At 35.9% G+C, this 1,153,433-nt stretch overlaps 1 protein-coding gene, 3 long non-coding RNA genes, 1 other non-coding gene and 1 pseudogene across 9 annotated transcripts; 2 read left to right on the forward strand and 4 right to left on the reverse strand.

Moving 5' to 3' along the window:
- Positions 1-32,395: 32,395 nt before the first annotated feature.
- On the reverse strand, positions 32,396-929,437 carry ZNF385D (zinc finger protein 385D). Of its 5 annotated transcripts, none has more exons than XM_072792941.1 (9): positions 929,292-929,437; positions 702,810-703,028; positions 249,381-249,523; positions 147,322-147,432; positions 110,801-110,963; positions 45,482-45,712; positions 38,435-38,613; positions 37,282-37,383; positions 32,396-35,450 (listed from the first exon to the last, which is right to left on the reverse strand). In XM_072792941.1, exons 1-9 carry the CDS (start codon positions 929,395-929,397, stop codon positions 35,217-35,219), a joined length of 1,488 nt encoding a protein of 495 aa, XP_072649042.1. In that variant the 5' UTR covers positions 929,398-929,437; the 3' UTR covers positions 32,396-35,216. The 5 variants fall into 5 exon arrangements, with proteins under 5 accessions (XP_072649042.1, XP_072649043.1, XP_072649046.1 ...); XM_072792942.1 differs by lacking the exon at positions 929,292-929,437 and adding an exon at positions 769,898-769,942; XM_072792945.1 differs by lacking the exons at positions 702,810-703,028; positions 929,292-929,437 and adding an exon at positions 324,481-324,796.
- On the forward strand, positions 196,561-196,843 carry LOC140613728 (large ribosomal subunit protein eL38 pseudogene; annotated as a pseudogene).
- LOC140614110 (uncharacterized) lies at positions 367,492-423,417 on the reverse strand. Its single transcript, XR_012015005.1, has 3 exons — positions 423,347-423,417; positions 373,850-374,215; positions 367,492-369,107 (listed from the first exon to the last, which is right to left on the reverse strand). It is a non-coding gene; the product is annotated as an uncharacterized lncRNA (long non-coding RNA).
- Positions 369,696-375,039, forward strand: LOC140614111 (uncharacterized). The gene is made up of 3 exons (XR_012015006.1): positions 369,696-369,876; positions 370,396-370,460; positions 374,728-375,039. It is a non-coding gene; the product is annotated as an uncharacterized lncRNA (long non-coding RNA).
- LOC140614555 (U6 spliceosomal RNA) lies at positions 682,120-682,228 on the reverse strand. Its single transcript, XR_012015392.1, has one exon. It is a non-coding gene; the product is annotated as a U6 spliceosomal RNA (small nuclear RNA).
- Positions 929,438-1,015,154: 85,717 nt separating the features above from the next.
- Positions 1,015,155-1,031,430, reverse strand: LOC140614471 (uncharacterized). The gene is made up of 3 exons (XR_012015322.1): positions 1,031,287-1,031,430; positions 1,018,063-1,018,121; positions 1,015,155-1,015,292 (listed from the first exon to the last, which is right to left on the reverse strand). It is a non-coding gene; the product is annotated as an uncharacterized lncRNA (long non-coding RNA).
- Positions 1,031,431-1,153,433: the final 122,003 nt, after the last annotated feature.

Here is a 1,153,433-nt window from a genome sequence, read left to right on the forward strand (position 1 = left end):
TGGATAGCCTCAAGACAGAGGTTCTTCCCACTTCTGCAAGGTGCATTTTCAAAAGTCAGTTAACCTTTCTATTGAGTACCAAACCTAATGGAAAACAATTTTAAACACAGGATCAGGGATGCCTGTGTGGCCCAGTGGCTGAGCATCTGCCTTTGGCTCAGGGCGTGATCCTGGGGTTTTGGGATCAAGTCCGCATAAGGCTCCCCACAGACAGCCTGCTTCTTCCTCCACCTATTCTCCACTTCTCTATGTCTCTCATGAATAAATAAATAAAATCTTAAAAAGCAACAAAAACAGCCACAACGCAGGACCACTCAGAGAATGCTGTGCTCTTATGCTCTCCTTGAGCAGTCTACCAGAGGAGAGCTTTATCCAACCAAGTGACGGCTGAGAAAATTTTGACAAACAGACCACTAGTGTTTCATGTATTTAATTATAGAACTGAGTCTAAAACAAAAGGTGGAAGAGTAATATATATATGTGTGTTCTGATAAAATAAAAAGGATGCAATTAAAAAATGGGAGGATATGTAGGATGAAACAGTACACTCACCATGATGAACAGAGTAATATCTGGAATAGTTGAATCACTGTATTGTACACCTGAAACTAATATAACACTATATGTTAACAACACAGGAATTAAAATTTAAAAACTTAAAAAAATGGGAAGATACAAGAGAGAGAGAAAAATGTAGAATAAGTTTTAAGCTATTGTGTAGGAATACTAATGAACACTAGCCAACAAGATAGCAAAAAATGAGAGAAAGGAAGATCAAGGCACTTGAAAGCAAACAAAAGCAAAAACCCAAATCTTCAAAATATCGAAATTTTTTTGCTAAAGATTTTATTTATTTATTTGAGAGAGAGAGAACAAGCAGGGGGAGAGGTAGAGCAGAGGGAGAGGAAGAAGCAGGCTCCCCACTGACCAAGGAGCCTGATACAGGGTTTGATCCCAGGATGCTGGCACCATGACGTGAGCTGAAGGTAGATGCTTAAGTGACTGAGCCACCCAGGCACCCCTAACAAAAGAAATTTTTTTTTTTTTATTTATGATAGAGGGAGAGAGAGAGAGAGAGAGAGAGAGAGAGAGAGAGAGAGACAAGAAATTTTTAAAGCAAGGAAGACACATCAAATGTAGAAAGAAACGTAGGGATCCCTGGGTGGCTCAGCGGTTTAGCGCCTGCCTTTGGCCCGGGGCGCGATTCTGGAGTCTCGGGATCGAGTCCCGCATCGGGCTCCCTGCATGGAGCCTGCTTCTCTCTCTGTCTAAAATAAATAAGTAAACCTTTTTAAAAAAAGAAACAGTAAATATAACATAATCTAGTGATTATTAAATGATAATATATATAGTTGTGACCAAACAAATCAGTCACAGTTAAAGTTTCTTTTAAAGGAAAGACATTTTCAAACTGGCTCATACAGTAAAATTTACCTCTATGCTAAAAATAAAGGACAAAGGCATAAGCAAAAAAAATGAGAAAGCAATGATTGCAATCCTAATAGCCAGATAAAGTTAAATTCAGGTCAAGAAACAAAAACAAAATAAGGAACATTAAATGAGACAAAAAAACAAACAAACAAAAAACAGTATAATGCTAAGAGTAGAGGTTTGAGAAGAAAAAAACAGCAACATTGAGTTCTACTTCAAGTTCTTCCTATAGCTTTGAGATCTTAGGCAAGTTCATTACCTTGAGTAGAAATTTCCTTCATATGAAAGAGTAATAATAAATTTACCACATAGAGTCAGTCCCTTCCTTCAATAGAAAATATAACCCACATTCAAACAATGAGGAAACAATTCCTGTCACCCACCAAGTGCTTTAATGCTGAGTGGAATACACATGCTCTATTAGCTTATATCCAGAATATTTTTATGAGCTCCTCCAGATGTTTTTTTTTTTTAAGTATATTATTTAAAACTAAGAACCTCCTGTCCTTTTTGGATTTCTAAAATGACTGAACCATATTTTGGGCTGTGGATTTCCAAATGCAGTATCCCATAGTCCTATGTGGTAAACACAAAAAGAAAAAACTCACAAAAGCTCATCTAGCTTTTTAGCAAATCCATTGCTTTTCCCTCCTTTGGAATTAACACATGTTTATTGAATTCTACTATACACTGGGCACAAATGGCCCTCTTTCTTGCATTGGAATTTATCTCAATTCCACAAGTCTTCATCGAGGGACTGCAGAGGCAGGCACTAAGCGGTGCCAGGGTTGCAGATAGAAACAGTAGAGAGAGACAATGCTCTGTGACCTCACAAGCTGGCCTGAGTTCCCACCTCCTTATTCTAAGGAGATCTCATACTCCTGCCTGTTAGATTATTTGTCTCCAAATAGGTCTGGAAGACCTTTGACCATTGATATGTGGAGGTAGTTAAAGTAGGCACCCATCAGCCTATAGGATTTTCTAATGTGAATCACTAACCAGACCCCCAGCTTGGCTTTGACAGGTTGGACTGGGTTTCCATTGATGTTGAGTAGACAAAAATCAGAGAGCTTTCCCCTGCAGTCACAAAAGCAAGAAATTTTTCATCAGAGAACTAAAAGAAGGAAACAAGGAGGAAGGAATACAGAAAGGAAGAGTATAAGAGATAAAAGCAACAAAAAAAAAAAAGGAAGAAAGAGTACAAAGAGAGAGAGAGAGAAATGCCTTGTATATATTTATAGATTCAAATGCCACATAATTTGGCCTTTGAATATCACTAAATGTACCTGTCTCTGACTTCAGCTTTTGCATTATGTATTTATGTAAAATACATTTAGCCAGGAGGAGCCTTTGAAATTCTTATTACTATTCCTGGGGGGAAAATTATAAACTTGTTCCTGCTCATACAAACTCAGAGAGAGTTGTCTGAAATCCTCTGCAATATAATTATTTAATCTGAACCTAACTGTTATATACTCCCTTCTCTTTCCTGCCATTTGACTGACTGACATGCAATTATCCAATGGTTATTATATTTCATTAACATCTCTGGATCCTGTGTTCCCATTTTGTTGCACCATCATATGATATTGAATGCTTTAAATATAATCAGTTTAATCCCAGTTATATTGTATCAAGTAGTTTGCAACCTACAGAATTTCCAGATACATTTTCAGTTTGCACAGTAAATAGAGAATTGAGGCCTCACCCTGACTAAAAAATGGAAACTATTCATTGGAAGAGTCGAAACTGAAAGAACTGACAAGACCTGAAGATTTGAAGACAATTTTGGGCATCCAGTTTATCAGGTATTACAAAACCACCTGAATGAACCATTTCTTTATGGGAACATAGAGCAATGTCCATAATATAAATTCAAATATTAGGGCATTTGTGGCAGTAAGGCCTAAACAATGTGATAATACAAAAAATACCTTTATTATTAATAAAGTGTATCATAATCATGAGTTTTAACAGCCCATCTTTGACTTTGCTTGTGGATTCCTGCTGTGCTTTGTATCAAGATAAAGCAAATTTAATTTTTAACATTGTAAATATTATGATCATCTTTTCTAAGAGTTTAGATAGTAAAAATAAGAACAATTTCAATTCCAATGTTAGCATGACCCAGACATCATCAAAAAAGAAGGCTAAATGTCTGTGTTTTTTTAATAACAGATGGAAGTACAATTGGGCTCTGTTATCACAACAGAGCATATTAAATAATATGCTGGAAGGAATTTGAAAATGGGCAAAATGGAAAAGGCAATATGAAAGCACATACTGAGACTGAATCTCACCAGTTTGGGAAGAGATAGAGAAGTACTTCTAAATCAATTAAAAGTTTTTTTTTTTTTTTTCAATCTCCCAAAAAGATATGAATGCTCAAAAACAAAACAAAACAAAACAAAACAAAAAACAAAACAAAACAAAACAAAAAACCAGCCACTGAATTAGCTTTGACATTCTTCACAAATGAACACATATTTGTTGTGACTTTGTTAAATTAACATTTGGTAAGTGAAACCCTGGAATATCTGATAGTGAACCTTCATTCAACAAAAGACAAAGGAATTGTAATGGAGAAATGTAATACACACAGGTCCTGGAGGAAGTTAGGGGGACTATGGGTTTACTATGTAGTAAACCATCAAGGCAAGGTACAGGCAGAGAGACCTACACTACTAGGGCACATGCCTTTGTTAGGGTTAGTAGGTGGAGTGCTTGGAGCCTCCAGGCTAGGGACGCATTGGTCAATTTAAACCAAAAAGAGTGAAGTTTCAGTAAGCCGCATGGAGGCTGTATCTAAGCAGCACACAACACAAGGGCCCTGGGAAGCAGGGGAAACTTTATCACAAAGACAATTGAGAAAATCACATCAGAATATTATATTTAGAGGGACGCCTGGGTGGCTCAGCGGCTTAGCGCCACCTTCAGCCCAGGGCGTGATCCTGGGGTCCGGGGATCGAGTCCCACGTCGGGCTCCCTGCACGGAGCCTGCTTCTCCCTCGGCCTGTGTCTCTGCCTCTCTCCCTGTGTGTCTCTCATGAATAAATAAATAAAATCTTAAAAAAACAAAACAAAAAAACTTATATTTACCTGTGGACTCTGCAGGCCATTACGTAAAAAGTGTAAAATCTAAAATGGAAGCAGAGGACCTGAAATGGAGAATCTCACACATGTGCCCTCAAAAAAAACAAAGATGTAAGAACAGTCGGAAGAGAACGATTTCTTGTAAATGCCTACTTAGAGAAAATACAACTTACGTCCTGACTAATAATGAACATCCTCCATGACCATCTATCTATCTTTAAGCCAATGAACTTCCTGTTTGGACTTTAGCCAAGCTTTTGTTCCCCCTTTGTTTGTATTCCTTGAGCAAAATACAGGCTGCCCCGACTTTCAATGGATTCACCTGTAGCTTGCTACAGATTACATTTCCCAAATTGCAATTCCTCAGCTATTTCCAAATAAACTCAATTTCTGGTAATTTGGGTTTGCCCCAGTATATTGCTTTAATCACGTTGACAAGGGCATGAGCTACCCTGAGGGGCTAATGTTAGTTTAAGGCGCCCTCGGCCAAATGAAATGAATGCCAAGACAATACCACCATTCATTCACTTAGCTAAACTCTTGACAATATCATATTGTTCCCTTTTTTGTTTTGTGAAAATTAGTAAAGTTAAGTTTCCTGGTTCAGAGACTACAACTAAAAAGTGTTAAAAAAAAAAAAAAAGAAATTTAAAAAATAGTTATGTTGGCTCCTTTACAGTGTTCAGCTTTTTCTGTCAGAACTTACAAGTGGTCATACTTTCTACCGTATATCAAGTGAAACACTGAATCATGGAAAAAGAAAATTATCTCTAGCTATTATTATTAATTATTAATAGCTTGATTATTAATTATTATTTGTTATTATTATAGGATTATTAATATCTTGACTAAATTACACACTATACTCTGCCTACCATCTGCATAATTCAGCAATGAGGCAAATGTAAATTTTGGAAAATTCCATTCAGTTTATAAACCTCTTACAAAAGAAAAAAAAGAGATTTTGCCTGTTAAATCTGCGAACCTATACACAACAGTGCCAGAAAAGGATGTGATTTGTTTATCTGTGATATTAAGGATTCCATAACGAAAAATTTTTATCAGCTTTCAGTTTCCTTGAAATGTGCATAAACACTTAATGGCACTTTAGACTGTTTAAATAAAATAAGATAACCTTTCATATGTCTACAGGATGGCTTTGATCGTGGTCAGTCATACGAAAGATATTAAAATGTTGGCCTACTGTAAAATTACATTTTCAAATTTTGGGACAAGAAAAATATTCTCTAATATAGACATACATTTAAGACAAGAGATGGAAAAAGGATTACAGTAAGACAGAAACAAATATGCTGTTTCTCCAAAACTATTTGATAATCTTTGAAGGGCCATAATGAGTCAAGAAAAGGATGAACTGATTGTATCCGAATTACTTAATGTTATGTGTAGGTTGCAACAAAACTCATACAGTGAAAAATATGACTCATTTTTTGGAAATAAGACTGTTTAAGAATCCAAAAGTATGTCTGCAGAAAAAGAAGGCCAAATTTAATAGGACTTTCTCAATATCTTTACTAAAAACATAACTTATTTGGAATCCAATTTCGATTTCACAAATTCATATTATCTCTATATATTAAAACCACTTTCCTGGAGAGATTTAAATTCTGCTGAAATCTAATGTACTTCCGAATGCTCAAAAATGATAGGACATTTTAGATACGGATAATTTATATGATGAATTTATACACGCAGAAGATCTTATTGACGAACATCTAATCTACCAAAACAAGTATATAGATACAAAATAGATAACATTATTGTTAGTATTTTTTATTTAAGCCATAACTTTAGTTATAATAGGTGTAGAGTTGTATTTCATTATTGTTTTTTTTTTTTAATTTTTTTTATTTATTTATGATAGTCACAGAGAGAGAGAGAGGCAGAGACATAGGCAGAGGGAGAAGCAGGCTCCACGCACCGGGAGCCTGATGTGGGATTCGATCCCAGGTCTCCAGGATCGCGCCCTGGGCCAAAGGCAGGCGCCAAACCGCTGCGCCACCCAGGGATCCCAGTATTTCATTATTGTTTTAATTTGGAGTTCACTAATGACATATAATACCGAGCATCTTTTCATATGCTCCTTTGTCATCCGTATATCTTTTCTGATGTTCAGATCTTTTGTTTATTTTATTATAGGGCTCTTCATTTCTTTATTGTTGAGTTTTAAGAATTCTTTATATATTTTGGATACAAGTCGTTTATCAGGTATGTTTTCAGCAAATATTTACCTTTTGATTCTCTTAACAGTGTCTTCACAGGAATCCTTGCCTCTTTGTTAAAAATAAATTGATTATATTTATGTGGGTCTATTTTTGGATTCCCTAGTCTGTTGTATTGATCTATTTTTCTATTCTTTCAATAATACCAAACTTTCTTGATTATTGTGGATTTGTAATAAGTGAAGCTTGGGAGCATCGCTCCTCTATTCTTGTTCCATTTACAAAAGGCTATGTTGGCTATTCTGAGTCTTTTGCCTTTCCACATATACTTTTGTGTAAGTTTGTTGATATCTACAAAATAACTTGTTGGTATTTGGACTAAGATTGTGTTGAATCTATAAATGAAATTGTGAAGAACTGAAATCTTAATAGTACTGAGTTTTCCCCACCATAAACATGAAATATCTCTCCATTTATTTAGTTTTTCCTTGATTCCTTTGATCAGCTTTTTATCTTTTTAACATAAATCTTTTGTTTTCAAAGATTTTATCCATTTATTCATGAGAGACAGAGAGAGAGAAAGAGAGAGAGAGAGAGAGAGAGAGAGGCAGAGACACAGGCAGAGGGAGAAGCAGGCTCCATGCAGAGATCCCGATGTGGGACTAGATCCCGGGACTCCAGGATCACACCCCGGGTTGAAGGCAGGCGCTAAACCACTGAGCCACCCAGGGATCCCCTCTTTTTCACATAGATCTGGTACATGTTTTGTCAGATTTACACCTGCATATTTAATTTGGAGCATGCTAATATAAGTGTTATTATATTTTTTATTTCAGTTTCCAAAAGTACACTACTGGTAAGTAGGAAAGAATTGGCTTTTGTATTTAACCTTGTATCCTGCAGCTTTGCTATAATCACTTATTAGTTCCAGAAATTTTTGTTTTTGTTGTTAAATATATGGGATAGTCATGACATTTGTAAACAAAAGCAATTATATACTTTTCTTCCCAATTTGTATTCCTTTTATTTCCTTTTCTTGTCTTATTGCGTTAGTTAGGACTTTCTGTACAGTGTTGAAAAGGAATGGTGAAAGAAGCCATCCTTCTTTACTTCTGATTTTAAGGAGAAAATATGTAATTTCTTACTCTAGCTGAAGGTGTCAGAGGCTAAATTTTCTCCATTCTGGTCTCTCCTGTGGTCTTTGGATTTTCCTAGAGAAACCTTAAATAGGGCCTGAGGCTTGATGTTCTTTCAGCCATAATCTTTTGTTACTATACAAGAGCCCTATCTATGTGGTGGGGGAATCCCTATCTAAATTGTGGGGGAAGAGGAAGCATTCCATAGTCTTCTATTAGGTCCTAATCTTTTAGTGAGCTTAGGCCCCTGAGATGTAACTTTTACAAGTACTTCTCTGCCTTTAGTTTTACTTTCTTAGGAAACATAAGGAGCTAGAGGAGACCTGAGTTTAGTATTTCACTTTTCCCAGCTGTGTGTGTTAGGCTCTCATAAAACCCAGGTCCTTTAGGCTCTGGCAAAATAGTTGACCTTTAAGATAGACTTTTGTTAAGGAGAACAGAATGTTCTGAACTGACTTAAAAATTGTTGCTTTCTCTCTCCCTGTTCCAGAAGCATAATGGATGTTTCTTGAATCTTTACCCGGAAAACCTGGTGGGGATCATGGAGCTTTTTAACTTTTAAGCTAGTTAATGCTGGATTTCCAGATGTTCATCAAACATGGCTTACATGTTCCCATAGGTGCTGGTTCTAGTTTGTGCTTCTGCTCCAGATAAACTTTGGATCTCTTTATCTGACTGTTTCTCCAGCTTTAAAGTAGTGGTTTGAACTATGACCTCAAGTCTTCGATGGGTTTTGGAAGAGTTGGTGATTTTTAGTTTGGCCCTCTTCGAATTTTAAGGCTAGGATTCACAACTACTAATATTTTTACATAGGACATCAGAAACCCGAAGTCTCTGGATGGCATTATTGAAAACTGAAAAATGAATCCCTACAAGTTGAAAAGGATTGCTGGTTCTGGTAAGTAAAATCCTAAGTACTCTATGGCTACATGCTTTTGTTAAGAGTATATTTAGTTTGATGTTATCATATTGGACTGGCACCAAGAATCAATGTATTGTGGCTTTAATAAGAGCAAAGCTGCAAGTCAAAATGTATTTTACACTTAACCAAATTCAATTCTGCTGCCACATAAAAGAAAAAAAAAGTTTATCCTAAAGGCTACAAGAAGTTCAGAGAAGTATTACTGGGCAAAGAAACAGAAAGAATAAGTATCCTATCATCAAACAGAAAAGCAAAACTTTTTTTATAAAAATTGAATATAGGTAATATCTGTTTAATTAGTCCTAATATATTTATGTTCTCTTTTAAAAAGGTCTTAAATTTATGGATCTCTAGAATATACAATAGTACAGCCTATAAAATATAAAGATTCGATAAAGAATTTTAAGAGTTAAGCTGTTATATTAAAGAACAACAAAGGAGAATAAAATTATTGTTATATTTTTCATACACATTATTTCATGAGTCCCACTATTAATTACTACTAATTGCCACTGTTACTTACTTCCATTGCTGTGTTTAGATAATAGCATTTGTGTGACAGAAAAATGACACAGAATAATATATAATTTCAAACAAACACCTATTTTTCATACTTGTATATTAAAGTAATAATTCATGGTAGATAATCATTTAATATACTATTATGATATCTTTGTTCTGATATGTCTGAGTCCTGGGCTGGCTCTCTAAAATGTGGTCATCTTATATGACTTCATTCTAAGTGTAGATTTTCTGAAGGCAACTAGTAGGCAGGAGGTAACTGGCTAATGGCCAGTCAAGGAAGCATGTTATAAATCCTATTAGTAAATGACAAGAGCCCATTGAAGCCCATGAAGTATACACCATAAATCACTGTTTTTTAATGTAATTTTCAAATATGTAATAAAATCCATTAAATATTATTAGCCTTCTGCAGTACTGCTGAAAACAGAGGGGAAGGACTATATGCATAGTGGGAAAATGGTAGAAAAGAGAATATATACTCTATACACAGTGCCCCAGGATGAAAATCAGGAGGAGGCATTTGTCAGCTCTGAGGCTCAAAGGAAATGATAAGAACAGGTTGCTGAAGACAGGTTGGTATAGACCAGGAGGCTAATCATAGGTGAGGCAACAAGTCAAGAGTATTACCCAACTAGGATGACAAAGGAGGGCTTTTACACAGCTAGGGTGGCAGTAACAGTGATAGCTTAAAAGTTACCTGTCAGAACATGTGAGACCTCTACAGACTCCTAGAACTATTAGCAGGAATAAGGAAGCTTAAAGAACTTACGCGTGAAGGGACAGGACCTGAGGATAGAGAATAGATTGCTATAAAAGTGGGAGCTGCTGCAAGCTAGCAAAAACATGATATACATATTAATATGACCTTATGCAGATGAAAAGAGTGAAGCCTGGTGCCATGCAAGTGTCTGTATCTGTAAGGTTGACCTTAATGTTACATTATTCAAATCCTTGTAGTGGACATACATTTTTTTGTTCCTACTCAGCTTCCTTTTCCTCTTTGGAAACTAATAGCTTAATTTCCCCTACATGAATCACTCTCCATGCGATTTGAGGGAGACTGACCCTAAGCCAGCCCCAGAGTTAAGTATGTAACTTGTACTAGCCAAACAGAACATTCTATCTGGTTACCAGGACTGAACCACAAAAGTTCACTTGACTTTTAACCAGCAAATATAGCCATATCTATTCACTAGAATTGTTAGGAAAGATAAGGTATTTTTATATTTGTATTGCCAGTCGTACCAATGATGTAAACCTAAAGCTACTTGTAGAGAGCCAAAGCCAAAATACAGGAATGTAGAGCCTAGAGACAGAAAAAGTGAGAAAATTTTTTCCCTGAGAGAGATAGGTGCTCAATAATAATATTGAAAAAAAAAGATGTCTGAATCCTATGTCTTGAATTTCATCAGTAGATTCCTTACTGGAAGTACTAAGTTTTAACTAATTTCTGTCACTTTATATACAAAAGAATTATAACACAATCCTCTGTATCTAAACAATTAAGGACAAATAGAGATGTTAAAGTTTTGCAACATTAATATATTTTTTCAATTTATTGCTATGATTTAAAAAATTTTTAACTGTGTATATCTGATTGCAAGTTGGCCATAATATTTTCCATGTAAACTTTCTGCTAGGTGTCCTTTCATTTTTTTCAACCGGGAACTCTGTATTATATTAATAAGAATCCCATTACTTTTGTTTATACTTAAATGTTATAGTTTTGCCCATCCTTTTTGTATGTCAACCTTGTTAAATCAATTTTCCAGTAATCTCTCATAGACAGCTCAGATTGAATTTTGTTTTATAATGTAAACTGGTAATTGTGTGTTTGTTGTTTATTGATTATATTCTTCCATTTTCAATTATTTCATGACCTACTTGTGGTAGGTTTGTCATTTGTTCTAATTTATGGTTCTCACTTGGTTATGATTCAAAATTCTGGTTTTGGTGGGTTTTTTTGCTTTCAGTGTTTTTTTTAACAAATCTACTTACTACCATTTGGTTAAGAATTTTTAAACCTATATTCAAAAGATACTTTTGTCTATAGTTTTCTTTTTTTGTACTATCTGTCTGATTTTGTTTCCAGAGTAATATTAACTTCATGAAATAAATCGATAAGGAATAAACTTCAATAAATAAACTTCAATAAATAACTAAAGGAAGTATTCCTTTCTTTGCAATCTTCTCGAAGAGTGTGAATAATTGTTAATTCTTATTTAACCAACCATTTGGTAGAATTCTCCTATGCAACCATTTGGACTTAGAGATTTTCTTTGGGAGAATTTATTAATTACAAATTTGGTTTAACATTTATAGAGTATTTCAAATTATCTATTTCTTATTGCGTGATTTATACTATTTTACATTTTCTGAGAAATTGGTCCTTTTTGTTTAAGTTGTTGAATTTATGAGTGTAGAGTTGTTTGTAGTTATTTGTAGAATTCCTTTATCATCTTTTTGTGCCCATACATTTTGTAGTGATAGTCCCTATTTCATTGGTAATTGTATATTGATAATTTGTTTTTCTTTTTTTCTTTTTCAGTTTTGCTAGGGGTTTGACAACTTTATTGATATTTTAAAAAGCCAGATCTTTGTTTCATTAATTTTATCTATTGTTTTCCATTTTGGATTTTTTTTTTCTATTATCTTTATTATTTCCTTCCTTCTAATCACTTTGGAATCATTTTGCTCTTTTTTTCCTAAGCCCTTGAGGTGTGAGCTTAGATTACTGACTTGAGGCTTTCCTCTTTTGAAATATACATATTTGTTGCTGTAAATTTCCCTTTCAACTCTGCTACAGTTATGTCCACAAATTTTATTTTGTATTTTTTTAAATTGAAGCTCATTGTATTTTTAATTTTCCTTGAGACTTCCTTTTGACTCAAGAGTTACTTAGAAGTGTTTTGTTTAGTTTCCAAATATTTGGAGATTTTCCACTTATGTTTCCATTATTACTTTCTACTCTGATTCCAATGTATTCAAATAATGCAATTTTTATAATCATGCCTTTTTAATTTGTTGAGGTTTATTTTTTGGTGTAGGATGTAGCCTATCTTGGTATTTATTCCATGGGCACTTTAAAAGTGTTCTGAACCCAATTTCCAAATGTGGATGTGACATCAGTTGGGGAATTCTAGAATTTTTTTTTTAAGATTTTATTTATTTATTCATAGACAGAGAGAGAGAGAGGCAGAGACACAGACAGAGGGAGAAGCAGGCTCCATGTAGGGAGCCCCATGTGGGACTCGATCCCGGGTCTCCAGGATCACACCCCAGGCTGCAGGCAGCGCCAAACCGCTGGGCCACCGGGGCTGCCTGGGAATTCTAGAATTTAACTCAATTCTGATACCATCTACTTAGAGATAGATCCCACAGGTTCAGCAGTTAGTTTACAAGACTGTTACCCTTTTCTCCACTTCAAACGTGAATCATAAGTTCGGGTTGTTTTCTGTACTTCTAAACTGATGGCTATAAATCAGAAGTTCCTACAATCTTCTCCTTGGGTTCTATTAATTTGCTAGAGTGGCTCACAGAACTCAGAGAAACATTTGACTTAGTCGATTTCCTGTTCATAATAAAAGGATATAACGCAGAAACAGCATGGAAGAAGTGTATAAGGTAAGATACAGAGCTTGGAGCTTCCATGATCTCTCTGAGCATACCACTTTACCCAAAGTTCCATGTGTTCACCAATCCAGAAGCTCTCCAAACCCCATCCTTTTCAGATTTTATGGCAGTTCCATTACAATGACATGATTGGTTAAATCATTGGCCTTTGGTGATTGAACTCAATCTTCAGCCCTGTTCCTGTCTCTAAAGGTGGTGGGGGTGGGAGGGTTAGAGGGACAGAAATTTCTAACCCTCTAACCACATGGTTGGCTCCACTGGCAACCAGCTCCCGCCCTTAGATGGTAGAGTCCAAAATCACATTAATATAACAAAGACACTTTTATTGGCCCCATCACTTAGGAAATTCCAAGAGTTTTAGGAGCTCTGTGCCAGAAACAGGGACAATGACCAAATATATATTCCTTATAATCACAGTATCATACACTTGTAAAGAATCTATGTTCTGCTATTGCTGAGTAGAATGTTTTATAAATATGATTTCAATCCTTTTAGGAGATGGTACTGAATTGATTTATACCCTGCTGATGATTATTGGTTTAAGTTGTTTTATCAGTAGTGAGAAGGGTATTAAAGCCTCCATTCAAAAATTTGGATTTTTCTGTTTCTCTTTTCAGTTCTATCAATTCTTGCATCATGTATTTGACAATTCAGTTATTTGGGGCATACACATTAAGGATAGCTATGGCTTCATGTTGATTTAACCTTTTATCACTGTATAATGTGCTTCATTTTCTCTAGTAATTTTCTTTGTTTTAAAGACTATTTAATATTAATATAGCCATCCTTGCTTTCCTTTGATAAAAGTTTGCATGACATAATTTCTTCCATCCTTTTGTTTTTAATCTACTTAAATTGGGAATTGATATGTTATTATTAAAAAATGTAAATTATAGAAAAATTACATAGAATTATACTTTATTTTCTACTCTGCAAATATAAACTTGAAGTACTATTATTGCTTTCCATAACTATATTAATCATATACCACCTTTAGTACTTATTGTTCCTACTTCTTTGAATTTTCTTTCTTTTAATATTTACATGGCTTGCTTCCTCATTTTATTCACAGCCATGTTGAAATGTCACTTTCTGGGGATCCCTAGGTGGCTCAGCAGTTTAGTGCCTTCCTTCGGTCCAGGGTGTGATCCTGGAGTCCCAGAATCAAGTCCCACATCGGGGTCCCTGCATGGAGCCTGCTTCTCCCTCTGCCTGTGTCTCTGCCTCTCTCTCAGTCTGTGTCTCTCATGAATAAATAAATAAAATATTTTAAAAAAAAGGAATGTCACTTTCTCAGAGACTTCTTCCTAAGTATCTCCTTCTGTAAGATTTTTCTCTTCCTTTCTAACTTCTTAGACTATGTCATTTTTATTCATTGCACTAATCACTCACTACCTGGCATCCTAGCTATAAATCAGTTTATTTTTCTTTTTTTCTGTCTCTTGTTTAGAATGTAACATCTGTTAGAGCCCAGGCTTTGTCTGCTTTGATGACTGATGTCACCAGCACCTTCAAACAGTATCTGACTCAGAACAAAATATTTGTCAGAATGTGTCCAGAAAGGGGACTCAGAATAATTGCCTCCTTACTTCTCTAGAATCTTTCAGCACATGTGTTTGAATCATGGGATTTTATTATGTTTGGTTCAAACTATGCAATCACAGCAATGACTTATTATTCTTTTGGAGGAAAAACACATGTTTTGGCCCTTGATGTCTATTTTCAAAATAGTCTAATCAGTTCTATATATACAGAAATTCCTCTAGATAAGAAGTTTGTTTTGACCATTCTATCGGTAGAATGACAATTAAATAAATTTTTCCCAATTTTTATTTTTTATTCTTTTGGCCAGTTGCTATAAGGTGGTAGTAGATGAAAAGATTGGCAACCTGCACTTATCCCACTAATTTTCCCAGGAGTCACAAACAGTATTTTTTTTTTTCAGAAACAGGATGTGATATGAAGAATATAGGGCAGTGAACACCTACCACTTAGGGATATTAATGGTATTATGAGATTTCCTCAAACCATACATATGTCACATGTCATAACAAACTAAGTGATCCACATCGACTAGTCAAATGTGTATGTGGATGGTGTTAGGACAAACAAAAACAAAATCAATTAACTTTTTAAAATTACTAGATCCATTATGATTTTTTACTTTTCATTATAAATATGCATATAGTTCATTCTGTGTATAACATATGAACGTATTCCATTATATGTGTATATTTTGCTATTAAAAAAAGCAAATTCAGCTTCTACTGTGAGAGGACCCTAAATCTTTTCTAAACAGTTTTAGTAAACTGTATACATTATCTATAAAGATATATATATATATATTTATATATATATATCAGAGTATTATATTATATATTTAAATGTATGATAATTTTGCTGGCCTCATTGAAGAATTATGGCTTTGCCAAATCATAGGCTTCATTTAGTTTTGAGACTTTGATCATATTAAAAAACTTTAGAGTTTCAGGTATGTTTTTCATACAAGTTTTAGATAAAAATCTCTACTATTTCTATTAGAATTAGAAATAATATTATAAACCTGTATAAAATTCCCCAGTATACAATAAATGAATATAAATATTATGATTATTAAAGACAATTTAATTATACAATTAAATATTTATTTCTATGCATTTCTAAGTTTTTCATGTAAATAATTCATAATTAGAAAAACTAATTATCTGTCAGACTAAGCATATTGAGTTTTCATTTGTTGTTTTGGGTAGAATGTTCCCTTGGATATTCTATTTGCTTTGGAATATTCAAAATACTTGACAGTCAGCTATTGGAATGTAATTTCCTTCCTCATAACATTAGTGAGTTGTACAACACAGAAGTTGAACCAAGAATGAAAGAGGGATTTGGTGGGAAAAGACCAAAAAAAAAAAAAAAAAGTGGGAAAGAATTAAAATATTAAGAGGAATTTATATGTAGTGATGCAGGGATCTCCAGGACTGAATGCCTTACAGTATATCTAACACATGTCCTTAACTATTTATTAAGGTTGTGCCCTTAAGAAAGAGGCTGATAATTTTCTAACTTCTACCAATGAGTGGATTCGGGTAAGAATGACAAATTTTCAGATAAGACTGAGACTGTTTGATGTTCATAGACCACTTTCGTCTTTCCAGGCTCATAACTCAGTAGCATTCCCGTGTCCTTTGCAGTTAAGTGTGGCTATATAATGGATTTCTAGCCAATGGAGTTCAAGCAGAGGTGACCTGTGACTCTTCTAATTCTGGCCTTGGAGAACCTCTCTGTCAATCCTCTATCTCTCTGTCCATCATACTGAAAGTTAAACAAATGTTTTCAGAAGATGATGAAATGAAAGGATCCTGAGTACTGAGTGAACCTGGGAAGCCCATCAACCTAACCATTTGAAACACATATGTTGAGATCATTAATGCAAAGTGTTAGACTGCTGAGATTTAGGGATTTATCAGTCATAGCAGTTAGCATTATGGTAGTAAATACAGTCTGCAATAACACTAAAAACATTGTATTGAAATTATATTTTTATATATCTGAATCACTTATTAGACTGCTGTAACAACTCTGAGTTTGGAGACAGTGCCGTGTCTTATTCATATTTTTATTCCTAAGTTAACGCAGGTATTCAATGAATGCCTGAATTTAGTGAATGATGACCTGAAGTTCCATATTCATGGAAATAACATATTTTAGGTAATTTATAAAAGTTACTTCATTTAATTATCACAACATTGCTTGTGATATGAATCATTTTCTCTATTTTATAAGCAAGAAAATGAATATTAGAAGGCAAGTAATTTGGGCAAAGTTGACAACCAACATGAGAAATGACAATCAGATCTAACTCTAAAGCCTACATTACTTGCTTGACACATGTCATGAAAACTGCAGAAATATGCAATATATCTGTAACCTTGTGTCTTCTCATTTTCAGAAACACTTTGGTATATTTCAGTTCCATAGTTCTCTGGTGGAGGTGAAAAGTCTCAAAAATCCTAGAAAAGTAATTTTCCTTTCTAGGGAAGATTATTATAAATTATTATACAAAATATTTTATGTGCATTTATTTTGCTTTTTAAAAAGTCTGTAGGCTTATCCTCTGAAAAAGTACTCTAGTTTGTTTTTATTTTTTAAATGGGAGGGAGAAGGTGATTTCTCTTCAAACAATGAGGTAGTTTATGATTTAATCGAAAATAAAATACCAGTGACTTGTTATCTTCCAACAAGAACTCTGCAGTCCTTTGCTTGCACACTCCTTATTAGTCTCCTTGGCAACGGGTAATCACTTGTTTCCCTTAAATAGATGAGATGCCAACAACTATGTAATAGTGGCTTGATACATCAGCAAAGAAAAGTGCCGTAATGACAGCATAATAAATCTGAACATGAAAAGTTAATAGCCACATTAGTGACAGCCTAACTATAGTGTGAGAAGCACATGGAATTTTCTACATCTATTTCATTCTTTTTGTGATACTCCGTTTGCCCTACAATGCCCTTCCCCCTCCCTATCTATGAATGGCCTGAAACCTATAAAGGGATAAAAACCCTTCAGAGTTAAAATAGACCTATTAATAGTCCCCCCCCCCACCCATAAGAAAGGGTGTTAAATTTGTCTGGATCAGGTAAATGTTTTTATTAAAAATATGACTTTGGGGTCAATCTTAAAGAGTTAAATGTATAATTTGAACATAATATACTTACCTAAATATTTTGCATTTGGGGGTATTCACCTTGATTTATTTCAATCAGGGTCATTAATCTCTATTAGAATATTCTCTCTGCACTCTGAGTAAGTATCATAACTCTGTCATATTGGCCAATACAAAACTCAGCATGGTTCTTTCACAGTGGAGCCAGGGATAACTGGGGTGGGCCATACTTCTGAAGGTGTAACTAGGTACAGTGACTCTGCTTGATTCGTGGTGGAAGGGCATTTCCTCTTCTCATTATTGCTGAATATATATGGGCATTTTGCATGGGCCAGTGGATAGCCACTGCTTTACTTCATCCTTAGAATTAACTGTGCTCAGCAGTAGGATGAGATTTAGGCCAAAACGACGAGAAGCCAGTAATACAGGTCTCCTACCTCTCCTCCCTTCTTTGTTTTTAGCTCTGCTTCTTTCACTTCCAGTGGTTCCTTCTAGTTTTTTTCCATCTTCTCTTAATCTGGGGTTTCCAATTCTGTCTTTTCCCTTGAAAGAATAACAGAGCCATCTGAAAAATGCATCTCCTATAAGATATTATTAAGTAGTCCAACATAAAAAGAAGGTGAGACTAGAGAATAAAACAGATCAGAGAACTATAAACCTAAGTAAATATAAATATAATAATATTAGAAATTATTGCTGTCATCTGTGAAATAGTTACTATATGTCAACTATGGACTAAACTGTATATACATTATTTTCATTTAATCTTTACAATACTGATACTACTGTCTTGATTTTACAGATAACTAGAAAGTGGAAGAGTATTTTAATGTGTATCGGCTTGTTTAAGCCAACACAGAATTCAAAGGATCATTCAAGGAAAATAGATCATTTTTTACAAAATGTAGTCATCATTCATTCAGAATTCTTGGAGGGTAATTAACCAAACTCTGAATAGTTCCAAGTCCCTGCCTTCCAAGGCATCTATTCCATTATTAATACTAAGAGGAAGAATAGCTACTATTTATGTAACACTTGCAATGTACCAGACACATTCTTAACATGGTCAGTGATTCTAACTGTGGGTTCCAAAGTCAGACTGCCAGGGTTTGAATTCTTACTCTGCCATTGTGAGATCTTGGGCCTAACTTCCTAACATCTCAGTTTTCTCATTTATAAAGTGGGAAATAATATTCCCATTAATATAGGGTTGTAGTGAAAATTAGATGAGGTGATATACATGTAACTCTCGGGAATGTGACTGCAACTAAGAAGCATTCAGTAAACTCAGTAAAATTTATATTGTTAGGTTGTTTTTAATTGCTGCATGCAAGGCGATGTGCTGAGCAACTCATCTGCATTATTGCACTGGATCTTCTTAGTAATTCTGAGTTATGCACTATGGTTATCTTTTTTTTACAATTAAGGAAGATGAAGCCTGGAGGGGTTATATAATTTTCTTAAAGATACAGAGGAATGGTGGCCGAGCCAGGATCCTGTCCTAGGCATTAGTTTCTGAAGCCTGTTATGTCAGCAGCTGATACTCTGGCTATTGTTGGGCAACACTGTTGGTTAGCAAGCATGTTTCTATTTGAAGCCAAACTGTATGAATGAAATTTAACCCCTTGATCTTAGTTTCTGTTATTAATAGTTTATGCACATCACCAAACCACAAGAATATTCTTTTTCCTTCCTCCCATCTAATGCTCCACCTCTCTTCTCATCCACCCCACCTCAATAATCCTGCTTCACTAAACTCACAACACAAGTAATTTGTTAAAGATATCCTAGGGAAAATGCTCAAAATAAATAAACACAACCCAAAACGAGAAAGCAACTTTCATAATGTGTTTGACCAAAAGCATGTCTTAAATTTAACAAATAAGATCTATTTAAGGATCAATGCTTTTCTTACAATGGAAGATAATGATAGGGGCAATCCATTGTATCTGGGAGTTTCTCAGCTTATTCTTTGAGAGGAGGCAGTTCTGTGTCCTTTTTTGCCAACAAGAGAGGGGCATGCATGTCCAAATTTACTCTGCTCCAGTGGGGATGGGGGTTCTGGCTTGGCAGCTCACATTATCATACACCCACAATGCACGGGGACTGCCTTTCAGGAATCAGCAACTTTAGAGCAGTTATATGCCTGTTGCAAATTTGTATCATAGCAACATGCACATTTTTAATAAATAAATGATTCTCCAAATAACTTTATTCACTGAGGAGAGATTTCAGGTTCTTGTCTCTCAGTCTGAATAGCACTTGATGTTCTGTTCTTCCTGTGCTCAATCTAAAAACCACACAAACTTTCTTCCCCCTCGGTAAATTATTATCACAAGTGGAAAATACTTTGGTTTTTCAGGGGATGGTAAAACATTGTTTTTCAAAATTCTCCAGAGTTAGTGGAGAAACAATGTCAAGGATGAGAGTTTTATTTAAAAGGATGAATCTCTATCAGATATCATTTCTGTATCTACTGCTAGAACACTGACTTGGCAAAGGAGACATTCTGATTTCATTTCCAGTCAGCTCATGCCTACAGTGCTCCTCTGAAGAATCTCGAAGTTTAGGGGGAAGGGTAAAGGGTAAAGTGGAGTGGAATAACGGAAAAAAATACACTACAAGATAGAACATTATATAATTTTTATATACATAATTATTTGAGGAATTATGCAACTGAACCAAAGAAGTCTTGCTAAGTTCCAAGCAATTGCTCTTGAAATGCCAAATATCTCTATTATTGGCATGTAATATCCAACCCCACTCATCCTACTCCACTTCTGTCCTGTATGGTTTATGGTGAGTGGTCTATGTAGGCCAAAGACCCCTCCTATACAAATGTCTCTACCTGTGGGACCAGCCCAGGCTTCATAAACAAGAACTTCATCATTTAAAAAATCATGACATCCCTTCCTCCATGGCTCTAGAGATTGGCTCATCTTTCACCATTCTGAAATTCTCTCTCATCTATAAGCCTTCTTAGGTACCCTCTCTTTTGGTTTGCATAACATTTTATGTGTCCCACTGGCATAATTTACATTTATTTGTCAGCACATTCATTTACTTTCTATAGTGTGAACTTCTTTTTTTTTTTTTTTTTAGATTTTATTTTTATTTATTCATGAGAACACACAGAGAGAGAGAGAGAGAGAGAGAGAGAGAGAGAGACGGAGGGAGAGAGAGGCAGAGACACAGGCAGAGGGAGAAGCAGGCTCAATGCAGGGCTGCCCTATAGTGTGAACTTCTTAAGACAGATGCTATGTTTAGGTTTTTGTTGTTGTTGTTTTTAATCCAAATTGTTTAGCAAATTGTTTCAAGAAACATTTGTTGGATGGTTGGATGACTGGATGGATGAATTAAATGATAAGACTTAGTAGAAATCTGGCATCACTACCTTGAAGACTTACTAATCATTCATTGATTTAGATGATCAATTTGAGTGAAAAGATCAATTGTATTAAAAATAAAAATGCTTGGGTTTAAATACCTATGACAGTACCTACATGCTGTTTGGACTTGTTCTTATTGCTTAATTTCTTAGATCAAAGACTACCTCTTGCACAAATTGAGCCTAGTGGTGTTTATCCCAAAGAATTTTTACAAAACTTAAATAAGATTATGTAAATCAAGGGTCTGGTCAATTATAAGTACTCAACAAATGGTAACTATTATTATTTCTAAGCCTAAGAACCTCTGTGTACTTTAAAACCTATTTTTGTTTTTAAATAAAAATTCTTGAAGACCTCTTAGGGCATGCAAATGCATGCATAGACATTTCCTCTGTAACACTAATGTTCAAATCAAGAGATAATTTATCACACACACAGATACACATGATCATGAGTACAAAATATCTGTTGTTCTCAGAAAATACTTTAGGAACTCTTGCTTGGGTATACAAGGCATGCAGAATAATAATAGTAACAATAATAGTAATATATATATATTGTGGTTATTATGTGCCAAGTGCTGTTTAAGCACTTCACTTATATTAGGTTCATTTATGGACATAAGCACAGAGTAATTAAATAACTGGCCCAAGCTCCTACAGTTTGTAAACAGCACGAGTTGGGCAAATTGATTAAGGTAGCAATGACATGAAGTTACCTCATTATGAAACAAGTGGCTAAACAGGAGCTATTCAGTATCTATAGAACAGAATATACCCAACCTTATTAAGCTAAATATAATGGAAAGGAAGAATGACTTGCAGAAACATGTTATGCTAGTCTAAGTTGGAAGAGAGGTTCAGGTTCCCACCAAGTGAAGAGAGTCCTTTTATTGTTAGCTGTCTACTGACACCCAGAATTGCAAGACTTTTAGGCATGGTGGGTGGTAGGCAGGAGCACTCAGTGTAGGCGCCCAGAGTGCCATTTGAATTTGGAACTTGACATACGTTGTGTTTGGCTTATCCCTGAAGTGGTATCAGTGATACTTGGGGCATATAAACTCTCTAGAAGGTGCCTCAGCTATGTAATCACATAAACAGGTATCTATCGAAGATTAATACCAAAATAGAAAAATTCCTATTGGGAAAAGGCCTAGTTACTGTGGTGACACTATTCCGATGTCATTTATTATACCAAGGATCATAAGGGAGGGCTTTATATAAATATAAATATATAATTATGCGTATAAAGTACCTCTTTTAGACAGCAGTTTAGTGTACAAAAGAATCACCATGAAAGTTGGAAACACATAGAGCTTCAAAGGTCCCAATTCTCTCTTAACTAAAGCTCAAGAATTTGCATAATGAGCTAGCTTTCCTGTGATTCTGATAGAGGTGGTCTATGTACTACACTTGAGCAAACACTGTTTGAGGACATCTTTAGTTGTTTAATAGCTGATACCGTTTGTTTTAAATGCTTCAAAAACTGTTAAAAATTATAGAAAATTATCTCTTGACCCTTTGTGTCATTACCCTAGATCCTAAGATATGCAGGCACTCTTATACAAAAATTTGGAAGGCGATTAGTCTCAGACACACTGTAGATTATAAAATGATCCTTCATTAAGTGATAAAGATATTTTAGTCCTCGGAGCTTTCAGGGTGTCATCAAGAAGGCAGTTTTGCCCTTGTGATTTCTTCTACTGTATTTAAAATGCCTATTTCCTGTCACACATTTCACATGTAGTGGTTGGACCTTTGCTTATAGACAGTGGAGATGGGTTAAATGCCTTATGGAGAATTCCTGGCTTTCCATAATTTCTGACTGCTGCTAAGGAATTCATTAGGTTTAGAAGGGCCTCTTCTGTTGCTGTGTAATTGACGATCCTTCTAACATCAATCTTATTGCTGTATTAAAGTGACTACAACACACTGAAGACTAAATAAAAGGAACTTGAGATTTGAATATAGCAGGTGTTGCCAAGAGCAGTGAAAGGGTTGATGACTGGTCACAGATTTTGCACTTTGGTCTGAACATCTTAGATCACTTTACTGAAAAAGGAAAGACAGCGAAGAGTGAACAGTGAAGTGCTCTGAATCTGAAATGAGCTCAGAGTCATCAACACCATCATCATCATTATCATTGTGATCATAGTCAACATTATTATTCCTCAACAAATTTAATTAAAAGCTGTGACCTTCAGCCTGTAGTACAAGTGATTTCTGGTTATCTATTCTTTAGATTCTATGAAGTTTTGTTATTTTCTCTACAAAGGACACTAATGAAACATTTTGCAGTGTTAAGTAGAAAAAAAGTTAGGCATTGGAATTCTTGATTCAAATATTGTCTCTAGTTTACTTACTGTTTATCTTGGGGCAGGTGCTTGACTTCTCTGATCTTACTTATTTTGCATTTATAATATGGGGATAGTAATATTTTTGCTTGTGATCATTGTAAAGATAAAATTTAAAAATTAGAAGCATGGGATTTACCATAGAACCTGGTGCTGAGTATATTTTAGTTACCTCCACTTATCAAAAAGCAATGCATTTTATTAAACACAAGGTACTATGCAGGAATTTTTATTATTGGAAGGGTACTTATATCACCTATTTGAACCCACTGATTTTATAAATTGAGAAAAGCAGGGTCAAAAACAAACTGTCCATATAATTATTGACCAAACCAGGACATTTTGGAGCTTGCAATGAAACACTAATAGTGATCACACCAGTGCAGCTAGTATAAATTGCAGATGTTCAAGCAAACTGGGATTTCTAATCGCACACTCAAAGATGGCTAATGACTTGTCAGTGGTCCTAAGAACTCTTTTGTACTCAGTTCAGCATTTTTTGTGACCAACTTGCCTCTTTTAATACCTTATCCTTGAATTATATTAATGATCAAATACTATCTTAAAGAATCGTTGAAAATATTCACAACTTTGCGGAGACCAGATTAAAGCCCGTCCTGAGCTTTCCCTTCAGGCCCTTCCCTGCTTCCCTTATTCCTCTGCTCCTGAGAGCAACCCTTAGTAAAAAAAAAAAAAAAAAAAAAAAAAAAAACCTTTCGTGAGAATCCCGTTTGAGGCTCTGATTCTAGAAGACCCAAACTAAAGACAGTAGGATGGATTATGGATAGCGAGAGGTACAGTATTCCAGAAATAGAAAAGATGGTGGCAAAGAAAGTTTTCAGGGTCCTGTTCTGCTTCTGTACCACTTCAAACTTTGATGACAAAAGTGGAGGCCTTGGTGGTACTTGTTTGGCTCAAGAGCTAGGCAAACCCTAAGATTATACATGACCCCTTAAAGGGAAAGGTACAAATTGTGGCTACTAGCTTTCTGGGAAATGTAAGGTAAGCTTAAAGAGGACTGATTGATCTCTCTCCTCAAAAACATATGTTTAAGTCCTACCTCTGGAACCTGAGAATGTGACCTTATTTGGAAATAGGATCTTTGCGGATGTAATTAATTAAGATGAGGCCATACAGGAGGAAGGTGCATCCTAAGTCCAACTTGACTGGTCTCCTAATAATAAAAAGAAAAGAGACACAATCTTGTAAGGAGGGTTATGTGAAGACACACAGAGAGAACCCCGATATGAAAATGAAGGCAGAGATGGGGATATACATTCATCGATTGAGGACTGCTGGTCACCACAGGAAATTAGGAGATGGCACAAAATAGTGTGATTCTCTCAGCCCCTACGAGGAAACCAATCCTGCTCACACCTTGATTTTGGATTTCTAGCCCTTAGAACTATGAGAGAATGAATTTCTGTTGTTTTAAGCCATCAAAGTGTATGGTAATTTATTTCAGTAGCCCTAGGAAACTCATATAACTAAGTATACAATGGCAGTGAGTTGCCATAAACTGGGCTTTTCATCACAAATCTGATGGAACCATTTCTGTACCAGCTGTTGCTAGCAATTGTGCCCCCCTTCCTGTCCCACTTCTCACCTAGAAGAAATCCAGAGAAAAGGAAACAGTGGCCAAAATAAGCTACATTTTCTCCTACACTGTAAGAATTTTGCTCCCATTAAGCGTTGCATCTAAATAAATCGCAAACTTGCAGAAGGTCTGTTTATGTAGTTCTTCCTATTATAACCCAACCTAGCCCACCTGAAATGCTCTGACACTCTTGAAAATAATTCTGATTAATGAATAAAACATGATAAACTGATAATTAGCTTTTGAAGGTGAACTCTTTAACAGGAGGTAATTCAGTAAGGTTCTAATTGTTTTCCCCAGCATTAGACCTTAGCTGACATTTGGTTTTAGCTTCAGCATAACAATTCCCTGTCTATGTTTAGAAAGACAGTGAGCAATTTCCTAGGACTTGGCCAGAAATTATTCACAATGCCTGGATTACACACTCTGAAAAATGTGAAGTTGTATGTTAGTCAAGATTCCAAATCTAGTTTTGGCTTAGGCTCCTTGCTTGGAATATCCAACAGAAACTTATGATCAGCCAGGTTTGTTGTAATTATTGTTGTTGATTTTATTTCTAAGCAAAACAACATGAAGAGACATTTGCTGTTAGATAATTAACAACTTAAAAATCATAAATGTTAATATTCATGTCAATGGGTCAGAAAGAATTTAAAGATAGATCTTTTGTATGCCATGGCTGCTTCCACGTTTTGAATGTTGACCCTAAATGCAGGAAAGAATGGGGGTTATTTTAAAAGTTAATAAAAATACTTTGGCATGAGTTTTGTTTTTTTTTTTTTTCAAACTATCCGGCAGTTCATATCAAGAAAGTTGTCTATGATCACCACCATCCCCCCAAAAAAGAACCAACTTGTATTCGGCAAAGATATGTTCAGGAACGTTATTTCTGAATTTTTCTTCATACTTTGCTTGGAGAAAGAACAGAAGAGATAAGGACTTGTTTTCATGTGAAATATGCTTGGTGTTTCTTCCTAAAATCCGACTTCTGCTATTAGTTGAAGCCAAACCTTCCTTTACAGAAATGTGAAGCAAATCCTTTTCTTGACTGCAGTCACCCACTCACTGCCTGATTCAGATCTTTCTTGGGTGTCAACTCTAGAAAATCCCACATGCTCCCATCATCATATTCTAGTGAAGGAAGCCTTTATTGAAATGGATGCTTGCAAAACCTTCATCCTTATGAAACTACCTCTCTAAAATGAAAATCAAAAGCATCGCAAGATGAACTCAGAAATGACAAATTGAGGGACCAGGTAACAGGTTGAAGAGAAACCTGAAAACTACCTGGCAAAAGAGTAGTTGGTGATTGAGAATCAGTAAGCCATGCTGGAGTTTGCAAACCAAATGATTACAGTGGCCTGGCGGGAAACAATTACTATTGGTTCCCAGTGTACATCATAATAAATTGCAAAACTCTGCTTTGTCCAAAGGGGGCAGCCACGGTTCAATTGCAACTAATAGTATAGTGGGGATACAGTACTACAGCTCTTAGATTTTTCTGATTTGTTAAGATAAATCAGAATTTCCAATTAGAAGAAAAAAGTTTTTGGGGAGATGTTTGGGAACTAATTAAAATTTATTTAAAAAACACTGTTCAGGCAAAACCTTTTTTCAGCCCTATGGAGACATGCACCCTTTTGCTTGACTGCACCGAACTTTTATTTCATCAAGGCCAACCACAGGTTTCAACATCACACACACACACACACACACACACACACACACACACAAATGGTTGTTCTGTCTTATACTTAGCTAAAATATACTAAGTGGTCAGTTTAAATATAATAATTCTTATCTTTCTAACAAGGGAGAAAGGAGCCAACGGGGCAACGTTCAGAGATGGACAAAAACAAAATATTTTATCCACCTCCCTCCAAACAACATGTCTTTTGAGAAGCAATCATGAGACACATGTTCTGTGAGTTGCTGAAAGTTTTAGTTGATGCTTGAAACGATCATGTTTTGCAGTTTTTTGTTCTTTGGGTTTTTCTGTTCCTTGTTTTTGCATTTCTCTGAATGGTAAGATGTTACAAACAAATAGAGAAAAACATACAGAATACACATTGACTTTATTCTAATATTCCTCTTCCAAAGAACCTTAAATCTTAAACTAAGAAAGATGTCTCCTAAATTGGATACATTGCCTATGGATTATTTGTGAATGAGAGGAAAATAAGCAACCATCTTTATTTCATGAAGTAAGTGAAGACTAAAGACTTAAATGTCCCGATTTCCTGAAACTGTCTGAAATGTTTTGTACCTGAACAATTTTGATATTGTCAAGGAGGGGAGAGATAATGGCTGAGGACATTTCTAGGGCTGTTGAAGGAACCAGGGAGCTTTCGTCACAGAAAAATATTTCTAGTGTCTTTCCTTTATTGAAACTGAAAAGTTCATATAGAATTTCTGATAAAAATAAAGGTTAATTTGTTCACAGCTGAAAGTTTGACTTCGTACAAGACCAGAGACTGGGTAAAATGTTCTACATTTACGTTTCTAAGTCAATAAAATTGATAGCAGGTTCATTTCACGTTGGGGAAATTTTTAGCATATGGGGAGATTTTATTACATGACTTAAAACAGAAGAATGGCATGATACAAACTCTGTGAATTGTCCTGATTAGCATTATTTTAAATTTAAGACTTCACTGTCACACAAGAGGCAGTTATTTGAGTCTTCAATTAAAATAAATAACAATAACACAGTAATCATAATTCAAGTATCAAAATGTAAAACACAAAAAAAATTATCTCAACGGTCCAAATCCCCCTGGGGACATCTAGAATCTCTTAACGGTTATTCAGCATGCTTTGGCAAGATAAAAAGAACAAAGTGATTTACCGAACATATGGGCTATAAGGTGGCACAAATTTGCATCCTAAGCATTTTGGCTTCTGCTGCTCAAGTTAAGATCCTAAATGTGCAGATGAAGAATGTGCTTGTTGTATACAACCACAGCATCATTTTAGCAATGTCTGTGTGATTATAGGCAAGGCAATTTCTTGGATCCCTGATTTCTTTCTTTTTCTTTTTCTTTTTTGTAAAATCAAGAAAACTATGTTTACTGTACCTCATTAGTGCTTGTGGCAATGCTCTTTCAAATATGAGGTATTACTGTCATTGGGTAAAACTTTATCAAACCTTTTGCCAAGTGGTTGATATTGGACAAAGCCCTGCCTATATTTTCTAAACTATGAGACTGTAAGGTGTAAAAAAAATCACCTAGCTTTTTCCCTTGAATAGTTTTTTTGCAGGGTTACAAAAATGTAGGGCAAGCCATAACCTATTTTTAAAATTTCAAAATTTTATTCAATTTTTTTGAATGTTAATACCAAGGTTTCCAATCAGAAGTCTGGTTGTCAAAAACAAATACTGCCTTCAATTTGTGGTCACTAAATGCATGTGTATTTGCTATTTTTAGAACTTGAGACTAAGGCTCAAATTGGCTGTCAGTAAATAGGCAGAGTCATCACTCAATTTGACAGAATCTGTTTAAAATTCTCTTATTAAGAATAACTACTTAAAAATCACCAAACCTCCAGTTTCCAAGAGAGTTGAATATCTCATCATATATTAGCTAAGTAAATTTTTTCTTTGACCATTTTTAGGAGGCAATTTCAAAGTCATCATAAAATTCCAGTAAAAGAAATATTACTAGCAGGAATAATGGACTACAAGTAAGTAAGGAAACCTTAGGTGAACTGACATAAGATTTCACTGATAAAAGGAAAAAAAAACTAAGACCAATAAATTTCCCAGGAAAAACAATGTTCTTAGCATAGAATTCCATGTGTATTTAAGACTAGATGTCTCAAATAAAATCTATCAAGTTTTTTTTCGGGACAAAAATTGAGGATCTAACATAGCTGTAAATGACATTGGTTTGGCATCAGATCAATTTCACTTAAAATATGTAGGAATATGGACATCGTAAGTATAAGATGTATTTTAAAACAACTTTATTGAGATTTCTAGGAAGTAAGCTTAGTTTTTGGGACCAGTTTTGAGAGGCAAATGACTTATGTTTACTAAATTCAGGTGCTTTTTGTTTGTTTTGTTGTTGTGTGGGTTGTTTTGTTTTGTACTTACTTTGTTGCTCCTTTTTTTTTTTTTTTTTTTCCAGAAGAGGGGTAATCAAAATACCAAGTAAACTGGCCCAGTTTCCTCACAGAAAATTTGTGTTGAAGCCAGAAAACATGCCCATTGTTCTGTGATGATCCATCTTATGCCTAGATCCTTCCACATAAAGATTTCCTCAATATCTAACACTTCCACACATTTTTTTCCATAATCACTTTAAAAACCAGATGTTATCCCAGGAAATTCTTGACTATTTCATGAAAGTTAAACTTTTCAGAATCTCAAGACATTTATTTCTTTTGTGTATCTAATAATATCAACTCACAGTCATAATAGACACAAAGCATTTAGTAGAGGGTCTTTATCCAATATTAGCCTTGCCTCATCCTTGTGTCCTATGTTGAGATTATTCAATATTTTAAATTGAGTTGACAAGTATCCAATAAAACCCACATTGTTATTTTCAGTTAATAAAAAAAATTCTGGACTCTATTACCATGGCTTAAAGATGCCATAACAACATTTCACAATGGATTTATATCTTGCTAGATTTAGATAATCAAATAGCCAAATGCCTTTACAAATTTTGTTTCCTGAAGAAAAATGTAATGTAGGCCCTCAATAAAGGATTCTCTCCTTGATAATATTCTTTAGTCCTGTTTTACCATGCCTTATACACCCGGATTTAAAGAAGATTTGATAAAGGTTCTACTTCTATATGGAAAGTCAGTAGCTTGTATGAAATGTTACATTATTCAACTCAAACTGCTAGCATAATAATGTTAGTAGAGAGCATAACACCTCTATGTCAACCTCTCTAATGCCCTAAATTTATTGATTCCCAAATGTGAAATTATAGTCTCTCTTAAAATAAAATCAACTTGATCACTGGGGAAAAATATATTGCGATGGCTTTGAAAAAGGATGTATTCTCTATCACTTCATATATATATATATTATATATATATATATTAACCTTAGATTTGGTCACTGTTTAAGTACTTATTTTTAGTTAGACTCTTTTGTTTACAAACTATTTTAGCCCTACTCTTTGGAAGAGTTGACTTCTCAGTCATCAAAAGAACATGACCCCATTCTCTATAGTCTTAGTAAACTTGACCGAACTCTAAGATACTCCACTTAGATCGTACATATTATTCATCAGGTTTGACCTGAAATGCATTTTGGCCATTTGTAAAATCAACCTGACCATTTATGAAGGATGGCTTTCTGTCATTGAAAACAGGAAAAAGATGATCATATTGAATAGTTCTTAGTCCTTTCACACCTGTGCAAGCCAGGGAATTCTTCAAACTCTGATGTTTTGTAACCTGCGTGGACTACTAAAAAGAGCAGTACACAGGAGGTTTATACAGTGCAGAGCTGGCCTTCCATCACCATTCATAATTCTGGTAAGCTATAAACCATTCCAGAGAGTAACAACTTTGTAGGCCACCTCAGGATGATATATCAACATAGCCATCTTTCATTGGAAGCCCTGATACCACTCTCAGAACTCATAAGTAGACAAGGAAGACTTGCCAGATAAATGATCCCTTTCACTTTCTGGTAGTAGCTTCTGTCATTATTAAAGCATGGCATAGAAAGACCAGAAGAGATGCTCTAGAAATAAATCTATCTGTTTTAGTGAAAACCAATAAAAATATGTAAAATATTCGCTGTCAGGATACAGTTCAAATATTTTATTTTATTTATTTATTTTTTTTGCTGTAACAATGAGAGCATCACGAATATCCTTTGACTGTGGAGGAAGCAGTCTTAATAAGGTGTCCATTAGCTAAAACACATGTAAACCCAGATTAGTGATGGAGACCCTTTCTGCTGAAGGGAGAAGGCACAAAAAAAGAATAAGGATGAGGAATTTAAATAGCTATTGCTCCCTCCACATTCACACTGCCAACTTTCTATTGCTTTTATTGCAGTTTATTCTGTTCAAAATATATCCTAGATTGAGAAAAGAGATGCAGTCCATCCTTTATGACTTTATTGAAAGTCCTGTGTGAATTAGCAACTCCTTTGATGATTGTTGAAGTCTACATTCTGATTGATTAGATGAGTGACCTGCAGCGTGGTATATTCAGGATAGAGAGGAATATAGAACACATTTCTGGATACATACAAATATTTGAGTAGCTATATGGTTCACTATAAGAAAGCAATTTTATTTTTGACAGGATGGGAGAAGTGGTCTTTTAATGCAGAAATGGTAAACCAGCTCAGCCATATTACCGAGGAAGAAATTGAGGACAAAGTATTAGTTGACCATTTAATTATTATCCTGCTGGTCCGGTCTGAGACAAAGTCTACAATAGACTTTGTTTTCCTTCAGTTCATTGTTTTCCCCACCACTTTATGTTGCTTTCCTGTATACAAATAGTTATTAATATAGTCATCCATGCTAATGTACAGAAAGGTAGTTCTCTACATTAATTAATATTTGAAGGAAGGAGACATCTAGACCACTTGAATCATTTAGCTTTATGATCTGATTTCAAGAAAGTTGAACATTACATGGGTATGGGGGTAGAGTATTAATTTAAAATTTAATTTTAAGTGAAATTTAATGCCATGTCTGCTATGCATTGGTCCTATGCCTTAGAAACTTACATAGGCACATCCACAATAAATTTGAATAATCCTATTTTTAAAAACTTATTTCTTTGAATTGTTTTATGATTTCCTGCTCTTTTAATTTGTGAGTATAAACACTCTCTTGGTTAAATAGTTCTTTGGCAGTAAAATATGTAGCACCTTCAAAAAAACCCAAATTATAGCTCTGATGATAATGGCAGTGAATTATTGTACTAGATGAAGGGAAGCCTAATAGTACCTAAAGATTGCAATCATTATGGATGAGGCAGTGATGATATAAAATGCCAAAAGCCAATTGTGTTTGCTTATGTGAATAGAACACCACTCTTCAAAGATTGGGACCAGTGAGAGGAGCAATTTGTCATATGTAATCTTTTCTCAAAAGAGAAATACAGTACCTTCCCAAGACTGTTTCCCATTTGTCTGGACGATCTGGATGAGGTGCAGCAATGCTTTTTCCAGAGACATTTGGCTCTTGCAATGCATTTATATTTGTTTCAAATGAAATCAGAGATGCTTTCTCTATGACTTCCTTGCCATGGGTGTGATGCATGGGAAGGGATACATAACCATAAAGTCAGACCACCCTTGGGGATTTTCAGAGCACCAATGGTGACCAATCTGAATTATTGATCTTTATTCATGAAAAAAGTTTCCTAAGGGAAAGGATATAGTTTTATAGCAGTCTAAACTGTAATAGATGTTGATCTGGTGTTGATAAATATGTGGAGTGAAGGGAAGCAATTCACAGAAAACCCACTGTAAGTTCTAGAGTTAGGCTTCATCCTTTATTAGGTAGTGAGTAAAAGACAACTGATGATTACAACTCCAATTTAAGAGACCATTTAAACAAAAATGGTTCCATAGCGAAGTGAGGCAGAAGGGATTTAGGTATTTCTGAGTTTTCTCATATGGCTGATGGAGAAAATATGGCTGATTTGTTTGTTCCCAGCAAATCATTAAAGTTAGTAACACCTTGTGATCCAGGACTCTTTGCATCCCACAGGCCCTGACTTCTAGTGGACTGGCTAATTCACTTTGGTGAAAATGGGGAAGAACAGCAAAGCACATAGTAGTGAGATTGCATCAATTAACATTAAGTTCTCCAACAGAAAGAGGTTTTATCAGGTGTAAAGGTTGTTGGATAAGGATTCAGGTTAATTTATAGTGAAAGATCAACATATTGACAAAGCAGAAAAAAGCAACTAAAGTTCAAATCCGTTAGAAGCTGGTCACACAGGATACAGACAGAGCCCCAAACAACACACTCATGAGCATCTTTCCATCTGGTTAAACCAGCACAGTCTGTGTGTGAAAAAAGGAAACACTTACTAAGACCAGAGAGTAGAGGTATTGGTAAGTGTAAAATCACCAGATACTCTCAAAAAACAAATTTTAATACTAACCAACATGTTTAACCAGAGATGTATGGTTTAAAATTCTTTTTTCCAAAGACTAATGAAATACGTTTTTTTTCTATCTGCCTACCCTCTTCCCTTTTCCATGATTTGTTTTTTCATTCGTTCATTTCTTCCTCCTTAATTTGTTGTTTAACAAAAGATATATAAAGCCAATTGCTTTACAGATATGTTTATATGACAAATGTCTATAGCTAGATGGTGGAGATGAACTCCAAAGACCATGTTCAATGTTGAGCACCAAGCACGCTATGGGTGTTTCTTAAATATAAAATGACAAATGCTAAATACCTATCTCTCAAATGGTTTCATCTTGAATCTTTATACCTCTCAAAGGTTACTACAATTTAGATAAGAGCAGTTTCAGGAAGGCCATACCAAGCCCTTCCCTATAGATTTAAATAATCTTTACAAAACCTTTTCAAAAATATTTGTTTTTCTCTAAACTTAAATCATGTAGGGTTGATTTGTACATGTTTTATCATTGTTCTAAGTTTGAGTGTCCTTGTTCTTATTAATGCAACAGATTGGCTGCATTGAATCCCATCATAGTGACAGGTATAGGATAGCTTTCTATGGGAAAAAGCAAGTAGCCTTTATCACAAATTAAAGGCACAGCTATTTTTTATGCCATTTGTTACCAACTTAATGATAACATGTAACATGGGATGATTATATAATTATTTTATATAGATTTTCTTTTTATAAGTTATTCTCTTAATCTTTCTAACATATATACAATATACATGTATTTATATATACCCCTGATAAATCTTGTTTTAAAGGTAAAACATCAACTCCTTTCAGCCTTATGGTGACTATCAAAGGCTGCCAGTATTTCATAACTCCACTAGAGAAATGATGGTCAAGTGCATCTTACCAGAATTTTTTTCAACACTATATCCTTGGTCTGCAATCACCTCGGATTCATTTTTTCTTGTTTTACTAACATTTAAATATATATATTAATTGTTTATATCATGTCAGTAGGAGATCTAAAACACAAGAAAAAGCCCACAACAATAGCTAACATCTATCATCATGTTCAAAGCAGAAACCTTTGCCTAAGAGACAATCTTACTGGTATGATATAAAAGGGATATTGCAGAGATGCAATATTCTCTGTTTTTATTTCTTGGATATGTACTAACATGAAAAACTTTACTTTGCATTCTCATATTAGGTTATGATCATTCCTCATCCATGAAATAGAACAATTGTACTAATTTCTTTCTGAACACCCATGATGCATGGGTTTACTTATTTTCAGATATAGTTTCATTACAAAGACTTCCCTTTTTCCAGAAATACTGCTTCAGGGTGGGGAAACAGTACTTTGTAGGAAATTACCTTTAATGATATCTTCCCCTACCTCTATGCTCAGCCCTGCTCTCTTGTCCTCAACTTAAAGTCATATACTGTATAGGAGGGGAAGAACGTGGACCAGAAAGACCTCCACTAAACCCTCCGGTGTTTGCGTATTCTTTGACTGCTTACTGGCATGAAATAGTTGTTCATTCTACCTTTTGCAATTCTTTAAAACCTAGTGGCATAGATTGAGACACAGCACTATTGTTTTACAAGACATCTACTGTATCTACTTTTGTTGGGATAAATACCCAGTGATTGCTGTCATAGCAAGAGGACCAGCACGGGTACTACTATTCACAGTGTTGCTTTTGTTTTTTTGTTTTTGTTTTTTCATTTTTGTTTTGTTTTTTGTTTTTCTTTTTTTTTTTCATATTATCTTAATCTACAGAGTAAATTCTTATATATATACATTGGAACCAGTTAATGCCCTTACAATGTATAGTTGTTTCATAAAGCAGGAAAGACAATGCAGAGGGAAATAGGTGCCCAAAAGCACAGTCACAAAGGCTTCAGAAGTTCTAGATACCACTACAAGTCAATGCTGGAGATCACTTCTAAAACAATCAATGTTCAAGAGGAATGCTTTAATTTGGAGAAAATACCACCCCTCCCTTCCCGCCCCCAAAACCTCCCTCCATTTTTTTTTTTTTAAATAATCTTTTCAATTCACTATCAAAAGTCCTGGCTCTTCAGATAGACTTTAAACTATAAATAAACACTGCATAGTTCTCTTTTGTTTTGTTTTTTGTTTTTTGTTTTTTGAAAAATTATTGCAGTACAAGTACTCCCATTTGGAATTCAGTAAGGAGCAAACAGCACAGGAGTGTGGGCGGTCCGGATAGGTCCAGGAGCTGGCCTCAGGAGTGCTGGAGGGAGCGCGGAGGTTTGGAACAGTGTGGCCGCTGGAGCAGTTCGGAGACTGAAGGGGGAGTTCACGGCCACTGCAGCAGCGGCGGCTGCAGCTGCCAGTGGATTTGGTAGAATTCGCGGAGCCAATGGCTTTGAAGGTTCTTTTGAAAATACTAATTTTACCTGCAAGGGAGAGAAAAAAGAAAAGAGCAGTAGGACAGGAGTTTGGGCATCACACTTAGATTCCAAAATGATGGGCAGCTTTCAAAATGCAGCAGGAAACAACCACAAAGATAAAATCACATTTGTGAAGGGTCAGTAAGAATAATGGAAAGTGTAGAACAACTTTCCTTTGGAAGAGCTAGAACATCCCTTGAAGACGACCAACCTAGGATATTGAAAAGTCCTCTAGAAAAGTACTCGGCAACCTTATTTTATTTTTCTTCATAAATATACCTCCTGAGGAAAGTATTCATGTTGAGAAAAAAAAAAAAAGTATGGAATTTTTACTCTACACACACATGTTAGCTGTCATGGAATAGATACTTTAAAAGAGAGATTTATTAATGCTGTCAGCTACTATTAGACTATCCAAGTGTGTAAACTGGGGAGCACAGCAAGGTGTAAGGTATTGATGAAGAGAAATAAAAATAACAAATTCCACTTCAGGGAAGAAACTTATCTCTCCCCAAATCTGACATGGTCTACTTCCTCTTTATGCAAATGGTAACAACATTCTCTCAACTCAAACCAGTTCATTCCTTGGCTAGTAGCATTAGTAAGATGGCTGGTCTCACAGAAAGAATGTTCCCATTTATGGAAACAGTAACATAGTGAGACCTGAGGAGGATTTGGATGGTAAAACTAACACAATTTGACTTCCCTGTTTATTTAAGAACCATTCACTTGATTGTTGAAAGCTGCATCTATGCTGGTCAGAAATAGCACTCAAAGTTATGACTAGTGGTGCTGAAACATCAGCTCTGTGCAGAATTCACAGTCTTTCAATGCAGCTAAAATTGCTTCTGTTCAAGAGTAGAGTGACTTCATTTGCATAAAAATGGGTGATGCTACTAAATTAATTGGGTCAACTCCTACTGAAGTCTCATAATAGATGATTGCAGTTTTCCTTTAACTATATTTTCATGTGCCAGCAGCACACAATAGCACCAATTATTAATAAGATCTATTTTGAAGAAAACAGAATTCAAAATGCACAACTCAGCATATACTGTAGATCAGTTGTTCTTAACTTTTCATTGAGCCCTGGGTCTCCCTGATGAAAGTGATGGTCAATACAATCAGGAAACAAATAAACAAACAATAAAAAACACCACAGGATCATAAATATTAGTTTGAGATTATCAGGAGGTTTCACAGGTTTCTGCTAAATTCCTAAAAAAAAAAAAAATCCAGGTCAGGACATTAGTACTAATATGTTCACTAATCTAAAAGGTATATTTGGGGTAATGGGAAGAACGCATCTCCCAGGAAGAATTTCACCAGGCCTTCGACATGATTCTTGGCTGAATAATTAAATAAAATAAGCCATGCCTTTGAGGGTGTGCTATTCAAAACCCAAAACTGTTGGGGGTATCAACAAAACCAATGCTTGGTCCCTTGAAGATATTAAAAAGGACATGTGAGAGCTTATTTTTCACTGACCTTTCCTAAAATTATCCACTAACATCAAGACCAGATTTCATGACTACTTACCTGACTCAAGAGTTTGGCTTTCCTCTCTTCACCATGCTCTGTCATTAACCAGAGGCCAACTCCAAAGGATAAAGGTACTGGACTGTGGCTAAAAGTGGTAAACCACCCAAAAAACTCATGAAACTAAAATTCTATTGGTGGAGTAGGGGTTGGACTTTCCGATCAATTGTTTGTCATGACTTAGGTACTTTCCATTGATTTCATTTAGTAATTGACAAAAAAATAAAAAAAATAAAAGGTCAGTGGACTGTGGGACATTCAAGATCATTATGGTTTGGGAATCAACGATGACACTCACCCCCAGTGGATGTGCTGCCTTCTGTAGTTTGTTGTAAGGACTGTATTTAGGTTTCGGGGGCTTCCCAGCAGCTCTGTCTTTGTGCCTTCTACTGCTAATGTGCTATTAAAAGCAATTAAAAATGACATCTTTTAAAAAAAATCATCCCCAAACCCTCCCTCGTAAATACTGTTTTAACCTGAGGAAGAATATTAATTATTTCATACAAGTTGCAGAAAGATAAAAACAAAAGAGCATGCACTTTTGTCCTTGGATTCTGATGGCTTGAGGATATATATTTTTATGCTACCCATTTTAGTATATTTTTAACAAATAGAAGGCTCTTCTTTTTCTGAGCCTTTCTCTTTATCGCTGCACAGATCTCCTTTTTAAAAGTGTACAAAGGAAAAGAATGTCTAAAGGAATTTCATGTGCAAATAAACAAAGATGCCCAGGCAGGTATGAATATATTTCCATACTAATATTTATCCTCACATTTGTACAGCCAAATGTCAACCCCTTAAAGTCTAAAGATAAATAACTAAGGTGCATAAAATGAGTACAATATTGCACATATGCACATAAAATACAACACAATATGAGGGCTGGGCCTTCAATTGGCAACATATAACTGATCTCTTTGGAAGGCTATTCACAGTAAAAGTGAATGCAACAGGATTAGTCATCCCTTTAGCAGGTGGCTGCAGGATTTAGAAATACAGTACAACACCATGTAATAAAGTACATAAAATAAAAGAATAGAACAGTATAAAATTAGTTGTAATGTGTAAATAGTCTAAATAAGTAAAAATGGAACATTGCAATTTGACCTTTAACAAAAATCAACACTTTTGAGTGGGAGATCTGGTAGAGAAAAGATCTAATACCCCTTTTCCTCCCACTCTTCAGATATAAGAATAGTACAAATTCACTTTAGGCATTTTTTGAAAGGACTTAGAAAATCTTACATTTTAGTATTTCCTTGGAAACTAAAATATGCATAAATAAGGGCAGTGGAGAGAAGGTAAGTGGATAGATGGATGGGTGGATGGGTGGATAGATGGATGGATGGGAGAGGAAAACAGGAAAGAAAGGGAACAAAGAAAGGACACATATGTGCTCATAAGGATGTCCCCTATCTGTTGTTTTTATTTCTAGAATATGTGCTGTCTACCTGTTTAAGCTGTGTTTCCGAGTTGACGTGCACATCACAGATTTCACAGTGAAACGTTTTGTTTTGCAGACCTGTGTTTCCCTTATTAACTGGTCCTTTGCCTTTCACACCTGCCCTAGGAAAGGCTTTGATGGTCCCGCTTCCATTCCGGGCTTCTAGCATGGTTTTGTGCTTAGTACCTGCCAGGAATATTTAGAAAAAAAGAAAGAAAAAAAATATTAGCTGGTTTATGCCTTTAGGAAATGGTACAATTAATAAAATGTGATGTCTAGTTGTAGAGCATTTCTTCCGGGGATTATTACTGAAATATGCTTCACTCAGAAGACAATGTGCTCTGACCACCTTCCATTACACTACTCATGTTTTTACAACGTCCCGTATAACAAACCGACACCATTAATATAGCACCTACACCCCAGAGTCCTAAGGTGAAATTAAATGGGTGTGACTTAGTTTTATTTCCTCTTGATGCTAATAAGACAGAAATGATAGAAGATGAGGAAGAGTGATTTAGTTGCTAAAGGTATAGTTGGAGGTGATGTGTAACAAATGTCTTCAGTTTAAACATGGTGTGTTTATAGAAGTGGCACTAATTAAATACTCACTTTCTAAATAGAATACAAACAAGCTTTCCTGGCTATGTGTTTTAGGTCCCAAAAGGAAGAGCAAGAGTATAAAGATCTTACTGGAAAAAAAAAAAAAAAAAAAAAAAAAAAAAAAAAAAAAAAAGCCCTATTAGGGTAGTAAAGCCCACACTGATTGGTTATGTCCTTTCAAATGTAAAAACAAATGACCAAAAAGATGAGGGGTGAAAGGTTAAGCAAATACACTATAAATAAAAGCTTCTTTTTGAATAAACCAATAACATCTTCTGACTATTCTTACACATAACCAGTGTAACTTAAGCTATTAACATTGTTTTCTATTTTTTAATTTTTTTCTAATTATTAGAGTTCATGAATGGGGGTTTCCTCTCAAAAAATGGCTCACAACTTTCTTTTTGTTGGTGTTGATAACTATTCTTTATTTTTCTCACTTAGCTACATGGTTTTGCTATGAAATTTTCTCTTGTTACCATTTATGCCCTTTTTGCCATTCTAGTTGTTTAAATCCTTTTTTAGTGGTTTCCCTTTCCTAATTGACTTTATTAAATTGTTATCAGTTCTGGAAGCATTAAAAATAAGGTTCTCAACTTCAGATTCCTGGACTGGCCTCCTAAGACTATTGACTATTAATGAGGAAAACAGGTTGAGGGGCGCACTAGGTCAGCGCCAATCACCATCTCCTTAAATAAGAGGTGATGAGTACACAAAACAGGTTTACAGTCACGGTTCTCTCTTTCAGAATGATTGCAACTTTACTGAATCCAATGTTAAAAAAAAGGAAATTCTTACAATGTAGATTCTCTTACTCCAAGAATATGAAGGTCATATTCTTATGTACAGCTCTGAAAATGTTCATATCCCAACATATTAAGGAAAGAGAAAAAGGTCAACATCTTGTCAGTAGACTGGAGGACTTGAAATACGGAACCATAGCACTGCTCGGAGGTGCTGGTGGGGTACTGAGGTACCTCCCTGCAGTAGGTTTTTTTTCTCTCGCAGCTTGCAAGCCCATCCCCCTTGTAAAACAGACATCCTTCGTACTCTGCAGGTGGTGTAAGTCAATGTAAGGCAAGACAATGTTCTAGGGAGTAAGATATATACATTTATACATACATATACATACACACACACACACACTTTGTGTCACTGTGTGTGTGTGTGTGTGTGTGTGTCTGGATGGTTATCCAACCTTCTTTATCTAAACAGGTGATTTTATCAAAATATTTCTTTTCCAAGCAGATTCTTCAATCAAACTGAAAAGCATTCCTGGGCCAGTTTGGCTTATCAATGCCTAGGAAGTAGTCAGTAGGAGAATGACTCTTACTCTGACTTTCTGTAGGGACGCTTGATCCACTCTGGTTAATACCTTTTGTAACTGGGAGTCTTACCATTATCCTAGAAGATGCTGAATAGGAGTGGCAGATAATCTTTGGGCCTTAATAATAATAAGGCCATGAACACTGACCCCAGGGGATTGACTTCTATGCAGTTTTACTTGAAATGTGAAACAGATGTCTTAAGCAAGTCTTTACCCAGTTCTCTTCCTGAGCAGAGAAGCACAGATTAGACATGGGCTTCCTGAAGGCAACTCCTGGGTTTTGCTTATACTGTATTCTCAGTGCCTGACACAGTGTAGATACAGCTCAAGCATTAGATATTAATAAAAAGCAATGAACAAATTTGTGAAGAGCACCGTGAGCTCAGACTCTGGAATGGTGTGAATCAAAGTTTGCCTCCATGAGCTGTGTAGTTTACATTTCTTTGCGCCTCAGTGTTTTCAGCTGTGAAAAAGGAAATTACCTGCTCTACTGAAGTGTTGCATTAAATGCATTTATTGTTTTAAGGATTACTTTTGGCACTTCCATGTGCTCAATAAAATTTAGTCAATCCTCTTCTCCTTCTTAACAGTGTTGGTTTTGTTTAAGCAAAAATTTAGAAACCTCTAAGCACTTTAAAAGTTAGTAAAGTCTATCCTTTGAGAACTGCCTTTTCTGTATATTAAAACTTAGTGAAGAATAGAATAAATTCTGTCTAGAGATAGCTCAAATGAGCTTAGTGAAAATTATCAAATGTTGCCACTTCAAGTTATTGCCAGAAAAATTTGCCCAAATTAGTAATAAGCATTGACTATAAAACATTTCAAAGTTTTTTTTTAATAATATAGAGAAAATCATCAAAATCAGCTAAGCAAAGCATTACCTAGTAGAATGTTTGGGGGGGATTTCTTTGAAGAAAAAGATGAAACTTTTTTTTGTGTTGTGTCTGTAACATACGACTAAAAGGGGATTTCCAGATATTTTGAAAAGAGTGTGTCCTCATAATTTGTTTAAAACATTCTTAGACTGTTTTGTGAATCATTCTAGTAAGCTTAGGAGAATTCCTTCTCTTTTCAAATTCTAAAAATAAATGCAAAGCAGGAATGCCCATATTTAAATCCTGCATTCTAATGTTATGGAATATAAATCTATTAACTGCATCTTTAGTGAAAAAATAGAAAGAGAAAACAAATGAAATAACACAATTTAACCCCAAATAATGCCAGCAGCAACTGTGATCATACTAAGCATCATGCCATAGTAATTCATCTTTACAAAGTGCCATATGGCCATTTATCTCCATTAGAGAGAGAGAGAAAGAGACAGCGTGAGAAGTCCAAAGAGGACAATTGACTTGCCCAGGTTCACACAGAATTGTTATGTGTGGATCCGAGGTAAAAATGGTCTGATCACTTCTAGCTCATTCTATTGTAACATACAAGAGGCAGTAGTTGATGGAAGCTATAATAGTCTCAAAATCTGTTTCTGATCAAATTGGCCTTCAAACCTGGTTCCCTGACAAACAGCCCAATCTTAACAGTGGTTTCCTAATACCTAGCTCTGAAAGAAAGCAGAGAACTCTTTTAAAGTGATACTAGAGAGGTGGGTGGGGGTGTGTGTGTGAAGGCAGTGGAGCACTAAGGCAGTGATTGTGGTCTGCTGTGGGTGCAGGTAATACGGAGGTACATTAAAGAGAATTAGAAAATAATCACATGGACTCAAGAAGACAGTCTGCTTTCCACCAGCTCCATGAACTGGCAAGTCTTGATGATGTCCATGATAACGGACTGCTTCGTAGAAAACAATTTGTCTATATTCTAAACCATTAGTGTTTTTACTGTTGAGATTTAGAATATATTCAATTAGCCCATTGTCTTACTTATCCTCTACTAAACATCATATGCTCCATGGAAATTAATTTGTAGACCTCTGTGTTATACAGTGGGCCACAGACACACAGGAATTCAGCTACATGCTCCCGTTCCCTTAACAAGTCCATTTGGAATTATTCAAGCTCACAAAGGCTGCAGTTTGTGCATTCAACCCCCATGAAAGTCCGTATTTTTGATGCAAACAGTAGATCATAAGTGAACAATGAGATGACAGCACTGTGATTGTAAAGATTAAAGGGCAGAATTTGAGTTAATTCATTTCTGTTATTCTATGTGACCACTGGAAGTGTCTGTTTAAAACTGTAAAACCATGTAGTGTCACAGTTTGGTTTGGTGAGCTCCAGCTGCCTACCTTGGTAACTGCCTCATGATGGCTCACTGCACTGGCTGCTTCCCTTCCCTGTTCCCTCTTCCCACTTCCTAACTTGTGCCCTTGGCCTCCCCTAAAAATTATTTGCTCTTAAATCCTTGTACAGAGTCTGCTTCTAATGGAACCCAAACTAAAACACACCACACTGATCCTACGATGAATTCTACAAGGACTACTTTTTTTGTGACAAGAGGGTGATCCTCTCTCCTTTACCCTCCCCTTCCCTGGGTTTCCCCATATGGGATCCTAAGGGAAAGATGAAGAAACCAGTGGACAAGGACCAGTTGTTTGAATATGGGAATGAACTGCATTCACCATCCACATTTAGAGAATGTCCCAGATACAACGAGCCTCCCACCACCACTTCAGTTACAAATCAGAGAGCTGAATCTGGAGATTGGAAATGGTGTGCAAAGGGTGTTAAAGATAATATATTCATGCATCCTCTCTTCTTCCTTTGTCACTTCCAGTTCTGGCTCAACTGGCTGGTACATATCTAGTGTGAGGCCTAAAACAAGCACCATAACTGGACCATGGAAAATGATCTCTGATCTAAGAAGGGAAATGAAGGGATCAAGAAATCTAAGCTGAGGGGGTAGGTATATAGTCCTCTGATGAGGCTGAAGGTTTGGAGGGGACATTCCTATAAAGTGATTCATGTAAGGCTACACCACATTTACAGCCAGATAACTCCCAGATAACAGCAGTTCTCAGCGCTGCCTGCACAATGCTTGTGAGGTCTATTGTTTTGCTTCATTTCTTTTCCCAAACACTATAGCTTCGAGGCCTGAATATATAATAAATTAGAATCCTTGGATATAGGAAATATATATATACATATATATATATATTTATATGAACATCTATATATTAAAGTGACACAGGTAAATAGTCTTTTAAAGCTTCGTGGGCATTTCCAACACACAAAGCAGAGATGAGGATTGTAGAATTAGAATATGAAAAATGTTGACCTGATGTGATATGATGAAATAACTGATTATTCTTTGCTTCTTAATCAGATGTTTCTGTTAGGAATTCAGGAAGGACATCCACATCCTTGATAAATTAACTCCAGCATCAAAGGGTATGGTTTGTTTATTTGTCAGAGTTGATCCCCCACCAAAATGAATGTATTTCTCTGTTATGATGCAGAATGCTCAAGAATTCTTGAGAAATAAATGGACTTTCAATGATGATTTTGCTCTCTCAATTATCTGGCATCCTTGAATAATGTATTTACATGAGTAAAACATGAGGCACATCTGCATGGTATAGATTCTGACTTGGGGCCAGGTCTTTTTCTGTATTCCTCAGCCTCTGAACTCATGAACTCCCAGATGACAACTAATGTTGCATGCAGGGGGGAGGATATGTGCTGAAGGAACTGCTTTCCATCTGTAATTATTCCCTTAGAAAATCGAAGTCGATATTTGAACATGACTGTGCAGCATAGTGACTGGCCAATGACAGCCAACATAAAGCTGCGATATTAACCCAGGGTATGATTTACAAATGATTTTGTTTCTGTTGTGATTGCTGACAGGGTCCTGGCAATGAATCCAGCCTTTTAGAGAAAATCTAATCTAGGGCCAAAGGGCCGGCTAACATCTCAAGTAGGCTATGTATAATTATCTATGTCAATATATCTTTATATCGATATACAAATATAATCTAGATTTTATTGATAGATATGTAGATACAGACTCTTTGTATATGCTTGTCTAGATAGATAGGCATAGGTATGGATATATAATATCTATATAATGCCTTCCTATAGGTAGAGAGCAGATGGATGAAATTGAAATATATTAGGGAAGCATTTCATCCTGGTTTATCAGTATTTTCTGTTTTGATTATGTTCAAATTTAGTGTTTAAGTTAGAGAGACCTACGGACACCTGGGTGGCTCAGTGGCTGAGCATCTGCCTTTGGCTCAGGGTGTGATCCTGGGTCTGGAGATCGAGTCCCACATCAGGCTCCCTGCAGAGCCTGCTTCTCCCTCTGCCTATGTCTCTGCCTTTCTCTCTGTGTCTTTCATGAATATATAAATAAAATCCTAAAAAAAAAAAAAGTTAGACCTAAGTTTAAATCTTAGACTAATCTTAGTGGCTGAGTGAGGCTCAGCCACTTAGTTGGTCATATGCCTTGTCTGAGCCTCAAATAACAAGAATAGTATCTTTAGGTTGTCACAAAGAGTAAATAAAATATTACCTGTAGAGAACATACCTCAGTTGTTGCCCATAATAAGCACTTAAGTTCAATTGTCAGTGTGATAAAGATTTAGCTCAAAGTCATTTGCCATAAAAACCAAAATGGAGAGGTTTTAGCTAAAAGCACATGGAGTTATGAAGCAAATTTTGTAACTGCATTATTGACAAACTTTTTTTTTTTCCTTTGGTCCAAAAAGACCATTTTATTAAAACATGGGGAAGGGACCTAAGGGCAGAAAGAGCTGCTGTTATTGACCAAACTTTAGAAGTTTGAAGTTCTAAACTTCATTTAGAAGCAAATGCATGGGAGTTCATAGCAGTGTGAAAATCAAATAAATGCAAAGCTTATACTTTAGAATTATATTTCACTTTATCTCCTAATATCTAATAACACACGTGCACACACACATACACAGACACACATCCATAGACAAAAACACATACACATCGAGGCACAGGAGCCCTGGAAGTCCTCTCTTGAGCCCATGTAAATGACACTTTGCATGTCATTTATGTTTTTTAATTGTTAATGAATTCCATGTAATAATTGCCAGTTTTCCACCACCCCTTTGTCCCCTGCTGCAAAAGATCTAATCCATTTAGAGGAAGATAATTGCAGAGCTGTTGAGACAAAAGAGAAATCACTGCATCTCACCACTGTTGTGCGCTTCCAGCTGCGAGGCGGAGTTGACAGCAACCTTGCATAACGAACAGTAAAGAAGCCGTTTTGCTTTTTCTTCCTCAGTCTCCGTGGAAGGACATGAGCTATTGCCAGTGGCTGTCGTGGGGCTTTTTTCCACTTTGGAGGTGATCTCAGTTGTCATAACACTGCTTTTGCGAATTTCCACAGTTGTCGTTGATATTGCTGGTGTCCCTGTGGTACTGTCTGCATTCAAAATAGCATAGGAAAAAAGGGAAAAACAGTGGTATTATCTTCCCCTATTTGGAATTGTATCACCAATATTACATTCTGCTAATAATGATAAGAGCAGCCAGCAATTGCTGTTTGTCGACTATGAGTCATTCATCTCATGAAGAAATTCACATAGATGGCCACTTGTAGTTGCCTATATTGATATAAAACATGTGGACAATTCTTAAAAATACACCCAAATATACTTACTTTTTTTTTCCTTCTGTGGGACAAATAAACATACCCACAGATTTCTCTTGTTAACATATGGCTTTAGTAGAATAGTCTTTACAATGTATTGTACTTTGTATACATATATTTCTACACAGACAACTTTTTAAAAATAAACACTGTTTTTTTATTTTTCTTTATTACTTATCAATTTTCCTTCTATATTTTTTCTTTAATTAAAATATAAGTACTGATCCTTTTGTATTTGCTTGTGCAAAAAAGGGGGAAAAAATGGAGCCCTGATGACATATTGGTTTGTTCAGATCAACAATTTAGAAAATTGTTGTTCTATTTACAAAGAGTAGTATATTCAATGCCAGGTACAAAAATTCTGGTCTGGCATATTTGTTAAGTGCATGTTTTGTGCCAGGCTGTGTTCAGAGAGTTTGTTACACAGTATTCAGACATCAATGGCCACTCCACAAGAAACTCACAGACTGGTCACACCATGTTAATGTCACATCATCATTTTAAAAGTCTGATGACCAAGTGTTGATATACTGGAACCCTACAACCCTTCTGGCTTCAAAGTCTGATTCTAAATCTGGAGAGGTCAACCTATAAAGCAAAAGTACTTTATCCTGACTTCACTTGGGTACACAGAGCTCCCATTCCGAATATGATAATTACGAATTACAATTAGGATGTTTGCCATATCCAATAACAAATTGCAAAGGGAGCTCTATGCTCCTATCCTTTCTACTTTTATATTACTGACTTCTGCCTCCCAGCTGGATGGTTCTTAACCTCCTATTCAAAAATATTCTCAGGCTGTCTTTCTAGCCACAGCTGCTCTTGCAACTTTTTCTCATTCCAGATGTTGCTGTGGTCACTAATGCCACACTAAGTTCATAATAAATGAATTAGGCAGTTGTTATAAGGAAGAGTGTTCTGCCTGCAATGCAGTGTTGTCTTCATAAGTGCTTACTTCTTGTTAGATCACACTCTCAAGAGTTGATTGCAGTTACAGGATGCCTTTTAACTTGGATAACTCCTTTGATCCAGATATAGAGGTGGGAGTTTAGGTGAGATTGGTTATGGCTTCTTTCCCAAATATGGCATCAGAAGCACTAGTCAATAAGAAGAGAAATGGACTCTTATTGAGGGCTGCTATATAAAACAATTCATCTGGATCTTATTTCCTTTGCTCAACACTTCATACATGTTTAATCACTTATTTAGCTGCTAACATCATCAAGCAAGCCTCCTCTAGTGTTTTGAAGAATTTCCTCCAACCATGTAAAAAAAGTCATACTGCTCATCAGGTTTTCATGGCTAAAGAAAAAGCAATAAAATTATTCTAACACCAAGTTTTGCCACCAGAATATATTTATTGCCTTGAACATTGACAAGTCCATGTGCTGAATAGTTTTTACTTATCTGCTGAGGTACCAATGTTAAAATATCAGGTAATAAATAGAAAATATTTCTGAGAATCTAGATACAGCATGAAATGCAATGACTACTTTAAAACGGTCTAGTGGCTATTCATTGCTTCCAACAAACCAGAAATGATTGAAAGCATATGAATATGTGCCTATGAATAAATAACAAATGTCCAGTTAATTTGCTAAGTCTTTTGTATACATAATGTCATTTAACCTTTACACAAACTTCTACAAATGAGGAAATTCCAGAAGTTAAGGAAATCTCCCAAGGTCACACAAACAGAATATGGTGAGTCAGGGCAAAGTGTTTTATAGATTAAAAAAATCAGGGATTTAATTAATTAATTAAAAAATCTTAAAGATTTTATTCATTTATTTGAGAGAGAGAGGAGAGCAAGCAAGCATGCACACACGAGCAGGGTAGAGATGCAGAGGGAGAGGGAGAAGCAGATTTCTTGCTGAGCAGGGAGCCAGATGATGCAAAACTCCATCTCAGGACCCTGGGATCATGACCTGAGCTGAAGACAGAGGATTAACTGACTGAGCCACCCAGGTACCCAAATTCAGGGATTTCAAAAATATACGTTGCAGATAATACTCTTGGTCATGATTGTTGACACATGGTAAGTTCAAAAAGGTGACAGACAGCAGTAGGATAATAAATACTCAGGCCAAAACTACTAAGTTGTTTTTGTGATCAGCATTATGAGGAGTGACAACCGTAAATATAGATATAGCTAAACTTAGTGTGGCTACCTGCTGGAGCCAGTGTGTGATATTCTTGGCTATTTATTTCATTTAAATCCAAGTAAGGATATCCCTAGTAATATCCTACTTCTAACGACTTTTCCTCTGGATTGACAATGTTTATTCTATGTCTTGATCTGAAAACTGTGCCTAGCATAGATCATATTAATCCTAAACCAACTTCCATATTTATAGTGAAATTCATAAGAAGAGTATAGAACAAACAAAACCATGGATCTTCTAATCCCTGTGACAGCTACATTAGTATTTTTTCTAACCTCAGAGGATAACGTACATTTAGACCAAGGATGCCACAAGATTAGAAACGCCAGATTCTCTATGCCTATGGCTTAGTGAAGTATTAACTTCTCTTAAGGCAAGTCCTTTGCATGAGACAGGTTTAGTGGAATTAGTATCAAAATGCTTGACTTCTGGCACTTCTACTTTAATGCTTTAGACCTCATAGCTGAGCACAAATCTGTTATTTTCTCAATTTTGCAGTTAATTTGAAGGAAATACAAGCAGTCATATTTTTCATGTTAAATTCAGTATGTAAATCTTGTGTCCATAAGTAGAATTACTATTAATTTATAACAAGACATGGATTATTCATTTACTTTTCATTTGTCACTGGTGAAGGAACTTTTTCATGAAAAGTAAGGTAAATATATTTTATGATTATGTCATATTTAAAGAGAATCAACTTGTTATATATTTGCCTAGAAAATTACATTGAGAAAGGAGATTTTCCTTAATATGGTACATTAAATGACCAATTATACATAATTCTTATCCAGCCATAAAGATAGAATCTTAAATGCGTATTCATGATAATAGCATATACTTTTGATAAGACGTGAGATGAATTACCTCTGTATTTCCTCCCCCAAAACTCACAACCCCTGTCTGACCATGGGAAAAGCATTCAACAAACCTGAATTTAAGGGAATTTTATGAAATTCCTGACCAATAGTCCTCAAAACTGTGAAAGTCATCAAAACAAAGAAAGTCTGAGAAACTGTCAAATATAGACAAATCTAAGGAGACATGATATGATGATCATATATAATATGGTAGTTGGGATTCTGGAGCAAAAAATAAGGGGGGGGGACATTAAGTAAAAACTTAGGAAATCTGAATGAAACATGGACTTTGGTTAATAGTAATATATCACTATTGGTTCATTGGTTTTGACAATTGTGCTATAATAATGTGAGATGTTAACAGTAAGGGAAACTGGATGCAGGGTATATAGGAACTTCTATAATATTCTTGCACCTTTTCTGTAAATCTAATATTATTCTAAAATGAAAAGTTCATTAAATTTAAGAAAAACAGAATTATAATCAGTCAACAAAGAGTGCATCGTTTCAGTTACTTTATAGAATCATAATCAAAAGAGATCTTAGTGGTTTCATAGTATAGCTTTCTTAGTTTTCAGATTAAAATTTTTTGGTAAATTTCTCAAGGTCACATATAGTGCTCTAGGGTAGAAACTGGGACTTGACATTGCATCTCCCAATTTTAAATTAAGTGCTATTATCCTGTGTTGCAATGACTCACATATTCACACTTCATTCCATCAACATTTATTAAGCAGCTATTTTGTGCTAAGTTCTATATATACTAAAGCACTGAGGATGAAAAGGCTAATAGTGGGACGCCTGGTGGCTCAGAGGTTAAGCATCTGCCTTCAGCTCAGGGTGTGATCCTGGAGTCCCGAGATCAAGTCCCACATCAGGCTCCCAGCATGGAGCCAGCTTCTCCCTCTACCTATGTCTCTGCCTTTCTCTGTATGTCTCTCATGAATAAATAAACAAAATCTTTAAACAAAAAGAAAGGCTAATAAATATCCTTCATATCTCATGATGACTTGAAATGATAAAAGTCACATTTTTAATCAGTTTTGTGCACTGCTATATTCTTACACTTACACTTGGCATGAAAAAGATACTCAAATATTTATTAAAAGAAAACAATGAATGAATGAAAAACAATTACAGCTAATGATTATTGAATCACTTTTAAAGAATTTACAGGTATGAATTCATTCAATTCTTATAAATGCCAAAGAGGGGCATACCATTTTTATCTGTATCTTGAGAAGAAATTGAAGTATGGAAAGATTTGGGAACTTGCCCAAAGCCAGAGCCGCCAGGTGGAGCACAAAGATTTGAACTCAATCCAGCTCAGAAGCACATGCTCTTCATTTATTTTTTACTGCTAAAATTTTGATTTTTTTTTCATAAAAGAGCTGACTACATTCTCTTCAGCTAATTCATTATTTTTCCTCTTCAGCTAATTCAAGTTGGTTGTGATTTATTATGCACATTTGAGGATAGCATCTTCAAAATTTGACTTTAAAAGAAACTAAACATAGCCTGAGTTAGAGTCAGCCATGTATGTCCAATCAGCCATTTTATGCTGAAGAATTAAGTTACTTTTGGGAGGAGGGGAGGAAAAAAAAGCAACAGCTCTCAAATAATTTTCTGTGCAAAATAGTAAAGCTAAACTACAGGTCTTATCTTTCTTTCATTTCTTTTTTATTTTCTCCTTCCTTTCTTTCTTCTTTTTCTTTCTCTCCATCTTCCTCCCTCCTTTCCTCCTTTCTCCCTCCTTCCCCCACACCCTCCCTTTCTCCTTTTCTTTCTTCTTTCTTTCCTTTATTTTCTTTCCCTCTTTCTTTCTTCCTTCCTTCCTTCCTTCCTTCCTTCCTTCCTTCCTTCCTTCCTTCCTTCCTCCCTCCCTCCTTCCCTATCTCTCTGTAGTAAACTACAGGTCTTATATTTCTTTCATCTCTCTTTTTCTTTCTTCCTTTCTACCTTTCCCTTCCCTTCCCTTCCCTTCCCTTCCCTTCCCTTCCCTTCCCTTCCCTTCCCTCCCCTCCCCTCCCCTCCCCTTCCCTTCCATTCCCTTTCCTTCCCTGTCCTTCCTTCTCTCTCCTTTTTCAAAATATGGGAAACTGGAATGGTGATTCACTTTTCCTATGTTCCCCAAAGGTGAACTCAGATTTCTTTTTACTCTTCAACCAATGACCCTCTAAGAACAATATTTATATATATATAAATATATAAAATAATGGGTGCTATTCAGTGGGAAGAAAAAGGTTTGAGATGGTTTGGGTTTGTATTTCTGTGCAGTTTTTCTGCCATCATCCTGTAGCAAATATTCTTTATTGCAACTGTCACTATTTGGCTTTGGCATCAAAACAGATTGCTAATACTTAGTGGAATGGGGCTTTAATTGAGAACAAAAAAAAACTTGTCAGTATTCAGAGTGGCCCACTTGTGGCCCTCATCCTTGTAAAAAAACGCTCCAAATACTTTTTAAAAATCCATAAAGCATACAAGATTCCAAAAAATATCAATGACTTGAATTCCAGATAACACAATAAAGCAGCTAAGTTACATGGTTTGGGTAAGAAATTTATTCACCTAGACACAGACCTCATAATCCAAGTAGTACAACCAGAGCTGAGTTACTTAAGTTTCTTTCAGGTGATAGGAATTAATATGATGACCTAAAGATGCTCATCATGTTTTCCAGTAGATTAGAGATTCAGAATTATATACAATTTATGTCCTTCCTCCATGTGTGAATTTAAGTCTCACCCAGGCTTGCTAGCAAGTGAGCAGAACAGCTGCTTCCTCTTAAATATGCTGACATTCTGAAGTATAAAAAGGTGCCTCGTGACAAAAAAAAATCATCACAAGTTTTTAAAAATTATTACTAGTGGTTTCTTTCCTATGGATTTAATTTAATTTAATGAACATTCATTGAGCACAGTACCACCCCATTAGACCCAGGTGGGAATGGCCTCTGCACTGGGGACTGTATTTTTGAAGGCTCCACATATCACAAGCTACTGAAACAAAAGTCTATTTTTTAAATCTGTTGATCTTGTAAAAAAGTTTTTAGAGAGTTTAATAACCAGTTGAGCAAGTGGGAATTATAGGAAAGGGAAGTGAGAGCTAGAATGGGTGCCTTAAGGGCCAGCATACAAAGTCAGTGCTCACAAGCTTATGTGTGTATGTATGTGTCTGTATCTGTGTGTGCATGTGTCTATGTGTGGTGGGTAGGTGGCTCAGTCAGTTAAGTATCAACCTCTTGATTTCAGCTCAGGTCATGATCTTAGGATTGTAAGATCAAGCCCCACACTGGGCTCCAGGGTGGGTGTGGAGCCTGCTTAAGATTATCTTTCTCTCTTTCCTTCTATTCTCTCTCGCACGCGCACGCGCACACTCTCTGTCTCTGTTTCTGTGTGTGTGTGTCTCTCTCTCTCTCTTAAACAAATAAATAAGCAGGGGGTGGGTAGGAAAAAGGGGTGAGAGGAGACCACAGCCTGTATCTGGAAACCAGAGGAAGAGGTTTGTTCATACCTGGCTACATCAAGTCACCTAAACACACAAAGTCCCTGCCCCCACAAAATCTCTCCCTCCCGTCTGCTGGAATAGAGTAGGAAGGGCTTCAAAGTGCCTACAATCCCGAGTTTACAAAATTAAGGTGAGGAGAAAGGGTACCCCCCAAGATTGGCTACCTGATTTGGGTGGGTCCAATCACCATCCAAAAGTCCTGGCTTAGGGAGTAGCTTCTGCCCTGCCCCTGTAGATCTGTGTTACCACTCAGTAGGGCTCAGGTCTGACTCAGGGGAATAGATCCCTCATCCTTCAGGTCACAAGGGCCATCCCTGCGATGCAGGCTGTGGGGCTGGTAGGTAAAGCTGGAGGTAGGTCTTGTCTGTATTTACCTCTATGACAGATGGTCTTCCTGGTCCTGGAACTTTTGGGGTGGGCCTGAATGAACTCTCATATGTCAGATCTTGTGCTACTCACTGGAGGTGAAGAAATAAGCATGATATAACTTTTACACTAAAGAGTGATTTGGCACTAATACGATGAAGGAAGACAACGATGGAGTTTCTCTCTTTGAGGAGGATGAACATAAGGAAGTGTCACTAGAAAGTATTAGAAAAATAAGTTGTACTTCTTTTAATTTTTTAATTTAATTTTTTTAAGTTGTACTTCAAACTTTGATTTCATCATGCCTCCAATGGTACAAGTGCCATGTAAAAAGTGGTTCCTTGCACTTTCTAAGTCATGTGACATATTCTGTTGTAAGGTAGTGACCTCAGTGAAACTCTTAATATCCAATGAAGCTCTTACTGATTGGGTGAATGATTCATTCTGCCTTACAATATTTGAACTAGATTTCCCATGTCTTGCACGTATTAGAAATTATAGAAAGGCAAGGGGTTTCAAAAACTTACAAAACAAAAATATCAAACTGCAACTTTTGAAATGCTTCTCAAAGCTGCCCAATCTATGATCTCTTAGAGGCAATTACATTAGGAGTAGATTCATACACTAATAGTATTATCTGTTGAACTCACTTAAGCTCACTTTGTGCCATATATATCATATGCAGATTAGAATATAAATTATTTTGATGAAACGTATTTGAGACAGAGCCTATTTTATTTTAAGCAGGTGATTCAACTTTTGGATTTGCCTCTTGGAGCCGGAATCAATAAGTTTCATTGGGAATGGCCAGTTTTTAGGAACATCTATGATTTGAGAAAGTAATGTTAGATTAACTTTCCTGCGATAGTTTTTTCAGAAATTTAAATTATTCCTATCACTGATTAGAATTTTGGAGTAAGAAGCTAGGTAATCAGGCTGCCAGGTTAGCATATAGTTGCAGAAGCCCTCAGAAGGAAGCCCTAATTAGGACCAGAGCAAAGAAGGATTGATTTAGGTGGGGCACCTATAAGTGCAGCTAATGAGGAGGAGGAAGGGCTGGGGGATGAAGCCAAGAGGAGGGATACCAGAGTCCCCTGAAGCTCAGGAGAAATTGTCCAGCAATTTTCTGGGGAAGGAGGCAGGATGGAACAGTTGGCCAACCAAAGCTGAAATCTACCTATATCTCCAAACCACATGTCTCCAAAATGTCCTTGACCTCTCTAGTTTGACCTGGGGTCTCACCAAGTAGAAAGAGGCATAAAGCTAGGTGATAGTCACACACACACACACACACACACACACCAAGGAAGGCAGAAGATGTAAATGAGTGAAGCAGGGCAATAGACAATGATAGTATTAGCAGCTGTAAACTGGAGAGCCCGGAACTCCATAGAAAAGGCATAGTCCATGATACCACTTCAGTCAGTTCCTGTCATTTGAGAAACACGTGTCCAGTTTTACCAGATGCTCTGATTATTATTTTGATAAAAGCCAAAAAGTTTAATGTAAAATTTCCAAAATTTAAGCATTACTGTGGGGGGGGGGGCGGTTGGGGGGGGTGGATGTGTATAAAAATCCTGTGTGGGCCCAAAACTTCTGTGTTCTATCTGAGCTGTGGGCTGCCAGTGTTACAAGTTCTCTTGGGACACACTGCCTGTACTTCCAGCTGCTGCTCATTTCTACAGTGGTTCAGATATGCTGATCATATGGTTTGACTTAGGTTCTCCCTCAGAAGACAAGGTCTCTACTTGAAGTAAAGATAAGCTGATTAGAGTTGGTCCTTTTTTTTTTCCTCTTTACCAGACAATCTGCCTCCATTCCTTTCCCTCGAGTTCACAAGAAGCGGTTCATTCCAGAGCAGAAACCCTGACATGTCTTTCAGCTATGTGTAAGGGCTCATAACTTAATATCTTAGTGATATTTTTGGTTGGTAATAGTCACCTTGGCAATCTCTATCAATGTCTTATCATGTTGGAGCCTTAGATTCTAAAAGTCAGGGAGATATATTATACTCCTATAGTATATATCCGTACCCCGTAACACAACTCTTTCTACAGCTTGCTGGATATTTTATAATTGACAAAGAGGATGCCATCAAGAAATTTGTCATTAGGCACTTGCCTTTCTTTCAGAAGTTGAGGTCATATCCCTATAAGGCACCAGATTAAAAACTGGCATAAAATAAAATAGCAAATCTCTGACCTGCTAACCTAAGTTTGCATCCTTAATCATTTTCATCTTATAATTCTTAAAACACTGCTTCTTTCACTCTATTTTCTCTATAGTCTTATGGCTCCCACAGTATCCAACAATGATGAAGCCAAGATGCTAGAAACCTTTGTGAATCAAAAATAATCCTCTTCCTGGAAGCTTAGTGGTTGCAAAAATGTGTATCAGAATCACCCGGAAGTTTTGATAAAAGCAGATTGTGGATTCCTGCCCTCATAGTTTATGCTTTACTTAGGTCTGGGTTGGGGCCTGAATATTTGCATTTCTAACAAGTACCCAGGTGTTGTTGCCGCCGCTGGTCTGAGGCCAGCAAGCCAAGAACCACAATTGGCAGATCTGTCAATTAGGTTAGCTCAGCTTTAGAGCTATATTATCACTTAAATAGAAAGTCACTGATGTGAAAAAGGGAAATGAGGGATCAAGTGACCATTGTCCTGTTTTGTCTGTGATGAAGGGAGTTCCTGAAATGGGACTTCCAGTACCAGAACAAGGAAAAATCCTGGCAAGTCAGGACAAGTTGATCATCCCATAAGGGAATTCAGGATAAATTAGAAAACAACTCAAAATATATATTTTAGACACTACCTAAAGCAAGCAATGAGCACTTCTATTGAAAGATACATATTTTTAGATATTTGTGACAATAAATGAGGGAGGATGGAGACATATTCAAATCATTGAAACAGAGAAAAATAACTACAGGGCTTAATTATCCTTCCATTTAGCAGTTAAACCAGGGGTTCTTTTGTAAGAATATAGTCTTCTCTCCCTAACTCACAGTCTGTACATTTCCAAGGGGATTCATTTCCTATATAGCTCATAGGATGTGTGTTTCATCCCTTCCAAACACAGATTAATCTAAAGTAAATCAATTGAAAACTAAATTAATAAGGTGGTAGGACTGCTAGGACTTGGCAGAGTCAATGGAGTGGGTCTGGCCACTGTACTTACAATTGTAAGCACCAAAAGAAGGGTGAATTTTGTCAAAATTTGTGAAGTCAAAAAGAAAATCAGTTTATTCAAAGCCATTTTAAGTGACTTGGATGTCACTCAATTAGGAAGCTGCCTTTTTAAGCTTCTAAAGGAATAGGAAAGAAAAAAAAAATCTTTCCAAATCTATGAAATCTAGTATCCCTGTTCCAAGACTTCCAAAGGGAAAAGTGTTGCATGCCACCGTAGCAGTGCCCATTTCATCAATGAGAAGGTCTGTATATTCAAAAACTCGATCTGAAATCTGGCAAAAAGTCAAGGCATAATTTTTCAAGCAACTGCCTTTGGTAGTCTGTTTAATGTATATGGCAATAGTCTTCCTTCTGGCCATGTGCTTTAGGTAAAAAGTAAGGATTTGCCTTGTGTCCTTCCATAATAGCTAACTATTAAATGTTATGACATGATAAATCATGAATCCTGAAAGCTTTTACTAATTGAAAGTGAACACAAAGTGAGAGAGATCATGCCTTCTGATTAGTGAATTTAGAATGTGTAGAGAATTGGGGACATGGAGACATTTCCACAAAGCCACTTAGCATACAAATCTTTGCTGTAGAATTCTGTTAGGTAGCTCATATAATAAAAAGGAAGTAATAATTGTCAGCTTTTCAGTTTGCAGGGTTTGTTGTTGTTATTGTTGTTGTTTGTTTTTTGTACCATAGACCTGTCCTAAAGATAGGAAAACAAGCTCTTGGGGATCCTTGGGTGGCTTAGTGGTTTAGTGCCTGCCTTTGGCCCAGGGCGCGATCCTGGGGTCCCGGGATCGAGTCCCACGTCGGGCTCCTGGCATGGAGCCTGCTTCTCCCTCCTCCTGTGTCTCTGCCTCTTTCTCTCTCTCATAAATAAATAAATAAATAAATAAATAAATAAATAAATAAATCTTAAAAAAAAAGAAAAGAAAACAAGCTCTTACAATGTTTGGCATACTGATAAAATATTTAGCATGGATATAATTTAGGACTTTATCCCATCTGGGCTTGGGTGGTTTACTGTATGTGTGAGAGTTGCTTAGCAGTTTTCATTACAATGTTAGTGCTTCATGGATTAACTATGCAGACAATGTTTTAATCATCAGAAAGATAACATGATGTAACATGCCACACTCAAACATCTGGATTAAAGGATTTTTTTTTTCAAATTTCAAGAGACCAGGAAACATATTTTTAGGAAGTAAGTTCTATTGGACAAATTATGGAATAAGCTTGGCAAAGATAAGAGACACAGAAAAAGAAGACTTAAAAATGTCAAGAAAATCTATAACATATATTTTAAATAACTTTTCAACAACTGCTGAGCATTCCATTTAAACTATGTTGTCTCAAGATGCAAAAACTCCAGTCATTTCACTCAAGATAGCAATTTATTATTATTTTCCCCTGTGCTGGAAGTGGAAGAAGAGAGAGGTCTTCATATAATATAATCACTTTTTGATAGAATTTCTCTCCTCAAGTAATTGTTTCCTTGTAATGTTAATATACAAGTTTTTAAGAGTGGGGAGGCACATAAAAATTAGGGGAAGTGTGCACATCAAAATAGAACTAAAGAAATGAGAATTTACTCCTTTACTGAAAGGTTGGCTGCTGAAAAATTAATAGAACTGCTTGGAAAAATAATAAAATTCTGGAGCTAATGCTTCTCTTCTCCAGCAAAGCCAACAGACTTTTTTCAGACATGGTAAGAATCCTATTTATCTACAGAAGCTACATAAACCAGATTTTCATGAAATTCCAGTTATAAAATTAACTCTCCTATTATTCTCATAAACTATCATACTGTTTCAGAAATTCTAAGCTAGAGCAGATTGTATCTTACACAAAAATTTACCATATCATATATTCTTCTTTTTTGTTTTTCAGAATACCTTCATTGTAACTGCATTGCCATTTCACCAAAACATTAACTGAAACATTAAAAAAAAAAAAAAGCCAGTCTCTTTTTTGTCTAAATGATGCACAATAACTATTTTGATTTTCCTTAGGGCTTACTTAAGAGACCAGTTATTTTGGCATTACTTAAATAGCTTCAAATTCAATTATTTATTTTGAGTACATACTTGGGGAAAAAAGACTTTTAGGTTAGCTCTATCTACAAAGATTTCATTCAATACTTTAAGATAAATATATCTTTAAAGAACTGTGTTAATAAAGGATATGCTGTCTGAGAATTAATTTCAAAGTAAATTCGTATTATCTCTGACAGTCAGTACTGTCATTCTGATCCTGTAGAATGCTAAATATTTTTATAGCTACAAAAGGATAGAAATCTATCCCCTGTGACCTGACCTCTGAAAGGATGATGGCATTTCTATTCCATTTCACTTTGTGAGATCTCATTTCATGAGTCAAATTAGAACAACAGATTAGAAACCATTCGATATAAATAAAAGTTCTGAAATTTCATCAATTTAGATAAAATAATTTTTAAACATTTTATTTGTGTATTTATATATTTATGTATTTATTTAGAGAGTGAGGAGGAAGAGAGACAATCCTAAGCAGACTCTGCTGAGTTCAGAGCCCAATGCCGGGCTTAATCCCATGACTCTGAGATCATCACTCGAGCCAAAATCAAGAGTCAGACTCTTAACTGACAGCCACCCAGGCGTCCCTAGATAAAGTAATTTTAAAATATAATTTTTAATCAAGGCTTAGAAAAGACTCATGATTTTATTTAGGATACATATGTGTATAGCTGATTTTAACAAGCGCTATTTCTATTGCTTTCACCAAACCCAACTGTGACAATTAAAATTTAAAGCCAGCACTTAGAGTCAACCACTTCGCTTTATAGATCACTTTTTGAAAATTAATTTTCTTGTGACAGAAGATTTTTTCTATGTATCCTGTTTTCTATAAATATGTTTTAAATCAACATTAGTTTCTTTTATGGTTGTTTCTCTAGAAATGGGGAAAAAAGCCTTACTGTGGCATGTGACTAGTTTTGTCCATGTCCTTACTGGCATGTTCATGTCTTTTTGCTCAGAGAGGAAGCCAGGCGATGATGCCAGCAATCCAGGGCTGGATGTGTGAAGTCAAAAGTCTGAGTGCACGGGGAGTGTGCAAGGCAGAGAGACCTCATCCAAGCCTGGCACTTGGAAGGCTGTTGCCAACCAGTCAAGATCACAGCCAGGTCCACTTCATAAGGCTGGAGAGAGAAGTCAGAGCCAGAAGGCAAGCTGGGTGAGAAGAAACAGCTCTCGGGGATCTAAGGACATGGCTTAAGACTATGGCAGGCAGACAAGGTGGTGACCTTGTGAGGTTATTTTTAGCATGGAGGCTTTTACCTCTTGGACAGCACTGTAGTGGTTTATTGAGGAAAGAGTATTCATGGCCACAATTGGCACCTCCTAGAAATGGGGAGAAGAGGCAAAGGCAGAGATGGTAGCTGTGTGTCTAAAGACCTCTGGCTTTGTGCCCCTGGATGACACTGTAGGATACTGGGATGAATAGACAGGCAAGCACCAGGCTAGGGCTCAAGCTCCTCTCTTGCCTCCTATTTTGCTCAATTTACCTATTTCCTACATTCTCCAAAATAAAATAACTAAATAAAATAACACATGTACGTACATACATATTTCTCCCTTTGAGATTTCAATTTGCTCCCTTGAGCTGCTTCTCTGGAATTGAGGACATAGCTAGAAAAGAAAGTAAAAAACTTTCCAGGTTGGCTGGGAAAAAGAAAAGAAAAAGTGACCAAGGATTGGGCAGGTTAGCTAAGAGTTGAGTTGTATGATTTAAGAGTTCAGTGAAATCATTTTTTTCTCATCAGCTCATCTAGAGAACATTGAAGCTTAGGCCTAGCTTTGTAAAAATACAATGCTTTTTACCAAAATCAAAGCACAAAATGAATTTCCCTAGATAATTTAAATGTAACAATAATTGTAAGTATCTGGAAATTCTTGAAAAATGCTTAGAGATTTTTTTTAAATCACGTATTTTATTTTCACACAACTTTATTTTCATTCCATATGTGATATATTCATTTTTAGCATTGCTAAGCCACGATTTCAGTAATCATTTGCTTTTACTTAACACTTCAGAAAAATTCCACTCTACCTAACCTTCAAAGTACAATTCCAAAGCCAATAAAAATTTCTTCTTTGCCTGACTTATCAATCTGGGTTAATAAATGTTTCCTCAAACTAGAAGTTTAATTAACTTAAGTTGAATAGATGTGAATGAGATAGAAATTGTTTGCCTATTAGCTCTTCTTTTTTTCTTTTCTTTTTCTTTTTTTTTTTGCAAGGTAAGAGGGAAAGGGAGAGAAAAGAAGTAAGAGAGGAGGGCAAGAGAGACCTGTGTCCTATTTGCCCTTCTAAGATACAGATATAGGGAGAATACTTTTGTGAGTTTCTTCTCTTAAAGGATATTTTTATCAGTCAGTCCAGATGGATCAATATGATGGACCATCCATAGGATTTGGATAAAACTATTCTCTTTCAATCTTTGAGGCTCACATCACCACAAAAGCACCATTTCTATTTAAGGCTATATTCTGTTACAATTTCTGAGATGCTAATGGAAAAGGTGCCACCAAATATGATGATTTATGACTTCTGATGTGAATATCACTGAAACGCAAATGAATGGTAAATGCCAAAGAAGTCTACAGCTGATTTTTGCAAGATATATGTTACACAATATACCCAAGATGATAGATAATGCATCATTCAAAATGAGGTAGACTGCTTCTTCAACTACTTTAAGGCCTCATTATTTTTTTGCTATTTTAAACTTTGCATGATATAGAGTGGTTCTCTCTAGTAAGTCCAACAACCTAGGTGTCTAGTTTTATAGGTTCATATTCTAAATGCCATTATTGTCACATAAATAAGCCATCAGGTATAACAATGCACTCACTCAAAGGTAAACTAAATAATTATGAAATTAAACAAATGTGTGATAAAGAACATTTAAAAGATGCAAGATAATAGTGATGCTCAGCACTTGTTTTAGTGCTTTTTAGTTTTCAAATAACTTTTCTAGACACTTCTTTTTATCCTTTTTATCCTATCTTGTGTGAGATAGACACGAGAGTTCTTATTTTATTAAAGAGAAAACTGCCTTATTGATATAAAGGCACTTGTTAGAACCATGTAGATATTAATTAGGAAAGCCATTATCAGTGCCAAGAGTTTTTTTTAGGGCTTGTTGCCAACTGGTAGAAAATACTATCTTTGATTATCAAGAGTGAAGTATAAAAAATTGCATATTATCAATAGGACATTACAGAATCACAATAATATAGATGGCTAGAGAGATATATAGTTAAGACCATGTGTATGACTTGAACACATTATATATTTAATTTTCAACTAATTTCATTGCACTTAGAAGAGATATATGTATATATTAAACGTTTTCATATAGTAGTATTACTATGTTATTTAAATTTAATGAACCATGTCAGATTTTTAATACCTACTTATTATATTTACTAAGGTTTCTAGCTTTAGTTTTAGGAATTATAATCACTTAAAACATCAAAAAAACCCCAAAGATATGCTTTTAAAATAGGGGTTAGATCACATCACTCTTCTCCTCAAACTACCAGAATGTTCCCTATTTCATCTCAAGTAAAGACCAATGTGTCACTGAAAGCTTTCTCCTTATCTCAGATCAGGAACAAGACAAAGATACCCATTTTGCCATTGCTATTCAACATTGTCCTGAAAGCTTTAGACAGGACTAGTAAGCAAGAAAAATAAATAAAAGAGATCTAGGCTGGAAAGGCAAAAGTAAAACTATCTCAGTTCATGAATAACATGATCTTATATATAGAACACCCTAGGGATCCAAAAAAAAAAAAAATAGAGCTAATAAATGAGTTCAGCAAATCTACAGAATACAAGATCAATGTGCGAAGAACAATTGTATTTCTATACACTAGCAATAAATTATCTGAAAATCAAATTAAGAAAACAATTTCATTTACCATAGAATGAAAAAGAATAAAATACTTAGAAATAAATGTAAACTGAAGAGTAAGGCTTGTATGCTGAAAACTACAAAGTATTGCTAAAGTAAAACTTAAAATATCTAAATAAATGAAAAGACATTCCTTATTCATGAATTGGAAAGCTTAATATTCTAAGATGGTAATACTCCTTAAAGTGATCTACAGTGTAAATTCAAAAGCTATCAAATTCCCAATGACCTTTTTTGCAGAAATGGATGAGCTAAACTTAAGTTCATATAGAAATGGAGGGATCCCAATATTCAACAATATTGGAAAAGAAAAATAAGTTGGAGTTCTCATACTTCTTGATTTCAAAACTTACTAAAAAGCTACATTAATGAATAAAGAATAAGGATACCAGACATATAGATAAATGGGATTAAATTGAGAGTCCAAAAATAAAACTATACATTCCATGGTCAACTGATTTTTGATAAGGGTGACAAGACTGTTCAATGGGGAGAGAATAGTCTCTTCAAGGGACATATGGATACATGCAAAAGAATGACTATGAACCCCTGGCTCATATCCTATACACTCAAAATGGGTCAACAACTTAAATGTGACAGGCAATAGTGTAAAACTCTAATATGGAAACACAGTTGTACATATGTGTGACTTTGGATTAGGCAGTGGTTTCTTAAAAATGATACTAGGAGCATGAAGACAGAAAGAAAAAATAAATTGGACTTTATCAAAATTTAAAACTCTTGCATGTCAAAGACACTATAAAAAAGTAATAAAGACAAACCACAGACTCAACAAGAAAAAGACAAACAAATTAAGAAGTGGACAGATGATTTAAGTAGACATTGCACCAGATACAATATAAAATTGGCCAAAAACACATGAAAAGATGTTTGTCATCATCAGCCACTAGAGAAATGCAGATCAAAATAAAATGAGATGCCATCTCCCACCTACTAGGATGGCTATCATAATGATGAGAAATTAAATTAAAAAAAAAAACAGAAAATAGCAAGTTTTATCAAGGATGAGGGAAAATTAGAATCCTCATACATTGCTGGTAAGAATTAAAAATGGTGCAGTGGCTGTGGAAAAGTTTGGTAGTTTCTCAAAAAGTTAAATATAGAGTTAACCTATGACTCAGAAGTTCTACTTCTAAATATACACCCAAGATAAAGGAAAATATATTTTTACACACCAACTTCTAAATGAATGCTCATAGTAGCATTTCACAATTGCCAATTAATGAAAATAACCCAAAGTTCATCAACTAATGAGTGGACATATATATGGTATGTCTGTACAATGTAACACTAGTTACCCAACTGAAGGAATGAAGTGTTAATACAGGTCACAATGTGGATGACTCTTGAAAACATTATGCTAATTAAAATAAGTCAGTCACACAACACCCCATATTTACCAGAATAGCCAAATCCATACAGACAAAAGTATTAGTGGTTGCCAGAGAATGGGGAAAAGGGGGAAATTTAGGAGGTATAGGGCTTCTTTTTGTAGGGATGGAAATTTTGAAATGAGTGTGATAGTTGCAAAACACTGTGAATATACTAAAACCCTCTAGAGTGTACACTTTAAAATGGTTAAAACAGTGAATTCTGTTATGTGAATCTTATAATTGTTTGTTTTTTTAAAGCCAATGTTCTTGTGATGGCCAGAGGCCTCTGTGCCTGGTTCTCCATCAGCTATCTGACTTTATCTTTTTCTACACTTCCCTCTTGTTCCCTCTTTAACAACCGTACTGTACTGGTCTTCTTGCAGCCTCTCACCTCAGAAACTTTGAGCTTGCTATTCTGTATATCCAGGATATCAGAAAATCACATTACCCCTTCCCTCCCCAACTTGAGGTCTATATCACCTTCTTAGTGAGGCTTTATCATACTACTCTGGGTAAAAATGTATCCCTGCATCCAGGCTTGTGATTCCTCTTTCTCTTCCCTGCTTTTTCTCCACAAAGCTTATCACATTCATATATGCTAGGAAATACATAAAAGCCCGAGGGCTGTTCATTATTATTTTCTACCAGTGGAATATAAACTCTCCAAGAGCAGTGGTTTTTTAGTTTTTGTTCTATGCTGATCCTTAGCATCTAGAATTGTACCTGAAACATAATAGATTCCCAACAACTATTTCTTGAACGAATGAATGAACAACAAAAAAAACGCACCCCAAGAAATAAAATGTTTCTTGAAAGAGAAAGAATGAATTGTAGGAGGAGGCAGAGGAAGATCCAACACCAGTATGTGACTGCATTTCTGTGGAAGTCATTGTTTATCTCTTTAAAATGTCTGCTTTTGGGACACCTAGATGGCTCAGCAGTTGAGTGTCTGCCTTCGGCTCAGAGCGTGATCTTGGGTTCCTGGGATCAAGTTCTGCATCAGGCTCCCTGTGAAGAACCTGTTTCTCCCTCTGCCTGTGTCTCTGCCTCTGTGTGTCTCTCATGAATAAATAAATAAAATATAAATAAATAAATAAATAAATAAATAAATAAATAAATGTGTACTTTCTTTTGTTCACAGGCATCTTAATTAGGTGATTTTTAAAAAAGTGTTATTTTTTTAAACAAGGAATTTTGCTACATGATTTCTGAAATCTCTTCCAGCTCTAAAATAATGATACCTTGAAAAACAGGGTGTTTATTAAAACTTAGCTATATGATCCACAGATTTTCTAAAGAAGTGATTAATAAGTTAATTTGAGAATTACACACAACTAATTCTTCACTATTCCTTCTGTTACCAAAGGCCAACAGCTAAATTAAATGGAGTTTAGGTACGAAATTATTTTCTGTATTTGGGAAGTTATGCCAGGAATTATATCAAGGCAATACTGTTATGCCTCCCCCTATCGACCCTCCAATCTGCTAGATCAGGAAGAAGGGGATGATATAGTCGAGAAAAGTGAGTTTCTGAGACTCTGGGGGAAAAAACGAGCAAACACCAACTTTTTTTTTTTTTTTTTTTTTAAACACCAACTTTTTAAGAGGCTGAAAAAGGGATGTCTGGGTGGCTCAGCGGTCTAGCGCCACCTTCAGCGGGGGCGTGATCCTGCAGTCCCAGGGTTGAGTCCCACATGGGGCTCCCTGCATGGAGCCTGCTTCTTCCTCTGCCTGTGTCTCTGCCTCTCTCTCTCTCTCTCTCAATCTCTCTCTCTCTCTCTCTCTGTGTGTGTCTTTCATTAATAAATAAATAAAATCTTAAAAAAATTAAGAGGCTGAAAAAGAGATCTAGATAAAAGCCAGGCATTTAGGGAAAAAAAGACTAGGAAAATTTGAACTCTCAAGCCTCAAATAGCATAAAACCTAGGAAATGTGATACTGTTAAGGAACAGATTGAGGATCTCTCTTTAAAACTATAGATAAAAATATGAAAAAGTTCACTCCTACTAAATATTATGGTTCTTTGAATCTTACTCTAAACCTAAATGAATTTTACGTGTATTATTAGGACTAGTTAGTATACTTTGTTCATTTTATGTGCTTTTTGTTTTTACAGAAACACTATCATTAAATAAAAACACAAACTGATTTTTTTTTCCAGGTAGTTAGTCCCATGAAGAGCCTACTTCCTAAGAGTATGAATCCAGGGAAATTTTATAAGTAACTTTCGACCTTGTAGCTAAGAATAAGTGATCTCAAACCTAGTAAGTTGGTGCAACCCTGCTGGAAAACATTTTAACACAGTTCCTCGAAACATTAAAAACAGAGTTACTATATGACCCAGCAACACCCATCATACCCAATTCTACACATATCCATGAGAAAAGAAAACTTATGTCTATACAGAAACCCGTACACAAATGTTCACTGCAACATTATTCATAATACCCCAAAATAGAAAAATCCACACATGTATCACTTGATAAAAGGGAAAATAAAATGTATATCCATACAATGGATAATTGCTCTAAAGAGGAATGAAGGGAGGCTTGGGTGGCTCAGCAGTTGAGCATCTGCCTTTGGCTCAGGTGCTCAGGTCATGATCCCAGGGTCCTAGGATCAAGTCCCACACTGGGCTCCCTGAGAGGAGCCTACTTCTCCCTCTGCCTATGTCGCTGCCTATGTCTCTGTGTCTCTCACGAATAAATAAAATCTTTAAAAAATAAAGAGGAATGAAGTCTTGATGCATATGACATCATGAATGGACTTTGAAAATATTACATTAAGTAAAAACACCAAGTGTTCTGTAATTTTATTTTTATGAAATATCCAGCATATCTACAGAGACAGAAAACATATTCTGGAGGGTGGGAGGAAATGAAGGGTGACTACTAATGGGTATGGGCTTTCTCTGAGGAGCTCTAAAATTGATTGTGGTGGTGAGTGCACAACTCTGTGAATACACTAAAGACCACTGAACTGTACACTTTAAATGAGTGAATTGTATGGTATGTGAATGATATGTCAATAAGGCAGTTATTAAGAAAACACAATAAGCTGTGAAAATGCCTTTTAAATTCTAGCACCTTCATTTTCGGTTTTCCTATGAGGAAGCATGACCAAATACTGACTCCTACTACCTGGAGGATGAGAGGGGAGAGTGGGTTATGTCAACACTCATGTGGGTGCAGTGGTGAACTTCAGAAGTATCAAGAGGCAGTAGGGCTCCCCTGCTATCGAAGCCCCAAGGATGCTATATTGGGAGGCTGAGATTTATAAATGAATACATGCACATGGGATGGTAGTTATAAATAAAATTATCATGTGATTCAGTAATTACACTACTGGATATTTACCCAAAGAATACAAAAACAATAATTTGAAAAGATACACACACCCGTGTTTATTGCAGCATTATTTACAATAGCTAATATATGGAAGCAACCCAAATATCCATCGATAGAGGAACTGATAAAGAAGATGTGTACACACACACACACACACACACACACACAGGGAATATTACTCAACCATAAAAAAGAATGAAATCTTGTTATTTGCAACAACATGGATGGATCTGGTGGGGAAATGTTAAGCGAGATATGTCAGGCAGAGAAAGACAAACAACATATAGTTTCACTCATATGTTTAAAAGTTTAAGAAATGAAACAAATGGATACAGGAAAAAAGAGACAAACCAAGAAACAGACCTTTAAATACAGAGAACAAACTGAAGGTTACTAGAGGAGTGGTAGGTGAGGAGATGGGTGAAATAGGAGAAGGGGATTAAGAGTACACCTATCATGATGAGGCACTGAGCAATGTAGAGAATTGCTGAATCACTATATTATACATCTGAAACTAATATAATGCTCTATGTTAAAAACTAAAATTGAAAAAGAGAAAGAGAACATTCCACCATGCTAAAGGTATTTTATTTTTAAACAAAACAACCCATAAATACAAGTCAACTACCTCAACTTGCCCAGTGTACCATAATCTATTTTATTGCTTGATAAAATGGAATAAGTTGGGCATTCAGGAAAGATGGAATCTTTATGCCAAATTGCCACCTTCCTAAGATATTTTCAAGGATAACTACGATAATATTCTATTTTCCCCTTTGATGGTGACTGTAGAACTCAGCTCCCACATAAGATGGGACTCCATTCTCTAAGTCTGGGTAGACACGATTCTGTTCCATGTCCTGGGCTAACCCCTTACGACCTCCCATAGTGTTGCTTCATGCCCTAGGCTTCAATAAGCCTTTGCATACATCACTAATATTATTGGTTGTTGCTAAATCACCTGTCAAATTTTCTGAATTCTCAATTTACTCTGAATGTTAAGCTTGCTTCTTTGTGTTCATGTTTTTGTTGATGCTGTTTATGTAAGGATTCCCAAGAGACTCAGGCCTGATCTCGGTTTCATGCTCAGATGCTCTTTCTACAATACCTGTTTTTCTTTCCAGTGCTAGACAAAATAAAATTCAAATATAGTTTATTTTGCCCTAACTTGCATGAACAACTAATGTAGATTTGGAGTGGAGTGCTTTTGGTTTCTGTATTTGCCTGAAATCCGTATGTCACAGCCTAATGCTCTGTGTATCTATTTCATAGATATCAGATCATGTGAGTTGGTGTCTACTATTTATCATTTAACTTTGTTTATACCAGATTATATTCAGTATAAAGCTTTAACAGCATGCTTTGAAAATGAGTACTTCAATGGGGATAAAAGGGACAAACCAATCGATTCTTCTTTAAAATATTATATTTCATTCAGCTTAGAAATTACATCTTTGGATATAATTTTGTGATGAAACTATAACAAACAGGTCCTTTAATAAACACACAAGTGGTTATGTGTGTGGTCTTTGTGCTGTAAGAAATAGTATTTTATATTATTTTCTATTCACCACAATAAAGGAAAAATATAACAAAGTTACTTATCAGAGCAGTTGTAATCTCTAAATTTGATGATTTTCTAATTTGATGTAGAGTCGTGACGTAGAACTTTTTTTTAAAGATTTTATTTATTGATTCATGAGAGACACAGAGAGAGAGGCAGAGACATAAGCAGAGAGAGAAGCAGGCTCCATGCTGGGAGCCCAATGTGAGAGTCGATCCGGGGACTCCAGGTTCACACCCTGGGCGGGAGGCAGGTGCTCAACTGCTGAGCCACCCAGGCGTCCCAATGATGTAGAACTTTTTAAAGAAAAGAGCAATTAATTAGGACAACTGGATTTGTAATCTAGTTCCAGAAAAACGCAAGACTTATCTTTCTGTTATGAAAAAAATATTAAGTTGATTGCCTTAATAACATCTAAGCTTTGTTTAGCACTGTGCAATTTGCTAAATGCTTTTATATCCATCCATTCTTACAAAATTCTTTAAAATCAGAACAAAAGCTATTTTTGCTTCCTTTAAAATGTGACTATCGTTGATAAGACTGTACTGTATAATTCAAATTTGCTAAAGGAATAGAACTTTGAATATTCTCACCAGAGAGAGAAAGAGAGAGAGATACGTGAGGTTATGGATGTGTTATGTTAATGAACTAGATGGGGGGAATCATCTCACAATGAATACATGTATTAATTCATCACAATGTATACTTTAAATATCTTAAAATTTCTTATGTCAATTATACCTTAATAAAACTCAAATTTTAAAAAACCCACAAAAATAAAAGTTGGGAGACTTGAATTTACTCATCTAAAGACCCAAGCTCTGCCCGGCTGGACCATGACTATGGTGTACCTTTCCCATCACCTATGATATTGTAGGGAACTGAGTTAAGGAAAGGATACAAAGTGAAAACCGACTCTCTTTGTCTGTCACCTTTTAAAATCATTCTCAAGGTTTCATTTTCCCTTTTTTTGTCTTTGCATTCTAAATGCTATGTAAATTTTTTAAATTTAAAACTACTCTTTGGAATTAACTTCTAATTTTGAAGAGGACAGGGTAAGAGCAATTCTGGTACAGATGTTATAGATTCACATTTATATCATTATTCATGTTGGGCCAAATGTTAAATAATACCTTAATTGTTTTCAAATTTGCACAGCACTAATTAGACTTCCAGCCAGTTGAAATCACACATTATCGAGTTATAGCTGTACATTTCAATTGTTTGCTGTAAAGAGGTGTGTTGAATGCTCTTCTGAGAGCATGCTCTCCACATAACTACAGATGTCCAGGAACGCTGCTTGATGGTATAAACTGGGACAAAAACACATCTGCAGCCATAGTCAAGTATTTTCAACCTCTGAGCACTTCATATCTGGCTTAGATCTCCCTGTGACTTTCTAGGTTTTAGTATAATAGGTAAGAATAGGGTACTTGCTATATAGTAGTTGCTAAATAAATAATTTCTGAATAAGCTAATGTTTTTGGTTCCTCCATTTTCATAACTGAAATTTGATGGTCCGACACATCATCTGCATGACCAATGGCAGCAGTAACAACAACAATCAACAACAAATCTCTTAATCTCGAAACTCCAAGAGTACCCCATAATGGCTTGGCAGTCGGCATTGTTACGTTCAAATCCAAACAAACTTTGTGGCTGTTAATTTAATCTCTACCTCTTCCCCAACCCCAACATAGGATGCAAGAATTCTCTAGTATTTAAGATTTCTCAGACTATGAGATACTAAGAATTTAGTTTTCTTTAGAAAAGTTGTGTAACGAGTATCTAGAGCACTTGTCATAGAACCAAATAGTAAACAGAGAGACGTTTACATCAGAGTTGATCCTGACACCTAGAATGCTTGCTTGCAAATAAGTAAGTCAAGGGAAGACATAGGTAAAGAGAGATAAGTATATAGGTAAGTAGATAAGTAGCTAAATATTATTTTAAGGGTAAAAGGGGTTAAAACACGTACATGTAATATTATGCTAGAAGTAAACAGTAATTTTTAGGAGTCTAAGGGTACAAATGATAATGAAGGCAAAGACAAAATAAATTAGGTAAAGAGGGTCAGATAGGTATATAGGTAGATAGATAAGTAGTTAAATATTATTTTAAGACATTAAAATATGTACATTAAATAAAATTAAAGACCTTAAAATATGTACATGTAACATTATGCTAGAAGTAAATAGCAATTTTTAGGAGTCTAAGAATACAAATGATAATGAAGGCAAAGACAAAATAAATTAAAATGGATTTTAAATGCTATAAAGTTTGAATTATATATGGCAACATTATAATTATACATTATAAATAATTACATAACGTATATATAACTACACATAATCATATATAATAATAATAATTATATAATGCTTTACATGCAAAACTCAAAAGCTAAGCAGGCAGCACCAAGTGAAACAATTTTTAAAATACTGTTTTATGGAAAAAAAACATACAGATGTGAAAGATTAAATAAGTACACTAAGCTACAATGATATGAAAGGTAATATGTATAATTGTATCAGTCTAGCTAACTAAAATTGTAAACATAGAAAAATCAAAGAGGAAAAATTACGAGAACAGAAAATATTCAATCACATATTATAAAACATTATATGTAATATGTTCCCATTTTTATAAAAAAATGTATCCCGCATATATTTTTTTAATTTTTAAAGATTTTATTTATTCATTCATGAGACACACAGAGATAGAGGCAGAGACAGGCAGAGGGAGAAGCAGGCTCTCCACAGGGAGCCCAATGTGGGAACCTGTTATGAGATCTGATCCCAGAGCCCCAGGATTATGACCTGAGCCAAAGGCAGATGCTTAAACCACTGAGCCACCAAGGTACCCCTGTATCCTGTATATTTTTAAAGGAAGTCTAGAAGGATATATAAGTGATCGACACAATCCTTTTTTTTCTGTATTAAAACAAATATATGATTTATTGCTTTCACAATTAAAAAAATACTAATTACTTAAAACAATGAAGAGAGAGCATTGCGCAGTGGGCCAGCATGTGAGTCCCACAAAGCTGAGAAGCACACAGAGGAATCTGAGAGTCTTGAGGGCATGCTCAGAGCTGAATGCCATGGTGGAGTGAAGAACAGCTAAGCCCCTTCAGATCTGGCCTTGAAGATACAGTTCTCCGTAACAGCTGCCTAGCTTTTTCTCACTCGTAACTCCAGACTCGCTAGTTTTCTCCACAGATGCCTGCAGGTACGCTAAGATGCCCATTTCCGAGTGGTTACACTAGAGACCAAATATCTGGGAATCAGGAAAAACCTCTTCAGATCTGAGGTCTTTTTCATTTTTCAGGGACAGACCTTACTGGAAAAAAATTCAAAATTAGAGAGTTAAATGTTTACGTTTTAGAGATAACATTTTTCTTTCAAAATTGGTACTCTTATATAGTGTACTCTTGGGAGAGACACTTAGCATCAGTGTCTTCATATGCAACAGGAATGAGTGTATGTCTCATCTGTCTTATTTATAGGAAGTACTGCACACATCCAAATGAAACAATTGGAAGAAAGCAATGAACTGAAGTGAGCTCAGCTGAAGTAAATGTTACATACAATTCTGGCTTAGCAAGGAACAAAGGTTAAATAATCCTTAATCTCATCTAAATCTGTACCTTAATCAAATATTTCAGATGCCTGGGTGCTCAGGGTATGATCCTATAGTCCCAGGTTCGAGTCCCACATTGGGCTCCCCACAGGGAGCCTGCTTCTCCCCCCTGCCTATGTCTCTGCCTCTCTCTCTGTTTCTCTCATGAATAAATAAATAAAATCTTTAAAAAATAAAGCAAATATTTATAATATTTGCAGAGTATTTGCTTCAAACACATAAAGAAGACTTTGATAAAGTGATTGTAGAGATTTCAAAATAACTTCATAATTACTGACTGGAAGATTAATGTAGAATAATACATTAGTCACATGTACTTTTTTGTTAACTATGTAATCTTAAATTTTCAAATGGAAAACTAAAAAACTTTTTTTTAAATGAGTCTACTGATTTGAAGCAGATAAGTCTTAATGCTAATAAAATGCAATCTTATATTAAAAGCACACAAAAATATATTCCCATGCTGTCTCTCTTTCTGTGTCTCTCCTTATAGGCATACATATGCGTGCACACACACACACACACACACACACACACACACCTACCCAGAGAACCTCAAACTCAAATGCTGATTGCTTTTTTTCCTCTCTGGAGAAACTGTATTAGCTTCAGAAACAACAGCAGTCAACTCTTCTCCAAATAGAATAGGCTCTAGAATTGCACTTTTAAAATCACAGCTGTTAGAAGCTGCAGTCCAAAGTTAATATATTTATGCCATGTTTTCAACTCATAATTTCCAAAAAAAAAATCCCCCTTTGAAAAAAAAAAAAACACAGACACACATGCTCAATTATTTACAGCCACCAGAAAATAAAATACACACCCATGTGTGTGTAACCACTTAAACACTCACATACACAACTCATGAACACCATTTCTGCAGTAATTTCCAGATTAAGAAAAACAAATAACAGCAAATGTGTAGCATCTTAAAATGTTCATAGAAATATCACCCATGTGAAAATGAGCTGGTACCCCTGCTTACCAAACATTACTCGGCTACTCTCTGCTTTTTCAGTGGGGTACAGGCAGAGAGATCCAAGCAAATTTATGAGGCTGTCATGTGATCCCAGTGTCAGCCAAAGACTCTGCTACAAAGTAAGAAGCTATAAATTTCTTTCTCATTAAATACTCAGTCATCTTCACAGGAAGATTTTACATCCAAGTACTCTCTGCCCTGTGTTTTAACAGATTTCCATCCATCTCTCTTTATATGGGATATGTTCTGTTAAATATTTCTTTGCACACATATGTTTTTACTGTCTTCTTGACCACCTGGAAAACCTAAATTTTATTTCCATGTAAGCAACTACATTTATATCTAGAGTCTTTCCAATTTTTTTGTGGCTTTAGATTATATTTTTATGCAACCCATTAAGTGTTTAATGAAAAACCCATTAATTTTTAAACATTGTTCTCTTCACTGGATATTTTTTATTTGGAACCATGATTATGATTATGGAAGTACTAGAAATTTGTCTACAAATATCGTATATATAATCTCTGTTAGTTTGAAGTACTTTCTCTTTTCTCAGTGGGGAAAATCATGTATTGAAATATTTCATGCAGAGCTTAGATCTAATGGGCCTCTCTTTTCTTATTCATGTTTTTGCAAAGCACCCCTGGCCCCAAGAGGGCCACAGCCTCTCATCACCTGGCAAGGATAGATAACACAAGACAAAATATCTTAAAGTCCAGGAAAAGCCATACAAGAATGAATGAATCAGAAGCCAAAACTGTCAATTATCACCAGAGCTTAAGCTCGCATTCTTAAATAATTCCTCCAAGAATGTATTACAGTTATTTAGTTTTCTTGGCACTCTTGTCTCACATCTGTGAGAGTCTCCATGTGTCTTGTTTCTCTCCTGACTCTGCTTCTTCCTTGACTGAAAATAAGCCTTTCAGAGTCCACCTGTGAGAATTTCATAACATCCCTGTAATATGTTTCTTTATTACCCATTTAATATTTGTGATTAATCGCACAGTAGACCTACACTAGGCACTGGAGATAGGATCTAGCACATAACCAGACTCATGGCCTGCAGGCTGACCTACTCTCTCAGGCTATAGAATATTCATTCTCCATCATACTTGAGGCTACAGAGACTACTGTGAACACTACTATTCTTCTTTGCATCCATGTATGCCAGGCAACTCTACTAGGATTTGCAAGGGTCTTGGAAAATTCTTGTCTCCATCTACTTCCACAGTAAAGTTCAGAATATTCTGCTAATATTGTTCACCTACATCAATGAAATAGCTCTGTAAATGATGCCTGTATACCTTCTACTACACCACCTCAATCCATTCTAATATGCAAATCTGTTGCCAGTATTTACCTTATAACATGTTCCTTTGCTCAGCAATCCAATGACCTTCATATGACTTATAAGTCCCTAGGGATTTGGTTTGACTTTTTAGACTCTTCTTTCACCTTGCCCACTCCTCCATATATCCACTTTGCTCTAGTCACATTGAATTTCTTTCATTTCCTTGGATATCATTCTTACTTATCTCAAGGCTTCAAACAGTATGTCATCTTTGGCTTCAATATTACAGTTCATCATCTAGTAAAGCCTATTTGTACTCAGCTAAGAAAGTTCTTTTTTCCAGGAAGTCTTTCAGGATCTTCTAAAATGGGTTGTCAATCTCTCTTGCATGCTGTTGTTAACAATTCAATCATGGCTCTCAATATCTGTATCTCAATTTCTTGTCCTACTAGTTGCATGCCTCACTAATCTGAAAGCTCCATAAGAAATGGTAACATCCATCTTGTTCTCCTTTAGGTCTTGTGAGTCCTGCTCAAGCATTTATTAGGTACAAAAATCTGTTATATTAATGCTAATGTTCCATCTTCTTTAATTCCATCTTTTCTCCCAATTACACATGCCCTCTTTCTCTCCACCTTAGGTCCTCATGAATTATTGGCCTTGATAAGCAAATATAGAAAAGCTCAGAGGACTGGAAACTTAGGATAATTTCTAGTACTGTCCTATAAAACAACTTGCCCAGGACATTGAACTGGAAAGGAACAGGTTCTATTTTTTTTTAATTTTTTTTTTTATTTATGATAGTCACACAGAGAGAAAGAGAGAGGCAGAGACACAGGCAGAGGGAGAAGCAGGCTCCATGCACCGGGAGCCCGACGTGGGATTCGATCCCGGGTCTCCAGGATCGCGCCCCAGGCCAAAGGCAGGCGCCAAACCGCTGCACCATCCAGGGATCCCAGGAGCAGGTTCTAGATCAGAAAGCAAATCTTCTAAATCCCTGGTCTATACTCTCTTGACTATGCAAAGCTGCTTACAGATTATCAAGGCTTTCTCATCAACTCCTTCCCACAGGGTTCTTTGCCACTGGCCCTACCACTTACACTCTTATCCATACCAAATGTTGCTGGGGGTTGGGGTAGGCAGCTTATTTAATTAATGGATCTTCATCAATGTACTCATCAATGACATATGAAAGCAGAATTAAGAAGGAAACAATGATATTCTGTGTCAAAACTTGAACACATTACACTTACTTTTCTATTGAATGCACTTGACAGCTTTTATAAAATACAAAAACCAAGAACAATTTTGTTTTTGTTGGTGCTGTAGTTATTTTTAGAGGCTTAGAGCCAAAACAGCATTCTAAGTATGTATAAGTTGAAAGACCTAGTTAAATAGTTTCTTCAAGACATTATTACTGATGCATAAAGACTTCATAGTATTTGGGGGTACAAAAGTTTTCCAAAATTGTTTGCGAGGTTGTGTTATTGTTGCTGTTGTTGCCAATCTTACTTATTTCTCATTGAAGCTGGCCTAGGGAATAGGGAGAAAGTGAGGATGCTAGCAACAAACAAGTGCACCAATCTCAGTTCAGTTCATTTCCACTGTGGCTGCTTAGTCCAGTTGTAGATGTCTGGTGTCAGTAACATCTTTTTCTGGGATCTCCCTGGTCATTCACAATATTCTGGTCCTAAACTCATATTCCTCCTCAATGGCCATTTGAGGAATAATTTATATGAGTGCCATATTCTTCAGAATCCAGAAATTCTACTTGTGAGAATATGCATAGTAGTTATATATGGGCATATTGGAAATGTTGTTCTGCCTCTCATGGCTGGTGTGAATTTGAACAAGTTAACATTTCTAAACTGCAGCTTCTACATCCACAGAATGGGGATATTAACTACAACAAGATATGTTATCACACCTACTTAGAAAGGCTAAAATGTAAAGGGCTGACAATTCCACATTAGCAAGGATATGGAGTAAACGAGACTTAGGTATTGCCTGTGAGATGTAAAATAGTATGATCTCTTTGAAAAAAAGTTTAACAATTTCTTATAAAGTCAAGCATTCCTATTCTAGAACACAGCAATCTACTAGGTATTTACCAAGAAAAATAAAAATATATCCACAGGGATATAAGTATACACAAATGTTCAGAGCAGCTCTGTACAAAAAAGCACCACTGAGAAGCAACCCAAATAGCCATGACAAGGTAAATGGAGAATTTGTGGTATATTCATAAAACGGGATACTATTCAGCAATAAAAAGAAAAAAATTAACTGGTACAAAACAATACATATGTACCTGAGAAACCCTATGTTGTGCAAAAAACACTAGGCACTAAAGAGTATACAGTATGATTTCATTTCATTTATATCATACTTTAGAAAAGGCAAAAGTAGTCTACCACAACAGAAAGCCGATCAGTGGTTGCGTCTGCGTAGGGAAGGCATTGACCAGATTGCAGTATATGAGTGAAATTTCTGGGGTGATGGTAAGGTCCTGTATCTTTCCCAGGGTGATGTTTTCACTGGTGAACAGATTCATCTGTAAAGTATGCCTCAATAAAATAGTAAAGGGACTGAAATCTGTTCACTCATACTGATTCCTATATTGTAAATGGAATATGGGAGGAGGCCACAGACATTTCTGCCATGAACTTGGAAAATAATCATAGTTGCACTGTGATTTAACAGAGGCAAATGCCACCCTGAGCTCCCCCTGCAACCTGCCAAAATTTGAGTTCACCTCCAGCTGACCCCGTGCTTCATGGAACACATCTTAGTACATATTGTTTTTGCTTTGAGGAGAAAATATAAGCACATTATAGTAGCCCTTTTTAAACAGCTTTTTTTTTCCCAAAAGGAATTTAAGAAATGTAGGGAAAAATAAGTGGAATTTTTTGAACTATAACAATTAGTATACGTTGGGTATATACCAGATAAAAGATAGATTTTGGTTCACATTGAGGGAAAAGTGTTCTAGTTTTTTTTTTTTTTTCTAGTTGTTTTTATTATAAATTATTCCACTGATGTTCAGGTTCTATTCTCTCTTTTTAAAAATAACTATATAGACTGATGGAAGTGCAATTACTTGAGAAAGATTTTTAAGTTTTACTTATTTCAGTGTAACAAATAATTTGACATAGGCAATGCCACTTAAAGCTCAAGAAAAAATTATTAAAGTGGAACTCAAGGTATTAAATAACTGTACAAAGAAGACTTAAAGAGGGAGGGGGGAAGTCAGTAATTGTTTTGTGGTCTAGACATTTAATACTGGAGATCCAAAGCAATCTCTCATTTCTTGCAAAGTACTCCATAAAGCAGGTGCATTAAGACAAAAACGATGGGTAAGGACTAAGAATATAGCTCCTAATGGAATGTGTTGATTTTAAAGTTGGATAAAATGGAAGTCAGATCAACCAAGGATAACTGCTTTTCTCTCAGCACTTTGCTTGCTGTGGGTCTTGTTAGGCACTCAGAGCACTCCACCCCACCCCCCTACCCCCGCCTTGAAAATATAGGCTCATCACATTATCATAAGGGAACATACCATGTACTTCTCTGTTTTCTTGTTTTGCCTCATGCAGTGCTACATGAACGAACTCTTTAACAAATGTGTGCTGATACAACTAAAGAATTAAGAGCACATTATAAAAGGGTTTATATTAAAATGTGCTTGATACAGAGTAATTGTCTAGGTAACTTGAGGAAAGTAGGCAGCTGTTGAGCTCTAAAATTCTTGACCCAGTCACTAGTGTTATTGCAAACTGTGATGGAGCTGGATGTATTCTTCCTATATTATTCTCAAATTTCTATAAAGCTGTCAGAGTATAAAATGACTAAGGAAGGACATTGGAAATTTCTATATAAACCTTTTTAACATTTAAAGATATTGTTTCAACCTAACTGTGGGAAACGAACAAGGGGGTAGTGGAAAGAGAGGTGGGCGGGGAATTGGGGTGACTGGGTGATGGGCACTGAGGGGCGGCACTTGGGATGAGCACTGGGTGTTTGCTAAATGTTGGCAAATTGAACTCCAATAAAAAATTAAAAAAATAAAAATAAAAATATTGTTTCATATCAGAAATTTTAAAAAACATTTTATTTATTTATTTGACACAGAGAGAGAGAGAGAAAGAGGGGGGGAGCACAAGCACAGGGGGAGCGGCAGGCGGAGGGAGAGGGAGAAGCAATCACTCCACTGAGCAGGGAGCCCAATTTGGGGTTTGATATCAAGACCCTAGCTTCATGACCTGAGGTGAAGGCAGATGCTTAACTGACTGAGCCACCCAGGTGTCCCTCTTATCAGAAATTTCTACATAAACCTTTTTAACATTTAAAAAAATTGTTTCATAGAATTAGTATCAAAGGCATTATTCAGGGCAGCGCAGGTGGCCCAGTGGTTTAGCGCCGCCTTCAGCCCAGGGTGTGATCCTGGAGACCCAGAATCGAGTCCCCTGTCCGGTTCCCTGCATGGAGCCTGCTTCTCCCTCTGCCTGTGTCTCTGCCTCTCTCTCTGTGTCTCTCATGAATAAATAAATAAAACCTTAAAAAAAAAAAAAAACAACGAAGGCATTATTCAAAAATAAATTAGTGACATGAAAATATATAAAGGGAGAGCAAAACTAGTGTGATATGTGCTTAATATGATTTCTATCTTTAATTTTTCTGAGAAAGCAAAAACAAATGGTTTTCTGAACATCTGATTAGAGAATGTTGGTTATCATATCACAGACCCTGACTGAGCGAGACCTACAGTTTGATAACCACTCCCACAGAGAGAAGACATGTCTTCTGGGACTGACGATGAAGATGAATAATATAGGACACAGCTAAGTTCTAAGGAAAGGGCCTGGAGTTGACTACCTTTTCGTGGTGAAATTGTCTTTGCATTGCTGTTACCAACCATCAGCCACCAATGGCCTGAGTGTCCCTTTATGTTTGTGGTAGACACTTTGGGAAGGTTTGCAATTACATGCAACACACCACAGTCACCAGAATCTGCCAGTAGATTAAAGCAAGTAATGGGACTCCTAATTAAAATTCTATAGCTAACTTTTCATTAAAGACCATATAGATTAGTGATTCACAGAGAAAATTATTGAATTTCAGAGTTAGATGGTGGGCCTCATGTTATATTTCTGTAAATTTAATATGAAAAATAGGTGTCCAGAAAGTATGAATGCCTTGCCCAAGATAACACACAACTCTAATGTTGTAGCCAGGGTCAATTCCAAATTCTCTCTAGTCCTGAGTTAGGGCTTCTTCCATGGCACCATTTTCTCTCTGCCACCCTCATTCCCTCGTTCACTTAAACTCTGGTTTGTTTTCTTAGCATTACTTGGCAGGATCTATTTATACAAGGCCATTATTTTTATGAACCAAGCTCAAAGCCATAGTCTGCTGATATTGCAGAGGTTCTGCTAATACATAGCCCCTAAAGCAGCTCTGATACTGTCTCTAAAGAACCCAGAGCAAGTATGCAAACTCATTTCGCTGCAATAAAATGTCAGCCCCTCATATTTATGGTGGAAATATTTCTCTGTTAATTAATCTATTATATGAAATCTTCTAATAATCAAAAATTCCCAGAGGATGGAGTACAGAGAACACTTCTCATCCCTCAAGTTAAAACATCAAAATATTTTTATTATAATCAGTTTTGTCTTATTTGAAATCGCCTGCAGTATGTAGGGTAACATTTCCCTTAAGGCTCTTTAGTTTTGACACAATTGGAAAAATGATTTCTTTCTGAATATATTTATAAGGTCTTTCTGAAAGTCTTTGTGCATGAAAATCTCAGAGAGACAAAAGAAGTCAATTACTGTTGGTTATGTTTTCTCCCTCCCTGTTGGAGGGAAACATATTAATTATTTCTTCCCATTTCATTACATACATAGGTTCAGAGAACAAAATGCCAAGTTTGCTAAATTACTTTGCTTAATTTAGAGAGAAATTTTGTGTTTATGTGAGAACTGGCTTGTACTATTGTCATCTTGAAATATGTTCAAGACAGCATCACCTAAGTATTTAAACTTTAGCTCGTGTTACACGCTGATGAAGCCTCAAGGTTAAACTTTTTCCATAAGCTTTTAAAGTAATAATTCCTCATGTTTATAATAAAGCCATGTTGTTAAGGGTTGGAGTGTGACCAAAGGATTATTTAATTCTATTTTTAACATTTGTTGACATAAGGAACTGTGCTAGGCACTTTAGGGGGATACAAAGTTTAATTTAAAAGTATGACAAGAAGTCTCTACTCCTGGAGAACTTAAAAACTAAGAAAAGGAAGCAGATAAGAACTTCACCCAATGGCACTACAAGAGGATGTAAGAAGTCTACAACATAGGAGCAAACAGTATATTATGGAACACTAAAGGGCAAATGATGACTCCCATTTAGAAAAGGTGATCCTCAGCCACAAATGGCAATACCATGCAGCCAAGTGCTTAAATCTGACCCTATGTTTTCCTTCTTCTCTTACCTCTCACCTCTGATCCATCAACAAGCCTGCTTGTTTCAAAACAAAATGTACTTTTTAAATCCCTCCACCACTTCTCTCCCCAAGTCAACACCACTTTTGCCTAGACTGGTGGAGCCACCTTTATTCATTCTCCCTGCATCTATTCCTAATTTCTGACCCACTCTCAGTACTAAAAAATTGTAAACATTTTTGAAACGTGAATAAGATGACTCCTACCTAAAACTCTGAAATGGCTTCTCATTGCTCCTCACCTGCTACTGGGGCACCTGGCTGTCTCAGTTGGTACAGCACATGACTCTTGATCTTGGCAGGTTGTGAATTCAAGCCCCATGTTGGGTGTAGGGTTTACTTAAAAAAAAAAAAAAAGTCCAATTGCTGCCATAGCTTACAAAACTAGCATGATTTGGATCCTATCTTCCTTTCTTCTTTGGTAGAGGACAGGGTAGCTCAGCTCAACATCCATGCCATAGGCCAGAGAGCTATAAACTCTAGGTCCTGGATTCACCCAATATGTTCTGACTAAGGTTTGGTTTCAACCATTTAGATTGCATAAAACTGGAAGATGGGATTAAGAAAACATTACTGTCTCTTCTTCCCTCCTTTTTTTTGGCAAGTAGTATGATGGAAGGGTCTGTTTGTCCTGGGAAGTTTCCCCGTGTGGGTGGTTTCCTGATTGCAGTGTCTCCCTGATACTGGACCAATTATACAGGTTGTTTCTTTCCTAATGAATCTGTAATCCATTTTATGTTTCCTACTAAAACTAGCTAAGATGAATTCTAAATTCAGCTGTTCAATTTTGAATGATGTATTTATTTTCAGTTCTTCTAATATGCCAAACTTTTTCTTTCTTAAAAAGTCTTTGCACATACTTTCTTCCATGACTGCATTGGCCTTCTTTGGGGGTCTTTCTCATATCTCACTTCTTGATGTAAATGTAAACTCCTCAGAGATACTTTTCTTGGTTAATCAACCCAACTTAGATACTCCCCAGTTTTCTCCCATTAAACACTCTGTTTTTTTTTAAATATAACAGTAGTTAACATAGGCTATAATATATAAACACATATAAAATATCAGATATTTTGTAGCATATAATGTATCTATATAACCTTGTTTATCATGTTTAGCCACAAAGTTGTAAGTTCGGACACTTGCTCAACAATATATACCTGGTATATACCTCGTACCTTGGAGAGTGCATGGCACAAATATACTTAAAATAAATCTATGTTGCTTCTAGGAGTTCTCCAACTTTTCAACCAGCCCATTCTTCTTCCATTGCTTTTCGTTGACCATGGTGTAGCTAGGGAAACCAAGAGGGAGTATCTATTCAGAGTAGCAAAGGAAGTTCCCCAGACCACTGCATCAAGGCGAATCATAGCAAAACTGTCAGAGATGGTGAGGATCACAAGTGTGGGATTGTGTCACAGTGCTGTACTATCTCCCAGGTATCTGCAAGGTTTCTGGAATTTGAATAGGTACTAGAAAAAGAAATATTTGGCAAATGAACTGATCTCATTGCATCCTTACTTTTGAGAGTCATATGAGGTATGAGAGGTTAAATCACTCTCTCAAGGTCAACAGAAATTATCCTTTTCCTTCCTTACAACATTCTCTTACAGTTTAAGCTGTCATGTCTTGAAGATTTCTCACATTTTACTTTTGACATTTGAAATATATTTATTTTAAATTCTGAGAAAGAAAATTAAAGAACAATTTTGGGCACTGAACTTTAAAACATACAGAATATTTTCTAATCAAAGCCCTCTCATGTCTTGCTGATCTCAAAAGCCAAAATGATTTTGTACTGCTTGAAGCCCATATGTAAGTCTTTGCTAACAAAATCATGCATAAATGATATATTCCTCATATTCATTATATTCCTAATTACATATTTCCTTGAATAGTTTTATATTTTAATTATGACTGAGATATATTTGGTGTAATAGATAAGAACACTTCTTTCTAGCTGTTGATACAGAAAATATAAAATAAATCAAGAAAAAAACTTTTGTTTTAGAATTAAATCCTTGATGTGCTATTTCTTTTCATAAGGTATATGGGGTGATAAAATGCTACTGAGATAGAAATTTAAAAGAAAAAAATACCTAAAAAATTGGTTGGGGGAGGTTTTATTTCATTTATCATTATTAGTAGCTGAATTGATATTTATATTAGGTAATATAATTAGACTAAATATTTTATATTAATATATATGTTCTTTAACATGTCTGAAGGCATCTATGTCAAATCTGGAGCAGTTAACTTCAGTTTTGATGTTTAGTGAATACTGTCATTTATAAAATAAGATTATATGTTCATTTAAAATATCTAATGGTTCTTTTGTTCAACTTTGTCTTCAGAAAATTAGGGCTTTGATACTCATTTTTAAATCTTTCATAGCTACTAAAACAAAGGATTTTTTTTTCTTAAAATCCAGAGACTTTATGTAGACCGATTTCACTACAATTGAAAAGATCCAAGAGGAAAGACCCTCCTGGATCTAACATTCTAAAATTGTATAAAATTTCAAAACATCTTTGTTTTTCTTATGCACCAAAGAAATGCCTCCATTATGCTCAAAGCTACAGACATACACATTTCAAATGTCAGGCCCATTATTAACTCTTTCAGTACCCCTAGGAAACAATCAATGTGGACTTCCACTAGTGCAAATAAAATTTAAGACCAGAAAAAAAAAAGATTACTTATTATAGGCACTTAAATTTTTAGTTTAAAAGTAGACTCTACTGGGACACTTGGGAAAATCTATTTCTTTTCTCTTGGTTTTTATGGCTTGATACAAAATCATTTCCAGTGTATTATGTATGGAAAAAACCTCATCTTTTAGATACAGCTCATGTGTATATGCATTTTGCGTGTGCAATAAATTATCAACACATAAGCATGTTGCTTTCTTAGCAATTGTTGGTCATATGGATTAAAAGATAAGAGTATAGTTAAATATTCCTGATTATTAGAACATAGCTCTGTAAATATTCCTCAACTCCAACTGCAGTGTTAGACATTTAAATAATTGATATATTTTTGGGCAGAGAAGCTGCAAACTATGAGAGTGTGTGAGGCAGCTTTACTCTATTGAAACACAGCATTGAAACACAGAACTAAACCACTTCAGTCATGGTCTCAGGCTGTATTTAAACACTGCCTCCATAAAGGAAGGCCACCCTGTTTACAAAGCCTCTAAAACAGACCCGATACAGTAGTCAGAAAAGGGGACTGCTCAAAGTAATAATTGCCAATTTTACTATTTATCTAATAATTCTAAAATTAGACCATCCACTTTTCTCACACACAAATTGAAACTTTTAAAATGTCACTGAGCTCAATCTTCTTTTTACAGTAGATCAGATCACATATATTTGTTTGAATTATGTCTGTAAGATGCTCAGGGTACATTGTGTGTGCATCTGCACATGTGGGTTGAAAGAAGACTTATACCCTTCTACTTTGTATTTGCAGCATATAAAATATACCTGGTTTTAGGTGAGGATGGCTATCTTTCTCAGATTACAAAACTCGAATTTAGGTCAGAATTAAAATAGAACACTTCTCTTCTAGCAAAGAAAAAATTCCTTATCCAAAATCTATTTCTTATCTCCTTTCATCTTTTACTTTGGCTAGAACCTAATTCTCCCCCCCAAAAAAAACAGTTTTAGGGGGTGCTCATTCTTTCCCTTGTATGGAAGAGATTCTGGGATGACTGTCTTCCTAGATACAGTCTCATCCATATTCACAGCCTTCTCTCCGTTCCTATCCCTTGAAGAGCCCCCAATCATCCCTGTAACTAACTGCCCCACAATTCTAAGACCTTCTAGACCACAGTCTTTAAGGCACTGTTACCTCTTCCTTTACTCTGATAGACGGAATCCACCACACTTTAAAGGCCTCTTCAGCCCACTCCTTCCATTCCTGCCCTTTTAATGGCACTGTTCTGGGAAGTGATTGCATTATATTTGCAATTTAGCAAAAATCTCCCTACGTACTTTCTTCTTCAAGTCACTGCCGGCACCCAGATAAGCTACCAACTGTCAGATTAATCTCCCTAATGTCAAACCCTGAGTCCCTAATGTACTGTGTTTGTCTTTTCTTGCTGGAGGTCCCATCCTCACTACCCAGCCCTGGCATTTTAACTCCCCATCAACCAGCATCATGTTCCTTCTTGCAACCCCATTTTTATTCATGCTCACTTCCATCAATCTCGCTTTTTTTCTAACATCCCAAAAATCTGTATCCAAGCTAATTTTTCTTTTAAATTTTATATCACTCTTGGAGCCCCCAGAATCTAAAACCAGAAACATGTATGGCAACCAATTTTCTGCCCTATAAATTACCAACCCTGTTCCTAAAAGACACAAATGGGTGACAGTGACTTTCTCTATTATCACAATGAAGTCAGAGGGGGCATCTTCCAGAACTGATAATTCTCCAGGGATGTGTATGAAAATGTTTTTTGTCCATTTCTTGCTCCATAATCCCTAACGGAATTACTTTCAGAAAGTAGTATTTGCAGCCTCTATGAAAGTAATATAAAATTTCATTTGATACCGTATCAATGAAAGAAGAAAATACATCTATGTTATTTATTTTTCTAGCCTAAACCGTAGCACAAACCTTAGCAGAGATTAGATATCCCAGAATATGTATTATATAGACAAATATTTACTGTGGGTGATAGCATCATTGCTCAAAATACCCAAAACATTTCTCCACAGTGCTCTTCCCCTAGAGAACTGTATATGCCTCACAATGCAAGGACTACCATGTGACTGACTTTGTTCCCCCACCAAAAACAAAAAAAACAAAAAAACAAAACAAAACAAAACAAAAAACGCCAACAAAAAACAAACCATGAGTAAAAGTGACCCATGCTATCTCTTAGCAGATAATTTAACAGATAATGTATGACTTACCATTTCTTTCTTTTTCCCTGTAGCATAAGACAAGCAATATCCAGAAATACCTACTCTATCAGACCATGTCCAGAAACAAAGGCTTATTCAGTAAAGTCATAGCAAAGAAAATCTTAGCTTTTATAAGTCATTGAGATTTGGGGGTAATCTCTTACTATAATATAACTTGGCCTAAGATGTCTCAATAAGAGAGAAATCAAATATTTGAAGTAGGACTATTCTCTCCTAGAACTGGCTATTGTCTTGGAATGAAAGAATGGACAATTCTTTTATTCAAGTTTGTGAATATATTTAATACAAAAACACTATCCCCAGCAATTCAGTAAACAGATGACTGAAGGGACAGAAAAAGAGATGAGACCTTATTTTTTTCTCTTTACTTTTGTTCAAATTTGATAGCAGGAGAAATTTGAGGAAGAGGGGATTATGGGAGGTTTTTTGTTTTTGATTTTTTAACCTTTTAAACTATATACATCTTATAAAATGTGTAAAATGAGCTTGTGTTATGTGTAATTAATATATTAGTAATAAGTATATGAGAGGATAAGGTGACAACAATAAATTTCATGTAAACTTTGGATAGAAATATATATATATATGTATATATATATATTCTTTAAAGATTTTATTTATTTATTCAAGAGAGACAGAGACAGAGAGAGAGAGAGAGAGAGGCAGAGACACAGGCAGAGGGAGAAGCAGGCTCCATGCAGGGAGCCGGACGTGGGACTCTATCCAGGGTCTCAAGGATCACGCCCTAGGCTGAAGGCCGCGCTTAACTGCTGAGCCACCTGGGCTGCCCAGATAGAAATATTTTTGTGAACATATTAACTACTTAAGATCAAAACATGTCAAGTTAATGTTTTTATACCTAAATGGGTAGCCTATAAGTATCAGTATTATTCCCTCTATAGGAAACTTTAGAAGATTCTAGAGCTGTAAATTCATTTAGTTCAATATTCATGCAGGAAATGCCTATTTCTCTGTATAATTTCATCTATACCACTTGAGAAATTTATCTTTGCTTTATGTAACTTTTGTGGAAATTTTCCTTCTCAGACATGATCCATAATTTAGCATGTGTAATTAACACATGTAATGATGTGTTAATGATCTCTTATTTATACAGCATCTAGCTTCAATGAACACAAAGTACTCTATTTACTTAATTTATTCTCTAAACATATGCATCTGGAACTAACTTTGGACTTAAAATAAATTAACTTTACCAAAGAATAGATTTCTATAAAATAAGATTTATATTTAAGGGCAAGAATAAAAAATTAACACATGCAAATATTCTTCTGCATTACAAATTTATTTAAGGCTTTTGATTTAGACTTAAGAGTACTAGAAAAGCATTTCCAAACTATCAGCATTAAGCAGGCTCCAGATGACTCTAGAACCTTGTGTTTTTATTAACATCATAAGAACTTAATTTGCAATGAAAGGCTACTTTGCAGTTGCAGCTAATTCTACATTTACCTGCCTCTATAATTTGCTTTACTTACAGCTGTCTCTTACATTAATATTCATTACAAAAGCTCCTTTCTAATATTACTTGATTTGACAGAAATGCATTAGCTATGACAAATGCTTCATAATGTACTCAGACAGTATTAATGCAAGTAGAATCTATGCTAATTATTGCTATTTAAACATACAGATTACTCCTTCTGGTCTTCTTTTTTAAAATGGAAATAAAATTTACAGTCCCCAGAAATTAGAAATATCTACTTTTTAGATATGCTTTGGATTAATATCATTTCCTCATATTAAAAGAGCCATATGCAGAGATAATGGCATATAATAAACATAGTGGGGACTCATTTATTTAAAAAAAGAGAGAGGAAAAAGGGATAAAGTCCTCACTTGTATAGAAAAAAGGGGGATCCAAGGAGGATGGGCCACTTGATATCATAGTTAAGATTAAGGCCATTTGTCACTTGATAACAATTCATCCTCCAGAAGTCCCTTTCTTTAACTGCTCCCTTGTCCTCACCACATTCATGCAGATCAGCAGCAACTTTCAATAAGGAAAGACCCAGGAGGTGAAGAAGGATTTCCTGTTCACTTTGATGATCATTAAAAAGCATAGCACATATGGCTTGATTCCCTAGTAAGTTATTTGACTGATGATATTTGCTATTTGGCTTGTTCAAATTTGTAAGCTTAGTCCATGAATTGGATCCTTTATGGCACTCAGTGAGAGCCTTGGAGTCCATATGGCAGATTATGAACCACTGCCCCAATCACACCTCCAAATGAAATGCCTCAGGCCAAGCTTATTCTATCTGTGGGATTGTTTTTGCACAACTATAGAGACTGAGAATTCATCACCTCCCAAGGTCACCCAGTCCACTTGCAGATAGCTTTACATTTTGGAGGCTTTCTCATCAAATTGGAACCCATCTTTCTGAAACTTTCATTGTCTGGTTAGCTCTGGACCAGTTAGCTCTGTCTCTGAGGCTTAGAACAGCACATGAATGTAGTAAGTGTTTGATATTCAGTTGTAGGATGAATGGATGCATTAACAACCCTCATTTTTTTTAAGAAGTCATAAACTTCATATTTTTTTCCAAATAAAGTATTTGGATGCTGTTCTCAACATTTTCATCAGGTTCAGAGTTCTAGTTACTTCAGGTACTTCTCTCCTGGTGTAGTTTGTAGAACTTTTACCTTCTGAGGGGATCTGTTCTAGCCTCAAGCAATTCCACAGACTTTCTTTGAAGTGAGAAGATAAGAACTAAGTGCAATGCACTAAGCACAGTTTAAGTAGAACCACTGGTTCTTTAAGTCTGGGACGCATTTGTTCTGAGGAGGATTGCAAAAACTCATGGTCTAGGACCATGAGTAGGTTCACTTCTACTAAGTGTGTGGTTCACTCAATCCTCTAAATCAGTGGCCACTGAATTGTTGGCCAACTCTGGTCTACATCTGTTTTATATATAAAGTTCTATGGGAATACAGGGACAGTCATTCTTTTATGTATTACGTATAGCTGCTTTCACTTTACAAGGCAAAAGTGAGTAGCTGTGACCAGGACTGTATGGCGTGCAAAGGTGAAAATGTTTCCATCTGGTCCTTTTCAGAAAAGTTTGCTGATCCTTGTCCAGCGTCAATTAAAGTTCATATCATCATAGGAGCATTTGGGTGGCTCAGTTGGTTGGGCATCCAATTCTTGATTTTGGCTCAGGTTATGATCTCAGGGTCATGAGATTGAGCCCCACATCAGGCTCCCCAAGGAGCATAGAGCCTGCTTAAGACTCTCTCTCTCTCTCTCTCTGCCTCTCTCCCTCGCCACCCCCTTCATGTGTACATTCTCTCTTTTTAAAAGATTTTATTTATTATTTATTTGAGAGAGAGAGAGATAACAAGCCGAGTGGAGGGGCAGAGGGAGAGGGAGAAGCAGACTCCTCACTGAGCAGGGAGCCCAATGCAGGGCTTGATCTCAGGACCCTGAGATCATGACCTGAGCCAAAGGCAGATGCTTAACCCACTGAACCATCCAGGCACCCCACTCCTTCTTTAAAATTAAAAAAAAATAAGTTCTGGCCAACATAAGCAGTGCCACTAAAGACCATAAACACCAGGGAACCAAGGAAACTACTCCCTCCTATGCAAAACTAACTCTTCGTCTTATAATTCTTTCAAGTGTTTCCCTAACCTCTGTAATATTTAGAATTATCTGTGAATTTTTTTTAAATGCTAATTCTTGGGTTTCAAACTAGGTCAAGTAACTCAGAAACTCAAGGGTGTGGCTTTGAGTCATTCCTGACATCGGCACCCCTGCCTTAGCCCTATTCTAACATCCTTCATTTATTTCTGGTTTTATTATTGATGTGGTTGTTTGAATTTGTTTAATTTTTACTTTAACATAACTTTAGACTGAAAGAGAAATTGCAAAAATAGTATTGAGATAATTCTCATGTAGTCTTCATTTAGATTCCCCCGATGAGAATATTTTATATAACATTAACAAAATTATCAAAACCAGAAAAAAAGACTGCGGACAATACTATTAACTAAATTATAGATCTTATTCAGATTTTGCAGTTTTAACACACAATTTGTTTTAGTGTATTATTTCTTTGAAATTTATCACAGGTGTATATTTTTGTAATCACTACCACAATCAGGAAACAGACTGTTATATTACTCCAAAGAAACTTCCTCATGCTACCCCTTTGTGTTTACAGCCTCCCTGCAACTCCAAGTCCTAAAAACTGTGACTGAGTATGATTTGGAGAATGCTACATAAATGGAACAATAAAGTAGGGAATTTTTGAGATTGGTTTTGTTCATTCACCATGATGCTCTGAGGTCCACATAAGTTGTTGCATGCATCAATAGTTTATTCTTTTTTATTGTTGAGTAGCACTCCATAGTATCAGTGTACCATTGTTTGTTAATCTGTCTGCCCAGTAAAAGACATTTGGGTTGTTTCCAATATCTGGTAAGCATTAATAGATCTGCTATAGAGATTTGTACCCAGATTTCTATGTGAACACAAGTTTTCAGATCTGCTGGGTAAATACCCAGGAGTAAGACTGCTGGGTCATATGGTAAGTACAGTTTACTTTTACAGAAACTGCCAACTGGTTTGCTCAGTGGCTATACCAGTTTGCTTTCCCACCATCAATGTGTTCCAGTTGCTTTGCATCCTCATCAGTATCAGTATTGCCAGTATTTGTTACTTATTTTATTATAGTCATTTAGTAGGTGTGTAGTGCTGTCTTATGGCTTTAATTTGCATTTCCCTACTAACTAAAAAAAGTTGAATATATTTTTGTGTGCTTATTTATTATTTGTGCATTCTTTGGTGAAATATCTATTTAAGCTTTTTATCCATTTTCTAATTGGAAAGTCTGTCTTTTTTTTAAGATGTTATTTTTTTTGTTTGAGAGAGAGAGGGAGGGAGGGGGAGAGAGAGGGAGAGAGAGAGAGAGAGAGAGATTGCACATGAGCAGGAGGGAGGGGCTGAGGGAGAGGGAGAAGCAGACTCCCCACTGAGCCTATTGTGGGACTCAGTCCCAGGACCCTGATATCATGGCCTGAGAGGATGGCTTAACTGACTGGGCCACCCAGGTGCCCCTGGAATGTCTATCTCCTTACTGCTGAATTTAACATTTTCTTTATATGTTCTGGATACAGAATCTGCCAGATTTGTGAACTGAAAATATTTTCTCCTAGACTAACATTTTTCTGTCATAGAACAAAAATTTTAAATTTCATGAAGCTCAGTTTATCAATTTTTTCTTGTATGGATCATGCATTTGCTGTCATTATCAGTCAAGGTCCAATCTAGAAAGATAAAGTACACAGTAATGTGCACATAGAAAGTTCACTATTAACTCTTAACAGGAGATAGCTTTATGACAATTGGCTAGTTAAAAGTAAAGAGATCTCTAAATAATGTAAGACTAACAGATATACAAAGCAGCTAACACCCCTGAGGCTGAGGTCATGTGCCTAAGGAAGAGCCCATCCCTCACGGAGCTGAGCTCCAAGACCTTGTTGGATAGGGTGTGGCCATGGTTCACTGAATAGGTTGCTATATGGCCTCCCTGTACTTGCTGGAAATCTGGCTTCTAAAATGCCAGGAAAAGCTATTCATGGTTAAGTATCAAACTGGAGATACAAAGCTACAAACCTGCCATTTGGGGAGTTGGGAGAAGTTGCTGGCCTATGTATTATGCTTCTGGTCACCATGCATGGCAGGAGCTGGGTATCTTTGGCAGAAACTGACCATACTGCCAGAGTCTGGCCAGTGAGTACCCGACCAGGAAGAAAAACTCCTTCCTCCTTCAGTGTCTCTCCAGTGCTCTTTACTGACAAAGCTTAACATAATGCCAGCTGGTAAAAAGAAGGATAGTTTAGAAGGGCCCACCCAGATCCATTTTCACAGTGAGGCTGGTAATAGGGCTCTGCCCCACAGTTTCACACTGCCTGCTGGAGAAGGGTACTGCCTCTGCTTGCATCAGTGTTGAACATGGATGGTAAGCAGGACTCTACCCTATAGTCTCTGAAGGGTCCAGTGAGGAGAAGAAGCTTCTTTGTTCTGTTCACCTATAGGAGATTGTGTATAGCCAGAAAGGGCCCATCCTATAGGGCTACCATCTTGCAATTTACAAGGGGACTGGAAAGAGAAGGAATTTCCCACTGAGTCATCTCTCAAGTCTGACCCCCAGGCTATCCTACTTCTGATAGTGGTTCCATGAATTCTGCCCAGAGTTTAGAGCTGTAATTAGCAACAAGATAGGATGTTATGTGCTTACTCCATCTTCTCTGGAACCAGAAACTCTCCAAAGTCTTTGTTTAAATTGATGTATTTCCTTAGATAGTATGTCAAAGCTTGTTCCATATGTAGGTATTTCTGAGCCATGGCGTTGTCGTGATCAGCTGGCTCAGGAAAATTCTTTCAAAAAAATTCTTATCCTGATCTGCAAGGTTTTCTTATTCACTAAAGCTGGAGATGGACTATAACGTGGGCATTAAAGAGACACCCGGGTCATTATAAAGGGCAAGCTTTACTAAATGTTGAAACTGATGAAGAAAGAATTTGAATTGTTCTAAACTATCAGCTGGTAGAGACAAATGTACATTTGGCATCATCAATTCTCACCTTTGCAGCACATCAAAGGTCCAGGAATGCCTTGGTATTCTTTTGGCTATACCATCATTTCCGATTTTGCTGGCTATCAGCTTCCTCCATGGCATTTCCTTTTTTTAAAATTATTTTATAATTAAAAAAAAGATTTATTTATTTATTTGAGAGATAGTGTGTGTGACTGGGGGAAGGGGCAGAGGGAGAAGGAAAGAAACAAAATCTCAAGCCGACTCCATGTTGGGCATGGAACCTTATGCAGGGCTCAATCTCACAATCCTGAGATCATGACCTGAGACAAAAATCAAGAGTTGGGACATTTAACCCAAGGTGCCCTGGGGTTTCCTTTTGATAGATGCTGTCTTTCTAATCCTCTCCTCCTCCATTTTTTCTATTTGTGAGGATCACAGAGGAGTGAGACACACAGAGGAGTGAGAAAATTCCACTCCTGTCTCAAAATTACAGTACATGATAACAATAATGATTACAATAATAAAGGGTAATAGTAACCTTTCTACCATTTCAGAATATCTACTCTGTGCCAGGCATTATGATACCTGTCTTAACTGCATTTTTGATCATCTTCACTACAATTTATTATTTGACAGATGAAGAAAATAAATGGTAGAGATGAGAAAACTAGTCTGATTCCAAATTTCTGCTACTTTTCTCAAACCAACCCCTCACTTCTAACCCCCTACTGCCACATCTATATCATTTTTTTTTTTTTACCTGTGTCTGCAGGTAATACATTGTAATTTCCATTTTGGTTTTATCAACTAAACAAGACTGAATGTTCCTTGATGGAAGTGAATTAGGTCTTAAAACAATGAACTGACACAGAATCCTGTTAGATGTTGAGTGGCTGCTGATTTTCATAGCTGCCAATTTAGAAGCTGTCTCTCTCTAGCAACTGACTTAGCAGAGAGATTAAAAGAATTTATCTAGAGAGTCACAAATCCAGCCAATGACTAGCTGAGTGGAAGGGATGCTCAGTGAATAATGAGGCTAATCTGATTGATAATCAAAATTTGACCATGCATGCATATGTGCACCCAACTTGAAAAGAGGTGTCACCGTATGCATTAATTTATAGCTACATATGAAGAAATTGAGCCAAGTGTCATAAATGCAAGTACAGACCTTTCAAATACACACATTTCACAGACTCATATATGACGATGATACTTGATAAAGGCTCACATCAGTCATGCCATAGCCTCCTATCTTGATTACAAAGTACACACTGTCCATTTCTCTGAACATGATGACATGTTATCAAAGGATGATAAATGTCTTCACAAACAGGTAGGGCTAAGAGTAGTGCCTGCAATATTTCTCAGTGGTTTTGCCACAACAAACATCTTGTCTGCATTTTCTGTTTCCTGCAGAATGAAAAGCAAAAAGCTTTAATTATCAGGAAAGTTCAAATGTAAAGAAATAAAAATCAGAGGATCTGGGCACTGGAATAGACATTACATCACATCTAGTATAGCCATAATCCAGAGCTGGAACTTGCTCCAAAATGTTCCTAACAACTAGTTATATGGCCTCTATCAGAATCCCTCCAGAGTCAGGAAAATATCTGAAATGCTTTGTTTGATAGAAAGTTCTTCTGTTGATTTGTTCATGTTCATGCATTCATTCATTCATTTGATAATCATCATGTTTTGTTTTGCTTGCGCCAAGACTATGCAGGGAACTAGAAAAATAGATATGAGCAAAACAGACATATTCTTGTTCTTAAGGAATGTCTATTCTACTGGAGGTGGCAGACAATAAGCAAAACTGCACAAGAATAAACTCTTTTTTATTTTGTTTTTTGAATAAACTCTTTGTAATAGCATAAACCTATATTTTCAAATGTAATCACACACACACCATACAATATACAACATATAACAATATTAATATAGCATTAAAATGGAGAAGACTTTATTTAACAAAGGGAATTAAATAATATGCTTACTGAAAATATAACATATAGCTGGATCACAACCTTGCATTGCAGAGGTAACATGCTTAGTGTTCAGGATCAGGCCTCTGGGGCTAGATTTCCTGGATTCCAATTCTGGTTCTATCATTACCAGCTGTGTGACTTGGGACAAATACTTAACCTCTCTGAACCTTAGTATCTTCATCACAAAATGAGAATAAGATCAGAATTAGTGTCCATCCATAACATGCAGACTGCATGACTCATAGTAAGTGCTAGAGATATATGTTATTGTTGTTGTCATAATAAATTATGCAATGAAAACATAATTTCCTTATTTTCTAAGGCCAAGTCAGTCTTCCTAAATAGACTCCCCCATGTTAAACTGTAAGGGGGTAGAATAATCTACTAGAACACTGAACTTACGTATTTATGTTATCATATAATATAAATTATTTTTTTTACAGGTTGAATAACCTCTGTTGGACTTCTTTTAAGTCTATCTTCCAGAATTAATATTTTATGTCTCTTTCTCTTCCTGTGCTTGATCTACCTCTACCTCTTCTCTTCCATTAATTTCAGGAGGATTATAATTGTTCATAAAATTTGTTCTAATTTTCCTGACAGTCAGGGCAAGAAGGGAAACACAAGTCATTATGGAAAAGCAAGAAGTATGCCAGTTCCAAAGAGAGCTAATAATAATTCAGCTTCTTTGGCACCTGCATATATCTGCATATCTAGAACAGAATCTTCCAGCATACTACCAAAGCCAAACTCCTAATCTTATTCTAGTACATCTGACTGTCTGTAGAGGAATTCAGATGTATCCTTCTGATTATCCTGATTCCCAACCTTCTGTTAATCCAATGTCACAAGTGCTGTAGAAACAGGACAGAAATGACATTAAGGAGATAGCAAGTAGAATAGGCCTGGACCCAATGGGCAGTTTGCTATTTAAGCAAAGACTTGGCCATTTTGTTAGACCAGGGTTTTTAGAACATGAATAAATCCAGTCAGCTTCAGTTCTCTGGAAGGAAAGTTTCAGCATTTATTTGTTTAATCTCTCCAAAGCAGTCCAAAAGCATTACCTGAAGGCAGAACTTAGAATTGGATTTCTGGTCCCAGGGGACACCACTGTTGCTGCTACCGTCGGCCTAAAGCCCTAGCATGTAATAAGCACATTTGCAGTTAGAGTCTATTAATAAATTGATGAAAGCTTACCAGTTAAAAGCTGAAGAATGCTATTTAATGCTCTCTTTTGCTTTTAATGGACTGAAACCTGTTAAAATGCTGCTAAATAATAAGACAAATTTTTCTTGCAGTTGATAGAGGGACAAGAACACACACATACACACACACACACACACACTTGAGAAATTCATTTCCAAAGACTTGACACCAAAAGTACCCAGAATGGAGCAAAACCTAGAGTCTAGAGGGTCTGAGAAGCCCTACAGGCAGTCGGGAGATGAAACTCGAGATGTTTCACTCAGACCAAACTATGATTACATTATTAACTTTTCCTGGGGCTATTAAATCAGTGGAGCAAAAAACAGGCACATTTGGTCCACAGACAGAAAGAGCTGAGTATAGCAGAGAGAGGATTAAAATGGCACAACAGATGTCTCGGGGCTCTCATATCAAGGTGCATGCTCAGAAGGGCTCTTCCGGGGGCTCTAATAGGGGAAATGGCTTATTGAGCGCAAAAATGAGAGAAGTTAGGGGATGAGCATTTAAAGACTTTGCTCATTCTTTCACTTCCCAGATGGGCTGTTTCATCTATTTTGGATTTGTGATGTCAAACCAACCCAGTGATGCACTCATTTTGGTGAGATTTTCTGCTTTTGTGATGGCTGTCACAATGAAACTTCAGTCAACACTTGGTTTTCCCTTGTCTCCTAAGAACATTCACTTGCCTGTCTCCCCCCATATCCTTGACCTGCAAGAGGTTCCAGACCTCCAGAAGATGATGAAGTTCTTGGTTGGTCAGAATGTAGCCATGATGTTAAGAACATCTCACTCTTATGGTTATGGAGACCACTTTCTGATTTCCTTCCCTGTTTGTATTTAGATTCACCACCTTCCTTGGAAAACTTGAGGCTATCCACTCATTTTTTTATATGTATATCCTAAAATTCTTTTCCTTCAATACATGGCTCCAGTGTTTTGAATCTCATTTTAAGTTTGATTTAGCTCCTCCTTGCGCCAGTCACCATGATCAATATGTCCTTCCTTTTATTGCCCCAATTTCTCTCTTGCTTTCCAAATTTTGTCCTGCCTTTTCTACTGCAGCTGTTTTAATAGAGAATAGAATGGAATGGAATGGAATGGAATGGAATGGAATGGAATGGAATACCACTGTGAAAGATTTTATTCACAAAATTGGTTCTCATCTCACAGGACCATCTCACACTGTGACTTTGCCATTCTGCCATCATGGAGTGGAATCTAGGCTCTCTTCCTTGTGTCTGTCTCAACCAACAGACTACGGTGGAAGGATATTGTCTCTGTAGATGGTAGGTCATAAAAGGAAATTAAGCTTAAGTCTGGCTGTCATTTTGTTTTTTTTTTTGTTTTTTTTTTCTGGCTGTCATTTTGGTACCTCAGTGCCACGCTGTGAATAGCCCAGGACATATGGAAAGGCCATCAGTAGGTGCTCTGGCAGATAGCCTCAGCTGAGGTTCCAGCCAATAGGCAGCATCACGAGCACCTGGGTAGCTCAGTCAGTTAAGCATTTGATTCTTGATTTTGGCTCAAGTCATGATATCAGGGTCATGAGATCAAGCCCTGCATTGCTCAGCATGGAGCCTGCTTAAGATTCTCTCTCCCTACCCCTCTCACCACCCACCACTATGCTCTCTCTCTCTCTCTCTCAAATAAATAAATAAATCTTCAAAAGCATCAATAGCCTGACAGGTGAGTCAGGAAAATCTTGAAGTCACTTCAGCACAAGGTCCCATTTGACTGAATCATACAGAAGAAAGCATCCCCTCCTGAGCAAAGATCATGCACTTAATCTCAGAATCACGAGAGATATTAATAATATAATACTACTACTAAGATGCTAATAATCATGAAAGATACTAAATAAATGATAATAAATGACTGTTTTTTTTTCCACTACCAAGTTTGGAGTGGTTGGTTTTGTATACACAGATAACTGGGAAAAAACCACCAAAAACAACATTAAATAGCTGAATATGTGGAGGCATCTACACCAGGGATTTGCAAAGTATGGTCAGTAGGCCAAATCCAGCCTGCTGCATGTTTTAAAATAAAGTTTTACTGGGACATAGCTTATTTATTTATATATGGTCAATGGCTGCACTCATGTGACAGTGTCATTGTTGAGCAGCTGTGACAGAGAGTGCATGGCCCACAAAGGCTAAAATATTAATATATGGCTCCATTATAGGAAAAGTTTGCTGAACCCTGGATCTAGACACATGAGTTTTCTTTCCTATTTTTTTAAGGTTTTATTTATTTATTCATGAGAGACACAGAGAGAGAGGTGGAAACATAGGCAGAGGGAGAAGCAGGCTCCCTGAAGGGAGCCAGACATGGGACTCGATCCCAGGACCCCAGGATCATGACCTGAGCCAAAGACAGATGCTTAACCGCTGAGCCACCCAGGTGCCCCTTTTTCCTATTTTTTAGAAAACTTCTGACATTAGATTTTTACCATTTTGCTGCTTAATATACTTACTTCCTATCTGGCTATGTAAAAATTTTATATTAATTTGCACACTAAAAGTAGAGCTACACATACACACTCATGTATTTAGGTAAAACCTTCATTAAACTCAAATGTAACACAGATATTCTAAATAGTCATAGGTGTAGTTTTCATAATGGTAATGTTGAATTGGTTATGAATTGAGGAACCCAAAAGTAAATATGCTCATTGACCAAATCAGGGAGTGTGACACATTATGCTAAAATGTCTCATTTTTCTTTCTGGAATAAGAAAACAGCTAATAATACTGGCAATCCCTGACTGCAGAAGTTTATATTGGGTGGATTTTGATGAAAATAGAACAAGGCTTTCTCAGGTTTTTTACTAAAGGTAAATATTCTTAAAAACCAACATCTAAACTTAAATTACCTGATGACAAAATATCCACAAGCTAAATGAGACTGTTTTATGGATTTTAAATGTGTTCTATGTGAAAAAATTATTTTGTCAATCAAGGCCAACTTGGCATGCTTCCTTCTTTACTCTTGCATTATAAAAATTAAATTTTGCAGCATACAACTAAAAATAAACCTATCTTACCCTCCTCTGTTAATTGCAAGTTTAATGGAAGATGTTACCTTTACCCTTTTGTTTTTGTTTTTGTTTTTTTTTTCCTTTACCCTTTTGAATAAAAGAAATAATAGTGGACAGAAATACTCAGTGAATTTGACAATAGTGGCAAGTAAATTATTCTATCAATGTTCCAACCACAGCTATTAGATTAATGGTTTTTAACACAAAGGCACATAATCCGGTTGGAATCTTGAATTACTCTAACACAGAAAACTATTTTTCACTTATTGTTCGAAAAACCTTTCCAAAATCCATTCATCTTTTAGGGTAATGAGTACTCCCCTACCTCACCTTCCTAGGAAATAAAGGTTAACACATACTAGTATCTGGAAAAAACAAAGACAGATACTATATCACTAACATATTTTTCCATAATATTTGGCAAAGAGAGATTTATGAAATGTTTCTACTAATAGGGAGATAAGTGTAATTCTGTCCCATTTCTGATGCATATAGTTTTCTTCAAAGCAAATTATTTAATTTTTTTAAATTTTTATTTATTTATGATAGTCACACAGAGAGAGAGAGAGAGAGAGAGAGGCAGAGACACAGGCAGAGGGAGAAGCAGGCTCCATGCACCGGGAGCCCAACGTGGGATTGGATCCGGGGTCTCCAGGATCACGCCCTGGGCCAAAGGCGGGTGCCAAACCGCTGCACCACCCAGGGATCCCCAAAGCAAATTATTTAAATAGGGGTACCAATACCTTAGAAATAGCTCTTTCCATTTTTAATTTTTCTGTATGAGCATAAAATGTTATAATTTATATGATGGCATATTAAAAACTTAAAAGCTATTTAATAAAAACTACCCTGTTTTTCCTTTTAGAAAGTTGCCAACTTTATAGGGGAAAGTATTTATGACTTTGAATTCTAGATTACATTACTTTATTTTTAAACATCCCTATATGCTTATCTAAAATGTCTTCATAACATAGTAGGAACTTTGTATTTATAGGCCCTAAACTAATCCTTTCTGGGCTACTGGATTTTCAATACCAAAATTACTGCCTTAAATATCACCTTAGTTGCCTGAAAGAAATAAGGCACCTTTTCAAGTACAAATTCCTAGGAGATGATAAATGTCCTATAAGACTCAAATTTCTCACAATGTGAGTAATCTCATATCTTTATTTGATTAATTCTGTTATATTCATTTGAAAAAAATTAACATTTGACTGCAAAATTCCCCATTTTTGTTTCTTTTGTAGTTTTTTCTTACAGAGAATCCTGTCATTGTATAGACAGCACCGAAAAATCACACAGAAAAACTAAGGTTGCAATGGTTTCACACACAATTCCTAAATTATCTACTATATATTTTACATAGAGAGATAAAAGATGTTACTTTCTAATGCACATGAAACTTTTCTGTCTGGAAAAATAATAAAAATAACAGTATGGTTTTCATTAACAAAATGTAGACCAACAAAAGCTTTGGCCTTTAATCTTATTTTATCTTACCAGCTTCCATACAGGTGAAAATCACACACACACACACACACACACACACACACAAAAAGATGTGAAGAGATTAAATGTAGGCAGACACACATATTAGAATCCTTTAACAGGTCCAAGGACTGATATGCATTGGCAAAGATTTATAGCAGCACTCTTAGGGGTATTAAGAGTGTTTTGCAAAATAAGTGGAACTACCCTGGATGATCTACAGCCACAGTGATATCAATTAGCAACCAAATTTGGGGTTAGTGCTAACAAGGATTATGGGAGGATTTCGTATTTTGCTGCCTAAGAGAAGACAGGCAAAAAGAGTCAGAACTTGGGTTCGAGCCCTAGCTCTACTTCTTACAAATTTGTTGACCTCAGTGAAGTTGTTCAATTTAGAACACGGTTTCTTTATCTGCAAATTAAGAATGTTTAATTCTGAGTTAGGTACTCCCCATAACCTTCATAAACCTCTCTAGCACAGATGCTCTAAACCACTTGGGAGAACCTTTTGTTCTGTCTCCTTCACTAACATGAGTCACTAGAGTATGGGAGTTATATCTAAAGACAGCAAATACTGAGTACTTGCTAAATGTTGGCTAAATAAAACATTTCATCAAAGGAGTCATTTTAGAGATTACATACTCTTGACATTAAGTTTAGCATAATGCCAATTAATAGTTATCCTCTTCTACCTCCCTCAGATGAAAGGGTCATTCCAACTGCTCTTGATTTTCATGCTACCTGCCATTATCTGCTATTTCCTCCTGAAAAATCATATATTACCCTGGATTATATTTTGGGCTTATTTCTTGCTTTTCCAACTGATTTGAAGACACCTTAAGGTAGAACTCTGATTCTGCAACTTAGCTTTCATTCCTGCCTTATTTTGCCTACTGCAAAAATACTTGTAGATGAATGCGTAAGTATGACTGAATGGATGGAAAAAGAACAAATAAACAACCTAGTCAGACTCTTAAATATCTGACCATTTCAGAGAGGGGTGGGGGAGTTTTCCTTTTAAACAAGCTTTTCTACTTTGGCAGCATGAAAGAAATGCATTTTTTTTTCTTGTTTTACTTAATTCCATTAGAGAGTTGGCAGGAAAACAGAAGGCAGGACAATAAATAAAATAAGGTCCAAATGGGTCAGTATCATTACTGCTACACATTCTGCATCTTGACTTTCACCTTGTAGTTTGGCCAGGCACCAACTATTAGTTCGAGAGTGATTGATCTGAACAATCACCTAAGTGTAAAATGTAAGGCTACCCCTAAACTGAGTCATAATAAAAGCAAAAGAAACTAAAGCACTGGCTATGTGCTGGCCAAGTGGCACAGATTCTATCCCATGTAGTTAAATATGCTCTCTGCCCTCAAATTTAACCTGATACCAATGTCAGAACTTGAAGTTAGTACATAGTCAATCTGATTCTCCAGAGCTTTTTAAAATGTTCTCAACTCTCATTAGAAACTGGAGTAGCACAGTAATTTCAGGATGAATCTGACTACAATTATGATCATTAAAATAGTAACTTAATTTTTTTTTAAATCTACGATAGTCACACAGAAAGAGAGAGAGAGAGAGAGAGAGAGGCAGAGACACAGGCAGAGGGAGAAGCAGGCTCCATGCACCGGAAGCCCGACGTGGGATTTGATCCCGGGTCTCCAGGATAGCGCCCTGGGCTAAAGGCAGGCGCCCAACTGCTGCGCCACCCAGGGATCTCAGTAACTTAATTTTATACTGTCTTTAGGAAACGTTCAACCCGAGGGTTGCACATTCAAAATCTGAGTTACACTAGTTAATATATTTGATTTGTACTATAAAGTAGTTAAATGTGATAGATTTCAATTAGTAAAACTTATTGACTACATGCATTCAAGATGTTGCTAAATATTTTGAAGTGTTAGTTTTTACTGTTATAAGAATTCTTAGGATGATCTTCCCGAAAATAAAATTAATACAGCACTATTTATTTATATACTTATACTATTTATATACTTCTTCTTTTCTTTTCTTTTTAAGTAGGCTCTACCTTGGGTGTGGAATAGGAATCAATCAGGCAAAGTGTGAATGCATTGGTATGCATCTGTATGCATCCATGCACGTATGCGTTGGTAAAATAACATGTATATCCTCTGTGCATCTGTATGTGATGCACTGGATAGGGTGAGGTAGAAGAAAGGGTTTTTCTAAGCAAAAGAACATATACATCTTGCTTGCAACACACAAATGATTTTGTTGGGCTGGAATTAAGGACAGATATGGAGGACTGATAGAATGGAAAGCAAGAGCAAAATCAAAAACAAGTTCTGATGCTATGTTTAAGAGTTTGGATTTCATAGAACATAACAGTGTAATTCTTAATTTAAGTATCTGTTTCAGTTTGGGTTTTACTAAGAATTCAGTAGAAGCTTTATGTGTCCTGACTGGAAAAAAAAAAAAAAAATGTGCTGTTGACATGCTTTGTTTCATAGTTCCTGTCTATCACTATTAGATAGCAAACTCTTCACTTTTCCAATTTGGAGACAAAGTTCTCTAATGGTCCACATGTTCTTACCGGTCCTCATTTCACATTCTGTCATATTTGATCACTGTTCAACTTTTTTTGTTACAGTAGATATTCTAATTTTAAGAATTATTATCTTGCCATTGAAATAGTTTATCATTGTATAAGCATGTGTCTACTCAATTATTAAGAAGGACATAAAAATAGGGGAAAAAATCCCTCCATGAATTTAAAAAAAAGAAGAATACATACAAACACACACAGAGACACAGATGGTTCTAGAAGTGTGGCATCTGTAGGCAAAGCCACCGGGAGTTTTAATTTAATTTTTAAAATTCTTCCAGATGTCTGCTATTTCACAGACACCAGTTAGGTATTTAGTTTATCATTTATTTTAAGATTTGATATTTCTGGTAAAAAAAGACAATCACATATACAGCATGTGTACATATACACACCACATGCATGCATACACACATGTATGCATGCAAGTTAGCAACTCAGTTGCTTTAGGCTTTAACATAAAATTACCCACTAGCTTTTCAAGTTTCTTAATTCACTTCTTATCTTGCACACCATACACCTGCATCCAAACAAAGCTGTTATGACAGGTCCTTTAGAAAGTTTAGGTCTCTAACTGCTTCACTCATTCATTATGTTGAGGAAGACAACATGTTTTTGTCCAGAAGAGTAATTCATTGTGAAATTCTTCTGTGATACAAGAAGCAGTTTTATGTAATGGATCTAAGACAAAACCTTTACCAGCCGAATAGGACCAGCAAAATACCATTCATCTGGATTTTCCCATGCAGAAGAACAAGATAGAATATTTTGTGTTATTTCCATGTCCTCTCTAATATACAATTTGCCATCACTGATCCACATGCAAAGATCCTAGAACCACAATATTCAAATAAGTGTTAGATTTTTTTTTCTTCTGAATTTCCTTTCTCTTTTTCAACCTCTCTAGAGATCTGCTACCATCATACTCTGCTGGCACTTATCACACATCTTGAGAAGGGAACACTTGATAAAAGTCTCTATCCTTGACCAATCTGAAGCATGTCATGAGCCAGCGCTAAGAAAAGAAAAAGCAATTTAGGTATAAATGTTCTCACAATGGTACTTCAACTCCTGCCCCAAGAGGCATGCAATGGGGTCCTTTATCATAGTACTGATTGTCCCAGGGAGGTTTTGTTTGGAAGGATGGGTCAGAAAAGAAAGACCTCAGGAGCTAGCACGATTTCCACTAAGCCAAGAGGGGCATTTGTACATCACTGCATCATATCTTTAAGTGCTGATAGAAATGTGTCCCTTTTCAAACAACTTTATATTTCTTCTTAAACTTCAACAGAGCTATAGATTTCTAAGCCACAAAAATGTTTGTTTCTCTTCTTAAAGAAAATGTGCAATGCTGATTATGAAGACCTGGCATAGTGGGATATTTCAGGGTATGAAAGATAGAATCTTGCATATAAATAAATGTATGCTTAATAGATATATTTATATATAATATATACTATACTATATCATATATACAAATATATAACACAGTATCAAAGATACATAGCTTTCTGATATCAACCCCAACTTGTATTTCGTTATTATTTTCAACATTTGGGACGTTTGTTTGAAGACTGTGTCAAGAAAAACAAACCTTCCCCATCTTCCTTATGAAAAAAGTACAAAGCTAATTCCCACTTGTCCTTCATTAAAAACTGTGTATCTATTTTCTAAATGACATTAGAATTAGTGTTTCCTTACAAACTATTCATCTACCACTTCTATTTCCAGTTTACCATTCTCATAATTTGGCTTCTACCTAAATAGAAGGGGAGAAAATGTTTTTGCTTAGCTTTGCCTGGCACCGGGCCTATTGTAAACAGCTGGCTCTAGAGAGTGATTCTCAGGAAAGAACCCAGAAAGTAAAGAATCCACATTCTTTGACCTTACAACTGATTGATTTTCCCAAAGAGGTTTTGTTTCCTGATGTATTTGCTTTCAGTCATTGGCTATTGTTTTACATTGAATATCTTTTTTATCATTAGAAAAGTTTCTTTATAAGTGCCTGACTAAATACTGTGAATTCCAATAAAGACTTAGAGTCAATTAATAACCCAGAGCAAGTAAATACTCCTTTGTGTTCCTAGAACTTCTCAACAGTAGATTCAAAAACATTTCACTCTCAGCACCTCTGAGTCAGATGAATACAATATCCCTGGATTATAATTTTAAATTTAAAAAAAGAGAGGAAAAATGGATACAAAGAATAAATCATAAGGATGAAGAGTGCAAATTTAAATAACATAGTGCCTTTATCTAATGAATATATTTGCAATTCACTGAGACTTGATAAAGAGAATTATGTACTAGAATCCAAAGAAATGTTTTGAGATCTTACCAATTAGATGACTAAGGTATATCTATATATTCACTATATAGGCTAATTAACTCCTGATTGATAGTCATTGAGAGCCTATTAGAAATGTCAAGTGTTCCTTACTTGTGCAACTAGAGACTCTCTAAACAAATAAACAAACAAACTTTAGGGGTTAGATTTGAAAACCTTTATGAAAATTCTAAAATTTGGTGAGCAATATCTCAGAATTCCTTAGATTAACGAGAATCATTGTTCTTCTATGGAACCATCTATACACAAATATAAAAGTCTAAAGCTTTGCTATGCTCCCTCATTCAAGAACAAAAACAAAACTGATTGCTTCAAGTTTTAAAACTTCTTATTATCTTCATATAAATAGTACTCTGCAAAAAAAAATAAACAGACTAATCAAGTATATACTCTCAATAGGAGGTAAAGAAATAAAAATTGTATTTTAAGAGTAATATGAAAGAGTGGTTAGGAATGGATTCCTATGGGATTTGAGATGCAGAGATAAGAGATAGGTAATATATTTTTAAGAGAGAAATTTAGAAAAATAGTAAGAAAGAGAGAAAAACAAGGAGAGAAATTTAGAAAAATAGTAAGAAATAAAGAGAGAAAAACAAGGTGTGCTTCTAGTGGAGAATGTTGCAGATGAGCAACAGAAGAGACGTATGGAAAGGTAGGTTGTAGTCAAACTACAGAGGGCCATAAGGCTCAGTATGAAGGTACATTAAAGGTTTCTGAATGGGTAGGTGCTATGATCTGCCCTGTATAGTATAAATGGTCAGGAGAATGAAGTATCCTTCATTCTCAAACAAGAATGGAGACAGTTGGACCTACACAGAGGCTAGGGCAAGGCACAGACATATGAGGCCAGGATGAGCATAGTAACCAAGAAGGAATGAGTAAAGGATGTTTTCTGGGGATGGGAGGGGAGTGGATTCCAACAACTAAATAGACATGTGGACTGAGATAGAAGAGGCAGAGACACCTAGAAAGTTTCAACTCTGTGAACTGTAGGACCAAAAACAAAACTAGGAAAGGCAGGATGGGGACAAAGTTGGGGATGGTGGTCAAGGTTAGGCCTATTTTTTGTGTGTGAACCTGTAAAACAGAGGTGCTGACTAGCTACCCGAGTGAGTGACCAATAAATCATGGAAAGTCAGATCAGATATTAGGCTATAAGTGTGGAATGCTGAGACATGTAGGCACAAGTCATAGTTGAAGCCATGGAGGAATGCTGTGTTACTGCTCACCAATTTCTGCTTCCCTTCCCTAGAGGAGATTATTCTTCCCTGTCCATGATAATCAAGCTTGACCATGGGACTAGACAAAGTAAAGTGAGAAGAATATTATATGTCACTTCCATTAAGAAGCTTTGAGTGCCTATTGATTCACTATCTTCCCCCTACCCGTCACAATGCTATAGACTTGGTAATGCCCAGCTAGTGACTCCTCCATTACCTAGCCTGCAGTATGGAAAAAAAAAATCACAGCTAGTACATAGTGTGCCTGAGAAATAGTTAGTTGTAAAAGCTACTAGGATTTGGAGGTTGTTTATGACTGCATTATAAACTAGCCTAACTTAACTGATAGACCATGGGAGTGAATAATATTACCCAAAAAGGAAAACTAAAGAAACATCAGAGGATGACCAACCCTGGGACATAATTCTACTATTGTGAATTTATCATTTCACAGGAAAAAGAATGAGCTCCATCTGCTAAGTTACTTTGGGAATTCTTAATTTTTCTCATTACTTTTTCTGTATAAAAACTCACATTTAAAAAAGCTTACTAGATCAGATAAAATGATTCTGTCCATATTTGGAAATGTTTGCTCTTTGAATTAGTCTCTAATGATTAGCAACCATTCTTACATACCATCAATTTTGAGTGCTCAATATATTTTCAAAAATATTATTTTTGTCTGGAAATTTTTCTTTGAGTAAATTCACTAACCTCACACTCTTCATTAGATTGTAAGAAATAAAATTATGCTTTAATGTTAGGGAGTCTCATCCTACCTAGAGATAGGGGAACTAGGCTTTCTGTGAGCAGTTGGTGGTTGATCACAGAATATTATCTTTTGCTCATCATGTCAGCAGGCAGACTGACATAAACAATGACAAAAAAAAAATCCCAAAATTATAGTTGGTGAATAAGAGCTTACCCTGCAGGTCATGTAGACATATTTGTTATCCCAAGGCAACAATTAAAATCCATAATATATGATTTAGGAATTTAAGAGAAATTGTCTGTCAAAATTATTTTCATCTGCAGTGAAACTTTGATTATGACTATTCTATTACTTGTATTTTAGAGAATCCCAGGAAAACCTCCAAATCAATGTTCTAATTCAAGTCCACACTGCTTCTTGTCCTTTTCACTATTGTCTACCCTTAAGGTTCTCATCTACCAAACCATTGTATACTTAGCTTTTTGAAAAGCAATTAGTTTTTTTATATAGCTAGATTATTAAGAATGACTTTGTAAAATTAGTAAAATGTGATTTAATGCATCTATATCTTTTATGTATGGGTAAGTCCACAAATCACAAAACAACCTTGCATACGAGGCAGTAGCGTTAAAATGTTTATTGTTAAAAACTACATGATCTTTGATTCTAGAGTCTTATTTCTCTCTCCTTTTGTTTCCAAATATTTAACAATTCTAGGGAACTAGCTCAGAGACCCATCTTGTTTTCAGGGTTGTATTTCTTCCTAATCAATATGAAGAAAAAGACAGTAATAAAAAGGACAAGTAATAGTTTCTTAAAAACTCCAATTTGTCAGCATAAGTGCATATGATTATATCTCAGTACAAATGGGTAAGGAGGCTATGAAATGATAGGAGCTCTCTTGGGCTGCTTCTCATGGATAGTCTTGTGGAAATCCCAATTTAAGGATAGAATTCTGCTTAAAATACCTGGTGAGTATGCTGAAATTGTTAGTCTTTCAACCTATATGACTTTTTTTTCTGGGCATATGTCCCCATGGATTAGGAAGACAACATACTTCTGATGCTCATAACTTTGTTCCTTTGGCTTCAGGATATTTTTGCTAACTTTACAGATTTTCCTATCCTTTCTATCCTTCTGGAATATTCTTAGCTTCAGCTTGAAAGGTATACTTCAACACCATTCCAACCATTAGGTAAGTGCCGGCATCTCCACTGGGAATCTGTTTATTTTATGTAGGTTCTCTCCTACTACTTAATCCAAAACTTGTTTCCATTTACTTCTGAAAAGATAAAGCCTTGATGACTTCCACCCTTTCCATTTCAGTCTCTTAGGTTGAGGGATGGAGGTATGTATTCATAACTCATTTAGTATTCTAGTTTCCTAGAACTGTTAAATACTTGGAGGCATGAGATCCCTGGGTGGCTCAGTGGTTTGGCACCTGCCTTCAGCCCACGGTGTGGTCCTGGAGTCCTGGGATCGAGTCCCACATCAGGCTCCATGCATGGAGCCTGCTTCTCCCTCTGCCTGTGTCTCTGCTTCTCTCTCTCTCTTCCTCTGTGTCTCTCACAAATAAATAAATAAAATCTTTAAAATAAATAAATAAATACTTGGAGGCAGAAAGAGAGAGGGATAAGATTCTAGAATCAAAGATCATGTGGTTTTTTTTTTTTTTTTTTTATGATAGTCACAGAGAGAGAGAGAGAGGCAGAGACACAGGCAGAGGGAGAAGCAGGCCCCATGCACCGGGAGCCGGATGTGGGATTCGATCCTGGGTCTCCAGGATCACGCCCTGGGCCAAAGGCAGGCGCCAAACCGCTGCGCCACCCAGGGATCCAGATCATGTGTTTTTTAACAATAAAAAATTTAAACCCTCCTGCTTCATATGCAAGATTGTTTTGTTATTCATGGACTTATTCATACATAAAAGATATAGATCCACTAAATCACATTTTACTAACTTTACAAAATCATTCTTAGTAGAAATAATCCAGAGACTACACACATGGGAGCCTTTCCTAACTGAAGTTAGCAGTTTTACTCACCATGTACAAATATGTTTTTAAATGATGAGAATCCTCAATTTCACATGGATTTTTTGCATTTTAAAGAGGAATCATGGTAATCCAAATATTCATTATTAATAAAAATAGCTAATAATAGAAAAGACTCGGGACAAGCAAAAAACTTTACATCAATCTCCATCTTTTTATATCAAACTAATTTCTTTGTTTTTCCTACCTACCTTTTTGCAAAATATATATATTTCTTTATGCCAAGTATGGCTTTAGGAATCCCAATCTGTTCCCTGATATCTAGGAGTAGAAATTACACTCACCTGCTTCATTACTGCTCATTCCCCTACAGCCTCCAATATAAGGCAGTGAATTTTCAGTTAATAGAGAACAGATTAATGCTTTCTTGATAAGATTTTACATCTGAATTAATAAGATGGCACAATCCAGCTCTTGCTCTGGAAACCAAAGAATTGAACATGACAAGCACTTTTTTTCAGTATGTTGTGACAAAAACTTGGATCAATCAGAGAACCAAGAGTGAGAGAAGATACTGCCATTCTACAGTCATTTTACTAAATACCTACACCATGCTAGACCAGATTCCAAGGTACACAGATGACAGGTGCACTCACCCTCAGAGAGTAGTACACAGAGTTCTCAGGGAGTGGGAAGCATAATGCATCGACCAATAATACTTAGGTAAAGGACAGGACGTGTGTCATGGGAGCTCGGAGTGAACATCATTATCCCTTACCAATTCATATGGGAGCAAGCATTTCCCCAGATCCTTTGAAGAGCATATATGTGTCTAATCGATGCCAGCATATGTAATAAAGTTGCTTTAATCTGTTCTTTTTGTTTACTCTAGCATTTTATATTTTCATCAGAAAATATAATTATGGCTAGAATTTCTCTTCTAGTTAAGATATTACTACTGGGGCAGCCCGGGTGGCTCAGTGTTTAGCGCCAACTTCAGCCCAGGGCCTGATCCTGGAGACCCGGGATCGAGTCCCACGACAGGCTCCGTGCATGGAGCCTGCTTCTACCTCTGCCTGTGTCTCTGCCTCTCTCTCTCTCTCTCTCTCTCTCTGTGTGTGTGTGTCTCTCATGAATAAATAAATAAAATTAAAAAAAAAAAAGATACTACTATTGATGATGATGATATAAGTACTTCCTGACTACTGTCATTTGCAGGGATTAGAGAACAACTGACATGTACTACCCATTGTGTCCCAGAAAGTGATTTATTAACGATACACCTGTGAATCACACAGGACCTCTTTTTATGTAAACACTGAGGACCAGTGGTCTTATATTTAAAACCGCCAGCTTGGGAACCCCACTGGCTTCCTCTGCTTCCTCTGCCATGAATGAACTGGTTGTTTGCAGGAGCTACCCCAAGAGGCCATTCAGAGGCCATTATTTCACTGTGAAGACTCTGTTAAAAAGAATAATTGGTATCAATAACACTTACCTGTGTATGCAGAGGGAAGGTTACCCAGCCATAACAATCCCAGAATCACACAGCCACTACTTAGAACAATGCGGTGTTTGGGATTTATGAGAATAAGTCCTGTCAGTAATAGTGCCCTTATCAGGGCCTTCTCGATTCATTTGGCATACGTTGCAGTGTACTCACAGTTAAATCAAATCTGCCATGTGGTTACAGGTTAAGGTGGTGCATATAAGATGTAAATGTTACACACTGAAAAGGTTTACTTCTCAAAAACATGGCTTCAAGTGCCTTTATGCTTTCGTGTTCCTCTAAAACAGCCACAGGACCATTTCAAACATAAAATCTGCAATATAACTAGTGATTATCTTAATTAATTGCTGAAGGGTATTGGTAAAATGAGGAGAAACAATTACCATTACACAAAAAGATGGATCAAGCATGAATCAATGCGGCAGGCACGTAAAGAAACAGACACGGGGCTAGACAAGGGAAGGGACCCCCAAACAACGATGATGACAACAACAACAAAGATCATCGCTTAACCTGTTTTGTCAGAGCTGGTATTGATGGTATTGGTAGTGATGGAGGTGAAGGTAGTCTTTGCGCTGTCCTTGGCAGTTACAGATTTCTGCTTATTTTTCATGGCTTCCAGTGCTTTGAGCTTCTTGGCATGTTTCGTGCCTTTGTAGTGGGCCGCAGCCTGGCTCTACAAAGGAGAACAAAATGAACCATGCAATCAGGCTCATTTCTAAACTGGCATTCTCTGTATTACTGCAAATACAGACTCCCTTTCAATAATAGGTACCATTCAAGTTAATTCTGGCAGTGGCCAAACAGTAGGGTTCTATTTAGAATGATGCTAGAAAGCAATGGAAATCAAGTTCTAAAACCTCTGGATGGAAGGAAGAAATACTCTATCATTTCCCTAAAGAGAAATGTAGCTGGACACTAACATGTCAACATTTTTCTTGGTGGAGTGGGAAAAATTAAGAATCTATACCCATATTGCTTTTATTCTTCCACAGAAGATGCTGGGCTCCCAAAGAGTAACGAGGGTCCCAGAAAACAGTAGCTCTCACCTTGGCTCAGGAAATATGTTTTCTTTCTTACAATGGGTCTTATTAACGTGATCCCCAACAGGTGTCTGTCTACAAGGAAAAGTTCACATATAACATGGGAAGTGGGCACCCTGGGGACTAAGATTGAAGTTTGGGAGTTCAAAAGCAAAGGCACTGCCTAAGTCCAGACAAAGTATGCAGAAGCTGGGCAATTTCCTGATTCTTCCTTTCTCCTTGCTTCCTAAACAGGTAGTCTGAGAAATTCAAGGGAGTGGCATTCCATAAACACGCAGGTCTCTCATGCCCTGGTCCCTTGCCAGGGGACTCCAGTGTGTTTTAACTACTTAATGGGGCCCATACACAATTCTTTTACTCATGACTGATGAGAATTCTTTAATAGTAATATACATTTTCCCAAGTTTATGTTTTCTTAACATGATTTTCTTGTTGTTGTAGTTGTTGTTACTGGAAAGACACATTAATTGAGATAGAAAATCATTTCAAAGAATTCTATGTTTATTAATGTTTATTAGGGGGAGAAAAAGAAGGCTGTGTGGCTTTGGGTAGGATGGGAGTGGGCAGGGAGATTCTTAGATCTGAAGGTTTCCCAGCTCAACACCCTTAAAAAGTCACCTCACAAAGAAGAAATCTCAGTGGAGGACTCTATTGGTTAGACTACCCATTACTTCCCATGACTTATTTAAACTCTGTGTTCCACTCCATGTTCTGGCTCCATTTTGCCAGAAAAAAATAATAACCACACTGTTCTCTTTGTCACAGTAACTGTGGTAGGTAGGGCTGCAGTATAATATATTTTTATAAATAGATAAGTAAATAATCCACACCTTCATTTGCATCATTCTGACAAGTATTCTCAAAGGTCTAGGTACCCTTATTGAAAGAACACTGGACAAGGAAATTATATTAGAAACAGTTTGAACAGGGAGGACACTCATGCATCAGTTACAAGTTTTCCAACAACACATAACATCAAAAGACATAGTGTGAGCCAAAATGTGAAACTAAGACTTGTTATAGTTAATTGAAGAACCAGTGATAGATTGGATTGGGTTGATTCTACATAAAGAATGCCACTTTGATGGACCGAGTTGCATTCCTTCTTTTTTTCCCTGCCTAGTTCTCCTTTTTTAATAAATCAAGTCCTTTGGCCATATTTTTGAGGGCAATATGCTATATTCAATTAAATCTACAATATAAACAGTCATCTTCTCTAGCCAGTCACCTTCTCTAGACAGCTGGCTACATACTTTCCCTTAAAGTGAATTTCCTCTCTTCTGTCACATTCCTATCCTTGACATAGAAGTGAATGTTTTATATATAATACATATTAAAAGACAAAGTTTAGATTAACAGTGTTATCTCCACTTACATCTCCAAAATATACATTTTAAGGTTCCCAGCAAATCTGCATTCTCAGTAGTATTTCAAATCAGACAAGACTTTGTTTTAAGACACCAAAGGTCCAGGTGAATGTAACTATTTTGGATAGTAAGAAACTTACTAAAAAAAACCCCACAAAAAGTCCTGCAAATGAAGACAGTACTTACACCTCCCAAAAACATTCTCTGCACACGTACAACTAAGCCAATGCTTCCAACCAGTGAAATGGCTCAAGGAGTCATGAGAAGGGGGTGAAAGAATGAGCAATAGTTGGTGGGCTCCAACCCAAGGGAGACATCTGATCCATTAAAACAGGATAAAACATGCATACTCACTTGTTAATTGAATAGTAGTTCCAAAGCATCTTGATAATAATTATTTTAATTAAAAATTATCTGACTTTTACAAAAAGCTAACTAAGCCTTCTCCAAATTTGAAAAAAAAATGATGATCCAAAGTGCTATGGAGAGATTAGGACATGTAAAATTTAGGGGAAATGATAAAGTATAGAGGAGTTGACAGTACTGGAGGTGACACCAACGTGATTATGATGGTGCAGGACATAATGTGTTGAGGAGAAGGTGGGCATACAAGTTGGAAACTGAATTGAAACAGATAACTCTTTCTGGGTATTTCACATTTTCTTTGTCATAGACCTTTATTTAATGCTTGTAGAATTTACTGGACTGCCCTTGGGTTATACTGGTATAAATTTTTCTAGTCTATGCATATTGACCCCATAATTTTTGATCCATCTTGACACAGGTGTGTTATATAAAAGTGTGTTCTTTGTGTAAAGGAAGTATATCCAGTGAGCTCTCTTTAGCCCTTTTGGCCATTTCTTGGACTGAATAAATTATTCAGACCCATCTAATATTTCTATAACTGTAGACAAAGCTACAGTCCTACTGGGAGATGTTTTAAAAGCAGCAGTGGCCAGAGATGTTTCTTTGGACCTCAGCTGCTTTTCCTTTGGACAGAGAGCTGCTGGATGCATCATTCCACCCCATATTCCTTCTGGGATGGTTTCTTATTATTAGCCAGTCTCTGGCTAATAATCAGAATCAAGCCACTCCCAGAAATCTGGGAACCATAAGACAGAAGCAAACCATTATTTTTCACAGGAACGATTTTAAGGTTCAATAAGTGTACTGCTTCGTGATGGCACATTTCAGCATTCTGTATTTTATTTTATTTTATTTTATTTTATTTTAGCATTCTGTATTTTAAAAACTGAAACAGAATCAGAGGATCATAGCATACACGGAAGTGAGCAGAACAATAGAAACTGGACTTTGACAACTTCCTTTTAGATAATGAGTGTAATATGAAGGTACTGTATAATAAACATCACTACTACTGACCTTGAAATAGCACATGACAGCATGAAATCTAACAAGTGTCATCCCAGAGGCAAGTGCTGACATTAAAGATATGCACACACATTTCTGTAGAATAGAATGATGCCACTTTAAATGTCATCACCACATCTAGTCATCAGTAGCCAGTCAGATTTTCTCATCTTCAAATTTTATCTTTAGTATTTCAAAATGGCTTCAAGTTTAAATGCAACTGAAGTTCCAAAGTAGACAAAAATAATTGTTAAATGGCCAAAATTGGGAGAGGAATCTTATTCTTTGGAAACACACGCATTTATTTTACTTTTCTAAGAGGCTAATTGATAAATCACTTTTATCTTATGAAACTCCCTGAATAATTTTGTTAATATTAATATTTACCTATCATTTTATCTTGTTAGCACCAATACATTGTACATTTTTACTCTCTCTTTAATATAAGGTGTCATAATATGATTTTTAAAAACTAAGTTTATTGTTAGCACACACATCTAGTTCCTTTAACCAATTAATTTTCAAGAAGACATGGGACTTCAAAAAGAACACGGTAGTCTTTGTTAGGGTGCAATATCATGTAATTTTGCCACATATGAAATTGTATTAAATTAAGTGAACATTATCATATTAAAAGGCAACACTAGAAAGAGAAAGAATAGTTATTAGAGAAGTTGTAATTCTTTTCGGGGAGTAGAGAGATAATACTTGAGCCAGGGGAATTATTTCTTCCTTCCTTCCTTCCTTCCTTCCTTCCTTCCTTCCTTCCTTCCTTCCTTCCTTCCTTATTTCTTTCTTAGAAATTATCTGATATTTTTAATTTTAGCTTAGATTGTAGTTTTGGAAATAAAAAAGAAAACAAAATGGTAAAGCATGATATAGTATCCTAAATTCTACATTTATATAGTATATATATATATAGGATACTATATATAGTATATATATATATACTATATATAGTATCCTAAATTCTACATTTAGATTTACATTTAAGGATTATTAAAAAATTACTTCAGGAAAAAGTTTAACATTTTGATTTATCTATGTATAGTTGTTTTTATGTTGTATATATTCACTTAAGTTTAATACTGAAGCACAATGCACAGGTTCAGCCCTATCGGTTAGGGCCAGTGTGAATTTTAAATTGGTCAGCAGTTTATTAAATATTTCAAATATCACTTTTGTATATGCAAATAGAAGATTTCTATTCTATCTTATTCTATCTTTATTATTGTTATTCTATCCTTATTGTATTTATTATCAACTCTCAGCTTCATTTAATATTGATATAAATAATTCGTTCTCAAAATATGGTTCCCAGACTAGTAGCAGCAGCAGCAGCTGGGATTTTGATAGAAATGCAAATTCTCAACCTCCATCCCAGATTACTGAACTAGAAATAATGGAGCTGGGGGATTTACCAATCCGGGTTTTATAACCTCTCCAGGTGCTTATAAAGCATACTAAAGTTTCAGAACCACTCATCTTAAATGTATTAGAGCATTTTCTTCCAAGCCCTTCTTTAATAAATAGCCAAAAATCTGGATTTTTCAAAAAAATATTTATTTATTTATTTATTTATTTATTTATTTATTTATTTATTTATTTTTACAGAGGGGAGGGGCAGAGGGAAAGAGTCTCAGGTAGACTCCCGAGCATGTAGGCCACACTGACAATCCTGACATCAGACCTGAGCTGAAGTCAAAAGTCAGTCACTTAACCAACTGAGCCACCCAGGCACCCCTCAAAGTCTAGATATTTTATGATTAACATTTAATCATTTGAAGATTTAACATTTACTAAATGTGAACAATGAGTATCCCTTGAGAAAAAACAAAAGTTTTTTCCTTAAGAACAAGTCATAACAAGAAATAAAAAATAGCTGATACATAGGTAGTTGAGGAACTTCCATCAAAGAGGGATGATACAGAAGAGCAAATCAATCTTAGTAATCTCCAAACAATTCTAAAACCCCACAGAAGTGCTTACCCAGTCCTTGTAATTTTTTCTTTCCAGTTTTTTCCTTTCCTTTCAAGCTAATTATTGTTGCAGCATGACCCTCTGACCCCATTATTTTACCTTTATATTGAATTCTTTGCTATGACTTTTTTTAAGGGGCATGGGGACATCCCCAGCCTTATGAAAAAATAAATAAAAGTCAAGCCCTGTGCACAACACTAAAATGTTACTATAACAAGAATCTAAGCCACTATTTTATATGCATCAAACTGACTTAGTGTTAGTTAGGTCTAGCTTCTTTTATTATGTAGTTAGGGCTCTTTCACTAAGTGAAACTTCTAGCCAGCAGATAAATAAAGACCACTCTGGTAAGCTTGAAGAGTGCCTTCTCTGCTAGTCCATTTAACAAAATATTTGAAGAAGAAACTTAAAGATAGAATATTCATTGTTTTACACTTGCCTTACTGCTGTGGATACACGTACCGTTCAAATTCTCTTACATAATGAGGAAAATTACATGCTACAGATATTTTCATCCCTTAATTACATGTCCCATAAAGAATATTTAATAATTTATTTTAACATGTGATTGTGTAGTTAACACGTAAGTAGATGACTGCATTATGATAAAAATGAAAATTCACTTGCACTGAGTCCCAAAGTGAAAAACGCGATTCAATTAAGCGTGTTCTCTGAGCTCAAGTGATTGATGCCTTACTTTAAATGTGTTCCTGTCTTCTGTACTTTTCAATTCAGAAATGAACAGTATGACACAGAAATAGAAAAAAAAATAGACGAAAAGAGATAATGCCATAAGAGTGGAATGATTTTTATACGCCACCAATACCCACTGGAAGAAAGAAATTCTAAATAAACATAAAGAAAAAGAGGCATGTCCCAGTGTCTCAGATACATTAGGCAATTCTTTGATTTTATATGCAAAGAAAATATCTTGTCACTAAGTACTTAGGTAGTAGTGAAAAAAGTAATCTAGATGGACTCACTTATCTTTCCAAAACATCTCAGTGCATCTACAAACTTCATGATTTTTAGGCATTAAGTATTTGACGTTTTCAAGTATTTAATGTGAGTGATAAAGTGCAGTACTTATTAGAGGGAGAGAAGCTAATTGAGAGGTTCTTCTTGGTTTGTACCGTGAAATGGGCATCTGTTTGTGTTGTATTTGGAATCCCAACAGCCACCTCATTGACCTCCTGTGTGGGGTCCCAACTGGGGGACACTGGCTAACAGTGGGCTCTGGTATGTACGTGTTATGTATGTATGTATGCAACATATATGATGTGATGAAGCCAAAAGGAACATCTGGCTTTGCCTAAGTTTGGTCAATACTGATGGCAGCTTTGTAAGCCCGATACTTCAAATGAGTTTTAACTAGTGATATAATTGCAAAATTTTTTTGTATGGAACTAAGAAAAATCAGAAAAAACACTAACTATTCAACCAGTGCTGAATATCCTTTCACAATGCCTATAGCTTACCACAACACTTTGCTCAGTTTGCGACTGTCGCACACCACTTAAAATGGGTATGTGTGTGTGGGGGGGGGGCATAGAAATGCTGAATCTAATTATATATGAGGGTCAAGCTGTCATAGGTATTGGTATCAGTAACAGAGAAAAATGGCTTTCTTTCTTGCCTGACATGCACGCATCCTCTAAATAACCCCCAGCTTCCTCCTCCAAGCAACCTACCTGCCCCCTGGCACAACTCTACAGTCATGACCCTCACAGTTACCATGTCTGCTCTCTATAGAGAACAACTGCTTGGAGTGTAGATCACTGAGGCATAGCCCTCCCTTTTATTCTCTTAAGGAAAATAAGAAGAAATGATTTTCAAACCTTTGTACGACTTAAGGGAGAATAAGAAGAAATGATTTTCAAACCTCTGTCTGGAGAACCATTACTTGTTTGGCAGACATCCACTCATCACATGTCACCTCCTCCATGGGGTCCTGGGTATGCCTACATTTTAACACCTATGTCACTGTCATAAGAAGGGTTAAATGTCTGTTTCTTCTCATAGAGAATGAATCTCTCAACAGAGAGAGAAAGACCTGGTGTTACTCATCATTCTGTCCCTAGAACCTAGTATGGAGCTCTAAATAGGTGCCTATTAAATGCACGCTGAATTAATTTCACATTTTGATTTTAAAATGGAAATATGCATATGGTGTCTCAATGGATTTTGTATGTGAACAGGGTTCAACTTAATTCTCTGCCGTTCTTTGGCACTTTACCTTATCTGTTGAACACACTTTAGGGAATTTTTATGGCACTTAATGCTGGAAAAGCATCTGGCACAAACACAAACTATTATTTTTTCTCAGGAAGAAGCTTATCATCAACTGCAAATTGTGCTATTTACAGAAGCTTGCTTTGCATGGAATGTAGCAAAGGTGTAATATGGAGGTTGTTTCATTTTTTAAAAATTTTGATGAATAACAAACACTTTTTTTTTTAAATCTGGGAAATGTAATGAATTATTCCAGTGATGACTATGCAATTTAAGATTCATCTGAAAGACTAAATTCTTTTTTTTTTTTAAAGACTAAATTCTTATATAAGAATTTTCAATACTTGGAGAATGCTGTTTCTCTGTTAACACGGCTTTTAAAGTTTCAAAATGGAATATTTTATGCTCTAAAACAATACAGAGAAATTAATTATGACATTGTTAACCCACTTTGCTCCCTGAAAACACACATAATAATATATACCTTGTATTTGCTGAAAAAGAACACCTTCCATTGAGGAAAAACTATTAAATCTCCCGTTTTTCCATAAACCAAGGAAGGGCTTCCCTCTATAATTTTGTAGCATTTCTAATCTCTAACTCATAAATTTAAGAATTGTTCTGATTGCAACTCTAATGAACTTTTCTCAAAGATGACCTCTAAGATATGCAGCTGTTATAAAATTCATTGGGTTCACAAAATAATTGTTTATATTTGAGATAGATACTTTGTCAGTGTTAAGCACTATTACAGCTTTCTGAAGTAGTTTGGGTATAGTGGGAAAAGGTGAAGAGTGAGATCACAAATAACCTCAAGAACCTAGACCTTTATAGGCATAATCAACCTGTAATCCAGCTGCTGTCCATTCATTCACAAAGGACTCACAGAGCTGTAGCCAGACATTATTGTAGTAATGGGAATAGAGCAGAGACAAGTCAGACTGATAAATTATATTTATACATCTTTATAAAAAATTCCAAAGGCAAAGTAAAAGAGATTTGAAAAAAAAAATACTTGTAAATCCTATTGCAAAGAGGTTAGATTCCACATTACATAAAGAGTATCTAGAAAATCAGGAGAAAAAAACACACCAATGATTAAAAAAAATGGCAAAGTCTTCATGCCATTCAATGAGTTAAATTATCTAAAAGTACCTAAAGGTTTCTTGAGATGGAATGAGGGCTCAATAATGAGAATAAATGGCCATTTGTTTGGTCAAAATAAAAGAAAACTAGTGTTCAGATGTATAAATCAATTTGGTGCCTATGTCAGAACTCTGGAAATTAAAAAAAATTATAAATAAACTGTTATTTTGTGGAAACTGTGGGTTTAGGAAAAAGATGAAAATACTTTTACATAAGACAAGTTATGCCAACGGGACCCCACCTCAAGGTACTCCTTTGACCAAAGAAGTCTGAGGTAAGACAGTTTGCGGGCAAAACTCCGCAAAATCACCCAACTTCTCAAATAATGGTCTCTTAGACTGAGGAAAATATTTTGTGGGCTGAAATAAAGTGTTTGTTGCTGTTGTTTATGATTTCATATAGCAAAAGTTGAAGAAAGAAATGGGTTTGGCCCTGGATTAAGTTTTGGAGGAAGGGTAATGACTTTAAAAGACAGTTATCTGGGCATGCATAAATGCCTGATTTCTTGTTATGCCAAAATTTCTTCTCCTTGCATTAAAAAGTATTTATTTTTGCTGATTGACCAGGGGGTACATGAGTTGTATTAGCAACTGGAATCCCATGAGTTTAGTGCTTAGAGAAAGCTTCCACAAATGATGAGGTGTTAATAGCATAGCATCCCCCTTGAGCAATCAGTAATCCTTAGTGGAATTCTGGCCAGAGGGTTGTTTTTGGTTTTGTTTTTGTTTTGTCTTGAATGACGCACTTGGAAGAAAAGCTCACTGTGTCATGAATGTACTAAGGAGATCCTGCTGTCCCTTTGCACAGTGGATGTTTCTATGAGTGGATGTTCCATAGATTTATGGAATCTATGCCAGGTAGTGTGTTAAAGGCTTTATATGAACATTCTCACCCATTCCCTGCAAAGATCTGAGGGAATTACATACTTACCATGAACATTTTATAAATGAGGAGACTGAGATTCTGAAAGCTAGAGCCATTCAACCACATAGCAAGGCCAGTGCAAGGTGTATACCTATCTGTCTAACACCAAGACCACACATGTAGCTCCCATTGCCAGTCCAAAAGAGAGTGAAACATGGAAAAAAACCCTATTTCAAAACTTCATAGTGGTTCACCTTGCAAAGACATAAGTAAGGCTAAATAGTGCATAGATACAAAGCTTATGAATAAGAAATTACTCTTGAGTTTTGTGGCCATTAAGTCATATAATTTTACTAATAATCTGTCTTAGGCTCATGCTTTAAATACTACTATTAGCATCATTTGAAGGTCTACCTTGTTCAATTCTTTCCATTCTGGCTCCAATAAAGCAATGCTAATGTTCTAAACAAAGTATGGAAAACTATGTGATGTTTATCTATATCCCAAAATGTGAAGCCTTCAGGCATCAAAAAGTATCATTGGGCATAAGTCAGCTCTTGCATAGAAAGTCTTGTAGGCCTGGTTAAGATTATATTTTTTACTTTTTGTTCAAAAGAAAGGCTGCTTGACATTTTACCTTTTTGTGAGATCACTCCTGCAGGAGGCAAAGAACACTGGATGGGAGGAGGAGGGCCAGAGTGGGAAAGGAGCAGGGGGGTAGACTCTTATTCTTATCGCAGTGGCCCAAGGAAGAGATGGCCACAGTGAAGATTTCAATGATGAAAGCAAACACAGACTTGCTTAATATATGAGTTAAAAATGTCAGAACTTGATGGATGAACTTTGAGAGGTGGTCTCATGGATTTCTGCTTCTTCAAACACATGGTTGGAGGTAACCTAGAATTGTTGATAGCGAAAGAAGTCCAAATGTTTGGGGAAGAGCATGAGTCAGGTTGGGATACATTGAGTTCAGGAGTCTTTAAAACATCTAAGTAAAGTTTGGGCTCTGCAATTAGCTATGTGGTCTGGAGCCGAGAGATGAAGTCTAGGCTGGAGCTAAACTGGGGAGTTATCAGAAACAGATGGTAAACGAAGCCACTGGGAAATGCCATTTGAAAGGCAAATAAAAGATTTTTTTCTGTTTAACCACTGAAACACAATCCTTAATCAGCTGCAACATTTGAATGGGTGAATGAAGACTGCAACTGGTACTGTACGGGAGAACATATTTCCAAATCCTTCATTGAGCTAAAGTACACTTCATCACTTAGCTTCAAAAAAAAAGTCTTTCCTTAAAGTGTTTAAAATCTTCAAGTTTCAGCCACAGAGTGAATCATTTCTTTTTTTAATCTTCACACCAACATGAGTTAACTAGAAATAAATGACACGCTTCTCTCTGCTATAGAGCATATCTTATCTCAGCATTTGGTCTTTAGAGGCTTGATTCATAAAGATAAAAATTGTATCACTAGAGCAGCAAAATGAGGATTGGTAAAATCCAACTACTGAAGGCTACAATGAGATGGATTCCAGATATGGCAGTAAGTTGTTCTCGCCGTTAAAATTGTAGTGGATGGAATTAGCCATTTACAGAAACCTTAATAAAGGGGAGGTCAAAAGCAACAAGGCAGGAGAGAATTACTAATCAAAGGCTGACTAAATGTAAAAGAGAACTGTGCTTAATGAATATTATTAACATGTCTGAAGTAAGACCATCGTAGTTGAATAGGTCTCATCCTGGCATCTGGAAAAAGGAAATTTAAAGATTAACTTCATCTAGATTTCTTTCTTTCCTCTTGATAAATGTGGGTGAAAAACAAAACCAAAGCAAAAACCTAACATTATCTGCCTCTATCATGACCAAAGGAGAAAGGGTTTGTTCTGTAAATCATGTTTTAAATTTGTATATGCATAACATTTAAAAGTCAGTTATTATAAAATTTAAGTACTTTCCGGCTTGTATACGTGAAGAAGTAAAAAGCCACAACTTCGTGAGATTACTAAATCTAAGATCCTTGTCTACAGTTTTTTAAAATATATTAAAATGTTAATTTTCAATTTTTGAACGGATCTTTAATTTTAATGCTTTGGGGGATGCAGAGGACTGCTTTTGACATTGTTTTTCAATAGCATTTGTGATTAGTACTAAGAAAAGTCAAAAAGAGTGTCCTCTAAATAAGATGTTAAAACTTTGACTTTGTAAATATTAAGAAATTTTTAACCATTGGGTTTTCCATAATATTATCTGAATCCCCATATTATTTGAATTTACCAGGGTCAAAGCAAAATTAATAAGCATCTATATTTTCATGACAAGTTAGAATATTTGGATTCAATCTTAAATACAGGAGTTGTTTTAAGTGATGCTTGTTAATATCACTGCTTCCAATGCTTAAACCAGCAAGTGATTCCCCTCTTGGGCATACGTTAACAATTTACTTTTTGCAGACAAGTGCACAAATATGATTAGCTTTTGCAAATTGCTCTTTATTCTGTTACTAGTAAGTAATTTTTATATTATTACAGTGTAAACAGATGCTATTTTCCACTACATATTCAGCTGTAATGAGCTAATTTAATGTATTAAAACAACAAAAGAACTTCAAGAATGAGTCAGTGATTCAAGCTGCATGGAAACCAAGAGAAAAATCAAGCATGAAGTTTGCAAAATTGTTCCAAAATTCAGCTTTTGATAAGGAATTGTGAAGCCCCTGTTCTTTGAGGTTATTTGGCCAAGGATGTGTTTTCACCTTTGTATAGTGTGTCCTGCAGTCTTCCAAGTGGAAGGGTTCCACAGGCTCCTCTGCTCGCAGGGCTCTTATTTCCTGAAATGCTCTCAGTGTCATTCCTTAAGGTTGAAGATTACATTTACTTATGTGTGTGTCTGTTCATTTAAATATTTATGTATTCAACAAGTGTTTATGCTGTGGGGCATTCCAAATATAGACAGATATTGTAGGAAGTGGACCAAGAAAAGGTTTTAACCCTGAAGAATCTGGTAGATGGAAACCAAGAGCGATAACAGCTTCTGGAAGGGAATGGTTATCAGTACTGAATTTGTCATGCCAGATTAAAGGAAAGCATGGAGGGGTAACTGGGTGGTTCAGCCACTTAAACACGTGATTCTTGATTTTGGCTCAGATTGTGATCTCAGAGTCCTGAGATCGAGCCTGGCAGCAGACAGGGAGTCTGCTAGAGATTCTCTCCCTCTGCCTCTCTCCCTCCCTCTCCCCTCCTCCTGCTTATTTTCTCTCTTTCCCTCTCAAATAAATATTTTTTTTAAAGGAGAGCATGTAAGTGTCCACTGGATTTTATATATATTATTGGTAACTGTAACCAGGAAAGGGTAATTCAATGCTTAATCAATTGATTGGAATAATGGATTTTGGAAAGATCTGGATTACATGAAGGATCTGAATGCTTGGTCATGGGGTTGCCAATGTAGGTTGTCTCCAGATGCAAACTTTATCATCTGATGCTATCATTCTGAACTAAGCACTATTATCTTATTGAATTCTACTAATGCATGTTTCCAAATTATAAGTAGATATCTGGAAACAAACCTGCATTTTAATTCTACCATTCATAAAAGCACAAAGAGGAGTTAATATTTTCAATAACATCAATGAATTATTTTAAAATACTTTCACTTTTTTTAAAACAAAGCCCTTGGAGTAGATTATCTTGAAAGTTTAAATAAAAAGAAAGAATAATGTAAAATAACATATAAACAAACCACCTAGTATAAACCCTTTCAGATTTTCAAGAATTATTTTTTCTATCAGTAGATATATAGTAGATGTTCAATATCTATTTGTTGCATTATAATTACATATCATTATATAAAAAGTGAGATCACATTCTTCACTGTTATATAAAATATTTAGTTATTATCATATCTTCAACATTTCTGTATTTGATCAAGACTGTTTCATTCACACCCTCATGATGATTGCCACTCTTAGGGAGAGGTGATGTAGCTTGTTGTTGTAAGCAGCAAGTTAGAACAGTGAAAGCAGACCTCCCCACCAGTCCCCTAAGTTTATTCATATATCCAACTTGAACCATTTCACCTGAAGTTTTCCCTATCTCTATAGAGCAATGGTACAAAATGCTATAATCAAGTTACTGAGTAAAATGATTTATTTGTTGCTTTGAAAGCAAATTTTTAGATAAAGTCTAAATAAGGAACTAATCTTAATTATTCATAGAGATATTAAATTTAGGCTTTCTTCTATAGATTAATATTTTAAATTGGCTACTCTCTGGTGTTCAATATCCTTCAATGTTTGCAGTGGCCATGACTTGTTACATCACCAAAATCATATGGAACAGAGATGCCTAACAACCAGAAATGCTCAATACAAAAATATTGGTAAAAGAGAAATAAACATCTATGTTCTCAAGTCTTTCCTATTTAAGTTCTATTAATTACAGCTGCTTGGTATGAACAGAATCAAATTCTTTCCACAGATTTTCAGGTGAGAAAGAACATAAAAGTGCCCTGATAATGATAGTAATAGCTACCAAATATTTGCCAATGAATATATTCTATGTACTACTGAATATTTTACATAAGGTTCACAGTTTCTCTCAAAATTAGATTATATTCATTTCACAGATGAGGAAACTGAACTTCATAATGTCTAAGTGACCTGCCCAAGCAAGCCAGAGAGGAAACATCTGAAGACAGGTTTTCCTATCTCTAAAACTCATGATCCTTCTATGACAACAAGAAGAATTCAAATAGTTCTATCTTTAATGCAGATATTTAGGAAAGTGAAAAAATATCTAACCAGAGGGGAGAAAAGATTACAATTTTTAAAAAGTCTTTTCTGATAGAAAAGATTTCCTACTTTCTCCTATGGCCCTTTACCTTTGCCATAAAAACAAAACAATGTTTCTTGTAATATATTGTCTACTTTCTAGGGCATAATGTCAGGGACTCATAGAAGAAATTTATTTCTTCTTTCTTGGCAAACAGACAGACTACACTTCTCTTATACCTAAGTGGTTATGTGGCTGAGTGATAGACAATGAGTGTGAAGGTAAGTGACCTGCAATATGTCCTGCCTCAGTTTACTAAAACTTCCCAAGCATAGTTTTCCAGATTCTTTCCTCTTCTGCCTGTTGAATGCAAACAAGCATAGCCTTGGAAGCCACACACTAAAGATGTTGAAATCACAAGATGAAAGGGCCTGGATTTCTGAATCACCACTTGGAAGAGATGTGCCAGTGGATGGAGTACACATATTTTGGATATTACACAGGAAAAATTAAAATGTCTATTATTAGAGCTATTGTACATCTTTAAGATTTTATCTATCTATCTATCTATCTGTCTATCTATCATCTATCTATCTATCTATCTATCTATCTATCTATCTATCTATTTGAGAGAGAGCAAGAAAGCACATAGGGGTAGGAGATGACTATGAGGGAGAGAATCTCAAGTTGACTGTGCACTGAGCTCAAATGCAGGGCTCTATCTCACAACCCTGAGATCATGACCTGAGCTGAAATCAAGAGTTGGATGCTTAACTGAGACACTCAGGCACTCCTGGAGCTATTACATATCTTTTGATTGATTTACACAACAACCAGACTTACATTAAACTAACCAATGAATCTACTTTCTCATTTTGACTTAAATCTGGATAAACATAGGGGTCCCAGTCAAGGAAAAGAAGGGCCAATGTGTGAGCAGATGGACACATTTAAGTTTGCAAATTTATTTTTTTAGCTAATCTTTGACTAAATGAAGACCAAAGGACTCTGAAAATCTGCATGTTACATGATTTTTAAAAGAAGCAAGAATATGATGTATCTTTCTTTGGGCCTCTTTGGGTATTTCTTTGGGTAGCCCAAGTAAGTAAAGACCTAGAGGTGGTGTTAAACCACAGATGTGGACAGACCCAAATCACCCTTTCCATATATTTCCTAATCAATTCTTACTAAGTCAATATTTTTCTGGTAGGATCAGCATACCCAGGTTCCCCAAATGCTGCTCTACCTGAAACCATAGGTGGAACCATGATTGAGGGTTTTCTCAGTCTTTTCAGTGAAGCCAGGTGCTATGCTCTAACCACAGCGCAATGGAATTTCAGTTTTTGCCATCCTATTTGGCTTTGACAGAATAAATCAAAAGATCCTGCTCCTTCTTAAAGACTCCTACAAGTGATTGATGAAACTCCCCCAAATTTTAACATCATGCACTTCAAAAATAAGTATTACTTTTATTTCAGGAATCCTCCAAATCCACAGCTTTTCATGTATCTTCATTTTTCCTGGCTGTCCTTTCTCATCACACTCTTAGAAAGCTTAAAAAAGTAAAATAATTTACTCATGCCTTTTAAAAAAAAAATCTTTTCAGCAGACACCAAGATAGTCTTGTGATTTTTTTTTTCAATCCTAACATGAATTTCATCTATAGACCGACCTCAAGTTCCTTCCGGAAACATCCATTCATTTTCACCATCTTCAAGTGATAAACATAAGAAACATTGCTTTGCAATAGGTGTGTAAATGCAAAAAAAACAAACAAACAAACAAAAAAAAAGTACATAAATCTTTGTATAAATGTTACTATAAAACCCAAAAGATCACAGTCCCAGGTCTATATGCTAAGCAGTCAGCATAAGCCTTACTTTAAGTAAAATGGAATGAAACTAAGTTTGGATTTCATGGTTCTGAATTTAAAATTTGGCTTTCCACTCATGGCCTATGTGACTTTAAGCAAGTTACTATTCTCCAAACTTCAGTGTCTTCATTTGCAAAATTATTATAGGAAAGGCTATTCTTTACTTTGTGAGGGTCAGATTGGAAAAGCAAACCTTCAGTGCCTTGAATAAAAACTAAATTTGAATGAAAAATTCTGGAATCTTTATCCTGGTTTTGATTAACTTACTTTTCATCACACTAGAACCCTTTTGTGGAAGGCAGAGCTTTTTCCAACTCTCAGATTTAACCGCTTTCGGAAATCTCAACTAACTGCTCCCATCAGCTCCAAGCTTATTCAAATGGAAGGAGAGAATATGAGTAGTTTTAGTAAGATAGAAAAAGAAAGACGTTAAGAACGTTTTTATAATAACTTAGAAAAGTTATACAAAAATACACCCTCAGCATGAGCAAAAAAAATGTTAGTTTGCTGGGTATTTCATCCGAAGGAACTTGAGAAATCTAAGTACCCCCTCCAGAGCCGAGAGAATGCAAGATCTAAAAAGGTGCCCTTCCCCTAAAGGAAAGCTGATGATGGAGAGTCAGCTGGTGGAAATGCAGAGAACTGGTCAGTGTGTTAGACCAGGAGAAGGGTAAAATAGGAAACAAAGATGAGGAGATGAGGGGGGAAGGAATCCTCAATTTCTATCCAAGGGGACTAATGGATCGTTTTAGGGACTGATAGATGACTAGACAGGAGAGGTAAATTAATTTGTGAACATGCTTAGTCACCTAATATAGGATTTCCTTACTGGTAAGGGGCTAGCTCTTCCCAACCTCATATTGTGGCTATATTATGGCTATAGCACAGTTATGTTCTTTTTAAAAATTATTTATTTATTTATTCATTAGAGACACAGTGAGAGAAGCAGAAACATAGGCAGAGGGAGAAGCAGGCTCCCTCTGGGGAGCCTGATGTGGGACTCGATCCCAGGACCCAGGATCATGACCTGAGCCAAAGGCAGATGCTCAACCACTGAACCACCCAGGTGCCCCCAGAGCTATGTGCTTAAAACTTGTTGTAAAGAAGTCATTCTTACTTGCATGTAACATAGAATACAGAGGATCTGCTTGTTCCTGGAAGGAAGTAGAAAACGATCCCTAACTTTTTGGTCTTCCTCCTTACAGATGCCAGTTCATTCCCTTTCTTATACTTACTGGGAACTTTCTTTGGGACCCTTAAGGCTCAAGAGGAAGGGGTGAGATGTTCTTAGAGGTACCTTTTAGTTAAGATAGTATATGTTGCCTTCATGGTACATTTTAAAGAAATAGGGAGCAAGCTATATAGTGTTTTGGGAACATTCCTTTTTCTTTCTCATATTAATTCTTGTTAAAATTACTTGAAAAGACACATTCTAGGTTTATTTTTTTCTTTTACCTTCTGGTGGGACAATAAACAGTATTTTTTGTTGTTCGTATTTATTTTTTATTTATTTTATTCTTATATTTTATTTTTTAATGTTTCTTCTCATAACTGTATTTTTTATTTTAAGCTTTTATTTTAATTCCAGTTAGTTATCATATCATGTCATGTTAGTTTCAGGTACACAAAATAGTGATTCAACACTCCCACACATCACCTGGTGCTCATCACAAATCTACTCTTTAGTCCCCATTGTCTATTTCACCCACTCCCCTTAAACTGCCTCCACTTTGGTAATGGTCAGTTGTTTGTTTTTAATTAGATGTCCTTTTGATGACCATCATACTTAGTTTCAACTCCTCTCTCTCATCATTTGCTCTATAATTCAGATCCATGTCAAATTTTCCCCAAGACCTTTGAAGAGAACAGGGTAGCTTTTTGTGGTAGCTCCAGGAAAGCACAGTATTTAATGAAATGTGTAGACTCTGTGTTCAGACAACCTGGTTCCAACCCTAGCCCCACTGCATGCTGGTACAGGGAATTTAAGCATCCTCCTTAAAGCTTAAGTTTCTCATTGGCAAAGTAAGAGTAACAATCCATGATTATCTGTTCATCATGAATCTACTAAATGTTGCTATAATCCACACTATGTACTAAACTCTGTGATTAATACTAAGGCTGTGTTGGTGGAGAAAAAAAGAGAGACAGAGACAGAGACAGAGAGGTAGAGAAGAGGGAAAGAGGGAGACTCAGTCCCTGTCCTTGATGAGCTTGACATTATCATAAGGATTAAAGGAGTCAGTGAATTTAAAAACATTAAATGCTCAATACATGATAGTTATATCTATTATTACTCAGGACACTGTTATTATTATGACACATAGACCAATCGTGGTGCAGGTTATGAGGCTTTTAGGGGATTTCCAGATTTCTATTAAAAAAAAAAACAGCAAAAAGAGCAATTTGCTTTCAGATGAAGTGTGCTTCTCCCACACTAGACTGCTGTTAGAACAACCAAAATGTATTTGCATGTGCTATGTAGGAATCACATTAAAATGCCAACATGTGACTATTTTTGACCTATAATATCAGCAATCTCACATGCCCGTTCTAATGTCAGCAGGGGGGAAAGGAGTTGTGTGAAAAGATGTATGTGGGAAGGAGAACACGGTGATGAATAGTACATGCTGCAAAAGTTTCACACTCTTCAACATCATATTTAACTAAATATAGATTTCTGATAATTAGATTTTAAAATATTCTCAAAAATGGAACATTTTGGCTTCCTTCTGGCTATAGCTCCAATATGAATTACCAAGCCTAATGGAAAATACTTTTAAAATGAAATCATCTGTTCCCCGTATCTGAAACAAGTGCAGGCAGTATTTGTACAGAAGTCTGTATCTGTCAATTGTACACAGTATAATATTCTGAGTATTCCAAATTGAAACATATGCAGCAACTTCCAGGGTCACGTTCTTCTTCACATTTCTGTTTATCCTTCACCAATTCATTCCAGCACATATTGAGTTTATTCAACAGTTACTGAATGCTTATGACAGCCAGAAATTATTTAAGTGCTGTTATTCAAGAACACATGTAAGGTGGTAAATCAAAGCATTTTACAAAGGAAAACAGCCTGTAAAATTCATTGTGTGGCACTCCAAAATATCACTAACTTCTGATTTTGGAGTTTGTGCAACTGCCTCACACAGGGTCCCGCAATTCAAGGGTTACAGATGTTGTGATTCAAACCCTAAGTCTGTATTCCGTGAAGATGGATATAATCACTGCCATCAACTGACGAGTTATGCATGAAACGATGGTGACAAACAAGGCCACAAGCCATCACAGGTCCCTGAAATTACTGATGTAGTACCAAACCTTCAGTGAGTGAAAGAACAGGTGGCCCTCGCCCTGTAGGCTGCAGCTCTAAATCTTTACAATGGACTGGGAAATAAGCACTTCACCATTTAACAGGAGCAGAGGAAGTCACTTCATCATTGGTCTGTCGCATGAATTGCTGACATAAGAAACTTTTCCCTACTTAGAAAACCACAAGTACCAAGCGATTACTTATCAGTTAGAAAATGCTTGGTCCCCCCACCCCCACCCCGCCCCTACTCCCACTAACAGTCTCATATCTGGAAATAAAGGCCAGTTCTCTTTGAGAAACATTTTGGTGCACTAAGTATTTGAACTCCAGTCATCTTCCCCTAATCCTGCAGCAGCAAACCTTTCACGCATCTGTCAATGGCATATAAATTTATTTATAACTATAGCTGTACATCTATTATCCATCCATCTGACGCAAAATGCCAACTGTCTGATACCTGAACAGCAGTTCACTGGATATCATTTTTGAAAAATGTTAGGACCAACCTGCATTTATTATACAAGATCTTGTGGTTTAGGATTAGAAAGTGAGAAAGAGAAAACCCAGAATCAACCTGTCAGTTACTGAGTCAAGCTATAAATTGCTCCTAGAATTAATTTCTACCATCTACCCATACTTTAAAAGAATAACTTAGTGACTATGCATGCTCAAAGCTTTATTGGAAGGAAGAATTAGACAAAGGAGAGAAAATACTGGCAGAGCCCAATTAACATTAAATTATTTAATTGATGAAGAAAGATAAAGGAGGAATTGGACATCAATTGATCCTTGTCACAGATATGTAGTTTATGATTTTTGGAAAGACACCGAGTATGAAAAACATGACCATTTCTTATGCCAATACTGAATATAAGAAGGAAAGAAAATTAACTCTAAATACCTACTGTGAATCTGCTGCTTTGCTTACAATACTGCCTTTAACGTCTCGCATGATGGTGTTACCCCCCTTCATTGCACAAGTGAGAATCTGAGATTTGTAGAAGTTAAACAAACTTGCTCAAAATCACACAGGGAATATGTGCTGAGACAGGATTAGCCTGATCCCAGTCCCTAAGTCTTTCCATTTCATGAATCTGGAGCAAACAGTAACCTGGAAAATAACTCCTTTCTCACCTGAACTTGCATTGTGTGGACTAGGTGCAAAGCTGAAATGATGGTCGTGGTGATTTATCAAGGGATCATCCAAAGATTTGAACAGATTGCCGCATCAACACTCTAGAATGTTTACTATAGCAGGCTTAATATAATCCTCCCTCCTCCGCCCCTCTCCAAACTCCAACAAAAGGTAGTTCAGCAATCTGACACAAAGAAACTGGAACTAAACTCAACCTTCCTCAACAGCAAATCACTCACATGCTGACCAGAGAAGGAGAGAGCGGGAGCAGTGCTTTTACCCCCACCACTCACTGGGATAAGCACAGCTGGGCTGAGGAGACCTCTTTTCCTAAATTCTGTTGCCAAGCTGAATTTTATGATCTTCACTGGCAGATGATCAAATACAAACTCTTAACATACAGCCAAGTTATCTTACAGCAGCTGTTGGAAGAACTAATTTAGAATGCAAATCTAGTCCTTAATCTATGGGAAAACTGTTGCAGTGATGGATGGTTTTTGAAGCAATAGTTCATGAAAGATACCCCTGTGCCTTCTAGTATTATGGAAGGAGAAATATTTAGCTGCCATTTGTGTTTATTTGTTTTCTTTTGAGCAATTGCCTCTATAGGGGGAATTAGAGCCCCATGGAGGAGGGTCCAGGTGTTTAAATCTGCCTCAACTCTCTTTTCCACAAAAATAAAATTGAGATCAGAAGACACATGTGTACACTAAGTTTCAGATAATGTCTTCTTAGTATCTAGGACTCCTGGATTTTAGGCTAAGTCATCTAAAGAACAAGGCAATGGGGATGTTATAATTTGCCTGGAATTTTGTATCATATCAAGAGAGGAGGAAGGTCAGCACTAATCACTGCCTCTGCCTCTGAACAATTCTGTTAATCTAGGTACGAATTATTAAATAAAGTTGATAGTCTTTTTTTTTCTTTTTGTTCATTTAACTGCCAGTGAACAGTGCCCCTCTAGAATACCTAAACACCTAAGAACTCACTGAATAATTCCACAGCTTTGATCCCCATCTTTTCAGTTGAACAAAATCTTAGAAAATATTGACTCCTGGTTATTAGGTAGTTTCTTAGAATTCTATTGAGTTACTGAAGGAACCTGGGCTTGTGCCGTATCTGTGAAGATCTCATCTGTGGCAACTGTCAGAGTTAATGCAACAGAAAAATGTATGTCTATCTGTTCCTGTTTTGTTAGGTGTGGAGAACGATTATTGTGGAACTGTGAATCAATTCAAAGAATTATTAGAATAAGAATAAAGGGAAATTGTTCTAATAGGTAAAAAATTAGAAAAGGAAAGATACATCCACTTTGGGTTTTTTAATGTTATTCTTTGAGCTTAGCTTTGTATACTGTGGAGAAAAGTTGGTAGTCTAAGTTATTTGACTTTGAATATTAAACTAGAAACTCTCTAACCCATGATGTACCTCTTTTTTAAAGATTTCTATTTATTTATTCATGAGAGACACAGCAAGAGAGGCAAAAGACATAGGCAGAGGGAGAGGCAGGCCCCCTGCGGGGAGCCTGATATAAGACTGGATTCCCAGGATCTTGTGATTACAACCTGAGCCAAAGGCAGATGCTCAACCACTGAGCCACCCAGGTGCCCCCCATGATGTACCTCTAACTAGTCACTTTGACTTATGCTCACTGTTCCACATGAGCTAATATCCACAGAGGAAACAAAATGAAATTGTGCCACTCATATCTATTTGTAATCTTGCTTTTCCCTGACCACAGGTCATTGCTTGTCAACCCTTAGTTTTCTTAGATACATAGCTATCTATATTATTGATAAACATGAGTCTGTGGTAGAGAAGATAGGGTTTCAGTTGGGATTAGGAAAATACCACGAATTCTCTGCAATCACAACAGGGAGCTGGAGCTATTAAAGCTCAATATTCACTTATATTCTCTAAGATTAGGTGCTGCCAGAGCCCTTGATCATCCTAAATCTTTCTGGGGATAAAACACTGACAACTCATCTGGAAATACAGTGCCCTTCTTTTTCATTTACTATTGCCCTCAATGGACATATGGATATTTTACATTATTGGGCATTCATCTTAATTGTTGATGTGGTACATGATAGAAGAGCCTAACGATGTGTTTGGTATTAAGATACCAAGAAAAGTCGGGATCCACTGTGAAGCCATCTAATGTACATGGACAGACCAAATATTTTGATATCAGGAAATGAATCAAGCTCACAGGAGGAAGACCATATTCATTCACTAAGGGTGAATTAGGGCAGAGGGAGTTTCTTCCATCTCTCCTAAGAATGTCTCCATTCCTTGTCATGGGGTGTGGGCTTTTCTGGTTTGAGTATGAAAGAAGAGGAAGACAAACTGGGGGAGGACTGGCATATTATAAACCTTGGGTGAAATGAAGCTTCAAGACATATTTACATCTGAGGTAAGCATCATGATATTCACTTAGCCATCAACTTACGCACTCAATAAATATTTATTAAGCACTATATGTCAGGCACTGCTCTAACTACTTGATAAAACACTGAACCAACACAAAAACGATCTTTGCCCCAACAGGGCTTATTTTTTTTAAAAGATTTTATTTCTTTATTCATGAGAGATAGAGAGAGAGGCAGAGACCCGGGCAGAGGGAGAAGCAGGCTCCATGCAGGAAACCCCATGTGGGACTCAATCCTGGGACTCCAGGATCATACCCTAGCCCGAAGGCAGACACTCAGCCACTGAGCTACCCAGGTGTCCCAAGAGCTTCTATTCTAATTAGTAGTGGACAATAAATATAATAAATAGGTAAACTGTGAAGTATATTAGGATATGATTAATTATTAGGGGAAAAACCATTGGTAAGGAGTAGGAATGACAGGGGTTGAAATCCTAAACATAGTGGCTGCATCATAAGGTGGTAACATTTGAATAAAGTTGAAAAAATAAATGTGGAAATCTGAGAAAATAGAATTCCAGGCAGAGAGAGAGAGAGAGAGTCCATACAAGAATCTAGAAGTAGGAACAAGCCTGGTGTATTCAGGATATAGTAAGGACAGGTTTGGAACTAGTTTGAGGTAAACGAAGTACTTGCTTCAGGAGAAAAATTTAAGGGGATACTAAAAACTCCATGATCAAAATGAACAATATTTTCATGCAATATATTTTTTAAATTAAAATCAATAGCAAAAACTCCATGGTGGACAACATAGCAAAATTTTACAGAAGATAGAATCTGACCCTGTACTTAACCCTGCCTCATTCACCTGGTTCCAGTAAAATTTACCTACAAAAGCAGGTGGCCAGCCTGTGGGCCACAGTTTGCCAATTTTGTCTTTTTACTATTGTATTTAATATTTGTTCTGATTGCTCAGTTTTTCAGCAACCCTTAAATTTTGCACCTAAGTGCCTCACTTGCCTTACCTAGTCCCAGCTCTGCAAAAGAGGCCAGTGAAGCTGTAAAGGAGGAAGTGAGGGGGTCTCTATGGGAGGGAATGAGGTCACAAAGACCTCTGAAGGCCACATTATATAGGGCTGTATAACCATTCTAAGGATTTTTCCTTTTAACCTAAGTGAAACATACCACATTGGAGGTTTTTAAATGAGAAGAACATCTGGTCTGAACTTACATTTTTAAAATGTTGAGTAAAAGGAGTAGAAGCAGTGAGAATAATTAAGAGGATGTTTATAGTAATCTAAATGAGAGATAATGGATGGTGGTTTGGACCAGTGTGGTAGTGTGAAAGTGGTGGAGAGCAATCAGATTCTAGATATATTTTGGAGGTAGAACTTACATAATCTGCGTAGTATTGAATATAGGGTGTGAGAGAAGAAGAAAAGATAATTCCAATATTTTTACCAGATGAACCAGAAACATGGAGCTGCTATGATCTGAGAAATGCTATCTATGAAACAGGTTTAGGGAACGAGCCACAGCCTATAGTTTTGAACATTTTAGATCTGAGGTATCTACTAGCTGACCAACTGAAGATACTATATAAACCATTGATATTCAAATATGAAGTTGAAGAAAAGATTTTAGCTGAAGAAATAAATATGGATTCCATCTTGAAATCTATATAGTTAACTTATTCGCCTCCTCCACTCCCAGATACTGAAGTCATCTTCTGTAAACTAGAATTGAGGAACTTTATAGAGAATACATGTCTTCATGAGATAGAACTATGTTAGTGTCTACTCTTCAAGACTCTTCAGTAGTCTAGGAGTTTGTTTAAAAACAACAACAACAAAAATCCCCTTGGTTTCTATACCTTTGGTGGAATCTCTGTTTTCCACTGAGGTTTTAATTCTCAGCATTTTTTTTAAATGTAAAGATTGAAAATGTGTTTTAAATTAGAGGGGATTACATGGTAAAATTTTAGTAATTAGATCCCATCACAAATGTCTCACTTTCCAGAATCTGCATTAAATTTTCTGCCAACATGAGATGTGCTAAAGAACTACAATGTAACTAAATATCTCCACAGGGGAAACAATGGAAAAAAAAGAAAGAAACCTCTCCTCGAATTATTCAAAATAAAGATCTGTCATTTCATATCAGTCTCCAATAAACTGTAATAAATTTTCAGCCAATCTGCATGTTTTATGAATATACAAACATGGCCACTTACATGGGGCTGATTTTCAAAGTTCGGCATTAGGTTATACACTGTGGCTACTGTTTAAAAGTATAAAAATCATATGGCAGCCTAAGATGACAAGTTCCTTGTGGTAAACTATTTGACTAGCAGCATCTCTGGGCTAAGAAGAGATGAACCATCTTGACCTATTCTTCATTACAAGATCCAGTCTGCTGACTTCTAATGAGGATCCACCAAAGTGGGTGCAAATATTCTCGTTACTTGTCAAACCTACATAATAACAAAGCATCTCTTGCCTGAAGTGATCAGCTCCTATCCTGGTAAGAAAGTCAAGACCACACATCTATCAGTGAACCAGTTTGAGCTGTTAGCCCAGCTTCTCAAAACCAAATCCCATTTAGTGTTGTGAGGTTTACTTTCCTACATGGATCACTTCCTTATTAATTGATGCCATTTTCCCTTGTTTTGTTTCATGGATTAAAGTAAGAACTAATAACATTTAAATGTTGGTATCAAATGAAAAATGCAGTCTCTCTTTGTCCTCTTTCATTCAAAAATAGAAATATATTGCCATCATAGGAAATCCAGCCATAGAAGAAATTTCAGGCTTTTCTGATTTTTTTTAATATTTTTAATTTTTATTTATTTATGATAGTCACAGAGAGAGAGAGAGAGAGAGGCACAGACACAGGCAGAGGGAGGAGCAGGCTCCATGCACCGGGAGCCCGATGTGGGATTCGATCCCAGGTCTCCAGGATCTCGCCCTGGGCCAAAGGCAGGCGCCAAACCGCTGCGCCACCCAGGGATCCCCCAGGCTTTTCTGATTAATCCTTTCTAAGGGAAAGGCAGGAATTCCAAGCAAATACACACTATTTTATAATTTCATATTCCATTCAGTTTTCTTTATGCATTGCACTCTAAATGTTAAAATATCTTTTATGCTTTCCTGAATTGTTCTGGATTTTATAAAGTAATAAAATATGACAAAATGCAACAAAGAGAGAAAGTATCAAAGGACATATTAAATGTTTATTTAATCATATATTTATTCTAAATACTTTATGAAGTCAATAAATATTTTATTACAATAATGTTCTATCATTGCTCTAGTACTGCTCTGAAAATGCTCCTGTTTTAAGAAATATGAGTTGGCTTAGAGAGATAAGAAATAGTTTTACTATTTATAATACATATTACAGACACAGCTAAGAGTAAATGCTGGGATCCCTGGATAGCTCGGTGGTTTAGCATCTGCCTTCGGCTTGGGGCGTGATCCTGAAGTCCCAATATCAAGTCCCACATCAGGCTCCCTGCATGGAGCCTGCTTCTCCCTCTGCCTGTGTCTCTGCCTGTGTCTCTGCCTGTCTCTCTCTCTCTCTCTTTCTCTCTCTCTGTGTCTCTCATGAATAAATAACATCTTTTAAAAAAATAAATAAGAATAATGCTGACTTTGGGTAATTGATTTTAAAACATTTACTTCTCAATGTCTTTTAAACCATGAAGATAGCTACTTAGTGTTACTTAAAATAAGATGAAAATTAAAGATAAATGTTCCCTAGCCCAAGCCGAAACATAAAACAAACAAAAAAAAACGAACTTAGGAAACCATTAAAAATCAACAAAATTAGACTTGCAAACATTCTACTAAAACATATGCTAAACTGTTTTTTTACAGAAATACTGAATATTCATTGAATTATAATTCACATGATTTTAATTTCTACAATAACTGCATTAAGAATGGGAAAAAGTTGATAGGAAAATAGATCATAAGCCACCTTTTTGAATTAAGAAGGCAAAAGCACAATAATAATAACAATACAGTGCAAATTACCAGCCAAACCTTGAGGGCTATTTCAGGAGAATATTTCATATGAGAGAGAAGAGTTAAAGATAGACATGACAACTCAATGAGACCCAAATGTAAATGATAAAACCATCGACAAAAGCCTTGAAGGGAAACGCTTTCCCCATCGAGGGATGATTTCTACTGGCCTCCAGGTGTAATATCATGTGCACTGATGAGCTGATCAACAGAACAGAACTTCTACCCAGCTGTAATCAAGAGTGATTGATGGTTGGGACAAAAAAGTTGATTATCATGACAAGTTCGCTGATGCAGAGAAAATAAGCTCTGCTTGGGAAATGGATAAAAAACCTGTTAAGAGACTACCTTCTGAAACCTTATTTATAAAGGCGTCTATGAGAAGGTGTAAGTTGTACAGAGGGATCGGATATTCCGATACACCTGATAAGAATAAATTTGCCATACCTGGACCTCAACAGATTTCCTAGGTAAGGAATTTAAAGGCTCATTTAGGCCCAGTAAAAAGTAAACCACATACACTCAGTGTTACCTGTGCAATTCTTAAAAGTTATCTCTCTGCTTCTCAAAGTATTACTGAAAATCACACATGGACACAGAAAATTAAACTTTCATAGCACACCATGCCTCCATTTGCCCTCCTCAGCTCCCTCCTCACAAGGAATAAACTCTCCAAATGACTGCAACCTTTACCACTATCACATTCAATTAACATCAAAACATAGATTTGGACTGAGACAACAGATCCCAGAGGCAGTATTTTGCATTTAAAATGAGGTTTGGCAGGCTTGAAAAAGGTGAATCTGGGCCAGAATGTTTGGTGTACTACGGTGTTCTAAAACAGACCATACAGAGATCTAGAGAGTATGAAGGAATACATCCATTTTCTCAACTTCTGGTTCTAATGTCTTCGAAGAAATTCTAGCACCACAATCCAACGCAGTGTGCAATTTATAGCATGCCTGGTACAACTTCAATCTCCTTAAACTTGCAATAAAACCAAATAGCCACTCTTAAACTAGTCATCACAAGAAACTTTTAGTGTGAAGGAGGTAAATTGAATGGGTATGTTCATTTCATCTATAATCTTTGGCCATGTGAATCCTTGGAAAAGGTAAAATGACTCTAGTTAATTATACAGATATTAGGACTCAACAAAAGAGACAACACATAGCAAGAGCTAGGAAAGCCAGGATACAAAGGGACACAAAATCCAAAATGACAAAAGAATAGATACTAACATGAATTATCTTTTTCTTAAATTCCTTTGTTCCTCTGCCCAGGAACGAATTCTTCTACTGTCCTAGTTTTCAGGGCCATGGCAAAACTTATGGTTTATTAAATGCTGAATAAACTATATGACATATAACAAAAAGGGCAAGTGAAGGGCACCTGGGTAGCACTGTCAGTTAAGCATCCAACTCTTGGTTTAGGCTCAAATTGTGATCTCAGGTGTCCTGAGATCCAGACCTACCTCAGACTCTATGCTCAGGTGGAGAGTCTACTTCTCTCTCTGGCCCTCCCCACCCTCCCCCACCCCATTCTCACCACTGCATGTGCTTTTTTCTCTCTCTCTCCAATAAATAAATCGTATTTATTTTTTTAAAAGATTTTACTTATTTATTCATGAGAGACACAGAGAGAGAAGCAGAGACACAAGCAGAGGGAGAAGCAAGCTCCCTGCAGGGAGCCCGATGCGGGACTCAATCCCAAGACCCCGGGATCATAACCTGAGCTGAAGGCAGATGCTCAACCCCTGAGCCACCCAGGCATCCCCAAATAAATAAATCTTAAACACACACACACACACACACACACACACAGACTTCTTGCTTCACCACATTCTACCTTCCTTTCATTGTGTCCTTCCATGCTTTGCCTACTCTTCTGGAAACTCTGTTTTCAATAGGTGTTGGATAAAACACACTCTCAGCACAGATTCTCTCCTCCCCTCTTCAACACTTAGTATGATCATATTGTCCTTTAAGTGGCTCTCAATTTTGAAAAGTATTTCTACACTCCGGCAGTTTGTACTTCTAGAAGTTTAGTAATGAGCATATCCACCTTGATTAACCTCTGTATTGTGTGTAGAACTCAAGTGACCAATTGTCTTAGCTGAAAACTGTCAGCTGATGCCAATGCAAACCTCAAAATAAATTTCTCTTAGGGCATGTCACCTGATATGACAAATAAAAGCCTATGCTGGGACTTAAGAGCTCTGTTTCAGCTGTTTCAACAGCTTAGTGACCTTGAATAAGTCAGCTGAGATGCTCACCTTTGGTTTTTCCATCTCTACAATCTCTAAAATGGAGAGAATGACTTCTTAGATATAACTAAGTCCTAAAACACAACAGTTCTCTGAGGTAGTCCATAGAAATAACAAATATCATTCTGATTTCCAGAAGTTATATAACACATCTGCTCATGATATCTTACATCAACTTCTCTTTCTAGAGAAGATGGTAAATTTTTCTATGTCTAAGAGAATCTGATAGAAAAGTGAATTTTATTATTATGTTTCTCTTTGTTTATAGAGGAAAAAAAGCACAGAGAAAGATAGACTCTTTTACAAAGAGTTCTCTTTTCTCAGTCCCTTACCCTTCATTCCATCCACAGATGAAACTCTGGACTATCAAAGCCTGATTCAGAGAGTCCCAAAATATCCCAATGTTGAAGTTTTATTTTTAAAAGCCTGCCAAAGAAGCACGATGCTTAAATAGGTTCCTGTGCTCTTGACTGGCTCATTTTCTCCTGAAATCTCGAACAGCCAGACTCAATATTTCTTGCCTAGTCCTTCTGTTCCAAGTTTTGTTTCTGAGAATTCCTGACAGAGCTGTAGGCTCCATTAAGGAAGTAGATGGGTGTGAGGCTGAGCGATGAAATGGGGCCCAAATGCACACTCAGAGCATGAGCCCTCCAAAAGGGATGTGCCAGGCACTTGCTTCAAATACATCCAAACCTATAGTCCCATCACCACATGCCTCAAAGCTCGCTCCTCACACAAGGGTGACGTGACTGCAACTAAACCCCATCAGGCCCCAGACATGCCTCTTTGTACCCAAGCTGAATGGCCCTGTCATAGAAATACTTTTGAAGAAGAAAAAGCACTAAGTGGGAAGGCCAGAGTGCGCAGGCCAAAGCTCTAAATAGCTCTGTGAATCTTGAAGACGAACAGGAGACACTCTCTTATGAAAGAGATGTTTCAAAGCTGCCTAAAATTTAATTTCTAACTGGGTCCCTCAGAAAATCCTTTGGGACTTAGCAGCAGTGGCAACAGGCTTAGAGAGGTGGAGAGTTTCTAAGAAATCCAGCTCTGCCAGGGACAAGTTGACCCTGCAGTTTTTAAAAGGTAAAAGGTAAAGATTTATGAGGATTGAGAACCTCAAATCAACACAGAAATACACTAAACACAGGCACTTTCAGCAGTGTAGATTCCTTTAAGCACTTTTCTGAAAGATAGATATTTTCCAGCTTCAATATTTCTGAAGAAGTAATTTAGCATTCAGAGAATAAAACAATGATAACCCCATTATTTGTTCCATAACATAAAAATGACCTTTCCATTTCATTTGCTATACGGTTTACAATCCAATTGCCTATGTGTTCTATTTTATAATCCTTAGAACATGGCTATAAGGAATGGCTATTCATTTTATTTTTAAAAATTTTTAAAAAATATTTTATTTATTTATTCCTTTGAGGGAGAAAAAGAGAGAGAGCAAGAGAGAGCACGCATGAGCTGGGGGGAGAGGCAGAAGGAGAGGGATAGGGAGAAGTAGGCTTCCTGCTGAGCAGGGAGCTGGACTAAGACTAGATTCAGGATTGATCTCAGGACTCCGGGTTCACGACCTGAGCTTAAGGCAGATTCTCAACCATCTGAGCCGCCCAGGTATCCTTGGCTTTTCATTTTAAATAAGGTGATTATGGAAACTGTAAATTCAACAAAGAGCCCCAAGACATATGGCCAATCAAAAAAATTGGCAGATCTAGACAAGAGGTTGTCTAAATCCTGATCCAGTGATTTTCCTACCATTACACTCAGCTTCCTTGGATGCTGTTTTCAGATTTGGGGTTAGGTGCACATCCCCATGAACAGATTTTTATTAACCCTTACTGTAGGATATGCAATAAAATATTGAAATCTGAATAAGGCAACTGTATCTATGAACTCTCCTGGGCATGTTTTGAGGCTGCAGATACTGTCAGAAAGAGGCAGGAAATGTTTAGAAAACTGCAACTGAGGCCTTCAAAAAGCAATTTATAATTCAGGATAAAATATGTGTGGGTTTTTTTTTTTTTTAAAGCCTCAGTAGGGTAGTAGATGCAACAATTCCTTTTTATTTTATAAAATTTAAGCATTATTAAACAGGAAATTTGGAAAATAAAATTGGGAAGAAATAAGAATAGTTCTTAACTTCAGTACAACCACGATTAGTTTTTTTCTCTCCCTCTGAGTAGTATTTCCTTTTAATATCAACACACACAAATAATGCAGATTTAGTATTTAAAAGAAATGTCTTAGGTTGTGATGATACAAAAGTATAATTATCTAATTTGGTTATTTGGTAGGAAAAAATGTTCCTTTTAGCAACTTCAACACTATCTTGCTTCATTTGGTTACAGAGGTTAACCCAGAGATATAAATTAAATTCAAACATATTGCTTAATTTTACTACATTCATGGGTTCTAAATTGTAGAAAAACAATAATGATTTCTATTTTATAATACCATTGGGAAATATATCAGTTATATTGATGATAGTCCCAAGATCCCCTTTGGAGGGGCCTAAGGGCTTCAAGCAATGGACCTTCTAATGAGGTGGTTTTCCCTTCTGTTTTACAAAAGAGCACCTTGAGGTAATTGATGCTTGATAGTTCTGAGTCATAAAGGACATGTTGCTTCTATATTATCACTTGGTAATTTGCATTTTTACTTAAATGTTCACCATGTTTATGATAAGTTGTGTGACTGAATATGGATGATGCCATTTGAAAGTACTCACAAGCACTGGTGGGCAAGGCCTCACCCAAGTTGTAGATGACTTTCCACAGCAGCTGACACATTCAGGCCCCCTCTCTGGGAACTCACAGATCTCTAGCCACACCATTACTGTAGGATTGGCTGGAGCCTTTGATGGACTTTCCACTTTGCCTGGGCCAAACAGAGCAGTAATACTGGATAAGAGTAGACACTGAACCTGCATGACCAGTGACTGGCCAGGTAGCCTTGTATGTCTCCCACATTCTCTGTATCACAGTTTCCACATGAGAAATTAGCAAAAATTTTCTTCTGTCTCTAACATGAAATACTATTGTATGTTAATCATAGTGAAGAAATGTGTGGGAAATATCAGAAAGGGAGACAGAACGTAAAGACTGCTAACTCTGGGAAACGAACTAGGGGTGGTAGAAGGGGAGGAGGGCGGGGGGTGGGAGTGAATGGGTGACGGGCACTGGGTGTTATTCTGTATGTTAGTAAATTGAACACCAATAAAAAATAAATTAAAAAAAAATCATAGTGATTCTTTGATGCAACAACTTAATAATTTTTAGTTTGGGGCCTAAGATCTTACTTTCCACTCTATAAACAGTCATCAAGAAATCATTTGATATCTCAATAATCTTATATCCATGCTGATCTAGAAATAAGCTGTCTTTCAAAGGCACGCTTAACTTGCCCAAGCCAATGGTAATTTATACTTATTTCAAGATGCTGATAAAATAACTGGACAAATTATAAACTTTTGGTAATTAATTGGGAACTTTTTACATAACCCCTATCTGTGTTTCATGTAAATGTCAAGAAAAGTTTTTTAAGTTTTTTTTTTTTTCAAAGAAAAAGACTGTATCAGGAGAAAGCAATCTCATTTAAATAAAAATATAGTATAATATGCATTTAAAAAGATTTCTGTGGGGCCCAAAATAGAAAATGTACTATAAATGAAACAGGTATCACATAACACCAAACTACACAGATTATAATATGAAGGGTTAAAAAATAAATAAAAGCATAGAGGGAAAGAAAATTGAATTTTCGTGATGCAAAGATGAAAAGAACTACAAGCTATTATTTTCATTGGAAGGGGAAGAAGCTTTGAAATGTAAAAAGGTTCATAAGGCAAAAATACTTTCCTATGTGATTGAGGATGCAACTAAGGATACACATGAATTACAGTGTTACTTTTCCAGAATAATTTTAGGTTTAAGAATGGAAATAGGCAGATAAATTCCAGATTTACCTGGAGGGAGTAGATGCAGTTGTATTGGGATTGTAAAACTTTTTCTTGGCATTAAAATGGTCAAATATGAGATATATCTATATGTATCTATCTAGAAAATATTTGTATTTTCTCTTAGTGTGAATATTATTTTATTATATGTGGATGAAGGGGTGATAAATCCAATTGATCTTGGCACTTACTATTAAATATTTTATAAAAATAGTATTCATGGACATGACCAGTCAATAGTAAACAAATCTCATATTTCCAGCACATTAGTTCCCCTTATTGACATGATAATACTACAGAGACTTTTAAGTCTCTAAAGGAGTTTCTGCTCCTGTACTCCAACTTCACGATAATTATATTTTATTTGTAACTCATGGTAAAATGTTGCTATGTGATTTATAAACTCAATAACATTGGGTTTTCCTATTTTCTTTAAACCGCAATTTAAAAAATTAGGACTGCATAGTGAATTTACATTCAAGTTTCAAGATAAAAATGTAAAAGCAATGAATTCACATATGTCCAATTTATATAGAAAGGAATGAAGCTATACTGGGTAATTATCTGATAAATTCAATTCATCATAGAATTCAGTTCAAATCTAAGCCAAACATCCAAATGACTACCTGTGGTAGGGAGAAAAAATGATATTTAAGAATTAATCCCTGGAAACTATGAATATGTTACATTATATGACAAAGGGGGATTAAATTAGCAGATGGAGTTAGGTTGCTAATCACCTGATTTAAAAGTAGAGAAATTTTCCTGGATCATCCAGATGAATTCACTGTGATCATAAGGGTTGTGAAAAGTGGAAGAGGGAGGCAGACCAGTGAGGGTCAGAATCATTCAATGTGAGAAGGATTCAACTAGCCATTGCTTGCTCTAAATATGGAAGGGAGTCATGAACAAAAGGGAAGCCTCAAGAAGCTGGACAAGAAAGGCAAGGAACTGAATTCCCCCCCTGGAGCTGCCAGAAGGAACCTTACCCCGCCAACACTGTGATTTTAGTCAGTGATACCCATTTTTGACTTCTCACCTCCAGAACTATAAGATAATACATTTATGTTGTTTTAAACCATTAAGTTTACATGATTTATTACAGCAGCAATAGAAGATTAAGGCAGTAAGCATCTAGTGAATGGTCAAGTGTGCAGTTGCATACTTATGATCCAGACCAATTAGTCTAAATTCTCCAAATACCTCAGCTATTTTCCATGTGCCACATGCCAGACACACCTGAAAGTGAAATTGTAAGAATGAGAAGCAACGGTCCTTGATGAATACATATTGATTTCTATATCAACTTGAAACTTCATCAGCAATATAAATTGCTATTCTCTTCTGTCAAGGAAATAAAACAAGAATACATTTTATAAAATATGTAAATGCTCTTTATGTTAATGTATACCGGGTAATAATTCTAAATACTTTAAACATGACTTTGATACCAATCTACAGAATTAGAAACATTAAAAAAAAAAGGAACAACTGTCTTGAAGTGGTGACCCATAGCAGGAGATAACCAACCAAGGATTTAGCCTGGATGTGGCAGATGGTTTTCTTAAATTTAGTGGGAGATTGGGTTCAATGAGCTTGAAGTCTCTTTTTGATTCCCAGTTTACAGGAAGTGAACTTAACACAGAGGAAAATATTGACAGTGAAATTGCTGGCAGGAGGAAATATTGAAATAGCCCCCATTATTTGTAAGAAGCTCTCAACATGGCTCCTGGGAGACTTTTGCATCATTATCTGATCAGTTCCAAAGTGAAATATCAATACCATTTAAGAAGGAATGAAATCAAGAAAAAATCACTTTAAATAACAATTACAGAACTATATGATTATTCACTAAATGTTTAGAAATGACCAAATTGCAACTATTGAGTTCAGAACTCAAATTTACATGTTGAGAGGACCGCCCCTTTTTTACAACAGCTGGAAGAGATTATTATATGATATTTTTCAGTTGAAAAGATTTTTTGTTAATAAATTAAACTATGACAAATTTCTTAAAATTCAAATCAATTCAAAGCACTCAGTATTTAAAAACAAACAACAAAATAAAACAAAAAACCAAAAACCTCTCTTTCAATAAAATGCCACATGTTTAGTGTATTCTTTTTTTATATCAACAAATACCATTTAGAGTCTATGCAGGCAATCTATTCTTTTTTTAAGCCAACAAAAGAAATGGTATACAACTATCTGATGACAATACTAGTAGGTAGGAGTTCATAAGACAGTAGCAATCCTTATGCAAAATAAGATGTTCTGATAGAAGAAAAAAAGATACTTTATTTCTGTCACATCTGCTTTCTCTGCATGATTATCTCACATGCTCTTCTCATTATCAGAGAACCTAAAGGACTTACTTGCCTAGAAAGATTAAATACTGAAAGGCCTAACATTCTCCAAAATCCAGATCATTTTGGTCATCTCCACATTACACATCACCTTGTAAAATAATGGCACCGTGCAGGAGCCACTTTGACAGGCTGGGGTCCTCTGTTTTCCTAAAGTATCAACAGGTATTCTATTCCTAGTCCTTCCAACATCCCTTCTCTTTTCTGTATCTCCCAGGACCAACTCCACACCAAGGAGGTTGGGGAAGGCAGGCAGTAATTTTCAAATTGGCCATGAGCAAATTAGCTTCATTGTGATGAAACCAGAGATTTTCTGATCCCTAGAAAAGGTATGGAAGATATGAATAGCTCTCTATGAATACTTTGCAAAGCACTGGTCAGGTCCATAAATGTCTCATTTCTGTCATGTTCTCCACTTAAGTTTTATTCATCAAGGGCTCCAGTGCTTTGAGGCCTTTAGGACTCCCTATTAAAATGCTAATACTTCTAGGATAATAACTTGAGAGCTCTAACACAAATATCATTAAGAACACAAAGGGCTGATCTGGAATTGGGGACCACCAAGGCAGATAAAAAAATTTACAAAGCAAGATGTTGGCCTTGAAATATAATTTGGGAATTATCTTATATCAAAGGTATAATTTATTAAAAGGCTATTTGACTATTCCCCAAAGGGAAAGTGTATTAGCTAAATTTAGTATTCCTAAAGACTAAAAACATACCTTTAAACTGCAAGGATAAAATATTGTTAATGTATGATGTTTCCAGAGTAAACCCCCCAAAATAATATAATAAACTCTGAATTTAAAGGACATAAGGAGTTAAAATGTTATCTTTGAATTTTGACATGCTCAGTTATTGGAGAAAAATGTTGAAGAAATCTCTTCTGCAAGATTAGAACAGCATAATACATTTTTTTCAGTGAATACTAAATGGTAAACTTACATCGGAATTAAATCTCAACTGGCAAATGTTGCATGATATGATTTGCTTTCTTCGATGAGGAAGAGGAACCCCGAATGTATGATTTATTACAGCTTTCTGAATCGGGTCCATCTGTAATGAGAAAGAAAATACAACAAATAGAAATAAAGCTTGTCAGTTCCATTGGAATGTTGCCTATTTCATTAAAGAGCCAATCTGTACAGCTTGAATCTACTGCTCACATTATAAAAAAACATTTTTATTCTAAGAAACAGCATTTCTACTTTCTTGGAAAATAGACAATAAGCTCAAAGCTCAGTATGATAAGAAAATGATAAATGTACCCATTAGAGTTTGCATGCTAACTGTTTTTCTCATTTACGATCAACAATTGTCTCGGTTTGATAATCCTAAAATATAATTAAAGGTTTATCAAAACTCAAATTATTCCAAATGCCAGCAATCTCAAACAGAAGTATGTATGCCATTGCCCCCAAATGGACTTGTAAATAGACTTGGTCAGATGAGCAGTTCTGAAAATAAATTATGCACCATAATCCAACATTAACCTTATGCTATGTTTGGTATCTCTTCTATGTTAAAATATAGTGTACAAATCCTACTTTCTAAGAATTCGAATGTATGGAGTTATCTATTCATTCAAAAACCATCTCTTGACCATTTAATGTAGACTGCTATCCTATGGACTTAGTATTTGAGGTTCAGAGAGTCTGGATCAGAGCAGTTATCTCTCTCCATCCCATATTCCCAGGATAGGTCAAGCGACACCAAAGACATAATGTCAGCAATCTGGCTCTGATAAGCTTTGTCCTACCATCCACATCAGTGGTTTTCAACTGTTGGAGTCAGATAAAAATTTTGATCTGCTTCTTAATATTAGTGCAACCCCTTTGCTTATCTGTGTCTCCTAAGGTGGTGATAGGGTTCAAAAGTGATAATTTGTGTAATTAGCACAGTCAGTGCTAAGCACATTAAACAATCAATAAATGTTGGCTATTATATTTTCTCTATCACAGCACATATGAGGATCAGAGTTAACTTGAGTCTCATACTCCCATAATCATTGTTGTCACACTACTAATTTCTTACATGGCCAAGAAACATTTAAAAATAAATCAAATGTTACACATATGGCTATGACTTCCACTGAATACCTGCAAACTAGAACTCTCAACTCTCATCAGATAGAAAGTTATTCTGAAAGTCCTCACAATGGGTTCAGATAGCTCAGAAATGATTTGACACATACAAAAAAGCTAAGAATGTATCTGTGAAATGATGTTCTAATAGTCAGTTTCTCTGATACACTGTAGTTCTTAATTATCCTAAGCAAGTCGTTGATAAATTCCACCTCATTTTGTGTATTTCAAATTATCAGAATGAGTTAACTCATAGGTTGTCTTCATAGGTAGGTAGGAGGAAGCTTTTGTCTAGATAGCCACACTTCTATTAGGCTGTCTAGGCACTCCTATGTACAATAAAAATAATAGCACTCAGCATTTATTGTCTTCTATGTGCTAAGCACCAGGCTAGGTGGTTTAAATATTAAATAGTTATGATGATCAAGAAGAACTCACAGGTGTAATCATTTTTATCTTCCATCATTACTTTACATTTTTTTATTTGATGTTAATCCTTTTCCAGATTCTGGAGGAAACTCAGCTATCCCATGATTTTTCCGGTCATTTCCAGGTATTAATAAATTCTAGGATCCCCTTTCTCCTTACTAGTGAATTCTATCATCCTTTTTTTTTTTTTAGCCATATCATACTTTCTTTTTAACCAGTTTTATTTAGGTATAATTTACATATAATAAAATTTAGTAATGTTAGGTGTAGAATTTGATGGGATCTGGCAAGTACATACAGTAGTATTATTACACAGAACATTTCCATTACCTGGGAAAGTTTCCTCTTACCCCTCTCAACACCTGACTCCCACTCCTAAGTCTGAAATCACTAGTCTGCTTTCTGTCCCTTTCTTGAAGTTCATATAAAAGGAATCATATAGCATGTAGGGTTTTTTGTGTGCTGACAGCCTTCAGTCAGAATAATTCTTTTAAGATTCATCCATGCTGTTGCATGTTATCAATAGCTTATTCCTTTTTATTGCTGAGTAGTATTTCTTTGTATGGATATAACAATGTGTTTATCTACTTGTGAGCTGATGAACATGTGAATTGCTTCCAGTAAACTTTATCTTTTCAAGTCTGAACACACAATCTAAAGCTCATTCCTAAATTCAGTTCAGCATCTTAATCCAAACATTAAAAACTAATTTAAAATTCCACTCTCTTTCTTAGCTTAGAACTACTGTCAATGTATGAATAACAGTATGAAAAGTCACAGAGCATAGAATAGGGCTCTTTTCTCTCTCTACATATTTTTCTTTCATGTCCCTTACCCTTACCCCAGCTAATCTTCCAAACCTTCTTCAAAGCCATCTCACCCCACTTACTTAGAGCCCAAAATGGAAAATGTATTTTTCCATTTGCATCTTCCAAATGGAGGCTCTTGAGAAAGCCAACAGCCACACAAATGTGTGAATCTGGGCTACTTCAATAGCCTTCATTCTGCTTCCTAAGATCACTTTTATACTAGTTTAAACGTGCTATCACAATGCTTCTCCAACAATAATCACAGAGAACACTCGGTGATAATTTAATTTGCCTTTTAGCCAACAGCTAAAGAAAAATTAAAAGCAGAAAGAGGTCTCTGACTTAGAGGTAGTTGCTTCATCATATGCTACTGCATCTGTTCAGTGCATAAATGGGGCCCATTTCTATTTGGGGATAAGGTGAATTATGCCTCTAACCTATTTAGAAATACTGAAGACTTCTTATAATGATATTATAAAATAAAAATAAATTGCACAATTATATTAAAGATGCTCTCTGAAAGTGAACAGTACTGAATTTTTATCATATATTAGTGAGCAGCATATTATTTTGGTTTTTCAGTAATACTGGGAAAGCAGTGACCACATTCAATCCAAATTTGTGTAGGAGGTGTTTTGGAACTAGACACTTAATGCAAATGTGGCATATTCTCCAGATTTAATTCTTTTGTTTGAATTGAATGATGTTCTGATCACTGTGACTATAAAATCAAATTTCAAAATGCAAAGTAGTGTATTCTTCTTCAGAGACAATTTTATTTCCCAGTATACTTAAAAAAAACCCACTTAAGTATATTTCGAAGATGGATTTCACAAATTATAGTTACACCAACAGAATTATCTTTATCATTTTAGAAATCTAATACAACAAATGAGTTATTTTGAGTATGAGTTTGAGTAAATGAGTTATTAATGAGTATAAATCATATTCACCTCTCTCATATATACATCTATAAGTAAAGCCATTTACAGCAAAGAATCATGAAAGGTTAAAATCTAAATAATAACCAGTTCTATTGTTAAATAGTTGATTAAATGATACCACATGGTATGTAACTAAAAGTAGCATGCATCTGTTATCAACCATAGGGATACACACACAGCCACTTAGATCATTTTGTCTAAATACACTATTATTTACCATTATAATCAAATATTTTGTTTAAAAAGAAAGTCGCATGTGTTGACTTTTCCTACAATAGGTGTGATCTGTCAAAACAATGACATCTTATTGTGTGTATACACAGTATCATTAGGAGTTTTTCCATAAAATCAGTCTCAAGAGATGCCAATGTGTCGAGGCAAGAAAAGGGGTTTTTAGGTCAAATAAACTGTAGGAAACCCTGATACTACAGCCTAGACATTCATAGTGCACAATAAAATATTAAATTTTCTGGGGTGACCTGCAGCAAAAACAAGTTTTTAATAGGTAATTTCTAAAATAATATAACCAAACATTTGTTTTCTTTGTTTTTAAATTTAACATCCTTGTTCAATGCATAGAGGTTTTTTTATTTTTTTAAGATTTTATTTATTTATTTGACAGAGAGAAAGAGAGCACAAGTAGGTAGAGTGGCAGGCAGAGGCAGAGAAAGAAGCAGGCCTTCTGCTAAGTAGAGAGCCCGATGCCGGGCTTGATCCCAGGACTCTGAGATCATGACCTGAGCTGAAGGCAGATATTAACTAACTGAGCCACCCGGGTACCCCCAATGCATACAGTTTAGAAAATAATGATCCGGGAATATAATCAACATAAAGATATGAATGAAATGTAAAGCTTTCAGTAGTAAATAAAGACACTAAAAATGTAACACAAAGAAATCAGATCCATAAGAGCTTTGACACGTTTCACTTAACTCATGCAGCATGAAATTAAAAACTAAATTAAATGGTAAAATCTACATGATATTTTAATACATATTTATCTAATTTCTAAAGCGGGATATTCTAAATACATTATCCAGCCCCCAAACAAACAAAAAGTGAAGGATGATACACGAACCTATTGATATGCTTACCCGAACTCTAGTCTAAAATTCAATTTCAAACTCAGCCTATGGCCTTATTTAAAGCCAAATGAATATGTTTTTCTTCATTTCAGGCTTAAGGATCTTTGCATTTCTATCTCAGGTCTTGCTTTTTCCCTCACCTCCCCTCTGGGCATTCTGTTAAATTGATTTGTAAATGAGTATACGAGGGACAGCCAGAGCTGAGATTCCCTTCTCTAGGATGAACTGTTTTTTTTTTTTTTTTTTTTTTTTTGAGGATGCGGGGTTAGTCCTGAGTTTACATTTCCTGCTCTAAGAGACTTCCTCTCTTTCTGTTCCTATTATTATTGTGGCTTTCAGTTTTAAAATCAAAGAACAAAACTGAAATGCCAGGAAGCTTAGAAGTTCAGAAATATAAAGGTTGTCTCCTCCAGCTGGTATTTCCATGTAACAATGGCCAGTAACAATAATTCTAAAGGTTACTCAGAGGAATTTGCTGTGTGTTTTTTTTTTTGTTTTGTTTTGTTGATAAGCATCATTTCCATCCTGACAACTTACTGAGAAACTCTCCTTGCCCCTTGCCTACTATCACACTACTACGAAGCAGCAGAGCCAGTTAAGAGGCACAACCACCGCTCTGCTCCCATCTCTCTCAGGTACCACCATCAAGCTTTGTGATGTCCATTGTCCTGGATATTTGTGACTCTGTAGTATTAGGTGACACTGGGTGGATTTACTACATCAACTATGAATTAGCAAAGTTTGAGTTTATATGACTTATATTCACACATTAGAAAACATTAATAAAAAAACCTAATTCTCCCAATCCTGCAACAAATTTATTCACTTGAAACATATGCAATGTTGACCTTTTTCTTTAACTTTCTAAAAGGCTGCATAAATTACATTTAAAGAGTGTATACATCTTAAGTATATCATTAGTTGACTTTTTTAACCTGTGATACTTTAGGGCACCTGGGTGGCTCAGTGCTCAGTGGTTGAGTGTCTGCCTTTGGCTCAGGCTGTCACGCCAGGACCCCCCACATTGGGCTCCCTGCAGGTAGCCTGCTTCTCCCTCTGCCTTGGCTTCTGCCTCTCCCTCTGTCTCTCTGTCTCTCATGAATATATAAATAAAATCTTAAAAAAAAAAAAAAAAAAAAAAACTTGTGGGATGCCTGGGTGGCTCAGCGGTTGAGCGTCTGCTTTTGGCTCAGGGCATGATCCTGGAATCCTGGGATCAAGTGCCACATTAGGCTCTCTGCATGGAGCCTGCTTCTCCCTCTGCCTGTGTCTCTGCCTTGTGCATACTTCCATGTTATCACCATCCCGATAAACATATAGAACATTTTCAGCAATTTAGATGGCTCCCGGAACAGAGCCACAAATTTGGGAGTCCCCAAGCCACCTGCACTTCTGACAAACTGGCTACAAATTTGGGGCTTACCATGACTCCTGCAGGTTTGATATCTTGCTAGAATGATTAACAGGATTCAAAAAAACACTGAATCTGTGGTTACAGTTTTATCATAAAGGCTACAAATCAGGACCAACCAAATGGAGAGTTCCAGAGGGTGAGATCTGTTAGAATCGTGAACATGGAGCTTCCATGTCCCTTCCCCAAGAAATTAGGATGCATGGCCCCTGCAACACCCTCACATCTAAGAAACTTGCCCAAATCTTGCTCTCTGGAATTTTTATTGGGGTCATTACATATGCATGACTGACTGAATCATTGGCAAAGTGAACGAATTCAAACTCTAGCCCCTTTCCCCTTCCTGAAGGTCCCAACTGATATCACCTGCCCAAAGCCTAATCCTCTAATCACATGGTCAGTCCTTCTGGTGACTGGCCTCCATCCTGAGTCATTGCACTTGCATAAACTCAGGTGTGATCCAACATGGGAATGATTCACAAAGCTACTCATCACTCAGGAAATTACAAGATTCTAGAGACTACCTAAAATCTAACATCTGAGGACAAAGATAGCCAAATTCTTTATGCACATCTTTGTATTTTTCATTGCATATTTTTACATAGTTGCAAGCATAATATAGAATATTTTCTCTTTTTTCATTTAAAATACATCTTAAGAATATTTTCATTTAACATCAGCTTTCATCTTTACCAATTAAATGGTGGCATACTAATATTAAATAATTATACCACAATTTACTTAGTTCTCTGTTTTTGGATATTTAGGCTGTCCCAGTTTTAAATACCACTGCAAAGATCATCTGTATGGGTGCAACTTTTATTAAGAACTACAGCCTCTTAGAGCTGGAAAGAATCTGAGTGATCATATCTTGCTTTCTCATTCTATTGACAAGCCCACTGAAGACCAGAAATGTTTCAATCAGTAGTAGAAAATGGACAACAAACCAATTATCCATATCCCAGTTCCAGGTTCTTGCAGCTATAACATATGACAGCAAGTATAATCCTTCCTTTTTCTCCCCACATAGGAAATAACAAATGGTTAAGATGTATGTAGTCTACACTGTTGCTGCTCCTAGTTGCTGGCTGTTTTATTTTACTCTTTCTAAATTCTATCTTTACCTTTACATGGAGTGATAATCATGTTGGGTTATTATGACTAATAAACTATGTAAAGTGTATACAGAGCCCAGCACTGTGTCTGTCACATAGAAAGCACTCAATAAAAGTAAATGCTTCCTCTATTATTATTTTATAGCAATGATAGTAAATATCACAATTCCTTTCCAGAAGCAGAAAACCAAAAAAAGAGTAGAAAGATGCCTTAAAAGGTCCTTGTGATCCACGATCATCCAAGAAAAAATAAATTTAACTATAATAAACTTTATATTTGAAAAAATATGAATTTAATTATTTATTTTTAAATTCTTTTTAAAGAGAGAAAGAGAGAGCAGGTGGGGAGGAACAGGAGATGGAGAGAATCTTAAGCAGGCTCCATGTTGAGCGCAGAGCCAATGTGTGGCTCATTATCACAACCCTGAAGTCATGAGCTGAGCTGAAATCAAGAGACAGATGCTTAACCAATTGAGCCACTCAGGTGTCCCCAAAATAGCTAATTTTAAATAAGCACTTTGACACATGAGGCACTGTTAATAACGCCTACATGTCTCATTAGGTCTTCATAGTATCCCTACAAGGGAGACACTTTTGTTTTTTTCCTTTTAATAAACTTTATTTTTAAAAAATTTTATTTAAATTCAATTGATTAATATGTATTATTGGTTTCAGAGGCAGACGTTAGTGATTCATTAGTCTTCTATAATACCTAGTACTCATTACATCATGTGCCATCCTTAATGTCCATCCCCTGGATATCCCATCTCCTCTCCCCTCCAGGAACCCTCAATTTGTCTAGTTTCCTATGATTAAGAATCTCTTATGGTTTGTCTCCTTCTCTGATTTGTCTTGTATTTTTTCCTCTCTTCCTCTATGATCCTGTTTTGCAGCCTAAAGCAACAGAATACACATTCTTTTCAAGTGTACATAGAACATTCTCCAGAATAGATGACATACTGGGTCACAAATCAAGTTTCAGTGGGTATCAAAAGATTGGGATCATTTCCTGCCTATTTTCAGACCACAAAGCCTTGAAACTCAGGAACATGAGTTCAGTCACATGAGGAAATTTGGAACGAACTCAAATACATGGAGGGTAAAGAGCATCCTACTAAAGAATGAATGGGTCAATGAGGAAACTAAAGAAGAATTTTAAAAATTCAAGGAAACAAATGAAAATGAAAACACAACTGTTCAAAACCTTTGGGATGCAGCAAAGGTGGCCCTAAGAGGCAAGTATATAGCAATACAAGCCTTTCATAAAAACATGAAAGGTCTCAAATATACAACCTAACTTTACACCTAAAGGAGCTAGAGCCTAAAGAAATAAAATGTAAAACCAGCAGAAGAAGATAAATAATAAAGATCAGAGCAGAAATCAATGAAATAGAAACCAAAAGAACAATAGAATTGATCAACTAAACTGATAGTTGGTTCTTTGAAAGAATTAGTAAGATAAACTCCTGGCCAGACTTACCAAAAAGAAAAAAGACGCAAATAAATAAAATCATGAATGAAAGAGGAGAGATCACAACCACACCGAAGAAATACAAACGATTATAAGAACATAGCATGAGCAACTAATTTGACAATCTGAAAGAAATGATTGCATTCCTAGAGATGTATAAACTAATAAAACTGAAATAGGAAGAAACAGAAAATCTGAACAGACCCATAACCAGCAAGGAAATTGAAGCAGTCATCAAAAATCTCCCAACAAACCAGAGTCCAGGGCCGGATGCCTTCCCAGGGTAATTCTACCAGCGATTTAAAAAAGAATTAGTATCTATTCTTCTGAAGCTGTTTCAAAAAACAGAAATGGGAGGAAAACTTCCATACTCTTTCTATGAGACCACCATTATGTTGATCCCAAAACCAGACAAAGATCCCACCAAAAAGGAGAATTACAGACCAAAATCCCTGATGAACATGGGTGCAAAATTCTCACCAAGATACTAGACAATAGGATCCAACAGTACATTAAAAGGATTAGTCACCATGACCAGGTGGGATGTATTCCTGGGCTACAAGGTGGTTCAACTTCAGGAAATCAATCAATGTGATATACCACATTAATAAAAGAAAGGACAAGAACCATCTGATCCTCTCAGTAGATAAAATAGAAAAAGCATTTGACAAAGTACAGCATCCTTTCTTGATTAAAACTCTTCAGAGTAGAAATCTGGGGAACATACCAATCATATCATATCATATCATATCATATCATATCATATTAATAAGCCATATACGAAAATCCCACAGCAAGTAACATTCTCAATGGGGAAAAACTGAGAGCTTTTCCCCTAAGGTCAGGAACATGATAGAGATGTCCACTATCACTACTGCTGTTCAACATAGTACTACTGGAAGTCCTAGCCTCACCAATAAGATAACAAAAAGAAATAAAAGGCATCTGAATTGGCAAAGAAGTCAAACTCTCACTCTTTGCAAATGACATGATACTCTATGTGGAAAAACCAAATGACTCCACCCTCAAATTGTTAGAACTCATACAGGAATTCAGCAAAGTGGCAGGATATAAAATCAATGCACAGAAATCAGATGCATTTCTATACACTAATAATGAGACACAAGAAAGAGGATTTAAGGGGTCAGTCCCACTAACAGTTGCACCCAAAACTATAAGCTACCTAGGAATTAACCTAACTAAACTTTATTTTTTAAAATATTTTATTTATTTGACAGAGAGAGAGAGAAAGAGAGAGAGTGAGAGAGAGAGCATAAGCAGGAGGAGCAGGAGAGAGAGAAGCAGGCTCCCCGCTGGGCATGGAGCTTGATGCAGGGATACATCCCAGGACCCTGGCATCATGACCTGAGCCAAAGGCAGATGCGTAATGGGTTGAACCACCCAGACACCTCTAAATTTAACATTTTTATAGCAGTTAGAAGTTTGCAGCAAAACTGAGTCTAAGATACAACAGTAGATTTTTTTTTATTCCCATTTTACATATGAAATGTTTAGGTACAAAGACATGAAGCTAATTGGGTTAGGTTTTCACATTAGGCAGTTCTAGAGCTCTAGTTTGAATTCAGGTAGTCTAACACTGTCATTTTCACAGCTTAAAAACACTGCCATTTTTTTCTTTCATCAGCAAAAGAAAAAAATAAATATCTTCATACACATACATACACAAAAGGGGGCAGGGAGAAGACAATGTCTGCAACATCTAATCAAAGATTATGTACTCTGGCAACATAGAGGAGCTCTAGAAATCACTATGATTTCTACAAGATAACGTATCAAAGCCAAAATGTTCAAGGCATAGTAAAAGGCAATTTGTAGAAGAAAATATCTTAATGGTCAATAAAAAATAAAATGTATTGGCTATTCTGAAAGTAAAGCTTAAAATAACAAGGAGACAGTTGGCAAAAATTGACATTTTGTATTGACAAGGATTTGGGAAAAGTGCAGAAAAAATTTGGCATCACCTAGGAAAACTGAAAATGAACTGAACATAAGATCTATACACTTGGGATGCCTGGGTGGCTCGGCAGTTGAGAGTCTGCTTTCGGCTCAGGGCATGATCCCAGGGTCCAGGATCAAGTCCTGCATCAGGCTCCTTGCAGGGAACCTGCTTCTCCCTCTGCCTGTGTCTCTGCCATTCTCTCTCTCTGTGTGTCTCTCATGAATAAATAAATAAAATCTTAGGAAAAAAAAAAGATCTAAACATTCACCCTCTAGAGAAGCTTATTGCCAAGATAAACTCACAATGAAGTTCCCTGAAGTTTTGTTTTTATCAGTAAAAACTAAAACAACCTAAAGAGCCAATGGTAAATAGTCAAAGAGCTATAAAATGGAATACTACACAGAGGTTAAAAGGAATTAATAAAATATTTCTTTATTGGCAATAGATAAAATGCATCAGAATATCTATAATATGATATCAGATACTAAGAAAAAAATCACACATTCATAGTCAATAGATAAAGTAAGAAGGAATGATTAGGAAATCACCATGTTATACCTTCTAAAAAAGTAATGTGTCTGCAAAATGGCCATCAATTACAGCTATTGAACAAAAAGAGACAACCAGACAGCAGGTGTCTCTTGAAGAAGTACCAAACCACCTGTGAGGAAGTCATACTCGAAATAACAAACTTGCATCTGGTCAAGCCTCTAGATGTAATTACCCATTCTTAGGAAATACAGGACAAAACAAAGTGGTAAAAGTCTTTACATGGATAGAGAAAGGGGAATCCTTGTGCACTGTTGGTGAGGATGTAAATTAGTGCAGCTACTATGGAAAACAGTATGGAGGTTCCTCAAAAAAATAAAAAAATAGAAATACCATAGATTCAATAATCCCACTATTGGCTATTTATCTAAAGAAAATGAAAACAATAATTTGAAAAGATATATGCACCCCTATGTTTATTGTAGCATTATTTATAATAGCCAATGTATGGAAGCAACTTAAGTGTTTATCAATAGACAAATGGATAAGGAGGATGTGGTATGTATATGCATTCAGACATACACACACACACACACACACACACACATATATGCATATACACACATAATGGAATATTACTTGGCCATTAAAAAAGCAATGAAATTTTGCCATTTGCAACAATACTAATGGACTTAGAGGGTGTTATGTTAAGAAAAGTAATCCAGACAGAAAAGACAAATACCATATGGTTTCACTTATATATGAAATCTAAAAAACAAAACAAATGCACAAACAAACAGAAACAGATTAATAAATACAGAGAACAAAGTGGTGGTTGCCAGAGGGAGGGAAGTGGGGCCAGGCAATTAATAAGTGAAGGGTATTAAGAGGTACACACTTCCAGTTATAAAATAAATAAGTCATGAGGATGAAAAGTACAGCATAGGGAAGACTGTAATAATGCTATACGATGACAGATGGTGACCACACCTCTGGTGCTCAGTGTGGTATAATGCACATAATTGTTGAATCACTGTATTGTGCACCTGAAACTGATGTAATAATATGTGTCAACTATACTTCAATTAAAAACAAGTCTCCAGGGGATCCCTGGGTGGCTCAGTGGCATAGCCTGCCTTTGGCCCAGGGCACGATCCTGGAGCCCCCAGATCGAGTCCCACGTCGGGCTCCCTGCATGGAGCCTACCTCTCCCTCTGCCTGTGTCTCTGCCTCTCTCTCTCTATGTCTATCATAAATAAATAAAATATTAAAAACAAAACAAAACAAAACAAAAACAAGTCTCCACATTAATAAAATCAATAAATTCCAATAGGAATTTATGTCAGGCTTTTTAAAACAAATCAGTAGCTAGAATATAATAGGAATAAGATCTATAACTTTAAAGATAATTAAGAGACATAGCAGTCAATTCCAAACAATGGGTCTTACATGGATCTTGATTCTAACAAACTGTATAATAAATATTAGAAGATAGTCAGGGGGAAGTAAAATCGGGTACTTATAATAAGGAATTATTTTTTATTTTCAGTTGTGATAATTGTAGTGTAGCTATGTGTTTAAAAAGTCATTATCATTTAGAAATATTCAGTAAAATATATACTGAGGAAATGATATTATGGGTCTGATTTACTTCAAAATAATTGAGAATATTTGAGGGATGGGTGGGGATATTAATGAAACTTGGTCCTTAGTTGAAAACTACTGAAGGTAAATGCTGACTATGTGAATTTTCATTATATTATTCTATTTTTATACATGCTTGAAATACTCCATAAGACAAAATTAACAATAATCATAGCACACGCATGTATACAATCTGTAACTGATTTATGGATGCATACATACGTATTTAAGTGTGAACCACAGATGAAGGAAGGGAGCATACCAAACTCACAACAGTTGTCTTTTGGGGATCTCAGAATGTGACTGGGACAGTGGCTACAGAGCACTAGAGCTACATTCAGAACATTTCTTCTTAGTATGGAACTAGCAGCAAAAGCAACAAAATATTAACAGATGTAAAATTATAGGTGACTATAGGTTTTCTTATAATATTTATCATAATTTTTATTTCTTGTAAAAGATCAAAAAGTAAAATATCACATGTGAATCCCTCAGTAGACCATACCCAAGTGAAAATAAGTTGAGGGATAATGTCTTTACCCTTCTTTCTTTGAAATTTGGGCCAGTAGGGAATTTAACAGGAATACCAATCACCCAAGATCAAGACACAGTTCTGAGTGGGGTATATGAGGGTGCTGAATGCAGATACACATTAAGTCTCATAGTTTCTTTCTTTTTCAAATAGCAAAGGACAAACATGAGTTCATTTAACAAACTCATTCAACTAGAAGTACACTTATTCCCATCAATCTCATTAATCAGGTCATGCCCAAATCTGTTTATTTAAATCAAGTAGGAAATATAACACATAGGGGCAGCATGGGTAGCTCAGTGGTTTAGTGCTGCCTTTGGCCCAGGGCGTGATCCTAAAGACCTGGGATCAAGTCCCACGTTGGGCTCCCTGTATGGAGCCTGCTTCTCCCTCTGCCTGTGTCTCTGCCTCTCTCTCTCTCTCTATCTCTCTCTATCTCTCTGTGTCTCTCATGAATAAATAAATAAAATCTTTAAAAAAAGAAATATAACACATATAAAGTCACATAGGCACATTAAAGGCATAGCCATTTTTCAAAGCATCAACCTTTAATTCTTTCGTACATTCTACTTTTTCTGCCTTGAAAACTCTTTCCCCACTTGTTCTAGTTTATTTTCTCTTGGCTAACACCTACTCAATTTTCAGAACTCTAATTTTCAGGATACTTAGCTGGTACCTCCTTCAAATGGGCTAAGTTCTGGGGGATCCCTGGGTGGCACAGCGGTTTGGCGCCTGCCTTTGGCCCAGGGCGCGATCCTGGAGACCCGAGATCGAGTCCCACGTCGGGCTCCCGGTGCATGGAGCCTGCTTCTCCCTCTGCCTGTGTCTCTGCCTCTCTCTCTCTCTCTGTGTGTGACTATCATAAATAAATAAAAAATTTAAAAAAAAAAACAAAAAAAAACAAATGGGCTAAGTTCTCCCACTTATCCAGCATAACACTCTATGGCACCATCAACGATATCCCTTGACTTGTTTGTCTCTCCCAACAGATAACAAGTCAAGGTAGGGCTGGGTCCCCTTGTTCTTTGTCTCAGCAATTAGTAGAATGGCTCCCATTATCATAGGCTTAACACATGCCTTTTGAGTTGGTAAACTGAATGATATTGAACCCAATATAAAAACACAATACCGGTCTTGGAATGGTACTAACAAAAGGAGTGAGAAAACATGGATTCACAAAGAAACTTTAGGCATAGGAGGTGAAGTGAGCTTATTAGAGACAAAGTTACATGAGAAATGACTCCGTGATACAATATAGGATGTAGGATATAGACTCTGGGAGTAAAATCTAGAACTCTAAGCTACCAAGCAGAATTCACATATAACCTATCACCATTTAAGCAATAGGGTCATTGTTGATAGTTTCTTTCAACTACCCGTTAGGTGTTAACTTGAGATCATTTTTCCACCAGGCATTCTCCTAGACAAAGGCTAACAGCCATACTGGCCCCTTGATCAGTTAAGGAGAAGATTATTTTGTTCAGAAAACCAGTCCTTGACCGTAAGTGAGCGAAGACATGTCCAAATGTCCGAGATTTCATTGTCAGTAGTTCTCTGCCATGGTTACTTTTCATAATGTTCTGTAAGTAGGCTAATACAATGAAATGTAGAAAGCTAAAAGTAAAGAATGGATTAGCTTGAGGGGATCTTAAGACATTATTTTTCTTAGAATCATTGATATGAACATGCAAATTGCATTTAACCAATGTATCATGGCCCTGTCATGGAATGCCCACAGATGGACATGCATTTTGAGATTTGGAAGGGCAAATATGAAGTTGTTACCAACACAATTAATTAGTCATGGAAGTCAGTTCTGGTTACAATGTTTGAAATTATCTCTTTGGTATTTTCACTGGGTAGGGCCTAAGTTTCACACATGTTTATATGCCCTGTGGTTCTCATTCCTTTCTCTGGAACTCCGAATATATTTAAAACCTATCGAAACTTCTCAGTTTATAAATGAGAAAAGCTATACCCTGAAGTGGAGGAAGGAGTCTGAGAAAAAAAGGAAGGGAAGGTGATTTCATTCCATTCATAGGCTTCCTTTTTTTGCAACATGATTTTTTTTTTTTTCTAACCAAAAGAGTATTAAATTTCTTTGAAAAGAATGAATGTTGGGCAGCCCGGGTGGCTCAGTGGTTTAGCGCCGCCTTCAGCCCAGGGCTTGATCCTGGAGACCCAGCATCGAGTCCCATGTCTGGCTCCCTGCATGGAGCCTGCTTTTTCCTCTGCCTGTATCTCTGCCTCTCTCTCTCTCTCTCTCTCTCTGTCTCTCATGAATAAATAAGTAGAATCTTAAAAAAAAAAAAAAAAAAGAATGATTGTTGCCTGCTCATACTAATAATTCCCCATTGAGAAGATTCCAGTGTTTAATTTGGACGCTTTAGAAATTTTGTTATCAGCATTACAAGGACTTAATTTAACTCAAATGTTTTGATCAGACTTCCTGCTTCTGCAAAATCTCCTCCAAAGACAATGAATGCCTAGGGTGCTTGCTGGTGCAAGAAGTCAGGTTTCTCAATACTCTTCAGGATTGGGTCTGAATAAGATCTAAAATAATTAAACCCAGGGACTCCAGAGTTGGTATTCCATTTACATGGAATGCCCCAGAGAGCCTAGCACTATTGATTGAACAAGAAAATAAATTCTAGAAATCCATTCTATTACCAGCTGTACCAGAAGTCCACAAACACAACTGGTTCCTGCAGTCATTCAAATATGGGCCAGGTGTTGAAATCTGCTGTACTCTGAGATGAAAAGGCAGGGACAAACACATTGTTGTACATAAATTACAAATGGCTAAATTGAAGGATTTCTCTTATTCTGAAAGTATGTCCTTCCTACTTTTCTGTTGAACTCCTTGCTTTTACAAAATCATGAATTTAGTTAGTTCATTAGGTAGTTCTGGCTTGAAAAAATCAAAATGAGGAAGTCCTATGTTAACTGGTCTTTTAATATTTTCTTTTTAATATTTTAACAGTGTATTAGTTTCCTAGGGTTTCTATAACAAAATACTACAAACTTGGTGGATTAAAACAACAGAAATTCATGATATCATGCTTCTGGGAGCTAGAATCGCAAATTGAGGTCTTGGCAAAGCCATTCTTCCTCTGAAGTCCGTAAGGAGACTTTCCTGCCTATTCCTGGTTTCTGTTTTTTTCCTAGCCATGTCTGGCAACCTTTGGCTTATAGATGCCAAGGATTGCTATAATCCTCCTCCTTCATGTTGCATTCTTCCTTTGTGAGCCTGTGTCCAAATTTCTCTTTTATAAAGATACCAATTATATTGGATTTTGGACCACTCTACTGAATTCGCTGTCACCTGATTATCTCTGCAAAGAGCCTATTTTCAAAGAAGGTCACATTGTGATGTACTGGGGGTGCAGGCTTCAACATATTTTTCTGAGAGGACGCAATTCAACCCATAACAAATGTATTGGGCAACGTGAAAATCTGGAAATCACTGTAAAATTTTACTAAAGCACGAATTCTAGGATTTCTCGGTTAAAGGAAAAATAAACAATTATAATCAGTTTCTTTGTCTCAGTGGCTAAAAGGGAAAATCTGAACAAACTGTGGATCACTGAGACCATTACTGCCTAACAGCTTATTAACTTGATCACTTTAATCCTCAAAGAGTTTTGCAATCCACAATGATCTGGGAAGAAGAAATAAACTTAAAGTTTTGAAAGATACATAGAGATGAGGAGAACGGAATTGAAAGAGGTAGTGTTGATCTTTACTAGCCAGCCGGCAAATAATTTAGATGAGGCATTTTTAAAATGTTCAAGATTAAAGTAATGAAGTATACAGAAAGATTAAACAGTGGTACATTGGTAATGATCTAGGTAAGTAAATATCCTGATTTTAATTATTTGGTTAAATTACAAATGATATATATTTGTGGCTACATGTTTTGCATTGTATTTTTTTCTTGCTCCTTTGTTTACTTCTTTGCTTAAATAACATTGAATGCTTTGAGAAAGTACAATAATGTTTGGGCTCTTTTTATATAAATTCCATCTCTGTAGGTAATCTATGTGGTCTGTCCTAGTATGAAAGTACCAAGATATTACCCACGTTAAAATTGAACATGTGAGAATATCCTTGCTTGGTTTTGTTTTGTTAAAACATAAATATACATATATGTCTGTGCACATGTATGCTTGTAGGTGTGTATACACATGCATGCATATTATTTATGTATTAATTTATGTACCAGTATTTATCTACCAACTCCCTATGCGAAGTCTCTCACTGCTTGGAATTTCTCATGACTCCATTTCCTTTGTTCTGTTTTTGGCTGGACTTGATCATTTCTTGAAATATTCTACTTCTCCCTGCACTGAAGTATTCATCCACTAATTTACATACACTTCCTTCCCTCTTCTCCATGGGTTGCCTATGTACCTGTTTATCTTAGCCAGTAATATGGAATTCAAGCCACAAAGGGCATTTTGTATTGTCAAACACTGCTTTCCACAAACTAGCACAGACCTGTCTCTGGATTCATTTCTATTTCTCCTTGCCTCTGATATTTTGTTCCACTAATGCAGATCTATTGGCAATATCTTGCATAATCCAACTGTGGTTTATTATCTCCTCATCTTTTGTAAGGCACTTTTCCTTTATTACTTATTTCTTACATGTATAATTCCTGTCTGTTGCTCTAAATGTCATCTTTCTGAAGAGGATCTCTTTTGGTCTCTTACAATGAAGGGCTCCTCCCAGTACTCACAATACCCTATACACTCTAACATCATATCACCGACTACCACTCAAATATTCTGCTTTTAGTTTTCCCCTCCTCAAATTGCAAAAGATGTAGTGTTATTAATCCTTGAAAAAAGGTGTCTAAGCATAAAAATGCTCAAAAAAGGTTTACTGTCAAAGTAATTAGATATGTAAAAGTAGCCATTCTAGTCAACTGTCAATCACTTTAAATAGAAAAAAGTGTCCCAAGGTATTATTCTTGACTAAAGTCACACTATTCAATTTTACAGAAAAGTTGCATTGTTCTCTGAGGCTAATTGTGTTTGGAGCTTTGATGTAAATATTCAAAAATAAGCTGCATGTTTAGAATGTAAAAATAACAATATGCCTCTTAAAATGCTTGCCATATATTTAAGGTATCCAACACAGGGTCCTAATACAAGCCAAGTTCATTCTGTGTTTAAAAGGATCCATATGGTGGGTGGCTAAGTACTAGTCAAAACCTCAGTAATAGAATCAACTTCCGGTGATTAAAATGTTATCTTCCCATGTATCCCAGGAAACCAATGTCCTTTGTCCACTAACAAATAATTTTTAGTGAAATAATGTGGTATTATCCTCATTTTACAGAAATGGAAACTGAGGAATAGTCAGAATAAATGATCTACCACAGTAACCTTTATATTATCAGGCAGCTCCAAGATTGAAATCCAGTTTTATTGAAATTTAGTGTTCTTCCTATAAATTGCATGGACTCTCAAACGTGTAATAGTGCAACAAACTTCTGGACTCAATTTAAAAACTGGATCTGAATTTGGGGTTCTTGGGCATTGGCAAAGGACAGGAACAAATACACATTAAAGAAAAAGGAACTGAGGAAGAAAATGACACCAGAACAAAGGCTATCATAAAGCATTTCTAACAACTGATTTACTTTTATTATAAGCTGCTTTTAATCCCCAAAGTGTTGCTAAAGCACTGATTCACTTCTTTTTAGATCTTGCTCTATGTCTGTTTTTCACTTACAATCTTTTTAAGGATTTAAATTAAAGAAACTAAGGTAAAGGTGAACTAGTTAGAAGTTTGAATCAGATATTATGAAGGCCAAGTGGTGAGCAGAATGTTCTCAATTGTAAAGATTAAGGAAGGATGAAAATGAGGCTATCTTGTACCCCCAGAAATCCTCAAGATCAAACCCACCTGAACCTAGAGTAAAGGTAATCAATCCTAAGGATTTCTCTTAACCATGAAGGTACTGCTACATTTTGTTTGTTTTAAATAATTTTGGGGTCTACCATTTGGAAACGTGTATAAACTTTTGAAAAACCCCAAATACAGTGCTGTCGGACTATTGGTAGCTTTCTGGATAAACCACAGCAAAAATGTATAAACTAAAATACAAATTGTAACCACTTAAACCACGGGTTTGCAAATCTCAGATGGATTCCCAGGAGCAAGCAAGTGGAGAACCATGGATTTAAGAGGTTATTTGTTAGTTGGAACACTACCTAGTGTATTTTGTATTTCCCATGCACTTCCAGGTTTCTTCATAGGGACTCACAATATTTTTGCTATATGATTCTTTTCTATTTTTGTTTATTTTGACCAAATACTACATACATGGCAACAAACCAAATAGTGCAAAAGAGCTTCAGAGGAAAAGTAAGTTGACATCATAGCTTTAATAACACACTAACATATTCATATCTCTAGATATTCATAAAGATGAGAATTTGACATTTATACACTATCATACTTTTTTTTAAAAGATTGATTGATTTTAGAGAGGGAGAGGGAAAGAGCAGGAGGGGCAGAGGGAAAAGGAGATAAGACTCCCCACTAAACAGGGAGCCCCAAAATGTGGGGTTTGATTCCAGGACCCTGAGAACATGACCTGAGCCAAAATCAAGAATCAAATACTTAACCAACTGAGCCACCCAGGAGCTCCTCATACTTTTAAATTTTTCTTTCCATATTCCTTTACAGAAACTTTCAAAGTCCTATTAATTTGAATATTCTATTATTTTATAATTATACATAATATGTCTCCATATTTACATTTGGTTTTGTTAACTTGAGTCAGGATCTCAAATTCCCTGCTTGAAGTTACTTGTTTTCTTACATCTTTTCTACAATTGCCAATTTCCAAATTCTCTCAACTATAGTTACCCTTTAAAATGCTCAAAATTATTTCTATCTGAAATATTTTGTTCTCTAACTATAGCTCATTCTTCTAGGCTTTGTCCAAAGGTAACTCTAAAATTTAAAAGCTAATAAACAAACATTATCATTTTTTTTGCTTTATCAATATTTTTTTTTTCCTGCTGATGAGGTAATGTCATAGGACTAGATTTCTTTTCTAAGTTCCAAAGCTATAAATCTTGGCCTGTTCAAAAGAGTGGATTTTAAGAAACAAAACAAACTGGCAAAGGGGGGTGGAATGAGAGAAGCAAACCAAGAAACACATTCTTAACCATAGAGAAGAAACTAATAAATTCCAGAGGAAGGTGGGGGGGGGGGGCATGGGGAAATGGGGGATGGGGATGACAGAGGGCACCTGGGATGAGTTCTAGGCATTAAATCCAAGGGTTGAATCACTATCTTGTACACCTGAAACTAATATTATGCTGTGTTAACAGGAATTCAAGTAAAACTTTAAAATAACAATTGTTAGTATTGATGACACTGGTGCACACAAGAGATAAAAAGAGTAAATTGAAAATCCAAATAAAGTGTATTTAGAACCACAAAAAAAAAAAAGAGAGAGTATCTTAGCTTAGAGCAAAGCAGCCATCAATTGTTTGAAATTTTGTCCTATTTTCAACTAATACATATATAAGCCATACTTTTTCATTGTTTCTTCTATGCCTTTTTCTATAAATGTGTTTTTATCATAATTTAAAATGAATTTTCTTCTTTTCAGTCAGAACCCATGTTTTTAGCCCTACCGTCTCATGCTGATTTGTTCACTTATCATTATACCTTATACAAACCCTAATTCCAGACCTTCTTCAAGGTCTGACTTTATACATTTCTCCACTTTATTTTTCTGTGTGCATCCATCTGCTTCCAGAAATATTTAAACCTTCATCTTTTGAGGTTTGGGGGAGGCCCAAACACTTTAGTTCTTTTGCAGCTATGTCTCCTTTTTGTATTTCTTCAGATTTACTTCAAAAATCTTAGGAGAAAAGGAAATCTATTTTATGATCTTTATCCCATTTTTTAAAATTTTTTTTCCATTTTAAAATAAAGGTAGAAGTTATTTCTAAATGTGTTTTATTTTTATTTTTTAAAAATATTTTTATTTATTTACTCATGAGAGACACAGAGAGAGAGGCAGAGACATAGAGAGACAAGCAGGCTCCCTTTGGGGAGCCTGATGTGGGACTCAATCCCAGCCCCCCGGGATCATGATCTGAGCCAAAGGTAGATGCTTAACCATTGAGCGACCCAGGCACCCTAAATGTATTTTAAATAAAAAATCTGTAGAGAGGTAACCTTGACTCCTAAAAATGTACATTAGTCCAATATACCTGATATCTGCTATTAATAAATTATAGTTGTAGGTAAGGGATTACCATTGCTCATATTTGATTAGAAAAAACTACTCCATCTAAATAATTCTTCTAAACAACATTTTAACATCAAGAACATGATTTAAGATCATGTCACTTCCTCTGAAATCTTCTGGGAACTCTTTGTGAAAGTTGCTTTCCTCCACTTCTTAGAATAAATAATTCCTTCAATCATGAAAATAATACATGACAGCTAAAAACTACATTTTCCTCCTTCCTTGGTTACTGAATATACTTTGTATTTTAAGTGAATTTCTAAACCAAGTCTCCAGATCTTTCTTGATAACGATTTACATTAAAAAAAAAATCTTGGCTAAAGAAAAGCAAACATAAAAAAAATCACAATGAAGAAAATGTTCTAGTACTAAAGACTTCTGCTAATTACAATCTGGCTGCCTGAGTACCTCTGGGATGGCGATGTTAAGTCTTAAGAAAAGCACATCACAGATCAAGTGTCAGGCTGCTAAGCTGAATTTCAAGCAATTCCAAAGCATTAAACAGGAAAAGCTCATGCACTGTAAGACACAGTTTGGCAAGAGTTTCTGTAACCATTTGCACTTTTTGATATAAATCTACACATGAATAAAATAAAGATGACATAGGGCTCAAAAATGTGGTGAAGGTTAACAGCTGAACGTTGGAACATGGCGAGATGAAATTGGTTTAACAAGGTATCCTAGAATACAACTTCTGTGACAGGTAGACTTGGGTTTACATTCAGAAATGAGTTCCTCTGAATTTTTTTGACAAGAAAGGAATACTGGAAGGATTAAATGAGATAATATATGGGAAGTACTCAAAACATAGCCAGGCAGGTCATAGATCCATAGTGGTACTGTGGTTTTCAGACATCATCCTCTTCCAGATATTGAGGGCCAAATGAGTGGAAGAAATAGTAATTTCTATGCTGTTTTTTAAGGGCTTAAATATAGAATCATTAAAAAATATTCTGTACTGATGGTTGATTGAGAAACTGGTTAGTACAATAATAAAGGGAAAGCAACAAATTGAAGACCAACTGGGAGAGTTGATCAGTTTGATTAGGTTTTAGGAAGAAACTAAACACATTGAGCAAACATAGAGGCTTTACAAGAGGGATGGTAGCTGACCAGTGCTGGTGAGACAGAGGGATGTCTGCAAATAGATCAAGGTGTTTTCTAGATATCTGCAGACTTTTTATGCAAGAAAGGATATGTAATTTCACCATTGGGGCAGGTACAATAATGTAAAACAAATGGTTTTGGTCTCCAGAAAGAAATCTTAGAATAATAAAAGTGAGAAAAACATATAAATGCACTGTAGTTCAAATTAGCAAGTACTGAAATAAAGATATGAGGAAAATGCCATGGGAACAGAAGAGAGGAGGCAGTTACTCAGTTTGGGGGTGTCCTGGAAGATGCCAAATGAATGACCATATTTGGGCTGAATGATTAAGTATTATTTAGATAGCAAAGGAGAAATGGCAATTAGAAACCACCCATGTGAAGGCATAGAAGACTGTGATATTGTCAATAAACATTTAAAATGTAGGTATAAATGGAGCACAGTGTGAGTAGGAGAGATGAAACTACAAGGTCAGTTGGGGCCTGTACATAATTGGGTGCTACACTGATGAATTTGGTCTTCAAATCATTTGATCAATGTTAAGCTGTAAGAAAACATGCAGCTCAAAAGTTTACGTAATGTTATTTGTATTTTTAGAAAAATAATTTAGACAAGAACTTGAAGGGAGAAAATCAATCTGAAGTCAGGAAGACAAATCAGGAGGCTGTTGCACTAATCCAGCAGAAAACACAGGTCATAAATCAGCCAGTAGCAATTGGAAGATTGAGGAAGAGATTGGGTAGATTTTTAAGAGATGGGCTTTAAGTCAGCATTATCTATTTGAAGTAAGTCCTAAGAATGACTGATTCTTCTCATTTGAGTAGGAGAATAGATAGTGACATTAACCATCACATGAATAAAGGAAGAAGGGCAAATTTCAGAAAGGTGTATCCGTAGGTGTACGTGTGGGTACAAAACTTAGAGTTCATTATTGGGAACATATTAAATTTTATGCGTTAACAGCAGGTTTTATTGAGATATGTCATAAATATATAGGAAATTAGAAATAAGTCTCAGGAGTTTAAGTGTACTTAGTGTTGAAGTTACAAATTTAATAATTCTTGGTATAACTGAAGAGTAGGAGTGGATGATATACTATAGACTTTGGAGTGAGACTACATGAGATGGGACTACAAAGAGACTTCTGGGGGAGTGCTGGAAGAGAAATAGGGAAGAATGGAACAATAGTGTCTAAGGGGCAGGGGTCTAGAAGGAAGGAATTACCATACAGGCCCATTTCTGTGTCATTTTCGAAGACTTCACTAAGAGTAGATTCTGTTATCTCCTTTGGATGCCCACATTTCATGTCCAAAAGTTTACAGATCCTGTAATCTACACAGCAGGCACTGGGACTGAACTCTGTGATACAAACACAAGATTAAGTTCCTGGTCTTGATAAATGTGTCATCCAGGGTGGGGGTGTAAGGGCAGGCAGGGGAAACTAACATATATGGAGATAATTGCAACACAAGATAATATTATGATAATTGCTGTAAAACAGGGTCATAGAAACACAGGGGGGACACTAATGAATTTTGTCAGGGATGGGTCACAGAAGGCTTCATAGTGGAAGAAAAGTTGCAAGTTAAGAGCAAAGTATTTTTTCCTTTAAGCTTTCTCAGTTTTAATTAGGTTTTTCTTTTTAGATTCTCATCTCTTAGCTAAATGGAAACTTTCTGATGAATTAGAATTACTAGCTTCTTTCAAAATTTTACTTCATTCAAAAATCCATGTTACTTTATGATTTAATTATTAGAATGTATAGTGTCAATGTTTAGTTAAAGATAAGGACATCATAATTGAAGAATATATGGATAAGTTAACTGTGTCTGCAAGAATAAAAAGAATTTATCAAACTATGTATAACCTTATAGAGATAATTTTTAAAATATATTGAAAGACATTAAAGAAGAACCTAATAAATGAGAGATACATCATATTTATGGACAGAAAAATAATTAAAATATCTCTTTGTTCTCTCCAAATCAAACTATAGTCAATGCACTGTGAATCAAATAGCTGTGAGGTTTTTCATGGGACTTGACAGAATAATTCTAAAACTGACCTTGGTGAAGAAATTATCCAGAATAAACAAACTGTCCTTAAAGAATGAGCGCATGGAGAGGCATGTCCTATCATACAAAAACTTTATTATAAAGGCATAGATTAAGACAATGACATTCAGCCATGAAAAAGAAATAATAGGCCAATGAATAGGCTTGAAGTCCATGAAGAGATAAATTTTTAAAATATAATATGTTGATTTATCCACTCATTTAATATGTATTACTGAATGCTGATTATGTGCGAGGCATTTCTAGGTGCTGTAAACAAAACAGTAAACAAAATGGACAAAAATCTTTCTCTTCATTGTATTTATGTTATGGTGGGGAGATACACAATAAAATAACAATAGCATAAATTCAAACAGTCATAAGAGTGATGGAGAAAAAGCAGACAGGAGAGACAGAATAAGTTTGGGGGAAGTGTTGAACGTTCAATATAAATGAATGTGATCTCATTGAAAAGTGACTTTAGAGGAAAAGCCTAAAGAAGGTGAGGGAGGAAATCTTTCAATGAGAGGGCAAAGTCAGTGCAAAGATCCTGAAATGAGATGCTACCTGAACCAGATATGTCATTGTCATGTGCTGGAAAAACAATCAACAAATCAGTGAGTTGGGACATTTGTTTATCCTTATGGAAAAAATAAAAATTGAATTCATATCGCTTATAATACATAAAAACTAATTCCCAGTAGATTATAGACTTAAGTGTGAAAGACAAATCTTTACCTTTTTAGAAGACAAGGGAAAAAGAAAAAATAAAGAAGATGAGAATATTTCAATGGTAGAATTTTTTTTTTACTTAAGATAAAAAATGTTGAAACAATTTTGAAACTAAGAACATTTGTTCATTAAAAGTCACTTGTAAATACAGCAAAATGACAAGTCATAAATCTTATAAAGGATTAATATCCTTGACATATAAAGAACTTAAGCAATTCAATAAAAAAATTCCTAATCTAATAGAACATGGACATTTCACAGAAAGGAAAACTAAGTAGCCAATAAACATGTGAAGAATTGGTCAACCCTGTTAGTAGACAGGGTAATTTTTGAATACACAAAAGTACTTTTGGATTGTATTTTTCATCCAACAAATTGACATAATTTTTTTAATATGTACAACAGCACCAATCTTTAATACAGACATGGAATGAAAAGAGCTCCTACGCACTCTTATGGAAGTAAAAACTTTTTGGTAACTTCTACTAAAGTTAAGATCCTAGTATTATAAGACCCAGCAATTCCATTCCTAGACAATAGGCTCTAGAGAAACTATGCAGCTGTGCATGGAGGCATGTACAAGAGTGTTTATAGGAACATTCCTTATAACACCAAAAACAGAGCCAGCTATCCATCTGTAGTAGACTAGGCTTATATCTTATGGTCTACTCATACGATGGACAGACCATGCAATATGGTAAGAAATGAAGTACAGCTAAATGTGTCCACCTGGATGAATCTCAGATGCATGATACTGAGTAGAAAATAAATGACAGAGGACATATACCTCCCTATATATTATTTAAGAATATATTTTTAAAGACTAAAACAATAAAAATGGGAATAATGAATAAAACATTTTATATATTGGTTACCTCTGATAGGGAAGTAAGCAGATATGATCAGTGGGAGAAAGAACAAATTACCTTAAAAGCTAATGTTCAATTTCTTAAGCTGCATAGGAGGTACATGGTGTTCATACTGTATTATGCTTCATAATTTACATATATGGCCACATATACTTGTAGACAGAAATATTTCATCTAAAAAAGTTGAGAGTTCATAAAAAGAGAGTTGATGAAAGTTTATGAAACATTATCAAATAATGCTTATAATGAGTATTCAAAAATGCATGATGAGAAAATGAATTACATTGTTTTATCGAGTGAATTTTTGGGACATCTGAGTGGTACAGTCAGTTAAGAGTCTCACTCTTGGTTTCAGCTCAGGTCGTAATCTCAGGGTACTGAAATCTAGTCCCACATCAGACTCTGGCTCAGCACAGAGTCTGCTTAAGATTCTCTCTCCCTCTACCTCTGTCTCCCTGTCTCTAAAGTAAAAATAACAAATCTTTATCAATTGAATTTTTATCCTGAGCATCCTGAAAAATGCCTCATACTACCAGGAATTTAAGATAATTAAAATTAACTAAATGGAGGTAGTGAGTATTTCTTCTGTTTCTCCTACTTTTTTCTCCATTTGGTGGTAAGTGGTGGGAGAGGAGCAGGAAATTGAAGAATTATAGTAGCAATGTTGCACTGGAGCACCCCTCACACACCCCCAAAAAAACACTATAATGGCTAGCTATATATCTCTACCTAATTAAGAAAAAAAAAAACAAGCAAAAATATTCGAAAGCATCTGAGTTCTATTGTATTTTATAAAAAGTAAATTAAAAATTTAAAAATGTATACAGATCTTTAAAAAAAAATTTTTTTAATTTATTTGTTTGTTTAGAGAGTGCACTTGAGGGCAGGAGGGGCAGAGGGAGAGGGAAAGAGAGAATCCCAAGCAAGCCCCATGCCCAACATGGAGCCCCATTGAGGGCTGGATCTCACAATCCTGAAATCATGACCTCAGCCACAATCAAGAGTGACTCACCCAACCAACTGAGCCATCTAGGCACCCCTAAATATGTATACAGAATCTTAAAATCACAGGTTAGATGTGGCAACTCAAAAAAATACATATGGATAAATATTTCTTAAGTTTCTTCCTGTTCTTTTTAAATTCAATTGTAATAAACTAATAAATTCCACATTATAATTTCTTTCTTCATAAGCAACTCTTGCCTCTTCAATAAACAAAACTACCTTATGATGTTCTCTTTTAACTAACCAAAAGGAAATGAAGAGTCTATTTGTTCTTATATAGTTTAAAACCTCTTAGGGAGAGGGATAAATCACTGAATAGATATGGAAACAGAACAAGGTGAAAGAAATTTAATAATTTCCAAAATCATTGTTCACCCAGATTTACCTTTAATGAGTTGATTATATGATTAAACATTGTAGTAACCAATGTCTACTTTTAAAAGCCAACAATATTAAGTCCAATATGAACATAGATTAACTTACTAGGTATTCATAAATATTTATTATGCTGTCCTTACATAGAGAAGACACACATATGCAATTAATTTAGCATGTATTTGCCTTGTGTTAGGGTCATACCCTGAACCTTGATTTACTAGGAACTTCCTTGCCTCTGAAATCTCAAATGCATCATTCACTCTGTCCACAGGCTTTCCTCCCCACCCCCCCTTATTTCCTGTCTTTAATTTCCTTCAGAACACTAGCTCTTTTTAGTTGTAATTCTGACTCCAGTATCAAGCCTTCCATATCAATGATATTCATGCCTGTTTTTCCACTATGCTTCCATAACATTTTTTTTCTTAAAAACTCCCATCACAAATTAATCAAACATCTGAATTCCTAGCCCTTTTGGTTTTACCAGTTGTCGAGTCTGATATCTTTTCAAGTAACAACTCCTAACTCTTACTGGTGGTGAGATGTTAAGACAAGTTAATTAACTTCTTTAAGCCCTAGTATTTATAATTAAAATAATAACATGTGACATACAATTATGTTGTATGAGATCAGGTGAGATTATATTTGCAAAGGACTTTAGTATATTTTCTGGCACATAAGATATTCTCATAATTATCACTTGTGATTATTAGTAGTTTTCCCGACTTATCTGTGATAAATGAAACCCTCGTGTAGATTTCCTACTTGGTTTCCACACTCTTGCAACTTCTCTGTAAATTCTATTACAAGATATTTCTCTGCCTACCCCTTAAATGATACCATTCCCCAGTATTCTGTTTGTATTCTAACCTGATGAATTATTTATCTATTACGATTTAGTGTCCTTATACAAGGATACTATCTTAAAAATTGTAAACAAACATCAAGAGAAACAAGTCAATGATCGCCACAGATGGCAATATTATTGATGTGCCCTGTAGTTCTCTTGTCTCACTGTGTCCTCTATAATACGATTTATGTTTCCTTATAAAGCCTTCCTCTTTCATAACTTTGTCTTCATGGCAAAACACAATTAATTATTGAATTATGTGCAATTTTCTGCTCTTTGAAAAAGAAGCAAAAACTTAAAAAAAGATGCATGTGCAGTAAAGCTTTGGTTTGCTCACATTCTTGTTCTCAAATCAGATCTTTTTAGATGTGAAAGGAATGGCAACTTCTATTTTAAGATTTCGAATCCCATCAACAGGTACCTTTCAAGAATAAAACCTATTCCTTTTTCTTCTAAGTAGAAAGCAGTTAGAATCTGTCAATCAAAGTGCAAAACTTCCACAAGGGAAAAGCATTCTAGAACATAAAGCCATTCATTGATCTAAATCAAATGAAAAGGTAGATCTCTTAGGCAGGCGCTTTTCTTAATGTGCTCTGTTCCCTACACTGGCTAAGGGAAAACAAAGGCTAGAATGTGGCCTGCACAGGAAGCTGCTGACAGGGAAATGTACATCCTCACATGATCTTTGAGTCTCTTGGCACATAGCCCCCCACCAGGACAGTCAACAACCCCAGTCACAGAACACCTTCTCTCCTGCTGCTGCGAAGCATGTGTCTGGTCACTCCCAACTAGTCCCATTTGGATCTCTCAACCCAATGTTACTTTGCATCTTGCAACGGGGACTCTGGTTATATATCTTTAAAAAAGGGCTGAGGGAGCAATAGTGGGGATATAGTGACCAAGGGTCAGCTGACTTTTCTCCCCTGACTCCAATGCCCATGATACTAGCTATATTTCTGGCTTCCCCTCTCTTTGTCTCATTTCCCAGATAAATCTTTTGTCTTCCTCTCTTCATCCTTACACTAGACCCAGCCCTGGACCAAAATATCCAAACAATTTCTGATCTGTAAAGGACTCTTAGGCCATCTTTTATGGACAAAGTTCCGTATTTTCTCCATGAGTTTAACTGAAAAAGAGAAGGGTGGGGAAGGGGCACCTAAGTAAGGCAGAGCTTTTTCTCCCCTACCATTTCTTGCTTTTGGCGTTTAGTAGCAAATCTTTCTTTCTAAACATAATCTGCACCCCACTCCAAAAATACGTGCACGTGCACACAACGTACACACAATGTATTTTTAAAAATGTAAACAGAGCTTATTTTTGCTTCTGGATTCCTAGTTGTATATTACAAACTTTGTCTCAAATTACAGTGGGCAATAGGAAAGAAAATGTGATCTGAAACTACTTACAGTGAAAACAGAGAAGCCAAAAGATAAGCTAGTCCCAGAAAACTGCAGGACAAAAAAGGAAAAGAGAGGTTTTAAGAGGAGAAAACAAAAGTGCCAGGGCACTGACCAGAGAACCAAGAGGATCTCTGATGGGTTTATCATACCACTGAAGATCTAATCCCACTGCAGCTCACTGTCCAAATCTGGCTTCCCAATTTGGAGCTTAACCTTAGGAGAGTTGACAGGAAATAGCTAAAGTAGTATAACTCCAACCAGGCAGAAAATGGATAATTTTTCACTAGAGTTGCTGTCCCAGAAGAACATTGGTAATGGAAGAAAAGATGCAACTCTAGCAGCTAGGGCTTTTGCATGATGCCCTGAGTGCATTCAGGCAATGCTCAAAAGCTGTTCTTTATCAATGAAGACCAAGGGGGTTTCTATGTAATACGTCATGCCAGAACTGCCAAGATCATTTAGTTATTTTGAAGTGTGCATTTGTCTTCTGTATTTCCTGTGACTGTAACACATCTTCATGAAGGTGTGGGATGACAAACAGGAATGGAGCTAGCTAACAGATGAAGTCTGTGCATCTTTGTTTTTGAACAGACCTGTCTTAGGTCTGGATTCCCAGAAGCAGACTCTGAGATAAAGATCACACTGTACAGTGATTTTTAATGACATGATTCTAGGAGAGACCAGGAAACTTATGGGGAAGCAGGACAGAGAGAGGCAGAAGAATATGGATGCTGTGATTTTAGGCCCTGCCTGTGGAGAATGGCTTTAGCCTGATTTTGTAGGGGTGTCTGGAGTAGGTTATGCCATTGTTTGTTCTGAGGAAGTTAGGCTTACATATTCCCATATCTGTCAATCATTGTTAAGGACTTTTCTCGGGCATCTTAAATTTCAGAGACTTCTGGTTCTCTGCCCAGGTTGGCAATGTGGTCTAGTAGCCCAACAGCAAAGTGTTGGAAGCAAAAGCATATCAAAGCTGGGAAGGGCACACAGATACAGCCAGGAGGATCAAGGTGATCTGGGTGGATAATGGATAATAGCCATTACAGGCACTTTAAGCCACCATGACATAGTGACTAGAAATTTTAAGTTTAGCGATCAGTCTGACATGAATAAAAATTGGAGAAAATTTAAACCAATCCTAAACTGAGGGATTCCCCCATCTTGCCTTATGCTCAACAAAGTATTTTTAAGCTACTCAACCTGTTTAATCCTACATTCATTTATAATGAAATTTTGATCCTCTAGCCATGACCCCTAGAAAGAAAACACAAAATAAACTCATGACCTAGGATACAGCCGCTTTGACAATTAGCTGTTGAGCCATAATGCTAATTACTTACATATTTTTAAAATATGTATAAATCAATACAGTACAAAATAAAACTGCTCATTTGCTACCACAGGTAAAACAGACAGTTAATTAAATGTTCTGACATTTCATAACCAATATTAAATAATAAGTAGTTGTGACCCTCTCTAGTTCAGGCTTAAAAATATACATTTGTCTTAACAGAACTTAGACTAGAAGGAATCCTGAAAAGCATGCATATCACACAGCTCACCTACACCAGGGCTACTGTGAGTTCCAACAGATAGTCATATACTTGCACCACACCCAATATTTCTCCCCCGGACAAGAATCAGCACATTGTAAGCTTGGTTCTTCATTGTTCCAGGCTCTATAAATGCCTGTAGTGGTCGATCTTTGCAGACCTCTTAAGAATGAGACTTCTCACCTTTGTTCAGTGCTTTGTTTCATCTTCCAAGCCCTATTATTTGTGTACAGGTCTTCACTTTAGCACTCTTCAAGACAGGAACCCATGTACATATAAAAGAGGAAAATAGGGCACCTATTACATGACCAATATTGAATACCAGACCAACTCTAGAAATTGGAATGAACTAAGCCTCAGCTTCTAATATCTATAGTTTTCTCTTCTATCCCAGAACTCATTGATCAGTGTGGGCCACCTAATGATATTCACTCACTATAGAGAAACATATTATTCTCAGTTGAATCTCATTTTATCAACCAAGATGATTTTTGAGTAGCAGAAATAATGACAAAGTTCCCTAAGTGAAGTAAACTAAAGTTGTCTGCAGACACAAAGCTTCCAGGCCAAGAAAGACAAAGTAAGGAAGATAAGCATGAAAATCTTATAGTGATCTTTTATAAATACCAATGAACATGGAACATCAGCCCCTAATCCTTCATTCTATGGTGGTTTTCTACCAAAAACATGCACAAGACCTAACTGAAGATCAAGTCTCTTCTAAAACATTAATCTAGAGGCATTGACATCAATGCGATTTCACAATGCAAAGGCTTTTTTATTTTTCAAAGAACCAGCAATTTGACAGCCTTGACTGAAACATAATGGCCATTTAACTGCAAAAGTTCCCAGAAACTCTTTCAAAATCATCTTCTAATTAAAAGAAAAGATGATATAGGAAAGAAAATTATCCAAAATGGTTCTGAATTTCAGTTTTAGCAGCTGCAAGAAGAGGGTAACTTGAGTTTGAGAGTGATTTACTCCCAAATGCTTCAATAATTTTGTAGCAAAATTAAGAGGATAAATAAAATAAAGCAAACACCAGATAGTTACAAACCACACGATTCAGTATACAGAGCCACAAAGCCTTAGAAGGGTGGGAATTTAGTATTCTTTGGAGACTTCTGGTCTCATCTTCAAATAATCTATAAGCAGTTTGACGCAGTCAGAAGACAAATTTTTCATCAGTCAGGCATCTTCTGATTTTTTGAGGTGATACTCTGAGGGAATGGGAGCTAACATAATCAGAGGTGCATCTGTGAATAGTTTTTATTACTCTCTGTGCTTGTGAGGAACTGAGTATTTGCTGCCCTCATCTTTGCTTTTCCTTCATAGCTAAAAAATACAGAGGAAGTTAATGATATAGGGGAAAAGGGAGTATCACTTTATGATATAACCCCCACTTCCAGACCTGAAACAATGAATTTAGCCCTAAGAATGCATCCCTCTGCTAATGTAGTCTAAGAAATTGAAAGTTTTACTTTCATGATAGCTATGCTGTTTTCCCCCATGTTTTTGTGAGTGTCAAATACTGCTAGGTATCTTGATGCTGGCTAATATACCTAACAATTGGCATATTTGTAGATTTGAAAAAAAAAAGTATTGACTACTGACCTAAAAACAAGGCATTTTAATTAAACAGGGTTTGCTTTAAAAATAAAGCTATGTTTCAGTTCAAGGTTTAATCAACTAGTTATAATAGATAACCTAATTAATTAGTGGTTTCATTTTCTTTTCTAGTGGGAGCACTCATAGAGATTATTTTTAAGTACTGTTATCAAGTGACTCACAAAGTCCTGCAATTCACACACACTGATATTTATTAAATGAAACAAGCAAGATTCCTGAAGCTGTATTTAGCTTATGTAAGCTAGAAACTATGTTATTAAAGAAGAGGAGGGAAGGATCTAAAGAAAAATGAGATATTAACTGTAGTTCCATAAAACTTAAAATATAGGGGCACTTGGGTGGTTAAATGTAGGACTCTTGATTTCCGCTAAGGTCATGACCTTAGGGTCATGAGATTGAGCCCCACGTCAGGCTCTGTGCTGGGCAGGGAGCCTGCTTAAAATTTTCCCTCTCCCTCTGCCCCTCCCCACCCTTTGCTCTCACACACACACACACACACACACACACACACACACACACTGCCTCTCAAAAAAAAAAAAACCTTAGAATATACACAGAGTAACAAACAATATACAAATAAAATGCTAAAGAAGTTCAGGGGGTAGAAAGGGAGAATGAGAGCAATTTCTAACAGGAGTAAATTAGGAAGATTTGGTGGAAAATAGCTTTAAAGCTTAAGTTTCATAGTTGAGTAGGACCATAAAAATGGATGGGAGTTGTGAGAGGCACATCAAGACAAGCCAACTACATATCAGAATGGAAGGAATAGAAAAGGCCCATATGGAGATAACAAAGCAATGGGTACTTGGTAACGTATGGGGTAGGGATAGGTGATAAAGCATTGGGTAGAGATGGGTGATAAACTTAAGAAGGCTGTTGCAAGATGAGCTCACCAAAGACCTGGAATGTGTTTTTGCATAGATGGGAAATGGTATCACAAACAGTCCTTGAAAATTTTAATCCAACATATGGAGAGCTAGTTGAACAGGAAAGAGAGGAGAAGACACAGAAACCTGAGATGTCTGAACGATGATCCAGGCAACATTTAATGAGAGGCGAAAGACAAAGGGTGAACTGTACAGATGCCTGAAACTGCCAAAGAGAAGAATGAAATGTATTTAGTGAGATATCTACTGATTCGCATACCACCTTAAGGAAAACCCACTTTATGGAACACCTATTACCAAATACATCTGTAATAATTCATAAGGGGCTGAAATATTCATAAAAGAAGATAACCATGAGGTCTTAGAGCAGTCTTGGAAATAAGTGATTTTTTTCACCCTTTTCAAACAATATCTATTGGATATATTTAGCTTAATATTTATATGGGTAAATTTATAAATATATATCTCATTAAGTTATTTTTCAAAGAATTCTAGATTTAAAAGAATTTTTTAAAGAAGTAAGAATAGGCAGCAGTAGAGAACCATGTACACACAGCTTTTAGCTTAATGGGAAAAAAAATCCATAATAAAAATTTTAGAAAACATTGAAACATTTTAAGCTTGATCATTAGGAGGGGGAAATTTAGGAGAAAGAATTGGCAAGCACTATATAACATATTCCCAACTGGATCATTTATGTGTGAATAAACAATATAACTGGACCAAATACTATAATTGGATTTAATGACACTGAAGCAATGTCATTGCTCAAAACTGAAGAAAGTGAGATTTCTGTCCAATAGGCAAGAGACGAGAGTCTCAAATAATTCCTGTTGACTTGGATCCTGAACGAAAAAAAAATCTCAAGCACCAATTTATGCCTTTTATTAATTTATGAATAGATGAATTTATGTGTGTTAGTTTAAAGCACAAATTAGGTACTATGACTTAGGTAAACTACATAAATATTTTCGGACTTGAAAAAGGAATGCAAATTTCTACTATAAAAAACCCAGTGTCACCAGAGTTTATCCTGGCCTCTCAGTCAAATATAGATCTATTTCATTTCAAAACTATATATTATTTATTCAACTTCTTTAATAATTCCAGACAAGTTCACTATGTTCTCTAACATTCAGAAAAATCTTAAATAGGGATTATCTACATGGCTGACCTGAATGGAACAAGGCGTCCTTGAGTCTACCAGTCATGCCTAAAACTATTTCTAATGTCATATTTATAAAAATGGCTAAAGAGAACTCCACTAAAAAAGGTAGTGATTTCCAAATGAACTTCAACTATTTTTTAATGTCAATCTGGGGTCACATATAAACTTTTCTACAAAGGTCACTGAAAAGTTAGTGCTGGTTCTCATTGTAGGCTAGCTCCATTTTTTTACAGACAAATATCTCGACAGTTCACAACAAACAGAGGGCAAGCCATTTTATGGATTTGGTTGAAATACTGTTATTCCATTTGTAAGAAAGAGAAAGTTGAGAAAAGATTCTGGAAAGGATTTTTTAAGGGTTAATTATAGTGCTTGCAAATACAAAATACTGAATACACATTTATCGAGTGGGTGAGTTTGTGTGGTATCAAAAGACAAAAACATTAAACATGAGGAATCTGCATTTTATAGTTTTAAAATCAAAATTGTTCCTAATTTGCCTAAGTATGTCCTCCAGGGTTTGCATAGGAGACAATTTCTACCGGTGAACTAGAATGGTTACTACTTATTGAGAATCTCCCATGTGCTAAGCCTTTTGATGACTCTAATGCTGATCCACTATACAAATCTGAAGTTTTGTGTTATTATTCTGGTTTTAGAGATGAGGAAAATAATGCTCAGAGAAGTTATTTACTTAAAATCATAGGGTATGTAGAACAAATGTTTAAGGCTGACCAAAAAGTAGTTGAAAGAAAATAATAGTCTGAGGGATTTTTAAAATTTCTAACAGTAGAACATTTTTATTTTATTTTATTTTTTTAACATTTTTATTTTAATATGTACTCATGCCTTTTGCCATTTTTAAATTTTTCCAAATAAGATCTCCTAACCTGATTTTGATTTTTTTTTCTTCTAGATAGTAACAACTGTATTGATTAGTATCAGCTGCACAAAATCAACTGATACAAGTCATGCCATTATGATATGCCATTTTTAAAAAGAGCAAATTATTGGTTCTAATATGCCTTATTTTAATTTTTAATGCAAAATTTTAAAATATTAATGTCATAATAACCTAGATTATATTTACTCATAAAACACATAAAGACATCAATCATTTATTTTAGTGCTTCTGTAAAGAAAAAAATAAAGACATGGTAATCAATCAAAATTTTCTAATGAAACATTTGAATTTTTGTTATGTACAGGTCTGGACTAACATCATGACTTCCTATGTAGCATATTGCTAAATGATCAAGTTTTTAAGATATTAAAAGATAATAGGGATATTAAATTCTTAAGAAACTTGAATTTCTAAGGTGGTTGGCACAATTTCTACATTGAATATTTGAAGAAAGTCAAATAACAATGCATTATTTTATGGAATCACAAATATTCAAATGGAAGGTAAAACAACTCTATAATAAGATGGAAAGTAAACAAGTTTCTGCCCCTTTCTCCTTCAATGTGGGACCTGAAAAAAGGTCAATGAACACAAGAACCAGAATCAAAATCCCTACATGGAATGACAACATAAATATGGATGGAACAAAGTGAAAAAGGTGAAGTCTAGAGACTTCAAGTGAGAGGACAACAACAAAATCTCACTTCCATCTCAGAGTAATAGTGAGCTACAGGGACTTGGGCCACGAGGCACCTTGGGGGTGACACCTAGGGCTATAAAAGCAGGGGATGCTTTAGAAGGAGTGGTTAGACTCCCAGGTCCTGCCATTTTATATTTCATGCTCACTTTTGATCCATCATTGATTGTAGCAAGAGGTATATTCTTGGAAATGTTCGAACCCAGTAGCTATTTGGGGGGAGTGACTGACTAAATGGGAATTTAGTAAAGGTCAATAAAATAACTGGTAAAATTTCCCAGTCCCCTTCTTCCCTCCAAAATCTAGAACTGTGCTGACAATATGTTAGCCAGTAGCAAGATGTGGCTATTGAAATGAAGCAAAATAAAGACCTAGTTCCTCAACTGTACCTTCCAAGTGCACAATGCTACATGTGGCTAATCGTAACTATATTAGATAGGTTGGTGAAGGATATGTCCATCATCATAGAACAGAGAGACTGGACAGCATTAAAGAAATGAGCAATCTCAGGTTGCCTGGGTGGCTCAGGGGTTGAGCATCTGCCTTCAGCTCAGGACGTGATCCCAAGTCCCAGGATTGAGTCCTGCATCAGGCTCCCTGCATGGAGCCTGCTTCTCCCTCTGCCTGTGTCTCTGCCTCTGTGTGTGTGTGCCTTTCATGAATACATAAATAAAATCTTAAAAAAAGAAAAGAAATGAGCAACTTTTACAGGCCACCAGAGATTAAATGGTGCCTCTCAAAACACTGAAAGCCCCAGAATAAGACCTAGATTCAGTAATGTTTAGAGTCTTCTAATGAAAAATAGCTCTATCTTTTCACCCTACATTGCTGATCCTACCACCATTCATGCAGGACATCAAATATGCCTTTTCTAAAACTGATGATCAATCATAAAACATTCAAGAAAACCTTTCATATTGGAAGACAAAGACCTAAACAAAACGCATACGCAGGTACACGGACACGTACAATATGCAGAGGAAACAGGAATGGTGCAAGTAATAGAAAAAAAAATTTCCATGACAGATAACAGAATATATTCATGCATGAAATTAGAAGATGATGCTGTTAAAAACAAATATTCATATGCAAAAAAGCTCTGAGAGTTATAAATATGAAAGTACATATGCAAAATGTAATTGAAAAGTTTAAAGAAAAACTTCAGAAAATATCTTCACAATTAAATACAAAAACTAAACCAAAAGTATGAACAATAGATGAAAAGATATGAAAATTAAATATTCAACCTAGAGAACCCGTATCTAACTAGTGGAATCCAAGAAAAAAAGAAAATCCTCAGAAAATCTGCATAGAAAGTTATAGAAGTCTCGGGAACACTTACTATTTTTACTGCTGTTATTTTTTTAAGATTATTTATTTATTCATGACAGACACAGAGAGAGAGAGAGGCAGAGACACAGGCAGAGGGAGAAGCAGCCTCACTGCAGGGAACCCCACGTGGGACTCGCTGGGATCTCCAGGATCATACCCTGGGCTAAAGGTGGCACCAAACTGCTGGGCCATCGGGGCTGCCCTTACTGTTGTTATTCTTTAGGAGCATTTTATCATTATTACTTTTACCATGTAGGCAAATAATCTAGATAAAAATTAAAATAATTAGGGCAGCCCAGGTGGCTCAGTGGTTTAGTGCCGTCTTCAGCCCAGGATGTGGTCCTGGAGTCCTAGGATCAAGTCCCACATCAGGCTACCTGCATGGAGCCTCTGCCTGTGTCTCTGCCTCTCTCTCTGTCTCTCATGAATAAATAAAAAATCTTTTTAAAAAATTAAAATAATCATTACTATATGAAAACCCCAAAACAATTTTCCAAAACAGAGTAGAATCCATATACATCACTGGATGGGTGATCAAATTATTTACAAAGTACATATCTGAGATTAATTCTTGAGGGTGAACCCAAAAGATTTTTCACTTTAGAAAGCACAAGATAGACTACAGGCCAAGACAGATCTGAATTCTTCCTGCTGACTCATTTGCATGAATGAAGTGAAACATTCGAAACCTCAAGAAAGATAAATAAAATAAAAATGAAATAAAATTAAAAACCCTCCAGCTAATGAGGCCATTTGTGCAATTTCATTAGCATGAATACTTCCAATTGATTAGCACAAAGTGTTACAAAGAAACCTCAAGAGTAAAAAATAACCCATAAGATTAGAGTCTGCTCTCCCAAGATGGGGAAAACCCCTGGGGAGGAGGCACTGGGGAGTTCAGAAAAGCATCTGGCCTCCTTTGGAAATGAACGTCTCTTAAAAAGCAGTGTCTTCTAGTACTTCCAAGCCTAGATTAGAGCAAATGCTTTACTTTTATAAGGTTGCTAAGTGTGAAATCAGTTAAGGTAAACAAAATTTGATGCTAATTATTTCTAGAACGTTACCATTATTTTATAAACAAAAGATCACGTCACTTTTGCTCACAAGCATCCACAGATGCCCTGTGCCCTATCAGGCCAGATAACTGCATTTCATTAGTGATCTGGAAGGCACATTTCACCCCTCAGATGGTTGTAGCTGCCCCGAAGCTTCAGGAAGCTTTAGAAAATCAGCTCATGCTGTGGTGGTGAAGTGATCCAACTAATGGTACCCAGGCACCCGACACATCTCCATTTGGATCACTTAGCACAATATTGTAATGATGCCTTCATCTGGCCTCTGTTCTCCATGATACTTTATTTTCAGAGAGAATTGGGAACCAGGCAGTCTTATTCATTGTTATTTATACACAGAGCTACTAATCAACTGCCTTGCATACCTTGGCAGGTGCACAAATATTGAAGGAAAGAGGGAAACCTGGGTGGCTCAGTGGCTAAGCATCTGCCTTTGGCTCAAGGCATGATCCCGGGGTCCTGGAATCGAGTCCCGTATTGGGCTCCTTTCAGGGAGCCTACTTCTCTCACTGCCTATGTTTCTGCCTCTCTCTCTGTATCTCTCATGAATAAATAAGTAAAAATAGTAAAAATCTTAAAAATATATATATTGAAGGCGAGTGTGAAGAAATAAACAGAACTCTTCATTTTAGAAATGAGAAAATGCACTTGAGACCCAAATACTAGCCCAAAACAGGTTAGTAGCAAAGACAAGAGCAAAATTTAGATCTCCTGCTTCCCACTTATTACTTTTGCTAAACTATTAAAACCACTCATTAGCCCACATTCAAGAGCCACCAAAAATGATTATAACCATCTCCTCCATTACTTCTCCTTCACTACCCTTACACCTCTGCACAAAAAGGTCTAGGTTTAGATAATGCCTGTTTACCTCCTCCTGCTTCTGTTGTTGATGCCTCTGTTGATACCAGGAATTCTCTGCCTCTATCCCAAAACTACTATCATTCAAGGTCCAGCTTAAATACTCTCACTTTCAATTACAAAACTAAGAAAGAAATTAGATAAAACAATGAATACTTTCTATATGTCAACCAATACAGTAGAAAAAAAGATCTATAAAAAATGGCCTCTCTTAAAGAAGCATACCATTTAATTTGGTGAGGAAAAGACTGATAATATCTAGAGTTGGTAATAGGTTGAGGAAAACCATTGTTATACACTTTTGGTAGGAATATAAATCAGTGCCACAGTTTTGTTTTATTTTGAGGGGAGAGGATTTGGCAATGTTTCGCCAAGCTAAAAGTACCTGTCCCCTCAAATCCAACAATCTTGCTTCTAGTAATTTCTCCTAAAGATACTCTCCTATGTGCATTCAAATTCTTATATACATTAATGACTATAGCACTTTTTGTAAGATTCCAAAACCAGTAAAACTAGTGTTCACTTATAGGATGTGGTAACAGAAATTATATTGTTATCTATACAGAAAATATGTGTGAACAAGAATGTGCTAGTTCGCTACAAGCTAATACAGAAAAAACTCAAACATAAGACATGAAAATAGCCAAGTACAGGACAATGTCTAATACAATTCCATTTGTCTAAAAATACCTACACAAATATGCCTTTATACACATTAAAATTATCAAAGTACAGTTGAAAAAGTACAAGTAATGATCAAATGTCTTAAGGAAGCAAGATTGGAGGTGTGGGTGGGGATCAGTCTTTCATTTTTTATTCTTTGGTATTTGAATTTTTAACAACACAGTTATCCTATTCATAATTACATATTTTTTAAACATCTGTGGATATTTATGTAGTTGATAGGTTAGTGGTATGAATATTGGGGAAAGACTAAATAAGAAACTGATATTTTATACAGGCCTTGAAAGGTAGGTAGTATTTCAGGAGGCAGAGGTGGTGGAAGGATTCTTTCTATACAGAGTGGACAGCATGTGGCAGGTATGCATGGCCATATGATTTGTTCTAGCCAGTGACACGTTAGTGGAAGTGGCAGATCTTATATCTAGGCTGAGGAAGAGAAAGCCCTTGCGTACTCTGACTCAATCATAGAAAGGAATTTATGTTGAGATGGTGACAAGAACAGATGCTCAGTTGTCATGTGAATCCTCAAGAATGAAAAAGAAACTTTCACTGCAAACCCATTGAGAGTCAGAGATGTTTGTTACTAGAGCCAAACTCAGCCTGACTAATGTAGGTGACCTTAGATGTGGAAATAACAATATCTATATCTATATCCGTATCTATATCTATATCCACACATATATATACATACACACTCAGAAAGTGACCTGGATTAGAAAAGGAAATGAAATTGCCTGCCAAAATGAAGAGTTAACATTTGATTTGTTTGGACTTACTAAATTGCCAAAAGTTTTTTGGTTGCTTGGCTTTTTGGTTTTAAGCTGCATAGTGCCATGCTCAAAGTCTAGGAATATCAATAATTATTTGGGATAATTAGCCTGACAGTGTTATGCTAAGAAGGATATCTAGTTTTGGAAATGGAAGAGAGGTATTCAGCAACCAAGAGAGAAAAAAGACTAAGAGAAAAGTGGGAATATTTTGTGCTCTAGAATCCAAGGACAAAGGAAGGAGAACTGGGTGGATCACAATGTAAAATCCAAGGAGGTAATATAAGGTAAGGCCTGAGAATTAAGTGATTCTGGTGATTAACAGATAAACTTAGAGAAAGTAATTTAGTAGAGTAAGGTAGAAAGAAACTGGGTTGTAAAAGTTTGAACAGTGAGTAGGTGGTAAGAAAATGGGGTCACTTAGTATAGGAAACTCTCTAAAGAAATATGCAAAGAGGAGAGAAATGAGAACAGCTTGCAGGAATGTTTTTAAGTGAAAAAAAAAAGTTATTTTTTCCTCCCTAAAATGTAGCTTTTTTTTTTTTTTTTTTTGATAGAGAAAGTAATGAGATATTTGTGGCCATAGAGGAGTCAGGTTAGGAAGGTAGAAAGGGAATTAGAGGGTTGTAACCAATGGTCCACATGTGGTAGCAAAGGGTGAAGTCACTTGTACAGGTACAGAGAACAACCCTGAGCATCCTTCTGACTCCAGCAGGAAGCATGAGAAAGTGGGCGAAACCCATACAAGCTTCTGAAATGAAGACGGAGCTCACAGGAAATTAACCTTAGTCCTAACACTTCTCGGTAGAGGAAGCAAAAGGTATGCCCTTTCCATAAGAGTGTGGAGGCTGCAAGCAGTTTAGAAGTGAGATCACTGGACCAGACTGTGGGGGTTGAGGACATTTCATTTCCAGGAATAGACAGGGAGTTGGGAAGGAAGAAGTGCAAGGACATGTGAGCCCCACTGGGGGTTCAGATACAAAGAGAAAGAATTTGTATTGGACACAATAGAGACATCTGGTAAATGTCTCCAGTTAGGCACAGCAGCCTGGGCACAGCAGCCTGGGCACAGAGAAAACAGAATTGGGGTCTCCTTGGGCTTAAACTGAAGAGAAGAATAAGTCAAAGGAGTGAATGTCTATCACTGAAAATTCTAAATGATGGCAAACCTATGAATCCTAGCATCTACCAATGAATTTACAAAATGCCCAGCAACGGATGTGAGCCAGGGTAGGAAATTACAAGTGTGTCAATCACAGGTGTGACACAGATGAGGTGTCAACCCCTCACCTTTACCAGATCACATAAAGAAAACAGATTATTCTCTCTTCAGATGTCTTTCAACACTTGCCTGACTCACTCCCGTGGCACTGATAACGTCCCCATGCCTCAGTTTCTTCATCTCTAAAATGGAAATAATAGCAGTATCCATAGGGTTAATTTGAAGACTGTCATTTTTTTTCTAATTGTTTTTTTTTTTTAAGATTTTATTTATTTATTCATGAGAGACACACACAGAGAGAGGGAGAGAGGCAGAGACACAGGCAGCAGGAGAAGCAGGCTCCATGCTGGGAGCCTGACACAGGACTTGATCCCGGGACTCCAGGATCATGCCCTGGGCTGAAGGCAGGCACTAAACCGCTGAGCCACCAGGGGATCCCCACTAATTGTTATTTTTAATCTCATTTAATCATTACTACTATCTGGTGAGTTAGGGACTAATTGCAAGGTTACAGATGAAGAAATTAAAAGATTCCTACCTCGATCTTTAATGATTTTATTAAAATATTTGAACATAAACACTTCAAAGTAAAGGCTCACCCTACTCAACATTATCCAACATTTGATAAGTCCAATGCAAAATGATTCATGTATACTACTATAGGAAAGCCTCATAATGCACACCACACCAGTTACTGTCTGTGGACCACCTCCATCCACTCTCTTTCTCTAACCTCCTCTGTTCCCTAGGGGTCTCACTCCATCACCTGGATTTCTTCCATCCTGGTCTCACTCCATCACCTTGATTCCTTCCTCCTGAATTCTGGTTGTGTTTGGTCCCTAGAGGCACCAACAGGAGAACTGAGGGATGGAGATGAGAGACCCTAGTGTACCTTTCCCAGCTCTCGCCAAAGGTCCACACTACTCTGACAGAAACTGCTTCTTTTTACTGTCAGCCTCGGGGGGTCAGTCCCGAGTCCCTCTGCCCAGCCCAGGTCTCCCAGGGCTCCAGCATTGTTATTCCCTTTCCCTTCCCTTTTGGGCCCAGGAGTGGCCATGATTCCACCTCTGGGGGCCACCACACAACTTAGTTCCTCTAGCATTGCCTTCACCTCCAAGCACAGTCCTTTTATGAATTCCATTAAACCCTTTAGAGTAGGTATTTTTCCTACCAGTATCCTGACTGACTCACGGAGGGTATAGGAAATACCATATATTTTATGTACAAAATGGAACATCAATAATAACTTTTAGTTTCAGGTGACTTTAGAATGCATTTGAAATAGATGAAAAAAGTGAGGGCTGGAGAAATAAATTGGATCCCGGCTGCAAAGCAAGTAAGAGTGAAAATGGAGAAGGGCTGGTCTCCTGACTCCCAGAACAGACAATTTGTGCTCCATCCTATGGTCTCCCTCACAGGGGGACCTGAACTGGAAAACAAAAGGTTTTGATTAAAGGAAGCAGCTGCAAGACAGTGACTGTGGCTTCTATTAAATAAATTCCACCGTCAAACCTTTCCACCCCATTGAAAGAAGAGTCCTACCATCTCTCTCCATGGAGATAATTAGGATTTAACCTCCGTGTCAGAGGCAGAAAGCTGCTAGCTTTCAAAAAGAGATGTTACTTAAGGGTCAAAACTATTTTCTTCTGATCAATTCTGCTGCAAATGGATGAAGTTCTTTTACCTGCTTCTTGTTCTGGGATGTGTGAGGGGTTATCTTCTTCTCTCTCCCTCTCCTGTATACTTATAGCATATTGTGTATTATCAGGCAACATTGAGGAATGCAGTCTTTAATTAAAACAGTTCCTTATTTCAAATGCATTTACAAAACAGAGAATTTATTCACATTAATCAAAATTAACTTCCTAGCTTTTTGTTCTCCCAAAAATTATTCTTAAAATTGATTGTGTACCATTGATAGTAACTAACTTACACACACACACACAAACACACAGAGATATATAACAAGTACATACAAACATACATGCATGAAGTCTTTAAAAACGAATACAAAATTAAGTTTATAATAAAGAATGAATAGCATTTATTTATTGTTTAGTAGGGGAAACTTTTGCATTAATGACTTTATGGAATTATCCAGTAATTTAAGGTAGCATTTTTATTGTTGTTTAATAGGTGACAAAATCGAAGCATATTTAAATTAATAAAAATCAGCCTAAACTGGCCACAGGTCAGTAAGTAGAAAACTGCAAATTTGAACCGAGGCTCTCCTATATAAGCAGTGTACACTCTTTCCATTTTCTGGTGGTTTATAATCAATACCATCATCACACTGATCCACAGAGAACAACTGTATTGATGAGCCCAAATGATGTCCTCTGCCAATCATTTCTTTCCAGTACCCACATCTTCTCAGAATACCTTTCTGCCCTCTAGTTCATAAAGGGATAGCACCCCTCTGGTCACATCTCATTCTTTCTTCTGGAAGTTTAGCTTTGGGTCCTGCAGATACTGGTTTAGGTTCCGTTAATGGTTAAATGGAAACATCCTGTGGGAGCATGAGCTGGAAGCCACGTGCATGTGGGACCAGAGCGAGCTAGTTACATATGCAAGTTTGAATAGTGTTGCATTACTTGCAACCAAGTGACCCATAATGCAAAACTATAATCTTTTCTAATAATTATGTATGTCTTTTAGGAATGTGGCTATGAACATGAATTCTGAGTGTGGCTGGTTATCAAACCACAAGCATTAGTGGAATGTCAGATAACTAAGAATGTAGAATTATCAGCTAGTGTAAAAGTATGGGCTCTGGATTCAGAATGCCTAGGTTCAAATCTCTGCATAAGTATAACACAAAACAAGTTATTTTTACCTACTCTGCTTCTGCTTCCTCTGCTATAGAATATGGCAAATAAAAGAATTTACCTGAAAAGGTTGTTATGAAATTTAGTAGTATATGGAGAGAAATAACCACAGTAGCTGACCCAAAGAGGAGCTAAAAAAAAAAAAGTCAGTTGTTGTTTTTGGTGTTATTTTTACTCTGATCATCTCCACAGCTATTTTCCCCTGTCCTACTTCTAGATAAAGCTTCATTTTGGGGTTTCATGGAGAAGCATCAAAATTCTATACAAATAAAAGTAGTGCCAAATCCAGTTGTGCAATAAAACCAAGATCTGTCATAGCCATTAGTATTAACATTTATGGTTCTTCCTTTATCTTTAAATTTCCTGGAAGTTTCATTCATTATCATAAGCAGGTGTTGGGGTGATGAGACCTCACTGAAAAAGGCAGGAAAAATCTTTTTAAACATCTTGGCAATGGTTAAGTCAGACAACTATGGCATATAATCAGGTACCTAATATGAAAATAATTGTGCCATCTTTTACAAATGTAAATGATTGCCAACCATGTTCTTCAGAAGCTGTTTTCCCAGCTAAATAGAATTGTGCTGAATAATTTCATTTGATCTGTCCCACATCCCAAAGCTGGTGTTTTCAGAAGAAGGTTAGGGGAAGAGGAGAGCCCATACTCCACAATGAGTAAAACCGACTGGTCCACACAGGGATTTACCCACCACATTAGCCTCATTAACACACAGCTCTAGCCAATTGAGCTAAATAATTAGGGTCAGCTATAGATAGAATTACCATTAATTGTTTTCAGATTTCAATCTCTGGGCCTTTCATTCCAGAATCACTAATTAAAACAGGGAAGAAAAAAAAGTGCTCAGAAGTATGGAGTGAACTTATGCTTCATAATCATCTATTAGCAAGCCAAATGGCTCATTTATGGAGAATGCTATCCAAATCAGGTTTTCCAGTAGTAAATATTTAAATTCCAGGCACTTGAGAAAAATGTTGCTAAATCAATTCTAGACACCACTGTTTTGTCTAGTTAACATGTCTTCCCACCCTTCTTATGGGAATAGTTCGACCCAGCCTCTAGAAATAGAGAGTAGACTCACAAACTACTTTGAGCCCCTTGGAGTAGCTTGCCCCATGGTGGTCATACTCATTGGTCTGAAGTGTCAGAAAAGAAGCTATGAGAGGATGTGTTCTTCACACTCTGGTCTTAGAACTGTTAATATATAAGCTTGATTAGCTTGTAGCCATTTCTGAAGCCACACAAAGACAATGAAACCCTCATGTGGAAGAAACAGATGTGATTTATGGAAAGATGAGTAGAGAGGCCTATCTTGTTTGAATCCCTTCTTCCATCTGTCCCTACCTTTACTCTTACCATTCCCAATTATACAGGCTTATAAATTTCCTATATTTCTTAAACTAATCTAACTTGGGTTTCTGTCGTTTGCAATCAAAATGTCTTAATTAGCAAGCCACTACTTTTTTTTTATTTTTTAAAAAGATTTTATGTATTTACTTGAGAGAAAGTGCACAAGATAGCAAGACAGAGCACGAGCTGGGGGAGAAGCAGAGGCAGAAGAGGAAGAAGAGGCAGAGGCAGACTGGGGGGAGAAGCAGAGGCAGAAGAGGAAGAGGGAGAAGCAGAGGCAGACTCCCCACTGAGCAGTGAGCCTGATGGGAGACTTAATCCCCAGACCCCAGGATCATGACCCAAGCTGAAGGCAGATGCTTAACTGAATGAGCCACACAGGTACCCCATGGTTACTTTCTTTAAATATTGTTGAGTCTTGCTTTATTTCAAAGACCCTAGAAATATAGGGGCAATTCAGAAGTAGTCATATCTACAAAAAAATATAAGAATAAATAAGTAAATAAATAAAATAATAAATAATAAATAAATTAAAATGCAAAAATTATGCATCTTTAAAATGCATAAATAATACATAAAATGCAAAAAAATGGGCAGCCCCGGTGGTGCAGCAGTTTAGCGCCGCCTGCAGCCCGGGGCGTGATCCTGGAGACCCGGGATCGAGTCCCGCGTCAGGCTCCCTGCATGGAGCCTGCTTCTCCCTCTGCCTGTGTCTCTGCCTCTCTCTCTCTGTCTCTATGAATAAATAAAATAAAATCTTAAAAAAAATGCAAAAAAAAATGCATAAACATAGAAATATGTCTTTAGAAAGGCCTCATAGGAAGCTTTTTGGAGATTGTATTGTAACAAAGGACAGGAATATATATATAAGAACACAAATGTCCCTACGCTACTGGATTAAAAAAATAAGGCATGACAATGCTGCTTTTGAGTTAATATGTCTGCCATAGATACAAGCATTTCACATTATTACCAGATTTAATTCCACAATAGTTCTATTAGGGTGAATTAGTTATCTACCAATATACAACAACTTTATTGCAAATTTAGGGGCTTAAACCAACATTCCCTCATCTGAAAATTTCTGTGGGCTAGGAGTTCAGACACAGTTTTGATACATCCTTTGCAAAACTGAGAGCAAGGGCTCAGCCTGGGATGCAGTCTCATCTGAGGCTTAGATTGGGAAGTACTGCTTCTTTACTTAACTTGGCTATTGCCTGCATTCAGTTCTTTGTGGGCTGTTGAACTGAACCTCATTTTCTTGCTAGCTGTTGGCCTGAGGCTGCCCCAAGTTCTTTGTTATGGGGACCTCTGTATAAGCAACTCACTAATATGACAACCTGCTTTTTCAAAGCTTACAGTAAGAGAGAAAATCTCCTTGTAAGACTTGTGTTTCAATCATACACAATTATATACATATAATTGTGTTTGTCCACCATGTTTGTCATATTCCATGGTTAAAAGTACATCATAAGTCCCCCCACACTTAAGTAGCGGAATTACATAAGAGTGTGAAGGTGCAGCTCATGGGAACTACCCTAGGGTCTATCTGCCACAGATGTATATTTTATTATTATTTCCCATATTACAGATGAGGATATTGAAGCATTCTTCACAGAGAAGATAAGATACACAGCTATGCTTCAAATCCAGGCAGCCTGTTTCTACTATGTTACTCTATGGAAAAAGAAAAGCAAACTACATATGGCAAGATCAGTATCAGTCTCAGATCCAATGTTCACTAGCTGTGTGAGCTGGGACAATGTCTTAACCTCTCTGTTCTTCACATTTTGCCTTCTGTAAAGCAGAAATGATAAAGGCATTTCTATTGTGTTAAAAATATTACCCTATATTCCTATGATATAGAATGAAGACATTATCAACTAAATTGCTCTAAATTTTTTTCCCCAAATAAATCGTTCTGTATACTCTAAGTTGGCTGCAATTCTATGCACCTACATACATGGTCAAAGGCCAATAAATCATCCATTGCTTTCTGCAGTGTTATACCAAGTTCAGTTGTATTAGGCAGAGGGACATAAAGAGAGAAGTATCTGAGGATGACATGGTGCTTCACCATCACCAAGACATCATACTTGAGAACATTAACAGACAGCAAGATAGATGATTTCCCACAAATTCACTCATATTCTTTTGCTTGTTACGCTTTATAATACTTCCATAAAGGCTGGACTTAAATGTCTTAGGTAATGATGGATGGAAAAATGAAGGAAATGCACATCTTGTGAGCAGCTACTAAAAGTTACCATTGTCCTAGGCAGTTCATTGATGTTATTTCATTTAACCTTCAGGAAGTTCTGTGAAACAGTCACTTTTAACTCTTTTTTCAGATTAAAAAACTAAGGATCAGGGAGGTCATATAACTTATACAGTGTAGGATTTAAACCTAAGACTTATTCAAGTTGGACACATAGGAGAAATACATATATATATATAAAACATCATGGTGGTGAGTGTCTCTGCCGGTAAAGGGGAGCCTGGGGGGCAATCCGGGGTAATCCGCCAGGGGGTGCTGGCCGCGCACTGACCCCTGCGCCCCCCGTTGCCATGCCTCGCAAAATCTGAGGAAATCAAGGACTTCTTGCTGACCGCCCAGCGAAAGGACGCCAAATCCTTCAAGATCAAGAAGAATAAGGATAATGTGAAGTTTAAAGTTCGATGCAGCCGATATCTTTATACTTTGGTCATTACAGACAAAGAGAAGGCAGAGAAACTCAAGCAGTCTCTGCCCCCAGGTTTGGCAGTGAAGGAGCTAAAATGAACCTGGCCCACTGATTTGAACTGTATTAAAATTTTAAAAATTCTTAAAAAAAATAAAACATCATGGTGGAATTATATATATATATATATATATATTATAATTATATATATATATATATATATAAAACATCATCATGGGAATTCACTCATTTATTCAGTTATCAAATTACCAAGGAGTAATGAGCTCTTATATCAGTCACAGATACATAAAGGCAATGGAAAGTCAGATTAAATGTCACAGTATTTTGAAAGAGAAATGACTCAGTTGAGACCCAAAAACATCTCTCCTTATCTAACAGTACTGCTAACTCACCATGTGTCCAAGTCAACTGATTTAGATTCTATAGTCCAACCCTCAGTACCTAACAGTACTCTGTATTCATAAGAACAACTTTGAAGTGTCTTGAATTTAATAGTAAACGTAAAATATGTACAAGAAAGAACTGAATTAAAAAACTGGCTTCTAATCATTATATACCCACAAGTAAACTAATTTCAGAAATGATGATACAATTTTACAAACTTAGTAAAGATAAAGGCATCCTATTTTAAGAGACGTATTTTTCCCTAAATCTTTCTATTTTTTTAAAGATTTTATTTATTTATGAAAGACACAGAGAGAGAGGCAGAGATACAGGCAGAAGGAGAAGCAGGCCCCCCCACAGGATGCCCAATGTGGGATTCGATCCCCAGACTCCAGTATCACGCCGGGAGCCAAAGGCAGACACCCAACCACTGAGCCATCCAGGCATCCCTTCCCTAAATCTTTCATGTTTCATTTAAAAACATTATAGTTTTTAATAGAAACAATCTAGAAAAAATGCTGAGCTTCACACCTACTTCCTTATAACACCACTGTGTATCTGTGAATACATGGAACTGAAATGGAACATTGTCTCCATGTCCCAGGCAGAGCCAGGTCGCAACTGATTTCAGGAGTTAAGCCAAAACAAACAAACAGATAATAACAGCATTAACAGCATAATAAACACTGTCATGGGTAGGCTTCCCTGCACTGAAAGGAGGGCCCTAGGGTGGGGTGGGAGGCTCTTGTCACCAGAGAGTTCATGTCAAGGCTTATTAGTGGCACAAATTCAAGGTTTTGTGGGGCCTACAGATGAAATTTATACAATTTTAGTATCTTAAGAAAAAGAATACATACTATCAAGTACAAAAAGTAGATTAGAAAAATAATATTTTTATAATAAGGAGATTTATAACAAACTTCAAACCTAAAAAGAGAAAATCTGACAGACAACACAAATATAAAATTCAGGAAAAAAAATTTATATATGTTTAATTCACCCACTTGATAACAGCCCTCTACATCTCACATACTCTTTGATGACTTCTTCAATGGCAGTGATTTTATACTATAGTTTTCAATGAAGACAATGAAAGAAGCAAAATCAGTCTTCTGGTTTGGTTGACTAAGTTTATAAGATAATAGTTTATAAGGTAAACTTTTGGGATTCTTGTCAAATTTGGGACACTTCTATTAAGTTTCTTTTATACTTGAGCTATAAGATTTAGAGGTATATTCCATAGACCAGTTTCTGTCTCCATAGATTTCAAATCTCATCCCTCCTCTCTTAGACACATACCTTTAGTGCTAGTCTTTTTAGAATTGGTTCATATTGAGATCTAAACCCAGACCTTACATTTCTGTTGTTACTCTGTGCATTACTGATAATAGAAAAGAAAACCTCACATCACATGAAGTTTTGTCAAGACCCTTAGTGAACTTTCCAATGTAATTACATAGACTCTGTTCTTTATTCATTAAATGGTCCTTTAAACTCTTGAAACAATAAATAGGCAGATTTGCATTATCAGATAGGGACAGAGTGATAATATTGAGGTTGGAAGTTGTAGCCAAGCATATGAATGAATCCTAGAAAAGCTGCTGTGGGAGGGAATGAACACACAATTCATTTCCATGCATGCCACATCCATGTTTATTTGAGCAATCAATCTCTGCCCTTATAATTTGTTGGACATGGAAACCACCTCTGCTAGTTTGGAGAGGCAAACTGCTCTAACAATTAGACTCCAAATATAACAATAATTTAAGTACACAGAAGTTTAGGGGTTTTGTTTTATTGTTTTTGTTTTTGTTTTTTTTTAAGACATCTCTATACCTAATGTGGGGCTGGAACTCACGACTCCCAAGATCAAAAGTCACATGTCCTTCCAAATGAGCCAGCTAGGTGACCCTAGGGAAGGTTTATTTATAGTGCACAAGATAATGTAGAGAGCAGGTCTGAAGTGAGACTCTCACCACTCTGTTCACTCAGGAATCCTAGATGACAAAGGTTATACCAGCTTTAACAGGTGGTTTCCAAGGTCCCTGTATGAGTTTGTGCTAGGGCTGCCAAAAAAAAAAAAAAAAAAAAATCACAGAATAAGTGGCTTAAACAACAGAAATTTGATTTCTCACAGTTCTGGAGGCTACAAGTCCAAGATCAAAGTGTTGACAGGTTTGGGTTCTCCTGAGTCCTCTCTCCATGACTTTCAGGCAGCCACCTTCCTGCTGTGTCTTCACATGGCCTCTCCTCTGTATGTGTGCAGTGCCTGTGTGTCCTACTGTTCTCTTCTTGTAAAGACACTAGTCAAATTGGATTAGGGCCCACCCTAATGGCCTCCTGTTAACTTAATTATCCCTTTAAAGGTCTCTCTCCTAATACAGAGGTAGTGGGGGTCAGGGCTTCAACATACATTTTGAGGTGTGAGGGGCACAGTTCAATCCAAAACTGTCATCCTGGAGGTTTTTTTGATTCCAGTCACACAGAAGTGGAAAGGATTATGGAGAAAAATAACATTGGGTGTGTTCCTTCAGCTATGCCTGAAGTATAAAATTATCATTTGTAGTCCCCCCTTTAGGTAAACTTGGACATACGGCTGTGCTCACAAGGAGAACTGGGAAATTTAGTATCCCGGAGTATCCCCCTCCCAGCAAAAGCTCACACAATGGAAGTTTGGAACACCTTTTTGGTGGACAGGTAGGCATCCTTGCCACAGCTCCGTATTTAAACTTGTAGGCTCCTTATTCAAATGAAACACAGAGTTTCACATAACAAGAACTCAACAAATAGAATTTTATTTCACTTTGTTTCTTGCTCTCATCTCCTAATATTATTAATCTTGCCCCCTAGCCAAGTCCTTGACCTTTTTTTTTCAACTTTAAAACACTACATTTTTTTTTTTTTTGCAGTCCTATGTGAGTACGTATGTGTTGGAGAGAGATTTAAAGAAACCAATCAATTTGAAAAGACCTCATTATTCAGTGAAAGAGAGGAAAAGGCATAACAAGCTAACTCAAATGAGTCTTCAGGAATCTGAGTAGTTTTATTTACGTAGGACAGGAAAAGATAACTTTCTGAAAGGCTAATCAGAATTAATGAATAGAAGAATTAAGGAATAGAATTAATGCATAGAAAACAGGAAAAGAAAAACTGTAATCAAGCATCAAGTTTGTTCTCTTTAAACAAGCTGAAATCTCTTAGAATTTTAAAAATGAAATCACCTTAAGACTACCCTTCTCCATAATAATAAAAAAAACCAAATGAATATAATAAAAGACTTAAAAAAGAAAAGGATATCTAATTGTAATCATATAATATGCACAATGTGATAAAAATAATGGCAAAATGAAGAAGTGAGAGCATATATTATCAGGTTATTTGAGAATTCATGGTGGCCACAATTCATGCTTTTTCCTTGCAAAGGAATCTGGGTAATAGAAACAGGGTAAGGAATGGCTTAATTCTTGTTTACTGTTGGGAACATACAGACATCTGACTCACTGATAGTGCTAAATTAGTTGCTTCTCCACTGATGCTAAAGATACCCTTCAGTACCTTCCATCAGAAAATCAATTTCCTTGCAGGAGAGTTTTTGAAGGAGGCTGGGGAACTTCTATTATGCTAAATAAGTAGTCACAGCAAAACACACTTTCATTCCTAAAATGACCTCTACCAAATAGGGCATATTTACTCTTGCAAGTCACAAATATTTCTCTAGCCTTTAAATCCAACTAGTTTTACCATTTAAAAAAAAATTAAAAACAACTCACATTCTCCTGCTTATTTCTTATTGCTTGTTACACTCAGTAAGTGGTTTGTTCAAATGTCTACAAACAATGGTGACCTGCTTTGGAACAACTTGTGTGTGTGTGTGTGTGTGTGCGCGCGCGTGCAAGGCTTGCTCATTGCAGTCTCTGGTGTCGAAATGTGTAGGACAAAATGCTTTTTGTGCTATTTGTATGCTTTTGACAAATAAGACAGAAATTACTAATACAGGTCACTTGGAAGCTGGAACTTCAATGTGTCATGAAAAGAATATACACATTTTCATCACCTCTGAATCTGCAATACAGTTCTTTATTGCAGCAAATAGCCAAATTATTAATTCGTGTTCACTGATTGTTTTTTGAAGGCCTCAACAAAGTCAGAAGGAACCATTTGACTAAATTACTAGAACACATTGATTTTTGCCCCTACCGCATATTTTAAAAATAAAACCTGATATTTTCCTTCTTTGCAAAAGCATGAACTTCAGCAATCTCCTCTCTGTCCTTGAGACCTGTTCCATCAATAACAATTTCTACATTTATAAACCTTAATGAGTTGAGTAATAGAGAACTCTGGCTTCCCTAGCCACCAAGGATACCAAACTTTCATCTCCATTTAATAAGAGCAAAGTGTCTCAACTCTCATGTGCTCAGAACAATAAGCTAAGTTCTTCATGAGAGCATTCTGGTAAGCACTTGGGGCATAGTAATGCTGGGTACAGAGAACCGGACGAGGGTCCTGAGAGCTGGGTTTGAATCTAGCTCCGTTATTCAATAGCTGTGTGTCCCTGAACAAGTCACAACTCTTAAGACCTCCTGTGTGCAGCTATTTGGACAAGATTTTTTTTCTTTTTCTATTATTTTTTCAGAATTTTAAATATTTTTTTATTTTTCATTGAAACACATTATAGATCAAGGTATGTGCGTAATCTATTATGTCTCTGTATCTATTATCTGAATGGACAAGATACTTGCTAAATAGTTCATGTTACACTGTTTTTGTGACCCAGATACCTCCCTGTGCTTTATATGTATTAGTTCACTTCTTCTTCAGAGCAACCCCAAGGGAGGGTACCCTGAGAATCTTTGCTGAACGGATGTAGAAAGCTAAGGTTTGGTGAGGTTAAGAATCTTGCCCACGGTCAAAACAGCAAGTGAGTATGAAGCAAATTCAAACCAGGAATAAATGCTCTTAGCCACCCTGTTATCCTGCTAAGGTCCTTCCAAGCACTAATGTGCTCTGATTTACATCAAACTCTCCTTCAAGGAACTTAGATCTAGTATTCTTGACAAATTTTTTGAAACAAGTAACATGCCATAAGGAAAGAACCTGGACCAGGAACCAGCCAACTGGCTTTCTCTCCCTCCTGCACTCTTAAGAAGTTGTGTGCAGCCAGGAAAGTCCCTTCCGGTTCTCCATTTGTGGATTTAAATTCTGAACTAACAAATGGCATGTCTCTTATTGTGAATAGAAGCTCAGATTCCCAGGACAATGATTTCTTGCCACCTCTATAGTGGCAAGAATTTCTTGAATGGTGGTCTCCCAAATGATACAGCCATATCTAATCCCTGGAATCCGATAACTTGTGAATATTATTTTATATAACAAGAGAATAAATGTTGCCTTTTTCCTGGGGGCTGGGGAAGGGTGTTTTGTAATGTAAGGAAGTTAAGGATTCTGAGATAAGATTTCCCAGGTGGGCCCTAAATGCTATGTAACTAGTCACAGCAAAACACATCTTCACTCCTAAAAAGACCTCTGTAAAACGGCACAGTTAAGCTTGCAAACTACAGTATTTCTCTGTACATCTAACCAATTCTACCAAAAAACAGACTAGAAACAGCTTATGTAAGTGTACCCATAAAGCAGAGTCAAAGGGAGCTTTCACACATGATACATAGAAGAGATTGCAATGATGCATCTCTAAACCAGGAAGGTCAAGGATTGCCAGGAGCCTGCAGAAACCAGGAAGGGTCCTTCTCTAGAGCCTTCAGATGGAAAACAACCCTGCTAATATCTGATTTTATAAGTCCAGCCTCTAGAAACATGAGAAAATAACTTTCTGCTGTTTTAAGACACCATTAAGTGGTAATTTGTTGTAGTAGCCCCCAGACCCCCATTCAGGGTGAAGTAGGTAAGCCAAAGAATGGTGTCTGAGTCATCTTTATATCCCAGTGACTGCATAGTAAGTGAGCAATAAATATAAAATCCCATCATACAAATCAATATACCTTAGGGGTTTTTGTTTGTTTTTTAAGTCTAAATTGAGAATCACTACCAAGGACAATAATCTTAAACAAGGAAAGCATCCATCAATAAAGGAACATAGGTCTACCCACTACACAATAATGCGGTTGAGGAAACTTGAAACTCAAAGCTGTCTTCTTCTGGACTTAACCTTTACGTGTGTGTGATTAAAGATGCAAATACATACAAGAACACACATATTCAGATCCATCCTGGCATGCCTGTAGGTTTCCTCTCGAAATTCATACTTTACTATCTAGGCAAAACAACAGTGATAAAACAAACCTGGGGATCCCTGGGTGGCTCAGCAGTTTGGCGCCTGCCTTTGGCCCAGGGCGGGATCCCGGAGACCCGGGATCGAGTCCCACATCGGGCTCCCTGCATGGAGCCTGCATCTCCCTCTGCCTGTGTCTCTGCCTCTCTCTTACTCTGTGTGTGTGTGTGTGTGTGTGTGTGTGTGTCTCATGAATAAATAAATAAATAAAATCTTTAAAAAACAAAAACAAAAAAACAAACTTGATGATCACATTGTTCTCCTGCTTAATACCAGCAATGCTGTAAAAGCCAGACTCTACTCCATTAAGAATTCCCCGAAGCCTCTATTTCTCTAGGGAATGGCAGTAAGGTTGCAAAACCTGTGGCTGCTTTAATGTTCTCAGCCTAGATTTACTGAGGAAGTCATGATGAGGAGGAGCCCACAATATTCTGAATCTGATAGGGAGATTCTGGGAACCCATTAATAAGGAGAAGATAGGAACTCTAGCAATTACAACCCTAAATTGTTCCTATAACTCCCACCCAAGTCCCTCACCAGCCTTTGCACCACTGTGTTGTTGTACTTGAGAAAGAAGGGGGTGGGGGGCGATCACTTCACGTGGATGGACACCACAGCCTGCTCTGGGTACCAACCAGGCTTTGCTCTTCAATGCTTTTTAACAAAGATAAAGCAAAGGTATGTATCACCTGACTGACAGCCCATCAGAATCATCATTGTAAGTATTCTAGAGCCTACTAACCAAACATTGGAACGTATTTCAGGGTAAGGGAAAGTTATTTCAGAAAGCAATGATCAGTGCACCAGAAATCCAGTAATGAGGAAGTTTACATTTGTCAGAGATGTCTGGCTACTTTACATTTAAAACTGAGGCCACAAAGGAGCAAAGCCCTGAGTCCCTTACCTCTTATGTTCAAAACAGAGGAAAAACAGCAAAACTGGGGCTGATCATTATTCAAATAAACATTAAGAACGCATTAGAGAAGATTCTTCTTTTTGCCAATTTAAAAAAATCTTCTCTCCTCCCGTCCCTCCCTCCTCAGCTCTTCATTCCTTTTTTTTTTTTTTTTTAAGATTTTATTTATTTATTCATGAGAGACACGGAGAGAGAGTCTTCATTCCCTTCTTAGTGGCTCTTTTTGGTGGTGAATAAACACATGATTGGGGTGAGATGTTTTCTATCTTCCTTAGCAGCAAACTTTATGTTAATAAAGTGCCACTTTATACTAACAAGCCGATAATTAGTCTCCTCCAAAGCAGCCCTTGCCTACAGCCTTGATTCAGGCTACCTCTCTGCCAGGGCCTCTTTCCTTTAGCACCTAGGCCTGTCCTTTCAGCTTCAGGAGGCACAGAACGACAAAGTGTTTCAGTCTCAGGCCACTGGTTTCCTCATCTGAATGCCCTCAGCCTATCGGTGTCTGTGTTTTGGTTTAGCCCAATATGCTGAATCAGAGTCACATGTGCAACAGCAAACTAGGGTGGCTATGACACGAAGCCTGCCTCTTTACATGTCATCCCTGAAATGTCACAGTAGGAGGCAGTTTTCCGTAAAGGGCTCAAGAGGCATAGCTGACTCCTTTAAGTCCAAAACTGGAAAGCTACATATGCAAACTATTAATGGTGTGAGACTAGTTTGCAAATCCTTGTAAGGGAACTCATCACAAACCAGACACAGTAGGTAAGCAAGGCAGTGTGACAGTGTGCATGGGTCCTGTGCACATGCCTGCACGCGCGCGCACACACACACAGTACCACAAATACATTATTTATTTTTTGAAGTACTAAGTACCCGGCATAGGTTAATGTTAAGCAATGGAAAGCAATTGTTCCCTTATAAAAACCTGGGCTACCTACCATGATGTTAATAAGGAGGCTGCAAAAGCACAACTTTGAGAGCTGGACTCTTTGCTGCAAACACTGGGTGGCTTTTTCCCTTGATAATTATGCATTTGCTGTCTAAGATTAATCAGGGAAGTTAATGATGCAAAAAATTACATTTATAATCCAGTCTGAATACAGCTGTACTGCAAGCTAAGTTCTAAGTCCTATTAAACTAAATGGAATTAATGGGCTGTCGCTGGCAATCTTTATATCTATCAGTTACTAATTAACATTCTTCTGTAAAAAATAGTTTGTGGTGGGGGAAAAAATAAAACATACCTTAGTAGCAGCTGGGGTAAAGCTTAAGTAGAGCCATTAAAGGCAGACCAAAGCAGTGGCTGCTGGGGATGACAATGCAGACAGCGTTCACGATACAGTGAGCACGAAACTACCAATTCACTGTGCCATCCGTTTCAAACAATCTGTGTGCCTGTGTGTGCATGCTCGAGCGTGCGGGCGACCACGTGTGTGCCTGTGTAAAGTTGTTTGTTTTATGCAGCGGCAAATGATCACCACAAAGGACAACCTTTCAGCAGGAAACGTGGACTTCAGCTAATAATGCAGGAACAGAGGCATACCAGCTGTAAAACGGGCGAGTCAAATTAGCTACCGAGGACAAATGAATGTAGTGTGTTATCTTAAGAGATACTGGAGCACATTTGCTGCTCTCATCACAAAAAGCTCCCAGTTTGATTACTAATTTTATGTCTTCTGTTCTTGAATTAACTTGAAGTATCCTTTCCAATCCTTTACCACTACGGGGGTGTGTGTGTGTGTGTTTTGTTTGGTCCTTAGCACACAAGGGGAAATTGATTGCTCCTCTGGATTTTAATCCTTTAGCATTTTTGTGTTGCTTTTATTTTCTTAGCAGGGACATGTGCTTTGTTACTTTACAGTCAAGAAGAAACTCAATTTGCATTTAAATAAAGGCTTCAGTTTCCGGGTGCCTGGGTGGCTCAGTCCATCAAGAGTCTGCCTTCAGGGATGCCTGGGTGCTCAGCAGTTGGGCGCCTGCCTTTGGCTCAGGTCGTGATCCGGGGATCTGGGATCAAGTCCCACATCGGGCTCCCTGCAAGGCGCCTGCTTCTCTCTCTGCCTATGTCTCTGCCTCTCTCTCAGTCTGTGCCTCTCATGAATAAATAAATAAATCTTAAAAAAAAAAAAAAAAAGAGTCTGCCTTCATCTCAGGTCATGATCCCAGAATCCTGGGATTGATCCCCCACATCGAGCTCCCTGCTCAGCTGGGAGCCTGCTTCTCCCTCTCTGGGTCTCCCTGCTTATGCTCATGCACACTCTCTCTGTGCCAAATAAATAAATACAATCTTTTTTTTTTTTTTTTTAAGATTGTATTTATTTATTCATGAGAGACACACACAGAGAGAGGGACTTGATCCCTGGTCTCCAGAATCACACCCTGGGCTGAAGGCAGCACTAAACTGGTGAGCCACCTGGGCTGCCCAATCCTTTTTTTTTTTTTAAAGGGTAGTTTCTTTTACAAAGGCACCAAGAGTTTCCACTTTTTTTTTTTTTTTTTTTTACAAATTCACAATAATAAACTCTCCCTTAGGTCTTGTCACAGATAAAAGATAAATCTGTTTCAATAGGAAAAATGTGATTGAGGAGGAAGAAATTTAAAAAAAAGAACAAAACAATGCTTTAGAAAATAACGTTAAGAGAATTTGCCCTCAAATTTTCATATCACAAATCTGCCTTGACACAACAATTAACACTTAGTCTGAGGAGATCATTTGTTTGTAAACTTTCTAGACGTGCAAAACTTGTTTTTTTTTCAATCAGATTCATATTGAACCTCACAAATCAGAGGGAAGGCAAATTTTTAAAAAGTCAAGAGATAGAATAAACTGAGTCCTAAATATTCAGGGAAAAGATCAAAGGTGACATTGTAGCTTTGTCACTTACTAGGAAAAAAATTCTAGAATTTAGATTTCTCATCCATCAAGAGAGTAATAGGACATGATCTTCCTTCCTACTAAGGGGGTATTAAGATGTTAAAGGCTTCACGTGATTTTACAGATAGGAAAATGTTCATAAATATAAATCAATTATCTGTGTTGAATTTAGCTCATCTTTGTAGCTCTCAATAAAGAAGAATCTTCAGGCCATGTAGATCAGATTCTCCTAGTCGGGGCCAGGAGTCAAAACATCCCTCAGACCTGGGAAACGTCCTTAGACCAGCCCTGGGCTGGTCTGTCACCTCAGGCAGGGCCTGATGAGGGTGGACACTTTTTGCCAGGATGGAACTGCTCTTGTCACTCTTCCCGCAGGCCATCACTTCCCAGGCTGGTGGCCTTGTGTGGCTGGCAAGGGGGTGGCCCCTATGACAGAGATCACATTCTAGAAAGCCAGTGATTACCTCCTGAATTGTCTGAAACATACTGTAAGATATTCTACATTTAGGCTAGAAAATTTCAAACAGTAAACTTGAAGTGACCAAAAAGAATTATCCTTCGCACTTTCTGGCATACCCATGAAGATTTGCATTTTCTGTTCATCATTAAGGGAAAACATAGTAACAAGCTTTGAGAGGGTCACTGGGAGCCAATCTTCCCCTGGAGCACAAGGGATAAGGCAGCTCACCAGATGTAATAATATAACAACCCTTAAATTAATGGTGTTAGGGAAAATCAGAAGCAACAAGATCTAGTCTGCTTCAATATAAACCCACTTTCAAGAACTCTGGCACTGTAATAATGCTGCTCCCTCCTCCTTACACAGTGTGGAGAGACTAAGTCCACAAGGAATGGTGCATTGGACAATAACAGGAAGAGATGGTGTCTGGGCCCTGCAGAGAATCTTAAAGTGCACTGACTAGACAATAAATAAATACATCGGTAGCTCTTCTCTACCCATTATTTTAATTTTTCTTCAATAAGTCACTGTGCCTCATATAGGCCCATGGATATTATAATACATTTTGTAACCAAATTGTTTTATAGACAGGAGCCCCACACCAAACAGTATTTGGTCAGGCTCTACACATGCTAGAGATAATTCTGTTGCACATCCTGTTTTGTTTTTTTCTTTATTTTATAGGAAGAAAAAGGAGATAGATATACATATAGTCTATATATCTATACAGTGAAATTAATTGTCTTCAATTCAGTCCCATCTATATAGCTCAAGAGGGCTTATTTTTAATTTCTCTTGGCCATAATTATTATTTTGCTTTTTAGTGTAAAGTAAATGGTGCATTTTGCTTAATATTCACTTTATTTGATGACAGCCATAATACTTGTATAGCCGAGGCTCATTTTAACTAAGACTTGCATCTTTAAACTAATTCCTATGTTCTTTCAAAATGATTTATATAGATGTTCCAAGCAAAATGTAATGGTAAAGGGAAAAACAATTTAAAAATTTTGCCCCCAAATGAAAAAGAAAATGTTTATTAGCCTTTTTTTTTTAAGATTTTATTTATTTATTCATGAGAGACAGAGAGAGAGAGAGAGAGAGAGAGATAGGCAGAGACACAGGCAGAGGGAAAAGCAGGCTCCATGCAGAGAGTCCGAGGTGGGACTCAATCCAGAGTCTCCAGGGTCAGGCCCTGGGCTGAAGGCAGCACTAAACTGCTGAACCACCTGGGCTGCCCAGCCTTTTCTAATTTGTCACTGAAACAAAGTGATGATAAAATAATATTCTCAACCAGAGGAGCTATCATTTTTTTTTTTTAGAATAGAGGCAGTAAACCTCATGTTTGAAAACAGGTTCAGGGGATACCTGGATGGCTCAGCGGTTTAGCGCCACCTTTGGCCCAGGGCATAGTCCTGGAGTCCGGGGATGGAGTCCCACATCAGGCTCCCTGCATGGAGCCTGCTTCTCCCTCTGCCTGTATCTCTGGTTCTCTCTCTCTGTGTGTCTCTCGTAAATAAATAAATAAAATCTTAAAAAAAAAAAAAAAAGAAAACAGAGGTACAGATTTTATACTGCCCTCATTCACATTAGAGCTCTGGTCTGTCCTGCCTGTGTGATCTGGCTCTCAGTTTCTTCAACTGTATATGAAGACAACACAGTTCCCACTCTACTAGGTTGCTGTAAGGATCCCAATAAATGATGTTGGTCAAGAAATTATGTAATAGTACCTAGAACCTAGAATGTGTTTAATAAAAACAACTTCCTATTATTTTATCATAGACCATAAAATAATGTTTGCTTCAGTTAGCACTTTTATTGCACAATAACAAATTTCAGGAAAAATGTAACTTCCACATGATCCTTAAATCATTACCGTATATTGTATAATTGCAAGTACCATAGCAGTTTTACCTCTTTAATAAGGCATGGCCTGATAAGGCTGATTTTAAACTACTTTTCCCCATCATGTATGTCCTATTTGAGCTTCAGGTTCTTTTTCTTGCAAAAGTAAAGCAATAAAATGTTGACAAAAATTAATCTTGAATTATGCATGTCACTGAGTTTGAATATATTAAAATCATTAGGATATATTGAGAAAGGAAGGAATGGCCCTAAGGTATTTTATGGTGGCCTGTTTGTTTCAGAGATGTAAATGCACTAAATCTTCTACCTGAGATGGAATGAGAGTGAGAAAAAATGTTAAAAGTATTCAGTTCCACTTCTTATTCCTACTTCACATACAACCAATCAACATTATTTATTTTATGAAAACCAAAAGCACTATTTCAGAAGGTACCTCTATTCATAAGAGTTCTTTTTATAGACATTATAATCCAGTTTAAAACTTAGTTTCTCCTTTGGAGCTCCTTAGATTGCCCTCAAACCTTAGAATGGAGCCCAGTCTTCCCCTACACAGAGGATGACCCTGTGATATATCAGCTTTCCTGGGTGACCTGCAAAATTAGCACGATGTTAAAAACTGGCATTAACGGAAGTAATTCTTTTTTTTTTCCTTTTCAAAAAGTGCTGCAATAAAAATAACAACCCTATTTCCAGTTAGACAGATACATATAAAAAATGAAAAAGATACATTACCTGAATTGGAACGGATTTATTTTAAAATAACAGAAATCTGGGAAATAATCATACTTTGAGACCTTATAATGACTACTAGCAAGAATTAGATTGGTAGAAATCCAGGCAGCTGGGAAAATGCTGGCTTGAGAAATGCACAGAGAAACCTTTAGTCCCTACTCAGAACTCAGGAAGGAAATCATCACTCCCCAGCCTCAGAAGACCCAACTCAGGCATCATGCAGTTTTAATGCTGAGTATTCCAGGAAAACCTTGGGCCAACTGCAATTTGAATCCTGTAAGGTGGGGAAGAACATTTTATTTCAACTCAAGTCACACCGTAGTGTCCAGACTGTTTTCCTATTTCCTAGTGCAAGCCAAATTTGACTCTTTGAAAGAGCAAAGGTAAAAATTTCCTTCTCCTTAGAGTGACCTGCCAAGCCTACTCAATGCCACCCTCAAACAGGCTGTGAAAGAAAGATTACAGTTCTGTAACAATTAGACTTTGTAAGCATCTGTTCACTCATGAATATTTTCTTAATCTATTCTTAATTAATAATTAATTAATACTTCTTAATTAATCTACCTCTTGCCTATCACTATGTACTTTCTTTGAACTAGTTTTAAGGATAAATGTGTTAAAGTTATAATGTAACAAGATAGAACAGAATTGATTTTCAGAACATACTTAAAATCTTTTGATGCTGGACCTCAACTGTCAAATGAAATAGTAAAGATAAAATCTAATTAGCTTTATAAATAAGAAGCAAATAAAACATTTCCTAATGATTCCAAATTCAGGGCAAAGGACCTTCTAAGTCCTTCTAAGGTTCATATTCTCATGGATGCAGGCATTTTACATGTTTTTGCTCTTCCTATTGACAGTTAGAATATGAAATGATCCAAATTAGGAATAACCAGGAAGGGCAGCCTACCTGAGAATTCTCTAGGACACATTCAAATGAAAAGTTTCTAAGCCATGGTGAAGCCTTTGGGACTTCACTTCAAAATTGTTCACTGAATCTTTTTCTGAATCTAGTCCTCTTATTAATATTTAGCAACATTTTTCTCTTACCTTTGCTGGTAGCTCTAGAAACACACATATCCACTAAATTCGAACAACTCAAGAGAACAATGTTCCTTGACTACATAAGAGAGTCTTAACTTTGGCCTCAAATTTAGCTCTTGGAAAACAGGAAGTGTTAAGTACTCAGTCTTGTCCATTTTTAAAATTGAGTGATTGAGACACAAAAAAGTCATATGGTTTCTCTTCCTGTGCTGTCCAATACCATGGACACTGGTTAAATGTGGTTAAATGTGACTACTTAAAACTAATATTTCAGTTCCTCAATTTCACTAGCCCCATTTTCTATGTTCAACAGTCACACATGGTAAGTGGCTACCACACTGAATGGAAACAGAACACATCCATCATCACGGGAAGTTCTAATGGACACTAAGCACTTCCATGGTAGTCAAAGAAATCTGAGGTTGTCACTCAAGCCCTCTCTCCTTTCAGATTTCTTAGTTAGCATTTCATTTAAATCATACTATTGATTGGGTACTTTCTACATTTCATCTCCATTGAATTTTCAGGGCTGCCCTGTGAGACAGATGATACATTCTCATTTTATAGATGAGGTAACTGGAGTTGAGGAAAGTTAAACAAATTGCCCAAGGTCAAATCCCTAGCACTCAGTCCAGATCTGCCTACATCAGGGCTCCTGCTTTATGCACAATGCTTTATGGGTTCTGGAGTTCGTACTTACTGGTCAAGATAATTCAGAGACACAAGACAAGGAGGCAAACCCACCCAAATGCCCTTCACATTGTGACAGGGTGAGAAAGTAGAAAAGAAATTGACATGGTCTAAGAGTCACCTCTGTGCCAGGAACTATGCCAGGTATGTTGTCTCAATCTTCACAAAAAGCTCATACAATGTATATAAATAACAGACAGGGAAAGTGATGGTCATTGAACCAAAGTAATAAATTGGCTTATTTATTGAAGAGGATGAAACGTCCTCTCCTGAGGTCGTATCTGCTTCTGATCTGTGGCATTTCCTTTCTCTCCTGTGGGATGTTCCTATCTGATTTGAGGTAGAGATCCCGCGTGGCTACAGCAGGATAAAGCAGAGAGAAGCTTTATGGCTATCACCACCTTGTGGCAACGTTGGCCACTGCACATACTCCCTTCCCCTGAAAAGAAGTGTAGGTAGGTAATGAGAATACCTCTCACCTCTGGTTGAGATGCCTGAAAGTGATGGGAAGTATCAAGATGGAACCTGAAAAGTGAGTCCAGATAGTAACCAATATAAGAAAACCTAAGTCAAATAGTATTTGAAGGCAGAACAGGAGAGACAACCAGGGAGAAAGAGAGATAAACAAGTACATTAGAATTTGTAAATAGGCAGTGATCTAAATGGATCTCAGAATCAGGGGTCAAGGGTTGGTGGGCTCTTTATATGCTTCAGCGCACATAGATGTGGCCATGATTGGCCTGTTTAAAAGATCTGGTATTGAGGGGCTCAAGAAGAAAGAAGCACATGTCAATTAGAGATTTGGTGCCTAGCAAATGGGTTGGGTTTTTTTGTTGTTCAATGAAATTAAAAAATGAAATGAAATAAAATAAAATAAAATAAAATAAAATAAAATAAAATAAAATAAAATAATTAGGACATTTTAGGGAATTTTTTTCTTTATCTTTTTCCATAAATAACTACAATTACAGAATTATCTTTCTTCCCCTCAAGATTATCTTTTGATTTTAAAATACTTATTTTAAATGAAATACCATCAATAGTATGTGCTAGGTTGTTCATTTTAATGCCCTTACTAACTTATCAAAATTAAATACTGGCAACCTTGTGTTGGTTCAAAAAGATGTGTGTGTGTGTGTGTGTGTGTGTGTGTGTGTGTATGAGAACTATTCCTGGTTTGTGAAGGCCAAGTCTAGGAACCACTCTGCTATGGGACAATTAATGAGAAAGCAAAACTCAGACTCCATCTGTTTAGGTCCTCCACATGTTGCAGTTTATACTGAATCCTGAACCTTTTAAAGAATTATCTTTTAATCAGTGTGTCACATTTTATGAGGGAAGCTGAAAGTTTTAAGACAAAAGATGCTATGAGAGTCAGGTGATAGTTCAAGTGTGTTTTTCTCACCATCCAACCCAATTCCAATTACTGAAATTATACTCACCTCCTTTGTTTGTTGGGGCTTCTAAGCTGTGCACATCACAAACAACAGAATAGATACAGAAGAAAATAAACATACAAAACAGTTAAATGCAGCTGCCTTAGGTGATACACAGTACTAAGGGGCAGACATGGTTTTCCCATGAAACAACTCATCAAAATGTGTGGTGCTGGAGTAAGCATATCTCTGAAGTATTTACTGTTCTGGAGCAGAAGGAAATTTTCTATAAAAGTATCATTATGTGGAAAGAGGTCTGCTGGTCATCTAACTGCTTTTGAATCATACAACAATACTGGTAGATTTTGATTTATACCACAAATAGAATCTGATCTAAAGAGCTTATTTTAAATTTTGCTGTGCAGACAACAAGCAGAGCAAACCAAACTGTCAAGTGTTTTCTTTGCAAATATATTCTAAAACAAGGAAGGGGTATATTAATAATTTGCTTGCAATTTGCAAAACAATTTGCATGACAGATTGTAATTTGCACAAAAAAATTTAAGCAATGACCTGAAAGACTTTACTCTTCCCATCAACTCTTTTGTTCCCCACTCACCCCTGACACTGTGGACAAAGGCTTGTTGCATAGATGCTTACTACTTTCTGGAAGTCTGAAAAGCACATAAGGGGGCAATACATTTAGAAAAACTGAGGCTGGGGCTGAGTAAAGGCTGTTGCAAAAAGTCTTCATTCTGACATCATGGGCTTTAAGAAACACGCCGTTGTCAGATAGGATCCAGCTGAACAACTGATCCACAATCAACAACTCTGCTGTTAGAAGGGACATTAACTGAGGAAGGCTGTAGTTTCAACAGAGGAAACATTAACTGGCAGTGGAGAAAAAGGAAGATTTATTCCCGAATCTGCCAGCAACTGGTCACTTTAGGCAAGTCATTTTTATTCATTTCTTAAAGGGTACTCTTGGAGAAAAAGGATCTGAGGTAGATTATGTGGACAACCTAGCTGAGACATAAAGGTCAATTAAGTAAGAAGACACAGGGACATTGCTTAACTTCTCCAAGCTTCCATTTACTGTCTTCTAAAAAAGGCAGATGAGTTTATCAGTGGTTGTGGAATTCTATTCTGTGGCTTCGTGGCTGGCTGTAGCATCAGAATAACCTGGGATCTTCTTCATTATACCGATTCTTGGGGATCTAAACTTTTTAGATTTAGAAGAAGTTCTAAATTTCTTCTAAAATTCTGTCTTAGTAAGTCTGAGGAGGAGCTGTAGAACTCGAATTGTTACAAGCAATGATTCAGACACACAATCAAAAGTGGGAGTAGTTTTAGTAATAATAATAATGATAATAATAAAAATAATAACAATAACAATAGTTAGCTTTCTAGGGCATTGACCATGTGCCAGAGGCCCTAATAAAATAACATACATATATATCTCTTCAAATATGACCTTTCTAATTCCTTGTTTTTATGTCTCCATATACCTTCCCACTCATATTTTGCCTGGCAAATATTTATTAAGGGCAAGATTATATTTTTTTGAGAAAGTCTCCCAGCCAGCCCATACATTACAATTAACAAACACTTAATAAGTGTTGGTTAAAATTCAGAGAATCAGCCTAACATCTCTTTTTCTTGTGATCCAGTCCAAGTCAACTCTGGGGAGAATGAGTCTGTTATACTGGGAAGTTGCCCTTTATCTGTAGACTTGCTAAAAGTTGTGGTCTGTCAAAGCTATTTGTTACAAGAAGGAGAACAAAAAAGGTACAGAGTTCTTTATCAGGTCTCTGCTTAAGACTATCTTAAGCTAGGAGTGGACATTGGGGGCCCCTCAGAAGAGCATCCAGCTAGTAGCTCCTCCCCACACAACACCCTATGAAAATCTACTTCTGATTTCCATCTGTTTTTCTCCAGGGCTATTCCTCTCGTATCAGGCAAAAAGGCTCATTCTTAAAAGGGAATAAAAACTCAGAACAATGCATATAGTCCAGGTTCTACTGTTCACTTTGAAAATAAAAAGATTATATACATGAAAAATGACCACCTGCCTGGGTAATGGGAACTGCTGCTAATGACTACTTAATCAAGCACCCACTTCTTTCTACACATGTGGAGTCGTTTCTTCCTCTTCCTTTTCCTCTTCTTCCCCTTTTTCTTCTTCTTCATCTTCCTCCCTCTCTCTCCTTCTTCTTTTCCCCACCATCAGCATTTTCTCAAAGGAAAGGTGGCCTCCTCCCACATGGGCTACTATTTTAAGCTTTATAAGCAATTGGTTTCCAGTATTTATCAGAAAGGAGAACCTAAGATGCAATATATTATATAAGCTTTTGAAACTCTAGTCAAGGATTAAACAGAAAGATGTAAAACTAGAACGCATTCATACTGGAACCCACACTGTACCCTAGAATTGCTTTGATGGAATGTATTCTGACATCATTTCATTGCTCTCTGCCAAAGACGGTTGAGGAAACCCATCACAATATCTGCTGCAAGGATGTGATTAAATATTCATCACAATGATGGTGTTTTCTTAGGGAGGATTCTTGGAGAAAGTGTCCCTCTGTGTATTTTTCCTCAATGCTGCTGTTTATGAGCTGATAGGCAATCGAGATCTTCCTAATAAAGCAGAAAATTCTCTTTGTGAAAAAAAATCATTCTGTAAAACAGGTTTTATTATCATCATTACCAGTTGACAGATGAGGAAGTGAAGATTATAAAAAAAAACTTCCTCATAATTATTAAGCTAGTAAATAGTGGAAATAGGGGCATCTAGATGGCTCAGTTGGTTAAGCGTCCAACTCTTGGTTTCTGCTCAGGTCATGATCTAATCTCATGGGTCATATGATCTAGCTCCCCAACCAGATCTATGCTCAGTCTGCTTGAAGATTCTCTCACTCTGCCCCTCACCTCCACTGGAGCACAAACATGCACACATGCACATGCTCTCTCTCAAATAAATAAATAAATAAATAAACAAACAAATAAATAAATAAATATTTTAGACAGATAGGTAGAGGGACTAGCATTCAAAGTCAACATCTTCCAAATTCACAACCATTATTCTCAAAAGTTACACTGCACTTCTAAAATACAACCCGTATCTCAGTATCACTAATACTTCATCTTTGTAAACCTCACTTTGCTTATCTATAAAATAGGGAGACATGACTAAACGAACTCCAAAGTACACTCCTGTTTGGATATTATGATAAATTTTTAATAATTGTTCTCATCAGGAATGTGAACTTCAAGTTTCTCTGCATCATCATCACGATCTTCCTCATAACCTCCATCACTATTACTTACTGAGCACATAGTATGTGTTCATCATTGTGTAGAGTTTTACTTCTCTCACATACCTTGTGAGCTAGGTACTACTCATTTCACTATTGTAAAGATGAGGTAAGAGATTAAAGAGGTAAAACAATTGACCAAGTCCACATAATTAGTAAGTGATGAAGATAATGTAAAACACCAAAGAGTCCATTGAGTTTCTTAGCTAGATACCAGGGAAGTCCTAAGACTTACACAAATAAATATTCTCAAGATATTTTAGATAGGGAGGGGAGGCTTCTTAATGCCCAAACTTGAGCATCAGATAAGCAAATGTTCTGGTAAGTATCTAGGTAAAGTTTTAAAGGATATATTCCCATCATGTTACTGGAAATTAAAGCATTTCCTTTAAGGCTTCAGAGGTGGATCCTTATTAATTTGGAACTTACATAAAATCCAAATTTATATAACTCTTATTGGTACTATGTATATGTCTATTTATGGATGTCCAATAGAGGTTTCTTTCATTTAACCAATATTTATTGAATTCCTAATATATGCCAGGCACTATTCTAGGTATCAGTGACAAATTATAAACAAAAAACAAAAATCCCCATTGTCACAGAGATTACAATCTAGTGGTAGGAGAGATAGTCCATTAAAAATGGGCAGAAATTTGGGATGCCTGGGTGGCTCAGCAGTTGAGCATCTGCCTTTGCCTCAGAACGTGATTTCAGAGTCCCGGGATGGAGTCCCATATTGGGCTTCCTGCATGGAGCCTGCTTCTACCTCTGCCTATGTCTCTGCCTCTCTCTCTCTCTCTCTCTCTCTGTCTCTCATGAATAAATAAAGTCTTTTAAAAAATGGGCAGAAACTATAATATTCCTACCCTTAGAGAACTTACTTCTAGTGGTGAAGAAAAAGATACTAAAAAAATATATAAAATAATGTCAGATTTCAGTAAGTATTATATAGAAAGCCAATACTGGAAAGGAGGCAGGGCATACTGGTGAGGAAATGGTAGCTGATAAATTTTAATTAAAAGCGACCAATCTGAGACTGGCTTTCTTAATTTGTTCATTTGCTGAGTTTATAACATTAGTTTAAACCCTTGGGAAATATATTAAATTTTACTCACTTCTCATGCTGATTTTTGTCAATTCAAAACAATTCTGCATGAAATGCATTAAGTTAATTTCCAAAAGAATGTAGTTAAGGGAAAAAAGGCAATATAATAGCATTTTGCTCTGGGAGATTGAACAATAATGTGCGATATGAATTGGACCACAGAGTGTATTCTTTAATGAAAGACACCAGAGAAAGGAGACATAACAAATCTATTTTCAGATTCAGTTGACATGGACTGTTGCTTCTCCCTAATTTGTAGTAGAACACACATCATCTCTGTTGGATTGGCTATGACAAAATTTGGGGAAACAAAATAGAAATCATCATTTTGTGTGAAAATTGGAATCAAGGGATCCCTGGGTGGCGCAGAGGTTTGGCGCCTGCCTTTGGCCTAGGGCGTGATCCTGGAGACCCTGGATCGAATCCCACATCGGGCTCCCGGTGCATGGAGCCTGCTTCTCCCTCTGCCTGTGTCTCTGCGCCTCTCTCTCTCTCTGTGACTATCATAAATAAATAAAAATTAAAAAAAAAAAAAAAAAAAAAGAAAATTGGAATCAAGTTACATTGTAATCAGGCAATATGAAGTCCTGAGAAATTATTTTTCATGTATCTTAGTCAAATATCATAATGTGAATAAGTGAGACATTTGCATTATAACTATTTTATTTCTTTATTTGATGAATTAATTCATAGGCAAGTTATTCTTACATGTTTACTTCAATACACTTATTTTGAAGAATATGATGCTCTTAGAATGAATTATGTTTACTTACCTGAAATTAAAATACACTGAAAAAATCTAAAATTCAGTATATTCTTGAGATTTAAGAGAAAAATCAATTTTCTAGCTGTCATAAGCTGATATTTAAAGGCAGAGAAAGAAAAGGAGTATAAAATCACTCATTTTGATTCCTTATCTTTTGAGAGTGAAATTAAAATGAAATCATTAGAGGTGCAACAATTTTTATTTTACTGTATGATTTTATCTTTACTTTACTCTACTATTCATGATTATTCAATTTCCTTGAATAAGAGTTTGCTGTAGCACTTGAATTATACAAAGTCACATGAGTTGTATGTCAAAATGACATATCTTTAAATTGGAGTACACATGCAAATGCAGAAAAATGAAACAAACTAGCAACAAAACAAGAAATGGAAGGCAACGGGGTGTGGTGGGACAGGAAAAAAATCAACTTTAATATATTTACCTGTATGCAGCTATTGTGCTGTATGACTATTTTCAGACTGTTCTTTTTTTTTTTTTTTTTTCAGACTGTTCTAAATATTAGTCTGGATGTCCTGACCTCACTGAGGAAACTTTGAATCATATCTTAAGCTATTTTGATAATCAATAAATTCATTAAGATTCTGAGAGATGGAGCTTTTAGCATTGTGTTCTTTTAATGATTCCAGTAAACAGAAAATTTGTAATCAAGTATAAACATTATATAAAATTGCATATTTCTTCCAACTGTAGCCTTTCATTAATGTACACATTGCATTATTCATAACATATGGATAAACCTAATAAATATATGATCTTACACTTGCATACTTAGTGTTTTAACCAGTGATACTGGTGGCTGCACAAAGCAAATAAAAGGAAAAGATGGCTTTCTTTTTCATAATAAAAATAAACCATAAAATCAGCCATAAAGGAAATTCATGATCTTCTAGCTCTAAACAGCATTGTATTCTACATATCTCTGTCATTTTTAAATATTTAATATTTTTGTAATATTAAATTTGAGAGGTACTTACCAAAATTTAATTCTCATTTGCCAGTCAATAAAAAGCTGAATATATGATATACTTAGCTTAGGAGGACATCAAGGCTAAGTAACATCCTTCTAGTTTTTCCAACTACAAAATAACATTTTAAATCAACTGCATGTATATTATGTTATTGTGATGGCTTCCTAAGTATACAAATATCTATCTAATCAAATTACACGTAAATAAATCAACATTCTCAAACCTGTTATTTTCCTTCAGTATATTCTAGGACTTAAGGCTTACAAATTTTTGGATTGCAGTTTTTTTTTTTTTTTATCTCATTTCACACAGAGAAGAAAACTGTCACTTAGGAGAAATGTGATTAAAATATGAGTCAAGAAAATCTATTCATACACACCAGGGAAACTTGTGTCATTAGCTTACAATTTCAATGGGAACAAATCATGGTTTTGTTATCTAGCTCTAACTGTGCTATCAAAGAGGCACTTCCCTAAAAGTCAAAGCAGATCTTTATGCCCATAGAAACTCACAGACACATACTCATACATACAAAATAAATCACATTCGTTATATCCCTATAGATTGTTTTCAATTTTGATAAAAAGTATTTATTTTATTCTCCTATTTGATTAATTTTGATCAAGCACAAATGAGGCATGATAGTTGCCTAAAAATAAAACAGAGAGCAAGCTAGGCTTGGTTCCTACTCTTGTAGAATCAAATGGATGCAGAAAATGTCCTTGTTTCCTACGGGGAAAAAATCATAAACAATTAGATGATATCTAAAATACTAAAATGTATCTAGTGTCCAACACATGCCTATATATTAACTATTTTAACCATCACAGCAATTTTACAAGTTATGTTTCATTAGTATCTCCTGTATGTAGATGAGGAAATTAAGGCACAAGGAATTTTGATGACTTCTCCCAAACTAGTGACTAGAGTAGCTGGGATGGGAATCTACCTTAGGTGGTCTTGCTCCAGGCTCCATGCTCTCAAACACTGCATGAACTTTGGTAACAGACCATGTGAGCACAGTGCCACCAATCCACATTTGACAAGTAACCTTGGATGCAGAGTTCAAAAATGTAATGTCTGCAAGTGGTCCAATTTTCTCTTCCCGTTTGCATGCTTTCCCTCTCCAACCTCTCTCTCCCAAAAATCTAGATTCTTGATGTTAGACGACTTTAATGGGTCACTCTCAGAGGAAATTGCTTTTATTGTTTTGTTGTTGTTGAAGGAGAAAATAGAATTTTAAGATACTCCTGGTTATCTCCACAATTTCAAAACCTCAACTACTGACTCTGGATCTAAGCTGGATCTAAAATTAAGTCCTACTGTATACATCCCTCTACTTTCCTATTCTTCTCTGTTATTGAACACACATCATCCACAGAAATTCCAAAGAATAACCACAGGAAATTAAAAGAAATATAACTGTAAAAAATAAAGTAATACTAGTCATTACGTTACAGTGTGCACGCATTAACAGAAAAGTTTTAGCTTGCACTTTTCCTAAACATATTAAATATAAACAAACTCAAACACACAGATAAAATCTAGGAAATTGCAAATAACTCACCAGAAAATTTAATATTTAAAATAAAATTGGAAGGAAAATTTCAGGAGTTTTTCGTTTCTACACTTCTGATCAAAGGGACTTCACAGCTTTGTTCCAGACTACCTTTTCTAGGATGTTTGTTTAGCAAACAGCCTTGTAAGTTAGATATAGTCTCTCCCTCTGGGCAAAGGACAAATTTGTTTCCTGACCAGTGAAATAAAGATAATGTTTTTCTCTGCAGCAAAGGTTATGCAGGTTTGCTAGGAGTCCCCGTTAAAAGCCTGTGGTTTTGCCAAGCTCAAGGTTCCTCAGCTGTGATACAAAGCCACTATATGTGCAGTGTCCATCTGCGCCTGGAATGGCATCATCACCCTGTGGACTTGGGAGGCAAAGCAAACCAATGTGAACATGAAGCTCAATGATTCTAGTAATGAAGTCATTTATCTCTGACCTAGGAGTCTTATGTCTTTTGCTAACACGTATAAATTTGTGGTAGACTTACTTAGCTTGCAAGTAGTGTATATATCTCAGATATTCTACTGTTCTTAACACAATTCAATTATGTGTTAATTGTTATGTGTTAACATTCCAATTGAATAGGAGGTACATTGGTTTTGCATATAGAAAGCTATTTTAGTTATCCTTTATTTAAATCTTCATCTACCTGTTGTAATCTTCAGATTACAGACATGTGAAATCTGAAATGTGAAATAAGCTTGTACTTGAACTTGACAAGAAATGACCCGATGGCAATCATATATGAAATTTTTATCTAGAGAAACTTCCTCAATAGCTGAAGCATACATACATACTCCTTGGTATGAAACCACGAAGACATGGCAGGTCTGATAGACACTACAAAAGACAGTTTCTCAAATTCACCAGAAAAAGATAAAGGCACACACACTCCAATTTCAGAAAAAGTTAACCTCATATTCCCATCTAATCTAACTACCATTCTGAGGCTAGAATCTCAGAATTTCAATTGGCTGGAGAGCAATTTTTCAAATTATTTAAGAATAAGTAAAATAATTATTACATACAATATTTTTATAGTTAAGTCCTACAACAACAGAGAAATACACACACCACTGTGTATTACCTATATCTCTCCTCCACTTTGTTTTCCAAAGTACTTAGTACTGCCTACCATCCTTTATATAGTATTTATTTATTTATTTACTTATTTATTTATTTACTATCTGTCTTTCTCCACTAAAGTCAAGCAGTGTGATCACTAGAGCAATAACAGAATATGATACATAGTAGCTACCTAATAAATATTGAATGAATTAATAAATACATTAAATAAATATGCTAATTGATTTTTTACAAAATTAGGAAACTACTGAAAAGTGTTTTATATTCTGCTTTATAAATTAAAATATTATGAGCCTTTCCCTATGTCATTAAAATATTCTTTCAAGCCATTATTTTTAATGACTATATAAAATTCCATTTTACTCATCTACCATAACTTAAATATTTCCTAATCGGTAGACACTTGGCTTTTGTCCAGTGTTTTGATATTATAAATGATCCTCCTTATACTTCCATGAATATTAATCTTTGGCTATCCTACTGCTAAGTGTGTACTCTCATTTCAGTGAATGCCTATACATACAATTTTGATGAAAACCAATTGTGCTTTAGACCTGCCTTACTTTAAAAACTTTGGATAAAGTGTAATTATTTCCCTTTTGCAACAGCTAAGTAATTAAACATTTAAATTTAAATTGTTAACTCAAAATTATCTTGGATTTTAAAATTGGAGTTATTTTTCCCCTTGTTTAAAGTTTTAACTTACTTTCTTTTTGCAAACCTTTGAGAAAGAAAAGAAACTTGAAATCCACTCTGTACTGTGAGTTTTGCACGTTATACACTGATCCTCCCAATACATCTGATTCACACATTATGCTGGAATTAACATGGTCGAAAGTGGGTCTTCCAGTTGAAATACACAAACACACACACACACACACACACATAAGACAAGCCCAGTAATTTATCATTGTAGTTTTGTCTCTTTTTTTCCACTTTCTGACTAAGCCATGGTAGTGATGGAGTGGGGAGTATGAAAGATTGTGCCACTTCACAGGAACCCACGTTCCTGAAATCCATCTCCACATAACAGGCCATCTTGGATTCACCACTTTTGAAATTCAGATCCTGTTTTCCAAACCTATTATATATTTTTGAGGCATAGTTTAATGGCTATTGAAAGTGCCTCTTATGATTGGGAGCTACCAAGTATATACTTGTAACAATGATCCAGAATTTTTTGTGAATGTATTCTTTGGTATGTATGATGGCACATGTGAGAACATACAGTTTGGCCTTCTAGGAAACATAGAGAAAGAGTGGAATGGTGTGATAACTCTAACAGTTATATAAGATTTCAATGCTTGCTTACAAGCTTTGAGAAAAGCCCTTACAAGAAGTTAGGGCTTCTTCATGACAAAGGCCATCATTGGTTGGTCCCTTCTGTTTCCTTGGCCATAGGGTCAAAGTCACTCCAACACACTAAATTTAAGTGTTTCATACTAGTGCTAACTAAATTAATTGGTCTATAAACTGGCTGTATGAAGAGCTGAGAACCATGGAAGTGACACTTGATATGTCCTATTTTAATGCAAGAGAACTGGAATAGGACTCAGTCTAGACCAGGGATTGACAACATTTTCTCTAAAGAGCCAGATAGTAAATATTTCAGGATTTGAGGGCCATGGGGTCTCTGTCTCAACTATTCAACTGTGTAGCAGCATGTAAACACCCATAAACAATATGTAAACTAATGAGTATGTCTGTGTTTCAATAAAACTTTATTTACAAAAATAGGTGACCCCCTGGATTTGGCCTACAGGCTGTAGCCTGATGACTCTCAGCTTGTATTGGCTTCTATTCTGACGTGGTCACTAAGCACAGGTAAATCACCTAATTACTCTAACCCTTAAATTCACCATCTATAGAAACATTTATAGAATTCTAGATCTTAGGGCAGCCCGGGTGGCTCACGGGTTTAGTGCTGCCGTCAGCCCAGGGCCTGATCCTGGAGGCCCGGGATCGAGTCCCATGTCAGGCTCCCTTGCATGGAGCCTGCTACTCCCTCTGCCTGTATCTTTGCCTCTCTCTCTCTCTCTCTCTCTCTCTCTCTCTCTCTCATATGAATAAATAAATAAAATCCTAAAAAAAAAGAATTCTAGATCTTAACGGGCTAAAGGATATTGGCATCTATGTCCACACAAAAAAGACAACCATACATTGACTTCTAAATGGTTCTGCTATAAATACACATACACATGTGGATTTGATAAGATGCCTTATTTGATATCTCTGCTTCAGTTGCTCCAGAGGTACTTCTTGAGTATCCAATCAGAAAAATGTGGTCTGAAACATGTATCTATTAATTTCTAGCTTTATGAACACAGGCAAATTAATTTCTGCCTTTATGTCTAATATTCTTTTCTAAAATTAGGATAATTAAACCACACAAAATTGTTCTAACTGCATATGTAACTGAGAAGTTCAAGTTGAGGTAGCCCCAAGTCACTTAATCTTTCAGTCCACTCATTCATAAGCAAGCATCTCGATGCCCATCTCAAGGTGGTGGAATGTTCCAGATTATCAGCAATATCTCCAAAAGTTGTAAGTAGAATTAGAGTCTTCATGTATGTGCCCTCACTATAACTAAGTCCTTGCTAGCTCCTACAATGAATATCCTTTTTCATTGGTCCAGTTTTTGCTCACACTGTAGATTATCCCTTATCTTCAATTTCCCTACACCTCTTGTGTTTAGTAGAGTGTCATAAATGATCAAGAGGTACCTAGAGTACAATTTAGCATGAGGAATGATGTAAAGGACCAGAGAAGTTGGAGTAGAAGAAGGAGGAGGAGGGGGAAGAGAAGGAAAAGAAGGAGAAAATGGAAGGTGGGAAGAGAGAAATCAAGAGGGAGCAAAAGGAAATTATTATTATTATTATTATTATTATTATTACTATTATTATTTCCTGTTACAAGAATTTCATGGGTTACATCCCTCTATTGTCTAGTCCTCCTGCCATATTCTCAGACTCCTCTTTCTTGTTAAACCATTATTTCATCTCTCTATTTTCTCTATTCTCACATATTTTCCACTTTCTCCAACCAAAAATTCTCTCACTTTACTATGCAGAACAAATAAGCTCTTCTTTGAAGCAGTCTTCTTAAAATCTCCTTATAAGTCAAGATGCATTTTGTGGTATTTTCATTCTACCCTCACTTAGTCAGCAGCACTCACTAGTTGAGAAAAAAGAGACCTCTGGGTATATGCTTAAAAGATTTTAGAGCAGAGACTTGAATAGATATTTGTACATCTATATTCATAGCAGCATTACTCACAATAATCAAAAGGTGGAAATCACCCAAATACCCATCAATAAGTGAATGGATACATAAAATGTGGTATGCACATACAATGGAATATTATTCAACCTTTAAAAATAAGGGATACATGCTACAACATGAATGAACCTTGAAGACATCCTAAATGAAATAAACCAGATATAAAAGGACAAACACTGTACACAGAGTATTCAAACCCTTAGAGACAGAATGAAGAAAAGTGGTTGCCAAGGGCTGGGAGAGGATAGAGGGAATGGCAAATTGTTATTTACGGAGTACAGAGTTTCAGATTTGCAAGATAAAAAAGTTCTGGAGGTGGATGGGGGTGATGGTTGCATCACAATGTGAATATATTTAATGCCACTGAACTATACACTTAGAAATGGCTAAAATGTTAAATTTTATATTATGCATATTTGACACAAAAAAAGACAAAGGAGAGAAAATCCATTTGATTTTTAAAGCCAATGTTTTTGAATTCTAAGATTTGGGCTTTTGAGTATAAGTTCTAAAGACCACAGCATATAAAGGTCCCCACTAGACAGATTGAGAAAAATGCAAGCTCATGTAAGAGTCATTTTTCTCATGCCAAAGGATAATAGCACTCTCTGGGCAACACAGTCAGAGACGTGAAGGAACCTGCAGAGACCCTATGGTTTAGAACTGGTTGTCCAATGCAGTAACCATAAGCCATGTATCACTCTTTAAGTATATATTTTTTAAAGATTTTATTTATTTATTCATGAGAGACACACAGAGAGAGAGAGAGAGAGAGAGAGAGAGAGAGAAAGGCAGAGACCCAGGCAGAGGGAGAGAAGCAGGCTCCATGCAGGCAGCCTGATGTGGGACTCGATCCCAGGACTCCAGGATCATGCCCTGGGCCAAAGGCAGGCACTAAATCACTGAACCACCCAGGGACCCCCACTCTTTAGGTATAAATAAATTAAAATTAAATACAATTAGGGACTCCTGGCCTGGGTGGCTTAGCAGTTGGGTGTCTGCCTTTGGCTCAGGGCGTGCTCCTAGAGTCTGGAGATCGAGTCTCACATGGGGCTCCCTGCATAGAGCCTGCTTCCTCTCTGCCTATGTCTCTGCCTCTCTCTCTGTGTGTGTCTCTCATGAATAAATAAATAAAAATCTTTTTAAAAAAATTAAATACAATCAAATACTCAGGTACTCAGTTGCATTAGCCACATTTCAGGTGCTCAACAGCCACACATGGCTAGTGGCTATTCAATTAGAGCAGATACATTTCCAACATCACCAAAAGTTTAGTTGGATGATACTGGTTTAGAATGAAAGGCTATAAAAGCAATCTGTATGGCTGAACAGTCAAGAATCACATGGAATAGACCACAGTACATCTCACCTCTTGCCAGCATGAACAGGAAGGATAAAGAACCAGATGTCTCCTGACCCCTGGGATTTTTAAAGCACCCAGAATATAAATATAATCCAGGAAAGTAAAAAGACTCTGGATTAACTAAAATGGTATTTTTACCACACACAGAATTAAAGATCAAAATAGATACTAAATTCAGATTAAAAAAAAAAAAAGTAAAGTTTCCTACACACATAGTCTTATGAATCAAGATTTGTACCACATCACACATAAATCACACTTTCCTGAGAAAAGATAGGCTACACTCTTGTGTGAAAGTAACTGCAGAACCTTTTCAGGATAAGGTTGTGTTCTTATCACCACCTCTATCAAATGTGCAACGTGGTGCCTAGTTTGGTTTACAGGCCTGGTTTATAGATAGCACTCAAAAATGGTAAGTTTTCTAATTACTACTCCCTAAACACATCGTATTGTGGACACATAAAATTATGTATCTGAGAAGCAAAACTTCCATATCTAAAAGAAAAAAAAAAACTATCTTTGAGAAAAAGCAGCCAATAAGAGCTGAGAGAACGTGAAGTCCTCTAAGTCAGAAAATTTGGCATGTTTTGATGCAATGGCCCTGAGAAAGTTTTGTGCATTCCAAATGGTGGAATATACCAGGTTCTTGCACCCACTGGCAGTACCGGAACTGGCAACAGCTGTGCTGTCAAACTCACACTAATCAGTTAACAGTTGTCCAAATCAAATTGCAGCCAAGGTTGTTAGAGTCGTTGATAAAATAAACAGTTGTTGAGAGGGAGATGGTGCAAGCTGGTGAGATCTCGCTAACAGCTGGGGCTTGGGGTGTGAATGAAAAGGGACAGGAAGCAGGGGTCAGTTGAGAGCCTTGCAACCTACACAGTTGCAGACTCAGTAGAACTAACTTCTTAACCCTTTTGTCTCTGACCCTTCTAATACAGGGGGATCTTAACTACAGTTGAAATTGACAGGATGAAGGAATAACTGGACCTCAGGGGTAATACTCCTGATGTATAGCTTCTGTTTTGAAGGTAGGAGAAGGGCTTAGAAAGAAGTAATAAACCTCTAAATCTACTGGCAGGCCAAAATTGGGGGATTTGAGAAAAATAAATAAATTAGTTGGTACAAATTCTACAGAAGTGTGTATGACTTAAGAATTTCTGGAAAAGCACAAGTTCCCTGCAATCCCCACCTACTTCCAAGGCAGCCAGCCACCAGCCCTCCCTGTCAGCCAAGTTTCACACCATCAGCCCCTGCATGGAGGAAGGAAAGTCAGAAAGAAAGGCAACTGGACAAAGATAAAGCGACTTCATTCCAACTATCCCATTTTTTTTTCTCCCTCATCACTAAGTCACAGTGGCTGGGTTTTGTTTTAAATTTAGTTTTCTTAGGTCTATGCTCAGCATCAGGCACAGAGAAAAACTACATTAATAAAACTTTTAAAATGTCTCTTTCAGGGATGCCTGGGTGGCTCAGTGGTTGAGCATCTGTCTTTGACTCAGGGCATGATCCTGGGGTCCTGGGATTAAATCTCACATCAGGCTCCCTATGAAGACCCTGCTTCTCCCTCTGCCTATGTCTCTGCCTCTCTCTCTGTGTCTCTCACGAATAAATAAATAAAATCTTTTTTTAAAAAAAATTTCTCTTTCACTGGTAAGGTTTTTTTAGTTTTTGCATTTGATTAGTTCATAATTTAAGGGTGAATCGCAAATTTGTCTTCTATCTGGAAGGGTAGTGGACTCCAGCAACTCAGTTTAAACGAGCATCTTATAAAGCTCAGAGAAATGCAGTCCCAGTTTACAGGGACTGAGAAAAGATCTAAAAGATCTAACAGGGCCAAAGAATTTTTTAAGAAGGAAAAAAAAAATCAAGAAAAGTTTTAAAAATTATTTTTCTTTTCAAACATGAAGAAGGATATATATATATATAATTATAAATTATATTTATTATATTTATTATATATAACTATATTATATATATTTTTATAATTATATAATTATAAATTATATATACATATATAATTTTGGGGTGTAGAAGTAAGCCACAGAAGTAAATGCAGACATGGATTTGGTTAGGAAAATGAGGAAGGAAGGTACATGCCATTCACTGAATGCCTACTTATCTGGGACTGTGCTTAACGGCATAAAGTTTTACTTTGGAAGTGTTGCTTACTCCTGTGTTACACATTATCAACCTTATTTTCTAGATGAGGAATTAGTTGCCCAGGAAGGTGAAGTAAATGGACCCAGAGCCACACTTACTGAGTGGCAATGCTTAGGTTTGAACCCAGATCTCTATCTTCAAAGGTAAGCTACAAATTTAAAAGAGGACTTATCAGCCACAGACTATTTTCAGTGGTAACTGAGATTAACCCATTCAGCCAATATTTTTTAAAGACTTTATTTATTTATTCATGAGAGACCCAGAGACATAGGCAGAGGGAGAAGCAGGCTCCCTGCAGGGAGCCGGATGCGGGACTTGATCCCAGGACCCCGGGATCACACCTCGAGCCAAAGGCAGATGCTCAACCACTGAGCCATCCAGGTGCTCTTGTCTTTGTCTGAATCTATGGCTTGTTGAAATTAAGGCTAGACAGTATGGAGAGCCAGTCCAAAGTGATCTTGTAATATGTCATTTATATCATGCTACCAATGATATTTTTAATTGGCAATCAATTTCTTAGTGACATTTGCAGTTTTTCATTTCTAAGCAAGACAGAAATACTCAAAGAAAACAGCAGGTATAGACAGAGCTGAGATTTTCAATATTAAATTTACAGATACTCCAAATATCCAGAATAATTCTTATTACCCAAATTCTGATATGACTGTTAAGTAAATTATAGTCATTTTCTAAGTACTGATCTTTTAAAGGGATTCCCTAAATAACATGTAATAAAAACAACACAAAATCTCAATATGAGAGTCTCCTTATTGTCCTACTATAAATCATTTCAGCCCTACATTTCTTTGGCAAAATATCCTGAAATGACAGTGATGAATCAATTCTTCTTTTCTTTCTTCCCCTGTCCCTTCCCCTTTTGCTCTTTCTTTTTGTTTCCCTTTCTTACTTCCTTTCTTTTCTCTTTTTCTCCTTCCTTCCGTTTACTTACTACACAGATACAGTAAACCCATGCTTATTTTTCAAGGGTGCTTTCAGTTCTGAAGAACATCCATTAATACAGCTAATTATATAATGCCCATTAACACAGCTGAATTCCTAAAATAATGATTTTGTTCCATTTTCATTATCTATAAGTCTGTTTATTTTACCCACAGAATTAATTGTAGTTGGTAAAATATACTTCTCCCTCTATATTCCTGAACAGCTTAATCAAATAATTTCTTAAAGTACATCACTTTTCATTTTAAATGCCGCTTTAAAAAACAGGTTAACAACTGCCTACATTTAACTGTAGATTTTATGTGCTATATAATATTATATGTCATCCACTACCAATTTTATAGGCTTAGCAGAATAAAATAATCATTGATCTTTTTCATATGAATGCTATTAAGAAAAACGATGTAAACTTTAACTGATTAAAATGTTACTTAAGATGCTTTATTAAAACTTATTTTAAAGCAATTTTTCTCATTAAGACTTGACAAAATTGGAGAGTACTTTATTTAATCTCCATTATGAGGATGTTTTGCATGCAAAGAAGAGCCTGTGGGACTGTGAGACCCAGAAAGACGCAGGCGGTCTAGAGTTGCTGGTACCTGTGGGCGATTATTTCTTACAGATATGCTGAGCAAATTGCTTCTTACACAAGTCAAGGTGGGAAGAAGAGCAGGGAATCACATCTTGTTCATCGTTTTAGTTTTCTATCAATATCAAAAACAAATTGAAATGGGAGTAACTCCCAATGAAAACCTGCGTGATTCTTACACATCTCTTATGATTGCTTAATTAAAATATCCCACAACAGGAATTCAACAAATTTAGAGGATGCTAGTAGGTGACAAAAGAACTGTCAAAGATCTGTCAGGAAATAGCAAAGGAGCAATCATCCTTGCTACTTTCCCAACTGCTCAAAGTCAGTACCATATTCTTAAGGTTAGGTGTATTTCAGAAAATAAGAAACAGGTGATATTTCATTTAACCCACAAATTATCCATGAGGCAGTGAGTAGTATTACTTCCATTTTACAGATGAGGTAACTTAACAGAGGTAAAGGAGGGAAACCAAGTAACTTCTTCCACTCTATATATATTTAGTAAGTAGTGAATCCAGAATATAAATCTTAGACTCTGGATTCCAAAACTCATTGTCTGCAGCTCCATCGTCTTGCTCCTCAATATGTGATCCATGCCAGGCAGGATCAGCTTTCCCTATAAATATGTTAGAAGTGCATTTTCTGATCTAGTTGTATACAGATATTCAGGAACTGCTCTACACTATAACAATAATATGAATAATAACATAAATTACATTATATAATTCTTTATATATTTAAGGTATGTGCACATACACTACTCAAACATGGGCAAGACAAGGTGAGAGGGCAAGTAAGAATTTCTATTTTCAAAGTAGGCCCAACATGGGGCTTGAACTCATGATTCTGTGGTGAAGACCTCAGCTGAAATCAAGAGTCTGATGCTTAACCGACTTAGCCTCACTGGCACCCCAAGAAGAAAGAGAGAGAGGCTATTTAGATGTCACCAGAGGACGTTCTTCTCGCAGTTTTTAAGAAAACACAAACACACTGGATCCTTGGAAGATTATGAGGGGATTATGGATTCATGGATTATGGATTCATGTCCCCAGAAACCACTTAGTACTATGACGTCATGGAAATCTGCTGAACTCACCTAGGAAGGGTTGTTCAACCACATCAGAAATGACACTAAATGTCATTTCTGAGAATATATGAAAGAAACCCATTTCCATTTATATAAGAAGCAATCTTGGCAAAACAACTGTTCAGAACCAGAAAATATTTAGAATTCCAGTCTCTTTCATTGAATGCTTTAAATAACTCAAAGACCAAATTTAATTAATTTGTATTGAATGCAAAACTGGATATAGCTCTTTTATAATAAATGTGAGTTAGCTAAAAAACAATGATAGGACAGAATTTATTTTTTTTTCAATTCTTTGATTTTGTTCAAACAAGAGCCAGCTCATTAAAGGGAATCAATCTGTCAAATTAGTAGTATTGAATTTACTACTTAAATTATTTAAAATATGTTGATTTCTTATGCCTGCCTCTTCAGTTAAATTATGAGCTTTATTATTCATTTATTCAAAAACATTCTACAAACATTTATGAATTGTCTGTTTCTTGCACATCTGAGAGTACCTGGTATGGTACAGATCTGTATTAGTCACATAATAAATGTTTATTGATTCAAGAATTAAAATAAAATTTATTCAGGTTCTCTGAATTAAGACTAAGTTCCGGGATGCCTGGGTGACTCAGAGGTTGAGCATCTGCCTTCAGCTCAGGGCGTAGTCCTGGGGTACCAGGATCGAGTCACACATCAGGCTCCCTGCATAGAGCCTGCTTCTCCCTCTGCCTGTGACTCTGCCTCTCTTAATGTGTGTCTTTCATGAATAAATAAATAAAATATTTTTTTTATAAAGGTAAAAAAAAAAAAGACTAAGTTCCTTGAAGGAAAGACCTGAGTCTTGGTCACTGTTGTATCTACCATACTAGAAACCTGACAGTAATATTTACTGAATTAATGAATGAGAAGTTGCAGAGAAGTAGGAAGTTTTCATGCTCTTGAAGGGTACCGTGAAACATGTTAATTCCAACAAGTAAATAATGCCCATTTTTATGGCAATAATGTGAATATTTAATATCTTAAAATATAAACTAATAGAACCCCTATGTCCCAAATACCTATCAGTTCAATTAAATAAAACTAGCTATTGTCAGTTTTCAATTTCTATTCATTTCCTACTAGCTCATATATGTTGTGGTTCAGTATTGCCTGCTAGCAATCAAGTTAATAAATACATTTATGTATTTTATTTCCCAAAGTTAGCTCCTATTTAATATTCACATTATCAAGAGCCAAAGTTTATGAGAACAAAGTTCACAATTATAAAACATGCATTAATGATTTTAGTAGCAGAATTCCTTAAGGCAGGTCTTTAAACATCAATGCGCCATAGAAAGACAATTTTAAAAAAGGGTACAGATAAAATACAGGTTTTTAGTATAACAAGTATTTTTTAGAGCATCTCACATCTGTAAGATTTTTGTTTGTGTCATTCTCAAAAAATAATAAAAAGAAGAAACTAATATCCTCAGGACATGGGGAGAAATCTAGAGCCATTTATTCCTCCACTTTAGTTACTCAAAAACAGAAGTTGCCCATGTCAGTTAAAAATAATGGCCACCAAAAAAAATAATAATAATAATGGCCACTGACCAGCAATGTAAAGAAAGAAAGCAGCTTCTATTGAAGAAGGCCAATGTACTAAATATGGAATTAGATAGTAATTGCAGAACTAATTACCATATTTACAGTCAAACATTAAAGTTGGCAAGAAGATCCAAAGATGTGATGAGAAGTCAAGCATCCTGGAGTCCTAGTATTTCAAAAACTGAGAATGTGGGAAAAGTGGCCAAAATAAATGTGGAATATGAGGAACTACATATGTAATCAACATTCTCAAAAACCTGTGGAACTGTTTATTAAATATAAACAAATTTCATCTTTTGTCAATGTTAAATCTTTGGAATGATTTCAGGAGCCAATATTCAACTTGGAACATTTTTTCTTCACTCCTGTGGTGATTTTTTTTTTTCTGGATGTACTTTTAGGCAGATGTGGCTCCATCGAGAGGAATGCTAACACCCTTCTCTTTGCCAACTATTGTAAGGGTCTTCTTAACCAGTTAAAAACAGAACAGGCACCACAAAGCACAGATAGTAAAGTGGCTATGGGTGCCTCAGTGGCTCAGATGGTTGAGTAACCAACTTTTGATTTTGGTTCAGGAAATGATCTCCAGGTCTTGGGATGGATGGAGCCATGCATCAGGCTCAGGAAGTCTGGTTGCAATACTTTCTCTTTCTCTGCCCCACCCCCCAACTTGAACACTTGCTCACATTCTTTCTCTAAAATAAATAAATCTTTAAGAAAAAAAGAAAAAAGAGAAAAAAAAGAAGTGGCTACATTTATTTCTTTTAGTTTATTAGGTATGAAAATCTTCAAAACATAATTTTTAAAAATCCTTCAAACAGCTTATAGATATCTGCAAATGATACACTATTTAACATAACACATACCATGTATTATGCTTTCAAAAGAATTCTGAGAGCAACATAGGCTCTGCAGTTCTTCATGTTCACCTCTCACAGATTCTCAAAACTTTTCAATGAAGTTAGAAATTAACTAGTGTAACACAAGGCAGGGAGTCTGTCCTTCTCATTGTGGCCTCACTGATTGTTTCTGAGAAGAGTGCATTGCCTTTGAATATAATAAAAGACATCATGCAAACTTAAAATTAAGTAGTCGACTGGTTCAAAGTTTGTTGATGTTGATGTGGCTTGTTTTCCTTTTTAAGGAGTATGCTAATATTTATATTTTTATTTTTGACAAAAATATATTTTTCAGGCTTTTATTATTACCTTGACAAATTAAATATTTTTATAAAGTAAAAAATCTAAGGGCCTATAAAATATTATCTCATTTACATTTTAGCTCATGTTCTTTTCTTTTTCTTTTTTTAAAAGATTTTATTTGTTTATTCATGAGAGACACAGAGAGAGAGAGGCAGAGGGAGAAGCAGAGGGAGAAGCAGGCTCCATGCAGGGAGCCTGATATGGGACTCGATCCCAGGACTCCAGGATCACGCCCTGGGCTGAAGGCGGTGCTAAACCGCTGAGCCATCCAGACTGCCCGAGCTCATGTTATTTTCATTCATCTAAAATTGAGTATATTCATCTAGTATACCACACAGTATATCTGTGATCACTTAATTCTACTGTGTGGAAGAAATGGTTCTATGGTTCTACTTGAGTTAGTAAGTATAGCAGTCTGGATTTTTTTGGAGGTAGTGATAGGGAGTGGTGCATGTAAGTTATTACTAAAACTATTTAGAATAATGGGTGTTTATATAGTAAATTGAATGTAATGACAAGTCCAGTTAACCAACTTTAAATTTAAATTGGCCTTTTTAACCTCATTCAGGGGTTTTATGATAGATACGTTATAGTGGGTTCAATGATCCTTACCTCTAAAATGAAAATCTTTCTAATACTCAGAACCCACTGGTTATCAAAAAACTACAGCCATTCCTTGAAAAATACAGACCTTTCAACAGGAAATTAAGTATCAACTTGACATTTAAATTTGCTAGGTGGACCAGATGTAAGGAATTGTGAATAAAGTTGACCACTTCTGAGAAATAATCAAAAGGCAGTGTTTGAATGGTGATATTAATTTGCCCAAGACTCTAACTTCCCTCCCATACTATGAAACCCAATATAAGCTAGAGCATGACCTCAATCAAATTCCATTACAATTGATATTATTAACAAGAGTCCAAAATTTTCCTAATCTTTTCAACCTCCAACGAATATGGAAGTGTTTACATGGTAACATCTTTTTTTTTTTAAGTTTTTTTTAATTTTTTATTTATTTATGATAGTCACAGAGAGAGAGAGAGAGAGAGGCAGAGACACAGGCAGAGGGAGAAGCAGGCTCCATGCACCGGGAGCCCGACGTGGGATTCGATCCCGCGTCTCCAGGATCGCGCCCTGGGCCAAAGGCAGGCACTAAACCGCTGCGCCACCCAGGGATCCCTACATGGTAACATCTTTAACAAGTACATTTGAATTGGATTTTAGGAGTAAGTTGTCAAGCTTGGTCAACAAACTTTCTGATTATGCAATCTCATTAAATAATAGAAGGTTACAAGAAGCAATGTGCTAACCTTTCTACTTGGGTATTACTCTAAATAGTTCTAGTAGAAGACTTTAAGCAAGCCTAAGCATAAGCATGATATAGAGATCTCAGAGTTGGGAACATGTTGATCAGAAAACAGAGACTTGTGTCTGGAGCTGGCACATCTAAGTATTAATATCAGCTGAGCCATGAACTAATCATATATTATAGGTAGTATAAGTTGCAAGTAAGTATTTTGCCAAAGACATTTGCAACTTACAAAATTTGAAAGGTTTTTTAATACATAAAGTGTACAGAATATGATAACCATGTACTGATCACCTAGAATGAATAAATATTAACAACTCTTTGTTACAGATATATATTTTTTCAACCACAAAACTTGAACATTATAGACACGTTGAAGGCTCCTTTGTTCCCCTCACCAGTCCTACTGTCTCTTTCTCACTCCTTAGAACTCTCTGCAAATAACAATTTGATGTGCATTCTTCCGATCCACATTGTTATCCACATTGTTATATACCATAAATCAACCTTTCTTTCTCTCTCTCTTTGCCATGTGATTTAAAAATATGCACAGGCACATATATTCTATAGTTCTGTATACACCGTACAAGTTGTGTTTCCTCCCCATCCCACCTTTTACTTTTATGGTATTTCCATGTAAAAACAATTCTTTTATTTCAAACATCTCTTAAGATACATTTATTAAATAGATCTCAATGTTCATTTATTTTCATACTGATAATCATATTGCTTGTCATGCAGTTGTTTTGTTTGTTTCATTTGGCTAATAGAAACATTGCTGCAATCAACATCATTGAATTAAGCCTCTTGACACACATATGCAAGAGTTTTTCTATATACTTAGATTCAATGTTTTAAACCATTATCCCCAGTAAGAAGCATGTATACATGCAGAACTATAGATATCCATATACATATATGTATATATATTTTTTCCTTATTCAAAATTCTAAATGTTTTACTATGATTTTAGATAAGTAGAATTAAAAACAAACTAATTCTAAGCTCAAAACCATTCTAGTTTATCTCTCTGCCCTCATTACAAACTAGATCTCAAAATCAGAGTATGCCAACAGGACCTGATAAATAGCCTAAGACCTAATTAAGTTGAGTCTCAAAACTAAATGAATATTTTCTTTCCTTTTTTTTTTTTAAATTAAAAAAATAAGTAAGGTTATCGGGGCAGGGGAGGGTAGTCTCCCACAGACACCATCATACACAGGCACTATTTGATTATATACATTCTGTATTATAAAAAAAAAAAGTGCTGATTACCTCTCTTTTATATACTTCCTATCACAAGTTCCTAGGAAAGCAGGGACTGTTGCTTTTCAATGTAGCAGGTGACAAAAGTCACAGAAGTACTAAAACAGTAGGTATGCACAGATGTTCTAAAGAGCTCAAGGATGTTTTGGTAAATCTGGTTGTTTTTTGGGTGTGATTTCCTTTGAAAAATTACTTGGGAACAATTTTTTCTTAATGTCCCCAACCTAATATACTACCAGACAATCAATTATACTAGTTTCTAGTTAAAAAAAAAAAATTCTAAATCCAAGCAATAAAGTTAGCTTCTTATCCTCATCTCTATTCACTTAAAATTATTTTTATTTTTTTAAAGATTTTATGTATTTATTCATGAGATACAGAGAGAGAGAGAGAGAGAAGCAGGTTCCACACAGGGAGCATGATGTGGGATTCGATCCCGGGACTCCAGGATCAAGCCCTGGGCTGAAGGCAGGTGCAAAACCACTGAGACATCCAGGGATCCCCTAAAATTCTTTTTTCTTTCTTTTTTTTTTAATTTTAGTTCTTTAAAATCTCTCAGGAAGTTCCTTGAAGTAAATTTTCCATTTTAGAGTATTCAAGAAAGTAAGCTCAAGAATTAACTACTAACTTTACCCCTTTCATATTCACCTAAACTCCAGATAAAATGTGCCATAAGGGGTTAAGCTTCAGAGAAAGGCAAAATGCATATTATCTTACTTTTGACTCTAGTATAGTCCTGATTTATGAGTTTCAGAGAGAGCCATTTACCATTGCCATACCTCACCAGGATAAGGGAAATTGGATAGCACTAAAGGAATTTGGGTGAAATTGTATTTGTGGCTTTCTCAACTATACATCATTCAAATTATCTAAATAATGACTTCAAAGTCCCCACCACTTTCTATGTATAGATGAAACTCAAATCTTTACAAGAAGAGTAGAGCAGGCTTCTCAATTCTCTTGGCTTAAAGACCAGCTATCCCCCACATCAATCACAGTGCAAAGTGCTTATAAAATATAATAAATGATATTACTAGAAAAAACAAAGTGAAAAAAATTATACCAAATTTTAAGTCACAATTCTTCATTGGCTTCAACAAATGTAAAATTGCTCTAAGGTGCTAAAAAAGCTTCCAAATGCTGTTCACTCTCAATCTCTGTACATATCATGAACCTGTCAACAGTTTTTGGACCAGGATAGGTCTAAGAACCACACTTTGAGAAGTACTGAGTCATGAAACAGACTGTCTTGCTGGCAAAAAATTCTCATTCCTTTGACTAAGAGTAATGAGAAATAGCATTTGCATTGTTCTTTATATTTGTGTTGAAGGGGACATATGAAGAGACAACCTTCCTCAAAAGATTGAGAAGGTTATTTTCACACATGTACTGAGCTGTAAAAACGGATTTTTCCAACCAATTTTGACCACAGTATAGAATACACTGACTTTCAATGCTTAAGTGCAAAGGAAACACTTTGGGGAGATTATAAATAATGCTTATTACAATCCCAACACCAGAACCTCTGATTCAATAGACTTCCTTAATATCTACTATTTCTATATTACTATCAATTTTTAACACCTTTAGGCACTTGTATGAGGTCAACATGATTATTCTAGTTCCACAAATGAGAAAATCTGGATTTGAGAGTTTCACAATAGGGCAAGTACTAAACGCAGAAATCAAACCGTTTAGATTCTAATTTTAGTATTTTTTCCTCTATGCATGCACATGGGTCTTGAGTCTTAAGAAGCCTAAATTGTTGCTGGAGTAGGAGTGGATTTTCTTTTTAAATTTATTGCCATTTAGAGTAAGTTATCCCTCTAACAATGACTGCCCATCTACAACATAAATGCTTGTGAGGGTGACATAATATACAGCCCCTAGTTATGATCTAGTATTCTTTTCCATACTTGTCCAGTCATGGCCAGAATATTATTCAAGAAATAGCTTACTATCTTGGAGTTAAGTCTTCTAAGGAATCACAGATTACCTAATTAATTAATTAATACAGAACCAAGGCTCCGATAGCTAATTAAAGAAACTACAACTGTTTTCAGACAAGAGATCAGTTAGCTTATTATAGACGAAATTGCAATGAACCTGGGTAACAACCTAAATCTACCCATGATTTGGTGATCAGTATTTGTGTGATTTGGGGCAAATTATTTTCTCTCTTACCTACAGGTTTCCTTACCTATGTTATTCAGGTAAAAGCTTAACACACAAGACTCTTATGAAATTAGATTTCTTAAAAGGTGAGTGTAAAATTGCCTTTCTTAAGAGCCCTTGTCACTCAGTTTGTGATCAATATACATGTATTTATTAAAAAGCAATATATTGTATGATATATTTTTCCTTTGTTTATAGGAGTTCCAGGTTGCCTGAACTAGCTCCAAAAGGAAAACTTCCCTATAGTGTAGGTGACCTATGATGTTGGGTCTCTCTCCCCCAGGGGTAGACTTATCTGCAATCATTGTGGATGGTGAATTAAAAAACTGGATTACAAGTTGTCAGAAACGCTAATATGGAGTCTGGTGGGTGGTATATCACATGGCTCTAAACAGCTTTTCTTGCTAGGGCTGCCATAACAAAGTAGTGCAAACTAGGTGGTTTAAACAACAGAAATCTATTGCCTCACAGTTCTGGAGGCTATAAGTCCAAAATCAAAGTGTCAACAAGGTTAGTTACTTCTTTAAGCAATAAGGGAAGGATCTATTCTACACCTGTCTTCTTGGCTTGTCAATGGTGTTTTCCATGTGTCTCTTCACATTATCTTCCCTCCATGTGTGTCTCTGTGCCCAAATTTCCCCTTATAAGAATACCAGTCATAATGGGTTAGGGCTCACTCTAATTATCTTGTCTTAACTAATTGCATCTAACTTCAAGACCTTATTTCCAAATAAGATCACATTCAAAGGCACTATGGGTTATGAATTTGGGGGGGACACAATTCAATCCATATTATGATTTAATGATTAGCATCCTCAAGAAACAGAAGACATAAATTTTAGTTTTTTCTCATGTCTGCCACTCACTAGCCAAAAAACTGAAAGTGTCTCAAATTTCCTAGGCTTATCCGTAAAAAAAAAAAAAAGGGGGGGGGGAGTTGGAGTAGAAACAAATTAACTCTAAAAAGTTTATTTCATTTCTAAAACGTCTATACCTAAGTGTGAAGTAAGGATCTCCAAAAGAATTACTGGATCCCATAAACCCTGAGCTTAGACAAGCTCTCATGGGAACCCCCTCTTTTCCCTATATCAGTTAGTAAGAAATTCAGACTAGAAAACAGATCAAGGGATCCCTGGGTGGCGCAGCGGTTTGGCGCCTGCCTTTGGCCCAGGGCGTGATCCTGGAGACCCGGAATCGAGTCCCACATCGGGCTCCCGGTGCATGGAGCCTGCTTATCCCTCTGCCTATGTCTCTGCCTCTCTCTCTCTGTGACTATCATAAATAATAAATAAAAATAAAAATGTATATAAAAAAAGAAAACAGATCAAATGTTTTCTTTGCAAGACCAAAATTTCAGCTCATTATGATTAGATTAACTGATGAGGGGAAATAAGCGCATGATGTGTTTTATGCCACAATCTTCAACAAAAAACATATTCATACATACATCTATGGAAAGACAGCTAGAAGAGTCATTGACCACCTTGATTGTCACTGAGGAGAACTGAGTGGCAAGGGAAGAACAGTAAGAGAAACTTTTTTGCTGTTCTTTTTACATTTTGAATCACAGGAAAATGTGTACCTGTTCAAAGAGTAAGCATGTATTAAAACAGAAAAGTATTTGTGTGCTGTGCATTTGTTTATTAGCCTTTTACTTTCTTCCTTTTTTTTCCCCTAAGATTTTATTTATTTATTCATGAGAGACATACAGAGAGAGAGAGAGAAAGGCAGAGACACAGGCAGAGGGAGAAGCAGGCTCCATGCAGGGAGCCCGACGTGGGACTCGATCCCGAGTCTCCAGGATCACGCCCTGGGCTGAAGGCGGCGCTAAACCGCTGCGCCACTGGGGCTGCCCAAGCCCTTTACTTTCAAAGGTAGATATTATATATTTAAGTCATTTTGTGTCTTGGAGTCTTTACAAGTAGGCTTGACTTTTACAGCTTTTGGCTTCACAGGAAGCTACAGGGTTCGGCAAACAAGCTTACGCATTTGTTTCAGTGTGAAAACATATAATGAAAGAAGACTTTATAAGCAGATGTTTCTTAAGAGGCTTTTGCTATACAAATATGACATACTTAATGCACAGAACTAGCTAGCAATCTGCTACCTCTGTCTTCAAAGGACAAGGAACTTAGCAATCAATATTATATTTACTGTGGCATTTTTAACCTGAAAAATTTCCACCCTCTCTACCAGTTGTGACTAAGAAAGACAGTCTTACTTTTTTCTACTCATAATTTCCAGCTGGCTGCCTACCTATTTTAGTGACAGCAGCAATCGTAAACATTTAGTAAGAGCAGTTACTAAGGTATAAACTGGATTTTTAAAAAAATAAATAAATAAATAAACTGGATTTAATTAATATCTCTTAAAAAAATGCAAGTGTGTTTAACTATTGTTTCTCTAACTCCTACACTAGCTGAGGGATGGGAAGCATCTCTAAAGCTGGAGCAGTTAACGAAATACAGAACCTCAGAGGAAAGCAAGAGTTAAGAATAATTTTTGAAAGGAAAGGAGACACAGTGTGCTGATAAACACGGTAGTATTGTTATTTTTTAAAGATGGAGAAAATGAAGATCTTGAAGGGCATATATCTGAAGATAACAAGAAGTTGAATCTGACATTTCCTAATCAGGGTTCTGTATTTCTGTCATTCATCTATTATGATATTATAAATGCATATTTAGACCAAAGCTGTAGGATATCTTAATGTTGTCCTTTTCGGGTCATGAAGTGCTTCACCAATATCTTAAGGTAAAAGTCCTTTTGGATTCACATGAAATAATTGATGCATATTATAAAATACTGATTTTGGAGGACATTCTATAAATAACCACTGTGATTTTAACATCACTGTTCTTTTATATAACCAATGTAAATAAATGCATAAGCCAACATAAAATTATGAATGTAAATGAAGGGGATGGTTTGATACTATGCTTGCTTAGGTTTCCTAATAATTGCTTAAATTAATAACTTTGCTGAGATGAAAATAACCTAATGTATGAAAACAGTGGGTACTTAGATTAAGTTATTGAGGCATTTCCATCAATTATGTTTCTTATGGCACAACTATAATGGCTATTTCTCCTCTATTATCTATCATTTTCCCCCTGTTTATCTATCTATCTATCTATCCATCCATCCCTGCACCCATCTGTCCTCTACTCATTCATTCTAGAATTGTGTGTTAAGTCTTTGCAATGTTCCAGGCTCTGTGCTATGGTTACTTTACCAAACAAGATAAATATGGAACTGATCTCAGTTCCTAAATTAAACCTTAACTTTTACCATATAGCTTTCCTTGGCCATCTCCAAGTAACCTCACCTTCCCTTGAATTTAGGAAGCATTTACTTTCAAAGGTCTTCATTTAAGCATTACAGAGTCCTTTATAGAATGAGTTAACTACTCCACCCCATTTTTTCAACAAATGAACCAAACTATATAGATAGGGTTCCTGTCTACCTGAAACTTACTGTCTAATGCAGTATTTTAACATCTAGATGTTTACTAGTAGCTGATAGAAGAGTGTTTTAAGAAGCGACTAATCTACTTATTTCAATATTACAGATTCAAGGACAATTCCTCCTCTTCCATCTGCCCCTCACTTCCTTTGCTTCCTCTTATTCCTTTTTCTCCACTTCTCTTCTTTTTCCTCTTCCTCATTCTTCTTTTGTATTTCTATTGTCTGCCAAAGTGTCAGACATATAGTCAGTGCTTAGGAAATGTCTAATAAGCAAATCAATGCATGAGACATTAATTACTTCTTTCTCGGAGTCTCCATTAATTTGGGTTATTTTTATATAAGATGCCTTTGATAAAGCTATTATTTTTAAGAGGCCCATGTTTGAATATATAGTATTATTTAGTGGGACTCAAAATTTTTTAGAATGTATACATTATTGAATGAATGCATGAATAAAAAACTCAGTCATCTGTTTTTCTCACCAACAATTTTGAGACAGTGGCTCACATAAAAGCTTTAAAGTTCCATAGAAAATTTCTGCTTTTAACCAGTTTGGTAGTAGATGATAGTGTCAGATGCCTGGCACATAATAAGCATTTAATAAGTGGCAGCTGTAGCCAAAGTCCCGCACAGTGTCACCCTACAAGCAAGGCTCATAGTATGCCTGGGATATAAAACACAACCACAGAAGAATCATGCTTGACATGCAGCTGTAGCTTCCAATACTTCAAACTTCTCTAACAGTTCACCACACAAACACCAGAAAGTTTCCGAATGAGAGAAATTTAGCCTAATAGTTTTACTGCTGATTCTGAAGGGACTGGCCTATGGTCAGTTCTCAATAAACTTCTGTTGAATGAATGAAGAAATATGCTCTAGTAGTATAAGAATTGTCCAGTATATTTACTCATTCTCCTGGCTTCCTCTCCCAGTACCCATATATGTTCAAAATTTGAGGTCCAGAACCTGAACTACTAAATTAGAACCATTTTAACATGATTCCCCCAGTGATTCACAGGCACCATAATTAGAAATCATTTTAACATGATTCCCCTAGTGATTCACATGCACCATAAAGTATGAGAGGCACTGCTATAAATCACCTAAATTTCACCTTCCTGTCCCACTCCTCGGAACTGATAACACTTCTGAACTCAAACTAACACCACTCTTAAGTGTCTAGGGTAGCTGTTTTTTTGTTTTGTTTTGTTTTTTGTTTTTTAGAAATAGGAAGAATTAGAGTAGAGTTGGATGCTAAGGTATGATCTCTCTTTCTCAGTATCTCTTTCCCCCTCCATCCCCCTTGGCTCCCTCTCCCCAAATGAAGTCATATTATACAAAGGAGTAACACAGAGTCAACATTTCTGTATTAGTTTACTTTTTTTGAATGTAAAAGAATATAGGGCGCCTGGCTGCCTCAGTCGGAAGAATATACGACTCTTGATCTCACAGTCATAAGTTCAAGCCCCATGTTGGTGTAGAGATTATGAAAAATAAATAAACTTAAAAAAAGAATATTAGCCCAAGCTAGCTGAAAACAAAATAGTTATTCTCCTTTATATGCCCATTTTTCTGCCTTTGGCCCTCTATGTGACCTTTTTCTTTTTTATGCATCTTCTGGAAGAAAGAAGACCTCAATATTTACTGAGAATCTGGCACATGCAAGTACATTAGGTCAGTTTATTCATTTAATCTTTTTTTTAAGATTTTACTTACTTATTCATAGGAGACACACAAAGAGAAGCAGAGATATATAGGCAGAGGGAGAAGCAGGCTCCCTGCAAGGAGTCTGATATGGGACTTGATCCCAGGACCCAGGCCGGGATCATTCCCTGAGCCAAAGGTAGATGCTCAACTATTGAGCCACCCAGGCATCCCTACTCATTTAATCTTTATGCCAACAGGAAACACAGCCACGGAAGCTAGGCATAAGATCAGGCTTACTGTTAGTCCCCATGAACACATTCCCCCAAAGTTGCATATTTTTAACAAAATTCTGAAGGTTCATTATTGTCATAACTACTGATCAGTATCTAATCTGAAGAAAATATGTTAAAGAAATGAAAACAAAGAGAAAGCGTGACCCAAGAAGAAAGTTGTCAAGAAGTATATAGGCATTTTTTAATGATCAGCTCCCATTCTAAACAACATCCTAAGTGACCAAGCCACTTCTCAGCTGCGATCTTCAGCATTTAAAAGCTATCCCTAGTGGATGTCTGGGCGGCTAAGTGGTTGAGCATCTGTCTTCAGCTCAGGGCATGGTCCCAGGTTGCTGGGATCGAGTCTGGCATTGGACTCCCTGCACTGAGCCTGCTTCTCCCTCTTCCTGTGTCACTATCTCTTTCTCTGTGTCTCTCATGAATAAATAAATAAAATAAAATCTTTGAAACAAATACATACATACATACATACATACAATCTCTTGGATCACAAACCTAAGAGAAATTTATTCATTCTCACTTTGTAGAACAGGACACTGAGGCTCCAAAGGATTTAGCCTCTTGTCCATGGTTGCAGATATGCTCAGGTTTTCTGATTATTCATAAACCTTTCCATTCTGCCATCATGTCAAGTCTGCTGGCAACTCAATACCGCCTTCCCTCTTCTGTGCTCTCCCTTACATCACAAGGACTGGAAGCCCTAGGGTTACATTCCCACAGGTCTCTGCCAGCAGTATTCAGGCATGGATCTCATAAAGAAAAGCATTTCATGGGATTTGGATGAAAGTAACTGGGATTACCGGGCATCTTGTATTTCTGCAACTTCCTGATTCCATGAAAGCAAGCAGAAAAATTGAGAGCCAACAATAGCCTTCTCTGACCTTTGTTGCCTGCCCAGCACCTCCAAAGGCTTTGTAAGCACCTAAATCCTTATATTAAGTCCCTTCCTGTTTGCATGCCTAGAATAGTTTCTATTTTTCTCACCAAAACCTCCCTAAGAAAACCATACAGCCTTCTCCTCTTGTCCCCAACCTGCCATTCTACCTTATGCATCTTTCTCTATCAAAACACCCATATTTACGTATATTTATTTGTTCAGTTTCTTTTTAAATTGAATTATTTCATGGCAGAAGTCACAATATAATTTTTATTATCACTATTCTTGCCACATAGTAGATGCTTAATAAACAGCAGTTGATTGAATGGACCAAGCTCATACTACTTTGTAATATTTCTTTCCTAATCATCTTCTAGGATTGGTTCCTTTCAAGAAATACTGATGCAGAATGGGATCACTGGGATCAGAATGAAACTGATCAATGAAACAATGAAGCACTGAAACTCCAAGGTCTTAAGAGACTGAGAGGCAGGGTAGGGTGTTCATGAGGAAATCAAGGAAAGCTTTCTCTTGTCTGAAAGCTACTGAAACATACAAGATACAACATCCCTAAGTCAAGAGAACAGTTTCTGTTGCTATTCTTTAAAAAATGACTTTGAGTACAGCAAGGGATCCTAATGGTTTTATTGATTGTTCTCTTTTATATCCATATCCAAGCTCAGATTCTACACCCGTTTTCCTTTTCCTTCTAACTATGCATATTTTTACAGATGTTTCATTATTCTACTTAACTTACACCCAAACCCAGTGGCTTATACTCTTGTAGAAGGATAATAATCAGGGATATCCATTTATGTCTTCATGATTTTATTTCATGTATTTTTTTCCTTCACCATTCTGCCTTACCCCACCCCCAATAGACAGATGATTCCATACAGATATCCTCAGTGGAGGAATGTAACAGGCAAGTCAGTCTGTGATTGTCATGAACTTGCTTCAAAAAGGTCAGGTGCAGGACGGTTATTTGGTGGCAGATGGTTCAACATTTTCTTGGCAAAGAGATAATAGTGGTTTGGCACATCTAGGCAGAAGGGACCACCAATAGCCTTGCAAAGTTTGTGTGTCTAAAGTCGGGAGCTAGGGACTTCAATAACCATGGTAACCAGGTGCTATCTACAAATACCTTTGTAGATAAATAACCTAGTGAACAGAGGGAGTTTCCCCCCAAGAGCTGGATAGATAGGCCTGTTAGATGCCACAACTTTAGCACACCCTGAAACAGAATTAGATTGCATTTCCCTTCATCATAAAATGGACCTTTGAATCAGAAATAAAATAAATTTACAGCAATAAAAAACTATGCTTCAGACACTCTGAATTTGTAGATTGAGATTCACACCTGCTACAAAATCAAGAAGTCAGACCATTATTTAGAGAAATGCTAACTCTCTCTGAGTCCAAACCCACCTGATCACGGGCTCTGCAACCATCCCCCCGCACCCCCCCATCCCCCACAGTATGAAACAAGGAACAGCTTAATCCTTGGTTGCTGTAGCTTGACTAGCACTGAAAGGGAATAACTTAATATGTATAGCAATGAGGGTCTCCTAATTTAAATAGAACAATAGAACTTATGTGCAAACATAAGTCAGAATTCATCACAGAGGAAAAAGAATCAAGTCAAGCTCTTGCTATCAGTCAATGAATGGATGGCCACATTCAGAAAAAGAATTTACAGGCTATGCATGAACATAATAGCTACCACTTAAATAGTGTTTGTTATTTCTTAAGTGCTGTTTTTATATTTATATTATTTAACACACATAAGTATTACCACATGCCTAAGAAGTAGGTTAATATTGGACCCATTTTACAGATGAAGATATTGAGATACATAAGGGTCATGTCACTTACCCCAACTTTGAGATTTGAACATGGTCAGTCTAGTAATAGGGTCCAGCTTGACCATCACACAATGCTGCCTTTTTTCCACAAAAATTCAAATATTTGAATTAAATAATCTCCACAGGAAGAGATTATTAGGTCCACTCCTGTGATTTTAAAGAGGGGTAAATAGTAGCAAGGAGGGTGAAGAGACTTTCTGAGTGTCAGACAGCTTCGCATATCACTCATCTTTGTTTTTTATGACAATAATACTTGTTGTCAATCAAATTAATCTTTTTACCTTTAATGTTTCTCAAATGATAAATTGAAAGTATAAAACCCAGCTTTTTACAGCCTTCCAGGAATTTCACCTCAACTGCTCTAAAACTAACATGAGATCTAACCGACAGGATGCCAAGTGGTCTTGAAGGCCAGGTAACACACCTTGATGGATCATCCCTGGATATCTGGGAAGTAAGACCGTGCCAGGAAGCCACTTAACAGAGAAGCAGATAAAGGGAACCCACTGGACTTTAGTGTGGTCATTTTAAAATCAGAGAATTTTATACTGAGCAATTTTTTCTCTACTCTTACTGAAACGCCTAGGATTAGAAACCTTTACTTTGGAAATATGATCTTTATGCTCTTCCACTTATGCTCCATAAATTTCAAAACAAGATTCCCATGGAAAATCCCTCACCCCTAAAAGAGCAAAGTGATCATTCTGATTCTCCCTTGCTCTTAAGCGAGGACTAGCATATAACTGTATCATCTCATTGGCATTACCAATGTAGCCATGATGAAATATTATTAAAGAAAATAAGACCCACTTCTGTCTCCTGAAAGAGAATGATCTAACTGTGGGAAGATTTTTAAAAATCCAACATGGGAGCAAGATGTTGCAATAAGAAATGTGTATTATGTAGATCACTAGGCATTCAGTGACCTCCCATATTAATCCTCTTTGCTTTGGTTGTGTTGACACATCCTGTCATTGATAAGCTCAGACTTCCATTATGGCAAACTGCTGAAATCTGAATCAGATGATATTAGGAAAAAAAGTCACTGGTTTCTAACCTTTTCAACCCTTATTTCTGTTTTCATCATAAGAATACCTTCACTGCTTGTACAAGAAGAGATGATGATGAATATGAGGAATCTGTCTACTTACAAAGACATGCTAAAAGTGAAAATAGAAGCAAAGAAGTAATGAACCTATGTTGAGAAGGCCATTAACAAAGCCCAAAAAACAAAGTAATTTAAGAAAGACAATCTGAGCAACTGTGACAGGGTAAGAAGGGAAAATGAAACAAAACAAAACAAAGTAAAATGAACAAAAAAAGCCTCCTACTACCAGAATGCTGAGTTGCTTTAAGTTAAGGAGGAAATACGTGCTTTCCCAAAGGAATTAATCACTATTGTGATTATCCGGGTTCTCTTTATTAAATTAGAAAAGAAGCAACAAATTTGAAAATTAAAGTATTAGACCCAGACAGAAGAAACATGGTTAAGTTTTTCAACATCTACTTGAATTCTAATGTTCTCTTTAAAAAAAAAAAAAAATCATTAAGTTTTAATTCAGATATATTCCAACAAAATACAGGAATCATTAGCATTACCCAGAAAGACACTAAATGAGAGACATGAACCCAAGACCAACCCAGTTGGATTAAATCTCTTTTCATTTTCTCTTGAAGGAGCCTGGCTCTAGGGACCTCACATTTCCAGACAACCAGCTACCTTGTAGCTTTCTGACAATACAAGGGTAGTGACCAACTCACCCCTGGCACACCAGGACTACTCTTATTTCTTTTGGGTCAACTTCCCTTTCTATTCTGCACCAGGGTTACAATCTTGTGGGCAAATGAATTTATTGTTCATAACAAGTCCCAAAGGCTCAGCTATACAAAAGGAACCCTATGACCTCAAATACTGTATTGAAACAACCCTGCAGCAGACTCTCCTCTGAGAACCAACAAAACATTTTACATGAGCATTAAATTTGAAAAGCTAAAATAATCCTTTCAAAAAAGAAAAACAATAACAACAAAGTACTCCTGGCACTTACCACTCTGGCATATGCAAATATGACCTTGGGACTTACCGCATTAAAGTTGGGGAAGAGGTTGACTGCTGCTGCAGTGTCCAGAGGAAAGGGAAGAAAGGGTTTGATATCCAGCGAAGGTTGCAGAGGAGGGGCTGGTGGACGGACCAGGGCTGGGAGAGCAGGGCTCTGGCATGTACCACCTAAACAGAGGAGAGCAAAGGGAACAATCAGGGACATTGTGCATGTTAAAAACCAAAACAAAAAACCATCAAGGTGTCCCTTGAGCCCAAAAGGCCAGTTTTATGGGTCACTGGAAAAAACAAGACATGGAGTATAGTGGCTTCAGCTAGGAGCTGGCCAATGAGCAGATCTGCCATTAGGCAGAGGGAGCTAGTTAAACTGCTCCCTTTCCCTCCTCAGATTATAACTGTATGGTTGTTTAAGTAACAGTTACCATTTCATACACTGCATAGTCCCCAATCTATCCTTCCTTTCTGGCCTAAAGCTCTGGATTACATCAGCAACAAATCTTTCACTAAGGTCCATTGATTCAAAAAGAAAACCCCTCCGTTGCACTCCCATCCCTCTTTGAAAACGAACTTCTACTCAGACTATGCATCAAGTCTAAGCGATTATTTTACAGAATTGCTCTTTTTTACCACATCCAAAACTCTGGCAGCAAGATGACACAAACTTGGCATGGAAAAGAAACTTAACCACAAAGACAGGCAGCCATACCTTACCGCCTTGGCAACTGAAAGATTAAAACAAGTGAACCCAGCTACAAGCCAAGCAATCCCTGAACTGTTCAGCACCCCAGTAGCTTTGAGCATTCGATGACTACCTGCCTCTTTCCCAGTCATGAGTAGGTGGAATTTAGAAGGCCACCAATGAGCAAGCAGTGGGAATATTATGCCAACAAAAACACCCTTTGCATACTAGAAGGCAACCAGCTGTTTGCAACAGAGCACCCCCATCCCTCTCCCCCACTCCCCATTATAGGACTCCATTGCACTCAGAAGCTGGAAGGAAAGAAGCCCATCTCAGTGTTCAGTCTCCCATATTTTGGTAACATTCCAAAACATCAATTTGCTGTTAATTAAAGGCTGTTTGAATCCTAGGAAACCGTTAAAATATGCCAGCATTCTTCTAATCTGAGAGGCAAGCAACAGACTGTAAAAACCTGCTGGTGAAAATCCAAGAAGCATTAGGAAAACAAAATACAGTGGGATTTTTCCTTTCTCACGGAGAAGAACTCTAAGAGACAGAAGAGAGAAGAGAGGCTTATGTCTGTGCCACTCACTGGCCTGCCATTTTGTTTTCAAAACAAAGTAGAGTGAGACTCATAAAAATAACTTAAAAATCTCACAACTGGTTCTCTGGAAACTGGACACAACCATCATCCTGCCCTCAATCAGTTACCTGAAAACAAGGTAAACATTCTAAAAGTGATTTCCCAAAGGCAAATCTAACACTACTAGACCAATAGATCTGCTAACAAGGTGACTTAATGCCTACAACAGAAGCCATCAGCACAAGATGTAATTAACCATACAAAAAAACCATTAACTCTCCTGTTTCTAGGTATAAAATCAGCTGGAGCCAAATTAACAAAACCAGTATTTTTCCCACTCTTTTCACTTCCCTTTTAAAATATTCCTTAACAACAGCAAAGGCCAGTGGCAGCAAGTTTGAATCAGCAAACCATTATTTGGTTTAAATAATTAGACCAAATTTAATTATTACCAATTAAAATAAAAAGTAGTATAAGTCAGAAAATGAGGGCAGATATTAAAATAAACATAGATAAAAACAAAACACAAATAACAAAAAAACACAAGTCTACATTCACCAGAGCACATAGTAAACTTATTTTATTGCCCACCTGTTAGTATATTGAGTGTGGGTGTCTAAATTTTCTTAGCGAGAGCATTCATAAAACTTTGATGATATGTCTTGAGTTTAGTATTACTAAAAATTTCTTTTGATAAAAAGTTAAAGAACCAAAATAAATTGTGGTCAGTATGTCTTTAGAAAACTCAAAGTAAAATATATCTGGGTGAAAATTAATGACAAGGTTTAAACATGTCCACAAATAATAGTGAGCTTTAATAAATAGTTTTATATTATTTTTATCTGTCACACATCATGCTTTCCAAAAGGTGTACCTATATAGCCTTTACCTTGGTTGAGCCTAAAATATCAGAAATTAGGTAAGGGTTAACATAATATGATGGGAGAAAAAAATAAGTTGGAAAACTCTTGAGTTGTTAATGTAGTTTCCATTGAAACATTCCATTCTTATAATTAAAAGAATACAATTTAATAGGAACATATTCTGTAATTATTTTAGTTATAAGTCCCCCTTAGGTTCAGGATGACCAAAAAGGTTAAAGAGATAGCTCAAACTTATTTATTTTATCCAGTACAATGAGAAGCACAAAGTTGATTGCTTGATAAAGTTAATTCCCACCTCTCTTCTTCCGAGATAAGTATTTCATTTACACTTATACGCACAGCTCAAGACCTTCTCTCCATGTTGCCACTGGGTTTTCCTTACTAGGGGATACAAAATATGAAAGAAGAGTCATAAAATTTGGGGAACCTAAGCAAAACTATTTGAGTCCATCTCTTCTTACCTGTTTGAAGAAATAAACCAAAAAAGATGGTTGAAAAGCAAAGCACATGTGACTACATACTTTTTCACTACTGGCTATGCAAATACAGGGGTAGTGGATGCTGTAGTGTGCTTCCAGAGCCCCCTTCCCCAGCTCCCAAGAGTGCTGATATCCCTGGTAGCTAATGACTCACACCTGAGATTCTTCACATAAATTGCCTTGGGCCAAAGGGTGCTGCCTCACCTAAGGTCAAATTCCTCCTGAATGCAAAGACTAATTAATACCAGAGTGTCACAGCTCCTCACTTTTGCTTCAAGGCAGGACAACTCTGAAGCTCTATTTTTGCTCTGGACCTCCCCTTAAGATCTAGGATAGACTGAGCCCTCTGTTGTAACTGCATCACAGTTCAATATTTCTCTTTGCCCAATCCCACATGGTCTCACTCATAGAAGATGTTCTCCAATAAAGTCTAAGTCTGCTTCCAGTACTTGAAAGCAGGGTGTAACTAACTCTTCATGACTCTATGTGAAATGTTGAGTTGCTTTATTCTAAAATAGATATTTGCCACTATATCCGTAGCGCTGATATTGAGGTACAAAATTGAAGCTACCTCTTACAAATTATCTGTAACTAACATTTCTATTTTTAAAATTTGGTTAAGTCCTGAAATATTTCCTTGCACTAGTCTGTACATGCTCAGCAGCAAGAATAATCTTTGCAAAATCAAAATCAGGAAATAAAACATATTTCATTTGTAAAGCAGATTAAAGTATTCTCCTTGAGAAAACAGCTATTTCATTTATTCATTTTTTAATAGAAACTATGGCATTTAGGATATAAATATATGTTTATTATTTTCTTTATTATAAAATTACCTTACCAATAATAAACATCAAAACACATAATTAATTTGTAGGCATTTCTATATGTTAAAAAGAGTAGCCATGTTGCTATTGTTTTCCAACAGTGTCACTTCACTCATTGGAATGTTACACTTCTGTAAGTATTGGTATTCTTAATTTGAAGAAAGCATTTTGAAGCCTCCATGACAGGAGACTGGAAAAAAAAAAATGTAAGTTTATACTTTTTATGTTTGAAACCCTACCTACATATGCCTAGTACCACCCCTTCATAGACTATGTGATTTTAACAGGCACAGGTTTAACAAATTAAATTTAACAAATTATTCTGATTTCAGAGCAGTTACAAATTTCTAATATACCATGAAAGTCAACAAATAAAAAAAATCATTTAGTACAGAATGTTAGACACTAAGATATTAAATAATTTAATAGAGTAAATAAGATACTCATTAAAGCTTACAAAATTTCTCTGTCCCTTTTTATGTTTATTTCTGCTAGTCTATATTTAGAATTTAGAATGGAACTATAGAGCAAATATTAAATATTACTTTGGTCTACTCACAAGACAGCTGTACATTCACAAAAGTACAGGAGTAACTTATTTGTTAATAGAGTATTTGCTAATAAAGATTATGTAACAGAATAAGATACATTCACTCTAAAAGTTTGCATTTTGAAAATCAAATTAAAATATAAATTTGGAAATATTTGTTTTAATAATTCATACAGAAAAATAGGAATTCTAAGCCAGTGGTTGCCACTTGAGACTTACCTTATTAGAGATACTGTATCTACAGTGCCTCACAAAATGCCTGGCCAATTCACGCTTAATAAGTGAGGCATGTATTTTTTAATGAACTTAATAAATTGCAAAGGAGCTGTTAAAGTTCCTGAAGACACAAATTGGGGTTCTCTGAAAGTAGTCAATCAAGGCAATTTTAAAAGCATGTTCATATTGTTCACTTTATTTTAACTCCTGCAGAAAGAGAGTCTTCACAAAGAAGACGCTTTGTAAATCAATATGTTGAAATATTCCTCGAGGGTAGAACAGTGTTCTTTCTGTAATATGACACTTTTAACCTTGAACTTCTGCACTGGATCCATTCAGGGTTTATCAAACAGTCACAGATGTCCTGTCTGACAGCCTGCCGGCTTAACCTACTACTTAATCCTTCATTTCTCCGAATAACAAAACCAAAGTTGGAAATAATCAAGGGTTGCAGCTGTTTAATATTCAAAAGAGTGTATGCTTTAGAACTGAGAATCATATGTATATGTATATATATCAAATATATCATAGTTATATATACATGTATAAATATGTACATATAAATATAACATATATAATAATAATACAGTATATATATTAAAAATATTTGTTAAGTCTACATTTATAAAAAGCAGCAGAAATTCCCAATTTCCTGATTGGATAAATAATTTCTATGGTATCTCTTTCCTTAACTATTAGGTTTTTTTAAAATATTTTATTTATTTATTCATGATAGACATAGAGAGGCAGAAAGGAGGGAGAAACAGGCTCCATTCAGGAAGCCCGACGTGGGGCTAGATCCCGGGACTCCAGGATTGCGCCCTGGGCCAAAGGCAGGCGCCAAACCGCTGAGCCACCCAGGGAACCCCAACCGTTAGTTTTTTGTTTTGTTTTGTTTTGTTTTTTTGTTTTTTGTTTTTGTTTTTTTTTTTTTTATGATAGTCACAGAGAGAGAGAGAGAGAGGCAGAGACATAGGCAGAGGGAGAAGCAGGCTCCATGCACCGGGCGCCAAACCGCTGCGCCACCCAGGGATCCCAACCGTTAGTTTTATACACACACACACACACACACACACACACACACAAACATATACACACATAAATTCAACTATATATTTTTATTAAATATATACATATTTATTTATGTCTTAAATATTATTATGTATTAAATATGTATATAATTATATACCTGCTTATCTATATGTATAATATATATGTTTCAATAGTGAGCTATAATTAAACTAGTAAACCACTAGAATATTCATACCTAAGAGGAAAATATCCAGAGCATTTTAAGTAGTATCAAGTCCTAAGTAGTTATTTGTGAAGCAGCTACTTTGATACACATGAAACATTATTCACATCCATTTCTAACTATTTCAGTTAGAATTTGGTCTATGCGATAGCAGACATAAAAAATTTAGATCTGATACCACTCACACGTAGTAGAGAACAAATGATAAATTGGGGGCAGAAAGGTCAAACTTGATTTGACACAAAATACTGGTCATAGAGTGCTGTAGTCAGTGAGATCAACCAGCCAGGGTGGGTGGGAGTGAGTGTAGAGAATATAGCTAAATTTTATAAATCTACTGAGTAACTGCACGGATTAAGTCGGCTATCCCTAAATTCCTTTTTTATTTTATTTTATTTTATTTTATTTTATTTTATTTTATTTTATTTTATTTTATTTTTTAAAAAGATTTATTTATTTTTTAAAGATTTTATTTATTTATTAGTGACAGAGAGAGAGAGAGAGAGGCAGAGACACAGGCAGAGGGAGAAGCAGGCTCCATGCAGGGAGCCCTATGTAGGACTGGATCCCAGGTCTCCAGGATCAGGCCCTGGGCTGAAGGTGGCGCTAAACCACTGAGGAGCCACCTGGGCTGCCCCCTAAAATCCTTTAGGATGCACAACAAACTGATGGTTACCAGGGGGAAGTTGGGTGGGGGATGGGTGAAATAGGTGAAGGGGATTAAGGAGGGAACTTGTGATGAGCACTGGATTTAAGTACTGAATCAATAAATTGCACACTTGAAACGAAAAGTACACTGTATGTTAACAAACTGGACTTTAAAGAAAGACTTGAAAAATATACATAAAATTAAAAAATACTAAAATGTACAATTCTGCCATATATCTACAATAATACTCAATTTACAAACTCAAAAGCCAAAGCTCTAGGAAGCAAAATATCTTACCTAAAATCACACAGGTAAGAAATGGCATTTGTTGTGAATCCAAGTGACCTTAAGAATTTTCAAAGCACTGATGCAAATAGCTTTTAAATTTAAACAACCACAAAAACCAACCAAACACCAATAAAAGGAACACTCGACAAAGTCAGTTTTGCCATATATAGCAAGCAGCTCCTTTGCAGTCAGACATAATGTACTAAAATGAGAAATCTAGAAATTTTTATTACTGCTCAAAAAGAAAAAAAAAACAATAAACACACATTCCTTGTAAAGGCTATGATAAAGGAATATTCAGTATTTATCACAGATATTTATCTACCGTGGGAACATCCTGGCACTGCCCTATATTTAAGCAAGAATCCAGAAAGACATGCATATTGTATCAAACATGTTTCAAAAGCCCTCAAGTTTGCATTCGTTGACATCTACTTGCCAAATCAGAAAAACAAATATGTGTTTGTTGTATTCCCTTGCATGACTGCCTCTCACATGCTCAAGGTTGATGGCTGGGTACTTCAACGTTGTGATGATTTTTCAACTTTCTGGCTAGAAACTTTATTTACCATATTTCCTTAAGCCCAAGGATCCAAACTCCAATTCAGTTCTGATCTTTGTTTAAATATTGTTCCCAACTGAATGATAAAACTAGAAACTTATTTTGAAATAAAAATCTGAATTTACTGTGACTTGGTCACCATTTTTCTTTTATTACTTTCATGTCCTCCCTGTTTCAGATTGTTGGCTTACCTACTAGGTTTTGGAAAGGTGACCCAGGGCTTTCTCCCTCTGGATGAGGGTCCTTATTGGCCTAAAGTGACTTGCCCTTGGTAGGTCAATTCTAACATGAAAGCAAGATCTAATCCACAAGGCAAGGGGCAGCACTAAGCCACACAGGAGGGTGGCTGCTGTCTCACATTCTGTTCCTGACCACAGAGAGGGATGAGGTGAGAATAGGAGTATGAGTCAGGGCAACTGGAGCATCACTGTAGAAACACTGATTCAGAAACATTAGCCTAAGTCAATGGTCAGGCCTCCATCTTGAACCATGAAAGAAAACACATGTGAGCAAGCCATGTTTTCCCCTATCCAAATTCTGTATTTTTTCATCTTAAGTCATGGTATTTTAGCATTTCAGTAAATCACCTCAAAACTCATTTTGGAAGGAACCTAAGAAGAGCTAGCTAACATTGTTTTCTCTGTCACTGTCAGTGAATGCCATAACCAAAACTAAAAAAAAAAAAAAAAAAAAAAAAAGCTATTATTTATTATCTAGAACTTGCCAATATTCTGAGTCAAGTCTTCACTAGAAGAGAAATAGAATCTCTCATTTATTTAACTGTCATGACAATTTCTGGTGCTGGGAAACACTGGAGAACATTCTGTTAGCACTGCCAGAGTAAGGTTTTACACTTTTACCTCTGTACTTCAGCATTCTCTGTCAAAGGGTACAAAACTCAGGATAAGTACCCCCTCACAAGAAGTCAAAAGATTTTGCCTGAAAAATTTCTCTCAACTCAGTACCAGTGATATAAAACATAAAAATGTACAATTTTCCTCCAGATGAATTTCCCAAGATTTAATTTCACAAAATAAATTACAAGTAGTAATAAAAATGCTCTAATACCAAGCTGTCCAACATGATAGTCATTAGCCATGTGTGGCTCCTTTAAATTAAAAATTAGTAAAATTAAAAATTCCATTTCCTCAGTCACACTAGCCACATATAAATGCTCAATAGCTACATGTGGCTAGAGGCTATCATGTTGTATGCAGCAGTTAAAAAACATTTCTATTATCACAGAAGATTCTATTGGCCATTACAACTCCAGTGCAAAGCCACCATTTTTGAGTGTTAAGTAATTTACAGATAAGGTGCCTGATATAGTCTGTTTCAGAATGCATTGTTAATAAGAGAGAAAGTCTTACTTTCTCCTGGTTTCTTCTCCTCCTGAGATTAAGGAAGAGAGTCTTCCAAGAGCCAAATGAGGCCAATGTCAGAAGGCAGACACTATTGGAATCATATGAGAAAGGATTACTTGTCCACTGCTGGAGAAGACAATGGCCAATATGAATCTTCATCTGTGTCATCAATGATGATAATACTCAATGCGAAACCTAATTTAAAAAATGTGTAATGCTGAAATCAATATTAATGAATAATGAGTGCTTTGAATAAAAATGATACCACATTTCAAACCAAGGATGCAAGAAGGGCCAGTCCTAGGGCAAATGAATGTTTATTAATATCAGATACTCTCTGAGAGTGCTATCACCAAGCTTTTATTTCATGAAACAAAGTGTGTCACAATGCAGTCTCACTAATAGTCAAGTGTTTAAATCGAGCTAATGTAGGCAGTTAAACCTGCCTAACTACATCTGTCTCTTAGGGTAATTTTACTCATAATATCTAGGCTTTAGTCACCTTGCTCTAAAGAGAAAAAAAACAAAAAACAAAATACCACACTGAAGTCTTGTTACTTGGCATTGTTTTTCCATGACCTGTGCCTTTGAACTGGGACTTACCTGCATGAACTTTGCTATGCCAACAGAGCATGCAGTTCCTCCATAGCCTGATAAATATCTTATCCCATTTTTTTCCCCACATGATATCACTGTGGTGCATTCTTTGCTTCATCTCCAAGCCCTTGCCAATCTGTGTAGGTACTAAATGTGATCCAAGGTATTAATGAAACACCTCCTGAGTTTAAATGGTTTAGTGTAATTCTCCCAGTATCCTTCAAATGAGCTAAATCAAATCAGAATTACACAACACCTTCATTATCTTAAGTAGTATTTTTATTATGTAAATGGAAGCTATTAGTTGACAAGAAGAGCAAGTCTAAGAGAAGAAGACAAGTTTTAGACCTGATGAGTCAGAGGTATAAATGGAAAAGTAGCCATTGGATAAGAGAGTCCACTGCTTAGAAGCCAGTTCTGGGCAGATTCCACTCTGAGCAAACATTGGAGAGTCATCAGAGAAGAAATCTAGACATGAGAAAGATTTCCTTGGAAAAATGTAGAAAAGGCCTGGGCCTCCGCCTGAGCATTGATGATCCTTAGCCCAGTGAGAAAGACCCAGAAGGACTGGAAAGAGCAAGATGACCCAGAAGGACTGGAAAGAGCAAGATGGGAGGAAGGAGAATGTGCCTGCCCTGAGGCAAACTAACCAGCAACTTCCTAGAGGAAGAGAACAGAAACAGGGGCTAACCTATCAGAGTATATTAGTGTGTATTGCTAAAAGGTGAGGAACACTTTATCACATATTTTTAGTCCAATAATGAGTCCAATTAAGATTCCATTGTTGATTTTTTTTTCTTTAAAAAGAGCTAACTACATGGTCCAAATATAAAATGCTCTAATCTGTTTATAACATAATTTTATTAGCATTTTTTTTTTCTCAACGTAAGTTTCTTAACCATGGATTTCATTTTGAGGTGTGAATTTACTCTATCTTTTAAACAACTCCCCTTTCTTCTCCATCAGCCTAAAAGCAATTACATTTCAACTTCTGCACAAAGGGAAGTGTGCTGAGAACTCTACGTAGTGTATCTCCTTTGTACTTTCATAGCCTTTTGAATTTAAAAAATAAAATTAAAAAAGGAATGATGAGGTTAAAGACAATTGCTCAAGGTCACACCATTAGTAAAGTGTAGAGCCAAAATTCGACACCAAACATTCTGCTTCCGGAGTCTAAGCCATTATAGCTACATTTTATTCAGATATTGCCATTTTGTTGACGACGTGTAATAAAGAACAACAAATTCTATAAACAAAAGGCTGATTTCAAGTAAACTTTGCCAAAGCAAATCAAATGAATATATACTGAGCGGGACTCATTTTTTAAGGCAATGGAATATTCAGGAAGCAATTTCAGTTTCTTGCTCCACTGGTGCTTATAATCCAGTGTATTGCATATTATGCATATATTGAATCTACCAGATACCATTACACAATAGACTGAATGTTCATGCCCTCCTCCCCAAATTAGTATGTTGAAATCCAGCCCCCACTGTGATGGCATTTGGAAGTGGGGCCTTTGGAAGCTGTTTAGGTCATGAGGGTTGGAGCCCTCAAGAACGGGATTAGTGCCTTTATAGAAGTGGCCCCAGAAAGATTCCCCGACTTCCACAAGTGTGGCTAAAGTCTAGGAACCAGAAGCTAGGACTTACCAGATACCAAATCTTCCTGTGCCTTGATCTTGGATTTACCAACCTCCTGAACTGTGAGAAATGAATGTCTGTTAATTATAAGCCACCCAGTCTATGGTATTCTATTAGAGTAGCCCAAATTAACTAAGCAGATGCATTCATCCAAAGAGACAATTTTTTCTTTTTTTTTTTTTTGAGACAATTTTTTCTGTTTGAATTCAGTTCTGTTTATTTCTGTTATTGATTTAGTTTTCTCTTTCAATGAATCTATGCAGTCCAGAAGAGCAAAGTAGAAGTTAAACTTACATCCATCAATATTAATTCTCTTGAACTTAAAACTCATATGTGCTACAGCATTCACTTGATTGTGAATGTTTTCATTCAATGTTTCACTGTGATTTTTTTCCCCACATTTCAATTGAATCTTCTTTCATAATAGTCATGACACAAAATTCCTAGGAAATGCACCTGGAGTTAGCAGTGGGTAACATTTAGAAATAACCATGGAAGAGACTATGTCACTATCACCATCGCCAAATTAAAATAAAATATATCAAAAAGAGTGGCAATCACATTTTTGCCATCTTCAGGGGCCTACACTTAGCACATTCCATTTGTAGCGTCTATTAGCTTCTGAGGTGTAGGAAATGTAAGTTCTGTTTTCCAGTACTTTGGTGAACATTCTTACAAATCCTATAATAGCAAAAAAAAAAAAAAAAATTCAGATTTCAGTTTCCTCAAGAACATTCCCTGTGGAGCTGACATGTGCTCTGTTTAGTCTCGGCCTCAATGTGATTGTTTCTTCTGGCAGGTTTTGCTTAAAACAAACCTAACTTTATATTTTCTTTTAATTCTGAAACATTTGGTCCTTGGAAGTGTTGTAAAATCAGTTACTAATGGAATTGTAGTAATTACGGTGTTCTGAAAATGACTGGCTTTAAAATGGAAGAGAAATAAAATGTCTATAAGTGATTGCAAGTGAGAAGATACACAAGCCATATTTTATTTTTCTAAGAAGTCCTGTCATTGTGAGCACTTATTATATTTTAAGTTCTGTGCTAGATGGCTTTTTATATACATTATTTATGTAAACAACGAAGATATCCTTGTTCTTATCATACAGGTGAAGAAACAGAGGCTTAGTGAGATCCATTTACTGAAGATAAACTGCCTTGTTAAGTGGTAGAGCCAAGAAGAATTAGAAATCAGAGATATCTGATTCAAAGCCCATATTCTTTGATCATATTACACCCTTCTTCCTCTCAAATACCTAATAAATTGTGGGGATCACATGAAAGAGGTTTTTGTTTTTAAAAGCACACAAAGAGAGGCAGAAGAGACATAGGCAGAGGAGAAGCTCCCTGTGGGGAGCCCAATGCAGGACTTGATCCCAGAACCACAGGATCACCACCTGAGTCAAAGGTAGACACTCAACCACTGAGCCACCCCGGTGCCCACAAAGAGGTATTGATGGAAACAGAAACTGCCTTGGAGTAAAGGATCTAAGTTTTCATATTCACATAGCTAGGAGAGAGCAGAGACAGGATTTACAAATCCAGGAGAGAAAAAAAACAGAATTTGCTTATAGCCTCAGGGAAGAGAAAGTCATCATATCAAGGTTATGGAGCCATTACCAAACATAACATATAAATGAAAAGGGACATCTATATTATGATAAAATAAAAGACCTCATAAAATAATACAGTTAAATATGAGGATTAAAGTGAAACTAAAATAAAAGGGGAGCAAATAATCAGTGGGAGCTGTCACTGCTGGGAGCCACATTGGTAGAGAGTGCTGGCAGTACAGGGTCAGTCTGAGAGAGGCAGTCTGCAGTGGCCCTGAGCTCAGAGAATACCAGGCACTGACCGAAAGTCCAAGACCAGAGACTAAGGTAAATAAGAGAACAGAAGTTTTTTGGTTTTTTTTTTTCTTTGCTTGCCATAATCACTTTCTTGCCCTCCTGTGAATTGCAACCTCAATTATATAGTTCTTTGCTTGCTGTGAGGTACATACACATCCTGATTTGTGCTACTAAAACCCATTGATCTGACTCAACTCAGACCAAACCAGACCTAACTGACTAATGTAGGGCATCACAGAAATGGTCTCTGATTTTTCTTTGACTACAAATTTCCTAAAAGCTCATTTTCTTATTAGGAGTATTAGAATTTGAGTATCCAGATATCACTGGCCTAAATAAATTTTGAAGAGAAATATTTAATTTAGCAATGAGGATAAAATGTCCCAGTAACTAAATTGCACTCTGCTGGTGTGTGTGGTGGACTATCTGCACCGAATTATTCAATTTCAAATAATAATAATAAACATTAAAATAATAATAATAACCACTCACAATTTTTGAGCTCTTTATATATACATAGGATTTTAATTTTCACAGCCTGAATAATTTAATTTTTGTAGTAGTGAAACGGAGGCTGTATGAAATTAAGTACTTTGTAGCAGCCAATTCAAAGTAGGAAGGCAACCACTAATTCGCTGGGCTCAGTATTCCTGCTCTTGGTAAAAATCCTATTCTATCCATTGTCCCCATAAGCCAAGGATACAAATCCCTATCACTACTTCCCTTTCTAGTACTCAGGACATAGTTACCAATCAATCATATATCTAGTTGACCTCAGAATCCTTCCAACACAACATACTAGTATCTAATCCAGTTGACCAAAGTTTGCTATCCCCAATATAATACTCAAAATGACCTAAACCTGATGACATCAGGACATCTTAGACTCAACTCTCAGAGTTAAAGACCATGTTAGAAGACACATAGAAATGCTTTATAAACATAAGAAGATGCAAAGTAGAATCATCCCCATGATTGGTGTTCTTATATCAAGCTATTTGGCCAACTGTTCTGCCTTCCGCAGGTTAGAATCTGGTTAGAGGAATAAGAGTGGCATGTGACTTTTTTGCCAAAGCTTGCCCAGGTTATGAGGACAACAGTAAGTCTCCTCAGTAAGTAGGAGACTTCCACTCCTCAGCTTTCTGCAACAGTGACTGTAGACATAGTATGTTTAGTGATACCCCCTCCGGACTCAGATGTGATTGAACGGCTTGAAAATATACAGCTTCCTCATAGCTATTCTTCCTCATTGATCTGTCTCTGAGAGTGGAAGCCTGTGGATTGACCTGATCAATGTAAACTGAGAAAGGTCTGTGGAAAACAAAAGAACTACTAACCCTAAAAGGAAACTGGAGAAGGGGTTCTGATCACAGACACAGAGCTGTAGTTAGTCCTTTTAAATTCATGGGTCTGTTTGCCTTAAATTGTAAAGATTATTTTGTGCTTTTGAAAGGACATTAATCCCAAAGGAAGAACAAAACAGAATGAGTCAAATTGCTTTGAGCAGGAATGCCTGCTGAGAGAGGAGAGAAATTCTGCAAGAAGCGTCTCTTGTGAAATTGGCACTGCATTTTCCTGAATGATTCTGATCTGTCCCGCATATCATTTTCAAAAGTCATTATGCCTTCCAAGCGCTAACTATCCGTCTCCCATGTTATCAATGTCATTATGACCTTTTCTTGCCTATTCATACCACTGAGTGGCTTCATCATATAAGTAAGATAAGGAAAATACTTGTTTAATATTTTCACATTTATGTCATTTGTTTAACTCCTCCCTGCCCTTCAAGGTTTAGCTGAAATGCCATTTCTCCTCCCCCCTGTCCATTTAACGCCAAAATCAATTTTCTCCTTTGCAAACTTCCACAGAATATTTTAAGTGGTGATGAGAACAGGCTTTGTCATCAGAAACCTGAATCCAAATTCCAACATTTTCATGTCCTAAGGCAATTAGCAGCTATGTAGTTTCTTCTCCTATAGATTAAGAAAATAACACCTAAATCACAGGATTTAAGGATTACATGGAGAAATATTTAACAGTGTAAACACTAGATTATAGTAACTCTTCTTACTGATATTTTCATGATTTTATTTAAATGATAGGAAATAGGGGGATCCCTGGGTGGCGCAGCGGTTTGGCGCCTGCCTTTGGCCCAGGGCGCGATCCTGGAGACCTGGGATCGAATCCCACATCGGGCTCCCAGTGCATGGAGCCTGCTTCTCCCTCTGCCTGTGTCTCTGCCTCTCTCTCTCTGTGTGACTATCATAAAAAAAAAAATAAAAATAAAAATAAAAATAAATAAATAAATAAATAATAGGAAATAAACCGATACAATATTTTATGAAATTTTATTTCATTAAAGTTATTGTTTAAATAATTAATCATTATGTTGGGTCTTACTTTTTTGTTTGCTAGTACAATTATCTGGCTATGGCTTAAAAAGCTTTGGAAGGGAAGTGTTCATGTCTGTTTTACCTTAATTTTTTCCCATGATGCCTAATGAAGTGCTTCAAAGTTTATGGGCACTTAAGTGTTCTTGAGTGAATGAATAAGTGAATGGATAAATAAGACATTGTTTCTCTGAAAACTAATCCAAAGAGAGTAAATGGAAATGGTGAACTATATTTAATTTCATTAATCTCTGTGGTTCATTCCTACTAAGAACATGAACTATTAAATAATGTTTGTTTTCAATGGATGAGCATTGTGGTGGTAGGCACAGGAAACAAGATTAAAAAAAGAGACAGAAATAAATTAAAAAGGAAGGAAGGGAGGAAGGAAGGAACGGGAGAGGGAATACAAAACAGTAATCTGGGGAATGATCATCATCAAATCAGATATGCAAATGACCCACCTGACCTAAATAGAGCTATTACTGAAACAATTTGGAAACAACATGGAAACTACCCAGAAAGATGTCCTATATGGAAACATCCACTCTTCCAAGATCTCATGGTGATCCACAGAAGTATTTCTATCTTTTAAACTGGAAAGTAATTAAGCATATGACATTATCTGACAAAGTATTACATGAGACAGAGACCAGCTCTGTGTCTAAAATAGTCAACTCAGAATCTAGCATGGAAATATTTACTATTATTTTTGGTCAGTGGAAAAATGGACACATGCTGATTCACAGTCATCCCTTCTTAGCTTCATTTTCAATTATTTGCCTGCTCTGTCACCTCTTCTCTCTTACCACCCCTCACTATCCTATCCTCTCAGATTTACTTCTTGGCACGTTCATTCTCTCTCACAAACATTCATCAAATATTTATTGGTTGCCCACTGTTGTGAATGTACTGGGTAAGTTTTAATAAAAGTAAATATGATCCCAAGCCCTTTAAATAAAGATAAAATGAAAGCAATAGCAAGGGAATGAGCACATTCTTTTTTCCATCCCTATTCTCTTCAGCAACCCCTTTGGAATAATAGTTTTCTCTTATTTAATAAAATATTTCTCTGAACCATCAAGTAAAAACAAGTAAAATTTGTTAATATTAGCATTTATTAACAAAAGCAAACCAGCTTCTCACTGGACATTGGTTGGCCTTACTTTGGTCTTTGCTCCATATTTTCCTATAGTTTGAAGCCCACTTTTTTTTTTTTTCCAGCAAAGAGCCATGTGTGATGTTTAATTAACAGTATCAAATATGACCGGCACTTTTTTTTTTTTTTAAACAAAATGTCATATGTTTGGTATTTATATGGACTGGAATCAAGGCCACTTAATTTTATGAGTAGCTTTCTTGTCCATTTGCTACATTTTCACCAACTATTCCAGGCAAACAGTTTTAGATGGCATATTGGCACTGGGGAAATCTTGATAATAATTGTTTATGGCAGTCTTGCTTGTAGCTGAAGAATTCAATTAGTCTAGCCAAAATTTTAGTTGGCTCTTTTTGTCAAATACCCCTAGCCAAATCATGAGTGCTATACAATTCCTTTCTTTTCTATTCTTATACACAAACACACAATCTTCTATTTCTTATTCCCCACAGACAGCCATGTTGTATGCTCACTCTGTCTTTAATGGCCACTACCACAAAGCCAGTAGATGTTTTGGAGAGTCTGTATTTTCATTTTTAATGTTGTCTTCCATTTTCAATTGTCCTTGGCTACATTTTCATTTAGCTAGCCTAGGTAGGATCTCAACTGACTGATAAATTCCAACTATTGATACAAGCATAGTAGACCTGTTTGCAAAAACTCAGACTTACCCATCACAGTTCAGAGTATTATATACTGTTACAAAAATATCTTAAGTCCTTCCCTGATAACATAAGAACATGGTGAGGTAAATCTTCTTTGAAACATGTTTATTTTTATTTTTAAAAATTCGTATGTTCAGAGATCCTATGTGAATATGGTCTCTGAATAAAACCCTACATTTTTGACACATGGGATGTAAATTTGATTGATTGGAGCAAATTATATTATTCATTATGTTTCTGGAAAGGCAAAGGCAGTACAATTGGTAAACTAAAAGTGATTATTTCAGTAATGAGATATTTCAAATGAGCAGGCTTTAATCTGCTAAAGGAAATAGCAGGGCGTACCTCGAGAGGCAAGCTTAGGAAAACCAGCTGTCCCTCAAAGATATCCATAATACCAAAAGCACAAATGTATATCACAGATAAAGTAGGGTAGAAGAGACACCAAAAGGGACGGAAAAACAGCTCTGTGTATATTTGCAATCCATACAAAAAAAAAACAAAAAACAAAAACATGTATTCTGGAAGAAACCAGACAAAGAATGATAAAAGAAATACAAAAAGTTGTAACAAAACAACCAAAAAAAATTTTGCATATATTTTTAGTGTCACAAATCAGAAGATACCAATATGAAGGATCATACTTAATATGACTAAAGGAAAGAGAAAATAGAGATTTCATTGATTTACTGATTCACAGAATGGGCAGAAATGAAAAAAAAAAAAAAACAGGTAAATTATTGTTGGGCACCTAGAGTATATTGAACCCATTGGCTGGCCAACTAAAAACATCACATGCCAGTGAAAAGCATCCAGTACACCATATGTCTGACATCAATGAGTCAGACTTCAGAACATAAGAATTAATCATATTAAGCCTGATTGTTGGACTGATTTTGGAGAGAGAAGGGTGTAAAGTAAGCATACAGGCCACATTTAGTGAAGTTCAAACAAAGGTAAGTTCGGAAGAAACACAATTACATAGAAGTCTTCACAAAATAAAAAGCTAAAATCTAGACTATTGGAAGGTTCATTTGTTTGTTGTTCTATTTCATTTTAATGTTGAAACCAGAAGGATTGGGTAAGTATGCTCATGGTTAATAGCTTATGAGAGAGGTACACACCCTGGCAAATATCCAAAATACAGAAAAGATATGATTCAAGGGAAGGCAGATAGAGAAAGAAAAGGAATTGGGAGAAGCTAGTTATTGGCAATGTTTGCCTGCAGGTAAGAGACTCAGTGTGACTTAACAGCCTTTGACTATTTGAAAAGTAATATAGGAAGGATGGTGAACAGATGTTCTCCATTTTCACTTAAGACAGAAAAAGCAGACAGAGGACTGAAAGTGCAGAGGAAGGATAAAAAAAAAGTTATTTTAGTTGCAACCATGTCTGGAGGAAATGGCACACTTTCAGTCCTTCCAATAGGAATGACTGTCAAGGGTTAAAACTTTATAGGAAAATGAGCTTCTAAATCTCCTCTGCAATGTTGTAGGATTCATCTGGGAAGACATAAAAAATCAGAACAAGTTTGAATAGGATGGGACTTAACCAATCAAATAATCTACTCCCTGAGTAGGGGTAGGCAAACATTTCTTTTTTTGGAAATTGCCAAATAATAAATATTTTAAGCTTTGTGAACCATATGATCTGTACTGTAATTCCATCGTTGTAGTGTGATGGCAGCCACAGACAAGACTTAAACCAATGGACATGACTATGATCTAATAAAATTTTATTTACTAAAACAGTCATCAAGCCAGATTTAGTTCTCTGGCACTAGCTGTAAGTTTCCTGGTCTAAAATGTTGATTCTCAAACTTTGTGAGCATCAGAAGTACCTGGAGGATTTGTTAAAACACAAATGCTTGAGGTCAACCTCTACTTAGAGGTTCTGAGTCCTGAGCAAGGCCTGCTAATTTGCATGTTTTACTAATTGACAGACAATGCTGATCTTTTGATCTAGGGACCATACACTAAGAACCCTGCAGCCAGAAAATGGAACTGACAAGCCAAGGTCCAGGCGAGGGTGTGTGTGTGCATGTGTGTGTGTGTGCGTTGAGCAAAATACTAAGATGGATTTTCTGCTTCCCAGTGTACACACTGTGCACAATCCCCAAGAATGTGAATTTGCTGGGTATTTCTCCTGTGATTATGTTATTCTAAGTGACATGACCTCAAAATCCGGAGATTATCAGAGTGGGCCTAAGCTAATCATATGTGACCTTTAAAAGCAAAGAACATCCTCCTGCTGGTCAAAGAAGCACCAAAAGCATTCAATGGTGCTGTTGCTGGCTTGCAGATGAAGGCCACATGGTTAAGGAGCTCAGAACAGCTGCAGACTCACAGGAGCAAGGAAACAAAGACCTCAGTCCTACAACCATAGGAACTGAATTCTGCCAACAAGAATGAACTTAGAAACAGATTTTTATTTTTTCCCCAAAGTCTCCAACCAAAATCTTGATTTTAGCCTTATGATGCTCTGAGCAGAGAACACAGCCACACCAGTGCTCAACTCCTGACCAAAAGAACTGAGAACTAATAAAGGAGTATGATTTTAAGCCTCCAAATTCCTGGTAAACTTATTCCACAGTATTAGGAAATCAAACACTGTGTAAAGTGTATACCCCAACTTAGACCTAAACCTCCCACATTGAACCAGTTATAAGTCTACCTCTAGACATCATTATCAACCCCAACAAAAACCAGACATGCTCTGCTCCACCCTTTGCCCCTTTTACACGCATACTCCCCAAAGCACTGTGTTTGGGAAGCATCTCTCTTTGAATTAAAACATTCTCCAATTGTTCAGTCCTCTCTTCTGGTCAGGGGCTAAAAGAAACTTAGGTAATAAATAGCTTATTTGTTTGGCAAGCTTAGCCATGCTAAACTTAAAAACAGTTAATTGTTTTTTATCTTTTCAAAGAGATTTATATTCTTTAGCATCTAATTTGAGCCAATCCTGACTATTTTAATGACAAAACCCCTTTAAGAATTTTTGATAAACCCAAATTCATAAGAAGTTCAAAAATACCCTCAACAGTTAAGTATTATAAAAATCATATTAATTTAAAAGCATTACATTTTCTGACATTTAAAAAGTCTCTGACATGGCATATCCATAGTTTGATTTTTCTAATATTCTTATAAAGGTCATGTTTATGGTATAATAAGCACACATTTGCAAGGGTTATTAATCAGAGCAAAGCTAGGTTGCAAACAGATTTCCAAAGAATTTCCCATTTTTATTCTGAACATATTAGCTACTTAAGAATGTCATATTTTTCAAGAGCCTACTTGGAAAAAAAAAACTAATGATTAATTTTGTTCAAAGGGATGTCTTCATTTTAAATGAAGCAGGAGTGTAGCTTAGGAAAATAAATGACAGGGATGTATTCTGCTAGTTCAGCAAACTTGTATGGCAATTTGGAAAATTCTAATTTTTAAGCTAATGCTTTAGAGCTGGTACATTGCTAGTTAGCAAGGAAACCGATAAGGTCTATGAACTTCATAAAGAATCCAGTGGGTATTGACAATAGTTTTTTCTAATGTGTACGTGAAGGAAGGAACATATCCTATTAATGCTAAGAAATACTGCAAAATTCTGGTCCATATAGGTATTAAACTTTATTTTCTCAATCAATTACCTTCCCATTTTGTCTTAGCAAGAGAGATATTGGATTCCTTCTTGCCAAATGTAAGAAAAGAATAGATTTCTTTGGTTTTAATATTTAAGAAATGTCAAGAAGAGTGTCCCTGAGGATTTTTTGGCTACTAGCTATTTGGAAACATCACTTGCCTTGGGGACAAGAATTCAACCTACCCTTGAAATACAAGTACACTTTCAAAATATTTAAGTTTAACAAAAGAGGGGATCCCTGTGTGGCTCTGTGGTTGAGTGCCTACCTTTGGCTCAGGGTGTGATCCTGGGGTCCTGGGATGGAGTCCCACATCAGGCTCCTGCATGGAGCCCACTTCTCCCTCTGCTTATGTCTCTGTCTCTCTCTCTCTCTCTCTCTCTATCTCTATCTCTATCTCTCTGTTTGTGTGTGTGTGTCTCCCATGAATAAATAAAATCTTTTAGAAAAAAGTGTAACAAAAGAAAAAAACACACACAACCTGGCTCAGCCTAATGGTTCATAAAAGAAAGCACAAATGGCAGAATTTTAAGCATTTGATTTTCAAATTTCTGTACCTCTCTTCAATCTTTCCATATGAGTTTCTCTAACCTTGTGTGTAACGAACTTTATAAACCAGACATGCTGGCACATGCAATTTCGCTCCAACAAGAGGAAGTATCAGTCCAAAGAGCTGTTTCACCTGGTGGGTGTTTTAACCAAACACTCCAGTTAGATTTCAAGGGCTCTAAAGAGCACAGCTCATAAAAAGACCAAGTACAAACCCATTAGAAATTGATGAAATTAGTAATTGGCATTGCCAAACTACTAATAGCATGGGATTTCTAGAGAACCTTTCTTGTATGGAACAACACATCTGCCTATCTTAATTTAGAAAATGAAGTGCTAGAAGTACAAATGATCGGCCACCCTGAGGTTTTGGCCAAGGGACCAGCAAAGCAATAAACCAACTGTGATAGCAAGATAGGTGAATTCCCTAGGCAATAATTCCTCAACTGAGACAATCAGAGCAGGGAGGATGGGTCAACAAGAAAAAGAGAAAGAACAATGGTGAAAACTAGCAGGCAAGACCTTTGGCTGTCACAGATGTCCAGCTTGGGTTTCCCACACGAATAAGTGATAAAGGCAAATTGAAACATTCTAACCTTTCATGTGACCCACATTAGAATAATTAAAGATAAATAATATAGACAAACATAAACAATATAGACAAATAATTAAAGATGAAGAATATAGACACTGTATTTCCACAGAAAGACAAAGAAAATTTTAAAATGAACTTTTTTTAAAGCATCAAGCAATTTAGTAGTTGCAAATATAATAGCGTGAAGAAACGTGTATTCAATTTATAACAGTTCTCTTCATTATTGTAACATAACACAAACTAAATTATTATTGTGTTTGGATTTTAAGGTTGCTATTATTATTATTGGCAAGTACAGATTATACATTGGAATACAGAGATTTAAATATTATGCTTTGAAATCATGTATGGTCTCCAACCACATAATTAAAAAAATAACAATGAGAAGCTGTAAAGCATCAGTGTATAGAGTAACATTAACCAATTGCAATATAATGTGAGTCACAGACATGAGTCACATACATAATTTTACATTTCCTAGTAGCCACATGAAAAAAGTAAAATGGAACAGGTGAAATGAATACAATAATGTTTTATTTAATTCAATTCACATAGAAAAGCATTTCAACATATAAGCAATGTAAAAAAATGGGTTATTTTATGCTCCTTTTCTGTACTAAGTTTTCATTTAAAAAAGTATATATCTTATACATCTAGCATACCTCAATTCAGACTAGCCAATTAAAGTCTGCAACAGCCACCTGTGGCTACTGACTACTGTATTTGGCAGCACAGGGAGAGAAGTTACAAAATCAGACTTTAGAGTCAGAATATAAATTTAAAACTTATCTCCCCAGCTAACTGATGTGACCCAAGCAGTAGAACTAATATTTCTTAACTTAATTTCCTTTCTCTGTAAAATGGAAAAAAAACAATAGTCCCTACCATTAAATGTTGTTCTGTTGATTAAATGAGATAATCCACACTTACGAAACATTTAATACTTTTTAGTTTTAATAGACTATTTTAATATGACATTGGAACTACTTATAGTCCTAAGATGTGAGAGCCGCAAAAATACATTTTGTCAATTAAAGTGGGGTTCTGCCTTTAATGATTTGGTCACCTCTATGGCAAACTAAAAATAGATATTAATAGATACTTTCCTGATCCTTCCATCATGAAGAGGAACCTATTCTCACCCTGTGAGTTATCACTGATCTTGTAATCTGATTTTCCAATGGAATATGCAGAAGGAATGCCATGTGCATTCTAGAATCTAGGTCTCATGAGGTTTCAGAGTCTTGCCATTGTCATCCAGTAAGGCCTCCTGGAGAGCAGTAGGAAAGGAAGCCAGTCTAGCCTAATGGAGGATGGGAGGCCATAAAAAGGAGAACCAGATTTCATAGCCGACAGCTAGCATCAACCTCCAGAAAGGTAAATGAGGTCGTCTTGGATCTTAGAGCCCCAGAGACTCTTGAGATAAATGTTGCTATAGGAATAAGCTAGACTAAATGAGCAGAAGTACCCAAATCCAACATACCAGGAGAAATACTTTACTTTTGCTGTTTTAAGTCAGTTAGTTTGGGAGTTAGTAGCAAGTGGTAAGTACAAAACTATTAACCCAAAACCTATTATGCTTTCTGAGTAAAGCAAAAAGTACTTCTAAATTCACAGGGAATAAACAAAAAAGGAAACACAATGGTTCATCAATGATAATCATGTACTGTATTGATCTGTGCCATTTGGGAAATAGCTGAATGGCTTCATGAAGCTTTATGTTCATTATAGAAAAGTTAGACAACATAAATAAGCAAAGAATAGAAAAAAATTTAAATCATTATAAACTCACTACCAAAAGTCACCTCTGTTACTTTTGGTGCCTCAACTATTTTGCTGCCTTTTATTTTTTTAAGATTTATTTATTTATATGTGTGGAGGGGAGGGGGCAGAGGGAGAGCGAGCTTCAAGCAGACTCTCCTGAGCTGGAGCCCGACCTGGAGCTTCACCTAATGACCCTAAGATTATGACCTGAGCCAAAAATTAAGGGTCGGCCACATAACTGACTAAACTGCCTAGATGCCCCAATTTTGCTCCTTTTTAATATATATATATATATATATATATATATATATATATATATGGGGGCAAACACATTAATTTACAAAAACAGAATCATTTGAAACTGCCTTTATTCTTTTGAGAATAATTGGACTTTTTAGTAAATATATTACTAAAACATCATTTTAAATTTTGAAAAGTACTTTACTTTAGGGTATACCATAACTTATTTAACCAATGCCCCATCACTGGGCAATTATGATATGTCCAGCTTTTCCTATTATAAATATAGCTGACAGAATAATTTTACAATCATAAATAAGTTATTTCAAATGAAACAAAATAAGAAGGCAATCAATAAATGAAGGGAGGATAAGGCATACCATGAAACACATCATTATATCATTATTCATTAGTTATGTCTATATTATAAAACTAAAAAAACAAGTCTTTATCACAGCTAGATATTAACATTCTTTTCAAGTCTCAGCAGCTTTAAATGTGTTTATCAATGCTTCTATTTCCAAAGTATATGGATAAACTGTTTAAGCCGTTTTTAAATAATAAACTTTTTAAAATCTATGAATTATGCTATAACTATTGTCATCTGATGAAATTTGAATATTCAATTAGTATTCTAATATTGTTAATAACTCCAGAAATAAAACATGAAAACCAAATGCCAAGCCATATAATTTTTAAAATGACAAAGAGAAATTTCTCAGTTCCCACACAACAGCTTTTTACCATACCATATGTTTAAAAGATCAATTAAGAGCACACCAGGATATCTGAAAACAGCATGTGTATACTATGAAATTATTATAATGTGCTTGTGTTCCCAACAACATACTTCAATACATATATAGAGAGATGCCCTTTGCAAAGAAGACTATTATCTAGTTAAATAAGCTAAGAAAAATAATCTCTGTGACAATGAAAGGGAAGTTGGAGATAACAAACCTTACACACTGCCATGGCTAAGGCTGTATAATGTCAACATCCAGGGATTTTTGTGATGTCCAAATATTTAGAATCATCTGGCCTTCCCTACTTTCTTTTCCTGAAGCACAAAGATACTACCACAATTAAAGACTGAACAACTGAATCTCAGAACAGTTATACCACGCTGAATGTGTTCTAATATAATACTATATAAAAAGAAGATGCCAGAAAGAGAATTTTGCAGTTTATCCAGTGATGTCCAGAGGAGAGCAACACTAAATTTAATTAACCACTAGTATTCAATCACTGGAGATGTGTGTTCTATTGTAGGGTTGCATAAAACCTCTGACCTTGCAATGTCTAAATGAACTGTCACTCAAAATGATCAACTTTCCTTTACTCCCATGTTCACCGAGCAACCTGCAGATTGCTTGGGCCTTTTCAGCCACCTGGAAAGGGTAGATTTGAAAAGTGGCTTTAAATATATAGTCACTGGAAATTCAGCATATTCAACTGTATATTAGTAATTAGACATTTAGGTTTAGATTTCACACGCCTTTTGTTCATACATGTCAGTCTTTGAGAACTGGCTTGCTTCTTGTAATAGCATCAGATTATGGGGAGGCTAGTCAGGTAGTAGCCTGGGCATCAATCTAATCAGAAGCCCTAAAACATTGAGTCTCAAGATTTATCAGAATCATCAAGATGGCTTAAAACAACACAGATTTCTGCGTCCCAACACCTGAGAATTCGCATTTCTAAGAACTTCACAGGTGATGCTGACTATAATGACTTGAGGGTCTTACACTGAGAGTCACTGCCCTAAAATACCCTTGGATTACATTGGGAAGGTTATGGCAGTTTACACTGGTTTCTAAACATGACTCTTCACAGACCTAGTGAAATGTAAGTGCTTTTGTGCCTACCAAAGTGGATAGTGCCCTTGAGTGATATCTCAGACCTAGCTCCTTAGGAAACAGAGCCTGAAGCAAGAACTAAGTATTAATGCTATATTGAGGAGGTATGTGGCCCAGGCAGTGAGAGTAAGGGAATGGGATACGAGGCAGGGAAGACTGGCAAGAAACACAAGGTGAGGGCACCTGGGTGGCTCAATGGTTGAGCATCTCCCTTTGACTTGGGTTATGATCCTAGGGTCCTGGGATCAGGTCTCACATAGGGCTCCCTACAGGAAGCCCGTTTCTCTCTTTACCTATGTCTCTGCCTCTCTCTGTGTCTCTCATGAATAAATGAATAAAATCTTAAAAAAAAAAGAAAGAAAGAAACACAAGGCAACGCATGGCCACTGCTTCAGAAGAAGCTGTGAAGGGACCCAGCCAACTCTGCTGGACCATATCTGACGTCTCTAGACGGACTGTGCAGAGAAACTGTATTGTGGAGCAGCCAATGAGAGAGAGGGGAAGGAGAGAAAATTTGGCTACCTTCCTTCTTCTTTTCTCCAAATTTTCCTAAGTGTGCCCCATAGGAAGCCAACCCCCTGCTCTTCCAGGTTGCATCATCTGACCTCTTTGGAACAATGACACATTCCACTTTTCAAGAGGTGTGGCATTTCATTGAAGTCTGGAAGTATCAGGAGAAGCCAGAGATCCAGAGCTTAACTCTATCTAAAGTAGCCAGTTAGCCACATCCCAAAAGGAAGGCTTGACCCTCCTAGACTAGCTACTGGACAACGCTAGATGGCTTTGAGAGTCTGTTCCTTGACATTGGTAGTGGGTGACATAGCGCAAGAAGCTGAAAGTCTAGAGAATGGAGGTACTGAGACTTTCCAGGAAAGCTCATAAAATCTGTCTAATCCCATCAGAAATTAAAAGTCTTACCTCATTTTCACCCACTTATTTCCAACAAATAGGGATAGCATTCTCCCCATCCAACTTTGAAATGACAGATCTTGTCATTTCATACCAATTCTGAGATCAACAAGCTCATGATTGCCTGAAAATGCTACACAGTATCAGCTAAAATTTTAAGACTGAATAATGCATGCCTTGGTGCTGCTAAGGAAAAGGAGATTATCTTCATTATTTTAAAAATCTAAATGTGAAAGTCTTTAATATATCTACCAAAAAGTTGGCTGGGTCAAAATTGCAAAAAAAAATTAAAATAAAAATAAAAACAAAAAGGAAAAAAAAAAGCATTGTTGTTATTCTAAGTGGAAAACCTTTGCCAACAAGAAAGAGAACTAAATCTATTTTCAATGAGACTTTACATCCGTCCTAATGAGTGTGATCCACTAAACATTATGAGTGATGAAAAGACTGAGAATTGGGATCCCTGGGTGGTGCAGCGGTTTAGCGCCTGCTTTTGGCCCAGGGCGTGATCCTGGAGACCCGGGATCGAATTCCACATCAGGCTCCCGGTGCATGGAGCCTGCTTCTCCCTCTGCCTATGTCTCTGCCTCTCTCTCTCTCTCTCTCTCTCTCTGTGTGACTATCATAAATAAATAAAATTAAAAAAAAAAAAGACTGAGAATTAAATATACTAATTATAAAGTACATGTAAAACAAATCCTTTATGCTAGACACAAAATTTGTATGTAATTTTTATATATATAAGATTTTTATTTCTTTAGGAAAAATATCTTTTTTTAATATCACTAAATATATATTTTTTTAATTTTTGTTTTTACTTTAATTAATCTCTATACCCAATGCGAGGCTAGAACCCACAACCCTGAGATCAAGAGTCTCAAGTTCTACTGACTGAGTCAGCCAGGCACTCCTCATAATTTTAATACAAAATAAATATATATGGATAAACATTTACGTCCATGTAACACAAATCCAAAGAATATTGATTTGAAAGGGCACTAAGCCACTAAACCACCTAGGATGCATATATAACTCAGTTTAGCCTTGTTTAGGGGTTCTTAAGTGTACCTGAGCTTATAGACCCTGCCACACCAGGGTTGGAAACTATGTGAAGCCCTCATTGGATGGTAAACTGGACAACCTAGCAGAAATCTCATGCTTATCCCTCACCGTGCTTATGTTCTTAACTCTACACTCTCCTGATGATCATCTTCAGACCCCAGGTCATTTTCTGATGTTCTTTGAAAACTTCAGCATATGGGACAGAGTACTCCTTCTTCATCTTCTTTCGTGCACAACATCTATATTGAAAATCCACCCTACCCCCTAATGTTAGATAGACTTTTTTCTGTGCCCTACTCCAATGGTTCTCAGTGTGGTTTTCAAGCCAGGCAGCAGCAGCATCAAATAAGTACTTGTTAGAAATCCAGACTCACTGGCTCCACCCCAGACCTACTGCATCAGAAATTCTGGGTGTTAGACCAAGCAAAGCATGTTTTAAAGAACCTCGGGTACTTCTAATACACCTGAAGCTCGAAACCACCTACTTGCCTCAGCCTAAGCATTTACTCGATCAGTATCTGGAACCACTCTTCCAAAATCTCAAACTCAGGCTGACCTCTGATCACAATCCACGTTTACTAGATGTTCCCTTTCTTACAACCTCTTGGCTTTGCTTCCAGGTTTCTTCTCAGTCTCTCAACCCCTCCTGCTTCTTTTCTTTCCTCTCCAGCCTGGGCCACATGGTCAACCAATTAAATTGTATTCTCATGAGTACTCTCAATTTCCTCAACTCTTTAACTCTTGACCACAGCTGTCTTGCCAATGCCATACCCTAAATCAATCCAACTGACTGTTCTCTCTGGGTTGTTTCTGTATTGCCAAATACTGCTAGAGAAAATGACATAGCCATGCTCACTTGGCTCCACTACAAATTTATTATATTCAACCTCGGTTGGTTCCTCTATGCTACTTGGCAATTATTTTTATTCTTCCCCAGTCTCTTTCCTTTCCCACCCACAACAGCTGTTCCACAACTTTGTAACTCCCCAAGTCCCCAACCTCACCTTCAACCTTCACACTCCTTCACCCAGAGAAGAGTCACCAGGCAGGAGCTCCTTATACATTCTTACCCTTTAACTAAAAATGGACTTAAATATTTATGCCCATCCTTTCCTCCCTTCCTTCCTCTAAGCTGTCTTGACCTCCTTTCCTAGATCACCTTCACCCATCTCCCTTTTCTCCTATCCTATATTGGCCAAGATCCTGATGCCTACCTATTGAACATGCTAATTATCACTGCTGTGAAACTGTGTTATCTGTATGCACTGCCTATCTAAATTCTCACAACACTTAACTTTATCATGGTAAAATATATATTATATAAACACTCACTATTTTAACTATCTTTAAAAATATGGTTCAGTGGCATTGAGTGCATTCATACTGCTGTGCAACCATCTCCACTATCCATCTCCAGAACTTTTTTATGATCCCAAACTGAAACTCTGTACTTATTAAAGAGTAACTCCCCATTGCCCTCCTCTCCTCATCCCTAGCAACCGTTGTTCTACTTTCTGTCTCTATTAATTCAACTATACTAGGTATCTCACAGAAGTAAAATCATATAATATTTGAACTTTTATGTCCAGCTTATTTCACTTAGCATAAAGTTTTCAAGGTTCATCCATATTGTAGCAAGTATCAGAATTCCATTCCTTCTGAAGACTGAATAATAATCCATTGTATATGTAGACCACACTTTGTTTATCCATTCATTCATCAATGAATATTTGGGTTATTCTTACAAAACTTTTGTATGGTTTCTAATTTTAACCTCATTTTTTGATAAAGATCCTGAAGTTTACAGAGATTAACTAAATTGTTCATATCACAGCTGTTAAGCAGGTGGAGACATCAGATCAAGAAATCTTTATATCTCTGGGTTTTCCCACTATATCCCACAGGCTCTATCTCATATACTTTGGAAATTCTTTGGAGATTGTACTAGATCAGTTTTCAACTTCAGTCAGGTAGGCTTTCTCCCTCACTACCCACTCCTTTCTAAAATCATATTCAATTCTACTCAATACTAAAAATAATTGTTTGACTTCCCGCTCTCAATGTTACTTCCCACATTCTCCCAAATTTGGCCATCAAAGGTCACCAGTGATGTTCTAAGTGTCTTTTCTTCCTCTTCTCCCACTCAAAGCTGGTCATTTTATGCCTCCTAATCCAGCACCAATGTATTTTTACAGACTTATCTGTCAATGACACCCTTTCTGCACTCTACACAGGACATCTGTCCCTCCTGAGGAGCACAGGGGGGCTCCATTCTTCTCCCTACATACTCCTTACAATGTCCTTTTCTTCCCACTCCCACTAACAAACTCTTTTTTAGACCCAGGTCATAAGTCCCTTTTGTGGAGTCTCCTAGGCCATCCCAACTTCTACCTGTTTCAGACAAAGCAATCATGTTTTTCTCTGGGCTACCATTATTAATGCTACTGGCCACTATAATACTAACATTCTCCAAATATCTGTCATTCTCCAAGATACTATGAACATCTTGGAGGTAATTACTACTTTTAAATAGAGTAGAAAATTTACATATTTGAATATTTCTTTTTTTTTTTAATTTTTTTTTTTAATTTTTTTGTGATAGGCACACAGTGAGGGAGAGAGAGAGGCAGAGACACAGGCAGAGAAGCAGGCTCCATGCACCGGGAGCCCGACGTGGGATTCGATCCAGGGTCTCCAGGATCGCGCCCTGGGCCAAAGGCAGGCGCCAAACCGCTGCGCCACCCAGGGATCCCTATTTGAATATTTCTTGTGACCTCCTCATAACTTCTTAGCCACTTCTTCTCCAGCTATATTTCTGGCAACTAGCTTCATATAGCTGTAATCATTCAGCTCCTGGCTTCAGTGATAATACGTATCTGTTGCTTTCTTCCCCAGATCTTCTCTGGTTCTTCAATGAGGGCGATGCCTAGGGAAGATTGAGTTCACAAAATGCACAGATTTAAATTTCTGGGGGATTTATCCCATGTTGCCATCTATACCCAAAGGGAAACAGCACTGGTGGAGTGCTTCATTCTTCAGTCTCCTGCGTAGAAATTTCTGGTACTACCGTATACAGCAACTCAGAGAGCTGCAGAAGGATTGAGCCTAGTTGTCCAGAGCAGTGATCAGTGTGATAACACACCTTTTGTCTCATTCTTCCCAATCATCCATTCTGATTCTCTGTGAACTCCTCTCAAAACAAACTACTTGCAATGCAGTACTGTCAAGTTTGTGTCAAGCTCTGCTTTCTGGGAGAATCTCAAATGTACAATCAGAATACTAAATCTTGCACATGATGTGTCTTCACCATTTATAAGCTGTGTAATCTTGGGTAAGTTACTGGACTCTCCTGTGATTCAGTTTTCCTTATCCATAAACAGAATATAATAAGAAGAATTATACCCATAGGCTGAAAAAACATATTTCCTTTCTAAAGTATACCAGGTATTAGAAATACTAGAAGTAATTCTCTCCATATTGATATTTCAAAAGTTTTTAAAAGTATTTCCACAGATTTATGCAAACGAACAAAGACAATAAACAGTTTACAAATTTAAGAAAATAAGAAAAATGAGGTATCATCTGGTCAGAAAGGAGTAGGAATTATAGTTAAAATTACTGATACTATAAAACTTTAGGAAATCATTTAGTAGAGTCTTCTAAGGAGCACCTTCTGATATAATGAGGGCTCATGGGAGAAACCTGCTACTTGGATATGTACTCATAACACAGTGGAAGCAGCTCAGATTAGGAGGTGTCAATACTCAGTGTCTGCTTAATCTGCTACTGACTGGTCTTACAGCCAGATTTGGGCACTAGGGAAGGATTCTTAGATCTTGGAACATCTCATACTTGACAGAGGAAGACAATTTGGAAAAAAAAAAAGAGAGAAAGAGAGAGAGAGAGAAATCAAAACACTGATGAGCTCATTCTCTGGAAGGTGTTGAGTGCTCATTTGTGTACATAGAGACAAAAGATGGAATCCTGAATATTTGAACATATGACAATGACGAGGATAACTTAGAAAGCTTTTTGTGATGGATTTCAGTTAAGCAACCTTGCTGTTTCACTTGCGATCCACTTCTTACTAACTGTGTAGGGTCAAGCCAGTTATTCAGTTTCACTGAGTCCAATTAAAACAAAGAAAAAAGAAAAAAAATTAAAGGAAAAGGAATGAAAAGTAAGGGAAAGAGAATAGGGAGAAAGGAAAGAAGAGAAGAAGGGAGGACGGGAAGAGGGGCAGAAAGATAAGCTTGGCTTTTGAAGTAAGGCCAACCTGGGCTTGGATTCTTGCTCCACCACAGAATTGATTTTGTGTTTAATAAATCATTTAACTTTTCTATAAAATGAGTACATTATCTTGAAGATCAGATATGGGGTATGTAAAGTACCTGAAACATAGGATTTATGCATAAATGGACATCATATACGTCATTGTCCTCCTTCTCATCATTACAAATATTGGCAGTAAATCACCTCCAGAATGGAAAAGAGGAATACAAGAAGCAGAGAGTCAGGCATCCAAAAGGACAAAAGAAGAGCAATGTAATGGAGTTATTTTTCTTTTCTAAAGTAGCTTTCAGAAATTACTTTTCTTTTCCCTTTTAAATTAATCTTCAAATGCCTCTGGAGACAGGTGATTTTCAAGAGCTGTGCGAAAGTGAAGCTGATCCGTAGTAGAGCATAATACCTAAGGGAAACAGTCTGGTTTGCAAAATGTGTGTCATCAGCAAGATACCACCCATTGCAGCACTTTTTAGTTCAAAGGTTACAGCCACATGTGATTTTAAGCAAGCATCGCTGCAGGATATAGTATGTATTATAGCTTAAGTAGAAGTGACCAATAGCCCATCCAGCTAACACCAGGCTTCTTCCTCACATAATGCCAGATGCTTCAATGGAAAGCACAAAATGCATCAAATACCCCCACCATGCTCTACAATACCATAGAGAGAATTTATTCTTGACATCAACCAGTCATCAAGTTCTGCCCAGAAGCATGAGATGTTACAGCCATCTTCATAATTTTATCCTTGTAGTCAAACTACAAATCTATTAGAGATATGTTATGCACAGAGTCCATGAAGATATTTCATTGTCTTTCTTTTAAATGCCCTCCCTTTTAATTCTAATTGCTGCTACCTCTTGTTAGAGGAAAAAGATGTAGTGTAAATAAGAACAGCATTTTATTCTCCTGAAGTACTTTGTAATTATAGAGATAATTGCCATTATGTGTCTTCTCAACACTAGACCCTGTGCTAAGCAGCTTAGATATATGACTGCTTATCCTAATAGTGCTATTGGTATTATAGCCCCATTTTACAAATAAAGGAAGTGAGGCTCTCAGCAGGTAAATCATTTTGCTCAATTTCCTACAGTTAGTAATCGTCAGAGTTGGATGAGGACCCAGTTATGTCTGGCTCCAAAGCCATCCAAAGTGCACTTCCTTTGAAGTGCCTTCAGAGAGTAGAAAGAAGCAGAGGCCTGGTGAGTTAGGATGCTTATAATGTAAGGGGGGCCACGGGAAAGTTGGACATGGAGCTTGGATTCAGATCATTCAAATCGGAGCACTGACACTTAGCAGATATTTGACCTTGGGGAATTAATCTCTCTCCCCTCAGTTACTTTATCTACAGAATGGAGACAGTAAACTCTCCTGCCTAAGCATGTTTGAGATTAATCCCAGGTTCTTCCATACCTGGCACAAAGAAAACACACAGCAAACATTGGTTGTTATTATGGTATCCACTGTGTTGTGACAGCACATAATCATTATATACAGTCACGTAGAAATTAGTCCATATGAGTGAAAGCAAAACAGTAAATTCAGCTATAACCCAGAGCATTTAAACATCTCTCTCTCAAACCACTTAATCAATCAATAAATAGGCTTTCTGATCTAATCAGAATAAGTATGTCCATATATCATACCCACATCCATCAAACTTCAGCTCTCTAAACATTTGATCAATGTCTATCAAACCCATATAATGCATTTCCAGAGAATTGTCCAACAAAATAATGAGAACTTAGCTTCTATCAAACAATGCTTTATTGTGGGGAAAAATCTACTCCTGAGTCAACCTCCTCGTAAATCAGCAGAGCACACAATTACTGGGGCCTGAAGGGAGCAAGGGCTTTACCACTAAACCTATCCTCTTTGGCTGGCTAGGAAGGACCTGAAATTATTACCTTATAAATCATTTTGTGTCTTGTTAATATTTGTTTGTTTTAATAGTATTTGAAAAAAGGAAAATTATGAGAAAGACATGAAAAAAGTGACAGTTTATCATTCTCATCAATGTGTTTGTGTATTTTTTAAGTTCAGCAAAATAGCTCAGATTAAGTATGTGCTCTTGAAGAACAGACTGCCTGGATGGAAACCCATTAACTAACCGTGTGGCCTGGGGAGAGGTACTTCTGGTGCTGCCTCCTCCTCTTGCAAATGGGGGTAGTCAAAGCTGAACCTACTTCATAAGATTATTATTCATCCAACAAAGATTTGAGTGTTTGCTTCGAGTGAGAGACCATTCTACACATTATAAACACAACAATGAATAAAATAGATTAATTTCTCTGCCCTTCAAAAGTTTATAATCACAAGAGGAAAGACAATAAATCAGTACATAATATGTCAAAAAGTGTTAAGTTGAGCTCCATCTTAGGTTTGATAATAGTAAATTTTGTGATCTGTTTTGAATAACTCATTTGGTCTTGCTAAACCTAATAATAATAATAATAATAATAATAGTAATAATAAAGTAAAGTGGAGTAAAAGGCATATAGCTGCACTGATCAATATGGTAGCCATATGGCTGTCCCATGTCGCTGTTGAACACTTAAAATGTGGCTGGTCCAAAACTGAGACATGTTCTAAGTATAAATAAAGTCTATTTACCAGATGTGTCCTAAATGTATCAGTTTTGAAGACTTAAATATGAGAAAAAGAATATAAAATATCTCAGGAATGGTTTATATTGATTGTGTGCTAAAATGATAATACTCAGATATATTAAGTTAAATTAAAAATATTATTTAAATTAATTTGTCCTTGTATCCTTTTGTTTTTTTTACAATGTGACTGCTAGGGGCATCTGGGTGGCTCAGTGTTTAAGTGGTTGCCTTTAGCTCAGGTCATGATCCTGGAGACCCAGGATCAAGTCCCACATAAGCCTCCCCACAGGAAGCCTTCTTGTCCCTCTGCCTATGTCTCTGCCTCTCTCTTTGTCTTTCATGAATAAATAAAATATTTTTTAAAATTCTCCTGGATAGTTTTTTTTAATTTATATATCTGCATTTATACTGTACAATTAATTTTAAAAATTAGTTTTGAGTTCTCTTTGAGGAGGAAGAGTCAGGATAAACTGTCATTAGGGATTAAGGAAAAACAGCTGGACAGGACAGAAGACCTGAGTGCCCTTTGGATGTGACAGGTTTTGTGACCTTGTGACATGCAGTAACTCACTTGGCCTTTCTGAGCTTCATTAATTGGTGTGTAAAATGGAGGAGAAAGATAAATAAGAATATCTGCTCTGCTTCTGCAGAGAATTGTTGTGAGGCTTTGAAAGTTATTTAAGTTATAGAAAATAAAAAAAAAATCACATTGGAATACTCAAGTGATATGCATGTATTAGTTTCATAATAGAAAAATAGAGGGGAGACATCCAAAACAGTTCTAGTTCATCTCTGTTACAACTGCCTTTCATGCTTTATGTTGAAAAGGATTTCCTTCAGATTAATATCTGTCTATATATGTATATACATACCTATCTTCCACAGTTTTATGTTGAAAGAATTTCCTTTATATCATTCTTTCTGTCTCACTGTCTCGGTCCGTCCATCTCTCTCTATATATAAATAAGTAATTCTCTCTTTGCCCCACCCCTCCCCCACCCTGTGTGTACATTCAAGCTTTCTCCATCCTATCTTGAAAGGCTGGCCTGAATGGATTACAGCAATGGGCTCTTAGCATTCCAGCTTCTGATGACTTTGTTCATTGGAGACAATAAACTATCTGAAAGCAGAATGAGTATAAATTTGAGCTTTTACTTCCTGATGGACTTTCATTGGTTGTCCATGGCCCTCTACCAAACCTCTCATGAGACAGCATTCTCCATGCCATTCAAAGATGACTACCCTCCTCCTTGTCCAAGGTGCTGCACGATCCTTATTGGTTTCCTTAAATCCTACCCAACCTCTGTAAATAGGCCCTTGATTAATCCTTCACAATTATACAACTTTAGTAGGCATCTGTTTCTTGCTAGGTCCTGTCATTGGTAACTATGTGTAAAATAAACCATTTAAATAAGAAAGAAACTATTGCAAATTTATAAAAATAACTTAAACTGGAGGCACCTGGGTGGCTCAGTGGTTGAGCATCTGCCTTTGGCTCCGGTCATGAACCTGGGGTCCTGGGATGGAGTCCCACATGAGGCTCCCCACAGGGAGACTGTGTCTCCCTCTGCCTATGGCTCTGCCTCTCTGTGTGTGTCTCTCATGAATAAATAAAAATAGAATCTTTTTAAAAAATAGCTCATACTGTATATTCTCTCATAAAAACAACAACTAGGACACACATCCTATTCTGTTCAGATATCACTGTAGAGAGTTGTTTCTCATGTTGGTCCACAAGGCTAACCATTAGATGGTGAGTTAGCCAAATTTGTTACTTGGAGGTCCTCCTCTGGGCTTATACTGAGCTCAGCCACTTATACAGCAATAAGTGCTCCTTCATGGCCACCATCCACCACTTCCTTCCTTAAGCCATACACTGTAGCACTGGGAAGGTATACCTTCCAGATCAGTAAGCATGCCAAACTCCCTTCGCACTCTCTGCCTCGCACACTGAGCCATTTGTAAGTGGTGCCCATATCTGCTCTATTTATGGTTATACCTGCTCAGGTCCTTTAGCAACTAGAAACACTGAAAAGAAATTGTGTGCCAAAATAAAAACAATTCTCAACCATAAAAGGGAAAATGCACAAATTTGGAAATTAGAACAGAGTTTCCCAGGGATTCTGATCCCCCACAAGTTTTCTGGGACCAAACTTTTCTTATTTTTGAGGTAACACTGCATTACTGCTTCAGCTTTGTGGTTGGTTTGTCAACTCAGTCACCCATCAATGTTTCCCTCAGTACTTTTTCTACTCAGGTACAACTTCTTGCTAAAAGCCACCACTAAATCCTAGACTTTAGATGAAGTCCTACTTCATGTGTTTGTGCTTGCATCAGAGTCCTGAGCACACCTTACTGTCATTGTTGGGTTCCCTGCATTCCCCCCTAAGTGCCATTCTTCATTCTCTATCACCCTTCCTTACTTTATTTTATAATCTTTATCAACATCTGATATTATTTGCTTCTGAATTCATTATCCTTTTCTTTCACTGAAGTATAAGTTCCATGAAATCATGTTCTGTTTATCACAGTATCCCCAATATCAGGAACAGTACATGACACATAATGGGCCCTTAATTAGTAACTGTTAATAATATATTAATGAATATACAAATAATCTTATGTTTTTTACACAGTACTAGATAAAGGAGATGTGTAATAAATGCTTGTTTGAATGCTGAGGAGCTTCACTCTAGTACCACACTACAGCAACAGGCTATTTCATATATTTCTAAGAAAAGGCTTAATTTGGCGTGGAGGTAGCCATGGTGAACTGGAGAGGGCCTGAACCATCTAGAAGGAGCAGCTTAGACTCGATGCTAGACATTTATTATCATTTGAGAATGTAAGCTTGATGCTGCCATATCTTGACATATTGCAAGAAAAGCCAAGGTTCTTGATTTTTCTATGTTAAAGTTTCTTCATTTTTAGAAGTGGTAATTAATTTAGAATGTTATAATTATGTGACCCAAATAAAATGTGTTCAAGTGTAATACACCCAGTAGCCTACCAGTTTGAGAACTCTACCCTACATCTTTGCCCTATGAAATGCATCCATAAAAGAATACAAACTAACAAATATCAGCACCCTGGACTACTGCAATGCTTTAAAAATATCAAAAGTTATTTCTTACTATAGATTAAGAAGGAACAGCAAAAGCTTGTATGTTTATATATAAAAATGTTCTCTTGTAGAAGTCACAAAGACTATCAGATAAAACTACTAATTAGCACTTAATTTGAAACTTAATTAAAGTGAATTCTACTGTGCTAAAAACTCAATGATCTCAAGGATCCTATGACCTTCAATTTACTTGTAATAAGGTTCTTCTTTCTAAGCAGGCATGGTAGGGCACTCACATTATAGGTGAGGAAATTAAGGATTAGAAGGATAAGAGACCTGCCTGAGGTCTTATGATGGAAGAGATGGAAAAAGAACCCACTCTGTGTTCCATTGGTTTCTACCACCTCCTAAATCCACCTGCTGCATCATGCCCCTGCTGTGGTTTGGACCCTTTTTAGTGATGAACTTTACTGTACCACTCATGTTTGGATTCGACTCTCTGGACTATTCTCTGCTTCCTGACCCAGAAGTACTCAATGGTCCAATTCCTGCCACTCCCACACCAAGCCCTGCTTGCCAAAGACTCAGCCTGGGACATGTGCCCAGATGAGCTCAGTCACCAGGGAGAAAACATAACTTGACCAGTGATGGCAGAGGTGGGGGTGGAAAGTGGAAATTTACCATCTCTGTCCACTGTGGAACATCTGATGCACTGCTTCGTCTCCTCTGAGGGTCTAACTCACTTCCACATGCTGATTGTCTTTAAAATAGTTACTCATTTATGACAGGACTAGCAATGACTCAAAAATCACTGTACTTTCCTCACAGGACAAAACCAGAAGAGACTTCAACATGGCCATACAAACTTACATGACTACACACTGACTTATCACAAAGCTCTTGTCCTTATAATTTCTCCTTGTCATACGATCAGCTTTTCTTTTCCTAACACTTTGAGATATCATTGACATACCATACAATTCATCTGTTTAAAAACAATCAACTTCTGATAGCTTACCTGACATATCTTACACTGGGGTCAATGAAAGATAACATATTTCTACAAAAGGGTGTATCACATATCTCTACAAAAAGGTGTATCTTTCAGTAGAAACTACAGCAAGACCAGGGTTTAATTCTACATGAGTCACAGCTTATTTATAATGTGAAAGTACAAAAGAGAAGATTTTAGGATTTTTTTTTTTTTTTGGTAGCCTATATTTGGTCCTGTGAGTAGTGGCAGAAATTAGGGTCCAGGAACATGTTTTCAAATTCATGTCTATATTAGCTTTATAGTCTTGTCATTAGAAGTAATCATAGACCAGTAGGGTTTGTTTCAGTTTCAAATCTTTTTAGATATCAAAGAGTCAACTATAATTAAGATAAATACTCCAAAACCTATTGTTTTGCATGCAAACATGCATTACGAAAGCAGCTAAGTAATAGCAGCTTAAACAAAGCAGCTAGTTTTGTTTAAGGTAACAAAGGGCCATACCCCCCCACCCTGATACTCCACTTCGGAGGACAGGTATTTAAACAAGTAGAAAGATTCATCTATATCCATGATACATAGATAGGTAATAGATAGATAGATAATATAGATGCTAGTACCAGAGACAAAATCCGGTTTGGAAAGCTGACAGTTTATTTTTCTTCCTCCTCCTCAAAGTGGCCACCTCCGCCTGAATTCTTCTGTACATGTAGACATATCCACAGAGACAATTTGAAAAGCATGATGAAGTTTAAGTTCAGAGGCTTTCAGTAGCTTACCTTTAATAAAACCCAGATGTGATTCAAACTTGAGTAGGCCTTACTTGCCAAGAGTATTTGTTATTATTATTTAAAGAAAAATCGAGTGAGTTGATGATCTGAATCATACTGCCGAGGGAGAGAGATGCTTAGTTAAATAGTTATTATTCTTTTTTAATAACTCCTATTTAGATTGGCTTCATTATGTGACTTACAAATCACATCATCTTTATTAAAGGAACTTAAAATATTCAACATGAAATGAAATTCTAAATGCTTGATTTACTATAAATTGTGCACAGGTGTGGGATTGTTTATAGTCCTTTGGTTCAGTAGGAAGTCAAGCTTTCATTTATGTTTCACGGTGCAGTAAATACCATTTAACTCTGAAATGTTAGGATCATTAGTAGGAAACTATATATGAAACAACTGTCAATGCAGATCAAGCTTAAGACTCTGGGACCCTCATGGTATCTTCTTAAATAAGGACATTGCAAGTGCTTCTTTGTTAGAACCTTGAAAAGGAAGATCTCTACATATAGAAAATATTTAAACCCCTAAACGCTTTGGAGAGAAAAAAAAACTGCAGATTAGGGAAGTATATGCTAATATGGGCAAAACCTGAAATGGGCTCCCCTGGGATGGCGGTATTTGGAAAGGGCACAGCCAATCTGAGCACAGCTATAAATTGCTTCTGAAGGTGAGATCATCTGAGAATCTACTGGTCTCTTTAACTGTGTTTTAGTCGATGTTTCCAATTAGTAATATCTAGTCTCTAATCAGCCCTAGAGACTGGAAAAAAACACAAATTGTGGAAGATGACAAATCAGTTCTTTTGAAATTTTAGAAGATGAGAAGTAAGTGAGTAAAATTATGTATGTGTGTCTGTGCTTAGTGACCTAAAGCCATTTATTTTGTGGTGATGTGGAGGATCTCTGGGCTGGGAACAGACAGCTGGGTTTTTATGCTGCTTCTGGTGCAACATGAATGTGGGACCTTGGAAAGCAACAACTGCCCTGTGACTCAGTTTCCTTATCTATCAAGGGGACAGCTGGAAAACATATCTGGACTCCCTCTTAGCCTTCAACCTCTACAAGTGACTTGCCTTCTAATATAAGGCAAAAATTCCTAAGTATCAGCTTAAAATGGCTGGTGATTACAGGTAAAAAAATAACAAAAAGTTACTTTGGGTTAATTTTATTTACCATTACTAATATGGACAGCAGCAGTAACTACAGAAGACGTTCTATGTTCTAGGTACTGAGCTGAGCTGGGTGCAAGCTCCTGCAATGCTTACAACAAGCCTGTGAGGAAGCTGTTATTTCCTGCAGAATGAGGTAAAAGAGCTTATCCAAAGTGGCACAGCTCATAAGTGGCAGAAATAGGATTCAAACTTAGGTAAACTCATGTTATTCTGACTCAATGCCACTGCTCATAATCACTATCACCTCCCCATATAATTTGGGATTCCTGAATATTCTAACAATCTCATAACTTCCTCCCATCTATGGACATTTAAGCTACCTTCATATTTAATCAATCTTCTTTAAGAAATTATTCATCCCAAATCCCAGAGTATGGAAATAAATCTGATATTTTTGTTTTACATTACTTGGAATTAAAAAGATGCTTTTATTCCTTCCTTTTCATTTTATTTTTTATGTTCCTTCATTGATTATGGGGGGTATTAAATGTTAAAAATAATTTTAATAGAGTATGGTTTGAGTCCTTTCAATTAAAATACCATCTATTTGGGGTCCCCAGATAGCTCAGTCAGTTAAGTGTCTGCCTTTGCCTCAGGGTATGACCCTGGGTTCCTAGGATCAGGCCCCAGGTCGGGTCCCTGCTCAAGGAGTGTGTGCTTCTCCCTCTCCCCCTGTCCCTCCTCTTGTTTGTGCTCTCTCTCTTCTCTCAAATAAATAAATAAATGAAATCTTAAATAAAAGCACACGATATATTTGTCTTAGAATTTCAACTACTTTGTCTCAATAGCTTTCATTGGTTCTTTTTTTTTTCATACCCAACCTGTTTAATTGGGCCAATAATTAAAACATACAGAGTGTGTTAACACACACACAGAGCAACACTTTGATCATAATGTTCTTAGTCATAAAGCAAGTTTTCTTTGAAGATGAAGTTTGTTTCCAAAAGTTCTATGATAGTCAGAATCCTGAGACCACATCATTAGACTGGCATTAAAGTTGTGATGAACTCTCATAGGTTTATTGAGCTTTCCTTTCATATTTCTTAAACTAAAATGTGCACAAACTACAAATATAATGTCTGTTAGTGACACATTACACATTTTACATTAGTTGTAGTGCACACCAAATGTCTATTTCCATTTCCTATTTCCTTCAGGATCTCATATACATTTGGTAATGATGAAGCACATCATTTCATTTGCTTTGGTAGAGCAAGCAGATATACAAAAGGGCAGGTACAGTCTGTTTTCTGTATTATATTCTCTCTTCAAATGTCCAATGCCTTTCTGATTTTAGAACCCAGAGTTATCTACACCTACTTGTCACTAATACCTCGGTTTTCAGAAAGGCCCATGAGGTTCTAGAAAGCCCGTCTAGCCCTCAGCTCACTTACCAACTCCTTATCAGGAGCAGAGCTTTCTCAGATGACCCCTCCATAAGCTTGCGGAAAAAAAAAAAAAAAACTACACCTTTCTTTAGCCTCTTTCTCTATTTCCAAACCATCAGTTTCTTCCTTTCCTAATTATTTTCTGTAGAAGTTACTCTTGCATGATGTTGGAACTAAAAATCTCTGGGTTTTATTGGCTATAAGAGACTACTATCATATATTAGACTTAACAAAAGGAAAGGATGAGAAGGACTACTGTACACAGTTTTTCCAATATTTGGTTTAAAAGTGAACATTTCCCCCAGTTTCTTATGCAGTTAAGTAAACACTGACTACATGACCCAGCTCTCTCACTCCTAGGTAGTTCCAGCTTCTTCTGAATGTATACAGTGGAGTTATTTGTAATCACCAAAAACTGGAAATAAGGAGGGGCACCTGAGTGGCTCAGTGGGTTAAGTGTCTGCCTTCAACTCAGGTCATGATCTCGCTGTCCTGGGATCGAGCTCCACATCGGGTTCCCTGCTCAGTGGGGAGTCTGCTTCTCCCTTTCCCTCTCTCCCTATCCAACCACTGCCACTTGTGCTCTCTCTCTTCTCTCCAATGAATAAAACATAAAAAAAAAAAAACTAGAAATAAGGAAACTGCCTTTCAACAAGTGACTGGTTTGACAAACTGTAACACACCCATACATTAAATATCATATGAATGAATGAACTAATCAATCAATCCATCAGAGCAAAGTATTGATACATAAAACAATAAAGTTGAGTCTCAAAGGCTTTAAGCTGAGTGAAAGGAGCCTCTCAAGAGACTATTATATACTTTATAGTTTAATTTACATGGTATTCTGGAAAAGGCAAAAACTGCAGGGACAGAAATCCATGAATTCTTTTTTAGACAGAAAGAATGGGGTTGGAAGTAGACATTTACTGCTTGTGGGAGACAGAGGGGAATTGGGGAGGAAATGGAATAGTCCTGTATTTTTATTGTGACAGTAGTTACAAGGCTGTACATAACTGCCAAACTTATAGAACTATAGACTAAAGGGATAAATTATATCTTAATAAAAATAAGTAGATAGGGATGCCTGGTGGTCAGTGGTTGAGCATCTGCCTTTGGCTCAGGTGTGATCCCAGGTCCTGGGATCAAATCACACTTCAGGCTCCCTCTGAGAAGCCTGCTTCTCCCCCTGTCTATGTCTCTGCCTCTCTGTGTCTCTCATGAATAAGCAAATAAAATCTTTAAAAAAAATAAAAATAAGTAGATAATAAACATTTTTCAAAGTAAATTAGGTCTCCCAGACCCAATGGCCAGTGAAACAGATGAAGGCTGACATGGGTCATAAAATACTGAAAGAGGACTACAAGGAGAAAATTCTGTCCTATGAATGACAGCCTTCTTCTCAGGGAAAAAGGCTGAGGAATGAGTGGCATGTTCTGTATCTCATGATTAAGCCTTATTTCTCCCTGGCCACAGTGCAATGGACCTGGAGTGAAAAGTCAATGCCAGGACAGCTTTTTGAAGTTATTGTAATGTAGACAAAGAAAAAAAAGAATGAAAGAAAGAAAAGAAAAGAAAAGAAAAGAAAAGAAGAAAAGAAAAGAAAAGAGAAAAGGAAAGGAAGAGAAGAGAAGAAGAGAGAGAAGAGAAGAGAAGAAAGAGAAGAGAAGAGAAGAGAAGAGAAGAGAAGAGAAGAGAAGAGGAGAGAAGAAGAGAGAAAAGAGAAGAGAAGAGAAGAGAAGAGAAGAGAAGAGAAGAGAAGAGAAAAGAGAAAGAAAAGAGAAAAGAGAAAAGAGAAAAAAGAGAAAAGAGAAAAGAAAAGAAAATTTGTCCAAGGTTTTTAGCTTGGGTTGTCAGAATTCCTTTGGAGAAATTAAACTAGAAAATGACAAAACTGGGTAGTGGACAGTGAACACATGGTGTGGGAGAAGCAATAGCTGAGTCAATTCATTGGAGAAGTGCTAGAATGAGGGCCCCACAAACTGCTGCTGAGAAGACATCTACATTCTCACCCCATCCCCAAAACCCATTCTGTTCTTCACAAGGTCCAACTTCATGGCTTTTTCTGGGTTTCTGTGATGTGTTCTAATCTCTTTTTACCTCCTGAATCTCTCTTTCTTTTTTAAATTATTTGAGACAGAGAATGAGTGAGTACGAGTGGGGGGAACAGACAGAGGGAGAGGGAGAAAATCCTCAAGCAGATTCCCCCACTGAGCTCAGAGCCTGATTCAGGGCTTGATCCCTGGACCCTGTGGTCATGACCTGAGCCAAAAATCCAGAGTTGGAAGCTTAACTGACTGCTCCACCCAGGTGCCACTATCTCCTGAATCTTTATCATATTCCTCCATCATCTGAGGATTGGATGGTTCAACTCCAGAATGCACACTGGTGGGCAATGCCTAATCTGCACTGCATTTTTACATCAGTGTTTTACAGTCTTCACATCATTTTCCCAATTTTGCCCTTCAATCATTTTTACCTTCACTCAGGCATGTTTGTGACAGGATTTGTTAAATTATAGCTAGAGTAAAGAAGGGATCTGTGCTAATTCTGCAGATTCACAGTACTGGACTTGACATTTAAGGCCTTTGCATCATGGATGCTGGAATATCTTCACTATAATATTTCCTCCAAGGAGTTACTTAGTCTTTCCTTGGATACCAGTAGGGCAGAGGAACTCATCACTACAGGAGCTAGGCTGATTAATTCTTCCACAGCCCTGATGTTAAGAGATTCTTTATAAAACTCAGCCATACATCATGAGCTAATACATTCAAAATTTTTTGCGGATCTGAAACCCCTCTGAAATTCTCTTATTCCTTCCTCTACAATAGCCATGTGATCATTGCCCTTGGGCAACTTAAATTCTCAGGACCTTACATTCCCTATCCCTCCAAAGGTTTTCTATAAATAGACTATATAATCCTCTTCCTCTATAATTATTTCAGAATTTCTCATATTCCATTAGTGATAAGTTCGTAAATATAAAAGAAATGGTTAGGGATTTTGGAAAAAGCTCACCTCTAACCCATTTTTTTTTTAATTTTAACAAGAGTAATTAAAGGACAATTCTGTTATAAGTAATCCAGTCTGACAGCCCCAGAGCCTATACATCATTGCCATGCAGTCTGGAGCTATCACATGGAGAAGATGAACAGAAATATTCCTCAAAGAACACTCATTCATTCTGCCTTTTCAAATTTTAAAACACGCCCAAGTAATTTGGGTGTTTCTATTGAGCTTTACTGACATATACTTTACCAAGTATATTAAAAGGAAAATAAACAGCAACATCCAAGGCCAATCCCCATCTCCTCTGAGAGCTGAGAGAGAAAGTTTTGAGACTCAGGGGGATGGAGAATACCACTATGCCTGGAACTCCACCTGGAAAACCCATTTCTGCCTTCCCCATATCACTGCTCAGGACAATGAACAAACAGAATTATAGACCAAGTAACTGTCTTGAAAACACACAATCACACGAATGTCATTTTGTAATTAAAACCCTTCCAAATGGGATGCCTGGATAGCTCAGAGGGTGAGCATCTGCCTTCAGCTCAGGCCATGATCCCACAGTCCAGGGATGGAGTCCCGCATCCGGCTCCCTGCAGGGAGCCTGCTTCTCCCTGGGCCTGTGTCTCTGCCTCTCTTTCTGTGTCTCTCATGAATAAATAAATAAAATCTTAAAAAAAAAAAAACCTTCCACAATTCCCTGTAACATGTTGTAATACCTAAACCTTTATTTGATGGAGCATTTGAGGTCTTTTTTAAAGGCTCCTCTGCCATTTCTGGACCCTTCTACCACCACAGCCCTTACTCTCTAGAACAATGGACAAGTAATGACTCCTCAAACTTGCTGTGTCCTTTTACATCTTTGTACCTCTGTTCACTATAGTCACTTTGCCCTAAAATATTCTTTCCTCTTGAGAACCACATGGATGGCCATAATCCTCCCCTCTCATCCTTGGATATGTCTGTTTCTAAGACATCGCTGCAGGAATGCAATGCCCATGTTATGGAGCAGGATCTCTGCCCCCTAAGGCCAGGTGTCCTCCATTCCTTATGCTCCAGTAAGCATCTCACCTGCCTGCTCCAGCATAGCCCATTGGCAAATTGATATGTGGAATATCATTCTTATCCCCATATTTCAATTTATAATGTTTCCACAACCTGTTACATCTTCCTATTTGCTTAGTTTAAACCATCATGAAATAATATTATTTTAAACAGAAAAGCACAAATATAAGTAAAATATTTCTCAATAATTTGTACTCCCTGTGAAATCCTATTAAATTTCACCCTATAAGTATTGGTATCGGTGTGAAAATTTCATGCAGAAAGAAATAAGAATAGTTCATATGGGGATCCCTGGGTGGCTCAGCGGTTTGGTGCCTGCCTTCGGCCCAGGGTGTGACCCTGGAGACCCAGGATCGAGTCCCACGTCGGGCTCCCTGAATGGGGCCTGCTTCTCCCTCTGCCTGTGTCTCTGCTTCTCTCTCTCTCTGTGTTTCTCATGAATAAATAAAATATTTTTAAAAATAGTTCATATGGAGATTATTCAGGTTTGCAAATATATAAATTCTTGAAAACATGGATTTTATTGTTGTCTAAACACATAAGACCCGTTAGCTGCCTTTATCTACTCTGAGCAAATACAGTTTTCTTTACTCAATCAAGAGTAATTTATTTCTTGAATCCATCATATCCTTTCAGCCTTACTGGCAGTGAATTAATTCATTCTCTATTTACTTCTTAAAATAGCACAATGGACTCCTAACTGGCTTTGATGTTTTCAGTTTCAACCCACTACATATGTGTTTGTGTGCACGTGCACACACAATCTCTCTCTCTCTCTCTCTCTCTCTCACTCCTTCCTATTTTCAACTTAGCAGTGGCACCAGATTTTTAAAAATATGAGTATCACTTTCCAATGTAAAAATAATTTTCTTTCACTTCGCTACCATGAAACTACACTAACCTTGGGACCTCCAGTGGAGACAATCAACAGAGTACCCACACACTTAAATTACTCCTCTAATTCCACTGTCAGAAGCCAGGGACAAAGCTGCACACCTATACTAATAATCCCTTCTCAAAGACCTGGAAGACTCCACCTGAAGGATATAAAAGAAGTCCCATTCTAAAAAAGAGATGTGTTCTTTAAACCTCCACTTTTTAAGCGGCAGCCCCCAAACTCTGCGCACCTGCAAACCAATTTTGTGACGTTTCCTTCCATAGTCTGGGTACTTCTCCCAAAATCCTCTCATGTGGTGGCTATTTTCTCCTCCATTTTCCTTGGACTTTGAGCGTGGAGTTGGGGGGATAGTTTGTCCTTGCCTTTCACCACCATCTCCAGGCATTTGCCCTCCCATTCCTAGCTTCAAATTTTATACATTCAGGGTATCACTGCCATTCATTATAATGATAATGTCAATCTCCTTACTGTTATCCCTACCAATCCAAGGGTGTTCCTCTTCTTTTCTTGATGGTTTCAACACTTGTTTCTCTACCACTACCTTTGTACACATTTTTGGTATACTTCGTAGTGAGTTCAACATACCCATAGCCAATACTTCCAGTTCACTGGAGTTCCTGCTGTTTCGCCTCTTCTCCTCCAACAATTTTATCTTCCACTCTACTAGAACTTATCATTCACAGTAACTACAATTTCACCACAAACTCAATTTTAAACATTCTGCCCTCCAAACACCACCTTCTTTATTTATGTCACTCCTATTATATCAACTCAAAGGATCCTTTATCCCATGAGTACCTCTAATCTAATTATCTTACCATCTTTTCAGTTCTTCAACTTGTTCATGCTTTTCTATCTTTACTCAGTTTAAATCTTTGGTTAATCATAATACTCTTGCATGCATCCTCAACTCCCTATCCCTTTCTTGCTTCTTTATCCCCTTGACTAAATGAAACCGTGCTTAAATTTAATTTTTGCCTACTCATGCCTGCACTCATGCAGCTGAATTGGGCAGGAGAAGAAATTAAATGCTCCATAATGACTACTCTCAATTTAAACTCATGATAGTTAACATCAAGTGGGCCCTTCGTGCTGCCCAGTAAACAAATACCTTCTCTGAGTCTGTTCATTCACTCTTCTCCTTTCCTAGACAACTGTTCTATTTTTTTCTCTTTTCTCCTATAATTTCTAATACTTCCTCAACTCACCTCTGTGCCAATGGTCTTGCTTCATATATCACTGAGAAAACGGAAGCAATAAAAAGATGAATACCATAAAAACGAAGACCACAAAATCTCAGCTGTGCCTATATCCTCACCTCTCCTGCTGCTTATGAATGAACTGCATTCCAAGCTAGGGCCAATTCTTCCTCTTGATCTCTGCCCTGAAGTCTGAACACAAACATCACTTCTTCACTCCTTCCTCTCTCTTCTTTGTCATCAACTTTCCCTCCCTACTGTAGCAGTCCTATTCATCTTCAAACATGTTGTTATTTCTCCCATCTTAAAAAAAAGAAAGAAAAGGAAAAAGAAAAAAAAATGTCCTAATCCCACATCCTTTTCCAGCTAACACTTAATTTCTGTCTTTCCTTTATACCAAAAGTCCATGACAGGGTTGTCTATAATTGCTGTCTCCAAAGTCCCTGTTGCCATTCTCTTAATCCCACTCCAACCAAGCCTTTGCTCACACTATGCCACAGAAACTTCTCTCACTGAGATCACTAAAGACAATTTTCAGTCCTTGTATTACGTAACCAATTGTACCCTTCTCTTTGGATTATAGGGTATTGGTTTTACTCCTATCACTCTGGCTCTTCCTTCATCTTCTCCTTTGTTGGTTTAACCTCATCTCCCATGGCCACTAAATGTTGAAACATCTCAGGGTCTGGTCCTTAGAACTTCCTAAATTTCTAACTTATTTGCACTAATTTCTTTGGCAATCTTTTCCAGTGTGTTTTAAATACATGTGTACACTAATGACTCCTGGGCTTACATGTCTAGCCCAGAGCTTTCCCCAGACTTCAGATTCATTACATTCAACTTCCTACTCAGTATTTTCCACATGGATATCTAACAGGAACTTCAAGTCTTTCATGTCCAAAACCAAATTCCTACCTTTCACCCTTCAAACCTGCTCCTTTCAGCATTATCTCCATCTCAGGAAAGAGAAGCTCCATCCTTCCAGTTACTCAAGCCCAAAAACTGAATCATTTATAATTTTCTATACCCAATCCCTCAGCAAATCTTGTCAACTCTACCTTTAAAATAGACATTTCCTTGGGGTGCCCTGGTAGTATAGTCAGTTAAGCATCCAACTATTAGTTTGGGCTCAGTGGGAAGTCTGCTTAAGACTCTCTCTCCTCCCTCTACCCCCGCTTTCTAAAATAAATAAATAAGTCTTTAAAAAAGTAGACATTTCCCTGCTATTAGACACCTCTGCTGTTACTATCACTCTCTAGTGCACTCTCATGCCTCAACTGAAATACTCTTGTAGCTTCCTAATGGGTTACTTTGCTTCCACCCTTGTCCATGTCCAAGCTATTCCCAAAACAGTCAGAATGATACTATTTACGCCTATGTTGGATTACTTTTGTCCTCTTCTTAGAAACAGCTGCTATCTTCCCATCTTATTCAGAATAAAATCAAAGGTCTTAAAGTATCCCAAGGTCCCTACATAATCACTATATTATCTCTCTTTATGATTCCTACTACTACCACCTTCCACCACTAGAAGTACACCTCCTCCAATTCAGCACCATTCTCATGCAACCCCTCTTGTGCCACACTGGTCTTCATTTCATTCCTCTCACATGTCATAGACTGTTCTCTCTCGGGCCTTTGATTTTTGCTCTTCCTCGTGCCTGGGCTGGTTTTTGCCCATATATCTGTCTGGCTTGATTTCTTAGTTTCCTAAGTATATTGCTCAAGATTCACCTTTTCATTGAAAACTTCCCTGATCCCCCAATATTTGTCTTCATCCTTCCTTCCTTTACTCTAGTACTTAAAATAGATTCCTTTATAGCATGGGAAATATTTCATTCATTTGTCTTGTTATATCTCTATATCCCCACTAGAATTCAAGTTACATTAGAGTAAGGAATTTCATTTATTTTCATTGTTGTTCCTTGTTCTGCAGCAAGTCCCTAAAAAGTTTCTGGCAAATCCATACTAAATATTAAGTGAATAACTGCTGTACTTCCAGCTATCAGTTGACTGAGAAAATACATGGCAAATCATTTTTATACATATTATTATGCCCTCAAATAGATTTGCCTTTTTTGATCATAATATCATTTAGTACATTCAAGGAAAGACAGAATGGATAAGCAGTGGAGAATGTTCTGGGCCCCTCTGGAATTTTCAAACTTACAGATAATATTTGTACGTTTGTGAGATTTTTAGATCCCTCGTCGTAACTTCCTGGATCCCTCTGCTGTCATGATCCAGAGATTGAAACCAACACTCCATTTTTTCTACCAAGGTAATCTTTCTAAAACTTGAAATTCCATCATTTCACTCCTCTGGTTAAAGTCCTTTAGGGATTGCCTATACTTATAGCAGTGCTTCACAAATTTTCACCTGCAACTGAATCATCTGAGGACTTCTTAAGACATAGACTTTTGGGTCCCACCCCAGAGTTTCAAATCCAGTCGGTCTGAGGTGGGGACAGAGAATATGCATGTCAGGTTCACAGGGGAGTCCACTGCTACTTGTGCTGAGATCTCACTTTGCAAACCACTGAGCTAAAAAAATGAACACATTTGCTTTCCTCCCAGTCCCTCCTCCAGATGAACCTACATAATATACTTCATAAATAGGCAGTCTGGGGCCCTCTAGGCCAACCTGCTGGGAGTGTTCTGTCCAAGTTTTCTCCTAACCAATCCTTCCAGGGCTCCTATTCAGATAACTACATTCTGCAATTTGATCCCCCGGGGTTGATAGGAAGAATAGTTCTGATTTGGTCTCCTGAGAAAGCCTTCCAAGGGACATTCCTGATAGCCAAGTCAGAAGACTGAGTCCTGGGAACCACTGGTGTGTACATCAGTCAGCCAGCTATAGCCAGCAGCCAATGAGGTAAGATAACAATGAGAGCTAATGTTTATCTACATGCTTACTAAGTGCCTGGATATTTGCTAAGAACTTTCTATCTATTGCTTTATTAAATCCTTTCAAAAACCCTACAAGGCAGGTGCCATCATTATCTCGATTTTATAGATGAGAAAACTGAACCTCATCAAGATTAAGTATTGTGCTAATAATTAAATAGCTTGTTAGTAGCAAAGCCTGGACTTAAGCCCAGATATTCTAATTCCAGAAGCCAAAATTATAACTAGGTGCAACACTACCTTGTCCTAACTATGAAATCAGGAAATAGAAAAACTAACACAATTAAACAATTTACTTCCTAACATGATTTGGGAATGTTCAGCCAGAACTGAAAAATAACTGGATCAATTTTAAAATCAAATACCATTGCAGAAGTCAGTTGACTCCAAATCAATTTTTGCTCTTTGCTTACCTTTAGACTATATTTTCAGCAGAGAGTTTAAAAAACCTTTGAATTATTAAAATTTTAACTTCAAAAATGAATAAAGGAAAATTATTTAAAAAGGCTACCAACTGGTCTAATACAGTTACTTAAGATATGCCAATTTGCCTTGTAGTAGCTATTACCTTCCATTTGGAGTCATGTTTTTAATTATATTTCCATTTAAAATAGTGATAAAGCCCATTTCAACCTCAATATTCAAAGTGTGGTCTATGAACCAGCTGTATGGACCAAACCTGAGGGCTTATTAGAAACATAGACTTTCAGACCGTGCCCTAGACCTGGTGAATCAGACTTCATATTTTAACAAGATCTCAAGCGAATCTTATGCAGAAGTCACATTATGCACTTGTTGCTAAATTTTCAACCCAGGCATACCAGTAAAGAAGTGTCATGTAGTAAACATGCCCTGGTCCAAACATCAGGAGAATTTCCTCTCATAGCTAGCTCTATGACCCTGACTGGTTTCACTTCTCTTGGCCTATATTTCTTCATTTAAAATAAAGAAGGATGGACCTAGAATAGTAGTATTTCAAATGCAGTGGTTAGCTGTACACTGGGATCATCTCGGATCTTGAAAAAACACTGATGCCCAGTTCTCACCTATAGAGATCTAATTTAAACTGGTCAGAGGTGTGGCCCAAGAATTGGGATTTTTTTTTTAAACTTACCCCAGTGCTTTAAATGTGTAGCCATGGTTGAGAACCACTGACTTAGAACACTTAGTGTGCTCCCTAGACCCAGAGCATCATCGTCATCTAGAGACTCAAACAAATTCTCGGGTCCTACCTCAGACATACCAAATCAGAAGCTCTGGAGGTGGGACCCAGAAACCTGTGTTTAATAAGCCCTCTGGGTGATTCTGCTGTGTGCTCCACTTTGAGAGCACTGAGCTGGAGAAATCATCAAGGCCCCTTCTTCTGTGTAGCTATAATTTTAGCACATATTTCTTATTGGATACGTTAACAATATGTTTACCTCATGAGTCCCATGATATTTAACTTTAAGACATTCTATTTTGGGGCTAGGAAGGAAGAAGAGATTCTCAGGAAGATTTTCAAATGGTGACAAAAAAAAATCCTTGACAAGAACTATGCAATTATTTGTACCTTTTTTCTCTAAGATGAACTTCACAATTGAGAAGGCATATTTAATCTATGCCCATCGGATAAATGACACGCTTTGCTTAGAATTTCTTTTTAAAAAACATAACTCCTATCATCATGAGAAAGTTGTAGTAGAATTTTTTTCTGATGAGCAGAGTTTAAATATAAATATAACCTATGGTCTATATTCCTGGAAAGAGGCATACACACCTTTTCTCCATTGCTAAATGGCTGCTTAGAAGTCCCCTACAAGACCTCAGCTCGCATTGCCACTCACTGCCTGTTCCAAGACCTAGAACCAGTAAAGAATTTAAGATTTCCACCTTAAGGCAGAGAGTTGAAGCAGACTGGGTAAGATCTGAACATGTTTGGACATTTCATCCTGTGGGAAGAAAGAGCAACTAAAATCCTTTGGACAGGCTCTGTCTCTCAGTGGTCTGAAACATCCTTCCCATGGTTATAAAAAGAAATAATCCAGAGGAGAGAGTACCAAAAGTTGTCATATCCTAAAAAAGACTTCACAAAAACAGGAAAATGCCCATCTTTAAATATAAAGAAATAATTTTCTTGTGCCCTGAGTTTCTTTGAGGTTTTATAATGAAAATGAGGACAAGAAAATCCTATTTTGGAGAGTACCTAATTTATTTTAAAATACTTTTGATCCTTAAATCCCTTAGCAATGATAGTAATATTAATTCAGACTATTTTAAGTTATGCAAGTGAAATGTTACACTTTATGGAAAAGATGAGTTTATAAATACACAAAGCCTCTCAACTGGATTGTATAAAGATCAGCATGGAATCTGGAGCCCAGCCTGGCATTTTATGTCTGAACTGTAATACTGTCCCAACTTCCAGAGATATTTGCAAACAAATAACAGGGCAGCAGGGGTGGTGCCTGGTCCCCAAAGGGGACTAGTAATCTAAGTCAATGGCCACCCCCAGCAAACTCGCTGTCTCTAACAGACAAGCTATACAATAGTAGTTCACTTCCCTGTGGCTGCGCAAATTGGCAAGCAACTCTGGATAAAAACTTCTCCTTAGATACCAAAGTGTGTGCACAACAGATATTTTGTATGATATGCATACATAGCCCTCTTCCTCTTTCTCTCCCCCCCTCTCCCCTTTATCCTTGGAAAAACAATGCTTTCAACCATCTGGTGCTTCGACCCTATCTATTTGCTTTGCTTTTCCTTGTAAGTTTCTCTGCAGCAGAAGATGCAATGGTACCCGTGAAACAGGCCCACGGTTACCTGACAGAGCCTGAATTCTCAGGCTCCTGGGCCCCTTCGACTTGAGTAGGTTAGAATTTTGTCTTGCTCCCAGATAAGTTGGGGAAGGCCTAAAGGCCACTGTGGCCCCTGAGAGGCAGCTTTGATTGTCTTCATCCCACCCCTCCTGGGGGCCATTAGGATTCTGTGCCTCACACTTCAAACTCCTTCCATCTCCTGTCCCCTGATATGACCTCAATTTTCTCACCAACCTCTGTACTCAGGAGACCAGATTCTTTCCTCCGGCTTTTGAACCACCTCTGAAGCCTGCTGGCACTGAACAAAGATCTTAAAACCTTCAAGTGATCCAAGTGCCTACAAATCTATAGTATAGCTGGCTCCATTCACCAGATTTCTTGTCTTCCCCTCCACCACTTAACACTTGTGAGCTTGCTGCACCTTTTGGACAGTGGCTCTCTGACTTGCTGTCCCTGGCTACTTTCCCAGGCCCAGGCTACTTTTCCAGGCTCACCCTGCTGCCTACCCAGCTATTGCTACCTTCTGCTCCTGTCAAGCCTGCTCAGGTTAGGACCTGAGGTTAGTATCCCCCAATACTATTATATAAGATGAAAGGAAGAAAAGATCAGATACCCGCCCAGCCAGTATGGTGGCATTTTCTTTCCCAGGCTCTGTTTACAGGAGGAAAAAAATCCGGAGTTTTACTAAGTCACAGTAGCTCAATGCATGTGTGACATCATCACAAGGAACATATCCACTCAAAAAACAAAAAACATTCAGTTAAAAACTACTTTACTTATCTTTTTAAAACAAAAGTTTAGACTATCTAAAAATATAGTAATAAAACAAGCAATAAAAACTCTATAGCTTTCTGAGGACCTGCTTATAGGTCAGTTTGAACATTTAATTTACTGGAGTTTGAAGATTTAATTCCCATCACAACACAGTAAGATATATTTTTGCCAGCTTCACAGGTGAGAAAATTGAGCCTCAGTGGGGTCAGGGATCCTGATCATCCTAATCAGTGGCAGAGGAGGGATTCAATTCATTCAAATTTGGATTCAGATGTGACCTTCACATAGAGGTCCTTTCCCATAAGCCAGCCCACCACTCTAGTGCTCCAGATCTCTCTTGACCTACATTTGCTCCCCATAGCACTTAATTTGTCCTAACATTCTGTATACTTAATTTATTAGTTATGTTTGTTGTTTAATATCTGTCTCTTCCCAAGAAAATGGAAATTCTTCAAGGGAAAAGATCTTTGTTCTGTCTGCTGATTCCCCTCTAGTATCTAGAACAGTGCCTGGGACATGGCTGAACTGTGTGCATGTGGGGATTCTAATAATGAAATGGCTGAATGCCTTCACGGCCTACGTTCTTAACTACTTCTCCATACTGCCTCTGAGTGCAGAAATAGAAATCCTATTTCATTCCATGCCATGTCACACCCCCTGCTAACGATTCAGGAGGGGTAAGCAAGAGACTTTCTATCATTCTGGTCTCACTGATGGCAAAAATCAAAGGTATGAGTATTCAAGTACGCCTTACACCTTGAGGTATAAAAATTTATAAACAATAAGAATTTAAAAGCAAGAAAACCCTAAAAGCTGATTGCTCATTAAGGTATATTTATTTAAATATTGGTTTGTTAGGTGTTGGCTAAAAGGCCTTCATTCAACCTATTTTAAAGTTAAGAACTGGCAACACTTATAACCAGAGTGAAAATGGATTATCTTCCCACTTCACTATATTTGAAGATAAAGCTGTCATTTCCACAAGCAGTGGAAGACAGTGTGACTCAAGGACTTTGGCAATCTTGTCAAGTCTGAGGAACTCCGGTGGGAAGGAAGCTTCTCTCTCCCCACAAAGTACTTTAAAAATAAGATCTTGGGCTCCCCCAGTGCCTTACCCAGCTGAGTTTCTATAATCTCTCAGATTGCAGTCCAGAATTGTCTAGGTGGGAAATCCTGGCACAAAATGAAAACAAAGGAGGTTTGATAGGACAGCAACAGCCCAGAAAGCCAGGATAATGCAGAGGAAATGCCTTAATAACGCAAGAGATGACACCACTCAGGAAAGCTTCGAGGAACCACACCCATCATGACTGGGCTGAGGTATAAGAAATGGAGACCAAGATCTCCTTGTAACTAGAAGAGGATGGACTGTATATCCAATCTGGGTAAATCACCAGAGGATTTTTCACTCAACTTCCTCCTGAGCTGCCCTTCAGAATGCATGAGCTGCTTCTTCATGCTTCTTCCATTCTCTCTCCTTTCATTCAATAATCATTTACCCTCTGCATCATTCCATGCTAAATGACAAACTGCTACTCTGTATACTAACAAGATCCTGGAATGCACACTATGCACATTTAGAACAACCCTATGAAGAAACTAAGATGGAACACTATGGGGTCTGACCAGGGTCACTCAGCTAATAGGCCCAAGAGGTAGGGCTTAAAACCAGGCAACCTGACAACAGAACCTGGGACCTAAACCATTTCTCAACACTGTGCAAAAGATGACTCTACCTTTTTACAGATATATATTTGTTATCCTTAATTAATATATTTATTATCCTTGTTAATGCAGAGAAATGTAAGAGAACAACAAAAGTCATTCATATTCCAATGACAGATCACCCTTGATGAGAGGGGAAAAAAAGAAGAGCACACCACTTATTCCATATAGTTCCATATATTCCATAGTTACTGAGCATGTCTGATGGCCAGGCAATGTCCTTATGCTGGTGTAAAGAAGTGAATAAAACAGACATGAATCCTTGGCCCAGTGGAGCATTCTATTCAAACAAAGTGACTTTAAAAAGCATAAATCCTGCCTAAATCTAAGAATTGCTAACAATTTCTTATGGGGTTTTTTTGGAAATGCACATGAATAATCAGTATAGCTGTTCAAGAACCTTCCTAAATTTTCACTTCCAAAGGGATCTCTTTTGGGATTTCTCTCTACCCTTCTGAGCCTTCTTTTACTGGTGTTAAATTCTAGATTTTTTTCCATATCACAACATAAAGATGTACTCATTTTTTTCACAGCTGCACATTCCAACACTTTGAATGTACCATAATTTTGTTTAATGTCTCCCCTACTGATGTTCACTTTTGTTGTTTCTAGTTTGTGCTTTAAAAACCAACATTACATTTAACATCCTTACTCATATGTGTGAGTGACCTTTTGGGAATATAAAACATATTTCTAGTAAAAAAAAACTCAGCACACAGAGTATGTGCTATAAAAATATGCATCACTTATGCAGGGTTTGCAAAAATTTACTTCCCTACACATATGATTGTGTGTAAGAATGGCTTTTCCCACACCCAATTCTTAAATATTCACCCAATTTTTAAATATTTATCAATCTGCTAAGCGAAAAACTATACATATATCCCATTATTTTCATGTATGTTTTATTAATTATGAGTGAAATTGAATGTAGTTTTATATTTTCACTGGCAATATATATTTCTTATAATATGTTTGCTCATATTCATTCTTGTTCTGGATTGTTTGTCTTTTCTTATTGATTCTTATACAGGCTCTTTGTTAATTTAAAAAAATAACCATTTATCTGACATTGGTGTTTAATTAAATTTTGTCATTTCTTAACTTAGTTTTTGAATAATTTTTCCCAAACACAAGTTATTAACTTTATGCAATTAGATCTACCATTTCTCCATTTTATAGTTTCGGACTTGTATCCTGATTACAAAATCCTTTTCCACTATAAGAGTATAAATTTATTCACTCAGGCTTCCTTCTATAAATTTATGGCTTCAGTTTCTATGTTTGAATCTTTGTTCAATCTATAATTTATTTGGGTAGAAGAAGTAGAATAGGAATCCACTTTATTTATTTGTCTAAATGTTCATCCAGTTGTACCCAAACCATTTATTTAATAGCTACTGTTTTCAACAATGAATTGAAATGTCATTTTCATCATAGCCTGAGTCCTCATATACATAAATATCGAGGTTTACTTCTAGATATTCTAATCTGGTTCTTATTATCTATTATTCAGGACCAAATAATTTAATTATTATGGTTTTGTGATATAATTTAGGGTAAGTTTCCTCTGTCAGACCACTCTTTCTTCATAATTTCCTGGAGTGCTCCCTTATGTTTCTTCTATCAGATAAGCTGTAATGTCAATTTTTTCTAGTCACTTTTAAATCCTGTTAGTATTTTAAGTGCAATTGCATTGCCTTTATAGGTTTATTTACAGAGAGTCAACAATCTTGTGGTATTAAATTTGGAGGTAGTTTTCGAAAATCCTGATTCTTGGGCTCTATCCCTGGAGATTCTGATTCAGTAAATCTAGAGAGGGGTATAGGAAACAGAAGTTTCAAGCACTCCAGGCTATTGTTAAGATAGGTTTTGTCAATAGGAGACATGGAAATTCAGAGAGGGTATTTACTCCTTTTGTAAAGAATGAGATGGTCTTCCTAGAGGAGGTGCATTTGTGGTGGAACTTCTTGAAAAATTCAAAAGATTATGTTTTTTTACATAAAATGTTTAAAGGATAGAAAAGAGTAAGAATGAAAAAGATGATGAATGCATAGAATTTTAAAGACAAAGAGGCAAAAACAAACTATGTATCAGGTGAGAAAGGCAATGCAAGATAGTTTCAAAAGGGTTAAGATGCAGGGAGTAGTACTACAGGGTTTAGGATAAGGGTAGTTGTGTACAAATGAAATGGCAGTTTAAATTAGGGCCAAAACCTGGACCATATTGACTGCCTGGATAAGCAGTTTGGAAGCTCTGTATTAGGAAATAAGAATCACTGGAGGCATTTAAGTACGTGTGTGTGTGTGTTGGGAGGTATCATGTCTGTAGCTATGCCTTGGGATAGCAAAATGTTGGCTGAAATGGAAGCGTGAAAGAATCAAGTCAGCAAATCCATTAAGGATGATTATGGCAGTTCGCACAAAAGATAAATGATGTGCTCTGCAGACAGTGAGGAATAGAATGAGGGACACTTGCTCATGTGTTTGGGACTCATGTGAGCTACAGTGATTTATTGCTCCAATGAGTGCTACCCTTTTATCCCCAAAGCTATTGTAGAATCCAGGAATTTGAGAGCTGAGAGGAATCTCTGAATTCATTTAGACCCTGAAGAATGCAGGGATCCACACGCATTCAAACCTAATGCACATAATGGCAGACTGGAGTCTTGAGTCCAGGAGACAGAAAAAAGGAGTAGAAAGCATGTGAGCCTGGATTCAACTCTGTACTCCCACACTTTCTATATCACATTGGGGAAGTAACTTATTGTCAGTTTCCTCGTCAATAAAATGAGAAGAATGATACTTATGTCCTAGATTTGTTTTGAAGGAAAAACATGAGACAATGAGCATCCACCTTCCATCCCAAGGAGAAAAAAATGATACTGGAAAGCAGTCAAAAGATATCAAATCTAGGTAGCCCCACTACTCACTACTGACTGGGCTAATTAATTAAATCCATATCTTCCTTATTCTCACCTGTAAGTAAAGGATGTCAGACCTAAGATGAGATCCCAAGCCTGCATCCAGATATCAGATTCTCCTACTGCATATTACACAGGTTTGTATGATCACCAGGATGGGAGAGAACTCGAACACCTCAGTGAACAGAGGGAATATAAATTAGGACACCAGACAATGAATTCTGCACAGCACTCACAAATAGCACGTCATTAAATGTAGTGATTTACTGGTTTCTTTCACTTAATTTTTTTTTTTGGCTTTGAGAGCACTGGGGACTGCTGGAAGGGGATCCAAAGAAACAGCAGGTAACAAAGGAGACCATCTCTCCAATAGAAGAAAGAAAAGAGGATTGATTTCCCCTCCCTCCTCAGGTCTTCTACCACAGAATAGGATTCCTTTTTTTTTTTTTTTAAGATTTTATTTATTTATTCATGAGAGACACAGAATGAGAGGCAGAGACACAGGCAGAGGGAGAAGCAGGCTCCATGCAGGGAGCCTGATGTAGGACTCAATCCCAGGTCTTCAGGATCACATCCTGGGCTGAAGACAGGTGCTAAACTGCTGAGCCACCCAGGGATCCCTCAGGGTAGAACTCTTATTATTGTCTATATTTTAGCAGGGATTGCTGTGATTGTCCTTAAGACTCTTCAATAGCAAGGATCAGGAAAATGAAAACCTCCACTTAACATAAATGTCTCCTCCTAGCAAGATTCCACAAAAGTGCACCAAGAGCAATGTGTTGGACAGAAAATACCAAAGGATGTTAACGTTTTGACACACCAGATGTCCAGTTAGATGGTCTTGGGTTTGAATACTGCGCCTGCCATTTTCAATCCATTTTTGAGACAAGAAACTTAACCTTAAACACACCTTTCCACTTTTTGTAGAGATGATCTCAAGATCATTAAAACAGTATCATTACCAAAAGAAACAAACAATGTCATTTCTTTAGGGAGTGAGCTAAACTTTGAAAGAACTCAAGAACTCAATAAATGGTAGCAACCATCATCACTATTTAGAGTCTCTGTGCTTTCTTGGGGTTTTTTTGTTTGATTTTGATTTTGGAGTTTTTATGTTTTTTGAGTTTTTCAAAGATTTTTAAAATGTAGGGGTGCCACTGGCTTAGTAGGTGAAGTGTCTGCCTTTGGCTCAAGTCATGATTCCAGGGTTCTGGGATCCAGCCCTGCCTCTAGCTCCCTGCTCCGTGGGGAGCCTGACTCTCCCTCTCCCTTTCCATTCCCTCTGTTTATGCATGTGCTCTCTCTCGCTCTCTCTCTCAAATAAATAACACCTTATTAAAAAAAAGAAAGATATTTAAAATTTATCTGAGACAGAGAGAGAGAAAGAGAGCATGAGCCCAGGACCCTGGGATCATGACCTGAGCTGAAAGCAAACGCTTAACCAACTGAGCCACTCAGCTGCTCCAAGCTTTTGTTTTTAATAAGTGTGGCATTTTTACCATAGAAACATGCTATAGACTTTCCAGATTATTTCTAAGCTTATTGTGTTCTAAACAGAGAGGCTACAAAAGTCAAAGGAGAACACAGAGTTAGGAATAGAAGAAAAAAAAACCTGAAATACAAAATTATACAAATGTGTCTTTACCTTTTAATGCCCAGTGACTCGAAAGAAAAGGAAATCTCCATACATATTTGGCCTAAGATCTGATACAGAGATCTCTCAAAGACCAACCTTCTAGTTTTGAGGAGTAGGGTACAATTTTATTTACTAGGTACATCCCCATTCCTAAAGCATAAGGCATCTTTCCTTTTATGGCACCATTGCTTTTTTTTTTTTTTGGGAAATTATAACTAGTATCCATAAGGAATTAGCACAGTGGAAGTGAAATGAAGACATAGATTGTGGAGGGGGAAGCAAGAGCAAAAAAAGTGGAAAGTCATTTCATTTTGTTTCAGTCTGAAAACTCACATTTGAGAAGTCTGCAAGGCAATGTTCACATAAACAGTTTACCATTTTGAAAGAAGTTATTCTACTCTTTAATGGTATGAATATATGTGGAAATCAACCAGGAAAAAATTTCCAAGGGGCTCTTCGGCAATACGTATAAGAATTTAATATGCCTTCCCCCATAAATTCCACTTTTAAGAATTTACCCTATAGATATGTGTGTTCATGCACACAAAGAATTATGTATGCACAATGATATTCATTGCTTTTATCAGTAAAATAATGGAAAGAAGTTATCTCTTTTTTAAAAGGGCCAGTAAAATAAATCATGGTATGTTCCTACATTAGAATACTGTGTAGCTATAAAATAAAGAGAATGAGAAACTTCAGCTATGCTAAATAAAGCAATATGCAAAACAGAGTTCATGGTATGTTTCAATTCCATGTAAAAACAAGAGAGTGGGTATACACCCTTCCATAGAATTTTTTTTTCTAGCTTTATTGAGATGTAATTGATAAATAACATTATATAAGTTTAAGGTTTACAACATAATGATCTAATACATGTATAGGGGCACCGGGGTAGCTAGTCAGTTAAGCTTCTACCTTTGGCTCAGGTCATGATCCCAAGGCCCTAGGACAGAGCCCCTCATTGGGCTCCCTGCTCAGTGGAAAGTCGGTTTCTCCCTCTTCCTCCACCAGCTGCTCCCCCTGCTTGTGCGCACTCTCTCTCTAATAAATAAATAAAATCTTTTTAAAAAGTAATAAATGTATATATTCAGAAATAACCACAATAAGTTTAGTTAGTATCACTTCAAATAGTTTCAATATTCTTTTCTTTTGATGAGAACTTTTACAATCTACTCTTTTAGCAACTCTCAAATATATGATACAGTATTAACTATGGTCCCCATACTGTACATTACATCCCCAGGACTTATTTATCTTATAACTGAAATATAACTGAAGATACAACTGAAATATCTTATATCTTTGTACCTCTTGACCACCTTCAACTATTTCTCCCACCCTCCCTTCCCTGACTTCCATAGAAATAGTCTCTCAAATGCAAGAAAGTGCACACAAATGAAGGAAGAAGATTTAGTTTTCACTATTTACCTTCTTATAATATTTGCTTTTAAAAATTGTACATGTAGAATGGGTGGCTTAGTGGTTGAGCATCTGCCTTTGGCTCAGATTGTGATGCTGGGGTCCTAGCATCGAGTCCCGCATCGGGTTCCCCACAAGGAGACTGCTTCTCCCTCTGCCTATGTTTCTGCCTCTCTGTGTCTCTCATGGATAAATAAATAAAATCTTAAAAAATAATATAAATAATAAAAATTGTACCTGTACTATTTTTTCAGAAAATAGCAATTTTTTTTAAGGGAATAGAGAGAGTTCATTGTCTCTTTGACTTTCCTGGTGCTCCATGGACCTAAAATAAGTTCAGATGATCATCTGCTAAGAACAGATCGCCCATGTACGGCACATTGCATGTTGTGCCCAGGAAGAAGTCAGGGAGAAAGGAAATCCACTGTTCCATTTGGAAGAGTGTGGTCCCTGTAACAGGCACAAACACACAGGGAAAGCCCATTGCACATCTCTTGGCACAGAGAAGCCAGCTGTCATTGTGATGACATTATTTGTAAGCCTTGATTTTGAAGCATTACGGAGATTGGTGCAACATGTTCTATGAGCAAGATTTCCTGTCTCCTGCCCTGGGGCAGTCTTTCTGGAAAGGAACTGGAACCTTTCCTGATCTCAGCCTCAGCCCCACCACCAGGTGGCTGTTGGCTTGCAAACTAAGAGGGGTTTTGCTTTTCTGTCGGTTTGCTTGTCTGTTTGCCTGCTTCAAATACCTGCTGCTCCATCTGAATAGGGAAAATATGCTCCAGGGCTTTGGTTTTCAGAGGCTAAGATTTACTCAAGGTCACACAGAACAGGATGGTGGTGGAGGCTGTGTTGGGGAGCCAGGCAGCTCCCGGTATGCCTCAGCTCTTCCACTTACTGTACTCTCCTTACTAAACCTGTCTGTAACTCCATTTCCTCATCTGTAAAATAGGCATACTTGTCATTCTTCCACCACAGGGATGTGATGAGGAAGAGTTGAGGGATATACTTAGAATAGTGATGGCAGGGACTAAGCATTTAAAAAACCTGAACTATTTTTAGGACCTACAGGGCTGTCTTGTGAGGTAGGGTGACTTGTCATTATCCAATTTACGAGCTGGATAATGGCTGAGGCCCAGGACAATTCACCCAAATTCATACCACTAAAGATACAGGGTTTAATTTTTAGTTTGAGTAGTGGTCCTAGCCAGATACATGCATTTACTTATCAGTTGGCCTCTATGTTCTTGTCTTCGAAACCCAGACTTTGATTCTGCATGCTTAATGCCCTTTCAGGATGGCATTTGGCTCTAACTACAGTAAGCAGAGATGGGACCAGAGACAAAATCTCCCAATTTGACCTCTTCAATGGATATAAGTGAAAGTAAGATTGTGCTGGGTCCTTTCTGCAATTGCACATCATGCTCGAGGAAAGCAAGAATAGCTTCTGCTCTGTTGTTCATTTGTTTTCTTGTCTAAAATGCTACTCAGCAGCAGTTCAGGCCCGCTAACCCCTACTGTGGAATAATTGGGTGCTTGTAGCAGTCCCACTCTCTCGTTATAATAGAAAAACAAAAGTGCACCTTGCTTCACCAATAATAGTCACATATTTGGCAGACTAAGTGCTCTGATAAGCTGATGGCATTTGACAAGAGGTGAGGAGACTGGCCTTCCTAGGTAAGGACTGGCAAAGCCAGCCTCATTCACTCAACACCAGCCAATTGAACGCAAGGAAGTAGAACCTTGGGTCTCTATTAGAATTTCACTTGCATGAAAGAGGGGTGCCCACAGCTTGGCACTGCGATCACCAAACACTGATGAATCCAGTGTCCACGGGCCAGACTCTGTGCTAAGAAGCATATGTTAACCCTCCTTCTTTCCTCTCTGTGGGCATTTTTAGAAGAAGCTGTGGTGTGGGGGCAGGCTTATCTGTGTGTGTGTGTGTGTGTGTGTGTGTGTGTGTGTGTGTGTGTGTTGTTTTAAGGATATCGATTGTTAACACAATGACAGGTCAGGAGATGGAAGGCACAGTCATTAGCTGCAGCTGCCCTCATAAGTTGTTACAGAGCTCAGAGAAACACTAATGGATAAACAAGGTCGACAGGAACATCAGGGTCCAGTTCAGAATGTCACAGGGTGGGGAAGCCTTAGCTAGGCCTTTCTTTCCCTAAACGGCAAACAAAAAACATTCCTAATGATATTCAGGCTTGGCAAACTATACACTGAACCATGGAATGCCTCCACCCGGCTTGCCCATCAGGTGATTTACATGTTGCCCTTCCTGCACAGAGACGGTGTGATCATACAGATGATCTGTGAGTACTGACACTTGACATTTGGGTTACTTCTTCTTTTTAGTAATGAAGGGGAGTGCTGAGTCAGGTCTATGAATTCGGGGCAATAGGCACAGCCAGCATTTAGTAAGAATGAATGTGTGACAGCGTGCCTAGTGCTTTATATGCACCACCTAATTTAATACCTATAATTATTCTAGGCCAGATCATTTATCCTTCCCACTTCACAGACAGGGAAACTGAGGCTCCAAGGAATCAAGTTACTTGCTCAAGTTCTCCATGGGGAACTTAGTCTTGAGTGCTGAACCTAGAATTCAAGCTTGATCTGTTGGAACCAGGGTAACTGACTGATTCATCACTATTTGCATGAGACTCTCTCAGTGTTAGCACTGAAAACCCACATCCTGGGAACCAGGCAAAATAGGATGCTCGGTCACCTGACTCAGAACTCGCACCATCGGCCATTCAGTATCTTCTAGAATAGAAACAGGGAGGTGTAGGTGGAAGTCTCAGACCTGAAACCCCGTATCTGCAGAAAGCTGTAGCTTAGATAAATGACCTCCAAAGCCTTACTATTTAGAGTGTGCCCAGTGGACCAGCAGAGCTGATAGCACCTGGGAGCTTATTAGAAAGGAGGAATCCCAGGTGGCACCCATACGTTCTGAATCAAGAGCTGCAGTTTACTACGATCCTCAGGTGATATCTATGAATGTGAAATTTTGAGAAGTATGGTTCTAAAATCCTTTCCCAGAATCACACTACTGTGCTTCTGAATTGATTAGCAAAGCATGAACCTCTTTTGGGTGCCAGCTCTATAAAGAACCCCAAGTAGACGGGAGATGGCCCATCTCCTAGGGACTTCTGCTCTAGAAGCAACAGTACAGCACAAGAAGGTTGTAATCAGGACGGGACTTTACGCCATGGGCTGATTTCCCTAAGGGGAGTCAGCTTGTTGAGGGCGAAAGAACACAGGCTTTGAACTCAGGTCAACTTCTGCACTGGATTCCTGACCTGGGTGAGCAGGGGGCAAGCTGGCAACTCCTTAGGGAGCAGGACATGCGCACTCGGTAAAGTGGTTAAAATTACCCATCTCAGTGGTTTTCAATTCTGGTGTCTTTCAGAATCAACTGACGCATTTTAAAAGAAAATGCAGATACCTGGGCTCCACCCCTAGAGAAGTAGATTGAATTGGATTGCAGTGGGGCCTTGACAACAGCATCTATTCAGAGTTTCTCTGGGGGATTCCTTTGTGCAGCCAAGATTTAGATCCACTGAGCTTCTCTTAAGGATGGTGGTGAAGTGCAATGAATTAGCTCATGCCGGGCACTTGGCACAAAGTAGGCACTCAGGCTGTTAAACCCCTTTTTATGTCAGTGGAGCCACATCACCTGTCAGCGCCAGGACTGCTCTCCGCAAACAGGAGTTGCAAAACACTCAGGAAACCAAGAGGTCCATAAAGTCTATGCCTTGGGCTCCTCACTATAACTTTCTTATTAACTTATTAAGCATTTTAAAGCTAGGGAAAACCAAACCGCAGTGCTAAAAAAGAAGTAATTTACCAGAAGGTTTAGGATCTTAAACAGGTTTTTTTTTTAAAGGAAAAAAAAATTTTTAAACAAGCAGCCTTCTAAAGCACCTTTTAACTGATAACCTTAGGGTACGTCTCCTAAGAATCCTCAGAGCTCTCTAAGGTATATCCCACCATCCCTTGGAGCAGCTCATTGAAACACCTGGCGGTAATCATGTGCCTTCCACATCGTGCCCTGCAAGGGCAATGCTTCCGAGCAGTTACTGCGGCGTTGCTTCTAAACAAGGGCACCATAAGTTATGAACTGTCTCGGGGCTTTACAAGAAGGCTTTGAGATAGATGCTAATAACTCCATACAGGAAGGGCAGAATGTTTTGCCTTAATTTTTTTTTTTTTAATAGCAGGGCCAGTCAGCCAAAGAAATCAGTCTTTAAAAGTCCAGCAACACATGGAAGGATAGGTAAAATCGATATCAAATCCCTCTTCCCTTCCCAAGCAACTATTAATAAACTCCCTCAGCTTTCAACGTGTCTATTCCCGTTAGAGTCTTGGACAAGAAGGAATATGGGGCACAGAATCTTTACAGAGGGTGTCCTGCCCAGCTCACTTTCTCTCCCTTGCCTTTGCTCCTGCAATTTCCCTTTGTTATAGAATAATAACAAAGACCAGATTAGATATGACTTCACAGGTACATCTGACCCCATCATGCAAGGGGCTATGTGAGGATGTACCCAAATGTTTCCTTTCTCAGTGCACTCAGAAATCTTCCTTTCTCTCTGTACTCAGAAATCTCTGCTGGAATGCTAAACTGCATAACTGAACATATATTTCCAAGTTGTTATTTTTTTCAAGCTCGCTCTTCTCTAATTCACTCGGTTTTTTACATCCTCATAACAAGGCCCATTCACATGGTGCTTTGCATATTGTGAAGCTTGCATGCAGCAACTCATTGAACCTCTCTGTCAAACAGACTCTTTAACCCACTGTAACAAATGAAAGAGTTGACACAGAGACAGATTTGCCAATTTATCCAACGTCACAGTACCAGAAAGTGACAAAGCATGTATGCGAACCCAGAAGATAGGTGAGGGGCTGCTAAGAGCTCTTCAACTCTGGTCCATTCCCTCTTACTTGCATCTCCCTCAAACAAACCTCTCGCTAATGATAATTGAGATGGTTTTGCAGAGACATGGTCTCATGTAAAGCACTACTCAGATCAGGTGTAAGATCTCCCTCCAGGTCCTCCGCCAGTTTGCCTAGAGGTCTAGTTCCTGAACGTCCCCTGGACTGCAAAGGTGGTGACACCTGCAGGATGCACTGCCCAGGCTGCCTTGTCAGCTGGCCTCTGGCTCTATTCCACCAATGAGAGGCAAAGACAGTGCACTGGAGGGTGGGCAAAAGGGAGAAACAAGGGAATTCCTGTCTCTCTCCATGCCTAAGGCTGAATCCTTCATCCTTCAACATCTCAGGGCTGCCTTCCAGCTCCCAGTAGGAGGCCATTGGGTGCTGGCCTGCAAGACCATGGTCTCTTGTCTTTCCATCTTACAACTACCAGTTTTTTGCTATTGCTAATCTCTGGGTTGCATCACCCAGATCCCATGTGGCTTCTCTGCAATTCTATCACCCATATAACAAAAAATCTGCATTAAGCCCTTTGTGAATCAGTTAACATGGTTCCTGTTTTCTGATTTGACCTGTTTTCAGTTGATTAGCATGGTTCCTGTTTGCTGATTTTTTTTCAATTTTTATACATTTGTATATTAGGTTGGATATAGAGGGAGAAAGTAAGAAAGAATCAAATTTTACTGGCGGCTTACCATGTACTTCCTGGGGCTTGGCACTTTTATATGCCTTGTATATTTTAGTCCTCAAAATAGAACTGTGGGAAACATATTTTCATTATTCTCCTTTTACAAAAATCTGGATATCAAAAATGTGAGGTGACTTGCCCAATGATATAGAGCCAGTAAGTGGAACAGATAAATTCTAACATAGGCCATTTTTTCCCTCTTTATCAGTCATGGAGTAAAGAAAGACCAGGCTGGAACTCCATCTTGAACAAATACTGGAGAAGGTGTCACTGTAAATATCGAAGAGTTTGCAGCACAAATGACTTGGATTTTTTTCTTTTCATATGCATTGAGTTAAATAGTGACACAACAGGAAAATACAGCATATAATTAATACAAGCCTTAATATCTAACACTGCCTTGGAAAAACAGAGGCAGTATAGAAAGCTGGGTCCTGCCTGAGGCCGATTAGTATTCTAATCTAATATCCTACATTTTAAAATTATTATTATTTGACATAAAAAACAAGGCAGAATCAATAAAAGTATGAATTATGTTCAGACCTCTGTTATTATGATTCCGCCCAGTCAAAACTAAAATAGATCTTATTTCCCAATTATCTGTATTCATTTATTTAGCTATCAGCTGGATTATTCCTTCTAGCATAACTGTTACAAATAATCTTCCATTCAAAAAAATACATATATTCCCCTATACTCTTCTGCCAAGTGTAAAGAACAGTGAAGTAAGCCTCAGAATGACCAAATTGGAGTCTTGGCCTTAACATTTACTAGCTGTGTGACCTTGAGAATGCTGTTTCAGTCATCGGAGGCTCAAATTCCTCATCTCAAAATAGAAATAATTATATTTTATCTACCTCCTGCAATGGATCATTTTAAGGATTAAAAGAAGCATAACGTTGATGTATTTTGAAAGATACAAATTGCCATACAAGTGTAAGGGATCGTGTTTATCAAAGAACGTTTACATTCGTTATGGCGTTTTCATCCTCAGAGCAATCTGCCACAAGCACTTTCCCTCATCAGCAAAATGCATGAATATGAAAAAGGTAAGTGCGAAGAACGATTTTACAAAAGCCTTGCAAATAGTAGTCAAAATTATCTCCATTTTCTTCAGCTTTCAGGAACGACAGTTCCCAAAACTGGTGACCTTCGTGGGCACTTCTGGCTACTTGAACACAGTGGGCTTTCCTGCGCAGCCCAGCCTCATGGTAAGAGCATGTCAACATCTGGGGCAAACTCACAGAAGCCCAGTAAAGCTCAGCACTGAAGTTGTGATCAAGGAAATAGATAAAAAGTGCAGTTCTACCACCTTATAAACTGATCTTAGGGATTCTTCAGACATTTTTGTACACTGGCCTTAATATTGTATATATCTGTTCCTCTTTACACCACAGAGTCCTATGAAGAAAAATGTAAATGGAGACAGCAAAAAGATTGTAGAAATACATACACTTATTTTAAGATCTAATTTTGAAGGACTGACTAGTCTTTATCTTCAAAATTAAAAAAAAAAAAAGTCAGCTAAAATGTTTTCAGGAGCAAAGGAGAGTGTTTCTCTTGTCAACACACATAGGCCAGTTTTCACTGGGAATAACAGCCTTAAAGGATCTGCTGAGGAAGTGGACTCCAGCCCTCCCTCCCTAATTCTCCAACCCATTCAGCGGAGCACAATCAACACCTATTGGAAGTGCCTATATGCACCTGGCACTGAGCTAAACAGGGTCCTGAAGATACAGATTAAACAGCATTCATCCTGTAAAAGAACGCTCAGCCCACCCACCCCATCCACACCCCATGGGCAGCCCTCACCTCCCACCAGGTACAACGATGCTTTGGGGCGGACAGCATTTGCTCAGGGCACCAATCCTGACTGACACAGCTGTAGTGTCAGAAGGGATGCTGACCTTGGCCAGGTCACTTCTCTCTTTCCGCCTTACTTACAGCAATGTGATACTGCCAGGGTAGAAAAAGCGAGAAGACAGAAAAGTTGATAAGAAGATGTTCAGTGCATCCCAACCAGTGCTCCACTGGAGGTTCGCGTGCATTTCAGGTTTTGGAGTCAACAGGGTTTCCTGGAAGTACCTTAAATTTTCAAAGCTTTGTAAACCTGAAGCTCACATGCATTGAAGCCCGACCTCCAGCTGCTTCATAATGATTTTAACGCTGCAACAGAGCAAAGCGTCTTCCTATTTTCAACCCTAGCAATTTGGTTGAAGCATGATCTCAACCACTTTAAGCTTTGATATTTCTAGCCACCTCTTATGCCGTATTTTCTCTTAATGCCACCAATCATGTGTGAAATTCTGTGGCAAAACTAATCTTTGTGGGAAATGATATGTAATGGCTTTTCTAAAGAGAGTCAGAGAGAGAGAGAGGGGGCAGCAGCTATGACCTTTGTTGTTTTTTGACATGTTTTTCACAGTGTAATACAAATGGAAACATCTCTTTCTCAAGGTCAAAGTAGAGCTAGGTTTCCGCTTGTACCAGCATCACTCTTTCGTAAGCAGAAAAAGGCTTGAAAATTATCCTTATGACTTGATTTTTTAAAAACTAATGTATATAATGGTTGTTAAACTTGAAGCCAGCTGTTGCTAAAAAAAAAAAAAAAAGTTTAAAATCCATCTTGTTACACCAATACTTAATGTTTTACCTTGTAAATGAGGTGAAAAGATTTAAGAATACATAAAAGATGTGGATGAGGAATGAAATTCTGATATTTACATCAAGAGGCACTACTTGATGATCCAGTATGAAACACACACATACACAAGCCAGCACATCTTGTCTTATCAGGGGAGGTTTCGGTCAAAAGCAGCTGTGACCTAATCTTCTGGAATGGAAGTCAGAAACCACTAATTTAAATTTTTCATTTGTTTTTTGGAACAATTATGCCACCCACAAAATGGTAACTTTGCAAATCGTCATTATCTCATGAATTTTGGAACGTATCCCTTAAATAAACCCATCTCATTTCCATATAATTACAGCAACTAATAAGATCCTTTAAAAATATTTTTTTTTTTTGCTCAAAATTTAAGAGTGTAACAAGGATCTCATGCTCCTGGCATATTGATCAATTATGGGATTTGTTTCCTTAAAATAAGAGCTTCATATGAATTTAGAAGAGAACCTGCTTTGAGAAAGGAATCTTTATGGTTTTCCACCTTCTATTAGATTGTGGGTTCCCGCATGTGATTCCTTCTGACAGGATTCACCTGTCACATTCTCCATCCCTGTTACGTAGTTAATTTATTGCATGTCATTGAGATTCATTTGTAATAAAACAGAACGGTAATGAGTTCAAGCTTTCAAAAGAGGAATGTGCGCTAACAAGTACCTTCCCAAGTGTCAGCCTCAGGAAGATAGAAATACCTCCAGAGCATTTAGAGAGACTCTAGTGGACCTAATTCCCCATAACAGATCACTCAGTACAAACTAATTAGGACGAGTTAAATGTTTCCACTGAAAACACACACAAAAAGAGGAATGTTTTTCTCTGCTGCCTGCTGTTTTCTGCTCATTTCCTTCTCCATAACCTTACTGCTTAACTGTTTTCCTAACAGACTGCTTTAGAGGTGAAACTGGATGGTCCAGCCACAACCAAAAGTGTAAATGCTGACGTGAGAATGTTCTCAACCTCCCAACCTCCCAGGGGACAAACAAAAGTCCTTCTTATGACAACGTACAAACGTGTCTATTATAGGCAGGGGAATAGGTTTCTGGGCTAGAATTTTCCTACCAGATTTTTTTTTCTCTAGCTGTTGTATGACAAGTTTCTTCTTATGATGGGCACACCGCTAATTATTTTTTTCTATTCTTCTCGGGCATTTTAAGGAAGACAGCTGATCCACAACGAACACTAAGCTCAACTTGACTGGCTCTCTCACACTTTCTGGGTTGTGTTCGCCCCTCTCGCCAGCTTTATTTAATACATTGTTAACAGTAGCATTTAGCGCAGGCTCTAGTACTTGTCTCTCAGTTCTGCTCATTTGTTTAAGGTGTATCATTTCCTTTTTCCAGATTATTCTCACGGAGCAAGCCCTGGCCTCTCATTGGGTGCAAACTCCCCAGAGTCTCCATCTGGTTGACTCAGGCCTGAAAACATCTTTCATTTCAGCCACATAGAATTTCTCAGGGCAATCAGCCTCCCATTTTCTCTCCTGATGGCAAAAGATTGAGACATGGCACCTCTCTGGCCAACCATGGACGATTTGTGAGGTTGACATGACCACTGGCAAGGACTCACCACTCCAGCAGTGGAGAAATGTGGTGGGCCAGATGGAAAGAGGGAGATGATTCAGACATACGGTGCTTAGAGCTGGAGAGAGTACATGGTTACAACCTTCTGCCAGGCTCTGACAAATAGCCGGGATGCGCTCAAGCAAAGAACATGCCCTTCATACCAGCACACTCCTCTTAACCAAACTGTAACCCAGCAGCTCAGGTCTGTTGTACTGACAACCACCCACAGCCTCTCTTCCTTAATCTGAGGAGAAGCCTCCCAGCTGCCTTGCTTTTATTTCTGGATAAATTATTAATGGCTATTCATCCTTGCCACATGTAATTTTTAACTATGTAAGATATTTATGGGGGTGGGGAGGGAATTTTGTAAGTATTTATTCTTTTTCCTGGCTTTTACTGTAAATCCCAATCAGGTTGCTGACTGGGATTTTCCTCGCTTCTTTCTCCTATGTGAACCTTATTTTTAACTCCAAGTAATGAATGCAAGATCGATAGCGTAAGTAACAAAAGTATCCACGGTGACTGAACAGCAAACTCTTAAATCACTGCACAGTAAGTGCAAATGAACAATTATTGAAAACGCTGCACTAAAATTTCAATAGGAGATAAGAGTGAGGCTTAAGTCATTAAAAGGGTCCATTAGTCTTGTAAGTCTGAGCACACTCAAAACATGAGCTGTTCCGGAGAACTGGAAATATTACATATTCCACCCACTTGCACACGTGAAACTGACCCCAGCTGAGCAAGGACGGAGGAGCCAGTTGTCCAGTCCCCAAGGCGAGAGAGATATACAGGAAAGTCGGTAGGCTGAGCCAGCCTCCTCAGGCAATGATTCTTCAGTTATATTTGAAGGGGGGTTATTGAGCAACACTGACAAATTAGATTATTTGTAAGGGAAATAAATATCCTGCTTACATATCAGTTTACCTGCTCTTACAGCATCACCATGCTCCTCATCACTCCCTGCTGGAGATGCAAATAAAAGTCTTCTGACACCTCTATTCCATTCCCACAAATCACCAGAAAAGCCCAGGAATGCAGCCCCACTTTCTCTTTGTCCATGTTCCCTCTCAGTTCAAAAATGAAGAAGAAAGTAATGGGAAACCAAACTACGAAAAAGTATTGTTTTGAAAAACTACCTGAAATAGCTAAATTTTTGGATAGCTATAAATACACGCAAACACACAAATACACATGGGCACACACACACATATATGTAGTCTCAGGGATTTGCACACACTGGCATGCTATTGGATCTTGAAAATGCCTGGGTTGTTTTGCTCAATTTTTCTCACCCTAGCTCTTATACTGTGCATTTTATTAGAGACAGGTGGGCTCTCAGAGTTCTGAATGTCTAACAGCTTGAGCGAGGGGCTGCATAGCATAACCTGAAATAAACGGCATTCCTGAATACCCACGATTTCCTCCAAGAATAGAAAAACATATCTCATGCTGGAATTATGGTAAGACCGAACCATGTTCAGGACACAGAGGGCAACTTTAGCTTTGCCTTTAAAAGAGTATAGTTTCATCTGAAGTAGGACATCACATTTCAATTTGTACTATTAAAAACTTGCATTACACAGTGAAACTAATTGCCCCGTGAATCACCCTGCTTTACAAGACAGCTGGACTAGCCTACCGTTAACATGAGCTAGATCAGTAACATTTCTCCAATAGCCATACAATAATCCAGTACAGCATGGATGGCCACTGACCAGGACTTTTAGACTATGCCACTACTCTGGCCAACTCTCCTTCCTCACCGCAATCACATAAGGAATTGTTGCCAAGAGGCTAAAAACTTAAACTAAAATTATAATCTACTTATTATCCCTCGATATCATTGCAGACACCGAAATTCTATTTTGCCCAAAAGACATATTCCTTTACAAGATTTTTCCATTTATCAAGAACATCTTCACGATAAACACTTGGTGTTTCATCAATTGCCAACAAACAAGCTTACCCACCTCCATCACTACCCCTGGAAAGAGGTGCCGTTTAACTCTGGATTCAGCTTAAATTTGGCTATGGATTAAATTTGATTAAATTTAAACCAAATTAAATTTGGTTTCTTCCCAAATCAATTTTAGCTATTTTCAAGACTTCTAATATAACACAAATTATAGGAAAATCAAAACTCCTGTCAAGACAACCAAAGGCATTCAGCTTGTGCAACTTGTGCTCTTTCCATACTTTCACATATGTTTCAAAGTCTCAGGAAAACAAAACAAAGCAAACAGTACACACACAGATAAATGCCCAAGAAACTATCCCCCCAACACAAGTTTAGCTAAGCGCCTCTTTAATCTGAAAAATGCCTCTCGATCTCAGATTTAAAAGCAAACCAAGCAATCACCGGGTGCATTTGCATCTTGGAATCCTTCCTCAGCCCCTCTCCAGCTGTTCCCACAGACCTTTTAATATCAGATAGATGCCCTGGGAGGATGACGCTGGGGTGGAACTTACAGAAGGAAAGCATAACTTCAGGGAGGAGGGAAGGAGATTCGGTCCCAATCTCTGGCTGCTTCTTATTTAGTGAAGGGGTTGTGCCTTCTCTCCCAGCAGTAACTTGCAGCGTTCCAGTGTGAACACACAGCTCCCAGCCCGCTTACAGTGCTCCAGTGGTAGCCCTGATCTAAGCCTCAACATGTTTTCTGGAAATGCAGGCAGCTCAGCTGAGAATCTTAAGGGAGCCTTCCACCGTGGCACACAACTAAACTGCACAAATATTTAACAGCTTCGAGACCTCTAAAGGTTTAAAATAATATGCAATGTCTGCTAGGCTGTTCTAGCTAGAAGGAAAATGGGATGGTGTGGAGGAGCGTCCTCAGCTGCTCAACCACGGCACACCAAAGAACGTTCTCCCTTTTTGGCCCAGAATTAGGGAAAAACCAAAATGCCTAATGAAACATTGATACCGACTAAGCTTCCACAGCATCAATAGTATAGGAACTTAGTTTTGCATTCCACGGAGTTAGCCCCCGACTTCCCACGCCGCACCATTTCTCCTTCTTCACCTAGCTAAAAAAGCCAACTTCATGCAGACAAACCAAGGCAAAGTTTATCCACCACCACCACCCCCCCCCCCCACACACACACCCGGTTCCTTTCTTTTCCAAGTTAAACTCATCCACGACTAATAAGCTGCCCCCAACTGTAGCACAAAGGAAGCTTTGAAGGCTGCACCAGCTTAGTCCTCCACTTGCTAACTGAAGGTAGGTTTCGTGGAATGTATTCTCGCGGCTTAAAGATTTTTTTTTTTTAAGGGCTTGGTCTGCACGGGAGAGCTGGACAAGCCCAGAATTACATCATCAGAGTTCACACTCACCAAAATACATTATGTTTCTCATTAATCAGACCGCTGGAACCCCACCGCGGCGTCTTCAGCACCAGCTCGCACCCAGGGCTGGCACGCAGAGCAGAGTCGTTTCATGCTACATTCGGGGGAAACGTCCCCGGCGCGGAGAGCAGGAGCGCCGGGCGTGCGTCCTCCGGGAGGAGCGCCTCGCAGGCTGCCTTTCCCGGGCTACGAGCCCCGGCTGGAGCGTGCGCTCGGGCTGCCTGCTGCACTGCCCATCCTTACTGTAATCCGACTCCTCCTTGCGATGTCCTTGCCGCGCCTGTGACATCAGGGCTGAGAGTACTACAAACAGACCCCCCCACCCCACCCCACCCCACCCCTGGGTAGCGGCGGCTCCAGGAGGTGCTCCGATTGCCTGCCTGGACCAACCATGGCTCTCGGGAAGCTTGGACGAGCCCAGAGACCTGGGAGGGGGCGGAGTGCGGGGCGCCCGAGGCTCTCTTAAAGAGAGAAGGGTCTCCGGATGCACAGGGGAGCACACGGGGGAGAGTCACCACGGGGCGGGATGGATGTGGTTAAGGCGAGCTCTGCCATTAACGTGGAATTAGACACACTTTTATCCCGCCCCTCCCGTGAATGTCATCATCCTCGCCAAAATGTAGCCTACCCCCCCCCCCCAAGTTGAAAAGGCAGTGGGGAAAGGAATGGTGCCCTGTGTCTGCGTTCTCTTTGCTGTGGGCTTGAGGGTTTGCTGTTTGTGATGTACATGCCTAAGAGCAGAAGAAGAAGAAAAAAAAAAAAAAAAAAAAAAACATTCAAGGGACCATTGCTAGGGTAATAGAGGTTTTCACTTAGAAATGAGCAGATCACAAGAAACCTAGTAGTTGGTGAAGAGTTATTTTTATTTCTTAAGTATTTTTCTGAGCTACGTTGGTAGAGACATGTAAAGAAAACGAACGTGATAAAAGTCGCCCATCAAAAACACAACAAAAGTCACCCCCTCAGTTTCACAAGATCACATTGTGAAAGGTAGGTAGTAGAAAGGGCACTGAGGCTGAAATGGTCTTTGACCCCTAATGAGGAAGGCAACCAAGATTGTGTCATAATTCAAGTCGGGTCACCAGTATAATATATAGACACACCCACGCACAAGCACACACAAACTCGCATTAAATTTGAGATGAACAGTCAAGAAAGGCAAAGCTTAGCAAAGCCTCTGGCTCCTCCAATAGTCTAATGAATTGCAGTCCTTATCTTACATAGAAAAGGATGTTAGAAAGAAATCCCTGAAAGCAGTTCTGATTAATACTTAAATGCTCAGCATGGAAAATAAACCCATAAAACAAGTTCAGTTTCCTAAGGACTCATCACTTTGGGATCCAACTTCACCACTGGACTATTGTACTTAAAAATTCCACACAAAAAAAATCTATAAATTAAGAACTGAGGATAACAAAAGAACTGTAGCGTGTGGAAGAAACAGTTGATATATTTTCAGTACAGGTTTTTATAAGCCATAGTAACAAATATTTCTACATTGTGATATTAAAATAATCAGTGGTCTTCCTTGTACAATCCTGTCTCTATGGTAGATTTAATGCATATTGGAACTAGTGGGGCTGAAGCTCATAAAGCAGCTTGCTGTGCGATCTTGCAAAAAAGCTAAACCTCCTATTTCCTCTCTGAAAAAAAGCACTATGACCCAATATCCTCTCTTACAATGGATTATGAAGAATTTGGTGAATGTGAATGGGTAATCATTTAAATCAGAAACATTACAATGAGTCTTTGGATAAATCTAGTTTGGTTGTGTGTGTGTGTGTGTGTGTGTTGTGGGTTTTTTAATACTCTTCATTGAAAGCAATTTGGAGAAAGAATATTTAAATAGTAAAGAATACCTTTTTTAACTCCTTTTTCAAAATTAGAAATAAAAAGAATGTTACAGAAAATACTGAATAAAACACATAAGTGTTTTTCCTTTTGGACAGATGGAAATCATCCAAAAGTACAATTAATGGCCCTTCCCTCCGGCAAAAGAACCATCTGTGGTAGAGCTTATTCATGAAGCTCATCAGCTGTCCTGACCTCCTACATGGGCTAGGGGGCACTGTAGTTTAATGCTACAATTTTTGGTCCATTGTGTTTTCCGGGTAGTTGAAGATGCAAGCATTAAGAGTTGAGTTTAAAAACAGGAGGTTTAAGACACTAAAGACTGTGTTAATAATTAATAACATCTTGCATTTGCATGGCATTTTGCAGTCACAAGGCACTTTCACTTATACCATTTTCTTACTAACTGACATATAAAAAGGTGGATATTATCAATGTCCTGATGAACAGGGCACTGAACCTGAGGACAAATGAACCTGAGAGTCAGAGACATTAAGCAGTTTTCTCAATGGTGCAGTCCATATAGTTGCCTTATTACTTGTGTGTTGAATTTATGTTAGCATCCCCAGATTTCTTTATTCAAAGAAATAAATTATAGGGGTGCCTGAGTGGTTAAGTGTCCGACTCTTGATTTTGGCTCAGGTCATGATCTCAGGGTCTTAAGATCAAGCCCCCCTTGGGTTCCAGGCTTGGTGATTCCAGGCTTGCTTAAGATTCTCTCTCTCCTTCTCTCTCTGCCCTCCCCCTCTCCCTTCTCTCTCTCTCTCTTTTAAGAGAGGAAAGAAGAAAGAAAGAAAGAAAGAAAGAAAGAAAGAAAGAAAGAAAGAAAGAAAGAAAGAAGAAAGAAAGAAAGAAAGAAAGAAAGAAAGAAGAAAGAAAGAAAAAGAAAGAAAGAAAGAAAGAAAGAAAGAAAGAAAGAAAGAAAGAAAGAAAGAAAGAAAGAAAGAAAGAAAGAAAGAAATTAGAAATTTCCCATTTATACTGGCTCAGGTAAAGGTCTTTCCCGATCAAATTATGTTACGTGTTCTAGAAAGAAAAAAAAAAAAAAAAAGTATCTTCATGGGCACAGATACACAGGCAGAGAGTATTTGGTAATAGAAACATTTCCAACCTCTGCTGGGTCTATAGAGGATCATTCCTGAAAAAGCAGCATGTAGGTTCTGGAAGAGTATGGCATCCAAGAGCCAAGTAAGGGTTACATGTATGCATGGAATCCTGGTCACCCAAAAAAGGAAGGCATCTGCTTTATTTAAAGGTGTATGCCCCGCCTTCTCCAATTAAGAGTTATCTGGAATATTAAGGGCTCAGATAGAAACAGTGCTTATCTCTGGATAGAAAACAAGTGATTTTTATTTTAATTGTATACTTTTTATTGTTTCCCCTAAAATTATCGGTATGCATTATATTTATAAAGGAAAAAAATGCAAGTATTTTTATAGCATAGCTGATAGTGGCTACACACGGGGCTGTGGACATGCCAGCTGTGCCTGAGAGATGCTTCCATGTGTCATGTCCAGGAGAAGACCCAGCAGCTTTTAAGGAAGGACCTTGTTTACCCCCTGACCTTTATCTGGTCTCTAAACTGCTCTGAGAAACTGGGGGATCCTGAGGCAGAATCGGGTCACTGCTTGCCAAATAGAAACGTTATCTTTCATGATTAAAACAAAAGATGCCTAAAAACCAGTTACATATTTTGACTGAAACATTATGGTAGGAGGAGAACTTTCTCTCTGCTCAAATACCCAGATAGCTGTCTGCCTCGATCCCTCATCTCCAAGTCTTGTTCAAAATTTTGTCAGCATACTTTCCCTCCATAAGAGTTGTCATCATCTGACACACGACTATAGACATCTGTTTATTTTTATCTCTTCTCACTGGAATATAATCTCCATGAGGGCAGGGATTTTTGTTTGTTGTTCACTGCTGTATCCACCATTCCTTCAAGGGCATCTGGCACTTGTTCCTACTCAATAATATTTGTGAATGACTGAGGGAACATATTGAATACAACCATATTGCGTGTAAAACATCATACTTTTCTATGTGCCTACAGTCAGTTCTTTGAGGTTGATGGTGTTTATACAAAGTGTTTACACAAATTGAATTTGTCCATGCTTAGCAGCAGCTGTTCCAAAATTCTATGCAATACAGATGCCAGGTGGGTACTGCAGGCCACAGTTTGTGAGCTTGCTTGTCCTTTCAAGTTCTCAGAGCTGAATGCGGCAGTAATTTAGCATTGAGTTAGCACAGCCTAGTTGTGTCTTCCATTGCTGTCCCCTGAGCCTTAGTTTAGTCCACTTTCATTTCTTACTATATTGCAGCAATAAAATTTTATCCAGTGTTTCTAAAGTCCAGCTTGCCCAGATCCCATCCAATCTCCATATTAGATCATTATTATCCTTTAATAATAAAATAACATTGTCAACTAGACTTCAATTTAAAAAAAAAAATGAAGTCAAATAGGTCACATGGAGCCTAATTCAGTAGGACTTTGTAGGTCATATTATAATGGTTTTGACTTTTATTCTGACTTATATAGGAAGCCTTTGAAATGACATGATTTGATATATTTTAACAGGTTTACTATGACTGATGCATGGAAAATGGATAAAAGGAAGCAAGGGAAGATGCAAGGTAACCATTGAGGAAGACTGTGATAATCTAGAAAAGAAATGGTGGCTCAGATCAGGGTAGAAACAGTGGAAGTGGCAAAATGTGGTCAGAGTCTGTATATGTGTCAAAATAGGTCAAGAGAGTTTCCTGTGAGTTGAATAGGTGATACAGGATAATTTAAAAAAAATAATTTGTAAAATCTTACTAAAGATTTGGAACTGAGCAATTGAAAGGATGGGATTTCCACTCACTGATATGGAGAAGGCTGTGGAAGAAGATGCTTTGGGTGATGATTAGGAGGTGGTCAATGTGGGGCAGCTTAGTTTAATATCCATTTATATATCCAAGTGAAAATGTTTACAGAAGTTTGGTTATATAGGTCTGGAGTTCAATGGAGAAGTTTGGGCTTTATATTTAAAGTTGGAAGTCATTCAGATGCCTGGGTGGCTCAGTGGTTGAGCATCTGCCTTCAGCTTAGGATGTGATCCTGGAGTCTTGGGATCGAGTCACGCATTAGGGTCCCTGCATGGAGCCTGCTTCTCCCTCTGCCTAAGTCTCTGCTTCTCTCTCTCTCTCTCTCTCTCTCTGTCTCTCATGAATAAATAAATAAAAATTTAAAAGTTGGAATTCATCATTTTATAGATGGTAATTTAATTTATGAGGCCAGATGGTATCTTCAAAGGAGTATACTCCTTTGGGAAAAGAGAAGAGGGTCGACACTGAGCCCTGGGACATTATAAGAGCAAGGGTCCAAAAACATGGGTACTTGGTGACTGAATATTTCTCGAAAGGATAACAATTTGTTGAATGAGTATTTGTTGACATATGAATGATATTTGATGGAAGGCTATTTATTTTAAGCCTGAGTTTGCCTTTGTCTGATATATCACCACCCACCATTAAAACAGTTTGATCTATATGAGAAACAAATTCCTAGTTCAATTAGTCCATGTAGTCTTTACGAATTTTTTAGATTGCATAGACACTACTCATAAGCATTTTTATTCCTAGATTCTCATTTGATGCTTCCATTAAAATTAATGCCCAGAGAACCTTAGTCTGGAAAATGAATTGCCTACAAGAAAAGAAGTAAGAAAAGAAGTGCTAATAGTGAGCTAAGAATAAAAAAAAAAAAAAAACTATTAATACAGTAATATTCCAAAATTCTATCTGAATTTCTCTGTCTTTGGAGACATCCAATAAATCCCTTCTGTATATTGTCCTATCTATTCTGATGGTCAGTTAATAAGAACTCTTTTATAATATTTAGCAACTAGCTTTGGGAGCCCTCTTAGAATTCTTACCTTGGAGCTAGCTGTGGCCTAGGCATCTTTATTTATTCAATATATTGGGTATAGGGTTTTCAGGTGCCAAGTACTGTTAGACACTCAAGGCACATTGATGAAATTACAAAAATCTCTGTCTATAAAGAGCTTACATTCTAGGGGTTTCTGCCTATCAACTTCTCTACTACAATTTGGAACATCTTCTACCTTTCTCCATGCAGAGGGAAGGAGCTAAAACATTCTTCATCTCATCACATTTATTCATTGGTTTATTGCTTCTTCCCCCCAGTACAAAGGACATGAGGGAAAGGGCATGTCTATCATTGTTGATGCTATATCTACTGTCTAGACAAGAGCAGGTATGCAAATATCTTAAAAGTCTTATACTTATGAGTAGAAGAGTATAGATGATGTTCTATCCTGATCTTACTGAGAATATAGTTATATTCTACCAGAAATGTCCTTTTGTATTCCCCTTTGTCTAAATACTTATATTCATAATCCAAAACTACTCAGATATATTTTGTTTCCTAGGAAGTCTTCCCTGAGCTTATGTCTGACTCATGTGTTCCCCTAATGAGCACTTACACATTCTTCATAGAACTCCATTAGAGTGCTTATCAAATTGGCTTTCAGTAACCTTTCCAATTGTCAATATCCTCCAAGTAAATGAAGGTTTCTTTTGGGCCACATGAAAAGTGAAATATATGTTAATTCCTTGAATTTTTTAACATACTTCAGAACATAACAGAAATGTATGCCAAGGACATGACCTATTGAGTTAGTGACTAGGGTAAGCCATTAACATCAAACATTGTCCATGATTTAGGAAGCAGAAAACTTTGCTGTGGTAGGAGACAAGGATCAGAAAAGGAAGAGAAATCAAGACTGTAATCTTAAATTAGAGAAATCCCAAATGTCTGAGGAAAGGTCAGCTAAGAATGGAAGGACTGATCAGCTCTCATGCAAGAAAGAGATCAGAACTGTTGTGGGCAAGTCAGGAGGCCAATGTGGGAGGCACGTACCAGAATCAAAAACAGAAGAGAGTTGCTTGTTTGTTTGTTTTAAGACTTACTTATTTATTTGAGAGGGAGAGGAGAGAGAGAGAGAGAGAGAGAGAGAGAGAGAGAGAGAGAACAGAAGCAGCAGAGAGAGGCAAAAAGAATCTCAAGCAGACTGCACTGAGCATACCTGGAACCCAATATGGAGCTCATCTCACAACCCCAAGATCAGGACCCAAGCTGAAATCAAGAGTCGGGCACTCAACCACCTTTGCCACCCAGGTACTCCAAGAACAGAAGAGAGTTTAAGCGGAGCGTGATTCAGGGGAAACTAGTCAACCCCCTTGCTGCTTTTATAGGTGGTTTTTATTAGTGCATTTGCCCTGACTGAGTAATAGTTCTCATTCCCCTTAAAACAGGAAGTATCACTAGCTTTCTTTCTGAAGGCTCTCAGACGACTAGAAGTTGTTTATATTTTTATCTAGTTTTCTTTTCTTTTTTTTATAAAGTTGCCTTGCATCTATGTAGATACCGTCTCTAAAAATCGATGGACACCACATCATAGGTTTAGAAGCCCCATACCACCTAGTTTAGAGGTGCCTAAAAGGAAGGTACCAAGTCATAATAACTATTATCATCATCACTGGCAAAAAAAAAAAAAAAAAAAATTAAAAGCAGGGATCCTGAATAGCAAAGCTCTGAACTCTAATACGTAAGCTACCAGCCCACTCTGAAAAGCATTTGTTATCTTATTTAGGGAGATGAAGCACATATCCAAAAATATAAGTAAAAACAAAGGTAATATAAAGTAAATGACAAATGAACAATGTAGGACATGCATGTAAGGGTGTGGTAAGAGATAAAATTATGATGGTTTAGGTAAACCTAAAGATACAAAGAAGTGGAACCTGAACTTGTTCTTCAGTATCAGTTAAGATCGATGAAATGCAGAAAAAGTTGGTAAATGATATAAAACAAGGATGGAATGTGAATAATATATCTGAGAGAACAAGAACAAATTAGAGAATTAAAGAGCAAGTTTCTTAAAAGATTTCCATGCAGAGTAAATTTGGAGAGGAAAACACAGAAGCTGTATTGGATGTGATCTCACATTCCAGGTTAAAAAGTTTTAATTTTATTTGATAGATAATGTAGGAAATGTTTGCTGAATGAATACATGAATGAGCCTCAAAGTGTTTCCAAGGACAGAAATATAATAATATGCCTCCTACAAAGACATTTGACGACACAATAACATGAGTTAATATATCTTGTATAGCAGGTTGAAAGATCTTATACACTCCAGAGGTTTCCAATTTTTCTTAAAATAAAATTCATTTATGGTTCCTGGGCAGCAATTTGAGAATCAGCCCTCCCCCCATCCAGCCCCACAGCAAATGTGCTTGCAAACAAAATGGAAGAAGAAAACAGCATCATATTGAATTTCTTCTTTTACTTTTAAAAAAAAGATCCTTCAAGATAAATTGAGTACAGCTCTAGTAAATTTGGATGCTTTAGGTCATGGACATTCCATTTTTATATATACTGTGATAATAACTATATAGAGTGAGCAGAGAGACAGTGCAACTCTACCCCAATGTTGCAAGAATTCACAAAGTAATTGAAAGTGTTTCCAAGTGTGCATAATTCTGTGCCTCCAGTCAAATACAGTAGATGGAAATTTGTTTGGCTTCCTCTGTCAAAATGTCTAAAACACATAAAGGAAATGTGTAAACGGAAAACAAAATATTACAGATTCAACATTCTTTTAATTATATCTCAATTTCAATCTTGGCTTTTCTCAAACATAATAATAATCCTAAGGGCTCATCTCTGATCCTTTTGGTGGATAAATGACCGAATGTGATTTTTACCCTTGACTCAAAAGTGTCAGATCTGGAAATCTACAGTATTTGTCACCATGAATACCATTTAACTGCAGCAGTACCCAAAGGAACTCTGCACAGCCGCACGTGAATAGGGCTGGAGGAACTTAATTAATCTTGCTGTCACTTCCGTGATGCTTTTCATTAGTTTTGCTGCTATCTGATCAACTGGCCTTCTCTGTATTGGAAATGGCTACCCATAGCTTCTTGTGAAAGCATTTTCAAAAGGTAAACAAAGACCTTTGTGGTAGGGAGGTTTTATGCAGATGGACATTATTATTGCTACTCTAATATAGAGATAACCCTCACATTTTATATTTAAGTTATAAAAACATAAGGAACATAAATACCTCTCCTGTCCCCACCAGGGAAATTGCTTTAAAACTTATGCACAGATTATGTATTTGACATAAAAGTTCATAATTTTCTTTATGTTGTTTTCATGAATACTGACGCTTAGTGCATTATCTGGAACTATACTAAATAGAGAATGTAATTCATAAGAAATCTAGACTTTTTCACTGATACCTGGTAAGGAGATTAGGTGAAAGTTGGATTTAATGATGGAACAAAAGAACTGATAAATAAATGGTAGTATCATCTCTCTCTGTCATATTTTTGAAAGACTGGGTTTAATATACATATATTTTAAATACAATTTTATATAATGCATTATTTTTCAATGCTGACCATAGTTTAATTTGCTAAAAAAATAGAATGATTTTATAAAATGTTATCACAGTTTGACTATATGAAAGTCAATTCACATCTATAGGATAGCCATCAAGAACTAGAAAAGAAATTCACCAAGAGTCAACACATATGGCAGGATCTGATGAAGAAAAACAAGACTGTAATGTGTCCTCTGGAACACAGTCTCCAAAATAGTCCCCATCAATTCTTATTTCCTAGTAGTCACACTCTTGTGTAGTCCCTTCCCACCATGAATAGAGATGAACTATGTAACAAAAAGGATGTTGTTGAAATGACCAAGTATGGCATTCAAGATTAGATCATAAAAAGGCAAGGTGGGTTCTGTTTCTCTTTTTTAAATAACACACTCTAGGGTAAATGAGCTGCCATGCTGTGAGGACAGTCAAGAACCCTACGAAGAAGTATACATGGCAAGGAACTGAGATTTCCAGCCAATATCTAGCATCAACTTGGCATATATCTGAGTAAGCCACCTTGGAAGTAGATCCTTTAACTTAGGTCAAGTCTTCAGATGCCTGTAGCCATGACCAACATTTTAACTCATGAAAGACTCCAACACCCAACAGAGTTACTTCCAGATTCTGGACCCATAGCAACTGTGTGAAATGATAAATATTTATTGTTGTTTTAAGCTTATAAATTTGAGGTAATTTTCTTCTATGCATCAATAGATAACTAATGCATTATAGCCTTTGTTTATAGCTTAAAATTATGGAAATATGACATAGATCTCAGCTGTGATAGAGATAGACACTCCTTGAAGAGGTAGGTGTTCCTTTAAGTCTTGGCTTTTGTTTTTGTTTTGTTTTTTTTAGAGGGAGAGAGAGAGAGCAAGCACAGGCACTCATGAACTGGGGTGGCGTTGGGGGACAGAAGGAGAGGGAAAGAGAGAATCTTAAGAAGACTCCATGCTCAGTGCAGAGCCTGACACTGGGCTTGATCTCATGACTCTGAGATCATAACCTGTGCCAAAATGAAGAGTTGGACGCTTAATTTACTGAGCCACCCAGGTGTTCAAGGTCATGGTTTCTTAATCCAAGTAATGGTGGTATCAGAATAAGTGAGGGTCACCAATATAAGATCCTTTAGGGAGAGGTGAGGGAAGTCACACAGCTGCATAGAGTGAGCTAGATATATGCTTACAGATAGCATTAGAGACTTTAGAGGATTGAAGAGTATCAACTAATAAGGGAGATTCTCTTACTTCACTTCTATTGACAGTATGCCATGAGGAAATGTTGCTAGATTCCTCAATTTTTTTCTACTTCTTACTTCTATGACTAAAACATTACACATTTGATAAAAATTTCATGTAACTTCAACTTGAAGCCATTGGTTAAAACTATGATTGAAACAACATTTCTCTCTCTCTCTTGCATTTTCCAGTATCTTCAGAATTTTATTCGAAGATCTCCACTGTTATATTCATCTGTTCCATCCTTTTTCCTATTACTATCTCTAGCCTTCTGTAACTCACAAACTTCTACCATCCAACTACCAGCACACATTCCTCTCTGCCTGACATAATGTTCTCTTCTTAACCTATCAGGCTCTTCCCCACACGTTCTTAGCCTGTTGAAATGCTGCTTGTCCTCGATAGTCCACTCACATGGCATCCCTCCCCTAGGAGGCTTTGCTTGATTACCAGTCACAATTAGCGATTACACTTCTTATACCTCAAGAGTAATGCTCTTTATCTCTTGAGTCCTATTAGGTATGTCTTTCTAGGTATTAGGTATTTATAATGTGAAATCTCATTTGGCAAAATTAACATCTCATTAGTTTTTTTTTTTTTTTTGGTCACTGAGCATTTTTACAATGTCTATCTGCAATATACCATCCAGATCTCCCTAAAATGAAAGACTATTGCTCCCTGTTAAGAGTGTGAAGATATATGTCTTTCAACTGTTGGCTCCTTTCTGTTGGCTCCTTTAGGTATTGCCTCGTCTGCTGAGAATTGCACTTCTAAGGTTTCACCCCTTTGTGGTAAACCTTATGCAATGATCAGTGCAGAAGTAGAAAGGCCTGGCCATCTTAGACCAACCTGGGACAACTTGGTCAAGTTGAGCCACTCAAGCTCTGAAGCATCCAAAGGTGTCTTGGGTCCTGCATCACAGCTCAACTTCTCGCTCTCCCCATTCCAATTCCTCTTCTCCTTTCCACATTGCTGACCTAATCTCTAGTAAACATCCTTCATGCTAACCTTCATCTCCGTCTATTTCCCAGAGAACCCATCCTGTGACACTGTCATTGAGTAGATACTCAGTAAATGCCTGGTGGTATAGATTTAAGTCCCAAGTCCCCATAAACAGACAAGACTAATTTCCCAAAGAAGAGAGTAGGGTCATTCCCCAAGAAGCCTTGAAGGTGTTGGATTATTTTGAAAGAAAGCCCACCTTTTACCCAGAAACTCATTGATTTTAGAATTAACGTGATAAAAAGAAAGCCCAGAATTTAAATGAATGCCCTGGTCCGTGTACTCTGTCTGAGTAATGGTGATGGCTCAGAGCTGTCAGGTCTGCCAGGAGATATTCAATCATGATGCTCTCTTCTTTCTCTTCAACAAAGGTAATCATTCAGCATTTTATCTTTTCTAGAAGGTGTCATTACTTTGAAAAGACAATAAAAGTCTCACAAAGTGTTTTTATAAAGTGGAAAATTTTCTCTTCATTTTCAAGAAAAAAAAAAAAACTTAAGGAGAAAAAGACCCTAGTTAATTTGAGCATGAAAAAATACATCAGCTTAGAGGAACTTTCATAATTTTGAAGTATAAAATCCTCTTAAACTGAGTAATTTATCATGTTCTTGAGAGCCTATAATATATAACACATATCTTTTACAATTATATTTTTTACATAAATAACCAGACCACTTTTTCTGGAGGAAAGCAAAAATTTGCCTTAGAAAAATCTACAATGTAGAGATATGTGTGGGGAGTCTACCCTAATGGAACTATCAACAGTAAAGCCTTCTTAACCTCTGGCTACATGTTACCAACAACAGAGTAAAGACATAAACCAAGTGGTTTATAATCTATTTTCAAGTTCAATGCTTAATCTAGAAGTCATTTAAGTATTTTCATTTATTCACTAATTTGACAAATATTCATTTACTGCTCATTTGTCAAGCACTATGCTTGGGACTAGGGATATAAGAATGATCAAGATAGATATTGTCCTTGGCATCATAGAACTTACAGTGTCCCAGAGAATAAAAATTTGTAATGGGAGGTGGATCAATGGTTGCAAGAATCTACTGAGATGGGCAGATGGGCAGAAAGGGAGAAGAAGGTAGGGAGTTGGGGAGGTTAGAGAAGGACTTTTGAGAATGAGACATCTAAGTTGAAGAGTGAAGAACATTTGGAATGAATCATATAAAAATAAAGCATAGTTAACAGCATGTGAAAAGGCCCAAAAGTAAAAGGTATGGAGACAAGAGCCTAAGAGAGATTCAATAAGAAGAAGTAGGGGAGAGTGGTAGAAAATGAGATAGCTTGGAAGCAACCATGAACCTGCAACAAAGATTTCAAAAAAATACAAAGGCTTTCATCAAGAAAGTGATGAACCATATGGTTATATATTTAAAAGCTACTAGAAGAGTTAAACACTAACTATTTTGTGGCAATATGGCAAAGCTCCCATATAATCATGTGACTTTGTGAAAAGTATATGCAGTAATGCTTATAAATCTCTAGTACAAGGTACAATTCTCCTTGCTCTGGTTTTCTGTCTATATGTCACCCAATGAAACATAGCAGGCAAGAAAAAGAGAAAAAGAAAAAGATGTCTTGCATGGCTGGGTTCGTCTAGTCAGGAATCACCAATTCAACCCGTTTCAGGGTAAATCACCTTTTTTTAGCTGTCATCGGAGCTGAGCATTGAATAAAAGAATGAAAACTGAATGGCTGATTGTTTGACTATTGACCTAGATTAGCCTTCAAATGATGGAGCCAGCATTGGCTAGATTGAATTCCGTGCCACACAAACACTGGCACTGAAATTTTACATATATATATATATATATATATATATATATATATATATATATTTATTTATTTATTTATATATTGTATATATATATGATTCATGTAAGAAAATGGGGAAAATGACACTTCAAGGCATATGCCATAAGTTTTTATGTTCCAAGACATGGTATGATTTTACATTTCTGGCTCCCAGACCCAATTTTTTTTCAAATGTTCAATTCTCTCCTGCCTGTAAATTACCTAAATAACTTCAATCATATTAGGGGTAGCCCTGTTTTTTTGAAGAATACTGAAGAGTATTCTAAGATTACCATTACCTATAGTTGCCTCAAAGAAATAAAACCCTGAAGATTTGCAGTGGCCAGAAGCATCTTGTTTCTTTTCTAAAGTTTCAAAAATGAGTGTCTTTCTAATCACAATAATATTTTCACAAAATAAGCTAGTTATTGCATTTATTTCAGAAAAATAAAAGCAGCCATTTCCAACAGGTTATATATGTATAGCACCCACACACTGTAAATATGTAATGTGAGTATGTGAGATTTTACTTTCTTACTTTCCTAGAAATATAAGTCAGGAATCAATCTTGATGGGAAATATAGGGTACTCTGACATATTTCAGGGTATCTGCCAAGCCATCCTCCTCTCTGGGGAAATTCTTTTTTTCTTATGAAATATGCAGGATTTACTCACCCTTGGACATGACTGATTTGATTATGGTGGCCTCTGAATAGGATTTTCTGAGACCTATGACTTGTATGACCTAGCTTGAAAAGATGAACTGAGACAATTATGTTGATTCTCGAAAACATGAACTAAGAAATAGAGAAGGAACTTATCAATTGGTGATGGGTCCAGGAACTAGAAGGTCATATAGACTCAGATCATACAGATTCATGTGCAAGGTGAATAAGCACAAGAAGGTGGAAAAGGGGAAGAGACAGACACAGAGAAGAGTTCACATGCTGGATACTGGGTGGAGAGAGAGAGAGAGAGGCACATTCTTATAGTTCGGCTTTAATTGTTCTATGGCTTTCTTTTCCCATGCATCTTTTCAATAATCTCACCAACCCACCCACTCACACACCATCCCAGGCAACTTTAATAGGACTCCACTTCTCCAATAGTAATATCTCTTATTACACCCTCAGTTAATTAGAAGAGATTCAGTAGAGCTGACACCAGGAGACGTCATGTCATATTTAAGTATTTAAATATTGTATACTAGCTTTCAGACTACCTCTCCTAAACAAGTGAACACAAGATGGCAGCATTGTGAGGAAGGGAAAGATGGCAATCTAGGGAAAAAAGAGAATAGATTATGCTGGGGGGCATTCGGGACATTCAGGAAATGACCTAATAGTAGTTATGAGATTAATAATAATAGTTTATACAAGGAAAAAATAATTGCTTCTGGCTTTTCAAATCAAAGATGTATTCTCTTCCAACCTTTATTTTCCACTAATATTCTGTAAAGATGTACATGTAAACAATAAGAGTAAGGATTTTGACTCTTAGTGTTGGTATGTAGCCTGTATTCCTTGCATTTTGATATATTGTGTTCCTGGTAATCAAAACCTCTTTTATTAATAAAATTATGAAGAGCATTGATTTTTCTCAACCAGATAATTTTCTGTTATGGATGAGAGATGTGCCTATTGAAGTATTAGGACCTCAAATCATGCCTTTGGCCCATCTATTGAGGCAAGGTCAGCAAACTTTCTAGAGATATATTTGTGTTTTAATGAAGAGTAGGAGTGTAGCACATCATTGGCCATAAGTAACATGGACTCATTGATTCCTTTTTTTTTTTTTTCAATTTCTGGTAGTTCACAATGAATCTGCTATGAGATGCAAATCTCAGGGGAGATCTTGCAGGAGAACAGAGAAAATTTTATTAAATCACTATGGAACATCAGTTATTGGATGAAGGATGACAGAGAATTAAGTAGTAAAGACAAGAAGAGCAAGTTAGAATAGATGAAATTTAAGAGATAGTATATTAAATTGAGTAAAGGTAGAATGAAAGGATACAATGAGCTAGAAGGCAGGGTAAAGCAGTGAGATCCTTGAAGTCAAAAATACATAGTTAAAATTGTATTCACTAGAAATATAATTTGTACTTGAACCAATGTACTTGAAAGGATTTGTGGCTATGAGTAAGGAGGACAGCCAAATGAGGTTCTATTAATATAAATCTTAACTAATCCAGTACTTGATTCAAGTTATGGGCTCAATGATCATATATAATGTAGCTATTATATACAAAATCTTTTCAAGTCCAATCTTTTCTTTTTACTCATGGAAAGTAAAGAATGTGTGTACAAACACCTCACCGCCTCCCTCACCCACACACACCCTGGGTATTGTTTAAGCCTACACTGAAACAGAATTTGGTAGTAGTTATTGTCAGTCAAAAGCTTTACAGAAATTGCAATTCTTAGAGGAATTCTAGAATACTATTGGACAACTACCTTTAAACAAGACTAAAGCTACGCATGTTTCTTAGGTTTGTACAATTAATCTACAAAATCCAATGACTGATATGCCACTGTTCCCTAGCTAAGAACTTCTCCTTTTCCTAATATCATTTGTCTGAGGAATAGAAGTATTAGTTAGATAATCAGTCGTTCTTAGGGAATATACATAACTTCAGAGCAAAGGGCGATGGAAAAATATTATAGGTTTACCCAGGCCACAGGGAGATCCTCAGCAAAACTCCTATCTTATGTTCCTAATGTTTATGCCATTAAAATTTAGTGCCCAAAAAAAAAAAAAAAATTTAGTGCCCAGCTCATATGGACAGCGCTGGACAGATATTGCCAAGATTGAGGCACTTATTTATTATTATTTAACATCAAAAGTCCTATGGAACTGCTTTATTCCCAAACCTGGTTTTATCATGTTCAATTGTAAAGATTTTGTATATCTTCATCAAGGTGCTGGTTAAAGGGTACATTGGTCAAACTAATCAAACTTTAAACCTAAGAATCGTGTTTTTATTAAGTGTTAATCACATTCCAAAAAAGAGAAACGGAAAAATAGATGGTTAAGGCATACACATGCAGGAAAGAATTAGATGGGATAAACAAAAGATTGAAAGTTGGAGTTAGCAATGAGATATAGTCAAAAATGTTTAAAAAATTAAAACGAACCTTAAATATCTAATAAGCTTGAACAAAGCCTGTTACAACACCAAGACCAATGGGCCCCTTGCACTTGCTGCTAAGGTATGATGTTATAGAAAGGAGAGCATGGATTTGTAATAATACTCACTTAGGACTGAATCCAAGAATTGCCACTCAACAGCTATGTGACCCCATGAAAGTCACTTAACCTTTTGAGATTCTATTTCATCATCTGTAAATGGGATAATAATCCCTACTTTGCTTTGTGGTTTTGAATAGTTGGCTCATATAGGTGTTTAATAAATAGCTGCTATCATCATTATCATCCATCATCTTAATGTATTAATATTAATTTCTTTAAATTTAAAATATAGTTGTATTAATATTAAAAAAATGCATGATTTTGTGCTTTTATGCCTGGCAGTTCCAGGCTTCTTTAGTCTTCTCTTACCTACAGTGGGTTTTTCCATTAAAAACGGGTCAAAAAGAAGTTATACCTTTAAAAAGAGAGGCCAATGGGACATTGTCATGGAAGCATGCAAGGGGACAGAGGACATGGAGTTTCAGTTCCATGTTATTACAAAGCCAAGGGACTAGAATAAAGGAAATAATAATTCCCAAGAAGGATCTCATAGTGGGTATGAGACGGAGAGAAGTGGACTGATTTGAGAAATATTGAAGAGGTCTTGTTGACTAAACAGACAGATGTTGGTGGGTAGTGGTCAGTTGGAGAAGAAGTGGGTATGATTAAGAATAACCTAGGGTTTTGACCTTTTCAGTTCAGTGACTGTCCTTGATATAGGCATTTGAGGAACATTGAAGAAGCTCAGTTTAAGGAGCAACATTAACAGGTTTGGGTAAGATCTTTGTGTTACTTTGAAACAAGGAAATGGAAATGACATTAGGCAGTTAAAGAAAAGGTCTGAAACTGAGAAATAGATATAAGCCGACTTCTGTATGCTGGTAAATACTTAACAACTGTCTCTTTAGAGAAACAAAGCCCCGATTTGTAGCCTTTGCCAATATCTATGGTTTTACATACTCCCACCAAAGCTCCAATTTCATGGTATAACACAACCAGCATAGCTTCAGAAGGGATGTGCACAGCTGGCTCCTACAAGTAAGCTCCATCACATGATGGGTGAGTCAAGAAGCAGGAAGTAATCGAAGGTGTAAGTATCCACGGAAAGTGGAGTAAACTTCTCTAGAGGAGGACAGCTTTTGTATCTCTTTTGCTTCTGTTTCACTTGTATTTCCTTTTTGTTAAGGATTTATATATTTATTCATGAGAGACACACAAAGAGAGGTAGAGACATAGGCAGAGGGAGAAGCAGGCTCCCCGAGGGGGGCCCTATATGGCACTCGATGCCAGGACCCCAGGATGATGACTTGAGCAGAAGGCAGATGCTCAACCACTGAGCCACCCAAGTGCCCCACTTATGTTCCTGTTTAATGAACTCTTTCATGCATGGTTGCTTAGTAGTTGCAGGAAGAATTGGCATCTGTTCCTTAAATCATGGTGGGGCTTTCATTGTTGGCACCTACAGCACCTGCAAGGTCACAAGGTCATCTGAAGGTGACAGTAAATGAAGAATAGCTTCTCCTTACTAAAAAAGGGGGAAGTGGGAATGACAAGAGCAAGGGAAACTGCTTTTATGGCTCTACTATCCCCAAAGTAGTCTAAATTCTCAATGAACCTATTTCTACATCTGATGTTAAACTCCTGGCTATCTCCTTCAGCAAAGGGAAATCTGTATGTTATCTAATTTCCAAATTTAAATCTTCTTAATTTATCATGATCCTTTTGGTATTTGTTTATCTTTTCCTCATCCATATATATTATGTGCTCAGAAATCTTCATACTAAAATATTTGGAGTTTTCAATGACAAGGGAATAATGGATAATTTTTGACTGATATTACAGTTTTGGATTATCTAAGCTAAAAATAGTATACATCCCTCTCTAAAGTTCATTTTTTAGTGGCACTTTTCACTAATTATAAAATTATGACACGCTCTTGTTAAAGAATTTAGAAAATTCAGCAAAAAGAGAAGTATCCATAATCTCATATAAAAATATTATTAATAGTATTTATTTTCAGATAGTCAACTAGTATACAGTTTATATTCATGATGGCATGTTTTGCTTATATATTATGTATTTGATAGTATTTCTTTACATATTGAAACTATGTTTGGTATTATACTATCAACATATTCCTCATGTCACTAAAATCCTGCAAAATATAATCCTAATTGTTGAACAATGTCCTCTGAGTGTATCATATGTACTTAAATATTATTTTAATTTTGGACATTTCAATGGTTTCCAAGTTTTCACTATTATTAATGTAACAGCAATGGATATCCTCTTCCATTAGTTTTTGTGCTTATTACTCATTGCTTCCTTGGATAAAGTCCTAGAAATGCAATTACTGGGTTAAAGGATAAAATTGCTGCAAGGAATTTTGGTACATAGTGTTCAATTGTGCTATCAAATGATTGTACCAATTTACAACCACATCAGCACTATATGTGAGGATCAATTTTCCCTCCACTCTTGCCAGCATTGAATATTATCTTTAAAAACGGGAATACATATGTGTATGTTTGTATGTGTATATATGTGTGTGTATCCCATTTTATAAGCAATAACTAGTATTTCATTATTAGCTGCATTTATTTTTCTTTTATTAAGATAGCTTAATGTATTTTATAGGAAAAATGTGTGTGTGTGTGTGAATTTCTCTTCCTATCCCTTGCTCATTTTTGTATTGATGTTTAGCATTTTACTTTACCCAAGGAATTTGATGCAATTTACAGATAACTAAAATAATAAACTTTATTTGAGCTTCTAGAAATATAATTTCTAAATAGAGCATCAGCAGTTACCATAAACGGGAAAATAAAGCTAAACTATGAAAATGATGTTTACAATTCATAATTACACAAAGCACAAAAAAAACATTATCCCTTACAGTTATTAGAACCCCACAAGAAAGGCACATTTGATACCACTTTGGGTGTATACTGAAGGTGTTTTTTTCAGTCCGTGGATGGAGTTGAATTTTAGAGTGAAGGCAAGATTCAGAAGGGTTCCCAGTCCCTTTCCATCACTGCTGAACAGAGTTGCAGTGGAATCTTTACAAACAATTGCTGTGAGCTTTAGATACGATTTTCTAATTCCTCCTTGGCCCCAAACATGCTACTTGTTCAGTCTTTTCACCACATGGGATCATGTTGCCAATAATGTCTTTGGGATAAATTTGAATTCATCAGGCTTGAGTTTAATTACATTATGTAAACTAGAAAACGTCCCCAGTAGGCTTTGAGGGAATAGCTTCTGTATGCAATTGTGACATCCTGTTTTGTTTAAAATATTTGCATTTTGATAAATCCACTCTGACTCCAAACCCTTTTTTGATCTTGGTCAGGAACTCATTTTCATCACAGTGGCCTTTTTTTTCTTTAATAAATATTTGCAAAAATTTTGCATAAGTTCTTTCCTTCTGGTCCACATCTTTACCCTGGTTGGGGCAGGACAGTGAGAGGAGATAGACAAAAGAATCATTTCCATGAGGTATCCCAGCACCACAGAAGCTGAAAAACATTGATCAACATCTGAATAGAGAGTATTCTTAGTGCATAGGGAAGTAAGGCTTTCAGAGTAATCAAACAGGGAAGGAGGGATCATTTGAAACACTACATGGTCTCCATGCATGGACTTCACAAATCACGTCCATGAACTTGCTCATATGGATCCCCCATTGTAGATTGCATCATTGGCTCCAAATTTTCATCTGTCCCCATATCCATTCCATTTGCTGTGTAACTATGTAGTTCCTGCTTCTAATAGATATATTATATTTCAACTTCCTCCTTACACTGGACTTGGTTGTGTGACCAATTTTAATTAACAGACTGAGATATGCCATATTTGAACTTAGCTCTCTTATGCCTCTGGAATCACTATGAGAAGAACCTATCCTGGCAAGCCTGCTTGTCCAAGGAAAATGAGAGATATGTGGAACAGAAACAATCCACCTAAGCTTCAAACCTGCAACGAGAAACAGAGCTGCTCAGCAATCAGAGCCTGAAGTGAACCTATACAGCTGAGTCAAGACTAGATTAGCTAAACCCCAGCTGATACGCAGCATGTGTCAAAAAATAAAGATAATAATCAATTGCTGTTTTGAGTCAATGAGTCCCAGAATGCTTTGTTAAGCAGCAATTACAAATTAATACATTACCTTTAGAAGTTGTAGCAACTTACAACTTGTACACTTGATGCAAAAATTAAAAAGTTTAAAAACTCCTTAGTTGGAAAGAAAGCCCAGCAGCACCTTTCATTTAGGAACAGTAATGTCCAACTTCTTTAGATTCTTGTTTACAGCTCCTGAGATGTACCTTCCACTAGAAGCATTTCTATTTGTTGGCTTCTGAGGAAACATTACTCACTACAAATACACCTTTATTCCCCCCTCAAAACACCTAGTCATTGCTCTTCAAAGCTGCTCCCAAGTACTTCACTCTTTTCCTACATACAGAGATGCAAAGAGCCTGAGTGAAAGGTGGTGATGGTTGAGTTCAGAAATAAAGCAAGCCTTCCCATTTCCTATTCATCTCACAGGAATAATCTAAACATTGAAGCACTCTGTAGTCAATCAGGCAAGCTCTCACTGCCAGCTCTTGAAAGATGCAGAGAAACAATTCTGATTCAGGGCATGGCTCATGAAAAACAAAATCTACAATCACAGGGAAAAAAGTATATGTACACCTGCCTCAAATGAAGCTGAGAAATCACATCCCATATTTTATATCATTTCTTACTTCTCACAATAGAAGAGAGGATCGTATTTACTTATTTTATAATTTAATTAAAAATACATCCAAAAAGCCAAATCCAAACTCTCCAATGGTTATGTTGTGACTCAGTTTTACCAAAATCAATAGGCCGCTTGCAGTTAAGTGTTTTATAAACAGGCAGCAAAAACAAGGAAAAAATATCATGATGAAAAGACTATTTTAATAAGACAAAATCACTGTCTGGCACATAGTCTGGAACATTACTATATGTGGACCAGATCCTATTAATATCCGTGCTTTTCTAAGGACAACAAACCTAGCCTGTTTTGTTAGGCAGAACTACATCTTCCCCATGGAGAACCACGTTGAAAAAGAAGGTATTCTTTAGCAGCCCTCAGTAAGTGGTGATCTGGTGGCTGATGTGAACAGAAGCAAACCACTTTTAGCCTAGAGAAGAAAAAAACAAATGAGCCAGTCATGGCTGGAACAAGCCTAGGCTGGAACTGCCTAGGAATTAGCCACCTGCACGCATTCCCGTACCGGCACCAATGACAAAACTAAGAGCATCAGTGTCATTAAGTACTGCTGAGTTTTTCAGGACAGAAACATTCCAAATGCTTTATATTCTGTGCAACAAAACTGAGCAGATTCTGCAAGTCAAATCAATTTCTGTCTCAGTGATCATAAGTTTCAAACGTTTGTATTTGGAAACATGTCTAAATAGCCCCTCTGGAGAAATATATTTACTTTTCTCTGCTTTTTAAAAAAAACATGTGGAAGAAACATTAAAAAGCTTTGATTATTGCCTTTTTATAAATTGTATGCCTGAAGAATATAGTTTACTATGAGTAAAATTAAAAAAGGCAATTGAAGTATCTATTGTAATTAGTGAATTTACACAATAACTATTCCTCTGAACATTAGAAACAAAAGTTATTTTCCTGACTTTAATTTCTACCTTGGAGAAAAAAAAGGGGGTAGGGAATTAACATTGACTACCTTCTGAAAGACACTCACTTTACATATGTAAGTTTATTTAATATAGTACAGTAAAAATTAATCCACGACCAAAGAATCAATAGAATGTGAAGCTCATACCCATTTAGAACTGCAAAGTCTCAGACATCTAGAAATGTTTGTAGTAGTTTCTGAGCGTAGCCTTAGATTTAACAGATTTTTATATTCTGTTGAATAGGATCTACTAACTTAATCATTCAAAATAACTCTTCAATTCTTCTTTTTTGTCCTCACTATATATTTCCTAGACTTAGTCCAAAAATTGAATTTACATTTTTTAAAAAGAGATTCAAAAGGCTCTAAATGTAATTTCCAAGCATTGTCTTAAGAGGCTGCCTTTTCACAAAGAAGAACAGAGAAAGATGGGTTTATCTATTTTGTTATGTGAAAGTGACTTTCAGGATTTAACTAGTGTATTCATGAAGAGCACACAGGCACACAGAAACACACACAGCCATCTATACAGGAAATAAACACTTCTGGAGAACCAACAATAGTAATAACCACAAACACATAACATTTACCATGTATGTGCCAGGCACTGTTATAAATACGTTACTTCTATTAACTATTTTAATCTTCCTAACCATCTTATGAGACAAGTTTCACACATTTCAAAGGAAAGTAACAGCTTAACAGAGAGCTCACTGCCAAAATGAATACTAGATGTAGGCCATACTATCTTTGCAACTTCTACCAGGGGAGTCATGTCACAGTTTAGAGTGTCTCCGACATTTCCCTCTCTTGCTCACCTACATTAGTTTCTAGACTCAGCCTATGTATCTTTCCATTTCAGTTGTCTTCTGATTATGGATATATATACATTTGCGTTCATTACTGATATTACTTACTTACTGGAAAACATGAATATGTTCTCTTTCTGAACTTGTATTTACTTTTTCTTTCCCTTAGAATAGTTAAGTTAGGAACCAATACTAGTTAACACATAAAAGTGCTGCTAAGGTACACACTGTATCTTTCAACTGAACTGAGTCAGCATTAGGGCCCCTAACAGCATACTAAGGAGTAACCCACAAGACCCCTACAGGGAGCTACCTCATTGTCCTCAAATTAACTCTTTTTCTTTAACTTTCACCTGAGGGAACATTTTTGGAATCTCTTCCATCAGGTGACCAATAATAGTATTCAAATATTAACAACACAACAATGACAAAACCAAAAAACTTTCTGTGAGGTCCATCTAGCATGATAGATGGTTGTTTATTTCCAAAGATGTCGTGGCCAGTACTTGAGACATGAGAATTTGAAGCAATTTGTTTCAGATCCACCATATTTGAGAAATTTTGAGGCAGTGGTTTTAATGTGTTCCCCCAACTAGGATGGAGAAGCTAGGAGATTGTAACAGTGAGGTAACCCAGAAGAGATAGGTAAGGTCCTATACCAATCCTTCAAAAAATGAAAAAAAAAAAAAAAAGCAACAAACAGTTGTTGTACAAGATAAATATGAAGTCTAGGAATAGGGTAACTTTCTATGAAAGACAGAGAAAGATTAGAGAGGGAGACAAACCATGAGAGACTCCTAACTGTGGGAAACGAACAAGAGGTAGTGGAAGGGGAGGTGGGTGGGGGGATGGGGTAACTGGGTGACGGGCACTGAGGAGGGCACTTATGGGATGAGCACTGGGTGTTATACTATATGTTGGCTAATCGAACTTCAATAAAAACAAATGGGAAAAAAAGAAAGAGAAAGAAGACAGAAAATAGTGAACTTCAGGAAGAAAGAAAATTTAAAAAAATTGAACCTTTTAAGAGAAAACATTGTCAGAAGGAATGAGAGGTAGAAGTCTAAAGCTCCCTTGCCTATGTAGAATGGGCAGTCTCTCTACATCTAAAATGGAGACCATGCACAAAACATGCCAAAAATTTCTGAATTATTTCAACTCCCTTTAGACTTTATCTGGAAGCAAATAATATATGGTAAATATTAAATATATTGAAAACTGTTCCAAAGAGTGTCCAATTCTTGAGGTCCCATGAAATATGTAATATTTTGATAAAACAAATAATTCTTTATAGAAAACCTTTCGAATATCAGTTCATTTACGAGTCATTCGGGGCAAGTGTTCTGTGAGTCTAGTCTCTAATAATACCTCATATAAATTCAGGCCAGAGAATGACTAAAGATTCCTTGCTGTTCTTGACGACATAAGCCAGACACCTTGAGCAAACCCTTAAGTCTTATTATTATTATGACTCCTAAACTCATAATATCAAAGGTTATAAATATCTAAGCGGCATGGATTTTAAAGGCTCATCCCTTTACCAGCCAGAGAAAAGTTCTTACAAGTAGACCTCTAGCCCACAGGTCAAGATGAATCCAATAACTGACATCCCAGCAATGGCATTTGACCCAGAAAAAAGCTATTGCAATAAAGTGAAAGCTGAAAGACTAAATGGAGGTGGAACAACTAGCAACTTCCATCACTCCTCAAACTGATGAAAATTGCCTCTATCAATAAAATAGGCACTTCACTTTCATGGTTTTCTCTATCTCCATCCAGGGGGAAGATTCACCTGTACCATTTACCCCACACTTTCTGCTCCTTCTCTTCGATGATGAGGGACATTTCATGACTTGGATAAAAAACTAAAGCTCTTTCATCATCTGATGCATTGTTAGCATAATTCATTCAGAGAAGATGCTGCCCTGCTTTTCATGGAGGTCAATAGCTACTCCTGTAAGGAGTACATACTTGTCAGGATTCAGTATCCTGGGCGATGCTTAGTGGTACCTACCACACACAGAGGGCAGAGTGTGGGGCACCTATCTTGATAAGACATCAACCAAAAATCTCCAAGATTGGAAAGGAGAGAAATGATCTGTTACTTGGAGGGAATTTAGGGATCAGAGATTTTAAATATGTGTGTGTGTGTGTGTGTGTGTGTGTGTGTGGACAGTGAGGCTTAGAGAGATTGAGGTTTGTTCAAGGTCAAACTTTTGACTTTGACTCAAGGCAATGAGCCTCTAACTCAGACCTTTGTCATCTAGATTCTAACCATTTTCATTTTCATAAATATGGGTAGATGATCAACTTAATTTGTATTTTCTTTTCCTCTCTTTACTGTTAAGTCTCTCCAGATTTGCTATCTGTGTGACTACAAGCAGGATACTTAACCTCTCTAAAATTATTTCCTTATGAGTAAAAACATGTATCATAATCTACATGGTTAATAGAACTCGATTCTTCTCAGGATTGTTCAGAGAATTAAATTAGACAACACTTTAAGAAAACATGGTCTATTACTTATATAGTAACTATTTGATAAAAGTTGGTTTCCTACCATTACTCTTTGGATGAGGGTGATAAAATGCATGTTGTGGTGTATTTGAATGAAGGATGAGAGGGAAGGCGGAACAGGAACTCGATTTAAACTGATCATTTCATATCCTAGATAATTAAGCTACCCTTCTGAAAATTCCTTATGCGGTTATAATTGCATTCAGACTTAGAGAAACATCGCTTAGTTAGAACATCTGTGCCTCAACTGCATGTCCTCCTCAGCCTGAACCTCACCCTGCTGTGTTGCTTGATTCACAGGATTAGTAACTGATCACTATTCTTTTTGATCTTTGGCTCAACATTTCAAGATTATCATATGAGGAGAATACCATATTCTTTTGATAAATTATATTTAGGAATGCTCATGTATTGTGATATTCTGGTTTTATATACATGAATACCTGAAGCAACCTGACAAATGAAGAACCTGGATAGGTAGCAAACAAACCACTGACTCAGACAATGTTGCCTGGTTATGGTTTCCTGTGATCAAGGTTTCCATTAAATTATATTCAAACTTAAGCTCTTCCAGAGTGTCAAACATTTCATGAGAACAGTGGAGAGAAAAGAACCTGAGAAGACAACTTCCCTGAAAATCTTCCAAGTAGGAGAAAGGAAAGAGCACCTTTTCCAAGGAAGACACTTAGATGTCGCTACATGTCACCATTTGGCAGAAAGCTTTTCAGACAGCACTGTGCGTAGACTGTCCATCTAAAGCATGAATCGAAAAAATCATCCTCAAATACCTCAGATGCTCTAACAGCACAGTTTGATGTGTAAGCCCTGAGCTTTTTGAAAGTCCAGCTGTTTCATTTCACTCTGGACCAGAAGTTTCTCTACCCTTGCTCCCATAATGTCAGATTTCTCACCTGGCTTTTCTGAATGCAAAAGGGGCACCAGTAGAGGAAACACAAAGGAACCAGCTAAATGATGCTACTCACCAGAATCAGTAAAATAAAATAAAATAAAATAAAATAAAATAAAATAAAATAGCAGCACTGGAAAAAACTAGCTGCTCTCTTCCCTTACTATTTATTTGAATAAGAAAATATTCAAAAGCTTACAATATAGCTGCAGAAAGTTAAGCTTTTCCTAAAATATCTTGATCGACACCCACTTCCTATGACAAGACTAAAAATATAGCATATAAGCAAGTCTTCCAGAAAGAAAGTTGTGGCATTGATTTTTTTCCTTCCTATTCCTCTTTCTCTATCAGACTTCATATACCACAGTGCGGCGTTATCAGCATTGCCAGACTAATTCAGCAGGCAGTCAGGTTCTCTCATACACGTGCTTATCAGTCTCCTGTAAGAACTTTGTCATTTAGTGCACCATGGATATTAGAACTGAGTTACTGGGAACAAATTCTGCCAAGAATAAAACTTTAAAAATCAGCCTACAGAGAAGAAGAATGTTATTATGGCTTCAAAATCCATATAGTTAAAAGGAAATTATAAGCAGCCATAGGATGGGTATTCTTAAAAATGTAAATGTGTCTTCCTAGCCAACTCTCAGTGTGGGCTACTTATTTGCTTACTGAAAGATCTATTTTTTGGTGTTACATTTCAAAATACAGCATAATCACATTAGCCATTTTGTTGGCACCTGGAGTTTCTCAGGTGATGGCACCTGTATTCTACAAGGCATCAATGCGGCTATTTAATGCACAGATTTCATATAAATGGAAGCTATAAAGAAGTTTCAGATAGTCTACTTTTAAGTATTGTGTAAATGTACACACACATATGTATGTATAGAGACAGAGAAAGAAGCAGGGAATGGACAGGGTGGTGGAGAATGAGTTCTCCTCACCTCATGCACAAAATTTAAGAGGGCCCCAAACATCCCAGTAACCAAGATGGAAGGTATATGAACACTTAAAAAATCAAAATTAATGTAAAAAAAGCCATAATGAAGAAAATATTAAAATTTTAAATAAAGATATAAGCAAGTTCCCTCATTTCTCCACTTGCCTTAGGTCCCAATATGACTCTACATGGCACTGTTACTGATTATAATTTTTATTTAAAACTTTCATGTTTTATTCCTCATAGATTTTTTTTGCATTTTAATTCTGAAAAATAGTTTATTAAGATATTATTTATCTCAATTACTGAGGGTTTTTTCTTGGTCAATCCCTTAAATTCTGTGACTGAGTGTAGTGCCTCATTCACCTCCCTCTACTCTGCCCTGAAAAGGGTGCACATACTGGCTTAGTGCTATGGACATCAATCATGGCACCCGTGCTTGCCCTCTGCAAGCCCAGGAGAGTAGTTGTGGAAAATGAGGGTCAGAGTAATTTAATGACTTGTCCAAATCACCAAACTAGTTGAGAAGGCAGCTAGCATGTGAACCCTGGTGTGGGTCACACCTGAGCCCCACATTTTGCCAATTCTGTTACACAGTCTCTCCCTTTGATCAGGGTTATCACAACATAATAACAAATTCAATTCAACAAACACCTAGTAGGTACCTACCCATACTTTATGGCACTTTGATGGTGATTTAAAGACAAACATGACACATGTTTAGTTTCAGCGTAGTCATGGCCTGCTAAAGTGCACATAACCCTTTTTGACTATTAACTGTGACAATTGCCTTTTCCCCCCTGCCTGGCCTCCACTCACATGAATCAAAGTGAATAATACTTCATCTCCATGGAGGGCTTAGCCTTGATGTGAGGAAAGGATGAGGAAAATCACAAAGCAGGGAGCATGCAGTCTCGTCCAAGTGCCAGTACTTCAGGATATTTTTACATGTGACTTCATTTCACCTTCATAAAATCCTTGTGGATATCGATGCCTTTACTATTCTAGAATGTGAAGAGTTTTGCAAAGATTCATAATCTGTTCAACCTTACAAATATACGTCATAGAAATGGGACTTGAACTCCACTCTTTTCTGACTTTCCTTTTCCAGAATTCTTGATGGAGCACTTAATAAGCTGCCTCGAATGCTAAGCGTGGCCCTACTGACTGTGCTAGGAAGGACAGAGCACTGTGTTTCAAGCCTGGTGTGCCACTTAATGGCCTGGCCAGGAATGTTTTTGACAGTCGCAGTCTAAGAAAGCCAAGGACTGTTTGGGAGTACTGTACTTCTCTAGGGAAGTCAGGGTTTTTTTATTTTTTTATTTTATTTATTTATTTTTATTTTTATTTTTTTTACTTTTTTTGTCAGGGTTTTTTTAATCTTCATTGTTTGCTTTGGCATATTTCAGATTTTGAACATATACAATTCACAGCAAATGGGATATAGAGCCTCCAGCAAGAATTATTCAAAAGGCTTTAATCAGAAATTTTGTTCTCATTCCCACTGCCCTGAAACCACATATGCTGTCTTCACCAGTACATTATCTCTGAATCAATCTATGCAGGGCCATTGGTGAGAAAAACAACTTTCAAATACCTCCCATTGCGCAAAAACTATGATCTGAAACGGCACAGCATCAGTACTGACAGAATAATAAGGCCATTTATACTTTTCTATTTGGTAACTCGTAAAACCAAGTTACAGCTAAGTAATTTTTTTAGCATTAAGCTTTGCCATGTCTGTGGACATATGCTAATGAATGAAATGAAATTATTTTTTGTATAAATGAACCTTATCTTTTAAACCAGAAACAAATTCCCAAGCTAAATCTCCAAATATATTTTCCTAAGCCCATATGAAGTAGTTCATTATGCTATTTTAGGAATTATGCTACCAAAAATAAAAGAAGAAGAGAAGAAAAAGAAAAATTTACATTTATTTAAACCTAATAATAAAACATAGTGGATTGACATATGTGTTTATCTTCTTCTTGCCTGAAATCACATACACTTAAATGACTGCAAGGCATGAGAAAAGTATTAATCTATAAAGGCAAAGAAATAAAAGAGGAAACGACAATATATAAGTGATATCAACTCATTTTGGAAGATAGAAAGTGGAGGAAAAATGTATGCTCTAGCAAAGTAGTGGAAGGTGAAACTAAGTATCCAGAGAAGATATTGATGAGAGATCAGCTTGTTGCACTTCCAGAACCCTGGAAAGGCTCAGAAATTGAAGGAGTAAAGTACATCCACAGGTGTGGGTGCCCGTCAGACAGCATTCCTCCTCAACATTTGTCGAAGAAAGGAGACTTCAAAGACTCATTGAATAGGAGACACAAGGCAAAGGGAAGGGAGGTAGCGAGAAACTAAAATAAAAAGGGAAGTATTTAGTGAAAATGAAAAGTAAATGGGAATAGATACCACTTCCTTATCTCCCCCAACACTAATATCCAGCACACTGCCGACCACACACATTCTGTCCTGCAGGACATTAGAAGCTCCTTCATCAGAGAAACAGATCCCAGAAAAATGTCATTCAGATGCTGACATTTTGGAAGCTGCCAAGAAAAAGCCAGCCAGTCACCCTACAGGGAAGGTTACTGGCCCACAAACTCTGCCATCAACTTTTTAGCATCTCATTTTTAAATATGAATGAACAGAAAGATCATATATTTAGAGAAAGCCTCCACCATGAAAAGCAGAGACCAAGATAACTAAGGATAAAATTCAAAGAGAGACAATCCCAGTGGCAGAAGAGATATCTCTTTTTAAAAGAACAATACATAATAACCTCAGAGAAGTAGGAGTTAATATTGTACCCATAAAAAAGGAGGATTCCATAAAAAGGAGCAATCAGATAAGAAGAGCTCTAGGAAATTAAAATCATGATAGGAATAATCAAATATTCAACAGAAGCATTAGAAGGTAAAGTTAAGGATATCTTCCAAAGAGTAGAAATAAAAACACAATTAGCTGGAAGAGAGAGAGGAATGATAACAAAATTGGAGAACTGATCTATACAAGGTGATATTTACCTAATGAGAGATCCACAAATACAATTAAGGACAGCAAATTAGAAAAAAAAAATCGCCTACATGGAAGGACATGTGTCAAGATACATAAGGACTAAATAAAATGAGTTAAAAAGAAGAAATAAGATCTCATGAGATCATAGCATGTAAGCATGAGGCTAGAATAAAAATATTTTTGAGACACTAAGTTTTCCAATGAATAACCCTTCTCTACTCTTTCCACTATAGGAGCCACTTCTAAGGCGTCATCACACTAGAGGGAACACGGAATCCAGGAAACAGGAATCAGTGATGCAATGCACCTGCTAGAAGTTTGGAAATTTCCAGGGTGATGGCTGTTGGGATGTTTTGACCAAAAAGCCACAGAGGGGGCCTAGAGCACTGCTGGTCTAAATTAGGGCAGGAAGTCTGAGGGTATCAAGAAAAAGAAATAAAAGAAGAATGGATCAGATACAGTATCTGACAGACTATTCCATGTGTTATTGAAGGTATGGAAAAATAAGTATCCCTAATGCCTTGAGCAAGTGAAAAAATTAAAACAATGTTTAACTCCTAGAAAAACAAAAATAAACTGTACAATAAAGTAAAAATAATTATAGCGCATTACTTGGCTTCACCATGAACAGTATATACACAGGCATAATAAAGAAAACACAAAATACCGATTTAATTAAACCCATAATATACTTATCTTTAGAGTATGGGGAGGGTGTGTGTGCCACACACATTCCAATTTAGGAATTCAAGACATACTGTCTAAAATTATAAATCAACCAAGAGTAATAAACTATTGATATTAGTAGGGGGAAAAGTAAAATCTAGAAGAATTATGTAGAAGAATTGAAAGTGGTAGATTCTGGTGAGCAGGATGTGGGAATGGAGAGAATTACAGTAGACTGTTGGTCTTGTTTTGCTCAAAATCTTAAAGCACTGCTTGACTTTCATACTATAGGCATTTCTTCATTTGTTAGCTATATAAATTAATTTTTAAAATGCCTTTTAACTGCATTATTGCAAATAAATCTCCCTGAAAAATAAAGGTAGACATCATAGATTTACATGGTGAGAAAGCAACCTTATTTGCCTATCTTTAGAAAATTCTGGATTTGCATGCTTAAAAAAAAAAAAAGGCAAAACAGGTAATTTTTTTTTCAAAACAGGTAATTAAATTAAATACTAAACAAACAAAAATAAATTAAATACTAAACAAAGATCCAAAATGCTTAAAGTATTTAGCAGGATTATTGCATTTTCACGGCATTTATCACATACACTGTAACTGATTTTTGGACATAATTAATGAATATTTTATGACTTTCATGTATATGACTTCTTGGCTTCTTTTAATTTGTCAATGTTGTTAGATTATGGCATGAGGATAGGTTAAAGGGACTCAAATCTTCAACAGGAAATTGATTAGGTACAGTCATATCTTAAAATGCAACATTTTGAAGTTGTTACTAGGCTGTGATAGATCTATATGAAAAAGATCTCCAGTAAAGATTGAGTAAAAGTATCAAGATGTAGAGAAGAACATGTATTCTGATTCCTTTTGCATGCACATACACATACACACACAAATACACAAACAGATATACACACCCAGTATTTATGCCTGTGTATACAGAGACTGATTTAAGGAGGACACATAATATACTGCTAACTCTATTGGCCTCTCAGGAAGAAATCACAGGGGAAGATTAATATTTCATTCAGAACTCCTTAATACTCTGATTTTTTAACCTTATTTATATATGGTTTATTTTCAGTAAGAATGTGGTTAATGAAGATAAATAAAATGCCAATTCTTACCATGCTACCATTAAAATAAACAATTTGGAGAATAGAAAGATCAACCAAGTTACAACAGGGAAAAGGAATTATGATCATATATAAAACAAACACAGTTATCTCTTGGTTATAAGATTTGGAGTGATTATAGTTTCTTTTTTTGAAGTTTTTTGAGGTTTACAGATTTTCTACAGTATTTTTTACTTTAAAAATGAAAAAAAATATTAAAAAGATAAAAACAAGAAAGAGGAGGAAATGCTATTCCTTTATCAATTCTCTAGAGCAAAGAAGATGTGTAGTCAGAATGTAGCTTTTCTGGAAAGGAAGAGCGAGCATCTGGGTATTACATTTGCAGATGGACTTCATACAAAGCATATGGTAGATTTTCTCAAGGAAAATTGTTGCTGTAGAGGCACGAGTTGCTATTTAAACCTTGGCAGACTAGGTCTTTTTTATGCTTGACTTTTCTCTCTCCAATATGTGAATTAGGCATCTGCTCAGATTTTCTTAAGGAGTTCCCCATTATCAAAATTAATTTTTTTCTTTTGTAAAGATTGTAAATTACAGAATGTGAACTTTGGATAGCTTCGATGGGTGAGGGTGTGGGGATCATTTTTTAACTTGTCCTTTAGGCCTACTTATTTTTTCTGTTTCCTAAGTTGCCAGATATGTTAAAACAAGGGTTAGGAAAACAAAACGAAACACTATAAGCTAATATGAAGATCCTCACAGAACCAGTGGCGCTTCAGCCAAGCAGGCATAGCACCATTGCAGAATAACAAGTAACTTCATTCTCAATTTACCACAGGTTACGTTTCTAAAAATCACAAGTACTTTTCCTGGAAAGTAAATGCCTTTATAAAGGTCAATGTGGAATTTATCAGCTTTATTGCATGTTTTCTGTCCTTCTCTGAGGCATGTAAAAGGAACAGAAGTGTGTTGGGTTTTTATTATTATTATTATTATTATTATTATTATTATTATTATTGTCTTTTCTGCAACATGACTAGGTCGAGCAATTGCTTTGCTTCCAGCTCAGCAAGTTGTTTTGATTTCATTTTTAACAATATACAAACATTCCTTCAGTGGCTCAAACTGAGAAACAGACATGAAGTGTGCAGTGGTATATGAGGTAGACAGGAGAGAATGGCAAACATTTACCCAAGAGAAACTGACAAACGTGGGAGGTATTGCAGAAGGATATTCTTACAGATCATTGGCCACTTAAATTTAAGGTTTTCAGCTGAAAGTTTTAAGAGAAACTCCCTTCCCCAAAGCAGAAATCTGGCTCTTTCAACTTCCCATCCTGCTTTGAGGACAAAAACCTGGAACTCTGCCAGTGCTTACAGTCCCTGCAAGGAATATTTTACAAAACATTAGCAACCCTAATGGTTGTCATTATTTAATAATTTCTAACATTATGCATCAGAATGAAAACTAAAGCAAAGTTGTGAAAGTTCATGTATTAATTTTTTAATTTAAATGACCTTCATCATTTTCATATTCTCTTTGTCCTTTTCTGCCAAAGATGTTTGACCATCAAAAGACAGGGACTTAAAATTCTAAGTTCTTTCAACTGTAAACTGTATTGTTTCAAGCAATTAGCTTCTCTAGGCCTTGTATTTTCATATCTGTAAAATGAAGTGATGTCTCTCCTGACTTTAATACTTGATGACTAAGATGTGATTTTTTCTGTCTCTAGAGCACTTTGCACCATCCATTAAAAGACATGGGGGTTTATAAAGTCATGGCAACCACTCGCTGCCTCTAGGTAAATGAATGTTCCTCTAGGGAAGGGGTTGGTATATTTAAGTCCTCCAGTCAAGTCTGGCCAGCCACTGTTATTGTAGATAACATATTATCGGAACACAGCCACACCTATGTGTTTGCTTATTATCTATGACTGCTTTCAGGCCACAATGAGTACGATTGAGGACTTGCACTAGACACCATCTGGCCTAAAATATTCACTAACTGGCCCTTCACAGAAATATTTTCTGGTCTAGAAAATCTCAGAACTGCTAAGGACATTCTGTGAGGTAGGGGACCTGAGAGGGGTACAGGTGTTCAGGTGAGGAATGCAGAACTATACATATAGCCAAAGATAGGGTCCCCAGTGGACTTCCCACTCCCTCCAGTTGGGCAAAACCAAATACCCAGGTTCCTTAAAAAGATTAAAAGACAAGGAATATGCAGCTATTTGACACCAAAAGCTTGTTTCCATCATTTTTTTTAAAAAAATGCTCTAAATTTTCCTTGTTTTGTACATTTTAATTAATCTCTGACTTTTTGGTTGGTCACTGACCTTTTTGAGAATAGGGCTAAAGTTATGGACCCTCCCCAGAAAAACAATCTTGCATAATTCAAACAAGATTTTATTTTCATTTTTCTTTCCTGGGTGGGGGTTGGTTCACATTAGCCTAAGACCTTACAACAGATAGCCACTGTAGTTTCTCAACAAGATAATTTGTACGATAGTCTCTCTATAAAGGTCAAGATTTCTATATAGGACTGAATACCAATGTGACCTAGCACAAAGAATACCCCATGAGGAGCCAGAACTAGTTGATGCATTGTCTCTGCTACTAACCAGACATGACAGGCCACTAAAGTGCTGCATGCTTTTCATTCCTGATTTATTAAACAGTGAAATTAATATATGTCCTGTCTACTCAACAGCCTGCAATAGGAATGAAATGAGGTAATGTGTAAGAGAGGATTTTGTAAACCATACAGCTCTTTCCACTGGAGCAGTAAGGAGTTTTGACAACCCATTTCACAGGAGGTACAGAAGAACCTTAGTTATTTGTATTCAAAGTGTGATCCTCCAGCCCAAAGGGTAGATATTACCAGGAAGTTTGTTAGAAGTACAAATTCTAGGTCCCTCTACAGACTTCTTTGAATTAATCAGAATCTACATTTTAAAAGATCACCAGGTGATTTGTGCACCTCCTAAAGCTTGAGGAACATGCCATAGAAAAATCTCTTCACATAGTATAAATCACTTCATAAAGCTCATCTTCTCCAGATAAGGAAACTGAGGCCTACAGAAATCACAGCACATGCTAAGGTTTTGCACAAGTCAAGTTGCAAGGTGATGGGAGGACAACAGATACTTGGTTTTAGAAATGTTTTCAAAATAACTTTGTGTCCACAGTGCTTACTGCCTAGTGAAAGACAGACATATCATTACATAAACACACGTGCTGTAGGAAGCTTCAAAACTCCTTGACTTAGGTTTCTGGAACCCAAAAAAGAGTTTACATCTATTATTATGAGGTCATGGAAACACTGTCAGGGCAAGTCGTGGATTTCTAGATCTTCTAACCTACAAAATATGGGAAATGTCATATCTATTCCTCTGTAACATCTCATTGGGATGAAATAAAACCAGTTCTGAAAATTATACAGACTGTATCGGCTATTCTCCCTACCACTGAGCAGTTAGTCTTAGAAAACAAGTTCAAGGACATACATGGAAGAAGTGGACAGAGAAACAAAGAATAACTGGGGATATTTTTAAAAGCACACACATACAACACAACAGAAACTACTGCTGATAATATAACCAAGAAAAACAATAGCAAGAGTATCTATGGGAAGTAATGTTTCCTTGGCCTACAGAGGAAGGTCCCCTCTCCACCTTCCCATTCTCTGCCACCAGGAGCAATTGGCCAGGTCAGGGATGCAGGAGTGTGGGGATGAGAAATAAATGAGAAGAAATGGAAAGTTTTGCTAAAACTGGGAGGAGAAGGGAGTGCAGTTTAGACCACTGGGAACTCCTGCTCTATTAAGGCCACTAGATATCCATGAGGCTTCTCTCCTCTTGAGAGCTAGAGATGCCAGACTATACCACTCAGGGACAGAAAACAGAGTCCATTCAAGAGCTTTCAGCTAGCGCGTAAGGGAAAGACAACGTCTCAGTTATCTAGCTTAGACCACCTGTTCCCTGTTGAGGGAACAACAGGGATTCAGAGTGGAAGAACATACATACAGGGGTACAATTATACAGACCTTAGAAACTGGGTTAACGCATTTCCTTATCTTTTCTTTCTCCACCCCTGAGCATGGTGGATAAGAATGGAAGGGAAAAGAACCCAAATTTAATGATAACATTTAAAAAAAATGATACCTTTGAACCTGCTACTGCTGCTCATTCTGGAATGTCCTAGAAGGGCAGAGTTCGGCATCATAGAAGCCTGGATTTGAACCCAGTTCTTCCACTTACCATTACTGTGTCATCTTATCTATCATAATGAACCTTTCTGAATTTCCTCTGCAGTCAATGAATTATTGTCACATCTCACATAATGTTATGATAATTAAGTGAAATAACGACTATGAAGTTGTGACAAATCATGAGTGGCCATGACATATTCATTCCTTCTTCTTGTGTTTTTTACTAAGGCTCAGTTTGTTAGTTCATACTCTCTTGGTCAGCATCCATCCTGTGTTAATTATTGTATCCAACAATTTATTTATGATCCTAACTTAAGAGGAAGAAGTGTGAAAAAAAAAAAACCAAAGAATCTAATGCTTAAGTTTAAGTGTTCCAGCCCTGATTGTCCTCAGCTCACCCTTCAGGTTTCGTTATCTAACAACAGTATTAGCCTGCTCTAAGAGCACACAGTGTGAATGGAAAAGCCATCAAAGTCTTTCATGTAATTATGTACACAGTTGCTGTAGGCCCCAGGGGCCCCATTGGCCCTCTAATAACAGAGGAGCCTGGAAAGTCTGTGCCTCCCCAAATTACAGCAGTGGCAGGCTATGGACTCACCCCAGTAACAGATGGTTTTATTAGTGGCCACTGCCAGACACTTGGCTGAGGGTGGAGCACATGGCCATTAGCGTCTGTTCCACTTTGGTGGAGTGGTAGCTGTGTGCACAAGGAAAGCATGGTCTGAAAATAATTGACAGTGAGTGGGATAATCCTGTCTTGGTGTCACCCAGGGGGAAAAAAATAAACTGAAAGAAATTAGGGGAAAATTTTTCTTTTGGATCCTGAAACAGGAAAGATAAACTGAAATAATTGTGTTATTTCCATGGAAGAGGAAGGTCAGGATGTCTCCTGATGCGGGGGAAAGAAAGCTGGGAACAAGGTGTCTACAGGTGCTTGACAGTGAATATGTAAGAAAAAATTCTAACTCTGGCTATTTGGCAAACAAATTTAAAACAACAACAACACAGAAAACTTTCCCCATCTTCCACTTACTCAAATGATGAGCTTTCAAATATGGTGAAGAGACAACTATCAAACAGCATGCAAGAGAAAGCCATTCTCCATCCTCAATGGTAAATAGAAAATACTCTTTTTCCCAAAAAGAATATAAATATTAATACTTAAGCCCTGGAATGCAAAAGGCAGGTAACTACAAAGACTAGCAAAAATATTTAAGACCTACGTTTGAAAGGTCTAGGGGTCACATATAAATAGATTTAGGGCAGTAACAGCAGTAGCAAAGCCCAGGTGTCATGCAGTTCCTTTTCTTACTTGGCATCTGGATGTAAATACTGTGACCAGTTGTGGTTTGCTGTGTGTGTGTGTGTGTGTGTGTGTGTACGTTTTAATCAAGTTCTGGTAGATTTTCCTAGTCCTTTGGAGCTTTTTACACACAGTATATTAGAGAACTTCACTGCAGTGAAATCTCTCTATCCATCTTAGTTTTCTATTGCTGTGTGACAAATTACTGCAAACTAAGCAGCTTGAAACAACACAAATTCATTATCTCACAGTTACATGGACAGGCTCCAGGCACAGCCTAGCGGGTTCCTCTGCTCATGGCTTCACTGGGCTGAAATCAAGACATTGCCTGGGCCTGCTATCTACTCTGAGGCTTAGGATTCTCTTCCAAGTCCACAGGTGGTTGCCAGAATTCATTTCCTTACGTCTGTAAAACTGAGGTCCTTATTTTCTTGCTAGTGTTAGATGAGGGACCACTCTCAGCTCTTCAGGCCATCCTCAGGTCATTACCACACGGTTCCCTCCTCTTAAAATAGGGTAGTATACTTCTTCCAGGTGCATAGGAGAGGATCTGCTTCAGCAACTAGTCTTTTTGAATGACTCACCTAATTAGGTCAGGCCCACCCAGGGTGATCTCCTTTCTAACTCAAAATCAGCCAATTAGACTTAAGTTCCATCTCTAAAATTCCTCACCTTTGCCACATAATGTAACCTAACGAAGAGTGTGGCATTTCATCATATTCAAAGGTTCTGCTACCACTTCAGGGGAGGGGATTGTACATAGTATGCCCAAGGAGGTAGGAATCTTGAGGGCTATTTTTGAATTCTGTGCGATACACCACTTTTTTTATTAAAGTAATATTTACAGAACATAAATCAACCATTTTAAAGTGTACAATTCAGTGGAACTCCATACATTCATAATGTTGTGCAATGATCACCTCTATCTAGTTCTAAAATATTGTCATCACGCCAAAGGGAAACTCCAATACCCATAAGTAGTCACTACCCAATACCTCTGCCTTTGGGCTCTGGAAACCACTAATTTGCTTTCTGTCTCTGTGGATTTAGTCATTCTGGATATTTTATATAAATGGAATCACACAGTATGTGAACTTTTGTGCCTGGCTTCTAACATTTGATGGACATTTGGGTTGTTTGCACTTTTTGGTGATTGGGAATAGTGCTACAGTGAACATTCCTGTACAAATACTTAAAACATCTATTATCAGTTCTTTTGAGTATATACCTAGGCATGGAATTTGTAGAGCATACAAATTAGTAAACTATTGTCCACAGTGGCTTCATCATTTTAGATTTCTCCCAGCAATATATGAATGTTCTAATTTCTCTACATACTCAGCATCACTTGGCATTTCAGGTGTTGTTGTTGTAATTATAGACATTCCAGTGGGTTTATTTTTTTAAAGTTTTTATTTTTTAAGATTTATTTATTTATTTGTTTATTTATTTATTTATTGAGAGAGAGAGAGAGAGGCAGAGACACAGGCATAGGGAGAAGCAGGCTCCATGCAGGGAGCCCGAAGTGGGACTGGATCCGGGGCCTCCAGGATCACACCCCGGGCTGCAGGCGGTGCTATACCGCTGCACCACGGGGGCTGCCCTCCAGTGGGTTTAAAGTGAAATCTCACTGTGATTCTGATCTGCATTTCCGTAACAACTAACAACGCTGGCATATTTTTGCGTGCTTTTGGCCATTTTTATGTCTCCTTTAGAAAAATATCTAAAAAATAAGTCCACTGGGCATTTTTCAATTGGGTTGTTTACCTTTTTGTTATTGAGTTGTGAGAGCTCCTTATATATCCAGGTTATTAGATCCTTATGAGCTATGTGATTTTCAGATAACTTTCTCCCATTCTGTAGGTAAATTTGCCACCTTCTTTTTTTTATATAAATTTATTTTTTATTGGTGTTCAATTTGCCAACATATAGAATAACACCCAGTGCTCATCCCATCAAGTGCCCCCGTCAGTGCCCATCAACCCGTCACTCCCACCCCCACCCACCTCCCCTTCCACCACCCCTAGTTCGTTTCCCAGAGTTAGGAGTCTCTCATGTTCTGTCTCCCTTTCTGATATTTCCCACTCATTTTTTCTCCTTTTCCCTTTCTTGCCTTTCACTATTTTTTATATTCCCCAAATGAATGAGGCCATATAATGTTTGTCCTTCTCTGATGGACTTAGTTCACCCAGCATAATACCCTCCAGTTCCATCCACGTCAAAGCAAATGGTGGGTATTTGTCGTTTCTAATGAAACTTGCCACCTTCTTGATAGTGTCCTTTGATGCCAACATATTTTTAATTTTGAAAGAGAATTTTATACAAATCATCTATTTTTTTTTATTCCTTGTTCCTTTGGGGCCTTATCTAAGAATTCATTTTCAAATTTCATGAAGATTTACACCTGTGTTTTTTACTAAGAATTTAGCACTTATATTTACACCTTTGATTCATTCTGAGTTAGTTTTTCTATATAGTGTGAGATAGGATACAATTAATTATTTGCATGTAGATAACCAGTTATCCCAGAAATATTTGTTGAGGAGACTATTCTTTTCCCATAGAATGATACAGTACCTTTGTTGAAAATCAACACAGACTTATGATTTTATTTCAAGACCCTCAATTCTTTTTTTTTTAAGATTTTATTTATTTATTCATGAGGGACACACAGAGAGAGGCAGAGACACAGGCAGAGGAGAAGCAGACTCTCCACAGGGACCCCAATGTGGACTCTGGGATCATGCCCTGAGCTGAAGGCAGACGCTCAACCACTGAGCCACCAAGGCATCCCTCAAGACCCTCAATTCTATTCCAATTGTCTATAAGTCTATCTATAGACAGTATCAAACTGTTTTGATTACTGTGGCTTGTAGTAAGTTTTGAAATTAGGAAGTGTTAGTCATCTAATTTTGTTTTACTTTTTCGAGACTCCTTTGGCTATTTGAGGTGCCCTGCAATCCCATATGAATTTTAGGATCAGCTTGTCCATTTATATAAAAATGTCCATTGAAATTTTAATAGGGATCACATTGAATCTGTAGATTGCTTTCAGTACTAATACCATCTTAAGAATATTAAGTATTCCAACAAATGAGTATGAGATTTCTTGCCATTTATTTAGGTGTTCTCAAACTTTTATCTGCAATGTTTTATAGTTTTCACTACAGAAGTTAAACACCACCTTGGTTAGATTTACTGATAAGTATATTTTTATGCTATTGTAAATAAAATTGTCTTTCTTAACTTCATTTTTCAAACTCTTCAATCATTACTAGTACATAGAAATACAATTGATTTTCGTACACTGATTTTGTATTCTACAACTTTGCTAAATTTGTTTATTAGCTCTAAAAGCTTTTTTGGGAGATTCTTTAGGACTCTAGAATTTTCTATAATAAGATCATGCTATCTGCAAATTGAGGTAGTTTTACTTATTTTTAATTCATAAGTCATTTATTTCTTTTTCTTGCCGAATTGCTGTCTAGCATCTCCAGTATTAGCATCTTTGTCTTATACTTGATCTTTCACCATTGTGTAAACTATTAGTTGTGAGTTTTTCAAAAATCCCCTTTACCACATTGAGAAAGTTGGCACCTACTCCTGGTTTGTGTGTTTTGTTTTGTTTTTAATCATGAAACAGTATTGGATTTTGTCAAACGATTTTTCTGCATCAATTGAGATAACCATGCATTTTATTTTTTTCTTTTCATTCTATTAATGTGATGTATTACATTGATTGATTTCATACGTTGAATTACCCTTGCATTCTTGGAATAAATCCCACTTGATCCTGGTGTTTAATACTGTTAACGGGCTGCTGGATTCAGTTTGCTAGCATTTGCTTGAGGATTTTTGCATTGATATTAAAAATGGTTATCAGCCTATAGCTTTCTTCTAATGTCTTTATCTGGGGGTAATGCTGGCCTCATAGAATGAGTTAGGAAGTGTTCCCCCCTCCTAGATTTTTTGATGAATTTTAGAAGGACTGGTGTTCATTCATTTTTAAATGTTTGATAAGATTCACCAGTGAAACCATATGGTTCCAGGCTTTTCTTTGTTCAGAAATTTATTATTATTATTATTATTATTATTATTATTAATTACCAATTCACTCTCTTTACCTTTTAATCTATTTTAAATATGAACTTCTGGCTAGCAAAGCTGGAACTTAACTGAGGCACTGCTTCCTTTCTCTGATCAGAACACTTGTATTGGGCAGCCCTGGTGGCGCAGCGGTTTAGCGCCGCCTGCAGCCCGGGGTGTGATCCTGGAGACCCGGGATCGAGTCCCACATCGGGCTTCCTGCATGGAGCCTGCTTCTCCCTCTGCCTGTGTCTCTGCCTCTCTCTCGCTCTCTCTGACTGAATAAATAAATAAATCTTAAAAAAAAAAAAAAAAGAACACTTGTATTGTGAAGCTACTGTGGCAAAGTGATCAAACAGAAGGGCAACGCTGGAGTGAGATGGCAGGGGATTGCCTATGCAACTGCTGTGGCTTGGAGGTGGAGAACAGGTCATTCACCATCAAAAAATTGGGAGCTATAGAAAATTGTTCTTATAATCTTAGAGATATTTAAACTTGGATAATTCAGAAAATGGATCACCTATAACGAATTATTGTCTGCTAGTGAACACTAACAGGAAAACATAAAAAAATTAAGAAATAGTACCTCTCTCCACAAAGAGGAAAGCATATAATCTTTAACTTTTGTAAGAGACTGGATAGCTTTTTAAAAAGCTATTGCTCAAGTCACACACTGGGCAATCAGAGGCTACAGAAATGTCTAATCAATATGTTTCCTGAAAGACAAGGAAATTGCACATAAAAATCTAATTTATGGCTCATGAAAATGATACACATCAGCATCTATAGATTGTAGTTCCAATATTGTCCAGGAGTTTATAATTATAAAGGAGTTAGCATATGTTAACTATTGTTTCTCAGAAGAGTAGAGAACAAGAAAGGCTTTGAGCTTCAAGTATGAGGACGAAATTTCTTTGAAAAATCCAATTACTGTTCCCATAGGGAAATGGACTCACTTCTTTGGGAAGGATTTTCCATTATTGTGTCCCAAACAACTTGTTTTTCTTTGCCTAAGAACCCTGATTCAGAGAGCTCTGAGTCCCTTCAAAAGCACAGAATCAAAACGTTTCTGTAACAGATATCTTCAAATAAATAAAACACTTGTACCAGCACCTTACCATGCAGAAAAGGAATTTTATTTTCTGAGTTGATACATTTTGGTATATAAAGTGTAGCAGGTGTAACCTAAACTATCTGTGTATGGCTGACAGGCAAGGAAGTCTACACAGGCCAGTTGAATCAGGTGATGATTTTCCTGCTCTAGAGGAAGTAACATCCTCAGAACACTGTGCTGGCAGTTCCATCTTGGCATGTGTGTGAACCGGAACAAGTCACATCATCTCTGAGCCTTTGCTGCCACACCTCTCATATAAGGATACAAATGCTTACTTACCTGCCCACGCCGGCAGGTTACTCACATGACTTTATGAAATGCTCTGAAAAACACCAGACTTAAACAAAGAAAAGTTTTCAAAGATTTATGTGCAAATGATTGGTTGGAAAGTGCTTCCAGGAGAAACAAGGAAGGGGGTCAGGGAAAGAGTACAAGGAAAGGGAGAAAAAGGGAAGAGTGGGAATTTAGGCAATCTTGATCCTGCAGGGATCTTCGGAGTGTTATTATGTCAGTTTGTCTTGACTCAAGGCAAGGTGGCTGGCTGCAAGTCATTCCTGAGGTCTCCCTTGTGGGATAAAAACCCCTTGCCACTCTAATTTTCTGTGTGTGTGTGTGTGTGTGTGTGTGTGTGTGTGTGAGCAAAGCAGCTCTAAGAGCCTAAAGAATCTAAAGTCCTCCAGAGAGGGTTACAGGTACAGGGGCACCCTAGAAGCAAATGTGAAGGTGGCGGAATGGTGCTTGAATGGTAAAAGTGATCTTCTAGGATTGGGTGGCCAGGGGTGTCCACTGTAACCATTTTTCTTAACATTTAATTTTCTTCCCATATTTTCACCTGTTAACAGTGTTCAAAAAATTGTCTAGCCACAGGTTTTGTTCTGCCTAAGTATAGATATAGTTACTGATATTTAAAATCAAGATGCTTTGGGGGCACCTGGGTGGCTCAGTAGGTTGAGTGTCCAACTCTTGACTCAGTTCAGGTCATGATCTCAGGGGCCTGGGATCAAGACCCTGCGTGGGGCTTCCCTCTAAGTGGGGAGTCTGCTTATCTCCCCCTCCTATTGCTCTTCCCCCTGCTTATGCTTTTTCTCTCTCAAATAAATAAAAAAACAAAATTATAAAATCAAGATACTTTAATAACTGTGCAAATGAATTACAGTTCTAGAACTCAGCATAAAGCCTAAATATTTCATAATAAAATAGCCTTTTAAAATGTTTCAGTTTTCAGGTTAATTTTACAATAAGAAAATATATTTTTCTTTAAATCTACATAGAATAGATGTGAAAACAATTCAAGGCAAAGCTGTTTGTTCTGGTACATAAAAGATACATATACCATTCCTGTCACAATTCAAATAAAATATAACTTTCACAGACAGAACATAGAGAAACAAAAGCATTTTTCTCAGGCTTTGCCATTTTTTAGGCTTCCTAAAATTGGACAAATTCAAGTAGTTTTTAAATATCTCCATATGAGATAAAGTTTGTATGGAATCATTTATCCCAAGAGTCTTGGAAAGCAAACTGGTGGAAGGGGAAAATGCTTTAACAGGTCCCCATGGGAATAATTAATCATTGCTCATTTTGGGACCACGCTCAGCACCCGTGGCACTGTCATTTGAGGATGAGAAATTCAGTATTTTCAAATTCAGTAGGAGTATTGTCAGGTTTTGTAGAGTTCCATTGCATGTTTAGACAATGAAAGAGTCTTTGCTAGAAGAAACATCAAAAATCAAAGTTAAGGGATTTTATAAAGGTATAAATTATTTCAGCAGAGAAATCATCACAGTCATAGGGCAAATTAAAACTACTGCACATTTTTTACCCATGTTAAGCTATTTGCATACAATTTTGACTAAATTAAAATGTGTTTGACGTGGTAGTTTTAGTAAACAGAATAGTATTTTTCTATAACACATGCCTATTGTTCACAATACTTGTCCTCTATGAATTTTTAATTTCTTCTCTTACATGATAAAATGTAACGCTGTCTCGAATTGAAAAGGCTAAATAGGTCTCTATTTGTGAGCTCTAATTAAAATGAACACATGTGTTGATGGCAGTTACTAGTGAAGAGTAAAGTTTTTAAGAAATCAGATGAAAAATTAAGTAAATCTATCATCAATATCACCAAGGAAGTGCTTAAATTTCCCCAGGGAATGCAGAATGACTATGAATAAAAGATGATTCAAAAATAGAGGCAGTGGTATTTCTTTTCCATTTGTCAGGCCTTGCACAAAGTGGAGCCCCCCAGTGTGTGAAAACACTATGGGGACAATCAGATGACAAGAGTTTGAGTTCCACTGTCCACTTAAAGCTGTTCATCCCTAAACAATTTATTTGAACTTCACTTGTCTTCAGATTCTTCATAATTTACTTAAATTGTTTTTAATTTTATTTATATTATTTACTCATTTCTACAGATGAGGAAGCTGAATATCAGAGCAATTAAATAATTTGTCCAAGATCATAAAAGATGAAGGTGGGTATATCTTGGTTCAACACTATTGTATTTATTTTTTTTAATTTTTTTTACTATTATATTTATATTGTTTGCACTATCTTACCCTATTTTCTTTTCTATTTTCATAGTGTTTTATGATTAGAAAAAATGTTGCTTGCAAAAGCAGTCTTAAGGATAAGCATTTTATAATTATCATTATTTCTTCTTGGAGAAATTAAAATTTAAACCACAACAAAACTTTCCAGAAGACTCTAAAATAGAGCCATGCCATCAACTATGATAGCCACTAGTCACATGTAGTTATCTAAATTAATTTAAAGTAAAAAATTTACAAAATCCGCAGTTAAAAGAATCATATTTTAAGTGCTTGATAGCCACATATGGCTCCTGGGAAGCACAAATAAGGAACATTTCATCATCACACAAATTTCTATGGGATAATGCTGACTAGAGGCTCAATCCAGGGACTTCCAAATTGCATTTTATAGTCACTAATGTTTTATGTTTTTTGTTTTGTTTTGTTTGTCTTACTCTTAGGCATGGTATTTGAGCTTACTTTTACAACCATATATAGCAGTGTTCATCTTTAAGTATTTTGGCAGGTATGTGATAACACAGAAATCATACTGTAAAATGACAAATAAGCCCAGAATTTTGGAAACAAACATTTTCTGTCATTAGAGAAGATGGTGCTAAAACTCCAGCTCTGGGCTATATGCAGCTTAGAGTCTTATAGACAAGAAAGTTAAGTGAAGTAACAGAAGACCATTCTAAGATTCAGAGATTTGTCCCTGACTATATGACATTGACTTGCAGCTCCCCTGGAGACCAATTTTGTCATTTATAGTATGAATGAGCTCAGCAATCTTTAAACACCCCACCTCTGACATTAGGATTCCTTCTCCATCACAACTTACCTTAGAGTTGCCAGGAGTATAGTATTCCTGACAACACTATAATATTCTCCCACCTATCAAGTAGAGATGCTAATGACCAGTGAAATGGCCACAATGCAGACATGGTGAAAACATGGGCTACTCCTTGGAGCATGGGATCACACAGAAAATGAAACATTTCTCCCTGAGTAATTAGCATTTGGCTGAAATGCATGCTGTACATCATTTCTATTTACCTCCACTGATAAAATAATGGGAATCTGGAAGAGGTCACTTTGAATATGATTTGGAAACTATAAAAATACCGTATCTATAATAAGTAGTACTTTAATAAACAGTGTTGCATATACCCTTATTTCTCATTTGCTGGCACAATTAATATATACGTAGCCAAACAGCAAGCATACTCATATGCCTATTACTCCAGTGGGGCCTGCCTCCCTCCCTTCCTCCCTCCCTTCCTTTCTTCTTTCCTTCCCTCTTTCCTCACTCTCTCCCTCCCTTCCCTTCTGTTATCTTTCTTCTTTTTGTTTGTTATACCAATCTAAACCCCTTTTGCATTCTCTGTAATGAAAATGTTATGACACAGGTGTAGTAACAATCATGTTGGTATGGATTCCAACACCATTTTATCAAGACTTGCTCACTCCTTTTCTAAAATGTTATCAGGATCACCAGCAATCTCCTCCAAGAATTCTATTTTTCAAGTGCTCTGTACCACTTGTTTTATTTTTAAAAATCTATTTCCTTTATTAAATAAAATACTATTTTATTCTAGTTAATCAGGACCAAAGGAAACTACATGGACTAGATAGAGTTTGTATTGTGGCTAAGTGAGGTCATAATAAAAGTATACATAAAGCTAGTGCTATTTTTATAGGGGAATAGAGCACAATGTCATTCTAGAATTTCTTCATCCAAGCCACACAATGATTAATTTTTTATAGATGTTGTTGTCAGCACAAGGAAACATATGTTACCTAGTAATGACACATAGCTTTCAATTCAACTCAATAAACTTTGTGTTTATATTTCCCTCTACTCATGGTTTCCCAACTTTCCTGGTCAGAAAAGTTACTTGGCGTTCTTGTTAAAAATAACAACCCTGGAACCTTCCCCTTGACCTGAAATAAGAATCTCAAGGAGAGAAACCTTAGAATCTGTATGTTCAGTAAACATCAGCAGCAATTTTTACAATGAGAGCCAAATTAGGAAGCCATCGATGTGCCTCCAGATGGAAACTGCATCACCTATGTGTGTTTTTTCTGAAATCAATGCCAACCTCTCTCCTATTTTTCTGATGTGAATCTAGCCCATTTCGTAGTCCACACTACTGTGGAAAACTACAAGAAAGAAAGGGGAGGAATTGAAGGATTGCAAATAGCACTATTCAAAAAAAATATAATGCCAATTACACATGTAATTTGCAACTTTTCTAAAAGCTACACTTTAAAAAGTGAAAAAGCAGAAATTAATTTTGATAGCATATTTTATATAAGGATTCAGTGGTCACTGTGTCTTGTGCAATTTAGAATATATTGGTTTATGATAATTGTATCATAACAGTAAACATTAACTCTAATTTGTCCTACTCATTTATCTTGTAAAAAACTGTAACAGGGTTGCCTGGGTGGCTCAGTTGGTAAAGTGTCTGACTGTTGATTTTGATTCATGAGATCAAACATGAAGTTAAGCCCTGAATGGGCCTCCACACTCGATGGAGAGTCTGCCTGAAGATTCTTTTCCTCTGCCCCTCACCTGACTCACAGACACACTATCCCTCCCTCTTTCTCTCTCAAATAAGTAAATAAATCTTTTTTAAAAAACTGCAACAGTTTTTACACATCTTAATGATGATTTATCTTGACTCTCAAAATAAAAAGTGAAGAGAAAATCAAGAACACAGGTTACACAAATAATAGGGCTTTGGAGTTTCCTGTAGATACAATTTCATTTTCATTGTCTAAAAATAGTATTGAGTTAAGAAGTACAATAGAGAATATATTCTAATTCTTATTTGTAATTAGGAATTAATCCTTACCATGACAAAACATATACTTAATGTATATATTTAAATAATTAAGTTTAGTATTAGTGGAATGGAATCATGGAAAAATATTTGTTAGGATCTTTGAGTTTCTTTTTTTTTTATATTTTTAACAAAATAAGAGCCCTGTTTTTACTACTTCTGAAGCTTTACAGAGGACCAATCTCTATTTTTAATGACATCTCTAAACACACTGGTTTTTGAAATGGTCCCACTACTAAGGAAGGCTTGAAGAATGTCTCTAAGAGGCTCTGAGACTGAGATAATATACTAAATCCTTATATGTAACCTTTAAAAATAAAGCCCAGATAAATTTCCCATAGTAATTTTGTTAAAATAAAGTAAGAACACAGACCAAATGAAACATCAGTACAGGGGCCCCCAAATTAATCCATTTCCTTGATAGTATATGGGGAAAAATGTGCTCCTTGAGGTAGAAAAAGTCAGAAACATTATAGGCTTGCAGTTACCTACACTCTTCCCCTAAATTCAAAATCTGCATTATTTTTAGGACCTACACTGAACTTACAGAAGAAAATTATTTCCTGGATGTTTGCCTTGTGCCAATAATTCAAATCTTAATTTTGTATTAGGTCTAACATCAGGTATGGCCGAATGTGTTTGAAAACAGAATAGCTTAGTATAGATTCTATTTTTATCATTTTTCCCTGATACTGTAATAAAATGTTCAAGAGATAGGAAGCCAAAAGCAGTATTAAGGAGTACTGGCAAAACAATAATTTGTAAATCAAAAGTTTCTATGCATAATGAATACTGGTAACAGTTTTCTTTGTAGTTGTCACTGCATATGTGTTAATATATACATGTGTTTCCTACTTTTTCTTATATGTATAAATATACACACATAAATATAAATTTTGTAATAAGAAAAACATAGTTACAAATCTCCTGAGGTCCTAATATAAAAGAAATTCAAATTTATCATACTGAAGATAGTGGCACATATTTTAGATAACTTTCCACTCTCTAGTTTTCTAGTTCTCTTTACAAATAGATTAAGTTGAGGTGTCAATATTTCTTAGCTTACCTTGAAGTTAGGGCTATCCATGTGACACAGTCACAATCAAATTGAAGCAGAAGTTTCTGTTTGGGGCATTTGGTTAAATCCTTACAATAGGAAAGACCTAGTTAGTTTGTCAGTTTGTCCCTTTTATCACTAGCCTTCACAATTCCTCTTGTTGCCTGGACTGTGGTGTTGACATCTGGAGATAAATTAGCCCTTTCGTTTTCAAATCAAATAGCATGAAGATGGTGCCTTGCCATAAAGATAGGGAGCCAAGAAGTCAGAATAGTCTTGAGAACTGGCATCATGGGTCACTGTTTCCATCCCAGCCTCCTTTCACTTAAAGTTGATATTAATACACTCAGAAACTTCTGAAAATATAACGAAACTCTTGGGAAAAAAAATGAAGAACTCTTCTGAATATATTAGTAATATTATCACTCTTAAAAAGAAAAGGTAGCTTGGTGATAACAATTTTTTTCTTCTGCATGACAATTGCCTCAAATAGTAAAAATGCTAAAATGATCCCCTGATTTCCTGAATCTTTTGTCATTGATATAATTGTATCTATGGACATTGGCATATGTCTTATTAATACATGACATGATGAAATTATGGGTAGAAAACAATGAATAGGAAGAAAGTTTTGAAATATTTTTCCATGGGGATTAAAGATATTAATAGGGTCATCTTGACTTTGCTAAGGTACTGAGCTAAGAAAACCAGAAAGCAGTTCACTTTGGCTCGAAATATCTCTAAATGCTGTCAGAAACTTCGTATGGTGTCCACAGACAGGAGCTGCATTGTGCTGATAAGAAATAGAAAGTAATTTCTTACATATAATATATAAACTCTTTAAATTGATTTTTAAATCTGTTCTTTCTAAATTGTCTATTCCATAGCTCATCCTGATATTTTCATTGCCTAGAAAGTCAATTGTGATGGCGATTGCATGCCAAGCATATAGTCCTGTCTTCCCTTGAATTATAAGAAAACATAAGATTGTCCATCTGCTTCAGATGCAAAAGTCTTATCAGATGTTGGATTCCACAAAGAAGATGAGAGATGTCATCAGTCATCAATTTTAATATGCATTTTCTGAAATAGGCTTTGCTACAACCTACCATGTTTCTTTCCAAAATAAACAATTCATGCTATAGATAATTCTTATAAGGGAAAATAGTTGTAGAAACCTAAGAGTTTTAGAATTAAAAAACAAGCAAATGAGTAAGGAAAATAAACACATTAAGAACATGTGAAAAAATATATAATTTATGAATATATTATCATATATAATATATAAAATGTTTTAGAATACATGCAAAAATTATATAATTTATGAAAACTTGAATGTGCCAATGGTGAAAGATAAGATAGTAATTTTATACATTTATTTTAATGTGACTGGATTAATATGTGTTAACTACATAATGTCATATATCATATGTAATCACTAGTACTAATCTTTTATTTTTTTAATTAAAAAAAAACATTTTATTTATTTACTCATAAGAGACAGAGAGAGGCCGAAACATAGACAGAAGGAGAAGCAGGCTCCCATGGATTAGGGAGGCCAATGAGGGACTCCATCCAGTAAGCATAGGATCATGCCCTGAGCCGAAGGCAGATGCCAAACCAATGAGCCACCCAGATGTCCCAGTACTAATCTTTTAAAAATAAATTGTATAGCATAATAAAATGACAGAAAACATGAAAACTGTGAGGATAAATATTTTTCAGATAGTTTAAACAATAAAGATAAAACCAAGAACTCATAGAGACTTTATTAAAAAGTTAGTTCTTAAATTTCAAAAGAAAAATGCTCATCTAATTACTATACTTGCATGTAAAATAAAAGTGACACAGCATAAACAAACAAGTATTGGAATTTTTAAAATACATAGAGAAAGTTAATTTGAAGATGCTTATAGGACTGAATTAAATACTACAAGCAAACTTTGTTAAAAAGTCACCACACAAAAACACACTCTCTTCACAAAAGGACCTGGGACATAAATCCCTTCTGAATATGCCTGCCTTCTCTAGGCAAACATCAGAACCCAAGACTCCACACCTGCTACTTTGTGGTGCCTTCTTGAAGACTGTGGTAAGTTGCCCATTGACCATCCCCACTCTATCATAAGTGAATGCAAGCGGAGATGGCATCTCCTCTGGACACGGCAGTTGCAGAGAGTATGACAAGAACTCTGTTGACTAGCTCTTTTCTTCACTAATGGTACCTCCATACCTGCCCTTCCCTTTTTTAGGTGCTGTGGTCATTGAGACTGTTGGGTGAAACATTTTTGACTATCCCTCTCCTGACCTAAGTGATGACAGCAAGGGTGCAAATCACCTCATTCTTCTACCTAATGTGGCAGGGAAGGACTAAGGAAAAAACTGAGCTAGATAAAGCAATGCTTTAAATCAGTGTGTGGTCCCAGGGCACCCCTTGGAGCAGCCCATAAAACTAACCATAATCAACATCACAAAAGCCTTGAGAACTGAACTATGGTATGGAACACTGCCCTAGTTTCAAATGGCCTCAGGATAACACCCAAGTGGGATAGACAAGAATAAATAGTAGTGCAAAGGCTTTCAAAACTAAACTATATATTTTTAAAAAGATTTTATTTATTTATTCATGAGAGACACAGAGAGAGGCAGAAACACAGGCAGAGGCAGGGCTCCATGCAAGAGCCTGATGCAGGACTCAATCCTGGAACTCTGGGATCAGGTCCTGAGCTGAAGGCAGATACTCAACTGCTGAGCCACCCAGGCATCCCCTAAATTGAGGTTTGAACCACAGCCCATGAAGGACAGCCAGGACATGCATGCATTCTAAACTGCAAGGGGTTAACTGCATATTATAACAGAAGAATTAAATAGGAACCAGAGTCTCATAAGATATCTCAGATATAATGCAAACATGCTGCTCATCATATCTAGAATTAGGAAAACCTCAACTAGAATGAGAAAAGGTAATCAAAAGATATCAAATGCAAAGAAGACATATATGTTGGAATTATCTGATGAAGACTTAAAAACAGCTATCATAAAATGCCCCAGCAAGTAATTACAAATATTCTTGGGGGTAGGGTGGGGAGGAAGGGAAAATGAATGTCTCAGCAAAGAAAAAAATAGAAATTGAAAAACATTTCAGAAATAAATAAAAAACAACAGAGATGGTATATATCTAGGTAAACAGAATATGGCATGATATGGCATTCTTATTCTCCTGTGTTTGTAAAATTATGCTTGATAATTAAAAGCAAAAATTTTAAAACTGTCTGATATGATTTTCAATGAACATACAGGTGATATTTAAGATAATTATATTATAAAGGTGAGGGAGGATGAGGGACATAAAAAGTGTTAAGGTTTTTACATTCTCCTTGGAGTCATAAAATATTGAAACAAGATCATAAATTGTGATAACTTAGGAATATATGAAAACCCTAGAGGAACCACTAAAATCATGTTGCAGAGATGTATATCCAAAAACACTAAAAATAAATTAAAATCAAATACTAAAAAATGAACAAGTAGGCAGTGAAGGAGAGAAGAATAGAAAACACAGAGGGAATAAACAGAAAACCAATACATGACTTGAATAGAGCTATAACTAGAAAGGAAATTAAATTCATAGGGAAAAAAAAGTAAACAAACAAATACCTAGGCACAGATTATTTCAGTGGATCTCCAAAACATCTCAGAAAGAAATCATAGCCATTTTACACAATCTCTTACAGAAAATATGAGAGAAGTACATAATTTAATGCATTTATGAGACCAGCATTATTCCGATACCAAAAGTGGACAGCAATAATACAAGAAAAAAAATTACAGACTTGTATTCCCTGTGAACATTGACAGAGAAGTAATCAAAATATTAGCAAATCAAATTTAACAATGTATGAAAAACAAAAACAAACAAACCCATGATCAAGTGGCATTTATTCCAGGAATGCAAGGCAGATTATTTAATAAATAATCAATCAATCTATAGATAGAAATCACATGATTATATAAATTGATGTGGAAAAAGCATTTACCAGACACATTATTAAAAGGAAAAAAAAGGTTTATATATATGTGTATATATAGATACACACATACTCACACAGATACACAAACACAAATGTATATATCTATATTTAAAAATGAAGATGTAAACCAAAACTAAAGAAATTAGTTACCTATTGGGAAGGTATAAAACAAGGTGAATAGAATAGAGATTATATTTGGAGTCTCTGAATATATCTTATTTAACAGTTTGGTTTTGGATCCATATAAATATTTTATATAACTATTAAACAAAATGAATCATAATACAGGTTATATATCAAGTTGGGGACTTAACTACACAGGTAAGAATTATTTTGAGTGGATTTAAACAAAGAAACATTCTTACTGAGTATATTCAAATAATAAAATAAATTTTAAAAATTATTTAAATGGTAATCATATTATTATATATATTAGTATGAAATAAGTAATTATGTCAAGATCTTTAGTGACCACATTTTCCATGTAGGAGAAAGGATATAGAAAAGGGACATAATTGCAAAAAAGCAAAAAAGTTATAAAAATAACCTGAAATCTTAAATTTGAATTGAAAATACCAGCAAATGTATTGTATTCTTTTTAACACAAATGCTATTTCTTAGCTCATATGCTGAAAAATCCTGGAAGCAATTACAAACACAGCAGCAATGAACACTCTAATTGCTGAGATTGTGGTCTTTAAATAATATTTCCTCTTAGAAGAACCAGGACTTCTTAGGAAAATTGCTGAATCTCAGGATTGGAAGAGGAAATATTCAAGATGAGACCAGATTATATTTTCATATTTGAAAGCAAAAAAAACCTTATCAAAGACTATCATGATAATTTCAAATTGGTCAAGAATCAGAGGAATGGTCTCCTACTTCTCAAGAGGGTATACTTTTCACAACAATAATACATTAAACTATGAAAACTCAATAAAAACAACACAAAATAAAAACAACACAAAATAAAATAGAATACAAACATAATTGGAGGTTGCTAATAAATGGCACCAATTAATTATTCTGAAACTTGAAAAACAAGGAAAGTATTTATTCTGCCTTTAATTGATGAAGAATGGTACTTACTCATAAAATAATTCCAGCTAATTAATGCAGAAAATAGAACCAAAAAATCACCATTTTGCAAATTCTAATAAAATTATGTACCCAGGCAATGGTCATCAATTGTTGCTAAATTATTTAGTAAAAGGCTAATTAATGGTAAATTATATAATTAATGAATGAGGATAAACAAAACTTGATCCACAGCTGAATTTTAATACAACAGAAAAAAAAAGACAATAACATATTTTGTACCTTTAAGAGAATGCAATAGAAAGTACACAGAACCACCTCTAAGATATTCTTGGGAAAAAAAATCAATCTTGTACCTTTTCAAGTCTGAGGGTATAACAACTAGTTTATAGGAAACACAAAAAACAGAGAAACAATTTAAATGCCACCCAAGGTAAATAGTCAATCAAATTTAGAATATAAAAATTTTTATAAAAAATAATCTGGGGGGCGCATGGGTGTCTTAGGTAGGGGTTGAGCATCTGCCTTTGGCTCAGGGCTTGATCTTGGGGTCCTGGGATTGAGTCCCACATTGGGCTCTCTGCAGGGAACCTGTTTTTCCCTCTGCCTGTATCTCTGCCTCTCTCTGTGGGTCTCATGAATGAAGAAATAAAATCTTTAAAAATAATAATAATCTTTTTTTAAATAAAAATAAATAGAGAGGGGAAACTCTTATAGATTAAAAGATCCTTTAAAAGATACTTAAGAGATCTATATCAAATGATCGATTGTAAAAAATATATTAATGGGACAATTGGGTAAAATCTAAATATTACCTGACATGAGATGGTAGCAAGGAATTATTTTTTCATATTTAGGTGTGATTACCTAAGAAGAGTCATTATCTCTTAGAGATATATTTTGCAATTTGTCTAGATCAAAATGTAGCTAGAATTTGCTTGAAATAATAGAGAATTAGGAGTAAGGAAATGGAAGAAGGGTAATATCGAATAAGATAAATGACCTCTATCAGGCCATATGTTGATAACTGTGGGAGCTGGGTGATAAAATTCTCTTCTTTTCTGTATATATTAAAATTTTTTTTGTGTGTGTATTAATAGTAAAGGTAATTTCAGGTTGAAGAAAATACCAGAAACAAGGAGTAAAATTAAAGATGGAGTAATGAACAAAAAAACTGAGAACACAGGGATGAATTTAAACCAATATTATCATATTATCTGTTTTATTTTTCATGGTAAAAATAGACCAAAATAGAACTAAAGTTATGATAGAGAACTGCATATATGCTGTTGAGAAGTGGTTGACATTAAGTAGTTCTAAAGGGCTTATATTTTTCTGGAATGGAGTAGCTACTAAAAACATAAATAGAGAAAAAAGAACAAGAAAAAAGACAAAAAGAGAAGGAAAAACAGAAATATAAAAAAGAATAAATTAAAAGCATACAATAAGATGTTAGAAATGAATTCAAATATATTAATAATTACAATCAATGTAAACTACAATTAAAGGACGAAGATTGTCAGAAAAAAATTGGAACTAAAAATGTATATAGTCTTTATTTTTTTTAATTATTTATTTGAGAGAGTGGACAAGAGAGAGAGTATGAGCAGGGGGAAGGGCAGAAGGAGAGGAAGAAGCAGATCCCTGCTGAGCAGGGAGCCTGACATGGGACTTGATCCCAGGACCCTGGGACCAGGGCCTATGCAGACAACTGACTGAGCTACCCAGATGCCCTGGTTATGCTCTTTAAAAGAGACTCATACATAAGACAAATTAACACAAAAATTTGAAAGTTAAGCAATGGGTTAAGCCAAACACTAAACATAAAGAGAATCTGGGCAGAGAGGAGGAAGATGGCAGAGTAGCAGGATCCTGAGCTCACCTTGTCCCACAGCCACACTGAGGCAACAACTACATCTATAGCAACTAATTCTTTTTTTTTTTTTTTTATTTGTTTACAAGACACACACAGAGAGAGAGAGAGAGAGAGAGACAGGCAGAGAGAGAAACAGGCTCCATGCAGGAAGCCCGATGCTGGACTTGATCCGGGACTGAGGGATCATGCCGAGAGCCAAAGGCAGACGCTCAACCAGAGCCACCCAGACATCCCTATAGCAACTAATTATGAAAATGACTTGAAAACTGGCAGAACAGATCTTCCATAGCTAGTCATGGGGAGAAGGCCACATTAAAAAAGTAGAAGGAGCAGAGAGAACCAAACCCCTGGTGAGACTAATCACAAGCAGGGATATCACAAGAATAGTGAATCAAGAGTATCAAACCCCACAGTAGGTACCCTTTGTCATTGAGGATTTGCACTGGGAAGGTGAGACCCCATAACATCAGACTTTGAAAATCAGCAGGGCTTAACTCCAGGAGCTTCAAAAAATGAGGAGGACTTGACTTCGTGACAGCCAGAGGGTGATAGAAAAGTCCCTGCCCTTAAAGAGCCAGCAAACCAAATAACTTGGATTGAGACCCCCACAGATACAGCATTTTGCAAAATGCCTAAGGAATATGTAAAGGGGTTTTATTGACTAATCTTAGAACATGTACCAGAAGGCAGGGATCTGTAGGATATTTATCTGAAAACAAAAGTGCTGGTTAGTTCCATTTTTCTTGGTGCCCCCTATCCTGGATAGCCAGGGGCTTGACACAACCAGATCTAACACTCTTTATCTACCTTGCTGGCACCGTGTGCCCACACCTATGTTTCTCTACAGCCTTACCCAACCCAACCTGCCTGCCTCAGGAGGCATCCTTCCAAAGCAGCTGTGTCCCACTACACCTGGCAGGCAGCTCTAGCCAGGACCAGTCCCACATCAAAGTGACTCCTGCCCTGGGTATAGGAGCAAATAACCACACATACTAGCATGCCCACATTTCCTGTATCTAAGCCTTTTAGCTGGTTGTACAGGGAACAAGTTCTGTCATTGGGCAGCTGTGGCAGAGGGTAATTGCAGACAGCAAGGCTGAGTGCCAGCCCACCCTCCGGCAAATCCATGGCAGCTGCAGCAAGACCTCTCAATAGCATGTGGCACAAACCTTGCCCAATGTGTCTACAGGAGACAAAATGGGTCATTTCAGGAAGCTGGGCTGAAAGCCAGCCCCATATACCTCCATGCCCACAGAAATTGTGGCTCAGTCACAATAGGAGGTTGCATGCAACCCCCCTGGAGGATACCCCTAGATCCCTTGATTCTGATAAACAGGGGTGATTATGCTATATTGCACCACAGAACCTCTGCTACACATGGTTACTACTTTCAAGACCAGGAGATATAGTTGAGCTGCCTAATACACAGAAACAAGTACAGAGACTTTGACAAAAGTGAGGAGACAGATGAATATGTCCCAAATGAAAGAACAAGACAAAATCACATTTAAAAAAGCTAAATGAGGGCAGCCCAGGTGGCTCTGCGGTTTAGTGTCGCCTTTAGCCAGGGTGTAATCCTGGAGATCCGGGATCGAGTCCGACGTCAGGCTCCCTACATGGAGCCTGCTTTTCCCTCTGCCTGTGTTTCTGCCTCTCTCTGTCTCTGTGTTCTCATGAATAAATAAATAACATCTTTTTTTTTAAAAAAAAAGCTAAATGAAATGGACAATATGCCTAATAAAGCACTGAAAGATGTAATGGTCACAAAGATAGTCACCAGACTTGAGAAAAGAGTAGATGAACTCAGTGAGAACTTAAACACAGAGACAGGAAAATAAATAAATAAATAAATAAATAAATAAATAAATAAATATATATATATATATATATATATAAAATACTGAGTGAGAGCTGAAGAATCCAATAACTGAAATAAAAAATACATTAGAGGGAATCAACAGCAGACTATAGGATACAGAGAATAGATCAGCGATCAAGTAAACAGGGCAATGGAAAGCAACCATGTTGATATCAAAAAGAAAAAAAAGAATAATAAAAATGAGGATAGGTTAAAGGACCTCTGCAATATCATCAAGTGTAATGACATTCACAATATATACTCCAGAAGGAAAAGAGAGAGAGAAGAGACAAAAAACTTCTTTGAAGAAGAACTAGCTAAAAAGTTTCCTAATCCCAATATTTAGGACCAAGAATCACAAAGAGCCCCAGATAAGATAAATACAAGGAGGTCGACATCAAGACACATAATAATTAACATGCAAAAATTAATAATAAAAAGAGGATCTTAAAAGCAACAAGAGAAAATAGTTACAGACAAGGGGAATCCAATATACTGATTTTTCAGCAGGAACTTTATAGGCTAGAATGGAGTGGCATGATATATTCAAAGTGCTGAAAGGAAATTAAAAAAAAAAAGTCTAAAACAAAGTGTACTATACCTGGCAAGATTATCATTCAGAATTGAGGGAGAGGTAGTGAATTTCCCAGACGAAGAAAAGTTAAAGGAGTTCACCATTAAATCTGCCTTTTGAGACATGTTAGAAGGGATTTTTTAAGTGGGAAGAAAATGCCAGAACTCGTAGTAATAAGAAAATTATAAAAGAATAAAAATTTACAGGTAAAAGTAAACATATAGCAAAGGTAGTAGATTAATCACTTAAAAAGCCAGTTTGGAAGTTAAAACAGAAAATTAGTAAAATCAGTTATACCTACAAAACTTAGTGAAAAGATACACAAAATAAAAAGATGTAAAATAGGACATCATGTTTATAAAATGTGGAAGGGGGAGTAAACATTTAGTGCTTTTAGAATGTGCTTGAACTCAAGCAACCATCAACTTAATATAGACTATTGTATAGTATACAATGTTATATATGAATCTTTGGTAATCAAAAATCAAAACCTGCTAATAGATACACAAAAAATAAAGATAAAGGACTCCAAGTATAATCCTAAACCAAACCATGAAGCCACAGGGAAGATAGTAAGAGGAAAAGAAAAGGATCAGAGAAGAACTACAAAAACAACCAGAAAACAACAAAATGGCAATAAGTACATACCTATTGATTATTACTTTAATTGTAAATCGACTAAATGCTCCGATCACAAGACAAAGGGTGACAAAATGGATAAACAAACAAACATACAAAAAACAGCAAGACCCTATATGCTGACTATAAGACACTCACTTCACACTTAGAGACTGAAAGTGAAGGGAGAGAAAAACACACATCATGCAGATGGAAACAGTAAAGAGATCACTCCAAGAAGAGGATATGACAATTATAAATATCTATGCATTCAACACAGGAACACCTAAATGTTTAAAACCACAGACGCCTGGGTGGCTCAGAGGTTGGGCGCCTGCCTTTGGCTCCATTCATGATCCCGGGATCTGAGATTGAGTTCCGCATCAGGCTCCCTGCGAGGAGCCTGCTTCTCCCTCTGCCTGTGTCTCTTTGCCTCTCTCTGCCTCTCTCTCTCAGTCTGTGTCTCTCATGAATAAAGAAATAAATCTTAAAAAAAAATAAATAAAACCAAACATTAATAGACATAAAGAGAGAAGTTAACAGTAATACAATAAAGTAGGGGCCTTTAATACAGCACTTAAATCAATGCGTGCATCATTCAGACATAAAATCAACAAGAAAACAATGGTTTTGAATGATACATCAAACAAGATGGATTTAATGGATATACACACATATATATACCATTCCATCCAAAAGATCTAATGTACATGAAACATTCTACAGGATTGATAAATCTCTTGATAAGACTCCTCAAGAAAAAAAAAGGAGAAAGATTCAAATAAATACAATCAGAAATGAAGGAAGAGAAAGAATCAATGCCACAAGAATACAAAGAAATACAAGAGGGATACTATGAAGAATTATATGCCAAAAATTGGACAACTTAGAAGAAATGATAAATTCCTAGGAACATACAATCTTCCAAAACTGAATCAGGAAGAAATAGAAAATTTGAATAGACCGACTCCTAGTAAAGAAATCAAATCAGTAATTTAAAACAATTCTCAGTAAGCAAAAGCCCAGGTGCAGATGACTTCAGAAGTAAACTGTACCAAACATTTCAAACAGAATTAATACTTATTATTTTTAAGCTATTTCAAAAAGTAAAAAGGAAAAGGAAACTTCTGAATTCATCCTATGAGGCCACTACAAAAACAAAAAAAGGAAACCATAGACTTATATCCCTGATTAGCACAGATGGAAAAATCCTCAATAAAATATTAGTAAAGTAAATTCAACAATACATTATTAAAAGAATCAGCTATCATACTCAATTGTGAAAAGCTTAATTATTTTCCTCTAAAGAAAGAATGCCCATTCTTAATACTTTTAATCACCATAGGACTAACAGTCTTAGCTGCATTAAGAAGACAAGAAAAAGGAAATAAAAGGCAACCAAATTGATAAGGAAGTAGAAAAACTATCACTATTTGCAGATAACATGATACTATATAAAGAAAATTCTAAAAGCTCTATCACAAAACTATTAGAACTGATAAGTGAATTCAGTAAAGTTGCAGGATACAAAATTAATATACAGAGATCTGTTGTGTTTCTGTACACTAGTAATGAGCAGAAAGAGATATTAAGAAAGAAATCCGGGATCCCTGGGTGGCGCAGCGGTTTAGCACCTGCCTTTGGAGACCCAGGATCGAATCCCACGTCGGGCTCCCGGTGCATGGAGCCTGCTTCTCCCTCTGCCTATGTCTCTGCTTCTCTCTCTCTCTGTGTGACTATCATAAATAAATAAAAATTAAAAAAAAAGAAGAAAGAAATCCAATTTATAATTGCACTCAAAAGAATAAAATGTCTAAGAGTAAATAATTTAAGCAAGGAGGTAAAAGACACATATTCTAAAAAAAAAAAAAGACATTAATAAAAGAAATTGAAGACCACAAAAATAAATGGGAAGATATACCATGCTCTATTGTAAGAATTAATTTTGTGAAAATATCCAGACATCCCAAAGCAATCTACAGATTTAATGCAATCCCTATCAAAATACCAAAAGCATTTCTCACAGAACTTGAGGAAATAATCCTAAAATTTGTAAGGAACCAAAAAAAAAAAAAAAATCCCAAATAACCAAAGCAATCTTGAGAAAGAATGAAGCCACAGCATCATGATCCTAGATTTCAATATATACTATAAAGATATAGTAATCAAAATAGTATAGTGCTGGCACAAAAAAAGACACATATATCAATGGAATAGAAAAGAGAGAACCAGAAGTAAATTCACACTTCTTTGGTCAAATAATCCATGGCAATGGGGAAAAGACAGTCTCTTTAATAAATGATGTTTGGAAAAATGGACAAACTACCCACAAAAGAATGAAACCATACACCTTTCTTATACCATACACAAAAATAAATGCAAAATAGATTAATGACAAATACGAGACCTAAAACCAGCAAACCTCTAAAAGAAAATATAAGCAGTATTTTTGGACTTTGGCCTTAGTAACATATTTATGGATATGTCTTCTTGGGCAAGGGACTACACCAAAATAAAATGCTTTTGCAAAGCAAAGGAAACTATCAACAAAATGAAAAGGCAACCTACTGAATGGGGGAAGATATTTGTAAATGGTATATCTGACAAGGGATTAGCATCCAAAATATTTAAAGAACTTAATACAACTCAAAATGAGAAACAAACAAATAAGCACAGTCTGATTAAAAAATAGGCAGAGGACCTGAAGAGACATTTTTCCAAGGAAGAAATACACATGGTCAACAGACACATGAAAAGATGATATTAGCAGTATCACTAATCATTACGGTGATGCAAATCAAAACCATACTGATACCACCTCACACTAGTCAGGATGGTTAGTGTCAAAAAGACAAATTACAAGAGTTGGCTAGAATGTGGAGATAAGAGAACACTCATGTACTATTGGTGAGAATGTAAATTGGTGCCACCCTGTGAAAAAAAAGTATGGAAGTTCCTAAAAAAATAAAATAAAAATAGAAATACCATATGATTCAGTAATACCACTACTGGGTATTTACCCAAGGTAAATGAAAATACTAATTCAGAAAGATATATACACTCCTCTGTTTATTGCAGAGTTATTTACAATAGCCATAATATGGAGGCAACCCAAGTGTTCATCAATAGATGAATAGACAAAGAAGATGTGGTGTATGTGTGTGCAAAAAAAATAAATAAATATATATATATATATATATATATATATATATATATGCCATTTGGGACAAATGGATAGAACTAGTGGGTATAATGCTAAGTGAAACAAGTCAGACAAAGGAGGATAAATACCATATGATTTCACTTATATGAAATCTAAAAAAAAAAATAAATGAACAGAATGAAAAAACAGATTTTCATACACAGAGAACAAAATAGTGGTGCCAAAAGAAAGGTAGGTGAAGGGATGGGTGAAATAGGGGAAGAGGATTAAGCTGTACAAAGTTCCAGTTACACAGAATGAGTCATGATGATGAAAAGGACAGCATAGGGAATATAGTTAATATTATTATAATAACATGTGGTGACAGATGTCAGTGACTACCTTTATGGTGTTGAGCTCTGAGTAATGTATAAAATGGTCAAATATATGTCATAAACCTAAAACTAATATAACATTGTATGTCAATTGTATTTCAATAATAAATAGAAATAAAACATTTGAAAAAATATTTGCAGTTATATTAATATAAGAAATATTATGCTTTAAGAAAAAATTAATAGAGTAAAATTTTCTACATAATAATAAAGACTTAATTTCCCAGCAAGGAACAAATTATATAAAATATCATTACTTTAATATATGGAAGCAAATTTTCAAGCAATTAAAAGAAGAAATTACAATAATATTTGGCTATGTTATATAAATTTAATTTTTACAAGTATTAAGTTAGTAATATCAAAACCAGTAGGAAAATAGGATGTATAAACACATTTAATATGCTTTATCCCATCGATATAACACTTTCTTTCCAAATTGTGGCATATACATTATTTTAAAACACAGTGCAAATGAGCAGCATTAGGAACAACTCAGGAGAAAATTAAAAACCTCAATAAACTCACAATAATGAAGTAATTTGAATCAATATTTTAAAATATTTCAAGAGGTACAGATGGTTTCTTAAAGACGTTTTGCCAAATTTCAATGAAAAGAGAATTCCAATCTTACATAAAATTCTATTCTTAAATAAAATTTTACAGAAAAAAACTTTCTAAGTGATTTTATGAGACAGGGATAGTAGAAGGCAGTTACGTGACAATTTTACTTGTAAGCTTAGTTGAAAAAATCTTAAACAAGGGATGAATAAGCCAAATTTGGTAGGGTACTTCACAAATTTTGGAGAGGATGTGGAGAAAGGGGAACCCTCCTGTACTGTTGGTGGGAATTTGAACTGGTGCAGCCACTCTGGAAAACTGTGTGGAGGTTCCTCAAAGAGTTAAAAATAGACCTGCCCTACGACCCAGCAATTGCACTGTTGGGGATTTACCCCAAAGATACAGATGCAATGAAACACCGGGACACCTGCACCCGATGTTTCTAGCAGCAATGGCCACAATAGCCAAACTGTGGAAGGAGCCTCAGTGTCCATCGAAAGATGAATGGATAAAGAAGCTGTGGTCTATGTATACAATGGAATATTACTCAGCCATTAGAAATGACAAATATCCACCATTTGCTTCGACGTGAATGGAACTGGAGGGTATTATGCTGAGTGAAGTAAGTCAATCGGAGAAGGACAAACATTATATGGTCTCATTCATTTGGGGAATATAAAAAATAGTGAAAGGGAATATAGGGAAAAGGAGAAAAAATGTGTGGGAAATATCAGAAAGGGAGATAGAACATGAGAGACTCCTAACTCTGGGAAACGAACTAGGGGTGGTGGAAGAGGAGGTGGGTGGAGGTGGGAGTGGGTGGGGGTTGATGGTCACTGACGGGGGCACTTGATGGGATGAGCACTGGGTGTTATTCTATATGTTGGCAGATTGAAAACAATAAAAAATAAATTTATAATAAATAAATAAATAAATAAAATATGAAAACTATCACAAACAAGTTGGTTTTGTCTCAATAGTGCAAAGTCAATTCAAGTAAAAATTATATATGATTATAACATATTGGCAAATTATTAAGAATTTTGCAATTAAAAAAACCTTGATGATAGAAACAAACAAAAATTCCCTTCATCTACTAAAAGTTGAAGAGAGCATTTTTTACCAATACAGGTCGCTTAGAATTTATACATATATATAGTTATATATATAGTTATATAATATTTAATTTATATATTATATAAATATTTATATAAATAACAAATAATATTATAATAAATGATAAATAATTATGTGTTATATATTAAATTATATAAATTTTAATTTATATACTATTTTATATAGTTTATTTATATATACTATATATACATATATGTATATATCAAACATTATATTTAGAAATAAAATGTAAAATCTATTCACTTTAAAATTAAAAATAAGATCTTAAATCACAGAGATTGGAGGGCTGGTTACCAGAGGAGATGTGACTTGGGGAATGGGTAAAAAATAATAATAATAATAATCAGAAATAAGGATGATGATAGCCCAACGGGAAATTTAGCAGATTTGAATGAGCACCTCATAAAAGAAAAAAGAAACAAATTATCACCATGTTTATGAGAAGATGTCTAACTTCATTGTTAATAAAGAAAACATAAATTAAAATCACAAGGCAATGTCACTGCACACTTAGCAGGTTGTGAAAAATGAAGAAATTGACTAGACATAAACGGTGAATCAAGAGGAACATTCATACTTGACTGGTGGGCATGCATATTTGTCCATTTTGCAAAAATAATTTTGCAAAACCAATTTGTCATTTCACTGAGAAATATTAAAAACGCATGTATCCTATAACCCAGTGATTCTACTCCTAGGTATATAACCTACAGAAACTTGTGCAAAGGTACAACAGATGACCTGAACAAGAAAGTTGACCATGGCATTATTAAGAGAGCAACTCTGGAAAGAAGCTTCAGTAAAATGGCTTAGTGAAATGTGGTATACCTAGAGATTGGAGGACAGGAAAGAGAAGAAACTAAGGTGACACACATCAACATGGATAAATCTTGAAAACAGCACTTTAGTGAAAAAAAGCAAGTGACAAAAGAATATATGTGGAGTCTTACACTTATATAAAGATCAAAAAGCATAAAGCAGGCAAAGTTGCATAAAATATTGTTTAGAGATATGTGCATATGTTATAAAGCTGTAACAAAAGAAAATAAATGGATCACTCAAAATTCAGGATAGTAGCTACCTGGGAGGATAGCAAGAAGAGGAGTTTGTAATAAAAAAAAGTGACACAAGAGACTTCAAAGATATTGTAATTTTTCTACTTTTCAAGCTGCAGAGGGGATAAACAGGTGTCTTTATTGTCATATTCATACTGTATACGTGCATTATAAACATTGTTTGGCATTAATGATGTTGCATAAACACCTTGAAAGACTTCATAAATAGAGAATAGGTAGAAATTTCTACGCCATAGTTTATGTGGTTGCTTATTCAGACCAAATATGTTGTTATAAAAATGAGTAACATACCAATTTGGGCAACTTTAGGTTTAAATTGTTGTACCCCAATCTTCACTCTAATAACGTTTTGAGTGTTGGCAATTCCTGTTTTTGTCCGTAACATTGACTTACTGGACTTGCATTCATTACATGTCCTGCACCTAGGTGCCCTCTGCTATGCCCCCAAATGCACACTATGTGTATGTAGTATATAAACACATTTTGTTTTAATTCACTTCTCTTTTCATCAGACATTACAGGCTCTCTCTGGGGATGAAGTCAAGCGTTGCTATGTTCAGATGAATTTTCTGGCCCAAGGAGATAATTTTGCACACAGTCAATAGCAATATCCCAGAAGTGAGCCAGAAAACTCAACCGGTGAAACAAAATTCAATAGCAATATCAGAGCAGAAAACTCCTTAACCACAGAGGGTATGTTTTCTAAAGAACACACCAGTAAATGCAAATGGAGCACATAATATCTACATATGATCCAAGCTGATTGTGCCACAACATCAGATAAGGTTCTAAACATTAAAAAAAAAAAAAAATCTGCCTTCATAGCTCCCAAGAGGTCTCTACTGCTTAGGTTTACTGAAAGTCAATTTATGTTAATGGATTGCACAGAGCTGTATATCAAACCTGAGGTGGAGTTGTCACTTTATTGAGAAATCATTAAATTATTACACTATTTAATGATGCATGAAAAGAAAATGCAATTGTGAAGAAAAGCATTTTGGGTATAGATCATGCATTTTAGTAATGCAAAATGGTGCATTTCTGTCAGTTCCCCGAACACAGCATGGCCATCTGTGCAAACCTAAAACTGAAAGGCAGTGACAAAAGGTGACTAATTAAAACACGAGTTCTTTCAAAATTCATTATATCACAGAACAGTGCACCACCCGAGGCCTTAAGACTTCTGAGCAAAACAGGGAAGACTTGCCCCTCAAGTCCTTGAAATTAACACTGTATTCAGAACAAAGTATCTATCTAGCCTTTGAGAATTTTTATTAAAAGGACCAAATAGCAATGGTGCTTTTATAAAAACAGCTGTTGGGGTAAGTAAAAAAAAAAGCAAGTGAAAAAGTCCATCCATCCAAATGATGCCCTTGTCCACATACATGAGTACATTAATGTAAGAATATGCATATCTATGAAAATTGTTGGTATACAAAATCGATAAATAACATTTTCTCCTTTAAGCCTAAGGACACACACATGCACGTATGTGTACATACACATGTATACACACATACCTATACCTTCATATGCATATATGTTTGTATCCATGCTTCACTGGATCCTATATTCTTTTTTTTTTAAGATTTTATTTATTTATTCATGAAAGAGAGAGAGAGAGAGAGGCAGAGACACAAGCAGGCTCCATGCAGGGAGCCCGATGTGGGACTTGATCCCAGGTCTCCAGGATCACGTCCTGGGCCGAAGGCAGGCGCTAAACCGCTAAGCCACCCAGGGATTCCCTGGATCCTATATTCTTATGTATCCTGATCTCTCTCTCTCTCTCTCACACACATAACTATATACAGTCTTATATTGCATCTGTATAACTAATATGTATAGTTGTGTAGTTAGATGTATAGCCTAATTGTTCCTTTAAGAACTTGATACAGATTGGTGGCAAACCTAATAGAAACTGAAATGAGGGATCCCTGGGTGGCTCAGTGGTTTAGCGCCTGCCTTCGACCCAGGGTGTGATCCTGGAGACCCGGGTTCGAGTCCCACATCGGGCTCCCTGCATGGAGCCTGCTTCTCCCTCTGCCTGTGTCTCTGCCTCTCTCTCTCTCTCTCTCTTTCTCTCTCTCTGTGTCTCTCGTGAATAAATAAATAAAATCTTAAAAAAAAAAAAAAGAAACTGAAATGAGACAAATGATTGCCCTCGGTGTTTTCATCAGTGTATGAACTCCAGTATGTGAAAAATATTAGCTATGGATGAAAATGGAAAAGTTTAATATCTTAACAAACAAATTAGAGAATTTAAGGCAAAAACCAGAAATTGTTCTAAAATTTCAGGCAGAGAAGACTCAATGACTGTTTTTATACTCTAAGGAAATGGTGGAAGAGATATTGGTTTGCTCTTTTGCACCATAATGCTGATCTTAACTATAATATGATAATGAGCCATTTCAAACAGAATTACTTCCATTCAAGGATGCCTGGGTGGCTCAGCGGTTAAGCGTCTGCCTTCAGCCCATGGCATGATCCTGGGGTCCTGGAATCGAGTTCCACGTCCGGCTCCCTGCATAGAGCCTGCTTCTCCCTCTGCCTGTGTCTCTGCCTCTCTCTCTCTCTCTGTCTCTCATGAATAAATAAAATCTTTAAAAAAAATTATTTCCATTCAAAATGCTCTCTATAAATCCTTTTTAGGAAATTAATATATCAGACTTTAAGATAGTATAGAGATCCCATGTCATTTAAATACTGATCCAATTGTCTATTTGAGATTTTTCAAGGTTCATAAGCATCAGTACCCCACGGGTCATTTATAAAGAAAAAACTTTCTTCTAGTATTTATATTTTTTCACTGTCAATATCTAATAAATGCACACACTAATGCAAACTAGAAAAAGCAGGCAATTTTCCTTCTAAATAATGTTCTAAAATGACAAGCATTCCTAACTGGAATGTCAGAAGGAAGTTAGGGTCCATGAAGTGCATCAAACTCATGCAGCATTTCCTTTGTCACCTATAGCATTTATTGCCAAAACTATTTTGCTGCTTGAGTGCATACTATTTTGTATTCTTCTCAAATTACTTCCAATGTTTGCAGTTTGTCTCAGCACATTAGCCAAACTGTTTTTGGTTTTAAGAAACAAAATTTGAAACTAAAATTGATGAAATATTTTATGTTGTTTGCAAATAACAAAAAGGGTACAGTTAGGTTGTTCCAGGTTTGTTTCAGTGGCTTATAAACCTGAAATACCTAGGCTCTTTATTTTTACTCTGCATTCCTCAATTCCTTACCATTATCTTGCCTCATGGTCACAAAATGGCTGCAGCAATTCAAACACCACATTTTCACAGTGCAACATTTAAGAGCAAGACAGAAGGAGAGTGGGGAAAGGTAAAGATCATCTTGCTCATCTCTCTCTCTCTCTCTCTCTCTCAAATCATGCGGCCTAATTTTCCCCATAAACTCTGTAGCAGAATTTCCTTATGTTTATTTGATTTCAAGTAGGTCACAGGATCATTTCCAGGAGCAAATGAAGCTGGGAAAATCGATACCTGGCTTTTGTCATCTCTGTTATATAATGCTCACTCTATCAATAGGAAGATGGGAGAGGAGAATGCCTAATGGGTGGGAAACCACAATGGCTACTGTAATACTTCAACTTGACTGCGAGTTATCCAAAGATGTTTTCAGCAGAGCAGCCTGTTCAGTGCCAGTAGCTTAACATCAGCATGAGAATTTGCCTACATGGCACCGGTCAGAAGAAATATGGGGCACACAGACAGCCATATGTTATTGATGTCTAAATAGTAATGAGAGTTTAGGGGAGATTCAGTTAGCAGTTCACTTGGGAGTTATTCCCTTTCTTCAGAAAGTATATGTGATCAGGTAACTTCTGTCACCGTTCAGACAGACAAAGAAAGAAGCAAGGTTGGGGTTGTACACAAGAGCTACTTTGCAGAACATGAACTGTAACGAGGGTGGGGATACACTCCTTAAGTTCCAGAATTTTACAAATAGATTCACATGGTAATGAAACCTCTGTTGATTATTAAACAACTTCATTAAGAAAGCTAGAGAATTCTCTGCAATTGCTATAAACAGAGAAGTGAGAGGATTTTTAGAGTGAGGAAATTGACAGAAAATTCCCCAGCAGACAGGGGTGTAGGTGGTCTCAGTTGGATCCCACTCCTGGGAAGACCTGAATAAAATAGCCATGAGTACTGGCTTCAAGGTCCAAGTGCATGAGTGCAGAACTTGGTCCAGATGCCTGCTCCACTGAACAACTTTGATCAATTCAACTCTCTGTGCCTCTGCTTCCATATCTCGAAGTGAGGATTCTAATAATACTCCCCTCATATAGTTATTTTTTTAAAGATTTTATTTATTTATTCGAAAGAGAGAGAGAGAGAGAGAAAGGCAGAGACACAGGCAGAGGGAGAAGCAGGCTCCATGCAAGGAGCCTGATGCGGGACTCAATCCTGAGACTCCAGGATCATGTCCTGGGCCAATAGCAGGTGCTAAACCACTGAGCTACCCAGGGATCCCCCACCTCATATGGTTATTGTGAGGACACAATTATGTAGTACATGTGACATCCTTTAACATTGACACACTGTCAATATTCAAATCTTGTTAGCTTCTATCACCACCATTGATACTTTTAAGACACACTTGATTCAGTGATTGACAGTCCTTCATGAAGAGATTTGAAAGTAATTCCATAACCTCCCTGAATATTGTTTATTTTATATTAACTCATCTTTAAGTCAGCTGTTGTACAAACTATGTATACATCCATACGTGCACAAATATGTATACGAGTGTGTATAACTGGATCATTCTTAGCCTTTTATCATAGGCTTCAGAGTCCTGACTTTACAAGGACTCCTGAACAACTCCAAATATTTTTAAGAGATCAGCTAGCACTCATAAGCAAACAGCACCCCTTAGCCTGGTTTAAGTTTACTTGTGTCTCAAGGTGAAACCTGCTATACTAGATCAGTAAAATCATTTGTTGAACTAAATTCACATGCTAAGTAGTTTATATTTCAACCAGATTTTATATAGGAAAGAGAGCAGTAATCATACCAACAGCCTCCTTATATTAATATACTAGAGTGCCTCTATTTTGAAGAATTACAAATACTCTTGGAATGCTGAAGGATGACAAATTACAGAAAGAATAATTCTCCCAGGAGCTACAACTCTGTAAAAGAAGTCTTGAAATGTGCATGATATTTGGCTCTTCATTCAAATGCAATTTCTGATTCTTTTGAAGTTTGCCTTTCATTAGTTAAATATACAGTGCAGGAAGAAACACACTGAATTTGTAGCCGATGTTTCTCTCTCTATTCAGAGTATTGGTAAGAGGCTCGACATATTGAGGGCAATTAATCTTCAGCTTATTTACCTGGATAAATGCCATTATGAGTCAGCTGTCCTGGATATTAAGAAAAACTTGACTTACAGTTTATGCAGCTTCTTCTGATTACCTTTATTCTCTTTCCTATCCTGCACTTGTAACTAAGCCAACAGGAATATCACGTCGATACACTAATCAGAAATATAAACCATAAATGAACACTATGTGTTTTACGATGAAACAAATCTATGCATACCAGAGTTTGTTATAATTTCTAATACCCAGAGCCATATTTCCTAAAAAAAAATATTCCCTTAAAATTCACATGTTCATCTGTGCGGAAAAAATTTGTTCATATTGTCACAGTATTCATCCTGCACATACTACCTCCGAAGGTCAGTTCCAAGGAAACAGTCATGCCAGTGTGTTCATAGGCAGCTTCCAATAAGTGATGAAGTTAGCAAAGGGTCATATTTTAGACATTTTCAGAATGACATAATCAACATATATATTACTGTGTTTTGTTGCCCACTAGAGAAATAAGCAAAAGAGAGTGGTGGGAAATCTTATTGTTTTTTTTTTTTTTTAAACAAATGGGGCTTCTAACTATAATCTTGCTAATATACAGTTTAAATCACTTTGGCATTCACATCTTCGCATAAGATAATTTTGGCATGTGGTTTACCATTGTTTGTTTTACTCTCCTCTATGTGTCAGGCAGATGTGGACAGGATGGATTCAGAAGGGAATGAGGCAACCTGTGAATTGGTATCCAGTTGTTGCCCTAACAAATTACCACAAATTTAGTGGCTTTCAGCAATACAAATTTATTATCTCATAGTTATGGAAGAAGTTTGAAATTAGTTTTACTAGACTAAACACGAGGTGCCATCAAGGCAGTTTCTTTTGGAGATGCTAAGAGAATATAATTTCCTGGCCTTTCCCAGCCTCTAGAGGCCACCTGCCTTCTTAATTCATTTACTCCTTCCTCTGTCATTAAAGCACATCACTCCAATCTTTGTTTCTCTTCTTACATCTCCTTTTACTTGCTTCAACCTTCTTACTTCCTTCTTATAAAAGTCCTTGTGATGACACTGGGTTCACTTGGATAATCCAGAAAAATATTCCCATCTCAAAGTCCTTAATCACATCTTCAAAGCCCCTTTTGCCATGTACGGAAGTATATTTACAGTTTCTGAGGATGAGGATGGTCACATCTGTGGGAGTTGGATGTTATTCTATTTGCCATACCAGGTATCTGCTCTCATGAAACTTATCTTCTAGAGGGAAGACAACAAATATGTAACCAAATCAATAAAGTGCATAATTTCAGGAATTAATTTTTATTACGAAAAAAAATTAAATGGGCCACAGGAGAGTGAGTAATTAGATATAGAGGAAGTGGATATTTTATCTGAGGTGGTAAGAGAAAGTCTCTGAGATTAAAAACTTCAGATCTAAGTGATGAGAGAGAAGAGAAGAAATTTCTAGGTGGAAGGAATAGCAAGTGCAAAGGCCCAGCATCAGTAGCAACTTGGGTGTTAGGGCAAGACAAAGGTCATCGTAGTGGCTTAGAGTGTCAGTGGCAGGAGACTCCATTAGAAGAAGGCTGTGCCCTGACCAAGGTGGTCTTTGTAGATCATAGTAAAAAATTTGAATTGAATATGATCCAAAATTGAAGGCAAAGCAAAGAAGAATTATAATCAATGGGAAGACATGATGTAGTTTATCTTTTGAGACAATAACTTTGTTTCTTAAAAACGTGGACCATAGAGTGTCAAGCTGATGGCAGGGAGACATGTGGGGAGGAGAAGTTGCATAACTTAGCAGGTTGCAATGGTGTTTTGTATTAGAGTTTTAATGGGAGAGATGCTGAGAAGTTACTGGAATATATTTTAGAATAGCTCCAAAAATATTTGCATTTAAGACTCTGGTTACTCTAGCAAAAATGCAATCTTTATATCCACCAAGTTGAAAATGTCTATACTTACATAACAGGCATGAGTATTTGGGGATTGTTTTCTAGCTCATTTGGTCTGGCAGTTGGTTTGACTGATACATGTTCAACTGAGTTGATGAGCTGTTTGGCTGAATGGATTGGATTGACCTGTTATTTTAGCAGTCTTGATGGAGCTATATCCTGGGTTCTAAAATTAAATTCTTTTATATAAAACTACTAGTAGTAATCTTAGTTGATATCCTCTTGGATACAATGCCTTTACATATAATTTGTAGTGACTGTTGTTTGATGTCAAATTAATTCTGTAGCCCAAACTATAGTAGGTTAGCTATTCTTACTCAGTGTTTGTTTGCTTTCTTTCTTCACTTTTCTGCCCTGGCTGTCTAGGATGAGGTGAATTATAGCCAACATCTTGCTTACAATATCTTTATTAGCAGAGTTGTGGGATGTGCCTGTCAAATTTTAAGTAGGTGTCCTATGTTTGTGATTTCTTTTCCTTAGCAAATATTTGTGTCTGGAAATTTTACTTGAGGTGTACAAAGAAACCTTGTATTCTTGGTGGAAAAAAAAAAGCAGGTCCTTAACTGTCATTGCTTTGTAAAGACAGAAAGCCTGGAATAATCTGAAGGAAAATATTCATGTAACTGATCTAATTTATCCTCAAAGCTCATTTGGTGAACGCCATGTCATAAATTGGCTTTAAAAACTGCTGTATAAAATATTCTGTTAAAAAACTTAGTTTCAAGAGTAAAATTTTATAAAACTAAATGTGTCAGATTCTAGGACTTCAGAATTTATGTACAATAGTGAGACTAGAGATGGAATCTAAGCATGAAAGGAAATATTTTCTTGACATTTCTTTTCAAAACAAATCAACACTTGAGGTTGTTTTTAGAGGCACGATTCAATAACTGTGTAAAAACATTTTGCTTAAAAATTTCCTCTCCTTTGCTACCTGGAATGCCCTTTCTCTTATGTTCTGTCATTTCCTTCAAAACTTAACTGTTCCAGGACTCTTCCCCGATTAGCCTCACTTGTGATGGGGAGGAACAGAATCATACTTACCTCACAGGATGCTATGATAAAGAATATATATGCAAAGTCATGTGGCAGACCTAGTAGGCCCTCAAAAGTTTTATGTATTTTGTTTTATTTTTATATTCCTTCAGCCCTTTTAACTGATTCACTGACATTTTGCTCTTGATGAATGAGTACTGGACTAGGGATAAGAACACCTCAGCTTTTGTTCCAAGTTAGTGGTAGTGTTTGAATTTAAATCCAAACTATTCTACATTCAGTTCAAAGGCCACCTATTTCACTTCCCTACTCATTTGTTCAATAAATATTTACTGAGCTTCAATCTGGTTCAAATCAACTCTATTCCACCCATGAACACGACCTTTGGGAAAAAGACAGTTGGGAAGCCTCATGACCATTGGAGAGGGACATTATTTTCCTCTTTTTGGAGTGTAAATGTTCACAGGACCCCTTCACAGGCTACGTTTCCAATACTGAGGTCAGAAATTGAATCTGATCATTCTGGATTTTTATGGGGGGTTTCATTCAGCACATACAATTTCAAGTATGTTATCTTAGCAATACATTTAATATTGCACAACTCTGTGCTCATGCCAAAATAACCTATAGTTTAAAAATATTTTTAAAAGTTTACACATACATGTTCATACTTAAACATCTTGTGAGAAATGGGGTTAGAAATGTGCTTTTAAAATATAAACATTTTGACATTAGAATACATTATCCCTTTAACTAGCATAGATATAATTTTTCCAGATTGAGTTCTAAAAACATTAAAAATCAACTCAATCAGCTTTCTAAGCAGTGTTGCTAAATAATTTATCTTCTTCTTGTCTTTTCTTCTCTTTCAAACTCCTTAGATTTAATTTTTTCTTTTTATTAAATTTCATAATATTGAATATGTTAATATATCACATGTATTATTTGATTCTTTTCTTCATGTTTACAATTATTTTTAAAAATCCAATAAAAATATGAAAAGTAATTACAGCATTTTTCTTTAATGTAACAAATCTTACAGCAAATCAACTCATCCCTATATTGTTGTCTGCCTTTTAGCATTTTACATGTGAGACTCATTCACATTCTGTCAGAGCTTTATGATAAATAATAAACATTGCTTTCAAGAAATAATCTGAAAACCACTGGTGCTCGCTCCCTACTTCTGAGGAGAAATAATAACCTTACATCTAATAGAGTGTCATATATTCTTATTGATTAGGAGAGCAAGTATCCTCTCATAATCTTAGAAATTTACAGTATAGGATGTTGTTCTCCCTTTAGTAAGAGACTCTCTCCTAAGAAACTCCTAAAAACTTAGAAATTCTAACTGCCCCAGACAATACTCTGCATAATCGGTAACACACATTTGAAGCTTTGTATTATTCCTCTTCACCCTGCCGGGTCAGTCCAATGATAAAACGAGCTGATCAGTCAGGTGGTGTAATTCTCAGCATTGGGGTATTTGAATGGAAAGTGTCAATGTTTCACAAGTGTGATTATTTGTTATTGAGTGTGGATTTGAACTAGATAACATTTCAGGTCCTTCCCAACTTGAAATGATCTGACTTATGAATTCCTTTGCTTGCTCTCTTTTGTGTCTTCTTCTTTCTACCCAAAACAGGGAAAAGATTAATACAACAGATATTCAGTTATGGGGATGCCTGGATGGCTCATCTGACTTCGGCTCAGGGTATGATCCTGGGGTCCTGGGATCAAGTCTCACATCGGGCTCCCTGTGGAGAGCCTGCTTCTCCCTCTACCTATGTCTCTGTCTCTGTCTCTGTCTCTTTCTCTCTCTCTCTGTGTCTCTCATGAATAAATACAATCTTAGAAAAAATAAAAAAATAAGAAGATATTCATTTATGTTTTTGACTTCACTTAAGGACATCCTTGTGGTCAGACTTATTCACGAGAAATCTGAGTATCTTATATAAAACCAATCTCTTTTCCTCAGCAGTGCTCTTTACCCACAGCCTCTTTTCAATGGTAGGACACATTTTACCAGAACTGAGGTACTTTCCACCCTTGTATTCTGATGTATTTATTAATTAACACATTCTACAGATGCTTATTGAGCACATTCTATATCAGACATTGTGTTGTGTTGGATACTAGGAACACAGCAGAGATCAGGATAAACAGGAATCCTGTTATTACTGAGTTCTCAGATTTTTAGCATGGCATGTTTAGTGGACTAAAAGGTGGCCCCACAGATATGTCCATATCCTAGTTCCCGGAACCTGTGATTATTATCTTATGTGACAAAAGATGTGATTAAATTAAGGATATTGAGAGGAGGAGTTTATCTTGTATTATCCAGGTGCGCTGTTATTCAATCACGTCTATCCTTATAATAGAGAAGAGGGGAGGTTCAACACTACACATAATAGAAAAAGATGATGTGAAGATTGAACAGAGAGGGATGTGGTCAGCCAAGGAATGCATTTGAATATGCCAGCCAGTAGTCATTTAAAAAATTGTATAAAAGAAAGTTATTTTAAAAGAGTTCTTCAATTGAAAATATAAGCAAGTATTTGGAATTACTTTTGTGGTGATAATGAGATACATACAAAATGTTTTACCTATCTGTGATCTTTGATACTCATAACAACAAAATAAAAAAGAAGACAATAAAGGAAAGGGGTAAAGGGGTTGCTTTATAATCTCAAAGTTTCATTGCATTTCACACACATATAGCTGGCTGAAGCAGATACTGATGTTTGGTTATCTGACAGCCATTTCTTTCCCCCTTTCTGAACTACCCTAGTTATGTTCAAACAGCCACACAGCCCATAAAACTCGGAGCTGACATCATTTTCTCATCTTGCGCTCCAAGTCCAATTACCAAAGTCTATCCTCTTTCTAAAGAAAGGATTGGCTCAGGAATGAACATATGCCACAATTTAGTGGATGAGACACAAAGTACTATTACTATTGAGGGTGCTTAGAAAGTTATATTTTGTTTATCTGGAAGAGAGTTTAGGAGAATTCTCCTCTACCCAATGTAAATAAGAAAGAATGCAATTGTTGCCATCCTATGACATTTTAGAAGAAAGGTGGCAGAATGAAGAGTGGTTGATGATTCTACTGTTTATCTTTTGAATCAGCCAACATTGAGATTCACCCTACCTTAGCCTTCCCAGTTAAGCAAGCTAATAAAAATTCCCATTTTTTGAAAGGCAATTTTGAATTATACTTTGTCACTTGCACAAATCCTAAGTGATAGATTGGCCTAGCAAATAACTATAGCTCTAAATAAATCTACCTGTTCACTAGCCCTAAATGAACACTTATTCTTTGCAATTTATTATTTAAATTTAAATTTAATAAAATCAGTGTCATATGTGAGAATTAACCAGAAAACAGGAGATGCTCAATAGCTAAGAAGGAAAGATAAAAGTAGTGAAGATAATATAGTTAGCATTTTTTTTTTGTTTTTTTAGGTTTGGGGTAAAGAAGCAAAAAAAAAAAAAATGTAGTTCTTAGTACTAAATAGATTCTGTGAGACTGTATAGCAAATGGCTTAAGATCCTTCCATTGTAAAATTCACTTAGAATAGGTTTTCCCTCCAGAAAGTTGTTAAAATAGCATATGTTGCCTCCAAAATTTTCCAGCTGGATAATGTTTCCTGCCGAACTACTCAGCCCTCCCAGGAATGTGGTAAACACAATGTGATTTGGAGGTTGAATCAAAGTCAGATTATTAAAAAAAAATACTTAAACCAAATACATATGTTCACTAAGGTGAAAGGTAAGAGTAATAAATATTAGCATATGGTATAATAGGAAAAGCTAAAAAAACATGGGGAAAGAGTCATGCAGCCTAAAGGAGAAAAGGTTTTATATGTTATTTGGAAAGGTTCTTGGCAAACCAGAAATTATACTTGAAACTATATTATTACAGGAAAGTGGACTTGTTTTCCTTTTCTTCCATTTATAAGTTACAATGTGTCATTTCCAGAAAAAATAAGAAAATTCTTCTAGACCTAACAATTATTGTTTCTCTAACCAAATGTCTCTTTCAATTTGGTTTCCTGATGTTTTATTACATAATCCCTCAACAGTTGTAGAAGCAAGGTATATTAATGGATTCTGAATACAATTTATAAAAGAAATTATAGGCTGCTTTAGGAACACCTTTTTGAGTAAGAATGGAAAGAAGCCAAAATCTATGGATGCCAGGGAGCCTGTGAAGGTCAAGCGGGTAAGGAAAAATGTACCTGGTCTTTCTATTTCTATATTTACTTATCTATTGTCAATGACACTGTCAAAATAAGATCTTTTGGAGAAATTTGCTGATGATGGAAGCACATAGAGAGGAAAAAATTGTATTTTTAAGACTAATGCTGTTAGTCACTTGCTGTTCCAGCTCTTCAAAAAACTGCTTTGATTTATAAACAAACACATTACTTAAAAGAGGTACCAAAAGAGAAACATGGAGTTTTTAAGTGTATTTTTCAATTGTTATCACCTAACACTTCATTTGTGATCTGCTGCTCTCTTCCTCTCTCTCCCTTCCTCATTCTTTCTCTAAGTAAATTTAGGACTCAAAAACCTTTACACCTTCCCATATTAGACCAAAGAGCTGTGAGGACTGTGAAGGTCTCTGGAGGAAGTCAGCTGGGTGTGCTTATTTACGGAGTCACAAACACTGCCATGAGGTGTAACATATTACAGCAGCCTAAAAAGAAAATGCTGCATTCTAGACCTAGAGTTAACAAACTTCTTCTATAAAGACCTAGAGAGTAAACCTTTTAGATTTTACATACAGTTTCAATCACAACTGTTCAACTCTGCCATTATAGTGAAAAAGTAACCATAGACCACAACGTAAATGACAATATGTAAATGAAGGAGCATTTCTGTGTTCCTATAAGGCTTTGGCTTTATTTGTGGACACTGAAATTTGAATTTCATGTAATTTCCACATATCTTGAAATATTAGTATTCTTTTGATTTTTCTTTTGATTAGTATTTTTTTTAATTTAAAAAATGAAAAAAAAAAAAAACCCAACAACATTCTTCGCTCACAGGCATACAAACACATATGGTGGCAAATTTGGCTCCTGGGATAGCTGACCCTGCTTTAGATCTACCCCATTTTTGATATCTTAGAATGATATTATTCTGAACCAGGAGGTATGGTCCACCTTATGCTAGGCTTCTTCTTCTCCCCATTCCTTGAGCTAATCATGCCACTTTCTTATGTTGCAGGATGAGAAATCATTAAGTAGGGACATGTTACTTGTTAGAAGAGCATTTTGTGATGATTTCATGAAAGGGTTGTAAAAAAATTCAAACTATCTTTACAGTCCCATAAAGTATAAAAAGCCTTTCTTTCACATGTCACAAACACTGGAATATTTAAAAAAAAAAAAAAAGTTAAGTGAAAGTTTTTTTTTTTTTTTCATGTTTCATTGTCAGATATCTTCCTACAGGCTTTCTTTCTGCCTCTAATTCAGAGAAATTCCTTCTAGCTGTTGAAAGCCTTTGTTTGGCTTCTCTCAGTTACCTACTGGTGTATAAAACACATTCCAAATCTAATGTCTTCAAACCACAGTAATTTATTATGTCTAGTGATATTGTGGCTTGGCTATGGAGCTCTACTCTTGACTGGGCTCACTCATGTAACTGTGTTCAGCTGGTGGGTAGATAGGGGTCTGGACTCATCTGGGACAGCTGGCACAGCTAGGCCTTTCTCTTTACATCCCAGCCTTCTTCATAGCATGTGAGCTCAGGGCAGCAATCTAAGTGAGCATAGGTAGAACCTGAAAAACCCCTTGAAGTCCAGGCTCAAGAATCTGCACTGCATTATTTTCTCCACGTTCTATTTTTCCAAGCAAGACAGGATCCTAGCCTAGGTCCAATAGAGAATTAATGAGTACCAAACAACCTACCATCAAATTGGTTTGTGTTGGCTCTTGTCATTTTGGTAATATGGAAAATTCAAGAAGATTGCCTGTGGAGACAGTGCAGGAGATGAACACAGTTCCAAGGATGAAAATGCTAGTGAGATCTTCAAACATGTCAGGACAGGCAGGTGGAGGACTTGGGAAAAAGAAAATCATGCATGGTAACGATTGTAGAGACAAAGTTCTGGGAATGTTTTGGTCATAGCCACAGTCAGAACTGTGGAAGAGCAAGAGCTCCTAGAAGGTATCGTAGTCAACAGTAGGGATGAGTCAACAATAAAGTGGCCAGCCTTCCATGTTAGAGTGTTTTAGTTCAGATTTAAGACCTTCTTTATCCAGAATATCATGCTAGATCTTTACAGTACTGCAAAACACAATTTCAAATGTTGCTAAGGAAACAACTGGGGATCTGAGTGACAATAGTTAAAGTGATGAGAAAGAGAGGCACAGCCAGGTTATAATATTGCTGTAGGACAGCAACCTGACCCTATCCACTAAGACTTAATGCTCAAGTCAACTCCACCTGGAAACCTGATAATGGCATTGATAATAATCTGTTTCTTCAAATCTAAGATGTCATCTATTTTTTTAAAGATTTTATTTATTTATTCATGATAGACAGACAGAGAGAGAGAGAGAGAGAGAGACAGGCAGAGGGAGAAGCAGGCTCCATCCCGGGAGCCCGACGTGGGGATTCGATCCTGGGACCCCAGGATCATGTCACGGGCCAAAGGCAGACACTAAACTGCTGAGCCACCCAGGGATCCCCAGATGTCATCTATTTTAAATTGCATTCTGAGTTATATTCTGTCAGTAACTATAATTCAAATGTGCCACTAACTGTTAGGATGCATCTAGATGGAGGTGCCTGGTGGCTCAGTTGGTTAAGCATCCAACTCTTGATTTTGGCTCAGGTCATGAACTCAGGGTGGATCCCAGTGTGGAACCAGGTTGGGATTTTCCTCTCTCTCTCTCCTTCTGCCCCTCCTCCCACTCACTCCCTCTATAAAAAAACAAACAAATGAACAACAAAAGACATGTATCCTCATTGATTTCAGAGACAAACTGTAAGAAAACATGTTTTTTAGAGGTAACAACTGGCTAGTAATAATAACAAAAATAGCACGGAGTAATCAATAAGCATAGAAACACGCTAAGCATTTTTCATATTTTCCATCGATGCTTATAACAATCCATGAAGGACTTTCCATTATTGTAATTCCTATTACATGAACAAGGCAACTGAAGCTAAAGAGATTAAGTCACCTCTTCAAGGTCATGTAGCTAGTAAACACAAAGCTAAGATTTTATCCTTGGTCTAACACCAAAACCTGAACTTTTAATCACTAACCCTTATTGGCTTTTCCTATAGATTGGTCATAGACATGGGACAAGATATTGTTCAAATAACCCTAACAAAAACAAAAAGGTTAAAACAAATTAAGACTTCAAAGACCTGAAATTAAAGCAGAATGGAGAAAAGCTGCAGGCAAGTGGGATCATATTCACTTTTCCACATCAGAGGGCAGTGTAAGGAATTTGCTAACTAGGTAAAAGGCGAGTGCTTTCTATTTCAGACATCCCCATGTAGACATTTCATTTCTTCCTTTTGTATAACCCAAGCACTCAATCTTTAGCAAGCATAAGAATTACCAAACATATATAATCCTAAAATTATGTATTTTATGGACAACTTTGAGAACTTTTAAGAAAATTTTTGTCTTTATACAATGTTGGCACACAAATGTATTCAGGATTTGAAAACACTTAAGCTAGATACTACTTTCCACATGAAAGCACCTAGAAGATGACATGTTTCAGCATTTGGTGATGTTCCATTTAATTCTAATATTATACCACTATTTATTTAACTTTTGGAATGTGGCTGAACTTATTTTTTCATCCATTCAATGTAGCTTGATAAGTCATCCCTTATATCTAGCAGTATATCTAAATACCATGCTGGGGATGCTGAGATAAAAATATTGTCCCTGACTTCAAAGAGTTTGTGGTCTACAAGAGAGCAAGATTTGAATACATGGCCATGACTGAGGTCAGGATAATTTGGCAGCACAAGGAATGAACATATATCCCACATGGGTAGGTCAATTTAGCTTTCCTGATAAGCTGAAGCTCCTGCTGCATTTAGAAATATGTAAGAATGAGGGGATCCTGGAGTCCCAGGATCGAGTCCCACATCGGGCTCCCTGCATGGAGCCTGCTTCTCCCTCTGCCTGTGTCTCTGCCTCTCTCTCTACGTGTCTATTGTGAGTGAATGAATACAATCTTAAAAAAAAAAAAAAAAAAAGAAACACGTAAGAATGAGACATTTAAGAAAATGTAAAAGTGGGACGAGATAGATGGTGCAAGAGAAGGGGAGCAAGCCAAAAGCAATGAGGCAAGAAAATTCAAGAGCAAAAATGACACCAACCATTCACATTACTCTGCAGCTTACATTTTCACTAAACTGCATATCATGAGCATCCCTACAGATCAGTGATAAGAGCTAATTCACTTTTTCTAAAAGCTACACAGTAATCTCTAGACTAGATGCAGATTATTCAACTATTCCTTTACTCTTGGACATTCAGATTATTTCTAGGATTTCACTACTACAAACAATCTTGTCATAAACGTTCATTTATGTATACTTGTAGGCTTACCTGTTTTGATTTCTCCTAAGATCATATCTGCATTTTGACATTATAGAGTCAAAGGATATTTCATTCAAAAAACCCAAAACATCAAAATACGGTATTGATTTATCTTCTCATTTAGCAGTGTAGGTACAAATCTTATTAAATTTTGCTGATTTAATGAGCACAATAAGAGATGTGAGCCACTGATGAGGTTGAAAATGTTTTCTTTTCTGTGATTAGCCTGTTTATATCCATTGAGCATTCCTGTTGTCTTTTTTTTATCCCCCAGCATTTCTAGGGTTCCTTTTGAATACTTAGGAGATTAGCTATTTTTCTTTTGAGTTACACACATTTCCTATTATTTGTCTTTTGACTTTTTTATAATGACTTTGTTGACATCATTTATGATGTATTTAATTATAACATTATTTTTAATTTCATAAATGCAAATAGATTCTTTGCTTTTATAAATTTTTCAGTTTCTTAGTATCCTCTAAAAAGTCTCCCCTACCTTGAACTTATTCTAATTCTTTTATTATTTCTAAAATTTAAATTTCTTTTTCACCTTAGAACCATCATTTTAGGGTTGCTTTATCTTTCAGAAAAAAATATGATAAGAACTGGATATAAATAATAATCAAATATATATATCTTTTCTCAGTAGTGTAGGTCAGCTGGGATCCAAAAGAAAAACCACTCTGGAACAGTAGGAATGTCATTTGGAATACCTCTTATTTTGGATGGAAGTGCTAATAGGGAGTTGGGAGAAAAAGATAAGGTAGAAAGGTGAATGAATTTTGTCCTAAGATCTGATTTTTCTCAGCTCTGATTTCTATTGCTCAAGTGGATTTTCCTCTACATTATTTCCAGCAGTTCTGAATTGGATGTGACACCTTTTTTGAAAGGCCAGGCAGCCATAGGTAAGAATGAAAGATGGCTTAAAACTCAAGTTGGCTCACCAGAGGTTCTTTGAAACCATGGTGGATGCTCATGGTGATGCTTCTTTATGTTGATGCTGTAATTAGATCTTTGGAATAGTTGTTTACTTACTGACCCAAAAATGTGAATTTAAATCTAAAGAGTTTTTTTATAATTGTAAAACTGTTGAAAGTGAAATGAAAGTCTTTTCTTGCTAAATTCAGCCCCATAGTCAATCCATCACCTCTCAAATGCCAAAATATAGTACTTTTCAGCTTTGGTTATTTCTACATTTGATCTGCTGTCAAACAGCAGTTAAGCTGATGCACAAGCATTATTTTGAAAAGACCATTTCTAAAGACAGAATTCAAAACAAGAACATTATAGTCTCCCCCATTAATGTCAAGTAAATAATACTCTGCCAGACATTGTTGGGGCACTTCTGAAAATCTATTCTCTTTCAAATTGTACTGCATTGTATTCTCCGAAGAATGTTTGGTCCTTGTTTGAAATTGTTTGGAGTAAAAGTTTTCAAGAATAGTTTTTTTTGGAAGCTGGGTTGGCTTTTCTTGGAAACTGGTTTGTTTTAGAGAGTAGTTTTCTGGATAAATGCTAGAATGAGAACAAGCTGAATAGGACCACCCTGTGTAGGGGGCTATCTTCAGTTAGAAGATAGTTTCAGAACAAGCTCTTCAGTGTGTGGAAGAGGGTTTCAGAATGAAGTAGAAACACCCAGAAAATCAATATTAATTCCTTTGTCACTTTAATTTTTCCTGTAGGTCTTAAAGTGGGCCTAGTAAAAAAGATCACCAGTATGGCGTTAGTGGCCCTGGCTATTTGGATTATCCCTGAGGCTATGTTTCAGCCCAGGAAAAATGCAAGCCTGATGTTACTTTTAGAAAAGTGGGCTCCAGGGATACAGAGTCATTTCTGTTTCTCATATTCTATAATCCAAGCAAGTGAAATGTAGTCTCAGTGATAACAACCAAAAACATTAATTAGTTAATTCAACTGAAATTTGTTGAGCCCTTAAAATATATGAGGCACTGCAGGAAATACAAAATAAATAAAACCAAGATAGTGGACATACATTAAAGTCAGGATATAGCAAACAGGAATAATTAAGGAATTACCAATTTTGAAAAGGAAAGAAACCCCAGAAGATTATATATTCTTAAGGAGAAAGTCAGGCAAAATGGACTTTTGAGAGGTAGGAACAATTCCAAGGTCCTGGGTGGAAATAGGACTTGTACCTCAAAGGTCAGAGGAGAAAATCTGTTCTAATTTTCTAGTGAGTAACAACTCTATTCAAAGCATCATGCTTCCCGCTGGTGGAACAAAGTTGAAACAGACATGAATTGTGTAGGAAGGAGCTCAGGGGGATAAGATACATTTTCAAATAAAGATGATATCTATCTATATCTATAATCTATATTTATTCCTATCTAGATACCTGTATATATAGATCCTTGTTTTGGGAATTGTGTTGGAATTTAGAGAAATACTCGGCATAGTGGTAGGCCAGAGCCAATTGACTTGAAAACACATACATGTTATATTTCACTATAGTATCTAATTCTAATCTTAAAAGTATCATGAGAGGTAGACAAAATAGGCTAAGATTTATTGTTATCTCTGTTTTACAGGTAAGGAAACTCAGTTAAGAGAAGAGGGCTTTTGTTATTATTTGTTGTTGTAGTTGTGTTTCACTACTCAACAGTAGTTTTATGAGGTTGTTCTTGCTAAAGGAAATTCACCTTGTTGTGAGACCAGAGAATCAGTTGCTTTATTTCTGCCCACCAGCAGATTGGACATTATGCATTGTGCTCTTGGCATTCATGATTGACAATCTATATGCTGAAGTTGTATGAAACTCAGTTTCTTCATATGTTAAGTGGGAGGTAATAAAGCCTACTTACAAAAATCAAACAGGAAAGTCTTTTAAAAATGACTTTCAAAGGTGTCAAGGTAAGGTGTTAAGTTTTGCATGGTGAACATTCAGTCCAAATTCAGAGGCATGACATCGTTTTTAAAATTTATCCCAGTGAAAGATGCTTAAAATCTGAAATATTTAGGCCTATGAGGAATTTGTCACAATCAACAAAATTGCACTATCACCAAATTGTCCACATTCTACTGGGAACTAGTATTTTCATTTAGCTTGAAAGGCAAAAAAGATCAATTTTATTGTAATTTTACAGAGCTGCCTTATTCCACTTCATAAACAGATAAGCATCAGTGTATAGTGTACTGTGACTATGCATAGATAATTTAAGAGATCCTGACGGACTTCAGAATTGGTTTTATAGATGTTGGTTTCATTTATAGTACTATTATACTTCTGGCACCTTAAAATATGTGCTGATGTAGTGTTAAACAATGAGCGGAGACAAAGGACAATGAAAAGATACAGAACTTGCTAATAAATATCTAATACACAAGTCTTAATGTTACCTTGCAACTTCTTTCTTCCAGAGAACCAGCTAGAGTTAAAACGGTAGGAACTATTATTAATCATTTAATCTTTGGTCAGGTTCAATGAAAATGCCAGGTTATAGGTTGTAACAGAACACAGCTTCTTGAGATTAAAAATAAGGGACAAAAAGAATCTGGAGATTTAAATTTGCCTTAGGGCAATAGTTTTCTGCACAAAATAACTTTTGTATAATGTAATATAATAGGAATGATAATTTTGGCTGTGACATAAATTCATTCATAAAAGTAACGAAGTACAGGGTAGCTCCTGCAACTAGGGCTATTGTATTTTCTCCATCATCTCCTTTTTGAAATTTCTTTTCAGTTAGGAAATCTACCCTCTAAACTGATATGGAGATCTTTCTAAGTGAAAATAATTTTTTTCAGTGTTAAATTTAAAAAGGCGAACTGAACAAACCATGTCAGTTTCCATTAATCTAGAATACTTTTCAGCATTACAATCTTCCAGGAAGAACTTTTTTTTTTTTTTAATAGAGTCCTGTAAGTGCTTTCTGGTGTACAAAGACACCCCCTGAAAAAAAACCCTGAATAACCTCAGCCACATTTGCTATATTATAACATCAGGATGTTCAGTGAAAGGGCTTAAAAGACTTGATTATTAGACATGAGATTTTTGTGGTTAATGAGAACTCCTATGAATCAACATCTTTGACTTTTAAAGGAGAAAGCTTGACTGCAATTTCAATACCAATGTCAGGTTAGGAAAATACACCTGACTATAGGAAAATATTTGGAGATTCACACAAAAAGAGGTTACTAGAGCAAAAATAAGTTAATCTTACTGAAAAAGACCAGGAGGTAGCTTTGCACAATGCAGCAAGCACTCAAAACATGCTAGAACTGACACTACACTGGAGTTCTGATTGCTGATGAGCCTGCTAGTAACATACAGGAAAACTCCTCCAAAGTGAGAATGAACATGTAGGCTATATATTAACTTGGGCCATGGGAGTCAGGGAAAGAACTGCACATTATTAGCCTTTGTTGTGGAAAGGCTTCCTACTGACATTTGTACAGCTGGGGAAACTGGCCAAGATGATATGGAAAACATATTTGAGAAGTGATTCTTAGTTCTGGAGTGCTCTAGATGCTCAAACTTATTAATATATCCTATAGTAATTCACATTTAATCACCTCTGCCCAACCCTAAAGGGTAATACCCAAATTATTCAAAAGTCTCTTAATGTTAGGCTAGGGTTTTATAGATTTAAAAAGCACTTTCCCATAAACCTGGATGGTGGCAAAATTACTGACTTATTAACTTGTATATGTTCTTTTGATTTTTTTCTCTTGTCTTTGAATTCTAGCAGGCAGTAAAAGTTTGTAATGTATTGCTTTAGGGCTTTTGCTATGGCTGAAAGGTGAAGCAGGTTTTTCCTCAAGGCATATGAAAAAACAATTTTTTTTTTAGAAAACTATGACACATTGCTGGAAGGGCAGAAAGCTGCAGAGTACTCTTGTGATGCAGGGGAGACTGAGAGAATAGAGAGTAACTGAGATTTCTCTGGGTCCTTGGGTCTGGCTCCTAGGCACTATCCATTGCCAACATACACCTTGAATTTGGAAAGTGAGAATGGGAAATGCGGAAAGGAGTGGCCTATTAATACACCTCAAGAAGCCTACACCAGGCACAGATCCATGCCCAAGACCACAGACAAGGGGGACTCAAAGGAATCTTGTAGGCTTGAGACAGAGGCTACAATGAAGGAAAGTATTATTGATGGCCGGTTATTTCTATACTTGATTTAAACAACGTGGGCTTATGACTTAACAAAGATTATGTGACCAGTCAAAGATAAAGCAAAAAACAAAACAAAACAAAAAAACAAAACAAAACAAAACAAAATAACAAAAAAAAACCAAAACCAAAACCAAAACCAAAACCAAAACCAAACCAAACAACAACAACAAAAAAACCCAGAACTTCTCAAGCCCTGTCCAGATTCCTTCTGCTGCAGAGCTCCAACCTCAACTTTTTCAATTGAAGTTAATTCTAAATTCCAACCCCCCATCAGTTGCCAAAGATTTCACCTCTGGAAACCCAGCTGCTAAAGCTATTTTTCACCAACAGAAACATGGACCAATTTATATTTTTATGACTAACTTCCCAGAGACCCTGTATGAGTAAAAAAGCTGTATATGAAAATGGCTTTATAAGTTGTTTGGAAGCATCGCATTATCTATATTCAAAACAGTTGCTGCTGAGGAATAAAGCAGGGGGATTGAGAAAAAAATAAGAAAGGGTCTATGACTTATTATCAAAAATTCAAAAAACAAAACAAAATAATAAATGATAAGGCTGTATCAGCTGAGTAAAAGCTTATGTTTGTATGCTTTTGATAGGACAAGTGGCAAAAAATTTTAATAATCTGATTGTTTCATGAATTAGGATCTTTTTAAGCTCTAATGTTTTAGATTACTAGAAAAAAAGAATTAAATAATCACATAGTGAATGTAGTTTATTGAATAAAATAATGCTTTTGCAGTTTTCCCCTTCATTTGGATATGTGTGTGTCAATTTTATTGAGATATGATTTACACTCAATAAATTTCACCAATTTTTTAAGTGTATAATGTTATGAGTTTTGATAAGTATGTGAAGGCTTACAAGGGCTGCTATAGTCATGATATGGAACACTTCTATTACCCACAGATAGTTTCCCTTTGTTCTTTTGTAACCAGCCTTCTCCTCTATGGCTGATCTTCAGCAGCAATGGATTATTTTTCTTTTATTTTCATATTAATTTATTTTGACAAGAATACTTTACATGGGATATATCCTCTTAACATATTTTTAGGTGTACAATACCATATTGTAAAATATATGCACAATGTTTTACAGCAGATCTCTTATTTATCTTGCATATCTGAAACTTCATGCCCATTGATTAGTGACTCCTGATTGCCCTACCCCTAGGCCTTGCTAACCACTATTGTATTCTCTCATTCCATATTTCACTTAACACAATGTCTTCAAGGTTCACCCACACTGTCACACATATCAGGATTTCCTTCTTTTATAAGGCTAAATAATATTCTATTGCATATATGTACCACATTTTCATTATCCATTCATCTGTCAAAGGGCATTCAGATTGTTTCCTTATCTTGGCTATTGTAAATAGTACTGCAATGAACATGGGAGTGGTAAACATCTTTCTGTGATTCTGACTTTCATTCTCTTAGATAAATACACATAATGGAATTTATGGAGCAGACAGTAGAAAATTAAAAAAGAAATAGGGGCACCTGTGTGGCTCAGTGATTGAGCATCTGCCCTTGGCTCAGGTCATGATCCTGGGGTCCTGGGATCGAATCCCACATCAGGCTCCCCAGAGGGAGCCTGCTTCTCCCTCTGTCTATGTCTCTGCCTTTCTCTGTGTCTGTCATGAATAAATAAATAAAATCTTAAAAAAAGAAAATAAAAAATAGAGATAAAGAAATACAGAATAGAAAAATCATATGATCACCTCAATAGGTGCAAAAAAGCATTTGATAAAATTCACCATCCTTTCATGATAAAAACTCTTAAAATTAGGAATAGAATTTTTTAAAAGATTTTATTTATTCATGAGAGACAGAGAGAGTAGGCAGAGACATAAGCAGAGGGAGAAGCAGGCTCCCCTAAGGGAACCCAGTCAGGACACAATCCCAGGACTCTAGGATCATGCCCTGAAACAAAGGTAGATGCTCTCAACCACTGAGCTACCCAGGTGTCATTAGGAATACAAATTACTCCAACATAATAAAGGCCATATGTGAAAAGTTCACAGCTAATAACATACTTGTGAAAAACTGAAAGCTTTTCCTCTATGATCAAGAATAATGCAAGGATGCTCACTGTTGCCACTTCTATTCAAAATAATATTGAAGGCCATAGCCAAAGCAATTAGGCAAGAAAAATAAATTCCAAATCAGAAATAAATACAATTGTTCTTGTTTACAAATGATATATTTATATATAGAGAATACAAAAGATTATACACACACACACACACACACATCTACTAGAAATGATAAGTGAGTTCAGTAAAGTTGCAGGATATAAAGTCAGCACATAAAAATCATTTGTGTTCCATACACTAACAAAAAACTATCTGAAAAGATAATCAGGAAAACAATTACATTTACAATGACATAAAAAGAAGAAAATATTTAGAAATAAATCTTAATAAGTGAAAGATTTATACATTGAATACTACAAAACATTAATGAAAAGTTAAAGACACAAACAAATGGAAAGACATGTTGTACTCATGTACTGGAAGACTTAATATACTTAATATTGTTGAAATGTCCACACTCCCAAAGCTACCTAAAAATTCAATGGAATCTATCAAAACTTCAACAGTATTTTGTACAGGAATAGAAAAAAAAAATCCTAAAATTCTCAAGGAATCACAAAGGACCCTAAATAGTGAAAAATCATCTTGAGAAGAACAAATCTGGAGACCTTATATTTCCTGACTTCAAAACATATTATAAAGCTACAGTAATCTAAACATTATGGTACTGGCATTAAGACATACATGTAGACCAATGAAGCAGAATAGAGAGCCCAGAAATAAATCCATGCAAAAACAATCAACCGATATTAGAAAAGGGTACCAAGAATACACAATGGGGAAAAAATATCTTTCAACAAGTGTTGCTGGGAAAACTGGATATCTACATCCAAAAGAATGAAATTGGACTTTATTTTAATACCATATACAAGGGGCACCTAGGTGGCTCAGTTGGTTAGGCATCTGCCTTCTGCTCACTCAGGTATAATCCCAAAGTCCTGGGACGGAGGCCCACATTAAGCTTCCTGCTCAGTGGGAATCTGGTTCTCCTTCTTCTCCCTCTGCCTGCTGCTCCCCCTGCTTGTGCTCACTCTCTCTTAAATAAACAAACAAATAAAATCTTAAAAAAAAAAACACCATACACAAAAATCAACTCGAAATAGATTAAAGACTGAAACATAAGATCTGAAACTGTAAAACCCTTAGAAAGACACATGAGGGAAAACCTTCATGGCACTAATCATGGCAAATATTTCAGTTATAATACAAACAGCATTAGCAACAAAAGCAAAAAACAAGCGATTTATTTTCTATCACTCTTATTTTGCCATTTATTTCTTCTAGAATTTCATTATAAATGGAGTAATACAGGATGTACTTCTTTATGTCCGACTTCTTTTCACTTAGCATAATACTTTTGATATTCATTCATATTATTGCAAATACCCGTTGTTTATATCTTTTTATGACTGAGTAATATTGTAAGGATATATCATATTTGTTTATCCATTCATCAGTTAATGAATGGATAACAGTTTGGGTTGTTCCCAATTTGAGAATATGATGAATAAAGCTTCTATGAATATTCATATGCAAGTTTTTATGTAGATTTATGTGGTATATTGTAAGTGTAAGTTTAAATTCATAAGAAACTTAAAAAATTAAGTGATTGCACCATTTTACAATTCCAAAGGCAATGTATAAGTTCTGTTTGCTCCACATATTTGCTAATATTTTGTATTATTAGTTTTATTAACTTTAATTATTCTTGAGTGTGGGTACTTGTATCTGACTTTGATTTTAATTTGTGTATACCTAGTGATTAATACTGTTGAACATTCTGTATGTATGTATTTGCTATCTATAAATTTGGCAAAGGGTCTGTTCAAATAGTTTGCTCGTTTTTTAAGTGGGTTGTTTATCTTTCTATTATAGACTTGTATCCTTAGTGCCATACAGATTGAAAGAAGATGAGCAACTGTTTTTTTAATTATAAGATGGTATCACCTATACAAAAAATACTATATATATTTTTAAAATAAGCAATTAGAACTAATAATAGTTTAGCAAAATGGTCAAGTTTTGCCAATATGTAAAAATTAATTTTATTTCCACATATGTGAATATGAACAAACATATTGCTAACAATACATGAAAGCCATCATTTACTAAGGTATAAAAACAAAAAAAAAATTCAGTATAAAGTTAACAGAATATATACAAGTCCTACACATTGGAAGCTAATAAAGTTAAAAAGTTAATAAAATTTATAAAGAGATATATTTGTCCTGGATCTAAGATTCATATAATTCTTAAGGTGCCAGTTCTCTTCAAAATGACTTAGAGTCTAAAAAGTAACCCAAGTTAATATCCTGGCTGGATATTCTTTTAGACATGACAAGCTAAATATATATCTATATATAAATATATAGATATAAATATACATAAAAATATATATATAAAACAAGCTAATTCATCTATATGTATATATGTAAATGCAAAGTACCTAGAGTAGTAAAAATACTTGGGGAAAAGAAGAACAATATTATAGGACTCATACTTCATTATTTTAAGGATTATTATAAAGCTACAGTAATAGATGCTGTGGTACCGCATAAAAACAGACATATGTTTGACTGGACTATTATAGAAAATCCAAAAATACCTGACAGATATAGGGTCAATTGACTTTTGTCACAGGCACCAAGGCAATTCTACAGGCAAAGCATAATCATTTGAACTAATGGTTCTGGAATAACTATCTAATAATATGTAAAACAATAAAAAATTGGAAGAATGAAACTCACTCTTACAGTACATCATACACAGGTACTAAGTCACAATGAATTGTGGACTTAAACATAAGAGATAAAATAATAAACATTCTGGAATATATATATATGAATATATATATGAAAATATTATTGAAAGCAATACTTTTAAAGTAGTGTATAGAGAACACAAACTGTAGAAAAATTTAATACACTGGACATCATCAAAGTTAAAAGTTTGTCTCTTCAAAAGGAACTGTTAAAAACTTTTAAAAAGCAAATAACTTTTGAAAACATTGGTGTATATATATATGTGTGTGTGTGTGTATATATATATGTAGCAAAGAGAATGAAGTGAAGGAACTTGGAGAAATGTGGTGAAATCCTAATTAAGGCTGAATTTTATTTTTAGAATTGTGAGACAGTTTGATTCATCTTCTAGTCCTATGGAACGAACAATTTTCCCCTCACCTCTCCCTTCTACTTTTCCCCATAAACTTGTGCAAACCTATTAGAATCCTGCTAAAAGCATGACAAATTTCTCAGGCACTGTGTTTAGATTCTAGGTGGAAAGTCCCTGCCACATGTGAAGTAGAAGTTTTAGGCTAGAAGTCCGTACACGTGAAGTAGAAGTTTTAGGCTAGAAGTCCGTTTGATTACACCTTACAAGGACTTCCATGATCTCATTCTCCAATATAACGTGAGATTTGGACAGATTATTTATAGCCATGAATGGTTGTGATCCAGAACAATACTGTTAGATGACAGGCAAAATAAATTGACAATTGCTGTTTTCTTTTTTGTCTATTTTTCTCCATGACCTGATCTCATATAACAGTAAATTTGAAAATAATTAATAATTAAAATATGAAAGGGCCTTTCAAATAGTTTTCCAAGCATCATTTAAAATGTTTTCTATTCTTTTATGAGTTCTAGACATTGCCTATGGAATTTAAAGAGAAAAAAGATTTTCAAGCATTGAAGTCAGCATAAAGTAGATTTCTTTTAGACTTATCAATAAGGATTAGCACTTAAAGCACCAATAGGATGTTGCTATCTTATTTTAAGGATCTGTTCCCACACTGGATACACAAAGTTATGTATTTTAATCAAGTAACAAAGTGGCTAGAATAAAAAATGTTCCAAACTCATATACACTCAGTCACTAAATGAGTCATAAATGACTGAAACCTTGAAAACTGACTGATTAGCTTAGAAATTTGAAAGATCTCTTTATCATTATATAGCTTCTCTTTTTTTTCCATCAGAAAACAGTACATAACTAATAATACTACCTTTACTAAACTTTTGATCATTTTCTCTGGTCCAAAATAGACTCTAAAAGCACCAACAGACATCACTTATTCTTGGGAATAGATAATTAGAGATCACATTCTTCTATTTTTGAATATAGCCACATTGCAGGGACATAAATATTATCTCTTATGAAAACTTTCATTGCTTAAACTCATTTCATATTCCTGTCTTACAGCTTTATTAACAGTATAAAATACTTCTCTATGATTATTCTCATCATGTCTGTATTTTATAACATATTAAACCCTACATGATATCATTGGTTGACTATATTATTTGAACTTAGAAAGTATATGTATGCACATATCTGTTACACTTCTATTTTTTATTCAAGGTATTTTACTCTTTTTACATATTATGAGTCCTGAAACACAAATGTCAATGTAATTTCTTTTCAGAATACATAAATCTACCTAATACATCTTACATATTCTGTATAATAATGCCATATCCTACACAGTAAGAAAGTGAAGTCTAACATAATACCAAAGCATGAGCTGATACTTGAGCATTATCTAATATTTTCATGAATTATACATTTAAGTACTTGTTATATATTATTTTATGTCTTTTTTTAACACAAGAATAAAAAAATTAATTATTCAACAAGCCTTTCTTCAGCACTGGCTTTTTTTTTTCTTACTAACAGTATAAAATATACAGCACAAATCCTAAAATGGGGCATTAAAATAATAAAAAATACATTTCCTAATATTTTCTTTCATTTTTCCCCAATTAAAATTGTTATTTTCCAAACTATATGCCAAACCCATTCATTTTTCCACTTTCACTCCAAGCACTACCCTAGATGCCATCATTCAGTAGTCCAAACTACTCTCATATATTTTAATATGTATGTCTTCTAAAGTTCTTGCTTAAATATTTCTTCCTAGATTCAAGAAACCTATGTTTGTTCTCTTTGCATATTAAATGGAACTCTAAAATTATTTGTTATGAGTTTACAAACAGAACCAAATACAAATTGTAGTGGTGAAAAATACAATGTCTAAAATAAAATTGTCACTGGAGGAACCTAACTGGTTAGGAACTACAGAAAAAGAGATTTGTGGACTTGATGAATGGGCCCTATGAACTATTTGAATGGAAGAAAAGAGAGGCAAAAAAAGATAAAACAATGAAGAAATGCTCGGGAATATGTGGTACAATATCAAGAGGTCTAGCATACATGTAATCAAAGTCTCAGAAGGAAGGGAAGAAAAAATAATTTAGGGAAATAGTAGCCAAAAAATGTTTCAAATTTTATAAAAAAACAAAAGATAACAAAAGAAGGTCCAAGGAACTGCAGAAAAATAGGTAAGTTAAATAAACAACCAAGATGCATTATAAGAAAATTACTGAAAACGATTTTTAAAAATGTAAAACTATAGAAAACATACATTAAATACAAGGAAACAAAGATGATAATGCCACTGGATTCTCATCAGATTAAATCCAAGTCAGGTGACAATGAAATGACAGTTAAAGTAACTGAAGGGCAATAAACTGTAAACCTAAAATTCTACTACCAGAAAAACATATTTAAACTAAAATTTAAACAAATCTCAGAAAAATAGAAAGAGTTTGACCCCAGCAGAGCTGCTGTAAGAGAAATAAATGTTAAAGGATGTATCTTAGGCTGGAGGACAATAATATCAAATGGAAAGGAACCTAAAAAAATGAAGAACATAATAAATTATATACATGTAAGAAAATGTAACTATTACTAAATTTCTTTAAAGGCAATTATAGAAATAAAATATCTGAAAAAAGAATAATGGACAAAATTTAAAATGTACTATTATTAAGTTTTTTCATTACATATGAAATGGTATAAAATTATTTGAGGGTATACTTTAACAAGTTAAAGATGAAAATTGTCAACACTGGAGATCCCTTGGTGGCTTAGCGGTTTGGTGTCTGCCTTCGGCCCCAGGCGTGATCCTGGAGTCCCCGGATTGAGTCCCATGTCAGGCTCCCTTCGTGGAACCTGCTTATCCCTCTGCCTGTGTCTCTACCTCTCTCTCTCTCTCTCTCTCTGTGTCTCTCATGAATACATAAAATTATTAAAAAAAAAAAAGAAAATTGTCAACACTAGAGTAAAATCCACAAAATTAAACAAAGAAGTATAGCCTATAAACTAATAAAGAGATAAAGTCAAATATTAACACATACTCAATCCAAAAATACAAAATAAAAATAGAAAAAAAGAGGGACACCTGGGTGAATCAGTTGGTTGAGCCTATGACCTCTGTTCAGGTCATAGTCTCAGGATCCTAAGATAAAGTCTTGTGTTAGGCTCCTCACTCGACAGGGAGTCTGCTTGTCCCTCTCCCTTATCACCCCCCCTCCATTCTTGCTCTCTCTCTCTCAAATAAATAAATAAAATACTTTTCAAAAATAGGAAAAAGGAAACAAAGAATGGATGAGACAAAAATAAAATCAATAGCAAAATGATATGTGTAAACTTAGGTACATCTATCATTGTATTAAATATAAACTGCCTAAATATACCAAATGAAAGAAAAATACTATAAGAATAGATTTTTTTAAAAAAATACTTTATTTATTTATTTGACAAAGAGAGAGAGAGAGAGAGAGCACAGGCAGGGGGAGCACAGGCAGAGGGAAAGGAAGAAGCAGGCTCCCTGCTAAGTGTGGAGCCCGACCAATGTGGGGCTCTATCCTAGGATCCCAAGATCATGACCTGGGCCAAAGTCAGACATTTAACCACCTGAGCCACCCAGGTGCTCCAAGAATAGATTTTTAAAGACTAAGAAGCAATTTTAAGTCTTCAAGAAATTCACTTTAAATGTAAAGACTGAGTAAGAGTAAAGGCATCTGATGGAAAAAGTCAGATCATGCAAATAGTAAATCTAAGAACACTGGAGTGACTATATGATTATCAGACAAATTATTTCCAACAAGTAATATTACCTGAGATAAAGGTGGATATTCATTATGATAAACATTATATATAAGATTAGAATAACATAAATTACTTATGTTAAATTACTGAAATACTATCAACAAATGTAGGATATATGCTCATCTCAAGTACTTAGGAAATATTTACTAACACTGACAATATTCTGGGTCATAAAACAAGGCTCAAAATTTTAAATCAGTGGTTAAAACACTACTTCTGCTCAACATTATATCAAAGTCCCACACAATGTGAAAGAAAAGAGAAAAAGCAATAGAATAAAAGTTAAACTAATTAAATTATACATAGATAAATAGGTAATAAATAGATAATAAAAGGACACAGATTGGAAAGGAAGAAGTAAAGCTATCTTTTTTGTAGATGACATGATCATGTACCAAAAAAGTTTCATGAATTTACAGAGCTACTAGAAATAGGTAGTTTTGCAATATTACAGAGTACATGATCAAAAAAGTAATTATATTTCTGAATATGATCAATGATCATGTTATATTTTAAAAATATCATTTTGAGGCATTAAAAACTTAAAAACACACAGAGATAACTTTAACAAAGATATGAATATGAATACCTATATGTTGAAAAGAATAAAATGTTCCTCAGAAAAAACTAAAGAAACCAAAATAGGGAGATATACTATGTTCATGGATTAGAATACTCAATATTATTTAAATGGAAATTTCAATACCACCAGATTCAAAATACATGCATACTTTCTTAGAGAAACTGACAATCTAATTCTAAAACTTTTGTGGAAATTCAAATAACATAGATTAACAAGAAAAATTTTGAAAAATCAGAACTAACTCAAAAGACTTATACATGCTGTAAAGCTGCATTAAGGAAATGCAGTATTTCGATGAAAACTATAGACATACAAGTTAACATGATTTATATACAGCCCCAAATTAAACCTATACATAAATAGTTAATTAAATTTCAAAATACCAATATTATTTAAAGGGAAAATATATGGAAAATAATGAGTTGTGATGCCTACATTGTACCACAGAAAAAATTAAACTCAAATGCACCAAAAAAAAAAAAAAAAAAAACACACAAAATTTCTGGAAGAATACATGGAAGAAATCTTTATGTCCGTGGGATAGGCAAAGATTTCTTAGGTCACAAAAAATTAATCATAAAAGGAAAAAAATGATAAATTGGAATTTATTTAAGTTAAAACTTTTGCATTTTAAAAATTTCTTCTTCAGAAAATGAAAAACAAGCCAGAATGAAAGAAAATATTTCTAATACATATACCTAAAAGGAACTTTTATCTAAAATTTATTTTTTAGAAACCTACAGCTCAATAACAAAAGGAAAAATGCTCCCTTTTTAAAAATGGCAAAAGATTTTAACATGTGCTTCATAAAAGAAAATATATAAATGACCACATGAAATTCTCAGCATTATTAGTCATCATGGCAGCAAGACACCAGCAGCCTTCTGCTAGACTGGCTAAAATTAAAACTTCCCAAAATAGCAATATTAGTGAGAATGCAGAGCAACCAGAGGGTAACACTCTGCTGGTGAAAGTATAACATATATAACCACTTCAGTTTGGCAATTTCTTGTAAAATTAAATATACATTTAACATATGATTTAGTAATTCCACTCCTAAGTGTTTACACAAGAGAAATCAAAACATATTTCATGTAAATGTTCATGGAACCTTTATTTAAAATGCTGAAAACTAGAAATCTTTCAAGTTTCCTTAAAGTGCTAATGACTAAACAAATTGTGGCACAGACTCTTAAAGGAATACTAAACAGCATAAAGAGCAAAGAAGAAAATCTCTTGTAATAATAAGACTCCATGTTGTGATCGTATTAATCAAAGCTGATTAAAAGAACGTAAAATAAGCTTTACAAAATATTAATAATGATACAATCTTCAAGATTAATTATGTTTCCTTTTATGTGTATTTACAGGTATAAGCACTGAGCATTATATTAATTTGAATAAGTAGATGGGCAATGGATGTTTTGTGATGGTAATATTATTGAATTATTGGCTCTGCATCCAGCCATCACATCGTGATCTACCAAAAAAGTATTTTCAACAATCTTAGTAAAATGACAAATACGAAATCTTACCTGATATGTTATAGAAATTTTCCTAGTAACTAGTTATTCACTTTTTTAGTACCCACACCAATAGTTCTAATTGTCCCTTTGTTTGGTATCCGAGCACATTTTACCATGGCAATATACCATAACAGATTCTAAATGGGTAAGAGCTGCGCCCTTGTTTAGTAAATTATGAAAAATTATGGGAATTATGAGAAAATAGAATGATCAAAGAGTGTTTTCAGGAAGGCTAGTTTTATTTTTTTTTAATTTTTATTTTATTTTATTTATGATAGGCACACAGTGAGAGAGAGAGAGAGGCAAAGACAGGCAGAGGGAGAAGCAGGCTCCATGTACCGGGAGCCCGACGTGGGATTTGATCCCGGGTCTCCAGGATGGCACCCTGGGCCAAAGGCAGGCGCTAAACCGCTGCGCCACCCAGGGATCCCAGGAAGGCCAGTTTTAGAAACGAATATATATGGGGGTACCTGGGTGGTTCAGACAGTTCAATGCCCAACTCTTGATTTAGGCTCAGATCATGATCTCAGGGTTATGAGATCAGTCTCTGCACTCAGTGGGGAGTCTGCTTGAGAATCTCTCTCTCCCTCTCCTTCTGCTGCTTCCCCTGCACTCTCACTCAAATAAATAAATACTTCTTTAAAAAAAGAAAAGAATACATATGGAAGTTGAGGAGTTGTAAATTGATTCTGTTAAAACAATCATGCCACAGAGTACCCTGTACGATGACTATTACTAGGAGAGGCATCCCTAGGTCTGAAGAGCTCCACTCAACAGCTCTCCATTCTTACCTCTTGCTTCCTGCAGTCCATTCTCTTAACAGCAGCAAACTAAGTGATCAATATTTTTAGCAAAAATTGGATTTAAAAAAATTGTCTCACTGCTATTCAGTCAAAACTCTCCTATTTGTGTCCACTGCAATTGTAATAAAATACAAACTCGTCAAATCAGAGGCCAGATTCTTCTCTCATTTTGCACTTTTCTCCTTTTCCATATCTGTGTTCTAGTTATATACATCTTTCTGTTTCTCAGATATAACAAGTTTACATCTACCTTGGTCTTTGTCCTCTGGTTACTCAACCTAAAGCAGACATCCCTTGTTTTATTGCTCTGTTTCACCTTCCCAACATTTATCACTGTCACTATTGCTCTTCTCCTTCTTCTAATATGCTTTATGACAGAAAAATCAAAACCTTTTGTCTTTTTTTCCCTCTCCATTACCTAAAACTGTACCTGATAGGTCCTCAAAATATTTTTCCAATAGTGAAATAAATGCTAAATAGTTTTTATAAAGATTATTTTTTAAAAAGACATTTTGGTGTTGTTAAGCAACAAAAAAAAAATGTTCTATTTTCTGATGTAAATTTATTGTTTCCTAAAGCTAAAGGAGTCATATGGTATGTCTCTAAGGAATCTTTGCAAGACAATCTAGAGAAGGTAGAAATTTCAACAAGTTCAATTAATTGCATAGTAGTTTCCCTCAGGGCATTTCTAACACCCTTCTTAGGTCTTATTCATAAAAGAGCTTCCTTAAGTGACTGTAATAGACAGCATTACTTTGAAAACTGTCATCTCTACACCTGTGGCTTTATTGATTTCTACATTGTTTTTACTTTTGAGGTAGCAAAGTCAAAAACAAAATGAAGATCATGCTAAATGTTTGATTGTAAATAGGGAATTATTTTCTCCAAATAATTGTTGTGATTCTGAATAGGATAAGATTAGGCAGTAATTATCGTCCAGAGCTGAGCAGTAGGTTCTAACATCTCTACAGTAGTGTTTAGGACACAATGATGCTGCATTTAATAAGAATTGACCAGGAATAAAATAATGGACAAGATGGGAAGTTGTAAATTGAGAAACTATTTTAAGGGATAAGGGTCATTATGAAATAAATGAACCTTAATAGAAAAGGGAATAGAGCAGAGGTTAGAATATTGAAAGATAAGGCAATCTAAAGAAAAATGTATCCAAAGAGAAAATGTACCCCCTCAAACTCCTGATAAAGTCATCATGAAATATAATAGAATAATCCCACAAAGAAAATAAGTTATATATCCATGTTCAAATATATTGTGGGAGACCAAAATTCAGTTTTAGTTTCTTCCACTTGTTCCTTTCACATACTAATGCAAAATCCATTTATACCTATTACTAAGATTTCCTTCTCCAGTGGTAAAAGCCAATTAAAATTCTGATACATTTTAAAAATCAGACTTCCAAGGAAATTGAAAGTGGTTTGTGATAAAACTAAGCAAACAATGAAAAGATACATCCAGAGCAATGTTTTTTTTAAACAGCAAATATATGTTAAAATTAAGTGTGACTAATTTTACTTACATAAGAGAATAAAATCTTTCTTACTGTTGGTATGAAATACCAAGTTATTTTTAGTAAAAGATCTAGAAATATATATCTGACTTTTTAAATTTTTTCCTATTTGATGGTTTAAAAAATGTTTTGATGGAAAAAACGTAGTTGTCTTTATTAGCTCAGAAATAATGTTTGGTAAGTCAATCTCTTTGCTTATCTATAGCATCATGATGATTAAGGTCATTATAATTAGTAATGAAAATGCTGAAGTTTTTAAGTTTTATTTATTTATTTATTTTTATTGGTGATCAATTTACCAACATACAGAATAACCCCCAGTGCCCGTCACCCAATCACTCCCACCCGCCGCCCTCCTCCCCTTCTACCACCCCTAGTTCGTTTCCGAGAGTTAGCAGTCTTTACGTTATGTCTCCCTTTCTGATATTTCCCACATTTCTTCTCCCTTCCCTTATATTCCCTTTCACTATTATTTATATTCCCCACATGAATGAGAACATATAATGTTTGTCCTTCTCCGACTGACTTACTTCACTCAGCATAATACCCTCCAGTTCCATCCACGTTGAAGCAAATGGTGGGTATTTGTCATTTCTAATAGCTGAGTAATATTCCATTGTATACATAAACCACATCTTCTTTATCCACTCATCTTTCGATGGACACCGAGGCTCCTTCCACAGTTTGGCTATCGTGGCCATTGCTGCTAGAAACATCGGGGTGCAGGTGTCCCGGCGTTTCATTGCATTTGTATCTTTGGGGTAAATCCCCAACAGTGCAATTGCTGGGTCGTAGGGCAGGTCTATTTTTAACTCTTTGAGGAACCTCCACACAGTTTTCCAGAGTGGCTGCACCAGTTCACATTCCCACCAACAGTGTAAGAGGGTTCCCTTTTCTCTGCATCCTCTCCAACATTTGTGGTTTCCTGCCTTGTTAATTTTCCCCATTCCCACTGGTGTGAGGTGGTATCTCATTGTGGTTTTGATGTGTATTTCCCTGATAGGAAGTGATGCAGAGCATTTTCTCATGTGCATGTTGGCCATGTCTATGTCTTCCTCTGTGAGATTTCTGTTCATGTCTTTTGCCCATCTCATGATTGGATTGCTGTTTCTTTGGTGTTGAGTTTAATAAGTTCTTTATGGATCTTGGAAACTAGCCCTTTATCTGATATGTCATTTGCAAATATCTTCTCCCATTCTGTAGGTTGTCTTTTAGTTTTGTTGACTGTATCCTTTGCTGTGCAAAAGCTTCTTATCTTGATGAAGTCCCAATAGTTCATTTTTGCTTTTGTTTCTTCTGCCTTCGTGGATGTATCTTGCAAGAAGTTACTGTGGCCGAGTTCAAAAAGGGTGTTGCCTGTGTTCTTCTCTAGGATTTTGATGGAATGTTGTCTCACATTTAGATCTTTCATCCATTTTGAGTTTATCTTTGTGTATGGTGAAAGAGAGTGGTCTAGGTTCATTCTTCTGCATGTGGATGTCCAATTTTCCCAGCACCATTTATTGAAGAGACTGTCTTTCTTCCAATGGATAGTCTTTCCTCCTTTATCGAATATTAGTTGCCCATAAAGTTCAGGGTCCACTTCTGGGTTCTCTATTCTGTTCCACTGATCTATGTGTCTGTTTTTGTGCCAGTACCACACTGTCTTGATGACCACAGCTTTGTAGTACAACCTGAAATCTGGCATTGTGATGCCCCCCGATATGGTTTTCTTTTTTAAAATTCCCCTGGTTATTCGGGGTCTTTTCTGATTCCACACAAATCTTAAAATAATTTGTTCTAACTCTCTGAAGAAAGTCCATGGCATTTTGATAGGGATTGCATTAAATGTGTATATTGCCCTGGGTAACATTGACATTTTCACAATATTAATTCTGCCAATACATGAGCATGGAATATTTTTCCATCTCTTTGTGTCTTCCTCAATTTCTTTCAGAAGTGTTCTATAGTTTTGAGGGTATAGATACTTTACATCTTTGGTTAGGTTTATTCTTAGGTATCTTATGCTTTTGGGTGCAATTGTAAATGGGATTGACTCCTTAATTTCACTTTCTTCAGTCTCATTGTTAGCGTATAGAAATGCCACTGATTTCTGGGCATTGATTTTGTATCCTGCCACGCTACCGAATTGCTGTATGAGTTCTAGCAATCTTGGGGTGGAGACTTTTGGATTGTCTATGTAGAGTATCATGTCATCGGTGAAGAGGGAGAGTTTGATTTCTTCTTTGCCAATTTGAATGCCTTTAATGTCTTTTTGTTGTCTGATTGCTGAGGCTAGAACTTCCAGTACTATGTTGAATAGCAGTGGTGAGAGTGGACCACCCTGTCTTGTTCCTGATCTTAGGGGAAAGGCTTCCAGTGCTTCCCCATTGAGAATGATATTTGCTGTGGGCTTTTTGTAGATGGCTTTTAAGATGTTGAGGAATGTTCCCTCTATTCCTACACGCTGAAGAGTTTTGATCAGAAATGGATGCTGTATTTTGTCAAATGCTTTCTCTGCATCCAATGAGAGGATCGTATGGTTCTTTGTTTTTCTCTTGCTGATATGATGAATCACATTGATCGTTTTACGGGTGTTGAACCAGCCTTGTGTCCCGGGGATAAATCCTACTTGGTCATGGTGAATAATTTTCTTAATGTACTGTTGGATCCTATTGGCCAGTATCTTGTTGAGAATTTTTGCATCCATGTTCATCAGGGATATTGGTCTGTAATTCTCCTTTTTGGTGGGGTCTTTGTCTGGTTTTGGAATTAAGGTGATGGTGGCCTCATAGAACGAATTTGGAAGTACTCCATCTCTTTCTATCTTTCCAAACAGCTTTAGAGAATAGGTATGGTTTCTTCTTAAACGTTTGATAGAATTCCCCTGGGAAGCCATCTGGTCCTGGACTCTTGTGTCTTGGGAGGTTTTTGATGACTGCTTCAATTTCCTCCCTGGTTATTGGCCTGTTCAGGTTTTCTATTTCTTCCTGTTCCAGTTTTGGTAGTTGTGGCTTTCCAGGAATGCGTCCATTTCTTCTAGATTGCCTAATTTATTGGTGTATAGCTGTTCATAATATGTTTTTAAAATCGTTTGTATTTCCTTGGTGTTGGTAGTGATCTCCTTTCTCATTCATGATTTTAATTTGAGTCTTCTCTCTCTTCTTTTTAATAAGGCTGCCTAATGGTTTATCTATCTTATTAATTCTTTCAAAGAACCAACTCCTGGTTCTGTTGATCTGTTCCACAGTTCTTCTGGTCTCGATTTCGTTGAGTTCTGTTCGAATCTTTATTAACTCTCTTCTTCTCCTGGGTGTAGGATCTATTTGCTGTTTTTTCTCTAGCTCCTTTATGTGTAAGGTTAGCTTTTGTATTTGAGTTCTTTCCAGTTTTTGAATGGATGCTTGTATTGCGATGTATTTCCCCCTTAGGACTGCTTTTGCTGCATCCCAAAGATTTTGAACGGTTGTATCTTCATTCTCATTAGTTTCCATGAATCTTTTTAATTCTTCCTAATTTCCTGGTTGACCCTTTCATCTTTTAGCAGGATGGTCCTTAACCTCCACGTGTTTGAGGTCCTTCCAAACTTCTTGTTGTGATTTAGTTCTAATTTCAAGGCATTATGGTCTGAGAATATGCAGGGGACGATCCCAATCTTTTAGTATCGGTTCAGACCCGATTTGTGACCCAGTATGTGGTCTATTCTGGAGAAAGTTCCATGTGCACTTGAGAAGAATGTGTATTCAGTTGAGTTTGGATGTAAAGTTCTGTAGATATCTGTGAAATCCATCTGTCCAGTGTATCATTTAAAGCTCTCGTTTCTTTGGAGATGTTGTGCTTAGAAGACCTATTGAGTATAGAAAGAGCTAGATTGAAGTCACCAAGTATAAGTGTATTATTATCTAAGTATTTCTTCACTTTGGTTAATAATTGATTTATATATTTGGCAGCTCCCACATTCGGGGCATATATATTGAGGATTGTTAAGTCCTCTTGTTGAATAGATCCTTTAAGTATGATATACTGTCCCTCTTCATCTCTCACTACAGCCTTCGGGGTAAATTTTAGTTTATCTGATATAAGGATGGCTACCCCTGATTTCTTTTGAGGACCATTCGAATGGTACATGGTTCTCCAACCTTTTATTTTCAGGCTGTAGGTGTCCTTCTGTCTAAAATGAGTCTCTTATAGACAGCAAATAGATGGGTCCTGCTTTTTTATCCAGTCTGAAACCCTGCGCCTTTTGATGGGGTCATTAAGCCCGTTCACATTCAGAGTTACTATTGAGAGATATGAGTTTAGTGTCATTATGAGATCTATTCAGTCCTTGTTTTTGTGGATTGCTCCACTGAACTTCTTCTTAAAGGGGAAATTTAAGAGCCCCCTTAAAATTTCTTGCAGAGCTAGTTTGGAGGTCACATATTCTTTCAGTTGCTGCCTGTCTTGGAAGCTCTTTATCTCTCCTTCCATTTTGAATGAGAGCCTTGCTGGATAAAGTATCCTTGGTTGCATGTTCTTCTCATTTAGGACCCTGAATATATCCTGCCAGCCCTTTCTGGCCTGCCAGGTCTCTGTGGAGAGGTCTGCTGTTACCCTAATACTCCTCCCCATAAAAGTCAGGGATTTCTTGTCTCTTGCTGCTTTAAGGATCTTCTCTTTATCTTTGGAATTTGCAAGCTTCACTATTAAATGTCGAGGTGTTGAACGGTTTTTATTGATTTTGGGGGGGGGGATCTCTCTATTTCCTGGATCTGAATGCCTGTTTCCCTTCCCAGATTAGGAAAGTTTTCAGCTAGAATTTGTTCAAATACATATTCTGGCCCTCTGTCCCTTTCAGCACCCTCGGGAACACCAATTAAATGTAAGTTTTTCTTCCTCAGGCTGTCGTTTATTTCCCTTAATCTATCTTCATGGTCTTTTAATTGTTTGTCTCTTTTTTCCTCAGTTTCCCTCTTTGCTATCAACTTGTCTTCTATGTCACTCTCTCGTTCTTCCACCTCGTTAACCCTGGTCGTTAGGACTTCTAGTTTGGATTGCATCTCATTCAATTGATTTTTAATTTCTGCCTGATTAGCTCTAAATTCTGCAGTCATGAAGTCTCTTGAGTCCTTTATGCTTTTTTCTAGAGCCACCAGTAGCTGTATAATAGTGCTTCTGAATTGGCTTTCTGACATTGAATTGTAATCCAGATTTTGTAACTCTGTGGGAGAGGACTGTTTCTGATTCTTTCTTTTGAGGTGAGGTTTTCCTTCTAGTCATTTTGCTCAGTGCAGAGTGGCCAAAAGCAAGTTGTATTGGGAAAAGGAGAAAAAGAGAGGAGAGAAAGAAGGAAAGAAAAGAGAAAAAGGGAATAAAAGGAAGAAAAAAACGAAAAAAAAAAGAAGAAAAAGAGAAAGAAAAAGAAAGAAAAAAAGGGGTTGGGGGAAGGAAACAAATCAAAAAGCAAAGCAAAACAAAACAAAACAGAACAACAACAAAAAAAAAAAAAAAAAGAAAGAAAGAAAGAAAGAAAAAGAAAAGAAAAGAAAAAAAGAACCACGGGGAAGTATCTTCTGCTTCTGTGTACTTGAAGTCCCTTGGCTTCCCCTGGAACTTGTCCGTCTAGCTGGTCTTCTGGGGGAGGAGGGGCCTGTTGTGCTGATTTTCAGGTGTTAGCAGTTGGGGGAGCTGCTCTGCCCCTGCCTGGTGCAGGGCTCAGTGGGGGTTGTTTACCCCGTGAGGCCGCAGGAGGAACAGCCCCAGTGGCGGGGCAGCTCTGCAGCCCTGGATTCAGCCCCCGCAGTAACTCCGGAGCTCTCCGTCTGCAGGGCCTGGAGGCTCCGGGGCGGGGCCGCTGATCTGCTCAGCTGGGGCAGGAGCGTCCTCGCTGTCCTGGGCCCTCCCGGCCTCTGCCTGTCCCGGGAGGAGTCGGGATCCTGGGCTGTGTCCCGGCGCCCTGTGCTCCGGGGCCTGCGCTGTTGGATTCGCGCTCCCGCCCCGCAGCCCCCTCCCTGGAGCAGCCCCCGAGCCCCTCCGAGCTGCTCCTGGAACCGCGCAGCCCCCTCTGCACGGAGCCTCTTCCTCGGCCCGAGCCCCGCGAGCTGCTCCCACCGCGCAGCCCCCTCCGCGGAGCCGCCCCCGACCCCCCTGAGCTGCTCCCGCCCCGCAACCCCCTCCCCGGAGCCGCCCCGAGCCCCCCGAGCTGCTCCGGGTCCCGCCGTGCGCGCTGCAGCCCTTAGGGAGCTCGGCGCACTCTCCCGGGGCGCAGGTGCCTGTTAGTGTCCCCGGGAGCCCGAGGGCATCCCCGCCCTCCTGGGTCCTGCTCCACCTCCCTGCGAGCCCCTTTCCCCCGGGAAGGTCGGTGCAGCTCCTGCTCCTCCGGGACGGGGCTCTCCTGTCCTGGGGACACTCGCCCCGGCCTCAGCCCGGCTCCTCGCGGGGCCCCTCCCCCTCGGAGGCCTTTGTTCCTTTACTTCTTTTTCCCCGTCTTCCTACCTTGATAGAAGCGCGAACTCTTCTCACTGTTGCATTCCAGCTGGTCTCTCTTTAAATCTCAGGCCGAATTCATAGATTTTCAGGATGATTGGAAGGTTTTCTAGGTAATTTGGTGGAGACAGGAGATTTGGGGACCCTACTCTTCCGCCATCTTGCCCCTCCCCCTTTTTAAGTTTTAGAATTTAATTTTTCAAAATTTGCATTCCTGTTCTTTTTAAGTTCTGAAATGTCACTTTATCAGATTATGAATGCCCAAGTAGGAAGTTGTGAAAAACAATGGTGGAGAAACTTAGCTTACACTTGGAAGAGTAGATTTTATTGTATTGTATACAATAAAATTGTATTGCTTGTTAACCATATAATGTGATATGCTATTCATAACTACTAGTATTAATTTTCTATTTATAAAAAGAGAAAGTATTAATATAGTGATTAACTGAAAATATGGCTGTAAAGTCATTCATTAAAATATCAAGTACAAGACAAAAGGAAGCATATATACTGTATGATTCCATTTATATGAAGTTCAAGAAAGGGAAAACAAATGTACAGTGACAGAAATCAGAACAATGATTATGGGAGATTTGGCTATTGAATGGAAAGTAACTCGAGGGAATATTCTAGGGGGATAAAATACGCTATACTTTTATCTAGGTGGTTATAAGATTACATACAATATAAAAAGTCATAAAGATGTGCACTTAAGATTTATGCATCTTGTAGCAAATTAAACCTCAATAAAATAAACTGAAGGAAGATATTACTATGATACTTATCCATGTTCTTTAGCATTGTCACAAGGACAGTCATGACTGGCTCCTTATCTACTTTTCTATTTTATTCTCAAGTCTGACTATTCCATTCTCCAGTTTCAATCAATTTTTGAACCAATCATTACTTCCTGGTCACAACATTTGCCATTTAACAGTTAAAAAGAAATTGTAAAAGGCCCATGTCTTTGTTTACTTACATTCTATTTCAACCATGCCAAACAAACTACAAGTCCTCTCTCGTAACAGAGCCTATATACTACTTATTCCAAAAATCTTCCCAGAAATATCCCACATAGATAATCAGATAATCCTCCATTTCAGGGCTAGCTAGCTTCATGGACACACAACCATAGAAATAGTACTGGGCCCCATTATTATAAAGGCTATACACTTAGTTAATGCTATGCTATAGCCACCTTGAAATTCTTAATTTTTCAACAAAGGAATGTGCATTTTCATGTTGCTCTGGGTCCTGAAATTATGTACTAGGTCCTGCTTTTCTGACCCTTTGCTGTACCTGTACCAGCATCTTTTTTGTTGGGATTTGTTATTTACTTCTTTAGCTCTTTAACTTACCAAGAATCCCTTTAATCAGGACTATGAGTTTTCCATTTCTATTTCAAGAATCTAGAATACCTCGTAGTACTGAATAGGTAGTGCATGAATATTAATTGATTGATAGAATAACTAACTGACCCATTAACTGGGTGAATTAATTAATAGAACAAATTAATTAATGTTATTGAGTAAGAGATTGATATGGCAAGTTAAGAAATGATAAAGGAGTTGAGTAGTAAACAGAAAATTGTATTTGCTCATTAATCATATATGTAAACTCATTCAACAAACATTAAATTAAGTACCTACAGTTTGCCAGAAGACTTGATTGGCTGGCAATCATATCCATCATTTCCCTTCCTTGACAGACTGACTTGACTGTCCTCCTTCCCATATGCCTGGGCTAAAGCAACAAAAACCATACCTCTGTGCAGCACATCTGCCCCTAATGTCCATGGCAGGAACTGAAAGTAAAGTTGGGCAGAACCAGTGAGTTTTAGGCAGGCTGCCATATTGTTTTCAAGCCTACTTTTTAATTTTCTTTTAAACTTTAACTCATGTCTTTTTTTTTTTAAGACTTATTTATTTATTTATGATAGACATAGAGAGAGAGAGGCAGAGACACAGGAGGAGGGAGAAGCAGGCTCCATGCCGGGAGCCTGATGCGGAACTCGATCCCGGGACTCCAGGATCGCGTCCTGGGCCAAAGGCAGGCGCCAAACCGCTGAGCCACCCAGGGATCCCCTCATCTTATGTCCTTATAAAAGCATTCCTTGACAACTCACTTGGCAATTTATTCCTTGTCAATGAAATGAGAAATGGAGGTCAAGAGAAAATCATTAGGGAAGTTATATTGGATACATTGCAATACCCATTTTGTTTTGGAGGCATGCTCTCTAAAGGTAACTATTGGAGACACCATGATTCAAAACCCACTAGAGCTCTCAATGAGTTTATCTCAGTGGTTTCTAGGTCTCTTAATAAATTGGCCATGCTGTTATCAATAGTTATATCTCCAAACCCATTCCTATACCCAACCCAGAAAGTAACTTACCATATTGTTATTTTCTCTAAGAATTTGCTTGCAATCTAGTCCTAACATATTGTCTGAAAATAATTTGTCTCTTCCCTTAAGAATTTTTTAGCTGATGAAAAATCGTACTTTTTGGCATCCCAAACTGCCCTGCTCTAGCAGAGATTGTGTCTGCACCACCTAGGGAATTAATCATGGTGTGGGGTGTGACAAGATGCACACTCTCCACAGACTGCCAGGGAGTTGCATTTCTTTATGAAGATAAGGTACTATAGGCTTCCTATCATTTGCCCTCTGTAGAACTAAGGACTTCCTTGTCATTTCTAGTGTTTTAATCCTGTGAGCCTGGATTTCATTTCTTTCCTATTTTCACAGGAAATTAGAATCACTGCATTAATCACAGCCTTTTGAAAGCACAGTTTTTAGTTTTCTTTCTTCTCATATATATCAGAAAAAGTTGTCCAAATGAGATGTACGCTAATATAGACCCAGAGCACTTCTACTTGCAGAATTGCTATTTAGTTTTTCTCAAAGACTTTTTCTTAACCATTTGCACTGAAAGATACAGAATGAAAACTTGTTTTCAAAGTAAACTTAAGATGGGCATTAAGGAGGGCAAGTGATATAGTGAGCACTGGGTGTTATACTATATGTTGGCAATTTGAATTAAAATTAAAAAAGAGAATACAGAGAAAAAAGTAAACTTAAAGTAATAGCTATGAAACTTCTGTTGAATGTAAATATTGCTTTAAAGATTATGAGCTCAGTGAAATGGCATTTGAAGCTTTATAGTAATAATTTGTGCCAATAATTCTAGTATATCATGATGTTAATTCATCTTGCTGATGAATTTACATCTTGCTGAAAGTATTGAGAAGAGGTAGCTGTTAATACTATAACACCAGACACAAGACGGGATAAAATTTATCTATCATATATAGTCACACACATATACATAGAATATACTATGTGAGTACAATATATGTATGTGTGTGTGTGTGTGTGTGTGTGTGTATACAGAAATTATATTGCTGTAAATTCTAAGGGAAATTATTCACATGAGGTATTTTATTTATAGTACTGGTTGACATCAAACTTTCATTTTCGTTCAATGATCATTTCTTCATGGCTCTTTTTTGTGGGTGTGTTTCAATAACTGAAGTTCGGACATCAGATTATCCAGGATTATTTCCATAGATCCACCTACTTCTCTATATCCATTCATTTCCCTTGTACTCTCTTCTAGTTCCTTAGCTTTAAGTGACATTCCCACATTTCTATCTTTTTTCTGAATCCCTTCTGTGAAATTTAAACTCAATTACTAATGGGGCATCTACATTAAGATAACAACAAACACTTCATATACAACATATACAATGTGATGAAACAACATATACAATGTGAAACTCCTGATCTTCCTTTCAAAGTCTTCTCTAATTGCCATCTATCTCATCCTTTCAACAGCTCAGGTCAGAAGTCCTGGAGTTCTGTTTTGTTTTTCTAATTTCTGTTTTTCATACACCATATAGAATCTATAAGTTAATCTGTTGGCTCTACATTTTAAATTAAATGAGAATCTGACCACAACTCATCCCTTTCTCCATTGCCACCCAGTCCAAGCCACCATCATTTTTGCCTGGATATTGCAGTGTCTTCCTCACTAGGTAGTCCATTTCTCTTCTTGCCCCTATACCTCTAACAAAGCACATGAGGAACAACCAGCTCATAGGTGCAGGTGCTCAATAAAAAGTTCCTTTGAGCAAATGTAATGCAATGTCCTTAAAATATGGTTTCAAAGGTAATTGATAACTGAGATTTCTGAGATATCTTAAAAAAATAAAGAAGTCACAGATATGATAAAATAAGACTCAAGGGAGACAATTCTAAGTGGAGTTAAGGTAAACAGCCTTCACAGGTTCTACCATGACTCCATCTAAGAAATGTACTATTTATAGCAGAAATAAAATTTCCATGCCCTGGCTCAAGACCTTCCCTCACTACTGTATTTAAAACCATAATAATTTGATCTCAGCCATCACTAGCTTTTCTTATCCACTTGATCTTCTTTTATATCACTTCATAGTACTGTCAACATGTATTTAATTAGTCACTTTTATATTTTGTATTGTGGTCTTTTCCTATTAGACTATAATGGCATGATAGTAGGGTTTTTGTTTTGTTTTTGTTTTTTTGTTTTGATATTTTGTTCACATTGTATCCCCAAGTCTAGTACAGTGACTCACATATATTAAGTTGTATTATTCAGGTCCCATAAGAAAATAGAATTCTACTCAAGTAGTGAGTTGTTGGTTTTTTTTTAAGGTAGAAAGTACATAAGGAGATGTGTAAAAAAAAAAAAAAAAACTGATAAGGGATTTGCAGCCCAAAATTAGCAACTGTGGTAAAGTCCTTATAATCCTGACACCCTAAGAAGAAGTAGGGAGGCTAAAGAGGTATGCGAGCTCAGTGAGAGCTGAAGTCATGATGAGGAGTTGGCTGCCAGAAGTTTTAGTTCTATATAGAAAGGGAATGGCCCCAGTTATACAGCCTGAAACATCAAGGGAGCAGAGGATATTTGCCCTAACCTCTGTTGTCTAGTGCGTTTGAATCTCCTGGTGACACTGTCCATTGGCCAAACCCAGTGGAAGTTTGGAATCAATGGAACCCAGCAATTCAAACCAGGGGTGAGTCTCTCAGGACACAGAGCCAGGCAGAGAGGGATGGAGATGGATTTGAGGGATAATCAGAAAATAACCAATATGCATTTAATAAATAGTCATGGAGCAAATGAAAGGCTTAAAATATGGTTTCAGAGGAAACTCAGATTTTGAATCCAAATGACTGTTTACCTCAGAAACTTTTAAGAATGCTAGGACCATAAAATCACAATAAAACTCAGAAGATGTAATTCTGAGAGGGGTAAGGTAAGGAGGTCTAACAGAAGCCATGGAGGAAAGGCTATTTACACAATCAATCCTTTGGTTCAATTAAATGTTCACATGGATGGGTAGATATACAGGTCCAAAATTTCTTAGTTCTGTGGATGTTCTACCTGTAACTCCTCCATTTAGCTAGGTGGCTTTCATGGATTGCTTCATTAATTCAACTTCCCACGTTGCAGCTCTATGCTCCTCACTTTGCTTGCAGGTAAGGCATAATGGCTTCACTGTAACCACCCATCAGGTAACAGGGCCAATCTGTAAATGCCATGCAGTTCCTGTTTTTCTTAATTGTATACTCCATTTATGGTGAGCTCTGCTTTATGTCAAGCAATCTAGGAACAGATTTGGCATCAGGAAGTCAGAATAGCATACATCACAGCCATCACCCCCTACATATAATGAAGAGAAAAGTTAAAACTCAACTTTCATATTTGACGTTTGAGGAATGGATTCTTTCATGTAGCAATGCCACCTGGAACTTGAATTTATTATTTCTGTAAATAGTAAGGAAATACAGGTAAGAGATGAAAGCCTCAAAGCAACTACTGAGCCTTTCTGCTCTGAGATCCCAGAAGCTCAAAGAACTTCCCTTGGTAAAACTACACTTTATACTCTGTCTGCAGATTTACTTCTGGTTCAGGAAGAAAGGAGCCAAACCAGCATGTGGAAAGCCCAGAAGTTGGAGAAAGTCAGGGTCATCAGTGTGTGGATATCATACCTCTTAAGTAGTTGAGTTTGGAAAGAAAGAAATAGAAGTTGGAAAACAATAAAGGGAGAAATATAGTTGCCCATTTTTATGGTCATGTAGCTGAAAAGGACATTCTACTGGTCCTCCCTTTGCTCTCATCAAATGCCCACAAAATAGGGCATTCAGGGAAAAAAAAAAAAAGCAACAAAACAGTATGTCTCATGCCATGTCAAGGTGTAGGCCCATCAATTCAGCAGCCTACTGAGCTCTCCTTCCTGCAAAGAGCCTGCCACTGAAACATTATTGTGGGCTTTGACTCAGGAAACTCTAAAGGCATTTTTCCCCATAGCTATGAGGTGCTGACCTCACTGCTGGAATTGGAAGATAAGAAAAATGTTTTAATCCGTATGTTAATTATTGAAATTAGAACTGCAAACAAATATTTTGGGAAACTTCAAGTTGCTTCCAAACGTGGCACTTTCCATTTTAAGCCCAAAGTGTAATTGTGTATTCAAAGGCTCAGATCTTCCCTAAGATTCATGCATTATGTATGCCGTACTTCCCTGGGACATGGAGGATGTCACGCTCCGCATCCTGCTGAAATGGGGAAATAATTTCAGACAGAGTTTGACTTGAAAAAGTATCAAAACTTAAAAAAGAAAAGAAAAGAAAAAAACTCAGAAATCGCTTTTTCAGATTCAGAAACTTTACTAATACAGTGGTCTTTTTGGGTAAAAATACATGAAATTAAGATGAATGTAAAAATAGCACATTAATAACTACAGAAGTATACTCTTTTGTGTAAAAAAAAAAAAAAAGTATTTCCAAAAGAGATTGTAATTGACCAAGTTTCAGCATGCTTTTTCTGTAAATGACCAGATACTAAATACTTTAGGCTTTGTGGTGACATGATCCCTATTTTAAATACCTAACTCCGTCCTGTGTGCACAAACAGCTGTATGTAAATAAATGGGCAGAACTGTATTCCAATTAACCTGTATTTCCAAGGACAAGTGGTCAAAGAGATTTCACCTGCAGGCTATAGTCTGACAACCCCTGATGTAGAATATACTTTTACAGAATAATTACTATTTTTATGAGGCAAGTTAAATATTTAAAAGCGTTACTGCCTACTTTTGTAAGTTGATTATTCCTCTTTTAATTTCCTGGATCTCTTTCATCAGCTGGACAGGTACAGATTTCCCCATATCAACATCAATTAAAGAGGGAGACATTTACATTCCCAATATCAAAGTGCTCCTGGGAATAGATAAGCATCCTGTCTGTATTAGGTTTAACATTTCCATCATCAGGTTTAATAAAATCTTAACAGTTTTCAAAGCCGGGCTCACAAACATTTTCTCTAACTTCTGCCTCAAAATCATCTATTAATTTCAGCCATTGGTACTGAGGGCAGTTCCACTGCAATGGCTTTCTGCTGCTCCAGGGAAGGCCAGGCTAAGGGAATTTGAACATCTGTCTGTAGCAAACCCACGTGGAGTTCCATTTGGAGATTGCTGTCAAATCAAATGAAAAGGGGCAGAATGTAATAACATCCGTTTAGATTCACTGACTAATTCTCATTTAGTAGTTCTGATTTCTTTTAGTCTCTGGGCACATCTGCCAGTGCTTATCTTTATGGCTGATCTATGGTAAAGCTTTGATTAAGATACATCCATATTTTGCGATGCTTACAATATACAGCCTGGGGCAAAGGGCAGAATTTAAACTCCACCAATTCAAGGTCAAACTAAAGTGTTTGAGTCCAGTCAGCCAAGCCAGTGAGGTTGGTCAACTCACAGCCTCATGCTTCATCTTCAGTGCATCTGGGAAATCCAAGGAAACAGACTGCTTTCAAAACAAGCTCTATTTTTTGTCATGTCATAGTACAGGTGTTTCAATGGTATTGATACAGTCTGTCATCATAAACTGGAAAATTCTGAATAATTGCAATTATTCCAAGTTCAGAAGTAAGTGAAATTTTTCATTTAGGGGCATCAGTTGCTGCTCATGAAAATGCATTCGTCTAATTGCTTTCACTCGTATCACTTAATGTGCTGTACTCTGATGACATTTCTAATACGACCTTGAAAACAGGTAAATTCTCTTGTGTGCAGAGTGGAAATTTAGATAAATGCAATTAATTAAAATGAGTATGGGGAGAATTTGACCAATATATAATTGATTTGAAACAGCTTAACACAAAAATCACTGATCAGTCAGAATTATTTTGCAAACTGTAGCTGGGAAAGCCAAATGGCATATGGTGAAAGAATCTTTCTACTAGCCATAGGTGAATATGGCTTCAGCAGAACAGGAGAATGTGGTGAATACTGTGGTTGTCTCCCCAAGAGTCTTTCCTTCTCTTATTTAATGAAATGTATAAACTTGTGGGTAATATCTATTCTGTATAACCCAATCAAGGTAATCCCATCTCTTTGCTACAGTAGTTGGTTGAGATAACCTGTTCTATGCCAATCAGCACATAGCATTCCCCTGATACTTTGCATATATAACCTGGGCAAGCGAGACAGGAAGAAAAGTCCTAGCAGCTTTATGAAAAAGAAGTTACTCGCACATCAGGAAAGCCATGCCATGCCTTGAAGACATCACAATCATAAAGATAGACCATCTGGTCATATGATCTAAATAACCCCTCAATAGGTTTAAAGTATATTTTTAAATCATAAAGTACTTCAAATGTATAGGGAATTAAATATTGAAACAGATACCCAAGGATCTCATGTATATTAGGAAATATCAACACTTTTCTATATTGATATCAAATTCTTTTTTTAAAGAAACTTTTCAAAATGATGCAGAATATCTTTCACATTTCTGTACTTAAGTACTTGGAGGTAGAAATAGTGCTACCACGTAAGCATTATTGATAAATTAATTCTGTGTACAAAGGCAGGATATCTCTACTGTTTAGCAAGTTCAGGTTAAAAGCCTAAGACAAATGTGGTAAGTACAAGAGGTTTGCTACTGAACATGATCAAAGTGATATGAATCAGCATGGAATGTGAATCAATCTGAGATTCTTACATCACACTAGGATTACAGGAATAAAAAATGAACAACAGAAACAGAACAAAATATTTCCCTTTATCATTCCTGACTGAAGATATGCCAATATTTTTATTAAGAGACCAGAGGTAAACTTCATTGCCACATTATAGTGCACATTTGAATGAATTCTCTCCATGTCCTCATTGTGCTATGTGTATGGGATTCCAGCATGAGAGCTTATACTAAAGCGAGGTAATTAGAAGAAGCCAAAAGCCTTTGGAGACCATCATCCTGCAGCCCAGATGAAACTGTCCAGGCAGGCAGCTGTCCCTTCTTACGAAAATCCTTTTTCTCTTTGCGTGGTCCTGTTACATCTGCCACTACAGATCTGTGAGTGCTGTGCCAACAGTTATGACCTAAGACACATCTAACTTCAAGTCAAACTGAACTATTAGCTCAATTACATGGTCTCCATTGTTTCCAGGATTTCTGGAGCTTAATGAAGGTAGACTAATGCTGTCCTACATCCCACCCCACTTAGTTGCGTTTGAAAAATCCACTTTCTCTCATTTTGTGTACAAATATGTGAAAATATATGCAAAAAATCTTCTTGCAAAAGGATATATATATTTGAAGCTATACATGTAAATATTCATAGACTCCACTGTCCTCAAAATCCCAGAGGCCAGTAGCATAAAATCATGTTGGGAAACCATGTTAGAGCTCATCTATAAGTAAAATAACTTACTGATACTGAATTTGTAGTATCTTTAAAATGTAGAAACTATATACTGATAGTTTAATTTCTTTTCATTCTGTATTTCATTTGCCCCATTTATTTCAATTTTGCCAAGCTAAATGTTCAAGTATTAACATTCTTTTAAAAATAATGCCAGTGTTTGATTATATTTTGTAATATATCTTCTCTTTTCTAGGCCTTTGTAGTACTCATTATTTGTTGAAAGCATGGATGGATGAATAAATTAATAAGTGTCAAATATTCATACTAAATATTTGTCTTCACTCTTTGAGCAACCTTCTTGGTTATGAGAAATAAACAGTATTCACATTTAATACACATAGGATGGTCACCAAATCATACGTTTTAAGTCTGTTTCTGAGGGCAAATCAGTATTTAACCAAATGTATTTAACTCAAGAGTTGGAGAAATTTAGTAGTGGAGTCAAGATAAGAAGCTATGGAGGGTCTACTGAATACTGGAAGAGTTATTCACCGAGGCTTTAGCTCAGAAAAGGACAAGGACTTGCAAAGACATACAGTCAATATATGTCAGTATGATTGATGCAGAAAGGTCAGAATTTTAAAGACTAGACTCATGTTGCCAACAGAGAAAAAAATTAGGAGCTATTAGTGTATCTGTGTAGACACAAGAAAGTGTCAGTCAAATCCAGACATCTATAGAACATGAACACAGTAAGTTCAGTGTTTCTCAAATGTCGATATGCATATGAATAGCCTGGAGAGCTCGTTCAAAATGGAAATTCTGATTCACTGTGTCTGGGAGAGGGTCTACATCTCCAACCAGCTTCTAAATGATGCCCATGTTGCTGGTTCATTGACATACATTTCTTAGCAAAAAAAAAAAAAAAAAAAAAAAAAAAAACAGAATAAAGAAGATCCAGGTAACAACTGTGCCTCAGTAATATATATGCTGTGTCTATAATTTCCTTATGTGTATACACACACATATGCACACACAGCATTCATCCCAGTTTAGTTCTCAGCTAGTCCTTCATTGCCGTTTTGAAAACCTGAGCTCAACAACCAAGATAGTTTAAAGAAAATATACATGATATTTGATCCTTATCATGAGGTCTGATTGGTTGGCCAGGTATGCATCCGTTTTATGTCAATCTTATTTATGATAAAAAGGAAATGCATTAGATGAAGAGTCTTAGGAAAGTTAGAAATTCTCTGATCATCAGTTACAGCATCCGTAATTTGGGCTATTTACCTTGCTTCTGAGTGCTTGCTCCTCTAATTCTGGCTGAGTAACTGGAGAGGTTGATTAATCCTTATGAACCTCAGTTTCACTATGTTTAAATTATGGATACAATAGAACTTGTGAAGGTCAAAAAGGTGAACATATTTAAAGTGCTTAGTACAGTCTTTGGTACATCATGAATGCTCATTAAGTACTAGTGTTATAAAAACTAGTAAAGTAAGCCAATACTATTATCCATTTTCTGAAGGACTATTCAGGTTTACTATTATTGCTATGACTCTAAAATTAGTCTTCTGGCTCTGGGTGTGCCTGCAGATAACTATAAAGCTTTCCATTCCATTATGTATTCCTTTCTGTCACCTTGTTTAATTCTATTCATTGTATCTTCTTACTAAGAAGCTTAGTATTCAAGCCTAAAAATGTCCTTGTAAAATATCATTCTTTATTATGCCAATAACTCAGAAATGTAGGTCAAGTAAATATAAGTGGTGTGTGAAATGAAGCCTTCAGAGTTAATAGTGCTACTGACCAAATAGTCAAACATTGTTAGTGTGATTATAACAGCCTGGAGGAGCCATCCTACCTTCAGAACAATGCTTCCCTTATCTTTTGCAGCAAATACTTTGGGAGTTTGAGGACAGTATTTTTTATTTTCATAAGAGCCCATCACTTGTCATATCACTTTCATTTGGTGTAATACAGTTGTTTCTTCAAGTTATTATTTATAAGATTAGCCTGTGAAAGAACACTACAAGTAATTAGAGTGCTTGCTACACATTGTGGGCTTCCAGAGTCTGTAAGAAACACCATGAATCTGCTTTACAAACTTATAAATAGGTGGAATCAATACACGGTGAAACCTCAAAAAGTAATTTCATACTAGTTTAGAATTTGTTATTTATTGGACATAGATCGGACGGAATCTGCTTTTGAATTATTTATGGAAGGAAAAAAATCCCTTCACTCAACAGTATAATGAGGTCATTTACCTTTTTAAAAGAATATATTATCATGAACGTATTTTTTTTAAAAGATTTTATCTATTCATGAGAGACACAGAGAGAGAGAGACAGAGACATAGGCAGAGAAAGAAGCAGGCTCCCCTGTGGGAGCCAGATGTGGGGCTTGATCCTAGGACCCCGGGATCATGACCTGTGCCAAAGGCAGAGGCTCAACCACTGCCCGCCCCATCATTAAAGCATTTCAAATGGGTGTAAGGGGATACAGCGTATTAATTACACACAACATTGCTTTCAGTTCATTAAAGCAGACTCATCAGATCTTTTCTGACAATATTGTTAATGTATATTCTTGAATATTACGAAATAAACGTTTAAAAACCATACAGAATGTCTTTACTGAGAACTTGCTAAGGTAGGGTGGATAGCTGAACATTATTGGGTAACTGTTATATTAGGTTGTGTAACTTGAGCAATTTACTTCATGGGAGGATCCTGAGTTTTCACTTACACAGACTGAACTTTCCCATTAAAATTGCCTTGCTTTAAACCAAGGTATTTGGGGCAGCCCCGGTGGCGCAGCGGTTTAGCGCCGCCTGCAGCCCAGAGTGTGATCCTGGAGACCCAGGTCGAGTCCTGTGTCGGGCTCCCTGCATGGAGCCTGCTTCTCCCTCTGCCTGGGTCTATGCATCTCTCTCTCTCTCTCTCTCTCTCTCTCTCTCTCTCTCTCTGTGTGTGTGTGTGTGTGTGTGTGTATGTGTCATGAATAAATAAAGTCTTTAAAAAAAAAGAATTATTTAAAAACAATAAACCAAGGTATTTGAAACTCATATACTGCATTATTGAACTAGTCACTTCATTCAAATGTGTACACTTTCCTACCTCAATACAACTAAGAGATTTTTTAGTGCAAATATAAATATTTCTTTTGCAGCTTAGAGCTATAATCCATTCTGTTTGGGTAACCAGATGCTGTGATAGTGCAAAGAACACTCACAAGATTTATATCATTGGGCTTCAAGTGACTGAATACTAGCTAAGAAAATAATACTAGATTATATCATCATTTCAAATTGTAAGGGCAATATACTATCATATTTCAATCTAGATCTATTTTTTAAAGATTTTATTTATTAATTAATGAGAGACACTGAGAGAGAGGCAAAGACACAGACAGAGGGAGAAACAGGCTTCCCATGGGGAGCCAGATGCAGGACTCGATCCTGGTACCCTGGAATCATGCCTTGAGCCGAAAGCAGACGCTCAACCATTGAGCCACTCAGATATCCCTCTAGATCCATTTATAATATATATATATATATATATATATAAGTATAACATATACTAATATATATCCGTGTATAATACATATATATGTATATATACACATATGATAATTTTAAATATAGTAGCAAAATATAAAAAATAGTCTTATCTTGATTTTATAAATCTAAAATTAAAAACAACAACAACAAAAACCTCTGCCCAGGTTTCATGACTGCACCACTATATACCCAAGGCAGCTATTCTCAAACATGAGTTGCATCAGACTTAAGTGGAGGGATGATGAGGGATATGAGGAATATGAGGGATGATCCCTGGCCTCACCTAACCACAGACTTGAAGTGAGGCCAGGGGTTCTACATCAGTGATTCACAAACACTGTTTCCTATTATAATACACTCAGGAGCTTTTAAAAATTCTGGGACCCAGGCTGTACCCCATACCAATTAAATCAGGAAGTCTGGGGGTGGGACTCAGGCTGGTGGGACCTGGACTAGATGTTCAGGTGATTCCAATGTGGTTCCAAAGTTGAGACCAGTCTGCCTGCTTGAGAACTCTGTGTTAGGAGTCTGTATTCCAAAGGGGACTCTATTGCTTCCTTCCTATGAGATTAGACTAATCATGAAAATCAATCTCTCTCTCTCCTTTCCTTTCTCTCTTTGTCAAGACTACATCTTGATCACATATTTGTATTTATTCTTTACATTTAAATCTCTCGTTTTTAGGTATTTATAAATGTTTTAGTGGAAACATATTTCACTCTTTTTATAAATAAAATATGCTGTTTTATTAGCTTATTTTAATACCCTTTAATGTCTCACTTAATGCCAACAGGAAACATATTTTAATAGGAAAAAACCTAACAGACTTTTTAGACTTTTTAGTCAGTTTTGAGACTTTAGACCAGAGCTGTCCAATAGAATTTTCTGAGTTGATGGAAAGATCTATAAGTGTTCTGTTTAATACAGTAGCCACTAGCTACATTGTGTGACTTTCGGGCACATAAAATGCAGCTTAGTGCACCTTAAGAAACAGAACTTTAAATTTTGTTTAACGTTAATTAATTTAAATTTAGATAGCCATTAGTGGCTAGTGGCCATCCTATTGGACAGACAGAATTAAGCACTAAACTTAATTAATAAACTTAATTTACCACAAAACTGGCCTGCAACAAGTAGTAGTAATTATTTTCTAAACTTCTAATAATAAATTATATGTATATATATATATACACATATATATGTAATATGTGCTAATTCTTAGAGATTTACTAAATTCTACCTCTGTGCTAAGGAATGACATACATTATTACATTTGACTCTTTTGACAAGCAGTTGGTTAAAGTTTTCTGTAGAGCCAGAGTATTTTAAGCCTTTAAGCTATGTGATATCTAATGCACATTCCCAACTCTGCTACTATAGTGAAAGCATATACAGACAATTCATATAGAAATGGGGGTGGCTGTGTGCCAATAAAACTTTATTTATAAAATAGGCAGCAGAAAAGATTTGGCCTATGGAGCATAATTTTTAGACCCCATTCCTGAGAATCCTATAAATTTACAGATGCAGAGATAATAGCAGAAAGTGAATGCATAGACAGTCTAGGCAAGTATCTTATTTCTACTATGAGCAAATGCTTCAACATTCACCTCTCTATTGCTTTGGGACCAGAAGAGGTAACTTCTTGACATGAATTATCCATAATAAGGAAGTCCTTCCTCTACCTTTTTTCCTAGTCATCTGGTCAAAGATAAATGTCTTTTTACTGTTATTAGGTCCACTTTTATAATGTGCTTGTAAGCTGAGACTTTATGGTGCAATTCTTGGTTTCAACTACTGGATAGAAAGCAGAGTTATTACACAGCAGTTGAACACTTTTATGACTGTATATAGATTATTAAATACAGCTATAAGAAGCTGATCTGCTATACATGTTTATTATTTTGCCTAACAGTAATTAAATGCTTATTATATTCAAGGGAAAATGCTGGGTATTATTGTGGAAGACAAGAAAATACAGCATGATTCTTTCCAGGGAACTTACAGTTCAAGTAAGGAAGTCACTGTAATACAAATTGACTTAAGAGAGGTAGAGGCTAAATATTTAGCAGTCTGGAGGAGCTAGAGATCACTTTTCACTAGAATTCAAATCAATTCAATTAGTGTTCATCTATTAAATGTCTACTATGCCTGGAATTTTGTTAGGCTACTGGCAGATAACAACAACAAAAAGAGAAAAATATTAAGTTTTCTCTTCCTTGGGTTTAAAATATTATTAGAAAAGCATGAATACATTCTTCAAACAACTGGAAGAAATTCAAAGGGGGCTAGTTCTATAAGTCATATGACATAGCTAATCAAAATCAAGAGTAAAGAAGACTACTACAAAATCTAATTAGGCTCTGAAGACTCACATCCTATGGAAGGACCAATGCATAGGGCCAAAAAGTTTGTGTTTACACAAGAAGCAATGTCAAAGTGTAGTGTCATGTAATATTCTACTTGACCAAAACAAACAAACAAACAATTTTAGAATAAAGTGGTATAACATCACCCAGCAATCAATAGGGTCAAACCTTTAAGTTTTAATATTTTATAATCTAAAACATATTACTGTCACAACATGTACAGTCAACATATAAATCTTAGAACTCTTATGATAGAACTGTATAGTGCATAGGGTGAAGATTTTTGTGTTAACTGTGAAGAGATGAAAGATGGTTAAGTCTTCAGAAAGTAATTACTGCTGGGACAAAAGCCAGTTTGGTATATATATGCTCTAAAGCTCATGGGATCCAATACAGCAGAAACAAACCATTAACAGGATTGGAACAGAAATAAAAATTAGAATCCCTTGATAAACACAATAATTTTTATTTGCATTAAAAAATGGTCTTCAGTATATTTTTGTTATTTCAACATATTAACAATATACTTACTCCTTACTCCTCCACCACCCCTCATTTTTCTCCTTCATACCATTCCTTTTAAATGCACCATGTTGCCATTTTGAGAGAATGGTTGGCCACTCTATTAGAAATTTTTTGTCATTTAAGTTAATTGTAAATACACTACCATTGATCCAAAATGCAGATTTAAAAGTATCATGGCGAGAAAAAGCACAATATTTCACATATGTAAATCAAATGGAAAGTGAAAACTATTTTCCTAGCTTCTAAATAGGTCAGTAAAAGGTAGTATACCTGAATATAGTATTCTCAATTATAGTAATACTTTCTTTAACTGCATTCTTGTTTCATTGTAAACATGTTATCCATCTGTTACATGGATGCCTGAGGCACATTGTGCCTTCCCGAATAAGACCCTATTTTCAGAGGTGAAATTTTAGGCTTTCTCATAGTCTACAGATTGCCTAAAACTTGAAGCATTAAAATGCCACAACATCAGGTGGCAAGAATTATGGAGAAAAAAATTCATTTGATCTCTATTTCAGTTGGAGTTTTTTTTTTTTTTTAATTTAAAGTGCCTGTTTTTCCTCCTATCAAAGTTGTACACTGCATAACAATGCTTTGAGGGATCCAGAAAAAAAAAAAACATTATACAAACTCATTAGCACACAGATTAAGCCAACAGAAAGAGATTACTTTATCGTTTCATTTAAAGACTATCATTCTAGTGCTAATGGATTGGTATATTTTCACAGGGTAGAGGTGCAATGTCAAATACTATGATATTCAAATAAGACTTGAAACCCTCTTCAGAGGGACAATGCACATATTCTATTACTAGCTTCCCGAACACATAGTCATTAAGACATGCTTGTTCTTATTATTATAGTTATTTTTACTAACTATAATGCCCATAGAAATTGTCACAAACCTTGCAATAAAAAGTTTCTTCAACATGTGACATCCCCACCTCCCCTAAAGGCATCTTTCCTAAAGGAGGGATATGTATTATATTCAGAGAGCAACCCTGATACTGCTAACTTTGAAGGTTGGCAAAATCCACCAAGTGTATTAAATACATTGAATAAGCAACATCAGTTTATATTGTAAGGGATCAGTAATAATAATTGATAAGCTAAATATAGGCTTACAAAATATTAAATGTTTTAAGTGATGCAGTTTAGATGCACTCTTGGTGAAAAAACTGAATATTATTCTTAGCTTTTAATGCTATATAAGGAGAAAAATAAATATATTATGCATTGTACTAATTTGTTAATGCCACCTATTTTGAGCACAGATTAGGTTCTTCTACCATAAAACAGAACATTAAGCCTATAGTCAATCAAAGATATTATTTAAATAAATATCTTGTCAGAGCAGTAATAAAACTAGTTCAATAAAGTGGATGTGAATATCTTCAAAAGAAAGTTGCAACTTAGCATTAGGGCAAATATTTCTCTAATTTAGATGAAAACTGGTAAACTTGAAATTGGTAAAAGAAGGTTGATAAGGTAAAGATGATAAAACAAACAAACAAAAAAAGATGTTGAACTTCTATACTATTGTGGAATTAAACAAAAATCTCCCAAATGTGCAGTATAATACACATACCTAATTTTACATTTGAATATCTAATACAAAAATATTAACTGAATAAATTACACTTGTAAACTGAAAGAACATTTCAGTGATATAGATAGCTAAATATTTTGGAAATATTTGCTCTCAAGAAATAAGCATTCCTCCTGACTCAAATCACAATTTTCAGCATACATGGCTGGATATTTTGATCCCTTTTTATCAGCTACAAATTAAAATGTCCATGCATTCTACACAAATATACAGAGGATATACAGAGATTGAGCAATTCCTCCCTGCCATGTCTTTAGTTAGATGTTAGCCTAAAGTAAAGGATAAGCCCTAGTTCTGGTTTCATCATGGTAACAGTAAAACTGGATTCTAAATACGGATGCCGGGCAGCCCGGGTGGCTCAGCGGTTTAGCACCACCTTCAGCCCAGGGCGTGATTCTGGAGACTTGGGATTCAGTCCCACGTCAGGCTTCCTGTATGGAGCCTGCTTCTCCCTCTGTCTGTATCTCTGCCTCTCTCTCTCTGTGTCTCTCATGAATAAATGAATAAAATCTTTAAAAAAGAAAAATATGGATGCCTTTATATCTAGTATGCAAATAAATTTGCCATTAAATAAAGAAATTTGTATTACTAGTATGACTAAATACTACAGCATGTTCCTGTTTGTGATTCATGTAAAAAGTAGCAATATTATAAATATTATTTCTGACTTTATAACTTGCAATTTGGGGTTCATATTTACAATCAATAATATATTTTTCTGTATTATCTTATTTTGTAGGGCATCATCTGCCACATGAACCTCTTGTTCAAATATACTATTACCGGTCTCAAACTTCAATTCAGTGTACATCAGAAACACTTGACACACTGCAAAAAACAGACCACCCCTAAAGATTCTGATTCAGTACTTCTGATGTAGAAGCCTTGGTCTGCATTTCTAACAAGTTCACAGGTATTGCTGCTTCTGCTGTTCCACTCTGAGCAACAGAACCAGGGATATCTATCTGGAAGTCTGTCTATTTCTTTAACAATATAGAGTATATTCATGTGGAAGACTCTCAGGGGCTCCCTAAATAAGTTTCATTTACAAATAGAGCCTATATTTAATTTCAGGCTATTTCAAATTACTTTTCTGAATCTGATAAAATTCTTTTTATTGTCATAAGATATGATAAAAACAACAACAACAGAAAACATTAATAAACTAAAAACCCTTTTCCATAACGTGTTTAATGACTTGGTCAATATACAATATTGAGGAATTTTAAAAAGAAATGTGGTTGCTTAACCATTATTGATGAATGGGTAAACATACTCAAAAGCTATGCATCAAGAATTACAATTCAGTTATATGTAGAAAAATAGAATTTAAAAGATTGACTTCTTGTGTCAGCTCCAACATGTGAAAAGCTTGAAAATCATCATTCACGACCTCACAACAAGAAAAAAATCTGAGCAACCTGAAATTCAATCACTTTTCTTTGACCTACTTCAGAATTGAGGCTACAGGGCAAACCACCACTGCCAAATCTGGGGAGGCAGAGACTATCTGAAGTCAGCTTACCTGAAGAAGTTCCTGAAGCCAGTAACTGATAGGAATATTTTAATGGAAATTTGATGAATTACTGGAGGCTGAATATAGGCCAGTTAGAGAATTAGAATCCCAGAGACTGAGTTTTAGAAGAGAGTCCCTACACTCTTATGGGTTTTACCTCCAAGAATCCCATCAGGTTTCCAAGAATGAAGATTGGAGAAAAACCTACTCCTGTGTTGGGCAGATGGAGGTGAAAAATAAAAATTTTGAGTTACTCCTGAGGCATTCACTATAAAAAAGTCCTGCCATTCAAATTACTATATCTGGGATCCCTGGGTGGCGCAGCGGTTTAGCGCCTGCCTTTGGCCCAGGGCGCGATCCTGGAGACCTGGGATCGAATCCCACATCGGGCTCCTGGTGCATGGAACCTGCTTCTCCCTCTGCCTGTGTCTCTGCCTCTCTCTCTCTCACTGTGTGCCTATCATAAATAAATAAATAAATAAATAAATAAATAAATAAATAAATAAATAATACTATATCTGAGCTTTATCTAGTTCAAAAAAGTCACAATAAAACAAGTCTAGGCCAAAATATATAACAAGCTGATATAAATCAACATCTCCAAAATGAATAATCTAATTAAAAATGTGTAGAACACATAAACAAACATTTATCCAAAGAAGACATACAGATGGCTAATGACACATGAAAAGATACTCAACATCACTGATCATCAGAGAAATGTAAATCAAAACTACAATGAGGTGTCACCTCACACCTGCCAGAATGGCTAAAATCAAAATTACAAACCACAAGTGTTAGAAAGGATGTGGAGGAAAAGGAAATCTCTTGCACTGCTGGTGGGAATGCAAACTGGTAATGCCACTGTAGAAAAGACCATGGAAGTTCCTCAAAAAGTTAAGAATAGAATAACCCTATGATCTAATAATTGCCCTACTGAGAATTTGCCCCAAAAATACAAAAATACCAATTCAAAAGGATACATGTACCCCTTTCTTATTGAATTGGCTACAATAGCCAAATTATAGAAGCAGCCAAAGTATTCATTAGTGAAATAATGAATAAAAAATAATTGGTATATATGGCATATATATACAATGGAAAATCATTCAGCCACTAAAAAGAAAAAAAAATTGCCACTTGCAACAACCTGGGTGGAACTAAAGAGTATAATGCTAAGTGAAATACATGACAAATACCACATGATTTCAGGGATACATGGAATTTAAGAAACAAAATAAATGAGCAAAGAAAAAGAAAGGGAGAGACAAACCAGGAAATAGATTCTTAATTATAGAGAACAAACTGATGGTTACTGGAGGGGAGGTGGGTGGGAGGATGGGTTAAATATGTGATGGGGATTAAAGAGTAGACTTGTCATGATGAACACAGAGTAATTTATGGAATTGTTGAATTATTATATTGTATATCTGGAACTAATATAACATTGTATGTTAACTATACCTGAATTAAAATTAAAAAACTTAATTAAAAAATATGTAAAACAACTCTAGGCCACTCCAGCTTTTTGGCTCCACTAATGGAAAGAGAAAGAAAAGGCTAAGAAATTCTTTTGAAGGTTACAGTCCAGGAACTCAGGCCAATTAAAAAACAGATTTAATCATAAGATTAAAAAATGTGTTTCCTTTCCCACACCATACCACCAATCAACAGAACCTCAGGGATAGCAAGACTATAACTGAGAGAGATGCACATTCTATTCAAGAAGAACTTCTTAGGGAAACACAAAAATATACAGGGAAGAAAAAAATGAAATCACAGGAACTAGATTCTGAAGCCTACAGCTATGATAAATATTAATCTCAGCCAAGCTTCCAGACAAATGAATAAAAAAACCTTACATTAAATGCCTAATTACCTCAGTTCTTACAACCTGAAGTATTATGTGAGCTTTCAACAATAACAACCAGAATTCACAAAGCATATTACAAGACTTGAGGAAAAGTTTGAGGAGACAAGGTGTCAGAACCAGATTCATATATGATACATATTTTGGAATTGTCATATATGGAATTTAAGTAGTCATGATTAATATGTTGAGTTATAAATGAAAAAGTAAATAGCATGCATGCAAGAACAGATGCATAATGTAATCAGAGATATGAAAACTCTAAGATAGAATAAAAATATTGCTATAAATAAAGAATAATAACAGAAAGAGGAATACTTTTATAGGCAGTGTCAGTAGACTGAGATTTAATAATGTCCCAGTAGAAACTTCCTAACTACAACTACAAAAAGAAAAAATCATGAAAAAATAAAGTATCCAAGAACTATGAAACAATTATAAAAGATGTAATATTATATATATTTATATGTAATATGTAATTACTTATTTATATAATTTGAATAGCAGTAAAAGAAAGAGAGAAGAACATAATTAAAATTAATAGCTAGACAGTTTCCAGAATTAATGAAAGACAGCAAAATATAGATCCAGGAGGCTCGGAAACCAGTACGGGATATTTATATAAAAAGAAAATGTTCACACCTAGGCACATCATGTCAAACAGCAGACAAGACAAAAAGAGAATATTGAAAAAGCCAGTTGAAAGAAAAACACCTTGCCTGTACAGGAAGAGATAAGAATTACATCAGAATAGTTATTATAAACTACACAAGAAAGAAGAGTGTGAAATAAAATTTCTAAAGTGCTGGAAAAAACCCACCAACATAGGATACTGTAACAGAGAAATTATCCTTCAAAAAGTATGGAGAAACAAACAAAAAATAAGGGAAATTTTGCCAGTAGATATTCCATGTGAGAAATGTTATGTGCTTCAGAAAGAAAATGACTTAGGTCAGACACTCAGATCTACATAAAGCAAAGAAGAGTGCTAGAGAAAATAAAATAAAATAAAATATTTTGTTTTTCTTATTCTTAATTACTCTATCAGTTAAAAATTTGTTCAAAATAATAATAGTAACAATCTAATCGGTCATTTTGGCTGAGGGTAACTGAAATGAATGGCTAAAGTGTTTTAAGAGTTGGGAGGAAGAATGTGAGAAAATTCTGTTACAAGTTACTTATACTCCTGTGAAATGGCATAGTGTTACTTAAATCTGAACTTGGGGCAGTTGTGAATGTATATGTATATTGCATCAAGAAATTTTAAAAATAATTATAATTGACATGCAAGAAAGGATATCATATAAGTTCATATGGAATACTCAATTAAAATCAGAGAAGGCAGAAAAATGGCAGAAGACATAAAATTAAAAAAGAAGAATGATAATGAATAAAAAACACAAATATGGTAGATATTAATCCAACTACATAAAAAACTGTATCAATAGTCACTTTGAATATAAATAAATGGCCTAGTACACAAAATAAAAGATAAAGGCTGTCAGTGGATTAAAAAAAGACTATATAGTGTACATTGAAAGCACTTTAAATATAAAAACACATGTAGATTAAAAGTAAAAAGAAGCAGAAAGACATATGAAACATTTCATATTTCAAAGTCAAATGAAAGCTGAAGAAGCTATATTAATTTTAGACAGATTCAGTACAAGGAAAATTATCAGGGATAAAGAGAAGCACATCATGATAAAGAGGTCAATCCTTCAAGAAGAAACAGCAATTCTTAATGTTTATGTGACTAACAATAGAGCATCAAAATACATAGACAAAAACTGATAGAATTTCAAGGAGAAATAGAAATATCCACTACCACAGTTGGAGATTTTAACACTCCTCTAACAGTAATGGACAGATCCAACAGGCAGAAAATCAGTAAATATAAAGAATAGCACCATCAATCAACAGAATTTGACTGATATTCAGATGATAATCCATCCTAAAACAATAAAATACACATTATTCTGAAGCTTACATGGTATATTCCCTAAGAGAGACCACATTTTGGGCAAAAAAACCACAACTTACTAAACTTAAAGGAATAGAGATCACACAATGTCTGCTTTCAGGTAAAAATAGAATTAAACCAGAAATCAGTAACAGAAAGATAGCTGATAAATAATAAATATTTGAAGATTAAGTCATATATTTCTAAGTAACACATGAGTCAAAGAATAAGAAGTCCTAAGAGAAAAAAAATGAAATAAATACAAAATAAATTGACCAAATTTATTAGATATGGCAAAAGTAGTATTTTGAGGGAAATTTATAGCATTGAATGCATATATTAAAGAAACCAAAAAAAATCCTGAGTTTAATAATCTAAGCTTCCACCTTGAAAAACTAGGAAGAACAATGTGATTCCCTAAAATATACAGGAGAAAAGAAATAACAATAATAAATCAGGCAAATTGAAAACATGAAATTAATAGAGAAAATCAACAAATCAAAACTTAGTTCTTTGAAAACGTAAATAAAATTGATTAACCTCTAGCCAGACTACTAAGAAAAAGATAGAAGACTCAGATTACCATTATCAGAAACAAAAGAGGCTTGTAACTATTGATATCCTAGACATTAAAATTATAATAAAAGGGTATGGTAAAAAACTCTGTGGCCACAAATTTGACAATTTAGATGAAATGGACCAATTTACTGAAAAACACAAATGACCAAAACTCCCACAAAGAGATATAGATCAGTTAAACAGGCCTATATAAATTAATAAAATTGAATAAATAATAAACTTTCCAAAAATAAAGAACCACACTTTTCTCCCCTGGTGAAATTTACCAAACATTTAAGGAAAAAATGCTACTAATTCTCTATAATTTCTTCGGGAAACTAGAAACAGAGGGAGCACAGCCTAACTCATTCTATGAGATCTGCATTACCCTAATACCAAACTAGATAAAGACATTATAAGAAAGGAAAAATAAAGATTAATATTTATTATAAACTTAGATGTAAAAATTCTCAAAATAAAATATTTATTCTGGGTATACAAAGCTGGTTTGATATTCAAAATCAATGAATGTAATCTATTGCTACAATAGTCTATAGAAAAAATTATCATATGATCAAGATGCATAAAAGCATTTGAAAAAATCCAATACCTATTCATAAAAACTCTAACAAATTAGAAATAGAGAGGGACTTCTGTATCTTGATAAAGAACATCTACAAAAATTCTACAGTTAGCATCAGACTGGTGGTGAGAAACAATGGTGAGCTTAATGGGGATCTTTTCCAATAAGATCAGGAATAAGGCAAGTATATCTCCTTTCATCTCTCCCATTCAATTGATGAATTCTGGGAGGCCTAGCTAAAGCAATGAGACAAGAACAGGAGGTAAAAGGTATACAAATCAGAAAGGAAGGAAAAAAAACCTGTCTCTGTAGATGTCATGATTGTACATGTACAAAATCCCAAAGCATTGATGAAACCAAACCAAACCGGACAGAACAACAACAAAATTAGAGCTAATTAGCAACTGTAATAAGGTTACAGGATACAAGGGTCCCATGACAAAAGTAATTTGATTTCTTATATGCCAGTAATAAGCAACTGGAGTTTTAAATTAAAAATGTAATACTATTTATGTTACCCATAATAGTAATAGCAAAGAAACACATAAGCATAAAACTAACAATATATTTATGAGATTTATAAGAGGATGACTATAATCTCTGATAAAAGAAATCAAAGAATATTTGCATAAAGGGAAATCTATTCCATGTTCAGGGATAAGAAGGCTCAATACTGTTAAGACATCAATTCTTCCCATTTGATCTATAAATATAACACAATCTCAATTAAAATCCCAGCAACATATTTTGTAGATATCATCAAACTGATTTTAAAGATTACATGGAAGGAAAATGACCCAGAATTGCAAACAGGATGCTGAAGAAGAACAAAGTTGAAGGACTGCCACCTCTGAATCCAAGATTTGTTATGAAGCCTAGGGTATCAAAGCAGCATAGTATTGATGAAAGAATAAATACATAGATAAATGAAACACAATAGAGTCCAGAAATAGACCTACGCAAAGGTAGTTAACTGATCTTTGATAGAAGGGCAAAGGCAACTCAGTGGAAAGTGGGTAGTCTTTTCAACAAATGGTGCTGGAACAACTAGACATCTGACATGCCAAAAAAAAAAAAAAAAAAAAAAAAGGAAGACAGACACTGACTGTGAAAGGTATAAAACTTTCACAAAAGTTATGTCAAAATGGATTATAGACTTAAAGGTAACATTCAAAACTATAAGACCAGAAGCTAACAGAGGATGAAAATGTAGGTGACTAGATTTGGAGATTAAATTTTAGGTACTAAAAGCATGATTACGAAAGAAAAAAGAAATATTACATATTAAAATAAAAAATGTTTACTGTTGGAAAGACATCATTAAGAGAAAAGACAAACCACAAACTGGGAGAAGATATTTGCAAAAACATCTATTTGCTAAAGGGTTTGTATCCAAAATATACAAAAAAAGTTTAAAAATTAAATAATAAGATAACAAACAACCCAATTAAAATGGACAAAAGATTTGAACACCAACTCAGAAAGAAAATATACCAGTGTTAAATAAACACATGAATAGTATTAAAAATCATATGTTATTAGGTAATTACAAATTAAAAACACAATAATACACCTATTAGCATGTCTAAAACCAAAAATTTGATAATACCAAAGGTGATGAGTATGTGGAGCAACAAGAATGCTCATTCATTACTGGTGGAAATATAAAATAGTACAGTCACTTTGGAAGACATTTTAGTTGTTTCTTACAAAGCTAAATATAGCATTTACCATATGGTTTAGCCGTCAAATCCTTATGTATTTATCCAGTTGAGTTGAAAACTTATGTCCATACAAACACTTGCCCAGAAATCTTTACAGTAGATATATTAGTAACTGCAAAGTCTGTAAGTAATCAAGTTGCCCCTCAATAGTTGAATTTATAAATTATAATACCTACAAAATGGAATATTATTCAGCACATAAAATAAATGAGCTTTTATGCCATGAAAAGAGATGGAGGAAACTTAAATAAGTGAAGGAAGCTAGTCTGAAAAGACTACCTATTGTACGATTCCAATTTTGCAATCTCTTAAAAAGGCAAAACTACAGAGACACTGAAATAAAAAGTGGTTATGAGGGATTCATGGGAAACTGAGGACAGATGGATTTCAGATTCATTCAATGAAGCCAGCATTACCCTGATATCAAACTAGATAAAGACTCCACTTAAAAAAGAGAACTACAGGCCAATATCCCTGATGAACACAGATGCAAAAATGATAATTTAATATGATAAATGGGATTTTTTACTGTTGCAAGGGTTGTTCAATATTTACAAATCAATCAATATGATATAAAATATTAATTTAAAAAAAAGATAAGAACCATATGATCATTTCAGTAGAGACAAAAAAAGCATTTGAAAAAGCAAGCAGGGCAGCCCAGGTGGCTCAGCAATTTAGCACCGCCTTCAGCCCAAGGCGTGATACTGGAGACCCGGGATCAAGTCCCACGTCAGGCTCCCTGCATGGAGCCTGCTTCTTCTTCTGCCTGTGTCTCTGCCTCTCTATCTGTCTGTGTCTCTCATGAATAAATAAATAAAATCTTTTTTAAAAAAAGAAAAAGCAGTTTTATTCATGATAAAAACTCTCAACAAAGTAGGTTTAGAGGAAACATACCTAAACATAATTAAGGTTGTATATGAAAAACCCATAGCTAATATAATCCTTAATGGGGAAAAACTGAGATCTTTTCCTTGAAGGTCAGGAACAAGATAGGGATGCCAATCTCATCACTGTTATTTAACCTAGTATGGGAAGTTCTAGCCATGGCAATTAGGAAAAAAGGAGAAATAAAAGGCACACACACCAGGAAGGAAGAAGTGAAACTGTCATTATTTGCAGATGACATGACATTCTATATATAAAACCTAAAAAACTCCACCAAAAATTACTAGAACTTATAAATGAATTCAGTAAAATCTCAGGATACAAATTCAATGTACAGAAATCTGTTCCATTTCTATACACTAATAATGAAAGAGTAGAAAGAAAAATTAAGGAATCAAACCCATTTACAGTTGCACCAAAAGAATGAGATAACTCAGAGTAAACTTAACTAAGGATATGAAAGATCTCTATTCTGAAAACTATAAAACACTAATGAAAGAAATTGAAGATGCTAGAAAGAAATGTAAAGACAATCCATGCTCATGAATCGGAAGAGCAAATATTGTTAACATGTCTATACTACCCAAAGCAATCGATGCATTTAATGAAATCCCTATCAAAATATCAACCGCATTTTTCACAGAACTAGAACAATCCTAAAATTTGTATGGAAGCATAAAAGACCCTGAATATCTAAAGCAGCCTTCAAAAAGAAAAGCAAATCTGGAGTCATCACAATTCCAGACTTTAAGTTACATTATAAAGCTGTGGTTATCAAAACAGTATGGACAAAAACAGACACCTAGATCAACAGAATAGAATAGAAAACCCACAAATGAACCCACAACTACATGATCAACTAATCTTCAACAAAGCAGCAAAGAGTATCCAATGGGGGGAAAAAAAAAACAGTCTCCTCAACAAATGGTGTTGGGAAAATTGGACAGCTACATGCAAAAGAATGAGACTGGACCACTTTCTTATACTTTATACAATAATGAACTCAAAAAGGCTTAAGAACCTAAATGTGAGATCTGCAACCATAAAAATCCTAAAAAAAGAAGAGAGCAACCTCTTTGACATTGGCCAGAGAAACTTCTTTCTAGGTATGTCTCTGGAGGCAAGGGAAATAAAAGAAAAACAAACAAACAAACAAACAAACAAAAAACAAAAAAACAAAAAAAAACCCCAAACAAACAAAAAACTATTGGGACTTCATCAAAACAAAATGCTTCTGCACAACAAAGGGAAAAATCAACAAAACTAAAAGGCAACCTACAGAATGGGAGAAGATATTTGCAAACGACTTATGCAATAAAGGGTTAGTATCCAAAATACATAAAGAACTTATAAAGCGGGCAGCCCCGGCGGCGCAACGGTTTAGCGCCGCCTGCAGCCCAGGGCGTGATCCTGGAGACCCAGCATCGAGTCCCACGTCAGGCTTCCTGCATGGAGTCGGCTTCTCCCTCTGCCTGTGTCTCTGCCTCTCTCTCTCTCGCTCTCTCTGTCTTGAATAAATAAAATAAAATCTTAAAAAAAAAAGAACTTATAAAGCTCAATACCCAAACACCAAATAATCCAATTAATAATTGCAGAAGACACAAATAGACATTTCTCCAAAGAAGATATACAGAGGGCCAAGAGACATGTGAAAATATGCTTAATATCACTGATCATCAGGAAAATACAAGTTAAAACTACAATGAGATATCATCTCACACCTGTCAGGATGGCTAAAATCAACAAAACAAAAATGACAGGTGCTCATGAGGATGTGGAGAAAGGAGAATCCTCTTGCACTGTTGGTGAGAATGCAAAGTGGTGCAGCCACTGTGGAAAACAGTATGGAGGTTCCTCAAGGTTAAAAATAGATCTACCCTAAGACCCAGCAATTGCACTACTAGTATTCACTCAAAGAATACAAAAATACTAATTCAAAGGGATATATGTACCCTGATATTTATAGGAGCATTGTCTACCATAGCCAAATATGGAAACAGCCCAAAAGTCCATTGACTGATTAACAGGTAAGGAAGATGTAGTATATCTCTACTGATATTACTGAAATAATATCAGTATTGAATATTACTCATCCATAAAAATATAATGGAATATTGCCATTTGCAAGGACATGGACGAAGCTAGAGAGTATTATGCTAAGCAAAATAAGTCAGAGAAAGATAAATACCATATGATTCCATTCATATGGGAATTTAAGAAATAAAACAAATGAGCAAGGAGAAAAAGAGAGAGAGAGAGAGAGAGAGAAATCGAAATGCACAATCTTAACTATAGAGAACAAATTGATGGTTACCAAAGGGGAGATTGGGGGTGGGGGTGGGGGCATGGATAACACAGGTGATGGGGATCTAGGAGTGCACTTGTTTTGATGAGCACCAGGTGATGTATGGAAGTGTTCAATCACTATATGGTAGACCTGAAACTGTATGTTAACTAAGAGGATTTAACTAAGAGGATGTTAAATAAAAACCTAAAAAAATAAATACATAAAGGATAAAAAAGTAAACACGAGATTTTTAAAGTGATGAAACTATTTTGTATGATACAGTAATGTTGGATACATGATATGCATTTGTCAACACCCATAAAACTATGGAGCACAGATTGAACCATAATGCAAACTATGGACATCAGTTTATAGCCGGGTATCAATTTTGGTTCATTAAATATAACCAAGTATTATACTGAAACAATATGTTAATAATGGAGGAAATTATGTTTTTATATGTGTAGAGGGACAGATATATGGGAATTCCCTGTATTGTCTGCTCAATAGTTTATAGATCCAAAACCTCTAGAAAGTATAGCCTATTAGATTTTAACATTTCTATTAAGTATATCAATTTAAAATTTAAAATGCCTGCTAATATCCTAATGAAAAATCTTATTTAAAAATATATATATACATGCCATAAACATATCTGTATACCATGAATACATATACACCATTTTCCCCCCCGGTAAGCTGGATGTTAGTATTTGCCAGCACACTATTGCTTAGAGTAGTCCTTATGTCTGCTCTTTATTTTTCATCCTTGAGGGCAACAGCTTTGCTATAATCATTGCTCTATCTTTGTAGTTTTAAGCAGTACCTGGCTTGTACTAGGTACTAGGTAAATACTTATTAAACTAATCAATGTTTGAAGAAATAAGTGACTATCAAAATTAGCAGTCTAGCAAATGGTTATATTTTTTATTGGATTTATATATCTTTGTAAGAGATTTAATATGGTTAAAATAGTAATTTCAACCAAATAATTATTTTAAACTGAATTTAGAAACAGACCTTGAAATTACTGTCATTTTTGATTAATGGCAATTTTTACGTATTTTCTGTATAACATTAATTTAACAATATATTAAAATGTTTTTAGATCATCCTATTTAATGTCCACAACTGAAGATGTTTATGCATATTACTATTAGAAAGATTATTTATAAATTTTAAATACATCAAAAAAAATTTTAAATACATCAATATACATAACAAAAACAATATAGAAATTTACTGAGATGATGCATGATTAAATATGCTTTTAAGACAACTGCCTTTCACAATAGAGCCTTGACATTTTTCAGTGCAACCGATGTTGCATTTTCCCATAGGACATGCTATACTAGGTTGTAAATTCTTTGAGGGCAAGAATCATCTTTCATTATATGTATATCTCTAATACCAAACACAACTGGAACCTCATGTTTTTTGAAAGAACAAAACTCTATTGAACTGAAAATACTGAAGGCATTCTAGATAACCAAAAATATACTGGTCTCATACAATAGAAACACATACTTAGAGCAGGAGTTTAAGTTATAGCACTTAATCTAGAAGTCTTCAAATTATATGGTTTTACATACCACCCTTTAATACTTGAAATGGTTGCCATGCCTCTGCCAAGCCTTAATATTCAGAATAGGAAACCATGATGAAGTAGTTGCTTTTCAGTGGGTGGCAAAGTGGTCTCAAAGAAATAGAATTACTGAGATTGCAAACCAAGCTATGAAGGGAAAGGACCATCACAAAACATAGCTGTCTATCTTCAGCAAATTTCAAAGCCAGTACCATACTGTCTTGATAACATATTTTCTCTAAAGATGTAGTTAGATGCATATAATTTGGAGTATTGAGAGTATACAGCTGATAATGTCAGTCTCAATAACAAGTGTGCCCACAAAACAGTGTGAACTTTTAATTACAGTTGAATGGCTACTGTGTGTGTGTGCATCCAAGATAGAATGACACAATTGTCACCACTATTTTCTATCATACTTTATCACACAATCTATCTAATGCCTTCTTTTAAAGTTTATCTACATTTGTATCAAATAGACTTTGATAACTTAAAATATATTTTGGAATGAAAAAGGATATGTTAGTATATGTGCTGCCGAAGCGAGCACGAAAAAGGATATGTTATAGGTAGACATCTATATGATAGGAAGATAATATAGTATAGATATGTAGACACATCGGGAAGCCCCAGTGGCTCAGCAGTTTAGCGCCACCTTCAGCATGGGATGTGATCCTGGAGACCCAGGATCGAGTCCCACATCAGGCTCCCTGCTCCCTGCTTCTCCCTCTGCCTGTGTCTCTGCCTCTCTCTCTCTCTCTCTGTCATGAATAAATAAATAAAATCTTAAAAAAAAATCTTAATAAGCTGATTTAAAAAAAAAGATATGTAGACACATAGATATGTGTGTGTTCACACAATACACAGTATGCTATTAAGTATGTTACGTATCTTGTGCATGTTACACTCAATATCACAGTGAACCCATGAGGTATGTTTTTAAAGTTAGTTCATAGTTTTTCAACGTTTTACTAAGCGTAATACTAATCTCCTAAAGTTGAAATGATTCTCCAAAGGCACATAGCCAGCAAGTGGCACAGCCATGATATAGTCTGAACTTGATACCCGTTCTCACATATAATACACTCGATGGCTCCTTATATTTCTACTTAATACTATATTTTCATAGTTGCATAATTTCCCATTCCTTTCTCTTCCTCATCTCCCCAACAGATGATAGCTTCCATCAGTTCCTCACTATATTTCTCACATTCATTTATTTTGGATCCCACTTTAGTCACTAGTTTGGACTTTTTTTAAACCTCATACATTGAATAGTAAGCTGTATTCCTACTTCCGTGCATCCCTCCTCAAGTTGGCAAATGTAGCATCTATAAATACTTCTGTAAGCCATCACTTACCTGCTAAACCCATGTGTCCTTCAAGATCTCACTCTCATCTCTTATTTTCTGAAGATATCTAATCTGTTTGCTGATAATACAAGCTTTGATGCTGCTGTGTGATTCTCATCTCACCTACGCTCATATTTCCTTAGAAATGTAGCATATTTTCAATTACCTCTCAACCAACTAAAATCCAGTCCAGCCTTTGATACCCAACTTTGATACCAATGCTGAATAGCAGCAGTGAGGTCATTGTTACTGTCGTTATCGTTGTCATCATCATCATCATCACCTTGTTCTATTTTGCAGACACTAAGCACATTGTTACTCAAAGACTAAAGCTTGGGAGACCTTACCAGTTAGCAAACCGGTTCTTACCACTCCACAGTAAGTTAAGGACTAAAATGGAAAGAAAGCATTCAGAAATCTTGATACAATTTAATCGCTATAACATTGAAATATGGAGATTGAAAAGTATCAATTCTCAATAGATTTAAAATTAAAAACCAAGAAAAAAAGCTGGCCTTTCATCATAGTTGGTTTGAGAAATATTGCTCTATGGTTCTTTTAAATAAACATTTTCACATGTAATATAGCACTCAAATAATGCTGAATATCAAGAATACTGTACTTGTCTTACAAATGTAAAAAAATAAATAAATAAAAAGAAGAGCCTTAAGAACAGGGCTAGGAAGTGGATGTGATTTACCAAAACCCATATCTTATTAGTGGTAGAAACTTTTTATTCCAATTCTGGTGATCCTCCTCTCTGTCCTTCTACTTACATAGTAAGAGGAACAACACAATCAGTGATTTTTCCTCTTCTGCCTGGCCAAAAGGGAGTAGACAAAATAATTTGTTTAGGATCACAAAAGAGCCACTGGCTGCCCAAATAATTAAAAAAAAAAAAATTTAGTAGGCTCCACAATGTGAAGCCCAGTGTAGGGTTTAAACTCATGACCCCGAAATCAAGACCTAAGCTTAGTCAGATGCTTAACTGACTGAGCCATCCAGGCACCCCAAGTTTTACTTATCAATACAAATTAACCAAACATTTGTCTTCAAGAAAATGAGAGGGTAAAATATATTATTTATTATTTCTACTGAGAATTCACTTACTCCTTCATTCATTCATTTATCTTTTCAAACAGCTAAATTTGGCTACATTTAATGAACACTTACTATATCCCAGGAATTGTGCTCAGGGTTGGATATACATGAAGAACAAAAATGTTTTCTACAATGAGTCATAAGGAAAAAATAATATGGGGGTTTGGATCAATTTTCTTATACTTTATGTAATTTGTTAGTAATTTGTTAGTATCATTTGGAATCACTGGAAACTCAATTTCCTGTTTTATAACACCAAAGCTCTGAAAGAATTTCATCTGATGTGGAAATAAAATTCTGCACAGCTTCATCCTGCTGCAAGCTACTAAGCATTAGCTTCTGTCTAAATGTTCTTTCTTTCTCTAATTGCTTTCTTTAGGATCGCTAATCTTCCAAAGAATCATTGTTTACTTTATGCCTTTGCCCATTAACCAGAGAAGCATTTCTTTCCACCCTATCCCCACTCCAAGGAAGGATTAAGAGCAACTGTTAACACAATAATTAAAGCTCAGTTTAATTTCTATGATCCATTTGCATTTGCAGTAAAGCACCATGACTGTGGGTTCCTGGAGAGTTTTAAGTGCCTTGGGATCAAGTTCGTCCTCCTGCCCTGAGTGATCTGTACACCAAGAAGGCAAACCTTATCATGTGGAACACAAAACCACTCAGATTTGATAAACAAGGTCATTTTGGATACTCTGTTTGCATAGGAATAAGAATTCTAATAACTACTCTATTTTCACTCTCTATAAAGTTGAGAATCAACCTAGCCAACACTGTTGGCTATTGCAGCCTGGAGTCTCAAAAGCACAGGCCCAGAATTTTGATCCACTAAGGAAATCAATTCAAGAGCAGATGCCCTCAATATATGACCCATTCTCAGAGCCTGTGATTCTAGGTAGCACACAAATTCCCAGAAACGTGTTAGATTAGAAGGATGACAGTGGTGTCAAACAGACTTTGGTAGTTATTTAAAGTTAATTAATTTAACCTGACCTTTCCCTAAAACTATAAAGCACAATAGACTACTAGTGATAATTGATTCTGGAGAGCCTCTGAAATGGTTCAAGGAAAACACAGCTGTGCTGTGTAACAGTTCTTGTTTGCTCTGGATTATAAACTATTTTTAGTACTTAGTTAATAAAGCTGATTTTCTTAAGGGGCCTGTAGTGGAATACATGAGCTGCCGTGTCAGATGCTGTTGGAATTGGGATTTGCAATGGATGAACCTAAGAAAATTAACTCCGCCAATGCTGTCTGATTTTTAGAGCTGAGGCATTGGTGTATTTGCTTGTAGAGATACCTAATGAAAGTAGTTAGACCCTATTTCATGGTTTCCCAAAATAAATCCACTTTTGAAGTCACAGAGAACTTGATAAAGTCTATCTCCCTTTATTTTATGCATTGATATTTTATTATAAGAGTAGTAAATGAAGATTTCTGAATATAATGATAACATATACAAATATTTTGTCTTACTTATGACACTTATGACATCTTATGACACTCATCTTTTCCCATTTTGACATCTTGGTGATGTACCATAATAGTGAATCTTAGAATGGATGAGTAAAATATGGCAACTAAGTTAATCTAAGCAACTTTCAGAAGAGGAAACTGAAGCATGGAGAGATCTTAAGCAACTTATACATGACATATCTAGTAAATAATGGAGCAGTGGTTTAAATGTAAGCAATCTAGTTCCAGATTCAAATCCTTAATTACTGTGAAATGTTGTTTTAAGGATCCATTTAGATAAGACGGAAGCACCATTTGAACAAGACCTTCTTAAAAGGAGCCACCATTATCTGTTTCATTTTTGTCCCCAGTATGAAGAAGAAATTAATATATAAAAAAATAGAAAATATATAGTATTCTCTATATGTTTACAGAAGAGTATATCATACTGTGCCAATCTTTATATTTTGTTTTCATCATTCATTGATTTTTGCATGTAGTCCTTTTTACTTTTTAACTTCCTTTTTAAATGCTACCTAATATTCTATTACATTATTGAACATGTAAGCGATTTTCATATTTACATTATTATAGACAGCCCTGTAATAACACATGTTTAAATGTTCTCATTTAAACAAATTATTCTCTAAGTAGATATTAGGAGTTGGAATTTCTGGGTCATGGATATGTTTCTATTACTTTTTTTAGAAGATTTAAATATTTTAGCTATAATATACCAAGCCTCTTATATGCACTTTGTTCCTAAGATCAGCAAATTATTTATAACTATATATTACAGCAATTATCTCTCTAATTAATTTGAAGTGCTTTTCTGCATCATGCAGAAAATCCTTTATAATACCATTTTTATTTAGGTTCATATACACTCTAAAGATATTTTGTAGGGACGCCTGAATGGCTCAGTGGTTAAGCGTCTGCCTTTGGCTCAGGACTTGATCCTGGGGTCCTGGAATGTAGTCCTGGATCAGGCTCCCCAGAGGGAGCCTGCTTCTCCCTCTGCCTGTGTCTCTGCCTCTCTCTCCCTCTGTATCTCTCATGAATAAATAAATAAAATTGAAGGAGCCCAGTGCAGTACTCAATCCCGGATGCTGGGATCATGCCCTGGGCCAAAGGCAGATGCTCAACGGCTGAGCCACCGAGGCATCCCAATAAATAAAGTCTTTAAAAATATATTTTGTATAAAGAACTTTGTACGTTTGAAGAGCACAGCAATTGGACAATACTTGCTACCAAGAGTTGTTCTGTGATATACTTCCAGAAAAAAAAGTTGCCCTTGTTATTTTTCATCATTCAAATGCCTCTCAAATTTTAAAAACACATCAGGACTGTAACATTTTGTCTGTCACAGGGTTAATGTGGATCAAATGATATGATAATTTACCCCTATTGGACCAAAAAAAAAAAATGTATAGGAGAAAAAAGTCCTGTGTTTGTTATATTCCTTCATCAGCACAATGAGTTTAGTCTTCTTGACTCCAAAGTGTTTGTCTTCATAAATTATTTCTTCCAAACTGCAGCAATGTCTAAATGACAGAACTTCTGCTAAGGTGAGTACACATGGGACCCATTTATTACCATCTTTGGGATGAGAATGCTGGTTCTCAGCTACCTTTACAGATGCTTCTTGTCTATGTTCTCAATATAGTTGTTTTGCATTAAAAATAGCTATGTCATCATAACATCTAGTATGAATAGCAGGACTGTAATCTTGAAATGGTGTAGGCTTTTAAGTATCAGCTGATCTGCTGTAAACCAACCTTTCTTCAAAGGCAAGAAGCTATTAAAGATGAATTTATTAACTTAAGTATCAAGTCCTTCACACAGTCTAAACACACTTTTCTCACAACTGCTGTAACACATAGCAGCACTTCAATTAAAAAATAAATATTCACGTGTGGTTTAGGAATAACTAAACACAATAAAAATAGCTGTCTCTGAGCCACTGGGTGCTATGTTTAAAAGGCACCAGAAAGCCCTCATTCAGAAAGTTGCTTACAAACTTCAGTGTCAGAGGATGAATAAATATAGAAGACTTTACTTCATGATGTTATCCCTTTAGTCTTATGATGGAGAGTAGACATTCCTCCTTCCTTCCTTCCTTCTTAATGCTTTCACCTTACAAGGAAGGAAAGTAAAAGGAGAGCAAACCCTTTTTTCATGTTCCCTTAAATTGTTAAGTCAGTCCACCAAATTAGTTCTTGGTCATGATTTGGTTCTGCAGGGCAGTAATAAAGCTAATAAATTAAGTAATCTTCTAAAATGTAAAAATGCTATTGATATGCAAATCACATGCAAATCAAGCCATGGAAAGTGATTCAAATTGCATTATGGCCTCTCATCCAGCCTTCTCTAAAGGCTTCAGAAGTACAAAAATGACCATACCAGAGAGATTTTATTACTTAAAATATGGTCTGGATCAGCAGCAGCAGCCTCACCTGTGAGCTTAGACCTACAGGCACTCTAGCCCCACTGGAGAACTTGTAAATTAAAATGTGCACTTTAACAAGATCCCTTGATTCTCAAACATTAAGGTTTGAGGAAGATTGCCTTCTATAACAGTAATAATTTTGTTTTTAATTGTCATTAGACCAACTGCAAGCAGCACTTGCAACATAGTGTTTTGCTTAGCTAATTCTGGGCCTTTTTTTTTTTTTTTTTTCAGAAAGAAAACAGATAGTTAGAAACTTCCCCAGATTTTCCACTTTGCCTTCAAAAAAGGGTTCAAGAGACTTAGATAAAGGTAAAATGTGATTAGGAACATATGGCTTATAGGAGGATAGAGTACAACTTAATACTTCTCACTAACAAAATCCTCATTAAAATATTATTCTGAAAATAAATATTTTTTATGATATTTGGAGGTAACTAATTTATGCTGTCTCCCACCACATTAAAGACATGTCATAAGAAAACACATACATCATCTATGAATTAATCTGTATGTAGATAAGATTATCTCACCATTTTGTCTAGATTTATGACAACGCCTTTGTAGTTTGTCTTCTCATCAAGAACCCTATTCGTTATTGTATAATCAATCATTGTTCTACAAGAATTAGTTCATGGGGGGAAAAGTCAAATTGATTTTAAAGCTAGAAGCATGTATCATTTAAAATAATTTATCTTTAAAAATAAACTAAGAAACCTTTTTCCTCCCATAACAAGAAAAATAAAAATATATATTTCTTTCTAACCAGAGTATCTAGCTAAAAGTGACCATGTCACCTATTTATTCTAGGTCTTTGTTTTCCCATCTGTAAAATGAGGAAGTTTTACTTGATTATGAGGTTTTATGATTTACATTCATATATAAAAATGTATGATTTTGTGAATTTACTATTTCTTCTCAGCCATGCAATTTCATGATATGAATAAATACGCACCGTTTGGCAGACTTTCCCAAGATTCCCAAAGCTTAAAATGGCACAAGTTTAAAATTAACTAGAGATGATGAGAAATGGGTTTTAGTGATGCACGATGCTTTCTATACAGCAAAATAAAGCATATTGACCAAAAAGATGGTCATTCCATTTTTATTATATTTCATCAAATTGTTGTACATATAAGGGTAGAATTTATATGCATGGAAAACATGACTGTTTATTAAAGCAATGCATTTCTATCACTGCCTTTGAGGTTCCTTCAGCAGCTAATGTAGGCTGAACTACAGGTAAGAACAACTGGTCTCAGATTGAGACATGTTACACCATCTCATCTATTTCTCTAGACTTCTAGTGTTGATGTGTAACACAAGACAAAGAATCATGATGTGGGTGGTCTGCAGAGTGGAAAGGAAAACTGAGGGTTTATTATTACCTAATTGCTTGTTCCCATTTGGCAAGAAAAAATTAGGATTGCTAAATTCAACAGCTGGTAAAACCATTCCCATGAATTCTATTCAATACTATTTTGGCAAAATATAATTTGCCCATGCAAAACTGACCCTGTTACTTGTATTATGCACAGGTACTCTACAAGTTATGAACACAGTGTTCTAAAAAGGTCCTTTTCAAGTTGGTTGTTTGGAACCTGAGATTTCCTTTCCCATTGAGGTAGCATTTGAAATAATAATTATTTTCTCTACTCAAATCAGAAAATTCTTTTAATTCTGAAATGTTGCTAAACTGAAATTATCAGGTGTTTGGTACAGAGTGTGTCTTGAAAATCACAATGAGATACCACCTCACACCAGCGAGAATGGGGCAAATTAACAAGGCAGGAAACAACAAATGTTGGAGAGGATGCGGAGAAAAGGGAACCCTCTTACACTGTTGGTGGGAATGTGAACTGGTGCAACCACTCTGGAAAACTGTGTGGAGGTTCCTCAAACAGTTAAAAATAGACCTGCCCTACGACCCAGCAATTGCACTGTTGGGGATTTACCCCAAAGATACAAATGCAATGAAACGCCGGGACACCTGCATCCCGATGTTTATAGCAGCAATGGCCACGATAGCCAAACTGTGGAAGGAGCCTCGGTGTCCATCGAAAGATGAATGGATAAAGAAGATGTGGTTTATGTATACAATGGAATATTACTCAGGTATTAGAAATGACAAATACCCACCATTTGCTTCAACGTGGATGGAACTGGAGGGTATTATGCTGAGTGAAGTAAGTCAGTCGGAGAAGGACAAACATTATATGTTCTCATTCATTTGGGGAATATAAATAATAGTGAAAGGGAATATAAGGGAAGGGAGAGGAAATGTGTGGGAAATATCAGAAAGGGAGACATAACATAAAGACTGCTAACTCTGGGAAACGAACTAGGGGTGGTAGAAGGGGAGAAGGGCGGGGGGTGGGAGTGAATGGGTGACGGGCATTGGGGGTTATTCTGTATGTTAGTAAATTGAACACCAATAAAAAATAAATTAAAAAAAAAAAGAAAGAAAATCAGCAGACAATTCTGAAAGCAGTTTTGCCTAAGTAAAACATTCCTTCATTGTCATTGCTATCTGAGTGTTCCTTCTAATGTCTTCATCTTTTTTTTTTAAGATTATTTATGTTTTCATGGGAGACATGGAAAGAGAGACACAGAGACTTAGGCAAAGGGGGATGCAGGCTCTCCACAGGGAGCCCAATGTGGAACTCGGACTGCATTCTGGATTCCAGGATCACTGGGCCGAAGGCAAGCACTCAACCACTGAACCACCCAGGTGTCCCCTAATGCCTTCATCTTGTACCTATGTTTCTACCCAATAGTTATCCCCTGAAATAGTTTCAGGGCCTTGACCCAGATTTTTAAGCTGGTTCTTGACCATAGCTAGTGGTGTGTTGGAGCCAACTTGTATTGGTTCACAAGAGTTGATTTTTAAATTTTCAGGAATTTTGCAAGCCAGTTTTCAACAGAACCAATATTAAATATTAGATTATATACACTTATAATGAAATGATATTAAAAACAAAAGTAATAAATACAGCTCATCAGTTCTAATTTCTTATGGATTTTACTATTATCTATCCTCTTGAGGTTACTTATGGATATTGCATCTGTCTATTGGAAATACTATACAATATTATGTTACTCCATATCTCTGTCCGGCTGCAGATTCAGGGAAATTATGCTAGTAGGTTAAAATCAGCCATGACTGAGTACCTACACCAAGGACATCAGCAAACACAACAAAGCAAGGCTTGCTTACTTGATTGTTGATATCTAGACCAGGGGGACAGGAAAGTATGACTTTTAAACCAGGTACCCATTTTGGTTAATAAAGTTTAATGAAATACAGCCATGTTCATTTACATATGTTGTTAGGGCTGCTTTTGAACTATAATGGCAGAACTTAATGTTTGCAATTCAGAGACTACATGGCCCACAAAGCCTAAAACAGTTATTATATGATCATTTAGTCAAAAAGCTTACCAACTCCTGCTCTGGATTTAAGAAAAATGAAAAAAAAAAGTTAATTTAAATTAACTTAAAAGTATGTCAGGTGTGTCCCTGTTACATTGAGAATAGCACAGAAATTGAGGACATTTTTTCCAGGATTGTAAAACTAATATTCAATTCAGGAAAGAAGTCAAATAAAGCCCCAAAGTACATCACTGTTCTTCCACTTTTGTCTTATTTATTAATATAAGCTAAAATAGCAACTACTATTTCATGTCAAATTATGTATGTTCACAATAATATGAGTGACTTCTTTGTTGAATTGAATAATAATTAAACATTTATTTTTAGTCTGATTTTGTGATATAAAACTGATAGTGGATTTCACAAGTTACATATCAGATTTTATAAAAATATGTTTATTAGAAAAAGACCAGATTGGGAAATAACTCCATTTGTCAATCCTTGGTTAAATTACAACCACATGCTAGCTACCAATATAATAGTTTGTCAAAAACCAAGAAAGCATGTGAGAATCAATCTACTATAAAAAATTTACAATAATTTTGCATGTTTTATTATTTTTAAAATTCTGTGCTATACAACTTTTATATCTGTAACATTTATAATAAACTTATGTATATTGTATTTATAAGAGTTCTTTAAGAAAAAAAAATCCAAAAGGATAGATGATTGATACCTAGATCATACATATAGATATCAGAATGAAGACAGAGAGAGAAGGACAGAGAGAAAAAGGGAGAAAGAGAGACTTATTTTAAGGAATTGGCTCACATGATTGTGGAGGCCTGGTAAATCCAAAATCCACAGAGTAGGCCAGGAATCTGAAGATCCATGGAGGAGTCCAAAGAAAGCCAGCTGGTAGAATTTCTCTTTGCTAAGGGGAGGTCAGTCTTTGTTTTTCTTAGGCTTCCAAATAATTGGATGAGGCCCACCTATCTACATTATGAAGGTAATCTATTTTACTTATTGGTCCACTGATTTAAATGTTATTCTCATCCAAAAATCACTTTCATATAAACATCCAGAATAATGATCAACTATCTGGATGCCTTGGCCCAGATAACATGACATATACAATTAACTATCATAGACAATGAGACACAGAAAAAAAAGCTCAACATCACTGTCAGAGAAATGCAAATCAGAACTACAGTGAGATATCACCATAAACCTGTCAGAATGGTCAAAATAAAAAAGATAATAAATAACAAATGTTGGAGAGGATATGGAGAAAAAGGAGTGTGGGAATGTAAATTGGGGGAGCCACTGTGGAAAACAATATAGGGGGTCTTCAAAAAAATTAAAAATAGAAATACCATATAATCCAGTAATTCTATTATTGGGTATCCACCCTCCCTCACCCCCCCCCCAAAAAAACCCACTAATTTAAAAAGATATATGCACTCATGTATTCATTTCATCATTATTTACAATAGTCAAGACATGGAAGCAACCCAAGCATTGATAGATAAATGGTTAGAAAAGAAGCAACATACACACACACACACACATGCACACTCGGAGTGGAATATTACTTAGCCATAAAAATGAGATCTTGACATTTGTGAAAACATGGATGAACCTTGAGAGTACTATGCTAAAGGAATAAGACAAAGAAAGGCAAATACTATGATTTCACTTATATGTGGAATCTAAAATAACAAAACCAAAAAACCCCAAACAATAATGAATGAACAAAGCACAGAAATATGGAGAACAAACTGATGGTTATTAGAGGGGGGTGGGTGGGGGATAGGCAAAATGAGTGAAGGGCAGTAGGAGACACAAGCTTCCAGTTATAGAATGAGTATGTCATGGGAATAAAAGAGAGCATAGGGAATACAGTCAATGATCCTGTAATAGTGATGTATCCTGACAGAGTAGCTAAACTTGTGAACAGAGCATAATGTATAATCTTGTGGAATCACTACATTATACCCCTAAAACCAATGTAACATGTGTCAACTATACTTCAATTAAAAAATTATCCATTACATACATTTATACATGCTTTTTTTTTTTCTTGGAGTGCCATTTAAACATTGACAGCACACATGGACCCTGGATCACTCCTAACTCTTAATATCCTTTAGTGGTCTGCCTATCTAACAAATGGCGTTTAGTTTTGTACTTCAAAGTTACAGCTGGAGGATGGATGAAACTCCTTCTTCCTATGAGTCATGGCATAGATGAGGTCACACTCAATTTACTGCACAATGACTGTGGACATACTAGCTGGATCTGGGTGTGACTGATGCATGAAGTGGAGAGGAGGAGGAAGAACCTTGATTCAGAACTGAGCAACCTTTTGAAGTGAGCTTTGTCTGCATTTGGCATCCATTCACCCTCCTCTCACAGAGAGCAACCCTTCTGTCATCAATGTCCTTGTGACTAGCTCTGGCATTCATCCTATCTGAAGAAACAGGGCCTCAGGTGAATGCGGGATAAAGGGCTCAGAAAAGCCATATCAATTGTTACAATTACGAGCCTATGCAGGCCTAGTCTCATTAAATCTTAGTATGCTTTCTTGTCCATATGAAATTGGAGTGTGTCTATACAAAGATACAGAGGCATGAACAGCTGATAGTTATTTATGGAATGTTCTCTGGTTTACATTTAGCAAAGACCATGATAAGTTGATGAGATTTGAGTTTAAATGCATGATTAGCATTGGCCTCGCATAAACAAACCTAACAATGTGCTGTGTGTTATTTAATAGTTGTTCCTACCAAATGGCATTAACTTCACCTTCAGCTGTGGTCATGAAGGGGTCCACAGTGTCCCTGTGAGTCCCCTTCCAGCATATTCTTTCATTATATGTGTGGGTCACCTGGCTAGAATATCTGGAACCTCATTAAATGCCACTTTTTTAAAAGTTTTTTTTAAAGATTTTATTTTATTTATTCATGAGAGACACAGAGAGAGAAAGAGGCAGAGACACAGGCAGAGGGAGAAGCAGGCTCTACGCAAAGAGCCGGACGCGGGACTCAATCCCGCGTCTTCAGGATCATGCCCTGGGCCAAAGGTGGTGCTAAACCGGGGCTGCCCAGATGCCAGACTTTTAAGAGACTTGCAAATCTTCCTTTCCCTTCCTCTCCTCTTCAAGGATATCCCTCTGGAAGCAGCATTTATTGATTCTTTCTTAGGGATGTCTAAGTTTCTCCATTATGCCTCTATTGGTGGAAAGAAATGTTCCCTGATGTCTGGGAGTGCTAACATAAAAATTTACCTTTGGGAAACTTTTATGAGGATGAAATTTGAACCTGAGTTTTTTGCAATGTGTAGATTCTCAATTCCAGAGTGACAATTTACTTCAAATATCAAAATGCCATGAAAGATGTTTGATTTTTGTGGATTTGGTTTTAAATAACAGGGTTTGTTTCTGAGTGTGAACCTTAGGTGTCTACTACCAATAGTTAATTCTAACATTTTGGCAATCATTCAAGGAAACACTCCTATACAGCTTAATGGCATAGTTTGTAAAAAAAAAAAATGAAGATCAAATATTTGTGGATGGAGAATTTAAAAGAGCAAAAACAACAGCAACACTAAACTTTACATTTTTATGTAAGTCTAGCAAATGTTGTGAAAATAAGCAAAGAAGTTTGTTTTAGTTTTTAAAAAACATTTATAACAATTATATATACATCAGCTGCTGCATTTCAGGAAGCAAAACTTAATAGACATAGCATTTGCTCTTTTGCAAGCTGCTTAGGGACAAAGTAGTGTGATAAAAGCAAAAATAAAATAAGTAGTATGAATATCAATCATTCAGCAAAGGAAACAGAGAAATTATGTTTAAAATCATCTAAGAAAGTGGCTAAGACTTGGCTTAGGCTCTGGTGATTTGTAAATAAAGAATGTATAGAAAAGATACTTCTAAGATGCCTACCACCATTTTCTGTAACTCTGGGAAGAACATAAGGAACTGAAGAAAAAAAGCATGATTAATAAATTGGCAAAATGATTTTAAATGTTGCTTTTAAGAAATTGTAACAAAATGTTTCCAAATGGATGACATATTTCAACTGAAAGTATGCTAATATATTATAAAATAACTCTAGTATTTTGTGAATAAAATCATACGACAATGAATAAAGTTACTTTTAAAATAAAGTGATTAAATGATTAAGAATTTATTTCTCTTTCATTTTCGCTTTTATTCAGACTCAGTAATTGCTCCCCCTCTTTTTTGAGAGGTAATATACTGAAGGTTTTTAATTCCAGGTAATTCCTCCACCATTGTTAGATTGCAAAAATTTTGTATCAAGAATAATAGTTCAAAATTGTAGAGCTGCAAATATATTCATTGATAGTTAAGTAAGTATCTGGAATTTAGGAAAGTGAACTAGTGTGGACCTTTAGATTTGGAAGTGATTAGAGAAAAAGAAAATTTTTATACGGGTTAAACAGCAAAGAGAGAAAGAAAGAAAGGGTGCCAAAAAGGAACCCCAGAGATTACTAGCATTTAATGAAGGAAAAAGGAAGAGGAGCTTTTGGAAGGTGATGGCGGAAATAAGAGAGAGCAGCATATCAAAGCACATGGGAGGAAGAGTTGTAAGAAGGAAGGAGAGGTTCAAAGAGGTTCATGGGAATAAAGAGTGGTCAGAACTGAGAACTGAACATTGTTGGAGTAATCAAGAGTTTATTAATGAATTTCTTTATTGGTCAGAACTGAGAATTGAACATTGTTGGAGTAATCAAGAGTTTATTAATGAATTTATTCCAGGACAGTTTTTAGTGTTGATGTGTAAAAAGAAGACAGAACTGTGAATTGAGTAGTAGTGGAAGAAAATGGAAACAGTCTAGCTGCGTTTTTCACAAAGGTTGGCTGGAAAGGAAAAAGAAATAAGATGCAGGGGCAGGTAGACAGGTAGAGGATGAATAGAAGTGATAATAGAATGTTAAAATGACCTGTTTTTCATTTTTTAAAAAGATTTCATTTTTAAAAAGATTGATTCATGAGAGACACAGAGAGAGAGGCAGAGATAGGCAGAGGGAAAAGCAGGCTCCCCATAGGGAGCCTGATGTGGGACTTGATCCTGTGACCCCAGGATCATGCCCTGAGCCAAAGACTCAACCACTGAGCTACCCAGGTGTCCCTTGTTTTTCATTTCATTTAAGACCTCAAACTGTTAGCAAAATAAGACATGGTTAGTTTTTCCAATGTGGGATTCCAGTTCACCTAATTTGGAGGTACCAAAGAGATAGCAGAGGGCCAGATCTGTGGCTCTTATCTGAACACTCACCTCCAGCCAATTACTTGTAAGCAGGATTTGCAGGATGACATAAAAAAATACTACCTTACTTTTTCCCTCCCATGTCAATAAAAGAGGTGGGAGACCTAGAGTTTCTCAGGAAACTAGAGATGATTTCTTTGAAGAGAGTAAGTAGTGTGAGTCCTCTAGACATCTGGTAAGAGGCACAGTATAGAGACTTCTCAGAGACTGTGATAAGAAGACTTTAGGGGACACAGTGGGCAAGCATCTGACAATGAGAATAGCCAAGAGAGAAGCAACTAGCTGAGGCTGCTTGTGGTACCAGCACAGAATGTGTAAAATACTGATAGCCTATATTTTTTTTTAAAGAGAGAAACAGGGGGAAAGGCAGAGAGAGAGAGAGAGAGAGAGAGCAAGCAGGGTGAAGGAAGGGCAAAGGGATAGAGAGAATTTTAAGCAGGCTCCATGCCTGATATGGGGCTTGATCTCACAACCTCAAGTCATGACTCAGAATCAAGAGTTGGACACTTAACCAACTGAGCCACCCAGGCACTGCCTGACAGACCTTCTCCTGTCAGGTGAAAGATGTATGTTTCCCATGGATTAGACAGGACACACATGACAAACAGATCAGGCCTAATATGGCTATAGTTGCTGCCTAAAAGGCCCATCTAGGAGGACAAGGAGACTGTCGATACAAGACAATGGAGGTGAAGTGCCAGATAACCTGGCCTGAATCAGAAACCTAACCAATCATATTGTGGACAATTAATGGAGCAGAACCTTCCCTAGTGCCCTTGTAAAAAAATAGAAGGTGGCTTTTAATGTCTGTCAGGCAAAATCAAATAGGATTTGGTTGCCTCTTACCTTTCCTCAGGAAATACTGAGAAGAAAAATCCTTGGGGGAGAAAGAAAGAGGCTCCAGGTAGAAACATACAGAAAAGCAAGTGGGTATGCAGGAAGAGAATGATGTGTTTTTCCACTCAGGTCACCCTGTGTATTTGTTTTCTAGAACTACTATAACAAAATTCAGCAAACTGAGTGACTTAAACAATAGAAGTTTATCATCTCCAGTTCTGCAGGCTGGAAGCCTGAGATCAAGGTGTCAGAGGGCTGTGATACCTCTGAAGGCTCTAGGGAAAGATCTGTTCCAGGCTCTCTCTTAGCTTTTCTGGTAGTACTTTGGCTCCTGGTAGAATAATTCATCACATGGCATCTTTGTGTGTATGTTTCTGTCTCTGTATTTAAATTTCACCATTTTTAATAAAGACAAGAGTCATATTGAATTAGGTACACCCTAATGATCTCATTTTAACTTGATTACTTCTTTTAAAACTTCATCCCCAGAACTCCAACATATTTTAGGGGCAGGGGATGGGGGACACATTCAGCCCATAATACCTGAAAAATCCTAATTTTTGAATATGTAGATTACATAGAAGAATAATTGATGCACAGCAGAAGGGAGAGAATTTAAAATTGATAGATTATGACTTCTGGGGAAGATGGTGGAACAGGAGGACCATAAACTCACCTCATCCCATAGATACAACTAGACAGCATTCATCTCAGTGCAAAAAATATGACACCATATACCTAAAACAGAGAGGGGGAGAGAAGTAGAGAACGGGTTCAAACTTAAGCAGTCATCAACTTCATACAGACTGCTATCTGCAAAAGATGTTATATACAAACCTAATGGGAACCACAAATCAAAAACGAGTAATAGATCTGCAAAGAATAAAGAGAATGGAATTCAAGATTATTACTAAAGAACATCAGCAAACCATGAAAGAGAGAAAGAGAAGAAAGGATCAGAGAAAAACTTCAAAAACAACCACAAAAGAAGTAACAATATGACAATAAATACATATCAATAATCACTTTGAATCTGAATGGAATAAATGCTCTAATCAAAAGACATAGGGTGTGAGAATGGATTAAACAAACAAACAAACCATCTATATGTCTACAAGATACTCATTTCAGACCTTAAGACATCTGCAGATTGAAAGTGAGGGGATGGAAAAACATTTATTGTGCAAATGGATGTCAAAAGAAAGCTGGGATAACAATGTTTATATTGAACAAAATAGACTTTAAAACAAAAACTGTAATGAGACAAAAAAGAACACAACGTAATAATAAAGGGGACAATCCAACAAGAGGACATAACAATTGGAAATATTTATGTACCCAACATGAGGGAGCACCCAAATACATAAAAGAGTTAAAAACAAAGAAACTAAGCAATAGTAATATAATAATCATAGGGGACTTTAACACCCCACTCACATCAATGGACAGATAATCCAAACAGAAAATCAACAAGGAAATAGTGGCTTTGAATGACATACTGAACCAGATAGATTTAGCACATATATTCAGACCAGCCCATCCTAAAACAGCAATTTACAAATTATTTTCAAGTGCACAAGAAACATTCTCCAAATAGATCTTGTATTAGGCTACAAAACAAATCTCAACAAATTCAAAAAGATCAAAGTCATACCATGCATCTTTTCTGACCACAGCACTGTGAAACTAGAAATCAACCATGAAAAGAAATCTAGAAATATCACAAATATATGGTGGTTAAATAATAACCATATAATAAATCACCATTATTGGTTATTTATTGGATAAATAATATATTAACCAATATTAATAATATTAATATTATTAATTATATTAATTATATATTAATAATAATAATTGATAATATATTAACCAATATTAACATATTGGTTAAATAATAACCATATAATAAATAACTCTCTAGCCAGATACATCAAACAGAGAGAGAGAGAGAGAGAGAGAGAACTCAAATCAACAAAATCACAAGTGAAAGAGGAGCAATACCAACACCAAAGAAATACAAACAATTGTGAAAGAATATTATAAAACATTACGTCAACAAATTGGATAACCTAGAAGAAATGGATAAATTCCTAGAAATGTATAACTTACCAAAGCTGAAGAAGAAATAGAAAATTTGGACAAACCAAATATGAACAATGAAATTGAATCAGTAATCAAAAACTCCCAACAAAGATCCAGCACCAGACAGCTTCAGAGGTGAATTCTATCACATATTTAAAGTGATAACACCTATGATTTTCAAATTGTTTCAAAAAATAGAAGTGGAAGGGAAAACTTCCAAATTCATTCTATGAGGCCAGCATTACCCTAATACTGAAACCAGATAAAGACACCACTAAGAAAGAAAACTACAGGCCATTATCTCTGAGAAGATAGATGCAAAGATCCTCAACAAAATATAAGTAAACCAAACCCAACAATACATTAAAAAAATCATTCACCATGATTTATTCTTGGGTTACCAGAGTGGTTCAATATTTACAAATCAATCAATGTGATACATGACATCAATCCAGAGAAAGGATAAAAACCATACGATTATTTCAGTAGACACAGAAGAAGCATGTAACAAAGTTCAACGTTCATTTATGATAAAAACCCTCAACAAATCAGGTTTAAAGGGAACTTACTTCAACATAATAAAAGCCATATATGAAAAACCGACAGCTAATAGCATACTTAATGGAGAAAAACTAAGAGCATTTTCTTCCCTAAGCAGGAATAAGACAAGGATGTTCACTCTCACCACTTTAATTCAACATAGTACTAAAATTCCTAGCTTACAGCAATTAGATAACAAAAAGAAGAGGCATCCAAATTGGTGAGGAAGCAGTAAAAATTTACTATTTGCAGATGATATTATACTCTATATAGAAAATCTGAAAACTTCCGTCAAAAAACTACTAGAACTGACAAATGAATTCAGAAGTCACAGGATACAAAAATCAATGTACAGAAATCTGTTTAATTTCTATATACTAATAATGAAGCAACAGGAAAGAAAATTAAGAAACAATCCAATATAAAATTGCACCAAAAATAATAAAATGACTAGAAATAAATCTAACCAAAGAGTTGAAAGATCTGTATTCTGAAAACTATAAAAGGCTGATAAAAGACATTGAAGACAACACAAGAAATGGAAAGGAGTAGAAGAATAAATATTGTTAACTTATATACATTACCCAGTGTAATCTACATATTTAATGCAATCCCTATCAAAATACCAACAGCATTTTTCACAGAACTAGAATAAATGATCCTAAAATTTGTATAAAATCACTAAATAGCCCGAATAGCCAAAGCAATCCTGAAAAAGAAAAACAAAACTGGAGGTATCACGATTCCAGACTTCAAATTATATTACAAAGTTGTAGTAATAAAATAGTATGGTACTGGCACAAAAATAGATACATACATCAATAGGACACAATAGAAAACCCAGAATTGAATCCATAGCTATATGGTCAACTCATCTTCAACAAAGCAGGAAAGAATATCCAATGGGGGGGAAAAACAGTCTTTTCAACAAACGGTGTTGGGAAAACTGGACAACTACATGCAAAAGAGTGAGACTGTACCATTTTCTTATATCATACACAATAATAAAAGTACCTCTGACGTTGGCCATAGCAACTTCTAGAAACATCTCTGGAGGCAAGGAAAAAAAAAAAAACAAAATTAAACTATTGGGACTTCAAAACAAAATGCTTCTGCATGGTGAAGGAAACAATTACCAAATTTATTTATTTATTTATTTATTTATTTATTTCATATTATTTTTTACAATTATCAAATTTAAAAGGAAACCTACTGAATGGGGAAGATATTTGCAAATGATATATATGATAAAGGGCTAGTATCTAGAATACATAAAGAGTTTATATAACTCAATACCCAAAAAAGAAATACTCAAATTTAAAAATTAGCAGAAGATTGGAACAGACATATCTCCAAAAAAAGATATACAGATGGCTAGCAGACACATGAAAAGATACTCAATATCACGAATCATTGTAGAAATGCAAATCAAAACTACAATGAGATGTCACCTCACATCTTCCAGAATGGCTAAAATTAAAAACACAGGAAATCACAAGTGTTGGCAAGGACGTGGAGAAAAAGGAACCCTCTTGCACTATTGGTGTGAATGCAAACGGGTTCAGCAACTGTAGACAAGAGTATGGAGTTTCCTCACAAAGTTAAAAATAGAACCACCCTATCTATGATCCAGTAATTGTACTACTGGGTATCTGCCCCCCAAAATACAAAAACACTAATTCAAAAGAATATGTATACTCCTATGTTTATTTTATTGGCTACAATAGCCAAATTATGGAAGCAGCCAAAGTATTCATTGATGAAAGAATGAATAAAAAATAAGAGGTATATATATATATAGTGTAATATTATTTAGCCATTAGAAAGAAAGAATTTTTGCCACTTACAACAACTTGTATGGAACTAAGAGTATAATGCTAAGTGAAATAAGTCAGAGAAAAACAAAAACCATATGATTTTATGTGGAATTTAAGAAACAAAACAAATGAGCAAAGGGAGAAAAGAAAAGAGAAAGACAAACCAAGAAACAGACTCTTAACTGTAGAGGACAAACTGATAGTTATTGGTTGGGAGGTGGATGGGAGGATAGATTAAGTATGTGATGAGGATTAAAGAGTACACTTACCACGATGAGCACTGGGTGATGTGTGGAATTGTTGAGTTACTATATTATACACCCGAAACTAATATAACACTGTATGTTAACTATACCGGAATGAAAATTTTTTTTAAATGAATAAAAAGTAAAGTTAATATATCAGCCTCTAAACAGAAAGAAAACAAAAAGACTCCCTTAAACTAGAAAGTAGTAGGGAAGAACAAATGGTGGTAGATTCACGTGAATCATAAGAAAAGCTGTAGGGGCACAGATGGGTATAAGAAAATATAGCTTGCTATAAGGTGAGAGAATTAGAGTGGGACCAAGCACTCAAGGGAAACAGCATGACAGCTTCTGATGGAAGGAGAAATAAGAAAGATCAGAGTAAAGATGGACTCACTTTGACATTGGCCTCTGAGAGGTCAAAAGAAGAGAGAAACCATGAAGCTGTTGTGGCCTCAAAACACATTGGTTGTGTGTCTTTGTTTCTGGGTCTGTTTTGTTTTTGTTTTGTCTTCAGAAGCACAGATGTGTTTGAGAGTGAGAATTGAAAGCAAATTTTTGAAGCGGGATGGCAGAACCACAGACCTACTTGGAAATGGATAGATACAGGTTCTAATTTTGTCTCTGACATTCATTGTAGCACAAGTTGATAAACTTTCTAGAAAGTTGTTTCTATTGTTTGTCAAATGGTTAAGATAATATTTTCTTTGTAGAGTTTTTATGAAAAATAAATAAAATGATAGAGGAAAGTATCTAATACACTGCTTGGCAAACAGTAGGTACTCAATAGTATATTTGTATTATTGTTCTGTTTTTAGTTTTAAGATTATCATCATCATCATCATTATCATTTTTCAACTTTGTAGGTTTGGTGGTTGCTTGGGATAAAAGGATGTGGAGGAGTTGAGTATGTTTCTATTAGTTGTTTTGGTGCTGTGTAAAAACTTATCAAACTTTAGCTGCTTAAAAGAACACTTGTTTATTATCTCAATGTTTCCATGGTTTAGAAGTCAGTCATGCTTAGGTGGGTCTTACACTCAGATTCTCACAAGACAGTAATCAGGATGTTAGCAAGGCTGCATTCTTATTGGAGGCTCAACTAGGGAAGAATGCACTTCCAAGCTCAATCAGGTTGTTGGCAGTATTCATTTTTTTGCAGTTGTATAACTTGGGGCCCTGCCTTATTACTATCAGTTGCAGGTTATATCAGATTCTACTGGTATCCCACAGTTCCTAGAGACTACCCAAAGTTTCTAGAGCTGATGCAGAATTCCTGGAGACCATCTAGAGTTTCTAGAGACCATCCTGAGTTCCTGGAGATCACCCACAGTTCCTAGAGACCAGCTCAACTTTCTAGAGACTACTCAGACTTCCTTGGCACGTGGGCTTCTCCCACATGGCCATTTACTTCATCAAGTCCATAAGGATATTCTCTAGCTCTGTTCTGCTAAGGTATAATCTTTTTTTTTTTTTTAACATAACAGTTACAGGCATGCTATCTCATTCCCTCAGTCACATGCTATGGTTAGGAGCAAGTCACAGATCCTTCTCACACTCCAGTGGAAGGGCTTAAGCAAAGATGAGGGCACCAGCAGGTAGGAATAGTTGGGAGTCACCTTGGGGTCTGTCTGCCATATCTGCATCAGAAGTCCTCCATTAGTAACCAATCCACAATATTTATTGACTAGATTCTCTTATTCTTCTAGAATTATTAATAAAAATCTCCACTTAGGCTACTTGTCATGTTGGCTCTATTCTTCAAAGTGGGTAGAAAAAACATATGATTTAGATGATATTTACTGCAACCTTCTATTAAATATAAAATAAAAAATAATCAAACATAAAATAGTCCATAAGGTATGTTTATAAGTCAAACAAAAAAGTTCTTTCCCTTAAAAGAATAAAAATTAGGCATCAGTGCAGCCAATATGCAGATAATGTAAAAGACTAACCAAACATTAGTGTTCTCTTATTTAATCCTATCATCTTGAGGAAGTTCTTCAACATTGTTCATAAGCAACAATGAATATTAAATAGAAATTTCTGTGATTAGAAATATCTAAAGGTAATCCATTCACCAGCATTAAAATGCATGGTGTTGTAACTTTCCTGCACAGAAGGCACAAAGAGCAGAGAACTGGAGATATAGGTGGGGGAAGGAAAGAAATTTATTTTTATATCTTGAAGTGCAGCTTCCAAGAAAAGGTAGGATTGTCCAAATCTCTCTTCTTCCCCAACTATCCCAAGTAAAAGAGCTCCATGTAAAATAACTTTCTAACTCCTTGCTCTATAGATTTTTTTTGAAAGTCTTTTATCATGATGACCAGACAGTATACTATGTGGTTGTTTATCATCTTTCTTCCTAACTAGAAGATAAATAGTGGAAGCATAGGTTTTGTCAGTTTTGCATGTGTGTTTCTAGAGTTTCAAAGATTGTCTAGGGGCACATGGGTGGCTCAGTCAGTTAAGTGTCAGATGCTTGATTTCAGCTCAAGTCATGATCTGAGGTCCTGAGATCAAAAATTGCATCAGGCTTTGTGCTGGGTGTGGAACCTGTTTAAGATTCTCTCTCCCTCTCCTCCTCCCCCATCCCCATGCACGTGCTCGCTCTCTCTCTCTCTCTCTCCCTCTCTTAAAAAACAAAAACAAAAACGAAGAGAATCTAGCACACAGGAAAAAATAACTGTTCATTAAGAAATGAATGTATGACTTCATAGCAGCAGCAAATATCTAGCTAATGTTTTACCCAAGGGGTTGAGTCAGTTCGAAATCAAGTTGAGAGGCCTTGAAATTTCTTAATTATCTGAGACACAAATTAAAGAGTTTGCATTATATCATCATTATTACTATATGACATATACCTAAAATTCTGAAGGCACAGTAAGTTTCTATTATTTTTAAATCTATACTAATTCACTAAATTCAGTAATCCATAGAAGGATTATCTATCATTGATGTGATTTACAAAAGTTCCACTCTGTTTGCTTAATAGTCTCTTGAAATAGAAATCCAAGCTTATCACAAAATATTAAATTAAAAGAATATTATCAACAGCAAAAAAAGATGTTGGTCTCTATATGTGCATGTAAAATAACCATTTTAATTCAACTGTAGCTTATATGATTTCTATTCATTTCAAGGGCAACTGAAATTTACTTTAAAAATTAAGTTCCAATAACCTACTTCATGGGGTAGGAGGCATTCTGAATTAGAATGTTACTGAAAGCAGAGAAATTAAAATACCTCAAATAAAACTTTATCTTAATAAATGAAATGGATTAACTTAAATTTTTAGAGAGTGAGGGATGCCTGAATTTTTCAGATCCCATAGATTACAGCCTTGAAAATCTACAATGTCAGGTATATGCTGGTTCAGCACAGAAACCTCAAGGGAAAAACAATAGTAAATGACTGCCTTAGGTTTGCTCAAATAAATTCCTCAAGAAATCTCTAAGGATGTCATAATCCAGAAAAATCATTCTTAAAATGCACTCTTATCTTTAATAGTACTTCTCCAAATAGACTTGTTTGTATTTTGCTCTCATTGATTTAAGATAGTTATTATCCTTACTGATTTAATTTGGTAAAACTCTTATTAATGTAAGCATGACTTCTCTCAAAATACACTTGAAAAAAATACCAAGATTAAGATTTATTGGTTTCCTTCCACAACAAGTCTTATTTATATTCAAAGTACCTAAACATTGGTCTCTAATGGATTTTTAATTTAATTTAATTTAAAAGACACTGACTCTATCAACTTTCCCACTCCTTTTACCTCATCTGATCTAAGACCCTCTGAAGTTAATCCAGAAACTATTTATTCCCACAGCAAGATAAAGTCCAGAAGTGGGGTGAAGATCACTGTTTTTTCTTAGAACAGGTTGTGACCAATTAGTGAACTGTAAAATTATTGTTTTATGTCTCAAAAAATGAAATAGAATCGAAAAGCACGCAAAATATCAATATAAATGACAGGTTGTGAAGATAAGTATTTTTTGAAAATGTTTTTATTGTGGGTATCTGCACTTGGTCACATGTAAAATGTTTAGAGCAGATTCCAATCAGAAAAGTTTGAAAAACACAGTAGAGAAAAGAATGAACTTTAGAGTCAAACATACCTAGCCCAGATGCTGGTTATAACACTCCCTGTGTGACACAAAGTAGGTAACCTCTCACAACCTCATATTTCTCATCTAAAATGGTGATGACAGGGGTGCGTGGGTGGCTCAGTGGTTGAGTGTCTGCCTTTGGCTTAGGTCATGATCCTGGGGTCCTGGGTTGGAATCCTGCATCAGGCTCCCTCTGCCTATGTCTCTACCTCTCTCTGCGTTTCTCATGAATACATAAATAAAATCTTTAAAAAAATAAAATAAACAAAATGGTGATGATAATTCCAGGTGGAGAAGTGAAAGAATATTAGTAGACTAGAATCAATTTGAACATAACTGGACTGACTGACATCAGATCTCATCCACATCTACTTTTGTCACAAATATACCAGATTCCAAATGTGAGTGACATACTTACAGAAGTTAGGAAGATCTGGCATAAAATTTGAAATATCAGTAAAAATACCAACAAACAAACAAAAAGTGTCTTGCATATTGCAATCAGCCAACTGACTCTTAATCAATACCCAAGTCATCAACCTGTTTTATTGTGCTGCACTGTGGTCTGGGAGCTAGCACAAGAGATATGCAAAAATGAGTCATGATCTCCATGAATAATATTTTAAAAGGCTCAACCATAAATAACTTAGCATTTATATGAAATATAAAACTCATTAAATGTTTTAATGTGTCCTCAAATAATTTAGCTCATAGAATGTTTTTCCACTGAAGTCCCTCAAATTACTTATCTCCAGAAGTTATCTCTGAAATTTTAACTGTGCCAAGAGAGAGCATCAGTCCAAAGGTTGAAAGTTGCTTCATAGAGAAATTTGAAATTGAGAGCCAATTAGAATTCTCTTGTTGTTAGAATTCCCTTGTCTAGCTGCCTCAGAGTTTAGAAAATTTCTAGAAACATTCCAAACTTTATGAAAGCCACTGTTATGCATTGTAGTACCTCATTTAGGCAGTCATCAGTTTCTACTCTGTGCAGACTTACAACAGCATCACTTGAGATGGAATTTGTTTTTTTCATTTTATCATCCAAAAGGAAAATTATTTTAATTATATGGGCTTCAGATCAATCTAAAGATAATCACTGCCTTAGATGATTCGCAAAAGTAACTTTTTAATACGTTTAAAAATTTTGCCAGGACTTAGTAAGTTCCAAGAGATCAAATGATAGAATCTTTGTATGTGTGTCTCTAGGCAATTACATATGTGTTTCACATTTCTTAAAACCTCTCAAATTTTTGAACTTGCATAATCATTTATATCAAACAATATTTTAAAATTGCCTCAATCTAGAAAATTTCTGATTTATTTCACTTTCAACAATATAATAAGAAAGCCAACATCTTTATCTCTATAATAATTAATTAAAATGAAAGAAATTCAGGCCATTGCATTAAAAAAATAATTCCAAATATCAATAATACTATCTTAAGATTAGTATGTTACAATTGGTCTAGTCATCTAATATTACTGGTAGGAAAACATGCTTCTTAAAAAACAAGTTTAGAGATTATGTTGTCACAAATGTAAAGAAAAAAATGTTGAACCAATGTGTCAAGCTAAAAACACTGCTAATTTTTGGATTTCCTATTTGTTTCCCATTTGCTCTCTTCCTTATCTCCTATAACATAACTTGACTTTCAGATCAAAACAAACTTGGACTTTTATCTGATCTCCTTCCAGCTTATAGAGTGGTTTAGTTAGTACTTTAGAACTGTAAAACTCACCGTATTTTAAATTTAAAGATCTACTTGATAATTATCTTTAATTAACAAAGTCTGCAAGTGGTAATGATTCTCTAAATTCATGGTATATGGGCTCCCTCCAGTGGCTAATTTAGAATCCACAAATCTCTTAAAATGGCTACTTTCTACTACTAAGTTTATTTAAGCAATGATCAGTCATGGTTTAAAAATCTTTGAGCTTAAGTTTTACAAGGAAGAATAATATCAGGTGAGCATTTAGCCATAAGCCATTCAACTATTTATTCATTTAGCAAGAAATAGTAGAGCTTAAAATATGTGCCAGGCACCATGCCAATCTCTGGAGATTCAAGATATGAAACAACTTATTTCTAGGACCTCAGTTTGAAGAGACAACACAGATGTTTATAAACAATGACAAGCATCACCCATCAAAAACACAGTGAGGTGAGTACAATAATGGTGGCATGCACAAAGAGGAATAGAGACTTCATAGAGCAAGTGAATAATCCTAAGCAGGTAGACAAGAAATCATAAAATAAGAATATGTGGTTCAAAAGAAGAGACATTCCAAGAGAAGAGAACAGCATGTTTAAATGCTTAGATTCATAAAATAGTTGAACATATATGGAAAATGAAGTATTTCTGTTTGATTAGAGCTCAAGTGGGTAACTAGAAGGAGCTAATGGTGTTATGGAGGACACAAGATTCCTACCTTCCTATCTGTGTATGAGCCACTAAAATGTTTTTTAAAAGGGAGTGACATGGATAGATTTCCATGTGGGAAAATTGTGGTGGTGTAAAGCCCAGATTAGAGCAGTGATTGAAGCCATTTTTACCCTTATTTTTAGGATAAAAATAAGTGATAAGAAGGAAGTGAATGTCAGAGACTGCAAAAATGGAAATAAGTACATAGAGTCAAGAGATGTTAAGATCTTAGGTGCAGGACAGAGAAAGAAAAATGTGTCTATCATGCTCTTGGAAGTCAGGTTTACATTAAATTCAAACTAGTATTAATTTGTAAAATTTTTAAAATTTACAATAACATCATTGGAAATGTACTAAATGTCATCAGTGACAATTATGTTTAATGAATAGAATAGTTGTGTGAATAATATTAAAAGTAAATTTGGGGCATGGGTAAGGGATTCCTCTCTTTAACATTGGGAATCAGTGATGTTACTGAGATATCTCTGCTCCTATGTCATTAAAATAAATTTTGTGGGGCGCCTGGGTGGCTCAGTTGGTTAAGTGTCTGCCTTCAACCCAGGTCATGATCCCAGGATCCTGGGATTGAGCCCCACATTGGGTTCCCTGCCAACTAGGGCCTGCTCCTCCCTCTCCCTTTGCCTGCCACTCCCATTGCCTGTACTCTCTCTATAATAAATAAATAAATCTTAAGGAAATAAAATAAATTTTGTGACACCATGTGTCTATTGGAAAGAATATTAATGGAGACTATAAAAAGAGAAGCTTGGGAAGTCTGAAATTCCAGCATCTGAACAGTTTACTCCACTAATATATTAAATTTGAGTGAGCAATAGATGACATTTAAGAAGTACTGATGCTTTTGATATATGTCATTAATATCTGTGCCCAAACTTCATAATTTGATAGTTTCCAACACTGTAGATACCAATTCCCAAAGTAGAATGAAAAAAAAGTCTACTTTTCCCAGTCTCCCCTAATACTAAAACATATACATGCGTGATAGATAGAGGCAACTATTTTCTGCAATTAAGAATTTTGGCCAGTACACAAGCTTCTAGTAGAAGTCATTGAAGGCAGCAGCTCCTTAAGGAAACAAAACATTGGGATTGGTTTTCTGATAGCTATGTTTATGGGCAGTGAAGATGGAACACTGGTAAATCCATGAAAAGTAGTAATAAAACAGTTACTGCAGTTATCATCCAAGGACATCTGAGCCTACTGAAAGCAAGACTTTGGCTGATTAGGTAGAGGCCTCAATAGACTTGCCACTTTGGGCTTTCCTGCTTTAGAGGTTTTTAAATACCTAAATAAGAATGCTTAGATCAGTGACTACAGCAGTAGTTCTCTTGAGACTGCCACATGGCTATTTCAGACTGCTTGTGCCATTGAAAATAGGCAAAAGGGAATTAATACATTGCCTGGGTGATTGATCTTGACTAGCAAGTGAAAATAGAGTACTTTACAACATTTAGGAAAAAAGAATATATATTGAACCCAGGAGACCCACTGTGATTCTTTTGTGTACGTGTAGCCTCATGATTAGTTGTAGAAATCAAGACTGGAGCAGCTATTTTCTTCCTTCCTGACTGTGGCACATGTTTATTTACTATGCAAGTTATTTCCCCTTTCTCCTACCTTCCTTCTCCTTACTCTTTTCTGTAGGGCTTGCTGGTTATGGCTAACTTTATAACTTACTTCCTAGATTTCAGAATATTAAGATGGGATTGTGGCTGAGCAAGAGGAGAAAGGAACATGGAGTTATGTGTGCATAACTTCACTGAGATGTATTTGTGTGACCATCATGTTAATTTAACTAGGTCTGAGAGTCCAACATTATCACTATGTGTGCAGGAAAGGAGCAAGCTACATCCTAATTCATACACAATATTGATTTATTTGTTGTTGTTGTTGTTACTGTTAGTTTTAAATAAGCTATACTATCTAGATTCTATCTTTATAGCAACCAAAACTAATTCCTCACTTTTCACTCTCCAAAGGGGTCTTTTTATAAACGGAGGTGACTAAATAAATTATAAGCACTGAGGTTGTACTTTTGTTCATTCAAATGTTAGACCATGAAGCATTTAAATCAAAATGTACAACTTTCCATTCTTCTAGCATTTAAGTATTATTTTTGAGGCCAATTATTTTAAAACAAAAAAAGGAACAATGCACACTAAAGAGATAAAATTACATTTCAGTGATGTTCAATATCACAAAAAACTTTCATTATCACTGAACAGCAAAGACACCTGGGCATATATTCACTGACAAAACCCCTCTGAGATCTAGCATAATGGCAGTACTCTACACTAAAATAGCTCATTGTAATGGAATTTTCCTAATATAGACATCTGAATGTGATTTCTGGAGAGTTTCATTTTCATTGCCATTGGAAGACAAACTTCATACATAAACACATAAGAAAATGTTGTTCACGCATAAACTCCTTTCAGATTATCTTTACTGTATACTTCAGTATTGCTTCATATTATTTATATTTGTAGTTTGCTGCAGTTTAGTTATTTGAAAGGCACCAATATGTATATTAACTCCCCATTTACCAGAATTTATAAATGTAAAATATCTAGTCATAATGCATGTATCAGATAGGATGTTTTATCTCCAAGTAACATAAACCAATTTAAGATTACAAAAACAATAGATTATTTTCTCAAATAATAGGAGGCCTGATGGTAACTGTTATCTGAACCAATTGATGTAGTAGGTCATTTATGACAAGTTTTCTCTGATCTTATAGGTGTTCCCCTAATGGTGCAAGCTCTGCCACAGCTCAAGCAATGGATACACAAAAGTAATGTTTAAAGAGAAGGAAGAAAGAAGGTTTCCTCCTGGACATCTCCAATTTTAGTGGGCAGAAAAATATTTCAGAAGACCTCTCAAAAGGCTTCCTCTCATGTCTCATTGACCAGAACTAGGTTGTATGCTTTGAATTACATCACAGATAATTAGGAATGGGGTGATGATGCTCAGATTAGTGCAAATATGATTCATCTCCCAGGACAGTCATTCCCATTAGGAGAAGGGGGATTTGCTCCCCAGGTGACATTTTGCACTGCCTGATGATGTTTCTGATTGCCACAATTTAGGGACAGTTATGTTACTAGAATCTGGTAAGTATAGGGCAGCACTGCTGTTATGCATCCTAAAATAATAAATGGAACAAAGGAAATGGCATCCCACCCCCTCAGAAAACATCACCTGGCTTAAAGTATCAATAGTGCCAAGGTTGAGAAAGCCTGTCCTAAGATTTTGCTTGCTTTCTCTGGTTAGAATGCCTTTTGATAAGTGAACAAAATCAAGGTTCTTTTGGCAAGAACCTAAAGGGGAAAAGACTATGAGATCAGTGGTTCTCAACCTTTAGAAAATATCAGAGAGAGTTAAAAAAAAAAAAAAAGAAAGAAAGAAAGAAAGAAAGAAAGAAAGAAAGAAAGAAAGAAAGAAAACATCAGAGGGCTTGCCAGGAGGGCTTATTAAACAAAGATTGCTGGACCCCATTTCCAGATGTTGTGATTCAGTATTTCTGGGGTGAGGACTCAAAATGTGCATTTCTAAAAAGTTTTCAGGAGATGCTTATGCAAACACCACATATTTGAGAACCATTGTATTCAACCACACTCCAGGAGATTGTGAATAAGCATTTATCAGATTGTGACCTTGGACTACTAATGTAACCTCTGTGGGCTTCTATATTCTCACTGGTAAAACCAGCAATATAAGAAACATAAATGGCTTTATATTTTGGTGAGCTTTGACTACTCTGTGACCAAATGTCCCATTGAAACAACATGTCTTGCTCCCTATGGTATTCATATCACATCACAGAAAATCAGAGAAGTTGTTTAAGATGTAGTAAAATTTGAACCATCTTAAAAACCAAACAGATCAGTTGAATTTCTTCTAAGTAGAAGACCAAAACAGCTAGCCTCTATGTCAGGTGGTACAGTTTACATTAAAGTTACAGTTTAAATGAAATGTTTGGACATCGGTAAGGCACACACATAATAATCTCAATCCTTTCGTGAAAAACAGCATTTGAAAAACTGCAGTAAGATCCTGAAGAGGCTATCTACAAAACAAGAAATATGAATTGTTGGGGGGGCAACTGGGTGGGTGGTTCAGTGGTTGAGCATTTGCCTTTGGCTCAGGTCCTGATCCTGGGATCTTGGGATGGAGTCCTGCATCGGGCTCCCAGTGTGGAGCCTGCTTCTCCCTCTGCCTGTGTCTCTGCCTCTCTCTCTGTGTCTCTTATGAATGGGTAAATAAAATCTTAAAAACAAGAGAAATACGAATTGTTAATGAGAAAATGTTCAATTTAACCAACAAAGACACACCACTTAAAATAACCAGGACATGCTTCCTCTGTTTGGACAAAGATCAAGGAAAACACCGAATGGGGGTGATCAGAGAAAAACAACTAGAGCCACAGTGGACACTATTTAGCAAATTTTGCTATAGAAGGATGACAGAATCAAATAGGAAAGAAATATCAAATTATGGAAAAGTCAAACAGGTAATATAGTGGCATTTTACTAGATCTGTGCAAGATTAATAGCCAGCTTCCAAACAAGAGAATAGCATTATGGCTACTTCGTAATGATGATGTTGATGAGGATGAGTATGATATGCCTTTGCTTATTAACATACTAAAACAAGGAAGAGATATTAGAAAAATATTCATTTAAGTAAATCAGGGAGGTGGGCAATATTTATACTTTGTAAGTGCTCCTGTGGTATGGAGGAAAAATAACAAGACAACTGATGGGAAAACAATAAGAATGGATGAGTCACACAAGATGAACCACAATAAGGAATTAAGCCAAGAAGGTAAATTGAAAAAAATAAAAATAGTGGTATTAGGGTGGCATCACTGTAGTTGACATATTTATGTACACATTTACACACATAAAGAGAAAAATAATTCATTTGTTCATTAGGTAGGCCTGGTAAAAGGTCTGACTGACTTTGCCTTGTGATTAGGATAAAGGCTGGTGATTACTAAACTCTCCATTCCTGGTGCTTTTTTTAGACATCATCGAATTTAATGCACATAATAGCCCTCTCAGGAAACCAGTATTATCTCCATTTCACAGATGAAGACACTGAAGTTCAGGATGATGAAGTGACCACACTAGTTCTGGCTGGCATCGAAGTCTGTTCTCTTTCTACTATAATTCTGGTGTTGCCCTTGGATGGTGATGATAAACATCATAGCATTAATGACTAACATTTATTGAGTAGCAAGTGCTGTGCTAGGCAAATTGCCTGTGTTATCCCATTTAATTCTCAATATAATCCTGTTATCTATTCCCATTTGCAGATGATAAAATTAAGAGGATATGTTCAAGGTCATAGAATTCTTAAAGCTAGGTCCGCATGATTCCAAAGCCTACACATAAATGTCTTTCTTGTATTTTCTTCTTTAATGTAACATTTTTCTTCTTTTTTAATAAGAGGAAAGAAAGGGGGAGAAAAAAGTCCAAAGGGAGATACAAACTTTCCACTGATGGTTCTCTAATCAGTTTGAAAGAGGCATTCATTGTTTTATTAGGGATTGAGGATGATGAGAAGACCCTATCTGTCTTGATTTAAGTCTTAATTTCTACCTTTACTTCCCAATCCTAAATTCTGGTGTAAAATGTAATTTTCATCATCAAATTTGATGGGTTTAAATCCTATTGGTTTTAAATCCTAAAGTTTGGAAGAATATGGAAAGTGGAAATTAAAATGGATTTAGAAGCTGCCTGTTTCTCTCCAAAAGTACTCTCACCAGCAATATATGCATCAGGTAATTTTGTACTAACAGTGCATATAGGATACCAGTGGCTGGCATGCATTACATGCATATACACTTTTAAAATGTTGTTAAGCCTTACAATAATCCTCTAAGGTACATCATTCTCTCCAGTTCACAGATAAAGGAAATGATGGTTAGGTGACAGGATGGCTGAGAATGGTTAAATGAGCTGTTGACTGGTAGAAATGGGATTTTGTTCCCTAACTATTTAGCTCCAAAGCATGTGTGCTCATCCAGGGGGCTAAAACAGAAAAATAGGTAGCTTTGTAAAGAGCTGTGAGAGTAAGAAGTACCAGGACACAAGTTGGTACAGTAAGACCCAGAGTGACAGGCTATTTTAAGAGTAAAAAGGAAGGTAGGGAGACTCAGATAATGGGTGAAGAACCTCAGAAAAAAAAAAAAAAGGACGACAAAAAAAGTCTATAGCCTGGTATTAAAAATGCATGTATAGTTTGTTTGCTTGCCAGTGTCAGCTTCCAGAATATCAGGGATGTTCAGTCTCTCCCTCCGCTGGTGATAGGTTGTTATTCTTTGCTTTGTATCATCTGAAACACAGCGCTCAACTTCAAGCTGAGTCTAGTAATGAAGAGTGCCCAATTGAAATCCCATTTTGGACCTACATAATTAGATAGAAGTTGCTTTTCTCCGCGTCAAAATATTTGTAGAAGATTATTATCTATCTGCATTTAAACTTTATTCTATTCCATTTAATTTTAAGATTAGTGCAAAACATTCATGAATACACCGTTTTTATAGAGGCCTCAATGACTCAGAGAGGTCTTAAACTATTGATCAGTCAACACGTAATAGCTTAATATCTGATGGGAATAGATCAGGTTATCTGACTTTATGTTCTGTTCCTTCCTCTTTTTATAGGATAAGGTTGTCTTCAATGAAAAAAAATGAAAAATAAAAAGAAAGGAAGTAGGAATTAATGGAGTTTGGGAGTAGCACTTAATGAAGCTTTTCCTTTTTTAAAAAAATTATTTATTCATGAGAGACATACAGAGAGAGGCAGAGACATAGGCAGAGGAGAAGCAGACTCCTCACGGGGAGCCTTGGGCAAGACTTGATCCCAGGACCCTGGGATCACGACTTGAGCCAAAGGCAGATGTCCAACCACTGAGCCATCCAGGTGCCCCCATGAAGATTTTCCAATAACCAATAGAATGACATCAGTGAAAGTTATTTTTCTTGATTTATTATTTGTGTTTATTTTAATATTTTGATTCCATTTTCTAGGAAGCAAGTCAAATGTGTCTCAAAGAAAATGGAATTTTTAAAAGATTTGTGGCACAACTGTTTCATAGGAATAACTAGCTGCTTTATTTTTGTATAAATAAAATGGTCTTTGTCCTTTAATACATCAATATAAGCCTGTTACTTCAGTCTTTGTGATCACCACCCAAACTTCATCATCAGCCCAAAGGAAGGGTAACTTAGTTTCTGTCATGGTGATTTTAAGTAAACATTTGCAGTGCTAGCTCTGCAACCCCACACCTATAAAATGATTGCACCTGTCACCCACGACATGAGGTCTTGAGACCAGATAAACCAAACCACCCAGTCATCTTTCTAAAAAGGGATGACCAGTTTTAATAACTAGTAATATGCATAAGCTTTTTAGCTCAGGGCAGAAACTGATCATTAAAAGGATTTGGGAAGGCATTTCCTCTTATTTCAAACACAGTATCACAGAATTAGATGTGTATGTGAGAAGGCTTACTTCAAAAAAAGAACTATTGCCAAGAGCAAAATACAATATTTGATGCAATGATTCAGTCATTTAAAATAGTACCCAAGCTCTATTGTGTCACATTCACACCTGTGCTCTATTTTAAAAAGATCCTCCGAGTCTGCAAGGCTGGATTAACAGCACCATCTGAGACAGGCAAAAGGCCAAGTGTCTAAGCAAGCATTCTATGAAAATCAAAATTGATGTCTGTCGCAGAACTTTATAGGTTGATGGAATCGTTCTGTATTTTGATTGTGATGGTAGTTACACCGGTGTAAACATTTGTCAAAATTCATTGACCCATACATTTAAGATGGGTGCTTTTCATTGTATGGAAATTATACCTCAATAAAGTTGATTTAAAAAAATGACAGCTGTCCATGCTGACCATGAACACATGCCTCTCTGGCAAAAGCAATAGACACCGTGAAGTCATTTATGGGTGCACACTAATAAAGATTAAATATAGCATTTAAGACTGTTGCAGTCATGAGCAAAAGAACTTCCTTGTGAAAAACTGGAGATGACAATTAAAGATCTATCGGGAACCTCATCTTACTAAGACAAAACTAGTCATTCGCTATGAGACTCTCAAATTTGCTTCTTTCTTTCAAACTAATCATAGAATGTGTCAGAATTCTCAGATTTCTAAAGGTTTGTACCCTCATGTATGCACATAACTCATCATTAAACCTAGTAAAGCTCAAGCTTGTATGTATATTAACTATGAAGAACACATCTTATTCCTGTTTCAAAAAAATAAAAGCATACTTCTCTGGGATTATTGAAAATATATCTAAGAAATATAATCAGGAAGGCTAATTTCCTAAATATGTAACATTGTAGATACTGAGAGGCAACACATATCCTAGAAACCACTTTTGATTGTGTCACCTTGACAAAACCATATCTTTCTGGATCTATGTCTATTTTTGCTACTGTAAAATGAACAGGCTAGACCAGACAAAGCTCTATGACATAGAACTGTGTAAATCACACTGGATTAGAAGCTCTATTTTTACTAACCAGAAAATCTCTCTTTTTGTCACTTTTCTATTGTTATACTAGATTTGGAGAAAGGATGGTGCTGATGAGGAAATAAGGAAATTTTTTAGTTTACTCAATGAGATACTCTAAATATACCTATTTCAAAAGACTGGATTTGATACGAGAAATGTTCTAGAACTTAAAGTTGTCAGGAAAATATTAGAAAGAAAAAGAATATTATTGGCAAGGAAAAAATAAAAAAGAAATTAAGCTATGATTCATCTCACTAATATTTAATGAGAAAGATCTATAATAGATTAAAATATTTTTCATTTGAAGTAATTGAATAATCTTTGACTTTGGTGGAAATAATCATATGTTTTAGAAATTATGACATTATAGAATCTTGGATTTATAAGGGCACTAAAATGGTCATCAATACCCTCTTAGAGTCCAATGGTAGCCTGTATTTTAACATAAAATACAAAAACAACTAAACCTGTCTTTATTATTTTACTTTTGTACAGGAAAAGGCACAAAAACAATTTCACACAGCTGTCACTTTGCATGTTTAAGCCAAGCTGTGATTAATATTTTAGAGATTAATATTCAGAGATAGCAGCAGGGGCTTTCTCTTATCACATAAGGCTAAATTCTATCCAAGGGTGTATTTATTCATAAACTTTAACTTGTTAGCACCAGGCAATCTTTCTCAATTTCAAACCAGGGCACACTTTTCAACCTAAGAACTGCTGATAGTATAATGGATTTGCCCAAGGAAAACTAAACCCTTCAGTTCGGAGAATAAAAAAATATAGCAAAGAAAACAAATGATAGAAGTCTAGAGCCTCAAAAAGATTATCTAACGCTTGGACATAATGTGCAAAGGTGGTAGCCCATCATTTCAGTGTCATTCAGGAGCAATAGTCATTTAAGTTTTAAGAATACACTCGGTTTAAGGCTGAACTATTGTTAACAATTGATTACCAATTCCAAACCTAGTCAAGTTAATTGTTTACTTCTTTAATTATTTTTGTCTGATAGAGGAGTAAAATTCTTTTCTAAAAACATCCAAATTTATTGCCTTTTGAATACTTACCAATTTTTTTCAATAGAACTCAGTCATCTTACCCTAATATTTATTTATTAATGGGTTCATAGACAATTTTTCAAATGCTCTTTGGATTGGTAAGGACAACTTTCTTTTTGTCTGATTAACAAGTTAAATGGAAGAAAAGATTCCACGTATTCACTTTATATTTGCCTGACAATCATGATTTTGCTTTTTGAAAATTGTATTTTAACAAGAGATCAAGATGCTAAATGAAAACTGTTAATTGCTGTTTTCTTTCTTTTTTTCTTTTAAGAAAATGTTAAAAGGGCTGAGCCATGTAACTGGAAGTTTTATGAATCATGGACACTTGGGAGAAAAATCTACAAAGAAATATCTTAAAAGTGGTGCAAGCCCTATATAAAGGATGCAGTTCCTTCTATTCGGAAAGAACTGCATTACCACATGCTTAGCTCCTATTCGTCTCTTAAAATTCAGCCAAATTTCTTTTGCAAGGTTATTAATATTTCCCTAAAAACAGTTATTTCCTTCACATCATTTGACTCATCCATTTTTTTTAAATTTTTTTTTTTTTATTTATGATAGAGAGAGAGAGAGAGAGAGGCAGAGACACAGGCAGAGGGAGAAGCAGGCTCCATGCACCGGGAGCCTGATGTGGGATTCGATCCCGGGTCTCCAGGATCGCGCCCTGGGCCAAAGGCAGGCGCTAAACCGCTGCGCCACCCAGGGATCCCTGACTCATCCATTTTTAAAGTAGCTATCTTGTATTATAATTGATATGTTTAAATGTCATTACTGAGTCCTCAGCTTCATGTTCACTCCACATCCTGAATAAAGGATCACCTCAGGGACCACCTGGCCTTCACCTCCCACCTGTGACCTGAAGAACACAGACTGTAGAATTTTCACCATGGATCCAGTTCCTACCTCTGCTTCCTTCCCTTACCTATGATTTTGTATTTGACCTTGTCTTCACCCAATATGCTCTCTTTGATGTCTCTGGGCTCCTTTCCCATACCCATGGACCAGGGCCACTCTATCCTTATGCCTAGCCATAGCTTCCAAACCACAGTTTTGGCCAGGGACTCAGGCTATTTAAAAGTTATTCCCAGGTATTTGGCTTCTGGATGCTATCATTGTTCTCACATCCTGGGTCCTTGTCTATCTAATACACTAGTCTGTCCCTCAGCTGCCACTGGTATGAACAGCTGAGAGAATGTGTGTGATCAAAGAGGACACACCCAGGTTCCTGCATTTCCAGTCTTCAGTCTTCAGCCTTTATGCCCTTCAAAACCCATTGGCAGGTTACCTTGAGCTTTGTACTGATTCTGGCATTCTTCCCTGCCCCATTCCCCACTGCTTGAGAGCTAATAATGTGATCATGCTTTTTAGAGTACAGCCACACATACTGCATGTACCCAGGATCCATGCTGATATCAATCTCTAGTGCTGCTAATGTGGCCCTTCATACTAGACCATTTGAAAATACATTTTCCACTTGCTCATCAAGAATGTTTATCAGAACTCATACTTCCTCCATCGGCAACTCAATGGTCTCTTAAGCTTAGTTCTTTTCATTAGATATATAATAAAGCTCATTTTAGTAGCATTTAAATATATACAAAATACATATGTTTAAATAGTAAATATTTAAATGTTTATATAACACATTACATAAATATATTTGAAGTATATGTTAGAATACATAAATTCAAATATATAAGTACATATATAAAATATTTATACAATACATTTATATTTAATTTACATTTACATATTAGATATTTAAATATTTAACTATATAAATGTATATTTAAAACAGGATAAAAAGTAGCATAGATGAATTTTGCCATTTAGAGATAAACAATACTAATATTGTGGTATATAACAATACTTTCACCTCTATAATAAATATTAATTCTTATTATGAAAATGGCATTTATTACACCTTAAAATCTTTTTTTTCTTATAAGAAAAAAATTGACATTTCCATGTCATATGTATACTTTTAAATAGTCTAGCTACATTTCATTGTATAGATGACCAATGTTTATGTGAATAATTCCTCTGGTTGGAATTCAGCTAGTGTCCATTTTTTTCACTGTTATAAACAGCATTGCTGTGGACATTTTGATCATAAATGTACATTAGTCAGGTTAGGAAAATTCCTACCCATGGAATCAGTTCAGAGGGATACATACTCTGGGACCTTCTGATACACATGACTCTTCACAAAGTTTTTCCAGTTATTCTTCTGGAAGTACATTCTCACACTCTCACCAACACGCAGTACTGTCAATGCTTTATAAGGTTTGACCAATGAAATATAAGAAAAGGCTATTATCCTCAATAACAGAAAACATTGCTGCAAATTGTACACATCACTGTGGCCTAGAGCTTAAGCTCTGTGACGGGAATACCAATAGGACCCAAGAGGATGAGGGAGGCCAACGGGGGTGTGGTCAATGAACTTGCCTGGTAGAAGCAACAGGCCCGGAAAGATCTTTACTCATGAAAGGATAAGCAAACAGTGGAAATGAAAACCACAAAGGGTTTGTGAAAGGGTGAAACATTTAAGGAACCAAGACCAGTATATATAAGATGAAGAGGAAAAAGTATGTTTAAAACATCACTGGTAGAAAGCAGGGGGAAAGTTGTTTACTTTCTTAATATGTTTTATAAAAACAAGGACTCTCAGATACAGGAATAAGGATGAAACCAAGACACAGGGGGATGAATTAAAAATTAGAAGGGTGAATTAAGAATTATAAGGAAAAGAAAAACGAAATTGTAGGAGGCAAAGCTGCATTTGACATAGGAAAGAGCCTGAATGATACTGAGAAACAGAGGTCTTTTCTACTAAGAATGGTGTTATACTATATATCATTCGTTTATTCTAAGAAACAATTTTGGATACCTACTGTGCATAGCAACATTTGAGGATAAATGCTGAGGATCCCAGTTTGTAAAGAATTCACCAGCAGAGGGGAAGACCAATTGGAAACATTATAGAGGCTGAGTTCTCAAACGGAGGCTGGGCACAGTGCTGCAGGAGCAGAATGAAGGATTAACTACCCACAGGCGTGAGGAAGGTCTTCACAAAGGTTATAACCTGTAAATCAGGATTTGTAGAATTTAGCAGATTTGGCCAGACTGTGGACCATCAGGAGGAATGCCAGGAAAAGGAAAGAGCACCGGCAAAATTCTCAAATCCATGTTCATCTCGACTCAATAGCCCTTAGTATACTGGTTATTAACAGTGTGAGGGATCGGTTTAGCCCTTAAAAAGTCTTTGCCTGAGAAACTTGCAAATTATGGGTATGTACATCCACGTGTCAATGTTATGACAATTGCAGCTGTTCAAAAAGTTTGTGTGACTACAGAATGGGAGAATTATTTATAGCCATGGGCTAGCTCTATTTAGCATGGTGTAAAGCCACAAGTTTTTTTTTAGCTTATGTGAAAAGGTTACAGAAACCTTAAATTAGTATTTTTAAAAATATGGTAAAACAAAGCAGAATACAGTTTCCAATATTTAAATTGCTTTTTCTCTAAAGGTCTCAGTGGCTAAACAAAGAGTTAATCGTTCACTGATAGCTCAAGTGTTGAAAACACAGATGTTCCATTTCTTTAAATAACTTTTCTTCCTACAGAATGGCCATGTCCTATGAGATGTAAGTTTGTCGGAATATAATATGGACTGCATATGGAAGCAATCATATTCTATTTTGGAACCACTTGACAAAACTCTGTCACTGCATAAAACACAACCACCCCCCTCATTTTTTTTTTATTTATGCAGCATGTATTTAGTTTAACAACACAAAATAACTCTGATATTCTGAGAATTTGGCGACATTGCATTTTCCATTATGTCAGGTGGAAATGAAAAGCAACCAAACATCACTGATAATAACATTAGAAAATCTTGTCCTCTTGGCTTATGTGCAGATGGGAATCATTATTGGTAATAAAATCTTTGTAACAATCATTTTATCTCTAAATATAGCAAACATTGAGCTCCATAGTCAAATTTGGAAAGAGAGAAGTCTAATAGATGGACAAATTCTATTTCACCCTTAGAATCTCCAGTTTAAAGCTCTGAGTGAAATGCACCAAAGTCATTATCCCATTTCTCATGGGATAACTAGCTATGGGTTAGACATATTTAACACACATGCCCAAACACAAATATACACAAATTAGCACTTGTCTTTCTTTTTCCTAAACTATTATTGTCCTACTTCATTCCACTAGTGCGATTACTCTGCCACCTAATAGCTATGTGACTCTAGGGCTTCATTCAGCCATTTAGTTCATTGTTGTTGGAAATGATAACATTCGCTAGGCATTATATCTGTTCCATGTGTTTATTATGTAGATTCCATATGTTCCATGAAGTTTCCAGATCTCTAAAATAGGGGAGAGACAGTGGCTTACAAAAAGCTTCTAAAATGATAATCTTGAAATTTCTCAGCTCAATGAACAACCTTTTAAAATGTCAAAATGTGGAGGGATTTTGCACTTATTTTAAGCTCTTTTAAATATTGTCTCTTTTGCTTGCTTCTAAAACGCAAGTGGAAAAAAATGGAATTTACTACTTTTAGGAAATTATTAAAATTTTCACTTAAAAATAACTGCTCCAGTACAATGAGTTAAAAGTCTTTGAAAAGTCCAACCAGCAATCCAGAAACAGAAACTCATAATCGTTGCATCTCATGTATAATAATATTCATGTGAGAATGAACAGATATGACTGATAGGTCAAAATACGAATGTGAAAATACAGAATGTGATGTAGGCCAGGGAGGGGGAGGAGAGAAAGTTTTTTATGGAGGAAGCAAGAGAAAATGTAAAGAACACTGCATAAATTCCCTGAAAATAAAATGATGGCATTTGAGGAACAAAATAAATGACTCATAATTTCAAAATATAGAGTCAATTGGCTTTTAAATTAAATTTAGTTGTAGAATTTCATCATATTTGATGACTAAGTTTTTACACACATTTTTTTAAGTAAAAAAGAAACACAATGCTCTTTAATTCATATTTGAAAAACAATATGGTGTTTTCTAAAATTCCTGAGAATGAAATGTGTATTTTTTTAAAGATTTTATTTATTTATTCATGAGAGACAGAGACACAGAGAGAGAAAAAGAGAGAGAGGCAGAGACACAGGCAGAGGGAGAAGCAGGCTCCATGCAGAGAGCCCAACGTGGGACTCAATCCCAGGTCTCCAGGATCACACCCTGGGCCAAAAACAGCGCTAAACCACTGAGCCACCTACCTGGGCTATCCTGAAATGTGTATTTGTTTGCATGTGTGCTATGTGCTAGAGAGAATGCTGATGAGGAGAAAGAAGATCTGTGTATTTTCAAAATCATGTAATTTAGCAATCTCATATATAATATTAGAACTTCTAAAACTCAAAATAAATTTGTAAATGCTAATGACTCCTAAAATTGCAAATATTTGGGGTAGTTAAAAATGTAGAATTGTTATTTCTAAACAAACTAAAAAGGATTTTATAATATCTCATTGGCTTTCATTTTTATATTTAATTCATGTTGTAAGAAATATTAGTAAAGCTTATTGTTAAGACTCTAAGTGAAAGAAAATATAAAGTGTTTTGTAGATCACTGATTTCATAGTGACCATATGCCCACCGTGACAAGGCCATGCTCTAAGGAGGCTGGTGACCTGAATTCATGTTGTTGCTTTGCCATCTATGAGCTATGTGACTCTAGGCAAGTTATATAATTTCTTAAGGTTTGTATTTGTAATATGGCCGTATTCCTAATATTCAATTCATAAAGTTATTTGAGAATCACAAGATCTAAGATGACACTTGTCAACTCATTCAACATGACAAATTTGAAACACTCAACATACGCTAACATTCTTATTGAAAAATAAGAGCTACATTACAGAAGCTGTATATTTTTTTTTCTGTCATTTTAACTGAGTTTTATTTTTTCAGCTTTGTGATATAACTGACATACAGTATAGTGTAAGTTAAGTAGGGTATATGAAATAATGATTTGATACAAGCATATACTATGAAATGATAACAAAAGGGTGAGTTTACACATCCATCACATCACATAATTACTTTGTGTGTGTGGTAAGAACATTTTAGATCTATTTTCAGTATTGTACAATTTGTGTTGCTATTAAGGGCTATTAAATAATTTCCCTATTTAATTATCTGCCAACAAATTATTTTATTAAAATTGAAGAAATATGAAGGATTTACATGTCTACGTAGGTATTTATCATACCTGGAAATCATTTGAAGGTTTAGAGGGAATTATATTTTATAAGATGGATTTCTAAAAACTTACATGATTACTTTAGTTTCTCAGTAGTCATAAAAGATAGTAAAATGGACATTAATCAGTATGTCAAACTAAAAATGACCTTCAGAGGATTTAGAACATTGAAAATGAAATTAGGGATCCCTGGGTGGCGCAGGGGTTTGGCGCCTGCCTTTGGCCCAGGGCGCGATCCTGGAGACCCGGGATCGAATCCCACAATGGGCTTCCGGTGCATGGAGCCTGCTTCTCCCTCTGCCTGTGTCTCTGCCTCTCTCTCTTTCTCTCTCTGTGACTATCATAAATAAATAAACATTTAAAAAAAATGAAATTAGTGAGAACTGAAACTAAAATAAGGTTCTATTTCATTGTTAAACAATACTCAGACTAAACAAAATTAACCTACTTTCTTGCACTAAGAAATATTTGTTTTTGGAATCTAAGACTGTGAACCAACTAAAAAGCTTATTTGCCAAGGCTAATGGGTTGCTTTTTTTTTTTTAAAGATTTTATTTATTTATTCATGAGAGACACAGAGAGAGAGAGAGAGGCAGAGACACAGGCAAAGGGAGAAGCAGGCTCCATGCAGGGAGCCCGATGTGGGACTCGATCCCAGGACTCCAGGATCACCGCCTGGGCCGAAGGCAGGCACTAAACCGCTGAGCCACCCAGGGATCCCCTGAGTTGCTTATTAAGACTCACTTCGAGATTGTTTGCTATTCACACCAATTCAAAACAATTATGTCATAAATTCTGCTATCTCAACCATTTCTCTACCTTGTAAAACCTGTCTTAAAATTATCCAGTCCAGTCCCTAACACTGGTTAAAGACCCTGCCCTAATTTCCTATTCTGAGACATTATTAACTTTAAGTAGTGTACTCCTTTGCTGCTGTAGGTTTAATAAATTTAGCTTTACTTCATAAACAGATGTTTTTACTGGACGATTCTTTTTATTGACAGTCATTTTTATGATATCTCTTATAGTATCTAGAGAGGTAAGATATGGATATCTTTTACCGTCTTCATGATAAATGGTAAAGTGTTTTTCTTTCTGGTGTAGATAAAACTGAACATGTGTTGAGGAAACTAAACAAACTGTCATGCTTTGATCTAGGGTTGTGTGCCATTCAAAGCTATCCAGTGGATTGTTCTCTATTTCGTGCAAGTTAGATACAGATATCTAACTGTGCATCAGTAGGAATTGGCAATCATTACAACTTCCACCACCCTTCTGGAACTTAAATAAGGAGAAAATCCAAGTATTAAATTATATTCCACAATATTCAGATAATGCATTTACTGCACTTGGGCCTCTACAGAAATGCTGTTAATAAGATGAATAAGCATTCCTATTCTATTATTTGCCATTTTACTCTTGAACACTTCTCTGAAATAGCTTTTGGCTCCCTACCAAGAATATAAAGAAAAATCTTAAACTATTTTGGCTTCCACATCTAAGAACTTGAAATAATGCTCAACCTTACTGGGGTTTGGGAAGAGTGGAAACAGAATTGCAATGATGATAAGAAAAGAGTAAATTGTTCACTTTCTGGATTGGGTTCTCACTTTTGTGAACCAGTGGATAATGACTCTGGATAAGGGTTCTGGGAAAGTACTGTGAAAGAATGATTGAACCAAATTGAATCTTCTGGCTAGAGAGGCAATGTTCCTTCAAATGTGAGTAATGTGCTACCTTCTCACCAGGAGAATGAATCCTGATGACCACCTGAGGTAGGTGCATGGGGAAAGGAATATGGGAGAGAGGAGAGTGAGCATGCATGCAGTGTTGCAATGTGTCCTGGTTATAACTGTCACACCTAAACCTACAGAATAAGTCTTATACTGTATCTTCCTCCTAAAAACTATTTCCTCAGGTTATGTATCTTTTGTAGGAAATAATGATTAACAGAAAAATTCAGCACATTCCACTTCCCAAACCTGATGTTAGAAGACTACCTACATGAATTTCTGAGTTTTGTATTGCTAATTCACAGAAAAGCATTTGACAAATGAGTATTATATCCCAGGGACTATTACCATCCTTAAAGTGATGGTTTTTAATATTCCAATAGAAAAGATGGATATCTACAAACAGGTACTCATATGAACTTGTTTATTTTGTTTATCTTTGGAAAGCTTCTACATCAGAAGCCTTGTCTTCATTAAACTAAACTTTATTAAATCAAAGGACTTGTTCTCTTCCTTCTGTTCTTACAGAGGTTATTATGTTTCTGTCAATTTGGAATAAAATTATCAAATGTCTGGCCTTTTAAAGGGAGATTAAAACTCTTACTTGGTGAGGATTAGTAATTCTACCTCCTTTACCACTCACTATACTCCAAAGGCCATCCTCCCAGCCTTTGATCACAATGCTAATTCATCATAAACTCATACCTCATAATGATCCCATCTGTTTAGATTCCTCATCAGTAGTTGTTAAAATTAGGCAAAGATTTGTCGGTTGGTTATTTTTATTCACAGCCACATTAATGCAAGCCCTAAAGTAATCAGCTTGTATTATGTGGCCTTTCATGCAGGGTGCACAGATTTGCAGCTTGTTTGGTTTATCCAGGCTCATGCTTGTGAGGCAGCTGTTAGGCATTTAGTTAATAAAATCCTCTTCCTCCAGGGAACTGTGCTTTGTCCATTCACAGGGAGATACATGTAGCCTATACATGTAGCCTACAGTTAACACTGGAAGAATTTTAAATCACTCTTCCTTCTTCCCTTCTGTCCTTTCCTTTCCTTTCCTCTCTCTGTCTTCTTCTTCTTCTTTTTTTTTTTTTAATGAAGTCATCTCCAGAATTTTAGTGGATAGTTTCTCTAAAACTAGCCCACTAATTCAAGCATGACAAAACCTGTCCACTATGTTTCTTAATTTTCTTGAAGAGAGTGGGTTAACACTTCCTATTATATTTTTGAGATAAATCATATTGACTTCAAGTGTTAGTAAGTAAATGATCTTCGAATGTACTTAAACTATTCAGTCTCTAGCCCATCTTCTGTTCAGTACTTCTATTTGACTTTTTTTTTTTTTTTTTGGTTTTAGAGGGGTGTCTTATCTGTCTTTTTCAAATATTGAAGAAATGAAAATATGAGATTAAACCTTTTCTCATTTGATTGTGTCCTGCCAAAAGATCGTATCAATGAAAACTCATTCAAATATCTCATTAAAATTCAGTCCCTAGATGAACAAACTTAATTGGCATGAATTCAAGATACATAATTATTTAAATTATGAATATTTCTAGAAACAGAAGATTATGATGAAAAGCATCTATTTATGTTGCATCATTTCATTGTATTGGAAGTTACAATAAAAATATACATTGCACTGCTGCTAAAAAGTGGAATATAAAATTATGAACATATAGCATTTTTAAAACAAAAATGGCTTTATTTAAAATATCTTAAATGTCCCTTGTTTCAGTTGTATTGAAAAATTGAAATTCTGAAAGATAAAGTCTTAATCTTATTTGGAGTTCAGATAAAATCTAACAATAACTATGTGAAAAATTACCCTGATGTTTAACACAGATAACTTTGGACATTAAAAGACATATATATCTAATGGCGAAAAAAATTCCCAGTTCAATAAAAAGTAGTATGTGCGTACAGACCACCAATATGGGGAAAAGTTAAGAGACCTGGTTAGTGTAAGTCACCACAATCATATTCAATAGAAAGCCAGCATGTGATAATTATTTTAAGAATTAATAAAAATACAACAAAAAAGATTTGTATGTTATTTAACACTCTGCATACTTCCCTGTCATTCCAATTATATGGCATATTTTTTCCTACTACCCAGAGACCGTGGGTGCTATGCCTTGACAGTGCTGTGGTTATCTGGGAATAAGATAAATACTTTCAGAATCTCAGAGAAAGGGTTTATAGTTCATTAAAATTCAACACACTACAGAACTGCTGACACTACTTTCCATTTCCCAAAAGGCACCTTGGGTGGAGGTTATTTTTCCTTTTTAAAGATTGGTATTATTATTGCAGGTATTTGCTAGTTCAAGACAATGCAAATAGAGTTGTAAGCACAAACATCTAACAGCATTGTGTAACTTTAGAAAAGCTCTCATGCTTCTTTTTAATGTAGGTGTATCTCTTTAATTTTCAGCTTTTAATGTTCTTGTTTTAACTAGTATTTTTCTGTTATCAGGTGAAATGAATGAGTTTCTCTCTAAATGCTGTCTGTATTGATGATATATATTAGTGGTTACAGTAAAGCAACTAGTTCATTTAAGAAATGTGAAAATATTCTCTCACTCCCCACTAAAAAGGAAAAATGAAAATAAGAGAAACAAAAGTAGCATATATCCCCATACACAAATAACAAAGGGGTCAGTTGAACAGTTTTAAGAAGGTAGAACATCAGATGTAAGTTGGAAGTCAAGGGCTTATATAGAAAGTCAGCAGAAGGCAAAGATACTATTCACACCTCATACTTTTAATGGGACTCAGAGCAAACAGAGGGCTAGTTAGAAAATGTTTGTCCCTAGTGTATGAATTTCAACATGCACATTAAGAGGTTACTCAGAAATGAGGTTTTCTTGCTGAGACTACCATGGAAATGGTGCTCATTACTCTGGCCAATGGCAACTTAAAAGCTCAACTGGTTCCATTAAATTCTAGCTTAAAACTAAAAAAGATTACCAATAACAACCAGGTATATACTAGATTTTGTTTCAATAGATAGATTTTAAACTTCTCATTTTAATATCAGAAATGATTTCTCTTTCTAATTGGCCATGAATATTGAAGGTATGTTACACCACATCAAGGCTTAATATCTATCAAAAGGTAAAACTCTGTAGGCTCTGTTCTACTTCCTGAAGGTAACAGAACTGGATATTTATAACAAAGTAGTACAGAAAGCTAAAATATTTGGAAAGTAATGTAGTTTTTCCGGATAAGTATTATCAACTTAAGTAACAAATACTGTGTACACTTTTTTTGTATTTGAATCTTATTTTTTATTTTTTTGTTAGTTCCTCAAGTAGATTTTCCAGATTATTATTTTTCTGCTGGGTTGATTCTATACTTGGCTGCTTCTGATGCACATTTAAAAAAATATTTCATTTATTTATCTGAGAGAGAGGGAAAGAGCGAGCAGACATGTATGAGCAGAGGAGAGGAGGAGGGAAAAGGGACAAGCATATTCTGTGCTGAGCTTGGAGCCCAACATGGGGTTTGATCCCAGGACGTTAAGATCATGACTTGACCTAAAACCAAGAGTCAGGTGCTTAACCAACTGAGCCACTCAGACACTCCTGATGCATATTTTAAATTGTGCATTTACATTTAAAGTATGATCTTTATACAAATAGCATTATAATACTTAGAGAATAAGCATAAAGAACAAAAATTACATATATTCCTATACCCAAAGTAACTATTTTAACCACTAATAGTATGCTTGTATATGGTTAGCCATATATATTCTTTGGCATAAATTTTCCAGTATAGCATTTATACTGCTTTGTAACTTTATTTTTAATTTGAGTACTCTACTGTTAGTCAGTCTTTTCAAATATAGTTAAACATTCTCTACAAAACCAATTTCAATTAATTCATACTAAAATACTGGAAAGGTCTAATTACAATTTATCTACCCAGTCTCTTATTCCTTGATATTTGGGTATTGGGAGAAGCCATTATTATGATTGTTGTTACTGTTCTGGTTCTTTTATTTGAGAATGCAGCAAGCACAATCAGTGACTTTTTCAGTGGGGTTTGTAATTCTAAAATTGCCTTCTTTGAATTTCAGAAAATTGTAAGCGGTTTCCTTGAATAATATTGTTATTCCTCAAACTGGAGAATGTATGTGAAACATTTATAATTGTCCTTTTGACACTAATGTCTCCTTTTGACACTAATGTCCATAGTTATAGTGATAAGCATATCTGATAAGAAAAGTGAAATCACAACATATGGGGATTACATGGTCTATGGTTTAAGAAAAACTATTCTTTTCTTTTGACATTTTCTCTATCTTCCTCCTTATTCCAATATCATTCTATAATTTTGAAGTTAAATTGCCAGTTTGATATGACTCTTGACAGGGAGATTTTGTGATATTAATCAATGTCTTTGTCTTCAGGTTCAGCCTTTGTTATTTATTAGCTCCAAGGTTATTTCAAATGCTTGCCCTAGATCCTAACATCTAAGAGGAAATATTCAAATCCTTCCTACTCCTATTAAATAAAGACAGCCTTAATTTGAAATCTCTTCCTTGCTATCAGATGGTTTCATAATACATTAAATAGTATCAAGAACATGGTCTTCTCTAATAACATTTGTTTGAATAGTTGTCCCTCATATCTTGTCTTTGATAGTTTTATTGTAAAATTGCCAAGGGATTTAGAGGATGTTGGAGAATAATGTCAGCATTCAGTCTCCATTCATTTATTATTCAGCATTACTATAGCCAACCATTTATTAGGAACCAAGGCTGGCACTAGGAGTTCAAAGATGTAATATACATTATCGCCTAGCATCAAAGAGGTTGACCTTATAGCTGCATACACAGACAATAATAACTATAATGCATTTCAAAAAGTACAAACTTAGTGTCTGGAGGTGACCATCCGGTAGGTCCTCTTCTATTTACTGGTCACGTAATGTGGGACAAATTAGTTCCACCTAAACCAGTGGTAAAATATGTAAAATGGAAATTATGGCTGTACATAACCTATGGATTTGATGAGAGGGTTAAATGGCATATGTATATCAAGAGTTCAGCATAAACTCAGGCGCATAGTAAACACCAAGTGTAAATTACATTCATTACTAACATTGCCACCACTTTTGAAAAAATGAAATTACAGCCTTGTGGGTTACTGGACCCTAAGGGGCTTGTACCATCAGAAAGTTCATGACATGGTCATCTGTGAATAATTAAAAATAGGAAACAAGCTGCTACTTAACAAAATAGGTATGGTTATATAAATTATAGTGAACCTAAATCAGCAGTTGGAAAGTTTCTCTGTAAATGGCAAGATAATGAGTATTTTAGTCTTTGAGAATCAGTTTATGATAGGAACTTCTCTACTCTGCCATTGTAGTGGGAAAACAGTCATAGACAATGCATAAACAAATTAATGTGGCTGTGTTCCAATAAAACTTTATCTATAGGAACTCAATTTTAAACTTCAAATAATTTTCAGGTCATAAAATATTATATTATTATTATTATTTTGATATTTCAACTCTTTTAAAGTATTAGGGTCATTTATTTTGCTTGTGGGCTGTGCAAAACAAAAACAGATTAAGACTACAGACCATAGTCTGTCAACCTCTATTCTATATAGTAATGTATAGCAATTAAAAATACCATATTGATTTAGAAGATTACTAAATAGTATACCAAAGTGTCGCTGCTTAATAGTCTCTCATATAGAGAAAAGCCTGAGAAAAACGCACCAAAAAGTCAAAAATAGCTCGTTATCATTTTTATAGATTATATTATGTTACAATGGTTTTATTATTTGTTCTTTCTAAATTTTCTAGGCCGAGCATGAAGTAACTGGAAAATTAGAAAATTCTGCTTTTATCTAATAATATCTACTCAAAGTTGTTATTTGGTAAGTAGCCCACTGTGTTTTCAGTATATGCTCGTTCAACATAAAATTCAAATATTCAAAATGAAAATACAACCTATACCCCAAACAATTTCATTTCTCTTACAGTTACTTTTTAAATTTTAATCTATATAATGTAAAAAAAAATATTGGTCAAAGATAAGTTTGGAAACTTAACATATGAATCTTGTTAACTTTTTAAATGTCCTTTCCTTTATAGTCTCACTTTGTGTACATGCCCAGAGTAAGAAAGATGTTATTGCCACTTGCTTGTGACAGAGGGAGTGGATGCTGGTAAGTGTGAGACTAGAGAAAATATGAGAGAGCAGGCTTTTAGGTAATCATAAAATCTGTGAAGGAGTCATTTTGGTTATCTTATTATCAAATCCCCAAAAGAGACAAAGAAACTCCTCAGAAATAGAAATCATTAAAAATAAAGTATTATACTTCCTAAGAACCATAACCAACTTCAGGCTCATTCATTCATAAATATTTATCAAAATTCAACTATGAGCTAGACATGAATATAGTCATTTAAGATAATATTGAGGTATCATTAGATTTAATGGGGAAACATTACCCTTATTTATTTTTTTAAAGATTTTGTTTATTTATTCATAGAGACACACAGAGAGAGAGGGAGTGAGAGGCAGAGACACAGGCAGAGGGAGAAGCAGGCCTCATACAGGAAGCCCGACGTGGGACTCGATCCGATGTCTCCAGAATCACACCCCAGGCCGCAGGCGGCGCCAAACCGCTGAGCCACTGGGGCTGTCTGAAACATTACCTTAAAATCAAGAATGAGACAAATATTCCCCACCACCACTACTTGTAGTCAACATGGACATCCCAGCTATGTGCAATAACAATAGTGACACTAATAACTTTAAAAGCCTAAAAGTGGGATCCCTGGGTGGCGCAGCGGTTTGGCGCCTGCCTTTGGCCCAGGGCACGATCCTGGAGATCCAGGATCGAATCCCACGTCAGGCTCCCGGTGCATGGAGCCTGCTTCTCCCTCTGCCTGTGTCTCTTCCTCTCACTCTCTCTCTGTGACTATCATAAATAAATAAAAATTTAAAAAAAATAAAAATAAAAAAAGTAAAAGCCTAAAGGTTTGCAAAAGAAAAAAAACCGCAAATATTATTGCCTGTCAATGTACTCCAGAATACCATAAGAATAAATGATTAAAAATAATAGAAATATTCATCTGTGTAGCTAGATTTATGGTCAATACAAAAATAAATTATATTCCTATATATATATTCCTATATATATAATATATAATTCCTATATTCCTATATATTCCTATATATAGGAATAATATAATATATTCCTATATTCCTATAAATTATATTCCTATATAACAATACAAAAATAAATTATATTCCTATATATTCCTATATTCCTATATAAGCAAGATAGCACCACATGGCAACTTAAATACAAGGTGCTATAAAAAAGCTGTAGCAAAAACCGCATAGGATCTTTTTAGAGAAAACAATACTGAAAGGCATCCACAAGGACCCAAATAAACGAAGGCAATCTATGTCCTAATTAATATTTCCTTCAAAATTAAAATATACATTTAATGGAATTCTGATCTAAAACTCAAAATGTATATTACAGTATTTAAGAAAATGATGGTAAAATTGTATGGAAGAGAAAAGGACAAAGAGTAACTCAGGCAATTTTGATGATGAACAAAATGTAAAGACTTGCCCTATCAGATAACAAGAGTTATTTTTAAAGTTACAGTAATTTAGAGTATGTGGTATTGGTATTAATATAAGATAGATTAATAGTTGTGGAACAGAATGGAAAGCCCAGAAATACACTTAGGTTGATGAGTGCTAAAAATAAAGAACTATTCAATAATTCATCTAGGGAAACATCGTTAGCCCTCTATATAACACAATACACAAATACAAGGTCTCTCTATGTTCTTATATATATTTTCCATGGTAAAAAAGTAAAAGCAATTAGGTTTCATTTCTTAACAGATAGTCCTTAGTGTGCATTTTGGCCCATCAGGAAGAATGTACTATTATCAAAAGTCAGTCTGATTGCATTGTTTATTATTCAATCCTAAAATTATGGGTACTCTGTGATTCCAGATGCCTTAAATGTTTGATGGCATGGCATTCTTTTAATAAGGATCACTTGAAGTCCTCAGCTAAACTATATAAAACACAGAAGTAAGATTCACTGAAGATGCTATAATGATCCCTCATATCTTTTTAAATGTCATGGTATCAGCCCAAAGTCCTTAGGTCCTATGATTCCTAGTTTTGGTAAAATACTGGTTACCTAAAAACCAAGGACAACTACCAGCACCTTACCTAATATAGTGCTGGAAATGATCAGACAATGATTGTTGAGAGGATTATTATTCTCTTGGAGATTATGAGATACTCTACAGAGCCATATTTGGACCAGAATTTTACCTAACTCTAGGGGCATTAAGCTTACCATATCACAAATAAAATAACCCTAAGAATCTGCTTGCTTTCCTAGAATGAATATTTTATATCTTGCTACCACCGTGGGCTACATGAATATAGGCATCTGCTAATATCTACTGAAGTGTGTATTTAATTTGATCATATGTAAATCACATCTCAAAAAAAGTTCTTGAGAATTAAATAAAGTGGTATGGTGGGGGATGGGGGGCTTGGTGACAGAAGTTTGGGAACTATTTTTCCATACCCATATTCTTTCCCAGAGAATGCACAATGGACATGAATATTAGGGCTTGAAAACTGCTACAGGAATACTTGAGATTAGCTTTGTCACTACAGACTGCGTGAAGCTGGCATAAAGAGAGTCAAAGGACAGAACTGAGATCAGAAATTAATCCTTATATTTAGAGTCAAATGATTTTTGATAGTGATGCCAAGGCAATTCAGACTGGTAAAGAATAACCTTTTTCAACAAATTGTGTTAGGAAAATCAGATATCCACATGCAAAACATAATTTCCAACCAATGCCTCCTACCATTACACACATACCAAAAACACAAAAATTATCACAGGCCTAAATGTTAGAGGTAAACCATAAAATACATGGAAAAAATATAGAAGAAAATCTTTAGAACTTTTGGTTAGGAAAAGATATTTCAGATATGATACCAGAATCACAATCCATTACAATATTATAATTTTGATTTTGTCAAAAATTTTTTAAAAATTGTGCTTTAAAAAAACAAATTAAGACAATGAAAAGCCAAGCCACATAAGGGGATAAAATATACACAAATCATATTTGGTAAAGGACTTGTGTCTAGAATATATAGGGAACTTTTACAACTCAATTATAAAAGACAACCCAATTTTTAAAAATGGATAAGTGATCTGAATATCAAAAGATATAAACTCCTAATTAATAAGTACATGAAGAATACTCAACATAAGTAGTAATTATGGAAAATGAATTAAAACTACAATGAGATATGATTTTTCAGTCAATAGAACAGCTATAATCAAAATGACAGACAGTAACAAGTGTTGCGGAAATTGTAGAGACACAAGAACCTTCATACACAGCTAGTGGGAATGTAAAATGATATAGTCACTTTAGAAAATAATTTGGCAGCCTAAAAAGTTAAAGATAAACTTATTAGATGACCCAGAAATTCCATTCCTAGGTATCTAGCTAATAGAAATGAAAAACATTATGTCCACACAAAGATGTGTATGCAAATATGTATTATAGTATTATTTATAATAACCAAAAGTTGAAATGATCCAACATTTCCATCAATTGGTGAATAGGTGAATACAATATTTTTTGTTTTATCCATACAATGGAATATTATTCAGCAATAATAGACATGCTACAACATGGATGAACCCCCAAATTACTATACTATTGAAACATGCCAGCTGCATAGGCACACACATCGTATAATGTCATTTTTGTGAAAATCTATGGAGAAAGAACACAAACTAGTGGTTACCCTGGGCTGGGAATGAGGGCAAGGCTTGACCGCAACAGACATGGGAAATATTTTTAGGATGATGAAAATGTTCAAACTATATTGTGGGGATGTTTGCACAATTCTATAAATCTGCTAAACATCACTGGATTGTATACTTAAATGAGTGAATTTTATGGTATGTGAATTATACTTCAACAAGGCTGCTAAAAACATGTGAGTTGATCAAGGCAAATAAAAGCTAAAAAAGCCATTTGTGATACAGGAAAAAATAGTTTGAACAGTAAATACCATAATTAGCTGCCTTGGTTAATTTTCCTACATCTATGCCTATGGAAAAAAATGTGAAAATGAAATTAGTGAAAGCAAGTTTTCGGTACATGATACAGCACTCTGGCTTGAAACAGAGACATTTTTTTTTTTTTTTTTTTTTTTTTTTTTTTTACATTTAAGCGATAGGCAGCATCTTCTTCAGGCTATCTGCTATAAGTATTATATCTCTCTACCCAGCTCTTGATTAAATATTGAATAGCAGTGAGTTTGACGTTATAATCCTTGACAAGTATCTAGAGAGCAGTTATTCTGTGTGGCTGATTAGGTGGGGAGCCATAAGCTTTAACAGTCAATTGAGCTGGAGTCAGGATTACTCTCTTCTTGAGAAAGTTAAGTAGCTTGAAAATACACATGCTGGAACAGAAAGCCACTCCACCTTATTTCTTGACTTTTTGCTTTCTCAAATAGGTGAGCAACTTCTAAAAAGGTAGCCACATCTAAGTCATATCTGCACTAGAAAATGTCACAGTGTAAAGCAGCATATAAAACAATTATACAACCATGCCTGTTCCTTTTCAATGCCATGGTGAGGATGTTATTTATTATCTATGATAATAATAATTGCATATGGATTGTTACCTGAGCTTATCTCAAAGTAGTTACTGAAACTGTCAATAGAGACAGAAGGTCACGGGGCTACAGCAGATACACAGCTTTTTTCCAAATCAGATTTTCCTTAAGGAGACATCGACATTCTGAACCCAAGGGAAATGGAGGGAAACTTGCTGGATTTGGTAGCTGCGAACTGATTCCTGTGTACCATTTCCCCATGTGCTACTGGCGTGGCTTTGCAATATTGATACTTGCCTGGACTTGGGGACTTATATATTTAAAGACCAATAAAATATGATTGGAACAATTCCTCATTTCCGAAGAATATTTTCTGTTGTTTTTTTCCCTCCTTCCTTCCATATCTTAATCTCCTCTGGATCTGTGACCTAAAGTAAAGTACTGAAAAGGATCATCACAGCTTCTTTTCTCTATTTCCAAAAGGAACTTATGTGACTTTCTCCAGATTTTGCTATTTAACATGCATGGCTTAATTCATAGTACATTTGAAATCATGTAACTGTGAGTTGGTTTATAACTATATAATGAGATTAATGATAGTAATCAAAGAAGATGTTATTAATACACAGAATTTTTACTCCTTTACAAAAAAACAATGCTTCATAGCTATAATTTTAGTATCTCAGGATCAAAACTGCTTTATCTATTTTGTATTACTGGGCCTAATCTACTGGTATTTAGCACTGAGACAGAAAACAAAAATGTAACACATATTTTTTATTTGGGATAAGGAGGAGAACCTTTATTAATTTCTGTATACCATGACAAATATTGATGAATGAGTCCTATCTTAATATGACTCTACCATTGAATCTTCATATAGATTAAATCTTGAACAAGTCAAAATAATTCCAAATAAATTTAAAGAGTCCTACAAATATCAAAATCTGAACAACTTTCATATGTTCTGGTCTCTTATAGCATTAAAACACTTAGCTTCTGTTTCCCCAAGTCTAAACCAAGGTAATCTTCATTCCATTTAGATCATAGGATTGCCAGGAATTTTGAATGAGGTAACGTATATGAGGTTCTTAGCAAAGTTGACTAGTGCATAGTTGGGTTTCGGTTAATTAGTTACTATTATTTACACAGTAATTCATTGCTAATAAAACTAATTTGGGCAGAAAAAGTATTGGAAAATGAAAATTTTGAAAACTGGTCTTCAGTACGAAAGAAATCTGAGTATGTTTTCCAGAAAAGAAAAAAAAAAAAAACAATATTCAACATATCCTCTATTTCTCCTTAACTCTAAGAAGCAAGTTTTACTGGTTTTGTTGAATCGTATTTTGGAAATCAACTGAAAACATCTATTGTTGATTATATTTCTCTTTTTGGATGAGAATATATTTAGAGGGAAAGTCTATAAAACCTGGAACACTAGGAGCTTTATTTGGTTGAAATGTGCTCTATGATCTATATATTTCCTCCAAATAAAAAGAGAAATTACTGTTAATAGATTATCTGAGTTCCAAGGAAATTTATGTTGCTCCTTTTTAAATTACTACCACTTATCATCAATTGTTTACTCTGAGATTTGTCATAAATTATCTTTTAAATATCCAACAGCAGGTAAAGATCTTGGCTTTTTACCAGATGATTCCTTCTTCCAATTAAATATAGAAAAAGTACATGTAGCTTTAACTTCTAAGGCAAACTCTTTATTGACTACATCATAAAGACACTTAAATATATTAATAATCAAAAATTGGAGACAGATTGAGAACACAGCACGAGGGAATCCCAGTGATACAATAAAGGAATTCAGATTTTGGGATCAACTGGGATTCCTCCAGTTAAGGGATGATTAAACAACTTTAGCCTCGAGGAGGGCTGCTTTGGCTGGCAGTTTGACTGTACTAACAGATGAACTTGTTTTGCAAGCAAATGAGTAAACAAATCTGTTAAATATAGTTAATTTGTTTTTTAACACATCGATCCACCATTTTCTTAACTACTGAATAATTCTGACCTCTACCTAAACATAGAAGACTGACTGTACATATATATTAGCTATAGCTTAAATGATATGAATGAGAGTTGAGCAAAAATTGTTTTTACTACACTGTCTTGTGGTGCTGGGCACACTGTTTAATTGTATTGTCATTATTAAGAATGCTTCTTAAAAGAACACCACCATTAAATTACCTGATTTATCTACAAAGTATCCTTTTTTAGATATTTTTCCAGTTAAAAGTGCAATTATCTAGTAACAAATTGTACAGCAGAAGACAGTGAAGGAGTATGTGTCTTCTGATCATGAAAAGAATACACTGTTGACATTAGTAATTAACGAGTTAATTTTTAGTGCAATTTTTAGTGCTATGCATGCCTTATAAGTCTGCAGAAGAACATCATGTCAGGGATGCCTGAGTGGCTTGGGATGCCTGGGTAGCTCAGTGGTTGAGCGTCTGCCTTGGGCTCAGGACATGATCCCAGGTCAGGGATCACATCACACATCAGGCTCCTTGCTAGAAGGCTACTTCTCCCTCTGCCTTTGTCTCTGCCTCTCTCTTTCTGTTTGTGTTTCTCATGAATAATTAATTAAAAATATTTAAATTTTTTAAAAAGAACATCATATCAAAAAAAACCCCACTGATCACTTATTTTATATAACAAACACTTACATAGCACTTACTAAGCAACAATAATTGCTCTAAGTGCTTTATTAACTCATTTACTCCTCAAAATAACCATAGGATTAGTTGTTATCCCCATACGATGAGGAAACCAAGACATGGACATGAAGTCAAGTAATTCACTAAAGTAGATACAAATTTTATAAATAATTTGAATAAGTTGATGAGAAAGGGAGAAAAAGATAAAGAGGTCTAAGATAATTCCAGAGCTTCAAGCATGGATAACTAAAAGAATGTTGTTTCACTCACATCACCAGGTGAGAAAAATCTTCACCAAAAAAAGAAATGCAGGTAAGGTGGCAAAGAATTAGCAGAGAGAAGATGAACGTAATTTTTGAGCAACTTGCAAAACGGCTGTATACTTTTTTTATTTTTTATTTGTATACTTTTTTAAATTGCAGTATTAACATACAGTGTTATATTAATTTCAGGTACACAATCTAATGATTCAACTTTTCTATACATTACTCAGTGACTATCACAGTAAGTGTATTCTTAATCCCCTTTATTTCACCCAATTCCTCTTCCACCTATCCTCTGGCAATCATCAATTTATTCTCTGTATTTAAGAATCTGTTTTTCTTTCTTTTTTTGTGTGTGATTTGTCTCTTTTTTCTTTGTTCATTTGTTTTGTTTATTAAATTCCACATATAAATGAAATCATATGGTATTCATCTATGTCTGATTCACATATACATACTCATCACTTCTACTTTATACATTCATCTCTTGACAGACTCTTGGATTGCTTCCATACCTTGGTTATTGTAAATAATGCAGCAATAAACATAGGAGTACATTAATCTTTTTGATTTAGTGTTTCATATCCTTTAAGTACTCCCACCCAAGAGTGGAATTACAAAATCACCTAGTAATTCTGTTTTCAATTTTTTGAGGAACCGCCATACTTTTTTCCACAGTAGTTGCACCAATTTGCATTTCTACCAACAGCGTACTAGGGTTTCTTTTTCTCAATATCTTTACCAACGCTTGTTACTTCTTATCTTTTTGAGTCCAGCCATTCTGCCAGGTGTATGGTGACGTCTCATTGTGCTTCTTCTGATCCGCATTTCACTTACTGTTAGTGATGGATATATTTTCATGTGTATGTTGGCCATCTGTATGTCTTCTTTGGAAAAATATCTATTTGGGTCCTCTGTCCATTGCCTAATCAAACTATTTGTTTTTTTTTTTTTTTCATGGTGAGTTGTATAAGTTCTTTATATACTTTGGATATTAACCCTAATTGGATATGTCATTTACAAACATTTTCTCTCATTCAGTAGGTTGCTTTATTGTTTTGTTGATAGTTTCTTTAACTGTGCAAAAGCTTTTTATTTTGGTGTAATCTTAATAGTTTATTTTTGCTTTTGTTTTCCTTGACTTCAAAGACATATCTGAAAAAATGTTTCTTCAGTCAATGTCAAAGAAATTACTGTCTATGTTTTCTTCTAGGAGTTTTGTGGTTTCAGGTCTCATATTTAGATCTTTAATCTATTTTTCATTTATTTTTGTGTATGGTGTTAGAAGGTGATCCAGTCCCATTCTTTTCAATGTAGCTGTCCCATTCTGACAGCACCATTTATTGAAGAGACTGTCTTTCCATTTGTCATAGATTAATTCACTATATAAGTCCAGGTTTATTTCTGGGCTCTCTATCCCATTCCATTGTTCTATGTGTTTATTTGTTTATTTGTTTATTTATTTATTTAGTGCCAGTACCATAGCATTTTGATTACTGTAGCTTTTTAGTATATCTTGAAATCTAGTATATCAGCTTTGCTCTTCCTCAAGATTGCTGTGGCTAAAAGGGTCTTATGTGGTTCCATACACATTCGAGGATTCTTCTAGTTATGTAAAAAAAAAAGTTGGTATTTTGATAGGGACTACATAAAAAGGCTTATTTTGATAATTATTTAGCATAATGAGGCTAAAAATGCTCAAGCTTTGTAAAATCTCGATTGAGTTTTTTTTTTTTTTTTTTTTTGATATGTCAGCACTGGTATATATAGAGAAACTTTTTTACCAATACCAAATTCCCTCACTATAACTAGCCCTATTCTGTGAGGTAATCAGTCTAAATTGGTACATCATGTTACTTTCTCATGGAGTCTATTCTTTCCTTTATAGTATTTATCATAATTTGTAATCACATTCTTATTTACATGTTTACTGGTTAAGTATCTGTTTCCTCTACTAGATAGTTGTTTATGAAGTCATGTACTTTATCTCATTTTACAGCAATGTATATCCAGTTATTATCATAGTTTATGGCACAAGATGAGTAAATGATCCAGATTTCTTCTCCTCACTAAAAACTAAGATCTTTTTAATCTTAAAGATTAAAACCTGAGGTAATATTTGGGAGTTGCTATTCATTTTACTGTGTTAAAATATGGAATAAAAGTCTATAAACTTGGGCAGCCCAGGTGGCTCAGTGGTTTAGCACCGCCTTCCGCCCCAGGGCCTGATCCTGGGGACCTGGGATCAAGTCCCATGTCTAGCTCCCTGCATGGAGCCTGCTTCTCCCTCTGCCTGTGTCTCTGCCTTTCTCTCTCTCTCTCTCTGTCTCTCATGAAAAAATAAATAAAATCAAAAAAAAAGTCTACAAACTTTCTGGGCTTCTTATTAGAAATAAAAGATTAGGAATAGTAGCAACCTAAGTAATCAGTGAATTTGCCAGATTTAAACATTCCTGTTCCAAGTGGTTAAAGTCTATTAACATTTCACCTTTTCAGGTTCTTGGATGTAAAATATTTAAGAATATAGAAGGCTGTAATAAATATTGCCAAAAGCAGAAAGAAAAACCCTAGTTTAGATCAGGGAGATTTTTTTTTTTTTTTTTTTTTTTTTTTAGATCAGGGAGATTTATGTGAAAACTAACAGAAGTTAGCCTCACAGCTGGAGTGCTACCAGAAAGAAAAAGTACTTCTTGAGATGGAAAAAAAATGTGTGTTCATAAAAGTTCAAATACTTCAATCAAAGAAGAGTACAGCATACACTAATTTTTTTCACAGATGAAAGACCCAAATAAAGTAAGCTTTAAAAAAATCAAAGTACAATAAAGGTCTGTGATCCAGAACATCTTCAATCACAGCCTCTTATTCTGCTCTGTCATCTAATTTCACCATTCTCCACTCCAGTGCCTTTGACCTTCGGAGAACAATAATGCCAATGGCTTTTACAGTTATTTGCCCCATTGTGCCACTGTAATTGAGTTCACCTAAGGACCTATTCGACATTGTATTAATAATTGTTTATGCTAGAGGTATTTTAGTCACACTATAACAAGGGTTTGTAAAATCTAATCAAGAAACTTAAAAAGACGTTTCGTGTTATTGATGATGAAGCATCCTCAACTATATTGAATTTCTCACTATTGTTTGAATTTTAAAAATTACTCACCTTTACATTTATGTTTAAAAATAAAAACACAAAGGACATTCATACTTTATTATCCTCTTTTGTCTTGAAATTAAGGGAAAAACTCTCCCTATGGAACTGGTCCTACAGTTTGATATTAATGAGGAAACAATTAGTGTTTTCCTTCTGATGATGAATGAAATTTTAACTGTTTTATAGAGTCTCCAAGTTCTTATCATCTTAAAATTCTCTGAATATATACTCAATGTAAACTATGTATACAGCATAGTTTCTATAAAATAAGCATATTTTCCAATCATTAAAGTCTCTAGCCAAAGACCAAAAAGTAGAAAATATATTCTTTAAAAAAAAATCTGTCTTTTCCTTGCAACAAATGACCACACTCTTCCATATGCCACAAATGCAATTTCCAGAAATATTAACAGAGTGCCAAATATCTATGTAAAAAAGAAGGCCTATGTTTTCTTTTCTTACTTGCTTCAACTCATACTCAACACAGCAAAATCTCAGTGCATGGAGTATTATGGACAGTTTCAGTTTTTAATTTAATTTGATTTATCTACTCAACTAAATATTTTAAAATGTACTCATTAAGTTGAAAATTTTACCATAACACCTAAATAGGCTTTGACTTTACAACCTGGCAAGGGCTTTCTCCTAATCAAGCTAAGATCTGAATAATCACCAAGAAAGTTTTTGTGTCCTGACACTGGTGAGCCTGGCAGATGAGAATGCCTATGGGTGATCTGTCTAATATCATAGCATACCAACCAGTCCAAGCCTAAATATAACTCCCGTGAAGGTGGGAGTGGAGAAAGACAGTAGGCTAAATGCTTCTTGTCAGTTATTGCTTGCCCCTTTCCTGTATATGAATCATCCTTTGTCAGGTAACCATTCACCATATACTGCTCCAGATGATAAACATGAGACATTTTTATCCACTCTCTACTATTTCACAATAAACTATTATTTACATTTTATTTCTACAGTTTGGCTATGTTCTTTCTCACCAACTGTGTGAGATATCTACCATGTGGGTCATACTTATTGCTCATCATCCACTAGTGACTCTTACTAAATTCATCTATTCCTCTCTATATGCACTTTGCCCTAAAACTAATTTCCATCCCAACACCCCAATTTGACATGTCTATATTTCTACCTTTACTCAGTACAAAGTTCATCATCCTTCAAACTGAAAAGCTAGTTGACTTCTCCTATTTCTTATCCAAGTTCAGTCCATCTCAATTATTCCTACTCTAATTTTTGTCATTATGTTGAAATTTAGCACATAATTTTTTTAATTGTTTCAAACCCACTGGATCACCATCTAAACTGAACTGTGAGGTCTCCCAGGTCATGATCCATATTTTGTACTTCCTCCAGTTTGGTTATTAGCAGTGCTGGACATCATATTGAAGGGACAGGCTTGTCACTGAACTGATTTTTCATGCTGTCAGCTGAACAGAAGATAAAAATCCACTCACAATAGACAAGGACATGAAGAGTAACTTGTGCTGTCATTGCCAGGATAAGAAGAGAGCACATGAGAAAATGCTCCAAATCACTTGCCATCAGGGAAATACAAATCAAAACCACAATGAGATAACACCTCCCACCAGTGAGAATGGCAAAAATTAACAAGATAGAAAGCAACAAATGGAGAGGATGTAGAGAAAGGGGAACCCTCTTGCACTCTTGGTGGGCATGTGAACTGGTACAGCCACTCTGGAAAACTGTGTGGAGGTTCCTCAAAGAGTTAAAAATAAAGCTACCCTACGACCCACCAATTGCACTACTGGGGATTTACCCCAAAGATACAGATGCAATCAAACGGCAGTACAGCTGCACCCCAATGTCTATAGCAGCAATGTCCACAATAGCCAAACTGTGGAATGAGCCTTGGTGTCCATTGAAAGATGAATGGATAAGGAAGATGTGGTCTATATATACAATGGAATATTACTCAGCCATTTGAAATGACGAATACCCACCATTTCCTTCAACGTGGATGGAACTGGAGGGTATTATGCTGAGTGAAGTAAGTCAATCAGAGAAGGACAATCATTATACGGTTTCACTCATACAGAGAATATAAAAAATAGTGAAAGAGATTATAGGGTAAAGGAGAGAAAGTGAGTGGGAAAAATTAGAGAGGGCGACAAAACATGAGAGACTCCTCCTAACTCTGGGAAACGAACAAGGGGTAGTGGAAGGGAGGTGGGTGGGAGGATAGGGTGACTGGGTGATGGGCACTGAGGAGGACACTTGCCAGGATGAGCAGTGGGTGCTATACTATATGTTGGCAAATTGAACTCCAATAAAAAAAATGTATACAAGAAGAAGAAAATAAAAGAAGGAAGAGGAGGAGGAGGAGGAGGAGGAGGAGGAGGAGGAGGAGAAGGAGGAGAAAGAGGAGGAGGAGGAGGGGGAGGAGGAGTGAAATCCCCATGTGCCTACTGAAATATCTATGAAATAAGAATGACAAGAATCACAGTTACAACAAAGATTAGTATTTGCTGGGCTCCTACTTTGTTCCAGGCTCTAAACCGGGGGTTTAATAGACACATCATTTCATTTGGTCAGGATAACAACACTATTCAGCAGGTATTTCTACTTCCATTTTTCAGTTGAGGAAAAAGACCCTTAGCATGAGTAAGGAATTCCTAACAACTATTTTGCCAGTATGAAAAGAACTTAAATATAAATTTATTTTGGTTTGACTTTAAAGCTTTACCACAGAATTGTAGGAAGAGTTTTAGGCCTTCTAAAAACTACGTATTTGTCCATTAAAATATGAATCACCCACCAAAATTACCTGTAAGTAACTCATTAGTTATACATTATTAGAAAATAATATTCAACCAAGCCTTCTTGAGTACCTAGATATTGTAAAGTATACAAGGAATTAAAATATGTAACCCTTGAGACTCCTGGGTGGCTCAGTGATTGAGCATCTGCCTGTGGCTCAGGGCATGATCCAGGGTCCCAGGATTGAGTCCTGCATCGGACTCCCTGCATGGAGCCTGCTTCTGTCTCTGTCTGTGACTCTGCCTCTCTCTCTGTGTCTCTCATAAATAAATAAATAAAATCCTTAAAAATAAAATAAAATGTTTAAAACCTTTAAAGATAATAAAATAAAATACATAATCCTTAAAATCTAGAATATTTATATGAATAACAAGAAATCAAGAGTTACATATAAATGTAATAAAATAAAAAATATTCTAAAGCAATATCTGATGTGTCTAATAACTGATGCCATGAATTTTTATGGGGGTAATTTTCTTTTCTAAAAAAGTTCTTAGTTAAATTCCAGTTAATTAACACAGTGAATACTAGTTTCAGGTGTACAATATAGTGATTCAATTCTTCCATCCAACACCCAGTGCTCATCATAAGTCTACTCCTTAAGCCCATCACTTATTTAACCCATCCCTCCACCCATCTTCCCTTTGGTAACCATTAGTTTGTTCTCTAGAGTTTAGAGTTTTTCTTGTTTTGCCTCTCTCTCTTTTCATCATTTTTCATTTGTTTTATTTCTTAAATTCCACATATGACTGAAATCAAATGGTATTTGTCTTTCTCTGATTGACTTATTTCACTTACCATAATCCTCTGTAACTCCAATTCACATCATTGCAAATGTCAAGATTTCATTCTTTTTTATGGCTCAGTTGTATTCCCGTGTGTGTGTGTGTGTGTGTGTGTGTGTGTACCACATCTTCCTTATCCATTTATCAGTCAATGGACATTTAGGTTATTTCCATAATTTGTAGATAATGCTGCTATAAACATCAGAGCACATGTATCCCTTTGAATTAGTATTTTTTGTATTCTTTGGGTAAATCCCTAGTGGTGTATTTACTGGATCACAGGACAGTTCTATTTCAACATTTGAGGAACCTTCATACGGTTTTCCATAGTGGCTGCACCAGTTTGCATCCACATCAAAAATGCAAGATGGTTTCCATTTCTCCACATCTTGCTATCACCTCTTGATTCTTTTGTTGTTGACTTAAGCTCTTGCCAGGCGTGAGGTGATATCTCATTATATAGTTTTGATTTGCATTTCCCTGATGATAAATGATGTTGATCATCTGTTGTGATCTGTTGGCCATCTGCGTGTCTTCTTGCTATTCATGATTTTTATGTGTCTGTTGGCCATGTGCATGTCTTCTTGCTATTCATGATTTTTGCCCATTTTGTATTGGATTATCCATTTTTGGCTGTTGGGTTTTATATATTTATATGGGGGTAATTTTCATTGCAGGCTGAAGGCTTATAGAACTAGGTAGGCTAGGAGAAAGACCTTGGAAAATGAATGGAAAGGATTTCTATCAAAGAAGGGAAGACCTCAGAGTTGGGGGTGGGATTAAGTGCAGTTCTTGGTTCAGATGACACTGAAAAAACAACTTGACAAAAGGAAAGAGTGAGACATGATGGATGGAAGGCTGGAAAGTGGTTTCAAGGGGAAAAAAAGAGAAAAAGAAAGCTGTCTCAAAGAAAGAGAAATTAAAGTCCTTCTGAACTAATGTGGTAATAAAAGTTGGAACTAAAAGAATTTTCTCTGTGCATGTTTCACTTCTTTTGGATTCTTTACTTTTCTTCCCTGGGCACTTTCTTTTGGAGGTATTTGAAAATGTGTTTTGTTTATATTCTTTTATAAGTTTCTAGCTAATCATGAACTGTGACATTGTTTACCATCACATTCACTCCATTTCTCTATCTTTCACCCCCTTCCTTATAAAGAAACTTCCTTGAAAAAAACATTTTTCAACATGTGAAATAAAATTTTTTGCAAGTACAATATATCATCAGACAATGTGAAGCAGCAAAAATATATTCACAGGCTTTGAAACAGATAGAGCTAGATTTGATTCAATCTCAGCCATTCAGTGGCAAGTAACTTACACAGTGTGTCTCAATTATTAATTTATAAAATGGCAAGAATGGTAACTACTTGACAAGATTGATGTGAAAATTAGAAATTATACGTGCAAAGCACCACTCTTACAACATTGTAAATATAATATTAGCTCTGGGTATTATCAATTTTTTAAACATTCACCTCAAAAGTTTACATTTTATGCCAGAAATACTTTATTATTGCTGTATAGCAATAAAGAAAAACAAAACAAAACACTCTGCATGCTATCAAGTATCTTACATGTGAGTTAGGAGATAAAAAAAGCAGATAAAACATAAATTTTACCTATAAATTTTAAATTTTACCTATAATTTTAAATAATAAATTTACCTATAATAAATAAATTTTACCTATAATTAAATGCTGAGAAGAAAAATAATACAGGCTAAGAAGATACGAGTGGGGTTAGGGGTGTGGACAATCCAAGATAAGGTGGTCAAGGAATTCCTAATATATAGATTTTTTCTTAACACAGAAGATATCATATGCAAAAACATGTTATACAAAATATTTGTCAACAAATAATGATTCAGAAATAGTCTTGAATACTGTAAAAATATTAACTTTATTAGAATTTATTTCAGAAAGATACATCACAGTGGATTCATCCAAGTATTTTTGGATAATTAGTATTTTATAAATGGCTAAAAGATAAATTATATTAAATTTAAAGTATTTGAAAGCCATGACTAGTAAAGATTAATGAAAAACAGAAATAGTCCTTGAAAGTGTGATTTCAGCTAGTGATACCTTTCAGATATCTACTGTATATTTTTTCAAGAACAAACTATCAAATAAGATGCATACTTGAAATAAAAAAGATTTTATTGGTTTATTTGAGAGAGCAGGGGGAGGGGCAGAAAGAGGACAATCTCAAGCAGACTCCCGCTGAGCACAGAGCCTAATGTGGGGCTCAATCACACAACCCTGAGATCAGGACCTGAGCCAAAATCAAGAGCGCAGACTTAACCAAATGAGCCACCCAGGTGCCTCAAATACTTTCTTTATTATACAGTGGTTAGAAGAAAAACTTAAGGAAACAAGATATCTGGGTTCCCAAGCTCTGATTTTTCTTTGTTGTGCGGTCTGCCTTATTTAACTTTATGTTTTGTTATTTTTTTGATGATGCCAGTTTTGTAGAAATTTCATTTTTATGAAAAGACAAACACCCTCTCTGGTAAATTATGTAATCTCTTTGGAAATAAAGTCATAGTATATGTATATACTAAGCTGAATCACATTTCAGCTGTAATGCAGTTTTCTACTTAGCTAAAAAAAGTGAAGAAAATAATGATCTATAAAATATAGTAATTAGGCTGGATGTTTCCTATGATCTTTTCTGACTCTTTAATTTCCTTTTTAGAACATGGTCCACCTTGTTCCACAACTAATTTGAGGCAACTACAAGGTTAAGATCTACAACTACAAAGAAAAATAAATTTTATAAAATGTTTGGTCTTGCTCTTTCACAGACTTAAGTTCTTTTACAATGTGACAGAACTAGATACCATCAGGTTATATATAATTATCCTTTTGATTTTGGATAATTCTCCTTTGCCAAACTTCATCTTTTTTTAAATAAAGTACATACAGCACACAAATATGTTAGTAAATGTATGCATTATAGCTATGGACATGACAAAACAATAATACTATAAGTCAGTATGTTAATATCATTTCAAGGAACCAATAGAGTATTAACAATTTTATACCATTTTTTAAAAAAATCTTCTGATATACTAGTAAGTTCTCATTTTAAGAGAAATCATACCTACTTGGTATTCAAGTAGCTTGTATTTGAAATAAAATGACAACTTTGTGAGCATTCTGAGAATAAGGGAATAATAATTGTTTTGAGTTCCTTTTCTAAAACTGAACACTAGTAAAGGGTTCTTTAAGATTATGCTCCACATTAAAATTTCTAGGGAGTCATCCTTCTGTCCTATAAAATATGATACAAACAGAATGCAAGGACTCATCCTCTAGGAATACATTGTTTAGAGACTTACTAACTTTGGATAAGACACATGACCATGAGGACACAAGAAAATCTAAGCACTGTAGAAGCAACCACATAATTTGTTCCTTGATTTATTACATCTTTGGCAGGCAACGCTCTAAGCTTCCATGCATATATGGGCAATTGGGGCATCCGTGATGAAGTGCTGTTGACAGAAGTATGGCCCGTGGTAACATGATTGCTATAATAAGGAACCATGGTAAGTCAGACAGCTGTATCAATGGTTATTCTCTGCTTTGATATTTCAAAATGTCAACGCACCATCACAAACTGTCAGGGGAAAAAATGTAAAGATGTGGGGAGAGGAAAGAACACTTCTATCTACAGTTCTTTAATCAAGTCATTGTTTGAGATGTCCCTAATCACAGGTACATAATACATGCAGTTCTGTTACTTTTCTGAAAAATGAGGATTTCACTAAAAGCTGAATGTCAAGTTCATCAGTCTTATTTTAAAATCATCATTTATTTTGCCTTATGAGATGTTACAATTTAACCCTGCTAGGTCCATAAAGGAATCTTCTTGATAATACATGAGAATTTATAATTATAATACCATTCCAATACGCACTTATATTTCTAATAAAAAATTAGATCAGAGAAACCAGGAAAAATCTTAACATCATGCTGAATTTAGCTATTTTATACCTGAAGACATAAAAATAAGAGTCAATTAATTTAGCACACCAATTTCACTTTTGTTTCTATCTTATAGGGTAAAAAGTACCTTAAAGAAATAACTAACTTCTCCTTATCTGACTCATTCTGTTTTTCTAGTTTCTTTTTCTATGCTTCAATTTATAAAATATTGAACTTTAAAGTATTAATGACTTCTGCAGTAATAACTTCAAGTAAACAATATATCTTCTGACGATTTATAATATATTCAGTATATTTCATCAATTCTTGAATTCAGAAATTAGCCCACATAATAAAATACAAATTATAAAAGAAAAATTATGCAACATATAACCAACAAATTATATAGGATCTAGCAATTAAAACCACTTTATAGGGGAAGTATCTTGCTTTTACATGTATATAATATATATAATGCATTCATAGATTTGTGTAATGTGCTGTACCAAATATAAATGTGGGTATTTTTTTCTCAGCCAGAGTTGGAAATTTTACTAACCAGTTACACTTTCACTGGCAAAGAAGGAACGAAGAATGCTACATGAACAGTAATTTAGTTCTGGAGGTTTAATGGAATGGCCAAATCAAACCAGAAAATACTGATACATTTTGTTGCATATGGAAATACAAAGAAATCATTAAATATTGTTAAATTCTATGACAAGAACTATGATTGTGCTGAAAATTCAATCAGGTTTTTTTTGTCAGTCCAATAATGATAATTTTAACATGTTCTTACCAAAAAACCAGTGAACCATGGAATTGCATTCAACAAACAGAAGGCTGTCTATGATTTGGAAAACACAAAGTATATTTACTATTTATGTTTTCAACTTTGTTGTACTTAAGTAAAAGGACAGTTTTTTTTAAATGCTATAAAAATTCGTATATATAACACTCTACTTTTTTTTATAGTCTTTCACATTAACTTACCCAACAGCATTGCACTTGCTGCTAATGAAAAGAGAGCAGGCTGTACAAATCTTCTTAAGTCTCCTGTGGCAAGAAAACTATTAAAGAAATGAATAGAAGGAAGTTTCTGGAGATTTTCTCTTGCCTTTTTGTTTTACCAAAGGCTGTTAGGATCACACTGAGAACTGTCAAAGCTGAATAAACCACTGGCAATTGGGTTTATACCCTTTGGGCAGTCAGGCTTTCATAGGGAATGATTCGACTTTGTCCAAGCACCAATATATTAGAAACAATGTGAAAACTCCCAGAGATTGGAGCCTGGCTTATAACTGTAGACAAAGAGGCACTTTGCTGCTGGTAGTTTGCAAGGGAAGGCTTGTCAGAGAGAGTTAATTTGAGCAGCCTGAAATTACATCAGCTCCGGACATCTAAGTACTATTAATCTGCAAGTTTGCACGTTGTATTTTCAAAGCCATTCAGCTGTAGGGTAGGAAAACAACTGGGTTTAAAGAATCATTAAGAAATGTGGATTTTTTTTTACTCTCATCTTTAACAAGAAAATGTTCAGTACATTTATGAGGTGAGGTTGGGAGGGATGGCTTCCAAATTCTCTCAGAAATTATTTGGAAGTCAAATTCAGATTATTTAAATATAGATATATATGCAAGGTACTTGTTAAGGTCAAGACTTTCACCTTCATTTCACAAATGTGTATAGATAAGTATTTCATGTGAGTAACAGAAATCTCATTTATATATAAAATGTTACAAATGTACTATTAATATGAATAATTTGAAATTCTTTTTTATTTTCATTTTACACATAGGTAGACTCTTAGAAAAATATACTTTGAAGAATTTTCAAATACTGCACACATAAATTCACTGACTATATAATATACATATATTTACAGAAAGAAAGAAAGAGAGAGAGAGAGACAAGGGATTGTTTTTATGTCATGAAGGCCCTGGCTGGGATGAGAAAATGGTATCTGACTTACTAGAGTTTAGAATATATTTCTATACCCTAATATTGTCTGTACCTAAAAATTTTTATAATCTATATGATAATGCACACACAATGCATATTTATGGTGAGATTCATGTTAGTTGTATGTTTTCTGCAAGGAAAAGTCAAAATTTTAAGCCTAGTTCTCTGTCCTCTTTAGTGTTTGAACTTTGTCAACTCATTTAAAAACTGAATTCCAACTTCAATAAAACAGAAAAAAAATAACTAGAAGACTGGCAATATTAAATTATTTTGCTCATGGCAAGGAATGAGACATGAAGTAGGTAGAACAAATGTTGGTTTTCCTGGACTCAGAATTTTACATGATAGTGAAAATTTACTTTCAAAAACATATTTTGTGCTTATATTGAATGTGTGTTTGCTCAATGATCTCATGCCTAATTGATATACCATCTTAATCATACCCTTAACTAGACTACTCATGTTAAAACTATGTCGTTGAGAATTGCTGAGCTTTGTGAAAATACCTTAGAAGTAAAGATACTTAAATATGTGCACTGAGATATCAAGTTTATGACCTGGCACGGTGTTTATTCCAGAAACATAAGTAACTATGCTTCATTTCCTCTTTAAGGAATTCACTTTAATAAGAATAAATATCACATTTTGCATTATGCTGCTCAATTTTAAGAGCTCTCTAAAAATTAAGAAATCAGTTCACAGTAATATGAATTTAAGCTGAATCCAGTAATCATCTCTTAATTTTACTTAATGGAGTGTGTATATTCATATGGCAAATTAGCTGATTTAGCTGACCCCTGCTCAGTTCATGGATCAGTTCACCAAATATATTCATGTATTTCTCCAAAGTCATACACCGGTGAACCACAAAATTAGGACCTCTTCTTTTGTGGGTACACTGGTTTCTTGATTTTCTTACTTCTCTCTTTTAACTTAACCATTTCTATCCTTTCTTTAAAATGAAAAAAATAGCGGGAATAATGGCCTAAGAAGCAGTGTAGAAAAACTCTTAACTCAGCTCCTTCTGTGAACACACAAGTCTATACTCAGATATAGAGCCATTCTTCCAGAAGAACTGAGGGCTGATAGAAGAGCTTCTGTACAACAAAATGATTGAGGAGCCAAGTAGAGAAACGTAGAAGAGAGAGAGAGACATAGTAATAATGATGAGAACCCAATCCTCTACACAACAATCTACATTAGAGATGGATATCACTCAGGGCCTGCACACAGACTCGCCTGTCCTGGAGCACAGCAAGAAAACAGCAGTTCAAGGAGCAGCTAGATCTATAAATTAATAAGGAAATCCATTTACTAGTCCTAGGGCAAATAACAAACATGTGGGTAACCACTGGAGCTTAGTTGGAGGTTGGAGGCCCTGATAAATGCTATTTTTATATCTCCCTACCCCTTCCACCTTGATAGTGTGTCAGAAGAAGGGTCCATGTAGCCAGGAGGCTATAACCAGCCTGCTATGGCCACCTCAGTGTGCCTTGGGTCCTGGCCTACATCAGCTCCATCTGTCCCCCTAAAGTAGCTCTGGCATGGTATATTCTGAGACCATACCTGTACCTATCCTAGTTCTGGCCATCCTACCAAAATGGTCCCAGTATGGCACACTCCTGGACCCCACTGGCCTACACTTGACCTAGCCATCCTACTGAGGTGGCCCTGCAGTGGTTGGCCCTAGAATGCTCTTGGCCCATGTCTGCTCCAACTCCTACCAGCCATCTTGCCAAGATAACTCTGGTATGGTACATCCTGGTCTGTACCCACTTGAGCCCCAGCTGTCCCACCAATGAGACCCTGGCACAACACACCCTAGGACTTTCCTGGCTTAAGCCAAATCCAGCCATTCTACCAAGGCAGCCTTAGTGCATCATGCCTAAGACTTGCTGGCCTGAGCCCATTATATCTCCAGCCATCCTACCAGGGAAGTCACTGAATCACACTCCCAGGGATTCCCTAACCCAAATCCACTTCAGCTCCAGCTGGCCGCCAAAGCTAGGAATATGCAGTCTACATGGGGGATGCTCCTATACAAGTCCACTCTTGAGAGAGAGAGAGAGAGAGAGAGAAAGAGAGAGAGAGAACTGTTCCATCTAATTCATAGAAACAAATACAGAAAATCAAACAAAATGAGAATACAAAGAAATATGTTCCAAGCAAAAGAACAAAAAATAACCCCAGAAAGAAAACTAATGAAATAGAGATAAGTAATTTATCTGATAAATAATTCAAACTAATGGCCATAAAGATACTCAGTGAAATCTGGAGAAGAATGAAGGAACATTGTAAGAACGATCAACAAATAATTAGAAACTATAAGGAAGAACAAATCAGAGCTGAAAAAAATAAAGTGAAAAATAAAAATACAAAACAGGGATAAAAAGCAGATGAAGTTATATAGTGAGAACATATCAGCAACCTGGAAGATAGGATAATAAAAAAAACCACCCAATAAGAACAGCAAAAATAAATAAACAAACAAATAAATTGAAAGGATAGTTTAAAGGATTTCTGGGACAACATCAAGTGTACTGACATTCACAATATAAGATTCCAGGAGAATTAAAAAAATAAAAAAAAGGACAGAAAACTTATTTGAAGAAATAATGTCTGAAAATTTCTCTTATCTCTGAAAGAAAACAGACATCCAAGTCCATGAAACAAAGAGAGTTCCCAATCAAGATGAATCCAAAGAGATTCACACCAAGACATATTATAATTAAAATGGTAAAATTTAAAGAAAGAATCTTAAAGGCAGCAAGAGAAAAACAAATAGTCACATATAAGGGAAACATTAAATTATCATTAAATTTTTCAGCAGAGACTTTGGAGGCCAGAAGAGAGAAGCAGGATATTTTTTAAATGCTGAAAGGGAGAATTTACAACCAAGAGTATTCTGGATGGGAAAGTTACTATTCAAAATTACCAGGGGGATGACCAGTTTTTCAGACAAGCAAAAAATAAAGGAATTGATCACTAGTAAATGGGCCTTGCAAGAAATGTATAAATGGTCTTTTTTTTTAAGCAGAAAAGCAAAGGTCATAACTAGACATAAGAAAATATATTTTAAAAAATTTCATTGGTAAAGTCAAATATATTAAATATATTAAAGGCAATAGATCAGCCACTGGAAAAGCTAATATAAAGGTTGAGAGACAAAAATAGTAAAATCAACCATAACCATAATAAATAGTGTAGGGATACACAAAATAAAAAGATAAAATATCATGTCAGAAACATAAATGGTTGCAGAAAGGGAACACAAATATAGTGCTTTTAGAATACATTTCAACTTAAGTGACTATCATCTTAAAATAGACTGATATATGTATACACACACACATACACACACCTGTACCTCATGGTAACTATAAACCATAAACTATAATAGATACATAAAAAAATAAAGAAAAAGGAACCCAAACACAATATTAAAGCAAATCATCAAGCCATGAAACAAGGGACCAGAGAGGAAGAAAGGAACAGAGAAGAAAAACATAAACAACTAGAAAAAGTTGAACAAAATGGCCATAAGTAATTATTATCTATCAATAATTACTTTAAATGTCAATAGACTGAATGTTCCAATCAAAAGACAGGATAGGTTAATGGATAAAAAGTATGATTCATCTATATGTTGTCTATAAGAAACTCACTTCAAATCTAAAGACACACAGGCCCAAGGGAAGGGATAGAAAAAGATGTCCCATGAAAATGAAAACAAAAAGAAAGCTGGACTAGCAATAGTCTATCAAACAAAACACATTCGATTTTTTCTTATTTTATTTAAATTCAAGTTATTTAACATGTAGTGTATTATGAATATGGGGGTATAATTTAGGGATTCATCAGTTGCACATGACATACAGAGCTCATTACATCAATTGCCTCTTCAATGCCCATCACCCAATTACCCTATCCCCTTACATATCTTCCCGCCAGCAACCCTCAGTTTGTTCTGCATAGTTAAATGTCTTTTATGGTTTCTCTTCCTCTCTATTTTTATCCTACTTTGTTTTTCCTTCCCTTCCCATAAATCATCTGTTTTAGTTCTTAAATTCCACATACAAGTGAAGTCAGGTGTTACTTGTGTTTCTCTGACTCACTTATTTCACTTAGCATAATATACTCTAGTTCCAGCCACATCATTGCAAATGGCAAGATTTCACTATTTTTGATGGCTAAGTAATATTCCATTGTATATATATATATACACCACATTTTCATTGTTCATTCATCCATCAGTGGACATCTTTCCATAGTTTGGGCTCTTTCCATAGTTTGGATATTGTCAGCATTGCTGCTATAGACATTGGGGTGCATGTGGCCCTTCAAATCACTATTTTTGTATCTTTTGGATAAATACTTAATAGTATAATTGCTGGGTCATAGGGTAGTTCTATTTTTAACTTTTTGAGGAAACTCCATACTGTTTTCCAGAGTGGCTGGACCAGTTAGCATGCCCACCAACAGAGTAAGACTGTTCATCTTTCTCCACATCCTCACCAACATCTTTTGTTTCCTGAGTTGTTAATCAGGAAACAAAATAGGCTTTAAAAGAAAGACATAAGGAAAGACAAAGAAGGGTGCTATATAATAATAAAGAGATCAATATCCAGCAAGAAGATATAACATCCATAAATATTTGTGCACTCAACATAGGAGTAACTAAATATATAAAGCAAATAGTAATACATGTAAAGAGATAAATTGACAGTAATAAATAAGAATAGTAGTGGACCTTACTACTCACATTAATGAATAGGTTATCTAGACAGAAAATCAATAAGGAAACATTGGCCTTAAATTGCACATTAGACCAGATGGACTTAAGAGATATTACAGAACATCTCATCCAAAAACTTTAGAATATGCATTCTTTTCAAGTGCACATAGAACATTCTCGAGGATAGACAAATATGTTAGATCATAAAACAAGTCTCAATAAATTCAAGACAACTGAAATCATATAAATATTTTCTGACTATAATGGCATGAAATTAGAAATCAATTATAGAAAATTATAGAAAAAAACTGGAAAAAACACAAACACTTAGAATAAACAAGTTACTAAGCAATCAATTGGTCAAGAAAGAAATAAAAAACAAAGTCAAGAAATACCTTAATACAAATTATAATAGAAACACTACTTTTAAAAATCTATAGGATGCAGCAAAAGCAGTTTTAAGTGGGAAGATCTTAGCAGTACAGGCCTCTCTCAGGAAAAAAGAAAAATCCAAACAATTTATACACCTAAAGGAACTAAAAAAGGCAGAATAAAGCTCAAAGTAGCAGAAGAGAGGAAATAATAAAGATCAGAGTGCAAATAAATGAAATAAAAACTAAAAAACAAAACATTGATGAAGCCAAATGCTATTTCTTTGAAAAGATAAACAAAATTAACAAATCTCTAGCCAGATTCATCAAGAAAAAGCGTGCCCAATTAAAAAAAAAAGAGAAATGAAAGAAAAGTTGTAAGTGATACCATAGAAATACAAAGGATTGTAGGAGACTACTACAAACAATTATATGTCAACAGACTGGAAAACATAGAAGAAATGGAGAAATTCCTAGAAACACACAATCTTCCAAGACTGAATCATAAAGAAATAGAAAATCTGAAAAGACTGATTATGAGTAATGAATTAGAATCAGTAAACTCCAAATAAACAAAAGTCTAGGACCAGAATTCTATAAAATATGTGAAGAAGACTTAGTATCTTTCCCTCTCAAATTATTAAAAAAAAAAGTTTTCAAACCCCATTTTATGAGGCCAATGTTACCTTGATAAAAAAACAAAACAAAGATACCACAAAAAAGAATACTACAGGCAAATATCACCAATAAGCGTATATGCAAAAATCCTCAACAAAATATTAGCAAGCAGGATTCATTTACACATTAAAAGTATCATACACCATGATCAAGTGGAATTTATTTTAGGTATGCAAGAATGGCTAAATATTTTCAAATTAATGTGATGCACCACAAAAGGAGAGATAAAAACGATATGATCATCTCAACAGATGTAGAAGAAGTATTTGAAAAATTCAACATCCACTTATGAAAAAAAATTTTAACAAAGTGAGTGTAGAGGGAATGCACCTCAACATAATGACCCTATAAAACAAACCAACAGCTAACATCAGAATCAATAGTGAAAAGACAAAATCTTTTCCTTTAAGATCAGAAACAAAACAAGGATTTCCATCTTACTTTTATTCAAAGACGTCCTAGATGCATCAAGAAAAAGAAATAAAAGTTATTCAAATTTGAAAGGAAGAACTAAAACTGTCACTACTTGCAGATGACATGACACTATATAGAGAAACCCTAAAGACAAAAAAAAAAAAGCCTATTAGACCTAATAAATGAATTCAATAAGGTTTTTGGATTCAAAATTAACATACAGAAATTGGTTGCATTTCTATACACTACTAATGAGCTGTCTGAAGAGAAATTGAAAAGACAATCCCATTTATAATTGTATCAAAAAGAATGAAATACCTAGTAATAAATTTAACCAGGGAGATACAAGATCTATACACTGACAACTATAAAGTACTGATTAAAGAAATTGAAGATGATACAAATAAATGAAAATATATCAGGCATATGCATTGGAAAAATTAATATTGTTAAAATGCTCAAACCACCCAAAACAATCTACAGTTTCAATGCAATTTCTATTAAAATACCAATAGCATTTTTCACTGAAGTACAGCAAAAAATCCTAAAATTTGTATGAAACTACAAATGACCCTGGATAGGCAAAGCTATCTTGAGAAAGAAGAACAAAGCTGGAGGTATTATGCTTCCTGATTTCAAAGTATATTTCAAATGTCTAGTAATCAAAACAGTATGGTACTAGGGATAAAAATAAACCCATAGGTAAATGGAATACAGTAGAGAGCTGAGATAAAAATCCATGTTACATGGTCAGTTAATCTATGACAAAGGAAGCATGAATAGACAATGGGAGATAAATACCTTCGATAAATAGCATTGGGAAAACTGGACAGCCACATGCAAAAGAATGAAGCTAGATCACTATATTTTATCATATACAAAATAAATTTTTTGTATATTTTTTATTGGAGTTAGATTTACCAACATATAGCATAACGCCCAGTGCTCATCCGGTCAAGTGCCCCCCCTCAGTGCCCATCACCCAGTCACCCAACACCCTGCCCACCTCCCTTTTCACCACCCTTTGTTCGTTTCCCAGAGTTAGGAGTCTCTCAAGTTCTGTTACCCTCACTGATATTTCCCACTCATTTTCTCTCCTTTCCCCTTTCACTATTTTTTATATTTCCCAAATGAATGAAACCATATAATGTTTGTCCTTCTCTGATTGACTTACTTTACTCAGAATAATACCCTCCAGTTCTATCCATGTTGAAGCAAATGGTGGGTATAACAAAATAAATAAACATAGATTAAAGATTTGAATATAGGTCCTGAAACCATAAAACTCCAAAAAGAAAACATAGGCAATAATCACTTTGACATTGGTCTTAGCAATATTTTTTGGACTAATATCCTCAGGCAAGGGCAACAAAAGCTAAAATAAAGAAATGAGATTATATCAGACTAGAAAGATTTTGCACAGTGAAGGAAGCCATCAACAAAACAAAAGGGCAATTTACTAAATAGGAGAAGATATTTCAAACTACAAAAAATATGAAAGGTATTTGCAAATCTGCTATGGGGTTAATATTCAAAATATATGAAGAAGTTATACATCTTTCTTTTGTTTTTTTGAAAAAAAACAATTCAATTAAAAAACTCAGTAGAGGACTTCAATAGACATGTTTCCAAAGAAGAAATAAAAATGGCTAAGAGGCACATGAAAAGATACTTAAGATCATTAATCAACAGGAAAATGCAAATCAAAACCAAAAGAGGTAATACCTCACACCTGTTAAAATGGCTAGTATCAGAAAGACAAAAAAATAACAAGTGTTGGCAAGGATTTGCAGATGAGGGAATACTCATGCACTGTTGCTGGAAATGTCAACTGATGCAACCGGTATGGAAACAGTATGGAGATTCCTCAAAAAATTAGAAGTAGAATTACTACATGATCCTATAATTCCATTTCTGAATATTTTTCCAAGGAAAATGAAAACAATTAAAAGAAATCTATGCACCCCTACATTCAATGCAACATTATTTATAAAAAGCAAGATATGGAAACAACCTAAATGTCCATTGACAGATGAATGGATAGATTAATGGTATACACAGACACAATGGAATATTACTCAGTTATTAAAAAAGGAAATCTTGTCATTTGTGATAACATATATAGACATAGCATATATTATGCTGGTGAAATAAGTTAGAAAAAGGCAAATACTATATGATCTAATTTATATGTGCAATCTAACAACAAAACCAAAACAAAACAGAGAGACATTCATATGTACAGGAAACAAATTGTTGGTTATCAGAGCAGGGAGGGCTTGAAGGGGGGTGAAATAGGTGAAGGAGGTTAGGAGGTACAAATTTTTAATTAAAAAACAAGTAAGTCAAGAAACAAAAGAGATGAACACAGGGGGGAAAAGAAAGGCAAACTAGAAAGCAGACTCTTAACTATAAAGAATAAACTGAGGGTTACTGGAGGGGTGGTGGGTAGAGGAATGGGTTAATGGGTGATGGGTATTAAGGGAGGGCACATGTGATACAGCACTGGGTGTTGTATATAAGTGACAATTCGCTAAGTTCTACACCTGAAACTAACATTATGCTGACTGTTAATTAACTAGAATTTAAATAAAAACATAAAAAGATGCTGAACATCACTGATCATCAGGGAAATGCAAATCAAAACTATAATGAGGTATCACTCCACAAATGTCAGAATATCAAAAGTCAACAACACAAGAAACAACAGGTGTTAGTGAGGATGTGGAAAAAAGGGGAACCTTCTTGCTCTGTTGGTGGGAATGCAAACTCGTACCCCCATTGTAGAAAACAGCAAGGAGCTTCCTCAAAAAACACTACCATATGATCCAGTAATTGCACTAATAGGGATTTACCCAAAGGATAGAAAAATACCAATTCAAATGGATATATGCACCCCATGGTTTATAGCAGCATTATCTACAAGTCTCAGGGGCATTTGGGAGAAGCCAGTGGGTTAGGCGGGCGGCTCTGGAAGGAGGTGGCTGTGCCCTGTTCCCTTTGGGAGAGGGGATCCCCAGGAGTGTGGGTCCAGCAGCACAGGGCCCTGGATCCCAGGGTGCCCAAGCAGACCAAGCCAGTGATCCTGTGTTCCCCCTGGGACAGGTGGAGGCAGGAGAGCACAGGTCAGTGAGGACTCTCCTGCTGCTGGGCATCCCTGAGCTGTGCAGATCAGATCCCCCGTCCCCGGGAGCACCTAGGCCAGTGTGGACTGGGACCTGCGGTAGTTACTGCAGGAGCCGACTCCAGGGCTGGAGAGCTGGCCACCGCCAGTTTGTCATTCCACCTTGTGTCACCCTGTGCCTGGGAGGGGTGGGGCCGCCAGGGAACAGGGGCCTCAAGGGGTAAACAGCTCACCTGAGCCTGGCACCCGGCAGGGGGCGGGGCAGCTCCCCCAAGGGCACACACCTGAGAATCAGCACAGCTCTGCAAGAAATATGAAAGGGGACCATGTAAAAGAAAGAGGAAGTCCAAATAAACAATCCACAAAAACAGGGACTGAATAAGTACTACAATGACACTAAATTCATATCTTTCAATAGTTACTCTGAAAGTGAATGGTCTAAATGATCCCATCAAAAGACACAGGGTATTAGACTGGATATAAAAAGGTAAGACTCATCTATTGGCTGTCTACAAGAGACTCATTTTAGACCTAAAGACACCTATAGCCTGAAAATGATAAGGTGGAAAACCATTTACCATTCAAATGATCCTTAAAAGGAAGCTGGGGTAGCAATCCTCATATCAGATAAACTGAAGTTTACCCCAAAGCCTGTAGTAAGAGATGAAGCAGAACACTATATCATACTTAAAGGGTCTATCCAACAGGAAGACCTAACAATCATGAATATTTATGCCCCTAATGTGGGAGCTGCCAAGTATATCAATCAATTAATAACCAAAGTAAAGAGATACTTAGGTAATAATACACTAATAGTAGCAGACTTCAACATGGCACTTTCAGCAAATGACAGATATTCTAAGCACAACATCACCAAAGAAACAAGTACCTTAAATAGATTTCACAGAACTTTCCATCCAAATGCGATTGAATACACATTCTTCTCAAGTGCACATGGAACTTCTCCAGAATAGAGTACATACTGGGACACAAATCAGGTCTCAACAGATACCAAACATTGAGATTGTCCCCTGCATATTTTCAGACCACAGTGCTTTGAAACTAGAACTCGATCACAAGAAGAGATTTAGAAGAAACCCAAACACAAGGAGGTTAAAGAGCATCCTACTAAAAGATGAATGGATCAACCAGGAAATTAGAGAAGAATTAAAGATCCATGGAAACTAATGAAAATGAAGATACAACTGGTCAAAATCTTTGGGATACAATACAAGTGGTCCTAAGAGGGAAATACATTGCAATACAAGCCTCCCTCAAAAAATAGAAAAGAAAAATCAAATATTCAAGCTAACCTCACACCTAAAGGAACTAGAGAAAGAACAGGAAGTAAAACCTACACCAAGCAGAAGGGAGATAATAAAATTTGAGCAGAACTCAATGAAATAGAGACTAGAAGAACTCTAGAACAGAGATACAAAACCAGGAGTTGGTTCTTTGAAAGAATTAATTAGATAGATAAACCCCTAGCCAGCCTTATTAAAAAGGAAAAAGACTCAAATTAATAAAATGACAAATGAAAAAGGAAAGATCACAACCAATAGGAAGGAAATACAAGAGATATTAAAAACACATTATGAGCAGCTATATGCCAGCAAATTAGGGAATCTGGAAAAAATGGATGCTTTTCTGGAAAACCACAAATTATCAAAACTGGAACAGGAAGAAATAGAAAATCTGAACAGACAAGGAAATTGAAGCAGTCATCAAAAACTTCCCAAAACACAAAAGTCCAGGGCCAGATGGCTTCCCAGGGGAATTCTATCATATGTTTAAAGAAGAAAGGATATCTATTCTATGAAAGCTGTTTTGAAGGCTAGAAAGGGAAGGAATACTTCCAAACTCATTTTATGAGGCCAGCATCACCTTAATTCCAAAACCAAAGTCCCCACCAAAAAGGAGAATTATAGACCCATATCCCTGATGAATATGAATGCAAAAATTCTCAACAAGATACTAGCCAATAGGATCCAACAGTAAATTAAGAGGATTATTCACCACAGCCAAGTGGGATTTATCCCCAGGATGCAAGGGTGGTCCTTAAAACAATAAGAGAAAAAAATGAGAACTGTATGATCCTCTCAATAGATGCAGAGAAAGCATTTGATAAATACAGCATCCCTTCTTTTTTTTTTTTATTTTTTTTTTAGCATCCCTTCCTGATCAAAACTCTTCAAAGTGTAGGGAAAGGGGGAACATCCTTCAATATCTTGAAAGTCATTTATGAAAAGCCCACAGTGAATATCATTCTCAATGGGGAAAAACTGAGAGCCCTTCCCCTAAGACCAGGAACATGACAGGGATGTCACTATTTCCACTGTTATTCAACATAGTACTAGAAGTCTTAGTCTCAGCAATCAGACAACAAAAAGAAATAAAAGGCATTCAAATTGGCAAAGAAGAAGTCAAACTCTCCCTCTTCACATATGACATGATTCTGTATATAGAAAACCCAAAGACTCCACCCCAAGATTGCTAGAACTCATACAGCAATTCAGCAATGTGGCAGGATACAAAATCAATGCCCAGAAATCAGTGGCATTTCTATACACTAACAATGAGACTGAAGAAAGAGAAATTAAGGAATCAATCCTGTTTACAATTTCACCCAAAACCATAAGGTACCTAGGAATAAACCTAACCAAAGAGGTAAAGGATCGATACCCTAAAAACTATAGAACACTTCTGAAAGAAATTGAGGAAGACACAAGCGGTGGAAAAACATTCTATGCTCATGGATTGGAATAATAAGTATTGTGAAAATGTCTATGCTACCTAGGGCAATTTATACATTCAATGCAATCCCTATCAACATACCATGGACTTTCTTCAGAGAGTTGGAACAAATAATCTTAGGATTTGTATGGAATCAGAAAAGACCCTGAATAGCCAGGGGAATACTGAAAAAGAAAACTAATACCGGGGGCATCACAATGCTGGATTTCAAGCTGTACTACAAAGCTGTGATCATCAAGACAGTATGGTACTGGCACAAAAACAGACACATAGATCAATGGAACAGAAGAGAGAACCCAGAAATGGGCCCTCAACTCTATGGTCAACTAATATTCGACAAAGCAGGAAAGAATCCACTGGAAAAAAGGACAGTCTCTTCAGTAAATGGTGTTGTGAAAATTGGACAGTCACATGCAGAAGAATGAAACTGGTCCAATCTCTTACACCATACACAAAGATAAACTCAAAATGGTTCAAAGATCTAAATGTTAGACAAGAATCCACCGAAATCCTGGAGGAGAACCCAGGAGAAAACCTTTTTGAACTTGGCCACAGTAACTTCTTGCAAGATACATCTATGAAGGCAAAGGAAACAAAAGCAAAAATGGATTATTGGGACTTAATCAGGATAAAATGCTTCGCACAGCAAAAGAACAGTCAACAAAACTAAAGACAACCTACAGAATGGGAGAAAATGTTTGCATATCAGAAAAAGAGCTAGTATCCAAGATCTATAAAGAACTTATTAAACTCAACAGCAAAGAAACAATCCAATCATGAAATGGGCAAAAGACATGAACAGAAATTTCACAGAGGAAGACACAGACATGGCCAACAAGCACATGAGAAAATGCTCCACATCACTTGCCATCAGGGAAATACAAATCAAAACCACAAGAAGATACCACCTCACATCAGTGAGAATGGTGAAAATTAGTAAGACAGGAAACAACAAATGTTGGAGAGGATGTGGAGAAAGGGGGACCCTCTTGCACTGTTGGTGGGAATGTAAACTGGTGCAGCTACTGTGGAAAACTGTGTGGAGGTTCCTCAAAGAGTTAAAAATAAAGCTACCCTACAACCCAGCAATTGCACTACTGGGGGTTTAGCCCAAAAATACAGATGCAGTGAAATGGCAGGACACCTGCACCCCAATGTTTATAGCAGCAATGTACACAATAGCCAAACTGTGGAAGGAGCCTTGGTGTCCATCCAAAGATGAGTGGATAAAGAAGATGTGGTCTATGTATACAATGGAATATTACTCCGCCATTAGAAAGGACCTATATCCACCATTCGCTTCGATGTGTGTGGAACTGGAGGGTATTATGCTGAGTTAAGTAACTCAATTGGAGGATAATCATCATATGGTTTCACTCATACTGGGAATATAAGAAATAGTGAAAGGGATTATAAGGGAAAGGAGGGTAACCAAAAGGGAAAATTAGAGAGGGTGACAAAACACGAGAGACTCCTATCTCTGGGAGAGGAACAAAAGGTTATGGAAGGGGAGGTGGGTGGGGGGTTGGGGTAACTGGATGACATGCACTGAGGAGGGCATATGATGGGATGGGCCCTGGGTGTTAACAGTTGGGAGATCGAACTTCAGTAAAAAAAAATGGGGAAAAAAAAAAGAAAGAGATGACAAAGAGAAACCAATCAATGCCATCTGTATTAAAGTTGGCTTATAAGCAGAATGACAGGGACTGTGTTCTCCCCTCTGCTATAGTCCCCATGAAGGCAAAGACCATAGCAATTTTGTTCACTTTTGTATATCCAGCAGCTAACACAGTGCCTGGGACACCATAAGATATCTAATAAACAGTTGTAGGATATGCAAATAAATAAATTAATGAGTGCTGAAAAAAACTGTGATGGCTAATATAAAGTAATTATTAAGGAGTGGTATAAAAGTTTTGTTATATGATACCATGATAAAATGTACCTGATTCATATTAATTTGTATGATGATTTCAAAGAAGTTCTAAAAGCAGGCACATCCATTTGCATTCCCACAGATAAAGTAACCTCAAAGAAAAGAAGTTTAGATATCTAGGGTAGAATGACTAGATATATGAAAAATGTTGATTATCTATAAGCTCATATCTAAGACTTCCCAAAAGGCTTCCCATGGTACCTTAAACACATTCTCTTCCTCTGCCCTCATTGAACACATTCAGCAAATACAAAATCAAGATTACAGGAGGCCGACTTTATTTTCTAACATCATATACTTTGTTGGGTTACAAACTACCACAATTATCAAATCCGAATACACTACAATACTATCTCCTCTGCTGTCCGAATTTTACTCAAGTGTCTCCTTACACCACTGTCTCTATCTAATGAAATGTACTAAAACATTGTAAAGGTCATGTGGGAAACGAACATTTCAAGCAATAGCACTTACAAACTAGAGGCTCAGAATATACTGTTTTTTCCTCTCAGAAGTCACATCAAGCTCAATGGATAACTATTTAGACTTCAAGTGGCAGTAAAACATCTGGAAAAAAGTGGAATTACTGGCTCTCTGAATTTCATTGTGATTCTTCCTGTCATTATCCTCTGACTCATCTTTCATGATTATCTCCACTATGACATACTTGAAATCTCCTGAATAAATATAACTTCAATAAGATTAAGTAGTTATTTCCAAGTAAACCTTTTATCAAAAGTTTCACCAAATGGTTAAAATGCAATATATGAAATAGCTTCAGTTATTAGGAAATATTTTCAAATAACATAGCTACCAGGAAAATGACATTAACTAATAGTTTGGTTTGACATAAACCCTGTACTTTCTAAACATTGAAGGGATACAGAGTATTTTTTTCACTTTCATTTGATTTCAGTACATAATAAGCCCATCCATTCTTTTTTTTTTTTAATGTTCATGAAACTAACATGAAATGAGGGATGAAAGGGCTATTTATTTAGGCTTACACAAAGATATTACTGCACTATTTGGATATTAAAATAGACAAAAATGGTTTCTAATTAGAGTAGTACCCACACACATGTGCATACACACACACATACACACACACACACACACACACACACACTAAATGTACATGTTTTCTACAACAAAACACTGCCAGGGTCTTGTTTTAAAATGAGACCCTTTCCAATCTGTTTTGTTGAGCCACATTTATAATATTATCAACAAACATGAGCTGACTGAAAACATGAAACAAGGACAGAAAGACACAAGAACACAAGGACACATTTTTACCGGGTGATGTTTCACCTATTGCAGATGGGATTTATCTCAATAAAGTAATCTATCCATCTTTCTCTCTCTCTCTCTCTCTCTCTCTCTCTCTCTCTCTCTCTCTCAGCCTCAAGTAACCACATAGAGTTCAATTTTCTCAAAATTGTAGTTTTTGGCAATTTCTCATTATGGGGATTTTCTGTTATCTAATAGAATCCCAGGGATCTAAAGAGCAATTAGAATCTTCTCAACCCAGAGGTTTCCAAACTTCTCATTTTGTGTCTCAGTGATTTTTACTTGGTACTCTTGGGCTAAAAGAAATGTGTGAGTCCTATTTGTTAAGCAGGCATGTCCAAACAATAAATATTTGTGTCTTAAAAAATAAGTTGCCGAATGACTAAATGATATATATTATTGAAAATAAATTATTTTTATTTTATTCTTTAATTACCACACAATTTAATAATGAGATGTCCAGACCCGTTAAATCTGATATAATCTTTCAAGCTTTAGAGTACGATTGAACACATTCACTGTCGTTTTCTGTTCCTCACTGATTTTGTGCTATACTTGGTTTTTATCACAGCAACCACCAAAAACTAAGCTTTACAAAAATATGATGTTGCAAAAAGTAATATATATGATCTAAGGCTGAAACTGTAAATGAATATCCTCAATAAAGTGGTTTGTACCTTGTCTGACAGGCTGTGTTGTCTTTGAAAAATTTAAAATATGTGGTGATTTACCTGGTGTTTACTGACCTTAAATAATTGTTCCTTATCATGAAAATTCAAGGTATTTTATTCAACAGAGGCTTTTGTGTTGTACTACAAGTGGAGTGTCATGGAATGCTATGACAAGTTCTTGCTTCAAACAAAGGAAAAGAGCAAGATGAAATCCTTCCTTCTCCCCATTACACAAAATTGTTAGCATAATAATACAAATTTGGATGCAACACAATCAGTGACTGGATTCTTACCCTTTTGCTTGGCTGTTTTCTCAGAATGGCTAGGGAGGATTACAGATGGGATTTAGGGGATGGCAGGTAAAGTTCCTATTTTCTTCTGAGGCGTGGGATAGACCTTGAAGATGAGAACAAGGCTGGATGAAAAATCCAGGTTACTCCACCATGAGAAATGGGGAGAGGGAAGGTGGGTCCTGTCATCTCCAATATTCTCCCATGCTTATCTTCCAAAATCTGGCCAATGAATATGAGCTAAGTAGGTTATTCTTTAAGGCTTTGATGCTGTCCAGGAAACCCTCTGGTAGCCACTGGATCCCGAATCATCTCTATCAGTATTTAAGCAAGCCAGGGCAAGGGAACACCACCAGTTGGTGCTAAACCAAGCAAGAACTTGGACTGATCTAAATTTTGCATCATTCTGGCTATTTTGTTAACTCTCATTTTACATAATTTAATATTTTGGATCCTCTCATTGAATTATGGTGCCAGGGAGTTTCCCTATATCATGATTAGATATCTACTTCAAGTTAGTTCTTTACCAACAAAAGAGTTATACAGATAATTAATTTTTCATAAATCAGAAAAGAAAACATCTTTAAGGGTTTCTCACAAGTAATAAGAACCTGAGTTTATTTATCCACATTCTTAACCATAAGTCAGCCATATCCTTGTCTCCAGCTCCATTATGGCACCAAATATGAGGCATCCAAACTACCAACAATAGGTCAGGCTTTGGAGAACTCAGAAAGCCTGATAGAACTTTCCAGTCATGCTGGAAGACAGGTCTTCAACAGGAGTAGAAAACATACCTTACTACTCTAAAATATATTTGAATCTGTTTGGGGTAGTTTTAAAAAATATCATTGATTTTTCAATGTTTATTTTATAACCGATCATTTTATTGAATTTGTAATACTCTTCAGTAGTGCTTTGGATATAATTGTCAAATTTGTGTTCTTATTATGTAATATCTATACCTCTTACTTTCCTCTCTTTCCTAACTGAAGTGACTAGAATTTTCAGAATAACTTTAAATGATATTACTGATGGTGAGCAAATTTAGACTATTCCTCACTATAATGAAAATCCTTCTAGTATTGTATTACTACATATATTGCTGGCAACATTTTCCAATTTAAAAATTATGCAATACATATTGATATATTTAATATATCCTTTTCATTTAGCGCCATATACACAATTTTTTGTCAGCATGCCTCCATCTAAAACATGCCTAATATTTCTCAAAAGTACATTCCACAACATAAAAAAAGTGCAATACAAGAGGAAACAAATTCTTTCAATAGTGCTCTGACGTCTTCATTAAGACAATAACAACAACAGTAATTTAAGACAAGTGGCATTCCTCAACATCTCTCTACGTATTTATTACTGCTTATTTTTCTAATTGCAAATATTTGAATTTATGGCCTCATACGGACTATGACAAACTCAAACTTGAACCACTGATACTTATTTGAATAGACTTGTTAAAAAGAATTAAAAAAAATTAGTTCTAGTGTTTGTAGTAACACGAAGTATTAGACAATTTAAGTTTAATATTTTTCTTTAAACTGTTGAAATACAAGCAAATAACAAACAGGCCGAAACACAGATGTCAGGGCTTTGATACCCTACCAGATGGTGGGCAGACTACAAGGCAGAGATGAGATTCAATTCATTTAATTTTGCTACTTGTCAGCTGTGCTGATAATATGAAGGGTGGCAGAAACTGTTAAAAGGAGGTGATGAAGTATGCCATTTATTTAAATGACAGAATCCTTTATTAGTGCCTATTTATCATAGATAAATTGAAGAGAATGGTGGGAATAGTTTATAGTCATAGTTAAATAGTTAGCAGATTGCTAGGGCATAAGAAAAATATTAGAGCAGCTCTTAGAAGATCAATGGGTCTGAAAAATTTGGCTCTTCTAACAGTCATTGCTGCACATATACAGAAACATTTAGGACCCATGTGGAATATTTTTCTTTGACCATTTTTTTCCTCCTATCTGTCCCCCACTATTTCAAACCACATGCTGGCTTCAGACATCCTTCAGTTCAGGTATTGTCAAGAAACATTTGGTTCAATCTTCTTTCAAACCATAGGTGAGAAGTAAAGTAAGGATATAAACCAAGATGGAATAATATTTCTAAAAGACTTTTGTCTAAAAAGTTAATACTGTGATGATTCAGCTTAACTTGCTAACTTACTAAAGGTGAATTTTTCTTCCCGGATCTGAAAGGAAACTGATTTGACATAGTATCCATTACCTTAAATATGTCATAAAATTATGAAACATTATAAAACTAGATTTTACAAAGCCATTGCTTGTGGGGTACATATAAATAGCTAGAGATACAAGATAAAAGCTGATTTAATTGATTTAAATTCCTAAAAATGAATTGAGGTGGGGGGAAAGCTTTCATATTTTTTTTATAAAGTTGTTCCAAACTTTACCCTAAGAATTGGTTCTGCCCAATCCTATCATTTAATGTTTTGTTTTGTTTTTTTACAAATGTGATATTCTTGCTCATTTTGAAATTGTGTTATAGTCACAAAAAAGGTTATAGGAAACTTTAAAAATGATAAAGTTTGAGTAGGGGAGGGAAGAAAAAATTACTCTTTATAGAGATCTAATTGTAAACATTTAAAAAGGAGACAACTAAGAAGTTACCCTGGGAAAACTAAATATTTTCCATTATAGTTAACTTTTCAATAATTGCGAGGGAGTTTCTGGCCAACAGAGCAACATATTCAAAGCAAATGATATTTATCCATTCATCTTTCGATGGACACCGAGGCTCCTTCCACAGTTTGGCTATTGTGGACATTGCTGCTATAAACATCGGGGTGCAGGTGTCCCGGCGTTTCATTGCATCTGTATCTTTGGGGTAAATCCCCAGCAGTGCAATTGCTGGGTCGTAGGGCAGGTCTATTTTATGTATACAATGGAATATTACTCATCCATTAGAAATGACAAATACCCACCATTTGCTTCGACGTGGATGGAACTGGAGGGTATTATGCTGAGTGAAAAAGTCAATCGGAGAAGGACAAACATTATATGGTCTCATTCATTTGGGGAATATAAAAATAGTGAAAGGGAATTAAGGGGAAAGGAGAAAAAATGAGTGGGAAATATCAGAAAGGGAGACAGAAGATGAGAGACTCCTAACACTGGGAAACAAACTAGGGGTGGTGGAAGGGGAGGAGGGCGGGGGGTGGGGGTGAATGAGTGAACGGCATTGAGGGGGGCACTTGACGGGTTGAGCACTGGGTGTTATTCTGTATGTTGGCAAATTGGAACACCAATAAAAAATGAATTTATAAAAATTTTAAAAAATAAGATAAAATAAATAAAATATAATAAAATAAAAAATAGCATTACTCTAACACATTTACACCACAGGAAAGGGACAGCTGGACAAATAAGATGTTTACAATTTCCTATTTCAGGAAGTTGTTTAATACTTATAAAAGGTATCTTGATATACATCTCAGTCCACAAAACTATGTGTTTGAATATATGATCTCAATTTAGAAAGCTACATGTAAATAAATGTTCCCTTACATCCTGTGAGATTTGATAAAGCACCCTTGTACTTTTGCAATCAAAATAGAATTAAGTGTATTTGACTTTTACTTTGATATTTTCTCATTAAAAAATACTTTATGTAAAAAAAAAAAAAAAGCAAATGATATGTCAGAGAAACCTGTTCACAGCGATGAAACCTTCTGCTTTCTGATATGCCTGTGCAATGATAAAGACTGATTCATGATTCTGGTAATTTGAGGAAGTGTTATGCTAAGCACAGTCTCTCAAAATAATCATGAAATGAGCCTGCTTTCAGAAAAAGGGATGCACAGCTGCAGAGGCCAATTTCAGACTTTCAGTGAAAGCAAACCTTAAGTGGAAATAAACCTATAGTACTTTATCCTGTGTAAAACAGGTGATCCAATTTAACCTTTACTTGAGGTGTATTGTCTCTGAATATTCCATATTGTTAGCCTTGGTACTCTAATTATTTCTTGCATTAAGGTTGCCCTTACCTGGAAGGTGACCTAATGCAATCATTGTTGCCAACTATACTCTTTCCTTAAAATTCTGTTTTGCAACTTTGTTTTGCTAGTGACTGTGATAAGTTTATGGCTTCCTGGTTCCAAAGACACAGCTCCTGTCCCATTACTAAGTTTCATGAATCTTCTTGCCTCAAGAACAATAGTGTCCTTGTGAGTTATAATAACTCTCATTCATGTCCACAAAAGAAGGGCCTTCTTCTAGAAGGAAGAGATTTCTGCTGAAATCCTACTCAATGGTCTTAAAAGTAAAACTATGCTCTTTTCTATCTCCATATGGTCACATGGCACAAAGCTACCCAGAGGATACAAATAAGATATTGCTGTAATGGTGCTCAGCTTGGCTTGTAGGGTTATGTGCTCAGCCCTTTTTCTTTTTTTTATTTTTATTTTTATTTTTATTTATTTATGATAGTCACAGAGAGAGAAAGAGAGAGAGGCAGAGACACAGGCAGAGGGAGAAGCAGGCTCCATGCACCGGGAGCCCGACGTGGGATTCGATCCCGGGTCTCCAGGATCGCGCCCTGGGCCAAAGGCAGGCGCCAAACCGCTGCGCCACCCAGGGATCCCTCAGCCCTTTTTCTCTGAACATAACCACTTGACCACCCCTGTTTTTCATGCCTCTTCTCCTTACCTAGATTCTCCTCCCCCCCCCCCAGTTAAAGAGCTGATAATACATTTTACTCGGCCTGTCCAATATTTTGTTTGACTTTTTCCCATTCAATTCTCCATTCTGTAGCCCATAGGACCACCTCCATTACTCTATTGGGAAATGAAATGTCTCATTAATAGACTAGTTTCATTCACTGTACTTATTTGACCATCAATTTGGGGATAAAGGTAGTATTCAATCCTGGATGAAACAGTTCTGTCTAAATAAGCCCCCCGATTCTCAAGATCACCCTTGGTATGCCCAAGTTCTGTTCCACGTGAGTGCTATTCCACATACTTAAACACATACAAGTGCACATACGTGCGTGTGCACACACACTCACACACATAAGGAGAAGGAGATCATGGGAATACAGTAGCTATGGAGATATCCTCTTTTAATAAAACTGTTACAACTCATTGGAATGTACATGTGCAGGCTTATGTCTCTTCTCCCTGAAAATCTTTGTCCTCTTACTGGTTTTTAAAATTAATATAACTAAGCCTTATAGATTATGTTCTATTTCTACCTAAGAATAGTGGCTCATGCAAGATCATTTTTTTAGCTGATCATAATAAGAAGACCTATATTTTGTAGGTAGGGACACTAGATTGTAGCAGTATAGGTAAGGAATATGAGATTTGCTATCAGACCAAAGTTTAAAACTGTACTGCATTCCAGTTGCTGGACTTTGTACAAGTTTCATATCTCAAAACCTCAGTAGGTTTTGAGTAAGTTCCATCTCAACAATGGGAATAATACTTCTCCATAGGCTTTGCTGTAGGAACAAATGAGATGATATTTATATAGTGACACCTTGCTGAGTACATGTTACATAATTAATAAATAGTAGCTCTTATTTTATTGCTATTATCATTATTGTTGCTGACAAGAAGCTGTATATTTAATAAAAAAAATAAAACAACCGCTCTTAGTCAATGAATATGAACATTTTCACTGTAATATAATCCCAGGGTAGAAGTAAATTATGTTGCCAAATTATATAACAACTATAAAATCTATTTTCCCAAATCATTGTAGAAAGTTTCACAATTGAAAAAGAAATCCAAATAAACATTATGCCAGAATGGCTTGGGGTTTAGCAATCAGAAAATCTGTGAAATATAAGGCATGAATGTTTGTGTGTTTATAATATTATTTTTTCTCTTACTAAAACTATATGCCAGTATTTTTTTCATTACAAATAATCCAAGGGAAAAACATGGAAGATAAATAAAATAATGTATTATATTTTTTATAAGGGGAAAAATGTAGAAACCATAATGTCTTCCTTTAAAGCCCTGAGATTTTTATGATATAACATTACAAGATAACTCCTATTGGGATTGCAGCATAAGATATAGGCTTCTAGTATTTGTTGTTTTATTCCATGTAGTTAATAAAGTTACTTTTATCGTGATTTTGCAACAAATGGTTTAGTTAGATAAATGCCTTTGCTCAAATAGTATCTCAAATAACCTATGATATCTAGGTCAGTTATATTGTTTTAACAATTTGTGCTTTTCATCAATCAAAACATTTTTTTAAAGATTTATTTATTTATTTATTCATGAGAGACACAGAGAGAGAGAGATTGGCAGAGACACAGGCAGAAGGAGAGGCAGGCTCCATGCAGGGAGCCCGACGCGGGACTCGATCCCGGGTCTCCAGGATCACACCCTGGGCCGAAGGCAGATGCTAAACTGCTGAGCCACCTAGGAATCCCCAATCAAAATCTTTTTAAATTTAACAAATCAGAATGAAACTTAGTGCTCCCAAAAGGTAAAAGAAAACCTCCATATTTCACTTAAAATTGTTTTTTCTTGGAGTTCAATTTGCCAACATTTAGCATAATACCCAGTGCTCATCCCGCCAGGTGCCCCCCTCAGTGCCCATCACCCAGTCACTCCACCCCCCCCGGCCCACCACCCTTTCCACCACCCCTTGTTCATTTCCCAGAGTTAGGTGTCTCTCATGTTTCAAATAGGACAAAATTTATAGTCAAAAATAAACAAGCATGCTAAATGCAGTTAGAGAAAAGCATTGCTCTTTCTAGGCTTTTTTTTTTTTTTAATCTGACAGAACTAAATGATAACAGAAAATAATTCACAAAGTTATAAAATATCATAGTGTTTCTGATGAAAGACTCAAAATTTTAATTCTCTCCTTCCCATCTAGCTGAGAATGCAATTAACGAGGGCATTAATTTCATCTTGATATATTCAGAGCACTGGAAACAGCTATCTGAGGTTCTTACCCTGATCCCAGTCACAGGACTTGTAGTACTTGGAACCTATCAATGTGATGCAAGGGATTCTCTCACCCACCAGGGCTGGCCCTGCAGTGGGCACAGGGAAAAATTTGGGCCAATGTGGCTGCCTGGTACAGGGTGGGGGTGGGTGGGGGGAATCCTGGAAGGTAGATCATCTAACTGCCTCTCCCAACCCAGAAAAATTAGATAATCTGACCCAAAAAGAGGAAATGACTTACATAGGGTGGGCAAAAAGCTCTACAAAGGGTAGAAGACTTCTCTGTTTTATTTATCTGGGGTTTACAGAATCTAGAAGTTTACTTGGCATATACAAAGTCTTGGTAACTAGATATTAAATGAACGGATGAATAGGAATTTACTTAAGGAATAATTTTTCTGTGATCGATTTGGCCAATTTAATATCACACTTGAAGAACATTAGACTGCACAAAATTTGGTCAATATCTTTTATCTTCTCTCTTTGGTTTACAACAGGTATTTTGTCAAAAATCCTAAAAAACGGAGCCCTAGCTTAATTATAACTACTAAGTAACTGTAGAATTGATTAAACTGCAATGAAACAAATTATGGCAAAGCAGGAAAAACTTCCTTGGAATAAAATGCAATGGTGAATTAAATGATTTTTTTTGCATTTTAATTTTAATATCTTTTATTTGTATAGAACCATAAGATTTCTAAAGTAGGCCATATAAATTATACTTTTACATTGTTATATTTCATTTTATAAATAACTGATCCCCTAATATTTTGGAAGTGAACCAATTGCAGCTTCCAGACAATGGATAATAATTAGAAAAAAATAGAAATACTTAGAGAAAAATTAGAAAATAATAATTTAAAAAACATGCACATTACTCCTCCCCCCTAAAAAAAGCCAACCCCCAGTTCAGTGTGGTATGGAAATTCAAAGCATTTGTAACAAAGATAGTAACTTCTCCTTACACTAAAATATAAGCTAAATACAAATGAAAATAGTGGACAAAAGGAGTGATTCAGATTACAGTTTCAAAGTCCAGAAAGATCATATTTCCATGGTAAATTGACTTGAATAAGGAGAGGTAAGGAAAAGCCACCTTTAAAATTATTGCTGAATAATGAAAGTAATAAAAATTGAGGTTTTTATTTTTATTATTATTTATTTTTATTATTCTATTATGCTATCTTTTAGCATCCAGACATGTTCATATATTCATAGAATAAGGGATTATCACCTATATACATCTGTGTTTTAATTTATTTATTTACCCAACCATCCATTTGTCCATCTGTCCATCCATCTATCCATCCATTCATCCATCCATCCAACCATCCATCTCCTGACTTGTCCATCCCATTCATCCAAGCTTTTGTTCATTACCTACTAAATGCAAAGCCTTGTGGATTTAGTGATGTAAACTGGTATCATCTTTCTTTAATTCTAGTGAGATAGACAAATTTTCAGTAGCTAATTAACCAATTAAATATTTGATTAAACTTCTGTTAAATACCATAATGTAAAAACGTCAAGAGCTATGACTGTCTATAGAAGGGGTTTCTGACTTTATTTAGGGATCAGAAAAAGCTTCCTTGGAGACATCAGTTCTGAAGGATACATACACATGCATTATTTAATGGAAGACCATGGTGGACTGGATGCAGAGCAATTTTGAAAGAAGGAGGGACATTTGTAGGATTCTGAAAAGGACCATAGAACCTATGAATAATTGAAAGAATAATATGACTAAAAGGAAGAGAGGTCACCCCAAAGGGAGATGAGTTGGGAGATCATATAGGATCTTTTGGGCCAGCTGAAAGAGCTGGGCCTCAATCCTAAAGGCAATAGGAAGACACGGAAGAGTGTAAAGTAGGGTAAGATATGGTCATATGAGTATCTTTCAGAGATCCTTCTCATTGAATGTGGAGAACAGATTATGGATAATTAAAAAAATAGGCAGAAAATGTTTGACATTTTCTTATTTTTCATTTCTCATTGCTGCAAAGAGATGATCATGGATTTGATTAGAATCCTAATGGTAGACGAAATGAGAAATAAATAATGAGTAGGAATTTCAGAAGTAAGCAACATATGGATCAGAAAGAAGTTTGTTCTGGATATCAATTACTTAGAGAAAACTGGATTCTTTACTTCTTTTATAGGAATTCAAAACTTGGAAGTACTAATTTCTTTCAGAGACAATCCAGCAATTTGACTCCCAGAAGAGATATCTGATACAATATTCATACTGGCTGCAGGCCACTTTTGTTAGCTAGTCAGGTGTCAAGACCTCTGTGAAAATATACTTTTTTGTACCTGATGATAATTTTCCTTTTTGTGTTGTAACTTCTTTGCCCATTGTATGGTATCATAGTTTTGTAGTTTTGAAGTGATGTTTCCTGATGAAGCACTATTCATATATACTTGGAAAATGTTTCATTGAACAAAATTAAATTGATTTTGATTTTGCAACACATCTTTGAGTCAATACTATTAGTCTAATGGGTGAGGAGTATACAGTAATGACACATTTCCTTAATCATCTGAACATGGACACTTCTTTCAAGATCATCTTTTACAACTAGTACTTTATGAATTATTCTGTGGGCAACTCTTCATTAAACAGCAGCAGTATCTTGCTCCAAGCAATATCTTTTATTCAATAGTCCTAACCTGGCTAAAAAACCAAAATGTCCATGTGGTCCTTTCCCAAAAGATTCCATAGAATTCATGTGGAAATACTTTAAAATGTCCATATGCTTTACAAAATATTAAATCTTGAGTAAATTGGGGTGTGCCACTTATAACTCGTTGCAGTGACCATTTGGAAGAAGTTTATCATCTGTTTGGCCGGTTATCATCTATCTTTGTGGTGGCATTGACTCTGTGTATGGTGTGGTATGTCTGGACATAGGGTGAAAGCAGTATTCAGGAGGAGGGTTAGCCGTATTAATCTAGTTTTTCAGATTATAATCAATGATCCAGCCGTGGTAGTATATGGAAAAGTAGTCAAGGATAAGAAGGAGAAGTTCCTACTGCTGCTGCTTCTCATTTCTTCCTCCCTGTATCCAAATTATTATCCTTATGACCTAAGATTCTGAACACAGGTATCCCTTATATAAAACTTTCTGGCCTGAATTTACATTCTGAAAATCTAAAGCAGCCAAAGCAATGAACTCTACTTGTAAAACCATTTTGTTTTATAATTTGCTGTCCCTGGTGGTCAGGTTATTTCTCTACATCTGCCTTTAAGGTATAATACAATGAATACATAAAAGATGATACATAACATCTGTCTTTATAACAGCTTTGTGTATTTCTTCCCTTGGAAATTAAAGATATATGCATACCCAAGATTCCAGAAATGCTCACTAAAAGCAACAAAGTATAAATAAAAATGATGGTGCCGACAATAATATTGATACTCAACAAATAACCCATATTCAATGAACTGCAGTCTGTGTTATGTGTGGTGCTAGAAATATAATAAAGGATATATAAATCCTAGTTATCATCTTCATGACTGTTTAAATCTTCTAATTGCTTTGTATGATAATCCAAAACTTGTAAGTCCATTTGACTTATAAATCAATTTATAATCTTAAGTAAAGAATGAAAGAAATATCATTAGCCAGGAAAGAAAAAAAATCAAGATTGGTTAAGTTTAAGCTGTTTTAAACACAAAATATCATTTCCTCTATCTTTCAGTATCTCCTTCATCTACTAAAACCTGCAGTTGGCATCATTATATGTCTGACAAAGTGAAAACATTTTCACAAATGAAAAAAAATATCCCTAGGGCTCTTTGTAAACACTTGCTTTAGAGAATTCTTAAGTACTTGCTCCACAGTTGGTCTTCCAAAAAAAGAAAAAGAGAAGAATCTCCAGTTTCAAAGATTTTGAAGCAACAGAATATTCTGCTTTATGTTCAAAGGTAATTTCTATTCTTACAGACTATATTTGGAGACTAGCAATATGAGACCATGAAACATCTTTAGAAGGTAGTGAACTGAGGAAAATGCATGTGTTCACGTACTGAGCAGATAAAATAATGTTAGAGCTTAGGTTTATTTTACTTTATCCAGCTACACTTATCCCTTAATAGTTTTCCAGCATAATGAATTCCAAAGTTGGCACTAGAATTGGGAAGTACTATGCCCAGAAGATGAAAAATATCTGTACTCTCAGAGTGAGCAGAGTTTGAAGTGAAAACATTTTTGATAAGAGAAACATGTCTTCTCATCACAACACTGCAACTTAATAACTAGGGTAACTTTTGTGATTAGTAGATTTGGATCCTAAGTTTCCCTACCTGCAAAATAGATTTAAGTATAATTAATTTCAAAGTTGTAGCCAGGAAATGAAATAATATGCATAAAATTTATACCACATATAAGCACTCATGTATTCAAAAATCTGTTATTGAGAACCTAACATGTGCCAGGTCACAGTCCTAATGATGAGGAAACACAACTGTATAAAACGGATACATTTCCTAGACCTATTCTATCAGGGCATACAGAAGGCAACCAAGAAAACAAATAAATTTCAAATATACAATGTCAGAAATACAGATTGAGAAATATTATTTGGAATAGTTGTCTTGTACTCTTCACAGATACCAAGAAAAGAAAGATTAAAAGTCCTTAGAACTGTTTCACAATAGAATCCTAAAGAACAAGAAAATTACATGCAGTATATGATCCAGGACTGGACAGAACACAGAGAAGAAATGGTTACAGAGGACATAATTGACTAATCCAAATATAAACTGCAGATTTGGTAATATTAGAACAATGTTAAATTTCCTGATTTTAATAACTATTCTATGGTAAGAAGATATCCTTGCTCTTAGGTAAGACACACTAAAGTTTACAGGGGTAATGGAGCAAAATGTTTCCAATAATCCTCAAAAGACTCAAAAATATGAAAGGAAAAAGGGAGGGAGAATCCAAAGGGGAGACATAACAATAAAGCAATTGGGCAAAATGCAAATAATAGTGAATCTGGATAAAATCTATATATGACAGTTTATTGTACTATTCTTGAAAGTTTTCTGTCAGTTTGAAATTATATTAAAAAATATAAAGGCACATTGATTTGAGAAAGGTAGAGAGTAATTCAACAAGTACCTTTCTCTTTTTTAAACTTGTTTTGAAACCTGCCTTTCTAGAGTGCATTTTGCTAATCTTATTTAGGATTCAGCAGTAGAAATTGAAAAGTTACACTTTGTAGGTCCTCCCTATTGAGTAGTATGGTTCTACCCCAATGGATTTGATGAATTCAATAATTTTATAGTATAGGACTTTAGGCAGAATTGTATTACTGACTTGAATGAGTTGAAAAACAACCCTGAACACCTGGCACAACTTCTAAAGCTGGTGTTTTATTTGGAAAACAAACTCAATGTGTAGCAAACACAAACAGCATATTGACATTTCAAAGCTAAGGAATTGACCTCACCTTCATTTCTCCTAGCAAGTGAGAGAAATAAAAAACTTTAGGTTAGTAAAGACACATCTGTGGCTTTTAATTTAGTTACTGTAGCATTACTTGGACTCTGTCAAATTTACAATGTGAAGCACAGGCTTTATAATCAAAACTGTTCATCATATTCATTTCCTGATTGTTCTAATTAACAGTGTCACATATAAATCTATTGGACTCAACTAGCAGGTTTACTTCTGATTTTTTAGAATAAGAGTGCATGCACATGCATGTGAATATTTGAATTGTAGAGCAGAAAATCATGTATATAAATATAAAAAATACATATACATAGATAAACATGTTTATAGTATGTGAAAAATAAGGTTCAATGATTTTGAAAACTACTATACTTTTGTTTTAAAAAGAAAATATGTACCTTTGACTTGTAAAATGCAGGCATCTGTAAAAATATAAAATCTAGAGGTCCTGTAATGGTCATTATTTTAAGTTCTTAGCTTTTTTATTACTGGTCTCTTTTGACCTGTTTCAGTATTGGGAAAGGAAATAATATCTCATCTATTTTACCCAAATTCCTTAAAATTACATGATGTGAAGATGATTCACTTCTCCCAAATTTACTGTCTTAAATGTTTTATCTAATTACCATGTGAGTATTTATTCTAAAAATATAGCATAAAAATTCAAGCCCGAAATTTCCACTTCCAATTATGTTGAGATTTCTCATAGCAGATTAATAATCCTGCTAAGAATAAAAAATATCATAATGAAATTTTAAGCAGTGGATTTGAAAGCATGAGAGAGCTGCTGAAGTAGCCAGTTTTGAAGGGCCAGATCTTGGAGGGAAGGAAATTTTATTGAGGTAAGCCAGATTTTGTGCATAATGGCTTTTTCTTTGGGACATTTATTGATTCTTGGCATATACCAAGATGTGACTAAGCTGGGTAGGGAAGCTTCTATACATCCTAAAATACAAAAGAGCTTTCAGTAACCTCACATGTTTGGGAAACAAGAATTGTAGTTCTGATACAACAAGGCATCTAGGACTTGATTGACCAAGATTCCACTGATGAATAAGGTTGATAGATGTGAGACTGGCCTCAATACATGTTGTCTCACTGAGTCAGTATCTGATTAAGCCACACAGGAAAAGATATAATGAAGTCAAGCAGAAATTGTGTGGAAAGCAACCAAATACTATAAAGAGTGTGTGGTGTTCTCAGCATTCCCATAGTGCTCAGTATATCAAATTTGAAGACCTCCAAAAAGAAGTGGTAATAGTAAATACTCCAGGCTCTAATTAGGATCCCTGGAGGGACATAGCATGGGGGTTAACCAGAGATAGACTGAACCATGCTAAGAGTGCAAACTAGGATCAAGTTAGTTCAAGGTCTGACTGGACTTAAGTGTTATGTCTCTTTTTGGCCTGTCAGAAGATAGGGTAAATAAATCATTGCTAAAGTTGTCCACACACAAGATTGACAGTGAAACTAAAAGTTTTTTGGATGTTAAGAAATAAGACCAGTGGGAAAAACAGGCAATACAAAGTGACACAAATAATACAGTCATGAAATTTTAAAATAATTGTGATTAATATCTTTTTTTGTGTGATTAATATCTTTAAGCAAATAGATGACCATGTAGAGAATTTTCACAGAAAATAAGAATCAAATGGAAAAATTTTAATTGAAAATACTATAACTGACATCACAGCATGATAGATGGGGCACAGCTAAAGAAAGATGAATGAACCAGAAGATAGATCAATAACCAACATCTAAACTATAACACAGAGGGCAAAATAAATGGAAAGTACAGAGAGGAGCACATGAAACATATAATAGATGAGCTCCAAAACATGTATGACGTTTTCCATTTCTGTATTACTTATAATGCCAAACTTCCCATCAACAGAATGAATAACTACATGTTGGTATGTTCATGTAATAGAAAACTATCTAGAGTTGAGAAATTAACCACTGCTACCACAAAAACATTGAATCATTCAAACATAATAATATATAAATGAAGCCATATATAAGAGTACATGCTCCATAATTCTATTTACATAGAATTCAAAAGGAGGTAAAAATCAATTTATTATTGTTGTCAGAGAGGGTTTAACTACTGGGGCTGCTGAGGATGATTAGTATTCTACTTTTTGAGCCATGGTGGTTATGCAAATGTGTTTGCTTTGTGAAAATTCATTGAATCATACACTTACGGTTTGTGTGATTTTGTATATGTATGTCAAGCTTCAATTAAAAAATATTCTAAACAATTGCAGCCTAAGTATATTAAAGTTAAATTAAAATTAAATTTCTGAGGGATATGATGAATCACTTGCATTCTCCCACAACTAAGAAAGTATCTTTGGACATTGATTGCCTTTGACTTTCAAGGAATGCAAAGAATTAATCAAGAGAAGGGGCATCAAAAAAATGAAAAAAAAAAAAAGTAATAGGAGGTGGAGTGGAGGATGTGTGTACATCTGTATGACCACTCAGTAGCTTTGTATATCCTTAAAGAAATGAGCAGAATGGACCCTGCTGGAGACCAAGTAAACTTGCAGCAAATTCTTTCTCCTCTAGCAGTCCCACAGACCTAGGGATAGTTGATGTAGCCAAAGGTATGAATCAGAAATACTAGATATTAACAATGACAATAATATAGAATTTACACACAAATAATAAATCAAAGAGTTAATAGTAGTCCACTTATTTTTTTTAAGATTTTATTTATTTATTCATGAGAGACACAGAGTGAGAGAGAAAGAGAGAGGCAGAGACACAGGCAGAGGGAGAAGCAGGCTCCACGCAGGGGCCGGACGTGGGACTCGATCCCAGGACTCCAGGATCAGGCCCTGGACTGAAGGCGACGCTAAACCACTGAGCCACCCGGGCTGCCCAGTCCACTTATTTTGATGAGCACTGAGTAATGGAATTGTGAATCACAATATTGTGCACCTGAAACTAATACAACACTATATACCAACTACACTGGAATTAATTTTTTTTTAAAAAAGTATTTCCAATCTTCTTTCCAGATAAATGATTTTTTTCTCTGTATTTTTTTTGTTATTTGTTTATTTGCTTTTCACCATTTCTATATATAAAAAATGTCCCAAACTTATTTGGAGCTTCTTTTGCTCTTTTATACCCTTTTGATTAGGAATTCTTGATTCTAGATGCTAAGTTCCTTCACTGCTCTTTCTTACTTAGTTATGTACCTCCATTTCCTAATCAAGATTTATCAAAGAATAAGTACTAAACATTTGTGTGGTCTCTATTACTAGAATAATCTTAACTCAGGATTTAAATTAGGGCTAGTGTTATAGTATTTTAGCCATGGTACATATTTTGCTTTTTTTTTTTTTTTTTTTTCCTGGAAAGAGAAGAAAATAATCCAGGAACTATGCCATTATTGACAAATATGTATTAGGATGTATTTGTCCTGTTATAATTTAAAATCTTGCTAAATTTTCTGTGAGATTAGAAGCCTTGCCTGTGATCTGGCACATATGTTTATAATCAGCTTTTACATTTGTCTCCAGACCAAGTGGGTGTTAGTAAAAATTTCCATACACCTTTTTATCCGATTACTGTTTTGTGAGTACAAGGCATTCCCACTAATTATGTCTCTAGATGGCTCCCCGCAAATGTAATCAGGAAGAAAATCACAAATTGGCAAATTAACACTTTAAAAAGTCTTCCTGGGGAGTGAGGCTAGATGGCATGTGAAATCTACCTTAACAAGTTCAGTATTACTGCAAATGTTTCCTACACAACTGACTTCAATTCTATTAAAAAAAAAAAAACTGAGAGGAATTTAAAATATATGAAAAAACAAAACATATTTGCTTCATGTTAATATCAAAATCATAACTTTAGGTTTTAAAAGCTTATTTGCTTTGGATACAGCTTCCAAGAACGCAGGTTCCCCAGCTCCAGTAGTTTGACAATGGACATGATGAGATAGAGAACAGTGGAAAATAGTTGTGACTGTCTCTAATACATGCCAATCTTCTTTTCCAATTTCCACTTTGACTAAATGATACCTGGTTGATGATTCATTTGCTTGAAAATTTTTCCAGGCTAGGTTCAAACATTACAAAAAAGGGTGTACAATAAGTATTTTGTTACTGTTCTATACAACTGCACCAAACAGAAGAGAGAGAAAAAAATTCTATGCCATCCTACTATGTACATTTAATTCCATACATCACAATGAATCATAATCATATAATATTTTTACTATTAAATAAAACCTTAGAGGCAATCTTACCATAGAGGTAAGGAACACTGAGGTCTAGAGATTGAGCTTCTTACCTAGCACTTGATAGTTAATTGGTAACTAAGCTGTACCACAATTTAACTACTCTGACCAACAATATGGAGGTTTTCTGATAATAAACTTCTAGGGTAGCTCTTTCCAAAATGTGTGATTTTGAGGTTTAAAATAAACAGGGAAGTAATAAAACACTTGCCCCAGTCCAGTAAAACCTTTACTTTCTAACATGGAAAGTTCAATAATAATTGTTTCTTAGGCCCCTGAAACGACTGCTATATTTAGATGCTCCACCTCAGCAGATATGCAGAGTAAAGAAAGAAAGAAGAATAAAATCTGCAGGAAGATTCAAGATGAAGAGGAGGTAAGTAGTCAGAGAAAGAGAGCACCAGGGTGGAAAAATACATATCAAAGCTTAAACAAAGGAACTTATATTAAAAATACTGGATGAGTATCAATCATATATGTTTATATGTTGAGTAACTACTGCTGTTATGATGGTTCCAAAATATGTTCATAAATTCTTTGATGCCTCTCTCTTCAAAGGGCAGGATGTAATTCCTCTCTTCTTGATTTTGGCTAAATTAAGGGATTCACTTCTAATGAAGAAAATATGGTAAAAATGATGGTGCCTGCTTTCCAAGGCTAGTCCCAAAAGTCATTGTGACTCTCTTTCTCTTGGATCTCTCATTAGGTTCAGCCAGGTGCCATATTATGGGTACAGTAAAGCAGCCTTATAGAGAGGCCACAATAGCAAAAAACTAAGCCTTCTGCCAACAACTGATACTAACTTGCTAGCATGTAAGTAGCCTTGGAATGGATCCACCATCCCTAGTCAAGCCTTCAGATAACTGCAGCCCTGGCCAATATTTTGACTGTAATCTCATAAGAGATCTTGAACTAAAACCAGGCAACTAAGCCCCTTTTTAGCTCCTGACTCATAGGAACTGTGACATAATAAATCTTTATGGTTTTAAACCATTATATTTGGGAGTAATTTGTTACAATGCAATAGATAACTAATAATGTCACATTGAAGTGAAAAGCAGAGTCACAGAACTCATAAAACACCACTATTGGAGTGAGCCATATAAAATCACTCTTTGTGTAGCTTGCAGATCAGCCATTCCATACGATTTAACCTACTGGACAGGAGCTCTACCAACTTGTTTCATTCCTGATTTGGACTGGACTTCAGTCTCTCAGGACACATTTGTTCAATGTGTTTGTCATTTTCTAAATTATAATCACATGGCAAAATAGTCAGGACTTTCTGACAATGTTCTGATGCAAGAACTGGAAACCAATTATTTGTGGATTACCTCTTAGTATAGACATGTAAAATATAATTATTAGCAAATGATGATAATTCTCTCTTGCAAAAGGTATTTTGGGTTTTAGACTTGGAACAAATATTTGAATAAATGATAAAATATGCTTCAAATATCTTACACGATCCTAAGTACCAAAAGTCATTTTCTTCTGATCCTTAGAAACACTGGTTGTCCTTAGGGCAACATGTTTTCTTTGCATTAAAACACACACACACACACACACACACACACACACACACAATCACACAATCTGTAACTATGTAATTGCCTTTGAGTGCTCTCCTCATTTTAATCCCATTAAGGTGCCTCAGTTGACCCAGGTAAAACAAAATTAGCCTTTCATAACTTACTATCTTTTTGGCCCAACTTTTATCATTTGCTCATTTCTATTGACAGAATATATCAAGCTGTTGAATGAGAATTTATTTCTACTTCTAGTTGCCTTAGAGCTTTCACATGTGTGCTTGATTTAATGCAAAGCTTTATGTGTAACCTTTCCAGTACCAGATCACAATTTCTCACTTATTTTTTAATTTTCATTTAATTGAAGACAAATCTTAAATGAGAAGTTATAAAAATTGGTATAGGTTAGTCTGACTCTATTTGCAAAATTCTGCTATTATTTTAAAAAGCTTTTTAAGATTATTTTCCTTAAGAGTTTGTAGGGATGTGTCATATATGAATAACTGTCATGGGTACTTATTTTCTTTGAAAAATAGAAGTCCTGAGCTAAAATTCCATGATTGCTAATGAAATTACTCTGTCATCTTAGAGATTTATTGATAGTGGAACACACATAATTCTTCTCATGATTATATGTACAAAGGTTTGGTCAACACCAGTGACTAATTGGAAGCAACAAGGAAATCTTCACAAATTTAAAATAGAAATCATAGTCCATTTTGTATATTACCAGAGCATGAACTTACCTAACTTCCTAGTAAGAGCTGATAATATTAACTCTGCCTTTTTCTGGATAATAAGGTTAGAATTGATCTTTATTTTCATTTCTGTTCATTTATATTCCTTAGCATTAATTTTAAGAATTAATGTATATTTCCACTCTATTATATAAATAGGCAATTATTAGTAATCATATTAATACTTAATATATAATTTATGTACTTTACTATAAATTACATCTTAGTGCAAAGACAGTAACTCTGGCACACTGATACTAGAAGTAATATATAAAGTTACTAATTTATTCAACTGTAGGTACAGAAATCTTATTGAGTCTCTTATTTTATTTTTGCAGAGCTCGGCCTATCTCTACACCCTCTAACAGAGAAAGATTATGAGCTGAAACACTGATTGCTACCCACATGGGGAAATTCTGAGCTTCTTAAACCATTAGCAAACAATGTGTACAGCTTGGACTTCCTTTGAAAACAGAATGCTACATTAAAGGACAACATATCTTCTGGCAATAATTCAAATTTAACAGGTTGCTGCAGCAAATCTATCTTTCTAAACAACCAATGTGTGATCCCACAATAGTATCAACAGTACACGGTACTGAGAATTAGAATGCTTATATTAAATCTGCTAATTTGCAGTGGATTTTATGGAGGTATAATTTTCCATTTAAACTGTAAACTTCCCTGTACAAAAACACTTGAATAATTATGAAAATGTAAGTAAATCCTTTGCAAAAAGTAATTACGGTGAGGGAGACTTTCTTTTGCCTTCAGTGTTTTATGAGTGTATTTGGTTCCATAAGCAAACTAATTAAAATGTTGCAAGACACACTGAAATGCTGGCATTTTAGATGGAAAGCAGTTGTACTCCTGGCAAAGACTGTTTCATGTTTCTAAAGAATTTTGAAATTGTAGTTATAATAAACTATTCAGTCAAGCAAACTGAAAACAAGAGCCAAAATCATGTTCTCAGCTTTGAGATCTATAGCCACATGCCACCACAAAGCCATGAATTTTCTAAGTGTAAAGTGGGACAAAAAACACATTTGCTTTGTTAGAAAACATTTGGAAAAGCAAGGACAAAACACTGTAGCATTTATACAGTTAAAATAAGAAGAAAATAGTTTGGAAGTCATTATTGTGTTAAGTTGATTATTTCCATGATTTAAAAATGATTAGCCAAGTGACTGGCAAATAATGTTTCCACCACAAACAGGAATGCTTTAGCATAACAGCTAATAAAATAAAGAAATGTATTATGGTACAGCCCCAAAGGTAGATACTTTATCTGAGAATGCCAGATGTAAAAGGCAGCTGCAGAATGGTTATCAGGAGTACTGTGTGCAACAGACTGCATTTGGAATTTGAAATTTCCATCTTCTTCACTTTGGCCAGTCATGCTTTGGATGAGATTTATTGTTTTGCTACTTTGTACCAATCACAGTGGTTGAAAGAGGAGTTTCAGTACTAAGAAGTCTAGTATTGTGTCTGTCTGCATGGACTTACAGTGCAGTCCCTCAAAAATGTAGTTTGGCATGTTAGTGAGTTATGGATTCTAGGGCCAGGCCACATGGGCTTAAATCCCATTGTCTACCAATTATCTCTGTGTTATTGGACAGATAAACTAATCTTTCCATTATCCTCATTTGTGGAGTAAGAATTGTAACAATCCTACCTCATGTAGTTGCTATGAAAATTAAATGAGTTAGTCTATGTATAAATGCAAAATTCCTGGCAGTCAGTATTATATAGGTTATTTGCTATTATCTTATGTCCACTCCAACTCAGCAGTGCCTTAAATATTACCTACTAGATAACATAATAGCTAATTTTATAGAAGGTAGATATCCAATAATAGTCAAAGATCAGAAAAAGACTAGAAGACATAACTCTGGGCATCTGAAGTCTTTACTATTTGCTCTGCATGCAAAATATAAGGACACAGTAGGGCTATTACCCAAACAAACTCATGTTAAATATAATAGAAGGCATACAATAACTTCAGAGAGCAGCAAGAGGCAGTAGAAAAACCATTTTCATGACATAGAAGCAAAACAGCAATTTAAAATTATATCATCATCATCCATCACAGCTATCATTATTCAGTCCGTCCCTGTTCTGGATGCCAGGCACTAAATAAATTCTTTAAATGTTTTTCCAATGAACCCTGAAAGCAACTTTGTAGAACAACCACTGTTTGTTTTACCCATCTTACAGGTGAAGAGGCTGAGGCTAAGATAACGTCATTAAGTTTCCCCAGGCTATACAAAATAGTGATGAAGATATGACAAGAACTCAGGTCTCTTTGAGGCAAAAGTGTATATTATTATACTCTACTGCAATCCTTATGATATTATGAACATTTTGCCACATCATTAAATATTCTATACAAACATGTTCTCTGATGGTTGCAAAGTGTACATCTGCACTATTATTTATTTACCCCTTTCTGTCTTGTCAAATATTTAGGTTGTTTCTAGTCCCTTAGATATTGTATATTATTTGAAGACAAACGTTCATCTATAAATTTAGTATATATTTGATTAGTTTCTTAGTATAGATTTCAAAAAGTACAGTCTCCAGGCTAAAGGATGTAAACCCTTAATATAAATTGTCAAATTGCCTCACCAGCAATCTGATAGCAATTTTCTCTCCCTTTCATAATTTTAGTGCTTGTTCATTTCACTGCATCCTTGCCAATCCTGAATATTAGCAATGTATCTTTTCTAAAAGTTTCTTACCAATGCGTCAGATTTCTAAGTCTCCTATTGTTTTAATGTGTATTTTTATTTACACTGGGTGCTTGGAGAGAAAAGTATCAGTTATTTAAAACAAAACATGTGGACAATACTTTAACATTCACTCATATCTGTCTTTACTCCTCATTCTTCTTGCATTCAATCCTTGCTTTTCCCCTCACAGAATTTTCTAAAACTCTAAGTCCCAATTTATTGTCACAATGTTTGGGAAGTTTTCCCAACTTCTCAATACAAAGTTTGTTACCTTCTCTGATCCATGCACATGCCTTTTGTTATCATTTATTCCATTATGATTTACTTTTCTCTTATCTCTTCTAGATTATGAGCTACTGAAGAACACATGATCTTATGACTTATTAGTTCCCCAAGACCTAACAGATAGTAAATATTTCTTTTTTTTAAGATTATTTATTTATTTATTTATTCATAGAGACACAGAGAGAGACAGAGAGGCAGAGACACAGGCAGAGGGAGAAGCAGGCTCCATGCAGAGAGCCCAACGCGGGACTCGATCCGGGGTCTCCAGGATCATGCCCTGGGCTGCAGGTGGCGCTAAACAGCTGCACCACCGGGGCTGCCAGATAGTAAAAATTTCTTAAGCAAATTTAATTAGCACTTACCAGAAAAACACGATGACTCTGGATTTCAATCAAATTTTCATTGTTTCCTTAAATTATGGATTTATTTATCATTAATCAATAATGTATTTGATTACATGCTATAGGGCAGTATATAAACTGAATAAAGTCATGTAGTGGAATTATGTTGTTCTAAAAGAATTTGTACTATGAAAAAGCAAAAATCAACATTGTTGATTGTTTGGAGTGAAGGACTTAGATCATTAGCAATGTCTGCTCTCTATCTTGTACTTACTATGTACACTTACTGTATGCCAGACTTTGCAGGACACTATGTGTATGGATATATATGTATATATGTGTATTATGTATATGTATATGTATATGTACATATACAGCAACATATATAATTTCATTTAATTCTTAAACAGTCATGTGACTTAGCTGCTTTAATTTTCATTTAATAAATAAGAATACTGTGTTAGATATATTAGTTAACAAATTCAAAGTCAAAAACTAATGATAGAGTTATATTAGAATATTAGTCAGAGTGACTCCATAGATAGTGCTTCTGCCTTCCAATAATATAATGAAGTTAAAGAATTTAATGAGAATACTGATATAAATTAAAGAATTTAATGAGAATACTGACAGAAAACAGGAGGTCCAAGGATGTTGGTAATGTCCAATTGTTTCTCTTGATTTGGAAGAACCATACTCATAAAGTATCAAAATCAAACTAGCAATGTTAATTATTCTCATTCCATATGTTTAGATTGTATTAAGACGTGTTCACGTTAAGTTCAGATATTGCAGGAAGAAGAAAAACAACTTTATCTTGTTTTCGGTCTTTTCAGATGGATGCAACAATAGTTAAGATATCAAGTAAACTTCACATAAATTATTTGTCAGTGAAACTCTCAGAAAATATCTTTGTTCTGTAGCATTTTAATGCAATGTAATGCTCTTGGATTTTTATTGATAAAAACAACAACAAAACCACAAGGGAAATGCTATAACTCATTGAGCTTGATTGATGTGTACAACTGGATTTCTTCATCGCTAAAATAAAACCCACAATGAGATAGGACTTAAGACGTATGGCTAGGCCTTTTAAAAACTAAACCTAGGGAACCCAGGTAACTGAGTCTATATCATTCTTTTTCAAGGGGCACATGTTACAAAATAAATTCTTTGTCAAGGGGTACATATCGCAAAAGAAATTCTTTTTCAAGGAGTACACATTGCAAAAGAAAGTTTCTGCTGTGATATAATTGTATAAATTAATGAAAAAACTCTTCAGAGTGTACAAGTGAATGGTCAAGCAATGGAGCCCTTTGGCAGTCTGTTTAAACCTATGCGTGTATAATGATGTTTTTAAACCTAAAATAAAATATTAAAGCACAAATAATCACAAAGCAAACCAATTACATTAAAATGATGTTATCAAATGACTTTAAAAATGTGATATGGTCATATGTGTTCTTTCTTGTTAACACATTAACAGATTTGTTGGCAGGTCTAATGATGACTGTTATTTCAAGGTGGTCATAAACATAAATAAGTCAGGTTAACTGCAACAACAGATTTCTATTATGTCTATTGGTGACAAAGTTATAGGAGTTGCCAATAGTAAGATGGTTTGTCATCCACATTCATAATTGAAAGAATTTCCTCTAGAGCAAATATAACTAAATATATCTAAAAATAAAGATGTGATTTTTTATATATCTAATCACACACATGCACACTGTCCTGTCCTCCAAACAAGAGCAACAACAACTAGTTTTTTAAAGTTCAGAATTTCTATATTAGTGCTCACTTTGGCAGCACGTATACTAAAATTGATATATATATGTGATTAGTACAGCCCCCATGCAATGATGATACATAAATTCTTGAAGCATTACATATTAAAAAAGAATTTCTATACTAATGTTTCTACTTTAATATACCATTTACTATTTCCTAGAAACTTAAACAAAATTCTGATCCCCTGAAAGAGAAAAGCTGAGAAATTAATTATGAAATAAAAATTCATTATCACAAGGAAAAACCATTTTATTTCTATTTTTTGTATCTATATAATGGATATTAATTAAACTCAATGTGGTAATCATTTCACAATATATGTAAGTTAAGTCATTTTACCCTATACCTTAAACATAAAGCACTCTGTATGTTGATTATATTTCAATAAAACTGAAAGATAATAAATGAGTGCACAGACATGCTTTTACTTAAGGAAACTAAATGGACAAGTATGGAAATGAAATAGTTATCTAGATCAGTCACATTTCATTGATCTTGGTGATTAGAAGTCCAAAGATGTCAGTAATATTTTGTTGTCTTAAATTTTACAACATGTTGTCAAGAATATCATTATCTTCCTTTATTTTTTATTTTGCCTGCCAGACTCACATGTTTCTCTCTCTCCTTACCCACTCCTTTTTAGATTATTTCTTTGGCAGGAATAGTAACACTTAAATAAAATCTTTAGATTAACATTAATCACAGTTTAAAAGAAATGATATTCCTCTGATGGTCTTATTAAGAGATGAACTTTAAGTAACATTGGCTTAATCTCTCAGGAAATGGAAATTTAGATTTGTGATTTGGCAGCAAACTCTGTTGCTATTCATGCACAGTGATGCAACAGTTAATGTCTTGGTTAATTACTGAAACAGGCAATGAATTCATCATTTTTTTAAACAGAAATATGAATGAATCTGCCAATCTTCCTTACTCTTATGTAGAATAGATACACTTATAACTAAGGTTAAGATGATATTTAAATTCTTAAGGAGTTTTTCTCTCCTTGGCAAATAAAATTATATCTTCTAAGATAAAAGAAATACTTTTGAATGAGAAGTGTCTTTTTAAAAAGTTTACTTAAGATAAATTGTGAACAAACTGATGGAAGTGTAAAGCTACACTAATAAAAGTTAAAAATGTCCTTGAGAACTAATGTGTGTCAGTGAGTGCCCACTCATTAATTGCTTAAGCTTTGAACATGATAGATTGTCATATAATGTGAGTTTAAGCAACTACAACTCAATATTCAACATTCTCACCCATGCTCCCTCCCCTGCCCCCTACTCACTTAGGGAATGGTCCTCTGAGTCTCCCTCTGAAAATGTTAACATAATTAGGGAAGAACCCATTAAACAATTTTTAGAGCATTAAGTGTGAAATTTCAAAATGCCACTGTTTTACTGAAAATTCCCATTCCTTTGTTCCAACAGGCACTTCTAGGAATGGGAGTGAGCATTAGAGTAGTTAAAATCAGAAACAGAATTATATGAAAGGCCATTACATTGAGATCTATCTCTATCTCTAATGGCTGACTATTCATAGGCATTTGAAGTCCTAAAAGCTTTTTTCCATCCTTGAATGTGCCTTTTTGAGCTTTGACTGTAAAGGGAAAGAATAGCACTTTTATGTATTGAATACAGTCTAAGAAACACAGCTTCTGGCTCTAATTCTACATGATGCTTTGGGTTTGGATCCTTCTTTACTCATCAGTACACTTTTTTTAAAAAGAAGAGCCAAAATGAAAACATTTAGATAAATTTACATCGGGCTTAACTTTTTAGAAGAGTAGGGAAAGAAAACTAATTGGTGCATCTGTAGAAAGACAAAATATCATCCTTGTTGATATGTATTATAAAAAAAGTCAATTGCAAATGGTTTGGGGGTTTTTAGCCACAAGATAATCTGCATTATGCTCCTTTATGTTTTTTAATAAAATGCTTGTAAAGTTAGAAATGTTTACAACACAATATTTCAAATTTAGAAGCTTAGGAAAATACAGGTGTTTTCAGAGGTGACCTTTTATGTTGACATAAAAACACCTTTGGATAATTATCTCTTTTGACCATAGTAACAAATGGAGAATAGGGGTAGACATGAGAGAAAGGAAGCTGAATCACAGGTAGAAAATGAGAAACCAAGTAGCAATAAGATTAAAAAAAATAATTATAGAATAGAGAGACAAGTGAGAAGAAAGGGAAAGAAACATGAATAGAAGAGACATCAAGAAAGAACATCTTTAATTTTTGTAAACACAGCAAATTAGATTGTGAAAATTTTTTGTAAAAACAACAAAAAAAGAATAAGTATTTAAAAAGCATCCATTGAAATCAAAGTGTGATAAGTAGAAATCATGCAAAGCTGGTGTAGAGATGGTAGATACAGGGGACTGGGTTTTCATAGCTCTGCCAAGAAAACATCAAACCGTGGGTCTTATAAAGTGTGAAGTTGCTCATGGTGTAGCTTGACAAAGAGTTAGACTCAACTTTAGTTTTTTTTTTTAAAATCCTCATTTATTAATGTTTTTAAAAGGTAGGTTGTTTATGAGGTTTAAGACAAACTATTTGAAAAGGTATGCACAGAGAAGTTTTCAATCTCATCTATGCTGGCTTCACCCACTTCTATTAATAACCATTATACTCAGTTTTTTATTCAACTTCATTTTTTTAAAAGATTTTATTTATTTATTCATTAGAGACACAGAGAAAGAGAGAGAGAGAGAGGCAGAGACACAGGCAGAGGGAGAACCAGACTCCATGCAGGGAGCCGGATATGGGACTCAGGGTCACGCCTGGGCCAAAGGGAGATGCTAAACTGCTGAGCCACCCAGGGATCCCCTCTATTCATCTTTCTGTGTTTCTTTATGCAAGATAAGAAATACCTTACCACATCCTGACTCTTTTTTCACTCCACAATATATTCTGGAAATTATTCCATAGGAGTTCCTAGAGACCATCTTCATTCTTTTTAACATCTAAATAATAATCTTTTGTGTTGGTCTACCATTGTGTAGTCAAATTAGGCTTTTATGGGTATTTATTTAGTTTGTTTCCAAAATTTTGCTATCACAAATAACATCACCTGTGTATAAGTTGTCTGGTATATATGAAGGTTCATCCACTGTGTATATAGCTATAAATAGCATTCACAGCAGACTCAATGGGAAATGCATCTATAGTTTTCATAAATGTTACAAATTCTTCCCCATATGGGTTGTGTATACCTATCAACAGTGTATGAGAATATTTCTTCACAGTTTCATCAATAGAGTGTACTTCCTGGCTTTTGAATTCTTGCCAATATGTGGGAAATAATAGTTCAGTGTACTTTTAGTTTACATTTTTAAATTTATGAGTAAAAGTTAATAACCATCATTTGCATAAGGGCCATTTATATATGTTTAATTTGAACTTTCCATGTATTTTCTTGACTTTTGTATTGGGTTATCAATAACTTTATACATAAATTGCAAAGTGATATATTGTATATATATTATATACATAATATATAATATTTTTCCTAGTTTATCATTTATTTTATTTTTGTTTATGGAGTTTTAAAATAATTTTATATGGTTAAATTTACCAATTTTCTTTTTTATATATAAATTTTGAGTTTTGTTTAGGATTTCCCACATTCTGATTTTAAAGCGACTTTACAATCTTTTAAATAGAATCTTTTAATATTCTACTCCTTGTATAGTTTATCACTCTACATGCATTTGGACTTTATTCTGGTGTTCAGTGAGAAGTAAGGTCCAATTTTATTTTTTTAATGTCATCTAGCTGGCCTATTATTATTTATCTTTAAAAAATATTTATTTTGATGATGCTTGAAACTGAGACTCCGCATAAAAATTTAGACCTTCAAATTGCTATACTTTCAAAATAAGGTAGACTAGACAGTCACTTGGAAACATAGTGAGATGACAAAGAAACTTACTTTTATCAGCCTATGTTTTGAGAAAAGTACTTTCTAGAATATAAGGCAAGCTCAACAGCCATGATCACCTTCATACAGGCTTGATTTTTTGTATTGTAGGTTACAATACAATCATGTTGAAAAGTAAAAACAAACACAAGAGAAAGTGTGTGGAAATTTTCACACATACTTTGAGTAAATCAGAAAATGCTTATAATTAATCAATTATAAAACTACTGTAACAAGGCAAGCAGTAATTAACTAAATCAGTGTGTATAATTAAATTGTACATTTAAGCTCATATTAGAAAATAAAAAAAAGTGTGAAGATGAATAAGTCATGCTTAACAGGAAGACACGGAAAGAGCCTCGGTGTCCATCGAAGGATGAATGAATGGATAAAGAAGATGTGGTATATGTATATAATGGAATATTACTCAGCCATTAGAAATGACAAATATGGGCAGCCCCAGTGGCACAGCGGTTTACGCCGCGTGCAGCCCAGGGCGTGATCCTGGAGTCCTGGGATCGAGTCCCACGACGGGCTCCCTGCATGGAGCCTGCTTCTCCATCTGCCTGTGTCTCTGCCTCTCTCTCTCTCTCTCCCCCTCTCTCTCTGCATCTCTATGAATAAATAAATAAAATCTTAAAAAAAGACTTATATATATTAAAAAAAAAAAAAAGAAATGACAAGTACCCACCACTTGCTTCGATGTGGATGGAACTGGAGGGTATTATGCTGAGTGAAATAAGTCAATTGGAGAAGGACAAACGTTATATGGTCTCATTCATTTGGGGAATATAATAATTAATGAAAGGGAATAAAGGGGAAAGGAGAGAAAATGAGTGAAAATATCAGTGAGGGTGACAAAACATGAGAGATACCTAACTCTAGGAAATGAACAAGGGGTAGTGGAAAAGGAGGTGGGCGGGGGGTTGGGGTGACTGGGTGATGGGCACTGAGGGGGGCACTTGGCGGGATGAGCACTGGGTGTTATGCTATATGTTGGCAAATTGAACTCCAATAAAAAAAAACAGGAAGACAGAATTAAAATCATATAATAAAGCAAAATAAATTGGGGTAAAAGGACATTAGATAACAAAAAAAGAGATAACATAAAGAAAACAAAATATTACAAAGTTGTATAAGTCCTACCATGTACTGACAACAGGAGGGTAACTTGGCAAACTACTTTGGAGAACATTTTATCTAGTTCATTTAAATCACAATATGCCCTAAAACAAGCAATCCCCAGTAATCTTATCCTATCCTTGTGTGAGCAATCCACTAAAATGTTTGTAAAAATATTGATTCAAGTAACATTTGGAATAGTGAAAAATTGTAAATAATATCCACATCCATCAACAAGAGAATAAATAAACTGTATATCCAAATGACAGAGCATTATACAGTATAAAATACTCCTGAAAAAATAAATTCAATGAGAAGTTAATTTACAGATGGTTATGTCAAATATCACATTTTTATGTTTAAAATATGCAAATTACTAAAATATGGAATTTTTTAAGATTTAATTTTTAAGTATTCTCTATATCCAACAGGGTGCCCTAACCTATAACCCCAAGATCGAGTTGCATGTGACTAAGCCAGCCAGGTGCCCCCAAATACAGAATTTTAAAACTCCACAATGTGGATAGTAGTCAATTCTGGTTAAAGAAGAAACAAGAAAATTTTAAAGTGGTATTCAGGGTTCATCGACTGCATTGCCATGTTTTATTTCTAAGTTTGGTTATCAGTATACAGATTTCTATTATATTGACTCTATCGTTTTTTAAATAACATATTACCAAAGCATTACAAACCAAGCAAAAGTAGAAGAAAAATGAAAAAGGAACAAGATAGAAGTAGTAATAACAATAGGAATAGAACCAGTAGACTGGAGGATAAAAGGGCGTAAAGGAAAAAGAAGAAAACAAATTATCATAGTTCCTTCTCAACTGTTATGAAAGTCCTACAATTAGGCTCATCATTCACCTGACTATATTTGCCTTTAGTAACTTACTGCAGGGAAGATACAATAACAAAACAACAAACAAAGAAAGCCTGTGAGAGATTTCAAGAATAGATTGTAATTAATAAAATATAAAGAAAATATGTTATTTATTTTAGAAAGCAGTTTGCATGAAAAAACAGATGAGCCCAGAAGGCATAATAATAAAGGAGGAAAGATCAGGAGCCATTTTAGCAGTTGTTGCCATAAATATCTTATTAGTCCATGTCACAAGAATCAGAATATTCAGGAAATTAACTTTAGGGCAGAGCAAATTCACAAGAGTTCTACACACATAATTCATCAACAGCATCATTTCTGCCTTGGCAAAGAAAGAAATACTACCTCCAAAAATAATTATTTTTCCCCAATACCAGTTCATCTTTAAGCCAGCCCTTGAATTTGTTGAGGGGGCAAACAAAAGGGATCTCCATTGAGTTTGTTCTGTGTAGGCTCAAACCTGCATCCTGCCCAGTGTGCAGACTGGGAGACCAGTATGGTGTGCTTCAATAACTACATTTCAAGCTAGAAATTCAGAATTGAAGATTCTCTAAGTCTAGCTGCACACAAGGTCCCATGGACCCAATACTGCAAAAAAATTTTAGGGCCAAATTTCACCTCACAGACAGAAGAAAATCAGCTGTATTTATTCCCAGGTGTATCATTATCTCTTTATAAGACATTGTATGAATAATTATTTTGATAGATGTTGTTTAGGTTGTTTATATTTTGAACTGGAAAAATGATAATAGGAGAGCTATTTCAATAAATTTTGTCTGATTTTTTTTCTTTTCCCCCTTTTTCCTGCCTACTCTCCAAATCCCAGTGACTATATCATTTATTCAGAGCTAAATGTACATGACAGAATCCTGGAAAGAATATTTCAACAGATCATAATTGAAAATATTTCATTATTAATATAACTCACTGAAGACACGATACGTGAATTTATACAAGTTTTGTTAATGAATCATCCCTAAATTGTTCCCAGAAGGATAATAAATAATTACTTAGAGTTTGATGTATTTTTGCATGTAACTATAGTAAATTATGAGTAAATTTCACTGTGTTTATGGTTTCTAAAATAAGTATATATAAGCAAAAAAGTCCCCAGTAAGAAAGTTTCTTATGGAAATAAATACAAACTATGGCTAGATAGTTACTTTTTAAAAATATTTCATTTATTTATTTTATTTGGGTAGAAGAGGGGAGGCAGGACAGGAAGAGAGAAAATTTCAAGCAGATTCAGGCCTGAGTACAGATCTAGACAGGGGCTCGATCTCACAACCCTGAGTTCACGACCTGAGCCAAAACCAAGAGTCAAAGGCTCAACCAAATGTGCTACCCAGTCACCACTGACTTGATGGTTATTTTAAAGTACCTAAAAATACTGAAAAATGGTATACTTATTCTTAGAGAAAAAAGTCATGTCTATATATCATTAGAGCATTATCATCTGCTTCAAATACATCTATCACTAAGGTAGAAGCAAACTGCCCAAGAACAAACTCAATACTGGGTTACTGTCTATTGACTTCATTTCTGCACATTGATAAGCTTAGCAGATTCCGCCTACAACAGGAAAGGAACAACTCTTGCTATAATGGCACTTAATGGAAACACAGAAAAGAGATATACATGACAATAGAGTTTGATATTCCTTAAGAACTTTTAAATTTTGATGCATAAAATAAAGTTATGGATGATCAGAGGAACATTCTGGAATCTAGGTAATAGTAAATCGGGAAATGGGTTGTATTAATAAGTATGTTTGTAAATATCTAATGATTTAATACTATAATCTGTAATTTATAAAACGATCATTTAATATTTACAACAACCCCTTGAAGAAGGTAAGAAATTATTATTATACCATTTTTAAGAAGAGAAATACTGAACACATAGTAACATGGTAATTTATCTAAGACGACACTTTTGGTAAAGTTGTTGAGCCAAAATTCTAAGTCTAATGACAATTATGCTGCTAAAATACACTTGTGTCTAGCGGCACAAATTAAACATCTTTTAAAAAGGAACTGTGTAGGTAGCAGGTTTCTCCTTCCACCCTCTCTCCCCGCCTTTCTCCTTTCCTTTCTTCCAAATATTTTGGCTCAATACACACATAAAATAATCAGTACATGTGCATAATATTATCAAACAGGGAGTTATATTAACTTTCTGTGCCAAGAATTCCTAATTGTGGAGGCTGATAGAAGAAGGACTTGAGAGCTCACCACTCTTCTAGAATCATTAGCACAATTTGGTTTTCATGCTTCTGGGGATAAATGCTTTGTTTTCAGTACTAGACTTTGAAAGGTTAAATGACATATCTCCTCCTTGACATTTTAAGAATTATTATCCTAAAGTCTTTATATTCACAAGCTTGAAATGCATACCACTTTCTGAACTTTACCAAAATATTGACTCCATTAACAATAATCAAATATTTGGTCAATCCTAAAGGGATAACACACTAAATACATTCCATAAACGTGTTTTAATACTAAAAACTAAAGTTCTGTATTTGCATTACCAGTTGTAAAACACTACTCATAAAATTCTCCTTATCTTCCCTTTCTCTGTCCTTCCCTTGTTCCAATATTCCCTGTCCCTCTCCCTGTCTCTTCCAGAAAACACATGTGCTCCAGAAAGTGATATAGAGATAATGATCCTTAAAGTGTAGGCTAATTAGTAGGAGATCAGATCACATCCAAACAGTTCAAATAATTAGTATAAGATAATAATATTATTGTGACTGCAGCTTGGTGTACATTGGAGCTGGTTTCACTTGTCTTCTCACTTGCAAGAAAGGACAATGACTTATTCAAGTCTTTAGATATATTCAGAGTCCTCCAATGGTGACCACCCCACTGTGTTGCAGTGCAGGGTTAAGAATACTTTCCATGAACTGCTTAACAGAGAATTGTTAGGAACTAGGAATTAGCTTCCGTCTAAATTTAAACAATGCCAATAGATTATATTTATTAAAAATGTGTATGTCCAAAGTAAGAGGAGTTTCTCAATCAAGAGTGATTGTAGGCTCTGGTCAAAGATAGATGACTAATAGCAGTGTTTCACTTTTATACTTCCCCAAATCCCATTAGAATGATAGAAGAAATGTAAAATTGAAATTGAATCCATATTAGTTCTGTAAAGTAGAAGAAGACTATCAAAAGAACAAAATTTGAGGAATATATGGAAGATTTAATGTAGATGAGCTCAAACAGAAGGTAAAACCCAAAAAGCTAATAAATAAACAAACCACACAGGTTAGAAAGAGGGTCACTGCCTAAGATCTATAAAAATGCTTAAATATTGAAAAAACCTATTGGCTTCAAAATATAAAATTTAAAAACTCAGATGAAAAACACACTTGCTTAAATGTCCACAGAACTTAAAACTCTAATAATTGTCTCATTAGACACAGTACATATAAACATTTTATTTATATTCTTTACTGAAGTTAGATATTTTCACTTTGCAAGAATCCCCAATGATGATTACTGAGAAAACAGAGCCAATTGTATTAAGTTAGTTACTTTGGGCCAAAAAATTTTTAATTAATATATTTTTTGTATTACAAAATATATTTCTTTTTTGATTATTTATCTATTTGAGAGGGAGAGAGAGAGAGAGAGAGATCACAAGTGGGGAGAGGTGCAGAGAGAGAGAATCTTCAGACTCCCTGCTGAAAGTGAAGCCCTGTGGGGGCTATATCCCAATACCCATGAGATCATGACCTGAGCCTAAACCAAGAGGGGATGCTCAACCAACTATGCCACCCGCATGCCCCTCAAAATATTTTCATTTGTTGTTGATGTAGGAATATGTTAATGGGTTTGATATTTGGGTTATTGCCTCTCAAAAATAACTGAAAATAGGTGTATTTTCTAAGTATAACTTTGAGATAGCTCCAAATAACTCAGGTAGCAGTGTCGGAAGGAAAATCAATCCAAAGAGTAATAGGTAGGAAATTTTATTAAGGAGCTGGTTAGCTTTGGAGTTTGAGCCAGAATAAGGCTTTAAGTACGTTCTGCTAAATAAAGTGGACAATCCCCAAGAAGACAAAAAGTTGGTGAGAAGGCTGGAGGATAAAGCTGGGTGGAGCCTCAGGGACTATGTGTTTCCACAGTCCTAGGAAAACAAGCCAACTGAACTGCAGGTTTTCAGCAACATCATCTAACAAATCATACAGATTTTTAAGAGTACTGAGTGAAGGCTCTCTATTAATTTTTGGTCAACCAAGAACCTCATTTACATATAAATGTATATGTGAGCATATATATGTATATATAGAAATGTGTATATATATAAACAAACTGTCCAAATCACAAAACATTTGAGGAAAATCATTGGCCCTTAAGTCTGTAAAAGCAAGGAGTAAACCCAAGAAGTAGAGCAAACCAGAAAAGAGAAGAAATAATCGAAAAATAAATGTGTAATCTGTACCTTCAAAGAATTTCAAGATACTATCACATAACTAAAAATAGAAAGTTTATTTTCTATTTGTTTATTTTAAAAACAAAACCAAGAACCCAAAGTTCTTTGAAATTAAAAGCATAGCTAGTGAAATGTTTAAAGGTGAGTGGGAAAAGAGAAAGAAAATAAGAAGAAAAGCAGTCAACTGAAGTAGAGAATTGTCCAAAGACAAAAGATCAAATCAGTATAAAAGCAAGGAAAGAGATTCTTCCAGAACATAGAATACAGAGGCATTAATATATCCTCAAGCCCCACAGTCCTAGACAGTGAAATCACCAAAGATAAAAACAACAATCCTATAAAATGCCAGGAAGAAGAAAACTGGTATCTATGAAGAAATATGAACCAAACTCATTTATATCAAGAAATAAGTAATGCTAACAAAACAAACAAAAATACAAAAGTGTAGTACTATGTAAAACCTGCTAAGAAAATTTTGAACCTCAAGTGGTCACCCACCCTCCAAAATATTCAAAATAGAGGTCTTTTATACATACAACTGTACTCAGAAGACTTATCACGCATGGAACTTTAAAAAATATGATAATACATGTGTGCAAACTGGAAAATGGATTGAAGGGAAAATGAAGACATGGTATACAAAATAATAATGAACAAATAAAATTGCTGAGAATAGTAATTAATTTGATGTATTTCTTAATAATTGCACTTCTGTGTAAATATTCACAAAACATAAAGCATAATGCAATAAAAATAGAAATTAATAAATAGTTGACAAAAGTAACTCTTTAGAAACAGACTTATTTTTCTTTTTTAAAGAAGAATTTTTCTTTTTAAAAACCTAAAAGTAAAGGCTAAAAATTAATCTGAAAACTGTTTAAAGTAGTTCTTACAAAGGTTTGAGAAGTGGATTAGAGGCAGAATAAGAGAATTCCCATTCTTTACATACATCTTTATTGTTTGAATTATTTATAATGAGCATGTATCATTCCTTTTTAAAAAATTTAAATATAGCTGTGGCCACAAGATGGGTCTATTTGCTATTTACCTAAGCAAATAATTTACAGAGTAAGATACTATAGAATTGCTTCCTTGCCAATTACAGGATTCAATTTAAAGCAAATAGGTTTAGTGTCAAGCATTAAAGATGTCTGTGGATCCATTTTATAGCACCACTTTATCAATTTATTATACTGTGAATTAGCATATAAACATTGATAATAACTAATAGATTGCAAACACATTTGTTGCATTCTTTTTATTTCCCTATGCTCCATAATGCATCATAAAAGGATACAAACCCTTTCATGTCATTATCCACCAAAGCAACTTGAAAGAAAATACCTAGGCTTAACACAACCTTATATTCTTTAAAGATTTTTATTTATTTGAGAGAAAGAGAGAGAGAAAGAAAGAGAGAGAGCAAGCACTGTGTGGGGAGACGGGTAGAGGAAGGGGGAGAGAAATCCTCAGACTCCCCAGTAAGCAGGAAACCCAATGCAGGGCTCAATCCCAGGACCCTGAAATAAGGACCTGAGTGGCAGTCAAGAGTCTGATGCTAAACCAAATTAGTAACCCAGGTCCCAAGCACCCCAGCTTATCACAAGATTATCTCCCTTTCCTCTCCCTAGCAATAATGCTGAGGAATTTGGTCTCCACCCTCTTTGTCAGCCTGGCTGCTCACTGGAATTCATTTTCAATCCTTTGGTTTATCAACTTTGTACTTGGTGACTCACAGTTCCATTCCTGTCCATTGATCCAGTCAGGCACCCTTGTACTTAATCTCTTTGCCCAGAAATTTGAGGTGTGAATAATCATCTATGAATGAACACAAACATCACACTTCTTGCTTATTTCCAGCAATAAGTGTATTATTACAGAAAGCATTTGGCTCTTAGTTCTTGGTCCTCTTCTTCTTATTGTTGCCCCAGTATGTTCTTTCAGCATTACCTCTGGTAATTGATCTCCATCTCCGGGCTTCTGTATCATGACTGCCTTAAATGCATTCTTACGCTTTGATGTTTGAATTACCATGCCAAGGTTCTAGGGAAACAATCCAAGACTCCATTCTTTTGGATGACACTTGAATAATGTGCCCACACCCCTGTCAAAAAGACATCTTTTTCCATTGGAACAGGGAACAATGGACATTGTAGGATCATATGATTGTCAACCTTTTGGAGCAAATAAAAAATGGAAAGTCTCTCATATTGTTAAAAGGAACTTCATAAAAGTCATGGGTGAATCAACATAAATTTTAAGATAGACTTATTTATATTTTTAGCACTTTCTACTTTCTGTTATGGAATCTCATATACTTATATTTTATAAGATAGTTCTTTTGTTTCTTTTACACCAGTATTTCTGGGGCACCTGGATGGCTCAGCCTTTGGCTCAGGGCGTGATTCCGGGGTCCTGGGATCGAATTCCACTTCCAGCTCCCTGCAGGGAACCTGTTTCTCCCTCTGCCTATGTCTCTGCCTCTCTCTGTGTCTCTCACGAATAAATAAATAAAATATTTTTTTTAAAAAAGACCAGTGGGGGATCCCTGGGTGGCGCAGCGGTTTAGCGCCTGCTGGGATTGAATCCCACGTCGGGCTCCTGGTGCATGGAGCCTGCTTCTCCCTCTGCCTATGTCTCTGCCTCTCTCTCTCTCTGTGAGACTATCATAAATAAATAAAAATTAAAAAAATAAAATTAAAAAAATTTAAAAAAAATAAAAAAGACCAGTGTTTATCAATCAAGAGTAATTTTTCCCCCAGGTACATGGCAAAGTCTGGAAATATTTGGGGGTATCACAACTGGGAGATACCACTGGCATTTAATGGATAGAAGTTAGGGATGCCTCCAACCACTCTGCAGTGCTTGCACTGTCCCCCATAGCAAAGAATTGCCCAGTCCAAAATGTCAGTAATGCTAGGCTAAAAAATCTTGATCTAGAATCTATATTCAATTGTTAGTTCCAAGATGGCAGGAAAATTGTGTTCTTCCACACTATGCTAAACAAAAAATTCTAATTCTTTTTTCTTTACTGTCATTTCACGGCCTATATGAGGTTAGGCATGGCCATCTGAATCTCTTTAGTAAATTAAATACAAGGGAGATTGAGACCATTTAAGAACTGGCATGCCATTCTTCATCTTCATATTTTTCCTTTCATATAGATCAAAAGTTTGTCTTCCAATAATTATAGAGGCTTTATCTGCCCAAATCAGGCTGAGGGGAGTAGCTCTGGAGAGTTGCCTGAACTTGTAATAAATTTTAATAAGTTTAAAAGAGTAGTTTGTATTAAACCACTGAAGTTTGGCTGTTTTCTGCAGCACAATTTAGCTCATCTCCCTGACATTAATCTTTACATTACAAGCTCCTGACCTGCCTTCAAGGCTAGAAAACCGAAGGCATTTCATAAACATTCATTGAATTCATGAATCAATATGTATATATGCATCTATATGTACATGTACACATACAGAGATATATAAAACTCTGGCTTAGTTGAAAATGGCTTAATTAGAACAATAGTTACCCAACTTGTAAGGTGAAAAGCTACTAAACATTTTATTTTAAAAAGGATTTTATTTATTTATTCATGAGAGAGACAGAGAGAGGCAGAGACATAGGCAGAGGGAGAAGCGGACTCCTCATGGGGAGCCTGATGCGGGGTTTTATCCAAGGACCCCTGGATCAGGACCTGAGCCAAAGGCAGACACTCAATCACTGAGCCATCTGGGAACCCCTGAAAAAGCTACTAAACATTTTAAATGCTCTTAGAAAATATTTCAAACATTATAAAGTACAAAAAGTACTAGGAGAAACATCAGTGTAGCTGCCATTTACATTAAATAGACGTTAACATTTTGTTATATATATTATTAGTATTATTAAGGTATAGCACTGCAGATAAAACTGAAGCTCATTTTTCTTTTGTCAATTTTTGCTTTAAATATTTTTAGGCTGTGCACATCTGTTTGGGATTACATGAAGACATACCGAATTACTCTTTTTTTCCAGAATAAAATACCTCTCTTCATTCTGGGTAACCCTTTATTTAAGTCCATTTTGTCTTATGTTAGTATTGCTATACAAGTATTCCTTTGGTTAGTAGAACTGTAGCATATCTCTTCCCAGCTCTGCTTTCAACTTTTTCTTTGCTAGTCTTTTAGCTGCATCTCTTGCTAAAAAAAAAAATCAATGTTCTATTATTTTTGTTTATAATTTTATAGATAACTTATCACTAGAAAATTAATATATTTATAATTTACTCTGATTTAAATTTATACATATATTTTACCATTTCTTCTTTCCTGATTCCCCATTTTCTAATAATTTGTTAGGTTTAGAGATTTTAATTTATTCATGCCCTCATTCATTTGCAATAAATACATTTACTATCTTTTAATGCTTTTAGTAATTACATTTAATTGTTAAGTTGTAAACTTGGCAATAAAGTCTAAAGTTAATATATTTCTCTTCTCATTTTCATTATGTTTTCTACTATTTTAGCATGTCTTGTTCTTAATACTCTGCCAAAATTAATATGTTCTTCTCATTATTTAACCATCTATATTTATTTTGATTTCTTAATATGTTTGCCTAAGTATGTGAACTAGATTTCAACTTGCATCTAACTTGTTTCTTAAAAATTCAATTAATTTCTTACTGAGCTAGAGATTTGGCACTTATTTCAATATAGTTCTCTGAATGGATAACTCAGATTTTATCTTGTCTTCATTGCACATAGCATTAAATAATATTTAACTGGGTATAGAATTTTTACAATATTTATAGCTCATTAGTATTCTGAAGATCATATTTCATTAACTTCTAGCTGATAATAATTCAACTGTTAGCCAAATTTATTTGTATTTGTAGGTAAACTGTCTTTTTTTTTCCTTTAAAATATTCTCTTCACTTTAATTCTATTTTTTTCTGATGATTTGCAATATCAAATACTCAAAACTATGTGTAATTATTGTTTGTATAGGATTCTTGCTTTTTAAACATTGTTTTCTTTTTCCTTTATTATCTCTACTTCATTCTATTTCACTCTGAATATCCTATCAACTTAGATTAGTCTTATTCTAAACTCAATTTCCCTTAGCTTTCCTTTTATAGCTGTCTTCTTTTTGTAACTTTGTAACTTTTTTTTGGTTATTTTCTGTGTACCTCCCAACACACTAACAATTCTGTGTTCAAAATTGTGAAATCTGCCTATTCATTTCCTTATTGAATTTTAATTATTTCTACTATATTTTTCATTTGTAGTCATATTTGATCAGTTTCTAATTTTCTTATTCTTTTCATTTCATCTTATATACTCTAGTTCTTCTCTATTACTTTAATAAGTTTAGAAATTACTTACAGTTTCTTTAAGAATATTCTCTTTTGTCCAGGTTTCAAGTGTGAATCCTCCTACTACTTACATTTGTTTTCTCTCTTCCATTGTGGGCTACTCATATTTTTTGTCATGGGCTTATTCTTGGTTTAGACTGCCTTGTACTATAGAATCATGTATGCACTGACTGTGGAAGCGTCCCTACAAAGGTATTTGACCTTTACTTTTGCAGTGTGGTCAGCTGTTTGACAGAATTTGATGGAGCTTAAAACTTGTTTTTTGAGATGATATTCATAAGGCAAAGGCCATATAAATGTGGACTCTATACCTGTAGAACACAGGTTTGGAAGCGCAATTTCTACTTCCCTTCCCTTCTCTACCTAGGCACACTTACAACACTGATAGATATAGCTTCTTCGCCACATCTCAGTTTCATGAGTAGAGTTCTTTAAATCTCATATTTTAAAGGGGCTGTCCATACAGGGTCCTGGCTTTGTATAGGAATTTCTTTTCTAGTCTTTCCTCTCCTATACATAGTTGAGTAATAAACCAAGGCCCTAGGGCACAGGATCTAAAGTCCCTTGGAACAAGGCATTCTTACCTTGTTTCTGGAATAAGAGAATCTCTTTGAGCTCAAGTGCGTATTCTTTTAAAATTAATGTTATATCTCCATATATTTTTATTTTTATGAGGAGAGATGGGAAATTCATTTTAACTCATTCAGACTGGTTCAGTCGGTATATCAATTATGTCAAGGACACCTTTAATATCAAAAAATATATCTAACCCTTTTCACATACTAATAGCTAAAATTCTAGCACATATAAATTCAATAAAGATACTAAATGAAGTTGTGTTTTATTAGTAACAACTATATACATGAAAAATGTGAATATGAATATAAAGAACATGACTATTCAACCTAATTCTAAAGGAAATATTTTTCTTTATGTATTTATCTCTATATTCATTACAATAACTGTGAGGTTTTTTAGGTGAACTAGAAGTGGACTCTAAGTTTATGCTCAGATATATGTCTTCTATGTGGGAAAAGCTACATAACACTAAGTTCCCATACATAATTTGTGGGAACTTGTGAAGAATAAATATGTGGGACCTTTTTCCATAAATTATTAAATATTTAAAGGTAATAATAGCAAAGCATTAAGCTGAGTATAAGGTCTCTGAGCATGGAGTCCTTTGTGACTGCACAAGTCACAGACCCACAAAGCAGGCTTTGCTTCTATATATATACTTTTTCTAAGATTAAGTAAACTTAATTCATGTGTTAATATGCTTTTATTCATTTTCTATGCCCCAAATGCTATGATAGAAAATAAGTAAAAGAAGATAACATTTTGTAATTAAATTACTGCATATTTTATAGCTTTTACTAAAATTATCAACTCTGCTAATTTTAAAATCAAAATTCATAGAATTCCAAAAATGCAACACAAATCTTTAATTTGTATTCTCTCAGAGGAATCTTTCATTGTGGGATATTTAGGAAATTCTGGATTCTATGTAGCAAGTCTATGATTTGTCATGCAATACATGATGGAAAATTCTTTGAGTAGTGTGGAGTTACAGAGCTGTGACTTCAAGTTAAGAATATAACAGGAGTGACAGCCAGCATAATGTCTGCTAAAAGGAGACCCAGGTGCAGGGGTAATGCTGGATGCACAGATTTCAAGGATGCTGGTAGATTTTTCTCTCCCCCCCCCCTTTTTTTCTAAAGTTGAACCACATGGGGAACCCAAGATGAAGATAGCTTCTGTGCTCCAGCAGTTTCATCAGCAACAACAGCTGGAACCTAAATATAGATAAGGCTCTAAACACAGCAGTTAGTATGATTAAGACTCTCAACATGGGAAGAAACCAGAGTTATGCTAAATGTGGATGCTCCAAACTTCAAAGCTTTAGGAGGAGTCAGAGCCAGTGAAAATAAATGTCAAAAACTCATAACACGAATAAGTCCCCAGGTATTATAAGGTTAGAAACAAAGAAAAGTGACCTCAAAATAGAAACAATCAATGTTATTCCCAGAATCCCTCATCTTAGGTTCTGAGTCAAGCCAACTTGAGTTTTGACTCCTGGCTCCCCACTAAATAGGTCTATGAATTTGATCAAGTTTCTTTGATTCTCTCAGCTTCAGTTTTCTTACATACTTATGTGAGGATTAAGGGAGGTGAATTTCCCAGTTCAATGCCAAGTCCATAACAAGAGCTCCAAATGAGTTAAAGCAGAATGATCCTTTTGGAAATCTCCAACCAACTGGAGGTGCCTAATATAATTTTAAGAATGGCTTTGGAATGAAGATATTTTGACTCTTTTCAAGCATTCCTCCAACTCAGTGTTTCCCACACTTGTCTGCATATTGAAATCCCATGGGAGCTTCAGAAATTACTGATACCTCTGTTCTTCTCCCTGAGATTGTGACTTAATAAGTCTAGGGTGTGAACTGGAGTTGGAATATTACCAAAAAAAAAAAAATCCACAGCTGGTTCTAATGCACAGACAACCTAGTGACTCTGCTCTAACTTATTATATGAAGTGATGAAACTCATGAAACCTCAATTAGCTTGTTTCCCTACTTATGACATGCAGAGGCAGAGAGGAGTATAAGATCTTACGTTTGGTTAGTACCAGATTTGGAAGCCAGAACTAACTGTATGTGAATAAGATATTAGTCACTGGCTAGCTCTGCAATTAAAGCAACTTAATTTTTCTGTACTTTAGTTTTCTTTATAAATAAGGCACCTAAAACTATATGTCTCAGAAGGTTATTATAAAAACTAAGTGAGATAACCCTAAAAAGTTCATAAAGTACAGTGACTAGCACATGGTTAAACTTCTAAAGAATGTTAACTGCTATTATTATTATTATCATAGTTTTTAACTCACAAGCACTTCACAAAGTGTTGAATTGCCAAATGCACACTCCCATTTCTGTATTGGTTTACTGACTTCCACATCTATTTCATAAAAAAGACCCTCCCTAAACTCCGACTTCCTCAAACTTTATAGAAGTTGCTCTATAAACTTTCTACTCTTGCCATTGCAAAACTTCAGAAAAAACTATTATCAGCAAGAAATAACCCACCACTCAATGATTATAGTTCAGCTCTTTGTACCTAAAACAAATATACCTTAAAGGAAATTAATTTTTAAAAAAGACACACCAGAAAATTCTTAAGATTCACAAATAAACACAGACACTCCAAGAGCATACCTTAGATCTTATCAGAAATCTACAGTTCTAGAAAGGAATATTTGTCCTAAGCAAACTCAACAGACTCTACATCATGTAGTATATTATTTTTGTAAGGATGAAAAAGGAATAGAAAACAAAAATTGGCAAAAAAAAATCAAGAAAAACATTAACAAATTTTAAAACCTATTGTTTAGAATTAACAACTACTCTTTCAAATAACATGCAAAATAATTATCTGAAAAGTTAATAGTTTTTAAGAGATAGTTCAGTATGGCTTGATTATTTATTCATTTAACCAGGAAGGCAGTGAGGACTCATACTGTGAGAATCAGGAAAGAGTCTAAGGACCGAAGATAAAAATGAGGATTCTGTAGGAGGCAAATACAGATAAAATAAAAGTACACAGTTCTCTGTACCTCAAAAATAACATGGATTTTAGTCTGCTCTTTACAAATATTCCCCTTTACATTGTAGGCTTCTTAAATTTTTATCTTCCCTATCATACGTTGTCCAAGCATAATATCATGAACCTTTCAATTAATATGGTTCAACTGAAATGCTGATGGTTAAGGGAGTAGCAGAAATAAACTAAAGGATCAATTAAAAGTAGACCAGGAGGCAGCAGTGTAGCAAATGAGTCTGGTTTGGAATGACCCCAACTCATGTATATTTAGTACCACCAATCAATCTATGTAGAGACCATATACTTTAGACTCAAGACCAGGACTGAGGGAACATACTTATATTGTTATCATCATGCACAGATCACTTTTATATTACCATTTGAAAAACCAGAAGAATAGAACACTAAAAAGGATCATGCTGAGAAACTAAATCTGATTTCTCCTTTCAAATTAAAGTTTTATATCAAAGCCCATCATCACTGAGAATAAAATGGAGTCATTTTGACAATGTTTCTTCCCTTTGCACTTTAAGATAAATTACAAAGCTGATTGGGGGTGAGGACAGATGAAGAAAAGTTGATCAAACAAAAAGACATCCTAAATATGATTTGAAGGAAAAGAAATGCATGTATATCAAATATATTATTTAGTGATTTCAGGAGAAATTACTTTATCATGGAATTGAACATACTTCAAGTTGAGTCATGCAAATTTCACATTGCTAAAAGGTACAGTTTATTACAGACAAAGGTCCAAAGTAAGAACTTCAAAGAGTGTGCTCTAGCTGGTATAATGCTATAGAATTGGGGCAATGATATGTCCATAAGGGACTCAGTATATGGGAGGTTTGAGCACTGTTTAGAATTGATAGCAGAGGTGACTTTCTTAGTTCTAGATGCTTATATTTAACAGAGATCTTGAGATCTGCCCATTTAACATACCAATAGATACTAACAAATTAAGTAAAATCAGTGGATGAGGATAAACTACAGTGGTCAGGAAAAAAAGAAACAATATTAATATTAATGCTTATCAAATACTTATTATATGCTATAGACTAATTTAAGTGCTTTAGATGCATTAATTTTAATCTTTACCATATCTTCTAAAAGGTAGAGATTTTATTATTGCCCCAGTTATGAAGCTGAGATTTTATTATTGCCCCAGTTACTAAGACACAGAGAGGTGAAATAACTTGCCAAAGATCCAATAGTTGGCAAATTTTAGAGCTAAATTTAGAGCCACACCATCTAATTCTGAAGTTCTTGCTCTTAGTTATCACATACTGTACACAAAGGGGAAAAGACTGAACTGACAGAGACTGAGTTCTTATCCAAACAATTAAAGTTGCATGGTGTAAAGTCCAAGAGTAGAGGATGAACACTGTGATAGGTTGATGATAGAAGTTGACAGAACCAGGAATATCTAGGGAGAAAAGGGAATGGAACATTTTTTAAAAGACTTGGGTTTCACTGAATTCATGAACAGACTGCAGGAGGAGATGTTATGTGTTGTGCAGAGTGTGACTCCACCAGAAGAATGTGTCCTGAGAGGAAAGGCCAAACTTAAATCACCCTCTGGGCTATCATCATAAAAATCAAGGTGATAATAACAAGAAAAAAGTAAAACACTTGCTAAGCAACTCGAGATCAAAAGTAATTAAAAACATAATATGCAATTTTCCAGGAAAATTTTTTTGAATGGTCTGATTGTTCAAGTTACACTAGATTATCTTTTTTACTTCAGCACTAAGCACCATGATGAAAACTGTTCCAAATTAAAATCCATAGTAATCAGTAGTATGTAGGGTCATCAATCATCCTAGTTCACCTAGAACTCTCCTTGTTTTAACATTGACAATCATGCATCCCAAGAACCCCTCTCTCTCTAAGCAACCTGGTATGGTTTTTCCCAGGACAATGCCAATTTTAAAACTGAATGTCCTTCTCCCAAAATACCTGTCAGTTCTGGGCAAACCAGATGGTTGGTCATCATATCAGGATAATACACTATGTTAAAGTCTCATCATAATGATCATGAATTGGATCTCAAAAGGGGGATTTACATGATTAAAAATGACTGACAGAGGGATCCCTGGGTGGTGCAGCGGTTTGGCGCCTGCCTTTGGCCCAGGGCGCGATCCTGGAGACCCGGGATCGAATCCCACGTCGGGCTCCCAGTGCATGGAGCCTGCTTCTCCCTCTGCCTGTGTCTCTGCCTCTCTCTCTCTCTCTCTGTGACTATCATGAATAAATAAATAAAATCTAAAAAAAAAAAAAAAAAAAAATGACTGACAGGGATCCCTGGGTGGCGCAGCGGTTTGGCGCCTGCCTTTGGCCCAGGACACGATCCTGGAGACCCCGGATCGAATCCCACATCGGGCTCCCGGTGCATGGAGCCTGCTTCTCCCTCTGCCTGTGTCTCTGCCTCTCTCTCTCTCTCTCTCTGTGTGTATGACTATAATAAATAAATAAATAAATAAATAAATAAATAAATAAATAAATATTAAAAATGACTGACAGAAAGTCATGTGAAAAGAAAAAGAAGTCAACTTGACTACAAAGACTATAAAAATATGTAACATAGATTTAAAATATGTAACAAAAATAGAGGGCGGGGGGTGGGGGTGAATGGATGATGGGCACTGAGGGGGGCACTTGACGGGATGAGCACTGGGTGTTATTCTGTATGTTGGCAAATTGAACACCACTAAAAAATAAATTTATTATTAAAAAAAAGAAAACATTAATATATTAAAGAAAAAAATATGTAACAAAAATAAATGGATGTTGAAACTATCAAATGATATAAGTGATATCATGGGATGTAATTCACACCAGTTTTCCTACTGATGTGTTATTTTCAAGAATGTTGTGCATATCACAAATATTTTAATTCAGGAATAACTCAATAAATGTTAAAAAAAAATAAGTAACATTAAGTGTGGTTAAAGCAATACTCAGGAAAGAAAATACTGTATATTTTAAAGCAGTCTTTGATACTCTAGGCAAAATAAATTTATAGGATAATGGAATAAAAATATCAAATATCAGCCCAGAGATGTGTTGGATTTATCCTTTACTAAAACAGTATTTCAAGATTTGGATGTCAAATATTTTTAAACATACTTTCAATAGGAAAATTTACAAAATGGTACCACTTAATCATTTTACATTGTTTTAGGATATCCAAAAGATATGCATGTAAAATAAGCACTGTAGATTTATATATTGCTGTCTATGCAAGAAAATCACTGAACATTGAGTAGTCTACTGTTAGTCTACACCTGGGTATCAATGAACTATAGTGCTCATAAAATACTCTGAATGAAGTGTGTTAAATCACTTATATCATCAAGTTTGATCTCCACTAAACAGCAATCAGGTTCAAAACGACTGGTGGAGTAAGAAGAAATAGTAGAACAGACAAAACTTCCCAACCTTGTTCTCATGGGTCCAAATAATGCTATTTAAATTGTGAGACACAAAGCTAGACAGCTTTGTTCTCAGTGTTCATCTAACAACTTTCTTTTCTAAAGATGTTTTGAATGTTAATATGCTGCACTATATCAAACAATACCCTTTCAGCTAAAAAGAAAAACATTTTACTCAACATTTAACCCAGAGCATTACAGAGCATGTACAAACATATTGTTTCTTGAAAACAACATTTTAAAATTGGTTTCAAAACTATTTTTTTTTTGTTTTGTTTTGAAATACTGGGACCCAGCCATGAGTATACACCAAAGTAATTGTCTTTGATAAGTTCCTCTAACAGTAAGAATGTGGCAGAAACAGAGGAGGGAGAGGACAAGTGGCACCCAAAATCCCACCTATTTAAGGAGACACCTATCAAACAAGAAATAAACCATGGCTATTTCCAAGAGGAACTTCTGGAAGAAACAAAGAGCTGTGTTTCATTTTAAGATGCAGAATGTAGATAACAAAAGCATGAACACCCTGCAGAAAAGTAGTGAGAATTCTGCATCCAGAAATGGTATGGAATCTGTTAAAAGCTCCAGAAAGACATGTAGTTTGCAGGTGGTGTGCTGATGACTAATTAGGGATATAATGAAAGTACAGTCCAGATAAAAAGGCATAAGTAAGAGAAAAAGAAAAACAGAAATGGAAAGCAAAGAGTAAAAGCAAAATGTATTTGTTTTTTCTAGACCTTGATACCTAGGGTTAAAATGATATATTGCTGGGTGCCTACCCTGAAAACAAGGACATTCTAGCAAGAGTCTCACCTCCATGATGAGCATTTAAAACAACATGCATGAAATTCAATAAAGTTCAGGAGTTAGAGAAAAAGGATTCAGATAAACAACAGGAGCTAAATCAATTGAGGACCACAGGTAAAAAAGAGCAGATCAGTGGGGAAGAAGGTACTCAATTGTTCTCAGGAGGAAACAACAGGGGAGGAGACAGATAATAATCATTTTTTCCTACAATAGAGCACAGTTATTTAACCAAATAGCTATATTTTAAAGCATGCTGGTAACTATGCTAGCACAGACGTCACCAAGTTTCAGTCCAATGAGAGTAAAAATTGGAATACATCTTTACATGAAATGATCCAATAGGAAAAGAAAGAGTAACATTAACTGACAAGAATATTGACCCATAGAAAAGTTCACAAGCCAAAGGGAGAATGGGATAGTGGAGAATACCTGAATGGGAAAGAAAGAAGGAAAAAGCAGTAGTGATATGAAAATTAGGATACATGGCATGATATCTAGATTTACTGGACACTAACCAAAAGCAAAGTTCTAGACTAGAGTGTGTAGGGGATGGCAAAATTAATAGTGCATGAGAAGGAGGAAGTTTTCTTGATTAAAATTACAAAACAGTCAAGAAAGACAAAATGTTTTAGTGATGGGCTCCCTCAAATTACCTGTGGAGATTTTATAAATTACTGGCTAAATTCGGGATCCCTGGAATCAAATGGCCTCACTTAGAATACCTGGCTGTCTCACTTACTATCTGCATGCCCTTGCATTTCTTACCTAATTTCTCTTGGCCTCAGTTTTTTCATCAATAAAACAGGGATAATAGTAACACCTTTTTCACAATTTTGTTGAAGACAATTAAATAAGATACTGTATGTGGAACAGTTAGAATGGAACCTAGAGCAGAATTAACATTGACAAATGTTGGTAGTGTTATTGTTATCATTATTGTAACCTACAGATGGAAGTAAATTTTATTCCACACAACTGGAGTTCTAAACATACTGTTCATTTATTTTTCTGACAGCTTAATCAATCAAAAGTTGGGAAAAACTAGCATTATTTGAGGCTTCAATTCTAATTCTCTGGAATATAACCAAAAGAGAAAAAGTCAATATACTGGTATAGACAACTTCAGATTTTGAAAATGAATGATAATCATCAAGATTTTATGCACACTAAAAAGAGAAATAAATACTCAAATCTCCATATTTAAGTACATTTTTAAAAAGATTTATTTATTCATGAGAGACACAGAGAGAGGCAGAGACATAGGCAGAGGGAGAAGCAGACTTCCCACAGGGAGCCTGATATGGGACTCGATCCCAGGACCCTGGGATCATGACCTGAGCCAAAGGCAGACACTCAACCACTGAGCCACCAGGTGCCCCTAAAGACATTTTTAAAATGTACACTGCAGTGATGGATATGGTCATTTTTTGACTCATCGTATCAAAGATATTTATAATAGATATAATAACATATGATCCTATGGATAAAAACTCTAAAGTATAATTGTATGATTTTATCTTTCTATTCAACAATGCCTTAACTTTTATGTGGTGGTCTAGGGAGGTTATGATCTCTAATAATGAAATAATAGCAAAGTAATTGTAAGGATACCTATGCAAAACATGTAAATGAGCCAGAAGTAGGAGAATACAGCAAAGCTATTGCAAAAAGTTACTAAAACCCACAAAGGATGTCAATATAACTAATATAAATAATAAATGGAGGTTTCTAAAAAATATTAATAACTATAGAAACATTTTATTTGGCTGTGACCCAAACAAAATAAAGAATAAGGTAGGCTCATTGTTAGGGGCAAATAGCATGCTATTTCTAAAAATATTATCTTCCTTTCTCAGGACTAGAAGCATTACATCCCAGCTTTAACATCTCCAGTGACTTCAGTGAGATCACCTCACACCTTTCAGAATGGCTAAAATCAACAACATAAGAAAAAGAGGTGTTGGTGAGGATGTAGAGAGAAGAGAACCCTCCTGCACTGTTGGTGGGTACATAAACTGGTGCAGCCACTCTGGAAAATAATACGAAGGTTCCTGAAATATAGAACTACCCTATGATCCAGCCATTGCAACACCAGTGATTTACCCAAAGAATTCAAAAAGACTAATTCAAAGGGAAACATGCACCCCAATGTTTATAGCGGCTTTATTTACAATAGTCAATTTATGGAAACAGTCCAAGTATCCATCCATTGACAAATGGATAAACAAAATGTGGCCTATGGAATGGAATATTACTCAGACATCAAAAAGAATGAAATCTTGCCATGTGCAATGACAAGGATGGAGTTAGAGAGTATTATGCTAAGCAAAATAAGTCAGTCAGAAAAAGACAAATACCACATAATTTCACTCATATGTGGAATTAAGAAAAAAAAAATAAATGAGACAAAGGGGAAAAAAGAGAGAGGCAAAACAAGAAACAGATTTTTAACTATAGAGAACAAACTGATGGTCACCTGAGCGGAGAGATGGAGGGATGGGTGAAACAGGTGATGAGAATTAAGGTGCAAACTTGTGATGAGCACCAAGTGTTGTATGGAAGTGTTGAATACCTATATTGTATTTGAAACTAATATTACAGTGTATGTTAACCAACTGGAATTTAAACAAAAACTTTTAAAAAATAAATATGGGCAAAAGACATGAACAGAAATCTCACAGAGGAAGACATAGACATGGCCAACAAGCACATGAGAAAATGCTCTGCATCACTTGCCATCAGGGAAATACAAATCAAAACCACAATGAGATACCACCTCACACCAGTGAGAATGGGGAAAATTAACAAGGCAGGAAACCACAAATGTTGGAGAGGATGCAGAGAAAAGGGAACCCTCCTGCACTGTTGGTGGGAATGTGAACTGGTGCAGCCACTCTGGAAAATTGTGTGGAGGTTCCTCAAAGAGTTAAAAATAGACCTGCCCTACGACCCAGTAATTGCACTGCTGGGGATTTACCCCAAAGATACAGATGCAATGAAACGCGGTGACACCTGCACCCCGATGTTTCTAGCAGCAATGGCCACAATATCCAAACTGTGGAAGGAGCCTCGGTGTCCATCGAAAGATGAATGGATAAAGAAGATGTGGTTTATGTAAACAATGGAATATTCCTCAGCCATTAGAAACGACAAATACCCACCATTTGCTTCGACATGGATGGAACTAGAAGGTATTATGCTGAGTGAAATAAGTCAATCGGAGAAGGACAAACATTATATGGTCTCATTCATTTGGGGAATATAAAAATAGTGAAAGGGAATAAAGGGGAAAGGAGAAAAAATGAGTGGGAAATATCAGAAAGGGAGACAGAATATGCAAGACTACTAACTCTGGGAAACGAACTAGGGGTGGTAGAAGGGGAGGAGGGCGGGGGGTGGGGGTGACTGGGTGGCAGGCACTGAGGTGGGCACTTGACAGGATGAGCACTGGGTGTTATTCTGTATGTTGGCAAATTGAAACCATTAAAAAATAAATTTATTATTAAAAATAAATAAATAAATAAATAATAAATAAATAAATAAATAATAAAAATTTTAAAAGTATCTACAAAATAACAACAAAATCTCCAATGGCTTCTAAATGAGTACATGCTAAGTTCTGAATGTCTTAGTATAGAGTCCAATGTATCTTATCTACCTGTGTCCAGCTTACCATTCTAGTCAAATTTTCTACCATTTTCCTTTAGTCCAAAGTATATGCTAAAGCCCAGTCCCATAAGACTAGAGGGATTCAAGCCCCCATATAAAAGTATAGGCAGTAAGCTATTTAAGACCTACAAAATGACAATTTCATGTAGCTCAATTTAACAGACAACATAAAAAAGGACAACCCACAGCTTCATGTTAGATTTTATGAAAATCTAGAAACATTATACCTTAGGATTGTTAGCGAACATGAATAGTTAACTAAATGATTTTAAAAATTACTTTTAATAGACTGTATTCTTTTAGGAGTTGAGCTTTTGCTGGATGTACTCCATGTGCTTCCGCACCACTCTCCATACTTTTCCACTTTTTCTTTTAAAGCTTTTATTTATTTATTTATGAGAGACACAGAGAGAGAGGCAGGCAGAGACATAGGCAGAGGGAGAAGCAGGCTCCATGCAGGAAGCCCGATGTGGGACTCAATCCTGGGTCTCCAGGATCATGCCCTGGGCCAAAGGCAGATGCTCAACTGCTGAGCCACCCAGGCATCCCACTTTTCTACTCTTTTCTGTGATCAAGAGACTAATCTACATTTGCTATTACATCAGCTGGCTTCTTTGCATTCCAGCTTTTAATTGGATTTAGTGGGGGATTCCTGCCAGGAGATGGGACTTTCAGAGGAATAGAAGGCTGTGTATTTGGTCTCCTGCTCTCTTATGGGGTTGCCGGAGTCTGGCTATGCATCTCCACTGATGGTCACTACTATTCTCAAGATTTAGTGTCTAGTTGACTCTCCACTTCTGAGCTCCTGCAAGAGCCCCCCTCCTCTCCCTGCTTAGTCTGTGGTGGTATTCACTCCACCATTATCATCATCTTTCCTCGACATGCTGCTCACAGCCTTGTAAATGGACTCTTTATTAAACCCTTTGTAAGTTATCCTAATTTGAATGTGTCATCTGTCTGCTGAAATCCTAATTTATACAGAGATAAATTCCTTACAAGCATTATTCACATCTAATTCTTGCAACCCTGGGAGGAGGGTTTGATTATTATCTCCAGTTTATAGATAAGGTAACTGAAGCTCACAGGGACTAACTAACTTGACCAAGTTTCTATAGTGCTTTGTGGACCTTGTGTTGGAGTTTTAGCAATCTGATTCCAGAGACTCTAGGTTTGATGGGTGATAGGAATTTGCTAACCTGATTTCATAAAATGGGGAAAAATAAAATCCAGATCACACAAAGCTATGAAGAAATACCACTGATCACAATTTTTAAGGGTAGATTACTATATGCATAGATTGTTTCCTATGCTATGTTTTTTGAGAATGTAAAGAATTATGGAAATGAGGTCTTAATTAGTCCTTACGAGATTTGCCATTTGAGTTTCTAGATTTTTGTCAACAACTTAAGGAAACACAGAGAAGACAGACTTACTAAATTTAGGAATGATGCTAAGTTGGGACAGAAGACTAACAGAATTTTAAAAATGTTAATGAGCTGGAAAAACTAGAGAGGGCAAATGAAATAAAATTGCATGGCAATAAATAGTTCATTATGCTACTTTTGTATTAGTTACCTGTCTTGCTTGCTAGAGACAGAAATCCAACTCATACAGGATTAAGCAAAAAAGAGTATTTATCAACTCAGTTGACTAAAGATTAATGGATGATAGATAAAAATGAATGGAGGGGTTCAAAACATGTCATCAGATGAATTTAATCCTTCTGTAAATTTCTTTTCTGCAAATATCTTCTTCCATTCAGTAGGTTGTCTTTTGTTTTATTGATGTTTTCCTTCACTGTGCATGAGCTTTTTCGTTTGATGTAATCCACCTTGAGGTTTTTGGATGATATGAAACTCAGTATGAACCAACAAGATAATGTGGATACTAAAAAATACTCAATTGATCAATGTACATTGTTCACAGCAATAAAGCAATATTTATATTCAGCTGCACTTATTGGATTACACCTGGAATATCATTTTAGGTGATAAACACCACATTTTATGAAAGATATTGAAGAATTGAGACTTAAGAATGGATCTGGAAACCATAATCTTTGATGAATGGTTGAAGAAACAAGGATGTTCAAATTAGAGGATGAACATATCAGTGAGGTTATAATATCTGTCTTCCAATATTAAAGAACTTGCATGTGGAACCAAAGTAGATTCATACAAAGTAAATCTTGGAGACAGAATTAAGACCAGGAAATATTAACTTTTATCTGTATTCCAATGCTTTATAGAAGTTAGAAGTATGTTTAAGTAAAAGAAATGTGTAAGTCAATAGCTCCTTCCCCCTTCCACCTTTGTTGGTGGTAAGCAGAGGTTAAGTAACCACCTCTCATATGTGCTACCAAAGGAATTATCAAATAGGTTAAAACACAACTAGAATTGGTCTTAGGTACTTCCAGCTCAGGCATGTAAGGAATCACACTGATAGGACCCAAATTCATCTCAATGTCTAAGATTTATGGGACTTGAGCAACTCACTTACCCTCTACAAATCTCATTACTCGATCTATAAAATGAGGAACATTGCCTATCACTTTCAGAACTTCTGTGTTAAGTTGTTAATACCCACAGAGCATTTAGATTGGTATATAGCCATGTGTTCAATATTAGCCATTATTACAATATTGTTGATTATGGATACCTAACTTTCTTTGCTATAGAATTGATTTGCTATACATAATTGTGTAGAGGTTTTTAAAAAATATTTATTTATTTATTTATTTATTTATTTATTTATTTATTTATTTGTTTGTTTAATTATGAGACAGAGCATGGAGGGGAGAGACATAGGGAGAGAGATCTTCGAACAGACTTTATACTGAGCATGGAGCTCAACTTGGGGCTCAATCTAATGACCCTGAGATCATGACCTGAGCTAAAATCAAGAGTCAGGATGCTTAACTGACTGGTCCGCACAGGCTCCCCAAGCTTTTTTTAAAGATGTTCTCCGTGTTACTAAGTATATAATTAATTAAGGGTCTTAAATTATTGTTCTATAGCAAAAGATACTATAGGGAATTTAATTCTTTTGCAACAAACTATTTCCTTTAGCTCATAATCATTCAAGTCCATTTCTTCAGCAATGCTATGAAACCCTGGTAATGTATTTCTCTGCTGGAAAAGCCCATTTAAGAGCCATAGTTTGTTCTCCAACACTTTACTCCTCTAAATAATCAAAAGTCTAAATCTTCTCACTATAAAAATCATTGACCAGGAGTCAATAAATATATCCTCAGAAGTTACTGTGAAGACCCAAGTTAAATAAGAACATCTAGATCCTTCATATAGCTTCATAATAAACATAAGAGAACATAAGAAAAACAAACTCCCTTGTCTGAGGCCTAACTTGTTTGATTATCTTTGGAAAATTGAAGATTTCTGTCAAAAGCAAACTATTCAACTACTCTTTTAAAAATTCTATATTATATTAGAGGTGTGAGCTCTGCAGTCACCAAATCAATGCTCCAGTTTGAAATCATAATTCTTACAATTATGATGAGTTGTGGTTCTTCAATTTCTTGGACTCTATTGACAAGGCTATAGTTTGCAACTGTAAAGTATTTTCAAAAGTTCCAAAGCTGAGCAAGGCTCCAAACTGAGAAAGTCCACTGTGGCTGACTTTGCCATACATTTATCTCCTTGACATTTTTGCCACTCAGAAAACAGAAGCCACTGTCAACTCAGTTTTAAAGAAACTGCAAAAAGCTTTTTAGGGCTATGTATCTAAATTATATGTAGGAGAAGGGAGTATATGGGAAATCTCTGTAACTTCCTCTTAATTTTGCTGTGAACCAAAAATTGGCCAAAAAAATAGTCCTTAAACATTAAAAATCAAAAGACAATGATTCAGCTGAATGTGAGGAATGACAGTAAGAAAGGAAATTGACTAGTCCTTTTGATGACAGAAAGACATAATGAATGTAGAAAGTCCTTGTACTGGTTTACTATAAATGAGATTGGAAGTATGGTTCAGAATGGGGAGCGTGTATGCAAAGAAGGATTCTTTTTGCTTAGTGGGATTTAATATAGAACAAACACACACACACACACACACACACACACACACACACACACACACACAGAAAGTTCCCAGGAGAAAAAGATAATTAACGGAGAAAGGTTTCTGAAAAATGAGAAGAAAGGTACAATCCAGAACACAAAACAGAATTTAGTCTTCCATAGTATTTGGAACTCCTCCATTACCAGCTGGTTTAAGCTCCTACCTCTCTTTCAATTTTGAAACAATTTCTAATTGCTGCCAGCTTATTTAGGGATTCAGAGATAGGAGTTATTCATGTACAACTTTTCATTCTACTACCATACCACAGTATGGGAACTTCTTTACAGGTTTCATTATGATTTCTAATGCTGCGGTAAGGTGATATTTAAAAACAATTTTTATGTATAAAATACTGTAATCATTTTTGAAGATTATTCAGAATATCTTACTTCTACAGTTTTTCCTTCACCAGTTTGGTTTTCAGAACTTTCCTTCAAACCAATAAAATATGGAGACATGGGGACATGACCAACTTCTCTCTATGTGGCTACTTAGGACAACAGCTGCTCCCAAGAAATGAGACTCAAATCTCTTTGCCATTAATCAGAGATAAAATTATAACTGAGATCTAAACAAATTTCTCTATCTCTAAGCCCCAGGTGAAGAGCTAGGGACTGTTCATATCAAATGCCTCCAGGGAAGAAAAATAATGAGGGAAGCAATCTGAATGACTGAACATTACTGAACAAGCACTTGTTAGTATAATAATTGTCAGCCTTGGCAGATTCAACTGGGAGGAAAATTGATGATAGTGGCTCAGCACAACTGTTCCAACCAAAATGACAGCGGAGTGGGCAGCAGGGGATCAGCTAAGTGGAATAAACAAATGGCCACTAAGAGGAAAAAGTCAAAGGAAAATAGTCACTTAGGGTTTCAATTCAAAGCACCAATACACTTTTTTGTGGACCAAATAAACTTTTCAAAAACTGCTCACTTTGCTGCAATTTCATTAACCATGTTTTCAAGCCTATTTTTCCTATCTCTTTCACTATTCCAGAATACTCAATAGAAATGTTCTTTAAAAAAGACAATGCCTTGACAGCCAATTACAGTCTATGTTCACATAGAAAAGACATGGTAAATTGACTAAAATTCCTTTTAAGTTAGTTCATTGTCATTTAATCAAACTGGACAATCCACTAGCCATTTTCCCCCAGATTTGCTATCTGTAATGTCTAGAGAACTACCACCAGTAATGTCCTTCTCTTCCATTGACATTTTCTGCTTTGTTTTCTTCTGCCATTTTCATTTATTTAAGTGATTACAAATACCTTGAGACTGATTCAGTGAGTTACTTTTAATACTTATGAGACTCATTGGCTGTTTACTAATTCATTCAAGACAAATTACGCTCTAGCTACAGTGGGTAGAATTGAATGCCATCTTATCCTCAGCTCAGTATTTTATTTGGAGCATATTGCTAAAGAGTCAAGGCAAGTACTTTCCTAATTAGAATTGTATTGGGAGAAGTAACTTATTTTATGGAATAATCTTAAGGCTTTTCCAGTTAGAAAAAAAGGAAAAGTTGAAACTAGAAACATTTTAAAATAGATTATACTCCATAAGAACAATCAAACTAACTGGGATATACCTGCCCATATTAGATTAAATCTACATTTAATAAACAAAAAACAATTACTAAAATTGACATTAATTTTCAGTTAACCAACTCTGAAGACTTTGGAGGATAAATTATACTGGTAACTGGAATGTAAATTAACAGTTCACCTGATTTCTGTGTACCAATAGTGAAGGCTTCTGACTTTTGACTAATTCATTATATACATTTAAGGCTCATAATTTTTCCATGTAAATTAAGCAATTTTTAATGAGTTAATTTTGTTTGGTATCTCTCTGTAACTCAAGCTATTTCCTCTTAACATCATTTTCAGAGATATTCATTAGCCAAGAGTGCAACTGAACTCACAGGAGATTTACTTTAATGACTATGAAACCTCCTAGTAGCTCTGATTTGAAGAAAAGGAAAAGGACACTGGTGTGACACATTGCTTGGGGGACAGCTAAGTAGCCAAGTAGCTTGCTGACCTGACTTAGGAACTAACTTATCAGAGGTTATGTCTTCACAATGGTACTATGTAATTATTGGAGGTGACCTTCCTTGTGGTCAGCACTGAGCATTACTAAACAGCAACAACAACAAAAAGCTTTCTCACTTAAATGACAGGTGTGTGTGTCCAAAAGAAAAGGGGGAAGATGGGGAGGAAGAAAGGAAGAAGGAGAAAAATAACAGAGAATGTATATGAGTGTGAGGGTGGGGATGTGAGAACCAGCGGATTTGGGTTAATTACTTTCTTAACATCAACATCAACCTTACTGTTGGCTCTGGGAAGATTTTCTTCTGTGAAATAATGCACAGAAGAAGTAAGACAGGGGTGGCTGACCTACCTTTCTATTTTAATATTTTAAAATGTCCTTTGTCATAGGATGGGTGGGAGTGAAGGTCAGGAATCATTTGCCAGGGACTTCTTTAGGTACATTCATTTTATGGAAGAGTATGTGCAGTGTTGAAAATCCAGAAATGTATTCCTTTAAACTCTTAGCTTATTGCACTATCTTTGGGTCCTCCAATGTATATGTGGATTCTGTTTTGAAGAACATAAGTCAGGTCCAGAGTACAGGATTTATGTCAATTTTGTTTACTGCCATATTCCTGGGCCTAAGCATCAGGAACATGTGCTCAATAAATATTTATTGAAAAATTATTTAAAAATAAAAATTATTGATACTGACTACATTCAAATTGAATTTCAACCAACTATAAATAAATACTTTTAATTTTCTATAATTAAAGATAGTAACATTAATGAAAGTAATAGGGTGAACAAGTCTTTTTCTAAAGGGGAAATTAAGCCATTACTTGGTCAATAAGTTTTAATTTTGTGAATTGTATTTCCTCTTTGGAAAGAGAAAATATATATTAATATACTAAATGCTCTAGAAAATTCTGGGGAATTTTCTTTTTGAACTTTATTCATATTTCCAAAACTTATTTAAACAATCAATCCACCTTAATTCTCATTAAAAACACGTTAATATGTATGGAAACTACCAATCTTCAAACATGAAGAAATAAGGTTTGGATTATTCAAAATATGTTAGATACATAACATAGTAGATTATTATTAGCCTAGCACTTCTCAATTAGAAAATAAGGGAAAATCTAATAAGAAAAGCCATACATGAGAGTTTTTACAAAAACAGTGATTATTAATTAAAGAATAGAGTTTGAATTCCAGTTCTAATTGCTTTATTACTCAATCACAAGATGAAGAATTGATTCTTATAGTAAAGTATAAACTATGCTATAAAAAGAAACTGTAAACTGATAATAAAGTTAATTTCATACCAAACTAATGACATTTTTACTAAATAACTTCTCTATAAATATGTAATGAATTGGGGATCCCTGGGTGGCTCAGCGGTTTGGCGCCTGCCTTTGGCCCAGGGCGCGATCCTGGAGTCCCGGGATAGAGTCCCACGTCGGGCTCCCGTTATAGAGCCTGCTTCTCCCTCCTGTGTCTCTGCCTCTCTCTCTCTGTCTATGATAAATAAATAAATAAATCTTTAAAATATATATATAATGAATTGATAATCATGGATATTTAAAAGTTTTATTGATTTCCTCATTCTCTGAGAGCAGTATTAATGTAGCTATACCTTGGGTAATAGGAAAAATGTTAACTTAATCACTTGATGGTTGTAAAGAACTATTTTCCCAAACTAACTTTGTTTTCTGAAATTTCTTCAAGGGAATAAACAAACTCTGAAAGCATTTCAGCAGTGAACATACAGTAAAAAGACAAGTCATTTGTTTATCAACTGTAGTGTTAAATAAAAACAGAAATATTAACTTAAATACATGCAGAAGAGGAACTCATTTAGGGTTCTGTAGTTAGTAAGTCTTAGACTAAAAGAAGAACCTGTTTAGCTATTCTCTTGCCTTCATCCTCATACTGTGAGAAATATGCTGGGAGAAGCACTAATAGAGAATGAGGACCTTTAAAAGGGTCCTCCAGCTAGACAGATACCTGCAGAGGGAAAAAATAGTCAAATCTACACAGAACTCAGATGCCCATAGAAAGTGTTTGTGAGAGCTTGTCTCTCTACTTGACTATAAAGACTGGTGCCTGACTCTCCAGAAAATTTTGAAGGTGGGAGGCAGCTGGATCATTCTGCAATGGCAGAGTGAAGAGTAGGGGAGACAAGAGTTTATGGCCTGCACTCTCATGTTAGTATGACAGGGACTAGTGAGTTTTCCCCATGCTAGGTCGGTGTACAGTATCATCCAGCTGTAAGCCAACTTGATCAACTTCAACCCAAAAGGGCTGCTTATTTGGGCATGGTAAAAAGGAAAGAAAAAAGAAAGAAAGAGAAAAGAAAAGAAAAGAAAAGAAAAAAGAAAGAAAAGAAAAGAAAAGAAAAGAAAAGAAAAGAAAAGAAAGAAAAGAAAAGAAAAAAAGAAAAGAAAAGAAAAGAGAAAAGAAAAGAAAAAAGAAAAGAAAAAAAAGAAAAGAAAAGAAAAAGAAAAGAAAGGAAGGAAGGAAGGAAGGAAGGAAGGAAGGAAGGAAGGAAGGAAAGGAGGGAAAGAAAAAGAAAGAAGAAAGAAAGAAAGAAAGAAAGAAAGAAAGAAAGAAAGAAAGAAAGAAAGAAAGAAAGAAAGAAAGAAAAAGAAATCTATTTATGGAGGAATGGAATGGGTATGAATATAAGTAAGCGGGAAGTTGGCACATGCATTGCTAAAATTAGGTGAATACATGAAGACCAGAAATTTCCAGGGATGTGGAGAGCTGGGAAGGGAGGTATTCCCAAAAGACATACAATACACTGCATAAAAGAACCAGAATATAAATGTCTATCGTTACTGAAGGTCACCAATACCCATACATTGTACCAGGCATAAAAGATGATATTCTCTTTTTCTTTTAATCTTTACTCCCCTGTATTGATTCTGGAAAAATCAGAAAGGAAAGGAGAGGGAAAGGACAGCACAGCTCCATCTAAAATTGTCCAAAGGAGATGGAGTGGGGGAATCTTTGAACAATACCTGAGGATCACGTTTGAAATTGGATCACCTAAGGGTTGTTTATTCACAAAAGTGGGAAACATAAAAAAGGCAGTTGTGATATTTAAAACTGATAAGAGAGCTAGTGTATTTTCCAGAGATGTCTTCAGGGAGCCAGGAAAGGAAAGCCAACAGAACAATGCTCGAAGGATCCATGGAAGAAAAAATAAAGTCATATTATGGTCAGCCCATTCAATAAACTGGTTTAGAGTTCAAACCAATTTGAGGCAGAGAAAAAAAAAGAGATTTCTTATGAAACAATCCATATAGCTTTGAAATATCAAAGATGAAGGAAAGGAAAAACAGTGATGTAGCGTTCTTGTTACTATGTAAGCAAGGAAGCAGGTAGTAAAAAGGTGCCGGGTGAGATTGTTGCCTGTATGTACACCAGGAGGCGCCATCAGACCAGGGCAGCTCTCCTAAGCCCTAAGTAGGCCACCAGACAAAAAGGGAATTCAGTGCCTGAATGACAGCTAAGGTGGTATAAATATTGTGCACTTAGCTATTTACATTTATTTGATGTTCCCTAGCTGGTTGGTCATGACCTGAGATGCATCTTTTTCTAGAAAGAGAAGAAGCCACATGAAAAAGAAATTGCAAATATATTTCTTTGGAAACATAATCCAGGATGCTAAATAAGTTTCACCTCCACTGGATGCTTCATCAAAATCAATGATGCTTATAATCAGAAGTGCCCTATTCCTATTAGTTTCCCTACTTTCTAACATCCATAAATTCAACAATGGATTATGAAAGTCTAGATCACACTCAGGCACCTAATGTGACTATAAAGAAACATTCTTTTCCTCAGTGGAATTACTCTTTTAATGTTCTTGCTTTCCAATTTACATCAGTTAGAAGCTGTTAAAGTAATGGCATAAGCATTAGAAAAATAAAGGGAATATGAAAAGGAAGATTGCTCATCTCTGTGTTTTATTCATCACATTGCCTGTTCAGTTTATATCGCTGGCTTCAGATTTATCCAGTTTCTTTTATTTTATGACTGGAGACATTAAGGGCAACCTGTCAGCTCTGTAAAATAACATTTGTAGTACTCTGAATCTTCTTGGTATAATCTTTAATAACTGTCTTACATTCAAGTTGACAGCGAGCAAGTAATAAAATACCTAATACCATTTTATCGGTCACATAATACAACAGTTTATTTTAGTTCAACAGGGCAATAACAGGTAACAGATAATGAAGTCACTATAGATTTGTATAATATAGTTTCTGAGTTAGCAACAGCTTCAGAAAAGCCACTGAAATCTTCTGAGCTATAACAAAACAGAAGTGCGTGTCCCATTTTCTCTCTTTCTAATGATTCATAACACTAAAGTTACCCTCATAGATGATGCACTTCGATTTTCAAAACTTGATGTCTATTATTATGGAAACAAATATACTTTTTTTGATGGGAAAGAATGGCTTTCTTTTACAACTTCAAATTACATAAGCAAAAGAAGCAACTATTTAGGAATAAAAAATATCTAGTACTTCTCTGTCCAAAACAGTAACCACTGGCTACCTATGGCGATCGAAATTGAAATTAATTGAAATTAAATGTAAAATTCAGTAATATTAACAAGATCGTATTATTTTATTATGGGTTATCTCCCTTATAGCTATTTTCGCTAGTTTAAATTTAGTTGCTTTAGAGACTTTTTAGATAGTTGTATTAATTCTAGGTATTGTGGTGCTAATTCTCCTCTTTGTTATACCTAAGTAACCCTTCCTTTTCTTTTTTTTTTTTTTTTTTTTTTTTTTTTGTAACCCTTCCTTTTCATAGGAATACTATGAAGCATATTCTGGTTACTATTTTAGTTACAGCTCAACACTTTTAGCAACATCACAATTCCTGTCTCCTCCTGGACATTAAAATTCAAGATGCCATTCTTAGGGTCTATATCCACATGTAGTAATAGAGCTGAAAATTTCCTCCCTCCCCTCCTTTCTCCTCCCCTCCCTTTGCCTCCCCTCCTTCCTCTTTTCCTTTTCTCTCCTTCCCTTCCTTCCCTCCTTCTTTCCTTTTTCTTTCCTTCCTCCTCTCTCTCTCTCTCACCCTGCTTCTCTCCCTCCCTCTTCCCCATACCCTTTGAACTCTACTACTTTTTATTATATTCCTCTGAGGATCTATGCTAGCAGCTGGATGTACCTGGGTTCCTACAAGTTCAACATCATTCACACGTACCCTATTCTGTTAGTGATTTTAATTTGGATCTTCTTTTCCCCATTGTCTCCCACATTTGTGCAAGGTCTAATTCCCAAAATAAACTCTTTATTTTGCAAAATTCTAGTTGAACTCTGATTGAACTTTTATATAAAGGATAACTGAATTTCTGCAGCCCATATATGAGGAAGAACACTATAGAAGTGTTGGCAAAATGCACAACCTTGAAAAAATGCTTCTACCTACAAGTAACAGAGAATCTGGTAATAGTAGCTGAGATCACAGGGGCATTTAAAAATAACAATAAATATGAAAGAAGGTATCTCAGAATTGGATAAGGAGCTTCAAGATGTTATTACATACCCAGACTCTATCTTTACCCTCCGTCACCCTCAGCTTTAATCTTTTGTTTTTTTTTTTTCTTTTTTAAAAAAGAATTTATTGTACACCTGAAACTAATGTTTTTTTTTTTTAACTTTTTTTTTTTTTTATTGGTGTTCAATTTACTAACATACAGAATAACACCCAGTGCCCGTCACCCATTCACTCCCACCCCCCGCCCTCCTCCCCTTCTACCACCCCTAGTTCGTTTCCCAGAGTTAGCAGTCTTTACGTTCTGTCTCCCTTTCTGATATTTCCCACACATTTCTTCTCCCTTCCCTTATTTTCCCTTTCACTATTATTTATATTCCCCACATGAATGAGAACATATAATGTTTGTCCTTCTCCGACTGACTTACTTCACTCAGCATAATACCCTCCAGTTCCATCCACGTTGAAGCAAATGGTGGGTATTTGTCATTTCTAATAGCCGAGTAATATTCCATTGTATACATAAACCACATCTTCTTTATCCATTCATCTTTCGTTGGACACCGAGGCTCCTTCCACAGTTTGGCTATCGTGGCCATTGCTGCTAGAAACATCGGGGTGCAGGTGTCCCGGCGTTTCATTGCATTTGTATCTTTGGGGTAAATCCCCAACAGTGCAATTGCTGGGTCGTAGGGCAGGTATATTTTTAACTGTTTGAGGAACCTCCACACAGTTTTCCAGAGTGGCTGCACCAGTTCACATTCCCACCAACAGTGTAAGAGGGTTCCCTTTTCTCCGCATCCTCTCCAACATTTGTTGTTTCCTGCCTTGTTAATTTTCCCATTCTCACTGGTGTGAGGTGGTATCTCATTGTGGTTTTGATTTGTATTTCCCTGATGGCAAGTGATGCAGAGCATTTTCTCATATGCATGTTGGCCATGTCTATGTCTTCCTCTGTGAGATTTCTGTTCATGTCTTTTGCCCATTTCATGATTGGATTGTTTGTTTCTTTGGTGTTGAGTTTAATAAGTTCTTTATAGATCTTGGAAACTAGCCCTTTATCTGATATGTCATTTGCAAATATCTTCTCCCATTCTGTAGGTTGTCTTTGAGTTTTGTTGACTGTATCCTTTGCTGTGCAAAAGCTTCTTATCTTGATGAAGTCCCAATAGTTCATTTTTGCTTTTGTTTCTTTTGCCTTCGTGGATGTATCTTGCAAGAAGTTACTATGGCCGAGTTCAAAAAGGGTGTTGCCTGTGTTCTTCTCTAGGATTTTGATGGAATCTTGTCTCACATTTAGATCTTTCATCCATTTTGAGTTTATCTTTGTGTATGGTGAAAGAGAGTGGTCTAGCTTCATCCTTCTGCATGTGGATGTCCAATTTTCCCAGCACCATTTATTGAAGAGACTGTCTTTCTTCCAATGGATAGTCTTTCCTCCTTTATCGAATATTAGTTGCCCATAAAGTTCAGGGTCCACTTCTGGATTCTCTATTCTGTTCCACTGATCTATGTGTCTGTTTTTGTGCCAGTACCACACTGTCTTGATGACCACAGCTTTGTAGTACAACCTGAAATCTGGCATTGTGATGCCCCCAGATATGGTTTTCTTTTTTAAAATTCCCCTGGCTATTCGGGGTCTTTTCTGATTCCACACAAATCTTAAAATAATTTGTTCTAACTCCTTGAAGAAAGTCCATGGTATTTTGATAGGGATTGCATTAAACGTGTATATTGCCCTGGGTAACATTGACATTTTCACAATATTAATTCTGCCAATCCATGAGCATGGAATATTTTTCCATCTCTTTGTGTCTTCCTCAATTTCTTTCAGAAGTGTTCTATAGTTTTGAGGGTATAGATCCTTTACATCTTTGGTGAGGTTTATTCCTAGGTATCTTATGCTTTTGGGTGCAATTGTAAATGGGATTGACTCCTTAATTTCTCTTTCTTCAGTCTCATTGTTAGTGTATAGAAATGCCACTGACTTCTGGGCATTGATTTTGTATCCTGCCACGCTACCGAATTGCTGTATGAGTTCTAGCAATCTTGGGGTGGAGACTTTTGGGTTTTCTATGTAGAGTATCATGTCATCAGCAAAGAGGGAGAGTTTGACTTCTTCTTTGCCAATTTGAATGCCTTTAATGTCTTTTTGTTGTCTGATTGCTGAGGCTAGGACTTCCAGTACTATGTTGAATAGCAGTGGTGAGAGTGGACATCCCTGTCTTGTTCCTGATCTTAGGGGAAAGGCTCCCAGTGCTTCCCCATTGAGAATGATATTTGCTGTGGGCTTTTCATAGATGGCTTTTAAGATGTCGAGGAATGTTCCCTCTATCCCTACACTCTGAAGAGTTTTGATCAGGAATGGATGCTGTATTTTGTCAAATGCTTTCTCTGCATCCAATGAGAGGATCATATGGTTCTTGGTTTTTCTCTTGCTGATATGATGAATCACATTGACTGTTTTACGGGTGTTGAACCAGCCTTGTGTCCCAGGGATAAATCCTACTTGGTCATGGTGAATAATTTTCTTAATGTACTGTTGGATCCTATTGGCCAGTATCTTGTTGAGAATTTTTGCATCCATGTTCATCAGGGATATTGGTCTGTAATTCTCCTTTTTGGCGGGGTCTTTGTCTGGCTTTGGAATTAAGGTGATGCTGGCTTCATAGAACGAATTTGGAAGTACTCCATCTCTTTCTATCTTTCCAAACAGCTTTAGGAGAATAGGTATGATTTCTTCTTTAAACGTTTGATAAAATTCTCCTGGGAAGCCATCTGGCCCTGGACTCTTGTGTCTTGGGAGGTTTTTGATGACTGCTTCAATTTCCTCCCTGGTTATTGGCCTGTTGAGGTTTTCTATTTCTTCCTGTTCCAGTTTTGGTAGTTTGTGGCTTTCCAGGAATGCGTCCATTTCTTCTAGATTGCCTAATTTATTGGCGTATAGCTGTTCATAATATGTTTTTAAAATCGTTTGTATTTCCTTGGTGTTGGTAGTGATCTCTCCTTTCTCATTCATGATTTTATTAATTTGAGTCTTCTCTCTCTTCTTTTTAATAAGGCTGGCTAATGGTTTATCTATCTTATTAATTCTTTCAAAGAACCAACTCCTGGTTCTGTTGATCTGTTCCACAGTTCTTCTGGTCTCGATTTCGTTGAGTTCTGCTCGAATCTTTATTAACTCCCTTCTTCTCTTGGGTGTAGGATCTATTTGCTGTTTTTTCTCTAGCTCCTTTATGTGTAAGGTTAGCTTTTGTATTTGAGTTCTTTCCAGTTTTTGAATGGATGCTTGTATTGCGATGTATTTCCCCCTTAGGACTGCTTTTGCTGCATCCCAAAGATTTTGAACGGTTGTATCTTCATTCTCATTAGTTTCCATGAATCTTTTTAATTCTTCCTTAATTTCCTGGTTGACCCTTTTATCTTTTAGCAGGATGGTCCTTAACCTCCACGTGTTTGAGGTCCTTCCAAACTTCTTGTTGTGATTTAGTTCTAATTTCAAGGCATTATGGTCCGAGAATATGCAGGGGACAATCCCAATCTTTTGGTATCGGTTCAGACCCGATTTGTGACCCAATATGTGGTCTATTCTGGAGAAAGTTCCATGTGCGCTTGAGAAGAATGTGTATTCAGTTGAGTTTGGATGTAAAGTTCTGTAGATATCTGTGAAATCCATCTGGTCCAGTGTATCATTTAAAGCTCTCGTTTCTTTGGAGATGTTGTGCTTAGAAGACCTATCGAGTATAGAAAGAGCTAGATTGAAGTCACCAAGTATAAGTGTATTATTATCTAAGTATTTCTTCACTTTGGTTAATAATTGATTTATATATTTGGCAGCTCCCACATTCGGAGCATATATATTGAGGATTGTTAAGTCCTCTTGTTGAATAGATCCTTTAAGTATGATATAGTGTCCCTCTTCATCTGTCAGTACAGTCTTTGGGGTAAATTTTAGTTTATCTGATATAAGGATGGCTACCCCTGCTTTCTTTTGAGGACCATTCGAATGGTAAATGGTTCTCCAACCTTTTATTTTCAGGCTGTAGGTGTCCTTCTGTCTAAAATGAGTCTCTTGTAGACAGCAAATAGATGGGTCCTGCTTTTTTATCCAGTCTGAAACCCTGCGCCTTTTGATGGGGTCATTAAGCCCGTTCACATTCAGAGTTACTATTGAGAGATATGAGTTTAGTGTCATCATGATATCTATTCAGTCCTTGTTTTTGTGGACTGTTCCACTGAACTTCTTCTTAAAGGGGAATTTTAAGAGGCCCCCTTAAAATTTCTTGCAGAGCTGGTTTGGAGGTCACATATTCTTTTAGTTGCTGCCTGTCTTGGAAGCTCTTTATCTCTCCTTCCATTTTGAATGAGAGCCTTGCTGGATAAAGTATTCTTGGTTGCATGTTCTTCTCATTTAGGACCCTGAATATATCCTGCCAGCCCTTTCTGGCCTGCCAGGTCTCTGTGGAGAGGTCTGCTGTTACCCTAATACTCCTCCCCATAAAAGTCAGGGATTTCTTGTCTCTTGCTGCTTTAAGGATCTTCTCTTTATCTTTGGAATTTGCAAGCTTCACAATTAAATGTCGAGGTGTTGAACGGTTTTTATTGATTTTAGGGGGGGATCTCTCTATTTCCTGGATCTGAATGCCTGTTTCCCTTCCCAGATTAGGAAAGTTTTCAGCTAGAATTTGTTCAAATACATATTCTGGCCCTCTGTCCCTTTCGGCGCCCTCGGGAACCCCAATTAAACGTAGGTTTTTCTTCCTCAGGCTGTCGTTTATTTCCCTTAATCTATCTTCATGGTCTTTTAATTGTTTGTCTCTTTTTTCCTCAGTTTCCCTCTTTGCTATCAACTTGTCTTCTAGGTCACTCACTCGTTCTTCCACCTCGTTAACCCTCGTCGTTAGGACTTCTAGTTTGGATTGCATCTCATTCAATTGATTTTTAATTTCTGCCTGATTAGCTCTAAATTCTGCAGTCATGAAGTCTCTTGAGTCCTTTATACTTTTTTCTAGAGCCACCAGTAGCTGTATAATAGTGCTTCTGAATTGGCTTTCTGACATTGAATTGTAATCCAGATTTTGTAACTCTGTGGGAGAGAGGACTGTTTCTGATTCTTTCTTTTGAGGTGAGGTTTTCCTTCTAGTCATTTTGCTCAGTGCAGAGTGGCCGAAAGCAAGTTGTATTGGGAAAAAGAGAAAAAGAGAGGAGAGAAAGAAGGAAAGAAAAGAGAAAGAGAAAAAAAAAAGGGAAGAAAAAGAAAAAAAAAAACGAAAAAAAAAAAGAAGAAAAAGAGAAAGAAAAAGAAAGGAGAAAAAAAGGGGGTGGGGGAAGGAAACAAATCAAAAAGCAAAACAAAACAAAAACAAAAACAAAAACAGAAACAAACAAACAAAAAAAGAACCACCGGGGAGTATCTTCTGATTCTGTGTACTTTAAGTCCCTTGGCTTCTCCTGGAAGTTGTCCGTCTAGCTGGTGTTCTGGGGGAGGGGCCTGTTGTGCTGATTTTCAGGTGTTAGCAGTTGCGGGAGCTGCTGTGCCCCTGCCTGGTGCAGGGCTCAGTGGGGGTTGTTTACCCCGTGAGGCCGCAGGAGGAACAGCCCCAGTGGCGGGGCAGCTCTGGAAACCTGGATTCAGCTCCGGAGCTCTCCGTCTGCAGGGCCTGGAGGCTCCGGGGCGGGGCCGCTGATCTGCTCAGCTGGGGCAGGAGCGTCCTCGCTGTCCTGGGCCCTCCCGGCCTCTGCCTGTCCCGGGGGAGGCGGGATCCTGGGCTGTGTCCCGGCGCCCTGTGCTCCGGAGCCTGCGCTGGTGGATTCGCGCTCCCGGGCCGTGCAACCCCCTCCGCGGAGCCGCCGCCCGAGCCCCTCCGAGCTGCTCCTGGAACCGCGCAGCCCCCTCCGCACGGAGCCTCTTCCTCTGCCCGAGCCCCCCGAGCTGCTCCGGGTCCCCCGTGCGCGCTGCAGCCCTTAGGGAGCTCGGCGCACTCTCCTGGGCGCGCAGTTGCTGTTACTGTCCCCGGGAGCCCGAGGGCATCCCCGCCCTCCCGGGTCCTGCTCCACCTCCCTGGAGCCCCTTTCCCCCGGGAAGGTCGGTGCAGCTCCTGCTCCTCCGGGACGGGGCTCTCCTGTCCTGGGGACACTCGCCCCGGCCTCAGCCCGGCTCCTCGCGGGGCCCCTCCCCCTCGGAGGCCTTTGTTCCTTTATTTCTTTTTCCCCGTCTTCCTACCTTGATAGAAGCGCGAACTCTTCTCACTGTAGCATTCCAGCTGGTCTCTCTTTAATTCTCAGGCCGAATTCATAGATTTTCAGGATAATTTGAAGGTTTTCTAGGTAGTTTGGTGGAGACAGGTGATTTGGGGACCCTACTCTTCCGCCATCTTGCTCCTCCCTCTAATCTTTTGTTTTTATGCTCAATGTTTCATTATACCAAGATAACTGTTGTGTCCCCAGAAGTTACATCTGTGTTCAACCAGTAAGAAGGTAAAAAGTGCTAGATTAGCTACAAACGGCCCTTGTGTTAGAAAATTCAATATTTTAACAAATACCCTCCTCCACCCCCTCATTTCATCTCACTGGTCGGTACTGAGTCAAATAAGAGTCTAATAAGATCACAAGAAAAATAAGATCACAGGGATTGGCTTAGGCTAATATGGATAATTTCTTGGAACTGGCAGAAGGGTCTCCCCACAGCAAAGGCTGTCTCTGAACTAGGCTGCAAATCAAGGTTCTAACAGTAGGAAAGTAATTTCTGAGGGGGAAACAATAAATGCTTGAGCAAGTGACAACAGTGTGAGCCTTGGAGTTGGGAAAAGATGAACAAGATGTATTCAGGATATGGCAAGACCCCAAAGGGGCTGGGATGTATAGTACATAAGTGAGAAAAAGGTAAAATAAACAATAAAAATGGCATGCTGAAAATTTTGGAATTGATTTTTTAGATAATTAAAATTACAAGAAGAGTTTGAAACAAAGGAATGGGACAAACTTATCAGTGGTTTATAATGGTATCTGGTAAAATGTTTTGTTCTTTAAGGAGAATTAAATTAGGGCAGCCCGGGTGGCTCAGCAGTTTAGCACTGCCTTCAGCCCAGGGCGTGATCCTGGAGACCAGGGATCGAGTCCCATGTCGGGCTCCCTGCATGGAGCCTGCTTCTCCCTCTGCCTGTCTCTGCCTCTCTCTATATCTCTGTGTCTCTCATGAATGAATAAATAAAATCTTAAAAAACAAAAAGGAGAAATAAATTATCTCTACCACAATAGGGTTCTCTTCCTACAATTTTCCTCAAGGAGGAGGAGGGAAGAAGAAATTCCAGGATTTTAGCACCCTTTCTACGTGCGGCAGTAGGGGATATACAACAGTGGGAAATAAATTGGGCCTCCTTTCCATGGCTCATGAAACAGCCAGGCCTAAGCCAGCAACCCAGGGAACCCCAATTAAAGGCAGGCAACTTCCTTTGTCCTCCCATATTCCTTGATAATATTCTGCTTCTAATATCTGGTGTAAGATGAATTTTACATCTAATTTACATCTAATACATCTAAGCTCTCTGTTACACTTAGAGAAAAGAACAAGAAAGACCAAATGAGCTTTATGCTGTCTACCATTGTTATTGCTTGTTTTCTGTTTTATTTCCACTCACAAACTGGCTGAGCTGTGTACTGCATCCTCACATTGATAATGGTACTTCTCTAGAATTGGAAATTCATTGACTTCCTTCATCATTTAACAATTTTTCACAAATGTTTCACTTTAAACTTTAAAGATAAGTGAGCTTATTTTTTAAAACAATTATTATCTATTCACACATCCTTGAAAAAAATCAGTGGTTTCATCCATTTAAAGCATCAGTGAGGTCCTGGATTAAGAGGTCCACTAATTTATAAATGGCACCACTTGAAATTAATTTTTTAAAAAGACAAGCAATATACAGTTGACCCTTGAACAACACAGGTTTAAACAGTTTGGGTCAGCTTAAGTACAGATTTTCTCAATAAATACACAGTACTGTAAATGTATTTTTTCTTCCCTATAATTTTCTTACTAACATTTCCTTTTCTCTAACCTATTTTATTGTAAGAATACAGTGTATAATACATATAACATACAAAATGTGTGTTAATCAACTGTTTTTTAAATCAATAAGGCTCTCGTTAACAGTAAAGTTTTTGAGGAGTCAAAAGTTAAATGTGGATTTTCAACTATGTGGGGTGAGGGTCAGTGCCCCTAGCTCCCACATTGTTCAAGGATCAACTGTGCTGCAAAGAAAGAGATATCTTTGAAGTAACTGCTTTCCAGATAAATTGTTCCTAAATTTTGAGACCTTATATTTAACAGGTCATTGGCTACTACACACACTGTTAATTGTTTCTATTAAGACTTGTAAGATAAAACTGTGTACTTTGTTCATTACTTCAAAAATGAAATGGATTTCTCTAAGGTTTTTTTCCCATTCCTGGACACATTATGATGAGAAACCATAAAAGAGTGAACCTATTTTCAAACAGGCACACAGATATTCTAGTCATGGGGAGACCTACACTCACTCAAGGGTAAAGGGCATGAGAAAATACTGAATAAAGATGCTGGAGAAATAAACAAAACCCCCAAATAAAATTGGAATATTTACAATTTTAAAATTTTGTTAAGGGTCAAAAGAATCTAGAAAAATGGTAGGGCCAAAGCAAACCTCTGCATTTCCAGGTTTACGGGTAAGTTATGAAATTATAAAAGGTACAAAAATCAATGAAAAAGGTCAGCTTCAATGTTATTTGCAACAACTTATAATTTCAATAAGATTCAATCCAGTCACTTTTATTAAGTGATCTTCTCATGTGTCTTCAGAAAGCATTTACTACACTGAAACTTAAGAAATAATTTTATAAATAGTGTGTTAACTTACATTAAGAAAAAAAATAAACGCAGCACTTTTTAAAATCTGCCAAAATTTAAAACTTCTACTTGTTCATTTACCAAATCTGTAAATAGAATATGAAATGTGTATCGACTGAACACATTGAAATAGAAGGGCAACATGATATTCATGAAGTAGCTCAATTGTGGACACTGAATGGAATGGTCCTGTGCTGGCTTTACACGAGGTTGAAGAACACATGTCTACACTGCAAATTACCTTCCTTTCTCACCCACTATAAGACCTAAAATTATAGTATTTGACAGATCCATTATATTCCAAAGTTTTAATCCCATTCTTCAGTATCTCTTGGTCATCTTAAACTTACATTCAATGTAAGAATTTCAACAATATTCATGGCAGATGGCAACCTATCTAAACAATGGGCAGCCTAATATTCCTCTCAAAGTATGAAACAGTAGGTTAAATACAAACCTGAGATAGATTTTATTCACCTTCACACTAGAAGTCACTGGGTGATTGAAGAGAAATTGCTGGTATTTGCCTCCTAATAGTACCTTTTTTTTTTTTTTTTTTTTTTTTAATTAAACCCATTACAAAGCTACTATCGTTGGTCCTCCCTCCTCTCTTCTGGAATCACCTCTGAAGTTCACCTTATTCATTCTTGTATATTTCTCTCATTTTCCAGACAGCGAACATTAGCTTAATATTCAATATACTTAGAAAATATCCATGATTATTTATGAGTTAGCTCGTATTCTCTTGGGTTGGCAGATGAGGAAGCTGAAGTACAGAATACATCTTCTATTCAAAGACCCAAAGAAGGTCCATACAAGCTCTAAACCTTTCTCTTTCTGGTTGGGCAGTTAAATACCTAACACAGGGATGCCTGGGTGCCTCAGTGGTTGAGTGTCTGCCTTTGGCTCAGGTCATGATCCCAGGATCCCGGGATCAAGTCCCACATCGGGCTCCCTACAGGGAGCCTGCTTCTCCCTCTGCCTGTGTCTCTGCCTCTCTCTCTTTCTCTCTCTCTCATGAATAAATGAATAAAATCTTTAAGAAAATAAGTAAACAAATAAATGCCTAACACACTTGCTCAGGCTGTTTTCACTCTGCCATTTATAGGTGGGGCAGTCAACAATGGCCTCATCATAGACTCCTTTGAAGTAAGTCAAAGACTGTTTATAATACAATGGCCTTGCAAGGCCTTCCTTTAGTAACTGATACTGTTTATCAAGAGATCTGTAGGAAGCTATAAAATTCAGAAAAAATATGTTGTAAAATTCTTTTCTTGAGTAGAATAATTTATTCCTGTAACACTCATGGTTAAACTGTGGTATTGTTATTTTCATTTCCTCATCTTAGTGACAATGATGAATGTGAGTACTGAGGCAATTGAATCATGGGATTATAAATGAGACTCTTATTCCACATTAGTGTTATAGATAGTAACTGAAGCTACCCTATGGTAAGAAAGTCTGAGAAAGGGTAGAACATTTTAATTGGACATGGAAATTCCTTAACTGACATGGACAAAAGCCATGTTCATCAGACTACTATGACTATGCTTAAGCATTTTATACTTCCTGGAAGTTACTTCTGTTTCTTCTAGCAGAATCAAGCATTCTCTCAGGAACACAATTGAGGATCACTAGAACTCAAGAGGATCCCCTACTTGCTGAAGAGCTGGTACCTAAAAGAAGTATTATACTTATTAATTTTTTTTCTATGGATTTGGTTAGAGTTAGAAAATTTTAAAACAAATGACTTCCCAAACTGTGATATATTATTACACAAAGTAAGCAAAATTGAAAAGAAGTAAAGGAATGGAGGTTAGATCTGAAGGGAGGGAGGGAGCAGGGGGAAGAATGGAGAACAAGGAAAGAGTAGATGAAGCGGGAAGAGAAGAGGGAGGAAAGGTCACAAGAAAATTTATAAGGAGAAACTAAAGAGGAAATACTAGAGGTGAGAAAAAGTAGACTGGAAGTGAGGAACTAAGGAAAGTAAGAAGAAAATAAAACATCTAGATTTGATTCCTAATGGCCTGGAATACACATTTTTCCCTGAGGCTGAGCTGCTTGATCCTAAAGTGAGGTTCACTGGAAGACTTGAGCCAAGTTAAGAGCCCCTGCTCTCAGTAAGAGAGGAGAGAGGCTGTGAAGAACTTGCCTCTTAGTTTCCAGGCACATTCTTTCTTTTCAATAGTTCAAATTTAGCTCCAAGCACCTCAAATCACCCTTGAACTAGAAAGCTCTGTAGTCATAAAAAAGCAGCTTCCCTCAGGGCAAAGAAAAACAGACTCTGCCAGGCTGGAAGCACACTCTACACCTGCTGGAAACAAAGCTAGGTTCTCTTCAAAAGCCAGACCTTCAATCATCTTGAAGTCCCAAATTGTGAATTAAAATCATAATCTGGAGACAAGTCCAATAATATTTCCCTTTTCAGATCCCTGTTTTTCATTTTCTAAATTACATTAAGATTAGTTTTGCATAAAGAGATTGGCAGTGAGAGAAGACAAAATGAGCATAATTTCTGCTGACAGAGAAAGGTTGAGAAGGGTATAATGCGTGACTACCCCACTGCTAATGCTTTATTTCTTAGGGTCAAAGTAGTTTAAATTTCTAGAAACCCTATCTTTACTGAAATTCAATAATCGATTTATTTTTAAAAACTATAAAAAGCCACACTCAACAACCTTTCTTGGGGAGAAAAACATTGGCAAGATATCAAAAAACCTGAGTCTTAGTCCCATTCCTGGCATCAATTACAGGACTAGGCAAATAATTCTGGCTCTTTCTTTTTCTTCACCTGTAAAAGGAGAATAATATTAGTTTCTCCGTCTTACAAGTTTGTAGTGGGAATTAAAGGAATGGGGAGGTTGGACACAAGAGATTAAGAACTGTTTGGTGAATTGAAGAACACATTTGGAAGCTCCCTGCATAGGTAAAAGCACACTATTTTTAGTATCATAAAAAAGTGCAGAAAGAGGTTAACTGCCAAAACTAGACACTTCTTCAAGGCAATATGCACATTTGTAGCAAGCAACAATTTTTTTTGTTTTCTCTTTTATAAAGCAACCTTTAACAAACAAGATTGTTTTATACAATTCATGAATGGTTTTGTATCCTTTAAAAGGGTTATTTATCCTTGTTTATTGAAAGGAACATTATTAAAAATCTATTACTTTAATTTTGTTCTGCTTGTACTGAAGTGTTTGATTCAATGTTCCTTGCACATTTCCAGAGATACTCAATTTTCATTCCTAAGTATTCTGGTACCCTAAGTAATTCTTGGTAGACACCAAGATAATTTTTTCTGTTGCTGTGTACCTAGAAGATGAAGATATCTAGAGTGAAGTTCCCAAAGGGTTTTACAGAAACAAGTGTCAACAGCTGCTTGATTTGCTTGCCTGTGCCAGCTCGTTTGCTCTGAAAAGAAAAGGCAAAGACAAGCTGATCCCACAATGATCAGCTGGAGTGAAGGCATTGATTATGTCAATGCAAGAATAATTAGATACGTAGTTACCATAAACAGCCTTTGGAGTGTTTCAATAGCTATAATTCCATTCATTGCTATCATCTAGCTCTTGGCAAAGAAGCCAATCCTCAATTTTTTTTTTTTTTTGGATGTATCTAAGCAAAAAGCATCTAGCCCATTGCCTAATTCTAGAAGATTACTAATCAATGGCATCTGAACAAGAATCTTCTATTGATCACTTCTGTTTGCTATGTGAGAAAATCATATAAGCAGGTTTTTTTCCTCCTTTTAAATTTCGGATTCAGACTTCAAGAGAGGAATTTCTGGCAATCCTACTATACTTCCACAGTTTGCTTAATGTCCACAATAAAAGAAAATAACTTCCTCTTTCGTCACACTTTTATGTTCCCATTCCCCACTTAGTTCACATATACTTCATTGAGTTCACAGAGCAATCTTAACATTTGTTATTGTCACTTTCCCTCCCATGATAATGAGAGACGTAAGCTTCTGTATGTCCAGGGTGTATATACTTCCACTTGAACTCTGGACTCCTTTCCTTTCACACCTTCATGTGAGGCATAATCCTTCTGTTAGTTCAGTGATTCTCAAAATGTGGTCCTCAGATCAGCAACATCAGCATCACTTAGAACCTGAATCAGAAACTGGAGGGTGATACAGATGTCCTCTAAAGTCTGAGAAACCATGGAGTTAGTTCAGTGGCCCTCAACACTAGCTACATATTTGAATCTTGTGATAAACTTTTAAAAATACCAATTCTAGGGCTCCACTCCCAGAGATTCCGATTAGCTAGTTTGGGATTGACCCAACGACTGATGTGTTTTAAATCTTCCTAGGTGATTCTAACATGACACCGGAGTTGAAACCACTGGTGCTGGTAGTCTTTTTTTCTTCTATACTGTCAATTTCATTTCTACCACTAAATGACTCCCATCAACATATATGCACACCCTGATCACTTAAGTTTAAAACATTTCCCTTTGAGATTTCCTCAAGATTCCCCTCCCCTATGTGTTTGAAACCATATAGAATCACCCACTCAATACACTGCAATGTAAATTCTGAACACTGTATTGAAAGTGCTCTTAAAAAAGCTGCCAATGAACTCCATGTTGCCAAATCCAAATGCTGCTCTTCTGCTCTCATCATCCCCCTCTTACTTTTCCTAACCAGTCTTTCTTGGATTTCATAACACTCCATGCCCTTGGATTTCCTTCTCCAAAATAGCCACTCTTTAGTAAGAATGTCCTTCTCTAAAACTGAGAAGCTTGGAGATCCTCAGGACTTAATCCTGGGTTGTTTTTTCTTTCTTTCATACTCTTCCCAAATAAGTTTTGATTCATTCCCTTGAATATCACTTAAGTAAATCATTCAGATCTATCTTAGAGTTTTGTCAGAGCTTTATATTCAAATACCTATTTTCCATTTTCTCTTGCATGTCTCAACAGACATCTCCCTCTTCCCATACTATATAGTTCAGTTTCAGTATCTGCTTTTTGTGAAGATTGTATGAATTTTTTTCTGTTGCTTCATTATAGTACACTGCACTGATAATTATAAATTCCCTTGTATCATATTCCATTCCATTCAGAATTTTGCTTATGTTCTGCTCTTTCCTCGCCTATTTCTACTACCCTCAAAAGAGCTTCTTTGGTATTAGAAGTGGAATAATTTTATTTCATTTTTAAAAATATTTTATTTGTTTATTCATGAGAGACACAGAGAAAGGCAGAGACATAGGCAGAGGGAGAAGCAGGCTCCCTGTGGGGAGCCTGATTTGGGACTTGATCCCAGGACCCTGGGATCACAACCTGAGCCAAATGCAGATGGTCAACCACTGAACCACCCAGGTACCTAGAAGTGGAAGAATTTTTAAAAACAATCCTAGATTCAGCAGAGAAGAGAAAAAAACTGTGCAATATTGGTAATCAACTGACGACATCATCTATGCTGAATGTAGTTTTGTCCAATTCAACCATGTCTGAAATAGGCAAGGTTCCTTCTCAGTAGACTACTACAGAAGTTGGTTGTCTTTTACCTACCCAAGCCCATCGAGGGTATGGTCCCATACCTAAACAGAAATCAGATTTCCTATTTAACCCTTTCCTCAATGCAAAGAATCAGATGAACATTTTATATTTTCTGGCACACATTTGCTATTGTTCTGGTTAACATTGAATGATCCTTTCATGCAGTAATTCTTTTCCACAAATGTTTCAAAGTACAAACAGCCACCTACAACCTAATTCCTGCTTTAGAAGCTATTTATAACAACAAAAGTAACGGGGGGGGAGGGGTATCTCAATTAAATGTGTTAGTGATAGGTTCCTATTTATTCATTTTCCAAGTAAGACACCATTTTTCTCAGAAAATGCTCACTAACTCCACTTCTGACCTGAATCCTGAATATGGAACATCTTCAGAACATCAGAAGCTGACAAATGGAAAGTCTGTGATAAAAGAGAAAAATAAGGTTGGACTAAAATAATCATGCATTTTTATTAAGTTTCAAAACTGAAGACTATCTACCTTAAATACCTCTAAGATTTAGAAACCATTTTAGTTTCTCTGGATGACTTTCCATGAATGCTGGAATCATGGGAGAATTTTGGAGGCTCATTATCTGAAAAGTCCAGATGGATATATAATGTCCAAAATGTTTAGCAAACTCCTTTTTAAAAAAGTCATACCATAGACCTCTTTCAAAAAATATATTTTTTTTATATTGTAGAAAGACTTTCCACTTGTTTGGTGTCTGTATTTTTAAGAAAATATTAACAAATCAAAAGCCTGAATGATTGTATACATTTGCAATATGACCATGAGTGGTCATCATTTGGTGATCATAACAGAATGATGTTGGCCAGACTTAAAAACTGAGAACATGATCCAACATCAGTGATACCATCAAGTGCATAGCTGTACTTTTTATTTGTTTATTAATTTTATTCCTGTTAAAAGATGACTGGACAAGAATTTGGTATTAATATTTTGTCTCCTGGTTCATAGATTAGAGAATTTGGCAGTATTTTTATAAAGAAAATTAGAGAAGTCACAGTGTTTAACAAGGCAAGAATTCAGCAACAAAAGCCATAAGGCCTAGTCACCTTGTTGACATTATCTTCAAAATAGAAATCTCTAATACTGACAAGGGATGGCAATCAGTGTCTTTTCAAGCTACTTCTCAGGCATGGCTGTATGGAACCTGTATCATAAATAGTGGCAGGTTGTAGAAGTAAATGTCATAAATTCAAAGAAGGATTTAAGAAGTAACTTTTCTGTACAGAATACACATAGTATTATTTAAAAATAATAGGACAGATAGACCAGATGAGTACCATAAAACTGAATATATAGAGTTACATACCTTAAAAATCGAAAACAATCTTGTTTCTAAAAATGTGTACTTTGTCCAAAATTCTGAATAATTACACCATATTCCTTTATTTCAAGTGTCCCCTTTAAAATTCTTTATGCTTACTTTAATTTTAATAGCTAACATTCTTGTCTTTAGAATAATCAGAACTTAGATAGAAGATAGAAAGGAATCACAATTAGTCAAGATGTGATTGGGTAAATACAAATAAAAAGAATGGCCATGGTTCCTGGGAGTTACATGTTACCCAATTTAGCCAATCTTAAACTTGAATGCCACACCATACACATAGCTGCAGTATTTACCATTAAAATTAAAGAGCTGATAAACGAAAAAATATTTATAACAAACCAAAAATTGGATCAGCCTTTGGACCTGATTTTATAAACAAGCCTTCAGAGTAAAAGGTGTTAATGCAAAAACATCATGTCACAACTAATAATTATATGATTAAAACATTTTAATATGAAGCTACCAAGTACAAGCGACTAACAATGATATTTAATGAAGAAACACTCTTTTGAAAGTCTTTCATATATTTTCAAATGTGAGAGTTCAATAAGAGCTTGGAAACTGGAATGGGAAGAGATTTCTGAAGTGAATTAATGGTAATTACCAATTAGTAGACACAAGCACAACATAACAAGTGTTCCCTCACAGTTCTTCAAGGCAGTAAGAGCTTTTCATTACTTGAAAGTAACTGTATCCTATTATAATAAGGAGATGTTGCCCTAAGGAAGATAATTCCAGTTTCATTGATAGCATAGGGTATCAAAAATTAGATTACTGTATGCCTTTATTGGTATCATTATTTCTTTGGAGAATGTTTTTTGCCTCTGATTTTCAAAATTATAGCAAATAGTACTTCTGTTGAGAAAATAAAGACATAGGAATGATGGGTTTTATAAAAACACGTGTGTGAAATGCATAAGATTAATTCTGATTTTTGTATATGTTTAAAAATAGGCCCCTAAAAATTTATGTATACATATTCCATCTAAAAGTATCAGAGCAATCATTTTAAATATATGCTCAGGGGAAGAATATCAAAGATGATATGCTTATCTGGCAGACAGCCTACTCATAGCTATGTTAATGAAGACACAAAATGTTCGGGAATCATTTCATAAGATGTTTTTGCCATTATACTTTGTCATATAATTACTTAGGAAGTTATATAATGTTTCTTGTCTACCTCTTTACACTAATGCATCCTGAAAACTCATTCTGTTTTATCACACAAATTAGAGTGTTATTGACATCGTAAGCCCTAAAAACTCCAAAGCTGTGGTGATTTTGTGTCAATGAACCTGGGAGACTTTAATGCATAGACAATTGACGCAGTTATCTATGTAGCTGACACATTTGCCTTAAACTCACATGTTGAAAACACTCATTCTGCTTTTGTCTTTCTGGAAGCCAATGTCCACGACCAAAAAATGCAAAGAATCTGCTTTTGTCCTGAATCTTGGTAGAAACTCACAAATTTTAAAGAAAACTAAAATACATAATGTAATTTGAAGTTATAACAGTTATTTACCACTCAGGATATTTATCACAGTTGTTCTGTTTATATATATGTCTATAAGTATACCAAGAATAGCTATAGGTTGTATATACAACTATATCAATAAGTATATATAATACATGTATGTAATCTATATATATGATTATATATACATATAAAATATTATACATATAAGTATCTCCAACTAAATTATAAGTCCCTGATGCTCAACAAACATATTTTTTTAAAAAATTTTTAAAAGATTTTACTTATTTATTTGACACAGAAAGAGAGAGTGAGCACAAGCAGGAAGAACAGCAAGGGAGAGGAAGAGGGAGAAGCAGGCTCCCTGCCCAGCAAGGAGCCTAAAGTGGGGCTTCATCTCAGGACCCCGAGATCATGACCCCAGCCAAAGGCAGATGCCTAACCACCTGAGCCACCCAGACTCCCCTCAACAAACATATCTTATATCTCTTTATGTCTAATACATTACTGAATAAAATGTAGTAGATGCTCCAGGATGCTTGTTAAATACCTGGGGTTAACTTAGGGTAGTTTATTTATTGTCACAAAATTCTTCCTAATCTTCTCCTAGACTCCATCCATCTGTGGGTCCTAATTTAAACTAAGAGTACTGTGCTATAGAACTGGTTTGGGAACATGAAATTAAATGCTTGTCCACCCCTTTAACAGTTCTGTTTCTTTGAGCAAGCTACTTAACTTCCATCTTCTACAAAGTATTGAATTAATATCCAAATTATCTAATTCATAGGTTTATATGTACAAACATTATTTTAAAACTTTGAAATAATACAAAAGTTAAGAAATTGTTACAATAATGGCTGAGGCAGGGATGAGCTAGTCATTCCCCAAAGCAGTTCCTCTTCCTCCTGAGCACACAGTGAGCCTTGGCTCTCCTCGGAGATTGGAGTCCTAGAAGATTAAGTATTTCATTCACCTCTTGGCCAGAAATACTCACATGAAGCCAGGGCCAAATCTTGCAGCTATCTGTTTTCATAACTAAAAATTTATTGGAACATAAACATGACCACTCATGCATATATTAGCCATGCCTGCTTTCAAGCTAAAACAGCAGAGCTGAGTAGTTTTGACAGACACTCTATCGCCAAAACCCCCTAACATTAATGACTATCTGACCCTTTACAAAAGATGGTGCTAACCCCTATTTCATCAAAAAACAAACCACTATTCTATACATCCACTGAAATTGTTAGATTTGCTCATTACATACATATAATATTACTATAGCTAACACAAAGATACTATATTCTCCTAAAATTACTGTCTGTTTTTCCCCCTAATAGTGTCAGAGGTAATTACTTGTTTTAGGGTTGCTTTTTTGTTTCCTTTTATACTTTTAATCTAACAACCAAAATAAATGGTTTGGAACTACACTGTTAGAAATTTTCTGATTAGAAGATATTAATCAGCAGAGTAGTGATTGTGAGATATTCTTTGAACACTGATTATTTGAACATCATAAATTATTCCTGAAAATCACATCTTCTATTTCAAGTAAGAGAGTAAAATTAAGCAATATACTATTTTCCCTCTTACTGTGGTCATAAAAACTGCTGTCTGCCATATCCATCTCCTCTCAGTCCTTTTTTTTTTTTTTTTTTTTTTTTGCTAAACACATGGGTGTCCAGAAGGAAAAAAAAAAAAAAAGATTAACCATTCTTCCTTGCTAATAGCTATGTTATGTAACTAAGTTCTGGCCAAAGGGAGTAAGTGAAAATGAAGTATATAAATTCCAGAAATAAAAGGAAGACATGGTCTTCTTTGCTTCTGTCTTCTCTGCTGAAATATGAAATGGTGGCTGAAGCAAGGGAGTTATTCCTGGACCTTGAGGTAGAAATTCATTATTGAGGATGAGCTTTAGCAAGAGAGAAAAAGCCTAAGTCCCAGAAGATTTTTGAGCCATTATATTACCCTAAGACTGCCTACTTTTATATAAGATAGAAATAAACATCAACTTTTAAAATGATTTTTTATTTTGACCCTTGTCATTTGAGGTCAATTGTAATCCTATTTGATAGAATAGGTATGTGAGTCTAAAATTAGTGATTTATTCTTAATGAGAACAGGGAAATAGAACAGTGAGAAAAATCTAAAAACAACAAAACCCAAACAGTAGCATATAGGGGAGATTATTCAAAAGTCTATTTAAGAGGGATATATATATTTTAAGATTTTATTTATTTATTCATGAGAGACACGGGGGGGGGGGAGAGAGAGAGAGAGAGAGAGACAGAGAGAGGAGAGAGAGGCAGAGACACAGGCAGAGGGAGAAGCAGGCTCCATGCAGGGAGCCCGATGTGGGACTGGATCCTAGGTCTCCAGGATCATGCCCTGGGCTGAAGGCGGCGCTAAATCACTGAGCCACCCAGGGATTCCCAAGAGGGATATCTTTGAACTAAATTAATGACTCTTATCTCTCCTATTTCTTTTTATCAACGTTCCTGCTAGTCTGCTAGTAGCGCTTATTTGATTGGGAAAGACAGGATTGTTACAGCAGGAATGCAAAGAGAAAGAATGTCAATAATCAGCTTCTAACACCCAAAATAAGATCCTGTAGATAGTATTAAAGCAGGGCTTTGTCTAGAACAAGAGGATTTTACCAATTTAAATGTAATATATCAGAACCATGCACAGAAGGGAGGGCAAAAATCACAGATTTCCTCCCATGAAATTAGAGACAACTTTTCTTCTCATGACATATGTTAGTCCACAAGGCATGTAAACGTTGGCACAAAATATATATGCTGTGAAAAGAAAACCCAGAAACTGCCTCTCCTGGTCCTAGACTCTGTGAGAATATAAAATATGGGATAATATATGAGAGACTCTGAATCATTTCTTTCCCATCTTGCTCTTAATAGGTGACACAATTAGAAACATTTCACTAAATGTGAAGGGACCTGGCAACACTAAATCTGGTAAACCCCTCCCTCTCTTTGTTTCAGCATTGGGCAATTTCAGGTCCATCTCTTTAGCATGGCACCATCCAACATGGCATAAGAGCAAAGATGTATGTGGATGAATCTAAAGCCAGTTTTCCATCATCTGCAGTTGTTGAGTGAAAGCCTTGAAAATGTTCTTCGGTCTGAGTATGGATACCAATGATGAGAGAGATCTCTAGTGGACTGGCACAAGGTAGAGGCAGAGCAGTGACCAGAACCTTAAGTAGAGGTTTTATCTGGGATCACGGGCATCACTGTTGAAAACCAATGCTCCACAAAGAAACCCAAAGAAACAAAACAACAACAACTACAACAAAGCCAATATTTTCAGAACAAAAAACAAAACAAAACAAAAAACCCAGATGAAATGTTAGCAATAAAAGGAGAAAAACAGACAACATTGCAGCAAGATCAAATGAGAACTCAAAAAACAGTGACCAGTGAAAAGTGATTCATTCTTCCCTCCTGCAGCTAAATTGCCTTGTCCACATAACCAGATACCATCAGGAAGAGAGGAGATCAAAGAGAATGAGAATTATATTTAAAAGGACTCAGTTTGGGACACCTGGGTGTCTCAGTAGTTGAGCATCTGCCCTTGGCTCAGCGCATGATCCTGGGGTCCTGGTATAGAGTCTCACCTCAGGCTCCCCGCAGGGAGCCTGCTTCTTCCTCTGCCTTGTGTCTCTCATCAATAAGTACAACTTTAAAAATATTTAAAATTAAATTAAATAAAAGGACTCAGCTTAAAGAACTTTCTAAAATTATTTCATTAAATATTGAAAAACACAAAATTTATATTGTATTATTTTCCCCCTTAATTAGTGGGTAGGGATCATAAGGAGATTAGAATAGCTAAATAAACCAATAATGATGTATATTTTCTTTATACATCTAAGTGCTGTGTGAGTTAACCAGCTAGGTCAATATATGTACAATGCTCAAAGAGAAGGTAAGGAAGGTAAAACTGAATGCAAAGTCATCAGAGAGGGAGAAAAACCATGACAGGCTCTTAACTATAGGAAACAAAGTGAGGGTTGATGGAACGGAGGTGTGTCAGGGGGGTAACTTGGTGATGGGCCGTAAGGAGGGTATGTAGTATGATGAGCAATAGGTGTTATACACAACTGATATATCATTGCATACTACATCTGGGGGATAAAAAGAAGGCATGTAACACATCATTTTTTAAAATTGTACTGAAGAGCTTTAAAAGAGGATGTTTTCTTAAAGGAGTAAAATAATTGATGTGTATATCTGTTATTTTTTCTGAGATGTGTAAAGACTAAAACAGCTGTAACAACATGAAGCATTAGAATGAGGCTAAATAAATTATTAGAAACTTCTTTCAGATAATTTCAGAGAAAAATCTATCAATTTATTCCAAGTTCAAATTATTTATGGTTTCCCTTTATTTTTATAAACATCTTTTTAAAATGTTATGTTGGGTGATCTACCAATGCATTGAATAGACTCAATTTTCCTCAAATATTCTCTCTTCAGTTTCTATTATTGTTATTGCCAATGTTGTTTTATTGATCCTACATGGCTCCAATATCAGAATATAGATTTTTTTTACCCATTTATCATCAGAAAAATGGCTCACTCTCCTATATTCTCCACATTATATTTAAACTTTTATTCATACTTGCTAGATATAATATCTGCAAATACACAAGTATACTTAATTTTATTGCATTTTGCTTTATTGCACTTTGTTACATTTTTTACAAATTGAAGGTTCAAGATTTCTGTGCAGGAAGTCACTGTAGATGTAGTGGAAACAAGAGGAAAACTATAATTAGAAATGGAGCCTGAAGATGTGACTGAAATGCTGCCATCTCATGATAAATCTTGAATGGATGAGGACTTGCTTCTTATGGATGAGCAAAGAAAGTGATTTCTTGAGAAGGAAACTGCCCCTGGTGAAGATGCTGTGAAGATTATTTAAATGACAACAAAGAATTTAAAATACTTCATACACTTAGTTGACAAAGCGGTGGCAAGGTTTGTGAGGAATGACTCTGATTTAGAAAAAAATTACTGCTGTAGTTAAAATGCTATTAAACAGCATCACATGCTACAGAGAAAGACTGTTCATGAAAGGAAGAGTCAAGGATGTGGCTAACTGCATTGTTGCCTTACTTCAAGAAATTGCCACAGCTGTCCACCCTTCAGCAACCAACACCTTCATCAGTCAGCAGCCATCAACATCGAGGCAAGATCCTCCCCCAGAAAAAAGATTACAATTCACTGAAAGTTCAGATGATAGCTACCATTTTTTAGCAATAAAGTATTTTCTAAAATAATATACATAATATAATTTAAAATTATGATTTTATATGATATATATAAAACTAGTATATATAGTACTAATATATATATAAACTATAAACTATAGTTGTATATGTATATATAGTTTTAGACGTAATGCTGTGACACCCTTAATAGACTACAATATAGTATAAGTATGATTTTTACATGTACCGGGAAAGCGAAAATCCATTTGACTCACTTTTATTGTGATATTTGCTTCATTGTAGGGCTCTGGAACTGAACCTACAGGATCTCCAAGGTATGCCTGTAGTCCTAACCTGACAGCAGTCTGTGATAGCCATTAATTTTTATCTTTCTAGTCTAAATCCACCCTTCATTGCCTATCTGGTAATAATGTTGATGGACCCTATAAATATTCCTCATTTGTCAGCTGGCATGATGTTAAGCTTTGTCAGCAGAGGGTGCTAACGGGACACTGGAAGAAGAAAATGTTTCTTTTCCTGCTTCTGGGGAGCTCTAGAGACAGACTCCCGCAGTACAAGCAAGTTTCTGCTATCTCTGGCTACTACAGCGTGCATGGCTTCTGTAGGTGTGCTTCTGGCAGCTCTGGGTGATTAGCAGAAACAGTAGTTCCCTGGTGGCAGCTTCCCATGGCATTCTCCCCGGTGGAATCATGATACCAGTGAACTTTTCGCTATAACGGGAGGCAGAGAAGCACCTTCTCCAATAAGGTTTAATCTCAGCTCTGGGAAAGGGGATCTTTCAGTTCCTAATGATTCCTTGGTTATAGTATCTCAGCCAAAGGGGCAAACATTACTAGCATGTCTTCCATTACTTCAATCTCTGTTGTAATCAATAACTCCTCATATTAAACTTCTCTTATTCAAGTTACTGTGGAGTTTTGCCCTGGGAGTGGTCCCAAGCAATAGAACTGCAAACATGGGATTCAGGAAGTGGTCTGATGATGTTCTTAGGCTCGAGTACAGTGGTGAGATTTTTGCTAATGGCAAATGGGATTCTAGGAATCTATGGCATGCAATAAAATCATAATTAATCAAACTATCACTTGTGGTGGATTGTGATAAAGAGACAACTAAAGGAAGTGTCTTAAGAGCCCAACTGGCTGCTGCACTTGACTGCTATGACAGTAATGATGACTACAAGGATTATGGTGTAGGATAGATTTTTCTGAGGGCACTTAAACACCTATTGAGAAAAAAGGACAAGCATTAAGTGTAAGTCATAGTCTGAGGACCAGACAACTACCATGAGAATGATGAAAGAATATTTTATTTATTGTAGCAACAAGGCTGATATTACTGAAAATCAAACACAATATTTAGTTATATGAGTTGCTAAATAATAGCAACAGTTGCAAATCCACAATTCATTGCCTTCTCTATGATAATGGATCTGGACCTTGTGAACATTTCTCTTTTGCTAATTGGCACAATGTTAAGCTTTGTCAGTAGAGTGTACTATAGGAAACCAGAAAAGGAACGGGTTTCTCTTCTGGGTCCTGATATATTTCTTGAGGCAGTTTCCTGAAACATGCCTAATTTCTGCAATGTCTGGCTCTAGCCACACCCATAGATTTGCGGGGCCAGCTCCAGGCATTGAGGTAGGGCTTCCTGTGGAGTCCTCTCAGGTCGCACGTGGCAGAGTACCATTGGCATGACATCACCTTGTGGATGGCTTCCACTGGCATCCCCATGAGCAGCTCAACAGGCTCAGAAAACTGTGGTCCAGTCATGGCCAAACCCTCTCCAGTGAAGTTGAGATCTTAATATATGTATGTGGCAGCTTCTTCCAGATCTTGTCCTGTTGATTGTGCACTATTTAAGACCTAGAATTAGTGGCCCTATTCCTGTATTTGTTATTACTATATTATTTATAGATCTGTTTATTCATTGCCAGCCAGTCCACTGTTACAGCTAATAATGCTTGATGTTCAGAATTCTGTATGGGTTCCTCTTCTCCTGAATCCTAACTGATAGACCTCTTAAAAGTTCAATATTTTAGTCGAAGAAAAAGAAAGCACTAAACTAAGGTCTTATTTAATCACAGTGTCCCAGGAACAATTAATTTCTAGTTTTCTATCATTTACAACTCATCTATTCCTAAAATTATCTAATATGGATTAGATGTAATGAAATATTTTGAACATTACAAAAGTAAAATAAAAACTAGTAAATCTGTTAAAACTCAGCAGTAAAAAATAGCCTGTATGAGAAGAATGTGCAAAATTATATTTTGCCCTATTTATTTATGGAAAGACTGAATAGATGCAGTTTAATGAAAACAAAATCTTGGAAAGGTCTGTTAAAATTAAGAGCAAATAGGGCAGCCCAGATGGCTCAGTCCAGGGCCTGATCCTGGGATCTTGGGATCCAGTCCCACATCAGGCTCCCTCCATGGAGCCTGCTCGTCCCTCTGCCTCTTTCTCTGCCTCTCTCTCTCTGTCTCTCAAGAATAAATAAATAAAATCTTAAAAAAATTAAGAGCAAATATTTTATATATGTAATTCTAATGGAAAGATTAAACAAACATATCAAATGGGATATAACTAAAATATAATTTTAGCTATGTCTAGCCAATATTCTTTTAAACTTCAAGGGAAGCCCATTTTTCTCTTAATGTAGGATGAAATTGTAGAATCCAGTAGGTCCCCTGGGTAATAGGCTGATTTCTTTTATTTTTATTTTTATTTTTTTTATTTCTTTTAAAATGAAAAAAAAAATCACTCATTAATTATAAACACAATATCAGTTAAGAATTCTCCAATAATTCAAGCTTCACTTACCATACTTTAAGTGAATGGAAAGAGGGCCCTCCATTCCATTTAGCAAAACATGAGAGTCATATTATTATTCCAGTTACTCTTCCAAAACCTGTTCTCACAAAATCTTCATCTTTTTTTTTTTTTTAATTTTCTGTTTTTGGTCATTCTTGTTAATTTTTTTTCTTTTGCTTGGTTTAGGATTATCACATTAAAGGTGCAAGGGTAATAAAGCTACCTACAGTGTGGTAACTTCATATTTTGGTCTCACATCTCATTTTCGTAAATGTATCTTCTGTTGCATCCTGGTGCCTTGGTTGAAATTTCAAATTTAATATCATATATACACATGAACACACATATAATTATGCCATTTATATTTACTATTTTATTTAATAAAATATATTGTTCTGATACTATGAGATATTTGAAAAATTTCAAGTTATTTTAAGTTTCATAGCAAATGATGTTTTCATAATGGGAGAGAAAATTAGGGAGGATTTCTCAATTATGTTTTTTTCTTCTGAAAAAAAAAATCACTTTCAGTCTTGACACATTTGTTGCTTTATCAACTGCCTAACTTGCCAGGCTCTCAAAGCCTCTCCAGGCAATAATGCTAAAACTGAACTTAAAACATGAGGTTGGATAATGTTTCATCAAATTATATATTAATAATTCCTTTGTAAAATATATATATTCTAAATTCAAAACCATTTTGACTTTTACATGCTTCTTTTCTATATTTCTTCCTCTATAAATGGACATTTAGAACAGATGGACAATGTATTTTAACTTCACATAGCAATTATAAAGCTTATTGTTGTCCTTTTAACATGAATTATACCAAGTTCATGCTTGCTCATGAAAGAGAGAAGAATAAAGAAAATGTATATTTTTTAAATAAAGATATTTAAGTACTCCATGTTTTTGTTTTTTTTGTGGGCTTCTTTTGTTCTCAATTAGATTGAGGTTCATGGTTAATTAAATAAAATGTATTCTTCAGGGAGAAAAAAGATTAAAAGTAAAAATATACTCTATAAGGAACCTCATCTTATTTATTAATAGTTAACTATACAATAAATTCTAAGAATATAAGGAACATTGTAAAATTCTGTTAGTTATGAGCATCCTTATTCTTAGACCAAAAAAAATGAAAAAAACCCCAACCCTGATTATAAAATTTTAAAGAAATTTGTTATAGGCATTTTTCAGTAGAACCCAGACATTAGAAACTTACAGAGAAAATCTGCAGGGACATAAAAGTATGAATTAAAGTACATAATACTACTCTTTGGTCTTTGATTGCAGCCTGGATAAAAAAGCATGAAATCAAAGCACTTCATTAGCTGATTATTTCTCCAAATATCATTATATCTGATACTGAGTACAGGTTATATTTTCAAAGATTTAAAACCAAAGGAAAAATCAGGAAAGAAATAGTAAACACCTTTAATTTTAGCAATCTATATCTTATTTTTATATATTTGATCTTAAGATTTGTCTTCACTTGTTACTATAATTAAAAATATGTTAATACAACTGAATATAATTAGTGCATTATATGTTTTAAGTCATCCATTCATTCACTCATGTATCCATTCATCTATGATTTTTCAAGGGCCCAATTCCATTTAGGGGTCAGGAGTCAAGAGATGATCTTAGTATCCTGGAACTCAAAGTGGTTACATTTTATTACGAAAATTCTTTGCATTAAAATAAAAAGAAACAATAAAGGGTTTCAAATGAAATGTCTAATTACTTGCAAATTCATAGATAAAGAATGGGACTGATTCTGTTAGGAAGCGAAGGAGAAAGGATAGCTACCAATGAGGTTACTTTTGAGCTAAGTCTTAAAGAACAAGTAGGATTCCAGTAGATAATGAAGAAATAATAGAAGAAATGTTTGAAGTCCTGAATGTGTCATATTTAGAATACAAACAAGAGCATATGTAGAGTTATGTAGGATATGAAACTGGAAAAATAGGGAAGATATGGCATCAAAAGGCATGGGTAATTTGCCAAGGATTTTGGACTTTTTTTTTTTTTTTAAAGATTGTATTTATTTATCCATGAAAGACACAAAGAGAGAGGCAGAGACACAGGCAGAGGGAGAAACAGGCTCCTCACAGGGAGCCCCATGTGGAAGTCCATCCCAGATCCCGGGATCACGCCCTGAGCCAAAGGCAGACACTGGTGTCCCAGAGTTTAGACTTTAATTTTTAATCTGAAATATTAAGGATCATTTTAATGATTTCTCTCTACCAGAAAAGAGGCAATGTACAATATAATTAGTAAATGTACAACACATATTACAGTAACACATCTACTATCATTGCCACAACAACTCTACATAAAAGGTAAAATTTTTGTTTAGTTTTTACATTTCAGGCATGAAACATAAGCATTTTTTGTTTACTTGTTTCAGGGTTAACTCAGGGTTTGGGAGCTTTGCTAGTTATGGCCATGTTAATGCATAAGTTCATATCCTGTGTCTGTCTGAGTCACGCCTGTTAACATTTTATTGCCCATAGCATGTCATGTGGTTGAGTTCAGTGTCTAGGGGCAGACAGTTTCTCCATCTCTAAAGTAGGAGGTCAGTGTGAAGTATGGACACTGGGAGAAGTGACTCATTGGAGCCATGTGCTATAATCCATCACATGTAATAAAAAGTATAAAAAAAAAAAACTCTCCAGGAAGCTAAATCATTAAATCATGCCTAAAAATTAAATAGTATGACTGATTGTACTATTTGTACAAATGAAACATACTTCTTTTCAGAAGAACAAAGCACTTACCATCTAAAATTCCCAAAGTATAGTCTGGTAATACATATAAATCAACCTAGACATTAATCCACATATAGATATAAATTAAGGGGTATACAATTGTTAAATGCATAAATAGCTATATATAATTTAATAAAAATGTAATTTGAATAGAATATGTTAAATTTATTTTAGTTGATTTTTCCAAAAGTAAAGGAAATCAAAGTGAAATAATATAACTGTTGAGCTTCACATAAATACTTTTTCCACAAAAGATATTATCAAAAAGTTCATTTGTGAGTAAAAACATTCAGAAAAGTATTAATAGGTTGTAAAGCTTTGTGATTTTAACAATAAATTTTATTCTCATCCATTATATAAATTGAGAACCCATTATGAACAAAAAATGAGAAAGTTACTGAGCATTCAACTATGTCCTCCTTCCTACCTATTTCCCTAATTCCCATTTTTATTACTCACATTATTCATCTTATTTCTATTTCTTCAAGGTTAGTAACATTCAGATTATGTTCTATAATTCCCATAGCTGTTTAGGCTGAGTTCTATATTATAGGGCTTCTAAGAAAATTTTTAATAAGGTATAATATATATATATATATATATATATATATATATATATATATATACAGAATACTAATATTACACTTTTTAAGTATTTATATACTAGGAAAATTTATACAACCATACCCACATCAAGAAATAGAGTATTACTATCACTATACATACCTACAAACCCATTTGTTTCCTTCCATTTACTAGCCATACCTATCTCAAGAAAACAAGTACATTGATTTCTAAATTGATAAATGCTTTCAGTTTTTAGTAAAGGAATAGACTGGATTTTATTTTCAATTTTTTTAAATAATAGGCTTATTGCTATTGAATTCCCTAAGTCCTTTCACATCTTAAAATGTGTATATTTTATCTGTTTTTACACATGAAGTCATTGCTCTAATGTCCTCTGTCATTAACCATTCTATTGATCATTTTCCTTCTGAGATGAACTATCGCATTCATCTATTGGTTATATTTCTCAAAAAAATCTGAGTTTTTGAATACTTGAGAATGCATGCATCTGACCTTTATACTTGAATGGTAACTTGGGCTAGGCATTTTGTTCCTAAGCTTCACTTTTTTTTTCACTCAGAAATGTGTAAGCATTTTAATTGTCTTCTGTCTTTAAATCTTGCTCAACAGAAATATAAACATATATTAGATGAGTCCTCCAAGTAAAAGGTCCTGAAGAGAATCTTAGTGGGAATCTAAAATCCATAAGGAGGCATGGACATGAAGAAAATTGGTTAGGACACAAAGAAATGCAAGCAAAATATTACTGGAAGCTGGAAGGAATTGATGGAAAGTTTGACAAAACTATCATCCACAGTAACATACAAAGTAGGAAATATTCCTGATGAACTCAAATCCAGATAAGCTGCTTTCTGGCCAGAATATTGAAAGATATTCTACTTGGCTTCTTTTCACTGTGATAAAATGTGAATTGGAAGAACTAGGATTTGCTTATGTTACCACTCATCCCCCAGGAAATAAAGGAACTTCAATTTAATACAGATATCCGTAGCAAATCAGAACTTTGATAGAATACCTTAGAGTTACTATAGCCTTGGCAGAAAGAACAATAACATTCCTTGCCCCCAGTAACAGAGAGAGTGGAGTTGCCTTTCTTTATAAACTCAAGTAAGCTGGGAAAGGAGCATGCCAATGTTGACCAATAGCCATTGAAAACCAGAGGACTATTCCCATAATGTCCTAAACTTCTAGCTACACCAAGGCTAGGGTGATATTCAGGGTGTATATGTGTGGGTGATGGTAACCTTTGGAGGGGAATGATCGCAAAACACAACTGAAATAGAATTCCTCCTAGCTAGACAGAAGGTAGAGTTCCCAGCATATTGAATATGTTATAAGCAACAAAATACTATATTATTTGTAACCTTGCATCAAGGACAAATATGTTTATCCACTACAACTTCCAGAAAATACTAGTATGAGAGAAAGTGACCATTTGACTCAATTATTCTGGGAGGAGTAAGACCAAGTCAAATACTTCAAGGGAAGTGCAAGAACTGTAAATACATGGATTGTCATATAAGGTACAGAGAGTGGCTTTTCAAATACTTTACCAACTCAGGGATTAAGAGAAGAAATCATCTAAAACAGGGGAAGATTTTGTTCCAATTCACTAAAAGAAACCATGCTGAATGTATGAGGGTAATTGGACTTGATTTAAGTGTTGAGTGTTTAATCACCTTCTAGAAGTCCCTCTGAGATTGGTCATCTTGCCAACACCAAATACAGGGTTTCAAGACTTCTGTTTTTAATCAGATAGTCCTCATTTGAACTTGTCATGTAGTCATGGGTACAAATGACATGAAGAGTCTAATCACAAGAGGGGAAATGTCAAATGTTGAGTAAGCACACAACAAATTGCCCACTTTCTTTAGTTATCAAAAAAATACATGCTAAATAAAGACTATATTTTTTGACTACCAAATAAGCAAGATAAAAATAAAAAGATCACATTCAATGTTAGTGACAGAGTGGAACAAGAGGAGGATACTGATAATTCAGTTAGGAAAAAAAACTCCCGGAAGAAAATTTGGCATTATTTACCAAAAGTTTTAACACTTGCATACTATTTGAGCCAACAGTTTCCATTTGAATCTTCACATTAAAGGCGTAATTAGAGTGATGCACACGTTACTCGTGGATGTTGATCATAGTACTATTTGTAATAGAAGATGATAGAAAGAAAAGGAAAAAAATCTGCTTGTTTAAAGTCAGGGAACAGTCTAAATAAAATACGGTATTCCTGAACAGTATAATACTAACCAAATAAAAATATTGCATCAGGTGTATCAGGTGACGTGGGAAAATGTTTATGTTAATTTTTAAGTGAAAGAGCAAACAACAAGAGTATGCACAGTGTTATGCCATTGTTGTCATGGCATGTGTGTACATAAAAATAAAGACTTTTGTATGAACATCCTCTGTGCAAGTGGAGTAAATGACTTGAGGAAAGTGCTGAAGGTTTGCAGTAGACAAGTTGTCCATTAGAAAGGAAGCAGAACAGATGAATGATGAATGAATAAAATAAATAAATGAGTATTAATAATGTAAAGAATTCCTTGGGGTGCCTGAGTGGCTTAGTTGGTTAAGTATCTGATGCTTGGTCTCAGCTTGGGTCCTGATCTCAGGATTGTGAGATCAAGCCACACATCATGCATGACCAGCATGGAGCTTGCTTAAGATTCACTCTCTCCTTTTCCCTCTGCCCCTCCCTGCTCTGTTCTAACAGACAAATCAAATCCTTAAAAGAAAATTTTTGATGTATGTAAAAATATGAGTTGCAATTAATGATCAGAACATTGTAGTGATAGCAGTCAACCAGAATAAGCAATACTGTTTTTGCTTGTCTTAGAGTCTTGATATAGAGAAACTGGGAATAGAGATGACTGAATTATCCAGAGTGATGGAATTTATAGGAAATGTGTGAGTAGATGACAAATAATTTAAGCGATAAACCCAATTAAGTACAAATGGAAATAATCCCTCATGTGTGCACACAAAATAAATGCTAAGGTAGTCATCCTGGGCTTTATGGAGACACTGGACTTGCAGGGGGCCTTGAAGCATAGAGGGATACCAACAGGTGAATGAAGTGTAAGGAAACCCAACACCAGCAAAGGTGGCCTGACTGAAGTCTGTGGAAATGTCAGAAGCCCAGTAATTATACTGACAATAAGTGGAAATAAGAACTACATACCATAAGTATATATATTAAATACTAAGAATAAAATGTTAGAGTCTAGATGTAGAATTCTTAAAATGGTAGGTAAAAGAACAGAGGTTTTGGTAAATGCCCCCTATCAAAAATTTCTAATATTAAACATCAATTTTTAAGATATTTGCAGAAATGGTAAGACTTTGAGGGTCGTGCTAGAGATTTTAGGAATAAAATGTGAAATAGGGGATGCCTGGATGGCTCAGCAGTTGAGCATCTGCCTTAGGCTCAGGGCCTGATTCCAGGATCTGGGATCAAGTCCCACATCGGGCTCCTGCAAGGAGCCTGCTTCTCCTTCCTTTGCTTATGTCTCTTCCTCTTTCTGTGTCTTTCTTGAATAAATAAATAAAATATTTTAAAAAAGGAATAATGCGAAATAGCAAATGTGAAATTGGGCAACACTTTATTAAGTACAAATACTCAGGTTTAAAATGCAATACATGAGGATGCCTGGGTGGCTCAGAGGTTGAGCGTCTTGCCTTTGGGTCAGGGTGTGATCCTGGAGTCCTAGGATTGAGTCCTGCATTGGGCTCCCCGCAGGGAGCCTGTTTTCCTGTGCCTATGTCTCTGCCTCTCTCTCTGTATCTTCATGATTAAATAAATAAAAATCTTTATAAAAATAAAATAAAGTGCAATACATGGGGCCCAATATAAATGGCTATCCAAAAGCTTTTAGGGATGCCTGGGTGGCTCAGTCAGTTAAGTGTCCAACTTTTGATTTTGGCTCAGGTCATGGTCTCAGGGTTGTGAGATCAAGCTCCATGTTGGGCTCTACACTGTATAATTTGCTTAAGCTTCTCTCTCCCTTTCCCTCTACCCCTCCCTGCTGTGTGAATTCTCTCTCTCTCTCACTCTCTAACAAACAAAAACCCCACAAAACAAAACCAAAACCAAAAGAGCTTTTAATACTATGGTTTCTAAGGTACGTTAGTTTGAAGAAATTAGAGAAAATGAGATACTGTTGAATTGTAATGCTCATAAATGATAAGGTTCAATTTGGGATACAGTTTTTTATATAAAAATAAATAATCTGTCTTTTCTAGTAGTATTCAAATGCATTTGGAAGTTAAAAAGCACCAAAATTCACCATTAAATAATGAATAAAATAAAATAAAAAATAAAAAATAAAAAATAAATAAATAAATAAATAAAGAATAAAAATGCTTAACTTCTAGCAAAGGTCAAAACAATAAGATAGATAGATCTATATGATCTATATATACAGATCTATCTATCTAGACTTCCTTTGAGTGTATATATATGACACTGGTAAAAAAACAAAACAAAATAAAAAAAAAACAACAACGAAGGAATGTCAGTTCACTGAGCAGATACCATGTGCCAATCTGTGAGCCAAGTGTCCTCAAAGAGGTGAAATAACATCTCTGTTGTCATACTTTTAATAAACATATAGAGTTTAAACATTAATCCAAATAACAAAAATAGCATATTATTACTTCCACACTGAACTATTTCCCTGTAAGTTCTATTTATACTGTGCTAAGACCAGCAACACAAGAATAGAAAGACATTTAATTTCACCAACTACAGCTTCTTAAGAAAATAGGTATATATAAGTTTTACAAAGTATCAGTTCAGCTACAAAACGACATTGTTTTTGCCAGAACTTCTGGCAAAAATAATACCAAGTCAGCAGTGTTCTTGACCCCATAAATTGTAACCCCAAAAGAAGATGAAATCAATGATCAAAAAATGTACACTTCTTAGAAATGTTCGAATGAATCCAAGGACAGATTTTAAATCATCTGGTGACTACAGACTTCATTTTACAAATGAGGAAGCTAAAACCCATTGAAGCAAAATGATTCACTCAAAATAACAGAATGAGGTAGTAGACAAATTGGGTTTATAAAAAGATGAAGTTCCGTGGGATCTAGTATCCTGCTACCTTTCCATCATACCGCATCAGGGACTTTTTCTAATAGAATAAGAATTAAGGGCAGCCCGGGTAGCTCAGTGGTTTAGCGCCACCTTCAGCCCAGGGCTAATCCTGGAGACCTGGATCAAGTCCCACATTGGGCTCCCTGCATGGATCCTTCTTCTCCCTCTGCCTGTGTCTCTGTCTGTGTCTCTGTCTCTCTGTGTCTCTCATTAATAAATATATAAAATCTTATCTTGATGAAGTCCCAATGGTTCATTTTTGCTTTTGTTTTTCTCTTGCCTTCATGAATGTATCTTACAAGAAGTTACTGTGGCCAAGTTCAAAAAGGGTGTTGCCTGTGTTCTCTAGGATTTTGATGGAATCTTGTCTCACATTTGATTTTTCATCCATTTTGAGTTTATCTTTGTGTATGGTGAAAGAGAGTGGTCTAGTTTCATTCTTCTGCATGTGGATGTCCAATTTTCCCAGCACCATTTATTGAAGAGACTGTCTTTTTTCCAGTGGATAGTCTTTCCTCCTTTGTTAAATATCAGTTGACCATAAAGTTGAGGGTCTACTTCTGGATTCTCTATTCTGTTCCACTGATCTATGTGTCTGTTTTTGTGCCAGTACCACACTGTCTTGATGACCACAGCTTTGTAGTACAACCTGAAATCTGGCATTGTGATGCCGCCAGCTATGGTTTTCTTTTTTAATATTCACCTGGCTATTCGCGGGTCTTTTCTGATTCCACACAAATCTTAAAATAGCAAAAGAAACAGTCAACAAAACTAAAAGACAACCTACAGAATGGGAGAAGATATTTGCAAATGATGTATCAGATAAAGGGCTAGTTTCCAAGATCTATAAAGAACTTATTAAACTCAACAGCAGGGAAACAAACAATCCAATCAGGAAATGGGCAAAAGACATGAACAGAAATCTCACAGAGGAAGACATAGACATGGCCAACAAGCACATGAGAAAATGCTCCACATCACTGGCCATCAGTGAAATACAAATCAAAACCACAATGAGACACCACCTCACACCAGTGAGAATGAGGAAAATTAACAAGGCAGGAAACAACAAATGTTGGAGAGGATGCGGAGAAAGGGGAACCCTCTTATACTGTTGGAGAGAATGTGAACTGGTGCAGCCACTTTGGAAAACTGTGTGGAGGTTTCTCAAAGAGTTAAAAATGATCTGCCCTACAACCCAGCAATTGCACTGCTGGGATTTACCCCAAAGATACAGATGCAATGAAACGCTGGGACACCTGCACCCCAATGTTTATAGCAGCAATGTCCATAATAGCCAAACTGTGGAAGAAGCCTTGGTGTCCATTGAAAGATGAATGGATAAAGAAGGTGTGGTTTATGTACACAATGGAATATTACTCAGCCATTAGAAATGACAAATACCCACCATTTGCTTTGACGTGGGTGGAACTGGAGGGTATTATGCTGAGTTAACTAACTCAGTCGGAGAAGGACAAACATTATATGGTCTCATTCATTTGGGGAAAATAAATAATAGTGAAAGGGAATAAAGGGGAAAGGAGAAAAAATGAATGGGAAATATCAGAAAGGGAGACAGAACATGAGAGACTCCTAACTCTGGGAAATGGACTAGGGGTGGTGGAAAGGGTGGTAGGCGGGGATGGGGTGACTGGGTGATGGGCACTGAGGGGGGCACTTGATGGGATGAGCACTGGGTGTTATTCTATATGTTGGCAAATTGAACACCAATAAAAAATAAATTTATAAAAAATAAATAAATAAAGTCTTTAAAAAAACAAAAAAACAAAAAGAATAAAAATTAAACATTACATCAATGGAAAAGTGTGGTCCTGATATTAAAGAAAAGAACCAACCATATAAGTTCTCCTTTAAAACTCAAAATGCCCCAGGATTGATAGTCAAGAGAGTTGAATTGTCTGTATTTTTCCCCAGAGGAAATATCTTTTATCCATGTGTCATTAAGGGCTAGCAGTACTCCTAACATTAGCCAATATTTATTGAAGCACTTGGTATTTGCCAGAAACTATGGCAAACTATGTAGAGTGCATGATTTCATTACATCCTTCTAGTTATCATATATAATATATAGTATGCTGATTTTATTTTTATTTCTATTTGAAATGTGAAGAAACAAAAATAGAAGAAATGAGTCCAAGGTTGATCAGATACTAAAAGCTGGGATCTGAGTCCCTGCATTTTGAGCCAGGAGTCCCTGTACTTTATGGTTCTGCTAAACCAATTCCCTATCTCCCACCTTACTAAAAACATCAGTGTACAGTATTTTTACTCAAAATGTAGTTTAAGACCACAGGAGGCTGGCTATTGAGTACTGAGAACTCCCTAGGAAAGTTAGCAATGCCTTTGGAGTCATTGGGCAAACAAGGTACAGGCAGAGATGAGAAATATATACATTGACTCAGGAAAACTGGAAAAGAGAGAAAAGGAAAAGAAGAAACACCTTAATTCATCCTTAAACTGTGAGGATATTTTGACTGATCTCTAAGTCTTCACTAGCTATGAGATCAAAGAAAAATCATGTGCCTTTCTATATTTCCTCACAGCACTTTGACATATTTCTGTGGTTGTGATAGGACTTAACACTTGCACTGGAGCCATTTGTCAATATATGTATTTGTCTCTCCTGATAAACTCTTGAGTTTCTTGAAGACAAGGGCATATCTAAATTATCATCTCACCAGTGCCTCCCATTTTACTGGAACAGTAAATGTTCAATAAATGTTTAGAAAAGAGTGAGACTGAAATTACAGTGTTACAAAGCAAATATTTGCCCCACATTCTACCCAACACACCCAGTCTACTCAGGGGTGCCCTATAGGCAATATTGGTGATTTGGTAATTTTAATAAACTTGTCTTCTCAGTCTCTTTGTTTCTCAAGTTGAGTCTAAGGACATGATCTCAGGGTGTCAAGAAATCTCTTCAGTAATTTATTCTTAAGTGGCTTATTTGCATTTTGATGATCTAAAAAATTAAAACTGAACTTCAGTGCTCATATTTGGGTTGGTGCTTATGGTCATTTTGGTACCATGTGAAGATCAAGCAATATCACTGGTGAAATAAAAATCTTACGATTTTTACAATCAGAACAGAAAAATTAAGTCCTCATATGGCTCACGTTAGAATGGCAAATTATGCCTCTGTACAGTCATAAGAGGTAATTTCACACCGAAAGGGATAATCCCTTGTTGAGAAAACACTAAAGTTCATCCTGATAAATTAATATGATTAACTTGTATGGCTTTAAAGTCTCCTTTGAAATCAACAGGTAAATCAGTTACTTATTGTATAAAAGCTAGCAGTATTAGGAATGTATTCTTTGTTTATGATTAATATATACCATATATTATTTATAATATATAGGGCATATGTACATATACATTATATACAAAAATCGTATTAGAAAAATAATGTGCCTACCTTAGGGAGGGAAAGGGGTCTGTGAGAGCTTTCCATTTTTTCCCTTAAAAGGTGTCCATATATTTTCAAGCTGGAAACAAACTGGTCTAGCTCTTATGGAAAATGCATTTCTGCCAATGCAATTGCCATCACTTCTATGATGGATTCCAGCAGATGCATCTGCAGAAACCTTCTCTTCTCCTACATATGGCATCCTCTGTAGAGTGCCATCACTCCCAGCTTTCCTGTGTACTAAAATTCACTGAGTGTGCCTCCTGCTATCAAAGACTGTTTGAAAAAAGATGATGTTTTATTACTTGTTCACTATAATCTACTTTGTTGATTCTTGTCATCGCCCTGCTTTAGAGGAAGAATAATGACGTTCTTCTGCAGGTAGCATTATGATGCTTGGACTCATTTTTTTTTAACACAGTGATTTCTCCTTTTTCACTGACTGTAAATGTTTCATTCAATACTTTACAACCCCCTGGGTTTGGCAGACAGTTCCTGGTGGGGATCTGTACTTGTTGGTGTTGTTTCCGTTTCTTCATTGTTTAGAATTATGAAATTCTATTCCATTCTACATAAAAACTACAACATAAGACATGGCATAAAAATGACCCCAAAGCTGTTAGTCTCTTCCCACCCGCACTAGGAAGAAAAATTGTTCCAATCAAAAGCGGTAGAAAATAAAGCATTGTTATGAGAGATAAATTGCACCATCTAGCAAGTATGAATCATATTCTGTGCCACTAGGCATACTGCCTGAAAGTATATTGTCTGGGGGAAAAAAAGGAAGAAAAAAGAGTCTATGAACTTGAGTGAATTAACTAACGAAAGGCGATTTTCTCTAGGGCATCCAGTGGCTGCCGGTAGAACTGAAAGGAGTACTGAAGAATGGTCAATGTTTTACTCAAGTCTGTTGCTACTTGCCACGATATCTTTACACTGACCCAGTATTATGAGAGAATCAAAGGGGTTCAGAAGATTAAAGTGCTGACATATTTGAAATTGAACTCTGTTTCAACAATAAAAAGAAATCCTTTCACAAAGAGATTTGGAAACTAGAATATGTATTCACTTTCACAGTCTATTCTTAAATACTGCTTCCCCCCTTCCTTCCTTCATTTACGTTGAAGGGCTGTAGGTGAAAGGCAGAAAATTTATGGTCTTCTGAATATCAGAATCATGAAATGGTATCATTAGAATCAAGCTTGTCTATATGTAAATACAATGGCCCAAAAGTGCATTTTAACATATCTATGATAATTAAACTCAGTGATTATTACATAATCTTTTTTTCTTCAGAGGCTAGTTTATCAGTTATTTCAGTTCTAAAACTGTGAACTTTCTTTTTTTTTTAAATTTTATTTATTTATGATAGTCACACACAGAGAGAGACAGAGAGGCAGAGACACAGGCAGAGGGAGAAACAGGCTCCATGCACTGGGAGCCCGACGTGGGATTCGATCCCAGGTCTCCAGGATCGCGCCCTGGGCCAAAGGCAGGTGCTAAACCACTGCGCCACTCAGGGATCCCCTAAAACTGTGAACTTTCTAACTGAACAGTATCCATCTGTTATAATGTGTTACTTTAAGTATTCATAAGTAATATTTTTGCATTACTTTAATTAATCATAAATAATTTTTAGTAAAAAAAAGTATCACTATCACATGTTATAGTCATACCTTACAGGATATAACCACCTCTGGAATTCTCTGGAAATTAGAGAACTTCGGATGTCAGTCTGAGAAATTCTAATTCAGTTGGACTAAAGTGCAGTCCAGGTATTTGTAGTTACACAAAGTTCCTTGGGCTGTTTTCCCTAGCTACCTGAATGAAAGCCACTGGTATAAACATCAGGTTATAAGGAAGTGGTCATCAAAAATAATCAAGTTTTCTAAATAACAAACCTAAGCATTTAACACATCAGTTATTCCACACAAAACGTTTGTGAGGTGGGGACAATTATCATTCCCATTTGACAGATGACAAAACTGAGATATGGTCATTCTATTAGTGACCTTAATCCTGCGTCCAGGTGCGAGAACAAAAAAAAACTGTATTTTTTTAAAGGTTTCTATTTATATATTTAAGAGCAAGAGAGAGAGAGAGAGCATAGAGGGAGGGGCAGAAGGAGAGAATCTTCAAGTAGACTTCACAATGAGTGTGGATCAATCCCAGGACCCATGGGTTCATGACCTGAGCCAAAACCAACGGTCAGAGACTTAACTGACTGAGCCACCCAAGCATCCCCAAAAATTCTTTTACAGAATCTGAATGCACAGTATATTGGAACCCTCTACTTTAAATTTCCATGAGTATTTAGAAGGTGTTTACTATCCTTTCTTCCAATGTCACTTTAGTTTCTGAGTGCTTGCTCTGTAACCCTGTTAGCTTGAGTTTCTCACCAGTTTCTGCTTACTTGGTTCAATACCAGTTCCTGTAAACCCATCTCTGAAGCTGAGCCCAGTTCCCTGGAGGTTTAACCACTGGTCTGGTACTGGTTGGTCCTAACCCTTGCAACTGCAACTATCTTCTGGTGCCTTCAAATTACCTTGTTTGAACCACCTTGATCTATAATAACTCACTCACTTACCTGATGCTGAGAAGCCTGACCAGTTGGGTTCAAGATCATTTAGATTCTGTGTCACAATGATCCCTTATATGGGTAGTTTGGACATTCGTTCATCACAGAATAGGTCAGTACTTTCTCTGCTCCCCCCAGCCCTGGCTGGTTGCTGCTCTCTCTCTGCATAAGCTCCCTGAGAGGAACTCCCAGCAGGCCTCATATATACAGCCATCTTATCTAATTATGCAAAAAATGTACAATTACAGTTTTTAAAAGGCAGTTCCCCTTTTGACTGAAAATTATGTTAAATTTTCCAGATTCTGAGAGTAGAGGTTGTAAAATGAACTAATAAGTAGAAGAAGCATGAGAAGAAAGCAGAGGTTTTACATGGAAATGAATTTTAGAAACTAACAGTTTTCTAAAAATCCATAATTTTTAAAAAATAAAATGGGGTCAGTTAATTGTAATAGATTTTATATGTAAATTGGAACCTAACATGAAGTAACTACTTTAAGGACTATATATTTTATAACTTTATTTAAATTAGAAAAATGATATATAGCTATTACAAAAAATATACATTAAAAATACTGTCTATCAATAGCTAATTACATATGGTTGATATAATTCCTTCTCTTCTGTGCATGTGCTATATGATGCCAACTAAGTGAATGTATGTTATATATGTATAACATACATATGTTACATATGTATATACATATGTAGTACAATGTTAATAATATTGCTCTATGTAGATATTTATATACAGAATGAATGATATTTGTGTTTGTATATATACACAAACTTGATACAATAGAGGATTCTTTCTTGTTACCTTGCTCTATATTCAGTAGCAATTTCCCTTTCATTTTAATCCATATCTTCGGTCAGAACAGCTGTCAAATGTGTGTTTTTTTCCCAAGAGGTGAATTTCAACAGTAGCTATAAGTATAATGGAGGTTCTTTTGCATGGTTTGTCAAGGCATAAAATTCCTTAAGAGGGAAGGAGCATGAGTGTGAAATGAAGCTATAGCTTGACAGGGACAGAGATAGGAAAATTTGAATGACTGGATACATTTTTGATCCCAATCACCATGAAATGATTGCCAAATTAGTGTGTTCTTCATGACCTGAGGCTTCTGTAGTTGAGCAAACTAGAGTTCAAATTCAAGCTCTGCAACTCATTATTGGAGTGGCTTAGGAAAGTTAGTTACCCTCTTGAGCTTAGTTCTCTCATCTGTGAAATGGATATAATTTATAATTACTTCAAAAAGTTATTATAAATTCTAAATAAGATTAATATGAAAAGCATTAAGTGATGACCCTTGCACAGGATGGAGCCTTGCACACATGGTAACTATAACTTGTCTCCATCCTTAATACCACTGCTTCATTGGTGTATACCCACTGGGGGAGGAAACTATACTTGACTTGCTGCTTGGAGCTAGAGATAACCAAAATCAACTCTTTCTGATGGCAAGTCATTTTAGAAGGAGACCCAAGCCCACACATTCATTTATTCACTCATTCATTCATTTAGTCATCTACACCCATTCACTCACTAATGATTTACCGGTCTCCTAGTATGTGCCACTCATTACAAAACTATAAATATATAAGAGTAAATATAATGCTGTCCTGTATATAGATATGTAATATAAGCCCCTAACAAATCATAGCTACAATTACAGAAGTATGTATACAGTAAAGCTTGAGTTTTTTGAGGAATCCATTATGGCCTCTTCCTGGATAGTAGAGAGAAAGCATTTTAGAGAAAGTGATTTTGAACAAATTTTGTAAGTGAATAGCTCTTCTCCAGATAGACAGGGCTAGAGGTAAATTAATAGGGTTTTTCCCAGTGAAGGAAGTGAAGGCAAAGGGAATATGAAATAACAGCAAGATAAATACAGGTACAGTAAGGGGCTTGAGGTACTGATGAGATCAGAGCAGGCGATGATATAGCTGTCAAGAAAGGCTGGATTTGTCTGAGAGTCTTGTATGTGAGGACAAGGAATCTGAAATGGATTCTATAGATGATTTTGAAAAGCAGTGTGAAGACGCCTAATCCATGGTGTATGGTTTCATCAGGTTGTTTGGGAAAAGCTCCTCGGGTATCATGTTTAAAGGCAGATGAAAATGGTATAAATTCAGAGAGTATGACTAACACTTTATAAGAAAGAATGCAGCCTGAAATGGTTGAATATTCAAACTAAAGCAGTGATATACTGGAGCTCCACGGTGGTTTTTGTAATTCCAGGAGACTGGTTTATACATTCTGCATGTGAAAAGGAGACTGTAAACAGCTCTATTTACTCAGGAATAATTTAAGAAAAGATGAGGAATATCTACAAGGTAGAAATCTGTCCTGACTGTGAACTTGGTACACCTAAATTTACTAAATATGTATGAGAGCTTCAATTTAGTAAGCTCAAGCAGAAGCAAGCAGAGTGATAATCGGGCTAAGGACTGATGACTTGGACACTGCAGAAGAGGGCCTCCCACTGCCTAGGTTGTCAAACTCCTGGAGAATGCATGTGATGATGCAATCACCAAGTGTCATTATGTTCAGGACTGTGAAAAAGCCACGTTGAAGTGATTTAAAATTCTTGGGTTAGGCACTACTTCATGCTTTTCCTAATTTACAATGTTGGCATTTTGTTCAACCACTGCTGAATCCCTTTATATTTCCTTTCAGTGACTCAGTGAATTGAACAAATGGTTTTGTTATTAGACTTATATTGTGCTGGTAGGTGGTAAGCTTAAATCCATAAAAAGTAGAAGGAATCAGATCAAGCTTTCATTTATTTCTCTTTTATTTCTTCTGACAGTTTTCCAAATGCTTTTGCTTAAGACTTTCATGAAAATATGAATAGTGAAATGTGGAGTTAACTTACTGTTCTATTGGTTTTAGAGACACAGGCTAGGTTTCCAGGACAGAATATACACTACTGCCCAATGAAAAGTGCCAAAAGATGCTATATTCAGTTCTAATGCTGCTTTGCCTAATTCCATCAAAAGCACCTCAGTCATTAAAGAGTAGAAAAGTTGGCTGTAGTAACACAGCTAAATTAGTCAAACATTTACCCTAATCTCAAAGGTTTGCAACCAAATTCATTTGACTAAAATACTGATAAAGAGAAGTCAAGATGCTGCAACTAAGAGCTAATAAATACACTGTAAATTAACATGTAAATGCAACCAAAGTAGCAGTTTCCTGAATTCAGAAATAGTTAAGACTACTGTTTAATAGGATATTATTCATTACTCCTATATCCAATTAGTTGATAGCTACAAAATTAAGTTTCTTTTTTGAATAAATTATAAATAGAATAATTTCTAAAGTTTATGCTCTGAGAAATTAAAATAACTAATGGATAACTACAAGAAATCTTCCAGTAATTAACAATTTTAGATCATTTTCCTCTAGCCATCAGGAAAATGAACAAATTATGCACAAAAATATTATAGAGCATAGAACTTTTATAGGACATAAAAAGGATAAGAGTGGGCAATAATTTTACTAATAACACTAGTGATTCTTTCTCATTGATAAGCAAAATTATCATTATTAATGTAATCAATTGTAATGAAATGTTATCAATTTATATAAATAATTTATTAATGTGATTATTTATACCAATTATATAAGTATTAGGACTTAGCATGATCACTTTCAGATTTAACCTTTTTTTATAAATGAGGGTTGGATATATACAGATGTAATTTGAAACAATGAACCTAGGTGACTTAGGGAGAAAACTATGCACAGAGGATGGAGAGACACAAGTCCCATTCTCTAAGAAGGGTAAAAGCTTTGAAGTGGTAAGAAATGGATTATTAAAAAATACAGATCCATTTGTGGTTAAGCCTCTGTGTCCCTCAGGAACTGAGTTGTCACTTTTCCCAATGAGGAAAAATCACAGAAGCAACTGTCTACCAAGTTGATGTTCTTTTAGTGAATTCAGATATGAACAAATGATAGTGTGATTTACTACATACATGTGTAGGGAAAGTGAACATGCCCAGAAAATATGGCATTTTATCCTGTTCTTCAGCTAGCTATGTGGCCTGGGTCAACTGCATTAATCTCTCTTTGTATCATGTGTGAAAATAATGAAGTAGATTAAGCCCAGAATGACAAATCATTTTCACATCAAGTGCCAATAATGGTAGGTTGGAAAAAGCTGCTTGGTGCTCTATGTTGAAATAGATTGTGAGCTTGTGTCACAGCTCAGCAAGTAAGAATGGAGTGAGGGGTGAGGACTTGGCAGGTCAAGTGCTGCTTATTTGCTACTCATGAATTGGTTTATCCCTGGGTAATTTCTGGTTCTAAATCTCTATGACTCTATAATTTAACATCAAGATAATAGATAATGCTGAAACATGCATGGCAAGCAGGCAATCATTTGACAAGCTTTAGGAAAGGTCCCAATATTTAAAAATGTCACCGTCAACTGCATTGCCTTATACAGTGTTTAAATTTCTATATTTGTTCATCTTTTTTGGTTAGGGCAATAAAGGCAGCTATTATCAGTTTAAACTATCACTAATCATTTATACCTTCGTTCAAATTAGTTGATCAATAAAGCTAACTTATGAGGATAGTAGGGCTTGAAAAAAATGAAGTCTGTAATAAATATGTCAGTATAAGTAAAAAGGAAACAGGTCTTATGTATGTGGCAATATAGTCAGTAAGGGTTGTGTATACTGAAATATGTAGTGAGCTATCCAGGAACCAGAAGATCATGGGACTTGCCTTATTGTCAGTAATGAAATGTGTTCAGAAGTCAGGGTTATAGGAAATGAGAAATTGATTAAATAATACCTAGATACAAAAGAAAGCTCATTGGCTAGAGTGTTACTTGGGGATGATTCTGCTCAAGGAAGTTAAAAAAAAAATTGAGTCTTCTTTGAGAATCACTATATCAATAGAGATCATTTCTACTACTCACGTTAAAGCACATGGTTCTATTTTGCTAATCTAGATAAAAAAACTAAATGGAAATACTGGAATCCATTTATCAGATCTAGAATTACCAGTCCCTGCTATGGCAATGGTTAATGGTTTTCATTAACCCTTAAAATAATCAAATTGAGAAGAGCAATATATCAGATTATATAAATGTTATATATTTAATGACAGAAATAAGAAAACATAAATCATATTCTTTAGGAACATTTAAAATTACATGTTTATAGTAATTAGAGGAAAATATAAAACTATCAAATTTCAAATCAGTGCTAGAGGCTAAGTGAAAATAATTGTTTCTGTCTGTGTATACTTATTTCTCTTTATAAAACATTAGAGATAAGGATTTATATAAGGTAAATATTTAAATTGTTAGAAATATAAATAGTAATTCATATATAAATTTGCATATATAAAATATGAGAAGTGATATGTGATTAACAAGTGTACATGCATCTACATGTAGGTGGATATACATTTTACACATATATGCATATAGGTATGTAGTTTTAAGAAAGTATAGTCAGTTTTCTCTATATTAGAAGTGACAAATTAAACTACTCACTTTGTCAATTTCAAACTTTCTAAAAACTTTCAAAAGAGATAAGCTGAGAAAGTTTTTAAAAATGTGCTCTTGGGGATCCCTGTGTGGCTCAGTGGTTTAGCGCCTGCCTTTGGCCCAGGGCGTGATCCTGGAGTCCTGGGATCAAGTCCCGCATCAGGCTCCCTGCATGGAGCCTGCTTCTCCCTCTGCTGTGTCTCTGCCTCTCTCTCTCTCTTTCTCTCTGTGTGTGTGTGTGTCTCTCATGAATAAATAAATAAAATCTTTAAAAAAAATGTGCTCTTAATAGAATGTTCTAATTGATTACTGATGTCTGCAATAGGCATAGCAGTACAATGTTGATACTCATTTCATTCATGTGATATTCCTATTCTAATATCTAATAACATATTCCTAATGTTGGGATAATCCTGACTGAAAAACCATTTTTAATCTTCTAAATTATATTTTAATGATCAGACCCAAGATAAGTGAAAATGACTAGTTAAGAAAAGGCCAAACTATGGGGGTTGGGGGGGTAAAACAAAACAAAACTCTTTAAATATCTAAAGAAATGCAAACTTCAATAATAACCATTAAAATAATTATAGAAGATGGTTAAGTAATTTATAAAAATCACAAAAACTGGGCAGCCTGAGTGGCTTAGTTGGTTAAGCATCTGCCTTTGGCTTAGGTCAAGATCCCAGGATCCTTGGATTGAGCCCCACATAGAGCCCCACATGGGGTTCTCTGCTCAGCAGGGAGTCTACTTCTCCCTTGCTCTTCCCCCTTGCTCATGCTCTCTCTCTCTCTCTCTGTATCTCTATCTCAAATAAATAAAATATTTTTATAAAATCACAAAAGATGTAGATTTTCTAGAATCAGGTTCTAGAACTCTACTATGGTTATTATGATACAGTACTTGAGAGATTAAGAAATAGTCTATAAATTGTTATATAATGAGTTTCTCAAGAAATATAAGCTATTATTTTTATAACACTAGGAATGATAAAACAAATTGTTTGATTTTATTTTGTTCTTGAACTTCAAGACTATTCAGCAGCTATGGTGATCAAGAATTTAATGTTCAAGATTATTTCAAAGTATATCAGGGTATGTATTGCTTATTTTACACTAAAATCTTATTTTTTAAATTTTTACTCACAGTGAACTTATAACAATTGGATTTTTTTCATATAAAACTGTTGTGATATTTTTAACTTTTTGAGGAACCTCCATACTGTTTTCCACAATGGCTGCACCAGTTTCTATTCCCACCAATGGTATAAGAGGCCTTCCCTTTTCACCACATTCTAGCCAACATCTATTGTTTCCTATGTTCTTGATTTTAGCCATTCTGATAGCTCATTGTATTTTTGATTTACATTTCCCTGATGATGAGTGATTTTGAACATCTTTGCATGGGTGTGTTGGCCATCTGTATGTCTTCTTTGGAAAAATATCTATTTATGTCTTCTGACCATTTTTATTAGATTATTCATTTTTGGGGTATTGAGTTTTATAAGTTCTTTATATATTGTGCATACTAATCCTTGATTGGCTACCTTGTGATCCAGCAATTGCACTACTAGGTATTGACCCAAAGAATATAAAAATATTCATTCAAAGGGATACATGCACCCTGATGTTACTGCAGTATTATTTTTAAAAGCCCAATTATAAAAGCAGCCCAAATATCGATTGATTGATGAATGGAAAAAAAGAGATGGCATATATACACAATGGTATATTTTTCCACTATAAAAAGGAATGAAATCTTGGGGCATCTGGGTGGCTTAGTCAGTTAAGTGTCTGCCTTTGGCTCAGGTCAATCCCAGGGTTCTGGGATTGAGCCTCATGTGGGGCTCTCTGCTCAGTGGGGAGGCTGTTTCTTCCTCTTCCTCTCCCCCTGCTCATATTCTCTCTCTCTTTCTCTCTCTCTCAAATAAAATCTTTAGAAGAATTTTTCAAAAGAATGAAATCATGCCATTTGTAAAGAAACGAATGGAACCAGAGAGCATTATGCTAAGTGAAATGAGTCACTCAGAGAAAAACAAATACCCTATGGTTTCTCTTCATATGGAATTTAAGAAATAAAACAAACAGCGAAGAGAAAAAAGAGAGAGAGAGAGAGAGAGAGAGAGAGACAAACCAAGAAACAGATTCTTAACTATAGAGAACAAAATGAGGGTTACCAGAAGGGAGGTGGGTGGAGGAAAAAACTATTGTGATAGGACTGTCTGAATATACTAATTGAAACATGGTACTATTTTCCATGATCTAAAGATGATGGAGCCTCTGATTATAAACTACAAAAGGTACCGTATAATGAGAAAATGTTCAGAAATATCACCATTTAAACAGCACAGAGGCAAATTTTTTCCTTCAAGTATATTTGATTTCTCTTCTTACCATAGCAATTACAATGGATTTATTATGCTTATAGTTTAACGTGACAGTATCTTGACAGATTGTCCTTTCCCACTGAATTAAACTCAAAGTGTAATATCAGTTCTCAATAAATATCTGTGCAAAATATCTAACCTGGTCTTTCTACATATGAAGGACAATTCTTATTTCTCCCCCTCAGTTACTGTGACAAAGAACATTTTAACTAGCTATTAAATTTTCATATGTTCACATTATATGAAGCAAGAAGATAACTTTGAGGAAATAGAAGGTGTTTAGATTGGTGCCTTAGCTAATCAGATACTATCTAGCTAAAGTTTTCTTTTGAAAAGGAACATTTGATAAACTAAATAAAGGCATTACTTACCCATTTCTACCCACTCATCCATATGCTTATCCATCCATCATTCAACAAATATGTATAGTGACCCTGATATATACAATAATTCACTTTGTGTTTCCCCAGAAGTCATCCTGAGATAAAGGTTTGAGTGCAAGTAGTTTATTTAGGAGATGATTCTAGGAAACATTAGGAGATTGGGGAAGAAAAATAGGATATGAGAGGAAGCCAACAGAAGGTACAGTAATGAACATATCACCATTGTGAGCAAACTGGGCTTAATCCCACTACCTGCCATTGGAAGATAGTGCATAGAACATACCTGAGAGTTTTCCTAGCCAACAGTAAGAAAATTGAGGTATTTTCCAACCAAGTCCTACTAGTTGTTGATTGAAGGTTTATCCTGGGGGTGTTGATTCTCTGGAATTCCTAGACTGTCTAAGGTGTATTCTTCCATGGCCAAAGAAATCCATCAAACAAACCATTGTAGTGACTGGCAGCAAGAAGTCATCAGTAAAAGATGAAAACCTAACAGAGTTGTTCAGGGCAGTGATAATTTTTGCAACAACCAGAGAGAATGCTAGATCTTGCAGAGATAAAAAAGAAACATGGACCCTGCCTGCATAGAGTTTCCAGCAGAATTGATAAACCTTAGAAATAAGTGATTTTAATACAATGAGAAAATGAGAAAAAAAAAATGAAGTTTATGCACAAAACAGAAAAGGAGCACGGGTGCCCTAGACTTCCTAAAAAATAATTCTGATACCAGAGTCCAAATTATTTTGTATCATATGGTTTCTGTCTCTCTTTTTTAATTGTATTGCAAATGGAAAGAGAATAGTCACTCTCAACATATTTCAAAGGATGAGACAATATTGTGCAGCTTTAGTCATATGACCTCTGAAACATTAGGGTCCTTTGAGTAATTATCAGAAAAGACCTCTAGAGGTAGCATTACAACTTCATGTTTCTTTTTCTTTTTCAAAACAAAATGATCTTTGCAAAGCATGATCTTGATAGTACTGTACCTATTTTAAAAGCTGTAGACATGACCACTTCCATATTAAAAATGGAGGGTTAACAATGGCCTATTTGGAGCCCAAGGGGGATAAGGATTATAGGCACTGAGCACTGTCAGCATTTACACATGAATATGATTTCAGCCATGCAAGGTAAAATTACATTCCTTATGAAACCAGTGAATTTTTATGACCAATAGATACTGAGAGTGAGAGAGCTGAGGAATCAGTCTCTCAAATCTCAAAGTTTCCTTTGCATTACCTCCTAAATCTATTAACACAGGCTTCTTGTACATCTATATTTACTATTCAATATCAAATAATACTTTTGGTTGAGGTCATAATTACTACAACTCACAGAGGGAAGTCTTTAGCAGTTAACACATAATGCCATCCTTTTCTATAAATTAGAAAGTTTGCTCCTCAGCAACCACTCAGATTTACTTTGCTCATTTGTCCACATGGATGAATGCACTTTATAACTAGTCCAGTAAGAAATTTAAGGCCTTTTGAATAATACACGCCATTAAATTTAATAGATGTGGATGAAGAAAACAGAAAAAAAAGACATGTATATAAGAGAGAAGATATTTACAAATGTGGAAAGCTAAATAACCCCAAATTTGCCAGAAATAAAGTAAAATTTGAAACATAAGCTTTCTAACAACTAGGGCAAAAAACAAGGCCATAACAGGTGATTCAAAGTGATTATCAGATAAAGCCAAATAAATTGGCAACATAATCTAAAGCATGATGGTGCTAAAATGTGAAACACATTTCTTCCGTGGGGCCTAGCAATATAGTGATAGTGCCCTTAAAAATATATTTTCTATAAATACAGCAATAAGGTCTTATGAGGCTATTTCTAGTAGCCTCTTCATAGAAACTATATAAAATGCTAAAGCTAATAATAACATCAATTGAGTTGTTACTATGTACCATAATTGTTAGGTCATTTGCCCATCATAACCATCCTTTGTAATAGGTAAAATCATTACCCTCTTTCAACAGATCAGGGAAGTGTCTTAGGATCGTTACATACATTGTCCAAGATGAATAATCTGTCAGTGGTATAAACAGGATTTCAAATTGATGACTCTAAAATCTGGCTCTAAGAACCTAGGTCTTATGAATTCCTGCTGGCTAGGCTCAGTGTCATGATATCTCAGCACTGAGAAACAGAAAAAGCCCAGCAATGTAGAGCTTATGGAATTATCTTAAATCATTACAAGTGATATCATGAAATTTGTACCCTAAGATTAAATAGGAACTCACTAAACCACTCATAAGCCATCCTTTGAGCAATACAACTTTGAATGTTCCTTCTTAAGATAAGCAGGTTGCTGAATGGGCTCCTTGTAACTAAGTTAATTTGCTATGTGGGAATGTTAGCTATGAGCCAACTTCATTATGGGGGATGGTTATACAAATATCGATTTTGAAATTAAGAAAATGCTTATCTCTCTGGATTTAGAAGGAAGAGATTAGGCACAGACATTTTGTTCAACCAAAAGTGATATTAAACAATTAATTAACAGGTTAAATAGGAGAGGTATCTGAATTCACAGAGATTTATCACGTTGGATTTTATTTTTTACCAAAACTTGATATTTTCTCAACTAATATAACAGGCTCAATCTAATATTTTAAGTATTTAATTTTAAATAACCTTAATGGTCATAAACCTCTAATTGATCAACATTGTTATTAATATTACCATTGACTATTATTAATGAATATAAAGTATGTATATGAGAGAATGAATATCTGTTATTGCCAAAACAGGAAGAAATTAAGAAAAAATATTCACTTTTCAAAATTGCAGCTGTTAGCTGGCAAAGATAGCATTCTCTTTAATCGAATACGATGATAATAGTCACTCTGAGGTCAAGAGTTTTTTTAAAAAGAATTTACTGAGGCACAATTTCTTAGCATCTGAACCAGGTACTCTACTGCCCTCTCATGGATATTATATAAGCAGCATGAAGGATAAATACATCAGCTTAAGAAGCATCAACAAAATGAAATTTGTTTAAATGAAGCCTGTGGTGAGTAATAGTATCAGCATAAAATTTAAAGAACAGCATTGTTTTCTTCCTGAAAACTATTAGACCCTGACACTTTCAATAATTTTTAAGTAAAATAAATGCAATATATTTTACTTATGGTATTAAGAATTTCAGCATTACTGATGTCCCTTTTACTTCTAAAATCCCATGATTCTAAAGTATGCTATTATTTCCCTGAGTTTGGTAATTTCAAATAACTGGCAGAGAGCAAATGACTTCAAGTTGTTAATCCCTCCAAATGATTAAGTGTTTTGCCATTGATAAATTCCTTCATGAAGCAAGGGTTAAGTAATCTTAGGAAATTGCAATATAAGTAAAAATACAAGCATAGTGCTCAGAGTAAGAGGTTGTGCTTATGAGGATGGAGGGAGGGAATGAAAGGAAGATTGCTTTGTACAGTTGTACAGGTCGTAGACTATACATCCCCAAAGGGTGTCATATATATAAGTATGTTTAAATGGTAGCACACATTTAAATTATACCAGTGGGAATTCTAGTACTATGAATTAAGAAATTAAACTTATTTTTGCAATGAAATCACTGGGACAAAAAAATTCATTGGGACTTGTGTGGAAGTGAGCCTATACCCTGTAAAGACAAGCAGAGAGCAGATAGATATAGTATCTCTAAAGTATAATGTCTTTGGCTTGATTTAGCACATCCTCAGCTAACAGGAACAATTCCAGGTTTAGAGTTTCATAGGCCTTACAAACATGATATAAACAGTATCTTAACAGTGTTTCTTGGTTCATTTCAGAGATATGAGCATTCCATGTATGATTTCTAGTATAATGTTTTTATTTAAAAGTTCTTAGAAACAGAAATCTTACAACATTATCAACCAAAATAAAAATGCTTATAGTTGTTTAACATGTAATATAATCCAAGATACAGGAAACTGTAACCTATTTGTATTGTGTCTTCAGTAATTATCTAATTCTAAAAAGTCAGAACTTTAATTATCTTGTACACCAAAGAATTAGGTCCAGATTAACTGTTCTAGGGAAGCTACAGAGCCCACCAATGAGATGTCAGTACGGGGCTGCCAAGAATGCCACCTGTCAGATGAACTTTGCCATTGGCTCTGCCTTCAGAAGGGATTTATGTGGAACTTAATATATGATAAATACCTAGTGAGCTACTCAACATGGATTAAGGATATAAGTCAACATCTTCATTGCTGTAAAATTAAGTCAAAAGAAATATTGAACAAACATAAAAGAAGGCATTGATCTATGTCAAATTTTAACAAATGTACTCTAAAATCTTATTTTTTTTTATTTTTTTATTTTTTAAATTTTATTTATTTATGATAGGCACACAGTGAGAGAGAGAGAGAGAGGCAGAGACACAGGCAGATGGAGAAGCAGGCTCCATGCACCGGGAGCCTGACATGGGATTCGATCCTGGGTCTCCAGGATCGCGCCCTGGGCCACAGGCAGGCGCTAAACCGCTGCGCCACCCAGGGATCCCTAAAATCTTATTTTTTTAGCATATGAACTGGAACTCATTCTAGAGTAATTTACTTCCATTTTAATCTGAAAATATGTTTCATTTAGAAATTATTATTATTATTTTAAGTAGACTCCATGCTGGGTGTGGAGCTCAACATGGTGCTCAAACTCACAACTGTGAGATCAAGACCTGAGCCAAGATCAAGAGTTGGATGCTCAAGCCATTGAGCCACCCAGGAACTCCTCACTTAGAAATTATTTTGAGGGAGGAGAATGCTTATGTATGTGCATGCTCAAATGATTTTTTATTAATAATTTTATCACTTTTATTGGTCTTTGTTTCTTTAAATGGTTTGGCTTCCATAGTATGCCCTTTAACTACTACATTTTTAGAGTTGTTGCTCACTTTGAGCCACTATCTCTCCAGTAGCTTCTGATCATTTGCCCTGCTTCCAGGCACTTCTGATAGCCCCTTCAACCAGAAACAGGCCTCTCAGGGAGTGGTGGATTAGAAAATAGGCTCTTATCATTAATCCAATGGATTTGCTGTCACACAATTATTTAGGATCTCTTTGATATGCTGTTTTGGGATGTGTCAGGTGAGCCCCTATTGGTGGATATTTATTCATCATCTACTACATACCAGGCACTGGTGCCAATTAAAAAAAAAAAAAAAGTAAAGGGATTTTGTATACTTGAGAAAGCTTGAGTCTGTTAGGGCTGCCATAATAAATTACCACAGACTGTGTGGCTTAAACAAAAGAAATATATTTCTCATAGTTCTGGAGGCTGGAAGCCCAAGATCAAAGTATCAGAGGTTTAGTTTCTCTTGCCACAGCTCTCTTTGGCTTAGAGATGACCGCCTTTTTGCCATGTCCTCACATGGCCTTTTCTGTGTTTGCCACATCTCTGGTATTCCTTCCTCTTCTTACAAATGCATCAATCATGTTAGATTAGTGCCCTATCCCTAATGACCTTATTTAACCTTAATTAACTCTTTGAAAGACCTATCTCAAATACAGTCACACTGAGGCAGGGTGGGAGTAGAGCTTCAACATATGAATTTGGTGGAGGGCACAGCATAGCACATAAATGTTCCAGCTTTAAATTAAGGCCACCCTTGGGCAGCCCTAGTGGCTCAGCAGTTTAGCACCACCTTCAGCCCAGGATGTGGTCCTGGAGACCCGAGATCAAGTCCCACGTCAGGTTCCCTGCATGGAGCCTGCTTCTGCCTCTGCCTGTGTCTCAGCCTGCCTCTCTCTCTCTCTCTCTCTCTCTCTCTCTCTCTCTGTCATGAATAAATAAATAAAATCTTTAAAAAAAATAAAGGCCACCCGTTTGAATTCCATCTCTACTTTTTACTAGCTGCGTGATATTACACAAATCTTTTAAGAGAAAACTAAGCTGCTATAACATCTTCATCTATATTTTTAAAATAGTAACATAATCTAGTTCATATACTACTGTTAATCTCACTTAATAGGCATAACAATAAAAAAGGCATAATAATCCTATGAGGTAGTTCTTTAAAAAAAAAAAGTTTAAAATTTCTTCCTTATTCACTTGTTATATTCCTAAGACATTACATTTGACTTGAAACAAACAGGTTCTTAAAAAATATTTGTTATAAAAATGCATGAAATATTAGAAGCAGTGACTTTTAAAGGTAGAAGGGAGTTTTGAGACTATCTATTTTTATACCTGCAAACTAAAATGAATCACCAAACTTATGCTTTCTTTCTGACCAGGCCATATTCAGTATCTGGAAGCCCACTAGAAAATAACACATAGAAATGCAAGGTTGCTTTAAATCAAAGTCATTTTCAGAGTGGCTCAGTGGTTGAGCATCTATCTACCTTAGGGTCAGGGGCTCCGGTCATGATCCCAGGGTCTGGGATGAGTCCTGCATCTGAGTCCTTGAGAGGAGTCTGCTTCATTCTCTGCCTATGCCTCTGCCTCTCTCTGTGTGTCTCTCATGGATAAATAAATAAAATCTTAAAAAAATAAATAAATCAAAATCATTTTCATTTAAAGAGACCCTGATGAAGCCACTGGTTGTTGCCCACTGTGATATATCTGTTTCTTTAACACAGCATGTTTTCATTTTATCAACTTCTTCATTAACATCAAACTTAGTCTAAGCACAGGAAATTCAACCTCTTTCTTTCACCTGCTCCTGAACGCTCACTGCCTCAGTGATCTGTAAATAATTGACCAGGCAAGCACTGAAGCACAAAGGCAAATAGATCAATACTCTTCCTGCTAGCGCTTACAGCATGGAGAGAAATCCTGCTTCCCTTCATTTCCTACCACAGAGGACCTCATACATGAATCAATTCACAGTCTGTAGCCCCCAGATTTAATTCAGCATGCATAATCAGCAACAATTGCTGAAGTCTTTGATTAAACTTTTAAATTGCCTCCTAATATGATGCAAATGGAAAAAGGTATTGATTGAAGAATCTTAAAATGGTAACCTGTTCAAATGAGAAAGGAAAAATGCTCTGAGTTGGTGAGCTTGTGTGAAAGGATGAACAGTGTGAACAATGCATTAAGGATTTCCAATGCACAGATGCAAAACAAGCAGTAAAAATATGTACTAGTTGTCATGCTTATAAACTTAAAAAAACTTAGACAAAGTTGTTGAATGGTGTGGCCTTTACTCATAATGAAAAATGAGGTAGAAAACCTGCAGAAATATAAATCCCTAAAGACTTAAAAATGATTTGATTTTTACCCTAGGAAATTCTTTGTTTTTCTTACAATAGTGGATTCTGGATTTTAGAGTAACTTGGTTGTACAAGTCATTTCCCAGTAGTATTCTCTCAAATAAATTTATAACAATTTTATCAAGTGGATTCTCTTCCTGTATGAATAATTTTTCCATTCAATACAAATGACACTCTTCACACTATAAATATTATTGAGCATACAATATATGACAAGGTCCTTTCTAGGTATTAGAAAAACAGCTAAACAAAACTGACAAAACTTTGCCTTCATGGGGTTTGGTTTCAAGTAGGGAAGAGAGAAAAATAAATAAAATTTTAAAAGCACAATATATGGTTGATTGAATGACGATAATTCCCATAGAGAAGGAGAAAAGCAAGTGTATGTGTATACACACACACACATACATGTATATGGGTCACGATTCGGATATAGAAAGATTCAAAAAAGGCCTATTGAAATGATGACATATCAGTAAAGAGCTAAATTGGTACGAAAATGAGTCATGCAGTTTTCTAAATAAAAGTGCTTCAAACAGAGACAACAGAAAATGCAAAAGCTCTGGGGTGAAATCAAGCTTAGTTTGAATCAGAGAAAGAGCTAGAAGGCTGGTATGACTGGCATGGATAAGGAAAGGGGATAGGAATAAGAAATGAAGACGGATAATGGGATAAGATGGGAATAGATGGGGTGAAATAAGATGGAATAGGATACAGAATAGGGTATAACAGAAAGTGAGGAAATCTGAAAAGGGAAAATAAAGAGCTCAGTTTTATACCAACCACATTTGAGAAATGCATTTACTTATTACATATTTACACAGGTCTCAAGTAGCAAATGATTACATGGGTCTCATAAGGCCATATGACTTCGCCAGGGAAGAGATATAGGCAAGGAATACAATTTGGGAATCATCAATGTTTAGAGAGCACTAGAACTATGATATTGGATGTAATCACCAAGAAAATAAATCAGAATAAATAAGACTTCCAGAGACTAAGCCCTGGAACACCCCAACATTTAGAGGTCAAAGAGCTAAGGAACCAGCAAACTGAGAAGGTATGGTAAGGAAGAAAGAGAAAAACCAGTATGTTAGAGGCCTAGTGAAGACAGCCTTTCAATAAGAAGAGAGTGATCTCTTTCTAATAAGTCACTTAAGATGATGACATATACTTGATTTGGGGACTTATCAGCATGAAATCATTGGTGACCTAGAAAAGAACAGTTTGAGTAAACAGGTGAAGGAAGCAATGCCTCTTTGGAGTAGGTTTGTGAAGAAACTGGAGATACCTATTATAAATAAGTCTGTTAAGAAGTTTTCTATGAAGGGAAAGAGATAAGTGGGGTTGAGGGAAAATAAAGCAAAGAGTATTTTTAAGATGAAAGAATTAATAGGATGTTTGAATAGTGATGGGAAATACCCAGCGGAGAATGAAAAATGAATGTGTCAGGAAAGAATTGGGAGAACTGCTGCAGGACTGAGTGGACTAGAAAAGCAGACAGGATCTTGGCCATTGCCAGAGAATGGGTGATTATCCAGAGTGAAGAGTGAAGGCACACTGTGTAGGGACATAGATGGAGGGAGGTAAGAAGATGCCACAGGGGGAGCTCATGGAAGCTCTTTGCTAAACGTTTTTATTTCCATAGTGAAATAGGAAGCAAATTCATCAGCCAAGAATAAAAATGGGGAGGGGCACATGAGTGGCTCAGTGGTTGAGCATCTGCCTTTGGCTTAGGTTGTGATCCTGGGGTCCTGGGATGGAGTCCTGCATCAGGCTCCCCACAGGGAACCTGCTTCTCCCTCTGCCTATGTCTCTGCCTCTCTCTCTCTCTCTGTCTTTCTTGATAATTAATTAATTAATTAAAAAATAATATAGAGGGGGAGAAGTCTATGAAGGCTTGAGAAGTAAGGGAAAGGATGAAAAGAGTCATCTAGTGGATTAGGAGAAAAATAACCAGGGAAGTATAGTGCAATTACCTAGCACATTGAAAGCCCACTGCAAGTCAGCGATCATGAAAACAAGTCAGCATGAGTGTGTGTGTGTGTGTGTGTGTGTGTGTGTGTGTTCACCTGAATGGGTGCAGACCTGATGTGAAAAAAGAGTTCCATGATTTAACCAGAGTTGATATTTTGTCTACGAAATAAGAAAGGAAGAAAGAAGTTTAGGGTACATGTAAGAGAGTGATTATAATGGTAAAATGTGTAACATAAGCTAGGTGAGGAGAGAACAAAGAAGATAAAGTTTCAGTGAATAGATGATGAGACCAATATAATGGATTGCTTAATCCATATTTATTTCAACATGTACCTGAGTATATTGTATAACCAGTGTTCCATTATATATACTTTGTTTAATCACATCCTATAGATGAACTGTAGTAGAAGCATTGGTGAATAGTAATAATAATTAATGACCTTTAATTTATTAATATTGTAGGAACTTAATGCTTAATGATTTGATTCCTAAGAAATACGAATACTTTAGAAACTTAATAATTTACCCATGTCATTGATAGTAACTTATCAAAAAGGCACTAAAAGTATATTTATAATAAATTAGTAATGATTTCTTTCTATTCTGAAATTCCAAAAAATGTACCTGTGTAAAATGTTAAAGATATTTCAACACTTAAGGAAGAGATTAACCGGTCCAAATTATTCACTGAAAACTCTGTTAACTTATAATAGATTCAAACTATATAAATATTGTGAAGTTGCCTTAAATTGTTCCTTTTTAAAATGAAAGTATCAGATGAGAAAATCTCTATGGCCCTTCCAAAAACTAAAATTCTAGATCTCTATGAAATCTCTTAAATGTCTTATTAGCTGGAAGTGTAGTTAATTTACTTCTTTTAATAAAACAGATATATTTTAAAAATATATAATATTTTAATATAATTGTCTTTAACTCCTCAAATATTCCCTTTCTATCCTCTCCTGGCAGAGGTAAGAAAGGATTTGGATTCTTAAACATAATATTTTTTGATTTTGGAAAATACTTCATATCTTTGAAATCCTTTTTTCTTCATCCCCACAAATAAAGTTTGCTTAACACCCTACTCAATAGCACGAAGACTCTAAGGTTTAAAAAGCAATTCAGCCAGACTATGGAACAGAATACTGAATATGAACTCTCTATATGCTGTGTGGGTGGGGAGAGGAGGAGGGAGATGGAGAGGAGGCGAGAAAAAATGGCTAGAGAACCAGACAATGAAAAAACTGCTCTTTTATTTTACACTATACTAGAACGGTACAATGGCCATATTAAATAAATAAAAATGGTTAAGAAATTTGATGCAGATCACATTTCTGATTTGATGCAAGACAAATAAAAACACATTTTATGTATTCTTCCTGCTAAGTACAACTATAAACCCTGGACAAAATACATAACCAACCATCAGATGACTGAAAGAGAAAAAAAAGTAGACTGGAAAGAGACCACAAAAGTCAAGAAATGATCCTTCTAACCCTCCACACCATACATTAACAAAGTAGAGACAGCATCCTCCTCTTCTCCTTAGACATCACAGTTACAGAGGAGGGGAGAAGTCTGGTGGGTCATCCACAATATGAACTAAGTAAATGACAGCAAAGAGTAGTATGTCTCCCCCTCCTATCTATAGAGTGAAGTGAGAATTGTGAAAGATAATAATTGCTGATGAAAAGAATTGTTTAAGCTGTGTATGAACTTCTGAGAAGATTCATGAGTGGCTAATATAAGAATATAAAGAGAATGTGCAGAAACCTATAGGAAGGCAGGAAAGAGGAAAGACGGAAAAATCAGAAAAAAACAAATATAAAGATAGACAAAGAAAAAAATAGTAAAAGCATAGGAAATGAAGTTACATATAAGCACTGATCAAAGAAAGCTGGAGGGCTTTATTAATATTAGACAAATAGTTCAGAACAAGTCAAATCACCAGGAAAATATGACAATGCTAAACGTATATGTATCCAACAATAGAGCTTCAAAATATATGAAGCAAAAATGATGGAAGTGAAAGCATAAATGTTGTTAAGGGCTTCAAAACCTTTCTTTGGTAATCGTTAAAACCATACGAAAATGAGCAAGTGTAGAAAAGATCTAAATACCACCATTAACCTGCAAATCTAACCGAAAGTTACAGAAAACTCCAGTGAACAGCAGCAGAATACACATTCTCTTCAAATGCACATGGAAAATTCATCAGAAAGCACACATATTCATTCATGAAACCAACCCCAACAAATTGAGAACAACTAAAACACCATACAAAGTATATTCCCTATTCATTAGGGAATCATTAAAAATCTAAACAGAATGAATACAGGAAAGTCTCCCAACTCCTTCTGAATCTCATACTACAAATCTTACCCAGTACAATAAAGCAAGAAAAACAAACAAAAGGGATATAAAATCAAGAAGTAGAAATAGAACTTGCCTATTTGCAGATGACCTAATTACCTATATAGAAATGTTTAAGGTATATTCAAGAAAACTGCTATAACTAATAAGAATGCAAGGTCATCACACAGACACACATTACAAACAAGGAACAATTGAAAGCAGAAATTTTACATGCAATTTATAACAATTACAAAAATTACCATATCATATGGTATGAATCTAACAAAACATATCCAGAATTTGTGTGCTAAAACTACAAAGATCTAAATAAATTAAGAGACATACCATATTTGTGCAATGGAGGACACAACATAGAAAAGTTGTCAAATCTCTCCAAATTGATCTATAGATTTAATCCATTCTATCAAAATCCCAGCAAGATTTTTGCAGATATAGATAATCTATCTATCTATCTATCTATCTATCTATCTATCTATCTATCATCTATCATCACTTAAAGGAAAAGGAACAAAAGCTTTAATCATTAAAATAATTTCAAAAAAGAATAAAATTTGAGTCACTGCATTACACAATAGTAAGACTTACTATAGAGCTATAGTAATTTGGACACTGGAATTGGCGAAGAGTTTGCACACAGATCAATTGAACAAAATAGAGTCCAGAAGTAGACCAATAAAATATATCAATCAATATTTGGTAAAGGTGCAAAAACAATCAAATAAGAGTGATTAGCTTCTCAACAAATAGTTTTGCAACAGTTGGGCATCCATGGGCAAAAGAATAATGACAGTAACAATAACTTGACCTAAATCCAACACTTTATACAAAAATTAACTGAAAATGGATCAAAACTATTAATCAAAATATAGTACTACAAAACTAATAGAAGAAAAAAATAAGAGAAAATCCTTGTGACCTAGGGTTAGTGAAGAGTTTTTAGACATGGCACCAAAAGCACAATCCATAAAAAAAGAAAAAAAATCAATAACCTAGAGTCATCAGAATTAAAGACTTTTTCTCAGTGAAACACATTATTAAGATAATGAAAAGGTAAATCACAAATTGTGAGAAAGTATTGCCAAATGACATATCCAACAAAGGATCTGTTTTCAGAATATATAAACTCGTAAAGTCAATAAAGGAAAAGAGCTAATTAATAAATGAGTAAACAGGCATTTGACTAAATAGAATATATGGAGAACGAGTAGACAAAAAGATGTTGAATATCGTTTGTTACTTGGTAAATGCCGATGAAAGCATGATGAAAGACTTCTATACTATTAGAATGGACAAAATAAAAAAAAAATACTAACAAATTAAATCAAGTGTTGATGAGGATGTGGACACACCATATTTCTCACATGTTGCTAGCTAGAATGTATAATGGTATAGCCACTCTGGAAATCAGTATGTCAATTAAAGATATATTACCATACAACTCAGCATTTGCACTCTTTGTTTCTTTATCCTATAGAAATAAAAACTATGTCCATACAACAATCTATACATAGATTTTCACAGCAACATTATTTGTAATTGCTGAATATCTTTCAACTACTAAATGAATAAACTGCTGTACAATAGAAATCTACTCAACAATAAAAAGAAATGAGTTATTGAAACACAACTTAGATGGATCTCACACGTAGTAAAAAAAAAGACATTTGAAAAGGTTATATATACTGTATTATGCCATTTATAACATTCTTAAAATGACAAAATATAGCAATGAAGAATAGATCAGTGGTTGGAGAAAGGGCATTTGGGATTAGAGTTACAGGTAGGTTGGGAATTTCTTTATAGGGCTAGAATAATTTTGTAATCAGCTTGTGGTGCCAGTTATATGAATCTAGCCATGCAATAAACTTTCACAGAACTATAAAAGGCAAAATTTTAAAAATACATGTAAAAATGGATTCAATCCAAATAAATCTAGTTTAACCATATTGCAGTAATGCCAATTTCCCAGCTTAGTAAAGTATTCTGGTTGTAGATGTTATCATTGGGGAAAGCTGGTAAAAAGGTGCATAAAAACTGTACTATTTTTGCAACACCTTATAAGTCTTGAATTATTTAAAAACAAAAAATTAAAATGCATATAGGAAAATAAAATCCGGTTGATAAATGTGTAGAAACTCTGATCTAATATGCAACTATAGGATGTTGCTCTTTCTAAAATTATTTTCTTGAAGACCAAGAGCAAGAGAAGGGTGTGCTAGGTTTTGTTAGCTACATTTTTATCAGAGGACAAATGAGACAATGTCCCATTTCTTTAAACATTTACATTTTGAGGTTTACAGGAAATAAAGTATACTAGTTTGATTTATATTAAATAAGGCATACTAAAGCTTGTATAATTGCTGAATGTAAACACAAATTGTACAAGACCACCAGGATTCAAGTTCTGAGCAATGTAGAATAAATAAATACTCAGTGATTAAAAGATGTGCTCTAATGCATCTGTAAGCCAAATATTTAAAGAGCAATGTATTTCATCATTTAAAACTACAAGAGATGCTTATTGGACTTCCAAAGAAATTAAAAAACACTTTACAAGAAAATTAAAAACTTCCTTGACTGCTTTACATACAAATGTAGAGTCACCAGTTCTTCTTAGGGTAGTATAGTTAATGGTCCCAAAGCAGTATTTCATTATTTTTAGAAACCCACTGGCAAAACTAGTTCTCAAAAAATTTATTTTCTTTCTTTTGAAATCATCTAATGGAACAAAAAGACACCAAAACAGAATAACTTAATACTTAGATAGATAGATAGATAGATAGATAGATAGATAGATAGATAGATTTTTAAAGTATCTGAATTAGTTCCCCCACCCACTTCATTCTAAATCTTGATTTGTTTATATCTTGGGAAAAAACAAAGCAGGAATACTACATACTTGTTTCAATTTGTTGAACTTTCTAAGATTAAGGAGACAAATTTCCAATTATTTGTACCAATGTAGGGAAACACTGTCATGTAAAGTACAAAATACTTAAAATTCAGCCTGGTGAATCATAGATTTCCAGGGCGTCTCTGAGAAAAGTAGCAATAGTTTACTGGTCTGCTATTCACCTTTTGGAGAGAAGAATCAGATTAAGCACTGAAGACACTACCCCTGGGGGAACAGGAAGAGGGCAGCACATCAAGGAAAGAAAAGCAACCTGTGTTGAGCAACCATTTTGTCCCAACACTTATGTGCTATCTCAGTGAGATTACAGTGGCCCAAGTTGTCATCCACTTCTCAGCTTTACTGTTAAGGAATTGAAGGCATAGAAATAGTGAATGCCTTGGGGTGCCTGAGTGGTGCAGTCAGTTAAGCCTTCAACTCTTGGTTTTGCTCAGTTGCCATTTTAGGATTATGAGATCCAGCCCTACACCCAGCTCTGCATTCAGCACAGAGTCTGCTTAGGATTCTCTCTCTCTCTCTCCCTCTGTCCCTCCACTTTTCTCTCTCTCTCTCTCTCTCAAATAAATAAATAAATCTTAAAAAAAAAAAAAAGAAAGAAACAGTTAATACCTTGACCAAGGACAGACAATTAGCCAAGCCAATTTCAGATCTCTATCCTCAAAGCTAGTACTCCTTGACTTGTGGAATATTATTGCCTCATAACATGTACAGATCAAAAGACATCGAGTGACTGCATTTCAACATTTATCCACAGAACTCATGGCTAAATGACAGTCAATTTTACAGATAGCTAAAAAGCATCATCAGGTTGACAGCTTATTTGGGGTAACTGAAACATGAGAACACTATAATTCCCAGGCACAAAAAGACTTCGGTCTTAAAGGAAATTTGGAAAACACCCAGGCCTATTCTTTCTGGTAAAATGTTTAGCCCACAGTAATATTGTGGGTTGGTTGGTGGTTTTTGGTTTTTGTGGTTTTTTTGTTTGTTTGTTTGGTTTTAATACAATGTTTTTTCAATATGATGTTTTACTAAGTTTTTTAGTAATTGTTTTAACTAAAACTATGTTTATTTGGCTTAGCATTTTTTTAACTAAACAAAACTGTTTGGGTTTTTTATTTACTAGTTTTAAGTTTATATGTTTCATGAATTTTATTCTTTGGATTTCATTTCAAATTTAACTGTTGGTGTTCCTTTGTTTTTCTCTCCATAGCCATTTTCCTTACAGTCTAAAAAATGCCAGATTTAAATTGGTGATGGAAAACCAAATCAAACCATTAAATGTAATATTTAGGTTGAAATTATAAACAAAATGCATCTATAAATTAATTTAATTCTCTGTGTGTATACATGCCCACTTATAGGCAGATTTTTAAATAAATACAGTACAGTCCTGTAAATGTATTTTCTCTTCTCTAGGATTTTCTTAATGACATTTTATTTTTTCTAGCTTACTTTATTGTGACACAGTATATAATACATATACCATACAAAATATGTTAACTATGTTACAGTAAGTCTTCATGTAATAGTAGTCTATTAGTGGTCAAATTTTGAGGGGAGTCAAAATTTACATGTGATTTTTTTTAAAGACTTTATTTATTCATAAGAGGCACACACAGAGAGGCAGAAACACAGGCAGAGAGAGAAGCAGGCTCCTTGCTGGGAGCCCGATGGGGGACGGACGAGATCCCCAGACCCGGGATCACACTCTAGCGGAAGGCAGACACTCAACCACAGAGGCACCCAAGCGTCCCTATATGTGAATTTTTAACTGTGCACGGGGTTCGTCTTCCAAACCCACATGTTGTTCAAAGGACAACTGTACATATAAACATTTACTTAAATTCTTATATATTACATTTGCTTGATTCTGTAGCTATTCTTTCCATCTTCTCTACTCTGGTCTCCAACCTGAGAAACTTAACTGTGCAGACCATCTCAGTAGGCGTCCTTACTTCCTGGCAGCCGTAAGCCAATGGAGAGCCCCAACAGCTGGGAGCAGGAGAGAGAAATGAGGTTGGTGCAGTCATGGGCATGGTAGTGTTTTATTTCCCAGTTCTCTCCCTGGGGGGTCATCTGGGTCTAACTGTGTTAACAGGCACAGGTCTCAGAACAGCCTCCCCCACAGGATTTTCACTCCCCTGGGTTCCTAAAATATCTCTGTCCTCACTGTCATGAATGGTGGTAGTGATCCCTTACTATTAAATGTTTTCTCACTATTATCAGATTTCCCTTCTCACTGTCTGCCAGTTTGAGCATGTCACTTGCTTCCTCTGGGGTTATGAATGATGACAGTGATAATGAAATTTATATGGAGAGGGAGAAATTCATTTAATATAGCATGTGTTTTATGCATTAAGTTTAAAACAATAAAAACAAACACAAGGAGAGTGAAAGACCTTCCCATACCCCAAACTTCTATGATCCCCAGAAAGAGCAACTATTAACTACTACTTATGTATGCAGTAGATCTATTTCTATTTGCATACACATACTGGCAGATAATTTGTTCTGATGGTATGCTTAGATCATATAATGCATATTCAACTGTCACTTGTCTTTAAATATTTGCCTAATGATATTTAGATTTATTAAACTTTTATATTGTTACCAACAATGATGCAATGAATATCTATATATATGATTGATAAGTTACTTTCTAAAAAACTTATTCAACATCATGCTGTTCTTCATTAAACAATTTTATTTAAACTCACAATTATATATGAGTGTGTGTATATATGCATATGAAATCTGAATTATTACTAGAGAATTTTCTTTTAATATTAACAACTATGACATACCTTTTAAAATGAGTGAATATTACATTTTATTCTTTACATATATATGCTTTCCTTATTCCTCACAACCACCTTGGAATAAAGCTATCATTTTGTGATCTAATGTTGAAACCACAGAGGCTAAGAAATTAAAAAGCCCAAACCCTCAGAGCTTGCAAATAGAACTTTATATGAATGTAAGGACCTCTGTATTTAAACCCCTCCTCTTTGAACTACACCATGGTTTCTCTCCCCACTAGGCAAGATTCTTCACTTACAAAAGAAACTCAATGTCTAGTAGGGAAGTTGATCAGAATATTTTTCCTGAAATATAATTTTGGGCTTTTCTTCTGGCTATGTCTTCCTACTTCATGTATCATCTCCAGATTTATATCTACAGCAAGGGAGATACAATAAGACAAAAAGAACAAATAAATGCTATTTATGGGTTTTAAGTTTCAAACACTAGCCTTGATCAGGTGGGGATAAGGAGTCAGGAAAGAAGAACTCAGATATAAAGAGCACATTGATAAGAATACAGATTCAGTCATTCTGTATTTGGACCAGGTATTAATAATGATCCAGAGTAATAGTCTAAAAGTATAATTTAGAGGCTAGTGTTTCCCCAACAAGGAGTACTGTGTGTTAGTCGCTGACCATACTGGCCACTAGGTCCAAGTCAATAGGAAAGCTGGAGGGAGATAGACCTCCAGGTAGTTGAACATGAGAGAGAAGATAACATTTTCCCCAATAAAGAAGTAAAATCAACCCAGCTGGGATAAACAACAGAGAGATTTGCTATGGATGTTAGAGTAAAAGAAATGTAGTGCTAGAAAACCGTGCCTGGAGAGTTTGGCTACTCAGCGAAGGGAGAATGGAGCAGTGACCTGCAAGACAGATGACCATGAAATGCACACATGACAGAAACAAAGCAAACTGTGCAGTGCAATGAGCACAGTGAATAGAAGTGCTTATGAAGCTCTGTGAGCATCCAAGGAAAGCATTAATTAGCCTGAGGGAGAATCATCTGGTCTACTAAAAAAAGGAGGAAGGATTCAATTTTATTTATAGGATTTGATCTAACATCTCTAAAATGTTTCATTTAAGTAGAATAAACAGTAATATTTGAGAAATAGCTCCAGTTAGAATTATTTTATTAATTAAGCATGCTAAAAGTGTGAGCAGTCCACAGGAGTTTTCCATTAATATTATTAACTATTATAAACCAAAGGGCTATAACAATGAGTTAGACAAAATACATTTTTTGTATGTCTTTCCCTGTTGTCTTAAAGCTTTAGACTGAAACAAATCACACTGAGAACCTAAAATAATATCTACCTTGTCCCCATTCTATATTATACCGACATTACATTATAATGTGCTTTTTTATGATGTAGATTTTTATTGTCTCTCTGTACTTGCCTAGTTATAAACTTCATGAAGGCAAAGATCTTTGCCTGACAAATAAAAGGTTTTCTATAACATTTGTTGAATGAACGAATAGCAGGTGACATAAAATATTTTATGTTCACACTTAGATCATGTTGATTCTGGTTTTCTGGTTTTCCTGAGACTTTAAACCTAAAAATGTGTACAACTTTGAAAAAAATCTTCACAGAATTTAGATGAATAAAACACTAGACTGCAAAGCAAATCAAAATGACACATTTTAATGATAATGTTATAAAATAAAGAGGATCTGTAAGCCAGTATATTTAGAATTTTTTATAAATTGTGAAGCGAGCACATTGTGTGAAGTTTTTTACTATTCTGGGTTTTTGCTTATTTTCAAGAGACTATTTTGTCTTTCATTGTTTAAAGGAGACAAAACAATAAAATAGTAGAGAGGGCTTTTCAAACAAGACAGTTTTGATAACCAGAAGCTACATGCTAGTTGCTAGTGAATCTGTATTTCATTCATGGTTAGTGAATTAAAATTACAGTAGTAATTATTCCTATTGCTATTTTGTAAATGCTTATAATTAGAAAGAGACCGAGCAATGTAGAACAAATACAACAATGTAGCCATAGTGTTAGTATCAGAGTTCAAAGAACTTTAAAAATAAACAGTAGTTATTCCTGCCTCCCCAAATTTACCTCCTTCCCTGCTGGTGAGAGAATCTCAATTTTTCTTGCAAAACCACCAGCCCCTACTCTATCCCTGTGCTGGATTGATTTCAGCTCCCAGAATGGGCATGTGACCCACAGATGGCTAGTTTATCAGAGCAGGACATATGATTCCTGGCCATGGGGACTGACCCTAACCCAGTCAGTTTGGTGAAAGTTATCCTGAAGCTTTTATTGTAATAACTAGGAAAGGGATATTTTCTTTTTTGCTGAACTTAATGTTGGGAAAATGGAAGCCTTGACCTGCTGGTAAGGATGATGTTATCAATACAGAGGAAAGCTCCCCAGAAAATGAAGATTGGGAAATGGACTGTTTATGATAATACTGTATGTTTTCTCTCTGTCAGGTCTCATTCTAGGAACCTCATGTCTATTAACACACCATTCAAAGAAAGATGACATTATTATACACACTACATAACTAAGGAAACTGTCAATGTGTGCAGTATCATAGCTAGTAAACAGTGGAACCAGGACATACAACAGAGGCTGTGCTCTTAAATCCAGTTGTGCATAAAACCACACATACCCTATTCTCTGACCTCCATCTATGACTTTTCTTTTTCTTTTTTTTTTAAGATTTTATTTATTTATTCATGAGAGACACAAAGAGAGAGAGGCAGAGACATAGGCAGAAAAAGCAGGCTCCATGCAGGGAGCCCGATGTAGGACTTCATCTGGGGACTCCAGAATCATGCCCTGAGCTGAAGGCAGGTGCTAAACCTAACTGCTGAGCCACCCAGGCATCCCTATCTACTTTTCATTAAATGAGTCAATACACTCCCCTTTTAAGTCAGATTTTTTTTTGACATTTGCCATTAAAATTCTGAATAATAATAGCACTGTAATTAATGAGAACAGGAACAAGTATGCTGAGATAACATAGGTCTACTATATAACTTGGCCCACTAAACAAAAAAATTAACATAGGATAGATCATGTCTGTGTAATATTAGCTATTATTTACACTATAGCAAACTAGTTAGTTGAGTACTATTTTTTTAAGGTTTTATTTATTTACTTATTTAGAGAGAGGGAGTATGAGCAGGGGGAGGGGCAGAAGAAGAGAGAAAAAGTATATGTTAAGCAGATTACACTGAACATGGAGCCCAACGTGTAGCTTGATCGTATGACTCTGAGATCATGACTAGAGCCAAAATCAAGAATTGGTCACTTAACTGATTGAGTCACCAAGGCACCCTTAATAGTCAAGTACTTGGATAAGAGTCTTGGATGGAATTTTTGAAGAGGTCAGAACATGACAGATCCCAATATTCATATTATTCCTTGTGGGGGTAATAATGTGAAATTGAAAACTAAGCCTACCTATTAGTAGGGCTCTCCATTATGATAAAAAAAGAAGTATCCTCTTAAGTACTAAATATTAAAATCTATACTTACAAAAGGACCACAGGCAATATACTGTTTCCATATTCAAAAAATTAATTTTCTTAGCAAAAGTTCAAATTATTTTAAAATTCAAACAATCAGCCCAAATCCTGCCTACAAAGTATATAAAACTGACATTATAACTGGATAGAGTTTTTAGTTGTTGTTTTCTTAAAAAAAAAAATATATATATATATATATGGAACACTTCATGGATTTGGGTGTAATCCCTCTATGCAGGGGCCGTGCTAATCTTATCTGTATCATTCCAATTTTAGTACATGTGCTGCCAAAGCAAACACTGTTATTTGATGTTTTAAGAGGCATGTTTAAAATCTATTATAGGCCAGGAATGAAATCTTGCCATTTGCAACAACATGGATAGAGGTAGAAGTATAATGCTAAATGAGTCAGTCACAGAAAGACAAATACATATGATTTCATTCATATGTGAGATGTAAGAAACACAATAAAGAAAGAGAACAAACTGGTGGTTACCAGAGGGGAATTGTGTGGGGGATGGGTGAAATAGATCAAAGAGATTAATGGGTGAAATAGGTGAAAAAGATTCTAAACATCACTCACTTAATGAGCAGTGAGTAATGTATAGAATCTTGAATCATTATATTGTACATCTGAAACTAATATGACACTGGATGCTTAACTATATTGGAATTAAAATTTTTAAAAATTCTCTTACAGGCCAAAGTACCCTTTTTGAGTTTGTAGAGATTACGAGATTTTTCTCACAAAAGTTTTTGGCAAAAAAGATTTTATTCTTTTGATCCATGCAAGAGCTTAGCTAGTGCTTATTACCCTTTAAATTTCTGTAATTACTCATAAGAGCTTTAAAATTGCAGTTTTTCAGGTACCTCCTTTCAGGGAATATTTCTCCACAGTGAGTCAGGGTTGACTTTAGATCCCACTCACCATATCCCTAGCCCTGCATCTGCCATAGAATTCAGTAATAAATGAGGCTTTTTCCTATAATACCTAGGAAAAAGGGACTCTTTTTAAAAAAAAAAAATTATTCATGAGAGCCAAAGAGAAATAGAGAGGCAGAGACATAGGCAGAGGGAGAAGCAGGATCCAAGCAGGGAGCCCGATGCAGGACTCAATCCTAGAACTCCAGGATCATGCCCTGAACCAAAGGCAGACACTTAACATCCACTGAGCCGCCCAGGCAAAAGGGACTCTCTTTTATTGGACTTAGAATTGAGAATATGGAAGCCTGGGGCTATTGGCAATGGTGGCTTCAACAAAGAAGAAGGTTGACCGGAGAGACAAGAATTTAAAAACCAAGTTTCTGAGGCTGACATTGAGTAAATATTGCATTTCTGTGATAATTGTTTTATGACTATTTATTATAAAAAATAGCTTGAATATAGCTTATTCTTATTATTCAATACCACTTTAGACTAAGGGCTTCATGAATAGAATTCCAATTGTATAAGATTTGTATAACAACCTTAATATAAAACCATATAATTCAAGGAAACTCAACTGAATTAGAAATTGTGCTTTATAAATTTGTCTTCAGTCATGCACGATGGAGCTATCAAATCCAATTAAGTAAAAATTTACCAGACCTATAAGAGCAGAATCCAGAAACAGTGAAAAGTCTTTCATTAAGTGGATTCTACGTAAATAAGAGGTGCTATTTCTGGTCATACTACACTTTTAAACACTGAACTGTTTTGGTTAAAGAACAGAACCATTTACTCAACACCACTCAGCTTTCTGTATTAAAGTGTAGACATATCTTCTATTATTTCTTGGAAAACCTTCAAAACTGCAGAAGAAAAGGGATGACCACAATTAAACATATTTTTTTAAAAATTATCCTTGGTGATATGAGTCAACAATTAAAACTATGCTTAGCTTCAAAAACAAACTAAAAAAAGGAGCTGTTTTTGAAAATAAAATGTGTACGGTTTACTAAGTGAAGCTGAAGGATGGGCCCTTTCAGATGGCTTTGTAAGATCTACATGGTGGTAGTTATACATGGCTTATCTGACACATCTGTCTGACCTTTATTTAGTCTAGCAGTACCATTTGTCTCAATTTGAAATTATGTAATCAATGACCATAAAACTTTAGGAATTTATGGTTACTTTCCAAACTCTCTTTTCTAAGAACTATTAAATTGTTTCCTAAAGAAAGATAAACAAAAGATACAATTCAAGGGAATAGATCACATGAAACCCAAAGAGTCCCAACTTGCTACTCACCTTCTATTCTTTGGCTTTCTTAGGAATACACAAACTTCTGCTTCATATTGCTTTGGGGGTTTCAAAGAATTGTGAAGTAGAAGTAAAAGGTGTCATATAACAGATCGTTACTACTCAAAGTGTGGTACCAGGACTAGTAGCAATAGCACTACCTGGGAGCTGGTTAGAAATATTGAATCTCAGGCCCTGCCCTGGACCTGTCTGAATCAGAATCTGCATTTACAATCCACAGTTGATTTGTAAGCAGGTCACAATAGGCGGAGGTTTCTGAATTATGTTTATAAGGACACTAACTCCTAAATGTCTTTGCCTATATACTTTTCCAATCTTGACTTTTCTGTCAGCTGATTACAGATATAACAAGGACTAACCATAATTATAGCTAATGCTTATTTTATTGCATGCTTGCACTAAATAAATTACATAAATTACTTTATTTTATCCTAAAACTATTGCTTACGAGATGTATTTATGACACAGGGAAGTGATTCTCACACTTGAGCCTGCATTCAGAAGCACCTGAAGGGCTCCTTTAAGAAACAGTTTGCTCAGCCTACACACCAGAGTTTCTGATTCAATAAATTTGAATATGCTTCCAAGATCTGGGTTTCACCAAGTACTCAGCTGATGCTGATTGGGACCACTAATGCAGAAGCCCCAAATATTAGGATCTGTCCATTCAACTACCTGAGTCCACATCTCAGATGCAGGCTATTTGTCAAAAAAATTTACCTAGTCTGAGGGGTTCTCTCTGGGCCCCCTTTCTTCTCACAGTTGTCACTGCTCATTCTGCCTCTTTTCTTTTTTTTTTCTTTTTTTTTATTGGTGTTCAATTTACCAACATACAGAATAACCCCCAGTGCCCGTCACCCAATCACTCCCACCCCCAGCCCTCCTCCCCTTCTACCACCCCTAGTTCGTTTCCCAGAGTTAGCAGTCTTTACGTTCTGTCTCCCTTTCTGGTATTTCCCACACATTTCTTCTCCCTTCCCTTCTATTCCCTTTCACTATTATTTATATTCCCCAAATGAATGAGAACATATAATGTTTGTCCTTCTCCGACTGACTTACTTCACTCAGCATAATACCCTCCAGTTCCATCCACGTTGAAGCAAATGGTGGGTATTTGTCATTTCTAATAGCTGAGTAATATTCCATTGTATACATAAACCACATCTTCTTTATCCATTCATCTTTCGATGGACACCGAGGCTCCTTCCACAGTTTGGCTATCGTGGCCATTGCTGCTAGAAACATCGGGGTGCAGGTGTCCCGGCGTTTCATTGCATTTGTATCTTTGGGGTAAATCCCCAGCAGTGCAATTGCTGGGTCGTAGGGCAGGTCTATTTTTAACTCTTTGAGGAACCTCCACACAGTTTTCCAGAGTGGCTGCACCAGTTCACATTCCCACCAACAGTGCAAGAGGGTTCCCTTTTCTCCGCATCCTCTCCAACATTTGTTGTTTCCTGCCTTGTTAATTTTCCCCATTCTCACTGGTGTGAGGTGGTATCTCATTGTGGTTTTGATTTGCATTTCCCTGATGGCAAGTGATGCAGAGCATTTTCTCATATGCATGTTGGCCATGGTTCAACACCCGTAAAACAATCAATGTGATTCATCATATCAGCAAGAGAAAAACCAAGAATCATATGATCCTCTCATTAGATGCAGAGAAAGCATTTGACAAAATACAGCATCCATTCCTGATCAAAACTCTTCAGAGTGTAGGGATAGAGGGAACATTCCTCAACATCTTAAAAGCCATCTACGAAAAGCCCACAGCAAATATCATTCTCAATGGGGAAGCACTGGGAGCCTTTCCCCTAAGATCAGGAACAAGACAGGGATGTCCACTCTCACCACTGCTATTCAACATAGTACTGGAAGTCCTAGCCTCAGCAATCAGACAACAAAAAGACATTAAAGGCATTCAAATTGGCAAAGAAGAAGTCAAACTCTCCCTCTTCACCGATGACATGATACTGTACATAGAAAACCCAAAAGTCTCCACCCCAAGATTGCTAGAACTCATACAGCAATTCGGTAGCGTGGCAGGATTCAAAATCAATGCCCAGAAATCAGTGGCATTTCTATACACTAACAATGAGACTGAAGAAAGAGAAATTAAGGAGTCAATCCCATTTACAATTGCACCCAAAAGCATAAGATACCTAGGAATAAACCTAACCAAAGATGTAAAGGATCTATACCCTCAAAACTATAGAACATTTCTGAAAGAAATGGAGGAAGACACAAAGAGATGGAAAAATATTCCATGCTCATGGATTGGCAGAGTTAATATTGTGAAAATGTCAATGTTACCCAGGGCAATATACACGTTTAATGCAATCCCTATCAAAATACCATGGACTTTCTTCAGAGAGTTAGAACAAATTATTTATTTATTTTTTTTAGAACAAATTATTTTAAGATTTGTGTGGAATCAGAAAAGACCCCGAATAGCCAGGGGAATTTTAAAAAAGAAAACCATATCTGGGGGCATCACAATGCCAGATTTCAGGTTGTACTACAAAGCTGTGGTCATCAAGACAGTGTGGTACTGGCACAAAAACAGACACATAGATCAATGGAACAGAATAGAGAACCCAGAAGTGGACCCTCAACTTTATGGTCAACTAATATTCGATAAAGGAGGAAAGACTATCCATTGGAAGAAAGACAGTCTCTTCAATAAATGGTGCTGGGAAAATTGGACATCCACATGCAGAAGAATGAAACTAGACCACTCTCTTTCACCATACACAAAGATAAACTCAAAATGGATCAAAGATCTAAATGTGAGACAAGATTCCATCAAAATCCTAGAGGAGAACACAGGCAACACCCTTTTTGAACTCGGCCACAGTAACTTCTTGCAAGATACATCCACGAAGGCAAAAGAAACAAAAGCAAAAATGAACTATTGGGACTTCATCAAGATAAGAAGCTTTTGCACAGCAAAAGATACAGTCAACAAAACTAAAAGACAACCTACAGAATGCGAGAAGATATTTGCAAATGACGCATCAGATAAAGGGCTGGTTTCCAAGATCTATAAAGAACTTATTAAACTCAACAGCAAAGAAACAAACCATCCAATCATGAAATGGGCAAAAGACATGATGAGAAATCTCACAGAGGAAGACATAGGCATGGCCAACATGCCTCTTTTCTTAAGCTACCAAAAGACAATTACTTTTTCCCTTCCCTCCTCCTTCTGACTGTCCTTAAGTCTCCAATGTTTTGGCTTTGATGTTATCAGTGCTAATTAGTGCAGAGTGATGGGTAATTTTTGTGTGTAAGAAACAGTCCAGAAATTTCACCAAATCTCAGAGTTTATTCCCTTGACTCTTACTTCAGATTTTAATATGGAATTAAGTTCCTATTAGATTCTCGGGGCCTTTATGTTCAAATAACTCAGAGGCGCTTCAAAGAAATAACTAGTTTAAATTCACATCTTTGTAAGAAAAAGAGATTGTTGAAATACTTCCATTTACATTACTTCATTTGCTTCTGTCAAGAATTAAACATGCAAGGTAAATAAAATAAAATAATGCCACAAAAAATTAGGAGGAACTAAAAAGAAAGTAGCAACTGAAAGATAAGTTTTAGTTCAGGGAGATCCTCTATTCAGAATAACCATATTTCCATTTTTTAAAAAAGATTTTATTTATTTATTCATGAAAGACACACACACACACAGAGAGAGAGAGAGAGAGAGAGAGAGAGGCAGAGACACAGGCAGAGGAAGAAGCAGGCTCCACGCAGGGAGCCCGATGTGGGACTTGATCCCGGGTCTCCAGGATCACAACCTAGGCCGAAAGCAGCACTAAACCACTAGGCCACGTGGGCTGCCCCTATATTTCCATTTTTATACATGTTCAAACAGGGCCTTATGTACATCTCAAAACTATGCAGTAATTGTTATATGTGTGGGTATTCTATATACCCATAGTTTTATTGTTTTATTTACATAAACATTTCTCAGTTGGAAAGAGTTGTGTTCACATCAGATTTTACCTAAAGAAATCATGTGTTAGGGATCCCTGGGTGGCGCAGCAGTTTGGCGCCTGCCTTTGGCCCAGGGCGCGATCCTGGAGACTCGGGATCGAATCCCACGTCGGGCTCCCGGTGCATGGAGCCTGCTTCTCCCTCTGCCTGTGTCTCTGCCTCTTTCTCTCTCTCTCTTTCTCTCTGTGTGACTATCATAAATAAATAAAAATTTAAAAAAAAAGAAAGAAATCATGTGTTAGATACTTGGAATAGCATCCCTAGAAACATAAAAATGAGTAAAAAGGTTGTTTCAGATAAATAATTAGTAGTGAAAATTCATGCTTACTTTTCTTCTCCCCTATGTTCTGAACAGGAATTATTTACACAAGGCATACCCATTGCACTGAGTATTAAGTAAGAGATAAATATTTTTAATTTCTTCCTTCAGGCCACTAACACAATTAGTTTGCTAACACATTCAACTACAGAAGGATAGAGACAGTGGTTAAAACATGACTTAACAAGCCTGCTGTGAATCCACATATTAGTTTTTGAAATATTTTTACATTTGAAAAGGAGAATCCAGAACAAAATTTAAGTAAATACAACTACTAGAGGTTTTAACTTAATCTCAGCTGTACTCATGTAAAAACGCAGACCGTATAAAGCATGTGTGGGGTTAGTCCCTCAGGAGATGATGTGACTGAACAGTGAGCCTCTTGGGAAAGCTTATCTCACAGGAGACTAAAAATCAATAATTTGAGGAGCACTGAAGGGAAAGAGGGATTCTCGATTTACATCTATTAATATTAGACATAACTAATGTAATTCAGTTATAGTTATTTTTAACACTTTTGTCCTTTAACTTTTATACTAAATTTAAAAATGATTATCCACCACTGTTAGGGTAAATTCTCCTTATCATTTCTTGTAAGGCAGGTCTAGCGGTGATGAACTCCCTTAGTTTCTATTTATCTTTATCTTCCCTTCCCTTTGGAAAGATAAGTTTTCCAGGTATAGCAGCTTGGTTAGCAGGGTATACATCCCACACCCTTCTGGCCTTCAAGGATTCTGCTGAAATATCCGCTAATAATCTTATGGGCCTTCCTTGTATACAAGTGACTTTTCTCTTGCTGCTTTCAAAATTTTCTCTTTAACTTCTGACAATTAGACTATAGTGTGTCTCCATGTGGTTCTCTTTGGATCCATCTACCATACAATCTAAGAATCCTATTTCTGAGTATATAACCAAAGGAAATGAAATTAGTATCTCAAAGAGATATTTACACTCCTGTGTTCATTGCAGCATTATTCATGATAGCCAAGATACGGAAACTACCTGTGTCTACAGACAGAAGAATGAATAAAGAAAATGTGGTGTCTGTGTATGTGTTCGGATATATATAATATGTATATATAATATACGGATTATATATATTATATATATATATATATATTATATGCGTGGTTATAAATATAGAATGGATTTTTTTTCAGCCTTAAAAAACAAGGGAATCCTGCTATTTGAGATAACATGGATGAACCTAGAGGACACTATGTTAAGTGAAATAAGCCAGACACAAATAAAGTTGGCCCTTGAACAACATAAGGGTTAGGGGCATGAACCCATTGTGCAGTCAAAAATCTATGTATAACTTTTGACTTTCCCAAAATTTAACAACTAATAGGCTACTGTTGGCTGGAAGCCTTACTGATAACATAAGCATTTGATTAACACATGCTTTATATATTTCTTATAACAATGCTCTTACAATAAAATATGCTAGAGAAAGGAAAATATTATTAAGAAAATCATAAGGAAGAGACAATACATTTATAGTACTGTAATGTAAAAAATCCACATATAAGTAGACCTGCACAGTTCAAAATCATGTTGTTCAAGGGTCAACGATACTGATCTCGGGAGGCAAAGTTAAAATGCCAGAGGAGCAGGGGTACTCTAGGCTTGCCTCATCCTCTGATCATAGCTACATAAACATCAAATCATTTTTAACACCCAAGAAATCAATCTGAGAACTGCAGAGAGCAAAAATGTACAACTAGAGGTAGAAAAATACCATATGGGAGATGTAGCAGAGTTACAAATTAATATCTAAATGTGATAATCACAGTAGCTCTCGCTGTGTGTTGATTCAAATGTTCCTGTTTGTATTATCCAGTCACTTTCAGTTTTAATATTGTCTTTCAGCTTAATCTGTTTTCTCTGTTCCTGTCCAAGAAGGTTTTTTTGTTGGAGCAAGTCTTCTGAGAACAAATTCAGAGTAGAGGTCATCTCTGGCCTCATGATTATGGTCTTTGAGAATATGCTGGTTGATATTGAGATGAGTTGGTTGGGTACCCATCTCAGGGTACTCTACCATATACGCTGCTGAAGTCTTGGGCCAAAACTCATTTCATTTATATCTGGAAGAGGAACAAGAATATCTTCCTGGCTAATCCAACCTTATATAGATTCATGTTAGGGATCCCTGGGTGGCGCAGCGGTTTAGCGCCTGCCTTTGGCCCAGGGCGTGATCCTGGAGACCCGGGATCGAATCCCACATCGGGCTCCTGGTGCATGGAGCCTGCTTCTCCCTCTGCCTATGTCTCTGCCTCTCTCTCTGTGTGACTATCATAAATAAATAAAAATTTAAAAAAAAAGATTCATGTTAATGCTACAAACTACTCTGAGGCTCTGCTACAACATCAAACCAAAACTCAGTCTAGGATGTGGGCATTCCTTGCCTCTCACCATGCCAGACCCCATAGCAACTCAGCTCTGTATGATTTCACCATGTGGACATATAGGGAAATATTTGAGTCTCTCTTCCTATCAGAAGAGAACTAAGAAAAGCTCTACTGTGCAACTCAAGCCCTCTTTTTTCTCATCTTTTTACTTGATACAAACTCACCAAAGTAGAACTATTCTGGAATAAGTTCTAAATGAAATATGAGCCAAGTTTCTTTAAGCCTTGATGTTTCTATAAATACCTCTAATATATTTTCCCTCTGTGAGACTTCTTACCTCATTTCCAGTTTCCCCGTATACCTATTCCCCTTTTTAATTTTAATACCTCCCTGAATCACATACAACAAACAAATATCTGGTATTGTTCATAATAATAAGTAACAGAAATATTTTAGGTCACTTTATTCTGCCTTAAATTTTAAAATCCTTCAACTGTTTGATTACTAAGGCCCTATTTCCAAAGGAAACAAAAAGCATTTCTCTTCCAAGGATGTTAAAAGAAATATGTTGTTTATTTGTTTGTTGAGTATGTTGTTTGGTTTATACAATTTTATGAACCTCAGAGAAATTATGTTATAGCATATGATATTTGTGGTGGGCTTTCATATTAAGCTAATAAAGGCAATCATTAAATAGCATATCGAAGACAAGATATTTGTAAGCATCATGAAATAACTCAATCAACCTTATTATGTGATGACAATGACAATATTATTGATAGTTTGGTAAAGAAATCATTTAAGGGTCAGATATATTGAATGTAGGGATCTCCACTTTGATTTTTTTTTAATTTCCACCTCAGAAATACAATATAATTAAAATAGACTCTGATGTTTACAATAGTGAGAATACTATTCTATATAAAGATTATCTCTCTCTATAAAGCATTATTAAAATGCTTCTGGGACTATGGAGATCCCTGGGTGGCTCAGCGGTTTAGCGCTTGCCTTCGGCCCAGGGTGTGATCCTGGAGGCTCAGGATCGAGTCCCAGGATTGAGTCCCACATCGGGCTCCCTGCATGGAGCCTGCTTCTCCCTCTGTCTGTGTCTCTGCTTCTCTCTCTCGCTCTGTGTCTCTCATGAATAAATAAATAAAATCTTTAAAAAAAAAATGCTTCTGGGACTAAAGAAATTTCTTAACGAAATTCTATTTAAGAAGGAAAAATATTTTATGGAAGTAGGAAAAAAAAACCCTGATAGCAGGAATTTCAAACACTGTAACACTTTTGTTAGTCATGTTAGCAAACAAGGTCCTTGAATAGTTTGAGTAAGTAAAATGTGTCTGATAAGACTATAACAAATTAATATTTATTGAGTACCTGTATAAGATGTGTTAAGTTGTTCTGACATTATTCTAATTTATTATCTCAAAATTTGACGTCTTGACTAAAAGATTTAAATAATGAAAACACCACTACTACTATTCATAAAATTGTGATTTTTCAGCATTTAAAAAATGAATTTTCAGATTAGAAACTAAGTATAATTCTAGCCCTCTAATTGTCTTGGGAAAAAATGATGGTAGCAGAGGTTCCTCCATGTTTGTTGAAATAAAATAAAAATACTATGGTTTGTTATTGACATTTTTAAATTTGAGTTTCTTTTACATTTAACAACAGATGAATTAGACATAAGGAAAGGCAACAGTATTCAAAAAGAGCATTCACCTAGCCCAGAGTAAAAATCAATTTATAAAGTAAGCCTTGAATTTTAGACATGAGAGAATGAGAAAAAAATCTAAGACCTCTTATCTCAGCAAATCTCTCATGCACAAGAATATCCTGAGATAGGGACTTTAGCACATATGTGGCTGATTAAGGTAAAAGGTAAAAAAAAGACAAAACAGAGTACTTTTCATCAACAAATACTGATAATTATACAATAGGTATTTTTCAGGTAAAAATGTAAATGTATTTCTAGGAGAAAAAATTACCACCATATGAAGACAACATTCTCAACAAGTGAAAATATAACAAGAAAAAGGAAAAACATACAAAATATTGTTGAAAGAAGTAGTTTGGGATAAAGTATATACACTTGGACTTTTTTTCATGATTAAGTTGTAAAATTTCATCGTGAGAATGCCAAACAAAAGAGCAAGACCAGATGCAAACTGTGGTGTACATAACCCTCCTGCCCCTGCACAGATGGATTATCTGTTCCTCAAATTACCTACAATGATCAGGACCCACTCACAACCACCAGAGCTAGATTTAATGGGAAATAGCCATTTGGTTTCATGACTTGTAGATCTATAAGAGGCCCTGAAACATTGCTGAAAATATAACAAGAAAACACTTTGATTAGTCTCTTGGGTTTGCAATTCATCTTTTCCCAACACATGTTAAAATAAAAACAGATGGTCACTAAAATGTCTCTATAGCAGAGCTTTTGCTGTTGAAGTATGCAAATTAAGCCATGACCATCTCATTGCTCTTCCTTCCTCTTCCTTCCCCTCTTACTGATTTTCTATTTCTTCTAACTAAATGTTCCTGGAGAATCCCAATTAAAGGAGCTTGGAATGTATACCCAGGGAATTTGAATTTTTAAAGAAAACACTCAGGGTGATTCTGAATCACATGTTCTAAAGACCAACAGAAAAACACTGTCTTTACCTTTCAAACACCAGCTTAGCTTTTCCCACTTAATTGAAATAATTCCTCAAAGATATCTGCCATTTTATAATTTTCAGATCTCCAATATAAGGTTACCTTTCTCAATCTCTCTGAAAAAAACCTTTAGAACCCACTGGTTAACCATATTCTTTTTCTGAAACTCTTTCCTCCTTTGACATCTGAATCCTGAAGCAATCCTAGTTGTTCTCCAGGCTTAAGAGGTGATTCAACATCATGAATATAAGCATAGGCTCTGGAGCCAGCTTGCCAGGATTCAGAGTCTGAATTCACCTCTCTCGAGCTAAGAGGCCTTGGGCAAATCACCTTCTCTGTCACAGCTTACTGATCTACATAATGGACACAAATAAACTATAGTAACTCACAAAAATATGATTTAATATATGTATAATTACATACCTAGCACAAAGTAAATTCACAACAAATGTTATTCATTATTTATATTTCTAACACCCTCATTATCTTCTTAGGGTACCCTTTCACTTCCTCCTACAGGACAAGAATTAAATTTTAATACTGCTTTATTTCTTTTGGCTATTTTATAACTCCCTCAGTTATAGTTCTTTTATCAGTGAGATAAAATTCCATTTAGTAGCACAAACTGAATAAGTACCTAGGTCAGATTATCATCTTTGTTACCCCTCCAGTCAGCTTTTCCTCTGTTCAGTCTTAACATTTAACCACACTAATTTGACAGTCACACAGCATACAACAGAGCTCTAACCTAGAACCTTGCTAATTCTTCATTCAAGCTGTATTCACTATTTTATTCCTCCTGCTATTTATATATATTGCACCAATTTTCTTTGTTAAAAGATTATATTCTTCTTTGGAATTGGGAAATATGAATTATTTATCAGAATTACTATTGCATACACACATTTGTTTAATATATGTAATGAAGTTAAATATTCTTAGTTTGATTGTTTTTATTCCTCTCTTTTTGAAACCACACTTATTGTACCCGTAAGTCATTGATTAGTTCATACAATTCTCTATACTTCTATACTTTTATTTAGCCACCGAAATAAAATCTTAACAGAAAATCATGTTTTTCATCATATATTCTCTCTGAAGTAAAACCTTGAATTGAAATTTATATTCATTTCTCTCCTCTAAAGATTGGCAAATCTTAAGTTAGTAGTAAATATGTCTTGCCCACATTTCTGATTTCAACACTGTACCTGATACAAGTAGTTGGAAATGGACGTGCATATATAATATGCCCTTGTCTTTCTACCTGTATGCCTCGTGTCAGCCTCAATCTGTTTAGTCTTAACACCCATTTTAGTTCCCCAAGAAGAAACTAAATGCATACAAAATGTCAAGAAACAGAATTCTTTACTGAAGATTCCACAGGTGAGAAGCAAGAGAGAATTACAGCACACTTTACAAAGTTAACAAATTAAAATTTCAGAAGTCTGTCCCTTCTACCCTCTTATCCCTGACCCCAAGACAACATTCACTTTCTGATCTGTCTGGCTCCTAGTCTCCAAACTCATTTGCTCTTCACTTATCTACAATTACGTTGGGCATGTCAGTTATATCCCATCTCTAACTGTAAACCTACATAACTAAAGTCATCACAATGTTCATCTAAGAGTGAGCCCCACTTTTAATGCTATTTCAGATTAATCTTAAAGGTATTCTGAAGTTTGGATGGAAATCAAAATTTTAGAGCACTTTTTCCCTACCCCTGTGGGTTTCTGTATTTGTATTTAGCTTCAGGGTTTTACCTCATTTTCATCACATTTTTGTTATATATTCCGGAAATTCCTATTTTATTCTTCTCCACTGTGCCATGCTGCTATGGATTTATTTACTTTTGTTCTTAAATTTCTTGTGTCACATCATTGCAATTTTGAAAACAAAAAGAGGAAATAGATGTATCTAGGTTGCTATTTTTGAAAATTAGTTTCTTGCCTCTTATTTGAATACTTAAAATTAATATTTTGGAAGTCTATTTAATGAATTAAAGTGCCAACTTAAAAATACACACATACACATACACACATGCTCATACTACTGTTTTGTGTTTCTGATAAATACAAAATGATGAAGCATGCCATGCCTGAGGTGAAGCTGTAGAAACTTCCCAAAGCCAATTTAAATATGGTTGGCCTCCACATGTAAACTAACCTGTTTAGGAAAGGGGAATTTATATAAAAGCATCACATTTCCATTACCTACTAGCTCTGTTACCATGAGCAAATTATTTTTAGGGGAAATATAAATAAAATAGGAAAATTAAAAAATATGTACTTTCAAACATAGAAAAGTAAAAGTGGTTATTTTCCTAAGACTAGAGAATACAAATACTAGAACTGGAAGATATTGCTGTGGAAGGAGTTAGTGACTGAAAGGGCAAAGGAAACAAGAGAAAGTTCAACCTGTGCTAGACAGATTTGGAGTTCAGATGAACAAATGAATTTTTCTGCACCCCCAGTTTATGCTACCACTGGTAGAAGCTCCCAATTCTTCAAATATCCCCAAAGAAACACACAAATATACATACAGAAAATTACAAATAGAAAACTCTTTAAATTCTATTCTCAGGGTGCTTGGGTGGCTCAGTCATTTAAACATCTGCCTCTGGCTCAGGTCATGATTCCAGGGTCCTGGGATGGAGTCTCACATCCAGCTCCCTGATCAGCAGGGACTCAGCTTCCTCCACTCCCTCTGCCCCTCCTTCCTACTCATGCTATCTCTCTCAAATAAATTAATAAAATCTTTAAAAAAAATTCTTTTCTCAAACTAAATGGCATGTACTTAATTCATTCTTTTTTTTCTTAATGTTTCTTTTAGGTGAAAAATATCTCACCTAAGTTTGCATGAATAACAACAGTCCTGAAGAGCTAGACTATATTTCTTTTAGGGCACAGTTGCCCACTGACGTGGTATCCAGATGGGGGTCATGCTGGATTATCAGCCTCATTATAAAACATCACTATTATTCCAGTAAAGAGGATTTTTCTTAGAGATACAGACTGGATAAAAAAAATCTCTAGGTTGATAAAAATGCTGCTTGTTCAATGAAATTAATGTGGAGTCCAGGTGAAGCGAGTAGCTAGCAGCTAGAATTCCATCTGTTTGAAATGATCAATGTGTTTTCCTTTTATGGAGAAAAAAAAAAGTTGATAACCAAAGCCAAAAACCATCTGAAAATCTGAACATGATAAAACTAACATTTGTCATTTTCTCCCATGTTTTTATCTTTCAGTAATAAAAAGGAAACTTAGATCACTCAAGAACAAAATGTCTTATTACATAATGTTGGACAATTTAATATCAGCATTTTTTCATTGTTTCCCCTAGACTGAACCTTCTAAAGGATATGGTCAAGAAGAGAGAAGCTTCAGAAAAGCAATATTCCTTATTGCCATATCACATTTTGTCTTATACTCATATGGATAAAATATTATTAAGAAAGTTATCATTATTTAATAAAATAATCCCAAAAGGCATCACTACTAATCCTTAAATGTCCTAGTAAGTTCTTACTAGTCTGTGTACAAATAGTCCTTGGAAGTCAAAAGATGAAATGAATTTTTATATAAAGGAGGAATTTATTATAAAATCAAGACCTGAAATAACAGAAAAATTTATGAAGCTATTTTGAATTTTTATTAACTATCAATGTTGCAAGAGAAGGCACCTCTTATAAATTGAAAATCTACTGATACTTTAAACCTTGTCTGGGACAATCAATAGAGAGGAAAGAGAATAGATCAGTGAGAGCTCGAAAGTAAAATTTTATTTAGCTCTTCTGTTAAATAAAAGAAAATTTAATGCTAAGAGGATAGATAAGGGCGGCAATATTCTAGATTTATGTGCTACAAAACAATGAGCACCGAAAGACTCTAGAATACTATTAGATAAAACTGAATTATTTGATAGCAGTTTCAACCCAATAAAAATAGAAAACCAGGCTTAATAAAATAACTCAAATATGACAAAGGTATTCTGAATAAAATAAAGTTGTCATAATAGGTCAAGTTGTTACTCAATCCTTTAACGAGCTTTTAACAACAGCTTAACCATGGGGAGTAAGCACATGAACTGAATTAAATTTGTTGGTCATAGAAAGTTTTACCCTTGTTACATGTATTCCAAAATGCTCTTAAGAATCAATCAAAGGAGCATCTTTATGCTAATCTTCAAATTTCAGTTTTTAGATAAAAGTATACTTTTAGTATACTTATATATTCTTAGTATGCTTCATTTTATTAATTTTTTTAAAAAAGATTTTTATTTATTTACTCATGAGAGACACAGAAAGAAGGCAGAGACATAGGCAGAGGGAGAAGCAGGCTTCTCTCAGGGAGCCTGATGTGGGGACTCGATCCTGGAATTCCAGGATCACGCCCTGAGCTGAAGGCAGACGCTCAATTGCTCAACTGCTGAGCTACCCAGGCATCCCAGTATGCTTCATTTTAATACTCAACTTTATACTCCCTGAAAATCTTATAAAAAATCCTACATACAGGGATCCCTGGGTGGCGCAGCGGTTTAGCGCCTGCCTTTGGCCCAGGGCGCGATCCTGGAGACGCGGGATCGAATCCCACGTCGGGCTCCCGGTGCATGGAGCCTGCTTCTCCCTCTGCCTGTGTCTCTGCCTCTCTCTCTCTCTCTGTGACTATCATAAATAAATAAAAATTAAAAAAAAATCCTACATACACAATAAAAACCTTATTTTTTTCACTGTAGAATATATCACATAATTAGAACATAAAATGCCAAATGTGAGCAAAATCTGAACATTTATCCATAATCTCAATTCCATTATTAATTTCTTTAGAATAATTTTAAAGCATGCATTAATAAAAAGGTGGTACTATGCAAACACTATTATATTATCATACATGTAATACTGTACATTCAGTTTTCTTACTCATATTTATTTTCATACCTGGTAGAACCGTGACAATTTAGAAGAAATTACATTTGCAGAACCCTTGTGATTTTTTATTTTAGTTTTGAACATTTATGAACAACCCAAATGAGATAATATTATTTTATATCATCATAAAAATAATGGTTCTCTGCAGAACTTAACTTCTAATTATAAACAAAATGAAAGATGTTATCCAAAGAGAAAAATTAGTAAGCCATGCAGTTTGTACTGAAATTTCTTTAGTTTATAGTTTTCATGAGAGGGTGAGGCATGGAATTTCTGGAATATGATAAAGCTACACATTTAAGCATTTTTTTTTACTACAGAATACCCTTTTGCTATTTCTGTATCTTCTCACCTTAAAAAATGTGCAACAAAAAGAAATGTATTTCTGGAGTAACAGTGAATGTATAGTGATAGATTATAAAATTACTTATTTATATGACTATTCTCCACAAAATATTTTCAGCAGCTGGTAAAGAGAATTTATGGAAACATTAGATATTTTGTAATAATGTATATTGTTTAAAAAATAGCATAACTCAACAACATAAGAATACATCCAAATACATGACATAATTTTGTGACACTAGAGTTTAAGTTTACCAGGGGGATTTGTATGTTGCTGATAATGGAGACATAGGAAACTTTATGCATTGAGTTATTTGGCAAATGTCTTAGTCCCTTTGATTCTTGGCTACCTTGTTTATAAAATAGAATAATATGTGCTTTGCAAAGCTGTTGACTGGGGTTTCATAGATGATATATATATATAAGACACCCAGACTAATAAATACTAGCTCACTTTTTGTTCTCTTTGTATTTTTTATGACAAAACTTATATTCAGGCAACAAATAGACAATATAGATGGGGGAAAGTATTAAATTTTGTTGCTTTTGCACAATGAAGCATATTACACATATCACTTTAAGATACAACAAGCACCGGTGGTATCTTAGGTAGATTTCCAGGAAGTAGACTCCGATGATTTTGTGGGCGAGTGGTGAATGAGGGTTCTATACCTCTGAGGCATGAGGAAAGCAGGACTGGGTAAGGGGTGAGGCAAGGATATGATAGTACTGCCACAGTACCATCAGCAAACCTGAAGCTGGAATAGCTTTTTAGAGCTGTATACCGACTTTTGAGGCAAGGAGCTGGGGCTTCTGCAGGCTGCCCTCAAGAAAGGAACAAGATCAAGAGAGGAGAGGTAGCTCCCTTTGGCTGAGGGCATGCTTAGGGAAGAACCCAGCAGGCAGCATTTCTAACTAGCAGGAGGGACTTTGGAGACTCAGGATAGCATGCACCCAAGTGTGCAGCACATGTTCCATATAACAACTTCTCCAAAGAGTGCAGCACTATCAGAAATGTAAAAGTCTTACCTGGGGGAACAGTGGCCTATTAATTAGTACACCTAATGCATTTTTTCACTATGATCTTCAGATGACCACTTTCTCTATTAAGTGAGATGACATGAGAAATGCAATATTTTGCTTAAAAATGCAGAAACCAAATTTTAGATGATTGTCTACTCTTGTTTACTCTTGTCTTCTGTAGTATTTGTTAGGATATGACTTTAGGCATATAATTATAATGATGCTCTACGTTCAGTAAAGTCAGAAATGATAGTATGTTTTTCTCCATTTAGACAATCTCAAATGAATAATAATTAGTTCCATGTCTACTATTTAATTTGCATCCTTAAAAATAAATCAATTAAGCACAAGGTTGAGTGAATTCAGGTAAACATCTCTATTGTCATATTCCTTTTTGGCACTACTATATTAAATTATTCCCCATTTGAAATCTAGATTGAAGAGAAGATTTTCTAAGATGGAAGCAGTTCACAGCAGTCCATTCTGCAAGTGTGTACATTCCAGAAGAAAAATAAAACAATTTCTATTTCTCCAAATAAAAATGATAATATTCTCAATTAAGAATTTTTTTTGGATCCTTTATTATTAGAAATTCCATTTTTAGCTTGGTTTCTGTGTAGTAAAGGAATCACAAGTAATAGGTATATAAGGCTTGGAATGGGGCTTCTTTCTAATTCTGAAAAAGTCTGAAAAAGTACACTTTGAGAGTGGGGAATGGAGGAATATGTATAAGAAATAATATCTCCATATTAATGTGAGGAACTAAGTCAGTTGTGAAGTTGATTGCCTGTAGTAACATCCACCTGTACAAAAAGGTGAGGCTTTCCTCGGAAGTATCATTCCAGGCCAAACTAATATGATCTAAACCAAGTGTTCTTATTAATTCCTGGTTGTTTTTAATGACTCTTACTAGAAAGAGTCTTGGAAAAAAATATGAATAGAAAAATGTAGCAATAAATTTTGTTAAGCACCATATTGATCAATGCATTGTTGGAAATATGATAGGATTTTTTTTTTATCTTTCCTAAAATGATTTCTCTCTTTGAATAAAGAAAGGCAAGTTTCTGCAGAATATTCATTCTGAGGAGGCAGCAGACTTCAGAAGTGCAGGTATATAAATGAATAAGACCTGAGTTCGATTGCTAGTTTGACCATTTAATAGTTGTGTGACCTTCATCACACTATTTAATCAATGCTACCCTCAATTTCCACATTTATAAGAAAAATATGATAGCAACATCTCTGTGGTTGTAATGAAAAATTAAACAAGAAAATGCACATAAAAATTTTATCACAATACTACCCTATAATAAATGCACTGATAAAATTATTTTAAAATACCAATTTGAGGGAAATCATTCCTAGTATTAGGATTTGAAAACCTTTGACCATTCTAAATTTTGTTTGGGATTGGCTCTGATTTGAGTTTCTAAGCTAGGCATGACTTTTGTCTTGGTTTCCTTGTATGATATCATTTATTACTCCTCCCAAAAGAGGTTTGTAAATGTAAAGGTAGGTAAAGTAAAACACCAGACTTGTCACCATTACCTCCAATAATACAGACTTGAAGAAAAACAATTTGAAATTTAATCATACTGTGCTTAAGAAGATTTTACCCAAATAATAAAAAAAAAGATTTTACCCAAATGTCAAACATAAGGTGAAGTAGTTCAAAATAGAGGCTGTGAAATATATATTTTAAACATGACTTAAGAAATACATTTTTGTCTTACTAGTTCATTTTATGCCTGTAGAATTTAGTAGTTCTCAATTATTTTCTGATGACTACTTTTAAAAAATATTTTATTTATTTGTTCATGAGAGATGCACAGAGGGAGGCAGAGACATAGGCAGAGGGAGAAGCAGGCTCCTGGAGGGGAGCCTGACATGGGACTCAATCTCGGCACTCTAGGACCATGCCCTGAGCTGAACGCAGAGCTCAACCACCCAGCTACTCAGGCACTCCCTGATGACTATTTTTGTTTTTTACGTGTCTTTTGACCACCAACATCCAAGACTAACAATTAGTCATACCACAGAAACATAAATACGGAGTCCTTTCCAGTAGACTACTTTAGCTTAGCCATATAAAAACACAAGGCAAGGTAGAAATAATTTCCATTTTAAAAATGTAGAGTTTTTCTTCTCATTATTTGGTAGCCTTGAAACAAACTACAAATTTATGTTAAAAAAAAAACTTCATGATGCCAAACATTAGCATAGATGAATATTTGGTCTCATTATTAAAGCCTTAAAATTTAGACAAATGTATATTATTTACCAAACATGAAGCATCCAACCAGAATACAGTATTGTAACATTTTGTTTGCTATTGTTTCCTATTTTCCTAGCCTTTCAAAGGAATCCACTCTTCTCCCGCCTCAACTCCTCATGTTTTTTCTAAAACAGTTCCATTGTTTCCAAAAGTATTTTGTGCTATTTTTAAAATCTGTTTACTCTAAAACTCAGCATACACTTTCAAAAAGTATTCTAAAATGATTAAGCAAACCATGAATTTTCAGTAGCAAATTTAAACAATCGGTAAGTACTGACATCATACTTTATTGTTAAAACATGTAGTTCATAAGATATGTATTTTTCTCAATTGAACGGCAATCTTACTTACCTATTGAAGCCCCTATTATGCAAAAACAAAAACTCTAAATATCATTTTGTATAATATTTAAAAGGATGCCCATTTGCAAAATCTACGTTAAAGGCAAACATCAAGGAACTCTAATGTCAACTTTTTCAAATTATAGCAAATATCTTGGAGGGTCACGATCACAATGCTAATACAATTAAGTGTATACAACAAACAAAATTTCCCGTTTTCATCCAAAATGCTGTGAGGGATTATTTAATTTGATATGCTGATAAGCTTTTATGTAGTGTTCTGTCTGGGTTTTAAAAATAAATTAGTCCATTCTTTTATATTTACATCTGCAGGTACACAAATAACTTAAGTTGATGATGTAAAATTGAGAACACATTTTTAGAAAAACTTACCATTGTCATTTTTCAGCATCCCATTGCTCAGTTGTTTTAATCTCTTTTGATGTGATTTGCCATTGTAGTGGATTTGTGCTTGAGCAGCTGAATTCAGCTGAATGTTACAAACGTTGCACAAAGTGAAATTGGTATGTTTCTTTTCTCTTTCTGGTTTGTCTTCAAAGTCATCAGGTAAAAATTCAGCCTCACTCTCTCCATCATGTGCACATGTGAAATCTAGGGGTACAAAGGAATCTATGAACAGGCTGATCAAGACTTCTGGATTCTTTCATAGGACTGAATTGGGTAGCAAATAAGCACTGTTCTAGATAATAAAAATTCAAAATTTCCACTTCTTCCCTTTTTAGCACGTTGCTTTCATACTCTTTGAAAGTATATCACTTCCTTAATGGAATACAAATGAGAAATATTTCATTTTGTTTTTTTCTGTGTCAAATGTCTGACAAAGGTCTAGCATGCATTGTCTCATTCAATCATTATGACAGTAGAATAGACACTATAGATTTTCCTGTCTCATATCTGAAGAAACTAAGGTTTAGAGTAGTTAAAAAACTTACCTAGGGTCACACAGCAAATAAATGGTATAGTTAGGATAAGCATTCCATTTTATTAATCTCCAAATACCAAATTCATCATCTTGTTTTCTAGCATGTATTTTTTTTTAATTTTTTTTTAAATTTTTATTTATTTGTGATAGTCACAGAGAGAGAGAGAGAGAATGAGGCAGAGACACAGGCAGAGGGAGAAGCAAACTCCATGCACCGGGAGCCCGACGTGGGATTCAATCCCGGGTCTCCAGGATCGCGCCCTGGGCCAAAGGCAGGCGCCAAACCGCTACGCCACCCAGGGATCCCTCTAGCATGTATTAATGTAGATATTATCCTTTTGATTCAACTAAATAACTTTCTCTTGTTTTTATATTCCTTGCCAATTAAGTAAGGTCACTTACATCCTACAGATACAAAAATGCTGAAATTGTTTCAGTACCTAAAATTTCATATTTTATACCTGGAGCACAAAAGAGATTCTGAATACCCAAGATACCTTTGTAAGTAAGGTGCAAAAAGTGTAACTTATCTATGGATTACATTGGAATATATTATTTTTGGATAAATATATGCTTTGTATACTCAAATCCAAGAGAAAAGGGCCACTAACAGTTCCAGTACCACTGGCTTTACCATAGTAATAATTAAGTAACTACTGCAATACAAATTTAGCTATTCATTTACAAATTACTTAAAACAATGGCTCATTTCAAAATTCTGTGTTTTCACTACATAGGACTCAGCCTAACTCTTATGGTCCAGATTTGATTTCTCCATTCCAGTTTTACAGGTTCCTCAAGGATTTATTGCATTGTCATTGAAAATATTGGCAAGAAAGCAACAATTATTTTAGCATGAATTTATTAACTGCCTACTGTGTGACAGGCAACTCCCTAGGTGCTGGAGATAAACTGATAAGCAAGATGAGGATGATCCTTACCATTATTCAACTTACTGATAATGATAAGACAGTTATTACAAGATAGGCTTTGGCATCAGGTGAATGAGGTAACAAATGCCAAAATAATTTTAATAATAAAAATTTACCTAATAAATCAGGTCAAATACCTAATACTTGAATCTCTTAAAAAATATTGAAGTATCTAATTTCCAAAAGGAATAAAAGATTATAAGTATATAAATCATGCTTTGGGGAAGACCAATTTATTTAAAATATATTAACTTCCCCTTTAGAAGGAAGCTTCATCTTTCTTACTCAAGTAGACCCTATAACAAAATATTAAACATATAATTTAAGTGGTCACATTGAAGAGAAAATAGATTTTTTGAAGTGATTACATAATTTTAGTTATAGCAAAATATATACTAAATATATTAGCTTTTCTTATTTTATATATATATAAAAAAGTAATTTTAGTATCTACTCCAGATTCTATTCAGAATATTTCAAAACTCTTTTCTAGAGTTTATTTATATTTTTAAAGTCTTTTATCTCAACTAACTTTAAGTAATGAAAAAGATTAAGTAAAAGATGGTACATTTAATCATTGTGATATTGTATAGCCAATAAAATAGATTGGAAAAATTTATAACACGGGAAATTCTTTCTATATAATTAAAAAAACCTGTAAGATGTAAATTTACAAATGTTTACAACTATGTAAAACACAAACAAGACTTCGAAAAAATGATAATAGTTGATTCCGAATGGTGAGATTAAAGTTGGCTTTTTTTCTATATCTTTTCCTCATTTTCAAAATTTTACCTGGTGATCACTTACTACACTTACTATTTTAAAAATCAATATATTTGAAAGAAATAAGCCATAAAAGAGAATATGTATCCTACTGAATGAATGGTAGCTTTGTCAGAACTAGGCCTAACTATACAGACAGTCCCAGAGCATGAGCCCTTGTGACACATCATTTTTAATAAATATATGCGTTTGTTTGGAAGGAAACATTTTCTTTCTTGATTCACATTTCCACCTTGACCTATAAAATAAGAATGTCTGCCAACAATTTAGTAGGGGAAAATACTGGAGACGAAATTTTCTATCACGGCTATGAGATTTATTTGCTTACAGATAAGGGGTTCCCTGATCACTAAAGAAAGTGAAGACTAGGTCACCAGAGTCAACAATTAATTTTGCACTAGGAGAAGGAGAGGCAAGGAAATAACTCTTAAAGGAAAGAGAAAGTAAGATATATTAACTATGGCATGAACATTAGGAAAAAAGGAAATCTCGGTCTTGGTGACGGAGGTGCAACATTGCAAAGCTTTTATAGAATATGCAAGAAAACAGCAATGTTTCAAATGGCATTCTCTAAAGTAGGAGGCAGTATATACACAGGTAATTTTGACTCCTAATATGGTAAAAGTTATCATTTAAATTCTGGAGGGGAAATTTTGCTCATTTGACTTTCACTAGGAGAAAATTCAGTGGTCCTACATAGGCTTTAGGTAACTAGCTTGGAACCCAAACTATTTTATAGATACATTCTTTTTTTTTTTTTTTTTTTTTTTTTCCACCTAACCTCTGTTCCTCAGAACTACTGAAGACACAATGAAAGTCTGTGGCTTTACACAATAATGCGGATCTAGACTTCATGGTGTAATACGTTCAAGGATTAGAGTTATCATAGGGATGATTATTGTAGGAATTAGGTATCTGCTTGTGGGTGTTTTAAATTTTGTAGACAAAAAGTTTAAATTAATCCTATGATTCATAGAAATAAAAGGTACTGTACATAAGAGAACTCATCTTTAACAAGCTATATTAAACCATATATCTGAGCATAATTTGAGAAATAAAAGTGGACAAAATATTTTCCCTGGGAAGCAACAGGGTTCTTGAAGTTCATTTATGGTACATTGTTTTGACCCACTTGAGAAACTTTTGAGGTAGAAGCTGAAATATCACCTCTTGAACCAGCCTTTTAGTGTAAGACTGCCCCGAAAATTGCTTATCTTTTCTTCCCCATACCACGTTCAGGGTAACAGCCCATAAACCTAATGAACCCAAAGTTTGGTGTAACTCAACTTGTTAATAATCAAAAGTTGGGTAATAGACATAAAAGCCAACTGGAACTTCTAATGACCAATGCTGGAACAACCAACTAAATACCATATTATTGGTATAGTCCAAAGTATAAAATACTTTATATTTTAAATATAAAATATCAATGAATACATACTGATATTTTAAAAAGTAAATGCAGAAGAAGATGCAAACCCCCAAAAAGAAGTGATCCAAATAACTTAAATAAATACCCTTCTTCAGGAGGGAAGAGACATAACTCCCTACCCCTTAAGAACAGGATCTGCTTAGTGACTTGCTTCCAAATGATAAAGTATGGAAAGAGGAGAAAAAGTAACTCTATCATGGGGAAACTTGACAAACACTATCTCAGCTATGTAATCAAGGCTAACAACATTGATAAGTCATGTTGACAGCATGTAAACCTTGATAAGATGTGTTGAGAATGGTTTTTCACCTCTATGTGTTTTCCTCACAAAAACACATAATCCACAATAGCCAAACTGTGGAAGGAGCCTCGGTGTCCATCAAAAGATGAGTGGATAAAGAAGATGTGGTTTATGTATACAATGGAATATTACTCAGCTATTAGAAATGACAAATACCCACCATTTGCTTCAACGTGGATGGAACTGGAGGGTATTATGCTGAGTGAAGTAAGTTGGTCGGAGAAGGACAAACATTATGTGTTCTCATTCATTTGGGGAATATAAATAATAGTGAAAGGGAATATAAGGGAAGGGAGAAGAAATGTGTGGGAAATATCAGAAAGGGAGACAGAACGTAAAGACTGCTAACTCTGGGAAACGAACTAGGGGTGGTGGAAGGGGAGGAGGGCGGGGGGTAGGAGTGAATGGGTGACGGGCACTGGGGGTTATTCTGTATGTTAGTAAATTGAACACCAACAAAAAATAAATTAAAAAAAAAACACATAATCCAAGTCAAAGCATGAGAAATACATGAGACAAAAACAAAATGAAGAACATGCTACAAAATACCTGATTGTTACTCCTGAAAACTGTCAAGGTCATCAAAAACAAAGTTTGAGAAATTATCACAGCCCAGAGAAGCCAAAGGAAACATTAAAAGTAAATGAAAGATAGTATCTAGGATAGGGTTCGGAAACTCAGAACACTAGGTAAAAAATAATAATAAAATCCACAGTTTCATTAATATTAATATATTATTACAAGTCCATTAGTTTTGATAAATGGACCATATTAACCTATCAACAATAGAAGAAACTGGTTGTATGAGTTATATGGGAATTGTACTAACTTGGCAACTTTGCTACACATCTAGAGCTCTTCTAAAGGGGAGTTAGAAAGGTCAGGGTCCATTCTCTCTTCTTGATCCATCAAGCCAGAATTTCTCTGGAACTTCTGTACACTGAGAAAGAACTAAGAAAGAAGCTTCTCTTCTTTTCTTTATCCCTTACTCATTTATCCCCAAGCAGGAAAAACAAATTGTGTGATTGGAAGGGTGAGGGAAAGGATCACTGCCACATGTGTGGCCCACACACATGGTGAAATTTCAGGAGAAATTTGGTATTACAAATTCTTTTAAAATTACATTTTCTGAGGGGACTGGATGGCTCAGTTGGAAGAGCATGTGACTTAATCTTAGGGTCATGAATTTGAGATGCATGTTGGTTGTAGAGATTACTTAAATAAAAATAAAACTTTAAAAAATTACATTTTTTTATCTTCCCGGTTCTCATATGTTAACTTAAAATGGAAAGGCTCACATTCCTGAATGGAAGCCCAGAATTTTCCAGCTGCCCTGCATATGACTGGGGAGGTAAGTGTAATTCAGACAGGAAAGGGTGGGAAATCCAATATAGATCATGGTTCCAAGCCATTTTTTAAAAAATTTAATTTGCCTATTAAAAACTAACCAACCAAAATTTAACACACCTTAACTGAGGCCTTTAGTCTGTCTATAAGTTCCAATCAGGATGAAGGATAAGCTATTCACATACACACAGCTTATCCAACCAATCTCCATATAATTAAGCATTCAGAAACTCCATTTTTGGTTAGAATTTCAACCCTACCAAAGCAATCAACAACCATTAATATAAAATTAGAAGCATTTACAGTAGCGTATATCATTTGACAAACCAAATTTGATTGAGTGGAAAACTTTCTCTATAGATAATTTCAGTGTTTTATTTCAAAGTTAACAAGCCAGGTTCCATTGTTTTGACCCTGGTTGCCTTTATCTCTTGTTCTTGGATCTGCTACCTTATCAAAATGATAAGGCTTTAAGATCTCCAGGTATCTTAAGGGTCTACAATAATATGAAGTGACAGTAGATAACATCTGCCAACAGGCAGTTTAGAGCACAATAAACCATACTCTAAAAAGACTTTTATATATGACCTATAAAATCATACAATAGTAAATGGCATAAACTATTATTGCTTTTTCAGTGGCTTCTCCTGCCATAATATTTTTAAAAATGAAATAGATAGGGACTTATAAATACAGAACACATTTAGTACAGACCTGCTTCCATACATAGTCGCATAACTAAATAGCAAACACTAAAAATACCTTTAGAGACCTTGGTATGACCATGTATGTAGCAGTCATTTGTCATTTAGATTAAAATGAACATTTGATTATAGATATGAAAGATGAATTGTTCAGGTGGATAACAGCTAGGAATACTAAAAATATATAACTCATAAATTCAATTGATAAGCAGCTTTAATTCCTTGACTTTTGATAATACTTATACAAGGACAAGAGGTGATAAATTTTGCCTATTTCTTTCAAAGTCAATTTCTTTGAGAAAATAAAAGCAAACATCTAAATACTGTCCAAATGTAAAACAACTTTTGTTCTAAAAAATTATCTTTCTGAAAAGAGATATCTACTGATATTAAATGCTTTTATTATTTAATTATTTGTTTATTTATGATTTTGTTTATTTATTCATGAGAGAGACAGGGAGAGAGAGAGAGAAGCAGAGACACAGGCATGAAGCAGGCTCCATGCAGGAAGCCCAATGTGGGACTGGATCCCTGGACTCCAGAATCACGCCCTGGGCCAAAGGCAGAATCTCAACCAATGAGCCACCCAAGCATTCCTAAATTCCTTTTAGAGTCTATTATGTCACAAATAGCTTTCTCTATTGCTTTATTATGAAAAAAAGTACTTTTGGGGGAAGACATGAAATTCTAGGCCATTTCACTGAAGAGAAATTTTACTTCGTACAATCTGTACAAATCCTAATAGAGTTTGTAATTTGCTCTTGTATGACTTTACTTGCCTGACTCAATAAAAAAGATGATAAAACAATGCAACAAAGAATTAATCATTATTTGTGAGAATATAATCTCATAACTACAACTGTAAGATGTCATTCTGAGGAAATCTCTCAAAGGTCAAATAAAAAATCAGAGAAAAGTATAAACATCTTGAAAAAGTATTCACAGAACAAAATACTTAGAAAAATGGTACTATACTACTATTACATGATTGGATACTAGTTATTTGGAATAAAATTTCCAGAGACAATATTATAAATGGATTTTAAAAGCACTCATTTAATTTGAAATAACTTTAAAAAAATAAAACAGCTATTAGGTATCCTAAAGGTGATTTTAATGATGACAAAATTGTTGTCCAAAGTTTCAATGAAGTTGCTTCTTGAAATGAGGACCACCAACGAAGTATAACAAGCAAATATTTTATTTTTTTGAAGATTTATTTAGGGCACCTGGGTGGCTCAGTTGTTGAGCATCTGCCTTTGGCTCAGGTCATGATCCTGGGGTCCTGGGATCAAGTCCCTCTGCCTATGTCTCTGCCTCTCTGTGTCTCTCATGAATAAATAAATAAAATATTTTAAAAATAAAAAAAGATTATTTATTTCAAGAGAGAGAAAGAAAGAGCATGAATGGAGGGAGGAGAAGAAGGAGAGAAACTTCAAGCAGACTCTCTGCTGATTGAGGCACCGAATACTGTGGGATCCATCATGAGTCATGAGATCATGACTTGAGCTGAAACTGAGTTAGACACTTAACTGAGCCATCAAGATGCCCCAACAAGCAAATATTTTAAAATCTAATCATCATTTTTGAAATTTATAGAAGAAAGTTAGCTATTCTTTTCTCATCTTAGTAGAAAAAAATGAGCAATTGAGTTTTATTTGATATTTCCTTAAATTAGGATTTCTGCAAGAAATCAAGTGAGCGCTCTCAGTAGACAATTTTCCTCTATTTTCAAGACTAATTCATTTTTTTAAAGATTTCATTTATTTATTCATGAGAGACACAGAGAGAGAGGCAGAGACATAGAGGGAGAAGCAGGCTTCTCGCAGGGAGCCTAATGTGGGACTCAATCCCTGGACCTGGGATCATGCCCTGAGCCAAAGGCAGACACTCAACCACTGAGCCACCCAGGTATCCCCAAGACTAATTTAAAAAACATCATATTTTACTCTAATGGTCCAATATTAAACATAAATATTATATGCATCATATATTAATTATATTTATAGCATTTTACCTTTGAGAAAATTATAGATCACATTCTTATACACTTCATTTTTAAAACTATAAATAGTCCATAATTACGTAATTACCTTAAAATACCAACATAAGAACAATTTTGCATTGATCTCATTCCCCACTAGAGTGCAGTATGAATTTAAATTTAAAACTACAGTATCTGGAGATTCCCATAACACTAGGCATAAAAATAGCATTATTGTAACTTTATAAATATATAACACACACATATTCATATACACAGTATTCAGCTTTAGTGGCATGCATATATGTAGTACATCTAATTAATTCCACATAAATTCACCAAAATTTAGCTATGAAAGACATTAAAAATAAATTGGAGAAACATCATAGAAAATCAGACAATCTAAATCAATCTAATCATCATGTTACTATAAGTTCCCTATTAATGAGCAGCAACTGTTTTATATAGCTTTTTGACTTAAATATCACGGTGGAATTTTAAAAATGAGGACATTTTAATTAGTACTATCTTACTTTTATGATAGGAAAATGATATTATAGAAGATTACATGAGACAAGTCAAGGTTAATGGATTATTACTTCAATTACAGTTTTTATTACATCATGGCATTAAACCAAATTTGTCAGTCTCAATAAGATTATGGTTTTCACAAGGTGAAGAAAGGCTTACTATATATTCAAGGATTCACATACAAAAATTAAACTGGGAATGTCAGGATAAAATACAGAATGAAACTTTTATATATATTCTTTCCCCATTCTTAGGCACTGGGCTTTAAAAATTGTAAACTCATAATCAGAATTTCTAGTTTGAGTTCTCAGATAAAGAAAATCCTACCTTACTCTTCAAGGGACTCATCATGAAATCATAGCTGGAAAATCTTTGAGACCAAGCAAGAGCTCATAGTTTAACTGCAAAACTAAAACCAAAGGCAAGTCTTGTCTTTTTAATAAAAGGCATTCTAAAAATAAAAAAATAAAAAAAAAAATAAAAGGCATTCTATTAAAACCAATATTCAGTAGATGCATTTTAAATTTCTTTTTTTTTTAAGATTTTATTTATTTATTCATGAGAGACATAGAGAGAGAGGCAGAGACATAAGCAGAGGGAAAAGCAGGCTCCCTATGGGGAGCCTGATGTGGGACTAGATTCCGGTCGCTGGGATCAGGCCCTGAGCCAAGGCAAACGCTCAACCACTGAGTCACCCAGGCATCCCTGCATCTTAAATTTCAATGTAATTAATGTCATCCCTTAATGTTTCAAAGTCCTATGAAAAACACTTCATAACTACTTTTTATTATATTTTTAAAATGGAGATTTTCCCATATTCTAGCCTTTTAAAATTATTATTATTATTATTATTACTATTATTATTATTTTATTTCAAGAATCTCTTTTGAAGTCAGTCATGATGTCAGGGCCTCCTTGGCAAAATCTGACCCCCCGGATTTATGCCATCCGGTATCCTCACCATGCTATCAGAGTGTTGAGGCCGGATTATGAGCCATGCTCCTGAGTTCTCAGGCTATATTTTTTATGATGTTATTTTAAATATTAACCCTGTTCCCTAGAGAATGCACCAAATAGCTTTGTGCTTTTATCTGTATCCTACTTTGCATGGAAAGCAGCTTACATAAAATTGAAGAGTGGTTTGTCCCAGAAAAACTTTTGAAGACCCAAATTAGAGATTGTTTTGGCTTAAATCTGGTGAAAAGTTCTGTGACGGAAGGAACCAGAAACTCAGAAGATCAGTAAAGTGATTTGACAAATATATTTAAAGCACCTCCTCTGTGTGCAGCACCCTTTTAGGCACTTGGGATATTAGCACTCCCAAAAAGCAAATATCCTAGTCCTCTGTGAAGACTTGAGAAGAGGGTGAAAATGTTCATTATACTGACTTTAGGATAACCTGATGATGTTACATGCCAAGAAAGAGTAAAACTGTGGTATTTATTGCAATTAAGATTTAAGTTTGCAAATTCAGCAGTTGGATGCTTGAGTTGTTCATTTATTTCAAGAAATAGCTTTGCCTTTGTCTTATTCATAATACTTAAAGTCCTAGGATTTTTTTTCTTTTTTTTCAGAGACTTTATCTTCTTAATATGGATTTTCATATTTGTGTGATTTCGGCTATTGTCTACATCTAGTTTTTTCATAAATCAGACTTTCTCATGATATTCTGCATGCAGTTTTATGAATGACATAATTACCTTTAGTTCAATGTTTCCTTTTATACACCCCTGCCCTAGTATTAGAGGATTAGAGAAGATATTACTGTTATTTCAGACAATCTTCAGACTGCATAAGAATATTGTTTCATATCACAAGAAAGTCCCCTGAAATAATTCGTACATGCCAACTGTGGCAGACATGCTCTAAGATAGTCCCTGTGGTGTCTACCTCATAGTCGGTCAGACCTATGCAGACTCCCCTGGAGTATAGGAAGAACCTGTAACATGTTTCTATCAATAGAATATGGTAGAGGTGATGGGATGTATGTAATTATGTAAATATGATTATGTTACATGAGATGAGATTGTAATGCCCATCAATTGAAGAGACTTTCTTACCCTTAATAGCTGTGGAAAAGCAAGTTGCTGAGTATAAGCTTCCCTATGGAGAGGTCCACTTGGCAAGGAGCTCAGGGTAGACTCTGACCAACAACCATGGAGAAACTGAGGCCATCATAACCAGCTGAATGCTACCAACAAAATGAGTGAGAAAGTGGTTTCTTCCCTAGTCAAGCCTTAGATGAGACCAGAGCCCTGGCTGATAAGTTGATAACCAAGTCCTAGAAACTTAAAGGAATCAAAAGATCTGCCACCACTTCCTTTCATCGGCTTTCTTAGTATTTCATATAGCCATCTGTTCTCTCAGATGATACGTTTTGTTTAGAGATGTTTTGCTTCAAAACTCATAAGCCTACACAAAGCAATTGGTATGCCACTGAGTAATTTGACTCTGAGTAAGAGTACTTTAACTAGCCAATCAGAGACATTTTATGTTTAGCTTTTCTCTTTTTGCTCATCAGCTGCAACCTGACAGAAGACAGGGTCTCTTTCCACATTTGTAAAATGAAAGAGGTGAGCAAATAACTTGTTCCCTTCTAATGAGTGCCAAACCAGAGAAACCAGCTAAACAATGTCTGGATTATTGATGCTCAGAAGCTGTGAGATAATAAACCTGTGCTATCTTAAACCATTTAGTTCACTATGATCATGTTATGCAACATTAGATAACTAATATATCAACTAACTCTTCTATATTCTATCAGTGAAATTAGGAATTAACCCAAACTTCCAAGGAAATATATTTGTTTGTTAAGAAAAAGTTCCTTGACAACTTACCACCACAGCTTTCTCAAAAAGGTTTAAGTCATTTCTTCCTTAAATACGTCCATTTAACAAACATATCTCCGCTGTCTCTGAACTCTACACATACAAAACATATTCAAGTAAAACAAATAGAAAAATAATTTTAGATTTAGATTAGATTAGATTAGATCTCCATGAAGATCTAAATCACCTGACTTATAACCATGGCAGACACTGCTAATTAATTATGACACTCTGCGCTTCTGAGCCTGAATTTGGTTTTGCACACTCAACATCTCAATGTAGGAATCTAGAAATTGATCAGATTTGCCATATAAAATGAAACTATTTGCTATAAAAACACAATGACTAACATATCACTGTCAAATTTGACTTAGAGGGCAGCCCTGGTGGCGCAGCGGTTTAGCGCCGCCTGCAGCCCAGGGCGTGATCCTGGAGACCCTGGATGGAGTCCCAGGTCAGGCTCTCTGTATGATGCCTGCTTCTCCCTCTGCCTGTGTCTCTGCCTCTCTCTCTCTGTCTCTATGAATAAATAAATAAAATCTTAAAAAAAAAAAAAAAAACTAAGGAAAAAAAAAAAAGAAAGACAGGTCACAATCAGGCCAGATAGCTTTAAAAAAAAAAAAAAACAAATTTGACTTAGAAATTGATTCAGAAATAAGACAAAATTAAAAAATTTAAAAATTTAAAAAAAGACAAAACTAAATAGTACTCATTTTATACTATGGTACCATTTAGCATATTTTTTCCATTACAAGAACGATAAGCTTGAAGATTATTAAGTAAGTTTGTAGAACTCAATAATTGTACTCGTAAAAATAATGTTTTAAATGACTTTGTCAAATTATAGCAGTTATTATAAATAAAATGTTTTGCAGGGTGGTAAATTTAAGACAGAACATAACTATACACATAAAGAGAGAGATTTTTGTGTGTAGGTTTCAGTAAAGATTTAATCATACTCATGTTCCTCAAATGCATTATATTCAGATTTGAACTCCAAATAGAGACATGATAGATGTGAATATAGGTCTAAAAAGAGATGTAAAAGACCATTAAATGTTAGACAGTGGATTCATAAATTTAAATTATAACAAATTAGGTTTCTTAGATCTAAAAAAAAAAAAAGATTAAAAAGAACCTTAATAACAGTCTTAAAATATATAAAGGAATATTATGAAATTGAAAGCAGTTATCATTTCTCTTAATGAAAGAATAATACTACATGACTTTAAACTACAGCATGAATAATTTAGGCTACATACAGTACTATCAATAAGAAAGAAAGTTCTTTAGCTGGGTGTTTTTCTTTTCTTTTCTTTTCTTTCTTTTTTTTTTTTAACAGACTCTCATTCATCTAGGGTAGTTAAAATTAAATCGTTTTAAAGATAAAAAGATGGATTCTGCTTTTTTCAAATGTTCTGATCTCCAGAGAATGAAAAATTTCACTAACAAAGTTTCTTTATGAAATGAAAAGTTTCTTATAAAAGTATATTTAGGGATGCCTGGGTGGCTCAGTGGTTGAGCGTCTGTCTTTGGCTCAGGTCATGATCCCTGGGTCCTGGGATTGAGTCCTGCCATCAGGCTCCCCATAGGAAGCCTGCTTCTCCCTCTTCCTATGTCTCTGCCTCCCTCTCTGTCTCCATGATTAAATAAAAACTCTGTTTAAAAAATTAGTCTAAAAGTATATTTATATTCTACCATTAACATATATTTTTCATTAAAAACATTTTAGTAGGCAGGACACCCGAATCGCTAAATCAGTTAAGCATCTGCCTTCCTCCTAGGTCATAATCCCAGGGTCCTGGGATCAAGCCCTGAGTCTGGCTCCCTGCTCAGCAGGGGATCTGCTTCTCCCTCTCCCTCTGACCCTCCCTTGACTCTCGCATGCACACACTCTCTGTCTCTCTCTCTCTTATATATATGTGTATACATATATATATATATAATATACATAATAAAAATATAAATAAAATATTTAAAATTTTAGTAGTCAAATAAATTATAATTACAATTTATAATTTATATTTATAAATTATAATTCTCGCTTTGAATGTGCTTTTGAATTGAAATGGAATTTAACAAAATATTGGCTCTTAGAGCAATTAGTGATTTTTTTTCACTTTCTTTGTAGCTTGAGTTTTTCCTTTAATTCAATTTTCAATATTATACATATTTCATGTTTTTGTTATTTTACTTTTATAATACAGAAAAAGTTAAAAAAAGAAAGTTCCAATTTTTATTTAGGTTAAGATTTATTTAAGAGATATGGGGTATAAAACCACAAGTTTCACTTTGTCAATACCTGGATTTTACCTAAATATTAATTCTAATTGATGAACCAAAGATCATTTTAATGAGTTCTGAACATGAATTTACAGTATAAAGATCAAGACTTATCAAAGTATACTTATTCTAACATATTTCAGGTGTGTAGTCTCCAGAAAAATCCTTCACCCCTCTGGGTCTGTTTCCACATTTGTAAAATGAAAGAGGTGAGCAAATAATTTGTTTCCTTCTAATGCTACAAAATGTAGCTCAGTTTGAGAAAGTGATATTTTAGACTCATGTTTCCATTATTGATCTCACATTATTGATTGCAACATTGTGTTTTGCCTTTAGAATAAATTTTTAAATCTGGCACTTATATGGACTTTAAGAGTTGATAAATGATTTTCACATAGATTTTCTCAATTAATTTTCCTCTAATTGTGCCAGATCTCAAATCTTCAGCAATGTATGTTGTATATTAATTGATGACTACTAATTTTAATTGATTAATTGATAAGACAACTGCTTTTGCTCCTACACAGCAAAGAAAACCATCAACAAAACAAAAAGGCAGCCCACTGAATGGGGAAGATATGTGCAGATGACACATCCAATAAGTGGTTACTATTCGAATAAAATAAGGAACTCCCGTAATTTAACAACAAAAAAACAACCTAATTAAAACATTGGCCACAGGATCTGAATAGACATTTTTCCCAAAAACATACAGATGGTGAAAAGACACATGAAAAGATATTCAACATCACTAATCATCAGGAAAATGTAAATCACAACCACAATGAGATATCACCTCATAACTGTTAGAATAGCTAAAATCAGGAAGAAAAGAAACACCTTTTGGTGAGAATGTGGAGAAAAAGGAACCCTCATGCACTGTTGATAGGAATGTATCAGTACAGCCACTCCAGAAAACAGTATGGAGTTTCCTCAAAAAATTTTAAAAAAGAAGTACCATATGACCCAATAATCCCACCATTGGGTATTTACCTGGAAAAAAGAAAATATTAACTAAAAAAGATATATGCACCACTATGTTTATTGCAGCATTGTTTATAATAGCCCAAACATGGAAGCAACCTAGGCATTTATAATAGATGAATGAAGGAAAATGGAATATATATATATATTCCATTATATATATATAATGGAACATTACACAGCCATAAAGGAGAAGATTATGCCATTTGCGACAACATGGATGGATCTACTATGTAATATGGTAAGTGAAATAAGTCTGATTGACAAAGCCTAATACCATTTGATTTCACTTATATGTGAAATCTAAAAAAAAAAAAAACAAAAACAAAAACAAAAAACAAAAAACCACAAATGAACAAACAAACAAAAAGCAGAATCAGACCTATAAATACAAAGAACAAGAACAAATGGGTGGTTGCTGGAGTTAGGGAATGAATGCATCCTGGAAATAAAAGGTGTGCATAAGGAATATAGTCAATGATATTTTAATAGCATTGTACTGTGACAGACGGTAGCTACACTTGGAGTGAGCATAGCATAATGTATAACATTGTAAAGTCACTATGTTGTAGAGCTATAACTAATATAACATTGTGTTAACTATACTCAAATAATTTTTTTAAATTTCAAAACAAAAGACGATTGCTCTTGATTGATAAATCTCAGAATTAAACTACTCAAGCAAAATCTTGATAGCCCAAGAGTCAAGAATGGGTAAGTACATGAGATTGCCAAGAAGTCTCTTAACACTCAAGGTTTTATAGATTTGTCATGCCATATACTTCTAATTTTTAAACTTATGGTAGTGCTATGTGGCTATTAAATAGGAGAAACAAGTCCTTGTTTTAATCCTATATTTTGAGTTATATTTAAAATAAAATGTTTTAAATAAAGATGGTTTTCCTTTCAGATGCTGTAATCAGCAGATATGTTGCTACATACATTGAATATTATTTACTATCAACCTCAGTTCATTATAACTATAATTTACCAAACAGGAAAGTGATCTGTTTATCTGATCCAAAGTGCCAGTGATGAAAATGGAAAAGGCTGTGGAAACTTCAAAATTGTAAATTTGGAGGAATGAAGGTACAATGGACTAGGAAAGAAATAGAAGAACATTTTAGCCAAATGAAACCCCATAATAGATAAATGTTATAGTTCTCAGTCTCATACTCATTTCTAACTCAATGATGCTTATCAGTAAAACAACTATTATTGCAACCTTAGTGCAAGCTAGACTACAATTCTGTACAAAAAGCATGCATGGTGACATTTTTTTCCTCAAAACAATTCACAAATATATAAATATGTTGCAAACCATTCAGCATTCATGTCCCCCACCTTTTTTTTTTTTTTTTTTTAAGGACTCCTATCCCACCTGGAAAAACACCCTTGTAAGGGAGATGTTGGTTATGTAGTGTCTGAAATCTGTCCAGGAAAAAAAAAATTTGTCACTGACTGTTTTCTCGATCTAATGATGTGTTAACCTAAGAACTCTTTTAAGTTAACTCTCTAATCAAAGACAGGACAACAGCGGCAAGTTGGCATGTTAGAATATATTTGTACTAAACTCCTGCTAGCTTATTTTAATGCAACTCTTAATAATAATACTTTGCTAAACTGTAAATAGGCCTAAATTGAGACATTCCTGGACAAAAGGTCACACTTCTAGCTATTTTAAAATTCAACTTAGTTTTATATTCCAATGGCTTAATTAAGCAAGTTTACTCAATACACGTTGCAGTTAAAAAGTGAGACTTCTTCAGGAACTTGAAAATAAGAAAAGTATGAAATCGATACATTATGGGTCAGAAAAGAGCTGCAAAGTCACCTCGGAAAAAATGCTCCCAGGCCAGCATAAATTCAGAGAAAACTTAAAATAACTTGAACAAACACATCCAGATTTATGAAGAAATACTGACTTCAAGAATTGTCAACCAGGAAAGCATGTGAAAGAGTCAGAGAGGCAAGGGTCACATGGACCTAGTAATGCATTGTTCAGTGGTGACCATGCCTGTAGAAAAGAACTGGCTTTTGGTATGATCATATCTGTGGTGAGAGCTATTGCAGGTTTCAATGTCCTTTAACTCTACCCATCCTAATTATGTGACTAACAAGCAACCTTTTCACTTTGATCTGACTTTCCTTATATGTATCCAAGGGAGATGTGTATAAGGGCAAAATGAGCTGATCATAGGAACCAGATATGTTTTCGATCACATGGCGTCAATTCCTTCTGAAATCCCGATGTCTTATTTCATTTCACACTCATGCTGGATGGACTACATCTCAGTGTTGAAAAAACAGCCTTGTTTAAAACAAGTGTTCAGAATAATTGGCACCAATATCATATTTGAAATGTGCTCAAAATTAATTCGTATTTTACAACACTAATGAAAATGTCAGGGCTTCTTAAGTGTTTCAAAAAACTAATAATTTAGAAACACTTTTTTTCTAGGGCTATACACTGATGAAACACTTTATAAACATTAGTGCATTTAATTCTTAAAACACTGCCAATGAAGGTTATATTCCATAATTAATCCAAATTTATAGATGAGAAAACTGAGGCACAGCCAATAAGTAGCAGAGCTAGATTTTGAATTCAGGCTCTAGAGCCAGTGTCTAATGATATCTTCAATCTAGATTGAAAAAATAAAGAGAATGTACAATCTCTCACATATGAAAAGGCAAATTCTTAACAAAGTATATGACTGTTCTTCACTGAAATTTCTTCATTTCTTGGTTCAGTACCTTTTTCTAGCATCAACTTTTAATTGGCATCTTGTAGTCTGAATATACTGTAGTCATTTATTTAATTGAGATCTATGAAAATAAGATAGCTAAGTACTAATCAACCACATATGTTTTTTAATTAACTGGTAATATATACTTATTTCTCATGCTCATGCTAACTAATGGGGCACTTTGAATGGCTTAAAAGTTTTTGAGACCATAATTAATTTACAAAAATCAACTCTTAAAATGTGAAATCAACTTTGAAAAGAGTAACTTTTTCTTTCTCTGTTTATCTCTCTATACATACACACACATAAACATACTTTTTAAATACTACATAAATGTTTAATTCATTTTGTAAGAAAATGGAGTAAGTACTGAAATGAGAAGGAAACACTTTTCCTCTCATGAGGAATATTTAGATATTTACATATTCTAAATAACATTTAATTTCACAGACCTGTGCCAAACTTCCTTTTAAAGGAGAAAGAACCAGGACACCTTATTGGCTCAGCGGTTTAAATATCTGCCTTTGGCTCAGGGTATGATCCTGGAGTTCCAGGATCAAGTCCTACATTGGGCTCCCTGCATGGAGTCTGCTTCTCTTTCTGCCTCTGTCTCTGTCTCTGTCTCTGTCTGTCTCTCTCTGTCTCTCATGAATAAATAAGTAAAATCTTTTAAAAATAAATAAATAAAAGGAAAAGAACCACCTAAGCAGAATTTTGAATCAGAAGCCGGGAAACCCAAAAAGGGAGAGAGAGAGAGGAAGGGAGGGAATTGTGATAATACTGGATAATTGCATATGAGTTTGTAGAGCTGAATAAATTGGTTCACATTATCTAAAGAAAGATGGTGCAGTAATACCAATTTTTATCCTCCTCACCACCAGAACCTCACATTTTTAGATTTCTCTTCCATGTTTCTCTTCAGGATAGGACAATAAGACAAATTTAAATAATTCAAAATTGTTCTGCAGGAATCTACAAAAGCAGCAGTTAACAGACAGTTACCTAAGAAGACGATTCTATATTGCCTTGTGTCCCGTTGAAAGTGTCCCATTGTTCATTAACCAAACACTACCTTCCAAATGATATTAGGATATCCCAGAAAGTGAGCTCTACTTACAGAGCAATGTATATGCCAACTATCACATGCCATCTGTTATTTTTTACTAATTCTAACACACTTTTGCCCCTATGTGCTTGCAGTGTTTGGAAAATGAACACTTACCCATTATATTCAACAATAAAAATGGCCCAGTGGGTGTAATGAAGCAATAAAAACAGTATTCTTGGCAAGTGTTGCCATCACAGTTTGAGATTTTATATTGTTGCTGAGGAGTAATTTCTAAAACAATTACTTGTGGGCAAATATATTAATAATATTCAAATACAGTCAAAGTTGAGAAGCAAATCTATAAAACAGGAAATTTCAAGTTCAGACTGGCATTCTTTCCATGTTTTGGCATATCCCCTGGGCTCAGATTCCACAGCATGTATTAATTTTATTCTGGCTTGTGCCTTGTGTGATGATAGTTGCTTTTATGAAGTATAGCAATTAGGTTTTTTGAGGAAAGATCTATATAAATTTATTTTGTTTAATTCTTATATTGGTAACCTTGCTTTCATTTCAAATTAGTGAAAAGTTCTTTTTGAAATGACTAGAGGTAATTTCTCCAAACATATGTGGTAAGGATTTTGTTGTAGTCACTGAGCATAATGTCTAGCAGGTACAAGTTCATAAAGCAATTGTTGTCGAGTTTTAAATGGTCAAAGTTATATAAATAATAACCTAAAATGTGGAACAAGCTTGCAAGAACTATCTGGGGTAACTTGATATTGAGATAAAATTAAATATTTATATGTATAAAACTGATCTCTCTGAATTACCTTAAGCTTCTCTGGCATTCTTTCATGAAATTGCAATCCTTGAAACATATCCATCCATTAGAAATAACAAATAATTAGACATAGATACAGGGATTTTTTTCTCTATATAGATAGTATTCCATTTTTGTAACTTTGGGTATAATTTACTTATGTTAAAATAATAAGAACATGACCTATTATTTTACAATGACTATTTACATAGGATGGTCTATGACATTCTAAAATCTACAAAAAAATGTTTTAAAATAGCTAAAATTCACATTCAAACAAGGATTTTTCTTTCAGTTACATGACTTGTTATTTATCTACAAGAAACATGCCAGTTTGGGGGCACTTGAGTGATTGACTCAGTTAAGTTCTGATTCCTTTTTGGTTTTTTAAATTTTATTTTATTTTTGTCTTGATTTTATTATTTTTTAATAATTAATTTATTTTTTATTGGTGTTCAATTTGCCAACATACAGAATAACACCCAGTGCTCATCCCGTCAAGTGCTCCCCTCAGTGCCTGTCACCCATTTACCCCAACCCCCTGCCCTCCTCCCCTTCTACCACCCCTAGTTCGTTTCCCAGAGTTAGGAGTCTTCATGTTCTGTCTCCCTTTCTGATATTTCCTACCCATTTCTTCTCCCTTCCTTTCTATTCCCTTTCACTATTATTTATATTCCCCAAATGAATGAGACCATATAATGTTTGTCCTTTTCCGATTGACTTATTTCACTCAGCATAATACCCTCCAGTTCCATCCACTTTGAAGAAAATGGTGGGTATTTGTCATTTCTAATGGCTGAGTAATATTCCATTGTATACATAAACCACATCTTCTTTATCCATTCATCTTTCGATGGACACCGAGGCTCCTTCCACAGTTTGGCTATTGTGGACATTGCTGCTAGAAACATCGAGGTGCAGGTGTCCCGGCGTTTCATTGCATCTGTATCTTTGGGGTAAATCCCCAGCAGTGCAATTGCTGGGTCGTAGGGCAGATCTATTTTTAACTCTTTGAGGAACCTCCACACAGTTTCCCAGAGTGGCTGCACCAGTTCACATTCCCACCAACAGTGCAAGAGGGTTCCCCTTTCTCCGCATCCTCTCCAACATTTGTGGTTTCCTGCCTTGTTAATTCTCCCCATTTTCACTGGTGTGAGGTAGTATCTCATTGTGGTTTTGATTTGTATTTCCCTGATGGCAAGTGATGCAGAGCATTTTCTCATGTGCTTGTTGGCCATGTCTATGTCTTCCTCTGTGAGATTTCTGTTCATGTCTTTTGCCCGTTTCATGATTGGATGGTTTGTTTCTTTGGTGTTGAGTTTAATAAGTTCTTTATAGATCTTGGAAACTAGCCCTTTATCTGATATGTCATTTGCAAATATCTCCTCCCATTCTGTAGGTTGTCTTTGAGTTTTGTTGACTGTATCCTTTGCTGTGCAAAAGCTTCTTATCTTGATGAAGTCCCAATAGTTCATTTTTGCTTTTGTTTCTTTTGCCTTCGTGGATGTATCTTGCAAGAAGTTACTATGGCCGAGTTCAAAAAGGGTGTTGCCTGTGTTCTCCTCTAGGATTTTGATGGAATCTTGTCTCACATTTAGATCTTTCATCCATTTTGAGTTTATCTTTGTGTATGGTGAAAGAGAGTGGTCTAGTTTCATTCTTCTGCATGTGGATGTCCAATTTTCCCAGCACCATTTATTGAAGAGACTGTCTGATTTTAGTTGAGGTCATGATCTCAGAGCCTTGGATCCAGCCTCATGTAGGGCTCTGCACTCAGTGGGGAGTTGGCTTGTGATTTGCTCTGTCTCCCTGTGCCCCTCCCCCTGCTCTCTCTCTCTAAAAATAAATAAATCTTAAAAAAAGAAATATGCCCAATTTTAGTGAAATTGGATATAATTATTTTAATTACTAACACAGTGAATTAAGTTAAGCAAAGCATTCTATGTTCTTTATTAACACAGGCAGCATATAAAAGAAATCATTTTCTTCACTGTTAATAGGGTTAAATAATTATTAGTTAAGTTAAATATATTTTTAAATAGTTTATTATACTGACTTTTTAGTACTATTTTGCTTACTGTGATCACTTATGGTGTCTCCAGAGTATACCTTTTTTTTTTTTTTTTTTTGCTAATGAAATGAATGAAAAGTAATAACAAATGGAATTTTTTACTTTGTTTGCATGTAGGACACCTCTGTATGTTTTTATTAGAATTTCCTTTGCGAAATTTATATTGCTATACCTTATCCATATGTAACTGATAATTTAGGAGCCTTAATTAAAGATTTTATTCATTTGTTCATGAGAGACAACAGAGGGAGGCACAGAGACACAGGTAGAGGGAGCGGAAGTTTCCCTGCAAAGAGCCTATGGGGGACTCAGTCCCAGGACCCAGGGATCATGCCCTGAGCTAAAGGCAGGTGCTCAACCACTGAGCCACCCAGGTGTCCCTAGGAAGCTTAATTAAAAAAAAAAAAAAAAAAGTAGATTTAAAATCTCTTATTCACTGACTATAAATTATTAGGTTTAGCTATTTTAATTTTAATTTTGTATGAGCTATTTTTTACAAAGTTAAAGTTTTGTTTTATTGTAGTCATATATGTAGGTGCATTTTTGTAATTCCTTCCAGATTTTAGATATTAGGCAACTATATTTTACCCTAAGTATTTTTTTGATTTATAATTTAATTTCATTTGAAATGTATTTCTGGTGTATAGTACAGAGTTAAGACTTAAACTAATAAACTTTTCCCCCAAATAACTAGCCAGTTATCCTAAAAAGATTTATTGAAACAATCTTATTTTTCTATTTATATTTTTAGTTTTTAATCCATTGATATTTTTTAGTTTTTATTTAGCATTCAGTAAAACTGAATTTCATTTGTGTAAAATTTCATTAACTTTAACGTCAATGTAAATTTGGGTAACCATTAGTATAATCAGCATATAAAACACTCTCACACTCCAAAAGAACTCTCTTGTGTTACTCCTTTATAGTCACACTCATTACTCCTAGTAGCTATTGATTTGTTCTTTGTCACTACTTTTTGTCTTTTCAAGAATGTAATATTAAAGGAATAAAAAGGTGTATACCCTTTTGAGACTGGCTTCTTAACTCAAGATAATTCTTTTGAGAGTCTTCTAAGTTGTTGCATGTGTCAATAATTTGTTCCTTTTTTATTGTTGGGAAGCAGTCCACTGTATGATTGTACCACAATTTGCTTACCTATTCACCTATTGAAGAATATTTGGGTTTTCCCAAGTTTTGGTTGATTATAAATAGAGCTTCAAGAAATATTCATGTACAGGTTTTTGTGCACCCATATATTTTCATTTCTCTAAAGTAAATACTCAGAACCAGTATCAAAGCAAGTGTAGGAAATTACAAACTGTTTTCTAAAGAAACTGTACCATTTTGAATTTCCATCAGCAATTTATGAGAGTTCCAATTGCTCTAAATCTTCACCAGCCTTAGTATTATCAGTATTTTTTTATTTTAGCCATTCTAATAGATAATTATTGAGATCAAATCATTATTTTAATTTCTACTTTCCTAATGGCCAATGATGTTGAATATCTTTTCATGTGTTTGCCATCCATATATCCTCTTTGATGAAGTAACTGTTCAAGTCTATGGTCTGGAGTTTCAAGAATACATGTATATAATGTAAAAGATGTCATCTCTATTTATAGCCTAATAAAAATATTAAACTTAATTTAACTAGACATAATCCATTGGTCAAAAATCCTATAGATTTGAGGTCAACTCTAAGTGGAAGACTGGATAGGTGGAGTAGTGAATTATGTAAGAAGGATGTCAAATAATTGACAACTTAGACATAAATCAATATATTTTGTTTCTAACATGAAAATAAAATAAGTCCACTATAGTAATGGATGGGGGCTGGGGTCAGCACCCAGGACAAGCTGTGTTAACTTTGAACAACCATTCGGTTGTAATTATCAAAACTCACAAAATTTGCATCTCTCTTAAATCTACTTGACAATAGTTTCATAACCTGAATATTTTTTAATCATATTCACAACAGAGTTATATAAAAGAAATTTAGACGTAAAAATATGCACACATATACTATATATTTACATATTTTGGAAACAAGTCTTTTGTTGGGAGGTCTAGCTTCAAGGGCATTTAACCTGTGCAGTTCCATGACACCTCACATTCAGGAGGACGCCACTTTTGGAGTTTAATGTTCTGTGGTCATTGTTATGACTTTCTTAATTATGTCTTTGAATTTGTGTTTTGTAAGTAAACTCCACTAGGGAAATGAAGCATAAGTCAAGGAGGTAGGACCTTAGGCCTTTACTTAGATGCCACCATGTGCCTCCCGAGGATGAGTCCTTGGCTGTCCACTCCCCAGTGTGTGGTGCCCAGGCCCTGCCTTCACCTCCCTGAACCCACAATGCATCTTCCATCACCCTCTACCAAGAGTAGCAATTTTGTGTTGGCAGGGAAGGGATGTATTTTTCCCTAACTCTTTTTTTTTTTTTTTTTTCGGTATTTTTCCCTAACTCTTGAAGGAGGTTATGGTCAGGGTTGGGCACATGTACCCTGATTTACCTTGAGTTAAGGAATATTGGTGGTCATCCCACTCTGACTCCTAGTGCCATAGCAAATTCACTGATCCCTCAACCAAATGCCCAGGCAATGTTACAATCTGTTAGGTATTGCCCTCTGTCATGGGCTGGGGTGGTGGCCTTGTGAAAAGTGGAGACTGCCTTCCCTACCCTGAGCTAGGTTATAGTACGTAGGTTCCTAAGGGAGCAAGAGATTTTAACAAATAAAACCACTATGACAGCAGGGCAGGGATAAATAGGGAGAGCACAGAAGATTCTCACCCCATTTTAATGCTCATTCACCTTACACTGCAGCCATATAAAAGATACATACAAGCAAAGGATTTCCCTCCAGTTAGGCTCCTGACACCTCCCTGTGTTGGAGCAGCAGCTTCCTGATCAGCTCCAACATCAGTGCCTACCTCCTCTTCCCTCCACATAGGCAGCTTCTTTTTAATTGGTTCTGAGGGTATTTAGTGGGAGCATAGTTTCCTCTCAGTCATCTTAGAAATGTTAATGAACAGTCAAAACAAGATATGTGAATATAGACCACCCTTGGTAAATAAGAATATCAACTTAATAATATGCTATGCTCCTGAAGGAATGTTTAAAAATAGCCTGTGTTTGACATGCTAAACCAGGACAACAGTTACTAAAGAGAGAACATTTTTTTAACCACAAGGAGATGAGTTTACCCCACTTAACATCCATAGATAAGAGAATTAGAAGTGTCACTTGCCAGAAATCTGGAAAAGAAGATTCCTCTCTGCCATCCCCTTCAAATTCATATGCATGAAAACTGCTCTATTATTTTTATATATGACAACAAAGGCACAATCTATGAAAGAAATAATTGATAAATGGGACTTCATTAAATTTAAAAACTCCTGCTTTATGAAAGACCATGTCAGGAAATTGAAAAGACAAGCCACAGACTAGATGAAAATATTTGCAAGAGATAATTATGAGAAATAACTGTTATCTGAAAGATACAAAAACATAAAATCCTTCTCTAAATAAGCCCAAGGATTTATTCTGATAATTATCAGTAATCCCACTGTTTACATGCAATCCTCCAATTATTCCTTAAATAAATAAAAGTAATAAAAGAGCCAATATATGTATAAATTTATGTATATCCACACACATGTATATGTATACATGTACTATAGGTGTATGTATACATATGTGTGGGCATGTACAAAGAACTCTTAAAACTCAACAGTAAGAACCTAAACAATCTGTTTTAAAAATGGGCCAAAGGCCTTGAAGGACATCTCACCAAAGAAGATACAAATATGACAAATAAGCATATGAAAGGAAGCTCCACATTACATATCATAAGGAAAATGCAAGTTAAAACAACAACGAAACCTCACTAGAATGGCCAGAATCCAAAACACTGACACCACTAAATGCTGGTAAGGATGTGGAGCCACAGGGACTCTCATTCATTGTTGGTGGGAATGCACACTGGTACAGCCACTTTGGAAGAAAGTTTGGGAGTTTTTCACAAAATTAAATATACTCTTGCCATTTGATCTAGCAGTCATCTACACAAAGGAGTTGAAAACTTAAAATTTTTGTCCACCCAAAAATCTGCACGTGGATATTTATAGCAGCTCTATTCATAATTGCCCAAACATGAACACAACCAAGATATCTTTCAGCAGATAAATGGATAAACAAACTGGTACATCCAGAAAATAGAATATTACTCAGTGCTAAAAAGAAATGAGCTATCAAACCATGAAAATACATGGAGGCAACTTTTAATGCATATCACTAACTGAAAGAACCCAATATTAGAAAGCTACATACTATATGATTCCAACTATATGACATTCTGGAAAGAGGCGAAATTATGGAGACAGGACAAGTATCAGTAGTCACCAGGAGTTGGAGGGGGTAGTGAAGGGATGATTAGATGGAGAAGAGGCCTTTGGGAGCACTGAAAATACTCCGTATAATCCTATAATGAGGGATACATGTCATTATACATTTGTTTAAACCCTAAGAGTGAACCCTAAGGTAAACTAAGGACTTTGGTGATCATGATGTGTCATTGCAAGTCCACTGATTGCAGCCCACTGCACCAGCCTGGAAGGGATTGCTTAATAGTGGAGATGATGCATGTGTGGGAACAGGGAGTATATGGGAAATCTCTGTACCTTCATTTCAGTTTTGCTATGAACTTAAATTTGCCCTAAAAAATTAAGTCTTGGGACACCTGGTGGCAGCTGAGGGCATGATCCCAGGATAGAGTCAGCTCCCCAAGGGAGCCTTCATCTCCTTTGCCTGTCTCGGCTTCTCTCTCTGTGTCTCTCAGGAGTAAATAAATAAAATCTTAAAAAAATTAAAAAATAAAGTCTTTTAGAAAAATACTATGAAGATTGAGAGAGAAACCATGGAAGACAGAGACAAGTTTTTAGCACACCTAAAGACATTTTTCTCCTGATTTTTGAAAAAGGGACCTGTGTTTTCATTTTACACAGGACCCACATAGCAAATGCAGCCAGAACTGTTTATTGATATGTGCTTTGCAAATATTTTCTCAGTCTGTGGTATATATTTTCATTCTCTTAACACAGTCTTTCACAGAGCAAAGACTTTAGGTTTTGATGAAGTGGGATTTATCAATTTCTTCTTTAATGGACTCTGCTTCTGGTAACATGTTTCAAAACATTTATCTTGACCTAATTCATAGAGATGTTGTATAATTTCTACTAAAAGTTCTACAGTTTTACATTTTACATTTAGAGATCTCTGATCCAAATATTCCGAGTAATTTAATGTTTTTAATCTATATTATTTTTTAAAGATTTTATTTGACAGAAAGAGCTGGGGGAGGGGCAAAGGTAGAGGGACAAACAGACTCTGCACAGAGCCCTACATGAGATCATTACCTGAGCCGAAACCAAAAGTTGGATGCTCCACATACTGAGTCACCCAGGTGCTCCAAATCTATATTATCTCTACTTGAGACTCTCTTTCCTCTCCTTCCAGGACTATACTTCCACCATTAAAACTTTTCTCAGTGAACTATATATCTCCATCTTCTTTATCCTGCATTTTTCTAATTTTGTTTTGTACCAGTGCTCCATTTCAGATGTTTCTATTGAGTTGGATGAAATTAAAAAAAAAACAAAAACAAAATCTCTCTTCAAGCTTTAACCAAATGTTTTGTCAATCCATCAATTGAGCTCATAAAGATTATATATTTCTGTTCTAAAATTTGAGTTTTACTTGGTTTTATAGATCCTAGTCCTTTGGTGAAACTTCACATCATTTATTTTTGTCCACATACTACCTTCAGTTATATTTTATCCCTCAATATGTGAATAATCTCTAGTCTATGGCTCTACCTTTCCTCTTGGTTTTTGGTAGTTTTTCTTGATATACTTGAAAAATTTTATTGAATGGTAGAAAATGCATATAAAAATACATAGGGGCATTTTTTTTTTTTTTTACATAGGGGCATTTTTGCCCTATATGTTTCCCTCAGAGATTACTTCTCTTCCAGCGTTCAACTAGAATTGAGGCAGATTCTCTTGACTAAGTCAGAAAATGACATGAGAGTCCAGACTTTTGGCCCTTACTTATAGGGTATAAGTCTTTAGGAGTCTCAGGTGAAAGTGGGGGGATCTACCCAAAGTTTCTCTCCAGACCAGAGTTTCTCTCCAGAATTCCCATGTTTATGTCCCAGCTTTGTGGCCAGAAGCACCCCTTAGAATTTCAGCCTCTGCCCCCTTCATTCTGTTCAGTCTCTGGGACTCATGACTCCCCACAGTTCAGGATTAGACACAAGCCTTGATGAACAAAGGCTGCTTAAAATATATGTCTCACTTGTTTTTGGTTTCCTTTTCTCCACAAACTTGCCTCCAGAAGTCTTGCCTTTCATTATTGTGTTCAGATTTCAAACAGCCTTCTGTTGTGACTTTATGTTGCTTTCATGGTATGCTTAAAGGGAAGACTAGCTTGATACTAACTCCTCTGTCATAGAAAAAGATATCTACTTTTATATTTTACCCAATATATTTATGTGTTGCTATTCAATAAGTATATATTCATGGAGTACTTACATACAATGTGTAAAGGAAAGTAAAATGTTTTAATAATCCAGATTAAAAAGGCTGGGGAGAAGACGCAGAAATTGTGTACAGAATCATAAAGATATGAGAATACTTAAGCAAAGATACAGAAAATAACCAGAATGAACAAAGAACTCCTAATATCTGGATTTGACAAGTTCACCTGGTAAATTTAAAAGGTAAGATTAAGTTTAAAGATAAGGAAGAGACTTACTGATTTCACATTTAGAAGCAAGAGGACAACAGTTCTTTCAATTTAGTGTTGAGGCAATCACTGATATTTGCAGCAAAGACATATTAAGCTTGATTTGTGAAAGGACATTCAGTGAGAGATAGTTTTAGGATAATTAATGTATCTGGTACTAAGCATATTGTGAAAGAGAGTTCTAAGTCTTTTATACATAGGAGATAATTGATGAGTCCTTGTTTGTGTAAATAAGCCTTCAGAGAAGAGATACGGAAAATGAGAGGAGTTAGGTTTTGTTGTATTATTGAATTGCAAGTGTTTGTAAAGCAAGGGAATAAAAAAAAGTCTATCTCAACAAAAGCATTGCTTTGGCTTGGCATGCTTAAAATTTCCTTTTAGACTTATTATATTGTTTATTATACTGTTTTTCTCTCTTGTATTTCATGCTAACACAAAAGTTAAACAAATGGCCACATACTTGTATTACTATTGTTAAAATATATACATAGCAGATAGACCTTGCAATAAAGCACACATTTAATACAAAAGTAAACAATTCAACAAATAACCTTTCCTCAGTCTTAATTTATGAAAATGTACACCACCACTAACTTCCTTTTCTCAAGTTAGATTTTACCATTTCTTTGAAATAGAAAATAGTGGTTTCCAAATTTACCACATAGTCCTTATGCTACATATGGAGGGAAAAATAGAGTAGAAACTTCCTTGTTGCTGTACATTTTAATAAATCTATCTTCTTTAACATCCACAAAAAAATGAATTTATACCATCTACTGCTCTTCAACGTATGTCATGATTATTGATCAGGACATGTGTCACTCCTCATTGACTAGATTTCACACGTCTTGCTTTTCCTCTCCAACTTCTGAAGATCCTAGAATTCCTTAATTCTGAGATTTGAAAAAAGTATAACAAAACTAACTACACAAAATAATCACAGTCTCACAATCCCATCTCCAATTCTTTTTATTATTTTATGGTCTAGAGTGTTTTCCCTTCGCTTTTCTGTCCCTTTGTTTCACCAAGCTGTAATAGTCTGCCCAATGTAGATTACATTTTACATCTCAGATCAGAGAAATATGTGGAAGGAAATGCACAAGTTATAAATAACATGATTTGAATGTTTTATTCAGTGCATACTTAAATAGGCAGCATCATTAACAACAATGATTGACAATAGGCGGAATGCAAGAGCTATCCAAAAAGGGAGTGTTTGTCCCTGAAAAATAATAAGATGCTAAGATGCTATGCCATGGTAATATTCAAAGTTTAAAGTTTCACTTGGCAGGTTCTGTATAGTCAAGGAATTAGACTTGCTGACTTCAGATTTGGCATTATTATAAAAGTGCATAATGTATACCGAAGAAGGGAAAGAAGAAGGGAACAAACACATGCACATTCTGACAACTGGAGAGGAGCTATACTCATCTGCAAAGACATGTCTTACTGTTTCCTTATTGTTCAGATGGGAATACTAAGCCAAAAATTGTGAGTAAATTTCCTAAAATAAAAAACCTTTTTTTAAAGCCAGAGTTTTGACTTAAATGAGATATGGCTAACTGTAAGGCCAAAAATTATAGAGAATTAATATATAACCAAAGATATACATATATTTCATATATAGGCAGGATTTATGGATTATACTTTAAATAGGAAAAAGGATAAAATGAGGAGTTTTATGGAAATTCAAATTAAAAACGAAAGCTATTAACATTATGGATATTTATTAGATACTAGAAACTCTTTTAAGACTTTACCTGCCCTGATGCATTTAATCATCAAAGAAACCTTACAGAGTACAAAATAGTATTTTTCTGATTTTGTAGGTAAACACTGTATAGAAAGAGGTCACAGAAAGCCCACCCAGATCATACAATTAGAAGTTGTTACAGTGGGAACTGGAACCTCCAGAATCCATGCCCTAATATGCCACACAGCCTTAAGCATTTACATTGAGAACTTTGATTAGGAAGTTAAGGAAAAGAGGTAAACTCATTTTTAATGAATTTTTAATCAGCTTTAGTCATGGCAATATGATAGTCAACTAAGAGATGTTTAAAATGTTTTGCTTTCTCATTTTTAATTCTTGAAATTTAAATAATATCTAAACACTATTTTTCTACTCTTCTAGCCATAGAAGTTTTTATTCATATATGAAAAAGGTAAAAGTAGAAGCAGTCACCCTGATAAAAGAAATATAAAATCATTTTAATTTGATAATTTTGATGACATAGAATCATTTTTGCAGTTTTCCTTTGAACTTCAGTATAAAGAAAATTACTCTGTCACTACACAGAAAAAAGAACAACAAAAAAAAGTGGGTTTGATAAATTGAGATAGTAAATGAGCCTTCACAGAAGTGCCTGTGTGGCTCAGTCTGTTAGGTGTTTGACTCTTGGTTTCAGCTCAGGTCACAATCTCAGGGTTGTGAGATTGTGGTTGGGTTCTATGCCCTTTGTCCCACATGGGGGCTTTCAGCTCCCACTTGGGGCTCTGTGCTCAGCATAGAGTCAGTTTGAGATTTTCTCTCTCTCTTCCTCTCCTGGCCCTTACCCACCTCCTCACAATCTCTCTCACTTAAAATAAATAAATAAATAAATGAGTTGTTCTCTTAGTGGCTTTTTTTTTTTTTAATTTTTTTTTTTTATTATTTATTTATGATAGGCACACAGTGAGAGAGAGAGGCAGAGACACAGGCAGAGGGAGAAGCAGGCTCCATGCACCGGGAGCCCGACGTGGGATTCGATCCCGGGTCTCCAGGATCGTGCCCTAGGCCAAAGGCAGGCGCTAAACCACTGCGCCACCCAGGGATCCCTCTTAGTGGCTTTTATACAAAAAGTCTTCCCAATTTAAGACCAGCAATCTAGGAATCTACAAACTGCAGACTGATTATTTACCTTCTCCCCAAGGTTTATTTTTTAAAATCTGTACAATAATAGTTAACGACAGACACTTTACTGCTGTCAGGTAAGGATTAACTCAATTAAAATACAGCATTAAGAAAACTGAAGAACCTACCAATAAACTCTATTGAAACCATTTTTCCTGGATTCTGCTACTGTTCCTGACAAAGATCTTTGGAAAAAGTTGGTAGCACATCTTCTGGGGGGAAGAGGTCAGATTGAGCCATGTCTCCTTCATATCAGAAGCAAGTTGAAAGGACTTTTCAAAGAAACGGAAGCATAATCTCCTGGTGCCACCCAGGAAAGCGTGTCTGGGTTAGGTAAGAAACAACAAAGGCTTTAGGTCCTTGAAACTGCTTATTGTGCATGATAGCTTTCTGATAGGTGTTACCAGCCACCAGATGAGTAATGGTCAGCAGTTTCTAAAATTTACAAGCTGGCAAAACCAAGGAGAACACAGAGCTGAATCACAGTCCTTACGGCTGAAAAAGCTCCTAGAGAATCATGTGATGGCCTTGTAAAGAGATACTGGAGAATCTTCGTTGCCAGTTTTGTAATGTTTGTTGCCAGTGTATAGTTCCACTTGCAGATTCCAAGGTGATCCCACTTTATGAGACTGTAAATGTTAAGTGTCTCAGTCTTTGACATGGCCACCCGGAGTCATTGACAATGGTATTATAGTGGAGAAGTACAGGACATAAAAGCATCCTGCTTCTCAGATCCATTCAGTCAGCACATAATATTTACTCAAGACACAATGTGAATAAAACATTGTGCTATATATATCTTGGAATAGTTACAAGAAGAAGAACAGATATGACACATTCCCTTGAAAAGTTTACAGTTACAAAACAGAATTTTCTCATAGACATGTCACAAATGCTCACATTTGTGTTTAGTCTTATAAATACAAATTAAATAAACTGTTAAAATAAACTTACTGGTGGAAGCTAATTAAAGAGACTGGCAAGCACAATAGGTACTGATTCAACTGTAGAGTATACCAACACTCTAAAGGCATTCATATTTAGTAAAATTATTGTGTATATTTCATTATTAATGCTTTTAAATTCCTCTTTTCTACATCTGGTTTATGTTATTTATTTAGCATATTTTTATAATAAAGTTGGTTTGAGGAGGAAAAATATAAACATAAACTATAAGCAAACCACGTTTTTTTTTCCTGTGCACCAGCAATTCTTTTCCCCCCAAGATTATTCATGAGAAGTGTTCCTGAAATAATTTTATTCCTTTACATTTATTTTTGAAAACTCTAGCAAAACATCAAATTACTGCTATCCTACCACCATGATTAATTGATTGATTATTCTTTTAATTTTTTTAGAGGGAGAGGTAAAGAGAGAATCTCAAGCCGGCTCTATCTTCAGTCTGTGGAGCCCAATGTGGGGTTCAATCCCAGAACTCTGAGATTATGACCTTACCCAAGATCAAGAGTCAGACACATAAGTGACTGAGCCAGCCAAACACACCCCTTGCCTTTTTTTTTTTTTTCAAGAGACAGTTAGAAAGAGAGAGACTATGACCATGATGTCTGTGACTGTCACTTGTGATTTAATCTTTAATAGAACAATCATTTCTTCTTTGTCTTTCACTTAACTAAGGAACAGTACAGACCCACACATAAAAGTTAGCTAAAGGTTGATGTGGAGTTATAAGGCAATTATATACTCAGCCTTACCACTGAGAGTGTATAAGCATAAATATTCACCTTGGAAAACTGTTTGCCATAGTAATGGGACATAGGTAATTTCTGATCTAAATTTCTAGATATCTAAAAAACCCCTTTATCCATAATTATATTCACTTTATTCAATTTAAGTATCATATTCTGGATCACATTTCCCTAAGTATCAAGATGTTTTGAAAGATAAAAATCTATAGAAAACTAAAAAGCTAGTTTCAAACTACTTGTATCAACTAAGACCTGGGAAAAGATCCTGCAGAAGTCAAGGGAAGAAGTCACTGAGTGGTAACTGCTGGCTGTGCTTAATACTCATTTATAGACCCGCATTAATAATCAATAAGATGTAGCTCCACATGTTAAATACATGTCATTATTTTACAATGATTAATATCTTAAGTAGCTATTGTAATAGGGACAATTTTTTTTCTATTTCAGAAAGTACTAAAAAAATAATTAAATTTGTGTAACAGTCCTGTACTTATATCTCTGAAAAAACAGAGGCATCTGCAAGTGAACTGGGAATTAATAAAGTCTAATTATACCTAATGTTAATGAGCATAAGGGCTTAGTTAAAATGTATTTACTGATCACTCAAAGAACTCATAAACCTGAAAAAGAAGAATATGTGTGTGTTCTAAAATGCCATAACAAATCAGAGATTATTTAGGTTAAGAAAAAATATTCTTGATCTTGAGAAGCCTACAATCCATTGGAATGAAATGGATATGGGTAAATATAAAATCAATATAAAAAATGTGTCTGGCATATTTTTATTATGCATATTTTTTAGACGTTAACTCTTGTCAATACAGGAAAGCTTACTAAGAGATCATTCATTTCCCCCTCTCCTCTTTTCCCCCTCCCAAACTATCTTCCTCTGCCCAGTTCATACTGTATGCTCTAGCCCTGAGGAACAAGAACTTCTTCCCTCAAACTCTGGATCTATGCACTTGAAACCAGACCAATATGTTCTGTAGGGGCCAAGGGCAGGGTGCCCCAGGATGGGCCACTTTGGCATGAACATTATTTTGAATTAAAAGTAATCAAAACCCAGCAGATGCAGGAACAGCTCTCTTCCTGGTCCTCAAGAGCCTAAATTTACATTGGAAAGGAGAGCCTGTACCAGGAAGAGAGCTATTAATAGAGACTCCACCTTTTCTAAGAAACTTAGTGCAAAATACAGCAACCTTTATTTTTCAAAACAAATCATTTCACCTTCCTGCTAATGGCCTTCCTTCCCTCCCTCCCCTCAGACCTACCCTACTCCTTAGCTCATATAAGCTTCATCTTGCCTCATTCTCTCTGGAATCTGTGTAGATTCCCTGTACATATGCTATTAAATTTTATTTTCTCTTGTTAATCTGTCTCATGTCGATTTGATCCTAAGTCCACCTAGAAGCACTCTGAAGGGCAGAGGAGGATTTTCCTCCCCAATAACCCAAAGGCAATGCTCTGAATTTCAAATTTACTAAATATCAATTTCACCAAATAATCAATCAAGTAAAATTATAAAACTCACTATGTATCCATAAACATAATATATTCATATTGCTATGTATTGATTGTATTAGTTTTAAAAGGATGATATTCCTTAAAATAAGTTTTGGTAACAGGCAAATTTGACAAATTGATGTGTTGGTGAATTGGCTTTTTGATAAATTGTGCTTTTTTAAAATCAGTTTTAATCAAATGCACTTACATCCTGATTTCTATACATCTTTTAATAGGTGGTTTATGTCTCATTGCTTTCCCAGCAAATTGTTTGAGTCCTCCAAAACTCACATAGGTGCCCTGTGTGCACCCAGCAGAAGAACTGATTTCAGTAGAAAGTGTTTACAGAGCTGTCATTCCTAGCAGATTATAACCTTAAAAGAAACAACTGTATCTTACTCATTGTTAAAACTCGAGCACATACCAGATGTTCAATATTCTTCAATGTTCAAATGACTGGAAAACCAAATAAATGTATTTTTTTTAAATATTTGTTTGAGACAGAGAGAGAACATGAGCAGGGAGGAAGGGCAGACAGAGAGGGAGAAGCAGGATCCTTGCTGAGCCAGGAGCCTGATGTGGGGCTCAATCCCAGGACCCTAGGAACATGACCTGTGCCAAAGGCAGATGCTTAATTGATTGAGCCACCCAGGTGCCCCAAATAAATGTCTTGAATATGTTAATCTCAGTAGCTACTCTTCTCACCCTAGTCTCCCAACTCTTCAGATAAAGTGGTTTCCTGGATTTTCTGGCAGTGAATTATGTAACTTCACCCCAGACATTGCAGTTCATTCATGTCACAGGTGGGCAGCTGGCTCAAAAAGGACAATCTGATTCTCTAAGTTTTTTCAAAAACTTCTCTAATGTTAGCATTTGGAATCTAGATTCAGAGAAGAGACACAGAGTTTCACTTGGGTGGTTGAACTAGGAGGAGCTACAGAGTAGAAGGGACAACTGTGTATGTTCTTCCTGTATTTGATACCAAGAAATCAAATCTATGTAGAGAGAGGAGAATGCTGCTCCGAGGCAGAAAGTAGCAGGAGGAAAGATAAGAAGGAATGATGGGAAAACAGAGGGTAATGGAAAATAGTGGTGCAGAGAGTGGGAGTGGGCAAGAAGTGTTTCAGTGGTTCCTGAGTGTCATGTATTTTTGGGGGAACACTCTTACAGCGACAGGATTGAATTTCTTGTACTAGAGTCTACAAGATCACTCTATATACTTCCAGCAAATTCCTTCATCTCCTGTTTCCTTTCTAAAGCTAGTTTGACTGTTTTTAATTCAACAAAACGACTCCTGGCTCTGGCAACACATACCTAAGCGATGTTTCATTCATAATTCTTACCCAATTTTCTCTACCCTGAAAATACTCTCTTAGATATGAGGTGATTATTGCTGCACAAATGGTAATTCCCTAAGATGCTGTGGCAATAGAAAGTGTTTTAGTAGCAATGCGATATCTAGCTTTCTCCTTCAAAAACGTGTATTTTTCAATCACAAATACAAAAAAAGACCTGACAGTCTCTTGTTCAGTTATTCCCAGTGGACTGCAAAACATAAACGGAAGAAGATGACAAGAGATGGGTAGAAGACAGTGGACCGTCAAACACAGCACCATCCCACCTGCTCACCACAGCTCAGTCTTTGCTCTAACCATGTATCTATCAATCCCTGTTCCACACAAGGACAAAAACAACAACAAAACTATTTTTCTATCTTTTCATGCCATCTTGCTACATTTCTATATGCATGTCTTCCTGTAATGATTTTGAAATCAAGGAGATGGAAGAAAAAAAGAAACTGATAAGCCCAGATCAAGTGGCTCTGATCCACCTGTTATAAGGTAATAAACTGTTGACCTTTTGGAAACACATTAGTGATGTTTCACTTAAGAGAGTCTCTTTTCTTGGAACTAATAAGCCTTTAAAATGTCAGGTTTTATTCCTGCATCATTAAACAAATCAGCCTTAATATGCTTCTCTTTCAAGTGACTATTTTAAATAAGTCAAAAAGGCCATTTCTAATGTCAATATAAAATGACTTAGGTTAGAAAACGTGAAGGCAAATGAGAGCACATCTTACAGTTAAGTAAGGTATAATGCTGGTTTTCTTTTTACGAAAGTAAGTAAGTAAGTAAGAAGTAAGAAAAATGCTGTTTTTTCTTTTCTTTTATGATTAGAAAAGTAAAATTAGGGCAAAGCTACAGGTATAGCTATAGTTAGTATACAACTATCTAAACTTAAAGCATTCACTAGTTCTCTTATTTATAGCCTTTCTGAGAAGAAATCACTACGTAATACTTAATTATAAGATACTGGGCTAAGAAGCACACCCAAATTAATTATATTAACTAAAGTGAAAAAACAAAATGTGTTAATTTGGAACCAATGAAAGACTGTTTACACATAATGATTAGAGTGCATTTATTTGGAGGTAGTAAGATGCTAACTAAAATCGTTTTAGCTTCTGATGAATAAAACATAGGTTAATTTGTGGAGGTTTATAAATCACATTCTTTTCAGAAGTTCCTTTCAGTTGGAAAGGACATATCTCAAGGAATAGATACAATTACAGGAAACAAGTCAGATAAAATTATAATAATGTCACAGTCCGGCTTGGTAATCTGGGACAGGAGTTGAAAAATATTTTCCAGGAGTTCCTGGGTAACTCAGTTGGTTAAGAGTCTGACTCTTGGTTGTGGCTCAGATCATGATCTCAGGGTCATGAGAGGGAGTTCACTGGGCATCAAGCCTGCTTTAGATTCTCTCTCTCTGTCTTTCTCTGCCAGAGTCTCCTGTGCACTGCTCCCCTCCACACTGACTCTCTGAAAGAAAGAAAGAAAGAAAGAAAGAAAGAAAGAAAGAAAGAAAGAAAGAAAGAAAAAAAGAAAGAAAGAAAGAAAAAAAAAAGAAAAAAGAAAAATATTTTCCATAAAAGGCTAGATACTAAGTATTTTAGGTTCTGTGGGCCACATACACTTTGTTTCATATTCTTTTCTCCCTTGTTTCTATTGGTTTGTTGTATTTATAAGCTCTAAAAAAATGTTAAAAACCACTCTTAGTGCATTAACAGTACAAAAACAAGCCACACTGGGATGCCTGGGTGGTTCAGCGGTTGAGCATCTATCTGCCTTCAGCCCAGGGCATTATCCTGGAGACCCAGGATCAAGTCCCACATCGGGCTTCCTGCATGGAGCCTGCTTCTCCCTCTGCCTATGTCTCTGCCTCTCTCTCAGTGTCTCTCATGAGTAAATAAATAAAATCTTTAAAACAAAACAAAACAAAAAACAAAAACGAGCCACAGACCATATTTACTCCAGAGGATATACTTTGTTACTCTAAAGCAAATGGTGCTTGAGTTCTCACGTAACCAGATATAATTTTCCTCTGGAAGTAGAATACTTCCTATGTGTAATCTCACATTCATATTGGCTCCTAATTTTAAAAATATATTAATTTATGGTTTATCACCAACAAAACACTGAATAAGCACTATAGATATTGTGGTAATTCAGCATTAGATATAATATTCAAAATTAGTATGACAAATTTATTTTACTATACCCACTGAACTATAACACAAAGTAGAGAGTGATGAATGTCAGAAGAAAGACTCAGGTGATTGATGTGGTACACATATATAACTCCAAAAAGTTTCAGGGGACAAATTTTCTGTGGAGCAGCTTCTGGTACTTTTAAGAAACACAGTCTCACCAGCACACCAGAGATAAGTCACAAGAAGATTAACATTAAATAAAATCATAGGAGACTTAATGTTAAATGTTTATATCTTTGTGGCATGTGGATTTTCCTATTTTCAGGCAGATTTACATGAGAAACCAATTTATGAAGAAAAGGTTCTTTGTTTATTATGGACTTAGAGTAACTAGTTTGTTGAGTCAGATTTTTCAATTATTAAGAACTAATCAATCAAACATGAGTAAAAACTGCAGTCTGTGAGTCAGAGCAAATTACTCTTAGTGCTAAGGAGTTGCTGACAGTTCTGCTCCTACGATGTTGGGATCTTTTATGTTCCAAGCAAAATATATCCCTTCTAACAGATGAGTTTACTCCCTTTATCCCCTCTGACTCATCCCCTCTAGTCCTTAAAGCTTAGATAATTTCTTCTAAAACAGATTAGATATTTAAGTAGAATCTGAATTTAAATAGAATCGCTCATTCTTATTGTCAGAATAATCTTTTCCTATATTAAAGAACATATTTTATTTACCAAATTTCATAATTTGATAAAAATTTTAATAAAAATTATTTATAGTTTCAGAAATATAAACATCCATTCCATTAATAATGTACGCTGGAGACTTTTATGGCTTGTTTACAACACTGCCTTCATGGGTAACTTGCTATGGAAATCCAAAAGGAGGAAACCTCCTTTCATTTTAAATCATGGAAGGTATAGAGGACATTTCTTGGTGGCAGTGATACTGGAGTGAAGTCTTTAAAGATAAGCAACATTGTTCATGGGGACTAAGATTGAAGAAGTAGGGAATAGAAGAAATTTTAAGCATCATCCAGATATGAAAACATAAAGTAAGCAAACAATATCTCACTTTTGTTTACACCAAGTTCATAAAAGGGATGTGTGGGTAGTATGAATCGGAAAAGTAGATTGGAAAGTATTATGGAAAAAATTGGCTGTCATGTAGTAAGCACTGCTTGTAGATCACCAACCCATTTCTCCTTTCTTTAAAGCAACAGATGGATGACACTCCTCAGTCATCCCTGCAGTTAGATGTGGCCATGTGACTAATATGTAGTCAGCTCTAGGCCTGGTCCATAAAAACCTCTTATGTCTGATTCTTCAATTCCCTTTTGCTTTCTATGGTCATTTGGAAGTCATATCCTGAAGATGGGTGAGCTACAAAGTCACTACTAGGAAGAAAAGTACCTGCATGGAACAGATTCTCTCTTAGAGCCCTCAGAAGAACCCTGATCACACCCTGATCTTAGACTTCCAGCCTCTAGAAACATGAAATTATAAATTTCTGTTTTTAACCACCCAGGTTGTGGTACTTTGTCACTCCAGTCCTAGCCAACAAATGCAACCTCCAATGTCTTCACACTATGGTGTCACTCAGCAAACATTTATTTTACTTCTACTCTCTCCAAAGGAGATACTGTGTAAGGTGTTGTAAGAAAAACAAGTGGGTCATAGAGTCCCTGCTCACAGAGCTTATCATCTCAAAGGGCAGAGGAAAGATACACACCTAAATCTTTTTTTGAGGAACTTTCATTAAAAATTCAAAAACTCTAATAACTCCTGGCCATGTTCTGAGAATCAGCACAATGAAGTGCACCCTAGATCAAATGACCACATTTCAAGCTCTGGAGCAACAAACTCTGACTTCTGGGAGGTAAACTCTCATTTCTGAGCTTCATGTTCCTCACCTACAATGATGAAGAGGCTGATGTCACCATTTCAGTAAGTCAGGAAAATCAGATGAGAGTGCTATAAACTCTAGAAAATACCCTGTACACTTTAGGCATTATTATTCTAGACTCTCACTAGCATTTTTACTACAATATATTTGTTTTCTGAAGTGTTGGTTCTAGTAGATTTGTTTAAAAACACGGTGGAAACACTATGGTCATAGCTGCTATATTTTTATAAACTATTTTATATTTTAAAGTTTTTAAAAAATATTTTATTTATTTATTCATGAGAGATATAGAGATAGAGGCAGAGACATAAGCAGAAGGAGAAGCAGGCTCCCTGTAGAGAGCCTGATGAGGGACTCGATCCCAGGACCCTGAGATCATGACCTGAGCCAAAGGCCAAGGCTCAACCAGAGCTGCCCAGGTGCCCCTTAAAGTTTTTAATTCCAAATTTAATTTTAAATTTTTAGTTGATATACAGTGTTATGTTAGTTTCAGGTATACAATGCAGTGATTCCACACTTCTATACAACACCCGGTGCTCATCATAATTGCACTTCTTAATCTCCATCACCTATGTAATCCATTACCCACCCCCTCTGCTCTGACAACCAACAGTTTGTTCTCTGTAGTTAAGAGTCTATATTTCTTGGTTTGTCTCTCTCATTTTTCTCCCTTTGCCTGTTTGGTTTCTTAAATTCCACATAGGAGTGAAATCATATGGCATTTGTCTTTCTCTGACTGCCTTATTTTGCTTATTAGCTTAATACTCTATCCATGTTGTTGCAAATGGCAAGATCTCATCCTTTTTAATGGCTGAATAATATTCTATCATGTACATATACCACATCTTCCTTATTCATTCATCAATTGACAGACACTTGGGCTACTTCCATTTTTTGATTATTGTAAATAACGCCACTATAAATATAGGGGTGCATGTATCCCTTTGAAATAGTGTTCTTGTATTCTTTGGGTAAATACCCAGTAATGTCAATCTAATTTTAAATTTAATATATGTTAGAAACACTTTTTGGACCTTTATTTCTTAAGAGTACTTAATAGGACTGATTATGTCACGGTCATAGGTTTTATTTAATTATTTAATAATTGTAATTAGACTTGAATGATTGGTCTTTTCTGCTCTGTGAATACTAGAGCTGACAGTTTTAGTATATGTTCTGCCGAAGAGAGCACTAGAGCTGACAGTTTTAAATCCTAAGAAAATATAACAAAGGAACTCCTATGTATGGTAAAATTTGTAAAGCTATCCATTCACATGTTGGCTATAGGTGAACTCTGGTATGCAGCATAATGGGGTATGAAATCAGACGGCCCTGGTCTTGACCTGGCCATATTCTAGCCATGTGTCTTTGAGAAAATTCTGAAAATGCTCTAGATAGTTAAACCCAGGGCCCAGCATTGCTGTGATGATGCAGTAAGGTAATGGTGTCTAAACTGGACCTAATGCGCAGTAAATTCTCAACCAAGTATGGAAATATTCAAATAGTAAAAAATCCTCACTCAAAAGAGGTGAAATTTAAAATATTTAACAACTAGGGCAGGCAGGGTTTTTTCTTTGTATATTAGACATGCTGGATGAATTAAATAGCTTAACTGTGACCCTCAGGGCTATAAAAATGAAATTCTTAGAGGAGTACGAAACTTTTCTCACACATGTGCATGCCCAAAATGAGGACTGATTTTCATTTCAAGCTCACTGTGGGTGCAGTTGTAACTCCTAGGAACTTTAACAGAAGGGTGACCCTTCCTTGGACTATTTACATAGCAGTTAAGACAATTAGCAGTGACCCAAAGCAGCTGGTAAGTGATATTGGTATTGGTTTAACTGCATCTGTAAAGCAGCAGCTAGGAAAGCTCTACCTCCAGAGTCTAAAAAAGATGACAGTAGCAAGCAGGTCACAAGGAATTTCAGATAAACTTACATAAGTTAAGTTTTTCCCATTTTATCCAGACATAAAATTTTATCCAATGAAAAACAGTTTTAATTGACTACTTCTAGCTAGATAGTGTACTAGGCATTGAGGTAAAGCGGTAAATAAAATGGACGTGGTCACTGTCCTAAAAGCACTGAAGATGCTATAGTTTACCACATAAACATTAGCCAAGCTATTTGAAAATGCTCTCTGTTACCCAGAGACCTGTTTGTTCCTTTCTCTTTGTACATTCTTTTTGCTGTGGAATGCTTAACAATTTTCCACGGCAACCCATAAATGATGGTCATTGGCTTCAGAGAGACACAATTTTAACATGTTAAAGTACAGGAAGGTAATGTATAGGAATAGAGTCATATTAGTGCTGCTTTGGTGCTATGAAACCAGCCATTCCATAATTCTTTAACTTCTGAAGAAAACAAGCATAAGATAAACATTAAAAAAGGGATAATTAGCTTGCCTTTTCTAGATGACCTGGAGTTTTGTCATATGAGAATATATGTTTGAAATATGATTACTAGTCCAAAATTTCTACTAACCAACTAACAAATATTTATAGAGTCTTGACTCTAAATTCAAACATAAAAAAAAATAATCAGTTATGTGAAAGTTAATGTCTGCTTTTACTTACACCATAAAATCGTGACTTAATTCAAGGAGTAATAAAATCTCATTATAGATATAAGTAAAGAAGTATGTGTCTGTCTCTCTGTGTACATCATATGTATTTGTAATACACCGTAATGTGTATATACATAAATATATATTCATTCAGTTATTATATTCATATATAATTATTTGTAGAAGTTTTCAGAGAAGGAAGAAAATGGAGCGGGAATAAAGGAGTGTAAAGAGCTCCATAAAGAAGAGAAAAAAGTTGACATTTTAAAATATTTTTTCTTTAAAATTAGTACAATTTGTAAAAGTAAGAAAATAAAAATTGTATAAGGAAGAAAATTTACATAGTTTGCTTTATGTTCAATCACTCATGTATAGATACACACCATGTAGGCAATGTTACATCAGTTTCAACATAATTCAGGTTCAGCTGGTACTTACTGTGGCTATGTTTTTGACTGTGATATTTTTTTCTGGTTAATATAACCTGGAAGTAACTATGAAAATGCTATTCTTTGATAATTTCTAATAAATTTGGTATAAATTTTTTTTTGGTATAAATTTTTTACGAAGGTACATCAGGAACTAGTGTGCTCACAAAAAACTTCCTTTTTCAATGTTCTCCTAGCAATGTCTCAGATATTTTTAGTCTTTGTTTATATTTCTACTTCAGAGTTCCCCCTTCTATGTTTTCATGTGTACTCTAGTCAGGAAAATGTAAAGAAGCTAAGCAGTAGAAATCTAGAAATGGGAAAATTACATTACATTCTGTCCTACCCACATATGAGTCAAAAATTAATCATATTGCGCTGACAACATTCATTTAACAACCTATTTTCCAGGTAATGCCCCAAAAGGTCATGCTTGAATTTTATAGAGTTATTTTACCTTTTAAGAGACAAAGTGGTATCATTTTAATAAATTATATATTATTAAATAGCACAACAAATCCATAATCTCTATCAGAAGCCTTGAGGACTAGATATGTTTTGATAGTCAGATTATTTTAGACTTTATAAAGATAATGAGGAGCTGATATCATGTATTATATAATAATCTCAGCTTTTTCTAGGACAATGGCTCATAATTAAATACATTTTTTCAAGTTTCTATTTAAATTCCATTTAGTTAACATACAGTATAATATTGGTATTTAAATTCCGTTTAGTTAACATACAGTAGAATATTGGTTTCAGGTGTATGATATAGTGATTCAGCACATCCATTCAACACCTGGTGTTCATCACAAGTGCACTCCTTAATCCCCATCACTTATTTAACCCATATTTCCACCCACCTCCCTTCTGGTAGCCATCAGTTTGTTCTTTATAGTTATGAGTCTGTTTCTTGTTTTGCTTCTCTCTTTCATTCCCCTTGCTCATTTGTTTTGTTTCTTAAATTCTGCATAGGAGTGAAATCATATGGTATTTTTTCTTCCTCTGATTGACTTACTTTGCTCAGCATAATATTCTCTAGCTCCATTCACGTCCATGCAAATGGCAAGATTTCATTCCTTTCATGTCCGAATAATATTCCATTATATACATATACTGTATCTTTATTCATTTATCAGTCAATGGACACTTAGGCTGTTTCCATAATTTGGCTATTGTAGATAATGCTGCTATAAATATTTCTGCAGCAGATGTATGAATATTTATAGTAAGTAGAATAAAGTTTTTAAAATAATCATATCAATCCAAAAAAATGGTATGCCACTAAATTTTGGCTAAAAAAAAAAGAGAGGTAAAAAGTTTTCTGATCAGGAACATGTAGATTTTGGAATTGTAGATAAATGATTATGGACCTGTACTCTACAGTCCTTTTTTAAAGTTAGAAACCCGAGAGTGATTTTTTTTTAATACTCTCTTCCTCTTTTTCTACTGTATTTAACATGTGTTAGTTCCATTTCCTAGTTATTTTTTTAATTTATTCTGTACTGTTCCTGCCTTATTTAGACTTTTGTCCCTCTCATCTGAACAGTTATGATTTCTTAATAGTTATTTCTGCCTCTAACCAATTTTAATCAGAATTTCATAGCAATAATTGCAAAAGTGACCATGTAAAAGTAAACCGGAAGTAATGTCTTTCAATTTAAAGCCAATGATGGAACCCATCCTCCATAAATAGAAGTCCTTGGTCATCTGAATCTCTCTTCTATATTCTTTGATTTTTTTTTAATACACATACTATTCCCAAGTCATAATAATCTTAAACCATTTCATATACACCATTTTTTCATACTTTTGGGTGTTCACATATGTGGTTCTCTATGTATGAAATTTTATTTTACCTCTCAATCACATAAACTCTTAGACTCATTTAATATTATATTCCTGAAGCCCTTAACTATCCCAATCCTCCACATACCACCCCTACCAGTATCACTTCACTATTTTCTACTATACTATAATAGCTATTTGAGGGCTTATATTTTTTCACAGAACTTAATATTTAATATTTTCCCATCACCAGAAAAACAGATTATATATATTTCATATGGATATAATCAGGAAAATGCATTATTTTTCAATTTTCCTTAGAAAAGCACTGATTCTTACATAGACAAAGTAATGTCTAAAATGGAAAATAATAGTCTTTCATTTACAGATATGGTAGCTTAATTTCTTCCAGAACACTGCAGCAATAGCATATAACTAGAACCCAAATATTCTAGTTAGAATGTTCTGTAGTTAGAAGTGTTATGGGCATATGTATAAGCATATATACATGCACATGCAAAAATACACATGCATACCTACCTCCCATATATGCATATATAACCATCCATATATGTATAGTTATATATAAATAAAAATTTCTGTATATGAATTTGATATATGGAATATTAGAATAAACTATTTTCTTTTTTTATCTTTTTTAGAAGCAAAAAAATTATGATGAACCTCTTGTATTCATTGCCAAGCTTCAACATTTACCAATTCACAGTCAATATTATTACATCTATACCCCTATGCAGTTCCTTACTCAACCTCATTTATTTTGAAGCAAATCCTAGACATCAGCACATTTCATTCATAAATATGGCATTCTGTATTAAGCATTGTTTTAGAATGTTAAGACTAAAAATCTTCACTGATGTTCAAATTCACAGAGGCAATTTTGAAAAATTATGGTTTAATTTCATTTTGCCTTACTTTATAGTGATTTATAATCACTTTAGGGCTTACAAGAAAATAGATTTCTTTGTAGCTGTGTGGTTTTTATCTTTTTTAATAAAAAAGACAACTCATTTGTTCTTTTTAACTTAATACAGACATCTTAATGGCATATAGGGTGCATGGCTGACAGTAACTAAATTACAGAGTATATATACATAAAGCTGGAACAAAGATTTTTAAAAATCTGAATTTAATTTAAATATAAATTACATCATTTTTGTGTGATTGATGCAATTTAAGCTTTGTCTTCTTTACTTATCAAAGCCTTTATGATATCCATAAAAGACATATCTCCATGACCCAGTAGCCAAAGTGAATGCTCTCAATAAACACACAGAGAAGCCATTGGTTTTCTAGGCTCTTTTTCAAAACTGTATATGCAGAAGATTTCATTAACCACCCTCAACTCTGGTAACCATAGTCCTTCATCACATAGTCTTCACCAGCCAGCCCCAAATTAAACAAAAGAAAAAAGTCTGGGGTGACAGCCTAGTAAGTAAACAAAATTTGTGTCCACTTATTAGAGTCATCATAAAAATACAGCAAGTTCTGAGATCAAATATATTCAAATTAAGAGTTCTCAAGGGTAAAGTTCATTTCTTCATATGTATCCATAAGGACAATGACAGCAAGGAGTGGGACAGTCAACTTCAGTTTGAACTAGCTTTAGTAAAGCTGGAATTGAACTGGGCTTGCATAATGGGCAAAATAATGGACTAGCTATTTCTACTTGGGCAAACCACTTACTGCTCTGAGCCTCAACCTCTTCATCTATTAAACAGAAATAGTAGCAACCCACTTTTCACAGTTTGTAAGATCCAATGAAAGAATGGATGCAAAAGTGGTTTGGGAAATTATAAAGCTCTAAGTAAAATGTAAGTTTATATCTATTATTAGGCAACTTATTCAGCAATTTAGAATGCTCTGTATCACTACCAAAATAAGAACCACAAAAGACTTTTTAAAATGATAATGAACATCTTGAGAGTATTAAAGTTTTTTTTTATTTTTGCTGATAGTGCTCATCTAAACATTCATGTTGATTTTATATAAACCAGTTAATATATTTGTCCTTTTTATGTGGTTTGTTTTAATCATTTAGTAATTATCCCTAAAGTCTTCCCTAATGCAATCATCCTTTTTCCAAACTCAGTTTAGTTAGATATGGTATTATTTCCATTTTAAAAGTTATTAAGAAGTTAGTTTTATCACTCTATAATTTCCAATACAATATCATTTAATGTTTTGAATATAAAAAATATGATATTAAGTTCAGTTCTTTGGTGTCTCATTACCCCTCCTCCAAATCTCATAACCAAATATTTAGGCTTTAATTATAAATGCCCTCAGTTCATTTAAATCAAGGTGGGCCAATGAGAATCAGGTATGACAACTAATCAGAATTTCAATATGTTGTACTTATTTTTTTCTTCATGTTTTTTAGATCTGGATGGTTTGTTACAGAAGTGGTTAGTCATTTTCATAGGTATAGTAAATACCTTCCAGTAAAATAAGCTACTATGAGCTATTGTGTATAGTGTTTAAAAAAGTAAGCTCTGAAATGAAACAAATCTTTATTTCTGCACAGTGTATGCGATCAACCCACAGGTAGGTGAAGCTTGGGATACTTCCAACTCAACTATTGGGCACTGCTCTTGTTGCAGGGCATGGCAGGCAAATCCACTCTCAGAGCCACCAGTACGCCTCTGTTCATTACAGTTTGGCATATATATTCATGAGGAAATCTGGTCCCTGAACATACTGTATTCCTAGTTTTTTTTTTAATTTTATTTATTCATAAGAGGCCCAGAGAGAGAGAGAGAGACAGAGACACAGGCAGAGGGAGAAGCAGGCTCCCCACGGAGAGTCCGATGTGGGACTGGATTCCAGGACCCCCAGATCACGACCTGAGTCAAAGGCAAACACTCAACCACTGAGCCACCCAGGTGCTCCTGTTCCTAGTAGAACTCATTGTCAAGAAAAAAGTATGACATTTCTAATTCCATTAACAATGGTGTATATTTATAATTATAGCTAAAATTATATTCTAAAAGCCTTCTGTCATACTTTCACATATTTAAATTTCTGATTTCATATAGTAATCATTTCCTCCCTTTATCTTTTAGATTCAAAATAGCTCTGATTGAATAACATATACTAGTAAGAAAAGATGACACATATACACCATAGTATGTAGTAGACATTGACAGTGCTCAATCCAGAACTTGTCACCCTTATTACTGCACCGTGCATGAGTCTGATGCCCAACTATCAGCATGTGTATTTCTTTCTGGAGTATTTGGATTCAACACCCCCCAAATACTACTTCACCTCAAATCCTTGTCACAGATCTAACTCAGAAGGAACCCAGACTAAGATATAGTAAGCAAATTTTCACAATCATCTGAAATGTAGAAAGAATCTGCCAGACTTAAATAAATGTAATCTTGTTAATATTTATCAAATGATCTTTGCCTGCAATACTAACACCTTCAAGTGTGTTTAGCTAAAATGACTTCTGCACATATACCACTTTTCAGTAGTTTCTACTGTACCTGAAAGAACATGAGAAGGAGTCTTTAAACCACTCCCTCTATTTTAACCCAACTCTGATTCCCACTGAAATTAAACCCTGCTGACTACTTCCATATGCATAGTTTTTGTACCTTCACTGTAGTCTCCAACATGAAAAGAAACTGTAAGTGGAATAGAATCTTATCTCTCCGAAAGTAAACGGAAGTGAAAAAAGGTTATTTAAGTATTGCTCATTTTATATTGATGTTCCCTTTTCCAAGTTTGATCCTATATCAAAGGAGAAAACTCCTTCTATTCCTTTTTTAACAATATTCACTTTTACCACAGCTGGACACAAAAATTTTAAGCAGGCTCTCAGCAGTGGTAAAGGTGCTTAGAAGCACAGAGCCCTGCATGACAGCCAACAAAATCTTGGAATCATAAACAGAAAATAGGAAGGACTGTCATTTGAGAAAGCTACACAGCACAAGGGAAGAGAGTTCAGCAGAAATTAGATGAGGACACTTGAATATCAAGATTATTGTTTTATAGAACCATCAAAAGTTATCTTCTAAAGCTCAACTCTTTTGTTCTCCCATCTATAGGTGAGAAAACACTTTTAAATTGTGAAAACAGTAACCTTGGCAACCTATGTGTAATAATTACTTTGTTTATTTAGGAATTTGTAATTAAAGTTACCAAGCAGAACATGAATTTCATTTGTTTATGATGTGCTTTATTATGACTTTCTTTCCTTAGGCAAGCTTTCAACAGTTGCCTCTTTCAAAGTCTAGGTCATCCATTTACAGCATCTTCTCCACCTCCTTGTCAGTCAGGTTTTTATTTTTATCACATTTTTTTTTACCCTCTTCACTTATCTTATTTTTCTCTCTACTTCATCTGTCATTTTATTATATGGTATTAGTTAGCATCTGTGTTTTCTCCTAATAGTTCAATGAGGACAACTCCAAAGACCTCAATCTTCACTCCATTCAATCTTTCCACATGTTTAGTCATATCTTTGAGATTATCCTTCCTTGACATATTTCTGCTTGCAAAGGTCAAGATGGAGAGGTATAGGCTAGATCTATGCTACTGATAGTATGATTCAAGCATATTAGCATATTGTGGTAGCTTGCTAGAAATGTACATTCTCAGGTGGAGCTCAGACCTACTGAATCAGAACTTGCATTTAATTAAGACTTCACATTATTCATATGTAGCTTGACAAGTCTTAATACACATATTAAGCTTAAATCTTGACAAGTCTTAATATACATATTATAGACGGTAATAAGTGGAATTTATGGCTGTTTTAAATTTTTATACTAGGGGATTTCATTACTGGATCAGGGTCAATCCTAGAGCAGAAACTACAAAGACTTCGTAGAAAAGAAAAAGAAGCACACCACCATAGGGCATTCTGGGGCTCCAAATTAAAGAAAAGAAAGTGGATAGAATGCAAAGCAACATAGAATTTTTCTGAGGAAGTACATGTGATTATAATTACTTAGTTCAAAGGGTCTTCAGAGAATTCTAGTCTTAATCACCAAAAGGACCTTATATTAAAGAGAGGACACAATGGTCCCTAATGTATGGATCATGAGATTTACCCAAGGCCAAATGGATTAGATTTTTTCACATTCATAACCATCTTTCTCTCACTCCATTTCCCCTTTTATTCTCATCCATCAACTTCCTGGACTTATCTTTGCCCTTACTCTAGATTCCAGAGTTAGTGGGGTTTTAAAAATTTATTTATTATGTATACCTGACATACAATGTTATATTGTCAAGTGTATATCACATTGGATTCAATAACTCTATATATTACTCAAAGCTCACCACAATAAGTGTAATCACCACCTGTTACTATACAATGTAATTACAATACTATTGACTATATTCCTTATGCTGTATTTTTCATCTCCATACTATATTTATTTTATAACTCCAAGTTTGTACCTCTTAAACCCCAGTGAGTATCTGACCTACCCACCTCCATTCTGGTAATCACCAGTTTGTTCTCTTTAAGAGTCTGTTTATTGTTTTGTGAGTTTGTTCATTTGCTTTGTTTTTTTCTTAGATTCTACACATAAGTGATATCATATGTTATTTGCCTTTCTCCGTTTGACTTATTTCACTTAGCATAATACCTTCCCTCTAGGTCCATTCATGTTGTTACAAATGACAATTTCTCATTCTTTTTTTATGGCTCAGTAATACCCCATTGTTATGTATAACACATTTTCTTTATCCATTCATCTACCGATGGATATTTGGGTTGCTTCCATATCTTGAGTAAAGGAAACCTTCATGCACTGTTGGTGGAAATTTGAGTTGGTGCAATCACTTGGAAAATGATATAGAGGTTCCTCAAAATATTAAAAATAGAAATATCATATGACACAGTAATTCCACTATTGGGTATTCCCCCCCTCCCAAATGAAAACATTGATTTGAAAAGATATATGCACATTTATGTTTACTGCAGCATTATTTACAATAACCAGAGTTAGTGTTTTAAATTATACTTCTTCACACAATGAAATCCTTCACTTTCTCAGCTTCAGATCCTTCTTATTGTGCAATACTCAATGCTCTCTTTCTTCTTTTCAACTGTTGTTAGAGTAAGTAAAAAATATGCTGAGTATATGAGAAGTCATCAGCTGATTCCATGTGCCATGTTAATAAAATAGATTCCTTATTCCTCAAATTTTCAACTCCAACTCCATATTTCTAATTCTCAGAGGATGGTTTCACTTTCTTACAAGGAAAATCTAGGCTATTTGATGTAAATTTTCACCACTATCTTCTCGCCACCATAATTCCTGATATATTCTTTATATTTTAAAATTTTCATTTTACTTTTTAATTTTTTCTTTTTAGTTTACCATATCTCCTTCACTGTGCTTAAAGAAACATTTTCTACCTGTTCTTTGTTTTGTTTATTTATTTTAATTCTAAGGCTAACTTCCCCACTTATACTTTCATTTCATGGCCTTTTTCCTTTTATGACCTACAGTTCTCTTGGATTATTTTAAATAAATTATTTCCTTTTTAGTATTCTCTATTTGGTTTCCCTGTTGAGTTCTTTTATCTGTTTAAAAATACTCAGATTTTCGCTATTTGAAAAAAAAGTATGATATTTCTTTATATTTCTCTTTTATGGTCTATACTTTATATCACTAATAAAACTGCTCAAAAACATATTTTACATACCTACCAATAAAAGAGAACAAATTGCTGACACATACAACAACATGAAAGAATATCAAAATCATGCTGAGTGCAAAAGGCCAGACACAAAAAATTATGCACTATATGACTGCATTTATGAGAAATTCTAGAAAGGACAAATCTAATCTGTAGTGAAGGAAAGCAGATCAGTGATTGCCTGGGGCAGTAAGTTAGGGCGTGAATTGAGAAGGGTCATAAAAGGACTTTGTATAATAATAAAAATATTCTATATCTTGATTGTAGTGGTATGTATAAATTCATCAAAACTCATTGAAATGCATACTTAAAACTGATGCATATTACTGCATGTCATTTATACTTCAATAAAGCTGATTTTAAAATACTCCCCACTTATTATGTATATGACCTCGAAAATAGATTACTAACCCCCAAGATATCTGGCCTTTGCTCACACTACTTCAATGAAATTACTCTAGTGTCACAAATGTAGTCCCAATGTCTACTGTCTTGAAACTTTCTCTTTTTCAATTTCCAGGGAGAAAGAGATTATCCTCCTACTTATTTAAAGATCCCTTCCATATCTCTTCCCCTAAATCGTACTCTTCTACTTTTATTCTGACATTTGGAAGCAATTTAATGGTTATATTAAAATCCCAATACCAAACCAGTCTAAGAATAGAGGAAGATGGGGTGCATGGGTGGCTCAGTCAGTTAAGCACCTGTCTTTGGCTCAGCTCATGATCTAGGGTCCTGAAATGGAGTCCCGTGTCAGGCTCTCTGCTGAGCAGGGAGTCAGCTTCTCCCTCTCCCTCTGTGCTCTCCCTCTTTCTGTCTCAAATAAATAAATGATTAAAAAAAAAAAAAAAAAGAATAGGGAAAGATAATGGAGTAGGAAGATCCTGAGCTCACCTTCTCCCATGGACACACTGAGGCAACTACATGTAATGAAACTCATTCTGAATATGGCCTGCAGATTGGCACAACAGATCTTCCACAGCTAAAGACATAAAGACAAGGCCACACTAAGAAGAGTAGGAAGGACTGAGATGTTTTTGGGAAGCAAATTCCCAACCCACAAGGTTGGATAAATATAACCACAAATGAAATAGTCATAGAGGAACAATGGAATTAGCCCGATACTTAGAACCCTTGGCCCTGAGAACCTGCATCAAGTAAAGGAGCCCCCATAATACCTTAGAAATGGCAAACAACTCTAGAAGAGCCAGGGGACTATAGCAAACTGAGTCTCTGTTTTTAAGAGGCCAGCAGGCTATGTCACTCACCTGACCCAACACAGAAACTGCAGTTTAAAAAAAAAGCACCTGAGTTATATATGAAGGAGATCTATTACCAATTTTCAGATATATACTAGAGAAGAAGGGAGCTTCCTCCAGAACAGAAGTGCTAACAGGCACCTTTATCTTGCCTTTCATCAAGCTAGCTGGACAAAAACTTTCAGGAGGCAGTTATAATGCCTTCCATCTACCTTGTTAATATCGCTTGCCTTGCCCCAGCATTTCCTTGCAGAAAGAGCCCACAGAGACTGAAGCCTTGGAGGCACCCCTCAAAAGTGGCTCCTATCCTTCTTCGCCCAGTGAGCATACTCTGAGCATCCTCAGAGTAATTGCTTTACTGCCACACCTGATAGCCAGTCAGTCAGGACTGGTGGCCCTCCAGAGTGACTCTTGCTCTGGGGAAGTAGGTGCTAGCCCCACCACTAGCATGCCTGCAATATCTACCACAAGGCTTCTTAGTCAGCTGTACCAGTAGCTAGCCCCACCTACAAGTACACATGCAGCAGCCATAGCCAGTCCTCCCAGACGCTGCATGGAAGCAGGCCCTGCCTACCAGTGCCCCTGCAATGGTCATGGCCAGCCATTGCTGACAGGCTGAGGGCCAGTCACACCCACCCAGATGCTGGTAGTCACAACCCAGTCCAACAAGAGGGCACATGCAGCCCACATAAGGGGACACCCTTGGAGTATCTGGTTTTGATGACCAAAGGGGGCTATACTATAGCTTCACAGAACTTCTGCTCTACAAGACCACCACTTGCAAGATCAGGAGTCATAGTGGATCTAAGAACTAGGAGAAAGACAAATTAAGAAAACAATCCCATCAACAACTGCATCAAAAATAATAAAATATTGGGGAGGGCGGGGCCAGATGGCAGAGGAATAGGGTCCCCAAGTCACCTGTCCCCACCAACTTACCTAGAGAACTTTCAAATCATCCTGAAAACCTAAGAATTCAACTTGAGATTTAAAGAGAGAATAGCTGGAAGCTATAAAGAGAAGAGTTTGTGCTTCTAACACGGTAGGAAGGTGAAAGAAAAAAAAAAAAAAGATTCCATTGGGGGAGGGGCCCCGCGAGGAGCCCGCTAAGGCCGCTGGTAAAAGCCTCCCGGTTCAAGAAAGCCCAGCCCTGGATTCTTCTGGAGGGAGAGACGCTAAGCAAGGAAACCAGGCTGAACCGCAGGAGGGCAGCGGGGCCTCCAGGATCCCGGGGTCACTGGCAGAGGAGGGCGCCGGGGGGAGCGCCCCACACACCCGGGGATCTCGGTAAAGGGCTGGAGCGCCCGGCGGGGCCTCGGGAGAAGCCGGTGGGTCAGGCGGGGGCTCCGGGCGGAGGGGGCTGCGCCCTGATGCCTTCGGGAGCCCGGCCCCGGGGGGCGCGATTCCAGCGGCGCAGGCCCCGGATCCCAGGGCGCCCGGGGACACAGCCCAGGATCCTGCGGTCCCCTCGGGAGGGTCGGAGGCACGGAGGGCACAGGACAGCGAGGACGGTCCTGCCACAGGGCGCCCCCGAGCCGTGCAGGTCAGCGCCCCCCGCCCCGGGAGCATCTAGGCCAGTGCGCACTGGGAGCTGCGGCAGTTACTGCGGGAGCCGACTCCAGGGCTGGAGAGCTGGCCGCCGCCTGTGGGGTTGTTCCTCCTGGTGTCACCCTGTGCCTGGGACGGAGTGGGGCTGCCAGGGAACAGGGGCCTCACCGGGTAAACAGCTCACCGGAGCCCAGCACCTGGCAGGGCAGCTCCCCCAGGTGCACACACTTGAGAATCAACACAGCAGCCCCTCCCCCAGAAGGCCAGCTGGAAGGACAGGGGAGAGAAAGTTCTTGACCGAGCAGCGCTAGAAAGCTCCGGGGGAAGTTGAAGGATTTACAGTAATATAGAACCAGAGGGTACCTTTCCTTGTTTTTTGTTTGTTTTGTTTTTTCTTTTCTTTTTCCTTTTTTCTTCCTTTTTCCAGTACAACTCGTTTTTAGCCACTCTCCACTGAGCAAAATGACTAGAAAGAAGAAATCACCACAAAAGAAAGAATCAGAAACAGTACTATCTGCCACAGAGTTACAGAATTTGGATTACAATTTGATGTCAGAAAGCCAATTCAGAAGCACAATTATAAGGCTACTGATGGCTCTGGAAAAAAAAGCATAAAGGACTCTAGAGACTTCATAACTGCAGAATTTAGATCTAATCAGGCCGAAATTAAAAATCAATTAAATGAGATGCAATCCAAACTGGAGGTCTTAACGATGAGGGTTAATGAGGTAGAAGAAAGAGTGAGTGACATAGAGACAAGTTGATGGCAAGGAAGGGAGCTGAGAAAAAAAGAGAAAAACAATGAAAAGACTATGAGGAAATGTTAAGGGAAATAAATGATAGCCTCAGAGGGAAAAAAAATCTACATTTAATTGGGGTTCCAGAGGGCACCGAAAAGGACAGAGGACCAGAAAGCATATTTGAACAAATCATAGCTGAGAACTTCCCTAACCTGGGTAGGGAAACAGGCATCCAGATCCAGGAGATAGAGAGATTCCCCACCCCCCCAAATCAATAAAAACCGTTCAACACCTAGACATTTAATAGTGAAACTTGCAAATTCCAAAGATAAAGATAAAATCCTTAAAGCAGCAAGAGACCAGAGATCCCTAACTTCTATGGGGAGGAGTATTAGGGTAACAGCAGACCTCTCCAGAGAGACCTGGCAGGCCAGAAAGGGCTGGCAGGATATATTCAGGGTCCTAAATGAGAAGAACATGCAGCCAAGAATACTCTATCCAGCAAGGCTCTCATTCAGAATAGAAGGAGAGATAAAGAGCTTCCAAGACAGGCAGAAACTGAAAGAATATGTGACCACCAAACCAGCTCTGCAAGAAATATTAAGGGGGGCTCTGTAAAAGAAAGAGGAAGCCCAAAGAAATAATTCATAAAAACAGGGACCGAGTAGATATTATGATGACACTACATTCATATCTTTCAATAGTAACTCTGAACGTGAATGGGCTTAATGATCCAATCAAAAGATGCAGGGTTTCAGACTGGATAAAAAAGCAAGACCCATTTACTTGCTGTCTGTAGGAGACTCATTTTAGACCTAAGGACGCCTCCAGCCTGAAAATGAAAGGGTGGAGAACCATTTACCATTCAAATGGTCCTCAAAAGAGAGCAGGGGTAGCAATCCTCATATCAGATAAATTCAAGTTTATCCCAAAGACGGTAGTAAGAGATGAAGAGGAGCACTATAACATACTTATTGGGTTTATCCAACAAGAGGACTTAACAATAATGAATACTCATGCCCTAATGTGGGAGCTGCCAAGTATATCAATCAATTAATAACAAAAGTAAAGACATACTTAGATAATAATACACTTATACTGGGGTACTTCAACACGGCACTTTCTGCAAACGACATATATTCTAAGCACATCTCCAAAGAATCAAGAGGTTTTTTTTTTAATATTTTATTTATTTATTCATGAGAGACAGAGAGAGAGAGCGAGCTAGAGACACAGGCAGAGGGAGAAGCAGGTTCCATGCAGGTAGTCTGACGTGGGATTTGATCCTTTGTCTCCAGGATCATGCCCTGGGCTGAAGGTGGCGCCAAACCACTGAGCCATCGGGGCTTCCCCGAATCAAGAGCTTTAAATGGTACACTGGACCAAATGGATTACACAGATATTTAAAGAACTTTACATCCAAACGCAGCTGAATACACAATCTTCTCAAGTGCACATGGAACTTTCTCCAGAATAGACCACATACTGGTCACAAATCAGGTCTTAACGGATACAAAAAGACTGGGATTGTCCCCTGCAGACTTTCAAACCATAATGCTTTGATACTTGAACTCAATCACAAGAAGAAATTTGGAAGAAATTCAAACAGGTTAAGGACCATCCTGCTAAAAGATGAAAGGGTCAACCAGGAAATTAGAGAAGAATTAAAAAGATTCATGGAAACTAATGAGAATGAAGATACAACTGTTTAAAATCTTTGGGATACAGCAAAAGAAGTCCTGAGAGGGAAATAAATTGCAATACAACCATCCCTCAAAAAATTGGAAAAAACTCAAATACACAAACTAACCTTACACCTAAAGGAAATGGAGAAAAGAACAGCAAGTAAAACCTACACCTAACAGAAGAAGAGAGTTAATAAAGATTCGAGCAGAACTCAATGAAATAGAGACCAGAAAAACTGTGGAACAGATCAGCAAAACCAGGAGTTGGTTCTTTGAAAGAATTAGTAAGATAGATAAACGATTAGCCAGCCTTATTAAAAACAAAAGAGAAAAGACTAATGAATAAGATCATAAATGAAAAAGAAGAGATCACCACCAATAGATCACCACCAATACCAAGGAAATACAAACAATTTTAAAAACATATTATGAACAGGTATATGCCAACAAATTAGGCAATCTAGAAGAAATGGATGCATTTCTGGAAAACCACAAACTACCAAAACTGGAACAGGAAGAAATAGAAAACCTGAACAGGCCAATAATCAGAGAGGAAATTGAAGCAGTCATCTAAAACCTCCCAAGAAAAAAAAAACAAAAAAAAAACAAAAAAAACAAAACCTCCCAAGACACAAAAGTCCAGGGTCAGATGGCTTCCCAGGGGAATTCTTTCAAACTTTTAAAGAAGAAACAATACCTATTCTACTAAAACTGTTCCAAAAGATAGAAAGGTATGGAATACTTCCAAACTCATTTTATGAGGCCAGCATCACCTTAATTCCAAAACCAGACAAAGAGCCCCCAAAAAGGAGAATTAAAGACCAATAACCCTGATGAACACAGATGCAAAAATTCTCAACAAGATACTAGCCAATAGGATCCAACAGTATATTAAAATTATTCACCATGACCAAGTGGGATTTATCCCTGGGATGCAAGGCCTGTTCAACATTTGTAAAGCAACCAATGTGATAGATCACATCAGCAAGAGAAAAAACAAGAACCATATGATCCTCTCAATAGATGCAGAGAAAGCATTTGACAAAATACAGCATCCATTCCTGATCAAAACTCTTCAGAGTGTAGGGATAGAGGAAACATTCCTTAGCATCTTAAAAGCCATATGAAAAGCCCACAGCAAATATCATTCTCAATGGGGAAACACTGGGAGCCTTTCCTCTAAGATCAGGAACAAGACAGGGATGTCCACTCTCACCACTGCTATTCAACATAGTATTAGAAGTCCTAGCCTCAGCAATCAGGCAACAAAAAGAAATAAAAGGCATTCAAATTGGCAAGGGGAAGTCAAACTCTCCCTTTTGGCAGATGACAAGATACTACACATAGAAAACCCAAAAGGCTCCACCCCAAGATTGCTAGAACTCATACAGCAATTTGGCAGTGTGGCAGGATACAAAATCACTGCCCAGAAATCAGTGGCATTTCTATACACTAACAATGAGACTGAAGAAAGAGAAATTAAGGAGTCAATCCCATTTACAATTGCACTCAACCATAAGATACTAGGAAGAAACCTAACCAAAGAGGTAAAAGATCTATACCCTAAAAACTACAGAACACTTCTTAAAGAAACTGAGGAAGACACAAGGGGTAGAAAAACATTCCATGCTCATGGATTGGCAGAATTAATATTGTGAAAATGTCAATGTTACCCAGGGCAATATACACATTTAATGCAATCCCTATCAAAATACCATGGACTTTCTTCAGAGAGTTGGAACAAATCATTTTAAGATTTGTGTGAAATCAGAAAAGACCCTGAATAGCCAGGGGAATATTGAAAAAGAAAAACCAGAGCCAGGGGCATCACAATGCCAGATTTCAGGTTGTACTACAAAGCTGTGGTCATCAAGACAGTGTGGTACTGGCACAAAAACAGACACATAGTGAGTCAATTTTTGGTAAAAAGAACTCCCAATAGGTTGATTAAGGACAGTCTCTAGGTATATATGAGATGGTGTATGTGTACATGTATGAATATTTATGCATCTAACTTAAAAATAAATTGTTTTTATAAGAACCCAGAATTATACCTTCAGTCAGACCCAAATCTATGCCTTTCACATATTTTAATATCCATGTCTTGTCTTCTCAAAAGGAGTGGACACTTTGATTTTAAAGGTGTTTGTTCATTTTTAACTGCAACAAAAATTCAAATGTGAAAAATAAACCTGGAAAAAACTAAATGTGAATTTATTTAATCTTGAAGGAAAGGAAATTAAGGCCAATTAATAGGAAGGAAAGGAGTAAAGATAATATTCATTTTAAAATGGCAAAACATTCAAAGATGGATATAACCAAAATCTTAGAATTTTCAGCATGGTCAAAATACCTCAAACAATGCAAAAGTTATAACTAGAGATGAGATATGCAACTGTTATGCTAAACAGAAAGTTTTCTTAATAAGGATAGTTTTCTTAAAGATAGTTAGTCAAAAGAAAAGTGGCCAAATGAGGCATGCAGGCAATTCCTTAAAAAAAGGGAGGGGGGAATAGCAAAATTCAGAGTTAAAAATTGGAAATCAAAGCATTTTATGGTTATATACTTATCAAAAATTAATATGCTTAACAGCATCCAGTGCTAACAAGGGCAAGAGGAAATAGAATTTCACACATAATCTTGTGGAGGACAAATTAGTACAATCTCATTGAAAAGTAATATGAAAATATTCATTAAAGTAAGTGCCTAGTTTAATGCCTAGCAAACAAGAAGTGGAAAATACACATTGGTGAATTAAAATTCAAAACTGCAAAAGTTTTTTGATCCAATAATTCCACTTCCATAAATTTTCTATGGACAGATGTTTACCAAATTGACAAGATGTAACATCAGAAATCATTGCAATACTAATTGTAATAGCAAGGAATCTGGAAAAACTTGAAGGAGTACATGGTATATCTAGAATAATATACAGCCAGCACAAAGAATAATACAAAATTTTAAATGCAAATAAAGCAAGCCAAGTCATAAGAAATCATTTAGGCAATTATATCTTTTGGAAAGCAACATTTTCTGATATATGTGTGTATATGTAAATACATATATTGTTGTATATGTGCATGTTTAAATATGTATACACATATATTTTGCTTATATATAAAAGCATCTCAAATTATTGATAACTATTACACTAGAAAGTTGCCAGTAGAGAGAGGAGATTTTTAATTTTAATGGTAATCATACGAGGCTTTATTACTATTATCATATCTATTATTACATTCAAAATTTGCCAGGTCATCTGCTATAGTGGCTTTTAAAAAAATAGATGCAAATTCTTTGATGTTTTTTCTGTTAAGAGGTGGGTGTCCTTTTTCTTTCCCTTGAATCTGAGTGCTATTATGACTGCTTTGATTGGTAAATTATGGTGGAAGCTACTCTACATAACGTTTGAGGCTAGATCATACAAGGCCATGCAACTTATGTCTGATTCATTGAGGATCTTGCCGTGGGGAAAGCCAGACCTCATGTATGAAGTTTATAAGTTCATCTTGACACCACCATGCTTGAAGGGCCATATGTGAATACTCTAGATAACAGTTAACTGCCAGCTGTGTGATTGAGCCATGTTTGGATGTTCTGCTAGGCAAAGCCTTCAGATCAGGACCAACTTAATGGGCAGTTTATTTGTGCAATCACCTAGGGCCCCCTACTAAAAGAACTCTACCCTTGGCATAGTGCTTTTCTGTCACCATCATAGAATTCAGTGGTTTTATCTATGAACTTATGTTTTGTGTGTGTATTCCACTAGAACAATGGAGTATGTGAGTGAGCACAGGAGACAGAGTTATGAGCACCTGCTATCCCTTGCCATTCTACTTGTATACAGCATTCATGATTCCCCAACAGCACAGGATAGTTGGACCAAAGCATGGGAATCCAATGACTCAAGGTGAATAAAGATAAGTAGGTTATATGTACAACTGAGTAAGCATGGGGACTAACATGACCAAAATGCCATACTTGTCCTTTTTTTTTTTTTCATTTGAATTTTAGGTTGTTAGTATATAGCGCAATATTGGTTTCTGGAGTAGAATTCAGCGATTAATCACTATCATACAGCACCCGGTGCTCATCATAATAAATGCCCTCTTTCATATCCGTCGTGTAGATAGCCCATTGCCCACCCACCCACCCCTCTCCATCAATTCTCAGTTTGTTTTCTATCATTAGGAGTTTCTCATGTCTTGTTTCTCTCTCTTCATTTTTTCTTTTCCCCCTTCCCATATATTCATGTTTTCTTTCTTAAATTCCACATATGAGTGAGATCATATGGTACCTGTCCTTCTCTGACTTATTTCATTGAGCATAATACATTCTAGCTCCATCCATGTCATTGCAGATGGCAAGATTTCATTCTTTTTGATGACTAATATCTAGTGTGTGTGTGTGTGTAACCACTTTTTTCCATTTATCAGCTCATGGTCATTTGGGCTCTCTCCATAGTTGGGCTATTGTTGATAATGTTGCTATAAACATCATTGGATTGCATGTGTTCCTTTGAATCTGTATTTTTTTAATCCTTTGGGTAAATACCTAGTAGTACTAGGATTATAGAGTAGCTATATTTTTAACATTTTGAAGACTCTCCGTCTGTACTATTCTCCAGAATGGCTGCACCAGTTTGCATTTCCAACCAATAGTGCAAGAATCTCTGAATCTTCAATACCTTTTGTTTCTTGTGTTGTTAATTTTAGCCATCCTGACAGTGTGAGATGATATCTCATTGTGGCTTAGATTTTGTATTTCCCTGATGATGAGTGATACTGAGCATCTTTTCATGTGTCTGTTACCCATCTGGGTGTCTTTTTGGAAAAGTGTCTGTACATGTCTTCTGCCCATTTCTTTTTGTTTGTTTGTTTTGTTTTGAGGGCCTATTTTTGCCAAAAAGAATGACTAAATACATATTGTTCTGCAGCATGCATTTTGTTCTCCACTCCAAAATACATCCTGGGGAACTTCCCAGGTTTGTACAACAGTATTCCATAACTGGATATTCCATAGTTAATCCAGCCATTCCCCAAACTGAAGGGGAATTAGGTGTCTCCAATATGTCAATATTCCAGACAACCTGAAAAACCATCTCTGTATCCAGTTTAACATTTACAGGGACTTCTGCCAGTAGTAGATGTGATTTTAAACACAGTCTTTAACCTGTGTCTCAGCAACTTGGTCGAGAAGATTCTACTACCACCCAATCTTACAGGATCACGGTGAGGATTAAACCCATTGATGTATGTATGGCCAGCTCCTTTTAACAGTCAGCAGCGTTATTTTCTTTGTTTAGGTCCAATCCTTTGGTCTTGGCTCTTAGGAGACTGGATTCTAGCTGCCATACGCGCTGAGCGTGATCTTCCAAGTCAGAGTTAAGTCTGAGGCTGGTGGGAGTGTCTGCCTCTGACATCCTTTATTCTCCTGCTTTAAGGTGTGATTTTATGACAGTTTTGGCTTCTTTTTCCAATGGTTAACTGGGGTGAGCTCCCCAAGCATCCTCCAACATCCTACTCTTGGTCCACAAGCCGTTCCCTTTACTGGGATATCCAAACTGGCCCCTCGCCTCCACGGCCGGTCCGAGCCCTCCGCCTCGCGCTCCCCAGCCCCGCAGTTGCCTCCCAGCATCTCCCACCTGGAGGGCTGGCCACTGCCAAAGCAGCCTGGCAGCCCAGGGTTGTCTAAATCCCAATGCGTGCAGTTCGCTACGGGATCCGGAGGTCTTCTACCCATCTCTTAACTGGGTTATTTGTTCTTTGGGTGTTGAGTTTGATAAGTTATTTACAGATTTTGGATACTAACTCATATCTGATATGTCACTTGCAATCTTCCTTCATTCCATAGGCTGCCTTTTAGTTTTGTTGATTGTGTCCTTTGCTGTACAAAAGCTTTTTTTTATCTTGATGAAGTCCCAAAAGTTCATTTTGCTTTTGTTTCCCTTGCCATATCTAGTAAGAAGTGGTTAAAGCTGAAGTCAAAGAGGTTTCTCCCTGTGTTCTCTGTAGGATTTTGATGGGTTCCTGTCTCCCATTAAGGTCTGACATCCATTTTGAAATTATTCTTGTGTAGGTGTAAGAAAGTGGTCCAGTTTCACTCTTCTGTATGTTGCTGTCCAGTTTTCCAGACACCATTTGTTGAAGAGACTTTTTTTCCATTGGATATTCTTCCCTGCTTTTTGACCATTAATAGTTGAGGGTCCATTTCTGGGTTCTCCATTCTGTTTCATTGACCTATATGTCTGTTTTTGTGCCAGTACCACACTGTCTTGATGACAACAGCTTTGTAATACAGCTTGAAATCTGGAACTGGAATGCTTGCAGTTTTGTTTTTCTTTTTCAAGATTGCTTTGGCTATTCTGGGTCTTTTGTGGTTCCATACAAATTTTAGGATTTGCTTTGAATTCAGAAACACTACCAAACAAAGAAAACTATCATATCCTTTCTTATTCATGGTACTTCCCTCCATTTGCCAACCACTTACCACAAAAACAATGACAAAAGAAAGGGGAAACTAAGGCAACACAAAGTTCCTTTTCCTTTCAGAACTTATTCAGTAAGGCAAAAGTAGACAATATTAGTAGAATGTATGTTTTACAAGAAGTGAAATAACAACAATTTTGTTGCTTTTGTGCAGTGTTTCATTTTTCTGGTAAGACTGAAATATATGTACACATATAAACCATGGAATAGGAATTATTTAATTTCAGTGATGTTACATGTGAGTTAAATGTTCTTATATTTGTATTTATAACTTGTATAGCATAAAGATGAATGGTACAATTCATGCTAATAAAACATTTTAATTTTTCTTTACTTAGAAAAGCATTAAACAGCAAATAACATATATTGTGACAATTTGAAAGAGACTGTAAGAAAGGGGGGCTTTATTTTTATTACCTTTAACAGCACGTTTTCTACTTTTTATATAAAGGGCCCCAACATTTCATTTTACTTTAGGCTCCACAAATTATGTAGTTCAACTTGATACAGATTACTATATCCCCAACAAATATCTGACTACAACAAATATCTGACTACAAGACTGTAAAAGAATGGCCCAACCAAACTATTCCCCAATATCTAACCCAAAACTTGTGAGGAAAATAAAAGATATTGCAATAAACTATTAAGTATATATTGTTATACAATAGTAGTAAATGGAACACCTGCCTTCCCAGGAGGATTCATTGTTCCTTCTTCTGTGCTTATCCAAGCACACAGTTTCATTTAAAATTAATCATATTTATAACTTTTTTGTAATGTTTCACTACCTCATTATTTTAAAAAATTTCTTTAAACAGTTGTTGAATAGATTAACATAAATTATTATAACTTTGTTCGGAAAACTAGAGAAAAGCCACAAAAGTTAACTCTTAGAACTTCAGGGTTGGTACAATTAATAATGATATTAGAATGACAGCAAAATTTTACATTCTTCTCAATACATTTATATATTTCTCAATTTTTAAAAACGATAATATTATTTGGGTTTTCACAATATTACAAATCTATATTTTATTTAGGGCATTTAACTTCAAATAATAAACCACTTGGACCCTTAAAGATGGCAACAGCTATTAACTAGTTACTTCCAACATCTTTAAGATATTTAAGAGGTATATATGACATTTGCAATAGCATGGGTGAACCTAGAAGACATTATGTTACATGAAATAAATCAGATAGAGAAAGACAAATATCATGTGATTTAACTTATATGTGGAATCTAAAAAACAAAACAAAACAGAAACCGACTCATAAATACAGAGAATTTATGGTTACAAATTGCAGGGAGAGGATGGGCAAAATGAGAAAAAGAAAGCTGGAGGTACAGACTTTCAATTAGAGAATAAGTCAAGGATGTAGGTCCAGCACAGGGAATATAAATCAATAATATTGTAATAGCGTTGTATGATGACGGATGGCAGCTACACTGGTAGTGAGTATAGCATAATGTACAGATCTGTTGTTTTGTTGTACACCTGAAACTAATACAACATTGTTTATCAAGTACATTTCAACTTAAAAAAATAGAAAAAAAAAAAGAATGTACTACATTAAAAAGAAAATGAACAAATGAAAGAAAAGGGAAACAGACTCATAGACGCGGGAAAAAAAATATTGTCTACCAGACAGAAGATTTAGAGGCGGATGAAATATGTCAAGGGGATTAAGTGGAATGAACTTCCAGTTTTAAAATATGTGAATCACGGGAATGTAATATATAGCATGTATGGGGAATATAGTCAATGATACTGTGATAACTTTGGTGACAGATGTTAACTAAATGTATCATCAGGATCATGTTGTAAGATATAAAAATACCGAACTGCTATGATATACACCTGAAACCTATAGGATATTGTATGTCAATTATGCCTTAATTTGAAAAGAAACATATAAATAACATGAAAAAAGAAGTATATTTAGTTATACCATTTGAATAATTTTACTTCCCTATTTTTATTATCTCTTCTTACCAAAGCTTCATGGTTTACTACATTCAATTTTACAAACATTTCACAAGCCTTTTGTTGTTGTTTGAGTTTAAAAAAAAAAAAAAAAAAAAACACGTTACCAGCATTTCGTTCCCTACATTTAGAGGGAAAAATACAATAAAGCAAAAAATCATTAATATTTACTTATAGTAAAGACAAAAAAGCAGAATATATCAAAAAGTGAAAATAGTCAAGAGTAAAATTCAATCCCCTCACTGTGTATTTTTTCCTTCCACATTCATACATAACTAGACTATTTTAAGAATAATTAAAGTTTTGTTTACTAGACAATTTTATTCTTATCAAAATTGTAGACTGTGTGTGTGTGTGTGTGTGTGTGTGTGTGTGTGTAAACACAGACACCAATAAGAGGCATAAAGGAAACTGATACAAGAAAAAAAAAAAAAAAAACGAAAATACTGAGCATGACCAATAGTGTCTGGTAAACGTACACAGTGTTCAGGGTTTGGCAAACTTCCTGATTTTCAAAATGCCACCTAACTTGTCCAGTTTCAGGCTTCCCAAGCTCAAAAGATGAAACATTTACTGGCTTTTAATTTCTTCAGTCAACACTAGTACTTTAGATAGGAATTTTAATGGCAATTTAAATCAGATTTCATCATTTCTTTAACTCTCTTAAATTACACTCTTTAATCTAGCAAGAATTTCAACAGATTAAAATTTTTTCTATAATCTTCCTCATCATGAAGATGAGTTTGAGAGCTGGCATAATAGTGGAATTCATGCATGTGGGTCTATGATTTTTTTAAAGAAAATATTACAATGCCAATTGCCTTTCTACTCTAAGCAACCAGAAATTCTCCATAATCCTCATCCTAAAAATAAGAATTCTTTTTCACTCTATCTTAAAGGCAAAAGTTCTGGCAAAACTTTAAAGAAATAACCTTTAATATTCTCCAAATTCAAAAACTGGTATACATATTAGCAGAAACATAGCAAAATATAGATATTTAAAATATTTTACAATCCAGTAATCTAGAATAATAATTTTCAAATTTTGTTATATTTCCTTTAGTCACTCTCTAGTTTTCCTTCCTCTCTTCTTCCCTCCCTCCCTCCTTTTCTCCTTTCTTCCTTCTCTCCCTTATCCTTCTGAATTTCTATTTCATTTCCAAGGATCCTTACTGTACCACATTGAAACAATAAGTACTAGATTATCTGTCTCTAGACTATGAATCTGTACAGGAAGGATTCTATCAACAACCAGCACATATGTCATCTCCTTCCAGAAGCCTTCTTTGACTACTCCTCCCCTAACATTTCCTGCACAGAACTAATCATTTGTCTGTAGTACCTCCATATAAAGTGCATGTCTCTATTGTTGCTTATCAAAGTGTAATTAGTTTGTATCCACATCCATTGTTTCTATTAGATTATATAAATACCTTCCACAACCCCAGACATACTTTAGGCCATTTGTGAATGTCTGCCCAATTAAGTAAATTTATGCATTTGTGAGTCCTGAATACCCAATGAGGTGCTCATGAGAAGCAGATATTCAGTATATATTGTATTCTAAGAAACCCAAATCTCCTAAAGGCTCTGAGACATTACCCTCTTTCCTCAAAATAAGTACCAAATAATATTCTTAGGAAATCACCCACAACACTGAAAATGAAAGAAAGCTGAATATCCTAGGGAAGTTGTTAGGGCTTTGGTCTTCATAAATGAAACTGTGTTCTAGAGGGCAATGTTCCCACACACTCTTCCTCCCTAATTCCTCATCTTATTTCTCATAATTCATCCCCTTGTCAATTCTATCTTGTCTTTGATATTGGCCTATTTTATGTAGGCTTTCTATTCACCTTTACCTGGATTTCTGTATTGTCTGGATGATTAGGTACTGGTCCATCCCAGACTGTTTCCCAATCATGGCCAAGATTTATTTTTGTGTTCTAATTAGACACTTTTTTTAAAAAAGATTTTATTTCTCCATTTGACATAGAGAGAGTCAGAGAAAGAAAGCACAAGCAGGGGGAGCAGCTGACAGGGAAAGGAAGTCTCGGCAGGAAGTCTGATTCAGTGCTCAATTCCAGGACCCTGGGATCATGACCTGAGCCAAAGGAAGACACTTAAGCGACTGAGCCACCCAGGCACCCCTCCAGTTAGACAGACATTTGAGTTTTGTCTACTTCAGGTTTTGAGTTGATTATTTCTAAGTCTATAGTCCTTTAGCCTTAAATGGACTCACCTAGCTTCTTGGCTTGAGAAAGGATGCTACCTTCCACATCCATTGTTTTTCTAGAAAGGAAGGGAAGAATGCTTTCATACTGTTTTAATTTGGTTGAGGCTGAAATGAAGAATATTTAAGAAAACTTTTTTTTCCCTACACAGTGGTTAATACATGTTCTATAAGCATTGTGCATAACTTGCAATCCCAAACACAATGTACTCTTACATTAATAACTCTTACATATTCTGAATATACTACTTCTTTTGTATTTTATCACAGTGATATTTATATAGAAGAACTTACTTAAACAAGAGAAACAGATGTTTTAAATACATCCTAAGAAGTAGAATATCGAGGACACCTGGGTGGCTCAGTGGTTGAGTGTCTGCCTTTGGCTCAGGGCATAATCCCAGGGTCCTGGGATCCAGTCCCACATCAGGCATTTTATAGGAAAACTAACTGAAAAATAATCATAGACTTAAGTGTGATATGTAAAAATATAGAACTATGAGAAGGAAAGAGAACATCATTGTGATGAGTGTTTTTATAAGACATCAAAAGCATGTCTCATGAGAAGAAAAATTGATGAACTGGACTTTGGCAATATTAAGAACATTTTGTAACAATTCTATGAAAGACAGTATTAAGAGAAAGGAAAAGCAAGCTACAAACCAGAAAAAAAATATTTGCATATTATATCCAGGTAAAGGACTTGTATCCAAAAAAAAAAAAAAGGACTTGTATCCAGAATATATAATTAACGCTTAAAACTCAACAATAAGAAAACAGACAACTCCAATTAAAGAAAATATGCAAATGATCTAACAGACACTTCACCAAAGATGATAAATTAATGACAAATAAGCATAAGAAAAGTTGCTCATTATCATCAGTTATTAGGAAAATGCAAATTAAAACCACAACGAGATACAACTGCATACCTCTTAGAGTGGTTAAAAACAAACAACCAAAAACTGACATTATGAAATGCTGGTGACATACCACAACAACAGGACCTCTCATTCATTTCTGATTAAGAATACAAAATGGACAACCACTTCCAAAAACAAAGATAAACATACATTTACCATATGACCTAGCAATCCTACTCCTATTTATTCATGTAACAACATGGATAAATCTTAAATGAATTTTACTAGGTGAAAGAAGCCTGATGACCCAAAAAGGTGCTGCATGCAATCATTTATATGGCATTTTAAAAAGGCAAAATTATAGTGAAAACACATCTATATAGTAGTTGCCCACAGTTGGGAGAGTATTGTTGACAACAAAATGGCCAAAAAAGGAATTATCAGGATGATGGATGCTGATAATGAACAGTTCTGTATGCTGTTGTAGTGGTGAATACAGGCTTACATATTTGTCAAACTCCATAGAATTATACACCACTAAGAATGAACATATGCATTTATTTTTACTAAAATATAGTTGATTTATGTTATATTCATTTCAGGTGTTAGTGCAGTTACTATCTCTCACCAGACAAAGTTATTACAATATTATTGACTATTCCCTATGCTGTACTTTTCATCACCATGACTTGATTATTTTATAACTGGGAAGTCTTAACCCTTTCTCCTATTTCTCCCATCCCCAAACTTTTTTCCTTCTGGCAACTACCAGTTTGTTGTCTGTATTTATGAGTCTATTTCTGATCAATAGATGGCAGGGGATCCCAGGACAGGATGCAGATGTTACAAATGAATCTAACTGTATTGCAAATGTTCCATCTAACCTCACTGAAGAGGAAGAAAGGGATCTGCTAGAAGTAATTCTGGGAAGTGATATTTTGACTGAATAACACTAACCATAAAATGAATTATACATAAATATTATATCGGTTAGTAATTCTGACACTACTTTTAATGTAGTTTATGGCTGAACAAATAAGTATATATAAATTGTAGCTAAGGTGAGACATGTTTTACACTATCAGAGAAAGAAGGTATTAAGTAAGGAAAAGGGGAAGACTAGAAACTCTGTGGTGCTAAATTAGACTCAGATCTATAAACACAAAATCAGGTTAGTTTAATGGATGAATAGTGATGTTATATATGTATGTTGCTTCAGTATACATAAATACATTTTCTAGGCCAGGAAATTGAGCTCAGTCCACTGAGCAGGATGAAAAGTAATGACACTACAAGCACACCCAGCACCCAGATCTTGGTTTCCAAGTGTTTTCCAATGAAAGGTTCTGGGACTCTGGCTTAGTGAGACTGGGCTGCTAGATATAACACAGTACCATAGACCAGATGGCTTATAAGTAACAGATTTTTTTTTTTTCCTCACAGTTCTGAAGACTAAAAATCTGAAATCAGGGTGCCAACATGGTCAGATTCTGGTGAGAGCCTCTTTCTGGTTGGAGACTGACAACTTTTCAATACATCCTCATGTGGCAGAAAGACAGCAAGCCAGGTCTCTGGCCTCCTTCTATCAGGGCATTAATTTCATTCATGAGGATTCCACTCTTGTGACCGAATTACTTCCCAACAGTTCCACCTCCAAATACCATTATAACATTGGGGATTAGATTTCAACATTTGAATTTTGGAGGAACACAAACATTCAATCTATAGCAGATCCTTTAGAGAAATCACTGATTCCAGGCCTGAGACAGGGCAAAGATAGGATATCATAAGGCATCTTATAGTGTCAGAAAACAAGGGAAAGCTTAAAGGAATGAAAAAGGATAGAGATATATCAAAAAGGGACAGAGAACAACTTGAAAATTTTCTCAATCACCAAAACTGGAATAATCTAAACAAACTAATAATGATAGCATTGCCTATAATCCAAAGAATAAAGTGTATATCCAACTGTGCAGATTTATCTTAGTAAATGATTGAATTAATGAATAAATGCAGAAGGAATAGCTTTTCCTTAAAGAAGAATTCCAAATAATAAATGTAAAACAAATGGGAAAATTGAAAATCACCATTGGAACAATGAAGAAATAATTTCTGTGGGGAAAATTTACAAATTAATTATAAAAGCAATGGGTAAAACTCTAAAGAGAAACAGAATATTTGTTTATTCTTTAAATGATCTCCCCTAAGGGGTGCCTATGGCCCTCAGTCAGTTAAGCATCAGGCTCCCGATTTCAGCTCAGGTCATGATCTCAGGTTGTGAGACTGAGCCCTGTGTGGGGCTCTGCTCTCACTGGGGAGTTTGCTTCTGCCTCTCCCCCAACTTGGTCTCTCTCTCATGTGTGCTCTCTCACTCTAAAGTAAACAAATCTTTAAAAAAAAATATGTCCCCAAAATATTATTAATTACTGTGGTGTCTTTAGCATATGTTCATAAATTTTTTGATAGATTTCCTTTCAGAAGCTAGAGGTTAATTATACTGTCCTGGATCATGAGCTGGACTTAGTGATTCACTTCTAAAGAACAGACAATTGGGATGGGGTAGTGCAGGAGTGGGGAGAGTAACTACAGTAGAGAATCTGGCAAACACATTATCCAAATCATAAAGATTAACATCATAATAAGGCATATTGATATTGTGTCAGCCCTGATAGAGAGTGATGAAAATGCCATTTGGCCTCTGTGGTATTCTCCTCCAAATTAATAACCCTAGGGTAATTATGAGAAAACATCAAGCTCAAAACAAGGAACAGTCTATAAAATACCTGACTGGTACTCTTGAAAAATGCCAAGGTCATAACAACAAGGAAAGAGGAACTGTTGTAGATTGGAAGAGATTACAGAGATAACACAATGAAATATAACATAGTATTTGCTACTAGATCTTGGAAAACAAATAGGACATTACTGGAAAAATTAATACAATCTGAATAAAGTATAATCTAGTTAAGAATAGTATACCAAAATGTATCATGGTTGTATAGCATGGTCACATATGAGAAGTTGGGTAAAAGGACATGGGAACTTTCTGTTCCTACTGCACATCTCTTCTAAAAACCTAAAATTATTTCAAATACTTTTTTAAAAATTCAGGATTTATACTAGAAGCATTGTCTGCTAACAACAAGTGTCAGGGAATCATTTCGTGTTGCTGATTTCAAGTTTAGTTATACATTGTGTAAATGTATTTAAAAATATAGTTCATAAAGTGACTGATCATGCAAACCAGGGCAAGTAATCAGTAATTTTGAGTAGTCAAGCAGCCTAAGCAATGGTCTAGTTCCACCATTAAGGGAGAAAAATGTCTCTCCTCAGCTTAGAAAATAAAAATGAGTTGCTTCTTCGTCCAAAAGAATAAATAATGACTAATTAGCAAAAGAAGAAAAAACTGGCAGCAAAAGAAAATCTTTGGAAATCAAAGATTATGCATTATGTCCAAAAACATAAGAAAAGTGTTAAAGTTTATACAAACCAATTTGTGGTAATGAAGCCAAATCACAGGTTTGGAGGAAAAAAGGACTATTGGTATTTAGAACAGAGTCCAATTAGAATATGAACAAGAGAAAATTTACACTGGGACTAAGCAAATGAGTGAAAAATACCCCCAGATTATACCTAAATGTGATTATACCTATATGATTATATGTTATTTAAAAAGCTCTATTCGCAAATACAGGACAGCTTTAAAACAACACCTATAAATTAACAAACTCAGGAGTACTAGTGAAACACAAAGAACACTAAGAACAAAGAGCAATGACACAACAGAAGGTTACTTTCTCGATTTTGTGTTTTGTCTAACTGCTCCTAAGAGCAAATTCAAAGCTAAGAAATGAACATAAACACTCCTTTCCCCTCTCACTACCATAGCATTGAATTAGAATTGTGAATTTATGAGATAGAAAATTCAAGTTCAATTATTTACTAAAAACAAGTAAGTAATGAGAAATATACTTTAAGATGCTGAGATCTTGGCTAAATTAAGGATGCAAGTCAACATTAGCAATTTGTTGGTAATCCTCCAGGGAAGATGTTGGTCCACATTCCTAGTGCTCCCTGAGGCAAAATCAGTATTTGTGTCTCTTTTTGTGTAGTTTGTGTCTTTTTTTGTGTAGTTTCCTCAGGGATACAAGATTATTTAGGGAATATATATGTAGGCAAAGTATCATAAACTTGCCACTAAAAATAAAGGGAAGAAATGTATATTATCATTTTCATTAACTAGTTGTTCTTCTCCTTAAAGCTAGAATTAAGATTTTAAGAACTATTTTCTTCCATTAAGTAGCTATATTTGCATACATGGAATCAATATGTAAAGGGAAAAAAGTCGTTTTACCAGCAATCCTATATTACATACTGGTTGCAACAAGAGCAAAGCATTAAAATGATCACTACTAACAGAAGGACAACTAATACTTTTGGGTAACTGTTGTGTACAAAGCATAGTTTAGGTACTTTGTAAATAGTATTTAACCTTCAAAGTAACCTAGAAAAAAAGCTGCTGTTATGTATGCATAATACATAAGATAAGGAAACGAACTAAAGTTTAGAAACATCAAGGTCCCTTTTGACCTCTTATTTCTCTACTAACCTATTAAATAAATAACTTCACTTATTTCTCTATTAACCTAAATAAATAACTCCACCTAATTAAAATAAATAAATGCAGGAGACAATCCAGAATATCAAAAATAAGGGCTATTATAACTTATCTAAACAATGCAAATTTTGCTATGTTTTCCTTGGAATTGATTGGCATTTTTGCTTAATCAGAACAAATAAATTATTACAGGCAATTATGTAAGGCATTGAACTAGAAAATGTGGGAAATGCAAAGAAAAGTAAAATTTACTGTCTAACCCCAAGAATCTTAAGATCCTTGGGGGGAAAAGTGTAAACTGAGAAGAATAAATATTAATATATTTTTAAACAATTCTCTTTTTGAGAGAGAGAGAATGTTTCTGTGTAAGCAGCATGAGGAAGGACAAAGGAGAAGGAGAGAGAGATTCATAAGCAGGCTTCAAGCCCAGTGCAGGCCTGATGCAGTGCTCCATCTCACAACCCTGAAATCATGACCTGAGCCAAAATCAAGAATAAGTTGCTCAACTGACTGAGCCATCTGGGCATCCTTATTTTCAAAACAACTTTTAAGACCATAATATGATGGACCTCCCGTGAAGAGATTATTTCATGGCTAATTATTAAATAAATGGCCTGTGGAGTAGAGAAGAGGATAAGGGAATAAAGCATCTGCTAGGTCACTCTTTCAGGACAGGGTTGTTTCAATTAACCAGCTTGCCAAGCCTCTCCCACATATATAGTTATTGAAGTGTGCTGGGTGGTGGCTTTCTCAGTTCCCTACTACCTCTGGTTGTCCCAGCTCCGCACTTGACTGCCCAAACTAACTAGAACAGTGTTACTCAATGTATTCCACAGATGAGTCTGGACATTGTTGGCTATAAGCCCATAATGAAATAAACCTAGACACTCTAATACTTAAAAAACCTCTATAGTAATTTGAATAATATTTCAGTTGTTGATTCTTACAAGATATGTGGGCTTGATTTTTTGAATATCCTTTTTCATCTAGTATTTTTTCTAGTAATTCATTTTTATTATGTTTTACAAAACATCAGTTTGTAATTGATTGGAAATGAAAACTTTACACACACCACACACACACACAACTGGTATTTCACTACAGATGATTTGAGAATCATTATATTAGATTCTTGGCCACTGGAACAGATATTTTGCTCAAAGAACAAGATGGTAAGAAAAATCTCAAGGTAAAAATTGGCCTCATGCCCTCCAGTGGTCACTAGGTAACAAGCCAGCTGCTTAAGAAAGAGAACCCACGTAGGATGACAGTGACATAAAACTTGAGGGGGGCTTCTGATTGCTCTCTAGTCCACATCACCTCTCTTTTCCCCTTCCCCAGCCCACAGAATATAAACCAGTGTGAGAAAAGGATAACTCATGTTTCAAATGTATACACATTTCTTTTTTAAATCCAAGTCACCAGCATTTATACTTACATGTAAGAATATACTTACATGATTTAAATTCTGTGGCTCTATCTACAATGACTGTCATCTGGAAAAGTATTTGGACACTTAACATCTAACTCTCTAAGCAAGATGTGCAAGAAGGGGATGTTTGGGGTAAAAGTGAAGGAAAGAAATAGAACTGATAAGAAAGACATCAGTTTTGCTAAATAATACTTTCAAATACTCCACCATAGACAAAACAGTAATTTCTGTGGAAGTTCAGCAAATTATTCCAGGTTGAGTTATCTAGAAAGATTTTATGCAAGAAACCAACTAGGAGACAGAGTAAAAAAAAAAAATTAAAGAAATTTTATAACTATATAAGAGAAAGAACATTCTACAAGGTGGACAAAATGCCTGGGAAACTAGGAAAATATACAATCTATATTACATCACTGTACAAAATAAATTCAGTAACATTACACACTATGTTCAATACATTGTCCCTCATTAGCAATGTGCATAGTTTCCTACTGTGCCAGAGAAAGCTTCAGTGAAGTAGTGTATTTCTATCAGTCCTTGCATGTGCATCTGTAATTTGTATCTCTTCAGTAAATAAATGTAGGCCTAAAGCATTACTATGTAGAAGTAATCTGAAAACTTTCCTCAAATCAGATAAGTCAGCAGCCCATTCCACATGGCCACATCATCCAATCCAGCTCTGGAAATTATCGATGATACTGGAATGATACTCATTACTGGAAATATTAGGTAGTTTGTAAACCTTTTGAATCACTCAAAACAGCCTTTCCTTCTTGAGACCATCAAAGACAGACATTAAGTGGTCGCTTAACATGGTGAGATATGTAGACATTGCCTATATATACAGACCTTGTGGCCATGCTATAGATTAGTGAATTGGCATGATCTGAATTACTGAGGCCAAATATTTTGAAAAGAGGTACAGGGAGATACCAAGGGTTAGATTTGAAAGGTTTGATATTAGAATTTAAAAAAGCAATCTCTTCCTGACTTCAAAGCTAAAAATATACACTTATATAGCAAAAGGGAACCATTGAAGATTTCTGAGCAAGAGAATAAGAAAAAAAGTGTGTATTGAAAGGTAGGTTGAGTTAGAGAACAGGAAAAGAAATGAGCTTACTACTCTGACAACAGAAATGCCACAAATCATTGTCCCAATCATTTTGGGCAATGGAAATGAAAATCAAAAGGTTTCAGGGACGCCTGGGTGGCTCAGTTGTTGAGCGTCTGTCTTTGGCTCAGGTCATGATCCCGGACTCTGGGGATCGAGTCCCACATTAGGCTCCCTCCATGGAGTCTGCTTCTCCCTCTACCTGTCTCTGCCTCTCTCTTTCTGTCTCTCGTGAATAAATAAATAAAACCTTTAAAGAAAGAAAAAGAAAGTCAAAAGTTTTCAGAGTATGTGAAAGGCAAGAAAAGGCTAACCAGTGAAGCTGGCTGCATTGTTTGAAATGGGAGAGGGCAAAGCAGCTGGTAAGTTTTAAGCCTGGCAAAACAATGACAGTGTTACCAGGAATGTACAACTGGGGTGAAGAACTGGGTTTGAGTTTAAGAGGAGATGTTTAGAACTTTGATCTTGGAGCTCAGCACTCTATCAAATGGAGCATTCAATTGACAACTGAAAGTATGAAACTTAAGCTTAGAAGATGGCAAGAGTTGTGTCTGAAATATAGCCGTTATATATTTCTCATAATAATGACAAGAAATTTGTAACTCATGACAACAGCCAATCTTTCATTGAGTAAATCTCTTTATTGACTTACCACTCCTCCACCAGGACAAAGAAAGTTATTGAAAAATCTCTTGAGACATATTTTTTTTATTTTTCCATGAAGCCAACAAACCCCTACAAAATCTACAGTTCAAAAAAGTGTTAATACTCTGAGCAAGAACCTTCCTAAGTGAAAAAATAAATTAACTGTTATTAAATTTTTGCTCTAGGGTTTATAATACCTGTGGTTTGCACAATGTGTTGCTTTGTTATAACTGCCTTAGACTTGTGAAGTGATTTATCTTAAAATTGTGTTAGTCTTCGGAGAGTTTCAAGAGACATTCCTTACTCAGCTTTGAAGCAAAGTGATACCAGACAACTGGAAGTGAAAACAGTTGAACATATCAGAAGCAGAAAAGTATAATAAATATTATGTATATTCTTATTATCAATCCAAGAACTAGATCTTTTCTTTTTCTTTTGCTTTTAACAAATACTCCAATCAAAGTGAAACCCTTAACTACTTTGAATCAGGATCATAAAATCTAAAATGAGAGCCTCAGAATGATTAATATTTAATGTCCCTTTCAGGCACATCAGCTCCCAAAGTACAATTGATAAGTTTGAAATAGGATAGGCTTCAAAGTGTGTTTAATACCCCTTAAATACAAATGACTTCACAGTCTATAACTCTATGCTGAATTTACTATTTCATGGGATCTTCCAAAATACAAGCATTTCATGCCCTGCGGGCATATTTAAAAGTAATAGCAAAGATTAAAAACATTCTAGTATAGCTATTATTTTTTTAGGTAATTTTAGGGTGATAGATTTTTTTAGCACATACACTGTACAACTTGGACTACCATGTGCCCAGATGAATAACTATCAGCTTGTCAAATCATCCAAGGTCTCAATACCATCTATGATTTCCAAAATTTATGCTTGAGGAACTTGGCATATCCCAGATCCAAAGCAGGCTACCTTAATTCTTCTTAAATTGTCTGCACTTGCATCAAAACTGCTGGAAATGACTTGCAAGTGAATAGAAGAAATTCTGTTTTTTGGTTCTAACTCAATGCAAGCTAGAAACACTGTTACAGACTAAATGTTTGTGCCCCCCCCCCCCCCCCCCCCCCCGCCGCAAGATTGCTATGTTGAAATCCTAACCCTCAGGGTGATGATATTGGGCGGTGAGGATTTTGGAAAATGATTAGGTCATGAGGGTGGAGCTCCCATTAATGGGATTCAAGAGACAAAAGGGTTTTCTCTCACTCTGTTCCCACATGTAGGATACAAGAAGCTGACTATCTGCAAACTAGGAAGCAGACTGCACCAGACACTAGATCTGCCACATCTTAATCTTGGACTACCCAGCCTCCAGAACTGTGAGAAATAAATATATGTTGTGCAAACCACTCAGTCTACAGTATTCTATTATGGCCTCCTGAACTAAAACTTATTGTATATTGCCTTCAAGGAAACTAAGGTTTCAGAGTTTGAGGAGAAAGTCTAAATAATAAATAGATTGATTTTAGTAACTTTATTTTTTACTTCAAGTTATTCTTGATATATATATTTTTAATAAAGAGGTATCACAGTAAATAGATGGGATTTATATATTGATTTGTTTTTTTCACCACCATTTTGGCCTCAACATTTCTACTACGTGACATGTGTCCTGAGATTGGTAGAGCTATGATTTCTGCGTTCCAAGGAAAGCATACTGTTGGCTTCACAGCAGCAAATTCTATATAAACCAGTGTGTTACCAAATATTTAGAAGCCGTGCAATGTGACTCAGCTATTTGATTTTCCAAAACCAGGATAAGTAACAACAAAAAATTTGAGAGTACATTTCCTCTTCTATTTCCTTTTCTTTTTTTTTTAAGATTTATTTATTTATTCATGAAAGACACAGAGAGAGAGGCAGAGACACAGGCAGAGGGAGAAGCAGAGGCTCCCCACAGGGAGGCTGATGCAGGACTGGATCCCTGATCCCAGGATCATGCCCTGAGCCAAAGGCAGCCCTTCAACAGGTTCAACTGCTGAGCCACTCAGGGGTCCCTCCTCTTCTATTTTCATTAATCAGCATTTTAAAACCACCTGGTGAAAGCATTTTAATTAAAATTGCAAGTTCATTTTAGCTTTAACAGCTTGCAACGATAGAGGAGAGATAGGTGCTACACGGCAACTACGAAGGGTTTAGTGAAAACTGCAGAGAAGAAAATGCTTTAGCAGAGTTCATTTTCTCTTTTTTAATTTTTTTTTCAATTGGTGTGGAAAATATTTAGTTCTACCTGCCTTATCAGGAGGATGACAAATTTTCTGAGTTTGCCACAAATTGGAAGGAAATATGATTGAAGGTGACATGAAGAACTACTCTAATCAAGTAATAATCACTCTGAATCATTTCCAGGAAAATCTGCAAAGTAGTTTGGATTTAAGTGTCATGGCTCAATCTGAGCTCCTTTTGAAGGAGAAATCTCCATCCCAAACAAGCTCAGTGATAGTGACAGTGCCATGAAACCAGCCTGCCACTTTTATTTTCTGGCACACAACATTTGGCCAGGGGTTTGGATAGCATAACAGACACTATGATCATATTCACAAAACCATGGATAATGAGAATGTTTTAAATGTAAAGTTTCATTCAAGCATTTGATTACAATTATTTTAATGGGTCACACAAGAAGAAATATCTCTTTTCAAATCTAACTCTCCATCTTTTTCTTCAATATCTTAGTTGGATCTATGCCTTTCCATGGCCATTAGCAAAATTCTTTTTTAGTCCTTGATTTTCATATAGGACTAAACACACCTTTTTGCTGACCGCTGTCTATTCTTAAGCATTTTACCTGCCATAGCTAAAATGGTTTACCTTGTGTGTTGTGAACACTTTCCTCACTACCAGAAGACATTAAATGACTACTCGTAGATAGTCCTCAAAAACCACATAGACACATTTGCTAAAGGAAACTCAAATGACAAGAACCATACTCTGAACCACACTGATGAACTCCAAAGATACATTTTTCTCTCACTTCAAACCTAGAAATACTTCGTTATAAAACTAACTGAAATGCTCTAGAGGGTAGTTAACTTTATGATATAAATTTGAGGTTAGTCTCTCAATTGCCTGACATGCACACTAAATCATTCAACAAAAAGAAAGCTTTCAGTAGCTTTCATTTTCATAATGTATGATCAAAGAAGGGAAAAGATTATTGCATTTTTTAATCCTATGATGAAGATAAGAAGGAAGAAAATCCTTTCAGAAATGACTTTGTGAGATACTCTACCAATTCTCTCATTTTGTTTTAAACACTCCTATTCTCAAGCTTTTTTTCCTCCCCACTTTTTTTGATAAACCATAACCGTGCTTCCTTCAAAATTCTGTGAATCTAATTCTTAGGGTTAACTGATTTTTTTTCAGAACTGACAGTCTCTGTCTATGTATATTTGTAGCATACATCTTTGCACACTTTTGTCAATCATATGCATATACACAACACTCACACTATTCAATTAATATACACATCAAGTTCAGTTTATTCATATTTACAATACACAATTTCATTTATATACTCACAAAGTTTTATTTATATTACAGAGTTTCATTTGTCCTTTCTGTTAGATTCTTTTTTTTAAAGATTTCATTTATTTACTCATGAAAGACACAGAGAGGCAGACTTAGGCAGAGGGAGAGGGGGGTTCCCCATGGGGAGCCCAATGCAGGACTATCCCAGGACCCCTGATCATGACCTGAGCAAAAGGCAGATGCTCAATCACTGAGCTATCCTGGTGTCCCTCTGTTAGATTTCGAATTGCTGAGTATCTCATTCAAATTTCTTGGGCCACAAAAATGCAGTTCTATTTCCCATTTTCTTTGTCCTTTAGAGTGCTGATTATTTGACATATTAGGTTGCTGATTAGTAGAAAGAAAATTTTTTTGCTAATTATAAAACTAGAAACATTTTTCTTTAAATTAAGTCTAAAAATTTAAGTGAAAGTTAGGAGAAAGTGTGCATGTTTAGCATGGGAATATATTAAGCTTTAAAATCATATTTTTAAATCACATGAATAATTGTTGATGATGACTAATTTAAGCTCCATGTAACTTACACTAACAATCATGTCAATGAAAATAGGAGAGCTTAAAAAATGCATATGTTGATGAAAATTTTTCAGAAATGTTTTGGAAACCAGTGTTATTTTTTAAAATCACACAGGTTAGGCTTACTTGATATATTTCCCAATATTTAACAGATTGCTATTTATATACCAAAATTTTCACAATTTTCTAATATGACAGTTTGCAAGGCAGACTTCCCACAGATTCCAGAGTATCTGTAAAAAAAAAAATAGGAATTTTACCGTGTACTCTATAAAAATAAGCTCATAAAAAGCATGAATTTTAAGTCTACAAAAAAGTGACAAAATCATTTCATAGTCCTCTGTCCAGCTGATGCAATGATCATTACTATACTAACTTGCTCTCTGAAGATTGTTTTTTGAAATCAGGCAAACCTCAACGTATAGCATCCCAACGTAATCAAGATTATTCTACTCAAGCATTACCCGTGGTAGTTAGTGGGAGAAAAATCCAACAATTGCCAATTATGTTTGCAAGGGACATAATGGCAACATGGACCATACAGCTGTATGGAAAGATAAGCTAAGTTTTATTCAAGTTTGATGAAACTGAACTTCCATTCCTTAATTCAACAAATATTTATTGAGCTCTTAATATGTGCTTTGAGAATATAGGGAAGAAGATAAACATAGTCCTCAACCTTTCATGAAGTGTTTGAAGGGGACACAAAACATTTTTAAAAAATCACACAATTATATGTATAAAATTAAGATTACAGTTATGAAAAGCAATATAAACAGTGACTCTTTAAACTGGCATTTCTCTTTAGGAGGCACAGGCTTTTGGATTTGAATTCTGGTGTTGTCATTTACTTGCTCTGTGAACCTGGGCACATTTTCCAACCTTCTTTAGTTTCTTCTTCCTGAACGCTATGGCAGGAACTAATTCCTACTTGTGGACATTTTAGGGGGAACTGCAAAGTGCAATCTTGAAAAAGTCTTCTCCATGCCTCCCATGAAAACTGAAGAGTGGAGCTGGTGGCATCACAATGCTCTTTACAAGTTAGTTACTCCCTCCTTTGTTATGGCTGAGGTTTCAGGCATCTGAAGGTGAAGTGCTGCTCTAAGTAATGGTGACCTGGATACTACTTAGGAAAGCCTTTAACTCCAAGGAGAGTACGGTGGAGAAAATTGCAATATATATTTTACAATTTAAAATGGTATTTGGGGCAGGGAGAGGGAATGAAAACAATAAAATTATGAGTAGTTATGTATCCTCACTTGAAGCTTAGCAGTGACCACTGGGACCCGTGTAGCAGTTAGAAGTAGAAGTGATACTCTACTCCTTAGGTGAGGTCAGTAAGGTTATACAGCTATACCTGTCTCTCTTAGATGCTTCCTCTTAGAAGGCATGTGCCAGGCTGAGAGAAGCCCAAGTCACTGGGAGAGTTCGTCTATAAATTCTCTAGACGCTCCAACCTAGCCACCATTCACATGAGTAGAGAAGTCATTTAAAAGTAGATGCTCCAGAAACATTTTAGTTCCATGTAATCCCACTTGTTTATTTTTGCTTTTGTTGACTATGCTTTTAGTTTCATATCTCCCCAAAAAATCATTGCTAGCATTTTGATAGTTTCAGGTCTCATTTAACTCTAATCTAATTCAAGTTAGTTTTTGTGTGTTATATAAAATAAGGGTCCAATTTCATTCTTTTACATGTGGATATGCAGTCTTCCCAGCAACATTTATTGAAGAGACTGTCATCATCCCATTGTGGATTCTTTTAACTTTTTTTTTTGGGGGGGGGGTACAGTTGGTACACAATGTTACATTAGTGTCAGGTATACAACACAGTGATTCAACAACTCTGTATGTTTTGCTGTGCTCACCACAAGTGTAGCTACCATCTCTCATCATACAGCAGAACCACAGCATCAGTGATTATACTCCCTGTGCTGTGCCTTTCATCCCCATGACTTATTTATTCCATAACTGGAAGCCTGTATCTCCCATTCCCCATCACCCATTTTGCCCACCTCCCTACCTCTTCTTCCCTCTGGCAACCATCAGTTTGTTCTCTGTGTATCTAAGTCCGATTCAGTTTTTTTATTTGTTTATTCACTGTTTTTTTAGATTCCACATATGAGTAAAATGATAAAACATGTGTCTTTCTTAGTCTGACTTATTTCACTTAGCATAATATTCACTCTGTCCACCAGCATTTTCACGAATGGCAAAGGATGCGGTCAGCAGGCTGATTTCTTATGCTGGGAATTTCTAAGGATGGAGATTGCTATACTAGAGATAAATCCATAGATAAGTGAAAAGCAACAGCAATAGTTTTTGACAAACCCTTTCAAAGCTCTGAGAAATGTGCAAATGTGCATTATTTGAAATTACGCTGATGCTCAATTTCTAAATGGCAGAAGCTAAAATAGCATACCTCTATTTATACCTAAGTCCACTAGAGTCCACCTGAAACGAGAGAGGGATGTACATGCCATGTCAGCTTTTCCCTTCTGCAAAGAGGCCTCTCTATCACATAGTCTATAAGGATATTGATCACCCCTTCTAAGCTAACTGGGCATCACATTTTCTCTCTGGGGGATATTATACAAATTATCCAGAGCAAGTACATAGAATGGTAAGCAACTTCTGCTGAAAAACAAATCTCAATGTTCATATCACGCAGTTAAATTTCCAAGTGTTTACAAATATTCACTTCCAAATTTGTAATTTTGGAAAGAATAAGTCAAGGATATAATAAACTTATTTTCCGCAAATTGTATTTATATACAGCAAAACACAGTTATACAGTCATATGATACAATGAAAAAAATGAAAATATATTCATAAAATAATTTCTTGTATTTCCTGAGTGGGTTGTATCAAGGTTTTATTTTCAATTACAGAAGGCTTTTAATTTTTTTAATTCTTATTTTTAAAAGGGTACTAAAACAGATTTATCAATTTAGATTTTAATATACATGAAGTATACTGATAACTTTTTGCAGGCATGTGTATTACTAATTACCTACCTCTCTAGGCTACCCCACAAATAATTAAATCAATGTTATTTATTCAGATTAGAATGACTTTTATTTTAATTGATCCTTTAGTATGGGAATATTGCCCCCAATATTCTGCATATTCAACTTAATAATATGTAATCAAAATGTACTTGCTGTACAGAACCAGTTATATAATATTGGCACTCAGTACAAAATGAAAATGTGGGTCCTTGATTCAAAAGTTAAGACTTTCAAGATGTCGAGAGAAGAGGATTAAACAAAGTATAGGGTGAGCCCTTCAAAGTATAGGGTCCTTGTCACTGCTCCATACACAGATAAAGCCAGCCCTGGCCACAAAGTATTTAAAGAATATTGCAAAAACAGAGCAGTTACTAAGTGAGCAAAAGGTAAAATGTTCTGTCACTGGAGAGTTAAGTGTCAATTTGTGGGTACTTACTCGTTTTAAAATTTAATCATTCTTGCCAAGAAAACTTTAATTTGTGGAATCCAAAAACCCCTCAAGAACTTTACTAATTACATCTTGAAAATCTACCGAAAACTTCAGTAAAATGGGTTTCCATACCCATTTACCCATCTAAAGATCCTTAGTGTGTAAGTCTTGGGATCAGAGCAAAGGCCAAGTAATCACTTTTGCTTCAGCAAAATGAGAATATAAAGCCCAAAGATTTGTTCAATTACTGAGCCACTTGAAATTTCAATATTAATTCAGAATAAGAAAATTTCTACACCAAATTACAAAAACTTCACTGATAGCCATTTGTGAAAATAATCAAGACCACAATTAATGAGCCCTGAAAATCTGATATTTTGAAGTACATAAGTAAAACTAACTATTCCTTCTTAACTATCATCTTTACACAAATGTCAACTAGAATCATTCTTCACTGAACAATTTAAGAAAAGGATCTCTTAAATTCTATAAGAAAAATAAGCACAGCAGCATATTTCCATAACATTTATCTTTTACAAAAATAAACATATATTACCACCTGTTATATAAAATTTAGTACCATATATTGCAAGGCTTGATTGGTGCAACCCCTTCCTCAGCATTAGTCTATCTGGGAATTTTCTGAAGGGGTCTCCATAACTTAAAAGTTTTTCTGTCTTTACCGTAGACCAAGTTTCTCAACTTTAGCAATATTGATGATTTGGACCAGATAACATTTTGTTTTAGAGAGCTGTCTTGGGCTTTATTTGGGGACAGGAACTCTGCCTTCCACCCACTAGCTGTCAGTAGCATCCTTATTCTCAGTTGTATGAACCAAAAAAATGTGTCCAGACATTGTCAAATGCCCTCTGCAGGGCAAAATCACCACACATTTCCATTGAGAACTACTATAGTAGGCCTAACAATGAAGTGAACAGAACAAGAGTTCATAGTTTGTGCCTGGTGTCCTATGGATACTATTTTTAGTTCCATGTCTGTCACTCGGATGTTGTATAGACTGGGGAAATTCACACCTCTTTAAAGTTCAATTTCCTCTTTTGTAAAATTGTGTAAAATTTATGAGCTTACGAGGATTATGTCATAGGACTGCAGTCAAGATTGAATGGATAACTTGTGTAAAGTGCTTAGCTTAGTACCTGGCACATGTTAACCATTCAATAGATGTTATTTAGAAACCGCTATTGAAATGCAATCTAATTCAAATCAATAAAATGAAAATAATGAATTCAGAGAAGAAAGAGACTGATATATTTCCAAAACTAAAAACTTTTTGTTTTCCTCCATTTGGATATGAATTTTAGACTGTGATATTATATTACTGGCTTCAGAATTTCAAAATACTAAAAAAAAACAAAAACAAAAAACAAAAAAAAAGAATTTCAAAATACTGAGTTAGGAAGGTTTAAATAATTGTATGCTTTCTTAGCACGTATTTTAGTCTATTCTTGTAAAGGTAAATTGAAGGGGAGAATACTGGTAATTAGATTTCATACCAATATGCTGAACTTTCCTCCATTGGAAATTTATTTGATATTCATTTCTTTAATCAGAAAAGAGTAAGGGGTCACTGTGCTGTGGGGAAATAAACACAACAGAAAGAAGCTTAAGATGCAGCTTATTCCTCTATCAATCTAAGTTGAGGTGGATGGATGTGTTTAGGTATATCATTATATCATGAAGTAAAATGATAAAAGTATAAACAGAATCCATGGGAGCAAAGATGAAAAAAATTATTGTTATTAAAAGTGTTATTTATTGCAGCATGATTTCTATATAATAACCAAGTTGTGGGAACAACCCAAGTATCCGTCGAGAGATGAATGGATAAAGAAGATATGATATAGACACACACACACACACACACACACTGAAATATTTCTCAACCATAAAAAATAATGAAATCAACTTTCTAAGATGGTAGAGGAGTAGGAGACCTTAGTTTTGTCTGGTCCCAGGAATTCAGCTAGACAGCTATCAAATCATTCTGAACATCTGTGAATTCAACCAGAGAACTAAGAAAAGAATTGCTGCAAGTCTACAAATAAAAAAGCAACCACCTTCTGCAAAGTAGGAGGTACTAAGAAGTGAATCAAAGGTGATATAAGCCAGCTACCAGCAAGTGATATAACAGTAGAGTGCAAAATCAAAACTTTCAGAAGTCAGCTCCAGTGAGGGGCAACCCTGCCTGAAAGGTGTTCAGATAGTAAAGAGGGGTGAAAATCTAGGTAGGGATAATGTGATCTCAGGATTCCAGGGGTCACAGAAAGGACGAGAGAGCCTGAGTGCAGCAGAGTTCCCAGGTATTGGAGTGGGGAAGCCAGCTGTAGTCAGTGAGCCCAGGAGTGGGCTTTTGGCTTGTTGTGGCCATAAACAGCAAACTGGCATAGTCAGCAGGACTTCTCTCTGAGCACGGGCCCAACAAGCAGCAGAACTCTGAAGACACCCTTGCCTCCCAAGGGAGAAGCAGTGCGCAGCGAGCCACAGGAATTTGCAGGGTTTGGAGACCTGAAGCAGGGTTGCATGCCTGAGAGGGAAATGCTCAGTCACAAGCTGAGTGAGTACAGAATGGGTTGGAGACCAGGAGACAGGAATGATTGACTGCTTTTCAATGAGGGCACACTGAGAAGTGGGAGTTGTAAGCTTTGGGCTCCAGGGCTAGAGATCAGGAGGCCATCATTTTCACTCTCATCCTCTAAAGCACTATGGAAAGCCCTCAGGTAAAAAAAATCACATAGAAAAATCCAGAGCCCTTCACTTTAGCCTGGCCACCTGGCAAGGGTGGTGCAATTCCACCCAGGGCAAGAACACCTGAGAATCAGCAAAAAAGGTCCCTCCCCCAGATGATCAGCAAAAACATCCAGCTAAGATTAAGTTTCTCAATCACACAGAACTGCAAAACTCCAGTCCTAGAGAAAATAGTATATAGAATTCATGCGTTTTTTTTCTCACGATTCTTTAGCCTTTCAGTTTTAATTTTTTTCTCTTTCCTTTTCAGCCAATTTCTTATTTTATCAACCTTTTTAAGTCTTTTTAAATTTTCATCTTTATAGTTTCATTCTATCATAGTATTTAATTTTATTTCTATACATATATAAGTTTTTCTTTTTTTACAATTTTGGGATCCAGTTTTCTAACGAACAAACCAAAATAAATACCGAAAAGCAAATAAAGCCCAAATTGAGCAGGAAAAGAGAAGTAATAAGAATTAGAGCAGAAATCAATGAAATAGAAACCAAACGAACAATGCAAAAACAATGAAACTAGGAGATGGTTCTTTGAAAGAATAAATCAGATCAATAAACCCCTAGGACAAATGTATCAAAAAGAGAAAGGACTCAAATAATTAAAATCATGGGACACCTGGGTGGCTCAGCAGTTGAGTGTCTGCCTCCAGCCCAGGGTGTGCTCTTGGATGGAGTCCCAGGATCGAGTCCCACATTGGGCTCCCAGCATGGAGCCTGTTTCTCTCTCTGCCTATGTTTCTGCCTCTCTCTCTCTGTATCTCTCATGAATAAATAAATAAAATCTTTAAAAAATAATAATAATTAAAATAATGAATTAAAGAGGACAGATCACAACCAACACTGAAGAAATACAAAGAATTGTAATAACATACTATGAGTGACTATATGCCAACAAATTCAGCAATTTAGAAGAAATAGATGCATTCCTAGAAACATAAACTACCACAACTGAAACAGGAAGAAATAGAAAACCTTAACAGATCCATAACCAGCAAGCAAATTGAAGCAGTAATCAAAAATCTCCTAAGAAACAAGAGTTCAGGGCCAGATGACTTCCCAGGGGAATTCTACCAAACATTTAAAGAATAATTAATACCTATTCTTCTGAAGCTGTTTCAAAAAATAGAAATGGAAGGAAAACTTCCAAACTGATAAGACCAGCATTACCATGGTCCCAAAACCAAATAAGGATCCCACCAAAAAGGAGAATTGCAGACCAATATCCCTGATGAACACAGATGCAAAAATTCTCAAAAGACTACCCAGTAGGATCCAACAGTACATTAAGAAAATTATTCACTACAATCAAGTGAGCTTTATCCCTGGGCTGCAAGGGTGGTTCAACACCTGCAAATCAATCAATGTGATACACTACATTAGTAAAAGAAAGGACAAGAACCATATGATCCTCTTAATAGATGCAGAAAAAGCACCTGACAAAGTACAGCAAATTCTCTTTAAAACTCTTCACAGTATAGGGATAGAGGGAACATACCTCAACATCGTAAAAGCCATATACAAAAAGCCTACATCAAATATCATTCTCAATGGGCAAAAGACTGAGAGCTTTTCCCCTAAAGTCAGGAGCATGACAGGGATATCCACTCTCACCACTGTTATTCATCATAGTACTAGAAGTCCTAACCTCAGTAATCAGACAATAAAAAGAAATAAAAAGTATCTGAATCAGCAAAGAAGAAGTCAAACTCTTTCTCCACAGATGACATGATATTCTATGTGGAAAACCCAAACGACTCCACCCCAAAATTGAGAGAACTCACACAGGAGTTCAGCAAAGTGGCAAGGTATAAAATCAATTCACAGAAATCAGTTGGATTTCTACACACTGACAAGGAGACAGAAGAAAAAGAAATTAAGGAATTCATCCCATTTACAATTGTACCAAAATACATAAGAGATCTAGAAATAAACCTATCCAAATAGGTAAAGGATCTATACTCTGAAAATAGGAAAAGGATCTATACTCTGAAAAACTGAAAACTAGAACACTCATAAAAGAAAATGAAGAAGGCACAAAGAAATAGAAAACATTCCATGTTCATGGATTGGGAGAACAAATATTGTTAAAATGTCTATGCTACCTAGATCAATCTATACATTCAATGCAATCCATATCAAAATACCATCTACTTTTTTCACAGAGTTGGAACAAATAATCCTAAAATTTGTAGGGAACCAGAGAAGACTCTGAATACCAAAGGAATGTTGAAAAGGAAAACCAGAGCTGGTAGTATCACAATTTTGGACTTCAAGCTGTATTACAAAGCTGTAATCATCAAGTTGGTATGGTACAGGCACAAAAACAGACACATAGATCAAAGGAATGGAATAGAGAACCCAGAAATGGAACCTCAACTCTACGGTCACCTAATCTTCAACAAAGTAGGAATGAATATCCAATGGAAAAGACGGTCTCTTCAACAAATGTTGGGAAAATTGGACAGCCACATGCAGAGGAATGAAACTGGACCATTTTCTTTCACTGTACAAGAGAACAGATTCAAAATGGATGAAAGACCAAATGTGAGATAGTAATCCACCAAAATCCGAGAGGAGAACACAAACGACAACCTCTGTGACCTCGGCTGCAGCAACCTCTTATTAGACAAGTCTCCAAAGGAAAGAGAAACAAAGGCAAAATTGAACTATTGAGACTTTGTTAGGATAAAAAGCTTTTGCACAGCAAAGGAAACAGTTGACAAAACCAAAAAATAACTGACAGAATGTGAGAAGATATTTGCAAATATCTTATCAGTGAGAGGGCTAGTATCTGAAATTTATAAACAACTTATCAAACTCAACACCCAAAGAACAAATAATCCAATCAAGAAATGGGCAGAAGACATGAACAGACATTTCTCCAAAGGAGACCTACAAATTGCTCAACAGATGCAATAAATGTTCAAATGCAAAAAATGCAAAAAAAAAAATGTTCAACATCACTCAGCATCAGGGAAACACATATCAAAACCACAATGAGATACGACCTCACACCAGTTAGGACAGCTAAAATGAACCAGTCAGGAAATGACAGATGTTGGCAAGGATGCAGAGAAAGGGGAACCCTCTTACATCGTTGGTGGGAATGCAAGTTGGTGCAGCCACTCGGGAAAACAGTATGCAGATTCCTCATAAAGTTGAAAATAGAGCTACCCTACAATCCAGAAATTGCACTACTAGGGGTATACCCCAAAGATACAAATGTAGTGATCCGAAGAGGCACCTGCACCCCTATGTTTATGACATCAATGTCCACAATAGCGAAACCATGGAAAGAGCCCATATGTGCATTGATAGATGAATGAATAAAGATGTGGTGTGTGTGTGTGTGTGTGTGTGTGTGTGTATATATATATATATATATATATATATATATATATATATATATTATACACGCACTGTGACCTTGGGGGGAGATCAGAAGGTGGACGACAGCCCTACAACTCCCTGTGATCTGGCTGGCTTGGATCTCGTTTTTAACCCCTTTCTGCCCCGCCTGCCCTATAGATATGGCCTGTGTGCTGCTCCCCCGGCCCCAGTGCACCGTCTGCCCTGTGAACTGCCCCCACCGGGCCCCTCTTACCCCACGCGTGTCTGCTCCCCTCGTTCTGTAGCGTTTGTACATAATAAAACAATGAAGTGGAGACAGCCCCAGGCTCACATGGAATCCGGGAAAGGGGACTCAAGCATACAGATTAAAAAAAAAAAAAAAATACACACACACACACACACACACACAATGGAATACTACTTAGCCAACAAAAAATTGAAATCTTGCCATTTGCAAAAACATGGATGGAACTAGAGGGTACATAAGAGACTTTGTTTCATAGGAAACAAACAGAGGGTTGCTGGAGGAGAGAGAGGTAGGGGGATAACTGGATGATGGACATTCAGAACAGCACATGATGTAATGAACACTGGGTATTCTATAAGACTGATGAAAAAAAAAAGACTGATGAAACACTGAACTCTAAAACTAACAATGCACTATATGTTAATTATTTGAATTTAAATTTTAAAAAAGAATGAAATCTTGCAACAACACAGATATATCTAAGGAGGTATAATGCTAAATGAAATAAACAGTCAGAGAAAGACAATACCCTATGATTTCACTCATATGCAGAATTTAAGAAACAAAACAAATAAAAAAAAAAGAGACAAACAAACCAAACTGTTAGCTACAGGAAACAAACTGATGATTACCAGAGGTGGTGTGTTTGGGAGGATGGGTGAAACAGGATATGGGGATTAAGAGTACACTTATCATGATGAGCCCTGAGTAATATATAGAATTGTTGAATCACTGTATTGCACCTAATATAACACTGTATGTTAATTATATTGGAATTAAAAAAGATTGTCTACAACAAATATAATAATTGTAAGAGTTTTCCTTTTAATAATGGTAAGGATGAAACATAAAAATCTGCTTAAAGGTAAAACATCATATTACCATAATATGGGGAGATTACCAATGACAAGATCTCAATTTTCTTATATTAAATTTTATAGTTTAATACTATTTAATTTGAAATCTCAAATGAGGTTACTTTAGGATTTTTATCAATCATTCCAAGTTTGATCTGGATGAATAATTAGACAATAACAATCTAGAAATATTATATAAGCAAACATATTAGAAAATATAAGTACCAAAACAGTGTAGCTCTGGCACAAGAATGACTGAACAGATTGTTAGACCAAGAGAGAAAATCCAGAAACAAGCATAAATATGATAAGAAAAGCATTTCAAATCAGTGGGAAAATAAAACATTATCCATTTGTGCTGGTTTAACTATCAGGAAATTAAAGTAAAATTAGATTTCCCCTCATCCAACATACTAAACTTTAAAAAAATCCTTTTCTAAGCATAAAAAGGTAGACATTTTGGGATTTATGACTACCTAAAAGCTAATTTTTTTCTGTATGTTAAAGAAAACAACATAAACAAATTTAAATGCACATAATTAACTGGGGAAATATTTACAATATGTATAATCTAAAAGCATCAATGATCTTAATTTATACATCCCTTATGGTCACTTAAAGAGAGGGCACAAGAGTCTCCAGAAACAAATAGAAGAAAAGATATGCTAAACAATTTATAAAAGAAGTAATAAACATGTTAAAATTTTCAAATCTTACTAGGAACTGTAATTAGGCAAATTAAAGAAGTAATGGATAATGTGCTTATTAAACTGGCAAATGTATATTACACATATTTAATTTTATTTCCCAGCATAAACAATGTACCCTCCACTAACAACAGCCTTCTGAAGTACTTGACAATCTCTATCAAGAGTATTAGGTCTGTGAGTTTTCTTTGACCCAGCAAGCCTCTTCTGTGCTTATATTAAGGTTATTTATTTTTCTACTTCCTCATACCTTTTATTATAAAACATGTATCACTTTCTAAATACACAAGTAAACATTATATAAACAAAATACTAATAAGTAAAAACAATTTTTGTAGACACCAATGCCATGAGGCAAATCAATGCTGACACTGATTCTACAGTTATGTAAGATTTTCTCTCACAAATGGGATATTATCGGACTGTTTTTAAAACCTCTATTTTCTCTTCCCTTTATATAATGTGGGCATCAATAAATAGACATGTATAGTGTTGTTTTACTTTAGGATATATTTCATATTACGGAGATGAAATAATTTATCTAAATACTTCATTTGACTTAGCGTTTGTAGTATTTCTTTTTTTTTCTATTCTTAGTAAGGCTACATAAATATTATTGAATGTATATCTCTTTATAAACTTTCATTTGTTTAAGAAAAAATTCTCAGCAAAATAATTTTGTCAAAGGTTTTTGGATGAATATTGCTAATTAGTTGCCAAAATGTGATATCACTTTATGCTACTACATACCTATCTTCAGCCTTTAAGAATACCATAACATCACACTTTAAAAAAAGCCACTATTCTGATAAGAACACTTGGTATTTCCTTATCCATTTAATGTTCATTCCCTTGAGAAGTCAAAGATTTTACATGCATGTTGACTACTAGTTGGTATTTATTCTCTTGAGGGTTTCAATTTCATATCCTTAACTTGGTGTTTTTTTGGGATGCACATTCACCTTATTGATCCACAGGAATACTTCCATTATTAATAAAAGTCTTCCCAGTATATCACAACTAGTTTTTATGCTTTATCATTTACATTTGAACTTTGTTAATGGGGAATATTGGTTACTGCTATATGTAATGATTAATAATCACAAAATTAGAATTTATTGATATTTATTTTCTTTTGAGTTTCTGCCCATGGGGTCAGATTTCAGATAATTATTCCCTAATTGGAGTATGTATTTCTACGTTTTCTTTGATTTAGAACCTATGTGGGTATAAGTCATAAGGTAGCAATATGGTATATATAATATATATAATTTATATAATTTATAATATAGTTTCCCTCTTTCTACAAATAAAATGGTGATACTGTACTGCGCATCACACAACCTATGCTGTCATTATTGTTTGTAGTGTGGCAGTTGTCTTGATAAGTGATTAGCCTAATGTCTTTTAAGACCATATTTCTATAAGCAAAATTTCCAGTTGCCATCTTTATATTTGTATTCATTCCACCAATATTTAATGACTATTTTCTGTGCATCAATTTCTATCACTAATCTTGGACTTACGTGATCAATCAAAAACAGTGCCATCTTCATGGGGTTTACATTTCCTTAGTGAAAACAGACTTAACACAAGTAAATGTCAATGGCACATTTTGTGATCCTAAAGAGTTAAAGAATAGGTTCATAAGGATAAAGAACATTAATCAGGTTAAAAAAGACTTCTTTGGAAAAAAAGCTATCCATGCCCTGATACCTCATAAATGAACAAGTGTTTTCCAGTCAGAAGGAAGAATAAAATTCCTGGGGAAGCAGAAACAGTAATGTACTTCAAGACCACACAGAAGACTCATGAGATTAAAATGCCATGACCTCAGTAGGCTTCCTCCCAGTTTTCAAAGGCAATTTCCAGATGACAATCAATAGACTTCTTAGCACCACCAGGGGAAAACTTGAGTCTATATTTTCAATCTCTTTTAACAAACTTCTTAGCTCAGCTTCTATCTGTGCTCATGTCTTCTGTCCTTTAATAGAATCTTTCAATTCTACACTCAATATATGAACATCTTCCATTTCTTTAGATTTTTCAAATTAAAGAAAAGCGCACCACCAGACATCATCACTCTCAGAAATTCTACAAAGCCATCAACACCTTTCAGGCATCACAGCTGACCTCTCCACATTTTGTCCAATTGCCCAATGTGTCTTAAACTTTCTTGTTCCTTAACTGGAATTGTATTGTCATTTCCTCTTCTAACTCTCTGGTTAGTCCTTCTGTGTCTCTTCTACTCTATGACCTTCTATTATGCTCTTGTTTTCGATGTACATTTTTCCTAGGATTTCAGATGCAGTTCTCACCTATGTACAGTCTATGTATTTTAAGAGACTTGTATATGTTAGAGATGAAGAAAGATAAAGAATATTTCCACTCTGACCAAAATCTGAGCAAAGGATGTGAAAATGGAGTCCTGTCAATCTCCCTTCAAAATTCTTTTTAAATCTATTGCACTCTTTTCACTAATACTACTACTTTCTCAGTTCAGACTGTCTCTGCACTCTGTACAACTGCAGCCATTTACCTCTCCATGCTTCTTTTCTGTAGTGCTAACTTCAAATTTCTCACTCAGTCACTCCTTTCTTTAAACTCTTCTATGACTCAACAGGTACTTGTAAGGATAAAGTCAAACCCTTCCCTAATCTGTTCTTACTTTGTTTCTCAACTCTTTCTTATCCAAGCCTCACTTAGTAACTGATGCTTCATTAATACAGAGGAACCTGTAAATCAATGTGTAAAGATACTGGTTCATAATTCTAAGATCTCTACAAATGTTATTTCTCTTACTAAAATATCCACACTATATATTTTCCTCTCAAATTTCTATTCACCTTTCTAGATGGTGCTAAGATCCAGCATCTTCGGTGAGCCATTCCAAATATCCCTCCAATCCCCCAAAGAATAAATCATTTGTTCTTTGTGCTGTATCTGAATTTTGTACACAACCTATATATTGAATTAATCACTATGTACATGCATGCTTATAATCACATATCTATGTAAACTGGTCTTCTCTTCTAGACAGTGAATCCTATAAAGAAAGAAACATGTATCTCCTAATAAAGTAAATGAGTGGAGAATACAACTGTTGTTACATTGACTCTAATTCTTACCAGGTTTGTATCAGAGACCTAATTTGAAATGCTAAAGAAATATAAAATTCACAGTGATCATCTCAAGATCACATCCTTTAATACCTAGTTAATTTCTACTAATATTTGCAAAAGAAAAATCAGGTCAGCAAATGCTACAAAATATTTTATATTATATTTAATCTTTTTAAATTAGTTTATGTTATATAGCACTACTTAAGGGTAATATAGTCATCTTCATGAAGAAGAGGTGTTAAAGACAGACTCAGTGCTAAATGTTTCCTGTAGAATTATAATAGGATATCAAATAAACTGATGAGTTTACAATCCAGGGTAGGGAAAAGGTTTACTCTTTATAACTAAAGCAGCTTATTTTTAGTCTGTCTAGGAAAAACCTTGCCAAAGAGAGTTAATTAGAATAATTTGTTTTGCAGGCCTTGCGGTCTACTACTGTGAACAAGCTATAAATGTTAGAGGTAACATTCGCTTTAAAAGGGAGGGGGCATCCAAAAAAAAGAAAAGAAACTGCTGATGCAGCCACATTTATGCAACATTAAATTAGGAAGAATAAGAGGAAAAAGAATACTGCACAGTTTTCTCAAATTAGTATTTGTGAATATTTAAATAGAGTTTGGTTCAAAAGTAAGTTGTGAAACAAATATTTTTCTTGCTATTTTGGAAGAGACCCACAATAAACTCTGTATAGTATTATGAAAAATGTTTTGCTTTTACAACTAAATTTGTTCTTTTAAATGAAAGACAAAAACAAAAACAACAGGTTTCTCTGGGCAGAACTCAAAATAGTCCCCCACCAAAAAGGTATCTAAGACCAGACATAAACTACTTTGACCGACTATAGAAGTTCTCCAACATTTTGATTTCAAGACTCTTGAGGTGCCTGTCTGGCTCAGTCAGTGAAGTATGTAACTCTTGATTGTCATGAGTTTGATCACCACATTGGGTATAAAGATTACTTAAAAATAAAATCTTTTAAAAAAAGTATTGAGGGGCAGCCCGGGTGTCTCAGTGGTTTAGCGCTGCCTTCAGCCCAGGGCCTGATCCTGGAAGCCAGGGATTGAGTCCCACATCGGGCTCCGTGCATACAGCCTGCCTTCTCCCTCTGCCTGTGCCTCTGCCTCTCTCTCTGTGTGTCTCTCATGAATAAATAAATAAAATATTTTTTTAAAAAAGTATTGAAAATCCCAAAGAGGTTTTATTTATATGAATTATGGCTACTGTTACTTTCCATATCAGAAATAAAAATGTAGAGAAATAGTTTGTTTATCCATTCATTTAAAAATAATAATTATAATACCATTGCATGTTAAAAAATATAACATGTTATATGAAAAATATCTATATTTACCAAAACAAAAATAAATTAGGGAGAAGAGTGGCATTGTTTTATAATTATGCCAGTCTCTTTATTTTGGTTCTCAATCTGTTAAAATGTATTGCTCTGCTTTAAGTATACAAAAAAAAGCCCATCTCCTAAATGCATATACTTGGACAAGTAAAGAGGCTTTAAAGTCTTTTTCCAAAGAATGGTGGGTATTCTTCTTTGATACTACAATAGAACTCAATATGCAATAGTTTGTAAAGCTTAGCTGCTATATGGTTTCTGAAATATTATCAATAAAGTATTATAAATAGTCTATCTTACACTTTGGTAAATCTCTCATGAATGGTTATATAACATCATGCATAGATCATTTAGAAACTATTGGCTTACTGAGTTATATTGATCTTCTAAATTTTGGTGCATTTCACTGTATAATATGTGTATGTGTATGTATTTAAATATCATTTGTTAAAATTACAACTGAACTCATCAGAAAAGTCATTAAGAATCAGGAAACTCATGGTAGTAGATTCAATTTTCCAAAATTCTAATTTTCCCTTGAAAGCTTGAATTTTATCATTTGCAGAAAACACTGAGAGTTAGTTTCCTTGAAATGATAAGTTCACTTCATTATGACAATTACTGACGTATGAATAATCATAGTTTGCCAGTTGTTCTTTCAAGTACAATTGACACTCCATGATAAAAGCTGCTAGGTTAGCCTGTAATTCAAACAATCACACAGACTTTTCCCAGAGATAACTGTCATATTTCAGTATGTAGCAGAAACATCTTATGTGTACCTCCTGTTTTTATCACTAGAATATTAAAAAGATGAGTATAGTCATTATTTAAGTTTTAATACAAGAAATGTTTTACTGCTCATGGCGGAATTTCTTAAATAAAACTAAAGGATTTTTAGGGCAGTAAAAATACTCTGTATGACACCATAATGATGGATACACGTCCTTTATTATATATTTTTCCCAAAACAATAGCATATATAACATCATGAGTAAATAATAATGTAAACTATGCACTTTGGGTAATTATGATGTGTCAGTGTAGGTTCACCAATTATCACAAAAAACCACTCTGTTGAGTGGAAGGGGAAGGGGAAGTCGATATATATGTGGGGGCAGGAGGTATATGGAAAATCTCTGAACTTTCCCCTCAATTTTACTGGGAACCCAACACTACTCTAAAAATTAAAGTCTTAATAATATATTTTTTAAATGCACATAATGTGAAGAAGCCAATGAGCACTAATACAGTTAGTGCCACTGCCTTGATTTGTGTAAAGTGCCAGCATTTTTACTACTGTTCCCTTTGTTCACCACCAGTAGAATCATCAACACAGTAAAAAAAGGCAAATAACAATCATAATTTTATTGTGTAATTTTTTTTCCTTCTCACAGTCTCTGAATGAGAATTATCAACTTCGTACTTCTCTATTTGAGAACCTTAAAATCCACATAAGAGAGAGAAAGGCTGTTGTGGCATAAAAGGATGATAAAGGAAACAGAAATTCAATGTGTGAAAGAGATAAGCAACTAGTATGTACAATTAATCATGTAAAGACACAATTAATCAGGTTATTTTCAATGTGCTCCACTCTAAGTAGTAAGTTATTCAAATACATTTCATTCAGGCTTTCTGTGCTAATACAGACTTTCATGGAAAATTAAATTATATTCTAATTAAAAGGTGTGATTATTGTATCCAATAAATGAAAAATTCTTTAGGATTGATTTTGATAGGTTGTAAATCATTTTGTAATCCCTTGTAGGAAGAATAAAATGAGCATAAATTTGAAAGCTAGATATTTTAGGATTCCTATTTAATACTGAACAAAGTTTCATTAGCAAAATGGTTATAAATCTGCCTGCTGTCAAAAAGGAAACATTTTTACTTAACATAATAAATATCTTCTCATTTTATCCTATATAAAAATGCTAATTCAACTATAAATTTTTAGTTATGGTTTTAATTTTAAAAACTGAATGTGACATACCTACTATCTATCAAATTCAAAATTATAGCCAGATTTTTAATTCCAAAGAAATGTTTTTATCAATTTTTCTGTGGAAATAATTTTAGTGAAGCAATATGTTTAATAAATCTAGTTATTATGCTATTATTTAAAAATTACATTAAAACATTTATTATGGAATCCTTCACAAATTTAAAAATTAAAATGGCATTTTAATATGATTTCAATGAGGGTAATTATTTGATTAATATGTATAAGAAATAAACTGCAATTACTTTAGAAACAATCGTGTTTTTCCCAGAAATATCTATTTATCTATCTCTATTTCTATCTCCCTACCTTCCTACCTCTATAACCCTTCAGTCCCTGCACTTCCACACCCCTCTAACAATAAAGAGGTAAGAACAGACCATGGACATATTTAAGTAGTTGGAGAGAGAGAGAACTGGCCAGAGTCTGTCACGTAACAGTTAAAGACTAGGTAGAAAATGGCGCAGTATAACATTAAGAAAACAATTCAAGCTTATAACACAAAGTGGTATGCAAATACGCTGAGTGAATTTTGGTTTGATAAGAGGTAGTTGAATTAGCTTGGTAAGGTCCGTGCAGTAAACATTCAAAATAGTTTCAGAGGAACAGATGAAGATGTATGAAGTACTCCAGGATCTAATATTGCTTAAAAATTATAATAATAACTGAATCATGGTGTATGCTGGATTTGCCCCTCCAGAGACTTTCACCCTTCTTCACTCTTTTCCATGCCTGGGAGCCTGACTTTTATGATATGCCCCAATGGAGACTGAGGGTGGGGGAAATTGAGATTGAAATCTTCAATTGCCCCTGCTATGTTGCTTCAAGTTTATTGTGTTCATCTACCAAAGGTTATAGTTTACATCTTTTGGCATCTTCCAACAGGATTCTCTTTAAGTTTCTGAAACACATCCCTTCAGTTTCCTATCAAGTCTAAGAGAAGATCCTTCTAGCCCTATGTTGTGTTCCATTCCCTGCTGATTTATCTCAACCTTGCTCTTTTTATTTTTCTTAAAGATTTTATTTATTTATTCATGAGAGACACACAGAGAGAGAGGCAGAGACACAGGCAGGGGGAGAAGCAGGCTCCATGCAGGGAGCCCGATGTGGGACTCAATCCCGGGTCTCCGGGATCCAGCCCTGGGCTGAAGGTGGTGGTGCTAAACCGCTGAGCCACCGGGGCTGTCCAACCTTGCTCTTTTTATTTTATTTTATTTTATTTTATTTTATTTTATTTTATTTTAGATTTTATTTTATTTTATTTTATTTAAAAGCATTGCAAAATTCATTTTATTTCCCTAGTAACTTTTTTTTTAATAATAAATTTATTTTTATTGGTGTTCAATTTACCAACATACAGAATAACACTCAGTGTTCATCCCAGTCAAGTGCTCTCCTCAGTGCCCGTCACCCATTCACCCCCACCCTCCGCCCTCCTCCCCTTCCACCATCCCTAGTTCATTTCCCAGAGTTAGGAGTCTTTATGTTCTGTCTCCCTTTCTGATATTTCCCACACATTTCTTCTCCCTTCCCAACCTTGCTCTTTTTATTAAACTCTCTACTCAATTACCCTGAGTGTGCCCCATATATGAACTCTAAAGAATAGATTGATCCATTATTTTATTTTTTAAAATTCCAGTAGATTATCATATAAAGTATTTAAAAATAATATTCTGAATTATTCAATTACCTAATGTAGAAAGATCCTGAACTCAACTCCTCCCACAGAGGAGTCTACAGTTACAAATGAAACAGTTTTCTCAGAACCTAAAGGCTATTCATGTGACAGCTACATGTTAGACAAAAAGAAAACAACATCACAGGAGGTAGAAGCTTGGATACATTATCACCACACACCTCACCTCAAATTCAATGACCCACAACCTAGAGGGAACTCAAAACCTGAACTTTCCTCTGGGGAATGAAGGAATCGAACCCAACATGAGGCATCCAATTATTAAGATATAACTTGAGATAGGAGCCCACAAAACTTCTAATTTTGAAAACCAATGAGACTCACATACCAAGGCTCACAAGATTCTACAGATCTGAGAAACTGTTCTTAAAGGGCTCATGCATTTAGCACCATGTGTTATATGGAAGTGTTGAATCACTATATTGTACACCTGAAACTAATAAAACATTGTGTGTTAACTAATTAGAATTAAAATAAAAACTTTAAGAAAAGTGTTTCATCTCACCTACCTCTCCCCCAAAAATGGTCTCACACACTTAAAATCTCTCACCCCAGGGCCCATTCCAGAGAGAGGTGATCACACCCAAATTTAAAGGGAGTAAGTTCTCCTGCTTACATTAAAGCACCAGTCTGAAGGACAGGTATGTAATTTAACACACACTTCTAAGAGATTGCTAGAACACTCTCCAGGGACAAACACTGGTGCATGCCATGCTTTTCATGCTTTTATACTCCAGAACACCAGGGTCACCTGGAAGGGAGCTTTTGCATGAGTCTGGTGCCCTAATTTTTACAGCTGCAACCTGGGATATGTCTCTTGATGACCTGTATTTAGTGGCCAGCGGGCTTAATCTTGCATCCTACAGGACTATATATATTTGCACACTTTTATTTTTTTATATTTGTATGCTTTTAAAAGCTATTGCTGGAGGCTCTGGCTTCCAGTCAGTGGGAATCTATTGGAGGAGCTGAGATTCTCTCTGTTAGATACGGACAAGTGTTGACTGTCCTCAACTACTTGGAGTCATTAAAAACAGAATAGGATGCTTGGGCTAAGCACAATGGTTTGAGAGACAAGCAAGAGTGTAGGAAGGTTTGAATGACATGGTTTACCTCCTACACAAAGCCACTACTTCAAGACTTGAGAGAGTGGTTTCATCTACTGTAGAGAAACTAGCACAGGGCATCAGGTAAAATGAAGAAGCAAGGGGATTTGTTTCCAATGAAAGAAAAAAAATAAAACTTCAGGGAAAAAAACTTTAATAAAATGAAGTAATTTACCTGATAATAGTTCAAAATAATGGTCATAAAAGTGCTCACCAAACTGGGGAGAAGAATGGAGGAACAAAATGAGAACTTCAACAAAGAGATGGAACATATAAGAAAATGCCAAATATAAGTCACAGAACTAAAGAATACAACAACTGAACTGAAAAATACACTAGAGGGATTCAAAAACAGACTAGATGAAGCAGGATCTAGGATCATTCAACTTAAAGACAGGAGTAGAACTCACCCAATTAGAGCAAGAACAAGAAAAAAAATGAAAAACAAAAAAGTAAGGGTAGTTTAAGAAACTATGGACAATATCCAAAAGAATAAACATTTGCATCATAGAGCTTTGCATCAGAAGGGGTAGAAATTTCATTTGAAGAAATAATAACTGAAAACATCCCTAATCTAGAAAAAGAAGACCCAAGAAGCAAAGAGTGTTCCAAATAAGAGGAATCTGAAGAGATCTACACCAAGACACATTATAATTAGAATGTCAAAAGTTAAAGACAAGAAGACAATCTTAAAAGCATCAATAGAAAAGCAACTTGTTACATAAAGAGAAACCACCATAAGACTAATGAGTTTTTCAGCATAAATATGCAGGCCAGACTGGAATGGTAAGATACAGAAAAGTGCTGAATGAAAAACATTTCCAACGAAAAATATTCCAGGAGCAAAGTAATCATTCAAAAGTGAAGAAAAGATAAATCTTCCAGAAAAGCTAGAACTAAAGGATTTCCTCACCACCAAATTGGCCTTACAGGAAAGAAAAGGTGCTAATTAGTTATTATAATACATATGAAATAATATACTTGACAACAAAGATAAATATATAGTAAATGTAGTGGATAAATCACAAAGTTAGCATAAAGGTTTAAAGACAAAAGTAGTAAAATATGATTACAATAATTAATGAAGGGATACACACGACAAAAGATGTAAATGTGACATAAAAAAAACACGGCAGGGGAGAAATAATGTTGAGTTTTATGATAGGGTGAAACTCAAGATTTTATCAACCTAAAATAGACTGCTATAGAGATGTTATATGTAAGACACATGGTAATTGCGAAGCAAAATCTATAGTAAATACATAAAAGAAAAAGAGAAAGCACACCACTAAAGAAAACCATCACCACTTAAAAAGAAAGCAAGAGAAGAAAGGAACAGAGGTACTACAAAAACAGCAAGAAAATATTAACAAAATGATAAAAAGCACATACCCATCAATAATTACTTTAAATCAAATGCTCCACACAAAAGATATAAAGTGGCTGAATGAATATAAGACTTATTGATGTGCTGCCTACAAGAGACTCATTTTAAATACAAATACATACACAAGGGAAAAGAAGAAAAATATTTCATGCAAGTGGAAACTACTTTTATTAATACTATTAATACTACAGACACTAACTATGAAGGGGACATGTATAAAAACCTTCTAACAGATCCTTGGAGTTAACACACACTGATTAATAGGTTAAAAAAAAAAAAAAAAAAAAAAGAAGATGACAACCAGGACCCAAAAATGGTCTTTGGAGGAAGTTGATCAGATTTTGTTATATAAATCCAATCATTCAGGTATTTTTCCATAAATTCATCTTCATTTTAATAATAATAGAGATACAGAACTAAATATTTAAGCTTCTTAGAAACATGTATTTTCAGTTTGGACTTACACTTACTTGTTATTTGCTGCAAAGTGTAAAAAAATGCTTTCTGTTTTTGAGTTTGAACATAAAAACATCAGAAAATCACTGGCAGCTTTAATTAATGGTACTCCTTCACAGTTTAAATTTAGAGTCTGAATTTTTTTGTGCAAATCCTGGCTTACTCAAGATTTTTGAGCTTTTCATTTAAAAGGGGGGAAAAAGTCTGCACCAACTACCTATGTACACTTTTGTGTTGAGGTGACAAAAAAATCCCAGGTAATCCAAGTACAAGTAATTATACTCAGCATCCACAAAAACTGCCATTTCAGATTTAAAATACAGAAAATGGAGCTCTTAATCACCTCCAGCCTGCTCCTCTCCCAGTCTTAGCCATTTCAGAAAATGGAAGCAATAGCCACCATGCCTACAGATCAGCCTTGTTCTTTTCTTTTTTTTTCTTACATACATCCAACATCCAAACCCTCAGCAGGTATAGCCAAGCCTTCCTTCAAAAGACATCTCTTACCACAATGGCATCTCACCACCTCCAGTATCATCAGCCCAGTTCTAGCTTCCATCTTCTCTCACTTATCCTCTTGCAGCAAACTCCTAATGGTTCTCCTTGATTCCGTTCCTGCCTTCCTTACTACTGTCAATTCTGCCCAGAGCAGTCAGAATGTCTCTTCCTGATTAAAAATCCGATTCCATTACCGCTCAGCTCAATCTTTCCAGTGACTTTCCATCATACCCCAGGACCGTCACTCCAATCCAGTTATTCTTCCTTCAGTTCTGACCACGTAAGGCATTTTGTTAGTTCTCAATCACAACAAACTTGTTTCTACTCAGGAACTTTCTGCTTTCTGCTCCTTTCTTTATGCAATGACTTTGTCCAAGATCTTCACGAAACTCTCAACTTCCCTTCCTTTCTGTCTCTGGTCAAAAGTTGTCTTCAGAAAGACTTTGACTATTCTCTCTAGAATAATGTTCTACTTCCTTGCTCTTTTTCCTTTAATTCATTGTGTGCTTCATGAATTTGCATTATATCGTTTATTTTTTATATTTTCCTTCTACAAAAATGTGAGCTCTATAAGGGCAAAGGTTTTATCTGCATTTATTACAGTGGTATTTCCAATGCCTTGAATAGCTTCTGACACCATGTAGGTGCTCAATAAATATTTATTGAATAAGTAGAAGAATGAATAAATGGTTAAGTGAAATATACCTTGGTTACTTGAAAGCATATTTAGCTCTCAATTGGGAAAATTTTGACCCCAGAGGATATTTAGCAATGTTTAAACAGGTTTTTGTTTTTGCAACGGGGAGAGAGATTCCAAACCTCCTACAATGCACAGGGCTATACCCAGAGCAAAAAATTATCTGCTATAAAATGTCAATAGTGTTGAGGATGAGAAACTCTGAACAGAAAGGTTAAAAAATATAAATATGTGTAGCATATTTCATAATCATCAGCAAGTTGAGTATAAAAATATGGAACCCAGAAGGGTAAGAAATAGAGTAAGGAAAATAGAACAAAAGAGAGACTCGAAGAGGAAGAAGACTGGAGGAATCTGACTGATCAAAATCCAAGTCACCTTTAAGATAACTCTGGGCTAAGTCCTGACAGAAATGCAAGAAGTGTGTGATAAGATGAAGCTAATAGTAGAGCAAAAGTGTTTCTCAATTAATCCAGAACAGAAGTGAACCAATAGCTACTATACAGGAAACAGTGTGCTTTTCCTTGGACAAAGGATTGGCAAATAGGAAGTTGGCAGAGTCCCAGGCAAAACGGATGGGTAGCAGGGAAGGGCACCAATCCCATTGGGAAAGGTAAATGCTTACTAGGACACAAGACAATGGGTCAGTGACAGAAGTGTATCCATATGGTAAGGACAGGGATCATCTGACCACAGTGAGGCATAAATCCAGTAAGAGTTCTGTGACAACCAGGGTCAGAGCACTATGGCTAGTGAGAGATAATATGGTGGGGGAGAAGATCCTGTCTGTTCGCAGGAAGAGCTTCTGGGATACTCTTCTTCCTACAGTTTAAGTTAGGTTTTCTATGTGATTTCTTCATTATAATTACCACCACCAGATGTGTAACACGCCCCAAAAATGTTTGTTTAATATGGGTCTCCCCACTATAAAATCTCCTAGAGAAAGAGCTCTACCCGTGTACAGTGTTTTGGTACACAGGGTCTGCTTGCTGAATGACTTAATGAATAAAGGTCTATATAGCAATGAATTGCATTATAATAAAAAAAAAGTCTCATGATCAAAACTGGATTTCCTTGTTATCTATTCCAAACTCCTCAGATAATAGACAATGTTTTTTTTTTTTCCATGTATACTTTATTAAACATCTCCTATGTGCCATGATTGCAACTAGATGCTTGGGATATAATTATGAGCAAAATAGACCCAGCCTCAATTCATAGAGTTGACAAATTAGTAAAGAAGTAAGCATTAAAAAATGCAATTGCAAATCATGGTCGGCATCATGGAAAGATAAAAACTTCAGCCAAAGATAGAGAATTACAGGGTGATGTACTCAGATAATATGATTAGCAAAGACCTCTGTGGAGGTATGTTTAAGCTAAAAATATTTTATGATTTTTGAAAAAGCCAGTGCTAAAATCATTTTTAAATGAACAAAAACACTTAAGCTTTCATCACAAAATTACAAAATCTTTTTGCAAAGCATATTATTGGCAAAGGACGTTAAATGAACTCTTTTGTATCTAAATAATAAACATTTGTAGAGTAGAAACATTTAAAACTCTCCAGGCCTTTTAAGGTCTCCACATACTAGAAGAACAAAGTTGATTACTTAGAGAGGAAAGCAAATCGAACTCAATTGACCTTGTCACCATCAACCTAACACACACTATCAAATCAATTTTTGTCACGAAAGGATTATGACACAGGCCTTTGAGTCAGCAGTCTAAACTCACTGAGTGATAGCATTATGAACATGAAAGGAAGCAGCAATCAAAAGGACTGGCTTGAATATCAACATTCTTCATCCTCTTTCAGAAGGGATAGTTAGGACAGGTAAGCAGTATGCAATGGAAATTTTTTATTCTGATTGCAAAAGTAGTATTTCTACAATTTGATATATATTTATATTTCATGTCCCAAAGCAGCACTCTTCTTGGCCACCGCTTTCAACTTTATCATTATTTGATAAGGCTGCTCAAATATTATCAGAGAGTCTGTTCCTAAGTATGTGATGGTGCACAGATACACAAGTAGAGTCAGGTTCTCTTTTCTGGGAAAAGCAATGTCATCCATCATTATCATTCCATTCACAAAACTAAGCAAAACAAACAAATTTTCCTACCAAGAATATGAAATGACAATAGAGTGCTCAAAGCTTTGACACAATATTCTAAATATCCACAGCTTACATGCATTATTTAAAGCAAAATACAAATAAACTAGGCTACTCTGTTCTGAATTTTAATTAGTAGAACATTACGAAGTCCATTCACTTATTTAAATAAGTAAATAAACCAATCTAAGTCATGGCTTCTTTTCAGATAAAAATCCCAAAAAGACAGTTGAACTTGTATAACATGTCCATGGGAAAAAGCATTTGAGAAGCAGCTATGTATAAATTAATTAAACAATTAAGCTTCAAAGGATAAATAACAAAGAGTCTAAGCCACTCGAAGTAAAATATATGTGTATGGAAATCCATACATTATTTCTTTGTCATAACCTAAATAGTCAATCTCTTTCTAATTCTAACAAAACTGTTTTTTATTATATTTTACCAAAGAACAGGATTTTAAAAACTGCATATTTAGCCACTTTTAAGAAACAGAAAGAATAATTTGCACATGTCAAATTATAACTCTTATGTTGAAAAGATTTGAATTTTCTGCTTTCAAAAGATATAGTTTCAGTGAAAATAAGATGAAGAATGATCACTATTTCTCAATAAGAAATGTGTTCACAACCTCAGATGAACAGTAACAGAAAGATTAAGAAAAAAATCCTTTTAACTTTATTAAAACATTGTTATTTTTATTTTAATTACACTTTCTTTTACTTTGTCATGTAAAAGATTTTGTGCAAATGATTGCCTTCCCTAAATGCACTCCCAAATTAGAACTATGCATATACAATCAAATACTCTATTTTGATTTTATCTATTAAATTATTAAAAACAAATTAAGCTCTAAGTAATTAAAGCAGTAAAAATTACTCAAAGCATACTCTTCATATTTTATGTGAAACAAAACAAAAGGCAATTATAAGCACTGATGGAACAAGATAAAGACTACATTCCCACTTAAAGTGAAAAAATAAAAATAAATCTGATTTAATTTTTTTACAAGTCTTGGCATTCCAATAACTGAAATAAGACAAATATTCTTTCTCCTCTTTTCTAATGACAGTGTAAATATGCACTATACAAGAAATTATTTTTATTACAATTTTATTTATTTGAGGGAGAGAGAACACATGCACGTGAGCAAGGTGGCAGACAGAGAGAGAGACAGAGGGACAAACAGACACCCCTCTAAGTGCAGAGTCCAAAGCAGGGGTCATTTCCACAACCCTTAGATCATGACCTGAGCCGGAAACAAAAGTCCACCGCTTAACTGACTGAACCACCCGGGCATCCCTACATGAGAAATTATTACATAAAGTCATTCTGCAGTTTCAGATGGTGCTAAATAATTGCTAAGAAAAAAAAAAGCATTATTGAAGTTGGAGACATGAAATAACAATAAAAGGAAATGGCAAGCATATTCCCAACATCAGGGTCACTGAGGCCATCCACAGAGGCACTCAGGAAGGGCATAAACCAGTCATTTCTTTGAAAGAAAGAATAACCCTTTAATTCTTACTGAGATTATTTGAAAATCATATACCTGAAATAAATATAGTTTCTTTATTTTCTTCCATTAAGATTCACTGTAAATATTATATTCAGTGTAGAAAGCATTACTGTTCAAATTGTTTTATGTAATATGTAAGGTATGAATTGATTTTATACTATGCTTGAACAGGAGCTGGCAAATTTTATTCTGAAGAGCCAGATAATAAATATGTTAGGCTTTTCAAGCAGAAGGTTACTGCCACAATAACGCACCCCATGTCACTTTAACACAAAAGCAGTCATAGGCAAAATGCAAATAAATGGGCATGGCTATATTCCAATAAAATTTTATTTACAAAAATAAATTTGGCATGGGCCATAAGTTGTGGACCTCTGGCACAGGAGAGAATGGGAACATAAAATGAGGGAGATATTACTTTCATCTATCAAAAAGGTACTGAGAGGCGTTTTATGTTATTGGTAACAATATGCTTCAAAGTGAACCTAATGAGGTGAAGACTCTGGAGCCAGATCACCTCCATGTGAATCCAAGCTCTTCCACTTGCCAGCTTTGTGGCCTATGCCAGTTACTTCTGCCTTTTCTCCTTCCTCATCTGGAAAATTTGGGGTGCAGGAGAATATGGTTGCTGTGAGGGTTAAGTGAGTTACGGTAGATAACCCACTCAGAAGTATGTGAGGTAAGTCCTAAGCACTAAGTAGCAGTATCTATTATTATAAGGTTCATTTCTACACAATATAGCCTGTCCAGAAGAAAGGGCCTGTTCATATTTTCCAGCATTTCTTTGCGATTAGAAAATAAATAAACAAACAAGTGTGCATGCACTGCCACTATATGAGAAATCTATATGCATCAAATCATCCTAAGTTCCCAAGGGCCATGACTGAGGCTTATTTATCCTGTATCCCCAGAACTAAACTTCTGTCTAACACAGAGTTGGGAAATGTGCAATGAATGAGGGAAGAAGAACCTGAATGAATCTATGAACAGAAGAACAAACAGAGACATCTCTGTTAGCAAAGGATTACAGAGGCCCTTGAGAGTTAACTAGAAGCAAGCGGCATGATTACACAGTGAGGTGCTAACATCAGATACTTCTTAGAAATTAGAGCACTTAAGGGTGTCTTGAGAACAAGGACAAATCTGTATCTTGTACGGAATTTAATGTCAGGGCTAGGATACAGCCAAGGAAGTTCAGACTCCATCTGGTGACTTCAGAATGACTTTCTGGAGGGCATGGAAAGTCAGGAACACTTTTGAGTAATGGGGAGGGAGCCCTGGCCATTAGAGACATAAAACGTATTTCAAGAAAAGACATAGATTGCAAGGTGAACTGGAATTAAATGACAACATGAGGAAAAGGATTTTTCCAGCTTCTTCAAAGTCTCCAAAGAGAAATAAAGTTGAACTTTTTTTTGTAGGTGTAGACTGTCAGTATGACCTCCAAACACAATGCCATGAATCATCTTTTCACATTCTTTAATCTTGTTTCTTGTTTAAATATCAGTGCTAACCCCGAACACCAATAAACCTTAAGTGGCAATCCTGGCTTGCTCTCACTTGCATCACTTTCTTAAATATCTGGCAATGAGATATTTTATCCTGTACTGACAAGACAACCCAAACTTCCATCATTTTTTTTGTGTGTGTGTGTGGTATACAGGGGCACTTCTCAGACTAGAACAGGCATGTAGCATCCAGGCATCTGGTCAAGTGTAGATTCTAGTTACAAGGTGTAGTCTAAGAACTGTCTCTAACAAGCTGCCAATATGTGAGCTCCTCAACTTTGAGGAGCAAAGTTACAGAGAAGTAGTTCTTCTTTAGTTCTTCTTTTGTGCCTAACGTTCTGTTCTTTTCCCTGGAAAAGGGTCTTCTCTTGCTCACAGTTCAAATGGAATATTAGTGGCCACTTACTCCTTCTACTTTCTCTTCGTGAACTAATCTCCAGTGTTCTTCAAATGACTAAATGATTTTGTACAGTTAGGGATTTTAGGACAGTATCTTAGAGTTTTAAAAAGTTGAAGCTATCCAACAAGGCTTTCAAATACAGATTTTCATTCTCATTTTGATATTGAGAAGCCTATCTGTTTCACTCCTCTTCAGCTAAAATCTACAACACATTTTTTTCTCAAATTTTCTTTCTTTTAACTCACTTGAAAATGTTTATGTAATACTTATATTTGGGCATACTTATATTTAAATTAAAAAGCTATGCCTATCTCTCATTTTAAATCATATTATTAGACAGAATGAGTGACAATATAAATATCTGTCCAGGTATAATAAAATTTAAATGTTCCATTGTAACAGTAAGAAAGCATGTAGAAAATATAAAGCTATACAACATGAAACCCTTGGTTATTACTGCATTATTTATGGTAATAACCTATATTATTTGTGGTATTTTTTCACTATAAAGTAGTCCAATAATCCCTTGGATAAGGTTTGAATCTTACCCAGAATTTAATTACTTTAAATGTATGCACCTTTAATGACTATATTGAATCCCTTATATAATTTTTCCATTTTCTTTCTCTAGCCTGAAATGCTCTGTAAAATTCTGAAGTCAAGAACCTATATCACACACACACACACATCTTATTGTATTAACCTTGGGCCATTTCTCTGTTAATTTCCAAGTGTGACCCTTGTTGGTTCTGCCTCTTGACAGTTTCCTTTCTCAGTGTTATCTATGTATCACTCTTAGAATTTCTTTACCCAAGTATCTCCCTGAAATGCCCCATCCCTGCAAACTTTTTCTGGAACATTCTCTCCCCTGAACCAGAGATCCTGCCATCTATTCATGTATTCAATTATCTGTTCATTCATTTCTTCATATCCACTGTTATGAAATTTTCAAAATGGGGGCACCTGGGTGGCTCAGTCAGTTAAGCATCTGCCTTTAGCTCAGCTCAGGTCCTGGGATCAAGCCCAGCATGGGACTCCCTGCTCAGCAGAGAGCGGGCTTCTCCCTCTCCCTCTGCTGCCCCTGATGTTTGTGCTCTCTCTGTGTCAAATAAATAAACAAAATCTTCTTAAAATTTAAAAAATAAATGTTCAAGACACATGTGGTAATACACTGGGCACTGTATTTTGGGTCATGATACTCAGGAGACAGCAGTAACAGCATTCCTGTATTGAAAGGAAAGCAGGAAGAGGAGGAAAGAGAAAGAAAAGAGGTCTAAGAAATAAAGACATCTATTGGGGAAGATGAATTTGGGTTCATTTTCCACACAATCTCTATACAGACATTTCTTTTTATTCTAAATTTTTTTTCTCTTGCAAATATTTTTCCTTCAAACTTTCAAAGATTTTCTCAAATAATTTGAAGATAAAGACAAGAAAACTGAACCTGATTGCACAGAGAAAAAAAATATCGTTGGGATAAAAAATAGATGTCTAAACATGGCTTACAAACCCACACTTCATTTGACTCCGCCCTATGTTTCCAAATTCACCCCAACTTTCTCCATGCCCTTTCTCCATGCCCCAGTCATGCTCCAGATTTGTGTTTCCTGAGACGTAGCAACTTTATTCTCACCTCAAAATTTTGTACTCGCTCATTAAGCTTAAAGCACTTTTCCTCCAGAGCTTCTAGTCTGCCTTCTTCTCATCATTTAAAGTGTTCTTAAATATTTTGATTTCAAAGAGGCCTCCCTAACTTCCCCATCTCCATGTATCAAACCACCAGTCAGGCTCAATCATTTTACCCTACTTTAAATCTTCTTAGCACTTTCCAATAGCTGGAATTATCTTATTTTTCATCTTATAATTTAATTTACTAGCTTTCTGTTTCCCTGGGGATATCCTCTCCTTGAGAGTTGGATATCTGTCTTAAAGTTTAATTCTATATCCCTAATACCTAGGGCCATACCCAGAACACACTCAAATAAATATATACTGATTGACCATAACTTAATAATTATAACCCCTCTAATGCTGGCCTGCAGAAGCATATTCTCTGGGTGCATAGGGAACAGTTCCTTATGATTTCTTACTGACAGAAGCAACCTTATAAAACCTGTGATTGGGAGCAGCCTGGGTGGCTCAGTGGTTTAATGCTACCTTTGGCCCAGGGCATGATCCTGGAGACCCGGGGTTGAATCCCACATCGGGCTCCCTGCATGGAGTCTGCTTCTCCCTCTGCCTATGTCTCTACCTCTCTGTCTCTCTGTTTCTCATAAATAAAATCTTTAAAAAAAAAAACCTGTGATTGGGTTTAGGTAAGGGTATTCCGAAGACATGATCTATCACTGTGTCATTACCATGACTCTATACTCACAAAAATTTTTTTCTATTTCTTTTTGAGATAATTATCAAAAATTTATTGTATTGAGGATCTAATATATTTCTTTGTTAAAGACCATGTGTAAATACTTGCAGGGGCATCTGGGTAGCTCAGTCAGTTAAGCATCTGCCTTTGGCTTGGGTCATGATCTCAGGGTCCTGAGATTAAGTCCCACATAGGCCTCCCTGTTCAGTGGAGGGCCTGCTTCTTTCTCTTCCTCTGCCACTTCCCCTGCTCGTGCTCTCTCCCTCTCTCTCTCTCCCTTTATCAAATAAATAAATAAATAAATAAATAAATAAATAAATAAACCTTTAAAAATAATAATTGCATTCCTTGAATGGCCCTGTCACCAGTAAACTCAACTATAGTATCTTAGATATGTCTTAAATATCTGTGTCTTTTCTAACATTTATTACATACAATGTGCCAAAGTATATTCTAAGTGTTCATATAGTTTTCCACTTAATCTTTTACTTGTGGGTTACCTCCATGGCAAACTTCCAAGAACTCTGAGGGAAAATAAATGACCAAATTAATGGCAACTATTTTCACTTACATAACTATTGCTGACTTATTGATATATGGCATACAGTTATGCTATGACTAGGGTCATTATTTAACTCACAAATGAAAAGTCAGAGAGAGAGATAGGATAAAAAAAGAAAGCAGGTAAAATAAGAAAATTTTCCTGAAGTAACAAAGAATGTTTTTAAGGTCTAAAAGGAAAATAAGAATTTACATTAAAAAAGATATGACCATGAAAATGTTATTAATTATCAGTATCCTATAGGCAAATTTGTGATTGGTCTTATTCACAATTGTGTGTGTACATGTGTTATTCTATAAACATTAGTTAAATAAATAAATCAATAGAAGGCATTAATTTTTGTAGAAGATTATAGCGTATCATTTTACCCTAGAGTAGTGGTTCTCAATCAGGGGTGATTTTAAATATTCTCAAATGAGACATGTGGCAATGCCTGGGGACATTTCTGGTTGCCACAAATGAGAGGGTGTTACTAGCATCTAATATGTAAAAGCCAGAGAAGCTGCTAAATATCCCATAATGCACAGAACAACCTCTCACAACAAAAAATTATCTGGCCCCAAATGCCAAAAATATTGACACTGAGAATATATGCCCTAGAGAGAGAAGTGATCAATGATAATTTTCAAAAAACTATAAAATTATGATAGAGATAAAAAATACAAGTCCTAAAGAATTTATTTCAATCAGGGGAAAACCAAGCAGATATCGTAAGTGTTTAAAAAGAGATTCCAAAAAGCAGACACGTTCATCAATCAAGAAGATGAAATTAATGTGCAAATGGAGGTAAAACTATCATTTCTACAGGATGGGGAGGGAATTTAGTTTAATCTCTATTGGGCCAATAGAAATTATCTACAATATACAGAACTGTATATTGTATATATACCCCCCCACTAAAGCAGAATCAGGTAAGACAGATGGGTATGCTATGGACAAAGGATAGTGTTTCATTGAAGTTCACTTTTATTTTTTTCCCTACAGAAAGGAGAGAGAGAAACATTGGTCACTATCAAATGGTGCCATTGACCAAGTACATTCTACCGGCCTTATAGTAATATTTACTAAGAGAATTAATTTAGTCAGACTATGAATAATACTTTATTTACTTAATATTTCAAATTTATTCTAACTGAAGAATCTCCTCAAATTGATCTAGAAGATGCACATCTAAAAATTACTTTTTTAAATTTTCTCTACCTCCATCTCAACAAAATTTAAATTCCATCAGAATAAAGAACATCTGAGAAAGAAACAAAGACATCTGATACTGTATTACCTTTGTCTGTCCTAACCCTAAAACCAGAATCAAATGTTTTGTATTTTTAAATGGACCTTATGTAAGAAGATATCATTTTTATTATAACATAACCATAAGGACAGTATAATATCTCATAATAATCTATATGGAGGACAAATTAATGATTCATAGAAAACCATAAGCCTGGAAAAAATGATTGAGACAATAAGTTTAACAGAGACTATTTAGAATGTCCAGTATAGGCCTCTAAGGAAACCTGGATAATTCAACTTCATATAAATCACTATGATTTTTAATGGCTCACCATCTTAACTTCATTTATGTGTGAACTGTTTCACCAAGGTTGGTCAAGAGTGCATTGCAATCAAGATGTTAAATTCCTCTGGCTTTCTAGCAGTCTGAATGTTTGAATGTGAAAATAGCAGTCAGTGATATCAATATGTTCATTTTACTGTTTGAAAAAAAATAAGTGAAACATGTATAAAGGAAACACTGCACTGAATATAATCTTTTCTATGTAATCCTCTAGTAGAAATGAAATGTTCAACTAGGATTCAAATAAAGTTAATCATTTTTCTGAAAGTCTTGCCTCCTATTGTCTTTAGTTAAAATGTGAAATCTTTTTTTTTTTAGTAAATTTATTTTTTATTGGTGTTCAATTTACCAACATACAGAATAATACCCAGTGCTCATCCCGTCAAGTGCCCCCTCAGTGCCTGTCACCCATTCACTCCCACCCCCCGCCCTCCTCCCCTTCCACCACCCCTAGTTCGTTTCCCAGAGTTAGGAGTCTTTATGTTTTGTCTCCCTTTCTGATATTTCCCACACATTTCTTCTCCCTTCCCTTATATTCCCTTTCACTATTACTTATATTCCCCAAATGAATGAGAACATATCATGTTTGTCCTTCTCCGATTGACTTACTTCACTCAGCATAATGTTGAAATCTTTAAGACTATTAAGATCAACATAATAAATTACATCTGAATTTGGGTAAAGAAACAGGATGAGTATACAGCGTGAATCAATCAATTAGAAGATAAGATAAACCCAGTGGATAGCTGTCATGCATACTGAACGGTTCTTTTGTTGATTCCATGAACCCATGGTCATCACTAATTTAAAAATTAGAATTAAATACAGCACATTTGTCAGCTAGGTTCTATTATTACTCTTGTTGTCATTTCTTAATACTTGAGAAGAGTATGTCTCACAAACACCCAACAGTAACACATAGTAAAGATAAATGCTTCTGCTATACTAGTGAGCACATTCTTCCAGTGAGGAACATTTTACATTGTATTCTATTTCATTAAATGATTACTGTGGCATTAATCAGAAGGAAACCTGATTAGCAAATTAAAAATTTGATTAGCTCTTTGCAGAATAAAAAAAAAAGAGAGAGATTAATCAAAGGCTGTCAGTAGGGCATAACTAGTCCTTTACTTCAACTACCACCTGCACACTGGAAGCAGGGAGATAATGGCTGTTAACATATAAAAATTTGAGAGCCCTTTGATTGCCGTGAAACCATTTTTATTCTTCTCTAATCAAGGTAATTACAGAGTACAATGGTTATTTGAGCCTTATATTGTATTTATCAAGGTAAAATTGAGGTGTTTTTAAGACACAGTTCACTTATGCTGTGATAAAAATACATCAGTATGTCTCTACGAATCTTGGGATTGTAGCCTTTGCTTTCCATTTCCAAAAGGTAAAAGTTAGATTAATGTTCTTATATAAGACAATAGTTTAATTTCACCTTTGATAGCATGAGTGTTTGGAATTGGGAAAATGTAATAAAAATATTTTTATCAACTTTAAAAATGACAGAAAACCCACAGCCTTACATCAGGTGATATCAGAAGACCTCTGGCAAAATTCCAGTGTGAGCACTTTCAAATATTTAGCATACTCATTTTCTTTAAAGAATTATAAGAAATGGGGACACCTGGGTGGCTCAGTGATTGAGCATCTGCCTTTGGCTCAGGGTGTGATCCGGGGTCCAGGATCAAGTCCCTCATCTGGCTCCCTGCAGGGAACCTGCATCTTCCTCTGCCTGTATCTCTGCATCTCTCTGTGTGTTTCTCATGAATAAATAAATAAAATCTTTTAAAAAAAGAATTATGAGAAATGAAATGGTGACAGTTATGATGGGCACTGGCATAAAAAAAGAAAATTGCTTCTTTATTAGAATGCTTCTTTATTATGAATTCAATTTTGTTTGTAGTGTACATTTCAATACTTCTGGGATATCAGTAGGGGAAGCACTTGGATCCAATCATTTGCATGGGAGTTCAGAATTTTAATTAGAAAGATTCATCCTTCACTAAGTGCGTACTTTAACTGCCACTAGATATTAATTTACGATACTTACTACTATTATTTGTATACTCAGTAAATGCTTCAACAATGCTTTACTTGGCATAGTAATCTCACAAAGCAATACAAGTTTAACAAACACAGGCCTGGACCTAGACCTGTATTTGAGACGCAGTTCTACAAACCTTTCAGCCATATAAGCTCATGTAGGGCATTTGAAGATGCTAAGACAAATTTTATATTTGTAAATTGATCATGTAATGCATTCTTAGCTTATATTACAATGCTACTTTATGGATTAAATGCAGAGATGAATTTGGGATATGTGGGGGAAAATCACAGCAAAGATAGGTGATACTCCTAATTATTACCATGTGTATCACTATTGGTGACAGAAAAGACAACAGAACATTTGCATCTCCCTTTTTTGTTTTGTACTGGCTTTTGATACATATGGATAGCACTCTCATGGAAGCTAAAAATTATTGGTGAAGATGTCAAGGGCAATAAATATAGAATGGAACCAAATAATAGAGTAAAATTTTAGCCTCCTTTTCTGTTCTAAAGTTATTGTACCTAAAAATAGGTTGCATGAGTAAAATTATCAAAAAGACCAGTTATTTCAACCAAATGGGGTCACACTTAATATTTTATTTTAAAAGGCTGGTAATGAAAAATAGAAACTCTAAGCACTATTTAAATATAACATCACATTTCATTGCATTGCATTTATTTGTGCTTATTTTTCTATCCTCCAAAGTATGAGACAGATAAAAATTCTAATTCTAAACAACAGTTTTAATTCTTTCCATACCAAAACTGCCTTGGAATTTTCCCAGAAGTAAAAAGTACAGAACATGTCTCATTTGTCTTTATATACCATATGGCTTACAAGAGTGGCAAGAAGATACACACACAGACCTGAGAGAAGGAGAGTGTGTAAAGGCCACAAGATTAGCATTGGTGAGAGTAAATACAGAGCTTTTGATTCAAGGAACCAGAGGAGAAAAATAAATGGATATAAAGAGAAAGACTGAGAGTAGACGAAGTAAGTAGCTTTAAGAGGCTGAGCCTAGAAGAATTCCTTGATGCAATGCCAAGACTTGAGCTGAAGTCTGGAAAATTGTAGTTAAAGGCAACAGGCCCATTCAGATTGGTCCTAGGTAGCTCATGAAAAATAAAATCACCAAAATCAAGGAAGCAGCAGGAAGAAAGGCGTGCCAAAGGCCAAAATAATCACATACTGATTAAGGATTCACTACATAATGGCAATGAAAATAATGCAGCAAATATTTATCGTGTATCTACAAGATGCCAGAAGTACAATAGTAAAGAAAACAGAATTCTCAGTGTCATGAAGCTTATAATTACCTGGAGGTATGAACGTATTAATAAAGTTGACACAGGCATTACTTATGAGGATATGTGAAGGAATCAACAAGCTCTGACAAAATAACAGGGAGGCAAATTTTAGATTTACAGCTCAGGTTAGTTTTTTCTAAAGAAATGGCTTTTCATCTGAACCTTAAGAATGGTTAAGCATTAGATTTTGGAAGACTGAGAATGTTCAAGACATGAAGGAGTTTCCTGATATGGATAAAGACTTAATATGCTCAAAGAACAGTATAGAAAATGAGGAGTAGTACCTCTAAAATACATTTCATATCTTGATCTAGACCTCTTCCATGAAGCCTTCCTGATTTCTCCCAGCTATAACTGACCTTCTTTGTGCCTCCTGACCTGTCTCCATTACTGTACTTACTAGATTTTGTGATCATTACCTACTTACATTTTCTGCACTGCATAACTGATCTACTTAGAAAGCATAGAGCATGTCTCATTTGTGTTTATATACCACGTTCCCTGCAATGATATCAAAAAGATAAACACTCAGTATATTATTATTGGATAGAAAAACAAAGCAGTTATAAATGTAGTCATTAAGTACTCAAAATCACAAAAAATAAAACTTCCCATTTTGTACTGTCCCAAGTGTATCATTGTTGTGATCATGTGAATGTATTTCTAATCTGAAGCCAGCAATGTCTTATCTACTATAAGAAATTAGAGTTTTAGGTGGCTAATTTACTGAACAATCTTAATCCATAGATAAACCTCATGAAAGAGTTTATTTTTTCCCCAATTCTTTTTCCCCCCATAATCTGTTTCTGTTTATTGTTTTCTGTACCTTAAAATTAACTTGGGAAAATCCAATAACTTTCTAATAATTCAACTATTGAACAACGCAATTCAAAATTTGATCTCATGTCTAATTTAGTTGTCCAATTTTCTCCTTCAGTCCGGCATCAACCCCTTCCCTAAAGTCAAAGGCTAGAGAAGGCAAATCTGTGCTCTTCATTTCCCTCCTGCTACCTCTGTTTCTCCTCTAGTACTTTCAGTGATGAGATTTAGATAAGGGTCAGAGAAAATGGCATTTTTTCTTTTACTTAAAAGATTTAATTGTAGGAAATGATAGTCTCTTCAATAAATGGTGCTGGGAAAACTGGTCATGTGCAAAACAATGAAAGTGTACATTTTACACCATACACAAAAATTAATTCAAAATGGATTAAAGAATTGGATATAAGGCCAGAAACTATAAAACTCCTAGAAGAAAACATAGGCAGAAAGCTTCTTGGTATTGCTCTTGGCAATAGTGTTTTGGATCTGACTCCGAAGGCAATGGTAACAAAAAGCAAAAATAAATACATAAGACCACATCAAACTACAAAGCTTCTGCACAGTGAAGGAAAACCTTCAACAAACAAAAGGCAACCTACTGAATGGGAGAAGATATTTGCAAATCATATATCTGGTAAGGGGTTAATATTCACAATACATAAAAAACCCATACAACTTAGTAACAAAATACAATTCTATTTTAAAATGGGCAGAGGATCTGAATAGACATTTTTCCAGAGAAGACATACAGATGACCAACAGCCATGTGAAAATGTTTAACATCACTAATTATCAGAGAAATACAAATCAAAATCACAATGAGATATCATCTCACTCTTGACAGAATGGCTTATATAAAAAAGACAAGAAATAACAATATTGGCAAGGGTGTGGAGGAAAGGGAACCCTTGTACACTGGTTGTGGAAATATAGATAGGTACAGCCACTATGGAAAACTGTATGGAGGTTCCTCAAAAAAAGTAAAAATAGAACTACCAGGTAGTCCATCAATTCCATTACTGAGTATTTATCCAAGGAAAACAAAAACTACTTCAAAAAGATATATGCATCCCTATCTTTATTGCAACATTATACACAATTGCTAAGATTTGGCAGTAACTTAAGTATCTACTGGTAGATAAGTAGATAATAAAGAAAATGTGGTAGATATATGCACTAGAATACTACCCAGCCCTAAAAAAAAGAATGAAATCTTGCCATGTGTGACAACATGAGTGAACCCTGATGATATTATGCTAAGTGAAATAAGCCAGACAGAGAAAGACAAGTACCCTGTGATGTCACTTATATGGAATCTAAAAAACAAAACCAATGAACAAAATAAAATTCAGATGTAGAGAACAAATTGGTGGTTGCTAGGCGGGTGGGGTGGTGGGGTCTAAGGGGACAAACTTCCAATCATGAAATAAATAAGTCATGGGGATGCGTCATATATAACATGGTGACTGTAGTCAACAATATTGCACTGCATACCATGTAACTTTATGTGGTGATGGGGAAACTAGACACTGTGGTAAACAAGTCATAGTTTATACAAATACTGAGTCATTATGTTCTACACTTAAAAATAATAGAATGTTATGTCAATTATGCCTGAATTTTTTTTAAAAAAAGCTAAAATTGTAGTCTTCTCTTGGTCAACAACTGTCTCCTTTAGACAGGAATCCAAATGCTGAATCTCTGATGGGGTCTTGGTTAATAAGCTTTGCATGGGAAATGACATTGATATGGCTGTTTCCCAATCCTCCCTCCAGTTTCCTCCTGCACTGGCATCCTCCATGTCTCCTACACATGGTGCCTTTGCCTGATAGGGACTCTGGGAGAGGTTTTTGGAAACATGGACCTAGACTTTCTACTTCCTGTGGTGTCCACTTGATACAGAGGAATGCTGGGCAAGATAGTAGAAATGTAGTGCTATCTCCAACCACTCTGAGTTTCTCTTTAATGCCTTCTTTTCTTTTTAAATGGGAACAGAGCACCAACCTGCAAGTCTGATGTTTAAGCAGATGTCTAATTAAGAATAGTGTTCTAGTCTTCTTTCCTTACCTTAATTTAAATCCCTGTCAGTGAGAGGTACTAGAACTTTTAATGAGTAAAGCATCTGGATACAGGAAATATGGATAGAGTTGAAGCCAGAGTCTGATGGCTGTGTGTAACTTTGAGCAAGGTGTTTTCTGTATTCCTATTTCCTTATTTGTAAATTTGAGATAATAGCAGCTCCTACATCAGAAGGTAGCTGTGAGAAGCAGAAGACTTCATGATAACTGTGATGTGTTTAGTCTACTTCCTGGCACACATCAAATACTCAGTAAATAAAAAAAAATACTCAGTAAATACTAGTTACTATTATATTTCCCTTGGGACCTGAATTCAGTGGAGGGTATTACCTTCTATCTTTTAACAAATATGGAAGAGAGCAATTCCCTTAACAGGAATAATGCATTCCTAATGTCTTCTCTCCCTCAGATTCATCTTGTTCTTTAAGAAAAGGGTAGGGAGTGAGTGATGTTTAATAGTTCTATAACTGGGTCTGTGACTCCTTAATGAGGCCATTCATGACATGTCTGGTGGCTTTATTATATGTGGATATTTAGCTATAATTCCTAGACAACAGAAAATTAACATTCAATATCATTTTATACTAACATGAAGCAAGATACTATAAGAGTGCCATTCTATATCCACCAATCAAAAGGAATCTTCTTTAAAAATATAAGTGTAGGGGCATCTGAGTGGCTCAGTGGTTGAACATCTGCCTTCGGCTCAGGGCATTATCCTGGAGTTCCGGGATCAAGTCCCACGTTGGGCTCCCCACAGGGAGCCTGTTTCTCCCTCTGCCTTTGTCTCTGCCTCTCTCTCTCTCTCTGTGTCTCTCAAGAATAAATTAATAAATCTTATAAAAATAAAAATAAATATATAAGTTTAATCAGTAAATATAACTATTAAATACCTCAAATCTTTTCCATATAATACATCAATTCTAAATTCTGTGGGGCAGACTGCAAAGAATAAATAATGCTTCTAAAGCCATTAGCCGCTATGACCAATTTTAATTTCAAAGATACAGCTAAAATTGAAAAACCTCTTTATTACATGTGAAATAAAAGCAAATATGAACTAACCACATAGTGTATCCAAATACAGTTACTTCCAGCTTCAGCATTCTAAATTCTTTGAATCAGTCATTCTTATGGAAAGAAATAAGAGAATTCAATCATAATGTAAGAATGTCAGGGGAAAGGAGAAGATTCTGGATCTGGAATGCTTAAAAAAGAAAATCCTTTCTGAGACAGACTATTTTGACAGGCCAAAATCATTTTAGATAAGAGAATATTTTATCACATTAAAAGGGCAGACAAGAAAAATGGCACAGCAAAGTGAATATGGAAGGAACAAGATGCAAAGGAAAATAAGCAAAGAGGAGAAAAAATTACAGAATATATCTTAGGTTTACTGAACAATGAATTAGATGTTGCTGAATAATCCATTAGAAATGGCCATGCACAAACTCAAAAGATAGAAAAAGGAATTTTTCAATAGCGATTATAAGCAGTGTTTCTGTGACAAACCAACTGAATTACCAATTTGCTTATAAAGAAAGATTAGTATCCTTAGAGAAGGTATCTTCAAATAGACCATGTTGTAAGTGCTTCTGATTAAGCCACAGTGTTTTTGGTGATAAGAGGCTCATCCATCCCTCAGCCTCCAGAACATTCCTACCTTCAACTTTTCATGTCCAACTCTTAAATAGAGACACCTGTCACAAATAGGAAATGCTTATTTTATATTTAGTTGGTTTAAAAATATTGGACACATTGGTAAGTAAAGGGTTTGGTTTTATTTATTCCATTTTTCCTTTAGTGAGGAATTGAGGATAAAGGAAATTTTATATCAAGAAACAGAAAGAGGGATGCCTGGGTGGCTCAGCAATTCAGCATCTGCCTTCAGCCCAGTGCGTGATCCCGGAGTCCTGGGATCAAGTCCCACATCAGGCTCCCTGCATGGGGCCTGCTTCTCCTTTTGCCTGTGTCTCTGCCTCTCTCTCTGTGTCTCTCATGAATAAATAAATAAAATCTTTAAAAAAAAGAAAGAAAGAAACAGAAAGAAGCTACACATAAACTCAGGTGGGTTGTTACCTAGAAATCATCTAGATCTTAATACCTCCCTAGAGCTTTTCTTTTTAAATCCATTTCCTTTGTAAATAGAGGAGGTAAGGACACACTCACTCAAAGGTTTGAAATAAACCAGTGGTGTAAGGGTAGCACTTACTCTTATCTCTCTTGATTCAATGTATTGATTTTTTTATAAGGTGTAGGACACTTTCAGCTTTATTACTTACCAACATAAATAAAATCTGGGAAACATATTTTGGGTTTAAGATCAGCTAATTGACATGTTTCTAATTCTTCTTCTACAATGTGTGAAGCACTAATACCTGTACAATTATACACAGCATAATGAACAAAATCAAAATCATGTTTAGGGACATGGAACATGTTTAGGGATTTGCATGGGCGGCTCAGTGGTTGAGCATCTGCCTTCAGCTCAGGGTATGATCCTGGAGTCCCACATCGGGCTCCCTGCAAAGAGCCTGCTTCTCCCTCTGCCTGTGTCTCTACCTCTCTCTCTCTCTTTCTCTGTGTCTTTCATGAATAAATAAAATCTTTAAAAAATGATGTTTAAAAAATACTCCTAGAAAGAAGAGTCCTGAATTCTTGAATTTTCTGGAAATGATCATTTTGTGTCAGTCATCTCAGTCAACACCATTTTAAAATATAATGGTAGATTCTCATGCCCAAAAAGAATATGTTGACTATAAATGAAGTTTTGTGGTTGATATTGTTGTTCTGATGATTCAAAGTATTTAAACTCCCTCAGTATCATAAAAGTAAACATCAGGGCTCATTGTAAGTATGGATTTTCTTTCCTTTTCTGACAGCACAATCCATTCAATGATCCACAGAAAAGATTCAAACATACTTACGATTTTCAGACAATACACAATTTGTATTACATCAGCAAAGCATGCAATTATTTTTAAAAATGGTAATTCTCTCTAGTTGAAAAAAAGACTCGAGTATTTGTTGCTTCCATTTAGGTAACTTTGAATAAAATCCTTTAAGGGACAGCAAAAACATTAGTTTACAATTTTCCCACAGAATGTCATACACTCCTTTGGCCATGAGATTACATTCCACAACTCTCCAACTACCTTATGTATGGTGGCTTCCTAATTTTGGAACTATTTCTTAAGACTTATGAAAGCAATTTTAGGAACTTATAGATTCTTAGCCAAGTAAACAAAACAGGAATCATAGTCAGACAGGTGTGAAAGACCAGAATCAAAACAGCTGACCAGATGCTCAGGAAAGAAAGTGGGTCTTATTAGTTAAGAAATAAAGTTGCTACCAGGTGCAAGGGGGATATGTGGCACTACGTCTATTTCCAGTACTACAGCCAAAGTAAGAAGAACTGGTAAGAAATAGAGACAAGAACAGGCTACAAGAGAACCACAGAATTTTGGAGTCAGCAGAACCCTTAGTTACCTTCACTGAATAATGTTCAACGGCCATAACACATGATACTATTACGTGACCTGCACATATGTTCTACATCCCTCTATTCACCTCAGGCAGGTACTAGTAGGCTTTCTAGAAGTCTCAGGTCAGCCCTACAATCCCATCATGATATCCCTAAAGTGACAAATGCCTACAACAGCTTTGAGAAGAGATTTCAAACATGTGTTAAACAAAAAAGAAGCAAAGTTAAAGCTTCATAACGAAGAAAATTCTAGGAGATGTTCTTAAATGAAAAGAGTAACACACAGAGCACCAAGTAAAAATGCTGCATATAATATGTGTGCTATTTTGCAGTCAAATGCTCTACCCCTGAGCTATACCCCCATGTGTGCTATTTTGAAATCAACTTCCATTCCCTATACAATATGTTCTGGCCATTTCATATTTTGAAAACTTCAGGAGTTTTTAATGGTTATATAGTATTCCATCACAGGGATTTGCCATGATTCTTCCACTAATCAAAATGTATATTTTTGTGTGCCCTTGTAATTGTGTTCTTAGCATAAATTCCTAAAAGAGAAATATCAAAGTCAACACACATTTCCCATTTGCCTTCCACAAATGTCTCAATAGCAAAAAAACTGTATGAAAACCCATTTCCTTACATCTTTCCCAAAATGTTGCTTGCATGTGTGTTCATACGTACCCAAGTCTAAGTTACCATGCTCACTCACACTTGAGTTTACATTTCTCCATTACTATAGTCTAAATATTTTTTACATATGTCAATGCTGACTCTATTTGTCTTTCACAAATCATACACTAACTACATTTGCCTACTTTTCTCAGTGAGTGTTTGGACTTTTTGTGATTTATAAGATGCCTTTACATGTTGAGAGTTACTGATTTTTGTCACATATTTTGCAAAATTTTTGTCATTTTTTACTTTGACTATATAACTCGAAATAGGGCTCCAACTCTGTCTTCCTAATATCAATTCTCTAATTATTCATGTTCCATTTTCTAAAAATCGTATGTGTTCATTTCAATAGTTTCTCTATCATATTCTAAAGTCTAATCATTTCCAGGTTTTTTTTTCTATTCATCTGAACAGTTCTAAATTGACAATTCTTTTCTTTTTTCCTTTTCGTCCTTCCTTCTGCTTTTTATTTCTCTTGTTCCTTCTCTCGTTTCTTCCTTCTTCCCTCCTTCCCTCTTTTCTGTTCCTTCTTTGTCTTTTGTGCACCTCTTTCTCCCATCTTTATCTTCTTCCTCCTCCTTTTATTTGATCTCTGATGTTTCTGTAAAAAACTGGCTAGTGAGTAACTCTAAATGTTTTCCTTAATGCTCCTGTTGATGTTCCAGCTTTGGGCAGAGCACGTCGAATTTTGTTACTGTACCAACCACAATTGACAGTTTCTCCAAACTGAAGGCCTGATGTTAATCCCCACTGAATAGGTAGGGAAGAAGGAGAATTTCAGCTTCCCTGTATATCATCTATACTTGAGTACCCTACTGAACTTTACTTACAACAAATTTTAGTTGATTAAGTATATTTGCAAATAGTGATAGTTTTATATTATTCATTACAATAGTTAAAATTATTATACCTCTTTACTGCCTTTTTGCATTACCAATAATTTTTTGAATTGTTTTACATATAGTGAAGTTTGTGAAAATGGGAATCTTTGCTTTTTTTCTTTATTAGAAATCCTTTCTGTTGAATTATGTGGTACTTTATAACAGATTTCATAATACTGAAACACTTTTGCATTCTAAGGATTAGCCTACTCATTTGTGTGCATTCTTTCAAGATGTAAAAATTCAATTTTAATATTTTACTTACAATTTCAATTTTCATATGTTAAATTAAGTAATTTCATTTTCCTCCATTATATTTCTCAGATTTCATATCTTAACAACACTGGACTCATAAGATCAATTGATAATTGGTTAGTCGTCCTACAAGATAATCATACTTTGTGCTCTGTTATCTCCCTGAAAAAAGAGAAGTTTCTCCCCTAATTTTCATCTTTTTTCTTGAGAGCTGGGTGTATTCTTAATATTGGTTTTCTGCTATAAACTGAATTGTGTGTCCAACCAAAATTCATATGCTGATATCCCAACCCCCAATGTGATGGTATTAGGAGGTCAACTTGTGGAGAGGTAATTAGGTCATGAGGATGGAGCCCTCCTAAATGGGATTAGTGCACTCATATAAAGAAACTCAGAAAGCCCCCTCACCCCTTTAGCCTTGTGAAGTGACAGAAAGAAGATATCGATCTATGAATCAGGAGGTAGGCTTCACCAGACACTGAATCTGACACTGTCTTGGTCGTGGACTTCTCAGACTCCGGAACTATGAAAAATATATACTTGTTAAGCCACCTAATCTACGGTATGTGTCAGAATAGCCCAAATGATTTAGACAGTTTCTAATTAATTCTGCAGCATCTAATATACTTTCTATTACCTCTACTATTTTTTAATTACATCATATACTGAGTTACAATATGCTTTTGAAAGTTGTTGTCATTTTTCCAGGAAGGGAATACAGAAAGTTTTTCCTTGGAGCCCTAACATGTATGTAGATTTTTTTCACATTTTGCTTTTAACATATAAAATGCTGTATATGTGGATCATTATATTTTCATCTCATATTTCTTTAAATACTTTTCCAAGGTAGTCTGGAATTAAGTATAGTACAAAAGTTCAAGACTTTGTGTCTATTTATAGATGAACAGACTACATACTTTAATTTGGATTTTTGTTAGTTCTCTCATTCTTATGGAGGATGGCACTTTATTGTCTAGGACTAGAACAATTACAAAGAAGTACATGAGAAACTCCATAGACTTTTATTAGAAAGTAACATGTCCATAGGAGTGTCAAAACGAAAAACTTAGATTTATCTATAGTTTTACATAGCCAACTTAAAAATCTAAAGGCTTCAAGAGATAAGGAAAAGGGTAAGATGTAACAGTGGCATGCAGCTTTATTTCTATAATAAATTATTTTTTTCTACATTTGATTGTTACAGATTATGAAGGATATGCTACAGTCCCATTCTTTTCCCGGTATTTATTGCTGTTGACTCCCTTCTCTACTTCCATTACTCCCTAGGATCAAAATTCTATAGTAACAATGAAATCAAGAGATGATTTTAAGTAGAGCCACTGAATTTTTCAAGGCTAAAATAACAAAAGGACAACATGAAATTCAGGGTGAGAGAGCAGGATGTGGATACTGATGCTAACAGTTATCAACTGTATGTTGATGGGTGAGCTATATTACATCTCTTAGACTCTACTTTCTCTATTAAAAAAAATGCAAAATTACAGTTTGTTGTAATAAAGCAAAATAAATAAGATATCAGGACTTGGTGGGAATTCAATGCCTTTGGCCCTTATTACAAAGTCACTAAGCAGTAAATCTTTAATCTGTTAACACTATTAGATATCCTTTAGCTTAAAAGAAGTATTCAACAAATTAATCCAAAGGAGTAGGAAAATTATATACCTGATTTCAATTATAGGACCATAGAAATAACTATCTATCTTTGTCTATCTATTTATATGTATACTCACATACATCTTTCACTATAGAATAATTGATTTCAAAATGTTTGCTTATGGCCCATTAATTTCTATTATTAGTATGAAAACTCCAGTGTTCCTATTAATGGAAAAGTCATTCTGCTGGTAATAACAGTAACATGTGTTTGGAATTACATATCATAGTTAACAATAAATTCTTTCTTTACACTTGAATAATAAACTAAAAAATCTTAAACTAAACTTGGCAGTCTTTTAGAGGCTGGATAAATTTTAGTAAAGTAGTATTTAAAATACCCCCAATATGTTTGGGTGTAATGCTTGCACAAAATCAAGGTGATCTTCTAGGAAAAATGTTTCAATTTTGATACAAACACATGGACTATAGAGTAGGCTACACAGTGTTCGCATGCTAGGAAGAGAAACTGATGCGTCTAACTTACATGCATCCAAAGGCTGTTATCTGGCTCCAGGACTCATAAGGTAAATACATCAAGGAAAATAAATAAGTCTCTGAAAAGACTTAAAACTGGACACAGGTTTATCTGTATGACTCAAATCGCCAAAAAGTCACAGTAAGAACACACAGAAAGCATTTCAACCTTCATGAAGTTTTTGTCATGAGTGAGATGACCCAGGACTGAACCGGGTAAAGGAGATGGACCTGAACATTCAGTTGTTAGAAAAAGATGAACATACAAGAAAATGTGCCACCTTTTCTTTTTTTTTTTTTTTATTACTTTGTCTACAAATCATACAATTTGACCTCTAATATCTCAAGCTCTTACTTAACAATTTTTCATCTAACAATTTCCACCACTCTCTCAGCAACTGCTGAAAACCATAACCTTTGGAAGATGTGATCAGAGAAAGCACCACCCCTGGTTTCTGATCCCTCCCAATTGGGTTTCTGATTAAGAGGTACAAAGGCTAATCTTTGAAGGAGGCTGACATTTTGAAAATGGAAAAAGAAACAAGGCAAAGTGCATAAGAATATTCAAGGCAAAGGAGAAGAAAAGAAATAGCAAAGTTCCACAGTAACCAATGTCAGGCCCAACTGCAACATATGCAGGCCTGGAGCAAGAGTACAAAAGGAGGTCCACCCACCATATATCTAAATATCTAAATATTTAAAGGTTATGAATTAAGCCAATGCTGTATGTGTCAGCTTTCTGTCATGAGGTCACTAACTTCAAGTAATTTCTGTCTCATTATATATTGCTACAAACCACTCCAAAACTTAGAGGTCTCAAACCATGGTGTTCTTGTTTGTTCAGGATTCTGCAATGTGGGCAGCACTAAGTGCAGACAGCTTGTCATTGTTCCATGAGACATGAACTGGGGTAGTGTGAATGGCTAGGAACTGCGGAAATGACTCCCACTAGTGTCACCTGCTTAAATCCTAGGTTCTTGCTGCTGGCTCATGCCTCAGTGGCTGTGTCAGTTGGATCCTCCAGCAAGAAGATACGGAGATAGAGTTGGGATTGCCAGAAGTTTCCTGGGGGGATAAGTGGGGCGATGTCATGAAAGTTAAAAGAGGGAGAAGGCCTAATGGGCTGAGAATGCTGTTAGGGCATGATGCAGATTTGGTGCTTATAAAATGGAAGAAGGCAGAAAACAATCCAGCAGGGAGAGCCTTGGACTTCAGTGCAGGTAACAAAGTCTTATCAATTCATCATGGGGCTCCACAACAGAGACTGTCATGCTGGGCAGTGGCCAGAACCTGGTGTGCCCACGTTACGTGGTCATAGGCTGGGGGCTGACTGAGAAAGCACAGCTCCAGCTTGAACACGGAGGTAGAGGCTGAAGGAGCATCAGCTGGCAGCTCTCAGCCAACTGCACTCTTTGCTGAATAGAATGTTCCTTCTTAAAGGATGGGCACCTCCATGGATGCCACAAGAAACCACATGTGATTTCTCCACATGGGTAACTTAAGTTTCCTCCCACAGGAAAATGTCTCAGGCATATTGTATGGCTTCTCCTGAGGGCCACTTCTGCTATACTCTATTGGTGAAAGAAAGCCAAAGGGATAGTCCATATTTAAGGGGAGGAGATTATACAAGAATGTAAATACCAGGAAACCTTGTTCAGTGAGAGTCTCCAAAGTGACCATCTACACTGAAGCACTGACAGACCCATCCTCACATTCACAGGTCCTGAGGCACCCATACTAATTGGAGCCCTCATTTCCTAATTACTTTAGCCACTAATTATATTTCTGTTATATATCAAACTAGTAAACTACTTAGTAAGATGAATTATATTCTCCTGACAAATACAGTCTCCTAAGGACCTGAAAGATGGGGCCCAAATTCAGAACTCTCGAATTTCTCAGATCTTTGCACTAGAATGTGGCGGCATAGTGAGACTAATTGGTTCCTAGTGCTCAGCTCCAAGACAGGAACCAGCCACCATTATTCCCAACCCCAGGCCACCTAGTAGGTAGGGCCTCTCACACATATGTCTAGACACCTCAGATAACTTATCCCAAGCCCATTCACATCCTCCACCCTTCCCTTTATCTGAAAAAAAGACTTTTGTCCAGATCTTTGGCACAGTCTGCCACTGGGAAGATGGCCTGGGGTAGAGGCTCATACAGATCCTGGAGGAATCCAGGATTCTGACTACCCAGAGCAAAGTCTAAAGGGACAGACATGGATTATAAAAGAGCAAGCTCCTTGATCTGCAAACTTCTTACCTCACAGAGGTAGGAGCTACTGTCAGAGCAGGGCTCCACAAAAGGAAAAGCCCAGAGTAGAAATCTTCTTAATCCGGACAGTACTGAGTGATGAGCTTTAAGTGTCAAGAGTGACCCCGAGTGGGTTCATGTTCCTGTCTCCTTTTCACAGTCCTCTCTGACACAGCATAACTAGGTAAACACATGTGGGGAATGTACAATTGAACATTTTCTTAAATAATATAAATAAGTTCTAAATGTATTGACAAATATATATATATATATATATATATATATATATATATATATATATATATATATATAAAAGTATAAATGGTAAAATGAATAGCCATGAATATCTGTATTGATCTAGAAGCACACAATACAGGATATTTCAAAAGCACGTTTAACAAGCAGTGTATATTTTAGTCTAATATTTATAGATAGTGAAACCAAAAAATAATCTGCACATCTATAAATATGTTTCCATAGCTTTGAGAAGAGTAGTGACTTGGCTTTGTCAAGAGCAGTGACAATTACCAGCCTATTAACACAGATAACTTTTGGGATCAGTAGATGGTACAGAATAGGATTGAAAACGGAATTTCTGAGCTGCTTCTCACATGTGTATCATTTGATTTATTAAAAACAGGCGGATAATTCTCCATGTTTAAAAAAATTAAGTCAAATAATTTAAAGTGAAGAAAAATGGAAGCAATTAAAGGTAGAATTTTTTTAAAAGGTTGTTAAGAATTTCAAAAGACACACAGTAGTCAAAGAGAATAAAAACACAGGAAAGGTCATCAGATTTGATGACTTAAAGGTCATTTTGCAGTGTGCCATTTAAAAAGAGTAGTGAGGTGTAAAGTTGACAGAGGTTTAAAAAAAGCAAGTGGAGAGGGAGGAAAAAGCAGCATCTGTGACCATCTCTTTTCTCATCGCATGTCACACCAGTGCATTTCAAGCTGATTGTAAATAGTGTTAGTAGGCAGGCCTAAAATTAAAATATAAATATAAAACAAAAGACTGATCAGATTATCATTTCCAGGATTCAGTTTTCATTGTGTCAAAACAATAAGTGGCTCTGAGAAACAGTAAATATGTTTCTCAACTTTATTTAAAAGTTTCCTGAGCATACGTGAGCATGGGCTTAACTTTCGTTTTATTTTTCTACCAAACCCATGCAATTATAACCACAGTATATTAGATAGTTCTAAAAATAGAATTGCAACATTCTTTTGATTCCACTTAATTTCAGGAAAACATGATTTGGCAGAGGGGACACTATCAGAGCCAAGGTCCTTTTATGATTAAAACATATTATGGAGCAGTTTCCACCATAATTCAAATTTTATGAGCTTGTGTCAAGAGAAGAATATGCTTCTATCAATAATGAACTAGCATCTCTTCTCAAATTGCTTTCAGGGTTCACTGGATCTGTGGAAATTAAAGAGGCTGATGGTGACTTTCATAACCAATAAAATGACTAAGATCTATACAAGTTTGTGGTAGAAATTACTATCTGTTCTTTTAAGAGTATAATTTATATGATGATTACAATTCAGAATGTAGCTACTATAACTGACACCCAAAAATCCAAATTGAAGAAGTCCACTCTCAGAATAACTCTTTAGGTCATTACTTTAGGATAGGCCCTGAATAGCTCAAATGCTGAGAATATTCCCTACTTGAAGAAGGATTATGCTACAGACGGAGAACAGAAGAATATACCTGAGTAACAAGAAACAAACCATAATTTGAAAAAAAATAAAAGTAAAAAATTCTATAAGAATACCAATTAAAACAAGAACTTCTTGGGATCCCTGTGTGGAGCGGCGGTTTAGTGCCTGCCTTTGGCCCAGGGCGTGATCCTGGAGACCTGGGATCGAATCCCACGTCGGGCTCCCGGTGCATGGAGCCTGCTTCTTCCTCTGCCTGTGTCTCTGCCTCTCTCTCTCTCTGTGTGACTATCATAAATAAATAAAAATTAAAAAAAAAAAACAAGAACTTGTTTTTTCAAGAAAAAAGTTCAGGCATACAAAAAAGAAAAAAGTCTCTGTACTTAACAAATTTAGGAAGTGAAATATAGAAGAAGAAAAAAAGCTAAATCCTCTACTCTGACTCATTGCTCATTCTTGCACCTGGAAGATACCATTATTATGAATTTAGGGTTTATCATTTCAAGTTACTGCATATGAATTTGGCATTACGTACAGATATGTATTATTTTGCAACATACACCATTGTTTCACTTATTTTAAAACTTACATAACAGGTATTCTCTGCACGTATTCTCTGAAATTTGCCTTTTTTCTCTTTATTGGGTTTTTGAGATTGTTATCTGTGCAGAAGCATGTGGGTTTTTATTTGGTTTACTAGGGTATGTAATATTATTGAGAGTTTATACTTTTTTATTCACTCTCCTATTCATTACACTTATGTTGCTTCCATGTTTATACTTTGCAAACAACAGTGACATGAACATTTTTACTTCTGTCTCAAAGCATATAGCAGTTTTTCTAAACTGTGCAGTTGTATTGAATGTAGATTTTCAATTTTACTATCTCTTAACAAATTTATCCCCAAAATTGCTGTATCAATTTTCACTATCATCAGCTCTCTGGGAGAGATTCTATTATTTCATGTCCCTAACAACACTTAATATTGCCACAGTTTTGCAATTTTTTTTTAGATTTAATTATTTATTCATGAGAGACACAGAGAGAGAGAGACAGAGAGAGAGACAGAGAGAGGCAAAGACCTAGGCAGAGGGAGAAGCAAGCTCTCTATAAGAAGCCCAATCCTGGGGCAGCCCGGGTGGCTCAGCAGTTTAGCGCCACCTTTGGTCCAGGGCATGATCCTGGAGACCTGGGATGGAGTCCCATGTCAGGCTCCCCGCGTGGAGCCTGCTTCTGCCTCTCTCTCTGTCTCTCTTTGCCTCTCTCTGTGCCTCTCATGAATAAATAACATCTTAAAAAAAAAAAAAAAAAAAAAAAAACTGATCTCAGACCCTGGGATCATGCCCTGAGCCAAAGGCTCAACCACTGAACCACCCAGGTGTCCCCACAGTTGACAATTTTTGATTCTGCTTTCTGTAAGCTTTATATTATGATTTTAATTTGTATTTCTACCAATCAATAGTAAAACTAAATATATATAATGGCATTTATTTCTCTATATATTCAGAATAAAATTTTCAACTCAGAACATGTTTGGTGGGTTTTTAATTGAATTACAATGAATTTCTACATTAATTTGGAGAGAATTAAAATCCTTACAATTTTAAACACTATATCCTTGTAAATAGCTCTTTGCTTATTTATATATTTTCTAATATCTTTCCAAATAGTTTTTTTTCAGAAAGGCCTCGAGTTTTTTAATTAAATTTCTTAGTTACCTGATATCTTTTTTATTTCAAATGGAATAATATACATTTTTGTCTTATTTCTCTAAGAAACAAGTAAAATGTCAGACAGCTATGACAGAGTTTTCATTATGAAATTAGAAGAGTTTTAATTATGAAAAGGTGTAAAATTTTAATTCTCTAATTTCCAAATTTGAAAGGTGATAGTTAATCTTTTTTGTTAATGTTGCTAAATTAATTATATTCTGATAAGAGAACATAACATGATCAGTGCAAATTAACTCTTTGTTCTATCCCCTGCCAAATTCTCTCCTATGTGTATATAACTGATTAAAAGCCAAATTTCTAACCATAGAACATACAGGATCTGCCTGTATGACCAGGACAGCTATTAGCTTTACAGTGCTTTCACTTATCTTGACTCATTCCTTTTCAGCTTATGAGGATTCTCTTTAATTTATCAGCTAGTCTATACATCTGAAGTGATTTTTATTTTTAAAAGATTTTATTTATTTATTCATGAGAGACACAGAGGGAGAAGCAGGCTCCATGCAAGGAGCCCAATGTGGGACTCGATCCCGGGACTCCAGGATCACGCCCTGGGCCGAAGGCAGACACTCCATCGTTGAGCCACCCAGGTGTCCCTTAAAGTGATTTTTTTTTTTTTCCTTGAAGTGATTTTTTAAAGCAGAGTTCATGCACTATGTTTAGCTTTTCTGTCCCAGGACAGTTTACAGTTTACCTACTAAATCATATTTCTATAATTAAAGTCAAACCTTGATTTTGTCTTTTTATGTTGTAAGTTGATGGTTTTAATGTAGAAAACCATAAAACCTCAATAATTTTGTTTCCTCCTTTCCAGTTTGCCACCTATTTCTATTTCTTTTCTCCATAGATCTTCCAGTATAATTTTCAATAAAAATGCTAAGAGGAGGCCTTTCTTGTCTTCTTCTCAAAGTCCCTATTAATACATTTTCCTATTATGTATGACTTTTTATCAGAAATGTGTTTTGAATATAACATTATACTTTGTGATTTAAGATACAATATTTAAAAAATCAAATTCCTTTTTGTTAATGATTTATATACTGTTGAATTCAAATCATTTGCATTTTATTTAACATTCTTGAATACATATATTTAAGCTGACATTGATGTGCAGCTTTCTTTTTTGTTTGTTTTCTGTTATTAATTTCAATGCTGTGTGGACGTTGTAAACTGTATTGGATACTTTTCTCTTTATATGACAGAAATTTTGAAACAACCTTTAAATCCATCTGAGGCTGGGGCCCTCATGGAGATAATTCTTTGATAAATGTTTAGTATCCTTCATGGTTAGTGATATAATCACACCTAATGATTTCTCCTAGAACCAATTTTGATCATTTATCTTTCCTTGAACAATGATTACCATAATGAGATTTCCAACTATAACTATTATTCTCTTTTCAAAAATTTTTCATAATTACGGCTAAAATATTTTTCTTATTGCTATTTTGAATATCTCCTATTCTCTCTCTCTTTACATGCATAAGCATGTAAAAAGTATTTTTCATTTATAAGCAGCCAGGCATTTTATTTATCATTGCTAACTCTTTGTTTCCCTGTATTTCAATTAATATCTGCCTCAATAGTCATCCAGTTTAAGTTCTCTCCATTTTAGTAAAGTCATTAGTTCATTTACTTATTTATTTTATAATAAGAACATTGAGTCCTTAGTACAGTACTATTTTTCTTTTTTTACAATGTTAATTTTGCTTGTTATTGTATTCAAAAAGACTTCTGTTTCACTTTTGCATTTTAATCTCCAAATATTTTCCTATCTCATCTAGCTCTTAATCTCAGCTTTCATCTTAGGCAGGTTTATCTTTTTTATCACTTTATTCTTTATAATGTCTTTATTCATGAATTGCAGTTTATTAGATTTTATTGAAAATACAATTCAGATACTTTCTAAATGTATACATAATTATTTTCTCCCAAATTATGTTATTATTTATCTGCTCCTAGATACTCTTATGCTTTTTGTTGTTTCAAGTCATTTATCATAGGTTCTAAAGATTTTTTTTTCTTTAAATTCATTCACCCTTGCATGAATATGGTAGGTAAAATTTCTTGGTTTACCAAATATATGAGGTTTTAATGTAGTAACAACCAACCTTAAAATATTAGTGGCTTAAAACAACATGAGCTGACTTCTTGGTTATATGACATATGCAAATTACAGTCAGCACTGGGCTTTCTTCATGTCACCATTCTGCTAACCTCAGAGTGATGAAGCCTCCATCTTGTTGACTGTCACCAGTTGTCAGAGGACCGGTTGTCAAGCTTAGTAATACATTTATGTCATAAAGATTGAAATAAAGACTTTTTTAAGATTAAAATAAAGATTTGTAGCTGTTAGCTATTTCTTTTACTAAGTTGAGGTCAAATCTGTCCACTCTCCATCCAATATTTTTAAAAGTCTACAGCTGTTCCCTGGTAAAAGTAGGGCAAGGAAACGACGACAAAGTTCCCCACTACTCATTCATATTTTCTCCTTCTTAATTCAGGTTATTCTTACTTAGTGATAAGGATGAGAATGGAGATGGAGGTCTTCATAAGTTACCCTGGGCTACTTCATTAAGGAAATTTAAAAAAAAAAATTTTTAAAGCAATTTTAGATTCACAGCAAAATTGAGCAGAAGGTACAGGGATTTCCTATATGCCCTCTGCTTCCACACAGGCACAGCCTCCCTCATTATCAACATTCTCCACCAAGTGGTTTATTTGTGATAATCAATGAACATCTACTGACACATCATAATTACTCAAGTCAACAGTTTACCTTAGGGTTCACTCTTGATGTTGTACATTCTAGGGTTTAGACAAATGTATGATGATATATATCATACAGATTTTTTTCACTGACCAGAAAATCCTGTGTTATGCCTGCCTATTCATCCCTCCATGCCCCACTCCAAACTCTGTTCTTTCTACTTCGCCAGTCTTGCCTTTTTTCAGACTGTCATATAGTTGGAAATACACACAGTGCAGCCTTTAGAGACTGGCTTCTTTCACTTTAGTAATATGCATTTAAAGGTTCTCCCTGTCATTTCATGGCTTAATAGCTCATTTCTTTTTAATGCTGAACAATATTCCATTATCTGGATGTACTACAGATTATTTATTTACCCATTCACTTACTAAAGGATATTTTGGTTGCTTCCAAGGTTTGGCAATCATGAATAAATCTGCTATAAACATCCTTGTGCAAATTTTTGTGAGGAAATGAGTTTTCAGATCCTTTGAGTAGATACTGAGGAGTACAGGTGCTAGATCAAATCATATGAGAATGTGTAGTTCTATAAGAAACTGCCTAACTATCTTGCAAAGTGACTGTACCATTTAACATTCCCACCAACAATGAATCAGTGTCCTTGTTGTTCCACAGGCTTGTTAGTATTCAATGTTAGTGTTCAGGATTCTGTCCATTCTAAAAAGTGTATCATTGTTTTAATTTGCATTTCCCTGGTGACATATTATGTGGAGCTTCTTTTCATATGCTTATCTGCCATCTATATATCTTCTTTGGGAAGATGTCTGTTAAGGTCTTTGGTCCATTTTAATTGAATTATTTGTGTTTTTATTGTTGAGTTTTAAGAGTTCTTTGTATGTTTTGGTTAACGGTCCTTGATCAGATATGTTTTTGCAAATATATTCTCTCAGTCTGTGCCTTGTCTTCTCATTCTTTTGGCAGTCTTTTGCAGAATGAAAATTTTCAATTTTATTTTATTTTTTTGAAAATTTTCAATTTTAAAGAAGTACAGCTTAACAATTATTTCTTTCATAGAATGTGCCTTTGGTGTTACATTTACCATAAGCAATTCTCATGTTTATAAATTTGATAAAGGTGGCACAGATAAATCTTTTTCAGTTTTGGGGCAAGTGACACTTCTAAATCTCTGATCTATGGATATCAAGTGGGGTAAAATTTTCTCCTTGTGGTTAAAAAACAATGTTCTCTTTCTTCTGTACCTGTTGTTCTTGTTTAGCACATGGAGCACACTCTATTTGTAAAAGTCCCTCCAGGAGAATGGCATATTATTAAGTTGTTACTCTTTTTACCAAGGTTGGTCTATATTCACATCTTTTCTTTTGTCTGTTCATTAATATTTCTAAGAAAATGGAGAGGAAACTACACTTCCATTAAAACACTACCTTCAGAACCAAGTAAGAAGCAGACTGTCCATACGGATGGAGAAAGACAAGGGCCTGATATTGGGGCAGATCAGGAAGCTGCTGCTCTAGCATGGTGAGGTGTCAGCAGCTTAACTGAAGAGAAATCCTTTGCATGTACGTATCTTTTATATAGCTGCAACGTAAGTTGAATGAGTCTGAAATAATTCAGACAGAGATAAGGGATTTATCCCTTATCTTGTGGTTGTGGGTATGAGGGAAGAATGGAATTCAGCATTCTAGACTAGGCCTACTAAATTTTTAGAAATAGAGAGGCAGAGATGTACACATAAAGATAATGAGCTAAATAACAGACATTATATTTTAGAAGAACTGGCCATCATCAAGGCATCTTCACTTTGATAAGGGAAAATGCTACTCTAAAAATGACTACAAAGCTCTTTGAAGTGTTTACAGAGGTTCTATATAAGTGAGCATTAGAGCTCCAGGGGGCTAAGAACCATATCTCATTGATGGCTCCATGGAAGAGATTGACTTTGATAGCCTTATAAAGGAAATGAACCTCTTTTATTCCTCTAGAGTTTAGGGTTTATACTTTGGGATAGATCCAAGGCTTCTGAGCATGGGAGTTGAACCCTGGAGCATGGAACAGAGAAGTAAATAAAAATCACAGTAACTACCTGAGAAAAGTCCTTCTAGGTGGGAAGTATGTTTCAAGAAAAGTCAGTTTAACTCAAATGAGCAGAAGAAAGAAAAGAAAGAAGACAATTCTGTTAATGACAGACTGAGGTCATAATGCAAAAAGCCTTCAGTGCCACAATGAAGACATTAAATTTAATAAAGTAGGTAATAGTTTTTGATCAAAGAATTAAAGTTTGGGAGCAAAACTGGAATACAGATATAGATTTTGGCCACCTTCATGACTGCAATGGTTAAAAGCCATCCATCAGTAGATTAAAATTGAAGGTATGGGAAAGATATGATTATTTGGAAAATTTACAAATATTATGTATGTGTGTGTTGTCTGTATGTATCTGTGTGCATGTGCCAACCACACAGATGTAACATATGTGGTATTTTGGGGAAACTGTGACAAATGCATTGGGGTAGACTCTTTACCTTCTTGTGGAATACGGTGTGTGTGTGTGTGTGTGTGTGTGTGTTGACCAAGAGGTATGACGTAAGGTATCTGTTTCTTTCTTTAAAGCATGTTATCAACATGTCCAGAATTTATTCTCTATGCTTATTAAAAAAAATTGTTTTCTTAAGATAATTTAAACTAGACAAGTTTTAGGGCAAGTACATAAGATGTATATGCAAAAAAAGTAAAGTGCTTATTTGCAGGGAAGGTTAATAACATCAAACTCAGAATATGTTGCTAAGGGGAAAATCATAAAACCAAAGTATTTTAAAGTCAAATAAAATTTAAATTATCTTTAATTTTTAACTAGTTGAATCATATTTTTTTCAATGTATAATCAAATTCTGTGCTATATTTTAGGCCTCTTGAAAGTTCCATTTACTTTTAGTTAAGAAGAATAGAGCAAGAAGTACCACAATTTAAAGCACTGAAATAGTAATTAAAGAGCTCTGGTGATCTTAAGTTACTGCAACTTCAAAAAGATTGCAAATTATTTAAAACACAAAAAATATCTACATTTACATGTCAAAAAACATCAAAATAATAATTATTTTACCACTTTCTTACACTATACACAAAAATAAATTCAAAATGGATTAAAGACTTAAAAGTGAGACATGAAACCATACAAATCCTGGAAGACAACACAGGCAGTAACCTCTCTGACATTGGCCAAAGCAACTTATTAGATATGTTGCCTGAGGCAATGAAAACAAAAGCAAAAATAAATTATTTGGATTTCTTTAAAATAAAAAACTTCTGCACAGTGAAGGAAACAATAAGACTAAAAGACAACTTATTAATGGGAGAAGATATTTGCAAAGGACATACCTGAAGACATGGACAGACATTTTCCAAAGACATACAGATGACTAAGAGACACATGAAGAGACATTCAACATCACTCATCATCAGGGAAATACAAATCAAAACAACAATGGGATGCCAGGACACCTGGGTGGCTCAGCAGTTTAGCATCTGCCTTCAGCTCTGGGCTGATCCCAGGTCCAGGGATCAAGTCCCACATCCAGCTCCCTACAAGCAGCCTGCTTCACCCTCTGCCTAGGTCTCTGCCTCTCTCTGTGTGTCTCTCATGAATAAATAAATAAAATATTTAAAAGCAAAACAAAGCAAAAACAACAGGATGTCAGTTCACAACTGTCAGAAGAGCTAAAATCAACAACACAGGGAACAGGTGTTGGTGAGGATGTGGAGAATAGGGAACCCTCCTGCACTGCTGGTGGAAATACAACGTGGTGCAGCCAATATGGAAAATAGTATGGAGGTTGCTCAAAAAGTTAAAAATAGAACTACCCTATGATCCAGTGACTGATTGTACTACTAGGTATTTACCCAAAGAACACAAAAACACTAATTCAAAGGGACACATGCACCCCAAGGTTTACAGCAGCATTATCTACAATAGCAAAATTATGGAAACAGTTGATGGAAATTCTGGGCTGTTTCCATAATTTGGCTATTATGTGTATACACACATACACACACACACACACACACAGACACAACAGAATATTATTCAGCCATAAGAAAGGAATGAAGTCCTGCCACTTGCAACAATGTGGATAGAGCTAGAGAGTATTATGCTAATTGGAGTAAATCAGAGAAAGACAAATATCATATTATTTCACTCATATGTGGAATTTAAGAAATAAAACAAATGATCATAAGGGGGGAAAAAGAGGCAAAACAAGAAATAGACCATTAACTATAAAAAATAAATTGATGGTTACCAGAGGGGAGGTTGGTGGAAAGATAGGAGAAGTAAGTAATGGCGATTAAGGAGCACACTTACTGTGATGAGCATCTGGGTGTTATATGGAAGTGTTTAATCACTAAATCCTATACCTGAAATTAATATTACATTGTAAATTAACTGGAATTTAAATAAAACCTTACAGAAGAAAAATATATAATTATTATTTTAGAAAAGATTTACTGCAAATTGAATTTTATTTTATTCTTTTAATTGAAGTTCAATTTGCCAACATATAGTATAACACCCAGTGTTCATCACATCAAGTGCCCTCCTCAAGGCCTGTCACCCAGTCGCCCCAACCCCTCACCCGCCTCCCCTTCCACTACCCTTTATTCATTTCCCAGAGTTACAAGTGTCTCATGTTTTGACACCTTCTCTAATTTTTTCCCACTCATTTTCCCTTCTTTCCTTTATAATCCCTTTCACTATTTCTTATGTTCCCTGTATGAGTGAAAAATATGATGATTGCCTTCTCCAACTGACTTATTTCACTCAGCATAATATGTTCTAGTTCCATCCATGTCGAAGCGAATGGTGGATATTAGTCCTAATGGCTGAGTAATATCTGATAATTGTATATATATACATGCCACATCTTCTTTACCCATTCATCTGTCGAAGGACATCACAGCTTCTTCCACAGTTTGGTTATTGTGGACATTGCTGCTATAAACATTGGGGTGCAGGTGTCCCGGAGTTTCACTACATCTGGGTCTTTCAGGTAAATACCCAGTAGTGCAATTGCTGGGTCATAGGGTAGTTCTGTTTTTAACTCTTTGAGGAACCTTCACACTGTTTTCCAGTGTAGCTGCACCAGTTCACATTCCCACCAACAGTGAAAGATGATTCCCCCTTCTCCACATGCTTTCCAACATTTATTTCCTGTCTTGTTATTTTCACCATTCTCACTGGCATGAAGTGGCATCTCATAGTGGTTTTGATTTGTATTTCCCTGATGGCAAGTGATACAGAGAATTTTCTCACGTGCTTGTTGGCCATGTGTATGTCTTCTTTGGCGAAATTTCTGTTCATGTCTTCTGCCCATTTCATGATTGGATTGTTTGTTTGCTGTTGCGTTTAATAAGTTCTTTATAGATCTTGGATACTAGCTCTTTATCTGATATGTCATTTGCAAACATCTTCTCCCATTCTGTAGGTTGTCTTTTAGTTTTGTTGACAGTTTCTTTTGCTGTGTGGAAGTGTTTTATCCTAATTAAGTCTCAATAGTTCATTTTTGCTTTAGTTTCCTTTGCCTTCATAGATGTATCTTGCAAGAAGTTACTATGGCCAAGATCAAAAAGGTTGTTGCCTGTGTTCTTCTCTAGGATTTTGATGGATTCTTGTCTCACATTTAGACCTTTCATCCATTTTGAGTTTATCTTTGTGTCTGGTGTAAGAGAATGGTCTTCTCTTCTATGCCTGGCTGTCCAATTTTCCCAGCACCATTTATTGGGACTGTCCTTTTTCCAGTGGATAGTCTTTCCTGCTTTGTCAAATATTAGTTGATCATGGAGTTGAGGGTCCATTTCTGGGTTCTCTATTCTGTTCCACTGATCTATATGTCTGTTTTTGTGTCAGTACCACACTATCTTGATGATTACCACTTTGTAGTACAGCTTGAAATCTGGCATTGTGATGCCCCCGGCATTGGTTTTCTTTTTCAATATTCCCCTGGCTATTCGGGGTCTTTTCTGGTTCCATACAAATCTTAAGATTATTTGTTCCAACTCTCTGAAGAAAGTCCATGGTATGTTGATAGGGATTGCATTAAATGTGTAAATTGCCCTGGGTACCATAGACATTTTCACAATATTTATTCTTCCAATCCATGAGCATGGAATATTTTTCAATCTCTTTGGGTCTTCCTCAATTACTTTCAAAAGTGTTCTGTAGTTTTTAGGGTACAGATCCTTTACCTCTTTGGTTTTGTTTTTTCCTAGGTATCTTATGGTTTGGGGTGTAATTATAAATGGGATTGGCTCCTTAATTTCTCTTTCTTCAGTCTCATTGTTAGTGTATAGAAATGCCACTGATACAAAATTAGTATCCTGACACATTGCTGAATTGCTGTATGAATTCTAGTAATCTTGGAGTGGAGTCTTTTGGGTTTTCTATATAGTATCATTTCATCTGTGAAGAGGTAGGGTTTGACTTGTTCTTTGCCAATTTGAATGCTGTTTACTTCTTTTTGTTGTCTGACTGAGGAGGCTAGGACTTCCAGTACTATGTTGAATAACAATGGTGAGAGTAGACATCCCTGTCGTTTCCCTGATCTTAGAGGAAAGGCTCTGTTTTTCTACATTGATAATGATATTATCAATGGTTTTTCATAGATGGCTATTAAGATGCTGAGGAATGTTCCCTCTATCCCTACACTCTGAAGAGTTTTGATCAGGAATGGATGCTATATTTTGTCAAATGCTTCTTCTGCATCTATTGAGAGGATCATATGGTTCTTGTTTTTTCTCTTATTGATGTGATCTATCACATTGGTGTTTTATAAGTGTTGAACCACCCTTGCATCCCAGGGATAAATTCCACTTGGTCATGGTGAATAATCTTCTTAATATACTGTTGGATCCTATTGGCTAGTATCTTGTAGAGAATTTTTGCATTCATGTTCATCAGGGATATTGGTCTATAATTCTCCTTTTTTGTGGGGTCTTTGTCTGGTTTTGGAATCAAGGTAATGCTGGCCTCATAAAATGAGTTTGGAAGTATTCCTTTCCTTTCTATCCTTCAAAACAGCTTTAGTAGAATATGTATTATTTCTTCATTAAATGTTTGATAGAATCCTCCTGGGAAGCCATCTGGCCCTGGACTTTTGTGTCTTGGGAAGTTTCTGATGACTGCTCAGTTTCCTCCCTGGTTATTGGCCTGCTCAGGTTTTCTATTTCTTCCTGTTCCAGTTTTGGTAATTTGTGGTTTTCCAGAAAAGCATCCATTTCTTCCAGATTGCCTAATTTGTTGGCATATACCTGTTCATAATATGTTTTTTAAATCGTTTGTATTTCCTTGGTATTAGTTCTGATCTTTCCTCTTTCATTCGTCATTTTATTAATTTGAGTCTTTTTTCTTTTTAATAAGGCTGGCTAGGGGTTATCTATCTTATTAATTCTTTCAAAGAACCAACTCCTGGTTTTGTTGATCTATTCTACAGTTCTTCTGGTCTCTATTTCATTAAGTTCTGCTCGGATCTTTATTATTTCCCTTTCTCTGCTTAGTGTAGATTTTATTTGTTGTTCTTTCTCCAGTTCCTTTAGGTGTGAGGTTAGCTTTCATATTTGAGTTTTTTTCAATTTTTTGAGGGAGGCTTGTACTGAGATGTATTTTCCTCTCAGGACTGCTTTGGCTGTATCCGAAAGATTTTGAACAGTCATATCTTCATTTTCTTTTTTTTAAGAGATTTTATTTATTTATGAGAGAGAGAGAGAGAGAGAGAGAGGCAGAGACACAGGCAGAGGGAGAAGCAGGCTCCATGAAGGGAGCCTGATGTGGGACTTAATCCCCGGACTCCAGGATCACGCTCTGGGCCAAAGGCAGGCACTAAACTGCTGAGCCACCCAGGGATCCCCATATCTTCATTTTAATTAGTTTCCATGAATCTTTTTAATTTCTCTAATCTCTTGGTTGACCCATTCATCTTTTAGTTGGATGCTCTTTAATCTTCGTGTGTTTGAATTTCTTCCAAATTTCTTCTTGTGATTGAGTTCTAGTTTCAAAGCATTGTAGTCTGAAAATATGTAGGGGACAATACCAATCTTTTGGTATCAGTTGAGACTTGATTTGTAACACAGTATGTGGTCTATTCTGGAGAAAGTTCCTATGTGCACTTGAGAAGATTGTGTATTCAGTTGCGTTTGGATGTAAAGTTCTGTAAATATCTGTGAAATCCATCTGGTCCAGTGTATCATTTAAGGCCATTGCTTCATTGATGATGTTCTGCTTAGAAGATATGTAATTTGCAGAAACTACCATGTTTAAGTCTCCCAGTATTAGTGTTTTATTATCTAAGTATGTCTTTACTTTGGTTATTAATTGATTGATATACTTGGCAGCTCCCACATTAGGGGCATAAATATTCATCATTTTTAATTCTTCTTGTTGGATGGATCCTTTAAGTATGATATAGTGTTCCTCTTCATCTCATACCACAGTCTTTGGGATAAACTTGAATTTATCTGATATGAGGATTGCTACCCCAGCTTTCTTTTGAGAACCATTAGAATGGTAAATGGTTCTCCACCCTTTCATTTTCAGGCTAGAGGTGTCCTTAGGTCTAAAATGAGTCTCTTGTAGACAGCAAATGGATGGGTCTTGGTTTTTTTATCCAGTCTGAAACCCTGCGTCTTTTGATGAGATCATTTAGCCCATTCACATTCAAAATAACTATTGAAAGATATGAATTTAGTATCATAATACCTATTCAGTCCCTGCTTATCTTGGAAGCTCTTTATCTCTCTGAATGAGAGCCTTGCTGGATGGAGTATTCTTGGCTGCGTGTTCTTCTCATTTAGGACCCTGAATATATCCTGCCAGCCCTTTCTGGCCTGCCAGGTCTCTGTGGAGAGGTCTGCTGTTAACCTAATATTTATCCCCATATAAGTTAAGACTCTCTTGTCTCATTTTCCTCTTTATCTTTGGAATTTGCAAGTTTCACTATTAAATGTTGAGGTGTTGAGCGGTTTTTGCTTATTTTTGTGGGGGACCTATATCTTGGATCTGAATGCCTTTTTCCCTCCCCAAATTAGGGAAGTTCTCATCTATGATTTGTTCAAATATACTTTGTGGTCCTCTCTCCCTCTTGGCCTCTTCTGGAACCCCAATTTTATGTAAATTCTTCCTTCTCAGGCTATCATTTATTTCCCTAAGGCTTTCCTCATGGTCTCGTAATTGTTTTTCTCTTTTTTCCTCAGCTTCCTTCCTTACCATCAATTTGTCTTCTGTCAATCACTCTTTCTTCCACCTCATTAACCATAGCAGTTAGGACATCCAGTTTGGATTGCATCTCATATGATTGATTTTTTATTTCAGCCTGATTAGATCTCAATATTGCAGTAACGAAGTCTCTAGAGTTCTTTATGCTTTTTTCCAGAGCCACCAGTAGCTTTATAATTGTGCTTCTGAATTAGCTTTCTGACATCGAATTGAAATCCATATTCTGTAAGTCTGTGGCTGAGAGTACTGTTTCCAGTTCTTTCTATTGTGGTGAATTTTTCCTTCTAGTCATTTTGTTTGTACGGAGTAGCTGTATGAGTGGGTTGAGTCAAAAATATCAACCATGACCTAAGTAAAATCCACTCTATATGATTTAATAGGTCAGAGTCCAGAAAATTAAAAAGATCAGATAATAAAACAAAAGGACCACTATAGTGAAAAACAAATTTTAAAACAAAGTAGTAAAAAGTAAAAGGCCAAAAACCCCAAAGAAGAAGAAAAAAGAAAAAGAAATAAATAAAAGTGGAAAAAGAGAAAAAAGAAAAAAGGGGGGGGGGGCGCTGGGGGATGGTGGTGGTGAAGAAGTGGTAGTGGAGAGAGAATGTAGTCTACCTGAGGAGTCCTAGAAGGTTATCTTCTTGGTTCTGAATGTATTTTGTTCTGTATGTTAAAGGTGCTCAATCTCAAATTTATGTAAACCAGCAATAGTTATAGAAAGCCCCATATTGACCACCAAAACATAAACAAGATAAAATTGGGGGAAGAATGGCAATGAAGAATATAATCTCATGGAATGAACCAGCACAGTATTACACTTGGTTCTGGGTGTATGTTGATCATGTTTTAGAAGGTATTAACTTCTGCCATTGTAGAACAAAACGAGGCAGAGAAAACAAAAACACAAAACAAAAACCCACATCTTGTATATCTCCCCAAATTAATCTGAATACGTTGATGGGAATCCAGAAGTGAAAAATATATCTAAGACATATAACTGTAGAAATATGAAAGTCAAAAAGGAAAAAACTTAAAAATGAAGAGCTGGTAAAATATTATAGTTAAGGTGGGAAAAGAGAAAAATATTGGAAATTTTTAGTCTGATATAAAATTGAATTGTAATGGACAAAGGAAAAAAGAGGGGGAACCTTATAATTCTCTATACTATTTTCCCACAATTTTTCCCCTCCATTCTGGAGCTTTCCAGTGCTACTCAGTCAAGAGTTTGCTCTCCCCTGTCATTCCAGCTGGTCTTCTGGAGGAGGGGCCTGCTGTGCTGATTCTCAGGTGTGTGCACTTGGGGGAGCTGCTCAGTCCCCTGCCTGGTGCAGGGGTCAGTGAAGGTTGTTTAACCTGTTTATCCGTTGAGGCCACTGTTCCCTGGAGGCCCCGTCCCTCCCAGGCACAGGGTGACGCCAGGAGGAACGACACCACTGGCCTCGGCCAGCTCTCCAGCCCTGGAGTCAGCTCCCAGTCCACACTGGCCTAGGTGCTCCCGCAGGTGCGCTGATCTGCACAGCTTAGGGGAGCCCAGCCACAGGAGAGTCCTTGCTGTCTGTCCTGTGCTCTCCCTGCTTCTGCCTGTCCTACGGCGAGTGCAGGATTGTGGGCTGTGTCCCCTCAATGCCCTGGGATCCGGGGCCCTGTGGCGCTGGATCTGCGCTCCGGGGCCGCCTCTCCTACAGGGAACCAGGCACAGCCACCTCCACCTGGAGCCCTGGGCCTAACCCACTGGCTTCTCCCAAAATCCCCCGAGGGCTACAGCTCCAGCCCTGCACCAAGATCCGACCATTTGGGGGGGGGAGGAGCAAGATGGCGGAAGAGTAGGGTCCCCAAATCTCCTGTCTCCACCAAATTACCTAGAAAACCTTCCAATCATCCTGAAAATCTATGAATTCGGCCTGAGAATTAAAGAGAGACCAGCTGGAATGCTACAGTGAGGAGAGTTCGCGCTTCTATCAAGGTAGGAAGACGGGGAAAAAGAAGTAAAGAAACAAAGGCCTCCAAGGGGGAGGGGCCCCGCAAGGAGCCGGGCTGAGGCCGGGGCGAGTGTCCCCAGGACAGGAGAGCCCCGTCCCGGAGGAGCAGGAGCTGCACCGACCTTCCCGGGGGAAAGGGGCTCCAGGGAGTTGGAGCAGGACCCAGGAGGGCGGGGATGCCCTCGGGCTCCCGGGGACAGTAACAGAGCAACTGCGCGCCCAGGAGAGTGCGCCGAGCTCCCTAAGGGGGGCAGCGCGCACGGCGGGACCCGGCGGACCCGGAGCAGCTGGAGGGGCTCGGGCAGAGGAAGAGGCTCCGTGCGGAGGGGGCTGCGCGGTTCCAGGAGCAGCTCGGAGGGGCTCGGGGGCGGCTCCGCGGAGGGGGCTGCGCGGCCCGGGAGCGCGAATCCACCAGCGCAAGCTCCGGAGCACAGGGCGCTGGGACACAGCCCAGGATCCCGCCTTCCCCCCGGGACAGGCAGAGGCCGGGAGGGCCCAGGACAGCGAGGACGCTCCTGCCCCAGCTGAGCAGAGCAGCGGCCCCGCCCCGGAGCCTCCAGGCCCTGCAGACGGAGTTCCTGCCGGAGCTGAATCCAGGTTTCCAGAGCTGCCCCGCCACTGGGGCTGTTCCTCCTGCGGCCTCACGGGGTAAACAACCCCCACTGAGCCCTGCACCAGGCAGGGGCACAGCAGCTCCCCCAACTGCTAACACCTGAAAACCAGCACAACAGGCCCCTCCCCCAGAAGACCAGCTAGACTGACAACTTCCAGGAGAAGCCAAGGGACTTAAAGTACACAGAATCAGAAGATACTCCCCGGTGGTTCTTTTTTTTGGGGGGGGGGGGGGTTTGTTTTGTTTTGTTTTGTTTTGTTTGTTTTGTTTTGTTTTGCTTTTTGATTTGTTTCCTTCCCCCACCCCCCCTTTTTTTTTCTTTCTTTTTCTTTCTCTTTTTCTTCTATTTTTTCTTTCGTTTTTTTTTCTCTTCCCCTTTTTTTTCTCTTTCTCTTTTCTTTCCTTCTTTCTCTCCTCTCTTTTTCTCTTTTTCCCAATACAACTTGCTTTTGGCCACTCTGCACTGAGCAAAATGACTAGAAGGAAAACCTCACCTCAAAAGAAAGAATCAGAAACAGTCCTCTCTCCCACAGAGTTACAAAATCTGGATTACAATTCAATGTCAGAAAGCCAATTCAGAAGCACTATTATACAGCTACTGGTGGCTCTAGAAAAAAGTATAAAGGACTCAAGAGACTTCATGACTGCAGAATTTAGAGCTAATCAGGCAGAAATTAAAAATCAATTGAATGAGATGCAATCCAAACTAGAAGTCCTAACGACGAGGGTTAACGAGGTGGAAGAACGAGTGAGTGACATAGAAGACAAGTTGATTGCAAAGAGGGAAACTGAGGAAAAAAGAGACAAACAATTAAAAGACCATGAGGATAGATTAAGGGAAATAAACGACAGCCTGAGAAAGAAAAACCTACGTTTAATTGGGGTTCCCGAGGGCGCCGAAAGGGACAGAGGGCCAGAATATGTATTTGAACAAATTCTAGCTGAAAACTTTCCTAATCTGGGAAGGGAAACAGGCATTCAGATCCAGGAAATAGAGAGATCCCCCCCTAAAATCAATAAAAACCGTTCAACACCTCGACACTTAATAGTGAAGCTTGCAAATTCCAAAGATAAAGAGAAGATCCTTAAAGCAGCAAGAGACAAGAAATCCCACTTTTATGGGGAGGAGTATTAGGGTAACAGCAGACCTCTCCACAGAGACCTGGCAGGCCAGAAAGGGCTGGCAGGATATATTCAGGGTCCTAAATGAGAAGAACATGCAACCAAGAATACTTTATCCAGCAAGGCTCTCATTCAAAATGGAAGGAGAGATAAAGAGCTTCCAAGACAGGCAGCAACTAAAAGAATATGTGACCTCCAAACCAGCTCTGCAAGAAATTTTAAGGGGGACTCTTAAAATTCCCCTTTAAGAAGAAGTTCAGTGGAACAATCCACAAAAACAAGGACTGAATAGATATCATGATGACACTAAACTCATATCTCTCAATAGTAACTCTGAATGTGAACGGGCTTAATGACCCCATCAAAAGGCGCAGGGTTTCAGACTGGATAAAAAAGCAGGACCCATCTATTTGCTGTCTACAAGAGACTCATTTTAGACAGAAGGACACCTACAGCCTGAAAATAAAAGGTTGGAGAACCATTTACCATTCGAATGGTCCTCAAAAGAAAGCAGGGGTAGCCATCCTTATATCAGATAAACTAAAATTTACCCCAAAGACTGTAGTGAGAGATGAAGAGGGACACTATATCATACTTAAAGGATCTATTCAACAAGAGGACTTAACAATCCTCAATATATATGCCCCGAATGTGGGAGCTGCCAAATATATCAATTATTAAGCAAAGTGAAGAAATACTTAGATAATAATACACTTATACTTGGTGACTTCAATCTAGCTCTTTCTATACTCGATAGGTCTTCTAAGCACAACATCTCCAAAGAAACGAGAGCTTTAAATGATACACTGGACCAGATGGATTTCACAGATATCTACAGAACTTTACATCCAAACTCAACTAATACACATTCTTCTCAAGCGCACATGGAACTTTCTCCAGAATAGACCACATATTGGGTCACAAATCGGGTCTGAACCGATACCAAAAGATTGGGATTGTCCCCTGCATATTCTCAGACCATAATGCCTTGAAATTAGAACTAAATCACAACAAGAAGTTTGGAAGGACCTCAAACACGTGGAGGTTAAGGACCATCCTGCTAAAAGATAAAAGGGTCAACCAGGAAATTAAGGAAGAATTAAAAAGATTCATGGAAACTAATGAGAATGAAGATACAACCGTTCAAAATCTTTGGGATGCAGCAAAAGCAGTCCTAAGGGGGAAATACATCGCAATACAAGCATCCATTCAAAAACTGGAAAGAACTCAAATACAAAAGCTAACCTTACACATAAAGGAGCTAGAGAAAAAACAGCAAATAGATCCTACACCCAAGAGAAGAAGGGAGTTAATAAAGATTCGAGCAGAACTCAACGAAATCGAGACCAGAAGAACTGTGGAACAGATCAACAGAACCAGGAGTTGGTTCTTTGAAAGAATTAATAAGATAGATAAACCATTAGCCAGCCTTATTAAAAAGAAGAGAGAGAAGACTCAAATTAATAAAATCATGAATGAGAAAGGAGAGATCACTACCAACACCAAGGAAATACAAACGATTTTAAAAACATATTATGAACAGCTATACGCCAATAAATTAGGCAATCTAGAAGAAATGGACGCATTCCTGGAAAGCCACAAACTACCAAAACTGGAACAGGAAGAAATAGAAAACCTCAACAGGCCAATAACCAGGGAGGAAATTGAAGCAGTCATCAAAAACCTCCCAAGACACAAGAGTCCAGGGCCAGATGGCTTCCCAGGGGAATTTTATCAAACGTTTAAAGAAGAAATCATACCTATTCTCCTAAAGCTGTTTGGAAAGATAGAAAGAGATGGAGTACTTCCAAATTCGTTCTATGAGGCCAGCATCACCTTAATTCCAAAACCAGAGAAAGACCCCACCAAAAAGGAGAATTACAGACCAATATCCCTGATGAACATGGATGCAAAAATTCTCAACAAGATACTGGCCAATAGGATCCAACAGTACATTAAAAAAATTATTCACCATGACCAAGTAGGATTTATCCCTGGGACACAAGGCTGGTTCAACACCCGTAAAACAATCAATGTGATTCATCATATCAGCAAGAGAAAAACCAAGAACCATATGATCCTCTCATTGGATGCAGAGAAAGCATTTGACAAAATACAGCATCCATTCCTGATCAAAACTCTTCAGAGTGTAGGGATAGAGGGAACATTCCTCGACATCTTAAAAGCCATCTATGAAAAGCCCACAGCAAATATCACTCTCAATGGGGAAGCACTGGGAGCCTTTCCCCTAAGATCAGGAACAAGACAGGGATGTCCACTCTCACCACTGCTGTTCAACATAGTACTGGAAGTCCTAGCCTCAGCAATCAGACAACAAAAAGACATTAAAGGCATTCAAATTGGCAAAGAAGAAGTCAAACTCTCCCTCTTCGCCGATGACATGATACTCTACATAGAAAACCCAAAAGTCTCCACCCCAAGATTGTGAGAACTCATACAGCAATTCGGTAGCGTGGCAGGATACAAAATCAATGCCCAGAAGTCAGTGGCATTTCTATACACTAACAATGAGACTGAAGAAAGAGAAATTAAGGAGTCAATCCCATTTACAATTGCACCCAAAAGCATAAGATACCTAGGAATAAACCTAACCAAAGATGTAAAGGATCTATACCCTCAAAACTATAGAACACTTCTGAAAGAAATTGAGGAAGACACAAAGAGATGGAAAAATATTCCATGCTCATGGATTGGCAGAATTAATATTGTGAAAATGTCAATGTTACCCAGGGCAATATACACGTTTAATGCAATCCCTATCAAAATACCATGGACTTTCTTCAGAGAGTTAGAACAAATTATTTTAAGATTTGTGTGGAATCAGAAAAGACCCCGAATAGCCAGGGGAATTTTAAAAAAGAAAACCATATCTGGGGGCATCACAACGCCAGATTTCAGGTTGTACTACAAAGCTGTGGTCATGAAGACAGTGTGGTACTGGCACAAAAACAGACACATAGATCAATGGAACAGAATAGAGAATCCAGAAGTGTACCCTGAACTTTATGGGCAACTAATATTCTATAAAGGAGGAAAGACTATCCATTGGAAGAAAGACAGTCTCTTCAATAAATGGTGCTGGGAAAATTGGACATCCACATGCAGAAGAATGAAACTAGACCACTCTCTTTCACCATACACAAAGATAAACTCAAAATGGATGAAAGATCTAAATGTGAGACAAGATTCCATCAAAATCCTAGAGAAGAACACAGGCAACACCCTTTTTGAACTCGGCCATAGTAACTTCTTACAAGATACATCCACGAAGGCAAAAGAAACAAAAGCAAAAATGAACTATTGGGACTTCATCAAGATAAGAAGCTTTTGCACAGCAAAGGATACAGTCAACAAAACTCAAAGACAACCTACAGAATGGGAGAAGATATTTGCAAATGACATATCAGATAAAGGGCTAGTTTCCAAGATCTATAAAGAACTTCTTAAACTCAACACCAAAGAAACAAACAATCCAATCATGAAATGGGCAAAAGACATGAACAGAAACCTCACAGAGGAAGACATAGACATGGCCAACATGCACATGAAAAAATGCTCTGCATCACTTGCCATCAGGGAAATACAAATCAAAACCACAATGAGATACCACCTCACACCAGTGAGAATGGGGAAAATTAACAAGGCAGGAAACAACAAATGTTGGAGAGGATGTGGAGAAAAGGGAACCCTCATACACTGTTGGTGGGAATGTGAACTGGTGCAGCCACTCTGGAAAACTGTGTGGAGGTTCCTCAAAGAGTTAAAAATAGACCTGCCCTACGACCCAGCAATTGCACTGCTGGGGATTTACCCCAAAGATACAGATGCAGTGAAACGCCGGGACACCTGCACCCCGATGTTTATAGCAGCAATGGCCACGATAGCCAAACAGTGGAAGGAGCCTCGGTGTCCAACGAAAGATGAATGGATAAAGAAGATGTGGTTTATGTATACAATGGAATATTACTCAGCTATTAGAAATGACAAATACCCACCATTTGCTTCAACGTGGATGGAACTGGAGGGTATTATGCTGAGTGAAGTAAGCCAGTCAGAGAAGGACAAACATTATATGTTCTCATTCATTTGGGGAATATAAATAATAGTGAAAGGGAATATAAGGGAAAGGGGAAGAAATGTGTGAGAAATATCAGAAAGGGAGACAGAACGTAAAGACTGCTAACTCTGGGAAACGAACTAGGGGTGTTGGAAGGGGAGGAGGGCGGGGGGTGGGAGTAAATGTGTGACGGGCCCTGGGGGTTATTCTGTATGTTAGTAAATTGAACACCAATAAAAAAAAAAAATAAATAAATAAATAAATAAATAAATAAATAAATAAATAAAAAGAAAAAAAAACAAAAAAAAGAAAATAAGTCGTGGGATGTAACACAGTGACTATAGTAATACTGTACTGCATATATTTAAAAGTTGTTAAGAGAATAGATCTTAAAAGTTCTGATCACAAAAAGAAAATGTATAACTTGTATGGCAATAGATATTAACTACGCCTATTGTGGTCATTTCTCATATATACATATACATATATAGTCAGTGTTTCTGAATCATTATGTTATACACCTGGAACTAACAGTGCTATATATCAATACTTGAATTAAAAAAAAAAAAAAAAAAAAAAAAAAGATCCGACCATTTGCAGTGCACCTTCCCCCAGGCGCCCCTCCTCTTCTAGTGACTTCGGGAATCTGGAGGCTTCACTGCACCTCCTGGGATTTTGCCGGATTTCCTTGCAAAGCACTTTTCCATCTGGGAAATATCTGGTGCAGATTTTTAAAGTTCCTACTTCTCCAGGGCTGGGCTTTCCTCTCCCAGAGGCTCTCGCTGTTCCCTTTTAGCAGGGATACTCGCGATGCCCTTCCACCACTTTATTCTTTTTCATTTATTTTTTTTCCACCTTCCTACCTTGTTAGAAGCGAAAACTTTTCTCTCTGTAACATTGCAGTTGTTCTCTCTTTAAATCTCAGGTCGAATTCGTAGGCGTTCAGGATGTTTTGAAAGTTATCTAGGTAAGTTTGTGGGGCCAGGTGAGCTGAGGACCGACCCCTATTCCTTCTACATCTTGCCCCTCTCCCCTCCTGCAAATTGAATTTTAGTCTTTTATTCAGATTATAACTCAGCTCTCTGAATGGAATTTCACAATTCAAAAACAAAACAAAACCCACACACTTTTTTCTTTCCTTCATATGGATTCCATACTTTTAAAAAAATTATGTATTTGAGAAAGAGAGACAGAGATACTGAGGGAGAGCATAAGCAGGGAGGAGAGGGAGAAGCAGACTCCCCATTGAGCAGGGAGCACAATGCAGGGCTCAATCCCAGGACCCTGGGATCATGACCTGAGCCGAAGGCAGATGCTTACCTGACTGAACCAACCAGGTGCCTCCGAATTCCATACTTTCTTTATATAAACTTAAAAGCATTAATAGCACAGTTTACCATCCTTGCTAAGTAAATTAAAGAAAATCACAGTCTTAAAACAAAAAACAGTAGGAACACTACAATTTGCACACACACACCTTTTTAAAGAAAGGTGGCATCATTATCTTAAGTTTTATTACATGATTTCCAAGGAAACTTAGAGATGTAAAAGGTAGAAGTTCTCTGACAATGGATCACTCACTGGCATTTTCAGACAGGCAGAGAGATGGGTGAGGCTTCCTGAGAGAGGCAGTGTGGGGAAAAAGAACTGAGATTAGAGTTTATGAATATTAGAATTTATTGACAGGGGAACCCATGCCAGACTTGGATTACTCTGGAAAAAAAAAAAAAAGTAGTGACATATAGAGTCGATGTTGGAGAATCAAAATGTGGAGATTTTAACAAGGACTTACAAAAATATTACCATGAAGAATATGAACTTGAGGCCAATCCATCTTTCATGTAAGGTTCCAATTTTCTCTCAGCAACATAGAAAACAAATACAGCCAAAATCCTTCTGCAAATTGCAAATTAATAAATTTCAAAAGTTTGCTTAATAATTTAGGGAATTTTTTTTCTAACTGCAAATTGATTAATCCCTGCATTGCTTCTGCAATAAAATGGGAGGCTATACAGATAATTTTTTCCATTTTCTGTACTTGTATTAAAATACTGCCAGAAAGGAAATAATAACCCAGAAAATCACACTGTGCAGCTCTAAGGGTGCCAAGATATTCCACTAATGGATCTGAAACAAAAAAGGAAAAGCAGTCCTTGTGTTAATCTCCAGGCTAGTCACCATTTTGAATAAGTACACTAAAATGTGAAAAGTAAAAAGGTATTTGTCCTTTCTTAAGAAAGTAGTACCATCTGAAATTCTCCTCCACAGTTGCTTTTACTTTAAATAAAAATGAGTTTTTGCCTGTAACTATTTACTTATCTCTGCCCTGTACATTTAAAACTTTAATTATTCATATGGTAATCCTTCCTATAATAAAGCATTCAAAGGTTGGGGAGAAGCAAGTATAAATAAAACACTTCTTGGATTTAAGAGGGCATGACCTTGTCCCAGTTTTTCACTTTTAAAGGTGAAAATAAGGACATTGAACTATTTTTGTCTAGGCTATATATAAAGAGAGTATTTATATAAGGGCAAAAATATAAGGGCAAAAATATATACTATTCAAGAGTTGAAATATTTAAGTAAAGTTTAAACATAAAAGACAAGTTTCCAGATAAGTCATGGCCAGGACAAGAATAAACTAAAGTGCATCCAGATAGCTTTCTTATATTTTAAAATAATTAAAACATCAATGGTCAGAGTTGAAAATTATGCTGATCAAATTCACTTCTGAATTATGTCCTGTTTTTGGTAAGCTGAAAAGGTTAATCATTCTTTGGAAAGAGTATTATTCCTTCTTTCTCTGTCATCATCTAATCTATTTTAGCTTTTCAAAATTCACTCTTTTCATACTTCAGCTTTACATCCTTCTTACTACACATCTTGGTACCTTATGATTCTGAACCAGTTTTGATATCCCAGAGAATAAGGTAACAATGACCATCAGGGTGGAATTTTACATCCCCAGAAGGACACATTACAAGACCCAAAATAAGCTGCAGAAAACCTGGCAGTCCCCAATGAATTCACAGAGGCTTCATGCTCTATTAGACTGAACAAGCAAGTTTCTCCCTTGAGAAGTTAGAGTTACTTTGCCCTGGGATAGGAGTTGATGCAAGCAGTAAAGACCCCAACGAATAAACACATCTGCTCCTCTGGAGTTTACACTATATTAAGCACAGTATCATATTTGTTTTCACAATATTAGATTGTGATCATTGACCATTCTGGTGACAGTATGAACAAAAGCAAGTAGTTTAACTTCTCTGAGCTTCATCTTACTTTGCTTAAAACAGAAAAATTATTCTTCCCAGATGGCTGTGAGAACATAAGCTATTACATTGAAGTCCTTATCATAGAGCCTCCTGTATAATGTGTAACTTTTACACAGTAACATCATTAACACTATTACTACATAACTAAAATATTGAAAGCTTATATTTTGTAGTATAATATAATGTTTTTGATTTATTATTAAACTTCAAAAATTTAAGCGATTTCCATGTTTTCACTGTTATAAATACTACTGCAATTAACTCCATAGCTGCATCACTGATTAGTTGCTTGTGGAAAATTCCTGGAAAGAGAATTAGTGACCCAAAAAAAAATAAAAATGAACTTCTTCAAATATTTTAATACTTATTGTCAAATGGCTTATTTGAAAATAAAAATGAATTTAGACTTCCATGAGTCATTTATCTTTGTCATCTTACCATAAAGAAGATTTTCTATAATGCTTACAAACTTTGCAAGTGAAAATTAGTATGTTGTTCACATGTTTAGCCCTTTTGGTATTGTCGAAGTCCAACAGTCCTTTCATAGGCTTACTTCTCATTTTAGTATTAATGCGTAATGTGGTTCATCCACTTTTAATTAATATTTTTTCATTGATTTGTAAGTACAATTTATATAAGAAGAGCTTTTGTTCTGTCCGTAATATTATTTAAACACAATTGTTCCCACTTTTAATTTTATATATGAAGATTTTCATGTTGAAGAGTTGTTATATTTTATGAAGTCAAAACTACCAGTCTTTTCTATTACATAAAATGATTTTATGCTTAGAAAGATTTACTATATCCAGATGTAAAAGATTACATAAATATTAATACTTTTAGTTTCATATTAAAAACTTTAATTCATTGTGAGTAAAATTATACATCATGAAAAACAGAAAGATAATTTGATTTTATGTAAACACAATATTTTTTCTCTTCTTGACATAGGATGTTTAAAAACCGTATTAGGTTGCTTTAGGTGTTTATATTTCTAATACTCTATCACTTTAATAATGAAGGTATCTTTATAATGTGTTTTCATGTCTAGGAGGGCACATTTTCCCTTTCTTATCTTCAAAAGTAATATCAGGTATATTTATCTGCTTATTCTTTCAGCTAAATTTTGTTTTAAATCCAAACCTAGGCAAAGGCCAAGAAAAACAGATGGAAAAAAATCAGGAAAAAATTCTAAATATATAGAAGTAAACTCTATAGAATTTTATACAAACTGGGCATATCTAAACTTATATTTATTCCAATTAAAAAAAAGGAGTGGATTTTTTTAAAGTTCTCCCTGCACACAGAAAATTATAACTTTATGAGATGGCAGATATGTTAACTAACCTTTTCATGGTAATCATTTTGCAATATATACATACATAAAAGTACTGTGTTGTATACCTTGAACTTATACAATTTCATATGTTAATTATATTTAAAGCTGGAAAAAAATCCTGGTTGAAGACATGATGAAAGAAGAAAAGAAGACAATATTGGTGCTTTGCTGTCTCATAATATGATACAATTTGGCATTTTTTAAGCCTCAGAAAATCAAATGATTCTACAATAAAATACGCCAATTTTTACTATTATCATCCCCATCAAGCTATGAAATCAATATTCCCAGCAGTACTGCCATATACCTACAATTTTGTCAAGTGGCATACTTGCCTTTAGACTGATGAAGGATGCTAGTTCTGACATAAATTAGCTCTGATTTATGCATTATGCAATAAGACATCACTTGGGGCATTGGAGTCCTATAATTATCCTTTCTTCAATTCCAGCTAGCATTTTGGACCGTAGTGAAATCCTCACACTATCCACTTATACTCCACTGACTCTATGTGGCAAAAATGCCTAGGTTTGTAGGGACTCAGTTAATTCATTATTTATGAAATTATGGTTCTCTTCCCTTTGGGTTAAGTTTTACTTCTTTGACTTGTGTAGATACTGTTCTAATAATCAATTTTCCTCTTCTCTTCAGAAGCACTGAAGAAAAATTAAGTATGCACAGTAATCTACAAGTAAAAATGCAATTAAATCAATTTTATTAGGGAGTTCTTATGTTGAAAGCACTCTACTAGAACCTGGAGATTAAAAAATTAAATAAGACAATGTTCATAAAAACTCTAAGGTCATATAATCTCATTAGAATATAGCCACATCAATTTTTTTAAAAAAATATAACACAAAAATACTAAATTACAGATAAATTTCTGTTATAGTTTGAAGAAAATCCATTGAGGACTATGGTATAGGTATCATTTTTAATGTCTTAAAAAGAGGAGTTTACAATACAAACAACATAATGGATAAGAAAAAAAAAACAATGTAAAAATATGTAAATGTAGTGGTAGACACGAATAGACATTTCTCCAAAGAAGACATACAGATGGTCAACAGACTGACGAAAAGACACTCAACATCACTCATCATCAGAAAAATGCAAATGAAAACTACAATGTGATATCACCTTATACCTATCCGAATGGCTAAAAACAACAACACAAGAAACAAGTGTTGGCCAGGATGTGCAGACGGGAACACTCCCGCACTGCTGGTGGGAATGCAAAGTGGTGCAGCCAATGTGGAAAATGTATGGAGGGTCCTCAAAAAGTTAAAAATAGAACTACCCTATGACCTAGTGATTATACTACTGGATATTTACCAAAAAGTATAAAAACACTAATTCAAAAGGATACATGCACCCCTATGTTTATAGCAGCATTATTTACTTAATAGACAAATTATGGAAACAGTGTTCATGGATAGATTAATAAAGCAGTGTGTGTGTGTGTATATATATATATATATATATTAGCAATTATGCTAAGTGAAATAAGTCAGTCAGAAAGAAACAAATACCATATGATTTCACTCATATGTGGAATTTAAGAAACAAAACAAATGAGCAAGAGAAAGGAGAAAGAGAGAGAGGAGGAAAACCAAGAAACAGACTCCCAACTATAGAGAACAAACTGATGGTTACAGAGGGGAGGTGCGTGGGAGATGGATGAAATAGGTGATGGGGATTAAGAAATGCACTTGCTGTGGTGAGTACTGAGTGATGTATGGAAGTGTTGAATCACTATATTGTACACCTGAAACTAATATAACACTGTTTACTATACTGTAATTTAAAAAATTTAATAGACGTATAAATGTTTAATTTACAATAAAATTGAAAGAGAAGATGAATAGCAGGTTAGTATGTATAAATATGAGGCAGAGTCAGAATATTCTTAAGGACTATTACCTTGGAAATTGATTTAAAAAAAAGTAAAAATAAAAACAACTCAAAATGACTTAAGCCGAAATAGGCATTTGCCTACATAGTTAAGTCCAGCAATAATTCTCACTTCAGAAATCACGGGATTCAGAGGTACAAAGGATGCCATCAGGATCCAACTCTCTTATATTCATCCCTGAGTGTGCTTCCTCATTTTGGCTCTAGTCTCAGACATTCTATTATTTTGTAATATTAAAGGATTGCAGAAGATCGAACCTGTATTTTCTTCAGATGCTGGTCCCACAGGAGATGATTACCTCTCTTTCAAACACTCTAGTTAGTGTTTCTCAAGATTTTTAAATTATCTTTCCCCATAGAGACATTTAACACATTTTTTCCCTAATTGCCATACCTCATCCCCGAGTCCTCATCCTCAGAAAATTAAGAAATAAGATTTTGTCAGGTAGTGTTGAACAGTAGGGTTCAGCTCCAGAAGGCCACAAACCATTGTAAAAGTTAAGATTTTTTCATCTGTCCCACAAGAACCAATTTTCATTTCCTTGGGCAGATTCCCCATTGAGAATAATGTTCCTCCCAAAGTCTGAGTGGCTCTAACTGTGTTCTTATCTCTAAATCAATCATCAGGGCCATTTGCTCTTGGCCAGGCCTGAATCATGTGCTCTCCTACAGGTGAGGATAGAGTCAGCTCCAGGTAAACAAAACAATTGTTGGAAGGACTGTGCAACAAAGAGAATTTGACAGTACTATGATCAAGAGGAACATGAACTGATATAAAGGATGGGTTAAAAAAATAAAGGTTCATCATATCCAGGCTTTGAAGAAAGGCCTGTTCATGCAAAGCTATCAAGGCAAAGACTGAATTGAATAATGGGATAACTCAAGGCAAACAATCAAGGTTATTGTGATAGGTAATATTCACAAAGAGAGATAGTGAAATCAGGGCTACAGGCCAGAGACCAAAGGGGAAAAAAAAAAAAAAGGAGAAAAAGGAAACTGAACCTCACTAACACAGAATCAGTAGGATTTGGTGACCAACTGATTATGGAAGATAAAAGGAAAGTAGAAGCCACACCCCCTAGCCAAATGAGTGGGTGGCAATGCCTTTGATGAAGGGAAGTCAAGCTGAGTAAATGAAGGTTTCAGAGACATAATGACTTGTTTATGAATATTGTGATTGCCCTTAAAGATGATCATAAGGCAGGTGGAAATTCAGGTCTGGTAACTGAGAGAGACTTCAAAGTTAATGTTCATAATAGGGACACACTGACTTTTTAGATGCTATTTGAAACCTTGGAAGACAATGAGATACCCAGAAGAGAGATTATTACATAACAGAATTTTAGGGAACACTATCTGGGGAGAGAAAAAGAAAAATACTAAGGAAAGACAAGTGAGGGCAGTGGTGTCAGTAGAACACAATATCAGAGAGGGATGGGGGAAAAGAAATTAAAAGTGGAAGTTGTCTCACTGACAACAATGTCAAGCACCATTGTAGTTTGCATTAAGACAGGATTTTAAATGAAGTGGGCTATGTCAATACGTGAGGCACATTGTGACTAAGCAGGAAACTAAGAATGAAACATTTAAGAAACCAAAAGTAGATTCTTTTTTCCCCAATAAGTTTGATAAAAGGAAGAAAGTAATAATATAGGAACTAGATGCTTAAGAGTATTTGTTTTGAAGTCGCATAGGCTTAGATTTGAGTCCCATTCTTGACGTTGATCTACATTCTCTAAGACTCAGCTTGCTCATCTATAAATGGGACTATTAACAGTATTTGCCACACAAGATCATCTTCATGATAAAATAATTAATATGAAATATTTCATAGTGTCAGTACATTAGGAGTACTCATAAAATGTTCAGCTATTATTTTTTTAACCGCAGGGAAGAATTCTGAGAAAATAATGATACTGAACATGCAAAGGAGGACAACTTACCTAACATAGTGAAAATGGAAGCAGACAGATTCACTGAGAGCCCCAGTGGGAAGGAGGCCCTAAGGATGAAATAACATTTTTTATCAAAGAGGCCAGATCGAGAAAGTGGATGAAGATGCAGGGAAAAATTGACGTGGGAAGGAAAATCACGAAGAGTGCAAACATCAGATAACCTTGATAAATCAATAAAGAATCAGACAAGTGCCATCTCCTGAGTGAAGAGAGTCAGGTCAGAGGTTTGAGGTAAATAGGAAATTATGGAGCTAGAGATATAAAGAATAAAGAAGAGAGAAATTAAAGTTGAGTATAAGTGTTTCTGATGGAGAGAGGAGCCAAGATGAATTAGCACTAAGTGAATTGGTGGTCAAATAAACTGGCTCACTGCCTGGCATTTTTCAGCAATATTCTGGAAGCAGCAAGCAGAGAAACAGACATTAAGTAGTAGGAAGTATCCAAGATTGAGGATTAGCAACATAAGGCTACAAGGAAAAGATCCCAGGAATTCTCCAATTTTTGAGAGAAAGGAATTACAGCCTACTGGACTGAACATTCCTGAAATAATCAAGTACAATATATGAAATGAAGATGTATTGTAGAAAAAAAAATGATTAAGGAGCTAGAGGCCATGGTGAGAAGATAAATATCATTAGAAATAAGGAAAATGGTAGCTTTAGTCAGAGAAGAAATATTCAGAGGTTAAGTTCTCTATAATGCATTTTTTAAAAGAGAGAATACTGTGCTTTTTAAAAGCATAACTATTATCCTTATAAATGACCAAAGAATTTACCTTAAATGCCTGCAGTGCAGCCTTTTAGAAATTGTTCCATTCCAGAAAATATGCCAAAAATTAGCATAAAGCAAAAGCTAAATTTATAACTATCATGCAGCTGCCTAATATAAACACCATAGAGAACACTAGATGGCAAATAGTTTTTTAAGGGCATATGGAGGAAAGAGGACCAAAACTATATTTTTACCTAATCTTTATTACATGTAAAGATCTTTACAAAGCTTTGTAAAATATCATCTGGAACATTAATTATCATTAGTTACATAAATATTATTTAATTCAAAGAGCTCTTTTGAATAGATATTCACGTCTATTAAAGTCACAATAAATAACACAGAATAAGCAATATTAAAGGAATATTTTACAAAAGGGATTCACTAGAAATTCCAAAATTTCATTAAATTATTTTTTTTCAAGTAGCATTTACACATTACTTTAAAAACAAGAGGACTACTGACTGATAACCTTTGGGTAAAGTGTTAAATGACCATACTGGACATTAGGAATGATGTTCTTCAAATACTAGGATCAAAAAATATATTAATAAAATGCATACAGAGACTCATAGTAGCACTTCTCCTCATAGATCTCTTTAGGAATACAATAGAAGATTTTGGGGGAAGATGGTAGAGTAGAAGGGTTCTAGGCTCACCTCATCCCATGGATACCAAGAAAAAACCTTCATCAGTGTAAATAATCCAGAGAATAACCTGAAAACTGGCAAAACAAACTCTCCACAACTAAATGTAGAGAAAAGGCCACATTGAAGAGGGTAGGAAGGGGTGGAGATGCAGTCAGGAGCCAAAATGACCCAAGGAACTGAACTGTAAGACTGTTCACAGTAGGGAGGAGGGACCTCCCTACTGTGGGTCCCCTATGCCTGCAGTGCCTTGTGTGGGGTCTACTCCTCACACCATGAGGACAGAGGAGGGAGAGGAGTAGACCCCACACAAGGCACTGCAGGCATAGGGGACCCACAATGGGAAGATGAATCCCTATAACATTTGGCTTTGAAAACCAGAGGAACCTAACTTCAAGAGTTCATACAATCAACAAGTCTCAATACCCAGAATCCTAAAAATCATCAGCTAGTCCCTAGGAAAGCTAGAGGGTGATAGGAAATTGAGCCCCCACTGTTAAAGAGACAGTACAACAAACAGCCCTGCTGAGATAAGGCATAGATGCAACAGTTTGAAGATGGAAGATTTGTTAACTAATCTCAGAACATATGCTGGAGGGGCAGGGTTGACTGGGAAGTTTCTCCATGAACAAAAGAACTGGAGGGTTCTATTTCTCTCTTCTCTCCCAGCCTAGATACACTGACACCTGCAGGGACCATCACAGCCCAAGCACTCTCCACCTAGCTTGCTAACAGTGACTCCATCTCTGCACTCTGTAGACCATGCCCCTCCATCCTGGCCCACAGGAGTTTTCTAGGGTGACCTCAGGTCACCTACGACAGTGGACTTGCATGGATCTTGCTGGAGTCAAGTGCCTGGCCGCCATTATCTCGGAGGATAATAACTCCTTTATACACACACACACACACACACACACACACACACACACCCCTGGCAGGTGTGCATTCTAAGCAGCTCCAACAGGGGCCATTACCAGTCCAAAAGTGATTTGTGTACCAGGGGTAAGGAAGATAACCATGCACACTGGCTTGTGGCCCCAGAAGTAGGCTGGAGGCAGATAGCTAGTCTATTGGCCCCATTCACCAACAAAAGCCTCTGGGAATAACACAGAAGAGTACCCTGTAGATAGATACAACCACAGTTCTCCAAGTGCCTGGGTTGACCTAACTCAAGCCCAAGGCAGCCCTAGATCGGCCCACTAACAACACAGGGACCAAACCCTGATCATAATAGGCAAAGAGAGCCATTGCAGATGACTAGACTGAAGGCAAATGTGACTCAGCTACAACAGTAGGGCAAAGGAATACACACTGGAGATGCCCCTGAAGAACCAGAACCTGGTGAACAGGGGATCCTGCACTGCCAGGCACTACAGGACCTCTTCTTCAAGATTAGGAAATGTAACTTACTTTCCTTACACAAAACAGACAGTAAGTTAGACAAAGTGAAGAACAAAGAAGTATGTCCTAAATGAAAGAGCAGGACAAAATCACAAGAGAGCTAAACAAAACAGAAATAAGTAAAATGCTTAATAGAGAATTTAAAGAATGTTCATAAGGACAATCACTAGACTTGAGAAAAGAGTAGAAGACCTCAGTGAGACTCTCAAAAAGAGAGAAAACATAAAAAAAAAAAAAACAATCAGTGGCTCCTGGCAGTTCAGTTGGCTAAGCATCTGCCTTCAGCTCAGGTCATGATCCTGGAGTCCCAAGATCGAGCCCCATATCAGGCTCCCTGCTCATCAGGGAGTCTGCTTCTCCCTCTGCCCCCCACTCTGCTTGTGCTCTCTCTTGCTCTTTCTCTGTCAAATAAGTAAATAAAATCTTAAAAAAAGAACCAATCATATATAAAGGACCAATAAATTAAACTAAAAATACACTAGAAGGAATGAATAGTAGACTAGAAGCAGCAGAGTAGATCAGTGACCTGGAGGACAGAGTAATGCAAAGCAAGCAAACTGAATGAGAGAGGAAAATATAATTAAAAAATGAAAATAGATTAAGGTAATTCAGTAATGCTATCAAGAATAATAACTTTCAGATTATAGGGATCCCAGAAAAAAAAAGGAGAGAGAAGGGGACAGGAAATTTTTTTGAAGATATAGTAGCTTAAAACTTCCCAAATCTGGAGAAGAAACAGAATTCACATCCAGGAGACAAAGAGAACCTCCAGTAAAATCATCCTAAGGAGGTCCAAATAGACATAAACTAAAATGGCAAAAAAGTGGCAATAAAGAGAGAATTCTTTTATTAAGATTTTATTTATTTATTTTAGAGAGAGTGTGTGAGCAGGGGGAGAAGCAGCAGAAGAGAGAGAAAATCTCAAGCTGATTCCACTCTGAGCATGGAGCCTGACACAGGGCTCAATCTTACAAACCTGAGATAATGACCTGAGCCAAAATCAAGAGTCAGACATAAGTTACTGAGCCACCCAGGTGCCCCAATAAAGAGAAAAATTTAAAAGCAGCAAGAGAAAATAAAATAGTTACACACAGGAAAACCCCATAAAGCTATCATTGATTTAACAACAGAAACTCTGTAAGCCAGAGAGAATGGCATGATATATTCAAAGTGCTGAACAAGAACAAAAAAATGTGCAGCCAAGAATACTCTACCCAGCAAGGCTATCATTTGGAATAGGAGATACAGAGTTTACCTGACAAACAAAAGTTAAAGGAATTAACACCACCAAGCCAGCCTTACTAGAAATATTAAAGAAGATTCTTTAAGTGGAAAGGAAAGATAAGCAGGAATAAGAAAAGTAAGAAGTGCAAAAGCAAGGGTACCTTGGTGGCTCAGTCAGTTAAGCATCTGACTCTCACTTTTGGCTCAGGTCATGATCTTGGAGTTATAGGATCGAGCCCCTCACTGGGCTCTGCCTTGGGTATGGAGCCTGCTTAGGATTCTCTCTCTCCCTCTCCTTCTGCCCCTCCTTTCTCTATCCCTCTCTAAACACACACACACACACACACACACACACACACACACACACAAACAAAACAGTCAAGAGTCAAGGCTTTCACAAAATGAAAGGATGTAAGTATGATATCATATACCTAAAATATGGGAGAGAGGAGTAAAGAATGGGTTCAAACTTATGCAACTGCCAACTTAATATAGATTGCTATATGCACAAATTATTATATATAAGCCTAGTAGTAACCACAAATAAAAAACTAGTAATAGACATGCAAAAAAAAAAGAAAGGAATTTAACTATATTACTAAAGAAAGCCATCAAACCACAATAGAAGAAAGGAGAAGAACTACAAAAACAATGATAAAGCAATTAACAAAATGGCGATAAATATATACCTATCAATACTCACTGAATATAAATAGACTGAAGGCTCCAATCAAAAGACACACAGTGATGGAATGGATAAAAAAGCAAGATCCATCAATATACTGCTTACAAGAGACCCATTTCAGACTGAACAACATACAGATATTCAAAGTAAAAGGACAGAAAAGCATTTAGCATGCAAATGGAAGTGAAAACATAGTGGAAGTAGCAATACTTATAGACAAAATAGACTTTAAAACAAAGACTGTAACAAGAGACCCAGAACACTGTAAAATCAAAAAGAGAACAATTCAACAATAAGATAAAACAATTGTAAATATTTAAGCACCCAGCATGGCAGCATCCAAATACATAAAGCAGCTAATAACAAACATAAAGGGAATAATAATAATAACAATAATAGTAGAGAATTGTAATGCCCCACTTATATCTATGGGTAGATCATGCAAACAGAAAATCAACAAATAAATAGAAACTTGAATGACACACTGTACTAGATGGAACTAATAGATATACTTGGAACATTCTATCCTAAAATAGCAGAATACACATTCTTTTCAGGTGCGCATGGATCATTCTCCAGAACAGATCACATGTTAGATTACAAAGAAAGTCTCAACAAATTAAAAAAGATCAAATTATACCATGCATCTTTTCTGACCAAAATGCTATGAAACTAGAAATCAACCGCAAGAAAAAAATCTGGAAAGAGCACAAGTAGGTGGAGGTTAAATATCATGCTGCTAACGAATGATCAACCAAGAAATCAAAGAGGAAATCAAAAAATATATGAAAACAAATGAAAATGAAAACACAATGTTCCAAAATCTTTGGGGTGCATCAAAAGTAGTTCTAAGAGGAAAGTTGATAGCAACACAGGCCTACCTCAAGAAGTAGGAAAAATCTCAAATAAACAACCTAAAGAAGCTGGAATAAGAAGAACAAACAAAACCCAGAACCTATAGAAGGAAGGAAATAATAAAGATTGGAGCAGAAATCACTGTAAAAGAAACTAAAAAACAAAACAAAACAAACAAAAAAAAAAAAAACAGAACAATAGGACAGATTATTGAAACCAGGAAAAAATCAACAAAAATTATAAACCTTTAGCCAGATATATCAAAAAGAGAGAGAGAGGACTCAAACAAAATCAGAAAGAAGAAAAATAAAAACTGACATCACAAAAACACAAAGGAATATAAAAGAATATTATAAAAATCATATGCCAACAAATGGGATAATCTAGAAAAAAATTGATATATTTCTAGAAACATATAACATCCCAAAACTGATTTTGGAAGTAATAGAAAATTTGGAAAGACATTACCAGCACTGAAATTTAATCAGTAATCAAAAAGTGCCCAATGAAAAAAAAAGTCCAGGACCAGACAGCTTCAGAGGTGAATTCTACCAAAAATTTAAAGAAGAGTTAATAGTTAATATGTATACTTCTTAAACTATTCCAAAAAAACAGGAGAGGAAGAAAAACTTCCAAATTCATTCTGTAAGGCCAGTGTTACCCTGATAGCAAAACCAGATGAAGAGGCCACTAAGAAAGAGAACTACAGGCCATTATCACAGATGAACATAGACACAAAATTCCTCAATAAGGTAGTAGCAAACCAAATCCAACTAATACATTAAAAAAAATCATTTGCCATGATCAAGTGGGATTTATTTCTGGGATGCAAGAGTGTTTAAATATTCACAAATCAATCAGTGTGATACAACACATCAACAAGAGAAATGATAAAAATCATATGAGCATTTCAATGGATGCAGAAAAAGCATTTGACAAACTACAATACTCATTCCTTATTTTTAAAAAACCTTCAACAAAGAAGCTTCAGATGGAATATACTTCAACATAATAAAGGCTAGATATAAAAAACCCACAGCTAACATTATACTCACTGGTGGAAAACCGAAAGCTTTTCCCCTAAGATCAGGAATGAGGCAAGGATGTTCATTCTCACCACTTTTATTCAATATTGTACTAGAATTCTAAAACTTTCCTTATGTGCAGATGACGTGATACATATAGAACATACTAAAGATTCCACTAAAAACCTACTTAAATGGATTCAGTAAGGTTTGGTATCCAAAATCAATATACAGAAATCCACTGCATTTCTATACACTAGTAGTAAGTAGCAGAAAGATAAATCAATAAAATAGTTCCATTTACGCTGCACCAAAAAAAAAAAAAAAAAAAACCTAGAAATAAACTTAACCACAGAGGTGAAATACCTGTACTTTGAAAACTATAAAACATTGTTGACAGAAATTAAAGATGACACAAATAAATGGAAAAATACTCTCTGCTCATGGATTGAGAAAACAATGTTAAAATGTCTATACTACATATTGAATGCAATCCCTATCAAAATACTATCGGTAGTTTTTACAGAACTAGATCAAATAACCCTACAATTTATGCGCAACCACCAAAGACCCTGAATTGCCAAAACAAGCTTGAGAAAGAAAAAACTGGAGGTATCATAATCCCAGCTATCAAGATATACTACAGAATTGTAGCAATTGAAACAGTATAGTACTGGCACAAAGACAGACACGAACATCAATGGAACAGAAAAGAGTCCTGAAATACACTCATGATTATATGATCAATTAATCTATAACAAAAGAGGCAAGAATCTGCAATGGGAAAAAGACTCTCTTCAACAAATGGTGTTGGGAAAAATGACAGCAACATGCAAAAGAATTAAACTGGCCTACTTTCTTATACCATAAATAAAAATAAACTTAAAGATCTAAACATGAGACCTAAAACCACGAAAGTCCTAGAGAAGAGCACAGGCAGTAATTTCTCTGACGTCAGCTCTAACTACTTTTATCTATTATGTCTTCTGAGGCAGGGAAACAAAAAGAAAAATAAACTATTGGGACTACATCAAAATAAAAAGCTGCTGCACTGCACAGGAAATTATCAATAAAACCATGAGACAACCTACTGAATGGCAGAAGATATGCAAATGACATACCATACAAATTACATTAAGAACTTATAGGGATCCCTGGGTGGCGCAGTGGTTTGGCGCCTGCCTTTGGCCCAGAGCGCGATCCTGGAGACCCGGGATCGAATCCCACGTCGGGCTCCTGGTGCATGGAGCCTGCTTCTCCCTCTGCCTGTGTCTCTGCCTCTCTCTCTCTCTGTGACTATCATAAATAAATAAAAATTTTTAAAAAATGTTAAAAATAAAAAAAAGAACTTATATAACTCAACATATCAAAATTAAATAATCTAACTAAAAATGGGCAGAAGCCATGAAAAGACATTTCTTCATACAATACATACAGATGGCCAACAGACACACGAAAAGATGTTCAACATCACTTGTCATTAGGGAAATGCAAATCAAAAACACCAGTAAGATATCACTTCATACCTGTCAGAATGGCTAAAATCAAAAACAAAAGAAACAAATGTTGGTAGGATGTAGAGAAAAACAAACTCTCCTATGCTACTGATGAGAATGTTAACTCGTGCAGCCACCATGGAAAACAGTAGGGAAGCTCCTCAAAAAATTAGAAATAGAATTACCATATGATCCAGTAATTCCACTATTAGGTATTTACCTAAAGAAAACAAAAACACTAATTTGAAAAGATATATGCTCCCCTATGTTCACTGTACCATTATTTACAATAGCCAAATTATGGAAGCAGCCCATGTGTCCATCGATAGATGAATGGATATAGAAGATGTGTGTATCACATATTACTCAGCCACAAAAAATAATGAGATCTTGCCATTTGCAACAATAGGGATGGATATATGGATGTACAGGGTATAATGCTATATGAAATCAGTCACAGAAAGAAAAATACCATATGATTCCATTCATATGTGCAATTTAAGAAACAAAACAATCATAGAGAACATAAAAAGAGAGGCAAATCAAGAAACAGACTGTTAACTAAAGAGAACAAACCGATGGTTACCAGAGGGGAAGTAGATGGGGAAATGGGTGAAAACGGTGGAGATTAAGAGTACACCTATCATGATGGAGCACTGAGTAATGTATAGAATTGCTGAATCATTGAATTGTATGCCTAAAACTAAAATAACACTGTTAGTTAATTATACTGGAATTATTTTTTAAAAGAATATGACAAAAGCCATAAATCTTCTCCACGTAGAAGAAGCAAAATGTAATTAAGAATAAATGCAAGTTTTTGCTTACAATGTTAGGGCATTCTCAGATTTCCCTATGGTTTTTGGGTCTAGATTGTAAATCCCTGAATACTACCTCACAATGTTCTCCTGTGAAAAGCTATGCTACCAAAAAGTAATTAGATGATGTCTTATGAAAATATCAGCAAAATTATCCAATACAAAAAGATAAGGGCAGATTAAGGATCAAAAGGTCACAAGTAGAAAACTGATATCACAGACAACTCTGATTAACTTGGATATGAAGGAGTTGGTCTTGAAATTTTCTCAATTTCTGACAGAATTTTTTAAGTGATTGCATTTTAGTTATACTTTTTCCTTTGAGAGCAGCTGTTACTATTCCATAGATTTTAACCTGAAAATCTTTCTGTTTATTATTTTGAGATATTTTATAATCAGAACTACCTTGGATACAGGCAAAAAGGACCCCTGCCTGGGCATTTTTTGGAAGAGTCTCCATCTCACAAAAACGCATGCACACAAACATTTTTTGAAAGAGTACATGTGTGCCTCATGTGAGATCTGATGGTCTGTGCATCCTCAGCATCCATTCTTTTGACTTACTACTGATAAGGTCCCAGGGAAAACACTTCTGCACATTTCCTAATCAGTGTGCTAAAAATAAAGGTAACTCTTTCTTAATGTCATTAAGGTTGTTCTTCAGCTAGTATCAGAGATGAATACTGCTTTAAAACTCAAAGAGGATTTGAATGGGATTAATACTCCAGTAAAGGGAAAGACAAATTGTCCCAAATCCTTCCTTTCAGTTGTTATGAATACGATAAATTCCTGCCTCAAGATTCATTTCCCTGGTATTCTTGGAATTCTAGAACACACTAGAATGGGAAATTTTATTTTTATTAAAATATTTAATAGAATGAAATTAAATTTTAAAAACTGATTTTAAGATGTTGGCTTCTTAAAAAAAATATCATTAATTTGTCCCTTAATCTTAATAGATAACTTCAGATAGTTTCAAGGGAAAATAATTTTAATGATGCTATGTAAATTAATTCTTCAGTTTTTAATATTTTTCACTTATTTCAATTTGTGATGAAAATATATTTAAATTTTGTACACTTTGAATATAACTTTTTAATTGCTTAGATTTGTCTGTTACTATAATAAAAATTAGTTATCATAATAAAATTAAGCATTTTGTTGAAACTAAAGTCAATTTGTGGAAAAACATAAATTATGCTATTTGCTTTGGTACATAAGCTCGTGATTTTCATAACTGTTTCACAAATTATACTTTTCTCATTATGATAGCTTACATCACATTTCATCCTGTTTGGATTTCTTAAGTCTAATTTCACCTTATCTGACACTAACACTGCTGGTCTTCTTTCTTTTTTTTTTTTTCCCTCTGACTTTCTGGTATATTCTTTACCACCACTTTGTTACCCATTTTTCATTATTTCATTTTAAGTGTGTTGAATGCAAATAACATATATTCTTTTTTTTAACCCTTTCTATTAAAGTCCCTAAACTTTAATGCAGGAATTCAGTCTATTTATATTTAATATGATTGATACTGTATTTTATTCCTTTCAAGTAGCTTTATTACTTATTTAAATGTTGTTTCTTCATTTTTTTCCTTTTTGACTTGCTGATGTTAATGACACTATTCTTTTTACTATTTCCCTTGCTAAATAGAAAGATCTGCTGTGCTTTTCTATTCTTTTAATGGTCTTCATTCTATTCTACTAGCTATACTCTTATTGAGTATCTTGATAATACTACAATTAAGTTTTAGGACTACTATATCCCCTTTCTATAAAAACTGTTTATCTCACTGTTACTCCTCACTTTCCCCTGCCTGTCATTCCTCTCACATCCCCTATAAATGGATTTATTTATTTATTTATTTATTTATTTATTTGAGAGAGTGAGAGAGAGAGAGAGAGAGAGAGAATGAGCTGGACAGAGGAAGAGGGAGAAGCAGACTCATGTTGAGTAGGGAGCCTGATGCAGGGCTCAATCCCAGGACCCTAGAATCATGACCTGGGCCAAAGGGCTTAACCGCTGAGCCACTCAGGCACCCCTAAACTGAGATCTTTAGAAAACTTTCTTCCTTCTCCATCTCATAGCTTTTCCCCAGATACTTTATCCCCTTTAGGTCTGAGCTATTACTAATCTTGGTTAGCATATATATTTTCTAGAGTCCTTCACTTACATATTGTATATTTCCAGGCAATATATCTTCACTCACACTTACATATTGTATATTTCCAGGCAATATATCTTTACTGAATATCATATATACCATTTCTCAGCACTATTTACTTCCTTATCTTTCCCTAAACTGTGCTACCTGTTTGTTATTTGTGGTCTTTTCTTAAATGCTTTGCTCAGACTGTCTGAGGACAGGACATAGGACCACTTCTTTGAATTACTTACATCCTGAATTATTTTTCCTTTCATCTCAACAGTGGAAGGATATCTTGACTTGGTACAGCAATACGACATTGTAGTAATTTTCTCTCTGAAGTCTAGACAAGACCACACTCTGCTCTATCTCCCAGTACTATAAAAGAGAAGTACAGTGAGTGTGACTTTTTTTTTAGGAAACTTGACTGGATTTTCATAAGGTTTCCTTTTAACCTTAGACATTAAGACTTTTACCAGCCCATCCCAGACATTTTTCATCAACCCTGCTCTTTCAGTCTACCCAATCTGCCATTTTTCCAGTTCAGGGATATTTTAATCTATCATTTAATTTTTGTCCTTCCTTCATCTGTTTTCTCCCCCCTCTCCCAGTGGAATACCATTATATACATGTAATATCCATTGGACATATTCTCCACATTTCTTGTATTTTCTCACATAGCATCCATCCTTATGCTTTGCCTTTCCATTTGCCCAGCCATTTGATGATTATTTTTTCTCCTTCAAGCCTTCTGAAGTAATAAGGTCAGAAATAAATTCTTTTAAGTTCAAGACAGGCATTCTTCATATAAGTACTTTTTTATTATTTTTAATCAAGTTACCATCTATCTCTGCCAGCAGTCTTGGGTAAGGGTTCTCTTTGCTCTGCTCTTCTTTCTCATTGCTAGGGCATCTTAAATTGACTTCTATTGTTCTGTTTCCTTTCACCTGGACCCATAACACTGTTAAGTGACCATAGTCCCAGTGATGGTTGAAAGGATGCAGTCTCTACCCTCATAGCCAGAAAATTTGTAAACAGCCTCTGCAAAAGAATCTTCTTGGTTCCTGGCCTTCCTGTACTCTCAGGGGCAAGAAGGACGTCCAAGTTCTTTGTGGCTTACAGGGAAATCTGGCACAAACATTTGGGGTTATCATCAATCATCCCCATGCTCAGGACCCACAGCTTTTCCTGGGGTCAAGGTCTTCTGAGGATATATCCCTTCCTGGGCCTTGTCCTAGTTTTACTATGGGGATATGCCTAGCTCATAACTGAGAAGACATTTCCCATTATCTCTGATGGTCATAAGGCACCCTAGGGATCCTGATAATAATGAGACTAGGGAATGGAGTGAAAAGTGGGTGAAGTGCTGATTCACAAGATTCCCTGACCTTGTCTGACTGCTGATCACCAGTTGATGCCTGTGACTTATAATGCTTACATATTTAGTTATAACAACCATCTAGACTTGAAATCTCAAGAGTAAAAAATTGGGAGGCAGAAGGGAGAAACTGGGGCAGCCCCGGTGGCGCAGCGGTTTAGCGCAGCCTGAAGCCTGGGGTGTGATCCTGGAGACCTGGGATCGAGTCCCACATCGGGCTCCCTGCATGGAGCCTGCTTCTCCCTCTGCCTCTGTCTCTGCCTCTCTCTCTCTCTCTCTCTCTCTCTCTCTGTGTCTCTCATGAATAAATAAATAAAATTAAAAAAAAAAAAGGAAGGGAGAAACTGTGCAATTTACCTAAAGATGGCTAAATTTCTTATTTCTATTCAAGGGAGTACTAAATATTGTTTCATTCTTAAAGATGATTAAAAATCAATTTTTAAAAAGCAAAGTTAACACAAAAATTCTACAAAATCTCATCTAGGATATAGACAGAAAATCATTTGTAAAATAATAAATTGAATCTATTTGCTAATAAAAAATAGCAGATAACCTTTATTATGTACTTATGAGTCAGTTAATGTGTTAAGTGATGAATATGAATCATCCCCCCAACTGTTTAGAACTATTAAGATATTTCAATAAGGTGTCCATTTGTGAAATAAACAGAATTTAATGACTCTCCTATATCCCAAAAATAGGATTTATAATATGATGGAAGTCCATTCATAGTAGTAACACACCCATAAAAAACCCAGAAATTATAGAAATGTGTACAACTGAGATGAAAAAATATACGCATTTGCTGACTTATATAAAGAAATAAAATGGAAAAGTATTTCATGATTCTATAGTAGTTTCGGTATCTTAAAACTTTCAGTTCTCCCCAAATTATCTGTATGTTCAGTACAACCCCAGCCAAAATTTCAATGGCATTTTTTAATGCAGTTTGACAAGCTAATTCTAAAGTGCAACTGGAAAAGGAAATATAAAATAGAGCAAGAACATTTTGGAAAAAGATCTTTTATTGCCCTCTTCATACCTTGACCTCCACTCACAAATGTGACTTTCAATCCTGCCTCCTCTTTGACTTACTGTCACTATTATCTATGCTGGGTATGAGACTGACAAAGTGGTCTTTTTAGAGACAATAAAACTGAGATAATGGACAGGCAAAGCGTCTGAGCTTGAATCAGAGCTCTATCATTACCAGCTGTGTGACCTTAAACAAATCACTTACCCTCTCTGTGCATCAGTTTCTTCTTCAGTAAAATGGAGATGAGAATTAGGAGTACCTACTTCCTAGGTTTGTTATAAAGATTAAATAAGTGAAATGTAAAGTTCTTAGTACAGTGCATGTCACAGAGTGTTGTATAAGTTATGATTATTACTGTAACAAATTCTGAAGGAAAGGAAGTCCAGGTGTTTTGGTTTTGAATTTTGTTAGAAACCTGTTCCAGGAATTTTTAAAATTTTGGATGAAAAATAAACTAATTTGAAACTCCAATTTCAGCACTTTTAAATCTGGCTAGGGGTGCTGAGGGTATTGAATACCTTTGTTCTTAGTTTAGTGGGGAGAGATGACCAGTGGGACAAGCTCTTGAATTGATCATTCTGTTACACAACAATAAAGTAAACACACACCAAAAAAAAAAAAAAAAAAAATGTCCCTAAATGACAAGTTCTGGAATACTGTGCAATCAACTTTGTTACTGATATATTTAATGCAACTGATTACACTGGGCCATCTTGCTCTCTCAACACTTATCTTAGTATCATGAGGGAACAAAATAAATCAAATTTTTCTCTAAAGGCCCAAAAGTTCTTGAGAATGTTCTCAAGAGGTGGCACAGAGGACACACAAGGGAAAATTTCCTAATAATCATTACCCATCTCTTTCTCCCAAAACACAATACTTCATAGGGATTCAATAATTTCCCCTTTTCATGAAAAGTCTAGGTCTACTGTCTCCCTTCCCCTTGGGTGATCTCTAGTTCCCAATTGAAAAGGTAGGTCATTTCTCCTTCCTGCTCTCCCTTCTGCTTTTGCCTCCAGTTAGTTCCTAAAGTATGTGCTTTGTGCTTCTCTGAATATGGACTTGAGTCTTATCTCCACTCATTGCCTGACAAGGGGCAAGGCCATGAATACTTACACTTTATTATGCTCTCCTTTATATAATAGTGTGTATACACTGTAGTCAAAGTTCCTGTCTATGTTGATTAGGCTGACTTTGTAGTAGTCTTGAGTCTCAGACGAAGAAAATACCATTTTCCCCAAGTCACAGAGAAATATGGGGACCCAGAATACTGGCTAGAGAAGAGGGAGTAATGTCAAACTCCTGTAGCTAGGGGGTGTGAAGGAGTGTCTGGGTCACAGCACAAGGTGACTCCAAGGGCTTATAGATAGCCAGCCAAGAACTCATGCAGAGGGTTCTGGCCATGCATTTCAACTCCTGCTTATCTCTGAGGCATGCGCTGCATTGGTTCAACTCTTTTCTGCTCCATGCACAGCATGAGGAAAGTTTTATCAGTCTGTTCTGCTCTATGCTTTAAGACTAAAGGGAGAGGTCTGAACCCACACACAGGACAAGTTCGAACAGGCAAAGTAGAGGCAAGGTAACAAGGCAAGAAGAAATCAGTCAATAATGGAGCATTCAGCATCATGTGGATGGGTCAAAAAGTAGGACAACTAATACCCAGATAGACTGGTGTTTTTTTACAAAAAGCATTTAAAATTTTTTGGTGAATAAATGTACCTTTGTAAATGTATTTTTCAAAAGTTTTCAGCTAGGGGCAGCTGGTGGCTCAGTCAGTTGAGCATCCGACTCCCGATTTTGGTTCAGGTCATGATCTCAGGGTCCTGGGATTGAGTGCTACATTGGGCTCTGTGCTCAGTGGGGAGTCTGCTTCAGGATTCTCTCTCCTTCCTCTGCTCCTCCTTCCACTCGTGCATGTATGCTCTTTCTCTCAAATAAATAAATATTAAAAAATAATTCCCTCTTTCCCTCTCCCTCTGCCCCTCACTCAGCTCTCTTTCTCTCTAAAAAAAAAAAAAATTTTTTTCAGTTTAATAAATTTTCACAAATTAAACACATTTGTCTTAGGAGCACCCAGTTCAAAAAAAGGAACATTCTTAGCACCTCAGAAATGTCCCTTCTGCTGTCTTCCAATCACTACCTGCCCTATGCAAAGGGTGAATGGAATTTGATTGTATGTAATTTTCTGTATTTGGCACTGTCCACTCAGTATTTTGCTTGTGGGTTTTTTCCTGGTTTGCATGTAATTGCTTTACAGCATCAATAAAACATTCTTTAGTAATACTCAAAAATACTTGAGAAAAGGGAACCAATAAAGTATTACTATACTTGCTGTGCTAAAGTAGAAAAATGGAGGAACTTATGGCCCTTGAATGTTTAAGAGAAAAAGTATTCTTTTATTAAATATTCTTCCTGGAAAATGGGCCTGTATTAACCTTGTTTTTTTGAAAAAAGATTTTATGTATTTATTCATGAGAGACAGAGTAAGAGGCAGAAACATAGGCAGAGGGAGAAGAGGGCTCCCTACAGGGAGCCTGATGCAGGACTCAACTCCAGACCCCAGGATCACGCCCCTAAGCCAAAGGCAGACGCTCAACTGCTGAGCCACCCAGGTGTCCCCTGCATTAACCCTGTCACATGAATTAATCTCATTCTGTCCTTGAAATGACCCTGTAAGTTATGATGATGATGATGATGATGATGATGATGATGATGATGATATCAATACCCACTCTAGAAATTGGAAAACTAAGGCTTAGAAAAACCAAGTCAATTGCCCAAGGTCACTCTAATTATGAGTAGCAGTTCTCACTAAAAGATACTCTTCTTGTAACAAACTGTATTATAACCTAAAACATAATATAAGTTATCACCAAAAGTTAAACTTGAGGACGGACTGATCTCAGAGGTGTATCTAGGGTGGCTTGGTTAATAAATATCACAGAACCTCCCTTAGTCAAGGTTTTTGCTTGCACATATCATATTACGTTAAAAAACAGTAAAATTCTAATGTATTACATATATGTTATGTGAACTTTTATCCTGATTTTGCCTAAGAAAATAAGCAAGCTTATGAGACCACAACACATGAAAAATATTATTTATTCACACCTGTGTCTACATTTATCATAAGGCTGAAAGCAAGTTGATAAAAGCAGCTGGGGTGCCAGAAAATAGGAAATTACCTCCTGTTTAAATTCCTTGAGCCATTTACAAGGTTCCAGGTCTTTTGCTATGGGTCATTAACATACTCGCTACAGGGGAGAGAGGGACAGTAGATGGAAGTAAAATCCAAATGACTTATTTTTGAAACCTATTTTAAGAAGTTCTTGCAAAAAAAAAAAAAAAAAGAATGAGAAAAATATAGAAATTATTGGCTAAAATGAGGTTTGGAGATTATCCAAGGGTTTCTTTTTATCACTCAACCATCCTTACTAATTTGCAAGTATAATTGAGAATGGGCCACAAAAGTCAATTTGAAACTGGCTGTCAGGAGCATTAAACCTTACAAGTTGAATAATGTAAGAACTACGTTATGCCCAAAGAGGGGCAGGGAGGATGGGGGGTGCGGAATGTGTCTTTCAGAGGACAATTACTATAAAATGAGAAATCTAATTTCCTAAGTTAAATTGTAAGTAAGAAAAATATAAAAAAATGCGAAAGCTTGCCTTTCCATTTCTTTTAACTTCCATGGGCACACGTTAGCTAACCAATCCTAGGATGGTGATATTAAATTTTGTGGAGATATCAACTCTTCCAATGTGATGAAAGTTACTGACCTATCACACTGACAAAATACATAAAACTACATTTTGTCTATCATTTCAGAGATTCCAAAGATTTCCTGAAGGTTCACATGAATCTCAAACTAGATCCATCTACTCAGTTAAGAATTTCTTTGCCAGACTATGATCTCCACAGAGCCGTAGTATTGTGTTTTCTTATTTTGCTCGCCTGGTGGCAGACTGCATACTGCCTGGCAGATGAAAAGACCCTGACATGTATTTAAACTGAGCTCCAGGCCAGGGAACTATACAGTTCAGTGATTTATCACCTTCGCCCCTATGCTTTGTAAATGTTGACCTTGTACAGAAAAGAAGATTGCTATTTCTTAAAGCATTTCTCTTCATATTGTTTCCATTTCAACATTTTGAGGTATATGAAATAAAGAATCTGATCATTTTAATATGAAAACATATATCATCTGGAAGAAAACTGTGAAATGATAAGTAACATTTATTGAATTCCTACTATGTGGTAAGCACTCTTCTAAACATTTATTTTCTCTTCCTTTTTATTTTTGTTTTATATTATCTAAATATTTTACAAATGCTTTCTACTTAGATTATATTTCTTTTTATCTGATGATTTCTGATTTTAATCAGTAGTTAATCAACTTATATATGATGTGATTACTGATCCATTTGGACTTTAAAAAAAAATTCCATTTCTTCCTTCCTATCCAATTCCCCCTCCTGTTCTCTACCCTCCCTCCCCCCTTCCCTCTGCCCCCCACTCACTTTTTCTCCTTCGCTTCACATTCCTGTTGGCAATTCAGGAATTTTTCAATTTTGGAAACTATGCATTATATTTCTATTTTTTTAGGATTACTGTTAATTTCATAATTCATATTCTTGACAATGAATATTTCTATTTTTCTAGTGTTAGCATCCTCTAACTTGACATTGAACATTTGTCTGATCCATTTCATTACTTTACCTGCTATGAAACAAACAAAAAGAAGTTACTAAAATAGAGTTAAAATCACTAATATTTTCTCACTTTATAGGCTTGGTTGCATCCCATGCCTCCCGTTGGTCCACTATCCTTGCTGATACACATTCCTCCACAACTCTTAGTGAAGACCCATGGATGGTAAACTACATGTTGTTATTTGAAAATGTATTTTCCCCTTTCCTTTTTTCCTTATACTTGTATATCTATTTTGGCACAATGCTTTTAGATTGTCCGCTATTGGGCAGCCTGGGTGGCTCAGCGGTTTAGCGCTGCCTTCAGCCCAGGGCCTGATCCTGGGGAACCAGTTTGGAGTCCCACATCAGGCTCCCTGCATAGAGCCTGCTTCTCCCTCTCCCTGTGTCTCTGCTTCTCTCTGTGTGTGTGTGTCTCTCATGAATAAATAAATAAAATCTTAAAAAAAAAAAAGATTGTCAGCTATTTTTGTTCATCAATTTAAGAATGTTATTCTATTGTCTGTGACCTCCAGAGGAGTCTATTATTGACCCAACCGTTTTTTTATAGGTAACCCATTGGTGCAAACTACAAATTTTAAAATTGTTCTTATTATACAACTTCATTATAAACTTTGAGTATGTCTTTATTTATCCTTAACATAGCCTAATGTACCATATGACTGTAATTATCTTTCTTCAATTGTATAAAAATTTAACCATTATCTGTTCAAATATTTTTTCTCCACTATTTCCTCTATACTGTTTCCTGGAACTCTTGCATAAGAGTAAATACTATACAGACCACCATTCCCCACCAGTAATGTAATGTAAGCCACATATATAACTTAAAATTTTATGTAGCCACATTAAAATAAAAACATATGACATTAATTTTAATATTTGTTATTTAGCTCAGAAGATCCAAAATATTACCATATATCAATATAAACCAATATAAAATGATTAAAGATCAATATAAAAATTATTAGAGGGATGCCTGGGTGGCTCAATGGTTGAGCGTCTGCCTTCAGCTCAGGTCATGATCCTGGGTTCCTGGGATTGAGTCTCACATTGGGCTCCCTGCAAGGAGCCTGGTTCCCCCTCTGCCTGTGTTTCTGCCTCTCTCTCTCTCTCTCTCTCTTTCTCTCTCTCGGTCTCTCATGAATAAATAAATAAAATCTTTAAAATAAAATAAAAAATATTAGAGATATCTCACACTCGTCTTTTAAATTAAGTCCCTATAATCTGATGTGTATTTTACATTTATAGCACATAACAATTCAGACTAGCCACATGTTAATTGCTTACTTGTCCCTTATACTTAATAGCTACCATATAAGATCAGCATAAGTTATAATCCCTCAAACTATTCTCTGTATTTCTTAACTGCTTTTATTTTATTTTTTTAAAAACTTTATTTATTTATTCATGAGAGACACACACACACACAGAGAGAGAGAGAGAGAGAGAGAGAGGCAGAGACACAGGCAGAGACACAGGCAGAGAGAGAAATAGGCTACATGCAGGTAGCCCGATGCAGGACTCAATCCCGGGATTCCCCGATCATGCCCTGAGCTGAAGGCAGATGCCCAAGCACTGAGCCATCCAGGCCTCCCTTAACTGCTCTTTTATATCTTTGTCTCCCTGTCAATCTGGGTGGCAAACTGACTGATTCACCTTTAAACTGAGTTTAATCTTGTATTTATCCAAACTGTTGAGTTTTATGTCAGTGACTGTATGTTTTACTTCTAAAATTTCTAATTGGTTCACTTTCCAAGAACTATTCTCTTATCATTTATCTGCTTTTATCTCATATTTTTAATTTTCAAGGGAAATTAAGCCTATACGTATCCATTCAAGCATTCAAAATGTTTACTTAAAATCTTTGTCAGACTGTTCCATAACATCACTTTTATCTGGAGTGAATTTAGGTACTAATTGTTGAGATTTGGGTTTTTTTTTCCTTTTTTCTTTTTTTTTTGTTTTTGTTTTAATCTTTATTTTCCTAAAGTTAAAATTATTCAAATGATTTAGAATTTAGATTTGAGGATCATTTAAGTAGGAGTTTATTTTTATTAATGCCTTCACTCTTATTCTCTCCCTTTAGAATATTTTTTGAGTTTGTCTCCATACCTGGGATTCTTAGTTGAAATTCAAGTCTTATAATATATATAAGAAGAGATATAATATATATAATATTATTCAATAATAATATATATAATATATATTATCCCTGAACACAGACAAATCATGAACATTGGTATAATATATTATATAAATTCTATATATAATATATATTCTATATATATTCTCTCTATATATAGAATAGAGAGAATATATATATAGAGAATATATATAGAATATATAGAATATATATATATAATATAATTCAAGCAGAGCTCCTCCTCTGCTACCTGGTAATTAACTACATCAGTTGATAAAATCTGTTTCTCATCAGTCACTTCTCTTCCCACTTTCCCTCTCATTTTGGTTCTCCTAGCTAGGCTATGAGCTTTTCACTATAAAATGCTCTCCTTTGCAAGTAGGGATTTGTGTCTATGTAAATGTGTACTTGACACTAGAATAACGCCAGACACATTGTATGGGCATGCATATTTGTTAAATGAAAAATAGAGAATAAAATTTGTATCAGGTATAGACAACCAAATTATATTGCCTTCTGTATTTGCTAGGAATTACTTGAGAAGCACTACTGATCTACCTAATTTTTCCAAAATTCTGCTAAGAAAGAAACATTATTAGTGATATGACAAAATCTGATCACAATCAGATTTAAAACTTACATGATTATGTTTTAAAAGAGAATAAGAAATATATGAAATGCAATAAATAGGTGGGATAAATGTGTAATTGGATCTCAGTAAGTCATGATAGACGGACACCTGAGTGGCTCAGTTGGCTGAGCATCTGACTTTTGATTTCAGCTCTTGGTCCTGCAATCAAGCCCTGTGTCAGGCTCCATGGTCAGCAGGGAGTCGGCCTGAAGATTCTCTGGTCCTTTTCTTCTGCTCCTCCCCCTACTCTCACTCTCTCTCTCTATAAAATAAATAAATAAATCTTATAAGAAAAAAAAAAGAAACTTGTGATAGAGCAGAGGCAACATTTGAAAAAATATTGACTAAGAATTTTCCAAAATGTATAAACTACATTAAGCCATAGATTCAGGTCGTACTGTAAATACTAAGAAATACAAAGAAAAGCCCTCATGGATGCACATTGTAATAAAACTGGTAAAAAGCAAATATGAACAATGAATGGAATAAGTTTATTGCTTTCATAGAGTATTATATTTTATATTGGATATAAAATATGATTATAATATCTGAGAAAGAAAAAAGCAGCCCCTATAATCCAGGAGCAAAAGAGCTTCCGTGTTATCATGAGTTGGCCTGGCCTTCACAGATAGGTCTTGTTCTCCTGTGGGACGTAAAGAATTTAACAGAACATCAACATCAGAAAAGGCTACTTTAGGATCATGATGGTTCCAGATAAAAAATATGATCATTCTGCAATCCCTGAATAGACAAATCATGAACATTGTCAAACCACAAAAATGACTGAACATTCCATTATCTAGGCTAATGTGAGTCATTGTTGCTTCTTCACCAATAACATTAATCTCAATAGTCTTCCCTTTTCCTAGATAGGTTTATTAACATAATCACATTAGCCCCGTTTCCTAACAACACCCAATCCAAAGCAAAGCCTCAGTTCCATAAACTCTTCTCCAAATCACCTAACCAAAACCTAAATCCTATAGTCTTTTCCAATACACTGTTATACTCCTAACACTATCTTATGTAACAGTCCCCATGTAACATATTCTTCCTCACCAAAATGGGCAATAAATCCAACTTGCTCAAACCATAAGGTGTGTTCTTACTGGTCATTACTGGAGGGCACTGACATATATAAGCATATGTGTAGAAGTAAAACCAAAGGAAATTAATCAAAAGGTCTGTCACAATTATTTCTGAAGATTTTTCTTCTACTTTTATCTTCCAGATTTCTGTTAAACACATATTTTCTTGCAAATTAAAGCAAGGCTTGGGCAGCCCTGGTGGCCCAGCAGTTTAGCGCCACCTTCAGCCCAGCGCATGATCCTGGAGACCCCGGGTTCAAGTTCCACATCAGGCTGCCGGCATGGAGCCTGCTTCTCCCTCTGCCTGTATCTCTGCGCCTCTCTCTCTGTCACAAATAAATAAAAAAAATCTTAAAAAAAAAAAAAAACAAGACTTAAAATTGTTAATTTGTGAATCTTTATTAAATAACATTGCATAAATGTGCATAGCATCTCTTTTCACATATTTTTGCTTAACATGCAGTCATCTTTGCATTGTCTGCAAAAATGAAAATGCTAAGTCTCTGGGTGGTGAGTGTTTGGATGATTTATAGTTTTACCTTTGGTTTTTCTGAATTTTCTAAAATGTACATGTGCTCAGAATTCCAAGTCCACTAAAACAAATCAATTATATCTTAAAAATGATCTAGCACTGATGTTATAGACTAAATATATTGAATTACTATAGAGATTTAATTAAGAAATATGAATGTTTATAACTAAACACTACCTACAAAAAAACTGAGACAATATATTTGTCTCCTCATTGGTTAAGCCTTATCAGGTAAAATTGTTGACTTGAGGTGAAAAGATATAGTAAGGAATAAAGTAAAATCCAGAAATTTTCAACATATAAACAAAGATAGAGTTCACTGTAATATATTATGGAACTTCAAGTGAAATGTTTAAAGTTGTCCTCCTAGTGTTATAATTGTAAAGGAGTATTAAAAGTTGCATAATACCAAAACCCAATTTTGGTTTTATTTGCTGGAACTCAAAAATCATCCAACTGTATCAGAAATAGTTTTATGAAATGGACTTATTCAGCAGTAACTCAAAATTAGTGTGCCTTCTGATTTTTTTTTGTCTTAATTACACACAAGCTATTTATATACTCCATGTGACTTTTTGAAGAAATCCAAGTTGTTATTTTCAAAAGTTAGGCTGGTGACCTATGGATGAAGTATTTTTATCTTGTCACATATGATGGCTATTTTCCAGAGCATATTATCAAGTATTTCACTACACATCAAATATACATATTTACAACTGGTAAAATTAAATAATTTCAAAAACTAAACTAGACCAAATTTGTTTTTGTATTAGACCTATTTTAAAAAGCAAGTATTTTGGGCAGCCCCAGTGGTGCAGCGGTTTAGCGCCGCCTGCAGTCCCGGGATCCTGGAGACCAGGGATTGAGTCCCACATCAGGCTCCCTGCATGGAGCCTGCTTCTCCCTCTGCCTGTGTCTCTGCCTCTCTCTCTCGCTCTGTATCTCTCATGAGTAAATAAAATAAAATCTTTAAATATAAAAGAATTTAATTATAGCATTCCTAAAAACAGCCACATTTTACACCAAACTTTAACACAATATGGAAGAGTAATCTTGAAACACACTAAGCTTTAATATGTTAGGACCAGAGTGCTCAGGGAAATGCCACCTGTGCCTAAAATGGTTTATTACAGATATAATGGTAATGAGTGACAACCTCAAAACCATTGTGCAAAGGGCTTTATTTTTTCCTAAGAAAAAAAACCCTAATGTTAATGGGGAAGGGATATATTATGCACCATTAATGCACACATCTTGCAGCTTTTTTTTTTACCTACAATTTGAGTCTTAAAAGCCCATTCATTTATTTGCTGCTGAAGAGTAGAAATTCATTAAGAATTATACATTTTGTAACACTTCGTAAATCATTCTAATTATGCTCTATGAATCATTCAACATTTGGAAATAAAGCTTAACTTTTTCCATGACATTTTTTTCCAAATGTGTACACTCACAGTAAGAATGGATAGTTTCACATTTTATCATAACTAATACAGTTTAGATTCTCACTTGGTATTACAACCTACCCAAAATGACCAATTAATTCAATGGTTACAGAAATGTGGACAGACTTGACATGATTTTAGAAATGCTTGTTAAAATGTTGGTGAGGATGCGGAGAAAGGGGAACCCTCTTAGACTGCTGGTAGGAATGCAAGCTGGTACAGCCACTCTGGAAAATAGTACGGATGTTCCTCAAAAAGTTAAAAATAAAGTTACCCAAAGGCCTAGCAATTGCATCACTAGGTATTTACCCAAAGGATACACAGTGATCTAGAAGGGCACCTGCACCCCAATGTTTATAGCAGCAATTGTCCACAATAGTCAAATTATAAAAAAAAAAAAAAAAAAAGTCAAATTATAGAGTCCAGATGTTCAACAGATGAATAAATAAAGATGTGGTATACACACACACACACACACAATGGAATATTAGTCATTGAAATCTTGCCATTTGCAAAAATGTGGATAGAACTAGAGGGTATTGTGCTATGCCGAAATAAGTCAATTAGAGAAAGACAATTATCATGATTTCACTCATATGTAGAATTTAAGAAACAAGACAGAGGATCATAGGAGAAGGGAGGAAAAAATAAAATAAGATGAAATCAGAAAGGGAGACAAACCATAAGAGACTCTTAACTATAGGAAACAAACTGGTAGTTGCTGGTGAGGGGAGGTGGGAGAGACGGGGTAACTGGGTGATGGACATTAAGGAGGGCATATGATGTGATGAGCACTGGGTGTTATACACAACTGATGAACCACTGAACTTTAACTCTGAAACTAATAATATACTATGTGTTAATTGAATTTAAATAAAATTTTTTATTTTTTTTTTAAGATTTTATTTATTTATTCATGAGAGACACAGAGAGAGAGAGAGGCGGGGGAGGAGCAGGCTTCATATAGGGAGCCTGATGTGGGACTCGATCCTGGGACTCCAGGATCATGCCCTGAGCTGAAGGCAGACGCTCAACCGCTGAGCCACCCAGGCATGCCCAAATAAAAATTTTTTTTAAATTTATTTTTTATTGGTGTTCAATTTACTAACATACAGAATAACCCCCAGTGCCCGTCACCCATTCACTCCCACCCCCCGCCCTCCTCCCCTTCTACCACCCCTAGTTCGTTTCCCAGAGTTAGCAGTCTTTTTTTTAAAAAGAAAAATATACCAAGATAGATCCCAGAAAAAAAAAATAATACATGCTTGTTGATTTTAGGATGAGACTAACACTGATGGAAATAAATAGCAGAAATAATTAAAAACTTAAATTTAAACTTAAAAAACGTGGGGACACCTGTGTGGCTCCGTTGTCAAGCATCTGCCTTCAGCTCAGGGCATAATCCCAGGGTCCACGATTCAGTCCTGCATCGGGGTCCTTGTGGGGAGCCTGCTTCTCCCTCTGCCTAGGCCCCTGCCTCTCTCTGTCTCTCATGAATAAATAAAATCTTAAAAAAAAAAAACTTAAAATGTGATTAAAGTTATCTATTGGGAAAATTCTATTTTCTGAGAAAAAGTTTGGTGAATATATGATTTCTCTATAAATTTCTGGTTTAGTAATTCAAATAGAGACAAACATATGAGAGAAAATATCTTAGTTTTGATAACATAGAATTCCATGTATAATCTAATAATCCACAATCTGTATACATGCAGAGTTCATGTTTGCTGTATGAAGGAAGTGTGAAAAGTATGATGTTTACAAAGGATAAACAGAAATTACAGAAATCTCAATATAGAGTGAATAGAAATGGATGCTGACTCAGGAATAAGTTTAATATACAAGGATGTAGTTTCTTGTACACTCTCTCTACTTTGAGAACTGCTTTCTGTGAATGGAATATAACAAGAGTTTTAGAACTAAAATTCACTATAACCCAATACAAAAAGAATGTAAAGACAAAGGTAATGTGCAACAAAACAATGTTTATTGAGCTTTTTTAAAAAAGAAAACATTGTCAATGTTTAGATATGTGTGTAGATCTAGACATATCTATATACCTTATAAATATGTACACACACATACATGCATGCACATTATATTTGCATGTGTTTTAAAGTATGTGCTCCTGGGGGAATCCCTGGGTGGCTCAGCAGTTTAGCTCCTGCCTTTGGCCCAGGGTGTGATCCTGGAGTCCCGGGATCGAGTTCTGCATCGGGCTCCCTGCATGGAGCCTGCTTCTCCCTCTGCCTGTGTCTCTGCCTCTCTCTCTCTCTCTCTCTCTCTCTCTCTGTGTCTCTCATGAATAAATATGTTAAAATCTTGAAAGAAAGAAAGAAGGAAAGAAAGAGTTCCTAGGGCACCTGGGTGACTCAGTTGGTTAAGTACTGGCTCTTGGTTTGGACTCATGTCATGATCTGAGGTTTATGGGATCAAGCCCCACATAGGGCTCAGCGTGGAATCTGCTTCTCTCTTTCTCTCTCTCTCCCTGCTTTTGCTCTCTAAAATAAATAAATATTAAAAAATAGTAAACATAAAAAGTATGTGCTCCTGCAACATTGCCTTATTTAGAAACTGGCCTTCCCTTTTTAGTTTTGTTTTGCCATCATTTATAAAGTTTAGTAGTTTTTACTGAAGCCCAATAACTACCATAAAAGCACAATACAGGAAACTGAAGTTACTCAAGTATGTAGTTAGGAAATTTAGAAATTATTCATGAATATATTAGTATAGCTCATTATTTTCCATCATCTCATTGTCTTACTTTCTTAGTAAACAGTGAGTAGTCTTTTTAATTCAACTAATATTTATTAAACACATACTATCTGCCATATACCATGTTAGGTGCTGAATACCTAATGATTAATAAACCATATATCTACCCCCAAGAAGTTATTAGAGATGAAAGATATGGAATAAAGTACATATGCACTATTTAAACTTGAGCTGAAAACCCTGTTTTCAGTAAATGCTAGGTATTTAATATATCACTTTTCTACTAGCCCCTTCCATTTACTGTTCAGATATAAACAAAAACTTCCTTGTCAAAACAACCAATCTGATGATCCATGCTACTCTTCCATAATCCTCTTTAGTGGTCCAAATTTCTGAAATTAATGCTTCCTTACTCAATTTGCTTGCTGCTTAGACATCTATACACTAGTTTCTGGCGTCAGCATATTGAAACATCACTAAAATGTCACCAGTCACCTTGAAGTATCAAGTCTAGTGATAGTTTCTGTAGCTTTTGATACTGTTCAACGTTCACTCCCGCCCAGCCCTTTCTCCTGAATGTCTGGCTCCCTGAGTTATTTGGTTTCTCTACCCAGCTTTCTGAGCTCTTCTCTATACTAGTTCTTGTTCTTTCTCCAGTGTCCTACTTTCTGTGAACATCTCTCAAAATTGAGTTATTAGCTATGTACTAATACTCATTCACTCTCTGTTTCATAAAATAGCCATTTTCAAGAATTCAATAAAAAATTTCATTTAAAAAAAAGAAAGCTATATTAAATATCTATGAATGGAGACAGAACTCTATATCTTTGGGGAGATATTTAGAATTTTGCTTATCTCCAAATTCTTCTGAAGGATAGATTTTAAAGATTATTAGCTTGTGTGTTAAGTTGCTACCTTGAAAACAAATATTTTTAAAATTGGAATGAATGTCAATTTACACCCATCCAAATTTTATTTTTTATCCAAAAAAAAAAAAAAAAAACCCAACATGAAAAGGGCAAAAGATACAGATACAAGGGCATAATAGGACGTAGTTTTCTCAGTGTCTCTCTAGATCCATACAAATATGCTACCAAATGAGAAATCAATTGTACCCACATGGAATAAGGAACCCACCAGGATAAAGGAATCCAGAGTCACACTCTTTTATACCTTTAATCTAGGGGAGGAGCCACTGTCTGCCTTAATTTCTGCCTACTATTACATAAGGGAACTCATTGCTGTGCAACTATAACGTATTTCTCTTTCATAATCTGTTTCTTCCCATGTTACCAAGTCAATGGCAGGTCCAGGCCATGACCTGTCATGCAGGATAACTCCAACAGCATGACGGTGACAATTGACATCTTTCAAAACAGAGTATCAAAGTATGGGGGTTAGAGACCTAGGATAAAAGTGAAGGAAATAATGTATTTTTATTCTACTTCTAGCAGTATCAATGATTTTAAAAATCTTCAGCATTCTTTACACTTGTTTGCTCCTCCCCTACAAAAATGAGGAAATTAAATCTCGTGATTACTGATTTCTCTTCAAATTCCAACATGATATAATATTTCTATCTTTACCAGAATTCACAAACTAAAGCCTATGTGGCCTGCCACTTGCTTTTGTAAATACACATTTTGGAACATAATCACAACCCACGTATGGCATGCAGCCTATGGTCTCTTTTGTTGCAGGGAGAGAGCTGAGTAGTTGCAATAAAGACCATACAGCTCAGAAACCACAAAATATTTGCTATCTGGCCTTTTCCAGAAAAAAATAGTTTGCTGACAAACAAATCTACAAATTCTCCTCTGATTTCTCCAGAAGTCAATCCCATATCTTTGACTAATTTTTGTGCTAAGACGTACACCTGGGTGGTTCAGCGGTTGAGCATCTGCCTTCAGCTCAGGGAGTGATCCTGGAGTCCCAGGATGGAGTCCCACATTGGGCTCCCTGCATGGAGCCTGCTTATCTCTCTGCCTATGTCTCTGCCCCTCTCTCTCTCTCTCTCTCCCTCTCTCTCTCTCTCTCTCTCTGTGTATGTGTGTCTCATGAATAAATAAATTTTTAAAAAATTGTTTAAAAAATAAAATTGAAATCACTAGACTGAATGGTTTAAAAAAATTGTTGTACTAAGCAAGATTTGGATGTGCCACCAAACCCAAAATACATATTCATTATCTGAAGAGCAAAGTGGCTTTCCATTCTTTCTCTATTCTTTTTAGGAAGAAGTCCCAGGGAAATCAATATTATACAGAGTTGCAATCTTATCTTTTAAAGACTATAAACCATGGTGGTTATGAGTACCAAATTCATAACTGCCAATGGAATCAAACTAAGTTATACTCTTGGCTCTTCCACTTATTATTCACTATCTCCTAATGTATGAAATACACTATAGTCCTTAAAATATTATTTTGTGTAAAGTACACGTCTCAATTTCAGACACATAAGTATTCCACAAATTTGAGCTATTACTATTAATTATGGTAGTATCTCCAGCCCCCAGAATAGTGCCAAGTACATAGTAAACACTTCACAAACCTATGCTGAATTAATGAATGAGTTAAAACGTTCAACGAATTACCACCAATAATTTAATTTCGCCAGTTACTCAGGTTAAAATCTCAGTCCTACCATTGGTTTTAACATGTCCTGTAAAACCCACAATCAAATTCTGCTGCTTATTTACTGGAACTTTATGACTCTGAGTCTCTAAACTTTTCTCCCCGAATCTAGAATTGTTTCCCTTTCCTTCTACTTGAGTAAGTCCTTTAGAAACTTAAGATTTTTTTTCCTGAATCCTTAGGGTTTTCATATAAAAGACTGTGCCACTGGCAAACAGAGATAATTTCACTTCTTCTTTTATGATTTGAGTACCTGTTATTTCTTTTTCTAGGATGAAGGGGAAATGGGAAGATATTGGTCAAGGGGTACAAAGTTTCAATTATACAAGATGAATAGTTCTAGAGATGGAATCAAATGTTCAGTAATGTGAATACAATATATACTTAATTTATATTGTATATACTTAATATTTGCTAGGATTTTTACCATACAAAAAATAAAGAAAATATGTGAAGTAATGATTATGTCAATTAGCTTGACTTGTGGGGATCATTTTACAATAGATATCAAAACATCAACTCTTACACCTTAAGTATACACAACTTTTGTCAATTATTTCTCAGTAAAGACAAAGAAAAAAGTACCTTTAAAACTATTCACTAAACAGAAAAAACAACCCAGAGATTATTATAGTATATCAACTATCTCATTTTAGGGAATTTGTCACTATGGGAACCAAAAATGTCCAGATACACCCTCTCTTTATTCTCTGGATCTAGAGTTAAACATACGCCTTCAGCTTAGCCAATTAGAAGCTCCTGCCCAGGGCTTTGACACTGAAGAGACAGACAGAACAACTAGGCACCTAATTACTATAGACTACCCTGCTGGGAACAGCAAAACATGTCCAGTGGCAACAGTATCTGTGTCAGTACCAATGAAGCACCCTACTGATTGTACTCATTACTTGACCTTGACGGTGGCCATGTTCTCTGCTACCCTTGGCTTCTGCCTATTTCTTTCAGCTCATTCCCTAGTAATCTTATGGATTCTGTGAGCTATCCAAAATCCTCCTAATAAATTCCCATCCAGTTTAAGTTATGCATGCATCTATGAACCCTTAAAATCTATCTGGAATATTTTACTATTTTTTTTCCTTTCAGCAGAAAACAATGTTACATTCAGTGCCCCTAGTATCATTCATTTTCACACTTGAATTTTTATCAAGATCACCTGATGGACTTCTTTAACACACAGATTGCTGGGTCCCACCCCTATGGTTTCTGATACAGAATGATCCTGATTTTGCAAGGGGTCTGAGAATCTGCATTTTAACAAGTTCATGGTGGTGGTGGTGGTAGTGCTGCTGCTGCTGCTCCTGGGACCACACTTTGGGAACCACAATTCAAATAATTACTATTCCTGATGCTCCCTTTAAATGGTCTTCTCAGTAAACAGCATTTTCTTTCCTATTTTTTTTTAACTTTCTTAAGTGTTTTCAGATTTTGATAGGGTATTGAACAATTAAGATCTTGATGTGTTAGTCTTGAAGCACTGGTACTTCACAATCTGGTTCAGATATATATTTGCTGATTTAGTCCATTTATATTCTTGTTTCTAGCAACACCGGCCCACTACTTTCAGAGCTGTGCTTCCTATGCTTTACTGTGCACAACTCACCTAGGAATCCTGCTGAAATGAAGATTCTGATTCAGCAGATCCAGAGTGGGGCCTCAGATTCTGCACTTTTAATAAACTCACAGGTATGCTGATGTTGCTGGTCTGTGGACCACACTTTGAGTAGCAGCGCTTCAGAGCATATATAACCTCTATGTAACCTTTTACAACATACATTTTTTCCTTAAAGCTAAACAACGAAGAAGACTGTTTCTACTATTTTCTTCTTATCCACTTCTCGCTCAATTTTTAAGATCCAACTTGACTCTCCTTCCTCATGATACCTTCCTGAAAGACAGATTTCTCTTTTGAGGGACTTTATTGCATATGATATATACTCTTCCTGTGAAGATGAGCAACAAACTCTTCTATTTTGTCTGTGAGTTTTGCTGGATGTTTATACGTGTGTGTGTGTGTGTGTGTGTGTGTGTGTGTGTGTGTGTGTGTGTGTTAAATTACATGACAAGGAAACCTCACAGTCCAGCAGAAAGGAACTGGGCTTTGAAGTCAGAACAGGATTGGAATTTATCTCCACTCATTGCTAACTACAGTATCACTAATTCCTCTAAACTCAGTCTCATGTTTAAAAAGCAAGAATAGGGGCACCTGGGTGGCTCAGTTGGTTAAGCATCTTCCTTCAGCTCAGGTCATGATCCCAAGATCCTGGAACTGAGCCCCACCTCAGTCTTTCTACTCAGCCGGGAGCCTGCTTCTCCCTCTCCCTCTGCCTGCTGCTCCCTCTGCTTGTGCGCGCACTCTCTCTCTCTCTCTCAAATAAATAAATATTTAAAAATAGAAAAATTAAAAACAAGAATAATACTATCTATCTTTTGGCCTTTCTTTGATTAGAATTAAATAAAGCTAATGAAGATGACACCTAACACAGTCCTGGCGCAAAACAAATGATGAATAAATGATGGTTATGTTTCTTTTCTTGCCTTTTTATGGTCTACCCATGAATTCACCAACTAAGCAATTGGTCTAAAGTATTTGAGTGCAGGAGCATGACCTAGGGAGATTTTGAAAAATGCAGTTGCCCTGTCCTACCCCAGTGAGATGCTCTGGTATCATAATTTCTACTTTTTCATGACTCCTATGTCATTCAGTCCTGGTGCTTTAAGGATCTTACTGTGAGGAGCATTAGCTCTAAGTTTCTACAAGTATTTTAATTGTTTATGATGACCATGGATCCTAGTACAAGATTTCCCACACATTGGTACTTAAAAGATACAGGCTATGTGATGTAGTATTAGCTATAATAACAACAATAATAGTAAAAAGTGCAAACCATATTAATAATGATTAAAGGTATTTTTATTATGAACTACTTTTATGATAGTTCTCTATTAACCCAGTTATTTTACTGTCCGGGTAATTCCATGACTAGATCATGATAGATTTAGACAGAAAGTTCCCAAAGTTCTTCAGTTTGTCTTACAATAATAAATTTCTTTGTTTGGGCTTTGTTTGGGCTTCAAAAATATATGTACCTACTTGTATAATAATTAAAAGCTATGCAATTACTCACCTCACCACACATGAAGTAAATGTCTTATTTTACAATAACAAGGCTTCAAATTCTTTTGTTAAATGAATATTTTTGGATTATCTTTTTTGGCAATAAGTGGCTACAATGTCCTGCATACTATTTTAAGCAATGAAAATACACATGACAGATTCATCCCTATTGTCATGGGATTTTCATTCCAGTGGAAAGACAGACAGTAACCAAGTAAATAAAGGGATGCTTAATATAAGTTATGTACAGAAGAAATAAAACATTTCTGTACAGGATAGAAACTGTGTTGTGGGCTCTGTGTTGTACCACCCTGGTATTCCCACAAGACTTGATCCTTCAGCTTCCAGAAATACTACTGGCTGTCATACCTGTCCTGTTATTCAGTCAGGTGAAGAGAGCACCCTGGCCCAAAGTCACATCCCCTTTTCAGGACAGCCTGTAGCCAATGGTTGGTCAATGTGAGGATATAAAGTCTGGCCTCTTGCACCAACTTGGGACATCCCTAAGGAGCCATCCTAGACACAGAGCTCACAGTTTGGCTGAATCCTTTTTGTAACTGCATCTTAATCTGGCTCTTCCCTTGTCTCAGTCCTTCTTTCTTCCCTTCCCTCACACAGTAAACTCTTTGCACACTAATCTCCTTCCAGAGTTGGCTTCCCATGGATCCCAACTACAATGTATTAGAAACATAAATTGAATGTCTGCTGGACTCCCTTGGCATCCTCTTGCATACCAGAATTTATCTCCTGTTTCCATTAGCTTTTATGCTTATAGAATGATTTAATTTATAAGCCAGACTCTGTAATAAGTAAAAATACTTATTGCCTTCTTCAAAAATATTTGTGTAAAATATAAATAATGACATCCATTAGAAGAAAAGAGAATCTAGATTATTTGAGGCACTATACTTGGAAATCTCCATTCTAAAATGTTTTAATAACAATCATAGAATAGTTAATTTACAGAGCATTTGCTATGATTCAAATAAGTGAAGTGCCTCTAAATTCATTATCTTATTTTATCCTAAGAAAAACTTCATGATTTACAAATCACTATTATCCCATTATAGTAAAAGGAAAACTGAAGTTTATCAGGTATAAATAAATGTGTCCGAAAAACCAAATCCAGTCAGTGATAAAATTTTAATTTAAACCCATACAGTGGACACTTGACCCTTGGCCACCATTTAGAGTTGCCTTTTGTACCACTGAGAACTATTCTAAGGGTTAGGTGACATTTTATATATTTATTTTAAAAACCCCGTTCTCTTCCCCTATTCCAAAAGAAACCCAGTACATTTTTTGTTCTTTTAAATATATTTTTTAAATTTATTGATGAGAGACAGAGACAGACAGAGAGACAGACAGACAGAGAGAGACAGGCAGAGACATAGGCAGAGGGAGAAGCAGGCTCCCACAAAGAGCCCAATGCTGGATTCAATTCCAGGACCCCAGAATCATGACCTAAGCTAAGGCAGATGCTCCACTGCTGAGCCACCCAGGTGTCCCAGAAACCCAGTACATTTTATACTAAGACAACAAGGTAGTTCTTAAAAGTGTAAATTTCAAATACAACCTGACACTTCTTCCTACTTTAAAAAGAAAAAGGAAATTCTTCTTTTTTACTCCAGAATGCCACACTCCACTATAATACTCTTTTATTCTGTTCTACTTTTTATCAGTCACATGTTGTTAATACACTAATGAGACAATACAAAAACCAAATATTCACATGAAGCATTGACAATTTGAAACTTTAAATCCCACCTAATATAAATATATTGAAACAAGAAGTAAACTTCAAGTATTAAGACTTCACAAAAAGGAAAGTGACACAAAAGAGAGAGGCACTGTATATTGTGTACTATGTAGTGTATTTTATTATCCTTCCCAAAATCTACTTCATCTTGAGCTACTGACCAAAATCATGTGGTTTGGTCCACAATGTATTTATTCATATTTTAATCATTTATATTTGAGTAATGCATTTAATTAAATTTACCATAGATATTCTTTTTAAAAATAGGTTAAAAAAAACTACAATTTACAGGAAAATATATCATGAGTACATTGGAACAGTTATTTTAGGTCAAACCACTGCAAGGAAGAAAGATTTATCTCCTTGAGTTTTGATCTATGCAGTTCTGAAGTCAAAAAGACTCTCCTAGAATCACAATAGTAAACTGTACTTCATCCATAGCCCCCAAAGAAGAAAAAGGAAAGTTGATGCTAAGTCAATTTGAGGGAAAGATATCTTTTATTTTATTTTATTTATTTATTCATGAGACACACACACACACAGAGAGAAAGAGAGAGAGAGAGAGAGAGGCAGAGACACAGGCAGAGGGAGAAGCAGGCTCCATGCAGGGAGCCTGACGTGGGACTAGATCCCAGGGTCCCCAGGATCACATGCTGGGCCGAAGGTGGTGCTAAACTGCTGATCCACCCGGGCTGCCCAAGAGAAAGATATCTAACATGAGAAAAATGCAGTTTCAAACAATGAGACATAGCAGCAGTGAGGGTGATTCACTGCTCAACAAAATCAAAATCTGAGTTGGAAGTTAAATGAGAACAGACTTTTCTGTTTGGTAGTAACACTACAAAGGTTAAACCAAATTGTTACTAAGTTTAAAAAATTATTCTAAACCAGCAAATTTTATGTGCCATAAACTATAGATTTCACAAAGGGATGTCATAAACTCTCACAAAATCTTAGAAACCAAAATTTCTAAAACTGCATTCATATTGGAATATATAGTCTCAAACTTAAATTTTGCACATAAATAAAAGAAATTCTAATTTTTTTTATTTTTACAAACTCACCCACCACTCAAATAACTGGGTAAAATGGAATGTACAAATCTGGAGCTTACCTTCAACATGATAGCTGTGTCTTATTTTATTTAAAACAAGAAAAAACTTCAAAGAAAATTGTGTATCCCTATTTTTGCCATTCTGTGACAATTGCAGCATGTATGAAATCTAAACAAAGTCTACACTTAGAACATTAATAATATATGTTCTTTACTCTAGTGAATGTCTTTCATGGAGCCTAAATTTACAGGAGAAAAGAAGCAACTATTTTAATCGACTTTTTAAAAAAAATTTAAGCCTATTGTTAGACATTGCTATGGGTTTATCCCCCTAAAATTCACAGATTAAAGCCTTCACCCTCACTGCCTCACAATGTGATTATAAGAAGAGAAAGAATTTTTTTAAGATGTGATTACGTTAAAATGAGGTCATTAGGGTGGGCCCTAATCTGTGATTCCTGGTGTCCTTATATGAAGAGAAAATTAGAACACAGAGGTTGAAGACTATGTATGTGAAGACCCAGGAAAAGGCAGATATCTACAAACCCGGGGAAGAAGCCTCAAAGAAACCAACCCTACCAAGACCTTAATCTCAGAGTTTTGGTTAGCGGAACTATGAGAAAATAAATTTCTGTTGTTTAAGCCACCTGGTTTATATATAGTACTTTGCTATGGCAGTCCTTAAAAAAAAAAAAAAAAAAAAAAAAAAAAAAACTAATATGGAAATGTAGACAAAATTAGTTATCAAATAATATAAATACATAAACTTGTTTACTTTGGTAGTTATCTGAGAGGAAATAATTCCAACCAGTGCAAATGCTAATTGCTACACTCAAGAATCAAGTAATTAATCTTCCCATCTTATTTATGGAATTAATCTCCTTTTAGGTTGATATCTGCTTAAAATTTAGAAGCCTGTGACTCCTTCACCAGATTATAGATTTTGCAGGAGGAAAAAAAAAAGAAAACAGTATTTAATAGTCTTAGCAGGCAGAGTACCTAGGATGGAGTTTAACAAACATTAAATGCTTCAAGAGTGGAATGAGTCCATGAAGTACAGATGGTCTCCAACTTATGATGGGCCCACTTATGATCTTTTGACTTTACCATGCTGCAAAAGCAATATGCATTCAACAGAAACCGCACCTTGAATTTTGAATGTTGATCCTTCCCCAGGCTAGCAATATGTGGTACAGTCCTCTGCTGTGCTGCTGGCCAGTGGCAGCAATAGCTCTCAGGCAGCCACACTATCACCAGGACAAACAACTAATATACTTGCAAACATTCTCTTTCACTGTCTGTACAGTATTCAACAAATTACATAGGTATTCAATACTTTGTTATGAAATAGGCTTTGTGTGAGATGATTTTGTCCAACTGTAGGCTAACATAAGTGCTCTGAGATTCCATAGATTAGGTTTATTAAATGCATTTTTGATTTAGAATATTTTCATATTACAATGGGTTTATCAGGATGTAACCTCACTGTAAGTCAGGGAAGATCTGTATGAATGAACAAATGCTCATTTGGCTGAATAACAGCAGCAGAACATCAAGTTTACCTGAGGTAATTAGATATGAATTACCCATTCACTGTATCCTCTGTTACAATGTGAACAATGGATGGAACTGGAACCCCTGTGTGGAAACACTGTGATTTAGTGGAAAGACTGTTCAGTGTGGAGCTACAAGTTATGAGCTCCAATAGCAGTGCCAAACTTTGGGCAAATCATTTCACTCCCTGTCTATTCTTCAGGTAGTACACTGGTGATATCTGCCTTTCTTAACTCACATGCTAGTACTAAGGGTGAGAAATAAACAAAAGAATGCAAATGCATCTATTTTTAAAAACATCTTTTATGAGGTTTGACATTTCTGGGATCAAACCCAATGCTTTACTGTGTCTGATATCCTCATTTTTATTTTTTTTATTTTTTTCTCATTTTTAAAAATAGAAGCCACTTATGATCAAGGATTGATGACAGATAAAAAATGCATTGGACCATAAATTAAAAGGGCACCTGAGTTCTTATATAGTTTCCAATATAGCATTTATAGTCTGGGTCTCACCACACTTATTGTGAGAACAAAATGAAAAAGATGCTCCAAAGTTTACTGAGAACCATTAACTTCTATAAACTTCTAGACACTGCTATTATTTTTATTTTAGTGTTCTGAATTATAGAGTAGGACATTAACCAATTAATAATGTAAGATACAACCACAGGATATAAGCATAAGATTACTAAATGAGAATTTAGAAATATAATAATGCAACTGTGTAAAATGTGAAATAAAATTTGAATATAAGTAAAAGTGAACTCACTTAAGTTGAGCTCATTTGCTCAGGATATAACTACATAATATTCAGTAGGACTTACTAAAACTTTTTCCTATACTATGAATGAATTCACAATACTTCAGTTCTGGATGTCCAATACACTTATACCACTTATCCATGCCTCTAGGCCAAGCTGATTTCATGCATTTATTTTTTCCTTATTCATGGTTTAGACTAGAAAAAAAAAAACATGTACAACCATTCTAACATCTTATATCAATTGTTATTTATGATTGCGTCTGCATTTTACATTATTATAGTGTCTTCTCAGTTGAAATTTATTATTATTTTTTCTAAAAAGGACAAGAAAGACATGTGTAGTTGGGAAATGTCTCAGCAAAAATTTCACTGTGCCCAACTCTTTAGATTGGCATTACCCATCTGTTTACATACTCATCCTGGAACTCAAGTGTGGATGACATCTTAATGGAATGTTGAATATGAAAATTATTCTCCATAATTAATCAAAGTCTATTAATAAAGAGCATTTAGAACACTGAGCGTTTATTTTTTTTAATTTTTTATTTATTTATGATAGTCACACAGAGAGAGAGAGAGAGGCAGAGACACAGGCAGAGGGAGAAGCAGGCTCCATGCACCGGGAGCCCAACGTGGGATTCGATCCCGGGTCTCCAGGATCACGCCCTGGGCCAAAGGCAGGCGCTAAACCGCTGTGCCACCCAGGGATCCCAACACTGAGCATTTAAACTATTAGCTCAAAGCAAATCTATTTGTGTAAGCTATTGATTTGAGGCTTAACAGACCTTGGCAAAACCTTAATTAATATTTCTGGAAGACACACTGTGTACAAACACTATTTCTCTATTTAGCCATTATATTCATAGAACTTATAATTCAGTGGAAAAGATAACCATATACTGAAGTAACAATACTCCAAGAAATAATATCTCTTATATGTAAGAGACACATTTGGAGTTTTTCCATAATTATAGCTTCTTTTATGGAATGGATCCATTTCTTCAAAGAGTACCCATATTAAATGCATAAATATTTAAATGTACATGTGTATAAATCTAAGTACTTTCCATTGTGTTTTGCTATGTGGGAGATGTATTCTGTAGTTTTAAAAAAAAGCTGTAATTCATCACAACACTTTAAAGATACTGTTAATAATAACCACTGTTTAAGGAGTGGCAGGTGCACTCTATACCCTGAGTGCATCTAATATCATTCTGAGAGATCTAAATTATTTTTCATATTTAATCGATGAAAAAATTCTCAGTGAGGCTGCACAAGATCACATAACTAGGGCATGTTAGACCAGGTTGAATAGATCTGCTTCTCTCTGACTACGCACATATTCTTACCCATAATGCTATACTGACATCAGCAAAAAGTAATTAGTATTTCTTACAATTTCATATGTATCTACAATTATCTCAAAATAAAAAGTTTAATTTAAAAAAGTAATTAGACTGATAAAATAACAAACTAGGTTATAAAACAGAAATGCAAAGTAGTCAGAATTGTTTGTTTGACAACAAAAATAGCAATTTTAATTTAGCTAAACAAATATACTGCATTCTAAAGTCTATGAGATTCTATCAAAATCCTCCCCTGAAAAACACAGCAATATAATGTTCGCTATGGTTTGTCCTTAGACGACTCTTTTTTAGAACTTTCTAGAACAATCTATATTCCAGGAATGAGTAGTCTGCTCATGGAGATAATCAGACACAAGAGATATGATTACTAAAAATTAACAAGCATAATTGCTAAAACACCTGGGCAGACTGGCTAAACATTTTTTCAAGTGTCATTTCAAAAATCTGAATCAGATTTTTACACAGCAAGCTGCAATATAAGTAGTATGTTTGCCATAACTAAGTTACTTCAAATACAAATACATCCAAGAACTCTAATCAGAATAAGCTGAAAATCCAATGCAAACAAGCCAATAGTGAAAAATGGTAGTGGTTTAAGGCTAAATAAATACCCATCAGCACAAAGCACATTTAACATTAACTCATATCTTCAACATTGACTCCAAGTAATGATACAATTATGGGATTCACAGAATTCATAGTCCAAAGATCTAAATTGCTTCCCTCTCTACCAAAAAAGGAGGGAGAGTGTAATTTAAAAATCAGGTTAAGTATGAGTGGCAGATTTAAACTACTTTTCCTTCCAAATATGGAATGAAAATGGTGCCAATTTGAAGAGAAAGAAAAGAATTACTTGTTTCTTTTCAATGACCCTTAAGGAGGGCTTTCTTTTATATATATTTTGTATCATTACCTCATATTATTCATGTAGCCAACATAAAAGGAATATGTCAACGTTTCCTTATCTGAGCCAGCCACAGACATTTCCAGAGGCAAGAAAGATGTGACTGCATAGCACAATGGGTACCACAGACTTTCTTTCTTGTTACAAGCCTGAGAAGTCTATAGTAACTTTAAAATTAAAGGGAGTTTACAATCTTTACTTTTCTTAGCATATACAAAATAAAAACTAAAAAGGAAAAAAAGAAGTTATCAGTTCTGCTTAAAAATCTATGATGAGTTCCTTCCATTCTTCATCTAATAAGATAATGACAAGGTTCAGTTATGCACAGGATCAAAGTTCAAAGTATTGCAAAGTGTTTGTGATAGTTTTTATCCATTGAGGTTAGCAGAGCCCCATTTTCACAATTACACGAGACCCTGTTCCTGTATGTGACATGGTGTGACTGAGGCTTGCATTTTCTGAGGTGAGAAGTGTAATTCACAGCCCAGATGGAAAGTTGTCTTAAGATTCTTGGATTCTAAATTAAAAAAATTTCTTTGGATCGTTGATTCCTGCAACATAATTATTTCCTAACACATTTTTAGAGGAGTGGCTTCATCTTGGCCTGAAGAGGACCTAGCCACCAAGTCTACGTAATTTCCTGTCACTAAATATCTATGTACAAAAATCTCAGGTCTTAATACATAATGTCAAGTTGTAATAGAGTCTGAGTTACTCATTCATTCCACAAATATTCACTCAATAAAAATTTGGGGCATACACAGCTTTTTAAAAACTGCTACCAAATATTCTCTGTTAAAGTCTTCTTTTCCTTTAGGAAACAGTCTCCTCTAACAAGATTTTAGTCTAATTCTGTAACCTAGGAGTTTGTTTGAGTCACTAAGAGTCAGTCATAACCATTTTAAGACTTCAGACTCGGATTGGGTTAATTGCTCTCCTTCTCCCCTCCTTCCTCTAAGCTCTGGAGTTCTGCAGGGACAGGAGGCCTCAGCTGATGTCATAACTTCTTCTTTTCCAGAAAGTTTCCTATGCTGCTGGAGATGGGGTAGGAAGGAAGAGGAGGAAGAAGAGATCTTTTTCTTGTGCTAGCCCATGGAGATTCATCAGTCTTCTCCTTATGATTGTTTCTTCCTTACCTGAACAACCTCACAAGCCAACAGTGAGCTTAGACACTCCTTCCTGCTTATCCCCTCTATGTGGACAGCATCCAAAAGGGCTACACTTGTTATGTGCCACACTTCTGCCCCCTCACACGATTTTCTGGTGTGGGTGATCTGGTCAAACCTGAACCCATCAGCCCTGCCAAAGCCTCTTGCTGCTAGAGTCTCCTCATCCAGTGGATGGCCCTCTACCCATGGAAATTCATTTATCTCCACCATGCTAAGAGTGGAAACACAGGCTGCACCCACAGCATTCCTTCTAGGACTTCCACCATGTCTCCTGGACCATATCCATGCCCCAGCAGCATCATGTTCGTCAAGGTCAACAGCTCAGTAACTTGCATATAAGATACAATTACTCCGGGACGCCTGGGTGGCTCAGTGGTTCAGCATCTGCCTTCGGCTCAGGGCATGACCCTGGAGTCCAGGGATCGAGTCCCACTTCTGTCTCCTTGCTTGAAGCCTGCTTCTCCTCCCTCTGCCTATGTCCCTGCCTCTCTCTGCCTTCCTCTGTGTCTCTCATGAATAAATAAATTGTTTAAAAAGTCTTTAAAAAATATACAATTACTCCTCCTTGATTTATCCTTGTAGTCTCTGTGGTAACCCCCCACCAGGTGCGGGAAAGAGGCCCAATTAGAATTCTCGACACCCTGATGCAACCTCTTACTATGTGCCAGAACCTGGTGTTAGAATGAACAAGAGGATGTAGCCGTGAGCCACACTGCAGCCCACTAGCAGCACCAGTCCCCTTCCTTGGTGCGGTCATCCACAAACCACTGCAAGATTTTAGTTTCTGGCTCACAGTCACTCTTTCCAAAACTACTCCTGTCATACGTCATGGTGATTTCATGCATGTAGATACCCTTCCAAAGCCTTGTTCTCTCAATTCTTTAACTTACTGCAGTAATCCTACCTCTGTCCTACCCCAGCCACATACTCTTTTTTCTGTACTCTAGTGTTAACTGCAAATAACATGAAACCCCTCCTAAATCTAATCTGACATCCCACTGACTACCAGCTCCTATCTTTCCTGCTCCCATGTCACACTCTACCAGAAGTGACATGATTTTTTATCCCTTCCTACCACATTTCAATGTTCCTCTTTGCTCTGCTCTGCTCTCATTTTCTATCTTATTCACCTAAATACCATGGAAAATCATTCTAATCACAAACACACATGAACTCTCAACTTCTTTACCTTTCTCTTGCTTTACCTCCTTTCTTAAATCTAATGCTCTACACCTCCTTCTCACCAGCAACCTTTCTGCTAAATGCGGATGGAGTTATGCTGATTATAGGGCTTTTATACTGCCTGGGTTTGAAAGTCAGATTCTTGCCATCTACACCCCTGTATCCTGAGTAATTAGGACAACCTATTTAAATTCTCCATGCCTCAGATCCTTTATGGAAGATGGGGAAAGTATCATCCTATATTTCAAATATATACCAAAAGAATTAAATGAGTTAGTACATGTTAATCAGTTCCTGGCACTTAGTAAGTCTTGATAAATGCTGGCTGCTGTTGCTATTATTAAAAATATTTTTCTGTCCTTTAAAACACAAACTTGATCCAAGAGACAGAGGCCGATCCCTTATGAAAATTTAATTATTTCTGAAATATAGCAGAAATGTTGATATGAAAGAAATGAACAATTTGTTTATATATTAAAATCTTAAATCATGATTTAGATGCCATGATTTTCATAGATTAACAATATCTATCAAGCATGTTTTCCTCAAAATAAAGCTTCCTAACTGTTTTTAACATAAATTTCATTTTAAAAATATAGATGAGACTTAAAAAAGTAAGAACACCTATAATCAATGACTCCCTACTAGAAATAATCACCAATAACATGTTGGAATATAATAGTTTTCTATACTTGTGCTAATATGATGCTCTGGTTATTTAAGTTAAACAAACTTAAAAATTAATTTCCTCAGTCACACTAATAACATGTCAAGTGCTCAGTAACCACAAGGGACTAGTGGCTACAATATTGGACAAAACAGATATAGAACATTACCCTCAATCAAGAAAGTTCTACTGAACAACACCGACTATAACCTTTATTATACACATATAATGATAAAAATGAACAGAAATTTAAATCTACATTTGATTGTGATTCTTTTTATTCATTCACAATATAGTAGGTGTAATTCACTCTCAATAGATATGTTCTGGTTACCTCATGTAACCCATTATGTTGCTAAGATGCATTTTGAGGTCCTTTATATAGTCTTCATTGTCTTGCAAGGAATTTGCAACTATGAATTTATCATTAAGTCTTTACATATAGTATAATATTTTCATTAAGCACATTTTTAAAGATTTTATTTTTTTATTCATGAGAGACACACAGAGAGAGGCAGAGACATAGGCAGAGGGAGGAGCAGGCTCCCACATCAGGAAGCCTGATTTGGGACTAGATCCCAGGACCCCGGGATCAGGCCCTGAGCCAAAGGTAGACACTTAACCACTGAACCACCCAGGCGCCCATTCATTAAATACATTTTAGAAAAAAACTCATGTTTATTTGTTGTATCAAATGATATATACATTTTTAAAGCATTGAATATGTGCTATAAATTATTTTGCAAAGACTCAGATGTATTTTACATCACACATATCCTTTCTAACAGAAGTTACTTGTTATGTATTCCAGTAAAGTGACAGTAAGATCCAGGAAAATGATGACATGGGATATACGAAATAGAAGAAAATAAGAAAATACAAAAATGAAATAAAATCTCATAGTGGCAGCTGTCTAAGAGGTCCAGAGCACAATGGAAACCAAGAAGCCAGTGAATTCATGAAACCTAAAGATCCTTAAATGGATTCCAAGAAATTAGAAGAAGCTGGACAACATTAGCAAGATGACAAATAAAAAGATCCTCCAGGAAGGAAGGACAGAAGGAAGGAAAGGAGGGAGGGAGGGAGGGAGAGGGGGAGGGAGGGAGGGGAGGAAGCTTCCAGGAAAAAATTTTTTCTAAACTCACAAGAATATCATAACCAAATATAAAGCAAACTAAAATGTATTATGACCTTGAATCATCCATAGACTATAAGAAAAGAATATTCATTTGTGTAACTCAAGGAACAAATAAAGGATTTTTAGCATACACAGAATACAGCTGTATCACAAATGTAATGGTGGAGCCTGTAGCCTAGGAATATATATTTCCAAATCATGATGTACAGAAGCTATGAAACATGAAAAGCTGTATTACAATAAATAGACAATTCAGTAAATACTTTGTCTTATCCTTTTAGTATTTTTTTCTTTTCTGCATATAGGTTGAAAATAGTTCCAATTCCTTTCTAAAGAACAAATATGTATAAAACATATTTGGGATAATAAAAACTCTTATTTCATATATGGATATATGCCTGTGTGAACACATGTGCATGTGTTAAGCAGCTTGAGATTTAATTACTTTGAGTTCCAATGACTAGACGGAGGTGGAAACCAAGAGACCAAACCGTGCAATTAGTATTTAACCAAAGCATCTGTCTATACATCATAAATATCCTATTTGGCATTATTATTAAGCATTTGTAAAATGGTCCACACACAAAAAAACAGCATATCCCATAGGAGGTATATTTTGATGCATACGGAGAGCTAAATTTTACATACACTGCTGTTTTGAGTGTTACTTATATGGGATTTTTCAGTGTCACCTTTATTTCTTAAGGAAAGTGTTTTACATGGGGTAAATATTTGGTGGTGGGGCAGCAGATAAAGAGAGGAGGACTAAGAGAACTAAGAGGAAAGAAGCAAAAAGCTGACAAACGTCATGGTATTCTTCCTCATGGCCACAGAAACTCCTGTCTCAATCAGATGTTAGCAGGCTGTCAGTGCTGAAATTCTGTGTCCCAACTGATTTTTCTTAAACCAAAACTTTCAAGGAAATGTAAAGATAGTTTTCAAGTATCAAAATTAGATTACATAGATTAATAGAACAGAGACAGTTATGGTTTAATTCTGTAGGGATGAAGACAGAGCAATAATGTAACGTATATGAGCACAAATCAAAGATAAGGCCATTCGAAAGCTTTGCTACATTCAATGTTATCCACAGTTAAACATATTATTGGATGTATTACAAAGTGAAGTCTTGGGTGAGATATTATAAGAAAGTAAAAGGTGATATAAAATATCAAGAACAAGAGGTAAGGGTGGTAACAAAATGAGAGTCTACCATTAAGTGAGCAAAACATTTACCATCCAGACAATGCCCTCTCTTCAGTATGTATAGGAAATGAGATAGCAAGTTATAATAGGTCCTATATTATTGTGAGCACATTAATTATATGAAAAGTGCAGGAATAAGCATTTGCACATAAAAGAAAATTCCATCATTGAGATTATCAAGAAGTTCACACACATAATTACACAGTACTTTTTCCAGCCTTAACACAATGAAGCTTTCAGATAGGAAGAAAAATAGACCAAAGCATATCATTATCCCCAAATCTCTAAGTGAACTTGAAATGTTTACAAGTTTCAAGAAGTTTGTAGAGAGGAAATATAAACTTCAGAGTAGCCCTGAAAGGCAATAACAAGAACATTAAAAAATGCATATAGTTGGTTGTGAATTGATTTTCTCAAAGACCCTCCACCTCTTTTCAGTTAGAGGCAAGACAATTAAATTCCATTACTAACTGCTTAGCAATTACTGTCATTTTTTAAAGAAATCTTATTTTTAACATGCCGAGTTTAAGGTGACATTGGGACACACTGCTTGAAGTCTAGGAGAAGCCTGCAAGAGGAGTGTTCTATTTCCATAGTACTTTACGTTTCATGTAGCAGTGCATCAGTCAGGATATGCTAAGTTACACTGCATTAACAAAGTCCTAAAATCTTAGAGACTTAAGGAAACAAAGACTTACTTTTTGCTCAACAACATGTTCATCTCAGGTCAGCAGGGCCTTCACTGCAAATTATCCTCACTCAGGGTCATGAGCTATCAAAGCCCCCACCATCTGAAACACTGTCAGTCTCTGTGACGGAGGATAGGAACCTAACATAACACACACCAGTGTTTAAAGACATCTGCCAAAAAGTGACAAATGACCTTAAATCACATTTTCTTGGCCAAAGCAAATGACATGTTATAACCTGACCTCAGGGCAGTGGAGTATTACAATCCTTCAAAGTGACTGATTGGTAAACAGATCTAATCACTACAAGCACTATATGCTCCATTTTTAATTATTTCCTCCTATCCCAGTTAAGTTTCTGGAAATAAAATGTTGAATCTTATCCATATTTCCAGGTTTTGTGTCTTATGTTCTAGTGGGTACTTAGTATTTGTGGAATGAATAACAAGGACAGTCAGTGGAGTCAAATATTTCAGCATGTTCCGGACTAAGTAATATTGAAAAGAGACCTTTGGATTTGACATAAAGTTCATGTGTAACCCTTGAAAAGTGTCTCAGAAGTATGACAAATTGAGGTGAAGAAATGAAAGAAAAGCATGGAGACTGCCCTTTCCAGAAGTTTGACAATGATTCCAAGGAGAGATTTAGGGCAGCAGCTTGAAGGAAGTTATTCTATATAGAAAGGAGAGTACAGCAGATCTGGAGGGAGAGTAGATGGAAAGACAGAATGAAGTTTTAAGAGATAGGATGAGTAATTGAAAAAATGTTTAAGAGGTACTAGGAGGAAGTGGGATCATAAAATAAGTGGGCATTGGGACAGCAATCCTTTTGAGATAAAGATGTGAATCAAAATGGCTATAAATAAAGCTGTGACTAGTAATGAAAGAAGAAAATTTGAAGGCATGCCTGTCTAATGATCTCTATTTCATCCGAGAAGCAGAAACCAGATAAGACTCTGAATTTAATAGTAGGCACTGGATCAAGAATCTTAAGTGCAGGACAAAATTCAGAACGGTCTTTATAAGAAGGCAGCTACTGACCATTAGAAGAATGAGTGGCATTGAGAATGGATGTCCACTTGGAACTGAAATTTTAAATGGCAAAAGCAAATACTCATCTCCAAAGTTATAAGACCATCTATATGATTTAATGACCCAACATCATAATTCTACAAACCATCTGGTTACATAATCCAGGCTTAGAACCAGGAAATGGAAGCAGATGACCCCTTTCTGATATCTAGCAACAAGTGCGATGTTTTGAGTTCTTGTACAAAAACAGAAAGAAAGAGAGAGAGAAAGGAAAGAAATAAGAAAAAGGAAAGGAAAGGAAAGGAAAATATGTTTGTCCATTTTGACCCAATTACTGGGAATAAAATAAAAATGTAATTGTGGAACGTTTCTCTTAGTGTGGCCATTTTAAATTTGCCATCATTAGGTAATGCTAGGAGAAGCCTGGAATTGATTCAAGTAACTTAAAATATATATAGAAATATTATTATGCAAGTTTCAAGAGATTTTTCTGTCTTGCAGAATCCAATACCTCCTTAAAAATGAGCTGGTATTAGCATTTTACAAGAAGGAAAAATAGACAGTTTTTGCATTTTGTTCAAAAATAAACCAAAAACTTGAGTATTTGCAGATGCTCTGCTACTTTGGGCACATTCATTAAATTTAATAGTCATAGTTAATAGTGAGATCTGAAAAAGAAATATAATGATACTAACTATAAGATCTTTTTTAGGTTCTCATGATTATTTATATAAGATGATAAGGCAATCGCTGTCATTGTTAGTCAAGATTGGTATCTGCTATTTACTGTACATAAATAGTTAAACTCTGAGAAAACAGTGTTGCTTGAAAGAACACTGTTGAAAGAAAAAGTCAAGTCAAGAAGAAGTGAAGCTGAATTTAAGGGCAAACTGATGAACTCAGCTTGAGATGACAATGGGAAAACCAGTAGAAAGGACAAGAAATGATGCCCTATAGAGACAGTAAATTTCTCACTGACATGAAAACTAGTTATGAATCATGTATAAACAAATGAATGTATAATATTTCTATTCCTTGGCTATATGATTTTTTATGTGGGTTGTCAAAGAGAATGAGACATATGTAGTAAAGGCAGCATAATGATCAATGAAGAGGTATTTTTGACATAGAGTTAAGTTCTCAAACTTGTTTGTGGGATCACTTTCTTACCTGAACATAAAGCAAAAGAAGAGCTACAAACAGCATGACATGTGAGGTTGGGATTATCATGATTATTAAAATCACAGCCACCTGACTAGCTTTAACAAATATCCTCTCTGGGGACATTTCCAATGTTATCTTGGATAATATTCACAGTTAAACTCTTACAACTTGTTTCATTTTCTGAAAAATTTCAGGAACTAATAAAGTAAGAGCTAAATAAACCTTTACTAGACTATTGGAAGAGGATGATTTCTTTCTTTGAAACATATGCCTGGTAATTTTATTCTTTTAAAGCAAACTACTCTTACAACTTTCCATAAAAGTACGCCAAGCCATCCTCAAATTAACCTTTCAATGACTTCCAAACTACTTTAGTCTGCGGACACATATTATAATCCCATACACATACAGCCATATTCATGGAATTAGCACCATGATTCTAGTTCCAAACACAATAAGTATTGTGCAGTGGTTGGCAGTATCCTAAATGACATACTTCACTGTATTCTCTATACACATTATGACAACCAAATTTCAAAAATTTATTACCATCACTTTTGCTAGACTCTACTCATGCTTCAGTAAGAGCCAACTTCCAAGATCCAATGATGTTTATTTTAACAACAATGCAATCACATGCAGTCTTAAAAATTCTTTCAAAATGAACAAACACCAACGTCCTTGTATGCCCGGTTCACTGTAGGGGGCATGAGAAGCACATTGTGTTGACATATGTTGTCTCACTGTGTGTCCCTCTGTTCACCTCATGCTTTAAGTGTTAGAAACAAAGAAATAACACTCTGACTTTAATGTTTTGACTCTCCTTGAGTACGAATTCATGAAATAGAAATGAATAACTGTGTATTCCTATGAGACTCTGATAATCAGAGTGATCACTCAGTTGGCACATTTCTGTTTCCATCAGGTTATAAAAATTGAAAGCCTTCTAATATTATTTGATTATGCTTGCCTCTAGAGATCACTAGCTATTATTACCTTAAACCTTTTATTATTATGAAACACACAATGTCAGTTATTAAAATATTGCACTTGATTTATAAGGATAAAAAAAACGACTGCAGTCTTTTGCTGTTCAAAACAAAACTCGTTGACATTACATCACACACACATTTGGGAAAGTAGTTAAGTTGCCAGGTTTCAAATTATCAAAGGGATGGAGTAAAAACAAATTCATTGAATAACACAGAATTTCCAAACTCAGCTAATGGATAAGATGATTCATTGTTCTGATGTGGCAAGACAAAATGGAAAGCCAGCGACTGGGAAAGCACAGAAATGCAGAGACTGGAAACTTTCGAACTCGGGCATGGAAAGCAAGCAATTTGCTGTAATCAGAATGTAATAGGCAGCATTAATTTATAGGAAGATGCCTTTTGGAGTACCAAATTAGCTTAATCAATTTAGAAACTTATTAATGGTCCTGACAATTTCCTTAAGGACCACATCAAGGTATATAACATAACTGTTAAAGTCACTTTAGCATTTGCATAAAATTAGTTTATCTTCACATCAAATCTGAGTATGGTTATAAAACCTATCTTGGAATACATTTCAGAGCAATTTTCAAATTAAAGTTTCATTAGTACTCCCTTAATACTGTCATTTATTGATTGTTCTCATCTCCATTCCAGTCATATACTATCATTGTCCCCAGTAATTCATTAGAATATATGATAGACTTAACAGAAGCTATCTCCCTTTGTATGTGAAAAGAAAAGGAAACTATTCAGCATAGCACAGAAAACATCAGGCTTTGAGTCAGACATGGTGAGTTCATGATCCAACTTTGCTACCTCCAACTTATTTGGTCTTGCAAAATCACTTGACCTTTTGTTTCCCTATCTTAAAAAAATGTAAATGTAGCTAATGGTAACACCTACCCACCCCCTCCCCAATTTGTGGGAAGAAACAAATGAGAAAATACAGATTTCATTTCTGTATTCTGTGAAACACTATTTCAATGTAAGATTTTAGTATGTGCTTTAATAGAAAAAGAAGTCTTGCTCTAAATGAACATAAAAATGTAAACTCACCATTGTAATGGCAACATTTTATACCCTGAATAGTATTTATTTTTTCTCAAACTTTCTCATGCATGCTAAAACATTCTAATTAGGGAAATTTTTACTTTGTTAAAGGCAATCTCTTAAGAAAGAAATTCTTTCTTTGAACTTCCTTAGAATTCTGAATGGTTCTTCTTCAAGTTTTGAATTTTTAAGAAATCATGTTCTAATTTGTGAACTAAGAAGAGAAAATATTTTTTAAGTTTTGTTATCTCTTCAGGTTTACTTGTTCTGGTCTTTTATTTAGTTAAAGAAGTATGCATTGGTATCAAACATAATTTATGATTAATAAATAATTAAGAGTTATGCCACTAATTAATAAGGAATTTTTACAAATACAAAGTGCTCAGCAAAATCCATAGGAAGAGAAAAATGTAATTTGAAAGAAATTTCCTAAAGTCAAACTCTTCTTTATGAGGTGCTAAAAAATTTCTTTATGAGGTGCTAAAGCCATTAATTAACCAGTAACTAAGCTGTATCTACTCTGGAGAGAGCAAATGACACAATATATCAAAATTTGATATATTATTTTGCTGTTTTTGAGGCCATTTTCAGCATGTTTTTAGAATCTGATCATTATTTAGCTTAATTTTATACAAATTCTGTGTCTACCACTGAGTGAAATTCAATTATTTACTCATTCAACAATGTTTTAGGATACCTACTTTGTTCACGGCACTGTCAAGCATTGGAAGAGGTAGAAAGATTAATACAACATGGTCCCCATTATAATAGAATTATTCTCTATGGGATTTCAGCTATCATTACCTGGATTATTGATGCTTGGGAAGTCCTGTGAAGAACTGTGAAGAATTATCAAGAGAAATCCAAATTAGTTCACTGTATCCTACTTATTAATTCTTTAGGCAAATACGAATTTGCCCACTGCTCATACCTTCTCATTCCTGGAAGGTATCCATTTTTCTCAAGTTCTCTTTCTCAAAGAGTCAAGGTGACGCCATTTTTTAACTCATCAAAAAGAGTATTAGCACCAGGAATCTGTCCGTGTAAGTGGGCTCAAGCTCACTACCATGGAACTATGGCTAAGAGTCATTAAAGGGAGCAAAATTTATAAAGTATTGTCTAAAGGATACATAGCTTTCCCAGTCCTCTAGAAACTGAAATGTTTAAAGTTAAGCCAAATCAGAAAGCACCCAGTAACTAAACTGTTCTGCACTTTGTAGGAAAGACACCTGTGAAAGTCTCTGCCACATTAACAACACAGACATTGTTCACTACACGATTCAGTTCCCTTTTCATAAAGATTCACGGGAAAAATTCCCTCCAGTCTTGGTCCCAGAAATGGTGTTTTCTCTTGAACACAATTCTGATGGTATCTGGGTATATGGATCTGATTACTGCTTAAAAACTTAGGGCCAAATTTATGAACCAAGTCCTCCAAATGATAAACCCTTAGAACAGGTTGGAGCATTTCTTTACTTACCTCTTCTACTCCTAAGGAAATTTCTCTTTGTCATGCGCTTCTGAACGACAAATTGATTTTTAACTTTCTTAAGTGTAATTCAAATACAGAGAAGTACATACATCATATGTACAGCTTGATAAATTTTTACAAGTGAATAAGTCCATGTAATCAACACTCACATCAGGAAACATTTTCAGCACCTTTCCCCCTTCCTCCCTGACAACTGTGATGTATTCATAAGTTAGCTTTTCTTGGTTTTGAACTCTGTGTGAATGGAATAAGGCTTTTTGGACTCTCTGGACTTTGTTGGTCAATATCACATTTGTAAGATTAATCTCATTTTAGCCTGCAACTATAGTTTATTCTTTCTCATTCTAGTTCCTTATTTTGTAAACTTAATTTAGCAATATTTTACATTGTTTTTAAAACACCTCAAACTAAATACCAGAAAGGTAAATAAGAGACATTGTTTTCTTAAATAGGACACCAGAGGTCCAGGAAACAACAAGAACAAAAAGAACAAATTGGACTTTGAAAATTTTTTTAATTTGCACATCAAAAAACACTATGAATAGAATAAAAAAAAACCCATAGAATGAGAAAAACTTGAAAATCATATACCAAACAAGAGATTAACCAGAATATAAAGAGAACATTTTTTTAAGCAATGATTTATTTATTTGGGAGTGAGAGAACAGAAGGACAGGCACAGGGAGAGAGACTCTCAGACTCTACACTGAGCACAGCGCCCGATGCAGGGCTTACTCTCAAGACCCTGAGATCACAATCTGAGCCAAAATCAAGAATTGGATAGTTAACCAAGTGCATAACCCAGGCACCCCTACATAGAGAACTTTTAAAACTCAACAACAAAACAAGCAACCTAACTCAAAAATGGGCAAAGGACTTAAATACACATTTCTTCAAAGAAGATATACAAATGGTCAATATACAAACCACACAAAAAGATTTCAAAACACTAATTATTAGGGAAATGCAAGTCAAAATATACCATCTCAACCAAAAGAAAGTACCTCATACCCACTAAAATGGCTACCACTTAAACGAAAGGAAAGAAAGGAAAGAAAGGAAAGAAAGGAAAGAAAGGAAAGAAAGGAAAGGAAAGGAAAGGAAAGGAAAGGAAAGGAAAGGAAAGGAAAGGAAAGGAAAGGAAAAAGAAAGAAAGAAAGAAAGAAAGAAAGAAAGAAAGAAAGAAAGAAAGAAAGAAAGAGAGAGAGAGAAAGAAAGAAAGAAAGAAAGAAAGAAAGAAAGAAAGAAAGAAAGAAAGAAAGAAAGAAAAAGAAGAAAAATGAGTTTTGGCAAGAATCAGAGAAACTGAAAGCCTTATGCACTAGGAATGAAAAATGGCACAGTCACTAAGGAAAACATGGCAGTTCCTCAAAAAGTTAAAAATAGAATTACTATATGATCCAGGAATTCCACTTCTGAGTATATTCCTAATGTATAGAAAGCAGCCTGGAAGAGATGTTTGTAGATCCATATTCATAGCAGGTAAAATATGGAAACAACTCAAGTGCCCACTGATATATAATACATATATAATAAGAAAATGGGAATTTTATATATATAAAAGGTGTGTGTGTGTATATATATATATATATGTATATAATAGGAAAGACATATTCTAATACATGCTACTACATGAATGAACTTTGAGGACATTATGCTAAGTGAAATAAGCCAGTCACACAAAGACAAATACAATATGATTCGACTTATAGGCGGTACTTACAGTGGTCAAAATCTTACAGGCAGAAAGTAGAATGATGGTTGCCAGGGAATGGGAGGAAGGAGAATGTGGAGCTATTGTTTAAAGTGGATAGTTTTAGTTTTGTAAGAAGAAAAGAGTTTTGGATATGTGTGGTGGTGATAGTCACACAACTATATGAGTGTTCTTAATGCCACTGAAGTGTACACTTAAAAGTGGTTAAGATGGTAACTTTCATGTTTTATGTATTTTATTACAATTAATTTTCTTTAAAAAGCTAAAGAATTAAAATAGTGTCAATTCACTAAGGCCAGAAAATCAACTAATACTCTTTTATTAAAATGTAAAATATATTAATTCCAAAGGAAAACCTCTTGTCAGCTAAACCCAAGTCAAATTAACCATAATATCTTATTAGTTGATATTTCTAGTTAACTATGTGGTTGACAAAATTCTGTTTATATTGCTAAAAATGTATTATTTATTTTGTTAAATTTGTTCCTGATTTTTATTTTGTTGCTTATAAAGTACAACCAGAAGGAATAGTTCAAAAGTTGTCCCATCTAGCTATGTGCATATATGTTTCTTAGCTTAGTCCTTTATCTCTAAAGTGATTTTAATAGTAATTCTTTGCTCCTAAAATTTGAGGTTAAACACAAAGGGCCAAAAGTACTAGTTAAAAGATAGTAGCTGTCTAGCTATCTTTTAAATACACTAAATGCTCCAGGAGTCCAGGGCCTTGCTTTTGCCATCAACACAGACATCCTAAGCACCAGTACTCTACAAGCACATAGTAACCACTCATCAAATATTTACTGACTGCATTATGTTAAAGTGAACAGAAAATAATTAATTGCTCTGAAGTCTTTGATCCAAAAATCTGGTCAAAATTTGAACATAAGACAATTTGCTTTAAAAACATGAAATTTCTGATCCTTTCTATATTTTTCATAACTTATTTATGTTGGTTCTGCCATCTTTTCATACAACTACCACAGTATAAGAATATGAGGATGATGATTATAGTAGGCAAAATAATGTGCACCCAACCCCGCCATCCCCACTCCAGCCCCTCAGATCCCAACCCCTAGAACCCGTAATGTCATCTTATTTGGAAAAAGAATGTAGATATGATTACACTAAGGATCTTAAAGTAAGAAATTATTCTGGATTATCAGGACAGGCCCTAACTGCAGTCATGAATGTCCTTAAGACGCTGGCAAGGATTTAGAGCAGGACCCCAGGAGGGGCGGGGATGCCCTCAGACTCCCAGGGACACTAACAGAGCACATGCGCCCCGGAGGGAGCTCGCCACACCTCACGGCCGAGCTCCCTAAAGGGCTGCAGTGCTAGCACGGCTGGACCCAGGAGCAGCTTGGCAGTGGCTGAGACAGAGGCTCCGCGTGGAGGGGGCTGCACGGTCCCAGGAGCAGCTCAGACCGGCTCCGGTGGAGGCTCCGCGGGAGGGAGCTGCCTGGCCGGGAGCATGATTCAACAGCGCAGGCCCCGGAGCACAGGGCTCCGAGGACACAGCCCAAGATCCGGCACTCCCCCAAGGACAGGCAGAAGCCAGGACTGCACAGGTCAGCAAGGACATTCCTGCCCCCTGGCGGCCCCAAGCTGAGCAGATCAGCGGCCCCGCCCCCGGAGCATCCAGGCCCCTGCAGACTGAGAGCTCCATAGTTACTGCGGGAGCTGACTCCAGGGCTGGAGAGCTGGCCGCCGCCACCAGGGTTGTTCCTCCTGGGGCCTCACAAGGTAAACAACCCCCACTGAGCTTCACAGTAGCCTCACAGGATAAACAACCCCCACTGAGCCTCACAGTGGCCTCAACGGATAAACAGGTTAAACAACCTTCACTGACCCCTGCACCAGGCAGGGGACTGAGCAGCTCCCCCAAGTGCACACACCTGAGAATCAGCACAGCAGGCCCCTATCCCAGAAGACCAGCTAGAGGGACAGGGGAAAACAAATTATTGACCAAACAGCACTGGAAAGTTCCAGGGGAAGTCGAGGGATTTATAGTATACAGAATCAGAAGATACTCCCCCTTGTTTTTTGTTTTTTGATTTCTATTTGCTTCCCCCCAGCTTTTTTTTTTTTCTCTTCTTCTTTTTTTTCCTTCTTTTTCTTTTTCATTTTCTTTTCTTCTTTCTCTTCTCTCTTTTTCTCCTTTTCCCAATACAACTTGTTTTCGGCCACTCTGCACTGAGCAAAATGACTAGAAGGAAAAACTCACCTCAAAAGAAAGAATCAGAAACAGTCCTCTCTCCCACAGTACAAAATTTGGATTACAATTCAATGTCAGAAAGCCAATTCAGAAGCACTATTATACAGCTACTGGTGGCTATAGAAAAAAGCATAAAAGGACTCAAGAGACTTCATGACTGCAGAATTTAGAGCTAATCAGGCAGAGATTAAAAATCAATTAAATGAGATGCAATCCAAACTAGAGGTCCTAACGATGAGGGTTAACAAGGTAGAAGAATGAAGGAGTGACATAGAAGACAAGTTGACGGCAAAGAGGGAAACTGAGGAAAAAAGAGACAATTAAAAGATCATGAGGATAGATTAAGGGAATTAATGACAGCTTCAGAAAGAAAAATCTACATTTAATTGGGGTTCCTGAGGGCGCCAAAAGGGACAGAGGTCCAGAATATGTATTTGAACAAATCATAGCTGAAAACTTTCCCAATCTTGGGAGGGAAACAGGCATTCAGATCCAGGAAATAGAGAGATCCCCCCCTAAAATCAATAAAAACCGCTCAACAGCTCGACATTTAATAGTGAAGCTTGCAAATTCCAAAGATAAAGAGAAGATCCTTAAAGCAGCAAGAGACAAGAAATCTCTAACTTTTATGGGGAGGAGTATTAGGGTAACAGCAGACCTCTCCACAGAGACCTGGCAGGCCAGAAAGGGCTGGCAGGATATATTCAGGGTCCTAAATGAGAAGAACATGCAGCCAAGAATACTTTATCCAGCAAGGCTCTCATTCAGAATGGAAGGAGAGATAAAGAGCTTCCAAGACAGGCAGGAACTGAAAGAATATGTGACCTCCAAACCAGCTCTGCAAGAAATATTAAGGGGGACTCTTAAAATTCCTCTTTAAGAGGAAGTCCAATGGAACAACCCACAAAAACAGGGAGTGAATAGGTATCATGATGACACTAAACTCATATCCTTCAATAGTAACTCTGAATGTGAACGGGCTTAATGACCCCATCAAAAGGCACAGGGTTTCAGACTGGATAAAAAAGCAGGACCCATCTATTTGTTGTCTACAAGAGACTCATTTTAGACATAAGGACACCTACAGCCTGAAAATAAAAGGTTGGAGAACCATGTACCATTCAAATGGTCCTCAAAAGAAAGCAGGGGTAGCCATTCTTATATCAGATAAAATAAAGTTTACACCAAAGACTAGTGAGATGAAGAGGGACACTATATCATACTTAAAGGATCTATCCAACAAGAGGACTTAACAATCATCAATATATATATATGTCCCGAATGTGGGAGCTGCCAAATATATCAATTAATAACCAAAGTGAAGACATACTTAGATAATAATACACTTATACTTGGTGACTTCAATGTAGCGCTTTCTACAATAGATAGGTCCCTAAGCACATCCCCAAAGAAACAAGAGCTTTAAATGATACACTGGACCAGATGGATTTCACAGATATCTACAGAACTTTACATCCAAACGCAACTGAATACACATTCTTCTCAAGTGCACATGGAACTTTCTCCAGAATAGACCACATACTGGGTCACAAATCAGGTCTTAACCGATACCAAAAGATTGGGATCGTCCCCTGCATATTCTCAGACCATTATGCTTTGAAATTAGAACTAAATCACAAGAAGAAGTTTGGAAGGATTTCAAACACGTGGAGGTTAAGGACCATCCTGCTAAAAGATGAAAGGGTCAACCGGGAAATTAAGGAAGAATTTAAAAGATCCATGGAAACTAACGAGAATGAAGATACAACCATTCAAAATCTTTGGGATACAGCAAAAGCAGTCCTGAGGGGGAAATACATCGCAATACAAGCAGCCATCCAAAAACTGCAAAGAACTCAAATACAAAAGCTAACCTTACACCTAGCTAGAGAAAAAACAGCAAATAGATCCTACACCCAGCAGAAGAACAGAGTTAATAAAGATTCAAGCAGAACTCAGTGAAATAGAGCCCAGAAGAACTGTGGAACAGATCAACAGAACCAGGAGTTGGTTCTTTGAAAGAATTAATAAGATAGATAAACCATTAGCCAGCCTTATTAAAAAGAAGAGAGAGAAGACTCAAATTAATAAAATCATTAATGAGAAAGGAGAGATCACTACTAACACCAAGGAAATACAAACGATTTTAAAAACATATTATGAACAGCTATACGCCAATAAATTAGGCAATCTAGAAGAAATGGACGCATTCCTGGAAAGCCACAAACTACCAAAACTGGAACAGGAAGAAATAGAAAACCTGAACAGGCCAATAACCAGGGAGGAAATTGAAGCAGTCATCAAAAACCTCCCAAGATACAAAAGTCCAGGGCCAGATGGCTTCCCTGGGGAATTCTATCAAACGTTTAAAGAAGCTCTGGAGACAGGCCTGAGAGAGTGCAAAATATTCCATGCTCATGGATTGGAAGAATTAATACTGTGAAAATGTCAATGCTACCCAGGGCAATTTACACATTTAATGCAATCCCTATCAAAATACCATGGACTTTCTTCAGAGAGTTGGAACAAATTATCTTAAGATTTGTGTGGAATCAGAAAAGACCCCCGAATAGCCAGGGGAATATTAAAAAAGAAAACCATAGCTGGGGGCATCACAATGCCAGATTTCAGGTTGTACTACAAAGCTGTGGTCATCAAGACAGTATGATACTGGCACAAAAACAGACACATAGATCAATGGAACAGAATAGAGAATCCAGAAGTGGACCCTCAACTTTATGGTCAACTAATATTTGACAAAGGAGGAAAGACTATCCACTGGAAAAAAGACAGTCTCTTCAATAAATGGTGCTGGGAAAATTGGACATCCACAGGATGAAGCTAGACCACTCTCTTGCACCATACACAAAGATAAACTCAAAATGGATGAAAGACCTAAATGTGAGACAAGATTCCATCAAAATCCTAGAGGAGAACACAGGCAACACCCTTTTTGAACTTGGCCACAGTAACTTCTTGCAAGATACATCCATGAAGGCAAAAGAAACAAAAGCAAAAATGAACTATTGGGACTTCATCAAGGTAAGAAGCTTTTGCACAGCAAAGGATACAGTCAACAAAACTAAAAGACAACCTACAGAATGGGAGAAGATATTTGTAAATGACATATAAGATAAAGGGCTAGTATCCAAGATCTATAAAGAACTTATTAAACTCAACAGCAAAGAAACAAATAATCCAATCATGAAATGGGCAAAAGACGTGAAAAGGAAAGACATAGGCATGGCCAACAAACACATGAGAAAATGCTCCACATCACTTGCCATCAGGGAAATACAAATCAAAACCACAATGAGATACCACCTCACACCAGTGAAAATGGGGAAAATTAACAAGGCAGGAAACAACAAATGTTGGAGAGGATGCGGAGAAAGGGGAACCCTCCTGCACTGTTGGTGGGAATGTGAACTGGTGCAGCCAATCTGGAAAACTGTGTGGAGGTTCCTCAAAGAGGAAAAAATAGACCTGCCCTACAACCCAGCAATTGCACTGCTGGGGATTTACCCCAAAGATACAGATGTAATAAAATGCCGGGACACCTGCACCCCGATGTTTATAGCAGCAATGTCCACAATAGCCAAACTGTGGAAGGAGCCTCGGTGTCCATCGAAAGATGAATGGATAAAGAAGATGTGGTTTATGTATACAATGGAATATTCCTCAGCCATTAGAAACGACAAATACCCACCATTTGCTTCAAAGTGGATGGAACTGGAGGGTATTATGCTGAGTGAACTAAGTCAGTCGGAGAAGGACAAACATTATATGGTCTCATTCATTTGGGGAATATAAAAAATAGTGAAAGGGAATAAAGGGGAAAGGAGAAAAAATGAGTGAGAAATATCAGAAAGGGAGACAGAACATGAGAGACTCCTAACTCTGGGAAACGAACTAGGGGTGGTGGAAGGGGAGGTGGGCAGGGGGGGATGGGGTGACTTGGTGACGGGCACTGAGAGGGGCACTTGATGGGATGAGCACTGGGTGTTATTCTATATGTTGGCAAATCGAACACCAATAAAAAATAAATTTATAAAAAAAATGTCCTTATGAGAGAAAAGCAGAGGAAAATTAGATTCACAGAGGAGAAGGTAATGGACAGACAAATGCAGAGATCAGAGTGGTGTGACCACAAACCAAGGAATGCCAATAGCCACCAGAAGCTGCAAGAGGCAGGGTACAGATTCTCCCCTAGAGCCTCCTGACTATGCACAGCCTTGCTGATACCTCGATTTCAGCCTCGTGATACTGGTGCCAGATTTCTGACCTCCAGAATTATGAGAGAATACATTTCTGTTGTTTTAAGCCACCAAGTTTGTGGCAATCTGGCAGAAAACTAATACATGACAGTGATTAAAAATAACTAATATCTATGGCATATTCACTTTGTACTAGACACTATTTGAAGCACGTCTTAAGTGTCCAATAAACCTACAAGATAGGTCACATAGCATCACCATTTTATAGACAAGGCAAAGAAACATACAGTAAGTTGACTAAACTCTCATAGTTTATAAGTAACAGAGCAAGGATTCGAACATAGGCATTCTAGTTCTTGAGTTCACATTCTTAAATGCTACATCATGTTAAATGACTATTTTGTCTCGATAACTTTAATGTCAAATTGTACTATGAATGTTAAATTTCTAACTACCTGAGAACTCAATCTAGTACCTGAAACCTTTATTCTTTAAATTCTAGGTGATCTGGATAGATTTGGTACTCAGAGACCAACTCATAAAAGTTGTTCTCCACAAAAAAGTTTTAAAATCTAGATTTTTCAGGATGCCTTCTGAGATTTCAAGTGTATTCCTCTGTAAATACTACATTATTTTTTTATTTCCGTTCAGTTGAGGGTAGAAGAAAGGTTGTTAAAGGAGAAAGAAATCTCTAAGAATTTTTAAATAATTATAAAAACAACAGTGATTAACTCTTTAGATACAAAAAAAAGGACACATTACAAGATTATAAAAAAAAAAAAACCAAACAGAGAACATCTGACCCCATATTATAAGAAACCCTTAGTTAAATCCTAAAATGGACCTCCCTAACACTGCACTGTATTAGTATTTGTTCTTCTCATGGAGATATATAGGTCTAAGGGTTTATCAAGATATACCAAGATTAGTCCTGTTTGCTGAAAGATGGGCTACATAACTACATGCATGCAAGGTAAGAACTCTCCTTTACTGCAAACCTCTTACTTAAAAGACCAGTTTAGGAATGCTGCATATTTTGCCTGCTTTGGTACATGTAATTCCAGATCAGGAGAATTGCCCCTTTGAGTTTCAAATAATGCAAAAAAAGAATCATGGTTGGATGACACTATAGACAAAGTAATAAAATCATTAAATGGTCTAGAGCTCCCTATTGCATTCTAGAACGCTGTTCTAGCATTCTCTACCAAGTTCATCAGTAAGTTAAGGAATAAGATACTCTTGAATCCCATCTTTAATCTGGGCAAAACACTAAAAGTGGTACAGAATATCTGGATAGGATTAAAATCACATTTAAAATGGGACAAAAACTTCATAAAGAAATTTAATTCATCTCTACCTCTCAATATCCTGAAAGTTCTCTGTCATCAAACTTTATTTTTAGTTAATGCTGGATCAATCCAGAAAGGGGAGTTATTGCTATTTTTTAAGCAGGCCCTAGAATATATAATACATTTTTAATATACTGGAATTTTTTATATGATCTCAAATATGTTATTCACTTGTTCAAAAGATTAATTACACTAATGAATTTCAGGCACATAACCCCATTTGAGCCAAATCAAGGTTTCCTAAGAGGCTACTGAAGTGCTTGCTTGATGTTCAACCCACAGCCATATTTTACTCAGACTCTCTCTTTAGAATACTTGTCAAAAAACTAAGGAATCTTACCTACCTTGTGTTCTAAGCTCTTGAAAGATTCAAAATTTAAAATTGTTCCCCAATATGAGTTTCTTCAGTTTGTGATATCAATGTGACTCAAATGCTTATCGAGTTTAAATCATTTTCCAGAGATCTGGTTGTTCAAATCACCAAATAATATCAAATAAACTAGTAGTCCTATTGTGCAAAGATGAAACTTGAAAACAGAACAGATGTTCATGTGATTATAAGGGTAACCCATTTATAAGACATTCTTTATAAAGTATTTTGCAATTCAACAATTCATATTCATAATTAGCTTCAATACTTCATTACTACGGTTAAATATGTTAAGGATTATAGCAACCTCAGTATCTACTTCTAAAAAGTAAAACCTCGGGATCCCTGGGTGGCGAAGCGGTTTAGCGCCTGCCTTTGGCCTGGGGCGCGATCCTGGAGACCTAGGATCGGATCCCACGTCAGGCTCCCTGCATGGAGCCTGCGTCTCCCTCTGCCTGTGTCTCTGCCTCTCTCTCTCTCTCTCTCTCTCTGTGTGTGTGACTATCATGAATAAATAAATAAAATCTTTAAAAAATAAAATAAAATAAAATAAAATAAAATAAAAAGTAAAACCTCTAGGCAAGTTATTACTACACTATTTTTATATTCCTCCTAAAACCCACATGTACTCAGAAATGTAGTGTTTACGGTAGACAAAATACTATTTTTTTAGGCTTCAAATATATCAAGAGAAAAGACGCAAATATATATTTGATGCAATGCTAAGTTACTACTAGAAAATACAATTTAACCCTAAAACAAAAGAAATCATAGGAGTAACCACTAGTTTACTAGAGAAATGTAGTTTTATTAAAAAACAATTAGATACAACGCAAGTGCAATGAAACATAGTAAAATAGCTTAACTTCTCAAAGATTCTCTACTTTCCAAAGCAGTTTTCACATCTGGGGTATGAATATCATTAGAATCCCAATGGATTTATATGCTTTCATCTGATAATTCCATTCATGTGCAGGCAAATCAGATCTATGACTTAACATACATCACTATTCCCCAGATAAGCATAATTACAGCTTGTGAAGAAATATGACACATGCATCTTATTTGTTGTTCTTGCTCTTAGTTTTAAAACCTCAAAATCTTTAGATAAGTACTAACATAAATTATCTGAAGAACTCATCACTAATGAATTTATAAAGTTGGAGATTACAAGAAAATAGTGGAAGATGTGTACCCAACTACCTGATACACTTTGCAGGAAGAAATGCAACATCTTAATTAAACTTCAGATAAAATAAGCCCTAAATTGGATGTGAATCTTTTAGCTGAAGTTGTTATGGTAGATGAGACACTATGTTTTTTTGAATTACAAACATTTTTCATTACTGAACTTTTGATGCACCTAGTAAATAGCAAATCACAGCAGGGGGTGTAATTGTTTTGAAAATACTGTTGAAAATAGAAAGGAAATGTTCAAACAAGCTGCTAGTATCTCCTAATAGAAATTCAACATCTTGTTAGGATCTGAGCATTAATTATAAACTGGCTGAAACAGAAGAGTGTCCAGATAGACCTCAGGATAACTCTAGAGAGTCATACAAACGTGATGTCAGCACCAGGTATGCTGGATGCTATAAATCACACATTGTTAAGAGAGAGGCTATACTACACTATTGATTTACAATAAAGGGGCTCAAAGAAGGAACACTGTCAAGAGGAACACCAAGACCTCAGCATTTAGCTCTCTCTAGAGTTGGCAGACCAAATTACATAAATGCCGCACAATTTTCATTTGATTTGAAGTCTGAGTTCAACATCTCTGTTATATTAAACATTTTAAATAGCTGTGAATGAATCAATCTATGATGTGGTTATTGCCATACCAATTTTTTCATCGAGTTTAGGACTCAGATAATACTCCCACGTTTCAAATAAGATTCAACAAGATTGTGTAGGGGCTAAAGAAACCAATTTTGGAGTCCTGCAATCCTCAGTTCTACAACATTAACTCGATTTTTTCCAAATTTTACATCTCTAAGGTTTCTTTTTCCTTATCTACACAATGGAGATGTACAGATGTTGCCTTTTTGGGGTTGTTAGGTATTTACAGGAGCTGTAAAGCCCTTAATACACTGCTTGGTGTGCACTGATTAGGGAAAAAAAAAATGTTAGATGTCATTATTACTACTGTTCTTGTTGCTGTCAAATAACCTCAAAGGTCCTTTAGCCACTTTGTCCCAGAGCAAAAATAGTCCAGACACCCTATATTTTGGCTTAGGTTCCTTTCTCCTAACAGAGAGCTTCCAGCATTTCATTTACTGAAATCTAAGATAATACATGGCCCATTCCCCCAGTCTATGTTTTAGCTTCCTGGATAGGGTGCGCAAGTTAATTTCTGAGGAACATCTGGAAGGAAATGTGGAGAAATTGCAGCAAACCCCAGACACGCTGTGCTGCATCAATCTACATAATTTGAAATGACCCATATTTGCCTTTCATGCTTACAGACCAGAGGATAGTGACTAAACTACTGGTACCAGCAAGTAAGGGTGATATGAAAACCCAGAGAGAGAGAAAGAGAGAGAGAGAAACTTTTCTAGTTGGTTTCAGAGAACATGGTGAACCAGAATTGACTGGACATGAAAATCACTTTAAACAGACAACTAGCAAACAGCCTCAAGAGAAAAGAGAGAAATTCCCCCCATGACATCCCCCAGAAAGCACCAAACGAATGTCCTACAAGAGCACCAGCTCGAGGGTCCTTCCTTAGTGTAACTACAGAACATAGTCTCTGAAGTCAGTTCAAGGTTCCAGAATTTGGGGGTGCTCACACACCCAGGAACATCACACCCCTTGCTACTTTAGCTGCAGCTCAGGCTAAAGCCGACATAAACATCATCTCCAGCAATACGTGAGATGCAGACAAGCCTGAACTGTAAGGGGGACAGATGGGGAATAGAGCGTTTCACAAGGCGCGGCACTGTAGTGGGCACGGCAGGTTTCCTCTGACCCCAATGTGTACAGGCAATAAAACTTCTCCCCAAACGCAGGAAGTCACAAGGTACCCCGAACTGTGCCGTCTCTTCGAACTCAGCCTCCTGGACCAGGAGGGCAATCAGATCCAGGGGCACGGATTTACCCTTAACCTCCCAACTCCAACCTACGCGTTAAAATTATTCCCCTGGAGGAAGCCATCCTATCCCACAGCAGCTCCCCACGTTGCTTGCAAATCCTGTGCATCCTGAAGATCTTCAAAAGAAACCAAGAAGGAAAGGTGGGAAGATAAAGGCAAAGAAGAAGGGAGAAAATAAGAAGAAAAGACCATCACGAAGCTGGCCCGCTGTGCCTTCTTATCCCAACAACTTCGCCAGGTTTCCCGAGGAGGGAGCGCGCCCCCAACACACCCACTAGGAGACAGGCCCATCCTGGGGGCCCAGCCCGCGACTCCAGCCTGAGCCGGGCTCACCCGGTCGCCCCCCCTCCCCCCGGCCCCCGTGGGCGCCTGGTGGGGGGCCGGAGACCCTGGAGCTCTGCGCCCTGCACTTCGGCCCCTGCACCCAGCTCACGTCGCTGCTGGGCGCGGAGCAGGAGAGGCACCGGGGCAGCCCCAGGGCAGGGCGCACGGGGCCGGGGGCGTCCCGGCGTGGACCTTGCAGATGCCCCTTGCGTGCGCCTCGCCGCTCGCGGGGACGCCAGCCCAGCCCCACGTCCAGCAGCCCAGCCAACTCCGCCACCCGAGCCCAGACGCCTCTCTTGCGCTCAACTTACCGTGGCTGGGCTGAGCTTTCGTGGGCCCCAGCAGCTTCTCTCTCCTTCCTCCCGCCGAGCCCTTCATCCTCCTGCCCGCAGCCGCCCGGCGCCCCGGCCCCGGCATCGGGAGGAGCGGCCGCCCGGGCTGGCCGGCCCCGGGGGCGCGCAGCTGCCCGCCTGCAGCTCCGGCCCTGCTGCTCTCCGCGCGGCGTGGGCGGCGGCGGCCGCGGGGAGCAGTCCCTGAGGCGAGCGCCACGCGGGCTGCCCCCAGGCGCGGGCTGGCGCGGGGGTGGCTGCCGGCGCGCCTCTGCCTCTGCCTCTGCCTCCGCCTCGCCCCGCGGCGCTCCGCACGCGTCCGAGCCCCAGCCCGAGCCCGAGCCTGCGCCCCAGCCCGAGCCCCAGCCCGAGCCCCAGCCCGAGCCCGAGCCCCAGCCCCAGCCCCAGCCCAGCCCCAGCCCGAGCCGCAGGTGCAGCCGGTGGAGAGGTGCGAGCGGGCGCGGAGGGAGGGCCCGGCCCGGGGTGCCGGGGAAAGACCGAGACTGCGGAGAGACGAAGCAGCCCAGAGGCGAGCAACTAGCTTTAATGGGGTGAGCGGATCCTGGGTGTTTAGGGGCAAACGTGAGGAAGAGAAATGCACCCAGAAACTAGAGGGATTGGAAATGAGCTCGTTGAGCTGCTCCAGGAGGCTCAGAAAAGGGGCTTTCCTTTTCGGCTTAGGTCTTTTATCCTCCCTCCCCGGTTGCGTTGTTCTACCTGAAAACAGCTCCACCCCCCACCCTAACTCCTACCCCACTCCGCCTTTTTTTTTTTTTTTTTTTTTAACAGTGAGCCTCCAACCTGGGTACAGATACAAAGTGATAGGGTGAAGACACTGAAAATACACTGGAAAGTCCCTCCTCCACAAAACCCCAGTTCTCACCTCTCTTGAGGGACCCAAGCCCTACTGGGATTTTTTCTTCCTTGACCAAATGCTTCTGTCCTTCCTCCTCCTGTTTCTCCCTCCCTGCCTCTCTCTCTCTCTCTCTCTCTACCCTTACCCCTAACCTCCCCCCGCCCCCAACTATAGTACCCTGGGGATGAAAACACACCCTCTGTTGTCCTTTCTTAGGAGGTAGGGGGGTGTTTCTCAAACTTTGCTGTGCACACTAATCATCTAGGGACTCTGGTGAAAAGTTCAGATTCTCTTCAAATAAATAGGTCTGGAGTAGGGCCTGAGATTCCCTCCAGGTCTAATGGTGTGGCAGAGGCAGCAGATCCAAGGACCACATTTTGAGTTGCAAAACACAAACAGTATAAACTTGCTTTCTGATATCAGCTGAGCCACTATTTGTAAGAGGATCTGAAATAACAAGTTACCGAGACACTGTCTTTCATGGGGTTTCAGCATGCTGGGAAGGCCAAATAACATAAAGATGAGCGGAGTGCAAAGTATAAAGTGTGCCACATATACAATGCTGTCATTATTGCCATTAGTCATTGCTGTTGAGAAAATTATTAGGAATACTAACGTTGAAGAAAATGTATAAAGATAATGGTAATTTGCTATATGTCCTTAAGATAAGCTCTCAAAAATAATCAGCAGTGACCACTGCACAAACACATTTAGAAAGAAAATCCTAAGTAACACCCTCTCAAGTGTAGTCTATTCATCCTCTGAGCCAGTTGTTGACTTTAGCAGATATGCAGCACTGGTCAAGTATGTACTATCAAGAAGTTAAATCACTTCTCAAGCTAATAAAAAAACAAACAAACAAACAAACAAGAAGAGTAAATGCCTAGAAGAAATAGAGAGAACTACTTAGCATGACTATGTTAGCTTGGTTTGATCCTCTCTCTCCACATGTTTTTGTCTGGATTTAAATACTCACCCTGTCATTTCAGTTCAGCAAGTGTTAGTAAGTCTTTGCCATGATGAAGGCCTTTCTTGGGGTGAATAGAATATGACACAGTTCCTGCTTTGAAAGAACAATTTGACATATACCAATAAACATCATATTAGGCAGTCTGCGGTACCGCAAGAGAATACCAAACACATTAGCAGTTTAAAAGGCAGCAAGGTCTGAAGAGACTTCAGAGAAGAAAAGTCATTCTAGACAAACCTTTAAATGTGATATGATTCCATCAGGCAGAAGTAAACATTTAAGGTGAAAGTGTAAGAGCAGCAAAGTATGGGGAGTAGTGGACCCCTTGATCCAAACATACACTGCATGGAAGAAGGTGGAAGCAACAGCCTGAAAGGTTAGCAGGTGCTATGACTGCTACCCTTGGCAGTTCGTACTTCACTTTAGAAGGGTTGAGCAAGGAACCACCATAATAAAAAATACAGCAAGAAGATTTGATTTAAAAAAAGATAATGGAATGAACTAATAAGCAGAAAATAGAGTTGTAGAAAACACTTAGGAGGCAGTGGAAGCCACAGGTAAGAGATCATAAAGATACAAACAATGATACCAGTTGTGGGAAATGAAACATAAAGATCTTTAAAAGGAGACAAAATTAACAGTATTACATAGCAATTGTGTGGAGGAGAGAGATTTATTCAAGAGATCTCTAAGGTTTTGTGCCTGCAGTACTAGAAATAGTACCATTAAGAACTGACAAGTCAAAAACGAAACTTACAGTTGGTTATATTTTTATGTTTATTGGGGAAAGGCTATCAGATAATCAATTCTCTTTGGATACTTTTAGTCAGAGGTTTGGGGGAGATGTTCAGGTATGGATGATTACATAGTTAGGAATAGAAGCCTTGCTTTGAGGAAATAAATTCTGGGTTAGAGCTTGTGTTCACTTTCATTTTTTAGAGCTCTGGGCATATAGAGAGAGTTAAATTTTTGGAGACTGTAAAGTTAGTGAAGTTGAATAGAGAAAGAAACATAAAGTGTTTAGGACAGAAGCTTAGAACTATGTCGCTTCCTGTTACTCAGAATCAGCATCCATGAAATATGGATAACAGTACTCTCTGCATAAGGCAGTTTTAAGGACTGAGATAATGTACTGTTTTCTCACTTTTGCACTAACCTGACACATAGTAGCCTCTAAAAATGTTCACTGAATGAATTAATAATTTTATAGAATAGGAAACACCAAATCACAACGAAAAAGATGGGAAGAGATGGCTAAGTGGGCTCTGTTATTTCAGTGTTGTGAAAACCAAGTTAGGGAAAAGTTTTGTTACAGAGATAGAACGGACAACAGATAACAAATGGGACAGAGGTATTAAAGGAGAAACATTAAAGCCATTGAGGGAGGTTGTAGATTTATTTTGGAGAAGGGTTTGTTTTGGAGGAGGATTTAACAAAAAGTTAATTGATTACTTTCAAGAGTATTGTTGCACCAAAAAGTATCACTATTACGAGTGGCAAAGGAATTAAAGAAGAATTTTAGATTATTCTTTAAAGAACTATGACAATCAACTGAAGACAAAAGACAGAGATTGAAGGTAGAGAGGGCTGATAGCAGGATTGAGTAAGGTTGTTCCTCTTTAGAAAACGGAAAGTCCAAACATACTTTTTTGATGAAATTAAAGGGCCAAATATGTGGGAAAGAAGTTCCAGGTGAGAGAAGGGGAGAATTGATTGAGCAATATCTGAAAAGAAAAAACAGAACTAGTGAACCAGGAGTTAGGTAATCAATCTTAACAGAGAAAAGGGTCACCCGTTCCTTAGAAGAAACGACACAGGAATAGAAACAAGAAGATGTACTGAGATTCTAAAGTGGAATGGCAGGATATAAGAAAGGCTTACATTATCTTGTCCCTGGATCTCTAGGAAAACAGCAATGGGAATTCTACTGAAGAAATAGCACTGTGAGCCTGAAAAAAGTAGAGGATATCTGGAACAAGTTTTGACAGGGATAACACAGTGAACCCACAAGAGATGGGAAGAAAGATCACCAAGTGATCCTACCATATGGGAAGCTACCTCAGGGGTAAGATATATACATTTATTATAATGAAGTTAACCAGCATTTTTGTTGTTTGCCTAGTGAAATTCAAAGACAAACGTACAGAAACAAAGTATGCAGCATGGCTTACCCAAGTTTAGTAATCAACAAAGTAGAAATTATATGAGATCAAGCAATGAGGAGTTTCATGGAATAGAACTTGGGAGGATGGACTCTCAAAGTCTTTCAGACTTGAGGTCAGTTTGCCATGCTGCCATCTAGAATGTGTGAGACCTTGCACAATTCACCTAATATTTCGGATTCTTAGTTTCCTCAACTGTAAAACAGGGATAAGACTATTTTCCTTCCAGTTTTAGGCCTTCATAATAAAATAATATTGGCAAAGCAGTGATTCTCAAACTAGAGCATTCAGGAGAATCACCTGGGGGGCTTGTCAAAATACAAATTGCTAAGTCTCACCCCTAGAGTGTGCGTTACTAGATCTTAGAGGAGTCTCAGAAATTTGAGTTTCTAACAAGTTTACCAGGGATACTGATGCTTCTGGCCTAGAGACTGCTCTTTGTAAACCCCTGTTGTAAAGCACTTAATATTATGTTTGATACATAATAAGTACTAAATACTCAGTAGCTGGTATTTAGGGTTGGTACTCACCTCAGGTATGATAGCTGAATATAGAGTTCAAGATTAAAAGGCTATAAATTAAACACAAAGGTGAATAATGGACAAGGATTATAGGGAAAGTCTGATCAAGTTCACCAAAATAAAGATGGTATTTAGTGTAGGAAATATTCAAGATCAAAATCTGGACATCAATTTATGCTTAGCCCAACACTTTCTAAAATGATTGTTATAATAAAATGCCAATACCATAACAATGAAATCAGATCATGGAAAGAGGAAACTGGGTCAAGGAAGGACAGCAAAGAGTAGGTCAACACCAATACTGTGAATGAACGAAGAGCCAGGTTCTCAGCCTTAGAAGCCACTGAGAAGGAGTCATTAATGTGACACAACTGTCACTGAGATGAAGATTTGTAAATCTCAGTCTCTCGTGCTATAAAAATTGCTCCTGCTCCCAAAATTGAGGGAAAAATCTCATCCCTGGAATATTAAGTATTTTGGAATTCATGTGGCTTTTAAGAGGAAGCTTTACTACAAATCAAGACACAGTATTACAACGCAAAAATAAAAAGCACATGTGGGAGGAGTTCAGACAATATGCTCTAGATATTTAGCCTTGTAGTGATTCAGCTTTAGCCACTTATAGGCCTCCCTGTACTGAGTGCCTGCAGTGGGATGGTCTTCAACCTAGTAAAATCACTTCCAAGATGAGAAAACATGTTCAGAGAGGTAAAGCAACTTCTCTGAGATGATACCTAATAAAGTTCAATCTCTCTGATTAGAAAGCACATTTAATTTCCACTTTAAAATGTTGTCTCTGAAACAGCAAAATAGAGTTAATAAATGCTGTCAGTCCCCATGCTTTTTGTCTTAAGTTGGGTTCTTCAGGAAACAGACTCTGGAGACAGGGAAATTTCTGTGCAGGAAGTTTACTAGGGAGAGCCCTTGAGGTCAACGCCTATGAGAAAGAAAAGGAAGAACTGAGTAAAAAAGTTGAATTCCAATGCAGTCTCAACAAAGGCCTCCACCGATTCCACAAGAGCTCTGGGCTGAATGGAACCTTCAGAGTTATCCTGAACTGAGGACAGAGAAGCAGGTCTTTGTACTGTCACATCCATCTGTCATTCCTCATAATCAGAATTTTGTTCACAGAGAAGCCTATAGAACAAACCTGCCCAAGTATTTGAGTATTTCTTTATTACTGCTTTATAGCAACCCAAAGAAATCTATCTCGAATGCAGCAATTATTTTAATAAATATTATTTGCAAGGTACTGTGATGGGTACTCTGGGTGAGTAAAGCATGAAGGCTTTGAAATTATTTTGAGGGCCAACAAGTGAACTAGTATGTCAAGAACATAGGTCAAAGGTTAGGGACACTGCTAATGATTTTTGATGTCTAGTTCATTATTATAACTTTATTTAGCAGAAAATAGTGAAATTTTTTAGCAAATTAGAAATATGAAGTGCTGCTTTATGAAAATTAACCTGTGTACAACTAAAAGAAGTTGGAAGCAAAATTTTCTCTAGTTCCTGCCTAATACTAACCTATCTTTCTAGACACTGTTGTAAGGCAGTATTTCTCAAAGTGTTGTCCCTGGCCCAGCAGTATCACCATCACCTGGGGACTTACTAGAAATGCACATTCTTGGGATCCACCCTGACCTACTGAACCAGAAATTCTGTAGGTCCCAGTAGCCCTTGTTTTAATAAGCCCCCCAGGTATAGTTTCAGATGTACACTCAAATTTGAGAATCACTGCTATAGTGTTTCTGTGACACAGTTTTCTCCTGGAGCAAATATCTTTCGGGAATATCTTGAAGCAATTCTCCTCCCTACTCTCAAGAGTGTGACTGCTGTCTACTAACATCTTTCCAAGCTGTCTCTGACCAAATGACTCAGCACTGCAGGAGGAGAAAACTTTTTCTTCCTTCCCTTTTAGGTTCTTCGGCTAGTTTAATAATTAAATTGACACAAGGCAGGTTAACCGAAGAAAAAAACAAATTTTGTTTTTGTATGTGCTCATAGAAATATAAAACTCAAAAGAACTGACCAAAGCAGGCAGCTTTGAAACCTTTTAGATTAAGAAACAATTTGTGAAGAATCTGGAAGACAAAGCAGCTTGAGGGTGGTGTAGCAAATTAATGAAGCAACAAGGCTTCCTTACAGAGCTTCAGGGCCCTGGCTTCATATGTGGTAGTAAGAATGCCTTCTACTCTCCAGGTGCAGGGAGAACACCCTTCACATGGAGTAATTACTTCCTAATTTTAGGCAGACAGAGGAGAGTTAGAGTGTTCCTCCTACACTGGCTGTTTCTTAAGTAACTTTAATTCAAAATCATCAATACACCAAAGTGGCATATCTTGGGGTAGCCTGCCCTGAGCCCCATCAACACTGAATTATGCTATGCTGATATATGGATCAGATTATTTCTAATTTTTTTCAGAAAACCTTTAATGCCAATTTCCTTCCATTTGTTGTATGTGTGGCCTCAGCACCAATGTGTCTATTCTACTGGAAGAGATAAACAAAAATACTCAGTAAAAACCTCACAGGGTTTCAGAAAAGGGCCAGTGATTAAAATATTTTCTGATAAAAAATTGCTTTAAAGTTCTTCCCCATTACTAGTGAAATTCTGCAAGTGCTAATGAAAAAAAAACATATAAAACTACAGCAAAATCTTGGCTTAAAATAATTAAAGATTGGATATTGAAGAGGAGACTACGGTCAACAGAAAATAGATCTAAGTACATGTTAACTACGGAAGATCAATGTAATGGCCAAATACAGAACATATTTGTGATTGGGGATCCTAGATCTTTTTCAATCAATGAATGAGAAGTTAAAAGAAAAAGAATAAACTGACAAAGGAGTGATTTTACATTAGAGGAGGCCATCAAGAGGATGTGACCACTGATTGACCTGAGAGCTAGATTCAGTCAATCAGAGGCTCCTCATCCTCTCCTTGTCCCTGAAATGTATGTTCTACACACCACTCCCACAGTGGGAGCCATTTTCAAGGACACAGCCTTGAGACAGTGATATGTTATTGAAACCAATTGAATGGGAGGCATGACCTGAACTACATACATAGAGGAACTTCATGGAGTGGTATGTATGTAATAAACTCACAACATTTTGCAGAAAAAGAAAAATCACATAAAAGCATGATGTGCTAAATATGTAATCCATTCATGTTTCAAAACACTTTTATTTTTCCACCCAAACACAAATCTATTCCATAACTAATGTATTGATTGCTATATAGTTGTATAAATTAGCAGAGAGTGATGTTTCTCTCAAATATATATGTATAAATTATGTATATTTCAGCTTGTTCATATCTCAGGGAGATATATGGAAATTTGTACTCTTGGTTTTTTGAAAGCATTGCTATCCTGAATGTTTACAAGAATGAACATGGTCACTCATAAATCCCCATCACCTCAAACTCTGTGTGTCTTCTTCAGCAACATCTCCTCCCACTGACTTCTCTTTTGCTTATAGTGCAGTGGTATCTCATTCTTGTTAGACTTGGAATCTCAAAACCATTTTTAATCACTTTCTATCTTCTACCCTAACCTCTAGGCTATCAGAAACCCCCTATTTCTGAAAGCTCTGAGTGGTGAAGGCTACTTTTTAGTGTGCTTCCAAATACTGTTCCTACCACTTACAGTAAACTTTTACCGGGATTCAGCCAATTTTGTTGTACTTAATTAGAGTTGTATATTTTACTTAAACATTACATAAAATAATGAAATATGAAGGTGAAAAAAGACATGTTGCCTCTAAGAAAATTAAATTCAGTGCTTTGCATATGCTCCCCAAATGCCAGTGCCATACTGTTTTGAGGACGATAGCCTTATACCATAATTTGAAATCATTAAGTTTGATGCCTCCTGCTTTGTCTTTCTTTCTCAGGACTTCTTTGACTACTCAGGATCTTATATGCTTCTGTATAAATTTTAGGAGTGTGTTTTCCACTTCTGTAAAAAAAAAAAAAAATGCCATTGAAATTTTGACAGGAATTACATTAAATCTATAAATGTTTTTTTTTTTTTTTTGGAAGAATTGGCACTTTTATAGTAATAATGCTTCCAATCCATGAACATAAGTACCTTTCCATACAGGCCTTCAATTTCTTTTATCAATGTCTTATACTTTTTAGAGTAGAGATCTTCTTCCTCCATAGTTAAATTAATTCTTTGTATGCTAGAAAGATTGATTTCTTTCTCAAAAAAATTCATTATTCATGTATAGGAATGCCACTGACTTTTGTATGTTAATTTTGTGTCCTGCAACTTGATTAGATCTAATACTTTTTTGGTTGAGTTTTTAGGATTTTCCATATAAAAAATCATGTAATTTGCTAATAGAGACACTTCTATTTCTTTCTAATTCTGATGCTTTTTTTTTTTTCTTGCCTAACACTCCAGCTGGAACTTCTAGTACTATGTTGATTAGGAGTGGTGAGGGTGGACATCCAGTCTTGTTCCTAATGTTAGAGGAAAAGCCTTCAATCTTTTGAAGTACTGAGTATGATGTCAGCTGTGGACTTGCCATATATGGCCTTTATATGTTGATATATATATTCTTTCTATGCCTAATTTAAGAGGTTTTTTTAAAATCAGGAATGGATTCTGCATTTTATCAAATGCTTCTTTGTATCTATTGAGATGGCCATGAGGAAAAAAATGTAAATCATATATCCGATAAGAGGTTATATCCAAAATACATAAGGAACTCATATAATTCAACAGGAAATCTTTTTAATGGGCAAAGAACCTTAACAGATATTTCTCCAAAGAAGATTTACAAAAGCTCATCAAGTATGTGAAAAGATGCTCAACATCACTCATCATTAGGGAAATGCAAATTAAAACCACCATGAGATATCACCTCATATTTGTTAGAATGGTCATCATCAAAAATACAAGATATAACAAATGCTGGCATGGATGTAGAGAAACAGGAACTCTTGTGTACCATTGGTGGGACTATCAACTGGTATAGCCACTAATGAAGAATAATATGGAGAGTCCTCAAAAGATTTAAACTACCATATGATCCAGCAGTTCCACTTTTGGGGATATATCCAAAGGAAATGAAAACCCTAACTCAAAAAGATATCTGCACTCCTCTGTTCATATCATCATTATTTATAATAGCCAAGATATGAAAACAACATAAGTCTTCATAGATGGGTGAATGGATAAAGAAGTTGTGATAGATTACACAGATATAGATGATAGATAAATAGACAGATAGATAGAGAATATTAATATCCATACTGGAATACTATTCATCCACAAAAACAAGGAAATCCATTTGTGACAACATAGATGGATCCTGAAGGCACTATGCTAAGTGAAGTAAGTCAGAGTAAAGAGAAGTACTATATGATCTCACTTGTATGTGGAATCTTAAATGTTTTTTAAACCCAAACTCAAGAAAAAGAGATCAGACCTGTGGTTACCAGAGATAGGGATGGGGGTTGGGGAGCAGGAATTGGAGAAAGGTAGTCAAAAGTTACAAACTCCAGTTATAAGTATTAGGGCATAATGTACAACATGATGACTGTAATACTGCTACGTGTGATATGTAGCAAAGTTGTTATGAGAGAAAATCCTAAGAGTTCTCATCAGAGAGAGGATTTTCTTTATTTTCTTTTTATTTTATTTATATGAGAAGGTGGATGTTAGCTGAACCTACTCTAAATGAAACTATCATGCTATGCAGTTTAAATGTATACAATGATGTATGTCAATTATTTCTCAATAAAACTGGAGAATAAAAAAAAAAAGATGAGTTGCTCAAAAAAAAAAAAAAAAAAAAAAAAACAACTAACCAAAAAACAGATCTGCTTTTGAATTAAGTAGGAGACATTTGTAAAAGATTGGAAAAATCATAACAGTCTCGAAGGACTGTTCACATGGCATATCTTAATGAATGTGTTTAATATCTCACTGCAAGTTAAAGAAACAAACTAGGATTTGTGGTATTTTAATTAAGATGTTTCAGCTGGAAATAACAAATTCTACTTGAAAGGCAAAATAATAATGGGCTTATTATTCCAGCTAGCCAGAGTCCTGAGGTAGATATGACAACTTAATCAAATCATCCTTTTCCCACCTTTCTATCCAGCCATTTATACTTTATTGGCAGACTTCCTTCATTGAATCAAAGTGGTTGCAGCAGTTCATGGCATCCCACTCTCATAAATCAATAGCCAAAGGCTGAAAGGGAACCTGGGAGTTCTTGTGCATTTGCTCCTTTAAGAGCAAAGACATCTTTCAAAGAAGCTCTTCAGGTTTCTTTTCTATCTCATTGGCCAGGACTCAGTTAAATACCCAACATCATTTGCTGATAAGGTGGGAAATCACCTGATTCATTTGGGAAATGGGAAGACACCAGGGGAAAAAAATTTAAAAATCTCTTGGCAGCACGGGAAAGGAGAGTAGCTGGACAGGAAACCCACAGAATGTGCACCAGGTAAAATATGCATCAAGTTACAAAAGATAGATGACAATGAACACTTACACTAAAAGGAATATCTCTGCCCTACATAAAAAATGGTGAATATGCATTTATATGTACTAAGTAAAAAAAAAATGCTTGAGTTATGTATGCCCTTTTAACTGATCTGAACATAGCAGATAACGTTTTCTATCTAATACACTTGCTGTACTTAAATTATTAGTGTAGGCAAGACAGAGTCTCACATATGTAGAGCATAGGTATTAATGAAAGTGGTGATTTTACATATTTGCTACAATAGGAATTCAATTAGTACTTATTGATTTACTATTGATGGGAAATGTTATATATGACTCAGAAGATGCTTGCCTCAATGTGGAAAATCATATGTAGTGCTGAACAAATTTCTGATCTACTTTAGATGTTAAAGATTTTTTTGCCTTTTAGATGATTATTCCTACTAATAATTCTGAAACCTAATAGTGGCAGGAAAGTACTGTATGTTTACCAAATGATCTCCTTTATCTCCTGGGAACAGGGAAAAACTACTTTTCCCAAGCCCCTGGCATCCAAAGGCTTATGATTACTTTTGACCGGGAAAATATCAACAGAAAACACTGGCCTCAAGTCTGGGCCCCAAAATCTTCTGGGGTTTTTGTGCAAATGCCTGTTCACTCCTTCTCTCTCCCTCCTTGTTATCTGTAGATTTGAAGCAGAGGAACAATGGAAGAGTCTAATGTCCAAGGGTCTGAAAGTGTCACCATGTGCCAAATATCTTGTCAGAATGTTCTCTTTTATTCTTCAGTTCATAAGATGCTGTGGTCATTAAAGCAGTTAGCACCTACATACTTACAGAATTTAAAAAAATAAAAGGAGTGCCAATAGCTACAATTGTGAAGTACAGGCTACTGGATTCTAGCATGTCTTTCCACTCATTTTTCTGAAAATTTGCCTTCTCTCCAACTTTTAATGTCTTACTTTGTGTATTTCACTTCAAACACCTAGAAACATTTATGTTGCTATGCTGAGAAAAGAATCCATCTGATATTTGCAACCATTCTAAATTGTAAAGAAATTAATTTGGTTGCACTTTTCCATGTGCATTTGCATTTTAAAAGGCCTACAGAAAGACCACAATGCTTGCACCTAGAGAATGAATCACTAATGGTTGAATTTCAATAATCAGAAAAAGAAAAAATATTACTATGCAAATTATACCATATAGGAAATAGCCTACTTCAATTAGAATTCTAGCCCTGAACAGAAATTAAGTTCACATTTTGATAAATTTCCTAAAATAACTAAGAAAAGGCAGTTGTTCTATTTACATCTCTTTCTCTATACGGTTCTTGATCCACACTTATTTATAGTATACTAACTAAAATTCTTTAAAACTGGAAAGGTTTTATTGTATTTATTGTTATATCTCATGAATTTTAAAATGTCTAAAATAGAGAAAGATAATTAAGGAAAGATTGCATACAATTTAATTGTGCAAATGAACAATATTCACTAACTGCGTAATGAACTCAGAATTGCTTTACTTATATTCAGAAATGTTTATATCAATGTTAATTTTCTGCAGTTTAGATTGTAAGCAATTCCAGGACAAGAACATATACTTTATACGTGTGGTGTGCCATCATGTGTAAGTTCCTATTATGGTTAATTCGTACCCTTTGGAATATGTGGCAAATTTTACCTATGTAGTGACATTCATATGCCACAATTAAGATGTTGTTGGAGAAGAAAATAATCCCTCTACCCTTAGACTAGATAGAAGAATTAAATTGATATGAGATTAATTAACAGGAGAAAATAAAATTTAATTACATACATACCAGAAACCCACACAGACGTGAGATTTCAAAGAGAGGCAAAATCAGATATATATATCATCCTGAACTAAGGAGAAGGAGGTAGGGGTCTGGTACTTCAAAAGGAAGGAAAGCTATTCACAGAAAAATGAAAAAGACTAGATGTTCTAGTCTAGTGAATACATGTTCACTAGGCCTTCCAGAAACAATGGGACAAAGAGAGAAATTTTAACAGACTTTGCTAAGTTCCTCCTTGTCTACCACACCAAGTTCACATTATGCTGTAGTTATCTGTGGTGATCATTTTCTTCCCAGAACAGGTGCCTCTACAGTCTTTCAGCAATTTAATGGGGAGATCAAAGTTTCTTCCTGAGTCTTTTGGGCCTTGATTGTTTTCAGCTTGAAATAACCTGTATGCCAAAGCAGCACATCAAGGGTGACTTGCTCTTGGCCTTCACAATGTACAAAAACAAATACAAAAGTAGCTCATCTGAGTCTTAATCTTCAACAACTTCCTAGTGAGACCTGTCCCTGCTGATGGAATGAAGGGGAAGGCAGAAAAGAAGAGGATGGAAGAATTAAATTTAAAATAAAATTTAATTCAATCTCTTCCAGTTTCAAATAATATTGTTTGAGTAAATATTCCATCAACTCAAAGTTTGAATTTCCTTTAGGGCTGCTTCTGTTCTCCAAACGTCTTCCTGCTCCATATTTCTTTGGAAATGGTGTCTGGCTCCAGAGGAATGTTGTGATATTTTCATGGGACTGTGGGAAATGAGTAAAGGTTTCTGATTCCCTCTGCTCTGAAGTTCAGGAAAAATGTCCCCCTTCTTCTGGATGGAGGCAGTCTCATGGCAGGGTGCATGGCTGGGATTTCAGTCTCAACTTGTCACCTAAGCTGGCATCTTCATGAAAATTTGTCATGGTATATAGCAATACTAAATGTTTCTCATCAGTTGAAAAATTACTTGTAAAAAGAAGTTCCCAGAGATCATTTTCAAATACTCAGTTGTCAGGCTGCTTAAGAGGCAATTTATGACTCCAAAGTATTAGAAAACAGTAAAGCTAATTTTATTTTCATATTGTCCTGAAAAGGGAGGAGATGGACATGGTCAATATTAATTATAAGCATTTATCTGATATGTTATGCATTGTTGACTTAGAAATTAAAATTCCTATATCTGATTTTTCTAATTTTAATTTTGGCTTTCTTTTGATTCACTGCCAGAGATGGTCAACAAGTCACGGGCTCTTTAGCTTGCTGACTTTTACCTTCAAGGCACTATCTCAAGGCTGCAATATAGCTGCTGTAGCTCCAATAATCATTTTCTCACTTCAGACAGGAAGAAAGGAGATAAAAGAAGACAATGCCAGTTGAGAAGATCCTTTTTGCTAGGAAACTAAAGACTTTCCCAAAAAGTCTCCAGCTGAATTCTCTTTACATCTCATTGGCCAAAATAGTCTTATAGCTCCCTTTGCTGCTTTTCAAACTTAACTTTGAAGACGGGTAGGGGAAAAGGGATTTCAGATTGGCTACCTAATTAGCTAGCCAATACCATCCTCAAATAAATGGAAAATTATAACATAAACCCAACAATTTAGAAGATTTATTATAGAAATGAGAAAACATATGGAAAGTGAGATATCTGTCTTTAAATTTAAAAGGCTGCCACGTGGAAGAAATCTCAAATGTTACATGAAGCTCCGTGAAGCAGAAACAATAGGTGGAAGTCAGACATCACAGTTGCTGGCTCAACAAGCAAGAATTTTCTAATGATTAGAACTGTTTGAAAGGAAATAGGATGCTTATAAAGTAGTGAGTACCCTATTACTCAAAATTGGGTATTTCTCAAAAATATATTGGAGAAAATTCCTGCAATTGATCTCTTCCAAGTGCAAGATTGTATGTTCAAATTGGCTACAATTAAAGTACATTATGGATAATAATTACTTGATGTATGTATACTCTGTCTTTGACACTGTATTAAGTGCTTTACATGCGTTATCTCATTTTCTGCCACAAAAACCCCATGAGACAAGCACTATCATTACTCCCATGTGAAGATACTAAGATATGAGTATTATACTTTGCTCAAGGTCAATGAATCTCAGGTGTGAGCCCAAGTAGTTAGATTTCTATTCTAACAACAATCTCCTGGATTTAAAGTAATCCCACAATTTTCAAAATTTAAGAAAAATACAAATTCTTTGGTTAGCTGTAAGTGCAGATTTGTACTTCATTCACTTCTAGCTACCTAGAGTAATAAAGCCAAGTTTGAATACTCCATTCTGACATGCCAACTTTCCCATCTTCATTTTCATAGCTCCATTCGGATCACTGTTCTTCCAGGACCCAGTTCAAACAATTACATCATCTGTCCTGGTGGGTTAATTCGACCTCTCCTTAACATTTTTCTCTTGGAAAACTGTTCCATGGGAATGACTGTCCCTCACTGTTTCTGTGTACCTACTTTGAAGTAAAAAGCCTGCATGCTGAAATCATTTTTAGAGAAGAATGCATCTTTCTTCCCAACTTCTGGACTAACCTTGGAATAGGTTGACTATCTATTCTCTCTCCCAGTTTTCAATTGCCCAAAATGGTTGAAACAAGGTAGATATTGACTGAAAAATTATTAAATGAAGGAATGAATTCATAGATATTAATCAACAGAGCTTTTTGAACCCATATACAGCCTCACCTATATAAATCTTCTAATCATTTTTTCTTAACTGTGCACTATCCTAGAAATAATAGAAGACCATTCCACACACATTGGTAAAAATAAAACTATTTGTTTTCTTACAATAGGGCTAATTGTGCACTATCACTGGAGAATGATTCTACATCAAGAACTACCATACTGAGACCATGTAAGCAAAACAGATAATGTAAAGATGCATACCTAAAAATTGAGGCCAGCCTGAATGCTGAACCCAATCTTCCAAAAATATGTGCAAGAACATTAGAGGAACTCCATGTTTGGAAACGAAGAACTAAGCACAGGTTTACTAATGTCTAAATAAAGGCTAAAGGTCAAAATGAAGAAATGGCAAACAGATCCCCTAAGTTTAATAAGAGATCAGCAAGAATAAAAGACTGGCAGTCTCAAAATATAAAAGAGTTCAACCAAATGCTTCATGACAAGATAGAATGGCAACAGCAACCCAGCCACCTCTCTTGAATTTAACAGTATTTGATACTAATGATGTCCCTCTTCTAACACCGTTACTGTTGGCATCCCCATTAGGCCCATATATTTCACTATTAAATTTGAATATTCCTGAAAATAAATGTGCTGAAAGAGAAATATATTCTTGCATGAGGAAGCTTATCATCATGATTTACAGCAACGATTTAGATGTCAAACTCATGTCCTTAAAATAGGTACGGTAAAAATTATGGATACTGTTATTTAGAAATGAATTACCAACATGAATTCAGAAAAATATAGTTGTTGGATCATTCTGCTTTTTGGCCTCAGACAGAAACAGAAAATGAACTGAATTTGTAGGTTATTTCTGCAAGATCACAATAAAATGCATGTGAAAACTAAATTTACCAACTGATGATGTGGTGTAAAAGTCAATGTTTAAATGCCAACCAAAATCAAGTTCCCTAGACTTTTAAGCCAGAATCATGTGTTCTCTATTTTCTGCGTGCAATGCCAACAAAGTAGGTGAAGCACTTCAAGGACACCCAAAATCCTGAAAATGTTCAGATTGACAGCTGAAAAATTATGGCAAATCCATCATTTTGATGTACAGCAATCAGAAATAAGGTATTTCACATAGAATTAAAAACTGCTATCAGTTATGCAAAAAAAGACAGGCTATAACTAGGAATTTCAAGCACAGAAACAACAATGTATGTTCATAAAAGTGGAAAGGTCTGCAGATGAACCCATCTCTACAGTGACATCCTCGACCTTAGAATTTTAAAGCAGAAGTGAACTTCCAATACAACCTCAACTTTCAGGAATTAAAATGAAACTAGTTAACCAAAGAAGCCAGGTGTATTATTTAAGGTTAGCCATCTGATTGATGACAAAGCTAGAATGAGATACAGTCCATGTTGCCTATGTTTCTGCTACACGTTAGGAGATGTTTTTTCCCACCAGTCACAGAATGGGGATGGGAGGCAGATAGGAGAAAGGTGAATTAATTTCCCTTCAGCACCATCATTCTAAACCACAAACATACACTAGGGCTTTACTAGCAGAAAGAGGAACATAAAAAAGTAAAAGGTATAATACCTCTCCTCAGGAAGCTAATATTTTAATTAGGGAATTAATGATTCCATGGAGGAGAAATATTGCTTTCTTCTAGATTAGAACACTACAGTCTTTGACAATATAGAACACCCTAAGGGAGTGGCAGAGGGAGAGAGAGACAGGGAGAAGAGAGGGAGAGGGAGAAGCAGGCTTCCCACTGAGCAGGAAGCCCCTGCAGGGCTCCATCCCAGGACTCTGGGATCATGACCTGAGCCGAAGGCAGACACTTAACCAACTGTGCCACCCAGGTGCCCCAGAAACAGAAGTTTCTTATGAAGTTCTTCCTATGTCCCTTCCCAGAAGTTTTGAGTGTAACTTTTTGACATAGTTATATATAGATATATAACTATAGTATACAGTTAGGTTTTATATATTTCAGACTTTATGTTAACATTTATATACATATGATCAGTATATTTGCCCGATTTTATATTTTCAATATTCAACCATGTTTGCAGGTATCCCATAACTCATTTATTTCCCTGTTGTATATAATTATGTTGTGTGAATATGACACAATGTATTGAACAGGCCTTTAAGTAGCCCCTGATTATTTCATTGTTTTACTTCTTTTAATTTTACTTTTACAAACAATAGTCACTATTTTATAGTTACAGTGTTGCACATATACAGGAATATCTTTTGGGAGTGTGCAAGGTAACACCACAATGTTTTCCTAAATGGTTATACCCATATACTCCCAGAATCAGTGAATTAGCATTCTTATTTCTCAGTATCCTTTGGGTCTTTGCAGCATCTGAGTTTTTAAATTTTGCCTATCTGGTTAGTGTGAATTGTATCACGGTGTGCTTTTATTATTTTTTTATTTTTATTTTTTAAGATTTTATTTGTTATTTTTGCATGAGAAACAGAGAGAGAGAGAGAGGCAGAGACACAGGCCGAGGGAGAAGCAGGCTCCATACAGGGAACCTGACATGGGACTCGATCCCGGGTCTCCAGGATCAGGCGCTGGGCTGAAGGCGGTGCTAAACCGCTGAGCCACCCAGGCTGTGCATACGGTATGCTTTTAATTTGCATTTCCCAGTTTACTGATATTGAGCATCTTTTTATATGCTTATTAGCCATTCAGGCTTTCTCATCTGTGAAATGCAAGTTCATGCCTTTTGCCCATTTTTCTGTTTGGTTGTTTTTCATTTTTTTATTGATTTGTAACAATGTTATTCTCAAAATTAATGATTCATCAACTATATGTGCTGTAAATATCTTCTTCCAGATTATAACTTGCATTTACAGTTTTCTACATTGTCTTCTGATAAATGGAATGTTGAATTTTAATATATTTATCATCTTTTCACTTATGGTTAGTGATTTTTGCGTCTTGTTTATGAAATCATTCCCAACAATGAAGTCATGAAAAAAGTGATCCATTCCTTCAGATCCTAATTTAATTCTACTCCTTATTAAGCCCTGCCAAATGCAGTAGCCCTCCAAATAACCTCCGTGACTTCACCAATCCCTGTTCCTAAATCTCTATTCCAAATTTGTAGCCATCTGCACATCTCACATGGTATAACCCTATGGTGGAACCCTTCCTACCTTGGTGGTCCTAGGTCTTTTGTCCTGTCAGATTCATGCCTTCCCTTCCCTCCTTGATCTGTATGCTAGTGAATGAGAGTTGACTCCTTAGGAGCATTCCCCCAGGCTTCTGCTGTTTGTCCACCAGGAAACACTAGCTAGAGAGTGGAGGACTCTTTTTCCCCCCTAACCACTTGTCCTAATGACTTGGCAGGTCTGGCAATAGCTGCATTCCCTGACAAGTCAGGCTCACATGGATCTGGCTTCCACCAGTAATCTAGGTCCTGGGATCCAGCAACATCACTGCCTTCCTTTGTTCCTCCAACCTAGGGGACTCATGGCTTCCTGCTATGTTAAGTATCTCGATCACCTCAATATCCCTTGTTAGGCTTTCTTACTTCTCCATTACCACTGGAGACTGAGTTCCTCCTGATAGAAATACCTGAAATGTATTGTTTTCTGAGTTTACACATTAAGTGATGCTGTCCTATAATTCAAATTTTAATCTTCTCATATTTTTATAAGACACTTCAGAATTCAGCTCTGTTTTCCTTCTCCAGCTTTATCCCCTGCTTCTTCTGCCCGTAAAGTTTGTGACAGAGGGGCACCTGGGTGGCTCAGATGGTTAAGCATCCAACTCTTGATTTTAGTGCAAGTCATGATCTCAGGGTTGTGAGATCGAACCCCAAGTCAGCTTCACACTGGCTGTGAAGTTTAAGATTCTCTCTCTCCTTCTCCCTTTGTCCCTCCCCTCCTATTCTCTCTCTCTAAAAAAACCCAAATTAATTAAAAACATAAGTTTGTGATATAGAAAAGCCAAACCTCATTTGTTTGTTTGTTTGTTTGTTTACAAATAATCTCCTTTGGCTTCTCCGCCTGAAAGATGCCTCAACCACCATCACCCCACCTTTTCTTAGAAAAACTATTTATTCTTCAAAACTCTGCTCACTCCATTGTAAATCCATCTCTACACTCCAATCAAACAGAATTAATCAATTCCTCTTCTGAAAGAACACATCAGTACTGCTGTTCTGAGCTATACAGGGAGGAGGGGGATTTACAGCCTAACAGTTGAGCACACTGATGCTTGATCCAGGTTTTTCTGGTTCAAATCCCAGCTCTTCTGCTAAGAGCTATACAGCCTTGGGCAAGTTACTTGACCTTCCTGAACTTCAGCTTCCTGTTTAGAAAATGCTGGAAATAATAGTACCTACCTCATGAATAGTTGTTGGCATTTAACAGGCTAATACATTTAAGCATTCAATAAATGGCTACCTATTTGTACATTATCTCATATTTTTGGTTTAAATGCCTCTGAACATTTTTTAGTGTATCCATGAGCTCTTTGAGGATAGGGATCACAGGCATTTGTTGTTCTTGCTCATTTGCTTAACAGCCCTTTAACTTAGTGCTTTGCCTTGTACTTCATGAATGTTCTACAAATATTTGTTAAATAGTGCAAGTCTGTTCCAACCCTTGGGCAGAGTAGGGCAGGGGAGGCTAGAGGGCAGGAACATTCTCCTCTTGCTTCACCTCCCGCTTGTCAGGATCCTTACAGATAGTTTACCTTTCTATTCTTACACATCCAATCTCTTAGTTCTCAAATACATTTAAATAGTAAAAAAAAAAAAAAAAAAAATCAAACAATATATCCATTTACCTTTCAGGAGTAATGTACAAGCAGGAGATTTGCGACATCTCTGAAATCTTCACTCTCCTAAAGATACAGAGGAAACCATTTACAAAATACATGCTAGTCTCAGAAACTAAGGGAGGATTTTTCCTTTTAAATGTTATCAACAGGGAGTGAGAAAGTCAGCAGGAGCTCATATCCCTGGTGATGCACCCGGTGCAAAGGGGAGAACCAAGCTGAGGCTTTTAAGACAAGAAAGTGATTCATTGGGCAGAGGTTATATAACAAAGGTTACCTCAAGAGCAAGGTACTTCAAGAGCAGGCCAGATGACCAGTCTCTAGAAGTCATTACTCAGAACTAGATCTGCTGAATAGGAAAACTCTCAGCACAATAACCCAGATTGTATAAATACTTTTTAAGTCCCTCTTAAAATTGAGCATACTAATAACCAGAAATTCTTAGATCCACAAAGTTAAGGATGACCTCTCCTATTAATAAAAAATGTATAGTCTTAAAATAGTTCGAATATAATTCCTAAAGAATTTGAGGCAACAATTACATCTAATAGATATATTTTTTATTGGCAAGACACCAAAGGCATTTTAGACTTAACAACATAGGGAAAGAAATTATCTGAATTAGAGTTAACATATTCAAGTTTTGCTAGTTCTAAAAATGCCCAACAGGAGTCTCAGCTCTTTAGTTACCCTGTGGAGTACTGGGGCAGCTTCTTTCTTCCAACATTTTGTATGTCAAGTACAGCAAGTGCCAAAACAAATCATTAAGTTATCTTGCTATGAGCAAAAAAATCCTAGTGTTGTACTACTATAAATCTTGCTAAAAGTTAGGAGATTAAATATGAAAAGAACTCATATTCCTTCACTTAAAGTTTTTGCATAGTATATACTTATAGAATTGACGTTGATAAAATTCACTGCAATTAAAAAGAAGAAAATGAAACAGCCACACCAGCATAGGACTTATATCAATATTACTGACCAGCGAGTTTCCCAGCACCAGTAAACTTCTATGGAAAATTAATTTCATGCTTGTCTGCTCTGGTAAAACCCCTTACTGAGTTGTTATAAAAAGAGAAAATTGAGATCAGCTGTGGGAATACCAAAAAGAGTTGATGCAGCTAAAAAGAATTGTCATGTTTACATATTTTATTGCTTTAAGGCCCAGAGCCACCTAGAAGCTTCAGTAAGGTTGCTTGTCTGCTGACATCAGAGCTCAAAAGTATTGACCACATTGGTTCTCACAAAAATTCTGGGAAGATGCATGTACACCCAGAGTAAATGATAATAACAGTGATAATAATAAAAGATTAATCCATTTAAAGAATAGGTAGATAAAATTTTTATGTGAGAAACTAGCCAATCATTGGCAGATCTGCAGAATTTACTGTACAGACTCATACCTCTATTCTCTGATATTTCTGTTTGTTATAATTTGTTTCAAAAGACTAATTCCAGGGTACATTCATTTAGATTAGGAAGCTGCACAACTATTCAAAATCTGTAGGAAAAATTCTTAGCAGAAATTAAACACACTATTTTGTTTATCTTAGGAAGCAATTTGTTTCAAGGTGAAATTTCAAAATATTCACCTTCCAAATGGTTTCACATTTTTTGTTATCACGCATTTGAAAACAGCTTGGGCATGACATACCACACCTTCTGCTCTTCTAAATAAGACTGAGGAACAGATGGCTACTGACCTTTATCTCCAATCAAATTCTGCCTGCCTGCATACTATCTTATTTGTAAAATTAATCTTCTTACCTTCCAATATTTTTCAGATTGAAACGGTTGATTCAAGAGCCTATCGCTAATCAACATAATTATTAAAGGCTTGACATGCATACATATTCTTCCATGAATTCCTGTTTAGGAAATAAACTTTTTGGTGTTTTTAAGCATCAGAAAATCCCAGCTGGAGATACAAAACACTAGGTGTATTTGCAAAACTGGTGTGTCCACCCAAAAATGCTCTGGTACATTTATTTACCAAAGAGGCAAATCATTCAAATATCAATGTAGAAAAAACAATTTTCAGTGGTGCAGGTCAGAGAAAAACTTACCACCAGGAAAAAAAAAGAGTATTATCTTATTCTAAAATACTTAAACATTAACCAGAAAAGAAAGGCACTCCATACATGAAAACCCTTTGTGATTTATAATATTTCTTTAGCAATTAAGCATATATTTTATAAAGATGAAATTGATGTGCTTCAGAGGCAATATTTCTAAGAACTTGGAAGTTTATAACTGTATGCCCATGGACACACACAGACCTAAGGCAGAGTTAAAACAATGATAACTATATGCTTACTCAATAGGTTACAAATTCTTTAACACATGTTTTCTCATTTCATGTTCACATGTTAAGCGGTAGATGTTATAAATATTCTGGTAGGTAGTAATTTATAAAACAAATACATATTTTGAAAATTTGCAATAATCAGGCACCTAGCTGGCTCAATCATTAAGTGTCTGACTCCTGATTTGGCTCAGGTCATGATCTCAGGGTTCTGAGACAGAGCCCCACACTGGGCTCCCTGCTCAGTGTGGAGTCGGCTTGACATTCTCTTTCTCCTCCTACCACTCCCCCAGCTCATGCTCACTCTTTATAAGATAGTCTTTAAAAGATTTTTCAGTAATAACCTATATATTTCAGAAGGCAATTTTTTTACAACTGAATATCTTAAATTATCCATACTTTTACTTTGTGTTTGAAGATTCAAGTGTCATGTGGCATATGCAGAAGAAATACAAAATGATAGTATACTATTTGAAGAAAACTACTACCCAAGAATTGTATGGTTGTTTCAAGAATTGTATGGTTGTTTAATAAATTTTGTCAAATAAGTTTTGGGTTCAGAAAATTATTTTCCCCAAATTAACAGTGACTATTGTTATATAAGTGGCCACTGGGAAAGGATTTAAGTTTTTGCTCTCTTTTTATTAAAAAGAAAAGAAAGCATAAATCAGGCTAAAAGACAACTCCTTGAAAATAAAGTCACCATTTTGTTACCTATAAAATCTTTTTGCACACTTTTTTTTATGCTATTATCATTACCCTGATATTTTCTAAATGAAAAGAAAGTAAACTTTCATGGTGAATATTACTGCAGAAATTTAATCTCTTGCCAGTGTACCTGCAGACTCAAGTCAGTATGACAATTTACAAATAACACGAAGTGTTACTCATTATATGGAAGTCTGTTGGAAATTTTCATTTGATCCCAAAAGTAATTAAAATAATGTAGATGATAAGGTCAAAGTCCAGAATTCTATCTGCATGAGTATTTATGAGAATTGACTACAAATATTCAAATAGTCTTTGAAGAAAGAAATTATAATTGTTCACCTATCTTGGCTTATTAATAGCTTCAAGCAAAACTCAACAATTCAAGCAGCAATTATATATATATATATATATATATATATATATATATATATATGATGAGACTAGTATCTCCCTAAAGTATCACTGAGAAATTAGTATTAGGTCACCTTAAAATGAATATTAATATTAATATTAATATTAGTATTAAGTTAAGAATATTAATATTTTTATGGGTAACTTTTGTTTAATTGCATTTTTAAAAATCTAACAAAAAGGAATGAGTCTTAAGAAAGGACTCAATACATTTATTTAATATATGTTTAATGCCCTATAATGGAAAAAGCATGTAAATAATATACTCTAAATACTTTTTTTAATTTTAAGTTTTGTTAATTTAAGTAATCCCTACACCCGATGTGGGGCTCGATTTCACAACCCCAAGAGCAAGAGAGCATGCTCTTCTGACTGAACCAGCCTGGCACCTGCCTAAATATTTATTTTTATTTCAAAACTTTGTAAATGTAATTTATACTAAGCTATTTTAAAAGGGTATATTTTATAAATAATAATGAATATTACACTCATTTGTTGATAACCAAGGATTTTAAATGAAAGACATTATTGAGGGTGTATAAAGACCCTCAGAAGTCTTTAAAAACAGACGTAAAATTAATAAATTTTAGCCCTAGAGGTTGGAGACTTCTCAAGTTTCTCCCAAAATATATCTGAAGGTGTGACATGTACTCCAGCATATCTGAGGAACTAATCAGAAGGAGCCAAGGTGTTAATTCCAATTTCTTCTAAGTCACATGTTTTACTTTAAAATGTGATAATACATTTATCTCACTATTATTTTTCAGATAATGTGTCTTTTCCCAAACCTTTGAGTAAAACTATGTTCCAGAAGTTATGTATATGTTCATACCATGGATTTGTTTAAACCCTTATAGTCACAGGACTCTAAAGCCCTGGCATATGAGTATCCCTGTTTGGTCCAATCTCCATCTAGACCCATGAAGTTAAGCTAAAGTTGACTAAGTCCAAGAGCCACACAATGGTAATGCTCCAATGAGGACTCTATTTGTTTAATCCCAGTCTATTTCTTTCTCTTTTTTTACACATTTTGCCTCAACAGGTCAGTATTTGTGGCTATAATTCACAAACTATGATTTCTACTTCCAGCTTTACATGGAAACTTGTTTGTAACACAGCTTGATATTACATAAATCCAGGTATTATGTTAGTTAAAAGCCAATTCCATCAACATCCTCCCCATAAAGTACAAGATTATCAACAAAAAAACGTATGTAGAGAAATCATATGTATCCTAAACAGTAGTTTAGATCTTTGAAACCTCTGGAATGGTTTAAATCTAAGAAAGTAAATAGTGCGACAAGAAGAGAGAACATACAATAACTGGAAGGGGGAAATCTTTAATAATGAAAATACAAACCAATATATACTGAAAATATACTGAATTCCAGACATTTTGATATACACTTTAAACAGATTAATTTCCTTGGTTCACACTATAACCCTAAAGGACATTATTATTAACCTCATTTTTGCAAATGAGGAGAGTTGAGACTTTGAGGATGTAAAATAAAATATGTACAAGTAATTAGAAAGTGGTAGATACAGGATTTAAATTCAAGTCATCTGACTACAGAGAGCATACTCTTAATCATTATTTTCTAATCCTTGCAAAACAAAAACATTGCTAAAATGTGAAGACTATCCCATTATATATGACTGATTAGCTCACCAACTAAGGATTATTAGAAGTTCAGAAGCATTGTCACTGCCCATCACAAGGTGTTCAACATGGAAACTCAAATACTTGGGGGAGAGAAAAATTTAAATTAAAAAAAAAAAAAAGAAATGCAGACATAGGATAAGAGAAGTTAGATAGGGAGATTGAAGCAGTGGTAGGACTTGAAGTAGCAAAGATGGTGGGTAAAAAGAAAGCCACGAGTCTCAGAGAGACTGAGCATGGAGGGGAGATTAGAAGCAGCATTAGATCCTTCAGCAAGAAAAATCATGAATGAAAACTCAGAAAAAGATACCTATTTCTGCAGTAAAGTAAACCATGGTGGGCAGAATTGGGAAAGACTTGTAAATTGCTGGGAGGTAGGAAGAGGAGAGGGAGAAAGCAGAGAGCGTAACATTTACCTCCATTCAGTTAAAATCCAAGTCAGTAGGTATGACGCTCCTTAGCAACAAGAGCAATAGAAATGCTCAGAACTATGGTTCCAGAGCCTGCAAAGTGGAAGCTGTGAGTTTTATCTTGCCAGAAGGCACATCAGGAAAAGTATAGCAAACTGGTCCACACAAAATGCACAAGTGCATGATTTTTACATGAATTATTTTAATAACTTTATAATTAGGACTCTCCCATAAAAATTACAGTTTTTTCTTCATTTAAACTTGGCAACCCTGGGCCCCTGAGACAGAGTGAGACTTTTTAGTTTACTAGAGGAACATTATTCCTATGTCAACGCCAATGCCAGGGCGATCTTTTAAAATGCACAATTTTTGTCACCTTGAACCTGAAGTAGTTCAGAATCCCAACTCTAGCAAGTCTGTTATGGCCTGGCCCTTCAGACTTCTCTAGTGTAACCTCTGTCTATGTTTCCATATGCACCTCCACCAAAAGAAATTACAGACCTTTGAAAGCAGAACAGCTCTTGCTGCCCACTCACCCTTGCAACAGATGCCCCTTCTGTCTTGAGCACCTTTGCTCTACCCTCCTTCATATCCTTCAAGGTCAGGAAACATTTCCCTGAGGATTCCTTCCATTACCCTAGTTTTGTACTTTTCTATATCATGACACACATCTTATCTACAGTTATCACCTGCCTGGCAATTTTACAGACACCATACAAAGTCTTTTCTCCAGCCAAAATTGCTCATTTTTGTACTATGTATGTTCTAAATCCTTATTTTTAACTTCCATGTTCATATTCCAATTTGTCCACTTGAATGTTCCTCAGCCATGCACAGGCCTGAGCTCCTTATGTCAAGTGTCACCCTATTTTAATAAATATCCCAAATGCTCAAGTGAAAAACCTGGGGTTGATTGTTGACGCCATTCATGGTGACCAGGAAAAAAAAACTCACAGATCACCAACTAGGGCTACAAGTGGTGTACTTTGAAATTCTATTCGCACATTTACACTAAGCCCATGATTCCCAAAAGTCAGTGATGAACAGGAATATCATGGTAGAACCATTCCTGGAGACAAGTGAATCTTCAGATGGTCAACGTTAGCTTGAGGATTCCCCAGTAACTTTGTAGGAATTCTGTTAGATTGTATGGCAATCTATAACACTTGCACCTAACTTTCGCCCTTTCTCTTTCACTTAGGATTAGACTTGCATCGTGATCTGAGAGCTCGCCAGCCTTGTCTAGCTCACTGTCTTCTCTTACAAAGATCCTCCCTTCAACAATTTTTTTTTCATGTTCAATTCTGTTCTTGTTGCTGCTTCTTGGAGTATTTGGACTAATACACTATCTCATCCTTCTTATGCAACTGTAGTTGTTCCTTTTTACTAACTATATTCCAAGGCCACCAGCAGCTCTTTTTTTTAAATTTCTGTTTTTATTTTATTAAGGACAATCATTTGTTGTCATGGTTAGTAGGGGTAAGGTTAGGGGAAGGAATAGATTCTACAATGCTGTTAGAGCCAGAGAAGCACACTCTTTTGATAAAAGCATGAACAACCTGTGTTAATTTGGTTAGCAATATTATCCCTACCTATAGCAAGTGAGAAAGCATTCTACTAAAACTAAAGGGAAGTGGAGCTGATATGAAGCCTTCTCAAGCACTATAGTAGAACCACTTTAAGTAGTGTTTCAAGGCCTTTGATCCAACCTAAGTGCACATGAGTTGCTTAGAAGATTATCTTTTATTAGAGCAGAACCTTCAGATGTCTGTCCATCATATTGGCATCAGAATATATTTGCCATCCATCCTTTACTTGGAAACAAGATATTTGATAAGCTTCTGGAATTCCAGATAATCTTTTCACTAACATCATCTGCTATGAGTAAGTTTGAAATGCCACAGGGAAACCCATAGGTTTAGGTGCTTACAGCAAAGAAACAAACTGTCAGGAACTGGTACTGGGACTCATCATTGTATCCTCCCTCCCTCAGTGTCCTCATCAATCAAACTTGGAGCCCTTTGGGATTTAAGGGCAATTCAAAAAGGAGAGGCCAGGTGACTTACAGACACTTGATCCATTTCTCAACAATACATTATTTATCAACAATATGAACCCAAACACAACCCTGGTCCAAGGCTGAATAAAAGAAGACACTAAAGATTTTATAAGCTCTGCTTATGCAAAATATTCTTCAGCCCTTCCCAATTTCTTCTTTCTGACCTTATCACCACATATATAATAACGAGGGAAGAAGTGATGGGTTGGATATTTATCTTACTCAGGGGCCTTTTATTGTCCTTTAATTTCCATAATTTACACCACCAAAGAGTCATAGCCAGAATCCTCATAACCTTAGTCAATAAATCCAAAGTCCTAAGTTACACGGATGCTATTATATATACCTGATGGGGGAGGCATAGCTTCTTCACCTTCCCCAAATCGTATCCTTGCTCATCGCATGCCAAACTAAGTAGTATCTAAAGGGAAATTGTGTGTGGGGAAAATAACCTTTATAATCATTATGTTTAATTTTTATTAAAAGTCTAAATACAACTTTTTACCTTAAATCCCTTAAGCTCAATTTTTAAACCTTGCTATTTTATTTATAAATCTAGTGATTGGGCAGCCCCGGTGGCGCAGTGGTTTAGCACCGCCTGCAGCCCAGGGCGTGATCCTGGAGACTCAGGATCGAGTCCCACGTCGGGCTCCCTGCATTGAGCCCGCTTCTCCCTCTGCCTGTGTCTCTGCCTCTCTCTCTCTCTGAATGAATGAATGAATGAATAAATAAATAAATAAATAAATAAATAAATAAATAAGTATTTTTTAAAAATTAAAAAAAATAAATCTAGTGATTTAAGAATTAAAATTAAAAATACTCTTTCACTTTTTTAGCCCGCTTCTCCCTCTGCCTGTGTCTCTGCCTCTCTCTCTCTGAATGAATAAATAAATCTTTAAAAAAAATTAAAAACATAAATCTAGTGATTTAAGAATTAAAATTAAAAATACTCTTTCACTTTTTTCTTGATTAGCTTATGAATCTGACAGTTTTATGTTCTCTAAACATTATCATATTTAATTGATTCAATTCCATTAAATAATTTAAATATTAATCATAATTTTCCTAAGCAATTAAAACACCTACAACTTAAATCATGCTTTTCCAAGAGATTAAAAACACCTTAGGAAGCAGAAAAGAAATCTACATAAATTATGAAATGTTTACGAAAATTGTTAATGTAATTATAATCGAGTTGAATTACTTTGGCTCATTTATTCATGTCTATCCTTACTTATATACTTTCACAGGGACTGTACAGTCATTTAATACTTACCAAGAGTGGAATTAACCACATCAATTTCAACCAACTCTTAGCAGTAGAAAATTTAAGACTAGGAAACAATTATAAATTTGGGCTATAAATTGGAGAGCTGTAATTGGGACACAGAAATCTGGACACTTTCCAGGATAATTTGAGTAGAACTGGCACATAAGGACTGTACCCTTACAATTGGTTTTCTCAAGTCCCTATTTTTTTCCTCCAAACTGTACATCACATCATATATCCCCTGGATATTCTAAGGTTTTCATCTTACATAATTATTATTGTGCCTTTGATGATAATTTTAACAACTTTATCCTTTAACCTCTATCTCAACTTAATGTTACTTATTTTGACTTTCTAAGGCTTTTGTACTCCAAATCTGAGTTAAAAAACAATTTACAGCTGGTAGTAGCCACACTTAGTTTGCCTATCAGCCACTCTTTATTTACATCACCCTTTTTCCTAACAGAATCTGATTTTCTTCAGGAATTCATTCCAGATAATTAGAGGAATCTGCCCCCATCCTTAATTCAAATATGCTTCCTAATGAATCTAAGTCAATCAGAGCAAAAGCAGACACCTGGGGGCTCTTGTTCACCACCTAGAAGCAAGCATGGAGCTAAAGTTATCTAGAGCAGACTGAGAAGGAATGACTGAGAGGTTCTCCTCTTCCTACTTTACTGCTGGGAGCCATCTTATGATCACTTAGAATATGAGATAACCAGCCTTGGCAGGGAAGCCAACACTGTTCATGACCAAATGACAAGGAAAGTACAGGGGTCCTGGCATCATGGGTACTGGAGAGTAACCTACTTCTAGATGGTCTTTTATGTGAGATAGTATTTTTTAAATAATTGGGTGCAACAGGAAGTTCAAAAATTTTGCAGATTTCAGCTTTAGATGTTTAACAAAATTTGAATGTAGTATGCACACAGTTCAAGTTGTTTGATATAAATCCTTTTCATGATCATTTACTGGAAATTCATGGCTGCCTTCCTTTTTAAAAATCTCATATTTGCCTATTTTGAATATTATAGGGACTTATAGCTTTGAGAAATTATTTGTTTTATGATGCTCAAAATTGAACAACTTCACCTGTGGAAGCCACTTTAACTGACTCCATCATTTTAATAACATCTGGTAACTACAAGAAGGTCTGGATCATCCTAAATTCCCTATCACAAGAAACTCTGGTTTCTTTTGGGTAAGAGACAGTAAGAGAAACTATAATCTGAGTGAAAATAGGTTGTACCACATGCTTAATGGCAGTTTTTTTTTTTTAAGATTAACCTCTTCAGACCCATTTAATAACATAACTAGAAAATATTTTTAATATTTTAATATTGGTATTTCTGGTATAACTCTGAAAAAACTAAATTCTTTAAAAAAACTTAATACCAAAATAAAAATATTTACAACATACTTACCTAGGATTTTAAAAATTTCTCACCCAAATTGTTCATAGAGTCCTCATCTTTTGAAACCCTACCTGTTCCATGAGACACCAGCATGTAGTCAGTTTAGTAATATATTCTAAAGTAATTATTGGCAGTCAAAAGTAAAACTAGAAAGTTCATTTTGTAGGAAAGGGCCTGTTAGCTTTAGAAAATATTAAAGAATGAGGGAGAGGGTATATTTGAGCTTTCTGGCTTAGTTCATTCTAAGTTTTCCACTTGTGTTTGAATATAAAGATCTCCTTATGATTAATATTAGGAATCTGTACCCCTAATTCTTATCTTAACTTGCTAATATTTAATCATACCATATGTATAAACCCTGAAATTTAAGAGACCCATAAGTGGTATACTGCAGGCTCCTCTTGCATGTGGAATTTACAATGCAGCAGTTGCATGATGCAACCTGACTGAAATATATACAACATTTATAATGTTCCATAAAAAGCACAAGGAAGTAAGGCTATGTCTTTGTATGCCAGACAAATTTTAAAAGTAGCTTATACTACACTCATGCAATAACAAACTTGCAAACAGATCATCTAAAATGTGCCTTATATTTGAAGAAAGGAAAGTGAAGATTGGAATACTGGAAATGTGCCCTCTGTAGTATCTAGTGGATACACCAGCACCATACCTTCCTTATGGTTTCTAAAAGACAATATATATATATATATATATATATATATACACACACACACACACACACAAACACAGCACAAGGAAAGAATAATTTCAGACACTAAGCCTTTCAAACTTCATTCAAAATTCTTAGAAGGCAACAGTTTTACACCACATTGTATGATTACATGTCAAACAAGGAAATTTCATGAATTCTGAAAGTATAAGATTGTAGAATTCTTAAGACCAAATATATAATGGAGATACTGTTCCATGCTGTGTTTAACACGACTTCATATTTTCTCAAAGAGGGCCTTTACCGAAGTGACTGAACACACTATGCATTCTCAAATGTGTCTACGATCAAAATGATGCTATAGCTGGGTGTTTTCAAGTGAATATGAGGTAGAACTTTTGCACAGGGAAAATTTCACCTAATAGAGCAAGGGGGAGTACAAATGGATAGGGGAAAAAATAGTTCACGTCAGGAAAAAAAATCAGAGTACAAAGCATTTTACCATTAAAACAACTCAACTGAAGGAAACTGTCAATAGATTTCTTAAATTACTCTCAGAAGAATTGGCAACTTCAGTTAAACAAGGAATCCAACACAATTCCAGTTGGATCCAGCCTTTGCACTAATTACTTGAACTCTAATGGCATATGTGATGCTTAAAGAAATAAAACTAGGGACTACTTTGAGCCTCTAATCCAAGGAGGCACCCTTGAATCAGTTATAATGGAAATTCAGTAGCACGTGTCCAAAGAACTTTCTCCACCTTGAATACAGTATCCTTTAATGCTTTGTAAGGTGGGCTTTATGAATGCAACAAAAGCATCATGTCCTTGAGCAGTACAAATCATTTAACAGTCTTTAGAACTCATCATATCTGGGTTCAGATCCTTATTCTGCTAATGCTTATTAGCTGTATGGATTTGATAAGAGAAGTCTCAGGACCTCATTTTCTATGTCTAAGGAAGCATGATAATAGGGCTTGTAGCATGGTCAGGGGAAATAAAAGACACACTATGCAGAAGCAAATCACAGAGTATCTGAAGAATTAAGGCTATTTATAAGACCAATATAAGTTATCTGTCGAAAAATGATAGAAAAAAATTGCATGTTTTTCAAGGGAACACTTATTATATTGCCTTAGCCACACTCTGTGGAGCACATCTAGAAATTGTCAAATAAAATTATTCTCAGGTTATACTTGATTTGGACATTGAAGAGAATAGCAAGAAGTAGCATATAGGAGTGCACTTGGCATAACTGATGAAGTCATCTAAAATAATAGGCAAAAATTCATCATGAGTTTTCTGAGTACTGAAAGCAAATAATAAGATGTTCTGAGATTCTCCTTAATATCTGTATCAGTTTAACTACTGCGGCATAACAACCCCAAACTTAGTGGCTTAAAACAATATTATCTCAGTTTCTGTGGGTCAGAAATCCTGGTATGGTTATTTTAGATCTCTAAAACACTATTTAAAATACACATGAAGGGTATGGCAAAACTCAAGCCTAATAAAGGTCAATATCATTATATATCCTTTTACAAAGTTGAGGAGCTTAAGGGAGAGTGAGGCTTTGCACTTGGTCTCAGCTAACATTGGATACAGGACACTAGGAGAATTAAGTATTATGGACCATGGGACCTGCCACCCTGGCTGCTGTCCTAACACGTACTGCTTTATGCTCTGGAGAGTAGACACACCCCAAGGCCAGTAAGATGGGGAGACTGCCTCACTGTCCTTGGTAATTCCTACCTACAAAGCAACATTTCAGGTAAGGCAAAAGTTGCCTGGGCAGCTTGCATACTTAGGCTTACAAAAGTTTACAAGAGCTAAAAGGGAAAAACTTTTACAAAACAACCTCACTTAAGAATGCTGTGTTGGGATCCCTGGGTGGCGCAGCGGTTTGGCGCCTGCCTTTGTTTGGCCCAGGGCGCGATCCTGGGGACGGGGGATCGAATCCCACGTCGGGCTCCTGGTGCCTGGAGCCTGCTTCTCCCTCTGCCTATGTCTCTGCCTCTCTCTCTTTCTCTCTCTGTGACTATCATAAATAAATAAAAATTAAAAAAAAGAATGCTGTGTTTTTCTTCCTTACTCCTTAGGATATGCATATTATCCCCAGATTTTATTGTAGAAGCATTTTGTGCAACTTATGTTACCCATACACATCCTCCTTTAGTGGAAGAAAAGAAAAATTAGACTAAAATATTTCACTAAGGAATTCATAGTTAATACAGTTTAGACTTATATTTTTTGGTAATTTTGGTATTTAGAAAATGGATAGATGTCCAGAGTCACATAAATTATTCAAGGTTGTCATGTGCAAGTAAGCTTGCTTTGTGGTAATAGTGCAGATCAAAGAATGCAATCTTTTTTAGAAAGTCACCCCTTAAAAGCTTTCCTTAACAAGCTTCAGCTCACCTTGATTTTTACTTTATTTCCCTACACCTTCACCATTGTTAGCTGACTTTGTCTCATCTCTTTCTTTTTAAAAAACTTAAGCCTTTTCCTCAAGGGAGTGTCTTTTTTGTTATATGTAATCTCTATCTTTTTTTGTGCCCCATTACTGCCTAATACAGTCCTCAGCACCTATAGAGCACTGCATTCATTTTGCTGACTAATTGACTGTAAGAGTTTGAAACTACTGTACCAGATTTTCTCATCCATAAATTTCTGAGTTGACCAATTCATAAGCTGCATCAAGTTGAATAGAACACCAGAACCTCATCCAGAAAATTACTGTTCAAATTTATGTAGCTTCCAAAATGCCCAATTAACTCTCAAGATGTAATTTATTCCCTGGAATAATCCATTTTATTAAATTTATGTTCCTTCAAATTAAAAGATTATTTTAAAATAAAGGATGTTGCATGCTCAATAATATCTCTTTGTTCTCCAGATAAAATACCCTAAATGTGATTGTAATTAGCCTAATTTTTTCCTACAGTGTTTTCTAGTTTTTAAAATACTTCCACACTTGCTCTACATACAAGTTCTGTAAGCCAACAAGATCCAGCACTTCCTACTTGATCTGAAAGTGCAAAATATGGTGACTTGGAGGGATTCTTCTAAGGTCATATCACTAATCAGAGGCAACCCTGGCACCTCTTCCAAAACTCTTTCCAATTTCCCACTGTGCTTTTTCCATCAATATTTTCTTTTATTTTACATACTCCACATGAGCATGTATACCCATACATAGCTTAGTTATAGGCTAATAGAATGCTATTATTTTAAAACTCTCCCTTTATGGCAAGACCCCCCTCCCCACTGCACATATTTCTTCTATGGCAGCAGTAACTTTCCCAAGGTAAATATGCATTTAATGATGCCCAGGTGAACAGGGTGATGGAGAGAGAGGAACTCTTCTGCCAGTTTTAAGGACACTCTTCATTACCTCTTTTCTCCACTCCATTACATACACCTTAGGGCTTGAGAAAACAAATCAGCACAGCTCACCATCAGCCAGCAGGTCTGTAACCGAGTGAAAGGGGGGGAGGGATCCTTGTCCTCCAGAACTGTCAGGGTGAAAGTTGGCAGACAAGGGTGGTGAAGCAAAGCTCTGCCTCTTTCGCAGGCTCATATTCTCTTTGTGTTCACAATGACCATAAAGGGAAATGAACAAAGACCATTCAGCAGACCTTATTTTGTATTTGCCTCTTGCAATTCTTCACACCAATACTTCCCAATAAAATGAAAAATAAGTGTCAGAACAAATGTGACAAGTATGTTCTGAGGACACAGGGGTAGGGACCGTCAAGCAGCTGTCTTGCCTAACAACTGGAGTTCTGACATCACTGAATCAGATTCCTTTTGTATTTAAAATTCTCAATTAAAAAAAAAAAGAAAGAAGAATACTTCAATATATTTAAAAACAAATAACAAAAACAAAAAAGACGTCCAGTGAATTCATTAGAACTTTCCTGTCTTAGAAACAAATGAAGAGGGCAGCCCAGGTGGCTCAGAAGTTTAGCACCTGCCTTCAGCCCAGGGCGTGATCCTGGAGACCCAGGATCGAGTCCCACATCAGGCTCCCTGCATGGAGCCTGCTTCTCCCTCTGCCTGTGTCCCTGTCTCTCTCTCTTTCTCTCGCTCTCTCTCTCTCTCTCCCTCCCTCCCTTCCTCTCTCTCTCTCTCTCTCTCTCTCTCTCCCCACCCCGTGTCTCTCATGTATAAATAAATAAAATCTTTAAAAAAGAAACAAGTGAAGGAACTAATTAAACAGTATGGCAAAGAAACCCAATTAGGAGGTTTATGTTTGTGATAAAAAGTTAATAAGGGCCCCAGGGCAGCCCGGGTGGCTCAGAGGTTTAGCACCACCTTCGGCCCAGGGTGTGATCCTGGAGACCTGGAATCGAGTCCCATGTGGGGCTCCCTGCATGGAGCCTGCTTCTCCCTCTGTCTGTGTCTCTGCCTCTCTCTCTCTCTGTGTCTCTCATGAATAAATAAATAAAATCATTTAAAAAATTTAAAAGATAATAATAATAAGGGCTCCAAAATATAAAGCTGCATTCTTTTGCATGATTTTTGAACAGTTTCCATTAGGAAAACTTATTTTAGACATGATTTGACTGAGTGAGTCACTTGACCTCCCTGGATCCCAGTTTCTTCTTTCCTGGGCACTTCAGTGAATTTCCATCAGAATTAAGTGAGTCAAGGTATGTGAAAGCATTTTATAAATGTACTTGGCTTACCATTCACTCTACTGCATCTTCAAGACAAGAGTGCAAATGTATTGCATAGAGTCATATGATCCAGGCCCATCATATTCTTAATAGAATATTTATGTTATGACAATGCATTTGTGGTTTTTGTGGTTTAAGGTTTTTGATATAACTTGCATTTTTATGAAAAGTTGTTTAAGGGTAGAACATTTTGGCTCAGTCAAATGTGAGGGTCAGACAAACCATTATCCTCCCCCACCATGTAGATGACAACAGCCGTCAGAGGTCTATGGATACATTAGGCAGACAGGGTTCTGTCACCAGCTCAGAAATATTTAAACCCTCATCAATACGCCATGATTTATGTGGGGCCCACAAGTCCTGTGGGAAAGATCTTGAACTTTGTCCACAATTTAGATTCAGACCTACACAAACAGATTGATTGGGGCTTTGGGAGTTTTAATTACCACAGGCAGCCACTGAGAGGAGCAAAGAGGCCCTGAAAAGGAAAAATCCCTGTGGGTGAAATAGAAATCTGACAGAAGGGAGTAGAATAAGTTGGGTTTCTGAGGGGAGTGATTCTAAGTACAGTGCAAGGGTTTATGTCATGAGGCCTTAGACCAGCTTCTCCTACCAAATGCCTATACACCCGGGGGGAATAGAAACCATGTTAGAGGTATGCCTGGGTGGCTCAAGGGTTGAGCGTCTGCCTTTGGGTTCAGGGTGTGATCAAGTCTCGCATAACATTTCCTGCAGAGAACCTGCTTTTCCCTCTGCCTATGTCTCTGTCTGTCTCTCTGTATCTCTCATGAATAAATAAATAAATATCTTAAAAAAAAAAAAAAAGAAACAAACAAACCATGGTACAAATGAAACGCTGTATCCCAGGAGTACAAATAGCAGTGATAGGGGACCACCCTCTTTTGGAACTTGACACAAGAAAAGGAAAGATTTTGTATTATTTGTTTTTCTTGCTGGCTAGAAAAAGGGGTAAGCACCTGTGTTTCATGGACAGATTCTCTCCTGAGAGGCTCTTACATGACAGTTCAAGTTTATGTAGACAACTCAGGTAAGGCCTGTAAGAGCACAAAATCCAGTGAGTGCCCTCTCACAAAACCCACATATTTATGCCCTATTCCTAGACGTATCTGTCATCCGACTAGCCTGATAGAGGAAAAGAAGTTTCTAAATTTGGTGTCAAGACAGTCCTCCACCCCTACCCAATATCATCTTGCATATGATACCTACATACCAGTGTAACAAGTTAAATGTAAATAAGGAGACAAGGTCCAGCATTCAGGAATTAGTATGGAAGTCAGCAGGCTTCAGGCAACACCTTATGAATCTTTTACAATGAATTTTGGAATACATTTTAAATGAAACCCACTATGTAACTCATCCAACTGGTTTCCTGCTTGGTTTTATGAACACAGTGGTGGAAGGGCAGATACCTTTAAAAAAAAAAGCAGTCTCTCTGCTAAGAGACTGAGCTCTCCAGGTGGACCAGAGGTGACCCACAGCTTTGGGAAAACAAGAGGTAGCAATAAACACTACATAGTAGCAAAGGGAAGTTAAGACTCCAAATTTTCCAAGGTCACCCCAGGGGTCAAAGGGACACCAACAATCCTGTGGGTGAAGAACTGGAGATTAAGGAGCTGACTGGCAGTGGGATAAACAGTAATCCACAGTTAGCATAACAATCAGTGATACATTAAAGCTTCAAAAGGACCTGCAATGGCCCATATTTAGCAGAGACCAAGACCTGAGAGAGAGAACAAAGCCATTTTTGTCTAAATTCCTTGTAGGGTCTATTAATCCTGTAGAAATAATATCCTAGCCTGAGAGGTCCAATATGGTAGCCACATGTGGCTATTTAAATTTAAATCTAAATTGTTTAAAAGTTCAATTCCTCAGTCACACTAACCACATATCAAGTGCTCAATAATCACATGTGGCTAGCGGCTACCATATGGAATGGTATAGATTTAGAACAGTCCCATCCTCACAAAAAAACTCTACTGGCAAGCACTGATCTGGAAGTGACTACCTTATTTATGATCAAGAAACTACTACATAGAGGGGACTTGAGTTAAACATGTAAGAATTTTAAGTGATACTAAGATTTGACTGTGTGCTAGATAATTGTTGAAAGAAGAGAAAGGATTAAGAATACCAGAATGCCTATTATTCAAACAAATGGGAATAGGAAGTGTGAGGTACTGAAATATTACTGAGAAGGTGACCCTTAAAGTACAAACCCAGAGTACCAACTAGATCTGTAATGATACCCAACTGCTCTAGTAATAATGATGATGACAGAGTAAAATGGCATTTGTTCACAGAGAGTTGTATTTCCATAGCTAGACTTAGATACTATTATACTTGGGTGTTTTTAAGAAATTGCTTGTAAAAAAAATAAAATAAAATAAAAAGAAATTGCTTGTAAATTTTTATATTATGTATGAATACATAGTGCAATCACCATTACATTTTGGAATGGAAAAAAATAAAACAATTCCAAAACAGACTTTAAAAGCATCTTGGCAACAGCTTTCAGTTCTTCTCTCTCTACTTCCTAAATATAATGCATGAAAAATAAACATGTATTAATAATGCTGGTAAGACAAACCAAGAATTCACTTACCTTCAGTCTCAGTAGCTATTTTTACAGGTATGAAATGTTACTAACATTCAGATTAGATAAATATTGTCAAGTGTTCTATGTTAATAAACAATGTCTTGTTTTAACTTTACACAAGGAAAATATTGTTAAACCTTAAAATCGTTTCATGGAAGTGTAGCCATTGGCTTTATTACATATCAAAAGGCATTTTAGGAAAAATTCATTTCAAGCAACAGAAATCAATTCAAATAAATAATATTCAAGCAAACCTTTAGATGTGTTCCTAATAGTAATGTCCAGTCTAATCAAAACATGGATGTGTAAGCTAAAAAAGAGATATTTATCCATTTTTCTTTCCTTTGGAATAACCACATCCAACATTTCTACACAAAAGCAGTGACTATTGAAGCTTTATGGTATTAATAATTTCTATGGCTCATCTAGACTAGAAGGACGTCTCATTTAGGTATACAGAAATGGAGTTCACACTCTAACCCAAGGACAGATAAATAATTAAAACTAGATTCAAAGTGTGGAACTATACTTTTTATCAGTTCCCCCATATTCACCCCAGTGAATTCAATAAATTTACTTATGTAATACAAATCCTGTGTATGCATGATCTAATCTAAGATGTACAACAAAGCATTCATTATTCATAAATGCATTTGGTTAAAATGACGCTAATGAAGTAAAATAAAGAAGTCTCCTATGTAGAAATTAGATTTACATAAAAGACTATCTGTCCTATAAATGTAAAGTAAATCTCTTGTCCTGGCTTGCCTTCTCCTATATACAAAGCATTGATTGCAGTGTCACAGAGATAAATTAATGCATCCACTTTATTTTAAAAATATTAATTAAGTATCCATTATTTACTATGGCAAAAAAAAACAAAAAACAAAAAACAAAAAACAAAACCATCATTCAAGAGACAAGCGCCAGGGGCCAATGACATTGGCAATTTTAAATAGGGTGGCGAAGACAAGTCTCCTTTGGAAGGTAGACGTTTCAGCAAAGATTCAGATATCATAGGTGAATGTGGGAGCAATGAAAATATTTTGGGGAGAGAGTATCCCAGGAAGAAGGAAAAGCCAGTGCAAAGTTCACAATGATTGCTTGCCAGATATGTTAAAGTAGAACAAGGAAATCAGTGTGGCTGGTGCCAAATGAATGTGGGAAAGAGATTTTGGAAACAACCAGAGTGGTAACAACATAAAAGATTACATAAAGCCTTATAGGTCATCAAAAGTAACTTCTGCTTTTACTTAGACTGAAATGGAAAGTTGATGAAGGTTTAAAAAGAGAGGAATGTTACTGGACGTGACTTTAAAAGAATCACTCTGAAAAAAATAAAATAAAATAAAAGAATCACTCTGGCTTCCTGGCAGAAAATAGACTAAACAGGGGACAGGGGACAAAGCAGGGAGCCCAGCTAGTATGCTATTGGCATAATCCATGGAAAGATGATGATGATGTCTGGGCAAGATATGGTAATTACTAGATGTGATAAAAAGTGATTAGATTATCCATCTACTTGGAAGAAAGAATTAACAGAATTTTCTGATGTCCAGCATTAACAATGTCTCACTGTAAGTTAATAAACTCTTGGGGAAAAACAATATATATACATATATGTATATATGTATTATAGATATACTGATATCACATCCTGATCATAACATTTAGAAGAGACTTCTCTATTCTTCTCCAGCAAATTGTCAATAAATACATCATGCAGGAGGAAGGACGAAGCTTTAAACGAATCAAGTAAACTCTTCAAAAGGATGAAGATTTTTGTGACCAAAGCTACTTTTCAAGAATTCATGTGGTCATGAGGAAATGACCTATATTGCTAGCTGTAGTTGGCCCTTGGGTATTACAGTAGTAAATGAAAATATATCACAGCTTTTGTTTTCTACATTTAATAGTATTAATAGTCATGATCTCAATTTTTTAATTGAAGTGCTCCTACTCCCAAGGATACAATAGATTCCTAATTGATCCATTTTTCAGGTTATGCACTTGTGCTCTCTTTGATATTATCTTTTAATAGCTAAAACTGTTTTACATCTCCCCCTTGAGAATATCTGAATCTTGCCTCTCATTAAAAGTCTTTGGTAGTCTTCCTGGGATCTTGATCTTGCGGAATAAAATAAAAACCTCTAAAGGTTTCATCATTTGATGAAATAAGGGAGAGATGCTTTTAGATATTTACTATCTTTAGATATAAGATTATATATATCTTTAGATATAAGATTTGTAATGTTTATTTTAAAATCTCAAAGATAAACCCATTTTTAAATTCAATAGCATCCCCCTAAAATTCATACTTTTCCCTTAATCACAATTCTTTCATAAGAAAATTGATAGGGAAACTACATCCATTAAAAAAGCAATGAAAATAAAAAAATAAAAAAAACAATGAAGATATATTTTAAGAGTACAGCTAACATGTGGTATGTAGTGTAAAATGTGGCATAAAATTTTGATATATAGAAGAGAAAATGTAATTTAAACCTGTGCAAACAACTTTCTTTGCCCAGATAAGGTATGAACTCAAAAGTTTAAACACAAGAATAAAATCTTTTGAGATTTAAATTACTGATAGGAAGCAATGAAACTTAAAAATGAAAATTAGGTTAATCTTTCAACATAATTGGAAGGCTTTCCTATTTTGGAAGCAAAATAGGAAAAAAAATAACTATTTTTATTTCTCTAAAAATAGTTTAATGAGACAATAGAAAGCCAGATGACAAAATGTATAGGACATGGTCTTGCTCCCTAAGAATGCATATGCATGTGTTCAGTGGGAGGGGACAAATTGTTAAAACAAGAATAATCAGGCAAGTGCCATAGCTGGAAATTTTCTACAAAGGAATACAGGTATAAAAGTTTTTGGTGTCTTTTTTAAGTCCACAGTGCTGTTTGTTGTTAGCTCATTGAAAAGAACAAAACCTGAAGAGAGTAGATCAGAGCGCTATAAATTCTTGTTCATTATGTCATTAATAACTAAAGGTTGGATACTTAGAATGGGACCATCTCAGGTATCCAAAGATTAACAATCTAGTACGTGTTTCCCCAGAGGCATAGGACTTCCAGAAAAATCAAGGCTACTCGAAAGATAGAATGAATAGAACTGAGAGGAGAAGCCAGTCATCCTTACATATATTTGGTCTATATAACATTCTTCATTATATATTCTGAAGGACTATTTATTCAAATGCAATGTATCTGATGATTTACACAGGAGAAACAAAGGGGGTTGAACTACCATTCCAACGCCACAGACTACAAAAGAAAATTTTTCCCTTTTCTAATACCTTTGGTGATACCAGTGAACTATGCCATTTGCAATCTCAGGTGGGTTTGGGTATAATCCAGTCTAATAATGATTTAAGAGGGAGAGTACATATTTTCAAGGTTAATAAACTAACCCATTATAATCCTGACTCACATAATGTGAGAAGCCCTCATGTTTCTTAATCAATCCTGCACAGTCTATTTTGTAGACTACTTCCACTTCTATAAAAGGTCTGAAATAAAGAATCTAAACATAAGCTTCTACTTCCAACTAAGATAACTCAGAAGTAGATTTATGCTCTCATCTGAAACCGACCTTCCCCCCACAAAAGATAAAAGATTTGAAACAGTGATTTTCAAGACAATGGATGTCAGGCATTGAATGATGGTGATTCTTGGGAAATAAGAAACAATATGAGTCCTATAATTGCCCCAGCTTGAGAGAGTTCCAAGGGTATAGCAAGGAGAGAAGGAACCAGGCAGAACTTGGTGATCTCAATGAATCAAGGACACGGAAATAACAGTCTGGAGAAACCAAGACAATTTGGAGTTCTAGAGGGAAGAGAATTGCACAGAAAAAGAACTCTAGAGAACTGCAAAGGGTCTTGATTATTTAGCTGAATACTAATCAACAAAAGTACATGAGGAAATTACTTAAGACCTGGAAAAGAATCATTTGAAAGGAATAAATGGAACAGTGCCTGGCACTCACATGGAATAGAAACAGTGCCTGCTTCTGCTCCCAACAGGCAGGTTGGAAAAATTCATCATGTGTAGGTAGCATGTTCAGGAAAGTCTTCCATCAACAGTGGGAAATACCTCATTCTAGTTGAGCATTAATTCAAATACATTTAACAAATCATAAAGCAAACCAGAAAGGATAAGACTGTTTCCAAGTCATTTATCTTAGCCTAGAAAAAAAGCATAAGGGTATTAATAAGAATATAAACATATCCACTCCACAGTCAACTAATCTTCAAAAATCATATCAACTCTATGGTCAACTAATCTTCAACAAAGTAGAAAAGAATATCCAATGGAAAAAAGACAGTCTGTTCAACAAATGGTGTTGGGAAAATTGGGCAGCCACATGCAGAGAAATGAAACTGGACCATTTCCTCACACATACACAAAAGTAAACTCAAAATGTATGAAAGACCTAAGTGTGAGATGGGAATCCATCAAAATCCTAGAAGAGAACATGGCAACTTTTGTGACCTCGGCCACAGTAACTTCTTATTAGACACATCTCCAAAGGCAAGGGAAGCAAAGGCAAAAATGAACTATTGGGACTTTATTGGGATAAAAAGCTTTTGCACAGCAAAGGAAATAGTCAACAAAAACAAAATACAATTGACAGAATAAGATAAGATATTTGCAAATGACATATCAGATAAAGGGCTAATATCCAAAGTCTATAAAGAATTTATCAAACTCAACATCCAAACAACAAATAATCAGCAAAAATGGGCAAAAGACATGAACAGATATTTCTCCAAAGAAGACACACAAATGAGCCAACTGACACATGAAAAAAGTGCTCAACATCACTTGGCATCAGGGAAATACAAATCAAAGCCACAATGAGATACCATCTCACACTGGTCAGAATGACTAAAATGAACAAGTCAGGAAATTGAAGATGCAGAGAAAAGGGAACCCTCTTACACAGTTGGTGGGAATGCAAGCTGCTACAGAAAACAGTATGGAGGCTCCACGAAAAGTTGAAAACAGAGCTACCCTACAACCCAGCAATTGCACTACTGAATATTGACCCCAAACATACAAATGTAGTGATCTGAAGAGGCACGTGCACCCCAATGTTTATAGCAGCAATGTTCACAATAGCCAAACCATGGAAAGAACCCAGATGTCCACTGAGAGATGAATGGGTAAAGATGTGGTATATATGGAATTCTACTCAGCCATCAAAAAAATGAAATCTTGGCATTTGCAAAAACGTGGATGGAACTAGAGGGTATTTTGCTAAACTGAAATAATCAGAGAAAGACAATGATCATATGATCTCACTCATATGTGGAATTTAAGGAAACAGAGATCACAGGGGAAGAGAGGAAAATATTGTTTTATCAGAGAGGAAGATAAACCATAAGAGACTCTTAATCATAGGAAACAAACCCAGAGTTGCTGGAGGGGAGGAAGGTGGGGGGATGGGGTAACTGTGTGATGGACATTCAGAATGGCACATTGGATGTAATGAACACTGGGTATTACACAAGCTAGATGAATCACTGAAACCAATAATACAGTATATGTTAATTAATTGAATTTAAATAAAACTTTAAAAGAGGAAAAAAACAAAAATAACTAAATGCAACAAGTTAAAATTCATAATATCTGCCATCTAATCAAAGACTACTAGGCAGGCAAAGAAGCTGAGACACATGACCCACTGTGAGGGAAGTAAATAAAAATGACTCAGTATTGTCACAAGTGTTATAATTGACAGATGAGATTTAAATATTATAATTGTACTCCCTATGTTCTAAGCATTAAATAAAGAAATGGAAGATATTTTTAAGAAACAAATAGAGCTTCTTGGAGGCACAGACTGCAATATTTGATATAAAACATATATTGGGTGGAATTAACAGCAGGTTAAACATTCCTAAAGAGAACAATAGGAAACTTGGAAACATAGTAATAAAGCTATCTAAACTGAACTGAGAAAAAAAAGAGAAAATTAAAAAAAAAACACGCATGACTTCAACAGAGTGGGGGATAACTTTAAGCAGACTAATTTATATGTAATTGGGAATTCTCAAAGGAGACAAGAACAGAAAAAATATCTGAGGGACTAATGGCTGAAAATTTTCCAAAATTGGTAAATATATATATATAAATGTGAATTTCTAAGGGGTTTGACCAATTCCAAGCAAAAGAAACATAAAAGCTCTTCATAATCATATTGCTCAAGACCAGTGAAAAAGAGAAAAACTTACAAGCAGCTGGAATAAAACAATGTTATGTACATAGGAGAGACAAAGATGTTACACATTTGTCATCAGAAACAACACAAGCAAGAGAAAAGCAATGAAGCAATTTTAAACTACTAAGTACTAAGTAAGAAAAGAGCCTAAAACATCATGCTAACACTAGTCAAGAGAAAGCTGCTGTGGCTGTTCATAAAAGACAAAGCTGATTTGTTGCAAAGTCTGTTATTAGGGATATCAGAAGGTCAATTCATCAAAAGGTCATGGCATTCCTGAATATTTATGTTTTAATAACAGAACTTCAAAACACATGAAACAAAAATGAACTGCAAAAATAGACAAATCTACAGTTATAGTCAGACATTTCAATCTCATCACTCAATAACTGATAGAAAAAGTAGGAAAAAAAGCAATATATACTTGAGCAACATTATCAAGCAACTTAATCTGACTCTAAATAAACTTTCTACCCAACAGCAAAATACATATTTTTTCTGATAAATATGTAACATTTGCCAGCACATTCTGATTCATAATGTCAATTTTACTAAGTCTTAAAAGAGTCAAGCCAAAGGCATGTTCTTTGACTAAAGTGTAACAAATTAGATATCAATAACAAAAAATGATGGGAAAATATCAAATATTTGGAAATTAAAAAACACATTTAAATAACTAATAGGTAAGAAAGGTATTCAAAAAGCAAATTGGAAAACTCTGAAGTGAACAAAAATAAAATACAATATGTCACAATTTGTGGAATGCCACTAAAGCTGTAGAGGAAACCATAAAGCAATAAACCCATATATCCAGAAAGAAAAAAAGAGCTCAGGTGAGTGACCTTATTTTATACCTTAAGGTAGTATAAAAAATAAGAGCAAATGATACTCAAAATGAACAAAAGAAAGAAAATAATGAAGATAAAAGTAGAAATCAGTGAACTAAAAAATTAAAAAAAATAATAACAGAGAAATCAATGAAATTTAAAGCTGGTTCTTTCGGATTGGTAACATTGATAAACCACCAGACATACTAACTAGAGGGACAGGGGGATGCAAATTACCAATATCAGAAATGAGAAAGGTGACAGCTCTCAGATTCTAAAGACATTATTAGAAGGGTAATAAGTAAGTATTTGTAACAACTCCATGCTTACCAATTTGACAATTTAGATGAAATGGACACATCCTTTGGAAGACATAGTTATCACTACTCTCAAGGAGAAACAGATAACTAAATAGTCCTCTATCTACTAAAGAAATTCATATTGTACTCTATTGTATTTAAAGACTTTATTTATTTGAGAGTGAGAGAGCAGAGGGACAAAGGGGGAAGTGAAAGGAACAAGCAGACTCCCAACTCAGCACAGGATCAACCCAGGGCTTAATCTCAGGACCCCGAGATCATGACCTGAGCCAAAATCAAGTCCCATGCTCAACTGACTGAATCACCAGGCCACTCCCAAACTATAATTTAGAAGCCTTCCCAAACACAGAACTCCAGATTAATATGCCTTTATTTAATATGGAAATATTCCAAGTCTATACAATTTTTTTCCAGAAAATTGTAGATTTTCTGGTACATTTCCTAATACATTTTATAAGATCAGCATTACCCTGATATCTGATATCAAAATGAAAGACATTGCAAATAAGATGATAGACCAAAATCCCTCCTGAATATTGACATAAAAATCTTTTAAAAATTTTAGCAATTTGAATGTAACACTCTACAAAATATAACATAACCAAGTGCTGTTTATCTTGAGAATTTATATTAAGTTTCTAACATATAGAAATCAATGAATGTAATTTACCATATTAACAAGATGAAAAAAATCCAAACAAAACATATAATCATCTCTACAAGCTCACAAAAATAAAACACTTGACACATCTCAAATTCTTTCCTGAAAAATAAAAACAAAACTCAGCAAACTAGGAAAGGAGAGAACTGCCTTAATCTGAAAAATGGTTCTACAAAATCCTATGGTTTCCCCCTAATATTAGGCACAAGAAAAAATTTCTACTCTATTTCCATCCAACATTGCACTAGAGGTTCCAGCAAGTGCAGTCACACAAAAAATAAAAATAAGGAGAGTAAATTAAAAGGAGGAAAAAAAGAGAATAGGCCTCCAGATAAGGGGGAAAAAAGATATAAAGCAGACTTTCTTCATAGAAACATGATAATCTACATAGAAAACATAATGGAATCAACCAAAGATCAGTTATATTTTTATATACTATAACAAATAATAAGAAATTCTAATTAGAAAGTATTATTTATAAAGGCCTCAAAAATATTATGGATAAATATTATAAATAAATATTATAAGTCTATGTACTGAAAACTAAAACATTACTGAAAGAATTTAAAGAAGATCTAAATAAGAGTTATACCTTGTTCGTGGGTTAGTAGATCAGTATTGAATCTATAGATTCAATGTAATCCCAATCAAAATTGAAGCAGACTTTTCAAATATAAAACCTAAAGGTATGTGTGGGAACTCAGGAATCTTTAACGTATAAACTCTGGTTCCATGTAGTATATATTTTTCAGACACTGAGTAGAGATGGAGGAGGGTTATGTTTCTGGTTCCTTTTACTCAAAATAACAAATCTCGAGGACTTAAAAATGTTTTTTTTTTTTTCTTGCACAGAACACAGGTTATCTTAGTCAAGAGTAAGAGAACCAAGGTACAATATATGTGTGTTTTACAGAAATGTATACACACACATAGCAAGAATAGGTAAAAATAGAATATGCCCCCAGAATAAACTTCCTGGTGAAAAAAAGTACTTCCCAAGAACATCATCTATAAGGTAAGTTGTATGGATAACAATCCTGTTATTCAGTTAAGAATCTGTGCACCTATGATCCAGATCCTCAACAAACTCCACTTATCACCATCTTTGAAGCAGTTCTTCACAAATCTTCCATGTAATCTACTTACAAAAATCATTATGGAGGAATGAGAAAGATATCAAAGATTTCACAGGGTACCATAGAAAAGAGTTTACCAAAATGGAGCAAATCCCATACAAAATTCACTTTAGGAGTTATCAGATAAGGCAGGTATCCAAAGTTTCTTCATCACAAACCCTGCCACCTGAGATACTCATTCTCTGCCATTTTAGTGTCCCATGTTTCACCTTGGTTCCACACTCCCACACTTAACCTACCATATTCATATTGTTGTCTAGCAAAACAAATGCCCTCTAATTAATGGAGTATCTCCTCTTTCTTAAAAGATAAGCTATCACTGAGTGAGTTTGCTCTTTCAGAGTTTCACTTCCTACCTCAAATAAGCTAAAGTACTTCTTTTAACCATAAGCAAGTGTCTCCTTCAAAGAATTCTGCATATGTCATTCTATGCAATATAAATAATCCATGTGCTATTTATGTAAATACCCACTGACAAAGACATGCGAGCTTCAATGAGGCATACAGATATAGACAGCTAAATAGATGCTCAGCTATACACTGGAGGGGGTGCAGCACAGAGGTATTGATTCTGTTAGATTCACTCAGAAAGCCTAAATCAGGGAACACCTATGCATACTTTAGATGAACTTTGTAAATGGTAGGATCTTGACCATCTAACTCATAGAAATATCCTAGTTTCATTCTTAGTCCCTTTTGCTCACATCCTGGGCATTACAAGATTACTTATTTATTTCTCCACACAGCACATATACCCTATGGGAGAGCTATGCCCCAGGCTGTGTGTTTCTTAGACCTTGATTAGAGTAACTCACAACATGGACGAAACCCCTGATTCTCAGTTCCAGTTACAAAAGAAGAGAGGAGTTTGGTGATCTCTAAATCAAAAAACTCATACATTTCAATTTTTTAAATATTTCCTCAATTTCTATGTATTTTCCTCAAAATGGAACTAAGTACATATTGATTTTATTTAAATAGTAATTAAATAACTAAGATACTTGACTACTTTCGTTTTCCAAATACAACGAAGAAATAATCCCAAGGGGAAAAAAAAGAGCTTTTATCCAAACTTTGAGTGCATTTGGCATATGTAAGAGCATTAGCCTAGAAAATCATGCTTCTAATCTGAAGCAAACTGTTCCTTATCTGATTTTAACATATAGTCAGTGAAGCTAGTTTTTTATATAGTGAAAAAAAAAATTAGAAGTAGAAAAAAGTCTTAACTCTGAATTTACCTCTAATTTTAAAGGATGTGAAACGACAATTAAATGCCCCTGAAAGACATATTATTCTCCCTATATTTATATCATGCTTCTAGTCTTCAAAAGATGATAAAATATGTTTAATAGCACCATTATATTGTTTCAGAAATAATTCATTAAAGTGAATTTTAGCAAGTCAAGATATTACAATAATAGTAGGAGCTCTTCAGGTAAAACCTTTATAATAACATTTATAGGAAGACGATCACTGCTTTCTAAAATAGCCATTTGGATAATAATATTCTATAATTTGATTGCATCTTTTATTCTGATATTTTGATCTTTTATATGCAGTGTTTTTCAATATGTGATAAAAAAATATATTCACTTAAAAAATAATTATATTTCATACATATATAGTTTGGAAATGTAGCTAATTTGGCCAAACTTGAACTCTTCAATTCAGTAGTCCTGATATCAAAATCTGCCTTGTATTTATCCAAGCTATTCACTCAATTATTTATTGACAAAATCCACACAAGCATTAACTTAGCAAATTGATATTGTTAATCTCAGTCACTGGGGGGGAAAACAATATCATTACTGTCAAATTACTGACAGCATGGTGTCTGGTCAAATTAAGTAAGTTTGCTGTTTCATAATAAATCAAGTTAATGGCATGCTATGCAAATGTAACTGTTAAAATTAATCTTTCAATGGTATAAAATCATCTCTTGAAATGACATACCTTAATGACCAAAAAGTATTCATTGGTTTTTACCTAAAATCATGATCTGAGCAAGTTAAAACAGATTATGAATTGTATTACTTAACATTTATACACACACACACATATATATCTGGGTTTAATTAAAATATTTTTTCATAATATGTCAATATATCAATAGTGTGTATATGTGTATAATTACAAGACAAGGGGAAGCAAAAAAGAACATATAACCAAATTCACATCCTCATGTGCATCAATTTGCTTATTGAGTGCTTACCATAGATCAGGAACTTCAAGAGAAGCTAGGGATTTAAAAATAAATGAACATAACAGATACTGTTTCTGCAAGTACAAAATAAAGTCTTTTAGACAATATAGAGATTGGGGAGAATGTTTAGAAAGAGAAAATGTCTTCTCCAGTTTGACCAGCGAGGTGAGTGTAAAAGTGCTGAAGCACTAAAGAGGAAGATGATGGAGAAATTCCTGAAGACAATGATGATGAAGCTGAATCCTTAGGATGAATAGTGTGTAAAGCAGGAAAAGAGTGTCTGGGTAGGACTGGATATGTGATAGGACTTGGGTGACCTTGTCCCAGGCAGGGTGAAGAGTTTGTGCAAAGGTTCCATGATAAACCATCATTGATTTCAAGATTTTTAGTATGGGGGCACCTGGATGGCTCAGTCATGAAAGCCTCTGACTCTTGATTTCAGCTCAAAATGTGATCTCAGGGTTATGAGATCGAACCCTGCATTGGGCTCACATGCAGGGTGTGGAGCCTGCTTAACATTCTCTCTCTCCCTCTGTCCCTCTCTCAATCTAATTAAAAAAAAAAAAAGTATGGAAAGGGCCTTGAGTACAATGAAGACATAGCAGGGAAAAGAAATAAAGCAAGGACTAAGTTTTTATATCCTATTATTATTTTCTACTACTATTTCTCTTACCAATAATTCTCACATTGCTATTAATCTTCAACCTACAGCTGAATGGATCCATGGGGTGGGATCCATCCCAAGTCCTCCAGACAGTCTCTTCATCTTTGGCTGCGTGAAGATCAATGGTTTCTTTGAGAAAGTTTGCATGATCAAAATTGTTTGTTGCCTTTATACTTGAATGCCCATTGGCTAATTATAAACTCTAGAATACGTCATGTTTCATTTCCCTAAAGATTTTTAAGACATTTTATCACTATCTTCTTGTGTGGAAAATTTGAGGGCCAGACATATTTGTGTTGTCTGAAATGGTTGGTTGTCTTATCAAATTTTCTACCAAATATCAGGGGAAACTCCTATCGTGCTGGCAGACACTAAATTTATTGATAATATATTTTAAACAAAAGAGTATGAAAAAAGATTAAGGTTTCTAAGAAACAATCTTCAGTCAGAAGAATTTGGCAAAGTTCCACTATCCAGAAACCATAATTTTATGAGACACTACTCAATGTCTCTGTTGCAGTGATGCAAATTTACAAACAACATAAAGTGAAGAGAAAATATATTTCTTCACATTTCCTGAACTAATTTATCTTCTTCTGAACTCTTTATTTACTATTAGGGAAATATAAAGCTTCCAATTAATGATGTTTCTAATTAAATACTGTCCTTGTACCTTACAATTTTCCTTTCAGGAAAATGCTGTCAATTTCCAAAGGTTCACCCACTGTATTTTCCCTTCCTTAACAGCACCTGTAAGTACAGCGGTAGGTTATTACATATTTCTGGAGCATGAATATGCTCTTAGATCCTATCATTTTTCATGCAGGTCTTTTGAAGTATCTCCTGTCTCCCTCCACAGGTGAACTTTGCCTTTCTCTCTTGGCCTCTGTTTCCTTAAACCCCAACACCACTGGTTGAAGTCTGGGGACTATAGATCAACAGGCAGAGAATTTACATATATAGGAAAATATATGAAAGGTAAAGAAACTAATCAGAAGTATGTTGTAACAGTCCAGGAAAGCATGGGAGATATTCTTTACTAAGGGAAGTGGTAGTAGGAATCCAGACACAGAAATTACAAATATTGTTTTACTTAACAATAAATGATAATAGGTTCAGAGAGACTTAATAAATTGTGCAAAATCTCAGAGTTGATACATTGATTTACCTGTTAATGAACATGTGCATAAATGAGTTTCTCTACTCGTCAATCCATGGATCAATGAAAGAACAAAAGACATGTGTGCCTGGGAACTCAGTAGAGAAGACCATTAGCATACGTGTGGTACCTGATTCTTGAAGCCCTGGTAGGCGATACCGTCCAGCAAATATTCGCAGAAAGAGCTAAGAACAAATTTTAAAAGGCTAATGTGAAAGAGCATGGGGAATGCTATTAGGATACTCAAATTCAAGCTATTTATATTATCATTTCTAAGCTTTTATTCTAAAGAAATTCTATGAGTGGAGCTTAACTTTGTTAAGTTTGTTTACTCATTAATGAGCTACAGGTCAAGATGAGCCTATATTCCCAGTCCTGTGAGAGAATTCAGTCGAATCCTACCATTTTAACCAGTCAGATTGCTTTGACTGTCCAGAGCCAGGTAGTTCTCAAGTGAAGCCTGGGTCTGAATTTTCCTGTCATTTAGTATTCTATTTGTTGGGTTTTAAAACTCTAAACAGTCTTACTGGATGTTTTGGTTTGTTTACTCAGTTTAATGATTTGGCTATTCTCTCCTACTTGTATGTTCAAATTTAATCTGAATTCCACTGCCACGCTTTGATTAAAAGATAATGACTTTAGGACCATGAGAAATTTAAAATGAATCAGGTGTTAACATCCTACAAACTATTTCAACTTTGATACTAAACATGAATGACTCTCAAAGAAAATAACAATTTTAAAAAATCCTTCTTATCTCACATTAAGCCTCTTTGAAGTCAAATTCTCTCTTATCCTAGCTTTTTATACCTATTGAAATCAAGATTTAGAAGGATGTTTGTTTTTATAAATTTCCTCCACTTAGCACTGTCCTAACAAAGTAGTAATCTGTATGTGTGGCTGGCCTATCTCTGTGCATGGCTTTTACATAACTCCCTAACATTGACGTTAAACGGAAGCACTCCTTTTCATAAAAATAATTTGTAACAAAAATTAAAAATACAAAGGAGAATTAACACAACAACGAGACACCACTACATGCTTAAAGGACGGTCAAAATCCAGAACAATAATAGCACCAAATACTGGTGACAACATGGAGCAATAGGAACTCTCATTCATCACTGTTGAAAATTTAAAACAGTACAGCCACTTTGGAAAACAGTTTGATGGTTTCTTAGAAAACTAAACATATTTGTACCATATGATCCAGTAATCATACTCGATATTCACCCTAAAAAGTTGAAAACCTACATCTGCACAAAAACCTGCCCATTTATAGCAGCTTTATTCATAATTTCCAAACTTATAAAGCAACCAAGATGTCTTCAATAGATGAATGTACAAACAAATTGTGGAATTCATACATTGGAATGTTAATCAGCACTAAAAAGAAATAAGATATCAAACCACAAGGAGACATGGAGGAAAATTAAATTACATATTGCTAAGTGAAATAAATCAATCTGAAAAGGCTATGGACTGTAAGATATGATGTTCTGGAAAAGACAAAATTACAGATGGCAAACCTGTGGTTTCAGTTTAGGAGGAGGAAGGGAAGGAGGGATAAGCAGGTGGACCACGTGGGATTTTTATGGCAGTGAAACCATTCTGTATAATATGATAATGATGGACCCATTTCTGTACACACTTTGTAAAACTCATAGAGGGGCACCTGGATGGCTCAGTCAGTAAGTGTCTGCCTTTGGCTCAGGTCATAATCTCAGGGTCTTAGGATCTAGCCCTGTGTCAAGGTCCCTGCTCAGTGGGGAGTCTCTCCCTCTCCTGCTGCCCTTCCCCCTCACTCATGTGCTTTCTCTCTCCCCCAGATAAATAAAATCTTTAAAAAAAACAAACAAACCTTATAGAATGTACCCAAAAAGAGTGAGACCAAATATCAACTATGGACTTTAGTTAATGATAATATATCAAATTTGGTTAATAAATTATAACAAATGCATCCACTACACTAATGCAAAATGCTAATAAGGGAAAATGGAAGAGGGTGACAGGCAACGTGGGAATTCTACTCTCCATTTATTTTTCTGTGAACTTAATACTTCTCTAAAACATAACATCTATTAATTTAAAAAATACATAGAGAAGACCCCATTTCCCATATAATTCCATCCACTAAGTATATCAGTGTTATTATTTTCTTTCAGTAAAGTTTAAAATAAAGATTTCTTTCTCACTCATTTCTTGACAATAGGTAGTTAAGATATGAAAAGAGGGGCAGCCCTGGTAGCTCAGTGGTTTAGCTCCGCCTTCAGCCCAGGGCCTGATCTTGGAGACCTGGGATCAAGTCCCATGTCGGGCTCCCTGCATGGAGCCTGCTTCTCCCTCTGCCTGTGTCTCTGCCTCTCTCTCTCTCTGTGTCTCTCATGAGTAAATAAATAAAATCTTTAAAAAAAAAAAAAGATATGAAAAGAGTATATTGCAATGATTACTCACTAGCGAGATGTGTAACTTCTGTCATTTCTAGGCACTGGGACAGACCGTCCTATAAGACATAGCATAAAGAGTGTCCATGTCCATATGTCCATGGCTATCCACTGCTAAGAAAGTAAGGTAGCAGAACTTTTATGGGGAAAAAAATTTGTCCAACATAATAAAAACATTCCTGATCCAAATTCTCATCTCAGATGAATAGTACTACTCTTAAAAAAAAAACCCATGGTCCTGTAATAGATGTTTTGAGATACAAACATTCATGCCCTAAATATAAAATGAGTAGCAGACACTTTTGTTTAAGCTAAGAGGAAGGAAGGAAAGCCATTTTCTTTATCTTGCATGTTGCATAAATAAATTTTACACAACACTGATGATAATAAACACTAATTGTGTCATATTTTGTCTTCTCTTTTGACATTAAGTCCCACGAATTTTTTATTATATTTAGCAATGGTATGAGATGTCTGTCACACTGGGTGTTTATCTAGCACTTGCTGATGTTTGCAAACATTTTATACTGGAGGCTTTTGTTGATTAATCAAATACATATTGAATCATAGAGCAGAGAAATATATTAGGCTTACTGTTAGAATAATTAAAAGTAGGTTAGTCAAAGACATCATACAAGTTTTTCTTAGATACTGCTGATCCAAAGAGATCTCGACAATCCCAGAATAGGTTCAATTATTATCCAAAAATAGATGGGAAAATATATTTTTCTTTCTTATTCATGGGGCTACTGTATCCAACCCAGAAAGGTAGAAAACAGTTTCTAAATGTTATTTTTGTGAAATATAATTTATTACAAATAATATATAAAATCCAAAACATATGCAAATTACATGTACTATATATTTAAGTTTGATTTCTCTGTCATAGCCAAGTTTCTCTAAATAAATAAAATAATATAATTAATGAGTATTTCCTATATTCTAAGGGTTTCTTATGTACTACCTTGTTTAATCTTCACAAATACCTTATGAGATAGGTATGATTACTTGCTCTGCTTTATAGATGAGGAAACTGATTAACAGGAAGTTAAGTGAAATTTTCAAGGTCATGTCAAGTGACTTGAGAACCAGGATTCAAAACTGGGCAATTGGACTCCAATATTGGTACTCATACCCATACATTATACTTACCTAAAATCTAAAACAAACAATTTGCAGGCATTCAGAGAACACCACTAAAAGACAGCAAAGTGATTTACAGCAAACTTTGCATAGCAATAGAAGAAATCTTATATTCCCATCAGGTAAAACATGATTTTTTTATCTACTTAAATTTTACGTTTTAAAGTTTTAATTTAAATTCCAGTTAGTTATCATACAGTGTAATATTAATTTCAGGTGTACAATACAGTGACTCAACACTTGCATTAAACACCCAGTGCTCATCACAATAAGTGCCCTCCTTAATCTCCTTCACCTATTTAACCCAATCCCCTCACCACCTTCTTTCTGGTAACCATCAGTTTATTTTCTATAGTTATGAGTCTGTTTCTTGATTTGCCCCTATTTCTTTCTCTCTCATTTCCCCTTTGCTTGTTTGTTTTGTTTCTTAAATTCCACATGAGTAAAATCATATGGTATTTATCTTTCTCTGACTTATTTTGCTTATATAATACTCTCTAGCTCCATCTCTGTCATTGCAAATAGCAAGATTTCATTTTTTATAGTTGAATAATATCCCATTTTGTGGGTATATATATATACCACATAATATTAAAGGGGACTCCGAGTTTAAAGGAGAGACCAAACGTGACAAGGACAAGAAAGGATCCAAGAAAAATCTCCAGAAAAAAATGACAAAACAAGTAATAAAATGGCAATAAGTATGTATCTATCAATAATTATATTTATGCAATTTTAAATTCAGAAGTTTCTAGAATCACTGATTCAAATACTTTGCTAATATGAAAAATATGCTTTTAACCAAGTGTTCCCACGTTGACTTCTACTAATGTAATAGAAATCTCAAGGAGAATATCCCTAAGGTCTTTTGAGATAAAACCCAGATCTCTATTTTCCTTTTTTTGAAGCTAAGTCAATGAAGTTTTCTAAAAAAGGAAACTATAAGAAAAGGAATACTGCTTGTAATTATATCAAATGCTGGTTATCCATTATTATTATTGTTGTTCTTATAAAACCATTATTTGAGCATTTATCATCTAGAGAGATACAGAAAAGAATATATAGAGATGAAGAGATATAGTTACAAGTAGACAGAGATATAGATAATAAGAAACACATAAGTGATAAACAATAGATTTAATAAACAGTTGGATACTCTAAACAACTCTGCGAGGAGGGTTTATCATTTCCACTTTACAGATGAGGAAGCACAGAAAAATAACTAACCTCCTTTGATATTTTTATTGCTAGCAAAGAAATAAAAAGAGGAACAGGCAACAGGTATAATAAAAGACCTAGCTCTTTGCCTCTCTCTTTAAGGTGCTATAGAGAATGATAAAAGTGAACGTGGGCACTCATAGATGCTAATGATGAATCTTTGGGTGTAGGTACACTGAGAATATAAATCAGAACACAGTCAGGCTGGGGATTTGCCTGTGAGAGGAAGCTGAAATAGGTACGCTAGCTTTGGGATAGAGGTGAAGGAACTAACTAGCAGGTGTTAGTGTTTTTCCTTTTCTTTGACACATATAAAAAGACCCCGAGATAAGTCTAAAAGTAAAGAGAGGGATTGAGAATTTAGCTTCAGCATTTGAAATGATTAAAGAAAAGGGAGAAGAAAACTGAAGGCCAACAAGGAATAGTAGAATGAAAAGGTACTAACCCCCATGGCCACCCAGTGGAAGGAGAGAATGCCTTTTCATGGCAGAAAATTGACACACATGGTAGAGAGTGACTTTAAAATATTGGTTCTCAACTTGGGATGATTTTGTCCCCATCCCCACCCCCATCAAGAACATTTGAATATGTCTGGAGACATTTTGGGGGGTTGAGAATCAGGGAGGAATACTACTGGTATTTGTGCATAGATGGCAGAAATGCTGCTCAACATCCTACAATGCACTGGACAGCCCTTCAAAATAAAGAATTTTCCAGCCCGTAATGTCAATGGTGTCACTGTTGAGGTGTTGTGGACTCTTATGTTAGGGAGTCTGTTACCAGTTTCTTTGCTTAACTAGCTACAGCACTCTCAGAAGGAAGTTTGGGAACTGATGGAAGAAATTAAATGGTATCTGTCCTCTCCCCAGTCTCTCAGATAAGTTTCTAGTTCCTGCATAGAAACTATTTGGGTCTAGAAGCTGAAACAGTGTTATTCTTAGGAGCAATGTGAGCCTGTGAGCCATAGAACTGCTATTTGAAGTTCTAGGAACAAAATGCAACCAAAGATTAGGGAAAGGGTTTTTTCTCCCCCTTCTACTTGGATTCTGACATGGATCTAGCATTTTGAGAATGTTTTTGGCCTATGCATTAGTAGTTTAAACATGGTAATTATCAACATACACAATCCCACAAATGACTTTGTGAAGAGGACAACTTCAGAAGGTAGCTGCGGCTGCAGATGGAAAGCAATGTGGGTGGGCAATACACAGTGATGATCACTGGTAGATGAGTGTATGCACATGTCATTAAACCCTAATCCTCTACCCTGTGACTGCCAGAAATACTTGAGGGGTGAGGGGTGGGGGCAGTGAGCAGTGGAGGTAGCTAGAGGACTTGTATAAACAGACAGGAACAAAAATGGAATTTGAGTTTTCCAAGTTTTGGGGGCCACATTACCAGCACGCACTAGTAAAGAGTTGAAAACCCTTGTATTACACAAGACATGCAAAAGTGAAACATTGATATGTTGGGAATTTCTCATGTAGGATTTCCTTCAAACATCAAGACTAATGATAGATAAGGATATATATGAACAAAATACTTGTTCACTTAGAATATCAGCTAATAAGTATAGAAGGAAATAAAGAGTAAGAAAATACTTTGCAAACATCACAGTAAAAATTTAGCTTAGAATTTTCAATGGATTCTTAAACTAATGAATAAATTTGGAAAAAAAAACAGAATTTTTACATAGTCTCAAATTACATTCTCCAATAGTTAACAATTACAAAGAGGAAAAAAAAAAAACAACCCACCTTGTAATGGAGAAATCCAGCAGATAACATCTTTACTAAATGATCAAAATTCAAACTTCCTTCACCCCATTAATGAGAGAACACAATATAATCTGCTTCCTGAAACAACAATGAGCTAATAAGGATACACCACCACTTCTGTGCCATTTCTGCCAAAAATATCTAAGCTGAAAGGAAGCATTGGAAAATAGCAAATGAAGTCAAATGTTAGGACCTTCTACAAAAGACTGGCAATTTCAGAATTCCTCTGAATTGATGACAAGCTATTTCAAGAATACTGGGGCTAAAAGACTTACCTTAAAGCTGTGCTTACATTTCTGTGGGTAGTTGTGTTGGAAGTGGGCTGAGAGACATTATAGAAAAGCTAATTCTCCCCCACCCTCACCCCCAATCATATCTTAATCTATAATTTTCTCTTTTAATTTCCATTTTGTAAATCTTTAATTGAGATATAGTCGACATATAATATTAGTTTCAGGTACTATAATGATTTGATAATTATATACATTTACAAAATGCTTACCATAATAAGTGTAGTTACCATCTGTCACTATACAAAGTTACTACAATCTTACTGACTGTATTCCCTATACTCTACTTTTTAACCTCATGATTTATTTATTTATAACTGGAAGTTTGTACCTTTTAAAGGAGGTTCCAAGTGCTAAAAGCATTCATTCTGAAATTAAGAAGAATAAACTGAAAAATACCTAATCGTTTCCCAGGATGGAGCTTTGGTTATCATTACTAAAATCTCTTTATAGCTAGAGATTTGATGGAAACTTCCTAACATTATTTCAGTGATATGAGGCCAAATTCAGTGCCCTTTTAAAATTCATAGTCTACTATTTAATAATCATCTTTCAAAACCTGACCCACTGAGTATTATATTTCTTTAGCTCATAAAGGATAACAGTTCTACAACTGCCATCTTTTCAAAAACTCCTTGGTACAAATTTAACATTATTAAAAAAATAATTTTCAAAATGTCCTTAGTAGTTTTTTCTTATGCTAATAAGTAAATTATTAAGTGAAGTCAACAGCTAGTATGGAGTAGTTTACTGTTTTATTATTTTCATGGAAATGATTATTGTTGGTTCAAAAATTTTAATCTTGACCACAGAGATATTCAAATTTTTCTATTGTTAATTTGTTTGACCATCATTGTATTGATAGCAGAAGATAAAAGAAATGGGATAATATTCCTTTAAGTTTTATTTGGAAGAACTCTTACCTTTAAACCTCAATAAATAGAGAAATGTAATTTTACATGCGCACACACACACACATTATACTAAGTGACAACTAAACTCTAGAGAGTATAGTCTGGGAATTTAAACTCTGGAAATGGTGAGTGAAATTGTAAGTATCATAAAATAATCTGACCTTTTTGGTAGGTGTAAAAATGCAAAGATATGTCTATTAGTCAAAGTTCTTATTTGCCAATAAAAAAAAAAAATCTCTGGTGGCCTTAAGCAAAAAAAGGAATTGACTAGTTGGGAATTGGTTGACTCACAGAATCAGGAAACAACTGACTATGAGATTCAAAGTAGGCAGCAAATCCTTCAGTTAAAGATCATAGATTGAATATGTGTATATGCATATATGCATTTAACTATAATCTCACTTGAAACATTTCTAAAATTACAGGAAAGTACCTATACACACAACAAAAGCCTATAAATCCTAAGAAAATGATGGGAATAAATAATAGCAATCATATTTGGGAAGCCTAAATTCAGATGGATAAGCTGGTAACAAACTTCCTCTCAATAGTTGCAGAAAAAAACATTTGGCAAAACAGAGCATTCTTTCTTGATTAAAAACCCTTCACCTTGCAGGAAATAGAGGGGAAATAATTCAAGATCATAAAAGCTGTACATGAACAACCACAATGAATATCATTTTCAGTGGGGGAAAACTGAGAGCTTTTCCCCTAAGATCAGGAACACAACAGGGATGTCCATGCTCAATCCTATTGTACAACATAGTGCTAGAAGTCCTAGCCTCTACAGTAAGACAACAAAAATAAATAAAATACATCCAGGGGATCCCTGGGTGGCGCAGCGGTTTAGCGCCTGCCTTTGGCCCGGGGCGCGATCCTGGAGACCCGGGATCGAATCCCACGTCGGGCTCCCTGCATGGAGCCTGCTTCTCCCTCTGCCTGTGTCTCTGCCTCTCTCTCTCTCTCTCTCTCTGTGACTATCATGAATAAATAAATAAAATCTTAAAAAAAATAAAATAAAGGGGCATATCTTTAAAAAAAAAAAAAATCCAAACTGGAAAAGAAGTCAAACTTTCACTCTCTACAAGTAACATGATATTCTATGTAGAAAAACTAAAAGACCACCAAAAAATTGCAAGAACTGATACAGGAATTTAGCAGAGCAGCATATAAAATCAATGCACAAAAGTCAGTTTCATTTCTAAACCCTAACAATGAAACAGCAGAAAGAGAAATCAAGGGATTGATGCCATTTACAATTGTACCAAAAACAGTAATATACCTAGGAACAAACCTAACCAAAGAGGTAAAAGATCTGTACTCTGAAAACTGTAGAACACTCATGAAAGAAATTGAAGAAGACACAAAGAAATGGAAAAACATTCCAAGCTCAGGGACTGGAAGAACAAATATTGTTAAAATGTCTAGTTACCCAAAGCAATCTACACATTCAATGAAATTCCTATTAAAATACAATCGGCATTTTTTATGGAGCTGGAACAATCTTAAAATTTGTATGGAACCACAAAAGACCCCAAACCAAAGGAATGTTGAAAAAGAATACCAAAGCTAGCGGCATCGCAATTCCAGAATTCGAGCTGTATTTCACCTTTAAGACAGTATGGCACAAAAACAGACACATATCAATGGAACAGAATACAGAGCCCAGAAATGGACCCTCAACTCTATGATCAACTAATCTTCAACAAAACAGGAAAGACTATCCAATGGAAAAAAGAGTCTTTTCAAAAAATGGTATTGGGAAAATTGGACAGCCACATGAAAAAGAATGAAACTGGATCACTTTCTTTTATCATACACAAAAATAAACTCAAAATGGATGAAAGACTTAAATGTGAAACAGGAATCCATCAAAATCCCCTAGAGGAAAACACAGGCAGCAACCTCTGTGACCTGGGTCGAAGCAACTTCTTGCTAGACACATCTACAAAGGCAAAGTAAACAAAAGCAAAAATGAACTATTGGGACTTCATCAAGATAAACTTTTGCACAGCAAAGGGAACAATCAATGAAACTAAAAGGTAACCTATAGAATGGGAGAAGTATTTGCAAATGACATATCAGATAAAAAGCTAATAACAAAAATGTATAATGTATCAAACTCAACACCCCCCAAAACAACAAAGAATCCAGTTAAGTGGGTAAAAGACATGAACAGACATTTCTCAAAAAAAAAAAAAAAAAAAAAAAAACACACGCAAATAGCTAAGAGACACACGAATAAATGTTCAACATCACTCAGCAACAGAGAAATACAAATCAAGACCACAATGAGATACCACTTTACACTGGTTAGAATGGCTAGAGCTAACAATAGAGAAAACAACAGATGTTGGTGAGGATGCAGGCAAAGGGGAACCCTCTTACACTGTTGGTGGGAATGCAAACTGGTACAGCCACTCTGGAAAATAGTATGAGTGTTTCTCAAAAAGTCAAAAGTAGAACTACCCTACAACACAGCCATTTACTATTAGGCATTTACCTGAAGGATACAAAAATAGTGATTTGAAGAGGCCCATGCATCCCAATGTTTATAACTTTGATGTCTACAAAACCAAACTATGGAAAGAGCCCAGGTGTCCATTGACAGATGAATGGATAAATAAAGTGTGTGTGTGTGTGTGTGTGTGTGTGTAAATAACAGAATATTACTCAGCCATCAAAAAGAATGAAACCTTGTCACTTGCAATGATGTGGTTAGAACTAGAGTGTATGATGCTAAGTGAAATAAGTCAGAAAAAGACAAACACCATATGATTTCACTCATATGTGGAATTTAAGCAATGAAACATTTGAACACAGGAAGGAAGGAAAAATAAAGTAAGATTAAAACAGAGACAAATATAACTGATTCTTAACTATAGGAAACAAACTAAGGGTCGTTGGAGGGGAGGAAGGGGGATAAGGTAACAGGGTAAGGGGTGATGGGCATTAAGGAAGGCACTTGATGTAATGAGCACTGGGTGTTATATACAACCGATGAATCACTAAGTTCTACCCCTAAAACTAATAATACACTATATGTTAACTAAATTGAATTTTAATGAAACAAAAATTGGGGCCAGCCCTGGTGGCCCAGCAGTTTAGCCCCACCTTCGGCCCAGGGCGTGATCCTGGAGACCCAGGATCGAGTCAGGCTCCCTGCATGGAGCCTGCTTCTCCCTCTGCTTGTGGCTCTGCCTCTCTCTATGTGTGTCTCTCATGAATAAATATAAATCTTTAAAAGATTTTTTTAAATATCCCAAAGATTTTTCATCATGGATAACATATGATAACATATCTACTCATAAATATAGACAGGCAGGTTGATTACACATTTGAGAAAAATTTGAACATAAAAGGCAGGCACAAAGAAGAGAGAGAAAGAGAGAGATAAAGAAACAAAGATGAGCAACATAGGTAAAATAAAGACTTTACAGAGAGAAAAAAAAACTTCAAATAAAAATAGGATTAATTTAAAACTGAACAGAAATTTGTGTATTTGAAATTTTATTTGAAATTTGAAATTTGAAAAACATTCAACTAAAGAATTAGAAGATATTTTTGAGTTATATCCAGACTATAGGAAAAAAGTCAGAGATGAAAAATGGAGAAAAGATAAAATATTTCTGTATATTTCTACAGAAATATATCAGGAGACCCAAAACCAAGAGTCAGATGCTCAACCAACTAAGCCATCCAGGTCCCCTAGCACAAATATTTTTAATAACTATGTTTCTTAAACAAAACAAGTTTATTGAGAATAATACTATTTTACATTTAAAAAACTCTCTTCCATGTCTGACTTCATTAAAGACAGCTGGATTCTCTTGGCTTCTGCAGCAGTCTGCTGCAATATCACATCATGTGAACTCTAGAAAATTCCACTGTATGCTCATGATAAAAGCAGTGGGAAATAGGCAAATAACATGCTAATGCTAGTGTTATTATGAAATTAGTTTTGGTATTGTGAATCCTGTGATAGGGTTTTAGAGACCCACAGAGATTCTTGAACAATGCTCTGAGAACTCTCCTCTAGACCATTCCTATTTTTTATATTCTCATTCCTCAATTAAATTCCAGGCAAGAACATTTGTTTGGCTGACCTCTAGATGCCAGAGATCAAGAAAAGTAGGCATCTCACCTTTTTGTTTTTCAGGTAGAAATGGGAGGTAGAATTCTGCTTCCTATCATAATTTATGTAACTGTAGTTTTGCCATACACAAGAAAAGACTTCAGATGCTGGTCAGTCAAAAAAAAAAATCATTGCAATATTGAGTTTTACCAGAATTCATCTGCCAGCCATGTCTGGCATTGTAAGGTTACACACAGAACTATTACTCATCTAACAGGGCACACTAGGTAAAAAGAAATCATGGCTGGTGAGGATCATTACATTACAATGATTCTTAATGTGGCAAAGAATTGGAGATATTCAAAACTAGGCCACTAAAACACCACCCATTATTCTCAGAATAACTGGTGGACAAATACATTTGCCATAAATCCTAATGTGAATATAAGACAATAGATGCTTCATTGAAGGGGAAAAGTTTTCTTACCCAAATATGAAGACTGAAGTTGTATTTTCTCATTCTCATCAGGATAAGAAATTCATTGATCACAACCTATCTACTTCATTACCTGTTTACAATTTTTCTTCTTTGAGAATGATCTAGAGACATATTTCTTTTTTAAGATTTTATTTATTTATTCATGAGAAACACAGAGAAAGAGGTGGAGACATAGGCAGAAGGAGAAGCAGGCTCCCTGTGGGGAGCCTGATGCAGGACTCGATTCCACGACCCTGGGATTATGACATAAGCCAAAGGCAGATGCTTGACCACTGAGCCATCCACACAGGTTCCCCCTAGAGACATATTTCATATGCATTTGTAGCACAGCTTATATTTTCAATGAGTTTAGAGCCTACTTTTAAAATGGTATACATTATACCGGATGTTTTTTGTATGTGAACTAGTTTTTCAAACAACTATTTCTTTTCTGACATGTCAGAGTTTGGTTAATACTGTTTATGCACTTCACTGTGTGGTAGTTAGAAGCTATCCTCAGATGCTATTGACAAAGTGCCTGAGATTTAATAGCATCTTAAATACTGGTGGTGCTATTTTAATGGAGTTATTGTTATAATTCTGAGCATCAGGTGAGTCAGGAAGAAACTTGGTCACAGAGCCACAGGATCAAGCAATTTTCCTTCAGGTATGTGGAGGTCACCCTAAAGAAGAATGCAAACTAGTAGAAAGCTTAATTTATGAGCTCTGTAAGTACAAAGCTATGGAAGTAATGGACTTAAAAATTGGACTCCTTTATACATTGTTTCATCAGCTAGCAACACTGTGCAAAAGAGCAGAAGGAAAAGACAAGACTATCTTTGGGAGAAAATAATGTGACATGTCACTGTATGACTACCTAATGATGAGAATCATATTTCACATGTAATGCCAAAAAAGAGGAAATGTGGGTGTTGAGCTACCTATTCTCTTTGGTATTTGTGCAGATATTAAATAGTAAACAGTATGCCATCTCTCAATTCAAAAACAAATTAGATAAAGAAAGCTCAACACAATGTTAGAAATTATAATATGCTGTATAATATGATGATAAAATATTGTTCTTCAGTGAAGATCATGTTTTGTCCACTTCATTTCTTGGATAATCACCCCATTTTAATAACTGAAAGACCTGAGGGGTCAGATTCTATGTCCTACAGGTGAATTAATTTTCCTTAGGCATTATAATTCTCTTACGTCAGTGTTAGTGTCTTAATAAAGAATATATTCCAGTCATAACTTTGCTGTATGATCACAACAAGCCACTGAGGACCCAATATGGCACTGCTTTGCCTTCTCTGCAATTCCAGTGTCAGGTGATCTCCCAAAGCATTGGATTCAGTTCACAATATCTACCTGTGAAACTTACCTGCCAAAATTCTAGAAGTCTACAAAGATTCATATTCAGAAGATAAAATCTATAACAGATCATCAAGACAGAAATTTTAAAAAACAGAAAATTCCACAGAAGGGAATAAATGACAAGTAATGGTAAAAATCAGCTTGAACCAATTATGTCTACTTATAGAATTTCTTTTGTTCTGTGAACTAAGTTAGGAGCAGCTATATTCAGGAGTGATATGGGATGCACAAAAATATAATTCACATTTTCAAACAAATAGTTCAGGATAACAGGAGGAAAACAGAGGAGCATAAGGCAAGTCAGATCTCTGAAGAATATAGGATTATGTTGAAAGGCTAACTTCTAGAAACAGCTATAGAGCATAAGGAATGATCTTTGCAAAACACTACTATTTTCACCCATTTAACAGAATATCAGGTGGTGACTCTTAAGAGAGAACATGTGATGATAAAATGGAAGGGAAGGCAAGGATCTTCACTATACTAGGAGCTGCATATCTTTACTTTGGCTTTCATATGAAATCATAGCTCTGCAAGGTGAGGTCCATGTCCACATGTTCCTGACCACATGAATCCATGACACAAAGGTTTCAATAAATATGTTCTGGAACTAAAAAACTATCTTAAATGAGTCTTATGCACACATTTTTAATCTGCAACATAATTGCCCTTTCAAAGGCTATTTGTTTCTGGGAAGCCATAGAGAACAGAAACATTAATTTCTAGAAAAGTCATTAAATATAAACAAACAGTAACAGTTATTATCAAATAAAATTTACAGGTACAGGAGATATTTAATTTGAAATGTCAATTCATATAACAGGATTCACACGATGAAATCCTGCAGCTCATAAATTTGTTTTCAGTTTATAGGTTGGGCTCTGGAAGGCTCTGAAATTAGGTAGCTTGCAATTCATGCCAAGGACTGTCAGTGCAATCCAACAAAATAGGAACCACCCAAGTCTTAAGTCTCAAATATTCTAATACATGAATTCTTAATTACACTTTCCCTTTTGAAGTAAGACTCCACCAATAACAGTCATTTGGTGTTCACTTAAATAGATATTGGAGGGGCATCTGGATGACTCAGTGGTTGAGCGTCTACCTTTGGTTCATGTTGTGATCCTGGGGTCCTGCATCAGGCTCCCCACAAAGAGCCTGCTTTTCCCTCTGCCTATGTCTCTGCCTCTTTCTCTGTGTCTCTCATGAATAAATTAAAATTAAAAAAATATATATTGGAAAGCAGATAACGCAGGTATACCTGGGCACTTCTGAGTAGCCTGCTGTGCTTCTCCATTCTAACCTTAACCCAACACTGATTTTGCCTGGCTTAACTAGAGTACACTTTTTACTCACCCTAATCTTCTCATTTTGCCATTTGGGACTTGACTATGTCCTTCAAGGTCCCAAACAGCAAAGAATGGAAAACCCTCCACCAATGTTCCACTGCAGCCTTCTCTCCTGCACTCCAGGCCAAATTAGAACTTATCATGGGAAAAGATCCTTTTGCCTATCTGAGCTTTCTGTTCCTCCTTCTTAGGAGCCACAAAGTTAAAATAAGTAACTGGGAGCAAACATGCTGACCTATCTGACTCCATGATAACTGTCCCCCAAAAAGAAAACTCTTAGAATTGCTTTACTGATTCATTTTGGAGCACAGGTTTATTTGATTTATCCACATTCTACAAGGTAAACTGAAGCTAACACTCCTGTGTTAGATTCTAGCATTTAATTTTAAAAAATACAGCGTAAAAGAACATAGTAAGGGTCTACAGTATTTATTTTTCTAAAACATGGATATGAAGAAGCTTCCCCCACTGAATCACATATTTCTTCTAGAAATCAGAATAGAACTTCACTATCAACCTTGCCCTCAAGTGCCATTTGAAGCAACTCTCCTACTAGACAAGGTCTTAGATCCTCAGCCCCAATTCAGATACAATCCTTATCACTCTGTCACTTTTGATGCATCTAATGCTGTAAACAGTTCCTACCTACAGGTGTACATTAGGACATTAGGATTACTTACTGTCTGAATTGCCTCTAGCTAGGTGTATGGACCATGCTTGTTACAAAAAAAATTTTTTTTAATTAATTTCAGGATAGCTCTTTCACTAAAGGGAGAAAAGTCTAAAATATTTTAGAACTCTAAAATATTCATAAGTACTGAAATATGCTCTGCTAAAATGAGAGAGAATTATAGCCCAGATAGATTTAATGTGAAACTACTTTTAAAGGTCAGTTGTCTCCGGTTTCACCTTGATTAGTCACATGATTTAATCAAAGTAGAGGGACCATGCAATGGGACACTTATAATTAATAGACCAAACATGTTCATCATTTTATGACAGCTAAATATTTTACAGCTTAACCCAGAAATCTTGAGCACAGATTACTCCAAACTATTACGTTTTGGTCTAAAAAAGTCTTACAGAATAACCACAAAGAAGAGTACCTCAAACTTTTCCACTCCTGAATTAATAACCATTTACCATTAGTTTGTGGGGGTGATTCCCATAGATAAATAACTGCACAGCTTCTGTTTGGTTGATCTTATCATATTAGCAAGCCTGTAGTAACAAACAGAAATAAGAATTAACTTTATAAAAAGGAAAGCAACAAAAATTCTACAACAAAAACTCAGGCCTATTAAAGAAGATTTTCCTTTTATTTTTTTATTTTTTTATTTTTTTATTTTCTACCCTGACTTTGAATAGGCCTTGGGTTTGTTAGCCTGGCAAAAATGAACATGTCAGCTTTCATTGCAAATCACTGCCCAGCTAAAATGGGATTTTGAAAAGATGTGCCACCTGCTTCATTAATAATAACATCAAATTCTTTTTTTCCTGGTTTGCTTTATAGACATATCCTTCTCAGTTCCACAAATCATTTCTTTATGTGACTGTGGATCTAAAAAAAAAAAAAAAAAAAAAAGACTGAAGAAGACTGAATTTTTTTCTGTCACCATGAATCACATAAATGTAAGATATAGCAAAATCTTTCTGCCTTAAATACCAGGAAATCTCTTTCAAAAATCTGCTTCCAAGAAAGCAAAAGAGAAAAAGAAAAGGAAGCAAGCAAACAAGGAAGAAAGGAAGGAGGGAAGAAAAGTGGGAGAGAGGAAGAGAGGAAGACCCTCTATATGAATAAATCTAAACTTATAAAAGAAGTATTGGAAGCACGTATACCAAAAGACTTGATTTGCAAGGAAAACAAGTTGTTAATGTGAGCTGTTAATTTACAAGCACTTTTATTACTGATAATGCATGATTCAGAAATCAGAATAATATTAAAGCATAAAGATTTATGATTTTGCAATATGCCATGATGGGAAGTTGGTGCACTGTGGTACTTGCAAGGCACAGATGGGATGAACTTTAGTGTAACCCCAATAACAATTAGTTTATCTTATGATATGTGAGTTATCTATGGTTATTATGGATTGCCTTTTTTTTTCTCCATCAGCATATGTCTGCTGTTTACATGGACCGATTAATATACGGCATTTGTATTCACAGGCACAGTCATCAGACTGTCACTTCTCCCGCTAGGTAAACATATACGGTTTGAGGCAATTGTTCTTTATAATTTCCATACCAACCTCTGATTGATGGAATGCCAGAGCCATAAAATGTTTTAGTAAAACAGAAACGTGGCCCAGGTGTTTGTGATTTTTTATGATTTTGACTTTCAAGGTCAAAGCACTACCTTTGTAGTCATGCTTCATCACAGCTTAAGGGAAAAGTGGTGAAGTCCAATGGAAAATACCAGTCTGTCTTCTCAACTCATGAACCACAGAGCAACAGCCTCAGACCCCCTGCTAGACTAACAAAATCTCAGGCTGAGTCCCAGACCTGCCATATCAGAATCAATACGTTAGCAATTTCCAGGGATTCAGGATATATTTTAATGTTTAAAAAGTTGACTAGAAAGATTGCCCCCTAGTGTGCAGTATATTCCAGCAGTTCAAAGCCCTACAGGTGGACTTTAAGAATAGCCCCTCCCAACCTGAATCTTAGTTAAATGGTTTTAACTATTTCATTTGTACTGATGGATTAAATCTCTCATACACAATCCAATACAAAATGACTTTCTTGTGTGTGTGATTCTTAGAACTAGTCTGTCAGTTCATTATCCAGCCTGATTTTGATTTTGAAATTCTTTGACTTAATTTATAAAAATAACACTTTCACATTCAGAATATCTCATGAGCCAGCATATGTGGAAATAAAAACACTAATTAGGTGTGCCTTAAAGTAACTTAAAGGTATTATTATTTAATTATGTGTGCATTTAAATGAGGAGTTTACAATTTTTTCCTGTAAAGGGCCAGATGGTAAATATTTTAGGCTTTATGGGCCAAGCCAACAAGCAATATAACTTCATTTGTATCTAAATTTTGTATTCCTGCCATCAAAGTATAGAAGTCATTCTTAGGTCTTGGCCATACAGAAAAAGGTAGTGGTCAGGATTTGGCTTATAGGCTGTGGTTTGCAGATCCATTAGTTAAGTCAGCTATCTAAAATGTTGAGAATGGGTATCTTATAGCTAAGAGATACCATTCTGGAACAGGATCCAGGATCCATTCCTGTACTTCTTCTGTAAATACAGCAAGTCTAGTTGTCTTCGTGGCCCTAAGTCCTACTGAGGCTTTGGTTTGGTGAGGCCAAAACGCAATGTGACATATTTCCGATTCTGAAGAGAAAGGATAAGACAGATTTAGTTATCATGTATTATTGCATTAGAAATGTGTACCACTTTGATACTCAAAGGAAGTAAGGTTCACTAAACAAAAGAAAATGCTTCCTCTAGAACAGAGAGTAAACTTACTGGATTCTCTGCAATATGAAGTAACAAGGATGATTTTTTTAAAACACCACTTTAAATAATGGATAGAATAAAAGTGTCAAAGATCAGTGATTGAAATTTTGTTCAGTATTATAGCTAAGAAATTCATAATTTTGCATTTTCTTTTCTCCTAGGAAATGTTCTGCAACTTAACTAAAGAGACATCTTAAACAGGTTATGTTCAAGGTTCAAAGCGAGTGCTTTGCAACCACCCTTTATTATTTTTTAAAAGTTATTTTGTGTGTGCATGCACTTTTAACAATGCTGCTGTTTTATTACTACCAGCAGGATTATCTTTCATGGGGTGGTGGGGTGCTGGGCCCAGGCTGCGTTTGCAGTGAGGAGTAGAGGATGATTGGAAGGCTAGAAGGAAAGGAGATGGATGGTCTGGAGGCCAGGCCCAAGAGCCCCTCAGATTTACTTCCAGAAATGGACAGATATCATGAAGGAGTCCTGGTAAGCTATGGCCATGCCACCAATAAGATTAAGAAATTCTTAGAAACCCATCTCTCCATCAGAGTTAAGGTCCAGTTTCTTTATCATATAGTCAAGGACACTGGGATCCTTCTGGTTCTTTGTGAAGGCAACCAGTTGTGTATCATGAAGGTTAAGAACTTGCTCTTAAAGAGTTGGTAGCTGTTAACTTTCTATCCAGCATACTTCTGGAAGACAGCAGAGACTCGATGCACCAGTCAGTCTCTGCATGGCTGAACATTTTTGCCAAGATGGGTCCCAACGGAGTAGGACACAGAATCTGTGACCTGAGACTGGCAATGTAATCTCTGTCCTTTAACTTTAGGTATTAGTTTTAGGGGCTACTGAAACTCACTTCCCCACCCATACCCCTGGCAAATATCGTTAATCCATTGCAGCAGCACAAACCCCTGAGTCAAAGTGCTCTCAGACTACAAATCAATTGATAAGCGATCAAGAGGAAGCCTATGGCCATCCTTACCTGTAGATATACTTTACCAAGCATGGAGCTTAGTACTGAAAGTAAAGACAATATGGTGGGCATTAGGAATGTGAATCAACTCTCCTGTCCTTTGTGTCAGTGATTTAAGATGAGTATAGGAGGAAACTACTATAATACCACAGATAATAATCCAGCTAAGAATGACCCAGCTTCCTCAGAAAATCCTGCCTTACGCTCCTGGGGTCCAGTGGTGTCCAGATGTCAGTACATGCTACTTCTAGCTTGTATTGCCTAATATCTGCTGAGAAGCAGTAAGTAGAGCCTATTCTAAAAGTACAGCATTATGTACAAAAACCTAATTTTTGCAAAGACTTTAGGTTCTATTAAGGTGTTCATTGCTTAAATAATCTTGGGAAAATTCCATTAGCAGATTTCTTGGCACTTAGTCTAAAAATTATTAATACCAAGATATATAACTTTGATATAAAGGAACAGGGCTCTCTTTTCCTACATATCTGAACTTACAAGCCTATTAATGGAATCTTTAGGTTTCATAGTGGAAGGAGATACAGAGAGGATGAATAAAAAAGGTTTAGGTTCTATTAAAATAAACCAACCTTCAAGTTTTTCAGGGGAGGTGGCAAGAAAAATGTCTGTGTTGGCTGTCATTTCAGTGAGGATAACATATTTTTTTCTTTCTGCTAGTCAAGATACTTTTTATTTGTTTAAGTCAATTTCTATGCATCTGATGTGAACATACAAAGTTGTACAGGAAACACACTAAAGTGCATTTTGCCTTTGCCTCAGAATTCCAGAGTCAGCTATTCTTCCCCTGGCCCAAATTATCTTCCCAACTCTGTCTTGTTGATAGTTGATTCCTAGATGTTCACCCAGTTTTGACTCTGTGCTTAGGTAGCTACTTCATTTCTAGCTGCTTGAATATTGTGATCTGGCTTTGGACTGTCTATTCTGTCTTCAACTGACATCCTTCAGAAAATTATTTTTAATGTTCTCAACAGCTCAAGTACCAATGTCCCAAAACCTATGCAAAAAAGTAACCACCTGGACCTCATTGCTAATCCCTTAACCAGACAGATGAGAAATGAAGGACATGAAGTACTAGAGGCTTTTGACTGAGTCCCTGAGTTCAGCGTCACCTCCATGAATCTCGGAAGGCTTCCAACACTTTCACTTCCAACACAAATGGAAAGGTTTCAGATTTCACTTTTTACTAGTAGAGCTAGGTAATTTCTACACTCAAGTGGATGGTGTCTTTCACAACTCCATTGCCATCTTTGGTTCTAAAACTTAAACAAGAATTATGGCCAATCTCTGGTTTCTTTGCAGATCTGCACTGAAACCCAGGTGTGAAGTCACAATACCTTGCCTGAACTCACTCAACAAAGGAAGTTCACCAACAAAATCCAGCTACCAGCAATGAGCACCAAGAAGGGGACTCTGCCATTAATGGGAAGTAAAGGCAGAGGAAATTATGTGTCAACAGATCCCTATGGCTCAAAGACAGATTTGGGATGATGGAAGCAAAGGAAAAACTCCTCAAATTGCCTTTCAGCTTTCTCTAAAAAAAGATAATGTTATTCAAAATCCAAGTTATATAAAAGAAAACAAACTGAACAGCTGTTCCTTCTCATTGCATAAAGATATCATTGTCAGTTATCTCAACCCCTAGCAGCAGGTAACACATACATTTCTAATACAATTTTGATCACCCTCAGATTTTGAAGATTATTTACTTTGGGCAGAATCCTCATACTTTTTGTACTTTTGTCTCCATTTTGAAACTAAAAATTTCATGACTACTTGGAAATTCAGTTATGCCTTCTAGGCAGTATTGTCCCAAGTAAGGTTATTAATATATTAAACTTGACAAATACTTATCAAGCTCTTACTATGTGCCAGGTATTATTCTAGATATATGGTATTTGCAATGAATAAAACAAATATCTCTGACTGCATGAAGCTTAAATTCAAGTCAGAGGGAGGAAGAATGGAGATAGTAGAAAAAAAACTATAACCAGGAGAAATAATAAATTAATAACAAATGCAGGATGTTATAAGACAATCCAGACCAGAGTCAGGGTAAGAAGAGTACAAACGGTGGAGAAAAAGGCTTACAATGTTGGAAATTGTAGGAACCCATCGTTCCTCTGAACTCATTGTACCTTGCAGCTCTTATTTCTACCTACCTTACATTCCCCCCGCCCCCAAAATCCTTATTAAGTCAGTTAAGCAAAGTAGCTAAGCACCTGAATTTGTAGTCAAACCTGTAATCAAATCCTTGGCCCACTATTTATTAGCTGTGAACTAATAAACTTGCCAACTAATTTTGGCAAGTTACTTAGCACGTCTAAACTGTAGCTTCTGTTAATCAGTTATGGGTTTTAAGAGAAGTAAAGGAAATTTTTAAAATTTGACCTAACATAATGCCTAGATATAATAAAAACTAAATACATGGTGTATAGTATTGCCTTCTGCATACAAAGTATTCTGCACTTTTAATACTTGTCCACCTGCCACTTCTTTCCTCCTCTCATAGATCCACAGAGTTCCTGAGAACAGGTCTGTATCCACTTCACCTAGCAATAGAAACCTGAGTTCATAAAAGAAGACACACATTCTAGCTCAAAATCTGGGTTTCAGATTTCTTAATCAGTAAAATGAAAACTTTATAATAAATATTTAACAAACTGATAAAACAAATTAAGGTATTAAAATTCTGTTATGTAAGATCCTTAAGAAATGTTTCCTGAATTGAGTCAGTAAAGACTCAATGACTACAATGGATTTGACTGGAGAGTATTTTCCTGATAAACAGCTAGAATTTGTTGAGTGTAGAGAAAAGAGGATTAGACATCGATAGTCTTCTCATCTTCTCTAGGATGACAGTGATTCTTTAAAGAAGTCTCTACGATAAGTCTTTGAAAGTGGCTCTTTTGCTACAGGGTATGGATATAAGTTGCCCTGTAATTTTCAGTAAAAGAGAAAGGAATAAGATGAATGCCCTTGCCAAAGTTCCTTTTCCCTAAACCCAAGGTTAGGCTCCAGGATGCTATGAGGTGCTAATTCCCCTTTGGGATTTTCAGAGAGAAAAGTGTTTGTATAAATATCAGTCTTTGCTCATATAATATTTCAAAATAAGATGGGATTTTATGGGTAACAGTGCTTCCTGTATGACTCTCTCTCCCCCTTTCCCTGGTAAACTAACTCTTTCTCTGCCTCCCAGATGGTACCTCTTGACTGTGTGTGTCTAAAAGCTACTTCCAGATAGACCTCCACAGTTCTTACCACTGCAACTGCTATTACTGGCTCACTGCTGCTGGCAAGTCAGAAAATAAAGATATGTTATAGAAGTTAATAATAGTCTGTCACTGTCCTAGTCGAGTAACAGCTGTGTAACATATCCAATAATGGACTAAAAGAGTACAAGCAGCTTTGTTGTCATGTAATTGAAAGGAAACAACATAGACAGGGCCAGAAATACATATCCAACCAGAAAAAATTCACAGGAAAAAATCACTATAGAACATGTAATTTAAAAATTGTTTTTTTTCCAGAGTGAGGCTGTAGTTTTGATTCTATTTGGGGGGAATACCAAAGTTTCCAATTAATATGTATCATTATGTATGGCTAATATTTTTAGCTGATGACCCAACTGTATATCTTGGTTTAATTCTTTGTTTTTATCATGCTTCCTAAGAGGACTCTTCATACATTTTCTGGTTTACCTTCTTTCCAGACATATGGAGGGATTGCATTTTCTTGACCCCTTTGAAGTTAGGCATGGCCATGGGACATGTTTGGTCAATGAAATATAAGCGAAAGTAATACATGTTACTTGTGAGAAGTTGTAGAAGCAAGCACAGGATTTTCTTGTTCCCTTTACCCCCTAGAGTAATCATGAAGACATATGTGAGACAAATTCTGTCATCCTTGGTTCCTGCATATTAACAATGAACGAGCTCTATCAATAGACATATAATAAGCTTGAGAAATAAGCTGTATTTAGTATTTGACCACTGAGATTTTGAGGTTGTGATCACAGCATGAGGAAATGAATACTGATTGATATAGAGGCTTAATCATTACTTTTTAAATGATTAATTTCAAAGCATTCAATGTGCATTTGATGACAGTCTGGGCACCAAGTGTTTTAAAGTTGAAAGTCTCCAGCAAAAGATTAGGATAGCAGAGATCAAAGCACATTTCCAGAGTTTTCAGCTCTGGATAGTTTTGAAGCATGCATAACACGTGATGAGATAAAAACCTATTTCTGTAAATGGGGAGGAATAAAGAGCATTCCCTCCTCTGATAGTGGTTTTTTTAGTTAAGGACACATGTCTTAACCATATCAATTCTGTTAAATTGAGTTTAAAATCTTTGGTGAAGGACAAGAACTAATCAGAATTAATTAGTAAAGCCCCTTTGTTGAGGCTGTTTAATGGGAAGAGACAATACTGAGTGTGTGTTTGGTTCCAGGTTCCTCAGGTAGAGACATGACTGGCAATGATGCATAAAATGAAAGAAACACAGCTCGTTGAAGTGTACACAAGGACGGGTAAATTTGTAGTTGATTAGACATCAATTGGATCTTTAAGAAAAGGCAAGAAAGCAAAGGAAAGGGCAGGAATAAAGAAAAAAAGATTTAAAAAATAATTCAATTGTAATAATACCGGCTTAAAAAAACACACATTACCTCTTCTCATATGAACAGATGGAATAAAATTTCTATTATGAGTTTAAAGAGAGGAAGTAATTATCTCACACATAAGCAAGATTAATAGAACTTAGGATGGCATAAATACTAGTTATCAAAAGAACATCTTCCTTGAGGAAGTTTGCAATTTTGTACTTACTTTTATGTAAATATTTGTTATAAGAATTACACAACTCTTATAAAACCTTATGTCTTTTCATTATATCTAATTTCAACTCTCAACTTCACATTATAGAATAATTCCTTAAAAGTGCTTTTTTTAAAGATATATAAATTTGCACATTGATTTGTAGTTCAGAAGTCTATCTGCCATATTAAAAAAAAACTTCTAATTGTCTGCATGGCTAAATAGAATTTAAAATGAACCCCCCAAAATATCAGGTACCTTTGTCCAAAATAGTATGTGCTAGAAGTTGTCAGCTATTCATAGGAAAATAGTTTAAAATTATAGATTTTATATTAAATAATAATACCACCAAGCTTTAATGGGCCCAAATTATTTGCTAAAATTTTTGTGCTATGAAGGATCTTAGAATTCAATTAGCACAAACTTCCATACATTTGACTTGATGATCTAGACTTAGGATATGCATCACACATAATTTCTTCCACTAATGAAATAATAAGTATGCATTACACCTGGTAGAAGTCTTTTAATGAAGTGTGTGACTTCCTGACATGCTTTGAGTGTGTGCTTTACAAATATGGAAGAACACATTGTAAACTCCTCTAGCAGTCTTTAGTCAAAAGGAGGTAATCAAAATTTTAAAGGCTTATCTGGTACAGCATACTGTTATAAAATTAATAGTGACAGCCCTAATGAAATCTTTTAATGTAATGATTAAAAAGATCCTATGAAATAAAGTACACATATCATCTAAAAATGCATTCTTAGCCCTGGAGAAATGAAGGTTAGACAAATGATCTGAGTTCTTCAAACTTCTTGTCAGTTATAATAGCTCACATCTGTGTAGGCATTTTAACTTTTACTAGGCACTTTCATAACTTCCACCTATTTGTATCCTTACACCATCTCTGTCAATTAGTCATGGGGGGAATAACCATTCCCATTTGTCGTTGTGGAAACTGCTTCCAAAAGAAAATATTAAGGGACTTACTCAAGGCTGAGAAAATCAGTGGAGGACAAGTCCTGGAAACCCTATTATGTAACTTCAAACCCAGACCTCTTCTATACAAACAAACCAACACCAGTGAGTAATAATATCTCCTGCTGGAGATAATCATTCTCATAAAGAAAATTGTATTCTGTTCTGAGAACTAGCACTTAAATAAAGAGGAAACTTGAAGATGGTTTACAGACAAATAATAAAAATGATTCATATTTGAGAAATATGCATGAAGAAGAGAATACCTTGAAACTGATTTATTGGGAAATTTTAGTTTTGTGTGCAAAAGACTAAGCAAGGACTTACTATCATTCACAAACAACATAGAGCATTTTCTGCTTAAAATTTAAGACAGAATGGCAAATATACTAGGACTTACTATCATTCACAAACAACATAGAGCATTTTCTGCTTAAAATTTAAGACAGAATGGCAAATATATAACATCAGAAGATAAGGTCATGTTGGGTTGCTAAGAATATCCTAGGATGAGAATTACCAGATGCCAGGTGGTACTACCAGGTGGTTTATGCCAATCTGTTCTTGAAAGACTATCAAAGCTGGGTAGAGAGTGCTGCCAATTTGGGTGTAAGAGACTTCAAAGTCAAAAGAATGAATTTGGTAATTCTCTACCCTTTGATGGTTCACCTCCATCATCTCTAAAAGACTTGAGTCTAAATGGAATGGAGCCTATCTTGAGTTACACTGAGGTTTGGTCACTCTACTATGCATACAGTCATTCATTCAGAATTTCCAGAAGTCTCAGAACTAACCAAAACCAACAGGGAAAAAAAACCAGCAGGAACATGTACAATTTGCACAGATTCATTTCCATGCATGTGTACATAAGATAAGCAAGAGAAAAGTTGATAGTACTGAACCAGTTCTCTAAATTTGCAATTGATCTGGGAGCATAGTATGGCAGCCGTGTACATGTTTATAGCATTCACATAAGTTTCAAATGCTTTTAAGTATAGTGACCAATAATTCCAAAGGGTGTATTTTGTATGAAGGAAATTTTAAAAAGATGGTGACAATTTATTCTGAAAACAAAATACAAAAAAAGCAAAAACAACTCATACAATTTTCTAACTAAATATTATCATCTTGACTAATTGCCAAAAAGCAGCCAGTAAATTCAGGCATCATTGTATACAACCCATATAATATATATAATGATAGATTATGTGAGTAACAATTTGAAGATCTCAATAGATATGTTGAAAATGACCAATATATTCTTTGGAATAACTACTGTAAGGCAGTGTATCATACAAGTGATTATATAAAATAACCTTAAAATAGCTTTGAAATCAATTTCTAGTTCTTTACTATAGAACTTGTGCACCCCCTTAACTATATGCCCCCCAAAAATAAATTTGGCTGTAAGATATTTCTGTATGCTGTAACTAAGATCTTAACTTCTGACAATTTACTCAGTCCCAAGGAAAGGTACAAATGTTGTTTAACAGATTGACTTGCTAAGCCCAGCAATGACTATGACGTGGCTCTCTATTCTCTAACTTGAGCATTCTTCATATTCTCTATCTATAGCAAGGGCATATTAAATCAAGTTAGAAAAAAAATAAATCAAGTTAGAAAATGTTCTACAAAGTACTTTCCCCCCACTCAAATATGCTATAAATTCTAAGATTCAGCAGCACCAGCTTAGTCAATAGTTGATTTGGTTTTGGTTTTTTGTTTGGGGGATGGGCACTGTCACAGTAAATATGGACATAGTGTCAGGTTCATCCTAGTATCAGAACTGCTTAAAAGTATCCTAGGTATTTCAAGAATTAAAGAACCACAGTAGTTCCTGCTCAGAATTGAGTGAAAATAAATCATTCACTCTGTTATACCCCATTGTTTCTTATATTAGATGCAAACCTCTATCCCAATACAGGAGCTCAGTAAATGGCTGATACCCCATTGTATATTCAATATTGTAATCACTGCACAGGGCTAAGTAGAGACCATGCAGCATTTTTGTAATAACTGAATGGAAATCTACTTTTCCTATTATTTCTATTCCTAGAGCCTCTTCTCTTATTTCCTCACATGTCTCTTTCACTTAAAGATCAAGCTTTGGCCAATAAAGGTTTGTCAGGAGGCAGGCAGAGGCAAAAATATATTGTCATTTTATCAGTAATGATGCAGACAACTTATTGTACTGTGATGATACTTACCTGAGAAAAATATGAGGATTAAATAAGAGTGCATGAGCATCTAACATTGACCTAGACATTTCATAAACCGTACGTTGTATAACTATTAGTTTTCCTCACATTCTACAGCTCCTCCAAAATCTCCTATAGAAAGTTCTTATATTTCCCTGGAGAGCCTATGATTTGTTCAAGAAATCTGTATAACAAATGCCCCCAAAGAGCTGGTCTGGCAATGGCAGAGCCCTCCGTGGAAAGCAAGGGAGAAGAAGAAAGTAATGGAGCAATGCCAGAATCTTCTTTCATAGATGGGTGAAGGAAAGAATAAGTACACCCAAGCACTTGTACACCATGTCTGTTCTATCCCTGGGAGGGCTGGTCTTCTGTAAGCCATGCAGACTGTGATGATAAACCCAGTAACTATTCCTCAGAGCTCAGACTCTAGGCTGTGATAATTGCTAAGTATGATGAGTCCACAGGATGCAATATAATTTAGTCCATGTTTGTGTGTGATGGTGGAAAAGATTGGCATTGGTGGTCAAGGAAAGCTGTTCTGAGCAAGATTTATGCTGGGATTTGAGAGAGACTTAATTGGATGGCAGGGTGCAAACTATCCCAGACAGAGGAGACACCATGTATGACCATAAGTTTCAAATGACCTTCAAAGAACTGAGTGCCAGTGTAGATGTTCACAAATGTTTATCTACTGAGAAATGAACTACTTTTGTAGGCAAGAAATCTGTTACTCATACAGGGATGCCTTGGCTATTAGTACCCCTTTTAAGTAACTGTCTTTGAGTCTGATTTTCAGGCTTCTTAAGCTTCTCTCTCCCTGTTGCACTTTTGCTCCATTTATACTGGCCTTGGGCTCTGTTCTCTAGCAGCACCTGTGACAACCCTTGTAACAATCATAGCAATTCAAGTAGGCTACTAGCATGGCCAAATGGTCCATACCAAATGCATGATAGATATAACATAAAATCTGTGGAGTCAACCAGGCCTACATTCAATCCAGGTTCTACAAGGGGGTGGAGAACGAATTAGAAGAGCAAAGAAAGTACAGGAGTTGGGATGTGGGAAGATGAAACAAAAGTGGCAAAATATTTATATTTACTGAAACTCTGAGTGAGGGGACACCAGGTTCTTAATATTACTCTACTTTTGTGTGTTTGAATATTTCCAAAATAAAAAAAGATTTTTAGAAATTTACCTTCCATCACTTGTAAGTAGTTTAATCCTAGGTAAGTTCTTTAAGTCTTCTGAATCCCAATTCTTTGATTTAATAAATAAGAGAAATGTTTACCTCACAAAGTTGATGTAAAGATTAAATGAAACAATAGAAGAAAAGGACTGGGGACAAAGTCTGTATGAGGAGGGAGCTCTTAACAGACATTAGTGCCCTTCAAGTTTACCAGTTAAGGATCCAGCATCAAGGCCAAAATTTGAGCCCTTTATCCCTGGCCTTGGGTCCTAGAATGTTTCTAATCTTAATGAGCACCTGAAACACCCGAAGACCTTGTTAAAATACAGAAGTACAGATTCTAATTCAGTTAATCTTGGAGAGTCCCAAGATACTGCATTTCTAATAAGCATCTAAGTAATGCTAAAGCCGCTAGACCACAGATCATACTCTGTGAAGCAAACCCTGACTTCTGCTTTATTTCTGTGACTAAGTTTCCAGTTGTATCCTCTTCCAATTATTGGATTTATCATACTCTCCTGTTCTGAGTCCCTGGCTAGGTAATTTCCCCAGAATTCTAATCCATCCAAGACTGAGGTCCCAGATACATGCTAACAATTACTCTCAGAGTCTGCAAACTTGTTCCTAAATTTAGGAATAAAAGTTACTGGACAGCCTGGGTGGCTCAGCGGTTTAGCACCGCCTTCAGCCCAGGGTGTGATCCTGGAGTCCCGGGATCAGGTCCCAGGTCGGGCTCCCTGCATGGAGCCTGCTTCTCCCTCTGCCTGTGTCTCTGCCTCTCTCTCTGTGTGTGTCTCTCTTGAATAAATAAAGTCTAAACAAAAAAAGGAATAGAGGTTACTCTCAACAAGGCCACAGACTCTGATTTCTTCTGTGGATCCCTGAATCTACTGTTGCTATGTTGCCTCAATTGCTTCATTATCCTTACATGTACCCCTCTTCCTTAGACTAAAGTGGGCACCAAATATTTCCCTGGAAATGTTTCCTTACCACCACCATTTTCTGGCAGCTAATGCTTTCACACCTGTCTGTGGCAAGAGAAACCATTTCAATATTGGTAGAGGAGAAAGATGCTTAAACCCATCATAGGTATGCCATCAGTAATGTGTTTATTCACAAGCAGATGCTTTAATCGAAAGCAGTTTTCAATATGTGAACATGAAACTTACATAAACTAGTTTATGCAGAAATCCAGAACAAGGCTTAGAATTATTTTTTCTAATCCATCCATTATAACCACCCTTGTAACTTTCAGACGAGCTGCATGTATAAATTCTGAAAACTTGCTTAGGAAAGAAACCCATCAGCTCTGTTACTTGTAAGTAGATTATAAGATTACATTCTAGCAAGGTTAATGGAAAGTGTCATCTGCTCTATATACATATTTTCCATCCCCCCAGGAACAATCACAAAAGCTATTAAAAATCATGACAAAAATCAAACATTGAGAATAATGCACTCATGTTTAAACATGACTCTTCTAACTGACAGGAGTAACCTTGACAAGCTGCCACCCATCAATGCTTTCTAAACTGATAGGGGTATTCCACATCTTTCCTGCAACATTAAAAGACAGTTTTCAAAATTATCAATTCACAGTGAGCTTGAAAGGAAGTTTCTCATCCTAATAAAACAGTACCTCTTAAGGTTCATGGAAACTCAATGTTCATGAATAGTTAAAAGTGCTTTGCATATAACTCACACCTGCTCTTGAGACTTAGTTCTGTGCATATTTTTCCTCTTTTAAGCTTTCTTTTAACTGTTAGAGTTTATTTCTTACATTTTTTTCTTGCTTTATTTTCCTTTCAGCACCCTAGGGCATATAACATATCACATGATGTAGGCTATAAGTTTATGGCAACTGCTTTCTGAAAAGTAAATTCTATATTCAAGTAGTAATGATGAATATTCACTGGGTTTTAGCTCTCCTGCATTCATTTCCTCATATTCATGGAAGAAAGAAATTTTCACTTACACTCTAAGAAAAGGCTGCCTCTGATCCCATTTATGGAGATAACTTTTGGGGCCTAGCTACTATTGACTCTACTCCTAGCTGAATTCTGATTAGGCTTGACTTGGCCACAGAGACTGATCCAGAACCAGTGAGAAAAGAGACTTCTACTGAGCTACAAAGAGAAAGGTAAGTGCTCTTTCCAGATCTTGACCATGAGAGAATATAAGCTAAAACTATTCCAGCCATCTTCCCATCAGACAGGAATTGCAAATCAGAAATTTTGACCAAAGCAGACAAAGTATAAGTGAGAGGTAGAGAGGAAGCTTGAGAGTTGCTCCTAGCTCCTAGTCTGAGGCAAGCCCTATGGCTGATTCTTTAATTACCTGGATCAATAAATCCCATTTTTGCTTAAGCCAGCTTAAGTTGGGTTTTCTGCCACATATAGTCAAGAGGAATACTAATTAACACAGTTTGTTAAGTGAAGCTGGAATGAAGAGATTGAGAATATACAAAAATACAATTCTTCCTGTAATGTACAAAACCTAGGCAAAACCCTCAATTACCAGTGTGTAGAGAACATGGAAAAATAATATAATTAAATGTGAATTTTTTCTTTTTCACAATTTTACCTCTACGAGCCAAAGGTCTTTTCAATTATTTAAAAGGCAAGCTAATTGTTTTGGTATCATTCAGACATATACACGTTAGTTATGAAAACAGTGTGTGGAAGTCACATCAACAGACTATATAGGCACATTTTTTGGAGAGAAATTACAACTTTAAAGATTTTATCCATAATCAAAAGAGAGTTGGTCTAGTGTCAACTTTTTTAATACTAGCTCTCTCACAATTATTCTTTTTTTACTTTGTAATAACATATCATATCTGATAGCCAGTAAGCTTTCATCAAGATGTTTTATATTATATTGTTTGACACTTTTTTGAGAGAGAGAGTGGGGGTGTGAGCAGAGGGAAAGGAAGAGAAAGTTCCAGACAGGCACACATAGCATGGAGCCTGATGGGGGCTTGATCTCACAATCCTGAGATCATGATTTGAGCCAAAATTAAGAGTCAGATGCTTAACCAACTAGGTACCCAGGCACCCTGTTTGAGATTTTTAAAAACTAAGCAATGGACATTATATACACTCCACATCAATAGTCCTGTTCACCCCATTCTACTCAAGTTCTACTTCCCAAATTCTAGAATTGTAGACAATGATATTCAGCATATTTTAGCAAAATATGCATATAAACTGAATGTTAGATGGGAAATAACTTACCTTATGGGATAAGGCCACTACTTACTATAAATAATATGTCATATTATTTCAGGTCTGTAATATGGATTCAAAGAAATATTCAAGGTGATGGAGTTATATTTAGTACTGGCATAATTCTGCTGTGGTGTATCATCATGAATTTGGAACTAAACTACAAAGCTATTACTTGGTTAAAGATAACATCATAATTTCAGGTGGATATTAGCCAGGTGGTCACATCCTTAGCAAGAAAGGAAGAGCTCAGCCTTTGGTCTGACAGCTAAGAATCTGGCCATACCCATTTACTATTGTATGACTTTGACCAAGTTAATTCTCTAAGACTTTATCTCCTTGTGATAATAATAGGAAAATCACAATTACTAACTCCAGAGTTACTGCTATGATTATATAAGATAGGTAATGTAAGAAGCATAGATCAGTGCCTGAATATGGGACTCCCCTCTCTGGACCAGCACATAGGCCTCTCTCCACTGCTTTTGGCAGTTCATGGCTCTCAGCTGAGCCACTTTCTGGGACCTGGCCTCAGAGAGCTATCTCTTCCCATGGATATCCTACCTCCAATGCTTGGTCAATTACATCTATGCTATCATTTCACGACAATTCTGAAAAGCCAGGTCCTGAGCTACCTATGAGTAGCAGAGAGGGACTATATAGTCCAACTTCTTTCTGGTCTAATCCTGCTTTCCTCATTCTCTTACAGGTGTTGATCACAATACCATTTCCCAACCTATTTCATGCACACTCATCTTCATCTTAGAGTCCACTTCACGGGAAAGCTAACCTAAGACACTGTTACCCAGGAAAGGCTTGATCAACATTAGCTTTGATGATGCCTATGTTGTGAAGCTGAAGAGGGTATAGATACATGAAGCTGATTGTTTTGTTTTGATAAATTTGATCTTGCATGAACATGCATGGAGACTGTTTCCTTAAATTATATTCCCTAATAGTGTAGGACAAGTTCCATGTTAAAAGTAGAACTGCTGACAATTATGACTGGCTACTCTTCACTAACAATCAGCTTAATTAGTAGATTGTATCTAAATTGACACTTCCATTTTCAACTGAGTGACTGTGTAGCTATTTCTATTTTGGAGCTTTTATCACACTAGATAAGTGTTGATCCAAATTTTTAAAAAGTAAATTCCCATAAACAACAGCTTCCTCTAAAGGCCCCCTACACTATAATATTCTATGATTCTGTAATTTTGATGATGGCAATATCTGAATAATACATTTTCTGGGAAACAAAGTAATTTAAAGACCAAAATTGTCCTTGAAAACAATACTTTATAAATTATGAAAAGCAGTGGTAAGTATGAATCAAATAATTCAAGTGGCAACATGAAAATGGAAATTGAAGAGTAAAGTTTCCGGGGGGGCAGGTAGGGAGGGGATACAATCCTAGGTTTTATCCTAATGGAACCATAGGAGCAATGATGCAAAGTATGGCCTAGCTTTGGATGTTGGAATAATCATGACAGATTAGTGCAGGACAAGATACTACAGATCATTAGGTCAAATCTTCTCTCTTCATTGATAAATGAACTGAGGGCCACTAGAACTAAATTACTTTCTCATGACCATACAACTAGTGAGAGACTGGGCCCATTCTCAAAACCAGTTCTTCTCAATTCACCTTGACTCCAGGCACCTGTTCTTTCTCTCAGACCCTTGGCCAATCTGAGAAAATTCCTTCCCCATCTTTCTCTTCATTCCCATAAATTATTTCATGTTCTCTGCCTGAATCATACAGGTCTTCTTTTCTCTAACATTTCTTTATAAAATTTCCATCTGAGAAATTCTCCAAGATATATCTTTTGCCTTTCATATCTGAAATAACTTAAGCTATTATTAAATAACATAGGATACCATAATACACATATGCATGTGCTCTTAATAAATCCATTTTCTATGTGATTTTTGCTAATGGTAACAATATTACAAATGTAGTGAGGTTAAAATAACCTCCATTTACAGATTACTACAGTCTTGGAACAAAGACTAGAGGAAAATATTTGCCTTGTTCACAACACACTGTTTTAACGTAAATGTAGGTCCTCACTAGTCGCAATCAACATGATAGCAGGCTTTGGATATGCTTTCCTTAAGCATTTTAAAAGTTCTGATAAGTAACACTCTAAACTTTGGATTAAAATGGTCTCAAAAACCCTTAGTAGACACTATTAAAATGTACCAAGAAAACGAATTTAGAAGAGACTGAATATTAGTTTCTTTAATAATTATTTTCAGGGCATGCTGATAAAAATGATCTTGAATGGTTTTGTGGATGAGGCTTTCAAGTCAGAAACAGGATCATCGTAACAAACTGAAATTAAGTTAAATGTTCCTGAGTAGTGTGTTTCCAAAGGAACTGAAAAATAAGACACATTTTAAGTTAATCTATAAAACCTCTAAACATATATTATTTATCTACACTGAAGATGTCCTGTGAGGCACAAACATAATTTAGTCTAGTGTTTTTGTGAAGGCAGATGTTTCTTAATGGGCTGACACTAAGCACAATCATTACATGTGCAGCAAATTACACATAATACATATACTACCCCAGTCTGATCCTTCTGAATTACTCATAAACTAGCTCTTTTGAGTGTTTCATATGCTTCTATCTTTATTTTGTAATTAAAAAACACATGCATGCTACAAATGAGAAGTACATTTCATATTTTCAAATATTCTGGGAGGGACCACTCGTTATCGTTTTCTAATCATTTCATTCCAAAATGTTTTCCAATTTTCCTACCTTGAGAAGGATAAAAGGTGGAGAGGATGAGAATCTATCCTATGTTTAATTATTTTTTTATTTTTTAAATTTATTAAGCTTTTCATTCCAGTAGAGTTGACATACAGTGTTATATTAGTTTCATGTGTACAACATAGTGATTCAACAATTCTATACATTACTCAGTGCTCATTGTGGTAAGTGTACTCTTAATCTCTTTCACCTATTTCACCCATCCCCCGACACACCTCTCTGGTAACTGTAAATTTATTCTCTAGAGTTAAGAGTCTGTTTCTTGGTTTGTCTTTTTTCCTCTCCTTGTTTGTTTCTTAAATTCCACATATAAGTGAAATCATATGGTATTTATCTTCCTCTGATTGACTTAATATGCTTAGCTTATACTCTTTAGCTCTATCCATGCTATTGTAAATGATGAGATTTCATTCTTATGGCTGAATAATATTCTCTATATGTGTATACCACATCTTCTTTATCTATTCATCTACTGATGGATACTGGGGTTGCTTCTATAATTTGCCCATTGTAAATAGTGCTGGAATAAGCATAGAGGTGTCTGTATCACTTTGAATTAGTATTTTTGTATTTGGAGGGCAAATACCCAGAAGTGCAATTACTGGGTCATAGGGTAGTTTTATTTTTAACTTTCTGAGAAAACTCCATGCTGTTTTCCCCATTGGCTGCACCAGTTTGCATTTCACCAATAATATACAAGGGTTCCTTTTTATCCATACCCTTGCCAACACTTGTTGTTTCTTGTTCATGTTTAGTTCTTCACATTCACTCATATACTGCCCAGAATATGTTCTCTTTTCTGATTTAGAAGGTTCCCTACTATATACCATTTCTAAAAACATATGAAGAAATAAACCCTTATGGCCAATATTTTTAAAACCATGCACGTTGGTATATTCCTGTGGCTAGGTAACTAGCAGAACATGTGTACTATGTGCTAAGCCTCAATCAATAAGGAATCAAAAAAAATCATCATTGGTCAAATTATTTATATCTATGGTGGGGGTAAAGTGGTTAAAATTTTTAAAAATCAATCAGGTTCAATCTTTTGACTTATTCAGTTAATTCTGTCAAAAAAGTCAAGAATTTACCCCATCAACAGAATTAATAGTCACCTGGGTAAACTACTTAGTATGTATGCTTTAAAATCCTAGCATTTGTTATCCTAAATTTTATGACTGCCACTTATCAGGTCCTAGCTTAGCCCTGTAAATTTATAATCTTATGAAAATCTCCACAGCAGTGTTACAAGGTATGTGGTGCCATTCTCATTTCACAAAAGAGTAAACTGAGACTTAGAAAGAGAAGCTTGGCCAGTGACAGATGAGGAGCAAAAGCTGAGCTATAGCTGGCTATGGGGCACCAAAGCTTTTGCAATTTTTTTCCTGCTATGTTGCATTTCTTTATATGTCATGCGCAAGGATTACAACAAGAATATAAAAGTACATACCACAACAAATCTGCCTTTCCCCCCAACCCAGTACCTCCCTCACAGTTGTTCCCAGCCCCAACAGCAGGTAAAGATGGAACAATTGGAGGCCAAGTTGACTGCGTGTGCGTGCACACACACGTGTAACATGCATATACTTAATCTCTAGGGATATATTCACCATAATTCAAAACATTGCACAGCACAAAAGAGGATGGGGGGCACTGAGCTTTCCAGTGTAAATTTTCCTAAAAGCTTAGTCAAAGCCTTAGCCATCTCTTCCTAAGCCCAAGCCACACCTCCTTGGGCAACACTGTACCCCAAGCTACTCAAGTACTATACTCTGAAGCAGGGCACTGTTCCTTTACCTCTTTGAAAAATATACAAGCACTTTAAGAATTTCCCAGGAACTTGCAGAATCCTGGGAAACTATGACAGATATGCCGTGAAACAAAACCCAAGGATGCCCCAAAACCCCAAGCAAGGTAAAAAGGAAAAAGGTAAGCAAAATTAACAGAGATGGAGAAGGCATCCTGATTCTGTTATTATACTTCATACTTATGCTGGTCATTGCTGAAAGAGCAAATGGCTTGCTGACAGTTTTCTATTTGAATACCAGTGTCAGTGCTGTAGAATGACTAGCGCCTACGTGCCAGTTGTGCAAATCACAGGCTGTGTTTTTTGTTGATGAACTTAGGTATCTTTGTGTGTGAGGGTTCCCACAATCCGTTGCTAAAATGAATCTCTATACTCTGATTAATGATTTTGCCATTCCTCTTTACCACTGAATCCAATAACAAGGACAGCAAAACAGGAATCAAAAATATGCTGCTCATTTGCCCCTACATGCAGAAGCAAATACTCAGTGGTGGAAACATGCTTTGCTCAAAGTTTACTCATTGAAAGAGAGGCTGGATATGTAAAACTCAGATTAATTACCCCCAAATGACTGGTGAGGTTGAATAAAATATACATTCATTAGCATTCAACAGTGTTGCCTAGAAGAGAAAGGAGAAAGAAAAATTAAAGTTAGATGAGAACAAGTATATTTTCAGTATCTCAGTTGAGTTTTTCAAAGAGAAATTCTTCCTCTACTCCAAGCCAAATTCTGTTGATAAGTTACGTATGAAAATGCAGACTTGAGTGACAGATTCTTTGGGTTTGAATTCTAGCTTTACCAGCTGCATAACTTAAATTACTTAATATCTCTGTGTCTCAATTTCTTCATCTGTAAAATAAAGGTAGTGACACTGTCCAGGGTTGTATTGATCAAGAAATGACTTTAAACTCATAGGATTGTTTTGATAAGGAAATGGCTTAAAACTCATATACAGTATGTAACAGTGCCTAAAACAGAACTATTTGTAAATTAGTGCAGTCCTGATTTAAAGAACCATCCTATCACATGGGAAGGAGGGTTCACAGACCTTATTTCTCAATAATTTCAGATACATTTAGTTGTGTTTTCATTTCCAGGCCATTTTGTATTTATCTTTTTACTGTGAAAGGTTTTTATTGTTACTGCTGTTCTTTTGAGAGCTGGAAAACATCCCTTTGGATCACATAAAATACCATAGTGGAAGTATTTTGAAAAACATTAAGTTATATAAGAGTACGAAAAAAGACTAGTAACAAAGGAGGGAAAGTGCTCATGTCTTTTTAGCAAATAATTACTTTTACTAAGATGACAAAAAAGATTATACCACCTGTTTGTCTAACCAAAAGATAGTTTCTAAGCCACCGCTGGGTTATCTCTAAACAAACCATTTCTGGAAAAATATATGCTATCTACCTTAATAAAAGATTAAAAAAATTCTGGTTATCTTCATTCCCCATTTTCCAATGAATAACTCATGATTTCAAAAAATCAATTTAATTTAAATGCTGCATTCTCTTGCTAAGGCTGATAACACAACTGACGATGTGTGGGTGTGTGCTTGGGAGAGTTGTCTGGAGCCTATTTTGCATTCTTTGAACAATCTGTTCATTTAGTTGACAATAGCTAAAGATACTAGATAAGAGACAAGGAGAGACGTGAGAACTGTAACATAACACAAAGAATGGAAGGTAATTATTAATTATGACTAATGACTACATGTAGCCAGTGCATCATTTTAGTGCCCAAACATGAGTGTTCGTTTATCATTATCAGAGACCACTTCCTATTATTTGCATATTAAGCCCACATAGTTGACATAAGCCTTTAGCCCATATCTTCATCTGTTTGGGCTACTATAACTACCACAGACTGGGTAACTTATCAATAACAGAAATTTATTTCTCACAGTTCTTCGCAGAGGCTGGAAAGTTCAATGTCAAGGCACCAGGAGATTCATTGTCTGGTGAGGGCCTCCTCTTGGTTCATAGATGGCTATCTTTCTGCTGTGTCCTTACATGGTGAAGGGATAAAGTGTCTCTTTCTCCAGGTCACTAACCCCATTCGTGAGTGTACTACCCACATGACCTAATACCTCCCAAAATCATCACACTGAGCATGAAATCAAAGGGGACACATCCAGTCAATAGAAGCCTGCAAAATTAAAAAATCAAATAGTGCAACAAAAAGTAAGAAGTTCTCTGGGCTTTAAGGTTCCTGAGATGAATGAGTACCATAAGTACCATGTCTTTGAATGGGTAATTCTGTATGAACTGTACCTGCACCAAGTGAAGCTGTCCTGTATTGAAATAAATCTCACTGAAAAGCTCTGCCCAGCTGGCATCATAGCACACAATGAAGAACAAAGTACAGAGTCAGCAATATTTTCAATTTAAAATGCTGGGACATATCCAAGTGAATACTATAAGTCTGAGATATTCTTGTGATTACTTACATTCTAGGCCTTATTTGCTAGGCAATTATTTTATATATATATATAATCTCCCTTCTTTCCATAAAAAGAAAAAAATATATATATATACATATGTATATAATCTCCCTTCTTTTCATACTCCTCCTACTTTCCCCCAACATACATCCCTGTTGGGAGCCAAGAAAATCTATTGTAGATATTTTTCTGTTGCTACTAATAGACCAACAGACAATTAGACCTATGCAGAAAGAATTTAACAACCTATACAACATACTAATTGCAATGGGATTTTATCTGTATTACCCTTCAAAGATGGGATCTTATACTTTTAAATCTATGACAGTGTTATTTTGTACACTCGACAGTTTCAGTTGTGCCAAGCAATAATTCAGAGCTTCAGAATACTGACGTAATTAACACTTGAAAATGTTATAATTCCTGCAGAGGTATAATTGCAGCCCTCATCTTTGTAAGCCCTGTATGTAGGAGATTATGGGCAGTGGCCTCTGCACCCATTCTCTTTTCCTTTATTAAAGTGATTTTCCTTTCCTATCAGTATTGCTGGCAGACATCCTATTTAAAGTCATACAAGAGTCTTCCTGGTAAGGCAGCTTTTTGTAAGATGGTTTATAGGGATAGGATGGAAGGACAAAAGGATGTTAAAATTCTTGCTTTCATTTCCTACAAATTTGCATATGTCTCTGAGTTTTAGTTTCTTTATCAAGCAAAATATCACCAGTTACAATGGTCTACTAGATTGGCTATGGAGAGAGCTATAGGAAATCAAATATATAGCCATAAGATTTACTACAAGCATAAGAGATGGTTCTTTTCCTACCTCTCCCCCATTCTTTTTTTTTCCCAGAAATACAGGGGCATTATCACAAGACTTGGCTGAAAATAACAAGGGTAACTGAATGAATACTTGGTGGGATTATTAAATAAGGCACCAAGAGTGGATGATTCCATTCAGGAAAGACAACGGGCACGGAAATATACAGGAGATACAGGGTTCTTCATGTTGTTCAAATCCATTCTTTTCCTTTTTCATTTTTGTTACTTCATCTTTTAATGAATAAATTTGATGTGTAACATTGCATAAGTTTAAGGAATACAGGATGTTACCTTGATATGTTTATATATTATGATTGCCAATGTAGTGATACTTATCATAATATGTAGTGATATTTAAAATATTATCTATGTTCATTATATTGTGTTTTAAATGTCTGTGGCTTATTCATTACTTGTCACAAGTTTGTACCATTAGATAAAATTCAAGCTTGCCAAAGCTATTTCCCACTCCAAATCAGGGAGGAGTAGTATAGATGTTCTCAGGATTAGGGAGGATGAAAAGACTGAGAAGCCATACAAATAGTAGGATTCTTCCTAAAGGTGTTTAGCAACTAGAGCAGGCATTTTAAAAATGTGTGTTAAAGATGGAATCATCTTAAATTCTACAAGTACACATCTACACAGTAGTTGGAAAGGTAAAAATGCAGTTGTTGAAAACTCTGTGTTTAACACTAGACTTTTCAGAGACTGAAAATTCTCTGGTACTGACAAGAAACATCTTGATACATACTTATTACACTGGATATACAGAAAGCTTCTATAGCCTTCAATTCTTACTGAGTATTTACTATAAAGTCCAAAGTTGATGAGAGAGAGAAATAGTAGATAATATAAAGTCTAGTTGACTGATGGAAATGACAAACTAATTGGATAAGCAAGCAGCACCTCTTACAGAATGGTGTCTTACCAAAAGCACCATCTACTTCTGCTACGAGTTATATATCCTATGTGGAAAGTCGTTTCTTGAAAAAACAATGCATAGATTGCAATGAGAATTTACCTCACCACTATTCAAAGACAGGACCTTATGCCCTTAAATTTATGGCAAGGTTGTATCTATACTCTACAACTCCAATTGTGCTAAGAAGCATCAAAATGTAGACATTCTGGGTTGTATATACAAGGCTGGTCACACTTTGATTACCCAGAGCTCCCATCTGGCTATCATACAGAGCCATGCTACAAAACTCTACCAAATAGTCCATGTTTGTAGCTATCTAGCCCAGGTGGCAAATGAAATCTATGCCTCAAAAGTAGGAAGTTATAACCAATTGTGCTAATGGCTCCCACTACTAAAATTTAGCAAAGGAGTACCATGACATTCTTTAATCATAATAGGTCATGATTTATAAGGGTTACAAGTTTATTCCTTCTGAGGTATTTATAGTAAGTCTGATTTTTCACATCTCTTTTATCCATTTGCTAATTTAAATAATTTTTTACTTGAAAAGATCACATTATTATTTTGCTTTCTTAGGTACAATCAACCCTCTTTTGTCCATTTATTTTATAACTTTAAGTATAGGAATCCTTGGGTGGCTCAGCGGTTTAGCACCTGCCTTCAGCCCAGGGCGTGATCCTGAAGTCCCAGGATCAAGTCCCATGTCAGGCTCCCTGCATAGAGCCTGCTTCCCCCTCTGCCTGTGTCTCTGCCCACCCCCCCCCCTCCGTGTGTCTCTCATGAATGAATAAATAAAATCTTTTTAAAAATTAAAAAAATAACTTTAAGTATACACCGAACACATACCTATATATTCAGTGTGTCATGGCAGGACAAATAAAATATTCCAATGATATGAGGCACCTGAGTGGCTCAGTGGTTGAGCATCTGCCTTTAGCTCAGGTCATGATTCTGGAGTCCTGGGATTGAGTCCCACATCAGGCTCCCTGTGGGGAGCCTGCTTCTCCTTCTGCCTGTGTCTCTGCCTCTCTTTCTGTGTCTCTCATGAATAAATAAATAAAACCTTTTAAAAATATATTCCAATGATCTACTTAGAGCAAGAAGTTTTTCTAATCATATTTTTCCTGAACACTTGCTTTCCTCTGACAATCTGATTTCCTTTTAAATTATATGTGATGGCTTCTTTCCCTTGATTCCTCAATGTGTATCTCATTTTTGATCCACTCGCTGGCCTTCCTATGGTTTTTTTCAACTCAATATATCCAACAGGCAAAAATAATATTTCTCCACCTCTATTTGCTTGGTACTTCCAGCTTAACTGACAGGATACCTGATAGAAATGAACCTCAGAAGAAGAATTAGGGAATCCAAAAACCTCATCAGAATACATATACTCTTGAAATTAGATTAAGAGGAAAACAATAAAACCTACTGGGTCTTGGTAACAATATAGCCAACAACTTGGGTATCTTCCAAGAATCTTTTTGAAAATTTTCATTTAAAAACTCTCCTTATGGACAGAATGTAGAAGGAAGAGGGAGTCTTCATTTTTATCTTTAAATCACATATCATTTTCAAAGCACCTTTTCCATCCAGTGCAACATGGAACACCTGTGATTCTAAGCCTGGCTGCTCAAATATTGAGACGGCTTTAAAGCAAAACATGGGGGTCTGAGGACTTATTTTTATTATTTTAGAGACTTAATATATATTGCTAATTTTTCCAAGCTGAGAATAGGCAGACTAACTAAAAGTGTCACCAACTATCGTACTTTAACATAAGATCATTATTCACTTTTCCTCACGGTATTAGAAACTCTCACTTCTATTTTATGTGTCCACAAATTTAACATAAAGAGGAAAAAAAGTGAATTACTATTTTATTAACTTTTTTGTTCCATATGTACCATTTCTCAACATATCATGCCCATAATACACACAAGAATTATGTATTTATTCATAAAAACATAATTCAATGCTTCTTTATTGATAGAAAATGTGGAATATTATGAATCCCTGAGAGTCTGGTCATTTAACCTTTCTTTGAAATTTCTTTAATTATATACATTTAAAATATGTTCCAGAAGTCTCTTGCTTTGCTCCCCAGACATACCGTATATAGACTTCACTCAAAATCATAAGATAATGTATTAATAACTCCTTTTTATATCCCTTATGTGAACACTCTAGAGTTCAATACTTTCCAACAGTAACTACCCATCAATAAAAACAAATTCACTTCTTAAAAATTCCAAGAAAAAAAGAGCAGTAATAGTATATGAATCAATATGCTGCTACTTTACCATATTCTATTATACTCTGACTCAGCTACTTCTTTGCCTCCTATCTGTATTAATAATCTATTCAGTTTATTTATTTATTTATTTATTTATTTATTTATTTATTTATTTATTTATTTTTTCATGATAATCACACAGAGAGAGAGAGAGAGAGAGAGAGGCAGAGAAACAGGCAGAGGGAGAAGCAGGCTCCATGCAGGGAGCCCGATGTGGGATTCGATCCCGGGTCTCCAGGATCACGCCCTGGGCCAAAAGCAGGTGCCAAACCACTGCGCCCCACCCAGGGATCCCTAATCTATTCAGTTTAAACCACAACACATACTCTTGAATTTTATTTATTGTCCCTAATCAGTTCGTTGGCAGAAATATATTTTCATTTCTGTCCTTTCTCCCAACTACTTCATCATAAACTGTAGATATTTTGCCCATCAGTGTCATGATCATATTTTTCTAATCTATACTTAATACTCAAATTTTTTCTCTCTAGGACTGATAGTATTTCTTCATTCTTAAATGAAATTGTACAATAAGTAACTTCCTATTTGTATGTCCCGAGTTTCCTCAAATTTACCCTCAGAAGTTTTAATTTCTTAATTTTTATGGCAATTTTCTGACCATGGCTATACATTGCCCTTGTGGAATATATATACACAGCAGCAGCTGACAAAGCAGGATTCTGCAAAGTGTGAAGAATTCTAAAATTAAGAGAATGACACTACCAAAGCACCTTGCTCCCACTGAAATGTCTGAAACACAGCTATGGAGGAAGGAAGGAAGGAAGGAAGGAAGGAAGGAAGGAAGGAAGGAAGGAAGGAAGGAAGAAGGAAGGCAGACCAATCAAGAAAGAAATCCACCTCTAACGTCAGAACTTATTGATGTCAAGAGAAAGCTTTTCTTTGGGAGGGATCGGGAAAAGGGCAAAAGATTAATCCCAGAAGCTGGAAGTAGCCAGAGTGTAACTGTAACCACATCAAAAATGCTATAATATTATGATAGTTCTCAAGTGGTTTTTAAAATGATAAAGCAAGATTCGAGATATGAATATGTAAACAAAACCAAATATCAAATATATGAAGATCTTAAGTCCTAAATGCTTAGTGAGGGTTGTGAAACCTATCAGTCAACTACTCAGAAGGTAGAGAGGGAGATCTGGCACATAGTTGGAGCTTACAATCTTAGAACCAACACATTCAGGGATGAGTTAGCAGATGCTACATGCTGCACAGATCCTGAAAATTGGACTCTCAGGAACTAAGGGAAAATCGGTAAGCATCACCTTAAAAATCTATACAAAGGAACAGAGAAGAGTGCCAGAAAGATAGGTTAGATAATATGTAACTACTTGCAATCATCTGAATAGGCAGCTCTGATCATTTTAACAGTAGGAACTAGTTGGTAAACCTCAAGATGACTGGCCAAGAAGAAGTAGGATGATTCAAGTGTTTGCAACACCTTTTGCACCCAGGCCATTACTGGCACACAACCATCAGACTCACAAAGTATCCTGTAGGCAAACAAGCATTTGTGGCACCACCAAAGTACACACTTTGGAAAGAGCTCTGGGCTACCAAACCAGGAGTCCTCACACCATATACCCACTTCCTCCCATATACTAAAATCTTTTATCTCTTCACTGGTTTAATGCTCAGATCAGGTCTCATCCACCTCAAAATAAAACTGAAATCCTTGTCTGAATTCTTGTGTTTTTCATTCCTGCCCTGGTGCTTTTTCCTTTCAGTGTTAAATTTTTCAACAATTCATCTAAGTCCAGCTTCATTTTAACACTGACACACAGTCTTCCTGGCTCCAATCAACAGCACTAAAACAGCTTTAAATCATGGAGCTTACTTCAATTTCTCTCTCGTTTGACCATGGTTATTCAGCACCTTAAAATTTATTAAGTCCTACTTTATTCTTTTTCCAAATATAACTTTCTGACTCAAGCTGTTCTCATCAGGAAACCCCTATTTCTTCGCTTTATACTATACTTATGGAAACAGTCTTCTTTGATTCCCGGGCTCTGGTTTCTGATCTATTCCAGTTCATTATTCACACATGGCTGCCAAAATAATTTTCGCCAACATTTTCCATTTCATACCTTTAATCAAATATTACAGAGGTGATTTCTCTGGTTAAACCCAGCAAATTGAATACATGTGTTTATCTCCATTATTTCCTGAAACCCCAATAAAATGACAGTAGAGACATTTCAAAAAATGTAGCCAGCAAGGACCATGAAAACAGGAGGAAAAAAAAAGCAGAGATGTCCATTAGGGTGGGAACATTAGGCAGCAGAGAGAGGAGTGACATCTAACTTAGCAGAGCACTGAAGATAAAGTATTGAGGGTTGTGGGAGACATATGCCACCCAAACCTTAGAGTCTCCCTGACTACTAAGAGGAAAAAGCAGGGATGGGTGATTGACTGAGTTGAAATAAGAGGACTATCTTAGTCTGTTCGACAGCTATAACAAAAATACCATAGACTCGGGGGCTTGAATAATATTTATTTCTCATGGTTCTGGAGGCTGCAAGTCAAATCAGGTATTGGTAGTGAGAGTCTACTTCCTAGTTCATGCTAGGCCATCTTCTCCCTGTGTCTTCACATGATGGAAAGGGCAAGACAGCTCTCTGGGGATCTTTCGGAAAGGTGCTAATCTGATTCATGTAGGCTACACTATCATGACCTAACCACCTCCCAAAGGCCTCACCTCCTAATACCATCACATTAGGAGTTAGAACTTCAACATATCAATTTGTGTGAGGCACAGCACAAAAATAAAGTCGCTACCAATGACTTATTAAAAACTGACAGAAGGAATTCCCCTAGGTCACTTCTCCTCTTCCAACTAAGCCAACTGACAAGGTGAAAAGATGATAAGAAGTTAAAAAAAACAAAAAAAACAAAAAAAAACAGAAAAGACCCATTATAGAAAATTCACTTTAAAAATAAATATGTGCCATTGCAGTTTTAAATTTTTTTTAATTTTTTTTATTTATTTATGATAGTCACAGAGAGAGAGAGAGAGGCAGAGACACAGGCAGAGGGAGAAGCAGGCTCCATGCACCGGGAGCCTGATGTGGGATTTGATCCCAGGTCTGCAGGATCGCGCCCTGGGCCAAAGGCAGGCGCCAAACCGCTGCGCCACCCAGGGATCCCCATTGCAGTTTTAAATATATTACAATCCATTAGAGCAGAACAGAATCTTTATTATTATCTACTCCAACACTTCTGTATAAGGATGAAGAAGTTTAGGCCTATCTATGGAAGTGTCTTGCTCAAATACACTGTCAAATCATTGACAAAACTGATATTTGATATGGGCCTCAAAACTCTCAACCCAGTGCCCTGAAATGGCTTTGCAACTACAAACTTCAAGATTGTCACACATGAGGAAAAAATGATCAAATGATAATGTCATCCTGGTGTTAAAAAGGAGAGCAGCAGAGGGCAAGAATGAATGAATGTTTATCCTGTAGCAGCTGTAGGAGATGAGATTTTTAAATGACAGGCTGCATGTCCTTAGATAGTTCTAGAGTTTAGGATAGTATTTCATCAACTTACTTTGGCAAGAAAGGATATCAATTCTCTTTGATGAGATTTAATATGTGAGAAAATCATTCGTCTTATCTCCGGAGCTGAAATAACTTCTAGCACTGATGCTTGCCATCTCCCTACCACAATCTCCACTGTTCTTCCCTCACCCACCTGGCCCCACTAGTTCTCAGGTGAAGCAAATTTCCTACTGTAAAATAACTCTGAATTATGAGTCCTTCTCTTGTGATTTTGTTAGTATGAATCAACGCGCTAGAGACTAATTATGTCTTGGTGTATTCATGGAATTGAATGACTTATTGTGTAAAGCTAAGTAACAGACAGATGAACCTACCAAAAACATACCAAGTATGCTCTGAAATAGTGAGAAAGTTCCCTTCATCTCTCAATACCTACTGCATCAGCCCTAAAGTTTTTCAGCAGCTCCAGATGCCCATTTCCCAAAAAGACCCCTCTGAACAGACCCACTCATTTCCTGCCTTAATCTTGCTTATACTACTGTTCCTTTAACTTTGCTAAAGTTATTCTACAATTCTCTTCAGGTTAAGTTCAAATTCCTTTTTTCAAGTAGCAGTGTCTGCTCATTCTAATTATTTATAGAACTTCCCTCCAGAGTTGGAAGCCTGGTGTCTAAATCCCAGCTTTGCCCTTTACCTATTTGGACCAATCACTTCATCAATTATCTGAGCTCAGTTTCCTCATCTATAAAACTAGAACAATTTTATATACTCAGAGTACATTTTAAAATTAATGAAATAATGAAACTGAAGTAAGGCACATTACTAATAAATATTTGCTCCTATAGCTGGGAATATAATATGTCAAAATAGAATGGTGAAAATTGCATAGAAATTGGAATTAGAAGACTAAGTTCTAGAACAGACATTATTTACTGTGTAAAGTATTCAAGATAAGTAATTCAACTTCTCTGAACTCTATTAATATCATTTGAAAATTCATTCACTTAACAAATATTTATTGGGAGGCTTTTCTAACCCAGATAGTAATGCTAGAGTCTTGAAGACAGTAATAAACAAAACAAAAAAGGATCACTATCCTCATGGGATAGGAATGACCATAAAACTAACATCACAGCATTACTGTGAAGAATGAGATGCTTCAAGGCAAAAGTACTTTCCAAACAGAGTTGAGTCATTGCCTACACTCATAAAAGCATAAGATGGAGTGAATAGTACATAAGATTTCATCAAACAATGTCATTCTGGCAGTGAAGAAACAGAGACTCAGCTGTGACATCTATATTCACACAGCCATTGAGTTGACACCAAAATCTGAATCTCCTATCTAGCATAGTATCTTTTCCCTACCACAACAGTGCCTCCATACATTGAGGTACCAAGTGCACAGGGTGGGTAAGCAAAAATTACAAGAGGGAGCACTGTGGAGATTTAAAGATGATAAAGCCAACTGGAATCAATATGCTTTATGGACTCAAACATATTTTACAACAATTCATAGCACCATTGTTTCCAATAATCAAAACGTGGAAACAACCCAAATGTCCATCAACAGAGAAATGATAAACAAAAGGTGGCATATACATACAATGGAACGTTATTTAGCCTTAAAAAGGAATGAAATTCTGATACATGCTACAACATGGATAAAACTTGAAGACAATATGCTAAGTGAAATAGGCCAGACATGAAAGCATAAATACTGCATGATTACACTTATATGAGGCACCTGGAGTATTCAAATTCACAGAGACAGCAGAATGGTGATTGCAAGGAGCTGGAGGAAGGAGGAATGGAAAGTTATTGCTTAATGGGTACAGAGCTTCAGTTTGAGGATGAAAAAGTTCTAATGATGAATAATGGTGATACTGCACAGCACTGTAAGTGTACTTAATCCCCTGAACTATACATTTAAATGGTTAAAATGGAGGGCACCTGGGTGGCTCAGTGGTTGAGCATCTGCCTTTGGCTCAGGTTGTGATCCCGGGGTCCTGGGATCAAGTCCCATATCATGCTCCCTGCAGGGAGCCTGCTTCTACCTCTGCCTAGGTCTCTGCCTCTGTGTCTTTTATAAATATATAAATAAAATCTTTTAAAAAATGGTTAAGACAGTAAATTTTATGTAATGTAGATTTTGTTCCAATGAAAGAATGGGAAAAAATTGCTGTTTTTTATTATCATTGTACTGCGGCAATTTTGAACAATATCAGCAAAATACTCTATCCTCCCCAAATGTCTTTAAGTTCTAAAAAAAAAAAATGCTACAGGTACTGATGAGATTTAACTAGACAGATAGATAATAGATATATGTATATAAGCATATATACTTACATAATATTTCCTATGTAACAATAACACACATACATATTTATGTGTGTATGCTTAAAATTAGTAACATTTTATTATCTTCCAATAAGCCTTATAGTCTACATGGAATTTGGAGAAATCTCAGTTATATTGTCCGGCCTCAACATATGTGGACTCAGCTACCTGTGAGCATTTTAAGAGTAACTTCATAGCAGTTAGGAATATGTGAACACATTTCAGGCACAGTCCGTGCCTCCACTTCCTGTGGTACTAATATGACTGCATTTAAACATTAGATCTGAAATTACCAATCACATAGCGGTTGTGAAGATGAAGAAATGGAACTTGGGTTAGTTCGATTCTATCATTCCATATGACTACTTGGATTTTTACTTTTGTTTAGATTTTAGAAGAATAAAGTAGAATGTCAACTGCATTCTGTAATATTTTTGTTTGGTAATTGCAAGCGTCAGTTACATGTATTTATTTGTTTCACTTCATCATTATTACTGCATATGACACTGAAATATATGGTGTGTGGGGGGGGAGCTGTTGAAAATGGTTTGCTCCATATATCAAATATGTTAGATACAGCAAGGCCTTAATAAATGTCTAATGAATGCAATGAATGAATGAATGAATAATAAACTCAAAATGCAAATAACAATGTCAAAAACATATCTAATCCTCATTTGAAATAAATAAATCATGTACTTTTGGAGGAAATTACTTTAAAATATTCAGAAAGATTCTATCAAATGACAAGATCTTTGGGGCTGTAGGAATAGATGCCACATACAGAAACACCACAGGGAAGTAACAGTTGAATGATTTTTTTTTCTTTCCCATAGTCAGGTAATATATGTTCTGAAGTATCAGGTTTGTTTATGAATTTTCCTGCAAGACTCCATACCAAGGTGCCAGTATCATCCTGCTGGCAGCATTGATGTTTTAATACCAATTCCATTTTCCATCTTGGAGAAAACAATAAAGTTATCTTTCCTGGAAAGACTTGGATCAATTCTTTCCCTTCAAAATTACAGGAAAATTGGACTACCATGGATAGATCAAATAGACTTCAAATCTCATGCTACACAAACTCCTCATACATACACTCCAGAACAATTTGTAATCAGTTAAAACAATCCGTAAAGTGAATGACTGTCTTTCATTTCATCCTCTTAAACCACACAGTATATAAACTCTAATTGTTTTTTCTTCTTTTCTGAGACTACTCAAAGGCTATTCAGAGGTGGAGCTGAGCTGCATACAGATCACATAACTGGTTTATTTAGTTCTCTTTAATAACCAGTTATTTACTTACAGGAACAAGCTCAGACCAGATAACATCTCTCAGGGGATCAAAAGAAACACTATGAATTGCACACAATAACCTCCATGCTATCACTCCACCAGGAGCCGCATCTCCTTCATTCATAAAACAGTATGGATACTTACCTTACGCTGCTGGAGAGGAAATGGGCAGCCACAAACCCCCAGCATTGCTGAGTCTGGTATCGATTGGAAGAACAATATGTTAGGCAGTGTTTGTTTTTGGCCTGGGAGAGAATTTCTTCAATTTGTAACCCACTGTGTCCCAAACACTGAATTATGGAATGGTTTGTTTTGTTTGGATCTGTTTTATTCTCCAAGAAACACAAATGACATTTTTTAAAATGTAAAATTAAATGTACTCACAGTTCCTATGGTGCAATTTAAATATGTTTTCAGTATTTCCTCCAGAAATTCACATAGAGTGTAAAATGATTTGCACAGCTTGAGTTTCTTTTTTTATTGACATAGAATTAACTCTGCTGACTTGATAAAACAAAACTAAATTAAGCCAGAATTACATTAATTTTGTCTTAAAAAAAAAATAGCTGCTTCAGTTAAGATAGCCTTAGTGGAAATATCCATTTTATGCTTTACTTAACTCTGTGGAGTTTCTCTCTCATTTAAGTCTAAGTATTAAACTGCTTCATTTGGATTTTTTGTTTACTTACTAGTTTGGCAAAGCAGCAGTGTGGCTGATACTTTGTTTTCTTTTAATGAATTCCAAACCTTTCAAAATGTGAAGATCATTTGGACTGACTAGGCCACACATAAAAAGCTTGTAATAGAAGTGAAATTCTAATAAATTCCATTTCCCCTTGAATGTAAACTATTCTCATAAATATAAAATCCATAATACAGATAAATAATCCAACTCTCCCATCTCTTTTCCTTAACAAGAGTAACTTCTGTCAGAACCTACCTTAGAATCTTGCTCCATCATTAAATCTCATAACGTATCAGATTTTTCTCACCATTCTAAGAGAACATTTCAAGAAAAAAAAAACATGACATCCATCCAGCTGTCCCCTGACCTCCACATCAGATACCCATCGCCACAGTGTTGCATTAACCATCACCAACAAAACATCAGAGGCATAGACAACTATGTATTGCTCATGCATGTGAGGTGGTTGGCTGGGGTTGTGGGCTGCTGATGGTGGCTGGGCACGCTCACATACTTTGGGATTATACAGCTGTCAGCTCATCTATGCTGCCCTCAGTTGGGAAAAGAGGGTAACTCACCCCTCTTCTATCATAGCCCTGTGTATTAGTTTTCTATAGTTGTCTCTGCAATTACTGCAAATTTAGCATCTTAAAACAATTCAATTTATTATCCCATGAGTCTATAGTTCAGAAGTCTGGGTTGTCTTAGCTGTTTTTCAGGGGGCTTTGTTTTTGTTTGTTTGTTTGTTTGTTTTGAGTGACAGAGCAAGCAAGAACAGAGGACAGGGAGATGTAGGAGAGAGAATCTTAAGCAGGCTCCATCCTCAACAGAGCCTGACGTGGGGCTTGATCTGAGAACACTGAAATCATGGCCCGAGCTGAGATCAAGAGTCAGATGCTTAACTGATTGAGCCACCCAGGCACCTCTTAGCTGGGTTTTCTGTTCCGGATTTTACAACACTGAATTAAGCTGTCAGCTAGCTAGGCTCTCAGTGTGAGGCTCCGGGAAGAATCCACTTCAAAGCTCATTCAGGTTATTAGCTCAATCTATTTCTTTAAAACTATAGAACTGCAGTCCCATCTCCTTGCTGGCTGTAGCTCCCAGAGGTTTTTCTCTGGTCCTCACATGAGACCCCCTAAGTATCAGAGCCAATTGCAGGACATTGAACCCTTCCATGCTTGGAATCTCTTATTTCCCCTTCTGCTGTGTCAATATTTTGCCTCTTCTTCCCATCTTCTGACCCCTAAGAAAGTTCTTTGCCATTATATTACATTGATCCTCCCCTCAAAATCTAGGTAATCTTGCTATTTTAACCTGATTACATAGGCAAAATCTTTTGCCATGCATCCTAACACATCTACAGGTTCTGGAGATTAGGATGTGGATATCTTTGAGGATTATTCTACCTACTACACCTAAAAGCACTTTCTTGCAATGACAGAGGAGACATGATAAGCCCATTTAAAATATTTTTTAACAACAAAATGGCCAAATCCAGTTACACTGTAAAGCCCAGTGTCAGAGTAGGAGGGTAACACACAGTTATATGACAAAGGATGTGGATGCAAGGAAGGTGAAGAATTGAGGTCACAGCCTCCTAAAGACAAAAGAAATATTTATTAAGAGTAGTGACACTGTTAGGCATGTTAACCATCTACAACATCTAACCATGTGGTAGACAAGAGTAAGCATCTTCACAAAAGAAGTGGTCTGCAAGGCAGAGTCACATATATAATTACTATCAGCCTCAATATATCATGAATAACTACTAGTAAAAAATATTGTTCCTAATATTTGACATACATCAGACATTCAAAATAAAAATAGTATTATGACTAACACTCTATCCCAGGAACTTTATGTGCTAAACAGCAAACGTGTTAATCAAGAACAATTTTATGAAGTAGGTATATCTCCTGTACATATACATTCCACAGATGACAAAACTGAGGCAAGATGAGATTATGAAATTTTCGTATACAACTAGGACATGATAGAACCAGGATTCAGAACTAGAAAGTAAGTAAATATTTGATAAAAAGGAAGATCTGAGATAGATCTTAAAACCCCTTTCAAGTGTAGGATGACTTTGTGTGAATTTCACACACAAAAAAACCCTGCAATGAAAATTTGAGATTAAAAAAAATTTAATTGCAAAAAAAAAAGCTTAATTTCAAAAACAGAGTTCACCATTTATAAGTACAATAAAACAGGGTCACTATAAATTCAGATTAGCGATAGGTATATTAACAAAATTACAACTTTTCCAGAAAGTCATAGGCAAATGAGTGACTTGTTTCACCAGGAATATTTAATTGGTTTGAAATAAGGAAAGGAATCCTTTTCTAAATGTTGAAGCAAAAACTATGAGACCTGTTACTGTTTAAAGAAATCTGACAACTGATATTTCATTCTGAAGCCCTTAGGATTCTAGAATATCCCAGTGATGGCTGAATCTTCTCTATCATAGAAACAAAACCAAAACTTAAAATTCTTACAACACTTACCCTAAAGGTTACAATCATTGGTTAACAGCCATGCTGATGGGTAACATCCATCAAGGATGGATTCAATTGATCATCAATCATTTGTTGAATGAATTCTGTGAGCAAACTCCTGCCTAATACTGTGAAGTTATAAAGTATATCATTGCCCTTAAGACCACTACAATACATTAGGCTACAAATACACGAGAGGATGCAGGGCATTTTCTCAATAAATGGGTTAGTTGGATAAGACATATACACAAAAGTGACTAACGATACCAGAGCATCAGTGCAAGATGTGTGGAGGTAACTCTAGCTAAAGGGCTAAATGATCAAGAACACTATCACACAGAAGCTGAAATGTGAGTGCAGATGTAAAGTAGGTCTGGAAAGGAAACAATGTCTCTGTGAGGGTCCATTTAATGACAGGCTTTGGCATTTTATACTGAAAATAATGCATATCAAGACCTATGTTGGGACACCTGCGTGACTCAGTAGTTGAGCATCTGCCTTCCATTCAGGGCTTGATCCCAGGGTCTGGGATCCAGTCCGGTATAGGGCTCCCCATGGGGAGCCTGCTTCTCCCTCTGCCTATGTCTCTGCCTCTCTCTGTGTCTCTCATGAATAAATGAAATCTTAAAAAAAAAAAAAAAGACCTGTGCATTTGTTCTTTATTCTTCCTTTATTCACATGAAACACACTTACTCTCAGGTATCAGATATCTTGAGGATATAATGAAAAATGACTCAGCCCTCATAGAAAGTTTATTTTAGGGATCCCTGGGTGGCGCAGCGGTTTGGCGCCTGCCTTTGGCCCAGGGCGCGATCCTGGAGACCCGGGATCGAGTCCCACGTCGGGCTCCCGGTGCATGGAGCCTGCTTCTCCCTCTGCCTGTGTCTCTGCCTCTCTCTCTCTCTCTCTGTGACTATCATAAATAATAAATAAAAATTAAAAAAAAAAGAAGGTTTATTTTAGTGCAGGGACAAACAGACACATCAAATAATTACAGATGGTACTAAGTGCTGTGTAGGAAATTAATAGGATTCAGGAATAGAGAATAACTGGGCTGGCAGGATTTTAAATGATGTGGTTATCCAGGCCCAAATGAGAGGGTCAGATAAGCTGAAATCTAAAACATGGGAAAGAGTTGGCCATGGGAAGAGCCAAGGTAAAAGTCCTCTCCAAGCAAGAGAACAGAAACTGCAAAGGTCTAGAAAAGGAGAGAACCAGGAGTAGTTTAAATAATATCTCAAGATGAATATGGCCAAAGCACAAGGAAAGAAAAAGAGAAGGATCACCAATGACACTGCAGAAGGGGAGAGGAGGCCAATCAGGTCCTTTGCCCATTAAAAGAAATATGGATTTCTAAGCAAAGAATTATCAAGATTTTATTTATATTTTAAGATCTCTCAGTGCTATGTAGGGAATGGATTTGCATACAGCAGGAATGCTATTTGGAGGCCAGACAGCAGGCTTTGTGCTAATGAAATCACCATGATCCTCACCAAGATGATGGTAGTTGCCATAGGGAGAAATGGACAGATTTGAAATATATTTTAGTGATAGAATCAGTAATATTGGTCAGTGAATCAGATGGGTGGGAAGTGGGAAATATAATGATCAGATTTTTTTCCTTGGACAGAGGTGAATGGCGATACTAAAGAATGATAGTATTAAAGAATCATGTAAGCAAAGCTGGACTGGAGGAACAGGGCTGTGTGTGTATGGGGGGATTTAGTATTTCTGATTATACAGTGATACATATTATAAATAATAATGTATATGATTATGTTATGTAATATCTCAGTACAGAAGAGAAGGTATTGAATTTGCAAACCTGTAGCTCAGAGAAATCCATATGAGATCTAAACTTGGAGGTTATCCAATATAGATATCATTTGAACCTTGGAACTGGATGAAATCACCCTGGTTGAGAGTACAAAGAAGGAAAGGAAAAGGCAAAGTTCCAAAACCCATACAATACCAATATTTAAAGATGAGGTAGAGAAGGTGAGGCCAGAGAAGGCGACTGAAGATGAAAACAGAACAATGTTATGTCATGAAAATCAAGAAGGTAAATTTCTTTAGAAAGGATAAGATTGATGGAAACATCCTGATAAAGGACTGAGTTAGATTTATAAAGATATGTGCTCACTGATTTTGACATTGAGATTCTGGTTGACCTAGAAAAGGACAGTTTCTGTGGAGTGGTAGGGACTGAGATCAGGTTAAAAGCTATGTGGGAGGTGAAGACAGTGTGGACAACATGTTGGAGTAGTTTCATCATAGATGGGGACAGGAAAATGGGCAGTGATTATAGGAAAATGGGGAGCCAAGTTTCTTTAAGTGTGTTACACTAGGGTAGTGGTTCTCAGAATTTATACCTTACATAAGAATTAATTGATGGGCTTATTAAAAAAACAATCAGGGGCCCAGAGTTTTTTTTTTTATTGGAGTTCAATTTGCCGACATATAGCATAATACCCAGTGCTCATCCCATCAAGTGCACCCCTCAGTGCCCATCACCCAGTCACCCCACTCCCCCGCCCACCTCCCTTTCCACCACCCCTTGTTCATTTCCCAGTTAGGAGTCTCTCATGTTCTGTCACCCTCACTGATATTTCCCACTCATTTTCTCTCCTTTCCCCTTCATTCCCTTTCACTATTTTTTATATTCCCTAAATGAATGAGACCATATGTTTGTCCTTCTCCTATTGACTTATTTCACTCAGCATAAAACCCTCCAGTTCCAACTATCGAAGCAAATGGTGGGTATTCATCATTTCTAATGGCTGAGTAATATTCCATTATATATATATATAGGTATAGACCACATCTTCTTTATCCATTCGACTTTCGATGGACACCGAGGCTCCTTCCACAGTTTGGCTATTGTGGCCATTGCTGCTAGAAACGTCGGGGTGCAGGCGTCCCGGCGTTTCATTGCATCTGTATCTTTGGGGTAAATCCCCAACAGTGCAATTGCTGGGTCGTAGGGCAGGTCTATTTTTAACTCTTTGAGGAACCTCCACACAGTTTTCCAGAGTGGCTGCACCAGCTCACATTCCCACCAACAGTGCAAGAGGGTCCCCTTTCTCCGCATCCTCTCCAACATGTGTTGTTCCCTGCCTTGTTAATTTTCCCCATTCTCACTGGTGTGAGGTGGTATCTCATTGTGGTTTTGATTTGTATTTCCCTGATGGCCAGTGATGCAGAGCATTTTCTCATGTGCTTGGGGGCCCAGAGTTTCTAATTCAGTAGGTTTTGGTGGAACATGAGAATTCCCATTTCTAACAAGTTCCCAGGTGCTGCTGCTGCTGATGATCCAGGAACCACACTTAAGAACCACTGCCCCAGAGTATGTGTTTGTGCTACAGAAAATGTGCCTGTATAAAGAAAGACATTGGTGACAAAAGGCGGGAAGAACTTTAGGAGTCAAGTTTTTGAAAATATGTGAGGGCCTGGGATCCAAAGAACAAATGCTTTTGGTTATAGTAGGGACATTTCTTCTATGGAAAAGGAAGAAAGAAGAAGTTGGTGCCACCTCATCGTTTGCCCTTGCTCTCCACATTGAGGGTCCCTTAGCACCTCTCTGTAGGCTCCCTCTGCTCCCAGGTCTAAGTCCAATCTGCAGCAGTCAGATGGGGTTTAAAAGCCTGATCTGGTTCATCCCACCGGGGTCACAGTGCAACACTGGTCAGTTGCTCTTACTGCTAGCACTTATTCGACCTCCTGCCTCCTGCCCTCCTCCTTGCCTTGCCCCAGCTTTAGCACCTGTACATCTGCCATGTTCCTTTAAACTAAGACTATATTTTTACTCAGTGGAACCCTGTGGATATTGAGAAATTACTCTGGGGGTTGCTACTCTATAACAAGAAGCGGTGCAGGCCATGGTTACTTCAATTAGAGATGCTCTGCTGTCTTCTAGCTTATATATTAAGGCTCTGGATATTTCCTTTGAAACAACAGCAAAATATTTAAAAAACTAGTGCCTTGTAGATGACTATGTGTCACTAAGTTTCAGCTGTCTTCTAAAACATGAATTCTTACCTTCTTAACCTGTCATAACTTTGCTCCAACACTGATACCTTCCCTTCCACATTGATCAGTGACTGGAGTCTCCTCCTAGATCCCAGTTTTCTATTTGGCACTCTGCTTCCTGCTGCTATTCCTAGCCAATGCTCTTACATTCTTAGGCCTATGGTCTGTCTAACTGGAAAGAGACCCCTATCTCTTTTGGTTGAGCCTTTTCAATTCCAACTGCTTATCTGGGTGAATGCCACATTCTGTCTACAATTACTCTCTTGGGTCACATATAGTTTAAGCTTATTCCTGGACTTTTCTTCCCAGTGTTTTCTCAGCTACAGTGGATGAAGTTGGTTTAGGATTCAACTTCTGCACTTGGTCCCAACCACATTTAACCCTCAGTGCCATGCCACATTAGGAGATGGACTAGTAGGAAAGAATGGGTGATTTGGGACAGAGATTGAAGAAACCTCTTTGGTTTAGGGAAGTTTATTTTGTGATTAGGGCAAGATGAACAGGATTAGGATATGGTAAAGAAGATGTCTATGGATGGCGCTGCTTTAAGTGAGAGGTTAAAAAAGCCTCACCAGCCAAGTGACAGGAAAGAAAAGGAAGAATTAGAGAATGCAGAGCCCTGTAGGAAACATTACTTTCTGGAACACAGGATGGTTGTACTTAACTGCCCTTTGAAGATAAATATATGTTAAGTGTAGGATTTACTTCAACTAAAGAAATGTGGGTAAAAAGGGATTTTGTAACTTCCTGGTAACAAACATTCAGAGTTTGTGGGAGTTTTCCATGTCCTCTCTGCCCTCATCAACCTGGAGGCATATATTATTTACAGGAACCATAGAAGCAAAACAGCCTGAAATACTGATCCTCCAGGAGAATTGCCTGGAGAGCAACTCAGACTCCCAATGAACACTGTGTGTTATGGCAAACCTCTTTCTGGAGAAGATAAGAGGGAAGAGAGGATTCTGGGGAAGAGAGGATTCTGGGGAAGAGAGGATTCTGTAGCATAACCTAGCCTAGCCTGTATAATGCAAATTTTATAAAAATTATTTTACTTCTTGCTTTTTTATTATGTAGAAATTTAAGTCTAATACAAAAATCTAGTGTTAATACAAAAAATGTCGAAAATGGATTAACATTGTTATATAATAATTTTAAAGCAAAATTTTAAATCCCAAACTTTGAAGTTATACTCAATATAATTATTTTATTCATAAATAAAATAACCATACTAATAATTTCTTGGAAATAAAAATCAATTTACTTTTATTTTTTTTTCAAGTGTAATCATGTGTGTCGACTATACTCAAAGTATGACCTGAAGTATAAATACCACCCTCTCCACCACCAGTCTCTCCTTTGGTCAAGCATTGCCTATTTCTTTTCATAAAACTGAGTACATATTTTTGTGATGTTTTTGCAATTCTCTAGATAACAAAAGCCTTTTTAAATACTGGATGTTTTAATATCACGTAGTATGAGTTTCCCTATTTTTCTTCATATATCTCTCATTTCTGATATAAGGTAGTCTTTAAACATTTCCAGGATCAGACCTACTAAAAAGAGAGAAAAGCTTATTTTCATGCTTCCTTTTCTTTTTCCAGTTTCTTCAAACTATAGTTCAAAGTTTGGCCTGGCAATTTTATAACAGATTTTGTCTTTCCCTTGGGCAATTAGTGACCTGAGATCTTTTGAGCTTGAAAGAAGCCAAAGGTTTGGATCCTTTTCTGGGGCTAATTGTCTTTCTAGTTAAATCTGGCAGCAAACTCTTTATTAAAATCATTATGTGGGAAGAACACATTATGGCTAGACAATAAAATAACCAAGTGGACAAACATTCAAATCCATATCTATCCTCTTCAAAGCACTTGACCATGTCCTTCCTTGAAAACTATCTATTTCTTTCTAGGTAATGGCCAAATAGCTTTCTGCTTCAGTATTTTATGTGGCCAGCTATTTCAAGCACTAAAAAAATGCTTGGCATTGTACATTAGAATTATTTCTAAAAAATATCAACATATTGGCAAGTGACAAAATATTCAAAATAATCATGCAATATATCTGCAGTAGTAAGTAAAATGGTGGAATAAAATTGGGAAAACTCAACACAATTTATTTTGATAAAAAATGCCAATGTTTTTAAATAAATTGCTAATGTTTTAAATCATATTCTAAGACTCACTAAAAATGTAGGAGATAAAATTGCCTGGCTTATAGCTAGAGAATTACTTATAAAAAGAAACTGAAAAAAATTGCATTCTATATGCACATAGACTCAGACTTAATTTAACAACATTCATTTATGACATTTATAACATTAATTCATTTTTTTATGTAACACTCATTCTTGATGTAATATGAAAATATCACAGGTTATATTTGACCTCTTTGTGGCTAAGTTGGCTGTGAAGGTCTGATAAGATTCTGAAGTTCCCTATTGTTCAAACAATCCTTCATTATTCCCATAAGGATTATAATCTGTAAGGAGTAATTATCATATTTATGTAGTCAAACCTTATGTACATATACTATCATCTTGGAGGGCACAAAAGCTGCTCTCAAAGGCAGGAACCCATGAGGGTTGCATTCATTTGGTAGGCTTTCCAAATAAAAAGAGCTCCATAGACTTATACACTCCATGAGAAATTAGTATGTTGAAATATATACATGAACTTCAGCTTGAGTTGGTTCTGAATTAGTCAAGATAATGACAGGGTCACCAAAATGGCCAGCAGTTAATTCCATGAAGAAAAAAAAAATCTGAAATATGTTGAATAATGGCCATGCCCTTGATGTTCAATTTGTGGTCCCTGAACATCAGGATCAACATCATCTGGGAGCTTATGAGAAATTCAGAATCTCAGATCCTACCCTAGACCTCTGGAATCAGACTCTGACTTTTATTAAGATCCCCACATGATTGGTGACACACTAAAATTTGAGCAGCATTTAGTTGTACAACATTAGCCATTAGGATTAAGTCCTAAAAGGAGTCATGCTGAGGCCAGCATTACCCAGATACCAAAACCAGATAAAGACTCCACTAAAGGGCACCTGGGTGGCTCAGTGATTGTCTGCCTTTGGCTCAGGTTATAATCCGGGAGCCTTGGGATAGAGTCCCATATCAGGCTCCCCACAGAGAGCCTGCTTCTCCCTCTACCTATGTCTCTGCCTCTGTGTATCTCTCATGAATAAATAAGTAAAATCTTAAAAAAAAAAAAAACTCCACTAAAAAAGAGAACTTAAGTCAATAACCCTGATGAATATGGACCAAGAGTATGTCAGCAAAGTGTCTATAAGCAAGGTTTTCAGCAATATCTTTTCAAGGATAATATTTTATAACCATTTATTAGTTCAGCTAACAAGCAAATTCTGAGAATTCATTTCCCAGATATTGATCTAGGCCCCAAGGACACTAGGATGAACAAGATCCAATTCCTACATTCAAATTGCTCACTCATTTGGAGACCTATCCTATGATCCACAAACCTTAAAGTATTTACTAGATAGGTCTTACAGAAAGCATTTCCTGACACATGAATGTGAAACTTAGGGAAGATGTCAGACCCAGGAATCATCAGGGTACAGATATCTATTTAAAACCATGAGATAAGGTCATACAAGGAAGAAGGGGAGGTCTGGGTCTGAGCTCTGGATCAGAGCTTTGAAAATGAAACAAAGCAAAAACAAAACAAAACAAAAGTGGTGCTCAATGCAGTGGTTAAGAGCAAGGGATTTTATGTTGGAGATGCTAACAATTGAAACACATCTTAGCCACTGGGTAAACTTGAGCTAGTTACATCAGCTTTATGAAACTCCACTTTCTCATGTGTATATTAAGATTAAAGTGCCCATCTTCCTTCCATGGAGTATGTGAGCAGTAAGAAGGCTAATTTACACAGTCTCTGGCTTTTATTGACAGATTACAGGGGATATTGTTGGAAACACAGACAACTAGGACATAAGCACAACTCTGCTACCAACTCTGTGAGCTCTGGCAAGGCCTTTCTTCTCTAGGTGCCTTCCTATCTACATCATGGGAAGAAGAACGATACTTGCCAGTTTTTGTGAAGATGGAATTAATTCATGAAAAGCATTTAGAACAGTATCCAGTGAGTAAGAAGAGCCATGTAAGGGTTAGAACCGTTAGTTAACAAGAGCTGTTATTATCTGCTCAAGGAACCACATTTCTATCTGTGAAGGCTTCTGCAATAAAGAAACATATAGGAGAAAAACCCACGAGGGAAATCAAATTGAGCTAACTAAGCAAGTTCTTCGCTTGAAGCAGAAACAAATGGGTGCTGGAAAGAGAAGGAAACTTTAATCAGACTCAAAGAGGAAGAGCAAATCAAGCAAAATTCAATAAGCAAAGTTCTGCCAAGATAAGCTGAGTCTCAGAGAGATCATGCTTTAGAGGGCACTGAACAAAAGAAATTGAGTTTTGGGCATTGAGCCACAGCTTGAGTGATTCAGCACAGAAGTAGGCCCTGGTGTCAGAGGTTTGCATTACGAGGGTGAAAGGTTTTACTTTAAAAAGTCATCTCTATCCATTATCTATAGATTATACTTGGTTTAATTCTAAACTAATAAATGATGGACATTCACTCCATACTTTCCCCTCTAACTTCTCTGAGTAATTGCTCTAAGTGAACTGCCTTTTCTATAAATACTTATCATTCAGGGAGTCTGCTGTTTTCTCTTTGGCTTACCAGCCTTTTTGGGGGTCAGTGGATCTACTGCAGTCACTCAAATGGAAAATGTGAAAAACACCTGAAGATTAATGGATTAGGAAATTTTGAGCACAAACTCAATTTGGCATTGCACATAGATCAACTTACAGAATAGCATAAAAGAAAATAAGAACCTTGCTCCTACTCACATTTCAAAAAGGTCTCATTGAGCCAAGGATTATGAAAATGCAAAGTTTTTGTTTTATATTTTATTTTGTTTTTCTTGTTTGGGGAATTTGGGGAGATTGTTTGGTTTCGCCTATGTGCATATTTTTCTCCCAAGGTGTTATTTCAACAATTCTATTCCTGTTCTCTTCTTCACTACCTGGAAAACTCCCACTCGCCCTTCAATATCCAGGTCAAATGTCACCTATCGGATTATGCTTTTCACTCTCCCAAAACTGAAATAGTTGTATTCTTTACTAGGCTGCCATCAGAATCCAAACTTTCTCTATTACTACATATAGTGCCATGTTGCGATTGTTTACCTGGAAGTTCTTACTACTATATCATAATTTCCTTCAGATCACTAAGAATGTCTTGTTTTATCTTCAGTGCCCATCAGGATACTAATGTGGCCTCCCAAACCTGTAATTGTGGATCAAGAGACTGTTCTTCCTTTCAGATGGAATTCACCCAGGGCCACAGGGAGAGGACAGTATTCATCAGGTTAAAAAAAAAAAAATGGCTTTGATATCAGAATCCAGACTATAATAGAGCCTTCAGCAGCATACTGGCTCACTGCTCCTGCAAAAGCACCAGTTTCTCTTAAAAATATCTCAAGTCAGGCAGCCCAGGTGGCTCAGCGGTTTAGGGCCGCCTTCAGCCCAGGGTGTGATCCTGGAGTCCTGGGATTGAGTCCCATGTTGGGCTCCCTGCATGGAGCCTGCTTCTCCCTCTGCCTATGTCTCTGCCTCTTTCTCTCTCTGTGTGTCTCTCATGGATAAATAAATAAAATATTTTAAAAAAATCTCAAGTCTCTTCTATCCAACCATGAATGTATGGTTCCAAGGTGCAGGAAAATTTTGTCTCTGTTTCTCCCAGTGTCAACCTATCCATGGTCTCTAACCTGGTTTACTAACTCTCCTCCTCTTTCCAATCATTTCTACAGTCAGTACATGTTTGTAGAATGAAAAAATAATCAAAAGAACTTAAGAAGGCTTAAGGCTCATGCCATCCTAAGTATATGTAGTTAGAAGACTATCTCTGAATTCTATTCCTGATATATTCTTTGCAGTTAGAGGACAAAGGAAGCGAAAGGACAGAGGAAAGAGTAGGGTAATACTTAAAACACACTAGTCTAAAAAACATTAAGTTTCTGAAACACGACAGTAAGTGTCTCTATTCTGAAATCAGCATCCTTATTCCCTCATGAAGACAAAACCCAGAACAGCTATTGCTTTTTGCCTTGCTCTACCTTCAGAATTAGAGCTGTCTTATGTATCTCTCCATACAATAAGGTTAGAGGCCAAAAAACGAAAGGATGTGGGTAGAATCTACCATCTAATATTCTCAGAGTCTAAAACAACAACAACAACAACACTAAACCCCTCAACTCAGAAATGGTGTCTGCTACATTCCATAGCTCTTGAAGGAATATGTTTTCTTTTCCCCCTCATAGGTCTGGATATATATTGGATCCTTTAAACAATTTTTTTTTAAATACTGACTTAAATAGCTTTTCAACAAAGTCCAAACTCTTTAGTCTTCTCTTTTTTTCATGGTGTCAGTGATGAGAATGAGCAATTTTTGACTCAATTTATAGAATGTTTTTTAGCATAAGTAACTTTGTGCACATAAACCATTCATTTGAGAGAATTTGGCAGTTTTTATAAACAAACAAAAAAAAGTTAACCAATCTCTGGATCACATTGCACCAAATAACTCTGAATGGGCTGAACATTTTACTTGTAATGTTTAACACAATGCTTAATTTTCCAACTAGTTGTCTTGCTGCCATGACATACAGCCATTTTCAAGATAAACTTTCTAGACAAGGATTTGAGTATATTTAGTTCTGTTTATAAGATAGACTTTTAAGAAGTAAAATTATTGGATATGAGAAACATGATGGTTTTTGGCATTACTTGAGCACTGGGAAATACCATCCTAGATATAAAGCTATTTATATAACACGAGAATTCCAGTGTGTCAAAATCTGGGGTGGCAGAAAGTGTGAGTAGATGGTCCTACCACCAGATGGCTCCACGCACAGATTTCCACCCCATTCTCTACTGAGAGGCCCTATGGCACAACAAAGAAATTTGGTGGCTATCCCAACTGTAGTTTAACTACACAAAGCTCTGGTGTTCAAAAATAGCTGGACATCTCTGACAAATTGGGGAATCTGACCTGCTGGAAACCAACATTTATGAGGGACCGAGGTGGTTTCTAGATAAAAACTCATTATGGGGAAGAAAGAACAGGACACGGTAAGTTGGATGGACCCCAGGAGTCTGGCCTTATTCCTCAGCAAAGAGAAGAAATTCTCATGAGATCATCATTTCTGGTGAAGGCCTTTGCCCCCTAGTAACCCAACATATACCTATCTGAATGCATGCTGAAAAAAGGCAAGAGGGAGGAAGTAGGCAAAAGTTATAAGAAGTTATCCACTTAAAATTCCATAAAACACTGGGACAGAAACAAATCTGCCTTGGTATTCCCTTTAAAGAGTAAACCACTAGAAAATTAGAAGAGGACACCTCCCCTCACTAACCACAACACATGATATGTTCCATGCAATCTTTCTGAGCTCCCATGACAGCACAGGCAGCACCTGAAAAGACAGAGAACCTGAGAGACAACAGCAGCATGGTCAAGAAGACTACAGTTTCCCAGGACAATTTCTTGTGTCATTGTCTGCACTGGGACCCTTCAGATATAGTGACTGTAGATAGAAGAGTAGGTACTTTATGAACTAGGTTTCTAGTACTGGTTTTGTAGATATTTTATTAATTATGCAACTTCTCTATTAATATTTATTGGACTTTTTTCTCTTCTCCAAAATCTTACAAACATTCCTATAAGTGAAATTTATCATTTTTAAGCTATATTTACTTATTTTTATCTCAGGTGAAGAAAAAGGTTCTTGGGGTGAAGAAATTCATCTCTCAATGGAAGTTACAAGTTTCTATGTATTATATCATTCTAATTACTATCAATTATCTAGAATAAGCAGATCAATAGAGACAGATGTGAGCTAGGGACGAAATGGGGAGTGACTGCTAATAGGAATAAGGTTCCTTTTGTGGGATTTGAAAATGCTCTAATTTTAGATTATGATGGTTGCACAATTTTTTAAGTACACTAAAAAAAACACTGAATTGTACACTAAGTGAGTTTTATGGTAGGTAAATTGTATATCAATGAAACTTAAAAAAATACACTCTTCTCAGCAAATGAATTAAACTCCAAATTAAAAATGTTTCAATATTGCCAGAATTATATTTTGTTTTTAGCAAAAATCACATTTCTTGAAAAAATTAAAAATGCATAGTGTCAATGGGAAAAAATATTTGAAATACTAAAACATAGTGCCAAATCTAATTTCGGAAATGCATGTATTTAACCAAACATTTCCTTTTTATAGTTCATATAAATTACATGATGATTTATAGTGTATAATGAAAAATACATACAGTATTTCTTCAGTGTAAAATGTTCTTATCATACACAATTATGATTTAGAATTTTAGAAAATTAGAACTACCCTAATCCAGTAATACTTGGCTCATGTGGCATATATTTACATTTAAATTAATACTAAATATAATTTTATTTTTTTAAAGCCACATTTATTCAGCATCATGATCAGACTATTACATTTAACAATCAACAACATGGGTGCAAAAAAAAAAAAATCTACATTAAAACCCTTTGTTGGAATGCTTTACACTTTCCACAGAACAGAAACTAAAATAACCGGTTATACAATTAGTCACAAATACAGTCCTCGAGTTTTTACCCATACACACGAGTATTGTCTAAAACATGTCTTCTTTGTAGCAGCTAGGCCCTGCCACCGCTGTGCTTGGCTGAGTTCACAAATCTGTTGTAACCTGTAGCTTCCCTGCCACTTCTCTGGCTCTCCTCTCCTGCTAACCTTTGTTTCCTGGCAGTAATTAAAACCTTCTGCCACTGCCATAGCTGCTGCTGCTGGAACCACCATAGCCACCTTGGTTTCGTGGTTTGGCAAAGTATTAGCCTCCACCACCATAGGAGCCAGAGCTTCTGCCTCCAAAATTTCCTCCTTTCATGGGTCCAAAATTTGAGGATTGATTGTTGTAATTGCCAAAATTGTTATAGCTTCCATCACTTCCAAAGTTGCTTCCATCATTACCAAATCCGTTATAGCCATCCCCACTGCCACCCCCACTGCCACCGTATCCACCACCACCTTGACTGCCACCAAAGCGACCTCGACCACTGAAGTTCCCTCCATGACCAAAGTTGTCATTCCCATCAAAACCACCTCCACGACCACCACCAAAGTTTCCAGAACCACTTCAGCCTCTTTGGCTGGATGAAGCACTAGCCATCTCTTGCTTCGATAGGGCTGGCTTTCCTTACTTCACAGTTGTGGCCATTCACAGTATGGTATTTTTTTTTAATTTTTTTTCAATTTTTATTTATTTATGATAGTCACACACACACAGAGAGAGAGAGAGGCAGAGACACAGGCAGAGGGAGAAGCAGGCTCCATGCACCGGGAGCCCGACGTGGGATTCGATCCCGGATCTCCAGGATCGCACCCTGGGCCAAAGGCAGGCGCCAAACCGCTGTGCCACCCAGGGATCCCCACAGTATGGTATTTTTGAATGACAATCTCGTCTACAGAGTCATGGTCATCAAATGTCACAAAAGCAAAACCTCTTTTTTTGCCACTGCCTCAGTCAGTCATGATCTCAATCACCTCAATTTTCCCATACTGTTCAAAATAGTCTCTTAGATGATGTTCTTCAGTGTCTTCTTTAATGCCACCAACAAAAATCTTTTTCACCATTAAGTGGGCACCAGGTCTTTGAGAATCTTCCGGTGAGAGAGCCCTCTTTGGTTGCACAACTCTTCCATACTCTTCCATGTGTGGCCTTGCATTCATGGCTGCATCCACCTCCTCCATGATGGCCTACCTGACTAACCCAAAGCCTCTGGAGCGCTTGGTGTTTGGGTCTCTCATTACCACACAGTCCATAAGCGTTCCCCATTGTTCAAAATGGCTCCTCAGACTCTCATAGGTTGTTTCAAAGCTCAAACCTCCGATGAAGAGCTTCCACAGCTGCTCAGGCTCTTTGGGAGATTCTGACTTAGGCATGATGGCAGTGGGAGGGGAGACTTTAACGATGCTTACTCAGAGGCATCCAGGGGCAGAAGGCCTAAATATAATTTTAAAATTCAGTTCCTCAATTCAATTAGCCAATTTATCAATTGCTCAACAGCCATAGGTGGCCAGTGGCTATGATATTAGACAGTAGAGATAACAGAGCATTTCCATCATCACAGAAAGTTCTACTGGGCAGCATTATTCTAAAAATTCATTTTCAGTCTTGGAGTACATAGGATAATTCTACTTTTGGACTCATTCTTCATTTTTAAATATTTTAAATATTTTAGTTATTTAGTAATATTTTAGTTATTACTTAGATTTATACTACTACTTCTAAAAATCTCATCTGAATGCAGAAAAATATTGCAGGTGATGACTATTATAATCATCTGTTAAAGAGACTGTTTACTTCTAAACCTGGTATTTTTCAGAATTGATGTGCTTCAGATAACTGCAGGTCTTGCCTAGTAACCCTGACAGCCTCCTGGTCTCTGAGATAATTGCTAGCCATTGCAGTGAAATAATTTCCACTCTACTTCAAAATGCTTAAGGGAATCTATCCCTTCCAGTGGTTTGGAAAGTAAAACCAAGGGAAATCATTAGGGAGGAAAATAAAAACACATTAGAGACTGAAGAGAAAAAAACATGGTAACAATGAAATCATCACTGATTCCAACTGTAGTTGGAATCTATGTAGGGCATCTATGGAATTGGGGCCCATGGTATATTCTTCAAAAAGCGAAGGACAGTCTGTTGACTTCCGTTGAATACCAGAGAGACTTTCCAAAATAATCAGTGAATTCCATCACACCTGTAAAATGCTTTGATCAATAGAGCAAAGTAGCAAAATTTGGGTTTATTCATTCTTCTGACTTTTCTAATTGTTAATTGTTCCTGACCTGTTATTCCCAAGAGATTGTCCTTTGACAGACACAATGTATCATGCACATAGCAGAAACCTTATCTCCCAGTCAAGATTAGTTGAAAGGAATCTCTACCAGGTCTGACCTGCCTTTCATGATTCAAAATGTTGTGACTATAGCTAGGTTTTGTTTTATGACGTTATCTTTCTTTTTAAGCCATAAATACAAAAAAGAGTTCACTATGTTATGAATGCTCCTTCCTCATCAATGAGTTAATATTTCAAAGCACTTAGAACAATGATTAGCTCATAGTGAGACTCTATGTAAGTTAAATTAATAGATGATAGATAGATAGATAGATGATAGATATTATTCACTTTGCCTTGTGAATGACTGTAAGCTGTGGAATACCATTATCCTATCCCAATCATCTATTTTTCCAGCAGTCCCTTTTGGTCTTGCCTCAATGGGGCAGGATGAAGGGTAATGAATTTTCTTGTAGAGATCAAGATGGATACATTTTGCAGCAGTCCTTTCTCTCCACTCCAACCTCACAGGGCTAACATATCATCTTATGATTGAACAACTAATATGAACTAGATCTCTCTGGTGTTTATATACTTAGGAAAAATTAGGATCATTATTATGAATAAGGTTACTAGATTAATCTACCCCATCATCAACTGATGATCAGATATGACTATTGAGCTGACAATATTTGTCTCCTGGCAAAGATTCTTAGGAAAATACTAACTCAAGATATTATCACTAAGGCTGCAAAAATAACCTCAAATGAAAACTTCCTACAATAAGCTATTTAAATCCAATTAGACTAAACATTACCAGCTACATCAGGGCATTAATAATGAATCACTTCACAGATAACACGAAGCTTTGAAGTCCCTAAAGCCAATTGCCAGAATTCATTTAGACATTCCATCTTTGCCAGAAAGGAACAGCAGCATTTCAGATCATTTTGAACTTCTTTTAAAAAGTATTATTTCCTCCAAAGAATGTTATAAACTAAAACATTATTTATAATATTTAATTGATAAATTCTATTATATTCCAGTGATTTATCATGATTGTACACATTGAGTCAGAAGTTTCTTTGTATGTATTTAATTCTTGATTATTTCATTTAAAGTACCTACAAACTCAATCTAGCAAGAAGAAAAAAGTAAGTTGAGATTGTAAGCCCATAGATAATTCTCTTTGTATCTCACTTATAAAAACTTTTTCTGGTTACAGTCCTTTAAGTAGGTTTTTGTATGTTTACCAGAGAGGGCTTCCAAATTATGCTTTCATTTAAAGCAGATGATATATTTTGAAGCAGCACATTAAGATCTTTGCATTGACTCACAACTTGGCTTAAAATTAAAATTTAAATGTGTTTATTATAGCCATAAAATAATGTGGTATTAATAAACCAGTTTATCTGTGTCAAGCTTCTGTCAAGCTAAGCACAAAGAATATAATCAGTATTTCTAAAGACTTCTAAAATTCAACTGAATTGGTAAATAGGGAAAATAAGTGAAAGGTAAAAAATGACTTGGAATATTATTTGTTCCTACAGTTAGGTTTGGAAAGAAGTGAGGTGAGTTTTCCCAAGTCCATATAAGTAAGTCTTGGAGTAACTCTGATCATGCTTTTATGTGCTAAGGGATGAAAGGGAAATAAAAACCCACTCTAAGTTCAGTAGACAGGAGGGGAAGAGGTAACTTCAGAAACAGAAATGGGGCAGCAACCCTGGCAAGTAGACTGGAGATTCACTCAAGAGTCACTCATTAAGCAACCTCCTCAGAGAAAGCACTGCTCCCTCTGGATTGATTAAATTCACTTTCTGTTTCAGAGGTTACAGTGCATCTCTTTAAAATGGAGCAGAGATCCAAGCTTTGCTGCAGAGTTGGGCCTGTTTTACAAAGAAAATTAAAATACCCAGTTTAACAGTGAATACTCTACACTAACATCCAAGCAAGCAAATACTCATGAGTACTAGGTAAATAATCGCATTATAAGGATGACGTTCCCTTTACATTCTATGCATTCATTGTATTTCTAAAGATCCTCAAACACTGGATTAAGGAACACCATCATATATAATTACATGAAAAAGTTTATGCTTTGTTAAGTGAAAAAAACAGATTAAAAAACTATTTACATACAGTCCTATATTTTATAATTAGCTATTTATGTTCCTTTAAAAAAATCATCGTATAAGAAAAGGCTGGTTGACTCTGACATCTTACTTGTTTAAAAAAAAAAAAAAAAAAAGGCTGGTTGATTATTTAAGAATATGGATAATTATCTTTTTATATAATAAATATATAAGCCCTTTATGATTTTAAGAAAAAGCAAGAAGCGTTACTTTCCTGTGGCCGTCCAGTTCTTAGCTTATTGATTAACAGCTTTCTGGGAGAAGGGGCAGGAGGGAAGATGTTGGACTCTTCTTTAGCTCAGAAAATAATGTATTTCCCAGAAGGTCCTGAGCATGAACATTCCACAAAGACTATCATTTTATGGGGGGAAAAGACGTAGATATTGACATACAAATATACATACTCAAAAAATAATATGATGGCGATTTTTAACAGGGTGAGAGAGGCAGTGGACACAACTGGAAAATGGAAGATTAAACTCTTAAATTAACTCAATGAATTAATAAATTGATTACTGACACTAGGAAAACTCTATCTGTATATTAAGGCTCAATCCTTTCAAGAGAATGATTGTTTATCAATGGTTTTGCTTTACTTTATTATTTATAAGTTAAGAATTATTTTAGAAATGGAGAAAAGTGCAGGGAATAGATACACATACTTACCTATCAGACACACACAGTTGACAAATGTTATTATCAACCATATTGTGAAATAATCTTTTATTGAAGTATAGCATACCAGAAGAATGCTAATCAAAAACATATAGCTAAATGACATCCCATGAAATGAATATGCCCATGTAACCATCACAAACCTCAAGAAATTAACCACCATAATTACCCAGAAGCACTCCTTGGGTGTACCTTCACTCACTATTCCTTATTCCTTCACCATGGCAACCACTATCCTGACCTTTGATATCATAGAAGGTTTCTAACTAATTTTTAAATTTTATATGAGCAGAATCACACATTGTTGGATCTGGATTTATTTTCCTCAAAATTATATCTATCTATCTATCTATCTATCTATCTATCTATCGAGAGGTATTTGTGCATGGTGTTTGAAGTCAATATCCTTTTCTTCATTTGGAAGTTATATTGATCTTATAGTAAATGCTGTTCAAAAGTGCCATTTTTCCATAAATAAATTGTCCATGATTGTGAAAATCTGCTTCTGTATTTTCAAATTCCTGCTATTGTTGTTTTTATATTTGTGCTGATATGATGCTCATAATTACTACAATTTTGTAGTTAGACTTAGAAAAAAAGAATCTGCCAACTTTGTTCTTTCCCTTTATCTGGGCCCTTTGAATTTCCCAAAAAAGTTAGGATCAAGTTTGTTAATTTCCATAAAAAAACTTGAATTTTTACTATTGTTGCATTTTATCTTTAGACATTTAGGGAGAAGAATTGATATCTTTACAACATATACTTGAGTGTTTCAAATAATAAAGTATATTCCTCAGTTTACTTGCCTGCTTTATTTTTTCTCGATTATGTTCTTAGTTTATATATAAGGTTCTTAAACATGTTTTGTTAGACATTTTAGATATTTGATGTTTTACTACTACTTTAGATTATATTTTTAAAACTTAATTTTCCAGTTACTTGTTGACAATACATAGAAGTTGTACTGATTTTTCAGTTTTTCTACTATATCCAGAAACCTTACTTAATTCACTTAATCATAATATTTTATCTATAGATTCTTTTGGACTCCCTAGGTATGCAATTATGTTTTCTACAAATAACATTATCATTTCTTCCACTCTAGTTCTTGCAAGTTTTGTTTATTTTTAATGGAAAATTATAATTAATAGGATCTCTATTATAACATTCAATACAAAGAATTGTATCAAAGATCGTCTTACTCCAAAAAGCAGGGCAGAAAAGTTTAAAATTTTACTATTAAGTATGATAATTGCTCTAAAATTTTAGAGATGTCATTTATTAGATTAAGAATGTATCCTTCTGGTCCTAAGATTTTTATTGAATAATCAATGCTGCTGAATTTTATCAAATACTTTTCCTACATTTATTGAAATTACAATTTGTCTTCTTTTTCTGTAAAAGTGAATTACATCTATTCATTTTCAAATTTACACCGTATGCGTAGTATAAACCAAATAGATCATAATATATTAGCTTTTTTATGTAATGCTATATTTTTATTCCTAATATTTTTGTTTAGGATTTTTCATCTATGTGAAAAACCATAATGACCATCTTTCATTCTCTGGAAGAGTTGAGGTAATTCTCCCTTAAGTGTGTGGAAAAAACTCACAAGTGAAGCAATCTAAGTCTAGATTTTTCTTTGTAGGAGGGTCTTTAAAAATAATTTTTAATTGCTATAGGACAATTCAGATTTCCTGTATTCTTATGTTAGTTTTAGTAAGTTGTGTTTTTCTAAAAATTTGTCCAAAACTTATCAGTGTATTTGTATAATATCATTTATTTGCACCTTCTTCTTTGATCAGTCTTGACCAGTTTTTCAAATTATTTCTCTTTTCCAAAAAGGTGAATTTGGGTTTTGTGGATTTTATTCTGTTCTCTATTTCATTAATTTCTAATTATCCCTTTTTTCTTTCTTTTTTGGATTTTAATTTATTCTCTTGCTAATTATTTGAGCTGGATCTTAGAACATTAGCATTCAGCAGGTATTTCTAATATACCCATTAATGGTTTATAGCTCACGTGATTTCATATATTACTATTTATTTCAAAACATGTTCTAATTTCCATTTTGTCTTCTTCTTTGATCTATGGGTTATCTAGAAATGGTTATTTGGACATTTTCCAGTGTCATTTTGGTTTTGATTTTTAGCTCATTTTCACAATTATCAAAGAATATAGCTTGCATGCTATAATTTTTTTTTTTAGAAACTCATTACGACTTGCTCTCTGCTAAACCCACAGAAAATGCTTATAAGTGTTCAAATATGTACTTGAATGTGCATTCTACAGCTGTTGGGTGTAGTGTCATAGTATATCAATTGCTGGTTGTATTATCCAAATGGTATATATATATATCCTTCTCAATATCTGTATGTGCTTATTTTATTGACTACTGAGAGATGTGCATTAAAATTGGAACTATTTTATTATGTTCCTTTGCATATTGAAGCTACATTATTACATCTATGCGTAAAAGATTCACTATACTTTCCCAGGGATAGAGACATTACGAAATGCTTCCATGTCTGGAATATCTGTCTATTCTTTTGGTGACCACCCAAACACAAATATATGCTCTTTCTAAGATCTATACTTTAAGAATGTAGAAAAGTAAAAAGATAGAAAAAGTTACTCTGCCAACACTAACACCCCAGACTTTGGTTTGCAAATTATTTTTTTATGTTATTATATTATTTTTTTATTATTATAGATTTATTTATTTGACAGAGAATGAGAGAGAGAGAAAGAAAGAGCACAAGCAGATGTAGTGGCAGGGAACAGAAGCAGGCTCCCTGCTGAGCAGAGAGCCTGCCGTGCTGCTCAATCCCAGGACCCTGGGATCCTGACCTAAACCAAAGGCAGACACTTTACTGACTGAGCCTCCCAGGTGCCCCACCACTACCTTCCTATATTCCTTGTTTAAAGTGTGGTTCATACATAAAGCATAAAAATGAATTGGGCTTCTTGATGTTCTTCTATTTTTGTTCTCTACTTTTTAAATCCAATTTGTTATAGCCACTGTGTCTTAATTGAAAAGTTTAACCAATTAATATTTATGGCAATGATTTCATTATTTGGACCACCTTCTCTCTCTCCCTTCACTCCTTCCTGATAATTTGCTCCTCATACACATGTTATAATTTTGTTCAATAGCTTCTCTATGTCAGCACAAAGCCCTTCATAATATTTAATCTTCCCTACTGTTAAAAGCAGAATACTATCATTACTCATATGGTTGACATTTCAGTTCTTTCTAAAATACTGATCTAGGGATCCCTGGGTGGCGCAGAGGTTTGGTGCCTGCCTTTGGCCCAGGGCGTGATCCTGGAGACCCGGGATCGAATCCCACATCGGGCTCCCGGTGCATGGAGCCTGCTTCTCCCTCTGCCTGTGTCTCTGCGCCTCTCTCTCTCTCTGTGACTATCATAAATAAATAAAAATTTAAAAAAATAATAATAAAATAAAATACTGATCTATTCATAATTTGGAATGTACATCGTTTTGTGTTTCCTGGTGGTCTATATTAGGTTTCCCTGAATTATAGCCAGGAGAATAATAACTGAGGATGTAAACATTCAATTATATTTGATATTATCAAATTGATTTCTGAGGTGGTTAAATATAACCAACTGATATTACAACCCATAATATCACAATATGGTTGATATTTCTCTACTTCTCCAACATTTGGTATGGGAATCTTTCTCAACTTTGTCAGTTTGAAATGTTGTTAATTATCTGATTTTGGATTTGACTTGCATACATTTGTTTCTTAGTGATCTTAAGCTTCCTGTGTTCATGGGAGTAGCAAGATTCCTTTTAGGTGAGTTGCCTGTTGGTGGCTTTTGTTTTCCACATTCATGTGTCACTTACTTTATATATACTTGATTCTCATTCTATGTATTTTTTCACTTTAATTATTTTGTGTCCTTTATAGAAGTTTGGGTTTTTTTATTTTTAAAAATTTTATTTCCTCAAATTTTTAAGTCATTTCCTTTGTTGTTGGTACGTTTTAAACCTTTGAAAGCATCCTTCTATTCTTTAGTATTTTTCATACATTGACAGTTCTAGCATTCAGGTTAAATGTAAAGATTCCCAACCAGTAACATTTTCCTCTTATTCTCCACAAAGAGTATCTGCAAATGGTTTTTCACAATATTTCTTTGGTCTACTACAAGGATTTCCAAGCAAATATAATACAAAAAGGATAGCAATGAAACTTAATGGAGTTTAGGACTACAAAATTAATTCATACTGCATATAAGTAAAAGTGCAACCTAAGTAGAAAAACAGAGTTTTCCTCCACTGAACATCTGTAACTTACTCCCAATAGCTCTAATTCATTTATGGGAAAATCTGCCAGAGAAGAAAAGGAGATGAATAGTTACCACAGCTTCTTCTTGTTCTCAATAATCCTAACACCTCAAAAGCTGAATCCACAGACAGATGGTTGATGCCATGGAGATACCTGAGAAGTCATTCTGAATCAGTGAATGATTGGCAACTTAACCTATGGAAAAGCCATCTTTGAAATGCTTTAGCAACAAAATAGTTTTTATTTTAAGATTACATGCAAATTTCCATGTACCCTGCTACCTGCTACTCCTATGATTGGAACAAATATCTCCACATTTTAGCAGCAGATATGTCTGAAGGCATGTACGTGTGCATGTATGTGTGTACCAAGACATTGATTTCAATTGTCTGAATATCCAAAGTAGATGACTAAATGATGGATCAATATCATGTATCAATTTGCCAAACAAATAGGATAATGGAGTGTCTTTTTTTCCAAGTCTCTTGCTTTTCTAGAAGGTAAATGCACTTACTTTCTACTGAAGCATAATTCCTAAATGTCCTCTACCTTCTGCCCTTCCATTACCTAATACAAGATTTATGTAAAATTTAGCATAAGGGATCAAAAGCATACTAAAACTCTGGGATGGTGAAAATGATTCAGAGCCTAATAATAGAGACAGTGGTTTCACAACATTGGGAATGCACTAATGCCACTAAATTGTGCACTTTAAAATGGCTCATTTTATCTTACAAGAATTTCATCTCAATTTTAAAAAGAAAAAAACACTAAGACAAGAGGTGCCCTAGAGTTAAACTATTCTAATTATGACTGCAATTCTCCACTTCCAACTAAATATTGAGAGGTAGGTCACAATATTTTGTAATCAGTAGTGGTCAAAGTAAAACATTCATGAAGACTGATGTTTACATAAATCAGTACTGATTCAAGGTTAGTATTGGAATATTACCACTCTCACATGTTTATACTTTAATATGCTTCCTGAACTGGTAGAGTAAGGGTAAGAGTAATGATACCACCTACAACCTACAATTGCACATAATCTGCGGTCTTATTCATCGATTTTAGGGACAGAACTTGTATAGGCACACCTTATAGTAGCTTGTTTGCAAATTATCATTGTGAATTTTAGCTGTGATTTTATATTTCTGATTTTCATTTTATCCATGGATAAAAAGCTAGTAAGGAAAAAGGCAGAAATAGATGAAAGCAAGGTGATTAGTGCATGTATATACACATTGCTTTTCAGGAAGAATGCTGCTAGGTTATCTCTGTAAATACAAAATGATTTTATATATCAAGTTAAAAGGCAAATTAATGATGCATGTGATATTATTACTATTATTCATATTGTGTTAAAATCTAAATTCAAAAGATCTATAAATTCAATATATTTAATTTTAACTATGAAAATTAATTTTTCAAAAAAAGAAAATTATTTTTTCTTATTGTTTTATAGGCATGTATCTTTATTAATGTTATCTGTGAAAAACATCAAAGTTTATCAAAAGAAACTAAAATTCAGTAATTCATTTTAAATTATCATAGCCATATTTATTTTTTCATGTAAATTTCTATACTAAAACCCTGAAATAAGTAATTTTATGACCCATATGCTTATTTTATAGAATGTATTTTATAAGTTCCAGGCCAAAAGGGGAAAATCTCTATACGGATAGGCCTTATTTCCTACAAATTTTGATGTGGTTTTATTAAAATGTACACATGTCCATTAGAGTCTATGTGTGGTTTTATAATGAAAGAAAGGCTTAGAAAAGCAGATTTAACACCATTACCCAAAAGGGACCAAGAAATCATAAAGTCTGTTCTCATTAATTCAGCAAATATTCTTTGGCCAATTATTTTGTGTCCTTCTTTTAAGGCCATGTCATGTGCATGTTCCAATAAAACTGCTCTTCCATTTGCCTTTCATGACTCTCACATCCCTCTTGGCCCTGAGATTCCTGGTCACTTTTGATTGTATAGCAAGGCAAGCTTCATTGCCTATCCTGCTCCCTCCCACCTACTCCCTACTCCCTGTCTTTTTTCTTCCTGAGTCAAAATTTTATTCATTGTCCTCAGTATAAGCTTGTTCCTAAGAAGAAGCTGGGCCTTAAGCCAAGCTCCAAGGGATAAGTCTTGACTGGTCTAAACCAATAATGATGGTCTCAACCTTGAAAAATGAGAAAATCCTACCATTTGTGACAATATGAGTGATTCTGGAAGACTTGATGCTAAGTGAAATAAGTCAGTCACAGATGGACAAATACTGCATGATTCCACCTATATGAAATATATATAGCACTCAGACTTATAGAAGCAGATAATGAAGTAGTAGTTTCTAGAGGATAGGGAAAGGAAAAAATGGGAAGTTATTGTACAGTGGTTATAAAGCTACAGTTATATGAGATGAATAATTTCCAGCGATCTGTACAACATAGGGCCTATAGTTAATGGTGGTATGCACTTAAAAATTTAAGAAGGCATATCTCATGTTAAGTGATCTAACCACAAACACACAAAATACAAATGGAGGTGATGAATATATTTATTACCTTGATCATGGTGATGATATGAGTGTATGCATTTGTCCAAACTCATCAAAATGTACACATTAAATATCTATAATGTTTGTATATCAATGGTATCTTGATAAGCTGTAAAATCAAAGAGCCTTAAAAATGGCATACCCTTTAACCCAGTAATCCTAAATCTGAGAACCTAGCCTAAAAAAATAATTTAGAATACATAAAACCCTTATACACTCATGAAGACATGCACACACAGAAACACATACATACACACAAAGAGATTAAAGTACAGTGTGTTTGTTAGGGGTCAGCACCTGTGGAAGAAAGTGGAAAGAAAGTGGGAAGAAGCAAGATTAGGGCAAGGGAGATGTAAACTGTGATGAAGCCCAACAAACTTAGGCAACTGCAAGAAGAGCTCTAGACCAATATTACCCATAGAAGTTCTCCTGCTTTAGGCTGAAATGGCTGTTTCTTTACACCCCCACTTTACTCAGCTATCTGAAGAATGAGGCAGCTCTCTTTAGTGAGGCATACGTTTCTGAAGGAGTGGACAGCTGAGGGCTGACAATTGACCTCACTCCTCACAGTGAGACCTTTCTTGAAGTAGGACCTAGGGAGCATACCTCCCTATCTACCACAAGGCAAGCCAGTCCAGTGAGGATTTCATATGGAATAATGGCAAATGTCTGGGTCCTCATTGATGCCATTGATTATTGATCTACTAAGTCAGCCAAACCTGTAAAGTCCCTGCCTCAAGGCTTACTGTTGTATGAGATCATAAAGGGCCACATTTTGTTAACATTTTCATTACTTGCTCAATACACTGAAATTTACATCAAGGTTCTTGACTTTTACAGAATTTGACAGAAACTTCTTCAGCTGTATCCTGAAATCTTTCTTCAGGCATAATTCTGTGACTAACTCTTCAGCTCAACTTGCTGTTACTAAAACATGCTGCCTTCTTTCATAGCTTCCTTCTTAGGAGAAGAGCTCAAATCCCATGTAAGGCTCTATGCATGTGCTGGGGAACATCAGAATAAAGCAGCAAATTCCCACTAGAAGGAGCTCCCGGGGCACATAATAAATAGCAGTGGTGAGAGTTATCAGTACCTCTTAAATTAAGACAGTGTACCCCAAGTTCCTACATTGAATTTAATTTTACTCACCAGATAATCTGTTTCTTACTAAGAATATAAAAAGTCTAGCCTCTCCGTTGACCAGTATTACAAATTCCAGACAGTCCAGTATCTCACTAAGCCTCGATTTCCTCATTCATAAAATGAGATGTTCAGGCTAGATCGTCTTTATGACCTCTTCTAACTTTAAAATCCTGTAATTTTATCCACTATGTGTTCATTTCTGCTTATGACATTCTGTTTCTTGAAGTGCATTTTCAGTACCAGCCACCAAATAATAGCCTTCCAGACACTTTCTGCTTAAACCACCCCTCTCACCAGATGTCACCCCGAGGGCCTCTGAACACCTCAGTGGAGCAATAGACGCAAGGGAAGCTGTCAGACAGCTCCCTTCTGAGCTGTCTTCTGCGAAAATGCCTAATCATATCTGCTATGTGCAAGCAGTCATCCAGCCCCAGGCATGAAACAGAGGCTAGCAATAAAGCATTCCCCAGTGATGTCTATGTTCCGCAGGCTGTGAGCAGTAGGAACTTCTTATTACAAGATCTTTTGGGAACCAACTGAAGGAGACTCCTATGTATTTTTCTTAAAGGAAGACATGGGTCTTTACAACCAATTAGCCTTGGTCTAGAAAATGAAAGTGTATTTGTATTGGTTTAATATTGTTAAAAAATTGATTACTTTCAAGAAAAATACTTATTTTCAACACATAAAGACCCCCCCAAAAGTGCAATTGGTCAGTAAATCTTCAGTTTTGTCAATAGGCAATCCACAAAAGAAGATATCTGGATGACAAGTATATGAAAAGATATTCAACTTGATGAGTGTTCAGGGATATATATATATACTAAATACAGAATATATATTATATATTATACATTAAATAAGAAGCCACCACAAAACTTTTAAAAAGGATAAAAGTGGGAGAACAATGTAAGTTTTGGTGGGATGTAGGGCACTACAACTTGCATATACTATACTGCTGGTGAGAATAGAAGGTGGAACTATCACTTTGGAAAACAATTTGGCAGTTTCTATCAATTTTAAGTGTATGTTTCCTTTATGACTTAGTAATTCCAATTCTATGTATATAATCAAAGGAAATGAGAGTCTATGTCCTCAAAAATACTTATACAAGAATGATAGATTTTTTTCATAACAGTCAAGAACTGGAAACACTCCAAATATCTATTAAGAGAAGTACTAACTTATGGCTGAATGTCAAAAACATACTGAGCAAAAGAAGCTAGACCCAAAGACCTACTCTATGATCCTCTTGATAGGATATTCAAGAACAGACAAAATTAATCTGTAGTTATAAAAGTCAGAATAGTGATTATCTCTGAGCACAGTGGAGGACACTGACTGCAAAGAGGCAAGAGGGATCTTTCCAGGGTACTGAAAATGTTCTATATTTTGATCTGGGTAGTGTTGACACAGGTACATTTATATGGAAGTATTTACTAAGCTATATACTTGAGACTTGTGCAATTTATTCTATATAAATTATACTTCAATTTAAAAGAATTTAAAAGAAGTATAATGGCTCTCTCAATATGGTAAGAAGAGGCCAAATATATCTACTACAGATATACTGCTTTTTTTTTTTTTGAAGCGATATTTCCAAGCAAGTTGCACCCTATTAGTTCCACCTTACATAAAAGGACATTCACAATCCAGACTGACTGGAATTTAACGGAGAAGTCAAAGACAGTAACATCTATATACACAGCTTCCATGTATCAAAGGTTTTCTGTATGTCATACACTGTGTATGTCATGGTTTCTCATTCCCAAACCATCCTGCAAGGCAGAGATCACTAATTACATTTTCCAGTTGAGAAAACTAATGCTCACAGCAGTTAAGTAACTTTCCAATTTAACACAACTACCAATGGTAGACCTGGGAGTCAAATGAAGTTTTGTTTGGATACAAATCCCTTATTTTTTTTAATGCATCCTGCCCTTTAAATGGAAAAAGTGCTAGAGGCCACATAACCCACTGGCTGTGGTGGGGAGGGCAGTGTTAGCTATACATACTCCCTCTTTTGCTATATTTTGAAGGTGGCTTCCCTGGCCTTAGATATGGCCAGAATGGGTCAGAGTGTAAGCACCTGAGGTGTGAGAGAAAGCTCCCTTGCATGAAGTGAGAAGAAATTAATGAATCACCCTGGCTCCCGCTGGCAAAGCATGTTCTTCGCACCTGTTCAGGGAAAAAATGAGCAACAAAACAACCTCCCTATCTCCCTCCCAACAAACACATACACACACGTGCACACACACACACACACACCCAGGCACACACAAACACAAAGCTTAAAATTTTTGTGAATATGCTCCTTAGTGACTTCTCAAAATATGCATTTTTTAATTTTAAAAACATGATGATACCATTTTAACTTCAACCCTCATTTTTTTCTCCACTCCAGGATGTCAAGCATTCAGGTCAAAGAACTTTCATATCTATAATTGTTGCAAACCAAATAGTTCCTTGGGGATGGATAGCTGTGATTAAATCTGGCAACTGTTATGAGCCATATAAGGACACTGAAATTAATTCTATTATGCTACAAATCTCTGCCATTCTATTCTTTGTGCCTTTGCAACAACTTTTTTTAAAAGATATTAAAAATATATTGGATCTTGGTGTAATTATAAACACAGAGAAAAATAATGAGAGTAAAACAAACCAAGCACCCCCTATCATTTGAACATACCACTGCTACTTAAAAGTATGTGTTGGAAAATGCATAATAAAAGGTTTGAATTTTTAAAGTAAGGTTTTTAATCTTTGGGTTATTATCTGATGTTTAGCAAAACCCAGTGGTAATAAGGAGCCTAAATTGAGTGCTAACAACTTCTTGTGGCTTAAAAAAGTACAGCAGCAATAACAAATACACGAAAGAATATCAAAAGCCATATGCAAACAACTGAACAATCATTATACTTAGATCACTGCAATTCTTATGAATTAAGATTGTGAATATGTGCCCAACATATCTAAAGGAAAATTATTAAATACTCTCATCAGACAAGTTCATGCAAATCAGTAATATATAAGTTCTAGTCATTTCTTGGAAATACCATGTAATTAAATTCTGTAGATTTATTTTTTAAAAAAATATATGAGCTGCTCCAAAAAATAGCTCAAGAGTTCTGTCATTTACCAGTTCTGTGACCTTGGACAAATCTCTCAGTTTATTAAAGACTCAGTTTTCTTACCTATCTAGCAAAGGTGATTGTGAGGATGAAAGAAAGTAAATACATGCCAAGATAAATACAAAGGAATGTAACAGCTATGGGCTGCCAAGAATGCTTTGTTTCACCATGAGCTGAAGATGTCATTTGGAGCACAAAATATTGAAACCAGCTCCCTGGTGGGTGGCCTGGGGCACCTCTTCACCTGAGGCAGAAAACAGCAAAACATTTCTTTTTCGGACTATATTCTTCATCTACCACTCTGTACTCTGTCTTTGAACTCCCAGACATTGACCACTTTAGGAAAACAAGAAAAACAACTAATCACCTACCCTTAAAAACAAGTCAGGAGATTCAAATAATTATAAGTCTGTCTTTCACACTGTAAACTTCCACTTGTTTAGTTTAATCACGTTTATACCATTATTATAAATGGACATTATTTATAGCTGACTAGAATCTAACCAGGCAAACCCCAGGTTCCCAAAATCCAACCAAAGTCTCTTCTTTCACAAATCCTAGAACAATCTAGCATGCCCAGTATGCCTAGAAAAGACACAAGGTGTACCCTGGTTGATAACACAGTATTTTACTATAATCTTGTGTTTTTCTTCCTCTTCGGCAGTTATTGTCCAACATGTATCCTGCCTGTGGGCCACTGTTGCCTTTTGTCGTCTTTCAATGATCATTTCGGTCCCTGTTATGTGATCAGTGCATTTGGTTACATGAGAACATCTGTATCTGAACACAAATGCACTACCTTTCACAGATAATAGGCATCGACACACACAAAGACAAAAAGACATTTAAAAAGTCAGCTGTATTGAGTTGGCCTAGCTCCGGCAACTTACAGGAACATAGTGTCTGCTAGCAAGAACAGTGAAAATTGCAGCCATTTATTCTCAGGCTATTTGGCACTTTTGATCACCTCACAGATCAACGGCTATGCAAGCACAGACCAAACCCTGTCACAGACTGAGCTGGAACCCAAACCGGCAGCTCTCCCCTCCCCTTGAACAGATACATGGGTTAGACTTGCAAAACCCAGGCTGTAGGAACACAGGTTAAGGCAACTGTGAAGCTCAGAGTACTTTCCAAATGTTATTATCTAATTAGCTTAATCAAAAGAACATCAACTTGAATAAATTTAGGAAAGTCTTCTTTTCTATCTACCATAGGTATCCCTGCTACTCTCAACCATGGTTATTTCCTGCCCACAGATGAGAAGAGCTTGGCTCTAACGTCTCCAAGGATTGGTTTACATTTTTATCAATTCTCATGAATTTTTATCAATTCTCATGACGGCCCAAGAATGTATATCATGTAACTAGGCTTCATGGTTTGAGTCACTGGCGAATAACTAAGCAATATATGCTTAGCCGCTATTTTTCCTTTTAAAGATCTTATTTATTCATAGAGACCCAGAGAGAGAGAGAGAGAGAGAGGCAGAGACACAGGCAGAGGGAGAAGCAGGTACCATGCAGAGAGCCTGACATGGGACTCGATCCAGAGTCTCTAGGATCACACCCTGGGCTGCAGGCAGCGCTAAACCGCTGCGCCACCGGGGCTGCCCTGCTTAGCTGCTTTTACCTGAGAAACTCTTGGTAACCTGATCCTTCTCCTGGGGGGCTTATTGCCTGGACAGAGGCAAATAGATGTGCTGGGGTCAAGAGAACTACATAGAGCCTTCATATGGATCAAGGATTTTCTGGTATCATTTCACTCAACAGTGGAAGTCAAATTCCATAGTCTACATAGGTCACCTTATTAGTTTCATTCTGCTGCTGTAACAAGTTACCATATATTTAGTGACTTAAAGTAATACAAACATATAATCTCTTAGAGTTTTGAAAGCCAGAGTCCAAAATCAGTCTCAGTGGGCTAAAATCAAAGTGTCAGCTCAGCTGCATTTCTCTGGAGGGTCTAGAGAAAAACGATTCTTGACATTTACCAGCTTTTAGAGGCTACCCTTCATTCCTTAGCTCTGAGTTCTGCATCACATTGCCTTTTCTCCCTCTGCTACTACCCTCACAGCATCATTTCTCTTTGTCCCTGATCCTCCTGCCTCCCTTTGGTAAGGAAGCTTGCCATTGCATTGGCAATTCATGCTCACAAATAAAATTATTCATTTGATCATTCACTCACTTGTTCACCAAGTATTGGCTGAGAACTTAGTAAAGTACTGTGTGTGGTGCTGGTTATAAAATGATAATCACGTTCTTCTCTACCTTCAAGAGGCTCAAAGACCAGTGTCCAAAAGAAAACCACAGGCCCAAAATGGAGCTCTTATTCCAAGCCATAACCTCAAATCAGGCTTTAATATTTAAACTAGTTGCAGTTTCGATCTCCCCCAGAAAGGATTAGGGAGGAAATTTCTGCTCAGTATCAGTGAGGTAACCTGTCACATGGACCCTCTCCAGCCTCTAAAGAAGGATGAGGAAATCTGCATAAAAAGACGACTTGCTCTTCTCCTAAGGAAAACTGAATTTCCTGAAACAATCCTTTTTTTTCCCCTTTGCTAGTTAATTCCTTGTCCCACTCTCCTTCCTATAAAAAACCTTCCATGTTGTACAACTCTTCAGAGCTCCCCTCTATATTTGCTAGATGTGATGCTACCCATTTCTTGAATTGCTGAATAAAACCAATTAGATCTTCAAATTCACTTAGCTTTGAATTTTGTTTTCTAATACCAGTAACAATTATGTGGCCAATTAAGTATGACAGGAGAATTAAGAAAACAGCAGCATAAGCAATGTTTCGTGAGCACCAATTCGGACCAAAAACTTTAGGAATGACATTTGAGACACTGGAAGTGGGAGTAGGGTTTCAATGAAATGAGCAAGTCAGAGGAAGGAGATTTAGGTCAACAAACAAGGCACAGTGGGCTCAGTGAAAGAAGGAGCAGTCAAGTACAATCTAACTCTAGGTGCTGGGATAGGTGGCAAGGATACAAGCAAACTATCAATTACCAATGATGTGGTAGGTAATATGAGATGGTCAGGGACTCCAAATTGTACACAATTATAATTAGAATTTATTCTGTAGATAAAAGTCTTTTCTGGGTCCTGCTTTAAGTGAGCAAATGACATCAACAAACCAGAGTTTTAGGAAATTGGGACATTGCTAAATGATAAACTGGAGAAGAAACTGTAGACAATGAGGTGAACAGAGAAGCTACTGAAACCATTCAAACTCTTGAAATACTTGGCAGGAAAGATAGTAAGGCATGTGCTGAGAAGTAACCTAGCTATAAATGTTTAAGTTTCACCATTAGATGTGCAGTCATAGCCCCAGGCAAGCTAACAACTTGCTGTTCCAGCAATAAGCATCTTTGTTAGTCATATAAAGGAAGAAATAGCCCTCTCTAGAAATCTAAAATATACCTTCAGAGGTGAGACAAGGTGAAGATGCACAATTTAAACACCCTGATATAAAATCAAGTAAAACAATAAAAGAGAAAATGAGCAAATAGGATAGAGGTGAATGTGTAAGGAACTGATAAGGATGTTTTTAGTGGCTAAGGTATTAAATTAACCAGAAAAAAAAAAGAAAATTGAGCTTTTGTAAGGAAAAAAAATCACTTGGTGCACAGTTTTGTTTATAAAAAAAGAAAGGTATAAAATATAACTTATAGCAGATTGAAGAATACAGAGAACATAGGCTTTTACATGAAATTTCAGGGATGTCCAGTTTGTAAGTATAAAAAGTACAGACTAACAAATTATCGATTTTCTTATGAAGACAGTTAAACTTCTAATAAATAAAGCTATTTTCTAGAGAGAAAATTAATATGTAGATGGAGGAACTCTAGGGCAAAAACAATGCTTAAAAAATCTAATAATCATAGAAATGCATTCACACATACATATTCTATCTGTATATTCAACACATTGACAGAGCACCTATTTTATTCTAAATACTATTCTGGGGTGGAGATGCAGTGGTGAATAAAACTGATACAAATTTCTGCCCTCATGAAATAGTCATTCTCATCTCTTTTATAATCAATCCATTCCTAGAAAAATAATAATAATCCATTCCTTACAGTTCTAACATACAAAGACAATCTCCCCCTACTTAAATCCCACTGCCCTCAGTGGTGTCTGAGCATGAATCTCCTATAGCACTCTACATAGCCCAACATCACCCAGCCCTCTCCAACTTCATTTTATTCCACTCACTTCCTTGCTTCCAACAATTCCACAACTCTGGTTGCCTTTATGTTTCTCAAATGCTTCAAGCTTATTCCTATTTTAGAGCTTTTCCCCTTGTTCTTTCATCTGCCTGGCAAGACTTCTCCAGATTTTGACATGATGGCTGCTAGGACCTGCAGACTCAGGTCAGGTGCTTTCTCCCTGTTGACATTTCGGGACTACACTAATTCAGAGTTCTTAAAAGTATTTTATTAGCTAATATCCTCTGAGGTCCAGGAGGGCTGGGACCATAATTAACACAGTCAACAGTGTATATGACCAATGCCTATAAGTAGGCATTCGAAAAATCTGCTTGTTAGATGACTGTATGTGTGTGTGTGTGTTTAGTGGGAACAGGTCACTAGACTTGCAATTCAGCTGGTTGCATGGCTGAGAGCCTCAAGAAAGCTAAGTTCTTTCTATCAATTCATGCTGCTTATGTGATGGCCATGTTGATAGGTTCTGGTTCTCAAACAAGTGCTGTTTGTTGTCAGGGTGGCAGTGGTGTTTTTGGTGATGTTGGTGATGACTAAATGAGTTTTACTGCACCACAGCCTAAGGAAACAAGTCCCTCCCCAGACCAACAACCTCAGGAACAACCTCCAACTAAAAGTTCAGAAAAGGTAAAAAAATAAGTTACATTCTCACCTGGATTTCAGTTGTGACTTACAAGATACCTGTGTTTCACCTTCCATCTTCTCAAAGTATAGTCTTAGTCATTTTGCTACAGTGAAATATGTAGGGCTATACATATGCCTATGCATATGTGCATTCATTCATTCATGAAGATTTTCAGTGAGACTCCACATTGTATTGACACTCAAACTTTCTACAAATCTCCAAAGCCACAAAAATGTCAAGGCGGACTCTAAAATCTTTAGACATGCTGTTTTGCCTCCAATTCAGTAGCAATGAGGGTTAAGGTAATGTTTATGTGACCTTTTAGCCCTGACAATATTTAAAGTACAAATGCTGAGAATCATGCATCCAGGGACGATGAAGCACAATCTGAACCTGGGAAAAACACTTCAGCACCTTTGATCATCCTGTTGATTGCAGAGTGGTGAACTCATGTGCATTGACTTTTCAATCAACCATTTTTTTGGTCTCAGTCAGCTCAGAAAGGCAACTTCAGCTAAATAAATGTTACTGACAAGTGACCTGGAGTGCGAGGAGTTGCTCATAAAAGAACAAGAAGAAGAAAAAAATTAAACTGCCTCTCAGCCTTTATGTTTATGATAGAAAGGAGAGCTTCAGATGTTTGAGAATGATTATAACTTGCATATACTAATGGGAGCAGAAAATCAAAATACATGAGAGTTCCAAGTATCATTCACTTTCTGTTTTTTTTTTTTTAAAAGGACATCAGAAACAAATGGAAATAGTTTGCTTCTATAGAGGCAGTGAAAAGACAACAGTCCTGTTATAGATATAACCATCTCCCCCTCTTCCCTCCCCAAAAAGGGTTGAAACATGAAAGGGGGGGCCTTCCTGCCCAAGCTGAACTTTCCCCTACAGTGGGAAAATTAGCCCACAGTTCCTAAGGGTAGACAGCAGAAGAATTTTAGGTTGTAAGTCAAGCTGGCTGTGTGTGACCGTGGGTAAGTCACTTTATGGCTGAGCCTCTGGGTTCCCTCTATGACATGAGAAAATTGGACATGAGCTCTATGATTTCTATCAATTCCAATATTCTAGTAATTGAGTTTTCTAATGTTAGTTTTACAATAATATTTTTATTTTCTCCTTTCAATGAGAGTAAGACATGAATCACATATGTTAAAATTGAAAAAGACCAAATAGAGCTATACCTTTCTCTCTATTCCTAATTTTCCTAATATGTTTTCAATCTACTTCCATATAATTCAGAGTATTTCATCCCAATTATGCACCCTCCAAACTTGCTACTATACTATATTTACTTTCTAATGAGTGTGTATTTTTTTAAGAAAATATGCTGTGGGGGAATTGAGGGCAAAAACCAAGAAACATCACCCTTTCCCTTAAGAATCTGAGATTACATTTTGTTATGTGTGCAGTTTTTTTTTTTTTTTTTTTTTTTAAGCCAAGGATCTATGTTAGGACAGCTTGATTTGTGACTGTTATAATCTTTTTTTTTTTAATTTAAAATTGCAGTTACTAACCATACTTCACATTTACCATTACTGAAAGATTGCCCCTTAGTACATATTCCATACTGGGACATAGAAAGCTCATCCACAGCCATGTATACACAGTGAAGACAATTATTTCATAATTTACTTTTATTTTCATGGATTTTCTTCAATTTTTGAATTTCTTTTGTACTTGACTGTACTTACAAGTACAATGCATGGCCCTTAAAAATAAAAATTTAAAACAAGTCAATGAAATCTTTTATCTGTAAAATTAATGCCTGGTTATTTGAGTCAACATAAATCAAGAATAAAAAAGAAACCCACCTCTCAGTGAGATTAAATTGTTCCATTCCACAGTAGTCACCTCCTTCAAAGAAAAAAAAATTGAAGCCAGTAAAGAGTGCCAGGCCAAGACAATCAGTAATAAGAAAGCTGTTGTGGGATCCCTGGGTGGCGCAGTGGTTTAGCGCCTGCCTTTGGCCCAGGGCGCGATCCTGGAGACCCGGGATCAAATCCCATGTCAGGCTCCCGGTGCATGGAGCCTGCTTCTCCCTCTGCCTGTGTCTCTGCCTCTCTCTCTCTGTGTGACTATCATAAATAAATTAAAAAAAAAAAAAAGAAAGCTGTTGTGGTGATTCATAGAATGAGAAACCTTTACTCTATTTTTCTAGAATCAGATGATGTGAATTAACATGCCTCTAAACAAGACTATTCAAACAGGGTTGGTGACCCTGACACCACCAAGTTTTCAGCTGAAGAGAATTGGTGAGTTAAGCATCACAGCTCAGAATTTTATCATAAAGGAATTTGGAAGAAACTCTGCCCTGAACTGGGTCAGGATTTTAAAGACTTTGCATTTCATATTAGCAAGTATCAGCACAACTGTGACAAACATTCCATGTATCTTGGAACAAAAATTTCGTTCAAAGTTTGAATAGTTGGATTCAAAAAGCTTAGTATTGAAATTGTTACTGAAATAGAAAAGCATGAAATTGTTAGTGAAATAAAAGAACTAGGTTTGAAAACTAATCCTAAGGTAAAACATGCTAGTGTTTTCCTATTTATAAGTGCATGTAAAATTTAAAAAAAAATGTCTATGTTCAAGAGAATAGCTTTTCCTTTGTCTCCAACACAATTCCTATTTTATTTCACTCATAGAACCTTTATTCTCTGACATTATCTCATTTGTTTATGTCCTTCCACTGCATAATATTTATCTTTCCCCAATAGAAGCTCCATCAATGTATATCTTAATCACCTATGTAACCACAATAAACACTAAACAAATAAATTGATGAATAAGTCTATGAGGTGAAATTTGAATGCAGTAGTTTCTCAGCATAACAAACAATGCTTGTCCACTGTAAAGAAAGTAGGAAAAGAAAGTGATCTCTAATAAAACCTTTCTAGTATTTTAAGAGGCTTCAAATGACTTGGGCAAACAACAGTACCAGAATAATAAATGTAATGTGCCTTATAATTTAAATATGTGGAAGCATATAATTCATACATTCCTTAAAATATTATTTTATGATCAATTAATATGTTTATATGGTGTGACATGGGTTTTTAGAACTCAAGTACAGTGTATGTCACATTGTGTCTATCAGAAATACGGATTGAAAAAAAAGGGATCCCTGGGTGGCGCAGCGGTTTGGCGCCTGCCTTTGGCCCAGGGCGCGATTCTGGAGACCCCGGATCAAATCCCACGTCGGGCTCCCGGTGCATCGAGCCTGCTTCTCCCTCTGCCTGTGTCTCTGCCTCTCTCTCTCTCTCTCTCTCTCTCTCTCTCTCTCTGTGACTATCCTAAATAAATAAATAAAATATTAAAAAAATATATTTAAAAAAAAAGAAAAAAAAGAAATAAGGATTGAGTATATAACTGCTATCATTAAAACTATTAAGTGGCACTTATGTTTTGTTAGAGATTTCCTATATACAATTTTTTCCTGCTTTTCAGTTAATGTGATAATATTCATAAGTTACACATTTTCATAATCATCACTGTAATGTACACACAAATTATGTCAGGTAATAACACATGTAAAAATAGATAAATTGGACTATATCAAAGTTTAAAACTTGTATGCATTAAAGGACATAATCAAGAGAGTGAAAAGGCAACCTACAAAATGGGAGAAAATATCCGCAAATCATATACCTGATAAATATTTGCAAAAAATATATCAAATTTGTATATACAAATCATATATCTGTAAATCACTAAACAAGAACACCCACAACAACAAAAATAATTTAAAAATGGGCAAATGACTTAATCCAAATGGGCAGAGATTAATCCAAAGATGATATATAAGGAATAGGAATGTGAAATGCTCAACATCACTAATCATGAGGGAAATGCAAATTAAAATCAAAATAAAGTAATATGTCTCTCAAAGTAGAATGGCTACGTAAAAAAATATAAAAAGGAAATAGTGTTGGTGAGAATGTAGAGACACTGGAATCCTTATGCACTGTTGGTAGGAATGTAAAATGGTACAGCTATTATGGCAAACAATGTAACAGTTTCTTTAAAAACTAAAAATGGAATTAGACAATTCCAGCAACTCCACTTCTGAGTATATACCCAAAATAATTAAAAGCAGTTTTGAAAGATTTTTGTGTGCCCATGTTTATATCAGCATTATTCACAAAAGCCAAAAAGTAGAAGTAACTTAAGTATCCATTAATGGATGACTGGATCAAAAAACTGTAGTAAACACATGCAATAGAATACTATTTAAACTTAAAAAGGAAAAAAATCTGACACATGCCACAAAGTGGATAAACCTTGAGGACAGACATTATGTTAAGTGAAATAAGTCAGTCATTAAAAGAGAGAGAGAAAGAGAGAGAAATACACCAAATATGGTATGATTCCACTTATGTAAGGTACCTAGAGTAGTCAAATTCATGGAGATAGAAAGTAGAATGGTGGTTAGCAGGAAATAGGAAGTTGTTGTTTAGTAGTTACAGTTTTAGTTTTGCCAAAAGACAAGAGTTCTGGAGACTGAGTAAGCAAGAATGTGAGTGTACTGAACATTATTCGACGGTACACTTAAAAATGGTTAAGGTGGCCAATATTGTCATGTATATTTTACAATTAAACATTTTTTAAAAACTTTTGCCAAGTATGTATACCAATGTTTATCCATTACCTTTTATTAAACTTGCAGTCTTAGACCATGTCTAATATTTACCTACTAAAAATGATGCTGCAGCAAAAATTTAATGTATTAAGTGTTCTATGTTTTGTATTTGCTTTAACTTTAGACTAGATCCTTAAAAGCTAAATTAGTAGATCAGAGATTGATGTGTTTAAAGTTCTTTACTTGTAATAATTTACTTTATATTAAATTAATATCTAGGAAATTTGCCAGGACTTACTGGTTATAGGTTGTTTCACAATATTAGATAAACATACTTCTAATAATTTTCTAATACAATTTTGAATTTTAAAATCTGCAATCAACTCTTTATTTATAACATTTTTATGTGATCCTAGTACAGGTATTCAATAGGTTAAGACCATTTATAAAGACTCTTGAAATGAGATCCACTCAGAATTCATGGTCAGAAAGATATCTGCTCCTTTTTCAATATTGCTACCAGGCAGTGTCAGCTTCATCTACCCCCATATTTCTCCTCTGCTCTAGATGCTAAGAAACTGGGGCCTATTTTGGTGCAATGTTCTTCAACCAGAGTTTTGTTACAGTATTTCCCTGCTTTTTCTCTTTTATTTGAGAAGATAGGGATGGGAACTCTAGACCATGAACTGTGTAGGGAATTTTATATACACTATTTCATACAACCTGCTTGACAGCTATGTAGTGCAGTTGTCCAGATTCTGTTTCTACCAATAAAATTGATGCACAGAGTTTGAGTAACTTGACTTTTATTATATAGCTATTCTTGGCCTTATTATATTCAAGTTTTCATTATGAATTGCTGTAAACCTTTTTGGAAATAAAGAAGATACATAAATAAAGTAAACCAGCAAATTCAACATCAAAATGTCATTTTATATAGTACTGAGCACTAAAATACTGGTAGAATGTTAGAGCCAGATGGAAATCAATCATTCCATGATTGATTTCCTTCAGCTCCACCCTTAGATAAGCAAGGCTCAGAGAAGTAACCTAAATGACCCAAGGCGTATACCTGATTCCTAGCTACATGTCTGTCTCCTCTACTTCAAAGTAGATGAAATCACCTTCTGTGGTTCATTTGTACTCCCTATGTAAGGATCTCACTGCATGTTAGTCTTAGGATCCCAAAATCCCAAGGAAATAATGAAAGAGAGCTTTAAACAATTAATAAAATCAATTTGTAATAGAGTGCAATGCAACTACAAATAAGCATTCAAACTTTATATGTAAAAGTCATTCTTACTAATCTTTAATACAGTTTACTTCAAATTATCCACTATTGTAAGATCTCTATTCTACAGGCTTATTGTTTTCTTCAAGTCCTTGAGAATCAAGAATTTAAATTGATACCTGTTCCATTCAATCTACTTCGAGAATTTACCCTAAGGAAATCAACAGAAAATGTATGAAATAAATAGGTACAAAAATGTCAACAGTATTTTTTTATATTTAATTGCAATATGTTTTAAGGAAAAGGAGTTATGTGACATGTCCAACAATAAGATCATTTAAATAATGATACATCAGGGCAGCCCGGGTGGCTCAGCAGTTTAGCGCCGCCTTTGGCCCAGAGTGTGATCCTGAAGACCAGGGATCGAGTCCCACATCAGGCTCTCTGAATGGAGCTTGCTTCTCCCTCTGCCTTGTGTCTCTGTCTCTGTCTCTCTGTCTCTCTGTCTCTCTCTCTCTCTGTCATAAATAAATAAATAAATAAAATCTTTAAAAATAAATAAATAAATAATGATACATCATAAAAAGGAATTCTGAAAAGCAATTAAAAACTATGATGCTGCTCTATATCACTGACAAAAAGATAATTTCATTATCTAAACATATTGTTATATGCTTTTAGGATTAGCAAAACACCTGAAGGATGTTCCAAAATGCACTTAAAGTTTTCTCTATATGACAAAACTGTGAATGGATTATACTTATTTTTTTTAACTTTCTTCTTTTAAAAACAGATAAGAGAAATATAGAAGGAAAAAATACTGTTTTATAATCATTAAAGGATAACTATTTTTATCAAGAAAAAAAAAACCAGTAACAAGTATTTGTCCAAAATTAACTTACAAACAGCATCAAATCATAATTAACTTTGCTTGAAAATTCCCACCAGTAATCACAGATTTTTATAAACATTTACAAAGCACAAATAAAATATTCAATAAAGTCCATCAAAAAATTAAAAGTTTTTATATCTTATGATCCAATGAGACTTACTTCATATTTCTATTTGATCTTGCTCTGTCTTTGTGACCTATGATAAGAAGAATAAAACTCCCCACTCCAAGATGCCCATATTTTAATCCTGAGAATCTGTAAATATGCTGTTACATGGCTAAGAAGAATCAAAGGTACAGACAAACTAAGGTTGCTAATCAGTGGACCTTAATACAGTGAGATTATCCTGGATTATTCAAGTGGGCCCAATGTATTCACAAGGGCCTTTTAAGTGTGAAAGAGGGAAGCAGAGGTCAGAGTTAGAGTAATAAGCTGGAGAAAAGCTAAACCAGCCATAGCTGGCTTTAAACATGGAAACAGAACAATGAGCCAAAGAATACAGTCTCTAGAAGGTGGAAAAGGCAAGGAAACAGATTTTCTTCTAGGGCCTCTAAAAAGAATTCAGCCCCACCAAAACCTTGATGTTAGCTTAGTGAGACCCACTTCAGATTTCCAATCTCTAGCACTGTAAAATATTAAATAAATTGGGACGCCTGGGTGGCTCAGCGGTCGGGTGCCTGCCTTCCACTCAGGTTGTGATCCTGGGATCCAGGATCGAGCCCTGCATCGGGCTCCCTGCATGGAGCCTGTTTCTCCCTCTGCCTAGGTCTCTGCCTCTCTCTGTTTCTCTCATGAATAAATAAATCTTTTAAAAAAAGATATTAAGTAAATTTTCATTGTTTTAAGCTACAAAATTGGTGGTAATTTGTAGTAATAGGAAACTAACATGGGCTTTAATATTTTCATGTGATTTTAAATTTAAATGTAAAGACTCTTTCTCCTTTAATACTAATAAATTATTGTCAAACATATGAAACATACCCTTACATCAGGGAGCTAGCCTTTATCTTATTACCTATCATTTTACCTGGAAATCTAGAAATTTAGATACACTTATACTTTTGATTTGTTTCTTTACCATTCATTCATCAATTTTTAGTTTATCTTAAAAGTTTCCATTTGTTCCCAGGATTCTGATCTCTTACACAATGAATTCAACAAGGACATTTCTCTAACCTCCTCACTACTCCTTGTATCATCCTGGGCTCTTATTGTACTAAACCTGACCAGAGACTTAGTTCCTGACCCCAGATTTTCACACAAAACATAAGGGCATTAGAGGGGTTAGTTTGCATCTTCCACAGCAACCACAAGGGAGTGCACTATCCACAGTAGTTCTCGGTCTGAAAAAATGCAGAGAGAAACAACTGGAGCTTTGATTCTTAAAGTTCCTGCTGGAACCATGGTCTTCGACACAACCCACTCACACAGGTCCACCATGCTGGGTGGTCTTCCATGTACCATCCCAACCTCAGCCACAGCCTACTGCCAAATTCTTGGTCAGTTAAGTAATCATGGAAGACATAAATCCAGAGCCTGCGACAATATATACCTCCCTTCTCTCAATCTCCTCCTGAGCTTCTCTTCCTTCAGATCTTATATATCCATGTATCAGGTTACTGTCCCTTCCTGAAAATTGACTTCCTGGTCACTTCCTAGTAGTAGGCATTCTAAACTCTTCCAAGATTCTCTACCACCCAGAATCCCCTGTCTCCTGTCAGATTCTAAATTTCTGGCCCCTCTCCATAGAGCAAAGAAAAACAAATGGACAAATAAAAGCAAAATGTAAATCTCCAGAGTGCATCCCATTATATAAAACAACTAGAATATTTATGTTGTTTTAAACAATTCATATGTCTCCACTTACCTGATTTGTACTATCAAAGTAGCTGTGTAATTTGTTACCATTTTCTTTCTATAGAAACTGTTATTTCATCCTTCTGCAAGGTATATGAGGCTAAAGAAATTTCACAAATAATGTTTCATGTCTTTACTCACCCTGTTCATGAAGGAAAGGGTGCTTAATAGTCAAGCCTTTAAATGGGTTCTTTTCTCTTTCCTACTTTGTCCTTGGAAACCCACAACTTTAAGTATATATTTTTTAAAACTGTCAAGCTTAATTTTCAAAAAAGTAAGAGCCATTCTACAAATGTAGAATATATATGTCAAAGATTTATTTATTTCACAAGTGAGAGAACCAGCAGGATGGTTCAAACAGCATTTGAGAAACAGAATCATATAGCCTCTCAGAGAAAATCTGCTGAAGTAGTTTTGCTAAGTTCAAAAAAGGACAGGTTAATGTTCTGCAGGATAATAAAACTTTAACCACTATGGTTATCCATTCATTTGCATCTGTACTAGAAATCTTTTGCTTCTCTAGGAAACAAAAATATGCCAGTTAACATGTAACTTCACAGTTTTGCCCAGCCATAATTAATGGTAAAACAAAGCTACATTATCCTAGAAAATTAAATAGCCCTTGGGCAGGTTTGTTAATATTCAGATATGACGTTGAGAACATATGCCATCCTCCTTTTGTATTATTTCCAGGTTTGGTGATTTTTTTCTTCTCACAATAGGTGGGAAGTCTTCTTGTACCCACATCACTCTTTCCCAATGAATGCTTTAAGCTTCTACATCTTTAGTCTGCCCTTCTATTAATGGTGAATTCATTCACCTAATCATTTTTTATCATCTTCCACTACCCAGGTCATGTTCTAGATACATCAAAATAAGTTTACACTTCCCAAAATTCCTTAATGGTAATAGTCTCGTTTTCTTTAGTATTTAAGGAGAAATAGGGCAATTCAGTAAGAATTAATTTCAAAAAAATTATTTCTCAGTAACTAGATTTCATGTAAATATAAAATGAACATAAATTTACTTTTTACTTACTTAATCTTTGCAATAGCCTTACAAAACAGATTTTATTACAGATACAGGATATAAAAACATAATTTCCTTGTCACAAGTAAGTAGAAAGCCTGTGAAGCCTGTGTGCTTTCCACTAGGCTTCATTGCTTTAAGCTATAATTTCTCTAAGCATGAGGATTAAAGTCTTCCATATAAAATTTAGGTTTATCTTGTTTATAGATTAAATGCCAATCTGATTTTTTAAAAAAAATACTGGAGATAGTTCAAAATCATTTTCTAAATAAAACTTTATAACTGACAGTTCTTTAAAAATATAATTAAGGTGGTGTCCCTCCTTAAATAATTGGTAACACTGCTCTTTCCTGACATCCATTAAATCTGTATTTTTCTGTGAGATTTATGATCTAATAAAGCATCCTTTTTATCATATTTTAATTATTGTCAATTCTGAGTTAATTAACCTATCCAGGTGCCTCTCCTGAGGTTTGAATGTCTCAAAGGCCCTGGAAAGAGTTTTTCTCATATATACATACATATAATATAAATATTATATATTTTAATATAAATTCATATTTTATAATAAAACTATTACATTTTATGATCTATATTTTTATAAAGTATATTTTTATGATATAAAATATATTTTATAATATACAGTATAGTATATATCTTATAATATAAAAGGTATTGTTTTTATAATATCAAATATATATATTTATTTATGGAGAAAGAGCTGTTTTCTCAGATAAAATAGGCTACTAAACAGAGAACTAGATTTCTCCAAACTCGGAGGATGATCTCAAAGTTTATATGCATCAATCCCTATCAAAATACCATGGACTTTCTTCAGGGAGTTAGAAAAAATTATTTTAAGATTTGTGTGGAATTAGAAAAGACCCCGAATAGCCAGGGGAATATTAAAAAAGAAAACCATAGCTGGGGGCATCACAATGCCAGATTTCAGGTTGTACTACAAAGCTGTGGTCATCAAGACGGTGTGGTGCTGGCACAAAAACAGACACATAGATCAATGGAACAGAATAGAGAACCCAGAAGTGGACCCTCAACTTTATGGTCAACTAATATTCGATAAAGGAGGAAAGACTATCCATTGGAAGAAAGACAGTCTCTTCAATAAATGGTGCTGGGAAAATTGGACATCCACATGCAGAAGAATGAAACTAGACCACTCTCTTTCACCATACACAAAGATAAACTCAAAATGGATGAAAGATCTAAATGTGAGACAAGATTCCATCAAAATCCTAGAGGAGAACACAGGCAACACCCTTTTTGAACTCAGCCAGAGTAACTTCTTGCAAGATACATCCACGAAGGCAAAAGAAACAAAAGCAAAAATGAACCATTGGGACTTCATCAAGATAAGAAGCTTTTGCACAGCAAAGGATACAGTCAACAAAACTCAAAGACAACCTACAGAATGGGAGAAGATATTTGCAAATGACCTATCAGATAAAGGGCTAGTTTCCAAGATCTATAAAGAACTTATTCAACTCAACACCAAAGAAACAAACCATCCAATCATGAGATGGGCAAAAGACATGAACAGAAATCTCACAGAGGAAGACATAGACATGGCCAACACGCACATGAGAAAATGCTCTGCATCACTTGCCATCAGGGAAATACAAATCAAAACCACAATGAGATACCACCTCACACCAGTGAGATGGGGAAAATTAACAAGGCAGGAAACCACAAATGTTGGAAAGGATGCAGAGAAAAGGGAACCCTCTTACACTGTTGGTGGGAATGTGAACTGGTGCAGCCACTCTGGAAAACTGTATGGAGGTTCCTCAAAGAGTTAAAAATAGACCTGCCCTACGACCCAGCAATTGCACTCCTGGGGATTTACCCCAAAGATACAGATGCAATGAAACGCCGGGACACCTGCACCCCGATGTTTATAGCAACAATGTCCACAATAGCCAAACTGTGGAAGGAGACTCAGTGTCCATCGAAAAATGAATGGATAAATAAGATGTGGTTTATGTACACAATGGAATATTACTCAGCCATTAGAAAAGACAAATACCCACCATTTGCTTCAACGTGGATGGAACTGGAGGGTATTATGCTGAGTGAAATGAGTCAATCAGAGAAGGACAAACATTATATGGCCTCATTCATTTGGGGAATATAAATAATAGTGAAAGGGAATATAAGGGAAGGGAGAAGAAATGGGTAGGAAAGGGAGACAGAACATGAAGACTCCTAACTCTGGGAAACTAGGGGTTGTGGAAGGGGAGGAGGGCGGGGGGTGGGGATGAATGGGTGACGGGCACTGAGGGGGGCACTTGACAGGATGAACACTGGCTTTATGCTGTATGTTGGCAAATTGAACACCAATAAAAAATAAATTTATTATTAAAAAATAAAAAAGTTTATATGCATCAAATGACAATATATTAGAATATATAAATTAACAATATTATGGAATGTGAACTCAGCATGAGAAGGTTGAGGCTTACTTACAATTGTGAGCCAGGAACTTGCTTAATCCCTTTTGACCTTATTTATGTCAGCTGAGGTTGTTGTGAGTAATAAGCTAGATAATGCATGGGAAAGTGCTTAGCAAAATTTGAAGAGCACTACAAATGCCAGATGTTCTTACCCTAGGACACACATTCCAACACATTGAAACTTTGGGTCTTTAAACTTCTCTCTAATGCAGATTAAATGCTCTTCCCTGTGCCTGGGAATCCATCCCCACGCACCTTCTATTCTAAGAGAATACTGGAGACTTCTGCCACCAGCACTTCCTCTGAAAACATTCCCCTATTCCCAGTTCTGGCTTAGTTGCCATTATGTCCTCTCTTTCCATCAGAGTATTTATCTCTGCTTTACTTATGTGCCCATCCCAATATTAAAATTAAATTTTTTAAGAGAAGAGATCACATTTACCTTATATTCCCACCACTTAAGTCAGCTCATGTTATATGATAGAAACTGAATAAATATTTGTGGAATGAATTTTAATCTTCCAAATGGTGTATTTCCATCTCATTATATCTAGACAATGTGTATTGAGGACTAAATACTTCATAAGTAGTATGTAAGGGATTTAAACCATATGATCCACACTCAAGAGAGTATTAAGATTTATAAAGACAGTTAATAATACTGAAAGCATTTTTATAAATAAGCAGAGGATGTATGATACAGACAAGTAGTACTGCATGTGGATAAAAAAGGAAGTGCTTTATAGGAAATAGGAAAGTTTGAGGCTTTCTTTCCTAAAAGTTCTAAATCATCAGCATTCAAAACTATAAATCTAAGCAGAGCATTCCTAACATCACACAGAGGCTACCCCTGGCAACATGACAACCGTGGGGTGGAGAACACAAAAAAATTTTTATGGATGTGGTGAGGGAGAAGGTTTCATTTACAGTCACTATTTGGCATTATTTCCATAAAGTCTTTGTTCCTGAGCTTAAAGAGATTCATTCTCAGCACATAGTCTGTTTGTCAGGTCATTATTTTTACATGAGTAAATCCTCTAGTATATTCTTTGTGCTAACTGCTTTTCAGTTCTGAACATCCTTCCCACGAAGGCCCTTGATTCACTAGAACTCCCTATTCACCTTGATGCCACTGAATTGCTTCGAAACATATTATTCTCTCTGTGGCAAGTGCTAGAAGAAAACTCATCTTGTATTTGATTCAGATCTACCCTTCATTATTTTGGCAATAGGTCTGACTAAATGTGTCATTATAGCTTTAAATTAATTTTAAAATCTGAAAGATAAAAAGTAGCTTTAAAGTCATTCCTTCCTCCAAGGCTTTGAGGAAAACAATCACGTTAGTAAAATGTTTTGTGTTGACATATATTCACACATACAACTGTCAAAGTGTACATGTGAATTTTTGTGAATATATATGCATATATTTAAATATTTGTGCATTTAAAACTATACACAAACTCACACATCCCCTACACACAATATGCTTTCTACCCATCTGTGTGGATCAGCCATCAATGAGATGCTGATGCCCTGGGATGCTGTTTTATAATACCATTGCACAAATATACACATCAAACTGAAAGCATCATCCTCAGAGAATGAATTATATTGCCAAAGTAAAGCATAAAAATGCAATGTTATAATATTTCTATCAAATATAACTAAAGGAAAAAAATGTTTATCTGCTAAGCACAGGTTTACTCTACAAAAATATGGAACATCCCGATTGTAGATTATCAATGTGGGCCCAAGAGTCTCATAACATATTTGTTTCATTTTTTAAAGATTTTATCCATTTATTATAAGAGACACAGAGAGAGGGGTACAGACACAGGCAGAGAGATAAGCAGGCTCCCCACAAAGAGCCCAACGTGGGACTCAATCCCAGAACTTCGGCATCACGCACCAAGCTGAAGGCAGACGCTCAATTGCTGAGCCACCCAGTCATCCCAATTTTTCCATTTTTCTTCACTTCTACCTAAAGAACATCTGGAACTGTGTAAGGAGGAGGAAACTTGTTAGATCTTTCTTTAAAACATTCTATCTCTGACTGGACTAGTTTGTTACTTTTAAAGCCAGATTTAGGACTTAAAAAGTCACTGGTGCTAAGAATATGGATTTGCAGAAACCTGCTAGTGCATTAGAGGAATCTATGGGAATCAGTATTTTGAACAAATGTCCTAGGTCATCATTTCTCAAATTTTTTTTTAAGGTTTTATTTATTAGAGAGAGAGAAAAAAAAAAAAAAAACATAAGCAGGGGGAGGGGCAGTTGGAGAGGGAGAAGCAGGCTACCCTCTGAGCGGGGAGCCCAAGGAGAGACTGATCCCAGCACTGTGGGATCATGACCTGAGCTGAAGGCAGACACTCACTGACTGAGCCACCCAGGCGCCCCATCTCAAAGTTTAATATACAGGGATCCCTGGGTGGCGCAGCGGTTTAGCGCCTGCCTTTGGCCCAGGGCGCGATCCTGGAGACCCGGGATCGAATCCCACGTCGGGCTCCCGGTGCATGGAGCCTGCTTCTCCCTCTGCCTCTCTCTCTCTCTCTCTCTCTCTCTCTCTGTGACTATCATAAATAAATAAATAAAAATTAAAAAAAATTTTAAAAAAAGTTTAATATACAAATTAATCACTTGGAGGAACTTGTTAGTTGTAAATTCTGATTCCATAGATCTGAGGTCATATCTGGAAATCTTCATGTCCAGTAAGTTCTCAGGGGGTACCAAGATACTAGTAAAAGGACCACACTTTGAGCAGCAAGGCCCTAGCAGATTGTTACCATAAGGTAAAATTGGGAAGTAAATGTCTAGTTTTTTGTTCCCAAAGCATCAAATATTAGCTTGCTTAAAAACTTTGGAGTCAAAGTATAAGCACTGGTATTAAAAAAAAAAAAAAAAAAAAAAAAAAAAAAGAAGAAGAAGGGATCCCTGGGTGGCGCAGTGGTTTGGCGCCTGCCTTTGGCCCGGGGCGCGATCCTGGAGACCCAGGATCGAATCCCACGTCGGGCTCCCGGTTCATGGAGCCTGCTTCTCCCTCTGCCTGTGTCTCTGCCTCTCTCTCTCTCTCTCTGTGACTATCATAAATAAATAAAAATAAAAAAAAGACTTAGGAGAAAGGATAGTCTTGAGCTATTGTGTTAATGCTCCATACACCTTAGCAGTTATAGAATTAAGATCTCATTATCATTTTTCAACCTGATAGCATTCTCTATAAGTTAACTTCTACAGTGTAAGTAGCCTTATAATTTTTCTCTGGTTGATTGTTAGGTCTTGTGATTTTATTTTTGTTTAGAGAGGGCGGGGAGGGAAAGGCAGAAGGAGAGGGAGAATGACATTCTCAAGCAGGCTCCACATCTAGCATAGAGCTGGATGCGGGACTCAATCTCATAACCCTGAGATCATGACCTAAGCCAAAATCAATAGTCAAACACTTAACCAACTGAGCCATCCAGATGCCCTTGGGTTTTCTTATTCTTTTTGTTGAATTGTCAAAGGCACCTTTATTTTTGCATTGTGGAAATCTCTAGACTGGACGGTATTGGGAGTCACAGCAATGAACAGAGTATACTCCTGACCCTTCAAAGCATATGCGGTCTGATTGCACAATGCTGTTGTTATGGGAATTCAGAAGAAAGAAAAATTATTTCTGATTAAAGTATCAGGGCAGGACACAACATTTGAACCCAGGTCTGTCAGGCACATCTTTACCACATGAGATAAGGTCCTGGGGTGCAACTGTCAAAGCCACAGGACCCATACTTTGTCCCCAAGCAATCAGGGTGCTGGCAAAGGTTTTATGTAAGCCTGGCAGTCAAAGGCTAGAGTGAGTTTAGAAAATAAACCCTGAGTTTCTCCTGGAATCTAATCAGAGACTCCTTTAGAGCTCTGAGAGAATCACTATTGTATGAATTTAATTTCAGGATGTTCACTTAACATTCATTTCTCTGCTGTGTGATCTTTATCTGTTGACATCATCCCTCCAAGAAGTGTAATTTTTAATATGTATTCTGTAATCCAAAATCTTTTGAAAGATAGTCCTCTTTTTAGCAGATTGATGTGATATACACTGTCATGTACTATGTGGGGATTGCAGTCACTTTATATTATCCTATTAAATTGTGGCATTATTTATAATTCTAGAACAAAAGCGATGAGATAAGTTTATTTCTAGCAAAATTCAAAATATGCAAGATAAACAAATCTAATTTGTGTGAACCATTTGGACTTATAATCTTACTTTCACAAGAAGCCTTGAAAATAGGTTATCAATTCAAAAGAAGCTATTCTAGTAAGAACAAATTAGGAAACAATTTACCAGTTCTATGGCTTGGAGAAATAAAAGTTACTGTTTTCTATATTATATACCTAAATCTGCATAATTCTAAATATGAACTATTAATACTTCTATGATTTATAGAACTATGTATTTTTGCACATGAAGCAACATATTTATGGAAGATACATGCAATATTTTTATTGCAGAAAGGCAAGATGTCATAACTCAGCAAAATAATATTTTTTGGTAATGGTTATTTATGTCTCATCTGAATATAAAGATAAAACAGAAGGCATACATTTTTCAAAACAATGCCCCTATTACCTTCCCAAATTAATCTTTAAAGTGTTCCAAACCATAAGCATATAATAATTTTTGATCTTTAACAGGGTTAATTATGGGATTTTTTCAATAGCCATGTGTTAATCAAGCAAAGTCACCTGTCAAAAAGAATAGTTTGAAGACTAATTCTATTGCATTCATACTGTGATGGATAAACCTTCATATTGATGGTTTGTATAAAAAAAATGTCATTCACACTTTGGCTTTGGAAACGATTCCTGGGACAACCCATCATTGTGATGGACACTTACTTTACATGGCTTTAACATCTCTTGAAAAATGATGGAAAGAGCTTCTGTCAATGCTGAGGAGCATGAAAGGGAGCAAACCCAGGCTCAGAACATAGTGATTGAGGTACTCAATTATTTCAATCATTTCCAGTTGATACTCAAGAAACATCCGTTGATGAACAACCTCATACAGACTTGATACTGAAAAAAATCCCTCCAGCAACTGAACATAAGCCAAGTTCTCATTCTGTTGCATGGATATTGTTGACCCGGTCATCTCTTCCAAATGCACAAGGAAGCCTAATGAAGTATAAACCCCTCTAGCTCCCTGTGAACAATGAGTGGACTCTGCGGTATCACATCTACCATTCACTAATGAAGATAGCCCTAGACTACTCTATGTGGGGGAGGAATTATATAAAGACACAAAAGCCAAAGCATTACCTTTTTAAATCATCTTTTTAAAAAGAACCTCAAGGAAGAGTGTGGAAAAAATAAATAATTCACACAGAAAAGATAATCCTAACTATGGGTACTTCTAACATATGTGCCTAAACATGGAATGAATTATTTTTTCCTCAAAAATTATCACTTGGCAAAGGAATTATCTTTATTAGAATTTAATATCTTTATTAGAATTATCTTGGATTGGAATACTGTGGTTTGACCTCCCTGTGCTGTCAGGATCTCTCATTTACTCTTAGAAGCATCCAAAACCTGATAAAAATAAACCTGAAACAGGATACTTTAGGGTATGAAGGAATGATAAAGTTATGTGAAGTCTTGAAGTCTCCTGAATGTAAACTGAAAGTTCTGGGAGTGTGCAAAGAAGCATTTGATGAGGAAGCTCAGAAGCTGCTGGAAGCTGTGAGAATTAGCAATCTACACCTCGTCATTAAGCACGATTATAATGATGATGATGAAGATGGTTCCTGGTGGCGGTGTCCCTGATTTGAAGAACCTGATGTTTTTTTTTTAAAAGTAAAATGATGAGTCTTTATGAGTTGTAATAATACTTGAGGAAGCTTTCTCATTTATTTTTAAAGAACAAAACTATTTGGGGAAGGTACTTTCCCATAAAATAGCCCCAATCAATGGTAGTTTTATTTTTTTTACTTTTTTTTTTAAGATTTTATTTATTTATTCACACACATACACACAGAGAGAGAAGCAGAGACACAGGCAGAGGGAGAAGCAGGCTCCATGCAGGGAGACTCAATCCCCGGTCTCCAGGATCACACTCTGGACTGAAGGCGACGCAAACCGCTGAGCCACCTGGGCTGCCCTCAACGGTAGTTTTAATGTTAGTAGTGGTCATCTGACAGAAACAGTAAAACACATTTTAAAAATTTAGCATCAATTTAGTAATTATTCATAGGGATATGACATCACTATTGCATGATTGAATCTAATGAAGACCCCTTTCAACAACTACTTTAAAAGCATTATAGTAAGTGCTTACTTTGTAGAAACCATGTATATTTAACCACAGGAAAAAATATAAAACAATACTACTGTTATACACATGGCTTACTGGAGCATAGTATCATTATATAAATTTTGGTAAAAGTAAAAACTACATTCTTACTTTTGTAAAACTGCTAAATGAGTCATGCTTTTTTTAAGAATTACTTTAAAATTTTCATACAAAAGTCTGAACAAAATTGTTTTCGAAATGTGAGATTGGAAAAAGATAATATTCAGAATTTGTGTTATAATGTATATACTATTAAATATGCATATGTGACCAAGTGAATTAAACATTATATTAATATAATGATTCCATCTCTATCACTCAAAGTTTATATTTAGATAAGATAGATGCATGTTTTATTTACTGTTGGATATCATGCACAAGACAGTGTTTGACACATGCTGGCATTTCAGTATTTTTTGAATACAGTTGCCTTAAAACTCTCCTTCAATCTCTTACTGGAAAAAAAAAGTAAATTTCCTTATGCTCAGGGTATCATTACATTCAAAAATATATAGTAGCATCATATTGAGTTTGAGGTGTGGGTTTATGAGAGAACAAAAAGGAAAATAGATTTCTTTTATTTTTTTATGATAGTCACACACACACACACAGAGAGAGAGAGAGAGAGAGAGAGAGGCAGAGAGAGAAGCAGGCTCCATGCACTGGGAGCCCGACGTGGGATTCGATCCTGGATCTCCAGGATCACGCCCTGGGCCAAAGGCAGGCACCAAACCGCTGCGCCACCCAGGGATCCCCAGAAAATAGCTTTATACTGATTAAGATAGGCTTATCTTGTTATCAATAACGATTATTTCTTAATCTCTCTTCAAAATGCTAGTACCATTATCAAAATACTTAATCTTGTTACTATGAAATATTGTATGAGTTAAACCAATTAAAACTATAGGGTAGGACATATGTATTTTATAGGAAAATATTCCAGAAGCAGGTAACATGAGATCTTCAAAGTTTATTCTTTCCTTTCTCTGCTATTTTAACAGCACAATGGACTTTTTCTACCTATATGAAAGCACTGGCTTAGAAATAAATGTGTTATGGCCTAGGCCTATCTGCTTGATCAAGTTGGACAGATTGCCTGCTGACCAGTAAAATTAATGAAGTGAACTGACTCTTGGGACAACTTTGGGAAAGAAGAAAATGTTCTGAGCTACAGTTTTCTCAACAGTAATAAAAAAAAAGGAATTGAAGTACTTTATAAAGACCATTTTAGCTCCAAAATTTCCATACTTCTAAGGTACTTGCCAGCATTCCAGCGAAGTAAAATGAGATTCTTTTTATAATTGGCTAGTTCTGTCTTGAACCTTCAACATCTACCTACCTTTATCCATTACCATGATCAAGGATCGATGAGTAATTTTCACTAAAATCCAATCATTATATAGGCACCTTTACAAAATGCCTGTGGCTTTCCTTCACATTGCACAAGCTATAAAAGGCCCTCACTGCTTCAAGTTGCTTATGCATTCAGATATCCTTCAGCATCAGTAACTGTCAGGAAAAAAAAAAAAAAAAGAGCAAGGCTGGATTTCCATGCAGTCACTGAAATGATTGTTTTTCATTTTGACTGCTTCTAAGATGCATCTTGCCATAAACTCTTATATAATGAATACTTAATTTTACCCCCAAGGAAAGTTCTGTACATCATGGTGGAATCCAAAAACAGAAGGCACAGTCCTTAGCAGTATGTTCAAGGACTACAATTTCTCTTTTCTTTCCTGGTTCTCTTTCTTTTTTAGAAGGTCAGTAACATTAGTTACATGTAGAGGAATAACAGGCACAACATTGTATGGAGTAACATGCTAGGTATTTTAGAGTAAGAATTCTTGAACTGGATTGGAAAATTAAATTAACTCTAGGATCTCTACCAACCCTAAAATTTCATCATATGTTGCCAAATAATTGAACACTAATACAGCAATACACAAAGCTGTTTTTTCACATTTTAATCCTTTGGGCTGTGGTTTTTTTTTTTTTTTTTTTTTTTTTTTTTTTTTTATGATAGTCACAGAGAGAGAGAGAGAGAGAGGCAGAGACACAGGCAGAGGGAGAAGCAGGCTCCATGCCGGGAGCCCGACATGGGATTCGATCCCAGGTCTCCAGGATTAGGCCCTGGGCCAAAGGCAGGCGCCAAACCGCTGCGCCACCCAGGGATCCCCTGGGCTGTGTTTTTATACAAGGAATGCTTCCTCATACCTTCCCCTCCTTAGTAACTTTTAAGACTCAGAGCAGGCATCCCTTCCAAACACACACCAGTCCAGATAGGTGACCCCTCCTCTCTGCTGTCATGGCAACGTGTACAAACACATACTGTAGCACTTTTCATTTTCTCTCTAACCATAGATTATAGTTTTTCTTATAAACCTTTGTATAGTCACAGCCTAGTTGATTGCCCAGTAAATTTATGTTGCCTGGAACTATAGAATTCTTAACATTTAGTACAAAATGTAGTCAGAATCCCTCATTTCACACTTCAAATCTATATTGGACTCCAGTCTGAATGGCTTCAGCTTTCTAATACCTATAGAATCTACCTTTAAAAAAAAAATCACCCAGGGATCAGGAAGTATAACCCAACACAGTATGCCTGAAGGTCTTTTTTTTTTGGAGGAAAATAAAGCCATTTTCTATTTGTACCATTTCAAATTCAAAGTCTATTCAATAATTGTTGTTCCATTACTTGTAGTAATACCTATTTCTAGGTCTATCTTCTTTAACATTCTTAAACACAAAGTGTTTTTGGTTTGTACCCTTATCACCTAACAAGAGACCAAGTTAAGTGTCCATCCAGGTTTTTTTTTTATTCTATCTAAATATCTCATGAAATAGGAGTGTTAATAAATTTCCCCCTCCTGTATTCTTAGCTTTTTAAAGAAAGAGGACTCATTCATTTATTTAGTTATTATTTGTCTATTATATGCCAGCAAGTACACTAGACACTCAAATGCAATTATAAACTCAGAAAATGTAATCATTGGCCCCATAGATCCAATAGTCTATTAGGAAATACACAAAGTACCTGGCACCTATGACATAGTGGGAAGATATAAACAGGGTATATAGGAGCACCTAGGAGGAACACTTAATATGCACTGTAGTGTTAGGTTTAGTGGAGAACGAATTAATCCTAAAATATTAATTATCAGGTCATTCAGAGAAAAAGTTTGCCAACCCTTGAGATTGATTGTTAGTTAGGATAAAGGTCCAACGTGGTGTCACCCACATATCTGGCAATTCATCTACCTATATATTAGGAGGCCCCCCTTTCTTCTTCATGGCCTCTTATCACTCAGAAGCTAGATGAGGCTTCCTCAGAACACGGTATATGTTCAGTATGATAGCAGAAATTGCAAGAAGCTTCAAAACTCATACAGCATCATTTTTTATCACTTCTGTTAGTCAAAGTATGACCCAAAACCAACCCAGATTCAAGAAGTTGGACAAATGAACTATTATTAGTGGGGAAAGTGGAAATACTGTGTCTACACACCTTTGCACTGCTATACTATGCTGTTAATGCTGTTTCAGTAGCATCCCAGAAATTTTGAGATGCCAGGTTTTATTTTCATTGTCTGCCACATTCAAGAGTAAAGTGCCTGTATCTTGATAGAGGTATAATTACATGAGCATATAATTTGTCAAAATTTATCAAACTGTACATATAAGCTGTGTGCATTTGAAGTAATTAAATTATATCCTCAATAAATTTGTATTTTTCAAAAGAGAGTGGAAGAAAATGGGACTAGAAAACTAAGAAGTAACTAGATAGATCAGTCATGCTTCACCAGAGAAACAGAATAAAAGTATATATAAATGCACGTGTGTGTGTTTATATATATGTAATACATACACATTACATGATTTACATTTATTATAAACACACAGACTTTTTAAAAGAAACTGGTCCACCCAATTGTGGAGGCTAGTAAGACTGAAATCTATAAGGCATTCTGGCAGTCAGGAAACATGCAGGAATTTATGCTGTTGGCTTGAGGTAAAATTGCTCCTTCTCAGAGAAATCTGTTTTTGAACTGAAAGCCTTCAACTGATTACATAAGGCTCACTCATATTATTAAAGGTAATCTTCTTTAAAGTGAAATTATAGATGCTAACCACATCTACAAAATACCTTCCCAGCAATATCTAGATTAGATCAGAACAGCCCAGCCAAGCTGATATATCTCATGCCATGTGCCTGCAATATATACATATTGATATATTGATATTTCTATTTCTTAGAAAGCCAAAATGTATCTTGTTACCCCTACTAACAAAATCCAGTTTTAAATTATCCATTTAAAAATAATTCTTATCCATTTATAATTTTGTGAAGTATAGCTAACTTTTAACAAAGAAATATTAAAAATATCTTTTATTTTCTATCAGTTTATATCCTGAATCATCACAGAGATCTTGAAAAAAGTCCAATTTATATTTCTGTGGGCAATTATTCAATGAAAACATCTGCTGCAACAACTAGACAAATACTAAGGTTATAGAAGACTTAACACACACCCCAACCAACTTGACTTAATGCTATGCATATAACCCTACTCCACCAACAAAAGAATACATATCACAAACTATTTTGAAGTACACATTGAATATTCTCTAGAGTAGACCATGGGTAGGCCATAAAACAAATCACATATTTTTAAGAGGATTTAAATTGCACAAAGAATATTCTCTGACTATAATGAAATAAAATTGTGAGGAACAAAAATTTGGGAAATGCTTGATTTAGAAATTCTTTAAAAGTTGTAAATTACTAATGGATCAAAGAAGAAATCACAAGGAAATTTTTAAAATATCAAACTAAATATAAAAACAACTGAAAAGAAACATTTCAGAATTTACGCGATACAGTTGAGTGTTTAAGGGAAACTTTATATCTTTAATCACTTATATCAGAATGGAAGCTCTATAGTCATTAACCTAGACTAAACCTCAGAAGCTAAAAAAGAAAAAAAAAATCAAAGCCAAGATAAGCAAAAGGCACTAAATATCAGAACAGAAATCACTAAGATAAAGAACAGAAAACAAAGCAAATCAATGACACCAAAATTAAGTTCTTTGAAAAGCAAAATAACACTTTACCTTAACTGATCGAGAAAGAGAGAACATAAATTACCAAAATTGGGAATAATAAAAGAATCTATCACTACGGAACACAGAGAATTAAAAGGATTATAAGGGAACAATCTGAAAAGCTTTATACCAATACACTGGACAGTTGAAATGAAATAGAGAAATTTCTAGAAAAACAAAAATAACTAAAACTGACCCAAGAAGAAATAGAATATCTGAATTCACCTATATACTAAAGAAATTGGTAGTGAAAAATCTTCTCCATAGACAAAAATCAAAGCTCAGATGACTTTACTAATGAATTCTATCAAACATTTAAGTATGTATATGTGTATGTACAAACACACATACACACACACCCCAATTTAAAGCAAACTTGGAGAAATAGAGGAGTGAAGATTTCCCAAAATTATTAAGCTAAGATTATGCTGATATCAAAACCTGACTTCACAAGAAAGGAGAGAAATGGTGACAACATAATGTCATTTGGTGACTTCCTGGGGAAGGATAATGGATCTTTTAACATTAGTTAGTAATTCTGTTCTCCTAAAGAGATGAGAATAACTTTCACTTGGTTATATTAATAGATAAAATAGAACTGATTTTTGAGGGTTTGTTCTATACTAAGCACTGTACTAAGGATTGGGAAATCAGAGGCAAGTGATAGTCCTTATCTTTAATTGCTCATTATCTTCTAAAAGAGAACAGAAATGTAAACAAGCAGTTGTTCTTACATTCAAATGCTCTATAATAATGATGTTGAATGCAAGTATACAAAGGAAAAATTTCAATCTCAATATCATTAAGGATTACCTCAAACAACAAATGCTTAAACAGCCTTGAAAAATCTTAGAGGACACTCATTTTTTTTTTTTTATGGTCAGGAATTTGGACTTTAGCGGGAAGGTATTTCCGAAAGCGTGGGAAAATCACTTGGGCTACTACATAAAGATGAGACTTCTAGGGACACCTGGGTGGCTCAGTGGTTGAGTGTCTGTCTTTGGCTCAGGGCTTGATCCCGGAGTCCCGGGATTGAGTCCCACATCAGGCTTCCTGCATGGAGCCTGCCTCTCCCTCTGCCTATGTCTCTGCCTCTTTCTGTCTCATGAATAAATAAATAAAGTCTTAAAAAAAATGCAACTTCTAAGTGGTTTATGGGAATATGAGAGAATCCTTAAATCTCACTTTGGACTCTGCTCAGTCACCTCCTCTACCCAACTGCTCTCTTCTTGGTTGTCCTTAACTTTTTCCCCTCTTGGGCTCTGCAAGCACCATCACAGTTGCAGTAACCTTGATTAGGTGTCTACATCTTCCACCATCTTTGAATTGAGTTCTACCAAATAGATTGACTAAACAATGCACCCAAAGTCCATTGCCTCTATACCATTCAGTCTTAAACTGGACCTTGATACTCTTGGCAAATGTACCTTGACTCCTTGGCCTGCTAGCCAAACCTACTAACTTCATTTCTCCTTCCTTTAAAGGCCTACAATCTTCTTTCCAGATTTGTTTTCAGTAGGTATCTTCCTAGGTTACTAGTAATATTACTCCTCTAGTAATTTTACTTAAGTAAGCAAAAGAGTTAAAAAATACTTTATAGGGCTAATGAAGTGGAAAATACTTCACAATAAAATATAACAATTACCAGGAAATGTTATCTATGTTGGTGGGAAGGGCAGAGCAAGACGTTGTGGTTGTATCAGATTGGAAGTATTCCTGCATCCAAGAAAAACCACTATTGTTCAATACACAGAGACAGATTTCAGGGACACAAGAATTCAGAACAAAGAGAGAGCAAGCCATGATAAAACCCTCAGAGACAGGAGACCTCAGAGGAAAAGAGAGAAGCCATTACAAAAGCAAACTTGCTCAAGTTCCAGAACGAATTGAAGTTTACAGTAGATATTAATCAGAAGAGAAAGCAATGCACACACAGTTGATGATGCTGGTGTTATCAACATAAACTTTGAACATGACCAACAAAGAACTGAAAGGTCTCTAGGCAGGATGAAGAAGGCAACCATTCAAACACAGGCATTCTGGGACTTGGAACAGATGGGACTTAGAAAAGACTCATTGAATGACTAACAACCAGGAGAAAAATAGGAGCAGGGCAGAGATTTCTCTAATGTTTTCACCAGTTCTTTCTTGAAAATGTACTGAAGATTTAACTTCTGAACCATACTATATGTTAGAAAAATATATCATATATAATTTATAATCATGCTTACTTGAACTGCTAGAAGAAATTTATATCTTATACTTTGCACATAAAAGTTTACTCAAAGTCCTCTTATCGTCTCTAGAAGGGTTTTTTATTGTATACTTTTTATTGGAGTTCAATTTGCCAACATATAGCATAAAACCCAGTGCTCATCCCATCAAGTGCTCCCCTCAATGCCTGTCACCCAGTCACCTCAACCCCCTCCCACCTCCCCCCACTACTCCTTGCCTTGTTCATTTCCCAGAGTTAGGAGTCTCTCATGTTCTGTCATCCTCACTGATATTTCCCACTCATTGTCTCTCCTTTACCTTCATTCCCTTTCACTATTTTTTATATTCCCCAAATGAAGGAGACCATATAATGTTTGCCCTCTCAGATTCACTTATTTCACTCAGCATAATACCCTCCAGTTCCAACTATATCGAAGCAAATAGTGGGTATTCATCATTTCTAATGGCTGAGCAATATTCCATTGTATACATAAACCACATCTTCTTTATCCATTCATCTTTCAATGGACACCGAGGCTCCTTCCACAGTTTGGCTATTGTGGACATTGCTGCTTTAAACATTGGGGTGCAGGTGTCCTGCCATTTCACTGCATCTGTATCTTTGGGGTAAATCCCCAGCAGTGCAATTGCTGAGTCGTAGGGTAGTTCTATATTTAACTCTTTGAGGAACCTCCACACAGTTCTCCAGAGTGGCTGCACCAGTTCACATTCCCAACAGTGCAAAAGGGTTCTCTTTCTCCACATCCTCTCCAACACTTGTTGTTTCCTGTCTTGTTAATTTTCACCATTCTCACTGGTGTGAGGTGGTATCTCATTGTGGTTTTGAAGTGTAGTTCCCTGATGGCAAGTGATGCAGAGCATTTTCTCATGTGCTTGTTGGCCTTGTCTATGTCTTCCTCTGTGAGATTTCTGTTCATGTCTTTTGCCCGTTTCATGATTGGATTGTTTGTTTCTTTGCTGTTGAGTTGAATAAATTCTTTATAGATCTTGGATACTAGCCCTTTATCTGACATGTCATTTGCAAATATCTTCTCTCATTCTGTAGGTTGGCTTTTAGTTTTGTTGACTGCATCTTTCGCTGTGCAGAAGATTTTTATCTTAAGTCCCAATAGTTCATTTTTGCTTTTGTTTCCCTTGCCTTCATAGATGTATCTTGTAAGAAGTTGCTGGGGCCACGTTCAAAAAGGGTGTTGCCTGTGTTCTCCTCTAGGATTTTGATGGATTCTTGTCTCACATTTAGACCTTTCATCCATTTTGAGTTTATCTTTGTGTATGGTGTAAGAGAATGGTCTAGTTTCATTCTTCTGCATGTGGATGTCCAATTTTCCCAGCACCATTTGTTGAAGAGACTGTCCTTTTTCCAGTGGATAGTCTTTCCTGCTTTGTTGAATATTAGTTGACCACAGAGTTGAGGGTCCATTTCTGGGTTCTCTATTCTGTTCCATTGATCTATGTGTCTGTTTTTGTGCCAGTACCACACTGTCTTGATGATCACAGCTTTGTAGTACAACCTAAAATTTGGCATTCTGATGCCCCCGGCATTGGTTTTCTTTTTCAATATTCCCCTGGATATTTGTGTCTTATCTGATTTCAAACAAATCTTAAGATGATTTGTTCCAACTGTCTGAAGAAAATCCATGGTATTTTGATAGTGATTGCATTGAATGTGTAAATTGCCCTGGGTAGCATTGACATTTTCACAATATTAATTCTTCCAATCCATGAGCATGGAATACTTTTCCATCTCTGTGTCTTCCTCAATTTCTTTCAGAAGTGTTCTGTAGTTTTTAGGATATAGATCCTTTACCTCTTTGGTTAGGTTTATTCCTAGGTAGCTTATGCTTTTGGGTGCAATTGTAAATGGGATTGATTCCTTAATTTCTCTTTCTTCAGTCTCATTGTTACTGTATAGACATGCCAATGATTTCTGAGCATTGATTTTATATCCTGCCACATTGGCAAATTGCTGTATGAGTTCTAGCAATCTTGGAGTGGAGTCTTTTGGGTTTTCTAAGTACAGTATCATATCATCTGCGAGTAGGGAGAGTTTGCTTCTTTTTTGCCAATGTGAATGCCTTTAATTTCTTTTTGTTGCCTGATTGCTGAGGCTAGGGCTTGGAGTACTATGTTGAATAGCAGTGGTGAGAGTGGGCATCCCTGTATCATTCCTGATCTTAGGGGAAAGGCTCCCAACGTTTCCCCATCAAGAATGATATTTACTGTAGGCTTTTCGTAGATGGCTTTAAAGATGCTGAGGAATGTTCCCTCTATCCCTACACTCTGAAGAGTTTTGATCAGAAATGGATACTGTATTTTGTCAAATGCTTTCTCTGCATCTATTGAGAGGATCATATGGTTCTTGTTTTTTCTCTTGTTGATATGATCTATCATGTTGATTGTTTTACGAGTGTTGAACCAGCCTTGCATCCCAGGGATAAATCCCACTTGGTCATGGTGAATAATCTTCTTAATGTACTGTTGGATCCTATTGGCTAGTATCTTGTTGAGAATTTTTGCATCTGTGTTCATCAGGGATATTGGTCTATCTATAATTCTACTTTTTGGTGGGGTCTTTGTCTGGTTTTGGAATTAAGGTGATGCTGGCCTCATAAAACGAGTTTTGAAGTGTTCCTTCCCTTTCTATCTTTCAGAACAGCTTTAGTAGAATAGGTATTGTTTCTTCTTTAAATGTTTGATAGAATTCCCCTAGGAAGTCATTTGGCCCTGGACTTTTGTGTCTTGGGAGGTTTTTGATGACTGCTTCAATTTCCTTCCTGGTTATTGGCCTGTTCAGGTTTTTTATTTCTTCCTGTTCCAGTTTTGGTAATTTGTGGTTTTCCAGAAAAGCATCCATTTCTTCCAGATTGCCTAATTTCTTGGCATACACCTGTTCATAATATGTTTTTAAAATCGTTTGTATTTCCTTGGTATTGGTTGTGATCTCTCCATTTTCATTCGTGATTTTATTAGAGTCTTTTTTCTTTTGTTTTTAATAAGGCTGGCTAATGGTTTATCCATCTTATTCTTTCAAAGAACCAACTACTGGTTTTGTTGATCTGTTCCACACGTCTTCTGGTCTCTATTTCACTGAGTTTTGCTCAAATATTTATTAACTCTCTTCTGCTGGGTGTAGGTTTTATTTGCTGTTCTTTCACCAGTTCCTTTAGGTGAAAGCTTAGCTTGTGTATTTGAGTTTTTTCCAATTTTTTGAGGGATGCTTGTATTGCGATGTATTTCCCTCTCAGGACTGCTTTTGCTGTATCCCAAAGATTTCAAATGGTTGTGTCTTCATTCTCATTAGTTTCCATGAATCTTTTTAATTCTTCTCTAATTTCCTGGTTGGCCCTTTCATCTTTTAGCAGGATGGTCTTTAACCTCCACGTGTTTGAATTTCTTCCAAATTTCTTGTTGTGATTGAGTTCAAGTTTCAAAGCATTATGGTCTGAAAATATGCAGAGGACAATCCCAATCTTTTGGTATCTGTTGAGACCTGATTTGTGACCAGTGTGTGGTCTATCCTGGAGAAAGTTCCATGGGTACTTAAGAATGTGTATTCAGTTGCATCTGGATGTAAAGTTCTGTAAATATCTGTGTAATCCATCTGGTTCAGTGCATCATTTAAAGCTCTTGCTTCTTTGGAGATGTTGTGCTTAGAATACATGTCATTGGCAGAAAGCACTATGTTGAAGTCTCCCAGTATAAGTGTATTATTATCTAAGTATGTCTTTACTTTTGTTATTAATTGATATACTTGGCAGCTCCCACATTAGGGGCATAAATATTCATGATTGTTAGGTCCTCTTGTTGGACAGATCCTTTAAGTATGGTATAGTGTCCCTCTTCATCTCTTACTACAGTCTTTGGGATGAACTTGAATTTATCTGATATGAGGATTGCTACCCCTGCTTTCTTTTGAGGACCATTTGAATGGTAAATGGTTCTCCACCCTTTCATTTTCAGGCTGGAGGTGTCCTTACGTCTAAAATGAGTCTCCTATAGACAGCAAATAGATGGGTCTTGCTTTTTTATCCAGTCTGAAACCCTGCATCTTTTGATGGGATAATTAAGCCCATTCACGTTCAGAGATACTATTGAAAGATATGAATGTAGTGTCATCATAATACCTAATCAGACTCCGTTTTTGTGGATTATTTCTTTGGGCTTCCTCTTTCTTTTACAGAGTCCCCCTTAATATTTCTTGCAGAGCTGGTTTGGTGGTCACATATTCTTTCAGTTTCTGCCTGTCTTGGAAGCTCTTTATCTCTCCTTCTATTCTGAATGAGAGTCTTGCTGGATAGAGTATTCTTGGCTGCATGTTCTTCTCATTTAGGACGCTGAATATATCCTGCCAGCCCTTTCTGGCTTGCCAGGTCTCTCTGGAGAGGTCTGCTGTTAATCAAATATTTCTCCCCATATAAGTTAGGGATCTCTGGTCTCTTGCTGCTTTAAGGATTTTATCTTTATCTTTGGAATTTGCAAGTTTCACTATTAAATATCGAGGTGTTGAACAGTGTTTATTGATTTTATGGGGGGGGGGAGAATCTATTTCCTGGATCTGAATGCCTGTTTCCCTCCCCAAGTTAGGGAAGTTCTCAGCTATGATTTGTTTGAATATGCTTTCTGATCCTCTGTCCCTTTCGGCGCCCTCTAGAACCCCAATTAAACATAGATTTTTTTTTTTCTTCTGAGGCTGTCATTTATTGCCCTTAACCTTTCCTCATGGTCTTTTAATTGTTTTTGTCTTTTTTCCTCAGCTTCCTTCCTTGCCATCAACTTGTCTTCTATGTCACTCACTCTTTCTTTTACACCTCATTAACCCTTGTCGTTAAGACCTCCAGTTTGGATTGCATCTCATTTAATTGATTTTTAATTTTAGTCTGATTAGATCTAAATTCTGTAGTCAAGAAGTCTCTTGAACCCTTTATGCTTTTTTTCCAGACCCATCAGTAGCTTTATAATTGTGCTTCTGAATTGGCTGACTCGAATTATAATCCAAATTCTGTAACTCTGTGGCAGAGAGTACTGTTTCTGATTCTTTTGTGGCGAGTTCTTCTTTCTAGTCATTTTGCTCAGTGCAGAGTGGCTAAAAACGAGTTTTACTTGTTAGAAGTGCAAACTCTTCTCTCTATAGCATTCCAGCTGTTCTCTCTTTAAATCTCAGTTCGAATTCATAGGTTTTGAGGATGATTTGAAAGTTATCTAGGTAAGTTGGTGGGGACAGGTGACTTGGGGACCCTACTCCTCTACCATCTTGCCCCACCCCTAGAAAGTCTTGATTTAGGATATTAGTGGTATATTTCAGAACTTTATTAACTTAAAAGCAGTAAGACTCTGATCATATGAGATAGGAAGCTGGATAAATAGTCCCTAATACACAATGCTGCTTTACAGAGGTTCAACTTTGATGTGGTCTCACACCATACACTCAACCTCATTTTGCCTTAAATTCATCTCCATTGCAAGCACGAAACCAAGTTCACTGAGTTCACACAAAGACTCATCATATCTATACAAGCCATTAACCCCCTGGGGATGTGTTACCTGGTCTTTCTGGGAAGCAAGAAACTGAGTACCTAGCCCAGTAGAATCTGGATATGGGAGTGGCTTTCTTGTGGGCTCAGTGGAAGATCATTCATAGTTCACATCCCTGGGAAAGCTGAGCTAGATAGAGGTATTCAAGAAATGGGTCTCAAATTTAATCACTCAAAGTTACCTAGAGCACTTGTCAAAACAAGTTACTGGGCCCCACTTCAGAGTTTTTTATTTCACAGTTCTAGTATGGGGCATGAAATTTTCCATTTGTTACAAGCTTTCAGGTGATGCTGACACTGCTTATCCAGATACCACACATAAAAGAATCGTTGTGTTAGGAGATGACAGCAGCCTAGCCCCAGGGGTTAGGTAGGACTGAATAAATGTGGGGAGATACATTAAACTGGTCCAGTAAAAACATGTTTCATTCATCATGTACATCCTCCAGTTGATTTCCCTTAGACTAGGGTATACAAAGGCATGCAATACAGTGTTATCTGGATAGTTAATGAGACTATCCATTCATCAGCCACACATTTACTGAGTGCCCACTGTATAGCAGGTGCTGAGCTAGGCACCAGGCATTCAGAAATGAAACATGATTCTTGCTCTTGTAAAAAGAATTCTATTTTGAGATGTTTAAAACAATGATTCTTCCATCTCCATAAATTATGTTGCCTCTAAAAAAAAATTATGTTGCCTCTGACTTCTCATTTAATAGCCTTTCATTTCTGAGGGAAGTCAGATGCTGCCTAGAATAAAGAAATCATCGCTCAACTTTAAACTTAAAAATATATAAATTTTCTTGAATCCATAGCATGATAAAAGTCTTGAATGTCCAGGATCTGTTTAGGGACAAAATACCTTGTAAATTCCAAAGCCTGACTTTTACTTATCAAGAGCAGAGCTTGGAAATCTGAGCATAGCAATTTATTCTATAGGAGAAAGAGAACTTGATGGAGTCACAGCTATAGTCACAGAAGGAAAAATACAAATATCTCTGGCCTTGGAAAGAAAAACACAATTTTAGAAATAAATTTTGAAGAGAATAACAGCCAGGGTAAGATTGTTGTTTCTTGGAACGAAGTGTTCTAATGCCCTGAACATAAGCCCAAGGGGCAATAGACACCTGATGATAAAAACTTCAGGGTGGGTATAGATCCTTTACATCTTTGGTTAGGTTTATTCCTAGGTATCTTATGCTTTTGGGTGCAATTGTAAATGGGATTGACTCCTTAATTTCTCTTTCTTCAGTCTCATTGTTAGTGTATAGAAATGCCACTGATTTCTGGGCATTGATTTTGTATCCTGCCATGCTACTGAATTGCTGTATGAGTTCTAGCAATCTTGGGGTGGAGACTTTTGGGTTTTCTATGTAGAGTATCATGTCATCGGCGAAGAGGGAGAGTTTGACTTCTTCTTTGCCAATTTGAATGCCTTTAATGTCTTTTTGTTGTCTGATTGCTGAGGCTAGGACTTCCAGTACTATGTTGAATAGCAGTGGTGAGAGTGGACATCCCTGTCTTGTTCCTGATCTTAGGGGAAAGGCTCCCAGTGCTTCCCCATTGAGAATGATATTTGCTGTGGGCTTTTCGTAGATGGCTTTAAAGATGTTGAGGAATGTTCCCTCTATCCCTACACTCTGAAGAGTTTTGATCAGAAATGGATGCTGTATTTTGTCAAATGCTTTCTCTGAATCTAATGAGAGGATCATATGATTCTTGGTTTTTCTTTTGCTGATATGATGAATCACATTGATTGTTTTACAGGTGTTGAACCAGCCTCGCATCCCGGGGAAAAATCCTACTTGGTCATGGTGAATAATTTTCTTAATGTATTGTTGGATCCTATTGGCCAGTATCTTGTTGAGAATTTTTGCATCCATGTTCATCCTCAAAACTATAGAACACTTCTGAAAGAAATTGAGGAAGACACAAAGAGATGGAAAAATATTCCATGCTCATGGATTGGAAGAATTAATATTGTGAAAATGTCAATGTTACCCAGGGCAATATACACGTTTAATGCAATCCCTATCAAAATGCCATGGACTTTCTTCAGAGAGTTAGAACAAATTATTTTAAGATTTGTGTGGAATCAGAAAAGACCCCGAATAGCCAGGGGAATTTTAAAAAAGAAAACCATATCTGGGGGCATCACAATGCCAGACTTCAGGTTGTACTACAAAGCTGTGGTCATCAAGACAGTGTGGTACTGGCACAAAAACAGACACATAGATCAATGGAACAGAAGAGAGAACCCAGAAGTGGACCCTCAACTTTATGGTCAACTAATATTCGATAAAGGAGGAAAGACTATCCATTGAAAGAAAGACAGTCTCTTCAATAAATGGTGCTGGGAAAATTGGACATACACATGCAGAAGAATGAAACTAGACCACTCTCTTGCACCATACACAAAGATAAACTCAAAATGGATGAAAGATCTAAATGTGAGACAAGATTCCATCAAAATCCTAGAGGAGAACACAGGCAACACCCTTTTTGAACTCGGCCACAGGAACTTCTTGCAAGATACATCCACGAAGGCAAAAGAAACAAAAGCAAAAATGAACTATTGGGACTTCATCAAGATAAGAAGCTTTTGCACAGCAAAGGATACAGTCAGCAAAACTCAAAGACAACCTACAGAATGGGAGAAGATATTTGCAAATGACATATCAGATAAAGGGCTAGTTTCCAAGATCTATAAAGAACTTATTCAACTCAACACCAAAGAAACAAACCATCCAATCATGAAATGGGCAAAAGACATGAAGAGAAATCTCACAGAGGAAGACATAGACATGGCCAACATGCATATGAGAAAATGCTCTGCATCACTTGCCATCAGGGAAATACAAATCAAAACCACAATGAGATACCACCTCACACCAGTGAGAATGGGGCAAATTAACAAGGCAGGAAACCACAAATGTTGGAGAGGATGCGGAGAAAAGGGAACCCTCTTACACTGTTGGTGGGAATGTGAACTGGTGCAGACACTCTGGAAAACTGTGTGGAGGTTCCTCAAAGAGTTAAAAATAGACCTGCCCTACGACCCAGCAATTGCACTCCTGGGGATTTACCCCAAAGATACAGATGCAATGAAACGCAGGGACACCTGTACCCCAACGTTTATAGCAGCAATGGCCACAATAGCCAAACTGTGGAAGGAACCTCAGTGTCCATCAAAAGATGAGTGGATAAAGAAGATGTGGTTTATGTATACAATGGAATATTACTCAGGTATTAGAAATGACAAATACCCACCATTTGCTTCAACGTGGATGGAACTGGAGGGTATTATGCTGAGTGAAGTAAGCCAGTCGGAGAAGGACAAACATTATATGTTCTCATTCATTTGGGGAATATAAATAATAGTGAAAGGGAATAGAAGGGAAGGGAAAAGAAATGTGTGGGAAATATCAGAAAGGGAGACAGAACGTAAAGACTGCTAACTCTGGGAAACGAACTAGGGGTGGTAGAAGGGGAGGAGGGCGGGGAGTGGGAGTGAATGGGTGACGGGCACTGGGGGTTATTCTGTATGTTGATAAATTGAACACCAATAAAAATAAATTAAAAAAAAACAAAACAACAACAACAAAAAAAACAACAAAAAACAAACAAACAAAAAACTTCAGGGTGATAGAAATTCAAAAGCAAAAATCCCACATAACTCCAAGAAGAATCTAACAGTTACATTGGTGTTCTCCTTGCTCTTCATCACGTCTAACACATTGCACCAATGGTATGATGCTGCCCATGGAGTAAAGTGGTTTAGATTATAGCCTAGCAATACTGTTTCCCTCTTGCCCTATGCTTGCTCAATGCATGCTAAAAATTTGGTAGTCCCCATTATTCCATGAAACATATAAGAGGGTAGGTGAAAATTTAAAAATCATGTACCTACTGAAAGTATCACAGTAGTACAGGGCAAGGGGTTCCTACAGTCCAGGCTGAGGACTGGACAGCTTAATACCAGGAGGGAGGCAAAGCATCTGAGTAAAAGTCAGCCCCTTGAGGAGACTGAGGCTAGGAGCAAAGCAGCAGAGGGAGATTCTCAGTTTCACCATGACTACTGCTGGGGAAATTTAAGCCATGTGTTAATTCAGCCACAAACCTGTCACCTGAAGACATAGCAAGGACAGACAGCAACACCCAATGACAGCTTAAACAAGCTATATCTCATCCAAAGGCCATATACAATATCAATACAGGGACCTATGGGTCCTACAACTAATTGTGTGAGGTTAGGTAAAATTTCTCCTATACTCTGATGGCCTAAAAAGGAAAGGGGAGAGAGGAAAAAGTATTGAAAGACTGAGATGTTACTTAAAAAAAAAAAAAAAAAGGAAAGAAAAGAAAAGAAAAGAAAGAAAAGAAAAGAAAAGAAAAGAAAAGAAAAGAAAAGAAAAGAAAAGAAAAGAAAAGTTTACCAAATGGAAACTCCTAAGCTGGAAGAAGCAGTTTATCCAAAAGATACCATTATAAATAGGAAAACATTCATTTACCTCTAACAAACAAACTGAAAATGTATTACTGTTTTTGCTATGGTGGTTTTTGCTGCTTTATTTCCTACTTACAAGCAGGGATAGGGATTCCAGAAAAAAAAAAAAAAAGAATAGTTACAGAATATTTAAACACTCAGATCTATTTGATTAGGAAAAAGGTGGGAGTGATTTCCTGAGTTACTGTGAAATAAATTGCAAACCCATAACAGTCAGAAATTTCTAATATCTTCTGTTTATCTCTATACACAGAGTTACAATTTAAAAAATCACTCATTTATAAGTTAAGTTGGGGGAACTCAGGCTCCAGGTGAAACTGAGACCTCTAGGTAAAACTGAGCAAGGACATGGGACACTCAAAGCTGAGAACCAAAAAATAAAACTAAACAAGAAAAAAACCCTCCCCAGTATGAGGGGGGGGAGGTCTTTAGAAAAAAGAGCTAAATAGATGTGTTAGATGATGATGATGATGATGATGATGATGATACAGGAATGCAAAGCAATAGAAGGCAATACAACAATACCATGAAACATGATTATCTGCTATGGGAATGCTATGATGTCCTGCTCTATAGTAGGTATTCATTAAATATATTTTAAATAAATCACTAATAGGAAGTATAATGTGGAATTGCTACCTCAATTCTGGAATGTGAACATGGGCTTTTTAGAGACTACACGTAAGTTTGTGAATAATTTTATAGGGAGATAATAGAAGCTATTAGCCATTTGAGCCACCCTCCCTTATCCACATCCATTTTTGGTAAAAGTGGGAGATACTACTGATGATGGAAGGTAGACTCCCACAATCACTCCTTTTTGGGTTATATTTTTCCTAATTTAGTGCTGAACCTTGACTAGGAATCTAGTACATCCTGGTAATGCATTCAGATTTCAACTCTGCATTCCTGGAGCAGTCACTGGAACAGAGCATCTGTCTGTCTCAGTCTGGTGCAGCTGGAGCAGTAAGAAGAATTGGACCTCTTGCTTTCTTCTCTGGGGATGCATCAAAGCCACTGGATTATGACTACTCTCACCATGAAGAACATCCTCCTACTTTCAGCACTAGGTACTGCCATGTAAATAACTGAAAGAGAGGGCTATCCCTAGGCCCCCAAGCAGGCAAGTGAATTTCCCATGTCAATCACTGGATGATGAAGGATAGCTTTAAGAATCTTCAAGGTGAGCAGAAATTACTTCCTTAGAGGCTTTCTGTTGCTCTTACTGGCCCAAGGAGTTTCAAGAGAAATAAAAAGATAGAAAACACAGTTGGGGGTGAGGTTTTCCTGCTCAACTTTCCTATGTCTCTCCTCTCAATTGTTTCAAGGAACCCAACTGAAAAAATAACAGGCTTAGTAATTCCATTGGGTAATCCTATCAGGAGAAAGTCTACTAGACTACTGACTCAACTGGGCCCCAGAACTCACACAGAGTACTTCACCTCAGATTTGAATTAACAGCTTGTTAATTCCCAAATTTTATATTCCACATGTATGCTATGCCTCCTTCTACAACATATGTGAAAGTTCACAAATATTCAAGTTAGCAGCAACCATACTAGTCATGTATGAAAAGAATGTGTGCACTTTTAAATACTTCACATCTTTTGGCCAGGAAAAGATAAAAAAGTAAGTCTTAGGTAAATGATTCTAGGGTAATAAAAGTTTGTAGTTAAAGGGACTGATTTTGTTGGAGGTCCTGGGAGGAAGAGAGTTCGGAATGTCTGATAACATTGAAGAATTGAGTACCCTGCCCAGTCCAGTCTTTCAAGTAGAATTGACTAGTGTTAAGGAGGCAATTAGAGCTTTGCCTCTGATAAGCAGCTGAGAAAAGGCTAAAGCCAATGATAAGCAGCCAGAAGCTACAAAAAGCTGCCAAGGACAATGTTGTAGTCAGGGAGAAGTCAGTGTTTATACAGGCACCTATGAAGAGTTCAGTAAGGCGAAAAGGTAAGCAGACCAGAATCCAGCAGTCCAGGTTCTATTTCAGCCTCCGACACCCATTCCTAAGGTGACTCATCTGAGACAGTATTTCTTCCTCAATTTCCACACCTGCAAAATGAAGAAAGTGAAATCACACAGCCTTTAAGGCCTCATCAAGGTTCATCATACTCAGAACCCATAGAACCTGAGTGGTAAATGAACCATCTTTAATCTTTAGTACATTGTCACTTAGTTTACAGTACCTTGAGTATGATTAGAGATTTAATTAAAAGCACCATTTTTGACTAGAATTATATTTTGGTAAAAACAAATGCATTGTTGATTTTTTTCTAGTCTCAGTTATTGAAAGCTCAAAACAAATAAGAGCTGCTAATTCCTTGTCTCCACCATCTGGGTTTTTTGGAACAATGCCAATTTTATGTATTATGGTGAATTGCCCAGTCCAACCAGGATTTGAAATTTCTAGCATTTTGTCATCCAAATGGTATCTCCTTGACTATCATTTATTATTCAAGGTGGCACATTACTGTCAGAGATCTTTTAAGCTGTCCTGGAAAATGTGTCCATGGTACCTGTACTGATACACAGATTCTGTCCATAGGGTCAATAATAATCAACAGTCATGGTAGCAATAATTTATTCCCATTGTAATGTGGAAAACATAGCACCAGGATTATTTCTATTTACTGTTAAATAAAATATGTGACCAGAATGTCCCTATAAACCCTTTATGGGCCCTAGGCAGTATAATTAATATTTTATTCCTAAGTATGTGGAATCAATTATGGTGCCCTGTTAACTTGTAGGACCCCCAGCCCTCCTCCTTACTCCATAGTTTAGGTTTTCATAGGAAGGCACACAACTTACAGGTAAGCTCAGCCATGAACTGTTTCACCAGTGCTCTTGCCATCCATCCTTTCCAAAGTCTGCAGTAATGTGCTCACTACTGTTGCTGGTACCGTCACTGATCCTCGCACTGCTGCAGCTCCACCCAAGTGAGGCAAGTGGCAGCGCTGAGTTGGTGATACCTCACAGTGTTCATATTTTCTGCTATTGCAGATAGAGCTGCATCATTGTCTTTGAATTTTCATTGCCCCCTTCTACAGGGGAAAGGTTAATGCCCCTTCTTCTGGCCTCTTCTTAGATGGTACCCCACAGCAGACCTGAGTGGCTCTCCAGCAATCCAGAGCCTTTCAATTTCTCACACAGCCTTGTAGTCACTTTCCAGGACTACGGTAACAAATTACCATAAACTGCATGGCTTACCACAAAAAAGTTTTTCCCTCACAGTTGTGGAGGTCAGAAGTCCAGGATCAAAGAAATGTCAGGGCCATGTTCCCTCCCAAACCTCAGGGTAGAGTCCTTCCTGTCACTTCCAGCTGCTGGAAACTGCAGGGAATCTTTGGCTTATGGCTATCTCACTCCAATCTTCACCTTCATCTTCTGTATGAACTGTGTAACACAACAATATTTGCTATTATCCATTAGGATAATCCAGGATGATCTCATCTCAATTACATCTGCAAAGACTGTTTCTCCAAATGAAGTCAAATTCAGTTTTCAGAACACGATGGACATATATGGAGTGGGAAGGGAGAGGGGGAAAAAGGACCATCATTCAATGACTATGATCCTCTAGAAGTGTGAGAGGGTTTCCCATAGGAGCTTAGATTTGTCTTGATACTTTGTCTTAGTGTATGCATCTCTCTTTCTCACAGAGCAGGCAGTCATGTGGACCATACAGCAGGTCCACTTAGAACCTCTGCTCCTTCTTGCTCTGTAGATCCTGAAGTTCAGTGTAAGCTCCCATACCAAATTTCCTCCTTACCCAATGGTTATGCTTTGCTATAGAGTTGTTTCTCCCTGCAAAAGGATTACTACCTCTCTTCTAATGTCTGTTAGGAAAACTTTTATTTGACTGAACTGTAAAGGAAGTTACATTTCAAGTTTTTTCACATAAAGCTTCCAGACCCTAGAAACCCAGAAATTATAGGTATATGTTAATATATATATTACATATGTGTAAATATATATGTGTATGTACACATACAGCATTCCTACCACACCTCACACTGGCTTCTCCAAGCCTGTGCTCTAGCACATTCATGATATCCAGTTACCTGTACAATTCATACATTTTAGAAACTCAACAGGAATCAGACAAGAATCATGCTGACTTTCTTTAGAGGTCAAATAATAAGATGCCAAATCTCAATCTCTGGCTCTCAAGATACGGAACTATGATAACTGACATAAGGTATATAAGCAGAAGTGTTTTTTTGTTTTGTTTTGTTTTGTTTAGAGATTGGTTGCCAATAATAATTTTATCTTACTGGTTTTCATAATTTCTTTTGAGATCAGGATGGGAAAAATGTAGTTCCTGTTCTAATCTCTGATGCCCTTCAACCCAATCAACAACTTCATCCTTCTCTTCCTGTTTTCACTCATATATTAAGAGGGAAGCTTGGGCTTGCATCAAACAATGATCAAAAACCAATAAATGGAAAAAAAACAATAAATGGGACTGCAGTACTGGTTGGTATAGCCTTGGTTCAGAGGAGTTTGTACACACCTGGGAGGAGGGTTAAGTAGGGTTTGATATTGTCGTATTGTCACCTGTCATGCAATTTTAGGACTTGAGTATAGTGGATTTTTACTTAGGATACTCAGAACTATGGAAGCAAAGGGTCAGCCTAGGGTCTGACAGAAATAGACCTTCTGACATGGGCTCCAACTAGTAGAATTGATGTGCATTTAGAACACTCCCTCATTTCAGCAGCGGAAGCTTGAAATGGAGATCCTGCAGATGCAGTAACCCTGGCCTTGGCTTAAACAGGTTTAATCCACCTCCCTTTGTTTAATATACCTAATGCTATATGGGAGCTGGCTCACAATAGCTCATAAATTTTCAGGAAAATTGTGAACCAGTTAAATAGACTATATTAAAATAAATTTATATCAGTTCGCAATTAAACAAATTATATTAAAACAAAGGTAATAAATACTCAAAACTCATTATTCCTAATGATTTTATTAGAGCTCACTAATTCAGCAGTGTTAAGATAGCATCTCTAAAGACCCAGAATTTATTTGCTCTGTCTACTACGGGCTTCACATCACCTGACACAGAGACAGAAACCAATCCCCACATTTCTCAAAGAAGATTTTAGAAATTCATGAACAAATAGATCTGCAACAGACATACTGAATTCATCTGTAATTTTCTCCTTCAAAGTACTGTTGGAATTTCCTCTCTTCATATCCAATTTTACAATCTTTTTATTTATATTTAGAAAGACAAAGCATTTCCTCTCTCCTCATATCCAAATTTACAATCTTTTTTTATATTTAGAAAGACAAAGAGGGCAAAGAACCAAGGGGATGTGGAAAAAAAAAATGGAGAACAGAAAATCTTGCCTCTACGAGTGACAAATCCTATTCACTTCATGCTTCTTCAGCCCTTCTTAAAAGCTGCATTTTCACCCTGTTAAGCAAACAGCACCTCTTCTAATTTTCATTTGGCAAGAAAAAATTTAGAAGTCTTACTCCTAAATCAGGTTGTCATTTTAAATATTTCTAATGCAATCCACTGCCACCAGAGGAAAATCAACCTACCTCTCTGGATCCAGTTACCCTTTTAAGAGTGGTCTACTTACATTAAACCATTGCAGGATGGAATACTCCACTAACTGAGATCCTTAATAGGTAGCCAATAGAAGTACTTAGCATCTACTTAGCATATTTATTATTGTACTTATGTTGTTATCAAGCTAAACGGTATGAGATCTTAAATGTCTATTAGAATAGATGCCATTGGTGCCAATCCAAACCCCTTACCCAGATCTTCATGATTATGTTTGGGGTATTCACTTCCCTCCACTTGGCCATGTGTCCTTATCTTCTGTTCAGAGGCAAATCTTTATTTATCCAAATCTAGTATGGTAATCCCATTCCCCTTCCTAGTGATTAGTTAAGAGCTAGGTATATATGATGCATTTGTAGCCAATACTGATCTGCTAGAGACATTGAGGAAGGTTTTCCCCCATGAATTAAAAAAAAAAACAAAAGCAAAAACAAAAAACACACCAGAAACGATGGTTCCTCTCTCTTTTCACCAGGCGTTCTTACTTCTTGAGGTACGTTGTACTGAAGCAGCTATTGTGCAACCATGACAGGAGGTGGGACCATGATGTTGATAAATTGACAGTCTTTGAATTGCTTAATTCTGCAGCACCGAAGCTGCCCTATCCCAGGATTTTTTACTTAAACATCTTTATCGTTCATGTCAGTTCTCAATGTACTATCACCACACTATAAACATAAGCATCACCTGGAAGCTTTTTAAAAATATGGAATTGTAGGCACTACTTCCAACTTACTGAATCAGATCCCGGGGGGAAGCAGCCCAGTTATCTTTTAACAAGCCCTCTAAAATGATTCTGACTTATGCTCCAGTTTGAGAACTGGTTTAACCTATTTAATAATACCTGGTCATATGGTTTACGTTTTGATGGACAATAACGAACTAGATGGTTTTCACTAGAAATTATCATCATATACTTATCTGGTGAACTATAGGAACAAGTCCCCAGTGTCAGCTAATGTTTGGGGACTGTGAGCAAATCATTTGACATCTTTTTGTTTCAGCTGTATTTATTACAAAATGAGGTGATGGTACCTCACAGTATATGTAGGGCAGCTGTTAGCACTTCATGCTAGAGATAATATATATACCAATTACCTCACTTGATGTTTTTATTACTTCTCTCTTGGCTGGACACTAAAACATTCTATTACATCTACTATGATTACCTAAATAACCAATTTTAATGGGAGGGGGTCATAATTCCTAAATATTCTGCCCTCTTTTATATAAGGAAGGTGAAGTGAAAAGCTGATATGCATTTTCTAAGAAATTTTGAGGCAAAAGACTGGTGAAAATGTAGGATGCCCCCCTAATTAAAAAGCTAAGCTTGGGGCAGCCCCCGTGGTGCAGCGGTTTAGCGCCGCCTGCAGCCCAGGGCATGATCCTGGAGACCCTGGATCGAGTCCCACGTCAGGCTCTCTGTATGATGCCTGCTTCTCCCTCTGCCTGTGTCTCTGCCTCTCTCTCTCTCTCTCTCTCAATAAATAAATAAAATCTTTAAAAAAAAAAAAAAAGCTAAGCTTTAAAAGATAGACTTTGGGGGATCTGGGGGACTCAGTTAAGGGTTCGAGTCTTGGTTCCTGCTCAGATCATGATCTCACGGGTCCCTCATTGGGCTCAGGCTCTGGTTCCACAGGAGAGTCTCCGGTTTACCAGAGAGTCTGCTCGAAGATTTTCTCCCTCTGCACTTCTGGCAACTTGTGCTCTCTTTCTCTATCTAAAAATAAATAAGTCTTTAGGGGAAAAAAAAAGATAGGCTTTCAGAATACAAGAGATATGTGAAATTATAGAATGCAGCATTATACTCGGCCACACAGAGTATATTTAGATAACATGGGACTCCTTCCCTTTGGTTTTAAACAAGCCAAACACCCTGAAAAGAATATTAGTAAGGTTGGTATGTGCGTGACAAAAAACAAAGTAACACTGATATAACTTGAATACTAATTGAGCTTATTTCCCTTTGATGATTTTCAATTAGAGTCAGCTGTATACTGAACCAATAACCAAAAATTTAATTACCAAAAATAAGGACCCAGAATGAAGTAATCAATAAATGAAGAAGTACATGTAGATTCAACACCTACAGATTGGTGATTTGAGGTCCACCAGGATGAAGGTGCCAAGAAGCTTACAACGGGGCTGTGCTCAGCTCCAACAAAACACAACTTTTGTTGTAGCCATTTTTTATCCTATTTATACTTATATAATTATGACATTGCTCTCTCATAGGCCTCTTACATTACAAGATCTATATTTTTTCTTCCAGATTGTCTCTCCTACCCAACATGATTTCTAAGTTTAGCTTAATAATCCACTTATCTTCACTGGGTGGGGGAAGGAGTCATCAGTGTAGGGTTTATCAACACTGGCTCTGGAGCTAGGCTGCCCGGGTTCCCCACCTCATAGAATAATACAAGTTATATGTTTAAAATGCTTAGGACATTAGCTGGCACAAAGTAAGTGCTCAGCTAATGTTAATCCTTAACATTATTTGGGAGTGGTTTCAATCTCTCTCTCCCTAGAGGGGCTTTTTCAAATTAAAATCAATTTGAAACTAAAATCTATTCCTCAGGAATTCTAAGAAGCACCCATAAAGGACATGGCTACCCCTTATCCCACTGTCAACTCTCTGTCTCTCTCTCTCTCTCTCTCTCACACACACACACACCTCCTCACCTCCTTGTGAGTCATTATTAGACTGAGCCACTATTACTGTTCAGAGTATTTCCTGTCACAGAAGAGATTATGAATCAGGTTTTAAGCTTCTTCAAGATGTCATTTTGCTTTATTTACTTTTATCCTCAGCATTTAGAGTATTCGATAAATAAAAATTTACAGTGTGAGTGAAACAGTCTGTTTAGCTACTAGCCCAATTTGGCCTTTGAACTATTCCAGGGGTTTTTGTTTTGGAACAGAAATGCCTTCATAGATTTTTTGCCTTTTGTAGTTCTTCTTTAGGACCTATTTGTAAAAATAGCATTACCAAGGCAAGTGGTGTCATCTTTATGATTCTTATCTCATATTGCCAAGTTGCCATCTATAACCATTGAGTCCATTTATAGCACCTCTAGTAATATACAAGTTTGCCTGTTTCCTATATCAAGAGTGGAATGATTTTGATCATTATAGTAATTTAAAAGATACACTCTGGTGATGATTATCAATTTTGTTAGTATAATTTCTAACTTCTAGGACAACTGAGATAGATTTTCTGCCTTCAGAATTGGTTAGGCACATTCAAGGCATTTTGTTGGTAGACTTAGTTGATTTATAGCCATTTGAAACATGAATTCCTTTCATTGCTAATCCACCTAGACATTTATCAAGGATGTCCATATATCCACATAAAATATAAGAACAATGAATTGCAACGATATACATTAATTACACTGAAGTGGGAGCATGAGATGGAAGTAGATGTTTGCTTCCAAAGGCTGACATAACTACCACAAGCTAGCTGATAAAAGCAATTTATTTTCACACAGTTCTGGATATGAAAAATCTAGAAATCAAGGTGTCAGCAGGACCATACTGTTTTTCCAGCACACTAAAATACACTATTAACCACAGTTGTACTCTAATCTTTACCTGTGTTTTAGTTGACATTTAAGCCTTTTGGTTTAAACCTGAAGGTTCAATTTGTTAGCTCATTTATCATCTTTCCTTCTTACTAGATGAAAAGCAATTCTACTAAATGCCCACAGATACCACTGGGAGAGTCAACTCTATGCATCTTCAACTCCACTGTCAGATTGTGCCAAGGATATCTAAATGGATGCCACAACCAATCACTGTATCGAAACCAGTACTTCAGATATAAGCCCAGCTTTGAAACTGCTGCTTCTCAGAGACTATGGATTCTTGCTGGAAAATAGTCAAAGTTAGTGTCAGTGATCCCAATCAAGTTGGGCACATTTCAGAACTTTCATTTATCAAAGTTAATGCTGAGAAATAATTTGCATTCATTTATTTAAAGGGCATTAGCATATATTCAAGTTAATAGGATAAAAACAATAAACAAGAGAGGTAAGACTTTCAAAATGGCATACCAAGGAGCTCAGATCCTCTCCAGCAAAACAAAAATTTAACTGGTAAAATTTATTTATTTTTTACATCATTTGAAGTCTCTGGAAATTGTCCTAAGAATATATCAAATGGAGAGGCACCTGGATGGCTCAAGTTGGTTGAGCATCCGACTCCTGGTTTCAGCTCACGTCATGTTCCTATAAGTCATGGGATCAAGCCCCAGGTCAGTCTCCATGGCCAGCAGGAAATCTGCTTAAAGATTCCCTCCCTCTGCTTCTCTCCCCACATGTGCACACACTCTCTAAAATCTTTTTAAAAAATAAGTTTTTAAAAAAGAATACATCAAATGGAGAAACACTGATTTATGACAATCTACTATATACCATGAGAAGAATAATGAGAGTCTGTAGCATGTAAGCCAAGACTCCCTTGCTTATATGCCCTCCCAATCCAGCTCTATGTTCCAAACTTCCCCCTCTGCCAGCATTGTAAGCCAAGCAGGTACAAGCAAGAGAATGGTGGATTTTTTCAGCCAGGTTACTAAACACAAACCAGTAACCAAGCAAACCTATGACCAGGCAAACGAAATAGTAACTCCTGAGGGAATAAGTATCAAGAATTTCTACAGTATCTAAAATGTCCAGTTTTCAACCAAAAATTATGAAACCTAAATTAACAGAAATGTGTAACCCATATGCAGGAGGAAAAAAAAAAAAACAGGCAGTAAGAACTGCCTTTAAAGAGATCTAGATGGTGAGTTTAGCGGCTAAAGACTTCAAAGCAGGCATTAAAAAGATGTTTAACAAACTAAATGAAATCATGCTTTAAATAAAGTTATAGCAAGATCCCTTCAAAATAGAGAAGATCAATAAAAAGTTATTTAAAAGAACCAAATGGAAGAGGTGGAAAAGTACAGAATCAAAATTAAAAATCCACTGAAAGGGCTCCACAGTGCATGTAAGTTGGCAGAAGAAGGAATCAGCAAACTTGTGGATCAATATAGATTATATGATCTGAAGAACAAAGAGTATAAAGAAAAAAGAACAGCTCAAAGAAATAGGAGAGATCATGCATATAAGCCATGTGTATAATGGTGGGAGAAGGGATGCCTGGGTGGCTCAGTGGTTGAGTAGACGTCTGCCTTTGGCTCAGGGTGTGGTCCCAGGGTCTTGGGATTGAATCCTGCATCAGGCTCCACACAGGGAGCCTGCTTCTCACTCTGCCTGTGTCTCTGCCTCTTTATCTATGTTCCTTGTGAATAAATAAATAAAATCTTTTTAAAAATGGTGAGAGAAAGGGGGGAAACTTATTCCAAGGAATAATGCCTGGACTCTTCCAAAATAGGATTTAAAAAACCTAATCAGTATTTACTGAGCTACCATTAGATGTATAAACTCTCTAGGGCTCCTTAGAGATCACCCACCCACACACAATTATTTCAAGCCTGCTAACCCTTGCCTCTTTGACTCCTCCAGCATCTGCTCTCCTGAACTTACCTCTTCTATCTCACCAAGACCAAGTGCTAGCCCTCTGCTCAAAACTAGCTGTTGCCTCTGTGCCCTACCACTTCGGGTTTCATGTCACTAATTCCCTTCTCTTCCTGAACCTATGTTGACCTGATATTCTGCCAACATCAGTTTTTCCTTTATCCTCTACTTCCTAGACTGCTGAAGTCAATTCCTTGCCCCTCAGTGACACCCCATCCCACCTCTGAATCTCAGCCTCAGTCAGAGCTAGGAAGAGTTCACATAGCAAGAACTAAAGGCAGGAAGGCAGGAACACCTGAAAAGTATGTGACTTCTGCTCACTTCAGAGATGGTAATATTGAAGTTTAAGGAAATTAAGTAATTGCAAAGGGTCACATTGCCAGTAAATGTTAGGGCAAGTAAGATGATCTGTACCTTTCTGTACAGACCATCTTAGGTCATGACTAAATTGTATTTTTTTCTGTGTTTCTGAGTTAGAGGATCTAATAGTTTTCTGTTTCTACTAGAACAAATAATCCACATTAACACAGCACAAATTTATTGTCCTGCAGGCCTGTAAATCAGAAATGTGCTGCAGGTCTCACTGGGCTAAATCAAGGTGTCCATAGGGAAGAATTCCTTCTGGACATTCTAGATAATCAATTGTCTCCTGACTTTTCAGCTTCTAGAGGCTACATTGTGTTCTTTGGCTTACAAAACTGTTTCATCTCCAAACCCACAATAACTGGTCAAGTCTTTTCCACATCTCACCCCTGACATCAGCTCTTCTGACTCCTACTTTTAAAAATCCCATTTGATTACACTTAAGGTGGATGGATAATACCAGCTACCATTAAGGCCAGCCAATTAGCAACCTTAACTCCAGCTCCAACCTAATTCCTCTTCAACATGTAAGATAACATATTCAAAAGTTCCAGGGATTAGTATATAGACCTCTTAGGGGCCATTATCCTGCCTACCATAGAGTAAGCATAGCTGTCATTATAATGGTGTGGCAATCCCATTCCCCTCCACCACCCTATTTCTCCATCTTCTATTCAACACCTACTTCTACACCACCATCCTCTATTATAAGGTTCTACCTTTTGACACATTTCAGGTTTTATTTCATGTTCTGATCCTTTCCTATCATCTCTTGTAACACAATCCACATGCTGTTTTCCCTCATTCACCTGGATTTCCACACATGCTTGTCTCAATGAATAGGCTAAGTTGAACTAAAATGTATGTAGTGGATAATAGCTTAAAGTTATTACTCCTGCCAATGTTTTAATAGTTTCCCCACCCTGTACCTTAATGCAAAAGAAAAGCCAACCAACTTGATTATAGGCCCTTTCAGGGGTTCTCTGGACATAACTCTAGGAGCTCGGGTTTGAATGCAAAGTAAGTTTTATTTAAATCTGTCAAAGTGCTCAGGGGTTGTGCCAGTTTAGGTTTTCTGTTCTTGTTCCAAGTGACAGAAATGGGTAAGGTAGTTTTTTGTTTCACTTTGTTTTGCTGTGGCCAAGCAAAAGGAAAAATTTATTTATAGAATACAATAGCTATGAATCAGGATTGGAAATAAAGCAAAAATAAGGGGAAAAGAAACTACTGAAGGATCTTGTTAGGACAGTTTTATTAGAAAGAAAAAACTTCAAAATATCAGGGTATTAGTCTCTGGAGGTGTTATTCTCCTCCAGGGACTAAAAGAAAAGCAGTCTAAGTCACAAGCTGGTTAAGCTTAGCTTCATGTCCACCCTCAGGTCTATTATGGCAGTGAAAGCAGAGATCTGGTGAGGAGGAAACTAAGCACTACTAGGCATCCCTTAACAGTCATTTGTGAGAAAGCAGAAATGGAAAGGTGTATCAGTCTGGGTTAATCCAGAAAAGAAGAACCAATAGGAAATCTATATTAGATCAAAGAATTGATTTACAAGGTTAAGGGTGCTAGCTAGGTAAGTCCAAACTCCTCAGGCTATCAGGAAGGGTGGGATTAAATTCTCAGGCACAGTCTGAAGCAGCTACTCAGAAGCAGAATTTCTTCTTCTCAAGGGAAGCCTCAACTCTGTTGTTAAGGTCTTTCAACTGATTGAACTAGACCCACCCAGATTATTGAAGGTAATCTCCTTAAAGTCAACGGAGTATGGATTTTGATAACATCTATAAAATATATTCACAGCAACACCTAGGTTAATGTTTCATTAGATAGCTGGGGACAATAGGGTAGACAAGTTGACACAGCAAAAGACTAACACACCAGAGTAGCAAAACAGAGTATCTCTATTTAGACCAGTAAATATAACCCACCATGTGGGAGGGAGAATTTACCTGAAGACAATGGGAGGATATAAAGGGTAAAGGGACACCTGGGCAGCTTAGTTGGTTGAGGGTCTGACTCTTCATTTCCAGTTCGGTCGTGATTTTAGGATTGTGAGATTGTGTCCCACATAGAGTTTCACTACTCAGTACAGAGTCTGCTTGAGTTCTCTTTCCATCTCCCTCTGCCCCTCCCTTACCCTCATGCTCACTCACGTGCTCTCTAAAATAAATAAATCTTAAAGAAAAAAAAAAGTTAATGGATTCTTTGCAGCCCCAAAACAAATGCTCATTACAGAGGCTAGAGGGGAGGTTGCAAAAACTGAGTAGATAGCTCATGGTGGCAAGGGGATTGAGGGGTAGGGGGAGCGGTTCTTCTGCCAATCTGGATCTTCCTATCGAATCTTCTGTCATGTGGCCATCCTATGAGCTACTGTATCTATGACATCCATAGTCTTGTCATTTTTAATTCCTATAATACAGAACAATTGTCAGGTGGTAATTTAGTATTATCAAGTACATGGTGAGTTTAGTTGTAAAAATTTTGTTGACGGTATAAATGCCTGTGGAAACCCTTAAATTACAACATATTAGAAGTTTCTGTTTCAGCCTAAAGTCAAGTGCTAACTTGAGTTGGAGTATCATCAGGGTATATCAATCTTTCTGTTTATAGCATACCCACAGGGACTGAAAAATTCACCACATTCAAGAACTACTCCATGTTATCAGCACAAAACAAGTATGTGATAAAGAGATGATAAACTTCAAGTCTTCAAGAAGTAGTTTTGTCAAATAATAAATCCGGTTGACATCTAAATTCTTCAGGATTTCTGAAAATGCGGAGGATAAAGTTGAGCTGGAGCTTCACCTTTGTCTGTTTCATCACCTGAACCTGAAGGTTTTTGCCTTCTCTATCATTCCTTTTGCAAGTTTGGATAAACTCTTCCTTTCTTGGTTGCCTATCATCTTTCCCACTTTCATCCCTATATAAACACCATTTCTGCTGCTTCTTCAAAAGCTTATCTCTTCTCCACAGCTGTCTGTTCAAAGTTGAGAGCCTGACACTGATTTAAACAGCTTGAATTGCTCTGAAATAAATTCCTCAGGGCAGAGACCAATTTCTTATGCATTGTCAATAGCTGAATACAGCACTGGTGCTTCATAAACACAGTATGAATATAAATAACAAAAAGCCCCAAAATAGGGAAGCAATTTCTATATATTACACAATTAAAATCTGATGCTCTGGATTGAATTTTGAGCACACACACAGAAAAAAATAACTTATAAGGTAGATGTTCTCATTTACCATGTGGGAGACAAATTCATAAATGGAAAATTGTCAACCCTTTCAGTATTAATGCCCAGGAGAACAATTCTTATTCTACTTTGCCTAGACTCTGTGGTAGAGAGTATTACTTGTTCACAATAATTCCTTCCTGCCACCCCTCACCCCCCACCCTACCCACTGTAGGTAGAATCAACTTTCCAGCTTTATTGACTTTGGGCTTACGCATGTGGTTTGACTTGTCTCATGGAATTTAAGCAGACATGGCATAAACAGAAGTTTTAGATGTTCTTGCACGTTCTCCTTTTTTTTGGCCTCTAGAACTCCTAAATGTTATCCTAAGTTCAGAATGGAACTGTATCATCATTCCAGAATGAGAACACAAGTGGAAAATACCCGGACCCACCCACAGCATAAAGCTTAGTACAGCTGACTCCAAATAATCTCAGCCAACACCAGATAAGTCACAGCTAGACTCACAGATATGAGAAAAGGAAATAAATACCATTATAAACCTCAGATTAAGGGATGGCTCTTTATATAGTGCAATCTGAGCAACAGCCAAGTAATGTACTTGAAATCCTCAAATAATTTCAATTAGAAGAAATTGAAAATTAGGAAATATTAAGTCTAAAGAAGAGTCTGCTCTTAGTTATGTTTTCTTGGGATCTCCCAGGCCAGTATCATGCCAAAAATGATATCTCAGAAAATTTCAAACCACTCTGTGTAAGTCTATAATTATTTTTTAAGCATTTTTGCAGTAACACATCTTGAATACATACCCAACTAGTGCGTGGTCTACCCACAGATACGAAGGAATACTCCTGGAGGAGCCACAATTATTCACTGTGGTAGCTTGTTTCCAAAATAAGCTCACAATGGATCATGCCTCCCAGTGCACTTAATTAGTCCCTTTTCACATTGAATATGAGCCAGTCTGTAATACCAAAAGGATGTAGCACATGTGACACTAATTTCTCAAGCTGTGATGTAAAAAGCCTTCCCGCTCTTCTTTGGTATATTGGAATACTTTTTTTTGTTGAAGTCCTGAGTTGCTATGTAAGTTGTCTATCTTGCCAGAGAAACCAGATGGAAAAGACCAGAAATTACATGGGGAAGGAGACCAAATTGATACCAAAGTTCTGCAGCTGTCCCTCTCGAGCCACCAGACAATTGTGACCCCAAACAAAAGTTGCTTTCTTGGACTATCCAAAACCAACACTAAGCTATCAGTTATAAATGATTGAATAACATCAGGTGATACCATGCCCAGCCAAGCCCTGACTGAGTTCTGGCACAAAGTCATAAATATAAAATTATTTGTTTTAAACCTGTAGGTTTCGTATAGTTACACATCAATACATAACTATAGCATTCACTTACATGATTTACTGAAGTGACATAACTGGTTATAACAATGATCAATATTTACTAAATGTTATTATATGGATGCTATGTACCATGCATCATTATTTAATTTCTTCCACACATTAAATGGAGTACCCATGAAATCTCAACATTACTGTTGTTTGGTGAGAAAGTTTAGATATGGTGGTATTAATTAAATTACCAAAGTCACAGGGCATCTGAGTGGCTCAGATAGTTAATCTTCAGACTTTTGATTTTGGCTCCTGTCCTGATCTTAGGGTTGTGAGATCGAGCCCCGCCCCCGCCTTAGGCTCCGCACTCAGCGCAATTCTCCTTGGGCAAATTTATTTTCCTTTTCCCTTCCTCTCTGTTCTTCCACCGCCCCCCGCCCCACTTCCTGTTTTCTCTAAAATAAATAAATAAAAGCTTAAAAATATTTTTTTTATATGCCCAAAGTCAGATGAATGTTAAAGTATAGAAGCAAGGTCTTATCTAGGAAATATCACAAGTCCTAATTTCTAAACTACACTAATTGAAAAGTGGGGGTGGGGGGGGAGGTGGGAACAGGGCTCTGGTTTCCTGGGCAGTGCTTATTTCACTTGGCCTGTCCACAGCAACCAGGCAACCAGTTTATAAGACATTCGATAAATTTTACCATGTTAGCATTTTGCAAAGAAAAAGGCAGGAAATTAAATTACACGTATTAAAGACCGGTTCAGACCAGTTGAAAAACTGACAGTCTTTAAGGTGTTAGAAGAGTGGCTGAAGGTTGAAAGAATTTACCCAAAATAAAACACTGTTGCCAGCTGACTAAATAACAGTGTGCACAATGAAGACAGCTACTACTCGCCAATTCAAAAAAAAAAAAAAAAATCAGAATTAAGCAGAAATACAAAACCAACTACTTTTCCTTTCTACTTGTGTACTTTTAACTTGTTATCAGGGCCTGATTAAGCTAGGTATCAAATTTCATTACAAAGTTGACAAAGGTTTTCATAAGGGTATTGCCTCACATATAATCACCTTTATGACCAACAAGTGGGCAAAAGTTATTCTGGTCATTTATAAACAGTGTGAATCTAAGAAGAGTACAAGGAATCTAAAATTTCTAAGTAATATGGAAATGATGGATTTTCTTCTATTGGCTGTGGCTGATATCAGGAGGTCTTATTGTCATTAGCAAGTGGCTTTGTATGGTAAACTCCTTAACTTGAGGTCCATCCCACTATTGCCACAGAGCAGCCTCAAACCAGTAGAATAGCCACTGTTTGAAATTCATTCTAGAATACAGCAATCAAAAGCATGGTTAAGAATTTTTTCAGTTATGTCAAATCAAACTGAGGGTCAATCTACAGAATAAGTTCTATATTCATCAAAAACATCATGGTTGGGGCACCTGAGTGGCTCAGTGGTTGAGGGTCGGCCTTCGGCTCAGGGCTTGATCCTGGGGTCCTGGGATTGAGTTTCGCATCAGGCTCCTCCCAGAGAGCCTGCTTCTACCTCTACCTATATCTCTGCCTCTCTCTCTGTGTCTCTCATGGATAAGTAAATAAAATCTTAAAAAACAAAAATAAAAACAAAACATCAGGGTTATAAAAGCCAAAAACTTTTTAATTAGAATTGCCCCAAAAGTTAAAGGCTTACCCAGATTAAAATAAAGAGATAGAACAACTAAATTCAATAGGATATCCTGAGATGGATCCTGGACTAGAAAAAACAAAGTACAAAACAACAACAACAACAACAAAAAAAAAACAAAACAAAAAAAAACAAAGTACTACTCTCTTTTCATTTAACATTAGTGGGACAATTGGTAAAATTTGAATTTTCTTTTTTAATTTTCTATTTATTTATGACAGTCACACACAGAGAGAGAGAGAGGCAGACACACAGGCAGAGGGAGAAGCAGGCTCCGTGCACCGGGAGCCCGACATGGGATTCGATCCCGGGTCTCCAGGATCGCGCCCTGGGCCAAAGGCAGGCGCTAAACCGCTGCACCACCCAGGGATCCCTTGGTTGTGATTTTGATTGTACTGTGATGGTTTCTAGTAGATACAAACTGAAGTATTTAGGGGTAAAAAGATATCTTGTCTGCTACTTTCTCTTAAATGGTTCAGGAAAATCAGACCTTTATTTAATCCATCTGGAACTTATTTTTGTATATAATGTAAGATTAGAATCTAGTATTTTTTTCCATATACATAGGACATAGGGTCAGCACAGTTTAATAATTTATCCTTTCCCACTAAATTATCTTTGTCATACATTATATTCTTACATATGACTAAGATCTATTTCTAGAATCTCTTTTGTTTCATGCATTTACTTTTCATTCCTATGCCAATTTCATAATGATGAGACTTGACAATGTATTTTAGTATCTTGGAATTCAAGGTCCATCTCACTTTCTGTGTATCTTTTCACATATATAAAATACATGTTTATAAATGTATACAAATACATATGTATATCCTTATATATATGCACATGTATATCCATATACATGTAGTATATATGTATATGCATATGTACACTTATGTATACATATTTGCTTACATACTTATCTATATGCATGTTTGTGTGTTTATGTATGTGCATACTCTGTAAATATATATGGCATACATACAAAATAATGTGTATGACTGTACTTGGGCATTTCCCCAAAACAACTTTGTTGTAATTCCAAGTGCAAATGCATTGAATTTATGTGTTCATTTGAGAGAATTACAATTCATATTCTATTTTTATCATCCAAGAAAACATTTTGCCATTTAACTCTTGACTTATATCCTCACATTAGTTTTTATGATTTTCTTCATGGAAATCCTTTGTGTTTCTTTGTAGGATTTGTCATCATAAAGAGTATCCCAAGACTATTTCTAGATGCTACTTGCTAGGATAGAGAAAATGGGCTTATTGCCACCTTACCAATGTTATTTATTTGTTCTAGTTGTGTTATACTCTTTGGTTTTCTAAAAACACAATCAAATCTTAGTAAAGGATATAATGTTATATCGATCAAAATCTTAGCAAATCATAATCTTTTCTTTTTCAGTGTTTTTATCAAATCATTTCTTGTCTTGCTTCATTTTCTTAAACCTCTAATATTGAATTAAAAGTTTCCCTATCTACGCCTGACTTTATTTTAATGTTCTGTTTAATTGTTTTAACATTTAGGATAATATTTGCTATTCATTTTTGGTAAATAGATTCTCATTACATTTGGTTTCCTTCTAATACTCTTGCAATTAATTTTAATAGAAATGGCTGCTAGATATTAAATATTTGTTCAGCAGTTTTGGCATAATTATGTATTCAATAGGATTATGATGGTAACTTTCCTAAAATCAGAAGCCACTCTTTTCCTATATTAGCACTGCCTGGCGATAATACTTGAAACTCTCATCTATAATTAGATTCTATGCAGATATTTTTTTCAGAAGATCCATCTTTATATTTGTGAGTACAGGTTTAAGTTTTTTTCCTTAAACTTGTTTCCTTATCAGGTTTCACTACGAATATGATGCTATCTTCATGAATAAAATGGGAATTTCTGGTTTATACTAGGGGATTACCTTAAATAAAATTGGAACAAGCTATTTTTAAAGATTAGATGCAACTTATCTTTGAAATCAAAACTAGTGATTTTTTCCAATGCTTCATCTCATACTTTCTCTCACCTTTCATCAACTATTTAGTTCTCTACTTTTTCTTGGGACCATTTGGTAATTTATAATTTTCTAGGAAGGGATGTTATTGTCTACTTTATCAAAATTGCCACTGAAAACTTTGTAGTCAGCTCTTAAGATTTTTCCAATTGCTCTCTGAATCCTTATTCCTTTCTGGTTCATGTTTTTCTATTTTTGCTTTCTCAATTTTTCCTGTAAACTTATGATTGGTTTAACTAGTTTGTTGCTTCAAAATTTAGCAATGAGACTCACTTATCCTTCCCTGTATTGTGGGTTTTCCCCCATACTTTCATTTTTTCCTTTATTGATTAATTCCCTTTGCCTTCTGATCTTTTTCTTATCTTTTAAAATTGATAGTAAGTTAAATTTCTTTAATTTTCATCTCTCTTCAACATTAAAAACATTCAAGGCGACACTTTTGTTCTGAGTACAACTTTGGCTGTGTCATGTTTCCAGTAATCATTGCTTTCTATACACTACGCATTTTTGATTCCCAGTTTTATCCAACTTTTGTTTAGAAAGGCACGCTGTAGTTGTTACACATTTAATATCTGGGGATAACCTTCATGTCATTTATTCCCAATTTTTAATATATTTTTGCTTTCTAACATTTGTTGTGTTTTGATCAGAAAATATAAAATAGTTTTACAGAAAATGTAAAATATATACTTCATAGAAAGATTTCTTTGGGCCAAGTACATGATCAATTCTTTTTTAAGATCTTATTTACTCATAGGAGATGGGGGGCGGGGGCAGAGACACAGGCAGAGGGAGAAGCAGGCTCCATGCAGAGAGCTCGATGTAGGACTCGATCCCAGGACTCCAGGATCACGCCCCAGGCCGAAGGCAGGTGCCAAACCCCTGAGCCACCCAGGAATCCCCACATGATCAATTTTTATAAATATTTTATGAATATGTAGAAGACAATGAATTCTTTTGAAAGATACAATTAAAAGGAGATCTTTTACATTTATCTATTATATTTTTTGTGTGTAAGATATATGCAATTCAAAAAAGATATTGAATTAACCCATTATATTTATATTCTTATCAATTTTTTCTCCTATAAAATTTTGCTTTATCTGTATTAAAGCTATTCAATTGTTCATATGTCACTTCCTGACTGGTTTAGGACTTTCCTAAACTGTGCCTTTAATTATTGCCCCTCATGACTTTTTTAGTGCTTTTAACCTTAAATTCTACATTGCCTAATACTCCTTTTGCTTTTTATGCTTTCATTTTTCTTCTTTTCTTCCTATTTTCTTCCAATTGCTATTTTTAAATCTTGTGTTTTTCTTATAAATAGTAGTTAACTGTATTTTTAAATCAGTTTGACACTTACCCAGAAAATTCACCTTTCATATTTAATGAAGTCACTGTCATAAAATGAAAATAAAGGAGTAAAATTCTATTTATTGTTTTCTGTTGTTTCTGCTATTTGCTCTTTTCCTATGTTCATTTGAAAATTTTACTAATGGATTTTTCCAATTCCTTAATGATTAGCTTATCTTTTCTCTATTACCAGAAACCTATTCTTCTACATTTATTTTAAATAAAAATAACCATTTCCCTCCAATAAAATGCTCTATCATTTTCTACTTTTCTGTAAAATTACCCATTTAGCATAGGTCCATTTCCCTCCCTGATTATCCCCATCAAAATTGAGGAAGAATTTGGACCATTTTGCATTACTTGTCTTTTCCTCCCACTTCAAACTCTAGTGTTTACTAAGAATTAATCATTTTTCCATTGTCGTGTGTCACTTTCATTTAGTATCTTTATCACACAATGCTAAATATCATGTATTATCGTCTATCATCCAGTTAAACATACAAACAAGTACACATTCTCAGATTCATTGTTCACAATTTTCACTTCATTTCATATTTCCCTGGCTTAAAGTTCTCTTTTCTCTTTCACTTATCCACTTAGAATCTCTTCTAGACCATTTTGTTTTTCTTAGGGATATAGCCTTGAGTATTTTTTTAAATCTTAATTGAACTGTTGACCTTCCAGGTGAATTATGATTTCAGGGGGAAGAAATTTACAGATTGAAATTCTATACTCTCGGTATCTAGGAACCATACTACTGTTTTCTAGGTTCCAATATTGCAGATTAGAACTAGGGAAAATAATTCAGAATATTACTCCATGCATAACTTGATCTTTCCAATAGGAAGTTCGTCAGAATTCTTTATCCTTCAAGCTCAGGCATTCTCCAGGTTTACTGATGTATCTTTTTCTCATCAGTATTCCCTTGACTTCAATATGCTCTTTCATTGTGGACTCCTATCTTTCAGAGAAATCTTCTTAAATTATATGTGCATTTAGAGGTCCAGGTTCAGTCATCCATGTCTCTGATTTTTTTCATCCTAATTTCTCTTTATGTTTTTGTTCTGTGCCTTAAGATATTTATCCCTATTTTTCCTAGATCACAAATTCAGTCTCAACTCTGACCTTCCTCTCTTTCAATTAAACCAAGAACTTGGGCACAGAAGTTGTTTTTAACTCCACAAAACTTATATTACCTTGAATACTTTAAGTTTTTCAAGGTGGCATTTGTCTCCTCTAGTCTCTTTCACTGGATGTGAATTGGTTTGATCTGACTAATCTTCGTTTTTATAGATTCTGGCACCTTTAATTTTATTTTTCCATGGAGTCTAAGGTTGGATTCCTGCAGTACCCTAAGCCCTGTAAACAGACAGCTAAGTGTTCTCAGAAACTCAAGGAATAGAAGGGGCATGACAAGGAACTCTTTACCTGGTACCTGGCCTATATGCACTCTCTCAGCTTCAGGAGCAGAGGACTCCATCCACCCAATAGGTTCTTTTCTGGCCTCCTGAGCACCAGAAAACAGCCATACACACACTGCTATTGCTGACCTCCTACCAGGGGTGTATATGTGTATATATTTATGTGTACATGTGAGGTCTATGGTTCTCCCAAGACTTCACACATCTGATCCTCATTATAATTCCCTCTGATGCTGGTCTTCAAGATCTCATCCCGTGAAAGCAAAGAAACTCCCTATTCCTCAGACCTACTACAACTCCCACAGGATTAAAATGTCATTTGCAGCCCCAGTGGTCACTGGGCTTACCTAAGAAAGACAGATTGGAAATAGGATTTTAAGAAAAGGAGCAGTCATCTTCCAAGAACACCCCTTTTATTTTCCCATTTCATCTTGTTTGATCCTTACCAAAAACACTAGAAGGTAGAGGTTCAAATCCAGAAATTAAGGCACAATGCTATTTCTCCTTTTATTTTTATTTTTTGCTATTTCTCCTTTTTTTAAAAAAAAAAACAATAGCAGTGGTAAACAGAGATAAAAACAAAACTTAGTTAGGCTCTTCTTAGGTGTGCATACTTACATTTCAACCTAAATATACTCCAGTTTCATGGCCTACAACCGGCCATTATATCCTTGCATTTTTTTGAGAACACAATCTCCAAAGGAAGGAAAAATCCGAGGTGTAAGTGAAGAATAGAACAGCTCCCAGTGTTTGGAACTGTGGATTCAGTACCATTATGTTATGCTCTTCTGGAAGGACTGTACCAACTGATTACAGGTAACTTTCCTTGGCATTTTGCACCCAGCAAAGCTGCTAATACATATACAGGCACATCGACTACTCTGGGTAGAGGAGAGTAAAGATAGGTACTGATAAAGATTCTTTCCTCTGGATGTTGAAGGGGGATGTAGATCCTTTCCCAAACTCTAAACACCATCTAATGAACCTTCAATCAACGCAATGTACAGAAAAACATGTGTTGGTTTTCTCTTCATTTATTTTTCACTTAGGGTCTGCGTGTTAAAATCTGAACATAAAAGTAACTCATGTATGCACTGCTATCAAGTAATTAACAGAAACTGCTTCCTCCACACAATAAAACCTCAGCCACTTTAGCTGTGCTCTATGTTTCTCCGCTCTATGTTTGAACAAGTATGGGAACTACACTAGACAGCCCCTTCTTTTTGAGATATACCTTTTACTGGTGACTTGAATGGTATAATAATTCTCGGTGAGGTTGCAAGTTTCTTTTACCCTCCTCTTTTCCTGAACTCGAGCTCAGAGTTATCACCCTGGAGAATTGACATTTCACGCCCAAGATTATAACTTGCATGCCGGCAACAGCTTAAAAGGGAATGCCTCTTAGCAATTTATATTCTAAAATGTCCTCCCCTTTCTTCTCACAGGAAACCTCCTTTACCACAGTTCTGCAGAAAACACAACACTTTCAGGTTTATAAGCAGACTACTACAAGTCGCTGCCTTCACCAAGTAGCCCCCTCCACTCACTTTATAACTTACAGTCTCATCAGAAAAGAAAACCTAAAATGAACTGCAACCTCAGACAGTCTAACAACAGACCCAGAGTGCAAAAGCGTTCACTCTCTTTTTAGGGAGTTCTCTAAGGCAAGCAATCATCCATCATCTTCTTGTACTTTTTCCTCTTTCATTTTTAAGAAATAGATACAGTTGCAGATTTGGCTCAAGGTCCAAATTTTCCTGTTTCCATTTCAATTCTCTATAGTTTCTTATAATTGTTGTCTACCTGCTGAGTGGTCAGGCATGCAGAAAGTTCAACATAGTATCTGACATATAGTAGGTGTTCAATCAATGGTGGGTTTTTGGAGTAGAAGGCTGTAATCCCAATGTCTCCCTAAAGTATGTATGTATGTATGTATCTTTGAAGGGAGTAAGAAATGGAGGGAGAAGTTTAATGAAAAGAAGACTGCAGTTCATGAAAATGTGTAGTTCTACAGTGCTGCAGATTTTTCCCAGGATTCTTTGTACCATCACTCATGATCACTTTAATAGATAGAGTCAGGATAAATGCCTTTGGGATATATAAAAAATAACTTGTCTATTTTCTGTATAGACAACTTGTTTCTGCCAGATTGAATTGGTGTATAAGTATGTGACATCAAGAGCTATCAAGGTACATCTTCCTTCTGAGACAGTCATAACATGAAGTATGCCTTCCTGAGCTAGGCCTGGGATCACAACCCACCTTCTACAATCCAAACAGAAATCCTCTTACAGACATTCTTTCACTTCCAACAGCAACTCTCTTCCCTTGTCTCCATTAAAGACCAAGAAGAGGTGGAAAATGCTGAGGACAGTAAGAATGTTCCTCTAGCACTTAAGAGTTCTTTCTCTAACATGAATTTGAGGCCTGGCACATAGAACTCACAACAATAACTCAGTAGGTGAATGGATGGATAGATGGATGAACTGATGGATGTATGGGTGATCTGGAAGTATTTAATATCATTTGAGATAGCAAAGGTAACTTTCAGGGCTGCTTCCATTGTGGCCATACTGGCTTGGATTGCCCTGTATTTTTATTAGGGTCTTAAGGACCCACATAACCTTTTTTTAAATTGTTTATTCAAACTCAACTTAATTAACATATAGTGTATTATTAGTTTCAGGGGTACAATTTAGTGATTCATCAGTTGTATATAGCACCCAGTGCTCAATTACATTAAGTGTTCTTCTTAATGCCTATTACCCAGGTACCCCATATCCCCCATGCACCTCCCCTCCAGCAATCCTCAGTTTGTTTCCTATAGTTAAGGGTCTCTTATGGTTTGTCATCCTCTGTTTTTGTCTTATTTTTCCTTCCCTTCTCCTATGTTCATCTGTTCTGTTTCTTAAATTCCATAAACAAATAACCTAACTAATTTTATCTTCAGTGAAAACAGACTCAATTATAGAATATCATATACTCTGAACACTACAAAAACCAACAGTGCAGGGAAGTATGATACTAATAATAAGGATATCACTATTACTACTACTACTAATAATAATAATAATTATACAATGGGCAACTAAAACTTACTGCAAACTTAATATGGAACATTCACTTTCTAACTCTTTTGCTTAGGAAAACACTTATTTAATACTTTCTTATTCCCTTTTCTTATGATTGGGGAAGTAGAAGTCCCAAGACAAAGAACTTGCCCAAAATACCCAGCAATAAAGTATGGAATTTGAACCCAAATCAGTCTGACAATAGAGCCCACATTCATATTCACATATAGTCACTTAGTACTCATCACAATTTTTCTGTCCACAATTTCTTGGTGTTCTGACAGCCTTCACTAAATATAAGCAATACAACTTGTATTTGCTAGTAATATCTAACTTAAATTTTTCTCTTGCTTCTACTGGTAATTAGGTCTAGGCTGAGACCCAGCTTCTGAGCCTGGATATGCCCCTGTGTGAAACAACAAAAATTGCTGCATAATCTCCAAAGCTCCCTTTTGCTTTTCACACCTAGGATTCCATGTCATCAAGGATCAATGTGGTAAGTCTACATTGATGAATCATGATGTTTAACAGAATTTTGACCATAAACAAGGAGAAATATGAAAAATAAAAAGTTTTCTTTCTTAGGAAATGGGAACCCTATATACAATGTATTGTACATATACTTCCTAGATTTTAACTATCTTTGCTGTGATTTATGAGGCAGAAAGCTATAACCTACAAGAATGTAACACTCATAGTGAAGTTCAATGTGGTATTCACACTATTACAATCAGGTGCCACTTTGTCACATACTATGATCAAAGAGGGAAGATTTCCAGGCAGAATTACTAAAAGCTCACAGAGACTGAAAATCACAATCAGATCAACCTTAATAATAGTTAAAAATCTTTAGAGACTATGCTTATTCATTTTAAAGGAGCCACTATGCTCCATCATTTATTTTTCACTAAGAACTATTGACAAAATTTAAAGAAAAAGGATGAGAGGAGTGATAAACAGGAGGAGGAAGGAAGGGGAAGAGGAAGAAAGAAAAGGAAGAGGGGGGATAAAGAGGATAAATCAAATAGAGAAAAAGGAAGACAAAAAGAGGGGAGAGGAAGGCAAAGAAAGAAGAGGGGATGGTGTAGAAGGAGAAGGAAGAGGGGAAGAAGTAGAGAAGGAGGAAAAACTTTGGTCATGAATATAAAATTCCTATTTAGAGCTATCTTCAGCTCCAGGTATTCTGCATGTAGATTAGTCCTAGATCTAAGATAAAATCATCTGCTGCTGTACCACCTTTTTTACATATGTCACCATGCCAATTGAGAGAGCTATACTATTTTTTTTAAACATTTGAGAGAGAGAGAAAGAGCGTTCATGAGTAGGGGGAGGTGTGGGGGGAGATAATCTTAAGCAGACTCCCCCACGAGTGCAGAGACGGATGTGGGGTTTGATACCACACCCCATGAGATCATGACCTGAGCCAAGATCAAGAGTCAGATGCTTAACCGACTGAGCCACCCAGGTGCCCCTGAGAGAGCTATACTATTTAACACCCAGAGAAAAGAGGGAAAAAATTTATATTAAAAAATACATACAAAAAAATACTTACATAAACATATTTAATGCATACTTGACAAGAAAAAGATTTCCAGAACTATATTTCAAGCTGTCATCACTATGAAATTATCCATCATCTGTGGGGTAATGGAAAAAGGCAGAGATTGTCAAAATTCCCCATTTCAGGTCTTTTCTTCAGATGTCAGCTTTGTAACCTAGAGCTTCCCTGTGACTGTAAATTAAGACATGTGTCAGTAGCACCCATAACAAATGTGAAATATCTGTTTTTGAGATGTCTCTTCCTATTTCAAGAAAAGAATGTAGAAGTCCTTTCTCTGTGTGTCTCACTGCTCCAATAACACATGAGAAGAATCCCTTGTGGAAAAGAAATAGCAACAATATCATTATTTATTTAGGAATAAGCACATTCATTTTCTTTTATGGGACTGATGCCACCAGGGGTTAGCCAAAATGGGTAAGAGTTCGTTCTGAGAGCAAGAGACAGAAAGCACAGCAAGAGGTCAATTTGGGACCTTAAATATTTAAAGGTATATGGATTGAGAACACAAGGTGTTTTCAACCCTAAATACATGTCTCCAGGAAGCAAGTATATCCAAGCACACTCTTCTGCTTGTCTTTCCCTGATGAGCCTTTTTTTTTTTTTTTAATCTGATCAGCTAAGTACATTCATGTATTTGTTCATTCAGCAGCCATGATTTGGGAATTTGCAATGCAGATCAGAGCCAGAGGCATGATAAATCAAACCCAGATCTTCTCCTAAAGAATTCACATTCAAATTAAGGATGGCACTTAGCTAACCACATACTTAGAATAATAAGAGTGCTTATAATATATCAGGCAAGTAGGTACTGTTATTTTCCCCATAGTAAAGATGAGAAAATGGATATTAAGTAATTGTTCGAGTTTGTATAATCTAATAAAAACCCAGCATATAAACTTTAACTTTTAATCCCTATATTAACTACTCCGCTGCAATACATCACTGTAAATTATTTGTATGGTCAGAAAAACCAGCAAGCATTATGTGAGTTTAGGTATAAGAGAATTTTGGAGCTGGGAGGATCAGAAAAGATTTCATGGAGAAATAGCAGCTAGCCAGGTCTGATTCTTTGATGAAAGGGTTCTAAGGGAGCATTCCAGGGGAGAGTAATTCTATCTGCCTATTTAATCTAGAAATAGTCTGCTGGTACAGAAATTCTTACCATCTCCTCCTCAGGGATGTATAAGAACCATCTATACTTTGCATGTTCTCTTAGAAATTGGGGGCCCATGGCTAACCATATGCTCTCCTCTCCTGACAACATCCTTGCATGGGAATTGCATCTCATATTGAGTCACTGCTGTGGTAGGAATGTTCAGGGGTACTAGGCCCGAGAAGAGGAACACATTGCTATCACAGTGATATGCAGCATGGACCACAGCAGGGAGGTATGTGAGGCTGAGGACACCATAGCAGAGAGACAGGCCAAGGACAGTGACAGGAGACCTCCCAGCTATGAAATGCCTAGTAGCAGTGCTAAGTACATAGTAAGATACTTTGTCACCTCATCATCAGGTGTTTTCTTCATAGCATGGGAGCAAATGCAGATTCTTATATAGTAGGTAACTTTATGAGGCTCACACAGAGAATGAAAGGATTTGAATCAAGATTGGTGTGACACCAACAACCAAGGATTATACTTCACCCATTCCAGGGCCTCCATCAGGTCTTAGAAGGAGAAGGGAAAAAGCAAACACGTTGACTGTTAAGAGTGTGTCCATCTTACTTAATGAATGTCTTGGTATAATTATTTTATCAAATTTCCTACCCGTTCCATCTTTAGATCAGATATAGAATAAAAATTAAAATAAAGGCCAAAGATAGAATAAGCAATAATGACCTAAAGGAGATAAGAACATTGTCATGTATTCAGTGTGAGAAATGCTTAATAGAAAAGGCTGAGGCTAACCTAAGAAAACCTTGTACCTTTCTGGACTTCATCCTTTATGAACAGTCCAATCAGGAAAGCATTGTGAGTGCAATGGAATAAGAAGTTTAGTACAGGTGTTAGACCTTAGACAAGTGTTACAGGCTCTGGAGAAGGAAAATTCCAAAGGAGGAAGAAAATCACTCACCAGCCATGGTACAGATGAACAAGTTTCTGTTTTCAGAGAAACCTGGAATCCTGGAATGAGTGAGGCTGCTTCTATTTAAAGAGTTTTCCATGAGTACACAGTCAAGTTTCTCATAGTGGGTCAGGGTGGGACAAAAAGCTGGTCATTAAAAAAAGCTGGATACTCAGCAAGATGAATTGGAACCTACCTGCACTTCTCTCAATCTCTAACCACCGAAGCCCTGCAGAGCTTGATGGATGCTGATTTTGGCCTCCCCAAAATCTCATGCCAACTCTAGCCTAACACCATCCTGGGATAGTTTTGTGAGAAATGTATTTCTCACTAAAGCCAAACTGACAAAAGAAAAGAGGTCAGCAAAGTATGGCTCATAGGCTAAATCCAGCCCACTTTTGTTTCTGTAAATAATATTTACTGGAACACAGTCATGCTCCCTCATTCATGCATTGTCTTTGGTTTCTTTTGATCTACAGTTGTAGAGTTGAGTATCTGCAATGAAACGGTAAGGCCCACAAAGCCTAAAATACACTTTTTGGCCCTTAAAGAGTAACTCTGTTGACCCAGCAAAAAACAATTCCAGAAGAAGAACCCTCATCATACTCAACATTTATTCAGTGACATACTTTCCTGCTAACTAGTAAACTGAGAACTCCTCATGGGCAGGGATTGTATCTGTCTTGTTCCCACTGAAAACCCAGCTCTGAAAACCCAGTCCAGAACTTGGATGATGGGACACTAAATAAGGGTTCCTTGGGCAGCAAGTCAATTGAGCCCTCCATTTGTGACTTAGGGGTCTGACATGAGGTGTTAGAAACCTGAAAGGGTTTGCCTTAGGGCAGGAATGCTTTAAGTCTAGGCAAGTGGACAATATGGGGGAGCTCTGCCTGGAAATATGGGCCCCACTAGTAGGCAGGGCTCAGGAATGGGACTCTAGCCCTTTACTGAGGGCAACAGGTGGTGGCAAAAATCGGACTCCAATAATAGAATGATCCAGATACAACAATTCCTATGGCAGAAATCCTAGCTAAGAGGAGAAAGGCAGATGTAACAGGAGACCTGGTCCAGATCAGGGCCCAGCATGCAGCGCAGTACGCAGCAGTAGCACAGCTTTGCAATCACTTAGTGTGGAACCACAGCTGTACTCGCTACTACCTATGTGAACTTTGGTAATTGTATTACCTCTCTGGGCCTATTTTCTTTCTAAAAAACTAAAATATTACTTCTCTCTTAGGGCCGTTTTGAAAATAACAGGAGATAATGCTTCTTATATAATCAGAGTAAGTTAAAACAGAATCTTAATAAATGGTCATTCACTAACTTTTTCATTTACTTAAATAGTTTTTGAGCACCACTGTGTACCGAGGCACTTGACTGAGTGCTGGGAATACAAATAACATTGAGTCCTTGCTCTCATGCAGGTTTTTTTCTAATGGGAAGAAACCCAAAGTAAGTACACAAACAAGTGAACATTTGGTATTTTGGAAAATTATAAGTGCCCCAGAGGAAAAAGAAACCAGGTTAAAGATCTAGGGAGTACATCTGTGCAAGAGTGAGTATGAGCATGGAAGAGGTCGTTCTTTTATCGAAGGTAGGTGGGAAAAGGTCTCAGTGTTAAATGATACTTGATAGGAGACCCAAAGTCAGCATGCAAATACCTAGAGATGAAGTATTCTCAGCAGAGAAACTAGCATATGCAAATAACAGGAGGCCAACTTGTTTGGCGAGTTCAATAAACAGCTCTATATTTTAAAACGTTGGCAGTAGGCCTTAGCTTTGAAATAGACATACTTTATCTATTTGCCTAAAGTTAGAATTATGCCTTGATTTGGGAGAGAGGGTGAGGGCATGTTGGTCAAATGATTACAAGCTTGGTAAGATGGCAATGCCAATATGCTGAAAAATAGAATTTGCCTGGAATTTCTTTTTTTTTCTTTTAAACAAATATTTTAAAAATCATGTACTTTATTATTTTTTTTTTAGTTGGGAGCTTTAATACCCCACTCTTTTTTTTAATAAGAAATTTATTTTTTATTGGTGTTCAATTTACCAACATACAGAATAACACCCAGTGCTCATCCCGTCAAGTGCCCCCCTCAGTGCCCATCACCCATTCACCCCCACCCCCCGCCCTCCTCCCCTTCCATCACCCCTAGAGTTTGTTTCCCAGAGTTAGGAGTCTTTATGTTCTGTCTCCCTTTCTGATATTTCCCACACATTTCTTCTCCCTTCCCTTATATTCCTTTTCACTATTATTTATATTCCCCAAATGAATGAGAACATACAATGTTTGTCCTTCTCCAATTGACTTACTTCACTCAGCATAATACCCTCCAGTTCCATCCACATTGAAGCAAATGGTGGGTATTTGTTGTTTCTAATGGCTGAGTAATATTCCATTGTATACATAAACCACATCTTTATCCATTCATCTTTCGATGGACACCGAGGCTCCTTCCACAGTTTGGCTATTGTGGACATTGCTGCTAGAAACATCGGGGTGCAGGTGTCCCAGCGTTTCATTGCATCTGAATCTTTGGGGTAAATCCCCAACAGTGCAATTGCTGGGTCGTAGGGCAGGTCTATTTTTAACTCTTTGAGGAACCTCCACACAGTTTTCCAGAGTGGCTGCACCAGTTCACATTCCCACCAACAGTGCAAGAGGGTTCCCCTTTCTCCGCATCCTCTCCAACATTTGTGGTTTCCCGCCTTGTTAATTTCCCCCATTCTCACTGGTGTGAGGTGGTATCTCATTGTGGTTTTGATTTGTATTTCCCTAATTTGCCTGGAATTTCTAAAATAAGTTGTTTATTTACCTGAAATACCAGCTCTAGCTAACTTTATCATTCTTTTTAAAAAAATAATTTATTGAGTGCTTACAATATATCAAGCAATTTCCAGTTGCAAAGACAGGAGAAAGTTGTTCTAAGCTTCCTGAAGACAGTAAGCCATAGACCCATGAATTTCCAAGTGAGAAAATGCACATTTTCCATTAAAATAAAAATATCCCTTTTCCTACAGTGCCTAAGGACTAGTATATACAAATTAGTCTCATCTGTATTTATTCCATGGTAAGGAAAACCTCTTACATTTTTTTTCCAACTTGGCCCCAGAATATTGCCACTTGACTATTACACTAATGTTTCTAGAGTCTTCTGAGATAAGCAAAAATTCATCCTGGGAGTGGGATAGCAGTTTATGGCCTCCTTTACTTTAATGAACCATTAAATTCTATCACTTGCAGTCAAAACTGCACTACAAAAACTGTCTAGCAATGCTCTTTAGCCCTATCCTATCCTTAGGGAACTCTAGAAGAAAAAATTCTAGAATCTTTTGCTATACCAGCATGAGGTGGTCAAAGATATTTTCAATAGCTCTGACCTGCCCTTGCGAAGCACAATGGACTACAAATGGTCTTTGGTCTCTTTGGAAATTCCAAAGGAAAAAAAAAAACGCAACACCCTTGAAATAGTACAATATAACTTTTAAACTATTTGTCATTGCCATTTCTAACACTCTCAAGCTGTATTTGATGTATTCAATAAACACAGGGCATCTAAAATAAACTTGGCTCTAATTTTAAGTGCTTTAAAACATTAGTTTACTCCTTACAGCAACCCTGTGGTATAAGAATTATACATTCATTTCACAGATGAGGAAATTAAGGAAAAGGAAGGCTAAGTACTCGTTGAAGCTCATTGGCCTAGAAGAATCTGAACTGGAATTTGAACTCGAGTAGCCGGACTCTTAAGATTCTCTAATGTCAATCACTTGGTCACTATTCTTTGTATTTAGTTTTTTTATTCCAGTTGTTGAAGTTTGAGAGGGCAATACCTAGAGGCAAAATTCCAAGGAGAAGAGGAAGAAAGGATGTTAAAATAAGCATTATTTTTTCTAGTTGTAAAAAAATCATTTATTCATGGCAGAAGTTTCCAATTACAGAAAAACAAGTCACTATCCTAAATAATTGCTATCAACATTTGGTTTTGTAATCATTCTTTTTCCTACATATCTGAAACAAATAGAGGTTTTAGAGAGATGGGATCACACTACCTTTGACCATTTTATAATGTATCTCAGACATTTACACCATCACTGAACAATCTTTTAAATATTTCCAGTGGCCGCACAGCTTCAGTTTGTAAAGATATACCATGATTTATTCAATTGTTAAATATTTACAGTTGTATAATTTATTTTTTTGCAATTATCCATACCATCTCAATAAACTGTTGATCCCATCTCTGCTTATTTCTTCAAAATATGTTTCTAGGAGTGAAATTAAAGGATACACAAATTTTTAAGGTCTTTTATGAACTCCTTAAAACTGCCCTCCAGAAAGACTATAGCAATTGAGAAGATAATTATTTTCTCCTGCCACAAGCTTCTTTAGATGACGTCACATCCAATCTAAGATACATCCCAAAACAGATAGCTCTAGGAAATATACCTCTACAGAATCCTCTTTTCTTACAGATCTCCTCTCTAGAGTTAGTCAAACTATTTATCATTCTACGGTAGCAAACTGCAAAAACAAATAGAACATAGCAGGAGATGGAGGAAAAACACACATAAGGCTCAGTTCTACACGGCAGCCCTGATGCCTCAGTGGTTTAGCGCCGCCTTCAGTCCAGGGTGTGATCCCGGAGATCCAGGATCGAGTCCCACGTCTGGCTCCCTGCATGGAGCCTGCTTCTCCCTCTGCCTGTGTCTCTGCCTCTCTCATTCTCTGTGTCTCTCATGAATAAATAAATACAATCTTTTAAAAAAAGGCTCAGTTCTACATATTTAGGGCTTATGGTTTAGAAAAAGAACTGATTCTGATTAGCCATCTCCACTTTATGAAAAAAAATTTACATTCATTAATTTGGGGTTCTCAACTAAAATTTCGAAAGGATCTGAGCAAATAAAGCAAACCAGCAATGCTGACTAGTGGTAAAGAAAAAGGAAAACAAAGAGAAAACACACCAGTAAGAAGAACTTTTTGCCTTTGTCTTAATCTTTCTAAAAGGGTAGAACCTGCTTAGTAACAGCTGGTTATGGTCATGTACCAGCTCAGCTCTAGAATGACAAATTCTTAAAGAAATGTGTAGAATCTGGGATTTTGTGTGTGTGTGTGTGTGTGTGTGTGCGTGCACCATCTTCCAATTTAAAATATTTACAATTGATTCAATTTTGAAAAATATACTAGGTAGAGAGCATATTGTTTCCAATTTAACTTTTTAGAGTTTATTCTATTTTGCCATATATCCTTAGCTTTATACCAGAATCTTCAACATAGCCAGGGAAATGCTATAGAAAAACAGCTTTTGTAACCAGCACTCTGCCTATAGAGCAACTGGTACAGGTACTTGAGAGGCACAACCACAGGTCTTCCTCCCGGGTGCTGATTATTAAGATGAAATGAGCTATAAAGAGGCAAACTAGACCAAGACAGAAGAGAAATTGACTTACAAGAAATCAGTCACCACCTACAGTTTTATGAATGACTGATACTTTGAACCTATCTAGTTAGAGCTGAAACTTCCTCGGAAGATGATCCATATTATCTATGACATGCTGCTGCTGGCTTATCCGTGACAGTCACTGGAAACAGCCTCACCATGATCTATTTTAATAGGTCTCTTGACCTATTTTTATATTCCAGCACTGCAAAGTTAAACTGCTAACTTACAGAGCCTGGGCATGTTATTTTCTAATAAAATATATTTAAGTATCTTTCTATCCCAGTTTCCTTTTTATAGGATAGTTTCCATCGTACAGAGATACCAATTGATCTACACCAAGTTGAGAAATAAAAGAAGTCTTTAATGCATTGTCGCCCAGAGGTGATCCTTAGCTTCTGTCAACCTGGAAATCACTTACATTCACAGCACATGCATGTTCTCTGATCTTAGCTTTTCCCTCCTTTTGTGGGAATAGTATTATGTTGGTTATAAATACAAACACTGAACAAAGCTTCTGATATTAGTGCTCAGGAAAAAGTGAGCACATCTACTTCAATTGTTTGCCATAGGAACTCTTTCCTCAGTCCCCTTCCAAATTATCATTCACTCCACTTGCATCTCCACTACAAGAATATCCTTCAGATACTGAGCTATCTTGCTTTTAAAATATGAAGAGTAGTAGAATTTTAACTGTCCTAGTTACTACTCCACCTCACTCATTTATGTAGGCTTGCCTAAAAATCTCACAATCTTGATTGAGGCAAGAGTAAAATGGATCTGATGTAACACAAAATTAGTTGATCAAAATGGAAAAGCTATTGAAATCAAATTTTCTGGTATTGGTTACTTTACACAAAATGATTTGATGCATTGAAAAAGGCTAAGGTTTATATATTCTTTAGTCTTTGCTAACAAAATTCAAGTAAATGAAAAATTCAAGCCTTCCTTGAGGTTTTAACCATTCTTTACTTTGCAGAGGCTCAAATGGTTGATAACGTGTCTCAGTCCAGTTCAAGGTCAGTAGGAAAGTCATAAGTGATGGCAACAGGTAAAAAGGACTCTTTCAGCAAAACTGTAGCACAACAACGGAGCCATTAGAATCATCCTGAAATTGCAAAACATCCACATGGTCCTCAAGTGAATTTCCAAAGCAAAGGGTACATTTAAAAAAGGTTTCACCAATTGCAAGCAGCAATAAAACCTCTAATGATTAAACTACAGTTTCCTCGTATCCAAAAAGGGCTGGAGAAGCTGCACTATTAAGATATAACCTCTACTTCTTCTTCCACTAGCAGTAACACTGATGAAAAATCATCAACAATAAAATAAGCAACTGTCAGAGTGAGGAAGAAACCAAGTTACTTGTTTTAAGGCCATTCCAGGGCAGCCCCGGTGGCGCAGCGGTTTGGCGCTGCCTGCAGCCCAGGATGTGATCCTGGAGACCTGGGATCAAGTCCCACATCAGGCTCCCTGCATGGACCCTGCTTCTCCCTCTGCCTCTGTGTGTGTGTGTCTATGAATAAATAAATAAAATGTAAAAAAAAAAAAAATTAAGGCCATTCAAGGTTCTGACCAACCATGTGGTCATTAGTCCCATGAGATATACCAGAGCCCACAGAAACGAAAGTCACCGAGTGGGTATACATTGTTCTTAGACTCCCATTTACAAATGACCGATTTCACTGACTTCTGTCTGGCTCCCCTTCCACGTTCATTTCATCCTGAAGAAACGAGATTCTCCACTTCTACCACCTTAGCCCAAACTACCCTTACCTCCTACCCAGACTCGGGCAATTGTCTACCTGGGTTTCTTGCTTCAGTCTTCTTTCTTTAGACAAGCCAGAAAGAGCCTTTTTTAATTGAGGTGAAATTCACACAACCTAGAGTTAACAACTCTGTATAAATGTATACAGTTTAGTGACTTTTAGTACATTCATATGCTGTACAGCCATCAACTCCAATAAAACATTTTTCTTAGCCCAAAAGAAAACTCTGTACTCGTTGATGGTCACTCTGCTTTTCTCCGCTTCCCCCCAAGCACCAGACCACAACTAACCTGCTTTCAGGCTCTATGGATTTACTATTCTGGTTATTTCATATCCATCATAAAATAGGTTACCTTTTGTACCTGGTTTCTTTCATTTAGAAGTTTTCAAGATTCACACATGTATGTATCAGAGTTTCATGTGGCTAAATAATATTCTATTATATGTATATACCACATTTTGTTTATCCACTTCTCAGCTGATGGACATTTGGGTTGTTTCTGCAGTTGGCAATTATGAATAGTTCTGTTCCAAATGTGTACAAGAGTTTTGTTTGATTTTTTGCTTTAAATTTTGGGTGGGGGTAGGGTATACATGTAGGAGTAAAATTTCTGAGTCTTAGGATTTAAACTTTGAGAAACTACTAAACTTTTCTATAGTGGCTGCATCATTTTACATTTCCACCAACAATCTAACCTACCAAGGAGCCTACGATTTTTGTATGATCTACAAAGAAGTCTATAATTTCACCACATCCTTACCACCATGTGTTATTATTCATTTTGTTTAATTTTAGTCAGGAAGATCTTTTTATAACTGTAGCTGAGATGATAGAACCACTCGCCCCCCACTTCCACTGGTTCCCTCATTTAGAATAACATTCAGAATCTTTACCATGCACCTAAGGACCCAACTGGCTGGGCACATGACTCCCTCTCTCATCTCATCTCCTGGCACTTTATTTATGTCATATTAGCTACATTACCCTTCTTGAAAATCCTCAAAAGTGCCAACCTTGCTCTCACAGTAGGGCTTTTCACTTGCTGTTGATCTGGAATGCACTTTTTGAAAAATCTCTTCATTTAACTTCCTTATCCAAGCTTCAGCTCACATAGGAGGTCTCCTAAAATGTTGCCCTGAACAAACATCTACAGTAGTACAAACCCACATACTTTAGCATGAATTCCCTAGGAAATAAGATTTAAGTGTCAAATACAAAAACTTGTCAAGCTCAGGGTGGGGGAGGTTGAAATTTAAAGAAAGAAGAGTGAGCATAAAAGAGAAATGAGATCATAAGTAAGAGACAGCATATGCCAGGGGAGTGCATTATTCCACGGCCACAGTTTCTCAAATAAAACAAAACCAAAAATACAAAACAAAACAACAGCTGGTTACTTGTTCTCACATTCTCCAGAAGGGCTATATGAAGTTACAGAGTCTCCAAATAGTCTGTCACTGGAAGGAGAGATAGTGTGCGCAATTTATATCTGAGCTCCTTTCAATCTTCTGTGATTATTTTAAGTCTACCTCCTAAGGTTGTGGAGTATTTTAATTGTGGTAAAATACACATAAAAGTTACCATCTTGGCCATTTTTAAATGCACAGTTTCATGATAACTACATTCACATTATGCAACCAATCTCCAGAACACTATCTTCTTGCAAAACTGAAACTCTATACCCTATAGGCAACAAATCTCCATTTCTCCCTCCCCCATCTCCTGGCAAGCACCACTCTACTTGTCTCTAGGAATTTGACTTCTGCAGGTGCTTCAGATAAATACATACATGGTACTTCTCTTCCTGTGAGTAGCTGATTTCACACGGCGTAAAGTCCTCAAGGTTCAACCAGATTTTAGCATGTGACAGAATTGTCTTCCTTGTTAAAGTGGAGTAATATTCCATTGTATGTATATAGCACATTTTGATTATCCATTCATCTGTCAATGGACCCTTGGGTTTTTCTGCCTCTTTGCTATGGTGAATACTGCTTCTATGCACATGTGTGTACAAATTCCTCTTCAAGACTCTCAATTCTTTTGGATGTACCACAGAAACTGAATAGTTGAATCATATGTTACTTTTATTTAACTAACTGCCATACTATTTTCCACAATGACCACACCATTTGCATTCCCAATCATGCACAAGGTTTCCAGTTTTCTCCATATCCTAGCTGGCAATTACCTTCTGTTTTTCTTTTACTTTTTTCAAAATAACCATTCTAACGGATGTAAGGCCCTTTAAGGTTTTAACTTCTTCATATTTCCAGGTTGTATACACTGGCTCTTCCAGGGAGTCTAAGTCCACAAACCATAGACTTCAAGCATCCATTCCAGGTAGGGAACAGATAGGGGCCTCTCCCTTCTGGTTAGCACTATGGATGGGGCCTCCTTGCACCATGGTCATGGCTGAAGTAGCTTTAGGACCACAGAAATTGTATAACCAACAGCTAGGTCCAATCCATCCAAGGAAGTCAACAACGAGGGTGAAGATACAGGTAGGTAAGGCCAGACAAATCCAAGGTTCTGCACAAATGGTCTAATATTATCTATCTAAACCTGCTTTATTTCTTTCAATATATTTGCTATTATCTAAAACTACATGTTTGAACATATTTCCTTTGGTTTACCTTCTCTAAAATATGTAGATTTCATGAAGGCAGGGAATTTATCTTGCTCACCCCTCTATTCCCAATGCATACAAAAGTTCCTGACACACACTAGGAGGAGAGAGAACTATTTTTAGAATAAAAAAATAACTTATCTAGCTCCTTTTGCCTAAAATTCAAATTCACCAAAGCTTTTTTTTTTTTTTTTTTTCTACGAGTTAGGTCTCATGTTTGGATGTAAGACTTTCACTTCCAATTAGCATATAAAAAACCATAAGACACCATCCCTCTTATCCTAACAATAAGAACAAACCTGAAAAGCTACAAAAATCATAGTTTCAAAGAACTGAGGATGCTTGGAATGCCTGGGTGGCTCAGTGGTTAAGCGCCTGCCTTCAGCCCAGGGCGTGACCCTGGAGTCCTGGGATCGAGTTCCACATCAGTCTCCTTGCATGGAGCTTGCCTATGTCTCTCTCTCTCTCTCTCTCTCTCTCTCTCTCTCTCTCTCTGTGTCTCATGAATAAATAAATAAAATCTTAAAAAAAAAAAAAGAACTAAGAATGCAAAGAAAATTCAATTTAAGGATGTGAAAAATCCCTTATGAAGGAAGAAGACAGCCACAATTGCTTTTATCCCTAGAGCAGCAGTGGGAGAAGGAATTCACAAGAGGACTAAGAAGAGACCAATGGGACTTTTAATGGCTGTGCATGGACCAGTATGACCGACTAGCATGCTCAAAGTCTTGCAACAGAGCAAATCTCTTCAGCTGCTTGTCTTGGCTTTTCACTAAGTACACAGGGGTAGTATGCCAAAATCCAGGGCAGAATTTCTGAGATCTCCCTCAGTTTATAAGGCCATCCTCAAATGCAAAACAGAAGGCCTGTTGAAGGCTTAGCATGGCAGAAGAGCCAAGACAAATCTTTGAGCACAACAGGATTTCGTAAGAGTCAGGCAACAGCAGCAAAAGGCTGAGGTTGAGGCAAGAGAGCTAAAAGACTTTTTATCCAAAGCACTGTGCACCCTTCTGAAGGCATGGGACAGAGCATCAGGACAAAGAGATTTTCTAAGGTTTTTTTCTAACAAAAGTTGGAGGATGGACAGAAAAGCAAAAGGAATGAACCAGTTCCCAAGAAAACTACCAGGCTAGCTATAAAGCAGAAGGGAATCTTTAAGTTTCCACAGGTGCTCAGGTCCCATAAACTGCCAAAGAAACAGTCCTGATTCTAGCCTCAGAACTGAGAGTAATGGAGAGTTGAACCTAACCAAAACTTCAAAGTCCAAACTCAAATCATCTATATATTAGATTAACTCAGCATGTCAGATACCTGACAAAGAAGAGGTATGCCCTTTTATGGTGGTAATATTTAATTTTCCACTGTACTTTCACAAGATAGACAGCATACAAAAAATTATGAGACATGGAAAGAAGATAGTTTCCGGTCTTGGCTGTGGACTACACTATCAATAAAAGCAGACTCAAAATTGGTCCAAGATAAATTTGTTGAAAGAGATGGTGGAAAAGATGATCAATGTGCATGAATACATGTAGAGTTTCAACTGGAAGAATTATAAAAAGTAGGAAATGAGGAAATATGCCATCACAAATAATTAATTCTATGGACATATTCACAGGCTAGACACAACAGAAAAAGTGATCAGTGAACTTGGGACTTCTACACTTGCTCTTCTTTATGTCCAGAATGTTCCTCTCCTCTATACCACCTGACTCATTCACACTCTTCAGTTCTTGTCTCAAATGTCATTTCAACACTGAGACATAGTCCTCAAACCTACTTTATTTTTCTCTGTAACATTTGTTATCTAGTTATGCATACAGACATGAAAACAAGCACCTAGGTGTATACCTTCTGATATAGAATTACTTTAAATTTGCCTGATTTTCCCAGTCAGAAGGTAAACTTCTGAAATAAAGGACTTTGTGTTGTGCCTTACTTTATCCCTAGAACCTAAATTCTCTATTGAGAATATAGTGGTGGTTCAATAGGTATTTGTGAATTAGTGAATATATGAACAAAGCCAGAGAGCTTCTCTAATTGGCACCTACTGTAATAAGGTGTTTACAGTACAATGTACTTGAAGGGTGAAAAGAAACAAAGTTGTACTCCAACAGGTTGCAATGGTCAAACTTTGAAAATCATTAAGAACGTTTTTATATAGAAGCTCAATGAGCAATTGTGTGTTACAAAAGGATAACTCTGACAGCTGAGTAAAAAGGAATGGGCAGGGATGGAACAGGGAGAAGTGCCAATTAAGAAGCTACTACCTGGGATTCCCTGGGTGGCGCAGCGGTTTGGCGCCTGCCTTTGGCCCAGGGCGCGATCCTGGAGACCCGGGATCGAATCCCACGTCGGGCTCCAGGTGCATGGAGCCTGCTTCTCCCTCTGCCTGTGTCTCTGCCTCTCTCTCTCTCTCTGTGACTATCATAAATAAATAAATTTAAAAAAAAAGAAGTTACTACCTATATATCAAAGGAAACCATCAGTTGAAAAATGCAACCTATAAGAGATAGTATTTGTGAATCATAAGGGGTTAATATCTGAAATATATAAATAATTCCTGCACTTAATAGCAACAAAATCCAAACAATCTAACTTAAAAATTGGCAAAGGCTGGCTCCAGGGTGGCTTAGTCAGTTGAGTGTACCTTCTGCTCAGGTCATGACCTCAGGGTCCTGGCATCAAATCCCGCATCGGGCTCCCTGCTCAGTGGTGAGCCTGCTTCTTCCTCTCCCTCTGCTCCTACCCTGCCCCCTGGTCATATTCTCTCGTTCTCTCTCTCAAATAAATAAAAACCTTTAAAAAAATTGGCAAAGGCCCTGAACACACATTTTTCCTAAAATGATATATACATGGTCAACAGGCATGTGAAAAGATACTCAACATCACTATCCAGGGAAATGCAAATCAAAACCACAATGAGGTGTCACTTCACCTGTCAGAATGGCTATTATCTGAAAGTCAAGAAATAAGTGTTGACGCGGATGTGGAGAAAAAGGAACCCTCATGCGTTGTTGGTGAGAATATAAACTATTACAGTCACTATGGAAAACATTAAGGAGACACCTCAAAAAATTACCATATTATCCAGCAATTCTACTTCTGAGTGTTTATCTGAAGGGAAAGAAAACAGTAATTCAAGAAGGTACAGCACCTCCTTGTTCATTGCAGCATTATTTTCAATAGCCAGGATATGGAAACAATCTGTCGATCGATAGATGGATAAAGAAGATGGATAGACGGATAAAGAAGATATACACACAATAGAGTATTATTCAGCCAGAAAAAAAATGTAAATACTGCTTTTGGACAACATGATGGATCTTAAAGGCATTATGCTAAGTAAAATAAGTGAGACAGAGAAAGATAGTTACCACATGAACATACTTATATGTTTTCACCTTTCAGGAACAAGAACAAAAACAAAGCAAAAAACCCAAAGCCACAGATTCATAGAACATATTGGTGGTTGCCAGAGTAAGGGGTGGAGGGATGAGTGAACAGGTAAAGATGATCAAAGGGTATAAACTTCCAGTTATAAAATAAGCAATGGGGATATAATGTACAGCATGGTGACTATAGTCAATAATACTGTATAACATATTTGAAGATAGCTGAAAGAGTAATCTTAAATGTTATCATAAGAAATTGTCAATTATGTGAGGTGATAGAGGTTAACAAAACTTACTGTGGTAATGATTTCACAATGTATACATATTCCAAATCAGTATATTGTATACCTGAAACCAATCTAATGTCATATGTTAAGGTATTTTAAAATGAACTTTGACCTTCCCTCAAATATATGCAAGAGTTAACAAGAAATAGATTGTAAACCTAAATGTATGGAGTAAAATATAAGACATCTGGGGGGGGGGGGGGGGACAGTAGCCAAATAGGAGTTAAGCAAATATTTCTTAGAATACACAAAGCAAGAAACAGAAAAGTGAAATCCAATTTATCAACATTTAAAAACTCTGCCTTTCATAGATACTGTAAAAGAATGGAAAGGCAAGTCATAGTAAACATATAAACTTAGAAAACAGAAAAAGGTTATTGCTGAAACCAAGACACAAGTTGATGGCAGCCTGTACCCACACTGAAGCATAAAATGAAATAAAGCACTGGCTTTTAAAGGTATATTGGATCAAGAACCATCAGGTTTTTGTGATAATCCCATGAGATAGTTGGGTAAAGTCAAACAAGCATTATAAGACAACTTTGAGATTCATAGTTTTGGCAACAATGAGAATTGCAAGGACATCACAATGATAAAGAGATCAGATGAAAGGTCTAAAAGGTAGTTGAAAATATGAAAAACATGAAAATGAACTCAAGGCTAAAAATAATAATTTAGAAATCCTTCCATTCTGTATAGTATTTTAATCTCTGTGAAGGGGATAGAATCCTTAGCATTTACCATCTGTGCCTCTCCTTGGCCTCTTAGCATGTCCCACATGCATGTTAGTTTTCCACAGATAAAGTTCTTGAAATAAAACTTTCATTTCCTTGACACTAGAAGTTGGGTCTTAAACTTTGTATATTCTTCTCTATCCCAAAAATTTCCTTGACAATAGTAGGATTCAACAAATGTGGTAATTCATTGGTTATTTATATCTTACAGCCTAAAGTAATTCTATGCTCTAGATTCTGAATAATATTTTTACATAGCTAGAAGGGAAATTGATCTTACAATTGATATGAGCAGTCAGTGTGGATTTAAGTTTTTCCAGTAATGATTGTTATGTTTTTCTGATACATCTAGTTTATGCTCATCTCAAAGTGGGAAAACTCACATACACAGGACTGGAACTTGAGAGATTAGCATTTGAACTCAAGATTCTCTTAAGCCACTTACATGGTTTAAAACAACAACCAAGCGGCACCTGGGTGGCTCAGGTCATGATCCCAGGGTCCTGGATATCAAGCCTGGCATCAGGCTCCCTGCCCAGTGAGGAGCCTGCTTCACACTCTCCTCCCCACTCGTGCTCTCTCTTGCTATCTCTGTCTCTCAAATAAATAAAATCTAAATAAGTAAATAAAACCTAGATATCAGCACATCTTTTCTCATGTAAAAGAAACCCACATATCCTTCATATCATATTTAAACAGAATAAAATGAGTCTTGACATATTAAAAGATAATATTTCAGATCATAATTTTGTAATTCACATACAACTTACTGTTTTAAGTTACCTGCTCAGCCATTTTTCTTGAAAACAGGATTCTTAATGATTTCACCTTTCAAAAAAAGGCTATGGTTATTAGTATGTGGAAAACCCAAGATCAAAATCCTAGTTTTTTAAAAAGATAGTTTCCTTAGATTGGAACTGCATAAATTTGAATGACCATTTTAGTCCCCAGTAGCTTGCTTCTCCAATATTTAATATAAAATTATGTAAACTATTTTGCAAAATTCCATACTCTTTTTAAATCATGTATCTCCTAAGTTCTAGAACATAAGCAATTGTAAAATGTATTATTAATATTATGGAAATAATTTTTGAAAGAACAAAAAAAATCATTAAATACACTATGAATTTAAAATATGTAAAAAAAAAAATGAGTGCAACTTTGCAACTTAGAATAACCTCATGAAAAGTATTATTTGGAGACCAGAAAGGCTGTGTTCTCTATTCAAATAGAAGCCTTAATAAACATAGCAAGTTGAACAAACATATCCCACAGGTGTGTGCTCATAGGAGTTAGTCTACCCTCTCTTTAAACCTGCTGAAGGAATTATTCGCCCCTGTTTGCTCCTAGAGAAGGTAAGAGCATAGGCCACTTTGAGTCCCAAGCATTATTTTAATCCTACATCTAAAAATGTCTAACCACTTACCATAATCGTAATGTCTCCCTGAGCTAGCCCTTCTAGAGGTAGATTTCCTGCAGAAAAATACCTCAGTCACTGTTCCTGAAACCATGAGGATACAAGCAGTGGGAAAGGAAAGAGAAATAGCAAAGTTCTTACTCAATTGGCCACATTTCACATTCTGAGCCTGGCAGATGTTCAAAGTTAATTCCTTTGCTCTTAAGTGATTTTGTGCCTTCTTCAGAGATTTCCCAAATCAGAACATTTTGTTTTTCTTTCCCAAGATCCAAAAGATCAATTTTCCCTACTGCTCCCACTTAGCCCATTGATTTTTAACCATGCACCACACACACTCTCTTTACAGAGTCCATAGAACTTCTAAGAGACCTTTTTGGCTGGATTTCAAACCCTTCTGGGCTGGTTCTCCCATGTGGCCATTCTCTAATCCACAGGTAAAATTCATTCACCCTTTACCCAGACAAATTCTGGAAGCACATACCAATCCAAACCCAAGCACAGCAACTCCTCTGGCAAAGCAGCTAGTTATCAGTCTCTAGGTCTCTGTGCCTGTAACTCAGAAAAATCCTGTCACAATCTCTACAGTCCTGATGAAGTACCTTCCACTATCATGCTCCCAAACCCCTAAGGTCGAGGCCAAGAATCACTGCACACCTTACACCTAAGAAACTCTTTTTGCCAAATCCTAAAGATCTCCACCAAATCAATTCTTTTATCACCCTTTTCAAGTGAACTTACCTGACAGCTGAAACGGTCTCTTCATTTCTCTCCTTCGTAAATTTGCATCTTGATTTTCTAACTCACATTAGAAATTTTATGTTATACTCTCATTTCTCTGCTGAAACTTCCAGTTGCAGAAAAATGAACGTGAACATATTACCCTAGTATTGTTCTTAAATATTTCAGTAGGGCAATTTGTTTTCTTAGGCCTTTGGTTAATAAGCAACAGAAACTTAGTGTTTCCTTGACATTCTGCTGCTGCAAGGGGAAAGAGTCCCTGAAGAAAGTAGATGTATACAGCTTATAAATCAATATAACTTATGATTTCAACATAAGAGAAGAGCTTGGAAGATTGTACAGTCTTGGTCTCTGAGTTATTTCTCATTTAGAATGTTAACACTAAAGCACATAACTTTTTCATTCAGACTTTAAGCCAAAAGCAAGTTTGGAAGGAAGTTTATTTCTTCTGTTGTATTTAGTTTTAGAAAAGACAATGGAGTCAATGACAAATCTTTTAGGAATATGTAGAACAGTTGATCACTAACCCTTCTATGTATATTAAATATGAAAATTAAAGAGCTGATAAAAATACAGAAACATTACCAATATTTGCCTCAGTACTTCACCCATACAATAGTTCTAAGAATAAGCAAATGTTTAGCTGATACAGAATTTACATACTTTTAGGTTTATCAGGATAGATTAGATCATGGTGAAATGACAACCCCAAAATCTGACTTAAAACTGAAGAGTATTTGCTTATATACCCATTGGATCCAACAGGGGGACCCTGATCACAGTAACAACTCAGATAATTCAGACTTCTATAAACAAGCACCATTTCTAATGTTGTTGAGTGCTGTGCTAAAGGGAAAGCACTCTGGGGAGACTTATATCAGTAATTAAATCTTCACCCAGAAGTGATACATTATTTTCTTTCATGATTTATTGTGCAGATAAAGTAACAGGATGCTATCAACCACAAAGAAACCTGGAAATGCAAATCTACTATGTGTCTAAAAATATTTACTAAAAACATTAAAGATAACCATAGCTTGATAGACAGGCTCAATCGACATGGCAAGCAAGATGGCACCTGGCTATCCATGCCTACATTCTACCAGCTTAATATAAGAAAAAGACTTGGTTTCCTAATAAGTCTGCCCCCCAAAAAGAGGCTTCACAAGATAACCAAAGATTTGTCAAGTGTCTCACCAGAGTGTACATATTACCTTATATAGCCAGTTTAAAAAGAAAACATATTACATATACTTAGACTCTCACTATTGACTTTAGTATGTTACTTGGATATACAGAAAAATCTTAATATAAACTAATTATAGCCATTGCTCTTGTTCAACAATAAAATCAAGTTAAAACTCAAGAAGTTACTAAGCCAATAAAAACAATTAGGCAGTAATTTAACATAACTGATGATATTTTTGCTGAAACTAACCCAGGAGTCACAACCTGACTATGCTACTAACTGCTATGGCATGTGCAAAAATGAGTTCTTCATTCCTCACTACTTTGTGCTTTGCTATAATTCAATTTTCACAACTGTCTTACCTAATCTAAGAGAGATGCCTCTCTTAGGTACCTGCTAGTACCTAAAGGACTAGAAAAACCTTGTTGGAACAACCTGTCAGAAAGACATTTGGCCTCTACTTGGTATTTACTGTTAAGTCTGATTTTGCCTTTTACTTATTAGAACCTGAAAACCAAAGCAGTGCTACTTGGTTGAACAGCCAAAATTTCAAGCATTGAAATTTTTATGCAATATCCTCTTTTAAAGTAGACATTCTCAGGTTCTCAAAGAAAAAAAAATCTTATATTTAACTTTATTGTATTTGAAATAAAAATATTATTTCCAGAGAATTGTGAAAACATGTTATGCTAACTCCCAGACCTCAATATGAGAAACCCTAGATTTCCATATTACCAATCATGTATTCCTATGTGTGGGTCATTCCAATAGCACTGCTTTTTTCTTCTTGTATGGCTAGGCAAGTCAAGAGAGAATATTTTCACTAGGAGAAGGTCACTTTGAAGTAGGCTGACCAACTTGTCCCAGTTTGTCTAGGCCTCTCCCACTTTTTAACACCTAATGTCCTGTGTCCTGGGAACTTCTTCAGTACAGAACAAACCAGGATAGTTAGTCAATCTGCTGTGGAGCATGGAGCATTTGATGGGTTAAAGCAGGCTCATGTCTCCCACGAAGGGAGACAGGGATTATGTGGGCCTGGATATCACTAACCACCTCCTCCTTACTCAAGAAAGTCTCCAGACTTCCCTGTCTCCTGGAACCAAGAAGAATTCAGCCCTCCCCTGGCAAGAAAGCAAAGTTTGGAGATAATATTGGAGAACTCCATATACTACCAATAGTTCCTCCAACCACTTTTTGGAGAAGGTCACCTGATCTGCTTCTAACTGTAACCCTTGGATCTCCAGGTTTTCTTAATTTAGGCTGGATCTCCAGGTTTTCTCCTTTCAGCCTAAGGCAGAGAGATAGTCTAGTAACTTATAGCTCCCTGGGGGTTGTTTTCAGGCTTTACACATTACCAGTAGAGAAACTACAGATCTTTTATGAATATAAATGCAAAAATCCTTAGCAAAATATCATAAATCTAGCAACATATCAAGAAAATTATTATACATCATGACCACATAGGATTTATCCCAGGAATGCAAAATAGGCTCAATATCCAAAAATAAGCTCATGTAATAGATCATGTTAATAGAAAATTCTAAGGAATCTGCTAAAACAAACAAAAACCTATTAAAATAAGGGAGTTCAAGTTTTCAGTATTGTATGACCAACATATTATGGGAGACTTGGGTGGCTCAGTAGTTGAGTGCCTGCTTTGGCTCAGGTCGTGATCCTGGGGCTCTGGGATCGAGTCCCGTATTGGTCTCCCCAGAGGGAGCCTGCTTCTCCCTCGGCCTTTGTCTCTGCCTCTCTTTCTGTGCCTCTCATGAATAAATAAAATCTTAAAACAAAACAAAAATCAACATATTAAAATCCACTGTTTTTCTAGAGTAACAAGTAAACAAATAGAAATATTTTTTAAATTCCACTTAAATAGTCTCAAGAATACAAAAGAAAAATTTAACAAAAAAATACAAAGCTCACACTCTGAAAACTACAAAACACTTCCGGAAAAAATTAGAAAAGACCTCAACAAAGGGGAAGACATCAGAAAACAATATTGTTGGATGGGTTGGCCTACAGATTCAACACAATCCTTCTTGATACTCCAGCTGATTTCACTGTATATATTGCTAAGCTGATTCCAAACCTAAATGAAAATACATGGGACATAGCACAGTATAAACAACCTTGGGGGGAAAAAAGTTTTCAACCTATTTAACCCCATTGCATTTTCCAGTTTTTCTTAAAATACTTCAAATCCAGAGCAAACATAATTTTATAAGCTTAAGTAGTTCAGCAAAACCCCAAGTGGGAAAACTCAAAGAAAACCCTATCCAAACATTTCATAACAAAACTGCTAAAAACCAAAACTACCAGAAAATGGAGAAAATAACACATTACATAAAAAGGAATAATTCAGGTAACTGAAGACTTCTCAACAAAACCATAAACGGAAACCAGGGAACAGTTGTGTTCCTTTATGTTCCTTTTCTACTCCTGCTATAACAAATTACCATAAATTTAGTAGCTTTAAAAAACATACATTTCTTACCTTAGAGTTTTGTAGTTAGAAGTCTAATGTGGGTCTCATGAGACTAAAATGAAAGCATCTGTAAGGCTGCATTCTTTTCTGGAGGCTCAAGGACAGAATCAAGTTCCTTACCTCTCCCAGCTTCTAGAGACTGCCCATGTTCTTTGTTTTCGTGACACCTTTCCACCATTTTCAAACACAACATCTCCCTGACCATCATCCAGTTATTCCTCCCTCTGACAACAGCTGAAAAGGTTCTCTGCTTTTAAAGGATTAAATGAA

The sequence above is a fragment of the Canis lupus genome, chromosome 22 (genome assembly GCF_048164855.1).
Source record: "Canis lupus baileyi chromosome 22, mCanLup2.hap1, whole genome shotgun sequence".
Taxonomy (NCBI): domain Eukaryota; kingdom Metazoa; phylum Chordata; class Mammalia; order Carnivora; family Canidae; genus Canis; species Canis lupus.

What these genes read in the sequence shown, in the direction of transcription:
- ZNF385D (XM_072792941.1), bottom strand. Translation starts at nt 929,397, where the DNA reads ATGCCGGGGCCGGGGCGCCGGGCGGCTGCGGGCAGGAGGATGAAGGGC. An exon ending in GATGCTGAAAAATGACAATG is followed by an intron (nt 249,524 to 702,809) that starts GTAAGTTTTTCT and finishes TCCTCTGTTTAG; the next exon opens with GTGGTACATGCCAGAGCCCT. An exon ending in CGGAAACACAGCTTAAACAG is followed by an intron (nt 37,384 to 38,434) that starts GTAGACAGCACA and finishes TGCTTTTAATAG; the next exon opens with CACATTAGCAGTAGAAGGCA.